Source organism: Staurois parvus, unplaced genomic scaffold (assembly GCF_062004578.1).
Source record: "Staurois parvus isolate SC_StPar_1 unplaced genomic scaffold, SC_StPar_1.0 ptg000522l, whole genome shotgun sequence".
NCBI lineage: Eukaryota > Metazoa > Chordata > Amphibia > Anura > Ranidae > Staurois > Staurois parvus.
The window spans coordinates 145,505-1,272,246 of record NW_028318318.1 but is presented as its reverse complement, the minus strand read 5'-3'; the positions used below and the strand labels follow the sequence as shown (position 1 = coordinate 1,272,246).

At 44.0% G+C, this 1,126,742-nt stretch overlaps 5 protein-coding genes and 3 pseudogenes across 14 annotated transcripts; 5 read left to right on the top strand and 3 right to left on the bottom strand.

Moving 5' to 3' along the window:
* The first annotated feature begins 37,506 nt into the window (after positions 1-37,506).
* MSTN (myostatin) lies at positions 37,507-83,396 on the top strand. 2 transcript variants are annotated; one of them, XM_089690210.1, is made up of 4 exons: positions 37,507-37,985; positions 55,516-55,883; positions 65,539-65,622; positions 82,495-83,396. In XM_089690210.1, the coding sequence occupies exons 1-4, from the start codon at positions 37,622-37,624 to the stop codon at positions 82,873-82,875; spliced, it is 1,197 nt and encodes a 398-aa protein (XP_089546336.1). In that variant the 5' UTR covers positions 37,507-37,621; the 3' UTR covers positions 82,876-83,396. The 2 variants fall into 2 exon arrangements, with proteins under 2 accessions (XP_089546336.1, XP_089546337.1); XM_089690211.1 differs by lacking the exon at positions 65,539-65,622.
* A 139,951-nt stretch (positions 83,397-223,347) lies between these two features.
* On the bottom strand, positions 223,348-231,776 carry LOC149451758 (uncharacterized). Its single transcript, XM_089690209.1, has 2 exons — positions 231,575-231,776; positions 223,348-226,431 (listed from the first exon to the last, which is right to left on the bottom strand). Exon 2 carries the CDS (start codon positions 226,427-226,429, stop codon positions 223,712-223,714), a length of 2,718 nt encoding a protein of 905 aa, XP_089546335.1. The 5' UTR covers positions 226,430-226,431; positions 231,575-231,776; the 3' UTR covers positions 223,348-223,711.
* Positions 231,777-249,184: 17,408 nt separating this feature from the next.
* On the top strand, positions 249,185-258,676 carry LOC149451757 (uncharacterized; annotated as a pseudogene).
* Positions 258,677-272,331: 13,655 nt separating this feature from the next.
* LOC149451756 (growth/differentiation factor 8-like) lies at positions 272,332-344,969 on the top strand. The gene is made up of 3 exons (XM_089690208.1): positions 272,332-272,817; positions 289,469-289,833; positions 343,175-344,969. Exons 1-3 carry the CDS (start codon positions 272,454-272,456, stop codon positions 343,553-343,555), a joined length of 1,110 nt encoding a protein of 369 aa, XP_089546334.1. The 5' UTR covers positions 272,332-272,453; the 3' UTR covers positions 343,556-344,969.
* Positions 344,970-552,159: 207,190 nt separating this feature from the next.
* LOC149451755 (uncharacterized) lies at positions 552,160-555,593 on the top strand (annotated as a pseudogene).
* An 84,491-nt stretch (positions 555,594-640,084) lies between these two features.
* On the bottom strand, positions 640,085-1,078,384 carry PMS1 (PMS1 homolog 1, mismatch repair system component). 8 transcript variants are annotated; one of them, XM_089690198.1, is made up of 14 exons: positions 1,078,243-1,078,382; positions 1,077,511-1,077,568; positions 1,011,968-1,012,116; positions 1,008,729-1,008,911; positions 998,675-998,777; positions 973,474-973,637; positions 750,609-750,722; positions 748,239-748,361; positions 742,362-742,496; positions 723,498-724,258; positions 718,668-719,150; positions 713,726-713,856; positions 680,676-680,830; positions 678,665-678,933 (listed from the first exon to the last, which is right to left on the bottom strand). In XM_089690198.1, exons 2-14 carry the CDS (start codon positions 1,077,563-1,077,565, stop codon positions 678,766-678,768), a joined length of 2,724 nt encoding a protein of 907 aa, XP_089546324.1. In that variant the 5' UTR covers positions 1,077,566-1,077,568; positions 1,078,243-1,078,382; the 3' UTR covers positions 678,665-678,765. The 8 variants fall into 8 exon arrangements, with proteins under 8 accessions (XP_089546328.1, XP_089546324.1, XP_089546325.1 ...); XM_089690199.1 differs by having other exon boundaries at positions 1,011,968-1,012,113; XM_089690201.1 differs by lacking the exon at positions 1,078,243-1,078,382 and adding an exon at positions 1,056,117-1,056,995 and having other exon boundaries at positions 1,077,511-1,077,567.
* On the top strand, positions 1,078,377-1,123,146 carry COG8 (component of oligomeric golgi complex 8). 2 transcript variants are annotated; one of them, XM_089690206.1, is made up of 5 exons: positions 1,078,386-1,078,865; positions 1,088,780-1,088,987; positions 1,093,416-1,094,249; positions 1,099,036-1,099,204; positions 1,109,924-1,123,146. In XM_089690206.1, the coding sequence occupies exons 1-5, from the start codon at positions 1,078,534-1,078,536 to the stop codon at positions 1,110,184-1,110,186; spliced, it is 1,806 nt and encodes a 601-aa protein (XP_089546332.1). In that variant the 5' UTR covers positions 1,078,386-1,078,533; the 3' UTR covers positions 1,110,187-1,123,146. The 2 variants fall into 2 exon arrangements, with proteins under 2 accessions (XP_089546333.1, XP_089546332.1); XM_089690207.1 differs by lacking the exon at positions 1,099,036-1,099,204 and having other exon boundaries at positions 1,078,377-1,078,865; positions 1,109,924-1,110,185.
* On the bottom strand, positions 1,109,114-1,109,229 carry LOC149451753 (U2 spliceosomal RNA; annotated as a pseudogene).
* Positions 1,123,147-1,126,742: the final 3,596 nt, after the last annotated feature.

The window sequence follows — 1,126,742 nt, the reverse complement described above, 5'->3', positions numbered from 1 at the left end:
CTGGCCCCCCCCTTCTACGACAGTTCAGGATTGCTTCCACCTCAAACTCTTCCTGATCCCCTACTGTAATAGCCTCTGGGGGTCTGGCTTCTCGATCTGGAAATGGGTCTGTGGCTACTGGTTTCAACAAGGAGACGTGAAACACAGGATGGATCTTAAAGGTTTCAGGAAGGATCAGCTCATAAGCAACCTCATTAATCATGCGTTTCACCGGGAAGGGACCTAAGAATTTTGGTCCTAATTTCTTGGATGGACACTGTAGTTTCAGGTTAGTTGTTGCCAACCAGACCTTGTCTCCGGGCTGCAAAATTAAGTCTCCCCTTCGTTTCTTATCGAATGCTTCCTTGTTGTCCTCCTGGGCTTTAGTCATAGCTTCTTGTAGTCGTTTGTTGTTGTCCGAGAAGAACTCCAACATGCTTTGAGTGGCTGGCACCGTACTTTCTGCCAACAGGTCAGGCATGAACGTGGGATGGAACCCGTAATCTGAAAAAAACGGAGACTGCCCTGTAGCCGAGTGCTTCGCGTTATTGAATGCGAATTCCGCCATGGGTAAGAGTGTCAGCCAGTCGTCCTGTACAAAAGATGTATAACACCTTAGGTATTGTTCCAGTGTCTGATTGGTTCTCTCTGTCTGCCCGTTCGTCTGAGGATGGAAGGCGGAGGAAAGCAAAAGCTTAATGTCCAGAGCTTTGCACAGGGCTCTCCAGAATCTTGAGGTGAATCGCACCCCACGGTCGGATACCACATCTTCAGGAACCCCATGTAGTCTAACTACTTCTTTGATGAAGATCCTGGCCGTTTCTTCTGCTGAAGGGGTCCCCCTTAGCGGTATGAAGTGGGCCATTTTTGACAATCTGTCCACGATAACAAAAATTGCCGTATGACCCTGGGATGGGGGTAGCTCCACTATAAAATCCATGGCAATTTTTTGCCAGCATCGTGCAGGAATGGGTAGTGGGCGTAGCAGCCCCCAGGCCTTGTTTCTGGTCGGTTTATTCCTCTGGCAGATCTCGCAAGATTCCACGTATCTTTTGCAATCCTGGTTCATCTTAGGCCACCAAAAGGTGCGTTTGAGTAACTCCAGAGTCTTTGCCGTTCCGAAGTGCCCTGCCATGGGGTGATCATGGCAGTGCCCTAACACCTGTGTCTGCACCTCCTTTGGAACCACAATCAGTTCTTCTTTCCGTATTAACCCTTCCTGGCGGGAGAGTGGCATGTCTGGCATTGTGGAACAAGTTTCAGATGCGTCCTGCAACCTAGCCCTTAGTTCCGTTTGCAGAGCCAAAAAATTACCAGCAGACAGGATGGTATCCAGTTTGAGTTCCTCCTCAGGGTCCTCAAACATGCGAGACAGGGCGTCAGGCTTTGTATTCTTTGAACCGGGCCTATATGTAATGTGAAAGGTGAACCGCGAGAAAAACAGGGCCCACCTGGCTTGGCGTGGTCTTAGGCGTTTAGCTGTTTTCAAGTACTCAAGGTTCTTGTGGTCTGTGAAGATCAGGATTGGGTGAGCAGCTCCTTCCAGTAAATATCTCCATTCTGCCAATGCTGTCTTGATGGCCAATAGTTCCCGGTCCCCGATGTCATAATTGCGTTCTGCCGGGGTTAGTTTTCTGGAAAAGAACGCCACTGGGTGTAGAAGTTCCTTGGGACCCTTTCTTTGGGAGAGGATGGATCCAACCGCGTTTTCGGATGCGTCTACCTCTAGCACAAAAGGCAGAGCTGTATCCGGGTGGCCCAAAATGGGAGCGGTGGTGAACAGTCGCTTCAGAGTCTCAAATGCTTCTTGAGCTCCTGGTGTCCACTTGAAGCGATTTCCTGACTTGGTTAACTGCGTTATGGGGGAAACCAGACCTGAAAAATTCCTGATGAATTTACGGTAAAAATTGGCAAATCCAATGAACCTTTGGACGCCTTTCTTATCGGCTGGAATTGGCCAATCAAGAATTGCCGAGATCTTTTGGGGATCCATTGCGATCCCCGCAGTGGAGATAATCATTCCTAAAAACGCAATGCTTTGCTGCTCAAAGCTGCATTTTTCTGCCTTGGCATATAGGCCGTGCAGGCGCAGCCGTTCCAGAACCTTGATTACGTGGTTTCTGTGGACATCTAGAGATGGAGAAAAGATCAGAATATCGTCTAGGTAGACGATAACGAAAATGTCCAAGAAATCACGCAACACGTCATTTATGATGTGTTGGAACGTGGCTGGGGCATTGCAAAGTCCAAACGGCATGACCAGGTACTCGAAGTGCCCAAATAGAGTACGGAAAGCTGTTCTCCACTCATCCCCCTCCCGGATGCGGACCAGATTGTATGCCCCACGCAGATCCAGCTTCGTAAAGCAGACCGCTGTCCCCAGACTCTGGAATAACTCTGGGACCAAAGGTAGAGGGTAGCGGTTCTTGATGGTCATCCGATTTAATTCCCTATAGTCAATACAGGGTCTCAAGGTTTTATCTCTCTTCTCCACAAAGAAGATACCCGCCCCTGCCGGAGATGTGGAAGGGCGAATAAACTTTTTCTGGAGGTTCTCCTCAATATAGTCCTTCAGTACCCCTAATTCCTTTTCCGATAGCGGGAAGATACAGCCAAAAGGAATCTCAGAACCTGGCAATAAGTCAATGGGACAATCATATGGTCGATGTGGTGGTAGTGTATCAGCCCCTCGTCTACTGAACACGTCTAAATATTCATGATATACGGTTGGTACAATCTGTCTTAGGTTAGCGTCCTCTTCTGCACATAAGAGGATCTGGGGGGCCTGGGGCCCAGAGGCCTGGCAGTTTTTCTGACAATAGTCTGAAGATAAACTAAGGGACCCGGTTTTCCAGTCGATCTGGGGGTTGTGGGCCTGCAGCCACGGAAGCCCCAGGATCACTGGAAAAAGGGGTGACGCAATGGCGTCAAAGTGTAGTAATTCCCGATGGGAGCCCATTATGGTGGTGAGTATGGGAGGGGTCTCTTGGTCCACTAAACCTGATTTTATTTGGGAACCATCAGCCAAGAACAAATTGAGCCCTTATTTCCTGGCTTGTAATGGTATCTCCTGCTGGCGGGCAAAGTCAAGGTCCAGGAAGCAACTGCAGGCCCCCGAATCAATGATTGCAGTGGTTACCACGGTTTTCTCTGGCAGCTGAAACAAAAGGGGTACCGCTAAGTAATTGGACTGACTTATATTACTCAAAGAAACAGGAACCGAAGATCGAGACTTACATGTCTTCACTGGACAGTTTCGCACTGCATGTCCAGCTCCCCCGCAATAGAAACACAGGTTCTTGGCCCGCCGTCTCTGACGTTCTTCTGGAGTAAGGGTCTGCCGCGCCAAATCCAGCTGCATCGGCTCTGGCACATCAGTGGAGACAACTGGTGGAACAGTAGCAGGGACGGAATGACCTGTGCCTTTGGGGGTTATCCAGGTAGCTCCTTGACCCTGGCCTTAACCTGTCCTCTCAGACCGGCGTTCCCTTAACCTGCGATCAATCTGAATTGCCAGGTCGATCAACTCCTTTAGAGACCCGGGGAGGCCAACCCGAGCTAACTCATCTTTTAGGCCCTCCGAGAGTCCGACCCTAAATTGGTGACGTAGGGCGGCGTCATTCCAGTGTGTGTCCCCCATCCATCGCCTGAACTCGGAGGCGTATTCCTCCGCAGCTTGACGACCCTGTCGTAGGGCATAAAGGGTGGTTTCAGCCGAAACCGCCCGCTGGGGGACATCGTACAGAACTGACATGGCCTTAAAAAATGCGTCTAAGGTCTGCAACTGAGGGTCCTGCGTTTCCCTTAGTCTAAGGGCCCAGTCCTGGGGCTTGTCCTGTAGTAGAGAAATTACAAATCCCACCTTGACCGACTCTGTGGTAAACGCACGTGGTTGCAGTTCAAAAAACAAGTAACATGCGTTTTTGAACGTTCTAAAACGTGCTCGATCTCCCTGAAAACGTTCAGGCATGGGAACGCGGGGTTCGGCTGGTGGAGCTCTCAGCCCCACTGGGAGATTCAGAAACCGCCCTAGTGTCAATAGCTGAGGCCTGACTCTGAGGGGACACTCCAGATAATGTTAGGGTGTCAAATCGATTTTCTAACTGACTACACTTGTGCTGCAGGTTAGTTACTGACTGGGTCAGTCCGGACAAATGTCGGCACATCTCATCCCATGGAGAAGGCGACCCTTCAGACTCGGACATGGCCGAATGGTACTGTAAGGGACCGCCTGACAGCACCTCTATCAGTCCCCCGGTAGAGCCTCCCCAGCGTGCGGAGTCTAAGCACCGGAGCACTTGTTCACCAGGGCCCCTGATAGTGGGGATGGACTTGGAGCGCTCCGGTACCAGGTCGCAACTACCAGGTATCTCCAACAGGGGTAGAGGAGTCTGACAGGGGCTCCAGAGAGCTAGGAGTCTGATGTAAGGGAGCCTAGTGAACCCTGCGATGGATAGATGAGCTAAATCAGAGTCATGCAGGCCGGGACGGTAACTAGAGGATCGGTAAGGTACAAAACGGTAAGCAAAGGATAGTCGGGTCACACGCAGGGTCAATACCAGGAGGTCAGATCTAAACGGGACATCCGGGAGCAGAGTCAGGCAAGCCAAGGGGTCAGGACGGGAGAAGGCAACAAGGTCAAAACAATCCAGATCAGAAGTACTCACACACAGGTAACAGGATACAAAGACCATTCAGCAACAAGTGTCTGTGCAGGGCTAGCTTAAATAGGCCGCCCTGCACCTGACAGGCGTAGCCTGGGTCCTAGTGCCTGCCTAGTACTGTCCAGACGACGTGTGCGCCTGGGTCCTAGTGCCCTGCCACCTATACGTCTCGGCAGACACCTACGCATGTGTAGACCCATGCGTCGCGATGGTTCCTGACAGATGGTTTTCAGTCCCCAGAAACCCAGCCAGGAGTAGTACGTGACTGGGAGGAGGTAGTCCCTGACAGTGTCATCCTCAGTGACCCAGAGGACTCAGAATCTCATGCCTCCTAAAACTTACACTGCATGAGCCCACTGACTCTACCTCCCCTGCTGCACTCTCCTACGGAGGTCTCACCTGGACCCATTCACCCAGGCCTAACGGTCGTAAAGGTGGTGGGGTTGGTCTGCTCCTGTCACCGCGGAGCACCTTCTGAGTCTTCCCAAACCCCCCTCCCTATCCTTCTCCTCCTTCGAGGCCCACTGCGTCCGACTATTCTCCCCAACCCCCCTGAAGATTGCTGTGATATACCGGCCTCCTGGATCCATATCCCGCTTCCTGGATGACTTTTCCTCCTGGCTACCCTTCTTCCTCTGCTCTGAGCTACCCACCATCATCCTTGGGGATTTCAACATCCCTGTCAACTTCGACAACCCAGACACATCCCATCTCCTCCACTTAACCTCCTCCTTTGCACTTGCACAGTGCATACAATCCACCACCCACTCCAACGGTAATATCCTTGATCTCGTCTTCTCCAACCGCTGCGCTCCCCACAACCTAACACCCCCCTTCCTCTCTCTGACCACAACCTGATTACCGTCTCTATCTCCTCGTCCTCCAACGCCTACCCCTCCAAATGTCACACTACTACCAGCCGTAACCTCCGCAACCTTAACCCTGCCCCCCTCCACTCTGCAGCTGATCAACTCCACGACAGCATCCTCCCCCTGTCTTGCCCCAACTTGGCTATGACTGCCTACAACAACAGCTGTCAACAGCCCTTGACTCACTAGCGCCTTTAAGCACACGCAACATCAGACCCTGACCGCTCCAGCCCTGGTAGACTGATCACACCAAAACCCTCAAATGACACAGTCGTGCCCTGGAGCGACTATGGCGCAAAACCAAATCCCAACAAGCCTTCACCCGCTACAAATCTGCCTTCCACACCTACACCTCCTCCCTCCAAGCAGCCAAACAAGCCTACTTCCTGACCCTCATCAAGGCCCTCTCCTCCAATCCTCGCCGACTCTTCTCCACCTTCAACTCTCTACTCTCGCCACCCCCACCTCCACCCAGCACCTCACTCACTGCCCTTGAGATTGGCAATCACTTCAAAAACAAGATTGACACAATTCGCAAGGACATCGCCGCAAATCACACGCTCTCTCAACCCGTTCCCGCTCACACAGCTACCCCCTCATCCCCCCTCTCACTCGACATAACCCGCAGGGACTTTGTCGCTGCTCAAACTCCCTCCAACCCTGTTCCCCTTCACTCAGCTACCCCCTCATCACCCCTCTCCCACGGCCCCACCACTGCTCTGACCTTCACTTCCACCCCACCCTACATTCCTCATACTGAAGCCCCCCCAACACTCTGCACCTTTGACCTTACTATAATCGCGGAAGTCTCCAAGATCCTCTCTGATGCCCGCCTCACCACCTGCCCCCTCGACCCTATCTCCTCACAACTCTTACGACCTCCCTCCCCCTCCATCCTACGCTCCCTCACCCACATCTTTAATCTCTCCCTCTCCTCCGGCACTTTCCCCTCCCCTCTGAAACATGCACACATCACCCCCATACTTAAAAAGCCCTCCCTGGACCCCAATGACCCGAACAACCTCAGACCCATCTCCCTGCTCCCATTTACATCTAAACTCCTCGAGCGCCTAGTCTACACCCGCCTAAGCTCTCACCTCAACGACAACAACCTCCTCGATCCCCTACAGTCTGGCTTTCGTCCCCTACACTCCACTGAAACTGCCTTACTCAAACTCTCCAACGACCTGCTAACTGCCAAAGCTAATGGCCACTATTCAGTGCTCCTAATCCTTGACCTCTCTGTGGCCTTCGACACAGTCGACCACCCCCTCCTCCTCAAAAAACTACACTCCCTCGGCCTCAGAGATTCTGCTCTCTCCTGGCTCTCATCTTACCTGTCACAACGCTCTTTCAGCATTACCTATAATTCTACCACCTCCCCCTCACTCCCCCTCTCTGTTGGGGGACCTCAAGGCTCTGTCCTCGGGCCCCTTCTCTTCTCCATCTACACCTCCTCCCTTGGCCAACTCATACACTCTCACGGCTTCAACTACCACCTCTATGCAAACGACACTCAAATATATCTCTGAACCCCCCACCTCACCCCCTTGGTCTCCGCCCGAATCACACACCTACTGAGCAACATATCAGACTGGATGTCGCTCCACTTCCTTAAACTGAATCTCTCCAAAATCGAGTTTCTTGTCTTCCCCCCAGCCCGGACACCACCCCCCATTGACTTCTCCGTCACATCCAACAATGCCACCCTCAAACCCGCCCCGCAGGCCAGAGTACTTGGTGTCATTCTGGACTCCAACCTATCCTTCTAGCCCCAAGTCCAATGTTTAACAAACTCGTGCAGACTCCACCTCTGCAACATCGCCAAAATACGCACGTTCCTAACCCCAGAAACCACTAAACAGCTCGACTACTGCAACTCCCTCCTCACTGGCCTGCCTCGCCGCTGGCTATCCCTGCTTCAGTTGATCCTGAATACGGCTGCCAGACTCATTCACCTTTCCAACCACTCCATCTCCGCCACCCCCCTCTGCCAATCCCTCCACTGGCTTCCGATTGCGCAACGGATCAAATTCAAAATCCTAACGCTGACGTACAAAGCCGTCCACCATACTGCCCCGTACTACATCACTGACCTAATATCCAAGTACCGCCCAGCACGCACACTCCGCTCCTCACAAGACCTCCTTCTCTCTAGTTCCCTGGTCTCCTCCTCCCATGCCCGCCTCCAGGACTTCTCCAGGGTGTCACCCATCCTCTGGAACTCCCTGCCCCAACCCATCAGATTATCACCTACTCTCCTCTCCTTTAGGCGCACCCTGAAAACCCATCTCTTCAGGGAAGCCTACCCCACCCCCTGCTAACCTGCCGACCTCCTCCACTCTTCCTACCACTCCATCCACCACAGCTATCTCCTCCTGCACCACTATCCCCTCCCTCCTAGATTGTAAGCTCGAAAGAGCAGGGCCCTCGATCCCCTCATGTTTTGCATTGTATTGGTATTGTTCTGTCACATGTTCTGTCCCCCTTTGTAATGTACAGCGCTGAATGAACCATTGGCGCTTTATAAATACTGTATAATAATAATAATAATGAGCTCCCTGATTCTGCATAGCCTGAGAAAGGACCCAAGGATTTGTGGTATCAAGGAGAGGAATCAAAACTGGTTGGCAACCCTTCTTGATCCATGTTACAAGGGTAAAGTTGCAGAGCTCATCCTGCCTTCGCAGAGGGAGCAGAGGATGAAACATCTTGAGGACGCCTTGAAGAAAAATTTGTGTAACATCTTTCCAGACACTGGGAGGTTACCATTTTCTGGGCAACCTGTTTCCTGAGGCTTCATTCGGTCAAAGGCTGACCAATGCCTTTAAACAATTCTTTAGTCCACAATGCCCAAGGCTTGTTAAGCACCCAGCGTCTGCATCATTTGACGCAGGATTATCTAGGGGCAGGAGCGAACTTGGAGACTTTTCCAGCTGAGCATCCATTGGGTTACTGGGTCTTGAGGATGGATCACTAGCCAGAACTTGCTCAATATGCCATCGAGCTACTGGCCTGTCCTGCATCCAGCGTACTTTCCGAATGGACATTCAGTGCTGCTGGAGGTTTTGTGACAGATAAAAGAGCACGTCTGTCCACAGACTCCATTGACTGGCTGACATTTATCAAATTGAATCAGTCCTGGATCAACAGCAGCTATCAAGCCCTTGATGCTGATGTAACTAATTAAATTTGTTAGGCATCTGGGATCCCTTGAAGACTGCCTACGCAGCCTATCCTATTCCAGAATCCTGATTATGCTGACTTCCAACAATGTGTTCTTTATTGTACAACATAGGACACAGAGCAGGCTATGACTATATGGGTTATAATCCACCTATAGGTGAATGGACACTGGCCGGTCAATCAGAGAGGAGGTCCTTCCTTATATAACCCCTCCTGTACAGGAAGAACCTCAGTATTTTCACCAGTGTTTGTAAGGTGGATGGTCACTGAAAGTGTTTGCTGTGCTCTTGGAGCATACCTTAAACTCCAGAATGGTTCCATTAGAGAATCAGGGATTTTTATTGGATCCATTTGGAAGGCTATGAGCTAACCTGACCTGAACCCGATTGAAATGCTGTGGCATGACCTTAAGAGAGCTTTTCACACCAGACATCCCAAGAATATTGCTACACGGAAACAGTTTTGTAAAGAGGAGTGGTCCAAAATTACTCCAGATCGTTGTGCATGTCTGATCTGCAACTACAGGAAACGTTTGTTCGAGGTTATTGCTGCCAAAGGAGGGTCAACCAGTTATTAAGTCCAAAGGTTCACATACTTTTTCCTCCCTGCACTGTGAATGTTTACATGTTATGTGCAATTAAACCATGGCAACATCTAATGTTTGTGTAGTATTATTTTTTTTTATATTTTTTATAATATCTCACTGTGTATCCATCAGGTCCTGGACTTTTCCCGGCTCTTTAATGCTAAGTGTATTTCCTCCTGCGTTATTCCTGATTCTAGGGATTGTAATTGCTCCTCACTTAATTTTGGTAATCCTGCCTTTTTTAAGTATGCCTGTCTTTTTTCTATTTTTCCTACTTCATCTTTACTTATGGAGCTGTGGGGGATAATATTATATAGCTTATTATAATATTCTTTAAACACTTTAGCTATAGCTTTAGTTGAATACATTAATTCTCCTTTGTGGTCTCTTATTTTCTCTATATAGTTCCTAGATTTGTTTGTTCTCTGACCCCTCATTAAATACTTTCCTGGCCTATCTCCCCATCTGTATCTCTCACTTATCATTTTATTGAACACTCTTCTCTTATCTTCTTCCAGAAATGTATTTAATTCTTCTCTTTTATTTATTACCCTCTGCATAATTTTTTTTGTTACTTTATGTTTATGTATCTGCTCTAATTCACAGAGTTCACTAAGAAGCGTGTTTATTTTTTCTCTTCTTTCCCTCTTCTTTTTTGCTCCAATCACTATCAGGATTCCTCTAATATAGGCCTTATGAGCCTCCCACACCGTTGCTACGGACACTTCCCCAGAATCATTTTCCTCAAAAAATTGCTCTATTTCTTTTTTTTTTTTTTTCATATTAACAATTTTTATTGATTTTCCACAAAGATATATATATATAAAACATCACAGGAGAAAAAAGAAGCACATCGATGATGAAATCTGCATGGTTACAAACACAATAATGACATATAGTTACACTGAGGAGGTTGTCAAAACTAAACATCTGTAGAAAGGCGGGAGGAGGAGAAATTGTCCCATGGGTGCCACACTGCCTCGAACACAGGAATCGAACAGGCGTGTATAGCAGTCAGGTACTCCATCTGTTGCACATCAGCAATAGTTTTAAACATCATGGACATCGAAGGAGGTATAGAAGATAGCCAACACATAGGAATGCTTCTTCTGGCCACAGGCAGAACATGTGTGGAGAGTTTCCTGGCCATTCTGGGAAGACCCGGAAAAGGCAGGCTCAGTAAAAAGTGCAGAGGCTCAAAAGGGAGAGAGGTCTGCAATAACAATTGTAAAAAAGATAAAACCTCTTTCCAATAAGGGACAATGGAACCACAAGTCCAAAAAATATGGAAGAGGGAGCAAATGTCCTTCCCACAATGCCAGCAACCAAAAGAAGCACTCGGATTAAAGGCATGGACAACTTCGGGAGTTTTGTACCATAGCATCAAAATTTTATACGTGTTTTCTTTATAAACCACACAAACGGAAGATTTAGACGTGTTGTCCCAAATTTTCTTCCATTGTGTAAGGTCAATGTCACATTGCAAAAGCTGGGACCACTTGCGCATATAATGATGAGTGTCAATAGAGAGGGGAGCAGCATCCATAAGAATTTTATATATATTAGAAACTATGCCCTTTTGATGTGGACCTTGTATACAGAGACGCTCAAAGGGAGTCAGTGTGGGGGGATATAGTGGGGAAAAAGTGACGTATCTGGAGATATATATAAAAATGGAGGGAGGGCAGATCTTTTTTCTGGAAATATGAGAATGTTTGCAGCTTTCGAGTAACAGGATGCACTAGGTGACGAAGTTGGAAAAGTCTGGCCTTGACCCAAGGGGCCATTCGGGGCACCGCCAGACTATCTGGAAGGTTGGGGTTAAAAAGGATATTAATCAGTGGGGAGCAATCGGAAGCTAGTGCAAACCGGGTTTTACACTTCCGCCATATATTCATGGAGAATTTCATAGGACCAAGAAACAGACAACGATTAGGGGAAAGGACCACCTTTGAAGATGACCATAGGAGAGAACAGGGATGAGTCAGGCTCAATTGTAAGGATTCTATCTCGGTCCACAGATTAGAAGGGGATAGAGTGGACCATGATGTAAGGAAGCGGAGATGAGTAGCGTAATAATAGGTCACAATATCCGGTGCACCCAGGCCTCCTCTAGAGTGCAAAGAAAGCAGTACACTACGCGCAATTCTATGTCGCTTATTATGCCAGATGAAATGTAGGAGAGATTTCTGCAGGGAGTGTAGCTTTGACAAAGGAACAGGGACAGGGAGGGTCGCAAATAAATACAAAAGTTTGGGTACAACAGTCATCTTTATGACGTTTATACGTCCCAAGAATGATAAGGGTAGAACATCCCAAGATTTCAGGGAACGGGAAATAGCTATGAATAGGGGGGGGGAAGTTGGCATCATATATTGAACTATAGGAGGAAGTAAGGTTAGTACCCAAATATTTTAGAGATCGGATGCACCATCGATACGGAAAAGATTCTTGAAGGGCCGAGAGGACAACTGGTGAGATATGGCGTGGGAGTGCTTCAGTCTTGGAAGTGTTAACCTTGTAACCCGAGAGGGCCCCGAACTGTCGTAAAATTTTATGCAGTGTTGGGAGGGAGATTTGAGGGTTTGAGAGTGTAAGGAGAATATCATCCGCAAAAAGAGACAATTTGTATTCATGACCATGAAATGTTATGCCTTGAATATCAGGATGGGATCGGATTGCAATAGCCAGTGGTTCCAAACAGAGAATAAACAACAGAGGAGAGAGAGGACATCCCTAACGTGTACCATTCGACATCTGGAAAGGGGGCGAGAGAAAGGAGGCCATTCTGACCTGCGAAGAAGGATGAAAATAGAGAGCTTTCAGAGCTGCCACAAAAGGTCCACGGAAGACAAAATTCTCCAAAACCATAAACATATAAGGCCAGCTGAGACGATCGAATGCTTTTTGGGCATCCAAGCTCAATAGAATGGCGGGAATAGAAGACCGGTTAACCAAGTCAACCAGATCAATAGATCTCCTGGTGTTGTCCGCTGCATGTCTAGCTGGGACAAAGCCTACTTGGTCTCTGTGTATGAGTTTGGAGATGAGTCTAGACAGCCGATTGGCTAGGATCTTAGTAAAAATCTTGTAATCAGAATTCAGCAGAGCAATAGGACGGTAGTTATCCAGGATAGAATGATCCTTGTCATGTTTGGGAATTACAGAGATGTATGCACGGGAAAAGTCTGCTTGTTTAGTAATACCTTTAAAAAGGTTGTGATAGAAAGAGAGAAGATGGGGAGCCAGGGTACCAATGAAAGTCTTATAATAAGAGTAGGGAAGACCGTCTGGTCCCGGGATTTTGCATGAGGGAAGATGTTTGACTGTATTAAACAATTCTTCCGGCGAGATGTCAGTGTTAAGAGCCGCAATATCAGAAGACAAAAGCTTAGGCATTAATAGAGGGTCAAAAAACCTATCAAAAGAGATCTCTGTGAGAGGAGGGTGTTGGTCTGGGGTCAAACAGTTATAGAGGGATTCATAATATGAGCCACAAAGAGAGACCATTACATGAGGATCATAAGTAGGGCTTCCATTCGGCTGGACAAGATGGTCCGGCACCGGAGGGGGATTGGGCTTTAAGTCTATTAACGAGCATATGGTGAGGTTTGTTAGAGAATTCATAGAATTCCTGCCTGACCCAAAGGAGGGATCTCGCAGACCTACATGCATCAAGGGCCTTGATTTGGTCACGAAGAGAAGTTACTCTATTCAGCCCAGAGATAGACGGTTTCGCAAGGAGTCTACGTTCAGCCAGAGTTAACTGGCAGACTAGAGCAATCCCGGCAAACTCCGAAGACCTCTTCAGGCGGGAGCCCATAGAGATACAAAGGCCACGAAATACCACCTTATGGGCTTCCCATACGATTGAGATAGATGTTACAGAGCCTGCATTAAGTTGAAAGTACATATCAAGTCCTTGAGAGAGCTCTGTACGCAGATGTTCCGTGGATAAAAAAGTCTCATTAAGGCACCAATGGCCTGTTTTTGGAATAACATTAGGGAATAACATGTTTAGGGTCAAAGAAGCGTGGTCAGACCAGGTGATGGGATTAATGTCAGAAGAGACTAGAAGAGGGAGAAGAGAAGCTGTAATGAAAAAGTGAACTTCAATGTAGAGTAAAAAGTAAATTGTATGTGGGTAGGATGCCGGATTTTGAGGAGGAGCATTGGCGCTTCAAAGGAGTGGACTTGAAGAGAACCTTCCTATCTTTGTGAGGTGAAAGGATTAAATTAAAATCACCCCCAATAATCATATGTGGAGTGGAGAAGGACCCTAATTTAGCGAGCGTTTGTGTGAGGAACTGTAACTGACCTGAATTCGGAGCATAGAGAATCATTAAAATAAGATAATGAAGCGACCATGTTAATCGACCTTGGAGGAAACAACCTGAAGGGAGCGGTGTGTCCGAATCAGGATTGCCACCCCAGCCTTGCCAGATGGGTCGAAGGCTGAATAGGATTAGGAAAAATACCTAGTGGCAAAACGAAAACAGCCTGTCGATTTAAAATGGGTCTCCTGGACAAAAATAATATCTGCTCATGAGGATCGGAATTCCTTCAAAGCCATCCACCACTTTTAAACAGAATTAAGGCCTTTAACAGTATAGGATAAAAGTCGTAAACCTATCACAAAATGACAACGAGTGTAGCAAATGTACCAGCAGAAAAGATAAATGAAATACCATCAATGAGATAAAGCAGAGAACTGATAACAGTAATAGACAAACCAAAAAAATTAACAATAAGGAACAGAGATATCCGTATGGAAATGAACTTGGGAAAGACAACAGCACCAAAGTCGTCCAGGCAAATGTCTGGACGGGATCGGGGGCAACATTACAACCGGAACATATCAAACGGCAAACCCGGCCAAAAAGATACAGCATAAGAAGGGACCCAGGAAAGGAGGGAGGGAGGGTGAAGAAGAGAAGGGAGAGGGGGGAGAGGGGGAAAGGGGAGGAGGTAGGAATACAACCTCAAAGTGCCCAAAGAAGGACACCTCAAAGAAACATCAAGCAGGATTATCGCTGGAACGCAGGGGTTGAGATTGTTGTGGAGTACGTGAAGGGCGCTTCCGGCCCCTATGAACTGGAGTCCCAATCTTGCTGGGGGTAGCGCAAGGACGCGATGGAGTAGGTATTAGGAGTAGGAATTGTCTTCCGGCAATGGAGGTAGTCCCAGTTGCTTCAGGAAGGAGTCCGCCTCAAAAAGATCACGTAGAATAACTTGAGAGTTATCTTTGGAGACGACCAGCTTGAAGGGAAAACCCCAGCGGTAAGGGATACGTTGGTGTTGAAGATGCGTGGTGAGTGGCTTCAACGCTCATCGTTTTAGCCAGGGTAATCGGAGAGAGATCACAAAAGAGCTGAAGCCAGTCCCCTTTAAATTCCAGGGAGGGAACGTTGCGTACAGAGGCCAACAAGGCTTCCTTGCTCTCAAAAAAATGGAAGCGGACGATGACATAACGTGGTCTGGTGCCCTCAGCCGGTCTCAGATCCAAAGAACGGTGGGCCCTGTCCATGCGCCACTCGCTTCTGGGACCAAGGGGGCGGTTGCGGTGAAGAAGGACAGGAGGTGTTGAAGAAGTTGGGAATCGGCAATGGATTCAGATATACCTCGAATACGGACATTTTGCCGGCGTTTCCTGTTTTCCAAATCTTCTTGTTGGAGCTGAATTTGGGACATGGTGTGTTTCAGATACGCATTGTCTTCTTCCAAGACATGAACGTATTGCACCAATTCATCAAATTTATTCTCCAACTGATCTGCACGCTCCCCATTCTGCGCTATTTCCCCATGAAGATCCAAGGCCAACTTGCCTACTTCAGCGGAAATAGTGGCGGTAATATTGCGCAAAAATAACTGCAATTTTTCTTCTAGACTAGAGATCGTGAGAGTAGGTGACACACGGGTATTAGCGAGAGTATGTTCTGTTGTCCCCTCTATAGGGATCCGGAGTTCGGATTCCTCTATATGGTGCTGAGGGAGTGAGGAGGTTGGCTGCATTGTGGAGGCAGCTGATGTAGTACCTCCGGGGGCCCGTCGGAGCTCGTCTGTGGGAGTGAGGAGGTTGGCTGCATTGTGGAGGCATTGTGGAGGAGGCTGGAAGCAGCTGGTGTAGTACCTCTGGCCGCTACTGGGGGCCCGTCGGAGCTTGTCTGTGGGGTCCCTGCCGAAATTGAGGCCAGGGATTGCGGCTTATGCAGGAACCGCTGCAGCGGTGACGGCCGCGGCTCACGTGGCGGCGGGGAGGGGGGCTTCCAGCACCCGATCTTCCCCATTATGAGACTGGGGTCTGGTGCGCTGGGTGCCCTGCTACTGTGACTCAACCAGGGATGGATATGGAGCCGCAGTGCGCCGTGGGTGAGTCTCTTAGGCCGGGGAGAGGAACGAAGCTCACAGGAATGCGGCCATCAACGTTCCCAGACGCTCATGCGCCCCCTCTATTTCTTTTATATTCTTTGATCCACCTCTAAATCCTGGATAAGTGTCTAATTTAACCTCCATAATTTCCATTTGATCTGCTCATTTCCCCATAATAATTGCATTGTGACAGGGGCATGGTACGATATTGACATCACTTCTATTTTTACTTTGACCAGAGACTCGATAAGTCGATGGTCCAGCAATATATAATCCAGTCTTGAATACATCTCATGTGCATGAGAATAAAACATATAGTCCCTGTCCTTTATGTGCTTAATTCTCCATATATCTACAAGTTGACATTTGTATATCATTTTTTTCAAGGATTTCAGAGACCTACTACCATCTCTCTGCACAGGGGATGTCATATCCATCTGGGGATCCATGCAGAGATTGAAATCACCTGCCACAATTAAATAGCTTTTTTTGAAATCCATTAACTTCCTCAGAGTATTTTTTAGGAATACATCCGGTTTCTTATTCTGGCAATAAATATTTGCTAATGTACAGTCTATTTCCTGTAATTTTTCCTTCAGAAAAAGAAATCTCCCTTCCGGATCTACCAATCTGTTTTCCAGCTTAAACCTTATATTTTTCGCAAAACCTATTGCCACTCCCTTGGCACGTTTAATTGGGGAATCTGCATAAAACCACATTGGATAATATCTGGAATTTAATTTCACATTTGATTCTTGCACCAAATTTGTCTCCTGTAAAAAAACCACTGAAGAAAATCTGTCGAATTTCTTGAAAAATCCCAAATCTCTTCCCACGGCTATTAAACCCTTTAACATTATAAGTCACAAAGTGAATCTCTTCCATTTTTCTCCTCTCCACACCTCTATCTTCCCCATCTCTTCTCTCTTTCCTCCACATCTTCCCATTTGTTCTCTAGGATTTCTCCAGACTGATGTTTCTCCCACTATTTCACAGAGTCTTAAACTTCCTATCCCCTACCCATACCCTCCCGTCCCTCCTCCACCCATCCTCCCTCCCTCCCACTCCTCTCCCTCCCCTCCCCCCCATCTCCCTTGGGCTTATATTTTGCCTATGAATCATTTGTGGTCCTAACTCCACCTTTGATTCAGCTTTTAAGGTGAAGCTCTGACCATGAACTTTTCCCCAATAAGTGTGCCTCATCCTCCGTGTCCTGCCATACTCTAATAAACTTCAAAGATCATAAGAGAGAGGCAGAAATGGAGGGAGAAAAAAAAAAAGAACCCCGCCTCCCTCCCATCTTATTTCTCTTTACTATTTCTACTCTCTATTTCTCCTTAGAGCTACTTGCCTCCCCTCATTTTCCATAGCCCACATTTCTCCTTCTTCTTCCTCCCAACCAGGGATATTTATTTTCTGTATATCAAGTCTCTCACAAAAGTCTCTCAGATCTTTGGGGAATCTCAGTCTTGCTGAATGTCCATTTCTCCATCTGATCAAACACGCTGGAAACCCCCAGCTATGTCGAACATTCTGTTTTCAAATCTGTTTCAATAACGGTTTCAGAGTTCTCCTTCTTATTAATGTTTCCGATGCTAAATCAGCAAAGATATGTTTGTTTATTTCTCCATATTTTATTATTGCTCTTCCTTTTATCTTCTTCCAAAGCTATTCTTTATCCCGAAAATTATGGAATTGCACTATTACATCTCTTGGCTTTACCCTTCTATCTTCTTGTATGTATTTTCCTATTATATATACTCCCTCCATTTTGAGAGGCTCTGTTATAGTTCTATCCATTATAGTATTCAGCATTCTCATAATTATTCCCGTCAAATCTTCTCCTTGTGAGATCTCTGGAAAGCCCAATATCCTTAGATTGCATCTCCTATCCCTATTCTCCTGGTCTTTCAATTTATATAACAAATTTCTCTGTTCTTTTCTCATTTCCATTGCCTGTTTTTTTAATTTCTGTATAATTTGGGCATGTTTACCTAGTTTTTCTTCTGTCTCCTCCACCCTTGATAATATTTGCCCCAGATCTTTGTGTAATTTCACCAGTTCCTTTTTTAGGGATCTTTCAAGTCCTTTAAACATTTCTGCTATTTCTGCTTTAGTAGGCATCTGTGAGCTCTCCTTTTGTTCTTCTACGTTATTCATATCCACTTCTTCTTCCATAAGTTGACTACTGTTAACTATTCCCAGGGATAGTCTGAAACATTCCCTGCTGTTTTCCCTCTTACCTATTACATTTATTCCCTGTTGTCTCTCTGGAGTCTGTTTCTCCTGTGAGGGTATATATTTTTTAATTGGGAAGCCTTAGGCCTTTAATTGGGAAGCCTTAGGCCCTCCTCCCTTTGATACTTTGTTTTTCATGCTGTCAGGGACTATTTCAATTGTCCGCAGTTCTGGTTTTGGGGGGGGGGGGGTCTATTTTTGATTTGATATCAAAATTTGTTGTCTTCCATGGGTATCCCCCTCTCAGTTCTTTTCTTCCTTTTTCTCTCCCCCCACTCCCGAACTCATCTACCCGGGCCTTCTTCTTCTAGGTCTTTATCTGTTTTACATTGTCCTCTTTCTGATTTTCCTCTAAGACCCCCTGGGTGAACCCCTCCTCAGTTTAAACATATAGTTCAATATATACAGCTCAGTTCCAATGCAATATATTAATCTCACTACTTTTGCTGCTCTCACTCACCCTCTTATCCCCAATACGGCTTTTCCCCCGTTTGAGATCTCTGTCATATATGAAGAAAAGGACTTCTCTGAAAAAAATTTCCTGCACTCCAAATAGGTATTCAACTTCTCCTCCGTGTAAGATCTCTGATGTTTGTGAAGACTTGGCTTCACTGAAAAGTGTTTCCCACACTCAGGACAGACATATGGCTTTTCACCTGTGTAAGATCTCTGATATATGTAAAGACTAGACTTATCTGAGAAAACATTTCCCGCACTTAGAACAGGGATATAACATCTTCCTCATGTGATGTCTCTGATATATATGCAGGCAGGACTTCTGTGAAAAACATTTCCCGCACTCTGAACAAGGGTATGGCTGCTCTCTCTTGTGTTATCACTGGTATATATAAAAATAGGATTTACATGAAAAACATTTCCCGCACTCCAGACAGGTATGCAACTTCTCCATGTAAGATCTCTGATGTGTGTGAAGACTAAGCTTCACTGAAAAGTATTTCCCGCACTCAGGACAGACATATGGCTTTTCACCTGTGTTAGATCTCTGATATATGTAAAGTCTAGTTTTGTCTGAGAAAACATTTCCCACACTTAGAACAGGGATATAGCATCTTCCTCATGTGAGGTCTCTGATATATATGCAGGCTGGACTTCTATGAAAAACATATCCCACACTCTGAACAAGGGTATGGCTGCTCCTTCTTGTATTATCACTGGTATATATAAAAATAGGACAGTTGTGTTCAAAATAATAGCAGTCAGACATCACTAACCTGATCAATCACTGTTTTTGGTAGAAATGATATTTCTACATGGCAAATAATTTACTAGCAGGTATAGTAGAGTAATAGAAATCCAACAGACCCAACAGTCATGACATGCATGCTGCTGATTCTGTGTAATTGAATCACTAATTAAAAGGAGCATGTTCAAAATAATAGCAGTGTGGAGTTCTATTAGTGAGGTCATTCATTCTTTGAAAAATAGATGGCAATTATTGCCCTTATTTAAGGAAGGAAGGCAGAAAATGTTGCACATGCTGGTTACAGTGCATTTCTCTCTGAAATTCTGAGGAAAATGGGTCGTTCCAAACATTGTTCAGAAAAACAGCGTACCTTGATTCAAAAGTAGATTGGAGAGGGAAAAACATATAAAGAAGTGCAGAAAATGATAGGCTGCTCAGCTAAAATGATCGCAAATGCTTTAAAATAGCAACCAAAACCTGAAAGACGTGGAAGAAAGCGAAACACTACCATTCGAATGGATAGAAGAATAGCCAGAATGGCAAGGACTCAGCCAACAATCAGCTCCAGGAAGATCAAAGCAGGTCTAAAGTTACCTGTGAGTACTAATACAATTAGAAGACGCCTATGTGAAGCTAAGCTATCTGCAAGAAGCCCCCGCAAAGTCCCACTGTTGAAAAAAAGATGTGCTGAAGAGGTTACAATTTGCCAAAGAGCACATTGACTGGCCTAAAGAGAAATGGCGCAACATTTTGTGGACTGATGAAAGTAAGATTGTTCTTTTTGGGTCTAGTGGCCGGAGACAGTTTGTCAGGCGACCCCCAAACACTGAATTCAAGTCACAGTACACTGTGAAGACAGTGAAGCATGGTAGCGCAAGCATCATGATATGGGGATGTTTCTCATACCACGGTGTTGGGCCTATTTATCGCATACCAGGGATCATGGATCAGTTTGAATACATCAGAATACTTGAAGAGGTCATGCTGCCTTATGCTGAAGAGGAAATGCCCTTGAAATGGGTGTTTCAACAAGACAACGACCCCAAACACACCAGTAAACGTGCAACATCTTGGTTCCAGACCAACAATATTTGAAGTTATGGAGTGGCCAGCCCAATCCCCGGATCTTAATCCAATAGAAAACTTGCGGGGTGACATCAAAAATGCAGTTTCTGAGGCAAAACCAAGAAATAGAGAAGAACTGTGGAATGTAGTCCAATCATCCTGGGCTGGAATACCTGTTCACAGGTGCCAGAAGTTGGTTGACTCCATGCAACACAGATGTACAGCAGTTCTCAGAAACAGTGCTTATACAACTAAATATTAATTAAGTGATTCAAAGGAAAGCAAAATCTTCAAACATTTTTCAGTTTATATAGTGAATGTTTGAGTTTGTAAAGAAGAATACAAACACTGCTATTTTTTTGAACAGTCTAATATTCACTTTTCTTCAATTTTTTTAGAGGAACAACACAAATTTGATATATTTTTCTTTATATTTTGATTTGGAATAAAATGTGTAGTGTTCCCAATGCATTCGTGTGTATGGAAATAAAAGCTATTAGAAGGATTTTGAGCTTTATTCACTTTTTTGAACACACTGATATTATTTTGAACACAACTGTACATGAAAAACATTTCCCGCACTCGAAACAGGAATACTTCTCCCCCCATGTGAGATCTCTGGTTTCTATAGAGATTGAACTTCTCTGAGAGACTTTCCCACACTTTAGGACATCTCTTCCTTTACTTCAAGTGAGGGGTGAGGCGGCTCCATGTACTCTCTTCTGGGGAACATTGCACTCGACATTCCCCTTACACAATGAGTAGATTGCAGGGGGGTTCACCCAGCCCGTTTCCGCGTGTCTCCAGCTGCCACGGTCCTGTGTGCAGGAGGAAGAGAGCCGGCGCCTCCCTTGCTCCAAGAAATGCCGGCTGGCTCCTCTGCCTCCCAGAGCTCCCTTGCGGCAGATCACCTGATCATCCGGCATCCATTGAGCTCTGGGGAACACACAGCGTCGGACTGAGAGCACAGGAAGACCCGCCGTGATGGCTGCCACTCCTGGAGGTCCTCGGTCCACGCTCCCCACCAGGCAAGCCCCCCCCTCTCCCCGGCTAGTCTCTCTAGGGCTTCCCTCACATCTCTCCCCTCCTTGGCAGGACACTGGAGGTGCTTGGGAGCCCTCACATAGAGCTCCCGCTTCAAGCTATGGTCAGGCTCCTTCCTGGGTTTGGTCCTAATTGCAGCAGGTCTCACAGATTTTTAGTCCAGGACCACACTGATATGGTACGATCTGGATTCAGGCTACCTCCGATAGAAACCTTTGAGGTTACTTATTCTTCCCTGGGCTCTTTGAAGCCTTTACAGAGTACTCAGGCCTTTCTGGTGCATCCTCTTCTGGAGCAAATTATGTATGCGGACTGGTGGGATCGCCCAGACAGGGTTTTTGGTCCATCATAGAGGTTTTCTGTTTTGTACCCCATGGAACAAAAGATTGTTAAGAAATGGGGGTTGCCTGTACTGGGTGCAACTGTTTCATCCCTGAATAAATCTTTAACAAGTCCTGTGGATAATGTACAGATTTTCAAGGGCCCAGCGAATAAGAAGCTGGAATCTCTGCTTAAGGCCTCCTTCTCCCTGGCAGGCTCTGCCACACAGCCAGCTGTGGCAGCTGTTAGCATTTGCCAGAGTGTTTATGACCATGTCAAGCAATGGATTGGAAGACCATCAGTGCGGGGGAATGCTCGGATGAGGATTTGGAGGATATTCCACGTGCTTTGTGTTTCGTGGTTGATGCTCTTAAGGATTCAATTCAGCAAATTTCTCACTTGGCCCTCTTATCAGTGCACATGTACAGGGTTTTGTGACTGATGAGTTGGTCAGCCAAAAAATTTACAGGTTTTCCATTTCATGGGGAATTGCTGTTTGGGGAAGATTTGGACAAATATATCCAAATGATTTCAGGGAGTAAAACTACTCTTCTACCCTCTAATAGGAGATCCAAATGCCCTTCTTTTAAGGTGTCAGCAGCTTTGGTTGCTGGGCCCTCATCTACCAGGCAGTCGTTTCACCACACACAGGTCCCAGCCTCCAGAGGTAGATCTTAGAATCAAAACCAAAAGGATGCCCTGAGTGCAAAAGACAGGTCCAAAGTCTGCCTCCTTATGAAAGGGCTCCCCCACTTGTTCGTGTAGAAGGAAGGCTTTTGAATTTTGTGGCCACATGGAGGGTTCTAATCCAAGACAAATGAGTCATTTCCATGATTTCTCTGGGGTACAGGCTAGATTTCTGGGTATTTCCCTCTCCACGGTTTCTAAGATCAAATGAACCAATGAATCCAGAGAAAGGTGGGCGAAAGGTTTCAGGGGTTTTATTCAAAACTGTTTACAGTACAAAACCAATTCGGGATGTAAGGCCCATTTTGGACCTCAAGGGGCTAAATCAGTTCCTAAATGTCCGATCCTTTCATATGGAATCAGTTCGGTCAGTAGTAGCCTCACTACAGGAGGGAAATTTTTTGGTGTCCATAAACATCAAGAATGCATACCTGCATCAATATCCATTCCTCACCAAAGATTTCTGTGGTTTTCAGTAGGGGCTCAGCATTTCTAGTTCATAGCACTACTGAATGGGCTGGCCACGGCTCCCAGAGTTTTCATAAAAATTCTTGCTCCGGTGTTGGCGCTACTCAAAACTCAGGGAGCATCGTCACAGGTTATCTAGATGATCTCTAGTTCAGAAATCAATCGGTGCCAGATCTGAAGCAGGATGTGGTCCTTACGATGCAGATCCTGGAACAGCTGAGCTGGGTACTCAACCTCAAGAAGTCGGCAACCGGAGCCAGTGCTGAGCCTGGAGTATTTGGGGATGGTCCTAGACAAGTTTCAGGCAAAGGTATTTCTGCCTCCAGGGAAACATTGCACCCTGAGGAATGAGGTTTGCAGTTTGAAGGCCAAGAGGTATCCTTCAGTTTTCCTCTGTATGAGTTTTCTGGGGAAGATGGTGTCCTTGTTCGAGGCTATTCTTATGTTCAATTCCACTCCAGACCGTTGCAAAGGTACATTCTGTCTGCTTGGAACAAAAAGATTCTGGCCCTGGATTACTGCATATCTTTGTCTCCAGAAGTGCAGCAGAGCCTGAATTGGTGGTTGATAACACACAATTTGGAGAAGAGAAAATCCTATCCGCCAGTGGTGTGGAAATTGGTAACCACCAATGCAAGCCTCTCAGGTTGGGGTTCCATTCTGGAGGAGGCCACAGTTCAGGCTTCCACAGGAAAGGGTTCTTCCCATCAATGTCCTGGAACTTTGAGCAGTGAGGCTGGCTCTATGGTATTGGACATCCAGGCTTCAGGGTTGGCCTGTAAGGATTCAGTCCTACAATGCCACAGCAGGCACATACATCAACCACCAGGTTGGTACCAGGAGTTGATTTTCTCAGAAGGAGATGAACTACATTCTGACCTGGGCATAGAGATATGTTCCAAGTCTGTTTGCAGTGTACATTCTAGGTGTGGAAAATTGGCAGGCAGATTATCTCAGTCACCGGCAGTTGATTACAGGGGAATGGACTTTGCATCCCAATGTTTTCAAGGAAATCTGCCAGCGATGGGGTTTCCTGATGTAGATCAATTGACATCCAGCTTCAACAACAAGGTCAGTCTTTTTGTGTCCAGGGTAAGGGATCCTTGCACGGAAGGGGTAGACACCTTAGTTATTCCTTGGAACCAGTTGTCACTGATATATGCCTTTCCTCCGATCCAGCTGCTGCCACGTCTCTTACGCAGGTTTTGGGAGGAGTCTATTCCAGTGATATTGATTGCTCCAGCCTGACCCAGGAGGGCCTGGTACACGGACATAGTGAAGATGGCAGTAGATGGGTCGTGGGCCCTGCTTTAGTGGCCAGTCCTGTTGTCTCAAGGTCCTATATTGCACCCAGCTTTGTCAGGAATGACAGATTCTGTCTTCCCCATCATGTTGGGTGCTAGAAAGGAAGTTTCTAGGAACATTCATTACAGAACCTGGAAGGCTTACATTGCCTGGTGTGAGGTTCACAAATGGCACTGATGAAAGTATGTGATTGGCAGGATTCTCTCGTTTCTTCAAACAGGGTTACAGAAGAATTTGGCTGTTGGTATTATTAAGGGCCAGGTTTCAGCATTAGCTATTTTTTCCAGAGGTCCATTGCATCTTACTCTTAGATCTGCACTTTTTTACAAAAAGTTATGTGTATGGCTCCTCCTGTCCGGTCGCCTTTGTGTCCTTGGGACCTGAACTTGGCTTTGGAGGTTTTGCAAAAGCTACCCTTTGAACCTATTGGAGAGATTCCACTGGTCCTGTTGACTTGTAAGGTGTTGTTTCTAGTGGCAATAACTTCTGCGAGAAGGGTGTCAGAGCTGGCAGCTCTATCTTACAGACAACCATTTCTGGTTTTGCATCATGATAGGGTAATGCTGTGACCTCATCCGTGCTTTTTACCAAAGGTGGTTTCTGGTTTTCATCTCAATCAGGACATAATTCTGCCTTCATTCTTTCCTAGGCCTCAGTCAGCAAGAGAAAGATCTCTGCATACCTTGGATGTGGTTTGAGCTGTAAGGGTCTTCTTGAAGGTGACAGCACAGATCAGGAGGTGCTCTATTTGTGCTGCCAGATGGGCCTAGGAAGGGGCAGGTGGCGTTCTAGGGGACTATTTCTCATTGGATCTGCCAATTTATCATTCAAGCCTATGGTTTGAAAGATAAAGTCGGGTGAAGGCACACTCCACTAGGAGTGTGGGGGCATCTTTGGGCAATCCGCCATCAGGCGTCAATGGCAGTGGTGTATTTTGGTTTTGTGCTGCCCTAGGCAAGACTAAAATTGGGCACCCCCCTGCATCTAAATTTGCCCCACCCTTTCATCTGCAAACTCCACCCCTTCCTCTTTAGGCTCCACCTCTTCCTATTAGAGCTCCACCCACTGACAACGATGGGGCGCTATTCCTCCCACTGACACCAATGATGGGGCACGATTCCTCCCACTGACACTAATGATGGGACACTATTCCTTCCACTGATACCAATGATGGTGCCCCATCATTAGTGTCAATGTGTGAGGAATAGTGCCCCATCATTAGTGTCAGTGTGTAAGGAATAGTGCCCCATCATTCGTGTCAGTGTGAGGAATAGTATTCCATCATTAGTGTCAGTGGGAAGAATCGTGTCCCATCTTATTGCTTTGGGACATCCCACATGAATAGGCTGCTGTGTGTCCCCTGATGTACGATAAAGAAAATTGGATTTTTTTCTACATACTGTAAAATCCATTTCTTGAAGTGCATCATGGGACACAGAGGTCCCACTCTTCTTTCTGGAATGTCATTGCTTGCTACAAAAACTGAAGTACTTCCTGTATAGGAGGGGTTCCCCTTAAAAGTCCTACCAGGCCTAAAGGGCCTGCTATGGCTTTTATTTTTTTTACTGTGGGGCCTCTCCAAACCTTCCTAGCAGACCTAAAGGCCCTGATTTACTAAGACGTGAGTCTGCTAGCAGACTCTGACCATTCAGGCAGACTCAGTTAAATCAATCAAGACCTGTCAGTCTTCTGAGCGGCGTCTAGCAATCTCATTGACGAACGTCTACTTTGCTATTAGTAAATGTGGAATCGCGTCTGGCACATTTTTAGGTGCAATACCGGATATGTTCACTAGATGGCGCACAAGCGCGGGCTTTATAGCTTTGGCGTTTTTGTGTTAGCAAAAGAGAATATTTAGAATGTAACAAATAGTACACCTATATTAGAATTGTTATTTATTTATTTTTTTTCTGCTGTTTCTCCAAAATGATCAGACAACTAATGCATTTACTAATGAATGTCATACATTCTATTTTCAAATGTTAAACATTTTCACACTTATATCTCAAATAATTTGGATACTTCTAATTTCCCAATATAATGATATATCTTCATTCTCTTTAATCACGTAACTATTCTATGTTAAAGTCAAATGCAGCGCTATAAATGCATGTGATCAATAATGTACGCATGTAAAAAACTAAAAGTGCAAAGAATTGCAATAATGATGTAAAATGGTAAATGGTGTTAAAATAAGTTCATATAATCATTCCTGAATAATGGAATGTCCTTCGTGTCAGAGTACCAACTCAGGGAGTGCCTATGAATGGCACGTGTGGTTTCTCTGTGACGGACAGTAGTGCATGAACTCGTGAAAGATAAACCACCCTTGGGACTGGTCTACACTCACCAGAACAAAAGTATTATTGCGCATGGGTTATACACATCACACATCTGGGGGTGCAGCGGTATGCTGGCAGCTATGGGTTAGTCATCCAGCTCCAGCCATCCATCCATCAGGGTGTATGCCCAAATGGTCCTGGGGAGGAATTAGCTCAGCCACAGGAGCCAGAAAGGTGCTTAATAGTGTAGTACACTGTCACAAGGGTGGCTGACCTTTCACGAGTTCATGCACTACTGTTCGTGGTTATATTTATCTTGTGTAATATCATTTTAGTAGTCTATATAATTTGACCAGCGCTCGCTTTATCATTTTTAAACAATGTAACTATTCTACATTGTATCTCAAACTGTGTCTCCCACAGTGGTTTAGTGGTTAGAGCTCAGAATTTACAGCACTTGAGTCATGGGTTCTAATCCCAGTGATGGCTACATCCCAGTTTGCATGCTTTCCCTGTATGGATGTGTTTCTGCCAACACTCAAAAGACATGCTGTTAGGTTCATTGGACCTAGTTACATGGCTGAGTTTCTGCCCTTAGATTATAAGCTCCTTGACATTTATGAATGTTAAAAAAATGGAGGTCAATTTTCTGGGCTGTGTCAGTGCCAGGAATATTGATCAATCAATTATGATTTTGCCTAATGACTAGAAAGTGGATGAATGTTACCTGCGTTCTGTTCTTCTGCCAATTAGGAAATGTGCAAGTTTCATGCTGTGTATATTTCATTGTAACTTTTTTCTCTTCTTTTAAATCTGTCTCCTTATACAACTTGACCCCCTCCCCCACCCCATCATCACCTGTCCCATATGCAAATCTATGGATCACCACCCCACTTTTTTTATATAATAATATACCTGCAGTATTTTTGCATGTTCCCACACATTAGGCAGGCCATTGAAATTAACGAGCTGAGGGAAAAAAAAAAAGTAAAAAATGCCCCATTCACACAGCTCCTCTGGCCTGTACAGCATGAATGAGTGGGTTGTTCATGTGGCTAGAGCCACCTGTTACACTATGGGGACACAGCAGCTGTATGAACACAGGTTTTAATCTGACAGGTGTGAAGGCGTGGGGAAGTGGCCCTGAATCCTCACTGTCTGTGTTCAGGGCTGTACACTTGCACCCATATGCTTGTCAAATTATGACCTGCAGCAATTCCATAGTGTAACATAGGTTGCCTGCAAACGGCGATAGTCACAAAAACAAACCACTGATTCCCACTCTACAGGCCACAGCACCCATGAGCCCCAAAACCTCAATTACACCTCAATTACACACACAGCTTTATTTATGAACTCAGTACAGTTTATCATTTAGATTTCACAGGAATATGGTTGGGATTATGTCCATTAATAATGTTTTTAGTGTATTTTTACCATAAATATAATTTGGATATTTTCTCTGGCGGTGGGGGGCTGTCAGGTATGCTGTACGGGGCCCCATGATATCTAACAGTGGCCCTGGTTGTAGGCTTGTGTCTGTGCCACCTGTATAGTTAGGAAGAACCTTGAACCTCTGCTATGTACCTCAATGGATCTAGGAATTGGACATATTTTCAACTAAAAATACAACAATTATTAGCAATGTTTCCCCAGCAAATGAGGATCAGCTCCTCGGTGGAGAACAGCGATCTTGCCATGTCCAGATGTGGTCTGGAATTCCACAAAAGAACAATTCACAAAACTAAAAAATAGACTTGCAAATTACCACTAAACTCTCCTAACTACACTCCCATCCACTCACACTCCCCACTTCTACGTGTGTGCAAACGTCCTTCCGCAAACGTCATGGCGTATTTCCGGTATGACAGCTGCTCTAGCGCCTCCTCCAACAGCCGTCTTGGCGTTTATTTGTGCACCATAGCAATTTTACATGCGGCTCCATTGCGTACATAACATTCGCAAAAATGTTTGCAGTTCTATTGTAGATTTGGCATTGGTGAATGTATGCTTGCAGCTATACTGTGTATATGAGATTGGCAAATATATATTTGCCAGTAAAGGCCCAAAGTCAACATAAATTGGGGGCCCAATTTATTACTGTTAAGAGGATTGTAGAAAAAGAATAGCTAGCTGCACATTGAACACGACCTATTCATTGGTACAGAACATGGTCCGGTCGTGCAATAGGGGGCTTTTGGTTTGGTTTTTTGGACATACTTGCACATGTGCGCTCTAACAAGGAAGATTTGGGCATATTATATAGCTAGCAAAAATAAGTGTTAGGGGTGCTAGTACATTTCAGATACTTATATAGTGCTGTCAATTTATGCAGCGCTTTACATATAGATGTGGTAAATTCACATCAGTCCCTAACGCTCAAGGGGCGTACTAAGAGCCCTAACTTACATTCATACATATACTAGGGCCAATTTTTACAGGATCCAATTAACCTACCAGCATGTGTTTAGAGTGTGGGAGGGAACCAAAGTACCTGGAGGAAACACAGGCACAGGGAGAACATGCAAACTCCAGGCAGTAGGTGCTGTGGCTGGGATTTGAACCAACGACCCTAATACTGCCAGGTGGAAGTGCTAACCATTTAGCCACTGTGCAACATTCAACTAGAGCATGAAATAATCCCCCCAAAAAATACATAGTATAAATGTTTATTGATCAAATACACATTCCACAGTTATTTGGACAGCAACAAAAAGCTACATTCAATATCTTGGTGTAAAAAAACCCCAAAAAAACACAGGATTGATGTTGCTAAAATAGAACGGTCCTGCTCATAAGAGATTACAATCTAAAAGATTATATTTATAATGAACTGTGCTTTCACAGGTTACAGCAGGAAACAAACGGTTAATATCCCTTGGGCTTATTCACAAAACAAGCTGCAGGTCAAAATATGAATATAAAAATACATACGTGCCAAATTAACACCTCCCACCTCCCCAAATCCCCCACACATACATTTCTCACCATGTTTGTCTGAAAACTGCATTTCATTCTAAATAAAGCAAACTTGGAAGAGCAGAACAATGGACGTGTTAGGATTACAATGCAAAGATAATAAACACAATCATTGTACAATAACACACAAACACCTTAGAAGGAAGAACATGCAAAACATTTACAGCCCTCATCAAAACACAGTATGAGTGTGGCCTGGGGCAATTCACCACAATTTCTCTTCCTCCCCAAACCACCACAGCCAAGGACATGCAGAAATAATGTGCCTGTATAAGGCAAAAATCAGCCACAACTGCATCTCCTTATATAAGGTAGGCCACACCCACCACAGTCATTCATTTGGTCAGAGAAAGTGTTTGCACCTGATTAATTCTCTTCCCACCTGCGTTAACCCTTGGTATACAGGCCCCACAAATCAGAGTCAGAAAGAAAGCCACAGTGAAGTGTACCTGTGCAGCATACAACAGAACATTGAACGGAGATGTGAAAGGGAACCCTATTGGCAATATTTCTTGGCCCTATGGGCACAATTCACTCCAGATTATCGCATGAGTTAAGGCAGTCACATGACCACATATCGCATGCAATACTGAAAATGTCAATTCAATTTTGCTAGTATGCGGCATTTCCCATAAATTGGAAAAACACTCAGGAAATCAAACATAAAAAGGCCTTACACTGCGGTCACATCAAAGCCGATTTAGAAATTGTGCGATGTACAGTGAAGATGCTGATTTCCTTACGATTTGCAAGACATCTGACACAGATATCTATGCAAATCGTCACAAAAGTAGTACATGTACTACTTTAGAAATCAGTGTCGGAAACGCACCCATGTGACCGCTCTAATAGCAGACAATAGGGTGCGACTTGACATACGATTTGCAAGTCGCATGCCATGCAAATCGCATGCCAAGTCGCATCCAGGGTGCACGATTTCAGGTGCAATTTGGGAATTGAAATTGTACCTAATATATGATCTAATGAATGTGGATGTGAGTGTCTTAACGTAAGCGATTTGCTGCAGCACAATTTCAAAAGTAGTTCTCGTCTAACTTTTTCAGCATTTTGTAGTGATTTCACATATAGACTACAATAGAAATCGCAATGCAAAACACAATTGAAAATGCAATAACTCATTGGTAAATCTACAGAAAACACGGTGAAATTGCCAACAAAAAGCACAATTTTAAATCACATCTAGTGTGAACCAAGCACGCAATTCAACAAAGGAAATAAATCTTTGAAGGCATGCGGTATCTGCATGCCATTATTTAATTTTTTTTTTAATCCATTTCTTTCGCTCACTCTTCTCATGGTTTGACAAACTTTCCCAAAAGGAGGTGGACCGCAAACTAGCATTATCCAATCAATCATTAGTCCAGGCCCTTATCTCATCCCATTATTTGACATTCACATAAGGTGCTACTTTAAAGGTGTTTGAACAGACAAGGCCTCATTCTAATTCACATTCTAGGGATCATTTAAACAGAAAGCAAAGATGCTGCCACCAGCATATGTATGTTAGGGTAGTCACACAGAGATCATGCAAATTCATTGCTGTGGTTGGGATTCAAACCAACAACCCTAGCGTTGTGAGACTGTAGTGCTAACCACTAATCCACAGAGCTGTTGAACACTAATCCTGCCTGTATTTCTGTGGTGTGAATCAATCCTAAATCCCTGGGCAAGGTCAGTGTAACTAGCCAGATATTTCAAATGTGACACAAATGTTGTGCTATGTTGCCAATTCAGATGTATGTTGGTTCTATGTATCCCAATACAAAGGACTGCAATACTAATACAGGCGTACCTAGGTTTACCAACACCTCGGTTAACGTAATTTTCGGTTTACGAATGAAAATCCATTGAAAATAATGCCTCGGTTTACACAATTGTTAATAATTTTTTTTGCAATACAAAGTGTATGTCAGCGCTGATTTTCAAATGCAAATGCCAGCCTTTTTTTTTTCTTCACTATAGTTCACAAGCTTAGAAGTCACTTTCCCTGAAGTTACAGAAAATTTGTATCTTTTAATAAACTCAAAGTAAACATTGTTTCCTTTAGGGATATAAATTCCAAGAAAACTTTCTCTTTTAGCTGGGGGAAGTGACAGGTGAATTTCTGAGCTATAGTGAAGAAAAAAAAGGGAAAATTACATTTAAAAACCAGCACCATAATAAATAAAAAACGGCATGGGGTCCCCCCTCCCATCCACACCAAGCCCTTCGGGTCTGGTATGGATATTAAGGGGTAACTCCACGCTGAAATTAAATAAAAAACAGCTTGGGGATCCCCCCAAAATTTATACCAGACCCTTATCCGAGCATGCAGCCCGGCAGGTCAGGAAAGGGGGGGGGGACAAGCGAGCGCCCCCCCCCTCCTGAACCATACCAGGCCACATGCCCTCAACATGGGGGGGTGCTTTGGGGCAGGGGGGGCTCCCCCCAAAGCACCTTGTCCCTATGTTAATGGGGACAAGGGCCTCTTCCGTTAGTGGGATAATTGTCGGCCATTTTTTGGGATTTTAGCATATTTTGTTTTTCAGTAAAGTTGGAAATTCTTTTTTCCAAATTTACTGATAAAAAAAATGTGCCAAAATTCCGAAAAACGGCTGACCAATTAACCCACTAACGGCCCGAAAATCGTTCAATTTTTTTTTCGGCAGAAAAATCGGTCAATTTTAGACCCATCTATATTCTGCTTTAGCTGGGTCTAAAATTGGCTGAAAAAAAAATCGGCTAATTTTCGGCCCGTTAGTGGGTTAATTGATAATATAAAACAAAGTGAGCGCTACTAGTAAATTGTCAAGTAAGCAGCTAGAAGCACTGAATCGCCGCCATTTTTCGGAAGACCGCGCAACTGCGCATGCGCCCATATCGAAGCGCCATTTTTCCGTGGATATACAAAACTGTCAGCCGGGGCACATCAAGCCACACTGACAGAGCACATAAAACAGCGCAATTGAGCCAGAAAGAATGGCTCATAATTCCCAGGGAGGTGGATGCAGTAACACCTCTGATTATCAGGTGTTATAACTACCTCCCCCCTCCCAGTCAACACCCTTAAGGGCGAAAATTAAAGGGAATGAAACTAATATACCCACGATATAAAGGGGTACTCCGAGTGTCCGGGTCTCCGGCTAACAAGTTACATAAAAAGGTGAAACAAAAAGGTGAAACAAGCATCAGTATATACAGCTGGACAGCGGTTTATCAGAGGAGGAGAATAGAGATTTGTAAAATTCCCCACCGCCGTTTGCCATAAACTAGTAATTTGCATCTAGAGGCACCATTCATTTGCCAGCATGACATAAACGATGGCAGTAATGCCATTAAGCGCTGCCGTCCCAGCATATAAACAAACGCTGATATGCCACTACAGAGTGGTTAAACAATCCCAGGGAGATGATAATATTAATAACACATCCCCTATTTGGTGATTCATCACCAGAAATGGTGAGTTATATGGATGAGATGGTATAGGTTCATGGCATGTGTAGGTACTCCAGGTGCAAAATAGATAATACCTAATAAAAGGACACCATGGCCTTGATTCACTATTGGGCGTGGGTGCATATTCATGGGCTAACGCCCAATTTTCATGGGCGACCGTCTATTTTTTACCCTGCAACCAAATTCACTATTGACCAGCGCCCATAAGCAGATGCCCAATCTAATTCACAAAAAGACACGCCCGGAATCAGACTCACAAAGCAGACTTGCTAAGAAGCACGTCTAACACCATAAAAAATCACTGCAGAGACATGTTCACTTAGAAATTTGCTTTGCCAAATATCAGGACTTCGCTTTAAACAATATATGCTATTTCCAAAAAAATTAAGAATGTGTTAAAAATCGTTTTTTTCAAGCAAATCGACACAGTAAAAATCTAGACGCCCGTGCAGTGTCTTTGGCAGATAGAACTGAGCATGTGCAGAACACATTTTAGACGTCTGCCAAGGGCGTTTGTTTTTTAGCCACTGCCTAATAGTGAATCTTACTGAGTGTGTCACAAGGCTGTTGGGTGCTGACTTTGTTATGGCTAAACTGTGTAAGTCTGTAACATACAGCACACCCATTAGTTAACAAATTCAGCACCCAATAGCCATGTGACACACTGCGACAAAGTCATGATAGAGCACCTGCTGAATGTGCTGCCTGTGTGATTATCATAATGCTGATGACCATACCCTGGCATCTGCTGTGCATTATTGATAACACACAGCAGGTTATGATTATCATCAGCATTATTGATAACGCACAGCAGGTTATGATCATCATCAGCATTATTGATAACACACAGCAGGTTATCATCATCATCAGCATTATTGATAACGCACAGCAGGTTATGATCATCATCAGCATTATTGATAACACACAGCAGGTTATGATCATCATCAGCATTATTGATAACACACAGCAGGTTATGATCAGGGGCGTCCCTAGGGTTGATATCACCCCTCTGACAATCCCCGCAGGATGGATTGGATCTGTGAATTGAGCATAATGGATCAGACTCCGATCCATTATGCTCTCCAATCCGCAGATCCAATCCATCCTGCGTGGATCGTCGGATTGCAACCTATACGGAGTTAATTGCTCCACGAAAAGGAAAGTTTTAAAGCAAGCCGACAATTGGATGGATCAGATCTGTGGACTGAGCATAATGGATCAGACTCCGATACATTATGCTCAATCCGCAGTTCTGATCCATCCTGCGGGGATCGTCGGCTTGCTTTAAAACATGCCTTTTCGTGCAGCGATCAGTTAACCCTGTATAGGTTGCAAGCCGACGATCCCCACAGTATGGATCAGATCTGCGGAATGGGGAGCATAATGGATCGGACTCCGATCCATTATGCTCAATCCGCAGATCTGATCCATTCTGCGAGGATCGTCGGCTTGCTTTAAAACTTACCTTTTCGTGGAGCATGTCCGGTGTCACCAGGTGCGGCACGCACCCCCCACACCTGCCTAGAGATGCCACTGTATATGATTATCATCAACATTATTGATAACGCACAGCAGGTTATGATTATCATCAGCATTATTGATAACACACAGCAGGTTATGATCATCATCAGCATTATTGATAACGCACAACACACCAAGTTATGATTATCATCAGCATTATTGATAATGTACAGCACAGCAGGGTATGATCATCATCAGTATTATTGATAACGCAATGCACAGCAGGTTATGATCATCATCAGCGTTATTGATAACGCACAGCAGGTTATGATCATCATGAGCATTATTGATAACACACAGCACAGCAGGTTATGATTATCATCAGCATTATTGATAACATACAGCAGGTTATGATCATCATCAGCATTATTGATAACACACAGCAGGTTATGATCATTATCAGCATTATTGATGACACACAGCAGATTATGATCATCATCAGCATTATTGATAACGCACTGCACAGCAGATTATGATCATCATCAGCATTATTGATAACGCACAGCAGGTTATGATCATCATTAGCATTATGATAATCACACAGGCAGCACATTCAGCAGGTGCTCTACCATGACACTGGTGTCACATGGCACATGGTAGATTTTACCTCTATTTCTGTTCTGGTGGCAGCTTAAAATTAGGATTTACCATCACTTTTATTCCTGGTGACATCGATAATCAGGACAATTGAATCTCAGGGACACAAATAACAATACAAACATGACAGTGGTTCTAGCCCCTCATCATTTTATCCTCCAAAAGTTTTGCCTTTAGTTATACTTTAACTATACTTACAGTGAGGATCGAAAGTTTGGGCACCCTAGCTAAAAATTTGTATTAATGTGCATAAAGAAGCCAAGGAAAGATGGAAAAATCTCCAAAAGGCATCAAATTACAGATTAGACATTCTTATAATATTTCAACAAATGTTAGATTTTATTTCCATCATTTACACTTTCAACATAACAGAAAACAAAAAAATGGCGTCTGCAAAAGTTTGGGCACCCTGCAGAGTTAATATCTTGTACTGCCCCCTTTGGCAAGTATCACAGCTTGTAAACATTTTTTGTAGCCAGCCAAGAGTCTTTCAATTCTTGTTTGAGGTATCTTTGCCCATTCTTCCTTACAAAAGTCTTCCAGTTCTTTGAGATTTCTGGGCTGTCTGTCATGCACTGCTCTTTTAAGGTCTATCCATAGATTTTCAATTATGTTGAGGTCAGGAGATTGTGAAGGCCATGGCAAAACCTTCAGTTTACGCCTCTTGATGTAATCCCCCGTGGATTTCGAGGTGTGTTTAGGATCATTATCCATTTGTAGAAGCCATCCTCTCTTTAACTTCAGCTTTTTCACAGATGGCATCAAGTTACCATCCAAAATTTGCTGAAATTTTATTGAATCCATTTTTCCTTCTACTCGTGAGATGTTCCCTGTGTCACTGGCTGCAACACAACCCCAAAGCATGATAGTTACAACCCCATGCCTAACAGTTGTACAGAGGTTCTTTTCATTAAATTCTGTGCCCCTTCTTCTCCAAACGTACCTTTGCTCATTCCGGCCCAAAAGTTAAATTTTAACCTCATCGGTCCACAGAACTTGTTTCCAAAATGCATCAGGCTTGTCTATATGTTCATTTGCAAAGTTCAAACGATGATTTTTGTGGTGAGGACGTAGAAGAGGTTTTCTTCTGATGACTCTTCCATGAAGACCATATTTGTATAAGTATCTCTTTATAGTGGAACAGATCTTTCTGGAGGGATCGTGCAGTCAAACGTGGGATTTGAATTGTTTTTCTCACAATCCTGCGAGCTGTTCTGTCTGATATTTTTCTTGGTCTTCCAGATCTTGCTTTAACTTCCACTGTTCCTGATGACTGCCATTTCTTAATTACATTCCGAACAGAGGATATTGACATCTGAAAACGCTTTGCTATCTTCTTATAGCCTTCTCCAGCTTTGTGAGCGTCAACTATTTTCAGTTTCAGTTTTCTAGACAACTGCTTATAAGAAGCCATGGTGCTGATTGTTGGGGCAAGGTCAGATGAGTCTGGGCATTTAAAACCTTTGAGATTGACATCACCTGGTCTTCCCAGACAATGATTGAGAACAATCCATGACACTGGCAGGTCTCAGCTTGGTAAAGGGGGCAGTGCATGCTATAAATTCTGCAGGGTGCCCAAACTTTTGCAGACGCCATTTTTTTGTTTTCTGTTATTTTGAAAGTGTAAATGATGGAAATAAAATCTAACTTTTGTTGACATATTATAAGAATGTCTAATCTGTAATTTGATGCCTTTTGGAGATTTTTCCATTTTTCCTTGGCTTCTTTATGCACATTAATACAAATTTTTAGCTGGGGTGCCCATACTTTCGATCCCCACTGTATGTGTTTATTCAGTATAACAGTAAACAGAAGAAAAATAATGATGTATGAAGTGCGGTAACCATTAGCAATCACAATCACATTGCAGAAACCAGATCAATACAAGATGAATTCTTGCATGCATGTTTATGACTATGTAGTCAGGAGAAGAGAGCAGGAAGCAGCAGCCGGCACACACCTCCTGCTACTCTAGGTGGAAAGAATAGAATCAAACACAGTGTCCAAATCTGAATGGTCACTCTATTCCCCCCAGGCTTCTCTGTCAGCAATGTCTTGTATGCTTGTGTAGCCTACCTGACTGATGTTACCTGTCAAAATGTTCAGATTGAATTTTAGTAGAGTTTTACATATGTTTAGTCTCTGTTTGCAGCAGGCATTTTTAGGGACAGTGTCAGAATGGCAGGCATCTCTATTGTCCTAAATGTATTAGTTTCTGCATTTTGATCATTGTAACATGTAATAATGCTTAAAAGGATAAATCAATGCCTAAATTGATTATTAGCTTTCCTCATTTATCAAAACACTTTTAAGGTAACATACATGAAATATCTGAGTGACAAGAATATACTACATGATCTCTTTTAATTGATTATATTTGAGTATATTGCAGCAGTGAAACTTTTTTTTTTTAATGTCCATAGACAATTATCTGGATGTTTTTATATGCACTATTAAAAGTGTTCTAATATGAGTATGCAGTCATTTCCATGGATATGTATTCAGTTGTGTGTTCAGAATGATGAAACCACTTTGTGCTGTAATACATACCCTTTTTTTGGCAGTGAGGGTCTAACTGCTGCCAGTTAGATTCATTGAATATGTTGTAGCCAATAGCTGACTCTGATGACATAAGCGTAACACAAGTTGGAGTATAAAAGAACACCTAAGTAACACATGATTTATCATTGCAGATTTGTTTTTAAGCTGAAATCTCAACTGTTATAGGAAAGAATACTTTCCACAGCCTGGCAGCTAAACAATTATTTAAGAAAAAAGGCACTAAAAAATTATATGCAAACATGGTAAAGATACGTGTCGGCAGTTTTATTTACCTTTGCATTCTGGTAATATTTTCTCCTGTGAATATGAACAACAACAATCAAGCTACCGATAAGGACATCCTGTGCAGTTCTTGTACTTGGAGACAGAACAGCAAATCTTCAAGATTAGAAGCCATAAAGATCCAGATACTTAGCAAACTTCGACTGGAGCAGGCACCTAACATCAGCAAGGATGCTATAAAACATCTTTTACCCAAAGCTCCTCCGTTAGAAGAGCTGATTGACCAGTATGATGTTCAGGGTGATGACAGCAGTGAGGGATCCATGGAAGAAGATGATTATCATGCCACCACTGAAACTATTATCACCATGTCCACAGAGCGTAAGTAGAGAATACCAGTTTCTCTGACAAGAACACTTTCACATCTTTTATTCTTCAGACAAGCCAAATGCTTTTTTTTCCCTCCCTTCTTTTAGCTGAACACTACCAGGCTGTGTTGTGTGTATTGTATTACATGAAGAAGGCCAAGCTTTAAATTCACACATGAATTCTACTAAAATCACTTGGGAAAATCTGAAATACAAGGCAGTAGGGGGATTGGATATTTTTTTGCTGGCTATTTATAGAGAAGACCAGTAAATGGTTCATTTGAGAAAAAAAATGGCACGACCAAAATTGTATTATATATTTCATAGCATGCTGTATGCTGTGTGTGCATGTTCTCTGTATATCATTGATTACCTATATACATATTGTAAATCTCTTTATGTAACATGACAATCTTGCTTTTCTGTTTTAAATCAGCACTGAAGTTGTAAATGTGAAAATACTAATGAGAATGCAGGGGATGATGTGATCAACATTGCAGGTTTCCATGCCAGCTCAGCAAACTCAAGTTTGCTGAAAACACCCTAGAGTTTCAGAAGAAGCAACAAATGTTCCTGTTGATTCCTGAGTTAGAGTTAAAGCTATCCCCCAAATTTTAAACCAACCTCAACATCTGAAAAATTACATAATTCAAACATTATTATAATGTGTCCATTCTGAACAGAAAATTAAGATAGCGTCTTTTAAACAGGAACTCTGAAAACTGCAATATGTCTTGAAAACAAGCTAACACAGTGAATCCAATTTACTAAAGGAGTAAAGAATATTTATTTGGCTTAATGAATAAGGTAAAACTGTGTTAACTCCAAGCATCGAACCATACAAAAAGCCTAATCTTGATTTTTTTATGTTCCCCTGCACTGAACTGGGGATTCAAACTAGATGCAGCTTTACTTTTTACATTTTGTGAAATGAACATTTACTACATTAGTAAATCAACCCCTCTTATTGCAGCTAGTGACTTACTGCATAACTGAGCTTCTGCATCATAGGATAACATCAAATAAATTGCCAATAAATGTATGCCTTTATTTAAAAGTAAAATATTACAGATTCATAATCATTATTCAAATGTAAGTCCAGCCAAACCTTTTTGTTTCATTTGGTTTGGGGCGAGGAAGGGTTAGAACGCCTTTAGGTTTTTACTGCTGTCTAGTAACAATGGTTTCACAAGACAGGAAGTGAGGCAAAATCTGCAACAAGGACACAGATAGCAATACAAATCTGACGGGAGGGGGGGTCTAGCCTTCTCTACTAAAAAAATGTATTTCTATTTATTTCCATGTGATTGGTGAAGGTTTTCCCCTCACTTACTATTTGGTAATACCATTTCCACTGTGTAACAGTAAGTGAGGAGAAATCTCTTGTTATATGGCTTGTTATACACTTTAAATACATTCAGAGAGATTGCTATGGTATAATGGTTAATGGTATATAAATCATCATAAAATAGAAAAATGTATTGTACAAAAAAATCTGATCTTTGAAAATTTACATAATATATGGTACACTCAAAGGAGTCAAAGACAAGCATGTATCATATTTTAGCATTGCCCAGATAAGCCCTGGCATATAGTCATCATGTCTCATAACATACAACATATAATACAATAGTAGAAAAAAAGACAGAAGTCCACCCAGTTCTACCAACAGAAAAAACACACACACAAACAAACTTATATATACACATACATGGCTTTTGTTATAAAAAATATAAAACATACATGAGAAAGAGAATTTCATTTAAACATGTTAAAAAACCTTTGTAGCTGGTTGATTTACTAGATGAGTATATTATCGCTTTAATAAAAAGCTGTATTCAGTTAATTCATTAATTTATGCACAAAGACAGTTCCCTTTTTAAAGTTGCTCTGCACATGATTGGGTGTTTAAAGTGTAGTCACTTGGCTAAGTGAAAATTATACTATTTAGTATATTACCTTCAAAGTGTGATATATGATATATGATAAATATGCAAGTTCAGATTCATTTCTTGCCAGATTTTTTCTCCTTTATTCTATTTCTGGTGGTATAGATTTAACAGATCTTGTAAAAATGTCCAATGTTGAGAAGCAACTGACAAATGGTATTTAGTACAATAATATACAGATGTATATAGCTATATAAATGTTACATTTTCTGCATAAAGTGTATGCCAAAGAACAGCGGTGACTGCCCAACTAAATCTTAGCTCAATTGCATTTACAAACTAAATTTCATTTCCATGTGTGTGTCTGCTTGTGTAATAGAAAATCATGGTTTGCACATACAGTGATTTATTCAGAGGTTAATTAGCACTACAAGGTTTTGGTTAACATTTTAAGTGAGCTATCCATTGATATGCTCTAGACCAAACTCTCTAAATAAAGGGTCAGTTTGTTGACCTTAAAAGTTTAGTGCAGTTGGACTATGCCCAGTGGGAGTAAAAAATGTCCTGACCTCAGTGGGAGTAAAAAAAAAAAAAAGTAAAATAGTGCCCCATCATAGGTGTCAATGGGAGGAATTGTGCCCAATCATTAGTGTTACTGAGAGAAATTATGCCCCCTCACATTGGTGTCAGTGGAAGGAATAGTGCCCGACCACTGAATAGTGGGAATGGGAGGAGTTATATCTCACTGTTGGTCAGTGAGACCAAAGTGTGCTTCAAAGTTGGAGTCGGTAGGAAGTATACTGCCTCATATCAGTGAGAGTAATGATGTCCAAAAGCCGAATAAAGGCAAGGACCGCATCTGGCTCACAAACCACAGTTTGGAGACCATTGTTCTAGGAATTGTATACCCAAAAAATGTTGGCAGATTACTAAAGGAGTAATTTACCATAACTCTGGCAACCTTAGGGGTTTCTAAAGGCAAAAAAAGATTTTTTATGACTGTCATTCGATAGTTTGAGGGGCACTCCTTAGGTTCTTCGATCAACACTTAAAAAAACTTTGGGCTGTTTAAGTAAGCAAGTTGAGAACCTTCCCACAATGAAGTGTGAATATTCACTTCAGTTATTCAGAAACCTCTCTGTACCAAACCCATGCTGTCACAGATGGAAAAGCTGGGGAATTGAAATCCCTGCGGCTTTCTCTCCTCTCAGTGCAGTGATGACAGTACGGGCTAGATGGCTTCTGATTGGTCAGCACCATTACGGTGCTGACCAATCAGAAGCCATCTAGCCTGTACTGTCATCTCTGCAAGCAGAGGAGGGAAAGCTGCTTCATAGGTCTGGGGATTTTAAATCCTCTCAGTGCAGGGATGACAGTATGGGCTAGGCGGCGTTTGATTGGTCAGCACCGTCAAAGGGATTTCAAATGCCCAGCTTTTCCTTCTGTGACAGCATGGATTTGGTGCAGGGAGGTTTCCTGCACTGCTCATGTGTTAACTCAGGCTATGACAAGCCTGGGTTCTCACAGGAGCAATGGAGAAACCGCATGCAAGTTATACAGGAATCACACTGCATTCCTGTTCAAATTGCATGCTATTCTCTGCAGTGCAATTTGTGTCCATTCATTTTTTATTGATGCAAATCACACTGCAAAGTATCAGTACTCAGTATCGTAGAGTACTTGACCGAAAGTATTGGTACTCGTACTCAAAAATAGGTATCGGTGCATCCCTAGTAAACGCCAAAGCAAATAAGTATCAGCATTTACAAGAGTATGGACGTTTACATGCTGCTCTCCAGGTGTGGGAAAGCTCCAGGAAAATTTACACCAGGCACATAAAATACAAATAGCAGTGTATATAAATCCTTATGCTGTATTTTTCAAAAATGTCAAATTTCCCAATACAAGGCACCCAAAACAATGCTTTTTCTTTGATGTATGCGTTTTAGAAATCATAACAATGCATTTTTACAATTCACACAGCTACACAGTGAACATGGTCATGCTACAGATTTGCTTCACAACTACTCCTTGTAAAACACAGCAAACTATAACTAAGTGGATATAGGCATAGAGTGTCTTACATATATACATATGTACAAAAGAAAGAGAACACAAACTTTCACTGCATTGATTAATAGATAATAATTTGTACATTAAAAAGTCTGCATGTGCCAATAATGAATATTTTCAAGAAGCATGTGCTCAATCCCATAGGACCCAGATTCCTGAAATAATTATTTAGATTCTTCTGGGACTATAAACTCAACACATGCTGTCAGGATCACTTAGGAATTTAGAGGAAGCATTGGAATTCAAATACATCTGGCTCTAACAACCATGTGATCAGTAGCAATGGCAACTTATTTGCAGTTAAAGGGTTGGCCAAGCAGCAACAAGAAAACTGTCTAATGTAAAAATAACCCCCTTTGTTGCAGGTAGTGAATAATGCATTTCAATGCATTCCTGTTTATAGACCCATAGTCATCAAACACCAAGGTTTATTGAACTGGACTTTTTTTGTCAGTACACAAAACAAGTTTTATATTAACCACATGCTGCCCAGCCACTGTAGAAATACGGCGGCAGGGCGGCACGGCGGCACGGCTGGGCAAAACCACATTTTAAAACGTGTGTTTTCAAAACAGGTAGGGGGCGCGCACGAGGCAAGCCGCCGCCCTACCTGTCCCGCCGATCACGGCCGCGGATGTCAGTTGCCGTGTCACAGCCAGTTGTTGCCGGCTGTGTCCCGGCGATTAGCGGCAATCACTGACAGAGAGCACAGCTGCAGTAGCTGTGCTTTCTGTCAATTCCCTGACAGCTCCTGACAAGCTGATCGGGACAGAAGAGTTTATCTGTCCGGATCAGTGTGTCTCCAGTGCAGTACACCCCCCCGCCCCCTAGTAAAGCACTCCCCTCACACAGTTAACCCTTTCACTGAATAATAAAGTTAACCCCTTCCTCCCCAATGCCATTAGTACAATGTCAGTGTTTTTTTGTTTGCACTGATCACTGTATTGGTGTCACTGGGGATGTCAGTGACCCCAAGTCAATTCCCCCCCCAGTGTCAGAATGTCCGCCATAGTCCCTCAGTCCCGCCATAAGTCGCTGATCGCCGCCATAAGTCACTGATCGCCACCATAAGTCGCTGATCGCCGCCATTATTAGTATAAAAAAATTAAAAATACCAGTATCTTTCCCGCCATTTTTAAACGCTATAACTTTCACGTAAACCAATTAATTTACACGTATTGGGTTTTTTTTTTAGCAAAGACATGTCGCAGAATACATTTTGGCAGAAATTTATGACTAAATTTGATTTTAAAATTTTTTTTTACTGGACGTGTTTTATAGCAAAAAGTCCAACATATTGTTTTTTTTTCCTCAAAATTCCGCAAAAAATAAAAAACGCACAGGCGATCAAATACCACCGAAAGAAAGCTCAATTTGTGGGAAAAAAAGAGATACATTTTATTTATGTACCGTATTGTATGACCGCGCAATTGTCCGTTAAACTAGCGCAGCGCTGTATAGCAAAAAAAGGCGTAAATTGCAGTATCTATACCATAGTTTGTAGATGCTATAACTTTCACGCAAAGCAATCAATATACACTTATTGGGATTTTTTTTTACCAAAAACATGTAGCAGAATACATTTTGGCCTAAATTTATAACTAACTTTGAGTTTACTATATATTTTTTATAGCTGAAAGTAAAAAATATAGTTTTTCTTCCAAATTTTTGGTCTTTTATTGTTTATAGCGTGAAAAATAAAAAGCGCACAGGTGATTAAATACCACCGAAAGAAAGCTCTATTTGTGTGAAATAAGGATGTAAATTTAGTTTGGGTGCAGCATTGCATGACCGCGCAATTATCAGCTGAATTAGTGCAACGCCGAGTAGCAAAAAGAGGCCTGGTCATTAAGGGGGGTAAATACTCAGGAGGGCAAGTGGTTAATTATAAGAAAATGTAGATTTATAAACTATTATAAGAAATTCAAAGGGATGGTGGTATATGGGCAAAAGTAGTAAATAATGAAAAGAAATATGACATATAAGAAACTCCACAAAAATCTAGACTGTGCAGATTGCAAGTGCAGTAGCTCCAGAGCTTAGTAACTGAGGTAAAGCTTCACTTTACAAAGCATATCCAATCACATGCAAGAACAACAAAAAACAGCATTATTGCATGCATATTATTGGATGATGAAAGTCAGCAGAGATTCACCTCATTTACTAAGCTCTGGAGCAACTGCAGTTGCAAAAGTGCTCAATCTATTTGCCTTTAACCACTTGCCTACTGGGCACTTCTACCCCCTTCCTACCCAATCCAATTTTCAGCTTTCAGTGCTGTTGCACTTTTGAATGACAATTGGGCGGTCATGCAACATTGTACCCATATGAAATTTTTATATTTTTTTTTCACACAAATAGAGCTTTCTTTTGGTAGTATTTAATCACCACTGGGTGTTTTATTTTTTGCGTTATAACAAAAAAACAGCAAAAAAAAAAAAAAGTTTTTCTTTATTGCTATTATAAAATTTTGCAAACAGGTAATTTTTTCTCCATCACTGATGTGCATTGATGAGGCTGCACTGAAAAGCAGTACTGATGGGCACTGATAGGCAGCACTGATGGGCACTGATGAGGTGGCATGGATAGGCAGCACTGACAGGCTTTGATAGGTGGCACTGATGAGCTGGCACTGATGATGCTGCACTGATAGGTGGCACTGATGAGCGGCACTGATGGGTGGCACTGATAGGCACTGCTAGACAGCACTAATGGGTGGCACTGATGGGCAGCACTGATGAGTGGCACTGATGGGCATAGGTGGGTGGCACTGATGGGCACAGGTGGGTGGCACTGCAGGGCACAAGTGGGTGGCACTGATGGGCACAGGTGGTTGGCACTGCAGGACACAGGTGGGTGGCACTGATGGGTCCAGGTGGGCGGCACTGATGGGCACTGATCATCAGTGCCCTGATGATTAGTGCCGATCCCTTCGCTGACAATTGCCGGTCACTGTGACAGCGTGAGGAAAGTGCAGCCAATAACGAGAAACTGTATTTATTGGACACAGCTGATCACGTGGTAAAAGGCCACCATGATTGGCCGTTTACCGTATCACGTGATTATCTGTGTCCGTAGGACACAGTGATCACTGGCGGCACCGGGTGCGCACTGCTGGGAGAGCACAGGGGGGCGTATTCTGAAATGACGTCATTACAGAACTAGACAAGTAGCCGTCCTTCGGCTATAGCACGGTCGGGAACTGATTAATATACCAGCTCCAATGAGTAGGGTCAAGTTTAAAGCTCCACTGTTAGTGCAACTTTGTCACACCAACAATTTGTCACAATATAACAGACATGTTATCCAATTATTGTTCTTTGGGTACACAAGCCTGACCCCCCTAGGGGGGTTATCTATGGCCCTGCCTTCCCTAACCTATCCATAACTGAAAAACACATTTTGGCTGCACATACTGTAGATGTTCAAGTATACCTCCAGCCATGTTTTCTAGTTTTTGATGGGGAAGTGTTATTTTTCCAATCGTTGTCCTCCCAGGGGACAGTCACACTCACTAATTGTCCTGTCACCAACAGCACAGTTTCCTGAGAGGAAATCTAAACATCCAGTGAGACAACAGTTCCCACTTCAGCACTTTATTAAAGGCTAACTTTGCCCAAAGCAATTTTAGATGACAAAATAATTGGATAATTCTGGAATACCTGTGATGTACTCCCAGGTTCCTTTGTACTGATAATAATGAACTATGCCCAGGATGGAACCCTAAAACTTCTGGTGAGCTGCCATTGAAAACAAATAGCACATGTCACTGACCACATTGTATGACACCTGTTCCAGTGACACTTTCCTCTCGTTTTGTTAAAATTTAAAGTGATATGAATGGCAATTTAAAAAAACAAACATTTTATACTTACCTGCTCTGTGGAGTGGTTTGGCACAGAGTAGCCCCGATCCTTCTGCTCCCGGCCCTTCCCTCCTGCCGAGTTCCCCCAGAGCAAGCCATTTGCTATGGGTGCACCCAAGTAGGCTCACTCCCCAGTCATTGCTCTGAGTGTCTATTTGTTCCCCTTCTCTCTTCTCACTGGCTCACTGGCTGTGATTGACAGCAGTGAGAGCCAATGGCTCTCATGCACATCGCTGGATCACGATGGGGCTCAGGTATTAGGGGGACTGCTGCACACAGAAGTTTTTTTCTGTTTTTTTGCCTTCATGCATAGCCTTTACAGCCACTTTAAGTCTTGCAATATCTCTGGAATGAAACATGAGCATAAAACTCCTTGATGGGAACACATACAACAATAAAAATAAGACTTTTTTATTCAATGCAAAACCTTTAAATATTGAAGTGAAGTTTCATTTTTACCTGTTTGCAGGGTACAACACATCTAAAGAATAGGAAAGAGGTCAAATATAGATGATTCCATATATTATGTCTTTTGCCAGTTAAAGTTATAACAAAATTTGAGTAAAATAATGCTTTTATAAAATATTATTTAAAGTATTACTTCACCCATAGCAAGTATTTCTGCTTTGATCCCACCAGTGGGTTGACTAGTTTGTTTCATATAACTCCAGAGAAGTGAAGTGATAAGATCTCTCATTAAATTCAGTCACTAAAATCTCAAACAAGCTTTACCGGGGATGTGTGGTCTGACTATGGTGGTGTGAGGGCGCTCTCCCTGGAGCTCCTCATGGACACAGACTAAACTCAGTAAACTGAGACACACTGCCCAGCCGTTCTCACATGCCAGAGGACTGGAGACACCAGCATCCTACAGGGGAAGTGAGAGAAGCCAAAATCACCCACTATTTCCTCCACCAGCTCCTTCTCTTGTGGCTCCCTCCAAGAATGGCATTGCCGCATCCCATCTCCACTTGTGCTGCTTCAGCCCGGAAGGCCGCACAGTGCATGGTGTCTGCAGTGGTAGATGCCGTGGCAACGCCATCTTGCCCGACCTCTCCAATTTTGTGCCTAGTGATCCAGAGGGCAGACTCACCAACTGGTTCTGGCCAGACAAGGGGCCTGGATGACCGCATGGAGGGCACCATTAGAGATCTCATGGTGGATTTCCCAGAAAGCTGGACTTGCAGGCAATGTTAATGCCCTCTCCCATGAACTGCATGACCTCCATCAGCAAGTAGATATGGAGGAGGAATGAGTAGCAGACCTTGAAACATCTGCTAACTCCACCGATACCCAACTAGCTGCCTTGAACGCTGACCAGCACACCTTTCACGGCCACCTTATTGAAGTACAACTTTGCTTGAAGGATGGAAAAAACTGTAATAGGCGGAACAACTTACACCTCAGAGGGATGCCAGATGGCCACTATGGGAGCAGATTTGCATGCCAAAGTGACAGCGGTCCTAATCCAGCAGCTGGGGAAACCACCTACTGCTTAGCTAGAGCTGGACAGGGTCCATTGAGTACTGGGCCCTTGTGCATCATCATCACAAGCAATCTCTGCCTCCTCGATCTCTCCACGAGATGTTCTCTGTAGGGTCCATTTTTACACCGTCAGGGAGGAGATTGTATGTCAAGCCTGGGCCAAAGGTCCGCTAGACTTTGATGGTGTCCTTTTTCGAGTGTACCCAGATGTCTCCAGGCAGCGCGTGCTATTAGGGGGATGCTTTGGCCTCTCTTGGAGGTTGTACGTGATAAGGAAGTGACCTATCGCTGGGGCCACCTATTTCATCTCATTGTCTGCAAGCAAGGGACTGAGCTTCCTACCCATCCATGCCAAGATCACAGATCCAGCAACCTTGATCCAGAAGCTCTAGCAGTGGGAACCCTTGTCGGATGGCACCCAGACCTCTGCTGGCTGCATCTGAGGACTGACCGAACTTGACCGTCTCTTGTTGCCCTTTTGTTGCAGGCATGGTCTGATGACCTCCCTCTGATGGATCTCTTCGGGTTTTCAAGCCCCCTAGATGCCCTTCTTGCAATCATTCTGGTTACATGTTTCTTTAATATTTGGTTTTTCTACCTATTTGTTATTGCCAATGACATGCTCAGGCCCCTACCCCCCTTCTTTTTGTATGACCTGGGTTCTGAGGGTCTCAGCCCCATTAAGGTAGCTTTGGGGGTTGGTTTACCAGTCACTTTGCCTCCATGGTGTCCAATGGTCTCTTTCCCTTCTCTATTTTCTTTTGACCTGATACATAGGTTAGAAGCCTGGAATTAGAGTTAGAAGCCCTCATTTGACTGGTCTACATTCTCTGGGCCCCGGTTTTGTCACTGTTACTGATTAATAATTATTTGGTTGTGGATGCCCTTCCCTCTTTTCTTTTTATCTTGTGTGGCCTGGGTCACTCTGTATAGTGCCTTTTTTAACCTTGGATGGACCTCCTTACCCATGGCTTTCTGCATGTTGAGCCAGGACTGGTTGCTGGACAATAGCTCCCCCGTTACCTACATCTGGAAAGAGCTGGAGTTCTGCTTCGCTCCTCTCCTCTCCCTTATCTTATTTTACTCCCTATGATGTAGGCTTTGGCTACTTGGTGGGGCTATGAGGTCTATCCTGCAGTTCCATATTGTTATATAATTATTACTAAGTGATCAGTATTTCTTGGAGTGCCCCTTTGCTCAGAACCTGTTCAGGACCTTGAAACCAGCACTCAAGGACTTTGTGCCATAGGCAGCCATCATACACTTTGGTGTGCTGAACAGACTTTTCTGTTCTCTTTTATTCTGGAGGACATTGATGTCACTTGGCGGGGGCAGTGTTGCTTCAAGGATGCTTTATGGTATGCCAGGAAGCACTTCATCCACCAGCGGGAGATGATGTCCATTGAGAACTGTCACAGACTAGTCCACAGTCAGCTCAGAGACTATAGCCTGATGGATTTCAAGGAGGAAGAGGACATCTGAAGATTTCCCCTTCCCTTTCAATAAAGCTTCGGACCTGTGAACTCTTTTTCCCCTCCCTTTTCCCCTCCCTCAGCCCTCCTTCCTACCCCCCATCACATCCATTGCTTATTGAATTTTTTTTTATTGGTAATGTTTTTGCATCTTATGGTTTATGCTGTGGTGCCATGTAGGACGTATGGGACAGGGGTCTAACCCAGGCACTGCGCGCCTACCATCACGCCACTAGTTACTCCGGTGGAACCTTAGGGGGCCAATAAACTGTTTCAGGGTAAGCGGGTCATGCATGGTTCAGGTAACTTTTGCTTCACACATCACATTTGGCATCATACCGCTGAGTGAATGTATTTATTGTATGATTGAGACTGTACTGCTATGTGGTGTATTTATACACTGAGTCGAAAAAAAAAAGTGATCAGTATGTATGTTCAATAGCCCTTGGCATTGGTTTGAATTTTGGAATTTCTTTAATTTCCTGATGCCAGGGTGGATGCTGGGGACTGTCTTTTGTTTAACCACTATGGCTGCCTGTAACAATGATTGGCTCAGAGCATCTATCAGTCACCCTTATGCTCTCCTTCCACCGAGTTTTGAAGTATAGGTTTTTCAGAGGCTTACGGCTGCAGTAGTGTTGACTCCTCATTATGATTATTATGACTTTTTTGGATCCCTAATCCATGCATCTTCATTATTCTGAAACATTGATTTTTTGAATATCTGTGTTTTTCCACCTGTGCATTTTACCATCCACCCGTTAGGGCATCTCTCTCTATGAGTGCCTAGTGCACCCCATCAGGGACCTGAGTGATACCTGTTTGTAGAGTTCTCCTCCTCCTCCTTCCTCTATCCCCTCCCCTCTCCTTGCTATTTCCTTTACTGAGCCGACAGGGTCTCTTTCCCTCGATCTGTGATTGTTATCCCTCCTGATCCTTTCTTCACCTCCCTTCCCTTTTCCCTTTTACTCTTTCCCCCTCCTCCTTTTTATATTTCCCCCTTTCCTTTCCACCCTCTCATTTTCTCTCTCTCTGCACCTTTTTTCTAGGTTGTCAATCTCTCGCCCATGGCTATCTGGTGGGATCTATAGTTTTAGTTCTCCTGCCAGAGTGTCTCTCTGCAGTTTGCCATGGGCATCCTTAAGATCTCCACCCTCAATGAAAGAGGTCTGTATGTCCCAGAAAGATGCTCCCGACTCCTGGCTGACCTTCAGAAGGGTAAAACCCAATTTGCTCTTCTGTAGGAAACGCATTTCAAAAGTGACAATGTCCCCAAATTGACCAATAGGGACTTTCTGTGGGCATATCACTGTCCTTCCTCATCTCTAAATCTAAAGGAGTCAGTATTTTGGTTGGCAAATCAGTACCTTAGGCATTTAGTGTGGTGCAGCTGGACATCCAGGGCCATTTTCTCCTGCTTAAGGGGAAGATCCAGGATGTTCATATCACTTTTGCCAATGTCTATTTCTCCAATCTTGACTACCTTCAGTTTCTGCAGGACCTCCTACTGGTTCTTTTGGAATTTTCAGAAGGAATCTTGGTCTTTGGAGGGGATCTTAATTTTGTAGTGGATCCATTACTAGATGTGTCGCGGGGTTCCTCTCTTCTTTTCTATTCCTGTCTTAAACGTCTGAAGGGGGATTTGCAGCTTCTGAAGTTGGTAGACTCATGGTGACTGCCGAACCCTCATTAACGAGGCTACTCCTTTTTCTCCCCAGTTCATCATACCTACTTGTTTCTTGACTATCTTCTATGTTCCCATCAAGCTCTATGTAGAGTGGCATCTGCACAAATGGATGTGATTTCTTTCTCTGATCAATGCTCCAGTTAATCTAACCCTTCAATTGGACCTGATTCTGCACAGTATCCCATTGTGGAAGCTGAATGGGACCCTGTTACAGTCTCCAGACTGTTGCCCCACACTGCAGTTGATCTTGATGGAATACTTTTCCATCAACCGTGACTCGGTAGACAACCCATTGGTTGTCTGGGAGGCCCACAAATTGGTGGTATGGGATGCATTTGATCAGAATTGTGGCACATTTCAACAGTGAGTGCACTTGCTGTCAGACGAGCTATTGGTTGAACTACGCAGACTAGAATGCTGTCACCTGTCAGGATCTTCTCAGAGTCCAGGAAGAGTTATGGTCCCTTCTTTACCATAAGATGAAGAAAAACTGGCATTGGCCCACCGCAGTATGTTTGAATTTTCAAACAAACCAGGCACGTTGTTGGCTCAGACCCTACAGGAACCCCGAACTAACACCTATATTTCACATATACAGGTCTTCTCTGGACAGAAATTGACTACCTCCACTGCGATGGCAACGGAATTCCGAAACTTCTATCACAGCCTTTACAATCTTGGTCATCAACGATGCAGTCTTATATAGCAGCCTCGGGTATGCTATCCCTTCCCCCTGAGGTCCATGAGGAACCAATTATAGTGAAAGAGCTAGGGGTGGCTCTGGCCCAATACAAGCCCAAAAAAGCTCCTGGTCCTGATGGCCTTACCCCAGCCTATTATAAGAGATATTGTCTCTCCACCTGGTCCTTGCTCTCAGTTTCATTACTCAGGGGAAATCTATGCCTCTGAATGCCCTACAGGCCTACATCTCTTTAATCCCCATGGGGGGAAAGGATCCTTCTCAATGCAGGAATTACCACCGGCTTGCCTTCTTTAATTCTGACCTGAAGTTGTTTGCCAAAATTCTGGCTAATCGGTTACTCCCTCAAATCCCATGTCTCGTTCATCGGGATCAGGCAGGATTCCTACCTTTCTGTGAACCTAGGGATAACACGATCTGGGTCCACAACTTGATTTGTGCTACCAGGACTTCCCGCCATCCCCTTCTCTTGCTGTCTATGGATAGTTCACGCATACTACTTTTAAAACATATCGGGCTGAGGTCTGCCTTGTTGAGCTAGATCTTTCCATTTATTCCTGTCCCTTGGATGCCATTAAAGTTAATGAAACGAGGTCTGACTTTTTTTAGATCACAAATAACACCCGCCGGGATGTCTGCTCTCTCCTCTGATCTTTATAATATCTTGAGCCCTTTCTTTGTGCAGTAAGACCAGATTCTGGCATTTTGGGCTTCTATAAGGCCTCCGACACCCTCAAAGTAGCCGCCTTTGCGGATGACCTATTCTTCTTGACAGATCCTTTAGTGTCCTTGCCGAATTTGCTTCAATCTGCATGGAGCACTCTCATATTTTCAAATCAATTTATCCAAATCCTCTGCCTTAACATCTTGGTGACTCCAGATATAATTGGATGCCTTCGTCCCTCTTTTCCCTTTCATTGGGCTACTGACTGTATTTGCTAGTTGGGAGTCAGTATTACCTCTGACCCTGCCACCCTTTATGAGGTTAACTTTGAACCATTGCTCCTCCTTATGAGCGCTGACTTGCTCTGTTGGCATTCTCTTACCTTAACCTAGTTCGGTCGTTGTAACATCCTCAAGATGATGGTATTGCCTAGGGTACTTTATCTCCTGCAGGCCCTCCCCATCTGACAACCACCCAGGTTCTTTAAACGAGTGAATTCCCTCTATTGGGAGTTTGTATGGTCCCACAGAAAATCCCATCTCCAACTCCTTCATATTTCCAAACATTAGGGTGGAGTTGGCCTCCCTGACATCCAAGTCTATTATAGAGTGGCTCATCTTACTAGGCTGGTGGACTGGCATTGTCATGCTAAGGCAAAACATTGGGTGGCGATGGAATTGGAGGATTCCCGTGCCACTGCGAAAAGCTGGCCCTGGATTTCCTTGCAGTTACCAAGAGACCTTACTGACCATCCCACCCTCGGAAGCACTTTGATGGTCTCTAAAGAGGCCTTTCACGGCTCCTCAATTTCCCCACTGTCGTTTGACAGCTCTCAAATTCAATGCATGTTGTCAGGTGGTCATCTCCACCTCTAGGATTTCCTGGAGACTGATGCCAAGCTCTCCTCTTTTGTCCTTGCCAATGCTGTGGACCTGCTTCTAGACTTCTGGAACAACCTACAGCTTAGACATTTTCTCCGTCACTGTTCTTGTCCACTGGGCATTCACTGTCAACTTACAGAACTGGAAAGTATCTGTCACTGAAGGGAACTGATCCGCCACTGCCTCTCAACCCTTTATGCTGCCCTGACCCGACCAAAGAAGGATTTCACCCCTACCTTTCTCTGATTCACAAAAGGAGAAATTCTCCATTTCGCACAGAAATCCTGTATTGCCACCAAGGTCCAAGAGACCAGTCATAAAATCCTCACTAGGTGGTATAGGGTGCCAACGACATTACACCGTATTTTTCCACACATCTCGGACTTGCACTGGCGATGTGATACTGATTGAGGAACGATGTTCCACATCTTCTGGACCTGCCCCAAAAATAGACCGCTTTGGCAAGCAGTGACTAGCATCATTAAACTTCTGATGACGAATGTGGATTTAACAGAGAATCCGGTCTGCTGCACCTCATGGAACGTCCCATCAAAAAGTATAAGGTCTCCTTAACGATCCATCTCTTAAACACAGCGAAGGCCTCTATCCCCTTTTGCTGGAGATCTGTGAACCCACCTACATGGTCCCTTTGGTACTCCAAAATTTATGAACTCAGGAACATGGAGGACCTCACGGCCACATTATATGAACGGGAGGAGATTTTTCAGGATACCTGGAGACCGTGCAAATACTACATTTATATTGATGGGCCCTGGGCAAGAGATAGAACCCTTGCTTTGCTTTTCTGATTCTCTAGGGTTTTTTAGGGCTGTCCTGGTGCACAACACCGACTGTTTCCACACTTCTCTCATTTCTTTAGCTAGAGTTGTTGCTCTCAATCTTTTATTCCACACTTCTTTCCTTCCTTACATTTCCCTGCTCTCTTCTCCATCTCCCTCCATCACTCTACTTTTTCCAACTAGTTATGAGACATACCATTTGCAGCTTTATGCTGCCTCCCTGCCAGTATTTCCTGCCTACATGGTGAAATATTTCCTTACGGGTCTTTTCTTTTGGCCCTCAACATCCATTTGGAAATCCTGGTATTGTTTACTTTCATTTTTCATATTTGGTTGCATTCCAACTTTTATATCTGTATGAGTTTGTCAAAGGTGCTATTTGTCGATTCTTGCAGTAACATTTAGGTCTTGTTGTCTGATATTTGACCGGAAGTCTGTTCTACTCTCACATGTTAATTTTCAGATAAGTAAACTTTGCTGTCTAGCCATTGCTACTGATATTTTGGTTGCCTATATACCCTTCAACGCCATATTCTTTCATATATTGTACTATGCAACCTTTGGATACATAAAGGAATTGCAAAATATAGCAAGCTTTACCATGTGCATGTTGTTTCAAAAGTAGTTTTCAAAGATTATAAACCTGCAGCTTTTAATGAAATAATATATTTTATTCCTGTCATTAAAGTCCTTGTTCTGGCACTTCCTGTTATATAGTGACAGCACTCTATCCCTGCCTCCCATTTTCTCCTGTGTTGTTCTCCTCTCAGTTACTCTAATTACAGAGGGGCTATGCCAACACACATTGTGCAGATATGTTTAACTATTGTCATTATTAGTGGTGACCTCAGGCGTGTTCAGACATGAGTCCAAGCCCACCTGAGCCATCCCACTGTGAAGCTGTCAAAGCCGACAACCCATCATAGGCAGCAGAGGCATTTCCTGCCCCACAGCCAAACATATGCACATCCCTTGTATATATGAGGCTGCAAGATGGGGAATGCCATTGCCACCTCTGATGGCTGTCTATGACAGCTTCCTGGCAGGATAATTCAGGCAAGTTCAAACTTATGTCCAAACATGCCTGAGCTCATCTCTGGTCACAACCAAGAGAACAATTGGGAGATGTGCAGCTGCTGGTGTGCATTCATGAAAAAAGATCATAGCTGCAAAGAGGCTTCAGAAGATTGGCAATGCTGAGATGCAACAAAGGATGAAGATACAAGTACTTTAAAACAGTAGTTTGTGTATGACACAAATAAACTCAGTGCCATTCAGTTAGGGTTTACATTCACTGTAGTACATTCCTGTGTTAAAAACGCATCCAAGTAAAATTATCTCCTATACGACCTTATTCCTGTGCGAATAAGGCAGGTGAAATCACCTGGTTGCGTCCTGGATGGACAATACATTTGTCCAAGGTTTAGACTCTATGGGGATTTGTTCCACTAGGGGGAAGTGCTGAGTCCTTCAGCACTGAGGTAATGAGCTCAGCTGAAGGTATTGGGCTCATTAGGCCGTTATAAAACTTCCCAGCCTGCTTAGGGAGTTGCTCCAACCTGGGACCAGATCTGTACCTGAACTGACTGGGGAGCAACATACTATCTGTGTACAGTGAGACAAAAGCCTGTGTGGCTAAGCCTCCAACTAACAGGGACTAGGTATAGTATCAGGCTGTACCTGGTGGATAGCTAGGGAAGCTAATTGTACAGTAAGTAGCCAAGTTGGCCAGGATTTGATGTTTCTTTTTGGTTTGACGTTTTCCTGTAAATATTGTAAATAAACTGCACCTTTTTGTTTTTTCACCTCCACTGTTGTGCTGTGCCTGTGTTTTTGTGTTGTGCACCCATCCAGGGGGTCACACACCCGCTGCCAAGCGAACCCTGTTACACCTGCTAAAATCTTTACATACGAACCCCTCTCAAATTCCTCACCTTAAGTTGCAAATTGCTAAACCTTTTTAAATCTTTTCTGCAATGTGATCCAGTAAAGATTTATTTATTTATTTTTTGTTTGTTTTTTTACAGATGACCTTTCAACTACAGAGAAACAAAAATGTTGTTACTTCAAATTCAGCTCTATAATGCAGTACAATAAAATAGCAAAAGCTCAGCTTTGGATTTATTTGAAGCCAGTCCAAAGACATACCACAGTTTTTGTGCAGACATTCAGACTTTCAAGATCATCAAACGATGGCACAAGAGCTACTGGAATCCGGGCACTGAAGCTTGAGATGGCCCCTGGACCTGGTGTCTGGAAAAGCTTTGATGTGAAAGCTGCACTGCAAAACTGGCTTAAACAATCTGAATCCAGTATTGGTATAGAAATAAAAGCTTCTGATGAAAATGGTAGAGATATCCCATTAGGCCATCGTGGTTCAAATGAAGATGGGCTGGTAGGTCATCTGCTTATGTAATTGCTGAGTAGAAAAGTGAAGAGTAAGAGTTTAGCCTTAAGGGTGATTAAAATCTCTTGCTATTTATAGATTTAACAATTTGCTATCAGTCACTGTCACGTCTATGGTAGTGAGCTCTATAAAACCACAGCTTGGGGTTCCCCAAGGGGCGGGGTCTAAGCCCCAGCCTGCTTGTTTACCAGGGACCCTGATGGTGGGGATGGACTTGGAGCAGGCTGGAACCAGGTTGCGGCCCCCCGGGTACACCCAGCTGAGGTAGAAGAGACCGCAAGCGGGAGCAGGGTGCAATGGGAGTAGAGACAGGATATACAGTAGGCAAGCCAAGGTCAGGACAGGCGGAACACTAGTGATGTCAGGAACGAGCCGGGGTCGGTGCACGGATAGACAATACAGGAGGAGTGTCAGGGATGAAGCCGGGGTCGGTACACGGATATACTAAACGGATTCAGAAGAACACTGGGGAGCTCCAACAACAATAGTTGCTCAGGCAATGTGGCCTAGTCTGAGCACATCTTAAACAGACAGGCAGACAAGGAGGTGGGACAGGAAGTGATGGAAGAGAAGGACATAAACCCAAGGGAATAGCAGACGACGCCCATAGGTGAGCACAGAACAACACACATGTGAAGGAATCGAGAGCAGCATGGAGGTAAGAGTAGACACACAAAAGGCTGCAAGCTAACTTGTGACAGTCACCTCATTAGACTAGAGCAAAGATTTTAGTGGCTCAATCAAGCTACTAAATTGCCATTTATAATTTGCCATTGTTAGTGATTATTTGCCAAGAGTAGCAATTGGCTGGAACAAACGGCTTCCTCTGGAGTAAGCTATACTAAGAGAAAGTTGTAGCAATTAACGATGAGCTCAGGTTTGGTCCAAAATTTAGGTATGCCTTTATCCCAAAACTGACTATAGAAATACACACAGAAAAAACACACACAAAAAAAAAAAGAGGGACTTTTAACAGTGTTACAATCTCAGGAATAAGCAATAAAAATGTAGCATGGTTAAAAGTCCCACTATTTCTTTTCTGAGTGTATTTAAAAAGGTGTGTAGTAGCTGACAGAAACATGAAGTTTAACATGTAAAGTTTTGGCCACTTGCAAAGTAAAATGTGTGACATTTGGCTATCCTCGCAAATTTGGCAAAAAACAATAGCATAAAGATTGGTCTGTGGTTTTCATGAAATATATGTGTATGAATGAATATACACCAGCAGCCATATTAAAGCTTACCACCTACAGGAAGGGTCCTCCTACATGATGAGCACCGATACTTTTTCTTAGCTGGGACAAGTTAGACGAGTGGTGCGCCTGTCAAATTTGGTATGCTGAGTTAAATTTGCCATGATAAAATTATGTGGGGTGCAACCTATATGCTAGCGATGGTTTGCAACTAAATGGAAGGGGGTCTGCTGTGCTGGGGAAGAGGTTTACGGGAAGGCTGGAGGAGTATTTAAACTAGGATCAAGGGGGGGGGGGAAGAATTATATTATAATGGGGTAGACAGATCAGACAGGGGTCAGTACTTTAGTACAGTAGATTAGGGAAAGATGGGGGAGGGCTATGATAGATGATAAGAAGGTTCCCATGTTACAAACAACCAGTGGACGTGGTACCATTTATATGAAAATAAAAAATATGCAAAATACGTGAACACAATGTGTCAATGAATTAAAGTGTTTGTTCACCAATGCCAGAAGTCTGCCAAGCAAAATAGGTGAGTTGGATGCTTTGGTGCATTAACAGAACTATGAGTTAATTGGTATTGCTGCATCTTGGCTTCATTCTTCACATGACTGGGCCATTAATATTCCTGGCTATGTTCTCTTTCAGTGAGACAGGGTAAAGTGGAGGTGTCTGTCTCTATGTGAGAAGTGATCTCAGAGCGAGTGTGAAAGAGGGCCTAGTTGATGGAGAGTGTGATGAGGCTGAAGCATTATGGGTAGAACTACAAAGGTAATCATTGGAGTTTGTTATAGGCCTCCCAGTGTTAATGAGGAGGTGGAGACTCAGCTCCTTGCACAGATCACAAGGGCTGGGACAGTTATAATAATGGGGGATTTTAACTACCCGGAAATTGACTGGAGTAATGATACTGCAGGAACAGTTGAAGGGCAAACATTTTTAAACCTACTACAGGGCAATTTTATGGTACAGTTCATAGATGCCCCAACCAGGAATGATGCTCTGCTGGACCTAGTAATCTCAAATCATGCAGAGCTTATTATGAATGTCCACATTAAAAGAACATCTGGGTAGCAGTGACCATAACATGAATTCATTTATTATTAGTTGTAAACAGCAAGCACATATGGGGAAAATAAAAACACTCAATTTTAAGAGCTAATTTTCCAAGGTTGAGAGCTGCTCTCCAAGACTTAGACTGGGAGGGAATATTGGCATCAATGAACATAACACAGAAATGGTAGTTCTTCAAAAACACTGTATGTGAACATACTGCAAAATATATTCCCATGGGCAACAAGTTTAAAAGGCTAAAAATCAAACCTATGTGGCTTACAGCCAAAGTTAAAAAAGGTATAGATAATATAGCTTGTAAGATAAAAGAGCTTTTATTAAATATAAATTTGAAGGAACTATATCATAGATTAAACATTACAAAGAATACAACAGAATATGCAAAAAGGAAGTAGAGGCTGCAAAAATTGAAAACGAATGACAGATTGCAAAAGATAGCAGGACCAACCCCCAAAAAAGTCTTCAAATATATTAATAATAAAAAGGTCCGGTCTGAGCATGTAGGCCCTTTACAAAATAATCTAGAGTGGGGGACTGGGGACAAAGAGAAGGCCAATTTAATAAATACCTTCTTCAGCTCTGTGTATACAAAGGAGCATGGAGGAGCTCTTGTCCATAATGGGCATGGTATTGACACAGCTCCAGATTATCCACATTGGCTCACAATTGATATGATCCAAAAATATTTAGACAAAGAATTGAGCTCTGTCATTTCAAAGCCATTGTTTTTAATTTTTAGGAACTTTTTAATGACGGGCATAGTACCACTGGATTGGCGTAAGGCCAATGTGGTGCCAATATTTAAAAATGGATAAAAAATCTTTACCAAGTAATTAGACCTGTTAGTTTAACTTCTATTGTTGGGGTCTTGCTGGGAAAAAATATTTTAAGCAACAGAACAGACATGGATTCAATAAAGACAGAAGTTGTCAAACAAATCTGATTTCTTTTTATGAGGAGGTGAGCAAAACCTTGGACATGGTATACTTGGATTTTGCAAAAGTGTTTGACACAGTTCCCCATACATGGCTAATCTGTAAGGTAAAGTCTACGGGCTTGGAAAAATTCATATGTAAATGGCTGGAAAACTGGCTAAAAAAATCGTATTCAGAGAATAGTGGTTAATGATTCATACTCTGAATGGTCTAGGGTTGTCAGTGGTGTACCCCAAGGTTCAGTGTTGGGATCCTTACTTTTTAATATAGTTATAAACAATATAAGGTCTGGGATTAAACATAACATTTTAGTCTTTGTAGATGACACCAAGCTGTGCAAAGGAATAACATTCTTACAGGATGTCTCCAACTTACAAGCCAACCTCAATGCACTGTTTAATTGGGCAACTATGTGGCAAATGAGGTTTAATGTTGATAAATGTAAGGTTATGCACTTGGGTGCTAAGAATATGCATGCATCATACCATGGGCAGACTGACAACTCATGGGGCCCCTGGGCAATAGGGGATCATGGGGTCCCTGTGTCATCGCCCACACCCAAAAAAGCCTATGAAAAAGACAATGAAAGGTACCAGGGGCATCTCATGGGGCCCCCTACTGACCCCAGACCCTCGGGCAGTGCCCAAGTGCTCAAATGGTCAGTCCGCCCCTGCATCATACATACTAGGGGGAGTACAACTCGGGGGAATCAATGGTGGACAAGTATCTGGGAGTCCTAGTAGATCACAAGCTTAATAATGGCATACAATGCCAATGCCTTGTATTAAAAGAGGTATAGACTCCAGAGAGAGAGATATCATTTTACCCCTGTACAAATCATTAGTAAGACCTCATCTGGAATATGCAGTTCAATTTTTGGCACTAATTCACAAAAAGAACATTGGGGAATTGGAGAAAGTACAGAGAAGGGCAACCAAACTGATAAGAGGCATGCAGGAGCTCAGCTATGAGGAAAGATTAGAGGAACTGAATTTATTCTCTCTTGAGAAGAGGAGATTAAGGGGGGATATGATCAACATGTATAAATACATCAGTGGTTCATATAGTGAACTCGGTGTAGACTTCACCCTGAGGTCATCACAGAGAACAAGGGAGCACTCTTTACGTTTGGAGGAAAAGAAATGTAATCTCTAAACACGGAAAGGTTTCTTCACAGTAAGGGTTGTGAAAATGTGGAACAGACTCCCTCAAGAGTGGGTTCTGGCCAGCTCAGTGGATTGCTTTAAAAAAGGCCCGGATTCTTTCTTGGATACACAGAATATAACTGGGCACTAACATTTATAGGTAAAGTTGATCCAGGGAATATCCCCTCTCGGAGGATTAGGAAGGAATTTTTTCCCATGTAGGAGCAAATTGGATCCTGCTTTGCTGGGGTTTTTTTTGCCTTCCTCTGGATCAACTGTGCGTGTAGGATTATAACTTTTTTTTTTTTAATGGTTGAACTGGATGGACTTTTGTCTTTTTTCAGCCAGACTAACTATGTAACTATGTGTACTGTCCTTTCCAGCTGCATGTTATGTTTTAGATGGGCAGTATAAAAGCTGCCCATGTGAAAGAGACTTTAGTTTCTTTGTGTTGACATTATTAAGGTATACCACTCTGACATGCTACCTTTATATAGAGTACATATGTATAAAGACATCTGTTACACCTTAGACAATATACTTAGGTTATAAGAACGGTCCATTTAAAAACAAGGCTATGGCTATATCATGGCCACACCTCTGCTTTAAAACATGAAGAAATCTACCTCAGCAGTGTGCATTACAAATGTACATTATGCTTTGCTGGTTTCAGTTTGGCAGGAAACTGGCAGAGCGCAATGAAAATAAACTAGATGAAGTAAAAAAAACATGTTAGGAGAGTTCAGTTATGTGACCTGTCACAGAATTAAAAAGAAACAGTCATGTTTGGGCTTATATACAAAATGTTTTTTGGGGGAGAACACTATAGACCCTATGCTAGTGTTATCACAAGTTTCTCTAAGCAATATGAAGCTGGATTGATCAAGGTGGATGATACAATCTATTAGGGGATACAGTCTATTTGCTGGAATCTGAAACTTTGCAATAGTTTGAGGTCACAGTTCAAGGGGAAAATGGGCCTATAACATGTACAGCTAAGGGTTTTTTTTACCCTCGTTGTGTATTATGGAAATGTTGGCCCTGAACAAGTCTGGAGAAAGGGTATGACCATCCGTGAGCTCATTGAAGGCCTCCAGGAACTGTGTAGAAAGTTGAGGTAAAAATGTTTTTAATATGATACAGTTAACCTTTCAGGTCCCAGTTCCTTTCCATGTAGAGTATCAAAAATTGAGCGAAGTTGCACAGCTGAGGTGATCGGCATAGAAAGTTATTGTTCTATAGACAAAAATCATTACAGTTTTATCTGCACCTTGAGCAAGTGGGATGGCTCAGTGGGATAAGAGAGGAGAATCCACCTCTGACAGCAGCTGTTTTTCCACTGCCCTTCTCCGTGCACAAGTGAAGTGAACACAAGTTCTCTTCCATGCATAACAGTATCACATAACAGAGCCCCATATGTAAATAAAACCTGTACTGAAAGAAATACAGTGCCTGTCATTGCCAACCTCTCTCCAATACATGCATATTCCACTTTGTTTTTACTCTTGCTACAAGTACAGAAAAATACTATATATTCAGTGAGCTCCTAATGTCCTGTAATACTCCAACAGCTAAGAGTTTTTTTTTGTAAAAAAATATATTTCTGCAAACATTCAGGTTTGGACTATCCAAATGTGCATGCAAAGCCTGTAGAGTGCTTTGGACAGTGGTTTATCTAAGAGTGTGGGAATGGGGCAATTGTTTTTGGCTAGAACCATGTAACTCATACCATCAAACATACCCTGAGACTTGGCCAGGTGAGGTCTGGCAGGATCGGGACGTGTTTATAATAGATAACATAGAAACTAATGTTCCACAGTCAGCTAGATTGGGGGAAGTTGCAGTTATCTGTAGTTCATTAGAATATGTACTATTACAACTCTGCTGAAAATTTATCAGGTTAACTTCTAAAAAAAAATGTTAGGCATCTTTGTAGATGATTATTTCGTAATAAGAGCTAGACCTCTGCTAAAAAGTATATGTACATAACTAACAATTAATTTAGGAGCACAGTTTCTGCATTCTAAATAACTACCTGCAGTACAGGACTTTCCCCAGCAAACATATATAAATGTATATATATCCCAACCTACATGAATATTCATGATCATTCATGGCTGATTTTGGTCACACATTAGAAGTCAGTGGATTCTGGTTGAAGAAACAGACTGCATTAGTGCATTACTCATTTTATAGGTCTGTTTCTCCCTTTAAACTCACACATTTAAAAATGTATTCTGATTTAAACATTATAAACCAGGAGTAGGCAACCCCCGACACTAGTGCCAGAGGTGGCATGGAACAGCACCAAGGTCAGCACCCAAGGGGAGTTCTGGGAGACCCACTCCCAAACAAAAAGCTGGCCAGCAGCTGCATACAGAAGAAGCAGTGCGGCTGGTACCCGCCCTCCTCTATACCTGCTAGTGTCGGTTCCTGTGCTGCACTCTCCACACTGAAGCTGTGTCGAGTCGGATTTCCCAGGCTGCTTGTTCTCACTTTGAAAGAGTAATTATATTCAGTATTTTTCCTCCTCTGTGGTATAGCACTCTTTTAGCCTGAGCCGGCTCATGGCCAGGCTTTTTCTATCGGTTCATCTGCCCACCCTCCAAACATTTCTTTCCCTCAGCATTCATGCACCTGGCTCAGCTTGGAGGGGATATAGCCAGAGAGGTTTATCTTTAAATGGCTATTAACCACTTTCACAGAAATCTTGTATGAGTAACTCAATGCAAAGAAGGATTTAATGTTGAGGGAGAAGAGTTTTAAAGGCTTTCTGACATAACAGCTATTGGGAACTACTAATTTAGGCTACATACACACGAGCATATAACCACGGTGCTAATGGCAGTGACAGGAATCTGCCCATTCCTGCTGCTGTTTTTGACAGCAGGGAGCAATTAGCGGCAGTCGCCAAGCCCGTACAGTACACTATAATGACAGGTTACTGGGTGCTGCAGCTGTTCGTGACTGTTCACACAGTCAGTGATTACACTTCATGCTGCATTCAGCAGCGAACACCACAGATAATCACCGGCTGTGTGAACAGCCACAAATACCTACGGCCTCCGACAATTTGTCATAAAAGTCTACTGTACAGGCTCGGTGACTGCAGCTAGCAGTTCACAGGTGTCACAAACAGCAGCAGGGATCAGCAGATTCCTGCTGCTGCCATTCATCGCTGTATCCAAATAGGAGGAACTACTACTTTAAACCAAGGTTTGGGGACTACTACTTTTGAACTTGTATTGGGAACTACAACTTCAGAACATATACTGGTAACTACCATCTTAGAAAAAGGAATTAGGAATTGCAGGAACTGATACTCAATTCTCCAATTCTATTGCATGGTACAGGCAGTGCTGTCTTGACTGGAGCATTGGCTGGTGTTCATTTCTGGAAAAACTATGTGGAAATGACGTGTCCATTTATGCCACAAGGTGCAAGAATTGTGAATGATTTTAGGCTTGAAGGAGCAGAAATTCAAGCTGATCTGTGGTGTACAAATGCAGGAATTGGGGCGAACTGAGGTGTGAAGGTGCAAAATTTGGGTCTGACCTGAGGTATGAAAGTGCAGGAATTGGAGCTGATCTGAGGCGTGAAGGTGCAGGAATCGGGGCTGATTTGAGGCTTGAAGGTGCAGGAATCGGGGCTGATCTGAGGCTTGAAGGTGCAGGTATTGGGGATGATCTGAGGCTTGGAGCTGCAGGAATTGGGGCTGATCTGAAGTCTGGAGGTGCAGGAATAGGGTCTGATCTTAGGCCTGGAGGTGCAGAAATTGGGGCTGATCTGAGACTTGGAGGTACAGGAATTGGTGCTGATCTGAGGTCTGGAGGTGCAGGAATTTAGACTGATCTGAGGCTTGGAGGTGAAGGAATTGGGGCTGATCTGAGGTCTAGAGGTGCAGGAATGAGGGTGATCTGAGATGTGAAGGAGCAGGAATTGTGATCAGAGATCTTGGGAATCAAGAATTGGGGTTTATCTGAGGCCTGAAGGAGCAGGAAGGGTTGATTTGATGCCTGAAGGCACAGGAGTTATAGCTGGAGAATGGGGTGTGAAGTTACAAGAATTAGGGTGAGCTAAAATGTGAAGGTGCAGAAATTGGGGCTGATCTGAGGCCTGGAGGTGCAGGGATTGGGGATGATCTGAGGCATGAAGGTGCAGTAATTAGGGCTGATCTGAGGTGTGAGGGTTTAGGATTTGGGGCGAGCTGAAGTGTGAAGGTCCAGGAATTGGGGTGATATAATCTGTAAGGGTGCAGGAATTATAGATGATCAGAGGTGTAAAGATGCAGGTATTTGTGAAAATGCTGGAATAGGGACTAATCTGAGGCCTGAAGGAATAGGAATTGGGGTGGATCTGGGTTGTAAAAATGCAGGAATTGGGGTGAACTGAAGTCAGGAGGTGTATGAGTTGGGGTACCATGAGGATTGAAAGTGCAGAAACTAGGACTGATCTGAGGTGTGAAGGCACAGGAATTGGGGTGATCTGAGGTTTAAAGGTGCAGGGATTGGGATGATTTGAGATGTAAAGGTGCACAAATTGGGCCTGATCTGAGGCTTGGAGGTGCAGGAATTGGGGCTGATCTGAGGTCTGGAGGTGCAAGAAATGGGGTGCTCTGAGGTCTGGAGGTGCAGAAATTGTGATCAGAGTTCTGGGGGTTCAGGAATTGGGGCTTATCACTGGGGTGTGAAGTTGCAGTAATTGGGGTGAGCTGAGATGTGAAGGTGTAGGAACTGGGGCTGATCTGAGGCCTGGAAATGCAGAAATTGGAACTGATCTGAGGTCTGGAGGTGCAGGAATTGGGGTGATCTGAGGTGTGAAAGTGAAGGAATTGGAGCTAATCTGGTGTAAAGGTGAAATAATTGGGGCTGATCTAGGCCTGAAGAAATGGGAATTGGGGCTGTCTGGGGTGTGAAAGTGCAGGAATTGGGCTAATCTGAGGTGTGAAGGTGCAGAAATTGGGCTAATCTGAGGTGTGAAGGTGCAGGAATTGGGGCTGATCTGGGGTGTGAAAGTGCAGGTTTTGGGGTGATATGAAGGGTGAGGGTGCAGGAACTGGTGTCATCTGAGGTCTAAAGGTGCAGGAATTAGTGTGATCTGAGGTGTAAGGGTTCAGGATTTTGGGTTATCTGAGGTGTGAAGGTGCATGAATTGGGATGATCTGAGGTATGAAGTTACAGGAATGAGGGCTGATTTAGGGTCTGAAGGTGCAGAGACTGGATTTGATCTGAGAGAACTTTATTAGGGTGACCACTATCTTCTCACACTTCATTTTCAACTGTATATTTTGCAGAGGTCCTTGACTGATATAGTCATTTCAACTTTACCATACTTGCCTCACAGCACACGTGTTCTGCACATGTGTTCTGGAAAAGGGGTAAGTTACCATTTACCATCCTTGAAAGCGCAATGTTTTCTGACTATTATTCAAATAGCATTTACTGTATAAAATTTCCTTTTCATGACTGAGTGTGTAAAGTTTACATTTTTTATATAACTGGTGCTCTCAATTTCTTCTAAAACCTTTTTCGACATACAGTACCATGCTGAAAAGGTTGCCTACATCTGCTATAAACAATTATTGCAGCACGCGCACAAATCCTTCATGCAAAAATGAACATAAAGTAATTAATGACATGAATAACAATAAAACAAGACACTCTCTCTATATTGTCAGCTGCATGTTGCTTCTGAGCTGTGTTGCTTCAATGTTGCTAATACAGTGCAAGCTTGTGTGTCTAATGACAGGTACAAATGGAGCAGAGCAAGGAAGAGGAGCACTAATCAACTAAACACAAACAGGTTGGACCCTGGCCACTGGCAACCAGCATGTATGCAATAGTAAAAAAACTCTGATAAAAAGTACACACTCCACAGCAATGCCTCTACACTGGTGACATCACCTCCTGCCTATACCGACATGTTTTGATTGGATACCTCCAATCTTTCTCAAGGAAGGCTGGTCAGGGGACACTGCTTTCTAAAGAAAGCAGTGTCCCCTGACCAGCCTTCCTTGAGAAAGATTGGTTATTTTAATAATAATTTTAATTAAAAAAAAATTATAAATAACTACTCTACTCTGATTTAAAGTGAAGGTTAAATGAATTGGTGCTCTTCTCAGTTACAAATACTCACTTTCTTTCTGCTCCCACACTGCTCAGTTCAGCTGTGGGGAGCAATGGATCTGGGCATGGGGAAAAGGTACCTTGATTCCCTTCTCTCCATATGATATCACTGGTGTTTGGCAATTGGTCACTCAAGTACCTGATGTTATACTGTGGAGGTGGGTAGAGAGTCCTTAGCCCTGTGATAACTCAGTTGCTGTCTTCAGACTCAAACTAAATGGAGCAGTGATAGAGTATAATGCCTGGTACACACCGACCAAATATCGGCCAGTTCAACAGAAACCGGTCAACATTCCACCTGTGTGTACAGCAGCCTGTCAGACAGAAGCAGGCTGAACATTAGGCTTCTGTAGTATGGGCATGCCAAAAAAACATCAGATCAACAATTGACTGCAAGCGCTGACAAGTGTATTCTGGCTGGGCAGTCCCGCAGTCAATAGTTCGGTGGGGAGATTGCTGTACTAAAATTGCATAGTTAGTACAGAGACCTCCCCACCAGACCCTCTGTATGCACCAGGCATTAGAAGGCTGGGGAAGAAGTCTGTTAAAGGAATGTATTACTTTGCCCTTCAAGGATAAAAGGACATGTTCACTCCAAGAACATTTTTTTAGGGCAGAACAAGAAAAAAAAAACATTTTTCTATTTAGTTATGCTGTAAATACAATCGCTCTTTCTTGAAATCAACAGACTTGGCCAATAAGGAATTGCAAGTAATAATAATATGCAAAGTATATTAAAATCTAAACAACAATCATATCTTACTCTACTGTAAAAGGAACTCTGGTTGGCTGCTACATTGTCACTAATGTGGCTGGATTTTATCCTTTGCCCTTTTTCTTTCACTACTTGAGAAAAATAACAGATAAGATACAGAGTGTGTGACACAATGCAGCATACAGCAAAAGAAACCTACATTCAATTCCAAAATAAGGCAAAAATACAGTCTAAATGACTATAAAAAATTGGTAAACTGGAAAGGACTAGTAATGCAGGGAGACTTAATGTGATTGTAAAGGATTTAAAAAAAACAAAAAAAAAAAAACATCTCTATACTTACCTGCTCTGTGCAATGGAACCTCCTCTTCTCGGGTCCTTCACTAGCACTCCTGGCTCCTCCTCTCCGTCCAGTGCCCCCATGGGAGCGCGCACAGGCAATGGATGCGGGGAGACATTTACAAACGTCAACCTGCTTCGGCAGTGCTCCCGTCCCGCGGTTTATTTACATGGGCTGGACGGGAAGTGGTTAAGCTGGCCATAGTTGGGGTAATTTTCTTTACTGCAACCATGGGTTACATCAACACAGTCAGTTTTGATGAGCGAACCCCCCCCCCCAGTGGAATTATTGTGTTCTCCTGGCGGGGGGGGGGGGGCCAGAAGGAGCCGTCCCTGCTGGGAGAATACAGTGATTGCTGCTAGTGGCTATAATAGCCGCTAGCAATAATCGCATGTAAAATTGAAAGGCTGGTTGTACTCAAATTGATTGATCGATCAACTATGGTCTATGGCCTGCTTTAAGCTAGCCATAGATGGTTTGAAATTCAGCCAGTTCAGCGGCCTGCTGGAAAATTTTCGCTTGATCAGTGCTGGCACAGGAGGGATATGCCCATCCACATCAAATGTGTGGATGCGGGGATTGGATTATTTATTTTGTTTGGTTTAGCCAACTGGTTGAATAAAAGAAATTAATCATGTGTACTCTGCCTTAGTCCTAAGTAGGGAAGACATATTACATGGATTACGTCAAGAGACAGTAGTGTGTTCACTAACATTATAGCCGAGATAATAAGGCTTAAATGGAACAGTAATTCTGCAGAGAGGTAGAAGAGAAAAAGAACATGACAAAAATAAGGGGAATGAGAAAGGTGCAGGGGTTATTATTATTATTATTATACAGTATTTATAAAGCGCCAATAGTTCGCTCAGCGCTGTACATTACAAAGGGGGACAGAACATGTGACAGAACAATACCAATACAATGCAAAACATGAGGGGATTGAGGGCCCTGCTCTTTCGAGCTTACAATCTAGGAGGGAGGGGATGGTGGCACAGGAGGAGATAGCTGTGGGGGATGGAGTGGTAGGAAGAGTGAAGGAGGTCGGCAAGTTAGCAGGGGGTGGGGTAGGCTTCCCTGAAGAGATGGGTTTTCAGGGTGCGCCTAAAGGAGAGGAGAGTAGGTGATAATCTGATGGGTTGGGGCAGGGAGTTCCAGAGGATGGCTGACACCCTGGAGAAGTCCTGGAGGCGGGCATGGGAGGAGGAGACCAGGGAACTAGAGAGAAGGAGGTCTTGTGAGGAGCGGAGTGTGCATGCTGGGCGGTACTTGGATATTAGGTCAGTGATGTATTTCGGGGCAGTATGGTGGACAGCTTTGTACGTCAGCGTTAGGATTTTGAATTTGATCCGTTGCGCAATCGGAAGCCAGTGGAGGGATTGGCAGAGGGGGGTGGAGGAGACGGAGTGGTTGGAAAGGTGAATGAGTCTGGCAGCCGTATTCAGGATCGACTGAAGGGGGGATAGCTAGCGGCGAGGCAGGCCAGTGAGGAGGGAGTTGCAGTAGTCGAGTCGTGATATGATGAGGGAGTGGATGAGCTGTTTAGTGGTTTCTGGAGTTAGGAACGTGCGTATTTTGGCGATGTTGCGGAGGTGGAGTCTGCACGAGTTTTTTAAAGATTGGACTTGGGGCTGGAAGGATAGGTTGGAGTCCAGAATGACACCAAGTACTCTGGCCTGCGGGGCGGGTTTGATGGTAGCGTTGTTCGATGTGATAGAGAAGTCAGTGGGGGGTGGTGTCCGGGCTGGGGGGAAGACAAGAAACTCGGTTTTGGAGAGGTTCAGTTTAAGGAAGTGGAGCGACATCCAGTCTGATATGTCGCTCAGCAGGTGTGTGATTCGGACAGAGACCGAGGGGGTGAGGTGGGGGGTTGAGAGATAGATTTGTGTGTCGTCGGCATAGAGGTGGTAGTTGAAGCCGTGAGAGTGTATGAGTTGGCCAAGGGAGGAGGTGTAGATGGAGAAGAGAAGGGGCCCGAGGACAGAGCCTTGAGGGACCCCAACAGAGAGGGGGAGTGAAAGGGAGGTGGTAGCATTATAGGTAACGCTGAAAGAGCATTGTGACAGGTAGGATGAGAGCCAGGAGAGAGCAGAATCTCTGAGGCCAAGGGAGTGTAGTTTTTTGAGGAGGAGGGGGTGGTCGACTGTGTTGAAGGCCGCAGAGAGGTCAAGGAGTAGGAGCACTGAATAGTGGCCATTAGCTTTGGCGGTTAGCAGGTCATTGGAGAGTTTGAGTAAGGCAGTTTCGGTGGAGTGTAGGGGACGGAAGCCAAACTGTAGGGGATCGAGGAGGTTGTTGTCGTTGAGGTGAGAGCATAGGCGGGTGTAGACTAGGCGCTCGAGGAGTTTAGATGTAACTGGGAGCAGGGAGATGGGTCTGAGGTTGTTCGGGTCATTGGGGTCCAGGGAGGGCTTTTTAAGTATGGGGGTGATGTGTGCATGTTTCAAAGGGGAGGGGAAAGTGCCGGAGAGGGAGAGATTGAAGATGTGGGTGAGGGAGCGTAGGATGGAGGGGGAGGGAGGTCGTAGGAGTTGTGAGGGGATAGGGTCGAGGGGGCAGGTGGTGAGGCGGGCATCAGAGAGGATCTTGGAGACTTCCTCAATTGTAGTAAGGTCAAAGGTGCGGAGTGTTGGGGGAGCTTCAGTATGAGGAATGTAGGGTGGGGTGGAAGAGGAGGTCAGAGCAGTGGTGGGGCCGTGGGAGAGGGGTAATGAGGGGGTAGCTGAGTGAGGGGAAAGGGGGTTGGAAGGAGTTTGAGCAGCGACGAAGTCCCTGCGGGTTATGTCGAGGGGGAGGGGGGATGAGGGGGTAGCTGTGTGAGAGGGGACGGGTTGAGAGGGCGTGTGAGTTGCGGCGATATCCTTGCGAATTGTGTCAATCTTGTTTTTGAAATGATTGGCAATCTCAAGGGCAGTGAGTGAGGTGCTGGGTGGAGGTGGGGGTGGCGAGAGTAGAGAGTAGAAAGTTGAAGGTGGAGAAGAGTCGGTGAGGATTAGAGGAGAGGGCCTTGATGAGGGTCAGGAAGTAGGCTTGTTTGGCAGCGTGGAGGGAGGAGGTGTAGGTGTGGAAGGCAGATTTGTAGCGGGTGAAGGCTTGTTGGGATTTGGTTTTGCGCCATAGTCGCTCCAGGGCATGACTGTGTCGTTTGAGGGTTTTGGTGTGATCAGTCTGCCAGGGCTGGAGCGGTCCGGGTCTGATGTTGCGTGTGCTTAAAGGCGCTAGTGAGTCAAGGGCTGTTGAGAGCGCGTTGTTGTAGGCAGTCATAGCCAAGTCGGGGCAGGACAGGGGGAGGATGCTGTCATGGAGTTGATCAGCTGCAGAGTGGAGGGGGGCAGGGTTAAGGTTGCGGAGGTTACGGCTGGTAGTAGTGTGACATTTGGAGGGGTAGGCGTTGGAGGACGAGGAGATAGAGAAGGTAATCAGGTTGTGGTCAGAGAGAAGGAAGGGGGTGTTAGTGAGGTTGTGGGGAGTGCAGCGGTTGGAGAAGACGAGATCAAGGATATTACCGTTGGAGTGGGTGGTGGATTGTATGCACTGTGCAAGTGCAAAGGAGTAGGTTAAGTGGAGGAGACGGGCTGTGTCCGGGTTGTCAAGGTTGACAGGGATGTTGAAATCCCCAAGGATGATGGTGGGTAGCTCAGAGAAGAGAAAGAAGGGTAGCCAGGAGGAGAAGTCATCCAGGAAGCGGGGTATGGATCCAGGAGGCCGGTATATCACAGCAATCTTCAGGGGGGTTGGGGAGAATAGTCGGACGCAGTGGGCCTCGAAGGAGGAGAAGGATAGGGAGGGGGGGTTTGGGAGGACTCGGAAGGTGCTCTGTGGTGACAGGAGCAGACCAACCCCACCACCTTTACGACCGTTAGGCCTGGGTGAATGGGTCCAGGTGAGACCGCCGTAGGAGAGTGCAGCAGGGGAGGTAGAGTCAGTGGCCTGGATCCAGGTTTCCATAATCGCTAGGAGGTTGAGGGAGCGGGAAACAAAGAGGTCGTGGATGGCGGTAAGCTTGTTGCACACTGATCGGGCGTTCAGGTGTGCACATGAAAACGGAGGGGAGATTTTAGGGAGCAGGGGGACAGATGCTAAGTTGCGGGGGTTGCGGCGGGACGTGGAGGCGGGAGGGTGTTGTGCGGGTGAGGGAGGTGGTGGAGGGCCAGGATTCGGGGAGATGTCCCCCGCGGTTATGAGGAGAAGGGTGAGAAAGGTGGCATGGGAGCGGGATGTGCAGGAGCGTGAGAAACTACTAGTGGAGGTGTTCGGCTCAGTGGGAGAGTGGAGTAAAAGGAGGAGGTGGTGGGTGCCGTAGAGGGGTGAAGGAAGCAGTGAGGACACAATATACAATTGTTTGGGAGGAGCAGAGGGATATAGTGAATGGATTTTGGGAATGGAGGAGAGGAAAATGAGAAGGAGGAGTGGAAGAGGCATTTTGGGGAGGTGATGAGAGCAGTAGTAGGGAGATGATAGCAATGAGGGGGAGATGTACAAGTTTTGGGGTGGAGCAGAGGGGTAAAGAAATGAGATTTGGGAACAGAGGATAGTAATATGAAAAGGAGAAGAGGGGATGTATTGTATAAAAGGTACACGGAGTGGGTCTCAGGTATGTAAGAGATGTTTCCCAGGGTGTTTGCTTGCAGTCTGTCCAGCATGCAGTAGAGTTTCTTGCTGTTGTTGTGTCTTCCTGCTACTTGAGTTCTCCTGCTTTAGTTCGACTGCTGTGTTAAACTGCTTCGCACTCGTTCAAAGCCGCACTCAATCATAAGCAGCACTTGCCCCCCATCAGTGATCTCCCCCCATGAGCTGATCTAAATTTATAGGGAGATGCTCAAATGAGCATTCAACTCCGCCCAATTAGAAGCTAAGGCTCACATGAATAGTGGGGGATGTTTCTTAGGAACCAGGCTACAGTCGTAAACCTGAGTGCACCTAGAGGTGAGGACTGGTCAACATACACATAAATATAAATACACCATTTGTTCAGAATTTAACAGGAGTCAATGCGTTTTTCTAGTTAAGAGCGGAGGTAGGAGATAGATGCAGTTACCCAAAGAAGAACAGCAGGAGTCAATGCGTTTTTCTAGTTAAGAGTGGAGGTAGGAGATAGATGCAGTTACAAAGACTGTAGCTGCTGTCTTTTAAAAAAACAGCCACTCACCTGTCCCATGATCCCTTGGTGTCTTCGTCACAGCCCGTTTCACCAGCTGTCTGGTGTTTCAGGTGCCAGTATCTTCAGTGTGGGCACCCGGCTGTGACAGCTTGCTGCTTCACGCACATGTAGCGATGCACTTTCTGAATGGCCCCGTAGTCTACTGGGATCTGTCACGTGTCAGGACAACTTCTGCTTCCCATTGCCTAGGTGGGAGCAGGTACCTGTCAATTTTGGGTACCCGCTCCCTAAAGGTGCCAATCCTGGCATATGGGGAGCGGGGGACCAGTCTTTAAAGCGGAACTTTTCCTTTTGGGTGGAGCTCCGCTTTAAATATCTGGGCCTGTGCATTGTGTCTGTTGCACAAGGTTCTAAACTTCTAACACTAAAGTGTAGATTCCGCATGTTAATTTTTGATCCTGCTTTCCTTTCCTGTCCCTTGTATCCAGACGTTCAGCTTCTAAATGTATATTTGAACCTGTGTTCCCTACTCAATCCGTCCACCTCAACGTAGGAGATGCACCTCCAAAAAATTTGAATATAGTGTAATATCCTTAAAGCAATATATACACTCTTGTGCTCCCCTCACGTTTCCACAAATCATCAATGTATGTGAACACGTAAACCGGAAGTTGTGGAGCAGCCATTTTGGAAAAGGTTTTAAACACCATGCTTTTTTTGTGAATTAATACATGCTGAGATACAAGAATTTTGTTTGTAAGCGCAATTTTAGCTAAATAAATGGTCTAATTTCTACTATTGCCTACTACACTATACTACTTTGTTCTGATATATGCTCCTGGGATGTACAACATCATTTTGGCCTAGGATACAAACACAGTTTCTTCTAGTTATGGGACTTTAAAGGTGCCAAAATTTGTCCCAAAATATGGTCTACTGTTAAAATTTAACCCTTATTATAGAAACAATTGAGTACTGTGCGGGATACTTTTTTTTATTTGCACTAACATACAATTTTGAGGACAAGCTTTCGGGGAATGTCCCCTTCTTCAGGTCCAAGTAGTACTGATCACAATGTTTTAGCAAAATGTTAGAAGAGATGGGAAAAAAAAAAAAGAGAACAGAGATAAGACACAGCAAAGCAAAGTCTGGGGGGGGGGGGAGACAACACTCACAGAGGCAGTCATGCTTGAGGTGATAGTCATAAAACTGTTGGATAATGAGTGAGGAATCCCATGTCCAAATTCAGGCCGTTATCTCTTGTGTCAAATAGAATTATCATTCTTAGTTCAAAAGTTTTTCTCTCCTGAATGAATTTGAAATTTCCTTTAGGAACTAAAATATTGAGGTCTCCCAAAGTGTGGTCTGGTTGTGCAAAACGGTGTCCCACAGGTGTGCAAAAGTCATCTTCTTTATGTTCCTTGATGGTATGTCTGTGCAAATTCATCCTTGTTTGCAACTTCTGTCCTGTTTCGCCAACATAAGATCCTTTGCTACATTTTCTGCACTGGATAAGGTACACAACATTACTAAAGGTGCAGCTGTATGATCCGGAGATATTGAAGATCCCTTTTGAGTGTCTGACACTTTTTGATGGATTGATTTGGTTGCACAGTTTGCAGCGTTTTTTATTGCAGGGTTTGCTTCCATTATTTGTGACATCATAATCAGAAGGAAGTTTCCTATTGATTAGTTTATTTGTGATGTTAGGGGGTTGTCTGAAGGCCAGTATTGGGGGTTGCTGGAATATTCTTTCAGAGTTCCATCCTCTGTTATGATGGGTTGTAAATCTTTGATTATTTTTCTTATTCTTTCTAGTGCTGGGTTGTATGTGGTTACTAGAGGTACACGGTTGTTTGTTTGTTTTTCTCCTTGTACTGAAGTAGATTTTCTCTTGGGGTTCTCAAGGCTATGTTTATGCTGGTGTTGATAGTTTTGTCCTTGTAACTTTTCTTATGGAAGGAGTCTGCTAGTGTCCCGAGATGTTTATCTCTGTCTCTTGGGTCAGAACATATTCGATGGTATCTAATGGCCTGACTGTGTATGATGGCACGTTTCATGTGTTGGGGTTGGAAGCTAGAACTGTGGAGGTAGTTGCATCTGTCAGTGGGTTTCCTGTATATTGAGGTGTGAAGCGTATCATCCCTGATGTATACTGTGGTGTCTAGGAAGTTGACGTGTGTGTTTGAGTATTCCATTTTTAGTTTGATTGATGGATGAAAAGTGTTGATCAATGAGTAAAATTGTTTTAGGTATTCTTCACCTTCTGTCCATATGATGAAAATATCATCAATATAGCTATAGTATCTGTATGGTTTTTGTTCCATGCTGTTCAGGAATTTTTCCTCCAGGTCAGCCATAAATAAATTGGCATATTGGGGTGCCATTTTACTTCCCATCGCAGTACCCATACATTGAAGATAGATGTCTTTATTGAAAGTAAAGTAGTTGCGTGTAAGTATGAATTCAATGAGCTGTGTAACATCCTCAGCAGTGTATTTGTGGTTTGGTGAGGATGATAAGGATCTGTGACATGCAGCTAATCCATCCTTGTGAGGGATATTACTATACAGGGATATTACATCCATAGTAACTAGAAGTGTATTAATATCAATATTTCCGGATCATACAGCTGCACCTCTAGTAATGTTGTATACCTTATCCAGTGCAGAAAACGTAGTAAAGGATCTTATGTTGGCGAAACAGGACAGAAGTTGCAAACAAGGATGAATTTGCACAGACATACCATCAAGGAACATAAAGAAGATGACCTTTTGCACACCTGTGGGACACCATTTTGCACAACCAGACCACACTTTGGGAGACCTCCAATATTTTATTTTAGTTCTTAAAGGAAATTTCAAATCCATTCAGGAAAGAAAAACTTTTGAACTAAGAATGATAACTCTATTTGACACAAGAGATAACGGCCTGAATTTGGACATGGGATTCCTCACTCATTATCCAACAGTTTTATGACTATCACCTCAAGCATGACTGCCTCTGTGAGTGTTGTCTCCCCCCCCCCCCCCCCAGACTTTGCTTTTGCTGTCTTATCTATGTTCTCTTTTTTTTTCCCATCTCTTCTAATATTCTGTTAAAACATTGAGATCAGTACTGCTTGGACCTGAAGAAGGGGACATTCCCCGAAAGCTTGTCCTCAAAATTGTATGTTAGTGCAAATAAAAAAAAGTATCATGGACAGTACTCAAATTTTCTGTCGCAAATGCACTAATACGGCTACAATCACCTCAACCCTTATTATAAAATAGTTAAAACAAGTGTGATTTGACCTTAGTACCATACATTTTACTGGTATATAACATAATATAGATACATAAAATGTTTTTCTATGTGTTTCACAGTCAGACGCTACGTGTTTTCCTCCAATCAACAGTGAGACTCTTGGATGGAAATTAGGGTCCATTCGGAGGAAACAATGCAATCATTATATGTTTCATGGGTATCCACCTACATTTCCTCAGGTTCCCTGAAGCTATAAGATACAGTCAGAATTCATTTTAACCAAATTTACTGTAACTATATATATATATACTGTTTACATATTATATACATGTACATACCTCTAGCTAAAATAGAAAGTTATTCCCAGGCTGGAATCATGCAAACCAAATCTCCTCTTGAGAAGAGGATGGGCTGAGAAAAAAATTAAAATAAAATAAATTAAAAAAACAACACAAAAATAATTGCTTTATTACATAGGACTATTTCAAGGTGGGGATATGGGGGAGCAAATCTTTCATTTTCTACAGATCCATATTACCTACCAAGTCTGTTCTGTGTATAAAGGCCTGCTGGTAACATCTTGTGAGGTCACAATATATCGCAGCCAAGGTATCTTTTTTAGTCTCCTTTCTTATTCCTTTTACCCCAAAATGCTTTCCACTTTGATCCAGGAGTGGGGAGCTGTGTTTGCCATATTGACCCTTGTCTGTAATGTGCTAGCAGACCTCATAATCAGTTGTCAACTAGATTTTAACATGGTCTATCCTAACAAAGGGTTAAAGGAGAAGTAAGGCCAAAGCTTTTTTGGCCCTATTTCTCCTGTGGGTCACAGGAGTGTACTTCGTTCTGTGCTCCTGTGACCCATTTTCAGACAACAGTGGGCTAAAGTCAACTGCTGACTGACGTCACAGAGCAGGTCCAGACTCTGGAGAGATCCTGACTTTAACCTCCCTGGAGGTATTCCCGAGTGTAGCTCAGGGTAAAGTTTCAGCACCACAAGCGGTAACACCGAGCTACACTCGGGAATACCCTTGCAGCGTTGCTCCGGGATCTCTTCCCTTACCTTGTCCTTCGCTCCCGCGATGTCCCTCCTGCAGTGTCCCTGGCAATGTCCTCCGGCCGATGCCTGCATCCATCTTCTGGGTTCCGTTCCCTACGACGTCAGGACGTACGGAGACGGAACGGCGGGAAATTTAAAAATGCGAAATGTGACATTCACTAAATACACTAAAATCACATACTAAAACATTACTGTATCAAAGCATTTCACATACATTTTGTCCCTAGTGCTTTGTCCTGTGCCCTTCCTGCATTTTTACCTTTCTTTCTGCCTGGAAACTGAGAAATGTCCATGGCATCCAAAAAGCATCTCTTTAGGTCAAAAGCGGTTTTAGACCAGCTAGAGAACAGCGATAGTAAATTAGAACTACTTGCAGAATTGAGTGATGATTCGTGGGGAAATTTGTCATCCGACACTGAAAACGATTTTGCGACTTTGCCCAGTGATTTATTTATTTCAGGTACTTATATAGCGCCGTCAATTTACGCAGCGCTTTACATACATATATTGTACATTCACATCAGTCCCTAACCCTCAAGGAGCGTACAATCTAAATTCCCTAACTCACATTGATACATATACATACTAAGGCCAATTCAGACAGGAGCCAATTAACCTACCAGCATGTCTGTGGAGTGTGGAAGGAAACCGGAGTACCCGGAGGAAACCCACGCAGTGACAGGGAGAACATGCAAACTCCAGGCAGGTGGTGCCATGGTTGGGATTCGAACCAGCGACCCTAGTACTGCCAGGCGGAAGTGCTAACCATTTAGCCAATGTGCTGCCCAGTGATGTGCGAACTTGGCGCTATTTCAAATTTCAGTGTTTTTGGTTTGATTATATTATTGAATTAAATTTATTATTATTATATTATTATTTTTTGTGATTATTTAATAAATTATAATTTATGATTTCGTGTTTCAAATTTTAACATACCCGGGATGTTTACTAGACTCTTGTTCAGACAGATTACAGCGAGTTATTCCTAAAAATTACAGGCCTACAATAAAAAAAATACTGTATTTTCCGGCGTATAAGACGACTGGGCGTATAAGACGACCCCCTACTTTTCCTGTTTAAAATGTAGTGTTTGGGCTATACTTGCCGTATAAGACTACCCCTCTTCCAGTGCACACCAGTGGGAAGAATCGTGCCCCATCATTGGTGTCAGTGGGAGGAATAGTGCCCCATCATTGGTGTCAGTGGGAAGAATAGTGCCCCATCATTGGTGTCAGTGGGAGGAATAGTGCCCCATCATTGGTATCAGTGGCAGGAATAGTGCCCCATCATTAGTATCAGTGGCAGGAATAGTGCCCCATCATTGGTGTCAGTGGGAGGAATAGCACCCCATCATTAGTATCAGTGGCAGGAATAGTGCCCCATCATTGGTGTCAGTGGAAGGAATAGTGTCCCATCATTGGTATCAGTGGGAGGAATAGTGCCCCATCATTGGTATCAGTGGGAGGAATAGTGTCCCATCATTGGTGTCAGTGGGAGGAATAGTGCCCCATCATTGGTATCAGTGGCAGGAATAGTGCCCCATCATTAGTATCATTGGGGGGAATAGCACCCCATCATTGGTGTCAGTGGAATAGTGCCCCATCATTGGTATCAGTGGCAGGAATAGTGCCCCATCATTAGTATCATTGGGGGGAATAGCACCCCATCATTGGTGTCAGTGGAATAGTGCCCCATCTTTGGTGTCAGTGGGAGGAATAGTATCCCATCATTGGTGTCAGTGGGGGGGGAATAGTGCCCCATCGTTGGTGTCAGTGATGGGGGAGGAATAGTATCCAATCATTGGTGTCAGTGGGGGGTGGACTAGTGCCCCATCATTGGTGTCAGTGGGGGGTGGAATAGTGCCCCATCATTGGTGTCAGTGGGGGGGGAAGGAATAGTGCCCAATCGTTGGTGTCAGTGGGGGAGGAGGAATAGTGCCCCATCGTTGGTGTCAGTGGGGGGGAGGAAAAGTGCCCCATCGTTGGTATCAGTGACACCAACGCTGGGGCACTATTCCTCCCACTGACACTTGCTGACCCCTGTTCCAGTACAGTGCTGCTGCAGCCAGCATATGTGGTTGCAGCAGCACCTAAGCACGGCACACTTACCTGCATCTCCACTCGATTTTCGCGGGGCCGCTCAGCTCCGCCTCCTCGCCAGTGATTGGCAGCCTGTGTGCCTTTCCTGAGCTACAGTTCTGGCGGTCAATCACCGGTGAGGAGGCGGAGCCGAGCAGCCGCGCGAACATCCAGTGGACGAACCGAAGGAAGGAGCAGCCGCGCTTCCTGGACCAGATCGTCGTGGGACCGGAGCCAGGTAAGAGACAGCAGCCCCTGCCCACCCCTGTACTTAGTTTCCCTTCTGTTGGAAGGGGGGGGGCGGCGGCAGCACCGCGCCGCCCCCCTAAAAAGTGTCAGCATGCCGTTACCGGCGTATAAGACGACCCCCGACTTTTGAGAAGATTTTCAAGGGGTAAAAAGTCGTCTTATACGCCGGAAAATACGGTACATATTTCCATGCAAAAAAATGTACCGCTTTGAGCACAGAAATACTGACATAATCAGACCGCTAGGGAGGTTAATGTGCCCGGACCAGCAGCTGGCTCAGCCTCTCAGTGAGTACTCCAGTGACCACTAGAGTGGCAGAGCACAGGGCCAGTCATTGACAGTCTCCACTCTCTGCTTAGTGAAGACCGAGAACTGAGCAAACAGTGGGCTTTGATCACTCAGTTCCTGGTCTTAGAAGTGGTGGGAGACAGATGCAGCATTGGACCAATGCTGCATCCACTGAGGTGAGTATCGATTTTTTTTTTATTCCAGAACTTCTCTTTCAATGATTTAAAATCTTGCCTCCTGCGTTTTATGTTAATGTGAGGAAATTAAGCATGTCCTTAGCCTTTCTATTGAAACAGACACTCTCTGAACGTGTTCAGAAATATTTACAGTCTGGCATTCTACCTTTTCCTAAGAAACATCTAAAGGGTAATAAATATATGTGTAGGCATGCTGTGTAAATGAAAATCCATAACAAACATCCATTAGGATTTTCACAAATTTGACAGCAAACTTGGAAATTATCTGTCTCTACCTTTCCATCCTACACTGGGCTCCTACCATCTGTTTATGCTGCTTTAATAGTCTCAAGTCCTTTAATAATGTACACATCATAATGATTCACACTCTGAATGGTCTAGGGTTGTCAGTGGTGTATTCCAAGGTCCAGTGTTGGGACCCTTACTTTTTAATATATTTATAAACAATATAGGATCTGGGATTAAAAATCCCATTTCAGTCTTTGCAGATGACACCAAGCTGTGCAGTGGAATAACGTCCTTACAGGATGTCTCCAATTTACAAGGCAACCTTAAAACACTGTTTAAGTGGGCAACTATGTGGCAAATGATGTTTAACCACTTGCCTGCCAGGCACTTATACCCCCTTCGTGCCCAGGCCAATTTTCAGCTTTCCTTGCTGTTGCACTTTGAGTGACAATTGCACGGCCATGCAACACTGCACCCATATGAAATATTTATAATTTTTTTCACACAAACACAGCTTTCTTTTGGTGGTATGTACAAGGTGCTGGGTGTTTTATTATTTGCGCTATAAACAAAAAAAAAAGCAAAACTGTTGAAAAAAAAAAGTTTTTCTTTGTTTCTATTATAAAATGTAGCAAACGGGTAATTTTTCTCCTTCACTGATGTAAATTGATGTGGCTGCGCTGATAGGCAGCACTGATGGGCACTGATATGCAGCACTGATAGGCGGCACTGATAGGCAGCACTGATAGGCGGCACTGATGGGCTGACACTGATACGCAACAATGATGGCACTGATAGGCAGCACTGATGAGCTGGCACTGATATGCAACAATGATGGGCACTGATAGGCGGCACTGATGGGTGGCACTGACGGCACTGACTGGTGGCACTGATGGGTGGTACTGATGGGCACTGGTGGGTGGCACTGCTGGGCACATGTGGGCACAGGTGGGTGGCACTGCAGGGCACTTGTGGGCAGTACTGCTGGGCACAGGTGGGTGCCACTGATGGGCACTTGTGGGCAGCACTGCTGGGCACAGGTAGGTGGCACTGATCATCAGGGCACTGATGATTGGTGTCAATCCGTCCTCTGACAATTGCCGGTTATTGGGAGTACTTTCCTCACGCTGTGACAGTGTGAGGAAAGTGCAGCCGATAACAGGCAACTGCATTTACCAGTGACCTGCTTTGTCATTGGAGATGGCTGATCACGTGGTAAAAGGCCGCTGTCATTGGCCTTTTACCACATCACGTGATCATCTGTGTCCCTGGGACACAGCAATCACGTAGATTGCTGGGTGCGCACCCCCAGGGGGGTGTGGGAGGGCGTGTTCTGGGAGGGTGTGTTGCGGGAGGACATCATATGATGCCCTCCCAGAATTGGCCGGCCACCGTGAAGCCGTCTGCAGTCTGCAAATGGTTAATGTTGATAAATGTAAGGTTACGCACTTGAAGGCTAAGAATATGCAGGCATCATATTTACTAGGGGGAGTACAACTGGGGGAATCAATGGTGGAGAAGTATCTTGGAGTTCTGGTAGCTCATAAGCTTAATAATGGCATGCAATTCCAATCTGCGGTTTCTAAAGCGAGCAAAATCCTTTCTTGTATTAAAAGAGGTATAGACTCCAGAGAGAGAGAGAGATATCATTTTACCCCTGTACAAATCATTGGTAATGTCTCATCTGGAATAAGCAGTTCAATTTTGGGCACCAATTCACAAAAAGAACATTGGGCAACTGGAGAAAGCACAGAGAAGGGCAACCAAATTGATAAGAGGCATAGAGGAGCTCAGATATGAGGAAAGATTAAAGGAACTGGATGTATTCTCTCTTGAGAAGAGGAGCTTAAGGGGGAATAAGATCATGTATAAATACATCAGTGGTTCATATAGTGATCTCGGTGTAGAGTTATTCACCCTGAGGTCATCACAGAGGACAAATTTAATCTCCAAACACCGAAAGGTTTCTTCACAGTAAGAGCTGTGAAAATATGGAATAGACTCCCTCAAAAGTTGGTTCTGGCCAGCTCAGTGGATTGCTTTAAAAAAGGCCTGGATTATTTCTTGGGTACACAGAATATAACTGGTATCCACAACATTTAAAACATAACCTAACATTTATAGGTAAAGTTGATCCAGGGAATATCCGATTGCCTCTTGGGGGATGAGGAAGGAATTTTTTCCCCTGTAGGAGAAAATTGAATCATGCTTTGCTGTTTTTTTTTGCTTTCCTCTGGATCAACTGTGGTGTAGGATTATAACTTTTTTTTATTTAATTTTTTATGGTTGAATTGGATGGACTTTTGTCTTTTTTTTTCAGCCAGACTAACTATGTAACATCATTATTACTTTCCAGCTTATTGATTAAATTATTAATTCACCAGAAAAGTACAGAGAGGTTTAGAACATAAATGGAAATCCAGCAAAATTATTTTAATTATACACATTTTATCACTGATTAATACAGTAGGAATTTAATACTGACCTTTTAATAGTACACAGCTACCATCTATTTGGTAGCTAGGAAACAGGAAGCGAATAATAAATTGCTCATAAATTACACGTTTATATTGCATTAAATATATACAGATGTATCAGAAATGCATTGTTTCTTTTTACCATCAGAATCCCTTCATAGAAGTTAAGGTGATGGATACTCCAAAAAGATCCCGCAGAGATTTTGGTCTAGACTGTGATGAACATTCAACAGAATCTCGATGTTGTCGATATCCACTGACAGTTGATTTTGAAGCTTTTGGATGGGACTGGATTATTGCACCAAAAAGATACAAAGCTAACTACTGCTCTGGAGAATGTGGAATTGTATTCTTGCAGAAATACCCTCATACTCATCTTGTTCAGCAAGCAAACCCCAGAGGTTCTGCAGGCCCTTGTTGCACCCCAACTAAAATGTCTCCAATCAATATGTTATATTTCAATGAAAATGAAGAAATCATTTATGGAAAAATCCCAGCAATGGTGGTAGATCGCTGTGGTTGTTCATGAATATGCAGTTAAATGTCTCCAATGTCCCCAATCAACATAAGATTTCAATAAAAATGAACAAACCATTAATGGAAAACTTCCAACAATGGTAGTAGATTGCTGTGGTGCTCTGGAATATGCTGTTTTGCTAATATCAAGAAAGTTGGAGCAATATCTTTCTCCAATTGTAATGAGACAGACTGCAATCACCTTTTCATTAAGCTGAGAAGACATATACGCTTGCTGTTTTCACTTCTTGTTACCAACTGTTACACACAAATACCTTGCATGAACAGCAGAAAGGAAACTTTGGGACAATTTAAATGTACTTTCAACATAAATCTTAAAAACCCAAAGGTTAATAAGCTAGTTCATTATAACCAGACAGTAAACAATGATTTTGATTTTAAACACAACTTTTTAAAAGCACAGTGTTACTAGTCTCAACTGCAAAACATACTTTTCTTGTTTGGTAAATTTTGTAATTATAATAAAGTAAAAAAGAAAAAGTATGGCTGCATAGTAAATATTTTAAAATTAAATTTTTGCTGGTCATTTTCTTTATAGCATACAGACAAAATGAAGGTACACATAGGAATATTTATTGTGAAACAAATTCTTTGCTGTTGAAGCTACGACGCGTCGGGGAGATTGACTTCATTTACAAATACACCTTTAGACTGAACAGAATGAGATATGTTGTACCATCATCATGTGACAACACTGGTCATTCCTCAGTTATGCAATTGGCACATATAATTTATACGGAACCCATAGCATTTTAATTTAAATCAGATTGTTATCTGTTTTAAAATAGACCTTTCCTCCCTTTCCTCTAAAAATCATAGCAGCTTGGTTTGTTTATATTTTTTTATGATTTTTAATAAATGCAACTGTTAAAGGAAAAAAAAATCAGCAGCATACAGGTCTGCATGCTGATATGAAACAATCTTACATTCATTAGCTAAACAAACATTGTTTGCAATTTACTTACATGTTTTCCACTTCCTGGTTGAGTAAGACACTGATGTCACCCTAGTCTCACAGCGGAATCCTGGGAATTCCTGTCATATGTTTCAGGTGGCAGTCCCAGACTACCAGGAAGTAAAGGGAGATAAATTCATCTTCCCTTGGTAAAAAATGACCACTGTCAGAAGAATGGGGAGAAAAAGAAAAATGAGGTCTGCAAAGATTCCTTCCAGCCTAGGCCAATTTTCAGCTTCCAGTGCTGTTGAACTTTGAATGACAATTACTAAGTCATGCAGCAATGTACCCAATTTACATTTGTATCATTTTTTGAGTCAGATAGAGCTTTCTTTCGGTATATTTATACAAAAAGAGTGTAGTGCTAAATAAATACTAAACAAATAATATATAATGTGACGCACTTAATCCCCTTAAATGCACACAAAACAGGGATAACACACAAATTGTGCAACACGTGACTTCCCACTAAGGGAATATAGCAAGTGCAAGTGATAAATAATGCAATAGTGACTCACACAAAAATTGCAATAGTGACTCACAGAAAAATCAGTATATCTTGTCACATAAAACCTCAAAAACAGTCCACACACGGTAACATAAATAATAATAAAGTGCAGCACTAATAAAATTGGTGGAAGTACAATCCCAATAAGCTTCAGTATACAATCGATATTGTGTAACATGCAGATAGATGTATCCTCATTTGGTGATGTTCCATATGAATAGTAAAGTTATGCGCTTACCAGAAGCGCATGGATTATGCGCATTAATAATGGGGTGTGCGTCTGGGACATCCGTCTCCAATTTAGCAGCTCCGCAGTAAGTGAGTGATATCTGCTCCAGAGGTCTCCTAAGAAATCAGCATGGTCTATCATCTGATTACAGGAATTCCCCCTCTCCGGATATTGAAGAACTTACCAGGTTCTGCATACTTAAAAGGCTCCGTGGCGGAGTCATAAAAAAATTCTCAGTGTAATATTGCCAAAAAATTATTTATTCATAAAGCAAGTATTACAATAAAAGTATAGTGAAGAGTAATAAAAGGTACACTGACCAGTGGAATAGGTAACCACTGGACCTATAAATGGCTCCGGTGGTTAAAAAACACAGTGTGTTGACTCCTAAGGCCTTTCGTGTAAACACACATCTTCAGAGGAAGTGTCAATATTGCTGTTTGAACATTAACTGTACTTAAATAGGGCAGGGCGCTTGAATTTTCGCGCCACCGCCATTTTCCTGAAGATTAGCTACTGCGCATGTGCGAGCGCATCAGCGCCATTTTGCCGTGGATCTTAACAAACAGGCTGGATGAACGTACCCAGCTGCAAGAGGGTTCAGCCAATGCGCACAAGAGCCAGCTGCTAGTGTGGGGAAATTGTGTGAAAGTATTTTTAATGCCATAAAACGCACTGAGTATGGATTCTAATTATATATATAAATGATGATTCTTCATTTTGCATACTGATTCATAGTTAGTCTGTCCAAATAAGGTGCTCAATCATTATATGAATGTAATGTAAATAAATATGCTAAAAATTATATATAAATAATGCAGTAATATATTCTATACTCGGCTTATTCATATAGCAGTAAAAAGACCCAAGTAAAATAGACACCAGTTTAAGAAGGTAAAATCGACTGAAATTCACAGTAATAAATAAATAATGATAATGATCGTGTCTTATCCAAATAGATCAGGATAGGCATGAATGAATCTAATAAACATGAAATTCTAATCAATAAGTGTGATCCTTGATAAGGACCATTAAAATACCCATCAATCTTAAAATATTTCTTATAAACCACATAAGATAATACAATAGAATAGTATACACATGAACATAATGAATCATGTTAAAATTCATTAAAACATTAAGACTACCCGTGACTAAAAACACAATAAAAACCGTAAAGGAATATCCTAAAAATACAATCAGTTCAATACTTGGGTAAAATTTTAACTGTTATCAATAAAACAATTGAGATCAACCTCTATGTTATGATCCATGGGGAATAGGGTGCCCAGTTCGTAAACCCACTTGGTCTCTAGTTGGGAGACTGCTCGTTTCTTGTGGGTCCCCCTCCAGTGTGGGGTCACTATGTCAATTCCTACAAATCTGAGTAAAGTGGGGTCCCTATGATGGTGAATTCTAAAGTGCTTAGATAGAGAATGCTCCTTGAACCCCCGTTTAACGTTATACACATTTTCATGGAGACGATCTCTGAGTCTCCTTGTTGTCCTTCCCACATATTGTTTATTGCATGGGCATGTGAGCATGTAAACAACGTACCTGCTTTTGCAGGAGATGAAGTTTTTGATCTTATAGGATTTACCCGTGGTATTTGAGGTAAAGGATTCTACAATCTTTTTCCTACTTGTGCTACATGTACAAATCACACACTTATTGCATGGATGAAAACCACTCAAATTAGAGCACAATGACACCGTTTTAGGCGGGTCCACGATATTAGGCGCCAGGCCATGTCTTATGGCCGTAGCCTTCCGAAATATGATCTCTGGTTTTTCAGGTAAGATATTAGTAAGTACTGGGTCTGTTTTAAGAATATCCCAGTTCTTCTTGATAATCCCACTTATGGTTCTGTGTTGAATGGAATATGTGGTGATAAATGGGCAGACCCGAGATGAAGTTTTTTTTCCCATTATCCATTAGCATTATATCTCTATCCAGACCTGCCTCATCATTCATAGTATTTTCCAAAGTTACCTCATTATATCCTTTTTCCATAATTCTTTTTTTCAGGATCTTAGCCTGTAGACGGTAATCATTAATGTCTGTACAGTTTCTACGAATTCTAGTGAACTGTCCCTTTGGGATATTGGCTAGCCACAAAGGATGGTGGCAGCTATCCATGGGGATGTAACTCTTTCGGTCTGTAGATTTGAAAAATGATTTCGTAGTAATCTTTCCATTAGAATTCATTAGGGTAAGGTCTAAGAAGTTGATTTCTGTTTTGCTAAAGGTATATGTCAAACTGATGTTACGATCATTATTATTCAAGGTTCCAAAGAAGTTAAATAAGGACTGCTCATCTCCATTCCAAATCAGGAAAATATCATCAATGTATCTTTTGTATATTGATAGTTCTGGCCATTCTCTCGCGTAGATTAAATCTTTTTCCCAATAGGCCATGAATAGGTTAGCCAAACTGGGTGCAAATTTGGCTCCCATGGCCACCCCCTTAATCTGTAAATAATACTCCTTTTAAATCAAAAATTGTTTTTTTCCATTGCAAACTCCAGTAAATTTAGAATAAGTTCTTTTTGTATCAGAGGTAAAGTGCTGAAGTGCGTGAGAAAAAGTCTGTAGCCTCCATTCCGTCTTTATGGCTAATGTTGGTGTACAGTGATACTACGTCTGCTGTAACCAAAAAGGAATCTTGTGAGATACTGACATCTTTAATTATGTTTAGAACTTGTTTTGTGTCTCAGAGATAGGAGGGTGTTTGGGTGACCAGTGGTTGGAGGCAATAGGCTATGTACTCTCCAATTTTGCTACATAGAGACCCTATACCGTTAACAATAGGTCGTCCTGGCGGGTTTAGCGGGTCCTTGTGAATATTTGGTAAAATATAAAATACGGGTAGTCTCGGGGTCACTGGGCATAAAAAAGCTTTTTCTTTCTTATTTAAAATCTTATTTTCAAAGCCCCCTTTTATAACTTCTTTCAGGGAGCATTTAAAAACTGGGAGGGGGGGGTACCCTGAGGAAGTCATGTGCTAGCGTGACGCAACGCATCGGTACGCGAGGAGGTATTTCCGGGTGCGCGGTGACGTCACTTCCGGCATGGGGGCCATATTGGAACACCTTTTGATACCCATGCAGTACACCTCTAGCATGAGGTGATACAGAGCAGTGTACAAGAAGAAATTACATGTGAGTGGGCAATTTATATTTATATATAGTTATAATAAAAACAGATTACACTATGGAAGCTTTTTTTGTTTATCCATGATCTGGGGAGAGTGTTGCTATACTGTATGGAGGCTTGGAATGAGGAGCATTCATTACCTTGAGGGGAGCCTGTGAGGAATCTGCCCTTATCAGGATTGGTGTTATCCTTTGAGCGAGGTGACCCTGTTGGGTCGAGGCAAGGAGGTGAGGGGGCACTCAGGCCATTGAAGGATTGATCACGTATTGGACACATACACAGTCACTTGCATTTGGACAGTTGGATTGGAGCACCATCATTGGATTATATATAGTGTATATATTTATATGCACCGTGTATGGACTGTTTTTGAGGTTTTATGTGATAAGATATACTGATTTTTGTGTGAGTCACTATTGCAATTTTTGTGTGAGACACTATTACATTATTTATCACTTGCACTTGCTATATTCCCTTAGTGCAGGGGTCTGCAACCTTTAAGACATAAAGAGCCACTTGGACCCGTTTCCGAGAGGGAAAAAAAGACTGGGAGCCGCAAAACCATTGCAACATTTAAAACAAATCCGACACTGCATATATTGCAAAAAGCGCTCTGGTCATGAAGGGGGTTTAAGGGCCCAGTAAGCAAAGGGTTAATCAGGGCCACAGTGTATCGTCATAATCACAATCATAGCCTTAGGTCAGTGGTGGGCAACTTTTTTTTTCAACTGAGCCAAATCTCGCCAAAACCACGATTGAAATTTATTTTGAGAGCCACATTTTTAAAACTGAAAATCCATCCCCCATATAGTAATTCATCCCCCATAGTAATTCATCCCCCATAGTAATTCACCCCCCATATAGTAATTCATCCCCCATAGTAATTCATCCCCCATATAGTAATTCATCCCCCATAGTAATTCATCCCCCATATAGTAATTCATCCCCCATAGTAATTCATCCCCCATATAGTAATTCATCCCCCATAGTAATTCATCCCCCATATAGTAATTCATCCCCCATAGTAATTCATCCCCCATAGTAATTAATCCCCCATATAGTAATTAATCCCCCATAGTAATTCATCCCCCATATAGTAATTCATCCCCCATAGTAATTCATCCCCAATATAGTAATTCATCCCCCCTATAGTAATTCATCCCCCATATTAATTCATCCCCCATATTAAGTCCCCAAGTCCCCCCTGTGTCAATTCACTTACATTTGCTCCGCGCGTTCCTCTCGCCGTGTTCCCGCGCCGTTCCGGTGTAGCATGAAAATCTGTCTCCTATGAGGATCTGTCCCCCTCGACGTATCTGCGCATGTGCCAGTTTCAGGCATTAGCAGCCGATCGGCGATCTCCGGCACATGCGCAGATACGTCGAGGGGGACAGATCCTCATAGGAGACAGATTTTCATGCTACACCGGTCTTCAGGGCGGACTGTGAGAGGAGCCTAGCAGGAGCCTAGCCGGATTAAAAGGTCCGCCGGGCCGTAGTTTGCCCATTGCTGCCCTATTGCCTGTCACCTGGTGGGCAGTTTGCTCCGGAGCCGCAGCTAAGGTGAAAAAGAGCCGCATGCGGCTCTGGAGCCGCGGGTTGCTGACACCCGCCTTAGTGGGAAGTCACGTATTGCACAATTTGTGTGTTATCCCTGTTTTGTGTGCATTTAAGGGGATTGAGTGCGTCACATTATATATTATTTGTTTAGTACTTATTTAGTGCTACACTTTTTTTTTGTATATATGAGTCAATTCACCTATTAGGTAAAAGGTTAGTGTCAGTATCAGCAACTTATAGCGGGACTGCGGTGGGCATTCTGACACTGGGGGGAACTGACTTGGTGTCACTGACATTTTGCTTACAAACAGTTCTTCTCCCCGTAGGAGATGCTCGGCAAGCACCGGGCGCTGGCGAGTAATCACTGATTGACAGCCGCGGCCGCGAATGGCCACATTGCTGGGTAGGGGGTGCGTGTGCCCCCTACTTGGAAATGCAAAATCACGTATATATACGTGATTTTTCACCTCCGTACTGCTCTGTAGCAGTATTTCTCCTATAGGGCGGTCGGGAAGCGGTTAACAGGTAAAGGTTTGTTGTATAATGCATAGGGCAGTTACAATTATGACTGCTAGAATAACATAAAGACAGCTTAGCATAAACAGGTTTCCAGTAGAAGGCACTGAAGAAGAGATCAAGTCATAAGACATACATTCCAATTAATACAAAGAACAGATGAAGGTCGCTAATACAAATTTACCGTAGTTGCCTCTGCAGCAACCACAGCACTAACAGTTACCCCCAAGCACTCCCACGCCAACACCCCATACAGTATTGCATACCTCACACTAAGGTAAATCCAACAATGCAGGGGGGGATACCTGGGGAAAAAAATGTAGAAGCAGGTAGCAATGGGGTAAAGGTATCACCAAAACGTGCTACACCAATCTTCCATAATTAGACATCCTCATTTGCATGTGGTCTATATGCATCTATCCAGGCTGACCATATTTTGTCAAAATGCTTTGGACAGTTTCTACTCTCACAGGTTATCTTATACAATGGTAAAACCACATTCAGTGCAGACTTCCAACTATCCAGCATGGGTGGGGTAGATTGTTTCCATTTTAAAAGTATTTCCTTTCTGGCATAATAAAGCGCAAAGAATAGAAACAACTTAGAATATCTATTGGATTCTATGTCTTCCATACTGCCTAATAGCATTAGCTTCGGATCAAGTTGTAGAAGGCAGTCACACAAGGCCTTCAGAGCGCCAAGCACTGACTCCCATTAGTAGCTGGGATTAGTAGCTGAGTAGCATATTATAAGGGCATTTCCACACCTTAATAAAAAAGGTACCAATAAACCAATGACAACATGTACAGAGAGGACTAAGCAAAGGGTAGATGGCTGCCAGCCTCTGTGAGGTTTGATAAACCCTATGCGGGAAGTTTAACTGTATAAACCTAGCTGAAATCACATCAGTGACATAGGGACATGCACAGTCTTCCCAGTCATCGTCATTGAGGGCAGGGATATCAGTTTTCCATTTGTCAAATGTTTTGGTGGGAGTGGAGGTGTGCACCACTGACAGGTGAAGATAAAGGGAAGATGGCGGTTTTCCCATCACCTTCAATGTCAGTAAGCACTATCTTATCCAGCTGGAGTACAGTTGTTAGGAAAGTGAGACCAAGCCGATTGTGTGTCAGCTGTAGATGCAAATACATATTTGGCAGCTCAAATTTTTCTTGCAGTACTGAAAATAAAGAAATTCTCCCTTCGTTAATAATATGTTTTAAGGTGACAATGCCTTTGGCAGCCCAGACCTGGGGATCTGGGAGGCGAAAAAAATTTTGCAACTGAGAATTACCCCAAAGAGGGATGTGGGGGGAATAGGTGGCCTCCTCCCTATAGATCATCCTGGCTTATACCCATACACCTGGGTCCCATTGTCCACATGGGTCCCATAACTAAGGGATGGGCCCTGGGACCTCGGTAAACCAAATTACTCAAGGCAGCGTATGATCCAAAAAGAGCTGCCTCTAAAGTAACCACCATGTTATGCTTAGGCTGACTAAACCCTAGCAAACTGTTGCCAGTAGCACAGCCCAGTAATAAAGCTGAAAATTAGGCAGAGCCAATCCCCCTTGAGAAAAGGGCAACTGGAGTGTCCTCCACGCCAGACTAGAAGTTTTGCCCAACCATACAAAGGAGACTATAGTTATGTCCAGCTTGGCGAAAAACGCCTTTGGTATAGGCATCAGGGTATTTCTAAAGAAATAAAGAAATTTTGGGACATAGACCATTTTTAACAAGTTCACTAAACCTACAGGGGACAAGGGTAATGATCGCCAGGCTTGACGAGTAAATTGAGATGGCAAAGGAGTAATATTATCCTCTATATATACCTCCAGCCGACCCCTCGCCCTGACCCCCAGGTAACTCAACTCCTCCACCCACTGTAATGGCGTATCTGTGTTTACTCCTGAGCCTGAGGGATGAAGGGAGAACAGGAAAGACTTTTCCTAATTGACCCAGATACCCGAATAGAGAACAAACAAGTCAATAATATCCAGAGCAGACAGTAAGGAGGAATACGCATCTTGAAGGTATAGTAGGGTATCATCTGCGTATAGAAAAATTTTTTGTTATGTCCCCACTCTAATATCCCTCACCCATGGGTCCTGATGCAACAGAATCGCCAGGGCGAACAGGCCCAGGGACAGTGGACATCCCTGCCTCGTCCCCCTATGTAAGGGGAAAGGAGCAGAGAGCACTCCGTTAACCCACACTTTATCTACTGGTCTACACACTATCTACTGGCATAACAGCTGCAGCCATGCAATTAACCAGTTGCCGACCGCAGATAGCCGAATGACAGCTACACTACAGCTGGCCAGTTCTGGGAGGGCGTCATATGACGTCGCTCTCCTGCGCGCCCCCTGGGGCTCGCACCTGGCCTATGGACACAGCTGATCACTTGATGTGGTAAAAGGTCAATCACAGCGACTTTTTACCACGTGATCAGCCGTGTCCAATGACACGCTGATCACAGGGAAATGCAATTGCTGGTTCTCGGCTGCACTTTCCTCATGCTGTCAGAATGTGGGGAAACTACTGCTGAGAACCGGCAGTTGTCAGAGCAGGGATCGGCACTGATCATCAGGGCACTGATCATCAGTGCCCTGATGATTGTTGCCCAGCAGTGCCACCCACCAGTTCCACCCACCTGTGCCCAGCAGTGCCACCCACCAGTGCCCAGCGTGCCACCCACCAGTGCCCTGCAGTGCCAACCACTTGTGCCCAGCAGAGCCACCCACCAGTGCCCAGCGGTGCCAACCACCAGTGCCCAGCAGTGCCAACCCCCTGTGCCCAGCAGTGCCACCCACCTGTGTCACCCACCTGTGCCCATCAGTGCCACCCACCTGTGTCACCCAACTCTGCCCATCAGTGCCACCCACCTGTGCCCATCAGTGCCACCCACATCTGCCCATCAGTGCCACCCACCAGTGCCCATCAGTGCAGCCCAGCAGTGCTGCCAGTCAGTGCCCATCAGTTGTGCCAGTCAGTGCCCAGCAGTTGCGCCAGTCAGTGCCCAGTAGTGCCAGCAGTGCCCAGCAGTGCCGTCAGTCAGTGCCGCCTATCACTGCTGACTATCAGTACCCATCATCAGTGCCGCCTATTCGTGCCACCTCATTAGTGCTACCTATCAGTGCCCATCAGTGCTGCCTATCAGTGCCCATCAGTGCTGCCTATCAGTGCAGCCTCATCAATGCACATCAGTAAAGAAGAAAAATTACTTGTTTGCAAAATTTTATAATAGAAACAAAAAAACCTTTATTTTTCAAATTTTGTGCTCTTTTTTTGTTTATAGCGCAAAAAATAAAACCCCCAGCGGCAAGTAAATACCACCAAAAGAAAGCTCTATTTGTGAGAAAAAAAAAATAAAAATTTCATATGGGTACAATGTTGCATAACCACGCAATTGTCCTTCAAAGTACGACAGCGCTGAAAGCTGAAAATTGGCCTGGTAAGGAAGGGGGTATAAGTGCCCGGTAGGCAAGTGGTTAAATTAGGTCCAAAGCCAAAAGATTCCAACACCCTCCACAAATACCCCCATTCAATCGAATCAAACGCTTTCTCAGTGTCGAGAGAAGCAACCACCCCCGGGGCATCCTCAGTTGTGAGCAGTATATGTGTGAACAAGTGTCTAATATTAATGTCAGTACCCTTACCTGGCATAAAAATTTGGGTATACCAAGGCTATTATTACTAAATTCAAATGGCGGGCCAAAATTTTTGTAAGCAGCTTAGCGTCAACATTCAATAGCAAGATGGGGCGATATGAGGAACACAAATCCAGATTTTTACTGGGCTTGGGAACTACCACTATCACAGTCACAGACATAGAGGAGAGAAGGGCCCCATTCCACAATGAGTTCACTAGCATGGCATGTAATCTGGGAGCCAATACAGTTTATGGCTTGTAGAATTCTACAGGAAACCTATCTGGTCCTGGGGTCTTTCCAGATTACAAGGAGGATATAGCTAGCGGCACTTCTTTCAAGGTGATAAGAGAATCCAAATGGTCTCTGTATATGGATGTCAGTACAGGGAAGTCCACATTCAAGAGATAGGAGCTGAGTTCATCAGGAGTATAAGTCACTCTTGAGGTGTATAGTTCCTCATAGTAAGAAGCAAAGCAGTCTGTAACAGTTTCAGATTCCGTAAGGACCTCCACAGAGAAAGCAGCTAAACAGGGCACAGCCAGGCCAAAAGGCTACCAGTCCATTCCCCTTGTTCGAAGATCCTCTGTGACTGCTTAAGTAGTCGCTTCTTAGTCAAGGAGGAAGAAGGAGAACCTTTCTAGTCACAGTTTACAGTCTACTATAGAGTTGTGCATCCTTGGTCATTACATATTGTTGCTCCAATGGAGCTGTGTCAACTTCAGCCCTGGTCAGGTCAGCTTTCAACTCCCTACATACTTTTCCTATCAAGGTCTGATAGTGCCCCTACTGGCTGCCTTGAAGGCATCCCGCAATACAGACTCTGTCACAGTACTGGGGTTGGTACTCCAGTACTGGGCTAGTTGTTGCCTAAAACCAAGGTCTACCTCAGGGTCAGAAATACCAGCCTATCTTGAGAATTTTGAGAGAGGGAAATCTGTAACAGGACAGGGGCGAGATCTGACATTCCCCTAGGTAGGATAGTCACCTGCCAAATCCTGGAGAGGAGAGGTCCCCCTACATAGGCAATGTCAATGCGAGTGAATGTCTTGCAGGTGGAGGAATGACAAGTATAGGTCCTGGAGGTTGGATTTTTCCACTGCCAAAACATTAGTGAGGCCATAGGCTAAATCAGGAGCAGAGACTCCACCCAGGGAGAGCCTGTCCATCTCAGAGTCCAGCAGCATATTATAGTCCCCCATAATCAGGATATTGTCTTTTGAATAAGCGGCTGCCAGGGAGACAATCTTATGGAGCAGCCAAGAATAAGCTGGAGGAGGTACATACAGGCCCACCAACACTAATTTATAACCTTCTGTCATGGCATGGACTACAATATACCTTCCATCTGAGTCCAAGTCCAAGTGTAGAAGCTGAAAGAGCAAGGATTTCCTCACCAAAATGCTCATCCCTCTAGTGAAATTAGAAAAACTAGAATGCTAATGATATCCCACCCAGGGATTTTTGAGGCTAAGGGTCCTACTACCCACTAGGTGGGTCTCCTGAAAAATACAAATATGTGGGCAATAGTCCATCTAAAAACAAACCACCAAGGAGCATGTAATAGGGGAGTCCAATTGTCTTGTGTTCCAGGACACAATTGTAAAATTAGCCATGATGACAGATTGTTAAGCTTTACACAAGTAGCCAGATGGAGTGGTATTATTCCAACAGTCTGACTTGCAATAGCACAGTAAGATATAAAGTGACATGTGCATTGTCAATAAAAATCAGTAAAACATATACCAAATTGGGTTTGATACCCAGTCCCAAACATGGTGAAAATCATACCTTGGGGGACAGTCTGCACAAGAGGCAGAATTTCCAAAGAAAGGGAGAACAAAAAGTCTCTGACACTGAACATGCCCAGTAGGATAAATGAGGTGCAGGTCTCCCAGTCATTCTGGGGGATACAGAACCGTGTAACAAAAAACTCCTAAGGCCATCAGACCAGGGTCAGTCACCAGCATTTATGAAGGAAAGGAGATCCCTCTCACAGGGTAGTGCAGAATGATAGGGAAGACTTCAGTGTAGATAGACCAAGCCCAGGAAACAAAGGCACAATTAGCATTGCAGAATACATTACCAAGTCACGAGCAGTCACCCAAGAAATAGAAAAAATGAGCATAGGAATCCAGTGCTTGAAACCACAGCATCACCTGAGCTCACATGGGATGACAGAGCTACAGTATATCAAGGCCTGCAGACTGTATCCAGGCAGGAGGCCGCAGTTTCAGGTGCGGTGAAGAAAAGTGCCTGATCCCCATCTTGAACACAGAGCTTTGCTGGAAAAAGCACACTGTATTTAAAGCTCTTGAGTGTGTATGTGGTCAAAGGACTTCCGAAGGCTTTGGGTCTCCATGGAGTAATACGGAATGATAAGTAGCTTGACATCCTCATACAACAGTTCCCCTTGAGCCTGGTACTTACGAAGCACTGTGTTTCGATCCCTAAAATTCAGCAACTTGAAAATAAAAGTTAAGGGGGGAACTTGCTTTGCTTGGAAAGCAAGCACTCCAATGTATATTCTATGAGGCATAATGAGTCTTTTGAACATGTGATTTTTTTCCACACGTTCTGGAAAATGTGTAAAGAAAATGAAAACGTATTTTTTTGTATACAAAGTTGTCCATTTATAAGATATTATATGTACATACCAAAAATCACACCCCAAAATACATTCTGCTACTCCTCCTGAGTATGGTGCTACCTCATTTGCGAGACTTTTCTACAGCCTGGCCACATCCAGAGGCCCAACATCCAAATAGCACCTTCAGGTGTTCTAGAGGCATAAATTACACATCTAATTTCTTGACTAGCTATCACAAGTTTTCAGAAAATGTGGAAAGAAAATGAAAATGGACTTTTTTGTATAGAATGTTGTCTATTTATAAGATATTTCTAAAACACAGCATGTACATACCAATAATTACACTTCAAAATACATTCTACTATTCCTGAGAATGGTAAAAACCACATGTGTGAGAATTTTTCACAACCGGAACACATCCAGGGGCTCAGCATCCAAGTGGCACCTTCAGGCATTCTAAAGGCATAAATTACACATCTAATTGTCCTGGAGCACCAGGACAATGGAATTAACCACAAAATTACCCCATTTTGGAAAGAAAATCCCCAATGTATATTCTGTGAAGCATAATGAGTCTTTTGAAAATATAATTTTTTTTCCACAAGCTTTTGGAAAAAGTGGAAAGGAGAAAATAAAAACACATTTTATTTTGCACAACATTGTCAATACACAGGTGAAACCCTAAAAATTAGAATATCGTGCACAATTTCATTTATTTCAGTAATGCAACTTAAAAGGTGAAACTAATATATGAGATAGACTCATTACATGCAAAGCAAGATAGTTTAAGCCAGGGACGGACTGACAACTCATGGGGCCCTCGGGCAATAGGGGATCATGGGGCCCCTGTGTCCTTGCCCAAACTGAAAAAAGCCTATGAAAAAGGTACTCGGGGCATCTCATGGGGCCTCCTACTGACCCCGGGCCCTCGGGCAGTGCCCAAGTTTCCAAATGGTTAGTCCGGCCCTGGTTCAAGCTGTGATTTGTCATAATTGTGATGATTATGGCTTACAGCTCATGAAAACCCCAAATCCACAATCTCAGAAAATTAGAATATTACATGCAATCAATAAAACAAGGATTGCACATAGAACAATATCAGACCTCTGAAAAGTATAAGCATGCATATGTACTGAGTACTTGGTTTGGGCCCCTTTTGCAGCAATTACTGCCTCAATGCGGTGTGGCATGGAAGCTATCAGCCTGTGGCACTGCTGAGGTGTTATGGAAGATCAGAATGCTTCAATAGTGGCCTTCAGCTCTTCTGCATTGTTCGGTCTCATGTCTCTCATCTTTCTCTTGGCAATGCCCCATAGATTGTCTATGGGGTTCAGGTCAGGCGAGTTTGCTGGCCAATCAAGCACAGTAATCCCATAGTCATTGAACCAGGTTTTGGTGCTTTTGGCAGTGAGGGCAGGTGCCAAGTCCTGCTGGAAAATGAAGTCAGCATCCCCATAAAGCTCATCTGCGGAAGGAAGCATGAAGTTGACCCTGGACTTAATGAAGCACAGTGGATCAACACCAGCAGATGACATGGCTCCCCAAATCAACACAGACTGTGGAAACTTCACACTGGACTTCAAGCATCTTGCAGTGTGTGCCTCTCCATTCTTCCTCCATACTCTGGGTCCTTGGTTTCCAAATGAGATGCAAAAGTTGCTCTCATCAGAAAAGAGGACTTTGGACCACTGAGCAGCAGACCAGGTCTGTTTTTCTTTAGCCCAGGTAAATCGCTTCTGACATTGTTTGTTGTTAAGGAGCAGCTTGACAAGAGGAATACGACATTTGAAGCCCATGTCCAGGATCCATCTGTGTGTGGTGGCTCTTGATGCACTGACTCCAGTCTCAGTTCACTCCTTGTGAAAGTCCCCAACACTTTTGAATGGCCTTTTCCTGACAAACCTCTCCAGGCTGCGGACATCCCTGCTGCTTGTGCACCTTTTTCTTCCACACTTTTCCCTTCCACATAACTTTCTATTAATGTGCTTTGATACAGCACTTTGGGAACATCCAACTTCCTTTGCGCCCACTTCCTGGGAGGAGCTTGGTGTGGAGTGTGTGTGGACTTGCTCTCTGGCTTCCAGAGGCCTTGTTTTGGAGCCAGGGACTGGATTCCTCTCCCAGCCCAGGAGAGATGAGTGTTCCCAGGCAGGACCCTGGAGGCGGGGGTCCCCCCCAAGGGCCCTAGTACCGGCCTCATACTTACACCTACTGAGGACCTGGGAGAGGGCCCCAAGGCCGGTGAGTCATATGCAGTATACCGCGGATGAGTGGCCACGCACGTGAAAAGGATCTCTAGAGAGGAGGAAAAACTTTCTCAGCTAATGGATGTGAAGCATTACAGATCGACATACAATAGGGTCTGGAGCTCAAAAAGACAGACCATGAGGCCTAAACTGGAAATATTTTATTGAAATAAAATCTTGCAACCAGCTTACATTTTATACAAAAATACAAAAGAATAAATAAATACATACAGTATTCAATAATCTGTAAACAAACATAAACAAAAACAAGAACAGAATACATCTCCCTAAATCATATATATACTTTCCACTGAATAGCAATAGCCTTTATGGCTTTACTAACTGGGCAGGTAAGAATCAGAAAAAAAGTAAAAAAACATCACCAAGACCTTTATGGCCTACTTATCAAGCATTAAATGTATCCTCCCCTTGTAGGGGAAGCAACTTCCACTAAACAACAACAGCTTTTATGGCTTTATAAACACTACTTATCTACTCAACCAAAGCTAAGGAACGTAGACCTTCAGGTGCACATAGCCTTTCTTCAAAAAGACTTCTTACCAAAATCTAGGGGAGTGAATGAAGAGGAAAAACAGAAAAGCAACCTCACCAAGAGATCAACAGATTGCAGCTACAGGCCTGATGTTCCTCCACGCCTCTATCCAGGCCCTTCGCCGCAACCTGTCTTTCTCTAGACCCCGAATTTTCCCAACCTCACCAAGGATGTCACACACCACCACCTGAACAGGAAGGACCTTCTGCCGAATGGAAACCTGACACCGTGCATTCCATGTGTAGTAACGGGTCACTAGACAAACTAAAAAAAGAGTGTTCAAATCAAAACCAGTATGACTTTCCAATGCCCCATATACCCACTCTGCATAAGACATGCAGTGTAGGAAGGGAATGTCTAGAGCCCTCCCCACCTCTTTATACACCTCTATGTTGAAGGGACACCGAAGCAAGAAGTGGTCCAATGAGGCCTAAACTGGAGAGGTTGGTGCAGGCGGTCCGTCTGCAGGAGGAGCGAGTGTCCACCCTGAAGGCTGCAAGTGGGCTGCTGAAAAAGAAGTATAGCAATGAAGACCGCTTTAAACAAGCAAGGGAGAAGACTTTTGCTGCAGCAAGAGGCCAACCCAGAGATGTCCTGTCTTCAGAGGAATCATCTGACACCACAGCCGGGGCGTCGGCTGCAACAGTCTGCCCAGTGGAGGGATCCACTTCTGGAGAGGCAGTGAGTGAGGTGCTGGTGTCTGATCCACCTGCACAGCAGAAGCCGGATTGGGGACACAGGTGGAGGAGAGTGAAGAGGCCGGGCTGATGGATTTCATTACAGAGATGGAGTTTCCACTGCAAGGCAGGCGGTTTGCCTTCACATCTGAGGACACAGATTCTGAGATGGATGAAGATAAGTGCCCGAGACCGGTGATACCGAAGGGGAAGGAAAGAGCTGTGTTTGTGAGGCTGGAAAGGATTTCCAGAGCTCAGGAGAGAGCTGCTGGACTGAGAGTGGGGAGTGTGGAGGCAGAGTTGCAGAGAGCAGCCAAATGCAGGACTGTGAGTAAAGCCATGGACATTGAGGGGGAAAGTGTGTCAGCTGCAGCCAATGTGAATGTCTGTGTGGCTGCTGGTGGTAAGGCTGGTGCAGTAGGAAAGCCTGTCAGTGATGTATCCCCTGCCTGTGTCCCTCCTGCTTGTGTCAGACGTGCACAGTGTGGAGAGCAGGGTGATCCCCGCTTCTGACCCGGCTTCAGTCCCAATTAGGGTGCCTGTTCAGGCTTCAGCCCCTGCTGTTAGCTCTGCCCCTGTCTGTGTCTCCATCCCTGCTCCAGGCTGTGTTACTGTGCGGGGTCCCACCCCTACCCCCCATTCAGTGTCAGTAATGGCTGCTGGTGGTATATCTAGTGTTACAGGAGAGCCGGTCAGTGATGTGTCCCCCCTGCCTGTGTCAGACGTGCACAGTGTGGAGAGCAGGGTGATCCCCGCCTCGGCTTCAGTTCCTGCCCATGCACCAATCATGGCGCCTGTTCAGGCTTCAACCTCTGCTGTTAGCTCCACCCCCATCTGTGTCTCCATCCCTGCTCCAGGCTCTGTTAGTGTGCGGGGCCCCACCCCTACCCCCCGTTCAGTGTCAGTAATGGCTGCTGGTGGTAAATCTAAGGTTGCAGGAAAGCCTCCTTGTGATGTGTCCCCCCTGCCTGTGTCCCCCCTTCTTGTGTCAGATGTGCACGGCATGGAGAGCAGGGTGATCCCCGCCTCTGACCCGGCTTCAGTTCCCGCCCATGCACCAATCATGGCGCCTGTTCAGGCTTCAGCCCCTGCTGCTGGCTCCGCCCCCATCTGTGTCTCTGTCCCTGCTCCAGGCTCTGACAATACCTTTGTCCCCGCTCATAGCTCTGTGCAGGGCCCCGCCCCTGCTGCTGGCTCAGTGTCTGCTTCCAAGGTTGATACAGTCCGAGCTCCTGACTTGGTTTCAGCTCCGGTGTCAGGACCGGACTCACTGCTTGACTTCCCCGCCTCTACTGATATGATGGCTTCAGGGCGGGGTCCCATCCCCGCTCTTGGCCCCACCCCCACCCGAGCTCCCGTCCCTGCTCCTGGATCCATGTGTGTTCAGGGCCCCGCCCCTCCCCCCAGCTTGATGTTAGTCTGTTAGTGTGACTGCAGTCCCTGCTCCTGGCTCGGTGTCAGCTCTGATGTCAGGACAGGTCACAGTGCCAGCAAGCCATGCCTCAGCTTCTGTTGTGGCTCCTGTGGGGGGTCCCACCCCTGCCCTTAGCCCCGCCCCTGTCCCTGCTCCCCGTGTGAGACCTGCAGTGAGCTATTCTGCAGCTGTGAGGGGGGGGGGGTCAGGGAGGAATGAGAGCACCAGAGGTGCAGACAGGAGTGTTGGGATCTCCAATAAAGAGGCGTAATGTGGTTCAGCTGAGATGGGAGGGCAGAAGCTCCCCCCCTAATAGACATGAGGTGGTGGATAGGATCCTAGATATGGGATTCAAAGCCTCCGAGATTTTTGCCTTCATTGCTCCCTTGGGGACAGGGGAGTTTGATATCTCATTTGTCAGACCGGAAAGCTTGGATCTGTTCTGGCAAAGATACGAAAATGAATAGAAGAATACCCCCAGGTGGGAGGGGCTTATCCCCAAAGTGGTGTCCAGGCAGCCCCTAGTAAAGAACGTGACCATATTGGTCAGAAACGAATCCATCCCTGCTGCAGATAGTATAGTGTGGCTGAGCCGGTTTGGGGAGGTGATGAACCCACTCAGGAAACAACTTGATGACAGAGGGATATGGACGGGTGGGTGGTCAGCAGTGGTGAAGCTGCAGGTTAATGATAACCAGATAAAGCATATACCATCGTCAGCCTTCATTGGCAAAGACAGGCTGGTGATTTTCTATGCTGGCCAGCCCAAAGTCTGCTATAGGTGCGGAAATAGGGGACACTTTGCATCCACATGTAGTGTGCTAAATTGTTCCCTGTGCCAGGGGATTGGTCACCTATCCAAGGATTGCAGCCTCATCAGGTCCAACCTCTGTTTGCAGCTGGGTCATTCCTATAGCCGGTGCCCAGAGGCATTACACAACATGCCTGAGGTAATAGAGGAGCTGGCGAGGATAGATGCTGAGGAGGTAAGAGGAAGTTTGGGCCCTGAGGGGCAAAGTGCAGCAGTACCTCTAGAGTTAGGGGAGTCAGTTGAGTCTCCTGTTGTTTCTGTTTCTTCCCCTGCTGTAACGTGTTCCCCTGTTATTGTATCTCCCCAGGTGTTGTCTGCCTCTCCTCATGTGTCTCCCTCATCAGAGGTGTCAAAAATTAATGAGGCTGCCAAAGGGGCTGGGATAGCAGATCAGGTTATGGCCCCTCCTCTAGTGCTGCTCCCTAAGAGGCACAGGAGGTCAGCAAGGGCCACTAGGGCCATGGGGAGGGGGCGGGAGGAAAACCAGCAAGGTCTGGATTCTGGGGTGGATGGACCTGGGAGAGAGGATGAGGCTAAGGAAGAGGGATGGTCAGTGGTAGGAAGGGGTGGTAGAAATAGGCCAATCCTATCATCTGCATCATCTTGCTCTTCTATTGAGGTGGGGGAAGTTTCCTTAGGGAACAAATATAGTTTGCTATCTGAGGATGAAGGTGATATTGTATCCCCTATGGAGGATGAGGAAGCAGGGGGTTCCCTCAAGAGGGTCAGATCCCCTGCTAAGGTTGGGAAAACAAAGGTTAAGAAACGGCCATCTCAATTACCTTAATGGCAGTTCCTGCTCCGATAAAGGTGGCAACCATTAATGTTGCCAACATTAAATCTGTAAGCGCAAGATGTTCAGCCTTATTTTTTCTCAGCAAGATTGGAGCTGATGTTTTGTTTTTGCAAGAGACCAGGCTTCATAGCCTGGCTGATTTACACCTGGCCAAGAGGGAGTGGAGGAGTGGTCCCTCTTATTGGTCTCTTGCGGCTGAGCCTTACAGCAGAGTTGCGGTGCTTTTTACCGGCATGGTAACGCGTAGGCGGGTCATTGAGGTGGAGATTGGAAGGTGTATGGTCCTAGACGTCCTCGTGAAGGGGCAGGAGTTACGCCTTATCAATCTATATGGTCCCCAGTCAAAATGGGATAGGAAATGCCTTTTCACGAAGATTAAGCCATTCCTTTTTACGTCCCGGCAGGTTGTCTTTGGAGGTGATTTTAACACCATCACTAGGCTCAAAGACAGGAAAGGCTGCACTGACAGGCTGGGATATGATAGCGTTTTTTTAAATGCGATAGTCAGGGATGCAGGTCTGGTGGACGCCTTAATAAGTGCAGACCAGACAGCACAGGGTTCACGTATAGAAGAGGTAGAAGTGAGAGTAGGATAGATAGGTTTTTTTTAAAGGGGGACTCCGCTTTCTCGGCGCCTGAGTGTCCAGCGGTGGAGTTCTCTGATCACCTTTTATTGACTATGACTTTGAATGCTTCAGATTCGCCGCTGAAGGGAAGGGGTGTCTGGAGGTTGAATTCGGCTCTGCTGGAGGACGAAGAGGTGAGACGATCCTTTAAGGATCTTCTTCAGGCTCAGGAGACCATCCTGGATTTCTGCGGCAGTAAGTCGGAGTGGTGGGAGCTTACCAAAGTGCGGATCAGCAGGTTTTTCAAGGCCATAGGTAAAAGAAAACAGCTTGAAAAATAAATTGCCTATCAGCAGTTGCAGAGGAAGCTTGATCACCTTGTCTCTGAGGGTGGAGATTCTGGGGCAATCTCAGAGTTTAAGCTGCTCATGAAGAAGTATCAGTATGATCGGCATGCCTCTTTGGTTCTGGAGAGGGACTACGGGAAATATCACTCGCCCGACCCTTACCAGAGCTGCAAACAGAGCATAGCAGTTTAAACAATCAGTGGTCTGAGGGATAGTACGGGATCCTTGACAAAATCCAGGTCAGGGATCTTGGAGGTCTCAAGGGCTTTTTTTGAAGATCTTCTGAAGGAGAGGCACCTTGATCGGGCGGGGATGTCAAGCTTCCTGGATTCTACACCAGGTTTGGAAAATAACAATCCGCCTGCAAGTTTGACAAGTGTGATCACGACTGAAGAGGTCGCCAAAGCGATAGATAGTTTGGCCATTAAGAAGACACCAGGGCCAGACAGTTTGACAGCTGAGTTGTTTAAGACATTTAAATCTCGCTTGGCACCTCACCTAGCGGAGGTGTTTAATTGCTGTTTAGATGAGGGTTCACTCGCTCCCTCCATGAGGAAATCAGCTGTGATCTTGCTGTCAAAAGGTAATTACTCAGCGATGATTGAGAATTGGCGCCCCATTAGCCTGCTCAATGTCGATAGAAAGATTTTGGCCAAGATCCTTTTCTGGCGCTTGTCGTCAGTGGCGGACGGTCTACTTTCGCAGCAGCAGCACTGTTCGTTCCAGGGCAGGAGCACCTTCTCAGCGGTGTTAGCTGTCCGGGAGGCTCTGGAGTGGTGCAGGGCTGATGGTTGTGATAAGTATTTGCTGGCGCTGGATCAAGCTAAGGCTTTTGACCGGGTTGATCACAAGTACCTCTGGCATCTCCTTGGCAGGTATGGCCTGGAGGGGAGGTTCATTGGATGGTTGCAGACATTGTATAAAGGGGCTGAGAGCTTCATGTTGGTCAATGGTTGGGTTGGGCGGCCCTTTGAGGTTGGTTCGGGGGTGCGCCAGGGGTGTCCGCTGAGCCCTTTGCTTTATGTCTTTGCCATCGACCCCTTCATCAGAAGGCTAGATGGCGGAGTGTCCAGGGGCGCTACTGGTGAGTCAGCTCTGAGGGTCCTGGCTTATGCTGATGATGTGTCTGTTTTCATCTCTGGGACTAGTGAGGTGCAGGAGGTGGTCTCGGTGATGGAGCAGTATGCGGAGGCTTCAGACTCCAAGATTAATCATTACAAATGTGAAGTTTTCTGGATGGGTAGGGAAGGTGAGGGTTTCGAGCTTCCGGATGTCTTCCCAGAAGATCAAAGTGTTAGGCATCGAGTTTGGACCTGATGATTACAGTAAAACAAATTGGGAATCCAGGTTGTCAGATGCTGATGTCAAAGTGAGATGCTGGAAGGGTTGGCGGTTGTCCTTAAGGGAAAGGGTCGACCTAATTAAAACCTACTTGGTCCCCATTTTCTTGTACGTCAGTTTTGTCTGTCTCTTGCCAGAGTCTCTCTACACGAGGGTCTACAGTTGTTTTTTCCAGCTGTTATTGGGGGAACAGGCTGAACCTTGTGAAGCGGAATGTGACTTACCGATCCTCGCGGGAGGGTGGCCTAGGTATGGTCAACCCGATTGTTTTCTTCTCTTTGATGTTTATAAAGCATAACATTGGTAATATGTTGAAAGAGAACCCGCCGGCATGGGTGAGCCTTTTTCAAGTTTGGTTTAGACCTTTTCTGGGCTGCTGGGAGAGAGGCAGGCCAGTGAGAAGCTTGCGGGTCAAGCACGGTAAGCTCCCGACTTATGTCGCCCCGTGCTTGAAGATTCTTAGGAGGTGGTGTGTGACTGCGGAGGAGGTCTGGTCACTCCCTGGGAGGCTCATGAGGGAGAGGATTGTGGCCTCTGCGTTTCATGCACCGCTGGCCTTGAAGGATTGCCCAGGCCATATTCTGAGGGAGGGTTTGCGCTTGTTAAATATGGAAAGGATTCCCTTGAAATTTAGGGACCAGGCCTGGCTTGCGTTCCACGGCAGGCTCTACGTGAGGGGAAATTTGAAGCACTGTTCTCTGGATGACCGAGGTTGTCCGAGGACGGAGTGTGGGGGTGAAGTGGAAAGTATGGACCATTTCTTGCTTCAATGTCCCTTCAATGTAGAGGTGTACAAAGAGGTGGGGAGGGATCTAGGCATCCCTTTCCTGCACTGCATGTCCTATGCAGAGTGGGTATATGGGGTATTAGAAAGTCATGCTGGCTTTGATTTAAACACACTTTTTCTAGTTTGTCTAGTTGTCCGTTATTTCACCTGGAATGCACGGTGTCAGGTCTCCTTGCGGCAGAAGGTCCTTCCTGTCCAGGTGGTGGTGCGTGACATCCTTGGTGAGGTGGGGAAGATTCGGGGTCTCGAGAAAGACAGGCTGCGGCGAAGGGTCTGGATAGAGGCGTGGAGGAATATCAGGCCTGTAGCAGCAGTCTGTTGATCTCTTGGTGTGGTTGCTATCCTTTGTCTTTTCTCTTCTTTCACTCCCTTAGATTTTGTTGGAAGGTTTTTTTTTTAAATGGCTACGTATACCTGAAGGTCTAGGTTACTTAGCCTTTGTTGAGTATTAGGCTTTTTCTTTAAAATTGTATATAGGCTGCTAATTTACAATAAGTGAGGTTTTTCCTCACAAAGAAAAGGTTGTTTATATATGTTGGCAGGCCAGAAAGGCATAAAAAAAACACTTGAACAAGTAAATCTGTGCTGTGTAAGGTATATATAAATATGGATGATATATAGGGCTGTTAAGGCCTTTTTTTTTTTTTTTGTCTTATTGTTTATATTTGTCATGGGAGAGTTATCCAGTATTTTTCTTTGTCGGATACCAAGTAGGTGGTTTATGTTATTTATATTTTTTACTTTTGTATAAAACTATGTTGCTGGTTGCAAGATATTTTTTTCAATAAAAATATTTCCAACTTCTTTTGCAATTACCTTTTCAGGCTTTCCCTCTTTATGGAGGGGGTCAATGATGGTTTTCTGCACAATTGTCAGGTCAGCAATCTTTCCCATGATTGTGATTCCTACTGAACCAGACTGAGAGACCATTTAAAGGCTCAGGAACCCTTTGCATGTGTTATGGCTTAATTAGCTGATTAAAGTGGGACACTTTGAGCCTAGAATATTGCACCTTTTCACAATATTCTAATTTTCTGAGGTTGTGGATTTGGGGTTTTCATGAGCTGTAAGCCATAATCATCACAATTATGACAAATCACGACTTGACCTATCTTGCTTTGCATGTAATGAGTCTATCTCATATATTCGTTTCACCTTTTAAGTTGCATTACTGAAATAAATTAACTTTTTCACGATATTCTAATTTTACGAGTTTCACCTGTATAAGATATTTCTAATGCACAGCATGCACATACTAAAAATTACTCCCCAAATTACATTCTGCTACTCCTCCTGAGTATGTTGATACCACATGTGTGAGACGTTTCCACAGCCTGGCCACATCCAGAGGTCCAACATCCAAGTAGCACCTTCAGGCGATCTAGAGGCATAAATTACACATTTTCTTGACTACCTGTTAGATTTTAAAGGCCATGGAGAAGCAGGAAATTTGAATTACCCACAAAATTACCCCATTTTAGAAAGCAAACACCTCAATGTATATTCTATGAGGCATGCTGAGTTTATTGAACATGTCATTTTTTTTTTTACAAGTTTTTGGAAAATGTGGAAAGAAAACGAGAATGTATTTTTTTTATACAAAGCTGTCCATTTATAAGATGTTTCCAACATACAGCATGTACCAAGAGTTACACCCCAAGACCGTCGGCTGGAACTGAACAGAATTGGCAAGGGAGAATGCCACCAGCACACACAGGATCACCAATATGGGTCCAAAAGTTTTAATGAACGATCACATAGTTACAGCAAGACAATGTTTCAGAGTCTCACAGGACCCCTTCATCAGGCATGTGACATATTGTAACAGAAACTGGAGAACTATTTAAGAAAACCATCCACCAATCACAGTAAAGTAAAATGAGCTGGCCCCGCCCCATGATGTCATGTTCCCTGCAAAAATGCATTCAAATCAATGTAAACAGAAATATTATAAACCATAAAACTATAATCACATGTGCATAAACTGCAATCTGGGGATATAAACATTGTGGTCACATGTGTATCATAGTACTCCCCAGATTGTAATAAAGTGTCAGCTGAAAGCAGCGCTGTATTATGTAAACAACGGTCAGCAGCATATATGTCCCTGACAGAAGCTAATAGCTGCTGCCTAGAGATGTCGGGGTGTGTCTCCTATTGTCAAGTGAGCTGCAATGAAGACAAACCTAAAGTGGTCCTATTGGTGCAGCGGCTGACAGTGTCATGGTGACGCATATCACCTGCGCCACCACGTGAGTTTACTACGTGGATAAGGGCGTTGCTATTGTGATCATGGACTATAAAAACTATAGGGCGGCAATGTTGTCAGTGTTAGCTGATACTAGTAGTTATCTACAACTCACTGTGGATCCTACACAAGGCATTATGAACATTCTAAATTCTCACATCACCATTGGCCAAGCCAATGGCTGGATCTCTAGACAACTGAATTCTTGATGGACAAAAACCCAAAACTACCTGTGATATATGGGTTATTTAAAATTCACAAGGGTATAAACCCTTTAAAATATAGGCCAATTGTTTCTGGTACATGGTCAATCACTCAACCTTTGGGTCAACTACTGGATTTTCATCTTCAACTGTTGGTTGAGAACCTGCCGGCATATGTCAGGGACACGGGATATTTTGATTCAATTCTGCGGATTCTTGGCATTTGATGTAAATTGGAAATTAGCATCAATGGACATTTCATCCTTGTATACAGGCATACCCAATGAAGCAGGTTTGGTAGCGGTTAAACATTTCTGGTCCGGTTCGAAGGCCCAGAATCTCCCGTGTGAATACCTTATTGATTGTTTATGTTTTGTACTTAAAAACAATTTTTTTGCATTTGAGGGGATCATCTATACCCAAATATGCGGCACTGCCATGGGCAGTTCTGCTGTCCCATCCTTTGCACATTTGTTTGTTGGGTATATGCAGGAACACAACATTTATCCCATGCCTTTGTTCATTGATCATTTCAAATGCTGGCTAAGATATACTGATGATATCTTCCTTATTTGGGAAGGAGAAACATCTAATTATTAATTAATTTGTCGATCAGTTTAACAGCATATTTCCCAGTTATATTTTCAACCCTGAGATATTCCCCGACAGCATTACATATCTTGATGTAAGAATCACTAATAACACTGGTAAACAAAATAAAAAAAAATTTCTGTCACAGAAATGAACAGGGATTATTCTAGTTCTGTTTTTAGTTGTGAACTCAGATATCTGCTTAGAAATTCTCTATCACGTAACGTTTTGGAGTGACATCCAGTTGAAATTTACACTATGTTGCTTATATTTGCAATATGCGTATACAGGTGTATATTGTAACGTAGTCTTCTAACAGGTATTTGTATATGATTTTCTGCTGTGTTGCACCTCAGGAACATCCCTCTTAAGGTTCCAACAATAGTCTGCAAGCATACTGGAGCTACACTTGCCCTGGTATCTATTTTTCATTCCTGAAATATCCTCATGAAACCGTTCCCCATGTTCAACGCTGACTGCTCCTAGATTTGCAGGGGAAAATCCAGGTGTGAATACAAGAAGTGCATTTTCAAAGACGTGTTACATCCCAGTTTCTGGTAAGATTTCAGTAGAGTATCCATTAAGTCTGCGTAGTTGCCTGCCTTGTTATTTCCCAAGAAGTCGCGGCAAACAGTCTTAAAGGACTCCCATGCAGCTCTTTCATTTTCATTCAATTGACAGTCAAAGTTTTCATCTTTCATCAGTATCCTGTCAGGTCCTACAAAGATTCCTTCTTTGATCTTCGCTTCACTGATCCTTGGAAATGTCTTTCTTAGATATGCAAATCCAAGTCCACTTTTATCCATTGCTATTACAAAGTTCTTCATAAGACCCAACTTTATATGGAGTGGAGGTAGATATACTTTATATAAATCCTGTATAATAATTCAGCTCCACAAGCGGGTCATGTGCAACATTTTTCTGTCCTGGGACTAGTGATGTTCTCTTTGGCCACTGTTTCTGGATGTAATGATTTCTCCTGTCCCTATTGTGCCACTCACACAGAAATACATGACTCAGCATTTTTGCTTGTATCAGCCAGGCCATTAGGGCAAGGGGCCAGGTAATTATAAATACATGACTCAGCATTTTTGATTGCTGCTGACAACATACAACAATGGAATTTTTCATATTAAACCTCTGTTCTACCCAAACAAAACTGTAATGGCTAATTTACAGTAACATACAAACTTTACTAGAGCATAACTCCGGAAGTATGGGTGATAGAAAAATTCTGATACCATATTTGTAAAAAACAGGAAAAATTACATATGGAACAGGTTAGATCGGGTCTGTGACAAAAATTGTGTTGAACAGTGTAACCAGGGTACACTCCAGACATCTGTGTTCTCTAAACCAACAGACAGGAACAAACAGACAAGAACACCCTACTACATTACCAGAGTGCACACCCAAGCATCTCCATGATAGTCTGCCTATTTCACAGTTCAAGAGAGTGTTACGCATTTGCTTCTGTATGAATGACAGGATAGAACAACTTGAAGCCATGTATATAAAATTTGTGTAACGAGGTTATCCTACTTGAGTACTTGACCAGGCATTAGCCAAAGCTACAGCAGATTTTGAAGGCAGCCCTAGGGCTGCCAACAGGCCGCTATTTATACACAGCTTCAATCAGGAATCTGAGCATATTAAACAAGCAGTCATGCGTAACATGAACATCCTTAGAGCTGATGACACTCTATCACCCGACTTAAAGAATCCACCATTATTGGTACATAAACGAGGTAGATCCCTACGTGACTTATTAGTTAATACAGACCCTAGGACCAAATATGCTAAAGCAGTGTTCAAGTTCTCAAAATGACAGGGTTGTTACAAGTGTTACAATTGTAATGTATGCAACTCATTGATTAGTGGGGAATATTTCACACATCCCCACAGTGGGAAACGTTACCAGATACAGGGTTCTAGCCTGTCCAATGTGGGGGTGCAATAAAAAATGTTAGGGGGGCACAGGATGAGAGGTCGGCAGGGCAGTGTATAGGGGGTCACCAGGACAGAGGATAGGGGCATCATTTTGTAGGGCAGGGAACAGAGACCATTAACAGTGTACATAAGTCCACAGGGCAAAGAACAGGGGTCAGCAGGACGGAAGACAGAGGTCACTGCTGGTAGGGCAAAAGATAGGAGTCACTGCTGGCAAGGCAAAAGGCAGAGGTCAGGGGTCACTGCTGGCAGGGTAGAGGACAGGGGTCACTGTAGGAAGAAATCAGAAGAGGTTAGGGGTCACTGCTGGCAGGGCACTCAGCAGAACTCCTTTTCCCATCCCTGCACTGCACACAGGCTGGGTGCAGGCAGCAAATCTTCTCCTAGCCACACATTACACACAGCTGAGATTGGATTCCTTTACACACAACCTTGATCTACACAGTGTGTAGCTGGCTTCTGCTACCATTCTGACCATGGAATTTCACAGTCAGAACTGTAGCATAGTAGCCAGCTACACACTGTACAGATTGTGGTTGTATGTAAGGGAATCTGATCTCAGCTAAGTGCTGTGTGGGGAGTAGGCGCTCTGCTGCCTTTGCCCAGGCTATGTGCAGTGCAGAGATAGTAGAAGTAGTTCAGCATAGTTGCCAACATTTTAAAAACATTTCCATGGTCAACTTTTTTTGCTATGTGCCTAAAAAGCCAATGTAGATGAAGAAAGTACTTAAGTTAGGGATGAGGTATGCATTTAAAACAGCCATGGTTTTGAAAGCAGCATATCACTAACCTAATGCCATACTTTATTCACACATATATAAGAGAGATATGGTTATGCTAGTTCAGCATAGTGACAGGCTAGAGCAGTATAATGGCAGTATAGTGGCAGATTGAGGCAGTATAATGGCAGGCTAACGCAGTATAGTGGCAGGCTAGAGCAGTATAGTGGAAGGTTAGGGCAGTATAGTGGCAGGCTGGGTAAGTATTGTGGCAGATTAGAGAAGTATAATGGCAAGCTAGGGCAGTATAACGGCAGGTTAGGGCAGTATATTTACAGGCTAGGGCAGTACAGTGGCAGGCTGGGGCAGTATAGTGGCAGGTTAGATCAATATAGTGGCAGGCTGGGGCAGTATAGTGGCAGGTTAGAGCACTATAGTGGCAGGCTGGAGCAGTATAGTGGCAGGTTGGGGTTGTATAGTGGTAGGTTAGGACAGTATAGTGGCAGGTTAGGGCAGTATAGTGGCAGGCCAGTGCAGCATAGTGGAAGGCTAGGGCAGTATAGCAGCAGGTCAGAGCAGTATAGTGACAGGCTAGGGCAATATAGTGACAGGTTAGAGCAATATAGTAGAAGGCTGGGTCAGTTTAATGGCAGAATAGAGGCAGGTCAGCGCAGCATAGTGACAGGTTAGGGCAGCATGTTGGAAGGTTAGGGCAGCATGGTGGAAGGTTAGGGCAATATAATGGCAGGCCAGGGCAGTATAGTGGAAGGTTAGAGCAGTAAAATGGCAGTCTAGGGCAGTATAGTGGCATGCTAGGGCAGTTTCATGGTAGTATAGTGAAAAGTTAGGGCAGTATAGTGGCACGCTTGGGCAGCATAGTGTCAGGTTAGAGCAGTATAGTGGCAGATTGGGGCAGTAGAGTGGCAGGTTTAGACACTATAGTGGCAGCCTAGTGCAGTATAGTGGCAGGTTAGGGCAATATAGTGGCAGGTTGGGGCAGTATAGTGCAGGCTGGGGCAGTATAGTGGCAGGTATGGGCAGTATAGTGACAGGCTTTAAATGACCAGGCCCTGTTCCAGCCCTCCAGATCCATGACTTCCCCCAAGTCACGTGTCAGGAATGGACTTGCCAATAGTGGTGGGACTCACCTGCCTTGTGGGCTGCAGTACCAGGGCTGGCCAGCGGGTGCTCTCAACAACCAGAGCAATTAGCCATCACCTGGGGCTGATTGCAGGTGGTGTATTTAACCGCTTGCCGCCCTGCCACTGTATATATACGTGTGCAGGGCGGCAGTGGAGCGCAAAAGCACGTTTTAAAACGGGCTCCGCGCTCCCGACACTTTCGCGGGTAGGGGGCACGCGCGTGCGCTCCCGCCGACCCGCGGGTGACACGATTCGATCCCAGAGGGATCAATCATTAGATTTCAGCCAGTGATGTCTGGCTGAAATCAGATGATCGGTCCCTGTCCTATCCTGTCCTGTGTTGACATTTACACAGGACAGGATATGATGTCATTCTTCTCTGCCTGGACACATTCCGTTCCAGACAGAGAAGAAGACACAGTAAAAGTGAGTACAAAGCACTACACTAACAGTTAGAACACACCTAGGACACATTTAACCCCCTGATTGCCCCCCCAGTTAACCCCTTCACTGCCCTGTCACCAGTGTCACTGATCAGTGAAATGATTTTTACTGATCACTGTATCAGTGTCACTGGCGACTTCCGATAGAGTTAGCGCCCCTCCCAGATAGCGCCAGTTTGCCCGCCAGTACACCAGTAATCCCGTTTAACCCCTTGATCGCCCCCCTCCCCCAGTTAACCCCTTCACTGCCCTGTCACCAGTGTCACTGATCAGTGAACCAATTTTTACTGATCACTGTATCAGTGTCGCTGGCGACTTCCGATAGTGTTAGCGCCCCTCCCAGATAGCGCCAGATTGCCCACCAGTACACCAGTAATCCCGTTTAACCCCTTGATCGCCCCCCCCCAGTTAACCCCTTCACTGCCCTGTCACCAGTGTCACTGATCAGTGAACCAATTTTTACTGATCAGTGTCGCTGGCGACCTCCGATAGTGTTAGCGCCCCTCCCAGATAGCGAAAGATTGCCCGCTAGTACACCAGTAATCCCATTTAACCCCTTAATCTCCCCCCCCCCAGTTAACCCCTTCACTGCCCTGTCACCAGTGTCACTGATCAGTGAACCAATTTTTACTGATCACTGTATCAGTGTCGCCGGCAACTTCCGATAGTGTTAGCGCCCCTCCCAGATAGCGCCAGATTGCCCGCCAGTACACCAGTAATCCCGTTTAACCCCTTGATCGCCCCCCCCCCCAGTTAACCCCTTCACTGCCCTGTCACCAGTGTCACTGATCAGTGAACCAATTTTTACTGATCACTGTATCAGTGTCGCTGGCGACTTCCGATAGTGTTAGCGCCCCTCCCAGATAGCGCCAAATTTCCCGCTAGTACACCAGTAATCCCGTTTAACCCCTTAATCTCCCCCTCCAGTTAACCCCTTCACTGCCCTGTCACCAGTGTCACTGATCAGTGAACCAATTTTTACTGATCACTGTATCAGTGTCGCTGGCGACTTCCGATAGTGTTAGCGCCCCTCCCAGATAGCGCCAGATTGCCCGCTAGTACACCAGTAATCCCATTTAACCCCTTAATCTCCCCCCCAGTTAACCCCTTCACTGCCCTGTCACCAGTGTCACTGATCAGTGAACCGATTTTTACTGATCACTGTATCAGTGTCGCTGGCGACTTCCGATAGTGTTAGCGCCCCTCCCAGATACCGCCAGTTTGCCCGCTAGGGCACCAGAAATCCCATTTAACCCCTTGATTGCCCCCCTCCCCCCCCCCCCAGTTAACCCCTTCACTGCCCTGTCACCAGTGTTATTGATTACAGTGAACAGATTTTTACTGATCACTGTATTAGTGTCACTGGTGACTTCCGATAGTGTTAGCGCCCCTCCTAGATAGCGCCAGTTTGCCCGCTAATGTACGGGATTTTTTTTACCAAAAACATGTAGCAGAATACATTTTGTCTTAAATTTATGACTAACTTTGAGTTTACGATATATTTTTTATAGCTGAAAGTAGAAAATATTGTTTTTTTTCAAAATTTTCGTGTTTTTTTTATTACAGCGCAAAAAATAAAAAGCGCATAGGTGATCAAATACCACCAAAAGAAAGCTCTATTTGTGTGAAAAAAAGGACGTAAATTTCAATTGGGTGCAGCATTGCATGACCGCGCAATTATCATTTGAATTAGTGCAGCGCTGTATAGCAAAAAAAGGCATAAATTACAGTATCTATACCATAGTTTGTAGACGCTATACCTTTCACACAAAGCAATCAATATACACTTATTGGGATTTTTTTTACCAAAAACATGTAGCAGAATACATTTTGGCTTAAATTTATGACTAACTTTGAGTTTACAATATATTTTTTATAGCTGAAAGTAGAAAATATTGTTTTTTTTCAAAATGTTCATTTTTTTTGTTTATAGCGCAAAAAATAAAAAGCGCACAGGTGATCAAATACCACCAAAAGAAAGCTCTATTTGTGTGAAAAAAGGACGTAAATTTCGTTTGGGTACAGCATTGCATGACCGCGCAATTATCATTTGAATTAGTGCAGCGCTGTATAGCAAAAAAAGGCATAAATTACAGTATCTATACCATAGTTTGTAGACGCTATAACTTTCACACAAAGCAATCAATATACACTTATTGGTATTTTTTTTTACCAAAAACATGTAGCAGAATACATTTTGGCTTAAATTTATGACTAACTTTGAGTTTACGATATATTTTTTATAGCTGAAATAGAAAATATTGTTTTTTTAAATTTTCGTGTTTTTTTGTTTATAGCGCAAAAAATAAAAAGCGCACAGGTGATCAAATACCACCAAAAGAAAGCTCTATTTGTGTGAAAAAAAGGACGTAAATTTTGTTTGGGTACCGCATTGCATGACCGCGCAATTATCATTTGAATTAGTGCAGCGCTGTATAGCAAAAAAAGGCATAAATTCCAGTATCTATACCACAGTTTGTAGACGCTATAACTTTCATACAAAGCAATCAATATACACTTATTGGGATTTTTTTTTACCAAAAACATGTAGCAGAATACATTTTGGCTTAAATTTATGACTAACTTTGAGTTTACGATATATTTTTTATAAGTGAAAGTAGAAAATATTGTTTTTTTTTCAAAATTTTTGTGGTTTTTTTGTTTATAGCGCAAAAAATAAAAAGCGCACAGGTGATAAAATACCACCAAAAGAAAGCTCTATTTGTGTGAAAAAAAGGACATAAATTTCGTTTGGGTACAGCATTGCATGACCGCGCAATTATCATTTGAATTAGTGCAGCGCCAAACAGCAAAAAAAGGCCTGGTCATTAAGGGGGGTAAATCCTCAGGTGCTCAAGTGGTTAAGGGATGGCCAGACCTGCAGTCTGTGTCTTGGTGTGTGTTTTTCTATGGGCCCCTGTATCTTGTAACCTGCATTCCTGTTCCTGTTCCTGCCTGACTTGTTGCCGACCCTGCCTGATCCTGACCTCTGCTGACTTCTCCTGTTTGATCCCTGGCTTATGACCCTGACCATTCTTTTCCCCATGCTCCTCCTGAACCTAGTTATCGACCCGGCCTGCCTGACTACGTTGTGCTCTATATGTGTATGTACCTGTGTATCTATACCAGTTTAGGTTTGGGTTTGTTTCACCTTGTTGTATGTATTTGTGTTAGCTTGGGGTTTGGTGCACTGCGTTTATATTTGTATTGTTAGTCTTAATAAATTGTCTTACTTATACCATATCTGAAGCCTGCGTTTCCCTGTGTCAGTACACACACCTCTGGTCATACCCGGAGCCCTGACATTACACCAAGGCCAAAAACCTGACCAGAAGTGGCTGCACAGGGAGGCCATCTTGGCTTATTGTTGCTGGGAAGGATGGATCTTGATGAGGTGGTGTATTTATCTCTGCTAGTGTTTGATGACAAAGACTATGCTTATCAGACTCTGAAGGAGTATACCCGGGATCAACTGCTAGAGTGTATAAGGATCGCTCATTGTCTAGTAGATCAGGGCACAGAGTTTTCTGAGGTGCAGCCATTGATCCAGGTTTGTGCTGAGTTGGCTCGGTCCTGTACCCCTGAAAGCAGGAATTACTTTTTTCCCCTATTTAGTGTGGATCAAGTGGAATCACTGGTATGGTTGTTGGAGGATGATCCAGATTGTTTCCATGAGCACTATGCAGCATGTCCATCACATGTGCTTATGGATTGCATAAACGCAGTGCAGTCTTTGATCAGACAGGCTATGTGTAAGCTGAGTTTTGTTAAACCAGTACTGCAGACATGGACAGATTTGTTACACCCAGCCTCAGTCGGCTTGCAACATCATTCCTCTGCTCAAGGCACTCTTCCTGCATCCCCGACAGCACCCCCAGTGATGGCCCAGTATACTCTGCTAACTACCACATACCAGTCCCCTGCTCCCACTCGCTGCACCTATCCTTTCTTCAACCCTGTAAAGAAGTCCTCTGTAGCAACTGCTCCCTCCTCTGTTCCATCCTCCAGCTCTTCTCTGTCTTCAGCTGCTCCATCCGTTTACAAACCTGCGCTTACTTACAGTGCTCTGGTAACTAAAACCAGGAAAAGGCGAAAGTTCTTTCCAACCAATACCATCCTGCCAGTATCCAAACTGGTCAGCCTTCCATCTGAGAACCCGCCTTCCGTGGTGCAGCCTGGTGCCTCGGCACCCACAATTCAGCCTGATGTCTCTACCCAGCCTGATGTCTTTACCCAGCCTGATGTCTTTGCCCAGCCTGATGTCTCTACCCAGCATGATGTCTCTACCCAGCATGATGTCTCTACCCAGCATGATGTCTCTATTCAGCCTGATGTCTCTATTCAGCCTGGTGTCTCTATTCAGCCTGGTGTCTCTACCCAGCCTGATGTCTCTACCCAGCCTGATGTCTCTACCCAGCCTGATGTCCTTACCCAGCCTGATGTCCTTACCCAGCCTGATGAACTGATCCAGCCTGATGATCCTATTATGCCTGATGACCGGATTCCCGCAGTCTTGCCAGACGACACGGTGCCCGCAGTCTTGCCAGACGACTCGGTGCCCGCAGTCTTGCCAGACGACTCGGTGCCCGCAGTCTTGCCAGACGACTCGGTGCCCGCAGTCTTGCCAGACGACTCGGTGCCTGCAGTCTTGCCAGATGACTCGATGCCCGCTGTTCCGCCAGACGACTTGGTGCCCGCTGTCTTGCCAGTTGACTCAGAGCCTGCTGTCTTGCCAGACGACTCGGAGCCCGCAGTCTTGCCAGACGACTCGGTGCCCGCAGTCTTGCCAGACGATTTGGTGCCCACAGTCTTGCCGGACGACTCGATGCCCGCTGTTCCGCCAGACGACTCGGTGCCCGCTGTCTTGCCAGTTGACTCGGAGCCCGCTGTCTTGCCAGACGACTCAGTGCCCGCAGTCATGCCAGACGACTTGGTGTCCGCTGTTCCGCCAGTTGACTCAGAGCCCACTGGTGATCCGGCGTCCAGCCTGATGTGCCTCCGTCCGGTGCCCAGCCCGGAGTGCCTCCGTCCGGTGCCCAGCCCGAAGTGCCTCCGTCCGGTGCCCAGCCCGAAGTGCCTCCGTCCGGTGCCCAGCCCGAAGTGCCTCCGTCCGGTGCCCAGCCCAATGTGCCAGTCTCTGATATCCCGCCAGTCACCGGACCCGGGCGGTGGAACATTTTGCAAGGCTAGGACTGTTTGGAGCGTCCTGAGGCCACTCCTTGAGGGGGGGGGGTACTGTCAGGAATGGACTTGCCAATAGCGGTGGGACTCACCTGCCTTGTGGGCTGCAGTACCAGGGCTGGCCAGCAGGTGCTCTCAACAACCAGAGGTTCACTTCGGCAATTAGCCATCACCTGGGGCTGATTGCAGGTGGTGTATTTAAGGGATGGCCAGACCTGCAGTCTGTGCCTTGGTGTGTGTTTTTCCATGGGCCCCTGTATCTTGTAACCTGCATTCCTGTTCCTGTTCCTGCCTGACTTGTTGCCGACCCTGCCTGATCCTGACCTCTGCTGACTTCTCCTGTTTGATCCCTGGCTTGTGACCCTGACCATTCTCTCCGCCTGCTCCTCCTGTACCTACCTGCCCGATAGTTATCGACCCGGCCTGCCTGACTACGTTGTGCTCTATATGTGTATGTACCTGTGTATCTATACCAGTTTAGGTTTTGGTTTGTTTCACCTTGTTGTATGTATTTGTGTTAGCTTGGGGTTTGGTGCACTGCGTTTATATTTGTATTGTTAGTCTTAATAAATTGTCTTATATACCATATCTGAAGCCTGCGTTTCCCTGTGTCAGTACACACACCTCTGGTCATACCCAGAGCCCTGACATCACGCTTCCACTGGGCAACATATGATAGAGAGGTACGAATTGAGCACCTATTTAAGGATGCATAAAGTAGGGAAACAAGGCCCGGAGCATCCGGACGCTGTTTTCAAAGCTATTCAAAGGCAGATTTCTGATATGGGAAAGCAGAATTGCCCCGCAATGAGGTCAGCCAATGCCGCAATTGAAGATAACGAAAACATTATGCTTGAGGAACATCCCGTGACTCCCGAAGAGAGCTCCAAGAGGGGAAGGACCGAAAAGTCAATAAGTGTTGCACTTGTGAAAAACCATTGGCCACCCACCAGGAGAACGCCCCTGGAAGCCCAACGGGAAAAGAGGATTATTAGTAATTGGGAGCATAGGCAGAAAGGGAGGCATCAAGCCACTGGAGTAATGTACCAAATCCCACATTCGTAGGCCATGGAGCAAAATCAGACTGTGTCAGTGGGCGCAGGGCAGGGGGGAGCCGTAAAAGAGTTGATGTCACGATGGGGGCACAGTTACATGAACATGCAAATCAGTGCATAATTTGTTAGACATGCATTTCTTTTGAATTTTTTGTTGCTATTCTGTCTCTCAGTGTTACAATATACCTACCATTCAATTTTTAGACTGATCATTTCTTTGTGAGTGGGCAAACATTCAAAATCAGCAGGGGATCAAATACTTATTTCCTTCACTGTAGGCAGTTCCAAAGGACCCAAAGAAGAACATCAGAGGAAGCGTGCAAAATAGACAGTGGGGAAATCTGGCTTGCCTGGTAATACTTAGCTATACCCCAAGACCTCCCTGGAGTCTATGGATAAAAAAGTCTGTTGGCCCAGATGAATTGCATAATCCTTGCCTGAATCAGCTGAAGAAAATGAGGAGGAACCCACATTGGGAGGGTGCGAGAATAATATAATAATTTAGGCAGGATGGTCATTTTCACTGAGTTGATCCGTCCTATCCAGGACAGGTGCGGGAATTGCCAAGACTGCATAAGAGAGGACACATAACAAAGCAAGGGATAATAATTTGCAGCAAACAAAGAGCCATTGGTAGGGGTCAGGCAGATGTCCAAGTATTCAAGTGAAGAGGAAGCCCATTTATAAGGGAAGTGAGACTGTAAGCGTGAAACCAAATCAGGGACCAAGGTAATATTGAGAGCGACAGTCTTATCCAAATTAATACGGAGACCCGAAATTAGGGAGAATCAAGGACCTATTGCAAATTTGGGAGCATCATCAAGGGATTAGTGAGAGTCAAGAGGGCATCATTTGCAAAAAGGTTCAACTTATTTTCCTGTCCCACGTATGGAAAACCTGATAAGTTGCAATCAGCCCGAAGCACTAAAGTCAGCGGCTCAAGTGCCAGGACAAAGAGAACCGGAGACAGGGGCATCCCTGTCTTGTCCCCTACCAAATAGGAAAGGGGTCTGAGAAGTACCCCGCATACTTAACCACAGCTGAACAGAAAGAATATAAGGCCTTAATCCAAGAAAGAATAGAATCCCCAACGGGACAGCACGAACCACAGGTATTCCAAGGATAAGGAATCAAAAGCTTTATATGTCATGAGACAGTAAGAATCCTGGGATTTTCCGCTGTTGTAGACGGTGTATAAAGTGGACCACCTTACGAACGTTATCACCTGCCTGTCTCCCAAGGACGAAACCAACTTGATCCCTATGGACCAAACTATGCAAATATTTATTTATTCGAAGACTGAGAATCTTGCCCAATATCTTCAGATCTTTGTTAAGAAGAGAAATGGGCCGAAAGGCTTTCAGTTCCTGCACATCATCCGTTGTCTTAGGAATCATTGAGATATGAGCTCTGAGCACATATGGACAGGGCAAAGAACCTTGTCATAACTCATTGAAGTAACCAGCCAAAAAGGGCTCCAACTGGATCACAAATTTCTTATAATAGAGGCCTGAAAAGCCATCAGGGCCTGGGGCCACGGTGGACTGTAAAGATTTGATAGCTTGAAGTACTTCCGATATGGTTACATCGGCATTGAGGGCTACCTGCGCCACTTCGGACAATCCAGGAAGTCGAAGAGTTCTTGAAAGAACTCTTCTTCTTGAGCTACAGGGAAGGGATCTAGTTTGGCGTATAGGCATGAAAGGAAGTCCGCGATGCATGAAACGATCTGCTGGGGATTAGAAGTGCATCCCCCGCAGGGAGTCATAAACGGACCGGTTTGTGGGGTTTCCTCACAGAATTGAGTTTTCTAGCCAGCATCGGACCCGGCTTATTAGCACAGGTATAAAATCTATGTTTGGTCCAATGCAAGGCCTGTTCAGCCTCCTAAGAAGCAAGTGTCAGGGAGCGAGGAGCCAGACACACAAGGAGGTGCAATTAAAGGTAGGTTTATTAGTATAAAAATAAGACAAGAGTATATGCAAGTCCAACAGCGGAAATCGTAGCCAAAGCCGGGGTCAAAAGACAGGAAGAATCGTCGCCAAAGCCGGGATCAGAAGCCAGGAAGAATCATCGCCAGAGCCGGGATCAGGAGCCAGGAAGAATGGTCGCCAGAGCCGGGGTCAGAAGCCAGGAGGAGTCATAGCCAAAGCCGAGTCGGTATTAAGGAAAGCAATGAGTATCTAAACAGGAGCTTGCTGTTCTGCAACAGACAGTGCACGAATGCAATGGAAAGCTACAAACAGCAGACTCATATGTGATAAGCCGCCACGTCCTGGGGGAGGAGCCGCAGAGGGCTGAAAGCATAAAGGATCCCACAATGCTTTGCAGACACCTAAGATGGATGCCAGCACATGGAGCAGCACAAGGTCTGAGGAAAGGTAGGACCTTGACAGTACCTCCTCCTCAAGGGCCCCTCCCCCTCGCTCAACATAAGGCTTCTGTGGAAAGCGGGGGTGAAAAGCGCGGAGGAGGGCAGGAGCGTGAAGATCTGCGGAAGGAACCCAGGAACGCTTCTCGGGACCATAACCATGACAATGGACCAGGAACTGCACCCGACCGCGGACCAACCGAGAGTCCAGGATGTGGCTCACCTCATACTCCTCATGATCGTTGACCCGGATAGGATGAGGCCGAGGCGGAGAGGCAGTAAAGCGATTACAAACCAGAGGCTTCAACAGGGATACGTGGAAGACATTGGAGATATGCATCCCAGGAGGAAGAGCAAGGGCATAGGCAACCGGGTTCACCCTGCGGAGGATGCGGAAAGGACCAACAAAACGGGGAGCCAGTTTTGGTGCGGGCACCCGAAGATTGAGGTTACGAGTGGACAACCACACCTGATCTCCGACCTGGTATGAAGGAGCAGGCAACCGTCTACAATCAGCCTGGAGCTTCTGGTGCTGAGCTGAGTCCTTCAAGGACCTCTGGATCTGCCCCCACGAGGAACGCAGGGCAGCAAGATGGTTATCCACAGCCGGAATGTCCTGTGGCGAGAACAACTCAGGCAATACAGCGGGTTGGAATCCATAGTTGGCCATGAAGGGAGACATCCCGGGGGAGGAGTTGACAGCCGAGTTCCTCGCAAACTCTGCCCATGGCAGGAGATCGACCCAATTGTCTTAATGGTCAGAGATATGGCAGCAAAGGAATTGTTCCAGGGCCTGGTTGGAACGCTCCGCAGCTCCATTGGACTGTGGGTGGTAGGCCGAAGAGAAGGAGAGCTTGATACCCAACTGGGAGCAGAAGGCGCGCCAGAACCTGGACACAAACTAGCTCTCACGGTCCGAGACAATCACCTTAGGCAACCCATGCAAGCGAAAGATCTCCCTGGCGAAAACCGTAGCCAGTTCTTGCGCAGTCGGCAATTTCTTGAACGGAACACAATGGCACATCTTGGAGAAATGATCAATGACCATAAGAATGACCGTATGGCCTCGAGACGCAGGGAGGTCTACAATAAAATCCATGCCCAGGTGTGACCAGGTACACTCCCCATTGGGAATGGGTTGCAGAAGGCCCAATGGAAGATGCCAAGGAGAGTTATTCTGGGCACAGACAGAACATGCCACTACATATGAGGCGATGTCGGAATGGAGAGACCCAGGACAACTGGTTTCTCCCTGGATGACTGGCGGTCTTGGAATTATGGTAGGTATGCAGCAAGCGGATGCGCAATCCCTCAGGTACGAAACATCTACCAGCCGGTCTCTCAGAGGGAGCATCAGTTTGAGCCGCCAAAATCTGCTCCCCAAGGGGAGAAGTCAGGCTGGTACGAATGGCAGCCAGGATCTGATCCAGAGGTATGACCGAGGTTGGCTCAGAGTCCTCCCTGGACAGCTCAGAGTATTGCCGTGACAAGGCATCAACCCTGACATTCTTAGAGCCAGGCAAATAGGAGACCACATAGTTAAAACGCGACAAGAACAGAGCCCATCTGGCTTGACAGGGCGTCAACCTCTTAGCTTCCGAGAGATACATCAGGTTCTTGTGGTCAGTGAGAATGAGAACCGGAACCACAGAACCCTCGAGCAGGTGCCTCCATTCCTTGAGAGCCTGAATAATGGCCAACAACTCCCTGTCTCCAATCTGGTAGTTGCAGTCTGCGAAGGAAAGCTTCCTGGAGTAGAACCCACAGGGAAGTAGGGGTCCATCGGGCAAGTTAGGCTGAGACAGGAGGGCACCTACTCCCGTCTCAGATGCATCAACCTCAAGGACAAAAGGCAACCCCGGATTGGGATGAGACAGTATCGGAGCCGAAGCAAAGGCAGATTTCAGAGCTTCAAAAGCTAAGATGGCCTTGGATGACCACTCGTGGGGATTACTGCTCTTCTTGGTCAGATCTGAGAGAATCTTGGCGAGCGTGGAGAAGTTCCTGATAAACTTCTGATAATATTTGGCGAATCCAAAAAAGCGCTGAATGGACCGAAGACCACTGGGCGAGGCCACTGCAGAACCGCCGAAACCTTCTGAGGGTCCATGGAAAATCCCACAGCGGAAATGATGTAGCCCAAAAAGGCAACCTGGGATTGGTGAAATTCACACTTCTCGAGCTTACAGAAAAGCTCGTTCTCACGTAATCATTGCAGCACTCGCTTAACATCCTGGATATGAGACTCCATAGACTCAGAGTAAACCAGGATGTCATCCAAGTAAACCACCACGCACTGCTGCAATAAGTCACGAAATACATCATTAATGAACTCCTGAAAGACCGCGGGCGCGTTACACAACCCGAAGGGCATAACCTGGCATTCATAGTGGCCGGTTCTGGTGTTGAACGCGGTCTTCCACTCGTCGCCCTCCTTGATCTGTATGAGGTTGTACGCAGCCCTGTCTTGGAAATTCGCTCTAACGAATTTCTCCTTACCGTGAGTACTCGCAGTTGGATGCGCAGAAGTCCCCCATAAAGCTGTGCGAATCTCGCTTACCACGACTGCAGCTTAGCCCCAAGATTCCTGCGCCCCCAACTGGGTTAGCTTCTGTTGAGATGTGGGGAATGGAGCTCCGTTACCCAGGAATGATCACACGACACTCTCAGGTTGCTGTTGGAATTCACATAGAGGAAGTTTTCATTCTCACCCTCTGGTTTTATTACAAACACACATGCCCCCCACATGAATAAGGTCAATCCCCTCCCACAGAACAATGCAATGGGGAGTGCCTATACACAGGATGTACATTCCGATTGGAGCATAGCCTTTCCTTTTATCTATCACTGGTCCACCCCCCATGAGCCCTCTGAGGTCAGCAGACTTCCTCCCCTTCCACCCATGAGCCCTCTGAGGTCAGCAGACTTCCTCCCCTTCCCCCCATGAGCCCTCTATGGAGAGCATATTTCCTGTCCTAGCTCCTAGCAGTATGTTCATTCTCTGTACAAGCATCCCCCAGGCTAAACACCAGTCTGTACCTGGATGGGCCCGATACGATCTTTATTAAAACACATCCATCCAGATACAGTTTCAGGTCGGTAATGGGTTGTAAGATATACATGAGCCTACATGCGGAGCTCACACCGATTGGCGCCTTGCGTTATGAAGTCCATGTGGTACTATGCTGCATCAAATGCCGTGGTGGTATACACGCCGGTCTATAAGCGCAGATCTGCCATCTCATCCATTACCGAGCTGAGTACTGTAATACATACATTGTACATGCGCATGGCCCACACGAGAGACATATGAATAACACTCATATATGACACATTTAAAGTTCAACCAACAATACAAAATTTCCATAACAGCCCTAAGGTTGAGTTTAGTAAAGACCGTTGCTCCCTTGAGGTGGTCGAACAACTCGGTTATCAACGGAATTGGGTAAGCATTCTTAATCGTGATTCGATTGAGACCCCTAAAATCAATGCAAGGCCTCAATTCACCGCCCTTCTTTTTCACGAAGAAAAAGCCAGCTCCTGCTGGAGAAGTAGACTTGCGAATGTGCCCCCGGGAAAGCGCATCCGCAACGTACTCCTCCATGGCCTGATTCTCCGCAACCGAAAGAGGATACACCCTGCCACGCAGAGGAGTGGCACCAGGTTGTAAGGTTATGGCACAATCGTATGGACGATGAGGAGGCAGAGCACCAGCGCACACCTTGTCAAACACGTCCAGGTATTCCCCATAGTCAGTGGGCAACACAGAGTCCGAGGAGGCACACAACACCTTAACAGGTCCACGGATGCAACCGGCCCCACACTGTGGAGACCACGAGAGAATCTCGGCCGACCGCCAATCAAAGGTCGGATTGTGCTTCTGAAGCCAGGGATATCCCAAAACCACGGAGTAGTGCGGGGAAGAAATTACCTGGAAACAGGACAACTCCCTGTGAACAGCCCCAATAGCTACTTCCACCGGCAGGGTCTCGTGGGTAACCTGCGGCGGTTGCAGTGGCCTGCCATCTATCGCCTCGAGGACCAATGGAGTAACTTGAGCCTGCAGAGGAATGGAGTACTGCGCAGCAAACGAACTGTCCATAAACAGCCTGCCAGCACCAGAGTCTACCAACGCCTGGGCCGTCACAGAGCCTTCCGCCCAAGAGAGGACAACGGTGATTAGTGGTTTATCTTTGCGGGAAACTGGGGACGAGGAAACTCCACCCAAGATCTGCCCCCGACAGGATCTCAGGTGCGAGCATTTCCCGGACGGACCGGACAGGACTGCCGAAATGCCCACCGAGACCACAGTACAGGCAGTGACGCTCCCGACGCTGAGAGGCCTGCTCCCCCTTGGAAAGGCGAGCAAACCCCAGCTGCATGGGCTCACCGCCAGACAAGCCATCCCCAGGAGGCGTGGGAGGAGAGGGAGGAACGGGTAGGACAGAAAACGTAGGCGCCAATCCGTTAGGAGGCCTCCGCAGACACTCCTTAAGTGAAGGCCTCTCCCTGGGCCCGGTGTCAATCAGGATTAGGAAGGAAATGAGTGCTTCATGCTCCACAGGCAGTTCTTTATCTGCAATCTTGTCCTTCAATGCATCTGAGAGACCATGAGAGAAAGCAGCCACCAGAGCCTCATTGTTCCAACCCACCTCTGCCGCCAGGGTATGAAATTCTATGGCGTACTCGGCAACGGTTCGTGAACCCTGATGCATGGACATGAGCAGCTTAGCAGCAGAGGCGGAGCGAGCAGGCACATCAAATACCGTACGGAAGGAGGCAACAAAACCGTCAAACTCGTGAATCACAGGGTTATTGTTCTCCCATAAGGGATTTGCCCAGGCCAAGGCCTTGTCCGAGAGCAGCGAGATTAGGAAGCTCACCTTTGACCTCTCAGTAGGAGAGGGGTATCAATTCAAAATATATGCCCACTTGGTTAAGGAAACCCCGACACTGACTCGGTTCACCCCCAAAGCGCTGTGGAAGGGGGGCTGAGCCAGTCATACCTCTGGGCACCGCAGGTGCGGCAGCAGATGCGGAGGTAGGCGCAACAACCGGAGCAACAACGGGAGCGACCACAGGAGTGACAACCGACCTAATAGCACCAGGAGCAAGGTGCGCTGTGCGTGCAAGCAGCGTCTGCAGCGCCTGAGCGAACTGAGCCAACAAGAGATCCTGCTGATCAAGTCTGGCAACCAACATAGAGAGCGGGGACGTACCTGCACCATCAGGATTCATGGCATTCGTGTAGTGTCAGGGAGCGAGGAGCCAGACACACATGGAGGCGCAATTAAAGGTAGGTTTATTAATATAAAAATAAGACAAGAGTCTATGCAAGTCCAACAGCGGAAATCGTAGCCAAAGCTGGGGTCAAAAGCCAGGATGAATCTTCACCAGAGCCGGGATCAGGAGCCAGGAAGAATCGTCGCCAGAGCCGGGATCAGGAGCCAGGAAGAATGGTCGCCAGAGCCGGGGTCAGAAGCCAGGAGGAGTCATAGCCAAAGCCGAGTCGGTATCCAGGAAAGCAATGAGTAGCTAAACAGGAGCTTGCTGTTGTGCAACAGATAGGAAATGAATACAATGGACAGCCACAAACAGCAGACTTATTTGTGACAAGCCGCCACGTCCTGGGGGAGGAGCCGCAGAGGGCTGAAAGCATAAAGGATCCCACAATGCTTTGCAGACACCTAAGATGGATGCCAGCACATGGAGCAGCACAAGGTCTGAGGAAAGGTAGGACCTTGACAGCAAGCAAGTCTAATTCTGCAGCCAGAGCATCCCGCATTTATGGGCCATGGATGGGTGCGACTTCCAACGAGCATCCACAGAGGCTAGTAAAGAGTGAAGGTCCGAAAGACGATGCTCCCGTTTCCAAGCCACAACCAGCTGTATAATGTTGCCGCCCCACCGTGGCTTTTTGCGCCTCCCATAGAGGCACCGCTGAAGAAACAGATCCCGAGTTCTCCGTGAAATATGTACGTTTGATAGATTCTATTTGTTGGCAGGTGCGCCAGTGAAAAGGGCGCTGTGCTAACCCCAATAGGGCAAGGAATAGAACCAGGAGATCATGATCTGACCAGAAGGGGTGGAAGGGATAGATATCCACCTGAATAAGGGAAGCTGCTGGACATGCATAAATACGTGGTCAATTCTGCAGAAATGTTATGTGGATTAGAATGTGAAGTCGCGCTCAGCTGAGTGAAGTTTCCTCCAAACGTCCGCCAGCCCTGTAGTCTGCAAAAGAGAGCGTATACATCCCTCTAATACTAAGTTGTGAGAAGGGGCCGCCCCCCGGGCATAGCGCCTATCTAAAGCGGAATCCAAGGTAACATTCGAATACCCCAAAAGAAGAAGACCCTTGGAATGTCGGGAAATGATAGTGCAAAGATGAGAAAAAAATGTATACTGAAAGTGATAGGGGCGTAGTAAGAGACAAAAGTGACCAGGGTCCAAGAGGGGGCCCTGCAGGAGACAGGTCCCGTGGGGGTTACTATATTTTGAGCGCAGACGAAGAGGAGATTACGTTTATGAGCGATCAGAACACCCGTCATTTATAGCTGAGGCCGTGTAAAAGAAAAAGATACCATGGGGCGGAGGACTGGGAAAACATGGTTCCCTGCAAGCATACTGCGTCAATTGTCGCGATTTGAGGTGATGGAAAATGTTAGACTGCTTCTGAGGCGAATTAAAGCCTGGGATATTTTGTGAATGTATTTTCAAAAGTGGTGAAGCCATGGGGGGAACAGAGTAATCCGCTCAGCAGAACAGGCGTAAGTCGGACAATAATTTCCATTCCCAAAGACTGTCGGACCATGGCGTCCCGAAATCCTACCTAAAACGAAAACAGAAAAACCAGGAAGGAAAGGAAGACAAGAAAAGATAGGAGGAAAAGACCACAGAGAAAATGTACAATAGCACAATCATATCACACCAATGGTGAAGTGCATCCTACACTCAAAGGATACCAGTAGGGGGTTGCTCTACCACCGGACACATGGCTGCAAATGGATACATCAGAAACACAAGCCTCAGAGGGTAAATGGCAACAAACATAACATAACAAAGTCCCACATTATCAGATACATGAGTCCCCGGAAGAGGGTCACATCCGCTGAAGCCTCCCCATTGGAAACGCTGCTAGGCTTTGGGGCCCAACCCCCTCTGGGGGTTAATGCACGGTGTATGTGCTCAAATTCGAGCTGGTCAATGGGAATGGTGGGCGTCAGCTCCTGAAACAGGGCAGTAGCAGTTGAGGTGAGATCCGTAGCGGTTTCCGGGATACCCCTTAAGAGTAAATTGCCACGGCGGGAACGGTTCTTGAACAGCGTGTCCTCTAATTCTTTCTTGAGGTCACACAGATCCTGTTTGTGGCTTTTTAATGACCGTGGCAACAGCGTCCATTTTATCTTTGAGATCGTTCGTCCAATTGCCCAGCTCCCAAATTTCTCGCCAGAGGCGGTCTGCCAGTTTGGAGGTAGGAATTAAAGCGCCACAGAAGCTCAGCATCCTTCCCTGCAGGGTGGGTGACTGCATAGTTCTCCAGTTTCTGTCACATGCCTGATGAAGGGGTCCTGTGAGACTCCGAAATGTTGCCTTGCTGTAACTATGTGATCGTTCATTAAAACTGTTGGACCCATATTGGAGATCCTCCGTGTGCTGGTGACATATTCCCTTGCTTTTCCACAGTCTGGCTACATACAGTGGGCCAACATTCAAGTAGCACCTTCAGGCGTTTTATATTTCAATATTTTTATTAAGAAACAAGCATATTAAAACAAGATGGCAAACAATAAAAGAGAAAAAGAAAGGGCCCACCCACAAGGTGGAACAAGATTCAGAATCATAAGCATAATACTGGTAGGTAGGTAAATAAAAAAAAAATTAGCAGACAATAGCATTACAATTCACATAAAAAATGTCATAGCCATACAAGTTTCATAGATCAATAAACAAAAATTAAGTCAAAATGGACCAAAAATAACAGAGAGAAATAAAAATGTGTCAACAAATAGTAGAAAAAGAGAAAAAAAAGAGAGATGAAAAAGAAAGTACTCTTAATTGAAAGAAAAAGAAAAAAAACAAAAAAAAATATAAAAGGGGGGGGGGGGGGGGGGGTCAGCTGCCAGACACGCACGATACAGTAATATAAGTAATCCAAGGATCCCAAGTCCTCTCAAATCTGGACACATCATCAGAGACGATACTCGTCAGTTTATCATTAACCATTATCCAGTTGAGTTTTTGTTTCACCCTATCCAGCGGGATCAAGGATTGCTTCCAACTCCTAGCTATAGTAATGCGAGGCGCCAATATGATATATAAAATTAATTTAATCGATTTTTTGGGAACATCAGAGGGTAGTATATTAAACAAGGCTACTTCCGGCGATCTACGGATATTAATTCCTGTCACTGAGTAAAGAAAATTAAATATGCGGATCCAGAACCTATTCACGACTGGGCATTTCCACCAGACGTGGAACATGGTACCCTCTTGACCACAGCGTCGGAAACAGCCAGATGAAACGGAAGGATACATTATAGCTAGGCGAGCAGGGACCAAATACCACCGAAGTAGCGTTTTGTAATTAGATTCAACAAGATCTGTGTTAATCGAAATCTTCGATAGGGCATGGGCCGCCGTCCGCCAGGTATCCAAATCCAACGAACTATTTAAATCCCGTTCCCATAAAATCATGTAAGACAATTTAGTTAGGGGATCAACCAACAAAGCATAAACAATGGACAAGCGACCTCGCATTATCCCACTTGCCCCACAGGAGACCTCGAGGGAAGTAAGCGCACAAGGTTCTGTGAGTAGTCTAAGTTTGCTATCAATAAAAGAGCGAAGTTGATGGTAACGAAATATCTCTTCACGAGGCATCCCACAAAAATTCACAAAATAATGAAGAGACCGAGGGCGAACCCCATCCAAATAATCACCAATACGTAGCAACCCCTTATTAATCCACCATTGGAACCTCGCGAAAGATAAACCCGGAGCAAACTCAGGATTACCAAACACCGGAGCCAACGGGGTATGCGGAGAGAAGAAAGGTTTACGAGCTCGCCATCTATCCTACACTGACAATGAATAGGATAGAGTAGGACACAAAATAGGAGGGCGCAATCTATTGGGAAGCCACATGAGAGTACCAATAGCATGTGGACGGCACGAAAGAGCCTCAATCCCAACCCATTGGGGGACATATCCCCTGGCCGTAGTACAAGATAGTTGTGCTATTTGGGCCACCTGAAAGTATGCGAGAAGATTAGGGAGTCCCAAACCACCATGCCTCTTCAAAGAAAATAAGGTAGATTTGTTCAGCCTAGGGCGCTTTCCCCTCCATACAAATCTGGAGACTGCAGCCTGTAGTAAGACTAGTTCTCGTTTGGGAATCAGAATTGGTAACGTCCTAAAATAGTATAATAATCTAGGTAGGAAGGTCATTTTAATAGAATTAATTCTACTGAACCAGGAAAGTGAAAGATGCTGCCAGGCTAGTAAGTCATTTTTAAGTCGTTTGAAAAGTGGGAGATAGTTGGCCTGGTATAGCGTCGATAAAGATTTCGTAAGGAGAATCCCCAGATAGGGGAGAGAACCAGGGGCCCATTGAAAAGCAAAGTTTTCCCGGCAGTAGCGAACCTCTGAATCGGGTAACGAGATATTCAAAGCAACAGTTTTAGATGAGTTGAGCGTAAGATCGGAGACCTCAGAAAACCGATGAAACAGATGGAAGAAACCAGGTAGAGACGTTCGAGGATTAGATATGTACATAAGAACATCATCGGCAAATAGGGCGCATTTATGAACCCTTTGACCACAGGTAACACCCGATATAGAGGAATCAGCGCGAATAGCAATCGCAAGAGGTTCCATCGCCAATGCAAAGAGCAACGGAGAAAGAGGACATCCCTGTCTAGTTCCTCGCTCTATTGAAAAAGGGACTGATTTATGTCCACGAATGGATACTTGAGCTGACGGGGTAGAATAGAGGGCCCGCAACAGCGTCGTAAAATAAGGGCCAAACCCAAACCTGTCCAACGTTCTAAACAAATAGTCCCAGGACAGACTGTCGAATGCCTTCTGAATATCCAGTGACAATAGTAAAATTTCCCTTTGCGACGATCCATCCCAATTGGACTGCAGAGCTGACAGCAAAGCTATAGTCCGCCTAATTTGGTCCGATGTTTGTCGACCACTTATGAATCCAGATTGGTCATCATGAATGTATAAAGCCAAGATGTTATGGAGCCGTAGGGCCAGGATTTTAGTAAGAATCTTTAAATCACAATTAATTAAAGAAATAGGCCGGTAATTGGAGACCATAGCGGTATCCTTGAAAGACTTGGGAATGACACTAATGAATGCCTTATTTTCCTCTGGGAGAACTACTCCCCCCTCCCGCAAATAATTAAAGTACAGGGCCATATGGGGTATCAGAATGTCCGGGAAAGCTTTATAGTAAGTATTGGAAAGACCATCCGGTCCCGGGGCCTTGTGAGAGGCCAGGGATTTCAACGCATTCCCAACTTCTTCACAGGAGATAGGTTGTTCCATTAGCTCCCTATGTGCCTCCCAGAGGGGGGGAAATGAGATAGACTCCAAAAAAGCCTCCAGAGAGGAAGAAGAACAACCCCCCGTGGGCAAACTATAAAGCTGAGAGTAAAAAGACTGGAATTTGTGGAGGATCTTACCCGGGTCCTGGGATAACGAACCATTGTCCAGTCTGAGCTTGGGGAGGGCCGTCTGGGAATGTCTAGGAGTCAGCTTGCGTGCCAACAAGGTGCCAGGCCTGTCCCTCCAAGTAAAGAATTTATGATTAGACCAACGAAGTTGTTTATTCGCAGTGGTAGTAAGACATTAGTTAAGTTCCAGTCGGGCCTGGTCAAGTTTAAGTAACAAATCAGAACTGGGATGTTGCTTATGTTGAGCAACCAGGTCAGTATACAACTGAGTTTTAGTAGCAAGTAGGTCAGTTCGGGCTTTTTTTAAACGAGAAGAGAGTTGAATAATATATACCCTGACTGAGGCCTTATGAGCTGCCCAATTAATCGCCGGGTTCGTGTCCTCTGCTTTATTAAAATCAAAAAACATTTGTAGGTGTGAGGAAATTTCCCGACAATGAGAGGGATTACCCAAAATAGAGTCATTAAGACGCCAATGAAAAGCCGTCTTACCAAGAGTCTCGGACGACAAGGTGATAGAAACTGGGTCGTGGTCAGACCAGGGCGTGGAAAAGATTTTAGCAGTGACAAGTTTGGGGAGTGAATATGTATGAAGAAAAATATGGTCAATGCGAGAATAACTATTATGAGCCCTGGAGTAGTGGGAGTAGTCTCGAGAAGTAGGATTAGCCTCCCTCCATGCATCAATAAGATCATATCGATATAAAAGTTGAGCTAATTTACGGCTCCGTCTAGAAGGAGGCTGAAGCGTGGCGGTTTGGGAACGATCCAGAGTCTGATCCAATGCTAAATTAGAGTCACCAGCTAGAATAACGTCACCCTAAAATTCTCCGACCAGAGTGCTTAGCAAAGATTGGAAAAATTCAACCTGATTGGTATTGGGGGTATAATAAATTATAAAAGTGATAATGTTTCCTCCCAAGTGGCCTTTCACCAAAAGATATCGCCCCTCCTTGTCCCAGATAATTTTAGATTCAACAAAGGACACTCGGCGAGAAAAGCATAGGGCCACCCCCCGCTTTTTCTCTGTAGCATTAGCAAAAAAGCAGAGAGGGTAATTTTTATGAATATAACGTGGAGAGAAGGAGGGGGGGAAATGAGTCTCCTGTAAGGCAACTATATCCACCCCAAGGGTGTAGTATGAGCTAAAAGCCTGTATACGTTTGGATGGGGCATTGAACCCCTGAACATTGTGAGAAAGGAAGCAAATTTCTCCGCTAGTGGACTGTACGGAAGACATGATAAATAATTATGGAACTAAGCATAATAAAGACCCCTCGTTCCTTAAAAGTATGAAGATCCCTAGAAGTCCCTAAATGTCGCCAGCTGACCCCCCAAAAAATCAGAAAAAAACAAAAAGAAAAAAAACAGAAAAAAAAAGAAAAAAGAAAAGAGAACATTCGGAACACAAAAGTCCAAATGCCAAGTGACCGCGGTACACGAAACAGTATTAGTAAATGAAGGAAACAATGTACCAGGAAATACAGAGCAATAGCCCTGTGGTGGAATAGGTCTGCCCAGAGAAACATTCCCGGGGAAGAGTCTTCCAATCAGGGAGAGCGCAAAGACCCTCTCCGGCACCAACAGCAATTACAACCCATCAACAATAAATCAAACGCACAGCGCATTGAACATAAAAACAAAGCAATTAAAGCCACTGAAAATGGTATTCAGCAAACAGATGTAATTAACACCCCAAGTCCCACCCCCAGCCCATCCCCCCGCACCAATACAGCAACAGCGGCCAACGCTCCTAAGAGCCACAGAGAGGCCGCCATCAACGAACATATCCCAGCGAAAAGTCCCCAAAAGAACACAAAAGTTCAAGAAATCCTCCCAGGCAGATTCCGGGACCCCTTCTTCTTAGATGATGGAGTAGTCCACAATGGCTGGAGCAGCGGAGGTTGAGGAGCCCTTCAGGAGTTTTAGAGGCATAAATTACACATCTAATTTCCCGACTACCTGTCACATTTTTGAAGGCCTTGGAGCTACAGGACAATGGCATTACCCACAAAATTACCCCATTGTGTAAAGCAAACACCCAAACATGTATTCCTTGAAGCACAATGGCCCTGATGTACTAATGTGTATATACGGCGTCTAGGCGCATTTCCGTAGGCTAAAGTCTACTTTTCATTGGAATCCATCTACTTTTAGACAGCAAAGACATTTACTAAAGAAAGCGTCTAACAAATAGACACAAAAGTGAATTTACTAATGGACACAATAAAGAAATCTGTCTACAAAAGCAGACGTCCTAGAAGCACGTCTAAAAGAACGAAAAATCACTGTAGAAACATGTTCACATTGAAATTTCAGTCGGTAAAAAATTGTTTTTTTAGGGAATTCATGACAGTCAAGAACTAAACGCTTTTCCAACATCTATGCACGGATAGAAATGCGCATGTGCAGAACACAATTTTGCCGTCTACCATGGGCGCTTTTCTTTTAGATGCTGTTTAATAGTAAATCTCTGTGGGGAGTCCTCTGGAAGTCAGCAATCGTGCCCGTCAACTGTGTTTGACAAAAAGCACTATTTTTGGCTAGGCATATCTTTATGTATTCTAATTTGATTTCCTTAGTTCTATTGATTCTATTTTTGTTTCTTATCCTTTATAATGATTTTCTGTAATGGTTTTACATATTACACAGCAGGGGCAGACTGACCATTAGAGTACTCGGGCACTGCCCGAGGGCCCGGGGTCAGTATGGGGCCCCAAAAAATGCCTCTGGTACCTTTTATAGGCTTTTTTTGGGTGTGTTTTGAGTGTGGGCAAGGACACAGGGGCCCCATGATCCCCAATTGTCAGTCCGCCCCTGTTACACAGCTGAATCTAAAAATAAAGGTCAGCAATTAAAAAATAAAACAAAAAATGGGGAAGCCCCACGCCAAAATTAAAAAACAAAATAGCGTGGGGTCCCCCCCAAAATCCATACCAGACCCTTATCCGAGCATGCAGCTCAGCAGGTCAGGAAAGGGGGGGCGAGCAAGCGCCCCCCCCTCCTGAACCATACCAGGCCACATTCCCTCAACATGGGGGGGGTGCTTTGGGGCAGGGTGGCTCACCTCCTGAAACCACCTTGTCTCTATGTTGATGGGGACAAGGGCCTCTTCCCCACAACCCCGGGCTGTGGTTGTAGGGGTCTGCGGGCAGGAGCTTATCAGAATATGGAAGACCCGGTTAGCAAGGGGGCCCCCAGATCCCGGCCCCTCCCCCCCTAGTTGAATGAGTATGGGGTACATGGTCCCGATACTCATTCCCAAGAAAACAAAAGTGTAGTGTCAAAAAGGACAGGACACGGTCTTTGACAATTCCTTTATTAAAAGAAAAAACAAAAAGAATGTCCCCTGCAGTAGATTCAACATCAATCATGATGCCCACCATCACCGCCGCTACCGCCGCCGACCCAAAATAAGAATTTTGAAAAAAAGCCTCTGTTCACGATGATGGCTTCCAGCTGTCTGCCTCTGAGCTGGTTTGACAATTCTTAAATATGTAAGGGGCGGGGCCACCCGGGGACATCACGCATGTGACCCCCCATGTGACACCAATGATGTCACATGGGGTGGGGGTCACATGCATGATGTCCCAGGTGGCCCCACCCCTTACATGCTTAAGAACTGTCAAGACACCCCAGAAGCAGACAGCCGGGGGCCATCGTCAAAGAACGCCCTCAAGACCTCCAAGATCCCTGACCTGGATTTTGTCAGGGAACCCGTACTATCTCTCAGACCAGTGACCATTTTATTCGCTACACCTTGCTTGCAGTTCTGGTAAGGGTCAACCGAATGGTGCTTCCCATAATCCCTCTCCAGAACCAAGGAGGTATGCCGATCATACTGATATTTTCTGAGAAGTTTAACCTCTGAGATTGCCCCAGAATCTCCACCCTCAGAGACAAGGCGATCGAGCTTCCTCCGTAACCATTGGTAGGCAATGTACTTATCAAACTGTTTTTTCTTACCAAGGGCCTTGAAAAACCTGCCAATCCGCACTTTAGTAAGCTCCCACCACTCCGACTTACTGCTGCAGAAATCCAGGATGGTCTCCTGAGCTTGAAAAAAATCCTTGAAGGATCGTCTCACCTCCTCATCGTCCAGCAGAGTCGAATTCAGTCTCCAGACACCCCTCCCCTTCAGTGGTGCACCTGAAATATTTAAAGACACAGTCAGCAAAAGGTGGTCGGAAAACTCCACCGCCTGACACACGGGTGCCAAGAAGGCGGAGTCCCCCTTTAAAAAAACCTGTCTATTCTACTCTCGCTTCTACCTCACCTATAGGTGAAACCCGTGCTGTCTGGGTTGCACTTAATTAAGGCATCCTCCAGACCTGCTTCCCTATTTATTGCATTTAGAAAAACGCTGTCATACCCCAGTCTGTCATTGGAGCCCGTCCTGTCCTTAAGCCTAATGACAGTATTAAAGTCTCCTCCAAAGACAACCTGCCAGGACATAAAAAGGAAAGGCTTAATCCTTGTAAAGAGGCAATTCCTATCCCACTTGGACTGGGGACCATCGATATTAATGAGCCTAAACTCTTGCCCCTTCACAAGGACGTCTAAGACCATACATCTTCCAACCTCCACCTCAATGACCCGCCGACATGTTACCATGCCAGTAAAAAGCACCACAACTCCGCTGTAAGGCTTGGCTGCAAGAGACCAGAAAGAGGGACCATTCCTCCACTCCCTCTTAGCCAGATGAATATCAGCAAGACTGCTGAGCCTGGTCTCTTGCAAAAATAAAACATCAGCACAAATACTACTGAACAAAAATAAGGCCGTACTCCTAGCACCTACAGACTTTAGGCTGGCAACATTAATGGTTGCCACCTTTATCGGAGCGGGAACTGCCATCAAGGTAATTGAGATGGTCGTTTCTTAACCTTAGTTTTCCTCAGCTTGGCTTTCCCTAGGAAAGCCGATGTGGGTAGCTGTTTGATTTGATTTCCCACCACATGCAGCCTTACTGTGGCTGTCCATCTGCCTGTCCAGATCCCTCTGTTGTCCACAAGTTTTTTAAGGGGGGCCAACACATCCCCAAATCTACTTAACCACACTGTGATGTCAGCAGGAGGAATGGATTCATTCCTGATCAGTATGGTGACACTTTTAACCAGCGCTTGCCGGGAGACCAGTTTTGGGACTAGCCCGTCCCGCCTGGGGGTCCCCTTACATTCCCTTTCATACCTTATCCAGAAGGTGTCTAACCCCTCAGCTCGCTGGAACGAAATGTCATACTCTCCTGTCCCTATGGGAGCAATAAAGGCAAAAATATCGGATGCCTTAAATCCCATCTCTAAGACTCTGTCCACCACCTCTCTTCTGATAGGGGGGCTCCAGACACGCTCATAGCTGGATCTCTTTTTCTTTAGCTTCAAACGCATTTTCAGCAGCCTCTCTTCCTCCTTCCTTATCCTGGCCATATGAGCCGTCACATGCCCTCGATAGGCAGCTTATGATTCACCCGGTTTAGGGGCATTTCCCAGGTCCTCTACTTCCATGGGACTAGTACTCAGTTCCCCAGGGAAGGTCCCCCCGCTTGGATCATGGCCGGGCTCGGCCATGGTTTGCTGGGCCAAAGCCCAAAATTTAGCTCCAGGCCCAAATGAGGCCTCCAAGAGTATCAGAGCACTCACACACCTTGCAGTCAGGCTCAAAGGGGTTTATTTACTAAAGCTGGAGAGTCCAAAATCAGACTCCCTTCTGCATAGAAACCAATCAGCTTCCAGGTTTCATTGCCAAAGCTTCATTGAACAAGCTGAGGTTAGAAGCTGATTGGTTTCTATGCAGAAGGGAGTCTGATTTTGGACTCTCCAGCTTTAGTAAATAAACCCCAAAGTGTCCCACTCTAATCAGCTAATTAAGCCATCACAACTGCAAAGGGTTCCTGAGCCTTTAAATGGCCTCTCAGTCTGGTTCAGTGGGAATAACAGTCTTGGGAAAGACTGCTGACCTGACAGTTGTGCATAAAACCATCATTGACACCCTTCATAAGGAGGGAAAGCCTCAAAAGGTAATTGCAAAAGAAGTTGGATGTTCCCAAAGTGCTGTATCAAAGCACATTAATAGAAAGTTATGTGGAAGGGAAAAGTGTGGAAGAAAAAGGTGCACAAGCAGAAGGGATGACCGCAGCCTGGAGAGGTTTGTCAGGAAAAGGCCATTCAAAAGTGTTGGGGACTTTCACAAGGAGTGAACTGAGACTGGAGTCAGTGCATTAAGAGCCACCACACACAGACAGATCCTGGACATGGGCTTCAAATGTCGTATTCCTCTTGTCAAGTCGCTCCTGAACAACAAACAACGTCAGAAGCGTCTTACCTCGGCTAAAGAAAAACAGACCTGGTCTGTTGCTCAGTGGTCCAAAGTCCTCTTTTCTGATGAGAGCAACTTTTGCATCTCATTTGGAAACCAATGACCAAGAGTATGGAGGAAGAATGGAGAGGCACACACTGCAAGATGCTTGAAGTCCAGTGTGAAGTTTCCACAGTCTTTGTTGATTTGGGGAGCCATGTCATCTGCTGGTGTTGGTGCACTGTGCTTCAGGGTTAATGCAGCCGTCTACCAGGAGAAGCACTTCATGCTTCCTTCCACAGACAAGCTTTATGGGGATGCTGACTTCATTTTCCAGCAGGACTTGGCACCTGCCCACACTGCCAAAAGCACCAAAAAATGGTTCAATGACTGTGGGATTGCTGTGCTTGATTGGCCAGCAAACTCGCCTGACCTGAACCCCATAGAGAATCTATGGGGCATTGCCAAGAGAAAGATGAGAGACATGAGACCAAACAATGCAGAAGAGCAGAATGCCACTATTGAAGCATCCTGGTCTTCCATAACACCTCAGCAGTGCCACAGGCTGATAGCTTCCATGCCACGCCACATTGAGGCAGTAATTGCTGCAAAAGGGGCCCAAACCAAGTACTGAGTACATATGCATGCTTATACTTTTCAGAGGTCCGATATTGTTCTATGTACAATCCTTGTTTTATTGATTGCATGTAATATTCTAATTTTCTGAGATTGTGGATTTGGGGTTTTCATGAGCTGTAAGCCATAATCATCACAATTATGACAAATCACGGCTTGAACAATCTTGCTTTGCATGTAATGAGTCTATCTCATATATTAGTTTTACCTTTTAAGTTGTATTACTGAAATAAATGAACTTTTGCACGATATTCTAATTTTTTGAGTTTCACCTGTATTTCTTGAGGCACAATGAGTCTTTTGAAATCGTCATTCTTTTTCCACACGTTTTTGAAAAATGTCTAAAGAAATCGAAACTGCATTTTTTTTACACAAAGTTGTCCATATATAAGATATTTCTAACATACAGCATGTACTTACCAAAAATTACACAATTACAGAGGCCCAACATCCAAGTAGCACCTTCAGACGTTCTAGAGACATAAATCAGACATCTAATTTCTTAACTACCTATCACATGTTTGAAGGCCCTGGAGCACTAGGACAATGGAATTACCCACAAAATTACCCCATTTTGAAAAGAAAACACCCCAATGTATATTCTATCAGGCATAATGAGTCTTTTGAACATGTCATTTTTTTTCACAAGTTTTCAGAAAATGTGGAAAGAAAATGAAAACATTTTTTTAATACAAAATTGTCAATTTAGAAAAATATATCTAACACACAGCATGCACGTACCAAATATTACACCCCAAAATACATTCTGCTATTCCTTCCGAGTATGGGGATACCATGGATACCACATTTATAAGATTTTTCCACAGCCTGACCACATTCAGAGGTCTAACATCCAAGTAGCACCTTCAGGCGTTCTAAAGGCATAAATTACACATCTAATTTCCTGACTAGCTATCACATTTTGAAGACCCTGGAGCAACAGGACGATCGAATTACTCACAAAATGACCACATTTTGGAAAGCAAACATGTCAATCTATATTCTATGAGGCATAATGAGTCTTTTGAACATGTCATTTTTTTCTACACGTTTTTTTAAAATGTGGAAAGAACATTTTTTTTTAGTTGTCAATTTATAAGATATTTCTAACGCACAGCATGTACATACCAAGAATTACACCTCAAAATACCTTCTACTACTCCTCCTGAGCATGCTAGTACCACATGTGTAGGACTTTTCCACAGCCTGGCCATATGCAGAGGCCCAACATCCAAGTAGCACCTTCAGACGTTATAAAGGCATACATTACATATCTAATTTCCTGACTATTTATCACATTTTTGAATGCCCTGGAGCACCAAGACAATGAAAACACCCACAAAATTATCCCATTTTGGAAAGCAAAGATCCTAATGCATATTCTATCTGTGAGGCATAATGAGTCTTTTAAACATGTCATTTTTTTTCTTCAAGTTTTCGGAAAATTGGTAAAGAAAATTAAAACATTTTTCTTTACATAAACTTGTCCATTTATAAGTTTTGTCATACACACAGCACGCACATACCAAGAATTACACCCCAGAATACATTTTACTACTCCTCCTGAGTTTGAGGATACCACATATGTAAAACTTTCCCACAGCCTGGCCACATACAGAGAACCAACATTCAAGTAGCACCTTCAGGTGTTCTAGAGGCATAAATTACACATCTAATTTCGTGACTACCTATCACAGTTTTTAAGGCCCTGGACAACAGGACAATGGAATTACCCTCAAATTATCCCATTTTGGAAATAAAACATCCCAATGTATATTCTATGAGGCATAATGAGTCTTTTGAAAATGCCATATTTTTCCACAGGTTTTTGGAAAATGTGGGGAAAAAATGAAAACATATTTCTAACACACAGCATGCAAATACCAAGAATTACACCTCAAAATACATTTTGCTACTCCTCCTGAGTGTGGGAATACCACATGTGTAAGACTTTTCTGCAGCCTGGTTACATACAGAGGCCCAACATCCAAGTAGCACCTTCCAGCGTTCTAGAGGCATAAATTGCACATATAATTTCCTGACTAACTACCACATTTTTGAAGGCCCTGAAGCACCAGGACAATAGAATTACCCAAAAAATTACCCAATTTTGGAAAGCAAACACCCAAATATATATTCTATGAGGCATAATGAGTCTTTTGAACTTGTCATTTTTTGCACAATCTTTTGAAAAATGTGGATAGAAAATGAAAAAGCTTTTTTTTTACACAAAGTTGTCCATTTACAAGATATTATAAAAAAAATTAAAACATATTTCTAACACACAGCATGCACATACCAAGAGTTACACCCCAAAATACTGTACATACCAAGAATTACACACCAAAATACGTTCTGCTGAGTATAGGGTAAACAAAAGATTACCTGTGGTTTTAGTAGTGCAGTTATCCACAGAGGAGAGCACTGGTCCAGGCAGCAGGAAGGGACATGGTCAGCGACAGTGAAGGGAATCGTCTAGACAGCAGGCAGGAATACTGTCCACAGTCAGTACAGGCAGCAAGCAGAGATATTGCCAGCATAGCCAAAGCATTGGTCCAGGCAGTAAGCAGAGATGTGGTCAGCAACAGCCAAAGTAATTGTCCAGGCAGCAGGCATAGACATGGTCAGCACAGCCAAAGTATTGGTGCTAGCAGAAGGCAGGAGCATGGTCCCTAAGCAGGTAGTACAGGTAGCAGGCAGAGGCATGGTCAGTTCAGGTGGCAGGCAGAGGCATGGTTAATTAAAGGGCCAGGATCAGATAGCAGCAGGAAGAAACTTCAGGCTTAGGGACTCGATCAGGTAAAACCTAGACATAGGGGTAGAGACTTCTTCCCACCCAAATCTCTTCAAAGCTTTAGTCTGCAGACCCTATTCTGAGAATTACAAATCCCAGAGAAAGGGTTAGTTTTCTCCACTCAGAAAAACTATTTTGGAGCCCCTCACATACATGGGACCATGTGTTGTCTTGAATCACACTAATACAGTGGCAAGGCAAGAGATCAGTTCAGGAGGCAGGCAAAAAGCATGGTTGATTAACAGGCTGAGGTCAGTTAAAGTGGAAGGCAGAAATGTGGTTGATAGTTCAAGCGGCAGGCAGAGGCATTGTCAATAAACAATCCAGAGCCAGTTCAGGTGGCAAGCAGATGTATTGTCGATAAACAGGGAAATAGCAGATAGCGGACAATAGAAAAATATCTTTTCTTCAAATATACTTCACTAATAGTGTAGTAATGTGTGATAGATCTAAAAGCACTCTCCAATATAGAGGCCTGACTGGGAGGGACATTGGGGACAGTAGTATCGGGTGTCATGGAGAATTTAGTTACTGGAAAATACACTACATTTTCTTTGCGGTTTGCAGCTTGTATGGGTAAGAGGGAGGATATCGGGGAAATGCATTTCATGGAGTCTTGTCAATGAATCAGAATCAATTTGTTTAGGGGCATGGCCATGCGGATTGAGAAGGGCTGTAATAATATCCTCTTGGTATTTCAGATAGGTTAGGGATCATTGTGCGTACAATGATATACAAGTTGTACAGGGCTAACTGAAACAAGTAGATGGCGACCTCTTTATACCAATAGATTGATCTCCTGGTGGCTAAATATGGCTGTAACATTTGGCTGTTCATATACATGCCCCCACAAGAACTGGTTATAGTCGTGTATGCATTTTGGTTTCTGGGTGGGATCTTGTCTTGTCTGAAATTCCACTGAGGTGCCATCATGGATTGAGGAAAGGACATAGACATCCCTTTTATCTCTTCACTTTATAGCTAGTATCTCTTTATTCCACAAACTGCCTGTTTCCCTCATTTTAGTTTTGTGGTGACCAATCTTTGTGGGAACCCCTTGCTGTTGGCCCATGCTGTCCCACAGGTCAAAGTTTGCTTTAGATAGATATGGCGGAATAGTGGGAGACTTGTGTGGAAATGATCTACATACAGATGGCAACCTTTCTCGAACAGCAGTTCTATAATTTGCCAAATGATTTGCCACTTGTCCCCATATAGGTAGGGTATCCAGGAGGGTCTAGCTGGCTGTGCTTTCCCTCATAACTTTTGAAGTTGTAGGTATGTCCCATGGCCCTGTTGCATACCTTGTAGAATTTTACCCCATATTTGGCTCATTTACTAGGGATGTACTGTTTAATGCCAAGTTTTACGGTGAAGTGGACTAGGGATTCATCCACACAAATATTTTTGTTTGGAGTAAACATTTCCTTGAAGATACAGCAAAAAAAATTGATTAGTGGCCTAATTTTGGACAGTTTGCTGTAATAAGGATGATATCGAGGAGGGCACTGGGTATTATTAATAAAATGTAAAAACCTCATTATCATCTCATAGTGTGTCCTGGGCAAACAAAATGAATAGACTGGCATATGATATATAGGTTGGGTAGACCAGTCGGCATAGACTTCAGGGTTTTTTTTTATCAGTCCCATGTTACAAGTAAACCCAAGAAAAATCTTGAATTCCTCCACGGTGAAGGGTTTTCACACAAATGGGCAGGCATATGATGAATTAAGGTATTATTTAAATGGTGTGGTGCTACGAGTATACCTTTTTAGGATAAAGACACCGTTATTGTAAAACAAGTAACATATATAAATAACTGGTGCAATGAGGATCAAACAATAACTGCAGGCATGCTAGCCACATAGGATTCTCACCTGTCACCCGCACTGGCAAGAGGAACATATGCGTTTTTAATTGTGTGCTAAACACTAAATTATGTGGACACTAATATCACTGCAGTTTTATGGTTATAAACACTGAGTGCTGTGGACTATTTTTGCACCTTTGTATATAGACATCACCTTAATAGTATTGTATATCCCTTTACAGGGAATCACTGAGTGGCATGTTTTAATCACTTAACAGTTATGTTTGATCCTCATTGCACCAGTTATTTATATATGTTACTTGTTTTATAATAACGGTGTCTTTATCCTAAAAAGGTATACTCGTGGCGCCACACCATTTAAATAATACCTGTTTTTGGTCCATTTTGAGGAGAAGATTGGGTGTTGGCAGCAACAATATTTGTTAAAATAAAGCAGCACGGGAGGATTTAATATTCATTTAATATGATGCATTAAGGTTGCCGGCAATATATTCGCTGGCATACAGATTACACTGATCTGCAATGTAATTTAGCAGATCATCAGTAAAAAATGAAAAAAGTAAATTGAGGTAACATTTTCTGTTTGTATCTGAGGGCCTGGCTGCACTGTATAAAGGGGAATTGTAGGTTCTGCTGAATTAGCGGCAACCACGTGGGATATAAAAGTAAGTCTGGGAGGCTACTATGGGCCCTACCTCATTGTTGTGGGTGGGACACCCCATTAATAGTTTCTGGCCTATCATCTGGGAATGCTGCCCTGCTTGTACTCGCCACTGCACCAGGATTTTCAGGCTACAGGTGAATGCCTGCCTGTCTTCTGGGAGTGCCACGCTGTTTGTACTCGCCACTGCAACAGGATTTGCAGCTGTACTGGTGGATGCCTCCTCAACTCTCATGAACCTCTTTGGACTATCTCCTCCACAGAATCTGTTGCTGACCCACTGCTTTCAACTGGCTCATACTGAGTATCTGGAAAGTCTTCTCGCTGCTGTATAATTTTTTAGACATGTTGATGCTGCACTGCTGATATTGCTGATGTTGATCACTGGTACTGTGTGACAGATTTTGATGTTCACTGGTACATTGTGACAGATGTTGATCACTGGTACGCTGTGACAGATGTGGATTTGACACTGGTACACTGTGACATATGTTGATCACTGGTACAGATGTGAATTTGACACTGGTACACTGTGACAGATATTGATCACTTGTACAGATGTGGATTTGACACTGACACTGTGTGACAGATGTTGATCACTGGTACAGATGTGGATTTGACACTAGTAAACTGTGACAGATGTTGATCACTGGTACAGATGTGTATTTGACACTGGTACTGTATGACAGATGTTGATCACTGATACAGATGTGCATTTGACACTGGTAAACTGTGACAGATGTTGATCACTGGTACAGATGTGAATTTGACACTGGTAAACTTAGACAGATCTTAATCACTGGTACAGATGTGGATTTGACAGTGGTAAACTGTGACAGATGTTAATCACTGGTACAGATGTGGATTTGACACTGGTAAACTGTGACAGATGTTGATCACTGGTACAGATGTGTATTTGACACTGGCACTGTGTGACAGATGTTGATAACTGGTACAGATGTAGAATTGACACTGGTACACTGTGACAGATGTCAGTCACTGGTACAGATGTGGATTTGACACTGGTACTGTGTGACAGATGTTGATCACTGGTACATATGTGGATTTGACACTGGTACAGTGTGACAGATGTTGAATACTGTGACATATGTGTGGGGGTATTCCCAATGTCATGGGTATCATAAACTGTACACATGTGCTTTTTTTTGCCTTCTCTGTTAAAAAACACATCTACCATAATAGGAAGTGTACCACTCACTAAACATACAGGTTGTCTGCGATACAAATATGTTCATCACAAATGTGGTCATCGGCTTCCCAAGATCTGTCCATGATGCCCACACATTAAGGCAATCACAGTTCTGCCACCATTTTTACAGTAACAGAATAACTGGAGGCTGGCCTCTTGGTAAGACACCTTTTAGTATTAAATATGTCTCAATGCATGCCACATACATCACACATTGAAGTATATGTTACACTCCTGTGTTCACTTCTCACACCTTGCACACAAAATATACACAGCAGATTGTTAGCCTTGCCTGTAAAAAAAAATAGCTAAACCAGATCCTCATCCAGGTATAGCCATGTCCAATTAAGCCACTTTACATATGGCCTAAGCCCTTTTTGCATTATAATCATGTTCAGCAATGAAAATCAAAATGGAGAAAATAAATTTTCCTGTTATTACCCACTCATCATGATATAATATTGTTCAAAAGAATGGCATTTTAAAACTACATAGGTGATTCTGGCTATCCTTGTCTGCCCTGGCTACTAACACCACTCTTGAGGTGCTCAACATCTGCAGAATCTTGCTACAATGCAGCAAATACTAAGACAGGTATGAGTGAGTGGACCTTTGGGTTCTTAAAAGCTGGTTCCGCTGTATCTCGCTATCTGGTGGTTTTCTGTGCTATAGTCCAGAAAAAATTGGTGACTGCTGCATCCTTCATAACTTAGCCCATCGTGCAAGATTGCTCCTAAATATTGAAGTTCAAGACATTGATGAGGACCTAATTCCACCAATCCCTGAATCATATCGCGATGAGTGTGGACATAAAGTCCAACAGTGCTTCATACAAAGCTATTTTTAAGGCATGGATCAACTCTCATTCTGTAAATCTAATCATGTACAGTAGTTTAAAAAGGTTGTGGTTGTTACAAAGTAACACAGGAAAGTAGCCCCACATCAGGCTGTCTGTAACCCTCTCCCTTCAACACAAGCTGATTGTTTCAGCAGCTTCTTTTAAAGCTCTGAGCCCTTGCTTAACCATTTGCCGCCCGCCCTATGGCCGAATGGCGGCTGGCAAATGTCATCAGCGTTCCGGGTGGACCTCAAGAAATTAGATTGGCTGTCAGTACTTCAGGATTGATCAATATTCAGATCTATACCATAGTTTGTGGACTCTATAACTTTCCTGAAAACTAAAAAATACATCCTAATATGGGTTATTTTCACCAAAGACATGTAGCAGAATACATCTTGGCCTAAATTTATGAAGAACAATTATTTATTTGCAAACTTTTATAACAGAAACAAAGAAAAACGTGTGTTTTTTTCAAAATTTTTGGTCTTTTTTTGTTAATTTAGCAAAAAATAAAAACCCCAGCAGTGATTAAATACCACCAAAAGAAAGCTCTAGTTGTGTGAAGAAAATGATAAAATTTTTGTTTGGGTACAATGTTGTATGACCGCGCAATTGTCATTCAAAGTGTGAGAGCGCTGAAACCTGAAAACTGGCCTGGGCAGGAAGGTGTAAAATTGCCCGGTATTGAATTGGTTAAACATATGTCACATGTACTGGCAATACAATTCATTTTACACAAAGATCTTTGGAGATATCTTAGGTGAAACTTTTCGACTCTCAAAGCCATTCTTGTATGTTTGCTTACAAAAACCTTCATTAAAACAAAGAAATAAACACATTAAACCAATATGTTGGCCAGCAATATTATGATTAGGCCAGACAACCAGCGTTAGATCAGAATTGTGCAAATCCACTGTATTTACTTTATTTATTTAAGTCTTGAGGTGTATGCCAAAGGAACTTAGGTGTCCCATCCCACTTTGATACTTGTGGCTAAATATCTCCTCATCTTAATGATGAGGAGATGTTTAGGCTCAAAGAACTTGGCTCAACATTGTCTAGAACAGGAATGGGCAAACTACGGCCCGCGGGCCGTATACAGCCCGGCGGACCTTTTAATCCGGCCCGCGGAGCGTGATACAAAAAAAAAACAGCCAGGGCAGGCAAACATTTGCATCATTCAGCGCGCTCAAATGCAATGATTGGCCAGTCTTGCTGCCACTCACATCCTGATAGCCAGTGATTGGCTGTCAGGATGTGTGTAGGCGGGGCAGTGTGACGAACGTGAGGGGAGCTAGGCTCCTCTCACAGTCCGCCCTGAAGACCGGAACGGCGCGGGAACACGGCGAGAGGAACACGCGGAGCAAAGGTAATTTAATTTATATTAATTTACACATACACATCATTCATCTACTCTTGGTCCGGCCCCCGGGTCCAATATATGAACCCATTGCGGCCCTCAAGTCAAAAAGTTTGCCCACCCCTGGTCTAGAATGACAATGGTGGAGTTGTACTGTACTAAAACTGCAGCACATACAATCTGCAATCTGGTAGACTTCAGCCTAGTGACCAATCAGCTACTAGGTGTAGTTCAAGCTTCACAGAACAATCTGAAAGTAGAAGCTGATTGGTTAGGATGACCAGCTGCACCTGACTCTCTGTGCTCCAGTCTTAGTAAATAGCACCCAATTCATATTCTCCATATTCAAAAAGCACACATGTGCAAAGATATAGCAATTACTTTTCCAAATAGAACATCCTAAAGGACTTGAAAGTATAAGTAAGGGCAAATCTGTTTTTTTTTTTTCATTTTGGATACAGTAATGAAGTGTTAGAACCCCTGTCAGTCTGTTTTTTGCCATGTGTCCCATTGTTTGTCCCATTGGTGAGATTCACCCTCTATTGTTTGGATGACAAAATAAAATGTAGGATTTTCTAGTCCTTTCACTTTCCCTGATAAGGACAAACAGTATAAATAGAGTGAATCTCCCTAATAAGGCACAGACAGCAAGAAAAACGAACAGATGTTCTAATCCCTCTCTGCCATATCCAAAAAAACTGGATTTTTTCTACATACTTACCTGTAAAATCAATTTCTTGGAGTATTTCACAGGACACAGAGCAGGCTATTCAAGACTATGTGGGTTATATGCCACCTATAGGTGAATGGACACTGGCCGACCAATCAGAGAGATGGTCCTCCCCTATATAACCCCTTCTACACAGGAAGTACTTCAGTTTTTGTAGCAAGCAATGAAATTCCAGAAAGAAGGGTGGGACCTCTGTGTCCCGTGAGGTACTCCGAGAAATGGATTTTACAGGCAAGTATATAAAAAACATCCAGTTTTCGTTATTGTACATCATGGGACACAGGGAAGGCTATTCATGACTATGTGGGATGTCCCAAAGCAAAAAAGAAATTTGAGGGGAGGGTGACACCATGATAGCCACCATCAATAATCCCTCAGGAACAAACTAAAAAATCCCAGCGCCAATCAAAGAAAGTATACAATTATGCAGCTGTGCACCAGTGAAAACCACCAATAATGAATAACACAATTAACAGCGCAAAAATTATATAAATAAAAATAATCACAAATAAATAAATGTCCGTGCAAAAAAAAAAAATATATATATATAATATTTCAAACATAAGTCCTTATTTTCCCAAAAGGATTTTCAAGACAATGTTCCAAAATGTGCTTCCACCTAATCACCACGTGAAAAATAATATTGACCGCACTCACCAGATGGAGGTGAGTAATAAGCCTCATAGGATATAAGGGATCCTATAGCCCCTCAGGAGGAACTCAAATCGCCTTCTTCACCCTGCTTAGATACAGCAATCGACTCCACTCTACTTCTCCATGGAATCCTCAATAATGTGCAAGGAAAGAAAGGCTACATAGTGTAATACTGCCACTCAATACCATATAAATCGATAGAATAAGGACACTCACATGCTTCAATAAAATAACAGGCCTTGTTTAATAGCCTCAAAGGCTTCAAAGGAACAAGTTCCCAAATTGTAAATATAGGGATCTCACGCTTTAAGAATCACTGTAGAAGATGACCAGCTTTCCACCTCTAAAATGGCCGCTTGAACCGCAAAAGTCGGCGTGCGTTCCAAATACCGGAAGTGGCGTAGGCCAAGATGACGGCAGACCGGAAGTGCGTCAACACGTTTCGCCCCACCCACAGGGCGTTCTCAAGACACCACCTTCAGTCTCCAGCCGTCTTTTATACCCCTTGAGGAGAGCTCTCATCCATCTCCTATGCAAAATAATAGAAACTCCCTCCCACTGCCACACCTGATCATTAAACCATTATAATTACCATACAAAGTACCCACCCTCTGACATTACCTCATCCTCTATATACTCAGCGTGAGAACCCTTCACAACTTAAATACAAAAATTAAGAAATATTGTAGGGATATGCAGGATTTTAAATCTAATAACGTATATAAATGGCAAGAAGATGTTTCCGGTGGTAATGGTGATTCAAGGAACTCCTCTGTTGAGGAGGTGAGTGATGAGAAAAAATCTTCCCTGAAAACATCTCTTACTACAACAAATTTGAAGGGTAATCCACCCAGTAGTATTACTAATTCATCTCCTAAAAAGAATTTTTGGAAAGATAACACATCGGGTTATAATGTACCTGTAAAAAATCGGTTTGAACCTCTTAATAATTGGGGTATGGCATCCCCTAGAGGATATAACTACAATACAGGGAGAGATAATAATTTTTCAAGGGGAGGCTTTGCAGGACCACCCCCTTGGAGAGGAGGGGGTGCAAGAGGTTCTTTCCATATGAGAGGGAGAGGGGGACCTTACTACCACCCCGGGAGGGGGAGAGGAGGGTGGGGGCCACCCAGGATGGATCAGTATCCCTATTGGGGAGGAGGAGAAGGAGGGGGAGTAGAGGAGGGCAAGGGAAAAAGAAAAAGGTCGACCTAAATCAAGGAATTTTTAACTTAAGTGATTATGTTTTAACTGAAGAAGAATTGAAAGTGCTATCTTTGGGTCTGAAATTTGCACCAGATAAAGATCTCAACAAATTGGATGCATACATAGATTTACAGAAATATATTAGAAAAATTCATCTAAAGAAATTTTGGAGTAAGAAACAAAGTGGTAATAATGATATTGAGAAGGGTGTTGTTAGTGATAAATTAAGTCTATATCCTATTGGGAATATGCAAAAGGATACTATAGGCCCTTATTTGCATACTAAATTAAGGAACAAATCAGTCTTTAATCCTAAAATAGCAAATAATCACTGTGTGGAAACTTTTAAAAAAAATGGTAGAGCATGATTTGGAACATTTATCTATCCCCAAGTTGAAACAGGATATAATTTCAGGAATTCAGAAGTTAGAAAAGAATGAAAATATTGTAATTAGATCAGCAGATAAGGGAGGGGGGGTAGTGGTTTTAAATAAATCAGATTATTATATAGAGTTGAATAGACTGGTGGATGATGTTAACACATAAGAATTATTGAAAAATAACCCCACAAGAAAATTTAGATCAAAATTAATTAAACTAGTCAAAGAAGGAGAAAAATTGGGAGTATTGAATAGTAAGGAAACAAGATACCTAGTGCCTAAGGCTCCTAAAATACCAGTGATTTACCAATTACCTAAAATTCATAAAAATCTGACAAAACCTCCAGGAAGACCGATCATAAATGGGATTGATTCATTGTTCTCCAGACTGGGAGAATATGTTGACAAGTTTTTGCAACCCTTGGTATCTTCCTTTCCCGCTTACCTAAGAGATAGTGGGGATTTGATTAGCTCACTCAAAGCTATTAGTGAAGGTGAGTATTGTGTCATGGCCAGTGTAGATGTAAATTTGCTATACACTAATATAAAACATCATGATGCCCTAGCAGCGGTTAAAGGAGCAATGGTAACTAAGTCAGGAGTTGATTATGACCAAATACAATTTATCATGAAATGTCTGGATCTGGCTATGACACATAATTATTTCTGGCATTCTAAAAGATTTTATAAACAGATTATGGGTGTAGCGATGGGTGCTAAGTATGCACCTTCAGTAGCTAATTTATTCATGAGTGGGTGGGAAAGTAAGGCAATCTTTGAAAATAGGAAGAAAGAACTGCTACTTTATAGGAGGTTCATAGATGACATCATCATTATATGGAAAGGAGATAAAGAAGGACTGGTTGACTTTATTGATAAGATGGGGAATAATGATGTGAACTTATCATTCACTTATAACCTGAGTGAGACAGCTATTGATTTTTTGGACCTGACGGTGTACAGGCAAGGTAACAGGTTTCTTACAAAGACCCATTTTAAAGATGTTGACAGGAATGGGTATATTCCGAACCACAGCTGCCATCACAGAAATTGGCTTAAGGCCATTCCGAAAGGTCAACTTATTAGGTTAAAACGCAACTGTGATGATAATAAAGTATTTCAAAATCAATCTGATATGTTATTGAATAGATTTAGGGAAAAAGGTTATAAAGAACAGTCCTTGCAATGTGCTCTAGAACAGGTTAAGGGAATGAATAGGGAAGATCTGCTGGTCAAACAATCTAAAGATAGATGCCCAGGAGAAATGGCTTTTATAACGAGTTATTCTTGTCAATTAAAATTAGTAGAAAGGATTATAAGGAAGCACTGGTTGATTCTAAGAAGAGATGAGATTTTGAGTAAATTACTTCCGGAGAGGCCTAGTTTCATTTACAGAAAACCGCCTGTATTAAGGGATAAATTGGTAAAGAATGTTCCTGATAAACCGAGGAAATTAACCACTTTTTTGGATAGAGTGGGTTTTTTTAAATGCGGAAGGTGTTCAGCATGTAGAATTTTAAAAGGGGATAATAATAAAAAAAAATTTTGATAGCTTCAAATCTAGCTCTAAGGGTTCATCCTATAAAATTAAGAAGTTTATTTCATGTGACACTAACCATGTTACCTATGTGCTTGAATGTTCTTGTAACCTTCAATATATAGGAAGAACTACTAGAAAATTATCTGTGAGATTAGGTGAGCATATCAGAAACATCAAAAAAGGATTTAAATATCACAGTTTATCACATCACTTTAAGGTTTGTCACAATAGAGACCCAACTTGTCTAAAATTCTGTGGTATAGATAGAGTGGAAACGCCATGGAGAGGAGGAGATATGTTGATAGGCATCTCACAAAATGAAACTAAGTGGATTTATAATATGGGGACATTGGCCCCCAAAGGTTTAAATGCAGAGATTGACATTAATTGTTTCTTATCCAATTGGTGAGTGGATTGACTGAGACCATTAATAGTGTAGTTGTGGGTGGTTTCAGAAACTCTACTTAGTGGAAAGTTAATGGTTGTATCCAAGAGAGTTTTGTGGTGCTATAGCTTCAAAATATTTCAGAGATTTTTAAGGAATTTTGATTTACATATGTACATTTGTTTTGTTTGTTTTGTTTTGTTTTGTTTTTCTGTTGTTGTTTTGTTTTGTTTTTGTTTTTTCTCTTTTTCTTTTGTTTTTGTTTTTCATTCCCTTTTTTCTTTTCTTTCATATTTAGTTTTATTTTTTTTCATTTTTATTTTATTTTTTTTAGTATTATTGTTATTTATTATATATAATAAATTTTATATTTTTATTTTTTTTTATATTTTCTTTATATTTTTTTCATTTTTTTACTTTTCCTTATATTTTTTTCATTTTTTTACTTTTCTTTTTATTTATTTTTATTATCATTTTATTTAGATTTATTTTTATTTTTATTATTTCTTATATTTTTTTTAAAAAAAATTATTTTTTTTTATATATTTTTTTTTGTTTTATTTATATATTATTATTTTTTATTTCATTTATTTTCATTTTTATTTTCATGTTTTGTTTATTTTTAGTATATATTTTTTATTTTTATTTCAAATATTTTATTTAATATATATTTTTTATTAGATTTTTTATTTTTTATTCATAATACATTTTTATTTTTTCATTATTTTCCAGAGAGTATTAAAGATAATTGGAATATATGGTGATTTGTATTTATATTTATGAGGAATTTTGTTTAATTGTTTTAATTGCGGATCATTGTCTTGTATTTAAGTTGTGAAGGGTTCTCACGCTGAGTATATAGAGGATGAGGTAATGTCAGAGGGTGGGTACTTTGTATGGTAATTATAATGGTTTAATAATCAGGTGTGGTAGTGGGAGGGAGTTTCTATTATTTTGCATAGGAGATGGATGAGAGCTCTCCCTAAAGGGTATAAAAGACGGCTGGAGACTGAAGGTGGTGTCTTGAGAACGCCCTGTGGGTGGGGCGAAATGCGTTGACGCACTTCCGGTCTGCCGTCATCTTGGCCTACGCCACTTCCGGTATTTGGAACGCACGCCGACTTTTGCGGTTCAAGCGGCCATTTTAGAGGTGGAAAGCTGGTCATCTTTTACAGTGATTCTTAAAGAGTGAGATCCCTATATTTACAATTTGGAAACTTGTTCCTTTGAAGCCTTTGAGGCTATTAAACAAGGCCTGTTATTTTATTGAAGCATGTGAGTGTCCTTATTCTATCGATTTATATGGTATTGAGTGGCAGTATTACACTATGTAGCCTTTCTTTCCTTGTACATTATTGAGGATTCCATGGAGAAGTAGAGTGGAGTCGATTGCTGTATCTAAGCAGGGTGAAGAAGGCGATTTGAGTTCCTCTTGAGGGGCTATAGGATCCCTTATATCCTATGAGGCTTATTACTCACCTCCATCTGGTGAGTGCGGTCAATATTATTTTTCACGTGGTGATTAGGTGGAAGCACATTTTGGAACATTGTCTTGAAAATCCTTTTGGGAAAATAGGGACTTATGTTTGAAATATTTTATATATATATATATATATATATATATATATATATATATTTTTTTTTTTTTTTTTTGCAAGGACATTTCTTTATTTGTGATTATTTTTATTTATTTAATTTTTGTGCTTTTTTTTGTGTTAATAATCCCTCAGGACCTATACAGCTGTCTGTAAAAAACTGCGGCCAAAGGCAGAATCCTCTGTGGCTCTGACATCCACCTGGTAGAACCTTGTGAATGTGTGAACCATGTAGTGGCCTTGCAAACCTGAGCCACTGACGCCTGATGGCGAATTGCTCAAGATGCCCCCACACTCTTGGTAGAGTGTGCCTTCACCCAAAAGGGTGGGACCTTACCTTTCAAACCATAGGCTTGAATGATCAATTGGCGGATCCAATGTGAAATAGTCGCCTTAGATGCCGTCTGCCACTTCCTAAGCCCCTCTGGCAGCACAAACAGAGCATCTGACCTCCTGACCTGTCATGTCACCTTCAGGAAGACCCTTACAGCGCGTACCACATCCAAGATATGCAGAGATCTTTCTCTTGCTGACTGAGGCCTAGTAAAGAATGAAGGCAGAATGATGTCCTGATTGAGATGAAAACTAGAAACCACCTTTCGTAAAAAAAATTTGGCTGAGGTTGCAACACCACCTTATCATAATGCAAAACCAGAAATGGTTCTCTGCAAGAAAGCTGATGCTTCGACACCCTTCTTACAGAAGTGATTTCCACTAGAAAAAAAATCTTCCAAGTCAGCAGGACCAGTCGAATCTCTCTAAAAGGCTCAATCGTGGTTTTTGCAAAACCTCCAAAACCGAGTTCAGGTCCCAAGGACACAAAGGCAACCTGACTGGAGGAGAGATACGCATTACTCCGTGTAAAAAAGTGCAAACCAAAGTGTGAGATGCAATGGGCCTCTAGAAAAAAACAGCTAATGCTGAAACCTGGCCCTTAATGGTACCAACAGCCAATTTGTTCTCCAACCCTGTTTGAAGAAATGACAGAATCCTAACAAACACATACTTTCGTGGGTGCCATTTCCGTACTTCACACCAGGAAATGTATGCCTTCCAAGTTCTGTAAGAAATGTTCCTAGAGACTACCTTTCTAGCACCCAACATAATGGGGATGACAGAATCCAATACTCTCCTATCCTTTAGGATCTGGGTTTCAATAGCAATGCCATCAAATTTAGCGACCATATAGCTGAGTGCAATATAGGGCCTTGAGACAGCAAGTCTGGCCAACACAGCAGGGACCACAGCCCGTCTACTGCCATCTTCACTATGTCTACATACCAGGCCCTCCTGGGCAATCAGTATCACCAGAATAAACTCCTCCTGAATTCTGCATAAGAGACGTGGCAGCAGCTGAATCAGAGGAAAGGCATAAATCAGTAAAAATAGGTTCCAAGGAATCACTAAGGCATCTACCTTTGCAGCTCAAAGGTCCATTACCCTGGACACAAAAAGACTGACCTTGTTGTTGAACTTGGATGCCAATAGATCTATGTCTGGGCAACCCCTCGTTGGCAGATTCCCTTGAAAACCTTGAGATGCAAAGCTCATTCCCCTGGAATCAACCAACTGAGATAATCCACCCGCCAATTTTCCACCCCTGGAATGAACACTGCTAACAAACGTGGAACATATCTCTATGCCCAGGTCAGAATGTAATTCACCTCCTCCTGAGCCCCTCAAATGTTGGAACCACCCTGGTGATTGATGCATGCCACTGCTGTGGCATGGTCAGACTGAATCCTTACAGGCCAACCCTGAAGCCTGGATGTCCAATACCTCAGAGCCACCCTTACTGCCCAAAGTTCCAGGACATTGATGGGTAAAACCCTTTTCCGTGGAAGCCACATTCCCTGAACTGTGGCCTCTTCCAGGACAGCCCCCCAACCTGAGAGGCTGGCATTGGTGGTTACCAATTTCCACACCACAGGCCGAAAGGATCTCCCTCTCTCTAAATTGTGAGTCATCAACCATCATTTCAGGCTTCGCACTACCTCTGGAGACAGTGACATACAGTAATCCAGGGCCGGAACCTTCTAGTTCCAAACAGTCAGAAAGTTCCTTTCTAGCAGTCTGGAGTGGAATTGGGCATAGGGAATAGTCTCAAACGAGGACACCGTCTTCCCCAGCAACCTCATACAGAGGCAAATTGAAGGATATCTTTTGGCTTTTAAATGGCAAGCCTCATTCCTCAGGGCAAAACATTTCCCTGAAGGCAGAAATACCTTTGCCTGAACCATGCCTAGGACCATCCTCAAATACTCCAGGCTCTGTACTGGCTCCAGGGCTGACTTCTTGAAGTTGAGCACCCAGCCCAGATTTGCAGGGCTCTGCATCGTAAGGAACACATCCTGCTTCAGACCTGGCACCAACCAACCTCTGAGCAACAGATCATGTAGATAACCTATCACCAATTGCCCCTGAGCAGCCCCAACACCAAAGTAAGACTTTTTGTGAAAACTATGGAAGCCATGGCCAGCCCAAATGGTAGTGCTATGAACTGGAAATGCTGAGCCCCTACTACAAACCACAGAAATATTTGATGAGGAATGAATATCAGCACATGTAGGTATGCATCCTTGATGTCTATGGACGCTAAAAAAATCTCCTTTCTGTAAAGAGGCCACTACTGACCGAACCGATTCCATACAAAAAGACCTGACATTTAAAAACTGATTTAGCCCCTTGAGGTCCAAAGTGGGCCTTACAGTCCCATTTGGCTTTGGGACTGCGAACATTGAATAAAACCCCTGAAACCTTTTGTCCGCTTGAACCTCCGTGATCACCCCCTGAGACAATAGGTGATCGAGTGCCTGTAATAAAGCTCTTTTCTTCTCTGGATTCATCGGTACATTTGATTTTAGAAACAGGGGAGGGGGAAAGACCAGAAATTCTCATCTGTACCTGAGAGAAATCATGGAAATAACCCACTTATCTTGGATTAGAGCCATCCAGGCAGCAATAAAATTCAAAAGCCTTCCCCCCACCCAAACGAGTGGGGGTGCCCCTTCATAAAGAGGCGGACTGTGGATCTGCCTTGGATTACTTTTTCACCCAGGTCTTCCTCGAGTTTTCTACCCCTTGAGGCTGTAAGCTGTGTGCTGCAAAATGACTGCCTGGTAGATGAGGGGACAGCAACCAAAGCCCCTGACACCTTAAAAGAAGTGTGCTTGGATCCCCTATTAAAGGATAGAAGAGAAATCTTTCCCCCTGAAATCGTTTGGATATATTTGTGAATCTTCCCCAAACAGCCTCTCTACATGAAAGGGAAAATCTGACAAAAGTTTTTTGCATGGCAGTTCTGCCATCCAAGTCTTTAGCCACAAAACCCTGTGTACTGACAAGAGGGCCAAGTGACAAATTTGGTGCACTAAATCCTTAAGAGCATCAACCGCAAAACATAAAACACATGGAACATCGTCCACTTGGCAGAATATTCCCCCTGCACCGTTGGTCTTCCAAGCATTCATTTGACATGGTCAGAAAGACTCTAGAAAATGCCAATAGCTGTCACTGCTGGCTGTGCGGCAGAACAGCTGCATTCACTACAGGAATACCCCATTTCTTAACAACCTTATCTTCCATGGAGTACAAAAATATAAAACCTTTTTGGTGGAACAACAAACTTGTTTGGGTGATCCCAGTCAGCATACATAATTTGCTCCAGAAGAGGATGTACTAGAAAGGCCTGAGTACTCTGTGTAGGTTTCAAAGAGCCCAGAGAAGAATAAGTAATCTCAGAGGTTTCTATTGGACGTAGCCTGAATCCAGGTTGTACCATATCAGTAAGGTCCTGGACCAATAACTTCTGACATTAGGAGGCAGAGACCAACAGCTTCTCTTCAGACTGTGACCCCTCAGGCAGAGACTTTATTGCCTGACCTTCCTCCAGTACTTCTTGATCCTCAGGTTCCACCCATTCCTGCTCCAGAATTGGTAGTTCTAGTAACAGGGATCTCTCCCGCTTCTTAGTCCCCTGAGAAACTGTTGCAATTGTCCCTGTGATCTTATCCTCTAAATCTGCTAAGGCTGAAGCAAGATCATCCTTGATTGCATATGCTGAGGCAGATGCCCCAGTAGTAGCCACAATGCCAGATTAACGCAGTGGCTCAGACTGCCCAGTCACTTTTGGCCTCTCAGGAGAAGATATTACAGCTGACATTTGGCTAGGTTCCTCAGGATGTGGCGGCGGCACATTAGTGCCCTTTCCTGTTGTGCCTCCCCCAGTCTGCTTTCTGGAAGACATTACTTCAGATAGCATAAAAGCCTGTGCGCCTCCAATAGTAAACACAGACCACAAGATACAGCTATGCAAGTAATATGCTGAAGAAAACACTCAATGGAAGTTGCTGACCTTACAGGCCACCAAAGGCGGCTCCTGGTTGATTGGCCAACGCTCCTTCCCCCTCAGGGGAGTACTAATGTGCCCCATTGAATAGCCTGCTTTGTGTCCCAGCCATAGGAATCCATCAGTGGCAGTGGCAGCAGCAGCAGCCCACATGTGCCCAGGCCTCCTGATCAATAAATATGGCCAACTTCCGGCCACTACTGCACATGATCATGCGCGCACCCCACCGTGCACGCTCCCCACAGCCTATGGCTGACCGCATCCCTAAGGACCAGAATGCTCCCTCTAGTTGCCAAGGCTAAAATGCTGTGAGCACTCCCCCTGGTGGAAACTTTGGCCAAACAAACAAAACCTCTCCTTTTCCCTCCAAATTTGAGTTTTGTTTTTTTTTCTTACAGAGCAAAAAAAGAGATAGCCTAGCTGTCTCGTCGCAGGTCCCTGACTTCAGCCAAGCACCAACCTTTGCCCATCATGGTGGGCATTGTCATACAGACCTTTAAGGACCCAATCCCCATAATGTAGGGCCACTACCTTGGAATCGTATAGCACCCCGCTGGAATGCGCCTTGGTCAGATTTAAAACTGCACAGGTATCCATCTACGTGGGGTTCAGCGCCGTAAGGCTGCATTACAGGCAAAACTCTGAGGATTCTTCTCCTATCCAGTGAGGCTCGGGTACCATTCATTTTGGCTCACACCTTTCCAAATGGATCTGATTAAAGTCCATGATTCTCAAAAGAACCATACCAGTCCTTAGGTATGCTCCAGGAGCACAAGCAACACTTTCAGTGACCATCTATCTTACAGACACTGGTGAAAAAAACTGAAGTACTTCCTGCAAAGGAGGGGGTTATATACAGTTAGGTCCATATATATTTGGACACAGGCACAATTTTCATACTCTTGGCTCTGTATGCCACCAGAATAAATTAAACCAAAATAATCCAAATGAATTTGAAGTGCAGACTTTTAGATTTAATTCAAGGGGTTGAACATAAATATCAAATACAAATTTTAGGAACTGCAACCATTTTTATACACAGTCCCTCCATTTTCAGGGGCTCAAATGTAATTGGACAAATGAATATAATCATAAATAAAATGTTCATTTTTATTTTTTTTTCAAAATAAAGATTTATTGAGCATAAAAATACATAAACATAGACAAAAGCATGGGTTGTATTGATATAACAGTTTGCTAGAAGCATCTAGCCTTATAACAAGAGTAAGTCAGACAAAAAGAAAGAAAAAAAAAAGAAAAAAAACTTGGCATGGAAGTTGAACACAGAAGAATAAGGGGGCAGACCCCAAACAACAACTTAGAGAACTAAGAGGAGGATGTGAATCTAGAAGGACAAAAAATAAACAGGTTTTGAGTAACGATGGTCATAAGAACCTATTGTCAATACCGTGCGTAGATTCATGATAGACCAGAACATGGAATCATTGACATTAGAGAACATTTTTAAGAACAGTGGATGTGGAGAAATTACACTGAGGTACGTTGATTGATAATGTGATTCTAGGTCAGGTATGAAAATGTTTAGCATGCCGGAAGCACCGTTCCAGAAAAATAAAGGGAAAAGAGAGAGAAATAATAATAAGAAAAAAATGGGGGGGGGAAGAGAGAGGAGGAAGGGGTAGGGAAGGAGGGAAGAGCAGGGAAGGCGGGGGGGGGGGGGAGATGAGTGTTAGGAAACGTAACTTAAGTTATCGAGAAAGGATGACAGAGTGGGGTAGCATGTGTCTCTCGCCCTCTCCGCCGGACGCCGAAGCATCACACCCCCCCCCACACCATAGAAGGCCGTGAGGTGAAGGGGAAGGAGTGCAACCAGATAGGATCCCAACGTGCAATCCCTTCCTCAGAGAAAAGTAGCCTGGAGAGAACCAGGTAAAGTATATATGGGTGGTCTTATAGGTGGGCTGTTATGTCTTTATTGGGGTGAAGGTTTGTCAATCAATAGAGCAAACTCTTGTCTGGAAATGTGTCCAAGAAGCCCATTTAGAAGCAAATTTAGCAGGAGAGTCTTGGGCAATAAAAATGAGTTCTTCCATTTCTGCTATTTAACGTATGCGGACGAGCCATTCTCTTATAGTCGCAGGTTGTAGGGACCCCCTGTGAACTGGAAGACATTGTTTAGCTGCGTTAACCATGTGCATGGTAGAGACTTAAAATAGGATGACTGGAGGAGAGAGGAATGGTGCAGTAAGAACTGAGCGGGCGTAAAATCTAAAGTGTAGGTAGTTACACGTTGAATAATTTGGTGTATTTCAGACCAGTAGTGTTTAATTCTAGGACATGTCCACCAGATATGTAGAAGGGTTCCCTCCTCCTTCTCACATCTCCAACAAGTGTCTAGGTTAAATTTATGGAGAAGAGCAGGGGTGCGATACCAGCAGGATTGAATTTTGTAACCATTTTCTTGGGTAGATACATTTACCAAGCCTTTGAGTGTGTTCAGATGAATGCATTCCCAGTCATCTTGAGTAAAAGAAAAGAAATCGAGAGGTCTCTTTCCCATGACGCGCAAGCTGTGCCACTGTTAGAAGGGTGGTCGGAGCTCAGTTGAGAGTGACTGGTGGAGATTAGATGACTTTGAGGCGATTGTTTAGAGCACAATTTCTCAAATGGGGTCAGAAGTCTAGACACCTGTCGGTTTTTATCAAGTGAGTGTAGGTAATGTTGTACAAGTAGGTATGGCCATTGTGGTATAGGATTTGTTCCTAGGTTGGAGGCTAGCTGTTCACTGGAAAGCATTGTGTTTATGTTAAAGAATTGGTGGGCTATCATCTTTTTGAAAGGCCAATAGTCCTTGAGGAATCGCGGGTGTAAGCCTGGTGGAAAATTGGGGTTTTGACGTAGAGGGGTAAGAGACCCTGGGACTGATGAAATCGATTTGGAACTTTTGCAAATAGTACTTAAGATGTGAAGGGTTGGGTAAATTAAAGGGTGGGTCTTTGCTTCTTGAGGAGTATGATGAACATGCAACCAAGGCGTAGAAGCAAGAGGCGTGGGTAAGAAAGAAGCCTCGAGAGAGACGCAGTCTTTAACAGTGTCATGAGTGTTCCAATCTACTATCCAGGAGAGATGGCATGCATGGAGATAATTCTGGATGTCGGGTAGGCCTATTCCCCCTTTGTGTCTGGAAGCGCAAGTCTAGCGTAACTAATTTGTGGTCTGTGATTGTTCCACAGGAAATTGGAGCAGAGGCTCCTGTAAAAGAGTAAGAAATTGCAAGGTAGGTGGATGGGTATAGTTTGTAATAAGTAGAGGAGTCGCGGGAGAGCATTCATTTTGAGGATAGCGGCTCTGCCGAACCAGGAAAAGATAGGTTTGTTCCATCGTTTGAAATCATTCATTAACTCTTGCAGGATGGGTAGATAATTCTTACTGTAGAGGTCTCGTAGGTTCTTAAGGAGCTGAATTCCTAAATAAGTGAAGGCGTCCTGTTTCCATAAAAAGGTAAAGTTTCGCTGACAGCGACATCTGTCGAAGAGAGGGTCACATTGAGGGCATAAGACTTCGAAAAGTTGATTTTGAGGTTGGACAAGGATTGGAAGTGACAAAATTCTGCTAGGAGGACTGGAAGAGTAGTGTGGGGGGCTGATAAAAAAAAAGCAGAACGTCATTGGCAAATGCTGCTAATTTATACTCCTTACCTGCAGAGCTAAGACCTTTGATGGTTGTGTCTGAAACAGTGAAGAAAAGGTTCCAGCGTCAGGACAAAAAGGATAGAGGAGAGTGGGCATCCCTGTCTGGTACCATTACGGATGGGGAAAGCGTCTGACAGTGTGGCATTTACTCCAACTCTTGCCAAAGGAGAGGTGTAGAGAGACATTATAAAGGTCAGCAAACATGAACCAAGCCCCATCGTCTGTAATACTTGCTCTATATAATCCCATACGATCCTGTCAAGCGCCTTATCCGCATCTAAGGAAAGAAAGAAGCCTTGTTGGTTCGAGGTAGTCAAAAGGTGGTGTAAATTGATAGCTTTAATAGTGTTGTCTCTTGCTTCGCGTCCGGGGATAAAGCCGACTTGATCATTTGTGACAAGAGATGGGAGGTGGGGAAGTAAACGGGAAGCTAATATTTTGGCAAAAATCTTGATGTCTACGTTTAGTAGCGAGATTGGACGATAGTGAGCAGCTTGTGTAGTATCTTTTCCTGGTTTGGGTATAACGGTTATGTGTGCAGTCAACATTTCCGTAGAAAGGGGTGCTGAAGGTGAGATAGAGTTGAAGGTACTCAAAAAAGTGGAAGAGAGGACGTTCGAGAACGTCTTGTAGTAGGTGGTCGTAAGGCCATCAGGGCCTGGACTTTTACCAGGCTTAAGTTGTTGAAGTCAAGATCCCATTCTTTGGTTGATATGGGGCGGTCAAGTTTTTCAGCGATAGACGAAGTAATGGAGGTGGGCCAGTGTTTGTCTAGGAACTCTTTCAAGAAGGTCGACCTGGATGATGGAGAGAGAAGGGGAGTTTCCTTGGAGTGGAGATCGTATAGGATGGAATAGAACAATTTGAATTCTCGAGCAATATTGTCATTGTTTTCCTGCATATTGCCTTTATCGGATCTGAGTTGATGGACCGTTGCCTTTGCCTTTTTAGACCCTAACACTTGGGCCAGAAGGTGCCCAATTTTGTTTCCGTATTCATAAAATAGTTTTTGTGACAAAGTATATTTTCAGCAGAGGCCTCGACCCATTTCCTCAAGGATAAGAGCACGGGTGTCAGAGAGTTCCTGAAGAACATTGCGAGCTAGGATACATTTGTGTTTGGTTTCCAAGAGATTAAGTATAGTGAATAAATCCTTTAGGCGAGCGTGTTTATCTCGCCTAATAGCTGAGGCCATTGCAATGAGTTTTCCTCTAATGACACATTTATGTGCTTCCCATTGTGTCAGGGGTGAGACTTCCGGAGTATCATTTTCTAAGAAATATTCAGAAAGGCATTTGCGTAATTCAGCTACCTGGACAGTATCCGTTAGGAGATGAGAGTCTAAATGCCAGATAGGAGTAACTGAGGTACCATCAGGGAAATTGAGGACAATCGAGACTGGGTTATGATCAGAAAGCACCATCGGTTCTATGCGGACCTATGAAAGGAGAGGTAGGTCTTGTTGTGTGATGAAAAAATAATTCAGGCGGGAGTATCTGTTGTGGGGAGTTGAAATAAAGTAAAGTCTTTCTCATTAGGGTGTAAGATACACCACGCATCATGTAACAGAAGGTCTTGAAGGCTAAGCTTAATTTGGCGTAGAGCCTTATAAGGCAGGTAGGATGTGCCCGTGGAGGTGTCTAGAAGGGGTTCTAAAGGAACATTAAAGTCTCTTCCGAGAATCAAGATCCAGCTCTGGAAAGAAGAGAGAGAACGGGAGATTGAACGAAAAAAGGAAACTTGACCAGTATTTGGGCTGTAGATATTTGCTATAGTGATTGGTTTGCTTCATAGCATACCTTTCAGGAAGAGATATCACCCTTGGTCATCTGCAAGAATGTCGGTAACTGTCAGTGGCAGATTCTTAGAGAGAAGGATCGAGAATCCTTTAGATTTAGAGATTGGAGAAGTCGCGTGGTAAACCTGCGGAAAGTGTCTATTTTCTAATTTGGGTATCGCATTAGAACGATAATGGGTTTCTTGTAGGAGAACGAGATCCGCTTTCATGCTACGCATACTAGCCAGGATTTGCAAGCATTTCTCAGGAGTATTGAGACCTTTAACATTCATAGTAATAAGTTTGAGGGAAGGGGTGATATGAGCAGTTTTGTGGGGAACCATTTTACATTCAGGGAGTTCAAGTTCCATTGTTGAGAGGTGTAGTGACTGTCCGGGGGGACTCAATATGCACCCCTGGTGCCCCAATGTCATTTGTAGTGTAACCTGTCCTCTTAAATGTCATTTGTAACCTGTAAAAAACATCTTAATGCACATGAATACATTCAATATGAGCATATGAATTGGTACATTACAGGTGACAAGAGCTAGTCAACTAACATAATTAGAGATGAGCGAAGTATTAAAAAATTCGATTCGGCTGATTCGGCGAATTCGAGGAATAAATTCGATTCGATGCGAATATATTCGCTGCGAATTTAACTTATAAAAAGGGTGTTTCTAGGCTTCAGAGAGCCTTTATATTAGTGCAGAACACTGTACCTTTAATTTAAATGCCCTTGGAGTCTGCTGGGGAAGAGAAATAATACTGTCAGTCAGTATGACATGCAGATGAGTGCCGTCGATCTTAGAATCACCGCACACTTCACTCATTTGGGCAGTCACGGGGCCAAAACCAGAGTGTGGAGCCACAGTGTGGCGGTGGAGGCAGCAGCAATGGGAGGCCATACAGCACCCTATGACAAAATGGAACCCACCAGCAGTGTGAGGAGACCTGAAAGTGGCACATGGCAGAGTGTGGCGATGGAGACAGCAGCAATGGGAGGCCGTACAGGGACCCATGAGAGACTCTGGACATGGCAGCAGCATGAGGAGGCGGTACGGGGGCCCATGGCAGATTACGGGCCTGGCAGCAGCAATGGGAGGCCCGTAATCTGTCAGCACCCTATGACAAAATGGAACCCACCAGCAGTGTGAGGAGACCTGAAAGTGGCACATGGCAGAGTGTGGCGATGGAGACAGCAGCAATGGGAGGCAGTACAGGGACCCATGAGAGACTTTGGACCTGGCAGCAGCATGAGGAGGCGGTACGGGGCCCATGGCAGATTACGGGCCTGGCAGCAGCAATGGGAGGCCCGTAATCTGCCAGAACCCTATGACAAAATGGAACACACCAGCAGTGTGAGGAGACCTGAAAGTGGCACATGGCAGAGTGTGGCGATGGAGACAGCAGCAATGGGAGGCCGTACAGGGACCCATGAGACACTCTGGACCTGGCAGCAGCATGAGGAGGCGGTACGGGGGCCCATGGCAGATTACGGGCCTGGCAGCAGCAATGGGAGGCCCGTAATCTGCCAGCACCCTATGACAAAATGGAACCCACCAGCAGTGTGAGGAGACCTGAAAGTGGCACATGGCAGAGTGTTGCGATGGAGACAGCAGCAATGGGAGGCCGTACAGGGACCCATGAGAGACTCTGGACCTGGCAGCAGCATGAGGAGGCGGTACAGGGGCCCATGGCAGATTACGGGCCTGGCAGCAGCATGAGGAGTCGGTACGGGGGCCCATGGCAGATTACGGGCCTGGCAGCAGCAATAGGAGGCCCGTAATCTGCCAGCACCCTATGACAAAATGGAACCCACCAGCAGTGTGAGGAGACCTGAAAGTGGCACATGTTTGGGGCATGATTCATGGCGGATTTAGTCAGTTGTGTCAGGAACTGGTGGTTTGAAATCCAGACTAATCCACGCCTGATTCATTTTCACAAACGTGAGTCTCTCCACACTTTGGGTGGACAGTCGTGTCCTCCGCGGAGTTACAATACCTCCTGCCGCACTAAACACGCGCTCCGATGCCACGCTACTGGCCGGGCATGACAGCCTTTCAAGGGCAAATTCAGCTAGTTGGGGCCAAAGGTCAAGTTTCGTTGCCCAGTAGTCAAGGGGATTGTCTACCTCGGTTGGCAGGCTGCTGTCCAAGTAGGCCCAAGCCTGTTGTTTGAGGTCCTGCTCCAGGTCCACCTGATGCTGCTGCTGCTGCTGCGGCTGGTTAGTAGTTTCCTCACTGCGCTGGTGAAGAAAGCTACTCATCATCGACTGCAGACTGAGGCAGCCGCTGCTGGTGGAGCTGCCACTGCTCCTACCACCCCATCCCTCCCCTGCTGCCATGGCAGCGTAACGCGAGCGCACAGGGCCCACAGTGTCTGGGGATGGACGTTGGCGCAGAAAGGCAGAGACCAACTGACTACATAGGTGGTTTTTATAGTACGTTATTTTGGCCTCCCTCTCAGCAGGTGTGAAAAAGGCCACCATTTTTGAACGGTAGCGAGGGTCCAACAAGGTGGACAGCCAAAAGTCATCCCTCTGTCTGATGGTTATTATTCGGCTGTCGCTACGCAAGCAACCGAGCATGCTATGGGCCATTTGTGCCAAGGAATGCAAGGGACTCCCTGCCTCCATCTCCACAGCATACTGCCACGGTGCGTCTGGGTCCTCTGTCTCCTCCTCCTCCTCTACCAGATGCTCCTGCTCCTCCACTCCTGTCCGCTGAGTGGAAAAACCACCCATTTCACTCAATAATTCCTGAGCACCAATGTCCTCCTCTACCTCCTCCTCTTCTTCCTGTCCTGCCCCCACAGGGGTCATGTGGCGTTGAGATCTGTGCGCCACGTCTACCTCACCCTGACCAGCCATTGTTAACAGCATTTGTTCCAGGACGTGCAACAGAGGAATGACGTCGTTCATCCCATAGTCCTGCCGACTCATGAATAGCGTGGCCTCCTCAAAGGGCCTGAGCAAGCGGCAGGTGTCACGCATGAGCTGCCAATGGCTGACATCGAAGTTACACAGGGGAGTACCTTTATCCGCTTGTAACATCAGGAAATCGGTGATGGCCTTTCGCTGTTCGTAAAGGCGGTCTAACATGTGTAGGGTTGAATTCCACCTTGTTGCAACGTCGCAGATCAGGCGATGCTGTGGAATTCCGTTCTGCCGCTGCAGCTCAAGGAGGGTGTGCTTTGCGGTGTAGGAATGGCTGAAATGCATGCAAAGTTTACGTGACATTTTAAGGATGTCTTGCAGTGGGATGGTGGATTTTAGGAACCGCTTGACAACCAGATTGAACATGTGAGCCATGCATGGCGCATGGCACAACCTTCCTTGACGCAGAGCAGACACCATGTTCTTTCCGTTGTCGGTCAACATGGTTCCGATTTTCAGTTTGCGCGGAGACAGCCATCTGTCGATTTCTCTGTTCATTACACTGAGAAGTTCCTCCCCTGTGTGACTACGTTCGCCAAGGCATACCAGGTGCAGCACAGCGTGACACCGTTGCGCCCTGCACATGTGATATGCCGGTCGGGTAATGGACTTGGCACGGGGGTGGCGGCTGAGGACACGGCGGAAGAAGAGGTGGTAGAGGCGGACATCTTTTGTGGACCAAGGACGTGCAAACGTGGAGGCAAAAGCGGCGGGACCTGTCCAAGTTGCTGGTGCGGCTGTGCCGGCACCACGTTCACCCAGTGGGCCGTAAATGACATGTACTGTCCCTGACCGTAGTTACAGCTCCACACGTCGGCGCTGCCGTGCACTTTGGCAAAGACCGACATGCTCAAAGACTGGCCCACCATCTCTTCTACATGTGAATGCAGGGCTGGCACTGCCTTTTTGGCGAAGAAATGCCGGCTTGGCACTCTCCACCGCGGCGCGGCACAAGCCATCATTTCTCGGAAATGTGCTGAGTCCACCACTTGGAAAGGGAGGGACTGCAGCACCAGCAACTTGGACAGGAGGACGTTCAGCTTTTGCACCGTCGGGTGCGTGCTCGCAAACTGTTGTCTCTTGGAAACGGATTCCAAGAAAGACTGCTGACGGAATCCGTGAAGAGGAGTAGCAGGAGAAGGAGCATCTGAACGAGCGGAAGATGCCAACGAGCGACAACTCCCCTCAGCAGAGGTGTTGGAGCCTTGACTGGCTGATAGAGGGCGATTGACGTCGGGTGACGGAGCAAGTAACGGAGCGGGTGATGGAGCGGGGGCTGGGGCAGGTAGAACCGCCGTATCTTTATCACGGTTTTCCCAGGCCACCAAATGGCGACGCTGCATATGCTGACGCAACGCTGTAGTCCCAACATGGGCCCCCTGGCCACGCTTGACTTTCTGGCCACATAGTCGACATACGGCTACGTTTACTTCCTCGGGCGGCTTGACGAAAAATTGCCACACCGCCGAGTAGGAAACTTTGCCCCTGCTACTCCTCACTGGCTGACTGCTACTTCCTCCGTGCACACCGGCACCACTACTGGCCGTGGTGGTAGGCTGCAGTGGAGCTGGTGCTCTACTCCGTGGCCGTTTGGCTCCACTGACACTGCTGCGACCCTGCTGCCTCCTGGGCAACCCACCGACTGTTTTGCTCGCTGCCAAGCTGGCACCCTCTTCTCCTGATGATGCGGAAGCAATAGCCTGAGTAACAATTCTGTGTCTGTCCCTGAGTAACAATTCTGTGTCCCTGAGTAACAATTCTGTGTACCTCAGTAACAATTCTGTGTCCCTCAGTAACAATTCTGTGTCCCTGAGTAACAATTCTGTGTCCCTCAGTAACAATTCTGTGTCCCTCAGTAACAATTCTGTGTCTCTCCCTGAGTAACAATTCTGTGTCCCTCAGTAACAATTCTGTGTCCCTCAGTAACAATTATGTGTCCCTCAGTAACAATTCTGTGTCTGTCCCTCAGTAACAATTCTGTGTCCCTCAGTAACAATTCTGTGTCCCTCAGTAACAATTCTGTGTCTGTCCCTGAGTAACAATTCTGTGTCCCTGAGTAACAATTCTGTGTCCCTCAGTAACAATTCTGTGTCTGTCCCTGAGTAACAATTCTGTGCCCCTGAGTAACAATTCTGTGTCCCTCAGTAACAATTCTGTGTCCCTCAGTAACAATTCTGTGTCTGTCCCTGAGTAACAATTCTGTGTCCCTGAGTAACAATTCTGTGTCCCTCAGTAACAATTCTGTGTCTGTCCCTGAGTAACAATTCTGTGTCCCTGAGTAACAATTCTGTGTCCCTGAGTAACAATTCTGTGTCCCTCAGTAACAATTCTGTGTCCCTCAGTAACAATTCTGTGTCTGTCCCTGAGTAACAATTCTGTGTCCCTCAGTAACAATTCTGTGTCCATCAGTAACAATTCTGTGTCTGTCCCTGAGTAACAATTCTGTGTCCCTGTCAGGGCTCCCAGGTATGACCAGAGGTGTGTGACTGAAGCAGGGAAACGCAGACTTCAGATATGTGATTAACAATGTAATTTATTAACACTAACAATACAAACTTAAACGCAGTGCAATACTAAACATAATACAGTGCAAACAAACCCAACCAACCACCCACAGATAACAGTACATACAAGCAAGCGTCGTCAGGCAGGCCGAGTCAATATCAATTGGGCAGGTAGGTACAGGGGGAGCAAGCGGAGAATGGTCGGGGTCACAGGCCAGGTTCAGCAGGTAGCAAGCAGCGTAGTACAGAGGGTCAGGCAGAGGGATGGTCAGGGTCACAAGCCAGGGATCAGAACAGGTAGCAAGCAGCGTAGTACAGAGGGTCAGGCAGAGGGATGGTCAGGGTCACAAGCCAGGGATCAGAACAGGTAGCAAAGGAACAGAAACAGGATGCAGGACAGATACAGGGCCCAGGACAAACACAACACCAAGGCAGAGTCTGCAAGTCTGGCCATCCCTTAAATACACCAGTATCATCAGTTCCAGGTGTTAGCTGGCTGAAAGGTTGAGTCTCTGATTGCTGGGAGCACCCGCTGGCCAGCCCTGGTACTGCAGATCAAAAGGCAGGTGAGTCCCACCATTGCTGGCCAGTCCATTCCTGACAGTACCCCCCCCTCAAGGAGCGGCCTCAGGACGCTCCAAACAGTCCTAGCTGGGAAAAATGTTCCACCGCCCGGGTCTGGTAACTGGCGGGATATCAAAGACTGGCACACCGGGCAGGACTCCGGGCAGCGGTACACCGGGCAGAGGCACATCGGGCTGGACTCCGGGCAGAGGCACATCGGGCTGGACTCCGGGCAGAGGCACATCGGGCTGGACTCCGGGCAGAGGCACATCGGGCTGGACTCCGGGCAGAGGCACATCGGGCTGGACTCCGGGCAGAGGCACATCGGGCTGGACTCCGGGCAGAGGCACACCGGGCAGAGGCACATCGGGCTGGACTCCGGGCAGAGGCACATCGGGCAGGACTCCGGGTAGAGGCACATCGGGCAGGACTCCGGGCAGAGGCAATCGGGCAGGACTCCGGGCAGAGGCACATCGGGCAGGACCCCGGGCAGAGGCACATCGGGCTACCAGGCGAAGCGGCAGGCAGCGGGCCACCGGGCGGAGAGGCAGGCACCGGGCCCCCGGGCGGAGCGGCAGGCACCGGGCCCCCGGGCGGGGCAACAGGCCTCGGGTCCCCGGGCGGGGCGACAGGCCTCGGGCCCCCGGGTGGGGCGACAGGCCTCGGGCCCCCAGGCGGGGCGACAGGCCTCGGTCTCCCAGGCGGGGCGACAGGCATCGGGCCCCCGGGCGGGGCGACAGGCATCGGGCCCCCAGGCGGGGCGACAGGCATCGGGCCCCCAGGCGGAACTACAGGTCTCGGGCCCTCAGGCGGAGCGGCGGGTGCCGGACCCCCAGATGGAGCGACAGGCCTCGGGCCCCCAGGCGGAGCGACAGGCATCGGACCCCCAGACGGGGCGACAGGCATCGGGCCCCCAGGCGGGGCGACAGGCATCGGGCCCCCAGGCGGGGCGACAGGCATCGGGCCCCCAGGCGGGGCGACAGGCCTCGGGCCCTCAGGCGGAGCGGCGGGCGCCGGACCCCCGGGTGGAGCGACAGGTCTCGTGCCCTCAGGTGGAGCGGCGGGCGCCGGACCCCCAGGTGGAGCGACAGGCATCGGGCCCCCAGGCGGGGCGACAGGCATCGGGCCCCCAGGCGGGGCGACAGGCATCGGGCCCCCAGGCGGAGCGGCGGGCGCCGGACCCCCGGGTGGAGCGACAGGTCTCGGGCCCTCAGGTGGAGCGGCGGGCGCCGGACCCCCAGGTGGAGCGACAGGTCTCGGGCCCTCAGGCGGAGCGGCGGGCGCCGGACCCCCAGGTGGAGCGACAGGTCTCGGGCCCTCAGGCGGAGCTGCGGGCGCCGGACCCCCAGGCGGTGCGACAGGTCTCGGGCCCTCAGGCGGAGCAACAGGTCTCGGGCCCCCAGGCGGGGCGGCGGGCGCCGGACCCCCAGGCGGAGCGGCGGGCGCTGGACCCCCAGGCGGAGCGACAGGTCTCGGGCCCCCAGGCGGAGCAGCGGGCACCGAGTCACCAGGCACGACAGTGGGCTCCGAGTCAACTGGCATGACCGCTGGCACTAGGTCAGACATTGGATCGTCTGGCTGGACAGCGGGCATCGGGTCACCAGGCATCAGGTCATTTGGCTCGACAGCGGGCACCGTGTCATCTGGCAAGGCAGTGGGCTCCGAGTCAACTGGTATGACCGCGGGCACTGGGGCAGACATTGAATCGTCTGGCTGGACAGCGGGCATCGGGTCACCAGGCATCAGGTCATTTGGCTCGACAGCGGGCACCGCGTCATCTGGCAAGGCAGTGGGCTCCGAGTCAACAGGCACGACAGTGGGCACCGGGTCATCAGGTACCGGATTGTCTGGCTCGACAGCAGGCATCGGGTCACCAGGTATGACAGCGGGCACTGGGTCACCAGGCATCAGGTCATTTGGCTTGCCAGCGGGCACCGCGTCATCTGGCAAGGCAGTGGGCACCGGGTCACCAGGCATTGGATCGTCTGGCTCGACAGCGGGCATCGGGTCACCAGGTATGACAGCGGGCACTGGGTCACCAGGCATCAGGTCATTTGGCTCGCCAGCAGGCACCGCGTCATCTGGCAAGGCAGTGGGCACCGAGTCACCAGGTACGACAGCGGGCTCTGAGTCAATTGGCACGACAGCGGGCACCGGATCAGGTACCGGATCATCTGGATCAACAGCGGGCATCGAGTCAACTGGCCTAATAGGATCGTCAGGCTGGATCAGTTCATCATGCTGGGTAGAGGCATCAGGCTGAATGCCGGCGTCCGGCTGAGTAGAGGCTTCAGGCCGAGTAGAGGCTTCAGGCCGAGTAGAGGCATCAGGCCGAGTAGAGGCTTCAGGCCGAGTAGAGGCATCAGGCCGAGTAGAGGCTTCAGGCCGAGTAGAGGCATCAGGCCGAGTAGAGGCTTCAGGCCGAGTAGAGGCATCAGGCCAAGTAGAGGCTTCAGGCCGAGTAGAGGCATCAGGCCGAGTAGAGGCTTCAGGCCGAGTAGAGGCTTCAGGCCGAGTAGAGGCATCAGGCCGAGTAGAGGCTTCAGGCCGAGTAGAGGCTTCAGGCCGAGTAGAGGCTTCAGGCCGAGTAGAGGCATCAGGCCGAGTAGAGGCATCAGGCTGAAGAGAGGCATCAGGCTGCATACAGGCATCAGGCTGAAGAGAGGCATCAGGCTGCGTACAGGCTTCAGGATGAGTAGAGGCTTCAGGCTGAGTAGAGGCTTCAGGCTGAGTAGAGGCTTCAGGCTGAACCACGGAAGGCAGGCTCACCGGTTTGGATACTGGCAGGATGGTATTGGTTGGAAAGAATTTTTGCTTTTTTCTGGTTTTTAACTACTGGAGCACTGCAAGTAAACGCAGGTCTGCAAACGAATGGAGCAGCTGGAGACAGAGAAGAACTGGAGGATGGAACAGGAGAGGGAGCAGTTGCTACAGAGGGCTTTTTTACAGGGTTAAAGGCAGGATAGGTGCAGCGAGTGGGAACAGGGTACTGACATGCGGTAGATAGCCAAGTATACTGGGCTGTAACTGGAGGAGCTGTTGGGAATACAGGAGTAGAGTTAGAAGCAGGACTGGGTTTTTGTAAGCTGACTGAGGCTGGGTGCAACAAGTCTGTCCATGTCTGCAGTATGGGTTGAACAAAGCTGAGCTTACACAAAGCCTGTCTGGTCAATGACTGCACTGCGTTTATACAATCTCTTAGTGTCTGTGGTGAACATGTGGAATAACGCTCCAGAAAGTAACCCACATCATCCTCTAATAACCACACCAGGGACTCTACCTGGTCTGCACTAAATGGTGGCAAAAATTCATCCCTGCATTCGGGGGAACCAGATGAAACCAACTCTGCACAAACCTCAATCAAAGGCTGCACCTCAGAGAACTCTGTGCCCTGATCTACTAGAACATGAGCGAGCCGTATACATTCTAGCAGTTCATCCCGGGTATACTCCTTCAGAGTTTGATAAGCATACTCCCTGTCATCAAACACTAGCAGATATAAATACGCAACCTCATCCAGATCCATCCTTCCCATCAACAAGCCAAGATGGCTTCCCTGTGCAGCCACTTCTGGTCAGGATTGGCCTTGGTGTAATGTCAGGGCTCCCAGGTATGACCAGAGGTGTGTGACTGAAGCAGGGAAACGCAGACTTCAGATATGTGATTAACAATGTAATTTATTAACACTAACAATACAAACATAAACGCAGTGCAATACTAAACATAATACAGTGCAAACAAACCCAACCAACCACCCACAGATAACAGTACATACAAGCAAGCGTCGTCAGGCAGGCCGAGTCAATATCAATTGGGCAGGTAGGTACAGGGGGAGCAAGCGGAGAATGGTCGGGGTCACAGGCCAGGTTCAGCAGGTAGCAAGCAGCGTAGTACAGAGGGTCAGGCAGAGGGATGGTCAGGGTCACAAGCCAGGGATCAGAACAGGTAGCAAGCAGCGTAGTACAGAGGGTCAGGCAGAGGGATGGTCAGGGTCACAAGCCAGGGATCAGAACAGGTAGCAAAGGAACAGAAACAGGATGCAGGACAGATACAGGGCCCAGGACAAACACAACACCAAGGCAGAGTCTGCAAGTCTGGCCATCCCTTAAATACACCAGTATCATCAGTTCCAGGTGTTAGCTGGCTGAAAGGTTGAGTCTCTGATTGCTGGGAGCACCCGCTGGCCAGCCCTGGTACTGCAGATCAAAAGGCAGGTGAGTCCCACCATTGCTGGCCAGTCCATTCCTGACAGTCCCTGAGTAACAATTCTGTGTCCCTCAGTAACAATTCTGTGTCTGTCCCCGAGTAACAATTCTGTGTCCCTCAGTAACAATTCTGTGTCCCTGAGTAACAATTCTGTGTCCCTCAGTAACAATTCTGTGTCTGTCCCTGAGTAACAATTCTGTGTCCCTGAGTAACAATTCTGTGTCCCTGAGTAACAATTCTGTGTCCCTCAGTAACAATTCTGTGTCCCTCAGTAACAATTCTGTGTCTGTCCCTCAGTAACAATTCTGTGTCCCTCAGTAACAATTCTGTGTCCCTCAGTAACAATTCTATGTCTGTCCCTGAGTAACAATTCTGTGTCCCTCAGTAACAATTCTGTGTCCCTCAGTAACAATTCTGTGTCTGTCCCTGAGTAACAATTCTGTGTCCCTGAGTAACAATTCTGTGTCCCTGAGTAACAATTCTGTGTCCCTCAGTAACAATTCTGTGTCCCTCAGTAACAATTCTGTGTCTGTCCCTGAGTAACAATTCTGTGTCCCTGAGTAACAATTCTGTGTCCCTCAGTAACAATTCTGTGTCTGTCCCTGAGTAACAATTCTGTGTCTGTCCCTGAGTAACAATTCTGTGTCTGTCCCTGAGTAACAATTCTGTGTCCCTCAGTAATAATTCTGTGTCCCTCAGTAACAATTCTGTGTCCCTCAGTAACAATTCTGTGTCCCTCAGTAACAATTCTGTGTCTGTCCCTGAGTAACAATTCTGTGTCTGTCCCTGAGTAACAATTCTGTGTCTGTCCTGAGTAACAATTCTGTGTCCCTCAGTAACAATTCTGTGTCCCTGAGTAACAATTCTGTGTCCCGCAGTAACAATTCTGTGTCCCTCAGTAACAATTCTGTGTCCCTCAGTAACAATTCTGTGTCTGTCCCTGAGTAACAATTCTGTGTCTGTCCCTGAGTAACAATTCTGTGTCCCTCAGTAATAATTCTGTGTCCCTCAGTAACAATTCTGTGTCCCTCAGTAACAATTCTGTGTCCCTCAGTAACAATTTTGTGTCTGTCCCTGAGTAACAATTCTGTGTCTGTCCCTGAGTAACAATTCTGTGTCTGTCCTGAGTAACAATTCTGTGTCCCTCAGTAACAATTCTGTGTCCCTCAGTAACAATTCTGTGTCCCTGAGTAACAATTCTGTGTCCCTGAGTAACAATTCTGTGTCCCTCAGTAACAATTCTGTGTCCCTCAGTAACAATTCTGTGTCTGTCCCTGAGTAACAATTCTGTGTCCCTCAGTAACAATTCTGTGTCCCTGAGTAACAATTCTGTGTCCCTGAGTAAGAATTCTGTGTCCCTGAGTAACAATTCTGTGTCCCTCAGTAACAATTCTGTGTCCCTCAGTAACAATTCTGTGTCTGTCCCTGAGTAACAAATCTGTGTCCCTGAGTAACAATTCTGTGTCCCTCAGTAACAATTCTGTGTCCCTCAGTAACAATTCTGTGTCTGTCCCTGAGTAACAATTCTGTGTCTGTCCCTGAGTAACAATTCTGTGTCCCTGAGTAACAATTCTGTGTCCCTGAGTAACAATTCTGTGTTCCTCAGTAACAATTCTGTGTCTGTCCCTGAGTAACAGTTCTGTGTCCCTGAGTAACAATTCTGTGTCCCTCAGTAACAATTCTGTGTCTGTCCCTGAGTAACAATTCTGTGTCTGTCCCTGAGTAACAATTCTGTGTCTGTCCCTGAGTAACAATTCTGTCTGTCCCTGAGTAACAATTCTGTGTCCCTAAGTAACGGTTCTGTGTCCCTAAGTAACGGTTCTGTGTCCCTAAGTAACGATTGTGTGTCCCTAAGTAACGGTTCTGTGTCCCTAAGTAACGGTTCTGTGTCCCTAAGTAACGGTTCTGTGTCCCTAAGTAACGATTCTGTGGCCCTAACTCTGTCCCTCAATACAGACAGGTCTGTCTCTCTTGAATGACTGGAGGCTAATGGAGAATTCTAAAATGGCCGCAATTTATAGCTCGACCATTACACAGTGCTGGCTGGCTGGCTGCTGATTGGCTAATGCGATCACATGTCACGAATGAATGCATTATGGGTCAGCGCGCCTTGTCTGCGCGCCTTCCCAGAGATCCCCGTTCCGTCGCCGCACATGTCGCCGCCATTTTTGGAAAAATTTCGATTCGAATCGAAATTTTCCTAATATTCGAAACGAATTCCACTTCGCCAAGTTCGATTCGCTCATCTCTAAACATAATATCTAATAATTGGAACCATCGACATGCATAAGAATACAATTCAGTTGTAAATGAAGAGAAAGTAATCACAGGAAGATGGGAAAGAGAGAGAGTGATTTAAAAAAAAAAAAAAGGAGAAAAAAGAGGGGGTTAAAGATAAGAAGGGGAGGGGACTAATGGGGAGCGGGGGTAGGGGGGGAGAGGGAGAAATGGAGGCAAAGGGCATAGCAGTGGGGAAAAGGTGTTGACGAGTTGAAGTGAAGATGGAAGAGGTTATGAGCATTCAGTGAAATGATGCACAAGTTATAAGTTGAGTAGATAAGGTAAGAACATAGCAGAGTAAAAGTCAGCTGCAGTCACGTTAATGTGAAGATAGTCCACATTTGATAGTCCACATTTGATAGTCCTGCAGTATCGGTCCCCAGTAATGATTGATGGTATTTCTTAGTAGGCGCAAAAAGCTCTAGTTGAAACCAAACTTTGATAGACGAGGAAGAGTGTTCATTGAACATAGAAGTTATGTCAGGGGAAGTTCGTAGCCTGTGTGGAAGTGTGATGATATCGAAGCCAGCTTACAGAGTTGAGTCCCTCCAATGGTAGGTATTCTTTAGTGGGCAGGAGTATATTTGCTTCGGCTTAAAGAGATAGACTGGGAGAGTCAAGGTACAAGCGAAACTAAGAGTTATTCCAGGATCTTAGCAAGTGAGGTCAAAATAACATGGAGAGAAAAAAAAAGTGAAGAGAAAAAAACCCCTCGGGGGTGGAAACAGGATCAGGGAAGTTTGGAGGATGGTCTCGCTTCCGCTAGTCAGCAGAATTAGAGGCCTCATGTTTAGGAAGAATGGTGGGCTCTTCGATGGGCTGGTGAAGCCGTGGGGCTACCATTCCCGGGGGCTCTTCCTCCAGTTGGTGGTGGTGAAGAGTGAAGGGAGAGCCGGCGGCGTCGGTGATCTGAGCATCCCGCTTCTTGAACGTCTTCCATCGAAGTGGCTCTCCTCATGGGGAGAAGGCGAAAGTCACTATACCAATCTGGTAGGTCAACAAGTGGTAATTCCAAGGCATTGCAAAAGTGCTCCAGGTCTTCCGGTACTTTTAGGTTGTGTAGTGACTTTTGGGGGACTATTTATCAAAAACATAATTTCATTCCAACAGCAAACCAGCCCAGCCATCTGTTAAGGGTTAACCTTTCTTGGTTAGAATTCAAATGACCTTCTAGTGAAATTACACACACACAATGAGTAGAAGGGACTCTTTCCAGAGACAATAGACTATTTGAATCTCTACAGGTGGTCCCAGGAGAGACAATCCCGAGAGCTGATGTTGGTGACTTTAAGACTAGCAAAGTATATTTTCTCAATAAATTACCATTTGTCTCTTGGAGTTGAGGAGATTGCACCTACAAAAAGTTAATTATAAAGTCAAATACAACGTTGGACTTCCAAACAGTGAATCACCACACATGACCAAATTAACAATACGTAAGACCATACTTGTAAGTCTGAGAAGATTAAACAAAACCTTGGAGAGAGTGATAAGCCAACAGACTTCTCAAACGAAGGCTACAAGGATAACTGGTTGTTTACCCTATTATCTTAACAATGGACGAGTAAACAGAGGTTTCCTGTGTCATTCCTAAGACCAAAAGGTGAAACTCAGAACTTATATTTCTACCCACAAAATCTCTTAAAAAGAGACACATTATTCATACTCTTTTTCAAACAAAAATATATTCAGCAGAGTTGGGGATTGTATACCACTAAATTGAGTATGATATGGTGAAAAGTAAGATATTTTGTGAATTGGTATCAGTTGTATGTTTCCATCAGAAAGCAAATGTTCACACAAGTTTGAATCTCAGGGAAATGAAAAACTGAATGCACATATATCTTTCTATGATTCCTATCCGAAACATTAGAGGTAGAATCAAAAATATTTTTTTTTGAATAAGATATATATTTAATACCTAAAATTACCTTGGGTTCCACCCGAGGTATGAGTCATCATAAATACTCAAATTGTTTTGTGATCCCTGACTGCCCCCCAGTGGACAGGTGAGAGATAGCTTAGGTACATACACTTCTCGACCGGCCAATCAAAAAGCCTGTTGGGAGGGTCTTTTAGAACAATGGTTTGGATGGTATAAAAAATCCATGCACCTCATTTAAAAAAAAACACACACAAAAAAAGAGCAAGCTAAGAAAAACAAGCTACCAAAGGAGATCTGAAAAGCTGGAGAAATCTGACGAGGCTGAAATCTATCCTATCTGAAGAACTACTACTTAATCCTTTCACACTTTAAAAAAAAAACTTTTACTAAACTTCTAAATCTCTGTACTTCTACCATCCTACATTTTCCAACTTTACCACCTATTGCTCCCTGCGGCTATTACTGAAGGCGTTTCAATTGCCAGCTGAATCCACTGGGGAGGCGTCATAATCCAGGTTCTGGGTGTGGTGAGACTGTTTATATCTAATATTGTATTGTATATTTCCCCTGTTGCTTAGAGTGATAAGAATTACATTAGAGCGATAATAACTGCATTGGGTGTTCATATATAGATAGAGAAATCCATATTATTACTGCTAAAAATTGTTTGGTGTCATATTGAAAATTTACATATTGCGTAAATAATAAATTTTTATTGGTTAGAGTACAATTTATCAGGGAATATTTTCTCCCATTCCTATGGCCACGTTTTGGGAGAAAATGACCTCTGAAGTACTCTAAATTACAATTTATTACTAAATTTAATTTTAATCTTTATTATCTAGAAATATTGTATTGTGTATAGTATTGGTATAGTATATCTTTGATCGTGTGTACCAGTATCCATTTATTACCAGTCTTTTGCGTTTTGTGTTAATATATATATAATTTTTGTACATAAATAAATTTATATATTTTATTTATTATAAGACAATTTTTGTGTATATGTTACGAAATCATACTGGCTAAAAGGACTCAAGGTATAATAATAAGTGGTGATCAAATTATTAAGGTGTCCAAATTATTGTTTCATTAAATATTTGCCGTATTTTAACGGCTGGAGGCACTGTAATATTTTGTTTAAGGGAAAAGGACATCGCCCTTCATAAGTAGAATAAATTCTTACATAAACCACCACAGTTGACAGTGCGGCCATGAGCTGTTGCAGAGAGGCAAAACGGAAATTTCCATCAATATGTGATAGCTCTGGATCGTAGCAGATCTAGTAGTGGGCAGAGTTCTCTTCTAAGCTGGAGAGTGATATTGGAAAGATCTTGGACGATTTTGACCTCTGCACCCTGAAAGGAGATACGGTTGCGGTTTCTAGCTCGTCTAAGGATTTCTTCTTTTAAGCGAAAGTTCACTAAACAACAGATTGCTTCTCTGGGTGGGTCTGTATCTCTATGCTTGGGTCTCACAGCTCTGTGGAGGCGCTCCACTTCTATTGGAGAGTCAGGAGGTCTTTCTAGTAAATCACTGAATATAGGAAATACAGCGTTAAGCGGGAAGGTTCTATAGATTCAGGTATCCCCCTGTTGTCAAGATCTTCCATATGGCGTTGTAATTCCCTGAGGTGTACGACATGAGATTCTGTCACTTGCTGTACCTGGCATAAGGCTGCATCGTGGCGGGCTGTGACTCATTCAACATTATCGAGTCTAAAGGCCACGGACTGGAAGTCGTCCCTGAGATCTGATATAGCTGCAAATACTGAGGATTTTATGTCTGCTGCTACCGCTTGCAGGTCCTCTAAGTTAAGTGGGGGTGCTGAGTGTACTGGCAGTGCAGAACAGGAGTGGTCCCCGGCTGCAGAATGTGAATGCTTGAGATCTGTAGAGTGGGAATGGTCACGGGCTGAATAGCTGGGAGGGCTACATGTTACTGCGCTGGTGTGATCATGGGTTGCAGAGCTGGAATGATCACGGGTTGCATAGCTAGGGTGGTCACGAGCTGAAGAACAGAGGTGATCATGGGCTGCAGAATGGAGATGGTCATGGGCTGCAGAATTGGGGGGATCATGGGCTGCAGAATTGGGGTGATCACGGGCAGCAACATTGGAGTGGTCATGGGCTGCAGATTTGGGGTGATCACGGGATGCAGAATTAGGGTGATCATGGGATGCAGAGCTGGGGTGATCACAGGTTGGAGAGCTGGAGTGGTCACTGCCAGCTGAACTGGGATGATCACGGGCTGCAGGGCTGGGATGGTCAGGGACTGCAGGAATGGAGTAATCACAGGTAGCAGAGCTGGGTAAATCATGGGCTGCAGAGCTGAGGGGATCACAGGGGAGAGGATTGGGATACTCACAGGCAGAGCTGGAATGTGCTGGTGCTGCAGAGCAGGGATGGTCACAGGCTGTGCTGCAGTAGTGATCACTGGTTGTTATTGCAGGATGGCTGGGAGAGCTATCACTGCTAGCTGGCTGCTGCTGAGGAGGGGCCTGTGAGGAGAGCTGGGACTGCCCCATATTGTCTGTGCTGAGTCCAGAATATCTCTGGTATATTTCTCCCCAGTTGCGTGCCTTGGTCCCTAGGAGAACAGGACTGGGATGCGAAGGAGTTCCGCTGGCCTTTGCCCATCCTGGAGCAGTGAGAAGCCGCCTGTGGAGCAGAAGCAGGACCGTGAGGCTCTGGAGCTCTGGGATCAGGCAGCCATCTTAGGTCAGGACCAGACCACGCCTCCCCCCCCATTTTTAATATTTTGTTGAGAATCCTTTACTGGCAATCACTGCCTGAAGTCTGGAACCCATGGACATTACCAAAGACTGGGTTTACTCCTTCCTGATGCTTTGCCAAGCTCTAATTGCAGATGTCTTCAGTTGTTCTTTGTTCGTGGGTCTTTCTGCCTTTAGTTTTGCCTTCAGCAAGTGAAATCATGCTCAATTGGGTTGAGATCAGGTGATTGACTTGGCCATTTCAGAATATTCCACTTCTTTTTCTTCAAAAGCTCCTGGGTTAGTTTTGCAGTGTGTTTTGGATCATTGTCCACCTGAACTGTGAAGCGCTGTCCAATCAACTTTGCTGCATTTGGCTGAATCTGGGCTGACAGTATATCTGTAAACACTGAAAAATTCATCCGGCTGCTTCTGTCTTCTCTCACATCATCAATAAACATCAATGACCCAGTGCCACTGGAAGCCATGCATGCCCATGCCATCAAACTGCCTCCACCATGTTTTACAGATGACGTTGTGTGCTTTGGATCATGAGCTTTTGCAAGCCTTCTCCACACTTTTTTCTTCCCGTTATTCTGGTACAGATTAATCTTAGTTTCATCAGTCCAAAGAATGCTTTTCCAGAACTGGTCTGGCTTTTTTAGATGCCTTTTTGCAAAGTCTAATTTGGCTTTTCTATTCTTCAGGCTTATGAATGCTTTGCACCTTGTGGTGAACCCTCTGTATTTGCTCTTGTGAAGTCTTCTGTTGATTGAAGACTTTGACAATGATACGCCCACCTCCTGGAGAGTGTCCTTCACTTGTCTGGATATTGTGAATGGGTTTTTCTTTACCATAGAGAGGATCCTGTGATCGTCCACCACTGTTGTATTCCGTGGACATCCATGCCTCGTTATGTTGCTGAGCTCACCAGTGCATTCTTCTTTCCTCAGAATGTACCAAACTGTTGATTTGGCCACTCCTAATGTTGCTGCTATATCTCTGATGGATTTGTTTCAATTTTGAAGCCTTACAATGGCCTGTTTCACTTGAATGGACAGCTCCTTTGAAAGCATGCTGATGGTTCACAGCAATAGATTTCAAATGCAAATACCACACTTAGAATCAACTCCAGACCTTTCACCTGCTTAATTGATAAAGAAATAATGAAGAAGTAGCCCACACCTGGCCATGAAACAACTTTTGATTCAATTGTCCAATTACTTTTGGTCCCTTGAAAAAGGGGGGATGGCTACTCTTAAGAGCTGTAATTCCTAAACCCTTCCTCCAATTTGGACGTACATACCCGCAAATTAAACCTGAGAGAGTGCACTTTCAGCCTATATCCATTATATAACTATAGCTTGAATATGCTTTGGTAAATACGTGAAAAAACTACAATTGTGCCTGTGTCCAAAATATATATGGACCTAACTGTATATAGGGGAGGATCTTTTCTCTGATTGATCTGCCAGTGTCCATTCACCTATAGGTGGCATATGACCTACATAGTCATGAATAGCCTGCTCTGTGTCCTGTGATGTACGATAAGGAAAAAAAAAGGTCATGTCACCCTCAGTTACACTTTCTTCCAATACAATACAAAAGTCACATAAAAACACATATTAAGCAAAAAACTGCTGGCTAGAGATTAACTTTATGAAAAGGCAACAGCAGAGGGAGGATTAATGTCAGAAGACTTGTTAAACCACTGTCTAAGTAGCGTATTTTCTGGTGTATAAGACGACTTTTTGACCCTTGAAAATCTTCTCAAAAGTCAGGGGTCGTCTTATACACCGGTATACGTCAGGGTGGCACTTTTTAGGGGGGCCATCCCCCCCTTCCGACGGAAGGGACACTAAGTACAGGGGTAGAGGGCTGCTGTATTTTACCTGGCTGCCACGACGATCCAGTCCAGGAAGCGCTGCTCCTTCCGTCACTCCGGTCACTCTCTCACTCCTGCCGCTCGGCTCCGCCTCTTCACCGGTGATTGGCCGTCAGAACTGTAGTTCAGGAAAGGCACACAGGCGGCCAATCACGGGCGAGGAGGCGGAGCCGAGCGGATCCGCGAAAACCGAGTGAGGGAGAAGCCGGTAAGTGTGCAGTGCAGAGGTGCTGCTGCAACCACATATGCTGGCTGCAGGCAGTACCATACTGGAACAGGAGTCAGCAAATGTCATTGGTGTCAGTGGGAGGAATAGTGCCCAATCATTGGTGTCACTGATACTAATGATGGGGCACTATTCCTCCCACTGACACCAACGATGGGGCACTATTCCTCCCCCCACTGACACCAACAATGGGGCACTATTCCTCTCCCCACTGACGGGGTACTATTCCTCCCACTGACATTAATGTTGGGACACTATTCCTCCCACTGACACCAATGATGGGGCACTATTCCTCCCACTCACACCAATGATGGGGCGCTATTCCTCCCACTGACACCAATGAGGGGGCGCTATTCCTCCCACTGACACCAATGATGGGGTGCTATTCCTCCCACTGACACCAATGATGGGGCACGATTCTTCCCACTGACACCAATGATGGGGCACGATTCTTCCCACTGACACCAATGATGGGGTGCTATTCCTCCCACTGACACCAATAATGGGGCACGATTCGTTGCTCTGACACCAATGATGGGGCATGATTCCTCCCACTGACACTAATGATGGGGCGCTATTCCTGCCACGGACACCAATGATGGGGTGCTATTCCTTCTACTAATACCAATGATGGGGCATGATTCTTCCCACTGACACCAATGATGGGGTGCTATTCCTCCCACTGACACCAATGATGGGGCACGATTCGTTGCTCTGACACCAATGATGGGCACGATTCCTCCCACTGACAACAATGATGGGGCGCTATTCCTGCCACGGACACCAATGATGGGGTGCTATTCCTCCCACTGACACCAATGATGGGGCATGATTCTTCGCTCTGACACCAATGATGGGGCACTATTCCTCCCACTCACGCCAATGATGGGGCACTATTCCTCCCACTCACACCAATGATGGGGCACTATTCCTCACACACTGACACTAATGATGGGGCACCATCATTGGTGTCAATGGGAGGAATAGTGCCTCATCATTGGTGTCAGTGGGAGGAAGAGTGCCCCATCATTGGTATAAGGGGGAGGAATAGTGCCCCATCATTGGTGTCAGTGGGAGGAATAGTGCCCCATCATTGGTGTCAGAGCGAGGAATCGTGCCCCATCATTGGTGTCAGAGCAAGGAATCGTGCCCCATCATTGGAATACCATACCATATTGAAATCAAATCTGATTTTTTTACATTTTTATTTGGTGTGCGTTGGAAGAGGGGTAGTCTTATACGGCGAGTATAGCCCAAACACTATATTTTAACAGGAAAAGTAGGGGGTTGTCTTATACGCCCAGTCGTCTTATACGCCAGAAAATACGGTAAGTCAAGCTTTTCTTGGCGATACCCTGTTGTACTTGTAAAGAATTTTTGCATACATGCCTTCATGTTCTTAACTTCTACTTCGATGGCTTTTAAACAACGTTCTAATATTTAACAATGTTCTAGCTGTGTCTGGTGGAACCTCTCTCTCAGCTGTTGCTCAAAAACAAGTTGTTCTTGGTCAAAATTACACATGCGATATATATGGTATGCCCACGTCGTATGTCGATTGGTGGGGTGGGCAAACCCAAATTGGCATTAACATCTGCTGAACTTTGGCTTAAATTTTTTGCTTTGTTTTGGGAACTTGAAGACTGTGGCCGAAGGTTGACTACTTCAAAACTGACGTTAGGCTGCTGTTCTTGAGACTGGCTGATTTCATCATTCTTGTCAGATGCAGAGAAGCCTTGTCCTCTGCAAGAGAACAGATACTGATTAAGTCAAAGTTGGCCCATGTCCTCCCCTTTGTGCAAACTCACCCAAGTCCAGAATAAATCCAGCACTGGGCAAAGATGCTCCATGGTGACCTCTAGGGAAAGTCTACCAAAAGAGCATTATATTCCGAAGGAAATGGGGGGTTCCTCCTGAAAGCATACAATAGGGCTGCAAGGGAAAACATTGAACACGCAAAGTTAACATTTAGAATATTTGCGAACACTATGTACTCACCTCTCTTCTTGCTTAAGGTATTGAAACCTTTGGCCAGCTCTGTAACTGTCTCTTCATGGATGAAGGGCAGCAGCAATTTTTCATAGTCCAACATTTCAATAGAAGCTTGTAATCTGCCACCAGTTTCTTGCCTATGTGGTGGTTTATGTAATAATTTATACTAACTAAACAGGGCGGTGTCAGCTCCCTTACACAAAATATTGCAGTGCTCCCAGCCGTTAAAATACGGCAAATATTTAATAAACCAATAATTTGGACACCTTAATAATTTGATCACCACTTAACAATATTCCTTGAGTTTTCACCAATGTGATTTCATTACCATATACACAAAATTTGCCTTTTGATAAATAAATAAATACATTTATTTATGTACAAATATTTATATATATATTAATACAAACTCAAAATACTGGTGATGAGTATATTCGTACACACAATCAAAGCTATATTATGCTAATATCTACGGTATCATACAAGATATGGTTATCAAATGACTTTAAAACACATTCTAAAGGGGTTAGTTGTAACCTATAGTGCTTCAGATATTATTTCCAATTTCCCGTGGCCATAGGGAAATAAGAAAGTATCTCTGATAATTAGCACCACAAAAACACTACAAATCAGTTAATATGCAGTATATGATCTCAATACCAATACTCAAACAGTTACATCAATAATTATTCAAATAACCTTAGTACACTCCTAACCACACAATAAAATGTTATAAATCTTAATAAGTTTGAAATATAAAGAAAAATTACAATATTTTGGCACAGTCTCACCAGTCCCAGAATCTCGATTTTTGAGGCCTCACAGTGGGATGCAGTTGGGAAAAGAAATGTTTCTGGTCAGTCAGGCACCAGAATTTAAATGAGCATCAGCGTCTCTGATGAAAATCTTTTCCTTCAAATGGCCTTCAAAAACAAAATGGCAGCTGGAAGTTCTCAGCAAAATGGCCGCAGGTAGCAAGTGAGTATAGTACAGTATATAGTGGTAGTAGAGTAGTTAAGAAGTAGTTTCAGAAAATAGTAAGAAGTGATTTTTTGAAGTAGTTTAGTGAAGTGAATATTTAAAAGTTGTCTTCAGTTTGAGGTGTTTGGCATTTTATACCATACAAGTCCTTTGTTCCGAAGGACCTCCCAACGGGCTTGTTGATTGGACGGTTGAGAAGTTTGCGTACCTATAGAAGTTCCTTACCTGTCCACCGGGGACAGTCAGGTATCACAAATGAACTGGTGATCTTAATGATGACTCACCCTTTGATATAAACAGTATGTCTTTATGGATATACAATATATGGGTCCTATTCCAGTATAAATGATTTCCCCACTAACTCTCAAATAAGGACCATAGAAATATGTGAATATATTTGGTTTCTCATTTTTCTGATTTATGAACTTGAATTGGGATGGCTGATTTCCTTTGGAGGACCCAACTTTGTTGACTAGATTTTGGTGTGTGGGTATATACCTTCGATAATGTTTCAGGTATACCAAGCTTTTTTTTTTTTTCTTGTAATCTTAAATGAACCAAGTTTCACTTTATGCTGAATGCACAGTTCAAGGAGATGTGACATAGGAAGCTTCATCCATTGTTGGGTAATTAGGGTAAACAGACTGGACTGTAGTCTAACCTCAGTATTCAATAGCTGATTGTGATAGCTCAGAGGTTTTCTTTGGTGATCACACACCTTCCAAGGTTTTGGGAGAACTACAGGCAATAAGGTCTTAGTCCCAGGATTGTAAATTATGGTACTGTGTTTGATCATCTGCAGAAATTCAAATAGTTATGTTTAATCCTATTGTTTTTTAAGCAGATCTTTTCCACTCATTGTTTTTGGTAGCTTCCTGGAAGGTCACCTGAAATCAACTAAGGATGTTAACCCATCACAGTCAGCTTAGAATTTCCTTCTTGGGATAATATCATTTTTCTTAATAAACAGTCCAAAAGTCTTCACACCTAGGAGAAAAGATATAAGCAATAAAACAAATGTAACCCACTGAAATGGTGTTAGATGCAGTACTTTAAAATGGATATTAGATGGTGGTAGCCTGCCATTTAGGGTCCTTCACATTGGCAAAACAACCCTCTGGAACTTGTATGCTGAACAGCAGGACTTGAATGGTGAGCAGGATGCTCAGGGACTGCATTTCCTAGGAAAGGTAGTGTGTGGGGAGGGACATATATACATCAAAGCTCGCGAGACTCGGGGGAGGAGAAGAGTAGAGTGGAGGAAAGAGGAGGAAGTGTGCTGAGGGCTGAAGTGGTTAACTAGATCGTGGAGTCAGAGTGGGAGAGGAAGAAGGAGCAGAAAGAGCCCGCGGATCCCCCATCCTGGCACATTGCCCAGCGAGCCTGTCTGTTAGCAGATCAGTTGGGATGCCGAATAGGAACCGGAGAGTCTGTGTAGGGCCGTCATCTGTCAGAAAAGCTAGACCGCTACAAGCTACTGAGCCATATTGATCAGGTGAGAGAGTTCCAAGTATCCACTAATCAAGTGAACACTGAAAGTTTCTTCACCCCAGCTATCCACTTGCAAATAGTTGTGAACATTACATATGTTCAGTTGCCTTACGTTGAGGTCTAGTTCTCCCAGGAACTCCTGTTGGGAAACATCTGCATCATAGTCTCAGGTTCTTGAAGGAGCTATGCACATGCCCCAAAACTCGTCACGGCTCCACGATCACCCCACTTCCGGTTTGTGTTCCTCTGGACAACGTGCATTCCAGCGTGCGCTCCAGTGGTCCCAAAATAGCGTCGGCCATGTTGACATCTCATCCCAAGATCCCCCTGCAGCTGCTGGCCAGCACAGTGGGTTCTCACACAGTGGATAGAGCCCCGCACTATGAAGGATCACTTAGAGCCTGTTTTTACTGCCACCTTGTAAGTGTTTTTAACCGTTCTTATTAAAGTGAACCTGGATATACTGCACTTAGAAGTGTCTTCCTGTCTCACCTTTCTCCATAATACCGAACAAACATGTGTCACAAACAAATTATGAGCCAAAAATGAGCCATATAACACAGAACAAACAAACAAATGTAGCGCTACCCCTGAAGGAGCTGATTGAATGTTTGGGTCCCCTGTTGATTTCCCTCAACCCCAAGAACAACCTCTACCCCTCTGGCATACCAGGTTAGATGAGTCACTGCAGACAGCAACACAGATATTAGAATTTTAGACAATACTTTACTGGATATAATAAGTCAATAAGGAAACAGACCCTGGACCAACAAATATACTCCCTGGCTATGGAGATCAGTCTCTCAAGATTTATAACAATATATATCAAGACACTGTCAAATCTTCAGTAGATCTATGATCCCAGGGGTAAGAGGAGGAAGAGGAGACCCTTGGTCAGTCAGTTCCCTCTAGGCCATGACGTCACAGGCAATAAACAACACAATATATTGACTCTGAGTAGGAGTTTCTCCTTTAAATGACTAAGCAGTAATTCCGCAATATTAATATACTACAGTCAGCAACCTCAACCACAGATGGAGTCCCAATAGTGAGTGTATTCCTTAATTCCAGCCTGCTTATGATGAGGCACAGATTTGTCACTGTGCAATAGTAACAACTGGATGAAAGAGATTAGCAGATAGTACTCCCCAACAGCAACTTCGGAGTTAAAGTTCTCTGCATGCAGTATCTATACAAGGAGGATTGTTGGGCATACAAATGCTCACCAAACCTCTGGAGGGTGGCACAACCAAACTCCGCTGCGTGATGTCTGGCTTTTGGCAGTACAGAATGCCACTTGATGGCCTCCGGGCAACTGGTCAACCCACTGGTGAAGAGACCTGCACAATGCCCAGTGATGCCTGGTACAATCTTCAAATAATGCTGCAGTCCCTGTACCCTGCATTGTGATGTGGTACAGAGCAACTGAGCAGGGTTCACCACTGAACAGTGGCCTGAAACTCCTGGGAAGAAGTCACACTCCCCTCTGTCAGTATCCAAGTCCCCGTGCCAAGAGAGCTAACATGGCTGCAGCAAGAAAATATATTATTATATTATTATTATACAGTATTATATAGCGCCAACAGTTTGCTCAGTGCTGTACATTACAGTGGGAGACAGTACACAAGACAGTACAGTAACAATACAATTTGATACACGAGGGGTTCGAGGGCCCTTCTCCTTGGAGCTCACAATTTAGGAGGGAGGGGATAGTGGTACAGGAGGAAATAACTGTGGGGGATGGAGTGGTAGGAAGAGTGGAGGAAATTGGCAATTAGCTGAGGGCAGGGTAGGCTTCCCTGAAGAGATGGGTTTTCAGGGTGCGCCTAAAGGAGAGGAGAGTGGGTGATAGTCTGATGGATTGGGTTACGGAGTTCCAGAGGATGGGAGAAGCCCTGGAGAAGTCCTGGAGACGGGCGTGGGAGGAGGAGACCAGGGAACTAGAGAGTAGGAGGTCTTGTGAGGAGCGGAGAGTACGTTTTGGGTGGTATTTGGATATCAGGTCAGTGATGTAGTTTGGGGCAGTGTTATGAACAGCTTTGTATGTCAATGTTAGCATTTTGAATTTTATCCGTTGGGCAGTTGGAAGCAAGTGGAAGGATTGGCAGAGGGGGGTGGCGGATACGGAGCGGTTAGTAAGGTGGATAAGTCTGGCCGCAGTGTTCAGGATAGACAAGCGGGATAGCCTGTGGTGAGGTAAGCCGGTGAGGAGGGAGTTACAATAGTCAGGTCGTGATATGATAAGGGAGTGAATGAGTTGCTTAGTAGTTTCCGGGGTTAGGAACAGACGTATTTTGGAGATGTTGCGGAGTTGGAGTCTATGAGTTTGTCAGTGATTGGACCTGGGGCTGGAAGGACAGATTGGAGCCAAGGATGACACCTAGTACTCTGGCTTGCGGGGTGGGGCTGATGGTGGCATTGTTGATCGTGATGGAAAAGTCAGTGGGGGGGCGAGGGCTGGGGGTAAAACTAGGAGCTCGGTTTTGGAAAGGTTTAATTTGAGGAAGTGGAGTGACATCCAATCCGATATGTCATTCAGTAGGCTAGTGAGTGGAGATGGACGGGGTGAGATGAGGGGTAGAGAGATAGATTTGTGTGTCATCGGCATAGAGATGGTAGTTGAAGCTGTGAGAGTGTATCAGTTGGCCAAGGGAGGAGGTGTAGATGGAGAAGAGAAGGGGCCCGAGGACAGAACCTTGGGGGACCCCAACAGAGAGGGGGAGTGAGGAGGAGGTGGCAGCGTTATAGGTAACACTGAAGGAGCACTATATTAATATATATATCTGCCCAGAATTAATTCCTTACTTCTTGTAGTTGTAGTCCAGATAATGCTGAGGAATACAGTATAACTAGGCTGTAAGACCACAAGTCCCAAGATCCTCTGCTTTCAGACACACTTTCCACTGTCAGCAGGAAATGACATGATCAGTCTGCACTGAACACTAGAGGGAAAGACAGGGAGTCTCAGTCTGTGCAGCAAATGTTGAATTGCAGAACGACATAGCCTGACCCAGCTACACAAACTGTGAGTTAGAAATGAGCCATATAATATAGAACAAACATGTGCCACAGGCAAGGTAGGCACCATAAATGAGGCAGAAAATACAGAGAAAAACATGGCACAAGCCAAACATGAATTTGCATTAACTGCTAAGGCCACCAGATCAAGAATGTTTGGCTTCTCTTCTGCTGAGTTCTCCCCTGCCATCACTCACCTCTGCCAGGGCCCTGAGAAGTGTGAATTGGAAAAGAAGTCCCTCCCACTGGATATGACAACACCTGCGATAAATAACTGCACAGCTGCAGTAAATTACCATATTGTTTCATGCAATAATATTACAAAACATGCCAAAAAACTGCATGCAGAATTTTAGTACTTTTTTTTGTGAATGCCAAAAAAGTTTTTGAAAAAAGCTGAGCAGTATTTTACCACATTTCTTGAATTGGTCGATACTGATTTGTGAATGGAACCCAATATGACTGGTGTAGCATTGATCAGGGACACTGTGAGTGGTGTGACAATGATCAGGGATAATTGCTGGTGGTACTGACATTGAGTGATATCAGAGCAGCCAGCCCTTGTACATGATCACTGCCACGACGGTACAATGTCACCACAGTGACACTGCACTTGTTCTGATGAAAGTATTTTTAAAAATTTTGTAAATATTTTTTTTACAATTTTTTTTACATCCTGTTACCATGGTTGACACTGCACTACCTTAGGATTACTCTATGACTGCTTATATAGCCATGATGGCTATATAAGCAGTAATTTCCAACAGTTCTCAGCTGCATTCATGAAGCCATTGAGAACTACTGAGAGAGCTGTGACTGGCCACAGCTATCACATGGTACAGGACCACTTGTAATATGCCCTATACCACGTGATCACTGTGATCAATCACAGAGATTAGAGTGACTCTCAATGGCTATTTGAATGACAGCCATTGTTTACTACTGGAAATGTTATCGCTGTGATTGGTCATAGCGATCACATGGTACCAGGGTGGAGCACACACCCGTATCAGTGACAAGCCATATCTGTTGAACACAGCAGTCACAGGATCATGCCTCTAATTGTAATTTTATATATTAACATCAAATTTTATGTGAAAATTGCCAAAAGTGCAAGTGAAACTTTAGCTTTTAGAACAAGCTTATGGTGAACATCCCATGAAGAAAGAAAGTGTTTTTGAAAGGCATAGGCGGTTTAAGGAGGGGTGGAAAGATGTCTATGATGATGCAAGCAGTGGGCAGCCAAAAGGGCAAAGGACGGATGCAAATGTGGCAGAGTGCAAACCCTCATACGCTGAGATCTAAGACTGAGTGTTTTAATAATGGCAGAAGAATTGAACATGAACAGGGAAACAGTGCCGCAGAGTCTAGCGGAGGATTTGGGAAGGAGGATGATTTCTGCAAAAATGGTGCCAATAAGCAAAATGAGCAGAGAACTGTTGTACAGGAGAAGAGCTTAGCTAATATTGGTGGGTAGGGCCTAACAAGTATGGGTTTAGATTTGTATAATGAGTGTATGACTATGGTCCAAGTCATAGAAAGGTTTGGCAGGAGACAACACCTTTCAGACAGTAAGGGGGGTTGAAAAGGTGCTTTGATTATAAAGGCCTGACCTACACACTGCTTTGAGTTACAGTGAAACGGCAAATTCAGCTCCACTGGATATAACTGTTGTCACTTTCTCAGGCACACTGTTTTCCTTTCCTTATCCAACTTTGACTCTACTGAGTAAGAATTATTTTATTGTTAAGCATTTGTAGCTCACACCAATGACATCTGTTCATCTTAGCACACTTTTTTAAACTCATCACTTGGCAATTTAGGGAGAAGCTTGGGACTGAAGGCATGTGCTACATGCCCCTTTTTTGCATTTGCATGAACGTAGCTAAAAGAAATTGTATATAACTATAAGCCATAAGCTTTTAAGGTATTGATAGAAGAGATACATAACCATATCATTGTCACAGCAATTATGGAGCTACATGAGAAAGGGTTGGCTACTACACAGTCAAAGTAAGTCATGTAACATACAGGGAATTTTGTATCCACAACAAATATTCTTTATTACCCATTGTCTACACCTATCAAGTGATAAAAATGCAATTGCAGGGTCCTCTGATCCCTCATGTAATATATTGAATTGTAATTGTACTGTCTGCCCTTATGTTGTAAAGCACTGCATAAACTGTTGGCGCTATATAAATCCTGTATAATAATAATAATAATTCCATAAGGCTGCAAATATGGATTATTAAAAGGAGCTACATATTGTCTGTGCATTCAGGTTACAAGGGCTAAATTGCTAATATACTGGCATGGTATGTTCAGAAAGATTTGTGGGAAAATTGCAAGGCATGTGAAGAAGCATACCAGACAACAAAAATGACTACAAGCTTTCTTATTGTGTACTATTTTATAAATATCCCAAACTTCTGTAACTAGAAACTAAAACATTTTACACTATTAAAGCTCAAGTGGTGAGCACAAGACATAGGGCTCCATTCACAGTGATAAGTGATAAAATACAGCTTAGCGTTTTTCAAAATTTTTTTAGCTGTGTCTGTCTGTGTACTGAAAAATACTAACCATTTGATGAAAAAAGAGGAGAAATGGAAACATACTATTCCACTTCCATGTTGGTAAGGCAGGGGTGGTGTGTGGTTATGCTGCTTCAAAAATTCACAAAATCACTTTATCTATAATAGAAACCCATGCAAACATATTACAGATCTTAAATATAAGAAAAAAGGATACAAATGTGTCAGGGCACTGATTCTACAGCTACGTACCATTATTTCAGAAAGATGGAATGAAAATAGAGAAAATCCCTTAGCACTACTAAGAAGAGGAAACTAATAGATGGTTGACATCTAAATCTGAAGTTCACATATGCAGACAATGTGACATTGGTTAAGAATCTCACTCCTGTGTTCAACAAGTTGCTGGATCCCCACATGCTTAAGAGTGATCAAGCTTGGGAAAGAAAACAGTGGAAAAAAATGACCAGAACTGTGAATTCAGTGGGAGTAGCACCCCGTAGTGGAGAGCATGTGAAAAAGAGATACCAAGATTAGAGATGAGCGAATCGAACTTGGCGAAGTGGAATTCGTTTCGAAGATTAGGAAAAATCCGAAAATTAGCAGACTTCGGATGCGCGAATCGAAATTTTCCAAAAATGGCGGCGACATGTGTGGCGACGGAGCGGGGATCTCTGGGAAGGCGCGCAGACAAGGCGCGCTGACCCATAATGCATTCATTCATGACATGTGATCGCATTAGCCAATCAGCAGCCAGCCAGCCAGCACTGTGTAATGGTCGAGCTATAAATTGCGGCCATCTTAGAATTCTCCATTAGCCTCCGGTCATTCAAGATGTTGTGGACCTTTTGAATTATGTCTCAAAAATATGACTTTATCAAGACATAGTATTATATGACAAGCAGAACAATATAGCCGGATGTTAAGGGGTTAATTTGTCTTGGTTGGGAAGTCGAATGACCATCTGGCTGGAGAGGTGTAGACGGTGGGTGAAGGGATTTTTTTTTTTCCTCCCAGAGACAATATACTATTTTGAAGTTCTACAGGTGGTCAAACACCATTATTCAGACTTCAATAGCAAGTAAACATATACAAGGTCTGGACATGACAATAGAGGAACCAAACTGATTGTCTGAGAGCTTACTCAAACCTTGCAGAGTGTGATAAACCAACAGAACTCTCAAACTATCACAATATGCTATTGTCCACCAAGGGTGAAAGCATTAACAGTTGTTTGCTGTGATTCCAATACAAGAGCCAGGCAAACAGAGAGTTTTTCCCTACACATAGGAAATGTTGGTTCTAAAACAAAGAAGTGAAATTCAGGACATTTAAGTCTAAAAATTGACTGTATACAACTACAAAAATATACTACAAAAACATATTATAAATGAGATGTTATAAAGGATAGGTTTTATACACCACCAAATATTCAGCAATGGAAACTATATATCACTAACTTGAGTATTGAGATGATGGAAAGTAAGATGTATTATAAACTAGCATTAGTTACATGTCTTATCAGGAAACAAACAGGATGGGATTTCAAGAAGGAATAACTGAATATACCCCTATATTCCATGGTCCCTATTTAGAATATTATAGGTATGATCACTTATATCTGGAAAAAGACGTATATTTGATCCCTGAAATTACCTTAAGATTCCACCCGAGGTATGAGTCATCTCAAATACTCAAATTGTTCTATGATACATGGCCGCCACCTGGCGGGCAGGTGAGAAATAGCTTATGTACACACATTTCTCAACTAGCCAATCAAGAAGCCTGGTGGGAAGGTATCTTAGAACAATGGATTAGTGGATATAAAAAGCCCATGCACCTTTAAAGAAAAAAACCTCATCAAAAGAAAAAGACTCATCAAAAGAAAAAACCTCATCAAAAGAAAAAGACTCATCAAAAGAAAAGACCTCATAAAAAGAAGACCCTGACATCTGAAGAGACCTCTGAATAACTACTCTTCCATACTTTCAAACTTCCTAAAACTTTACTAAATTTCTAAACCTCTATCCTTATAACTTCCTACATTCTCCCATACTAAATATCTATCACTTGCCCTATAATATCATTTCTAAAGGCGTTCCATTGCCAGCTAAATCCACGGGAGAGTTGCCTAGTCTGAATGCCGGGTGCGGTGAGATTGTTTATTTGACTTTGCATTACCTATTTTCTCTGTTGTGTGGAATCATAGAAATTACCTTAGTGTATCACAACAATATTGGGTAGTTCGAGATATATGTAGAGAGATCCTGTTTTTACTGTTAAAAATTGTTTGGTGCCATATTATAATTTTTTTTATATTTCATAATTTATTGAATATTAATAATCAGAGTATAATATATCAAGGGCTAGCTTCTTGCAATCCTATGGCCACGGCTTGTGAGAATATCACCTTTGAGATACTCGAAATTATTAATTATTAATAAATTTAATTAATAAGCAGATCATTTAAAAATTGTGATATTGATGTAATTAGTTAGAAACCTTATTATTATGTATTACATTGGTAGGGTATATTTTTGATTGTGTGTACCAATATTCATTTATCACCAGTCTTTTGCGTTTTGTGTTAATATATATATAATTTTTGTACATAAATAAATTTTTATATTTATCTATTATAAGGCAAATTTTGTGTGTATGGTACGAAATCATATTGGATAAAAGAATCCAAGGTATAATAATAAGTGGTGATCAAATTATCAAGGTGTCCAAATTATTGGTTCACTAAATATTTGCCGTATTTTAACGGCTGGAGGCACTGTAATATTTTATCTAAGGGAAAGGAACACGCCCTTTATAAATAAAATATATCCTTACATAAACCACCACAGGATAAATTTGGAGGCACTGCTGAGATCCATAGAAATCGTACCATAATACAAAACGCACTGGTGATTGTATATTTGTACACTTTGTCAAACATATATTTTATATCAAAATGGCATCCAGTAATCACGGATCCACCTCTTCCAAGCATAACAAGGAAAATATGGCGGCTCAAGGCATTGAGCAGGAAACTCCGAGGCCAGCCCGGAAAGCTGTCGGTGCTTGGCAGAAGTATGTTGAATGTGAAGTAATAGATTACCTCCGCAAGAGATTAAGTTTGGGGGATAGCAATAATGAATTCGTGGATGAAGAGAAAAGGCAGGCTATAAGCACCTTTGAGGACCTGTTCAACCAAAAGGGCCAGGTTGTTGAGTTTTTAATGGCATTTGCTAAAGTAGAAAGTGATAGAAGCCGTGACAGACTTCTCCTAGAAGCTTGGCCCATGTTATGGTTCATGACCGCTGGAGCTGCCCAGCGAACCATGACTTTAAGGGAAGAGTTGTCAGAGGCCCGCCTCTTGTTAGAAAGCAGAAATCAGGACATTGAATCTTTGAAAGGGAAGCTTGGTCATGCCGGTATTCGTTTAGACGAATCCCAGAAATGTTATGATAGATTGGTCAGAGACTTTCGAAGTGCTCAGGACCTGTATGAAAGAAACTTTCAGGAATTAAAACAACTTCAAGAGAAGTATCAGGACTTAAAAGATGAGGTGGAGTACTTCAGATCAGAGAGGTTATCTCCTGTCAAAATTAAAGTTCACCCAGGGGATAAGCATGACCAGTCAGAACTTACATTGATAAAATCTGAGCAGAAAACTCTGGAGGAGCAGATTATGAGGTTGACGGCCCAAATAAATTCTGGAGTCCAAAACCGGACCAACCCAGTCAAGCCGGAGGCTGATGAGCGGAGATACCCGCATCACAGCGAAGTATCTGATAGTGAGGCAGGGTCAGAATATAGGTCACCTCCTAGGCTTTCAAGATATACTCCAGAGCGCTCAGAAGAAAAGTATGAGGTTTCATATAGGCAGGAAGGGAAATCCCAGGGGTCATTCAGGAGATATGACACCCCAAAGGTCATTAAGTTCCTGAAGGACACTGTTCCTATGTTTTCTAAGAAAGGGTCCCTTGAGATCACCGAACACATGAAAACATATGAACAGACATTAGAGATTCTGGGCATTAGAGATGACCACACCAAAATAGAATTGCTGCCATGGGTGTTTGAAGAGAAATACCAGCAATTCTTTGAGACCTTGAGGGCCTATTCCAATCAGTCCTGGAGAGAGGTTAAACATAAGTGCCACATGGAATTTGGACCTTATAAAACTGTAACCTCTGCCAAGGCTGCGGCCTACAATTTAAAGTGTGGTCCTCACCAAAGCCCTGCAGAATTTCTGGCTGTCCTTAGAAATGCCTATTTCCTGGCTGAAAAGGATCCCAATCCTAACCAGCCAGAATTCAAGACCCTATTCTATGAAGCATTACCTGCTTACATAAAATTGGGACTTGCAAAGGATTACAGAAAGGGATGCTCTCTTGATTGGTTGGTGAGAGAGAGTGACTATTTATTCTCAATCCAACAGTCCAGTGAGGGCGGGGTAAAAAGAGAACCCAAAAATAGCCCCAAGATAGTAGCAACCACTACCGTTTCCCCTCCAAATCCAAATTTGCAGGCAGAGAAGAAATCATATGCGGAAGTAGTCCGTGGGGGTAAAACCAATGGTTCCCCTAGATTTGTACCTCAAACCCAGCAAGTGAAGGAGGTCCATAACTTTGCACCCCAAAACCAGTGGGTGAGAAAGGATAGACAAAAGCTAGGAAACTACGGTAGTGGAAGTGAGAAGAATAAAAAGTATGGTAAGGGTCAGTACAGTGATGAGAATCAGAGGGGGCAATGGTATCCTCGGAGGTTCTATTATCCTCGCCAAAACCAACATGGGAATTTTTATGGGAACCCCAATTTCAACAGGAACCATAATTACAATAAGAATCCCAATTTTAATAAGAACTCCGACTTCCAAAGATTTCCTCCACGCCAAGAACACCCTCAAGCTCAAAGGGGGGATACAGTACCCCAGGCTCCCCTTAATGACAGGGAGACCCCAAAACCTCAGAGAGAACAATGGCGTCGGGACCAGAGCAGTAGTTCTGACTCTGAGTCTCATTACCAGTCCCGGCCAAAATACAAGCGTAAGTATAGGAAAAGGGAGAATCAACAGAATGACTCCTCTGAGCGTATTGGACAAATAGAGGTACAAGTCAGCAAAATGGCTGAACAAATGGACAGGCTTGTCACTCAATTTTCATCCAATCATTTTTTAGGAGCAGCCCCTGTGACCAACCAAGGGTCACAGAATTAACAGGCAACCAAGCCTTAAACCAACAGGGGAGGACACTGAGTCAAATGACAGGAGATGTGTGCCCCGTCCCTGACACGCCTACTAATAGAGAATCTAGTTCTCAGGCAAAGGGGGACCATTTGTTGGTTATTAACGATTCTCCTGCTTTTCAGTGTCTATCTATTGCCCCTAATATAGTCGCGGCATTGGAAGTCATCGGGATTGACAAGCCAGACGGAGCACCAACTTCTAATTGTGCTTCTGTCTTGAGACAGTCCAAGAATCCCACCAGGGAGGATAAGGGTGATGTGTCCACCACATGCGGTGAGATAAGAGCTAGTCATATGTCATTGAAGGGCCCACAGATCTTCAACCACACCAATTTCATGTGTGAGCTGACTGAATCTGATGGGAGATATTATGCCACAGTACAGGTGCAGGATGCCAGTGATCTTCCTATTGTCGGCCTAATAGACACTGGATCCCAAGCCACCATCATGTCACAGGAACATTTTGATAAAGTGGCGAATGTTATGCCCACCAAGCCGAGACTTAAAAGCTTTGACAGCTCATTGATTGGTGTAGGTGGAGACCCGTTACAAGTCATGGGTACCGCCTGGCTTAAACTGAAACTGGGTAATAAGGAACTGAGACACCCCATCATCATTGCCAGCATCTCCCAGCACCACATGATAATTGGGATGGACTTCCTAAAAAGGCTGAACACAATAGTTGACTGTGTGAACCAAGTACTGTGGTCACAGGTAAATACCCCAATTAAATATGGGAAACTTAAAACTCCCCATTCCCGACAACACTGCCACCTGGTGGAAGAAAGGCCTGGATCATTAGAAATTCATTTCAGGAACAGCCAACTTCCTGATGTAACGGTTATCAAACCTGATGACCATAACCCTATCAGAAGAGATGAGGAACACATTTTTAGAATTCCCCAAGATAAAATAAAAGATATTTCCCTCCAAGATGACATCCTTACGATATCTTTTCATCAGGAGGATAAACCAAGAAAAGGGGGAGATCACACCCAATTCTTGACAGGTATTGAAAGGGTTAACAGCGACTTGTTTATCCCCATCCGGATAAATGGTCTTAATAGGTCAAAATATGCCAAACTAGATTTGAGACAGGAACACAGCTTTGTAAGCCATGGGCTGATAAAACACCTGACCGAAATGGAAATGATCCATTTCTCCACACCTCAGCGTCATTGGATTTCAGACTCCATTGATGACTCTGATGATCACAATTCAATGGCTAGGTGTCTCTTAAACGTCACTGTAGGAAACAAAACAGCCACCCATGTGTTCCTAGTCTTGGATAATCCCCAAACTAAAATTTATTTTGGCAACGATGTATTACATCGCTTTGCAATGCAAGTCGACCTAATTAATGACTGTTTATGGAGTCGACTAAAGGGGGACCCCGAAAAATACCAAAATCTGGACTTAGCTTTAAAATCCCAGCAACAGATGCCTTATGCTGTTGAAGTCCAGGTAGCCCAAAAGATTACAATTCCTAAGGGCATAAATAATTTCATACTCCCCATCCAAGTTAAAAAGGGACATAGACTGAAGGGGTCAGATGCATTAGTATGCCTCTCCCATAGAATGCAGGGGGAGGGACTGAACATTACACACACGCCCCTAGTCAACACACATCAATCCCCGATGTACATTTACATACATAATCTGTCTAATCAGGACATCGTCTTACCCAAAGAGACCCTTATTGGTCTAGCGGTAGAGACTGAATATTACACCTTTGGGGTCACTAACCAGGTGATTGGACTCATCCCTGATGAATATTTGTCGGAGGAACAATTAATTGAACAAACATTCCATTCATTACCAGAGGGTATTTTCACCATAGAGTCCATTTATCCATTCGATTCTAAAGATGGCACCTGTCGAATCGAAGAGACATCAATTGTCTTTGATCACCCAATCAAAGAACAAGAGTACCCCAAAGAACCTGGATGGCAGGAGAACACACACACACATCACATACCCAATGACCTCACCACAAAACTTGAAGAGGCATATGAGATAGGTCAGCCGGAAAGCTTTCCTGGATTCAAGGAGTTAGTGGAAGAGATGGTGGCCCTCGCCGACACGTGTGCCAGTGATCTCGACCGACAATTGCTCCGAGAGCTTCTCCTTGAATTCCAAGAGATCTTTTCCAAGGATTCTTACGATTGTGGGACTACTGACCTACACATCGCTAGGATCCAAACAGATCCAGATGCCCCACCAGTATTCGTAAGACAGTATAGGTTACCATTAGCTTCCTATGAATCTCTAGCTAAGATTATCAGGAAGTTACATGAAAGGGGTATAATTAGGCCCATCCACAGCTCTTATAACCACCCGATCCTGGGTATTTTAAAACCCAATGGACAATGGCGTTTGTGCGCTGACCTCCGTCAGCTGAACAAACGTGTGTACATGTCAGGATGGCCGGTCCCATACATAGACCAGTGTCTAGCCCAGCTCCAAGGATCCCAGGTTTTCACAGCCTTGGATTGTGCACAGGGGTATTGGACCATAAAGGTGAGTGAGGAAGACCAATACAAACTTGCTTTCAGTTTTGGGAATCGACAATATTGTTGGGTGAGAATGCCTTTCGGATTCATAAATTCCGGACATGAATTTGCTGTGTTCATGCACAAGGCCATGCCAGACGCCTTCGAAAGGGGGACGTTGGCATACAGTTGCAAGAAAAAGTATGTGAACCCCTTGGGATTCCGTGAAGTTTTGCATGAATTGGGCATAAAATGTGCTCTGAACGTCATCTAAGTCACAACAATAGAAGAACACAGTCTGCTGAACATAATACTACACAAACATTAGATGTTGCCATGGTTTAATTGCACATAACATGTAAACATTCACAGTGCAGGGAGGAAAAAGTATGTGAACCTTTGGACTTAATAACTGGTTGACCCTCCTTTGGCAGCAATAACCTCAACCAACCGTTTCCTGTAGTTGCAGATCAGACCTGCACAACGATCTGGAGTCATTTTGGACCACTCCTCTTCACAAAACTGTTTTAGTGTAGCAATATTCTTGGGATGTCTGGTGTGAATCGCTCTCTTAAGGTCATGCCACAGCATTTCAATTGGGTTGAGGTCAGGACTCTGACTGGGCCACTCCAGAAGGCGTATTCTGTGCTGTTGCAGTCATTGGTTTGTTGAATGACTTGTATGCTTTGGGTCATTGTCCTGTTGCATCACCCATCCTCTGCGGAGCTTCAGTTGGCGGACAGATGGTCGTACGTTTTCCTGCAAAATGTCTTGATAAACTCTGGAATTCATTTTCCCATCAATGACAACAATCTGTCCAGGCCCTGAGGCAGCAAAGCAGCCCCAAACCATGATGCTCCCTCCGCCATGTTTTACAGTGGGGATGAGGTTTTGATGTTGGTGTGCTGTGCCTTTTTTTCTCCACACATAGTGTTGTGTGTTCTTCCCAAACAACTCAATCTTGGTTTCATCTGCCCACAGTATATTTTGCCAGTAGTGCTGTGGAACATCCAGGTGCTCTTTTGCAAACTTCAAACGTGCTGCAATCTTCTTTTTGGACAGCAATGGCTTCCTCCGTGGTGTCCTCCCATGTACTCCATTCTTGTTTAATGTTTTCCTTATTGTAGATGTGTCAACAAAAATGTTAGCATGTGCCAGAGATTTCTGTAGGTCTTTAGCTGACACTCTGGGATTCTTCTTTACCTCATGCAGCATTCTGCGCTGTGCTCTTGCAGTCATTTTTACAGGACGACCACGCCTAGGGAGAGTAGCAACAGTGCTAAACTTTCTCCATTTGTAGACAGTCTGTCTTACCGTGGACACAGGAACATCAAGGCTTTTGGGGATACTTTTGTAACCCTTTCCAGCTTCATGCAAGTCAACAATTCTTGATCATAGGTCTTCTGAGAGCTCTTTTCTGCGAGGCATGGTTCACATCAGACAGTGCTTCTTGAAACCAGTAAACCCAAAACAGGTGTGTGTTTTTTAAGGGCAGGACAGCTGTCAGCAACACATCCAATATCATCACACTGATTGGAGTCAAGGTTGGCTCCCTCCTGGCTCCAATTAGCTCTGGGAGAAGTCATTAAGCTAGGGACTCACATACTTTTTCCTCCCTGCACTGTGAATGTTTACATGTTATGTGCAATTAAACCATGGCAACATCTAATGTTTGTGTAGTATTATGTTCAGCAGACTGTGTTCTTCTATTGTTGTGACTTAGATGACGTTCAGAGCACATTTTATGCCCAATTCATGCAAAACTCCACGTAATCCCAAGGGGTTCACATACTTTTTCTTGCAACTGTATGTGGACGATATCCTGATCAAAAGTACAGATATGGCCAAACACATTACAGAACTTCGGCATGTTCTGGGCCAATTGAAATCAGCAGGAGTTAAACTGTCCTTACAAAAAGCCCAGTGGTGTCGCACGAAGGTAAACTTCCTAGGCCATGAAGTTACTGCTGAAGGTTTGAACCCACAAAAGAAGAAGGTTGAGGCGGTTCTGAACTGTAAAGTCCCTACTAACCTTAAAGAATTGAGATCATTCCTAGGTATGGTAAACTACTCGCGTACGTTTATTGATAATTACGCCGAGATAAGCAAGCCGTTGCTTCACCTACTGAAGAAAGATGTCGGATGGTCGTGGGGTAAGAAACAGGAGGACGCCATGAAGGAATTAAAGGAACGTCTCACACAAGCGCCGTGTCTAGGATATCCCGAAGGGGGTAAAAATTTCTATCTAGAGACAGGGTTTACGCAGGTAAGTATGAGTTCCGTTCTTTACCAGAAACGTGATGATGTCAGTAAGGTGATTGCCTATGCCAGTAAAACTTTGTCCCCGGTTGAAGTAAAGTTCAGTGACTGTGAAAAAGCTCTATTGTCCACCGTGTGGGCATTACAGAATTTTCGCAGTTACATTCAGGGAGAGAGAATCATTGTTGAAACGGCACACCAGCCTTTACAGTATTTAAAGAGTGAACGTATCAAGGGAGGAAATGTGTCTAATAGCCGCATCACTGCTTGGACTTTGTCTTTGCAAGGGTGGCCTCTTGAAATTCGGTACAAACAGAACAAGGAAAGTCCAGTAGCCCAGGGCCTAGCCGAGCTCCATGATTGTTCCGCAACTACGCCTGCTATGGAGGCCCCGGACACTGACTTTCTGGAAGAACAACTGTTCTCTCCCTACAAGGTTTATGATGAAGAATACTGTAAACAGCTGCCGTGTGTATATGTGGATGGTTGTGCTTTTCATCACAAGGATGGGGAACAGCTCCAACTAGTGGCAGGTATTGGAATCGTTTGGACCCAAGGTTCTGTGGGATACAAACTTGGACCAAAAAGCAGTCAGGTTGCTGAACTTACTGCAATCCTTAGAGCAGTTGAGATGGCTATAGAGTTCAACATTAAAGAGTGTGCCATCATAACCGATTCCAATTATGTCAGGAGTAGTTTTGTGGAGTATTTCCCTAGGTGGAAGCGAAACAACATGACCAAGAGTAATCACAAACCCGTGAAACATGGTAAGCTCTTTTGTCACATCGATGAACTGGTAAGGTCCAATGATCTCACCCTGCACTTCAAGAAGACCAAAGGCCACTCCAAGGTTTTAGGTGCCGAGAAAGAAGGGAACGATCTGGCCGATTCTCTAGCCAAGGAAGGGGCAATCACCGGTGAACTGTTAGACATTGATCAATTTTTAGGTACCGTACAGGTTGAAGCTGTCACCAGGCAACAGGCCAGAACAGCTGGTGATCCAAATGCATTACAGTGGAGTCACGATTCTCCTAGTGAGGATTTAATTACTGCCCAAAAAGAAGACCCAATAATTGGCTTGTTTTATAGTCATATAGAAAATCCCAACCAAAATCCCATAAATAAGGAAGTATGTAGTGGGAAGGAGGATTTACGTATCTTAATGAAATCCAAATCCCAATTCTCTTTATACCAGGGATTGTTGATACGAACCTCAAAGGGTGGCGTACAACAATGGGTCGTCCCACTTAAATTTAGAGGTTTGATGCTACAGCATGCCCATGATGCTCCCACTTCCGGTCATCGTGGAGAAAAGATCACGTATGAGATCCTGCGGGATTATGCCTACTGGCCTCATATGTTACGTGATGTGAAGGAGTACTGCCAAGGTTGCCTAATATGTCCCCAATTTCAACCTACCAAGCCAACTCACAGAGCACCTCTCCAGAAGAGGGGGATATGTATGCCTTGGTCAGACCTTCAAATGGATTTTATTGGGCCCGTAACAAAATCTTCACGAGGAAATCGGTATATGTTAACAGTTACATGTTTATTCACCAAGTATGTCGAATGTATACCAGCACCAAATAATAGCTCCGAGACATGTGCTGCATTGCTAATAAATCATGTATTTTCACGTTTTGGTCTCCCACAGAGGATAGAGTCTGATAGAGGATCGCACTTCGCTAGCGAAGTGATGGCCAAATTGTGGAAAATTTTGGGGGTTAAAAGGAAATTGCATATCGCCTATCGGCCAGCCTCTAGTGGTGGTGTAGAACGATACAATCAGACCATCGTTAACGTCCTTAAGAAATTTGTTAAGGAAACAGGCAAAGATTGGGATGTCAAACTCCCGCTGGTCCTGATGGCGTTGAGGGCTACTCCGAATACAGTTACAAAAATGTCATCTTTTGAACTGATGACAGGTAGACGGATGGTACTGCCCCAGCACTTATTGTATCGCACTACAGATCAAAATTTGATCAATGCTACCACCACACACCAGTACATAGAGGATTTACGTAAACATCTGCAATATGCTTTTGCCTTTGCCCAGCGAAATTTGGAAAGAGCTGCAACTAGTACTAAGACATACTATGATCTCAAAACCTCCAAGAAGGAATATGAGATTGGTGACAAAGTCTATCTATACAACTTTGCAAGAGACCAGATCAAGGAACGGAAATTCCTTCCATCTTGGAAAGGTCCGTTCTCTATCATTGATAAAATCTCTCCGGTCGCATATAAATTGCAGGTTACCCGGTATGGTGAAATCAGTGATAGATGGGTGCACATCAACCAATTACGTGCTTGCCATCCAAAGTCTCAATTGCAGTTGTTGGAAGACTAACCCACCAGTTCCTATCTGGAGATATTGAGATCATCATTAAATTTCCTTTGAACATATAATTCATCTTGTTCCTTACAGGATCCAGTAATATAACTTTATGTATATCCAATACTTAAACTGTTCATTTTAATAATTTAGAAAGGAAGGCCCAGACTATGATCAGACCGGCGATCGGAGGTGTCAATGACCAGACCCTAGAAGGAAGCTATAATTTCCTGTGGGAAAGACCAGATGCCAGAGATCGATCCGGAGAGGACAACCTGACGTTCCAGGCCACCAAGGAAAAGACCCGCCTAGGAGACCGTCTAAGAGACCTGTCGTGCGGAGGACCCATGGACCCCAAGGTGGATGTGCCAGGCCAGGCCGGCCTCATCACAAGACCAGGATCGTCATCAGAAGTGTCCATCTAAAGACGCCGAGTCAAGTTGGGGACCAACCAGCATCACCGCTGCCATTTTATTATTAAAAAAAAAAAATTTTTTTTTTTGTATTTCATTCACTTCACCGGAGAAGACGAACGATCACTCTAGCCAAAGGTCCCACTCATGTTTTGCGATACAGACACCCCTATACACGTGCCTGTACCCCAAACAAAGGGGGATTTGTTGTGGACCTTTTGAATTATGTCTCAAAAATATGACTTTATCAAGACATAATATTATATGACAAGCAGAACAATATAGCCGGATGTTAAGGGGTTAATTTGTCTTGGTTGGGAAGTCGAATGACCATCTGGCTGGAGAGGTGTAGATGGTGGGTGAAGGGATTTTTTTTTTTCCTCCCAGAGACAATATACTATTTTGAAGTTCTACAGGTGGTCAAACACCATTATTCAGACTTCAATAGCAAGTAAACATATACAAGGTCTGGACATGACAATAGAGGAACCAAACTGATTGTCTGAGAGCTTACTCAAACCTTGCAGAGTGTGATAAACCAAAAGAACTCTCAAACTATCACAATATGCTATTGTCCACCAAGGGTGAAAGCATTAACAGTTGTTTGCTGTGATTCCAATACAAGAGCCAGGCAAACAGAGAGTTTTTCCCTACACATAGGAAATGTTGGTTCTAAAACAAAGAAGTGAAATTCAGGACATTTAAGTCTAAAAATTGACTGTATACAACTACAAAAATATACTACAAAAACATATTATAAATGAGATGTTATAAAGGATAGGTTTTATACACCACCAAATATTCAGCAATGGGAACTATATATCACTAACTTGAGTATTGAGATGATGGAAAGTAAGATGTATTATAAACTAGCATTAGTTACATGTCTTATCAGGAAACAAACAGGATGGGATTTCAAGAAGGAATAACTGAATATACCCCTATATTCCATGGTCCCTATTTAGAATATTATAGGTATGATCACTTATATCTGGAAAAAGACGTATATTTGATCCCTGAAATTACCTTAAGATTCCACCCGAGGTATGAGTCATCTCAAATACTCAAATTGTTCTATGATACATGACCGCCACCTGGCGGGCAGGTGAGAAATAGCTTATGTACACACATTTCTCAACTAGCCAATCAAGAAGCCTGGTGGGAAGGTATCTTAGAACAATGGATTAGTGGATATAAAAAGCCCATGCACCTTTAAAGAAAAAAACCTCATCAAAAGAAAAAGACTCATCAAAAGAAAAAACCTCATCAAAAGAAAAAGACTCATCAAAAGAAAAGACCTCATAAAAAGAAGACCCTGACATCTGAAGAGACCTCTGAATAACTACTCTTCCATACTTTCAAACTTCCTAAAACTTTACTAAATTTCTAAACCTCTATCCTTATAACTTCCTACATTCTCCCATACTAAATATCTATCACTTGCCCTATAATATCATTTCTAAAGGCGTTCCATTGCCAGCTAAATCCACGGGAGAGTTGCCTAGTCTGAATGCCGGGTGCGGTGAGATTGTTTATTTGACTTTGCATTACCTATTTTCTCTGTTGTGTGGAATCATAGAAATTACCTTAGTGTATCACAACAATATTGGGTAGTTCGAGATATATGTAGAGAGATCCTGTTTTTACTGTTAAAAATTGTTTGGTGCCATATTATAATTTTTTTTATATTTCATAATTTATTGAATATTAATAATCAGAGTATAATATATCAAGGGCTAGCTTCTTGCAATCCTATGGCCACGGCTTGTGAGAATATCACCTTTGAGATACTCGAAATTATTAATTATTAATAAATTTAATTAATAAGCAGATCATTTAAAAATTGTGATATTGATGTAATTAGTTAGAAACCTTATTATTATGTATTACATTGGTGGGGTATATTTTTGATTGTGTGTACCAATATTCATTTATCACCAGTCTTTTGCGTTTTGTGTTAATATATATATAATTTTTGTACATAAATAAATTTTTATATTTATCTATTATAAGGCAAATTTTGTGTGTATGGTACGAAATCATATTGGATAAAAGAATCCAAGGTATAATAATAAGTGGTGATCAAATTAACAAGGTGTCCAAATTATTGGTTCACTAAATATTTGCCGTATTTTAACGGCTGGAGGCACTGTAATATTTCATCTAAGGGAAAGGGACACGCCCTTTATAAATAAAATATATCCTTACATAAACCACCACAAAGAGAGACAGACCTCTCTGTATTAGGGACAGAGTTAGGGCCAAAGAGACTTTAGGGCCACAGAATCGTTACTTAGGGACACAGAATTGTTACTCAGGGACACAGAATTGTTACTCAGGGACACAGAAATGTTACTCAGGGACACAGAATTGTTACTCAGGGACAGACACAGAATTGTTACTGAGGGACACAGAATTGTTACTGAGGGACACAGAATTGTTACTCAGGGACACAGAACTGTTACTGAGGGACACAGAATTGTTACTCAGGGACACAGAACTGTTACTCAGGGACACAGAATTGTTACTCAGGGACAGACACAGAATTGTTACTGAGGGACACAGAATTGTTACTGAGGGACACAGAATTGATACTGAGGGACACAGAATTGTTACTCAGGGACACAGAACTGTTACTCAGGGACACAGAATTGTTACTCAGGGACACAGAACTGTTACTCAGGGACACAGAATTGTTACTCAGGGACAGACACAGAATTGTTACTCAGGGACACAGAACTGTTACTCAGGGACACAGAATTGTTACTCAGGGACACAGAACTGTTACTCAGGGACACAGAATTGTTACTAAGGGACAGACACAGAATTGTTACTGAGGGACACAGAATTGTTACTGAGGGACACAGAATTGTTACTGAGGGACACAGAATTGTTACTCAGGGACACAGAATTGTTACTCAGGGACACAGAACTGTTACTCAGGGACACAGAATTGTTACTCAGGGAAACAGAACTGTTACTCAGGGACACAGAATTGTTACTCAGGGACAGACACAGAATTGTTACTGAGGGACACAGAATTGTTACTGAGGGACACAGAATTGTTACTCAGGGACAGACACAGAATTGTTACTGAGGGACACAGAATTGTTACTCAGGGACACAGAACTGTTACTCAGGGACACAGAATTGTTACTCAGGGACAGACACAGAATTGTTACTGAGGGACACAGAATTGTTACTGAGGGACACAGAATTGTTACTGAGGTACACAGAATTGTTACTGAGGGACACAGAATTGTTACTCAGGGACACAGAACTGTTACTCAGGGACACAGAATTGTTACTCAGGGACACAGAACTGTTACTCAGGGACACAGAATTGTTACTCAGGGACAGACACAGAATTGTTACTGAGGGACACAGAATTGTTACTGAGGGACACAGAATTGTTACTCAGGGACAGACACAGAATTGTTACTGAGGGACACAGAATTGTTACTGAGGGACACAGAATTGTTACTGAGGGACACAGAATTGTTACTCAGGGACACAGAACTGTTACTCAGGGACACAGAATTGTTACTCAGGGACACAGAACTGTTACTCAGGGACACAGAATTGTTACTCAGGGACAGACACAGAATTGTTACTGAGGGACACAGAATTGTTACTGAGGGACACAGAATTGTTACTCAGGGACAGACACAGAATTGTTACTGAGGGACACAGAATTGTTACTGAGGGACACAGAATTGTTACTCAGGGACACAGAATTGTTACTCAGGGACACAGAACTGTTACTCAGGGACACAGAATTGTTACTCAGGGACACAGAACTGTTACTCAGGGACACAGAATTGTTACTAAGGGACAGACACAGAATTGTTACTGTGGGACACAGAATTGTTACTGAGGGACACAGAATTGTTACTCAGGGACACAGAATTGTTACTCAGGGACACAGAACTGTTACTCAGGGACACAGAATTGTTACTCAGGGAAACAGAACTGTTACTCAGGGACACAGAATTGTTACTCAGCGACAGACACAGAATTGTTACTGAGGGACACAGAATTGTTACTGAGGGACACAGAATTGTTACTGAGGGACACAGAATTGTTACTCAGGGACAGACACAGAATTGTTACTGAGGGACACAGAATTGTTACTGAGGGACACAGAATTGTTACTCAGGGACACAGAATTGTTACTCAGGGACAGACACAGAATTGTTACTGAGGGACACAGAATTGTTACTGAGGGACACAGAATTGTTACTCAGGGACACAGAATTGTTACTGAGGGACACAGAATTGTTACTCAGGGACACAGAACTGTTACTCAGGGACACAGAATTGTTACTCAGGGACACAGAACTGTTACTCAGGGACAGACACAGAATTGTTACTGAGGGACACAGAATTGTTACTGAGGGACACAGAATTGTTACTCAGGGACAGACACAGAATTGTTACTGAGGGACACAGAATTGTTACTCAGGGACACAGAACTGTTACTCAGGGACACAGAATTGTTACTCAGGGACAGACACAGAATTGTTACTGAGGGACACAGAATTGTTACTGAGGGACACAGAATTGCTACTGAGGGACACAGAATTGTTACTCAGGGACAGACACAGAATTGTTACTGAGGGACACAGAATTGTTACTGAGGGACACAGAATTGTTACTCAGGGACACAGAATTGTTACTCAGGGACAGACACAGAATTGTTACTCAGGGACACAGAATTGTTACTCAGGGACACAGAATTGTTACTCAGGGACAGACACAGAATTGTTACTCAGGGACACAGAATTGTTACTCAGGGACAGACACAGAATTGTTACTCAGGGACACAGAATTGTTACTGAGGGACACAGAATCGTTGCTCAGGGACACAGAATTGTTACTCAGGGACACAGAATTGTTTCTCAGGGACACAGAATTGTTACTGAGGGACACAGAATTGTTACTGAGGGATAGACAGAATTGTTACTCAGGGACAGACACAGAATTGTTACTCAGGGACACAGAATTGTTACTGAGGGACACAGAATTGTTACTGAGGGACACAGAATTGTTACTCAGGGACACAGAATTGTTACTCAGGGACACAGAATTGTTACTCAGGGACAGACACAGAATTGTTACTCAGGGACACAAAATTGTTACTCAGGGGCACAGAATTGTTACTCAGGGACAGACACAGAATTGTTACTCAGGGACACAGAATTGTTACTCAGGGACACAGAATTGTTACTCAGGGACAGACATCGAATTGTTACTCAGGGACACAGAATTGTTACTGAGGGACACAGAATCGTTACTCAGGGACACAGAATTGTTACTCAGGGACACAGAATTGTTACTCAGGGACACAGAACTGTTACTCAGGGACACAGAATTGTTACTCAGGGACACAGAACTGTTACTCAGGGACACAGAATTGTTACTCAGGGACAGACACAGAATTGTTACTGAGGGACACAGAATTGTTACTGAGGGACACAGAATTGTTACTCAGGGACAGACACAGAATTGTTACTGAGGGACACAGAATTGTTACTGAGGGACACAGAATTGTTACTCAGGGACAGACACAGAATTGTTACTCAGGGACACAGAATCGTTACTCAGGGACACAGAATCGTTGAATTAAAGAGTATGTCAGACAACACGCAGAGGAGTGGCAGAGGAAGCAATGTTTCAGGAGCGAGCAGACGTGGCAGCAGAGGAAGGGTCGAGGCAGCACTATTCGCAGCCAGAGGCCAGTGCTCCCGGTGTCATCCAGCGGTCGTGTCTCCACCGACAACCCTGCCGTCATCGATTGGTTGGCTTGGTCGTCTTCCTCTTCCCAGGTCACCTCTGACACCTACAGCCAACGGTCGGTGGGTACGTCAGACACAACCGTTAGTTGGCATGGCCCGTGAGCAAGCCCACTGAAATCACGTGTCCTCTACCTGCCCCTGTCCTTTGGTGTTCCCTCACCAATCGAAGTATCGCATGCTGTGGGCTCAGCCCCACTGTACAGTGAGGAAGAGCTAACAGAGGGCGGTCAGGAACGGGGGGAGACATCCGCCTCTTCAGCAGCCAGGCGAAGAAGTACTGGCGAGGAGAGTGGCTCGGTAGCCGGTCTAGAGACAGGTCTGTCTCCTGACCCACACGCAGCCGAGGGGGCTAGTAGTGAGGCGGAGACCCTAATTGATGATGATGAGGCTGATCGCACTTGGCAGCCTCGTCGTCATCAGGCTATTGCTTCCGCATCATCAGGAGAAGAGGGTGGCAGCTTGGCAGCGAGCAAAACAGTCGGTGGGTTGCCCAGGAGGCAGCAGGGTCGCAGCAGTGTCAGTGGAGGCAAACGGCCACGGAGTAGAGCACCAGCTCCACTGCAGCCTACCACCACGGCCAGTAGTGGTGCCGGTGTGCACGGAGGAAGTAGCAGTCAGCCAGTGAGGAGTAACGGGGGCAAAGTTTCCTACTCGGCGGTGTGGCAATTTTTCGTCAAGCCGCCCGAGGAAGTAAACGTAGCCGTATGTCGACTATGTGGCCAGAAAGTCAAGCGTGGCCAGGGGGCCCATGTCTCCATCGCCACACTCTGCCATGTGCCACTTTCAGGTCTCCTCACACTGCTGGTGGGTTCCATTTTGTCATAGGGTGCTGGCAGATTACGGGCCTCCCATTGCTGCTGCCAGGCCCGTAATCTGCCATGGGCCCCTGTACCGCCTCCTCATGCTGCTGCCAGGTCCAGAGTGTGTCATGGGTCCCTGTACGGCCTCCCATTGCTGCTGTCTCCATCGCCACACTCTGCCATGTGCCACTTTCAGGTCTCCTCACACTGCTGGTGGGTTCCATTTTGTCATAGGGTGCTGGCAGATTACGGGCCTCCCATTGCTGCTGCCAGGCCCGTAATCTGTCATGGGCCCCTGTACCGCCTCCTCATGCTGCTGCCAGGCCTGTAATCTGTCATGGGTCCCTGTACGGCCTCCCATTGCTGCTGTCTCCATCGCCACACTCTGCCATGTGCCACTTTCAGGTCTCCTCACACAGCTGGTTGGTTCCATTTTGTCATAGGGTGCTGGCAGAATACGGGCCTCCCATTGCTGCTGCCAGGCCCGTAATCTGCCATGGGCCCCCGTACCGCCTCCTCATGCTGCTGCCAGGTCCAGAGTGTCTCATGGGTCCCTGTACGGCCTCCCATTGCTGCTGTCTCCATCGCCACACTCTGCCATGTGCCACTTTCAGGTCTCCTCACACTGCTGGTGGGTTCCATTTTGTCATAGGGTGCTGGCAGATTACGGGCCTCCCATTGCTGCTGCCAGGCCCGTAATCTGCCATGGGCCCCCGTACCGCCTCCTCATGATGCTGCCAGGTCCAGAGTCTCTCATGGGTCCCTGTACGGCCTCCCATTGCTGCTGTCTCCATCGCCACACTCTGCCATGTGCCACTTTCAGGTCTCCTCACACTGCTGGTGGGTTCCATTTTGTCATAGGGTGCTGGCAGATTACGGGCCTCCCATTGCTGCTGCCAGGCCCGTAATCTGTCATGGGCCCCTGTACCGCCTCCTCATGCTGCTGCCAGGCCCCTAATCTGTCATGGGTCCCTGTACGGCCTCCCATTGCTGCTGTCTCCATCGCCACACTCTGCCATGTGCCACTTTCAGGTCTCCTCACACTGCTGGTGGGTTCCATTTTGTCATAGGGTGCTGGCAGATTACGGGCCTCCCATTGCTGCTTCCAGGCCCGTAATCTGTCATGGGCCCCTGTACCGCCTCCTCATGCTGCTGCCAGGCCTGTAATCTGTCATGGGTCCCTGTACGGCCTCCCATTGCTGCTGTCTCCATCGCCACACTCTGCCATGTGCCACTTTCAGGTCTCCTCACACTGCTGGTGGGTTCCATTTTGTCATAGGGTGCTGGCAGATTACGGGTCTCCCATTGCTGCTGCTAGGCCCGTAATCTGCCATGGGCCCCCGTACCGCCTCCTCATGCTGCTGCCAGGTCCAGAGTCTCTCATGGGTCCCTGTACGGCCTCCCATTGCTGCTGTCTCCATCGCCACACTCTGCCATGTGCCACTTTCAGGTCTCCTCACACTGCTGGTGGGTTCCATTTTGTCATAGGGTGCTGGCAGATTACGGGCCTCCCATTGCTGCTGCCAGGCCCGTAATCTGCCATGGGCCCCTGTACCGCCTCCTCATGCTGCTGCCAGGTCCAGAGTGTGTCATGGGTCCCTGTACGGCCTCCCATTGCTGCTGTCTCCATCGCCACACTCTGTCATGTGCCACTTTCAGGTCTCCTCACACTGCTGGTGGGTTCCATTTTGTCATAGGGTGCTGGCAGATTACGGGCCTCCCATTGCTGCTGCCAGGCCCGTAATCTGTCATGGGCCCCTGTACCGCCTCCTCATGCTGCTGCCAGGCCCGTAATCTGTCATGGGTCCCTGTACGGCCTCCCATTGCTGCTGTCTCCATCGCCACACTCTGCCATGTACCACTTTCAGGTCTCCTCACACTGCTGGTGGGTTCCATTTTGTCATAGGGTGCTGGCAGATTACGGGCCTCCCATTGCTGCTGCCAGGCCCGTAATCTGTCATGGGCCCTGTACCGCCTCCTCATGCTGCTGCCAGGCCTGTAATCTGTCATGGGTCCCTGTACGGCCTCCCATTGCTGCTGTCTCCATCGCCACACTCTGCCATGTGCCACTTTCAGGTCTCCTCACACTGCTGGTGGGTTCCATTTTGTCATAGGGTGCTGGCAGATTACAGGCCTCCGATTGCTGCTGCCAGGCCCGTAATTGCCATGGGCCCCCGTACCGCCTCCTCATGCTGCTGCCAGGTCCAGAGTGTCTCATGGGTCCCTGTACGGCCTCCCATTGCTGCTGTCTCCATCGCCACACTCTGCCATGTGCCACTTTCAGGTCTCCTCACACTGCTGGTGGGTTCCATTTTGTCATAGGGTGCTGGCAGATTACGGGCCTCCCATTGCTGCTGCCAGGCCCGTAATCTGCCATGGGCCCCCGTACCGACTCCTCATGCTGCTGCCAGGTCCAGAGTGTGTCATGGGTCCCTGTACGGCCCCCCATTGCTGCTGTCTCCATCGCCACACTCTGCCATGTGCCACTTTCAGGTCTCCTCACACTGCTGGTGGGTTCCATTTTGTCATAGGGTGCTGGCAGATTACGGGCCTCCCATTGCTGCTGCCAGGCCCGTAATCTGTCATGGGCCCCTGTACCGCCTCCTCATGCTGCTGCCAGGCCCGTAATCTGTCATGGGTCCCTGTACGGCCTCCCATTGCTGCTGTCTCCATCGCCACACTCTGCCATGTGCCACTTTCAGGTCTCCTCACACTGCTGGTGGGTTCCATTTTGTCATAGGGTGCTGGCAGATTACGGGCCTCCCATTGCTGCTGCCAGGCCCGTAATCTGTCATGGGCCCCTGTACCGCCTCCTCATGCTGCTGCCAGGCCCGTAATCTGTCATGGGTCCCTGTACGGCCTCCCATTGCTGCTGTCTCCATCGCCACACTCTGCCATGTGCCACTTTCAGGTCTCCTCACACTGCTGGTGGGTTCCATTTTGTCATAGGGTGCTGGCAGATTACGGGCCTCCCATTGCTGCTGCCAGGCCCGTAATCTGCCATGGGCCCCCGTACCGCCTCCTCATGCTGCTGCCAGGTCCAGAGTGTCTCATGGGTCCCTGTACGGCCTCTCATTGCTGCTGTCTCCATCGCCACACTCTGCCATATGCCACTTTCAGGTCTCCTCACACTGCTGGTGGGTTCCATTTTGTCATAGGGTGCTGGCAGATTACGGGCCTCCCATTGCTGCTGCCAGGCCCGTAATCTGCCATGGGCCCCCGTACTGCCTCCTCATGCTGCTGCCAGGTCCAGAGTGTCTCATGGGTCCCTGTACGGCCTCCCATTGCTGCTGTCTCCATCGCCACACTCTGCCATGTGCCACTTTCAGGTCTCCTCACACTGCTGGTGGGTTCCATTTTGTCATAGGGTGCTGGCAGATTACGGGCCTCCCATTGCTGCTGCCAGGCCCGTAATCTGCCATGGGCCCCCGTACCGCCTCCTCATGCTGCTGCCAGGTCCAGAGTGTCTCATGGGTCCCTGTACGGCCTCCCATTGCTGCTGTCTCCATCGCCACACTCTGCCATGTGCCACTTTCAGGTCTCCTCACACTGCTGGTGGGTTCCATTTTGTCATAGGGTGCTGGCAGATTACGGGCCTCCCATTGCTGCTGCCAGGCCCGTAATCTGCCATGGGCCCCCGTACCGCCTCCTCATGCTGCTGCCAGGTCCAGAGTGTCTCATGGGTCCCTGTACGGCCTCCCATTGCTGCTGTCTCCATCGCCACACTCTGTCATGTGCCACTTTCAGGTCTCCTCACACTGCTGGTGGGTTCCATTTTGTCATAGGGTGCTGGCAGATTACGGGCCTCCCATTGCTGCTGCCAGGCCCGTAATCTGCCATGGGCCCCCGTACCGCCTCCTCATGCTGCTGCCAGGTCCAGAGTCTCTCATGGGTCCCTGTACGGCCTCCCATTGCTGCTGTCTCCATCGCCACACTCTGCCATGTGCCACTTTCAGGTCTCCTCACACTGCTGGTGGGTTCCATTTTGTCATAGGGTGCTGGCAGATTACGGGCCTCCCATTGCTGCTGCCAGGCCCGTAATCTGCCATGGGTCCCTGTACCGCCTCCTCATGCTGCTGCCAGGTCCAGAGTGTCTCATGGGTCCCTGTACGGCCTCCCATTGCTGCTGTCTCCATCGCCACACTCTGCCATGTGCCACTTTCAGTTCTCCTCACACTGCTGGTGGGTTCCATTTTGTCATAGGGTGCTGGCAGATTACGGGCCTCCCATTGCTGCTGCCAGGCCCGTAATCTGCCATGGGCCCCCGTACCGACTCCTCATGCTGCTGCCAGGTCCAGAGTGTCTCATGGGTCCCTGTACGGCCTCCCATTGCTGCTGTCTCCATTGCCACACTCTGCCATGTGCCACTTTCAGGTCTCCTCACACTGCTGGTGGGTTCCATTTTGTCATAGGGTGTTGGCAGATTACGGGCCTCCCATTGCTGCTGCCAGGCCCGTAATTGCCATGGGACCCCGTACCGACTCCTCATGCTGCTGCCAGGCCCGTAATCTGTCATGGGCCCCCGTACCGCCTCCCCATGCTGCTTCCAGGTCCAGAGTCTCTCATGGGTCCCTGTACGGCCTCCCATTGCTGCTGTCTCCATCGCCACACTCTGCCATGTGCCACTTTCAGGTCTCCTCACACTGCTGGTGGGTTCCATTTTGTCATAGGGTGCTGGCAGATTACGGGCCTCCCATTGCTGCTGCCAGGCCCATATTCTGCCATGGGCCCCCGTACCGCCTCCTCATGCTGCTGCCAGGTCCAGAGTGTCTCATGGGTCCCTGTACGGCCTCCCATTGCTGCTGTCTCTATCGCCACACTCTGCCATGTGCCACTTTCAGGTCTCCTCACACTGCTGGTGGGTTCCATTTTGTCATAGGGTGCTGGCAGATTACGGGCCTCCCATTGCTGCTGCCAGGCCCGTAATCTGTCATGGGCCCCTGTACCGCCTCCTCATGCTGCTGCCAGGCCCGTAATCTGTCATTTGTACCTGTACGGCCTCCCATTGCTGCTGTCTCCATCGCCACACTCTGCCATGTGCCACTTTCAGGTCTCCTCACACTGCTGGTGGGTTCCATTTTGTCATAGGGTGCTGGCAGATTACGGGCCTCCCATTGCTGCTGCCAGGCCCGTAATCTGTCATGGGCTCCTGTACCGCCTCCTCATGCTGCTGCCAGGCCCGTAATCTGTCATGGGTCCCTGTACGGCCTCCCATTGCTGCTGTCTCCATCGCCACACTCTGCCATGTGCCACTTTCAGGTCTCCTCACACTGCTGGTGGGTTCCATTTTGTCATAGGGTGCTGGCAGATTACGGGCCTCCCATTGCTGCTGCCAGGCCCGTAATCTGCCATGGGCCCCCGTACCGACTCCTCATGCTGCTGCCAGGCCCGTAATCTGTCATGGGCACCTGTACCGCCTCCTCATGCTGCTGCCAGGTCCAGAGTGTTTCATGGGTCCCTGTACGGCCTCCCATTGCTGCTGTCTCCATCGCCACACTCTGCCATGTGCCACTTTCAGGTCTCCTCACACTGCTGGTGGGTTCCATTTTGTCATAGGGTACTGGCAGATTACGGGCCTCCCATTGCTGCTGCCAGGCCCGTAATCTGCCATTGTCCCCCGTACCGACTCTTCATGCTGCTGTTAGGCCCGTAATCTGTCATGGGTCCCTGTACGGCCTCCCATTGCTGCTGTCTCCATCGCCACACTCTGCCATGTGCCACTTTCAGGTCTCCTCACACTGCTGGTGGGTTCCATTTTGTCATAGGGTGCTGGCAGATTACGGGCCTCCCATTGCTGCTGCCAGGCCCGTAATCTGTCATGGGCCCCTGTACCTCCTCCTCATGCGGCTGCCAGGCCCGTAATCTGTCATGGGTCCCTGTACGGCCTCCCATTGCTGCTGTCTCCATCGCCACACTCTGCCATGTGCCACTTTCAGGTCTCCTCACACTGCTGGTGGGTTCCATTTTGTCATAGGGTGCTGGCAGATTACGGGCATCCCATTGCTGCTGCCAGGCCCGTAATCTGCCATGGGCCCCCGTACCGACTCCTCATGCTGCTGCCAGGCCCGTAATCTGTCATGGGCCCCTGTACCGCCTCCTCATGCTGCTGCCAGGTCCAGAGTGTGTCATGGGTCCCTGTACGGCCTCCCATTGCTGCTGTCTCCATCGCCACACTCTGCCATGTGCCACTTTCAGGTCTCCTCACACTGCTGGTGGGTTCCATTTTGTCATAGGGTGCTGGCAGATTAGGGCCTCCCATTGCTGCTGCCAGGCCCGTAATCTGCCATGGGCCCCCGTACCGACTCCTCATGCTGCTGCCAGGCCCGTAATCTGTCATGGGCCCCTGTACCGCCTCCTCATGCTGCTGCCAGGTCCAGAGTGTCTCATGGGTCCCTGTATGGCCTCCCATTGCTGCTGTCTCCATCGCCACACTCTGCCATGTGCCACTTTCAGGTCTCCTCGCACTGCTGGTGGGTTCCATTTTGTCATAGGGTACTGGCAGATTACGGGCCTCCCATTGCTGCTGCCAGGCCCGTAATCTGCCATGGGCCCCCGTACCGACTCCTCATGCTGCTGCCAGGCCCGTAATCTGTCATGGGCCCCTGTACCGCCTCCTCATGCTGCTGCCAGGTCCAGAGTGTTTCATGGGTCCCTGTACGGCCTCCCATTGCTGCTGTCTCCATCGCCACACTCTGCCATGTGCCACTTTCAGGTCTCCTCACACTGCTGGTGGGTTCCATTTTGTCATAGGGTGCTGGCAGATTACGGGCCTCCCATTGCTGCTGCCAGGCCCGTAATCTGCCATTGTCCCCCGTACCGACTCTTCATGCTGCTGTTAGGCCCGTAATCTGTCATGGGTCCCTGTACGGCCTCCCATTGCTGCTGTCTCCATCGCCACACTCTGCCATGTGCCACTTTCAGGTCTCCTCACACTGCTGGTGGGTTCCATTTTGTCATAGGGTGCTGGCAGATTACGGGCCTCCCATTGCTGCTGCCAGGCCCGTAATCTGTCATGGGCCCCTGTACCGCCTCCTCATGCGGCTGCCAGGCCCGTAATCTGTCATGGGTCCCTGTACGGCCTCCCATTGCTGCTGTCTCCATCGCCACACTCTGCCATGTGCCACTTTCAGGTCTCCTCACACTGCTGGTGGGTTCCATTTTGTCATAGGGTGCTGGCAGATTACGGGCATCCCATTGCTGCTGCCAGGCCCGTAATCTGCCATGGGCCCCCGTACCGACTCCTCATGCTGCTGCCAGGCCCGTAATCTGTCATGGGCCCCTGTACCGCCTCCTCATGCTGCTGCCAGGTCCAGAGTGTGTCATGGGTCCCTGTACGGCCTCCCATTGCTGCTGTCTCCATCGCCACACTCTGCCATGTGCCACTTTCAGGTCTCCTCACACTGCTGGTGGGTTCCATTTTGTCATAGGGTGCTGGCAGATTACGGGCCTCCCATTGCTGCTGCCAGGCCCGTAATCTGCCATGGGCCCCCGTACCGACTCCTCATGCTGCTGCCAGGCCCGTAATCTGTCATGGGCCCCTGTACCGCCTCCTCATGCTGCTGCCAGGTCCAGAGTGTTTCATGGGTCCCTGTACGGCCTCCCATTGCTGCTGTCTCCATCGCCACACTCTGCCATTTGCCACTTTCAGGTCTCCTCACACTGCTGGTGGGTTCCACTTTGTCATAGGTTGCTGGCAGATTACGGGCCTCCCATTGCTGCTGCCAGGCCCGTAATCTGCCATGGGCCCCCGTACCGACTCCTCATGCTGCTGCCAGGCCCGTAATCTGTCATGGGCCCCTGTACCGCCTCCTCATGCTGCTGCCAGGTCCAGAGTGTCTCATGGGTCCCTGTATGGCCTCCCATTGCTGCTGTCTCCATCGCCACACTCTGCCATGTGCCACTTTCAGGTCTCCTCGCACTGCTGGTGGGTTCCATTTTGTCATAGGGTACTGGCAGATTACGGGCCTCCCATTGCTGCTGCCAGGCCCGTAATCTGCCATGGGCCCCCGTACCGACTCCTCATGCTGCTGCCAGGCCCGTAATCTGTCATGGGCCCCTGTACCGCCTCCTCATGCTGCTGCCAGGTCCAGAGTGTCTCATGGGTCCCTGTACGGCCTCCCATTGCTGCTGTCTCCATCGCCACACTCTGCCATGTGCCACTTTCAGGTCTCCTCACACTGCTGGTGGGTTCCATTTTGTCATAGGGTGCTGTATGGCCTCCCATTGCTGCTGCCTCCACCGCCACACTGTGGCTCTACACTCTGGTTTTGGCCCCGTGACTGCCCAAATGAGTGAAGTGTGCGGTGATTCTAAGATCGACGGCACTCATCTGCATGTCATACTGACTGACAGTATTATTTCTCTTCCCCAGCAGACTCCAAGGGCATTTAAATTAAAGGTACAGTGTTCTGCACTAATATAAAGGCTCTCTGAAGCCTAGAAACACCCTTTTTATAAGTTAAATTCGCAGCGAATATATTCGACTCGAATCAAATTTATTCCGCGAATTCGCCGAATCAGCCGAATCGAATTTTTGAATACTTCGCTCATCTCTAACCAAGATATCAAGGGCAACATCAAGAACAAAATGGCCTTGATCAGGAAGGAAAGGTTAGTTTAATTGGGTGTACTGTCATTAGAAAAGCATGACTACAAATATCTATAATTTCTCTCAAGTAAATGTCACTTCATCTTTTCTAATGTACATCATAGATGTCTAACTTGTTTGCTTGATTGCTTATCTCATTTCTTCTAGGCAAAAAATTGTTGGTGGTTTATCAGCTTCTATTCAGATGTTGGAGTATGAAAAAAACTGGTGCCCTTCATCCATAAAGAGACAGTTACAGGGCTGTGAAAATGTTTTGATACTTTACTCAACATGAGAGGTAAGTACATCATGTTGCAAATATTCTAGATGTTAACTATGCATGTTCAGTGTTGATGCTGGGTTCTCCCTTGCAGCCCTATTGTATGCTGTCAGGAGGAACTCCCATCTCTTTCAGAATACAATGCTGGTTTAGAAAAAATTTTCCTATATTTTCATTGGATCATCTTTGCCCAGCGCTGGATTTACTGAGGCGAGTTTTCAAGAAGGGGAAGAGATGTGCTGACTTGGACTTAATCAGTATCTGTTCTCTTGCAGAAGGCCCCACACAGGAAGGAACCCTCCTACTCTTCTCAAACACTGCAGATGTTCCTGAACTAAGCTTCTCTGCATCTGACACTGACAAGCCAGCCTCAAGAACAGCCACCTAATGTCAGTGTTGAGGTAGTCAACCTTCAGCCAGTATCCAGAAGTTCCCCAACCAAAGATGCCAATTTACCATGTAGTTTATCAGATCTTAACATGAATGTGGTTTTGCCCACACCACCAAGCGTCATACAACGTGAGCATATTCTATGTCGCACATTAAATCTTGACAGAGAACAACTTGTTTTTTCGAACAGAAACAGAATGAGAGGTTGCACCAAGCTCAAACACAATATCATGAATTCTTAGAGGGTTGTTTAACCACTTGCCAACTGCGCTATAGCCAAAAAATGCCTACAGCATGGTTGTCCAGTTCTGTGAGGGCGTCATATGACGTCCTCCCAGAATGCGCCCTCCTGCGTGCCCCTGGGGGGCATGCACCTGGAAATCTCCATGATCTCTGTGTCCTACAGCTGATCACGTGATGTGGTAAAAGGCCAATCACAGCGGCCTTTTACCAAGTGATCAGCTGTGTCCAATAGCACAGCAGATCACCGGTAAATGCAGTTGCAGGTTATCAGCTGCCGATAACTGGCAATTGTCAGCAGACGGATCGGCACCGATCATCAGAGCACTGATGGCAGCACAGTGGCTAAATAGTTAGCAGTTCCGCCTGGCAGTACTAGGGTTGTTGATTCGAATCCCAACCACAGCACCACCTGCCTGGAGTTTGCATGTTCTCCCTGTGCCTGTGTGGGTTTCCTCCGGGTACTCCGGTTTCCTCCTACACTCCAAAGACATGCAGGTAGGTTAATTGGCTCATGTCTAAAGTGGCCCTAGTATGTGTATGTATGAATGCAAGTTAGGGACCTTAGATTGTACAGGGACTGATGTGAATATATAATATATGTGTAAAGTGCTGCATAAATTGACAGCACTATATAAGTACCTGTTAGATTTCCAGAGTTATGAAAAAAACTCTATTAATATTTCTAGGTTCTTGTAGATGGTTGTGGGAAGAAATCCTTATGAAAACCAGGTCAGTATGAGCAGTGTGACTTTATTTGATCACACACCAAAAATACAAAGTCAATAAAAAACAGTAAATTCAGAAATATGTAGCTTAAAATGAAATAAAAATAAAGAATAAATTGCCTTGGATATTAGGAATAATGTAGTTCCTTTGCATAGCTTAGATAGAAGTTTTCTTGGCCTAGTTTAAGAAATGACCATGTGCTATTCTTTTGTTCTTTGTCCAAGCACGTGCTTTGAGTAAGAGTGTGTGAAAAGAATGTCTCTGTGTGTGAGTGAATGAAGTGAAGTGTAGTGTATCTGGGAAGCTTCTAACCCATTCTTTGAAAAGCTGCATACTTAAAATGCATGAGAAATTAGGTCCTCCCATTAAGCTTTGTTTCAAATTTGCGGGCTTCTAAACTACTCCCAAAATCACTCCCAGCTTGAATAGAAACATGTGTTCCCATTCAAACCACCAAGTCATTATCATGATTGACATACAGACTATGAAAAAGGTTTCTGAAGTTCTTATATTACATACAACTGTCAAAATCCATGATTTATGACTACAATTTAAACTCTCAGACTCATTATAAGAATTCACAATATGGTATACATTACATGAGTATTTTAAAAGAAAACATGACTTTAAACCTCTACTGATTACCCTTAGCTCAAACACAAATAATTCACATCTGACCACTGAAATGCAAAACCTCACATTCACATCCAATTAAGAGGGAATATATTCTGCCAGCATATATTTCAAAAACTACTAAAGACCGAATTAAAGTTTGGATATTAAAAAATTAATATTACATTCCCCTCTGAAATATGAAATTCATATTAATTTATAACAAGCACACATCATTTATATCACAAACACTCAGGTTTTGATTTAGTAATCTCAAATGTATCATTATTTGTAACTGAGTCAGCATAACCAGAAAGTATTTTCCTCTGAAGTATATCTTGTAATAGATTATCTCCTTTCCTAATTTCACTTCTAATTCGCTTATAGAAACTGTTCATTTTACACATCAAACATAATTGAAATATAATACATAATATGATAATAATAAAAATAATTATTACAGGATGTAATAAAATATTTCCTGCTGCAGATGCAATTGAAGTTTTTCCCAACATTGATACAGTACGTTTAAATTTTGACCACCAAGAATGACCTGAAAATTCAGACCATTCATGTTCTATATCTTTTAAACTCCCTTGTTCATGTTTAAATAATATTTCTGCTTTTTGGAGTTCATCTGATAAAGCTATCAGTAAACCTTCATCTTTTTGAATAACATTTGCCCAATCTCTCCATGGGAATTCATCCACTTGAGATATATTGTACTGTATGGGAAGAGCACTTATATTTTTCACAAGCATGTTTGTTAAATTCATTCTCATCCCATTAACACTTATTGCTGAAATATCTCCTTCTATACAGAACAAACCTCGACTTAAATTTTCTGTATGTGTACAAGAAGAGAAGAAGGATTGAACCCTTTCTGAGTCAGACATAACTTGAAAACAAACTTTCTTTTTATCTACAATTGAGATTAACTCAGAAGTGGTTTTAACCTTTTCTATCCTTGCTGAACATAGAGTATGGTTATGGTAACAAGAATGAAATATACCTTTGTCTTGATTAGGTAGACAAATCACTTTAGACTGAAATTGTAAACATGAAGACAGATCTAATTGTTCTAACTCAAAATTATTATCAGTAAATGCAAAATCTGTATATTGCAGATGATAATATAGTAACTGTGTGTTGCTAACTGGTAATCCCAAGACAGTGATTGGAACCAACATTTGTTCTTTTCCTGCTACAGGAATCATTGAAGAACTATAGCATATGTTCTGATAACATCCAATCCACTTATTTACCCACAGATCAGTATGGTTTATGGCATATACATACTCTCTTGGTAAATTTTGTACAATACCTATAGGAGTTATTCCACTTTGAAAAGCTTGAGCTATTATTTTAAAATTTGTGGAATATTCCATCTGAATTTCTAAACATGCTCTGGCTATATGGGAATGCTGTTCACTTGACATTAAATTAAGAGTAATATTCTCTAAGTGTAATATAGATGGACCCATAATATTGGCTGTTTTAATCACCATATTTTCCAATATTTGATTCAAGTTTCTTTGTACTTTAATACTATTGCTTCCCACTAAACCGGCTGTCTCGAGATCAGACTTTAATGTACTAATGTTTATGCTATTTGTAATACTACCAATAGTACCTATTCCTCCTAAAATACCTTCAACTATACCTCGTTTATTCCTGTGAGGATTCCTAATATCAGTACCAAACCATCTTTCAATACCTAATTCCATGTTAACCAGATGTTCTTTACATTGTGGAAACCTTGTTGAGATTTTCCATTCTGAAATGTTAAAGTTCCACACTATAATAACAAACTTTCCTTCTCTCAACAGAAGTCTGGTTTGGAAATGGTTAATTTGGAAGGGACTGGCTGGAATAAATTTCTTATCCGTACACTGCGTTCTTTTAGGGGATAGTACAATTACATTTGTATTTACACATTTCTTTGGATAATTTTCTATTGATATGCAGCATTCATATATACCTGTATCATTAATAGATATAGTGTTTTGATGATACACAAAGTTATCATTATCCCAGTTCAAATTACCAAAAATACTTTTATGGATAACATCAGTTTTATCATGAAGAAAACTTCCCAAAAATTCACCATTCCTTTTCCAAGTTAATAATGAATTTTGAGGTAGGTGTATTTGTATACTACACATCAAATTCAGATTATCCTTTCCTTCTACAAGTCTTAATGATTGAGGAGATATTTTTATCTCTGGGACAATCAAATCTACCACAGTAACAATTACTTTGACTTTAGTTTGAACCAAAGCTCTTGTCACTTGGAAATCCCATATTTTCACTATGTCCTCTTTTTCATTACCATTTATATTCAAATGTTCAGGATCAAGAAAGTGTGAATAACTTTGTAATTGATACCAAATATCTGTTTTAGAACTTCCTATATTTCCAGTATTTAACATGTCTATGGAAATATCTCCTGACCAAATAGTAGGTTCATTTCCCTTTAAAACTATTAACCAGTATCCCATATCGGATAAATTACATTCAAAGTTACTAGTTTCGTTATTGATCCTATAAGATCCTTGCATTTTAACAAATTTTGATTTAGACTCTATTTTAGCTCTAACTTCAATATCATTATTATGAACGAAATACAATTCCGAACAACAAGTTCTACCATAACCTATGCACATATATCCTAGCAAGTCTTCAGCTGTATTAATGTTACTGTCTTTAGGAAAAAATCTTTTGTTCCTAATAAGTGTAGTGTCTTTCTTATGTAGGGCTTCAGTCTTGTTAACTTCTGCATTGCTGGAAAAGTTTATGTTGTAGATTACTAATATTGTCATTGTCACTAAGAAAAAGATCAATCCTGTAATAAGTCTTTTCTTTCTACTGCTTTGATTTTCCTTATGTTCTTTTGTTGTAATGTTTATTTTTCTTTGGAATCTGCGATGCTTTGTTTCTTCCGGATTATTGAAATCCATGTCTGCAAAAGAAATACAGTATCATTATCTCGGTATAAACAATTTGCATTGGTCACTGTGCACCCACATTGTTTGTTGTCTGCGCGCATTTTTTACTGAATTAAGAGGTCTTTGCACTTGTACCATTACTCCTTGAACATCCAAAATATCAAATGGACCTTCCCAGTTGCTTTGCCATGGTCCAGTTTTTCTGAAAGTTTTTACCATTACTTGTCCTCCTTTTTCGAACTTAGAAGAATGTGGAGGAACCATTTTTTGCATGCGAGTAGCTGCATGTGGTACAATAGTGTTCAGATTGTCTTGCAACATCTGTAACCACTTTGTTTTTTCTATTGCCTCTTTTTGCTGCGTTGACAAGAACGGTTCATGGGGAAAAACAATACGCATTTTCCTTCCTGTCATTAACTCAAAAGGAGAATACTGTGTTGCAGAAGATGTTGTACTTCTGACACTCATCAGAACCAATGGTACAGCATCAACCCAAGTATTTCCTCTGTCTAATAACATTTTTGCAATCCTTGATTTAACAGTCCTATTCATTCTTTCCACAATACCTGCAGATTGTGGATGATAGGGCACATGAAATCTCTGTTGTATACCCAAGATTTTACACATTGCCTGCATTATTTTACCTGTGAAGTGGGTTCCTCTGTCACTACTGAGGTTTGTTGGTATACCCCAGACTGGAAAAACATGATTAATTAGCATTTTAGCAGTTGTTAATGCATCATCTTTGCGAACAGGCAAGATTTCAATCCATTTCGAGAAAACATCAACTACAACTAAAGCATACCTGTACCCATTTTTACCTGTAGGTAACGGTCCTATATAGTCTAGTTGTAATGTGGACCATGGTCCATCTGCTGGAGGAGTTCTTTGTAATGGAGGTTTTTGACCCTTTGGTCGAGGATTCACTTGAGCACAGATTAGACAAGATTGAACTACACTGTCTACTGTTTCTTCCATTTTGTCCCAGTAAAATTTTTCCTTGAGTATTTCAAGCAATCTTTGTTTACCTATGTGACCTAGGCTTTCGTGATTGTATTTTGTAAATTCTACCTGTAGATGCTGCGGTATAACAGGACGCAGAAACCCGTTTAAGTCATGATACAAAATTCCATATTCACATATAAAGGGAAATTTTGGATCAACCTGAGAAGCAGAAAGAGATGGATCCCTTTTCTGTTCTTCTGCAAAGGAGGGAATCTGTGTGTCTGTCTTCCTAACAACATTAACTGAGACTGGTTCAGACTGCATAACTGGTACTCCATGTAAAGCTGCTTCCTTTGCTAAGAGATCAGCTGTTCTATTGCCTACACTCATCTCATCATTGTCCTTCCTATGAGATGGAATTTTTACAATTGCATAGGCAAAAGGATTTTCCTCTGCTAGCTTAAAAATTGATTCAAGTGTCTCTTTGTGCACTAGGACTTTGTTAGATGCATCTACAAAACCTCTACGTTTCCAAATTGGTAAATAATCTGTCAGGGAACGTACAACATATGAACTGTCACTGTAGATCACTAATGGACTTCTGTTCTCTTCCTTGTCTAATGTCAACACAGTTTTTACTGCTTCAAGTTCTGCCCTTTGAGCTGAAAAATGTCCTGGCAATTTGTGCTGTATGGAATAATTATGCTCTGGATACCAAATTGAATATCCACTGTAATAATTACCTGACATACAGTATCTAGAGCCATCAACAAATACAGGTTCATCAATTTTCTCTGCCTCTCTACGGAAAAGAGGAGAGGAAGTTTCTTGGACTTCACATAGACATTCATGTTCTAACCCGTTGTATTCCATCAACTGAGGTAGGACATACTTGGCATTATGTTCAACCTGTATTTGCTTAGGTGATAGAGCCAACAACCATTGAGAAAATCATTGGTTGGAAACTCCTGGGACATTTTTCTCAAAAAGAAACTTCAATGTGCTATGTGGAGTTTGTAGAATAATTTTGTTGAATCCTACAATATGCTCTGTTGCTTTTACTGCATAATGTACTCCCACAAGTTGTCTGACACAATCATCAAAACCTCTCTCTACTGGGGTAAGAAGCCGTGAGAAGTATCCAAGACTTCTCCAGACTCCTCCCTGTTTCTGAATCAAGACAGCTGAGATTGCAGTTTCTGAAGCATGCACTTGCAAAGCAAATGGTGCTTGCTTATCAACAGTAGCCAAAGCTGGAGCTGTTTGCAAATCATTTTTCAACATCTCAAAAGCTTTTTGCTGTATTTCTGTCCAGGGACCAAATACATTTTCCTCATTGTACTTCAACAAATCATACAATGGTTTGGCTTTTTCTGCAAATGATTCGATAAAATCTCTAGAGAAATTTACCAAACCCAAAAACTGTCTCAGTGCTTTGAATGTTGTTGGTACAGGAAGTGACGCAATAGACTCAATTCTTTCCTGTAAAGGCTGTCTCTTTCCTGGACCAATCAAAACTCCAAGAAATTTTACTTCATTTTTCATGAGCTGAACTTTGCGTGTATTCAGCTTGAGACCTTCATCTTGCAGAAGTGTAAACAATTCTGCTAAGAGAGTCCTGTGTTCTGTGTCAGAATTCGTCATAAGCAAGATATCATCTACATATTGAATTAAACAATCAGGTCTAGAAAATTTAGACAAAACATTTGCTAATGCCTGATGTAATATATACTTAGCAGCATGATATCCTTTTGGAAGACGTTTGAGACAATATTGCACATTTCTGTGAACAAATGAAAACTTGTATTGGCAACTCTCAGCCAATTTAATACTAAAAAATCCATTTGCAATGTCATGAACAGAGAACACTTTTGCATTAGCATTTATTTGTGACATGATGTCTGGAGTTTCTGCCACAATGGGTGTACAACTTGGAGTGTATTTGTTTAGCATTCTTAGATCTATCAATAATCTATATGCACTAGGGTCATCACGCTTTGCCACTACCCACAAAGGATTATTAGTAACTGAATTAGCTTTCCTGATGATACCCTGTTCCAAAAATTCTTGTATGATTACTGATACAGGTTCATCAGATTCTGGCGGCAACTTGTATTGTTTTAATGGGGGATGGTCTTTGCCTTGAATATTAACTTCAATATTTTTGAACAGTCCAGCTTCATTTTTACCTTGACTCCACAGTTTTTTGTGTAGTTGTACTAACTGTTTCAATTCCAAATTATCTCCAGTATCTGGCCATTTATAGTCAGCATCAATTGCTTCTGTCAAACAGATGCTACCGACTTCACAATAATCTGCTGGGTCAATTACCATAGGCTTACGATTAGCAGAGCCAGAGCCTTGCCAAACAATGCCATTGGCTAAATCAAGTATCCACCCTCTTTGAGACAAAACATCAGCACCAATGATGTTCTCTGATCCTTGACAATACCAAAAGTCTATCTCCATTTGCGAACATCCTGGTATTTCAAAAGACACATTTTTACATTTTTTAGCTTGAACATCACCTTTTCCATTGAAACCTACAACTGTGCATACTGTTGCATTAGATGGAATTGGTATTTTCATGCCTAAAACACTTATTTGAGCTCCTGAATCCAATAAAATTGAAGATTTCTGTCCATTAATTTTAGCTTTTACATAAGGGCGGCCACACTTATCCAAGAAAATTGGAGCTACATATTCCAGACAATGGAGTTCAACTTCCTTTTCTTTTGCTAGTCATGGTGAAGGTAATAGTGGCTGTCTTGAAGTATTGGATGAATGTGAGTTGTTCACATTTCCTCCATTACTAATTGACATTTCACTAATCTCTAATCTGATCAGAGGAGCATAGGGTGAAGATGACTTAACTTCCTGTGAACGAATTGGAGCTGACGGTTCAGGAGAAATAAGTCCATTTTCTTTACCCAAATTTCTCATCTGAATGTCTTTCAAAAACTTCCTACACTGCCATTTCAAATGCCCTGGTTTTGCACAATAGTAACAAGTGAGTGGTCTTTGATTCCCTTGTCTTACTCTGTCATTCCTGCGGGGGGCAGCATTTCCTGTCTTGAATTTATCCTGACTGTTAGTCTTAGGATAATTATTCTCAATTAAAGCAATTTTTGGTCTTACATTATTTAGCTTTAATTGTCTCCTAATTTTGTCAATAATATAGGCAGCGTCATCCAAATTATCCTTTTCATTAGCAATCAATAAAGATGGTGGATCAAGGTACTTAAATTTTTTTACAAAATCCTTGACCATAGCAGGGGTCTCATCTTGTAAATTAAAAATCATCTTGTATGCCTTCGAAAATTTGATCCTAAAGTCAAATGGATCATCATGAATAGTAGCTCTTAAGGAGTCTAAAATTTCCAAACTAGGTGTCTCCTCTCCTGTTGTGAACAGTAATAACTGTCGTAGTCTATCAGTAGCATTGCTATGAATTTCCATATCATCCTCATCCATGAAAGGAGTCTTGACTAACCTACGAGCCATAAAACTGGGGATCCACAACCCAAAAATGCGATTTCTTTGCTCATCAGTTAATTGAAGCCTATCACAAAAATTCTCAAAAACATCGGAATTATGGAAAGAATTTTCTCTCATGTTATATGCTGGTATATCCTTCAATATTTTCATTAACTGATCCTGAATCTGTAACTTCAACTTAGATGCTCTAGCAAGTAATTTCTCTCTCTGTACATTAGTCTCACTGCCTTCCCCATCCCTGGGTGAGTCTGGGATAAATGAGGCTAGGGCAGTTTCTGATTGCTTCTTCTTAGATACCACAGCTATTTGCTTATTTTTTAATATTGCAACATTTTGAGATTCAATTTCTTGCTCAAGATGTTCAATATAGGTACAAAAAGTTTCACAGTTTGCACAATTGGATTCAACAGTATCCTGCATGTCTGTACTCTGTAAGACATTTTTGCTATCTGTCTTAACAACACAAACCACATTTTTCTCTGGCAATTCAAACACCATAGAATTGAAAACTCTAACTAGCTTCACAATGTTACGCAATTTTCTTTTCATCTTATTAAACGTAAATCTAGAGCTATCAATATCAACATTAGCCTGCATACATTGATCATACATAGCTTTCCATAAACCAGTATCAGAAGCATGGCTAGCTAAACCTTGAAATTCCAATTTACTTTCATTAGCTAATTTATCAATAAATTCCATTTTTCTACTCACCGAATGTAGTAAATTTCCTCTTTTGTCCTGGCTCAGGGACTTTTCTGGTCACCACTTGAATCCTCAGATCTCCACAACCAACGTTTTCCGTTCCAGGTTCTGCAATCTTTCCGAAGCTTAATCAATAGAAATAGTTCATCTCAATCCCCTCTGAAGAAGCGAGGATAAATTGAAAAAACGTGGAAAAATCGAATGGCTGGCACTTGCCAATAATGTTAGATTTCCAGAGTTATGAAAAAAACTCTATTAATATTTCTAGGTTCTTGTAGATGGTTGTGGGAAGAAATCCTTATGAAAACCAGGTCAGTATGAGCAGTGTGACTTTATTTGATCACACACCAAAAATACAAAGTCAATAAAAAACAGTAAATTCAGAAATATGTAGCTTAAAATGAAATAAAAATAAAGAATAAATTGCCTTGGATATTAGGAATAATGTAGTTCCTTTGCATAGCTTAGATAGAAGTTTTCTTGGCCTAGTTTAAGAAATGACCATGTGCTATTCTTTTGTTCTTTGTCCAAGCACGTGCTTTGAGTAAGAGTGTGTGAAAAGAATGTCTCTGTGTGTGAGTGAATGAAGTGAAGTGTAGTGTATCTGGGAAGCTTCTGACCCATTCTTTGAAAAGCTGCATACTTAAAATGCATGAGAAATTAGGTCCTCCCATTAAGCTTTGTTTCAAATTTGCGGGCTTCTAAACTACTCCCAAAATCACTCCCAGCTTGAATAGAAACATGTGTTCCCATTCAAACCACCAAGTCATTATCATGATTGACATACAGACTATGAAAAAGGTTTCTGAAGTTCTTATATTACATACAACTGTCAAAATCCATGATTTATGACTACAATTTAAACTCTCAGACTCATTATAAGAATTCACAATATGGTATACATTACATGAGTATTTTAAAAGAAAACATGACTTTAAACCTCTACTGATTACCCTTAGCTCAAACACAAATAATTCACATCTGACCACTGAAATGCAAAACCTCACATTCACATCCAATTAAGAGGGAATATATTCTGCCAGCATATATTTCAAAAACTACTAAAGACCGAATTAAAGTTTGGATATTAAAAAATTAATATTACAGTACCTGTAATAAATAAATAAACACGTGCCCTGTAGGCAAGTGGTTAAAGGACATTGAAGTAGAAATTAAGGGCATGAAGGCATGTATGCAGGAATTCTTTAGAGATACAACAGAGTATCGACAAAATAAACTTGACTTACTCAGACAGTGGCTTAACAAGTGTTCTGGTGCTAATGCACTGCCTGATTTTGCATCTCCCTTTGCTGCTGCCTTTTCGTGATTTAAAACTACAGCCACCAGTTTTTTGTCTAACGTTTTTTTTTTATATGTGCCTCTTGTACTGCACTGCAAGAAAGTGTAACAGATGGTGACTTGATTTTTTTTCCCACAGCAGAGAGAGGTTAGAACATCTTAGTTTTTCTTGCTGTCTGTGCCCTGTTAGGCAGATTCACTCTCTCTATTTTTACTGTTTGTCCTTATCAGTGAGAGTGAAAGGACTATAAAAACCCACATTTTGTCTTGTCATTCAAACAATAATATAGGGTGAATCAGACAGAAGTTCTAACACTCCATTACTGTATCCAAAATTAAAAGAAAAACAGTTTTGCCCTTACTTACACTTTCATGTCCTTTTGGATGTTCTATTTGGCAAAGTAATTGCTATATCTTGGCACATGTGAGATTTTTGAATATGGAGAATAGGCGTTCGGGTGCTGTTTACTAACACTGACGCCCAGAGAATCAGGTGCAGCTGGTTCTACTAACTAATCAGCTTCTAAATTCAGCTTGCTCTATGAAGCTTGGACAATAACATTTAGTACCTGATTGGTTACTGCTCCCAGTTGCACCAGATCATATCTGCTCTAGTTTTAGTATATCTCCACCATTGCCGTTCTAGACAATGTTGAGCCTAGTTCTTTGAGCCTAAACATCTCCTCATCATTAAGATGATGAGATGTTTAGCAGTGTCTATTAAAGTGGGATGGGATTTCTAAGTTTCTTTGGCATATACCTCAAGACTGTAAATATAGTGAATTTGCAAAGTTCTGGTCTACCACTGGTTGCTTGACCTAATAATAATCTTGCTGGATGACATATTTGTTTTATTTTGTTACTTAGTACTTTTAAAGAATGTTTTGGTAAGCAAACATACAAGAATGCTTTTGTGTGGTGTTATTTTTCGCCTAAGATACATCTAAACATCTTAGTGTAAAATTAACGTATTGCCAGTACATGTGACATATGTTCAACCAAGGGTTTAGAGCTTTTCCGGAAACTGTGGAAACAAAAAGCTTGTGCTGAAATGAGAGGGTTACAGACAGCTTGATACGGGGCCACTTCCTGTGTTCCTTTGTAATACCCACAACCTTTTCACCAAAAGCAGAGTAAACTACATGGTAAGATTTACAGAGTAAGAGTTGATGCAATGCTTAAAAAATAGGCTTGTATGAAGCGCTGTCAGACTACATGGCCACTCTCATCATGACAGGATCGAGGGATTGGTGGAATAGGGTCCTCATCAGTGTCTTGAACCTCAAGATCCAGAAGCAATCCTGCACAATGAGCTAAGTCCTGAAATACACAGCAGGCCAAAAACATGTTGCCAACTTTTTCTGGAGTATAGCACAGAAAAGCACCAGTGAGATACAGTGGAACCAGCCTTTAAGGACCCCAAAGGTACGCTCAATGACATGTCTTATCTTAGTAATTGCTGCATTGTAGTGAGATTCTGCAGGTGTTGAGCACCTCAAGATTGATGTTAGCAGCCATACCAGACAAGGATATCCAGAATCACCTAAACTACAGTTTGAAAATGCCATTTTTTTTAACAATAGTACTGTATATCATGATGAATGGGTAATAACAGGAACATCTCGTCCCTACATTTTGTATTTAATGGCTAAACATAATTGTTATGTGAAGATCTTAGACTATATGTAAAGTGGCTTAGGTCGATCTGGTGTAGTTATTTCTCTAACAGCCATCGCTAGCTCTTAGATGAGCCAAGGCAAACAATCTGATATATACTTTGTCTGCAAGGTGTGAGGAGTGAACGAAGCTGGAATTGATGTTTAAATTCTAATCCTGCAGGACGTTTGGGTTTGCTTAATGTGATACTGTGCTTTATTACTTTGTTGAACCTCTTAGAGTTTTTATTTTTTCTTTATGTACATGTACTGTCATTCATGTTGTGCTTGCACTCTTTATATTCTGACCTCGATACAATCAGAATATTTACTCACCTTAAACTGTGTGTTTATTTTATGGTTCAAAGCCAGGGAGTCCTCCTGGTCAAAGTTTCATGGTGGTGTCAGCAGGGGCTGTACTTCCAAGGCCAGCTCGGAACAGGCAGGGGACCCGAAAATACTCAGCATCCCTAAAGAGGGTAGTGATACAGTATATAGGATGGGTGCTATGATTCATCTATATTTGAGTTGTGGTCCCTTTAAGGGGGATGCTTTTGATGTGCTCAGGGGTTCTCAGTCAAGCAGGTTGAGAAGTTCTTTTCAAACTGATAATTTTCAATTTGGGATCCAGAATTTTCGAGGTTCAGAGAGATATTTGGGTGGGAAAGAACCTTCACCCCTGATTATGGGGACTCTGGACCCAAAAGAGTTAAGCTTTACTCCAGAAAACTCCTAGTTCAGAGGTTGAGTAGTAGGTGTTTGGAGATGAGACACTCATCTAGGTGCTGCATGCCTGTTGGAAGCTGCTAAAATGACTGAATATGGACTACAGAAGAACTGTTCAGGAATCCTATAGATTGCAGGACTTTGAGTAGCCAGGTAATTGGCTAAGAAATGGAGAGTGAGAGAAAATCTCTCTGCAGCTGCTCTCCATAGTTGCTGGTCTGCAAAGCTAAACTTGTTAACAGCTATATAAGCAAGAGGAAGGAGCTGCTGAGCAAGAAGAGTTCAATAGACTGAGTCAGTCAGCACTACATTGTGGGAACTGTAGTTCACAGGAGAGAAACCTTACTACAATCAAATGTTTTTGAACTGTAATTGCCAGAGGTAGATTACCAGGAGGAATGGAAAGAGCTGCATCTTCTCAAGCTTTACAGGACACAACTTCCTCTTGCCATGAGGAAAATGGAAAGTGCACATCACTATCCTGTGTGCACCATTACTGCTACATACTGTATCTGTGGCCTGAGCTGGCTCTGGGTGCTGAGTGCAGACAGAGTCACCTGGGTGCAAAGCATAAGAGTGGACTAATCTCTGTGTGTGATAATATGTTGAGCTACAATTTTGTTGAGACTGGGGAGCTACAATATTGCTGGGACTGGGGAGCTGCAATATTGCTGGGACTGGTGAGCTGCTGCTAGAGAAAGAGACTTAGCCCTTTAGGAACTGGCCGTACAGCCTTCTAGTAGCCTTATTGCTACCTGAAGGCTTGACTGGGACCATTCTTATGTACACCAACAGTGTAACTGGGCCCCAACACTAGCTGGGTGAAAAGTTAGGACTAGTCTCTTTACACCTGTTACAAAGAGACCTTCACCTATTGCTTATGCTACAAGGTACCTCTCAGAGAACATTGCACCATACCCTAGCCATTCTCTTAGCATGCACTCTAGATCAGTTATAGTACTATTATTTATATTGCAGTTAATGCTTATATGCACTGTTTATTGCTTAATTTGTTGATTCATGAGTTAATCCCAGTCTAGCGCTACAAACTACTTGTCAGAGCCTGGGTCTGAACCTGGGCCTTCTGCGGTGAGTGGCAATGTTTCTTCTTGCTGAGCCACCTGGAATGCTGGACAGGTCCCTTGACAATTATTTGGATGATCCTACCTTGACCTTGTTTGTCATGAACCTTGAACCCCTTGCTCCTCCCATGAACTTCCTGATATAAGCCATGACTCTGCACTTCCTGTTTGCCAGATTATTGTGCTCTTCAGCCAGTATCTTGCTCCTTGCCTTCTCTGCTGTTATCCATATTTTGCTACCACTCGTTATTTACCCTTGGCTTGTTCTCAACTACGCTTCTTCCTGATCCCAACCTGCGACTGCTGATTACCGACCTTGGCTTGTTTACTGACCACACTTCCGTTTGATCCTTAGCTGCTTAATACACTTCTGGACCTCCGCTTGCTCACCCCCTGGTGGGGTGATCCTGAGGACCGCAACCTGGTGCTAACACGCAGCAAAATCCATCTCCACCATCAGGGGCTCTAGTGAACACCGGTTGGTACTTAGACTCTGCACCTCGGGTGAGCCCACTGCTCCGCCACAGAGACCTGCCTGTGTACCTATCCTGTTGGTTTCAGGTGAGCCTTTCCACTGCTATAGCAACTGGTCTTTGAGCCTGACCCTTAATCGTGACAGAATAATCTGGCTGCTATAGCAAATGTTGTGGCTCCTCTAAGGCAGCAAATTGCTGAGCTGCAAGAATTCAGGGTTACCCATCAAGAAAAAGTTGCCAAACTGGAAAGTATTGTGGATAGGCAACAGGGAGAGATTCATACTCTGCAGAGACAACTGCTGGTCCAAGATGATACTAACTCACATATACCCCAGCCCCAACCATCTAAGTTTAATGGAGACCGCCGCTATTACAGGGGTTTCCTTAATCAATGTAGTATACATTTCCAAATGCACCCTGCTGCAATTCCTTCAGAGAAAAAGAAGGTAATGTTTATTATTGGACTTCTGACTGGGGAAGCTCTAGCTTGGGCCTCTCCTTATATAGAACAAGACAGTGGCACTCTGAATAATTTTGAGACCTTTTTGACCACTATGAATCATGTTTTTGATGATCCCAACCATTGTGCTACTGCCGAAGCAAAGTTGCATAGTTTGCGGCAGGGTAAACTTTCTGTCGCTGAATACACAACCGAATTCAGATGTTGGATCGCAGATACCACTTGGAACCCTGCAGCACAAAAAAGTCAGTTCCTCCAAGGGCTTTCTGAACAGTTTGGTGGTTTATGTAATAATTTATTCTAATTATGTAGGGTGGTGTCCTTTCCCTTAAACAAAATATTGCAGTGCCTCCAGCCATTAAAATACGGCAAATATTTAATGAACCAATAATTTGGACACCTTAATAATTTGATCACTACTTAATAATATACCTTGAGTTCTTTTAGCCAGTATGATTTCGTACCATATACACAAAAATTGCCTTTTTAATAAATAAATAAATACATTTATTTATGTACAAAATTTATATATATATTAATACAAATGCAAAACACTGGTGATAAATGGATACTTGTACATACAATCAAAAATAAAATATACTAATTCTATATACCAAACAACAGATATAGATAATAGTAAAGATTAAAAATTAAATTTTGTTATAAATGGTAATCTTATAGTGCTTCAGAGATTATTTCTCACATTACGTGGCCATAGAAATGTAAGAAAATATTCTCTGATCAATTGCACTATAACCAACTACAAATTAATTAATTATGCAATATCTATAATTTCAATCTTAAATCAAATAATTTTTAGCAATAATTATATATATCTTAATATATCTAAACACCCAACACAACGGCTATCAGTCTATGAAAAATAGGAAATATAAGATACAATATAAACTCTTAGCAGTCTCACCACTCCCCAGAACCTTGAGTTTGAGGGTTCCCCCAGTGGGATGTAGTGGGGCCCTCAAATGGTCCTCAAGACAAGATGGCAGCTGGAACTCCTTCAGCAAAATGGCCGCAGGGAGCAAGTGAGAGATAGTGCAGTTGGTTGTAATGTTTAGGAAAAGTGTAGGAGCATAGAGGTTCAGAGGTTTAGAAGTTTAGAAGTTTAGCAGTTTTAGCAGAAGTTTTAGAAGTTTGAGAAGTAGTATTAGAAGATCTTTAAGTTCTTCAGATGGGATAGGTTTCGGTTTCTTCAGATTCTCCTTCCTTTTGTCGATTGGTTTTTCTTTAGCTTTTCTTTTTTTTTCAGCATGATGCTTATGTGAGATGCATGGCTTTTTTATGCTATCTAATCCTTTTGTTTTTAAAAGACCCTCCCAACAGGCTTGTTGATTGGCCGGTCGAGAAGTGTGTGTACATAGGATATCTCTCACCTGTCCACTGGGGGGCAGTCAGGGATCACAAAACAATCTGAGTATTCATGATGACTCATGCTTTGATTGGAACCAAGATAACTTTAGGTATTAAATAGATATATGTCTTATCTAAGTATAGTTAATTTCACTACTAATTCTTGGATAAGAACCATAGAAAGATATATGTTCATTCAGTTCCTTGATATTTAAACTGTTTGAAACATTTGATTTCTGATGGAAATATACAACTGATACCAATTCACAAAATATCTTACTCCTCACCATTTCATATTTAATTTAGTGGTATGCAATCCCCAACTCTGCTGAATATATTTTCCCTTGATAACAGCGTTGATAATATGCTTTTTGATAATGTCTCTGTGGGTAGATATATCAAGTTCTTAGCTTTATATGTCCTAAGTTTAACCTTTTTGTTTTAGAAAAGAAGTTCCCATGAGTAGGAAAGACCCTCTGTTTACCTGTCGATTGTGTGTGAGTTAGGGTAAACAGCCAGTTATACTTTTAACCTTAGTGGATAATAGTATATTGTGACAGTCCAAGAAGTTTGTTTGTTCATCACACTCTCCAAGGTTTCCTGTGAGCTCTCAGACAATCATTTTGGTTCCTCTATTGTCATGTCCAGACCTTGTATATGTTCACCTACCATCGAAATCTAAATAATGGTGTTTGACCACCTGTAGAAATTCAAATAGCATATTGTGTCTGGAATAAGTCTCTTCCACTCATTGTGTGTGTGATAACCTCTTGAAATATCCCTTGAAATCCACTCTGGAATGTTAACCCCTAACAGACAGCTGGGTTTCTTAATTTTGGAATAAAATCATATTTTTAATGAATAGTCCCCCAAAAGTCACTACAGAGCCCCCTTTTTTGAGGTACAGCCACGTATAGATGGGTGTCTGTATCGCAAACTGTGAGTGGGACTTTTGATTAGGGTGACCGTTCGTCTTTTCCGGATGGTGTGAGTGGGAATAGGATAATTTCCTCGATGGTACTTCGGGAACAAGTGGACTTTCAACAAGAAAGTGGCAGCAGCAATGCTGGGTTGATCTTTGACTTGAACTCGGCGCTTCTCAGACGAACACTTCTGATGATGATCCTGGTCTTGCGATGAGGCCGGCCTGGCCTGGCACATCCACGTCAGGGTCCATAGGATCCTCCGCACGACGGGTCTTTGGGACGTCTCATAGGCAGGTTCTTCCTCTGGACTGGCCCTTGGTGGCCTGGGACATCAGGTTGTCATCTCCGGATCAATCCCTGGCATCTGGTCTTTCCCACAGGACATCAGGTGGCCACCTGAGCTTCCTTCTAGGGTCTGGTCATTGACACCTCCGATCGCCAGTCTAGTCATTATCTGGGCCTTCATTACTAAATGATGGAAAATAAACAGTTTGAGTACTGGATACATAGAAAGTTATATGACTGGATCCTGAAAGGCAAAAGATGAATGAAAAATGTTCAAAGGAAATTCAATAATGATTTCAATATCTCCAGATAGGAACTGGTGGGTTAGTCTTCCAACAACTGCAATTGAGACTTTGGATGGCATGCACGTAATTGATTGATGTGCACCCATCTCTCACTGATTTCACCATACCGGGGAATATGTAATTTATATGCCACCGGGGAGATCTTGTCAACAATAGAAAATGGACCTTTCCAAGATGGAAGGAACTTCCATTCCTTAACTTGGTCTCTTGCAAAGTTGTATAGATAGACCTTGTCACCAATCTCATATTCCTTCTTGGAGGTTTTGAGATCATAGTATGTCTTAGCACCAGTTGCAGCTCTTTCCAAATTTCGTTGGGCAAAGGCAAAAGCATATTGCAAATGTTTACGTAGATCCTTTATGTATTGGTGTGTGGTGGCGGCATTGATCAAATTCTGATCTGTAGTGTGATACAATAAGTGTTGGGGCAGTACCATCCGTCTACCTGTCATCAGTTCAAAGGATGACATTTTTGTGACTGTATTCGGAGTAGCCCTCAAAGCCATCAGGACCAGTGTAAGTTTTATATCCCAATCCTTGCCGGTTTCCTTAACAAATTTCTTAAGGACGTTAACGATGGTCTGATTGTATCGTTCTACTCCACCACTAGAGGCTGGCCGATAGGCGATATGCAATTTCCTTTTAACCCCCAAAATTTTCCACAATTTGGCCATCACTTCGCTAGTGAAGTGCGATCCTCTGTCAGATTCTATCCTCTGTGGGAGACCAAAACGTGAAAAGACATGATTTATTAATAATGCAGCACATGTCTCGGAGCTATTATTTGGTGCTGGAATACATTCTACATACTTGGTAAATAAACATGTAACTGTTAACATATATCGATTTCCTCGTGAAGATTTTGTTACAGGCCCAATAAAATCCATTTGAATGTCTGACCAAGGCATGCATATCCCCCTTTTCTGGAGAGGTGCTCTATGAGTTGGTTTGATAGGTTGAAATTGGGGACATATTAGGCAACCTTGGCAGTACGCCTTCACATCGCGTAACATATGAGGCCAGTAGGCATAATCCCGCAGGATCTCATATGTGATTTTCTCTCCGCGATGCCCAGAAGTAGGAGTATCATGGTCATGCTGTAGCATTAGACCTCTAAATTTAAGTGGGACGACCCATTGTTGGATACCACCCTTTGAGGTTCGTATCAACAATCCCTGGTACAAAGCGAATTGGGATTTGGATTTCATTAAGACACGTAAATCCTCTTTCCCAGTACATATTTCTTTATTAATGGAATTTTGGTTGGGATCTTCTATATGTCTATAGAAAAAGCCAATTATTGGGTCTTCTTTTTGGGCAGTAATTAAATCCTCACTAGGAGAATTGTGACTCCTCTGTAATACATTAGGATCACCAGCTGTGTGCTGGCCTGTTGCCTGGTGATAGCTTACCTAAGAGATGATCTATATCTAGTAATTCACTGGTGATTGCCCCTTCCTTGGCTAGAGAATCAGCTAAATCGTTCCCTTCTTTTTCGGCACCCAGGACCTTGGAGTGGCCTTTAGTCTTTTTGAAATGAAGGGTTATATCATTGGACCTTACCAGTTCATCGATGTGACAAAAGAGCTTACCATGTTTGACGGGCTTATGATTGCTGTTGGTCATGTTGTTTCGTTTCCACCTGGGGAAATATTCCACAAAACTATTCCTGACATAATTGGAATCAGTTATGATGGCACATTCTTTAATGTTGAACTCTATAGCCATCTCAACTGCTCTTAGGATTGCAGTAAGTTCAGCAACCTGACTGCTTTTTGGTCCAAGTTTGTATCCCACAGAAATCGGGGTGACACCTTGGGTCCAAACGATTCCAATACCTGCCACTAGTTGGAGCTGTTCCCCATCCTTGTGATGGAAAGCACAACCATCTACATATACACACGGCAGCTGTTTACAGTATTCTTCATCATAAACCTTGTAGGGAGATAACAGTTGTTCTTCCAAAAAGTCAGTGTCCGGAGCCCCCGTAGCAGGCGTAGTTGCGGAACAATCATGGAGCTCAGCTAGGCCCTGGGCTACTGGACTTTTCTTGTTCTGTTTATAACGAATTTCAAGAGGCCACCCTTGCAAAGACAAAGTCCAAGCAGTGATGCGGCTATTAGACACATTTCCTCCCCTGATACGTTCACTCTTTAAATACTGTAATGGCTGGTGTGCTGTTTCAACAATGATTCTCTCTCCTCGAATATAACTGCGGAAATTCTGTAATGCCCACACGGTGGACAATAGAACTTTTTCGCAGTCACTGAATTTTATTTCTACCGGGGACAATGTTTTACTAGCATAGGCAATCACCTTACTGACATTATCTTGTTTTTGGTAAAGAACAGAACTCATACTTACCTGCGTAAACCCTGTCTCTAGATAGAAGTTTTTACCTCCCTCTGGATACACGAGACATGGGGCCTGTGTGAGACGTTCCTTCAACTCCTTCATGGCGTCTTCCTGTTTCTTACCCCACGACCATTCGATATCTTTCTTCAGTAGGTGAAGCAGTGGCTTGCTTATCTCGGCGTAATTATCGATAAATTTACGCAAGTAATTTACCATACCTAGGAATGATCTCAATTCTTTAAGGTTAGTAGGGACTTTACAGTTTAGAACCGCCTCAAACTTCTTCTTTTGTGGGTTCAAACCTTCAGCGGTCACTTCGTGGCCTAGGAAATTTACCTTCGACACCATTGGGCTTTTTGTAAGGATAGTTTAACCCCTGCTGCTTTTAGTTGGCCCAAAACGTGTCGAAGTTCCATACTATGCTTGGCCATATCAGTACTTTTGATCAGGATATCATCCACATATGCCAGCCTCCCCCGCTCGAGGCCATCTGGTATGGCCTTGTGCATAAATACAGCAAACTCATGTCCGGAATTTATAAATCCAAAAGGCATATGCACCCAACAATACTGTCGGTTTCCAAAACTGAAAGCCAGTTTGTATTGGTCTTCCTCACTCACCTTAATGGTCCAATACCCCTGTGCACAATCCAAGGCTGTAAAAACGCGGGATCCTTGGAGTTGGGCTAGACATTGGTCTATGTATGGGACAGGCCATCCTGACATGTAGACACGTTTGTTTAGCTGACGGAGGTCAGCGCACAAACGCCATTGTCCGTTGGGTTTTAAAATACCCAGGATCGGGTGGTTATAGGAGCTGTGGATGGGCTTAATTATACCCCTTTCATGTAACTTCCTGATAATCTCAGCTAGAGATTCATAGGAAGCTAACGGCAACCTATACTGTCTGACGAATACTGGTGGGGCATCTGGGTCTGTTTGGATCCTAGTGATGTGTAGGTCAGTAGTCCCACAATCGTAAGAATCCTTGGCAAAGATCTCTTGGAATTCAAGGAGAAGCTCTTGGAGCAATTTTCGGTCGAGATCATTGGAACACGCATCAGCTAGGGCTACCATCTCTTTGACTAACTCCTTGAATCCAGGAAAGCTTTCCGGCTGTCCTATCTCATATGCCTCTTCAAGTTTTGTGGTAAGGTCATTGGGCATGTGATGTGTGTTCTCCTGCCATCTAGGTTCCTTGGGGTACTTTTGTTCTTTGATTGGTTGATCAAAGACAATTGATGTCTCTTCAATTCTACAGGTACCATCTTTAGAATCGAAGGGATAATTGGACTCTACAGTGAAGATACCCTCTGGTAATGAATGGAACGATTGTTCAATTAATTGTTCCTCCGATATTCATCAGGGATGAGTCCAATCACCTGGTTAGTGACCCCAAAGGTGTGATATTCAGTCTCTACCGCTAGACCAATAAGGGTCTCCTTGGGTAAGACGATGTCTTGATTGGACAGATTATGTACGTAAATGTACATCGGGGACTGATGTTTGTTGACTAGGGGCGTGTGTGTGATGTTCAGTCCTTCCCCCTGCATTTTATGGGAGAGGCATACCAATGCATCTGACCCCTTCAGTCTATGTCCCTTTTTAACTTGGATGGGGAGTATGAAATTATTTATCCCCTTAGGAATTGTAATCCTCTGGGTTACCTGGACTTCAACAGCATAAGGCATTTGTTGCTGGCATTTTAATGCGAAGTCCAGATTTTGGTATCTCTCGGGGTCCCCCTTTAGTCGACTCCATAAACAGTCATTAATTAGGTCGACTTGCGTTGCAAAGCGATGTAACACATTGTTGCCAAAATAAATTTTAGTTTGGGGATTATCCAAGACTAGGAACACATGGGTGGTTGTTTTATTCCCTATAGTGACGTTTAAGAGACACCTAGCAATTGAATTATCATCATCAGAATCATCAATGGAGTCTGAAATCCAATGACGCTGAGGTGTGGAGAAACGGATCATTTCCATTTTGGTCAGGTGTTTTATCAGCCCATGGCTTACAAAGCTGTGTTCCTGTCTCAAATCTATTTTGGCATATTTTGACCTATTAAGACCATTTATTCGAATGGGGATAAACAAATCACTGTTAACCCTTTCAATACCTGTCAAGAATTGGCGTGATTTCCCCCTTTTCTTGGTTTAGCCTCCTGATGAAAAGATATCGTAAGGATATCATCTTGGAGGGAAATATCTTTTATTTTATCTTGGGGAATTTTAAAAATGTGATCCTCATCTCTTCTGATAGGGTTATGGTCATCAGGTTGGATAACCGTGACATCAGGAAGTTGACTATTCCTGAAATGGATTTCTAATGAACCAGTCCTTTCTTCCACCAGGTGGCAGTGTTGCCGGGAATGGGGAGTTTTAAGTTTCCCATATTTAATCGGGTTATTTACTTGTGACCACAGTACTTGGTTCACACAGTCAACTATTGTGTTCAGCCTTTTTAGGAAGTCCATCCCAATGATCATGTGGTGCTGGGAGATATTGGCAATGATGATGGGGTGTCTAAGTTCCTTATTACCCAGTTTAAGTTTAAGCCAGGCGGTACCCATGACTTGTAAAGGATCTCCGCCTACACCAATCAGTGAGCTGTCAAAGCTTTTACGTTTTGGCTTATTGGGCATGACATTTGCCACTTTATTAAAATGTTCTTGTGACATAATGGTAGCCTGGGATCCAGTGTCTATTAGGCCGACAATAGAAAGATCACTGGCATCCTGCACCTGCACTGTGGCATAATATCTCCCATCAGATTCAGTCAGCTCACACATGAAATTAGCGTGGTTGAAGATCTGTGGGCCCTTCAATGACATGGGATTGGCTCTTATCTCACCGCATGTTGCAGACACATCACCCTTATCCTCCCTGGCGGGATTCTTGGACTGTTTCAAGACGGAAGCACAACTAGAAGTTGGCGTTCCGTCTGGCTTGTCAATCCCGACGACTTCCGATGCCGCGACTATATTAGGGGAAATAGATGGACACTGAAAAACAGGAGAAGAGTTAATAAGCAACCACTGGTCCCCCTTTGCCCGAAAACTAGATTCTCCATTAGTGTGCGTGTCAGGGACGGGACACACATCTTCTCTCATTTTACTCAGTGTTCTCCCCTGTTGATTTAAGGCTTGGTTGCCTTTTAATTCTGTGACCCTTGGTTGGTCACAGAAGCTGTTCCTAAAAAAGGATTGGAAGAAATATTAGTGACAAGCCTGTCCATTTGTTCAGCCACTTTGCTGATCTGCGCCTCTATTTGCTCAATGCGCTTAGAGGAGGCATTCTGGTGATTCTCCCTTTTCCTGTACTTGCGGTTGTATTTTGGACGGGACTGGTTAGGAGACTCAGAGTCAGAAGTACTGCTCCGGTACCGACGCCATGGCCTTGCTCTCTGAGGTTTCTGGTTCTCCCTGTAATTGAGGGGAACCTGGGGTACTGTATCCACCCTTTGAGCTTGAGGGTGTTCCTGGCGTTGAGGGAATCTTTGGAAGTCAGAGTTCCTATTAAAATTGGGATTCCTATTAAAATTGGGGTTCCTATTGAAATTGGGGTTCCTATAAAAATTCCTCTGTTTGTTCTGGCGAGGATAATAGAACCTCCGAGGATACCATTGTCCCCTTTGGTTCTCATCACTATACTGGTCCTTTCCATACCTTTTATTGTTTTCACTTCCACTACCGTAGTTCCCTGGCTTTTGTCTATCCTTCCTCACCCACTGGGTTTGAGGTGCAAAGCTAGGGGCCTCCTTCACTTGCTGGGTTTGAGGTGCACATCTAGGGGAACCATTGGGTTTACCCCCACGGACTACTTCCGCATATGATTTCTTCTCCGCCTGCAAATTTAGATTTGGAGGGGAAACGGTAGTGGCTGCTACTATCTTGGGACTATTCTTGCGTTCTCTTTTTATCCCGCCCTCACTGGACTGTTGGATTGAGAACAAATAGTCACTTTCTCTCACCAACCAATCAAGAGAGCGTCCCTTTCTGTAATCCTGAGCAAGTCCCAATTTTATGTAAGCAGGTAATGCTTCATAAAATAGAGTCTTGAATTCTGGCTGGTCAGGATTGGGATCCTTCTCAGCCAGAAAATATGCATTTCTGAGGACGGCCAGAAATTCTGCAGGGCTTTGGTTAGGACCACACTTTAAATTGTAGGCCGCAGCCTTGGCAGAGGTTACAGTTCTATAAGGCCCAAATTCCATGTGGCACCTATGTTTAACCTCTCTCCAGGACTGACTGGAAAAGGCCCTCAAAGTATCAAAGAATTGCCGGTATTTTTCTTCAAATACCCATGGCAATAATTCAATTTTTGTGTGGTCATCCCTAATGCCTAGAATTTCTAAGGTCTGTTCATATGTTTTCATATGTTCAGTAAACTCTAGGGACCCTTTCTTGGTGAACATAGGAACGGTGTTTTTCAAAAATGTAACAACCTTCGGTGTGTCATATCTTCTGAATGACCCCCGGGACTTCCCTTCCTGCCTATATGAAACCTCATACTCTTCTTCTGCATGCTCTGGGGTATATCTTTGGAGCCTAGGGGGCGACCTATATTCCATCTCTGCCTCACTATCAGGCACTTCACTGTGATACGGGTATCCCCATTCATCAGCCTCCTGCTTAACTGGGTTGGTCCGGTTCTGGACCCCAGCATTTATTTGGGCAGTTAACCTCACAATCTGCTCCTCCAGTGTTTTCTGCTCAGATCTTACAAAAGCAAGTTCTGATTGGTCATGCTTATCCCCTGGATGAACTTTATTTTCAACAGGGGATATCCTTCCTGATCTAAAGAACTCTACTTCTTGTTTAAAATCTTGGTATTTCTTTTTAAACTGTTTTAATTCCTGAAAAATTTCCTCATATAAGCCTTGAGCACATTGAATGTCTCTGACCAAGCTAGCTTGATGCTCTTTGGATTCATCTAGACGAACACATGCACGACCAAGCTTCTCCTTCAAAGACTCAATTTCCTGATCTCTGTTTCTCAAAAGGTGGCGGGCTTCTGACAAGTCCTCCCTTAAAGCTGGCATTTGCTGGGCAGCTCCACTGCTCATAAACCATAACATGGGCCAGACTTCTAGGAGAAGTCTGCCACAGCTTTTATTATTTTCTGCTTTAGCAAATGCAAATAAAAACCTGACAAACTGACCCTTCTGGTAAAACAGGTCCTCAAAGGTGCTCATAGCCTGCTTCTTCTCCTCTGCGAAAAATTCCTCAAGACTACCTTCTAAATCTAATCTTTGACGTAAATACTCTATTACTGCACATTCTGTATACCTTTGCAAAGCATCGCGGGATTTTCCAGCTCTCTTAGGAGTTTCCTCCTCAACATTCTGGACAGCTATCTTTTCCTCGCTATGCTTGGAAGAGGTGGATCCGTGATTACTGGATGCCATTTTTATACAGAATATATTTTTGATAATGTGTACAAATATACAATCACCAGTGCGTTTTGTATTATGGTACGATGTCTTTTGGCTCTCAGCAGTGCCTCCAAATTTATCCTGTGGTGGTTTATGTAATAATTTATTCTAATTATGTAGGGTGGTGTCCTTTCCCTTAAACAAAATATTGCAGTGCCTCCAGCCATTAAAATACGGCAAATATTTAATGAACCAATAATTTGGACACCTTAATAATTTGATCACCACTTAATAATATACCTTGAGTTCTTTTAGCCAGTATGATTTCATACCATATACACAAAAGTTGCCTTTTTAATAAATAAATAAATAAATTTATGTACAAAATTTATATATATATTAATACAAACGCAAAACACTGGTGATAAATGGATACTTGTACATACAATCAAAAATATAATATACTAATTCTATATACCAAACAACAGATATAGATAATAGTAAAGATTAAAAATTTTATTTTGTTATAAGTGGTAATCTTATAGTGCTTCAGAGATTATTTCTCACATTACGTGGCCATAGAAATGTAAGAAAATATTCTCTGATCAATTGCACTATAACCAACTACAAATTAATTAATTATGCAATATCTATAATTTCAATCTTAAATCAAATAATATTTAGCAATAATTATATATATCTTAATATATCTAAACACCCAATACAACGGCTGTCAGTCTATGAAAAATAGGAAATATAAGATACAATATAAACTCTTAGCAGTCTCACCACTCTCCAGAACCTTGAGTTTGAGGTTTCCCCCAGTGGGATGTAGTGGGGCCCTCAAATGGTCCTCAAGACAAGATGGCAGCTGGAACTCCTTCAGCAAAATGGCCGCAGGGAGCAAGTGAGAGATAGTGCAGTTGGTTGTAATGTTTAGGAAAAGTGTAGGAGCATAGAGGTTCAGAGGTTTAGAAGTTTAGAAGTTTAGCAGTTTTAGCAGAAGTTTTAGAAGTTTGAGAAGTAGTATTAGAAGATCTTTAAGTTCTTCAGATGGGATAGGTTTCGGTTTCTTCAGATTCTCCTTCCTTTTGTCGATTGGTTTTTCTTTAGCTTTTCTTTTTTTTTCAGCATGATGCTTATGTGAGATGCATGGCTTTTTTATGCTATCTAATCCTTTTGTTTTTAAAAGACCCTCCCAACAGGCTTGTTGATTGGCCGGTCGAGAAGTGTGTGTACATAGGATATCTCTCACCTGTCCACTGGGGGGCAGTCAGGGATCACAAAACAATCTGAGTATTCATGATGACTCATGCTTTGATTGGAACCAAGGTAACTTTAGGTATTAAATAGATATATGTCTTATCCAAGTATAGTTAATTTCACTACTAATTCTTGGATAAGAACCATAGAAAGATATATGTTCATTCAGTTCCTTGATATTTAAACTGTTTGAAACATTTGATTTCTGATGGAAATATACAACTGATACCAATTCACAAAATATCTTACTCCTCACCATTTCATACTTAATTTAGTGGTATGCAATCCCCAACTCTGCTGAATATATTTTCCCTTGATAACAGCGTTGATAATATGCTTTTTGATAATGTCTCTGTGGGTAGATATATCAAGTTCTTAGCTTTATATGTCCTAAGTTTAACCTTTTTGTTTTAGAAAAGAAGTTCCCATGAGTAGGAAAGACCCTCTGTTTACCTGTCGATTGTGTGTGAGTTAGGGTAAACAGCCAGTTATACTTTTAACCTTAGTGGATAATAGTATATTGTGACAGTCCAAGAAGTTTGTTTGTTCATCACACTCTCCAAGGTTTCCTGTGAGCTCTCAGACAATCATTTTGGTTCCTCTATTGTCATGTCCAGACCTTGTATATGTTCACCTGCCATCAAAGTCTAAATAATGGTGTTTGACCACCTGTAGAAATTCAAATAGCATATTGTGTCTGGAATAAGTCTCTTCCACTCATTGTGTGTGTGATAACCTCTTGAAATATCCCTTGAAATCCACTCTGGAATGTTAACCCCTAACAGACAGCTGGGTTTCTTAATTTTGGAATAAAATCATATTTTTAATGAATAGTCCCCCAAAAGTCACTACAACAGGTAAAGGATGAGCTTGCCAGAGTAGATACTCCTAATGATCTTGAGGCCTTCATCCAAATATGTATCCAATGTGATTAAAGACTAACAGAAAGGAGGAAGGAGAGGCTGGAAATGTTTGGAAATAATGGTGGCATGCATCTCTCTGCTAGTCCATTTGTTCAGCAGGATTCAAAAGTCTCTCTGGGTTCTAACACTCCTGAGTCTATGCAGGTTTAATTGTTTCCATTCAGGAGACAGAGAGAAGACGTTCAGAGAACTTAAGTCTATATTGTGGGGTCATTATGCAGTTAATTGTCCTAACAAAGTTAGAACAACAATTGCTATGGCTGATGTGATTGTGCCTGAACAAATAAACTCTATTAGCCAGTCTGTCTCCCCACTGATTCCTGAAGAAAATAAAGAGAACTCTCTACTCTCTCATTTTGTCATCTCCATTAACCACTTGAGCTCCTGAGGATTTACCCCCCTTAATGACCACGCCTCTTTTTGTTACTCGGCGCTGCACTAATTCAACTGATAATTGTGCGGTCATGCAATGCTGCACCTAAACGAAATTTATGTCCTTTTTTTCACACAAATAGAGCTTTCTTTCGGTGGTATTTGATCACCTGTGCGCTTTTTATTTTTCACGCTATAAACAAAAAAAGACCAAATATTTTGAAGAAAAACAATATTTTTTACTTTCAGCTATAAAAAATATATAGTAAACTCAAAGTTAGTTATAAATTTAGGCCAAAATGTATTCTGCTACATGTTTTTGGTAAAAAAAAAATCTCAATAAGTGTATATTGATTGCTTTGTGTGAAAGTTATAGCGTCTACAAACTATGGTATAGATACTGCAATTTACGCCATTTTTTTGCTATACAGCGCTGCGCTAGTTTAACGAACAATTGCGTGGTCATGCAATGTCCTTTTTTTTAACACAAATAGAGCATTGTTTTGGTGGTATTTATCACCTGTGCACTTTTTATTTTTGGCGCTATAACCAGAAAAAAGTTTTGAAGAATAAAATTAATTTTTTGAAAAAAACAATATTTTCTCATTTTGGTCATAAAAAATATCTAAAAAAACTAAAATTTCATCATACATTTAGGCCAAAATGTATTCTGCTACATGTTTTTGGTTAAAAAAATCCCAATAAGTGTATATTGATTGCTTTTTGTGAAAGTTATAGCATCTAAAAACTATGGTATAGATAATGGAATTTACATAGCTTTTACTTTCTGACTGCCCATCACATTTCTTGAGGTGCTAAAATACCAGGATAGTACAAACACCCTCAAATGACCCCTTTTCGGAAATTAGACACACTAAGCTATCTGCTGAGAGGCATATTGAGTCCATGGAAGATTTATTATTTTTCCACAAGTTTCTGGAAAATGACAAAAACTTTTTTTTTTACACAAAGTTGTCATTTAAATGATTTATTTCTCGCACAAGCCATGGGTATATGTGGAATTACACCCCAAAATACATTCTGCTACTTCTACTGAGTATGGGGATACCACATGTGTGAGAATTTTTGGGAGCCTAGCCACATACAGGAGCCTGAAATCCAATGACCACTTTGAAAGCCTGAAGGTGCGTAACCTCCTCATTACACTTCCTCACTACCTATCACAGTTTCGAAGGCCCTGACATGCCAGGATAGCCCCAAACCCCCCAAATGACCCCTTTCTGTAAGTAGACACCCCAAGGAATTTAAAAAGAGGCATGGTGAGTATTTTGCAGATCTAATTTTTTCTCACAAGGTTTTGAAATATAAAATAAATGGAAAAAATATGTTTTTGGTTTTTTTCTTCATTTTCCAAAAACTTGTGGCAACAAAGGAGATCTACAAAATACTTACCGTGCTTTTTATCAAATTCCTTGGGGCGTCTACTTCCCAAAAAGGGGTAATTTGGGGGGGTTAGGTGCTGTCCTGGCATTTCAGGGCCTCCAAAACTGTAATAGGTAGTCTGGAAGTGTAATGAGGAAATAAAGCCCTTTAAAAGACTGAAGGTGCTTATTGAATTTTGGGGTCCTGTACTTGGCCAGACTGCCAAAACGTCTCTCACATGTGGTACCCCCATACTCCGGAGAAGTAGCAGAATGTACTTTGGGGAGTAATTCTACATATACCCATGGCATGTATGAGCAATAAATCATTCAAGTGACAATTTTGTGTAAAAAAAAAATTTTTTTTGTCATTTTCCAAAAACGTGGTAAAAAAAATAAATTCTTCTATTGATTCAACATTCCTCTCAGCAAATAGTTTGGGGTGACTACTTTCCAAAAAGCGGTCGTTTTAGGGGGTGGGGCGTTTTATGCCCAGCATTAGAAGTTTATGCCACACATCATTCACTCTTCTAACCACCTGAAGACCAAGCCTTTTTGTTCACATGAAAAAAAATCAGTATTTTTTGCTAGGAAATTAATTTAAACCCCCAAACATTATATATTTTTTTAAAGCAGACACCCTAGTGAATAAAATGGTGGGTACTACAATTTTTTATGGCACATAGCGATGCAGCGTGCATCGATTTTTCAAAAGCAATTTTAAAAAAAAAAATACACTTTTTTTACTTTTAATGCACAAAAACACAATATATTGGCCAATTGTTTGGTAAAATATAAAAGCTAATGGTATGCTGAGTAAATAGATACCAAACATGACATGCTTTAAAACTGCGCATGCCCTGTGCAATGGCGACAACCTGCAAACATTTTTAATATCCATAGGCAGCGCTTTAAAAGCCTTTAAAAGCTACCATTTTAGATTTACAGAGGAGGTCTAGTGTTAGAATTACTGCCCTTGATCTGACGTTCACGGCAATACCTCACCTGCATGGTTCAACCGCTGTTTACATAATGGCACAGGGTCAAGGCTTGTGCACACGTGTGTGCTCATGTAAGGGCCAATTTTTTTTTTTTTTTTTATAGTTATTTTGATTTTTTTTTATTATTTTTACATTGTACCTTTTTTTTTTTATCACTTTTAATGCTATAACATGGAATGCAAATAACCCCTATAACTTCAATGGGCATTGTCATATTCTTTTTTGAGAAATATGGGTTCTATCAGACTCTGGATATCTCCTCTACCCTTACATTATCTAATCAAACCAAAATTGGTGTGATCAGATGCTTTCCCAATTTACAAATGGCGCTGTTAATATCCTGCGAAACTGAAGTGATGAAATGCTTGTAGCTTCCGAATTCTTAGACTATAGAGATGATTGGCACCATTCTGGTCTCCAATCAGCTCTATGGTCAGCTGGCAGAAACACCGGCTGCATTCTCAGGTTCCCCTGATGGCACGGGACTGCCCGAGAAGGCCGTGGAAGGCAGCGGGGGAGGGGGGACATCATCTCCCACTGCTTGTAAAAGCAATTTTGCAGCTAATTAGCCACTAGGATTGCACTTACATGAAAGCTGATCGCCGGCTGAAAAAAACGATACCAGGATGATGCCTGCAGCTGTAGGCATCACCCTGGTATAACCATTCAAATCCAGTGTTGTACCGGTACATCACTGGTCCTTGTTGGTTATATATGCTATGTTCTTTTTTTTTTTGTATGCAGCCTGTGGAATGAATGAAAAAATGAGAAGAAATCTCTGCCAGAAAAAGTGTGTGGTATGCCCACCATTAGAATGTACCGCCCTGCATCCACCCACTTCTAATGGTGGGCACACATTAGGTCACACTTTGCCACAAGTGCCAGTTCCAAGATTGAATAAATGTCTAAATAGTGGCACGCTTGAATAAAAATTGTCCACGTATAAGTGGTACCCCACATGGAGAAATGATGTCACCAAGTCCGAAACTATCTTGCCACTGCTCCCCATGTAGTCTGGGCATCTGGGCAGGCTCCACGTGACTATCTTTTCCCTCGTAAATCCGAAACATATAAGTATAGTCTGTTGTCCTCTCACAGGTCTTCTACATCTTGACCCCATATCTGGCACGCTTTCAGGGGAGAAATTGTTTGAATGCAAGGCGGCCAGAAAAATTATTGATGGACTACTCAACGCAGATGTTTTGCTGGGGAGTATAGACATCTGCAAATTTTAGGTTAAGGTGATTTGCGAGGGGCTGAATTTTGTGGAGCCGGTCAAATTCAGGGTTACCCCGAGGATGACAGAGTGTATTGTCGTTGAAATGCAGAAAACACATTATACTCTCATATCTATGCCTGGCCATGGCAGCAGAGAACACGGCATATGATGAATCGGGTCTGCGGACCAATACAACCGCAACTGATTTCTTTTAGTAATGCCCATGTTGAGGGTTAGGCCCCAAAAAAATGTAAATTTGAAAACCGTAATGAGTTTCCATGCGAATGGTCTGGCAAGGTTTGAATGTGGGTTGGCGGCAATAAATTGTTGTGCATATAAACTTCTTTGATCCACAATCAACGCATACAGATATTCCGTGGAAAACAGCTCCAAAAATCAAGGAGGTATGTGAAAGACCAGGATGTACTAGACCGCTGGTACTCGCCAGTTCACCAAAAGGTAGAGCGGCACTAGTACTGGCACTCTGCTGCATATGAGAGTCATCAAAATTTACCGGCAAGTGCTAACAGAGATCAGGCCTGATTCTGCGAACACTGCTGTTTTGTGTGCAATGTATCAAGTGACAGTGACCTACTGACACTGCACTTGCTGGGGGAGAAGGGGGGGTAAGCGTAGGGGCTAAACGCAGGTGTTGGCAGGTGCAGGGGCTGATCCCGCTAACGCAGCGTTTTTGGGGACGCTATACTAATGTGAACGTTGGTATAGTGCTGACCTGATCAAAGATATTGACCCGTTCAGACACTATACTAGCAATGGAGGTTTATTGTACATGAGCGTGCTCCTGGCAATCAAGGGGTTAAATGTGATGACTGGTGTACTGACGGGCAATCTGACGCTATCTGGGAGGGGTGTGAAAACCACGGGAGTGCGAATATATATACACATATATATATATATATATATATATGTGTGATTTTGCGTACCCATGCCCCCTGTAGCAGTATTTCTGCTGTAGGGTGGTCAGGAAGCGGTTACAGAAGAGGTTTGTGTTACGGCGCTGCGTTACTTTAACTGACAATTGCGCGGTCATGCAACACTGCACCCAAATTAAATTTACATCCTTTTTTCCCACAAATTGAGCTTTCTTTCGGTGGTATTTGATTGCCTGTGCGTTTCTTAATTTTTTGCGCTATAAAAAAAAATGCTGACAATTTTGAGAAAAAAAAACAATATTTTGAACTTTTTGCTATAAAACATGTCCAGTAACAAAATTAAAAAAATCAAATTTTGTCCCAAATTTCATCCAAAATGCATTCTGCGACATGTCTTTACAGCCCTGCTCTCTGTCAGCGATTACCGCTAATCACGGGGAAACGGCCGGTAATGACCGGCCGTGAACGGCAGCTGAGACCCGCTGCTGGCACCCGCGGGATAGGTAGGGCGGGCGCTCGCCTCGCGCACGCCCCCTACCTGTTTTGCAAAACTACGTTTTAAAATGTGGTTTTGCCCAGCCGTGCCGCCCTGCAAACGTACTAATGCAGTGGCTGGGGCTCAAGCGGTTAAACTTATCTCTGAGGGCCGTGAAATCTCCTGCTCAGCTATGCTGGACTCTGGGGCTGGGGGTACTTTATGGATACAGAATTTGCCCACAGCAATAATATTCAAGCAAGGAATACATTTACCCCGATTGATATGAAGACATTTGATGGTTCACCCTGATCTTCAGGACCTGTTACCCATAGAACGGTTCCCCTGGTACTGCAGTTTGAGGCTGATCATTGTGGGACCATCAGCTTTCAGCTGATTATATCACCCAAGTTTCCTATTATCCTGGGCATTCCTTGGTTCTCCACTCAAAATCCCTCCATCAACTGGGGAGCAGATTTTACGTCCCCCCACTGTGAATAATACTGTAGGCAACTTTGTCGGCCAAGTTCTTCACTGACCAAGGAATCACAAATTAATATGGTAGCTATCCAAGACAAGAAAAATGCCAATCAATTACCTCCTCATCACCCATATGATTGTCCCATTGAGCTGCTCCCAGGGGCAGAAATACCTTTTGGCAGCCTTTTCAATCTGTCGGAACCTGAATTAAAGGGAGTGGCATGAGAATTTTAGGAAGGGCTTTATTAGACACTCAAGATCTCCTGCAGGAGCAGCCCTGTTCTTCAATGAAAAGAAAGACTCCACCTTGCGTCCATGTATTGACTACAGAGACAAGAATAAAATCACTATTAAAAACCGCTATCCACTATACTTGATCTCTGAAATGTTGGAAAGACTTGTTCTGCCAAAATCTTTGCAAAACTTGATTTACGAGGGGCATATAACCTTGTCTGCATTCGTCAAAGAGATGAATGGAAAACCACCTTTAGAACTAGGTATGGGCATTTTGAGTCCTTGGTTATGCCATTTGGACTTTGCAACGTCCCTGTGACTTTTCAGCATTTCATCAACGATGTTTTTTGTGATCTGTTGGACCAATTTGTAATTGCTTATCTGGATGATATTCTTATCTTTTCCAGTAATTGGGAGGAGCACCGCAAACATGTTTGCACTGTCTTCGAAAGATTAAGGAAGAATAGACTTTACATTAAATTGGAGAAATGTGAGTTTGAACAAACCCAGATCCAGTTCTTAGGCTATATCATTTCTCCAGAGGGAGTGAGCATGGATCCCGAGAAGATCAAAGCAGTGGTAGATTGATCAGCCCCTGGAAATGTTAAGGAAATTCAACATTTCGTCGGTTGTGCCAACTTCTACAAAAAATGTATAAGACTTTTCTAAGGGTGCACCCCTGAGGCACAGGCATGCTTTTGGGAAACTAAAAACGCTTTTCACTTCTGCACCAATTTTGGTACATCCCAATCCTGAACTACCCTTTATAGTGGAAGTGGATGCTTCTGACTCTGCCGTGGGAGCTATCCTGTCTCAGCGAAGTGATGAAAAAATGCAGCTTCATCCTTGTGCCTACTTCTCTCATTTGATGTCCTCAGCTGAAAGAAAATTACGACATTGCAAATAAAGAGTTACTGGCAATTAAGGAAGCCTTTTCTGAATGGAGGCATCTGCTGGAAGGGGCTAATCATCCTGTAACTCTTCTTACTGATCATAAAAATCTGGAATTAATTCGCAAGCACGTTGGTCTTTATTGTTTTCCAGATTCAATTTTATTATATCGTATCGACCTGGATCGAGGAATGGTAAGGCCGATGCCTTATCAAGGATGTTGTCTGAGCCTCCCCAGGAAGGCAACTCTGAATGTTCAAAACTAATTCAAAAGAACTTCCTAGGGGCAACAAGTACGAAGACATTCTTGAGTCTTCTCCAAGAGGGGTATGAGAATGACCCACTTCTTCATGATCCTCTTAATACATTAAGCTTGAATACAAGAATGGCTTTTGGACTCACACACATCATCTCTATGTACCTGAATCTGCTTGAGTGGAAGCCCTCAAATTAGTTCATGACTCTAAACTTGCAGGACATTTTGGGATTTCTAAGACAGATGAACTTTTGTCAAGTTCCTTCTGGTGGCCTAGTTATAAGAAAGATGTCAAACGCTATGTGGCCTCCTGTCTGACGTGCGCACGCCATAAGATACCCCACCCCGAGCTTCTCCTTTGGGGTTGCTCCAGCCACTTCCTGTTCCATCAAGACCTTGGGAGTCAATTTCTATGGACTTTGTAGTCGAATTACCTCCCTCAAAAGAAATGACCACTATCTTGGTAGTCGTTGACTATCTTACTAAGATGGCTCATTTTATACCAGTTAACGGGGTGCCTTCTGCTGAACAAACTGCAGAGTTGACGGTTCTAGATGTTTTTAAACTACATGGAATTCCTCATGATGTGGCATCTGACAGAGGAGTATAGCTTACCTCAAAATTTTGGAAAAGCTTTTGTTCAGCTTTAGGAGTAACAATTAACCTGTCTTCTGCTTTTCATCCTCAGTCTAATGGTTAGACCGAGTGGACCAATCAAACTTTCGAGCAGTAGCTTCGGTGTTTTGTCAGTTATCTTCAGGATCACTGGGTGGACTATCTTCCTTCGGCAGAGTTTGCCTATAACAATGCTAAACATAGCTCCATCTCCCAAAGCCCTTTTTTCCTCAATATGGGGTATCATCCAGTTTTTATTCCTGATTTCCCTATCGCATCTCCAATTCCTGCTGTTGCCAGCAGATTAACTACATTGCAGGAGATTTAGGAGAAGCTGATCGAGACTTTGGGGGAGGCTCAGGAATGTTATAAAAAGGCTGCCGACAAACATCGCAGATCACTTTCTACCTTTCATGTGGGCAACAAGGTTTGGCTATCAAACAAAAATCTGAAGGTTCATGTTCCATTTGCAAAGTTGGGCCAAAAGTTTTTGGGATCTTTCCAAATTTCTGCTCAGATCAACCCAGTCACCTTTCGCTTAAAATTTCCTGACAGTATGAAGATTCACCCTGTTTTTCACATATCACTATTCAAGCCATTTCATGAAAATCCTTTCCCTGGAAGAATTCTTCCACCTCCTCCACCTGTTGCCATACAGGGTAAAGAAGAATATGTGGAGGAGAAGATTTTTGACTCTAGGATGTTTGGAAAAGATCTATTCAATGGGAAAATCTATCCAATATCTTGTCCAATGGGAAGGATATGGGCAAGAAGAGAATTCTTGGGGGCCTGAGGGAAATGTTCATGCTCCAAGATTAACAAGAGAATTCCACCAGAGGTTTCCCCACAATTCTGGTCCTAAGATGTCCAGGGGGCATCCTGTGAGAAGGGGAGTACTGTCAGAGCCTGGGTCCAAACCTTAGCCTTCTGTGGTGAGTTGCAATGTTTCTTCTTGCTGAGCCACCTGGAATGCTGAACAGCTCCCTTGACAATTATTTGGATGATCCTACCTTGACCTTGTTTGTCATGAACTTTGAACCCCTTGCTCCTCTCATGCACTTCCTGTTTGCCAGATTATTGTGCTCTCCAGCCAGTAGCTTGCTCCTTGCCTTCTCTGCTGTTATCCATATTTTGCTACCACTCGTTATTTACCCTTGGCTTGTTCTCGACTACGCTTCTTCCTGATCCCAACCTGCGACTGCTCATTACTGACCTTGGCTTGTTTACTGACCACACTTCCATTTGATCCTTACCTGATTAATACGCTACTGGATCTCCACTTGCTCACCTCCTGGTGGACTGCGACCTGGTGCTAACACGCAGCAATATCCATCTCCACCATAAGGAGCTCTGGTGAACACCGGTTGGTACTCAGACTCCGCACCAGAGGCGGACTAACCATTCTGGCATTCGGGCATTACCCAAAGGCCCGTGGTCAGTAGGGGGCCCAAGAGAGGATCGCTGTCCTGTGACAGTGTGGGGAGCGGAGGAGGCAGTCTCAGATCCCTACCCAGAAGTAGCTCACCCGTCACTTCACGTGGTGGCAGAGTGAGTCGGGTGACAGGTCCGTGCTAGTGATGGAGCCAGTTGTCAGTGGGAAAGTGAGAGGTGAAATATCGTCCATCGGTATGGGGTGTTCACTGCACACACCCTCCCCCCCTCCCCATGGATGATATGTATCAGGAACAAAGTCGGAGGTGATCGGTGCAGTGGAGGGACAGTGACAGCACCAATCTCCCTGCATGGACTTCAATGAAGCAGCTGAAAGCCGCAGGAGGGAAAGGATTCGAGCTGCCTCATTGAAATCCATGCAGGGAGATTGGTGCTGTCACTGTCCCTCTCCTGCACCGATCATCCCTGACTGTGCATCAGATTTCCCTCCTGCCCCCCCGTGATCCTCAGCCCCCCTCCTCACAGGTATCTGATGCCTCGTCTTCTCTGACAGTGTCCAGCCCCTCCCCCATCCTCCATGGCAGAGCAGAGGAGAGAGGTTCTGCTCTGCCCCTCCTGTCCAGATCAGTCGGCAGCTCTGTGATTCTCCCCCTCTCTCTCTCTCTCTCTCTCTCTATCCCTCCCCCTCTCTACCTCTCTCCCTCACTTTACCTCTCTCCCCCCCCTCTCTCCCTCCCACCCCCCCCTCTCTCTCTCTCTCTCCTTCCTTTCCTTCCTTCCTCCTTTCTTCATTCCTTCCTTCCTCCTTCCATTACTTCCCTCCCTTTTCTTCCTTCCTTCTTTCCCTCCCTTCTTTTCTTCCTTCCTTCTTTCCTCCCTCTCCTCCTTTCATATCCTTCCTTCCTCGCTCCCCTCCTTCCTTCCCTTCCTTTCCTTCATTTTTTCCTCCATCCATTTCCTTCCTTCCTCCATCCATTCCCTCCCTCCCTTTTCTTCCTTCCTCCACCCCCCCTTTATTCTTTCATCCCTTTCTCCATCCTTCTGCTCCTTTCATTTCCTTCCTTCTTTCTTTCATTCCCTCCCTCTCCTTCCTGTCTCTGTCCATTCTCTCCCTCCCTTTTCTTCCTTCCTTCATAATTTCCCTCCACCCATTTCCTTCCTTCCTCCATCCATTCCCTCCCTCTCTTTTCTTCCTTCCTCCATCCCCTTCCTTCCTTCATTCCTTCCTTCCTCTATTTCCTTCCTTCCTTCCTTCCCTCCCCTTCCTTCATTACTTCGTCCATCCATTTTCTTTTCTTCCTTCCTCCATCCATTCCCTCCCTCCCTTTTCTTCCTTCCCTTACTTCCTCCCACCCCTCCTTCCTTCCCTTCCCTCCCCTTCCTTCCTCCCTCCTCTTCCTTCCTTCCTTCTTCATTCCCTCTCTCCCTTTTTATTCCTTCCTTCCTCCCTCCCTCCCCTTCCTTCCTTTTTCTTCATTCCTTCCTCCATCCATTTTCTTTCTTTCCTTCCTTCCTTCCTTCCTTCCTTCCTTCCTTCCTTCCTTCCTCTATTTATTCCCTCCCTCCCTTTTCTTTCTTCCCTTCACTCCTTCCTTCCTCCATTAATTCCCTCCCTCCCTTTTCTTCCTTCCCTTCCTTCTTCCATCCCCTCCTTTCTTTCTTTCCTCCCACCCCTCCCTTTTCTTCCTTCCTTCCTTCCTTCCTTCCCTCCATCCATTCCCTTCCTTCTGATATAAGGGGGTACAGGTTCTGTTTATTCATCCCAATCTAATGACAGCCCAACATATACTAGTGCTCCCTGTTCACTCCCTACTGACACTGTCCACTGCCCCCACAAAATCATTGTGAAATTTAAAATAATACGGAAATAAATTGTAAAAAATAATTTAAAAACTAGATAATAAAAATTAAAAAATTCTGACACCCACGCCATTGCTCTACTGACACCATCCACTGGCCACCCAAAAGCATTTTGAAAATAAATTATAAAAATAATAAAACATTAATTTGTAAAAAAAATCATAAAGTTGTAAAAAAAAAATTAAATAATACTAATATAAATGAAGAACTACTGACACCATCCTAAATATACTACCTTCAGCCATACACTCCACACGCCTTTCCCTGTACAAACTACCCACCGCCATACACTCCGCATTCCTCTCCCTGTACATACTACCCACCGTCATACACTCTGCACTCCTCTCCCTGTACATACTACATACCGCCATACACTCCGCACTCCTCTCCCTGTACATACTACCCACCGCCATACACTCTGCACTCCTCTCCCTGTACATACTACATACCGCCATACACTCCGCACTCCTCTCCCTGTACATACTACCCACCGCCATACACTCCGCACTCCTCTCCCTGTACATACTACCCACCGCCATACACTCCGCACTCCTCTCCCTGTGCATACTACCCATCGCCATACACTCCGCACTCCTCTACCTGTACATACTACCCACCGTCATATACTCCGCACTCCTCCCTGTACATACTACCCACCGCCATACACTCCGCACTCCTCTACCTGTACATACTACCCACCGCCATATACTCCGCACTCCTCCCTGTACATACTACCCACCGCCATACACTCCGCACTCCTCTCCCTGTACATACTACCCACCGCCATACACTCCGCACTCCTCTCCCTGTACATACTACCCACCGCTATACACTCCGCACTCCTCTCCCTGTACATACTACCCACCGCCATCCACTCCGCACGCCTCTCCCTGTACATACTACCCATCGCTATACACTCCGCACTCCTCTCCTTGTACATACTACCCACCACCATCAACTTCGCACTCCTCTCCCTGTACATACAGGGGTCATACACTGTCATACACTCCACACTGTACATCCCCTATTTAACATTACCTCATTCTGCACTATATAAGCCATCTCAGACACAATTTAACCACACCCCTTTTAAGCAATGCCCAATTTTTAGCGCAATTTAAAACACACCCTCCTCTCTCATCCCTTCCTCTCTTTTTCTCTCTCACACTCCTCCTCTTTTTCACACTCTTACTCCCCTCTCTCTTTCACTTCCCCCACATGGCAGCCATCTTTAAACCTGAAAGTGCCCAGTGGCTTCTACGGAAAGAATTCTGGAACATTCCTGCAGTCTTTGCTGCAGTAAATATGAAAATTCCCCTTCTATGCAGCTGAGCTGCAATATGTAGGTAGGGTGTTGTGTGGGTGTTCTTGAGTGTAGGCACAGGGGGCCCCATGAGTTGTCAGTCCACCCCTGGTCAGAAGTGATTCATGCTGAAAGCAGAGGAACAAAGCAGCAGACAGAAATTACATTTAGTGCTCTTAACCTCCCTGGAGGTATTCCCGAGTGTAGCTCGGGGTAAAGTTTCAGCACCACAAGCGGTAACCCCGAGCTACACTCAGGAATACCTTGCAGCGCTGCTCCGAGATCTCTTCTTCACTTACCTTGTCCTTCGCTCCCGCGATGTCCCTCCTGCAGTGTCCCCCGCAATGTCCTCCGGCTGATGCCTGCATCCATCTTCTGGGTTCCGTTCCCTGCGACGTCAGGACGTATGGGGACGGAACGGCTCGAAATTTAAAAATGTGAAAAAGTGACATTCACTAAATACACTAAAATTACATAGTAAAACATTACTGTATCAAACCATTTCACATACATTTTGTCCCTAGTGCTTTGTCCTGTGCCCTGCCTGCATTTTTACCGTTCTTTCTGCCTGGAAACTGCGAAATGTCCATGGCATCCAAAAAGCATCCCTTTAGGTCAAAAGCGGTTTTAGACCAGCTAGAAAACAGCGATAGTAAATTAGAATCACTTGCAGAATTGAGTGATAATGATTCTTGGGGAAATTTGTAATCAGACACTGAAAACCATTTTGTGACTTTGCACAGTGATGTGCGAACCTGGCGCTATATTTCAAATTTCAGTGTTTTTGGTTTGATTACATTACTGAATTAAATGTATTATTATTATATTATTATTTTTTATGATTATTTATTAAATTATAATTTATGATTTTGTGTTTCAAATTTTAACATACCCGGGATGTTTACTAGATTCTTGTTCGGACAGATTTCAGTGAGTTATTTCTAAAAATAACAGGCCTACAATAAAAAAAATACATATTTCCATGCAAAAAAATTTACCACTTTGAGCACAGAAATACTAACATAATCAAACCGCTAGGGAGGCTACTTGAGACAACTACACACTATAGAGCAGTGGCCACTGACACCAACAAAAGGGCATAATTACTGTTACTGACATCAGCAACGGGGCACTATTTCTCCCCCTAATGCCAAAGATGCATTGTTTACTCCCTCTGATGGCAGTACAATTGCTACTCCCAATGGCCACAGTCCGGCCCCCTTCAAGTCTGAAGGACAGTAAACTGGCCCTTTGTTTAGAAAGTTTGGAGACCCCTGCTATAGAGGGATGTGCTTTGTTTATATTTCATGTCTGAGGTTTATAACCACTTTAAGTACTTTTCATTTTTATTCCCATTTATTTTACTGATGGTATTGGTTGTCAATGTTTTAAAATCCATTTTTGTGTAATAATTTTTCTTTTTGTTTTTGCATTAAACAATATTTAAACCATAGATTAAACTCTGTTTTTTCTCTTACTAGTGTGGCAGTGGGTGTCCCAGACATTTCCTAAAAGTCAGAACAGCTATAACAATTACTGTGACAGGTGCATATTTCTGTTAAATTCCATGGTGGTAGTGTGTTTAAAGGGCTAACTGTGGAATTAACTGACCCCCAGTAATGATAGCTCATAGTCTGCAGGCATGTAGATTGTAGTCCTGTATGTTGGAAAATATGCAGAGTAAGGCTGAGAGTGCCATCATCACAAATAGGTCTTTTGGGAGTAGCATAATATCAGCATGAGCATGTTGTGAATGTGCCTACATTAATTTGCAAAATGCAAAAAAAAACAGTTTTTAAAAGGAAATGTCAGGATAATTATTTGTGAAGAAATCTGAGAGGGAGTCAGTATACACCTTGAAATGTCTTGAATAAACATCTTGTAAATTCTTTCTTTTTTGAAGCTATAGTATGTCCATCTGGGATTTATTTAGCCAATTTGCAATCACAGTTCCTTTGGCATAGCTTCCCCTATGGGAGGAGTGCTCATCATACCTAATTTTTATTGTATGGATTTCCTATTCCTTCTGATCAGATTCTCAAGCAAAGATCTCCATCCAGTTGTGAGTCTCAGCATTAACAGATTTTACTTTCACCCAGGAGAGAAATGTGAGAACTACTGCTTATGACATGTTTCTCAAGGTTCCTAATCTGAAGGTGTCATCCCCTTCCTTCCTTCACTGCTTGTTGAGTCAGTGATCTCTAATAAGCACATATCAGGTGTTGGGATAACTGATATTCACATGTTGTTCAGGGTCAGTGACTCACTAAACAGTCAAGTAAGAATACAAATGACAGCTCTTCAACATGCACATTCAAAAACTAGTCAACATTGGCAGCTGCCATAAATTTGATTTAACGGATTACCTTTAAATCGAAAAATTAGTATTACAAAAAGCTATGGCTTGACTCAGGAAAACTGTGCAACAAACGATTGCATAGAAAGAAATCCTGATAACTCTTTATAAGTAAGTGACTATAACTATTAACAAACCATTGATTTATATAAATAAATAAGCCTGTATTAGTCAAGCTAATATTAAAAAAATATTTTAAAAAACATGTAGCCAGGGGCGGACTGACCATTCGGGCATTCGGGCATTTCCCGATGGCCCGGGGTCAGTAGGGGGCCCATGAGAGGATCACTGTCCAGTGTGGGGAGCGGAGCAGGAGACAGTCTCAGATCCCGACCCAGAAGTGAGTGACTGGAGGGGAGGCTTCCAGCTGCCTTGTTGAAATCCTTGCAGGGAGATCGGTGCTGTCACTGTCCCTCCACTGCACCGATCATCCCTGACTGTGCATCGGACATTCCCTCCTGGGCCTCCCCTCTGTGCTCCTCATCCCCCCCTCGCAGGTCTCTGATGCTTCGTCTTCTCTGAAAGTGCCAGCCCCTCCCCCCATCTTCCACGGTAGAGCAGAGGAGAGAGGACCTGCTCTGTCTCCCCTGTCCGGATCAGCCGGCAGCTCTGTGATGTTTCTGAATGTACACTTTCTCTCTCTCCCCCCTCTCTCTCCCCCCTCTCTCTCCCTCCCCTTCCTCTCCCCCCATCTCTCTCCCCTCCCCTCCCTCTTCCCCCTCTCTCTCTCCCCCTCCCTCCCCTCCCCTCTCTATTTCCCTCCCCTCCCTCCCTCTCCCCCCTCTCACTCTCTCTCTCTCTCTTTCTCCCTCCCTCTTTCTCCCTCTCCACCTCTCTCTCCCCCCTCTCTCTCCCCTCCCTCCCTCCCTCCCTCCCCCCCTCTCTCCCTCCCCTCCCTCTCCCCCATCTCTTTCTCTCTCCCCCTCCCCCCCTCTCTCTCCCTCCCCTCCCCCCTCTCCCTCTGCCTCCCTCCCCCCTCTCTCCCTCCCTCCCCCTCTCTCTCCCCCATCTCTTTCTCTCTCCCCCTCCTCTCCCTCTCCCCCCTCTCTCTCCCTCCCCTCCCCCCTCTCCATCTGCCTCCCTCCCCCCTCTCTCCCTCCCTCCCACTCTCTCTCTCTATTTCCCTTCCTTCCCTCTCCCCCCTCTCGCTCTCTATTTCCCCCCTCCCTCTACCCCTCTCTCTCGCTCGCTCTCCCCCTCCCCCCTCTCTCCCTCCCCTCCCTCCCTCTCCACCTCTCTCTCTCCCTCCCCCCCTCTCTCTCCACCCCTCCCTCCTTCCCTCCCTCCCTCCCCCCCTCTCCCCCCTCCCCTCTCCTTCCATCTCTTTCTCTCTCTCCCTCCCCCCTCTTCCTCCCTCTCTCTTTCCCTCCCCCCTCTCTTTCTCTCTGCCTCCCTCCCCCCCTCTCCCTCTCTCTATTTCCCTCCCCCCCTACCCCCCCCTCTCTCTCCCCTCCCTCTTTCTCCCTCCCTACCTCTCTCCCTCCCTCCCCCTCTCTCTCCCCTATCTCTCTCCGTCCCTCCCTCTCCCATCCATTCCTTCCTTCCTTCCTCCCATCCATTCCCTCCCTCTCTCCCTCCCTCTCTCTCCCCCATCCATTCCTTCCTTCTTCCCTCCATCCACCCCCTCTCTCTCTCTCCCTCCCCCTCCTCTCTCCCCCTCCTTCCCCCTCTCTCTCTCCCTCCCTCCCTCACCCCCCCCTCTCTCTCTCCCTTCTCTCCCATCCATTCCTTTCTTTCTTCCTTCCTTCCTCCATCCATTCCCTTCCTCCCTTCTCTTCATTCTTTCACCCCTCCCCTCCTTTCATTCTTTCCTCCCATCCCTCCTTTAATTTCCTTCATTTCTTCTCTCTCTCCTCCCCCCTCTCTCTTTCTTCCTTCCTGCATCCATTTCCCTCCTCTCTCCCCCTCCCTCCCCCTCCTCTCTTCCCTCCCTCCTTCCCCCCTCTTTCTCTCCCTCCCTCTCTCTCTCTCCCCCCTCCCTCTCTCTCCCTCTCTTTTTCTCTCTCTCTCCCTTCTCTCTCTCCCTTCCTCTCTCCCATCCATTCCTTCCTCCATCCATTCCCTCCCTCCCTTCTCTTCCTTCCTCCACCCCCTTCCTTCATTCTTTCCGCCCCCCCCTTTCATTCTTTCTTCCAATCCCTCCTGTCATTTCCTTCATTTCTTCCTTCTTCCCTTCCTTCATTTCTTCCTTCCTACTTCCCACAACTCCTTCATTCCTTCCTTCCTCCATCCATTCCTTCCCTCCCTTTGCTTCCTTCCCTCCCTTATTTCCTTCCTTCCTTAATCCGTTCCCTCCCTTTTCTTCCTTCCTTCCTCCCTTCCCTCCTTCCCTTTCCTTCATTCCTTCCTCCATCCATTTCCTTCCTTCCTGCATCCATTCCCTCCCTCCGTCCCTTTTCTTCCTTCCTCCATCCCCTCCCATTATTTTTTCCTTCCTTCCCTCCCTCTCTCCCTTCCTTCCTTTTGCTCTACCTCCCTCCCTCCCCTTCTTTCCTTCCTTCCTTCATTTCATTCCTCCTTTTTGTTCCTTTCTTCCTCCCTCCCCTCCCCTCCTTCCTTCCCTCCCCTTCCTTCATTCCTCCCTCCATCCATTTTATTTTTTCCTTCCTTCCTACATTCCCTCCCTTCCTTTTCTTCCTTACCTTCATTCTTTCCTCTATCCCTCCCTTCATTTTTTCTTTCCCTCCTCATCCTTCAATCATTCCTTCCTTATTTCCCCCTTCCTCCAACCCTTCTTTCCTTTCTCCCTCCCTACATTCCTTCCTTCCTTCCTTTGTCCCCTCCCTTCCTTCATTCTTTCCTCCTTCCCCTCCTTTCATTTCCTTCTTTCCTTCCTGCCTCCCTCCCCTCCTTTCATTTCCTTCCTTCCTCCCTCCTATCCCGCCTTCCCTCCTTTTCCTTCATTTTTTCCTCCATCCATTTCCTTCCTCCATCCATTCCCTCCCTCCCTTCCTTTCTCTATCCATTCCCTTTTTTTTTCCTTCTTCCCTCCCCTCCTTCCTTCCTTCATTCCTTCCCTCCCCTTCCTTCATCCCTTCCTCCATCCATTCCTTCCTTCCTTCCTTCATCCATTCCCTCCCTCACTCCCTCCCTTTTCTTCCTTCCTTCCTTCCTTCCTTCCTTCCTTCCTTCCTTCCCCTTCCTTCAATCCTTCCTGCATCTATTTCCTTCCTTCCTCCATCCATTCCCTCCCTCCCTCCCTTTTCTTTCTTCCTTCCTTCCCTCCATCCATTCCCTTCCTTCCGATATAAGGGGGTACAGGTTCTGTTTATTCATCCCAATCTAATGACAGCCCAACATATACTAGTGCTCCCTGTTCACTCCCTACTGACACTGTCCACTGCCCCCACAAAATCATTGTGAAAAAAATAATACAGAAATAAATTGTAAAAAATAAATAAAAATTTTTAAATTCTGACACCCACATCATTGCTCTACTGACACCATCCACTGGCCACCCAAAAGCATTTTGAAAAAAAATGATAAAAATAATAAAACATTAATTTGTAAAAATAAATCATAAAATTGTAAAAAATAAATAAATAAATAATACTAATAAAACTACTGACACCACCTACTAACACCATCCTACCCATACTACCCAGAGCCATACACTTCGCACTCCTCTCCCTGTACATACTACCCACTGTCATACACACCACACTGTACATTCCCTAATTAACATTATCTCATTCTGCAATTTAAAACACACCCTTCCTTTCTCATCATTTCCTCTCTCTCTCACTCCTCCTCTCTCTTTCTCTATCACACCCCTCCTCTTTTTCACCTTCTCTCTCCCCTCTCTCTTTCACTGGTGCACACTGAATGTGATTTTAAAGTGGTGTGATTTGGTCCCATTTAAAGCATGACTTCAAAGTAGCACTGATATAGACACATGTGCGATTTCAGTGCCATTTACCTTCTAGTCTATGAAATTTAAATTGCACTGAAGTAGTGAAAAAGTAATGCAGGAACTATTTTTTAACCCCTTCACTCCTAAGGGTAAAACAAATCTAAATGCCTAAGCACAATTCTGCAACATTGACATGTGTTAGTAAAACCGCACATATCATCACAACTGCTTTGTACATCCAGGTGGATTATACCTTGATTTTTTTCAGGAGAAATTGGGCTTTCATTTGGTGGTAAATGGTAATGGATAGCTCCTGATTTTTTTTTATTGTCAAAGGAAAACTGGCCCAAAATAGTAAAAAAAAATCTTCTTTTTATTTAGCTGTGTGTTTCTTGTTACTACCATAACCTACCACCAAAGAACAACACAAAATAAATTCTCCAGCTCTTGACGATCGCAGAGAAACTATATATGTGTATGTTATTTCTTGTTTGTACCCGTAGTACAGCCCAGAAACAATAGTGCGCATTTTGTTTTTGTCTTTTTTTTTTACCTAAAACACACTGACATTGACACTAACTGACACTGATACCAATTTTTTTTTAAATCCTGACCTTTGACCCTGACCTTGACCCAAACACTAACCCTGCAACTAAACTAGATCAAACCTTGATCTAGGTATTTTTCTTAATTTTTTTATTTTATTATTTAATATTTATTTATTTAACTTCTTTTTTTTTTTTTTTTTTAACAAACATTTTTTTTTCTCTCTATGCCAAGAGTTAGAGCGATACAATGTATGTAGCCAATCAGAGGCTATCACAGTGATCATGTGACCCGGAGCGGTAGTCCAGGGTCCCGATTGTTAGAACGGGACCCGGGGTTCTCAGTGACACTGCTGTCTTTGTGCTGGGAGCTTATCAAAACTCAGTACTGGATATAAACCGAGGGAACATGCTCTATGCATTTAGTAAATAAGGGTCACTGTCAACATAATTTATATCAGTGGGAATTTTAAGGGTAAACAATCCATCAACAACAATACTATTCACATCTATACAATCCATGCACACATTCTGCTGCTATCATCCAGAAGTCCCATATCATGAGACCAAGGAACTGTTTACGATTCATTGACAAATTAAAATTGCAATGCTCAGCATGCCAGAGGTGCTGGTAACAATGCCACGACAAATTTAAGGACACTTGTACTGAAAGAAATATAAATGCTGCTGCTGATGCCATTTGAAACTACCAATTACATGGCTGCCTCTGCCCCCAAAGTTTTTGGATCACTGACCCATGACAAGTATGCAGCAAGTGAAATTAGAGTGAAGTCACAACTCCTGATTTGTATACTAATTTTTGTCAGTGACTCATTTATAGGTAAAGTTGATCCAGAGAATATTCGATTGCTTCTCGGGGGATCAGGAAGAATTTTTTTTCCCAGCAGGAGCAAATTGGATCATGCTTTGCTGGGGGTTTTTTTTGCCTTCCTTTGGATCAACTGTGGGTATAGGATTATAACTTTTTTTTTTCTATGGTTGAACTTTTGTCTTTTTTCAGCCAGACTAACTATGTAACTCAGAAAGTACTAAAGCCCAGATTAGCACAGAGGATAGAAAACTCTTAAATTCAGATGATGCGATTTGCAGTGGCAGGCAATGTATTTCTTTATGTAAATGGTTTCTTTTCAAGGCAGTTGATATGCATTTCATCAGAAAATACTGAATAAGCTGTTTATTAGTGATGGGCTGAACACCCCCCCTGTTCAGTTCCCGGTCGAACATTCGAACCTAATGAACGTTTGACCATGAACTTCGAACAGGGGCAATTTACTGAGCAGTATCTTACCACATTTGAGAATGTGGTAAGATACTGCTCAGTTAATAAAATACTGCATGAGTTATATTATTAAGTCATGCAGTATTTTAGTAGTGAAACATTCATTCACGTTTCAGCTGTCAGCAGGATTCCCTGCTGACAGCTGAATGTCAAAAGCATTGTCGGCATTTCCTCACAATTAAAAACTATTTTTTAAAAATGGCATGGGGTCCCTCTTCCCATCCATACCAAGCCCTTCGGGTCTGGTATGGATTCTGAGAGGAACCTCCCCACGCCAAAATGTTTTTAAAAATGGCGTAGGGGCCCCCCAAAATCCATACTAGACCCTTGTCTGAGCATACAGCCCGGCAGATCAGGAAAGGGGGGGACGAGCAAGTGTCCCCCCTTGAACCATACCAGGCCAATGCCCTCAACATGGGGGTGTGCTTGTCTCATGTTGGTGGGGACAACCCTGGCTGGTGGTTGTGGGGGTCTGCGGGGGGGTCTTATTGGAATCTGGAAGCCCCCTTTAACAAGGGGACCCCAAGATCCTGACCCCCCCACATGTGAATGAGTATGCAGTACATGGTACCACTACCCATTCACAAAAAAAAGTGTAGTGTAAAAAACGACAGGAGACAGTTTTTGACAAGTCCTTTATTAAAAATGAGAAAATGTCCCCCGAAATAGATCCAACGTCAATCATGATGCCTGCCACCAGCGCCGACCCCCCAAAAAAAGATCTGCTCTGCCCTCGATGCTGGTTCCCGCCGTCTGACAGCTGCGCTGCGAAGACAGTTCTTAAATAAGGTGATCCAGGGTGATCCTGCCCTTTGTGATGTCATCATGTCCTGTGATTGGCCAAAGCATTGCACTTAACCTGTGTCAGGGTACAGTGCATTGTGGGGTGAACAGCCCGCCGAACGCCTGTAGCATTCATGTGTTCACCAAACACACAAACGGCCCATGTTCGAGTCTAACTTACGTTCGACTCAAACATTCAGCCCATCATTACTGTTTATATTAAAATACATACATAGTTATAAAGTAACTTATTATACAATAATCAGTGAAATTATCAATCACTCTTTGACTGCCTATAAGCTAGTAGAGTATATGTGAAAATTACATTTCAGCACCTAATTTATGAAAATTAAAAAAAAAAAAAAAAAATAGAAAATGGAAATAAAGAAAATGAATGTCAATAAAGTAAGTAAACTTCAGTGACAGCCTACACCAAGGGCAGAAGCTTGAACTGTGAAAGCCCCAACAGTAAAACTGGCTATATTAGTTATACATGTCAGTAAAGAAACACAACCTATTAAATCTATTTTAAGGCTAAGGGATACTATCCAAAGTATAATGACATGTCCACATGGGTGCTAAAATCTGCTGCTTCTTTGCCACTCTTCCTTAAAAAAAGGACAAAGTTTTAAAACTACAGCACTTCCTACTTGCATGTAAGTATTGCTAACTATATGTTTTGTTCACAAAGGGCTGATCGGATGGTAAATTGTGTATGCATATATCCTAAGAAAAATATTACTGTACCCCAAATCATTGCTAGTATCATACAAGTACTTTTTATTAAATTAAAAGAACATTTTAAGATTAATAGAACCTAGCTTTATGCCTACATATTTAAGTATTTCCTAAACATATGGTAAAATTAGAAAAATACATTTAATTAGTGTCATTGAAAAAATAAACTGGTTTTTGGCATCCAACAAAGTGCCACCACAGTAACACAGCTCCAAAGACTCTGCCAGCTGAATTCATTGTTTACGAGGCAGCCAATCATTGGTTCTGATGATGCAAGCGTAACTTAAGTTACAGTATAAAAGTACAGATGAGCTGCAGATGATTTATTAGTGTGACAGGTTCCTCTCTAGTAACAGTAAGTAGGAGTCCTTTGACATTTCAATATCCTATAACATAGACCACAAAGTAAGGGTAAACATTACAGTTGACTAAATGAGAACATGATAAAGGTACGTGCTTGTTGCTATATTTACCTGTGCATTTTAGTAGTTCTTCCATTAGTGGAACTGAATGACAACGATCAAGCAGCTAATAAGGACACTCTGTGCACTTCTTGCTCCTTGAGGCAGAACAGCAAGTCTACAAGACTAGAAGCTATAAAATTCCAGATACTTAGCAAGCTTCGCTTGGAACAGGCACCTAACATCACCAAGGAAGTTATAAGACAAATGTTGCCAAAAGCTCCACCTCTGCAAGACATAATTGACCAGTATGATGTTCAAAGTGATGCAAGCATTGAAGGATCCTTGGAAGATGATGATTACCATGCCACCCCTGAAACATTTATTATAATGCCAACAGAAAGTAAGTATGTCATGTTTGGACTGGATTAGCTATACATTTTTCTGGTAATTACTTGCATGTTACCACTTTGTATTTAAAACCAGAGTTCTCAAGGGTTAGTTCAAATTGCATGTGAATTCAAGCACTTGGAAGCCCAAACTACCGCATATCTGATACTACTGACTTAGCCACTGTATTGGAGTTTCTAAGTCAGAGATCATATATATTAGCTGTACAAATGTATGCTCTGACATGTATAGGTTTGTATAAAACATTCAAATGAGAAAAAAAATTAATAACTACCATTTCATTCCACAGCAGAGCTCAACAATACCTTGCTATGGTTACATTAACACATTACTTTACTGCCAGCACTCCACATAGTTACATTTTTACATGAGCCAAAGTATATTGTTAGTCATTCCAATAAACCATGGAGCTATAACATTTTTACAATTATGGAAAAAGCCTAAAGAATCGTATACTTTTTAGGTATTTTTGGGACCTAAACATAAAAACTATGCCATAACTAACCTTTTAATAGTGGAAGAATGCATGTTAGTTGTCCTATAAGATGTATAGGTAAGTATATGTAACAGCAGAATGTATAATGGTAACAGCTTGTGGATATTTGATATCCTACACTGTATAGAGTGAACATCGCTAATGAAGTTTGTAAGGCTGTATGAAAGTAAATATTAATCTAAGAAGCTTTTTCTAAAACATAAAAAATATCCAGCACTCCTGGAACTTCTACATTATTGCGTTCTATATGCTTTAATACTAAAATAAACCCAAACACTTCCAGAGGGATTTATTCTGTTTTTGTATTCATAAAACATAATTCGATGCAACTCACTTTTCCAGTTATTGGAGCTGATCATATAAAATTAATCTTTTTCTATTTTGGGGGTTTGTTAGCAGACTTAACTGTGCATTTGTTACGTACAGTAAAGCACCGCTGTTAAAGTGCATTCTAAAGTATATCTAAACCCAAAAACAAAAATGTAATATATTGCAGCTTACCAGTCCTTAGAGGAGATAGCTGCATTTATCTTTTTCATCCTTTTTTTCCTACTGGCTAGTCCTGGGAATAACCTACTTCCTATCACTGAGTGGCTACACCCACTACTCCTCTGTATCTATGGAAGAAGCCGTGTTTGTCACCCAGGCAGGACTTCAAACATCACCACCCTTGCTCAAATGCATTGTCTGCAGGATGGGTAGATTAGTAGTATACAATACAAAAATAAGAATTGGTGCTGCAGGTTCAGCTCACAGAAAGTGTCAAGATCAGCAAGTATTTTCTGTACTTGCTATAAAATGTTCTTAGTATGAAAAGTGAAAACTAATGACACTGCAATATATAAGATTTAATGTTTTGGGGTTTAGCATTCAATGTCTTTCCCTTTTTTTTTTTTAAATAAACCTAGTATAAAAGTGTAAGTGCTCCCCTTCATAATGTCAAAATACAAGTCTTGAGCACATTTAACAGGATGCAGCAAAGCACTGAAACCTTATTCAAATTTTACATGAAGCATTACATATATTGGCCATCAGCAGACCTGAAGAAGAACTCTGTTTTGAACAAGATTCTATAACTTCTAATGCCAGAGCTGTTTAGATCTCTATGTATATTCTAATATTATGTGTGTCTCATTTTCAAAAGCTAGGAGGGCTGCTAATTAGCCTATCTCTTAAAATAGATACCCACAAAAAATATGTTGTTCAAACTGCTTCAAGACCAGTGGGAGTAAGTGGAAGGCATGCTGTGTCTGTACCTGGCTCTAACACTGACAGCTTTGACATGTTGAGGAAGGGGCTTCCAGTTTTTTTTTTAATTTTTTAAGATGTGTTATAGAGCCATAGGGACATCATAAGTCAAGAGAGCTCTTTCAAAGAAAAACTGTTGTGCAGTTACGCTGGGACTGTAATATTGTTTGTTTAGCAGTTTAGATGCATTTTGTGGCATTCATTCATAAGGGTCTATAAATAATTAACATATGAAAGCAGGGATGGACTATAATCACCTGAGCCTGTAGGCACACATCAAAACACCTCTCTTGTAGGATCATATATTATATACAGAGCAGTTTTTTTTTTAGAGGCAGGACCAGATTTCTTCATAGCCAACCCCAGCTGTGGTCCAAGACAGCAGGACTGCTAGCAGTGGCACCTGCGCATCATAAAGAAAGTTGGCCTTTTAGCCTAACTGGCCCATCCTTGATGTGTCTTGTGTGACTTTATTGTGTGATACCAAGGCTAACTAGCCCACTGTGATAGGGAGGCAATACAGAATAGTTGGCCTAAGGGAATTAGTATATGTACACTTAACCCTGATTACAATTGTGTGATAATAAGCTTACATGAAAAGCAATGTATTTTTACCAATTATGCAAAAAACTGTTTGGCTGCAAACTATATTGTGGAAGCCGCCTTTTTTGCCTCTGCCCTTTACACTGGTATACTGTGCCTAATGGTAAATCCAATGCTGTGTACAAGAGTTAATTTTTTTTAAATAATTCCGGTTTCTTAATTCACTAACAGGGCCATTTGATGTGATGGGGCCCCATAACAAAACCATTAATGATTTATTCTATGTCTCTAATCTCAATCTCCAAAACAGTTACTCTAGTGATATTAAAGTGGTTTTAAATCCTAAAGCAAACATTAGATTGCAGCTTACTAATTCTTTGATGTGATGGCTGCATTAGTTTCCTTTTTTTAGAATTGCTTTCTTCTATTTTATTTTTTTTTTTAACTATTCTCTATTTTTTTAATTTTCCATGTGTAAATTACAAACATAAAAATCAGCGTACAGGTATATAACCATCAACTAAAAAAAAAAAAAGGAAAGAGACATCCCACTGGTCCCACTTTACCTACACCCCTCTGACAAACAAGCATTTGTTGACATATAGCACTGTCCTACTGCCACCTCTTTTAATGGCCGTCTTTCCCTTTCCACTACCTGATCATGAAGTATTCTCCTTTCTCCCTTCAACAATACTTCCTATCTTAAAATAACCCTCTGATTTTTTTTTTTCTCCACCCAAAAGGGGAAGCTCCACTTTAAGGCTTCTTCCCCAGCTACTCGTTAAGGATTGGCACCTTTGGGGAGCGGGGGAAGGAGGGGGTATCTAAATTTGACAGATACCCGCTTCCACTTCAGCTGCGATTGCCTAGGCGGTCGGAAGTTGTCCTCCCCCCCTCCCTCCCCGTAGTCTTCTGGGACATGTGAAAGGTCTCAGAAGACTACGAGACCATTCACATGTGCCGTGGGCACCCAGCTGTGAAGCTGCAAGTTGTCACAGCCGGGTGCCCACATTGAAGATGCCGGCACCAGGGACACAGGACAGCTGGTGAACCCAGCCAGTGTGAGGACACCGCAGGATCAAGGGACAAGTGAGTGTCTGTTTTTTAAAAGTCAGCAGCTACAATTTTTGTAGCTGCTGACTTTTATTTTTTTTTATTTTGACATGACCTTTGCTTTAAATACCAACTAATCCTTCCATTTAATTACATTTTTTCCATAGTATCTTTGCAAAGATCTACTTGCACTAGTTTTCCTATTATCTCTTGGATATTATTAGCTATATCTTCACAGTACCTCTGTATACTCGGGCAGTGCTACCATATGTGCCCAAAAGGTTCCTGGTACATCACAGCTGCTCCAACATAAGGCTGATGTCTCTTCCCAAAACCTATGTGCAACCACTGGTGTGGTGTACCATCTTGCTAATGCCTTAAAACATGCTTCATCATCTTTACAACTACTGAGGAACAAATTGCCAATCTTAGTATCTTTAACCTCTGATAATCACTCTCTAGTGAGCCCAGTTCTTGCTCCCAGTTACCTAAATAAGTTGTTATTTTAGGTTCTCCTCCCAATACGCTATAAATTTGAGCGATATAATGTCTCTTTCCCTCTGAATCACTACAGTCTCTCCATAGGCAACAGGTTATCCCCTGTGTGTAATGATTGTGATATTGACATTAAAAAGTGCTGAATTTGTGCATGCCTCCATTTGACTAAAAGTGCCATGCCCCACTTCTCCAGCAAATCTTGAAGTGAACATAATTTATTTCCCTTTAATACCTCACCCAACTAAAGTAAGTCCTTCCCAACCCAGTGAGTGAAAAAGAAATAATCTTCTTCCCTGGGAAATAAATAACTAGTGTCTGCTAAAGAAATAAGTGGAAAATTATAACTCCATTTAAATTGTCTGTGTGCCTTTCCCAGAATCTTAAATAAATTCGTCGTCAATGGGCTTGTGTTTCTTCCTAAATCTCAATACTGTTGTGGAACCCATATCACCTTGTCCAGTGCAACCTGGCTCTGTGAAAATCTTCACCTAGCTTTTATTCAAATTCCATCACCCACGTAATTCCTACTGCTTGATAATATCTTTTAAAATTCGACAGTGCAAGCCCTCCCTCTTGTTTAACCAACACTGCTTAAGCCACACTAGGACATCCACGCAGCCAAATAAATTTTGATATAACTGATCATAAATTTGTTTAAAAATGTCTGCAGTAAGTGTGTGAGGAGGTGCAGCATGGTGCAGTGGCAATAAACACACAGAGCCAGTTGCAATAAATGGAACTTGCTACCCAATGGGAAGGCACCCAACTAGGGAACTCAGAGATGTAACAGCAATGAATAATGTTCTCAGGTGTGCCAACAGCATCTCTCTTGAAGGGCATAATTTGGCCAGGCCAGTTTTTACCCAGATGGGAAGATTCCAAGAAGGATGGCATGTCCCTATCCTTTCCTTACTTATCTGGGACCTTTCCCTACCTTTATTCACTGTTCTGGTCACATGGGTGGCCTGTTCTTACACTACTCACTTGCATGAATGTGGGCCAAGCCAATAGACTCTGCCTGACCCAAGATGGCTGCCAGAGTCACATGGGGCAGCAGAATCCAAACACATAGCTTTCTCAGTGATCCAGGAAACCTTACAGGAGCTATGATCCTCCTGACTTCCTCTTAGTGTGCAGTGCTGCTGCAGTTGAGTGCCACCTGCAGTGGAGAAAACAGACTGCACTTTCCCACACGCCCTCTCTTTGACAGATGCTGTCCTCGGCATCACAACACAGGAAAGGGCAACATGAAAGCTATAGTAATCATGGTTATGACACATCAGGAAAAACAAGTTCAAACATAACCAGAGTACTGGACCGCAAAGGGCAGCAAACAACAGTGTCTTCTATGGAGTCACTTTGCAAGGGATCATCTTATGGTCATGACTCCGGGGCCACAGATGAATGGGAGTTGCCCAGGCCCTCTATACTCCCTTCCCCCTGGCCCAGAACCATTCCTTCACACATGTAGAACAGTCTGTATAGCTTGCAGGGGTTGCCAGGTCATCCTAGTTGCTGTACTAGGGTTCCCCATCTCCGAATTTGTAGGAGCTGGAAGCTCGAGCAAGAGAGGAGGCAAGAATCATTCACCAGGGGACTTCCTGCATAGGTGGAATATCCACAGTGTCAAGTACCTCCTGATCCCCAGATGTCCCAGTGGAGTCGCCACGTAGTACACAGGGCCGCAGTAGTTTGCAGTGGAGATGCCTCTTGATGGGATTGGTTCCCTCTGAGATCACGTCATACATTGGGGTTGGTGGAAAGGACTGTTTATCAACCCAATATGGGGTACACCCCCATTTGGGCTCCAGTTTATTGCCCCTCTCATTTTTGGTATTTTTAACCAACACCCTCTCCAAGTGCTTAACATGGTTTTGGAGAAGATGATGATAACATCCAACTAGACTAACACAGTCTCAAAGTTCAAATCTCCCAGACATCTTTCCATTAGATGCTGAAACTTGCTGGGGGCATTACTCAGCCCAAAGGGCATGCAGTTAAACTTGATTAGTCCCAGGGGTGTGATACAGGCAATCTTTTCACGATCTTACTGGGACTTTCCAGTAACTACTTGCCAGGTCAAGGGTAGAAAAATACTTGGCTTGACTCAGTGCCATAAGTGATTAATCTACCTGGGGCAGTGGGTAGGCATCCTAGTGTGTACAGGCATTTAGCTTGTGGTCGTCCATACAGAATTGCAGGCTTCCATCTTTTTTTTTCATGAGGACCATGGGGGCAGCTCAGGGACTGTGACTCTCCCAAACACCCCATTCTGTAGCATATTGCATTGCACATCCTTGACCTCCTGGTACAGGGCTGGAACAATGTGAAAGTACAGCTCCCAGATGGATGGATCATCCCCGTATTGATTGGGTGATCAATGGCCTTGGTGAACTCATAGTCTTTCAGGTTGGTAGCAACAACTAATAGATGTTTCTCCAGCAGTTCATGGAGCAGCCACTGTTGTCATAGAGGGTAGTCCCAGAAGGAGATGTCCAGCTGTTCCAGGAGATTCTTGTATTAGGATTCACCTAAGGAATACATAGCTGACTGTAGTGAGTCACATACAGCTTCCATTGCTGGGTTGGACCTCAGAGATTAAGTGATGAGGCACCACGTAAAGGTCTGCTGTGTTGGCATGGAGAGAGTCCTTGTGGGTTTCCATTATTACCATGGCGAAGAAAACAGGAAACCGCACCTTCCCATCCATCTATATTTTGTAATGCATGTGAACCAACAAGCTGAGGAAAACAGTGCCTCAACGGGACTTCCCAACGGGAAGGTGCGGTGTCCTGTTTTCAGATGTGTCCAGCTACTAGCAGTCTGCACATATGCTAGGAGGGACTATTCTTCACCTATTGGTGGTGATGATATGCCGATATTCATGTTAGTTGTTATCATCTGTTCTATATACTGAGCTGTGAACAAGCTGGCCCTACTGTTTGTTTCTCCAGTGCCTGCCCAAGGGGACCACTCACGTTGTGGATATATACTCAAGCAAGTAGCCTCTGCTGAAACCTCATGTGTGTTGAGGAAGCACAAGAGAAACGCGTTGACCCATGAGGAGTCACATCCACAATTATTGTTGTATATGGAATATAATCAATACTGATATATTCATCTCCATTATGTGGTAGAGTGAGTCAGCAGTAGAAAGTATTTGAATTAATATTGAATAATTCCTATTTTTTTAACTCAACTATGGATATTTTAAAATGATTCCTTTGTATAATAAATAAAATTTGTATGTATATATTTATGTACAGCGAGGAACAGAAGTATTTGAACACCCTGCGATTTTGCAAGTTCTCCCACTTAGAAATCATGGAGGGGTCTGAAATTCACATTGTAGGTGCATTCCCACTCTGAGAGACAGAATTTAAAAAAGAATTAGGAAATCACATTGTATGATTTTTAAAGAATTTATTTGTCTTGCACTGCTGAACATAAGTATTTGAACACATAAGAAACAGCAAGAATTCTGGCTCTCAAAGACCTGTTACTGTGCCTTTAAAAAGTCCACCTCTACTCCACTCATTAATCTAACTTAGTAGTGCCTGTCTGAGCTCTTTAAAGACACCTGTCCACCCCACAGTCAGTCAGATGCCAACTACTACCATGGGCAAGACCAAAGAGCTGTCAAAAGACACCAGAGACAAAATTGTGGACCTCCACAAGGCTGGAAAGGGCTATGGGGCAATTGCCAAGCAGCTTGGTGAAAAAAGATCAACTGTTGGAGCAATTGTTAGAAAATGGAAGAGGCTAAAGACGACTGTCAGTCTCCCTCGGACTGGGGCTCCATGCAAGATCTCACCTCACTGATGATAAGAAAGGTGAGGAATCAGCCCAGAACTACAAGGGAGGAGCTGGTCAATGACATGAAGAGAGCTGGGACCACAGTTTCAAAGGTCACTGTCGGTAGAACACTACGCCGTCATGGTTTCAAATCATGCATTGCATGGAAGTTTCCCCTGCTCAAGTCATCACATATCCAGGCCCGTCTGAAGTTTGCCAATGACTATCTGGATGATCCAGAGGAGGCATGGGAGAAAGTCATGTGGTCAGATGAGACCAAAGTAGAACTTTTTGGTCTAAACTTTACTCGTCGTGTTTGGGGGAAAAAGAAGGATGAGTTGCATCCCAAGAACACCATCCCTACTGTGAAGCATGGGGGTGGTAACATCATGCTTTGGGGGTGCTTTTCTGTGAAGGGAATAGGACGACTGCACTGTATTAAGGAGAGGATGAATGGGGCCATTTATTGTGAGATTTTGAGCAACAACCTCCTTCCCTCAGTCAGAGTATTGAAGATGGGTCGTGGCTGGGTCTTCCAACATGACAACGACCCGAAGCACACAGCCAGGATATCAAGATTCTGGAGTGGCCTAGCCAGTCTCCAGACATAAATCCAATAGAACATCTTTGGAGGGAGCTGAAACTCCGTGTTGCTCAGCGACAGCCCCGAAACCTGACAGATCTAGAGGAGATCTGTGTGGAGGAGTAGGCCAAAATCCCTGTTGCAGTGTGTGCAAACCTGGTCAAGAACTACAGGAAACATTTGACCTCTGTAATTGCAAACAAAGGCTTCTGTACCAAAAATTAACACTGATTTTCTCAGGTTTTCAAATACTTATGTTCAGCAGTGCAAGACAAATAAATTCTTTAAAAATCATACAATGTGATTTCCTGAAATTTGTTTTTTAATTCTGTCTCTGAGTGGGAATGCACCTACAATGTGAATTTCAGACCCCTCCATGATTTCTAAATGGGAGAACTTGCAAAATCGCAGGGTGTTCAAATACTTCTGTTCCTCACTGTATATGTGTGTGTGTGTCTGTGTGCTCCCCTTCAATGTCAGCAAAGTCCAACATTTTGTTTTTCTATCCTATATTTTAATTTGCTTGGTTTTAATAATGGAAAGCAGCAGTTCCAAAGAAAGCAAAAATAGCATTGGTTTCGGGGCACCCTTGCCTTGCACCACTGGATTATTCAAAAGGTTGAGACAAGGTACTGTCTATCCAGACTCTTGCCATGGGTGTCAGGGCAGGAGCTGAGGAACGGACAGGCAGGCCTAACAATGTAACGCACTGGCTGACGACAACCACCACCCACAGACCGAAGTCCCTCAGGGCGCGGAGTCTAAGTCCCAGGCTGCCCTTCACCAGGGCCCCTGATGGTGGGGATGGACTTGACGCAGCCAGGAACCAGGTCGCGGCCCCCGAGACACCTCAGCTGCGGTAATGGCCGCCGCCAATGGCGTGTAGCTGGTGGAAGAGACAAAAGAGTAGTCAGACAAGCCGGGGTCAACAACAACAGGACAGAACAGTACAGGACAGCAGACGAGAATCACAGGTCACGAGCCGGGTTCAGCAACAGAGGGTCAGATCAAAGGAGAATACAAAGAATAGTCAAGACAAGCCGAATCAGATACCAGGAGAGTCACGAGAGTCAGAACAGAGTAACAGCAACACAAAGACACAAGACACAAGTGCAAAGAGCATGTGCGGGCCACAGGCTTATATGTCATCAGCCACACCCCTCTGGAGGATGGACCACAGAAACCTGAAGGCATAAAAGGGCTCCCATCATGCACAGCAGAATCCAAGATGGACACCAGCACATGAAGTAACATAACCACAGGGAAAAGGTAGGACCTTGACAGTACCTCCCCCTCAAGGGCCCCTCCCCCTCCGCGGCTCCACAAAAGGTTTCTGAGGAAAGTGGGTATGAAAAGCGCGGAGGAGGGCAGGAGCATGGACATCCGCGGAAGGAACCCAGGAACGCTCCTCGGGACCATAACCACGCCAATGAACCAGGAACTGTAATTGACCGCGCACCAATCGAGAGTCCAGGATCCGGCTCACCTCATACTCCTCATGACCGTCAACCCGGACAGGACGGGGCCGAGGAAGAGAGGTAGTGAAGCGATTGCAGATCAGAGGTTTCAACAGGGAAACATGAAAGATATTGGAGATCCGCATCCCAGACGGAAGGGCAAGTGCATAGGCCACCGGATTCACTTTGCGGAGAATGCGGAAAGGACCGACAAAACGGGGAGCCAGTTTGGGTGTGGGCACCCGAAGATTGAGGTTGCGAGTAGACAACCACACCCGATCGCCGACCTGGTATGAAGGAGCGGGCAACCGTCTGCGATCAGCCTGGAACTTCTGGCGCTGAGCTGAGTCCCTCAAGGCCCTCTGGATCTGCCCCCAAGAAGAACGCAGGGCAGCAAGATGGTTCTCCACAGCCGGAATGTCCTGTGGTGAGAACCTCTCAGGTAATACCGCGGGTTGAAACCCATAGTTGGCCATGAAGGGAGACATCCCGGTGGAGGAGTTGACCGCCGAGTTCCTGGCAAACTCTGCCCACGGCAGGAGATCGGCCCAATCATCCTGATGGTCTGAAATATAACACCGAAGGAATTGTTCTAAGGCCTGATTGGAACGCTCCGCAGCCCCATTGGACTGCGGGTGGTAGGCTGATGAAAAGGAGAGACTAATACCCAACTGGGAGCAGAAGGCACGCCAGAATCTGGACACGAACTGACTCCCGCGGTCTGAGACAATCACCTTAGGTAACCCATGCAGGCGAAAAATCTCCCTGGAAAAGACCGTGGCCAGTTCCTGCGCTGTGGGTAATTTCCTGAGTGGAATGCAATGGCACATCTTGGAAAACCGATCGACGATCATGAGGATGACCGTATGACCCCGAGACACCGGGAGGTCTACAATAAAGTCCATCCCTAGATGTGACCAAGGACGCTCCCCATTGGGAATGGGTTGCAGAAGACCCAAAGGGAGATGCCGTGGAGACTTATTCTGGGCACAGATCGAACATGCCGCTACATAAGAGGCAATGTCGGCACGGAGGGTTGGCCACCAGAATAAGCGAGAGACGACCCAACACAGCTGGTTCTTCCCTGGATGCCCGGCAGTTTTGGCGTTATGGTAGGTACGCAGCAGGCGGGTGCGCAATCCCTCGGGTACGAAACATCTACCCTCCGGCCTCCCGGGAGGAGCATCAGTTTGAGCCGCCAAAATCTGCTCCCCAAGGGGAGAGGTCAGACTGGTGCGAATGGCAGCCAGGATCTGATCTGGAGGTATAAGTGAGATTGGCTCAGAGTCCTCCCTGGACAACTCAGAGTATTGCCGTGATAACGCATCAGCCCTGACATTCTTGGAACCAGGCAAATATGAAACCACATAGTTGAAGCGTGACAAGAACAGAGCCCATCTGGCCTGGCGGGGTGTCAATCTCTTGGCCTCCGAAAGATAAGTCAGGTTCTTGTGATCGGTAAGAATGAGGACCGGAACCGCGGAACCCTCGAGCAGGTGCCTCCATTCCTTGAGAGCCAGAATGATGACCAACAACTCCCGATCTCCAATCTGGTAGTTGCACTCAGCCGAGGAAAGCTTCCTGGAGTAGAACCCGCAGGGAAGTAGGGGTCCATCGGGTGACCGACGCTGAGACAGGAGAGCCCCTACTCCCGTCTCGGAAGCATCAACTTCGAGGACGAAGGGCAACCCAGGATTGGGATGCGAAAGAATCGGAGCCGAAGCAAAGGCAGCTTTCAGAGCCTCGAAAGCTCTGATGGCCTCGGATGGCCACTCGTGAGGGTTACTCCCCTTCTTGGTTAGGTCAGAGAGAGGCTTTGCCAATGTGGAGAAGTTCCTGATGAACTTCCGATAGTAGTTGGCAAAACCCAGAAAGCGCTGAATGGGCCGAAGACCATTGGGACGAGGCCACTGCAGAACTGCCGCAACCTTCTGAGGGTCCATGGAAAATCCCTCCGCGGAAATTATGTAGCCCAAAAAGGCAACCTGGGATCGATGGAACTCGCACTTCTCGAGTTTACAAAAGAGTCCGTTCTCACGCAATCGTTGCAGCACCTGCTTAACATCCTGGACATGGGACTCCATGGAGGTAGAGTAAACCAAGATGTCATCCAGGTAAACCACTACGCATTGCTGCAACAAATCACGAAGGACATCGTTTATGAATTCCTGAAAGACCGCGGGCGCGTTACACAATCCGAAGGGCATCACCAGGTATTCGTAGTGCCCAGTTCTGGTGTTAAACGCGGTCTTCCACTCATCCCCCTGTCTGATCCGTACGAGGTTGTACGCCGCCCTAAGGTCGAGCTTGGTAAAGACCGTTGCTCCCTTAAGGCGGTCGAATAACTCAGAAATCAAAGGAATTGGATATGCATTTTTAATGGTAATCCGATTGAGACCCCTATAATCGATGCAGGGCCTCAATTCCCCACCTTTCTTCTTTACGAAAAAAAAACCCCGCTCCTGCTGGGGAAGTAGACTTACGAATGTGCCCCCGGGAAAGCGCATCCACCACGTACTCCTCCATGGCCTTATTCTCCGCAACCGAGAGAGGGTACACCCTGCCACGCGGAGGAGTGGCCCCGGGTTGCAGGGATATGGCGCAGTCGTAAGGACGATGCGGTGGTAAGGTACCAGCGCGTACCTTATCGAACACGTCCCGGTATTCCCCATAGTCGGTGGGCAACGCAGAGTCCGAGGAGGCACACAATACCTTAACCGGCCCCCGGATGCACCCGGCCCCACACTGTGGAGACCATGAGAGAATCTCGGCTGTTTGCCAATTGAAGGTTGGATTGTGCCTCTGGAGCCAGGGATACCCCAAAACCACCGAATAGTGTGGGGAAGAAATCACCTGAAAACAGGCCAACTCCCTGTGAACAGCCCCAATGGCTACCTCTATTGGCAGGGTCTCGTGGGTAACCTGCGGCGGCTGCAGGGGCCTGCCATCTATTGCTTCGAGAACCAATGGGGCAGCACGAGCCTGCAGGGGAATGGAGTGCTGCGCAGCAAACGAGCTGTCCAAGAACAACCCACCGGCCCCAGAGTCTACCAACGCCTGGGCCGTCACCGAGCCCCCTGTCCAAGAAAGGACCACGGTGATCAGTGGCTTATCCTTGCGGAACGCCGGGGACGAGGAAACTCCACCCAAGATCTGTCCCCGACATGATCTCAGGTGCGAGCGTTTCCCGGACGGACCGGACAAGACTGCCGAAAGTGCCCACCGAGGCCACAGTACAGGCAGCGACCCTCCCGACGCCGAGCGGCCCGCTCCCCCTCGGAAAGGCGAGCAAACCCCAGCTGCATGGGTTCCCCACCAGACAAGCTATCCCCAGGAGGCGTGGGAGGAGAGGGAGGAACAGGTGGGACAGAAAACGCAGGTGCCAGTCGATTGGAAGGCCTCCGCAGGCGTTCCTTGAGTGAAGGCCTCTCCCTGAGCCTGGTGTCAATCAGGATCAGGAAAGAGATGAGCTCCTCCAACACCACAGGCAGTTCCTTAGCTGCAATCTCGTCCTTCAATGAGTCAGAAAGACCCTGAGAAAACGCAGCCACCAGAGCCTCATTGTTCCAACCGACCTCTGCCGCCAGGGTGCGAAACTCTATAGCGTACTCGGCCACGGTCCGTGAACCCTGATGCATGGTCATGAGCAGCTTGGCCGCCGAGGCGGAACGAGCCGGTACGTCGAATACCCTACGGAAGGCATCGACAAAACCAGAAAAATCTTGAATCACCGGGTCATTCCTCTCCCATAAGGGATTTGCCCAGGCCAAGGCCTTGTCTGAGAGTAGTGAGATGAGGAACCCCACCTTTGACCTCTCAGACGGAAAGGCGTGGGGTATTAATTCAAAATAAATACCCACCTGGTTGAGGAACCCACGACACTGACTCGGCTCACCCCCAAAGCGCTGTGGAAGAGGGGCTGAACCGGTCATACCTCTGGACACCGCGGGTGCCGCATCAGCCGCGGCGGTAGGCACAGCAAGCGGAACAGCAGCGGAAGCGACCACCGGAGCGACAACCGGCCTAATAACACCAGGAGTAAGGTGCGCGGTGCGTGCAAGCAGAGTTTGCAACGCCTGAGCGAACTGATCCAACAGGTGATCCTGTTGATCGAGTCTGGCGACTAGCATTGGGAGCGAAGGCGTGCCTGCACCGTCAGGGTTCATGGCACTTGTGTAATGTCAGGGCAGGAGCTGAGGAACGGACAGGCAGGCCTAACAATGTAACGCACTGGCTGACGACAACCACCACCCACAGACCGAAGTCCCTCAGGGCGCGGAGTCTAAGTCCCAGGCTGCCCTTCACCAGGGCCCCTGATGGTGGGGATGGACTTGACGCAGCCAGGAACCAGGTCGCGGCCCCCGAGACACCTCAGCTGCGGTAATGGCCGCCGCCAATGGCGTGTAGCTGGTGGAAGAGACAAAAGAGTAGTCAGACAAGCCGGGGTCAACAACAACAGGACAGAACAGTACAGGACAGCAGACGAGAATCACAGGTCACGAGCCGGGTTCAGCAACAGAGGGTCAGATCAAAGGAGAATACAAAGAATAGTCAAGACAAGCCGAATCAGATACCAGGAGAGTCACGAGAGTCAGAACAGAGTAACAGCAACACAAAGACACAAGACACAAGTGCAAAGAGCATGTGCGGGCCACAGGCTTATATGTCATCAGCCACACCCCTCTGGAGGATGGACCACAGAAACCTGAAGGCATAAAAGGGCTCCCATCATGCACAGCAGAATCCAAGATGGACACCAGCACATGAAGTAACATAACCACAGGGAAAAGGTAGGACCTTGACAATGGGATGACTATATAAAGCTGATACCTCCCCTTTACTTTAGGCCCCAGGCCTAAATCTTTCAAGGTAATTTTCATAAATTCCCAGCTGACCCTATCTAACGTTTTCTCCACTATCTATTGACAGGAGTACAACTGAGAATATTCATCCAGTGATCCAGCCAGTAAGTCTGCTGTTTTTCAGCAGAACAAGCTCTCCTGCAAATATATCAGTTATAGTGTTGAAAAGAGCAACTTGCCACTCACAGGGGTGTTGGCAATGCTTAGCTTTTACTTATGTAAAACCTTTATCCCCCCCCAAAAAAAAAACTGTTTGCTGTAACTGCTTAAAAGAAAACAACTGATGCAAAAATGACTGCAAAGCTCAGTCTTAGACTGAGATTGAGCTCTGCAGTCACTTTTGCAGCAGTTGTTTGCTTATTCTGGGTCACAATCCTCTACAATGTCCTTTTTTCTCTTTCAGTCAGTTGACCATATCGACTGATTTCATAGCAATTGTATAGATGTTTTTAAACTAGATTCACATTCTTTGTATCCAAATGTATTATCAAATGCAGCTGCTACATGCATAATTCAGTGTGCAACCAGACATATCTGGCCCCCCATTTTCCTTGGTCCCACAGCAATCACATGGTTTGCTATAGCTATACTTACAACTTTGTATACTAACATGAATGTGTTTAGTGTAGTACTTGGAATATACCTAAAGTCAAAATGTTTCTAAAACACTATTTGTGTAAAATGTGCTTATACAGAATAAACATTTAAAAGTTACAATTGCACATTTTGCACGGTATATAAAAGCTATCCACAATATAACAGAGTTTTTTGTTTATACTTGTTTAAATATGATGCTTGCCTCTTTTTTCATAATATGTTTGAACAATATCTAGAAAAATCACCCTTGGCGAGTTTGCCTATCTACCAACCTATTCAGCTATAAAAAAAATACTGGAAATAAATAAATATTTTTAATACACAGCAGTGATCTAAGTACTGATCTAAGAACAGCAAAAAGGGAAGTAGCTTTAAATCATATCTTGTTGAATAACATTCTGCCAGGAAATGGCATTTAGCTGAAAAGTTGGCAAGAAGGGCAGCTGCTTATATATTATACAAATGTAAGTGCTAATGCTTCTCTATTCAAAGTATTTAAAACATACTGATCATGTACCAAAATATGCCGAAGCAATTTTTGCACTTACATAACTTTATGGCAATAACTCTTTATGATTTTATAGCCAAGATAGGCAGCAGCAGCTGCAGTAGAAAGTTGTGTGCTCAAAGACAGTTTCCTTATGTACAGAACTGCTTGTGGTTCTTAGAAACAGGTAACTTGATGTACAAGCCAGCGCTGGAAATGATCCAGTTTCCTATCTCCTCTCACTTTCACTACCAATTATAGTTAGGACAAAACTATTTTATTGGAATTTGTAATAGAAGGACAAATATTTGTGTAATCAATGGATCTATAATGTGATAGACAGATAGATAGATAGATAGATAGATAGATAGCACCTGAAAATGTAATAAAGCAATGTTAAAAATGTTTGCACTTTTGTAACATAGTAATAACTCTTTTGCATTTCCTATATTATCTTTTTGCAGTTTGTATACTGTATATGATCTGTGTTACCAACTGGAATTAGCGACTAAATCCTCAATTGCACTGTTGCATTACAATCATGTGATTGAATGTATTTGGGACTTAGTGTGAATGTTGCGTCATGATCCCGGCCAGCATCTTTATGTTACATCAACATTATTTACTATATTTGTCTAAAGTAACATTAAATCAGCTAAGAAAAATGTACAATGATTTGCCCCTAAATGGTGAACAATTGGTAGTCATATACAGCATATTCTCTTTAGTATACAAGTAGAACATAAATAAATCCACACTATCCAAGAAGGTCACTGTTTAACATGCTGGAGTCACTTACATAAAACATACAGCTTGGGGAAAAGCTGTATTACAACATACAGAAACGTATTATAGTTCAGGATAGCACATTTTGTTTTTTTTCTTAAATTGCAAAAGCAATTTGATTATGACATGTGAATATCTAGGGTCAGGAAATAGTCTGTAAGTTTCCTTTCTTTATATATCTTGTCTTAGTTTAGCAATCCAGAAAGTCATGAACACTATTGTTTGCTTTACTTATTAGATGATTTGGACCATGAATCATCCAAAACAAAAAAATGCTGTTATTTTAAACTGAACTCTGAAATTCAGTCAGCTAAAATATCCAAGGCACAATTATGGATACATCTAAAGCCTGTCCAAATGCCTGCAACAGTTGTGGTGCAAATCCTGAGACTCATTAAACCCTTGAAAGATGGTACAAGACACATTGGAATTCGAACATTAAAACTTGACATGAATCCAGGACTTGGAACTTGGCAAAGCTTTGATGTGAAAACTGTTCTGCAAAACTGGCTGAAGCAACCTGAAACCAACTTAGGCATTGAAATTAAAGCATTGGTTGGAAATGGAGAAGACCTAGTCGTTACCAACAATGAAAATGGCCTGGTAGGTTTTATATTGCACTTAACACTCTTTTAAAATTAATTCACAGAGATTACCATTAACGGCTAACTCTTTGTAAAATTTATGTTGTAGTTTTGCATGTTTGCAATGATGAATGAAATATTGATTTCTTATCTCATGAAGATTTTATTGGAGAGATATTTCCATCAGAATCTCATTTTTTATATTTTGCCACAGCCATGAAATAGTCTAATGATATGGTGACACCTCCCAAAATGGATTCTTCATAATGTAAAATACCATGCATGCATGCAAAGGCACATTATATGAAAGGTATTTGTAACCATCAGAGTATTAGAGAGCTCCACAGACCAAAAATGTCTCCTCAGAAGTGAAACTTCACTTTTGTATAGATTAGGCCTATAATGTCATATTATTGCAAAATATTTAAGCAAGCTCTGTGTTTTTAATGTGTATAAATGCATTTTAGCCAGTTTAAGACTTTCATCATGGCTTACAGGCCAAACAATAGTTTTTGCACTAGTTAAAATATCGCTCAATTTGATTGCATAAAGAGTAGACCATGCAAATCAACTGCTTCAATGTCACCACGAATGACATTCATGCATCTTATGTCTTAAAAAGGCGAGAAAGCATCTCAGATCATTGCTTGGACAACTGAGCTGTCTTTTCTTTCTATTTTACATTGCTATGTTGTTCTTTTTGTGCTTCAGTTCTTGAATCAATGACTATATGAATATACTGTATTTAGAAAATGTAAAACATTTGGCATCCAAATTATTTCTGTCATTCAGCAGTTTCCCAGGCATTTTGATAACAATTTTTTATATTTTATTAAATTACAATGCTATAATATATGTAAATATTTTTAAAAACTGTAATTGGCATACCTTTCATTGTGCAAGGAATAATATATACATCATAAGGCAATATGTGGACCAAGCTGTCTAACAAAAGTGGGTTGGTATATACAGTAAGGGTATACAAAAGTAAATAACACTGTCATGGGTGCATGCAACTATCAGCTTTTTTCACCAAAAAACAACTATTATTCTTTTTTTCAAATGAAAGATAAACTTTTGCTCTTACTTTAATACGTGTATCAATTACAAAAAGTGATATTAAACCCAAAACTAAAAATGTAATATATCTGCTTCCCACCTGGCCTATAGACAAATGATGGCCAAGTGGGAGCGCAGTTATCCTGGGTGGACATCATATGCCATCCTCCCATGATCTCTCACCAATCAGTGTATTGGGCTGCTGTCGGTACCATGCGATTGCTGTGACCAGTCACAGCAGATCACATGGCAGTTGTATACTTGACAATGGATGGCTTCCATTCATACCATTCTTTGTGTACTATTGTGTTGATATCTGTGATTGGCTACAGTGATCACATGATACAGAAAGGGCCAATCACAATAGTACACATTGAATAAATTGATTTCATTCAGAAAAAATGGTTGCTTTTAACAGTGATTATCATTATCAAGTAATCATAGTGTGTAAAAAAAATAAAAAATTCTGATCACCTCCCTAGAGTAGTACAGTGTTACTATGGTAACAATATATTGCTCTGGTCGCAGTATGTAAAAAAACATTGTAAAAAAAAGAAAAAATTTAATAAAAAAGAAAAAATATAAAAAATGAAAAAAATATATTAAAATTGTTTTTTTTTTAATATACTGTCATGATCACTGACACACCAGTTATATGATGACTCTGTACGGCACTGGTGACAGTATTTAAAAAATTGTGAAAACATTACTTTTAATTTCTTCATTTAAAAACATTGTGACCAAAAATTACAACCTCTAAAACCATGTCTCATACTAAACAACTTAGATTATCTACTTTCTATCTACTTTCCAAAAAGGGGTCATCTAGGGAGTATTTGTACTGTCCTGGCATTTTTTGACCCCAAGAAATGAAATAGGCCGTCATTACATCAGGACTGATCAATTTTCAGATATATATACCATAGTTTGTGAACTCTATAGCTTGTCTACAGACTAAATAAAATACATTGATTAGGGTTATTTTCACCAAAGAAACGTAGCAGTATACATTTTGGCCTAAATTTACGAAGAAATATTATTTATTTTCAACATTTTATAACAGAAACAAAGAAAAATACATTTTGTTTTATAAAATTTGTTGGTCTTTTTTTTGTTTATTTGTCAAAAGATAAACAAAAACCGAATGGGGATTAAATACCCCCAAAAGAAAGCTTAATTTTTGTGGAAACAAATGATAAAAATGTAATTTGGGTACAATGATGAACGAGCAATTGTCAAATTGTGACAGCTTGACAGCTGGAAATTGGTCTGAGCAGGAAGGGGGTGAAAGTTTCTGGTATTTAAGTGTATATTGCAGCTTATTAATCATTACATATGCTGGCTGCCTTAGTTTTCTTTTTTAGGCTATTTTCCCCTCTGTTTTCACCTGGTGATCTGGCCAGTAGCAGACCTCCTGTATTAACCACTTGCCCTACAGAGGATTGACCCCCCTTCCTGACTAGGCCATTTTTTGATAAATGCACTGCTGTACTCAAACGAAATGTATCTCCTTTTTTCACACAAATAAAGCTTTCTTTTGGTGGTATGGGTATGTTTTTTTTTTATTTTTTGCACTGTAAACAAAAAAGACAAAAAATTTTGAAAAAAAAAACAATATATCTTCTCATTTCTGTTATTAAAAAAATCCTATAAACTCAAATTTCGCCATAAATTTAGGCCAAAATGTATTTTGCTATATGTCTTTGGTAAAAAAAAAATCCCAATAAGTGTATATTAATTGGTTTGTGTGAAAGTTATAACATCTACAAACTATGGTATAGATCAGGGGTCTCCAAACTTTTGAAACAAAGGGCCAGTTTACTGCCCTTCAGTCTTTACGGGGGCCGGACTGTGGTCAGTGGGAGTAGCAAATGCCATGGGCTTGGTTTACTAAATGGGAGTAAAAAATTACATAATTGGTGTCAGTGGGAGGAATAGTATCCCATAATTGGTGTCAGTGGAAGGAATAGTGCCCGATCATTGGTGTCAGTGGGGGGAATAGTGCCCCATAACTGATTTCAGTGGGATTAATAGTGCCCCATTGTTGGTGTCAGTGGGAGGAATAGTACCCCATGAACCCCTTTTTGGAAAGTAGACACCCCAAGGAATTTAAAAAGAGGCATAGTTAGTATTTTGCAGATCTCATTTTTTCTCACAAGGTTTTGAAAAAGAGAAAAAAAGAAAAAATGTGTTTGTTTTCTTTCTTCATTTTCCAAAAACTTGTGGCAACAAACGAGATCTACAACACACTCACCATGCTTCTTATCAAATTCCTTGGGGTGTCAACTTTCCAAAAAAGGAGTCATTTGGGGGATTTTGTACTATTCTGGCATTTCAGGGCCTCTGAAACTGTGATAGGTAGTCAGGAAGTGTAATGAGGAAATAAAGCCCTTTAAATGCCTAAGGGTGCTTATTGGATTTTGGGGTCCTGTACGCAGCTAGACTGCCAAAAAGTCTCTCACATGTGGTATCTGGGGTCTATTAGATTCTAGATATCTCCTCTGCCCTTACATCATCTGACCTCTCCAAGATTGGTGTGATCAGATGCTTTCCCAATTTAAAAATTGTACTGTTTAAATCCTACGAAACTGAAGTGATGAAATGCTTGTAACTTTTTAGACTAAAGAGATGATTGGTACCATTCCAGTCTCCAATCAGCTCTATGGTCAGCTGGCAGAAACATCAGCTGCATTCTCAGGTTCCATCAATGGCACGGGACTGCCCAAGAAAGCCGTGGAAGGCAGTGGGGAAGGGGGGGCATCTTCTCTTGCTGCTTGTAAAAGCAATCCTGAAGCTAATTAGCCACTAGGTTTGCTTTTTCATGAAAGCCGATCACTGGCTGAAAAAAACAATATCAGGCTGATGCCTGTAGCTGCAGGCATCATCCTGGTATAACCATTCAAAGTCCAGTGATGTACCAGTACGTCACTGATCCTTGTTGGGTTCATTTTAATATGCAGCTTGTGGGCTAAATGAAAAAAAGAGAAGAAATCTCTGCCAGAAAAAGTGTCTGGTATGCCCACCATTAGAATATACAACACTACATCAACCCACTTCTAGTGGTGGGCCCCCATGAGCTGTGGGCTGAATGAAAAAAAAAAAAAGAACCTAATAGATTCCTTACATCAATCAATGTGGATGAAGAAAACTCTGCCCAAATTTTTTTTTAAAATATATGCCAAAGCATAGGGGCCATCCACCCACTGGCCATGCCAGACCCCCTTGTTTGGGCATATATGCTGCGGATGAAAAATCTCATCCAACAGCGCTGCACACACTTATGTATATTCTAGAGCAAGACCCTGTTGCTGTCAGAATAAACAGATCGGTGCTGCAGCTGCATGGCTTTCCTGCAAAGAAAACAGCAATGTTATCAATAAAACAGTAATAGTAAAACCGTAACAATAATACAGTAACTTGACAACAACTGTGTCAACTATTTTTGCTTTTTTAATAGTTTTTTTTTACTTTTTTATTTCTTTTTAACTTTTTTTAACTTTTAACTAGATGGTAGGCTCTCTCAAAATGTGATAGCCGGTTTCCTGACTACCTAACATCTTTCTAGACCCTCTGCACATACAGTATGTGCCCTAGACTGTGCCATGCTGTATCCTATAGTCCACTAGCAACAGAAGCAGTTCTTGAGGCAGAGACCAGGTTGGTCAGGACAAGAGGGCCAAAAAAAGCGGGTGTCACACCTAATTCCGTGTCTCCACAGCAAACAGGCCAGATGTGGGGTTAAAATGTATAAGACCTGTGAAAGGGCAACAGGCTATACATGTAATTTTCAGATTTATGAGGGAAAAGATCGTTAGGTGGAGCCCTCTTATACATGGACAATTTATATACAAGCGTGCCACTATTTAGACATTTAGACAATCTTGGAATTGGCGCATGTGGCAACGTGCGACCTAATCGCCAGGGCTTCATCCAATGGCTTGTAAATACCCATCTTAGAAAGAGGGAAAAAGCCTGCTTGAAAATTAGGGAAGCCCCTCTGTGTCTACGACTATAACCTTAACATTGGAGGGGTGGACGACCAGATGAAAAAGCCGTACTTAGTTTCCCAAAAAGCCAGATGCTGGTACAAAAAAGTGTTTATTTATTTCAATTGGCTATATATAATGCTTTTGTGCTTTACAAAGCACCTGGATGAAGTGCATCCTTCCTAAAATTCCAGAAAGAGATAATCACAGCCCTTTTGTATCCAGAAGGTGCTGTCCTCCAAACCCCCAACAAGAGATGCAGTGAGCTGACTGTATGAGAGGCATTTTCCCAATGCCATTCCTGGTATCCCATCCCAAACGGCACCCCAAAAAAGATGTGTCTGTAGCATCCAAGCCTGCTCTTCGGTTGCAGGACACATTGGCCGATTTTCCAGCCCTCGGGGGGGTTACCTGTTTTCCCTCCAGCCCCTCCTAGCCCCCTGTCCCCCGCTGCCCCAATAGGCAAGAAATTAGCAGCCGCCCGCGCCCGTCGGACAGCTCCAAAATTTGCAACCTACCCGCCGGAGGCCACGTCTGAAGCCCAGGCCTCGATTTTGGGTCTGCCGCCGGAGGCCGCATCCAAAGACCCGGCCTCGAGTTTGGGTCTCCCGCCAGAGGCCGCAACTGAAGCCCCGGACTCAATTTCAGGTCCCCCGCCACCTCTAACCACGGGTAGGCAGAATCCCGGCGGTGATGACGACTAGGCATCAGAGGCATCCCTGCAGTCTCCCACTAAAGCACTGAGGGATGCTGAGCTCCTGCTCCGCTTCAAGTCCATGCAGCAGTCAGAATTATTCACCGCTACTTCCAAGCTGGCCGACTGTCTTTTGCGAGAAATTCGGGAGTTGGGCAATTGGACGAACGATCTTGAAAATAAAATGGACGCTGCGGGCACGGTCATTGAAAGTCATGAACAGGATCTGTGTGAATTGGCGGACACGCTGCTCCGGCTTGAGGATTTTGAAAACCGTTCCCGCAGTGGCAATTTGCGATTAGGGGGTATGCCAGAAACTGTCACAGATCTCACCTCAACCGCTACTGCTCTGTTTTAGGAACCGACGCCTGCCATTCCCATTGACCGGCTCAAATTTGACCGCATACACCGTGCATTGGGCCCCAGATGACCGGATGGGCCCCCGAGGGACATTATCATCTAGTTCACTTACTATCGCACTAAGGATAACTATCTTCTTGGCGGCCAGAAACAACCCAGACCTCAGATTCCAGGGGCATCGCTACCAGCTCTTCGCGGACCTCTCCCAGACCACTCTTCAGAAGCGCCACCAGTTGAAGCGCTTCACTTCAGTCCTGGTGAACTGCAGAATTGAATACGAATGGGGCTTTCTGTTTTGCCTCACCTTCAACTACCAGGGCTGCAGCCACTCTGTTGCCATGCCGGAGGAGGCCCACTCTTTCCTGGAATCTTTACACCTTTTTTTGCTGGGAGGCGCTACTCAGAGCCCAACTCATTCATCTGGATCCCCTGTGAGGATGCTTCCTCTGGACAGCCTCAGGGAGAGGTCATCCAACAGAAAGAGGGCCCTCCCCCAGACCCCTCTACGATCAAGTCCATCCTGCTCTTCTCCGGGCTGAAGCTGTATCTTGGACCTTTTCCAGGTTGGGCCTGATCTGGCCTGTTCCCTTGGGTTCCATCCTTGAGTGGGGGGGGGGTGTCACCTCCTGGACTTGAGGATTGTGACTTTTTGCTGTTGAGGCCTACCACAGGTCTGGGTGATGTTGTTCGGGTTCTCTTTGGTGGAATGGGCTGATGGTTCCCTCGGGCTCTGGGGTGGGAGGTTGGGCCGGGTGGGCTGGGTTGGGTGTCAGTCCTACTGGGAGGTTGGTGGGGGACCACTTGGGCTGTGTTGTGGGGTACCACAGCAGCCTGTAATCGTCCTCCTGGAGGGAGTTGGCCCTCAAGTTTAGCTGGATCTCCAATGGGGAGGTCTTCGCGTATGTCCTCATTTCTGGGACTCTTTTTTTTTTTGGTACCCCGTTATATTGGGTTTATTGCCTTTTTGCCTCCTAAGGGCTCTGACCACAGCAGAGGTACTCAGAGACATGGCATTCCTGCCAGTACCTTGCTTGGTCGCAGAAATCTATGCGCATTGGCGCACGGACGTGAGCTGGAAACAAGCATGCACACTGGCACATAGTTACGCATGCATTAGCTCAGTTTGGTGCCAGACGGCCTTTATAAGGAAGCCCATCACTCCCTCAAATTGCTGGTTGATCTCTTGCTCCCCAGTACCTTTGTCTGTGTTCCCTAGCTGCTGTGATCTCCTGTTACTGATTTGGCTTGTTCCTGGACCTGTCTTCTCTGCCTGACTCCTGATCTGATGTCGGCTTGGCTAACGGATATTCTCACCTGCTCTCCTGATCTGACCTCGGCTTGGCTAATAGATATTCTCACTCTCTCTCCTGTGTATGACCCTGGCTATCCTATTGACTATGTCTGCTCCAATCTCCACCTGGCATCTAACCTTGGCTTTGAACTGACTACTCTGTGGTCCTCTGCTTTCCTGAAGGTCTGCATACCTCTCATGGGTGCCACCTGTCTGCAGACACCATTCCAGTGCATCAACTGTGCTCCTGGGTGTATCTCTGATAAGCACTCCTACAGGCGACCCATGCTACTTTGGGCCTGACTCCTTCTGTCCCATATCCAGGGGAGTCTGGAACTTAGCCACAAGGGAAGCCGTCTCTCCATTGGCCTCTAACACCAGGTACTTGATAGTATCAACCAGCCATTATGTCTGAGGCCGAGAGAGGCACTTCCGCATTAGAGGCCCTGTGTCAACAGATGACGGCTTTCACACAAGCAGTAAAAGATCTGCAGGAAGGATACTTTCAGCTGGAAGGATATCTCCACTCCCTCACTACTTCTGTGACTTCTGCAGACCAGAATACTTCTGCTAGTTCTACCCCTATAGCTGCACCTGCCAGTTCGCCTCCTGCTGCTACACCTGCTGTGGTGCTACCGCCCCCAGAGCCCAGGGTCCCCACTCCTGAATGATTCTCAGGGAACCAATGTAAATTCAGGGCCTTTAAAAATGAATGTGAACTTTACTTTGCTCTGCAACCAAGGACTTTTACACTTGAGGCTGTCAAAGTGGGGTTCATTATCTCCCTTTTGGCTGATGAACCTCAATCATGGGCACACAGCCTACTGGAACAAAAGAACCCAGCACTTAACTCTGTGACCACATTTTTCAAAGCCATGGCTGCCCTCTATGATGATCCCTAGAGGAACTCCACTGCTGAATCCGCCCTTCATGCTCTACAACAAGGCTGATGGCCTGTGGAGGATTACATTGTGGAATTCCACAAATGGTCAGCTGATATCGGTTCCAACCGATAAAATTACCAGTTCCATCTAGGCCTGTCCGAATCCCTCAAGGATGAGTTAGCCGGGGTTGAAGTTCCCTCCTCCCTGGAGAATGTTATTCAGCTCTCTACCCAGTTGTATCAACGACTATGGGAAAGACTTTCTGAACGTACCCAGACTTTCCGACCCACATGGGTTCTGCAAAAATTCCAGGACCAACGGCTCCTGCCCCTGTTCCTCAGCCCACCAACACTTCTGAAGTTGAACCAATGCAAATTGGTCTTCTCTGACCTGCTCTAACTCCAGAAGAAAGGCTATGCAGACGACAAGGCAATCTATGTGGGGCCATGGGCCACTTCTTGCGCAACTGCCCAGTGCGACCAAGTAAGTCCAGCCAGCCCCATGCTTTGTATATCCAGTTATCCGGAACTTTAACCGCCCATGTCATTTTCCCCATATCATTGCAGGTGACTAGAAGGGAAGTCAAGCTGTGGGCAATCGTTGACTCGGGAGCCTGTAGCTGTTTCTTGGACATCAACCTTGCCAAGGACTTATGTATTCCTCTTCATTTAAAGAAACAAAGACTTGATGTACTACTAGCTGATGGCACTACTCCTAGCTCAGGACCTGTTACCCAGGAAACCATCCCCATCCTATCAACAACTGACTCCGTACACCTTGAGTTCACATGTTTTGATGTCATCAGGTCCCTCATGTTTCCAGCCATTCTAGGAATACCTTGGTTGCAAGCTCACAACCCACAAATCAACTGGCCCAAAAGAGAAGTCACCTTTCCATCTAGCTACTGCCTTCAGCACTATGGCGCCTCCACACCCACCAATGTTCCCGTGTGCCTCTCTGTTCAACCTACATCAGATGCCAGTCAATCTGTTCCCCCTACCTACCATAACTTTCTTGATGTATTTGACATTGCCACCTCATCGATCTTATGACTGCCCATTGAATTGCTTCCAGGGGCAGAAATACCTGTTAGGTGGATTTTCCCATTGTCTGAACTTGAGCTGGAAGCCCTCTGGCAATACATAGATGAGAATTTAGCCAAAGGATTCATCCTCCCCCCTTCCTCACATGCTGGGGCAGGTATTTTCTTTGTTGAAAAAAAAAGGTCAGTCTCTCAGACCTTGCATTGATTACAGAGAACTCAACAGAATTACCATCAAGAATCGGTATCCACTTCCTCTTGTTCCCGAGTTACTTACGGGGGGCCTACAATTTAGTCCACATTAGGGAAGGCGATGAGTGGAAAACCGCCTTCAGAACATACTTTGGACAATTTGAGTACCTTGTGATGCCGTTTGGACTATGCAATGCTCCGGCAATGTTTCAACACTTTGTAAATTATATTTTCAGGGAATACCTTGATCTTTTCTTGGTCATCTACTTGGATGATATTCTGATTTTCTCTGCCTCACTTGAACTCTACCGAGACCATGTTAAAAAAGACTACTCTGAGGATGCATGGCTTGTAGGCAAAGGCAGAGAAGTGCAAGTTTGAGAAGCAGTCTATCCAGTTCTTGGGGCTCATAATCTCCACTGAAAAGATCTCCATGGACCCTCAGAAAGTCTCTGCAATTTTGGATTGGCCTGCACCTTCTGACAGGAAAGGGGTCCAAAGATTTGTAGGCTTTTCCAACTTCTATCGAAAGTGTATCAAAGATTTTTCAACCATCATTGCCCCTATTACCCAACTCACTCGCCAGCATACATGTTTCCTCTGGAGCCAGGAAGCACAAATAGCATTTGAGCAATTAAAAGCTCGATTCACCTCTGCTCCTGTGTTACAACATCCGGAACCAGCACTTCACTTCATCCTGGAGGTGGACGCATCTTAGGTTGCTACAGGAGCCATGCTCTGTCAACGCCAGGGCCCAAAGGCTCTGCTTCATCCAGTAGCCTTCTGCTCTAGGAAACTGAGCCAAGCTGAAAGACACTATGATGTGGGTGACAGGGAACTTCTGGCGATCAAAGTAGCTTTTGAAAAATGGAGATACCTCTTGGAAGGAGCTAGCCACCCAATTATGATCTTCACAGATCATAAAAATCTGGAATATTTAAGATCCGCAAAGCGCCTAAGACCTCGGCAGGCTAGATGGGCTCTATACTTCTCCAGATTCAACTTCCATATACCCTATCGTCCAGGGTCCAAGAAAGGGAAGGCAGATGCTCTATCCTGTATGTTCCCTGACTCAGCTGAGCCTTCTCCCCCCAATACTATCTTGTCTGCCCAAAATTTTTTACTGATCCAACCCAGTCTAAAGTTGTCTTTCGAACAGACCTCTGCACTATGCTCCGAACCCGAACAGGACTCGTTAAGGAGGCAGGATGATTTACTATGGCACCAGGATAAGATCTTTGTACCCCAGGAGGTAAGATCCCAAGTTTTTAGGACATTCCATGACCATCAACTTGCTGGGCACTTTGGGGCCCGTAAAACGATGGAACTGATTCAGTGATCCTTTTGGTGGCCCAACTTGAGTTAGGACTGCAGAGTCTAAGTAAAATCTTGCACAGTGTGTCTGCATAGCAAGGGAGACAAAACCAAGGCATGGGGGTTATTGAGGCCCTGGCCTATCCCTAATCACCCCTGGGAAATTATCACAATGGACTTCATTGTGGACTTGCCACCCTCTGAGGGGTTTACTACCATCCTAGTAGTGATAGACCGGCTATCCAAAATGGCCTACTTCTTGCCAATGATGGGTACTCCATCTGTGCCTGAGACTGCACATGCCTTCATCAAGGAGATCATTAGGCTACATGGGCTGCCCAGTAACATTGTCTCAGACCGAGGGGTGCAATTTACCTCCAGGTTTTGGAAAGCTCTTTGCAAGGCCCTGAAAGTGGAACTCTGCTTATCATTTGCTCACCACCCCCAAAGTAATGGGCAAACGGAGCAAACAAATCAAACTCTGGAGCAATACTTACAGTACGATATTTCTCAGCTTTTTCCAAGATGACTCAATCCATTCAGCTACGAACCAATCGCCATTCTGGGCCAATTATGGATTCCACCCTTCCTGCCTACCAGACACCATACTTGAAGCTTCAGTACCCACAGTACAAGACAGACTCACCATTGTACAAGACAATTATCAAGCTCTCCAAGAGTCTATACAAAAAGCTTAGGCAGACTATAAAAAGTACTTTGACAGAAAATGGAGAGGAAACCCTTCTCTAAAGGTTGGAGACAAAGTTTGGCTGTCAACAGTCAACCTGAAACTTCCTTGCCCATCACGAAAGTTGGGAACAAGGTACATCGGCCCGTTTCAAATCAAACATGAAATAAATCCAGTTGCATATGAATGATCTCTTCCTGAATCATACAGGATCTATCCAGTCTTCCATGTCTCCCTGCTCAAACCAGCTGTTCCTGATCCATTTCCAGGAAGAGTGGAGCCACCTCCACCGCCAATAACAGTTGGAGAGGAGGCAGAATATGAGGTAGAGTTGATCCTGGACTGCAGGAAGCGGGGGAGACAAATCCAATACCTAATCAAATGGAAGGGGTATCCACCTGAAGAAAGCTCCTGGGAACCAGAGGGCAATGTACATGCCTCCAGACCTCTCCAAGAGTTCTGTTCCAAATATCCAGAGAAGATGGCCCAAGTGGGCATCCAGAGGCTGTCCTTTGGGGGGGGGGGGCACTGTCAGGGTTCTGTCCACAGCAGAGGTACTCAGAGACCTGGAATTCCTGCCAGTACCTTGCATGGCTGCAGAAATGCACGCTGGCGAAAATCTATGCGCATTGGCGCACGGACACGAGCCGGAACACGCATGCGTACTGGCACATAGTTACGCACGCAATAGCTCAGTTTGGTGCCAGACGGCCTTTATAAGGAAGCCCATCACTCCCTCAAATTTCTGGTTGATCTCTGGCTCCCCCGTACTTTTGTCCGTGTTCCCTTGCTACTGTGATCTCTTGTTACCGATTTGGTCCGACCACCACTGGGAGTGGAAATTGTTGGCTGACTTATGCTTTTTCTGCTGAGAGTGCTGTGCTGATGCCGCCATGGCCTCACCCCTTTTGAAAGTACATTCACAAAATGTTCAAGGCTTCAATTTGCCTCAGAAGCGGGCTAAAGCTTTTCATCACTTCAGATCGTAACAAATTGACATGGTATGTTTACAGGAGACCAGGTTTTCTCAGTCCTCCACCTCATGGTATCTTTCACCTCATTATCCCACTTTTTACACGACCTCAGCTCCTGAGAAACGCCGGGGTGTACTGATAGCTTTCAAACGCAATCTCCCCTTTGCCTGTGCTCAGAATATAGAGGACCCCACGGGCAGGTATTTGATCCTGCAGGGTACCCTCTGGGACCAGGAGGTAACTTTTGTCTCTTACTATGCACCCAATCGCTTTCAGCATAAATTCTTTTCTCATCTTTGCACCATCATTTCCTGACACTCCAAGGGTCTTCTTCTTCTTTTGGGAGATTCAGATGTTACCTTGGATTCCACATTGGATAGGCACTATGCCCGGGGGGTGGTCCCTTCTCATGACTTAGTGCTAGAAGAACGTATGCGCTCTCTCTTGCGGATGGCAGGGCTGGCGGACATCTGGAGGGAACTTCACCCAACTGAGCGTGACTTTACATTCTATTCCAATCCTCATGACAGTTTTTGTAGAATTGACCATATATTCATGCATGTCCAGCAGCTTCCCTTGGTCAGGTGGATAGCTATTCCCTCCTTTCCCTGTTCGGACCATGATCCCCTGGTACTTCTGCTTGCCCTCTCTGGGTCAGTACAGCGCCCCTTTCACTAGCGCATTAATGATTCTCTATTAACCTCTCAGGTTACCTGCCAACATATAGAATATTTCTTAAGCACATACTTTACGGAAAACCCAGGATCTGTTTCTTCGGCAGTGCCCCTGTGGGAGGATCATAAAGCCACGGTGCGGGGTCATGTTATACAGCTGGCGGCGAATCGGAAGTGGGAGAGTTTCATTCTCAACTGGCCTCTGTGGATGCTCGTTGGAAGTCATTTCCATCCGCAGCCCATAAACACGCACGGGACGCTCCCACAGTTGATTTGTTCACACCAAACTGCTTGCCTATTTCAGATCCAGTCTTCCCATCCTGGTGCAGGTCTACAATTTTGTTTCTGGTGTTCTTCGACAGCTCACCATAGTGGAGTTTGGAGTGTGACTGTTTGAGGTTGTGGACAGGTGTCTTTTATACTGATAACAAGTTCAAACAGGTGCCATTGATACAGGTAATGAATGCAGGACAGAGGAGCCTCTTAAAGAAGAAGGTACAGGTCAGTGAGAGCCAGAAATCTTGCTTGTTTGTAGGTGACCAAACACTTATTTTCCACCATAATTTGCAAATAAATTCTTTCCAAATCAGCCAATGTGATTGTCTGGATTTTTTTTCTCATTTTGTCTATCATAGTTGAGGTCTACCTATGATGCCAATTACAGGCCTCTCTCATCTTTTTAAGTGGGAGAACTTGCACAATTGGTGGCTGACTAAATACTTTTTTGCCCCACTGTATATAAAGCCTTTGATTCTCTATCCTGGGAATATCTGCGGTTTATGCTGTCTCTTGGGGTTTTGGGGATTCTATTCTTTCTTGGATGCAAGCCTTGTATTCTTCCCCTTTGGCTTCCGTTAAAAACGCTGGGTATTACTCAGAACCCTTTCCTATTTGGCGAGGGACGAGACAGGGCTGCCCCCTGTCCCTGGAGCTCTTTGTCTTGGCGCTTGAGCCGCTGGCTTTAGCGCTCCGGACCGATTGTAATGTATCGGGTGTTCCATACACGGGACAGGAGTTCAAGTTTATTTATTTATTTCAGGTACTTATATAGCGCCGTCAATTTACGCAGCGCTTTTCATATATATTGTACATTCACATCAGTCCCTAACCCTCAAGGGGCATACAATCTAAGGTCCCTAACTCACATTCATATATACACATACTAGGGACAATTTAGACAGGATCCAATTAACCTACCAGCATGTCTTTGTAGCGTGGGAGGAAACCGGAGTACCCGGAGGAAACCCACGCAGGCACAGGGAGAACATGCAAACTCTAGGCAGGTTGTGCCGTGGCTGGGATTCAAACCAACGACCCTAGTACTGCCAGGCGGGAGTGCTAACCATTTAGCCACTGTGCTGCCCAAGTTGGACCTTTTTGCGGACGATGCCCTCTTGACTCTCACTAATCCCCTGACGACACTTCCAAATTTGCAACAGGTTCTTGTGCGCTTCGCCTTGATTTCGGGTCTCCGTATTCATTTGGATTAGACTGTCGCTCTCAATATTATTTGGCCTCAGATTTGGTTTCGCGCCTACAGTCCCACTTCACTTACAACCCTACCTATGGCTCGTTGTTTGCTGCAAATTATTAAGTGTTCTTGCATGGCAAGACCACTTACTCTTATCTCACATTTATATTCTTATTATTATAGCCAAATTTACTACCCTAACTCCTCCCACAGTTTTTACACTGCATAGACAGTAATATATCGAAACGTGCGGATTGTTCCCGATTGGCTTGCTATTACTTTGTGGAACGTTTTGCCAAATGGTTCACGAAATATCAACGTTTTTGTGGTGAAATTGGTCCCATAGGAATGAATGGTGGAATGTTCAAAACTGAAAAATCAGGACATGATTTCTAGACTGCCATCACTCCCTCATTTTCAAGCCCACCTACACAAACGTTCAGCTATCCCTCCTGCCACTAAAAATGTCCACGGCTAAGCCATAGTCCTGATAGTTTTCACAATATGACCATTTGTTTGCAACTCACGCCGCCCATTGACATTCATTGAAACTCCACTCTAGCCACCTCAAATTTGAAGGGCAATTTCTAAACTGTGACTGTGCCTTCATTTTTAATATTTCAGAGACATAGTACACAACATAATGTAGGTATGGGTCTTGTGATTCTCACAATATAAAACTCTTTGGGGTAGGATTTATAATTTGTAAACTACAACCATTTGAAGATGGCAACCGCCAGTGAAGTGAGCAAGTTGGAGCAGTTTGTTTTTAACCGCTCTTCTCTGCCCTTGCTGTAGAGTGAGTTGCCATAGGAACCCAGGTGTGTGAACAGGCAGCAGAGTGACAAGCCACTCCACCCAGTTACTCCGCCCACTCCAGTTGTAGACTACTGGTGGAGGCAAGAACACTTCTCACAATTTCCCCCGAAATTGTAGCTTTTCTAGTTATCCATTGCGTTGCACTGTGTCCTCTCTTATGCACTCTTGGCAATTTCCGCACCTGTCTTGGATAGGACGGGTTAATTCAGTGAAAATGACCATCTTGACGAAATTGTTATACTACTTTCTTACCTTCCCAGTGTGGTTTCCTCCTCATTTACTTTGGTTGATTCAGGTGAAGATTATGCGTTTTATCTGGGCCGATAAGCGCCCCAGAGTCTCCAGAAATACACTTTTTGTTCATAAACTCCAGCGTGGTCTTGGGGTGCCTAATGTAACTAAGTATTATCAGGCAAGCCAGATTGCCCTGCTGTCTATGTTGCACTCTTCCTTAGACGTTCCTCTCTTTGTCCTGCTGGAACTACCTAATTGTGCCCCTATTGCGACATCTACACTTCTATGGCTTCCCCCTGCCCTATGCCCTATGGCACTGAGTCCGATTTTGCTCCATGGCTTACAAGTGTGGGACTTGGTACATTACTCCAGTGGCCTGATGTCACCTTTCCTACTTTTGCTCCCAATTGTTAACAACCCTCTCTTACCACCGGGTTTAGATCAACCAAGGGTGTTATCTTGGTGAGCTGCCAATTGTTTTTTGCAGGTGCGACACTTTTTGACTTCTCGGTCCTTCCCCACTTGGAATTCTCTTCGGGAGTCAAGGGACATCCCTCCGGCAGAATTTTTTTGTTACCTTCAATTGCGGCATTGGCCAATCTCACTGCGGGGCACTGTACCAGAAATCTGCCTTTGAACTTCTTTGCCAACAGAGTCCGGGCACCCTGGGCCTTATTTCCCTTCTTTATGCAGCTTTGAACAGACGCTCAACGTATACTTCTCTCTCATATGTCGCTCAGTGGGAGCGCGACCTGGGGGCAGTCATGGATCTGGAGGACTGGAATATGGTCTGGTCACTTATAACTAAATGTTCATTTAATACGACCACGCTGGAGGCAGCATACAAGGTATTGTTTCGTTGGTGTTGGGTTCCTGTTCGTTTGGCCCAGGTGAACCCTGCCTGCAGTGATCAATACTTTCGGGGTTGTGGCCATCATGGTGATGTACTGCATATCTGGTGGTCATGCCCGAGAGAGGTATGCTTTGCTTCATTGTCCCATGCTGGGCCTCTTGGCTCACCGGCAGAAGTTGGCTTCCTATTTGTTTTGTTGGCCACTAGAACAATTGCTCAGGCCTGGAAAAGCCTGTTTGTCACTCTTCAGGGGGTGCAGGACCGTATGACCACTAGGATGCTCAATGAACAGACGTTGAGTATCTGTAACGACTCCCAATGGAAATTATTGAAAATATGGGAGCCGTGGTTGCAATATGCCTTTCCCACGCTCCCCCCAGTTAGTCTGGGGTTGTAATGTTGCTCGGTTTTGTACTCCTCTTTCCTTTTCTTTTTCTGTTTGTTTTTGGTGTGGCAGTGGATAGCTGCCTTTAGTTTGAGTTACTGTCAGTGTTATACTAATGTTTTTGTCATTTATGTACCATTGATAGCCCCTGCGTGGTTGCACCTTTTGCTCTGTTGGTGTTAGAGAACTATTTTTTTATTCTTTTTTATGTGCAATTGATAGCCCCTGCGTGGGCGTGTTTTGTTGCTCCTGTCTTAAACTGTTTATAAATTAATAAAAAAATTGAAATACAAAAAGGCAACAGACTTACTAGTGTGGCCACCAAGTGAAAATAAAGGAAAGACAGCCTTACAAAAAAAGTAATGCAGCCATCGCATCTAAGAATTGGTAAGCTGCAATATACTAATTGTTTGCTTTTGGGTTTATTACAGCTTCAAGGTCCATTTAAAACTACATATTCATATTCTGAGAGTATCCTGTCCACAAGGTGACAAGGCTGCTTTACAATTTCACTGAAAAACAAACAGCATTAACACTCTGTTAAACTAAGTGGAAAAACAAAGGATCCACTGGCAGGATCAACCGACTACAGTATATTATATAATATTTGTACTCTTTGATTTTGATCTTTAGTTTCCCCTTAACTCCCTTTGAAAATTTTCTTTAATCTTACATATTTTTCCATTTTATTCTCCACACTCAGTCTCTCCTAAGTAATCATTTAGATATATAAGCCACAATAGAATGTTGGTGAGTTTTGCGTTCAGGGTTTCAGTTACCTAAGAAAAAGATGACTGGCCTTCCTTGATTTCCTTGAAAATTCACCCATACATGACAAGTTTTTCCACATCCAAATAACAGAAATTTGTGATTTCAGATCTCAGAAAGAAACACAAAAAGGTTTGTACCAGAACAAATAATTTATATTACAAGTTATTAATATAGAGTGCTACAAAAATGTAGAATTATGGCCACCAATAAAAAAAATGTGCTGCAGCAATTTAAGTGCACCTTTAAGAAAAACTTTTTTTTTTATTATTGTTTTTGACAAACTGGGAAAGGATTAGACCCTTTGTCATGTTTAAAAGTCAGAAGGGGAGACTCATCCTTCTATTTGTACTGGTAATCATTGTCTCCAAGAAAGAAAGTAAGGGGCAAAACTTTAGTTCACCCCAGAACAAGAGAAAAGTAAGGGAATATCTTCCAATGGGAAAACAAAGTCCAGGGACAACTATCTAACAGAGGAATTCCCTTAACTTTCTGTTGTGTTTCTTGGGCAAAAAATTAAGACAAATCTTCCTAATGGGAAACATACAGCAAAGAATAAACAATCAGAATGTAACACCTGTTCCATGATCCAGTGTTTCGTATTCTCTCCGGCATATGGTCACTGTAACCATTGGATCTCACATGGAACATTTGTGCTGCAACCAATCAGGATACAGTTCTGATTTGTACCCTCTTCAAATGCCAAAGTGGCATGCTCCTTCCTGTATTCCCCATGTTTTCAATGACTGTCACCCTGCACTCCTGTGCATCCTGTAACATCTGTACCTCTGTGCACTCCAGCAACCCCTGCACTCCTTCTTCCTCCAGTGCCCCCTGCAATCATCTCAAAGTTAATTTATATCCCATCAGTCTCCCTGAAAGAAATGCCATGTCACAATACATCTCAAAAAAACCGAAAAGGGCTTTATCTGCAAATACTCTTATGCTGCTAGAGCAGGATTCTTCTTTGTAGAAAAGGTGGTATTCTCCATCCCTGTATTTGCTATCACTAGAGATGAGCGAAGTATTCAAAAATTCGATTCGGCTGATTCGGCGAATTCGAGGAATAAATTTGATTCGATGCGAATATATTCGCTGCGAATTTAACTTATAAAAGGGTGTTTCTAGGCTTCAGAGAGCCTTTATATTAGTGCAGAACACTGTACCTTTAATTTAAATGCCCTTGGAGTCTGCTGGGGAAGAGAAATAATACTGTCAGTCAGTATGACATGCAGATGAGTGCCGTCGATCTTAGAATCACCGCACACTTCACTCATTTGGGCAGTCACGGGGCCAAAACCAGAGTGTGGAGCCACAGTGTGGCGGTGGAGGCAGCAGCAATGGGAGGCCATACAGCACCCTATGACAAAAATGGAACCCACCAGCAGTGTGAGGAGACCTGAAAGTGGCACATGGCAGAGTGTGGCGATGGAGACAGCAGCAATGGGAGGCCGTACAGGGACCCATGAGAGACTCTGGACCTGGCAGCAACATGAGGAGGCGGTACAGGGGCCCATGGCAGATCACGGGCCTGGCAGCAGCAATGGGAGGCCCGTAATCTGCCAGCACCCTATGACAAAATGGACAGCACCAGCAGTGTGAGGAGACCTGAAAGTGGCACATGTTTGGGGCATGATTCATGGCGGATTTAGTCAGTTGTGTCAGGAACTGGTGGTTTGAAATCCAGACTAATCCACACATGATTCATTTTCACAAACGTGAGTCTCTCCACACTTTGGGTGGACAGTCGTGTCCTCCGCGGAGTTACAATACCTCCTGCCGCACTAAACACGCGCTCCGATGCCACGCTACTGGCCGGGCATGACAGCCTTTCAAGGGCAAATTCAGCTAGTTGGGGCCAAAGGTCAAGTTTCGTAGTCAAGGGGATTGTCTACCTCGGTTGGCAGGGTGCTGTCCAAGTAGGCCCAAGCCTGTTGTTTGAGGTCCTGCTCCAGGTCCACCTGATGCTGCTGCTGCGGCTGGTTAGTAGTTTCCTCACTGCGCTGGTGAAGAAAGCTACTCATCATCGACTGCAGACTGAGGCAGCCGCTGCTGGTGGAGCTGCCACTGCTCCTACCACCCCACCCCTCCCCTGCTGCCATGGCAGCGGAACGCGAGCGCACAGGGCCCACAGTGTCTGAGGATGGACGTTGGCGCAGAAAGGCAGAGACCAACTGACTACATAGGTGGTTTTTATAGTACGTTATTTTGGCCTCCCTCTCAGCAGGTGTGAAAAAGGCCACCATTTTTGAACGGTAGCGAGGGTCCAACAAGGTGGACAGCCAAAAGTCATCCCTCTGTCTGATGGTTATTATTCAGCTGTCGCTACGCAAGCAACCGAGCATGCTATGGGCCATTTGTGCCAAGGAATGCGAGGGACTCCCTGCCTCCATCTCCACAGCATACTGCCACGGTGCGTCTGGGTCCTCTGTCTCCTCCTCCTCCTCCTCTACCAGATGCTCCTGCTCCTCCACTCCTGTCCGCTGAGTGGAAAAACCACCCATTTCACTCAATAATTCCTGAGCACAAATGTCCTCCTCTACCTCCTCCTCTTCTTCCTGTCCTGCCCCCACAGGGGTCATGTGGCGTTGAGATCTGTGCGCCACGTCTACCGCACCCTGACCAGCCATTGTTAACAGCATTTGTTCCAGGACGTGCAACAGAGGAATGACGTCGTTCATCCCATAGTCCTGCCGACTCACGAATAGCATGGCCTCCTCAAAGGGCCTCAGCAAGCGGCAGGTGTCACGCATGAGCTGCCAATGGCTAACATCTAAGTTACACAGGGGAGTACCTTTATCCGCTTGTAACATCAGGAAATCGGTGATGGCCTTTCGCTGTTCGTAAAGGCGGTCTAACATGTGTAGGGTTGAATTCCACCTTGTTGCAACGTCGCAGATCAGGCGATGCTGTGGAATTCCGTTCAGCTGCAGCTCAAGGAGGGTGTGCTTTGCGGTGTAGGAATGGCTGAAATGCATGCAAAGTTTACGTGACATTTTAAGGATGTCTTGCAGTGGGATGTTGGATTTTAGGAACCGCTTGACAACCAGATTGAACATGTGAGCCATGCATGGCGCATGGCACAACCTTCCTTGACGCAGAGCAGACACCATGTTCTTTCCGTTGTCGGTCAACATGGTTCCGATTTTCAGTTTGCGCGGAGACAGCCATCTGTCGATTTCTCTGTTCATTACACTCAGAAGTTCCTCCCCTGTGTGACTACGTTCGCCAAGTCATACCAGGTGCAGCACAGCGTGACACCGTTGCGCCCTGCACATGTGATATGCCGGTCGGGTAATGGACTTGGCACGGGGGTGGCGGCTGAGGACATGGCGGAAGAAGAGGTGGTAGAGGCGGACATCTTTTGTGGACCAAGGACGTGCAAACGTGGAGGCAAAAGCGGCGTGACCTGTCCAAGTTGCTGGTGCGGCTGTGCCGGCACTGCGTTCACCCAGTGGGCCGTAAATGACATGTACTGTCCCTGACCGTAGTTACAGCTCCACACGTCGGCGCTGCCGTGCACTTTGGCAGAGACCGACATGCTCAAAGACTGGCCCACCATCTCTTCTACATGTGAATGCAGGGCTGGCACTGCCTTTTTGGCGAAGAAATGCCGGCTTGGCACTCTCCACCGCGGCGCGGCACAAGCCATCATTTCTCGGAAAGGTGCTGAGTCCACCACTTGGAAAGGGAGGGACTTCAGCACCAGCAACTTGGACAGGAGGACGTTCAGCTTTTGCACCGTCGGGTGCGTGCTCGCAAACTGTTGTCTCTTGGAAACGGATTCCATGAAAGACTGTTGACGGAATCCGTGAAGAGGAGTAGCAGGAGAAGGAGCATCTGAACGAGCGGAAGATGCCAACGAGCGACAACTCCCCTCAGCAGAGGGGTCATGTGGCGTTGAGATCTGTGCGCCACGTCTACCGCACCCTGACCAGCCATTGTTAACAGCATTTGTTCCAGGACGTGCAACAGAGGAATGACGTCGTTCATCCCATAGTCCTGCCGACTCACGAATAGCGTGGCCTCCTCAAAGGGCCTCAGCAAGCGGCAGGTGTCACGCATGAGCTGCCAATGGCTAACATCTAAGTTACACAGGGGAGTACCTTTATCCGCTTGTAACATCAGGAAATCGGTGATGGCCTTTCGCTGCTCGTAAAGGCGGTCTAACATGTGTAGGGTTGAATTCCACCTTGTTGCAACGTCTCAGATCAGGCGATGCTGTGGAATTCCGTTCTGCCGCTGCAGCTCAAGGAGGGTGTGCTTTGCGGTGTAGGAATGGCTGAAATGCATGCAAAGTTTACGTGACATTTTAAGGATGTCTTGCAGTGGGATGTTGGATTTTAGGAACCGCTTGACAACCAGATTGAACATGTGAGCCATGCATGGCGCATGGCACAACCTTCCTTGACGCAGAGCAGACACCATGTTCTTTCCGTTGTCGGTCAACATGGTTCCGATTTTCAGTTTGCGCGGAGACAGCCATCTGTCGATTTCTCTGTTCATTACACTCAGAAGTTCCTCCCCTGTGTGACTACGTTCGCCAAGGCATACCAGGTGCAGCACAGCGTGACACCGTTGCGCCCTGCACATGTGATATGCCGGTCGGGTAATGGACTTGGCACGGGGGTGGCGGCTGAGGACACGGCGGAAGAAGAGGTGGTAGAGGCGGACATCTTTTGTGGACCAAGGACGTGCAAACGTGGAGGCAAAAGCGGCGTGACCTGTCCAAGTTGCTGGTGCGGCTGTGCCGGCACCGCGTTCACCCAGTGGGCCGTAAATGACATGTACTGTCCCTGACCGTAGTTACAGCTCCACACGTCGGCGCTGCCGTGCACTTTGGCAGAGACTGACATGCTCAAAGACTGGCCCACCATCTCTTCTACATGTGAATGCAGGGCTGGCACTGCCTTTTTGGCGAAGAAATGCCGGCTTGGCACTCTCCACCGCGGCGTGGCACAAGCCATCATTTCTCGGAAAGGTGCTGAGTCCACCACTTGGAAAGGGAGGGACTTCAGCACCAGCAACTTGGACAGGAGGACGTTCAGCTTTTGCACCATCGGGTGCGTGCTCGCAAACTGTTGTCTCTTGGAAACGGATTCCATGAAAGACTGTTGACGGAATCCGTGAAGAGGAGTAGCAGGAGAAGGAGCATCTGAACGAGCGAAAGATGCCAACGAGCGACAACTCCCCTCAGCAGAGGTGTTGGAGCCTTGACTGGCTGATAGAGGGCGATTGACGTCTGGTGACGGAGCAAGTAACGGAGCGGGTGATGGAGCGGGGGCTGGGGCAGGCAGAACCGCCGTATCTTTATCACGGTTTTCCCAGGCCACCAAATGGCGACGCTGCATATGCTGATGCAACGCTGTAGTCCCAACATGGGCCCCCTGGCCACGCTTGACTTTCTGGCCACATAGTCGACATACGGCTACGTTTACTTCCTCGGGCGGCTTGACGAAAAATTGCCACACCGCCGAGTAGGAAACTTTGCCCCCGATACTCCTCACTGGCTGACTGCTACTTCCTCCATGCACACCGGCACCACTACTGGCTGTGCTGGTAGGCTGCAGTGGAGCTGGTGCTCTACTCCGTGGCCGTTTGCCTCCACTGAAACTGCTGTGACCCTGCTGCCTCCTGGGCAACCCACCGACTGTTTTGCTCGCTGCCAAGCTGCCACCCTCTTCTCCTGATGATGCGGAAGCAATAGCCTGATGACGACGAGGCTGCCAAGTGCGATCAGCCTCATCATCATCAATTAGGGTCTCCGCCTCACTACTAGCCCCCTCGGCTGCGTGTGGGTCAGGAGACAGACCTGTCTCTAGACCGGCTACCGAGCCACTCTCCTCGCCAGTACTTCTTCGCCTGGCTGCTGAAGAGGCGGATGTCTCCCCCCGTTCCTGACCGCCCTCTGTTAGCTCTTCCTCACTGTACAGTGGGGCTGAGCCCACAGCATGCGATACTTCGCTTGGTGAGGGAATACCAAAGGACAGGGGCAGGTAGAGGACACATGATTTCAGTGGGCTTGCTCCCGGGCCATGCCAACTAACGGTTGTGTCTGACGTACCCACCGACCGTTGGCTGTAGGTGTCAGAGGTGACCTGGGAAGAGGAAGACGACCGAGCCAACCAATCGATGACGGCAGGGTTGTCGGTGGAGACACGACCGCTGGATGACACCGGGAGCACTGGCCTCTGGCTGCGACTAGTGCTGCCTCCACCCCTTCCTCTGCTGCCACGTCTGCTTGCTCCTAAAACATTGCCTCCTCTGCCACTCCTCTGCGTGTTGTCTGACATACTCTTTAATTAAACGATTCTGTGTCCCTGAGTAACAATTCTGTGTCCCTCAGTAACAATTCTGTGTCTGTCCCTGAGTAACAATTCTGTGTCCCTGAGTAACAATTCTGTGTCCCTCAGTAACAATTCTGTGTCCCTCAGTAACAATTCTGTGTCTGTCCCTGAGTAACAATTCTGTGTCCCTGAGTAACAATTCTGTGTCCCTCAGTAACAATTCTGTGTCTGTCCCTGAGTAACAATTCTGTGTCCCTGAGTAACAATTCTGTGTCCCTCAGTAACAATTCTGTGTCCCTCAGTAACAATTCTGTGTCTGTCCCTGAGTAACAATTCTGTGTCCCTGAGTAACAATTCTGTGTCCCTCAGTAACAATTCTGTGTCCCTCAGTAACAATTCTGTGTCTGTCCCTGAGTAACAATTCTGTGTCTGTCCCTGAGTAACAATTCTGTGTCTGTCCCTGAGTAACAATTCTGTGTCCCTGAGTAACAATTCTGTGTCTGTCCAAGATGTAACAATTCTGTGTCCCTGAGTAACAATTCTGTGTCCCTGAGTAACAATTCTGTGTCTCTCAGTAACAATTCTGTGTCTGTCCCTGTGTAACAATTCTGTGTCCCTCAGTAACAATTCTGTGTCCCTCTGTAACAATTCTGTGTCTGTCCCTGAGTAACAATTCTGTGTCCCTGAGTAACAATTCTGTGTCCCTGAGTAACAATTCTGTGTCCCTCAGTAACAATTCTGTGTCTGTCCCTGAGTAACAATTCTGTGTCCCTCAGTAACAATTCTGTGTCTGTCCCTGAGTAACAATTCTGTGTCTGTCCCTGAGTAACAATTCTGTGTCCCTCAGTAAGAATTCTGTGTCCCTCAGTAAGAATTCTGTGTCTGTCCCTGAGTAACAATTCTGTGTCCCTGAGTAACAATTCTGTGTCCCTCAGTAACAATTCTGTGTCCCTCAGTAACAATTCTGTGTCTGTCCATGAGTAACAATTCTGTGTCTGTCCCTGAGTAACAATTCTGTGTCTGTCCCTGAGTAACAATTCTGTGTCTGTCCCTGAGTAACAATTCTGTGTCCCTGAGTAACAATTCTGTGTCCCTCAGTAACAATTCTGTGTCCCTCACTAACAATTCTGTGTCCCTCAGTAACAATTCTGTGTCTGTCCCTGAGTAACAATTCTGTGTCCCTGAGTAACAATTCTGTGTCCCTGAGTAACAATTCTGTGTCCCTCAGTAACAATTCTGTGTCCCTCAGTAACAATTCTGTGTCTGTCCCTGAGTAACAAATCTGTGTCCCTGAGTAACAATTCTGTGTCCCTCAGTAACAATTCTGTGTCCCTCAGTAACAATTCTGTGTCTGTCCCTGAGTAACAATTCTGTGTCTGTCCCTGAGTAACAATTCTGTGTCCCTGAGTAACAATTCTGTGTCCCTGAGTAACAATTCTGTGTTCCTCAGTAACAATTCTGTGTCTGTCCCTGAGTAACAATTCTGTGTCCCTGAGTAACAATTCTGTGTCCCTCAGTAACAATTCTGTGTCTGTCCCTGAGTAACAATTCTGTGTCCCTGAGTAACAATTCTGTGTCCCTGAGTAACAATTCTGTGTCCCTGAGTAACAATTCTGTTTCCCTCAGTAACAATTCTGTGTCTGTCCCTGAGTAACAATTCTGTGTCCCTGAGTAACAATTCTGTGTCCCTGAGTAACAATTCTGTGTCCCTCAGTAACAATTCTGTGTCTGTCCCTGAGTAACAATTCTGTGTCCCTGAGTAACAATTCTGTGTCCCTGAGTAACAATTCTGTGTCCCTCAGTAACAATTCTGTGTCCCTCAGTAACAATTCTGTGTCTGTCCCTCAGTAACAATTCTGTGGCCCTCAGTAACAATTCTGTGTCCCTCAGTAACAATTCTGTGTCTGTCCCTGAGTAACAATTCTGTGCCCCTCAGTAACAATTCTGTGTCCCTCAGTAACAATTCTGTGTCTGTCCCTGAGTAACAATTCTGTGTCCCTGAGTAACAATTCTGTGTCCCTCAGTAACAATTCTGTGTCCCTCAGTAACAATTCTGTGTCCCTCAGTAACAATTCTGTGTCTGTCCCTGAGTAACAATTCTGTGTCCCTGAGTAACAATTCTGTGTCTGTCCCTGAGTAACAATTCTGTGTCCCTGAGTAACAATTCTGTGTCCCTCAGTAACAATTCTGTGTCCCTCAGTAACAATTCTGTGTCCCTCAGTAACAATTCTGTGTCTGTCCCTGAGTAACAATTCTGTGTCTGTCCCTGAGTAACAATTCTGTGTCTGTCCCTGAGTAACAATTCTGTGTCCCTCAGTAACAATTCTGTGTCCCTCAGTAACAATTCTGTGTCCCTCAGTAACAATTCTGTGTCTGTCCCTGAGTAACAATTCTGTGTCCCTGAGTAACAATTCTGTGTCCCTCAGTAACAATTCTGTGTCCCTCAGTAACAATTCTGTGTCCCTCAGTAACAATTCTGTGTCTGTCCCTGAGTAACAATTCTGTGTCCCTCAGTAACAATTCTGTGTCCCTCAGTAACAATTCTGTGTCCCTGAGTAACAATTCTGTGTCCCTCAGTAACAATTCTGTGTCCCTCAGTAACAATTCTGTGTCCCTCAGTAACAATTCTGTGTCTGTCCCTGAGTAACAATTCTGTGTCCCTGAGTAACAATTCTGTGTCCCTCAGTAACAATTCGGTGTCCCTCAGTAACAATTCTGTGTCCCTCAATAACAATTCTGTGTCTGTCCCTGAGTAACAATTCTGTGTCCCTAAGTAACAATTCTGTGTCCCTAAGTAATGGTTCTGTGGCCCTAAGTAACGGTTCTGTGGCCCTAAGTAATGGTTCTGTGTCCCTAAGTAACAATTCTGTGTCCCTAAGTAACGGTTCTGTGTCCCTAAGTAACGGTTCTGTGGCCCTAAGTAACGGTTCTGTGTCCCTAAGTAACGTTTCTGTGGCCCTAAGTAACGGTTCTGTGGCCCTAAGTAACGATTCTGTGTCCCTAAGTAACGGTTCTGTGTCCCTAAGTAACGATTCTGTGGCCCTAAGTAACGGTTCTGTGTCCCTAACTAACGTTTCTGTGGCCCTAAGTAACGGTTCTGTGTCCCTAAGTAACGGTTCTGTGTCCCTAAGTAACGGTTCTGTGTCCCTAAGTAACGATTCTGTGTCCCTAAGTAACGATTCTGTGGCCCTAACTCTCTCCCTGAATACAGACAGCTCTGCCTCTCTTGAATGACTGGAGGCTAATGCAGAATTCTAAAATGGCCGCAATTTATAGCTCGACCATTACACAGTGCTGGCTGGCTGGCTGCTGATTGGCTAATGCGATCACATGTCATGAATGAATGCATAATGGGTCAGCGCGCCTTGTCTGTGCGCCTTCCCAGAGATCCCCGCTCCGTCGCCGCACATGTCGCCGCCATTTTAGGAAAAATTTCGATTCGCGCATCCGAAGTCTGCTAATTTTCGGATTCGTCGCGAATCGAAATTTTCCTAATATTCGAAACGAATTCCACTTCGCCAAGTTCGATTCGCTCATCTCTAGTTATCACAGACCTATTGCCAACACTGTCAGGAATTGCTGTACCTTATTAAGGAACTTTTTGATCACTTTTGCCGAATCTACATATTCACATAACTAAACCTACGAGGCTTATATAACTTGATTTGATATGGAAAGACAAGTTGAAGACAGCATTTAAAACCAGAGATGGTCACTAACAGTACCTACAGTAGTAATGCCTTTCAGCATCTGTAATGTTCCTTCAGTCTTACAGCACTTTGTCAACTAAATCTTCCAAACGTTCTTCCATGAGTGTTTTGTCGTCTATTTGTCGTCTATTAATTTTCTCCCTTGAGTGATTTGCCCACTCACAGATGTCATGTCTGCTCCTTCTTGCAACTCCTGCATGAAGGACTTTATGCTAAAGCCAAAATATTACTGTGCAGGTGCCTTTCCTAGGTTATATTGTCTCTAAAGATGGTCTTTCAATAGACCCTAAAAAAGCAGCTGGTATCAACAATTAACCCCTGCACATCAGTCTCAAAGCTACACAATGCTTTCTAGAATTCCCTAACTACCACAATCAGTTCAACAAAATTTACTCTGTTCTTGTTGCTTCCATCCCCAAAGATGCTGAAGTTAAGCACTGACCTACTGCCACAGGTCCATACTTTAAAGTGAGATTTTCTTTCCAGCCACATCTTGATGTAACACTACCTTTACGGGAGCCACTTGGTAATTTCCTTGTTCTGCTCCTCGACTCCAACAACAACCTCAGTCCCTCTGACACACTTGATTGAATGAAAGTTACTGCAATCACTTATTAAAACATGATATAGATATCTTTTAATCCAGGAAATAGACACAAGATTATTTATTGGTAAATTAACTCAATGTATTGGTTTGGGTTAGAATAAATGGTGGTTTGACCATAAATAAACACAGAAAGTAGGTTCAGACACAGTCCGCTAGACAGTACAATCACTATGCCAAAGTAACTTAGAATAGAGTTATGTGGCACTAGACTGGGATTAACTCATGAATCAGCAAAGTCAGCAATAAACAGTGTATATAAGCATTAACTGCAAGGTGAATAATAATACCAAACCTTGTCTAGAGTGCACTCTAGGAGAATGGCAAGGATATAATGCAGTGTCCCCAGGAGGGACTTCTTCCCAAAAGCAATAGGTAAAGGTCTCTCTGTAGCAGCTGTAGAGTGAAAGTCTCCAAATTCTTTATACAGCTAGCGTTGGGGCCCAGTCGTACCATTGTTGCACATGAAACTAGTCCCAGTCAAGCCTGCAAGCAGAAACAAGACTACTAAAAAGCCATTTATGGTCAGTTCCTAAATAGCTCAGTCTCTCTAGCAGCAGATCTTAAAGCCCCACAGCAGCAGCTCACCAGTCCCAGCGATATTGCAGCTCACCATACAGTCATACACAGTGATTAGTCTGAGGAGGGACCACACACAGGTGAGCAATTAGCCCTAACGAGAGCCCACAGGGGATACTACTCAGTAAGCTTTCTTAGTAATGTGAAGAATATGATATATTATTGAAAAAAAATGATGTAACCAAGTGAGGAGGAGGGGAGAAAAACATAAATAATAACAAACAGTCCAATCTCCATTTGCTTTGTCAAGAGAACCAGAGAGCACACGGAGACAGTTTGCACGGAACCCAATGTGCGGGCTTTTATTGTGGAGGTTTTTGGGGCACAGACAACAGTTCCTTTAGTCCACAGATCCACACCAGACACAGCAACACAGTAAAGTTCTTGGGAAGGCAATATGGAACAACAGGGGTATGGTAATCCACAGGGTTCAATAAGGCAAGGGCAGGGTGGTTTTGTGGGACTTGGGGTTCCTGGGGAGAATTGGGCTCAGTCTTTTGGGCAGCACGGGGTTAGTCCAATTACTGGATGCGGGGAGCCGGACACAGAGGGCTACAGTCCACACCAGCAACACAGGGTTAATCCACATAGGCAGCTCCAGGCTGGGAAGGGTTAAGTTCGTTCGGCTCACGGGCAACAAAGAGTTAAATCCAGGCAGGAAAAATGTCCAGCCCACAGGCTCACAGGGAACAAGAGGTAAGTCCAGGCAGGGAAGAGGTTCCAGGCAGCAGAGAGTTCACCCCACACTGGGGAGGATTCAGCAGACGGGCAGACTGGTCGGCCAGGGAGATGAGAAGGAGGACGGGGCATGGTCGGATGAGAGAAGCTGGCCCTCAACACAGTTTTCCCTCACACACACACGCAGCCAGGAGAACACACAAGGGGTTTTCCTTGCTCTCTCTTAAGTAGAGAGCTGGGCAACTTGCTGCTGCAGTGATAATCCGATACTTCATGTTACCATGGCAACGGGTCCTGTCTCCCAGGTCTCCAGACCCGCCCAGGGAACACGGCCTTGGCATGGAGTCTGGGAAGATGTGCATGAGGGGGAAGGGAGGAGGGGGCCTGTTTGTGGATTCCCTCAGCAGGGGGCCAGACTGCCAGGGACAGGGAGGTTAGGGGCTGCTGAGGGCTGCCTGTGTCAGGGACACGGAGGACTAGAAGTCCCAGCATGGGCGGGACAGAAGAGTGAGGGGCTGCTGAGGAGTGGGGGGTGGCAGGCAGCAAACCTAGAGGATGGGGGAGGAAGGACCAGCTCTGTGACATGCCTACTTTAGCTTAAGTATTCTACTGTGCCCTCATGGGTTTCTCATTTCTTGGATGTGGATTCCTTCTAGACTAGGCAAATGGACATTGAACTGTTTGTTATCATCATTGTTTTCACAACAACCTTGTTTATTTGTTCTCTGTACCTAACACATATATTCTCCTAAAGAAGTAAACATTGTTCATGAAAAGCATAGAGAGCTGCTACATCTTTATATATTAGGGCAGGGTGACCACGTGCCACTGTTTAAAATGGTGGTTTATGCCAGATTTTGTAAGAAGCAAGCACGCCACAGGTGTGTGCTGGCTTCATATCAGAGCCAGATTTGGACCCCTTTCACACAAAATTCCATTTTTTTCATCAGTTCAGTCATGTTTTTTCCAAGAAAAAACAGATCAGTTCACATCAGTTTACATTAGTTTTTCATCAGTTTACGGCAGTTTCTTTTTATCAGTTTACATCTGTTTTTCATCAGTTTACCTCCACGTTTCATCTGTTTTTTCATACATTTTTCATCTGTTTTCATCCATTTACATCCGTTTTTGTCCATTTACATCCATTTTTTGTCCACTTACATTTGATTTTGTCCATCTACATCTGTTTTTTGTCTGTTTCGTTTTTTTAACAGAAGAAAAACAGGGTTTTCTTTAGTTCAAAAAAACGGATGTTAACAGATGCAGGCATTAACGGATGTAAACAGATGATCATCCGTTTACATCTGCTAGTCCATAGAAATACATTCCCCTCATCCTCCTGAAGGGGTCATTGCGTAAAGGGAGCCATGAGGGGTGCTGTTATGCACCAGACTGTCCAGGTTGGGACAGACCAAGGCCTGAGCCTGAGAGTGAATCTATGAGGGACAGAGAATTGCAAATTAAAGTAGCATCGTGCTGAATAGCAAAAAATGCCCTGGTCATGAAAGGGGCAAAACAATCTGGAAGTCAACTGATTAATATACTTAACCACTTGTCCTCCAGAGGATTCCCCCCCCCCCCCCCTCCTGACTAGGCCATTTTTTTGCGATACGGTGCTGTGTTATTTTAACTGACAATCGCACGGTCATGCAACGCTGTACATAAATGAAATATAGGTCCTTTTTCCCCACAAATAGAGCTTTCTTTTGTTGGTATTCACCTGTGTGTTTTTTATTTTTCACGCTATAAACAAAAAAAGACTGACACTTTTGAAAAAAAAAGACAATATTTTTTACTTTTTGCTATAAAACAGATCCAGTAAAAAATTTTTAAAAAATCCATTTCCAAAATGTATTCTGCAACATGTCTTTGCTAAAACAAAATCCCAATACATGTAAATTAATTGGTTTACATGAAAGTTATTATGTGTCGGTATATATAGTGGAATTTTTAGGGTTTTTTTTATACTAGTAATGGCAGTGATCAGCGATTTATAAGTGGACTTCGGCGGGCATTCTGGCACTGAGTGGGAATTGACAAACTTCCACTGGCATCCCAATGACACTAATACAGTGATCAGTGCTAATAAAAAGAACTGACACTGTACTAATGACACTGGGCAGGAAAAGGTTAACATCTGGGGAGATCAAAGGGTTAACTGTATGCTATTTTACATAATGTACTGTGTGTGTTTTACTAGGGAGACATGCTGCTGTATATTTCTCTGCTGTTGTTTACACACAGGTCTCTCTCCTGTCAGAGATACTCAGTGATCACCGGGTGTCAGCGGGGAATGTCCCGCCGGCACCCGGTGATCGACATCTGTAGCCACCAATGGTGGCACAGAAAATGCAAATCATGTATATATACATGATTTTGCGCAGCCCTGACGCCCTGTAGCAGTTATACTATAGGGTGGAGGGAAAGCAGTTAATGAGGTATAACTTTTATTAAAGACAAATAGTAAACTATTGATTTGATAAGTGTAGCGATACCCCCGAAGGGGCTGCTTAAGTTTGTTCACTCCACCACTCTTCCTCTCAACCCCAAGAACTGTCTCAGCCCCAACTGACACACCTGGCAATAGTGTAAGTGCAAGGACCAATAAAAAGCACACACTTTATAATAAAACACAGAGATCAGCTTTACTGTAAGACCTCTATGGGAAGTAATAATCATTAACAACAGGTATTCGTTAGGTGAATCAAGAGAACAGCAAATACTGTGACCGAAAGCAATATAGCTCACTTTTACACTCAGGCTGCTTTCAGGGGATTCCAACCGTGAATAACCCCAAGAGCAGAGGCAAACACTTAAATGGCAACCTCAAAGTGGATTTAACTCCTCTACATAAATTCGGCTCTATGATGTGCAAGCAGGAGGAGAGCAGAAGAGTGACTCTCTGTTGTGTCAAACTTCTCCCTTCTAACCCCTGACACCACAAGCCCAGTAGGCAAACACTGTACCCAACTGATGCTTAATAGCTACTTTCCAAGGTAAAGCTATTCCCTCACACACCATGCAATATAGAGGCCTGAATACGCATGCGCGCGCCCGTATGGCACCAGTAACTTCAGTCTCTTGGTAACAGGATGAATCTTCAGCTAGCCACTTTCGTTGGTGCACTTAAACTCCTATGGTAAAGTATAATTGTAATCCCGTGGCAGTATTTGTATAGCAAAGCAAATACTGTGTCTGTTTAGCAGGGCCATTTACACAACCCAGTGCCTGGTGAGTGTGGGCAAGTGTAATGTCTCTGTATGTGTGCAATGTTCCTGTCATCTGCCAGTGGGCAAAATCCCTCTCACCAGATCCCGCTACTAAGACCCAAACGATCGTCCTGGAAAGACAGTCTCCTCTGGTCACCTCACGATGAGCACTTCTGTATTGTAGGTCCACATCTCTCAGTTTGGATGTTCCCCCGACTGATGCAGATAACTCAGCATGCTGTGAACTGACCCCAAGCACTCCTCTGCTAGGTCCAGACTGTTACCTTGCCACATGCAGCCTGCCTCCCCTCAGGACAAAGCAAGATGGATCCCTTCACTCTGCTCTCACTACGCCTGATGGCTTTTGTAGTTCTATTTCTTTATCAGCCTATCAGGCTGTTTCTGTTCAAGACTGCAAATTCCACAATGCTTTGCAGCTGTACCTCCTGCTTGAGAAAGTCCCTGTCATTGGCTCCTTTAATGGCTATCTCTCTATTACAGTCTGAGAGGAGAAGGGGGGGGGGGGGCTGACATCCCTCCCTGCGTTGACTGTGTCCAGTGCAAGTGTCAGGTTTCAAAGGAGATGCCAGTCAGCAGATTACAGCAGTCACAGATAGAATTCATTTCCCTTGCTACACACTCCCCCCACCAAAGAACCTTTGGTCCTCCAAAGGCAGTAACAATCCTTGACCTGGTACTGTCAAGGCCCTACCTTTCCTCAGAGCTTGTGCATCTCCATGTGCTGGCATCCATCTTAGGTTTCTGCAAAGCATGGTGGGAACCTTTATGCCTTCAGGCTTCTGCGGCTCCTCCTCAGAAGGGTGTGGTTGAGCACATTTAAGCCTGCTGTCTGCAAGTGCTCTCTGCATTCGTGTCCTGTTTGATAGTGTTGTTGCAAGCTCTTATTCTACTCTCGTGGCTCTCCTGGAAACTGACTTGGCTTTGTCTAAGACTATTCTCAGCCTTATCCCTTTATCTGACCTCCCGTTGCTGAACCCAGCTTGTGACCTGTGTATTCTTGTCTACCGTTCTGCACTGTCTGCCCGCTGTTATCGATCCGGCCTGTCCGACTACGCTATCGTTCTTCTCTGGTTTCTACCAGCCATACGCCATTGGTGGCGGCCATTACCGCAGCTGGGGTTTCTCGGGGGGCTGCGACCTCATTCCTGGCTGCATCAAGTCCATCCCCACCATCAGGAGCCCTGGTGAAGGGCAGCCTGAGGGACTCCGGTCTGTGGGTGGTGGTTGTCGCCAGTCGGTGCGTGACCCTGCCATTAGGCCTGCCTGTCCATTCCACAGCTCCTGCCCTGACATTACACGAATGCCATGAATCCTGACGGTGCAGGTACACCCTCGCTTCCCATGTTAGTCACCAGACTTGATCAACAGGATCTCCTGTTGGATCAGTTCGCTCAGGCGTTGCAGTTCTCTGCTTGCTCCTGGTGCTATTAGGCCGGTTGTCACTCCGGTGGTCTCCCCCGCTGCAGCTCCGGTTGTTGCGCTTACCGCCGCGGCTGCCATTGCGCCCGCGGTGCTCAGAGGTATGACTGGTTCAGCCCCTCTTCCACAGCACTTTGGGGGTGAGCCGAGTCAGTGTCAGGGGTTCCTCAACCAGGTGGGTATTTATTTTGAGTTAATACCCCACGCTTTTCCTACTGAGAGGTCAAAGGTGGGATTCCTAATCTCGATGCTCTCAGACAAGGCCTTGGCCTGGGCAAATCCCTTATGGGAGAGGAATGACCCAGTGATTCACGAGTTTTCCGGTTTTGTCGATGCCTTCCGTAAGGTATTCGACGTGCCGGCTCGCTCCGCCTCGGCTGCCAAGCTGCTCATGTCCATGCATCAGGGTTCACGGACCGTTGCCGAGTACGCCATAGAGTTTCGTACCCTGGCAGCAGAGGTGGGCTGGAACAATGAGGCCCTGGTGGCTGCTTTTTCTCATGGCCTTTCTGATGCGTTGAAGGACGAGATTGCAGCCAAGGAACTGCCTGTGGAGCTGGAGGCACTCATTTCCTTCCTAATCCTGATTGACACCAGGCTCAGGGAAAGGCCTTTACTCGGGGAGCGCCTGTGGGGGCCTCCCAACCGACTGGCACCTGCGTTTTTTGTCCCACCCGTTCCTCCCTCTCCTCCCATGCCTCCTGGGGATTGCTTGTCTGGTGGTGAACCCATGCAGCTGGGGGTTGCTCGTCTTTCCGAGGGGGAGCGGGCCACTCCCTGTACTGTGACCTTGGTGGGCACTTTTGGCAGTCCTGTCCGGTCTGTCCGGGAAACGCTCTCACCTGAGATCCTGTCGGGGACAGATCTTGGGTGGAGTTTCCTCGTCCCCGGAATGCAAAGATAAACCACTGATCACCGTTGTCCTCTCTTGGGCGGAGGGCTCGGTGACAGCCCAGGCGTTAGTAGACTCTGGGGCCAGCAGGTTGTTTATGGACAGCTCGTTTGCTGCCCATTACTCCATTCCCCTGCAGGCTCCAGTTACCCCATTGGTTCTCGAGGCGATAGATGTCAGGCCCCTGCAACCGCCACAGGTTACTCATGAGACCCTGCCGATTGAAGTAGCTATTGGGGCTGTTCACAGGGAATTGGCCTGTTTTTAGGTAATTTCTTCCTCGCACTATTCTGTGGTTTTGGGGTATCCCTGGCTCCAGAAGCAAAATCCAACCTTTAATTGGCAAACGGCCGAGATTCTCTTGTGGTCTCCACAGTGTGGGGCCGGGTGCATTCGTGGGCCGGTTAAGGTGTTGTGTGCCTCCTCAGACTCTGTGTTGCCTACCGACTATGGGGAGTACCTGGACGTGTTTGACAAGGTGCGCGCGGGTGCCTTACCTCCCCATCATCCTTACGACTGCGCCATACCCTTGCAACCCAGTGCCACTCCTCCGCATGGCAGGGTGTATCCTCTTTCGGTTGCGGAGAATCAGGCCATGGAGGAGTACGTTGCGGATGCGCTTTCCCGGGGGCACATTCATAAGTCTACTTACCCAGCAGGAGCGGGCTTTTTCTTCGTAAAGAAGAAGGGTGGTGAATTGAGGCCTTGCATCGATTATAGGGGTCTCAATCGAATCACCATAAAGAATGTCTACCCTATCCCGTTGATTACCGAGTTGTTCGACCGCCTCAAGGGAGCAACGGTCTTTACCAAACTCGACCTTAGGGCGGCGTACAACCTCGTACGGATCAAGCAGGCTGATGAGTGGAAGACCGCGTTTAACACCAGAACCGGTCACTATGAATCCCTGGTGATGCCCTTCGGGTTGTGTAACGCGCCCGCGGTCTTTGAGAAGTTCATAAATGATGTCTTTCGTGACTTGTTGCAGCAGTGCGTAGTGGTATAACGGTGCTGCAACGGTTACGTGAGAACAAACTTTTTTGTAAGCTCGAGAAGTGTGAATTCCACCGGTCCCAGGTCGCCTTTTTGGGCTACATCATTTCTGCGGTGGGATTTTCCATGGACCCTCAGAAGGTTGCGGCGGTTCTGCAGTGGCCTTGTCCCAATGGTCTTCGGCCCATTCGCTTTTTGGATTTCGCCAACTATTATCGGAAGTTCATCAGGAACTTCTCTACGCTGGCAAAGCCTCTCTCAGACCTAACCAAGAAGGGCAGTAATCCTCACGAGTGGCCATCCGAGGCCATCGTAGCTTTTGAGGCTCTGAAATCCGCCTTTGCTTCGGCTCTGATACTGTCTCATCCCAATCCTGGGTTGCCCTTCGTCCTCGAGGTTGATGCATCTGAGACAGGAGTAGGTGCTCTCCTGTCTCAGCGTCGGTCACCCGATGGACCCCTACTTCCCTGTGGGTTCTACTCCAGGAAGCTTTCCCCTGCAGAATGCAACTACCAGATTGGAGATAGGGAGTTGTTGGCCATCATTCAGGCTCTCAAGGAATGGAGGAACCTGCTCGAGGGCTCCGCGGTTCCGGTCCTCATTCTTACCGATCACAAGAACCTGACGTATCTCTCGGAGGCCAAGAAATTGATGCCCCGTCAGGCCAGATGGGCCTTGTTCTTGTCACGTTTCAACTATGTGGTTTCCTATTTGCCTGGCTCCAAGAATGTCAGGGCTGATGCATTGTCGCAGCAATACTCTGAGTTGTCCAGGGAGGATTCTGAGCCAACCTCGGTCATACCTCCGGATCTGATCCTGGCTGCCATTCGCACAAGCCTGACTTCTCCCCTTGGGGAGCAGATTTTGGCGGCTCAAACTGACACTCCTCCCGAGAGACCGGATGGTAGATGTTTTATACCTGAGGGATTGCGCACCCGCCTGCTGCGTACCTACCATAACTCCAAGACTGCCGGTCATCCGGGGAGGAACCAGTTGTCCTGGGTCATCTCTCGTTTATTCTGGTGGCCAACTCTCCGTTCCGACATCGCCTCTTATGTAGCGGCATGTTTGGTCTGTGCCCAGAATAAATCTCCACGGCATCTTCCATTGGGCCTTCTGCAACCCATTCCCAATGGGGAGCGTCCCTGGTCACACCTGGGAATGGATTTTATTGTAGACCTCCCTGTGACTCGGGACTATATGGTCATCCTCATGGTCATTGATCGTTTTTCCAAAATGTGCCATTGTGTTCCACTCAATAAATTACCAACTGCGCAAGAACTGGCCACGGTTTTTGCCAGGGAGATTTTTCGCCTGCATGGGCTGCCCAGGGTGATTGTCTCGGACCGTGGGAGTCAGTTCGTGTCCAGGTTCTGGCGCGCCTTCTGCTCCCAATTGAGTATCAGGCTCTCCTTCTCTTCGGCCTACCACCCACAGTCCAATGGGGCTGCGGAGCGTTCCAACCAGGCCCTAGAACAATTCCTTCGCTGCTATATCTCGGACCATCAGGAATATTGGGCCAATCTCCTGCCATGGGCGGAGTTTGCCAGGAACTCGGCTGTCAACTCCTCCTCCGGGATGTCTCCCTTCATGGCCAACTATGGGTTCCAACCTGCGGTATTACCTGAGAGGTTCTCACCACAGGACATTCCGGCTGTGGAGAACCATCTTGCTGCCCTGCGTTCTTCATGGGGGTGGATCCAGAAGTCCTTGAAGGACTCAGCACATCACCAGAAGTTCCAGGCTGATCGCAGACGGCTGCCCACTCCTTCTTACCAGGTCGGAGATCAGGTGTGGTTGTCTACTCGCAACCTCAATCTTCGGGTACCCGCACCCAAACTGGCCCGCCGTTTTGTTGGCCCTTTTCGCATCCTCCGCAAGGTGAATCCAGTTGCCTATGCCCTTGCCCTTCCTCCTGGGATGCGGATCTCTAATGTCTTCCATGTATCCTTGTTGAAGCCTCTGGTCTGCAATCGCTTCACTACCTCTCCGCCTCGGCCCCGTCCCATCCGGGTTGACGGTTAGGAGGAGTATGAGGTGAGCCGGATCCTGGACTCTCGATTGGTGCACGGTCGGGTTCAGTTCCTGGTTCATTGGCGCAGTTATGGTCCCGAGGAGCGTTCCTGGGTTCCTTCCGCGGATGTTCATGCTCCTGCCCTCCTCTGTGCTTTTCACGCCCGATTTCCTCGGAAACCTTTTGTTGAGCCGCAGAGGGGGAGGGGCCCTTGAGGAAGAGGTACTATCAAGGTCCTACCTTTCCTCAGAGCTTGTGCATCTCCATGTGCTGGCATCCATCTTAGGTTTCTGCAAAGCATGATGGGAACCTTTATGCCTTCAGGCTTCTGTGGCTCCTCCTCAGAAGGGTGTGGTTGAGCACATTTAAGCCTGCTGTCTGCAAGTGCTCTCTGCATTCGTGTCCTGTTTGATAGTATTGTTGCAAGCTCTTATTCTACTCTCGTGGCTCTCCTGGAAACTGACTCGGCTTTGTCTAAGACTATTCTCAGCCTTATCCCTTTATCTGACCTCCCGTTGCTGAACCCGGCTTGTGACCTGTGTATTCTTGTCTACCGTTCTGTACTGTCTGTCCCGCTGTTATCGATCCGGCCTGTCTGACTACGCTATCGTTCTTCTCTGGTTCCTACCAGCCATACTCCATTGGTGGCGGCCATTACCGCAGCTGGGGTTCCTGGCTGCGTCAAGTCCATCCCCACCATCAGGGGCCCTGGTGAAGGGCAGCCTGGGGCTTAGACTCCGCGCCCTGAGAGACTCCGGTCTGTGGGTGGTGGTTGTCGCCAGTCGGTGCGTGACCCTGCCATTAGGCCTGCCTGTCCATTCCACAGCTCCTGCCCTGACAGGTACATGCTTGATATACAGTGTGGAACAGAACTATTTGAACACCCTGCGATTTTGCAAGTTCTCCCACTTAGAAATCATGGAGGGGTCTGAAATTCACATTGTAGGTGCAAAAATTCAGGAAATCACATTGTATGATTTTTAAAGAATTTATTTGTCTTGCACTGCTGAACATAAATATTTGAACACATAAGAAACAGCAAGAATTCTGGCTCTCAAAGACCTGTTACTGTGCCTTTAAAAAGTCCACCTCTACTCCATTCATTAATCTAACTTAGTAGCACCTGTCTGAGCTGTTTAAAGACACCTGTCCACCCCACAGTCAGTCAGACGCCAACTACTACCATGGGCAAGACCAAAGAGCTGTCAAAAGACACCAGAAACAACACTGTGGACCTCCATAAGGCTGGAAAGGGCTATGGGGCAATTGCCAAGCAGCTTGGTGAAAATAGATCAACTGTTGGAGCAATTGTTAGAAAATGGAAGAGGCTAAAGACGACTGTCAGTCTCCCTCGGACTGGGGCTCCATGCAAAATCTCACCTCATGGGGTATCACTGATGATAAAAAAGGTGAGGAATCAGCCCAGAACTACAAGGGAAGAGCTGGTCAATGACATGAAGAGAGCTGGGACCACAGTTTCAAAGGTAACTGTCGGTAGAACACTACACCGTCATGGTTTCAAATCATGCATTGCACAGAAGGTTCCCCTGCTCAAGTCATCACATGACCAGGCCTGTCTGAAGTTTTCCAATGACCATCTGGATGATCCATAGGAAGCATGGGAGAAAGTCATGTGGTCAGATAAGACCAAAGTAGAACTTTTTGGTCTAAACTTCACTTGTCGTGTCTGGAGGAAAAAGAAGGATGAGTTGCATCCCAAGAACACCATCCCTACTGTGAAGCATGGGGGTGGTAACATCATGCTTTGGGGGTGATTTTCTGCGAAGGGGACAGGACGACTGCACTGTATTAAGGAGAGGATGAATGGGGCCATTTATTGTGAGATTTTGAGCAACAGCCTCCTTCCCTCAGTCAGAGCATTGAAGATGGGTCCTGGCTGGGTCTTCCAACATGACAACGACCCGAAGCACACAGCCAGGATAACCAAGGAGTGGCTCCGTAAGAAGCATATCAAGGTTCTGGAGTGGCCTAGCCAGTCTCTAGACCTAAATCCAATAGAACATCTTTGGAGGGAGCTGAAACTCCGTGTTCCTCAGCGAAAGCCCCGAAACCTGACAGATCTAGAGGAGATCTGTGTGGAGGAGTGGGCCAAAATCCCTGTTGCAGTGTGTGCAAACCTGGTCAAGAACTACAGGAAACGTTTGACCTCTGTAATTGCAAACAAAGGCTTCTGTACCAAATATTAACACTGATTTTCTCAGGTGTTCAAATACTTATGTTCAGCAGTGCAAGACAAATAAATTCTTTAAAAATCATACAATGTGATTTCCTGAATTTTCTTTTTTAATTCTGTCTCTCAGAGTGGGAATGCACCTACAATGTGAATTTCAGACCCCTCCATGATTTCTAAGTGGGAGAACTTGCAAAATCGCAGGGTGTTCAAATACTTCTGTTCCTCGCTGTATACAGGCGGAGAAAAACAAGTTAGTACACACAGGAAACCAAACAATTTACATTCTCATAAAATCTTGGCAGAGGAACCTCCCACCAGTTAGTAGCCGATAAGCCACCTTAATTGGAATGGCCCAGCCAGATATGTCAGGGGGTGAGTCAGGATTTTCGTCCACCAAATCTGTGGTGGAAGGATCAGGTGTTTCAAGAGTCCTTTTTGCGGTGAGAACATCCTCTTCAGAGCTCTCACCCAAAGTATCATATGTTAGTCTCTTTGGCGGGTGAATAGCCCTACGCTCTCGCTGTTCTTTAGGCTCTGGGGTTGCAAGCACACTGGTCACTCTGTGTTTTTTTCTGGCAAGAACAACTGCCATCTTTTTTCAGGATCACCAGAGGGGCCCCTTCGGTAGACCACCCCTTGATGCATTGCAACCGATCCCACTCTTGGTGTAGTAGACAAGCTTCCTTAAGGGAGTCAGTGAGGAGAAAGTCAGGGCGTTGGCCCTCCAAGGCTTTCAATGCCAAGCTACAGAGAGGGTCTTCCAACTGATCCCTTCGCAAGTCTTTCTTGGAGGGTTTTGGCAGGCCTTCATCCCCTACTTGGGTGACGTTGCAGTAACATCTGGGAACACCAGCGGTAGACACTCCAATGTCTTCGGCCCTGGATCCTCCCCCAGCTTGGTGTTCTGCTCCTTGACATAAGGCTCGTACTCCTTCGGGAGTCCATTCTTCAGGATAGTCCCTGGAACAATGAGGCCTTCTTGACAATGCATTCGCATCTTTGTTTCCAACTCCTGGTCGATATTTCAGACTGAAAGTGAATTCAGATAGGGCAGCCAGCCATCTGTGACCTGTGGCATCTAACTTCGCCGTAGTGAGGATATAGGTGAGAGGGTTATTGTCAGTCTTGATCACGAATTCATCCCCGTACAAGTAATCTCTCAGCTTATCCACTACTGCCCACTTTAGAGCCAGAAATTCGAGCTTGTGTGTGGGATAGTTCTTCTCAGTGGGTGCCAAGCTCTGACTCACATAGGCAACAGACCGAAGGTGCCCGTCATGCTCTTGATACAGCACCCCACCTAACCCGTCTCTGCTAGCATCAACATGCAGCTCATTTGGCTTGGTTGGGTCTGCATAGGCTAGAACTGGAGCAGTGGTTAGACTCCACTTCAGCTGTCTGAAAGCCTCTTCACACTGAGTAGTCCACTGTTCTTGAATGGACTCTCTGTGTTTCCTAGGACCTCCAGCTGATCGGAAAGGTTTAGGCAGATCTGGGTCATCTTCCTCTTCGCTCTTCAGTAGTTCGTTGAGTGGGCAAGCTATTTTAGCTAATCCCTCGACGAATCTTCTGTAGTAGGAACAGAATCCCAGAAATGACCTAAGCTTGGTCACATTAGTTGTCACGGTCTGGGTCAGGTTCAGAGACCAGTTGCTATAGCAGTGTTAAGGCTTACCTGAAACCAGCAGGGTAGGTACACAGGCAGGTCACCCTGGGAAAGGACGCAGGCTCACCTGAGGTGTGGGGTCTAAGCACCAACCAGTTTTCACCAGAGCTCCTAATGGTGGAGATGGATTTGGCTGCGTGTTGGTACCAGGTCGCAGATCTCAGGATCACCCCACCAGGGAATGAGCAAGCCGGAAACCAGTAGCAGACCGAACAAGTTAAGGATCAAGCAGACGCGGAGTCAGTCAACAAGCCAAGGGTCGGTCAACAAAAGTAGTAGATGAGGATGAGGTGAAATCGTAGTCCATGAACAAGCCAAAGGTCAGTAGCGAAGGTATAGACGGCAGCAGGAGAGATAAGCGGGATATTGGCTGGTGAAGCCACAATAATCTGGCAACCAGGAAATGCAGAGACATGGCGTTTATCAGGAAGTTCATGGGAGGAGCAAGGAGTTCAAGGTTCAACAGAAAACAAGGCACAAGGCAGGATTGTCCAATAGATCAGGCAGAGTGTTGTCCAGCATCCCAGGTAGCTCAGTGAGAAGAGTTACTGCCTGACACAGTAGAAGTCCCAGGTTCAAGTCCAGGCCCTGACATTAGTAGGCCTTGGCCAGGAAGTGACGGCCTCCAGCTTCTTGGGGTCGGTGGCCACTCCATCAGCAGACACAATGTGACCAAGGTAGTTAACCAAGGGTTGATAGAACTGGCACTTCTCCAGGGATAACTTAAATCCCTCATCATGCAGTCTCTTCAGTACCGTCTCTAGACGCTCTTCGTGCTCCTCCGGAGTCTTGTCGAAGACAATGATATCATCTAGGTACACCAATACCTCTATCAGGTTCATGTCGCCCACCGTCTTTTCCATTAATCTCTGGAAAGTGGCTGGGACACCGGACAGGCCTTGTGGCATGCGGTCAAATTCAAAGAACCCCACTAGGGTAATGAAAGCGGTCTTCTCCTGGTCTTCAGGGTGCATGGGAATTTGGTAGTATCCGCTCTTCAAATCCAACACGCTAAACCACTTGGCTCCTGACAGACTCTGCAAAGCGTCTTCTATTCTTGGGGTGGTGTATTGGTCAGGAATGGTCCTCCTGTTCAGCGTCCGATAATCAATACACAACCTCAATGCCCTATTCTTATTCCGTACCACCACTATTGGAGACTGTCAAGGTCCTACCTTTTCCCTGTGGTTATGTTACTTCATGTGCTGGTGTCCATCTTGGATTCTGCTGTGCATGATGGGAGCCCTTTTATGCCTTCAGGTTTCTGTGGTCCATCCTCCAGAGGGGTGTGGCTGATGACATATAGGCCTGTGGCCCGCACATGCTCTTTGCACTTGTGTCTTTGTGTTGCTGTTACTCTGTTCTGACTCTCGTGACTCTCCTGGTATCTGATTCGGCTTGTCTTGACTATTCTTTGTATTCTCCTTTGATCTGACCCTCTGTTGCTGAACCCGGCTCGTGACCTGTGATTCTCGTCTGCTGTATTGTACTGTTCTGTCCTGTTGTTGTTGACCCCGGCTTGTCTGACTACTCTTTTGTCTCTTCCACCAGCTACACGCCATTGGCGGCGGCCATTACCGCAGCTGAGGTGTCTCGGGGGCCGCGACCTGGTTCCTGGCTGCGTCAAGTCCATCCCCACCATCAGGGGCCCTGGTGAAGGGCAGCCTGGGACTTAGACTCCGCGCCCTGAGGGACTTCGGTCTGTGGGTGGTGGTTGTCGTCAGCCAGTGCGTTACATTGTTAGGCCTGCCTGTCCGTTCCTCAGCTCCTGCCCTGACATTACACAAGTGCCATGAACCCTGACGGTGCAGGCACGCCTTCGCTCCCAATGCTAGTCGCCAGACTCGATCAACAGGATCACCTGTTGGATCAGTTCGCTCAGGCGTTGCAAACTCTGCTTGCACGCACCGCGCACCTTACTCCTGGTGTTATTAGGCCGGTTGTCGCTCCGGTGGTCGCTTCCGCTGCTGTTCCGCTTGCTGTGCCTACCGCCGCGGCTGATGCGGCACCCGCGGTGTCCAGAGGTATGACCGGTTCAGCCCCTCTTCCACAGCGCTTTGGGGGTGAGCCGAGTCAGTGTCGTGGGTTCCTCAACCAGGTGGGTATTTATTTTGAATTAATACCCCACGCCTTTCCGTCTGAGAGGTCAAAGGTGGGGTTCCTCATCTCACTGCTCTCGGACAAGGCCTTGGCCTGGGCAAATCCCTTATGGGAGAGGAACGACCCGGTGATTCAAGATTTTTCTGGTTTTGTCGATGCCTTCCGTAGGGTATTCGACGTACCGGCTCGTTCCGCCTCGGCGGCCAAGCTGCTCATGACCATGCATCAGGGTTCACGGACCGTGGCCGAGTACGCTATAGAGTTTCGTACCCTGGCGGCAGAGGTCGGTTGGAACAATGAGGCTCTGGTGGCTGCGTTTTCTCAGGGTCTTTCTGACTCATTGAAGGACGAGATTGCAGCTAAGGAACTGCCTGTGGTGTTGGAGGAGCTCATCTCTTTCCTGATCCTGATTGACACCAGGCTCAGGGAGAGGCCTTCACTCAAGGAACGCCTGCGGAGGCCTTCCAATCGACTGGCACCTGCGTTTTCTGTCCCACCCGTTCCTCCCTCTCCTCCCACGCCTCCTGGGGATAGCTTGTCTGGTGGGGAACCCATGCAGCTGGGGTTTGCTCGCCTTTCCGAGGGGGAGCGGGCCGCTCGGCGTCGGGAGGGTCGCTGCCTGTACTGTGGCCTCGGTGGGCACTTTCGGCAGTCTTGTCCGGTCCGTCCGGGAAACGCTCGCACCTGAGATCATGTCGGGGACAGATCTTGGGTGGAGTTTCCTCGTCCCCGGCGTTCCGCAAGGATAAGCCACTGATCACCGTGGTCCTTTCTTGGACAGGGGGCTCGGTGACGGCCCAGGCGTTGGTAGACTCTGGGGCCGGTGGGTTGTTCTTGGACAGCTCGTTTGCTGCGCAGCACTCCATTCCCCTGCAGGCTCGTGCTGCCCCATTGGTTCTCGAAGCAATAGATGGCAGGCCCCTGCAGCCGCCGCAGGTTACCCACGAGACCCTGCCAATAGAGGTAGCCATTGGGGCTGTTCACAGGGAGTTGGCCTGTTTTCAGGTGATTTCTTCCCCACACTATTCGGTGGTTTTGGGGTATCCCTGGCTCCAGAGGCACAATCCAACCTTCAATTGGCAAACAGCCGAGATTCTCTCATGGTCTCCACAGTGTGGGGCCGGGTGCATCCGGGGGCCGGTTAAGGTATTGTGTGCCTCCTCGGACTCTGCGTTGCCCACCGACTATGGGGAATACCGGGACGTGTTCGATAAGGTACGCGCTGGTACCTTACCACCGCATCGTCCTTACGACTGCGCCATATCCCTGCAACCCGGGGCCACTCCTCCACGTGGCAGGGTGTACCCTCTCTCGGTTGCGGAGAATAAGGCCATGGAGGAGTACGTGGTGGATGCGCTTTCCCGGGGGCACATTCGTAAGTCTACTTCCCCAGCAGGAGCGGGGTTTTTTTTCGTAAAGAAGAAAGGTGGGGAATTGAGGCCCTGCATCGATTATAGGGGTCTCAATCGGATTACCATTAAAAATGCATATCCAATTCCTTTGATTTCTGAGTTATTCGACCGCCTTAAGGGAGCAACGGTCTTTACCAAACTCGACCTTAGGGCGGCGTACAACCTCGTACGGATCAGACAGGGGGATGAGTGGAAGACCGCGTTTAACACCAGAATAAGTCTCCACGGCATCTCCCTTTGGGTCTTCTGCAACCCATTCCCAATGGGGAGCGTCCTTGGTCACATCTAGGGATGGACTTTATTGTAGACCTCCCGGTGTCTCGGGGTCATACGGTCATCCTCATGATCGTCGATCGGTTTTCCAAGATGTGCCATTGCATTCCACTCAGGAAATTACCCACAGCGCAGGAACTGGCCACGGTCTTTTCCAGGGAGATTTTTCGCCTGCATGGGTTACCTAAGGTGATTGTCTCAGACCGCGGGAGTCAGTTCGTGTCCAGATTCTGGCGTGCCTTCTGCTCCCAGTTGGGTATTAGTCTCTCCTTTTCATCAGCCTACCACCCGCAGTCCAATGGGGCTGCGGAGCGTTCCAATCAGGCCTTAGAACAATTCCTTCGGTGTTATATTTCAGACCATCAGGATGATTGGGCCGATCTCCTGCCGTGGGCAGAGTTTGCCAGGAACTTGGCGGTCAACTCCTCCACCGGGATGTCTCCCTTCATGGCCAACTATGGGTTTCAACCCGCGGTATTACCTGAGAGGTTCTCACCACAGGACATTCCGGCTGTGGAGAACCATCTTGCTGCCCTGCGTTCTTCTTGGGGGCAGATCCAGAGGGCCTTGAGGGACTCAGCTCAGCGCCAGAAGTTCCAGGCTGATCGCAGACGGTTGCCCGCTCCTTCATACCAGGTCGGCGATCGGGTGTGGTTGTCTACTCGCAACCTCAATCTTCGGGTGCCCACACCCAAACTGGCTCCCCGTTTTGTCGGTCCTTTCCGCATTCTCCGCAAAGTGAATCCGGTGGCCTATGCACTTGCCCTTCCGTCTGGGATGCGGATCTCCAATATCTTTCATGTTTCTCTGTTGAAACCTCTGATCTGCAATCGCTTCACTACCTCTCTTCCTCGGCCCCGTCCTGTCCGGGTTGACGGTCATGAGGAGTATGAGGTGAGCCGGATCCTGGACTCTCGATTGGTGCGCGGTCAATTACAGTTCCTGGTTCATTGGCGTGGTTATGGTCCCGAGGAGCGTTCCTGGGTTCCTTCCGCGGATGTCCATGCTCCTGCCCTCCTCCGCGCTTTTCATACCCGCTTTCCTCAGAAACCTTTTGTTGAGCCGCGGAGGGGGAGGGGTCCTTGAGGGGGAGGTACTGTCAAGGTCCTACCTTTTCCCTGTGGTTATGTTACTTCATGTGCTGGTGTCCATCTTGGATTCTGCTGTGCATGATGGGAGCCCTTTTATGCCTTCAGGTTTCTGTGGTCCATCCTCCAGAGGGGTGTGGCTGATGACATATAGGCCTGTGGCCCGCACATGCTCTTTGCACTTGTGTCTTTGTGTTGCTGTTACTCTGTTCTGACTCTCGTGACTCTCCTGGTATCTGATTCGGCTTGTCTTGACTATTCTTTGTATTCTCCTTTGATCTGACCCTCTGTTGCTGAACCCGGCTCGTGACCTGTGATTCTCGTCTGCTGTATTGTACTGTTCTGTCCTGTTGTTGTTGACCCCGGCTTGTCTGACTACTCTTTTGTCTCTTCCACCAGCTACACGCCATTGGCGGCGGCCATTACCGCAGCTGAGGTGTCTCGGGGGCCGCGACCTGGTTCCTGGCTGCGTCAAGTCCATCCCCACCATCAGGGGCCCTGGTGAAGGGCAGCCTGGGACTTAGACTCCGCGCCCTGAGGGACTTCGGTCTGTGGGTGGTGGTTGTCGTCAGCCAGTGCGTTACATTGTTAGGCCTGCCTGTCCGTTCCTCAGCTCCTGCCCTGACAGAGACTCCGGGACTCTCAGATGATACCTGTCCCTTTCAACTCTGCCAGTTGCTCACGCAGGTCTTCAAGGTCCCCTAAAGGAATCCGATGAACTCTCTCCCTGAATGGCTTGTACTCCTTAAGATGGATTTGGTGTTCTGCACTTTTTGCACATCCCACATCAAATTCACTCTTGGAGAATGCGACCTTCCATCCCTGAAGCTGAGCCTTGGCCCTTTCCTTCCATTCTGGTGGAAGGGGAGTATTTTCCAGATAAAAATCCTTGACAGGGATCCCATCTTTCTCTTCCCCCACCAAATCAGATAGTGAGACTGGGGTGGCTGGGTTAACTTGTCCCAACAACATCCATGCTGGCATCTTCACAGGCAAGGCCGTTATGTTGCAGACACTAACTGAGATTTTTCCATGACTTCTTTGTAACGCTTTAGTTAAAACAACTTCAGGAATTATCTCTACTCCCGAACCTTTCCTCTGTCCATCTGCTGCGACGACGATGAAAGGGCCTTGTTGCTTCCAGTTCAACTTGACGGACGTTTGTAAACAAGCCACTTCACCAGGCTGTAACACCTTCTCCTTTCTGTCCAAATGCCAGATCTTCCCCACTCCTTCTGTTCTTGTACCAGGCGCTGATAGGCCTGTCTCAACATGGGGTGCACACTTGTAGTTGAAGTGTCTGACTCCAGAACAACAGACGTCAACAGTCTTCTGACCAGATCAGTATTGATTCCTATGATGAGGGAACTCGTACTGACCCCTATTGGGCGAGGGCAGATGACTGCTAACCTGTCAAAAGTCTCAGTTTTCCCAGCCACGAGGGATCAAAAGTCAGCCTGACTGGTAAATAAACATCATAGGGGAAGTTCTGAGTTCCAATGCCCAATATCTCCAGCTCTTCCAACTTCTGCAAGGGCAGGTGCTTGAGGTGCCTGTCATAGAAGTCTCGGTAGAGAAGGGTCACTTGAGCTCCAGTATCCAAAAGGGCCTTAGTTTAGATTCCCTCTACTTGAATGGAAACGACTGGAGCAGGTCCCACCAGCCTGTCTGGAAGCTTGGGGGTGGTGGGGATCCGAGTCTGTTTGGTGGCCTGAATCCGCACCACTTTCTTCTGGACATTCTGATCCGGATTGAGTCTCCTTTGAGTGCTGGGCATCTGGTGTGCATTGACACTCCGCTGCTGTCTCCTCACGTAGTTTTTCAGGAAGCTCACTACTTCAGATGGGCAATGAGCGATTAAATGTCCTACCTCTCCACAGCGATAACACTTCTTATCGTTAGGGGAGACAACATTCCTTCCTCCCTTGATCAGGGTGGACACCGTCTGCTTCACTTCCTCAAGTGATTGTTGCATATCGGCATGGGCTTCCATCACTTGTCCTAATGTTTGTTGTAGAGTAGTTTGCGCCTGTGCCAACTGAACTATAGCTTGTGTCAAAGTGTCAATAGAGGTGCCGGGCCCTCCATCTGAGCTGGTCTCCTATGCAGACCCAGACTGTATGATGTAAGCCATAGAGCCATGTTTAAGACCCTTGGCAGACTCAGGTCTCTGTGCCTTGGCTGCAATGAGAGCTTTTTCCTCTCTAATAGCCTTCATGAATTTGGAGTAAGTGAGGAGGTCATTTGGACTCCTGGCTCGAAGATGTAGCACAATGGGATCCAGTGGCTGGGCTCCCCTTTGCACCTGTAGTATTAAGGCTTTTTTGGCCTCTTCAGCTTTCATCCCACCCTTCATGAATACTTGTTGAAGGGTTTGATCCAGCTGTGTGACATAGTTTATTAACTTCTCACCCTCCATTTGATAAGTGTGATGAAAGAGATAGATTAATTCCGTGCAATCTTCAACTCTCCCATGAATCTCACAGAGTGCTTCTAGACACTCAGAAACTGAGCAGGTGGGTTTATCCCATTTCAGGTTTCGAACTACATCAGAAGCTGGTGTCCGCAGGCTCTCTACCACCCTCTGTCTCTTTATCGTGTCAATCACATCCCACTCTTCCACCGCTTGGATGGCTTGATCCATCCATGTATCAAAGTCATCTTCTCCTGAGGGTGTGGGAACTTTCCCTGAGAAGAACTGTAGTTTGCGATACCCGTAATTGGTGGACCCTACTGAGTTCTTGAGAAGCCCTGTAACTAGTTTGCCAAACTCAGCCACTAGCAGAGAAAAGGATTCTTCTGAGGATGTCACTGGCTTTGAGGTGCTGACTTCTGGGTCCAGCATGGTGCTTCCTGAGTTTCCCGGAACAGAGTTTGATTCATCTGGATGAATTAGTATAGCACTGACATCTGCGGTCAGTTGGAAACTGTCTTTCTGCAGAACATCAGGAACTCCCTTCTTCCACTCAGGGCATAGGTATGATTAGAGCTAAGGTCTACCCTCACATCCAGCACAGATATTCTTTGGTCTATGCCTGATGCAGCACATGCTTGACGGATTCGGTCCTCAGTCCAGTCACTGCCAGGGATACTGATCACTACACACAACTCCACCTGCCCATTTTCTTTGCCGCACCACTCAATCGCAGCTGCAGGGTCCATGCTGACGTTATCTTTAAGAGTTGATTGCAGATTATTGGAAAAGATCCCGGACGAGCCCCCACATGTAGCGATACCCCCGAAGGGGCTGCTTAATTTTGTTCACTCCGCCACTTTGCCTCTCAACCCCAAGAACTGTTTCGGCCCCAACAGACACACCTGGCAATAGTGTAAGTGCAAGGACCAATGAAAAGCACACACTTTATAAATACACAGAGATCAGCTTTACTGTAAGACCTCTATGGGAAATAATAAACATTAACAACAGGTATTCGTTAGGTGAATCAAGAGAACAGCAAACACTGTGACCAAAAGCAATATAGCTCACTTTTACACTCAGGCTGCTTTCAGGGGATTCCAACCGTGAATAACCCCAAGAGCAGAGGCAAACACTTAAATGGCAACCTCAAAGTGGATTTAACTCCTCTACATAAATTCAGCTCTATGATGTCCAAGCAGGAGGAGAGCAGAAGAGTGACTCTCTGTTGTGTCAAACTTCTCCCTTCTAACCCCTGACACCACAAGCCCAGTAGGCAAACACTGTACCCAACTGATGCTTAATAGCTACTTTCCAAGGTAAAGCTATTCCCTCACACACCATGCAATATAGAGGCCTGAATATGCATGCGCGCGCCCATATGGCACCAGTAACTTCAGTCTCTTGGTAACAGGATGAATCTTGGGATCTTCAGCTAGCCACTTTCGTTGGTGCACTTATACTCCTATGGTAAAGTATAATTGTAATCCCATGGCAGTATTTGTATAGCAAAGCAAATACTGTGTCTGTTTAGCAGGGCCATTTATACAACCCAGTGCCTGGTGAGTGTGGGCAAGTGTAATGTCTCTGTATGTGTGCAGCGTTCCTGTTATCTGCCAGTGGGCAAAATCCCTCTCACCAGATCCCGTGACTAAGACCCAAACGATCGTCCTGGAAATGACAGGCTCCTCTGGTCACCTCACGATGAGCACTTCTGTATTGTAGGTCCACATCTCTCAGTTTGGATGTTCCCCCAACTGATGCAGATAACTCAGCATGCTGTGAACTGACCCCAAGCACTCCTCTGCTAGGTCCAGACTGTTACCTTGCCACATGCAGCCTGCCTCCCCTCAGGAAAAAGCAAGATGGATCCCTTCACTCTGCTCTCACTAAGCATGATGGCTTTTGTAGTTCTATTTCTTTATCAGCCTATCAGGCTGTTTCTGTTCAAGACTGCATATTCCACAATGCTTTGCAGCTTCACCTCCTGCTTGAGAAAGTCCCTGTCCTTGGCTCCTTTAATGGCTCTTCTGATTGGCTCTCTCTCTATTACAGTCTGAGAGGAGGGGGGGTGGGGCTGAAATCCCTCTGTGTTGTCTGTGTCCAGTGCAAGTGTCAGGTTTCAAAGGAGATGCCAGTCAGCAGATTACAGCAGTCACAGATAGGATTAATTTCCCCTGCTACATAAATTTTGTGTAACTTTAAAGTTCTATTTTGTTTGTAAATATATATTTGTGTTGCAGAGAAGTGGAGGAGGTGTGTCTGACCAGAAGCAGGACTCCTCTAAGTCTTGAGCTAAGCATACACAGATTGAATTTTGGCACCACCCAGCTTGACAAAAGCAGATTTAAAAAATCAACTGAATTGAGTGGAAAATTATTTAACAGTGACTGCTTTCTATCAGATGCAGTCGCTATTTGGGTATTAAGACAGCCACGATTAACCTCCCTGGCGGTATGATCATGTCAGGAATTTTGTGCTGAAAGCGGTACCATTTTTTTGCATGGAAATATGTAGTTTTTAATTGTAGGCTGTAATTTTTAGGAATAACTCATTGAAATCTATCCGAAAAAGAGTCTATTAAACATTCCGGATATGATAAAACTTGAAACACGAAATCATAAATTATAATTTAATAAATAATCATAAAAAATATTAATATAATAATAATAAATTTAATTCAATAATATAATCAAACCAAAAACACTGAAATTTGAAATACAGAGGCAAATTCGCACATCGCTGAGCAAAGTCGCAAAATCGTTTTCAGTGTCTGATGACGAATTTCCCCACAAATCATTATCACTCAATTCTGCAAGTGGTTCTGATTTACTATCGCTGTTCTAAAACCGCTTTTGACGTAAAGGGATGCTTTTTGGCCGCCATGGACTTTTCTAAGTTTCCAGGCAGAAAGAACAGTCAAAATGCAGGCAGGGCACAGGACAAAGCAGTGGGGACAAAATGTATGTGAAATGCAGTGAAAAAGCAATGACAGCAAAAATGTCATTTTTTAAAAATTTCAAATTTCCCGCCGGTTCCGCCGCCCGAACGTTCCGACGTCACGGGGACCGGAACACGGAAGCCAGATGCCGGCATCCGCCGGAGGAGATGGACGGGGACGCTGCAGGGGACCCATCGTGGGAGCGAAGGACAAGGTAAGTGCTGCAGGGACCCCCAGAGAACGCCGCATGGTAAGCCCGAGTGTAGCTCGGGGTTACCGTTCTTGGTATAGAAATTCTACCCCGAGCTACACTCGGGAAAACCGCCAAGGAGGTTAATGAAGCTGTTGGAAATCAATAGCTGGCAAAGGAGATTCCTCCATCCACGCTGTTTAACATGGATGAGGGAATCTGTTGATTTCTCTTATTCAGCTTGTGTGCATCAATGGGGCTGAAGGAAGGCTAGCCTAACTATGGTTCATAGCGACTTGCACAGTCAAATTTAGAATCTCTGCACAGCTGCTGTGAAGTCCAGATAGGTCCAGAAAAATGGAGATTGTTAGTATCTAACTGAAAATGTATTTTAAACCATTTGGAAGGTTTCTTGGATAGCTATGCCTATTCTTTAAGGCGCCTTTCACACGGAGGGATTTCACTTTACTTAGGGGGGGATCTGTCTACTTATTCCGTGCTGAGCAGAGCAGAGTGGGTGAATGATAGGTCCGTGTCCACTCAGTTTATGCAGTTTATTCCGCACAGACACAACCCGCTCTGCTCTATGAGTGGTCTGGCTTAAATGGACTGGCTGTCCATTTACACCCAACTGCCCTTCAAACCGATCTACCTAGATGGAAGGGGAATGGATCCTCTTCAGTTTCTTTTTAGCAGATCAGATGGGATTGGAGGTAGGCGGGTGTAAATGGACGCAAGTCAGTTTACACCCGCCGGTCCATAAAAATACATGAACCATCTGATCAGGTACACCTGAAAAACTGACAGATGAACTTGATCGGATCACCCATGGTAAAGGGGCCTAAAAAGAGCAATATAAATATTGCATGTCTGTTTATATATTGAGCAGTATTTATTTTTTCAATAAAATGTACATACGTGTGTGCCTTTATCTTAGTAATCATGTGTTACAGTATTTTATTAATAAAACCCTCTTTTTCCATCAGGATCCATTTTTGGAGGTCAAAGTCATAGATATGCCGAAAAGGTTGAGAAGAAACGCAGGCAATGACTGTGATGAGCATTCATCTGAAACGATGTGTTGTCGCTATCCATTAACAGTAGATTTTGAGGCTTTTGGCTGGGATTGGGTGATTGCTCCAAAGAGATATAAAGCCAACTTTTGTTCTGGAGAATGTGGTATCGAATATCTGCAAAAATACCCCCATAGCCATGTTGTTAACCAGGCAAACCCTAAAGGTCCCACTGGGTCATGCTGTTCCCCAGCTAAAATGTCTTCTATTAATATGCTTTATTTTAATGATGATGAAGAAATAATTCAAGGAAATATTCCAGCTATGGTAGTAGATCGTTGTGGGTGCATGTGACCATTCCTTTATGGCATCTTCTAATGCATGGATTTTCACGAAAAGCTACCATCAGAGACAGTAACATGCATAGATTATTTCTATAGCTTCCAAATTTATGTCTGAGCCTTTGTGAGCAAATTCTAAGTCTCACTGAATGCAAATAGGAAATCATAAACTGTAAGTTAAACACATGATTCCTTTCAGAAAGATTACACATTTTCAATTAAAGCGTATCTAAATCCAAAGACAAAAAAATTATTTATTTCAACTAGCCATTAGATGTGGTGAATGCATTACATTTCTTTCTCTTGGCTTTTTTCCTTCTTTCTGTACCTAGTGATCCTGGCAATAAAATACTTTCTGTCCTAGAGAGATAACTTTTTGTGCTGTATCTATGGAGGAGCAGAGTATATATCCTAGGACAGGAGGTGTGTTTGGACTACAGAATACCTCATGCTCTCCTCTTCTCCATAACATAGGGGGTGTTTTGTAGACCACAGAGAGAGCTCAAGTAGGGCTGACAATAATGTTTGAGATGTCAACTAACTACCGGAAGTTAGACGTTCACTACCGGAAGTTAGACGTTCACTACATTTGTGAAATGGTCAACGGGTATTTTGTTTGCACCTATGGCACAGATATAACAAAACATTTTTAATGGTATATTTAACAGACCAAAAGGTAGCAAATAAGAAAAAATCATTGTTAAGGTTTACTTACACTTTAATATCCGTTTATTAGTTCACATGGAAAATAATTTTCTGTATGTGTATTGTCATTGTCTTCAGAATATGACATATATTAAATATCCTAACAACACTTGAACAGGATAAAACAGCAAACAAATTCCATGTACAATTCTCAAAGGTGTTTTTTCAGTTTTTTTTTTTTTGGATATGTTTTATGATTGTGGGACATTAATTCATATATATTTTGAAATGGTTATGAACCTACTGACTCCAGGCAATTGTGTACAAAGTAAGAGGTATATCATGCTGTAATTTTGCAGTGAGATACAGTCTTGGATACATAATGCTCATTTCTAATCCCTTCATCAATTTGCACTTCTATTTTCTAATTCCTCATCCAAGTATGTGAAATTGTTACTCTGTTAAAAATGCTCTGCTTTTTTACTCCCATTGTATGTGTTCTGTATTATAATATTATCTGATTTATATGTTGTGTTTATGTGTAATTCAAAGCAGGGTTGTATATACATCCTTACTTTTCACAAACAAGTAATGTTAATAATAAAGAAATCACAATTAAACTGTATTTATGGGTGACAACAGAAATCTTAATAACAGAAAGTAGTTCATCACTATGCAACAGGATAATTCATTATTCAAATTTATCATGTCCAGATCAGTATCAGTATCCTGCACTTGTAAAAAATGATTTGCAATAAAAAGCTTCATTTATTTAAAAAATACATTATTGGAAAATCTGACTTTTATTATAAATTGTTTATTGAAGGCAAAGATGCAAAAATGGTTGATAAATAGGCAAGTACAGCAGGGCAGAGTCCCATGGATTCAGGCATGGAACATTACAACATACATCGATACATACTTTTCAACCAAATAAGTATTTTTAAGCGCAGGTTACATAATTTATGACCTGGGGGTAGGTCCTGTGCACAAAGGTCACTGCCAACAAGTGAAAATACCATCACCTGTGGGTTTAAGAAAAAGATCTTGTTAAGTTTCCAGTACAAAGAGAGAAGAAATCTGGGCCGAGGGATACAGGAGAAAGTAAGAAAGGAAAAGATAGAAAGGAAGAGAGAAGGTGGGGGGGTTAGTTAGGGGGAGTTATTGAAAGGGGAAATGAGCAGTTTCGGTCATATCAGGCTAGTGGGAGCAGGCCTCCAACAAGTTTTTTGTATTTGGCAGAACATTTGAATTGGATCCAGTAAAACCATGTTTTGCAGAAGTGGTCCTCTTGCCTTCTGAGGGCCAGGTTAAGTTCTGCCATATTCATGATTTCATTTACCTTTCTTACTGGCCATCAGTAGGGGCAAGGGGAGATTTTCTGTTAGCAGGTGTGCAAATTCTGGCTGCATTGAGAAGCTGGATTACTAAAGAATGGTGATATTTTTGCCTGGAGGCAGTACTGAGATGTAGTAAGCATTGTACAGGGTCATCAGTAAAGGAAGAGTCCTGTAAGTTCAGAGGGGAAACACAGGGTTGCCTATCACTGGAACTATGAGGTAGTTAGCTTGTGGGTTAATGACTAGGTTGTGTGTTTTAGAGATGGTCTTAGGAGCAGTTGATATAAGTGGATGGTCCCTAAGAGATGTGTGGGTCAGACTCGGCAGCCAGGGGAGTACTTGAAGAGGTACTAAGGACATACAACATAACCCAGCTTTTTGTTGTGGCATGTTTGCATCAAACCAGTAACCTGAATAAATGAACTTTCTAATGGTATCCTCCTGTGCTTTTCAAGAAATTAAGAGTGTCAGTTTTTATTCTAGGGAAGCAATTCACTCACAGAAAGAGTGTGAACTCCCTCTTGATGGTAAGTAAAAAAAGTGGATGGAAATGCAACCGGAGGAAGCAGGGTAACACTTTCCTTTTTAGGGCACTATTCCTACCAAACGAAGTATGTGATAGTAGTCACCACTTCTTTAAACCTCTGTGAATGGCTGAAAAAAGAGTGGAAATTTTTCTTTTAAAACCTGTGCAATAATCAGTCTAAGGAAGATCCCTAAATATTTCAGCTTACCACAGCCCTTTTAAACTGGAAATTAGCTGGAACTACATAGTAGGTATGTTTACATTTAACACTTCAAATTTTGACAAGTTAATTTTATAATTGGAGAGCTTAGAATAGGAGTTTAATTCTTGGAATAAGTTAGGCATCATTATGTATGACTTGGAGATAAACAAGAAATCATCCGTGTAAGCAGTGACTTTATGATGCATAACATTTACTTCCACTCCCATTATATCCGAGTTCAAATGGATATATCTAAAGAGGGGTTTAAGAGGCAAAATAAAAATAAACAGGGAACACCCTAGAGTTCTGTTTACTAGAGCCAACTGTGGGGAGAGAGAGCTATGTTAGCCTTCAAGTTCACAACCAGGTCATCATAAAGCATGTTAATCCACTTCAGCATATTGCTACCAAACCCAATAAAGGAGAGCGTATGTTTCAAGAACTGCCAACTAACATTGTCAAAAGCTTTCTCCGCATACGTAGAGAGTAGCAGCATTGGGATTGAAACAGATGGTGCAGAGGGACAGGAGAAACACGAGGTGTAACCTCGGTAAATCAAGCAAGGCATCCAGTCAGGAACAAAGGAGATGCCGGAATGGCCAGCTAAGGTTAAGGAAGCACTCCACTGAAACTGCAAGATCTGAGTATGTGCCTTGCAGGAATGCATGAAGGTAAAAAAACCTTGACCCTTTAGAACCGCTTTAAGTGAATAATTACACTAAGATCACTATATGGACCACTTATGTATTTATACATCTTGATCTCCCGTTAATCCTTTCTTCTCAATAGAGAATAGATTCAGTTCAGCTAATCTTTCCTTATAGCTGATCTCCTCCACACCGCTTTTCATTTTGGTTGCCCTTCTCCAGTTCCCCAATATCCTTTTTATGAACTGGTGGCCAAAACTGAGCTGCATATTCCAGATGAGGTGTTACTAATGATTTTACAGGGAATACATTTTGTTTTTCTTTCTCTCTCTGCAGTCTATAGCTCTTTTAATACAAGAAAGGATTTGGCTCATTTTGAAACTTGCAGCTTGGCATTGCATGCTATTGCATGTACTTCTAGCATGTATGATGCATGCATATTTTAAACTGCCAAGTACATAACTTGACATTTATCAACATTAAACCTCATTTGCTACATATTTGCCCAATTAAACAGTGCATTTAGGCCAACTTGTAATGTTAGACATCCTGTAAGGATGTTATTCCACTACATAGCTTGGTGTCAACTGCAAAGACTGAAATGGTACTTTTAATCCCAGACCCTATATCATTTAGACCTATTTTAAAATGAATATACCTTGGGGTACACCATTAATAACCTTAGACCAATCAGAGTATGAATCATTAACTACAACTTCTGAATACAGTCTTTTAGCCAATTTTGTATCCATTTACAAACTGATCAGCGGCGGACTGACCATTTGGAAACTCGGGCACTGCCTGAGGGCCCGGGGTCAGTAGGGGGCCCAATGAGATGCCCCTGGTACCTTTTTCATAGGCTTTTTTGAGTTTGGGCAAGGACACAGGGGCCCCATAATCCCCTATTGCCCGGGGCCCCATGAGTTGTCAGTCCGCCCCTGAAACTGATTTTTGCAAGCCTGTAGATTTTATCTTACCTATTACCTATGTGTGGGGAACTGTGTCAAACCTTTTTGCAAAATTCAGATCTGCTCAGTTTTTGCTTACCTCCTCATAAAAAGAAATCAGATTTGTTTGTTAACTATGGTCTTTCATGAACCCATGCTGTCTGTTGCTTAAAGGATAAGTTCACCTTTCGTAACATGGAACATGTTACATGTTACACCCATATTCATGACGAAACATGTAACATGTAACATGTTACGATCGGACCGGCCCCCGCACCCCCCCATCCCCATTGTGACAGCTAGTGGGAGATCTTCTCCTCCACACCAGCTGTCACAATTGTTAAAAAACACGGATGTGCATGGTTCTGCCCACTCAGACGTGTCACTTATTCTGGGAATGAGAAAACTACAAGTTTCATCAGCCTTTGCAGCTGTTGACTTGTAGTTTTCAATGAACTACCAAGCCGCTGCATAGTGCCATGGTAGTTCATTGAGCCTTCCTGTCAGTAAGTATCTGCTTGCCCATACGAGATGTATGGGCAAGCAGATATACTGACAGGTCGGGAGGAGACCTGCATGGCATCACCAATCTGTTGATCACTGGTGCAATGCTTTAGAGTCTACACAAACAAACAAATAATAAATGCACATTTTTTACCTGCAAAAAATGTGCATTTATTATTTTTTGTTAAAAGGTGAACTTATCCTTTGAAATATTTTTTTTTCAGCAAAAACTTATCTATGTGTCTTTTTTATTAAACCCTCCAATATCTTTCCAACTATAGAAGTTAGCTAACAGGTCTGTAGTTACATGGTAAAGACTTTGATTCCTTTTCAAATATAGGCACCATATTGACCTTATGTCAATCCAGTGGTACTATGCCAGTCATTAAAGATTCCCTAAAAATTAGAAACAATGGCTTTAAAATGACAGAGCTCATTTCTTTTAGGACAAATAGGTGTATGCCATCTGAGTCAGGTGCTTTATTCACCTTTATTCTGTCTAAATATTTCTGGATCATATCAATTTTGAGCCATAGTGGTTCATTTGGGTCTATATTAATATTATGCACATTATGGACTTGAGCTCCCCCATGTCTCTAATGCATTTCGAGGACTTGCCTCTTCCTCAGAGCTCTTCTCTGAGGAAGAGGCAAGTGTTTAAAACACATTAGCCAGTTGGATCTCCATCTGTCCTATTCTGTGATGTGATATCGTGGACAGGAGGTTGCTGTTTTATTATTATGACGAGCTATTATGCATCTGTCTTTTTGTGAGTATAATACTTACCATTGTTTTATTAATAAAAATACATATTTTAAGGATAATGCACTAGGCCAGTTCACTCTCTGGTTTGTTTTATGATTATAGAGTATAAGGAGGAAGGGCGGGCTCAGCGGGAAGGTTTTTTTTACCTTTGTGCACAGAATGGTAGAAAGGGAAAAAAAACCTTCAGACTTTAGAACCACTTTAAGTGTTTTTATCTTTACAGTATGTACTTGTTGTTTAGGGCTAACATTAAATGAAATAATGTTATGGTCACTGCTACCCAGATATTCATTTATATGAACATTAGTATTAATCTCTGCATAGTTTGAGATTACCAGGTCCAGAGAATCATTTCTAGTTGGGGCTTCTATGAACTGTACCATAAAATTGTCTTGTAATAGGTTTATACATTTTTACCCTTTAACTGTTCCAACAGTGCCAATAATCCAGTCACTTTAGGGCAGTTAAAATCACTTACCCCGTCTGACCTGTCTGCCCCATTATACTCTAATTCACCCTCCCCCTTCAATCCTAGTTAAAATATTCTTCCAGCCTTCCCATAAACCTCTCCCCCAGCACAGCAGACCTCCTTCCATTTAGGTGCAAATCTTTAGCATATAGAGGTTGTACCCCAAAGAAAAGTGAGCACAGTGCTCTAAAAACCCCAAATCCTTATATCTTACACCAGGTCTTTAGCCATGCATTTGGTTCTCTAAGATCCTTCTCTCTTTACTGTGTTGTGCATGGCAGAGAACATCACCTTGGAGGTCCTTCCCTTCAACTTGCAGCCTAGTTCTTGAAACTTATTTCTAAGGAGCCTCCACCCTCTATGTATTCTATCATTGCTTCCAACATGGACCAAGACAGCTGGGTCATGTCCAACCCCTCCCAATACTTTATCAACCTGGTCCAGCAAATGTTGAACTCGAGCACCAGGGAGATAGCAAACTATTCAGTTCAGGCAATCCTGGTGACATATTAGTTTATCAGTCTTTTGATTATATAATCCCCTATTACCACCAACTGTCTAGGCCTTCCTGCACTATCCAGCTGTTAGCGGCTACTCTCCCAGCTGTTAGAGGTACAGTATCTCCCAGACGTGAGTACACCTTCTCACATTTTTGTAAATATTTTATTCTATCTTTTCATGTGACAACACTGAAGAAATGATACTTTGCTGCAATGTAAAGTAGTGAGTGTACAGCTTGTATAACAGTGTAAATTTGCTGTCCCCTCAAAATAACTCAACACACAGCCATTAATGTCTAAACCGCTGGCAACAAAAGTGAGTACACCTCTAAGCCATTTTCCCTCCCCGGTGTCATGTGACTCATCAGTGTTACAAGGTCTCAGGTGTGAATGGGGAGCAGGTGTGTTAAATTTGGTGTTATCGCTCTCACTCATACTGATCACTGGAAGTTCAACAGGGCACCTCATGGCATTTCTGAGGATCTTAAAAAATGAACTGTTACTCTACATAAAGATGGCCTAGACTATAAGAAGATTGCCAAGACCCTGAAACCGAGCTGCAGCACGGTGGCAAGAGCAAACAGTGGTTTAACAGGACAGGTTCCACTCAGAACAGGCCTCGCCATGGTCGACCAAAGAAGTTGAGTGCACGTGTTCAGCATCATATTCAGAGGTTGTCTTTGGGAAATATACATGTGAGTGCTGCCAGTATTGCTGCAGAGGTTGAAGGGGTCAGCCTGTCAGTGCTCAGACCATACGCTGCACACTGCATCAAATTGATCTGCATGGCTGTCGTCCCAGAAGGAAGCCTCTTCTAAAGATGATGCACAAGAAAACCCGCAAACAGTTTGCTGAAGACAAGCAGATTAAGGACATGAATTACTGGAACCTTGTCCTGTGGTCTGATGAGACTAAGATAAACTTATTTGGTTCAGATGGTGTCAAGCAGGTGTGGCAGCAACCAGGTGAGTAAAAAGACAAGTGTGTCTTGCCTACAGTCAAGCGTGGTGGGTGGGAGTGTCATGGTCTGGGACTGCATGAGTGCTGCTGGCACTGGGGAGCTACAGTTAATTGAGGGAACAATGAATGTCAACATGTACTGTGAGATACTGAAGCAGAGCATGATCCCCTCCCTTCGGAGACTGGACCGCAGGGCAGTATTCCAACATGATAACGACCCCAAACACACCTCCAAAACGACCACTGCCTTGCTAAACAAGCTGAGGGTAAAGGTGATGGACTGGCCAAGCATGTCTCCAGACCTAAACCCTATTGAGCATCTGTGGGGCATCCCCAAATGGAAGGTGGCAGAGCGCAAGGTCTCTAAAATGCACCAGCTCCGTGATGTCATCATGGAGGAGTGGAAGAGGTCTCCAGTGACCACCTGTGAAGCTCTGGTGAACTCCATGCCAAGAGGGTTAAAGCAGTGCTGGAAAATAATTGTGGCCACACAAAATATTGACACTTTGGGCCCAATTTGGACATTGTCACTTAGGGGTGTACTCACTTTTGTTGCCAGCGGTTTAGACATTAATGGCTGTGTGTTGAGCTATTTTGAGGGGACAGCAAATTTACACTGTTATGCAAGCTGTACACTCACTACTTTGCATTGTAGCAAAGTGTCATGTCTTCAGTGTTGTCACATGAAAAGATGTAATAAAATATTTACAAAAATGTGAGGGGTGTACTCACTTCCGTGAGATAATGTAGCAGTGATATCTAGGGCTGCCATGTCTCAGTTTGCCATTCCCAAATGTGAATGCCTTAAATGTATCCAAGTGCTTTGAAATTTTTTATTCAGTTCACCCACATATTTTATTTGAGAACAATAAAGATGAGATTCTTTTCAAAATCCAGCAACTCACACAACATTGTATATATCTGAGTTTATAAAATTGCCATGCTTAGTTATTTATTTGGCTGCCTGATGCAGTACTGAAAGTTTGGTAAGCTAATGTTGATCAAACTGGATAACCATGCAAAAGTAAAAACCTTACACACTGAAAAGAAAGTGTATGGGGTTTATATAAGCACTATCTTGCAAAAATATAATACAGATTCATTATAGGAAAATACAAAGACCTTTGATTATAGAATCTCCTATTACCACCAACTGTCTAGGCGTTACTGTATTACCCAGCTGTTAGGGGCTGCTCTCCCAGCTTTTAGAGGTAGCATCTGAGTTTGCCACTCCCAAACGTGGATGCCTTAACCATTTCAATACCGGGCAATTTTACACCTTCCTGCCCAGGCCAGTTTTCACTTTTCAGCGCTCTCACACTTTGAATGACAATTGCGCGGTCATACAACAATGTACCCAAACTAAAATTTTATCATTTTCTTCACACAACTAGAGCTTTCTTTTGGTGGTATTTAATCATCGCTGGGGTTTTTATTTTTTGCTAAATTAACAAAAAAAGACCAAAAATTTTGAAAACAAAACACATTTTTCTTTGTTTCTGTTATAAAAGTTTACAAATAAATAATTGTTCTTCATAAATTTAGGCCAAGTTATATTCTGCTACATGTCTTTGGTGAAAATAACCCAAATTAGGATGTATTATTTAGTTTGTAGGAAAGTTATAGAGTTCACAAACTATGGTATAGATCTGAAAATTGATCAATCCTGAAGTACTGATAGCCAATCTAATTTCTTGAGGTCCAAGAAAGTCAGAATAGTACAGATATCCCCCAAATGACCCCTTTTTGCAGAGTAGACAGTCCGACGTACTTCATAAGAGGAATCGCAAGTTTTTTGAAGTTGTATTTTTTTTGTCATAATTTTTCGGAAAATGAAAAAATTAAAAAAATTATTTTCACTATTTTTTTTTTACATACTGTCACCAGTGCAGTACAGCATCATCATATAACTGGCATAGTGGTGAACAGTATGAAAAAAAAAAATATATATATATTTTTTTTATTATTTTTTAATTTTTTATTAAATTTTTTTTTTTTTTTTAAGATTTTTTTTCATATTTTACTATGACCAAAGTAGTACAATGTTACCATAGTAACACTGTACTACTTTGGGGAAGTGATCAGTTTTTTTTTTGTTTTTTTTTACACAATTTGCTTATAGCAAAGAATTACTTTGCTATAAGCAAGCATTTACCTGAATGACATCGATTCATTCAGGTTTTTTTTTTTTTTTGTGCTTTAGTTGTGATTTGGCCACAGCTAATCACATGACATGTGCATGTGACCTGCTGTGACCATTCACAGCTAGGCACTAGTATACAATGGATGGCATGAATGAAGTCATCCATTGTATACAACTGTCATGTGATCTGCTGTGATTGGTCACAGCAGGTCACAGCAGGTCACATGGTACCGGCAACGGGGGCCAGTACTCAGATCTGTCATCGGCCGTGTCCGAGGTACACGGCCAGTGACAGATCGCGACGCTGCGCGGCTCTGCAACTGCACGAACTGCGCATGTGCGGGAGGACGCCAAATGGCGTATACCCCGGAAATCTACAGCATTTTTGCGGCCGCCAAACGGCTATAGGCCGGGCGGGTAATGGTTAAATGTATCCAACTGCTTTGATATTTTTTTAAACAGTTCACCCACATATTTGATTTGAAAACGACAGAGATGAGATTTTTATCAAAATCCAGCAACTTACACAACATTGTACAGTATATATCTGAGTATATAAAATTCCAGTGTTTAGTTGCAGCTGACAATAGGGTTGCACGCATTTATTTTGTTTTTTTTTCTAAACTGCAGTTTCTTTCCTCTATGGGGGCCTCTTTGTGTGCATCTCTTTGTCACATGTTAGATTTTTGGCCCATTTATTTTGCTGCCTGATGCAGTACCCATTGGGTAGATAGTGTTGATCAAACTGGATAACCATAAAAAAGAAAAAACCTTACACAGAGAAAAAAAAGTGCATGGGGTTTATATAAAATACAGAAACATTATAGGAAAATTCAAAGACATTAGCTAGCAACAACACTTTTTTTAACAACATGAGCAAGCAACAGGAATTTTCTCCTACATATATATTTTATGTTATACCTTGTGATGGACCCCTGACACCCTGATGGTATCTACACCAAGAAGCTGCTTCCCGAGCTCTGGAACACAAGGCAAGTGACCATAGCTCTAGCTACCCCAAAGAACTAGACAACACCAGTTTTTGGAGTAAACAAGAACTGCTTTATTCGTTCTCATGCACACTGGATGTTTTTACAACTGCTGTTTTTGGCTTTTGATGGTTTTTTCTACAGCCAGTAAACTCATCAGCATGTTATCCTATGTGTCCATGTATACATAGACTGTAATCAGCATTTTTTGGCAGGGGCATTTTTTGGCTGGAAAAAAACCCCAGAACTAGTGGGTTTCTAGAGGAGTTTTTTTAGCTGTAAAAACACTCTAATGCTGAAAAATACAGCGAAATGCAGTAAATCGCGGCAAACCAGTGTTTTTGGACTTTTTTTTAGCAAAAAACCCGCAAATGTGAAATAAAACCGCTGCTAAACGCTATTGAAAAACGCTGAAAAGCTCACATTTTTAATGTGACTTTACACAGCTAACATTACCAGCATTATTAAAATGCCCAGTGTGCATGAGAAAAACATTGAATTTATACAGAAAACCATCAGATAAGAGATAATCACATTATCACAGACCATGCCCATCCCAGACAGTCCAGCGCCCACATAAAAAATACATTATACATAGGAAGCCATATGTTACAGTGATAGTTATTTCTTAAAATAAAACACAGCATTCTCCAGGCAACGGTTCTCCTGCAGCCCCAAGTCCATGATACCTTGATACCTGTCTAGATATAGGATATAAAAGCTAGTTACTGGATTATCTGCAATATGGCTTCTGTGGATTAGATAGGACAGAAGGAAGCAAACAATGAAAAAAGAAATGAAAGACAAACATTTTTTAAAGGATAAGTTCATACATATATGTTACACCCATATTCAGGGTGTAACATGTTACAAACGGACCGGCCCCCGTATCTCCCTGATTCCCTTTGTGACAGCTAGCGGGGATCTTCACCTCCCCGCAAGCTGTCACAATTTTTAGAAAATGCAACCATCCAGGGCTCTGCCCGCCTGGCTGCGTCACTCAATCACAGTATTCTGTGAATGGGAAAACTACAAGTTCTGACAGCCTTTGCGGCTGATGTCTTGTAGTTCTTAATGAACTATCACAGTACTCCACAATCACACTCAATACAGGTTAAGCTTTTATATCTAGTAGGAATTTAGCAGGAATTTTATAAAATTAGCTGTGTTTGTATCTAATAATGATTTTAGTGTATTTTTAGCAAAAATACTGTTTTGATAAACATTTGTGTAAGTATCATGGGGCCCTAAAAATCAGTAGCACCTTTATTTTATTCTACGGGTCATGTGCTTTCAGAAAATATATGGTTCAGGGGGTCTTTTACAAACTCTGAAAGTTGTAAGGGAAAAATAAAAACGCAATGGAAAAATTGCAAAAATGGACCGGCCACCTGAGTTTTAAAGTGGAGTGCAGAGCCTGGCAGCAAAACAGTTAACACATGCCATTTTTTTCTTTCCCAAATCATTCTTGAAAATATTCTTAACTCAAGAAACTCTCACCTCAAAGAACTCTTCTGCAAATCAATGGAGTTAACATGTGAGTGAGGTTATTATGCTTTGCCTTCAAAGTACTATACAGTTTATAGCCATATATACTATCCTGACCAACAAACATTCTCTAAAGTTAAACCAATCTCTTTGCTTTTCTGCAAACTGCCCATCTCGTTAAAACACTCCTACTTCACAAAGTTTGCTTTTCTACTGACCTACTCATGACTCCTTCACCTATAGCCTCATCTTCTGCACAGCTCCAAGATTTTTCTAGAGCAGCCCTCATCCTCTGAAACGTTCTTCTGCATTCTACTAGATTTGGCTCTCTGTGTCATTCATCACCAAGTAACCACCTTCCACCACCTCATCCTTTGCCAGAGCTCCTACCTATTATTATATTTAGTGTTTCCCTTCTCTCACAATATAAGTATGTTTGATTAAGGCCCCCCTCTTTTCCTGTGTGTCTTAAAGTTTATGATTTGCTCCTTTATTATTTAAAGTAAAAAGGATATTAATAATAATATCTTGTTATCTAAGGTATCTTGATATTCTCTAGTCAACATTACAGACTGCTCTCTTTTTTTATCAATAAGTGTATTATAAGCACTGTTTTTCTGCCCTGTATCATATAATTAAGAAACCTGGTAGTTATTTGAACTATTTCAAGGTTAAGTATTCTCATATATTAAAAGAAACAACTTGTTAACTTGTTAATCATGTTAACTTATAGCGAATGTCATATATACAGTAATTGCAAAACTAAGCACTCGGGATGATGTATTCCAGTTGGCTCCACTGCAACTTCTGTTTCCTACCAAACAAGTGGCCAAAACATTTGTCAAAATACAGGACATGTTTTAGAAATGCTATGGAAACAGCTTTAAATTCCCAGAAGAAACAATGTTCTAATTAAACACACATTCTCAGTCATAGCAACCAATGCTGAATGTGGGTCTAAAAAGCAATAAAATAAAGGAAAGACCCAGATTAATTTAAAGGAGTACTCCAGGTTAAGGCACAGTTCATATAATTAAACAGTGAATTTACAAACTGTGATCCTAGCGTCCTACTTCACCTTAGGTAACCTTGACTCTGGGGTCCAATACTTAACGTTAAGCCTCAGTCACACTGAGTCCAGTCCAATAAAAGCAAATTTATAAGTCCTAAAGATTTCAAGGATATACAGTATTTCTTAAAATCAATGGACACAGTTTACATCCCTTCAGGGTAGCCCATTTATTTCATAGTCAGAAAGTAAATTTGAACACATATACAGTTGTGTTCAAAATAATAGCAGTCAGACATCACTAACCTGATCAATCATTGTTTTTGGTAGAAATGATATTTCTACATGGCAAATAATTTACTAGCAGGTGTAGTAGAGTAATAGAAATCCAACAGACCCAACAGTCATGACATGCATGCTGCTGATTCTGTTTAATTGAATCACTAATTGAAAGGGGCATATTCAAAATAATAGCAGTATGGAGTTCTATTAGTGAGGTCATTCATTCTTTGAAAAACAGGTGGCAATTATTGCCCTTATTTAAGGAAGGAAGGCAGCAAATGTTGTACATGCTGGTTACAGTGCATTTCTCTCTGAAATTCTGAGGAAAATGGGTCGTTCCAGACATTGTTCAGAAGAACAGCATACCTTGATTAAAAATTTGATTGGAGAGGGGAAAACATACAAAGAAGTGCAGAAAATGATAGGCTGTTCGGCTAAAATGATCGCAAATGCTTTAAAATGGCAACCAAAACCTGAAAGACGTGGAAGAAAGCGAAAAACTACCATTCGAATGGATAGAAGAATAGCCAAAATGGCAAGGACTCAACCAACAATCAGCTCCAGGAAGATCAAAGAAGGTCTAAAGTTACCTGAGAATACAGTTACAATTAGAAGACACCTATGTGAAGCCAAGCTATCTGCAAGAAGCCCCCGCAAAGTCCCACTGTTGAAAAAAAGACGTGCTGAAGAGGTTACAAATTGCCAAAGAGCACATTGACTGGCCTAAAGAGAAATGGTGCAACATTTTGTGGACTGATGAGAGTAAGATTGTTCTTTTTGGGTCTAGTGGCCGGAGACAGTTTGTCAGACAACCCCCAAACACTGAATTCAAGCCACAGTACACTGTGAAGACAGTGAAGCATGGTTGCGCAAGCATCATGATATGGGGATGTTTCTCATACCACGGTGTTGGGCCTATTTATCGCATACCAGGGATCATGGATCAGTTTGAATACATCAGAATACTTGAAGAGGTCATGCTGCCTTATGCTGAAGAGGAAATGCCCTTGAAATGGGTGTTCCAACAAGACAACGACCCCAAACACACCAGTAAACGTGCAACATCTTGGTTCCAGACCAACAAGATTGACGTTATGGAGTGGCCAGCCCAATCCCCGGATCTTAATCCAATAGAAAACTTGTGGGGTGACATCAAAAATGCAGTTTCTGAGGCAAAACCAAGAAATAGAGAAGAACTGTGGAATGTAGTCCAATCATCCTGGGCTGGAATACCTGTTCACAGGTGCCAGAAGTTGGTTGACTCCATGCAACACAGATGTACAGCAGTTCTTAGAAACAGTGGTTATACAACTAAATATTAATTAAGTGATTCAAAAGAAAGCAAAATCTTCAAACATTTTTCAATTTATATTGTGAATGTTTGAGTTTGTAAAGAAGAATACAAACACTGTTATTTATTTGAACAGTCTAATATTCACTTTTCTTAAATTTTTAAGAGGAACAACACAAATTTGATATATTTTTCTTCATGTTTTGATTTGGAATAGAATGTGTAGTGTTCCCAATGCATTTGTGTGTATGGAAATAAAAGCTATTAGAAGGATTTTGAGCTTTATTCACTTTTTTCAACACACTGCTATTATTTTGAACACAACTGTATGTATAAGTATACTTTATAGACAGTTCTCATTTAATCTTCCCTCAATTGATTATAAAGATCTGTATTTCAATTTATTCAGTCCTAAAATTACACAGCTGTGCCAGAAAACACAGCCACGTTGGCAATCTAGCATTTCTATACCACTATTCGGCAATACAGCCAGGTCGTATCCCTTCCCTGAACCTGTGATGATGTTAACTCTCTCCTCCCATCAGCATGTTCCCTGCAAAGAACAGAAGTTGAAATTTCTGAGTTCTAGATAAGCATTTTATACAGTACCAAGTACACCAAATATTAGCACAAAATAAGTTGTTTGCCTTCGGGCAAGTTTGTGCAGAACAGTCTGCACAGTTCAGGGTGCATGAATCACTGATCTGACTACAACGTGTCATAGATGGCTCGATTCCCCCATCAACACATTGTGTTCTTCTGATGAGGGGAACCATCCCCACTGGGAGAACACAGTGATTACTGCTAGCGACTATAATAGCCACTAGCAATAATCCCATGTAAAATCTGACAGGCTGATTTTACCCAAGTTGATGGATCAATCAACTTGAGTACATTCGGCCTGCCCAAATATGATTTCAACTGTCTTAACTAAATTGTGCTTGTAAACTTGAGCTTCGACCATTAAGTCCTGTAAGAACCAAAATTACTGCCCAATAAAACCACAGAAGCCCCTAACCCAGGATAAATGGTCATGCAAATTCCTGCAAGAGCTCTGAAGCTCTTCTCTCCCTGAAGTTCTCTCTCAGCTACTAAATGTAATGGCCCCAATCCTATTTTGGGGGCTTGAAGTGATATTAAACTTTTTTCTTAACATAAAAACATGTAATACTTACCTGCTTAGTGCAATAGTTTTGCAAAAAGCAGCCCTGACCTTCTTCTTCTGGGGTTCTTCACAGGTGCTCTGGGCTCCAACCTTCTACTGAGTGCCCCCAGAGCAAGTCTCTTTCTCTGGGGGCACTCTTGCATGCTCGCTCCCAAGCCCTTCTCTGTGTGTCCATAAGACACACAGAAAGGTGTTTGGCCCTGCCCCCGCACCTCGTCACTGGCTCTGATTGACAGCAGCGGGAGATAAGGGCTCCTGCTGCTGTGTCTGAGCCAATGAGAAGTGAGAGATCAAAAATAGCCTTGGCTCTCATGCACATCACTGGATCGGGCTGAGGTATGTATTTGGGGGTGCTGTGGGGGAACCTGCAAGCAAAAGGTTTTTTACCTTACTGCATAGAATGCAATAAGGTAAAAAAGACCTTCTGCCTTTACAACCACTTTAAGAAATCTTTGGAAATATACTGAACCAATGTGGTGGCACCCAGGGGTGTCCGCTTCACAATATGAAGGGCAGTTTAGAATATTTTAACTTTTCACAGGTTTAGATTAGGTGTCTAACAGTACAGTTAGCAATTGGTAATACTAATCATTTACCTAGTCAAATCCACTAGAAACAAACCTAAATTAGGATCAAGAAGTGATGTCATCCTGCATCTCAGTGTGTTCGCTTGTGGAGCTGAGCTCTGCACAAAATATAAGTGTTTCTTAACTAGTGTTGGGATAGGCACCATCAAATGTTAGTGTGCTGAATGAATTTATTTTATACTGCTTTTACAATAGGCAGTTTTATGCTATTATATGTTCTATCCTCTTCTGATTCCATGTACCGTATTTTTCGCTCCATAAGACGCACTTTTTTTCCCCCAAAAAAGGGGGGAAAATGTCAGTGCGTCTTATGGAGCGAATATAGAGCGGCCGGTCCGGTATTTCCACCGCCGCCGTGTCAGAATACCGGGCCGGCCGCTCAGCTCTGCAGTGGGACCTTACCTGTCCCTCTATCCAGCGGCGCGCTGTCTTCCCGGCTTCTGTAGTGTGCGTGACAGCCGGGTCCCAAGTGCGCATGCGGAAGAAGCAGTGCTCTTTGTGAATGGTAAGGCGGTACCTGGGACACATGACAGATCCCAGAAGCCGCCGGACCAATCACAAAGCGCAGCGCTTCTCGCGCATGCGCACTGGGCATCCGGCTGTCCGACGAGCGCCCACACTACAGAAGCCGGGAAGACAGCGCGCGGCTGGATAGAGGAACAGGTAAGATAAAAAAAAAAACTCTGCGGAAGTAACAGCGGGTACCTGTCAAATTCAGGTACCCACTCCCCACCTCCCCAAAGGTCAGCAGTCATCTGTACTGTCCGCAGTCTCTGGTCATCTCCTGTGCTGTCCGCAGTCTCTGGTCATCTCCTGTGCTGTCCGTAGTCTCTGGTCATCTCCTGTACTGTCCGCAGTCTCTGGTCAACTCCTGTACTGTGTCCGCAGTCTCTGGTCATCTCCTGCACTGTGTCCGCAGTCTCTGGTCATCTCCTGTACTATGTCCGCAGTCTCTGGTCATCTCCTGTACTGTGTCCGCAGTCTCTGGTCATCTCCTGTACTGTGTCCGCAGTCTCTGGTCATCTCCTGTACTGTGTCCGCAGTCTCTGGTCATCTCCTGTACTGTGTCCGCAGTCTCTGGTCATCTCCTGTACTGTGTCCGCAGTCTCTGGTCATCTCCTGTACTGTGTCCGCAGTCTCTGGTCATCTCCTGTACTGTGTCCGCAGTCTCTGGTCATCTCCTGTACTGTGTCCGCAGTCTCTGGTCATCTCCTGTACTGTGTCCGCAGTCTCTGGTCATCTCCTGTACTGTGTCTGCAGTCCATTAGTTCAGAATTTTTTTTTGCCTGTTTTCTGCCTCTAAAACCTAGGGTGCGTCTTATGGTCAGGTGCGTCTTATGGAGCGAAAAATACGGTATATGAAAAATTGTGGAAAGTTGATCTGGCTCCTGGATAGTTAAAAAAACATGCAAGACACATATACTGTAACACATAAGAGTCTCAGAATTTGATGAGTGCTCTGAAGACTGTGTGAAGGATTCACAATGTTGTTTTGAAAACTTGCACAAGTAAAACAAAGATTTTTAAATGAGCATTTTTTGCCATGTTTTTGGACCAACACTATTCATTTGAATGGGCTGCTCTCTGCTCCAAAACAGAGATTTCTTTCGCATGTTTTGTGGTGATTGTTTTGAAGTTGAAGGCTGGTAGAGCATTGTCTGTGAATTCCGCAAGTGAGGTGCTGCCTTAAGATATCAACTCCTTCTGGGACGTTCAAAATTTCTCACGGATGAACTGGCAAGAAGAGAGTTACCTGGTTCACTTGAAAATCTTATGCAATTAGCCATTCAACTAAATTGAAGGTTGCATGAACGTTGATCTAAACGATCTGACGGTTTATATCCCACTTGGATGCTGCCAAGAGTTCCTGCAACCACTACATTCCTCCCACCTAATCCTTTACCTTTCATTAATGAATATTGCCCACTGAGGAGAAATTGCACAGTTGACAGTCTAATCTATGCTTCTACTGTAGAGAAACAGGTCACTACATACATACCTGTCCCATGAGGCAGAGTAAGGCTGGCCATACATTATACAATTTTCTTGAGAGTTTTGCTTTAGATTTACCAAAAACCATATAATAGGAGGTCAAACCTAAACAACACTTTCAGTTGTATCCAATTAGGCAGACCCCTGCACTACACAGTTGAAGGTAAATCTAAAGGAAATTGGGCAGAAATTGGACAGACAATTGTAAGAAAATTGTATAGTGTATGGCCAGGCTAAGTCTTACTCCTCTTCTCTGGTGGCTGGGTGTACATCAGCAAACTGTCCTGCTAGTGTAGCTTTACCTGTTTCCTTACATATACCCAAAAAAACTATCCCAGTAGAAACCATAATTGATTCCAATTCCTGCAGCTGTTTTATGAGCATTAACTATTATTATTGCTATTACACACAACATTTCTGTGAAAACAAGAAGCAAACACTAACAGGAAATTTAGCAATTGTAACTGGGCTCAAGTCTGGGCCTGTAAAGCTCAAAACTGACCTTCTTATAGACTCTATTAATGACATATTGTACATCAAGAGATTCTTCAGTTGGACATTATCCCATTTCCTTTGTTCCCGGTCATCCTTGGGGTTCCTTGGCTCCAAGGCCACAATCAACATATAGACTGGAGTACAGGAAAAGTAAAGTTTATATCTGCTCACAGCAATTCTTCCATCAACTCAGAATTATTGAAGCAACTCTGCTGTTGGGACTCCATGTTGATTCAGACTCTGCTTAGTTAATTACAGTTCCCTATCATGATTTCCTGGATATATTTGATAAGAAGTTGTCTGACACTTTACTGCTCCATTGACCATTAATTGGCCCCATTAAACTTCTGTCAAGAGCTGACATACCATTTGGGTGAATTTTCATCAATATGTTTCCAAGAACCTGAAGGAAAGATTCTTGTGTCCTCACCTGCTGAAGCAGGTATCTTTTTTTATTCTTTTTTCTTCTGAGCATCCAATAGGGAGGTCCTGAGTGGACTTCTGGGGGCTACCCTTAAGGGATGGGGCCATATCAGAACTGAGCTTATGTCTATGCCAAAAAAACTACGCATTCTCGCAATACTCTCCATAGACCTGTGTACAAAATCAGGGCTGTGCAGGTGTGTGCCCGTTTGCATGCACATGCATGTGCACGCAGACTTTCTCATGAGAATGAGTGTGCACTTTTTAAAAGATGCTCAGTGGCCTAAAGCTTTGCAAGGGTCAAGAACATTGCTGAGTGGTCATCATCTTCTACTGCCTGTGGCCTGATCTTGTTCTTGCTTCTGTGTTCTGACCTGGCTTGCTGGAATTTAAAGAGCTTTGAGTCTTTTGCCAAGATAGATGGAAACATTTACTGTATGGGAAAATAAAGGGCCTCATTCACAACTATCACAAAAGACCCCAAGCCATAATTAGTGCTAATGGAGGCAATACATGATACTAAGAACTAAGGGTATGCAAAGGTTTGAAACTTACCATTTTAATATTTATCTTTATTGCTATGGTTTGTTTAACCACTTGCCGCCCACTAACAGTGCACATACTGCTAGCGGGCGGCACAGCCAGGTCAAGTGACATATTGGCACATCGCCTGGCACATGTGCACTGGCGCAACCCTGGGGCATGCAGGGGCGCAATTGCGTGACAGCTCTATCCAATGGACACAGCAGATTATGGCTCATGGCACAGCTATGGGCGGACGGGTTATCACATGATTGTTATGGTTGGTCATGATTACAATGTAAACAAAACAGTCATGAATGGTTTCCATTTATGACTTCTTGCTTAGTGTTGTGAAGCTGTGATTGGCCCACAGCTATCACATGGTACCTGACACCCTGCACCCTGATTAGCTGTAGCATGGCAACAAAAAGCATGCTGTCATAAATGGAAAGCCATTCATGACAGTTAACTATTTCTTATAACAGTGGTCATCAAGCAATAACCAGGACCAGATCTAGCCTGACTGAGGTGGAGGTGCAGTAAGAAATGTCAGGGGGGCAGAGGATGCGAGGCCAGCAGGGCAGTGTATTTGAGTCCTTGCAAACACACCCTTAATCTGTACAGTGTGCGTAGCTGTCTCCTGCAGCTGCGCTTCCATTGACATCTGTGAAATTCACAGGCCTGAGCTGCAACATAGAAGCCAGCTATACACTGTGCAGAGAATTCGATCTCAGCTATGTTCTGCGTGGTGAGAAGGAGATCTGTTGAGTGCCCTGAGTGTAGTGCAAGCAGTTCCAAGACAAGGTAATCTAGTGCCTAGGGCACTAGTGTGAGTATCCTGTGTCAGCATAAATCCCTCCCCATAAAAAAAAAAGACAACACTAATTAGCACATTCACCCCCTAGGCACCCAAAAAAGTCTCCCTAAACAAATATACAAAAATTTCCCCTCCTCCCAGAACAAATCTTTGACCTCCTCACCCAATCCTGTCTACCAGCTGAAATCCCACCCCAATTCCCCCTCCTAGTACAAATCTCTGTCACCCAAAAAAATCACCCCTCCTAGCACACATTCTTTTTCTTCTCACATTTTCCATCCTAGCACAAATTCTCTCATCCAAATCCCCTCTACCAGCACAAATCCCCCAATCCCTCCTCCTAGCACAAATCCCCCCAAATCCCTTCTCCTAGCACAAATCCCCCCCCCATTTCCCCTCATTAGCCCAATTCCCCCACCCCTTCCTGGTACAAAATCCCCACAATCCCCCATCCCAGCACAAAATCCTCTCCCTACAATCCCCCCACCTAGGACAAATTCCCGCAAAGCCCTCCTCTTAGCACAACCCAATCCAAATTACTTTCCAGCACAAATCCTCCTTCTCCACCCAAGCCCCACTCCTCCCCTGAGCACAAATTCCCCCAACCCTCAGCACAAAAAATTCTGGAATCCCCCCTCTTGGCTCAAATCCCCCCAAACCCCCCTCCTAGCACAAATTTTCAAATCCCCCCTTTCCAAAACCCCCTTTCTAGCACAAATCTCCATTACCTTTCCAGCACAAATAGCCCCCATCCTCCACAAACATCCTAAACATAAATTATTGTTCTCCTCCTAATGTGTAATTCTTAACATTTTGTACAGTTTGCTTGTAAGCCCCCCCCCCCTTACACCTTACACTACAGAGCTGGGAGGAGAGAGCGAGCTGTGCTGTGTTCTCCCCTCCTTGTCAGCACAGCATTCCTCCATGTGGCAGTTGGCTCTTACAACGGGCTGTACACACAGCTTGATTATCCACTTCCCTACCCACATGTCCTGCTGCCGGGAGATGAGCAGCCCTTGGAGGACATGGGGGCAGGTAATCAAATTGTGTGTACAGCCTGATGTTAACACGATCTGCCGCATGGAGGGACGCTGTGCTGACAGGAGGGGAGAACACAGCACAACTCGCCCTCTCATCTCTGTCACTTCAGGAGTTCAGTGTTCCAGGCTGCCTTATCCTTGTTCCGGCCATGAGTGCGAGAATGGGGCAAAAGGAGGTCAGTGGCCAGTGAAATTCATGGGAGGGCCAGACTGGGGGGGGCACAATTAAATTCTGGGGGGCACAGCCCACCCCAGCATCCCCCTAGATCCATAAATAAAGTGCAGCGCTATAAGTGACAGTAGGTAATAATGTCCATATAGGTAAATATGCATAAGGTGAGAATCCATGTGAAGAGTGCCCACTATGGCGGTACTTCAGTGCTTGTGCTTTTGAAGGTGGGGTAAGAATACGCACTCACCAGATGCGTATAGATAATACGCATTTAAATCAATCATCCAAGGTCCCCTTTAAGGAAGCGGGTTAAGGCAGGTATAAAGATATTGTCACGTACCTGATAGGAGACTGAAATGACGAGGTTGGCCTCACTTGTGTCACTAGCCCTAACCCCACTGGAGGTGGAACAGAGGGTGTCTAGGGACCAGGGGGACAAGAGCGCCAGTAGATGTTGTTTGCAGCTCTTGCAGTTGGTGACCTTGGAAGACTGATGAACCTCTGATTCAGGCACAGTAGTAATATGCAGAGCTGGTATGATAGATCGCCAGGTGTGCACCAGAGCAAGGCAGGAAGCTGGGATGGGAGACAGGAGCAGTGTCAAAGGAATAGCCAGGGTCATCAACGGGCGGACAGCGAGGTACCAAATTAGAAGCAAGCCAAAGTCAGGAGCAGAGCCGAAGTCAGGAACCAGTATCAAGCAGGAGAGTAATCAGAGTCAGGTCAGGAACAAGCCGGGTCAGCAACAAGGAAATCACACAGGAAACGGGGAACAGCTGAAGGCCAGTCAGCACTCAGCACAGGCAGAGGCACCTTTTAAATAGTCCGTCTGAAGCCAATATTTGCTGTGCGTGTGCATGATTGCGCATTTCTGTGCACATGCACACGTCTATTCGCCAGCTGCCTCACAGGAATTCCCTTACATTGCCCCCCCCCCTTAGGGGCAGCCTCCGGATGCCTACCAAAGCTTGTTTTTAAGGATGAAGATGAAGGTAAGCCTTCACTAACCATGGAGCATGGACACTAGCGGATGGTTCCCAGGAATTATCCTCTGGACCGTAGCCTTTCCATTTGAAGAGGAAATGGGTCTGACCACTCCTCTTTCTACAATCCAGGATAGCCTCCACCTCGTATTCTTCATTACCTTCGACCAGCAGTGAAGCAGGAGTCTCCGGATCTCGATTTGGAAATACACTTGGTATAGTTAGTTTTAACAGGGAGATATGGAATACTGGATGAATCTTCATATTCTTTGGTAGTATTAATTCGAAAGCCACAGGGTTAATTTTTCTCTTAATTGTAAACGGTCCCAGGTACCTTGGACCAAGCTTCTTTGAAGGACAGTTCAATTTTAGGTTTGTGGTAGATAACCAGACTTTATCTCCTGGTTTCAGATTTAGGTTGCCCCTTCTTTTTCTGTCAAAAATTTTTTTGTTACTTGCTTGACCCTCTAAAATAGATTTTGTAGTATTTGGCCATTCCTACTGAGGAAATCCATCCTTTCTTGTACTGCCGGGACAGCGGGTTCCACCGGTATTTCAGGAAGGAAGGAAGGGTGATATCCATAGTTGGAGTAAAAAAGGGGACTGTTTGGTAGCAGAGCGGATGGAGTTGTTGTATGCAAATTCAGCTAACGGAAGGAGAGACACCCAGTCATCCTGTGAATAAGATGAGAAACATCGTAGGTATTGTTCCATAGTCTGGTTTGTCCTCTCCATTTGTCCATTTGTTTGCGGATGATACGCAGAAGAGAAGCGAAGTTCGATTTCTAGTGCCTCACACAGAGCTTTCCAGAACTTAGAAGTGAACTGTACTCCCCGACTGGACACGATATTGTTAGGAAAACCATGTAATCTTACTATTTCTCTGATAAAAGCAGAAGCAGTCTCAGTGGCAGAAAGAGTTCTTTCAAGGGAATAAAGTGAGCCATCTTTGACAGACGATCAATCACGACTAAAATAGTGGTGAACCCTTCAGATGGGGGAAGCTCTACAATAAAATCCAGAGAAATCATATTCCATAGCTTTTAGGGTACTGGCAGAGATTCCAACATTCCCAAGGTTTTGGCTTTATCAGACTTGTTTCGGAGACACACTGAGCAAGATCTAACATAGTTCTTACAATCCTTCATTAAGTTTGGCCACCAGAAGGAATGGGAGACCAAATTTGAGGTCTTGTGGATCCTGAAGTGACCCGCTAATGGATGATCATGACATCTTTTAAGGATGAGAGTTCTGAGTTGTTCTGGTATGTAAATTTTTTCCTTGTGAAGCTGCAGACCGTCTCTTAGCTGAAGATGCATCTCCAAGGGAGGTGGATGATCATCAACCACTTCTCTTATTTGTGCCACAAGGTCTGTTTGCAGGAGTAAAAAGTTCTTAGTTGGCAGATTTGTGTCAGGTTCGGATGGTACAATTGGGTCATGTAACATACGTGAGAGTGCATTGGGCTTATCGTTCTTTGGTCCTGGACGGTATGTCAAGTGAAACACAAAGTGGGAGAAGAACAGTGCCCATCTTGCCTGTCGTGGCATTTTGCAGTTCTCAAGTACTCTAGGTTCTTGTGATCCGTAAAAATGAGGATAGGATGGGAAGCTCCCTCCAGCAAGTAACGCCATTCCTCAAGGGCTGCCTGTCAAGGTCCTACCTTTCTTCAGGGCTTGTGCTGCTCCATGTGCTGACATCCATCTTAAGTGTCTGCAAAGCATTGTGGGATCCTTTATGCTTTCAGCCCTCTGCGGCTCCTCCCCCAGGAGGTGGCGGCTTATCACATATAAGTCTGCTGTTTGTAGCTGTCCATTGCATTCGTGTCCTGTCTGTTGCACAGCAGAAAGCTCCTGTTTAGTTTCTCATTGCTCTCCTGGATACCGATTCGGCTTTGGCAAGACTCCTTCCTGGCTTCTGACCCCGGCTCTGGTGACCATCCTTCCTGGCTTCTGACCCCGGCTCTGGCGACCATCCTTCCTGGCTTCTGACCCCGGCTCTGGCGACCATCCTTCCTGGCTTCTGACCCCGGCTCCAGCGATCATCCTTCCTGGCTTCTGACCCCGGCTCTGGCGACCATCCTCCTGTCAGGGCTCCCGGGGTATGACCAGAGGTATGTGAACTGACGCAGGGAAACGCAGGCTTCAGATATGTTATAAACAATATAATTTATTAATACTAACAATACATAAACGCAGTGCAATACTAAAACATAACACAGTGCAAACGAACCAAACCAAACCACCCACAGATAACAATACATACAATGCAAGCGTCATCAGGCAGGCCAGGTCAGTAACAATCGGGCAGGTAGGAACAGGAGGAGCAGGCAGAGAGTAGTCAGGTCACGAGCTGGGTACAGCAACTAACGGGCAGGTAGGAACAGGGGGTCAGGCAGAGAATGGTCGGGGTCACAAGCCAGGGATCAAACAGGAGAAGTCAGCAGAGGTCCGGATCAGGCAGGGTCGGCAACGAATCAGTCAGACAGGAACAGGAACAGGAATGCAGGTAACAAGATACAGGGGCCCATAGAAAAACACACACCAAGGCACAGACTGCAGGTCTGGCCATCCCTTAAATACACCTGTGATTAGCCTCAGGTGTTTTGGCTGACTGCAGGGTTGAGTCTCTGATTGCTGAGAGCACCCGCTGGCCAGCCCTGGTACTGCAGCCCACAAGGCAGGTGAGTCCCACCATTACTGGCAAGTCCATTCCTGACAGTACCCCCCCCCCAAGGAGCGGCCTCAGGACGCTCCAAACAGTCCTAGCTGGGCAAAATGTTCCACCGCCCGGGTCTGGTAACTGGCGGGATATCAAAGACTGGCACATCGGGCTGGGCTCCGGGCAGAGGCACATTGGGCTGGACTCCGGGCAGAGGCACATCGGGCTGGACTCCGGGCAGAGGCACATCGGGCTGGACTCCGGGCAGAGGCACATCGGGCTGGACTCCGGGCAGAGGCACAGGGCCCCCAGGAGGGGCGGCAGGCACAGGGCCCCCAGGCGGGGCAGCAGGCACCAGGCCCCCAGGTGGAGCGGCAGGCACAGGGCCCCCAGGAGGAGCGGCAGGCACAGGGCCCCCAGGAGGAGCGGCAGGCACAGGGCCCCCAGGTGGAGCGGCGGGCCCTCAGGAGGGGCGGCAGGCTCCGGGCCCCCAGGCAGATCGGCAGGCATCGGGCCCCCGGGCGGAGCAGCGGGCGCCGGGCCCCCGGGCGGAGCGGCAGGCATCGGGCCCCTGGGCGGAGCGGCGGGTGCCGGGCCCCCAGGAGGAGCGGCGGGCGCGGACCCCCAGGAGGGGCGGCGGGCACCGGGCCCCCAGGCGGAGCGGCAAGCACCGGGTCATTAGGCACGACAGCGGGCATCGGGTCACCAGGCATCAGGTCATTTGGCGCGCCAGCGGGCACCGCGTCATCTGGCAAGGCAGTGGGCACCGAGTCACCAGGCACGACAGTGGGTTCCGAGTCAACTGGCATGACCGCGGGCACTGGGTCAGACATTGGATCGTCTGGCTTGACAGCGGGCATCGGGTCACCAGGCATGACAGCGGGCACTGGGTCATCAGGCATTGGATTGTCTGGCTCGACAGTGGGCATCGGGTCACCAGGCATGACAGCAGGCACTGGGTCATCAGGTACCGGATCGTCTGGATCGACAGCAGGCACCGGGTCATCAGGCATTGAATCGTCAGGCTGGGTACAGACATCAGGCTGGGTAGAGACATCAGGCTGAAGTGCGGGTGCCGAGGCACCAGGCTGAACCACGGAAGGCAGGTTCTCAGACGGCAGGCTCACCGGTTTAGATACTGGCAGGATGGTACTGGTTGGAAAGAATTTTCGCTTTTTTCTGGTTTTAACTACTGGAGCACTGCAAGTAAACGCAGGTCTGCAAACGAATGGAGCAGCTGAGGACAGAGAAGAGCTGGAAGATGGAACAGAGGAGGGAGCAGTTGCTACAGAGGACTTCTTTACAGGGTTAAAGAAAGGATAGGTGCAGCAAGTGGGAGCAGAGGACTGATATGTGGTAGTTAGCAGAGTATACTGGGCCGTCGCTGGGGGTGCTGTCGGGGATGTAGGAAGAGTGCCTTGAGCGGATGAATGACGTTGTAAGCTGACTGAGGCTGGGTGCAACAAGTCTGACCATGTCTGCAGTATGGGTTGAACAAAGCTCAGCTTACACAAAGCCTGTCTGGTCAAAGACTGCACTGCGTTTATACAATCCCTTAATACCTGTGGTGAACATGCAGCATAATGCTCCAAGAAGCAATCCACATCATCCTCTAATAACCATACCAGGGACTCTACCTGGTCTGCACTAAATGGTGGCAAAGAGTCATTCCTGCTTTCAGGGGTACCAGATGAAGCCAACTCTACACAAACCTGAATCAAAGGTTGCACCTCAGAGAACTCTGTGCCCTGATCTACTAGAACATGAGAGATCCGTATACATTCTAGCAGTTGATCCCGGGTATACTCCCTCAGAGTCTGATAAGCATATTCTCTGTCATCAAAAACCAGCAGCGACAAATACACAACCTCATCAAGATCCATCCTTCCCAGCAACAAGCCAAGATGGCTTCCCTGTGCAGCCACTTCTGGTCAGAATTGGCCTTGGTGTAATGTCAGGGGTCCCGGGGTATGACCAGAGGTATGTGAACTGACGCAGGGAAACGCAGGCTTCAGATATGTTATAAACAATATAATTTATTAATACTAACAATACATAAACGCAGTGCAATACTAAAACATAACACAGTGCAAACGAACCAAACCAAACCACCCACAGATAACAATACATACAATGCAAGTGTCATCAGGCAGGCCGGGTCAGTAACAATCAGGCAGGTAGGAACAGGAGGAGCAGGCAGAGAGTGGTCAGGTCACGAGCTGGGTACAGCAACTAACGGGCAGGTAGTACAGGGGTCAGGCAGAGAATGGTCGGGGTCACAAGCCAGGGATCAAGCAGGAGAAGTCAGCAGAGGTCCGGATCAGGCAGGGTCGGCAACGAATCAGTCAGACAGGAACAGGAACAGGAACAGGAATGCAGGTAACAAGATACAGGGAATAGAAACAGAAAAAATACGAGCATTGGATTTCTGCTATATCTGCGGTGAAATAACTTTTATCTCACAAAAAAGGAGGATAACAGGAATGATTAAGAAAGCCTACAACTTGTATTTTGGCTGCAAGATAGGAGACCAGGACAAGAGCTGGGCACCACATATATGCTGCAATTCTTGTGGGACGGCACTGGAGCAATGGTTGAATGGAAAAAAGGCATCTATGCCTTTCGCTGTGCCAATGATTTGGAGAGAGCCAACAGATCATGTTAGTAATTGTTACTTTTGTATGGTGCCTCCAATTGTAAAAGGGCTAAATAAGAAGAAAAAGTTATCTGTGCACTATCCAAATATTCCATCGGCAATACGTCCAGTTCCTCATGGAGAGGGGCTACCAATTCCTAAAGCACCAGAATCCTTCGTGGTTGAGTCAAGTGAGGAAGAACCTGAAGCGTGTAGTCACGTGCAGTTGTAAGAGATAGCCCTTTCCTCGAATACAAGAGAAAAGCCAAGAGAAGCAAAACCGACACAAACTGAAGACAAAACTAGTGAGAATCCTAAGTATTAAAATGATTCAACTTAGCTTATGGCTATAATTTTCTTGGTAATCCTATGCAATATATTATGCCATTTAGGCTTTGTTATGTAGTCAATATCACTTGCTTTATATTTGTGGAAAGACATCTATCTATATAATTATTGTGCATTATGTAGTCATTACGCCTATAGTAGAAAACTTTCCGTTTACAGAAAAACTAGAGCCAATTGACAAATTTCATTGTTTTATTTGAACTCAGAATGTGAAATTCATTAAGAAATGGATCCTTTTGTTTCCAAAACTGGCAAAAAATAAAAATTTGTTGAACAGTGTTATCTGCTTTATTCACACAAGTTCGAGGCATTACTGAGTAGCCTATATAAGCATAAAACGAAATGTAAAGACGCTGTCGAACTACAATCAGCTACAGATACTGCAGCTTTTATGCAGTGAAGTGATGCAATTGAAGGCTAATATTGCATCATCTCAGTATACATGCAATTTTCTATTGGTCACCAGTATCAATTGCGCAATATGCAGCTGAAGTTGCATCATAATTTTGAATGGCTTACGTCATTAGATGGGTGAATATATCATGGAAACTAGAGCCAATCAACATTTTTTAGGGTCATTTTCATTTTCAGCACCCCAAAATTATGTAAGATTAGCTAATTTTATGCCCAAAACTTGTTACCTGTTGAACAGTGTAATCAACCAGAGAGCGGCTAGCATGAAAGGCAAATACCAGGAGCCTCAAAAGAAATATCAAACAACCATGCAGCGCTAATACGTACAATGATGCATGCAAATAATCATTTGGTGCAGGTAATAACTAGTAAAGTGAACACCACTTAATACTAAAAAAGGATCTTGAAAAATTATCTGAAAAGTCCAGGAATAATAATGATGGTGAGTATAAATCTTTCAACAAGAGTGTTCTTGCGGTGCATAATATATAAAATTTCAGGACAAAAAGGTGACACAATAAGTGACTTCTGTGACCATATTCCTCCCGCAGAAATGAGTGTAGATTGCACTAACCAGAGAGCGCAATCTTAAAGCGCATTTGAGTGTTAACCAACTCCTGGTCATCCGGCTACTGCAAACTGGAACTGGATCACAGAGTGGTCATCTGGCCTGCATCAGCTGGGCAAACATCACAACCTCAGGGACACCAGATATCAGAGGGCGTGTAGTCGTCTCACCACCGGGGGGGAGTCTAACCAGTCCTGATGTGGCCACCAGATCATCCCAATAAGCCTTGAAGGAGGGGGGGCTCGGAAGTAACGAGCCAAGACAATAGAAGATTCTGATAGTGTAGTACTTTATTATCCACAGTAGAAAAAATAAACAGATAGCTGAAAATCTTACTCACATGTGTAGTGAGCAGCTGGTAGCAGGGAATTCCAAAATGGCCGCCGGCCGTCCACAGGGGCCATGCAGTGTGACGTCACAGGGTATAAAGCACCTCCCTAACGCATTTCGTGCGATGGCACGTTATCAAAGGGAGTGTGCCTCCTGTAATAACCTTACTTAAATAGCGTATGCCGCGCATGCGCAGTCCCGCCGTGTCACGTCATCGCGGACGATGCGTGCTGACGGCGGCCATTTTACTGGAGCACATTGCAAATGATGGAAGAACAAGCAGTGTGTGGACAGGAAAATACCAGGACATGTAAGCTGGCTCCTGGACAACATCAAGCACCCGGGGGATGAAGTGATAATATTTTAAAAGATAACCCTACTGGATTAAAAGGACTCGCGATGAATATATCCTCCCCCAGGGAATATAAAGGAAGGGGAAGATATAATATTACGCTCATTACGAGCGATTCGCGCATGCGCAGTAAGTGCCGATACCGGCCATTACTCTGGAGTCTAATACAGCTTGCCAGTGGCAATGGGATAACTTATAAATTGCATGCCCGGGAACTTGAGCCGTCTAATCCATACGTTCCCCAAAGGGGTATAGGCTGCATAAACTCAGTTTCCCTGACGGATTATCGAATTATTAAAAATGAGATAAATTAAAATAAAACACAGCTTACATGTACTAGTAAAACTTGGTTATAATAAAAGTCATAATACAGCCTAAATACTATTGCAACCTCACATCTTAATTGGTGAAGGGGTACATAGTACATAAATTATTGCTAAAGAATCAGTCTACAGAACTAAAAAAATATATTATAGACATCGAATTGAAAGATAAAATAGGCAGAAACAATCAGTTAAAAACGCACCGACTCCTATTAACCGAGTGCAATGTGTGTGTCTATGTACTCAGTAATGAGGGTGGTGCGTAAACTTATTGCATCCCGGTAATTGGAGTGGAATACCATAGACAAGAACTGAAATAAATTTGACGTATATTAAGAACCTATCCTCAGACTGAGTAAACATATATTCCATCATAATAAAAACCCGGTGTGGTTTAATATCACAATTACAAGCCATTTAAAATCAATAAGTCCGAATCAAAAAAATGCTAGACAGGTTCTAAGTGTCCTTCCGGATAGGGTCAGATGGGAAAAAGGCCAAAAAAGATGGCTCAGTCCCAAATGGTAATTAAAAGATCCAAATAGTCAAACCAACTATATACGATTACAGTGAATCTGCCTTCCCTAACAATAAAACAATACCTCTAGGTCTGAGAGGGAAAATCAGTACATATTACATGTATAAAAGATCGATCAACTTGTGTCGATAAAGCAGTTGACATCAAGGTCTATATTGAGGCCTTCTGGGGCGGATGTTCTCAACAAAAAAATCCATTTTGTCTCCAACTTGGATACTTCTAATTTCTTGAACATCCCTCTCCAGTTGTTTTTAATCACATCTATGCCAATGAATTTCAGGCAATGTGAATTTCTGCCATGTTTTCTGCAAAAATGTAAGGACAAGGAGTGTTCCTTAAACCCCTTCTTAATATTAGACCGGTGCTCTCTTAATCTGTCCCTTAATCTCCTGGTCGTTCTTCCTATGTATTGCTTTCCGCACGAACATTCCAGCAAGTACACTACGTGTGTGCTATTGCACGTGATAACTGTCTGTATATCATAAGATTTTCCCATCTGATTAGACCGGAATGTTGTCACAGGTTTCTTATGTATACCGTTGTTAGTGCAGATCATACATCTGTTACACGGGTAAAAACCTTTTCGTTGAAGAAAAATGATAACTCTCTTGGGGGGTCAACCACATTAGGGGCCATTAAGTTTCTCAACGGGAGTGCTTTGCGGTATACAATTTCCGGGATATCCGGTAGAGCTCTCCCCAAAATAGGATCATTCTTCAAGATCGACCAATTTTTCCTGATAGTTTTGGCTACTTGTTTGAATTGGACAGAAAAGCCGGTCATAAATGGACAAAAAACATCTTTCCTGGTTAGATTTTTATCCTTAGTTATAAGGAGATCCTCTCTATTCAAATTACCCACCTCTTTGATGTCTTCCTCTAGGTACATTGTGTCATAGCCTTTTTCTACAAACCTCATTTTCAGGACCTGAGATTGGGTGTTATAATCATCAATGTTGTCACAATTTCTACGGATACGTAGAAATTGTCCCCTCGGAATGGTATTCAACCATCTGGGATGGTGACAGCTATCTTTTGGAATGAAGCTGTTCCTTTTTTTTTTTTTTATTTAAATATTTATTCATTTTTCAAGTAAAACAATACACATTTCCATAATGTAAAATATAACATTACAAAATCTCATAAAACACTAATTTCAAATCATTTTCTCCCCATGACTCCCTTCCTTTTAACCCTCCCACCTCCCACCCCACTTCAATATACCCCTGACATCTATCTGATCTACTTGTATCTCATATCCTCTGGATACCGAGGTCTGGTAAAGGAAAAGGAAAGAAAGAAAGGCCAATTACTATATTTTCTCTCTCTCCCTGTCCCTTCTTCTTTTTCTCTCCTTTCTTCTTGTCCTCTCTTTCCCTTTTCTTTATGTTTACTTACTCAGTACCTTCTTTTACCTTAACTTTGAACTCCTCCCATTTCTCCCATTTCATATGATATGTCACCATCCTATCTTCCTGTATATAATAAAGTTTTTCCAGTCTAGCAATCTGGTCCACTCTATTCATCCAATCCTCTTCCCTCGGTGCCTCAGCTTTACCCCAGAACTTAGGAATCAGACTTTTTGCTGCATTTAAGTAGCACAATATACTCAGTTCTCTATATTTATTTCCAGGTAATTTTGATTTATGAAAAAGACAGGTTTCAGGGTCCAGTCCTATCTCCATTCCAGTGATATTCGTGATTTGATTTATAATTTTTTCCCAATATACTTGTATTTTTGAGCATTCCCACCATGATACATCGTGCCCAACCCTCCACACCCTCGCCAACACCAAGGTTGCTTCTCCTCACTCATCTTGTGCTCTATCACCGGTGTTAGATACCACCTTGTCAAACATTTAAAATTCATTTCCACCTCACGCATGCTAATATTTTCATGTACCATTCTAAATATTTTCCTCTGTGTGTGCTCTTCCCACTCCATTCCTAGATCCTTTTCCCATTTTTCTATATATTTTAATTTAAACTTACTATCTAAATCCGTGAGAGTTTTATATGCTTTAGCAGTGCTGTGTTTCCCATCACCTCTGTCTTCTAAGTATTTCTCAAATTAATTCCACTCTTTCCTAGTTCTAAGGGGCTTCGTCAATTTCTCCACAAATTGTTTCAATTGATTATATCTCCATATATCTATCCTAGTGAAAATCCTTCCCTCTTCCCTTTTCAAATCCTCCAGTGTTCTTAAGTGTACCCCCTTCATTACATCTCTAAGCTGAGCGTTTTCCTTCATAATCCATCTACCTGAAATTTCCTCTTTACCTGGGGGGAAAAACTCTGAATTTCTTAGTGACATCAACAGTGAATTAAAGTCCCATTTCCTCTGTTTGTGCATTTTATCCCACTCCCTTATTACAATTCTCGTGTATATACTCGTGCTCTCCTCTAATTCTCTAAACTGTGGTGACACCCATACACTCCTACCCAGATCCTTTCTACTAAGTGTGTTTTCAATTGTGACCCAATGATTACTCTTTGAGTTATGTGTCCAGTCAAAAATTCTTGCTAGAATGACTGCCCTATGGTATCTTTTAAAGTCCGGTAATCCCAGCCCCCCTTTTTCTTTATTTCTGCTTAACACATCATATGATATCCTAGGTTTTTTATTTTTCCATATATATTTAGTTACCATTCGCTTAATTGTCTTAAAATGCACCTCTGGAAGATTAATGGGGATCATCTGGAATTTATACAGTACCTTCGGGAGAATTACCATTTTTATCAGGTTAATACGACCCAGCCAGGAAGGATTCCCACTACCCATTTTCCTCAATTCCTCTCTAATTTCGTTTAACATTGGGATATAATTAGCTTTATAAAGATTTTTCTGTGAGGGAGTAAGTTTTACTCCCAGGTACTTTATTTCTCTATCTTTCCATATAAAGGGAAACTCTCTCTGTATATTTTCTTTTTCGCTCTTTGGAAGATTTATATTTAACATCTCTGTTTTGCTCGGGTTGATTTTTAGATTTGACATTTCCCCATATTCCTTCAGTGTTTTCATTAGGTTAGGAAGTGTTATTCTCGGGTTTCCGACATAGAATAATAAATCATCCGCAAAAGTGGCTATCTTATGTTTTGTCTTTCCAACATTTATTCCCCTTATATCTATATTTTTCCTAATTGTTGATAACAGGGGTTCTAATGATAGAACAATCAACAGTGGGAAAGTGGGCATCCCTGTCTGGTTCCATTTGACATAGCAAAGGTCTCTGATCTCTCTCCGTTTACCATTACCATCGCGGACGGTCCTTCATACAACTTTCCAATCTACTTTCTCATCCTACTACCCAATCCCAGGATCTCCAGTGTGTCTATCATAAAACTCCAGTTAACCCTGTCGAACGCCTTCTCCGCATCAATCGAGAGCAGCACTACTGGTTTTTTTTCCGTTTTACTTTTCTGTATAAGCATCAGGGACCTCAGCCCATTATCTCAACCTTCTCTTCCTCTAACAAAACCCACCTGATCTCCATGTATCCAATCTGGCATCAGATCTCCTAATCTATTCGCCAATACTTTTGCATACAACTTCGTTTCTACGTTTAATAATGATATCGGTCTATAACTTGAACAGTTGGTGATGTCTTTACCTTCCTTATGTATCAAAACCACCTGTGCCAGAAGGGATTCCTGTCTTATCTCCATCTCTCCCCCCAACGCCTCCATATATCTCTTTATCTTAGGTACCAGTAAATCAGCATATTTTTTATAATACCTCACTGTATACCCGTCTGGACCTGAACTTTTTCCCATCTTAAAGCTTTTTAATGCTATTTGTAGTTCTTCCTGTGTGATTTCAGATTCTAAGGAGTTTAATAGTTCTGCATTTAATTTTGGTAATCCTGCCTTCCTTAAATAATCCCTTCTTTTTTCAATATTTATCATTTTATCTTTATTTATATCATCCTTGGGGGCAATATTGTATAATTTACTATAGTAATCTTTAAATACCTTTGCAATGTCTTTGGTTGAATGGACTAACTCTCCCTTGGAGTTTTTTATTTTATCTATGTAGTTCCTATTCTTCTTTCTCCTCAAGGCTCTCATCAAATATTTTCCTGATCTATCTCCCCATCTATATCTTTCACCAATGATCTTATTAAAAGTTCTCATTTTTTCTTCCTCCATTACTTTCTCTAGTTCTTCCCTCTTTTTTATCACTCTTTGCTCTATCTCTTTCCTTATGTTCTTTTTATGTAGGAGTTCCATCTCAGCTATTTCCTTCAAAAGCCCACTGATCTTCTCTCGTCTTTCCCTTTTTTTCTTTGCCCCAATTGCAATAAGGATTCCTCTTATATATGCTTTATGTGCCTCCCACACTGTAGCTAGTGATACATCCCCTGTTTCATTTTCCTCAAAGAACCTCTCTATTTCCTCCCTGATCTTCCGATCAGTATCTGGATCCATGAGGAGTGTCTCATTCAACCTCCATGATAGGCCTCCTGATACCTCCCCCCCCCCATCTTAATTCCGATACTACAGGTGCATGGTCCGAGAAAGTTATTGCTTCTATTTTAACTTTAACCAAATCCTCAACGAGTCGATGGTCTACCATAATATAATCCAATCTAGAGTATGTCCTATGTACACTAGAGAAAAAGGTGTAATCTCTATCTCTCATGTTAACAACTCTCCAGCTATCCACCAATTGGCACTCTTTCATCACCATTTTCAATAATCCCATGGACCTGTTTTCCCCTCTCTGTACTCTGGATGTTGTATCTATTTGTGGATCCATACAAATGTTAAAGTCTCCCGCCACTATTAGATATCCCTTTCCAAAGTCCATCAATCTTCTCATAACCCCTTTCAAAAACTTCTCTGGCTTTCTATTAGGGCAATATATGTTTACAAGCGTACATTCTATGTCCTGTAGTTTACCTTTCAAGAACAGAAACCTCCCCTCCGGGTCCGTCTTTCTATCTTCTAGTTCAAACCTAATGTTTTTTGCAAATCCTATAGCTACCCCTTTAGCTCTCTTAACTGGGGAATCTGCGTAATACCATGTCGGATGTTGTCTAGAGCTTAGCTTAATAATTTTTTTTAACTCTAGATGTGTTTCCTGCAAAAAGACAACTGAGGCCTCTCTGTGTTGTAGTTCCCTGTATAGTCTAAATCTTTTACCTGGGCAATTTAATCCATTTACATTATGGGTTACCAAGCGTATTTCCTCCATATTTTATTTGTCTTCTTCCTATTTTACCCTTTCCTTTCCTCTTCCTCCTCCCCATACCTCTCCTTTCATACAAGATGCCAGTTTTAAAAATCTCTATTCCCAATCCCTCCCTAATTCTCTCCCTCCCCTCCACCCCCTCTCCATCCCCCCCTCCCCCCCACCTCCTCCCATCCTCTCTCCCCCCCTCAACCCCCTCCCTCCTCCCTCCACCTACCCCCCCTCCCTCAGATACCCCTCCCTCCTCTCCTCCCCCATTAGGCTTTTTGTTTGCCTATGAATCATTTGTGGAAAAGGTCCCACTTTTGATTCCTACCTGGGAGTTCGGCTCTGTCCATGTGGCGCTCACCTTCCCCCCCTCCTCCCTGGTGTCCCTCTATTTATCTGCTCTCTATTTTCTCTCCTAATTAGCTGCCATTCCTCTTTTCCCAACATAAATGACTCCCCCTCCTCCTCTTCCCATTCCGGGATCTCTATTCTCTGCAGTTCAAATTTGTTACAAAATTCTTTCATATCTTCAGGGGTTCTCAATAGTGCAGTGACTCCATCTCTCCAGCCGATTAAACATGCTGATCGACCCCATCTATACTGCACATTATGTCTTTTCAACAGTTCCAACAATGGTTTCAATGACCTTTTTCTTCTCAATGTCCCAGGTGCTATATCTGCAAAAATTTGAATATTTTTCCCTCCATATTTAATATTCGATCTTCCCTTAATCTTCTTCCATATCTCATCCTTGTCTCCATAGTTATGAAATTGGACAATTATATCTCTTGATTTTTCTGGGCCTTTTTCTTGTTGGAATTTTCCTATCCTATAAGCTCCATCCAATTTAAACGTCTCCGCACCAGATCTATCCATTATGGAGTTCAAAATTTTGCATATGGTCTCCTTTAAATCTTCACCCTGTAGCAACTCTGGGACTCCTTTTATTCTAATGTTATTTCTCCTTTCCCTATTTTCTTGGTCCTCCATCATATAAAGCAGTCTTTTTTGCTCCTTCCGGGTATCCGCTATCAATTTCTCTATTTTTGGGATAATTTGGGTATGGTATTTGACTGTCTCCTCTGTTTCTTCCACCCTAATTAGCAGCTGTCCCATTTATTTCCGCATTATCCCCATCTCTTGCTTTATAGATTTTTCCAGATTTTTAAACATCTCCGCCATTTCCTTTTTATTCGGTATTTGCAAGTCTTTTTCAGTTTCTCCCAGCTCTATACCTTCCATTATTTGTTGACTATTGTTAGCTGCTCCCAGGGAGGATCTTGAGCTATTATCTAAGCTTGTTTCCAGGTCACTCCTTTCACTTATTTCCTGGGATCTTATTGGAGTCAATTTCCCCTGCGATGTATATTTTTTATCGTTGCAGTTTGAATTTGGGAATTCTTGGGCATACTTCCTTTGCTATTTTTCCCTTTCATGTCACCTGTAAGGTTTTTAAAGGTTTTTTAAGGCTCTTTAGTCTGTATTTAAGCTATTACTTCTTTCTCTTCTTCTTCTTCTCTAATCTTCAGACCCTCTCTGGGAACCCCCTCCTTACTTCTCAAGGTGCTTATCAAATGGGCTATAGCAAAAACCAAATAGTAATCATGTAGGCAGATCGACAGTTCTCACTCACCCACTTCAGAGAAGCTGCTTCAGAGTTTGCCGTCCTGGGTTGTTTAATCTCCTGCGGCCATGTTCTTCATGGGGGTTCCTAGTGGGTCCCTTTTTTCCTTTTCTCCTTTGTATCGTACAGCCTCTCCTGGGGTCTGCTTGGTGACAGGACACAGGCAACGTTTTTTCCCCCAGTCTCCTAGGACGCCAGCCGACTTCCTCTTCTCCCAGCAGTCCCCCACGGCAGCCCACGTGGTTACTCCGCTCTCCTCGTCGCCTGGCAACCCCACTCTCTCTCCGGGATCACCTCAGGCAGTCCTCCAGAGAATGGTCGCCTCGGCTTCCTACTACCTGACAAGCTACCGCACCGCCGCCAGGATCCCCCGCCTTTCCCGGTTAGTCTCCAGCAGCTCAGCGGTTACGGACACATTAGGGAGGTTAGGAGGGGAAGGTTATCGGAGAGCGTCTAGTCTCCGCTCCCCCGCGCCTCCATGATCAGGCTCCACCCCTCCCCCATCAGGCTCCACCCCTCCCCCACGCCAAGCTGAGTTCGGAATGAAGCTGTTCCTGTCTGTGGTCTTAAAAAAACTCTTGGTTAAAATCTTATGCCTGTCATTAAAAAGGGTCAGATCTAAAAAATTTATCTCACTGTAATCGTATTGAAAAGTTAACTTGATATTGAGATCATTAAAATTTAGTGTGGTAAAAAAATTTAGTAGAGAGAATTCATCGCCACTCCACAGTAACAAAATGTCGTCGATGTAGCGACGATAAAAAATGAGGTGAGGCCATTCCATGGAGTAAATTAACTCCTCTTCCCATTTCGCCATAAACAGATTGGCTAGGCTGGGGGCAAATTTTGCCCCCATAGCCACACCCATAGTTTGTAGATAATATTTACTACCAAACCAAAAGTAGTTGTGGGTCATGGCAAAGTTAAGTAGTTCCAAAATAAATGTTTTCTGTGATTTAGGGACATTCTCTGTTACATTAAGATAAAATTCTGCAGCATACATACCATCTATATGTCTAATGTTACTATAAAGTGCTGCCACATCAGCTGTGACCAAGTATGTTGGTTGATGTATATCTATATGTTTGATATCAACTAAGACTTGTTTGGTGTCTTTGAGAAAGGCCGGTGTTTTAGTAACTAGCGGTTGTAGGTAATAATCGATATATTCACCAATACGGGAGCAAAGAGAACCTATACCGCTTACTATTGGTCTCCCTGGTGGGTTGGTGGGATTCTTATGTACTTTAGGCAGGCAGTATAGGATAGGTAGCTTAGGAGCCACTGGACAGAGATAGTCTTTCTCTTTTTGGTTAATGACTCCTGCATTGAAGCCCTGTTCGATTATATTTTTTAGGGCTTTTTTATATGGAATAAGTGGATTACCACTTAATTCGGAATAGGTGTCTTTATCATTTAAGATGTTATAAACCTGCGTCAGATAATCCTCCTTGTCCATCACCACCACTCCGCCCCCTTTGTCCGCGGGGCGGACTACTAGGTCTTTCTCCTTTAGCAACCTATTAATGGTTAAATCAAGTTGTTTTGGATTATAATTATTCGGATTCCTTATTCTTATATTATCAAGGTCTTTAAGCACCATAGTTCTAAAGATGGTAATGTATGAATGCGCAGGGGGATTGAACAGAGAAGCATTTCTGAGATGAGAATTCTTAATTGCTTTCTGATTTACATTTCTAGTTTCACGAGTAAGGGGATTACTTAAAAAATGTCTTTTCAGGGCCAATCTTCTGGTGAACTTGTGAATATCAATAAATGTGTTAAACTTATTAAGTTTAGCTGGTGGGGCATACTTAAGTCCCTTACTTAAAAGGTTAGTTTCTTCACTGGTGAGTGGGTGTTTACTTAAGTTAAAAATGCCTTCCTCACTCACATTTTCCTTCTTTTGTCTATTGCACCGTTTACCTCCTCGTCTTCCTCTGGTCTTATGCTTCTTTTCCTTATTGGACCTTTTCCTAAAAAATGTCCATATTGCTGTTGTGGGTACTGGTTCGGGTTCCCCTGATTGTAATCATTGTTCCAATGTCCATTATTTTGGTTATGAGTGTAATTGGAGGGTCTCTGTTGTTGGTAATGTGATTTGTTATGGTTCTGGTCTTGTTGTTGGGAACGGTTAGTATTGTGTTGCGTGTTTCTTACGGGGGTACGGTAATATGATTGATCATATTGGTTGTTATCTCGTGAGTAATAATGACGTTCAGGGTAGTCATCATAATCCCTCGAATACATTGTTGTATTATGTCTAGAAGGTGACCTAGATCTATGTTGTATGTTGGGTTTATATTGTCCTCCCCTTTGTTGAGGCCCACTACCCCCCATGGGGTGTGTTCTCATATTCCTGTCCCCAAACCCTGGGCTGTTGATATTCCGCAGGTTTTCAAATCTATTCTGAGTAGGAACTCGGGATCTAGTTTCGGGTGTACCAGTGGTGTGATAACCTTGTTGTTGTTTTGAAGAGTTAGGGGGTCTGTGGGAATCCCTCCGTGAATGCCCTTTTGAATTGATATTCGGTGGGGCCTGCGTGTTCTGTATAGTAGCAAACTCATATTTGGAGGTTTCCCATTTGAAGACCTCCTTCTCTTTATAGTCGTTCAGGTCCCTCATGTATTTCTTCTTCTTTTTAATTTTTTGCTCTTTTTCAGTTTTATCTAGAAGGAGTTTGAGTTTATCTGACTCAAGTTTATACTCCTCTTTGTCCATATAAGGAATTAATTTATCTTTGGTTTTATTTATTTCAGTGTCTAGGTAAGTAAGTTTGTTTCTTTTTCTAGAAATAAGGAATTTCAGTAATTCTAATCCTTTGTTATTAAAGAAAAGGTACCAATCCGCTTCACTGTTGATGTCATCAGTTTCGGGGGGTATATCCCATCTCAGTGATCTTGGTACCATATTTTCTTTAATGTACTTCTCCAAAAAGGAAATATCCCATAGTGTCCTTATTTCTGAGGTGGTGTGATTGGTTAGGTGTACAAACAGACCGTGAAGGTTGTTTGTATCTTCCGAATATGTGAATACATCATCCGTAATAACAGACCTTCTTGATCTGTACTCAAAAATATCCATAATGTCTACAGGAAGAAGACAGTTATATTAACTATAAGAGTGAAAAAAGAGGGAACCGTAATGTCGCCCTTATTTGAGAATGTAGTAGTCGGCGTGTTTATAACACTCTACTGGGTGAAAGTGATGGTAATCAACCATGCAATATTCAAGTAATATTAACCAATCTAATCCTGCTGCTCAGTAAACCAAGGTAATGTATATAAATAGAAACAGAAAAAATACGAGCGCTGGATAATCAACCAGAGAGCGGCTAGCATGAAAGGCAAGATACAGGGGCCCATAGAAAAACACACACCAAGGCACAGACTGCAGGTCTGGCCATCCCTTAAATACACCTGTGATCAGCCTCAGGTGTTTTGGCTGACTGCAGGGTTGAGTCTCTGATTGCTGAGAGCACCCGCTGGCCAGCCCTGGTACTGCAGCCCACAAGGCAGGTGAGTCCCACCATTACTGGCAAGTCCATTCCTGACACCTTCCTGGCTGCTGTTCTACCAAGTCATCCGCTGTTGCTGTTGGACTTGCATAGACTCTGTCTTGTTTTTGTATAATAAACCTACCTTTAATTGCACCTCCTTGTGTGTCTGGCTCCTCTCTCCCTGACACTGCCTTGATGGCTAACAGCTCTCCGTCTCCCATGTCATAATTCCTTTCAGAGGAGCTTAACTTTCTAGAGAAGAAAGCAACACGGTGAATAAGGAATTCGAGTCCCTGTCGTTGTGACAATATAGCTCCAACAGCATTTTCAGAAGCGTCTACTTCAAGGACAAAGGCTAAGGCAGGATCTGGGTGCTTCAGGATAGGAGCAGAGGTGAACAAGGTTTTTAACTGTTCAAAGGCTGCTTGAGCCTCAGGAGTCCTCTTGAAAGTAACATATTGCCTGGTTAACTGTGTTACTGGTGCAATGATACCTGAAAAATTCTTAATGAATTGTTGTACTGCTTTCCTGTGTCTTGGAATGGGCCATTCTAATGCGGAGGTCACCTTCTGGGGATCCATAGCAATGTCATTGGGGGTGATCACAAGTCCGAGGAACTGAATAGTCTGTTTCTAGAACTCACACTTTTCAGCTTTGGCATAGAGGTGATGTTGGCGTAATCTATCCAGAAACTTCTTTACATGATCACGGTGTCGTTCAATTGAGCTGGAAAAGACTAGGATGTCATCCAAGTAAACGATAATAAATAAATCAAGATAGTCCCAAAATATATCATTCACAAAGTGTTGGAATGTTGGTGGGGCATTACAGAGGCCAAATGGCATCACCAGGTATTCGAAATGCCCAAAGCGTGTTCAAAAGGCCGTCTTCCATTCATCCCCTTCATGAATTCTGACTAAATTGTAAGCGCCTCTCAGATCCAGTTTTGAAAAGACACATGCACCTCGTAGCCTTTGGAACAATTCGGGAATCATGGGAAGAGGATAGCGGTTCTTGACTGTTATTTTATTCAGATCACGGTTGTCTACACATGGTCTGAGGGTATGATCCTTCTTCTCGACAAAAGATGCCAGCTCCCGCTGGTGATGTAGAGGGTCGAATAAACCCTTTTTCCAATCTTTCATCTACAGTATATAACTCGGAGGACCTCTAATTCCAATTCGGAGAGGGGTAAATTCGCCCAAAAGGAATTTCAGCACTGGGCAGAAGTTCAATAGGACAATCATAAGGGCGGTGCGGAGGAAGAGCATTAGCACTCTTTTTGTTGAATACATCCAGGTAATCATGGTAAGTGACAGGAACGAGTTTCATCATCTCAGAATCAGGATGGATACTAAGAAGAGGAGTTACTGTGCATGGTTCCTTTGGAACGCAATCGTTCTGACAATATTCGGAAGGGAAAAGGATATCCACAGAAAACCAACTGATGGATGGGTTGTGCGCTCTTAGCCAGGTAATGCAGAGGATGACCAGAAATATTGGTGAAGTTATGACATCCAGACATAGAAATTCCTAATGTACCGAGGAGGAGTGGCAGAAAATTGGCATAGTCTCTTGTGTCACAGGACCAGAACTGATACCAGAGCCATCAGCAAGATGGACCAAAAGTCTTTGTGTCTTAGTACGGAGGGGGATCTTATTTTGGTTAGCGAAGGTCGAATCCATGAAGCAGCTACAGGCATCAGAGTCTATAATTGCTAGAACAGTAATAGTTCTTTCAGCAAGTTGTAAGTGAAGGTGGAAGGAGATGTGCGTTTGACTTGTTCTTTAGGGGTGCATCATATGGAACCAGCTAGGAGACTTATGAGGTCTCATTGGACACGTCAGTACATAGTGACCTGCATCACCACAGTAGACAGAGGTTGGAGTTTTGTCGTCGAAGACGTTCAGCAGAGGATTACGGTGGTCTCAAGAAGCTCCTTCTAGGAGAATTATGATGCCTTCCTTTTCTGGGGAGTATGTCTGATGTGACAGCAGTGGTTGAGGAAACAGGAGTTTCCATCTCTGAGCATATCAAGACACCCCTGTTAGTTTTTTCATCCCGCCTTTCCTGAATCCGTCGCTCAATGTGAATGGCAAGGTTTATCAGGTGCTCTAACCTGGTTGGTACCCCAACTCGGGCAAGCTCATCTTTCAGGGTGTTAGAGAGGCGAAGGCGTCTTTTCACCAGCCATCTCACGGGAATTCCCTTACAGATATCCTCCCTCTGGATGGGTGGTGTGTCAGGCACTTCTGGGTGATACAGTCATGGCCGAAATTGTTGGCACCCTTGATATTTCTCCAGGAAATCATGTATTTCTCACGAAACGTATTGCATTAACACATGTTTTGCTATACACATGTTTATTCCCTTTGTGTGTATTGGGACAAAACAAAAAAAGGGAGGAAAGAAAGCAAATTCGACATAATGTCACACAAACCTCCAAAAATGGGCTGGACAAAAGTATTGGCACCCTTTCACAACTGCGGATAAATAAGAATGTTACAAGCATGTGATGCTCCTGTAAACTCACCTGGGGCAAGTAACAGGTGTGGGCAATATAGAAATCACACCTGAAAGCAGATAAAAAGGAGAGACGTTCACTTAACCTTTGCATTGTGTGTCTGTCTGTGCCACACTAAGCATGGACAACAGAAAGAGGAGACGAGAACTGTCTGAGGACCTGAGAACCAAAATTGTGGCAAAATATCAACAATCTCAAGGTTACAAGTCCATCTCCAGAGAACTAGATTTGCCTTTGTCCACAGTGCGCAACATTATCAAGAAGTTTGCAACCCATGGCACTGTAGCTAATCTCCCTGGTCGTGGACGGATGAGGAAAATTGATGAAAGATTGCAACGCAGAATAGTCCGGATGGTGGATAAGCAGCCCCAAACATGTTCCAAAGACATTCAAGCTGTCCTGCAGGCTCAGGGAGCATCAGTGTCAGCGCGAACTATCCGTCGACATTTAAATGAAATGAAACGCTATGGCAGGAGACCCAGGAGGACCCCACTGCTGACACAGAGACATAAAAAAGCAAGACTACAGTTTGCCAAAATGTACTTGAGTAAGCCAAAAGCCTTCTGGGAAAACGTCTTGTGGACAGATGAGACCAAGATAGAGCTTTTCGGTAAAGCACATCATTCTACTGTTTACCGAAAACGGAATGAGGCCTACAAAGAACAAAACACAGTACCTACGGTAAAATATGGTGGAGGTTCAATGATGTTTTGGGGTTGTTTTGCTGCCTCTGGCACTGGGTGCCTTGACTGTGTGCAAGGCATCATGAAATCTGAGGATTACCAAAGGATTTTGGGTCGCACTGTAGGGCCCAGTGTCAGAAAGCTGGGTTTGCGTCCAAGATCCTGGGTCTTCCAGCAGGACAATGACCCCAAACATACGTCAAAAAGCACTCAGAAATGGATGGCAAAGAAGCGCTGGAGAGTTCTGAAGTGGCCAGCAATGAGCCCAGATCTAAATCCCATTGAACACCTGTGGAGAGATCTTAAAATTGCTGTTGGGAAAAGGTGTCCTTCCAATAAGAGAGACCTGGAGCTGTTTGCAAAGGAAGAGTGGTCCAAAATTCCGGGTGAGAGGTGTCAGAAGCTTATTGATGGTTATAGGAAGCGACTGATTTCAGTTATGTTTTCCAAAGGGTGTGCAACCAAATATTAAGTTAAGGGTGCCAATACTTTTGTCCAGCCCATTTTTGGGGTTTTGTGTGACATTATGTCATATTTGCTTTTCTGCCTCTGTTTTATATTTGTTCCAATACATACAAAGGGAATAAACATGTGTATAGCAAAACATGTGTTAATGCAATACCTTTTTTGTGTGAAATACTTGATTTTCAGGAAAAATATCAAGGGTGCCAACAATTTCGGCCATGACTGTATATGGATCCAGTAACCAGAGGTCCCCTTTAAGGGATGAGTGGTTGTAGCAACCTGTGTAGCAGGAACTTCCTTGTCAGGAATGGACTTGCCAGTAATGGTGGGACTCACCTGCCTTGTGGGCTGCAGTACCAGGGATGGCCAGCGGGTGCTCCCAGCAATCAGAGACTCAACCCTGCAGCCAGCCAAACACCTGAAGTTGATTATGCAGGTGTATTTAAGGGATGGCCAGACCTGCAGTCTCTGCCTTGGTGTGTGTTTTTCCTGGGCCCTGTATCTTGTTGCTGCATCCCTGGTCCTGTTCCTGGTCCTGTTCCTGTTCCTGTCTGATTCGTTGCTGACCCTGCCTGATCCGGACCTCTGCTGACTTCTCCTGTTTTATCCCTGGCTTGTGACCCCGACCATTCTCTGCCTGACCCCCTGTACCTACCTGCCTGATTGTTATTGACCCAGCCTGCCTGACGACGCTTGCATTGTATGTACTGTTATCTGTGGGTGGTTTGGTTTGGTTCGTTTGCACTGTGTTATGTTTTAGTATTGCACTGCGTTTATGTTTGTATTGTTAGTCTTTAATAAATTAGATTGTTTATAACTTATCTGGAGCCTGTGTTTCCCTGCGTCAGTTCACATACCTCTGGTCATACCCTGGAGCCCTGACATTCCTCCTCTGTGCAATATGATGGATCTGGATGCAGTGGTGGGCTCTGGGGAATCAATGACTCCACAAGGGAGACATAAAGAAGATGTCCTTACCGTAGTATTTAAAGCTTTAATAAGGTATTGACAAAAATCCAAGTGAAAAGAGATAAAATTTGTGGGGTATATATAAAAACAATGGACTAACCGTCCAGTAGTAAGATGGCCACCGGACCTTCACAAGGCTACGGTGGTGTGACGTCACGGCGTATTGGCTCCTACTTACGCGTTTCATACCACGCACGTCTTCAGAGGAGAGCCAATACCACCGCGACATGCGCCATCTAATATATATGGAAGATGGCGCATGCGCATTACCGCCGGCGCCATCTTATTGAAAGTAGAGAGGTGTGCGTGCGCAGCCACGGGCGCCATTTTGCCATAGATTTTGTGCACACAACAACAACAGATCGAGGAGGAACTCAACGATGTTATGATTGAGGATGATGTGTCTCGATTGTGGTATAATTTAATGACATCATTAGTTATTATAAATAGAAATAGATAAAGCCCATTATTATGGAAATTAAATAAATAAAGTGAAAATTGTAAAAACGTTGTGAGCAAAAAGAAATAAGTATGGATGCAAATAATTACATCAATAAGAATGGTCATTTTAGTTGCTGTGATAAGGATATGATCACTCATTATGTCAAACAATATTAAATATTAAGATAAAAAGATAAAAGGATGCTTATATGATATATTGTTATTCAATTATTACAGTAAGGGGGTCAATAGGATTCACATCAGGGGCAGACTGACAACTCATAGGGCCCCCTGGCAATAGGGGATCATGGGGCCCCTGTGTCCTCGCCCACACTCAAAAAAGCCTATGAAAAAGCCAATGAAAGGTACCAGGGGCATCTCATGGGGCCACCTACTGACCCCGGGCCCTCTATCTGGTAGAATTTGTGATAAAATTGGGTCCGTTTTTAGGATCCCCCAATTATTCTTAATAATTCTGCTAACAGCTCTATATTGAGTTGAAAAAGTAGTTACGAAAGGGCATATTCTTTTTTGCACTTGTTTAGTATTATTCCCAAGCATATCATTCCTATTCATATCGGCCACTGCGTTAAGAGTCGTCTAAAGGGAGCCTGATCATGGCGGCAAGGGAGAGTGCGATGTGAGCACTCTCCGCAAGACAACCACCTTCACCTCAATGGGCCCCGATAAACGCTGCTGAGGATCCCACGCAAGCCCTACCTGTGAGAGGGGGGATCCTGCCAGAGAAGCAGAGAGGACGGAGCTTCTGGGGACCGCGGCAGTGGGAAAGCTGGAGCTTTCTGTCCGAGGCAGCGGGTTGCTGGGAGCTCAGTGGACGCGAGCCGGTCACGTGACCTCCCGCAAGGGAGTACTGGGAGGAAGAGAAGCCGGCTGGATTCCCTAGCTAGAGGAAGACGCCGGCTCTCTCACAGACAGGCCACGAGGACCCAGAGCAGGCAGAACAGAGGGAAGAAAGCCGGTCGGCGCCCTAAGGAGTCGGGGAGACACCGACTCAACAGCAAAAGCACCCTGCTTGCTGGTCACCTGTGAAGGAAGTGGGCAAAAGAAGAAGAGAGAGACCCAGGGGAACCCCCCCCAAAAAAGGGAATAAAAACAGAAGTGACCCCTAAACAGAGGACATCGAACCTGAAGAGTAACCTCTCTGAAAAATAAGCAGTCAGAAGGAGGGTGAGTGAGAGTGGTCTGGACTGTATATTGAACCTGTATATGGATTGTACAATGTTAAAGTAGGAGAGGAACATATAAAGAAAAGGGGGGATTCCCAAGGGGTTAGAAGAAATTTGAACTTCTTTAAAGAACTAATTACAGCACAGGCCCTAGAGTTCTTAAGAGAAGAGAGACCGGACCTCTAAGAAAATATGAAGAGTAAAAATAGTAAAGGGGGTGGACCCAAGCACTCCCAATCTGGAACAATCAGGAAATACACATCCCAGGGTAATGTGACCCCAGAAGCACAATGGAAAATAGTATGGATAAGAGTTCCAGGTCTCCTGTGAAAATGGATAATAATAGTCAACAAATACTAGAGGGAACAGAGCTAAGAGAAAAGGAAGGAGAACTACAAATCCCAAATAAAAAAGAGATGGCAGAAATGTTTAGAAATCTGGAAAAATCTATTAAACAGGAGATGGGGATCATACATAAGGATCTGTGACATCTACTGTCCAGAGTAGAAGAAACAGAAGAAAAAATTAAAAAACATGCTCAAGCTATCCCAGAATTAAGAAATCAGATAATGGAGATAAAGAAAGAACAAAAAAAGCTGCGGTATAAGATGGAGATACAAGGTAACATGCATAGGAAAAATAACCTCAGGATAAAGGGAGTCCCGGAGCTTGCACAAGGTGGAGATCTAAGAGGGACAATATGTAAAATCTTAAATGCCATTATGGATAAACCCAGCACTGAGACAATCGAATTGGACAGTGTATATAGGATAGGAAGGCTCCAACGAGACCAGGTGGAAGAGAGACCGAGAGATGTAGTTGTACAATTCTATAAAAATGGAGAGAGAGAAGAGGTATGGAAGAAAATAAAAGGAAGAACTAGTATTAAATATGATGGGAAAAACTTGCAAGTTTTTGCAGACTTGACAGCTGAGACATTGTGGAGGAAGAGTAGTTCGATGTGCTTAATTGGATGGAAGGACGGAGTCACTGCATATTTAAGATTCCCTGAGGAACTGAAAGACTTTTTTGATAAACTTAATATCCAGAGACTAGAGATTCCAGGTTGGGAAGAGGAGGAAGGAGGGATAAATGCTGTGGGAAAGGTGGAATGGCAGCAAGCTAAAAGGAGAAATAGAGAATTGATAGATAGGGGAACATTGGGTGAAATGGAAGGAAGGTGAACCGCACATGGTCAGAGTTCAACCCCAGGACCAAAAATCAAACGTGGTATTAGGACCACAAATGATTAGAAGGCAAATAGTAGGCCTAGTTGGGTGGGGGGAGGGAGTGGTGGGGGAGGGAGTGGGGGGTGGGGGGAGGGTTGGAGGGGGGAAGGAGGAGGAGAGGGGGGAGGTGATTAGTGGGAGAGGGGAGGCAGGATACGGGAGAGGTAATGAGTAAGGGGGTAGCAAAACTCTGCGGGATAAGAGAAGGAAGGAAGAGGAAAGATAGGAGAAAAAAGAAGTAAAGAGGAGAAGGGAAGGATGGAAGAAGTCCAGTTTATAACCTACAATGTAAAGGGGTTGTGTTGTCCTGGGAAGAGATTCAGGTTGTTTAAAGAATTACAACATAGAGCATCCTCGGTGGTATTCCTGCAGGAGACACATTTAGAGCTAGAATCAAAGATTAGGCTGAAGACTAGATATTTTCCGACATGGTATTATGCAAACTCACCTATTAAAAGAGCAAAAGGGGTTGCCATAGGCTTCACAAAGAATATAAGGTTTGAGGAGGAGAAGAGAATAACAGACCCGGAGGGAAGGTTTTTGTTTTTGAGAGGTAAATTGCAGGGAATTGAGTGCACAATAGCTAGTATATATTGCTCAAATAAGAAACCGGAGACATTATTGAGGGGAGTATTAAAGAGATTGATGGATTTTAAAAGCGGATGCATGATAATAGCTGGAGACTTTAATGTCTGTATGGACCCGCGGATGGATACTACTTCCTGTGTTAGGAAGGAGGAGAGCGGGTCCCTGAGACTATTAAAGAAACTGATGCACGAGTGTCAATTAGTGGATATATGGAGAATCAGGAATACGAAAGATAGAGACTATACCTTTTTTTCACATGTACATGAGACTTATTCTAGATTGGATTATATACTGGTAGAACATCGATTTATAGAGTCTGTGGTGGAAGTAAAAATTGGAGGAAGTACTCTGTCGGATCATGCTCCCGTAGCAATGAAGTCAAGATGGGGTAGAGAGGAGAGAGGGGGCTATGTGTGGCGGATGAATGAGGCACTCCTTATGGATGAAGAAATCGATCGAAAGATCGAGAGAGAAATCAAATGGTTTTTTGAGTAGAATGAAACAGAGGATGTGTCGGTCGCAGTAGTATGGGAGGCCCATAAGGCCTATATTAGAGGACTACTCATTGCAATGGGAGCAAAAAAGAAAAAAGAAAGGAGGGAAAAGATTAATAGACTGTTAAATGAAATATATGATCTTGAACAGGCTCATAAAAAAGAAAGGTTAAAGAAGACAATCCAGGAAGTAATAAAGAAGAAAGAAGAACTAGAGAATGTATTAGAGGAGGAAAAAAGAAGAGTCTTTAATAAAGTAATAAGTGAAAGGTATAGATGGGGAGACAGGCCAGGAAAGTATTTAATGAGAACTCTAAGGAAAAAGAAAAACAGGAATTACATAGAAAAAATAAGAAATTCCAAGGGCTAACTAGTGCACTCAACTAGAGACATTGCTAGAGAATTTAAGGATTATTATAATAAGCTATATAACATCATACCCCAGGATTAGAGATGAGCGAATCGAAGTAGGTGAAGTGGAATTCATTTTGAATATTAGGAAAATTTCGATTCGCGTCGAATCCGAAAATAAGCAGACTTCGGATGCGCGAATCGAAATTTTTCCTAAAATGGCGGCGGCATGTGCGGCGACGGAGCGGGGATGTCTGGGAAGGCGCGCAGACAAGGCGCGCTGACCCATAATGCATTCATTCATGACATGTGATCGCATTAGCCAATCAGCAGCCAGCCAGCCAGCACAGTGTAATGGTCGAGCTATAAATGGCGGCCATTTTAGAATTCTCCATTTGCCTCCAGTCATTCAACAGAGGCAGACCTGGCTGTATGCAGGGAGAGAGTTAGGGTCAGAGAAAAGTTACTTAGGGACACAGAAACGTTAGTTAGGGCCACAGAATCGTTACTTAGGGCCATAGAAACGTTACATAGGGCCACAGAAACGTTACTTAGGGCCACAGAATCGTTAGTTAGGGCCACAGAAACGTTACTTAGGGACACAGAATTCTTACTCAGGGACAGACAGAATTGTTACGGAGGGATACAGAATTGTTACTGAGGGCCACAGAATCGTTACTTAGGGCCACAGAAACGTTACTTAGGGCCACAGAATTGTTACTTAGGGACAGACACAGAATTGTTACTGAGGGACACAGATTTGTTACTGAGGGCCACAGAATTGTTACTTAGGGCCACAGAAACGTTACTTAGGGCCACAGAATTGTTACTTAGGGACAGACACAGAATTGTTACTGAGGGACACAGATTTGTTACTGACGGCCACAGAATCGTTACTTAGGGCCACAGAATTGTTACTTAGGGACAGACACAGAATTGTTAGTGAGGGACACAGATTTGTTACTGAGGGCCACAGAATCGTTACTTAGGGCCACAGAAATGTTACTTAGGGCCACAGAATTGTTACTTAGGGACAGACACAGAATTGTTATTGAGGGACACAGAATTGTTACTAAGGGCCACAGAAACGTTACTTAGGGCCACAGAAACGTTACTTAGGGCCACAGAATTGTTACTTAGGGAAAGACACAGAATTGTTATTGAGGGACACAGAATTGTTACTGAGGGCCACAGAAACGTTACTTAGGGCCACAGAAACGTTACTTAGGGCGACAGAATCATTACTTAGGGCCACAGAAACGTTACTTAGGGACACAGAATTGTTACTCAGGGACAGACAGAATTGTTACTGAGGGATACAGAATTGTTACTGAGGGCCACAGAATCGTTACTTAGGGCCACAGAAACGTTACTTAGGGCCACAGAATTGTTACTTAGGGACAGACAGAATTGTTACTGAGGGACACAGATTTGTTACTGAGGGCCACAGAATCGTTACTTAGGGCCACAGAATTGTTACTTAGGGACAGACACAGAATTGTTACTGAGGGACACAGATTTGTTACTGAGGGCCACAGAATCGTTACTTAGGGCCACAGAAACGTTACTTAGGGCCACAGAATTGTTACTTAGGGACAGACACATAATTGTTATTGAGGGACACAGAATTGTTACTGAGGGCCACAGAACCGTTACTTAGGGCCACAGAAACGTTACTTAGGGCCACAGAATTGTTACTTAGGGACAGACACAGAATTGTTACTGAGGGACACAGATTTGTTACTGAGGGCCACAGAATCGTTACTTAGGGCCACAGAATTGTTACTTAGGGACAGACACAGAATTGTTATTGAGGGACACAGAATTGTTACTGAGGGCCACAGAACCGTTACTTAGGGCCACAGAAACGTTACTTAGGGCCACAGAATTGTTACTTAGGGACAGACACAGAATTGTTACTGAGGGACACAGATTTGTTACTGCGGGCCACAGAAACGTTACTTAGGGCCACAGAATCGTTAGTTAGGGCCACAGAAATGTTACTTAGGGACACAGAATTCTTACTCAGGGACAGACACAGAATTGTTACTGAGGGATACAGAATTGTTACTGAGGGCCACAGAATCGTTACTTAGGGCCACAGAAACGTTACTTAGGGCCACAGAAACGTTACTTAGGGCCACAGAATTGTTACTTAGGGACAGACACAGAATTGTTATTGAGGGACACAGAATTGTTACTGAGGGCCACAGAACCGTTACTTAGGGCCAGAGAAACGTTACTTAGGGCCACAGAATTGTTACTTAGGGACAGAAACAGAATTGTTACTGAGGGACACAGATTTGTTACTGAGGGCCACAGAAACGTTACTTAGGGCCACAGAAACGTTACTTAGGGCCACAGAATCGTTACTTAGGGCCACAGAAACGTTACTTAGGGCCACAGAATTGTTACTTAGGGACAGACACAGAATTGTTACTGAGGGACACAGATTTGTTACTGAGGGCCACAGAAACGTTACTTAGGGCAACAGAATCGTTACTGAGGGCCACAGAAACGTTACTTAGGGCCACAGAAATGTTACTTAGGGCCACAGAATTGTTACTCAGGGACAGACACAGAATTGTTACTGAGGGATACAGAATTGTTACTGAGGGACACAGAACCGTTACTTAGGGCCACAGAATTGTTACTTAGGGACAGACACAGAATTGTTACTGAGGGACACAGATTTGTTACTGAGGGCCACAGAAACGTTACTTAGGGCCACAGAAATGTTACATAGGGCCACAGAATCGTTACTTAGGGCCACAGAAACGTTACTTAGGGCCACAGAAACTTTACTTAGGGCCACAGAATTGTTACTTAGGGACACAGAATTGTTACTCAGGGACAGACACAGAATTGTTACTGAGGGATACAGAATTGTTACTGAGGGCCACAGAAACGTTACTTAGGGCCACAGAAACGTTACTTAGCGCCACAGAATTGTTACTTCGGGACAGACACAGAATTGTTACTGAGGGACACAGAATTGTTACTGAGGGCCACAGAACCGTTACTTAGGGCCACAGAAACGTTACTTAGGGACACAGAATTGTTACTCAGGGACAGACACAGAATTATTACTGAGAGACACAGAATTGTTACTGAGGGCCACAGAACTGTTACTTAGGGCCACAGAAACGTTACTTAGGGCCACAGAAACGTTACTTAGGGCTACAGAAACGTTACTTAGGGCCACAGAATCGTTACTTAGGGCCACAGCATCGTTACTTAGGGCCACAGAAACGTTACTTAGGGACACAGAAACGTTACTTAGGGACACAGAATTGTTACTCAGGGACAGACACAGAATTGTTACTGAGGGACACAGAATTGTTACTGAGGGCCACAGAACCGTTACTTAGGGCCACAGAAACGTTACTTAGGGCCACAGAATTGTTACTTAGGGACAGACACAGAATTGTTACTGAGGGACACAGGTTTGTTACTGAGGGCCACAGAAACGTTACTTAGGGCCACAGAATCGTTACTTAGGGCCACAGAATTGTTACTCAGGGACAGACACAGAATTGTTACTGAGGGACACAGAACCGTTACTTAGGGCCACAGAAACGTTACTTAGGGCCACAGAATTGTTACTTAGGGACAGACACAGAATTGTTACTGAGGGACACAGATTTGTTACTGAGGGCCACAGAAACGTTACTTAGGGCCACAGAATCGTTACTTAGGGCCACAGAATCGTTACTTAGGGCCACAGAAACTTTACTTAGGGCCACAGAATTGTTACTTAGGGACACAGAATTGTTACTCAGGGACAGACACAGAATTGTTACTGAGGGATACATAATTGTTACTGAGGGCCACAGAAACGTTACTTAGGGCCACAGAAACGTTACTTAGGGCCACAGAATTGTTACTTCGGGACAGACACAGAATTGTTACTGAAGGACACAGAATTGTTACTGAGGGCCACAGAACCGTTACTTAGGGCCACAGAATCGTTACTTAGGGACACAGAATTGTTACTCAGGGACAGACACAGAATTGTTACTGAGGGACACAGAATTGTTACTGAGGGCCACAGAAACGTTACTTGGGGCCACAGAATCGTTACTTAGGGCCACAGAAACGTTACTTAGGGCCACAGAATTGTTACTTAGGGACAGACACAGAATTGTTACTGAGGGACACAGAAACGTTACTGAGGGCCACAGAATCGTTACTTAGGGCCACAGAAACGTTACTTAGGGCTACAGAAACGTTACTTAGGGCCACAGAATCGTTACTTAGGGACACAGAAACGTTACTTAGGGACACAGAATTGTTACTCAGGGACAGACACAGAATTGTTACTGAGGGACACAGATTTGTTACTGAGGGCCACAGAACCGTTACTTAGGGCCACAGAAACGTTACTTAGGGACACAGAATTGTTACTCAGGGACAGACACAGAATTGTTACTCAGGGACAGACACAGAATTGTTACTGAGGGACACAGAATTGTTACTCAGGGACACAGAATTGTTACTCAGGGACACAGAATTGTTACTCAGGGACAGGCACAGAATTGTTACTCAGGGACAGACACAGAATTGTTACTCAGGGACAGACACAGAATTGTTGCTGAGGGACACAGAATTGTTACTGAGGGACACAGATTTGTTACTGAGGGACACAGAACCGTTACTTAGGGCCACAGAAACGTTACTTAGGGACACAGAATTGTTACTCAGGGACAGACACAGAATTGTTACTCAGGGACACAGAATTGTTACTGAGGGACACAGAATTGTTACTGAGGGACACAGAATTGTTACTCAGGGACACAGAATTGTTACTCAGGGACACAGAATTGTTACTCAGGGACACAGAATTGTTACTGAGGGACACAGAATTGTTACTCAGGGACACAGAATTGTTACTCAGGGACACAGAATTGTTACTCAGGGACAGACACAGAATTGTTACTGAGGGACACAGAATTGTTACTGAGGGCCACAGAACTGTTACTTAGGGCCACAGAAACGTTACTCAGGGACACAGAATTGTTACTCAGGGACAGACACAGAAATGTTACTCAGGGACACAGAATCGTTTAATTAAAGAGTATGTCAGACAACACGCAGAGGAGTGGCAGAGGAGGCAATGTTTTAGGAGCGAGCAGACGTGGCAGCAGAGGAAGGGGTCGAGGCAGCACTATTTGCAGCCAGAGGCCAGTGCTCCCGGTGTCATCCAGCGGTCGTGTCTCCACCGACAACCCTGCCGTCATCGATTGGTTGGCTCGGTCGTCTTCCTCTTCCCAGGTCACCTCTGACACCTACAGCCAACGGTCGGTGGGTACGTCAGACACAACCGTTAGTTGGCATGGCCCGGGACCAAGCCCACTGAAATCACGTGTCCTCTACCTGCCCCTGTCCTTTGGTGTTCCCTCACCAAGCGAAGTATCGCATGCTGTGGGCTCAGCCCCACTGTACAGTGAGGAAGAGCAAACAGAGGGCGGTCAGGAACGGGGAGAGACATCCGCCTCTTCAGCAGCCAGGCGAAGAAGTAGTGGCGAGGAGAGTGGCTCGGTAGCCGGTCTAGAGACAGGTCTGTCTCCTGACCCACACGCAGCCGAGGGGGCTAGTAGTGAGGCGGAGACCCTAATTGATGATGAGGAGGCTGATCGCACTTGGCAGCCTCGTCGTCATCAGGCTATTGCTTCCGCATCATCAGGAGAAGAGGGTGGCAGCTTGGCAGCGAGCAAAACAGTCGGTGGGTTGCCCAGGAGGCAGCAGGGTCGCAGCAGTGTCAGTGGAGGCAAACGGCCACGGAGTACAGCACCAGCTCCACTGCAGCCTACCACCACGGCCAGTAGTGGTGCCGGTGTGCACGGAGGAAGCAGCAGTCAGCCAGTGAGGAGTATCGGGGGAAAAGTTTCCTACTCGGCGGTGTGGCAATTTTTTGTCAAGCCGCCCGAGGAAGTAAACGTAGCCGTATGTCGACTATGTGGCCAGAAAGTCAAGCGTGGCCAGGGGGCCCATGTTGGGACTACAGCGTTGCGGCAGCATATGCAGCGTCGCCATTTGGTGGCCTGGGAAAACCGTGATAAAGATACGGCGGTTCTGCCCGCCCCAGCCCCCGCTCCATCACCCGCTCCGTTACTTGCTCCGTCACCCGACGTCAATCGCCCTCTATCAGCCAGTCAAGGCTCCAACACCTCTGCTGAGGGGAGTTGTCGCTCGTTCAGATGCTCCTTCTCCTGCTACTCCTCTTCACGGATTCTGTCAGCAGTCTTTCTTGGAATCCGTTTCCAAGAGACAACAGTTTGCGAGCACGCACCCGACGGTGCAAAAGCTGAACGTCCTCCTGTCCAAGTTGCTGGTGCTGCAGTCCCTCCCTTTCCAAGTGGTGGACTCAGCACCTTTCCGAGAAATGATGGCTTGTGCCGCGCCGCGGTGGAGAGTGCCAAGCCGTCATTTCTTCGCCAAAAAGGCAGTGCCAGCCCTGCATTCACATGTAGAAGAGATGGTGGGTCAGTCTTTGAGCATGTCGGTCTCTGCCAAAGTGCACGGCAGCGCCGAAGTGTGGAGCTGTAACTACGGTCAGGGACAGTACATGTCATTTACGGCCCACTGGGTGAACGTGGTGCCGTCACAGCCACACCAGCAACTTGGACAGGTCACGCCGCTTTTGCCTCCACGTTTGCACGTCCTTGGTCCACAAAAGATGTCCGCCTCTACCACCTCTTCTTCCTTCGTGTCCTCAGCCGCCACCCCCGTGCCAAGTCCCATTACCCGACCGGCATATCACATGTGCAGGGCGCAACGGTGTCACGCTGTGCTGCACCTGGTATGCCTTGGCGAACGTAGTCACACAGGGGAGGAACTTCTCAGTGTAATGAACAGAGAAATCGACAGATGGCTGTCTCCGCGCAAACTCAAAATCGGAACCATGTTGACCGACAACGGAAAGAACATGGTGTCTGCTCTGCGTCAAGGAAGGTTGTGCCATGCGCCATGCATGGCTCACGTGTTCAATCTGGTTGTCAAGCGGTTCCTAAAATCCACCATCCCATTGCAAGACATCCTTAAAATGTCACGTAAACTTTGCATGCATTTCAGCCATTCCTACACCGCAAAGCACACCCTCCTTGAGCTGCAGCGGCAGAACGGAATTCCACAGCATCGCCTGATCTGCGACGTTGCAACAAGGTGGAATTCAACCCTACACATGTTAGACCGCCTTTACGAACAGCGAAAGGCCATCACCGATTTCCTGATGTTACAAGCGGATAAAGGTACTCCCCTGTGTAACTTCGATGTCAGCCATTGGCAGCTCATGCGTGACACCTGCCGCTTGCTCAGGCCCTTTGAGGAGGCCACGCTATTCGTGAGTCGCCAGGACTATGGGATGAACGACGTCATTCCTCTGTTGCACGTCCTGGAACAAATGCTGTTAACAATGGCTGGTCAGGGTGCGGTAGACGTGGCGCACAGATCTCAACGCCACATGACCCCTGTGGGGGCAGGACAGGAAGAAGAGGAGGAGGTAGAGGAGGACATTTGTGCTCAGGAATTATTGAGTGAAATGGGTGGTTTTTCCACTCAGCGGACAGGAGTGGAGGAGCAGGAGCATGTGGTAGAGGAGGAGACAGAGGACCCAGACGCACCGTGGCAGTATGCTGTGGAGATGGAGGCAGGGAGTCCCTCGCATTCCTTGGCACAAATGGCCCATAGCATGCTCGGTTGCTTGCGTAGCGACAGCCGAATAATAACCATCAGACAGAGGGATGACTTTTGGCTGTCCACCTTGTTGGACCCTCGCTACCGTTCAAAAATGGTGGCCTTTTTCACACCTGCTGAGAGGGAGGCCAAAATAACGTACTATAAAAAACACCTATGTAGTCAGTTGGTCTCTGCCTTTGTGCGCCAACGTCCATCCTCAGACACTGTGGGCCCTGTGCGCTCGCGTTCCGCTGCCATGGCAGCAGGGGAGGGGTGGGGTGGTAGGAGCAGTGGTAGCTCCACCAGCAGCGGCTGCCTCAGTCTGCAGTCGATGATGAGTAGCTTTCTTCACCAGCGCAGTGAGGAAACTACTAACCAGCCGCAGCAGCAGCAGCATCAGGTGGACCAGGAGCAGGACCTCAAACAACAGGCTTGGGCCTACTTGGACCGCACCCTGCCAACCGAGGTAGACAATCCCCTTGACTACTGGGCAGCGAAACTTGACCTTTGGCCCCAACTAGCTGAATTTGCCCTTGAAAGGCTGTCATGCCCGGCCAGTAGCGTGGCATCGGAGCACGTGTTTAGTGCGGCAGGAGGTATTGTAACTCCGCGGAGGACACGACTGTCCACCCAAAGTGTGGAGAGACTCACGTTTGTGAAAATGAATCAGGCGTGGATTAGTCTGGATTTCAAACCACCAGTTCCTGACACAACTGACTAAATCCGCCATGAATCATGCCCCAAACATGTGCTACTTTCAGGTCTACTCACACTGCTGGTGTGTTCCATTTTTTGTCATAGGGTGCTGGCAGATTACGGGCCTCCCATAGCTGCTGCCAGGCCCCTAATCTGCCATGGGCCCCTATACCGCCTCCTCATGCTGCTGCCAGGTCCAGAGTCTGTCATGGGTCCCTGTACGGCCTCCCATTGCTGCTGTCTCCATCGCCACACTCTGCCATGTGCCACTTTCAGGTCTCCTCACACTGCTGGTGTGTTCCATTTTTTGTCATAGGGTGCTGGCAGATTACGGGCCTCCCATAGCTGCTGCCAGGCCCCTAATCTGCCATGGACCCCTATACTGCCTCCTCATGCTGCTTCCAAGTCCAGAGTCTGTCATGGGTCCCTGTACGGCCTCCCATTGCTGCTGTCTCCATCGCCACACTCTGCCATGTGCCACTTTCAGGTCTCCTCACACAATGCTGGTGTGTTCAATTTTTTGACATAGGGTGCTGGCAGATTACGGGCCTCCCATAGCTGCTGCCAGGCCCCTAATCTGCCATGGGCCCCTGTACCGCCTCCTCATGCTGCTGCCAGGTCCACAGTGTCTCATGCCATGTGCCACTTTCAGGTCTCCTCACACTGCTGGTGTGTTGAATTTTTTGACATAGGGTGCTGGCAGATTACGGGCCTCCCATAGCTGCTGCCAGGCCCCTAATCTGCCATGGGCCCCTATACCGCCTCCTCATGCTGCTGCCAGGTCCAGAGTCTCTCATGGGTCCCTGTACGGCCTCCCATTGCTGCTGTCTCCATCGCCACACTCTGCCATGTGCCACTTTCAGGTCTCCTCACACTGCTGGTGTGTTCCATTTTTTGTCATAGGGTGCTGGCAGATTACGGGCCTCCCATAGCTGCTGCCAGGCCCCTAATCTGCCATGGGCCCCTATACCGCCTCCTCATGCTGCTGCCAGGTCCAGAGTCTCTCATGGGTCCCTGTACGGCCTCCCATTGCTGCTGTCTCCATCGCCACACTCTGCCATGTGCCACTTTCAGGTCTCCTCACACTGCTGGTGTGTTGAATTTTTTGACATAGGGTGCTGGCAGATTACGGGCCTCCCATAGCTGCTGCCAGGCCCCTAATCTGCCATGGGCCCCTATACAGCCTCCTCATGCTGCTGCCAGGTCCAGAGTCTCTCATGGTTCCCTGTACGGCCTCCCATTGCTGCTGTCTCCATCGCCACACTCTGCCATGTGCCACTTTCAGGTCTCCTCACACTGCTGGTGTGTTCCATTTTTTGTCATAGGGTGCTGGCAGATTACGGGCCTCCCATAGCTGCTGCCAGGCCCCTAATCTGCCATGGGCCCCTATACCGCCTCCTCATGCTGCTGCCAGGTCCACAGTGTCTCATGCCATGTGCCACTTTCAGGTCTCCTCACACTGCTGGTGTGTTGAATTTTTTGACATAGGGTGCTGGCAGATTACGGGCCTCCCATAGCTGCTGCCAGGCCCGTAATCTGCCATGGGCCCCTATACCGCCTCCTCATGCTGCTGCCAGGTCCAGAGTCTCTCATGGGTCCCTGTACGGCCTCCCATTGCTGCTGTCTCCATCGCCACACTCTGCCATGTGCCACTTTCAGGTCTCCTCACACTGCTGGTGTGTTCAATTTTTTGACATAGGATGCTGGCAGATTACGGGCCTCCCATAGCTGCTGCCAGGCCCCTAATCTGCCATGGGCCCCTATACCGCCTCCTCATGCTGCTGCCAGGTCCAGAGTCTCTCATGGGTCCCTGTACGGCCTCCCATTGCTGCTGTCTCCATCGCCACACTCTGCCATGTGCCACTTTCAGGTCTCCTCACACTGCTGGTGTGTTCCATTTTTTGTCATAGGGTGCTGGCAGATTACGGGCCTCCCATAGCTGCTGCCAGGCCCCTAATCTGCCATGGGCCCCTGTGCCGCCTCCTCATGCTGCTGCCAGGTCCACAGTGTCTCATGCCATGTGCCACTTTCAGGTCTCCTCACACTGCTGGTGTGTTGAATTTTTTGACATAGGGTGCTGGCAGATTACGGGACTCCCATAGCTGCTGCCAGGCCCCTAATCTGCCATGGGCCCCTATACCGCCTCCTCATGCTGCTGCCAGGTCCAGAGTCTCTCATGGGTCCCTGTACGGCCTCCCATTGCTGCTGTCTCCATCGCCACACTCTGCCATGTGCCACTTTCAGGTCTCCTCACACTGCTGGTGTGTTCCATTTTTTGTCATAGGGTGCTGGCAGATTACGGGCCTCCTATAGCTGCTGCCAGGCCCCTAATCTGCCATGGGCCCCTGTACCGCCTCCTCATGCTGCTGCCAGGTCCACAGTGTCTCATGCCATGTGCCACTTTCAGGTCTCCTCACACTGCTGGTGTGTTCAATTTTTTGACATAGGGTGCTGGCAGATTACGGGCCTCCTATAGCTGCTGCCAGGCCCCTAATCTGCCATGGGCCCCTATACCGCCTCCTCATGCTGCTGCCAGGTCCAGAGTCTCTCATGGGTCCCTGTACGGCCTCCCATTGCTGCTGTCTCCATCGCCACACTCTGCCATGTGCCACTTTCAGGTCTCCTCACACACTGCTGGTGTGTTCAATTTTTTGACATAGGGTGCTGGCAGATTACGGGCCTCCCATTGCTGCTGCCAGGCCCGTAATCTGCCATGGGCCCCCGTACCGACTCCTCATGCTGTGACGTTGCAACAAGGTGGAATTCAACCCTACATATGTTAGACCGCCTTTACGAACAGCAAAAGGCCATCATCGATTTCCTGATGTTACAAGCGGATAAAGGTACTCCTCTGTGTAACTTAGATGTCAGCCATTGGCAGCTCATGCGTGACACCTGCGCTTGCTCAGGCCCTTTGAGGAGGCCACGCTATTCGTGAGTCGGCAGGACTATGGGATGAACGACGTCATTCCTCTGTTGCACGTCCTGGAACAAATGCTGTTAACAATGGCTGGTCAGGGTGCGGTAGACGTGGCGCACAGATCTCAACGCCACATGACCCCTGTGGGGGCAGGACAGGAAGAAGAGGAGGAGGTAGAGGAGGACATTGGTGCTCAGGAATTATTGAGTGAAATGGGTGGTTTTTCCACTCAGCGGACAGGAGTGGAGGAGCAGGAGCATCTGGTAGAGGAGGAGGAAGAGGAGACAGAGGACCCAGACGCACCGTGGCAGTATGCTGTGGAGATGGAGGCAGGGAGTCCCTCGCATTCCTTGGCACAAATGGCCCATAGCATGCTCGGTTGCTTGCGTAGCGACAGCCGAATAATAACCATCAGACAGAGGGATGACTTTTGGCTGTCCACCTTGTTGGACCCTCGCTACCGTTCAAAAATGGTGGCCTTTTTCACACCTGCTGAGAGGGAGGCAAAAATAACGTACTATAAAAACCACCTATGTAGTCAGCTGGTCTCTGCCTGTCTGCGCCAACGTCCATCCTCAGACACTGTGGGCCCTGTGCGCTCGCGTTCCGCTGCCATGGCAGCAGGGGAGGGGAGGGGTGGGGTGGTAGGAGCAGTGGCAGCTCCACCAGCAGCAGCTGCCTCAGTCTGCAGTCGATGATGAGTAGCTTTCTTCACCAGCGCAGTGAGGAAACTAATAACCAGCCGCAGCAGCAGCAGCAGCAGCATCAGGTGGACCTGGAGCAGGACCTCAAACAACAGGCTTAGGCCTACTTGGACAGCACCCTGCCAACCGAGGTAGACAATCCCCTTGACTACTGGGCAACGAAACTTGACCTTTGGCCCCAACTAGCTGAATTTGCCCTTGAAAGGCTGTCATGCCCGGCCAGTAGCGTGGCATCGGAGCGCGTGTTTAGTGCGGCAGGAGGTATTGCAACTCCGCGGAGGACACGACTGTCCACCCAAAGTGTGGAGAGACTCACGTTTGTGAAAATGAATCAGGCGTGGATTAGTCTGGATTTCAAACCACCAGTTCCTGACACAACTGACTAAATCCGCCATGAATCATGCCCCAAACATGTGCCACTTTCAGGTCTCCTCACACTGCTGGTGTGTTCCATTTTTTGTCATAGGGTGCTGGCAGATTACGGGCCTCCCATAGCTGCTGCCAGGCCCCTAATCTGCCATGGGCCCCTATACCGCCTCCTCATGCTGCTGCCAAGTCCAGAGTCTCTCATGGGTCCCTGTACGGCCTCCCATTGCTGCTGTCTCCATCGCCACACTCTGCCATGTGCCACTTTCAGGTCTCCTCACACTGCTGGTGGGTTCCATTTTTTGTCATAGGGTGCTGGCAGATTACGGGCCTCCCATAGCTGCTGCCAGGCCCCTAATCTGCCATGGGCCCCTATACCGCCTCCTCATGCTGCTGCCAGGTCCAGAGTCTCTCATGGGTCCCTGTACGGCCTCCCATTGCTGCTGTCTCCATCGCCACACTCTGCCATGTGCCACTTTCAGGTCTCCTCACACTGCTGGTGTGTTCCATTTTTTGTCATAGGGTGCTGGCAGATTACGGGCCTCCGATAGCTGCTGCCAGGCCCCTAATCTGCCATGGGCCCCTATACCGCCTCCTCATGCTGCTGCCAAGTCCAGAGTCTCTCATGGGTCCCTGTACGGCCTCCCATTGCTGCTGTCTCCATCGCCACACTCTGCCATGTGCCACTTTCAGGTCTCCTCACACTGCTGGTGTGTTCAATTTTTTGACATAGGGTGCTGGCAGATTACGGGCCTCCTATAGCTGCTGCCAGGCCCCTAATCTGCCATGGGCCCCTATACCACCTAATCATGCTGCTGCCAGGTCCAGAGTCTCTCATGGGTCCCTGTACGGCCTCCCATTGCTGCTGTCTCCATCGCCACACTCTGCCATGTGCCACTTTCAGGTCTCCTCACACACTGCTGGTGTGTTCAATTTTTTGACATAGGGTGCTGGCAGATTACGGGCCTCCCATTGCTGCTGCCAGGCCCGTAATCTGCCATGGGCCCCCGTACCGACTCCTCATGCTGTGACGTTGCAACAAGGTGGAATTCAACCCTACATATGTTAGACCGCCTTTACGAACAGCAAAAGGCCATCACCGATTTCCTGATGTTACAAGCGGATAAAGGTACTCCTCTGTGTAACTTAGATGTCAGCCATTGGCAGCTCATGCGTGACACCTGCGCTTGCTCAGGCCCTTTGAGGAGGCCACGCTATTCGTGAGTCGGCAGGACTATGGGATGAACGACGTCATTCCTCTGTTGCACGTCCTGGAACAAATGCTGTTAACAATGGCTGGTCAGGGTGCGGTAGACGTGGTGCACAGATCTCAACGCCACATGACCCCTGTGGGGGCAGGACAGGAAGAAGAGGAGGAGGTAGAGGAGGACATTGGTGCTCAGGAATTATTGAGTGAAATGGGTGGTTTTTCCACTCAGCGGACAGGAGTGGAGGAGCAGGAGCATCTGGTAGAGGAGGAGGAAGAGGAGACAGAGGACCCAGACGCACCGTGGCAGTATGCTGTGGAGATGGAGGCAGGGAGTCCCTCGCATTCCTTGGCACAAATGGCCCATAGCATGCTCGGTTGCTTGCGTAGCGACAGCCGAATAATAACCATCAGACAGAGGGATGACTTTTGGCTGTCCACCTTGTTGGACCCTCGCTACCGTTCAAAAATGGTGGCCTTTTTCACACCTGCTGAGAGGGAGGCAAAAATAACGTACTATAAAAACCACCTATGTAGTCAGCTGGTCTCTGCCTGTCTGCGCCAACGTCCATCCTCAGACACTGTGGGCCCTGTGCGCTCGCGTTCCGCTGCCATGGCAGCAGGGGAGGGGAGGGGTGGGGTGGTAGGAGCAGTGGCAGCTCCACCAGCAGCAGCTGCCTCAGTCTGCAGTCGATGATGAGTAGCTTTCTTCACCAGCGCAGTGAGGAAACTAATAACCAGCCGCAGCAGCAGCAGCAGCAGCATCAGGTGGACCTGGAGCAGGACCTCAAACAACAGGCTTAGGCCTACTTGGACAGCACCCTGCCAACCGAGGTAGACAATCCCCTTGACTACTGGGCAACGAAACTTGACCTTTGGCCCCAACTAGCTGAATTTGCCCTTGAAAGGCTGTCATGCCCGGCCAGTAGCGTGGCATCGGAGCGCGTGTTTAGTGCGGCAGGAGGTATTGCAACTCCGCGGAGGACACGACTGTCCACCCAAAGTGTGGAGAGACTCACGTTTGTGAAAATGAATCAGGCGTGGATTAGTCTGGATTTCAAACCACCAGTTCCTGACACAACTGACTAAATCCGCCATGAATCATGCCCCAAACATGTGCCACTTTCAGGTCTCCTCACACTGCTGGTGTGTTCCATTTTTTGTCATAGGGTGCTGGCAGATTACGGGCCTCCCATAGCTGCTGCCAGGCCCCTAATCTGCCATGGGCCCCTATACCGCCTCCTCATGCTGCTGCCAAGTCCAGAGTCTCTCATGGGTCCCTGTACGGCCTCCCATTGCTGCTGTCTCCATCGCCACACTCTGCCATGTGCCACTTTCAGGTCTCCTCACACTGCTGGTGGGTTCCATTTTTTGTCATAGGGTGCTGGCAGATTACGGGCCTCCCATAGCTGCTGCCAGGCCCCTAATCTGCCATGGGCCCCTATACCGCCTCCTCATGCTGCTGCCAGGTCCAGAGTCTCTCATGGGTCCCTGTACGGCCTCCCATTGCTGCTGTCTCCATCGCCACACTCTGCCATGTGCCACTTTCAGGTCTCCTCACACTGCTGGTGTGTTCCATTTTTTGTCATAGGGTGCTGGCAGATTACGGGCCTCCCATAGCTGCTGCCAGGCCCCTAATCTGCCATGGGCCCCTATACCGCCTCCTCATGCTGCTGCCAAGTCCAGAGTCTCTCATGGGTCCCTGTACGGCCTCCCATTGCTGCTGTCTCCATCGCCACACTCTGCCATGTGCCACTTTCAGGTCTCCTCACACTGCTGGTGTGTTCCATTTTTTGTCATAGGGTGCTGGCAGATTACGGGCCTCCCATAGCTGCTGCCAGGCCCCTAATCTGCCATGGGCCCCTATACCGCCTCCTCATGCTGCTGCCAGGTCCAGAGTGTGTCATGGGTCCCTGTACGGCCTCCCATTGCTGCTGTCTCCATCTCCACACTCTGCCATGTGCCACTTTCAGGTCTCCTCACACTGCTGGTGTGTTCCATTTTTTGTCATAGGGTGCTGGCAGATTACGGGCCTCCCATAGCTGCTGCCAGGCCCCTAATCTGCCATGGGCCCCCGTACCGACTCCTCATGCTGCTGCCAGGCCCGTAATCTGTCATGGGCCCCTGTTGTCGCTTGTTGGCATATTCCGCTCGTTCAGATGCTCCTTCTCCTGCTACTCCTCTTCACGGATTCCGTCAGCAGTCTTTCTTGGAATCCGTTTCCAAGAGACAACAGTTTGCGAGCACGCACCCGACGGTGCAGAAGCTGAACGTCCTCCTGTCCAAGTTGCTGCTGCCAGGCTCGTAATCTGTCATGCGCCCCTGTACCGCCTCCTCATGCTGCTGCCAGGTCCAGAGTGTGTCATGGGCCCCCGTACCGACTCCTCATGCTGCTGCCAGGCCCGTAATCTGTCATGGGCCCCTGTACCGCCTCCCCATGCTGCTGCCAGGTCCAGAGTGTGTCATGGGTCCCTGTACGGCCTCCCATTGCTTCTGCCAGGCCCGTAATCTGCCATGGGCCCCCGTACCAACTCCTCATGCTTCTGCCAGGCCCGTAATCTGTCATGGGCCCCTGTACCGCCTCCTCATGCTGCTGCCAGGTCCAGAGTGTGTCATGGGTCCCTGTACGGCCTCCCATTGCTGCTGTCTCCATCGCCACACTCTGCCATGTGCCACTTTCAGGTCTCCTCACACTGCTGGTGGTTTCCATTTTTGTCATAGGGTGCTGTATGTCCTCCCATTACTGCTGCCTCCACCGCCACACTGTAGCTCCACACTCTGGTTTTGGCCCCGTGACTGCCCAAATGAGTGAAGTGTGCGGTGATTCTAAGATCGACGGCACTCATCTGCATGTCATACTGACTGTCAGTATTATTTCTCTTCCCCAGCAGACTCCAAGGGCATTTAAATTAAAGGTATAGTGTTCTGCACTAATATAAAGTCTCTCTGAAGCCTAGAAACACCCTTTTATAAGTTAAATTCGCAGCGAATATATTCGACTCGAATCGAAATTTTTCCACGAATTCGCCGAATCAGTCGAATCGAATTTTTGAATACTTCGCTCATCTCTACCCAGGATATAATAAATAAAACTGAAATAGTAAATAGAGAAAAAAGAAGGTCATACTTAAAAGAGGCAGGTCTACCAAAACTAAGCGAAATACAGCTGAATTCCCTAGAAGCAGAAATTACATCAGAGGAAATAAAAATAGCGTTAAAAGGTATGGCGGAGGGGAAAAGCCCAGGCCCAGATGGATACACGGTAAAATATTATAAAAAATACAGAGAGCTATTGGTACCCAAGATGAAGATATATATGAATGCTTTAGGAAATGAGATGGATATAAGAAGAGAATCCCTACAGGCTAATATAGTTTTAATACATAAGGAAGATAAGGACCCCTCGCAGTGTGGGAGCTATAGACCAATAGCGCTGTTAAATGTAGATACTAAATTGTATGCAAAGGTCTTGGCAAATAGACTGAAAGAGTTGATGCCGGAGTGGATACATGGGGATCAGGTGGGGTTTGTCCCAGGGAGAGAGGGCAGAGACAACGGTCTCAGATCGCTGTTGCTCATACAGGAGGGAAAGAAAGGGAAAACCCCAATGATACTGATGTCAATAGATGCTGAGAAAGCATTTGATAGAGTGAGTTGGGGTTTCATGATGGACACCTTGGAGGTGTTGGCAATGGGAGGCAGAATGAGAAAGTGGATTGGAGGGTTGTATAGAGGGCCTACTGCAGCCATCATGGTAAATGGAGAAAGATCAGAGCTTTTTGAGATGTCAAATGGCACACGACAGGGATGCCCACTATCCCCACTGTTATATGTCCTGTCACTTGAGCCTTTGCTGTCTGTGATTAGGAAGAACATAGATATAAAGGGAATAAGGATAGGAGATAGAGAACACAAGGTGGCGGTTTATGCGGATGATTTGATGTTTTATATCGGAAACCCTAGAATGTCACTTCCAAATTTAATGAAGAGTTTGAAAGAATATGGGGAATTATCAAACTTGAAGATTAATCTGGCAAAAACTGAAATCTTAAATATAAACCTTAACAACAGTGAAAAGGAAAAAATACAAGGGGAATTCCCATTTGTTTGGAGAGATAAAGAACTAAAATATCTAGGGATAAAACTATCAGCCTCAATTAAGAACCTGTATAAAGCTAATTATATTTCACTATTAAATGGGCTTAAGGAGGAGTTGAAAAGGGTGGGAGGTGGAAACCCGTCATGGATAGGACGTATAAACTTGATAAAAATGGTAATCGTGCCCAAAGTATTATATAAATTTCAAATGATTCCAATTAAACTTCCAGAGGCATATTTCAAAGAACTTAAAAAAATTATAATAAAATCCATATGGAGGAATAAAAAGCCTAGAATACGTTACGAAACGCTGATTAGAAGTAAAGAGAGAGGGGGACTGGGTGTTCCAGATTTTAGGAGATACTATAAAGCGGTGATGATTGCGAGAATTTTTGATTGGACTCATAATCCAGAGAAAAGTTGGGTCAAAATCGAAAATACATTGAGTGGAACAAATTTAAGTAAGATTATATGGGTGCCTGCACAATATAGGGGATTAGAGGATAGCACAAGTATGTATACTTTTAATGTATTAAGAGTGTGGGAAATGTTACACAGACAAAAGGGATGGGTTTTTAACTCACAGTTAATGCCACTAAGGAACACGGAATATTTTATACCGGGGAAGGAAAATGTTGCAGGGAAATGGATAATAAAACAAGAGGCGCAATTGAGAGATATAATGGTTGGGAAGGAATTGGGATCATATAGAGAGTTGGAGGAAAAAAAGGGTGAAGTTTTTAATAGAATGGATAGATTACGATATCATCAACTGAAACATTTTTTTGAGAGTCCCCAAAGCCTATGAGACTAAGAAAAGAGTGGAATCCATTAGAGAGATTGTTGGATGCACGGGGAGATGGGAAACACGGAGTTGCAAAAGTACACAGAATATTAATTGAAATGGACACTGACACAAAATTAATGTATATAGAGAAATGGGAAAGAGATATGGAAAGAGAAATAGATGAGGAGGAGCAAAGGAAAGTGTTTAAATTAATACACGAAAATATCAGTATGGAGATAAATTATAAATGTTTGATGAGATGGCACATCACACCAAATGTAGAGCATAAGTTGAATGAAGAGATTTCACGGTTGTGTTGGAGAGGTTGTGGAGAAGTGTGTACGTGGTATCACATATGGTGGGAGTGTCCAAGAATACAGGTATTTTGGAGGAAAATAATTTATATAATAAGGAAAATCACTAAAATCAATATCGGATTGGACCCAGAACTTCTCCATATCACAGAGCTTCCAATGAAACTATACAAAAACTCAGGGATATGGCAGTATCTGAGTGCAGTGAAGAGTTTGATACCTAGGTTTTGGAAAAAAAAAGAGGAGCCAACAGAGGAGGATTGGACGGGTAGAATGAATAAGATCTGTGGGACAGAAAAATTGTATTATACGCATATAGACAGGATGGAGATGTATGAAATAAGGTGGAAAAAATGGGAAGAATATAGAGAAAAAGTGAAACTTATGAGAATATAAAACCCTTTGAAATGACCCTGGAAAGAATAGAAATGTATGGTGTAAACGCAGAGTGGGAGAGGGAGGGGTGGTTGAGGAAGGGGGGTAGAAACGAGGGGGGGGGGACTTAAATAATAATTTATGCTAATAGGAAGATATTGTCTGAATGTCTTTTTAATGGAAATGTTAATGTGATTTGAATTAAAAAATTAATAAATATTTATAAAAAAAAAAAAAGAGTCGTCTAAAGCACTTTCATTATAGCCTTTTTCTAAAAACCTCAGCTTGAGGATCAGGGCCTGCGAGTAGTAGGCATTTAGGTATGTGCAATTCCTCCTGATCCTCATAAATTGGCCCTTTGGAATATTCGCCAACCATGTTGGGTGGTGGCAGCTGTCTACTCGCTAACTTATTCATGGCACATTGGGAGGAGGACCTCATCTATGCTAGGGACTGGCCGGAATTAATTCTATATTTTGCTGTTAGCAGAATTATTAAGAATAATTGGGGGGATCCTAAAAACAGACCCAATTTTATCACAAATTCTACCAGACAAACCGGAAATTATATTCAGGAAAGCTAATGCTCTTAGGAATAAGATAGCGCCTAACATAGTTGATCCACCTAAGCACATTTCCTTATTCTCTGATCTTAAGGGGTTCAAATATAAACTTGGTTCCAAGTTGTGAAACAGCCCTTCTTTTAAATGTTCCCCTCCAATGAGATGTGACAACATCAATGCCCACAAACTTCAATGTGGAGGGGTCTTTGTTATGAAAACGCCTATAATGATTGGATAATGAATGCTCCTTATAGCCCTTTTTGATATTGTACATATGTTCACGAAGACAATCTCTCAGTCTTCTGATTGTACATCCCACGTACTGTTTACGACAGGGGCATTCTAGTAAATATACTATGTATCGGCTGTTACATGAGAAATTTTTCGATGCTAAAAGATTTACCAGTATTTTGGGAAATATATGACAAGATCTTATGCTTTCTTGAAGTGTTACATTTACAGATTACGCATTTGTTACAAAATGTGTAATCTGTAAATGTAACACTTCAAGAAAGCATAAGATCTTGTCATATATTTCCCAAAATAATGGTAAATCTTTTAGCATCGAAAAATTTCTCATGTAACAGCCGATACATAGTATATTTACTCGAATGCCCCTGTCGTAAACAGTACGTGGGACGTACAATCAGAAGACTGAGAGATTGTCTTCGTGAACATATGTACAATATCAAAAAGGGCTATAAGGAGCATTCATTATCCAATCATTATAGGCGTTTTCATAACAAAGACCCCTCCACATTGAAGTTTGTGGGCATTGATGTTGTCACATCTCATTGGAGGGGAACATTTAAAAGAAGGGCTGTTTCACAACTTGGAACCAAGTTTATATTTGAATTAGGTTCCTTATACCAAGCAGGACATAATATTGAGATCAATATAAATTGTTTTATCGACAACAGCTAGATTCATACTCATTTTTATTATTTTTTAGGATTTCTTAAGGTAGTTCGCTTTTTACCAGTGGTTATGTATTTTTATGATATTACCTATTATCTTCACATGGCCTGCTCACTTTTAGGCCTGTTTATTACATTTACTATATTTTCATATTTTTTGGTGTGTACTGTTCTATATTGTGACTATATGTATTTTATTTAATTTAGAATATTTTATCACGTGTAGACTTATTTCTATTACATATTAGTATGCCATTAATTTTAGCAATTTCACGTTTTATTATTATTTTTAGTGCTTATTATTCTATATTGAGATTTTATTATTTAATTTGATACATTTTATTTATTATTCATTTCATGTATTATATTATATATTTTATATGTAATAGAGAGTTTTTTGCCATAGGTTTTCCATATATAATTTTTTACCCCTTTTTAATATCTTATTAATTTTTTATGTTTCCTTTTTTATGATTCAATATGTGAATTCTATTGACTCCCTTACTGTAATCATTGAATAACAATATATCATATAAGCATCCTTTTATCGTTTTATCTTAATATTTAATATTGTTTGACATAATGAGTGATCATATCCTTATCGGAGCAACTAAAATGACCATTCTTATTGATTTAATTATTTGCATCCATACTAATATTTCTTTTTGCTCACAACGTTTTTACAATTTTCACCTTATTTATTTATTTTCATAATAATGGACTTTATCTATTTCTGTTTATAATAACTAATGATGTCATTAAATTATACCACGATCGAGACACATCATCCTCAATCATAACATCGTTGAGTTCCTCCTCGATCTGTTGTTGTGTGCAGAAAATCTATGGCAAAATGGCACCCGCGGCTGCGTGTGCACACACCTCTCTACCTTCAATAAGATGGCGCCAGCGGTAATGCGCATGCGCCAGCTTCCATATATATTAGACACCGCATGCCGCAGTGTTATTGGCTCTCCTCTGAAGATGTGCGTGGCACGAAATGCGTAAGGAGGAGCCAATACACCGTGATGTCATGCCGCCAGAGCCTTGTGAAGATCCATCTTACTACAGGATGGTTAGTCCATTGTTTTTATTTATACCCCACAAATTTTATCTCTTTTCACTTGGATTTTTGGCAATACCTTATTAAAGCTTTAAATACTACACTATGAGCAGCTTCTTTATGTCTCCCTTGTGAAGTCATTGATTCCCCAGAGCCCACCACTGCATCCAGATCCATCATATTGCACAGAGGAGGGAGTTCCTGCTACACAGGTTGCTACACCCACTCATCCCTTAAAGGAGACCTCTGGTTACTGGATCCATATATCACCCAGAAGTGCCTGACGCACCACCCATGCAGAGGGAGGATATCTTTATACCTGGCTTAACCTGCTTCCTTAAAGGGGACCTCAGATGATCGATTTATATGCGTATTATCTACACACATCTGGTGAGTGCGTATTCTTACCCCACCTTCAAAAGCACAAGCACTGAAGTACCGCCATAGTGGGCACTCTTCACTCTTCACACGGATTGTCACCTTATGCATATTTACCTACATGGACATTATCACCTAATGTAACTTATAGTGCTGAACTTTATTTATTGATTTGACTGAGGTTTTATTTGGTTACCTGTAGTGCATAGCTGCTAATGCTGAAAGCGCTCACTTTGTTCCCCCTAGATCCAGCCATGAGTAGTACAGTGTCACTATGGTGACACTGAACTTCCCTGATGAAAGTATGTATAAAAAATAGTTAAAAAAAAGAAAAAAGTTTAAAAAATTGTATTAAAAAATTACTTTAAAATCTATTTTTAACATACTGTCACGGTTGCACTGATGGCAGTATGTAAAAAAAAAAAAAAATGAATTTCTTCATTTTCTGAAAAATTGCGACATAAAATTACAATTTCAAAAAACTCAACATGCCTCTTACTAAATACCTTGGACTGTCTACTCAAAAAAGGGATCATTTGGGTGGTATTTGTACTGTCCTGGCATTTTAAGGACCTCAAGAAATAAGCCCGTCAATACATCAGGATTGATCAATTTTCAAAAAGATATACCATATTTTTCACACAGACTAAATAATATACACCAATTTAGGCTATCTTTACCAAAGAAATGTATTAAAATACATTTTGGCCTAAATTTCTGAAGAATAATTATTTGTTTGTAAATTTTTAAAACAGAAACTCAGAAAAACGTGTTTCTTTTCAAAATTTTCAATATTTTTTCATTTACATAGCAAAAAATAAACAACTCAGTGGTGATTAAATACCACTAAAAGAAAGTTCTATTTGTGATGAAAAAAATTATTAAAAATGTAATTTGAGTACATTTTGCATGACCGAGCAATTTCCAGTAAAAGTGCTCAATAAGAAAAACTGCCATGGTCATGAAGGGGGTAAAACCCAGGTCAAGTGGTTAAAGCATATCTAACCCTAAAAACAAAATGTAATAACCAGTCCTTAGAAGTGTCACTGTGAGATGAAAAGAATGCAGAAGCATCCTTTTATTCCTTGTTTAAAACTACAAGATCCATTAATCCAACATGTAATGGCAATGAACAAGGGCAGACATAATTTGTGACAATCATGGCTCCCTCCATAGATACAATGGAGAAATGAGCGTAAGCACAAAGGGATCGGAAGTGTGATATTTGCAGCATCAAGTGATAATAAAGGGAGACAGACAGAAAAAAGAAAACGAATGCAGCCAGGCAAGCTGCAAAATATTACATTTTGTTTTTGGATTTAATTGTGGCTTGAATTATTGTGCTATTTTGTGATGTCTAGTTTAATGTGAATTACATTAAAAATAAAAGAAATATGTTTGGTCCAATCACTCATGTATTCTTACATGTATTCAAACTTGTGAGCACAACTAGATATGCACTTATGTCATTTTTCATAGTCTTGCTGGTGCCATGCAGGTCTCTTGCAGACCTGTCTGTGTATCTGTGTGCCCATACAGCTCATACTGGAAAGCAGATACCTAATGACAGGAAGACTCAATGAACTACCACAGCGCTCCACAGCACCATGGTAGTTGATTGAGAACCACAAGCAGATATGTTACACCCTGAATTTACATTTAACATGTTATGAAAGGTGAACTTATCCTTTAAAGCTTAATTAAACAAGCTGAAGTTAGAAGCTAATTGGCTACAATGCACAGCTGCACCAGATTCTGAGTGCTCCAGTTTTAGTAAATCTACCCCATAGTGAGAATTATACAGATTTGTGCAATTAGTGGGTGAACTGTACTTTATCAGAAATAAAATGAACACTGCCCCTAAACTGAGAGCTTGTTTCAACTGCTCTATCCATATAGTTAAAAAGTATTTATAGCTGTAATGTATCACCCAACTCTAGCAGTATACTTAAACAGCTGCAAGGCCTGAGAAGAATGGTATCTTTTGAGTGAATTGGACACATAAATACATTATTTTTACATGTGAAAAGGCGTCCAATAATCCCCTGTGATCTGTCACAGGAGGGACAGAATAGGAGGAAATGCACAAAAAAATTAGATGGCTTTTACAATGTATATTTCATGTATTCAATGAGTACAACTATACAGATGTTATTTTCATTTTAGTTGTGCTTCTGCAATTAGGATCTTCATTCAGAGCAAGCTGATTCCTAGTTCAGCTCTTCAGACCAGTAGCAGCACATTCAATATGATGCACACAGCACATATCACTACAAACCATGGATATCAAATATCAGTCATCATTGCTTCCTTATCCTCACTAAGGTATATAGCACTTGGAGCCTGGAGTGAAAATACTAATTCAGGACTGATACAAGATCTACCAAGTCATCTCTCACAGCAGCTGCCATGCAGCCCACCCGTGTATATTGTCCTTTTTAAGACATCCCACTAACATACATCTGCCCATATGAATCTCCCTTTTAAATTTCCTTATGCCTATATTTTCCTACAGAAAGTGGATCTTTAATTTATATATTGAATGTTACTATTTTTCTTCATATTTCCTGATCCCTACATCCCTGCAGGAAGCAGAACATACAGCAGTAAATACCTTGTAGAGCAGGGGTCCTCAAACTGCAGCCTGCCGAGGACATTTATCCGGCCCGCCGGCAGGGGCGTATTTGCCGCGAGGAAGGGACACTAAGCACAGGGGCGGGCAGGGGGCTGCTGTATCTTACCTGGCTCCGTGTCCCAGTCCCACGACGATCCAGTCCAGGAAGCGCTGTTCCTTCATTCACTCCGGTCACTCCCTCACTCAATGTTCGCGCTGCCGCTCGGCTCCGCCTCCTCATCGGTGATTGGGCGCTAGATCTGTAGCTCAGGAAAGGCACACAGAGGGCCAATTCTGGCAGAGATTTATTTTCATTTTTTCATTCAGTCCACAGGCTGCATACAAAAAAAAGAACATAGTATATATACCCAACAAGGACCAGCGACGTACTGGTACACCACTAGACTTTGAATGGTTATACCAGGATGCAGCCTACAGCTGCAGGCATCATCCTGGTATAGTTTTTTTCAGCCAGCGATCGGCTAAAAGCTATCCTAGTGGCTAATTAGCTGCAGGATTGCTTTTACAAGCAGCGGGAGAGATGCCCCCCCCCACCCCACTGCCTTCCACGGCCTTCTCGGGCAGTCTCGTGCCATCGGGGAAACCTGAGAATGCAGCCGGTGTTTCTGCCAGCTGATCATAGAGCTGATTGGAGACCAGAGTGGTGCCAATCATCTCTATAGTCTAAGAATTTGGAAGCTACAAGCATTTCATCACTTCAGTTTACCAGGATATAACAGTGCCATTTGTAAATTGGGAAAGCATCTGATCACACGGATTTTTATTTGATTAGATAATGTAAGGGCAGGATAGACCCCAGATTTCTGAAAAAATAATATATGACAATGCCCATTGAAGTTATAGGGGATATTTGCATTCCCTGTTATAGCATTAAAAGTGATCAAAAAAAAAATTAAAGGTACAATGTAAAAAAAAAAAAAAAAATTAATAAATCAAAAGAACAAAAGAACTAAAAAAAAAAAAAAAATCGCCCCTCCCATGCGCGCCCACATGTGTGCACAAGCCTTGACCCTGTGCCGGTATGTAAACAGCGGTTGCACCATGCATGTGAGGTATTGCCGTGAACGTCAGATCAAGGGCAGTAATTCTAACACTAGAACTCCTCTATAAATCTAAAATGGTAGCTTTTAAAGGCTTTTAAAGCGTTGCCTATGGATATTAAAAATGTTTGCAGTTTGTCACCATTGCACGGGGCATGCGCAGTTTTAAAGCATGTCATGTTTGGTATCTATTTACTCGGCATACCATTATCTTTTATATGTTACCAAATAATTGGCCTATATATTGTGCTTTTGTGCATTAAAAGTAAAAAAAGTGTTTGTTTGTTTTTTTAAATTTGCATTTGAAAAATCGCTGCGCGAGTACTATGTGCCATAAAAAACTGTAGTACCCACCATTTTATTCACTAGGGTATCTGCTTTAAAAAATATATAATGTTTGAGGGTTTAAATTAATTTCCTAGCAAAAAATACAGATTTTTTTCATGTGAACAAAAAGTGTCAGAAAAGGCTTGGTCTTCAGGTGGTTAGAAGAGTGAGTGATGTGTGGCATAAACTTCTAATGCTGGGCATAGAATGCCCCCACCCCCCAAAATGACCCCTTTTTGGAAAGTAGACCCCCAAACTATTTGCTGAGAGGCATGTTGAATCAATAGAAGAATTTATTTTTTTACCACAAGTTTTTGGATAATTACAACAAAAATTTTATTTTTATTTACACAAAATTGTCACTTAAATTATTTACTGCTCACACATGCCATGGGTGTATGTGGAATTACTCCCCAAAATACATTCTGCTACTTCTCTCGAGTATGGGGGTACCACATGTGAGAGACTTTGTGGCAGTCTAGCCAAGTACAGGACCCCAAAATCCAATAAGCACCTTCAGGCTTTTAAAGGGCTTTATTTCCTCATTATACTTCCAGACTACCTATCACAGTTTCGGAGGCCCTGAAATACCAGGACAGCACCTAAACCCCCCAAATGACCCCTTTTTGGAAAGTAGACACCCCAAGGAATTTGATAAAAAGCACAGTAAGTATTTTGCAGATCTCATTTGTTGCCACAGGTTTTTGGAATATGAAGAAAAAAAACAAAAACATATTTTTCTATTTTTTTTATATTTAAAAACCTTGTGAGAAAAAATGAGATCTGCAAAATACTCACCATGCCTCTTTTTAAATTCCTTGGGGTGTCTACTTTCCAGAAAGGGGTCATTTGGGGGGGTTTGGTGCTATCCTGGCATGTCAGGGCCTTCGAAAGTGTGATAAGTAGTGAAGAAGTGTAATGAGGAAGTTACGCACCTTCAGGCTTTCAAAGTGGTTATTGGATTTCAGGCTCGTATATGTGGCTAGGCTCCCAAAAAGTCTCACACATGTGGTATCCCCATACTTGGTAGAAGTAGCAGAATGTATTTTGGGGTGTAATTCCACATATACCCATGGCTTGTGCGAAAAATAAATAATTTAAATGACAACTTCGTGTAAAAAAAAAAAATGTTTTTGTCATTTTTTCAGAAACTTGTGGAAAAAGAATAAATATTCCATGGACTCAATATGCCTCTCAGCAGATTGCTTAGGGTGTCTACTTTCATAAAAGGGGTCATTTGAGGGTGTTTGTACAGGTCAAACTCGAAAAATTAGAATATCGTGCAAAAGTTAATTTATTTCAGTAATGCAACTTAAAAGGTGAAACTAATACATGAGATAGACTCATTACCTGCAAAGCAAGATAGTTCAAGCTGTGATTTGTCGTAATTGTGATGATTATGGCTTACAGCTCATGAAAACCCCAAATCCACAATCTCAGAAAATTAGAATATTACATGCAATCAATAAAACAAGGATTGTACATAGAACAATATCGGGCCTCTGAAAAGTATAAGCATGCATATGTACTTAGTACTTGGTTTGGGCCCCTTTTGCAGCAATTACTGCCTCAATGCGGCGTGGCATGAAAGCTATCAGCCTGTGGCACTGTTGAGGTGTTATGGAAGACCAGGATGCTTCAATAGCGGCCTTCAGCTCTTCTGCATTGTTTGGTCTCATGTCTCTCATCTTTCTCTTGGCTATGCCCCATAGATTCTCTATGCGGTTCAGGTCAGGCGAGTTTGCTCGCCAATCAAGCACAGTAATCCCACGATCATTGAACCAGGTTTTGGTGCTTTTGGCAGTGTGGGCAGGTGCCAAGTCTTGCTGTAAAATGAAGTCAGCATCCCCATAAAGCTCGTCTGAGGAAGGAAGCATGAAGTGCTCCAAAATCTTCTGGTTGACGGCTGCATTGACCCTGAACTTAATGAAGCACAGTGGACCAACACCAGCAGATGACATGACTTCCCAAATCAACACAGACTGTGGAAACTTCACACTGGACTTCAAGCATCTTGCAGTGTGTGCCTCTCCATTCTTCCTCCATACTCTGGGTCCTTGGTTTCCAAATGAGATGCAAAAGTTGCCCTCATCAGAAAAGAGGACTTTGGACCACTGAGCAACAGACCAGGTGTCAAGGTCTTACCTTTCCTCAGGGCTTGTGCTGCTCCATGTGCTGGCATCCACCTTAGGTGTCTGCAAAGCATTGTGGGATCATTTATGCTTTCAGCCCTCTGCGGCCCCTCCCCCAGGAGGTGGCGGCTTATCACATATAAGTCTGCTGGTTGTAGCTGTCCATTGCATTTGTGTCCTGTCTGTTGCACAGCAGCAAGCTCCTGTTTAGTTTCTCATTGCTCTCCTGGATACTGACTCAGCTTTGGCAAGACTCCTTCCTGGCTTCTGACCCCGGCTCTGGCGACCATCCTTCCTGGCTTCTGACGCCGGCTCTGGCGATCATCCTTCCTGGCTTCTGACCCTGGCTTTGGCGACCATCCTTCCTGGCTACTGTTCTACCAAGTCATCTGCTGTTGCTGTTGGACTTGCATAGACTCTGTCTTGTTTTGTATAATAAACCTACCTTTAATTGCACCTCCTTGTGTGTCTGGCTCCTCGCTCCCTGACACTACATGAATGCCATGAATCCTGACAGTGCAGGTACTCCCTCGCTCCCTATGTTGGTTGCCAAACTTGATCAGCAGAATCTCTTATTGGATCAGTTTGCTCAGGCGTTGCAAACGCTGCATGCACACACAGCGCACCTTACTCCTGGTGCTATTAGGCCGGTTGTCACTCCTGTGGTCGCTCCCGCTGTTGCTCCCGTTGTTACGCCTACCTCCGCATCTGCTGCCGCACCTGCGGTGCCCAGAGGTATTACGGGTTCAGCCCCCCTTCCACAGCGCTTTAGGGGTGAGCTGAGTCAGTGTCGGGGTTTCCTTAACCAAGTGGGCATATATTTTGAATTGATACCCCACGATTTTCCTACGGAGAGGTCAAAGGTGTGCTTCCTCGCTGCTCTTGGACAAGGCCTTGGCCTGGGCAAATCCCTTATGGGAGAACAATAACCCTGTGATTCAAGAATTTGCCGGTTTTGTTGCCTCCTTCCGTACGGTATTTGATGTACCTGCTCGCTTCGCCTCTGCTGGTAAGCTGCTCATGTCCATGCATCAGGGTTCACGAACCGTTGCCAAGTACGCCATAGAATTTTGTACGCTGGCGGCAGAGGTGGGTTGGAACAATGAGGCTCTGGTGGCTGCTTTCTCTTATGGTCTCTCAGATGCATTGAAGGACAAGATTGCAGCCAAAGAACTGCCTGTGGAGCTCAAAGCACTTATTTCCTTCCTAATCCTGATTGACACCAGGCTCAGGGAGAGGCCTTCACTTAAGGAGCGTCTGCGGAGGCCTCCTAACCGATTGGTGCCTAAGTTTTCTGTCCCACCCGTTCCTCCCTCTTCTCCCACGCTTCCTGGGGATGGCTTGTCTGGCGGTGAGCCCATGCAGCTGGGGTTTGCTCGTCTTTCCAAGGGGGAGTGGGCCTCTCGGCGTCGGGAGGGTCGCTGCCTGTACTGTGGTCTCGGTGGGCATTTTCGGCAGTCCTGTCTGGTCCGTCTGGGAAATGCTCGCACCTGAGATCCTGTCGAGGGCAGATCTTGGGTGGAGTTTCCTCGTCCCCGGTTTCCAGCAAAGATAAACCGCTAATCACCGTTGTCCTCTCTTGGGCGGAAGGCTCGGTGACGGCCCAGGCATTGGTAGACTCTGGTGCTGGCAGGTTGTTTATGGACAGTCTGTTTGCTGCCCAGTACTCCATTCCTCAGCAGGCTCGAGTTACTCCATTGGTCCTCAAGGCGATAGATGGCAGGCCCCTGCAACCGCCGCAGGTTACCCACGAGACCCTGCCGGTGGAAGTAGCTATTGGGGTTGTTCACAGGGAGTTGGCCTGTTTCCAGGAAATTTCTTCCCCGCACTACTCCGTGGTTTTGGGATATCCCTGGCTTCAGAAGCACAATCCGACCTTTGATTGGCGGCCAGCCGAGATTCTCTCGTGCTCTCCACAGTGTGGGGCCGGATTCATCCGTGGACCTGTTAAGGTGTTGTGTGCCTCCTCGGACTACAGACTATGGGGAGTACCTGGACATGTTTGACAAGGTGCGCGCCGGTGCTCTGCCTCCTCATCGTCCATACGATTGTGCCATAACCTTACAACCCGGTGCCACTCCTCCGCGTGGCAGGGTGTATCCTTTTTCGGTTGCGGAGAATCAGGCCATGGAGGAGTACGTTGCGGATGCGCTTTCCCGGGGGCACATTCGCAAGTCTACTTCTCCAGCAGGAGCTGGCTTTTTCTTCGTGAAAAAGAAGGGCGGTGAATTGAGGCCTTACATTGATTTCAGGGGTCTAAATTGAATCACGATTAAGAATGCTTACCCAATTCCGTTGATTACCGAGTTGTTCGACCGCCTCAAGGGAGCAACGGTCTTTACTAAACTCGACCTTAGGGCTGCATACAACCTCGTACGGATCAAGGAGGGCGACGAGTGGAAGACCGCGTTCAACACCAGAACCGGCCACTATGAATCCCTGGTTATGCCCTTCAGGTTGTGTAACGCGCCCGCGGTCTTTTAGGAGTTCATTAATGATATCTTTCGTGACTTGTTGCAGAAGTGCATGGTGGTTTACTTGGACGACATCCTGGTTTACTCTGCGTCTATGGAGTCTCATATCCAGGATGTTAAGTGGGTGCTGCAACGGTTACGTGAGAACAAGCTTTTTTGTAAGCCCGAGAAGTGTGAATTTCACCGATCCCAGGTTGCCTTTTTGGGCTACATCTTTTCTGCTGTGGGATTTTCCATGGACCCTCAGAAGGTTTCGGCGTTTCTGCAGTGGCCTTGTCCCAGTGGTCTTCGGTCCATTCAGCGCTTTTTGGGATTTGCCAACTATTATCGGAAGTTTATCAGGAACTTCTCCACGCTGGCCAAGCCTCTCTCAGATCTGACCAAGAAGGGCAGTAATCCCCACGAGTGGTCATCCGAGGCCATCTTAGCTTTCAAAGCTCTGAAATCCGCCTTCGCTTCGGCTCCGATACTGTCTCATCCCAATCCTGGGTTGCCTTTTGTCCTCGAGGTTGATGCATCTGAGACGGGAGTAGGAGCCCTCCTGTCTCAGCGTCGGTCGCCCGATGGACCCCTACTTCCCTGTAGGTTCAACTACCAGATTTGAGACAGGGCGTTGTTGGCCATTATTCAGGCTCTCAAGGAATGGAGGCACTTGCTCAAGGGTTCTGCGGTTCCGGTCCTCATTCTCACTGACCACAAGAACCTGACGTATCTCTCGGAAGCTAAGAGGTTGACGCCCCATTAAGCCAGATGGGCTCTGTTCTTGTCGCATTTTAACTATGTGGTCTCCTATTTGCCTGGCTCCAAGAATGTCAGGGCTGATGCAATACTCTGAGCTGTCCAGGGAGAACTCTGAGCCGACCTTTTGGCGGCTCAAACTGATGCTCCCTCTGAGAGACCGACTGGTAGATGTTTTGTACCTGAGAGATTGCGCACCCGCTTGCTGCGTAACCTACCATAATTCCAAGACTGCCAGTCATCCAGGGAGGAACCAGTTGTCCTGGGTCATTTCTCGTTTATTCTAGTGGCCATCTCTCCGTTCTGACATCGCCTCATATGTAGCGGCATGTTCTGTCTGTGCCCAGAATAAATCTCCTCAGCATCTTCCATTGGGCCTTCTGCAACCCATTCCCAATGGGGAGCGTCCCTGGTCACACCTGGGCATGGATTTTATTGTAGACCTTCCTGCGTCTCGAGGCCATACGGTCATTCTTATGGTCATTGATCATTTCTCCAAGATGTGCTCCGTTCAAGAAATTGCCGACTGCACAAGAACTGGCTACGGTTTTCGCCAGGGAGATCTTTCGCTTGCATGGGTTACCTAAGGTGATTGTCTCGGACCGTGGGAGCCAGTTTGTGTCCAGGTTCTGGTGCGCCTTCTGCTCCCAGTTGGGAATCAAGCTCTCCTTCTCTTCGGCCTACCACCTGCAGTCCAATGGGGCTGTGGAGCGTTCCAACCAGGCCCTGGAACAATTCCTTTGCTGCTATATCTCAGATCATCAAGACAATTGGGTCGATCTCCTGCCATGGGCAGAGTTTGCGAGGAACTCGGCTGTCAACTCCTCCTCCGGGACGTCTCCCTTCATGGCCAACTGTGGGTTCCAACCCGCTGTATTGCCTGAGTTGTTCTCGCCACAAGACATTCTGGCTGTGGATAACCATCTTGCTGCCCTACGTTCCTCGTGGGGGCAGATCCAGAGGTCCTTGAAGGACTCAGCTCAGCGCCAGAAGCTCCATGCTGATTGTAGATGGTTCCCCGCTCCATCATACCAGGTTGGAGATCGGGTGTGGTTGTCCACTCATAACCTCAATTTTCAGGTGCTCGCACCGAAACTGGCTCCCCGTTTTGTTGGTCCTTTCCGTATCCTCCGCAGGGTGAACCCGGTTGCCTATGCCCTTGCTCTTCCTCCTGGGATGCGTATCTCCAATGTCTTCCACGTATCCCTGTTAAAGCCTCTGGTCTGTAATCGCTTTACTGCCTCTCCGCCTCGGCCTCGTCCTATCTGGGTTGACGTTCATGAGGAGTATGAGGTGAGCCACATCCTGGACTCTCGGTTGGTCCGCGGTCGGGTGCAGTTCCTGGTCCATTGGCGTGGTTGTGGTCCTGAGGAGCGTTCCTGGGTTTCTTCCGCGGATGTTCATGCTCCTACCCTCTTCCGCGCTTTTCACGCCCGCTTTCCCTAGAAGCCTTATGTTGAGCCGCGAAGGGGCCCTTGAGGAGGAGGTACTGTCAAGGTCCTACCTTTCCTCAGAGCTTGTGCTGCTCCATGTGCTGGCATCCATCTTAGGTGTCTGCAAAGCATTGTAGGATCCTTTATGCTTTCAGCCCTCTGCGGCCCCTCCCCCAGGAGTTGGCGGCTTATCACATATAAGTCTGCTGGTTGTAGCTGTCCATTGCATTTGTGTCCTGTCTGTTGCACAGCAGCAAGCTCCTGTGTAGTTTCTCATTGCTCTCCTGGATACCAACTCGGCTTTGGCAAGACTCCTTCCTGGCTTCTGACCCCGGCTCTGGCGATCATCCTTCCTGGCTTCTGACCCCGACTCTGGCGATCATCCTTCCTGGCTTCTGACCCCGGCTCTACTTTTTTCTTTATGTTGCCTTTTTAAAACAACAACAATGTAGAGGATGGGTTAAAAGTTTAATGTAGCATAACATTTTTATTTGTTAAGGTCCATTCATGAGACCAAAAAGAGGGATGACTGAGGAGCAAAGAAAGGTTGGGAGATATGCTGTATATCTCAGTTTGCTGTCATGTTAAGTTCACTAGCTGATAGAAATGGCTGCGAGTAAAATAAGTATTGAACACGTCACCATTTTTCTCAGTAACTACATTTCTAAAAGGGCTATTGACATAAAATTTTCACCACGTTGGTAACAGCCCATGCAGTCCATACATACAAAGAAACCAAAACAAATAAGTTCAGAAATTAAGTTATGTGTAATAAATGGAATGACACAGGGAAACAGTATTGAACACATGAAGAAAGGGAGGTGCAAAAAGGCATGGAAAGCCAAGACACCAGCTGAAATCTATCAGTAATTAGAAAGCAATCCTGCTCCTTATCAGTGCAAATTAATGTCAGCTGGTTCAGTCTCAACTGATGGCCTATAAAAAGGAGTCTCATTACCAAGGTGTCACACACAAAAAAGAGCTTTCAAGACTTTTGCAACCTTGATGTTGCAAAACATATTTTTGGCATAGGGTTACAGAAGGATTTCTAAAATTCTGAATGTTCCAGTGAGAACTGTTGGGGCCATAATTTGGAAGTGTAAAGAACATCATTTCACCATAAACCGGCCATGAGCAAATGCTCCTCACAAGATTTCTGACAGAGGAGTGAAAAGAATTATCAGAAGAGTTGTTCTAGACCCAAGGACCACTTGTGGAGATATTCAGAAAAACCTGGAATTAGCAGGTACAATTGTTTCAAAGAAAACAATAAGTAATGCACTCAACCGCCATGGCTTGTATGCACACTCACCACGCTGAAGAAAAAGAATGTTGAAGCTAATTCTTGCTGCACGACATTAAGACAAGCCTGTGAAATACTGGGAGAATATAGTCTAGTCAGATGAGACCAAAATTGAACTCTTTGGATGCCATAATACATACCATGTTTGGAGGTCAAATGGTACTGCATATGGTTGATTTTCCCATCTTAGAAGGGCTGCATCTCGAGGGCGGAGCCTGACTATGGCGGCTGAGGAGAGCCCGATGTAGGAGCTCTCGAACGAGCTTCCTCTGTCCGACCCCCCCCCCCCAGGCCCCCAAGCTCCTTTGATATGTGGGAGCCCTGCAGGGTGAGACCTACCTCTGCTTGACGGGCACCCTTGAATGGGTGGCGGCCCGCAGGAGGGGATATCCGGGAGTCGGAGACCAGCTGGTGTGGAGCCCTGCGGTGACAGCGTGTCTGGTTGCCGGGAGATGAGGAGGCGCGGCGTGACCACGTGGTTGGCCGCTGTGCATTGCTGGGAGGTGAGGAAGCCGGCCGGCGTCTGACAGGGAGAGAGAGAGATGCTGACCTGCATGCCGGCCAGCTGCCCTGGAACCCTGCTGGAGTGCTGCAGAGAGGAGAGAGACAGTGTGGCCCGAAGAGAGAGGAGCAGAGGAAAACCCTGGGAAGTGCCCCTGAGAGGAGAAGAGGAGAAGCTGACCTGTTGGAAGGACTGAAGGAGGGAGCCTGGAGCCGTCTCACAAGAAGAGAAGTGCAAGGAGGGTGAGTGAGTCTGGCTGAGGCTTCATATATAACATATCCTGTATTGAGTTGTTGGGGAAAGCAGAGTGCGAGAGAAAGGGGGGACCCCCAGAGAATATAAATAAGGAGAAGAATATCGGTGAAGGAAAAGCTAAAGAAAAAGTGAATAGACAGGGCTGGGACTTGTATATTAATAGCTGTCTCTTTCTAACCACGAACCTATAAAGGAAAATAAAAGCCACAGAAGAAATGAAAAATAAAAGTGCTAAAGGAAGTGGGCTTAAAGGGACCCAAACCGGCACAAATACACGTCCCAGGGAAACGTGACCCCAGAAAGGCCCCAGAGTATGAATGAAAAAGGAGAAATAGACCTTAGTCTGCAAAGTAGCCCTAGACAATCATTGGGCCTGGACATTAGTAGTCAACAAATATCAGGAAATATAGAGTTGGAAAAAGATCTACAAATACCAAACAAAAAAGAGATGAAAGAAATATTTAAAGGTGTGGAGAGAACAATAAAGCAAGAAATGGTAAATATTCGGAATGATTTGGGGCAGCTGTTGATAAGAGTGGAAGAAACGGAGGAGAAAGTTAAAAACCAGACCCAAGTTATTTCCAAATTAGAAAAGAAGGTAATCAATATGGGGAAAGTTCAGGAAAAATTACTGTATAAGGCGGAGATACAAGAGAATAGAGATAGGAGGAGAAATATCAGGATACGAGGAGTACCAGAAAGCTCAAAAGGAGAAATATTGTATGAGGTGGTTTGTAAAATACTAAACTCTATAATGAAAGACTCTGATATGGAAAGGACTAAAATAGAAGGAATTTCTAGAAAAGGGAAACTCCATGGGAATCTTGGGAAGGAAAGGCCGAGAGATATACTGGTAAAATTCTATGAGCTTCAAGATAAAGAAAAAATCTGGAGGAAAACTAAGGGAAAACCAGTAATTAAATATGGAGAAATGGATATTCAGATATTTGCAGATTTGTCACCGGAGACTCTGTGGAGAAGGAGAGCCCTGAGACCTTTGTTAGAGCAGATGAAAAAACAGAAGGTGCAATATAGATGGGGGATACCGGAGTGCCTAATAGGATGGAAGAATGGAATTACAGCTTATTTGAGGTTTCCAGAGGACTTGAGAAATTTCTGTGATAGACTCAAACTGCAAAGAATGGAAGTCATTGGTTGGGAAGAAGAATATGGGGAAATTAGATTTAAAAGAAAAGAGGAATGGCAGCTTGTAGGGGGAAGGAGGTAGGGGGGGGAGGAGAGAAGGGGAAAGAACCTTTTTTTTTTTTTTTTCTCTCCTGTTCCTCTTCTTCCCTCTCCCTTCCGGCCTATCCCCATTTTTTTAGATGTCTCTGTAGAAATTGGGGGTCAGTGGGGGGGCTGGATAGAGGGGAAGTCGTCCATTGGAGGAGTGTAGCCCTAAAGATTAAATCAAAGGTGGATTTTATTTCCACAAATGATTGTTAGGCAAATTGAAGGCCTAAAAATAGAAGGGAGGGAGGGGAGGGATGGGGGGGAGCAGAGGGAGGGGAGGGGGGATGGGGGCAGATGGGGGGGGGGGAGAGAGGGGTTTAGGGGGTTATTGGGAGAGGGATGGAGGGATAAGGTTAGGAAAAAGAGTAGTGGGATAGCAACACTCTACGGGATAAGAGAAACAAGAAAGAGGAAGGGAAGGAGGAAGAAGGAGTTAAGAGGAGTAGGGTAAGATGGAAGAAATCCAATTTATAACCTATAATGTAAAGGGGTTGTGTTGCCCTGGGAAGAGATTCAGGTTATTTAAAGAACTACAATATAGAACATCTTCGGTGGTATTTTTGCAAGAGACACACTTGGAAATGGAGTCAAAGGTCAGGCTGAAGACTAGATATTTTCCGACATGGTATTATGCGGACTCACCAATTAAAAGAGCAAAAGGGGTTGCTATAGGTTTTGCAAAGAATATAAGGTTTGAGGTGGAGAAGAGAATAACGGATCCGGAGGGAAGGTTTTTGTGTTTGAGAGGTAAACTTCAGGGAATTGAGTGTACAATAGCCAGCATATATTGTCCAAATAAGAAGCCGGAGACATTTTTGAGAGGAGTACTGAAGAGATTGATGGACTTCAAAAGGGGGTGTATGATAATAGCTGGAGACTTTAATGTCTGTATGGACCTGCGGATGGATACTACTTCCTGTGTGAGGAGGGAGGAGAGTAGGTCCTTAAGACTATTAAAGAAACTGATGCATGAGTGTCAATTAGTGGATATATGGAGAATTAGGAATATGAAAGATAGAGACTATACCTTTTTTTCACATGTACATGAGACTTATTCTAGATTGGATTACATATTGTTAGAACATCGATTATAGAGTCTGTAGTAGAAGTAAAAATTGGAGGAAGTACTTTGTCAGATCATGCCTCTGTTGCAATGAAGTCAAGATGGGGTAGAGAGGAGAGAGAAGGGTATGTCTGGCAGATGAATGAGGCACTCCTTATGGATGAAGAGATCGATCGAAAGATCGAGAGGGAAATTAAATGGTTTTTTGATGAGAATGAAACAGAGGATGTGTCGGTTGCAACAGTATGGGAGGCACACAAAGCCTACATTAGAGGACTACTCATTGCAATAGGGGCAAAAAAGAAAAAAGAAAGGAGAGAAAAGATTAATAGATTGTTAAATGAAATATATGATTTTGAACAGGCTCATAAAAGGGAAAGATCTAAGGAGATAATGCAGAAAATAATAAAGAAGAAAGAAGAACTAGAGAATGTAATGGAGGAGGAAAAAAGAAGAGTCTTTAATAAAGTAATAAGTGAAAGGTATAGATGGGGAGATAGGCCAGGAAAGTACTTAATGAGAACTTTAAGAAAAAAGAAAAATAGGAATTATATAGAGAAAATAAGAAATCCCAAGGGGAAATTAGTACACTCAACTAAAGACAACGCTAGAGTATTTAAAGATTACTATAATGAGATATATAATATTACACCCCAGGATATATTAAATAAAACTGAAACAGTAAATAGAGAAAAAAGAAGGACATACTTAAGGGAGGCAGGTCTACCGAAATTAAGTGAAATACAATTGAACTCTCTAGAAGTAGAAATTACTTTAGAGGAAATAAAAATAGCGTTTAAAGATACTGCGGTGGGGAAAAGCCCAGGTCCAGATGGGTATACGGTAAAATATTATAAAAAATATAAAGAGCTACTAATACCCAAGCTGAAGACATATATAAACGCTCTGGGAAATGGGATGGAGATAAGGGGAGAATCCTTACAGGCTAATACAGTTTTAATTCAGAAGGAAGATAAAGACCCCTCGCAGTGTGCTAGTTATAGACCAATAGCGCTGTTGAATGTAGATACTAAACTATACGCAAAGGTTTTGGCAAATAGACTGAAAGATCTGATGCCGGAGTGGATTCATGGAGATCAGGTGGGGTAGAGACAACGGTTTGAGATCACTGTTGCTCATACAGGAAGGTAAAAAAAGGAAAACCCCAATGATACTGATGTCGATTGACCCTGAGAAAGCATTTGATAGAGTGAGTTGGGGTTTCATGATGGACACCTTGGAAGTGTTGGGGATGGGAGACAGAATGAGAAAGTGGATTGGAGGGCTATACAGGGGGCCTACTGCCGCCATCATGGTAAATGGAGGAAGATCGGAGCTTTTCGAGATGTCAAATGGTACAAGACAGGGATGTCCATTATCCCCACTGTTATATGTTTTATCATTGGAGCCATTATTGTCCACGATTAGGAAGAACATAGATATAAAAGGAATAAGGATTGGAGATAGAGAACATAAGGTGGCGGCTTATGCGGATGATTTGATGTTCTATGTTGGAAATCCTAGAACGTCACTTCCAAACGTAATGAAAATATTGAAAGAATATGGGGAACTATCAAATTTAAAAATTAATCTGACAAAAACCGAAATCTTAAATATAAACCTTAAAAACAGTGAAAAAGAAAAAATACAAAATGAATTCCCTTTTGTTTGGAGAGATAAAGAATTAAAGTATCTGGGGATAAAACTATCAGCCTCAATTAAGAACCTGTATAAAGCTAATTATATTTCACTATTAAATGAGATTAAGGAGGAGCTGAAGAGAGTGGGAGCTGGAAACCCATCGTGGATAGGTCGCATAAACCTGATAAAGATGGTAATTGTGCCCAAAGTAATATACAAATTTCAAATGATTCCAATCAAACTTAGGCATATTTTAAAGAACTTAAAAAAATGATAATAAAATATATATGGAGAAATAAAAAGCCTAGAATACGCTATGAAACGCTGGCTAGAAGTAAAGAAAGAGGGGGATTGGGTGTACCAGACTTTAAGAGATACTATAAAGTGGTGATAATTGCAAGAACTTTTGATTGGACTCATAATCCTGAGAAAAGTTGGGTCAAAATTGAAAATACACTGAGTAGAACAAATTTAAGTAAGATTACCGTATTTTTCGCTCCATAAGACGCACCTGACCATAAGACGCACCTAGGTTTTCGAGGTGAAAAACAAGAAAAAAAAATATTCTGAACCAATGGACTGCAGACACAGTACAGGGGATGACTAGAGACTGCGGACACAGTACAGGAGATGACCAGAGACTGCAGACATAGTAGGGATGACCAGAGACTGCAGACACAGTACAGGGGATGACCAGAGACTGCGGACACAGTACAGGGGATGACCAGAGACTGCGGACACAGTACAGGGGATGACCAGAGACTGCGGACACAGTACAGGGGATGACCAGAGACTGCGGACACAGTGCAGGGGATGACCAGAGACTGCGGACACAGTGCAGGAGATGGCCAGAGACTGCAGACACAGTGCAGGGGATGACCAGAGACTGCGGACAGTGCAGGGAATGACCAGAGACTGCGGACAGTGCAGGGAATGACCAGAGACTGCAGACAGTGCAGGGAATGACCAGAGACTGCGGACAGTGCAGGGAATGACCAGAGACTGCGGACAGTGCAGGGAATGACCAGAGACTGCGGACAGTGCAGGGAATGACCAGAGACTGCAGACAGTGCAGGGAATGACCAGAGACTGCAGGCAGTGAAGGGAATGACCAGAGACTGCAGACAGTGCAGGGGATGACCAGAGACTGCTGACCTTTGGGGAGGGAGGGGGAGCGGGTACCTGAATTTGACAGGTACCCGCTCCCACTTCCGCAGAGTTGTCCTTCCCACTTCTTCCCGGGCCGGCTTCTGTGACAGCCGGGTGCCCACTGCGCATGTGCGAGAAGCGCTGCACTTTGTGAATGGCCGGGCGCCTTCTGGGACCTTTCATGTGTCCCAGAAGACACCGGATCATTCACAAAGCGCAGCACATGCGCAGTGGGCACCCGGCTGTCACAGAAACCAGCGCGGGAAGACTGTGCAGCGCTGGAGCGAGGAACAGGTAAGGCCCTGCAGGAGACAACAGCTGAGCGGCCGGCCCGGTATTCTGACATGGTGGCCGCAAAAATACCGGACCGGCCGCTTTATATTCGCTCCATAAGACGCACTGACATTTTCCCCCCTTTTTTGGGGGGAAAAAAGTGCGTCTTATGGAGCGAAAAATACGGTATATGGGTACCTGCACAATAGAGGGGATTAGAGGATAGCACAAGCACGTATACTTTTAACGTTTTAAGAGTGTGGGAAATGTTACACAGACAAAAGGGATGGGTTTTTAATTCACAGTTAATGCCACTAAGGAACACAAAATATTTTACCCCTGGAAAGGAAAGCATTGCAGGGAAATGGATCATAAAACAAGAGGCGCAATTGAGAGATATAATGGTTGGGGAGGAATTAGGATCATATAGAGAGATGGAGAAAAAAAAGGGAGAAGTTTTCAATAAGATGGATAGATTACGATATTACCAACTGAAACACTTCTTTGAGAGTCTCCCAAAGCCTATAAGAACTAGAAAAGAGTGGAATCCATTGGAGAGATTATTGGAGACATGGGGAAATGGGAGACACGGAATTGCAAAAATACACAAGATATTAATGGAATTAGACACCGACACAAAACCAATATACATAGAGAAATGGGAAAGAGACATGGGAAGAGAAATAGTTGAAGAGGAGCAAAAGAAAATGCTTAGATTAATTCATGAAAACATTAGTATGAGGGAGGTGGAAATAAATTATAAGTGTTTTGATGAGATGGCATATTACACCTAATGTAGAGCATAAATTGAATGGGGAAATTTCACGGTTATGTTGGAGAGGCTGTGGAGAGGTGGGCATGTGGTATCATATATGGTGGGAATGTCCAAGAATACAGGTGTTTTGGTGGAAAATAGTTTATTTAATAAGGAAAATCACTCAAATTAATATAGGATTAGACCCAGAGTTATGTCTTCTCCATATCACAGAGTTCCCAGTGAAATCATATAAGATCTTGGGGATATGGCATTGTTTGAGTGCAGCAAAGAGCTTGATACCTAGGTTTTGGAAAAAAAAAAAAGAGGTGCCAACTGAGGAGGATTGGATGGGCAGAATGAATCAGATCTGTGGGACAGAACAACTGTATTACATGCATATAGATAAGATGGAGATGTATAACATAAAATGGGAAAAATGGGAAGAGTATAGAGAAAAAGTGAAATATATGAGGATATAATACCCCTAGAAATGGATTTAGAAATAATAGAAATGTATGGTGTAAAGGAGAAGAGAGAAAATGTAGAGTGGGAGAGGGAGGGGGGGTGGGAGGGGAGTGGGAGGCTGAGGAAGGGGGAAGGGAAAGAGGGTGGGTGGAGGTGAGGGATTTAAATAATTTATGCAAATAGGAAGATATTGTTTGAATGTCTTTTTAATAGAAATATGAATGTGATTTGTATTTGAACTGACAAACTAATAAATATTTATAATAAAAAAAAATGGTACTGCATATCACCCCAAAAATGCTATACATGGAGGTGGGAACATTATGGTGTGGGGCTGTGTTTCAGCATACGGTACTGGCAAACGTCTTGTCATTGAAGGAAGGATGAATGGAAAAATGTACCAAGACATTCTTGATAAAAATCTGCTGCCATCTACCAGGATGATGTAGGTGAAACAAGGGTGGACATTTCATCAAGATAATGATTCCAAACACAAAGCCAAGGAAACTCTCAGTTGGATCCAAAGAAAGAAAATAAAGCTGCTAGAATGGCCCAGCCAATCACCTGACTTGAATCCAATAGAACATGTATGGAAAGAAATAAAGATCCGAGTTCATAGAAGAAGCCCACGGAACCTGCAAGATTTGAAGACTGTCTGGAAGAAAGGGCCAAAATCACACCTGAGCAAAGCTGTCATGTACCTGATAGAAGTCTGAATTGATGAGGTCAGCCTCTCTTGTATCTCCAGCCCAGACCCCACTGAAGGTGGAACAGATGGTGCCAAGGGACAGAAGAAACACGAGTGCCTGTGGGATGTTGATTGCAGAACTTGCGACTGGAGGTGCAACCTCTGTAATTTAAGCAGGGAATCCGGTCAGGAACATAAGAGATGCAGGAATGACCAGCTGAGGAAGCACTCCACTGGAACTGCAGGAGGTGGGGCCAGAACACACTGTGACAACCGGAGTTGATATAATAGATAGCCAGGACAAGCACACGGTAGAACTGTAGAGCCAAACTGGAGCCGGAAGCGTAGTTAGCGTAATAGCCAGGGTCAGCAACAAGCAGGCGATGAGGTACCAGAACATCAGACAAGGACATGGTCAGGAGGAAGCCAGGATCAGAAACCGATGAGCGGAAGCATAAACAGGATCCAGAGGGACTGTCATTATCCAGGCTTCAGTCAGTCATTTCTCCTCAGCCTACCTTTCCCGAGGAGGCCATGCTATCGATTGGTGAGTGGGTGGATACCCAACCTCTTTCTGACAACATTCTAGAGACAGTGCATGCAGACACCTTTACACCTCAGTACCAAGAGATCTTTAATTGAATTACCATTACTGACTACTGTATATGGGCTCCACCAATGCTAGCAGAAGACAATGGCTACTATCACATCAGGAACTCAAAACATCTCAGGACTCAAGTTGTTATTTCTAGTTAAAGGAACCTCTTCACATCTAAGCCATTGTTAATCAAATTAGGGTGTCTATACCCATTTATGTCCGAGTACTGTATGTATATATATATATATATATATATATAAATAAATAAAACAAAACCACACCTACGAGTGTAATCCCCCACAGACCCGATGCATAAATACCTCCCCCCAAAGGCCACAAATGTAGGTACAGGCAATAAAGGTCGCTAAATAAACAAATTAGTCAGTGTCCAACCAAATAAAATAAATAAATGACAGTCCTTCCAAAGTTCTCCGTGTGCCCTGATAAAGTCTTCTTTAAGTCCACCAGTTCTTAGTGATCCTTAAAATCTCCAAAATTCCTTAAAGAAATATGTCTTCTTCTACCCCTAGTACCTCAAAAAAATATAAACTAAACATAGTGCATTATCCTTAAACACAATAATAAATGGTGCGTGTGCTTCCAAATATTCACACAACCCGTGACCAGTGATCACAAATACATCCAGTGATTGGGGTTCCTGCTTTTATCCAAACTGAGTAGGAACTCTCTTATATACCAAACTCCAAAATCAGCAATGTAAGTACCCAAAATAAAAGTAAAGGATCATTGTGCAGAAGCTCTTTAAAATTTGTACAAGACTTTAATAAAAGCGCTTACATAATATGCAGCGTTAATGCAGCAGTGAAGATAGCCTCTGCACAATGCACAATGATCCTTTACTTTTATTTTGGGTACTTCGCTGATTTTGGAGTTTGGTACTACAACCTGGACAGCAATCCGCTCGGAGTTAAAGCTTGCAATACCTGTCAATCTGGTAAGGATTTGGGTTGACCGGTGTCACATTTAATTTCATAACACATATGTTACTTGATCACTTGCGGATGTTTGTTGGGGCACGGATTCATATTACATGAAGGATAACTGACTCCACGGTGTCAGAAGGATGCTGGAGAAAGTGAGTCTGCACTACCTGCCTATCTGGTAAGGTACATTGATTGACAGGTGTCATATCATTTGATTGCACTATTTGATCACTCGTTGTATGGCGTGGACCTACTCACACCACATGGAGAAGTTTTGATTACATAAGAGAGTTCCTACTCAGTTTGGATAAAAGTAGGAACCCCAATCACTGGATGTATTTGTGATCACTGGACACGGGTTGTGTGAATATTTGGAAGCACATGCACCATTTATTAGAAAGCTCAGCCCATACCTTCCCCACTCTCTGCTCCTCTCTGTAGTCTTCCAGAAAAACTGAAGTTAACAGATAAGATCCCCATGTACAGGAAGTAGAGGAGCTGGGAAGGGGGGGGGAAGCATAATCCACACCCCCTCCTGGCTCTCTCCTCCTCTCTTCTGTTGTAAATACTGTAGGGACAGAATTAGTACTAGAGAGAGTGGGGATTTTAGGGGGTGGGGTTGTGCTAGCTGGGGGATTTGGGAGCAAGTTGGGGGGGGGGGTATGCACTTCCTGTTGAGAACAAGCCCTCAGACTGGTGTGCCCTGGGATTGTGCACAATTCTAAAGGGTGCCTTTACTGAAAAAAAGGTTGCAAAACACTGATCTAATTTATCAATGACAGTGCCAGGAATTCCAAAACAAACCAAACAAGGGATTTTTATCTTACATTTAATGGGAAAACACTTTTTTTTTAAAAGAGTCAACATTTTATTTATACATCCAATATGTCATTAAAAGTTTTTTGCTCTCCAAGCACATACAAAATGAATATTAAAATATTTCCAGATATATTACACAAAAATCCACACTACTTCTTGAATTCAAATATTGTAATATATTCCAATATAGGTCCGGTGGTATCCCCCATAGCTAATTCCACATCTTGGTAGTTATATAATTTGCGCACCACCAGTTAAAGAGTGACTATTAGACCCACCACCTCTGTCATTCTGTGGAATTTGTGTAGTTTGCAAATCCACAAGACTTTTTTTGTGCTTTGTTCCAGGTCACTATTTCGTTGATACTGACTGTGCAGTGAACCCTTCCATTTCTGAAAGGAATAATCTGTCTGTGAGGGGAGAGAGGAGGAAGAGGTAGATGATGAATCTGATAGATCAATATTTCCAACATTATTTTTATTACTTGCCTCCTGAAGCACAATTTTTCAGCTCCAAGCCATTTATAACCTCTACCCTCACTAAAAGCTAATTGATCACTCCAATATTTTTTGTCTTTCTATGGAAGAATTTGTTTATTAAAACTTTCTAAATGCTCTTTAAGTTTGTTTTCCAACACAATATACTGAGTATGGGCTTTCAATGGTATTAATTGTGTACAGTATATCAGTCATTTCAGTACATCAGTATCTTTGTCTAAATTTTGTTGTTGTTTATAATACTCCTCTCTTAACCACTTGCCCTCCTGAGGATTTACCCCCCTTCCTGACTAGTCCATTTTTTGCTGTTCGGCACTGCACTATTTCAACTGGTAATTGCGCAGTTGTGCAATGCTGTACCCAATCGAAATGTATGTCCTTTAAAAATGTATTCTGCTACATGTCTTTGGTAAAAAAAACTCAATACGTGTATATTAATTGGTTTGTGTGATAGTTATAGTGTCTACAAACTATGGTATATATATTGGAATTTACGTAGCTTTTACTTTCTGATTGTCTATCACATTTCTTGAGGTGCTAAAATGCCAGGGAAGTAACCCCCCCCCCAATGACCCCTTTTTGGAAAGTAGACACCTCAAGGATTTTGAAGAGAGGCATGTTGAGTCCATGGAGCATTTTATTTTTTGACACAATTTTTTTTAATATGACAATTTTTTTATTTTTTTATTTTATTTACACAAAGTTGTCACTTTAATGATATATTGGTCATGCATGCCATAGGTATATGTGGAATAACACCCCAAAACACACTCTCCTACTTCTGCCGAGTTTGGGGATACCACATGTGAGAGACTTTTTGGCAGCCTAGCTACAAACAAGCCCCCAAATTTCAATGACCATCTCCGGGCTTTCAAAGGTCATTAGTCCTCATATCACTTCCCCACTACCTATCACAGTTTTGGAGGCTCTAAAATGCCGGGATAGTACAAACCCCCCCCCCCCAATGACTCCTTTTTGGAAAGTAGACACCCCAAGGAATTTGATAAGAGGCATGGTGAGTATTTTACAGATATAATTTTTGTCACAGGATTTTAAAAAAGAAAAAAAAACAAAAAATACATTTTTTGTTTTCTTTCTTCATTTTCCAAAAACGTTACAACAAATTAGATCAGCAAAACACTCACCAGGCCTCTTAGCAAATACATTGGAGCGTCTACTTTCCAAAAAGGAGTCATTTGGAGGGGTTGCTTCTACTATCCTGGCATTTCAGGGCCAAAATTAGAAGCTTATGCCACACATCACACTCTCTTGAAGACCACGCCTTTTCTGACACTTTTTCTTCACATAAAAAAATAGTTTTTTTGCTAGAAAATTAATTTGAACCCCCAAATATTATTTATTATTTTTAAAGCACAGGCACTAGAAAATAAAACAGTGGGTGTTGACATTTTTACGGCACGTGGTATTTTTGCAGCAATATTTCAAACACAAATCTTTTGGGAAAAATACACTTTTTAGAGTTTTAATGCACAAAAACACAGTATATTGCCCAATTGTTTGATAAATTATAAAAGATGACGTTACGCTGAGTAAATAGATACCAAACATAACATGCTTTAAAACTGTGCATGCCTGTGCAATGGGAACAAAGTACATACATTTTTATTGTCGATAGGTGATGCCTTTACAGGTCACCAATTTATATATACACGGGAGCACTAGTGCTAGAATTACTGCCCTCGATCTGACATTCACTGCAATACCTCACATGCATGGTGCAACTGCCATTTTACATACCGGCACAGGGTCAACACTTGCGCATGTACAGTGGAGCAAAAAAGTATTTAGTCAGCCACCAATTGTGCAAGTTCTCCCACTTAAAAAGATGAGAGAGGCCTGTAATTGGCATCATAGGTAGACCTCAACTATGAGAGACAAAATGAGAAAAGAAATCCAGACAATCACATTGGCTGATTTGGAAAGAATTTATTTGCAAATTATGGTGGAAAATAAGTATTTGGTCACCTACAAACAAGCAAGATTTCTGGCTCTCACAGACCTGTACCTTCTTCTTTAAGAGGCTCCTCTGTCCTGCACTCATTACCTGTATCAATGGCACCTGTTTGAACTTGTTATCAGTATAAAAGACAGCTGTCCCCAACATCAAGCAGTCACACTCCAAACTCCACTATGGTGAATACCAAAGAGCTGTCGAAGGACACCAGAAACAAAATTGTAGACCTGCACCAGGCTGGGAAGACTGAATCTGCAATAGGCAAGCAGCTTGTTGTGAACAAGTCAACTGTGGGAGCAGTAATTAGAAAATGGAAGACATACAAGACAACTGATAATCTCCCTCGATCTGGGGCTCCAAGCAAGATCTCTCCCCATGGGGTCAAAATGATCACAAGAACGGTGAGCAAAAATCCCAGGACCACACGGGTGGGGGGACCTAGTGAATGACCTGCATAGAGCTGGGACCAACGTAACAAAGGTTACCATCAGTAAGACACTACGCCGCCAGGGACTCAGATCCTGCAGTGCCAGACGTGTCCCCCTGCTTAAGCCAGTACATGTCCAGGCCCGTCTGAAGTTTGCTAGAGAGCATTTGGATAATCCAGAAGAGGATTGGGAGAATGTCATATGGTCAGATGAAACCAAAATAGAACTGTTTGGTAGAAACAGAACTCATCGTGTTTGGAGGAGAGAGAATGCTGAGTTGCATCCAAAGAACACCATACCTACTGTGAAGCATGGGGGTGGCAACATCATGCTTTGGGGCTGTTTCTCCACAAAGGGACCAGGACGACTGATCCATGTACAGGACAGAGTGAATGGGGCCATGTATCGTGAGATTTTGAGTGCAAACCTCCTTCCATGAGCAAGGGCATTGGAGATGAAACGTGGCTTGGTCTTCCAACATGACAATGATCCCAAACATACCACCCGGGCAACGAAGCAGTGGCTTCGTAAGAAGCATTTCAAGGTCCTGGAGTATCCTAGCCAGTCTCCAGATCTCATACCCATAGAAAATCTTTGGAGGGAGTTGAAAGTCCGTGTTGCCCAGCGACATCCCCAAAACATCACTGCTCTAGAGGAGATCTGCATGGAGGAATGGGCCAACATACCAGCAACAGTTTGTGCCAACCTTGTGAAGACTTACAGGAAACGTCTGACCTCTGTCATTGCCAACAAAGGATATATAACAAAGTATTGAGATGAACTTTTGATATTGACCAAATACTTATTTTCCACCATAATTTGCAAATAATTTATTTCCAAATCAGCCAATGTGATTGTCTGGATTTTTTTTCTCATTTTGTCTCTCATAGTTGAGGTCGACCTATGATGCCAATTACAGGCCTCTCTCATCTTTTTAAGTGGGAGAACTTGCACAATTGGTGGCTGACTAAATACTTTTTTGCCCCACTGTAGGTACATGCGAGTAGGGGTGCAAAGGGTGCTTTTTTTTTTTTTTTAAGTTATTTTGATTTTTTTTCCCTTTAATTTTTTTTTCTTTTTTGATCACTTTTAATGCTATCACAGGGAATGCAAATATCACCTATAACTTCAATGGGCATTGTTTTTTTGAGAAATCTGGGGTCTGTCAGACTCTAGATATCTCCTCTGCCCTTAAATTATCTAATCTCACCAAGATCGGTGTGATCAGATGCTTTCCCAATTTACAAATGGTGCTTTTTATATCCTGCAAAACTGAAGTGATGAAATGCTCTTATTCCAATTTCTTAGACTATAGAGATGATTGGAGCCATTCTGGTTGCTGACCAGCTATATGGTCAGCCAGCAGAACTTCTGGCTGCATTCTCGGATTCCCCTGTGGGACAGGAGAGCCCAAGAAAACTGTGGAAGGCAGTGGGGGGGGATGTCCCTTCCCGCTGCTCGTAAAAACAATTCAGCAGCTAAATGGCCACTAGGATTGTTTTTACATGAAAGCTGACCACCAGCTGAAAAAAATGATAGCAGGATGATGCCGGTAGCTGCAGGCATCTAACTGGTATAACCACTCAAGGTCCAGCAACATACCAGTATATTTGCTGGTCCATGTTGGGCATATATGTAACAGCAGAGAACACGGCATACGGTGAATTGGCTCTGTGGATCAACATGACCGCAATTCATTCTTTTCTGTAATGCCCATGTTAAGGGTTAGGCCCAAAAGAGTTTTAAATTCAGAAACCGTGATAGGTTTCCACGCAATTTGTCTGGAAAGAGCTGAATTTGGGTGGGCGGCCATGTATTGTTTTGCGTATAAATTGCCCACAATTTATTGATACAAATTTTCCGTGAAAAACAGCAGAATGACTAAACGCTAGTGCAGGCAGTGAACGGGGCTGATCCTGCTAACAGTGCATTTTTGTGGACACAATACAAAGGAGGCACTAGTATAGTTCCGTTCATGATGAATATATTGATCAGTACAAACACTAAACTAGTAATGGCGTTGATCAGTGACCTATAGCTTGAGTGCGATAGTGTGCGGGCGATCTAACGCTAGCTGACCCTGGCTGGGAGGTACACTTACTGACCCTGACGCTATCTGATGTCGCTAGTGGCAGGAATACAGTGATCAGTGAAAAATTCTATATACTGACACTGTACTAATGGCACTAGCTAAGTGATGGGGTGAACAAAGGGTAATAGGGGTGATCAAAGGGTTAAAAGTGCTAATCTAATGCATGCATGTAAAATGTAGTGGTGCTTTTACTCTGTGCCATGTTCTCTCCCTGGACCGATGGCTGGGGGGGCAGTGAGGGGCACAGGTGCATTCCCACCCCAAAATAGGAAGCGACGCATGAATACGTCGCTTTGCCAAGAGCTGCTGCTTGCCCACAAAATGCGGGTAAGCGGTTGGCAAGTAGTTAAAAAAAAAACTCTTAAAAATTTTTTTTTTTAAATTCTCAATATGGTATTTTTTTTTTTACATTTTTATTATTTTTCTTTAATACTTTTATCAGAATAGTATAATGTTACCATAGTAACATACTACGGTGTGTGTGGGGGTGTGATCAGGTATTTTTTATTTTGCACTTTGCTTTGCAGGAGAAATAAAGATCATTTCCCCTGCAATGCAAAGCTTGCTGTCAGAACCTAACTCATTCATGAACTGTCATGAATGAGTTAAGTTTTGACAGCTCAGGATAGTGATCTGTGATTGGCTGGAGCTGATCACATGGTACAGGGTGCTGTGATTGGCCCCATGTATCATGTGACAACTGTTGGCCAATTACAGCTCACTAGGAAGAGAAGCAGAGCTGTTATGAATGACTGGACATAACAGTCACGGGGAGATGCGCCCCTTGTGTTAGTACAGCCAGAGCGACGTACGGGTACGTCGCTTTGCATGTAGCTGCCGCCCGACCGCAGTACATTGTGGGCGTGCGGTGGGAAGTGGTTAATAATAGCATCAAATTCTTTGAACACTCATTAGGTTTTTCTTCCCATTTGTTTTTTTGATCAAGACTGACGTTCTCTAATGTGCGAAAAATTTGGACTTAATTTTGGATTAAATTTGGATTATTTTCCTGAATGTATCTTTCAAATGATTTTATATAACAGGTGAATATAATGGCGCCTATAGAAAAGGTATTAATAGATCACTATCCAATCTACCAGCTGCAAATTCCACCCTATACTAATAAAGTGTATGACCAAAGAAACAGAAATAATTTGCGCTAGAAAATAAATACAAATAAATAGCCCAAAAAACAAAAGAAAAATGTAAATATAAGCATAGATAAATAAATGTATAAATAAGTGTCCAAAAAAAGTCCAAAATAATGTGTAAAAATCAATAAAGTCCAAAGGTGAAGACAAATGTGACAATTCACCACCATATATACTAAATAAACTCACCAGAGCTGAATGCTGAGGATAAATCAGCATGAAACGCTAATTGCTCTGGGAGCGATGGTCAGCAGGATAATGAGCCACTAGTAGATTGATTTCCAGGGGGAGATAATCTGCAGAAGCCAGCTCAAAAAAACGATGTAAAGGAAGCAATGATCTGTAATCGAATATACCACTAAGGACATCCACTTCTCCTAGACTCCACCATATCCATATCCAAAGGGTATTAGGCCAGACACTCGGAAAAAAACAACAACAGCTTCATAGTGCAGTACCTTTTAAAACAACTTAATTTATTATGCACTCATCGCACTTAACTTAAAAGGTGTGCCAGCTGACACCAGCGTTGACAGCATGTAAAATACAATGGACGAACCCAGCCACTCAGCACATGTGCGGTAGACCGCTGGGAAACGTAATGACGTCACATCGATCAAAACCCGTCCTACGCATTTCATCATCGACGTCCTCACGGAGCGGATAGATGTGAGACGTCACAACCTCATTAAATATGCACTGCATTGGGAACGGACAGCTGTTAGCAATGCAAAATCAAGCGGCAAGCAAGAATCACTGATGACAGATAGCCGTATATACAAAACCACAATGTACAAACAGAATATCACCTCATAGACATCAAAAGCCTAGGAGAGCAATGGTATCATAAGAAATTCAATATATATATATATATATATATATATATATATATATAAAGAATCGTGTAATTGCCAATAGGTGTATATACCTAAAAACAAGTTATATTATATTTTAAAGGGCCAGTCCAAATATAAAAGAGAACTCTAGCCCTATCAAAAAATATATGTAATATAAATATATCACCGCAGTATTACAATTTAAAGGGCCAGTCCAAATATAAAGGAGGACTCAAACTTTCTCAAGAAATATAAATAAATAAAAAAACATAAAATTAATCTCATGACCAATTGATGTCTAAACAGTCAGGAAACCAATACAAAAATGTAAACAAAATATAAATAAAATTAAAAATATATATATTAAAAATTCGTGAGAAAACAGTTCAGGTCAATATCAATATTCAACCCATATGGTTGTAAGGAATTTAACTCATAAATCCAATATGTTTCTTTTCTCGATATTTCATTTATTAAATCAGATCCTCTCCAATGGGGTTTAACCATCTCAATTCCATAAAAAGTTAGCAAACTCAGATCACAATTATGTGTTAATTTAAAGTGTCTTGACACACTGTGTTTATCGAAACCTTTTCTTATATTCCCTATATGTTCACCTATTCTAGTTTTCAAACATCTTCCTGTTCTACCAATATATTTAAGGTTACACGGGGCAGTTCAAACGATGATTTTTGTGGTGAGGACGTAGAAGAGGTTTTCTTCTGATGACTCTTCCATGAAGACCATATTTGTACAAGTATCTCTTTATAGTGGAATAGTGTACCACAACTCCAGTGTCTGCCAGATCTTTCTGGAGGGATCGTGCAGTCAAACACGGGTTTTAAATTTTTCTTCTCACAATCCTGCGAGCTGTTCTGTCTGATATTTTTCTTGGTCTTCCAGATCTTGCTTTAACTTCCACTGTTCCTGATGACTGCCATTTCTTAATTACATTCCGAACAGAGGATATTGACATCTGAAAACGCTTTGCTATCTTCTTATAGCCTTCTCCAGCTTTGTGAGCGTCAACTATTTTCAGTTTCAGTTTTCTAGACAACTGCTTAGAAGAACCCATGGTGCTGATTGTTGGGGCAAGGTCAGATGAGTCTGGGCATTTAAAACCTTTGAGATTGACATCACCTGGTCTTCCCAGACGATGATTGAGAACAATCCATGACACTGGCAGGTTTCAGCTTGGCAAAGGGGGCAGTGCATGCTATAAATTCTGCAGGGTGCCCAAACTTTTGCAGACGCCATTTTTTTGTTTTCTGTTATTTTGAAAGTGTAAATGATGGAAATAAAATCTAACTTTTGTTGACATATTATAAGAATGTCTAATCTGTAATTTGATGCCTTTTGGAGATTTTTCCATCTTTCCTTGGCTTCTTTATGCACATTAATACAAATTTTTACCTGGGGTGCCCAAACTTTCGATCCCCACTGTATATGTGATTTTGCACACCCATGCCGCCCTGTAGCAGTATTTCTGCTATAGGGCGGTCTGAAAGCGGTTATATAAGCGGTTTGTGTTATGGTTCTGTGTCACTTTAACTGACAGTTGCGTGGCCATGCAACACTGCACCAAAATTATATTTATGTCCTTTTTTCCCCACGAATTGGGCTTTCCTTTGGTGGTATTTGATCACCTGTGCATTTTTTATTTTTTGCGCTATAACAAAAAAAGTCCGACAATTTTGAGAAAAAAAACTATATTTTGGACTTTTTGCTATAAAATATGCCCAGTAAAAAAATGTAAAAATCTAATTTCATCATAAATTTAGGCCAAAATGTATTCTGCGACATGTCTTTGCTAAAAAAAAATCCCAATACGTGTAAATTGATTGGTTTACGTGAAAGCTATAGCGTTTACAAAGGGTGATATAGATACTGGATTTTTTTTTATACTAATAATAGTGGCGATCAGCGACTTATGGCGGCAATCAGCGACTTATGGCGGCAATCAACGACTTATGGCAGGACTGCGGCGGACATTCTGACACCGGAGGGGAACTGACTTGGGGTCACTGACATCCCCAGTGACACCAATACAGTGATCAGTGCAAAAAAAAAAAACACTGGCACAGTACTAATGGCACTGGGCAGGAAGGGGTTAACATTTGGAGGCAATCAAAGGGTAAACTGTGTGAGGGAAGTGTTTTACTAGGGGGCGGGGTATGCTTCTCTGTTACATGCTGTTCCAGAAGGCTGTGCCCAGCAATCCAGAACAATGTGCTAAAAACTGACAGGGAGGAGAGCTCCATTGAAACCCGTTATTGTGGGTAGGGCGATCGCGAGCCTTGCGCGCTCCCCTTACCCTGAAATGCAGGATCACGTTTATATACATGATCCTGCGCACAGGGGCCGCCTTGTAGCTGTATATGTACTACAGGCAGTCCCCTAGTGGTTAAAGGGTGTAACATGTTGCAAACTTACCAGCCCCCGCACCCTTTATATCCCCCCTTGTGAAAGCTAGCGGGGGATATTCTCCTCCCGCTAGCTGTCACAACTTTGTAAATGAGAAAACTACAAGCCCCAGCAGCATTTGCGGCGATCTGTTGATTGCTGGTACAATGCTTTACAGGCTCCAAAATAAAAAAAATAATAAATGTGCATTTTTTACCTGCAAAAAAATATGCATTTATAATTTTGCTGAAAGGGGAACTTCAGTATCATATGATCATACAGCTGTACCTCCAGTATTGTGTGCCTTATCCAGTGCAAAAAGTTACAAACAAAGGTGAATTTGCCCATCAAGGAACGTGAGGAAAACTATTTCTGCACACCTGTGGGCATCATTTCTCACAACCAGACCACACCATAGAGAATATATTAATATTTTAGTTCTTAAAGGGAATTTCAAAACCATGCAGGAAATGAAAACTTTTGAACTAAGAATTAAAATTCTATGTGACAAAAAATATAATGGGCTGACTTTAGACTTTAGTCTTGGGTTTTCTTAATCATTATCCAACAGTTTTACGACCCCCTATGTGACTGTTACTCCCCCTTCCTCCTAGTCTATAGTTCTCTCTGTCATGGGTATATGTAAAAAGTACACCACAAAACACATATGTCCAGAACATGGGCATATGATGAATCAGGTCTCTGGACCAATATGGCCACAATTAATTTTGTTTCGGAAGAGGGGTGGAGGGGCTAAATGCAAGTTCTGGCAGGTATCAGGGCTGATCCTGATAATGCTGCATGGGGACACTATACTATTGGGGATGATAGTATAGTTCTGATCTAATCAAAGATACTGATCCATCCAGACACTATATTTAGAGATGAGCGAATTGAAGTATCCGAAGTGGAATTCGAGTCGAATATCGGAAAAATTTCGATTCGTGCCGAATCCGAAAAATAGCCTAATTCGGACGCGCGAATCGAAATTTTTCAGAAAATGGCGGCTGACATGTGCGGCGACGGAGCGGGGATGTCTGGGAAGGCGCGCAGACAAGGCGCGCTGACCCATAATGCATTCCTCAACTACATGTGATCGCATCAGCCAATCAACAGCCAGCCAGCCAGCACTGTGTAATGGTCGAGCTATAAATAGCGGCCATTTTGGAATTCTTCATTTGCCTGCAGTTATTGAACAGAGGCAGACCGCTCTGTACTAGGGACAGGGACAGAGTTAGGGCCACAGAAACGATAATTGGGGACAGAGAAAAGTTACTTAGGGACAGAGAACCATTACTCAGGGACACAGACTTGTTAATGAGGGCCACAGAATCGTTATTTAGGGACAAAGAAACGCTAGTTAGGGCCACAGAATTCATAATCAGGGACAGACAGAATTGTTACTCAGTGCCAGAGAATTGTTACTTAGGGCCACAGAAACGTTATTAGGGCCACAGAATTTTTACTCAGGGACAGACAGAATTGTTACTGAGTGCCAGAGAATTGTTACTCAGGGACAGACAGAATTGTTACTGAGTGCCAGAGAATTGTTACTTAGGGCCACAGAAACTTTAATTAGGGCCACAGAATTTTTACTCAGGGACAGACAGAATTGTTACTGAGTGCCAGAGAATTGTTACTCAGGGACAGACAGAATTGTTACTGAGTGCCAGAGAATTGTTACTTAGGGCCACAGAAACTTTACTTAGGGCCACAGAATTTTTACTCAGGGACAGACAGAATTGTTACTGAGTGCCAGAGAATTGTTACTCAGGGACAAACAGAATTGTTACTGAGTGCCAGAGAATTGTTACTCAGGGCCCCAGAAACTTTACTTAGGGCCACAGAATTTTTACTCAGGGACAGACAGAATTGTTACTGAGTGCCAGAGAATTGTTACTCAGGGACAGACAGAATTGTTACTGAGTGCCAGAGAATTGTTACTTAGGGCCACAGAAACTTTACTTAGGGCCACAGAATTGTTACTCGCACAGACACAGAATTGTTACTGAAGGCCACAGAACTGTTACTTAGGGCCACAGAATTGTTACTCGCACAGACACAGAATTGTTACTCGCACAGACACAGAACTGTTACTGAGGGCCACAGAACTGTTACTTAGGGCCACAGAATTGTTACTCGCACAGACACAGAATTGTTACTCAGGGCCACAGAACTGTTACTTAGGGACAAAGAAACGCTAGTTAGGGCCACAGAATTCATACTCAGGGACAGACAGAATTGTTACGGAGTGCCAGAGAATTGTTACTCTGGGCCACAGAAACTTTACTTAGGGCCACAGAATTTTTACTCAGGGACAGACAGAATTGTTACTGAGTGCCAGAGAATTGTTACTCAGGGACAGACAGAATTGTTACGGAGTGCCAGAGAATTGTTACTCACGGCCACAGAAACTTTACTTAGGGCCACAGAATTTTTACTCAGGGACAGACAGAATTGTTACTGAGTGCCAGAGAATTGTTACTCAGGGACAGACAGAATTGTTACTGAGTGCCAGAGAATTGTTACTTAGGGCCACAGAAACTTTACTTAGGGCCACAGAATTGTTACTCGCACAGACACAGAATTGTTACTCGCACAGACACAGAACTGTTACTGAGGGCCACAGAAACTTTACTTAGGGCCACAGAATTGTTACTCGCACAGACACAGAATTGTTACTCGCACAGACACAGAACTGTTACTGAGGGCCACAGAACTGTTACTTAGGGCCACAGAATTGTTACTCGCACAGACACAGAATTGTTACTCAGGGCAACAGAACTGTTACTTAGGGACAAAGAAACGCTAGTTAGGGCCACAGAATTCATACTCAGGGACAGACAGAATTGTTACGGAGTGCCAGAGAATTGTTACTCAGGGCCACAGAAACTTTACTTAGGGCCACAGAATTTTTACTCAGGGACAGACAGAATTGTTACTGAGTGCCAGAGAATTGTTACTCAGGGACAGACAGAATTGTTACGGAGTGCCAGAGAATTGTTACTCAGGGACAGACAGAATTGTTACTGAGTGCCAGAGAATTGTTACTTAGGGCCACAGAAACTTTAATTAGGGCCACAGAATTTTTACTCAGGGACAGACAGAATTGTTACTGAGTGCCAGAGAATTGTTACTCAGGGACAGACAGAATTGTTACGGAGTGCCAGAGAATTGTTACTCAGGGCCACAGAAACTTTACTTAGGGCCACAGAATTTTTACTCAGGGACAGACAGAATTGTTACTGAGTGCCAGAGAATTGTTACTCAGGGACAGACAGCATTGTTACGGAGTGCCAGAGAATTGTTACTCAAGGCCACAGAAACTTTACTTAGGGCCACAGAATTTTTACTCAGGGACAGACAGAATTGTTACTGAGTGCCAGAGAATTGTTACTCAGGGACAGACAGAATTGTTACTGAGTGCCAGATAATTGTTACTCAGGGCCCCAGAAACTTTACTTAGGGCCACAGAATTTTTACTCAGGGACAGACAGAATTGTTACTGAGTGCCAGAGAATTGTTACTCAGGGACAGACAGAATTGTTACTGAGTGCCAGAGAATTGTTACTTAGGGCCACAGAAACTTTACTTAGGGTCACAGAATTGTTACTCGCACAGACACAGAATTGTTACTCGCACAGACACAGAATTGTTACTGAAGGCCACAGAACTGTTACTTAGGGCCACAGAATTGTTACTCGCACAGACACAGAATTGTTACTCGCACAGACACAGAACTGTTACTGAGGGCCACAGAACTGTTACTTAGGGCCACAGAATTGTTACTCGCACAGACACAGAATTGTTACTCAGGGCCACAGAACTGTTACTTAGGGACAAAGAAACGCTAGTTAGGGCCACAGAATTCATACTCAGGGACAGACAGAATTGTTACGGAGTGCCAGAGAATTGTTACTCAGGGCCACAGAAACTTTACTTAGGGCCACAGAATTTTTACTCAGGGACAGACAGAATTGTTACTGAGTGCCAGAGAATTGTTACTCAGGGACAGACAGAATTGTTACGGAGTGCCAGAGAATTGTTACTCAGGGACAGACAGAATTGTTACTGAGTGCCAGAGAATTGTTACTTAGGGCCACAGAAACTTTAATTAGGGCCACAGAATTTTTACTCAGGGACAGACAGAATTGTTACTGAGTGCCAGAGAATTGTTACTCAGGGACAGACAGAATTGTTACGGAGTGCCAGAGAATTGTTACTCAGGGCCACAGAAACTTTACTTAGGGCCACAGAATTTTTACTCAGGGACAGACAGAATTGTTACTGAGTGCCAGAGAATTGTTACTCAGGGACAGACAGCATTGTTACGGAGTGCCAGAGAATTGTTACTCAAGGCCACAGAAACTTTACTTAGGGCCACAGAATTTTTACTCAGGGACAGACAGAATTGTTACTGAGTGCCAGAGAATTGTTACTCAGGGACAGACAGAATTGTTACTGAGTGCCAGATAATTGTTACTCAGGGCCCCAGAAACTTTACTTAGGGCCACAGAATTTTTACTCAGGGACAGACAGAATTGTTACTGAGTGCCAGAGAATTGTTACTCAGGGACAGACAGAATTGTTACTGAGTGCCAGAGAATTGTTACTTAGGGCCACAGAAACTTTACTTAGGGTCACAGAATTGTTACTCGCACAGACACAGAATTGTTACTCGCACAGACACAGAATTGTTACTGAAGGCCACAGAACTGTTACTTAGGGCCACAGAATTGTTACTCGCACAGACACAGAATTGTTACTCGCACAGACACAGAACTGTTACTGAGGGCCACAGAACTGTTACTTAGGGCCACAGAATTGTTACTCGCACAGACACAGAATTGTTACTCAGGGACAGACAGAATTGTTACTGAGTGCCAGAGAATTGTTACTCAGGGACAGACAGAATTGTTACTGAGTGCCAGATAATTGTTACTTAGGGCCACAGAAACGTTATTAGGGCCACAGAATTGTTACTCAGGGACAGACAGAATTGTTACTGAGTGCCAGAGAATTGTTACTTAGGGCCACAGAAACTTTAGTTAGGGCCACAGAATTGTTACTCAGGGACAGACACAGAATTGTTACTGAGGGCCACAGAACTGTTACTTAGGGCCACAGAATTGTTACTCGCACAGACACAGAATTGTTACTGAGGGCCACAGAACTGTTACTTAGGGCCACAGAATTGTTACTCGCACAGACACAGAATTGTTACACAGGGACACAGAACTGTTACTGAGGGCCACAGAACCGTTACTTAGGGCCACAGAATTGTTACTCGCACAGACACAGAATTGTTACTCGCACAGACACAGAATTGTTACTGAGGGCCACAGAACTGTTACTTGGGGCCACAGAAACGTTAATCAGGGACACAGAATTGTTACTGAGGGCCACAGAACTGTTACTTAGGGCCACAGAATTGTTACTCGCACAGACACAGAATTGTTACACAGGGACACAGAACTGTTACTGAGGGCCACAGAACCGTTACTTAGGGCCACAGAATTGTTACTCGCACAGACACAGAATTGTTACTCGCACAGACACAGAATTGTTACTCAGGGACACAGAACTGTTACTGAGGGCCACAGAACTGTTACTTAGGGCCACAGAATTGTTAGTCGCACAGACACAGAATTCTTACTCGCACAGACACAGAATTGTTACTCAGGGAAACAGAACTGTTACTGAGGGCCACAGAACTGTTACTTAGGGCCACAGAATTGTTTCTCGCACAGACACAGAATTGTTACTCGCACAGACACAGAATTGTTACTGAGGGCCACAGAACTGTTACTTGGGGCCACAGAAACGTTAATCAGGGACACAGAATTGTTACTGAGGGCAACAGAACTGTTACTTAGGGCCACAGAATTGTTACTCGCACAGACACAGAATTGTTACTCAGGGACACAGAATTGTTACTCAGGGACACATAATCGTTTAATTAAAGAGTATGTCAGACAACATGCAGAGGAGTGGCAGAGGAGGCAATGTTTTAGGAGCGAGCAGACGTGGCAGCAGAGGAAGGGGTCGAGGCAGCACTATTCGCAGCCAGAGGCCAGTGCTCCCGGTGTCATCCAGCGGTCGTGTCTCCACCGACAACCCTGCCGTCATCGATTGGTTGGCTCGGTCGTCTTCCTCTTCCCAGGTCACCTCTGACACCTACAGCCAATGGTCGGTGGGTACGTCAGACACAACCGTTAGTTGGCATGGCCCGGGACCAAGCCCACTGAAATCACGTGTCCTCTACCTGCCCCTGTCCTTTGGTGTTCCCTCACCAAGCGAAGTATCGCATGCTGTGGGCTCAGCCCCACTGTACAGTGAGGAAGAGCTAACAGAGGGCGGTCAGGAACGGGGGGAGACATCCGCCTTTTCAGCAGCTAGGCGAAGAAGTAGTGGCGAGGAGAGTGGCCCGGTAGCCGGTCTAAAGACAGGTCTGTCTCCTGACCCAGACGCAGCCGAGGGGGCTAGTAGTGAGGCGGAGACCCTACTTGATGATGAGGAGGTTGATCGCACTTGGCAGCCTCGTCGTCATCAGGCAATTTCTTCCGCATCATCAGGAGAAGAGGGTGGCAGCTTGGCAGTGAGCGAAACAGTCGGTGGGTTGCCCAGGAGACAGCAGCAGGGTCGCAGCAGTGTCAGTGGAAGCAGTGTCAGTGGAGCCAAACGGCCACGGAGTAGAGCACTAGCTCCACTGCAGCCTACCACCACGGCCAGTAGTGGTGCCGGTGTGCACGGAGGAAGCAGCAGTCAGCCAATGAGGAGTATCGGGGGCAAAGTTTCCTACTCGGCGGTGTGGCAATTTTTCGTCAAGCCGCCCGAGGAAGTAAACGTAGCCGTATGTCGACTATGTGGCCAGAAAGTCAAGCGTGGCCAGGGGGCCCATGTTGGGACTATTTGGGCAATGTTGGGACAATGGGAGACCTCCCATTGCTGCTGTCTCCATCGCCACACTCTGCCATGTGCCACTTTCAGGTCTCCTCACACACTGCTGGTGTGTTGAATTTTTTGACATAGGGTGCTGGCAGATTACGGGCCTCCTATAGCTGCTGCCAGGCCCCTAATCTGCCATAGGCCCCTATATACCGCCTCCTCATGCTGCTGCCAGGTCCAGAGTCTCTCATGGGTCCCTGTACGGCCTCCCATTGCTGCTGTCTCCATCGCCACACTCTGCCATGTGCCACTTTCAGGTCTCCTCACACTGCTGGTGTGTAGAATTTTTTGACATAGGGTGCTGGCAGATTACGGGCCTCCTATAGCTGCTGCCAGGCCCCTAATCTGCCATAGGCCCCTATATACCGCCTCCTCATGCTGCTGCCAGGTCCAGAGTCTCTCATGGGTCCCTGTACGGCCTCCCATTGCTGCTGTCTCCATCGCCACACTCTGCCATGTGCCACTTTCAGGTCTCCTCACACTGCTGGTGTGTAGAATTTTTTGACATAGGGTGCTGGCAGATTACGGGCCTCCCATAGCTGCTGCCAGGCCCCTAATCTGCCATAGGCCCCTATATACCGCCTCCTCATGCTGCTGCCAAGTCCAGAGTGTGTCATGGGTCCCTGTACGGCCTCCCATTGCTGCTGTCTCCATAGCCACACTCTGCCATTTGCCACTTTCAGGTCTCCTCACACACTGCTGGTGTGTAGAATTTTTTGACATAGGGTGCTGGCAGATTACGGGCCTCCCATAGCTGCTGCCAGGCCCCTAATCTGCCATAGGCCCCTATATACCGCCTCCTCATGCTGCTGCCAGGTCCAGAGTCTGTCATGGGTCCCTGTACGGCCTCCCATTGCTGCTGTCTCCATCGCCACACTCTGCCATGTGCCACTTTCAGGTCTCCTCACACTGCTGGTGTGTAGAATTTTTTGACATAGGGTGCTGGCAGATTACGGGCCTCCCATAGCTGCTGCCAGGCCCCTAATCTGCCATAGGCCCCTATATACCGCCTCCTCATGCTGCTGCCAAGTCCAGAGTGTGTCATGGGTCCCTGTACGGCCTCCCATTGCTGCTGTCTCCATAGCCACACTCTGCCATGTGCCACTTTCAGGTCTCCTCACACACTGCTGGTGTGTAGAATTTTTTGACATAGGGTGCTGGCAGATTACGGGCCTCCCATAGCTGCTGCCAGGCCCCTAATCTGCCATAGGCCCCTATATACCGCCTCCTCATGCTGCTGCCAGGTCCAGAGTCTGTCATGGGTCCCTGTACGGCCTCCCATTGCTGCTGTCTCCATCGCCACACTCTGCCATGTGCCACTTTCAGGTCTCCTCACACTGCTGGTGTGTAGAATTTTTTGACATAGGGTGCTGGCAGATTACGGGCCTCCCATAGCTGCTGCCAGGCCCCTAATCTGCCATAGGCCCCTATATACCGCCTCCTCATGCTGCTGCCAGGTCCAGAGTCTCTCATGGGTCCCTGTACGGCCTCCCATTGCTGCTGTCTCCATCGCCACACTCTGCCATGTGCCACTTTCAGGTCTCCTCACACTGCTGGTGTGTAGAATTTTTTGACATAGGGTGCTGGCAGATTACGGGCCTCCCATAGCTGCTGCCAGGCCCCTAATCTGCCATAGGCCCCTATATACCGCCTCCTCATGCTGCTGCCAGGTCCAGAGTCTCTCATGGGTCCCTGTACGGCCTCCCATTGCTGCTGTCTCCATCGCCACACTCTGCCATGTGCCACTTTCAGGTCTCCTCACACTGCTGGTGTGTAGAATTTTTTGACATAGGGTGCTGGCAGATTGCGGGCCTCCTATAGCTGCTGCCAGGCCCCTAATCTGCCATAGGCCCCTATATACCGCCTCCTCATGCTGCTGCCAGGTCCAGAGTCTGTCATGGGTCCCTGTACGGCCTCCCATTGCTGCTGTCTCCATCGCCACACTCTGCCATGTGCCACTTTCAGGTCTCCTCACACTGCTGGCGTGTAGAATTTTTTGACATAGGGTGCTGGCAGATTACGGGCCTCCCATAGCTGCTGCCAGGCCCCTAATCTGCCATAGGCCCCTATATACCGCCTCCTCATGCTGCTGCCAGGTCCAGAGTCTGTCATGGGTCCCTGTACAGCCTCCCATTGCTGCTGTCTCCATCGCCACACTCTGCCATGTGCCACTTTCAGGTCTCCTCACACACTGCTGGTGTGTAGAATTTTTTGACATAGGGTGCTGGCAGATTACGGGCCTCCCATAGCTGCTGCCAGGCCCCTAATCTGCCATAGGCCCCTATATACCGCCTCCTCATGCTGCTGCCAGGTCCAGAGTCTGTCATGGGTCCCTGTACGGCCTCCCATTGCTGCTGTCTCCATCGCCACACTCTGCCATGTGCCACTTTCAGGTCTCCTCACACTGCTGGTGTGTAGAATTTTTTGACATAGGGTGCTGGCAGATTACGGGCCTCCCATAGCTGCTGCCAGGCCCCTAATCTGCCATAGGCCCCTATATACCGCCTCCTCATGCTGCTGCCAGGTCCAGAGTCTGTCATGGGTCCCTGTACGGCCTCCCATTGCTGCTGTCTCCATCGCCACACTCTGCCATGTGCCACTTTCAGGTCTCCTCACACACTGCTGGTGTGTAGAATTTTTTGACATAGGGTGCTGGCAGATTATGGGCCTCCCATAGCTGCTGCCAGGCCCCTAATCTGCCATAGGCCCCTATATACCGCCTCCTCATGCTGCTGCCAGGTCCAGAGTCTCTCATGGGTCCCTGTACGGCCTCCCATTGCTGCTGTCTCCATCGCCACACTCTGCCATGTGCCACTTTCAGGTCTCCTCACACACTGCTGGTGTGTAGAATTTTTTGACATAGGGTGCTGGCAGATTACGGGCCTCCTATAGCTGCTGCCAGGCCCCTAATCTGCCATAGGCCCCTATATACCGCCTCCTCATGCTGCTGCCAGGTCCAGAGTCTCTCATGGGTCCCTGTACGGCCTCCCATTGCTGCTGTCTCCATCGCCACACTCTGCCATGTGCCACTTTCAGGTCTCCTCACACACTGCTGGTGTGTAGAATTTTTTGACATAGGGTGCTGGCAGATTACGGGCCTCCCATTGCTGCTGCCAGGCCCCTAATCTGCCATGGGCCCCCGTACCGACTCCTCATGCTGCTGCCAGGCCCGTAATCTGTCATGGGCCCCTGTTGTCGCTTGTTGGCATATTCCGCTCGTTCAGATGCTCCTTCTCCTGCTACTCCTCTTCACGGATTCCGTCAGCAGTCTTTCTTGGAATCCGTTTCCAAGAGACAACAGTTTGCGAGCACGCACCAGACGGTGCAGAAACTGAACGTCCTCCTGTCCAAGTTGCTGCTGCCAGGCTCGTAATCTGTCATGCGCCCCTGTACCGCCTCCTCATGCTGCTGCCAGGTCCAGAGTGTGTCATGGGCCCCCGTACCGACTCCAAATGCTGCTGCCAGGCCCGTAATCTGTCATGGGCCCCTGTACCGCCTCCCCATGCTGCTGCCAGGTCCAGATTGTGTCATGGGTCCCTGTACGGCCTCCCATTGCTGCTGCCAGGCCTGTAATCTGCCATGGGCCCCCGTACTGACTCCTCATGCTGCTGCCAGGCCCGTAATCTGCCATGGGCCCCTGTACCGCCTCCTCATGCTGCTGCCAGGTCCAGAGTGTGTCATGGGTCCCTGTACGGCCTCCCATTGCTGCTGTCTCTATCGCCACACTCTGCCATGTGCCACTTTCAGGTCTCCTCACACTGCTGGTGGTTTCCATTTTTGTCATAGGGTGCTGTATGGCCTCCCATTGCTGCTGCCTCCACCGCCACACTGTGGCTCCACACTCTGGTTTTGGCCCCGTGACTGGCCAAATGAGTGAAGTGTGCGGTGATTCTAAGATCGACGGCACTCATCTGCATGTCATACTGCCTGACAGTATTATTTCTCTTCCCCAGCAGACTCCAAGGGCATTTAAATTAAAGGTACAGTGTTCAGCACTAATATTAAGTCTCTCTGAAGCCTAGAAACACCCTTTTTTAAGTTAAATTCACAGCGAATATATTCGACTCGAATCGAAATTTTTCCACGAATTCGCCGAATCAGTCGAATCGAATTTTTGAATACTTCGCTCATCTCTAACTATATTAGTAATGGAGGTTTATAGTGTGTCTGTGATAATGTTGCTGGCAATTAAAGGGTTAAATGTGTAGGTGATAGTGTGGGGGAGATTGCCTGTGTCCCTAATACAGTGATCAGTGAAAAAATATGTACACTGTACTAATGACACTGGTGACAGGGCAGGGAAAAGGTTAACTGGGGGTGATCAGGGGGGTTAAATGTAACTTAGTGAAAGTACAGGGTTGTGGAAATGTTTGAAAAAACAATTTGTCAAGGGAAGAAACTTAGGTCCCAATCTACTTGTCCCTCATGACAATCTACTTGTCCTGATAAAAAAAAATCCAAGATAGACTTACAGGTAACTTGTTTTCTACCGTAGTAGTCTTTCTGGACAGCACATGAGAGAGCACAGCTTCTCTTTCTCACATAGGAAATACACCCACATCAGTCTTTAAATTGGAGGCCTCTCCCCACAATCCTCAGTTGTCGAAGAGTATCTCTGGCCCACCTGAAAAACATAAGCACAACAGCATAAACAATATCAGGGTGGGCAATTATTGCTGTCCTGAAAGACTACTAGAAAACAAGTTACCAGTTGGATTTTTTCAAAACTTCTTTCAGGACAGCACATGAGAGGATAAATGAAAACTTACCACCTTAGGATGGTACCACAGCTTGCAGAATCTTCTTACCGAAGGCCTGCTCCCCAGCTGATAATACATTTAGTCTGTAATGGTGCACAAGGATGGACATACAGTACTTGACCTCATCTCTGTTCTACAAATTTGTTTCTGGGGTGGCACCAGCCTTCTCTGCCCATGTGGCTGCCAGAGCTCTCGTGAAATGAGCTTAAATGCACAGCAGTGACACAAGAACAGAAAGTTTATAAGATGATTCGTACCTTAGGTATCTGGCAATGTATCCTTTAGTGGCTTTCTGCCCTATTTTAGTCCCAGCAAACAAAATAAAAAAAAATTCAGAACTCCTGAACTCTTTAGTTAATGCTAAATAACTTAAAATGATTCTTCCCAAACCTAAAGTATGAAAATTTATTTTCTTCTCCCCTGATGGTTTAGGACAAAAGGTTGATAAAATAATGTCTTGAGAATGGTGAAAAACTGATGCTACCTTTTGGGAGAAAGGCTGGATTGGTTTTCATGACAATTCTGTCTAGCTAAATCATTGGAAAAGGTTCTCTGACTGCCAATGCATGTAGATCACTAATTCTGCATGTGGAGCTGACCGCAATTAGTAGAACTGTCTTCAGTGTGACATACCTCATGGTTGCAGACTCCAAAGGTTCAAAAGGAGACTTGATTAGAGCTTGTAGGACTACTGAAAAGACCCATTTAGAAAAGGCTTTAGCTTTTACTGGTCTGGATCGAGATAAAGCCTTGAAAATCTGATGACTAAGGGTTCCGAGGAGATACAGCACTCCAGAAAGACCCCTAAAAAAACTACAGGATTGAGGTAAGATCTTCCAAGGGCCTTGAATTGGCCAGGCACCAGGAATTATATATCTTCCAAACGTTGCTGTAAATAGCTCTCTCGACCTCCTTATGACTTGCTAGGAGAGTGTCTACTAAACATTTTGACAAACCTTTCTGTTCTAGCAGTTGCTTTTCATAAGCCACACCACTAGGTGTAAATTTCCACTTTTGGATGAGACAGATGACCCTGTAGCAACAGATTCCTCCTGATTGTAAGCATCTGATATGGTTTTACCTTTAACCAAAGGAGTGTTGCAAACCACAAACAGGAGCCACGAAAATGACCAGTACTCTCTCTGTTTGAACCTTCTTCAGAGCCTTTAGAATTAGTTGGAAGGGGGCAAGAACGTAGCACAGCTTGAAGCTCCACCTTTGAGCAAGAGCATATATCCCTACTGCTCCATCTTCTCTGTTCAGGGTAAAAAACTGACAGGTTTTCGCATTCTGCCAGTTTGCAAACAAATCAATTTGTGGCTGACCCCATTCTTGAACTAAACTGAAGAAAACTTCTTGATTTAGGCACCACTCTCCCTCCTTCAGTTGATGGCTGCTCAGAAAATCGACTACCAGATTCAGTGAGCCCTTGGGATGGACTGCTGACAATGAAGCCAAACTGTCTTCTGCCCAACTCAAAATTTCTTCCGCCAGACTTTGAAGACTCTTGCTTCTCGTGTCGCCTTGCCTGTTTACATTGTGGTGTTGTCCCTGCATACCTGCACATGCTGACCCTAAAGCACCTGAGAGAAAGCCAACAGAGCCAAAGCAATCACCTTTAATTCTCTGCAGTTCGAGGAGTTTGATGCTTGCGGCCTTGATCACTGCCCCTGTGTGAGCTGACTTCCCAGGTGCACTCCCCAGCCCCTGAAAAGGACCAGGTTAGACCATTTGAAAGAACATCTTGTCAAGTCCTTGTTCCAAACTCTTAGGATGAATAGTTGTAGGGGCCTGAAGTGTATTCTTGCCTATTGGACTGCCGGGATGGAGGCTGTTAACAGATCAAGAGCTGACATCAGAAATCTGATTGAAACCTGTTGATTGCTCAATGTCGCCTGTATTTTTTGCAACTTTTCTTCTGGCAAGAAAATCTTCTGTTCCGCAAAACCCCAGAAACAAAACCTTCTTGGACAGGATCAGGTTTTATTTTTGTACATGGTTGTGAGCTACCTGAAGGTCCTTCCTCAACTGATTTTCTGAGCTTGCCAAGAAAAGATCATCTTGGTAGTGGATTGACATAACACCTCTGAGCCTTAAAGGAGCTAAGGCTTCCGACCATCACTTTGGTGAAAATGTGGGGGGATGATGATAGCCCGAAAGGCAGTGCCCTGAATTGCAGGTGCTGATCCTTGTGTCCTGACTTCAAAGCCAGTCTAAAAAATCTTTGGGAGTACTCTCTGATTGGGATGTGCAGATAGGCATCCCTTAGATCAATCGATGCCATGAAGCAATCTGGAAACAGCAGGCTTCTGACCAAAAAGATCAAGTCTATCTGGAACCTTTTGTATTGCACTGCTTTGCCCAATGTCCATGAAGATTGAAGTTGAAGATTAAAGTGTTACTAAACCCACAACAGTAAAATCAGTCTGTATATGCAGTAAAGCATGCTTGTTATACTCACTGTGGAACCTAAGGGGTTAATCCTCTGCATTGTGTAAAAAGGCTGTCTGATCCTTTCTTCTCTGTTCCTCCCCTTTTTCAAGCGACCACCACTTATCTCCAGACTGAACCATAGGCATGCATATGCTCAGTTTGGTGTATATTGCTAGAGAGGTTTTTTTTTCTTGGGAGAGTGCATGTGATTAGCACAGGGCCAATCAGCACTGTCCAGACAGAGGTCAGGGGTTCTGTATCCTCCTAGAGCAAAATGAAAACTCCTCCTGCAAGCTTTAGCTAATGCTGTGCTGGACACAGATAGAAGCCACAAGACTGCTCTAACTGCTGATGAGAAAAGGTATTTAGCAGATTATATTTACTAAAATAATTGCACTTCCATGTTCTGTGTATTGTGGGAGACCAGATATAGTGGATACAGGGTCCTGGGTTTAGTAACACTTTAAACGGATTTTCCCAACAGCTTTCCTACCATAAAAATATGGAAGTAAAACCCCGTCTGCTCTTCTCCTGACAGGACCGGAACCACCACTCTGAAAAATCAGATTCTGAACCAGATTCTTCATGGCAAGAGCTTTTACCAGATTTTTCGGAATATTAATGACAAAATACCTTCTTGGTGGAATCTCTGCAAACTCTATTTTGTAACCCTTGCCCACCAGATTTTTGATATACAGGCTTGAAGTTATCTTCTCCCATTGTGAAAGGAATGCCTGTAGCCTTCCTCTCACAGGAAAAAGCAGATCATTGGGATTTTTCGGACTGCACAGGAGTATGGAAAAGGATCCCTCATTTTTCTCTTCCTTTCTGCGAGTCTCAGACTTTTTTCTTCCCTTGCAACTTGTCATTTTGCAAAGCTCTCTGGGGAAGAAATAAATGTTTTGGACTGTGCAATCTAGAATTGACTCTAAGTCTGGCCAAAAGAAGAGATCTCTTGAAAAGAGATTCCACACAGCCTAGCTTTTGAGGTTGCGACATTTAACCACAAGGCCCTTCTTGCTGTAATAGATAAGGCAGCTGAGCGAGCTGTCGTGTGCATGGATTCTGTGGACGCATCCGCTCTATATCCAACAGCTCTTGAAATAATAGGGAAGGTATCCAGAATCTCTTCCTTCGGGGTCCCCACATTAGTATGCCCTTTTATCTGGTTAATCCAATGCTCAAGATTCCTTGATACAAATGTAACTGCCATAGCTGTTTTCAAGTTTTCTATTGTGGAATACCAAGCTTTCTTCAGCAGCAAATCATTTTATCCATGGCCTCTTTTAGGCTCCCCATGTCTTCAAACGCTAAATCTGTGCTTTGTGAGACTTGGGAGAAGGCAACATCCACCTTGGGCACTTTGTTCCATACTAATGAGGAGTCTTCTTTGAATAATAACAGAATCTTGTGGGATCTTGAAAAAACTTATTCCTTTAGTCATTCTTTTTTTGATCATGTCTGAGACAGTTGAATGTACAGGAAAACATCTCCCTTTTGGTTCACTAAGCCCCAGGTACATCTTATCATGGAGGGAGAGAATCTGTTGATTGTGGTGTGGCAGTGGGCTCAGAAGCACTCTGGGATGAAGACCCAACATACACTATATTGCCAAAAAGTATTGGGAGACCCCTCCAAATCATTGAATACAGGTTTTCCAATCACCTCCATGACCACATGTATATAAACCTAAGCACCTAGGCATGCAGAATGCTTCTACAAACATTTGTGAAAAAATGGGTCACTCTCAGGAACTCAGTGAATTCAAGCATGGTACCGTGATAGGTTGCCACCTGTGCAATTAGCTCATTTGTGAAATTTCCTTGCTACTAAATATTTCACGGTCAACTGATAGTGGTATTATAACAAAATGGAAGCAACTGGGAACAACAGCAATTCAGCAATGAAGTGGTAGGCCACTTAAAATGACAGAGCGGGGTCAGCGCATGCTGCAGCACACAGTGAGCAGAAGTCACCAACTGTCTGCACAGTCAATAGCTAAAGACCTCCAAACTTTGTGTGGCCTTCAGATTAGCTCAACAAATGTGCGTAGAGAGCTTCATAGAATGGGTTTCCATGGCTGAGCAGCTGCATCCAAGCCTTACATCACTAAGTGCAATGCAAAGTGCCGGATGCAGAGTTGTAAAGCACGCCTCCACTGGACTCTAGAGCAGTAGAGATGTGTTCTCTGGAGTGACGAATCACACTTCTCTGTCTGGCAATCCCAAGGACATGTCTGGGTTTGGCAATTTCCAGGAGAAATGTCTGAATGTATTTTTACAAGTGTAAAGTTTGGTGGAGGGGTGATTATGGTGTGGGGTCGTTTTACAGGGTTTGGGCTTGACCTCTTAGTTCCAGTGAAGGGAACTCAAGTCCTCAGCATACCAAGAAATTTTTTGGACAATTTCTTTCTCCCAACTTCATGGGAACAAGGTCAAACATTCCCATAGACACACTCCTAAACCTTGTGGGCAGCCTTTCCAGAAGAGTTGAAGCTGTAATAGCTGCAAAGGGAAGGTCAACTCAATATTGAACCCTACGGACTCAGAATGGGATGCCAATAAAGTTCATGTGCATGTAAAGGCAGGAGTCCCCATACTTTTGGCAATATAGTGTATCTCTAAACGACTGCAGAGTCGCACTCCACTCAGTCTTCATAGAAGCCAGAAAATCACTAGATGCAGAAGCTACCTCCTCTCTCACCAAAGTAGAAACCGATTCCTTGCACAAAAGGTTTTCCCATGAAACTGAAAGTTTACTTTTGTACAAAGGGCACCTCCTCTTGATACTAGATTCCTTTTCACTGCTCTTAGACTAAGACAAAGCACAAAAGAAACATAACCGCTTAGCCATTGACTGATCCTAACACACCACCAACAAAAACCATACCCAGTGCAGCCAGATCCCAGACCTCCACACCACCAGTGAACTGACCGCACACATAGAGGATCCAGTAAACAGACAGGCCCATAACTACCAGGGAGATGTGATACCCACAGTTTACGTTGAAAAAGCAGTATATATAAGTTACCCATAGGAAGCTCCCTCCTACCTGAGTTTTGCCGGTGCCTCCGCCTGTCCCTGGAACTGCAGCTGCTCCTGTCTCCTCCATTGCAAAGCCTGCAGCAGCCCACATGGCTCTCTCCTGACTGTGCCAGAACCAGAAATAGGTACTGGCTGGGTCCTGCTCCCTCCCCCTGCGTCCTGCAGCTGGAACTGACATTGCACACCCAGCTGGAAGTTTCGCCCCTGCCTGGAAGTGACCTCACGAGTATGACATAAAAAAATGGCTGCCACCATCTCCCCCTCAGGGACATCAGGGCTACAGCTTCCCTGCAGTACTAACTCTCCCCGAACACTGAAGGGGGAGAGTGGAACCAGGAACAACCCCCCCCCCCCCCCCAGCTGGGACACTGCCTGGAGAACCCCTACTGCAAAGAAAAAAAGTAACTGAAAAACAGAGACCTCTCTCAGGCAGCACCTGAGAGAACGCAGTCCACACAGTTCCTGTGTGTTCCTACCTGGTCAGAGGAAACTTGATAACTGAGGACTGCAGGGAGAGATCTCCAATTTAAAAAGTGATGTGAGTGTGTTTCCTGCATGAGGAGGGGGAGGAGCTGCATTCTCTCATGTGCTGTCCTGAAAGATAATTAGGTGTTTTAGTGTAAGTGCAGGGGTGTGGAAATTTTTTACAAAGCTACTTGTCCAGGGACTAAATTGGGGTCCTAGCCTACTTGTCCGTCATGACAATTTACTTGTCCTGATATGAATTTAATAATTTTAACCAAAGCCACATTTAAACCTGAGGTGCTTTTAGGAATTTATTTATTTATTTATTTCAAGTACTTATATAGCGCTGTCAATTTACGCAGCGCCTTACACATATATATTGTACATTCACATCAGTCCCTAAACCTCAAGGGGTGTACACTCTAAGGTCCCTAACTTGCATTCATACATACACATATTAGGGCAATTTAGACAAGATACAATTAACCTACCAGCATGTCTTTGGAGTGTGCAAGGAAACCGGAGTACCCGGAGGAAACCCACGCAGGCACAGGGATAACATGCAAACTCCAGGCAGGTGGTGCCGTGGCTGGGATTCGAACCAACGACTCTAGTACTGCCAGGCAGAAGTGCTAACCATTTAGCCACTGTCTGGGCTTTTAAAAACAAAAGGGGCTTTATGGTGACCTAAACTTTGAAATACATTTTGAAAACTTTGAATTTTGTATCACCTTTCTGCCGGTCTCTAGCACCGCACCCGAGGACTAACAGGAAGGGGAGAGACTTTGCAGTTTGATGAGCACCAATTGGGTGCTCATCAGGAAAGGGGAGTGTCAGGCTCTCTTACCGTTCAGCAGCAGTGCATCTGCTGAGCGAGTAAATGAGGTCCCAATGAGAAAAAAAAGCTTTATTCCTTCAGGTTACCCTTGCACACGGAAGTTCTTGGGTGCTCAGTACAAGCGCATGTTGAGCAACCAAATCAAGTTCCAATGTCCACTCCATTAAAAGGATACATTCATCTTTAAAAAAAGAAAAATAACAAATGCACATTTTTTTTAAGTAAAAAAAAGCCTGGAATGAAAGCATTGCAACATTGATCAGCCTATCGCTGGAGCCCTGCAGGACTCTTGCAGACTGTCAGTGTAATTTGTTTTTCCGTACATCATACAGGCAGGCATGTTCACACTGACAGGAAGAATCAATGAACTACCAGAGCATTCAACAGCACTGTGGTAGCTCATTGAGATCTACAAACCGACATCGGTACTCATAGTTGATTCATTCACAGAACTCTGGGAATGGTTGATGTGGCCGAGTTTGTGGAGCCCCACACAGTGTGCTTGGAGCCCTACACAGCTGTGCTCCTTTCAAAACTGAGAGCTGGTACGCAGAACTGTTGTCATACAAAGGGCTTGGATAGCCGAGCCAATGCAGGAGCAGGAACATGTTACATGTTTCACCCTAAAGATGGGTGGAACATGTAACATATTCCCAAAGGTGAACTTATCCTTTATCCCTTTTGCTGCAACAGCCCTTTTTGTGTTTTTTGAACACATTTAAAAAATAATTTTAGGCCTAACGATTACATAAACCTCCCAAAATATTATAAAATAGTGGTAGTTTCAATTTTTATGTTATACAATATTACCATGAGTGTCGGTTCACATATATGGGGATTGGTTGCGGTTTAAACTGCATCCAATCCACTTGACATGTGAAATAACATTGCTGCCTGTGGTGCCTGTTCACATATGTCCGGTGCACTGCTGGTGCAGATTCAGTGCGGTTTAACCACTTGCCATCCTGCCACTGCATATATACATGTGCAGGGCGGCACTGGGGTGCAAAAGCACGTTTTCACTGGCAGGGGGCGCGCGCGCGCGCTCCCGCTGACCCGCGGGTGACACCATTTGATCCCGGAGGGATCAATCATTCGATTTCAGCCAGTGATGTCTGGCTGAAATCAGATGATCGGTCCGTCCTTCTCCTATCCTGTCCTGTGTTGACATTTACACAGGACAGGATATGATGTCATTCTTCTCTGCCTGGACACATTCCGTTCCAGACAGAGAAGAAGACATACAAACAGTGAGTAAAACAGCACATACCCATAGTTAGAACACACCTAGGACACATTTAACCCCCTGATCGCCCCCCCAGTTAACCCCTTCACTGCCCTGTCACCAGTGTCACTGATCAGTGAACCGATTTTTACTGATCACTGTATCAGTGTTGCTGGCGACTTCCGATAGTGTTAGCGCCCCTCCCAGATAGCGCCAGTTTGGCCGCCAGTACACCAGTAATCCCGTTTAACCCCTTAATCCCCCCACCCCAGTTAACCCCTTCACTGCCCTGTCACCAGTGTCACTGATCAGTGAACCGATTTTTACTGATCACTGTATCAGTGTTGCTGGCGACTTCCGATAGTGTTAGCGCCCCTCCCAGATAGCGCCAGTTTGCCAGCCAGTAATCCCGTTTAACCCCTTAATCCCCCCACCCCAGTTAACCCCTTCACTGCCCTGTCACCAGTGTCACTGATCAGTGAACCGATCTTTACTGATCACTGTATCAGTGTCGCTGGCGACTTCCGATAGTGTTAGCGCCCCTCCCAGATAGCGCCAGATTGCCCACCAGTACACCACTAATCCTGTTTAACCCCTTGATCACCCCCCCCCCCCCAGTTAACCCCTTCACTGCCCTGTCACCAGTGTCACTGATCAGTGAACCGATTTTTACTGATCACTGTATCAGTGTCGCTGGCGACTTCCGATAGTGTTAGCGCCCCTCCCAGATAGCGCCAGTTTGCCCGCTAGTACACCAGTAATCCCATTTAACCCCTTAAGCTCTCCCCCCCATTAACCCCTTCACTGCCCTGTCACCAGTGTCACTGATCAGTGAACCGATTTTTACTGATCACTGTATCAGTGTCACTGGCGACTTTCGATAGTGTTAGCGCCCCTCCCAGATAGCGCCAGATTGCCCGCTAATACACCAGTAATCCCGTCTAACCCCTTGATCGCCCCCCCCCCCGAGTTAACCCCTTCACTGCCCTGTCACCAGTGTCATTGATCAGTGAACAGATTTTTACTGATCACTGTATCAGTGACGCTGGCGACTTCCAATAGTGTTAGCTCCCCTCCCAGATAGCGCCAGTTTGCCCGCCAGTACACCAGTAATCCCATTTAACCCCTTGATCACCCCTCACCCCACCCCAGTTAACCCCTTCACTGCCCTGTCACCAGTGTCATTGATTACAGTGAACAGATTTTTACTGATCACTGTATTAGTGTCACTGGTGACTTCCGATAGTGTTAGCGCCCCTCCCAGATAGCGCCAGTTTGCCCGCTAATGCACAGGATTTTTTTATCAAAAACATGTAGCAGAATACATTTTGGCTTAAATTTATGACTAACTTTGAGTTTACGATATATTTTTTAAAGCTGAAAGTAGAAAATATAGTTTTTTTTTCAAAATTTTCGTGTTTTTTTTGTTTATAGCGCAAAAACTAATAAGCGCACAGGTGATATAATACCACCAAAAGAAAGCTCTATTAGTGTGAAAAAAAGGACGTAAATTTCGTTTGGGTACAGCATTGCATGACCGCGCAATTATCATTTGAATTAGTGCAGCGCTGTATAGCAAAAAAAGGTATAAATTACAGTATCTATACCATAGTTTGTAGACGCTATAACTTTCACACAAAGCAATCAATATACACTTATTGGGATTTTTTTTACCAAAAACATGTAGCAGAATACATTTTGGCTTAAATTTATGACTAACTTTGAGTTTACAATATATTTTTTATAGCTGAAAGTAGAAAATATAGTTTTTTTTTTCAAAATTTTTGTGTTTTTTTTGTTTATAGCGCAAAAAATAAAAAGTGCACAGATGATAAAATACCATCAAAAGAAAGCTCTATTGGTGTGAAAAAAAGGACGTAAATTTCGTTTGGGTACAGCATTGCATGACCGCGCAATTATCATTTGAATTAGTGCAGCGCCAAACAGCAAAAAAAAGGCATTAAGGGGGGTAAATCCTCAGGAGCTCAAGTGGTTAAAAAAAAGAGTACGATTTCTGAGCAAAGCCTTCAGGTTCAGGTGCGGATTACAGGCTAGTGACTTCTATGGGAACCATTTCTAAACAGCATATGCGTGAACAGGAAAAAAATCCTGAGCTAACCCTGTCCTTAACCTGATGTAAACCTGACATGAACTGCTGAACAACTACTGTATCAATTAGCTGTGAAACCTGAATTTCAATCTGCACCTCACATGTGTGAAGCAGCTCTAAAGATCTAGGAAAAGCAAAATTTCAGTAAAAAACACTCAAGTTAAAGTTTAGGGCACAAAAAGGCAATAAATTACCCAATTTTTTGGTAAAACATAAAAGATGAGGTTGTACCAAGTAAATAAATACTGTCAGGAATGGACTTGCCAATGGTGGTGGGACTCACCTGCCTTGTGGGCTGCAGTACCAAGGCTGGCCAGCGGGTGCTCTCAGCAGCCAGAATCGTACTCCTGCAATCAGGCCATCAGCTGAGGCTGATTGCAGGAGGTGTATTTAAGCAGGACCAGGCCTGTGATCAGTGCCTTGGTGTATGTTTCCCATGATCCCCTGTACCTGCATTCTGTCTGCTTCCTGCCTGATCCTGACTCTGCTTTGATCCTGACTCTGAACAAACTCCGCCTGTCCTGACCTCGGCTATTCCTGACCACTCTTCCGCTCGCTCCTGGTACCCTGTTTGCCCGTTTGCTACCGACCTGGCCAGCCCGACTACGTTTGATTTGTATATATGGTTATCTGTTGGAGGTTGGGTTGTTTGCACTGTGTTATGTTTACCTTGCACTGCGTTGTGTTGTTTAGTCTTTAATAAATTGTCTTGTTTACTCTATACCTGAAGCCTGCGTTTCCCTGTGTCAGTCCACACACCTCTGGTCATACCCGGAGCCCTAACAGATACCCAACATGCCAAACTTTAAATTTGCGTGCATCACAATTGACGTGTATCACAATTGACGTTTTTGTGTATAGACGCCCTGATGTGTGCGTTTACATTTGTACTCAAAATTTTGGGAGGGTTTTATGTGCTTGGGTGTAACTATAGTTTTTTTTTACTATAAACACTTTTTTTTTTCATCCCTTAGGGGGCGAAATGGAAATAGAATTCAGCTCCGCTGTCACCTGATTACTTCCATACACCTTGCTAAAATGCCAGCCCCCACCCCCCTGTGTGTGCAACTCCCCCCCCCATGTATCCTGGGCTGCTCTTGTGCATTTGTGGGCCTGGGACCAACATAGTGGGTGCTGGCAAGTAGATGGGAGGGAGGACCAGAAAGAAATGTATGGGGTCACTTCCAAATCCCCATTGACAGATTACCCAGCCATCAATAAAGAAAACCTGTCACCAAAAAATCATCATATAGGGGACACTATGTGATGATTTTTCATGTGTCCACTCTCCTCCCTCCCCTCCACCCATCGGCACCCACTATGACAGTCCCGGGCCCGCAGATAGGCAAGCAAAGCCTGGGATATATGGGGGGGGTTGCACGCACAGGGGGGCGGGTGCTGGCACTTTGACGAGGTGTGTGTGGGAGCAATCGAGCAGTAGTGGAGCCAAATACTTCCACCGGACAAGCCCTGCATGTCTCGGGCATCGAACAATATAGATTGCACATCCCTGAAGTGTGTAAGTGAAAGTATGCTGCTTTTACTCACAGTAGATGTGCTCTCTTCTCTCTCTAGAACTGAAAAGGGCTCCATCAGAGAAGATCACATAATTTCCTGTGCCTGTGTTTTGTAAATACAAGCACATGCTGATCTGTGTCTCGGTAAAACTGATCAGCAGGCACAGGTTGAAAACAATTGGCCTGGACCTGATGACTGATCAGTGCTGTACCGAATTACAGCCATCTGCCTGTACCTAGTACATGATCCAGCACAGGAGAGCCACTCTGTCACTGTAAAAGCATGTTACATGGTCGGCAAGTGGATAACTACCATGGCTGTGTACATTTGTTTGTGTTTGTGTCCCTCAGAGATTGTCTTACTTCAACATTCTGCTAAAACTTTGTATATGAGTACTGCTTGGACCTTTATGAAGGGGACACACCCTGAAAGCTTGTCCTCAAAAATTGTATGTTAGTGCAAATAAAAAAAAGTATAATGGACAGTCACCTCAAGGGAAGTGAGGGAGAACCAGAAGGGAAGCATAACCTCAAGGGAAGTGAGGGAGAACTAGAAGAGGAAAATTAAGAAGAGAGCAAAAGATACAGAGGAAAAAAAAACCTGTGAGAATATGGCTAAAATTAGCCTATCTGCTCTTACCGTGCCAAGTCCCCCCCCGCCCCCCCAAAATGTGACACAACACAAGGGAAGCAGAAACCTGCCACAACAATGGTAGTAAACAAGTAAGTATAACATCCCTAATTATAAGCTGGTGAAGACATACAGAACAACATATAGACAAATGGTCAGGTAACAGCATCTTAACAATTATAACAAACTTCAATAAATCACCATCCCTATCCTAGAGTGGACATAGAGCAAGGATTGACCAGTAAATAATGGTAAAAATGCATGCCCCTAAAGACATGACCCCCATAATGCCACGATCTCACTGCCTCCCCAAGCAATTAGGCATTGCAAAACCCAGGTATGCTCTGGATATATGATCAGAAAACATTCATTTCCCCACGCTTCACCAAAGATTAGGGGGTCCAGCAGGAAGATCATCCCCGGAGGAGCCCAAAGCACATCTCAAGCAGCAGATGAATAAACAGCATCAAGGCTTTAAAGCGATATACACTATATTGCCAAAAGTATTGGGAAGCCTGCCTTTACACGCACATGAACTTTAATGGCATCCCAGTCTTAGTCTGTAGGGTTCATTATTGAGTTGGCCCACCCTTTGCAGCTATAACAGCTTCAACTCTGGAATTGAAAACAGCTTCAATTCTGGAAAGGCTGTCTACAACGTTTAGGAGTGTGTCTATGGGAATGTTTGACCATTCTTCCAGAAGTGCATTTGTGAGGTCAGGCTCTGATGTCAGACAAGAAGCCCTGGCTCACAGTCTTCACTCTAATTCATCCCAAAGGTGTTCTACCGGGTTGAGGTCAGGACTTTGTGCAGGCCAGTCTTCCTTCACCCCAAATTCGCTTATCCATGTCTTTATGGACCTTGCTTTGTGCACTGGTGCGTAGTCATGTTGGAACAGGAAGGGGCCATTTCCAACCTGTTCCAACAAAGTTGGGAGCACGAAATTGTCCAAAATGTCTTGGTATGCTGATGCCTAAAGAGTTCCCTTCACTGAAACTAAGGGGCCAAGCTCAACCCTTGAAAAACAACCCCACACTATCTCCCTTCCATCAAACTTTACACTTGGCACAATGCAGTCAGGCAAGTACCGTTCTCCTGGAAGCCGCAAAACCAAGACACGTCCATCAGATTGCCAGACACAGAAACGTGATTCGTCACTCCAGAGAACATGCCTTCACTGCTCTAGAGTCCAGTGGTGAAGTGCTTTATGCCACTGCATCCAACGCTATGCATTGTATTTGGCAATCTAAGGCTTAGACGCAGCTGCTCAGCCATGGAAACCCATTCCAAGAAGATCTCTACACACTGCTGTTGTGCTGTTGGCGACCACTATGCATGCACTTCAGTATGCGCTGATTCCGCTCTGTCATTTTATGTGGTCTACCACTTCAGTGCTGAGTTGCTGTTTTTCCCAGTTGCTTCCATTTTGTTATAATACCACTAACAGTTGACCGTGGAATATTTAGTAGCAAGGAAATTTCACTGATGGATTTGTTGCACAGGTGGCAACCTATCATGGTATCACGCTTGAATTCACTGATCTCCTGAGAGTGACCCATTCTTTCACAAATGTTTGTAGAACTAGTCTGCATGCCTAGGTGCTTGATTTTATACATCTCTGGCCATAGAGGTGATTGGAACACTTGAATCCAATGATTTGGAGGGGTGTCTCAATACTTTTGGCAATATAGTATACCTCAAGCTTTAAACAAATGAACATAAAACCTGAAATTATTCAAACCAAAAGGGAGGACAAATGCAAGCTGGGTAGAAAGAATGGATCTAAATACAGGGATCCATTTATATGCCAGAGTAATGCAGAGTGTTTCTCTCTGAACAGGCTCATCTCTAAACACGATTTGTTAAAATCAGACAGTTTCCCCCTGAAAAAAGCGGCTGGCCAATAGAGTCAGAAGCAACCCAAAGTAGTGTGGACCTATAAAGTAAGGCGTAGCAATTAGTACAAAAGAAAAGAGTAAGCAATGCTCATAGGGCAGTGACTATGACCACGACTAGCCACAGTGCAGGGAAAGAGTCATTGGTGAGTTCATTAATGGAAATTTAAAGAGATCTGAAGCATACCCACAAGGGTGTTAACAATGGTAGAATGCAGACAAAGGTGACAACCGCTCCCATTTCAGCTGCGATCTCCTAGGCGATGGGAAACCGAATTTGTCCTCCTACCCTCCCTCCCTGAGGTCTTGTGGGACACATGACAGGTCCCAGAAGACAACAGGGCCCTTCAGGAAGTGCAGCACTACTCATGCATGCGCAGTGGGCACCTGGCTGTGAAGCTGCAAGCTGTCACAGCCAGGTGCCCACAACGAAGATGCCGCCGCCTGAAATACAGGACGGCCGGTGAAACAGGCTGCGGCGGGGGCAACGTGGGATCGTGGGACAGGTGAGTGGCTGTTTTTTAAAAGTCAGCAGCTACAGTTTTTGTAGATGCTGACTTTTATTTTTTGTGGCACTCCGCTTTAAGTGCATTTTCAGCGAGATCCTAGCTAGGGAAGTTGGAGAGAGGTCCCATCAAAATCAATCGGACCTATATGCCAAGCTTTACATAGGATTTCCTCCTTGATATTATAAAAGTGAATCCACGCAAAGGGTATCTCTGGGTTTGTTAACATCTAGGGGATATATGTCTTGGGTACGGTGCACTCTGTCTAGTTCTACTTCTGCAGTAGGGTCTCTGCCAAGAATCATGTTTAAGATGGTTAATACCATGGACCTCAAGTTTCAACCAAAAGTGGCCTCGGAGATACCAAGATAGGTCTTGTTTGGTGGTCAGTGTACTAAAGATGGTCTTTGAATTTGGGTCAGCCAGTGCTGCTGCAGTCTACAGCAGCACATAGATTTTGTGGCCAGCTTGAAAAATGGCAGCTGGTCTGGTGGGTATACCATCTAAGCTGTTTCCTCCTCTGGGAGGCAAGCGAGCAGGTCTCAGGGGCCTTCCTCCATCAGTGAGAGGAAGGAGTCCAGCGTTGGGAAGTCAGATGCAGCAGAAATGTGATGCGGCCCGTGGCTGGTGCTATGTTGGTTGTGCTCACCTCGTGGGCAACCGGGTCTGTGGAGTGAAATAGTACGTCATCATCAAACTACAGTTAGGCTGACCTCTACCCTGGGGTTTCTTGCCTCCTTACATATATTATAGTGCTTTCTTCATTAGAGTGAGGAAGACTGGACTGTACAATACATGGGAGTGGAACTCTCTAGTGCAGCAACCTTATTCTGCCATTTCAAGACCACTTTGCTAACTAATTGCTGTAGTTAAACTGAATTCTTTAGAATACCATGCAGTTTTTCTTCTGGTTGATAAATAAGTCTAACCGTAATGCCATATGCAGCTCGCATTCATATTATGCTTGCTCCTTTAATGCTGAGAGATATGAATACATTTCATTAACAGTGCTGTAAGCCATAGAGCCATCTGTAGAACTTCACAGGAAAAAAAAAAAGTAGCTTCTCCTCTTCCACAAATGTTGCTGATACAGCTAAGTATGTGCCAAGATTTACCTCATTAAACCTATGGATCATGTATAGAGATGAGCGAATCGAACTTGGCGAAGTGGAATTCGTTTCGAAGATTAGAAAAAATTCGATTCGCGCCGAATCCGAATATTAGCAGACTTCGGATGCGCGAATCGAAATTTTCCAAAAATGGCGGCGACATGTGTGGCGACGGAGCGGGGATCTCTGGGAAGGCGCGCAGACAAGGCGCGCTGACCCATAATGCATTCATTCATGACATGTGATCGCATTAGCCAATCAGCAGCCAGCCAGCCAGCACTGTGTAATGGTCGAGCTATAAATTGCGGCCATCTTAGAATTCTCCATTAGCCTCCGGTCATTCAAGAGAGACAGACCTCTCTGTATTAGGGACAGAGTTAGGGTCAAAGAGACTTTAGGGCCACAGAATCGTTACTTAGGGACACAGAATTGTTACTCAGGGACACAGAATTGTTACTCAGGGACACAGAACTATTACTCAGGGACACAGAACTATTACTCAGGGACACAGAATTGTTACTCAGGGACAGACACAGAATTGTTACTGAGGGACACAGAATTGTTACTGAGGGACACAGAATTGTTACTGAGGGACACAGAATTGTTACTCAGGGACACAGAACTGTTACTCAGGGACACAGAACTGTTACTCAGGGACACAGAATTGTTACTCAGGGACAGACACAGAATTGTTACTGAGGGACACAGAATTGTTACTGAGGGACACAGAATTGTTACTGAGGGACACAGAATTGTTACTCAGGGACAGACACAGAATTGTTACTGAGGGACACAGAATTGTTACTGAGGGACACAGAATTGTTACTCAGGGACACAGAAATGTTACTCAGGGACACAGAACTGTTACTCAGGGACACAGAATTGTTACTCAGGGACACAGAACTGTTACTCAGGGACACAGAATTGTTACTCAGGGACAGACACAGAATTGTTACTGAGGGACACAGAATTGTTACTGAGGGACACAGAATTGTTACTCAGGGACAGGCACAGAATTGTTACTGAGGGACACAGAATTGTTACTGAGGGACACAGAATTGTTACTCAGGGACACCGAATTGTTACTCAGGGACACAGAATCGTTACTCAGGGACACAGAACTGTTACTCAGGGACACAGAATTGTTACTCAGGGACACAGAACTGTTACTCAGGGACACAGAATTGTTACTCAGGGACAGACACAGAATTGTTACTGAGGGACACAGAATTGTTACTGAGGGACACAGAATTGTTACTCAGGGACAGACACAGAATTGTTACTGAGGGACACAGAATTGTTACTGAGGGACACAGAATTGTTACTGAGGGACACAGAATTGTTACTGAGGGACACAGAATTGTTACTCAGGGACACAGAATTGTTACTCAGGGACACAGAACTGTTACTCAGGGACACAGAATTGTTACTCAGGGACACAGAACTGTTACTCAGGGACACAGAATTGTTACTCAGAGACAGACACAGAATTGTTACTGAGGGACACAGAATTGTTACTGAGGGACACAGAATTGTAACTGATGGACACAGAATTGTTACTCAGGGACAGACACAGAATTGTTACTGAGGGACACAGAACTGTTACTCAGGGACACAGAATTGTTACTCAGGGACACAGAATTGTTACTCAGGGACACAGAACTGTTACTCAGGGACACAAAATTGTTACTCAGGGACACAGAATTGTTACTCAGGGACAGACACAGAATTGTTACTGAGGGACACAGAATTGTTACTCAGGGACAGACACAGAATTGTTACTGAGGGACACAGAATTGTTACTGAGGGACACAGAATTGTTACTCAGGGACACAGAATTGTTACTCAGGGACACAGAATTGTTACTGAGGGACACAGAACTGTTACTCAGGGACACAGAATTGTTACTCAGGGACACAGAACTGTTACTCAGGGACACAGAATTGTTACTCAGGGACAGACACAGAATTGTTACTGAGGGAAACAGAATTGTTACTCAGGGACAGACACAGAATTGTTACTGAGGGACACAGAATTGTTACTGAGGGACACAGAATTGTTACTCAGGGACACAGAATTGTTACTCAGGGACACAGAATTGTTACTCAGGGACACAGAACTGTTACTCAGGGACACAGAATTGTTACTCAGGGACACAGAACTGTTACTCAGGGACACAGAATTGTTACTCAGGGACAGACACAGAATTGTTACTGAGGGAAACAGAATTGTTACTGAGGGACACAGAATTGTTACTGAGGGACACAGAATTGTTACTCAGGGACAGACACAGAATTGTTACTGAGGGACACAGAATTGTTACTGAGGGACACAGAATTGTTACTCAGGGACACAGAACTGTTACTCAGGGACACAGAATTGTTACTCAGGGACAGACACAGAATTGTTACTGAGGGACACAGAATTGTTACTGAGGGACACAGAATTGTTACTGAGGGACAGACACAGAATTGTTACTGAGGGACACAGAATTGTTACTGAGGGACACAGAATTGTTACTCAGGGACACAGAATTGTTACTGAGGGACACAGAATTGTTACTGAGGGACACAGAATTGTTACTCAGGGACACAGAAATGTTACTCAGGGACACAGAACTGTTACTCAGGGACACCGAATTGTTACTGAGGGACACAGAATTGTTACTGAGAGACACAGAATTGTTACTCAGGGACAGACACAGAATTGTTACTGAGGGACACAGAATTGTTACTGAGGGACACAGAATTGTTACTCAGGGACACAGAATTGTTACTCAGGGACAGACACAGAATTGTTACTCAGGGACACAGAATTGTTACTCAGGGACACAGAATTGTTACTCAGGGACACAGAATTGTTACTCAGGGACAGACACAGAATTGTTACTCAGGGACACAGAACTGTTACTCAGGGACACAGAATTGTTATTCAGGGACACAGAACTGTTACTCAGGGACACAGAATTGTTACTCAGGGACAGACACAGAATTGTTACTGAGGGACACAGAATTGTTACTGAGGGACACAGAATTGTTACTCAGGGACAGACACAGAATTGTTACTGAGGGACACAGAATTGTTACTGAGGGACACAGAATTGTTACTCAGGCACACAGAATTGTTACTCAGGGACACAGAATTGTTACTCAGGGACAGACACAGAATTGTTACTCAGGGACACAGAATTGTTACTCAGGGACACAGAATTGTTACTCAGGGACAGACACAGAATTGTTACTCAGGGACACAGAATTGTTACTCAGGGACACAGAATTGTTACTCAGGGACAGACACAGAATTGTTACTCAGGGACACAGAATTGTTACACAGGGACACAGAATTGTTACTCAGGTACACAGAACTGTTACTCAGGGACAGACACAGAATTGTTACTGAGGGACACAGAATTGTTACTGAGGGACACAGAATTGTTACTGAGGGACACAGAATTGTTACTCAGGGACAGACACAGAATTGTTACTGAAGGACACAGAATTGTTACTGAGGGACACAGAATTGTTACTCAGGGACACAGAATTGTTACTCAGGGACACAGAATTGTTACTAAGGGACAGACACAGAATTGTTACTAAGGGACAGACACAGAATTGTTACTCAGGGACACAGAATTGTTACTCAGGGACACAGAATCGTTGAATTAAAGAGTATGTCAGACAACACGCAGAGGAGTGGCAGAGGAGGCAATGTTTCAGGAGCGAGCAGACGTGGCAGCAGAGGAAAGGGTCGAGGCAGCACTAGTCGCAGCCAGAGGCCAGTGCTCCTGGTGTCATCCAGCGGTCGTGTCTCCACCGACAACCCTGCCGTCATCGATTGGTTGGCTCGGTCGTCTTCCTCTTCCCAGGTCACCTCTGACACCTACAGCCAACGGTCGGTGGGTACGTCAGACACAACCGTTAGTTGGCATGGCCCAGGAGCAAGCCCACTGAAATCACGTGTCCTCTACCTGCCCCTGTCCTTTGGTGTTCCCTCACCAAGCGAAGTATCGCATGCTGTGGGCTCAGCCCCACTGTACAGTGAGGAAGAGCTAACAGAGGGCGGTCAGGAACGGGGGGAGACATCCGCCTCTTCAGCAGCCAGGCGAAGAAGTACTGGCGAGGAGAGTGGCTCGGTAGCCGGTCTAGAGACAGGTCTGTCTCCTGACCCACACGCAGCCGAGGGGGCTAGTAGTGAGGCGGAGACCCTAATTGATGATGATGAGGCTGATCGCACTTGGCAGCCTCGTCGTCATCAGGCTATTGCTTCCGCATCATCAGGAGAAGAGGGTGCCAGCTTGGCAGCGAGCAAAACAGTCGGTGGGTTGCCCAGGAGGCAGCAGGGTCGCAGCAGTGTCAGTGGAGGCAAACGGCCACGGAGTAGAGCACCAGCTCCACTGTAGCCTACCACCACGGCCAGTAGTGGTGCCGGTGTGCACGGAGGAAGTAGCAGTCAGCCAGTGAGGAGTAGCGGGGGCAAAGTTTCCTACTCGGCGGTGTGGCAATTTTTCGTCAAGCCGCCCGAGGAAGTAAACGTAGCCGTATGTCGACTATGTGGCCAGAAAGTCAAGCGTGGCCAGGGGGCCCATGTCTCCATCGCCACACTCTGCCATGTGCCACTTTCAGGTCTCCTCACACTGCTGGTGGGTTCCATTTTGTCATAGGGTGCTGGCAGATTACAGGCCTCCCATTGCTGCTGCCAGGCCCGTAATCTGTCATGGGCCCCTGTACCGCCTCCTCATGCTGCTGCCAGGTCCAGTGTGTGTCATGGGTCCCTGTACAGCCTCCCATTGCTGCTGTCTCCATCGCCACACTCTGCCATGTGCCACTTTCAGGTCTCCTCACACTGCTGGTGGGTTCCATTTTGTCATAGGGTGCTGGCAGATTACAGGCCTCCCATTGCTGCTGCCAGGCCCGTAATCTGTCATGGGCCCCTGTACCGCTTCCTCATGCTGCTGCCAGGTCCAGTGTGTGTCATGGGTCCCTGTACAGCCTCCCATTGCTGCTGTCTCCATCGCCACACTCTGCCATGTGCCACTTTCAGGTCTCCTCACACTGCTGGTGGGTTCCATTTTGTCATAGGGTGCTGGCAGATTACGAGCCTCCCATTGCTGCTGCCAGGCCCGTAATCTGCCATGGGCCCCTGTACCGCCTCCTCATGCTGTTGCCAGGCCCGTAATCTGTCATGGGTCCCTGTATGGCCTCCCATTGCTGCTGTCTCCATCGCCACACTCTGCCATGTGCCACTTTCAGGTCTCCTCACACTGCTGGTGGGTTCCATTTTGTCATAGGGTGCTGGCAGATTACGGGCCTCCCATTGCTGCTGCCAGGCCCGTAATCTGCCATGGGCCCCTGTACCGCCTCCTCATGCTGCTGCCAGGTCCAGAGTGTGTCATGGGTCCCTGTACGGCCTCCCATTGCTGCTGTCTCCATCGCCACACTCTGCCATGTGCAACTTTCAGGTCTCCTCACACTGCTGGTGGGTTCCATTTTGTCATAGGGTGCTGGCAGATTACGGGCCTCCCATTGCTGCTGCCAGGCCCGTAATCTGCCATGGGCCCCTGTACCGCCTCCTCATGCTGCTGCCAGGTCCAGAGTGTGTCATGGGTCCCTGTACGGCCTCCCATTGCTGCTGTCTCCATCGCCACACTCTGCCATGTGCCACTTTCAGGTCTCCTCACACTGCTGGTGGGTTCCATTTTGTCATAGGGTGCTGGCAGATTACGGGCCTCCCATTGCTGCTGCCAGGCCCGTAATCTGTCATGGGCCCCTGTACCGCCTCCTCATGCTGCTGCCAGGCCCGTAATCTGTCATGGGTCCCTGTACGGCCTCCCATTGCTGCTGTCTCCATTGCCACACTCTGCCATGTGCCACTTTCAGGTCTCCTCACACTGCTGGTGGGTTCCATTTTGTCATAGGGTGCTGGCAGATTACGGGCATCCCATTGCTGCTGCCAGGCCCGTAATCTGCCATGGGCCCCTGTACCGCCTCCTCATGCTGCTGCCAGGCCCGTAATCTGTCATGGGTCCCTGTACGGCCTCCCATTGCTGCTGTCTCCATCGCCACACTCTGCCATATGCCACTTTCAGGTCTCCTCACACTGCTGGTGGGTTCCATTTTGTCATAGGGTGCTGGCAGATTACGGGCCTCCCATTGCTACTGCCAGGCCCGTAATCTGCCATGGGCCCCTGTACCGCCTCCTCATGCTGCTGCCAGGTCCAGAGTGTGTCATGGGTCCCTGTACGGCCTCCCATTGCTGCTGTCTCCATCGCCACACTCTGCCATGTGCCACTTTCAGGTCTCCTCACACTGCTGGTGGGTTCCATTTTGTCATAGGGTGCTGGCAGATTACGGGCCTCCCATTGCTGCTGCCAGGCCCGTAATCTGCCATGGGCCCCTGTACCGCCTCCTCATGCTGCTGCCAGGTCCAGAGTGTGTCATGGGTCCCTATACGGCCTCCCATTGCTGCTGTCTCCATCGCCACACTCTGCCATGTGCCACTTTCAGGTCTCCTCACACTGCTGGTGGGTTCCATTTTGTCATAGGGTGCTGGCAGATTACGGGCCTCCCATTGCTGCTGCCAGGCCCGTAATCTGTCATGGGCCCCTGTACCGCCTCCTCATGCTGCTGCCAGGCCCGTAATCTGTCATGGGTCCCTGTACGGCCTCCCATTGCTGCTGTCTCCATCGCCACACTCTGCCATGTGCCACTTTCAGGTCTCCTCACACTGCTGGTGGGTTCCATTTTGTCATAGGGTGCTGGCAGATTACGGGCCTCCCATTGCTGCTGCCAGGCCCGTAATCTGCCATGGGCCCCTGTACCGCCTCCTCATGCTGCTGCCAGGTCCAGAGTGTGTCATGGGTCCCTGTACGGCCTCCCATTGCTGCTGTCTCCATCGCCACACTCTGCCATGTGCCACTTTCAGGTCTCCTCACACTGCTGGTGGGTTCCATTTTGTCATAGGGTGCTGGCAGATTACGGGCCTCCCATTGCTGCTGCCAGGCCCGTAATCTGCCATGGGCCCCTGTACCGCCTCCTCATGCTGCTGCCAGGCCCGTAATCTGTCATGGGTCCCTGTACCGCCTCCCATTGCTGCTGTCTCCATCGCCACAATCTGCCATGTGCCACTTTCAGGTCTCCTCACACTGCTGGTGGGTTCCATTTTGTCATAGGGTGCTGGCAGATTACGGGCCTCCCATTGCTGCTGCCAGGCCTGTAATCTGCCATGGGCCCCTGTACCGCCTCCTCATGCTGCTGCCAGGCCCGTAATCTGTCATGGGTCCCTGTACGGTCTCCCATTGCTGCTGTCTCCATCGCCACACTCTGCCATGTGCCACTTTCAGGTCTCCTCACACTGCTGGTGGGTTCCATTTTGTCATAGGGTGCTGGCAGATTACGGGCCTCCCATTGCTGCTGCCAGGCCCGTAATCTGTCATGGGCCCCTGTACCGCCTCCTCATGCTGCTGCCAGGCCCGTAATCTGTCATGGGTCCCTGTACGGCCTCCCATTGCTGCTGTCTCCATCGCCACACTCTGCCATGTGCCACTTTCAGGTCTCCTCACACTGCTGGTGGGTTCCATTTTGTCATAGGGTGCTGACAGATTACGGGCCTCCCATTGCTGCTGCCAGGCCCGTAATCTGCCATGGGCCCCTGTACCGCCTCCTCATGCTGCTGCCAGGCCCGTAATCTGTCATGGGTCCCTGTACGGCCTCCCATTGCTGCTGTCTCCATCGCCACACTCTGCCATATGCCACTTTCAAGTCTCCTCACACTGCTGGTGGGTTCCATTTTGTCATAGGGTGCTGGCAGATTACGGGCCTCCCATTGCTGCTGCCAGGCCCGTAATCTGTCATGGGCCCCTGTATCGCCTCCTCATGCTGCTGCCAGGCCCGTAATCTGTCATGGGTCCCTGTACGGCCTCCCATTGCTGCTGTCTCCATCGCCACACTCTGCCATGTGCCACTTTCAGGTCTCCTCACACTGCTGGTGGGTTCCATTTTGTCATAGGGTGCTGGCAGATTACGGGCCTCCCTTTGCTGCTGCCAGGCCCGTAATCTGCCATGGGCCCCTGTACCGCCTCCTCATGCTGCTGCCAGGTCCAGAGTGTGTCATGGGTCCCTGTACGGCCTCCCATTGCTGCTGTCTCCATCGCCACACTCTGCCATGTGCCACTTTCAGGTCTCCTCACACTGCTGGTGGGTTCCATTTTGTCATAGGGTGCTGGCAGATTACGGGCCTCCCATTGCTGCTGCCAGGCCCGTAATCTGCCATGGGCCCCTGTACCGCCTCCTCATGCTGCTGCCAGGCCCGTAATCTGTCATGGGTCCCTGTACGGCCTCCCATTGCTGCTGTCTCCATCGCCACACTCTGCCATGTGCCACTTTCAGGTCTCCTCACACTGCTGGTGGGTTCCATTTTGTCATAGGGTGCTGGCAGATTACGGACCTCCCATTGCTGCTGCCAGGCCCGTAATCTGTCATGGGCCCCTGTACCGCCTCCTCATGCTGCTGCCAGGCCCGTAATCTGTCATGGGTCCCTGTACGGCCTCCCATTGCTGCTGTCTCCATCGCCACACTCTGCCATGTACCACTTTCAGGTCTCCTCACACTGCTGGTGGGTTCCATTTTGTCATAGGGTGCTGGCAGATTACGGGCCTCCCATTGCTGCTGCCAGGCCCGTAATCTGCCATGGGCCCCTGTACCGCCTCCTCATGCTGCTGCCAGGTCCAGAGTGTGTCATGGGTCCCTGTACGGCCTCCCATTGCTGCTGTCTCCATCGCCACACTCTGCCATGTGCCACTTTCAGGTCTCCTCACACTGCTGGTGGGTTCCATTTTGTCATAGGGTGCTGGCAGATTACGGGCCTCCCATTGCTGCTGCCAGGCCCGTAATCTGCCATGGGCCCCTGTACCGCCTCCTCATGCTGCTGCCAGGCCCGTAATCTGTCATGGGTCCCTGTACGGCCTCCCATTGCTGATGTCTCCATCGCCACACTCTGCCATGTGCCACTTTCAGGTCTCCTCACACTGCTGGTGGGTTCCATTTTGTCATAGGGTGCTGGCAGATTTCGGGCCTCCCATTGCTGCTGCCAGGCCCGTAATATGCCATGGGCCCCTGTACCGCCTCTTCATGCTGCTGCCAGGCCCGTAATCTGTCATGGGTCCCTGTACGGCCTCCCATTGCTGCTGTCTCCATCGCCACACTCTGCCATGTGCCACTTTCAGGTCTCCTCACACTGCTGGTGGGTTCCATTTTGTCATAGGGTGCTGGCAGATTTCGGGCCTCCCATTGCTGCTGCCAGGCCCATAATCTGCCATGGGCCCCTGTACCGCCTCCTCATGCTGCTGCCAGGCCCGTAATCTGTCATGGGTCCCTGTACGGCCTCCCATTGCTGCTGTCTCCATCGCCACACTCTGCCATGTGCCACTTTCAGGTCTCCTCACACTGCTGGTGGGTTCCATTTTGTCATAGGGTGCTGGCAGATTACGGGCCTCCCATTGCTGCTGCCAGGCCCGTAATCTGCCATGGGCCCCCGTACCGACTCCTCATGCTGTGACGTTGCAACAAGGTGGAATTCAACCCTACATATGTTAGACCGCCTTTACGAACAGCGAAAGGCCATCACCGATTTCCTGATGTTACAAGCGGATAAAGGTACTCCCCTGTGTAACTTTGATGTCAGCCATTGGCAGCTCATGCGTGACACCTGCCGCTTGCTCAGGCCCTTTGAGGAGGCCACGCTATTCGTGAGTCGGCAGGACTATGGGATGAACGACATCATTCCTCTGTTGCACGTCCTGGAACAAATGCTGTTAACAATGGCTGGTCAGGGTGCGGTAGACGTGGCGCACAGATCTCAACACCACATGACCCCTGTGGGGGCAGGACAGGAAGAAGAGGAGGAGGTAGAGGAGGACATTGGTGCTCAGGAATTATTGAGTGAAATGGGTGGTTTTTCCACTCAGCGGACAGGAGTGGAGGAGCAGGAGCATCTGGTAGAGGAGGAGGAGGAGGAGACAGAGGACCCAGACGCACCGTGGCAGTATGCTGTGGAGATGGAGGCAGGGAGTCCCTCGCATTCCTTGGCACAAATGGCCCATAGCATGCTCGGTTGCTTGCGTAGCGACAGCCGAATAATAACCATCAGACAGAGGGATGACTTTTGGCTGTCCACCTTGTTGGACCCTCGCTACCGTTCAAAAATGGTGGCCTTTTTCACACCTGCTGAGAGGGAGGCCAAAATAACGTACTATAAAAACCACCTATGTAGTCAGTTGGTCTCTGCCTTTCTGCGCCAACGTCCATCCTCAGACACTGTGGGCCCTGTGCGCTCGCGTTCCGCTGCCATGGCAGCAGGGGAGGGGTGGGGTGGTAGGAGCAGTGGTAGCTCCACCAGCAGCGGCTGCCTCAGTCTGCAGTCGATGATGAGTAGCTTTCTTCACCAGCGCAGTGAGGAAACTACTAACCAGCCGCAGTAGCAGCAGCATCAGGTGGACCTGGAGCAGGACCTCAAACAACAGGCTTGGGCCTACTTGGACAGCACCCTGCCAACCGAGGTAGACAATCCCCTTGACTACTGAGCAACGAAACTTGACCTTTGGCCCCAACTAGCTGAATTTGCCCTTGAAAGGCTGTCATGCCCGGCCAGTAGCGTGGCATCGGAGCGCGTGTTTAGTGCGGCAGGAGGTATTGTAACTCCGCGGAGGACACGACTGTCCACCCAAAGTGTGGAGAGACTCACGTTTGTGAAAATGAATCAGGCGTGGATTAGTCTGGATTTCAAACCACCAGTTCCTGACACAACTGACTAAATCCGCCATGATCATGCCCCAAACATGTTATTATTTTTAACATAGGCCTCTGTATGGCCTTCAATTTAAGCTGCTTACGCTTCGCCACTCTGCCATGGGCCCCTGTACTGCCTCCTCTTGCTGCTGCCAGGTCCAGAGTGTCTCATGGGTCCCTGTATGGCCTCCCATTGCTGCTGTCTCCATCGCCACACTCTGCCATGTGCCACTTTCAGGTCTCCTCACACTGCTGGTGGGTTCCATTTTGTCATAGGGTGCTGGCAGATTACGGGCCTCCCATTGCTGCTGCCAGGCCCGTAATCTGCCATGGGCCCCCGTACCGCCTCCTCATGCTGCTGCCAGGTCCAGAGTCTCTCATGGGTCCCTGTACGGCCTCCCATTGCTGCTGTCTCCATCGCCACACTCTTCCATGTGCCACTTTCAGGTCTCCTCACACTGCTGGTGGGTTCCATTTTGTCATAGGGTGCTGGCAGATTACGGGCCTCCCATTGCTGCTGCCAGGCCCGTAATCTGCCATGGGCCCCTGTACCGCCTCCTCATGCTGCTGCTAGGCCCGTAATCTGTCATGGGTCCCTGTACGGCCTCCCATTGCTGCTGTCTCCATTGCCACACTCTGCCATGTGCCACTTTCAGGTCTCCTCACACTGCTGGTGGGTTCCATTTTGTCATAGGGTGCTGGCAGATTACGGACCTCCCATTGCTGCTGCCAGGCCCGTAATCTGTCATGGGCCCCTGTACCGCCTCCTCATGCTGCTGCCAGGCCCGTAATCTGTCATGGGTCCCTGTACGGCCTCCCATTGCTGCTGTCTCCATCGCCACACTCTGCCATGTACCACTTTCAGGTCTCCTCACACTGCTGGTGGGTTCCATTTTGTCATAGGGTACTGGCAGATTACGGGCCTCCCATTGCTGCTGCCAGGCCCGTAATCTGCCATGGGCCCCTGTACCGCCTCCTCATGCTGCTGCCAGGTCCAGAGTGTGTCATGGGTCCCTGTACGGCCTCCCATTGCTGCTGTCTCCATCGCCACACTCTGCCATGTGCCACTTTCAGGTCTCCTCACACTGCTGGTGGGTTCCATTTTGTCGTAGGGTGCTGTATGGCCTCCCATTGCTGCTGCCTCCACCGCCACACTGTGGCTCCACACTCTGGTTTTGGCCCCGTGACTGCCCAAATGAGTGAAGTGTGCGGTGATTCTAAGATCGACAGCACTCATCTGCATGTCATACTGACTGACAGTATTATTTCTCTTCCCCAGCAGACTCCAAGGGCATTTAAATTAAAGGTACAGTGTTCTGCACTAATATAAAGGCTCTCTGAAGCCTAGAAACACCCTTTTTATAAGTTAAATTCGCAGCGAATATATTCGACTCGAATCGAATTTATTCTGCGAATTCGCCGAATCAGCCGAATCGAATTTTTGAATACTTCGCTCATCTCTAATCATGTATATTGGGATAAAAAATGATTTGAAAACGTACATGGGTAGACTTCAGAATATATAATGTTTACAAGTAACATACAGGTTACTGAAGATCAGTGCATGAAATATACCTTTGTGTATATTCTTACATGCAGAATAGTGATCATTGTGGCTTTAAATTATATGCATACTTGCAGTAAGCAACATGTCTTATGTGATAAACAACTTCACAAAAAATTATAACTTATTTAGGCAGATGTTAACCCTAACTTTAGTTTTCTACAGCACTGTGTATCAAACATAATTCTATTTTTTTAAATACATTATTTATCAGCTATGAGGAAAGATTAGAGTAACTGAATTTATTCTCTCTTGAGAAGAGGAGATTAAGGGGGGATGCACTCAAATGTATAAATACTTCAATGGTTCATATAGTGAACTCGGTGTAGAGCTATTCATCCTGAGGTCATCACAGAGGACAAGGGGGCACTCTTTACGTCTGGAAGAAAAGAAATTTAATCTCCAAACATGGAAAGATTTCTTCACAGTAAGAGCTGTGAGAATTCTGCCCCAAGAACAAGCAGGAACTGAAGACAGTTGCAGTAGAGGCCTGGCAGAGCATCACCAGGGATGAAACCCAGCGTTTGGTGATGTCTATGCATTCCAGACTTCAGGCTGTAATTGACTGCAAAGGATTTGCAACCAAGTATTAAAAAGTGAACGTTTGGTTTATGATTATTATTCTGTCCCATTACTTTTGATCCCTTAACAAGTGGGAGGCACATATGCAAACTGTTGTAATTCCTACACCGTTCACCTGATTTGGTTGTAAATACCCTCAAATTAAAGCTGACAGTCTGCAGTTAAAGCACATCTTGTTCGTTTCATTTCAAATCCATTCTGGTGGTGTATAGAGCCAAAAAATTTATAATTGTGTCGATGTCCCAATATTTATGGACCTGACTGTATGTAACTATATTTTACACCATTTGTTGCATCTCATGCTGCTGATCTCCTGCAGCCATTTCACCTATAGCCTGTCAAGGTCCTACCTTTCTTCAGACCTTGTGCTGCTCCATGTGCTGGCATCCATCTTAGGTGTCTGAAAAGCATTGTGGGATCCTTTATGCTTTCAGCCCTCTGTGGCTCCTCCCCCAGGAGGTGGCGGCTTATCACATATAAGTCTGCTGTTTATGGCTGTCCATTGCATTCGTGTCCTGTCTGTTGCACAACAGCAAGCTCCTGTTTAGCTACTCATTGCTTTCCTAGATACCGACTCGGCTTTGGCTAAGACTCCTCCTGGCTTCTGACCCCGGCTCTGGTGACCATTCTTCCTGGCTCCTGATCCCGGCTCTGGCGACGATTCTTCCTGACTCCTGATCCCAGCTCTGGCAACGATTCTTCCTGGATCTTGACCCCGGCTTTGGCTACGATTTCCGCTGTTGGACTTGCATAGACTCTTGTCTTATTTTTATATTAATAAACCTACCTGCTTGTGTGTCTGGCTCCTCGCTCCCTGACACTACACGAATGCCATGAATCCTGACGGTGCAGATACGCCCCCGCTCCCTATGTTGGTTGCCAGACTTGATCAGCAGGATCTCTTGTTGGCTCAGTTCGCTCAGGCGTTGCAGACGCAGACGCTGCTTGCACGCACAGCGCACCTTGCTCCTGGTGCTATTAGGCCGGTTGTCACTCCCATTTTTGCTCAGGTTGTTGCGCCTACCTTAGCATCTGCTGCCGCGTCTGTGGTGCCCAGAGGTATGACTGGTTCAGCCCCCCTTCCACAGCGCTTTGGGGGTGAATCGAGTCAGTGTCGGGGTTTCCTTAACAAAGTGGGCATATATTTTGAATTGATACCCCACGCTTTTCCTACTGAGAGGTCAAAGGTGGGCTTCCTAATCTCGCTGCTCTCGGACAAGGCCTTGGCCTGGGCAAATCCCTTATGGGAGAACAATAACCCTGTGATTCACAAGTTTGCCGGTTTTGTTGCCTCCTTCCGTACGGTATTTGATGTGCCTGCTCGCTCCGCCTCTGCTGCTAAGCTGCTCATGTCCATGCATCAGGGTTCACGAACTGTTGCCAAGTACGCCATAGAATTTTGTACCCTGGCGGCAGAGGTGGGTTGAAACAATGAGGCTCTGGTGGCTGCTTTCTCTCATGGTCTCTCAGATGCGTTGAAGGACGAGATTGCAGCCAAAGAACTGCCTGTGGAGCTCGAAGCACTCATTTTCTTCCTAATCCTGATTGACACCAGGCTCAGGGAGAGGCCTTCACTTAAGGAGCATCTGCGGAGGCCTCCTAACGGATTGGCGCCTATGTTTTCTGTCCCTCTCCTCCCACGCCTCCTGGGGATGGCTTGTCTGGTGGTGAGCCCATGCAGCTGGGGTTTGCTCGCCTTTCCGAGGGGGAGCGGACCTCTTGGTGTTCGGGAGGGTCGCTGCCTGTACTGTGGTCTCGGTGGGCATTTTCAGCAGTCCTGTCCGGTCCGTCCGGGAAACGCTCGCACCTGAGATCCTGTCGGGGGCAGATCTTGGGTGGAGTTTCCTCGTCCCCGGTTTCCCGCAAAGATAAACCGCTAATCACCGTTGTCCTCTCTTGGGCGGAAGGCTTGGTGACGGCCCAGGCATTGGTAGACTCTGGTGCTGGCGGGTTGTTTATGGACAGTTCGTTTGCTGCCTAGTACTCCATTCCTCTGCAGGCTCGAGTTACTCCATTGGTCCTCGAGGCGATAGATGGCAGGCCCCTGCAACCGCTGAAGGTTACCCACGAGACCCTACTGGTGGAAGTAGCTATTGGGGCTGTTCACAGGGAGTTGGCCTGTTTCCAGGTAATTTCTTTCCCGCACTAATCCGTGGTTTTGGGATATCCCTGGCTTCAGAAGCACAATCCGACCTTTGATTGGCGGTCGGCAGAGATTCTCTCGTGGTCTCCACAGTGTGGGGCAGGTTGCATTCGTGGACCTGTTAAGGTGTTGTGTGCCTCCTCGGACTCTGTGTTGCCCATTGATTATGGGGAGTACCTGGACGTGTTTGACAAGGTGCGCGCCGGTGCTCCGCCTCCTCATCGTCCATGCGATTGTGCCATAACCTTACAACCCGGTGCCACTCCTCCGCATGGCATGGTGTATCCTCTTTCGGTTGCGGAGAATCAGGCCATGGAGGAGTACATGGGGATGCGCTTTCCCGGGGGCACATTCGCAAGTCTACTTCTCCAGCAGGAGCTGGCTTTTTCTTCGTGAAAAAGAAGGGCGGTGAATTGAGCGAGCAATGGTCTTTACTAAACTTGACCTTAGGGTACAACCTCATACGGATCAAGGAGGGCAATGAGTGGAAGACTGCGTTCAACACCAGAACCGGCCACTATGAATCCCTGGTTATGCCCTTCGGGTTGTGTAACACGCCCGCGGTCTTTCAGGAGTTCATTAATGATGTCTTTCGTGACTTGTTGCAGCAGTGTGTGGTGGTTTACTTGGACAACATCCTGGTTTACTCTGCGTCCATGGAGTCTCATATCCAGGATGTTAAGCGAGTGCTGCAACAATTACGTGAGAACGAGCTTTTCTGTAAGCTCGAGGAGCATTCTTGGGTTCCTTCCGCGGATGTTCAAGCTCCTGCCCTCCTCTGCACTTTTCACGCCCGCTTTCCACAGAAGCCTTATGTTGAGCTGCGGAGGGGGAGGGGCCCTTGAGGAGGAGGTACTGTCAAGGTCCTGCCTTTCCTCAGACCTTGTGCTGCTCTATGTGCTGGCATCCATCTTAGGTGTCTGCAAAGAATTGTGGGATCCTTTATGCTTTCAGCCCTCTGTAGCTCCTCCCCCAGGAGGTGGCGGCTTATCACATATAAGTCTGCTGTTTGTGGCTGTATATTGCATTCGTGTCCTGTCTGTTGCACAACAGCAAGCTCCTGTTTAGCTACTCATTGCTTTCCTGGATACCGACTCGGCTTTGGCTAAGACTCCTCCTGGCTTCTGACCCCGGCTCTGGCGACCATTCTTCCTGGCTTCTGACCCCGGCTCTGGCAACCATTCTTTCTGGCTCCTGATCCCGGCTCTGGCGACGATTCTTCCTGGCTCTTGACCCCGGCTTTGGCTACGATTTCCGCTGTTGGACTTGCATAGACTCTTGTCTTATTTTTATATTAATAAACCTACCTTTAATTGCACCTCCTTGTATGTCTGGCTCCTCGCTCCCTGACATAGCCATTAGAGATGAGCGAATCGAACATGACGAAGTGGAATTCGTTCCGAAGATTTGGAAAAATTAGATTCGCGACGAATCCGAATATTAGCAAACTTCGGATGCACGAATCGAATTTTCCCAAAAATGGCGGCGACATGTGTGGCGACAGGAGAAAATGGACAGAGAAGATGGGGCGGGGATCTCTGGGAAGGCGCGCAGACAAGGCGCGCTGACCCATAATGCATTCATGAGTCATGAATCATGACATGTGATCGCATTAGCCAATCAGCAGCCAGCCAGCACTGTGTAATGGTGGAGCTATAAATCGCGGCCATCTTAGAATTCTCCATTAGCCTCCGGTCATTCAAGAGAGACAGACCTGTCTGTATTAAGAGACAGAGTTAGGGCCACAGAGACTTTAGGGCCACAGAATCGTTACTCAGGGACACAGAATCGTTACTCAGGGACACAGAATCGTTACTCAGGGACACAGAATCGTTACTCAGGGACACAGAATCGTTACTCAGGAACACAGAATCGTTACTCAGGGACACAGAATCGTTACTCAGGGACACCGAATCGTTACTCAGGGACACAGAATCGTTACTCAGGGACACAGAATCATTACTCAGGGACACAGAATCGTTACTCCGGGGCCACAGCTATCAAAGAATCGAAAATTTAAAGTGACATACACCCTTTTTTTTTGGTGGCTGTCGTGCACAGTTGGTGCTGCAGTTTGCCGATTGTGCAAAATAAACTGACTTTCTGCTTCACAACCACTATTGTACGTTCAAAGAGTTAAATCCATTTACACGCCGGGTGGCGGTAATATTTTTTGGGTGATTAGTGCATTCCAGTGACATAAACGTACAGTTTCCAGCCAACGGCAAGCTGCAATTGACCGATTGTGCTAAATAAACTGACTTTCTGCTTCACAACCACTATTGTACGTTCAAAGAGTTAGATCCATTTACACGCCGGGTGGCGGTAATATTTTTTGGGTGATTAGTGCATTCCAGTGACATAAACGTACAGTTTACAGCCAACGGCAAGCTGCAATTGACCGATTGCGCTAAATAAACTGACTTTCTGCTTCAGAACCACTATTGTACGTTCAAAGAGTTAAATCCGGTTTTATTTTTGGGGTGCTTATTGAATTAAAGAGTATGTCAGACAACACGCAGAGGAGTGGCAGAGGAGGCAATGTTTCAGGAGCGAGCAGACGTGGCAGCAGAGGAAGGGGTCGAGGCAGCACTAGTCGCAGCCAGAGGCCAGTGCTCCCGGTGTCATCCAGCGGTCGTGTCTCCACCGACAACCCTGCCGTCATCGATTGGTTGACTCGGTCGTCTTCCTCTTCCCAGGTCACCTCTGACACCTACAGCCAACGGTCGGTGGGTACGTCAGACACAACCGTTAGTTGGCATGGCCCGGGAGCAAGCCCACTGAAATCACGTGTCCTCTACCTGCCCCTGTCCTTTGGTGTTCCCTCACCAAGCGAAGTATCGCATGCTGTGGGCTCAGCCCCACTGTACAGTGAGGAAGAGCTAACAGAGGGCGGTCAGGAACGGGGGGAGACATCCGCCTCTTCAGCAGCCAGGCGAAGAAGTACTGGCGAGGAGAGTGGCTCGGTAGCCGGTCTAGAGACAGGTCTGTCTCCTGACCCACACGCAGCCGAGGGGGCTAGTAGTGACGCGGAGACCCTAATTGATGATGATGAGGCTGATCGCACTTGGCAGCCTCGTCGTCATCAGGCTATTGCTTCCGCAACATCAGGAGAAGAGGGTGCCAGCTTGCCAGCGAGCAAAACAGTCGGTGGGTTGCCCAGGAGGCAGCAGGGTTGCAGCAGTGTCAGTGGAGCCAAACGGCCACGGAGTAGAGCACCAGCTCCACTGCAGCCTACCACCACGGCCAGTAGTGGTGCCGGTGTGCACGGAGGAAGTAGCAGTCAGCCAGTGAGGAGTAGCGGGGGCAAAGTTTCCTACTCGGCGGTGTGGCAATTTTTCGTCAAGCCGCCCGAGGAAGTAAACGTAGCCGTATGTCGACTATGTGGCCAGAAAGTCAAGCGTGGCCAGGGGGCCAATGTTGGGACTACAGCGTTGCGTCAGCATATGCAGCGTCGCCATTCGGTGACCTGGGAAAACCGTGATAAAGATACGGCGGTTCTGCCTGCCCCAGCCCCCGCTCCATCACCCGCTCCGTTACTTGCTCCGTCACCCGACGTCAATCGCCCTCTATCAGCCAGTCAAGGCTCCAACACCTCTGCTGAGGGGAGTTGTCGCTCATTGGCATCTTCCCCTCGTTCAGATGCTCCTTCTCCTGCTACTCCTCTTCACGGATTCTGTCAGCAGTCTTTCTTGGAATCCGTTTCCAAGAGACAACAGTTTGCGAGCACGCACCCGACGGTGCAGAAGCTGAACGTCCTCCTGTCCAAGTTGCTGGTGCTGCAGTCCCTCCCTTTCCAAGTGGTGGACTCAGCACCTTTCCGAAAAATGATGGCTTGTGCCGAGCCGCGGTGGAGAGTGCCAAGCCGGAATTTCTTCGCCAAAAAGGCAGTGCCAGCCCTGCATTCACATGTAGAAGAGATGGTGGGCCAGTCTTTGAGCATGTCGGTCTCTGCCAAAGTGCACGGCAGCGCCGACGTGTGGAGCTGTAACTACGGTCAGGGACAGTACATGTCATTTACGGCCCACTGGGTGAACGTAGTGCCGGCACAGCCGCACCAGCAACTTGGACAGGTCACGCCGCTTTTGCCTCCACGTTTGCACGTCCTTGGTCCAGCAAAGATGTCCGCCTCTACCACCTCTTCTTCCGCCGTGTCCTCAGCCGCCATCCCCCGTGCCAAGTCCCATTACCCGACCGGCATATCACATGTGCAGGGCGCAACGGTGTCACTCTGTGCTGCACCTGGTATGCCTTGGCGAACGTAGTCACACAGGGGAGGAACTTCTGAGTGTAATGAACAGAGAAATCGACAGATGGCTGTCTCCGCGCAAACTGAAAATCGGAACCATGTTGACCGACAACGGAAAGAACATGGTGTCTGCTCTGCGTCAAGGAAGGTTGTGCCATGCGCCATGCATGGCTCACGTGTTCAATCTGGTTGTCAAGCGGTTCCTAAAATCCACCATCCCACTGCAAGACATCCTTAAAATGTCACGTAAACTTTGCATGCATTTCAGCCATTCCTACACCGCAAAGCACACCCTCCTTGAGCTGCAGCAGCAGAACGGAATTCCACAGCATCGCCTGATCTGCCACGTTGCAACAAGGTGGAATTCAACCCTACATATGTTAGACCGCCTTTACGAACAGCGAAAGGCCATCACCGATTTCCTGATGTTACAAGCGGATAAAGGTACTCCCCTGTGTAACTTAGATGTTAGCCATTGGCAGCTCATGCGTGACACCTGCCGCTTGCTCAGGCCCTTTGAGGAGGCCACGCTATTCGTGAGTCGGCAGGACTATGGGATGAACGACGTCATTCCTCTGTTGCACGTCCTGGAACAAATGCTGTTAACAATGGCTGGTCAGGGTGCGGTAGACGTGGCGCACAGATCTCAACGCCACATGACCCCTGTGGGGGCAGGACAGGAAGAAGAGGAGGAGGTAGAGGAGGACATTGGTGCTCAGGAATTATTGAGTGAAATGGGTGGTTTTTCCACTCAGCGGACAGGAGTGGAGGAGCAGGAGCATCTGGTAGAGGAGGAGGAGACAGAGGACCCAGACGCACCGTGGCAGTATGCTGTGGAGATGGAGGCAGGGAGTCCCTCGCATTCCTTGGCACAAATGGCCCATAGCATGCTCGATTGCTTGCGTAGCGACAGCCGAATAATAACCATCAGACAGAGGGATGACTTTTGGCTGTCCACCTTGTTGGACCCTCGCTACCGTTCAAAAATGGTGGCCTTTTCACACCTGCTGAGAGGGAGGCCAAAATAAAGTACTATAAAAACCACCTATGTAGTCATGCAGTATATAGCCCTATCGGCCACTTTCTGGCATCCAGTTGCTGTAGCCCCCATCACCACACTGTGCCACGGGCCCCTGTACCGCCTTCTCATACTGCTGCCAGATCCATCCTCTGCCATGTGCGTCTTTGTCATCTGCTCACGCTGCTGGGTTCCAGTTTTAAACCTAGGCCTGTGTATGGCTTCCGAATACTGCTGCCTCCACCGCCACCCTGCGCCATGTGCCTCTGTCGTCTGCTCACGCTGCTGACGGCTTCCGCTTTTTAACCTAGGCCTGTGTATGGCTTCCGAATACTGCTGCCTCCACCGCCACCCTGCGCCATGTGCCTCTGTCGTCTGCTCACGCTGCTAACGGCTTCCGCTTTTTAAACTAGTCCTGTGTATGTCTTCCGAATACTGCTGCCTCCACCGCCACCCTGCGCCATGTGCCACTTTCAGGTCTCCTTACACTGTTGGTGGGTTCCATTTTGTGATAGGGTGCTGTATGGCCTTCCATTGCTGCTGCCTCCACCGCCACCCTGCGCCATGTGCCTCTGTCGTCTGCTCACGCTGCTGACGGCTTCGGCTTTTTAACCGAGGCCTGTGTTTGGCTTCCGAATACTGCTGCATCCACCGCCACCCTGCGCCATGTGTCTCTGTCGTCTGCTCACGCTGCTGACGGCTTCCGCTTTTTAACCTAGGCCTGTGTATGGCTTCCGAATACTGCTGCCTCCACCGCCACCCTGCGCCATGTGCCTCTGTCGTCTGCTCACGCTGCTGACGGCTTCCGCTTTTTAAACTAGTCCTGTGTATGTCTTCCGAATACTGCTGCCTCCACCGCCACCCTGCGCCATGTGCCACTTTCAGGTCTCCTTACACTGTTGGTGGGTTCCATTTTGTGATAGGGTGCTGTATGGCCTTCCATTGCTGCTGCCTCCACCGCCACCCTGTGCCATGTGCCTCTGTCGTCTGCTCACGCTGCTGACGGCTTCCGCTTTTTAACCGAGGCCTGTGTTTGGCTTCCTAATACTGCTGCATCCACCGCCACCCTGCGCCATGTGTCTCTGTCGTCTGCTCACGCTGCTGACGGCTTCCGCTTTTTAACCTAGGCCTGTGTATGGCTTCCGAATACTGCTGCCTCCACCGCCACCCTGCGCCATGTGCCTCTGTTGTCTGCTCACGCTGCTGACGGCTTCCGCTTTTTAAACTAGTCCTGTGTATGTCTTCCGAATACTGCTGCCTCCACCGCCACCCTGCGCCATGTGCCACTTTCAGGTCTCCTTACACTGTTGGTGGGTTCCATTTTGTGATAGGGTGCTGTATGGCCTTCCATTGCTGCTGCCTCCACCGCCACCCTGCGCCATGTGCCTCTGTTGTCTGCTCACGCTGCTGACGGCTTCCGCTTTTTAACTGAGGCCTGTGTTTGGCTTCTGAATACTGCTGCATCCACCGCCACCCTGCGCCATGTGTCTCTGTCGTCTGCTCACGCTGCTGACGGCTTCCGCTTTTTAACCTAGGCCTGTGTATGGCTTCCGAATACTGCTGCCTCCACCGCCACCCTGCGCCATGTGCCTCTGTCGTCTGCTCACGCTGCTGACGGCTTCCGCTTTTTAAACTAGTCCTGTGTATGTCTTCCGAATACTGCTGCCTCCACCGCCACCCTGCGCCATGTGCCACTTTCAGGTCTCCTTACACTGTTGGTGGGTTCCATTTTGTGATAGGGTGCTGTATGGCCTTCCATTGCTGCTGCCTCCACCGCCACCCTGCGCCATGTGCCTCTGTCGTCTGCTCACGCTGCTGACGGCTTCCGCTTTTTAACCGAGGCCTGTGTTTGGCTTCCGAATACTGCTGCATCCACCGCCACCCTGCGCCATGTGTCTCTGTCGTCTGCTCACGCTGCTGACGGCTTCCGCTTTTTAACCTAGGCCTGTGTATGGCTTCCGAATACTGCTGCCTCCACCGCCACCCTGCGCCATGTGCCTCTGTCGTCTGCTCACCCTGCTGACGGCTTCCGCTTTTTAAACTAGTCCTGTGTATGTCTTCCGAATACTGCTGCCTCCACCGCCACCCTGCGCCATGTGCCACTTTCAGGTCTCTTTACACTGTTGGTGGGTTCCATTTTGTGATAGGGTGCTGTATGGCCTTCCATTGCTGCTGCCTCCACCGCCACCCTGCGCCATGTGCCTCTGTCGTCTGCTCACGCAGCTGACAGCTTCCGCTTTTTAACCGAGGCCTGTGTATGGCTTCCGAATACTGCTGCATCCACCGCCACCCTGCGCCATGTGTCTCTGTCGTCTGCTCACGCTGCTGACGGCTTCCGCTTTTTAACCTAGGCCTGTGTATGGCCTTCAATTGAAGCTGCTTCTGCTCCGCCACTCTGCCATTGGACTCTTGATAGTCGTCTCCCCACGCTGCTGCTGGGGGGACTTTTTAACATAGGCCTCTGTATGGCCTTCAATTTTAGCTGCTTACGCTCCGCCACTCTGCCATGGGCCCCTGTACCGCCTCCTCATGCTGCTGCCAGGCCCGTAATCTGCCATGGGCCCCCCGTACCGACTCCTCATGCTGCTGCCAGGCCCGTAATCTGTCATGGGCCCCTGTACTGCCTCCTCATGCTGCTGCCAGGTCCAGAGTGTGTCATGGGTCCCTGTACGGCCTCCCATTGCTGCTGTCTCCATCGCCACACTCTGCCATGTGCCACTTTCAGGTCTCCTCACACTGCTGGTGGGTTCCATTTTGTCATAGGGTGCTGTATGGCCTCCCATTGCTGCTGCCTCCACCGCCACACTGTGGCTCCACACTCTGGTTTTGGCCCCGTGACTGCCCAAATGAGTGAAGTGTGCGGTGATTCTAAGATCGACGGCACTCATCTGCATGTCATACTGACTGACAGTATTATTTCTCTTCCCCAGCAGACTCCAAGGGCATTTAAATTAAAGGTACAGTGTTCTGCACTAATATAAAGGCTCTCTGAAGCCTAGAAACACCCTTTTTATAAGTTAAATTCGCAGCGAATATATTCGGCACGAAGCGAATTTAATCGGCGAATTCGGCGAATCAGCCGAACCGAATTTTTGAATAATTCGCTCATCTCTAATAGCCATGTCTGGCTGCATGGCATTTTAAACCATGGATTTGTGATCACAAGTGTATACACTGGTTGCAATTAGTAGCCAGCCAGGAAGTACCCTTCCTGTCACACACACACAGAGTGAGATCTTAGTGCCAATTGTACCAGTTTCCCATTTTTCTGAAAAATGCTTGATTACAGCCAGTGCCAATTTTCCAGTTCTACTGATCATTGCAAAGGCTAGGTTCACACCTATGCAGGTTGTGTTTGAGCCATTTCTGCATTGTGTTTTGCATTGCGTTTTATGTTTTTGCACCTGCGTTTTTGCCACGTTTTTGATCCGTTTTGGGTTTTTTTTTTTTTCTTGTTGCTAGGCAGATTTAAAACTCAAAACGCATCAAAAACAGATCCAAAAGGTGGCAAAAAATGCACTACATGCTTTTCTGCAGTGTTTCCATTGAAGTCTATAGAACCAAAAATGCAACTTTTTGTATTCAAATAATGCACCAGATGAAAATGCGGAGATGTGAACATGTCCCCATAGGAAATTATGTTAAATGGACTGTACTGCATTTCTGCAAAACGTTTCGGAAAAAGCTTAGGTGTGAACCAAGGGAAAGTCTGTGCTGCTAATCATAGGAAATGCCAGTGTTGCTGATCATGGCAAGTGTCAGTGTTGCTCATCTATCCTATGTCTTTATTTTATTGAACACAGTCAGTGCTAGTGTTTCCAGTTTGCTTATCTTAATCAGCACCAGTGCTTCTAGGTGGCTGAACACAGCCATCATCTGTGTTTACAACTGGATGATACCAGACAACACCAGTGTTTTTAGCTTCCTGATCAAAACCAGCACCAGTGTTTCTAGTTTAATGATCACAGTCAGTGACAGTGTTGCTGATCACAGCCAGAACTAGTGATTCTAGTAGGCTGATTACAGACAGCACCAGTACTTCCAATTTGCTGATCATAGTCAGTGCCAGTATTTCCAGTTTGCCAATCACAGCCAGGGCTTATTTTTTCAGTTTGCCGATCACAGCAAACACCAATATTTCCAGTTGCCGATCACAGCAAGCACCAATATTTCCAGTTGCAGATCACAAGCAAGCACCAATATTTCCAGTTGCCGATCACAGCAAGAACCAATATTTCCAGTTGCAGATCACAGCAAGCACCAATATTTCCAGTTGCCGGTCACAGCAAGATCCAATATTTCCTGTTGCCGATCAAAGCAAGAACCAATATTTCCAGCTGCCGATTACAGCAAGCACCAATATTTCCAGTTGCAGATCACAGGAAGCATCAATATTTCCAGTAGCCGATCACAGCAAGAACTAATATTTCCAGTGGTCGATCACAGCAAACACCAATATTTCCAGTTGCCAATCACAACAAGCACCAATATTTCCAGTTGCCGATCACAGCAAGCACCAATATTTCCAGTTGCAGATCACAGCAAGCACCACTATTTCCAGTTGCCGATCACAGCAAGCACCAATATTTCCAGTTGCAGATCACAGCAAGCTTCAGTCTTTCCAGTCAGTGCCAGCGTTGCCAGTTTCTTGATTGCTGCAAGTGCCAAAATTTCCAGTTTGCAGATCACAGCAAGTGTCAGCATTTCCAGTATTCTGATCATAGCTAGAGCCAGTGTTTTCAACTTGTTAATCACAGACAGTGCTAAGTGTTTCCAGGTTGTTGATCACAGCCAGTGCCAGTGCCTCTAGTGTTGCTGATTGCAGCCAGTGGCAGAGATTCCATTGATTGCTGATAACAGTCAGCATCAGTGTTTGCAGTTTGCTGAGCACACCCAGCATCAATGTTTCTAGTATGCTGATCACAGTCAGTACCATTGTTTCAAGTTTGCAGATCATAGCAGGCCCTAGTATTTCTAGTTTGCTGATCACAGTCAGTGCCTGTGTTTTAGGCATTGGGCTAGTGTCTCTTCATAGGACACATCATTTGCCAAATAGCAGGTAGACATGGTGGCAAGATCACCCCGTGACGTCACCAGGTGACCCACCCACATGTTTACCTGTCATTCGGTGAGTGACATGTTCTGTGGAAAGACACTTGCCCAATGACAGGTAGACATGAGGGGGGGGAATCACCCAGTGATGTCACCGGGTGACCCCGACCCCGTGTTTCCTCCTTGTCCCTGTATGGTATGGCCCCATTTTTGTTACTCCTCTAATTTCACATCCTTCATCTTGGGCAGGACTTGAATGTTTGGCTACTTCTGGGACCTTGATGCTTGCATTCCTCTTTTGCTTCCCTTTTTTTTTTCTTCTTTCCCCTTACCCTTGCCTTTCATATCTATCCATTCTTCTGCTCCCTCATGCGTCAAGTTACTACTGCCCTATTATGCACACTGCTTAGGAGAAATTTTTGAGAGAGGGTCACCCCTCGATTACACTCGTATTTGATATACTGTTAAGCAAGTGCTTATTAGATAAAGATTTGATTTCTTATATGTATAACCTTGCGTACCCCTCTTCTTCTCAAATGTGTTTTTTATATTATGGAATATGTGCTGTACTACTATTATCTACTAATATCTACTGTACTCTTTTGTATCGTATATGAGTACTGTTTTTGACCTATATGCTCCGAAACCTTTCTAAACAGATTAAACATGATATAAAGCAGTATATCCCCAGTAAATGTGCCAGGTATGTGGTGAAGTTGTACAAATTGTCTGAGAGAAGATGTGGGTGTACATTTTATTTATGTGTCAGGTATACCACCTCTATATGGACAATTATTATTTCAGTGTACCACTTTTTAGGCATCTTGTGGGAAAGTGCAGCGTGGTGTGGCAGAGTAATTACACAGAGTTGCAGGAACAATAACTTGTAATAAAGGAAAGGCCCATCGAGAGAGTGCCAGTCCATAGAAACACACACAGTTCCAAGTGGCTTGTGCACACAGCAGGTTCAGATGCACAGACAGCGTCTGTCTCAGAGGGCAGAATGTAGCCTGCGCGGTCCCAGTGGGGAGGCTTCAGAGATAGGATATTATAAAATGACTTCCTGCGCTAAGAATGAGGCCCTATCCCTATAGCTGCTGACACTTAACCTCCTACCAATGTGAGTCCAATAATAAATAAATAAATAAATAGTGCAGCGCTAAACCCTAAATCTAAAGTAAATATATATATATAAATAAATACAAAATAAATATATATCTTATAAAAGTGCAACAGTGCAAATACAGTATTAATTGTATAAAGTGTAACACGTGTATTCCCTCCGGGAATAATCAAAGTGACCAAGTGATCAAATATATTCAATAAAGTGCAATTCGTGTATTCCCTAAGGGAATAATTAAGGTGACCAAGTGACCAAAACAAACAAAAATATATCACAACACACTCTAATATAAATCTCCACTCATTGGTAACATGTCCATATATATATAGTGTGTCAGGACACTAAACTGAGCATGTGCAGAGTGACCCATAGAACTCTGTACTATCAGATGTATTGGGGACAGTAGAAGAAGGGGAGGATCAGAGAAACAGGATCAAACAGCCTTTTTACACAATGTGGAATAACCCCTTAGGTTCCACAGTGAGTATAATAAGCATGCTTTACTGCATATACAGACAGATTTTACTGTTGTGAGTTTAGTAACATTTTAAAAACACTCTGCTGACCCAAGATGGCCACTAGCGGTCACCTGAATGCAGCATAGCCAACTGGAAAGCTGCCTCACGGGGCCTTGAAACCATAGAGGTTTTTCTTGACTTCCTCTCCAGCTCTGGTACTGCTCCAGTTGAGCACCACCTACAGTGGAAAAAGCAGAGTGCACCTGCCTACATAATTTTACTCAAGCAAACTGGAACTTGTCAAAGATTTTCCTCAAAGAGGGATATTCATGGTAGAACTGGTCTGGGTCCAATGTTAGTTTGTTCCAGAGAGTGAGAAGTTAGATGACGCTAGTAGCCTAATATCCACTTACTTGATTGACAATTGGTAGAAATAGTTGTAACACACGACCCTTTGTATTCTAAATATATGAAAAGTTGATGGGTCAGGAAAGTTGCAGCTGTTTCCCTACCAGTAACGTTGCTACAGTGATGCAATTGTCCCCCCTAAGTGATTCCTTACATCCCCTTGTGCCCTCCCCCCTCCTTCCTGCTAAATTAGGCTGCCGGGCTGATCGACCAACAGAGTGGGATTAACTGCCTTCTGCCTCTGTAAATTCACCAGTCTTCCAAGTTCCCTCAAAACTATTGGTCGCTAGGCCTGCCTAGCAACCAATCAGGTGCTTGAAGGACCTGGCATTCAGAGGATCTCTGCCTCCACCTCAAGTGCTATACTTTCCAGAAGAGGACTTGCTGTCTGGACTGGGACACTGCTGAGCTGAACTGTCGGGAGTATGAGGGGACCTGCATGCTGTCCGGGTTGGGACACTGCTGCTGATGTGAGTGAGGGTTCTGGGAAAAAGTGAGCAGAGGAGACCAGGCCTGAACATCTCCTGTAGTATTTCTGCAATCTCTTACCATCTCCTGTTGTATGTCTGCAGTCTCTGACCATCTCCTGTAGTATATCTGCAGTCTCTGACCATCTCCTGTAGTATGTCTGCAGTTTCTGACCATCTCCTGTAGTATGCCTGCAGTCTCTGGCTATCTCCTGTAGTATGTCTGCAGTCTCTGACCATTTATGTAGTATATCTGCAGTCTCTGACCATCTCCTTTAGTATGTCTGCAGTCTCTGACCATCTCCTTTAGTATGTCTGCAGTCTCTGACCATCCCCTTTAGTCTGTCTGCAGTCTCTGACCATCCCCTTTAGTCTGTTTGCAGTCTCTGACCATCCCCTTTAGTCTGTTTGAAGTCTCTGTGACCATCTCCTTTAGTATGTCTGCAGTCTCTGACCATCTCCTTTAGTCTGTCCGCAGTCTCTCTGACCATCTCCTGTACTATGCTTGCAGTCTCTGACCATCTGCTGTACTATGTCTGCAGTCTCTGACCATTTTTTCTAGTATTTCTGCAGTCTCTGACCATCTCCTGTACAATGTCTGCAATCTCTGGCCATCTCCTGTAGTATGTCTGCAGTCTCTGACCATTTTTTCTAGTACTTCTGCAGTCTCTGACCATCTCCTGTACAATGTCTGCAATCTCTGGCCATCTCCTGTAGTATGTCTGCAGTCTCTGACCATTTCCTGTAGTATTTCTGCAGTCATTGACCATTTCCTGTACTATGTCTGCTGTCTGTGAGCATCTCCTCTAGTATTTCTACAGTCTCTAACTCTCTTCTGTACTATGTCTGCAGTCTCTGATCATCTCCTGTAGTATGTATGCAATCTCTGATCTTCTCTTGTAGTATATCTGCAATCTCTGATCATCTCCCGTAGTATGTCTGCAGTCTCTGAACATCTTCTGAAGTCTGTCTGCAGTCTCTCTGACTATCTCCTGTAGTATGTCTGCAGTCTCTGAACATCTTCTGTAGTCTGTCTGCAGTCTCTCTGATCAACTCTTGTAGTATGTCTGCAGTCTCTGACCATTTCCTGTATTAATTCTGCAGTCTCTGACCATTTCCTGTAGTATGTCTGCAATCTCTGAACATCTCCTTTAGTCTGTCGGCAGTCTCTCTGATCATCTCCTGTAGTAGTTTTGCAGTCTCTAACAATCTCCTGTAGTATTTGTTGTCTTCTAAATTATGGGGTCCACACAGAAACAGTTCATAAGACAAATCTGTTGTCTTATATCAATAATGGAGGACATATGACCAGTGTATATTTATAAATGTACTTTTCCCGCAGCAACTAGTCCAAGGATCCTTTTCCAGAGAGATGCATTTATTCGGATAAAGATATTTGTTACAGATGACAGAAATCCAGCTAAATACTTATAGATATTACAATGAACAACAACTCTCAGAGTCCCATTTAACCACTTCCCGACCGGCCGTTGTATATAAACGGCCGGACGGTGGCAGTGCAGGGTCGGGTGGCCGTTTATAAACGTCTGCCCGCATCCGAGGCTCGTGCGCGGCTCCTAGAGCGCGCACCCGCGAGCCCGGTGATCGCCGTGTCCCTCGGATACCGGCGATCACCTGACATGGTACAGGACCAATGAAATTGGTCCTGTACCATGTGACCAACTGTGTCTAATAAGGACACAGTCTAAATGTAAATAGAAGCCGCATGGTGCGGCTTCCGCCCCCTTGACCGCACACGCGCGTGCCCAGAGATCGCCGGGTCCCTTAGATACAGGGGATCAGGTAACATGGTACAGGACCAATGAAATCGTCCTGTACCATGTGACCAATTAACTGTAAACAGAAGCCGCATGGTGCGGCTTCCGGCTCCTTCTCCTCACACGGAATTCTGTCTGTGAGAGAAGGAGTCGGATAGCCTGAGCAACAGCAAGCCTGATTGCAAGTGTCCCTAATTGTCCCTGATCACAGTGTCCCTGATTGTCCCTGATCACAAGTGTCCCTGACTGTCTGTCCCTGACCACAAGTGTCCCTGACTGTCTGTGCCTGACCACAAGTGTCCCTGATTGTCTGTCCCTGATCACAAGTGTCCTTGACTGTCTGTCCCTGACCACAAGTGTCCCTGATTGTCAGTGTCCCTGATCAAAAGTGTCCCTGATTGTCAGTGACCAGTGTCCCTGATCGTCAGTGTCCCTGATCGTCAGTGCCCCTGATCACAAGTGTCCCTGATCACAAGTGTCCCTGATTGTCAGTGGCCAGTGTCCCTGATTGTCAGTGTCCCTGATTGTCAGTGTCCCTGATCACCAGTGTCCCTGATCACCAGTGTCCCTGATCACAAGTGTCCCTGATCGTCAGTGTCCCTGATCGTCAGTGTCCCTGATCGTCAGTGTCCCTGATCACCAGTGTCCCTGATCATCAGTGTCCCTGATCACAAGTGTCCCTGATTGTCAGTGACCAGTGTCCCTGATCGTCAGTGTCCCTGATCGTCCGTGTCCCTGATCACAAGTGTCCCTGATCACAAGTGTCCCTGATCATCAGTGTCCCTGATCACAAGTGTCCCTGATCGCCGCCACACTAGCAGATCCTGATCACAGCCATACCAGCAGATCCTGATCCCCGCCAAACTAGCGGGTCCTGATCCCCGCCATACCAGTGGGTTCTGATCGCCGCCACATCATTGGATCCTGATCACTGCCAAACCCACGGGTCCTGATCACCACCATACCAGTCCTGATCACCTGAGAGCCATTACAGCAAACTGTGAGTACTTTTTAGTCTTTGCACACAGTTTACACACACACTCACAAAACATTGCCTGCCAGCTCACGGTATCTCTGATCTTTGCCCAACAGCATCTTGTGTAAACCAACCGCAGACAGCCATCTGTCCCTCACTACAGTAACATCAGACCACTGTACACCAGCACCATCATCCTGATCACCGCCATTCCAGTAGTTCCTGATCACAGTGCCAAAAATATGGCCAAAAGATTATATTCAAGCGAGGAGGCATTTCAAATTCTGAGTATGACAGATGAGAGTGACGGAGAACTCTCACTGTCAGACTCAGATTCTGTATATGAACCAGTACACAGCAGCGGTTCACTCTCTGAATCAGAAGAAGGTGTTCCAACAAAAAGAATGAGGAGCTCCAAGGACCAGCAAGCAACCACCAGCAGCTCAATACCTTCCTCTGACATGGCTAGTACCAGCAGTGTAAGTGCAAGTACTAGTACTCGGGTGTCACGTCAGCGACCAAGGGTCCATACTGCTGTCCCAGATGCACTTTTAAACCCTGTGTGGCTACCTACAGGATCACAAGCACCTATAATTCCCCCATTCATAGCCCAGTCAGGCATTCAGGTAGAAACTCAAAATTTTACAGCCATTGATTTTTCCATTTATTTTTCACTGAAGATTTTTTGAATTCAGTCGTGTACGAATGCAATCTTTTTGCCCAGCAATTTATCACCCAAAATCCCAACTCCTTTAATGCCCGTCCATTTGAGTGGAAATGCCTCACAGTTGAAGAATTTAAAGTGTTTCTCGACCTTGCATTTAATATGAGACTAACAGAAAAAAATGAATTACATGCTTATTGGTCAACAAATCCCATTCATCACATGCCGCTCTTTTCTGCCACTATGTCCAGGACCCGCTATAGAACAATAATGCACTTTCTACATTTCAACGATAATTCCATGTGCCCCCCCAGAGATCACCCCGAGTATGACAAACTTTATAAAATTCGGCCACTGATCAATTATTTCAACCAAAGATTTTCAGAAATATATTGTCCTGAAAAAAACATCTGTGTCGATGAATCCCTAATCCATTTCACTGGGAGGCTGATCATAAAACAGTACATTCCAAGCAAACGGGCCAGATATGGTGTGAAAATGAACAAACTCTGCGAAAGGTCCACAGGATACGTGCACAAGTTCCGTATCTACGAAGGAAAGGACAGTCAGCTAGAGCCCCTTGAATGCCCAGCTTATATGGGGATTAGTGGAAAAATTGTCTGGGACCTGGTATACCCCCTCTTCAACCAGGGGTACCACCTTTACGTGGACAATTTCTACACAAGTCTGCCCCTTTTCCGCCACCTTTATCTCAAGGACATTGTAGCCTGTGGCACAGCTCGACCCAATCGGAAGGGCTTTCCACAATTGGTTGCCACCAGGCTAAACAGGGGCGAGTCAGCTAGCTTGCAAAATGAAGAGATCCTGGCCCTTAAGTGGCGAGACAAACGGGATGTTTATGTCCTTCCCTCTATCCATAACAGCAGCTCATTGGAAATTCAAGGAAGACGCGGTACCATTCGAAAACCTCAATGCATACACGAATACAACCTGTTCATGGGGGGAGCAGATTTAAATGATCAAATGCTACAGCCCTACATACCCAACAGAAGATCAATCCACTGGTATAAAAAAGTATCTTTCTACCTTTTACATATGGCCCTGTACAATTCCTACATCGTGTACCAGAAGTCCACACAAAGACCTGTCACCTTCTTACAGTATCAGGAAGAGATTATCACATCCCTCATCTATCAAGGAAGACCCGTACCTGAACAAATTCGCTCTGATGCAGTGAGCAGATTGCATGAAAGACATTTCCCCAATATCATCCCTACTACCCAAGCAGACCGCCATCCTGAAAATAAATGTTGTGTATGCTCCAAAAATAGAATTCGACGTGACACCCGATACTATTGTCCCCAGTGTCCCTCAAAGCCTGGTCTCTGTATAGGAGAGTGCTTCCGTATCTACCATACCGCACTACATTATTAGTGAAGTATGGTGAAGATATTTCTCTTTGTCCTCCTACCTGCTATTTCCCTGCCACGTTTCTGCCTGTATTCATTTTCCTGCTTTCCATCTGAACTGACCTTGGCCTGTTAATCGACCATGCCTCTGCCTTCTGCCTGAATTGACCTCGGCCTGTTAATCGACCATGCCTCTGCCTGCTGCCTGAACTGACCTCAGCCTGTTAATCGATTCTGCCTCTGCCTGAACTGACCTCAGCCTGTTAATCGATTCTGCCTCTGCCTGCTGCCTGAACTGACCTCAGCCTGTTAAATCGACCATGCCTCTGCCTGCTGCCTGAACTGACCTCGGCCTGTTAATCGACCATGCCTCTGCCTGCTGCCTGAACTGACCTCAACCTGTTAATCGATTCTGCCTCTGCTTGCTGCCTGAACTGACCTTGGCCTGTTAAATCGACCATGCCTTTGCCTGCTGCCTGAACTGACCTTGGCCTGTTAATCAACCATGTTTTCTGCCTGCCTCCTGGACTGATCTTTTTCCCTCCCACTTTAGTATTGGGATTCAAGACAACACAGGGGTCTCACTTATGTGAGGGGATCCAGAGTAGTGTTTCCGAGCAGAGAAAACCTTTTTGTTTTCTTTGGGTTTTGTAATTCCTGGATCAGGGTCTGGAGACCAGAGGCTTCAAAGAGATTTGGGTGGGACGAAGCCTCTACCCCTTTGTCCAGTCTTACCTAACCAAGGCCCTAAGCTTAATGTTCCTGCCTGGACCAATCCTTTGATCACGTCTCTGCTTGCTGTCTGTATCGACTGTGGCCTTTTTATGGACCATGTTCCTGTCTTCTTCCTGGACCACTGCTTTGCCTGTTTGCTCACCACGTCTATGCATGACACCGGTACTGACCCATCTGCACATCCCACTGGCTACCTTCTTGCGAGACACTGGTGCCCTCATCCTCTATAGACAACTGCACTGAAACCACAGGTACTCTTTGGTTTATCTTTTGTTCAACTTCTTGGTGAGTGAACATAGTGCTATGTGGGCAGCCACGTACCAGTAGATTGAGCTTTTAGGAACAGGCTGTAGGTGAAGCTACACTATGCTTTATGCTATGTTTTTTTGCAAAATTTAGTAACATTGCATTAAAAAAAATAAATACATTTCCACATTTTCTGAAAATTTGTGTAAAAAATTAAGTCTTCAGAAGAGTCGGCTGCTCCAGGACCTCCAAAATTGTGATAGGTAGTCAAGAAATTTGATGTGTATTTTTTGCCCTTAGTATGCCTAAAGGTGCTTATTGGATGTGGGGCCCTATGTGGCTAGGCTGTGAAAAAGTCTTGCATGTGTGGTATCGTTATATTCAGGAAGAGTTATAGAATGTGTTTTGGGGTGTAATTTTAAGTATGGCTATGCAGTGTATTAGAAATATCTTATAGATTGACAACTTTGTGTAAAAAAAAATTAATTTTCGTTTTCTTTTCACATTTTCCAAAACCTTGTGGCAAAAAATTACGTCTTCAGAAGACTCCACATGCCTCTTAAAACATACCTTGGGGTGTTTGCTTTCCAAAATGGGGTCATTTTGTGGGTAATTCCATTGTCCTGATGCTCCAGGAACTCCAAAATGGCAATAGGTAGTCAAGAAATTAGATGTGTCATTTTTTCCCCTAGAACTCCAAAAGGTGCTTATTGGATGTGGAGCCCCCCTATGTGGCCAGACTGTAAAAAAGTCTCACACATTTGGTATCGCCATATTCAGGAAGAGTTATAGAATGTGTTTTGGGGTGTAATTTTAAGTAGTCCTATGTTGTATAATAATGTATAAAGAAATAGCACTCTCCTTTCCCAAAGTAGAATCCCCACCAAGTTACTAACACAATCCTTCCCCTGAAGTACAAAAATCATCAAAATATAGTAGCTTGATTACCCTCTAATAACAATGTAGTGTAAACATAATACCAAACCCCCAAAAAAATGTGTAATCATCCCAAAAATTGTGTAAATAAAATAATAAAATAATAAAAAAAAAAAAAAAAAAGAGTCCAAAAAAGAGTCCCAAATTAAGAGTCCCAAATTTTTCCAATCTTTATCTGTGATATCTTAATTCTTCATATCTTCCAACATTCTTAGTGATATACTTCAAACCCGATCTTCATATACCTCAAGAAAAAAGAGCTCAACATGTGTGATATCTTCAAAGAAAAAAGGTATCTAAACAACCGTGCCACACGTGTTTCATGCACATAGAAATCAATGTGCCACCATAACCGTGAGAAGAAAGATAACCCTCAACCTTAGGAGTCACTCCACTACATACCACCAAAGGGAGTTCATAGTTACCCTCAAAATGGTATCAGGGGTCTGAGTATTTCTTTCCACTTTATAGATATTCCTTCAGCCTTTCCAGCCACTTCCCACAGACCTCAATCACAGACCATGGATCAGTATATATCATAAAACTTATAGCACTTTATTGTAGCAACTTACATTCAAGTAAGATGACATCAGCTTCACAAACGGTATATTCCCAATCCTTCCTCTCCTCACAAGTGTACAGATTGCCACACTATCACACTCCCGAGGGAGGAACGGTTGCCGTGAGTACCCAGTACCTCAACGCCCCACGAGGATTGCAGGAAAACACAGCCGCATGTACCAGGATCAAAGATGGCCGTCGCCGCACTTCCGGAAGAGCGTACCTACGTCACCACGTCACGTGCCCCGGACGCGTTTCGTCACATCCAGACTTTATCCCTGTTGATAAAGTCCGGATGTGACGAAACGCGTCCGGGGCACGTGACGTGGTGACGTAGGTACGCTCTTCCGGAAGTGCGGCGACGGCCATCTTTGATCCTGGTACATGCGGCTGTGTTTTCCTGCAATCCTCGTGGGGCGTTGAGGTACTGGGTACTCACGGCAACCGTTCCTCCCTCGGGAGTGTGATAGTGTGGCAATCTGTACACTTGTGAGGAGAGGAAGGATTGGGAATATACCGTTTGTGAAGCTGATGTCATCTTACTTGAATGTAAGTTGCTACAATAAAGTGCTATAAGTTTTATGATATATACTGATCCATGGTCTGTGATTGAGGTCTGTGGGAAGTGGCTGGAAAGGCTGAAGGAATATCTATAAAGTGGAAAGAAATACTCAGACCCCTGATACCATTTTGAGGGTAACTATGAACTCCCTTTGGTGGTATGTAGTGGAGTGACTCCTAAGGTTGAGGGTTATCTTTCTTCTCACGGTTATGGTGGCACATTGATTTCTATGTGCATGAAACACGTGTGGCACGGTTGTTTAGATACCTTTTTTCTTTGAAGATATCACACATGTTGAGCTCTTTTTTCTTGAGGTATATGAAGATCGGGTTTGAAGTATATCACTAAGAATGTTGGAAGATATGAAGAATTAAGATATCACAGATAAAGATTGGAAAAATTTGGGACTCTTAATTTGGGACTCTTTTTTGGACTCTTTTTTTTTTTTATTTTATTTTATTTACACAATTTTTGGGATGATTACACATTTTTTTGGGGGTTTGGTATTATGTTTACACTACATTGTTATTAGAGGGTAATCAAGCTACTATATTTTTATGTTGTATAATAGAAATATCTCATAGATTGACAACTTTGCGTAAAAAAAAAAACATTTTCATTTTCTTTTCACATTTTCCAAAAACGTTTGGCAAAAAATGCAGTCTTCAGAAGACTCCCCATGACTCTTAAAATATACCTTGGGGTGTTTGATTTCCAAAATGGGGTCATTTTGTGGGTAATTCCATTGTCCTGTTGCTCCAGGACCTCTAAAATGGCAATAGGTAGTCAAGAAATTAGATGTGTCATTTTTTCCCCTAGAACTCCAAAAGGTGCTTATTGGATGAGGAGCCCCCCTATGTGGCCAGACTGTGAAAAAATCTCACACATTTGGTATCGCCATATTCAGAAAGAGTTATAGAATGTGTTTTGGGGTGTAATTTTAAGTATGCCTATGCTGTGTAATAGATATATCTCATAGACTGGTAACTTTGCATAGAAAAAAATACATTTTCATCTTCTTTTCACATTTTCCAAAAACGTTTGGCAAAAAATGAAGTCTTCAGAAGACTCCCCATGCCTCTTAAAACATACCTTGGGGTGTTTTCTTTCCAAAATGGGGTCATTTTGTGGGTAATTCCTTTGTCCTGATGCTCCAGGACCTCCAAAACTGTGATAGACAGTCAAGAAATTAGATGTGTAATTTTTGCCCCTAGAACGCCTAAGGGTGCTTATTGGATGTGGGGCCCCTCTATGTGGCTAGGCTGTGAAAAAGTTTCACACATGTGGTATTGCCATACTCAGGAAGAGTAGCAGAATGTGTTTTGGGGTGTAACTGCAAGTATGCCTATGCTGTGTGAGAGAAAGAACTTGTTAAAATGACAACTTTGTGAAAAAAATTTAAATTATTTACTTTCATCATTTCCCCTTAAAAAAATTGGCAAAAAATTACAACTTCAAAAAACTCTCCTTGCCTCTCATTAAATACCCCAGACTGTCTAATTTCTAAAAAGGGGTCATTTGGGGGGTATTTGTATTGTCCTGGCATTTTAGGGCCCTGAGAAATTATATAGGTAGTCAGTACATCAGGATTGATACATTTTCAAATATATATACCATGGTCTGTGGACTCTATAACTTTAATACAGACTAAATAATACACACTGATTTGGATTATTTCTACCAAACAAAGGTAGCACAATGGATTTTGGCCTAAATTAATGAAGAAAGTATATTTATTTGCAAAATTTAGTAACAAAAACGAAGAAAAACATGTTTATTTTCAAAATTTTCAGTCTTTTTTCACTTTTTTAGAAAAAAATAAAACCCCCAGTGGTGATTAAATACCACCAAATGAAAGCTCTATTTGTGTGAAAAAAATGATAAAAATTTTATTTGGATACAGTGTTGTATGCCTGAGTAATTGGCATTCACAATGTGAGAGCACTGAAAGCTGAAAATTAGCCTGGTCAGGAAGGGGGTAAAAGTGTCCGGTCTGGAAGTGGTTAAGATACTTCATATCAAGCATAGAGATAGTACACCGTCCATTATATGTCCAATCTGTAATATGCACCTAGGTAGCTTCCATGCATACAATATTGTGAGTTATGATCTATACCTGTGCTCCCATATTAATAAAAGGAAGAAACTCTTCTCCCAGCCAAAATAACTTCCCTTGATATAGTTTACTGGAGGAGTTTCTGATTGGCTAACAAAACACTTTTGATCTTACATGAAAAGACTTCACTTTTCATTACTATAGATAACAGTTAAGGTCACTATAGTGTTTACCAGGTACACAAGTCATCCTTTCACCATATCCCTAATTACCATCAATAAATACTTCTTGTATGGTCAAATCACATTCTTTATCATCCTTATACATGTAAACAATGTACCCTTTGAAGATAAACAGGCTATTCCCCTAATACCAAGGTGACCTTGCCTACAATTAACATAGCAAAGAGTTCTTTTGGTGTGTAAAGTGATCTTTGATCACTGGGACCTGTCCAAGAATGAACAGTATGTGTTTATATATATATATATATATATATATATATATATATATATATATTTATATACATATATATTACACACAATATACTACAGTATTTCTGCAATCTATGACCATCTCTTGTAGTATGTGTGCAGTCTCTAACCATCTCCTTTAGTTTGTCTGCAGTCTCTCTGACCATCTCCTGTACTATGCCTGCAGTCTCTGACCATCTTCTGTACTGTGTTTTCAGTCTCTGACCATCTCTTCTAGTATTTCTGCAGTCTCTGACCATCTCCTGTAAAATGTCTGCAGTCTCTGACCATCTCCTGTACAATGTCTGCAGTCTCTCTGACCATCTCCTACTACAGTATGTCTGCAGTTCCTGACCATCTCCTGTGCTATGCTTGCAGTCTCTGACCATCTGCTGTACTATGTCTGCAGTCTCTAACCATCACCTGTACTATGTCTGCAGTCTCTGACCATCTTCTCTAGTATTTCTGCAGTCTCTGAAGATCTCCTCTAGTATTTTTGCAATCTTTGATCATCTCCTGTAGTATGTCTCCAGTCTCTGATCATCTCCTGTAGTATGTCTGCAATCTTTGATCTTCTCCTGTAGTCTGTCTGCAGTCTCTCTGACCATCTCCTGTAGTATGTCTGCAGTCTCTAACCATCACCTGTAGTATTTCTGCAGCCCTTGCTCATCTCCTGTTGTTTTTCTGCAGTCTCTGACCATCTCCTGTATATGTGTAACATAGGCTGTGTGAGTGACATTGTACACACAGAAAAAACATGCACACATATACTAACATTGCACACATACTGTAGGTGGAAAAAAAATCACACATATACTGATAAAACATGCATAGAAAACAAAATTACATGTATACTGTCAATAAATGCATTTAAAAAAACATGGGCATACTGACATTACATACATATGGTTTTTTTCAGTGGTATGATTTAATGGTGAAAATTATTAGTGCCCCCTCAGTTTTGACTGTAGTATCTTATGTGCCCCTCCCCATATTGTTCCTACAGTCACCACTGTTCCCTACTGTTAAAAGATTAACGAGATCCTCTCAATCACACCTCTACAATCTGTATTCTATTTTTTGTTTCACAAATAACTTTATTGAGGCTCCACCACATGTCATACACCATATAAACGAGACAAACAGAAGTGGACTCAGAATGATAAAGAGTACAGCAACAACCTAGTGATTGTGATACAGTTCCACTGCCTGCACACGTGGAGCCAGAATATAACATATAAGGCCAGAAATACTAAACGAATTAAAATACAGTTAACCACAAAATGTATTCTAGTTAGTATATAAACTGTATGGGGGGGATTTACAAAATCGGAGAAATGAGTCTGGAGAGGCTGTGCATGGTAACAAATTAGCTTCTAGCTTCTCCTTGTTCAATTATCCATTAAAAATTAAAGTTAGAAGCTGATTGGTTGCCATTAGGGATGAGTGGCACTAAAATCCAAATACTTACCCTCTCCTTTAATGGTAAGAGGTCTCTCACCAGCACTGGCACCTTCTATCCAACTTTTTCCAGGTGCCAGGATATGGCTGTCTTCTTTGGCCAGTGCAAAGTGACATCACTCCTGTGCATGTGGATCTGTGCCAGAATGTAAACTGAGCTGTGCATGTGCAGACCAGTATACATCCTAAAGAAGACTGCGAGCAGGCAGGTAATTTTTCCAAGTGATGATTCCAGGTTAGGATTAGTTAAGGATGCCTCTAGAAAAGTAGGATGTGAGGCACTGGTGTCATTTTAGCTAAGAAAAAGGGATCTTGTGTGTTTTGAAGCTGGTGTAATCTCTACAATGGATTTCTCCACAGTGTTTTAGAGTGTGTCTGTGGGAATTCAGGCAAATGAGCATTTTTGAAGTCTGGCTTACATTAGGCTTTACAATTTATCATAAAGGTGCTCTGTAGTATTACTGTGTTCAGGCCACCCAAGTTCTACACTCGGAACTTGTCAAACTACATCTTTATATACTTGGCTTTGCGTGGCTTTTGCGGGAACATCATCATGGAACAGAAAAGGACCTTTCCCAAACTGTTGCCACAAGATTGGAAATGCACACTTTTTTTTACACATCTGCATAATGTAGCATATATATATATATATATATATATATATATATATATATAATTTTATTTAATTTTTTATTTTTTGTAGTGGAACCAGGCAAACACATCACAGCTGAAATAAGCATATTGAGCTATATTATACAATACTATACCATGGAATAGATTTGTAAGGAGTAGAGACTGTTAACTTAGCAATGCAAGTGTTAGTAACAGGGGCGGACTGACCATTTGGAAACTCAGGCACTACACGAGGGCCCAGGGTCAGTAGGGGGCCCCATGAGATGCCCCTGGTACCTTTTTCATAGGCTTTTTTGAGTTTGGGCAAGGACACAGGGGCCCCATTATCCCCTATTTCCCGGGGGCCCCATAAGTTGTCAGTCCGCCCCTGGTTAGTTATTAATTTTTTTTTAGTTTTCCTTGCACATGTTTGGCTTCCCTTTTTCTAAGTGACAATTTACTAGTAAACAGTCTCTACTGCTTTAGTAAATCAATTTCAACCTTTTTAAAGATCTTAAAGCCAAATGCTGCAAACATTTAATGTGATAGAATGAAAGTTGCAAGGAAGCGCACACATATGCTCAGTACATTTTGTTTGTCATCAATAAATGTACACTACAAATGTTTATGTCTTTATATACTATTATGTATATACCATCATTCTACACTTATTTAAATTAAAAAGTATATCTGTATGTGAACTCAGGACAAGTTCACAGTTGCGTGAATGAGGTATTCTTGTATGCAACAGCATTAGTTTACATACATAAATGTTTCCATTGACACCATCTACAATTCTGCTTACTAGAGGCATTTCTTAACATAAGTATTTTAGCCATCTGCAACTATTAGTGTTCTGTCTTATGGGAATGCTAATAGTAATTTAAAACTAAGGAATGCAAATCTGTCAAGAGCCCAGCTGTGCTGGTCCATACATTCCAGGTGTTAACAAATAAAGCTACTTATTTTAATATAAGATGAAAATTTCACCTTACCTACTCTGTATTTTAATTTAAAGGGTGTTGCAAGCCCCATCACAAAGATAAAAACTTGTTCAAAGATGTAATGCTTGCAGGATTATGGTGATTGGTCAAATTAGCAGTCAGCTCTGCATAGTCTTGGATGACAAGACCCATAGGTATTTATTTACTAAAGCTGGAGAGTGCAAAATCAGGCTCATTTATGCATACAAACCAATCAGCTTCTAACCTCAGCTTGTTTAATTAAGCCTTGACAAAAACCTGGAAGAATTGGTTTCTATGCAGAGGTGATCCTGGTTTTGCACTTTCCAGCTTTAGTAAATAAACCCCATAAAGTCATCTGTACACAGAGAAGATAATTTACGAAGATTGGAGCAGCTGTGCATGGCAACTAGGGATAGGCTGAGCACATGTGGGTTTGGTTTAGAGGTTTGGCCTAACATATCATAAGTTCGAATGCCAAATCCAAACCCTTAGTGAAACCAATAGGAGCCAAATCTGTCAAATCATTTTTTGCTGTTTTTAGGGATAATAGCTAAGAAATTGACAAAAAGTGCACAAGGGGCTGGGCACTGCCCCATGGAACATATACCAATGCAAAAAAAAAAAAAAAAGAAGCTAAACAGTACTGTTTTTTAAGGAGCAGCAACATTGAAAATGCACATTTCCTTTTAAAAAACGCTTGAGGGAAATAAAGAGTATATGCAAATAAAGAGTATACGCTTGAGGGGAAAAAGTATATGCAAACCCATACACTTAATTCAAGTAAGAATTAACTGAAAATCAAATATATATATTTTTTTAACTTTCAGCTTTCAGTCATAAAACCCAGGAAACCCACCCTGATAAATGTCATGCAGACATCATTAAGGTGTATGCATGTATATGATCAACTTTATGGAGGAGCAGCAGATGATAGAAAATGGTGAAAAGGGTATTTTATTTCTGAAAAAAAAACACAATTGTTTACTATACACAGTGCTTTAGCAAACTTACCATATAAAACAAACCAAAACACACACCCACATAAAACCCTATAAAACAAAAATGCATAATTAAAGTATGCCAAAACTTTTTTTTTTCTTTTGGATAGAACAACGAAGATTTAAAAGCCCTATCAGGATTTTTTTTTTTCTGTCTCCTGTCCCCACTAAAAGAGATGCACTCTACTTGTCCTGATGACCATTGTCACTGGAAACTGAAAGTGAGGAAAAATCCAAAACCTGAAGTTGTCTCCTAAACAGGAATAGAAAGGAAATCTTTCAAGTTGGACATTTGTTTTTATGAAAAATATCTGTTGTGTTTATATAGAACAGGTGGTGGAGCGATATCTCCCAAATGGGACACAGCCGGCAAAACAATCTGACTGAGGTTATAACCATTCTCTATTCCCTTTGGTTTTAGATGCATTTTAGTGACAAGCATTACATTTTTAACTGCGTTATTTACTAATGTATGACAGACTTATGAACCTGTATTGTCTGCAAACAAGTGGTTGAGTGAAGGAAACTTTTGAAAGATACTGTAGAAAGTTCTGTTACTCAGTTTTCTTATTTTGATTACATAAAAACAGATTTGCTGTTGTTGAACACCGTTAAAAGCAAGTTTGGTGTTTTGAAAGTTTGCAATGCTTTACATATTTTGCATTTGCATACCTTGCTTCCTTTAAATAAATGGGGTGCAGTATATTTATTTACAATTTTGGATTTGGAATCCTTCTGAATATTCCTTACTTAAAATGTCGAATAATTATTTATACCAACATAGATAATCAACATGTTGATGTTCCACTTCCCTTGGTTTAGTTTTACACTTTGCTTTTTAAGCACTGCATATGAATTTGCTTGAGAGTTTCTTCTAAAAATATCCGATGAACTTTTAACGACTTCTTGTATTAATAGCACACAACAAGCAATTTAAGAGAGCACTCAGCACTTGGATTTCTAAAACTGAAAGTGACACATTAACCCATTAAGCTAACCTGTTGCTGCCGGAGAAACATGTATTACATTGCATTGCATTGTTATATGATATACCCTCCTAGGAGTGAGGAGAACAACTGAATCTTAATTCACAAAGTATTTCAAAACTGCTTTGTAAATTTGTTTGGGAACTAGATTTTTTTATTTTATTATGTGGTCAAATATATGCATAAAAAGTACATATCTTAAACCATAATGAGTAATACCATCAATCGTGGGCATTAGTCATAAGCTGGTGGTTGGGGAGTCACATCTAGTCTTTCCATGATTTCTTGGTCTATTACTGGTTATTACTTGGTCCAACTAGTACTGCCTGGTAGGAGGGTTCCAAATGCTAGTGAACAGATATCTTGCTGGAGGTTATAGATTCTTACATAGAACCTTCTTTGTTCCTTAAAGAAGGTCTCCTCTCATTCATAAATTTATTACAGTAAACCTATCGGCCATGAAAGGTAAATCTATTGTCCAGTAGCAGATGCCATAAGATGCCTATTAGGCATAAACCCTCCTCTATGTGTACCTCTTAAACTGGTTTCACTTGGCACCCTGACCTGACTTCTAGGCTAATAACTACCAAAAAGCATACCAATATCCAATAGCAGTGCCCCTACTGAAGATGGCAGTTGATAGAACTTACTCTAGAGTTTAGACTTCAGTAATAAAGTGAGCTGGGACATGAAAGATGAAGATGAAAATGAAAATTTCAATAAGAATTTCAGATACTGATGTTGATTTACTAAAAACAACTAGACTGTCTACTTTGCAAAGAAATTTCCCTTAGCTTCGTGAATGAGGTGAAGCTCTGCTAGCTTCAATGATCTGATCATGTGCAAGCAAAAATACTGTTTTTCTTTTCTGTGCGTGTGATTGGGTAATCTATGCAAATTTATTTTTTTCACTACAGTCACAAACCTAAGGGATAATTCCCTTGCAAAGTAAACAGCCCTTTTGCTAACAACTGAAACAAGACAAACCCTTAATCCAAATGTGGGCTGGTATCCTTTATATACCAGTGGTGAGTAGAACAGTAAGGTTAAAGGATAAGTTCACCTTTGAGAACATGTTACATGTTCCACACGTTTTTAGGACATGTAAAATGCTCCCAATGCTGCTGCCAACTCCTGATCCCCCCCGGTGACAACAGTATGGGGAGAAGTACTCCGTACTAGCTGTAACTTTTTAAAAACAGCACAGCAGTGTGGGACTCCACCCATATGGCCACATCAAAGATTCACAGTGTTCTGGGAATGAATGGACTACAAGTCCCGCTAGCCTTAGTGGCTGTTGGCTTGTAGTTCTCCATGAACTACCACAGTACTGTGAACACTGTGGTAGTTCACTGAGTCTTCCTGACAGAAGTATCAGCTTGCCTGTAGGGGATGTACGAGCTCGCAGATAAACTGACAGGTCTGCTGGAGACTTGCATGGTGCAAGGCTTTACATGCACCTCCTACAAAAAATAACACTTGCACATTTTTTTACTTACAAAAAATGTGCATTTATTATTTTTTGTAGAAACGTGAACTTATCCTTTGGATCACCTGCTGGTGGCACTGTGGTTCCCTTTGGTAGAGGGTTGTAAATCCAGTGTCCACCAGCGGGTGTCTCTCAAAAGCCAGTAGATCCCAATAATCAGTTTCCACCTGATGCTGGCTGCTGGGAGGGTATTTAGGTCCTCACCTATTAGCGCCTCTTCCTCCAGTGTTTGGCTCCCTGCCAGATACTGCTAGCCATTATCCTGTTCCTGCTCCTGCCCTGTAAGCTATACCCTGTATCCTGCTGTCTTGTTCCTGGTCTCTCTTGTTCCTGATCCCAATGTTTGTTCCCCCTTCCCATCTGCTTCCTGCACCTCCAGTTTTCCCTGCTTTTCTGTGTTCCCCATTTTTTATATCTTGTATATAGTTGTTAGGCTTTCTGTTTGTTAGTTATTAGTCAGGTATTCTGTCATTGGGTTTTTGGCTCACTTATACGAGGGGCGTTCAATTCAAACTGGCACTTTTAATTTTACAGGTATAAAAAGGGATGCTAGCATGGCAGTACTACATACAGTAGTAAGTGGCAAGTGTGCCCTATTACTGATAGGTGTCGCACATGTCATGGGCCAGTCCAGAGACTGTTAATCAAGATGGCAGACAGCAGTATTAGTGCATGCATGGAACTGCGTGTGGTGATAAAGTTTATTGTGAACGAAGGCGTAAAACCCGTAGATATCTACAGAAGACCAGTACGGTGATGAGGCGCTCAGCCACAGTAAGCCACTTGAATGGTGAAAGCGTTTCAAAGATGGCCATACATCCGTCAGTGACGACCAGGGCCGTGATGGTTCCCAGCCCACAGCTGTCATTCCTGTGAACATTCAGTATGCAATGAAGATGCGTTTGGACAGGGAAGGCCAGGTTTTTCTGGATCGCATCATTACATTTGACGAAATTTGTGCACATCATTTCACTCCGAAACCAAAATGAGCATCACAGAAGTGGAGGTAAGACTCACCACCACCAAAAACATTTCAAACAACTGCGTTTGCAGGTAAAGTGATGGTAAATGTTTTCTGGGACAAACGCGGCATTATTTATGTAAGTATTCTACCCTTTGATGCCAAAATCAACAGTGAATATTACTGTCGTGTTGTAAATGATGTGCATATGCGTCTGCGTAAAAAGGAGCCTGGTTTGAAAAGGAAGGGCATCCTTTTTCTCCATGTGAGCGCACAAGCTCATACTGCTTATGGCACTACATGCACATTACAGCAACGCAGCTGGGAGGTATTGCCCTTACAGGCCGGACCTGGCTCCAAGTGGTTTACATCTGTTTGGACCCCTAAAAGAGTTCCTTGAAGGTCAGCATTTTTGTACTGATGACAAAGTGAAGCAGGCTGTCCTAGGATGGTTCAGGCGTACTGACAAATCTTTCTATGCCAAAACTTTCCAGGCATTAGTTAAACGCTGGGATAAGTGTATAAATGTAGCAGGGGAGTATGCAAAAAATAAATGCAGTTTCCATTCCTTGAAATTTGTTCTTTTTATATAAACTCAAAAGTCCTGGTTTGACTTGAACGCCCCTCGTATTTTATGTTTGCTGTGTGCTGGTGTTTGGATGGATTTTGTTTCACTGTAAATAAACCTCACAGCATGCACAGTCTGGTCCTAGTTTCCTAAGTGTAGCCACACATATCTAGCTATCCCTGCTGCTGATTCCTGACACCTTTCCTGATGTGCCCCTGGAAAAATCTTCCCCAGAGAAACACATCAAGAAAATTCAGCAGAAGTTGTTTTCCTTACCTACTGTAATTAGAAAAAAAATCCAGCAGTTCCACTTGGGATGGTTGAGAAGACTGTATACTGCTTACATGATCAAACAGTCATATACATAATATTGCCAATGCATCCAAAACCATCAACCTACATGTATCATGATCTCCAAAAAGCATTAAGCTTTAGTTTAGTTTAGGACTATGTAGCATTGAACATAATGTATACAGTGCATCCATCATAGTGCAGACATCAGTACTTTGTAATGTACGTAACAGCTTTCAGAATATCTGTGTTCAGGAATTTGTGCCTCTTTGTGGTGGTAGTCAGGGATAAATGGTGGTGGTTAATAGTGTGTATCTCTTAGATCTTGGTGGATCAGTGGTGAGTGCCTCTGAATAAACAATGAAAAGAAGAAGTGTGAAAGACTTCCAAGGTGCTTTCAAATCCAACCTCAGGAAGAAATACACATTAATTATCAGTTAATATTCATCATTTTATTACAGATACATTGTTAAAAGGGAATAGAATGACAAACTTGTAGTGTCTATAATTAGAACCCTATGCACCCTCCTCATAATGGATCAAAATACATATAACAAAACATGAAGAGTACAAAGACCATAACTGTTCTGTCCTTGCTACATGTTTTCCTGTGTGTAACTCGACATACAGCTAAACCCTCCTATTCAGCAATAAGCCCAACTGAATGCAATCTTGAAGCTCTATTAACAAAACAGGGTGAATGAAACTCATTAGGAAAAACAGATAAGAAATAAAAATGTAAATGTATGAAGCATACAGAACACAATGAAATGTTTAAGCTGTATATGGCAATAAGTCCATGCTCACCAGCAATGCCGCCTGTAAGGGATATAATCCTTTGACAGTGATGCAGAGGTGGCTTTTTAATTAGGCAAATTAGGCAGTTGCCTAAGGCCTCACACTCACAGGGGCCTCCCCCACGGCATGGTTAGCCTAATGTATGGAGGGAGGGAAGCATTGGCATGGCATGGTGTGGCAGCCATTGCAGCCGCGCCATCCCTGGGTCTGATGCTCCAGCCAACCGCAGAAGTCGGGATTTTACTGACAGCACTGCCTGCACTGAAGAGGGAGTGGGATTGGTGCAGCGGGGAACAATTACAGGAACATGCCCAGTATCTGTGTCTCTCACTCCGGCAGCTGAAAGCCGCCACCCCCCTCCCCTTCACCTCCCACTAGCTTTCAGCTGCTGGAGGGATAGACAGATAAAGGACATGGTTCCTGTAATTGTTCCCCACTGCAGCGGGCTGTCCAATTCACTCCTGCACCCCACACTATTTTATTATAGTCTCTGTTAGCTGGAGCCATCTCCGCCCAACACATCACGCTGGTAAAGGAGGACAGGACCTGCGGTCGAGTGTAGCCCTGGAAGAAGTACATGCTGAGTGAGTGCAGGGCTGTGTATGATGAAGGCGGAGGCTGGGCGGGATTGCCGTGTGCCACATTGTAGAGGGGAGTCTGTGGGACTACAATGTGCAGCATGGCTATGGAAAAAGAGCACTTATTGTGAGGCTGGAGGTGGAAGTATGGTGTATCAGTCCCACTCCCACTGTAAATGAGATATCATGTATCTGGATGGCTTTGTCGTGTGAGGAGGAGGAGCTCTGAACATCCTGATATATATATCTGCAACCCTACAGAGGTACAACACCGCCAAAATATCCTAACTATTACATGTCAGCTCCCCCTCTTCTCCATTTACCTCCCCTTCCTCCCCCTGTCCTCTTTCTCCCCTTCCTCCCCTCATTCTCTCTCTCACCATCCTCCTTTTACCATTTTTATCCCCTTCCTCTTTCTCCCCTTCCCGCCCCCGTCCCCTTTCTCCCCTTCCTCCCCCCATCCCCTTTCTCACCTTCCTCCCCCCGTCCCCTTTCTCCCCTTCCTCCCCCCGTCCCCTTTCTCACCTTCCTCCCCCCATCCCCTTTCTCACCTTCCTCCCCCCATCCCCTTTCTCCCACTGCCCCTTTTTCCCCTTCCTTTCCCTGTCCTCTTCCCTCCATCCTCTTTCTCTTCTTCCTCCCCCTGTCCTCTTTCTGCCCTTTCCCTCTGTCATCTCCCCCCGTCTCTCTCCTCCATCCAAACCGGATATCGTATGTACTCTCCAGCGCCTCAGGATATGCACAGCCAAAAGGGAAGCCAAGGGTACCAGGACAGCGACAACTAAAGGAAATGTTCCAGGGGTGCAGCCCTCTTCAGATGGGGAAATCAGCCAATGGATAGAGAGAAAACAGGTGGCGCGCACACCTAGTGCATTATCCAAGGTTTATTGTAGGAATGAAATAATAAAAACATGCTCACAGACGAAGCATGTATCTAAAAAGCATAGAAAAATGACAATGGCCACAACGGCGGGCAAGGTGTTCTCACTGTCAGTGCGGTCAAATGGCTGATGCATTTAGGGGACGAATCCCTTTCCTCAGAGCTGATGACCAACCTCTGATGCTGATGTATGATGTATGGAAAGAAAGAGCCTCGCTGTTGATGCATCAACGGATGGAAGGGGAATTGGATTTCCATCCGTCCCTTATTGGTGGATCGGATCAGATGTCAACGGGTGTAAACAGACACTCGCCGCTCCATAGAGGAGAATGGAGGTTCTGATTGGGTCCGTCTGAAAAATGGGCAGGCGGACCCGATCGGAATGTCCATGTGAAAGAGCCCTAATACAGCAGCACAACATTCTAGTCTAGGCATGGTGTTGCTCAGGGTGTGGAACCAGATTTGCTTTGCCCATGACAAATCCTATGTGGTTCTGTGCTTTAGCATCTACTGTTTTTAAGTAGGCAACAGCAGCTATTGCTTTGAGAGAAGCATTGGAAAATATAAAAAGTTTTGGCTTTCTACTGCTGTAGAGGGTGTAGGAGCATATGGGAGTGAAACAAGCAGAGTTTCTTTTATCAAGGGGCAGTTGATCATCCCAGTCAGATGTTTAATGAGCTAAGTCTTTAGGCAATGCTTTAACTTAAATGGTGACAGGGGCTGCAAATCCTAATGGATCACACATACTATTAATAGTGGACAAGACACCACTGTGAGTGAAAGGTTTTCCCTCTGTGCTTATTTGAAAGGTAAAGGAATCCAGTTTCAAGCCCCATAGTAGACCAATACTGCATTATACTGGTAAAGAGTCTGTCCCTAGATCTCCCAGAGTGGTCTATGCAATGCGTTTCAAGAAATTTCAGATCTGTGATCATGGATCTGACTGCATTCAATAAGAATTGGTAAGGACAGGCATGTTTGTCCATCAATAGACTTGACTAGGCAAGCAGATGCTCTCCTCCCTGCTGTCTCCACTACTCTTGCACAATTTCTTAAGGAGTAGGGAATGTTGGAACCTTTAATGCAGAATATATCAAATAAGGCTGAGCTGGCTAAAAACATGTTACTTTGATCATCAAGAATTGAATAAAGCTTAATAGCTTTGTTCCTTTTTGCTGGGTAAACTCTGACTAGACAAATTTTGGAGCCACCTTTGATTCCTTTGCAGATATCTGTGCATTGTGAAGTGATCTTGGTGTAGTTGTAACAGTGTGTCCTTCCTCCCTGCAATGCTTATTAGTGCTGTGAGTGTATTGTAAAGTCCATGGGGTTGGCCCAGTGTGTAAAACTGTGTTGTGATCTGAGTTGTCACATTCTGTACAATTTACACTGACCTTACAATCCTTAGCAAAGGGAGATGTCGATGAGCAGCACTCGTAGCAGATGTTGTTCTCCTTCAGAAAGGCTGTGCGATCTTCCGAGGACTTCTTTCTGAAGCTCTGTATGTTAGAAGAAGATGTAGCTTCCGGTGCAAGGTACCCTGCTTACCAAGACCTTTGATCTTTGTCTCTAAGTTAGAGGGGCTGACAAATCTGTGAAAAGAATCTGGAGGAGTCACATTAGTTTTGTGTACTGCTATTGGAGGTTTGCAAGGGTTCAGCACATGACAAAGTAAAAACTAGGATTTTTCTTGTTCTAGCTTGCTGGCTTACAAAGTCCACAAAAACAAAGAAAGGGGAAATGGAACAATATGCTTTTGTTTTTGGAGCCATCTGTGATCCACTGGTCTTGTAAGCTCTAGGGCAGTGGTTCTCAACCTGGGGGTCGTGACCCCTTTGGGGGTCGAACAACCCTTTCGCAGGGGTCGCCTAAGACCATCAGAAAACACATATTTCCGATGTGTAAAGAGCAGCTACTGTGTAGAAAGCAGCTGCTGTGTTGAAAGCAGCTACTCTGTTAAAAGCAGCTACTGTGTTGAAAGCAGCAGTATTGGAGGTAAAACGACACTCATGAATTATAATTACTGGGAAAATAATTTTCTGGTTGGGGGTCACCACAACATGAGGAACTGTATTAAAGGGTCACGGCATTAGGAAGGTTGAGAACCACTGCTCTAGGGTATCTTTTGTAAAATGGGATTGACATGACACCTCCCGCTGTGTCTAAGAAAGCAAGTCCTTGTAAGTTCCCTTCAGTGCTTAGTTCTCTAAGTTTCTGATAGGCCTTGTTAGATACAATCTATTGAATCTTTTGAATGGCACACTTTTATTGCTTCTGCTGAGACATTCATCAAGTCTATCCCAGATGATTTTAACCGCCTCCCGCCCGCCATATAAGGTAATGACGGGTGCAAGGCGGTTCTCTCGTTCTAGGAGGATGTCATATAACGTCCTCCCATTCTATCTGCTTTTGCTCAGCTCCGGGAGCGCGCAGCGATCGGTGGTGCGCTGTGTCCCTTGGACACAGCAGATCACCGATCAACGGAAAGAGCCGAAGATGTCAGCTCGGTCATGTGATCGGCTGTGTCCAATCACAGCAGATCGCATGTAAATAGGGAAATGCCGGTTATCGGCAATTCTCTTCTCACAAGCTGTCATGCCCCAGAAGTGCCACCTGTGAGTGTCCATCAATGCCACCTGTCAGTGCTCATCCATGCCACCTGCCAGTGCCCATCAGTGCCACATCAATGCCACATATCAGTGCCTACCAGTGCACATCAATGCAACATATCAGTGCCCATCTGAGCTGCCTTTCAGTTTCAACTATCAGTGCCAATCAGTGCCAGTCAGTGCCACCTATCAATGCTGCCAATCAGTGCCACCTATCAGTGCCAGTCAGTGCCACCTATCAGTGTGCATCAGTGCCACATATCAGTGCCCGTCAGTGCTGCTTATCAGTGCCGCCTATCAGTGCCAGTCAGTGCCACCTATCAGTGTGCATCAGTGCCACCTATCAGTTCCTGTCAGTGCTGCTTTTCAGTGCCGCCTAACAGTGCCAGTCAGTGCCATCTAACAGTGCCATTCAGTGCAGTCTATCAGTGCCAGTCAGTGCTGCCTATCAGTGCCACCTATCAGTGCCATATATGAGTGCTGCCTTTCAGTGCCCATCAGTGATGCCTGTCAATGCCCATCAGTGCCACCTACCAGTGCCTCCTCATCAGTGCCACCTTTCAGTGTCCATCAGTGCAGCCTATCAGTGCCCATCACTGCAGCCTCATTAGCGCACATCAGTGAAGGAGAAAAATCACTTATTTACAAAATTTTATAACACAAACTAAGAAAAAACTTTTTTTTTCAAAATTTTCAGTGGTTTTTGGTTTGTATAGCAAAAAATAAAAAACCCAGAGGTAATTAAATACCACCAAAAGAAAGCTCTATCTGTCTAAAAAAATGATAAAAATTTCATATGGGTACAGTGTTGCATGACCGAGCAATTGTCATTCAAAGTGTGACAGCGCTGAAAGCTGAAAATTAGCCTGGGCAGGAAGGGGGTATAAGTGCCCTGTAGGCAAGTGGTTAAGGCCAGTGTCTGGGTAGTTTATATTTATTGTCCTGATTCACCTAGCATGTTCAGCTTACTCGTTTCCAAGCCATTTGATCAAGAGGTCTATCACTTACTACATGACAGGTCTAAGTCTCTGTTAGTGTTTTGGAAAGAATATTGACAGGCTCTGTAGCATTCAGGTTGGTCGTTAAACTTTTCAAGTCATTTTGTGACCAACTTTTGTCATGCAAAGAACATGGCAAAGTTTACCATGACTTGATTAGCTGGCTTTGCATTGCTATGGTGAAAAGGTGATGTGTAATCATAACTTTTACGAGTCTCTGGTTTAACCCAGTCCCTGTCATACCATTCTGATGTGAAGGCTGGACCTGGAGGATAATTTATAGATTCTGGTACCTTGCATGTAAGTTGTCTGTTAAGAAAGGTTCTCTTGTTTGCAAATTTGAGATTCGTTGCTGACTTGTGGTGGTGTTCGGTTTGTCTCCAAAACGTTGTCTTTGTTGCCGCTTGGCCTGGAATGCTGACGGGCGTAATCTGTAGTGCGTTGTAGGGGAGCTTGAGGTTCAGCTTCTGAACCAAGCACACTGCTGCATCTGCTGTGTTCACTATCAAGGAATACAGCAAATTCTTAGGTTCTTGCTTTGGTTAGAGCGACCCCCCCACTTCTTTCTCTACAGTAAGCCTCTCTAGGTTTGCTTCTAGTAGGGTTTCTGCATTTCACAATGCACTCTCTCAGCCTCTAATAGTGCTCTCTCAGCCTCTAAGTGTGCTTTTTGTTGCGCCTTCTCGGCCTCTAAGCATGCACTCTTTTTCATCTGAATTTCTTGCTCGGCAAAGGCTGCTGTGGCTTTTGCGGAACCAAAAACTGGGGACCTTGTTTTAAGTGAAGGTGTCTGGTTATTTGACATGCTACTTGTGGAGGTGCTTGACTGTGAAGAGACTTCTGTGTTGCCAATTGCAGGTAGCTTCTTTGACAGTGTAGCAGGCCTCTGTGTAGCCACTGTGTATCCTGCTGCTGGGTAGCCGCTGTTTCACTGTTCTGTCCTCACTACATGTTTCACTTTGTGTAACTTGACATGCAGCTAAACCCTTTTATTCTGCAATAAGCCACACTGAATGTAATCTTGAAGCTTTATTAACAAAACAGGGTGGGTAAAAATATTAGGGAAAAACAGATAAGCTCTAGCTCTGATGAAGGGGGCCAGCTTCCCCAAAACGCGTCAGTTGGCTGTGTTATCCTTCTGCTAGTTGGACTGGAGGGTGGATGAATGCACTTCGTGGCTGTGTATTACATGCCTTTAGCTTACTGGGCTTGTGAGTATGATTTTACTTACTTCGCCAATAAAGTGCCCAAAGATTATGCACTAGGCATTTGCACCCTCTCTGTTCTTGTTGTTGTAGTACTGGATTTCCCCAATTCAAAGAGGGCTGCACTGCCTAACCCTTCCAGATTGTGTTGTTTGACTTTGACTTCACCCTGTTTTACAAGATGGTGGCCTCAATATACCTTTTGAGCATTTGAGAGCTAATAGTGTCACGATTTTATTTCATTTCTTGATAATTCTAATATGTGTCCTCTGTACCATGTACTTGTATGAAAAAATATTCTGCTGTCTTTATATTGCTTCATTTGTGTGAAATCCCTGGTGTTCTTGACAGTACCTCTGCTTTCCTATTAAAAAATGATTACAATAGGCATGAGAGCACAGCATGGTCCTTTCTCTAGCTATGCTGGGAACTCAGTGTGTTCTCCTCCAATGATCAGACTTCTGCTGACACCCCCCACACCCTTTCACTGGGATGATTAGTGTGCTCCCGGAGCTGACGCCAGAGGGTATGTGATCACTTTAAAAAAGGTAAAAAGGTGCATATAATGTTTTTTTATATGAATACACAAATGTTTTGCCTTTAATTTCTATTTTTGGCTTTAATGTTTGCATTGTGCCTTGCATGTTTGAATTCTATATTTCAATAAATAAATTCCATTCAGTCAAAATAAAATAAAGACCCAATTGCCAAATTTCCTTTTCAAAATATTTATTTTAATAGCACCTGGAAATAAGAACCAGCAGAGCTTGGTCATTGACCAACAAAGATTGTGTGGAATGCATCAGTAGCTCTGCTAGTTCTCATTTTTACATGGTATTTTCATAAATAAATAGAAGATCAGTTCAGTAAGTGCAGACTCCTACTTATTGGATTATGACATGTTTTGGCCGACAACAAGCTATGTCTGCACCTAATAATTGCTGCTGTGTAGTTACAAGCTTCCACATCCCAGAGCTGTAGAATTTATATTTCTTTAATGGAACCTGAAAGCACTCTAAATATAAAAATGTATCTAGGACCACTAATCATTCCACTTTATCAACAGTACATTAAAATGCTGAGTCTAATTAAACATCGTAAGTAGCAGTTCTTCAATAAAATAAAACAGAATTTGGTGAATACCTCTGACCAACAGCTGCAATAAGGTTAATATGCAGTCACCATTTACAGTGACTTGTATTGTGAGAATATTTACTTGTGGCCGAAAGGATTAGCAGAGAGCTTTCTGCATCTGTTTACTGACAATAAAACAGCAGCTGTGTTGAGCAGCAGACTAACAGGTGGCTAACATTCACGCTGAATGCTAAACTTTACATGGGTTTTTAACAGATTTCTGCGCAACATAAATACTTAATGTATTTTAATGCTGCACCTCCTGCCTCCATTCTTGCTACAAAATACATTTGGATTCTCTTTCTCAGAGTGTCCTTTCAAAATCTGGAACACGCTTTCGCTGAAAGTTTAGCAAATGAATCAGATTTTCCACATCTTGAGTTAATTGTTGCAGATGTGTTTCAAAAACCTGTTCAGTCACACAATTCAGCAACTGTTCAATATCAGATTTACAAGTGAAAAGCAAGATAATTGTAAAGTGTATCACATTTGAAGTGATAACATATAATAAAAAAATACTACATTAAAATTTATCTTAAAAATGTAGATTTACTTTATTTAAAGTGGAACTTCACCCAGAAGAAGTTTTGCTTTTCCGCCTCCTCCCCCCAACTCTAACACCTTTGGATACAATTATTTTTGGGGGAAGGGGGGGTGGGTTTGTAATTTGAAAGGTACCTACTCCCACTTCTCGGATCGCCTAGGCAATCTAAGCAAACGTTCAGACCCCCCCTCTCTTTCCCTGCAGCTTTTTCGGGACATGTCACAGGTCACGGAAACCTGCAAGCACCATTCACAAAGCACAGCAGGGCTTGCACATGCGCAGTAGGAAGCTGGCTGTGAACCCGCTAGGACTCACAGCCAACCTCCCACAGTAAAGATGCCAACGTTGGGGATCTGAAGACTGGTAAAGAAACCAGTTGGGTGAGAACAGTGCTGGATCCCTGGACAGGTGAGTTTCCTTTTACTAAAAGTCAGCAACTACAGTATTTGTAGCTTCTGACTTTTAATTTTTTGGGAGCCACTGAAGATTTTCTTTAAGTCAATTTTATTATATGTGGCCTTACAGTGTGTGAAGTCCGTTAACAAGCGATAAAGTGTTTCAGCTAATTTACAATCATTTGTAAAAAGATAGGATGCAGTGGTGACATGACAGCAAGGAAACTGAAGACAATGTACTTCAATTTTCTTTAACACAAATATGATTCTAAAAAAAACTGTATTTCATGCCACATGGCCTTAAATAACGGAAAAAAAGAACATTTGAGTAGGGTGCCTAGCTTCTTCTATATAGGAAATACTCATACAATTACCTTCACAAATACATTTCCAGTTACCAAAATATCATACCACACTTTATATATATATATATATATATATATATATATATATATATACCAAATCCAACAAAGCAAGAATGAGAGCCACTTAAATCAATTTATAACTAGAAAAAAAGTGCACATGGCCAGGGAAACACATCGCACAATTCATAAATTACTCAGCACACGTCAAGCTAATCAGCACAAAAAGCCCAATTTAGCAGTTTTAACATTTTAGGCTAAATATGGCTTCATACGTATTTACAAATGTAGCACATTTTCATTTGTTAGTTATAACTGAACTGAGCAGCTGTCATTTTTTGCACTGAACTATTGATTGCTTCCCATAGCAGCCATCAGCTTCTGTCTGTCATTTTTTCAGTGGAGACTTTAAAACAATAAAAAGATTCTGACTGGTTGTTATGTGCAACAAGAATTTTTGTTGGAGTCATTCTGCATACATGAACCCCTTTTTCTGTTACTGACAGATTATCTCACACTTAAGATTTCACAGATGCTGCACAATATAATACAGTATACCCCCCCCCCCACACCTTCTTTACCTGAAGGACTAGAATCCCAATATTTTGCTAAATCAAATAGGCTTTTCCCCAAGTACTGACTAATGCATAAGAGGTATAGCCAAACAGATGACAGACGTTTCTGGTTTCACGCAATTTCGTCTTATTTGGAATAGCAACATTTGCAACATATATTTCACGCAGTAACCTACTGACATTTTCTTCCCTACAATCCCTCTGCAGTCTACGGATTTCCATTACTTATAGCTACAATATGCAGTTGCTGCCCAACACTTACCATCAGACGTTTCTCTTTTTCCCATCCTTATTTTTGACATGATGCAACATAGGCCTATGCAGAAAGGTTTTATAATCAATCTGCTATGTGTTTCTATTAACAATTTACCTGGCAGCATACCCCTCTAGGGTTATGAAGAAATGGTTGCTAGATATGGGGGTTCTGACCGGTGAACAACGGAAAATGGCATTTCAGTTGTCTGAAAACAACACAGCACCTTTCTCAATTGTATATTTTATTGCCTGTACATCACACTCCTTTAAAACTGTTTAAAATGGGTCTCCTTCCAGAGATGGTGTGTCCGAAATGCAGCAGGGACCATGGGGACTTAATTCATATGTTGTGCCTCTGCCCAAAATTACGCCGATATTGGGAATCTGTCCTTAACACCATAAATCAGGCATTTCAAACTACTTTTATCCTTGATCCCAAGCGCTATACAGGGAATTTTGGAGGACATGCAAAAAGGCACAGGCACATTTATTAGGGAAGCAGTCTCCAGAGTGCTGTTTCAGGTGTGTAAAGTTTTGCTCCTCCATAGGAAGAGTACCTCTCCCCCTTTCCTTAAGGTATGGTTGGAAGATATGGGCACCACCCTTCATTATGAGCGTGTTATTTACCAACACTGAGGTTGTCCTGCGAACTTTGACAGAGTGTGGGGAAAGGGGCGGGGGGGGGTGAAAATTGGATTGTCACTAGTTTTCAACGTTCCATAAAGCTAAGGGGTCAAATCAACATTTGCTTTTGACCGCAATGATCACAAAATTTGAAAAATCAGGATGGAGAAATATTTTTCTCAAACAAATTTCAAATAGTGTACAGTGCTGTGAAAAAGTATTTGCCTCCTTCCTGATATTTTTTTCTCTTTTGCATTTTGTCACACGTAAATGATTTAGATCAGGGGTCTCCAAACATTCTAAACAAAGGGCCAGTTTACTGTCCTTCAAACTTTAGGAGGGCCGGAATGACCTGTAGGAGTAAATGTCCCAGTGTCAGAAGGAGTAAAAAAAAATTACAGTGTTTGTAATCCGTGGAAGGTGGGAAATAGGAGGAATAGTGTCCAGTCATTGGTATTAGTTGGAGGAACAGTGCCCCATCATTGGTATCAGTGGGAGGAATAGTGCCCCATCATTGGTATCAGTTGGAGGAATAGTGCCCCATCATTGGTGTTAGTGGGAGGAATAGTGCCCCATCATTGGTGTCAGTGGGAGGAATAGTGCCTCATCATTGGTGTCAGTGGAATGAATAGTACCCCAACATTGGTGTCAGAGGAGGGAATAGTGCTCCATCTTTGGTATTAGTTGGAGGAATAGTATCTAATTGTTTATATCAGTGGGAGGAATTGTGTCCCATCATTGGTGTCAGTGGAAGGAAAAATGCCCCATAGTTGGCGCCAGTGGAAGAAATGGTGCCTCTTTGTTGGTGTCAGTTGGAGGAATAGTACCCTGAGGGTCTGATAGAGGCAGGCAAAGGGCTGCATTTGGCCCCACAGTTTGGAGACCACTGATTTAGATCATCAAACAAATTTTAGTATTACACAAAGATAACCCGAGTAAATACAAAATGCAGTTTTTAAATGATGATTTCAGGGAATGAAATCAGTCCAAACCTGCCTGGCCCTATGTGAAAAAGTAATTGCCACCTATACCTAATACTTGGTTGTGTTACCCTTGGTGGCAACAATTGCAATCAAGCTTTTGTGATAACTGGAAATGAGTCTTTCATATCGCTGTGGAGGAATTTTGTCTTCTTTGCAGGATTGTTTTATTTCAGCCACAATAAAGGGGTTTTGAGCATGAACAGCCTGTTTAAGGTCATGCCACATCATCTAAATTGGAATATAGTCCGAACTTTCCCTAGGCCACTCCAAAGCCTTAATTTTGTTTGTTTTTTTTAGCCATTCAGAGGTGGACTTGCATGTGTGTTTCGAATCATTGGCTTGCTGCATAACCCAAGTGCTTTTGAGCTTGAGGTCACAAACTGATGGTTGGACATTCTCCTTCAGGATTTTCTGGTAGAACACAGAATTCATGGTTTTATCATTTATGGAAAGTCATCCAGGTGCTGGAGCTGCAGGGCAGCCCCAGACCATCACACTACCACTACCACCACCACTATGTTTGACTGTTGGCATGATGTTCTTTTTAAGAAATGCTGTGTTAGTTTCATGCCAGATGTAACGGGAAGCACACCTTCCAAAAAGTTCAACTGTGAACTCATCAGTCCACAGAATAATTGCCCAAAAGTCTTGGCAATAATTAAGATCTTTCTTGGCAAATGAGCCTTTGTGTTCTTTTTGGTCAGCAGTGGCTTTTGTCTTGGAACTCTCCCATGGATGCCATTTTTACCCAGTCTCTTTCTTATTGTGGAATCATGAACATTGAACTTAACTGAGGCAAGTGAGGCCTGCAGTTCTTTAGATGTTGTTCCGGGTTCTTTCATGACCTCCTGGATGAGTTGTTGTTGTGCTCTTGGAGTAATTTTGGTAGGCTAACCACTCCTGGGAAGGTTGACCACTGCTCTCACTGTGTTTCAAAATGGATTTGTAACCCTTTCCTGGCTGATACGTCAATTACTTTGTTTCTTGTCTGTTCTTAAATTCCTTTAGATCAGGGCATGATGTGTTGCTTTTTGAGATCTTTTAGCATGCTTCACTTTGTCAGAAAGCTTCTATTTAAGTGATGTCTTGATTCAACAGGTCTGGCAGTAATCAAGCCTGGGTGTGGCAAGTAAAATTTAACTCAGCTTCCTACAAAATGTGGTTAATCACATTCCATTTATGATTTAGCAAGGGGTAGGGGCAATTACTTACATAAGGGCCAGGCAGGTTTGGACAGCTTTTTGCCCTTAAATTAAATCATCATTTAAACTGCATTTTTTTAGTCACTTGGGTTATCGTTATGTAATATTAACATTTGTTTCATGTTCTGAAACATTTAAGTGCGGCAAATATGCAAAAAAAATCAGGCAGGGGGCAAATACTTTTTCACTTTGCTGTATGTATCATTTTGCCACAAAATCATATGTTAAAAGCAAACCAAATTTTGAACGTAATGAGAATTTTCATAGAAATGTGGCTTAAAGCAATGCAATGCTGAAAATAAGACTCAAATATAGACATGTGCATTCCCTTAATGCTGGTTATTTACTTTTAATCTTACTTTTTATTAAGTGAAGAAGATTCCCAGTTTCCTTGTTGAGTTCTGGATTCATTATTTATCTAGACATACAGTAGGCACAAATATTATCCTTAACCCTTAATATATTAACCACAGGTTTCACAGATTATTTTTTTCTTTAAAAAAAAAAAATATATATATATATATACTGATATCTGAAGGTGACAATTAGTATGAATCCTTATCCATACAGTGCAGCACAAGAAGACAAATTGGTTCAGCGTAAAAAACAGAGACATAGGGAGTGATTTTCTGAAAAACATTTTTTTTTTATTTAAGCAATCAGCTTCAGGGTTATGATATGATACAGGATAAATGAAAAAAAAAATGTTCCTATTACACATCGACTCCAACTCAACATTTCTGGTGAGTGTTTCACATACTCACACAGCTTCTCCTAAACTTCTAAGGCTTCTTGTACACTGCTGCATTTTTTTGCCAAAGCCCCTGAACTCAACTCAATAAAAGCCTATGTGTCCATGCACACATAGGCTTTTACCAGAGTTTAGGGGCAGTTAAAATGTCCTTCTACTGAACGCAGAAGAATCGTGTTCAGGAGAGGAATGTTTTGAGCAAAAAACGCCAAACACACCAAAAATGCATGTAAACACATGCAAATGCGCCTAAGCGCTAGCCACTTTTAGGTGTTTATTTATCTTAATGTAAAGTACTCTGGCCAATGAACAGAATGAACGTCCAAGCAGTAAACGCGGTACCTCATTTACATGCATTTTTGCAGCGTTTAGTGTTAACGTCTACGGCAGTTCCTGTGTGCATGTAGGCTACGTAATAAGGACTCATTTACACCAGAAGCAGTTAAAGAGTTTTCAGTGCAAATAAAATGCAGTAAAAATTGATGTATTTGAGTGACCATTGCAGTGCTTTTATGTGCATTTATTAAAGTACAGCATAATATATTTTTTCACAGGTTAACATGAATGTATGTGAACGCACATGGACCACACACATGTATATACTAAAAAAAAACCATAAAATACCGCCTGCAAACACACTGCAAATGTAAGCAAAAGTGTATGTGGAATTGCACACTGAACCCAGGGATTGTGATGTAAATGAGTCCTAAATTAAATGGATAGCCAGTTCTTCACCATTCATGATATTTATGTATAAATTCTTTCTACAGTAAAGAAATCATCCACACACAAACCACAATGCTTGCTTCCTTTTTAAACTCGAAAAAAGGATAATTACAATATATTTGCATTATTGTTCCAATAATAAAAAAGAAAAAAACCTTTTAACTTTGCAGCATTACCTACAATTATATCATCTATAATAGGAAATAACTGATATCTGTGAACTGATTATATGGATGTGGCAGCAACATTCTGCTTAGATTTGGCAAATGTAAACAAAATGCTTAAACTTGTGAAAACAGCAGAACATAAAATCTAGAGGAATGAACAGGTGAATAAATCATTCTAATCTCCATATAGTGCAACATTTGTACACTTCCTAGGATCACATTTCTTGTGCATGTATGCTTTTCTTGTACATGAATAACTGAGTTCATAATGCACAGCTGAAGCTCACCACTAATAAGTACTGCCTGTTGGTGTAAGTAAATGTATATGTAAATTACTTTTAGTTTTCTAAAGTAGTATCATAAACAATTGGCATTTAACCCTTTTGCTGTCAGACCCTGTGCTCCACTTTTAAACTCAGCTAGACAGACCACTTGTGCAATTTTTTCACAGCTTTTTTTATTTTTCCCTTACAGCTTTCAGAGTTTGTAAAAGAGCTACTGATTTTTAAGGCCCCACGATATATGCACAAATGATTATCAAAGCAGTATTTTCACTGAAAATGCACTAAAATCATTATTAGCAGATAAAAACACAGCAAATTTTGGCATGGTCTGGCTGTAGCCAAAGAAGGTCACCAATTTCCTTGCTCTGAACCAGCTGGGGCACAATGGCAACTACAGAGCATCAGTGCCCGCACCGATCACCTCCAAACGCTACCCAGACCCAGGAAACTGCAGGATTTCTTCATGACATCACCTCACAGATCCACCCAAGATGGCGCCTGCAGGGAGAACCGCTGGCAGACACACACTCAGAGCAGGGGACTGCTGCTCTCAGTGACATGGAAGAAGATAATGCACGCGGGGACCCTGAGCTGGCTCAGAACATCATGGAGAGAGGTAAGAGAGCTGCAGAATCACCTTCTTGCTCCCCAGCTAAATATCCTGCATATAAAAGGCAACATGGGACAGATATTGAACTCCCTGATACAGCTGCAGGCTCATCCACAGCTTTAGCCCACATCCAATAACCCAGCATCTGAAAACACCCTAAAATCTACGCTCCTCATGCTGCAAGCGGACATGCAGAAAGATTTAAGAATCTCTCTTCAACAAATACATCACAGAATGCAATACATAGAAGAACGCACAGATATGATTGAACAACAGATGTCCGAAATAGCTCACGCTCATAACACGGTCTTGAAGAGCGCTCTAGGCGAAATAATCTAAAATTCAGAGGTATTCCTGAATCCATTAAACTCACTGATCTTATCCCACACTTACAACAGCTATTTCACACAATTATCCCCAACCTTTCTACTCAAGAGCTCACAATTGACCGCGTGTACAGAATCCAAAAGCCACAACACCTCCCTGATGGCATTCCGAGAGATGTCCTGGCTAGGATACATTTTTTCCCCATAAAGGAAAGACTATTCAAAGCAATTAGAACCACCAATGCATTGCCAGCACCCTACACAGCAATTTCTATCTTCTCTGATATCTCGGCTGCTACAGCCCGTGCCAGAAGACCATTTGCTCTATCCTGCAAGAAAAGCTCATCCCATACCATTGGGGTTTCCCACCAAAATTACTCGTCACACATCAAAATCAGCTGACTCCCTTCCTAACGCCAAAGGATGGTCTGAAACAGCTACACAATTGGGGTCTTACCTCTCAAGTTCCACCGAGAACCCCCTTACCCAAGCGGTCTCCTAAACTCCCTGATGCCAAATCTAACATGCCTAACCCACACCAAGATGTGGTCACAAATTAAATTCAGGGATCCTAACATTCACAGCGGCACACATGCTCAGCTACTCCAAGTGCCAACCTGGGATGGGTAAAAAGTCTTTGTGTTGGTATAACCACCCTCCGTTAATTTTGCCATGCTAAGCATGATTACTTGAACAGTTCTTGTTTTTTGTTCTGATATGCAATATAATTCCCTAAGTTGACGTATGTTCAATTGTTACCTACATTCCAATACTGAAGTATTTTAGCAATATTATTGTGTCTACTGCTGATCTAATTACACTCAGGTGTTGCTCATATCTGTATCTCATTTGCGACTTATCAACAATCTAACCCTAACTGCTCAAAAGGTGGACTGTCTAGTCCCTGCTCCGTACTAGAGTAAATGCTTACCCTCACACACCAACATGTCTCTTACTATCACTACTATCAATGCTAAAGGCCTTAATCACCCATATAAACGCTCCCTACTATGGAAAGAAGCTATATCTCAACACACAGACAGGAAACTCACTTTGGCAAACAAAAAGCATCAGCTTGCTCCCACAGACAATACCCCCATTGCTTTTTTGCACATTCAGATAAGAAAGCTAGAGGAGTCATGATAGCCATCCACTCCTCCGTGAGGTTTCAGCTAGAGCACATTGAGCAGGACCCCTCAGGCAGATTAATTATACTCGTAGCTAAATTTAACAACTCACTAATAGTTATAGTAAATATATACTCCCCTAACACAGGACAGAAATCTTTTCTTAATGACTTACTAAGCAATTTAACCATCTATCCCAAAGATCGTATCATTCTCTGTGGGGATTTCAGTGAGATACCAGATCACTCACTGGAGTCCTCCAACCCACTTCGAAAACAATCCTCTTCACATTCTTCTCCTTTACTCAAGGATCCTATTTCAGGCTTCATCTGTTCCTCACCTCTAAATCTCTCTTGCAACAGGTGTTATCTGCCTCTATTGGGCTCATCACTTGGTCAGATCATGCGCCGGTGACTATGACACTGACTACGGGCCCTATGACCAAACCTCATTCCGTATGGAGAATCAACCCCTCCATCTTGACCCACAAACTGTACAACCCGCAGATCAGAGCTGAAATAGAATCTTATTTTTCTGTTAATGTTGAATCTGTAACAAATCTTACTGTCGTGTGGAATGCTCATAAAGCTGTGCTCAGAGGAGTAGTCCTCAAAATTGATGCCCATGAGAAAAAAAGTTGCGCCGAAATTACCTCCCAATATCTTGAATGTATTAAGAAACTCAAAGACCAAAATAAACTCTCCTCAACCCCACGTACAACCGAAGAACTACGTCAACTTTGCCTCGAGCTTAGTTCCCACCTCTATAAAAATTTTATTTCTATATTAACCTCCATAGCGGTATGATTATGTCAGTATTTCTGTGCTCAAAGCGGTACATTGTTTTCAATGGAAATATGTTGTTTTTTTATTGTAGGCCTGTAATTCTTAGGAATAACTCACTGAAATCTGTCCGAACAAGTCTAGTAAACATCGCAGGTATGATAAAACTTGAAACACGAAATCATAAATTATAATATAATAAATAATCATAAAAAATAATATAATAATAATACATTTTATTCAATAATGTAATCAAACCAAAAACACTGAAATCTGAAATAAGCACCAAGTTCGCACATCACTGAGCTCATTCGCAGAATCATTTTCAGTGTCTGATGACGAATTTCCCCACGAATCATTATCACTCAATTCTGCAAGTGATTCTAATTCACTATCGCTGTTTTCTAGCTGATCTAAAACCGCTTTTGACCTAAAGAGACGCTCAATAAAAATGCAGGCAGGGCACTGGAAAAAGCACTAGGGACAAAATGTTATGTGAAATGGTTTGATACAGTAATGTAATACTATCATATTTTAGTGTATTATGTGTATGAAAAATTTTTACATTTTTTAATCTCCCACCAGTTCCATCCCCCATACACCCTGACGCTCGTAGGGAACGGAACCCGGAAGATGGATGCCAGCATCTGGAAGAGGACATGGCTGGGGACACAGCGGGAGGGCAGCGTGGGACCGCGGGACAAGGTAAGTGATCCAGGAATCCCAGGGCACCGCTGCAGTGTAATCCCGAGTGTAGCTCGGGGTTACCGCTTCTGGTACTGAAACTTAACCCCGAGCTACACTCGGGAATACCTCCAGGGGGGATAAACGGCTTTGTCTCTCCTGGTACTCCCAAGGCAACAGACCTGGTAAGGTCCTAGCTAACCAATATAAATGCAGAGTAGCTCAATCTAAGATCCCATATATGACAAACTCGCAAGGCAAACAATGTATTAATCCTATTGACATTGCCAATTGCTTCAGGGACTTATAGGACAAACTCCACAACATTACCACCCTAACTGTGACACCCCCGGACTCGACCATTTAGTCCTTCTTATCCACAGTTCAGCAACCCTCATTGACCCCCTCCCAACGTGACCAATTAGTCAGGTCTTTTACAGAACATGAGCCTTTAGCAGCCATTAAATCCCTACCTCTACACAAAAGCCCGGGACCAGACAGGTTTTGCAATGAATACTACAAGGTCTTTGCAGAATTATTAGCTCCCCATCTATGCACCTCCCTAAATAGATTTATGATGACTGGTGAAATTCCTTCATAATCCTTGGAAGCTCTCAATTACCATCCCCAAAGCAGGCAAAGCTTTTGATGACCCTGCTAACTACCTGTGGGAGAAAGGGTTAATCTCTTATGCCTGTCTCAAATCTACTTTAATAAATCTGAAAAATACTAACATTTTGTTCTCCTCCACAGATAGAGAACTTTGATCAAAAATCAATACTGCATGTTTATTCTAGCTACTGTTTACTCTAATTTTAGGATGTCATGACAAGTTTGTAAGATCACACTATTTACAGATAAGCAAACTTTGGATTTTTTGCAGACCATAACATTTTATATACAATCATGTTATAAAATATGCTTAGCTAATGATGTTCTGATTGGATGGAGGGATATCCTCCCTCCATAACTGTTCTGATTAGTTGATTTGGTATTGGTTGTAATATACTGATTGGATGAAAGGACATCCTCCCTCCATCCTCCTTCCATAACTGTTTGTATTTAATTGCCTTTCACGCTATCAATAAATGAGCATACCAGAAACAACCTGTCTCTGTGGTCCTTCGGGATGTGCTCTCAGAATTCTGACGGGGTCTCCCAGGTCATCCTAGCCAAATTAACTCCTTCCCTACAGTTTGGTGGCAGCGTGCGGGATGCAGTGATCAACCGGGCAAGTGCATTTATGTCTTCTTGCCTCGGCTCTGACTATACTGCATTTTTCTATAGTTAAATTTAGTAAACAGCTGGTAGAAGCTGAGATTGCGTTTGGTACGCAATAGTTGCGTTTGGGGCATAACGGTGATTGTGTTTGGTACACAATAGAGGTTTTCTGCTGTACTTTTGGGAAGTACAGAAAATTGTCTTTGGTAGACTTGAGTAAATGGGTCTTTTTGGGAAAGACCAAGGGAAGTGGATGACCTGAGGGACTTCTAACCTCTTCTTGCTTTACCTCTTCTATCGCTGCATGATATAGAGTATAAGATTGCCATTCTTAGAGTTGTAAGATTGCTGAAGTCCTTGTAAGGTGAGACAACAGCTGACAGTGAACCATAATTGTAATTGACTGTTTTTACACACTTGCACACTTGCAAAATGGGATCAAAAGGTAGTAAGGAGTACCCTCCTCCCAATCCTGGGGAAACATGTAAAACTTATGTGGCCTGGGTTTGTGGGACAGATTACTATCTCATTAACCCCTTTGTAGATAATTTGGGGGCAAATTATCCATTCCATATGGATATGGTAAAGGGACTTTGTTTAGGAGATAGAACTGCCTTCCCATGGTATTCAGGTGACCCAGGCTGGGATCAGTCTTATATGAAAGAGGGGGGAGAGAATTGGCTCAAGGTGGCCCCCATCTGGCATGAAGTTGAAAATACAGGGAGCGGAGTGACCGCCAATGGAGATAATGGAGAAGCAAAGAAGCCAAAAGGAAGGTTAGTATTGCCTAAGCTGAAACTAAAAAAGAAGAAGGAAGGTAATGTACCTACCTTTACTCCTGAACAACTAGATGCAATAGAGGCAAACGTAAATCGCCCAACTACTATGTTTGCAGGTGTTACTTACACCCCACCAGCATACTGCCCCTTATATCCAGCTCTCCCAACTGGAAACACCAAGGCTGTTCTGTTAGTGGATCCTGCTCAGATGCTCACACACTGTAGTTAACAGGAGACGTTTTATTAGGTGCTTCTAGCTGCCATTATACATGTGTCTGCCCTAGAACTACAACCAAAGAGAGGCAATAACACAGTTGTACCAGTATCTAAGTAGTGAGACCCCTAGAGGCCATACACAGCATATAACATATTGCTACATCCTTTCTCTTTTAAATAAAAGAACAATGAAATATAACAAACACAAAATGGTGAAGTAGAACATAGCTATAAATTAGATATAATCCTTGAGGTGAGCCGGCTTTCTGATTGTTCTGCCAGCTCGCGTAACATATGAGGTTTCTTCTGATTCTGGCAGTCTATTTTCTGGGACTGTCTCTCTCTGCCTAGAGACCTCCCTATGCTCCTCAGCAGTTCCTGTTTCTTTGTTGCTGGTATTCATAGTCTCATCGCTTTGAGTGTCCATATACTGTTCCCTGGGCCCTGTATCATCTCCTTCTTGTGTTTTTCTCAGATGTCTCCGATTTCTCCTCCATCTTCTTCCTTCCTCTGTTATAATTTCATAGGACCGTGGTCCCAATTTCTGTACAACCTTCGCTTTTTTCCAGTGTTTGTCATATTTCCCTATTGGCTGAATCCGTACATTGTCATTGCTCTGGAGAACAGGCAGATCTTTTGCAGATTTATTATAATAGAAAGCTTGCCTATCTTGATTCTTCGTTAGTTTGGCTTTAACATTGCCCACAAGCTTTGGCTTTAGTAGTTGACCTGCAGTTGGTAGGAGAGTCCTTGTACGTCTACTCATAAGCCGCTGTGCTGGACTGGTGTCTAGGCCTTGTGTGGGTGTGTTTCTGTGGTCCAGTATAGACAGGTATATCTCTGTACCTGCCTGTTTTGCCTTTTGCATGAGTATTTTGGCTGTTTTTACTGCTGACTCGGCTTTACCATTACTCTGCGGATATCCAGGAGATGATGTCTGGTGCTCAAATTCCCACCTCTCCCTGAATTTTTTGAATTCTTCCGATGTAAATTGAGCGGCGTTGTCAGAGAACACAATATCCGGAATGCCATATCTGGCAAAATGGGCCTTGAGTTTTTTAATTACTGTTTTGGCCCTTGTGTCCTGTAAGTAGTCTATCTCCCAGAAGTTGGAAAAATAGTCCACAGTTACCAGATATTCCTTGTCGTTCCACGTGAACAGATCTGTTCCTACTTTTGACCATGGTCTGTTTGGAATTGTATGTGGTTGCAATGTCTCTTTCGGTTGCTTATCATTGCACGATGCACATATTTCACACTGTGCTATAAAGTTTTTTATGTGGTCATTCATTCCAGGCCAATAAACATATTCTCGTGCACGACGTAGAGATCCTTCTACACCTAAGTGAGTCAAGTGCAATCTTTCTATAATGTCTCTTCTAAGTGATTGTGGTATGACAGCTCTTTCTCCTTTAAAGATGATTCCATGCTGCACAGAGAGTTCATCTCTTATGTGAAAAAATGGAGAAACCTCCATTGGAGCATGCTGCTTGTGTTTTGGCCATCCCTTCAAGATGACAGTCGATAGGATCTGTAGAGTTTTATCTTCCGCTGTGCAGGTCTGTATTTGTTTCAGTCTGTCTTTTGAGACAGACAGATATTCACACATATTGAGGCTTTCAATGTCTTTTTCTTCTTCATTTGTGATGGGTAAGTAAGCTCTGCTTAAGGCATCTGCAATCAGTAAATCCTTCCCTGGACAGTAACAAATGTTAAAATCATATTTCTGAAGCCTTAACAGCATACGCTGCAGTCTTTTTGGGGCATTCAGTAGTGGCTTCTTTGTAATACTTTCTAAAGGCTTGTGATCTGAATGCACCACCACTTGTCGACCGTAGGTGTACTGGTGAAATTTCTCTAACCCAAATACTACCGCTAGTAGTTCCTTCTCGATTTGAGCATATCCTTGCTCTGTTAGAGTTAACGCTCTGCTTGCATATGTGATTGGCTGTTTATCCTGCATTAGTGTGGCTCCAAGGCCGGTTTCTGAGGCATCACATTGTACTACCACTGCTTGATCTGGATCAAAATATTTTAGCGTTGCTGCGTCTGCAATAGCATTTTTCACTGACTGAAAAGCAGTTTCATGGCTTTCTGTCCATTCCCAGAGTACGTCTTTGTGAGTTAGCTGTCTCAGTGGCTCACACATGTCTGATAAATGCTTGCAAAATTTGGAAAGATAATTCACCATGCCCAGGAATCGTTGTACTCCACGTATATCTGTAGGTGTCGGCATGTCCTGTATCGCCCTCAACTTCTCTGGATCGACTTTAACACCATTTGAGGTAAGAAGATGTCCAATATATGGTACTTCTGTCATTTTTAGTTTGAATTTTTCCAGGTTCAGTTTGATTTGTTTTTTTCTACATCTGTCTAAGAATTGTATCATCTTTTTATCGTGATCCTTTGTTGCGGATTCTAGATCATCACCTTCCCCAACTATTAGTATATCGTCTGCTATTATTTTTACTCCAGACAGTCCTTCCAAAGCTTGCATCAATTTTTGTTGGAACACTTCTGGAGCTGGGCTTACTCCCATTGGCATTCTAAGCCACTTATAGCGTCCAAATGGGGAAGAAAATGCTGTTAATAAACTTGATTCTTTATCCAGTTCCACGTGCCAGAACCCATTTTTCACATCACATACCGAAAATATTTTAGCCTTTGATAGATCTGGTAGAATATCTTCTATTGTTGGCATTGGATAGTGATTTCTTTTAAGGGCCTTGTTCAGTGGCTTAGGATCAATGCATATTCTTAACTTGCCTGATGGTTTTTTCACTATCACCAAACTGCTTATCCAGTCTGTGCTTTCCTGTACTGGTGCTATCATACCTCTACTGTGCAAATCCTGCAGTTCCTCTTTAAGCGGTTGCATTAAGGCTACAGGTACTCTTCTTGTAGGCAGTCTGGTAGGCTGTATTGTGTGATCAATTTCTAGTTTGTATTTACCTTCCAGGCACCCATCACCTTCAAATAAATCAGCATACTCTGTTTTTATGTGGTGAAAATCCAAAATGTATTCTGCCTTTTGTGTAGGATTTTGAGTATTGTCAGAAACTTCCAGAGCCATGATGTTATGGGACTGCACCTTTATTAAGTCCATAGCCTGAACTGCTTTAACTCCCAGCAAAGGAATGTGATCGTCCTCCTGCAACACAGTAAACTCCACTCTGTAGCTCTTTCTGTTACGTGGATTTCTTAATTTTAGCTTGCATGTTCCCATGGGTTTCAGAACACTTTTGTTGTACATGACCAGTACCTTATCAGTGGGCTCAATGGGAACCTGTTTGTTAAGCAGAGTAAATGGAATGACATTGCAACTTGCTCCACAATCCAGCTGAAATCTTATGGGCTGTTCATCCACCATAAATATGGCAAAGAGCTGCTTTGCATCATTGGCTACTGGCTGTTTGACTACATTGACGTTCTCTGTTGCAAACTGCAGCTGCAGCCATGTGATGCCCTCTGTGCTGTCCTCGTCTGTGTCCTGGGTCACTGTGTGGACTTGTCTGCACTGTTTGCTGGTTTTGAATCTGCACACAGCTGAAAAGTGGTTCATCTTGCCACAAGTCCTGCAGGACTCCCCATACGCTGGACATTTCTCTTTGTCTCTTTCATGTCTTTTGCCACAGTATTTACACTGGACTGAGCTCACAGGGAGCCTGGACCTTGCTCTGCCTTTCACAGATACTGCATGTACTGAGGCATCACTGGTGCCCTCCATCATCTTCAGCCTGTCTTTAGTCAGCTCTGCAGCCCTGCAGATTTGTATACATTTCTCCAGCGCCAGCTCTTCCTCCCTCAGTAATCTTTCTCTGAGGTGAGAGTCTCTGATGCCACACACTATCCTGTCTCGGATAAGGGAGTCCCTGATGTCCCCAAATCCACAGGTTGCAGCCAGTCTCCTCAGCTCTGTCACATATCTGTCCACACTGTCCCCAATCTCCTGATTCCTTGAGAAGAACTTGTATCTCTCCACCGTCTCATTCTTTTTGGGGTCACAGTGCTTATCAAATGCTTGCAGTATGTCTGTCAGTGCCATGCTGTCTGTGAGCAGGGTCTCGGCTAGTTCTCTGCCTTTTTCCCCAATCAAGTAATAAAACAGCTTTACTTCCCTCTGCTCATCTCTGGGTGCCACTGTCAGGTCCACATACAGAGTAAACTCTTCCTTCCAGTGTCTCCATGTCTGTGAGAGATTGGAAGAGGTGACATCCAGTCTCTGAGGGGGTTTCAGGCCACTCTCCATAGTGCAGTCTGATAGGGACTCTGTACTTACAGTTGCTGATTCTCTGTACAGTTCCAGTGTCACACAATCTGTATTTGTAGACAGAAGACTTGCTATTCAGAGGTTCAGTGCCCAGCTGCCACCATGTTCTGTTAGTGGATCCTGCTCAGATGCTCACACACTGTAGTTAACAGGAGACGTTTTATTAGGTGCTTCTAGCTGCCATTATACATGTGTCTGCCCTAGAACTACAACCAAAGAGAGGCAATAACACAGTTGTACCAGTATCTAAGTAGTGAGACCCCTAGAGGCCATACACAGCATATAACATATTGCTACAAAGGCCAAGGATGAGGAGCTCATCCAAATAGCTGCATTGGCCTTGAAGCCCCTAGCCCCGCAAGCTCCTGTGGCCCAGCCCCAGGCTCAGGCCCAGGCATCTGCCCCCTTACCAAGTGTGGTCAAGGAGTCAAGGGATGCAGGTGATGAGGAAGTGGTCACTGTCCCGAAGGCAACGCTGGAACAGGTAATAGAAACATTGAAGGAACACTATGAAGAGGCAACACAGGAGGGAGCGGAAACACTTGAAGGTCCCAGACCTGCCAAAATGGAAGCAGTTGAGAGACTTAAAAAGCTTGCTGGTAAAGGTAATGTTAAATCCCGCCCAGAGAGCCCTGAAGGAGCAACTGGGGGAACAGAACCACAAGTTAGTAGTACACTGCCCTACATAATTATGGGAGATCAGATGATTCTCAAGCCATTGGAGTTTGGAGAATTAGCTGATATTATTAACAGAGCCCCAAAGCCCCAGCACAATCCTGCTGCCTGCATAACGTTTCTCAAGCGTGCATGCAAAGGCAGACAGTTCTCACAGGAAGATATGAGGTTAATCATAGATGGGGTCATGGGTTATGATCAGGAGAGTGCTTGGGATTGGACCAAGGTCCCAACCATAAGCACTATACAAGGCCCAGGTACAGCAGCCAGTGATTATAGTCTCAATACTGAGGTAGGACGGGATGAGATGTGGACTCAATTAACAACAGAAATGAAGCAGGTTTTTAGTGAAAGGTCTTCTCTCCCCACAGCTGTGGCATGTAAACAGAAGAGTAAAGAGGAAGTTGTGGAGTATTTCAAAAGGTTTATGAAAGTGTGGAAGGAAGAAGCAGGTTTGCCCACAGAAGGATCAATGGGTCCCTTATTCATTCAAACATTCATTTCTGGTTTGAAGAATGAATCTGGGCTCATTGTGAAGCAAATGATTTCTGAATGGCCAAAATTAACAGTGAAGGATTATACTAGTAAGATTATGGAGAAGGATGCAGCAGGTTGTTTTGATTCAAAGGGAGTTACAGCAATGCATCATCAGGGAAGCTTGCAGCACTACAACTCAGTGAATGCCAGACCCCGTGATAATGCTGGAGAGTATAGGAAGTGGGGGAGAGGAGAAAGACCAAAATGGAGAGGAGAAAGATGAGGAGGACAGGAAGGAGGAGTTAGGCGCACTCATTGTTTCAACTGTGGCCAAGAGGGCCACTGGAGGAATCAATGCCCACATCCACCAAAGGCTCAACAGCCACAACAGCTACAACAAACACAAGGCCCTTGCCCCCCTTCCCAAGCCACTGTGCGCTATCCTCTACCCTGGAACCAACACCAGGCCTGAGGAGGCCCGGAAGGTAGTGTTCCAGCATTCCCATTTCTCACTAATGATCACACTGAAGCCCCCCTTGTGCCCCTCATGGTAGATGGGCGAACCTCCTTTTTTCTTTTTGATACAGGAGCAACGCGGAGTTCCATTGCCGAGGAGCTGTATACGGGTGAGAAACAGGATGCTGAACCTTCAATGGGAATAAATGGGATACTGACTAAAACATATAAAACACCACCCCTCCCAGTTGCTGACTTCATAACAGGCCAGACATTGCTGCATCATTCCTTCCGGGTCATCCCTTCCTGTCCTGTAAACTTGTTGGGCAGGGACCTGATAGGAATGCTGCAGATAGAAATTGTCCTTACTAGAAAAGGAGGTGTTTTTGTTAAATCACCTCATTTTGGGTTATCCATGGAAATCCCAGAGGAAACTCTGTCTACAGGTCAGGGGACTCTGATTCCTGGGTACTGTTATTCAGATGAGGTCCTGTTGACATTCCCGCCAGAACACCCTTTGTGGGCCCGGGATAGTCTGGATGTAGGCCACATACAGTGCACTCCATAAAGGGCCAAACTGAAACCCGGAGCAACCCCAGTTTATCATAAACAATACCCACTGTCAAAAGAAAAGGAAGAAGGCATAGCCCCAATGGTTGAGCACTTTTTGAAGCAAGGGATATTGAAACCAATCATATCACCTTACAACACGCCAATCATTCCAGTGAGGAAGAGTGATGGAACCTATAGGTTTGTACAAGACCTTAGGGCCATCAATAATTTGGTAGTCCCCATTGCCCCAATTGTACCTGATGTTCCATCTCTCATTACCTCCATTCCTGCAGATGCAGGGTTTTTTACAGTTGTTGATTTAGCAAACGCCTTTTTTTCTGTCCCAGTTGACGAAGAGACACAGGTACTTCTGGCTTGGAACTACAGGGGGCGCCAGTTAACCTGGTGTCGTCTACCTCAGGGTTATGTAGATTCGCCGGCAGTCTACTCTATAGCTCTCCAGGCAACCTTACAAAGTTGGGCACCCTGTCATGGTTCTGTCCTGATTCAGTATTGTGATGACTTATTGCTCTGTAATGCTAACAAAATGTCATGTGAGAAAGATTCTATCTCATTGCTTGAACATTTAGCGCAGACAGGTCACAAAGTGTCTAGAAAGAAATTGCAATGGTGTAAGGAAACTGTGGAATACCTGGGTTTCAAATTGTCTCATGGAGAGAGAAGGATCAGTCACAAGAGAGCTGTGGCTCTAGTGGGTCTGCCACGCCCACAAACAAAGAAGGACATGCTAACCTTCTTGGGTATGATTGGTTACTGCCGCCAATGGATACCTGACTTTTCATTCTATGACAACATCCTGTGACAAGCAACCTCACCTGAAAATTCTGATCTTGTAAATTGGTCTGATGAAATGGTTAATGCTTTTGTGTATCTTAAAACTGCAATGGTGACAGCTACTGGTTTAGGACTTCCTGATTACTGTAAAATGTTTAATTTGTTTGCAAGGGACAACTGTAAAACCATGGCAGGGGTTCTAGTACAGGAGCATGGTGGTAAGCTAAGACCTGTAGCCTTCTTTTCCAAAGTGGTTCCAATGCCAGTACAGGGCATGCCGGCGTGTCTAAGGGCCTTGGCTTCATGCGTGATGGCAGTAGAGATGGCTACAGCATTTACAATGGGTAATCCCATGGAGTTACACACCACACATCAGATAATGTTCTTGTTAAAGAACCTACACACACAACACATGTCCACCCAGCGACTCAGTGGATATGAAGTTATCCTCTTGAGTAACCCATCCCTGGTCATCAAATATGGTTCCCCTACCTCTGGTCCAACCCCCGTTTTGAATGCCTTATTGGGTTTAAAATGGGAGGGTGATGAGGTACTGTCCCCACATGACTGTATGAAATCATTCATCAGGATACTTCCTCAAGAGCAGATCTGCTTTCTTCTCCAATGGAGGGGGTGCAGACTGTCTTTGTGGATGGCTCCTGTTCCAGGCCTAATGATAACACCTATCATGCAGGCTATACTATTGTGAGTTTACCTGACACAATTTTGGAAGCCAAACCAATTCCTTACCAGTCAGCACAAGCTGCTGAGCTGATTGCCCTCACAAGGGCCTGTCAGCTATTCCAGGGTCAAGAAGTAAACATTTACACTGACTCCAAATATGCCTTCGGGGTTGTTCATGACTTCGGAGTAATATGGAAAAAGAGAGAATTCATCGCTGCAGATGATAAAGCCATCTCTCATTCATCTTTGGTTGATGATTTATTGGCTTCTATTCATTTGCCACTAAAGGTTGCTATTATTCACTGCAAAGCACATACACAGGGTACAGACACAGTTGCTAAGGGAAATGCCCTGGCAGATGCAGCTGCAAAAACAGCTGCCAGTGCCACTCAGGCTGTTATGTAACTTTCACCCCTGAAGCCCCCCTCCCTTCCCTGGGAACAAGTACTCCAAGATCTCCAGGTCTTTGCAACTAAAGAAGACCTGGACTTCTGGGCTTCACAAGCTTTGGAATTGGACCCCAATACGGGGCTGACCTCCAAAGAGAGGAAGCCAGGTATCCCACAAGGAAGTGCGTCCTTGTTCATCTCACAGTATCATGGCATAGGACACAGAGGATGGAGAGTTACTGCAGAACTGATTGCCAAAGATTTTTACATATTGCACCTACCTTTGCTCTGCAAAGCATTTGTGGCCAGATGCATTGAATGCATAAGAAATAATCCTAACATCCCTCACAAACCCACACATGACCATTTCCAATATCCTACCTCACCTTTCACATTTTTGCAAACTGATTTCATTCACATGCCCAAAATGGGTACACAACAGGAGTATCTGCTAGTGATAGTGGACATGTTTTCCAGATGGGTGGAGGCCTTTGTGACAACCAGAGAGGATAGCAGGACTGTAGTCAAAATCTTGACTCAGGAAGTAATTCCTAGGTGGGGGTGCCGAGTTCAGATAAATTCTGATAATGGGCCAGCATTCACATCCAAGGTATGTCAGGAATTGGTGAAGGTGCTCCAGATTGAGTGGAAGTTTCATATCCCCTATCATCCTCAGAGTTCGGGAATAGTGGAGAGAATGAATAGGACAATCAAGCACAAGCTCAGGAAGACCACAGGTGGGACTTATCACAAGTGGAAAAATGCACTGCCAGCAGTCTTGGCTGAGATCAGAATGACTCCCTCCAAGACAAATGGTCTCTCTCCATTTGAAATCCTGATGGGGAAACCGTTTCCCACTCCTTGGACTAGAAAGCCCCTAACAATAGAAAGAGGGGATCTAGAGCAAATACAGGAGGAATATTGTAAAAACCTGATTGACAAATTAAACAGTGTTTATGGCAAAGCAGCTCGCACTCTTCCTCTGCCTTCACAGGAACCAACCCACTCCATTGTACCAGGTAACGTTGTGGTGATTAAACAACTGAATTGGAATAAGAAGCAAGAATACCCTTTTGGACCACCAACTACAGTAGTTGCAGTAACCCGGACGGCTGTCCTAACGGAACAAGCTAATACTTGGATCCATACCCGCAGGATAAAGAAAGTTCCCTCCAAGCCTGAAGGACCGGATACAGATGAAGGAGGTGAAGTAGGTGTTTTAAAGCCTCGAAGAGTGAGTGAAGCAGGTGATAAAATCTCTGAAGAAGATGTCCTGGCTAGTCTTGCCCCTATATTCTTGGAAGATGATGTGCGGACTATTTGTCCTAGTCCTGATAGTATTCCTGCCCACATGGATTGTTTCTAACTGTATATATGATCCAGATGATTTGGGTATGATTAGTTCTATCTGTGGTTCACAGTATGGCCATGATAGACAGAGAAGGGAAATTGCCTATAATGATGTGGAAACTTACACTGGGAAAATGTCATTGCTCAAGTTTAAGTACACTTATGCACAAAGGTCAGGATATGAAAAATGTTTGATATGTAGCAAATTGCACCTCAGCACTGCTGGGATCCCCCTGATAGCCTCCCCTCTAGGATTCCTCCCTTTTCTTAATGGATTGCCTCCGGTGACCCTAACTAATATATCAGCCATGTATGAAAACAACACTATATCTTTTCATATAGTGTCAAGGTCCTACCTTTTTCCCAGAGGTTATGTTACTCCATGTGCTGGCATCCATCTTGGATTTCTGCAGAGCATGGTGGGAATCTTTTATGCCTTCAGGTCTCTGAGGTCCATCCCCCAGAGGGGTGTGGCTGATTGCATATAAGACTGTGGTCCGCACATGCCCTTTGCACTTGTGTCTTTGTGTTGCTACAGCTCTGTTCTGACTCTCATGACTCTCCTGGAATCTGACTCGGCTTGTGACTCGACCATTCTTTGTGTTCTCCTTTGATCTGACCCTCCGTTGCTGAACCCGGCCCATGACCTGTGATTCTCGTCTGCTGTCCTGTACCGTTTTGTCCCGTTGTTGTCGACCCGGCCTGCCCGACTACTCTATTGTCCTTTCCACCAGCTACACGCCATTGGCGGCGGCCATTACCGCAACTGGGGTGTCTCGGGGGCCGTGACCTGGTTCCTGGCTGCGTCAAGTCCATCCCCACCATCAGGGGCCCTGGTGAAGGGCAGCCTGGGACTTAGACTCCGCGCCCTGAGGGACTTCAGTCTGTGAGTGGTGGTTGTCGTCAGCCAGTGCGTTACATTGTTAATAGGCCTGCCTGTCCATTCCAGCGTCCCTGTCCTGACATATAGTTAGTAAAACACATCCTCCAGATTGGTGTTTTAAGTTAGGTAACATCTCAAGTGGGAAGAGGGGAGCATGCAGTGAGTCAAAGTTGAATTTCTCTCTTAGTTCAGATTTGTCTTCTGTATATTACACTAAAGATCCAGTATTCAATGAAACTTTTGTAGATGTTATGGTTAATAATAAGAATCCTGCTTTAACCATTAGCCGCCCGGCCAATGGCCGTTTGGCGGCTTGTAATGTGCTCCTGTATTCCGGGTGCACGCCATTTGGCGTGCTCCCGCACATGCGCGGTTTGCGCGGTTGCAGAGCGACGCAGCAGTGCGATCTGTCACCGCCCGTGCACCTCGGACACGGCCGATGACAGATCCGAGTACCGGCTCCCGTTGCCGGTACCATGTGACCTGCTGTGACCAATCACAGCAGGTCACATGACAGTTGTATACAATGGATGGCTTCATTCATGATGCCATCCATTGTATACTAGTGCCTAGCTGTGAATGGTCACAGCTAATCACATGCACATGTCATGTGATTAGCTGTGACCAAATCACAGCTAAGCACAAAAAAAAAAAAAAAAAAAGCTGAATGAATCGATTTCATTCAGGTAAATGCTTGCTTATAGCAAAGTAATTCTTTGCTATAAGCAAATTGTGTAAAAAAAAAAAAAAAAAAACAAATACTGATCACTTCCCAAAAGTAGTACAGTGTTACTATGGTAACATTGTACTACTTTGGTCATAGTAAAATATGAAAAAAAATCTTAAAAAAAATAAAAAAAAAATGTAATAAAAAATTAAATATAATAAAAAAATAAAAAAAAATTTAAAAAAATATATATATTTTTTTTTTTCATACTGTCACCAGTCAGTGTCGCTGTTCACCGCCATGCCAGTTATATGATGATGCTGTACTGCACTGGTGACAGTATGTAAAAAAAAAAATTGTGAAAATAATTGTTTTAATTTTCTCATTTTCCGAAAAATTATGACAAAAAAATACAACTTCAAAAAACTCGCCATGCCTCTAATAAAGTACGTCGGACTGTCTACTCTGCAAAAAGGGGTCATTTGGGGGATATCTGTACTGTTCTGACATTCTTGGACCTCAAGATATTAGATTGGCTGTCAGTACTTCAGGATTGATCAATATTCAGATCTATACCATAGTTTGTGAACTCTATAACTTTCCTACAAACTAAAAAATACATCCTAATTTGGGTTATTTTCACCAAAGACATGTAGCAGAATACATCTCGGCCTAAATTTATGAAGAACAGTTATTTATTTGTAAACATTTATAACAGAAACAAAGAAAAATTTGTTTTTTTTTCAAAATTTTTGGTCTTTTTTTGTTAATTTAGCAAAAAATAAAAACCCCAGCGGTGATTAAATACCACCAAAAGAAAGCTCTAGTTGTGTGAAGAAAATGATAAAATTTTAGTTTGGGTACAATGTTGTATGACCGCGCAATTGTCATTCAAAGTGTGAGAGCGCTGAAACCTGAAAAATGGCCTGGGCAGGAAGGTGTAAAATTGCACGGTATTGAAACGGTTAACTAGAATTCTTGCTTTCCTGGCCATCGCAGGATATTCTAATACTACACAAAAGCTTGTTGGTATTCGATCTATCTCACTTGGGAACAACACTTACATATGCTGTGGAAAGATCTGTTACCCCTGGATACCCTTGGAAGCCCATGGATGGTGTTATCTAGCTTATTTAATACCCATCATGGGAGTCCTTGGAGGGAAAGGGGATGCATACACACACTTTCTGGAAGCAGGGCCCCACTCAAAGTATCCGCTAAGGTACAAACATAAACGGGACCTTTTTCTATTTCAGGATAAGATTTGGGCATGGTTCCCATCATGGACAGGTTGGGGAGTGGAAGTAATGAATAGATTGAATAACTATTCAAACATTCTAGATGACATAATGGAAAAGAATACTGAGGATATTAAACTTTTAAGCGTAGAGCAAAGAGCGATTAGAAAACAGCTAGAAATACATAATTTTGCTATTGAATCTATGAGTTTTGCCTTAACAGGATTATGTGAAATGACTGAGGAATATGAATGCTGTACTTGGATACACAACACTAGTTTTGATGTCCCAGACTATTATGACATAATTAGCAAACATAGGGAAGAGGTTTCAGCCCTCCAAGAGAAGGCCAGGAAAATAGCTGAAAAAGGATGGAATCCCTTTAGAAGTCTAGGACCAATTGGTGATTTCTTTGGAGGTATTTTCCTATGGTTTAAGAAAGCAGGAATGCTGATATTAATGTGCTTACTCTTTCTTCTTTTCCTATATGCAATATATAGAATTGTTCTCTGTATATGTAATCAGAGAAGAGAATATAGCTCTGTGAGAGAAATCACGCTGTGATTTAAGAGGGGATTGTGGGAGAAAGGGTTAATCTCTTATGCCTGTCTCAAATCTACTTTAATAAATCTAAAAAATACTAACATTTTATTCTCCCCCACAGATAGAGAACTTTGATCAAAAATCAATACTGCATGTTTTTTCTAGCTACTGTTTACTCTAATTTTAGGATGTCATGACAAACTTGTAAGATCACACTATTTACAGATAAGCGAACTTTGGATTTTTTGCAGACCTTAACATTTTATATATAATCGTGTTATAAAATATGCTTAGCTAATGATGTTCTGATTGGATGGAGGGATATCCTCCGTCCATAACTGTTCTGATTGGTTGATTTGGTATTGGTTGTAATATACTGATTGGATGAAAGGACATCCTCCCTCCATCCTCCTTCCATAACTGTTTTGTATTTAATTGCCTTTCACGCTATCAAGAAACAAGCATACCAGAAACAACCTGTCTCTGTGGTCCTTCGTGGTGTGCTCCCAGAATTCTGACGGGGTCTCCCAGGTCATCCTAGCCAAATTAACTCCTTCCCTACACTACCGACCTATTCCATTACTCAACACCACTGAAACTCTACACGAAACTCTTAGCCTCCCGCCTGGCTACCCATATCCCGTCCTTGATACACCTTGATCAAGTTGAGTTCATCCCCAACCGACAAGCCTCAGATGGCACACGCAAGTTTATAGACCTATTTCAGTGGACTAAACATTGTCAGACGCCTTCTCTATTCATCTCTTTGGATGCAGAGAAGGCGTTCGATAGGGTGCATTGGAAGTACTTGGAGCAAGTCCTGATAAAGTTTGGGCTGATGGGTACCTTCTTTCAGGCCATTATGGGCCTCTATTCCTCTCCCATAGCTAAAATCTGAACGGGGGCTACCTATCAGACTCATTACATATCACTAACGATACAAGGCAAGGCTGCCCATTATCCCCGCTTATCTTTGCAATGGTAATCAAACTCCTTGCTGCCACAATTAGAGCCAATACACTAATCACTGGAGTTAACATAGGGTCGGTTTCTCATAAAATAGGCCTCTACGCAGACGACATTATTGTCTCTTTATCCAACCCTTCCCAATCTATCTTGGCGTTACTTCAGTTACTAGAAGAATTCGGACGAGTCTCACTTTATAAGGTTAATCACTCTAAATCAGTAATGATTGGCATCCATCTTACTCACGCCATCAAAGAGGAGATCTCACAGAAAGCGCATTTCTCATGGGGACACAACTCAATGTTTTCATACCTAGGGATACAAATAACCTCCCCTTCCTCTGCTCTTTTGCGTACCAACATGGAACTCCTGAACATGAAACTACAACAAATTATCTCCAACATAAAAGGGACTCACCAAAATGTTCCTCCTACCACACGTTTTATACTTCTTCAGAACTCTCTCAATCCCTATACTCTCCTATCACATCAATAAAATGCAAAAAAACCTAAACTCCTTCATCTGGGAATACCAATGACCTCATATACATCAGCCTGTTTTATATCTCCCAACCAAAATTGGAGGAATGGGAGCACAGGACCTTAAAACCTACTATAAACCCACCATTCTTGATCAAACCAAAGCCTGGTGGAACCCAGAAATCTCTAACAATTGGAAGCAGATTGAAAGCACTCTACTACCTGCGGAACCACATTATTCCTAAGTGCCTTGTGGCTCCGTCCTCACACACCTGTTATAGAAATTATAGCTGATATTATAATCATTTATGCTTAGTAGAATAAGTTAAGATTGTGTACGTGACAAACTACATGAAGCAGTCTGCTGATTTTGAGACAGTTGTATGATGCAATAATGTCCTGTTAAGGGCGAAGTGAGATAACGGTCAAAACCTTATATGGGATAGTATAAGAAAGAGACCAAATATGGTTATGGTACCTATATTGTAAGCCAAAGTCATACTTTCTCTCGGAAATGACAATAAAGGGCTGAGATCCCCCTGACCAATCATTTCGAGACACAATGGCTAAAGGCAGTTATTAGCATGTATATAAAGCTATGGGAAGGGAACTAAAATCAGACAAGTCTGGGTAACCTGTGACATTTTTCATGCTTGTCTCCTCGTACGAGAAATAAACAGCTTAACATGATCCTTGTATATAAAATGGTAATTGAGCACTGGGAACATGAATATAAAGCAGCTAGCATAAGAGGTAACCTTTGGAACCCAGTGGAACATGTAAAAAAGAGTATGCAGCGCTAATAAAGATAATAAAATCAAATGAAAAAATCAGATACATAAGTCGCACAATAGCATATGTGAAGATAACTCAGTCCATATTACATGGTGAGATAAAGTGATAATGTGCAATTGTCCAAACAATCCATGGTCAAAGATAATCGTGACTCTTGTGTTTTTGTAAATGTACAAATAATGCACTAACCAGATAGCACATAAAGTGCGCGTGGATCAATTAAGACCCGCTCCTGGTGCTCTGGACTTGTGATATCAGGAAGATGTCATCTGCAGGTTAGCCACTAGATGTCATCAATCCAGGTATATTCCTAAGCCATCCACCAGGAAAATCATCAGCGGGGGAGGGGGGAATCACACATCACTCCAAACCAGCAGGAACCTTCAAAAGCGGGCTCCCATGGAAATGATGAGACCCAAAAAAGCTTCTGATAGTGTAGTATTTCTTTAATTAGCAAAATTTCAGCATGTACAGATAAGGGATAAAACTTACATCCAGGATAAGATCTGGCCACCAGGGTGTCAGTCAGGATAGCCTTGTGGTATAAGTACACAGGTCAGGGGCACCTCCCTAACGCGTTTCATGTAAATAACACTTCCTCAGACGGAGTGTGCCGTGATAGATGACTGGTATATATATGAAATTGTAATTGGCGTGCATTTGTGCGTGTTTGCGTCACCGATTCCGGTTCGCACATGCGCACTTGCGAGTATGCGGCCATTTTCCAAGTGATTTCAGTAAATCAACAAGAATGGACTTTCGCGCATGCGCAGTGAGCGCTCGCGGCCATTTTCCAAGAGTTTGTTAACAAGGGAGGGCATTCGCGCATGCGCAGTGAGCGATCACGGTTGCCATTTTGTTGGTGCCTCAGTGTACATATACTAACAAGCCTCCTATACAGATGCAAAGCATAAAACGATCTATCCACTCAATTATCAGCAAACTCATACTTAAATCAAAGCTCACAGTACACTTTAATAGGGGAGAGCTTAGGAAAGTAAGTGTCAGGGAATGGGAAGATCGCCTCGGCGATCGAATCTGCACATGCGTAGAATCCTGACAAGACATACAGGCAGGCAGGCACTAGGACCCAGGCGCGCCTGTCACCGATGACGGCGCCGGGCAGGCACTAGGACCCAGGAGCGCCTGTCAGGAGTTGGGCGGCCTATTTAAACCCAGCTCTTGCAATGCTCAAGTGCCGTATGGTCTTACCTGTTACCTGTGTTCCTGTTTGATCCAGTGTTCCTGAATACCTTGTTGCCGACCCAGCCTGTTCCTGATACTGCTGTCTTCTCCTGCTCTGATCCCTGGCTTGTCTGACCATTCTCCTGCTTAACCCTGCACGTTCTGATCTCCTGTTAACGAACCCGGCTTGTGACCAGTTTATTCCTCTGCCTGCTGACTTTGTACCACGCTGCCACCACTGTTACCGACCCAGCCTGCTTGACGCTGCTCTTGTGACCTCCTCACATCAGACTCTCACCTGCTATACACCTCCAACGGTGCTTCTACCACAGCTGGGTGAACTCAAGGGCCGCGACCTGGTCTCGGCCTGCTCCAAGTCCATCCCCACCATCAGGGGCCCTGGTGAACAAGCAGGTAGGGACTTAGATTCCGTGCCTTGGGGGAATCCGGTCTGTGGAGTGCTAGAGGTTACCGCTGTAGGATCCCTGACAGAACCATACGGCCATGACAGAGTCTGGAGGAGGACCGTCACCCTGGGAAGAGATGTGCCAACATCTGGCAGCACTCACACGAGCGGTGAAGACCCTGGAAGAGGGATACAAGCACCTGGAGGGACAGGTTCAGAGCCTGGCCACACCAACACCCACAACATTGGGCACAGTGGGAACACCTCCCGCCACAGGTTCAGCAGGGCCTTCCACTGGAGCAGCATTTACAATTCCTCCGCCAGAACCAAGAGTACCGACCCCTGAGCGGTTCAGTGGGGATCGAGGGAAGTTCAGGGCCTTCCAAAACTCCTGCCAGCTATACTTTGACCTGCAACCCCGGACCTTCTCTTCAGAATCGGTGAAGGTGGGATTTGTTATATCCCTGTTTCAGGGCGAACCTCAGGGATGGGCCCATCGCCTGATGGAGGCCCACCACCCACATTTGAACACTGTGGCCACCTTCTTTAAGGCAATGGCACAGCTGTACGATGACCCGCATCGAGCTGCCTCGGCTGAGGCAGCCCTCTATTCTCTACAACAGGGACGCCGGGCTGCAGAGGATTATGCTGCGGAGTTTAGGCGCTGGAGTGGAGATACACAATGGAACGACGCAGCCTTGCGCCACCAGTTCCGGTTGGGACTGTCGGAACCACTGAAGGACGAGTTGGCAAGAATAGGGGTTCCAGACTCCTTGGAAGGTCTAATAGATCGTGCGATCCAAATCGATCGCAGACTGCAGGAAAGGAGACAGGAGAGGTCCAGCCAGGGGCAAAGAACCTCATGGATGCTGCCAAGAGTACCAGTCATGCCAAGGGTCAGTGTCGGCAATCGGGGCCCAGAGCCGTCAGAGGGAGCCGAACCTATGCAACTCGGCTTGATGCGGCCTTCCCTTTCTACTGAGGAACGACAGAGGCGTCGGGCAAACAACCTGTGTCTGTACTGCGGAGCAGCGGGTCATATGGTGCGCTCCTGTCCGGAGAAATACTGTAAGTCCTCTATTTTCTCTAATATATCTACTGTGTGCACAGGCAACCCCACTCACTTGGCTGTACTTGTGTCTTTTCAGCTCCCAGGAGGAAGCATACAGGTGACGGCTATTATTGACTCCGGGGCATGTAGCTGCTTTGTTGATCTCAGTTTTGCTACCCAGCATCAGATACCGTTACTCACCAAAGAACATGGGTTGAATATTTTCTTGGCAGATGGGTCTCAAATAAAATCGGGGACGGTAGATCGGGAGACTCCTCCCATACACACCACAGTGGCGGGACATCACCAGGAGTTCCTCCGTTTGGACGCCATCGCGTCCCCCCTATTTCCAGTTATTCTGGGGCTCCCCTGGCTACGAGCTCACGACCCCCAGATTGACTGGAAGACCGGGTCAGTCCAGTTTCCCTCACAATACTGTCAGGAACATTGTTTATCTAAGTTATCATTAAATACACAGGCCCTACTGGCTGTAAGCCCTGATGCCGAGTTAGCCCAAATTGTGCCTGCGGCCTACCACCAATTCTTGGATGTATTTATTCCACGGGGGGCAGAAGTTCTTCCCCCACATCGAGCATATGATTGCCCCATTGATCTGCTCCCAGGTTCAGAAATCCCTTTTGGCCGCATTTTTCCACTATCTGAGCGAGAACTAGGGGCACTAAAAGAATACATTGATGAGAGCCTCCGTAAGGGATTTATCCGCCCTTCCACATCACCGGCCGGGGCAGGGATTTTCTTTGTCGAGAAAAAGGACGGATCCCTGAGACCTTGTGTTGACTACAGGGACCTCAACAAGATTACGGTCAAAAACCGCTACCCCCTTCCTTTGGTTCCAGAGTTGTTTCAGAGGTTAAAATCAGCATCCATTTTTTCTAAACTGGATCTCAGGGGTGCCTATAACTTGGTAAGGATACGTGAGGAGGATGAGTGGAAAACGGCGTTTCGCACTCGGTTCGGGCATTTTGAGTGTCTAGTCATGCCTTTCGGGTTATGTAATGCACCAGCCACCTTCCAGCACTTTGTCAACGACATTTTCAGGGACTTCCTTGACATTTTTGTAATCGTCTACTTGGACGATATCTTGATATTCTCCTCGTCTTTGGAAGCACATCGGGGACATGTTAGGAGTGTGCTAGAACGTCTCCGTCAGCATGGACTCTACGCTAAAGCTGAGAAATGCTGTTTTGAACAGAAAAGCATCTCATTTCTTGGTCTAATTATCTCCACCACGGGGATCGCTATGGGCCCTCAAAAGATCTCGGCCATCCTGGAATGGCCTGCCCCCACGGATAAGAAGGGCGTCCAGAGGTTTATTGGGTTTGCCAATTTTTATAGAAAATTTATAAAGAACTTTTCAGGCCTGGTAGCACCCATTACTCAGCTCACCAAAGTGGGAGTACGTTTCCAATGGACCCCAGCAGCACAGGCAGCTTTTGAGGCATTGAAAAAGCTATTCACAACGGCTCCCATTCTGAACCATCCTGATGCATCATTGCCCTACATACTAGAGGTAGATGCATCGGAAGTGGCTGTAGGAGCAGTGTTATCACAGAGGGTAGGGGCCAAGGAGTTGATGCACCCAGTGGCTTTCTTTTCTAGGAAGCTCTCCCCTTCGGAAAGGAATTATGATATTGGGGATCGGGAATTACTGGCCATTAAGACCGCTCTGGAGGAATGGCGATATCTGCTAGAGGGGGCCCCACATCCCATTCTGGTCCATACCGACCACAAAAACCTTGAGTACTTGAAAACCACTAAACGCCTCCGTCCACGCCAGGCCAGATGGGCATTGTTTTTTGCAAGGTTTAACCTCCACATAACGTATCGTCCTGGGTCAAAAAACACTAAGATGCTCTTTCCCGGATGTTTGAGGACCCTGGAGAGAACCCCCAGCCAGACACCATCCTGCCAGCAGGTAGCTTCCTACTGCTTCAATCTGAGCTGTTGTCTAAATTGCAGGCTGCATCCACCCGGGTCTCTGACCTGCCTGGAGTCTCCCTGCTGAATAAGGAGGGACTCTTCTGGAAGGGGGAACAAATCATGGTACCCAAGGAGGTCCAGTCCCTGGTGTTAGGTTACTGCCATGACCATCCCCTAGCGGGGCACTTTGGGATACATAAGACTATAGATCTGGCACGACGCACATTTTGGTGGCCAAACATGGCCAAGGATTGTGAAGCGTACGTGAGATCTTGCCCCATCTGCAACCGGAATAAACCTACCAGAGACAAGGCCTGGGGCCTATTGAGACCCTTACCAATACCTGACCGTCCCTGGAGTATGATCTCCTTAGATTTTATTGTAGAATTGCCACCCTCGCAAGATCACACCGTGATCTTTGTGGTAGTGGATCGCCTTTCTAAAATGGCCCATTTCCATCCACTAGCCAAGACACCATCTGCCTCCGAAACAGCCCAAGTGTTCATTAGAGAGATTGTGAGGCTTCACGGAGTGCCAAGAGAGATTGTCTCAGACCGGGGGGTGCAATTTACGTCCAAATTCTGGAAAGCGCTATGTGAGGGGCTGGAGATTAAGTTATCTTTTTCGTCAGCATATCACCCCCAGACAAACGGGCAGACAGAACGAACCAATCAGACTCTCGAGCAATATCTGAGATGCTACACATCATTCCTGCAGAATGACTGGCTGACACTTCTACCAATGGCAGAATTTGCATATAATAATGTGAATCATTCCGCCACCAACCAATCCCCATTCTTTGCCAATTATGGGTTCCATCCTACCTTCCTGCCAGACCTGGTTCCTGAGAACTCAGTCCCGGCAGCCCAGGACACCTTAGAGTTCTTTACTACCAATAACAAGGTATTACAGGAAACAATGGCTAAGGCCCAAGAAGACAGTAAGAGGTTTTGTGACAGGAGGAGGAAGGGAGAATTGGTCATACACCCTGGGGATTGGGTTTGGTTGTCAACAGCCAACCTAAAACTGACATGCCCATCCAGAAAATTGGCACCCAAATTTGTGGGACCTTTCCCAGTAGAACGCAAGGTTAATGAAGTGGCATTTAAACTGACTCTCCCCGAGTCCCTCAAAATACATCCAGTCTTCCACGTATCATTATTAAAACCTGCAGTTCCAGACCCCTTTTTAGACCGCAGGTCTAGACCTCCAGAAGCTATAGATATCAACGGGGAGGAGGAATTCGAGGTGGAGGCAATTTTGGATTGTAGGAACAGGGGTGGTCAGGTACAATACCTGATCAAGTGGAAAGGCTTTGGGCCGGAGGAGAATTCGTGGGAACCAGCCCAGAATGTCCATGCCCCCAGATTAGTACGAGAATTCCGTCATAGCCAGCCACAAAGGAGGAATCGGGTGGGCATCCGGAGGCTGCCCGTAAGGGGGGGGGCAATGTCAGGGAATGGGAAGATCGCCTCGGCGATCGAATCTGCACATGCGTAGAATCCTGACAAGACATACAGGCAGGCAGGCACTAGGACCCAGGCGCGCCTGTCACCGATGACGGCGCCGGGCAGGCACTAGGACCCAGGAGCGCCTGTCAGGAGTTGGGCGGCCTATTTAAACCCAGCTCTTGCAATGCTCAAGTGCCGTATGGTCTTACCTGTTACCTGTGTTCCTGTTTGATCCAGTGTTCCTGAATACCTTGTTGCCGACCCAGCCTGTTCCTGATACTGCTGTCTTCTCCTGCTCTGATCCCTGGCTTGTCTGACCATTCTCCTGCTTAACCCTGCACGTTCTGATCTCCTGTTAACGAACCCGGCTTGTGACCAGTTTATTCCTCTGCCTGCTGACTTTGTACCACGCTGCCACCACTGTTACCGACCCAGCCTGCTTGACGCTGCTCTTGTGACCTTCTCACATCAGACTCTCACCTGCTATACACCTCCAACGGTGCTTCTACCACAGCTGGGTGAACTCAAGGGCCGCGACCTGGTCTCGGCCTGCTCCAAGTCCATCCCCACCATCAGGGGCCCTGGTGAACAAGCAGGTAGGGACTTAGATTCCGCGCCTTGGGGGAATCCGGTCTGTGGAGTGCTAGAGGCTACCGCTGTAGGATCCCTGACAGTAAGAGTATAGAAATGAGTTAAAGTATATAAACATAGACTTGTAAAGCTTATGAATAGTGACATCTGGTGGATGGTCAAAGTGTTACTCTAACCTTCCATCTTCTTTATATCACTTCATCTACATTGATAAATTAATAATTAATAAGAATCCTACATAGCTGGCAATAGTATGTAATATGTATGCGGTGAAATGAACTTCACACTGTTGCCAGATAATATTCATGACTAAATATGTTCAAAATAAAATAAAATAAAATAGATGGATTAATCATCCAGTAAGAATAAGGTGATACTGGTCGCTAAAGCCAGTACTGTAAACCATATAAGATCAGTATTTCAATATATCCCCAAGAATATAGGTACAGACAGTTAGATATATTTACATAGTAAATAAACCCTATATTCAAGCCTAAAATGTCAAAGACGGTAAAAACTCTGTAAAATATAAAATAAAATAAAATCAATAAAAGATATAATATAAAATTAATATTGATATAATGGTAGCAATCCAATAAGCATGCCCCCTGCTGTAACAGCTTAATTCTTATATAGATAATCAACTAGTATAATAATCCAATAAATATGCCCCCTGTAGTAACACCTTAATTAGTAATAGATAATCAACTATACCAGGATATAATATGCTTAGCTAGTATCAATAAAGCAATTAACATCTAGCTCTACATTTAATCCTTGCGGTGCTTGGGTGTGTAGCAGGTAGATCCACTTAGTTTCTAGCATTGAAACGGCTCTTTTTTTATGTGTGCCTCTCCAGTTTTTATTGATAATGTCAATGCCTATGAATTTCAGTGCATGTGGATTCCTGTTAGGATGTTGGCGAAAATGCATGGAAAGTGAATGTTCCTTAAAGCCTTTTTTGATGTTTGATAGGTGTTCACGCAATCTGTCTCTAAGTCTCCTCGTCGTTCGTCCTACATATTGTTTTCCACAGGTACAGTTCAAGAGATATACTACATGAGAACTGTAGCAGGTAATAGTCGATTGTATGTCATAGGATTGGCCAGTTATGTTAGAACTGAAGGTTTTTACAGATTTTTTGTGTATGCCATTAAAGGTACATAGCATACATCTATTACAAGGAAAGAAACCCTTAGTATTGAGGAAACCAAATGTTAGAGGCTTAGGAGGGTTAACTATATTAGGAGCTAACATGTTTCTTAATGTTGGAGCTCTCCGGTAAGTGATTTCCGGTAAGTCTGGAAGGGTTTCACCCAATACAGGGTCATTTTTTAGAATGTTCCAATTCTTTCTGATAATATTGGCCACTTCCTTGTGCTGTGTCAAGAAGTTGGTAATGAAGGGACATTACCTTTCTGTTTGAACTTTGTTTTTGGAAATCAGGTGATTCGTTCTGTTAGGAATGGACTGGCCAGCAATGGTGGGACTCACCTGCCTTTTGATCTGCAGTACCAGGGCTGGCCAGCGGGTGCTCCCAGCAATCAGAGACTCAACTCTGCAGCCAGCTAACACCTGTAACTGATGATGCTGGGGTATTTAAGGGATGGCCAGACTTGCAGACTCTGCCTTGGTGTTGTGTTTGTCCTGGGCCCTGTATCTGTCCTGCATCCTGTTTCTTTGCCTTTGCTGACCCTGATCTGAACTGCTGCTGACTTCTCCTGCTCTGATCCTGGCTTGTGACCCTGACCACCCCTCTGTCTGACCCTCTGTACCTCGCTGCTTGCTACCTGCTGAACCTGGCCTGTGACCCCGACCATTCTCTGCTTGCTCCCCCCGTACCAACCTGCCCAATTGATATTGACCCGGCCTGCCTGACGACGCTTGCTTGTAAGTACTGTTATCTGTGGGTGGTTGGTTTGGTTTGTTTGCACTGTATTATGTTTAGTATTGCCCTGCGTTTATGTTTGTATGGTTAGTGTTAATAAATTATATTGTTTATAACATATCTGAAGTCTGCGTTTCCCTGCATCAGTCACACATCTCTGGTCATACCTGGGAGCCCTGACATTACACCAAGGCCATTCCTGACCAGAAGTGGCTGCACAGGGAAGCCATCTTGGCTTGTTGATGGGAAGGATGGATCTTGATGAGGTTGAGTATTTATATCTGCTAGTGTTTGATGACAGGGAGTATGCTTATCAAACTCTGAAGGCGTATCCCCGGGATGAATTGCTAGAATGTATACGGCTCGCTCATGTTCTAGTAGATCAGGGCACAGTGTTCTCTGAGGTGCAGCCATTGATTGAGGTTTGTGCAGAGTTGGTTTCATCTGGTTCCCCCGAATGCAGGGATGAATTTTTGCCACCATTTAGTGCAGACCAGGTAGAGTCCCTGGTGTGGTTATTAGAGGATGATGTGGGTTACCTTTTGGAGCGTTACTCCACATGTTCACCACAGACACTAAGAGATTGTATCAACGCAGTGCAGTCTTTGGTCAGACAGGCTTTGTGTAAGCTCAGCTTTGTTCAACCCCTACTGCAGACATGGACAGACTTGTTGCATCCAGCCTCAGTCAGCTTACAAAGACCCAGTCCTGCTTCTAACTCTACTCCTGTATTCCCACCAGCTCCTCCTGCCCTGCTATCTACCGCATGTCAGTACCCTGTTCCCACTCGCTGCACCTATCCTGCCTTTAACCCTGTAAAAGAGCCCTCTGTAGCAACTGCTCCCTCTCCAGTTCCATCCTCCAGTTCTTCTCTGTCTCCAGCTGCTCCATTCGTTTGCAGACCTGCGTTTACTTGCAGTGCTCCAGTAGTTAAAACCAGAAAAAAGCGAAAATTCTTTCCAACCAATACCATCCTGCCAGTATCCAAACCGGTGAGCCTGCCTTCCGTGACTCGGCCTGAAGCCTCTACTCAGCCTGAAGCCTCTACTCGGCCGGATGCCTCTCTTCAGCCGGATGCCTCTCTTCAGCCGGATGCCTCTCTTCAGCCGGATGCCTCTCTTCAGCCTGAAGCCTCTCCTCAGCCTGAAGCCTCTCCTCAGCCTGATGCCTGCATTCAGCCTGATGCCGCTACTCAGCATGATGAACTGATCCAGCCCGACGATCCTATTAGGCCAGTTGACTCGATGCCCGCTGTTGATCCAGATGATCCGGTACCTGATCCAGTGCCCGCTGTCGTGCCAATTGACTCAGAGCCCGCTGTCATACCTGGTGACCCGGTGCCCACTGCCTTGCCAGATGACGCGGTGCCCGCTGGCAAGCCAAATGACCTGATGCCTGGTGACCCAGTGCCCGCTGTCATACCTGGTGACCCGATGCCCGCTGTCGAGCCAGACGATCCAATGCCTGGTGACCCGGTGCCCACTGCCTTGCCAGATGATGCGGTGCCCGCTGACAAGCCAAATGACCTGATGCCTGGTGACCCAGTGCCCGCTGTCATACCTGGTGACCCGATGCCCGCTGTCGAGCCAGACAATCCGGTACCTGATGCCCCGGTGCTCACTGTCGTGCCTGTTGACTCGGAGCCCACTGCCTTGCCAGATGACGCGGTGCCCGCTGTCGAGCCAAATGACCTGATGCCTGGTGACCCAGTGCCCGCTGTCCAGTCAGACGATCCAATGTCTGACCCAGTGCCCGCGGTCATACCAGTTGACTCGGAGCCCACTGCCTTGCCGGATGACGCGGTGCCCGCTGTCGAGCCAAATGACCTGATGCCTGGTGACCCAGTGCCCGCTGTCCAGTCAGACGATCCAATGTCTGACCCAGTGCCCGCGGTCATACCAGTTGACTTGGAGCCCACTGCCTTGCCAGATGACGCGGTGCCCGCTGTCGAGCCAAATGACCTGATGCCTGGTGACCCAGTGCCCGCTGTCCAGTCAGACGATCCAATGTCTGACCCAGTGCCCGCGGTCATACCAGTTGACTCGGAGCCCACTGCCTTGCCGGATGACGCGGTGCCCGCTGTCGAGCCAAATGACCTGATGCCTGGTGACCCAGTGCCCGCTGTCCAGTCAGACGATCCAATGTCTGACCCAGTGCCCGCGGTCATACCAGTTGACTTGGAGCCCACTGCCTTGCCCCTGATGAAGGGGTCCTGCGAGACTCCGAAACGTTGCCTTGCTGTAACTATGTGATGGTTTATTAAAACCTTTGGACCCATATTGGTGATCCTCGGTGTGCTGGTGACATTTTTTCCTTGCTGATTTTGTTCGGTTCCAGCCGACGGTCACTGCAGCACCCACTCATACACACAGCCATTTTTTAACGCAGGAACGTGTGCGTTTGGATCATATACTTGCACTGCCTTGCCAGATGACGCGGTGCCCGCTGTCGAGCCAAATGACCTGATGCCTGGTGACCCGATGCCCACTGTCCAGCCAGACCATACAATGTCTGACCCAGTGCCTGCGGTCATACCAGTTGACTCGGAGCCCACTGCCTTGCCAGATGACGCGGTGCCCGCTGTCGAGCCAAATGACCTGATGCCTGGTGACCCGATGCCCGCTGTCCAGCCAGACCATACAATGTCTGACCCAGTGCCTGCGGTCATACCAGTTGACTCGGAGCCCACTGTCGTGCCTGGTGACTCGGTGCCCGCCGCTCCGCCTGAGGGCCCGAGACCTGTCGCTCCACCTGGGGGTCCGGCGCCCGCCGCTCCGCCTGAGGGCCCGAGACCTGTCGCTCCATCTGGGGGTCCGGCGCCCGCCGCTCCGCCTGAGGGCCCGAGACCTGTCGCTCCTCCTGGGGGTCCGGCGCCCGCCGCTCCGCCTATGGGCCCGAGACCTGTCGCTCCGCCTGGGGGTCCGGCGCCCGCCGCTCCGCCTGAGGGCCCGAGACCTGTCGCTCCACCTGGGGGTCCGGCGCCCGCCGCTCCGCCTGAGGGCCCGAGACCTGTCGCTCCGCCTGGGGGTCCGGCGCCCGCCGCTCCGCCTGGGGGCACGATGCCTGTCGCCCCGCCTGGGGGCACGATGCCTGTCGCCCCGCCTGGGGGCACGATGCCTGTCGCCCCGCCTGGGGGCACGATGCCTGTCGCCCCGCCTGGGGGCACGAGACCTGTCGCTCCGCCTGAGGGCCCGAGACCTGTCGCTCCGCCTGGGGGTCCGGCGCCCGCCGCTCCGCCTGAGGGCCCGAGACCTGTCGCTCCATCTGGGGGTCCGGCGCCCGCCGCTCCGCCTGAGGGCCCGAGACCTGTCGCTCCATCTGGGGGTCCGGCGCCCGCCGCTCCGCCTGAGGGCCCGAGACCTGTCGCTCCACCTGGGGGTCCGGCGCCCGCCGCTCCGCCTGAGGGCCCGAGACCTGTCGCTCCACCTGGGGGTCCGGCGCCCACCGCTCCGCCTGAGGGCCCGGTGCCTGCTGCTCCGCCCGGGGGCCCGGTGCCTGCTGCTCCGCCCGGGGGCCCGGTGCCTGCTGCTCCGCCCGGGGGCCCGGTGCCTGCTGCTCCGCCCGGGGGCCCGGTGCCTGCTGCTCCGCCCGGGGGCCCGGTGCCTGTCGCCCCGCCCGGGGGCCCGGTGCCTGTCGCCCCGCCTGGGGGCCCGGTGCCTGTCGCCCCGCCTGGGGGCCCGGTGCCTGTCACCCCGCCTGGGGGCCCGGTGCCTGTCGCCCCGCCTGGGGGCCCGGTGCCTGTCGCCCCGCCCGGGGGCCCGGTGCCTGTCGCCCCGCCTGGTGGCCCGCTGCCTGCTGCTTCGCCTGGTAATCCGATGTGCCTCTGCCCGGAGTCCTGCCCGATGTGCCTCTGCCCGGAATCCTGCCCGATGTGCCTCTGCCCGGAGTCCTGCCCGATGTGCCTCTGCCCGATGTGCCTCTGCCCGGAGTCCTGCCCGATGTGCCTCTGCCCGATGTGCCTCTGCCCGGAGTCCTGCCCGGTGTGCCTCTGCCCGGTGTGCCTCTGCCCGGAGTGCCTCTGCTCGATGTGCCACTGCCCGGAGTCCAGCCCGGTGTGCCGCTGCCCGGAGTCCTGCCCGGTGTGCCAGTCTTTGCTATCCCGCCAGTTGCCAGACCCGGGCGGTGGAACATTTTGCCCAGCTAGGACTGTTTGGAGCGTCCTGAGGCCGCTCCTTGAGGGGGGGGGTACTGTTAGGAATGGACTGGCCAGCAATGGTGGGACTCACCTGCCTTTTGATCTGCAGTACCAGGGCTGGCCAGCGGGTGCTCCCAGCAATCAGAGACTCAACTCTGCAGCCAGCTAACACCTGTAACTGATGATGCTGGGGTATTTAAGGGATGGCCAGACTTGCAGACTCTGCCTTGGTGTTGTGTTTGTCCTGGGCCCTGTATCTGTCCTGCATCCTGTTTCTTTGCCTTTGCTGACCCTGATCTGAACTGCTGCTGACTTCTCCTGCTCTGATCCTGGCTTGTGACCCTGACCACCCCTCTGTCTGACCCTCTGTACCTCGCTGCTTGCTACCTGCTGAACCTGGCCTGTGACCCCGACCATTCTCTGCTTGCTCCCCCCGTACCTACCTGCCCAATTGATATTGACCCGGCCTGCCTGACGATGCTTGCTTGTAAGTACTGTTATCTGTGGGTGGTTGGTTTGGTTTGTTTGCACTGTATTATGTTTAGTATTGCCCTGCGTTTATGTTTGTATGGTTAGTGTTAATAAATTATATTGTTTATAACATATCTGAAGTCTGCGTTTCCCTGCATCAGTCACACATCTCTGGTCATACCTGGGAGCCCTGACACGTTCTGTCAATATTGGCCACTTTATTAATTTCCCTTTCTAGAATATTTTCATTGTAGCCCTTTTCAATGAATCTCCCTTTGAGCAAATTCGCCTGAGTTCTGTATTCCTCTACTTCAGTACAATTCCTCCGAACACGGAGAAATTGGACCCTAGGTATGTTGTCAAGCCATCTCGGGAGGTGACAACTATCTTTAGGAATGTAACTGTTCCTATCTGTTATTTTAAAGAATGTTTTAGTAGAAATGCATGTCCCATTCTTGCATAAAGTCAAGTCTAGGAAATGAATCTCCCTGTTGCTATACTGAAAAGTGAGTTTAATATTGTGGTTATTATAATTGAGGGTGGTGAAAAAGTTGTTTAACGTGAATACATCGCCCTCCCAGAGAAGTAGGATATCATCAATGAACCTTCGATAGAAGATTAAATGCGGCCAGTCTCTAGAATATATTATGTCCTCTTCCCATCTTGACATAAAGAGGTTCGCCAGACTCGGCGCAAACTTCGCACCCATGGCAACTCCGGTCTGCTGTAGATAGTATTTAGCATTAAACCAGAAGTAGTTGTGTTGCATGGCAAATTCCAATAATTCTAGTAAATAGCGCTTTTGAGTATGTGGAATCTCAGTGGCTTCATTGAGATAATACTCAGCAGCATTCAAACCATCCTCATGTTTTATATTACTATACAATGCGGACACATCCGCTGTGACTAGTAGTGTGTGATTGCTCATGTGGATATCTTTGATGTCCATCAGTACCTGTTTTGAATCTTTAAGGAAGGATGGTGTTTTCCAAACTAGGGGTTGTAGAAAAGAGTCTAGATATTCGCCAACACGGGAACATAGGGAACCTATTCCACTTACTATCGGGCGACCGGGGGGGTTATTAGGATCCTTATGGATCTTGGGTAGACAATAGAGTATGGGAAGCCTGGGGGCCGTGGGGCATAAGTAATTCCTTTCTTTTTTATTGAGAATACCCAGATCCGATCCTTTTTTAATTAGAGATTTTAAAAATGTTTTGTATGCTAACAGGGGATTTCTTTATAGTTCCATGTATGTATCTTTATCATCGAGGATATTCTGTACTTGGGTCATATAATCCACTTTGTTCATCACAACTACGCCGCCCCCTTTATCGGCAGGTCGGATCACCAGATTCTTATTTTCAAGTAGATCCTTGGTCATGGTGTCAATCTGCTTACGGTCATATGGTTTATTATTCCATTTTCTCACTTGCAATTTGTCTAGGTCCTTAATGACCATATTTTTGAAAATGTTGATGTGAGAGTGGGCCTGTGGATTAAAGAGTGACGCATTTCTTAAATTTGTGGTTATAAAACCCGTATTCTCTGTATTCGGGGGAATTCTACTTATTGGATTGCTAAGGAAATGTCTTTTCAGAGATAGCTTTCTTGTAAATTTCTGTATGTCAATAAATGTATTAAATTTGTTAAGTTTTGCTGGAGGAGCGAATTTGAGACCTCTGTTAAGAAGCTCCAATTCTTTAGCCGTAAGGATCTGACCACTGAGATTAAAAATGCCTGTGTTTGTTAAATTTTTCTCCTTTTGTCTGTTACTCCTGATTCCTCCTCGCTTTCCTCTTGTCTTAGGCTTCTTTTTCTGCCTGAGCCTTTCCCTAAAAAATGATGATGGTTAGGGGCATCATAATCATTAGGTCTATATTGATGGCTATGATATGGTTGTCCTGTGGGGGTTCTATAATCAGGATTATAATAGGGATAGGGTGATTGTTGGTTATGTCGGTGGTTTGCATATGTATCATTATAGGTACGAGTGTGGATCCTGAGTGTGGTCTTCGGTGAATTTCCTTCACAACACCCCACTTTTTCCTGGACACTATCAAAGCTACGATGAGAGTATGGTGCTCTATTCCACAATCAAATAAAGGTATATATTCACGAATACTAGAACATCTACCACTGATGTCCTTGACATTATTATCCCCAAACCTACCTATGCATGTCTGGACTGCCAAAGGGGTAACCTCTGTAGGTCAACTGTACTCACACCAGAGTCTTCAAACCCTTCAAAACCTGTCTGCCACTTTCCATATCCCGAAACAAGATTTCTATCTCTACCTCTGCATACGGCATATCCTCGCACCAATAATCTGGTCTCCTACGCATCTTGCCGACAACCTCATTCAGTTTTACACTTCCCGTCAACCAAAGCTAAAAGGCCTTTCCTTCATCTACATTCTTTTCAAAACTCTACCCACTACTTTCAAAAACAACATTATCAAGTTCTGGGAACAGACATTGGACTTCCACAAGCCACCATCCTCTTGGCATCAGGCGTTACACAACCCCCGCTCATTCTCCAGGAATATTTCCCACTGGGAATCAACTATGAAAATCTTCTACAGCCCCACCAGGTTGGCTAAAATCTTCCCCTCCACCTCACCCAAATGCTGGAAAAATTGTGATCTGGAGGGATCCTTGATCCATATCTGGTGGTCTTGTCCGCCACTCGAGAAACTGTGGACTGGCGTGAATCACCTCCTCCACACAATGAATGGATGCTCAGTCCAGCTAAGTCCTCAGATGGCCCTCTTGGGTGTGGGTCTCAGTGCCTGGCCCCCTCCAACTCGCTCTCCTGTCACCCATATACTCATAGCTACCAGACTGTCCATAGTCTGTAACTGGAAGAAATCTTCCCTGCCCAGCATACAAATGGTAATCTCCCACTTGAATGACCAGTACCTAATGGAATTCATGTATGCCAAAACACATTTGATGATCACGAACTTCCACGAAAAATGGATAGGGTGGTCTCACGACCCTACAGTAGAAGCTGCCCACTTTCCTGAATTCTCCACGTATGACCCCAGTCAGTCACTCTCACCTAGATCAATGATCTTTTCCTGCCGGTGCCCCGCCCTACAGTGGGGGACACCTCAGGCAACCTTTGTTCTCTTGAATAACTGCCTTAATGTACCCTCTGCCTTAACGCTACAGGGAGCTGGGGTTACTCCTAGCCCTCTTCCCTTCTCTCTTGTATGATATGTCTAAATATCTTTATGTATTGGAAACTTATGTGTAACTATTTGGTAACAGAATGTTTCATATCACTGCCTTTTTCAATGCTATGTAAACATAAATCATTTTAATAAAAAATAAGTGAGAAAAAAAAAACAACAGCAAATTTTACAAAATTCCTGCCAAATATAAAAGTGTAATTGCGTTAATAACAAATATTTGTACATTTTAAATTGCACATTTTTGCAAAATGGCGATAATCAAACATACGCAAAAATGTAAATATCCAAATTTCTCTAAAAATATCTAAAAGCACATGACCAGTAGAATAAAAAGAAGGTGCTCGATCTTTAAAGTCCCACAATATTTCCACAAATGTCTGTCAAAACAATAATTTTGCTAAAAATATACTAAAATCATTATTAGCAGATAAAAACACAGCATATTTTACAAAATTCCTGCTAAGTTCCTACTAAATATAAAAGCTTAACCTGTGTTAAGTTAATAACAAATGTTTGTAAATTTTAAATTGCACCTTTTTGTGAAATGGTGAAAATTGAACACACACAAAAATGTAAATATACAAATTTCTCTAAAATCTGACCATAAACCATATGGTCCCCCTAAATCATATATTTTCTGAAAGTTTGCATGTTTTTATTTTTACACTGTTGCTTTCAATTTCTTTTTCTTCGATCACTTTTTATTGCTGTCACAAGGAATGCAAATTCTGACAAACTCCAAGCATTGATTATCCAAGAATGGGCTGCCATCAGTCAAGATGTGGCCCAGAACTTGATTGACGGCATGCCAGGGCGACTTGTAAACGTCTTGAAAAAACTTAATGTAATTGTCAATAAAAGCCTTATGAAAGACAATTATGAAATGCTTGTAATTATACTTCAGTATACCATAATAACATCTGACAAAAAGATCTAAAAACACTGAAGCAGTAAACTTTGTAAAAATTAATATGTGTATCATTTTCAAAATTTTTGGCCAGGGCTGTATAGTGTCCCGAAAAACACAGCCTTAGCAGGATCAGCCCCAACACCTGCCAGCACCTGCGTTTAGCCTCTTCGTTTAACCCCCCTCTTCTCCCCATCAAGTGCAGTGTCAGTAGGTCACTGTGACTTGATACATTGCACACAAAACTGCAGTGTTAGCAAGATCAGGCCTGATCTCTGCTAGCAGTAGCAGGTATTTTTTTTTTTTTGAAGCAGTTGAAACAGTCTCTGACAGCCAGGTACTCTTTTTCCTGTGAGTCACACTAGGTATCTATAAGTTTAGTGGCCAAAATGTCCAAGGAAAGGTACACTAGTGAAGAGGCCTGCAGGATTCCGTGCATGTCAGATGAGAGCGAAGGGGAAGCCTCACTGATAGAATCAGGCTCAGTATACGAACCTGTAGAGAGCGCGGCACCCTGACAGATAGCTCAGACGATGGAATAGAGGTCCCTGCTAAGATCAGGCATATCCGACCCCGTTCCCAGATTGCTGAGGTGTTAGAAATGCATGATTATCAAATGCAGCAGAGTGCTACTGCCACTTTTGGTGAACTGGCGAGCACCAGCAGCCTTATACATCCTGGTCCTTTCCATAGCAGCACTGCAGTATCACTTGGTGATGTGGCAAGTCCCATAAGTGCAGTACAAGCTGGTGCGGTGGCTAGCACAAGTAGTGTCCTGCAGCCACCAAGAACTTGAACACAGGCCCATAGAGCTCATAGTGTCCTTCCGGACGTGCTTGCAATTCTTGATTGGCAGCCCACATATTCAGCAGCACCTGTACTTCCCCCATTCACTGCCCAACCCAGGAATTCAGGTGGAAACACAGGAAGGCAGGCTGCAGGACACAGGATCTCCAGAAGCAGGCTGGGAATCAGGTATCGGTCAGCTTAGCTGGACATCAGGGGCTGGCAAATCAGGCTGGGGAGCAGGCACTGGGTCATCGGGCTGGGCAGCGGGCACCAGGTCATCCAGCGGAGCAGCAGGCACCGGGTCATCCGGCAAGGCAGCAGGCACCGGGTCATCAGGCACCAAATCATCAGGCTGGATAGGATCATCAGGCTGGATAGCGGGCAGTGGGTCATCAGGCACTGGGTCATCTGGCAGGACAGCGGGCACTGGGTCATCTGGCTGGACAGCGGGCACCGGGTCATCTGGCTCGACAGCGGGCACCGGGTCATCTGGCTCGACAGCGGGCACCGGGTCATCTGGCACGACAGCGGGCACCGGGTCATCTGGCTCGATAGGGGGCACCGGGTCATCTGGGTCGACTGGGGGCACCAGGTCATCTGGCAGCACAGCGGGCACTGGGTCATCTGGCAGGACAGCGGGCACCGGGTCATCTGGCAGGACAGCGGGCACCGGGTCATCTGGCAGGATAGGACCATCAGGCTGGATAGTGGGCACCGGGTCATCTGGCTCCGCAGTGGGCACCGGGTCATCTGGCAGGGCAGCGAGCAGAGGCACATCAGGCTGGGCAGCGAGCAGAGGCACATCAGGCAGGGCAGCGAGCAGAGGCACATCAGGCCGGGCAGCGAGCAGAGGCACATCAGGCTGGATAGCAGGTATCAAGGCATCAGGCTGAATAACAGGCATCGGGTCATCAGGCTGGATAGCAGGCATCGGGGCATCAGGCTGGATAGCAGGCATCGGGGCATCAGGCTGGATAGCAGGCATCGGGGCATCAGGCTGGATAGCAGGCATCGGGGCATCAGGCTGGATAACAGGCATCGGGGCATTAGGCGGGATAACAGGCATCGGGTTCATCAGGCAGGATAACAGAAGGCGGGTTCTCAGACAGCAGGTTGACAGATTTGGATACTGGCAGGACGGTACTAGTTGGAAAGAATTTTCGCTTCTTCTTGGGTTTAGTTACTGGAGTACTGCAAGTGAATGCAGGGCTGTAAACGGAAGGAGCAGCTGAAGACAGAGAAGAGCTGAAGGATGAAACAGAGGGGGAGCGGTTGCCACAGAGGACTTCTTTACAGGGTTAAAGGCAGGATAGGTGCAGCAAGTGGGAACAGAGTACTGACATGTGGTTGATAGCAGGGTATACTGGGCTGTAACTGGGGGTGCTGTGGGGAATGAAGGAAGAGAGCTTTGAGCAGAGGAATGATTAGAAGCAGGACTGGATTGTTGCAAGCTGACTGAGGCTGGGTGTAACAAATCTGACCATGTCTGTAGTACTGGTTGAATAAAGCTCAGCTTACACATAGCCTGTCTGACCAAAGACTGCACTGCGTTTATACAATCCACTAGCACATGTGGTGAACATGCTGAATAATGCTCCAAGAAGCAATCCGGATCATCCTCCAACAACCATACCAGTGACTCTACTTGATCCAAACTGAATGGCGGAAAAAAGTCATCCCTACTTTCAGGGGTACTGGACAGAGCCAATTCAGCACAAACCTGGATCAATGGCTGCACCTCAGAAAACACCGTGCCCTGATCTACTAGAGAATGAGCAACCTGCATGCACTCTAGCAGCTGATCCCTGGCCCACTTCTTCAGAATCTGATAGCCGTATTCTCTGTCTTCTAAGACTAGCAGAGACAAGTACACAACCTCCTCAGGATGCATCCTTCACAAATAACAAGGCAAGATGGCTTCCCTGTGCAGCCACTTCTGGTCAGGAATGGCCTTGGTGTTATGTCAGGAAACTGACTATGACCAGAGATGTGTGGACTAACATAGGGAACACCAGGCTTCAGGAGTAATGAAAATACCATTTATTTGTGAGACACAGTAACAACACACAGTGCAAACAACAACAACTCAATACAAACCCTACACCCAATACAAACACAAACAGCAACAAGAGTAGTCAGGCCAGCCGGGGTCATACACGGGAGATCAACCATGGGAAGCAGGGGAAGCCGGGACACAGAGCAGGAAGCAGGTAACAAGGGCACAAGGAAAACACCAAGGCACTGATCGTAGGCCTGGTTGCTGTTTAAATACACCTCCTGCAATCAGCCTCAGGTGATAGCTTGATTGCAGGAGGTGAGATCCTGGCTGCTGAACGGCACTCTCTGGTAGGAGCTGGAACTACAGCCCACAGAGCAGGTGAGCCACAGCACCACCAGCGGTGAGCCCTTTCCTGACAGCCCCTTTGCTAGCCTAGCTAACAACCTATTATTCTCGTCACCATACTAATAAACGTTTTGGGCAGAGGACAGTAAAACCATTTTAGTTTGTTCCACCCAAAAAAAGAAAAAGCTCACGCAGTGCCTACACCAGGCTAAGTAATGATCAGGGTCCGGAGATGCAACATATGCTGCCCCCAGTGTTTGTGCCTCATTCTCCAAAGTGTCCAAAGAGTGAGCTGCTTCCTTTGGAAGATTAGAAATACTGGAGATATATGCCCCCCTGACCCAAGATTTAAAGGTGCCCTACAGAACTAATGGAGATGCACAGTCACCATTCAGTACCCAGTAATTACAAAGGGATTTGGTGAGTTGCTCCTGCAACCTAATATTAATTGCTTCAGATGCTACAGTCAGGCCCCAGGGGGCATGGAAATGAACAGGAATAGACTAGCGGGGGCATGGTCAGAGACCCCATAAGGGAGTATACAGGCCTCTTGTACACAACGTAGGATAGAAGGGGATGCATAAGCTAAGTCTATGCAAGACAAGGCCTTATGGGAGGCCAAATGATAGGTATACTCTTAACTGTCGGATGAAAATGTCTCCAGACATCTATGAAGGTAAAGGCCATAAGCCATCAAGCTAAATCAGAAGGTATGACAGCATGTAATCTATCTAGATCCGGGAAAGGGACTATATTGAAATCTCCCATAAACAGAATACCATCCGTATCATAATGAACAAGCAATTGCATGATGTTATATAGTACCTGAGTAGAGGCTGGAGGAGGCCAAAACAAGCCCACAATCACCACATTTTGGTCATAGATACAAGCGTGAAGTACATCTATCTTCTGGGTTAGTGCATACATCAAGGACCTGAAACGGCATGGACTTCCACATTACAATGCTAAACTCATGAGGATAACTAGAGTAGGTGGCATGATATTGATAACCCACCCAAGGTTTGGGCAAGCTAATAATTTTGGATTCTTGCAGATGGATTTCCTGTAAAATATAAATATGGAGACTAAACTGCTGCAAGAATGGAAAAACCAAGGACCTTTTAACAGCTGAGTTGAGGCCTTGGAAATTTCAAGACACTACTGTAATTTTAGACATACTAAATAAATAAGGAAAGTAAATAATGGGGACCTCCCATAGGGGAAGACGAACTTGAGGCAGACTGACAGCCTGGAGATCATAGCATGCAATGACGGAAATTGAACAATGAAAAGCACATAAACCATGTCAAGGAAAATGAACACAGGTTGGGAATAGTACATAAACAAGAAAAACAAACCCCCCATCCCACCCAACTGGATAGCAGAGCTGACCAACCCACCCCCCACCCTGCATATCCACCTCAACTATGGATTACATGAGACTCCAAAACATTCAACAAGAAAAATAAAACTCTTAATAGGGAGGGCGTGAGCACAGAGGTCGAGCTCACAGGCAACAATCCAGACCATTTGTAGTAGATGCTGGAGCAGTAAACATAAATATGAAGTAGAGAAAGTCAAAGTCTCCTGGGTGAGGCTGGGCACCCTTGTATGAAGAATCATAGCAAAAGCAAGAGAAGTATACTTTAATCTGTAGCAGGGGACCTGAACATAGAGCAACATATGCAAGAAGGAACCCTCCTGACTGCCTACCAGGGCTGGGAGAGAGGCAAGGAATTAAGACAGTATAGATACAATTCCTGAGGATCAGAAGAAAGATAAAAAAAGCAGAAGAGCAGTTCTGAAACCAGATGAAGGTATGCAGGCAGTAAATAATGTAGAAAGTATGACTCTCCCACCCCAGTCTCCTGCTCAGAAGAGGGGCTCAAGTAGATGAGACATTTCACCTGGACACACCTGGGGCACAAACTTTGTTAACTGTAACTCTCCCATCTCTTTCCATTTAACTCTCCAGCTTGCTGGAGAAATTGTGGCCATAGAGGAACAACAGTACACATCTGGCCCTGTTTTCATTTCCTTTTGGATTGATGTGCAGTACCTAATTAGAAGAATTACAGGTATATCCTATGATCTTACACCCCAACTGGCGCTGCTCGGAAGCAGCCTGGAGCAATGGCCTAGTCAGTACCACTCCATTATCAAACATATCTTTATAGCAGCACACCTATCTGTTGCATGCACCTGGAAAAATCAAACACCACCAAATATTCCACAACTTATTTCCATTCTTAACCAAAATCTAAAAATATGGAATATATGTGTCAGGGAGCGAAGAGCCAGACGCACAAGGAGGTGCAATTAAAGGTAGGTTTATTAATATAAAAATAAGACAAGAGTCTATGCAAGTCCAGCAGAGGAAATCATAGCCAAAGTCGGGGTCAAGAGCCAGGAAGAATCATCGCCAGAGGCAGGATCAGGAGCCGGGAAGAATCGTCGCCAGAGCCGGGATCAGTAGCCAGGAAGAATGGTCGCCAGAGCCGGGGTCAGAAGCCAGGAGGAGTCTTAGCCAAAGCCGAGTCGGTATCCAGGAAAGCAATGAGTAGCTAAACAGGAGCTTGCTGTTGTGCAACAGACAGGACACGAATACAATGGACAGCCACAAACAGCAGACTTATATGTGATAAGCCGACACCTCCTGGGGGAGGAGCCACAGAGGGCTGAAAGCATAAAGGATCCCAAAATGCTTTGCAGACACCTAAGATGGATGCCAGCACATGGAGCAGCACAAGGTCTGAGGAAAGGTAGGACCTTGACAGTACCTTGTCCTCAAGGGCCCCTCCCCCTCCGCGGCTCAACATAAGGCTTCTGTGGAAAGCGGGCATGAAAAGCGTGGAGGAGGGCAGGAGCATGAACATCCGCGGAAGGAACCCAGGAACGCTCCTCAGGACCATAACCACGCCAATGGACCAGGAACTGCACCCAACCGTGGACCAACCGAGAGTCCAGGATACAGCTCACCTTATACTCCTCATGACCGTCGACCCGGATAGGACGAGGCCGAGATGGAGAGGCAGTAAAGCGATTACAGACCAGAGGCTTCAACAGGGATACGTGGAAGACATTGGAGATACGCATCCCAGGAGGAAGAGCAAGGGCATAGGCAACCTGGTTCACCCTGCGGAGGATGCGGAAAGGACCAACAAAACAGGAGCCAGTTTTGGTGCGGGCACCCGAAGATTGAGGTTACGAGTGGACAACCACACCCGATCTCCGACCTGGTATGAAGGAGCAGGCAACCGTCTACGATCAGCCTGGAGCTTCTGGCGCTGAGCTGAGTCCTTCAAGGACCTCTGGATCTGCCCCCACAAGGAACGCAGGGCAGCAAGATGGTTATCCACAGCCGGAATGTCCTGTGGCGAGAATAACTCAGGCAATACAGCGGGTTGGAACCCATAGTTGGCCATGAAGGGAGACATCCCAGAGGAGGAGTTGACAGCCGAGTTCCTCGCAAACTCTGCCCATGGCAGGCGATCGACCTAATTGTCTTGATGGTCAGAGATATAGTAGCGAATGAATTGTTCTAGGGCCTGGTTGGAATGCTCCGCAGCCCCATTGGACTGCGGGTGGTAGGTCGAAGAGAAGGAGAGCTGGATACCCAACTGGGAGCAGAAGGTGCGCCAGAACCTGGACACAAACTGGCTCCCACGGTCCGAGACAATCACCTTAGGCAACCCATGCAAGCGAAAGATCTCCCTGGTGAAAACCGTAGCCAGTTCTTGCGCAGTCGGCAATTTCTTGAACAGAACACAATGGCACATCTTAGAGAAACGATCAATGACCATAAGAATGACCGTAAATAGGAGACCACATAGTTAAAACGTGACAAGAACAGAGCCCATCCGGTCTGACGGGGCGTCAACCTCTTAGCTTCCGAGAGCTACGTCAGGTTCTTGTGGTCAGTGAGAATGAGAACCGGAACCGCAGAACCCTCAAGCAGGTGCCTCCATTCTTTGAGAGCCTGAATAATGGCCAACAACTCCCTGTCTCCAATCTGGTAGTTGCATTCTGCGGAGGAAAGCTTCCTGGAGTAGAACCCACAGAAAAGTAGGGGTCCATCGGGCGACCGACGCTGAGACAGGAGGGCACCTACTCCCGTCTCAGATGCATCAACCTCGAGGACAAAAGGCAATCCCGGATTGGGATGAGAGAGTATTGGAGCCAAAGTGAAGGCGGATTTCAGAGCTTCGAAAGCTAAGATGGCCTCGGATGACCACTCGTGGGGATTACTGCCCTTCCTGGTCAGATCTGAGAGAGGCTTGGCCAGCGTGGAGAAGTTCCTGATAAACGTCCGATAATAGTTGGCGAATCCCAAAAAGCGCTGAATGGACCGAAGACCACTGGGACGAGGCCACTGCAGAACCGCCGAAACCTTCTGAGGGTCCATGGAAAATCCCACAGCGGAAATGATGTAGCCCAAAAAGGCAACCTGGGATCGATGAAATTCACACTTCTCGAGCTTACAGAAAAGCTTGTTCTCACGTAATTGTTGCAGCACTCGCTTAACATCCTGGATATGAGACTCCATGGACGCAGAGTAAACCAGGATGTCCTCCAAGTAAACCACCACACACTGCTGCAACAAGTCACAAAAGACATCATTAATGAACTCCTGAAAGACCGCGGGCGTGTTACACAACCCGAAGGGCATAACCAGGGATTCATAGTGACCGGTTCTGGTGTTGAACGCGGTCTTCCACTCGTCGCCCTCCTTGATCCATACGAGGTTGTACGCAGCCCTAAGGTTGAGTTTAGTAAAGACCGTTTCTCCCTTGAGGCGTTCGAACAACTCGGTTATCAACGGAATTGGGTATGCATTCTTAATTGAGATTCGATTGAGACCCCTAAAATCAATGCAAGGCCTCAATTCACCGCCCTTCTTTTTCACGAAGAAAAAGCTAGCTCCTGCTGGAGAAGTAGACTTGCGAATGTGCCCCCGGGAAAGCACATCCGCAACGTACTCCTCCATGGCCTGATTCTCCGCAACCGAAAGAGGATACACCCTGCATAGCGGAGGAGTGGCACCGGGTTGTAAGGTTATGGCACAATCGTATGGATGATGAGGAGGCAGAGCACCGGCGCGCACCTTGTCAAACACGTCCAGGTACTCCCCATAGTCAGTGGGCAACACAGAGTCCGAGGAGGCACACAACACCTTAACAGGTCCACGGATGCAACCGGCCCCACACTGTGGAGACCACGAGTGAATCTCGGCCTACCGCCAGTCAAAGGTCGGATTGTGCTTCTGAAGCCAGGGATATCCCAAAACCACAGAGTAGTGCAGGGAAAAAATTACCTGGAAACAGGCCAACTCCCTGTAAACAGCACCAATAGCTACTTCCACCGGCAGGGTCTCGTGGGTAACCTGCGGCAGTTGCAGGGGCCTGCCATCTATCGCCTCGAGGACCAATGGAGTAACTCGAGCCTGCAGAGGAATGGAGTACTGGGCAGCAAACGAACTGTCCATAAACAACCCACCAGCACCAGAGTCTACCAACTCCTGGCCCGTCACCGAGCCTTCCGCCCAAGAGAGGACAACGGTGATTAGCGGTTTATCTTTGCGGGAAACCGGGGACGAGGAAACTCCACCCAGGACAGGATCTCAGGTGCAAGTGTTTCTTGGATGGACTGGACAGGACGGCCGAAAATGCCCACCGAGACCACAGTACAGGCAGCGACCCTCCCGACGCCAAGAGGCCCGCTCCCCCTCGGAAAGGCGAGAAAACCCCTGCTGCATGGGCTCACCGCCAGACAAGCCATCCCCAGGAGGCATGGGAGGAGAGGGAGGAACGAGTGGGACAGAAAACGTAGGCACCAATCGGTTAGGAGGCCTCCGCAGACACTCCTTACACTCCTTAAATGAAGGCCTCTCTCTGAGCCTGGTGTCAATCAGGATTAGGAAGGAAATGAGTGCTTCGAGCTCCACAGGCAGTTCTTTGGCTACAATCTCGTCCTTCAACGCATCTGAGAGACCATGAGAGAAAGCAGCCACCAGAGCCTCATTGTTCCAGCCCACCTCTGCCACCAGGGTACAAAATTCTATGGCGTACTTGGCAACGGTTCGTGAACCCTGATGCATGGACATGAGCAGCTTAGCAGCAGAGGCAGAGCGAGCAGGCACATCAAATACCGTACGGAAGGAGGAAACAAAACCAGCAAACTCGTGAATCACAGGGTTATTGTTCTCCCATAAGGGATTTGCCCAGGCCAAGGCCTTGTCCAAGAGCAGCGAGATTAGGAAGCCCACCTTTGACCTCTCAGTAGGAAAAGCGTGGGGTATCAATTCAAAATATATGCCCACTTGGTTAAGGAAACCCCGACACTGACTCGGTTCACCCCCAAATCGCTGTGGAAGGGGGGCTGAACCAGTCATACCTCTGGGTAACGCAGGTGCGGCAGCAGATGCGGAGGAAGGCGCAACAACCGGAGCAACAACAGGAACGACCACAGGAGTGACAACCGGCCTAATAGCACCAGGAGCAAGGTGCGCTGTGCGTGCAAGCAGCGTCTGCAACGCCTGAGCGAACTGAGCCAACAAGAGATCCTGCTGATCAAGTATGGCAACCAACATAGGGAGCGAGAGCGTACCTGCACCGTCAGGATTCATGGCATTCGTGTAGTGTCAGGGAGCGAGGAGCCAGACGCACAAAGAGGTGCAATTAAAGGTAGGTTTATTAATATAAAAATAAGACAAGAGTCTATGCAAGTCCAACAGCGGAAATCGTAGCCAAAGCCAGGGTCAAGAGCCAGGAAGAATCGTCGCCAGAGCCGGGATCAGGAGCCAGAAAGAATGGTTGCCAGAGCCGGGGTCAGAAGCCAGGAGGAGTCTTAGCCAAAGCCGAGTCGGTATCCAGGAAAGCAATGAGTAGCTAAACAGGAGCTTGCTGTTGTGCAACAGACAGGACACAAATACAATGGACAGCCACATACAGCAGACTTATATGTGATAAGCCACCGCCTCCTGGGGGAGGAGCCGCAGAGGGCTGAAAGCATAAAGGATCCCAAAATGCTTTGCAGACACCTAAGATGGATGCCAGCACATGGAGCAGCACAAGGTCTGAGGAAAGGTAGGACCATGACAATATGTTTGCTAAAGCTCATTTAAAAATCCCCAAATATCTAGCTAAATCGTGACCCTGGCTAAATGATTTCTCCAGTGACCCCTCTCATTACATAGTTTCTGCCTGTCACCAGAATATCTATGGTGAAACCCATATGATCACCCCATGTATGATTATATTATGACAATACTTGGCTTGACTTGCTTCAACGTACCTTATGTAGCTCTCTTTTTTCTTTTTTTTTGCTATCTTTGCTTTGGTTGATACCCCGGTCACAATGCACGCCATCTCTTACTGTTGTGCATCCTGTATATATGACTATACCTGAATAGTCATCTGCTCAGAAATGTAATCACAGCAGTTCTAAATGCTTTTATTACTCCGTATCATTTCTTCGTTGAAATCAATAAAATTTTTAAGTGAAAAAAAAAACTTGGTTAACTGTGCAACAGAGTAAAAGTAAAGGACATCCCTTCAAGCACATAAAGATCACCCTTGAGCACGAAGAACCTCATCCTGGTCCCAGAAATTCCGCAGCCGGACAATACGAGGAGGGAATCCAGGTGGCCCAGGCATTGAAGAAATGTAATGGGCCACTCTACAGTGAAAAAGTGAGAGAAACAGGCCACAGGCAGCAGCGAGCATAGTAACTCCTCCATGAAGACTGTCACATTGGTTCCCTCTACTCCCTCTACTCATAGTAATAAAAAAACACGGGCTGTGGTACTGTGTAAAGTATCTTCCTATGTCCTGTATGAAATTTGCAAAGTGATTATCACATACCTGGTGAAGTCTGGAATGTTATGGAGGACCCTCTTGCACCTCCTGCCCAACACTCCTAAAGGTGGAGACAGAGAGTGTGAGGGCAAAAAGTGGCACGAATGCCGGAGTAGATGGCTGGTGGTGTCCACTCTGTAGGTGGGTAGACCTGGTAGTCGCAGTCCTCGGAATGGAGCGCAGGAGCAGCTTGGCACCAGAGCAGAAGATGAATCAGGATCAGGAGACAGGCAGCATACAGCAGTCAGCAGTGACCGGGCAGTGAGGGACCAAATTGTCAGGGAAAACAAGTCCAGGAGGCAGGCCAAGATCAGTAACAGCTGGGCAATCATTAAAGAGCTGGGCATTGCAGTACTGAAACAGTAGGCGAAGGCAAGTCCAGTGAGAAAAGGAGAGAAGCGCCTCTAAGTGCAATAAGTCTTTTTATTCAAGTCTAAATGTAGAAACACTCACATGTGTGAAGTAATCATAAGCTTAAAAACCGTGGTTAACAATAGTTAACGGGGGGGGGGGTGGTAACCCGGGTGAAGAGCCGTCATCTTACTGTGATGTGGGGAGGTCAGCTCTCAGCTGGAACAGTGTGGTGGCTAGAGGGGAACAGCGGTCAGGCCGGCCGGCGTGCACGTCCTCCCTCAGAGCCGGATGGAACGCACGCTGGAACGCAGTGGCAGCGTGGCCGTGATGACGTCAGATCCCAGGGTGCACTGCGACGCATTTCGGAGCATGTGCTGGCCGTGGAAGGCGGAAGCGAGTCTAATTGATCAATTAACCAATTAACCAGTGATTGTCCATTGCTGTAAGGTGAATAGTGTAAAGTCATGGATGTTAAATGGGGGGGTAAAGGAAACCAAATGGAAAAAAGAGAGGATGTAATAAATAAGAAAAAAGAAGAAAGAAAAATGATGAAATGAAAAAAAATTATGAAAAAATGAAAAAAAGAAGGAAAAATGAAAAAAATGAATGAAATGAAAAATGACATTAATAAAAGATTTTTGAACAGTTGAAAATCGAAGAAGCTATGTGAAAAAAATTGATGGGGGTAATAAGAATACAGAATAAAAAAGGAAACAGAGCTAAACAAATCAAAAATTAAAGAATTAAGAAATTAAAAAATGTAAAAATGTATAGTGGTATATATATATGCTATAAGATTAAAATTAAATTATTAAATTTACAAAATTGAGAAAATAAAAAATTAAATTATATTCTGGTTGATTAGTGGGGTAAAAGGTTCACCTTGCAGCACTGGCACATCAATTATGTAACAGTAGTGAGCAGATATTTAGTGGTACTACAGCATGATTGCAAGGTGGGATATGGTTATGGCTCTACAGGAGCTTCATAATAATTATAACATATATACATGTTGCTAGCGGGTATAATGACAATGGGTGTTAACATGGTAGGATGATAAACATATTGGTAATAGTACATGCAAATGACATTATAAAGAGTAAATTACATTGTAAAAAATAGAATAAAACAAAAGGTTATAAATAATAAACTAAAGATTGGTTTAAAACATTTAAAAAAAAAAAAAAATCAATAAAAAATTTGATAAAACAAATTCGATTAAAAAAAAAAAAAAAAAGGAAAGTATCATTGTGAGTGTTGAGTTGGCTATGAATGGGAGATTGTAGTGTTTATAGTATAGTGTTAATGTCTAATTCCTCGTTGAGTCCACCTGGGAACAATATATCTAATGTAAATATCCAATAAGTTTCTTGTTTTTAAGGTTGATGGCTTTGCGGTAGGTGTATTTTGGTTTTTTATCTAAAATGTCTATTAAATGTGGATCCTGTAGTAGTATCGGCTAATGTCTATTGATGATAGACTCCATTTTGTGAAAGTTGTTGTGGAATTTGGTTATAAATCTGACCTGGTTGGGAGGCTCTGTGCTATTGTGTGTTTGGGGTCTACCCTTGCGGTAGAAGGAGTGGGCCTCAACTACTAGCTTGTGTGGGTAACCTTTGTCTAGAAATTTCGTTATTAGAATGTCACTCTGGAGGTTGTAATCTGAATCTGTGGTGCAGTTTTGTCTGAGACGACAGAATTGTCCTTGTATGTTTGGAGTAATTCTAGCAAGTGTCCGCTGTCCCGGATATATGAGTGTTGAGCCTGTGCCAGGGGTTGTAGGAAGTGGTCGAATATTGGGAGAAACCGCTGGTAATGCTCCCTGTGGCCTCTGCGATTGGTCTTCCTGGTGGATTATTTGGATTTTTGTGTACTTTGGGGAGAAAGTAAAAATACGGGGTGTTGTAGAAGTCTTTAGATAGAAAAGAGGCTTCCTGCTTGGTGATGACACCATCAAGTAAGACTGTGTTCGTTGGTAGTAGTGCGTCCTGTTTGAATTCGGGTAGTGGGTCTTTAGTTAATTTGGTATACGTGGATGTGTCTGAGAGGAGTCTGAGGGCTTCGTCTATGTAGTCAGTGGTGTTAAGAAGTACAATGCCGCGACCTTTATCGGCGGGCTTGATAATAATGTCCTTATTGTTTGATACAGTGGTAATGGATTTTTTTACAGTGTTTGGTAGATTAGAGGAGGAATGGTGTTGGTTGGGATTGCGCAATTTGATGAATTCCGAGTAGACTACTCTATAAAAACTTTCCGGGTAGGGGCCCTTAGAATGTGTAGGATTGAATACTGATTTGGGTCTGAGCGTAGTGTGGGCCATGGGTGGGGGGTATAAAAGTTGTGAAGTGAGTGTAAAATCTAAAGGTGGGCTGTCATCAGGGTGAGACTCAGCAAATAATAGTTATAATATGTCTAAGGCGTCTGAGTCAGATGGGGTTGATATTGTCTGTGTCAGGTGAAATGGCTGTAGGCTGGGTTTTTTTGGATTGAATGTGAAAGAATCTTTTTAAGGTGAGATTGCATATAAATTTATTCAGGTCTTTGAATAGTGTGAATAGGTACCTGCAAAGTTGAGACCCTGATTGAGCAGAGAGATTTCAGTTTGTGATAGTTGATGGTTGTTTGTGTTTGGTGTGTGTTGCGGTGTTTATTTCGTCCCCCCCCTACAGCCTCTGTGTGTTTTCTTTTTCCGTGGGGGGGATTTTGACCTAAAAAAGATGGTGAGGTGTTGGTGGGGGAGTGGTGGGCGGAAATGAGAGTGGGGTTGTGATGACTGTTCAGAATCGGAAGGCCAAGGGTGATGACAGTATGGGCATCGGTGGATGGGATATGGGTTAAGGGGTGTTTGTGTGGGTGATGGTGATGGGGATCTGAGTGCCATTTGGTGTGGTGTCACCAGTTATGGATATAGGGGTGGTGATTGTCTGAGGTATATTTATAGTGTTTTTGGAAGTGTTATTGGGAGGTGTTTTAGTGTTGGGGTGAGACTTGGGTGTGTCTTTATTATGCGAGCTTTTGTGGTTAAAGTGATTGGTGTGTTGTGTGGGATATGATTTGGTGAATCGTGTTGAAATGAGAGGGGGGATGGGTTGTCGTGGTGTGGTGTGTTGTTGTGATGTTCTAGATGTGGGGGGGAGGACTAAATCCATGAGGGCGGGGATGCTGTGATTTTTCCAAGTGAAAACTCTATTGTGGTTGTAGTCATCTAGATCTCTTTTAAATTTGGCAATTTTGTTTGATACTATGAGGTTCTCTTGATGCTTGGTGTTCTTTTTTAGAGTTTTTAGCCACTGTGTAGGTAATTTGTGTCCACTGTCTAGGAATTCTTGTAACATGATTTAGATGTGATGTGAATGCTGTTGGAATTTGGTCTCTCTTTGGAAGATGATGACTTCTATCCACTTGGTGGTACAAAATTCAGAGTGATTTTGCCAATTTTTGTGGTTTGTAGGATCCAAGAAGGGGCAGGCCTTTAAGATTCTCAGGCCTCTAGGGGTAATCTTGTATGTAAGATATTGATTGAGGAAGAATTTGTCCCTCCATTGGTGGTTGGTGATGGAAATGAGTCTTTCTAATTTTTTAAATTTGCCCCCAAAGAGATAACATGTCTTCCTTGGTAATATGGCAAGATCAGAAAATAAATCAGATGGAAAGAGGGCAAAGAAATTGTCTAGGATATCTTATCTGATTGCCTCAATATCGTGGAGTAGCTCCATGATGAAGGTGAATGGATGGAAAAGTATTCAGTAGTGTATGAGAGAGAGGAAAGAAAAATTGGAATTAAAATCCATCATTAAAAATTAAAAATAAAAAATTGGAAATAAAAATAATAAAAATTAAAAATAAAAATTAAAATTAAAAATAATTGAAAATAATAGAATTGTGTCAAAAATAGATTGTATAAAAATTGTTTATGAGGAGAAGAGAAAAAAAAAAAAAAAGGAAAGAGTGGTTAATTGATCATTAGTTATGGAGTAGTGAATGGATAAAATAGTGTCGGTAATACAATGAATTAAAAAAATATTAAATAATAATGATGATGATCAAATTAAAGAGATGAGTCAAATTACAGAAAAAGTAATTCTTTGCTATAAGCAAATTGTGTAAAAAAAAAAAAATACTGATCACTTCCCCAAAGTAGTACAATGTTAGTATGGTAACATTGTACTACTTTGGTCATAGTGAAATATGAAAAAAAAATCTTAAAAAAAGAAAAAAAATTAATAAAAAATAATAAAAATTTTTTTAAAAAAATATATGATCACTGCCATGCCAGTTATATGATGATGCTGTACTGCACTGGTGACAATATGTAAAAAAAAATAGTGAAACTAATTTTTTTACTTTTTTCATTTTCCGAAAAATTATGACAAAAAAAATACAACTTGAAAAAACTCACCATGCCTCTTATGAAGTACGTCGGACTGTCTACTTTGCAAAAAGGGGTCATTTGGGGGATATCTGTACTGTTCTGACATTCTTGGACCTCAAGAAATTAGATCGGCTGTCAGTACTTCAGGATTGATCAATATTCAGATCTATACCATAGTTTGTGAACTTTTATAACAGAAACAAAAAAAAGTGTGTTTTTTTCAAAATGTTTGGTCTTTTTTTGTTAATTTAGCAAAAAATAAAAACCCCAGCGATGATTAGATACCACCAAAAGAAAGCTCTAGTTGTGTGAAGAAAATGATAAAATTTTAGTTTGGGTACAATGTTGTATGACCGCGCAATTGCCATTCAAACTGTGAGAGTGCTGAAACCTGAAAACTGGCCTGGGCAGGAAGGTGTAAAATTGCCCGGTATTGAATTGGTTAATAAAAGATTTTTGAACAGTTGAAAATCGAAGAAGCTATGTGAAAAAAGTTGATGGGGGTAATAAGAATACAGAATAAAAAAGGAAACAGAGCTAAAAAAATAAAAAAATTTAAGAATTAAGAAATTAAAAAATTAAAAAATGTATAGTGGTATATATATGTTATAAGATTAAAATTAAATTATTAAATTGAGGAAAAACCTTGAAATTGGATTAAAAAATTGAATAAAAAAAATGATAATAAACACTACAATCTCCCATTCATAGCCACTCAACACTAACAATGATACTTTCCTTTTTTTATTTTTTTTATCAAATTTTTTTTTTTATTCAATTTTTTAATCAAATTTTTAGTTTATTATTTATAACCTTTTGTTCATTATTTATATTTTTTTCTGTTTTTTACAATGTAATTTATTCTTTATAATGTCATTTGCTTGTACTATTACCAATATGTTTATCATCCTACCATGTTAACACCCATTGTCAATATATCCGTTAGCAACATGTATATATGTTAAATTTATTATGAAGCTCCTGTAGAGCTATAACCATATCCCACCTTGCAATCATGCTGTATTATCACTAAATATCTGCTCACTACTGTTACATAATTGATGTGCCAGTGCTGCAAGGTGAACCTTTTACCCCACTAATCTCTCAGAGTATAATTTAATTTTTTTTTTTCTCAATTTTGTAAATTTAATAATTTAATTTTAATCTTATAACATATATATACCACTATACATTTTTTAATTTCTTAATTCTTTAATTTTTTTAGCTCTGTTTCCTTTTTTATTCTGTATTCTTATTACCCCCATCAACTTTTTTCACATAGCTTCTTCGATTTCAACTGTTCAAAAATCTTTTATTAATGTCATTTTTCATTTCATTCATTTTTTTAATTTTTTCTTTCTTTTTTTAATTTTTTCATCATTTTTTTCATTTCATCATTTTTCTTTCTCCTTTTCTATTACATTCTCTCTTTTTTCCATTTGGTTTCCTTTACCCCCCCATTTAACATCCATGACTTTACACTATTCACCTTACAGCATTGGTCCATCACTGGTTAATTAATCAATTAGACTCACGTTCCCTATATATTCACCCCTGTTCACCCACCTCCCCCTGCTTGAAAAAGGAGCGCAATTCCGCCTTCCACAGCCAGCGCATGCTCCGAAACGCGTCGCAGTGCACCCTAGGATCTGACGTCATCACGGCCACGCCACCGCTGCGTTCCAGCGTGCGTTCCATCCGGCTCTGAGGGAGGACGTGCACACCGGCCGGCCTGACCTCTGTTCCCCTCCAGACACCACGCTGTTCCAGCCGAGAGCTGACCTCCCCACATCGCAGCAAGATGACGGCTCTTTACCCGGGTTACCACCACACCGTTAACTATTGTTAACCACGGTTTTTAAGCTTATGATTACTTCACACATGTGAGTGTTTCTACATTTAGACTTGAATAAAAAGACTTATTGCACTTAGAGGCGCTTCTCTCCTTTTCTCATCTACAGAGGTTGCTACAGCTTATTTGGAAGCCTTGCCCTCAGTGCCACACGGAATCCTACGCTCTTCATACAGTAGCCACTAATACCAAGATCACCCCATACTACTATTTCCCAAGACTTTGCAGTGTTTGTGCTGTTACAACCCTTCCTCATTTTTTCTGAATCATTTGTGCTCATGTAGCAGTACCAGCAGCAACCACTCACTTAGTCCTCCACATGTACATGCCTGTGCATGGGTTGGCAAACATATGTGTGTTTAATGTGCATATATGTGTACATGCATGTATACCTAGACATTTATTTGTAGTATTTAGTTATTTAGTCGTTTTCTGTAATTTGACCATCATCATTATTATTTAATATTTTTTTAATTCATTGTATTACCGACACTATTTTAATTAACCACTCTTTCCTTTTTTTTTTTTTCTTCTTCTCATAAACAATTTTTATACAATCTATTTTTGACACAATTCAATTATTTTCAATTATTTTTAATTTTTAATTTTATTTTTAATTTTTATTATTTTTATTTCCAATTATTTTTTATTTTTAATTTTTAATGATAGATTTTAATTCCAATTTTTTTTTTCCTCTCTCTCATACACTACTGAATACTTTTCCATCCATTCACCTTCATCATGGAGCTACTCCACGATATTGAGGCAATCAGATATGATATCCTAGACAATTTCTTTGCCCTCTTTCCATCTGATTTATTTTCTGATCTTGCCATATTACCAAGGAAGACATGTTAAGACAGGCAAATTTAAAAAATTAGAAAGACTCATTTCCATCGTCAACCACCAATGGAGGGACAAATTCTTCCTCAATCAATATCTTACATACAAGATTACCCCTAGAGGCCTGAGAATCTTAAAGGCCTGCCCCTTCTTGGATCCTACAAACCACAAAAATTGGCAAAATCACTCTGAATTTTGTACCACCAAGTGGATAGAAGTCATCATCTCCCAAAGAGAGACCAAATTCCAACAGCATTCACATCACATCCAAATCATGTTACAAGAATTCCTAGACAGTGGACACAAATTACCCACACAGTGGCTAAAAACTCTAAAAAAGAACACCAAGCATCAAGAGAACCTCATAGTTAGAGATGAGCGAATCGAAGTAGGCGAAGTGGAATTCGCTTCGAATATTAGGAAAATTTCGATTCGCGTCGAATCCGAAAATAAGCAGACTTCGGATGCGCGAATCGAAATTTTTCCTAAAATGGCGGCGACGGAGCGGGGATGTCTGGGAAGGCGCGCAGACAAGGCGCGCTGACCCATAATGCATTCATTCATGACATGTGATCGCATTAGCCAATCAGCAGCCAGCCAGCCAGCACAGTGTAATGGTCAAGCTATAAATGGCGGCCATTTTAGAATTCTCCATTTGCCTCCAGTCATTCAACAGAGGCAGACCTGGCTGTATGCAGGGAGAGAGTTAGGGACAGAGAAACGTTACTTAGGGACACAGAAACGTTAGTTAGGGCCACAGAATCGTTACTTAGGGCCATAGAAACGTTACATAGGGCCACAGAAACGTTACTTAGGGCCACAGAATTGTTAGTTAAGGCCACAGAAACGTTACTTAGGGACACAGAATTGTTACTCAGGGACAGACAGAATTGTTACTGAGGGATACAGAATTGTTACTGAGGGCCACAGAATCGTTACTTAGGGCCACAGAAACGTTACTTAGGGCCACAGAATTGTTACTTAGGGACAGACACAGAATTGTTACTGAGGGACACAGATTTGTTACTGAGGGCCACAGAATCGTTACTTAGGGCCACAGAATTGTTACTTAGGGACAGACACAGAATTGTTATTGAGGGACACAGAATTGTTACTGAGGGCCACAGAAACGTTACTTAGGGCCACAGAAACGTTACTTAGGGCCACAGAATCGTTACTTAGGGCCACAGAAACGTTACTTAGGGCCACAGAAACGTTACTTAGGGACACAGAATTGTTACTCAGGGACAGACAGAATTGTTACTGAGGGATACAGAATTGTTACTGAGGGCCACAGAATCGTTACTTAGGGCCAAAGAAACGTTACTTAGGGCCACAGAATTGTTACTTAGGGACAGACACAGAATTGTTACTGAGGGACACAGATTTGTTACTGAGGGCCACAGAATCGTTACTTAGGGCCACAGAATTGTTACTTAGGGACAGACACAGAATTGTTACTGAGGGACACAGATTTGTTACTGAGGGCCACAGAATCGTTACTTAGGGCCACAGAAACGTTACTTAGGGCCACAGAATTGTTACTTAGGGACAGACACAGAATTGTTATTGAGGGACACAGAATTGTTACTGAGCGCCACAGAAACGTTACTTAGGGCCACAGAAACGTTACTTAGGGCCACAGAATCGTTACTTAGGGCAACAGAAACGTTACTTAGGGCCACAGAAACGTTACTTAGGGACACAGATTTGTTACTCAGGGACAGACAGAATTGTTACTGAGGGATACAGAATTGTTACTGAGGGCCACAGGATCGTTACTTAGGGCCACAGAAACGTTACTTAGGGCCACAGAATTGTTACTTAGGGACAGACACAGAATTGTTACTGAGGGACACAGATTTGTTACTGAGGGCCACAGAATCGTTACTTAGGGCCACAGAATTGTTACTTAGGGACAGACACAGAATTGTTACTGAGGGACACAGATTTGTTACTGAGGGCCACAGAATCGTTACTTAGGGCCACAGAAACGTTACTTAAAGCCACAGAATTGTTACTTAGGGAGAGACACAGAATTGTTATTGAGGGACACAGAATTGTTACTGAGGGCCACAGAACCGTTACTTAGGGCCACAGAAACGTTACTTAGGGCCACAGAATTGTTACTTAGGGACAGACACAGAATTGTTACTGAGGGACACAGATTTGTTACTGAGGGCCACAGAATCGTTACTTAGGGCCACAGAATTGTTACTTAGGGACAGACACAAAATTGTTACTGAGGGACACAGATTTGTTACTGAGGGCCACAGAATCGTTACTCAGGGCCACAGAAACGTTACTTAGGGCCACAGAATTGTTACTTAGGGACAGACACAGAATTGTTATTGAGGGACACAGAATTGTTAATGAGGGCCACAGAAACGTTACTTAGGGCCACAGAAACGTTACTTAGGGCCACAGAATCGTTACTTAGGGCCACAGAAACGTTACTTAGGGCCACAGAAACGTTACTTAGAGACACAGAATTGTTACTCAGGGACAGACAGAATTGTTACTGAGGGCCACAGAATCGTTACTTAGGGCCACAGAAACGTTACTTAGGGCCACAGAATTGTTACTTAGGGACAGGCACAGAATTGTTACTGAGGGACACAGATTTGTTACTGAGGGCCACAGAATCGTTACTTAGGGCCACAGAAACGTTACTTAGGGCCACAGAATTGTTACTTAGGGACAGACACAGAATTGTTATTGAGGGACACAGAATTGTTAATGAGGGCCACAGAACCGTTACTTAGGGCCACAGAAACGTTACTTAGGGCCACAGAATTGTTACTTAGGGACAGACACAGAATTGTTACTCAGGGACACAGATTTGTTACTGAGGGCCACAGAATCGTTACTTAGGGCCACAGAATTGTTACTTAGGGACAGACACAGAATTGTTACTGAGGGACACAGAATCGTTACTTAGGGCCACAGAAACGTTACTTAGGGCCACAGAAACGTTACTTAGGGCCACAGAATTGTTACTTAAGGACAGACACAGAATTGTTATTGAGGGACACAGAATTGTTACTGAGGGCCACAGAACCGTTACTTAGGGCCACAGAAACGTTACTTAGGGCCACAGAATTGTTACTCAGGGACAGACACAGAATTGTTACTGAGGGCCACAGATTTGTTACTGAGGGCCACAGAAACGTTACTTAGGGCCACAGAAACGTTACTTAGGGCCACAGAATCGTTACTTAGGGCCACAGAAACGTTACTTAGGGCCACAGAAACGTTACTTAGGGCCACAGTATTGTTACTCAGGGACAGACACAGAATTGTTACTGAGGGATACAGAATTGTTACTGAGGGACACAGAACCGTTACTTAGGGCCACAGAAACGTTACTTAGGGCCACAGAATTGTTACTTAGGGACAGACACAAAATTGTTACTGAGGGACACAGATTTGTTACTGAGGGCCACAGAAACGTTACTTAGGGCCACAGAAACGTTACTTAGGGCCACAGAATCGTTACTTAGGGCCACAGAAACGTTACTTAGGGCCACAGAAACTTTACTTAGGGCCACAGAATTGTTACTTAGGGACACAGAATTGTTACTCAGGGACAGACACAGAATTGTTACTGAGGGATACAGAATTGTTACTGAGGGACACAGAAACGTTACTTAGGGCCACAGAAACGTTACTTAGGGCCACAGAAACATTAATTAGGGCCACAGAATTGTTACTTAGGGACAGACACAGAATTGTTACTGAGGGACACAGAATTGTTACTGAGGGACACAGAACCGTTACTTAGGGCCACAGGAACGTTACTTAGGGACACAGAATTGTTACTCAGGGACAGACACAGAATTGTTACTGAGGGACACAGAATTGTTACTGAGGGCCACAGAACTGTTACTGAGCGCCACAGAACTGTTACTTAGGGCCACAGAAACGTTACTTAGGGCCACAGAATCGTTACTTAGGGACACAGAAACGTTACTTAGGGACACAGAAACGTTACTTAGGGACACAGAATTGTTACTCAGAGACAGAAACAGAATTGTTACTGAGGGACACAGATTTGTTACTGAGGGCCACAGAACCATTACTTAGGGCAACAGAAACGTTACTTAGGGACACAGAATTGTTACTCAGGGACAGACACAGAATTGTTACTCAGGGACACAGAATTGTTACTGAGGGACACAGAATTGTTACTCAGGGACACAGATTTGTTACTGAGGGCCACAGAACCGTTACTTAGGGCCACAGAAACGTTACTTAGGGACACAGAATTGTTACTCAGGGACAGACACAGAATTGTTACTCAGGGACACAGAATTGTTACTCAGGGACACAGAATTGTTACTCAGGGACACAGAATTGTTACTGAGGGACACAGAATTGTTACTCAGGGACACAGAATTGTTACTCAGGGACAGACACAGAATTGTTACTCAGGGACAGACACAGAATTGTTACTGAGAGACACAGAATTGTTACTGAGGGCCACAGAACTGTTACTTAGGGCCAGAGAAACGTTACTCAGGGACACAGAATTGTTACTCAGGGACAGACACAGAATTGTTACTCAGGGACAGACACAGAATTGTTACTCAGGGACACAGAATTGTTACTGAGGGACACAGAATTGTTACTGAGGGCCACAGAACTGTTACTTAGGGCCACAGAAACGTTACTCAGGGACACAGAATTGTTACTCAGGGACAGACACAGAATTGTTACTCAGGGACACAGAATCGTTTAATTAAAGAGTATGTCAGACAACATGCAGAGGAGTGGCAGAGGAGGCAATGTTTTAGGAGTGAGCAGACGTGGCAGCAGAGGAAGGGGTCGAGGCAGCACTATTCGCAGCCAGAGGCCAGTGCTCCCGGTGTCATCCAGCGGTCGTGTCTCCACCGACAACCCTGCCGTCATCGATTGGTTGGCTCGGTCGTCTTCCTCTTCCCAGGTCACCTCTGACACCTACAGCCAACGGTTGGTGGGTACGTCAGACACAACCGTTAGTTGGCATGGCCCGGGAGCAAGCCCACTGAAATCACGTGTCCTCTACCTGCCCCTGTCCTTTGGTGTTTCCTCACCAAGCGAAGTATCGCATGCTGTGGGCTCAGCCCCACTGTACAGTGAGGAAGAGCTAACAGAGGGCGGTCAGGAACGGGGGGAGACATCCGCCTCTTCAGCAGCCAGGCGAAGAAGTAGTGGCGAGGAGAGTGGCTCGGTAGCCGGTCTAGAGACAGGTCTGTCTCCTGACCCACAAGCAGCCGAGGGGGCTAGTAGTGAGGCGGAGACCCTAATTGATGATGATGAGGCTGATCGCACTTGGCAGCCTCGTCATCATCAGGCTATTGCTTCCGCATCCTCAGGAGAAGAGGGTGGCAGCTTGGCAGCGAGCAAAACAGTCGGTGGGTTGCCCAGGAGGCAGCAGGGTCGCAGCAGTGTCAGTGGAGGCAAACGGCCACGGAGTACAGCACCAGCTCCACTGCAGCCTACCACCACGGCCAGTAGTGGTGCCGGTGTGCACGGAGGAAGTAGCAGTCAGCCAGTGAGGAGTATCGGGGGCAAAGTTTCCTACTCGGTGGTGTGGCAATTTTTTGTCAAGCCGTCCAAGGAAGTAAACGTAGCCGTATGTCGACTATGTGGCCAGAAAGTCAAGCGTGGCCAGGGGGCCCATGTTGGGACTACAGCGTTGCGGCAGCATATGCAGCGTCGCCATTTGGTGGCCTGGGAAAACCGTGATAAAGATACCGCGGTTCTGCCCGCCCCAGCCCCCGCTCCATCACCCGCTCCGTTACTTGCTCCGTCACCCGACGTCAATCGCCCTCTATCAGCCAGTCAAGGCTCCAACACCTCTACTGAGGGGAGTTGTCGCTCGTTGCCATCTTCCGCTCGTTCAGATGCTCCTTCTCCTGCTACTCCTCTTCACGGATTCCGTCAGCAGTCTTTCTTGGAATCCGTTTCCAAGAGACAACAGTTTGCGAGCACGCACCCGACGGTGCAAAAGCTGAACGTCCTCCTGTCCAAGTTGCTGGTGCTGCAGTCCCTCCCTTTCCAAGTGGTGGACTCAGCACCTTTCCGAGAAATGATGGCTTGTGCCTCGCCGCGGTGGAGAGTGCCAAGCCGTCATTTCTTTGCCAAAAAGGCAGTGCCAGCCCTGCATTCACATGTAGAAGAGATGGTGGGCCAGTCTTTGAGCATGTCGGTCTCTGCCAAAGTGCACGGCAGCGCCGACGTGTGGAGCTGTAACTACGGTCAGGGACAGTACATGTTATTTACGGCCCACTGGGTGAACGTGGTGCCGTCACAGCCGCACCAGCAACTTGGACAGGTCACGCCGCTTTTGCCTCTACGTTTGCACGTCCTTGGTCCACAAAAGATGTCCGCCTCTACCACCTCTTCTTCCTTCGTGTCCTCAGCCGCCACCCCCGTGCCAAGTCCCATTACCTGACCGGCATATCACATGTGCAGGGCGCAACGGTGTCACGCTGTGCTGCACCTGGTATGCCTTGGCGAACGTAGTCACACAGGGGAGGAACTTCTCAGTGTAATGAACAGAGAAATCGACAGATGGCTGTCTCCGCGCAAACTGAAAATCGGAACCATGTTGACCGACAACGGAAAGAACATGGTGTCTGCTCTGCGTCAAGGAAGGTTGTGCCATGCGCCATGCATGGCTCACGTGTTCAATCTGGTTGTCAAGCGGTTCCTAAAATCCACCATCCCACTGCAAGACATCCTTAAAATGTCACGTAAACTTTGCATGCATTTCAGCCATTCCTACACCGCAAAGCACACCCTCCTTGAGCTGCAGCGGCAGAACGGAATTCCACAGCATCGCCTGATCTGCGACGTTGCAACAAGGTGGAATTCAACCCTACACATGTTAGACCGCCTTTACGAACAGCGAAAGGCCATCACCGATTTCCTGATGTTACAAGCGGATAAAGGTACTCCCCTGTGTAACTTCGATGTCAGCCATTGGCAGCTCATGCGTGACACCTGCCGCTTGCTCAGGCCCTTTGAGGAGGCCACGCTATTTGTGAGTCGGAAGGACTATGGGATGAACGACGTCATTCCTCTGTTGCACGTCCTGGAACAAATGCTGTTAACAATGGCTGGTCAGGGTGCGGTAGACGTGGCGCACAGATCTCAACGCCACATGACCCCTGTGGGGGCAGGACAGGAAGAAGAGGAGGAGGTAGAGGAGGACATTTGTGCTCAGGAATTATTGAGTGAAATGGGTGGTTTTTCCACTCAGCGGACAGGAGTGGAGGAGCAGGAGCATCTGGTAGAGGAGGAGGAGACAGAGGACCCAGACGCACCGTGGCAGTATGCTGTGGAGATGGAGGCAGGGAGTCCCTCGCATTCCTTGGCACAAATGGCCCATAGCATGCTCGGTTGCTTGCGTAGCGACAGCCGAATAATAACCATCAGACAGAGGGATGACTTTTGGCTGTCCACCTTGTTGGACCCTCGCTACCGTTCAAAAATGGTGGCCTTTTTCACACCTGCTGAGAGGGAGGCCAAAATAACGTACTATAAAAACCACCTATGTAGTCAGCTGGTCTCTGCCTGTCTGCGCCAACGTCCATCCTCAGACACTGTGGGCCCTGTGCGCTCGCGTTCCGCTGCCATGGCAGCAGGGGAGGGGTGGGGTGGTAGGAGCAGTGGTAGCTCCACCAGCAGCGGCTGCCTCAGTCTGCAGTCGATGATGAGTAGCTTTCTTCACCAGCGCAGTGAGGAAACTACTAACCAGCCGCAGCAGCATCAGGTGGACCTGGAGCAGGACCTCAAACAACAGGCTTGGGCCTACTTGGACAGCACCCTGCCAACCGAGGTAGACAATCCCCTTGACTACTGGGCAACGAAACATTGACCTTTGGCCCCAACTAGCTGAATTTGCCCTTGAAAGGCTGTCATGCCCGGCCAGTAGCGTGGCATCGGAGCGCGTGTTTAGTGCGGCAGGAGGTATTGTAACTCCGCGGAGGACACGACTGTCCACCCAAAGTGTGGAGAGACTCACGTTTGTGAAAATGAATCAGGCGTGGATTAGTCTGGATTTCAAACCACCAGTTCCTGACACAACTGACTAAATCCGCCATGAATCATGCCCCTGCCATGTGCCACTTTCAGGTCTACTCACACTGCTGGTGTGTTCCATTTTTTGTCATAGGGTGCTGGCAGATTACGGGCCTCCCATAGCTGCTGCCAGGCCCCTAATCTGCCATGGGCCCCTGTACCGCCTCCTCATGCTGCTGCCAGGTCCACAGTGTTTCATGCCATGTGCCACTTTCAGGTCTCCTCACACTGCTGGTGTGTTCAATTTTTTGACATAGGGTGCTGGCAGATAACGGGCCTCCCATAGCTGCTGCCAGGCCCCTAATCTGCCATGGGCCCCTATACTGCCTCCTCATGCTGCTGCCAGGTCCAGAGTCTCTCATGGGTCCCTGTACGGCCTCCCATTGCTGCTGTCTCCATCGCCACACTCTGCCATGTGCCACTTTCAGGTCTACTCACACTGCTGGTGTGTTCCATTTTTTGTCATAGGGTGCTGGCAGATTACGGGCCTCCCATAGCTGCTGCCAGGCCCCTAATCTGCCATGGGCCCCTGTACCGCCTCCTCATGCTGCTGCCAGGTCCACAGTGTTTCATGCCATGTGCCACTTTCAGGTCTCCTCACACTGCTGGTGTGTTCAATTTTTTGACATAGGGTGCTGGCAGATAACGGGCCTCCCATAGCTGCTGCCAGGCCCCTAATCTGCCATGGGCCCCTATACCGCCTCCTCATGCTGCTGCCAGGTCCAGAGTCTCTCATGGGTCCCTGTACGGCCTCCCATTGCTGCTGTCTCCATCGCCACACTCTGCCATGTGCCACTTTCAGGTCTCCTCACACACTGCTGGTGTGTTCAATTTTTTGACATAGGGTGCTGGCAGACTACGGGCCTCCCATAGCTGCTGCCAGGCCCCTAATCTGCCATGGGCCCCTATACCGCCTCCTCATGCTGCTGCCAGGTCCACAGTGTCTCATGCCATGTGCCACTTTCAGGTCTCCTCACACTGCTGGTGTGTTCCATTTTTTGTCATAGGGTGCTGGCAGATTACGGGCCTCCTATAGCTGCTGCCAGGCCCCTAATCTGCCATGGGCCCCTATACCGCCTCCTCATGCTGCTGCCAAGTCCAGAGTCTCTCATGGGTCCCTGTACGGCCTCCCATTGCTGCTGTCTCCATCGCCACACTCTGCCATGTGCCACTTTCAGGTCTCCTCACACTGCTGGTGTGTTCCATTTTTTGTCATAGGGTGCTGGCAGATTACGGGCCTCCCATAGCTGCTGCCAGGCCCCTAATCTGCCATGGGCCCCTGTACCGCCTCCTCATGCTGTTGCCAGGTCCACAGTGTCTCATGCCATGTGCCACTTTCAGGTCTCCTCACACTGCTGGTGTGTTCCATTTTTTGTCATAGGGTGCTGGCAGATTACGGGCCTCCCATAGCTGCTGCCAGGCCCCTAATCTGCCATGGGCCCCTATACCGCCTCCTCATGCTGCTGCCAAGTCCAGAGTCTCTCATGGGTCCCTGTACGGCCTCCCATTGCTGCTGTCTCCATCGCCACACTCTTCCATGTGCCACTTTCAGGTCTCCTCACACTGCTGGTGTGTTCCATTTTTTGTCATAGGGTGCTGTCAGATTACGGGCCTCCCATAGCTGCTGCCGGGCCCCTAATCTGCCATGGGCCCTTGTACCGCCTCCTCATGCTGCTGCCAGGTCCACAGTGTCTCATGCCATGTGCCACTTTCAGGTCTCCTCACACTGCTGGTGTGTTCCATTTTTTGTCATAGGGTGCTGGCAGATTACGGGCCTCCTATAGCTGCTGCCAGGCCCCTAATCTGCCATGGGCCCCTATACCGCCTCCTCATGCTGCTGCCAAGTCCAGAGTCTGTCATGGGTCCCTGTACGGCCTCCCATTGCTGCTATCTCCATCGCCACACTCTGCCATGTGCCACTTTCAGGTCTCCTCACACACTGCTGGTGTGTTCCATTTTTTGACATAGGGTGCTGGCAGATTACGGGCCTCCCATAGCTGCTGCCAGGCCCCTAATCTGCCATGGGCCCTTATACCGCCTCCTCATGCTGCTGCCAAGTCCAGAGTCTGTCATGGGTCCCTGTACGGCCTCCCATTGCTGCTGTCTCCATCGCCACACTCTGCCATGTGCCACTTTCAGGTCTCCTCACACACTGCTGGTGTGTTCAATTTTTTGACATAGGGTGCTGGCAGATTACGGGCCTCCCATAGCTGCTGCCAGGCCCCTAATCTGCCATGGGCCCCTGTACCGCCTCCTCATGCTGCTGCCAGGTCCACAGTGTCTCATGCCATGTGCCACTTTCAGGTCTCCTCACACTGCTGGTGTGTTCCATTTTTTGTCATAGGGTGCTGGCAGATTACGGGCCTCCTATAGCTGCTGCCAGGCCCCTAATCTGCCATGGGCCCCTGTACCGCCTCCTCATGCTGCTGCCAGGTCCACAGTGTCTCATGCCATGTGCCACTTTCAGGTCTCCTCACACTGCTGGTGTGTTCAATTTTTTGACATAGGGTGCTGGCAGATTACGGGCCTCCCATAGCTGCTGCCAGGCCCCTAATCTGCCATGGGCCCCTATACCGCCTCCTCATGCTGCTGCCAAGTCCAGAGTCTGTCATGGGTCCCTGTACGGCCTCCCATTGCTGCTGTCTCCATCGCCACACTCTGCCATGTGCCACTTTCAGGTCTCCTCACACACTGCTGGTGTGTTCAATTTTTTGACATAGGGTGCTGGCAGATTACGGGCCTCCCATAGCTGCTGCCAGGCCCCTAATCTGCCATGGGCCCCTATACCACCTCCTCATGCTGCTGCCAAGTCCAGAGTCTCTCATGGGTCCCTGTACGGCCTCCCATTGCTGCTGTCTCCATCGCTACACTCTGCCATGTGCCACTTTCAGGTTTCCTCACACACTGCTGGTGTGTTCCACTTTTTATCATAGGGTGCTGGCAGATTACGGGCCTCCCATTGCTGCTGCCAGGCCCGTAATCTGCCATGGGCCCCTGTACCGCCTCTTCATGCTGCTGCCAGGTCCAGAGTGTGTCATGGGTCCCTGTACGGCCTCCCATTGCTGCTGTCTCCATCGCCACACTCTGCCATGTGCCACTTTCAGATCTCCTCACACTGCTGGTTTGTTACATTTTTTATCATAGGGTGCTGGCAGATTACGGGCCTCCCATTGCTGCTGCCAGGCCCATAATCTGCCATGGGCCCCCGTACCGACTCCTCATGCTGTGACCTTGCAACAAGGTGGAATTCAACCCTACATATGTTAGACCGCCTTTACGAACAGCAAAAGGCCATCACAGATTTCCTGATGTTAAAAGCGGATAAAGGTACTCCCTGTGTAACTTAGATGTCAGCCATTGGCAGCTCATGCGTGACACCTGCGCTTGCTCAGGCCCTTTGAGGAGGCCACGCTATTCGTGAGTCGGCAGGACTATGGGATGAACGACGTCATTCCTCTGTTGCACGTCCTGGAACAAATGCTGTTAACAATGGCTGGTCAGGGTGCGGTAGACGTGGCGCACAGATCTCAACGCCACATGACCCCTGTGGGGGCAGGACAGGAAGAAGAGGAGGAGGTAGAGGAGGACATTGGTGCTCAGGAATTATTGAGTGAAATGGGTGGTTTTTCCACTCAGCGGACAGGAGTGGAGGAGCAGGAGCATCTGGTAGAGGAGGAGGAAGAGGAGACAGAGGACCCAGACGCACCGTGGCAGTATGCTGTGGAGATGGAGGCAGGGAGTCCCTCGCATTCCTTGGCACAAATGGCCCATAGCATGCTCGCTTGCTTGCGTACCGACAGCCGAATAATAACCATCAGGCAGAGGGATGACTTTTGGCTGTCCACCTTGTTGGACCCTCGCTACCGTTCAAAAATGGTGGCCTTTTTCACACCTGCTGAGAGGGAGGCCAAAATAACGTACTATAAAAACCACCTATGTAGTCAGCTGGTCTCTGCCTGTCTGCGCCAACGTCCATCCTCAGACACTGTGGGCCCTGTGCGCTCGCATTCCGCTGCCATGGCAGCAGGGGAGGGGTGGGGTGGTAGGAGCAGTGGCAGCTCCACCAGCAGCAGCTGCCTCAGTCTGCAGTCGATGATGAGTAGCTTTCTTCACCAGCGCAGTGAGGAAACTACTAACCAGCCGCAGCAGCAGCAGCAGCAGCAGCATCAGGTGGACCTGGAGCAGGACCTCAAACAACAGGCTTAGGCCTACTTGGACAGCACCCTGCCAACCGAGGTAGACAATCCTCTTGACTACTGGGCAACGAAACTTGACCTTTGGCCCCAACTAGCTGAATTTTCCCTTGAAAGGCTGTCATGCCCGGCCAGTAGCGTGGCATCGGAGCGCGTGTTTAGTGCGGCAGGAGGTATTGCAACTCCGCGGAGGACACGACTGTCCACCCAAAGTGTGGAGAGACTCACGTTTGTGAAAATGAATCAGGCGTGGATTAGTCTGGATTTCAAACCACCAGTTCCTGACACAACTGACTAAATCCACCATGAATCATGCCCCAATCATGTGCCACTTTCAGGTCTCCTCACACTGCTAGTGTGTTCCATTTTTTGTCATAGGGTGCTGGCAGATTACGGGCCTCCCATAGCTGCTGCCAGGCCCCTAATCTGCCATGGGCCCCTATACCGCCTCCTCATGCTGCTGCCAAGTCCAGAGTCTCTCATGGGTCCCTGTACGGCCTCCCATTGCTGCTGTCTCCATCGCCACACTCTGCCATGTGCCACTTTCAGGTCTCCTCACACTGCTGGTGTGTTCCATTTTTTGTCATAGGGTGCTGGCAGATTACGGGCCTCCCATAGCTGCTGCCAGGCCCCTAATCTGCCATGGGCCCCTATACCGCCTCCTCATGCTGCTGCCAGGTCCAGAGTCTCTCATGGGTCCCTGTACGGCCTCCCATTGCTGCTGTCTCCATCGCCACACTCTGCCATGTGCCACTTTCAGGTCTCCTCACACTGCTGGTGTGTTCCATTTTTTGTCATAGGGTGCTGGCAGATTACTGGCCTCCCATAGCTGCTGCCAGGCCCCTAATCTGCCATGGGCCCCCGTACCGACTCCTCATGCTGCTGCCAGGCCCGTAATCTGTCATGGGCCCCTGTACCGCCTCCTCATGCTGCTGCCAGGTCCAGAGTGTGTCATGGGTCCCTGTACGGCCTCCCATTGCTGCTGTCTCCATCGCCACACTCTGCCATGTGCCACTTTCTGGTCTCCTCACACTGCTGGTGGTTTCCATTTTTGTCATAGGGTGCTGTATGGCCACCCATTGCTGCTGCCTCCACCGCCACACTGTGGCTCCACACTCTGGTTTTGGCCCCGTGACTGCCCAAATGAGTGAAGTGTGCGGTGATTCTAAGATCGACGGCACTCATCTGCATGTCATATTGACTGTCAGTATTATTTCTCTTCCCCAGCAGACTCCAAGGGCATTTAAATTAAAGGTACAGTGTTCTGCACTAATATAAAGGCTCTCTGAAGCCTAGAAACACCCTTTTATAAGTTAAATTCGCAGCGAATATATTCGACTCGAATCGAAATTTTTCCACGAATTCGCCGAATCAGTCGAATCGAATTTTTGAATACTTCGCTCATCTCTACTCATAGTATCAAACAAAATTGCCAAATTTAACCTCCCTAGCGGTATGATTATTTCAGATTTTTGGTGCTGAAAGTGGTACCATTATTTTGCATGGAAATAAGTAGTTTTTTTATTGTAGGCTGTAATTTTTAGGAATAACTCACTGAAATCTCTCCGAACAAGAGTCTATTGAACATCCCGGGTATGATAAAATTTGAAACACGAAATCATAAATTATAATTTAATAAATAATCATAAAAAATAATAATATAATAATAATACATTTAATTCAATAATATAACTCGTCCCCTCACTCCTATTGAATCCCTATGCTCTAGAGCTGAACCGCGCAAACATTTGATTTCGGCGATTTACCCTCTCCTTGTTGAGAGTAGGGATTATAACTCTTTACCCTCCTGCCGTGCTTGGAACAGAGACTTGGGAAACAGCTTTTTGGACGCCGATTGGGACCTAATATTTATGCATACTCATAAATGCTCCCTCAATGTCTCAACTCAGGAAAATGGATATAAAATTGCTTCGAGATGGTACCGAACTCCGTCGAGAATCTCTCGTTTTAATCCTTCCGTCCCCAATAGCTGTTGGAGATGTGGAACCTCGGATGGATCCTTTCTCCACATTTGGTGGTCTTGTCCCAATATCCAACCATTTTGGCAGGAGGTCCACCGGCTTGTAGTGTCTGTGACCACCTTGTCCCTGGCTTTCTCTCCAGAGCAGTTTCTTCTCCATCACTCCTCTCTGCCCAGGGGACAATACCTCAAATCTTTAGCAATGCATATGGTCAACGCGGCCAGACTCTGTCTTCCCACTCTTTGGGGCTCCACCCGCCCTCCCTCCATACGCGATTGGCTGATCCGTGTGGGTAAAATTGCGGAAATGGAAGAACTGATTGCGACCGCACTCGATTCCCCCACTAAATTCTCCCATGCTTGGGCCTGCTGGAATCACTTTAAAACTACTTCTACGTACCGGTCCTTTATGAACCGTCCAACCAACACGCCTGATTGATTACTAATCTCCATTGTATGTTACTCCACACTCTAGATCATACGGTAGGCGACTTCCCCACTTTCAGGGCTCCATCTCCACCTACCGGCCCCGGTTAATAGACTTTTGCTCAAATCCACCCATAAAAGACCCTTGGTGTTGACGACAATACAAACCCAGCTCCCCCCCCCCTTCACCCCCCCCCCCCCCCCGTTTTGTTTTTTGTTTTTTGTTTTTTTGTTTTTTTTTTGTTTTTTTTTTGTTTTTTTTTGTTTTTTTTTTGTTTTTGTTTTTTTTTCTTCTATCTTTTCTTGTTCTCCTTTTCTTTCTTCTTATTTTCTTGTTACTCGCCCAGTTAATCACTGGGTTCCTCTTTAGAGAACATTAGGCATGCCATTGTCATATTTACCTTGCTTACATTAGCGACCCTCACGACAATCTAAGCTTACTTACTGGTACCATCACTCCAGTAAAACGCTAGCTTCATCCTCAACGGTTGTGCTGCATCTACCCTGCCTCCTTCTGCGGCGCTATAATGAGAATTACATACTAAGAAGGTCCGATGCGATAACCTTCCCATGCGCACTACTAGACTGCCTGAGTATTACAGACTTACCCCGTCGTGGACTGGCACATCCATGCTCCTTATGTGGTTCTTTGTAAGAATATTCCTACTTTCTCCTGACATGCACTGCCAAATGTTGTATATGACCATCATTTGCTTTTCTTTTGTATTATTATGCACTTTTTCAATAAACGTTTTTTTTTGGAAAAAAAAAAAAAAAAATAATATAATCAAACCGAAAACACTGACATTTGAAATATAGCGCCAAGTTCGCACATTGCTGAGCAAAGTCGCAAAATCGTTTTCAGTGTCTGATGACGAATTTCCCCATGAATCATTATCACTCAATTCTGCAAGTGGTTCTAATTTACTATCGCTGTTCTCTAGCTGATCTAAACCCGCTTTTGACCTAAAGGGACACTTTTTGGACGCCATGGACATTTCTCAGTTTCCAGGCAGAAAGAACAGACAAAACGCAGGCAGGGCACAGGGCAAAGCACTAGGGACAATATGTATGTGAAATGGGTTAAAACAGCAATGTTTTACTATGAAAAATGTGTTTTGAAAAAAATGAAATTTTTTAAAATTTTCAAATTTCCCGCCGCCGTCCGTACGTCCCGACGTCACAGGGACCGGAACACAGAAGCCGGATGTCGATGTCGGCATCGGCCGGAGGAGATGGCCGGGGATGCTGCAGGGGACACATCGTGGGAGCGAAGGACAAGGTAAGTGCTGCAGGGACTTCCTATGCAGCGCCGCACGGTAAGCCCGAGTGTAGCTCGGGGTTACCGCTTTTGGCACTGACATTTTACCCCGAGCTACACTAGGGAATACCGTTAGGGAGGTTAAAAGAGATCTAGATGACTACAACCACAATAGAGTTTTCACTTGGAAAAATCACAGTATCCCCGCCCTCATGGATTTAGTTCTCCCCCCCACATCTAGAACATCACAACAACACACCACACCACGACAACCCATCCCCCCTCTCATTCCAACATGCTTCACCAAATCATATCCCACACAACACACCAATCACTTCAACCACAAAAGCTCGCATAATAAAGACACACCCAAGTCTCACCCCAACACTAAAACACCTCCCAATAACACTTCCAAAAACACTATAAATATACCTCAGACCATCACCACCCCTATATCCATAACTGGTGACACCACACCAAATGGCACTCAGATCCCCATCACCATCACCCACACAAACACCCCTTAACCCATATCCCCATCCACCGATGCCCATACTGTCATCACCCTTGGCATTCCAATTCCGAACAATTTTTAGGTCAAAATCCCCCCCACAGAAAAAGAAAACACACAGAGGCTACAGAGGGGACGAAATAAACACCGCAATACACACCAAACACAAACACCGCAAACTGTAAAAATCTTCAACTTATCCAACCATCAACTATCACAAACTGAAATCTCTCTGCTCAATCACGGTCTAAACTTTGCACGCACTTCCCCACCCAACCTATTCACACTATTCAAAGACCTGAATAAATTTATACGCAATCTCACCTTAAAAAGATTCTTTCACATTCAATCTAAAAAAAACCAGGCTACAGCCATTTCACCTGACACAGACAATATCAACCCCCCCAACCCCATCTGACTCAGACGCCTTAGACATATTATAACAATTATTTGTTGAGTCTCACCCTGATGACAGCCCACCTTTAGATTTTACACTCACTTCACAACTTTTATACCCCCCACCCATGGCCCACACTACGCTCGGACCCAAATCAGTATTCAATCCTACACATTCTAAGGGCCCCTACCTGGAAAGTTTTTATAGAGTAGTCTACTCGGAATTCATCAAATTGCGCAATCCCAACCAACACCATACCTCCTCTAATCTACCAAACACTGTAAAAAAATCCATTACCACTTTATCAAACAATAAGGACATTATTATCAAGCCCGCCGATAAAGGTCGCGGCATTGTACTTCTTAACACCACTGACTACATAGACAAAGCCCTCAGACTCCTCTCAGACACATCCACGTATACCAAATTAACTAAAGACCCACTACCCGAATTCAAACAGGACGCACTACTACCAACGAACACAGTCTTACTTGATGGTGTCATCACCAAGCAGGAAGCCTCTTTTCTATCTAAAGACTTCTACAACACCCTGTATTTTTACTTTCTCCCCAAAGTACACAAAAATCCAAATAATCCACCAGGAAGACCAATCGTAGCGGCCACAGGGAGCATTACCAGCGGTTTCTCCCAATATTCGACCACTTCCTACAACCCCTGGCACAGGTTCAACACTCATATATCTGGCACAGCGGACACTTGCTAGAATTACTCCAAACATACTCCTGGGAACCCGACTATTGTTTGGTCTCGTTAGATGTCTGCTCCCTATACACTTTGATACCCCATGATGTAGGCATCACCGCCATCCAGCACTATCTATCCTTGGATCCATCACTCAACCCCAAACAATCTTCCCTTATAGTAGATGCCACCTCATTTTGCCTCAAACACAATTACATTCAACCACGATTTCTACTTACAAACTCAAGCTACAGCCATGGGAGCCAATTTTGCACCCTCATATGCCAACTCGACTATGAGTTTCTGGGAGGACAAATACATATGGCACAACAACCCCTTTGCCGCCCACATCATCTTTTACGGCCGCTACATAGATGACATTATCGTCATCTGGGATGGACCAATATTACACGTAGACCAGTTCGTAACCCATTGCAATTCAAATCCTTTTTGGACTGTCCTTCACCTCCACTCACCACAAACATACTCTTGTATTCCTAGATCTCAAATTATACCATGACAATCTCCAAATATTAACAAAAAACCACTTCAAACCCGTATCTGGCAACTCATACCTCCACTTCAACAGCTGCCACCACCCCAAATGGATCCAAAATATACCTAAAGGACAATTCTGTCGTCTCAGACAAAACTGCACCACAGATTCAGATTACAACCTCCAGAGCGACATTCTAATAAAGAAATTCCTAGACAAAGGTTACCCACACAAGCTAGTAGTTGAGGCCCACTCCTTTTACCTCAAGGGTAGACCCCAAACACACAATAGCACAGAGCCTCCCAACCAGGTCAGATTTATAACCAAATTCCACAACAACTTTCACAAAATGGAGCCTATCAACAATAGATATTAGCCGATACTACTACAGGATCCACATTTAATAGACATTTTAGATAAAAAACCAAAATACACCTACCGCAAAGCCATCAACCTTAAAAACAAGATTGCCCCCAGCAAATACAACCCACCCACCAACACACCCAACACAATCTGCCCCATGCCCTTTGTTGGCATGAATAGATGCAACAAAGCGCTATGCAAAACTTGCCAATTCGTTAAACACGGACAAAAAAAACTTCACCACAAAAGGAAAAACCTATTCATTCAAATAATTTTACAACTGCTCCACTGATCATGTGATCTATTGTATATCCTGCCCTTGTGGCCTCCTATATGTGGGACACACCATCAGACCCCTCCGCGCCAGGTTTGGCGAGCACAGATGTCTTATTGAAGATGGTAAAGACAAACATAGCGTCCCCCGCCACTTCCTTGAATATCACCAAAAATCCACTGATGGCCTACAAGTATGGGTCTTAGAATCCATACACAACAATCTCTCTGAGTCTGATCGTTTCAAAAAACTCTGTTCACAAGAAACTTATTGGATATTTACATTAGATACATTGTCCCCAGGTGGACTCAACAAGGAATTAGACATTAACACTATACTATAAACACTACAATCTCCCATTCATAGCCACTCAACACTCACAATGATACTTTCCTTTTTATTTAATCGAATTTTTTATCAATTTTTTTTTTTTATTATTACATTTTTTAATCCAATTTTTAGTTTATTATTTATAACCTTTTGTTCATTATTTATATTTTATTCTATTTTTTACAATGTAATTTACTCTTTATAATGTCATTTGCATGTACTATTACCAATATGTTTAGCATCCTACCATGTTAACACCCATTGTCATTATACCCGCTAGCAACATCTATATATGTTATATTTATTATGAAGCTCCTGTAGAGCCATAACCATATCCCACCTTGCAATCATGCTGTATTACCACTAAATATCTGCTCAATACTGTTACATAATTGATGTGCCAGTGCTGCAAGGTGAACATTTTACCCCACTAATCTCCCAGAATATAATTAAATTTTTTTTTTCTCAATTTTGTAAATTTAATAATTTAATTTTAATATTATAACATATATATACCACTATACATTTTTTTATTTTTTAATCTCTTAATTCTTTAATTTTTTGATTTGTTTAACTGCTTCCTTTTTTATTCTGTATTCTTATTACCCCCATCAACTTTTTTCACATAGCTTCTTCGATTTTCAACTGTTCAAAAATCATTTTTTAATGTAATTTTTCATTTCATTTTTTCTTTCTTTTTTTCATCATTTTTTTCATTTCATCATTTTTCTTTCTTCTTCTTTTTTCTTATTTATTACATCCTCTCTTTTTTCCATTTGGTTTCCTTTACCCCCCCCATTTAACATCCATGACTTTACACTATTCACCTTACAGCAATGGTCAATCACTGGTTAATTGGTTAATTGATCAATTAGACTCACGTTCCCTATATATTCACCCCTGTTAATCCACCTTCCCCTGCTTGAAAAAGGAGCGCACTTCCGCCCTCCACGGCCAGTGCATGCTCTGAAACGCGTCGCAGTGCACCCTGGGATCTGGCGTCATCACGGCCACGCCGCCGCTGTGTTGCAGCGTGCGTTCCATCCGGCTCTAAAGGGAGGACGTGCACGCTGGCCAGCCTGACCGCTGTTCCCCTCCAGCCACCACGCTGTTCCAGCCGAGAGCTGACCTCCCCACATCACAGTAAGATGACGGCTCTTCACCCGGGTTACCACCCCACCGTTAACTATTGTTAACCACGGTTTTTAAGCTTATGATTACTTCACACATGTGAGTGTTTCTACATTTAGACTTGAATAAAAAGACTTATTGCACTTAGAGGTGCTTCTCTCCTTTTCTCATCTACAGAGGTTGCTACAGCTTATTTGGAAGCCTTGCCCTCAGTGCCACACGGCATCCTACGCTCTTCATACAGTAGCCAATAATACCACGATCACCCCATACTACTATTTCCCAGGACTTTGCAGTGTTTGCGCTGTTACAACCCTTCCTCATTTTTTCTGAAGGCAAGTCCAGTAAACAAGCCGAAGTCAGAGTAATCAGGTGAACAGAGTTTAAGTAGGAGCCCAAGTGAAGTCCAAAGGCAAGCCGGGTTACACACAACGAACGACAGATTGCAAAAGATAGCAGGACCAACCCCCAAAAATATTTCAAATATATTAATAATAGGTTTGGTCCGAGCATGTAGGCCCTTTACAAAATAATCTAGAGTGGGTGACTGGGGACAAAGAGAAGGCAAATTTATTTAATACCTTCTTCAGCTCTGTGTATACAAAGGAGTATGGGGGAGCTCTTGTCCATAATGGACATGGTATTGACGCAGCTCCAGATGATCCACATTGGCTCACAATTCATATGATCCAAAAATATTTAGACAGTATAAAGGTGAATAAAGCACCTGGACCAGATGGCATACACCAACGGGTCTTTAAAGAATTGAGCTCTGTCATTTCAAAGCCATTGTTTCAAATTTTTAGGGACTCTTTAATAACTGGCATAGTACCACTAGATTGGCATAAGGCCAATGTGTTGCCAATATTTAAAAAGGGGTAAAAATCTTTACCAAGTAATTATAGACCAGTTAGTTTAACTTCTATAGTTGGAAAAAGTTTAATAAAAGACCACATAGATGAGTTCTTGCTGGAAAAAAATATTTTAAGCAACAGACAGCATGGATTCCCGAAAGACAGAAGTTGTCAAACAAATCTGATTTCTTCTTATGAGGGGGTGAGCAAAACCTTGAACAGAGGGGTGGCGGTGAACGTGGTATACTTGGATTTTGCAAAAGCATTTGAGACAGTTCCCCACACACGGCTAATGTGTAAGGTAAAGTCTACGGGTTTGGAAAAATCTGTATGTAAATGGATAGAAAACTGGCTAAAAGATCATATTCAGAGAGTAGTGGTTAGTGATTCATACTCTGAATGGTCTGGGGTCATCAGTGGTGTACCCCAGGGTTCAGTGTTGGGACCCTTACTTTTTAATATATTTATAAACGATATAGGGTCTGAGATTAAAAATCCCATTTCAGTCTTTGCATATGACACCAAGCTGTGCAGTGGAATAACGTCCTTACAGGATGTCTTCAACTTACAAGCTGACCTCAATGCACTGTTTAATTGGGCAACTATGTGGCAAATGAGATTTAATGTGGATAAATGTAAGGTTATGCACTTGGGGGCTAAGAATATGCATGCATCATACATACTAGGGGGTACAACTGGGGGAATCAATGGTGGAGAAGGATCTGGGGGTTTTGGTAGATCACAAGCTTAATAATGGCATGCAATGCCAAGCTGCAGTTTCTAAAGCGAGCAAAATCCTCTCTTGTATTAAAAGAGGTATAGACTCCAGAGAGAGAGAGATATCATATTACCCCTGTACAAATCATTAGTAAGACCTCATCTGGAATATGCAGTTCAGTTTTGGGCACCAATTCACAAAAAGAACATTGGGGAACTTGAGAAAGTACAGAGAAGGGCAACTAAACTGATACGAGGCATGGAGGAGATCAGCTATGAGAAAAGATTAGAGGAACTGAATTTATTCTCTCTTGAGAAGAGGAGATTAAGGGAGGATATGATCAACATGTATAAATACATCAGTGGTTCATATAGTGAACTCGGTGTAGAGCTATTCACCCTGGGGTAAACACAGAGGACAAGGGGGCACTCTTTACATCTGGAGGAAAAGAAATTTAATCTCCAAACACAGAAATGTTTCTTCACAGCGAGAGCTGTGAAAATGTGAAATAGACTCCCTCAATAGTTGGTTCTGGCCAGCTCAGTGAATTGCTTCAAAAAAAGCCTGGATTCTTTCTTAGATACACAGAATATAACTGGATACGAACATTTATAGGTAAAGTTGATCCAGGGAATATGTGATTGCCTCTCGGGGGATCAGGAAGGAATTTTTTTCCCAGCAGGTGCAAATTGGATCGTGATTTGCTGGGGTTTTTTTGCCTTCCTCTGGATCAACTGTGGGTATAGGATTATAACTTTTTTTTTTTTTCTGTGGTTGAACTGGATGGACTTTTGTCTTTTTTCATCCGGACTAACTATGTAAGCAGGTACAGCGGATCAGGTCACAGGAACACATGAACAAGCTTAAAAACATTCAGCAACTGCTCATAATGACAAACCAGTTTATAAGTATAAGTCTTTACTGGTTCTCTTGTGCTAGGAATTCGATTTCTCTTATAGTGATTTTTTTAAGTGATTTTTTTTTATTATTGTGAATTAATAAGCCGTACTGACCATTCATAATAGTGACATATAACAGTTTTAATTTTCTTTTTTTACATGTGTTACTTGCAGGACAAATAAACTAATATAGCAATGTTACTGCTTACCAATGAAATACAAATACAGTATATGTACAAAACCACGCACAACCATTTAGCTCCAACCATTTTCATAAGCCTTAACAGAGGTAATGATCATAAGTCCATGGGAAAGTCTTTAGGAAACAAGGGGGTAGCAGTACACATGCAGCTCCTCTAGGCAGATCCTGTGATTGATCCAATCAGACATGTAGAAAAACAGAGCAACAAGGATGCAACTGTGTAAATTTATTCCATAGCATCACTTACTTAAAGGTTGCCTATGTTCTGCCTAAAGTGCTAGAGACATTGTGCTATCAAAAGCCAGAAGCCCAATAGTGGAAAGCAGTGGAATTTGGTAAGCCCCGCTTTCAATGGTGCTAGACCCGCTGTCAGTTGTTGCACTCGGCAGTGTCTATGGTCATACACAGCACTCCACAGAGAGCAGAGTGTCAGGAGGTGGAGTGGGTGGTAATGCATTTCCAAGGCAGTGCCCCCTTTGTCAAGGATGCCCAAAGGAAGATGTATGCCGGCATATGTGTACAGCAAAAGGGAATACAGTGGATGGGCACTAGAATCAGGGCTTAGCAAGTATATTTCACAAATAGTGGACTACTGGTAATACTGAAAAATCAGATAAATACATCTAACAGATTTATAATGAATAGCACTGTTATCCTATGTCAAGTATGATTCATATAATGGCAAAATAGTGGCCATAAGCAATAAATGTAAAAAAGAAATACATGATAAAAGAAACCAGTAACACCATGTTCAAAATTATCAGAACAGATTGAGGAATAGAGTATATGAAAAAAATAACAGTATGTAAAATAATTACAAAATATATCACAATGAAATAAAAATAATATATACTGTACATGTGAGGCAACTATTCTGTATATAAAAAGTATAAATGCACAAATTTGTATATATTAAGAAAGGATTCACATAGGTACCAAGCTATTATATGTATAATATTTTTGTTTTTTTTAATAATATAATCATAACAACTGTTGCGCATGGTGAAACATAAGAAAACAAAAAATGCACTAATTTAAACTCATGTTGAATCAGATAAAATGTCTGCAGTAGAAATGGCTAAAATGGACAGACCACGGAAGTAGTGGAAGACTAAGAAATTATAACAATATAAATAAAATACCACTAAAAATTATAGTGATAAATAATAATGTAAAATCCACCCGCAAACCCTTTCACATACTAATTGGGAATATCCGGGGTTAAAGACGTGACTCTGGTGATCTTGGGAAATAAATTACAGTATAGTATGGACATCTAATTCTTCATTTAGCCCTTTAAGGGATAGAGTATTTAAAGTAAAAATCCAAAATATCTCCCAGTTACATAACTTTAGAAATCTTTCTTTGGGGATGGTAAATAATCCAAAGACCCTCACTTGAGTTATTATGTTTCAAGGCAAAATGTCTAGGAACACTGTGGTCAGTGTCTGCCTCCTCTGTTCCCCAAAGTGCAGCACACTGTACAAAATGGTGCGACCAACACAGAGGAGACTACAGTGAAGGAAATAAGTATTTGATCCCCCGCTGATATTGAATGTTTCCCACTCACAAAGAAATTATCAGTATAAAAATCGAATGGTAGGTGTATTGTAACACTGAGAGACAGAATAGCAACAAAAAATTCAAAAGAAATGCATGTCTAACAAATTATGCACAGATTTGCATGTTCATGAGGGAAATAAGTATTTGGTCCCCTATCATTCAGCAGGATTTCTAGCTACCAGGTGTCTTTCATACAGGTAACAAGCTGATATTAGAAGCAGTCTCTTAAAGGGAGTGCTGCTAATCTCACTTTGTTACCTGTATAAAAGACACCTGTCTGGGGGTTCTCATGAGCAGCGCAGGGAATGGCAGCTCGTTAACCGTGCTCCTCCACTTCCGGGCACATTACACCTTCCTCTACCTCCTGGGAAGCCCAATCTGTCCCCCATCCTTGCCCTCACCCTCCGCTGACCCCCCCGCCAACTATGGGGAAGAAATCAGCGGCCTCCCACGCCTCCAGCGCTCGCTTGCAGAGCCGGCCCGCCGATGCGGCCTACTCGCAAGCGGAATCCCCGGCCTCGATTTTGGCCGCATCCCCGCCGCTACCCTCGGTCGGTCCAGACACCATGTCAGATATGGAGAGCCTGCCTGACATCTCCACAGACCTCCTCGAGGGCCGCAGATCACCCACAGCCCTCCTTGCGGGACGCAGATCACCCGCAACCCCCCTTGCGGGACGCAGACCTCCTGGCCAGGTTCAAGACCATGCTGCAGCAGGAGCTTCACACCGCTACCGCCAGACTAGCGAATAATCTCACTAAGGAAATTCACGAATTGGGCAGCCGCACTGATGTTCTTGAAGATAAGATGGACGCCGCGGCTACGGTGATCGAAAATCATGAACAAGACCTTACGGATCTGAGAAGAGAGCTTGACACGGCTCTCTTGCGTCTGGAAGATTTCAAGAATAGGTCCCGTTGGGGTAATCTTCGCCTGCGGGGCCTGGCCGAAGCCATCGCCGACCTCACGTCCACCGCTACCACGCTTTTTCAAGAGTTGGATCCGGCGATACCGATAAACTATTTGGAGTTCGATCACATTCATCGGGCCCTGGGTCCGAGGAGGTCTGAGGGTCCTCCCAGGGACATTATAATTAAATTTACCTATTACCAGACGAAAGAATCGCTCCTTCGCTCTGCGCGAGACAAGCAGGATCTTCGCTTTCAAGGTCATCCGTACCAGCTGTTCGCGGATCTGGCACCATCCACCATCCAGAAACGTCAACAGATGAAACCCTTCATGTCAGTTCTCTTGAACCATCACGTCAAGTACCAATGGGGCTTTCCATTTACGCTTACGTTCGCGTACCAAGGTCAGAGCCATGTTGTCCACAATCCGGAAAAGGCCAAGTCGACCTTGGATGCGCTACACCTTCTGCCATCATGGGATACCTCCGACAGCCTGGTGCGGCCCTCCAATTTCCATCCTCCTTCATCTCAGCTGGGGCGCATATGGCAGAAAATTGGTAGCCGTAAACGCTTCCTCCCTAGTACCCCTCCGTTGTCCAGAACCTCCAGCTCCGATCCAGGTTGAGTACAGTTGGATGGGTAAGATTTTTCGCTTTCCAGATGGCTTGATCCACTGACATGATTCTCCGCATTTCTGATGGGGCAGAGACCTTGACTGGCCCTTGTAGGGTGAACTTTTCGTATGTTTTTTGTAGGTTGCGTGTTTTTAGTCTTACAGTTTGAAATATTCTTCTATGCAACATTGGTCTATACTAATGGTGATCCTCGTTCCCTCCCTTGCTGTCCAATTTTGAGTTGAATTTTTTTTTTTAATTATTTTTTTAATTTTTTTTTTGTGTGTTTCCGCTACTGTTATTGTTATACCAGAATTTTGGTTATGTGGATCCCCGGCTCCCGCCAGCTCCTGGGATTTTTTTGCTTTTGTTTTTTGGGGGGAGGGGGTGTTACTGTACCTCTTTATATATACTGGGGGCCTTCCTGGCTCATGGCTCTATGCCTTATATGATTGGTGCCGGTTTCCGATCTTACGGGACCGTGACCCGGGAATGCCTCATTTCTATTATGCTGATATGTCTGTGTACCTGTTTACATTTTCTCTATATCTTACGGTGTCATATTATGCATTCCTTACGGTAATGTGCTTTTGACGTTGTCTTTTTGCCTGTTATGTTCCCCCCTTTTTTTTTCCTCCTCCTTTCCCTTCCCCCTCTTTTCCCTCCTTTTCCTCCCCTCCCCATGCAGGTTCATTTTGTATTATGTTGTCTATGACGCACCCATGTGCCCGATGGTAGAATCACCCCCTATGTGTGTCCTTGCGTTTGGGACGCAATTTCCACTGATTGTGGTTTCGTTACACTATCTTGGAGTGTACATTTTCTTCTTCTGTCTCTTGTTTCCTGTCTGTTTCTTTTTTCTCCTTTCTCACGGATCCAGGGCAGCCCAGGGTAAGGTTGCATTTGAGGATTGGACCGTTATTCCTAGCGTACTTTGGCAGCTGAATTCCTTTGACTCAGTATGGCTTTAAAACCTTTGAAGATTTTTTCTCAAAATATCCATGGTTTTATTTCTCTGACCAAACGTTCTAAAGTGTTCCATCATCTTAAGTCCCAGGATGTGGACGTAGTCTGTCTGCAGGAGACAAGGTTCTCTCAGTCCTACGTGCCGCGCTACCTCTCTCACCATTATCCAACCTTTTTCTCTGCTTCGGCCCTTGAGAAGCATAGGGGCATGGTGATTGCTTTTAGATGCAATCTGCTGTTTACTTGCAACCTGGAAATGGCTGATCCCACTGGCAGGTGTTTGCTCCTCCGGGGAACCCTCTGTGACCCTGGTGGGTTATTACGTGCCAAATAGATTTCAACACAAATTTTTTTCTCACTTATTGAAGGTGATTATTATCTTATTGCTGGGCAATTCGAATGTTGCTCTTAATTCATCTGTCGATCACCGTTACCCGACGAGAGGGACCCCTAGCCATGACCTTTCTCAGGAATCTAAATTTCGTGATACACTACAAGCTTATGGGTTGGTAGACGTCTGGTGGGAAATGCATCCTACATACCGGGAATACACTTTTTATTCGGCCCCACACTTGAGCTTTTGTAGAATAGATCACGTTTTCATTTCCTTCCAACATTTATCTTTAATTCAAAAGATTGTCATCTCGACCTCACCCTGGTCTGATCATGACCCATTGGTCTTTTCACTGTGTCTTTCTGGTATGGCTCGGCCCTCTTTTTTGTGGAGACTCAACAAATCCCTGCTCACCACTCGGGCTTCTTGCTCCCAGGTTCTTTGGCACATTAAGTCCTATTTTATGGACAATGGGGGTTCTGTATCCTCGGCCGTCACTCTGTGGGAGGCTCACAAAGCTACCATTAAGGGTCATTTGATCAGATCGCGTTGTCCAGGAAACGGGCCAGAGAGAGGAGGATGTCGGAATTGACCTTGAGATTGGCTGTGGTGGACACTACTTGGAAAGCCTGCCCGACTACGGCCAACAGGAAAGCTCGAGATGTGGTGGCTGCTGAACTTGATCTTCTCTCCACTACACGAGCTGAGAAGGCCTTACGTTGGGCCGGACATAGGTTTTATACAAGCGCCAATAAACCTGTGCCAATGTTGGCCAAGAAACTTAATTCGCTTGGTCACACACATAAACCTATTCAACTCCGAATGAGGGGCAGTGGCCTTACCCCAGACCCTGTGAAGATTACACATAGATTTGCAGATTTTTTTTGTCCTCTCTATACCAAAAACCGAACACCTTTGTCACTGAACATGCTGATAGTTTTTTCGCTGAGCTGTACCTACCCTCTTTATCCATTGCAGCCCGAAATGCCCTGAATGCAGATATCTCTGAATCTGAACTCTACCAAGCCATCAAATCTTTGAAGGCCTCCAAGGCTCCAGGGACAGATGGATTTTCTGGGCTTTACTATAAAAAATTTGCCACCGTTCTGGTTCTTCACTTGACTGCCTTTTTCAATTCTTTGAAGCAGGGTTCCCGGCTTTCTTTGGAGTCTCTTAAGGCGCATATTACTATGATCCCTAAGAAAACTGAAGATGCTTTTGAACCGCAAGCTTTCAGACCAATCTCGCTGCTAAATGTGGACTTGAAGATTTTGGGAAAGACTCTAACCACCCGAATTAATAAGTATCTACTCTCTCTTATTCATCGAGATCAGGTCGGCTTCGTTCCGGGATGACAAGCTGCTGATATTATCCGTAAAGCCATCCATCTCATTCATATTTTTCACAGGATACCAGGTTTCCTTTTATCCCTGGACATTTATAAAGCGTTCACTTTCTTGGCAATATTTGACATATACGCTGTCTAGATGGGGGTTTGGTGACGCATTTCTGGCATGGATCTCAGCTTTATATTCGTCTCCTTCGGCCTCTGTTTTTTTTTCCTCATCCTTCCCTATTTTCAGGGGCACGGGACAGGGATGCCCATTATCTTTTTGTTCTCACTCCTGAACCTTTAGCTGCAGCCATTCGAAATCACCCGGATATTTCTGGTGTCCCCTATGCCCGCACTCAATACAAGGCCAACTTTTATGCGGATGATGCCCTTTTTGTTTTAACCAATCCTCTCATCACTCTCCCCAATCTCCGGGTCATATTGGACCGTTTTTCAACTATATCAGGCCTCCGCATCAATTTGTCTAAAACCACAGCATTGAATATTACGCTCCCTGCCGACCTGGTTGAACGGTTGCAGACAAAATTCCCTACCGTTGGGCATCCCATTCTCAGGCTTATCTTGGCGTTACACTTACTTCCTCCTACTCTACTTTATTTTTGGCTAATTATTACCCCTTATTGCGCTCTGTTACTTCCCTGCTTCATTCTTGGCAGTTTCCTTCTTTATCTTGGATTGGCTGGATACATGCTGTCAATATGACTATCTTGCCGAAGATCCTGTACTTTTTCCGCACTCTTCCTATTCAGGTCCCTGCGTTTTTTCTTTGTGTACTGAAAAGTCGGATTCTCAGTTTTATTTGGGCTCATAAATGTCCCAGAGTGCCTAGAGCCACTCTATATACTCATAGATTACAGGGAGGTTTGGGAGTTCCAAACGTTTCTAGATATTACTTGGCGGCTCAGTTTTCTCAGTTGTCTATGCTTCATGCCATGACAGATATTCCGTTATGGGTACTCTTAGAATTACCCAACTGTGCTCCGCTTTCCTTAACTACATTGCTTTGGCTCCCGCCTAAGTTACACCCTCCGGATTTGAGCCCTATCATGCTTCACAGTTTACAAACCTGGGATTCTGTAAAATATTCGGGTAATTTGATTTCATAATTTCTACCTCTTTTGCTGATCACGCATAATCCTTTATTTCCGCCAGGCCTAGAACATCCCCCTTCTTTCTCTTGGTGGACCTCCAATGGCTTTGTTATTGTACATGATTTTCTGAACGCTCGTACGTTTCCTTCATGGGAGTCTCTTCGAGAATCAAGGGGGGTCCCGCCATGGGAATATTATCGGTATTTGCAATTGTGCCACTGGGTCCTATCCCTCCATTGTACTTCTACATACCCTTTCCGCAAAACGTCCTTTGAACACATTTGTCAGCACTCCCCAGGGTCCCCAGGTCTCATTTCTGTAATTTATGCCTCCCTTAACAGTAGGTCCTCCTCACCACCCCTGTCTTATGTCTCTCAATGGGAGCGAGATCTGGGTGGCTCGATTGCAGAGGAGGATTGGCGTAGGGCCTGGGGGATGGTGGCAAAATGTTCATTCAATACAGTCACTCTTGAGGCAGCCTACAAAGTTCTCCTGCAGTGGTACTGGGTCCCGGCTCGGATTGCTCACTTAATCCGACTGGCAGAAATAGATGTTTCCGGAACTGTGGTCTACGGAAACGTCTTAAACATTTGGTGGTCATGCCCGTGTTTGACAGGTTTCTGGTCTAGGGTTTTTGGTTTGCTACAAACGTTATTTCACATTACGGTCCGTAGGGATGCAAGGGTGGCCCTTCTGCATTGCCCAATTTTGGGTCTGTCTAGATCTCAGCAGAAACTGGCATCCTACCTATTTATTTCGGCCAAACGTGCCATAGCTTAAGCTTGGAGAGCCCCTTCGGTTGTCTTCCAAGGGGTGAAGACCCAGATGAATGATATGTTGATCAATGAACAGATGTCTAGCATTCTTCATGATTCTCATCTGAGTTTCCTTAACCCCTTCACGCTGGATCGTCCTGGCATGAAGAGGAGTTCCTGCGCCAGGAGGTGGGACGGGGCTTAGTGTCATGTGGCCGCCGTGATGTCGCGTCATGGCCGGTTACATGATCGGGAAAGGTCCCGATCGTAAGAGGAAAGCGGGACCTTTTGATGAGTACCTTACATGTGTGCTGGGAGCGCGCAGGGTGCGTGCTCTCAGCACATATGTATTTTGTATACTGAACGCAAATGTGCGGCCGCTCGGCGTGTAGGCCCAGATGCTGGGTGGCCGCACATTTGCGTGTGGCCGGCGTGAAGGGGTTAAGGTTTGGGAACCTTGGATACGATATTCCTTGCCATCCCTGCACCCTACTAGTTATGGCCTTTCATAGTTGGTGCCTGTGCTAGCCCTGGATGCTGTGATTCTCCTAGTCTCCCTTTCCTCTGTTTTCTTTCTGATTCTTTTTTTTTGTCATTTTTATTTTCTTTTTCCTTTCTTCTAACCTTTTTTCATTCCTCTTCTCTTTACGGTATTATGTTGGACTAATGCTGATAATATTTGGTTCAGCTTTTTGCCATCCTTCCTTGCTGCCATTGGACATTTTGTTATTTGGCTAATACAAGTCAGCAGGATGTATCTGTTTCTGTGTTATTGTTATGCTCGGCCCCTGCGTGGGCGTATGTTGAGCTTGTTGTGTTCCTAAAACAAAACTTTCTTAAAAATATTGAAAAAGAAACAGAAAAGACACCTGTCCATAGGAGCAATCAAACAATCAGATTCCAAACTCTCCATCATGGCAATGACCAAAGAGCTGTCCAAAGATGTCAGGGACAAGATTGTAGAACTACACAAGGCTCTACTGGGCTATCAAACTATCACCAAGCAGCTTGGTGAGAAGGTGACAACAGTTGGTGCAATCATTTGCAAAAGGAAGAAACACAAAACAACTATCAGTCTTCCTAGGTCTGGTGCACCATGCAAGATCTCACCTCGTGGCGTGTCAGTAATCATGAGAACAGTGGTGAATCATCCCAGAACTACACGTGAGGATCTTGTCAATGATCTCCAGGCAGCTGAGACCACAGTCACCAAGAAAACAATTGGTAACACACTATGCCGACAAGAACTGAAATCCTGCAATGCCCACAAGGTCCCTCTGCTCAAGAAAGCACATGTCCAGGCCCGTCTGAAGTTTGCCACTGAACATCTGAATGATGCAGAGGAGGACTGGTTGAAAGTGTTGTGGTCAGATGAGACCAAAATCAAGCTCTTTGGCATCAACTCAACTTGCCGTGTTTGCAGGAGGAATGTTGCCTATGGCCCCAAGAACACCATCCCAACTGTCAAACATGGTGGTGGAAACATTGTGCTTTGGGGGTGTTTTTCTGCTAAGGGGACAGGACAACTGCACCGCATCAAAGAGATGATGGACGGGACAATGTACCCTAAAATTTTGGATGAGAACCTTCTTCTTTTAGCCAGGGCATTGAAAATGGGTCGTGGGTGGGTGTTCCAGCATGACAATGACCCAAAACACACGGCCAAGGCAACAAAGGAGTGGCTCAAGAAGAAGCACATTAAGGTCCTGGAGTGGCCTAGCCAGTCTCCAGACCTTAATCCGATTGAAAATCTGTAGAGGGAGCTGAAAGTTCGAGTTGCCAAATGTCAGCCGCCAAACTTTAATGACTTGAAGAGGATCTGCCAAGAGGAGTGGGCCAAAATCCCTCCTGAGATGTGTGTAAACCTGGTGGCCAACTACAGGAAACATCTGACCTCTGTGATTGCCAAGAAGGGATTTGCCACCAAGTACTAAATACTAAGTGCCTTCCTTTATTCAAATCTGTTTTTTGTGGGGATCACAGGACCTAACTTTGGATCTTGTAATAAAATATCCCAAAGTCACATGATGATTTTCTCTGTCTGTTTGTATTTACAGTAGAATAAACTTAACCTCTTGTGAGATTCGGTTTCTTTGATGCAACCCCAGGATGGTGCAGTGAGGCATTCTTAATGGCCAGCCTCAATAAAGCTTTGGTCATATCCTTTGTCAAGGAACCTGTCCATCAGTACTTTGCCTTGAGCAATATAGTCTATGTCTGTAGTACAATTCTTTCTTAATCGGCAGAGCTGACTTCTTGGGTCCAAATTAGATGATGGCAGCTTTTTGAATGTAAATAGGAGTTACTTGAAAACAAATATTCATTTTCACAAAGTCTGCTACTTCAGTGTTTTTAGATTTTTTTGTCAGATGTTACTATGGTATACTTAAGTATAATTACAAACATTGCATAAGTGTCAAAGGCACTTGACATTATGTTTAAGCAGAGTCAATATTTGCAATGTTGACCCTTCTTTTTCTTTTCAAATCTTTTTTATTGAATTTTTCTTAAAACAATTACAATAACATAGATAGTTCAGTGTAGGAAATATGCGTATACTTATCTTAGCACCATGGCACCAACGTGCACCCAGATCTGGGAAAACAATCATATAATGGCCCGTTGGCCTACAATGCAATACAAGTTACCAGCAGACTAAGTGACCCTTAAGGCACATAGTGCATACATAGTGCTTATTATAGTCATGAATAAAACAAAAGAAGCAAGGAGAGAAAAACAAAGGAATAAAGAAAGAAATAGACAGAAAAAGATGAGACTAGAGCACGGATTCAGCCAGGGAAACAATATATAATGCAATATTGTAAAATCATATAATCATATCGTGGAGCATAAACCTTCCTGTCCAACCAGACCACTTCAGATCACATTTCCCCATATGCTGGCATTGAAGAGCCACAGCTCTCTCGCAAATGTAATTCAATTTAACTCTTTTGATTACTTCTGATATGGAGGGGATCTTCACTGATTCCCAAGCAGCAGTGATAGACATTCTGGCAGCGATACGTATATGGCCAACTATTGTTCTAAACTGAGCAATTCCAATGATTGTATATTTAGTAATACTCAAATTATTGCCCAGAGCAGCATCCCACTCATCTCTAGTAAATGACCTTTGAAGGTCTGTCTCCCATCTACCTATACTGTGGAGAATAGAGAGATTGTTATCGTAATGTAAATAATTGTAGAACCACGAAATACCTTTTTTTAGCCGAACAGGGTTAGTCAAGACATGCCACAGTTTAGAGTCAATTTCAATCCATGTCTGCGGGTTCACCCTATGATACCCTCTAATCTGTAGAAGGGAGTGTAGGCCTCTACTTGGGATAGTATTTCCTATTTCAGTAAAAGTGCTGTAACCCAAATCCTGTAAAGGCTTGGTGTTGAGGTTTGGGATAAAGTATTCATACGCTGACAGTGGTATGTCTATTTGAATCTTAGAGCAGGAGGTATTTTATTTAAGCCAAATATCCATGCCTCAAGAGATGCAGTGATGGATGGAAGAAATGTAGCAAGGAGTATGGATTTGGCAGATTTGGCTAATAATAGAGCCCGAAGATTTCTATTGGGGACTACAGATTTCTCAATTTGTACCCATAGTTTGTCTGACGTGACGAACCACGCCGGAAGTTGGTCCAAAATAGATGCGTAATAATAAGTAGGGAGCACTGGAAGACCGATTTATGTTTAGTGAGGGACAGGAATGGAATTCGCGGTTTCTTCCCTTGCCAGATATAGGTTTTAATAGCCACCTCTAATTTATTGAAGTAAGCATGAGAGACAACAATCGTAATCGTTCGAAAGTAGTACAATATTTTGGGAAGGATCAGCATCTTAAAAGCCTCTATTCTACCTATCCATGAGGTTTCAAATTTATCAAGCCGCTGTAGTTCCACTAAAACGGACTAATATAACTTTTCGTAGTTATCTTTGAAGGTATTAGAAGCTTGGGCAGATATATATATATATATATATACCAAGGTAGTCTAGTTTTTTATGGGTCCAGCTGTAGGGGGATTTATCTGTGAGATCTTTTAAGGGGTCCTTCACAATAGCTATTGGTAGGGCACATGATTTTGTAATGTTGAGTTTATAATAGGAAACCGCACTAAAAGACTGCAAGGAAGACAAACCTCTACAATACGCTTTTTGAGTGCACCACAAGTAAAATGCATTTGTGTCAGGAGACAAATTAATAACAAAATATTCCTCTAAAGCTGTTGTGAGAACAGAACGGAAAGTAGTATTGCAAAACATGGAGGTACCGTTTCACCATAGAAATACTGGAGAAAATTTCAGAGTCTACTCAATACTCAAGGAGATAAGAGCGTGATCTGACCACGTCATCAGTTGAATCTCAGCTTTGGAACAATTTTGCAACAATTGAACGTCCATTAGAAAGAAGTCAATTCTTGAGTATGATTTGTGGGGTGCAGAGAAGTGCGTAAAATCCTTTTCAGATGCATGTAGACATCTCCAGGGATCATAGAGGTTGGCTTCAGTTAAGGCATGAGCTAGGGAATGTCTCAAGTGGTGGGAGGGATTGGAAGTATCAAGCGAATTATTGATAATAGCGTTGAAATCTTCACAATAGAGCAAGAAACCTTTTTTGAATTTTTGCCACCTTTTTCTGTAGGGAGTTAAAGAAGTTGACCTGGTGGATATTGGGGGCATAGAGATTCACAATGGTATAAACAATATTGTTAATTTCACTGTGACGGGAGTGACTTTGGGGGGTGGGGAGACCCCTGTCTCAGCCCCCCAATCCCTCTTATGTGTAAGTCGCCCTGTGCCTGTTAGGGGTACAGGGTGATCTGTCCTGCTATTGTGTAGGCATGTATAGATGGGGTGTGGGGGTTGTTCATTGTTTATTGCCACGTGGTTGTCCCATTGTTCTATTATGTGTCTTGCTTGAGAGCAAACTATTATGGAATATATGGGTATTGTCTACTGCCACGTGGTGTATCCCATTGTTCACTACCATGCGGCTGCATCCCATTGTTCTAGCAAACTATTATGGGATGTAATGTTTCCGGAAGCCCTTCCCCCTGATGGGATGGCCTGCTGATGTGTTTCCTGTCTGGGTGTGTATTTCCCCGCCCTGTGTATATATCTTGTATCTATTTTAAAATAAAGCAGTTCATTTCCTGTCTTTCATACAAGCCTGGTGCTGTCTATTTCCTGTTTGGTCAGCAGTGGTGTCCGTGGTTGGTGTTCGGACAGGGAAGCGGGAGTCTAACGGAAATACCCTAGCGCAGTCTGGATCCGGTTCCGTTACATTCACACACAATGATTAGGAATCTACCCCTACTGTCTGACACCTGAGATTGTAGTGAGAAGGCGACAGAGTCTCGGATAGCAATTAGAACACCGCACTTCTTATCAGGACCATTAGATGTAAAAGTGTGTGGGAACAGGCGGTGTGAGCAGTTTGGAGCTTTAGAGGATGAGAAGTTTCCTGAACACAAATCACATCGCCATATAGCCTTTGAGCTTTAGTCCATATCATTTGGCGTTTGAAAGGGCTATTAAGGCCATGTGCATTCAGAGAAATATTCTTAAAGACCATGAGAAAGCTTGGAACTGTGAGATGTGGTCACTCTCAAGTGGTAGAAGTGGAAATGGCATGTCAGAATTTAAAAGCCAAGTAATCTTACAATATCCATGGTTTTCCAGCGTGGAAAGGGGAGTTTCAGCTCCCCGGGGTCATCGTGAAATGTCATACTGAGATCCAGTGGCGAAAATGGTGCTGATGCCCTGTAGAAAAACACTGAAAAAAGGGAGGAAAACTTATGAAGAAAAACAAAAGAGTAACATGTAAGTTCGTGAGAAGCAAATATCTTGACTGGATGGGGGAAAGTGCCAAGGCGTGCAGCCTGAGTGTCCGCTATCTAAACGCACAGTGGGTAAAACAGAAGAAACAAGAAAATGTGGGGTGGATATGTTGGCTAACATCATCCTGCTACTTGTTCCCATTCCGAGGAGATTTTCCTGGGAGAGGCTTTGTTAGGCGCAGTTTCCTCGTCTGCAGGGAGAAGTCCCCATTTTTTAGCTAGTTGGAAATCATCTTCCTCAGAAGTGGCCGTAAGCACCCAGTTATGTTTTGTAATCAGCAGTTTGGTAGGGAAACCCCACTGATAATTAATATTGTTGTTGCGCAATAATTTCGTAAAATAAATCAATTTCTTGCAAGCTAATATGGTATGTTGTGAGAGATCAGTAAACAGAGAGATCCCACTGTAGGGAGCTGGAAGTGGATTTGTCTTCCGTGTGAATAGCATTAATTCCTCCTTCACATGGTAGAAATGGATTCTCGCTATTATATCCCGAGGTACATGGTCGGGGAGGAAAGAGGGGTTTGGCAGTCTATGCGCCCTATCCACAACTACCTCCCTATTCGAAGTGTGCGGCAACAATGTAGATATCATTTGCTGAATATATTTGCAAAGATCTATGACAGGAGTATTTTCACCAATCCCCCTAAATTTTATATTATTTCTATGGGAGTGATCCTCCAGATCCGCCATTTTCACTTTTAAAGCTTTCAGGTCATCCTCAGCCTCGTTGTGGGCATCCACTAATTCATTATGAGCAATAGCGAAGTGGCCCATTTTAGTTTCCACATGTGACACCCTCTCTCCTAGATTTTCCACCTCTGTATTGATTTGTGTCACAAAGCTCATCATATCTTTATGTAGGGATCCTTTGAGGGTAACTAACATATGTTTCATAACTGCAGCAGTAAGTGGCATGGATTCTGCAGGATAGCCCTCCAGATGTTCTATAAATTCTCTCGTAGTGTTTTGTGAAAAGGAATCATGAGAATGCTCACTCACATGTTGCACATCAGGAGAGTATTTCTACTTATTCTTCTGAGGGCTGCATGTTGGTGTTCTCAATGCAGGATCTGCCATCACTGTGTGCACAGCAGGGCTGGATGAGTTCAGAGGGGAGCTATGGCTGTCTCCCTCCTCATGTCCCTGTGGATCAGGAGAAGAGCAGGGATCAGCACCATTTTGAGAGGAGGGGGGACCCGCCTGAGATTTCCCCATCTCAGGGAACAATGCCCCACACCACCAGGGAGAGAACAGTAATGTCAGTGGGTGTTCCCGCTGGCGTTCGTCGCTGCAGAAGGCTGCAGCACTCGGTGGCTCTCAGAGCTCTCCTGTTATGTGGTCATCTCCGTCCATGGCCGGCCACGCCCCTGACCCTTCTTTTTCAATACCCCTGCAATTTGCCCTGGCATGCTGTCAATCAACTTCTGGGCCACATCCTGACTGAAGGTAGTCCTTTCTTGGACAATAAATGCTTGGAGTTTGTCAGAATTTGAGGGGTTTTTTTTGTTCACCCGCCTCTTGAGGATTTTCTACAAGTCCTCAATGAGATTAAGATCTGGGGAGTTTCCCGGCCATGGACCCAAAATTCTGATATTTTGTTCCCAAAGCCACTTAGTTATCACTTTTGCCTTAGGGAAAGGTGCTCCATTATGCTGGAAAAGGCATTGTTCATCACCAAACTGTTCTTGGTTGGTTTGGAGAAGTTGCTCTTGGAGGATAGTTTTGTACCATTCTTTCTTCATGGCTGTGTTCTTAGGCAAAATTGTGAGTGTGCCCACTCTCTTAGCTGAGAAGCAACGCCATACATGAATGGGCTCAGGATGCTTTACTGTTGGCATGACACAGGACTGATGGTAGCTGTCACCTTTTCTTCTTCAGACAAGGTTTTTCCCAGATGCCCCAGACAATCAGAAAGAGAATTCATCAGAGAAAATTACTTTACGCCAGTCCTCAGCAGGCCAATCCCTGTACCTTTTGCAGATTATCAGACTTTCCTGATGCTTTTCCTAAAGAGAAGTGGCTTCTTTTCTGCACTTCTTGACACCAGGCCATCCTCTAACGGGTGGTGCCCCGATCCCGCAGCTAAATTAACTGTAGGAGATGGTCCTGGGGCTTGCTGGACTTTCTTGGGCACCCTGAAGCCTTCTTCTCAACAATTGGACCTCTCTCCTTGATGTTCTTGATGATCCGATAAATGGTTGATTTAGTTGCAATCTTAGTAGCAGCAATATTCTGCCTGTGAATCCCTTTTTGTGCAAAGCAGTGATGACTGCAACTGTTTCCTGCACTAATATTTGTGCCATTCTCAAAACCTTTGGCCAGGATTGTAGGCTGGACACAGGCAAGCTTTATGCAAGTCATTGTATTTTGAATATGCATTATTACTATGGAATAAATTTACAGTTTTTAACAAATTCCTGTGCCCTTGTAGTCGTTTCACTGCATTACTGCTTACCGATGCCTGAGAATGGCTTTAAATTATCTGTGCCATATAGTCTGGCAATAGACCGGTTTTGTTTTGGTAAACATACAGTTAGAAGGAGTTCTGGGTGCTTCACAGTGATTTGTAATGATAAAATGAAGAGAAATGGTCAACTATGTTACACTGTGTGATTCTGACATCTAAAAGACAACATGATCAATGCCAGATGTAATTCATACATTGGGCACGTGAAAAACAAAACAAAATAGAATATATAAATAAGCAAGAATGTTTAAGGTCCCTTTCAGATGGGGGCGGACTCCATCAAGTGGATCCGCCTGCTCAGCGGGGGATCTCTCTGCTGATCCCCGCTGAGCAGACGGATGACAAGTCTGTGTCCCCTCCACTATGCAGAGTGGATATGGAGACAGACACAGCTTGCTGTTCTCTATGGGGCGGTCGGATAGAAACAGACCACCTGTCCATTTCCATCCGACTGTTATCCGATCCGATCTGCCGGACGGATGGGGGAACGGATCCCCATCTGCTTTTAGCATACAGGATCGGATCAGCTGCTGGCAGGTGTCTGCTGACACCCCCCACTCCATAGAGAGATATGAATGGTCTGATCGGGTCAGCCTGAAAAACAGTGTAAGTGTGAAAGGGGCCTAAGAGATCATTTTATTTCAACTACTAGGTTAAACATAAGCTTTAATGGTTTTCTGTTAATTTTGTTGAACATTCACATACTTATAAACAATTTTTTTATATTCTGGTATAAGTATAAAATTTATATTTTAAACTTAAACATTTATTTCAGGGTGCTTTCAAGATACTTTCTTTGCCATGCACCCTATGCTTTTTAATGAGAAAGATCAAAAAGTAGCTGCTTCTTAGACTATTTCTGTCCATCTTGCTAAGAGCTGAATAAATAGTATTTTCCTGACCTATTCAGCTATGTGTTTTTATTCTAACAGATTAGGCCTATTCACAGAAAATCAGCAGCGTTAGTGAAGTCAGAAATTCATATTGGTAAATATGTGTTCCAGGTTAGTGACTCAAAGTATTGAAGCTAGCTTGCTAGCCAACTAACATTTTCAGAGGTCAGAAATGACAACTCCCTTATAATTCTCAGGAAACAGAACTCCTTAAAGAATGCATGTTCAGTAAGATAAGCCAGGATTCAGTAATAATACAAATAAAATGACAATCGTCCCTATAACCTATAACCATCCTTAGCAGCAAGGTGCACATGGAAGGGCAATGCACATCACAAACAACCAAGTATTGAAGCTAGCTTGCTAGCCAACTAACATTTTCAGAGGTCAGAAATGACAACTCCCTTATAATTCTCAGGAAACAGAACTCCTTAAAGAATGCATGTTCAGTAAGATAAGCCAGGATTCAGTAATAATACAAATAAAATGACAATCGTCCCTATAACCTATAACCATCCTTAGCAGCAAGGTGCACATGGAAGGGCAATGCACATCACAAACAACCAACCTTAGCAGCAAGGCGCACATGGAAGGGCAATGCACATCACAAAGGATTTCCCAGCACACTTACCAGCCAGCCTGCAAAACAACCAAATTGGCCCTGTCTAACAGTTTGCGTTAACAACACAGGGTTTTGTTTGCACACATTTGCAAATACATTCGTGTCTAAGGGCCTCTGTATACTGCAGTCCTAACTCTAAAATTTCCATAGCCTCCAGTGTGGGAGAACATATATCAATGGATAGGTTAAGTGCATGATAAGAGTATAAGGTGAAGAGCCGGCAACACGTTCTCCCAATAAAAGTACTCAAGGGTACAGTGTGCAAGTTACAGCAGCTTACATGTTTAAGTAAAAAACCTTATTCATAGCCCATTCATAGCTTAAGGGCAGGTGTGCCTGGAGAGAGTCCACTTCTCCTTAACGGCACAGAGATGCATATGATACCCAGGTAAAGCAAAATGACAGCAAAGGCATCCAGTGCATCCCTGCACCCAATTCAGCCAAGTGTACAAAAACAATGGCAACCATTCCAACCTATAACCAGCCTTAACAGCAAGGGGCAAATGAAAGGGCAATGCACATCACAAACAAAGATTTCCTAGCATACTTACCAGCCAGCCTGCAAAACAATCAAATTGGCCCTGTCTAAAAGTTTGTGTTAAAAACAGATCCTATCTATTGATATATGTACTCCCAATGTGGAGGCTCTGGAAATTTTAGAGTTAGGATTGTAGTATACAGAGGCCCCTTGACACGGGACTGCGGCTTATGAATGTATTTGCAAGTGTGTGCAAACAAAACCCTCTGTTTTCAAAGCAAACTGTTAGACAGGGCCATTCTGGTTGTTTTGCAGGCTGGTTGGCTAGTATTTGTTTAGGATTCAGTAATAACTCAAGGTATTGTTTATGAACCCCTTTACCTGCATAGCAGAGTTATTGACTCAAAAAAGGGAAACGCCTGTCACCAAGTTTGTAGGCTGGAATGATGAACAGACAAAGGTAGGCTGGAATGATGAACAGGAGATAATGGTTTAATGCCCATCAATGGGAATCCTCAGAAATAGCTTCAGTATGTCTTAAAGAAACTGTAGCTGAAAGGATACACTTGACAGCACTAACCACATTCAGACAGAAGAGCGATATCTTTTTAGGACACCATTACGCCTAGAACCCTCATGCAAAGGCAGCTTTCTGTCTTGACTGTAGCATTCAAACATGGAAGCGGCATGTTTGGAGTTTTTCCTGTGGAAGCAAGACCCTGGACTGAGAAGTATAAAGGAAAAGGCCTAGATACTCCAAGCGAAGAGTCAGTTCCAATGCTGACTCTTTAAGGAACTGAGCAAAATGCTTCGGAGCAGTATAGGCTTCCTCTGGATTAGGCCAATAAGTATACATAAGAGCTTGCAATAGAAAGTGAACAGGAAAGGTTTTAACAGGCTGGGGACTGTTAAGAGAACCCAAGTTGGTAATCTTAGGTATGGCTGGCATAAGCTGTTCCAAGTCTAGACACATGTGCACTGTGTGAATAAGGGCCAATATAGTATCCTTACGTTATGGGGTGATGTCAGCAGACTGAGACTCATTATGTACCAAATTACCCAATACAGAAAGGGTACATTCCTCATCATTCTTAGCTGACTGTGCATTATCGCATCTGCAGGGAAATCAGAGGAGGAAACCTCTGAAAGACAGGATGTACAGTGGGGATCGAAAGTTTGGGCACCCCAGCTAAGAATTTGTATTAATGTGCATAAAGAAGCCAAGAATAGATGGAAAAATCTCCAAAAGGCATCAAATTACAAATTAGACATTCTTATAATATGTCAACAAAAGTTAGATTTTATTTCCATCATTTACACTTTCAAAATAACAGAAAACAAAAAAATGGCATCTGAAAAAGTTTGGGCACCCTGCAGAATTTATAGCATGCACTGCCCCCTTTGCAAAGCTGAGACCTGCCAGTGTCATGGATTGTTCTCAATCATCGTCTGGGAAGACCAGGTGATGTCAATCTCAAAGGTTTTAAATGCCCAGACTCATCTGACCTTGCCCCAACAATCAGCACCATGGGTTCTTCTAAGCAGTTGTCTAGAAAACTGAAACTGAAAATAGTTGACGCTCACAAAGCTGGAGAAGGCTATAAGAAGATAGCAAAGCTTTTTCAGATGTCAATATCCTCTGTTTGGAATGTAATTAAGAAATGGCAGTCATCAGGAACAGTGGACATTAAAGCAAGATCTGGAAGACCAAGAAAAATATCAGACAGAACAGCTCGCAGGATTGTGAGAAAAACAATTCAAAACCCACGTTTGACTGCACGATCCCTCCAGAAAGATCTGGCAGACACTGGAGTTGTGGTACACTATTCCACTATAAAGAGATACTTGTACAAATATGGTCTTCATGGAAGAGTCATCAGAAGAAAACCTCTTCTACGTCCTCACCACAAAAATCATTGTTTGAACTTTGCAAATGAACATATAGACAAGCCTGATGCATTTTGGAAACAAGTTCTGTGGACCGATGAGGTTAAAATTGAACTTTTTGGCCGGAATGAGCAAAGGTACGTTTGGAGAAGAAGGGGCACAGAATTTAATGAAAAGAACCTCTGTCCAACTGTTAAGCATGGGGTTGGATCAATCATGCTTTGGGGTTGTGTTGCAGCCAGTGGCACAGGGAACATCTCACGAGTAGAAGGAAAAATGGATTCAATAAAATTTCAGCAAATTTTGGATGGTAACTTGATGCCATCTGTGAAAAAGCTGAAGTTAAAGAGAGGATGGCTTCTACAAATGGATAATGATCCTAAACACACCTCGAAATCCACGGGGGATTACATCGAGAGGCATAAACTGAAGGTTTTGCCATGGCCTTCACAATCTCCTGACCTCAACATAATTGAAAATCTATGGATAGACCTTAAAAGAGCAGTGCGTGACAGACAGCCCAGAAATCTCAAAGAACTGGAAGACTTTTGTAAGGAAGAATGGGCAAAGATACCTCAAACAAGAACTGAAAGACTCTTGGCTGGCTACAAAAAGCGTTTACAAGCTGTGATACTTGCCAAAGGGGGCAGTACAAGATATTAACTCTGCAGGGTGACCAAACTTTTGCAGACGCCATTTTTTTGTTTTCTGTTATTTTGAATGTGTAAATGATGGAAATAAAATCTAACTTTTGTTGACATATTATAAGAATGTCTAATCTGTAATTTGATGCCTTTTGGAGATTTTTCCATCTTTCCTTGGCTTCTTTATGCACATTAATACAAATTTTTAGCTGGGGTGCCCAAACTTTAGATCCCCACTGTAGATGCACAGTTGTAACCCGTGCATTTTGAGTAAACTAATATGGTTGAAATTTTCCACATAAACCCAGACATACAGTAGTTACCAAAAATTCCTCTTTGGATAAAAAGGAAGGGGAGATTCCCCTTGAAGGGTTTAAATTTGAATTTTCAGGATCAGGCAGGGGACAGTGATCCAAGCTCTCAGAGTCAGGTCCTTTAGAAGGTGCACTACAAAGCCACCCTGGAGCGGTTATAGGATCTTATGTTGGCACTGTCCTTGAACTTGTGAAGTGCCATACCAAGCATACAACTGAGAAATTCGCACAAGGGGTAGTCACAACAATACCGAAGAAGCAGAATGGCTCTATGCTGTCTGTCACTTGTCACTGGAGGCAGTGGGGTAGCTGAAGTACCATCCCAAAGGAAATGAGATGCAGGTATGCTAAGGGGGAGGTGGGAAAGACTGTGCATGCTTTGGAAATGGCACAGGCATGTGCAATAAGACCCCAGTAAGGGAGTTGTTCAGGTGCAATAGGGGCTCGCAGTTAAAGCCAGACATAGTCTTACTTTTAAAAATGGTGCTACGCCTGATCCTAAGGCTGAATTGCAATCGGAAGTTTCACAGCCGGCTCCAAAACAAAATCTAGCCCAGAGCTCCTCTCCTGCCGCCAGCCTGCAGCTCAAAGTGTTGCAGCTGACACCAAATTAAATCTGGCACAGCGTTTGCACCTGGAGCTGCTTGTTCTTTACAGCAGGGTCCAGGTACTGCCTCAAAGACTATGGCCAGGATTAGCCAATCTGGAAAGTTGCTCTGCAACACCTGAAGAATCTTGCTAGTAGAAACAAATATTGATAAGAAATGGTTTGCGAAAGCGCATGCAAGCAGCTTCCAAGATGGGCACTTAACACTGGAGCTGTGCACCTGGCCGACTGATTTAAGCCCTTTTGTGGTTGTTCCATGGGCCTGCTTACCAGCATATTGGGCTACCCAGTACTGGGAACACACCTGGCAGCTACTGATGGCCAGAGGAACCGAGCGCCAGGACCATTCCCATCCCCTGTCAACCACACACTCCTCGTCAGTCTCAGGCAAGATGGTGCCCACCTCTACCAATTCAGCATTTCAGAGTGCTGAAGCTTTGGGGGGTTCAAGACACACTGGCCCGAGCATGCAACATCATGGCTCTCAACCTCTTGTGAGTAAATCTTCTCCACTACAGCGGTCCCCAGCATCTACTTGATAAGTGTGGACTCTGGAGGACCTGATGTCTTCACAGCCTCTGCAGTGTCCAGCTAGCTTATTTGGCTCAGAACGAATGGCCAGCCCGCTCCCTCTTGAATATGCAAAACCTCCGAACAAAAGCCTCAAGGTCCTAGATATCATTGATAAGTAAATCGGGAGTCCTTAGTTACATAATGAGAAACTGCATAAAAACAAAACTAGATATGGACTCAACCAGTATATTGGGTAGAGATGAGCGAATCGAACTTGGCGAAGTGGAATTCGTTTCGAATATTAGGAAAAATTCGATTCGCACCGAATCCGAATTTTAGCAAACTTCGGATGCACGAATCGAATTTTCCCCGATCAGCCGGCAAAAAGTGTCACTGCAGAGAGCTCTGCTATTTCTGACAGTTCTCTGACAGTTCCTTCACATTTACAGCGGTTGAAACATTGTATCTATTTGTTTCCATTTAGGATACAGATGTTTTTATTCGGAAACAAATAGATACAATGTTTCAACCGCTGTAAATGTGAAGGAACTGTCAGAGAACTGTCAGAAATAGCGGAGCTCTCTGCAGATACACTTTTTGCTGTACTGGAATTCTTCTTCTTTTCATTCTTCTTCTTCTTTTCATTCTTCTTCTTCTTTTCATTCTTCTTCTTCTTCTTTTCATTCTTCTTCTTCTTTTCATTCTTCTTCTTCTTTTCATTCTTCTTTTCATTCTTCTCATTCTTCTTTTCATTCTTCTCATTCTGCTTCTCATTCTTCTTTTCATTCTTCTTCTCATTCTTCTTTTCATTCTTCTTTTCATTCTTCTTCTTCTTCTTCTTTTCATTCTTCTTCTTCTTTTCATTCTTCTTCTTTTCATTCTTCTTTTCATTCTTCTTCTTCTTTTCATTCTTCTTCTTCTTCTTCTTTTCATTCTTCTTCTCATTCTTCTTTTCATTCTTCTCATTCTTCTTTTCATTCTTCTTTTCATTCTTCTTCTTCTTCTTTTCATTCTTCTTCTTCTTTTCATTCTTCTTTTCATTCTTCTTCTTCTTCTTTTCATTCTTCTTCTTCTTCTTTTCATTCTTCTTTTCATTCTTCTTCTTCTTCTTTTCATTCTTCTTCTTCTTTTCATTCTTCTTTTCATTCTTCTCATTCTTCTTTTCATTCTTCTTTTCATTCTTCTTCTTCTTCTTCTTTTCATTCTTCTTCTTCTTCTTTTCATTCTTCTTCTTCTTCTTTTCATTCTTCTTTGCATTCTTCTTCTCATTCTTCTTTTCATTCTTCTTCTCATTCTTCTTTTCATTCTTCTTCTTCTTCTTTTCATTCTTCTTCTTCTTCTTTTCATTCTTCTTCTTCTTCTTTTCATTCTTCTTCTTCTTTTCATTCTTCTTCTTCTTCTTTTCATTCTTCTTTTCATTCTTCTTCTTTTCATTCTTCTTCTTCTTTTCATTCTTCTTTTCATTCTTCTTTTCATTCTTCTCATTCTTCTTTTCATTCTTATTCTTCTTCTCATTCTTCTTTTCATTCTTCTTCTTCTTCTTTTCATTCTTCTTCTTCTTCTTCTTCTTTTCATTCTTCTTCTTTTCATTCTTCTTTTCATTCTTCTTCTTCTTCTTCTTCTTCTTCTTCGTGCCCCGTGACTGCCCAAATGAGTGAAGTGTGCGGTGATTCTAAGATCGACGGCACTCATCTGCATGTCATACTGACTGACAGTATTATTTCTCTTCCCCAGCAGACTCCAAGGGCATTTAAATTAAAGGTACAGTGTTCTGCACTAATATAAAGGCTCTCTGAAGCCTAGAAACCCTTTTAATAAGATAAATTCGCATCGAATCGAATTTCTCCCGCAAATTCGGCGAATCAGCCGAATCAAATTTTTGAATAATTCGCTCATCTCTAATATTGGGTTTGTTTGTATGTATTCATATTGAAAAGCAATAATTAAGGTGCTGGTGTTAAATGGAATACAACAGTTTCTTTATTAAACATTGTACAAACTGGATGGGCTCGTGTTTCATTACGTGTCTATTTGAAGATTCTTGCAATAAAAGCCAAGGAAGCTTAGACCTCTGTAGTATGTTAATGCCTTTACTAAACAAACAATCTGCACATACAACTGCAAAAAAACACAAATCATAATGAAAAATGCGTAAAGTATGCACAAGCTGACTATTTATGTGATAGGCATACACTAAAAGTTACTTAACTTAGTAATTTCTAGTAATGGAGTCTTCTCACAGTTCCAGGATCTTCCTTCAGAGTCCAGCACAAAAACATCTCAAAGCCCTCCAACATACTATTTCTTCTTCCAAGTCTCCAGGAAGATGTTGCTTATTTGTTTTTCAAAACAACTCTGTCTTTGTTTCAGCACATGGCTTGTTCAAAGAGTCCTCCTTCTCTCCCCTGCTACCTCATTTCCTGTAAGCAGCTTCCTGTGCTTCTCATAAACCATTCAAACTGATTAATTTGCATATCAATAGGGGGAGCCTAGCTTCAAACACAACACCTGCAATGTAAAAATCACATATCTAAGCCATAAAAAAATCACCAACTAATCCATAGCAACACATTCCACCTCTTGGTTTTTTATAGCATGATATGTGAAAAATTTGAAACTCAGCATTTCTCAACAGCTTTATAACCTTTGTCCAGGAAAGGGCAAAATAAAACCCCAGTATTGTAAATGGGAGGAAAAAATTCCCTTTCGACCCCTGTATGTTCTGGGTGATCAAATTTTGTCCCTGGAAAGCTGCAACATTCCTTTGAGCAGGGTTAGCAATGTCCTTGGCAGTCTGTGTAACATAGCTGGGAAGAAAGTCCCAGATGAAAGTTGCTTGTCCTCCTGGTCATAAGGAAATGCTCAGTTGAAAATCCACTCCAATTCAGCCACCATTAGGAAAGCATCTGTATCTCTCTCATGCTCTCATCTCTTCTTCTGGTCTGTCTCATTCCATCTGGCCTGGTCATCTGCTCCACCTCTCAAATGTTTATTACCTTAAAAAAGTAAGAAAAAAAGCAGAGCATATGATCCTTCCAACTGTGCCAAAAAATATAGCTCACTGCTCACATTTCTCTATCTGCCCATTGCAAACTACAAAACTATTGTAGGGTGTCCACTGTTGCTTTGCAACAATTTCACAGAAAGGTATAGATTTCCAGCGGAAAGAATAAACCTGCATCTCTCTCCATGCTGTCTTGGGAACACTGGCCTGCTGTTGTCCAGTCTTCACAGCATGGCACCCTGTAGCAATATGCCCCACTCTATGACAACAAAAACGCCTACTGTGAGTGAATCTACCATTCCCAGCCACTTGCTTCCACCTCTTAAGCAAAGCTTGTGTAGGAATCCCATCTATTTCTAGGGGCCCCCACCTTAAGTAAATCAGTCCACATGTGTCTCCTGGAGACCATAAGCCTTGCCTGTCATGGATCGCACGATCGCCGCCACCAACATGAGATGATCACACGACCGCGACCACCAATATGTCACACCCGCGGCGTAAGACCCCAGACCTTCTCACCAAACTCATGACCAAAGGACCAGCCGATCCAGACCACGATGTGACGTGCGTAACAATGTCGGACTCAGCTGCGCCCTGCACAACGATTGTCCAGCTAATGGAATGCAATCGACGCATCGGCAGCCTGAATGCGCTTGTTACTGGGTCGGGTTAATTACGCAACTAACCCTTCACACTGCCACCACCCCTTTTTGTACAGAGAAAGGGGAAACTCTCTTTATCAAATATACACTGTAATGGTTGAAAAGTCGCCTGTCCAATACGGTCACCGCAGGCCGATTGGGCAGGGGATTAAATAAACACAGTAGCGTCTCTTCAGAAGGCAGGGATTTGTAAATTGCAATTAAGCTCTTTAGAAACAGTTTGACTCTTTTAGTAATAAATCTTCCTTTCTGAAAGTGTTAAACAGGTGCAATAAAATATTTACAGAAAAAAGATGTAACGAAGATATATATATATATATATATATATATATATATATATATATAGAAAACAGCACAGCACAGCAAAGAGATAATAGGGAGAAGTTGAAAGGTTAAGTTACTTGCCATGTTAAGCCTTGAGGTAGCAGATCCAAGTTACAGAGCGAAAGGGTCTTTGATCTCCTGCTGTTACGATGTTAAAATTGGGAGATGTGTTTAGCTCACTTTAGGCCTACAGCCTGTGTTTTTTAAAGTCCCCCAGCAAGGGGGGTGGCTCTGAGTAACTGGCCAATCTCTGTTTAAGCAGGGATGTCGGGCGGACTCTGAATTAAAACCAACAGCTTCATAATCCATGATATGAAACATAGGTGACAGCTGACCTGAGGAATGTGCATTTAAATTCTGTCACCTGGCTGGTAGGGTTTATGAGGTTCCAATTTCTTTCAAGTCCTGGGAACAGCTGCCTTATCTTGGTTAGGAGGTGCGAGTGTCAGGGATCCCCTCGATCCTCGCCGCGATGGTCCCGGCGCAGGCGCAGTGCATCGCCCTGTGCAGGGACACGGGCACTAGGTCCGGGCCGGCCGCGGTGTTCGAGTTCGCGCATGCGCAGTAGAAGCCGCAGCCGCCCGCTGGGCACCAATGGCAGCGCAGGGCGGGATATTTAAATGTATCTGAGCTGTCATTCAGTGCCTTCTGGTCCTACCTGTATCCTGCAAATCTGAACCTGTGCCTAGTAAGTTATTTGACCCGGATTGCTCTTGACCTGCTGATTTCTCCTGCCCAGACCCTTGCTTTGCCTGACCTCTCTTTCTGAATGCCCCTCATTAGATCTGACCTACTGTTGCTGACCTGGCATGTGACCCGACGATTCTCTGCCCGCTCCCTTGTACCATACCGTCCTCTACGTTACCAACTCGCCCGTCTGACTTCGCACTTGCTCAGCCATCCATCCATCCATCCCATCGGGGTCACCCGACCTCCTCACATCTGGCTCTCCCTGGTTGGAGCCCCTGGCGAACACCCCTACCACTGACAGGTGTGCTCAGTAGTGGCAACCTGGTTCCGGGGTACTCCAAGTCCATCCCCACCATCAGGGGCTCTGGTGAACAAGTGCCCTGGGGCTTAGACTCCGCGCTCTGGGCACGCCTGACCAGTGGAGTGCTAGTGGTGCCGCTCGTCGGTCCCTCACAACGAGTTTACACGGGCTTTGGGACAGAGAGTCTGCTGTCTCTATGGGGGGCTTTGTAGTTCTGGGCCCCCTGCTGTTCCAGCCTGCCAGTGACTCTTTTAACACACAAACAGGAAGGGAGGGGTTAGGGAATGAAGGATTGAGGGAGAAATGTATGCTCTTATCAAATTGGATGTGCCTTGACAAAATGGTGGCACTGCGTCCATATCTGAGCGCAAGATTGCTACATTGCCTTCCTTTTATCTGACTCAACTCGGCCATCTCTATTTGAGCCCATCAGATTCCCAGCTTTCCGCTTCTGGAAAGTAACAGTGGCACAAGTCCTATTCCTACTAAAGCGGCTGCACACTGCTCATTCAAATCTTCAACTCTGCCTACAGTGGTTTGAACACATTTCAAAGCCACTGCAGGTTTGACTTTGAGTTCCTTATTTTCTAAATTCCTTGCCTTGCTTGCAGTGTCTTCCGAACACTCTGTCACCACTGCTAGCTGCTCTTCCAACAAGTCTCTTTCTACCTCTGCCTTTTTCCTCTTTTCAGATTCAATATGTAGAGCATGTAGAAAGTTCAAACCAAACACAGCCACTGCCCGCATCTTTCCCTTACTGAACCCAAAAAGGAGAAGCATACCTAGCAAGCTACTTTGCAACAGACATCCACTGACTGTCTCTGGCCAAGGCAGACCGAGTGCACTTCCTTTTCTCCTGGACACCAGAAATGTCTGAAACCTTACTCTTTCTAAACAGTGTATGCAGCATATTCCTATCAAAAACAACAGAACACACCACAGAAAACAGCTCTGCTTCAGCTGAGCTTTAGTGCAAATTCCAGATGAGCCCCCAATTGTTTTGCTTGGTATCTATGTAAAGATTCTTCTGATAAAAGCCAAGGAAGGTTAGACCTCTGTAGTGTATTAATGTTTTTATGAAACAGAAAACCTGCACATACAAACACAAATCTTAACAAAATATGCACTGAGCAAGTGGAAATAAGGTGGGCGCGAGCAACGCCAGGACTAGCGGTGTGTGGGAGGGGTGGTGGTGGGGGCAGTGACAAGCAGTGATCTCCTGTATGGCTTTCAATGAAGCAGCTGAAAGCTGCAGAAGGGAGAGGAGGAAATGCGGCTTCCAGCTGCTTCACTGAAAGACATACAGGAGATCGCTGCTTATCACCGCCCCGCAGATCATACCTGATCGTTACATTTCTTTCCTGGCCATCCCCTGCTGTGTGCTCCTCAGTGACCAGTCTCCTATTGGTGCGGTGGATAGGGGGAGTGGGAGAAGCTGGGCACTGAGGAGCACACAGTGTTGGGGGAGGGGGGAGGAAAGAAACTGAACAATCAGGTATGATCTGTTGTGCAGCGGTGACAAGCAGCGATCTCCTGTATGGCTTTCAATGAAGTTGCTGGAAGCCGTTTCTCCTCCTCTCCCTTCTGTGGCTTCCAGCTGCATCATTGAAGGAGGGAGGAGAAGGAGATGCTGGATCTGCTCTGCCTCCCCCTGTGCCCGCCCACACTCCAATCTGTGCAGCTTCAGAGGAGGTGTGGGCGGGAAACTGAACACAGCAGCTAACAGCTCTGCTTCTGAATGAGCATGTGAATCCAGCCAACCTACCTTCCTTCCACTCACCATCCTTTCTTTCCACCCCTCCACCCTCCCTTCCTTCCACCCACTTCTCCCTACCCTTTCTTCCTTCCACCCACCCCTCCCTTCCTTAACCCAACCCCTTCCTTCCTTCCACCCCTCCCTTCCTTCCACTGACCCTTACTTCCATGCACCCCTTTCTTCCTTCTACCCCTCCCTTCCTTCCTTCCTTCCTTCCACCTACCCTCCCTTCCTTCCATCAACCCCTTCCTTCCTTCCATCCTTCCCCCCTTCCTTCATTCTGCATAAAACATTTAACAGTGCCATTTCATGAGATATTTTATGAGGGCGTATTTAGGGGCGGGAATAGGGGTGGGGCAGGTTAGGGGTTGGGTGGGGCAACGGGTGGAGAGTAACTCTTAAGTCCTGGCTAGGGGCTAGAGCCCTGATCTAAGCTATAAAATACACCAAATATCCATAGTAACACAGCGTGTGGGTTGGGGGGTCATACCTCAGACAGGACTCTTGTTGTCCATTGATGTACAGAAAGTTTTTGACTCAGTATCCTGGGCATAAATGTTCCAAGTCTTGAAAGCATGGGGTTTTGGGCCAAGTTTTCTTCGGATTATGGGGAGTTTCTATTTGCACCCAAAGGCTAAGATCAAGTTTGCAGATTACCACTCTGACCCCATAGAGATCACACGGGTTACTGGATACTGCACAGCTCTAATCTAAAATTCTTAAATTTATTTGGGGCATTAAGGGCCATAGGCTAGCTCATACTATCCTGTATACCCTTAGAAATAAAGGAGAGCTTGGAGTTCCTGATCTATGGGCCTACTATAAGGCGGCCGAATTAATGCAACTATCTGTGGTGTATTTGTGACATGAACAACCTGATTGGATACATATAGAGTGTCAAGCTGTACCATCTCATACTATTAACGGTTTAATGTGGCACTCCCCCACTGACAGACCCCCCGTAATGGCGCCTACATTACCTCACTCTTTTGCACTTTGGGACTGTATATGAAACAACCCCACACTAGTGTCCGACTTTACCCCTTTGGATCATTCATTTCACAAGCCGAAATTCCCTCCAGGTTTGGACATCAGAGCTTTCAAATGGTGGACTGATAAAGGTCTATACCGCATAGTACACTTTTTTATACATAGAATCCCTTTCACACTCTCCCATTGTACTACAAACTTAGAAATGCCTCCTACTGAACAGTTTCGATTTGCCCAGATAACCCAATCTTTGAGGACTGTTCATTCTTCCACAAATCCTCCCTCCCTGACAGCTTATGAAAAGTGGTGTACCAAAGACCAGGGTTCTAGGGGAGGTATCTCTATGGCCTATACATCTTTGCTTGCCCCTCCCTAGAAGCATCCATATATGCTGGCGTTGGAAAGGGACCTAGATTGTGATTTAGAGCCAGAGCCTTGATATTCCATGCTGCAAAACCCCTTCAAGGGTATACTGAATGTTTCACTAATAGAGGCTGGTGTTAAAGTTATAACGAGATGGTATTTGGTCCCAACTCACCGGCCAGAATGCGCCCAACGGCATCACCAGAATGTTTCAGGGGTTGTTCTTTGTGTGGCACCATGGTCCACATCTGGTGGAAGTGCCCTAGGATCTGCAATTTTTGGAACAGGGTCTTTTCCATGCTCCACAATTTCACAGGAGTCACAATTTCACAGCAGGCTCATGTACTGCGAAATGAATCCCTGTCAGGATTACTACGCCCTATGTGGTGTTTGGTCTATTTTGTCCTGCTGGAGGCCAAGATCATCATTGCAGGGTTGTGAAAGAAGCCCTCTGTATCCATCAACCATCTGAAACATAAGATATCCTGGATCATGATCCACAAAAAGGTTGCTAGCGTGAATAAAGATAAACAAGCAATGTTTTAATAAACTTGGTAACCATGGGCAACTTATTGAAATATATCCTTACTTTCCTCCCAAATTTAACTATGGTGATATCCTCACCACTTGGGATTCCTAGGTCTCCTTCTTCTCTATCTTCTTGTTAGCCTTTTATACAAACAGGGTACTTTGTCATGTTGAGAACCATGACAATTTGTGATGGGAAACTATTTCTTAAGCCTTGATTTTAAGCTTTTCCCCTGGTAGCCCTCTGTGTGTCCCCAACTACTAGCTGTTGATTGGGATGTTTCTTGTTCTTCATATAATGTATCTTGAGGAGGGGGTTATTGCATTATTTTCTGCCTGATACTCCTTTTTGTACCTGGAATTGAAACAACCATATTATATGGCTTACTGTATTTTATCTTTTCTCCATCCCTGATATTATGTAAAACCTAACAAACATTTTTGAAAGTAAAAAAGAAATTGTTTACTTCTCAAAGAGCAGAGAAGACATCTTTTCTCCTATGGACACCAGCAAAAAATAAAGCATATTGGTGATAGTGGGGCTTAAACTGGGCTGTCCTTACAGCTTTGGTTGCCAGTGTCCAAGCTCTTGCAAGGCAGCTGCATAACTCAATGTACCTGAATACACATCCAGTGTCCTGTAATGTACGATTAAGAAAAGTATTTTAACCACTTCCCGACCGGCCGTTGTATATAAACGGCCGGACGGTGGCACTGCAGGGTCGGGTGGCCGTCTATAAACGGCCTCCCCGCACCCTGCTTGTGCGCGCTCCCTGGGAGCGTGCAGCACCGCGATCCGGTGCCCGCTGTGTCCTCCGGACACAGTGAAACACCGATCGTCGGACGGGACCTCTGTACGAGGTCCCGATCATGTGATCACTGATTGGCCAATCAGTGATCACATGCAAAGTAGTAAGCAAGATGTCACTTCTGACATCATTGCTTACTATGTGTGAAATCTGTGAATGATCACAGAGGTCACATGGTACAAGGCTATTCACAAAAGCCTTGTACCATGTGACAAGCTGTGACCAATCACAGCTCACTCAGTTCTTCTCAATGAGTGCATGAATGCACACTGAGAGAAAGAGAAATGATTGCTTTTACATCCTATATGGGTGTAAAAGCAATCAGTGTAAAAAAAAAAAAAAAACTCTTCATCACCCCTCACAAGTAGTACAGTGTCACCATGGTGACACTGTACTGCTAGGGTGACATTATGTAAAAAAAAAATAAAAAATAAAAAATAATAATATAAAAAAATAAAATAAAAATGTAAAAAAAATGTTTAAAAATTATAATTTCTGCTTATAAACTAATTTGGATTTTTTTTTTTTTACTAAAAAGGTAACGGAATAAATTTTGGCTAAGATTTATGATGAAATATTATTTATTTGCAAAATTTTATTAAAAAAACACTGTTTTTCAAAATTTTTGGACATTTCATTTACATAGCAAAAAAAAATACAAATCCCAGTGGTGAATAAATACCACCAAAATAAAGCTTTATCTATCTCAAAAAAATGGTAAAAAATTCATTTGGGTACAGTGTTGCATGACCACGCAATTGTCATTCAAAGTGTGATAGCGCTAAAAGCTGAAAATTGCCCTGGTCAGGAAGGGGGTAAAAGTGTCCGGTCTGGAAGTGGTTTTAACATGCATGTACATTTAGTCCCGGTTCACACTGATGCGAATCTCATGCGGATCAGATGTGATCCGAAAGGCATGGATTCACATGTCATCTGAAAACACATTGTATTCTATGAAGGCCGAACATATCTATGCACAGCGGTTTTGATTAAGTAGTTAAAAAAAAAAAAAAGGGTCCTGTGCGAGTTTAGTGCGGGTGCAGTGAGAATTTTATCTCCAACTATGCCCAGTCTATTCAGAAATCACATTAAATTTGCACGTGTCAAAACACAAATTGCACTGTGAAATTGCATGAATTTATACCACAGGAGTGTGAACCTAGCCTGAATGTTTAGTGAATGTCCGATTAATTGCTTTACACCCTGTTCCAAATTATTGTGCAAATGATATATTTCTCATTTACCTAAATAATTGATGTAAATAACAGTCAGCATAATTCTCATGTTATCAACTATTAAGAGTACAATTCAAATTTTATTGAACAAACCTCCTAATGATAACAGTATTTTTTTAAACATAAAAAACTTACAATGCAATGTTCGAAATTATTACGCACAGTAAGTTTCAAAACACTTTATAGGTTGTAAAGAACTGAAAATTGTCATTTGTTGTGTTTGCAGCATATTTACTGAAATCAAAAGCTATTTCAATCAAACTTAAAAACATTTTAACTTTTTAAACATTTTAACAGGTCACGTTACATTTTAACATAGGACCCCTTATTTGATAGCAGCTTCACAAGTCTTGCATCTTTTGAACTTGTGAGTTTTTGGACAGTTTCTGCTTGAATTTGTTTGCAAGATGTCAGAATAGCCTCCCAGAGCTGCTGTTTGGATGTAAACTGCCTCCCACCCTCATAGATCTTTTGCTTGAGGATGTCCCAAAGGTTCTCAATAGGATTGAGGTCAGGGAAGGGTGGAGGCCACACCATGACTCTCTGTAAGGGATATCCAGCTAAAAGAATCGCGTTCGGGAACGCGCATGCGCGAAAGAGGCTCGCAGAAGAGCTGCCGGTTGTGCGCATGTGCGCAGGAATACGCGATCGCGCACATGCATGCACGGTGAAGATTGGTGCCAGATGGGCTATTTAAAGAGGGCCTCTGCTCTGGTTCAGTGCTGACTGGTCTTCAGCTCCCCCGTGTCCTGCTTTCTCCCGTGCATTTCCTTGTTCCTGACCCAACTCCGATTACTCTCCTGCTCCTGGTTCCTGACTTCGGCTCTGCTCCTGACTCTGGCTTTTCTTACTGATTCTGAACCGCGCTGCCCGACTGTTGATGACCCTGGCTATCCTATGACCCTGCTTCTGTCCTGTGTCCTGGCTACCTACATTGCTCTGCTGCACATCAGGCATTACCCAGAACCTCACATCGGGCATTACCCAGAACCTGCTCTGTCTGCTACTATGGTACCCAAATCAGAGGATACTCTACCTACCAAGGTCATCATCTGCAAGAGCCGCAAGCAACAACCACTGGCGCTCTTGTCCCCCTGGTCCCTAGACTCCCTCTGTTCCAACCTCAGCGGGGTCAGGGCTAGTGACACAAGTGAGGCCAACCTTGTCAATTCAGTCTCCTATCAGGTACGTGACAGTACCAGTCAGCCAGTGATGGAGTCTGAAAGGAAGGCCTCGCAACTGGGGGACATTCGCCAAGCAGTAACTACCTTGTTCAATGTAATGCATGAGTTACAGAAAAACGTTGAATACCTGGAGAGTAAACTGCAAACCGACTCTAATGTCCTCATAGACACAGACCTCATGACTACCTTTGATGCGGTCACTCAAACAGAGACCAGTATAACCATTGAAGCCTCTGCTCTGCCAGAACCCCGGGTGCCTACGCCTGAGTTCTTTACAGGGGATCGCAGGAAGTTCAAGTTTTCGTAACTCCTGTGAGTTATATTTTTCCCTGCTCCCCAGGACCTTCTTGTCATCTAACACTAAGGTGGGATTTATTATCACACTTCTCAGAAATGAACCCCAGTCCTGGGCCTACCATCTCCGTGAGCTACATGATCCGGCCTTAGCTTCTGTGGACTTATTCTTTACAGAGATGGCACAGATCTATGATGACCCCTTCTGGCGCCAAACCGCTGAAACGATGCTTAGTAAGCTACAGCAAGGCCAGAGACCTGTGGAAGACTATGTCACTGATTTCTGCATCTGGAGTCCTGATACCCAGTGGAACGAGTCTGCTCTACGCCATCAGTTCCGCCTCGGTCTTTCCGAGAATCTGAAGGATGAGCTGGCCCGAATGGGGGTGCCAACCAGATTGGAGAGTCTGATAGACATGGCGATTCATATTGACCGTCGGATTCGGGAAAGGCAGAACGAGAGGATTAATGGGAAGATTTTGATATGCTCTGAAATAGGGCCCTCTACAAATGTGGCATCATCAGCATCACCCACCAACTCCACTAGGAGAAGTTTATGAAGACAGCAATTATCTGCAGTGGAACGACTTCGCCGGCAGAAGTCCAACCTCTGCCTCTACTGCGGTGATGCAGGTCATGTCGTGGCCACCTGCCTGGTCAAAACCCATAAGTCCTCTCCCAACTGTTTCTACATGATGCACCCTCAAGGGGCAAGCTGGGCGCATCTCTCGTTTCATCTGCAGCTACAGCTGGCCGAAAGGACAATCATGGTCCCAGCCATCAAAGACTCAGGTGCCTGTAGCTGCTTTATGGATGCTCACTTCGCTACGCAAAACCAAATTCCACTCCGCACCAAAGCACAGAGACTTGCAGTTCATCTGGCAGATGGATCTGGTATCAGTTCTGGCCCTGTAACATAGGAAACCGTGCTAATATTCTGCTACTCTACTTCGGAACACCAGGAATTCCTATGTTTAGATATCATTACCTCTCCGATCTTTCCGGTTATTCTCAGTATGTCTTGGCTAAGTGCCCACAACCCAACCATCAATTGGTTGTCTGGAGAAATCTTCTTTACCTCAGAATATTGCCTGACCCACTGTAACCCTAAAGGGACTCATGTGGCAACTCCTCTTCTCAGCATGTACTCTGATCCTGAAACCATGGAACTTGTTCCTGCAGTATATCACGAATATCTGGACGTCTTCAATAACTAAAGTGCCAACTGCCTTCCTCCTCATCGCTCATACGATTGCCCTATTGAGCTCCTGCCGAATTAGAGGTCCTCTGGGAATATATAAATGAGAGTTTGGAAAAAGGCTTTATTCGGCCCTCTACATCACCAGCAGGAGCCGGTATCTTCTTTGTGGAGAAGGATTGCACTCTCAGACCGTGTATCGACTACCGTGACCTAAACAAGATAACGGTAAAGAATCGCTATCCCCTTCCACAGATCCCCGAACTATTTCAAAGGCTGCGAGGAGCATGCTTCTTCTCTAAACTGGACTTAAGGGGCGCTTACAATCTAGTGAGAATTCGGAAGGGTGATGAGTGGAAGACGGCCTTCCGAACCCGATTTGGACACTTCGAATATCTGGTGATGCCTTTTGGCCTCTGTAATGCCCCCGAAACCTTCCAACACCTGGTAAATGACATCTTTCGAGACTATCTGGACGACATCCTAGTTTTCTCTAGTTCCATAGAAAGCCATCGGGATCACGTAAAGAAAACTCTGGATAGACTACGCCAGCATCGCCTGTACGCAAAAGCCGAGAAATGCGAATTTCGAGAGGCAATCCATCCAGTTCCTTGGGCTTGTGATCACTCCTGAGGGCATCTCTATGGACCCCCAAAAGGTGTCCGCCGTCTTAGAATGGCCCATCCCAGGAGACAGGAAAGCAGTGCAGCACTTTATAGGATTTGCTAATTTCTATAGAAAATTTATCAAGAACTTCTCTCGAATCATTGCACCAGTAACGCAGCTTACCAGACAGCATACTCCCTTTAAGTGGACTCCTGAAGCCCAAGTAGCTTTTGAGCAATTAAAGGCTATGTTCACATCAGCACCTATTCTGAAGCATCTGGACCCTGCTCTCGCTTTTGTCCTTGAAGTGGACGCGGTTGGAGCCATATTATCCCAAAGACAGGGACTCAAATCCTTTCTGCACCCCGTCACATTTTTCTCCCGGAAATTGAGTGTTTCTGTAAGGAACTATGATGTGGGAGACAGAGAGTTACTCGCCATTAAGGCAGCATTGGAAGAATGGCGCTATTTACTGGAAGGAGCATCTCATCCCATTCTCATATTCACAGACCATAAGAATCTAGAGTACCTAAGAACAACAAAACGCCTCAGGCCACGACAAGCTAGATGGGCACTATTTTTCTCCCGCTTCATCTTCCATCTGACATACTGTCTGGGATCTAAGAATGGCAAACCTGACGCACTCTCCCGTATGTTTCCCGACCCAGTTGTGCAGTCTGAACCTGACACAATCCTGCCTGCCAAAAACTTCTTACTCCTTCAGACAGACCTTGTCACGCAAACAAAAGAAGCCGTGGATAGTCATCCACCTCCCATGAATATGCATTTGCAATTAAAGGACGGTCTGTACTTCCACAAGGAATAGATCTTCGTGCCTGAAAAACTCTGGACTCTTATTCTCCAGAGATGTCATGACCATCCATTAGCAGGTCATTTTGGGATTCACAAGACTTCTGAGTTGGTTTCTCGATCTTTCTGGTGGCCAAATACAATAAGGGATTGCCAGTACTATGTGAGATCTTGCACAGTCTGCCTGAGAAATAAGTCTGATAAAGCCAAAACTTGCGGCCTGTTGGAATCCTTGCCCATACTGGAAAAACCTTGGAGCATGATCTCAATGGATTTTATTGTCGAACTAACACCATCTGAAGGATTCAACACTATCTTCGTAGTGATTGATCGCCTATCCAAGATGGCTCCAAGATGGCTTACTTCATCCCCTTGAAAGGGACTCCATCTGCCACAGACACTGCCTCCGTTTTCATCAAGGAAATCATAAGATTACATGGCGTCCCCCTGAATATTGTGTCTGATCGGGGAGTGCAGTTCACGTCCAAATTCTGGAAAGCTCTGTATGAGGCATTAGAGATCGGGTTACGCTTCTCATCTACTTACCACCCACAAACAAATGGACAGACGGAAAGGACAAACCAAACTCTGGAGCAATACCTCTGATGCTTCTCCTCATATTCACAAGACGACTGGGCATTGCTCGTTCCATTAGCGGAATTCTCCTATAATAATTCCATCCATTCCGCTACCAAGCAATCTCCTTTTTTCTCTAACTACGGATACCATCCCACCTTTCTTCCAGAAATACCAGTGGAGGCCGCTGTTCTGGCAGTACAAGAATGGATGGAGTTCCTCAGGAGGAACGGTGAAATTTTACAAAGGACAATTTCTGAAGCTCAGGCGAGCAACAAAATATTTTTTGATAGAAAGAGAAGGGGTAACTTGGAACTGAAACAAGGGGATAAAGTCTGGCTATCCACGGCCAATCTGAAATTAAGTTGTCCATCGAGGAAGCTTGGTCCAAGATATCTGGGACCATTTACTATCAAGAGAAAGGTGAACCCTGTAGCATTTGAATTAGAATTACCTAAAAACCTGAAGATTCACCCAGTGTTCCATTGCTCCTTGTTGAAACCAAACATCCCAAGTGGGTTTCCCAACTGGAATCCGGAGGCGCCTGCACCATCGTTGGTCAAAGGGAATGAAGAGTATGAGGTTGAGGCTATCCTGAACTGTAGGAAAAGGGGCGGACAGACCCAGTTCTTCATCAAATGGAAAGGTTATGGACCAGAGGAAAACTCTTATGAACCATCCACTAATGTTCATGCTCCGCGGATAGTTCAAGCCTATCTCCGTCTTCACCCTGAGAAACCAGCCCTAGTGGGCATCCGGAGGCTGCCCCTAAGGGGGGGGGCAATGTAAGGGATATCCGGCTAAAAGAATCACGTTCAGGAATGCGCATGCGCGATAGACTCGCAGAAGAGCTGCTGGTTGTGCGCATGCACACAGGAATGAGCGATTGCGCACATGCACGCACCTGTGCACACGCACGGCGAAGTTTGGCACCAGACGGGCTATTTAAAGAGAGCCTCTGCTCTGGTTCAGTGCTGACTGGTCTTCAGCTCCCCCATGTCCTGGTTTCTCCCGTGCGTTTCCTTGTTGCTGACCCGGTTTGTTCCTGACCCGACTCTGATTACTCTCCTGCTCCTGGTTCCTGACTTTCGGCTCTGCTCCTGACTCTGGCTTTTCTTACTGATTCTGTACCGCGCTGCCCGACTGTTGATGACCCTGGCTATCCTATGACCCTGCTTCTGTCCTGTGTCCTGGCTACCTACATTGCTCTGCTGCACATCAGGCACTACCCAGAACCTCACATTGGGCATTACCCAGAACCTGCTCTGTCTGCTACTACGGTACCCAAATCAGAGTATACTCTGCCTACCAAGGTCGTCATCTGCAAGAAACAACCACTGGCGCTCTTGTCCCCCTGGTCCCTAGACTCCCTCTGTTCCAACCTCAGCGGGGTCAGGGCTAGTGACACAAGTGAGGCCGACCTCGTCAATTCAGTCTCCTATCAGGTACGTGTCACTTTCTCTCCTTTTATCCCCATAGCAGCCATTGATGCAGAGGTATTCTTTGCAGCATGAGATGGTGCATTGTCATGCATGAAGATGATTTTATTACGGAAAGCATAGTTCTTCCTTCTGTACCAGGGAAGAAAGTGGTCAGTCATAAACTCCACATACTTTGCAGAGGTCATCTTTACACCTTCGGGGACCCTAAAGGGGCCGACCAGCTCTGTTCCCATGATTCTGGCCCAAAACATGACTCCACCACCGCCTTGCTGACGCCGCAGCCTTGTTGGAATAGGGTGGCCGTCCACCAACCATCCACTACCCCATCCATCTGGACCATCCAGGGTTGCATGGCACTCATCAGTGAACAGGACTGTTTGAAAATTAGTCTTCATGTATTTTTCTGCCCAATGCAGCCATTTCTGCTTGTGAGCATTGGTTAGTGGTGGCCAAATAGAAGGTTTATGCACAGTTACAAGACTCTGGAGGACACCTTGATGTCCGTGGGACTCCAGAGGCACCAGCAGCTTCAAATATCTGTTTGCTGCTATGTAATGGTATTTTAGTAACTGCTCTCTTGATCCGACGCATGGATCTGGCAGAAATCTTCCTAAATGTGCCTTTATTTGCATGAACCCATCTGTGCTCTGACTCAACCACAAATCTCTTAATAGTGCGATGATCACGCTTAAGTTTTTGTGAAATATCTAATGTTTTCATACCTCGTCCAAGGCATTGAACTATTTCACTCTTTTCGGCAGCAGAGAGATCCTTTTTCTTCCCCATATTGCTTGCAAATGGTGCTCTGCTTAATAATGTGGAACACCCTCCTTTAGTAGGTTTTCCTTAACCATTTGCCGCCCGCCCTATGGCCGAATGGCGGCCGGCAAATGTCATCAGCGTTCCGGGTGGATGCCATATGGCGTCCTCCCGCACATGCGCAGATCACGCTCCTGCAGAGCCGCGCAGCGGCGTGATCTGTCACCGGCCGTGTACCTCGGACACGGCCGATGACAGATCTGAGTACCGGCCCCCGTTGCCGGTACTATGTGACCTGCTGTGACCAATCACAGCAGGTCACATGACAGTTGTATACAATGGATGGCTTCATTCATGCCATCCATTGTATACTAGTGTCTAGCTGTGAATGGTCACAGCGATCACATGCACATGTCATGTGATTAGCTGTGGCCAAACCACAGCTAAGCACAAAAAAAACCCTGAATGAATCTATGTCATTCAGGTAAATGCTTACTTATAGCAAAGCAATTGTTTGCTATAAGCAAATTGTGTAAAAAAAAAAATACTGATCATTTCCACAAAGTAGTACAATGTTACTATGGTAACATTGTACTACTTTGGTCATAGTGAAATATGAAAAACAAATCTTAAAAAAAAAGGAAAAAAAATAATACAAATTTAAAATTTATAAAAAAAATAAAAATAAAATATTATATATATTTTTTTTCATACTGTCAGTGTCCCTGATCACTGCCATGCCAGTTATATGATGACGCTGTACTGCACTGGTGACAGTATGTAAAAAAAAAATAGTGAAAATAATTTTATTAATTTTTAAATTTTCCGAAAAATTATGACAAAAAAAAAAAACAACTTCAAAAAACTCGCCATGCCTCTTATGAAGTACGTCGGACTGTCTACTTTGCAAAAATTTATCATTTGGGGGATATCTGTACTGTTCTGACATTCTTGGACCTCAAGAAATTAGATTGGCTGTCAGTACTTCAGCATTGATCAATATTCAGATCTATACCATAGTCTGTGAACTCTATAACTTTCCTACAAACTAAAAAATACATCCTAATTTTGGTTATTTTCACCAAAGACATGTAGCAGAATACATCTTGGCCTACATTTATGAAGAACAATTATTTATTTGCAAACTTTTATAACAGAAACAAAGAAAAACGTGTGTTTTTTTCAAAATGTTTGGTCTTTTTTTGTTAATTTAGCAAAAAATAAAAACCCCAACAGTGATTAAATACCACCAAAAGAAAGCTCTAGTTGTGTGAAGAAAATGATAAAATTTTAGTTTGGGTACAATGTTGTATGACCGCGCAATTGTCATTCAAATTGTGAGAGCGCTGAAACCTGAAAACTGGCCTTGGCAGGAAGGTGTAAAATTGCCCGGTATTGAATTGGTTAAATTGGGCTCACCTGCCAATCTAATTATCACAGGTGTCCGAGATTGTTTTCAGTGATCAAAAGAGCCCTGATACACAATGCCATCCATGAGTTAAACTGAAAAACAAAATATTTAATCTTTGTGACACTTAAACAGAATTTGCATAATAATTTGGAACAGGGTGTATAAATATGCTTCCAAGTATTTTTTGGAAGACTGGAAGAAAATGTTTCAATACATATAGGAGAGTGCAAAATCTGGTGCAACTCTGCATAAAAACCAACCAGCTTCCAGGTTTTATTGCCAAAGATTAATTGAAAAAGCTTAAGTTTGATGATGATTGGCTACCAGATTCTGAGTGCATCAGTTTTAGTATAGTATATAGTATTCAAGAACTTATGTTAAACTATTTCAATTTTAAAGATCTTACCAAAACTTTAAAAGGATAACTAAACCAAAGAAAAAAAAAAAGGAGGTAAAACAGTGCAGCTTACTTATCCTTAGATGTTGTGGCTGTATTAGTTACCTTTTCCAGACTAAGAACATTTACACAAGTACAATGAGCTGAACAGAAACAAAAACAATGTTATCTACCTTATGTAAACTACACATATACGTTATACATAAATATGACCCAACACAACAAGGACAACACAACACTAAGATACCCTTCAATACAGTATATAACTGTTGTATTTTTTAACTGTTATCTTTTCAGGTTTATTCTATAATGTAAAAAGCAATGTAAATGTACTCTCTTTAGAAACATAATTACACAAATAACTTATTAAAAAATATATTTTGTGCTTTTAGTAAATACATAATTGGCAGAATCTACATTTATTCGACATAAAGCAACTTTTATGGGAATTAATTCTTAGAGTTCACATTAGGAAATCTGTATTTTAGATGTTTCCCCCAGTTTGAACAGCTCTTGCACTGTATGACCTAATGAAACCTCCTCCATTTGAGAAGCATGAGTAATCCCACACAAAGCATTTCCGACACCGAAAAACAGTTATGTAAGCTGATTAATCAGGCATAAAAATTGTCCCAGATTTCATAATAATCATGTTGTCTAATGGTGAGAAAGACGCTTGAATGGTAAATGAATTCTGAGGCTGCAGCAATGTGGGAAATGCTATAAAACCACAATAAAGAATTATTCTGTGAAAAACATGATGTAATGGAGGTCAAGACAGATTCTGAAGTGTCAGTATCATTATGTACATCTATTTAATTTACAGTTTCTTCCCAGTAAAACAACTGACACATTGACACTTTGAATACACTGCATTGGTAGCATACAAATATTTATATTATTAAACAAAGTTGCTATAGGGTTCATGTAAAATAAAAACAGTTCCAACAGCCTTGATATTGATCATGAGCGACATAATCTACAAAACAGATGAAGAATAAGGCATATTCAAAAGAATGGATTTCAAGTCACCGTGAAATCTTAAGAGGTACACAAGTAACAAAGTCTGAAAATGAAATGCAAAACAGCTACCACAATGCTGTAGACTGATTTTTCTGGGTGCACAGTTCACCAGTTTTTTGTGATTAGAAACAAGTTTGTTTTAGGTTAATGATTGGTTGAAAACTCCAGGTGCTAATTCATTAAAGATGCTGCACCACTTTTATGGTGTAAATCCCTCTTGCTAATGGCGATGTGTGGCAAGGCGGGCGCTGTCCAGTGTACACAGAGGAGAGCACGGAGGTGACAGGATTGCAAGGCGATTGTTCCAGGGCCCTGAATAAATTTCAGCTGATCCTGTTTGGAGCCAGGCTTATCATAAGGGATCCCCAGATGTGACACCCCTCTTCACGGAGCCATTCGATCTGAGCTTCTTTCCATCTACAACTGGAGCGACCTTTGGTGTATATGACACAAATGCGCAATTAAATTGTGCTTCCGGTGAGTGCGCAATTTACCTGTGGTTCTGCATAACGCCGGACTATATATACTACGGGGATCTTATCAAGCCTTCTTCTATCCATTTGTGGCTTTTTTTGATCACTGAACTTTTATCGGACCATCATTGTATTGTTTATTTTGCAATTTTATTGTGCGTTTATATAAAGTAGTGGAGGCGTGTATGGTACGCGCCTACACTGCATTTTTATTGGGATATCATATGTGGCCTATACCGTTTGCTAAGATTTAAAGTACTTTGCACCATACATACTGGTGCAATCATACGTTTATATCACTTTTTAGCGCTGCACTATTTGTTATGTTTTGTCAGTTTTAAGGTCTTCCTTTTTAGTGTATCAGCTGCTGTATCTGTTAGAGCTCACTGAACTTCTCCATTATTATACCTCTTGCTAATGTGCTGCACCAAATTTATGAAGCATCTGTGACACTTGGTTTTGACAGCGACTTATGCACCAAATTCAGGTATATCTAAAATGTGCCATTTTTACATTGTGGCACAATGCCTGTGTCAAATTCAAAATAGAATTCCAACAGTTTGTAACTTATGAAAGTGGAGCTAATTAAGACCAGCGAGAGACCCTGACACAGACATATTGACCCTGATTTACTAATGTGCCTAGACACATTTACGTGGAATAAAGTCTACTTTTCAATAGAGTCTGTCTACTTTTAGAAGGCAAAGACATTTACTAAAGAAAGAGTCTAACAAGTAGACCCGGAAGCGAATTTACTAACTAGGCACAATACAGGAATCAGTCTAAGAAACCAGTCGTGCTAGAAGCACGTCTAACACAATGAAAAATCACTGCAGAAACATGTTCACATTGAAATTTGCTTTCCCAAATATCTGGACTTCACTTTAAACAATATCTTACATTTCAAAAGAATGTTTCAATAAGTAAAAAATAGTTTTTTAAGGGAATTCATGACAGTCAAGAACTAGACGCTTTTCCAACGTCTATGCAGGGATAGAAATGAGCATGTGCAGGACACAATTTAACCGTCTGCTATGGGCGCTTTCTTTTTAGACGCTGTTTAATAGTAAATCTCTGTGTGGAGTGCTCTGCAAGTCGGCACTAGATCACATCTACTGTGTATGACAAACAGCACAATTTGTAGCTAGGCAGATCTTTATGTATTATAATTTGATTTCCTTAGTTCTATTGATTCTGTTTTTTTTTCTTATCCGTTATAATTATATTCTTTAATGATTTCACATATTTTGGAGGTCTAGATAATATATTTTTTGACAGCTGAATCTAAAAATAAAGGTCGGCAATTAAAAAAAATGAAAAAAAAACTGGTGTGGGGTCCCCCCTCCCATCCATACCAGACCCTTATCCGAGCATGCAGAATGGCAGGTCAGGAAAGGGGGGGCGTTGAGCGAGCGCCCCCCCTGAACCATACCAGGCCACATGCCCTCAACATGAGGGGGTGCTTTGGGAAAGGGGGGCTCCCCTCCCCTCCCAAGCTCCTTGTCCCCATGTTGATGGGGACAAGGGCCTCTTCCCCATAACCTTGGCCGGTGGTTGTGGGAGTCTGCGGGCGGGGGGCTTATCAGAATCTGGAAGCCCCTTTTAACAAGGGGGCCTCCTCATGTGAATGAGTATGGGGTACATGGTACCACTACTCATTCACAAAAAAACAAAAAGTATAGTGTAAAAAAAGACAGGACACGGTCTTTGACAAGTCCTTTAATAAAAGAAAAATCTAAAAGAATGTCCCCTGAAGTAGATCCAGCGTCAATCACGATGTAAGCCACCAGAAAAAAGAAAAAAAAAGGTTCCGTTCCTGACGATGACATGCAGCCCTCTGCTGTGAGTTGGGTTGACAGCTCTTAACCAAAAGACACCTGGCCAATAGCCGTTTGGCGGCCGGCAAAATGCTGTAGATTTCCAGGGTGGACGCCAAATGGCATCCTCCCGGGCATGCGCAGTTTTCGCGCTTGCAGAGCCACACAGGGGTGCGATCTGTCACCGGCCGTGTACCTCGGACACAGCCGATGACAGATATGAGTCCCGGCCCCCGTTGCCGGTACCATGTGACCTGCTGTGACCAATCACAGCAGGTCACATGACAGTTGTATACAATGGATGGCTTCATTCATGCCATCCATTGTATACTAGTGTCTAGCTGTGAATGGTCACAGCGATTACATGCACATGTCATGTGATTAGCTGTGGCCAAACCACAGCTAAGCACAAAAAAAACCCTGAATGAATCGATGTCATTCAGGTAAATGCTTACTTATAGCAAAGTAATTCTTTGCTATAAGCAAATTGTGGAAAAAAAAAAATACTTATCACTTCCACAAAGTAGTACAGTGTTACTATGGTAACATTGTACTACTTTGGTCATAGTGAAATATGAAAAAAAAAATCTTAAAAAAAAGGAAAAAAATATAATACAAATTTAAAATTAATAAAAAAATTAAAAAAAATAAAATATTATATATATTTTTTTTTCATACTGTCAGTGTCCCTGATCACCGGCATGCCAGTTATATGATGACGCTGTACTGCACTGGTGACAGTATGTAAAAAAAAATAGTGAAAACAATTTTATTAATTTTTAAATTTTCCGAAAAATTATGACAAAAAAATACAACTTCAAAAAACTCGCCATGCCTCTTATGAAGTACGTCGGACTGTCTACTTTGCAAAAAGGGGTCATTTGGGGGATATCTGTACTGTTCTGACATTCTTGGACCTCAAGAAATTAGATTGGCCGTCAGTACTTCAGGATTGATCAATTTTCAGATCTATACCATAGTTTGTGAACTCTATAACTTTCCTACAAACTAAAAAATACATCCTAATTTGGGTTATTTTCACCAAAGACATGTAGCAGAATACATCTTGGCCTAAATTTATGAAGAACAATTATTTATTTGCAAACTTTTATAACAGAATCATAGAAAAATGTGTTTTTTTTTTTAAATTTTCTGTCTTTGTTAATTTATCAACAAATAAAAATCCCAGTGGTGATTAAATACCACCATAAGAAAGCTCTAGTTGTGTGAAGAAAATGATAACATTTTAGTTTGGGTACAATGTTGTATGACCGCGCAATTGTCATTCAAAGTGTGAGAGCGCTGAAACCTGAAAAATGGCCTAGGCAGGAAGGGGTAAAAGTGCCCGGTATTGAAATGGTTAAATATGACATCATCTGAGTGACCCCGCCCCAGGTGACGTCATTGATGTCACATGCGTGATGTCCCGGGTGTCCCCGCCCCTTACATATTTAATAACTGTCAAACCACCGGAGCTGTCACACCGCAAGAGCCAGCGTCGGGAACAGGACCTTTTTTTTTTTTTTTTCAATTTCGGGTCTCCGGTGGCTTACATCGTGATTGACGTTTTATCTACTACCCCATACTCATTCATATAGGGGGGGGGGCGGGATCTGGGGGCCCCCTTGTTCAAGGTGGCTTCCAGATTCCGATAAGCCCCCCGCTCGCAGACCCCCACAACCACCAGCCAAGGTTGTGAGGAAGAGGCCCTTGTCCCCATTAACATGGGGACAAGGTGCTTTAGGGGGAGCCCCCCTGCCCCAAAGCACCCCCCCATGTTGAGGGCATGTGGCCTGGTATGGTTCAGGAGGGGGGGCGCTCACTCATCCCCCCCTTTCCTGACCTGCCGGGCTGCATGCTTGGATAAGAGTCTGGTATGGATTTGGGGGGGACCCCACGCCTTTTTTTATTTATTATGGTGCTGTTTTTTAAATGTAATTCTGGCTTTTTTTTCTTCACTACAGCTCAGAAATTCAGTTGTCACTTTCCCCAGCTAAAAGAGAACATTTTCTTTGAGTTTATTTCCCTAAAGTAAACAATGTTTACTTTTAGTTTATTAAAAGATACAAAGTTTCCTGTAATTCCCAGGAAAGTGACATCTAAGCTTGTGAACTATAGTGAAGGAAAAAAAAAAAAAGGCTGGCAATTGCATTTAAAACTGCAAAATGAAATAAAAAACAAGAAGCGCACCAGCCTTGCGCATTACCTCAGTAACCAAAATTTATTGTTTGTAAAAAACATACTCACAAACAGCGAATGAAAACAGGCATGTAAGTCCTCTCAGGGACTTGGAGATAACATAAGTCCCATCGGGGAGGGTGTTCAGTACAGCTGACGCGTTTTGAAGGGTTTTTCTTTCTATAGATAAGACTTGGAAGAAAATCACACCTATACCATGACGGAGATTGTTTTTGTGTGGAAATGACCAATCAAAGACTAATATAATGCTTATGCTGTTCTCACATGACTCTTGCATCATTTTGCATATATAAGCTCACTTTCTCATTATAATAAACTAGAAGTGTTCATAGACTGAACTTGTGTGTCAGCGTGAGTTTCTTCCAGTGTGCGCACATTCCAAAGCTAGAATGATAAATCAGAACAGGAACAGATAAGCACGGACATTTTTAGTCTTCTTCTAAATCAAGCTCTTATGAACAGGATCTTTCTATTTTAGCAACATCAATCCTGCTTTTCTTTTTTTTTTCCCCACCAAGAAGTTGACTGTATCTACTTGTTCTGCTGTCCAAATAAATGTGGAATATGTATTTGATCAATAAATGTTTGGACTATGTATTTTTGGGAGGGTTATTTCATGTTCAATATACTAACACCCCTAACACTTAAATTTTGCGAGCTATATATGCCCAAATCTAGCTTGTTAGAGCACACATATGCAAGTATGTCCAAACTAACAAACCAAAAGCCCCCTATTGCACCACAAGACCATGTTATGTATCAATGAATAGGTCATGTTCAATGTGTAGCTAGCTATTCTTTTTCTAATCCTCAAACAGTAATAAATTAGGCCCCCAATTTATGTTGACTTTGGCCTTTACCGAACATATATTCACCAATGCCAAATACACAATAGAGCTGCAAACATATATTCACCAATGCCAAATACACAATAGAGCTGCAAACATATATTCACCAATACCAAATACACAATAGAACTGCAAACATATATTCACCAATGCCAAATACACAATAGAGCTGCAAACATATATTTGCGAATGTCATATACACAATGGAGCCACGTAGAAAATTGATATGGTGCACAAATAAACGCCAAGACGGCTGTTGGCGGAGGCGATAGAGTAGCTGTCATACTGGAAATACGTCATGAAGTTTGCAAAAGGACGTTCGCGCACACCCAGAAGTGATAGTGGGGAGTGTTAGTGGATGGGAGTGTAGTTAGGAGAGTTTAGTGGTAATTTGCAAATCTATTTTTTGGCTTTGTGAATTGTTCTTTTGTGTAATTCCAGACCACATCTGGACATGGTGAGATCGCTGTTCTCGACCAAGGAGCTGATCCTCATTTGCAGGGGAAACATTACTAAATTGTTGTATTTTCAGTTGAAAACCTAGATACATTGAGGTACATAGCAGAGGTTCAAGGTATTCCATAGAAGTTATTGTTCTTCCTAACTATACAGGTGGCACAGACACAAGCATACACCCAGGGCCACTGTTAGATATCACGGAGCCCCATACAGCATACCTGACAGCCCTCCACCGCCAGAGAAAATATCCAAATTTTATTTATAGTAAATATACACTAAAAACATTATTATTGGACACAATCCCAACCAAATTCCTGGTAAATCTAAATGATAAAACTGTACTGAGTTAACAAATAAGGCTGTGTGTGTAATTGAGGTCTTGGGGCTCATTCACATGGGTGTTGTGGCCTGTAGAGTGTGAATCAGTGGTTTGTTTTTGTGACTGTCACCGTTTGCAGGCAACCTATGTTACACTATGGAAATGCTGCAGGTCCTAATTTGACAAGCATATGGGTGCAGGTGTACAGCCCTGTACATGTACATGTGAATGTACAGTGAGCATTCAGGGCCACTTCCCCAAGCCTGCACACCTGTCAGATTAAAACCTGTGTTCATACAGCTGCTGTGTCTCCATAGTGTAACAGGTGTCTCCAGCCACATGAACAACCCACTCATTCCTGCTGTACAGGACAGAGGATCTGTGTGAATGTGGCATTTTTTACTTTTTTTCTCCCTACGTCTTTCAGGACAGTCCCTTGAGACGTAGAGCTCCTCCCTTCGGGTCAGGAAACACGTCATCCCCCACGCCTTTAAAAGGCGTACCTCCAGGCCTCCATGCTCAGTTGTTTTTTAGTGTTTCCTGATCCGGAGGAACACACGTTGGAACCTAAGGGGTCTCTGGGGGCAGTCCTGGAAGAGTGTAAGCTCCGGGGTTCACTTACCTCCTCTCCCGATGCGATCCCTCCATGGTGAGTGGAGTGGGACTGCGGTGTGGAGTAGCCTTCATGCTCAGGTGAGGGACCGCTGCTGACAGGTCACTCGCAGGGGAGCGGGGACTGTCCAACTGTGAGCCCGAGGCATCCGCTCTCTCTTGGGCCTGGAGGACTTCTTTCCCTAAGCGTGGCTGTGCAGGTGTGCAGGGCGGAAGGAAGACCAGACGCGACTTCCGGTGGGCGTGGTTTTGCGTTCCAAAGACCGGAAGTCCGGCACGGTGACATCATCGGCAGGCACCAGAAACGCTGGTTCCAGTCTCCAGGAAGAAAGAAAGGCGTAGGCATCCACTTGGGCGGTCGGTGAGATGTGGAAACCACCAGAGGCTGTGGACCACACCAGACGGAACGCCATGGAAGCTGGCTCATCGCAGCAAGCGGATCCTGGTTCCGGCAACGGCTCCTCTCAGGTAAGCTTGGGGACGGTCCCTTTAGCTGACCCCTGGGGGGTGGGTTATTTCCCCCAGTCTCGGAGAGCAGGTACGGCAGGGCACACTGCAGGTCTCCCCTAGCACAGGGTGTGTGGAGGGAGTTTAAAGCTGAGGGTCCGCCTTGTGTTCTGTCTTTTTTTCTTTAGTTTAAGACCCGGGACAGGACCCAGGTTCAGACCTCGAAGAAAAAGTGTGCAGTGTGTGTGGCTAAATTGAGGTCTATGTGTGAAAAACCTCTATGCCACAGCTGTATAGATAGCCTGGTTAAGGATGAGTCCTTCACGGCCTGTCACAAGGTGTTAACCTCTATTAAAGATGACATGACAGAGACATTCCAGTCCTTCAGGTCCCTGTTTAACAGAATGCAGACACCGCTGGGTCCTTGGACGCAGTCGGCCGCAGCGGTAGTGTCAGCTAAGCATGAAGACCCAGAGAAGGAAGACCCTTGGTCCCTTCTCTCCTCTCAGGCGGGTTCAGGTTCGGAAGCGGATAACGAGGAGGATGTTACCACCTTCAGAAATTCTAGGTATAAACTGGACCTAGAAGATGTGGATGATCTCCTGAAGGCTATCTATGAGACCTTAGAGATTGAGAAGGAGGAAGTGTGTCTATCCAAGCATGACCTCATGTACCAGAGGCTTTATGCTAAAAAGAGCAGGGTCTTTCCAGTCCACAGCTCCCTGGTTGATACCATTAAGCAGGAGAGGGAAAACCCAGAGAGGAAACCCTTCTTTTCAGGTAGTTTAAAAAGAAGATTTCCTTTTCACGAGGATGCGTCCAAGCCTTGGAACAAAGTTCCAAGATTAGACATCCCCTTATCCAGAGTTTCTAAAAAGGATGGATTTAGCCTTTGAGGACATGGGGGCTCTAAAGGACCCCATGGATAAAAGGGGAGAAGTCTTGCTGCATAGGGCATGGGAATCCTCGGCGGTTAGTCTTAAACTAGCCCTATCAGCTACTTGTGTAGCCAGAAACCTGGAGTGCTGGCTTACCCAGTTGCAAAATCATCAGGCGGCAGGAACGTCAAGGCAGCAGATTCTAAAATCTCTGCCTTTACTTTTTAAGGCAGTAGGGTTCCTTGCGGATGCCTCAGCGGAATCAGTTAAGCTAGCTGCAAGCTCTTCGGCCTTAGTAAATTCGGCCAGGCATGCCTTATGGTTAAATACCTGGGCAGGGGACTCAGCCTCTAAATTACGCGTTTGCGCCTTGCCCTTCTCAGGTGATAATCTTTTTGGGCCTGGTTTAGAAGAAGCTTTAGAACGTACGGCCGAAAAAAAGAAGGCATTTCCTGAGAAAAAAAAAAGAGGGTTTATACCAGGAAAATGTTTCGTTCTAAATCACAGATGCCGCAGGTTAGGGAAGGTCAGCCCAAGAAACACTGGACGAGACACAAGAATAGGGGAAAAGGGGGAATTCTATTCAATCCTCCTCAAGGCCCCTCCAAATGACTTGAGCGTCTCAGTGGGGGGAAGACTGGGGACCTTTCTCCCTCAGTGGGCATCAATCTCCCCGAATCCCTAAATTTTAGACCTAATACGGAGGGGTTACAGGTTGGAATTCGACTCCTGTCCCCCGAACAAATTCTTAGTGACCAATCTACCTAAGGACCGGAACAAGGCTCAGGCTCTGTGCGGTCTAATTGGGGATTTGGTGGACCAGCAGGTCCTAGTTTGGGTCCCTCAGAGCGAACAGGGTATGGGCTGTTATTCCCATGTATTTCTCGTAGGAAAACCCTCGGGCAAATTTCTCCTGATCTTAAACCTGCGCCCTCTAAATCAGTCACTGAAGTACAAACACTTTAGAATGGAATCAATTTATTCTGTAAGGAATATCCTTTTTCAGGATTGTTTTATGGCCACACTGGATCTAAGGGATGTGTATTTTCACATCCCCATTCATCAGGCAAGTCAGAGGTACCTGAGAATAGCAGTAAATATGGGTTCTCAGGTCCTTCACTGGCAGTGTCAGGCCCTACCCTTTGGACTGGCTTCAGTGCTAAGAATTTTTACCAAGGTGTTGGTAGAGGCCTTAGTTCCCCTAAGGATGAGGTCTATCACCATCATTTCTTATTTAGACAACCTTCTCTTTGTGGCCAAATCTTACCAGAAGTTGGCCTGAGGAGCTGCAGGTGGCTCAGAGTTTCCTTCAGAGTCTGGGTTGGCTCGTGAACAGGGACAAATCAGCGTTAACTCCCTCCCAAAGAGTAGTCTACCTGCGATACGAGATCTCGGCGCTGAAGGAGAAAATTTTCCTTCCTCTGGAAAAATTCCTGAGGTTGGACCAGACGCTGGCAGAATTGCAATGCAATCTGTCGGTGTCAGTAAGAGAGGTTTCAAGAGCGGTAGGTCTTATGACTTCTTGTTTTCCAGCGGTCCCGTAGGCAAGGCTCCACCAGAGGCCTCTTCAGGCATTCCTGCTGAGGGTTTGGGACGGAGACATTAGATCAAGCAGTCCAGCTCCCATCCAGGGTCAAAAGATCCCTCTGGTGGTGGCAGAACAAAATAAATCTGGCCAGGGAACTGGAGTGGAACCAGCTGGCTCCGCTCATTGTTACAACTGATGCCAGCAGTTATGGTTGGGGAGCCCATCTAGGAGACATGGCAGCCCAGGGGCTGTGGTCTTGAAGGGAGTCTCAGAGATCCTTGAATCAGAGGGAACTGATGGCAGTTCAAAGGGCATTGGAGACCTTTGGAAAAAACCTTTTGAACCGTCACTTACAGATTCAGTTGGACAATATAGCGGCGGTGGCTTATATCAACAAACAGGGAGTCACACGGAGCCCCTCTTTGCAGAGGATTGCAGGCAATATTCTATCCTGGGCCGAAAGAAATCTACTTTCAGTCTCTGCCGTTCATCTAAAGTGGGGGTACCAGAGTCCGATCTTTTTGCTTCCCAGGAAAACAGGAAGGTCAGTCAGTTTTTTTCCCTGAATCCACGAGAGCAGGCCTTGGGGATAGATGCCCTGATGAGTTCATGGGATTTCAGCCTATCTTATGCATTCCCTCCGGTGAGACTAATCCCAGCGGTCCTGTAGAAGTTTGTGGGGGAAAAGACGGATCTTATAATGATAGCACCCTTTTGGCCAAAAAGACCCTGGTTTTCTCTTCTGAACAGTCTTATCTCGGCTCCCCCATTTCCCCTCCCGGAGAGGGAAGATCTGATTTCTCAAGGTCCTGTTCTGCATCCGCGGATCAAAACCTTGAAATTGACAGCATGGTTTTTGAAGAGCAGCTCCTGAAAGCCAGAGGGTTTTCAGACACAGTGATAAAGACTCTGGTTAACTGCCTCAATCCGGTAACCAGAGCCATTTATGCGAAGGTCTGGAAGAGGTTCAATTCTTGGTTGTCAAGCAAGCGGCAGGGGCCCCCAGTTTGGGACTTCTTTCAGGAAGGGGCGGATTGGGGACTCTTGATCAGCACCTTAAAAGTGCAGGCTTCGGCCCTCAGTATTTTTCTGCAGGCCCCCCCTGCAGCAGGATCCCTTTGTAGTGGATTTTTTCAGGTCTCTTTCAAAGTCCAGACCGGTTAAGGTCAGGTCTTGTCCAGTTTGGGATCTATCCCTAGTCCTGAAGGCTTTGATCCTCGAACCCTTTGAACCTCTGGAAGAATCTTGTTAAATTTTTGACTTTAAAAACTGTTTTTTTTTTGTGTCAATCACGTCAGCCCGTAGGGTAAGTAAATTGCAAGTACTCTCCTATAGGGAACCCTACCTGACCGTTTTTGAGGACAGGGTTGTGCTCAAGACGGATCCAGGTTTTCTCTCTAAAGTATCCTCCTCTTTTCATAGGTCTCAGGATATAGTCCTACCGACCTTTTGTTCTTCTCCTGACGGTAAGGAAGAAGAAAGATTAAGTTTGTTGTACGTAAGGAGGAGTCTTATAGTTTATCTCAATAGGTCCCGGGAATTTAAAATTCGGATTTCCTGTTTGTATTATTTGCAGGTGCAAGGAAAGGTTCCTCAGCATCCAAATCCACTATAGGTAGATGGATTAGATTAGCTATTATAGAATCTTACAAGATTTTGGAGATTCCTCCCCCCTTTTGTTAATGCTCACTAGACTAGATCCTTATCAGCATCCTGGGCAGAGAGAGCCGGGGCTTCGCCGGAGGAAATATGTAAGGCAGCCACGTGGTCCAAGTTCTCTACCTTTGTGAAGCATTATCGCCTGGATCTCCTATCAAGTAAGGAGCAGGCATTTGGTCGCAAAGGTCCTCAAGGCAGTGGGCCCGCCCTAAGGGGTAAGTTCTTGATTATTGTCTCAAGGGGCTGTCCTGGAAGACGTAGGGAGAAAACCAGAGTTAGGCTTACTGGTAACTCCTTTTCTACGAGTCTTCCAGGACAGCCGTGATTTCCCACCCTGAAGATGTACAAGTGATGTATATGTGGTTACCTAAATGTTTAAGTCTTTCAGTGTCTTCAGCTAGTTCTCGAGTAAAACTGGGGATGGAGGCCTGGAGGTCCGCCTTTTAAAGGCGTGGGGGATGGCATGTTTCCTGACCTGGAGGGAGGAGCTCTATGTCTAAAGGGGCTATCCTGGAAGACTCGTAGAAAAGGAGTTACCGGTAAGCCTAACTCTGGTTTTTCCTCAGCTCATTAACTTCAATGGACTGCCTAACGTGTGGGAACATGCAAAAATACTGCAGGCTTATTATTTTAAAAGTGCGTTGCACCTAACACAGTAGTGTGGTGCCATGCGTTTTGGTGGCTGTGAATGCGTCTGTGTTTACTACACGTGTGGAGGTGCAATTAAGTTTTCATCATGGCACCTGCGCACACCTGCAAAGGGCATTGCATTTCTTTGCTGTGCAAGAAAATGCGTGCTCTTGCATGCATTTGTGCACCACAAATGGTGTGAACAAGTCCTAAGGGCCAGTTCACACTATAGAAACACAGTCTAGATGTGTTCCAGATGCGTTTTTGCATGCACTTTTTTGATGCATGTTTAACATGTTCCAGTGCATTTTGGATGCATTTTTGATGTGCTCCAGTGCATTTTTTATGCATTCCAGTTAATTTTTTCCTCTCTCTTTTTACTCAATTTAGGGCGTTTTACCGCGTTCCAGTCGACTTTTTTTGGCAGCACGTGCAACGCACTAGAACTGCAAACGCTGATGTGAACTATGACATTGACAATCATATAACCTTCTTTCTGTGCATTTTGGATGCAGAAAAAGCAACTGAAACACATGTAGTGTGAACTGGCCCTAAAGATTATTATAAGTAAGGGAACGGGACTGACCAGGAATTGTGAATTCAGTCAGACTAGTGGTGAGAAATAATCAGGAATCCTTTAATAATGCTAGATCTGAGCTGTAGCTGATAGGAAATGACACACATTCACTTGATCAGTAAATAAATAGTTAAATAAAAAGAGTGGGGTGGTGATACATAGATTTGCAGATGGAACAGGTGATGACGGGGGGGGGGTGGGGGAGGGGGTCAAATTGTATAAGGAGAGAGGTTAAAGGGTTCGTTCACACTTGACTTTATTGCTAAGGCTACGTTCATACTAACTTTGTCAGCAGGCATCAGACAGGAGTTTGGGAAGCGTTTTTAATGCTTCTCAAACGCCTATGAAAATTCTGCACATGGCAGCACACACTGAAGCGTTAGCGTCACGGCAAAACTGGCGCCTCATGTTGAGTCAGGAGGAGTTGAAGCCTCCCATTCAAGTCTATGGTGCTGCTCCTCAAACGCCTGGCAGACGTTTGCGGTGCGGTTGCGAGGCGTTTTCAGAGCGTTAATACCATTTAACTTCATTATAGGTGTTTGTGGTGCAGTTTTAACTCTTGGCAAAAACCTATCAAATGCCTCAAAACCGCGCATAGGGCATTTGGGGAGCATTTGAGGAGCGTTAAAAACACTTCCCAAACATCTCTCAAATGCTATAGGGTCATTTGGCAAGAGTTAGAAATAAAGTCAAGTGTAAACGAGCCCTTACGCTCACCAAACGACCCTATAGCATTTAACAGGCGTTTGGGAAGCGTTTTTAATGCTCCTCAAATGCTCCCCAAACACCCTATGCGCGGTTTTGAGATATTTGATAGGCATTTGTCAAGAGTTAAAACTGCACCACAAACCACTATAATGAAGTTAAATGGTATTAACACTCTGAAAATGCCTCGCAACTGCACTGCAAACATCTGCCAGGCGTTTGAGGAGTGGCACCATAGACTTGAATGGGAGGCTTCAACTCCTCCTGATTCGACATGAGGCGCCAGTTTTGCCGTGACGCAACGCTAACGCTTCAGTGTGGACAGCACTGTGTGCTGCCATGTGCAGAATTTTCATAGGCGTTTGAGAAAAACTTAAAAAAACTTCCCAAACGCCTGTCTGACGCCTGCTTAAAAAGTTAGTGTGAAATAGCCTAAGAGAAGAAAAACAAAGTTGCAATAAAATACAAACAGAAGAAAGATTGCAAGTTTCAAACTTGTCAAAAGAACAGGACGCAGGTAAGATTCACTCCCTTTCCACTTTCTAGTCAGTAGCCAAAATCTTAATTGATTGATCAATATTCCTGGCACTGACAGAACCCAGCAAATTGATCTCAATATTTTGTACATTCATAAATGTCAAGGAGCTTACAATCTAAGGCCAGAAACTCAGACATATACTAGGCCCAATTAACCTAACAGCATGTCTTTGGAGTGTTGGCAGAGAAAGCATGGAAACTGGGATGCAGGCAGGTGCAGCCATGACTGGGATTAGAACCCATGACCCAAGTGCTGTAAGTTATGAGTTCTAACCACTAAGCACCTGTAGGAGACAGTTTGAGCTGGAATGTAGAATAGTTACATGATTAAAGAGAAGGAATACTGTATATATAATTATGTTGGGAACTTAGAACTAGACATTCCCAATTATTTCAGATATAAGTGTGAAAATGTTTGACATTTGAAAATAGAATGTATGACGTTCATTAGGAAATGCATTAGTTGTCCCATCAATTTTGGAGAAACAGCAACAACAAAAAAAATAATAATATAGGTGTGCTTATTTTAAATTATAAGTATTCTCATATGCAAACAGGTAAACACCAACGGGACAAGGCATTGCATCTAGAAATGTGCCTGACGCAATTCCATATTTACGAACAGAAAAGAGTCTACAAAGTAGACTCTTTTCAATGAGCTTGCTAGACACCTTTCTGAAGACTGACAAGTCTAGATTGATTAAATTGAGTCTGCCTGAATGTTCAGCGTCTGCTGGTAGACTCAATTCTTAGTAAATCAGGGCCACTTTGTCTTGTGTGGATTTTAACCACTTGCCCGCTGCCCTATAGCAGCAATACTGCGACAGGGTGGCGGGGCTACGCGAAATCACGTATATATATGTGATTTTGCATTTCTGGGTAGGCCATTGGTGGCTTCAGCTGTCGATGCTATGCATTTCTAGATGCATAGCAGAGCAATACAAAGCAATGTGCTGACACTGTAAAACACACACACACAAAACACAGTAAAACAGCACACAGTTAACCCTTTGATCATCCCAGATGTTAACCCCTTCCTGCCCAGTGTCATTAGTGCAGTGTCAGTGCTTTTTATTAGCACTGATCACTGTATTAGTGTCACTGGGGATGTCAGTGACAGTCAGTCCCTTCCCCCCTAGTGTCAAAATGCCCACAGCAGTCCCACTATAAGTCGCTGATCACCTCCATTACTAGTATAAAACAAAAAAAACTCCAGTATATATACCGCCATTTGTAGACACTATAACGTTCACGTAAACCAATTAATTAACACGTATTGGAAATTTTTCTTTAGCAAAGACATGTAGAATACATTTAGGCCTAAATTTATGACAAATTTTGATTATTTAAATCTTTTTACTGGACTTGTATAATGGCAAAAAGTAAAAAATATTGTTTTTTCCTCAAAATTGTCAGTCTTTTTAGTTTATAGAAACAAAAAATAGAAAGCGCAGAGGCGATCAAATACCACTGAAAGAAAGCTCCATTTGTGGGAAAAAATGACATAAATTTCATTTGGGTGCAGTGTTGCATGACAGCACAATTGTCAGTTAAAGTAATGCAGCGCCATATTGCAAACAATGGCCTGGTCAGGAAGGGAGGTAAATCCTCTGAAGGGCAAGTGGTTAAAAGTGAAACTGCATGCCCATATTCAAGTACACGTTCAAGACAGGTACATGAATTTGGTGCACGCTGCATCACTTTTAGTACACACACAAGACACTTTCACAAAGTCTGTCTTTACGAACTGTAAAGATGGTGTAATAGCCATAACTGAACACCGTACCTAAGTAAAAGATCCCAAAGTCCTCCAGAGTTACAATGGCACTGCTAAAAACGCAAAGATGGTTCTGTTACTCTTGGCCTGTTTTTTCTTGTGGACAGGTGTAGCAGATGACAGCACTGGTGTAGCTGATCAAAAACTGTAGCAGGCATGGCAGTAATTAAGGTGTTGTGTTTCAGTAGAGGATCGATAGGAGATACAATGTTTTTAGTTTACAAGGTTTTAGTGCGATGACAGGACAGTGACTGGAGCAGCTGCACTAATAACAGTGTAGTTGAATTCAGGTATAGCATTAGGGTTTGGCTGATGGGAAGTATAAGACATCCACTGGTGTAAGTAAAGATGTAATTTAGGGTAGAGGTGGTGGTGGTGGCGGTGAAGGTGATTACAAAGCAGAAGGTGCAGTATTAATTCATGGGTACAGGGCAAATATGTGGAACCTAGCAATGGAGTGGCAGTTAGTGGTGAACAAAAGTCAAAAAGGTACAGAAAATAGTGATGAGCAGAAGGCAAAAGGTATCACAGCTCAAAATGAGCAGGGAGCTGGAGTGGCAGCAGCTAATAGTAGAAAAGAGCAAATGGAGCAGAAGCATAGTGATCACGATACCCCGGCCGATCAAAGTGGCCGGGTACCAGAATTTGCAACACAGATGAACACAACAGTCACAGCAGGGGCGAACCAATGTGTAAGTGCTATGAGATGTACAGGTACATTGCTTAGTCTGCTCATGCCGCCCACAGTACATGTACTGGAGGTGGTCAGGAACTGGTTAAAGTTCTTGCATTAGAATTTTTGTTTCAAAGAATCAAATGACTGTTCACTGAGAATATTTCTTCCCCACCAAAGACATTTTACTCCATTAAGACACTGTAAGAAGGGCAATATTTTGAAGTGGAATAGTTCAGGTAATTATTTAATAACCAACACCAACAAGCACCAACTCTTGACATTTTCCCTCTTCTTTCTTTTTTCACTCATCACTCTCCAACTTCCAGGCTTCCCTGCCTACTTTTATCCATCCAATCTTCTCAAACACAAAGTAAGCTTGCCAAGTAAAACTGAATTTAAATAAAGAATGCTTTAAAAGCTACATTGTATTAGAACTAATGGGCACTGAAAAAGAAAAGAAATTAAATCATTATTACAAAATAATTAAAAAAAAATATATTAAATGTTAGATTGTAAATAATAATATGACAGATCTACCAAAATATTGTATTTCTTTGTTAGCAAAAAAAAACCCCCTAAAAAAAATGAAGTCTCATAGCTATAACCAAGTGTTATAAGCATCTACAGCAGGGGTAGGCAATATTAAAGAGGTGGAGAGCTACCTGAACAACACGGGAGAAGTCAAAGATCACTGGGCACAGTGTCACCTCCTCACACCTAATTTAAAACTCTAATTGCCGTACTACCGTGTCACAATCGCGTGCACTGCATAGTAATCATGGGTTTAAATCAAGAGGTGAGGAGGAAAAATATTGCCTCCTCACCATCTGTCAAACACACTCGGATCACTTTTCAGTGGAGCAGCAGTTTACACAATGTTTGGAGGTGGTAAAACTCTGTGGTTGAGCCACAGTTTTATCAGCCCAATCCCTACCCCCAAAGGTGTACACATGCCGCAGCAGAAATTAAACCCCCTGTAGCTTTTGTTGGGTGCTACTGCCTGCAAATCACAACCCATTCAAATAAATGGGACAACTTTGCAAGCTCCCAGCAACTGCATGCTTCTGCGGGGTCCAAGGGGTTAAAGCAGGTGGTGAGAAAGCAACACAACGCTGCCTGCTTTAATCCCTTGTGTGCTGTACTGCACAAGGTTGCAGGGCACTTGCAGAGTGGCCTTATCCACTTGAATGGGTCATGCTTGGCGGGTGGTAAGCACAACAAACCCGCAGGAAAGCTACAGGTACACTGCACTGCACCAGTGGCACGGGTAAACCACAGTGCATCAGTGTGAAAGCAGCCCTTTACTATTATGCCCAGTGTATTGCTTGACACTGACTTGAAGAGCTCTTCTTTCCTGCTGCTGGCACCACTCAAGAGACCACTAGCTGGGATAAGAGGTGGCGTGCAGTTGGTATCGCTCTGCATGGGACAGAAGCCAGCACTACAGAGGAGGCATCAGCTTATGTGGCTCTTGCTGCTTACTACAGGTCCAGCTTTACAAGTAGTCCTTCTGTATTGCACTCTGTTTGATGCTCTGCGATGGTGGGTCAGCAAGCCTATACCGCGATCTACCAGTCTCCTGGCCATGATCTACTGATTGCTGACCCCTGATATACAGTATATACATAATTGTGAAGAAATTATAAAACAGCAAGACATAAACAAGGACTCATGTGGAAAATTACGTACAACGCCTTATGAAAATGCCAGAATCTCCAGGAAAAGCACAAATGTTAATGTGCTGACAAAAATTAATAGCCAAGAACACAGTTCATCTACTGTGGTATAAACGAGTGTATTGCACAAAACTCGCCAAAGGAGAGTTCCTGATGTTTTCAAATGGTCTTCAATGCAAAACCAATAATAAAATCCAACAAAGGTATTTTGATGAAGCAGTGTGACATCTTCATTTTTATTAAGATTGGACCATTGGGCCTGGGGCTTCATATATTCTGTTAGCCAGATTTCTTTGGGTACTTCAGTGGCCAGCTATGGAAGTAGATCAATGTAATCAAGCTCATCTGCTATTCTTAAAGTGGACCCTTGCACTTAAAAGCAAGGTCTGTTTACTATAATAGGTCATTATGGCAGTATAAAAAAAGCACCTGTTGGATAAAGAGCTAGAAAATATACTCTTATTGGGCAATTTAAGATTTTAAGCACATTTTGCACTTTACTTATGATGACTCAAAGAGACAGCAAACCATTTTCTGTTTATACTTGCTTTACCCACAGCTGCTAAGCGAGCCTGACTCTTAGGATCCAATGAGATCCTGGGAACAATTAGAAAACCAAATCTTAAGAAAAGATGGGTCTGCACTGTGCTTATGCTTCACCTTGATTTGGTATACTTGGCATTCCTAGGATCTTGCCAGAAAGATTATGACATCACCCTCTCCTATGCAAAGGTCAGGTGAAGGGTGAGTCTATTTTCTAACATTTGTTTCCCCCACAGGTGGTTTGTTCTTACCACTATCGTATAGCAATTCGATACAAGGGAGATCATACATAATGAGCAAAACTTGCCTTTAGCAGAAGGTTCACTACAAAATTTCCTGGATCGCCTTTTCTTGCAAATCCAATTATGGGCATTTAAAGGTACTTAGAGCTTCCCTTCCTTTCCTCAAATTTTGACTGCTGTGTCAGAGTTGCCATTTCCGTTTCACCAGGATCTGCTTACTTTTTGGGTCATTTCTGATTACTTTCTATAATTCTACCTAATTAAGATGCTTTGAAGTAGGATGTCAAGTTCAATACACATTGAGAGGAATTTACTAAAACTGGTGCACACAGCATCTGGTGCAGCTGTGCAATCAGATTCTAACTTCAGCTTGTTCAGTTAAGCTTTGACAAAACCTAGAAGCTGACTTTTGGAATGTGAAGAAGAGTACCAGCTTTCACTGTCTTATGAGGCGAGTCTACTTTTAAAGCTTTTTTTAATAGCTTCTGGAATAACAGTACTCAGACCATATCACTATCAGCTCCATAAGACTGGGCAAGCCGTTATTCTTCTTCGCACTCCACAAGGTGACAAAAATCAGTAGCTACAGTGCTCAGAAAAAATGAGTAAACCCCTTTTGAAATCTTGTTTGCAATCAATGGCCCGTGTTTGTGGGAATATTTGCAGTATAGCATCCCATAGAAAATGTTGATTCTGAAAGGAAAAGTTTTCTGACAAATCTGTTGTGGTGTACTAGTTTTTTCTGAGCACTGTATTCCACTGTCCAAAATACCAAAATTCCTCTTTAATGCTTAAGCATACAGGTGACAATAATACATTATGGGGGGATTGGGAGATGGGGGGATTTATGAAAACCAGTGCACAGAAAATCTGGTGCAGCTATGCATACTAACCAATCAGCTTCTAACTTCAGCTTATTTAGTTAAACTTTGACAATAAAACCAAGAAGCTGATTGGTTACTATGCACAGCTGCACCAGATTCTGTGAGCACCAGTTTTCGTAACCCCCCCCCCCCAATAATGTATTATTGTTACCTGAATGTTTAAGTAATAAAGAGGGATTTTGGACAGTGGAATAGCTGCTGCCTTCTGTCACCTTGTGGAGTATGTAGAAGAGTACCGGCTTACATTGTCTTATGGAGCTGATCGTGGGATGGTCTGAGTACTGTTAAACCAGAAGCTATTAAAAAAAAAAAAGCTTTAAAAGTAGACTAACTCATGTTTCCAATGTGATTCTGTTGAGATACTTGAAAACACCTTGAGAATACAAAGGGAAAGGTGAGAGGGTGCACTAAGGACCTCCACTATTTTACCAGGAAAATCACATTCTGAATAAACAATTTTTAATCAATATTTAACATTATATAACATATGTCTGTGTAAATTGGTCGTGTAAGTAATCATTTACTAATTTAGCTAAAAAATATATATTTTTGTTTAAAAGTCAAAAATCTATTTTTGACTGCATATGATTAGTACAAAAATGCTTAAAATATATCAAAAGAACATTCTTTGTGTCTGCATTCATTGGAAACAAATAAGTGTGAATGGATTGGACTGCAAACAATCCATCGCCAATCATTTTAAAACTTTTATTAATCAAAAGGTTTACAGAGATATGTATAGTCCTGTACATTACAATTTATTGTACATTACAATTTATTTATAGAGACATATTTCTAATCATTATCTTGAGGAATATCAGCTAGGTGAGAACAAAAAGGGCGACCATGAATGCATCCTTTAGTTTGATCTCCAAACTGTTTTTTCATTCGACTCAAAGTGTCATACACATCATCTTTTGCTAGGGTTAAAGGTAGTTGTCTTGCTAGTCTTACAGCTTCACCCTACCGAGAAAAACGTGTTTTAGACAAGTTTTGTACAAGTTTGAAGACAAAAAACTCAAAACGATCGAACATACAAATGTTTATGGAAAGTTGGTCCAAGCTGGACCAATTTAATTATGCAATAAAATCAATTTCTTTAATCTTGCAGACTCTTTGACCTATTCTTTAAGAAAATGTTGTATCACTGCAGAAAGTCTGGAGTTTAACCATTGTGCTCCATTAATACCTGTGTCTTGTGCTTGGTGGAAAATATGGTGCCCTTTAATTTTCTCCTGCCCTCCACTATGCGGTGTGTCTCTGAATGTTTATTAAAGTGTGCTGCAGCCAAAGCACTTTTGGTCTCAGTGTTGCACAAAACTGTTGTCCACAACATCTGTAAGAGACACACTCCGTGGACTACAGGCAATGTCATAAATATATCTACTGTATCTTTTGTGGGTGCTGCAAGAGGCAGAATGCAAGCTTAGTAAAACTTACCAGAAGATGAATGACACTGGCCAGTGGGAGAAGTGACATGGAATGCATACCATACACTGCAGTGATGTGTGCAAACCAAGTGACTCTTTTTGGAATACACAACACTATGCAAGCAGCATCTGAGCACTGGCACCTGTAGTTCCAGATCCGTGGCTCATGTCACTGAAGTGACATGCTATCTTCATTTCACTCCCCCTATAGGACTATAGGATGGTTAAAGTGACATTTTTTTCTCCTGTTTAAAGGTGCAAAACTTTCAATGCATGTTAAATTAAATAAGCATAGTAGAGCTGGGCTGTAAATTACTGAAGATGCAAGCTTTTAAAGTACATTAGGTTCCTTTTGAAAGCTTGTATCTTTAAATCCCCTTAAAACCAAGGTTACATGTTTGATGAGGGGGTCTTCTCCACTCCCGTGCAACCGTGTGTGTGTTGTTTTTTTTTTTTTACTTACCTCTCTACTGCCACAGAAATCCCTTGCTGAAGTTTGGGTGATGTAATCTTCTGGTGCCTCGAATTACAGTGGAACAGAAAGGAGGAGTCTGCAGTGTGCATAGGCATGCCTTGAAGAGCTACAACAGTTAGTGGGCAGGAATTTATTTATATTTTGGTTATGCCCAAACACTTTAGACAGTAAAGTGCTTTACCGAAACTTCTAAATTTTCTGCACTGATATGTGATTGACCAGTTGTGTTTTGTTTTGTTTTTTTTTTTAATTCTGTTGCCATGCTTATCTGCCTGAACAGGAAAAGTAGTCAGACAAACTTTGCACAACTCCAATGGAAAATCTACAGCTGGGGATGTGTATTAGCTGTTAAAATGAGCTTAGCTTAAACCATAACAGTGCATTTCCATTTCCAAACAGAAGGAAGGCCATGGTCAATGTGTTGAGAAAGATGAAAATTCCTTGAGATGACTTAAATAATAATTTCTCCTTTCATAACATGTTACACCCATATTCATGTTATGAAAGCACCAACCCTGCTCCCTGCCGATTCCCCACTTTGACAGCTAGTGGGCGATCTTCTCTCCTCCACTAGCTGTCAAATTAAAAAAAAGTGTTCAAGCGCGGCTCTGGCCGCCTGGCCACATCACTGCTCTATGATGAGAAACTACAAGTCCCGACAGCCACAGTAGCTTTTTGCTTTACAGGCTCCTGCAGCAAAAATAATAAATGCACATTTTTTACCTGCAAAACCATACAAACACAAACACCTGGGACAAAGAAATAACCTCAAAAAAGTAATTGGGCATCAACGTTCTCACCTCAAAATAATTTAACATTTTAAGAGGTCGACAGTCACACAGTTGTCTTGTATTTTTCTTCATCACAAAGTTTAAAATTTCCTTTAGATCAGAGATTCCATAAAATGGCAAAATGCTGGCCATTGCTTCAATCTCAACATGGCTATCTGGAGAACCTAAAAACCATAATTTATTATTTCTGACTCCTTTACAAAGCATTGCAAGTATATCCATGTATTTCTGATAAAAGTACCAAGGTCAAATAAAGTGGTTAAATGAACATTGCAAATAATCACTGTAAAATAATAAAAATCATACTGTGTTCTATTGCTACTACACAGGCTTGAAGAAATAGGCACAAATCTATAGCAATCAACAATAATCTTTTGTTGTTCTAGACTAAAAGCCTAAAAAAAATCCCTGTAGTGCACCTTGCAAACTATTACCAATATCTGCACTGCCATAAAAAAATCTGCTTTTCAGTTCGAAAGAAAATGTTTAGCGAATGCTCACTGATCTAGAATTAGAGCTATAAACCTAATTCACTATAGTTGCATGTGTTATGTGCCATTATACAGTTGTGTTCAAAATAATAGCAGTCAGACATCACTAACCTGATCAATCACTGTTTTTGGTAGAAATGATATTTCTACATGGCAAATAATTTACTAGCAGGTGTATTAGAGTAATAGAAATCCAACAGATCCAACAGTCATGACATGCATGCTGCTGATTCTGTGTAATTGAATCACTAATTGAAAGGGGCATGTTCAAAATAATAGCAGTGTGGAGTTCTATTAGTGAGGTCATTCATTCTTTGAAAAACAAGTGGCAATTATTGCCCTTATTTAAGGAAGGAAGGCAGCAAATGTTGTACATGCTGGTCACAGTGCATTTCTCTCTGAAATTCTGAGGAAAATGGGTCGTTCCAGATATTGTTCAGAAGAACAGCGTACCCTGATAAAAAAGTTGATTGGAGAGGGGAAAACATATAAAGAAGTGAAGAAAATGATAGGATGCTCAGCTAAAATGATCGCAAATGCTTTAAAATGGCAACCAAAACCTGAAAGACGTGGAAGAAAGCGAAAAACAACCATTCAAATGGATAGAAGAATAGCCAAAATGGAAAGGACTCAGTCAACAATCAGCTCCAGGAAGATCAAAGAAGGTCTAAAGTTATCTGTGAGTACTGTTACAATTAGAAGACGCCTATCTGAAGCCAAGCTATCTGCAAGGAGTCCCACTGTTGAAAAAAAGACAAGTGCTGAAGAGGTTAAAATTTGCCAAAGAGCACATTGACTGGCCTAAAGAGAAATGGCGCAACATTTTGTGGACTGATGAAAGTAAGATTGTTCTTTTTGGGTCTAGTGGCCAGAGACAGTTTGTCAGACGACCCCCAAACACTGAATTCAAGCCACAGTACACTGTGAAGACAGTGAAGCATGGTTGCGCAAGCATCATGATATGGGGATGTTTCTCATACTACGGTGTTGGGCCTATTTATCGCATACCATGGATCATGGATCAGTTTGAATACATCAGAATACTTGAAGAGGTCATGCTGCCTTATGCTGAAGAGGAAATGCCCTTGAAATGGGTGTTTCAACAAGACAACAACCCCACACACACCAGTAAACATGCAACAACTTGGTTCCAGACCAACAAGATTGACGTTATGCAGTGGCCAGCCCAATCCCCGGATCTCAATCCAATAGAAAACTTGTCGGGTGACATAAAAAATGCAGTTTCTGAGGCAAAACCAAGAAATAGAGAAGAACTGTGGAATGTAGTCCAATCATCCTGGGCTGGAATACCTGTTCACAGGTGCCAGAAGTTGGTTGACTCCATGCAACACAGATGCACAGCAGTTCTCAGAAACAGTGCTTATACAACTAAATATTAATTAAGTGATTCAAAGGAAAGCAAAACATTTTTCAGTTTATATAGTGAATGTTTGAGTTTGTAAAGAAGAATACAAACACTGCTATTTTTTTCTTTTACAAAGGGTTTTATTATAGATGAAGCAAAACATAAACAAACATATGGATCACAGATATAATGACCATCAAATATAAATTGTACTAAATGAATGAAAATCAATTTAAGTCATGTATTGGTAGCGGCATAGATCAAAAAATTTACATAAATGTTTCGTATTTCTAAATAGTGACACATATGTAGCACATGAAACAGTAAATTCAATCTGTAAAGTGTGATTAAGGATAGTGTGAACAATGGATTAGAAAGAGACAAACAGTAGAGAGACACGTACGAGAAGAGGAAGAAAGAAAGAGAGAGAGAGAGAAAAAAAAAAAAAAACACATACCCAAGAAGGGCTCCGGGGTAATCACGGCAATATCCATCCTCATATCGAAAGCAGAGACTGGTCAAATCTTGAGGGCTGAGCTACATCCAGCCAGGGACGCCATACCTGCAGAAATTTTGTATGGGTATACGACAATATGGCTGTCAGTTTTTCATTAACCATTATGAAGTTCATCCGATTTTTGACAGCTTCAAAGCTGAGGAGAGGAGTTTTCCAAGCTCTCGCAATTGTCAACTTCGTTGCCACAAATAAGTGTGATGCCAGCTGCCGCTCAGAACGGAGGAGACCCTCCAATGGTTTAAATAAGAGCGCTTCATATGGATTACGCTTAATGTCTGTGTGAAGCATAGTGCGAAGGAGGGCATACACCCTAATCCAAAGTCTGATCACTTTAGGGCAAGTCCACCAGATATGGGCCATGGTACCCAATTGTTGGCATCCCCGAAAACAAACCGGGGAATATGTAGGTATAAAACTAGCTAGACGGGCAGGCGTATAGTACCATCGGTACAGAATTTTGTAGGCATTCTCAAGGATAATGACATTCCTGGAAAACCTAGTTAGCACTTGGGTCATGGTCTGCCAATCCTGTTGATCCAAAGTCCCCCCTAATTCAGACTGCCAACGTTGGTGGTAGGAACTAACCGGAGGGGTTCTATAAGATATAATAGAAGAATAAATCAAGGAAATCAAACCCGGGGCATGAGATCTATGTCTGCACTGACTTTCAAAGGGAGACAGACGATAAGGTCCCGTATGCATTCGTATTAATAAAGTGGCGAAGTTGGAGATAGCCAAAGTGTTCCTGCAGAGGAATGTTATAGGAAGATCGCAAAGTTTCAAAGGCAATTATTCCGGTGGGAGATAGGAGCGAATGAATATCATAAAAACCATGTGTCTGCCACCAAGCAAATTGTTTGGGATTGTCCTTACCCGGAGGAAACAGTGGGTTATGTAATAGACGTAACAACGGCAGGTGAGGAGAAATGAGCCAGCGGAATATTTAATAGAATCCCAAAGCCGTAGCAAGAATGTCAATGTCGGGCTAAGGGTAGATGGGCGTTGAGAGATGGGAAGCCATGGCAAAGAGGAGAGTGGAATGGGGTGGGAGTCCATCATATCCACCACAGCCCACAGGGGGAAGTGGTGGGAAGCATGAACATGAGCTAGGGGGGCGATGTTGGCCGCCGAGTAGTAAGACTGGAGATTTGGGACCGACAGTCCTCCCATACTCCGTTGTGCAAATAAGATATGTTTGCCGATTCTGGGTCGAGAAGAACCCCAAATAAAGGATAAAAGTTTTCGCTGATGGATACGTAATATATGCGAAGGTACTGGAACCGGTAAAACACGAAATAAGTACAATAGTTTTGGAAGATAGGTCATACGGATCGCATTAATTCTGCCAAACCAGGAAAGTGGGAAATGAGACCAGGAGGACAATAACATAGTCAGCTCCTGAAAAATAATGGGAAAATTAGCCTGATACAGTCCGTCATACGCCGGGGTAAGCTTAATTCCTAAATATGGCAAGGCCGAAAGCCATTGAAAAGGGAATGTTTGTTTCAAAGTAGTCAAAAGTGATGGTGGAATGGTAACTGACATAGCTCTAGACTTAGCAGGGTTAACACGCAGACCCGAGAGGATCGCAAAAGAGTCAAGGACCGCGAACAAATTTGGCAAAGTAACCCCCGGGTGCGAATGCATTTGTGTGTATGGAAATAAAAGCTATTAGAAGGATTTTGAGCTTTATTCACTTTTTTCAACACACTGCTATTATTTTGAACACAACTGTATATAACATATAACAGCTGGAGGTGACTCCATACCCAGGATAACTACTATAAATGCCAATTGATACAAAACTAAAATTGTGAATTACCACCAAATTATAAACATGTAAACACGTGTGTCAGTGACTGCCACAGTTCTAAACATGTGTAAATCAACCGCAGTGCATTAACAATTAAAACAATCTTAACTGCGCATATCACAAATATACTTCCACTATATCAGACCCAAATAAATACAGTCATGGCCGAAATTGTTGGCACCCTTGATATTTCTCCAGGAAATCATGTATTTCTCACGAAACGTATTGCATTAACACATGTTTTGCTATACACATGTTTATTCCCTTTGTGTGTATTGGGACAAAACAAAAAAAGGGAGGAAAGAAAGCAAATTCGACATAATGTCACACAAACCTCCAAAAATGGGCTGGACAAAAGTATTGGCACCCTTTCACAACTGCGGATAAATAAGAATGTTACAAGCATGTGATGCTCCTGTAAACTCACCTGGGGCAAGTAACAGGTGTGGGCAATATAGAAATCACACCTGAAAGCAGATAAAAAGGAGAGACGTTCACTTAACCTTTGCATTGTGTGTCTGTCTGTGCCACACTAAGCATGGACAACAGAAAGAGGAGACGAGAACTGTCTGAGGACCTGAGAACCAAAATTGTGGCAAAATATCAACAATCTCAAGGTTACAAGTCCATCTCCAGAGAACTAGATTTGCCTTTGTCCACAGTGCGCAACATTATCAAGAAGTTTGCAACCCATGGCACTGTAGCTAATCTCCCTGGTCGTGGACGGATGAGGAAAATTGATGAAAGATTGCAACGCAGAATAGTCCGGATGGTGGATAAGCAGCCCCAAACATGTTCCAAAGACATTCAAGCTGTCCTGCAGGCTCAGGGAGCATCAGTGTCAGCGCGAACTATCCGTCGACATTTAAATGAAATGAAACGCTATGGCAGGAGACCCAGGAGGACCCCACTGCTGACACAGAGACATAAAAAAGCAAGACTACAGTTTGCCAAAATGTACTTGAGTAAGCCAAAAGCCTTCTGGGAAAACGTCTTGTGGACAGATGAGACCAAGATAGAGCTTTTCGGTAAAGCACATCATTCTACTGTTTACCGAAAACGGAATGAGGCCTACAAAGAACAAAACACAGTACCTACGGTAAAATATGGTGGAGGTTCAATGATGTTTTGGGGTTGTTTTGCTGCCTCTGGCACTGGGTGCCTTGACTGTGTGCAAGGCATCATGAAATCTGAGGATTACCAAAGGATTTTGGGTCGCACTGTAGGGCCCAGTGTCAGAAAGCTGGGTTTGCGTCCAAGATCCTGGGTCTTCCAGCAGGACAATGACCCCAAACATACGTCAAAAAGCACTCAGAAATGGATGGCAAAGAAGCGCTGGAGAGTTCTGAAGTGGCCAGCAATGAGCCCAGATCTAAATCCCATTGAACACCTGTGGAGAGATCTTAAAATTGCTGTTGGGAAAAGGTGTCCTTCCAATAAGAGAGACCTGGAGCTGTTTGCAAAGGAAGAGTGGTCCAAAATTCCGGGTGAGAGGTGTCAGAAGCTTATTGATGGTTATAGGAAGCGACTGATTTCAGTTATGTTTTCCAAAGGGTGTGCAACCAAATATTAAGTTAAGGGTGCCAATACTTTTGTCCAGCCCATTTTTGGGGTTTTGTGTGACATTATGTCATATTTGCTTTTCTGCCTCTGTTTTATATTTGTTCCAATACATACAAAGGGAATAAACATGTGTATAGCAAAACATGTGTTAATGCAATACCTTTTTTGTGTGAAATACTTGATTTTCAGGAAAAATATCAAGGGTGCCAACAATTTCGGCCATGACTGTATATAAAATATCCAAATTAGTGCAAAAGTGCTGTAATATTGATATGGTGCTCCACTTGACAGTGTTCTTGTGCCCCACATGGACTCACACTCACTGTTGAAGAAACTAGCAAGAGATTACAAAAGTATAAACAAAAAATATGTCTATTGTCTAGAAATGGATATAAATGGAATGAATGACACTCATTTGTGTCCACAAAAATGGAAAAGGATGCAGACCTTTTCATTTTTACTCTGTGGAAATAAATGACCTCCATGTAAACAAACATTGAGGTCTAGTCTGAATCCATCTGACAGAAGTCATCCTCCCCCCCCCCCCTCCCCATAGTTTCTGGGACACGTGACAGGTCCCAGAAAACTACGGGGCCATTCATAAAGCGCATCACTTCTCATGCATGTGCAGTGGGCACCTGGTTGTGAACCTGCAAGCTGTCACAGCCAGGTGCCCACACTGAAGATGCTGATGCCAGGGAGAGAAGACGGTCGGTGAAACCAGCGGTGGTGAGGACTCCGCTGGACCGAGGGACAGGTGAGTGGCTGCATTTTAAAAAGTCAACTAATTTTTGTAGCTGCTGACTTTTTTTTTTCCAGGTGGAACTCCACTTTAATCAGTTCCTATTTGTACATAATTCCCAATATTCATGGATTTACATACTGTGGGGCAAAAAAGTATTTAGTCAGCCACCAATTGTGCAAGTTCTCCCACTTAAAAAGATGAGAGAGGCCTGTAATTGGCATCATAGGTAGATCTCAACTATGAGAGACAAAATGAGAAAAAAAATCCAGACAATCACATTGGCTGATTTGGAAAGAATTTATTTGCAAATTATGGTGGAAAATAAGTATTTGGTCAATATCAAAAGTTCATCTCAATACTTTGTTATATATCCTTTGTTGGCAATGACAGAGGTCAAACGTTTCCTTTAAGTCTTCACAAGGTTGGCACACACTGTTGCTGGTATGTTGGCCCATTCCTCCATGCAGATCTCCTCTAGAGCAGGGATGTTTGGGCAACACAGACTTTCAACTCCCTCCAAAGGTTTTCTATGGGGTTGAGATCTGGAGACTGGGTAAGCCACTCCAGGACCTTGAAATGCTTCTTACGAAGCCACTCCTTCGTTGCCCGGGCGGTATGTTTGGGATCATTGTCATGTTGGAAGACCCAGCCACATTTCATCTTCAATGCCCTTGCTGATGGAAGGAGGTTTGCACTCAAAATCTCACCATACATGGCCCCATTCATTCTGTCCTGTACATGGATCAGTCGTCCTGGTCCCTTTGCGGAGAAACAGCCCCAATGCATGATGTTGCCACCCCCATGCTTCACAGTAGGTATGGTGTGCTTTGGATGCAACTCAGCATTCTCTCTCCTCCAAACACGACGAGTTGTGTTTCTACCAAACAGTTCTATTTTGGTTTCATCTGACCATATGACATTCTCCCAATCCTCTTCTGGATCATCCAAATGCTCTCTAGCAAACTTCAGACGGGCCCGGAAATGTACTGGCTTAAGCAGGGGGACACGTCTGGCACTGCAGGATCTGAGTCCCTGGCGGCGTAGTGTGTTACTGATGGTAGCCTTTGTTACGTTGGTCCCAGCTCTCTGCAGGTCATTCACTAGGTCCCCCGTGTGGTCCTGGGATTTTTGCTTACCGTTCTTGTGATCATTTTGACCCCACGGGGTGAGATCTTGCGTGGAGCCCCAGATCGAGGGAGATTATCAGTGGTCTTGTATGTCTTCCATTTTCTAATTATTGCTCCCACAGTTGATTTGTTCACACCAAGCTGCTTGCCTATTGCAGATTCAGTCTTCCCAGCCTGGTGCAGGTCTACAATTTTGTTTCTGGTGTCCTTCGACAGCTCTTTGGTCTTCACAATAGTGGAGTTTGGAGTGTGACTGTTTGAGGTTGTGGACAGGTGTCTTTTATACTGATAAAAAGTTCAAACAGGTGCCATTGATACAGGTAATGAGTGCAGGACAGAGGAGCCTCTTAAAGAAGAAGGTACAGGCCTGTGAGAGCCAGAAATCTTGCTTGTTTGTAGGTGACCAAATACTTATTTTCCACCATAATTTGCAAATAAATTCTTTCCAAATCAGCCAATGTGATTGTCTGGATTATTTTTCTCATTTGGTCTCTCATAGTTGAGGTCTACCTATGATGCCAATTACAGGCCTCTCTCATCTTTTTAAGTGGGAGAACTTGCACAATTGGTGGCTGACTAAATACTTTTTTGCCCCACTGTAAATTGATTCAAAATGGACAGTATCTACGTCTACTGCCATCTTGTGGTGCAAGTTGATTATAACATACCTTATATGAAAATACCCTTTTAATTAATTGGCAGAAGGGCTATATACAAAAGGAAATACATTCAATATATTAAAAAAAACTAAACATTCAATATAGAAAAAATACAATTAAATGAAAAAAATTTAAAATATATATTAATTAAAAATAAGATATATTATGCTGAGACCAGCTTGATTGGTCCAGCTCCACCTCATTTTAAGCAAAAAAATCTACAATAAAACAATTCAGGTCTATTTCTACATTAAAGCCCAGTGGTGTTAAAGTCTGAAGCTCATATATCCACTTGGTTTAATTTTACTTGGTTTGTTTTCAAAAACATTTCCCCAGTCGTTTATGCTGTTTATTAAAACCAGTGATGTATGCTACACCAGTGTCTCCCTTTCCCAAAGGTTTCTCATTTTTTGTTCTAATAAACTTCCTCTCTGCATCTCTCCTATCTCGTCTCTCACCGGTATTAGTTCTTCTTGTTTGTACCCTTTTTCTAGGAACCTGTTTGTTCTATATAATCTGCTAACAGACAAGTTCTATGAATCCTCACACATTACCCCTTTAGGGTGGCCTCCTTCCATTTTGGATGATGGCAACTTTTTATTGGACTGTATCCATTCCAGTCAGTACTCAAAGTGCATTTTTGTCCCTAAAGTATGTCCATATTTTAAAAAAGTCAAATCTAAAAAATTCACAGATTGTTTTTGAACATTTACTGTAAATTTTATTCCATAGGAGTTACTGTTAATGTGTTGAATAAATTTTGCTAGTGGTTTCTCTGTACTCTGCTATATGACCAAGATATCATTGATATATCTCCGGTACATATGCAGGTATGGCCATCTTTTATTTTAAATTTCTTCTTCCTCCTTGTTTAGAAAAATCTTTGCAATACTGGTGGCATACTTAGCCCCCATGGATACACCTTTAATTTGGTTGTAATATTGGCCATTAAAAAAAAAAAGAAAACAAGTAAGTCATAACACATTCCAGACCTTCCAATACTAACTCTTTTTGTGAGTTTTTAAGGTCTGTATATGTTTGTTAAGGGCCTATTTCATAGCTTCTAACACATCTTTTTGTTGTATATTGTGTACAGCGATTCTATGTCAATAGTAACCATCATACTCTGTTCATTAAATTTCGGGTAGGTTAAACTATTAATTACATCTTTACGATCTTTGAGGTAGGAGGGACTTTTGTTGAAAATATGAATATGGTTGAAGATATATGTCCAGATAGTCTCTCAATCTTGAAAAGAGGGAGTCAATACCACTCAATATGGGTCTTCCTGGAGAATATTCACTATTTTTATGTATTTTAGGAACCTGGTACAGGATGGGCATTTTCGGTGCATTCGGCACAAGGTAACTACTTTCTTTTTTATTAAGTATTTTCTTTTTACTCCCCATTTTCACTAAATTCATTAAAAGTGATTTAAAAATTTTACTGGGATCTCCTTTTAATTTTTTATATTTGCTTTCATCAATGACTATCCTTTTCATCTCAGCCTCATAGTCTTCTTTGTTTAATATTACTACACCTTCCCCATTATTTGCAGGGTGTATAACTATATTGTTACTCTTTTCAATCATTTTAATTCCCTGCCATATCTTTTTATCTGTTTGGCTTTTTGCAATAAGTAGCCATTTGATCTCTTCTTCCACCATTTTTTAAAAAAAACTTCAATATATTGTTGAAAATAGGTTCTTGGGTTAAAGGTGGATTTGTAGCGAAGCCCACTATGTACAAACTTTGTAAGGGTGCTATATTATTATTGTCCCCTTTTTCCCAAGAATATTTTTTATATTTCAATATTTTTATTGAAAATCTGTAAAAGACAGTATACAGAAATATAGAAAACATAACCGACCCACATGATGAGTTGTAGCAAAACAATCAGAATCATGGAATATATAGGCACATAAGAATACATCAACCAATGATGTCGTAAACAATAAAGCATAAACCCCAATAGGGTAGCAAGTATTCCATCAATCAGTAGGTGTGGGCAGTATCATAACCAAATAAGAAAAATAAAAAAAACAAAAAAATAAAGAAAAGAATCAAAGAAGAGGATAAAGAATAAATTGGAAAAAAAGAAAAAAGAAGAGAGAAAAAAGAAAGAAAGACGCCCAGCATAAGTCCATTAAATAATAGAGATATACCTAATCCATGGTTCCCATGTGTACTCAAATTTAAAGGTATTATTGTTAACGATAATAGTAAGTTTATCATTAATTATAATCCAATTAAGTTTCTGTTTGACCAAGTCTAACGGAATTGTTGACTGTCTCCAATGTCTATCTATAGTAATTTGTGCCGCCAACAAAAGAAAAAGAATACATTTTTCTTTTGTTGTAAAACCACTGATTTCTTAGGAATATCAGTGGGCAATAGATGAAATAAGGCTACTTCAGGTGATCTGCGTATATTAATTGCCGTTACCGAATAAATTAAGTTAAATATTCGGATCCAAAATCTATTCACCACAGGACATTTCCATCGTATGTGGAGCATAGTACCCTCTTGTCCGCAGTATCAAAAACAACTGGGTGACACAGATGCGTGCATTTTAGCAAAACTTGTAGGTACTAAGTACCAGCGAAGAAGTGTTTTATAGTTCGATTCAATAAGTGCAGTATTAATTGAAATTTTAGATAAAACATTAGCTGTAGTCCGCCAAGTGTCCACATCTAGAGAGCTATTCAAATACCTTTCCCACTGAATCATATGTGGATCAGCAAGGGAAGCATAAATATTAGATAAACGACCTTTCACCATCCCAGTAGCCCCACAAGAGATTTCTAGAGGGGTGAGTATACAATGTTCTACTAGTAATTTGAGTTTACTGGTGATAAAAGATATCATTTGATATCGAAACAATTCACTGGAGGGCATCTGACATTTTGTTCGAAAATATTGGAGAGAACGAGGACAAAGTCCATCCAAATAGTCCCCAATACACAGAAAACCCTTATTGATCCACCATTGAAACACAGACGGTGTTAGACCAGGAGTAAACTCAGGGTTACAAAAGACTGGAGCTAGAGGGGTATGTAGGGAAAAAAGAGGCTTGCGAACCCGCCATCTAACCCAGACCGTTAAAGAATAGGATAACGTAGGACAAAGGATAGGAGGACGCAACCGACTGGGAAGCCACATGAGGGAGCCAATAACATAGGGACGGCAACATAGGGCCTCAATGTCAACCCACTGAGGTACATAACCCCTAGCAGTAGTACAAAAGAGCTGTGCTATCTGAGCTGCCTGAAAATAAGTCATAAGATTAGGAAGTCCCAAATCGTCATGCTTTTTTAGGGAAAATTAAGTCGACTTATTAACCCGAGGACGTTTGCCTCTCCATATAAATCTAGAGACTGCTGCTTGTAAAAGTAAAAGTTCCCGTCTGGGTACCATGATCGGCAAAGTCCGAAAATAATATAATAGTCTCGGCAGAAAGGTCATCTTGACAGAATTAATTCTACCAAACCAGGATAAAAGGAAGACCCTCCCAATCATGTAAGTCAGTCTTAAGTCGTTTAAAGAGAGTGTCAGGAAAGGACTCACCGCTGCTGGTGCTGATGGGCTGCAGTACCAGTTCTTGCCAGCGGGTGCTTTTCAGCAGCCAGGATCTCACCTCCTGCAATCAAGCCATCACCTGAGGCTGATTGCAGGAGGTGTATTTAAGCAGTAACCAGGCCTGCAATCAGTGCCTTGATGTATTGTTCCCATGTGCCTGTGATAACCTGTTTTCCTGAACATGCTCCTGCTCCCTGTTCCTGTGATCTGCTCCGTGTCCTCTCTGCCTCTCTGTACCCCATGCTTGATCAACTGTGTATGACCCTGGCTAGCCCTGACTACTCTTTTGTTCTGTATATATTGGGTGAAGGATTCTGATTATTTGGTTTTTACTTGCACGGTGTGTTTTGTATATTGGTGTGTTGCACAAATAACCTATATTATTACAATACTCCTGAAGCCTGCTATTCCCTGTGTCAGTCCACACATCTCTGGTCATATCTGGAGGGTGACAGAGAGGGGGGTAATTGGCCTTATACAGCAACGAGATAGAGCTTGTGAGATGAATCCCCAAATAAGGGAGAGAACAGTGGGCCCATTGAAAATCAAAGTTGTCCCGAAGATATTGAACCTCCAAATCAGGTAAGGAAATATTTAAAGCAATTAATTTAGAGGAATTAAAAGTAAGACTTGAGGCCATAGAAAATCAATCGAATAAGTGGAGGAGACTAGATAAAAATGTTCGATTGGTAGATATATAAAAATAAGGACATCGTCAACAAATAAGGAACATTTATGATCTCGTTGGCCACAGTAGATACCAGAAATAGTAGGACCAGAACAGATAGAAATAGCAAGTGGTTCCATTGCCAGTGCGAAAAGGGGAAAGGGGGCAGTCCTGTCTAGTACCTCGCTCGATAGACAGAGGAGCTGATTTGTATCCATGAATGGAAACCTGAGCGGAAGGATTAGAATAGAGAAACTGCATTAAAGTCATAAAAGAAGGGCCAAACCCAAACAAACCCAACATCTGAAATAGATAGTCCCAGGATAAACTGTCGAATGCTTTATGGAGATCTAACGATAACAGTAGGACTTCACTCGGTGAGGACTTGTCCCAAATGGATTGTACAGCTGACAGCAGAGCGACGAATTTGATCCAGTGTTTGTCGACTGCTAATGAATCCTGACTGATCATCATGAATATAAAGGGCTAAAATTTTATGGAGGCGTACAGCCAAAATTTTAGTAAGGATCTTGGGATCACAATTAATTAAGGAGATAGGACGATAATTAGAAACTACAGTATCATCTTTGTTGGGTTTAGGAATAACACTGATGAATGCTTTTTTTTTCATCAAGAGGCACTATTCCCCCATCCCGTAAATAATTAAAATAATGTGCCATATGTGGGATCAGGAGGTCAGGGAAAGCTTTATAATAAATATGAGGAAGGCCGTCTGGTCCTGGGGATTTATGAGGAGCGAGGGTTTTCAAGGCATTCAGAATTTCCTCGCAAGTAATAGGCTGCTCCATAAAGTCTCTATGGGCCTCTTGAAGAGAAGGAAGAATAACAGAGCTCAGGAAGTTGTCAGAAGATGAAGAGATATCCTCCTGAGACGAACGGTATAGATCAGTATAAAAAGAATGAAACTTATGGAGAATCTTACTGGGATCTTGAGGCAAAGTACCGCTATTTAGTCTGAGTTTAGGGAGAGCCACTTGCTATTAGAATACCTGGCCTGTCTCTCCAAGTGAAAAATTTATGGTTGGACCATCGTAACTGTTTGTCAGCGGTAGTAGTAAGGCATAGGTTAAGTTCTAACCAGGCTTGGTTAAGTTTAACTAATAAATTCGGAACGGGATTCTGTTTATGTTGAGTAACAAGGTCAGTGTATACTTGAGTTTTAGTTAAAATTAAGTCATTACGAGCTTTTTTAAGTCGTGAGGAAAGTTGAATAATAAACTCCCTGACCGAGACCTTATGGGCTGCCCAATTAATAGCCGGATTCGTATCATCTACCTTATTGATGTCAAAATACATTTGCAAATGTGTAGAAATAGAAAAAGAAAAGAAAAAAGACCAGGGGGTAAAGGACCCAGAGGCCAAAAGGGGGTCCAAATGAGGACAGACTGCAGCCTTGAAAACCAAATGATAGACAAAAATAATTTAATTAGCAATAAAAAAAAGTACAAATATCACAAAGACATGTATGGCATGGTAAGCCAAAATATACAAAAATGACACAAAAAATTACACAAGAAATTACCTCACCACCACCCAGGGGGAAAGAAAGTCAAGAGCAGAATGGCAAGATCAACCTGGACAGCACTAGGCATGCAAAAAGTCCCATAAAGATGTAATGAATAGTAGACCTGTGATGAATAGAATAGTCTCAAAAGTTGAACAAGACAGTGAAGATGACAAGCAGGTGGTGATATAGATGGCTCAAGAAGGTGTGGTGAGTACCAAGGACAAGATTCATGTATAAATCACATAACCATGTAAACATACACGAAAAGTGCATAATAATAAATCTAGATAAACATGATCCTTGATGCAACCATCAAAAATAATTGGTATAATCCCTATTATCTGGGTAAAAAGCTGAAAGTCATTCCTCAGATATCAAGTGATGTATTTTCCACCTTTTGTCTATTTAAACTTCTGTGCTGATTATTTTATTTACCTGTTTCAGCCATTTATATATACAGTTGCAAGAAAAAGTATGTGAACCCCTTGGGATTACGTGGAGTTTTGCATGAATTGGGCATAAAATGTGCTCTGAACGTCATCTAAGTCACAACAATAGAAGAACACAGTCTGCTGAACATAATACTACACAAACATTAGATGTTGCCATGGTTTAATTGCACATAACATGTAAACATTCACAGTGCAGGAAGGAAAAAGTATGTGAACCTTTGGACTTAATAACTGGTTGACCCTCCTTTGGCAGCAATAACCTCAACCAAACGTTTCTTGTAGTTGCAGATCAGACCTGCACAACGATCTGGAGTAATTTTGGACCAATCCTCTTCACAAAACTGTTTCAGTGTAGCAATATTCTTGGGATGTCTGGTGTGAATCGCTCTCTTGAGGTCATGCCACAGCATTTCAATCGGGTAGAGGTCAGGACTCTGACTGGGCCACTCCAGAAGGCGTATTCTGTGCTGTTGCAGCCATTGTTTTGTTGAATTACTTGTATGCTTTGGGTCATTGTCCTGTTGCATCACCCATCCTCTGCGGAGCTTCAGTTGGCGGACATATGGTCGTACGTTTTCCTGCAAAATGTCTTGATAAGCTCTGGAATTAATTTTCCCATCAATGACAACAATCTGTCCAGGCCCTGAGGCAGCAAAGCAGCCCCAAACCATGATGCTCCCTCCGCCATGTTTTACAGTGGGGATGAGGTTTTGATGTTGGTGTGCTGTGCCTTTTTTTCTCCACACAGTGTTGTGTGTTCTTCCCAAACAACTCAATCTTGGTTTCATCTGTCCACAGTATATTTTGCCAGTAGTGCTGTGGAACGTCCAGGTGCTCTTTTGCAAACTTCAAACGTGCTGCAGTATTCTTTTTGGACAGCAATGGCTTCCTCCGTGGTGTCCTCCCATGTACTCCATTCTTGTTTAATGTTTTCCTTATTGTAGATGTGTCAACAAAAATGTTAGCATGTGCCAGAGATTTCTGTAGGTCTTTAGCTGACACTCTGGGATTCTTCTTTACCTCATGCAGCATTCTGCGCTGTGCTCTTGCAGTCATTTTTACAGGACGACCACGCCTAGGGAGAGTAGCAACAGTGCTAAACTTTTTCCATTTGTAGACAGTCTGTCTTACCGTGGACACATGAACATCAAGGCTTTTGGAGATACTTTTGTAACCTTTTCCAGCTTCATGCAAGTCAACAATTCTTGATCGTAGGTCTTCTGAGAGCTCTTTTCTGCGAGGCATGGTTCACATCAGACAGTGCTTCTTGAAACCAGTAAACCCAAAACAGGTGTGTGTTTTTTAAGGGCAGGACAGCTGTCAGCAACACATCCAATATCACCACACTGATTGGAGTCAAGGTTGGCTCACTCCTGGCTCCAATTAGCTCTGGGAGAAGTCATTAAGCTAGGGCCTCACATACTTTTTCCTCCCTGCACTGTGAATGTTTACATGTTATGTGCAATTAAACCATGGCAACATCTAATGTTTGTGTAGTATTATGTTCAGCAGACTGTGTTCTTCTATTGTTGTGACTTAGATGACGTTCAGAGCACATTTTATGCCCAATTCATGCAAAACTCCACATAATCCCAAGGGGTTCACATACTTTTTCTTGCAACTGTATGCTTTCTATCTATGGCTGACTGATGGTGGATATATATAACTTTGATATAGTTCGATCCTTTGCTTTTCTTTTTGTTTCTTTTATTTGTTAACTGCGTATATTGGTGAATGTCATTGATCCTTTTTGTTCCCTCTCAGCCACTATTAAATTTAAAGAACACACCTATTGGCCGTTATAGGGCTTTGTGTTACTATATAAGGACTCCATTAACATGGCTGCCTCTATCTGAAGAAGCCCATGTGATGTAGTGGGCGAAACCTGATAATCCCGTGCCCCATTATTTAAGGCATTTATATATTATGCATATTACCGGCTCCACCAAACAATTGTGCCATCTGCATGATACATGTTTACATTACAATCATTGACTGGCCAAAAGATCTTTGGGATATGGGGCATATCATGTCATATATTGCCATTTTTCCTGCCATCATCTAACCACTCTTGATATATTATAGAGATGTATTCTACATAATTTTGCATTACAAGCCTATCATCGCGGCACGTTTGGGGCTGGCAACAGGAATCTAACCCAGCAGTGGCTGATAGCTTTCCCTATATTGGGAGGATCTTCACCTGTTAACACACAGGTTTCAACTCCACTGACCTCAGCAACTATCCCTGCATGGGCTACAGGTCGGTTGATGACTACTAGCTGTTACAGGTTTAACCACCATATCTGCATTTTTTGTGGACTTTTACTGAACTGGGTCTTCACCTGACAACCCCTTGTGCTTCAAGTATTCAAGGCTTCTATATATTATGCATATTATGTGAGGAGATGTATTCTACATGATTTTGCATTATAAGCCTAACCGCATATTTTTGATGAGAGATCTGTCATACTTTCATACATCACTTGATATCTGAGGAATGACTTTCAGCTTTTTACCCTGATACTAGGGATTATACCAATTATTTTTGATGGTTGCATCAAGGATCATGTTTATCTAGATTATTATTATGCACTTTTCGTGTATGTTTACATGGTTATGTGATCTATACATGAATCTTGTCCTTGGTACTCACCACACCTTCTTGAGCCATCTATATCACCACCTGCTTGTCATCTTCACTGTCTTGTTCAACTTTCTAGACTATTCTATTCATCACAGGTCTACTATTCATTACATCTTTATGGGACTTTTTGCATGCCTAGTGCTGTCCAGGTTGATCTTGCCATTCTGCTCTTGACTTTCTTTCCCCCTGGGTGGTGGTGAGGTAATTTCTTGTGTCATTTTTGTATATTTTGGCTTACCATGCCATACATGTCTTTGTGATATCTGTACTTTTTTCTACTGCTAATTAAATTATTTTTGTCTATCATTTGGTTTTCAAGGCTGCAGGTCTGTTCTCATTTGGACCCCTTTTTGGCCTCTGGGTCTTTTACCCCTTGGTCTTTTTTCTTTATTTTCCCATTTATGATTAGGGTCCCGAGGACACCACATACATACAGTCAGGTCCATAAATATTGGGACATCGACACAATTCTAACATTTTTGGCTCTATACACCACCACAATGGATTTGAAATGAAACGATCAAGATGTGCTTTAACTGCAGACTGTCAGCTTTAACTTGAGGGTATTTAAATCCAAATCAGGTGAACGGTGTAGGAATTACAACAGTTTGCATATGTGCCTCCCACTTGTTAAGGGACCAAATGTAATGGGACAGAATATCAATCATAAATCAAACTTTCACTTTTTAATACTTGGTTGCAAATCCTTTGCAGTCAATTACAGCCTGAAGTCTGGAATGCATAGACATAACCAGACTCTGGGTTTCATCCCTGGTAATGCTCTGCCAGGCCTCTACTGCAACTGTCTTCAGTTCCTGCTTCTTCTTGGGGCATTTTCCCTTCAGTTTTGTCTTCAGCAAGTGAAATGCATGCTCAATCAGATTCAGGTCAGGTGATTGACTTGGCCATTGCATAACATTCCACTTCTTTCCCTTAAAAAACTCTTTGGTTGCTTTTGCATTATGCTTTGGGTCATTGTCCATCTGCACTGTGAAGCGGCGTCCAATGAGTTCTGAAGCATCTGGCTGAATATGAGCAGATAATATTGCCCGAAACACTTCAGAATTCATCCTGCTGCTTTTGTCAGCAGTCACATCATCAATAAATACAAGAGAACCAGTTCCATTGGCAGCCATACATGCCTACGCCATGACACTACCACCACCATGCTTCACTGATGAGGTGGTATGCTTAGGATCATGAGCAGTTCCTTTCCTTCTCCATACTCTTCTCTTCCCATCACTCTGGTACAAGTTAATCTTGGTCTCATCTGTCCATAGGATGTTGTCCCAGAACTGTGAAGGCTTTTTTAGATGTCGTTTGGCAAACTCTAATCTGGCCTTCCTGTTTTTGAGGCTCAATAATGATTTACATCTTGTGGTGAACCCTCTGTATTCACTCTGGTGAAGTCTTCTCTTGATTGTTGACTTTGACACACATACACCTACCTCCTGGAGAGTGTTCTTGATCTGGCCAACTGTTGTGAAGGGTGTTTTCTTCACCAGGGAAAGAATTCTTCGGTCATCCACCACAGTTGTTTTCCGTGGTCTTCCGGGTCTTTTGGTGTTGCTGAGCTCACCGGTGCGTTCCTTCTTTTTAATAATGTTCCAAACAGTTGTTTTGGCCATGCCTAATGTTTTTGCTATCTCTCTAATGGGTTTGTTTTGTTTTTTCAGCCTAATGATGGTTAGCTTCACTGATAGTGACAGCTCTTTGGATCTCATCTTGAGAGTTGACAGCAACAGATTCCAAATGCAAATAGCACACTTGAAATGAACTCTGGACCTTTAATCTGCTCATTGTAATTGGGATAATGAGGAAATAACACACACCTGGCCATGGAACAGCCGAGAAGCCAATTGTCCCATTACTTTTGGTCCCTTAACAAGTGGGAGGCACATATGCAAACTGTTGTAATTCCTACACCGTTCACCTGATTTGGATGTAAATACCCTCAAATTAAAGCTGACAGTCTGCAGTTAAAGCACATCTTGTTTGTTTCATTTCAAATCCATTGTGGTGGTGTATAGAGCCAAAAATGTTAAAATTGTGTCGATGTTCCAATATTTATGGACCTGCCTCTATATCTATGTGAGTCAGCATTATTTATAATTGGGTCACTATCTTTATTTGGTAATTTCTGACCCTGAGCTTTAGGAATCCTGGTGTGTTCTATTTTTTATTAAATGTGTAGAAATATCCTGACAATATGAAGCACTGCCCAAGATAGATTCGTTAAGACGCCAAAGAGGAGCAGTCCTCCCATGAGTCCAGGATGAGAGTGTTAAAAAAATCAGATCGTGGTCGGACCAAGGTATGGAAAGAATTTTAGCTGTGAGCATTCTGGAAAGTGAGCGTGTATGGAGGAATATATGATCATTACAGAATAGCAATTATGAGCCCTAGAGCAATGAGAGTAATCTCGAGAAGTCAGGTTAGCTTCTCTCCAGGAATCGATAAGATCTTAACGATATGGAAGCTGGGCACCAGCCAAAATAACATTGCTCTTGAACTAAGAGGCCAAGGAGCTCAATAAGGAATGAAGAAATTCCACCTGATTACTATTTGGAGCATAGTAAATCAAAAAAGTGAGTAAGTTTCTTTCACCAGAAGATAGCGTCCCTCCCGATCCCAGATAATTTTAGATTCAGTGAATGATAAACGGCAGGATAAGCAAAGGGCAACCCCTTGTTTCTTCTCCGTGGCATTAGGAAAATAACAAATGGGATAGTCTTTGTGGACATACCATGGGGTAAATGAAGGGGGAAAGTGTGTCTTCTGGAGGGCTACATTATCCGCCCCAAAAGAGCGGTACAAATTAAATGCCTTAATACACTTGGAAGGAGAATTGAACCCCTGAACATTATGAGACAGTAATCGGATGACCCCGCTGTTAGACTGTTGAGAAGACATAGTCAACAACTGACGGCACTATATACGATGAGAGCTATCCACTCCCTGACCACAGGAATTATCCAGAGTAACCAGGAATAAGGACGGCTGACCCTCAAGAAAAAAAAGGAGAGAAAGGAGAAATAGTCAAAAAAAAAAAAAGAAGTGAAAGGAGACACTTGGAATACACAAATCCTCCTGTCCAGTAACAATTGGTAATATACATAATAATACAATCAATCCAAACAGTAAACCAGAAATGTCAAGACTAAAGCCCTGTGAAGGAATGGATCTACCCAGAGAAACAACTCAGGGGAGAGTCTTCCAAATCTAGGAGGGCCCATAGACACTCCCCGGCACCAACAAGAACAAAAAAATTCAATATCAACATAGTGCAGTATTAAAGTAGCCGATCCCCACAAACACTATAGTCAGCAGACGGACATATTGCAACATCACAAATGGCAAAGAAAAAAAAAAAAAGGAAAAAAAATTGTATTACCGTAAGCACCCACTCTCACTCCTCCTCTACTCTTCCCTCCTCCTCTACTCTTCCCTCCTCCCCCACTCCTCCCAAAACAACCTAACAATGGCGAATAATGTTCCCAAGAGAACCACTGAGAAGCCACCACGTTAGTAAATCACATTACAAAGCCCACAAATCAAAACATAAACCTCAAGAAGTTTTTTTAGGCGATTTCGTCTTACTGGAACTTGAAGCAGACCACAGTGGTGAAAGTGGCAGACAGAGGACGAGAGGCAGTTCCTGATGGAGAATGAAATGAAGGACTATGGGAAATAATGCCTAGTTGAAGAAGTCCTTCACCTTCATGAAATGTAGAGAACCCATAAGGCTTTACAATATAGGTAAATTGTAGGCGAAAAGGGTAGGCCTACCAAATAAAGGATATCCCTCTAAGTGGGAAAGTAGTGGCTTGACAGACCGCCACTTCTGGATAGTGGTCGGAGAAACATCCGCAAATACTTCTATTTTATGTCCCTTAAGTTCCAACTCCGGAGTTTCCCTACTATATTTCATGACCGCTTGCTTGACCTGGAAAAAATGTGGTTTAACAATCTCTAGCAGGCCCCCGTCTAGGGGGAACAATACTCTATGTATACGATCAATTTCTGTATGGTCATCAATGTCAGGCATTGCGGATCGCATGAGGGATTGGGCACAGCTAGTGAGCACTTTGATTGATTCAGGAAGCCCTTGGATACGAAAATTATAGCATCTAGCCCGGTTCTCCAGATCATCAGTTTTAGAATAAGCTTCCTCCAACCGATCCTGTGAGTCGGTAATCATATTAGAATTTTGGGATACATTGTGGACTGTCGCATCAGCTTTAGTTTCAATACTGTCCAGGCATTGGCCTAATTCCTGGAAATATTGCTTGAGATAAGCCACCAATTTAGTAGTTGCAGTAAATCAGCAAAACCAGCAATTAGGGTCGCATCTCCTTAGTATTGTGGTGGAGCCGGAGAGAGTGTTGGCGAATGATCAGGGCGATCAGAGACAGGTTCCAAGCCGCTGCTCTGGCTAAAAAAGATAGCGGTCATCTCATTATCTAAGGGAGAAGACACAGGGGAGTCTTGGCCTAGTGAGCAGGCCGAAGCCTGGGACTCAAGTATTATAGGACTAGCAGGCGATTGGGGGGGCCATGGAGGGTCACTCACCCAAGTAGAAGAAGCCACTATTGTCCGGTCCTGGCCAGTAGCTGTGGTAGGGCCAATTTTCACCTGCTGAGGGAGAGGTGCTGGCTTTACAGAGGTAGTAGAGGCTGCAGGAGCCAAGCCGGGCACCATTTTAGCTCCCCTGCTAACCGCAGGGGATCGGGTGTTGGGAGCCACCACGGATCCTCCCTGCTGTCCGTCCAGGTATAGCTTGAAAGCTCCAGTGTCCGGTCCAGGACTAGAGCAGATCCCGGTGTCAGTGGGGCTCAATGCCCATGTATGGGATTATGCAGTGCCGGGGGTGTGCAGAGCTAGCACCGAATCATGCGTGCCGGCCACCCACGCATACGCACTTCCCAAGAATATTTTTTAATACCTATTTTTCTTATAAACTTTTGTATATCTATGTAAGCTTCAAACTTATTGTGTTTTGTTGGTGCATATTTAAGACCTTGTTTTAATACCAATAATTCTTCATGGTTCAATATTACATGATTCAGATTGAATATGCCAGTGCCTAGTTTTTTCTTTTCTTTATTTCCCTCCTCTACATCCTCTCTTCCAAAACTTTCTCCTTCTTTGTTCTTTTCTTCTCAGTAAGGAACCAGGTATTGGGGACAGGCATAGGGTTTGAATGGTTCTCACCAATTCCTTCATTACCCCTCCCCCACTGGGGATTCCTGTATTGATAGGGGTTCCTCCCCCTTCCCCAAATATGTCAATTATATTCTAGAGTGCACATGTGGTTATCAACATGTGGGAAGAACCACAAATGCCCTCACAAAGAGAATAAGTGAGCATGTAATTAATATCCACAAGAGATTTAAAAAACATAGCGTTTCAAACCACTTCAGATTTGTCCTTTTATGCCATTGATATAGTGGAGAGACATTGGCGAGGATCCAATTTAACAAGAGAGGTTTCAAAAAATGAAACCAAGAGGATATATGAGCTTCAGACTAACACCACTAGGCTTTAATGTAGAAATAGACCTGAATTGTTTTATTGTAGATTTTTAGCTTATAATGAGGTGGAGCTGGACCAATCAAGTTGGTCTCAGCATAATATGTCTTATTTTTAATTAATATATATTTAACATTTTTTCATTTTAATTGTATTTTTTATATGTTTTATTTACTGCGTTTTTATATAATGTATGTATTATTTCTTTTTGTATATAGCCCTTTTGCCAATTGATTAAAAGGGTATTTTCATATAAGGTATGTTATAATCAACTTGCACCAAAAGATGGCAGTAGACGTAAGATACTGTCCATTTTTATTCAATTTTTGTAAATCCATGAATATTAGGAATTATGTACAAATAGGAAATAATTAAGTATTGTGAGGAATTAGCTCAGTAACGGGTTGTGCTTGACCCCCTGGATGAGTCAGAGCACGGTGAAAGAGGCACAGCACGACAGCAGGATCTTGGTGAAGAAAGTTGTGCTTTATTTACAAAGCTGGTGATCACAAAGTGCATATATCCAAAACAGTAAAAAAAAAAAAAAACAACAAACAGAAAATAAAGTCTTGCCACGTTGGGCATCTAACTACAAACATAGTATCCTATCTACCTGTCTGGACACAGCCTACCACTGCTCAGACAGCAGCCAGGGAGTTTTATAGAGCCCAGAGCCCCCAACCTGGTACAGCTGAGCTCATTAAATCATCAGTGAGCCAAACAGGCTCACTACACAGCACAAAAGGAAAAACAGTCAGTGTAGAGCATGAATCTGGGACAAATATACCTCCAATCCTGGAAACATCCCTTAGTTCTTCCTGGCTTCCTGTCACAGTATGTAGTTTTAATAGTACAGGTACATTATGTGCCAGTAGTTGTGTAAAGAAAAAAATGGACTAGTAGTTGCATTTATGAATATAACATTGTAATGTCTATGAAATGTGTTGGCCTTGGACCCTTTGTTTCTTGGGTAATTTTTACAAGGCATTCTTGCTCAAATGCCAGGGGCATGAGAGGTGACTGATGTGTCATTTCTCTAGGCCAAAGGAACAGAGTCACAAGACATTCTGCTGAGAGCAAGATAAAAACTTGTTTATGGAAACTGAATGTGTTTATGACATCTAGTATGTCACATTAGAAGATAAAAACCTGTTTAAAGATGTCTACTTGCTTGAGAAGTTAGAAATCCTTAAGTTTTTGGTAGATGAGTAGAAATTTAGGGTAGATAAGAAGCAAAAATGTGACTTTTCAGATAACGAATATGGTGGTTGAACGTGACTCTGTTATCCTCGCAGAACCCTTCTACTAGCTCCACCTGTGGTGGGTGTGGCACCCACCCACTGTTGGACAGCTTCCAGAAAATTGGTTTAAAGGTGGAGGTCCAGGCAAGATCAGGAGGAACCCCCCCCCCCCCTAGTGGCCAGAGGACGCTCTGACACTGGGATTTTTGCCAAGGCTATATGGGCTCATCAACTGGTCACGCTTACGGCTTCCCCGTGACCCCTGGGCAGTAAGATTCCAATGGGATTTTTTCCTTCCAGCTTCTAACATAGCTTTGGTAATGTATTAATACTATGCTGTGACACTGTCAAATGATGTGTCTATTTCATGCTGTAATGTTCACATTATTATTGGTGCGTGTTATTTTGCAGATTGTGTCAACTATAAAATATATCCTCCTGTGTGTCGTGTGATAATAAAAGTGGAGGTTTTCACAGTGCAAGAATATTGCAGTTGGATTCTGTTATTTCTGAGTGCCTGGTGAATGCTATGATGTGCCAGGGCAGGTGTTACTTTGGTAGATGGTCTTTCACATGAGTAGAATATGTAATGGTTCAAATGCTGATTAAAAGATACCTGCATGACTACATGTTGTTTGTGTACGTGTATATGACTTGCTTTTAGTTATTGCATCCAGCATTTCTATTACAAACGTGAATGGCAACATTGAGTATATTCAGCGGCATCAATTTGGTCCAACTGGAATTGTAAACAAAGGGTTAAATCCCTAACGGTATATAAATCTGTTACAAAGATGGCAGAAACCAGGCTTCCTGAGGATGACCAATCAGGTTGAAGCGTGTCGAGGCTTAGTGACGTACTTCCGGTCATGTGGTTTCTGGGCAGTGGAATGCATCAGAGTTTCCGGCATCAGAGTTTCCAGCATCAGAAGTGAAAAGCGGCCATCTTACCTTTTGTACACAAGCTGAATATACTGGGTGTTGGTCCATAAAGCACCTTTTCATCTTTTAAATGCACTCAATAAAAATACCATACGGTTTTACACTATTCGATCCTCTCTTTTGCTATTTTCCTTCTGAGAAAATGTGCCTTTCCATGTTACATGGTACTAAAAAATCGATTGGAGCGGATTGTACAGGGGTTTACCCCACAAGCACTGTTGACCATACCAGTGATAGTTGGTCACTAACATAGGATGAGGGTGAGCCTGTGTGGGACACAAGAGCAGTGTCAAGTGGATCACCATAACAATATTACAGCACAGGCACTTTTGCACCTAGTGGGCCATTTTATATATTTTTATGGGACTGGTTTTGATATAGTAGAAGTATATTTGAGATATGCGCAGTTAAGATTGCTTGAAGTGTGTCATTATAATCATTATATTCAGCCATATGACTGTTTTTGGCTCTCATTTCCAAGAATAAAGGCTGTTAGCTTAATAGGTGTGTGTAGTTCATGCCAACAACTCCCACTGGACAGCAAAAAAACTGAACATTTTACACAGTTCTGAATGGATACTTCAAGAGGCTGTGGAGGTACATAAAGCACAGTGTAATTAGGTGAAGTTAATTTTTCATCACCAAAATGAAAGCTGCATTGTATTATTATTATTATACAGTATTTATAAAGCGCCAATAGTTCGCTCAGCGCTGTACATTATAAAGGGGGACAGAACATGTGACAGAACAATACCAATACAATGCAAAACATGAGGGGATGAAATTAAATCTAGCTGTCAGGGATCCAGGTATGACCAGAGATGTGTGGACTGACACAGGGAACAGCAGGCTTCAGAAATGATGGAATAATAATAAAATTTATTAGGAGCACAAATATACAAACGCACATGCAACCAAAAACCAAACCCACAACTAATAATAGATGTGTACAATTGTAGTCAGGGCTGGAGAGGTGGAGTGGTCAGGCAGGCCGGGTCAGGAATAATCGGGCAGACAAGGTACAAAAGGAGCAGGCAGGAGAATGGTCAGGAATAGCCGGGGTCGGTGCAAGCAGAGTTCTAGCAGAGTAAGAGTCAAGCAGGCAGGATACAGGGATCAGGACAACAGGGCACACAGGAAAACACCAAGGCACTGATTGCAGGCCTGGTGCATCTTAAATATACCTCCTGCAATCAGCCTCAGGTATTGTCTTGATTGCAGGAGTGAGATCCTGGCTGCTGAAAGCACCCGTTGGCAAGCACCGGTATTGCAGCCCACACGGCAGGTGAGCCCATTCCTGACACACCCGCTGGCAAGCTCCGGTACTGCAGCCCACACGGCAGGTGAGCCCATTCCTGACACTTAGGTTCTTTCACATGGGCGTTCAGTCTGTATCCATCTCAGATGGATCCAGACTAAACCACAAATGTTTGTTTACATACAGGTAAGTTTATGTCCACAGAGAAAAGATTAAAAGGTCTGCGTCCTTTCCCATTTTTGTGGACACAAATTAGTGTCATGTGTTCCATTTATATCCATTTCTAGGCAATAGACATATTTTTTGTTTATACTTTTGTAATCTCTTACTAGTTTCTTCAACAATTAAACAAATCATGCAAAAACAGATGTAAACTTAATAGAACTTAAGACTGATATGAAAACTGATGTAACTTGAACTCATATTCACCAGTTTCTTCTTAACAAAAAATGTGACTGAACTGAAGACATCTGTCCATTTTGCCAGTCCATAGGCATACACAACGGTTCAGTCTGGATCCATCTGGAAAACTGATAGATGGAAGAAGTTGGCTGAGGCTGCTTTCATCTGTTTTCTAATGACTTTGCTGGGCGTGCGTTGTTTGGGACCTTTCTCTTTCCATATCCACAGTATGTGAGGAGTGTAGACAGACTCTTGCCCAGCCAGCACCCATTGCAGGAATCACCGGATGGACTTGAGCAGAGACCTCACGTTTTATGAGGTTACAGCAAGTGAAAGGGCACTTGCATGCTAAACACTTAGCACTGACACATGGGGCTCTGATGTTTAGCTGCATACGAAAGACACAGGTGCACTGTCCAGTCCCGCTGCAGGTAGCTGTCAAGTCTATGAAAGGCTGGTAAGCTGCTGTGGCCGGAAGGTGAACCAAGTGGTATTTCTGTTTGAGGCAGTATGCATCCAGGGACAAATTCATTCCTGGGCACATACTGCCCTATATGGAAGTACCACTGAGTGTACCGTCCATTCACAGCAGCTGTCAGACTCATTGAGCCCATTCATACTAGGAACTGTGTGTGAATCGCAGTTCCTGTAAAATTCACATGCAGTTCTGTGCAATTCATTCATTTTGATTGGGCTGATATCACATCGCACCAAAAGTAGTGCATGCACTACTTTTGGAAACGTAATGCAACTGTATCGCATGGTACTTTTGTACAATGTGATCCAGCACGGGCAGATGCACTGAGTTTGAGACCTGTGTTTGGGGTGTCATTAACTTTGCATTGACACCCGCTGTAGATTGCAAGGGTAGCGCAATTGGAATGTGGTGTCTGAAACCAGCACAGAATGCAATGCTTTCCAGGCCCTCAGAGTTCGACAGGCTGTCTGCCTGGGTGGTGCACCTGTGTCCTTCGCCCACCTCTTAGAGGTGTCAGAGCCTTGTGCACTGGAGGTAAACTCCAGTATTCATGGGCCTTGGGTCCCTTTATATGGGCATCATCAGTTCAGTTCATGTTTTTTTGCTAGGAATAAAAACTGATAAATATTTTGATTCAGGTTACATCTTAAGATACTTAAGAAACTAGTCATAAGTAACAAAAACTATAAACAAAAAAGTGTTTCTTTCCTAAAAACAAACACAACAGATGTAAATGGAGGACACCCGTTTATGTCCACAAATCCAAAAAGGATGCAGACCTTTTAATTTTTTTTTTCTGCATACATAAACTTATTTGAAAGTGTAAGTATGTAAACAGACATATGTACTCCTACATCAGCCTGTCTTTCATATGGATCCAGAATGAACCGCAATGTATGTCTATGGATGCGTTAAACACCTGTATGAAAGGGCCCTTATGCTGGTAGCAGAGCTGAATGTATTCAGAGCCACAGCCCAGGACACACCTTGAGACTAACTTCCCTAAGGCTGTAATTTTCTTTTCCTTTACTACGGCTATAGCAAGCATCAGTGATTGTACAAAATAAACCCCGACAGGCTGGTGGTACTGAACTTTCAACAAAAACAGTAACCGCACTTGTGGTAACAAAACAAAATTAAAGCTGCTAGCACACTATGAAATAATAAATTGAGTGCTGTGCTAAATACAAGTGTCCAAATGTAAACTAGGTTAGATTGTCCAATAAAGTCCTCATCACTCCGTGATGCCACCACAAAGAAAGGAGACTTAAATATTCTGACCAAATGGGTATGACTAACTTCATGAGTTGTAAAGTGCTTTAACCACTTGCCGACCGCGCATAGCCGAATGACGGCTTCACCGCGGCCGGCCAGTTCTGAGTGGACGTCATATGACGTCCTCCCAGAACGCGCTCTCCTGCGCGCCCCAGGGGGCGCGCACCCGGCGATCTCCGTGATCGCTGTGTCCTACGGACACAGCTGATCACGAGATGTGGTGAAAGGCCGATCCCACCGGCCTTTTACCACGTGATCAGCGGTGTCCAATGACACGCTGATCACAGGAAAATGCAAGTGCCGGTTCTCGGCTGCACTTTCCTCACGCTGTCAGATCGTGAGGAAAGTACTGCCGAGAACCGGCAGTTGTCAGAGCGGGGATCGGCACCGATCATCAGGGCACTGATGATCAGTGCCCTGATGATCGGTGCCCAGCAGTGACCCCCGCAAGTTCCGATCAGCTGTGCGCCCACTAGCCCCGCCCACCCATTCCCAGCGGTGCCCCCACCTGTGCCCAGCAGTGCCCCCACCTGTGCCCAGCAGTGCCCCCACCTGTGCCACTCTGCAGTGCCACCTACCTGTGCCCAGCAGTGCCACCTACATGTGCCCAGCAGTGCCACCTACATGTGCCCACCCACCTGTGCCCACCAGCGCCACCCACCTGTGCCCACCAGTGCCACCCACCTGTGCCCACCCACCAGTGCTGTCCACCAGTGCCACCCACCAGTGCCACCCACCAGTGCTGCCAGTCAGTGCCACCAGTCAGTGCCCAGGGGTTGTGCCAGTCAGTGCCGCCAGTCAGTGCCCAGAAGTGATGCCAGTCAGTGCCGTCTATCAGTACCCATCATCAGTGTCACCTATCAGTGCCGCCTATCAGTGCTGCATATCAGTGCCGCCTATCCGTGACCCCTAATTAGTGCTGTCTATCAGTGCCGCCTATCCGTGCCACCTCATTAGTACTGCCTATCAGTGCCCTTTAGTGCTGCCTATCAGTGCCCATCAGTGCCGCCTATCAGTGCCCATCAGTGCCGCCTCATCAACGCAAATCAGTGAAGGAGAAAAAATACCTGTTTGAAAAATTTTATAAAAGAAACAAATAAACTTTTTTTTTTTTTTCAAATTTTTTGCACTTTTTTTAATTTATAGCGCAAAAAGTAAAGCGCCCAGTGGCGATTAAATACCACCAAAAGAAAGCTCTATTTGTGAGAAAAAAATGATCAAAATTTCATATGGGTACAATGTTGCATGACCGCGCAATTGTCAATCAAAGTGCGGCAGCGCTGAAAGCTGAAAATTGGCCTGGTAAGGAAGGGGGTATAAGTGCCTGGTAGGCAAGTGGTTAAAGATACATATACATCAGCATTCCAGGCCTCCAAGCGTCCCCTCTGCATGTATGCTTCACTTTCTGGGGGGTTCCATCACAGGGCTCACTTGTCAGTCAGTAATACATATATGTATGTATTACCTTCTCTGCTGCCAGTTCCAACAATTTCTCCTCTCAACTTACAGTATGTGTAACCTGAAACCTCATTTTCGATAGATTGACTTCAGTACAACCAGCCTGCCCATAGATGGATCAAAATTCAGCTGGATCCATCTTTGGCCAGCTTTATTTGCTATGCAACCTAAATTTTAAACTCCACAACAGATGAGTACATGTGAATAAAGCCATAACTATAAACATTACCCAAGAAAATGAGATAACCAGCCACATGAGATGGTAAACCCTATGTTCAGCATACAACCCAGACATATAATTCTTGGAGCATTCATTTGTATTGTGGTGTACAGCTACTCTCCCTGCTCTTTAGGTATTACCCCACTTGTTAGGTGACCCAAAAATTGTAAATCTAAAATACCCTACAATTACTGAATCAGGCTGCTGTGTCTGACCACCATGTAAAGGGCAGCCTGTGTGGTTTAATAACTCCCTGATACTGGTGTGTGGATCTCGAAAGGGTTATACTGTTTATGCTTTCTCATGTTATTAGTCATGATGTGCTTAAACCTTCTGATCAATTGAAATATGAATTTACACTTCTGAACAATATTTTATTTCATTACTTTCATTTGAGGCAAGCTCTTCACACTCAGTTCACTAGGTAATTCCCTACCCCAACTACAGTACATATCTTGGAAGTAATACATAGTGATGAGCCACGAAAATTGATATTTATCTTTTAAGACACATTACTTGCCTCGGCCGCATCCGAACTTGCTTATTCTTTTAAGTCCTGCTGGGAGGGCAATACCGGGGTTGTGGAAGATAAGAAGTTGGGGGGGGGGAGGAGTGTTGGAAGCATGTATTTTGATGTCTCCTAAAGTGACGGACTGTCTTACACAACTGCATATTATTCATAGGACATATATCACCCCTGTGGGCCTAGATAAAGTTTGTTTATCCCACAGCTCTATGTGTCCCAAATATCTGATCACTCCCGGTATGTTTATTCATTTAATCTGGCACTGCCCTCACATGCAAGGGTTCTGGGCACAGGTTATTCAACTTCTTCATGACAATATGGGCTCACAGCTATCATTGGACCTTAAACAGTGTCTACTGGGTTTATTCCCTGACCCTGATAAGGATAAATATATGCTTACATTTCTTCAATGAATACAAGCTTTATCGACAAGCTTTATCGACAGAAGTGCGTATTGGCGCAAGAGAGGTACTTGTGGGTATAATACTCATAAAAGTGATAAAAGTCATAAGGAGATGAGGAAGTTCTGCTGTAGGAGAATATAGGGACTTCTCGGCGAGACTAAGAGGGGAGGTGGGGAAGAAATTATAGTAGAGGGGGTATGGAATGTATAGTGGGGGTCATGCAGCTTTGGTAGTTCTGGGTGGGATCTTGCAGCTTAGGTAGTTCTGGGTGGGAGAGGGGGTTGGTTTAAAGTTGCTGAAAAGTATTACACTGTCGTGAGGCTGCATCCTCTAGAGTAAACCGGAACTCTGTATGGAGAAATTAGAGGAGAGAGAGGTGCGCCAGACTATGTGTAGTAAGAAGGTAAAAGTTTATTGCACACAGGTTTAAAAACACTCACAAGAGGTTGGTGTATATCAGATATCAAATAGTGAATTGGAGGACGTCATCCGGGTGGGATCTCTGTAGCGGATGGCTGAGGTTCCAGGGGCCAAGGTTATCGTGATAGCTGGTGCTCATTAGCGGGAGGAGCGAAGAGGGCAGATGGATGTCCAGGGAGTCGTAGTGCTGGGAGGAACTGGATCTCTGAGCGGGTGTGCCTGGCCTCTCCAGCCAGCATGGGTTAGGTCACGTAGGGAAAAAGCCAGCCTGGAACACAGCCAAGATGGCTGCCGGGCGGAAGTGATGTCAGGACGTAGCGTGGAGCCACAGGAAGGGGCCTGATATACAACAACCTCTTGTGAGTGTTTTTAAACCTGTGTGCAATAAACTTTTACCTTCTTACTACACTTAGTCTGGAGCACCTCTCTCTCCTCTAATACAAGCTTTATCCCCCACTCTCTCAGCCTGGATAGGTGAACAGAGGTGAACAATTCTTTGCTTCCTAAGAAGGTTATTTACACAAACAGGGGTTGTCCAAATATGACAATATTTGGTACAGATGGCTACAATCTGCTACAATGTGTACATTATAAGTCCTGATGGTAGTTAGCATCTGTGTCTTTCCCAAGCTGTAGCGCTGCTTTTAGAGCTTTATTAGTGATGGTCCCTCACTTTCATATTGATTTGTTATAGCCTTTCAGGTATTTTGTGCTAGTTCCCAAAAAAAAAAACCCAATAAAAATGGCATGCATAATCATATAACGAACAGCAACTTGTATAATACATGAAATACACACAGACTGCCACACATGTAATAGGCTGAAGGCACACTTATATTTACCCCCATGGAAAGTGATCCTGGTATTTGATGGACGGTCATTATCATGATTATGCATGCCATTTTTATTGTTTTGTTTTGTTTTTTTTGGCCGTGTCATTGGGCTGCTGGCAGTGGGTGGGAGGGTCTATTCCACCCTCCTTTTGACATTTCTTTGGTATATAGGCTTGTGGCCAGCAGGTTCAGTTCCAACTCTGAGGAAGGGAGTTCAGCTCCCGAAACGCGTTAGTAAATCCGCAATAAAGACAGCTCTTTTGTGACTGTTTTTGCGGACCATACACACTGCTTTTATTATCGCTGGTTTGTGAGTATACATCCTTTTGTCTATTTAATAAATACATGGTATACCATGGTAATGCACGATGAGAGTGCGACCTTGTCTTTGCTTTTTTATCAGTGGTCAGATTTCCCAATCTTTGAAGGGCAGCACCTCTTTGTTTGGCATCCGGACATTTTTCCAGTTTGCATGAGGATTGGAGTGCTGGTTTCGTTTGTTCAACATGTATCTCCAGTCAAAACATTTTTTTGGGGGTAGACTGTGAAGGGCATAGAACTTGTCAGTTTTTACTGTGTTTTTTTTTCCAAACATGGAACCAAAATGATGATGGCCACACATTTTTCTTCTTTTTTTTTAAAAGCAAAAGCAGAAGAAAAACGAATCAGTGTGAAAGCAGCCTAAGTGTACAGGCAACTCTCTCTTTAACTGTTGGTTTCTTACTTACGTACTAGCTGGAGATGTATTTTGTATTGGTGGTGCCTATTGCTGAGCTCGATGTCACTATTTCTACTGTTCTATGGCATCTTATGTTTTGCTGTATGAAGTATACTGGTATTGTGCCTTATACGTAAATAAACCTTATTCTTTTTTTCCCCCCAAACATGGAATTAAAATGATTAGAATACCACATACCTGGTATCATTTTAATTAGAAATCCATTAGCAGTAAGTCTAGGGTCTGAAAAATAAAGATGTCCATTTGGTTTTGGATAGTCCTTTTGCATTCCTAGAATAATTGAGAGGTAATCGGTTTCTCCAAACAACCTAAGTGGAAAAGGAAAAGAAAATTAAATTACTAACTCTATTTAGTCAGATAAAATGTGGAAACGTTTTGAAGACCCCTTGTGTGTACACACACACACACATACACACTGCTGCTGTTAGAAATCATAGTACAGCCTACCTGACAGGGCCCCCTTCAAAAAAAAAAATAGCAAATCATTATTTTCACAAAAAATATATAAAATCATTATTAGCGGACACAAACACAACTTACAAAATTACGGAGGGAACAGGAGGATACAGTATAGGGGGGCAGCAAGGTACAATACAGCGGCTAGAAGAGTAAAGTATGGGAGTGGGGCAGGAGGGTACAGTACAGTGGTTAGGAGGGTACAGTACAGAAGTAAGGAGTGTACAGTACAGGGGGAGGGTAAGTGGGCACAGTACAGGGGGCAGGAGGGTACAGTATAGGGGCAGTAATGTATAATAAATATACTGCCTTCTCAAGCAGAGCTACACAGGGAAGCTGCTGTCACAGATACTACCTATTCTGGCAGCCTTTCACTGTGCTAAATTTACAACTTGAATGACATCGCCCCTCTACTTTCCCCTCTGGAGTTTCTGGCTCTTTTCTAGCGCTTTTCAGGGGCTAAGGAAGAACTCCGAGGTGGAGCATCTTATTACTGATGCTGTCTGTGGGGGCAGGATGTTTACTGTGCCAATAACATGGGATGAATAGGAGAGGAGGATCAGCAGGGATTGCAGTAGTACACACCCTGCCCACACAAGCAGCAGCAGTAGTAAAATGCTCCACCTCTGGGTTCTTCCTTTAACCTCTGCAAAAAAATGGGGGGGGGGTGAGACTGGGAACCATGGGGTAGGGGAGGAGGAGGGGGGAAAAGGGGGGGTAGTAGATGAGGGATAAGTATAAAAGAACTGGAGTGAAACTGGGGGATCCTGGTCTGTATACAGATACAAAAGGAGAGGGAAGGGGGAGGAGAAGCAAATAGATGGGGATCAAGGGAACTGGAGAGGGACGGTTAAGGATGGACATGGGGAATACTGTTGGCTGGTGAGGAATAGCCGCAGTATATTTAAAGCAAATGGGCTGGCTTGGAGAGAGGAAGTGATCTCCACTGAATAATACAGAGCAGTGTTGGGGGTGTGCAGGGTGGGGGATTCCAGCCATCTGCAGGGTTTTTGCATTGGGGGGGACAAACACCTGTGTGAAGGTTACATGCCTCCAGAGAAAGGGAGTGAACTGGAGGGAGTCTTGTTGAAAAAGTGTCAGGCAGAGAATTCCAGCTGTTGGATAAGGTGGATAAGGCTATGGATTAGCAGGACTGCTAGGCTGGGAGAAGGAAGTGAGCTAACAAAGATCTGAGAGAGGCAATGTGACATGCAGAGATGGATGGCTCTGTGCGAAGATGAAAGGGAACAGGACGATAGTGGCTGAGGTGGGGAGGAAGATATTGGGGAGGGAGATAAGACAGCTGGAGATGTGAGGAAACTAATAACAGAACTGACCTGAACTGAAAGTGGAGGAACTGTGGGCAGGAGACTTACAAGGGTCACCTCCATGCACTTAGGGCCCCAGGGCAGGTCCCAGAGGTGCCTGTGCATTATGACAGCCCTAGAAAGGCGCCTGGTCTAAGTCCTGACACATTCTCCTGTTTTCCCATGGTGCTCGGTGGGAGAGGCTGCTAGAGGGAGAAGTACACACAGGGCATCGTTCTTGTTGTCACACCACACCGATCTGCCTCCCTGTCCAGGCGCCCTGTGTGCCTGGGACCCCTACAGGAGGAACCAGTGGGCCCCCCCCTATCAGCGGCCCTGTGTATATATATATATATATATATATATATATATATATACAGTCAGGTCCATAAATATTGGGACATCGACACAATTCTAACATTTTTGGCTCTATACACCACCACAATGGATTTGAAATGAAAAGAACAAGATGTGCTTTAACTGCAGACTGTCAGCTTTAATTTGAGGGTATTTACATCCAAATCAGGTGAACGGTGTAGGAATTACAACAGTTTGCATATGTGCCTCCCACTTGTTAAGGGACCAAAAGTAATGGGACAGAATAATAATCATAAATCAAACTTTCACTTTTTTATACTTTGTTGCAAATCCTTTGCAGTCAATTACAACCTGAAGTCTGGAACGCATAGACATCACCAGACGCTGGGTTTCATCCCTGGTGATGCTCTGCGAGGCCTCTACTGCAACTGTCTTCAGTTCCTGCTTCTTCTTGGGGCATTTTCCCTTCAGTTTTGTCTTCAGCAAGTGAAATACATGCTCAATTGGATTCAGGTCAGGTGATTGACTTGGCCATTGCATAACATTCCACTTCTTTCCCTTAAAAAACTCTTTGGTTGCTTTTGCATTATGCTTTGGGTCATTGTCCATCTGCACTGTGAAGCAGTGTCCAATGAGTTCTGAAGCATTTGGCTGAATATGAGCAGAGAATATTGCCTGAAACACTTCAGAATTCATCCTGCTGCTTTTGTCAGCAGTCACATCATCAATAAATACAAGAGAACCAGTTCCATTGGCAGCCATACATGCCTACGCCATGACACTACCACCACCATGCTTCAATGATGAGGTGGTATGCTTAGGATCATGAGCAGTTCCTTTCCTTCTCCATACTCTTCTCTTCTCATCACTCTGGTACAAGTTGATATTGGTCTCATCTGTCCATAGGATGTTGTTCAAGAACTGTGAAGGCTTTTTTAGATGTCGTTTGGCAAACTCTAATCTGGCCTTCCTGTTTTTGAGGCTCACCAATGGTTTACATCTTGTGGTGAACCCTCTGTATTCACTCTGGTGAAGTCTTCTCTTGATTGTTGACTTTGACACACATACACCTACCTCCTGGAGAGTGTTCTTGATCTGGCCAACTGTTGTGAAGGGTGTTTTCTTCACCAGGGAAAGAATTCTTCGGTCATCCACCACAGTTGTTTTCCGTGGTCTTCCGGGTCTTTTGGTGTTGCTGAGCTCAATGGTGCGTTCCTTCTTTTTAAGAATGTTCCAAATAGTTGTTTTGGCCACGCCTAATGTTTTTCTATCTCTCTGATGGGTTTGTTTTGTTTTTTCAGCCTAATGATGGCTTGCTTCACTGATAGTGACAGCTCTTTGGATCTCATCTTGAGAGTTGACAGCAACAGATTCCAAATGCAAATAGCACACTTGAAATGAACTCTGGACCTTTTATCTGCTCATTGTAATTGGGATAATGAGGGAATAACACACACCTGGCCATGGAACAGCTGAGAAGCCAATTGTCCCATTACTTTGGGTCCCTTAACAAGTGGGAGGCACATATGCAAACTGTTGTAATTCCTACACCGTTCACCTGATTTGGATGTAAATACCCTCAAATTAAAGCTGACAGTCTGCAGTTAAAGCACATCTTGTTCGTTTCATTTCAAATCCATTGTGGTGGTGTATAGAGCCAAAAATGTTAGAATTGTGTCGATGTCCCAATATTTATGGACCTGACTGTATATATATATACACACACACAACATAGAGGCTAATCATTCTGTTGTCCAAACTAACAACAGGGGAGCTAAACAGACTCTGAGAAAACACAGGAGATATGCAGAGAACAAACGACAGCTCTGGATTTCTGACAAGATCAACAGTTTTTTAATGTTTATCAAGCAGATGTAACAAAATGCTCTAGACAAAATCATATTCTTTAAAACTGCCCATATATGGTTCAGTTTTATTTGTTCAGCCTGCAGGCTGAATAAAAAAAAACTGATTTCCTCATCCACACATCTAAAGTGGATGAGGGACTCCTCCCCACTGCGCTTTGTTTTCTGACAGCAGGGACATTTTAAAATACACAGATCAGCACCACAACCAACGGCTGCAGCTATTGATCAAATGCCTTCTATCTGACAGGGTGGTTGAACAGAAGTTGAATGGTAGTTTGACTTCTGTTCAACTGCAGTATCCATGCATGGATCAAAATTCAGCCGGTTCCTGCTGAACCAGCCGAACACACATGCCAGTGCTGCCCCCTCCATACACATGTTCCCATTGCTAGTACTGTGAAAAGCAATAGAACCCTAATTAGATGAGAGAGCTGCCCCTTCCTCCTTCGGCTATAGTAAGGCGAATAAAAGAAATCAAGCATAAAGAAAGACAATGCCACATGCACACAGAGCTTAAAAAAATGCCACTCTTATTAGGCATTATCTGTGCTTTTTTTTTCAGCCAGTAAAATCACCTCTGTTAACCCATATGCCCGTGCATACATAGGCCTTTACAGGCATATTAGAAGAGGAGCATTTAAAGCCAGAAAAACCCATCACAGGCACGCTCAGAATAGGAGCTGAAGAGCCGAAATTTAAGCTGAATGTGCCTACATGTATTTAAATGATAGATGTGTTCAGGTGGATTTGAGCATTAATGCATTCAAATGGGCAGAATAATTAAATGGTCAATGGAATGTAATAATGATCAAACACTTGACGTGCCTAAATGCATGTTCAATACACAGCTTTTCTCCTGCCAGGAGATCTGGCGTTCAGAGGAGCAAAGAAAATGGCCTAAAGCTATCTGAAAACTCTAGAAATGCTTTTTGTAGAAAATGCTTTTCTGACTAGTGTTTAAAAGATAAAGTTCATGTGAACTAAGCCTATGAAACATTATAATTATTAATTCTTTTAATTCTTAGTGTGAATCTATAAATAGCACGCAAAGAACAAAACACATTGAATTAAGACAGAAGAGTTTGTCTGAGATTACACTTGTATTCTAACTGTAAGCTTTACTACTTGTAACATTCACATAGATCAATCACATTTAATGTTGCAGTTTACCTATGTGTTAATACAATTGGAGAGTCCAAATTCTCAATGGGAATTCTATAATTGTCCACAAGTTGTTTATACAACAACATTTCTTCCATTCTGTATGGATTCAACAGTGTTATTGTTCTCTTAGATGCCAAAACCCAAGCACCAGGAAAATTCAATGTATTTAGTAAGCTAAATTCTGTATCCTGCATTTCTTTCCCTGAAAGCCTGCAAAGCTTCCTTTTTAGGCTGTTCAGGCTAAAAGCTATTTGGGTAGTTTTAACAGCAGGTGCTGATGCTTTCTTTTCGACTTGTGACTTGAATAAAGTATTCAGTATTTGTTGATTGGAGAGTGCCGTTTTCCCTTTTATCTTTTGAGCAGTGCTTTCACCTGAAACCTGCCTCAGCCTTTTCTCTACCTCTTTTGGCTTTTGTATATTCCTTTCTGTAGCTTTTGCAGTCTGCAGCTTGTACCGCTGCAAATCCTTGCTAGCTTTTTCTTCATATCTGCAAATAAAATGGATAAGTGATGTTATGACATGAATGACCTAGAGAAAATCATTGTTATAATGAAGAGTTAATTTACCTTTATAGAATTTTTTTTTAATTTCAAACTGGATTGACCTAGTACATACTGTTTGTACTATTCCTTTTTTTAAAGTACACCTATGAACACATACAGATGAAAATCGAAAAATTAGAATATCGTGCAAAAGTTAATTTATTTCAGTAATGCAACTTAAAAGGTGAAACTAATATATGAGATAGACTCATTACATGCAAAGCAAGATAGTTCAAGCCGTGATTTGTCATAATTGTGATGATTATGGCTTACAGCTCATGAAAAGCCCAAATCCACAATCTCAGAAAATTAGAATATTGTGAAAAGGTGTAATATTCTAGGCTCAAAGTGTCCCACTCTAATCAGCTTATTAAGCCACAACACCTACAAAGGGTTCTTGAGCCTTTAAATGGTCTCTCAGTCTGGTTCAGTAGGAATCACAATTATGGGAAAGACTGCTGACCTGGCAGTTGTGCAGAAAACCATCATTGACACTCTCCATAAGGAGAGAAAGCCTCAAAAGGTAATTGCAAAAGAAGTTGGATGTTCCCAAAGTGCTATATCAAAGCATATGTTATGTGGAAGGGAAACGTATGGAAGAAAAAGGTGCACAAGCAGCAGGGATGACCGCAGCCTGGAGAGGATTGTCAGGAAAAGGCCATTCAAAAGTGTCGGAGACCTTCACAAGGAGTGGACTGAGGCTGGAGTCAGTGCATCAAGAGCCACCACACACAGACGGATCCTGGACATGGGCTTCAAATGTCGTATTCCTCTTGTCAAGCCGCTCCTGAACAACAAACAACAAGAAAAACAGACCTGGTCTGTTGCTCAGTGGTCCAAAGTCCTCTTTTCTGATGAGAGCAACTTTTGCATCTCATTTGGAAACCAAGGACCCAGAGTATGGAGGAAGAATGGAGAAGCACACACTGCAAGATGCTTGAAGTCCAGTGTGAAGTTTCCACAGTCTGTGTTGCTTTGGGGAGCCATGTCATCTGCTGGTGTTGGTCCACTGTGCTTCATTAAGTCCAGGGTCAACGCAGCAGTCTACCAAGAGATTTTGAAGCACTTCATGCTTCCTTCCTCAGATGAGCTTTATGGGGATGCTGACTTCATTTTCCAGCAGGACGTGGCACCTGCCACACTGCCAAAAGCACCAAAACCTGGTTCAATGACCGTGGGATTACTGTGCTTGATTGGCCAGCAAACTCGCCTGACCTGAACCCCATAGAAAAGCTATGGGGCATTGCCAAGAGAAAGATGAGAGACATGAGACTGAACAATGCAGAAGAGCTGAAGGCCGCTATTGAAACATCCTGGTCTTCCATAACGCCTCAGCAGTACCACGGGCTGATAGCTTCCATGCCACGCCGCATTGAGGCAGTAATTGCTATAAAAGGGGACCAAACCAAGTACTGAGTACATATGCATGCTTATACTTTTCAGAGGTCTGATATTGTTCTATGTACAATCCTTGTTTTATTGATTGCATGTAATATTCTAATTTTCTGAGATTGTGGATTTGGAGTTTTCATGAGCTGTAAGCCATAATCATCACAATTATGACAAATCACGGCTTGAACTATCTTGCTTTGCATGTAATGAGTCTATCTCATATATTAGTTTCACCTTTTAAGTTGCATTACTGAAATAAATGAACTTTTGCACGATATTCTAATTTTTCGAGTTTCACCTATAAATATGCATACTCCTCTTGCAAGTTTGGTATTCAAATATATAAGCTCCAGAGTGGTTACCCTGACCCTGCCTTTATCTAATGAGAAACTAATCTGAAATTTGCAAGCAAACAGGGGAGTCTAAATTCTCTTTTTATATGGCTTCACCAACTCACTAGCTGGGAAGCTAAAGTCAAAACGACAGTCCTAGAACCTGCACTAATATGCCATGAAAAAATTACACAGTGGGATCCTTCTGCCATTTACTACCCTTCAATCGAAATTTAATCTACCATCCTCTATGCATCTATACCACATGCAATTAAGACATGCCATTAAGGCTCAGAGTACTTCCCCTCTCACACCCTCATTTTAAATATCATTAAAGATTCTGAGAATTCTAAGGGGTTCATATCACATTGCTGCGTTATGTTCCTAAGGCCTTTACTCCGGTTACAGACCCATCTCCTGGGTTGAGATTCTCTTTTAAGGGTGCATTCCTTCTTCTTACTGCGAGTAACCAAAGTTGAGCCACGCCCTTCCACCTGTTGGCACATGTCAGCTACTCTCCTGCCTCTGACAGTGTTGCAAGCACTCCTCATATGACTGTGTGGAGGGCTGTGAGGTCGCTGCTTTCCCCTCTGCGCTAAGCAGTGGAGTGAGGAGGAGGATTTGCATGGAGGAAGCGATGTACCCTTAAACGAGAATCTCAACCCAGGAAACATCATTAGAGTCCAATTAAATGGAGACAAACGCTATTTGACCAAGCATTATATGTGAGGTCAAAAGCTCCAGGTGAGAGCACATCTGGTGTATTGGTGGAGGTGCACAAATAGAAAGAAGATTTTGAGAGTATTAATTGAATATTCATTTGCTGGTGGTTCATCACATTCACTGGATTAACACAAAGAAGGAATGCATTGATTTGCGAGACTTTTTAATTCATTTTGAAATTTTTTTAATTCAATTTTATGTATTTTTATTCATGAGATATGATGTACACAGGATTTTGTATTTGATGATATACACAGGTTTTTGCAATTTTTATTTATTGTAAAGAGGAAAGCGCAGCACTATTTTTTGATTTATTATATACGTATAGCACATTAATATGAGTATGTGTAGGGTGTGAGCAGCTTTCACTGAGTAGAAAATATATTGAATAGAAGGTGGGCAATAACCTACTGAGAGTTGCTCGCAAGATTACACTTTATTGATGTAATAGGATTTCCCCTGTTGTTGTTAGTAAAATTTAATTCTGAGCAGACTGAACAGAACTAATTGTTTAAAGTGGTTCTAAAGGTTCAAGGTTTTTTACCTTCATGCATTCTTCTTTTGTGTGCAGCATCCCCCAGTCCCCTTTAATACTCATCTAAGCCCTCTCTCAATCCAGTGATGTGCAGTGGAGTCTCGGCTATCCCAGGGCTCCCTCTTCTCATTGGCTGAGACAGAAGTGAGATTGGCCTTGCCCCCTGCTCCCTTCTCACTGGCTGCGATTGACACCTGTGGGAGCCAATGGGATGAGAGAGCAGAGAGAACCTCTGCTCTCACGCACATCGCTGGATTGAGATCGGGCTTAGGTAAGTATAAAGGGGGGGTGCTGGGAACCTGCATGCAGAAGGTTTTTTTACCTTCATGCATAGAATGCATGAAGTTAAAAAGCCTTCTGCCCTTACAACAACTTAAATAAATCATGCAAATAGAGCTTACTTAAGTTTTCCCTCTTCACTGTCTGCTGGCCCTAGTGTGTACCAATTCCATAAAGACAGAGAACAGTGAAAATGGCAGCTATGCACCAAGTAATAATAAATTTTTAACAGTTTTTCCCAAGCCCTGTAACTATACTACTATACTAACTATAACTTACAAACAATACATACTGTACATCACTAACTAGATAAAATTACACATGGGAATATCTATGGAAATGTGCATTAATATGTTTTCCTAAGTATATAAAAACTGTCAATGTGTTTCTCTGACTGTGTTGAAGGAAGTTAGACGGTATATGCAAAACAGTGGAAACTTACTATACTATTGTTCACATAACAGCTTTTTGTTTTACTGTAACAAGAAACAATTGCAAATACGATCTATAACTTGATATAGGTATGAACTATCTCTGGGCAAATATAGGCTTAAGGTGATTGTAAACCTTGATAGCTAATTGTTTTAAAATAACAAACATGGTATACTTACCTGCTCTGAGCAATGGCACCGATCCTTCTCTTCTTTGGTCCCCCCGCTGGCACTCCTGGCTCCCCCTCTTCTTGGTATGCCACCATAGGAAGCTGCTTCCTATCTTGGCACACCTGCATGCTCACTTCTGAGCCGACTCTGTGTGTCTAAAAGATACATAGAGCATGTCTCGGCCTCACACCCTGCTCCCTTCTCAATGGCTGTGATTGACACCTGTGTGAGCCAATGGGATGAGAGAGCAGCGAGAACCTCTGCTCTCACGCACATCGCTGGATTGAGATCGAGCTTAGGTAAGTATAAAGGGGGGGGGGCTGGGAACCTGCATGCAGAAGGTTTTTTACCTTCATGCATAGAATGCATGAAGTTAAAAAGCCTTCTACCCTTACAACAACTTAAATAAATCATGCAAATAGAGCTTACTTCAGTTTTTCCTCTTCGCTGAGTTGTTCCCAAAGATCCAACAATTCTGTAGAAATGTTATCAAATCCAACTTTTGGTGTGTCTTTAAGATAATTAATTTGGTATTCCTCGGTGAAAATATCCATTGAAGACATTGGTTTCTTTATAACCTTGTTACTCATCAAATCAAAAGCGGTTATGAATCCAGATTTCTCAGAAATTAAATTTGTAGATTTCTTTTCTGTATTTTCGGGCCCCTTGATTAAGCCAGTTTCTTCATACCTTTTGTTGGTGTTTGTTTCACCTGATGAGCACAATATTGTAACAGGTTGTAAGTTTTCTCCTTTTGAATTTTTAAACGCAGTCCCTTTGCTCCAGTTATCATCAGATGACTCCAGGCTATCATTTGAAGTGGTGTTCTTATATTTTTTGGGTTTTCCACCAGTATTACAATTAAATTCCTTGTCAGCTTCATCATGTTCTGCACTGGAATGCTGCTGTCTGTTATGGTTGTGCCAAATACCACTGTCTGCTAATGGTTCTGTTAAAAGGGCTTGTGTCTGGCTTTCCACTTTCCCATCATTATCATTTAGATGCATGTATGCATTCCATTCCAATGGATCAATAGTTTCAACAATATCTTTGCCATCTTTTGCTTTTGAAGGATCTTCAATGTTCACCTCAGCTTCTGTAAACTGTGCATTAACACTGCAAACTTCTTGGAGTATTGGATCGGAATACATAGACTTCAGAGTAATCTCAACAGCACTGAGCACAGATTCCTGTGACAGAGGACCAATATGGACTCAGATCAGATTATGTCAATGCACCTTACATCTCTATAGTTTCCTTTACAATTGCATGCCTTTCTCTACTTTCATTCTAGCAGCTATAACAATGTAAACCTTCTTTCTCACATCATCATACTGTACAACATACAGGGACAGAAGAACTAAAATGGAGTGCCTAAACAGCCATTGGTACATATCAGGCCTAACAGCGTATGAAGCAGAGCAAGTCAGTAATAGTATGTTAGGGAGTTCATGTGTTAGGATTGGATGGAGCATAAAAGACTAATGTAATCAGTGTTTTTCTTCTTTTTTTTCATTTAAAAGAGAAGTTTGAACTAACAAACAGTCATACTTACCTAGGTGGATGCAGCATCGATTCGATGCTGCATCTTTCCCCCGCCTCCTCTATAGACCAAGAACTGAGCGTTGAAAGACTGTGTCACTGGCTCCCTGCTCTGCCCATCCAGCACTCACCAGAGCATTAGGCTATGCAGGGGGTGGGAGTGGCTGGCTCAGGCTGTTAGCAACTAACTGAGAGGCTGAGACATCTGCTGGTCCAAGAATCTGGGCAGATCCTGTCAGCTGAAATTGGGTCACAGGAATGCACAACAAAGTACACTCCTGTGATCCATAGAAGTAAACAGAAATTATACAGAGCTGTTGAGCAGTCTTCCATTCCCCTCCCCCCACCCACTCCCCTCGCCCACAGTCTCCTACTCTGAAGATGAAATATAAGAAATCTTTACGGTGCAGCCTGCATCCTCTCTTAGCCTTCTTCCCCAAACACCACAAGGGGTGAGATCCTGTTCTTGCGAACTGTGGGTTTTAGATGAGGGAGTATCCACTGCTTTAGCTAGCAGCTGCAGACAGCATGGGCATGTTTTCCTGGGACAGTGGGGATGTTAGGAATAATGGGTAGGCCTGCCAATGTTATATCAAACACACAGCAGCAAAATCTCAAATATCAGTGCAGTGGATCTCCAATTTTTCATGAGCACCTACCTCAAGTGGAAAACCCTAACACCTGCTGATATGCTTAACTAGTTCCTAATTTCCATTAAAGTGTAACTAAAGGCAATTTTGTTTTAGTTTTGGAAAGAGTGGCGAGGGATTAGGACACTTGTCAATTGTCATTGCTGTCAGTGCACCCATTAGGGAGATTCACCCTCTCCAATTGTCCTGTTTACCATTATTATTGAAAGTGAAAGTAAAAGAAAATCCCAAATATTGGGTTGTCCCCAGAAAAGAGGGGAAATCTTCCAATGGGGACACAGACCTGGGGGTCCCCAAGGAATTCTCTTTATAAGTAGGGATTTCCTCTCACTTCCTGCTTGGCTATAAGACAGGAAGTAAAGGTAAATCTCCAATGAGACACAGATGGCGAAAAAAAACCTGATGGGGGTTATAACCCTCTCTTACTCTAATCCAAAATGAAAAAAAGTTTTGCCTATAGTTCTACTTTAATTAGTAGAGCAAACATATAGTTAGATTTTTATAGCAAAGCTAGTAATGTTAACACACATACATACAAACACACACACACACACTGTATTTATATATATTTTAAGCAGGCCATAGATTAATTGAAATTTGGATGGTTCAGCAGGGACAATTAATGACTGATTTCTCTCAAATGGGATGTTTGAAAACTTTTGTCGATCGCCAGGTGCAGCCACTGATCAGTGTATTCTGCCCGCTGTCAGATTACAACGGTACAGCAGGGAGCATGAAACAAAATCACAACACATAAAAAAAGGAACATTTTTGTATAATAATTTATTTTTATCAGAATAACTATGACTCCATGTTGTTAGAATTTCTATGAATACAAAATTATATTTTATCATTTTTATAACTTTGATCTGACAGAGTCCAATTAAGCTCAGAGACAAATGTCACACTAATATGTCACACTAATATGTCACTTTCCCAAGAGAAAGAAAATGACTCAATTTGGTCTGCAAATGTGTGGACGAGTCAGGGCCCTTTTAGTCTCTGAACAATGGGGTTTCCGGTTAATAACACACCTGGAAACTGGGCTATGTTTATGAGACTCAAACTCATAAATATGGTATTTTAAAGAAGACAACATCTGTTTTCCCCTGTGAATGAGAGTCAATAATCCAGTATGTTTCAGACAATAGCAGTTCCTATGCATTTTTTGGGATAAAATAATTAGCAAGCTAAAATAAGTCAGTTTTATGGACTCTATATTGCAGGTCATAATGCTAAGACCTTATGACACTTTCATAATATACATACATCTCTATTCAAGAGATCATATTCCCTACAAAGGACTGTTTACAAGCTTTACTGGGCAAAATAGCTGTAGTTATGGACATATTTATAATGACTTTAAATGGTAAAACAATGTTTCAATGTATATAAGCTGATCAGATACAAAAATACTATATCCTGTTGTCAAAAAGGGTTTAGGAAGAGTACTACAGTTTATACTGAATCATTACTTTAGAAATGTGCACATTATAATGTATCCATACTCAAATAGTAGTTAAAGTGTAATATCAACATGCAGCGCTAAAAATATGTGTTATAATTATTGATAACCAGTATTACTGTGAAAAAAGAGGGAACATCAAAAAAAAGAAATATATAATTAAGAAGGCTCCAATAAAGAAACAAGATGGACGGTATTACAAATAAAGATATACAAGTCCTCTAAATATAATAATAGTCCCAAAAATGGTGATGTGATCATCATAAACAAAATGTAGTGACTTCTGTGACTACCGCACTGCAACTCCACCATTATGCACTCACCAGAAGTAAGTAGCAAACAAGCCTAGAGCGGAAGGACACTATGGGGTATCCCTGCTTGTTACTCCTGCCAGTAATCAGGTTGAAGTTGGGATCTCTCCAGAAGCCAGTAATACACCAAATAGACACTCAAAGGTACAGTAGCCAAGTCTCCATCTCCAGCCCACGATGAACCAAACAAAAGGGATTCCTCCTAGAGGGAAGCTCATAAACCGAGCCTGGAGACAGTATCATGTAGTGTAGTTTTATTAAAAGGATAGCAACCACGTGGAGCTTAAAATTATCAATGGATAAAAAGCACTTACAAAGATGGACACCGGATCATCACGTGGACGCAGCGGCGTGACGTCAGCACGTAGGCTCCTCTGCATTTCGTGCATACACACGTTCTCAAAGGGATCCACCTAGTGTCGATGCCATGACAGTGAATGCCTTATATAGGCCCGAAGACACGTGACCAGACCAATGCCATTTTCTAGAAGACGTATGGTCAGACAGGCGCCATTTTGTTGTAGACCAGAAAAAACATAACAGTCCTGCACTTGAGATTAAAGGAATTGTACTGAATGCGATCGATGGATAGATATTGATCAATAATAGGGGTCAATAACAATAAAGACATTTATCCATTATGGTGCAACCCCTAAAGATGAAAAACTGAAATAAATCACACAACCTATAGTTGCATTCAAACACCTAAAACGCAGGTAATGCTCATAATTGAAATAAATGCAACATGCGTTGGCACAAAAAAAGTGGCAACACCAAGTAGTCAATTGTATAGGCAACCAAAACTATGATAAAGTACAGCCTGTGATAGAATGTATAATGGCAACCAGCTGCATTATATACTGCACGACTGTGATGAAAAACTAGTCACAACATGTACAAAAAGTACACATAAAACTGCGTTATATACTGCATGACTGTGATGAAAAACTGGTCACAACATGTACAAAAATTATACACGAAAATGTAAATAAAAACCAACATCACATATAAAACACATGAGAAACATTACTATGTATACCATACATGAGGCAACAAGGAGCAAAAAAAACCCTAAAATGTTGATCTAAAATAAATCACAAATATAGATCTGAAAAGATTATTTCAAAAAAGGTAGCATTATATACCTGCTATTACAAGTTATCAAAGAATTGATCATATACTCTCTGCTCGTGGAATAAGATGTGAAAGAGTGTAAAGGTCTTTTCCTTGTATTATTGACCGTACAGATCATGCATCTGTTGCAAACCTTTTAGCTCTGAAAAAAATGACAACTCTTTAGGCGGGTCTACTATATTAGGAGCTGTCCTGTTCCTTAACGAAGGTGCCCGTCTGAATATTACGTCAGGCCTATCAGGTAAAAAACCTGCTAGAACTGGGTCCTCTTTCAAAATCCTCCAATTGCTTTTAAAAGAATCTACCTCTCTAAAATGAACAGAAAAGGTGGTAATAAAGGGACAAACTTTCAGATATCTATTAATCTCCTTATCCACCAGAAGAGAAGACCTATCAAGATCCGCAACTTCCTGAATAGCCATCTCTAATTGCGGGGAGTCATACCCCCTTTCCAGGAATCTGTATTTAAGGATCCTGGCTTGAGCATGAAAATCCTCCAAATTATCGCAATTCCTGCGTATCCTTAAAAACTGACCTTTAGGGATATTTCAAAGCCATAGGGGGTGGTGGCAACTGTCTACTGGAAAATAACTATTCCTGTCTGTAGGCTTAAAAAAAGGAACTGGTGGTAATCCTTTTGTCGCTGTTGACAAGGGTGAGGTCCAGGAAATTGACCAATTTGTGGTCATATTCATATGAAAGGTTAATATTCAGGTTGTTGTTGTTCAAAGCGATAAAACATTTTTGCAAAGATTCCTCACTTCCCTGCCATAGGAGGAAGACATCATCGATGTACCTTCGATAGAACCGTAGTTCAGGCCATTCTCTGGAGTAGATAATATCTTCCCCCCACCATGCCATGAAAAGATTAGCCAGGCTTGGAGAAAACTTTGCTCCCATGGCTATGCCTCTGGTCTGCAGATAGAATAACTGATCGAACCAAATATAATTATGATTAATGGCAAAATTCAGGAGCTCAATGATAAAACTTTTTTGGCGGCTGGGTGTCAGGAATGGATTCACCACTGGTGGTGGGACTCACCTGCCGTGTGGGCTGCAGTACCAGGGCTGGCCAGCGGGTGCTCTCAGCAACCAGAAGCTCACTCCTGCAGTCAGCCATCAGCTGAAGCTGATTGCAGGAGGTGTATTTAAGCAGGACCAGGCCTGTGATCAGTGCCTTGGTGTATTGTTTCCCATGAGCCCCTGTACCTGGTATCCTGTGTTCCTGTTCTGCTGACTATCTGATTTGTTGCCGACCCTGCCTGATCCTGACCTCTGCTGACTTCTCCTGCTTGATCCCTGGCTTGCCTGACCATCCTTCTGCCTGATCCTCTGTACCGCGCTGCCCGTGAGTTACTGAACCCGGCTTGTGACCCTGACTATTCTCTGCCTGCTCCTCTGGTACCTCGCTGCCTGCACGTTGCTGACCTGGCCTGCCTGACGCTACCCAGACGATCCATCCATCCATCCCGCACGGATCTGTCCCTGTTACCAGGTCTGCCAGCCTCTTCACGTCAGGCTTTCCCACGGTACATACCCTCGGCGGACCGCTCTACCACAGTTGGGTGCACTCAGGGGCCGTGACCTGGTCTCAGTCCTGCGCCAAGTCCATCCCCACCATCAGGGGCTCGGGTGAAAAGGCAGACTGGGGTTTAGACTCCCTGGGGAATCCCGTTCTGTGGGTACTAGAGATCCCGCCGGGCGGTGCCTGACACTACCTAATGGCCTGCCTGACCATTCCACCCCTCCAGCCCTGACTACGCCAGTGTTCCTGAAGCCTGCTACTTCCCTGTGTCAGTCCACACATTTCTGGTCATACCCGGATCCATAACACTGAGAATATCCTTAGATTCCTCTAAATAATATTCTACGGCCTCTAAACCATCTAAATGCCTTATATTATTATACAGTGAAGCCACGTCCGCTGTCACTAGAAATGTTGATGAATCGACCATTACAGTTTTAATATCATTGAGCACTTGTTTAGTATCTCTTAGGAAAGAGGGCGTGGTTAATACTATTGACCATCGGCTGGACGCACCACCAGATCCTTTCTATCTAGAAGTTGCTTCATGCCCACATTAATGTCCTGTTTATTCCTCAGATTTTTAACACGCAAGGAATCTAAAACTTTAATCACCATATCCCTAAAAATATTAACATGGGGGTGACCACTAGAAAGGGGATTAAATAACGATGCATTCTTGAAGTGTGTATTTTTAGTATCACTAGGAGTGTGTTTGTTGTCCACAAAGGGATTAAGTAAAAAAATGCCTTTTTATCGGCACTTGCCTGGTGAATTTGTGGATATCTATACAAGTCTAAAATTTGTTAAGTTTCAACTGTGGGGCAAATTTCAGACCTTTATTCAACAAGGATATCTCCTCAGTAGATAGGACAGCTTACTCAAGTTGAAGATAGCACTATCATTTATACTCGTCTTTTTTCTGTGATTTATTTCAGGTTTTTCATCTTTAGGGGTTGCACCATAATGGATAATTGTCTTTATTGTTATTAACCCCAATTATTGATCAATATCTATCTGTGTATCGCATTCCGTACGATTCCTTTAGTCTCAAGTGCAGGACTGTTATGTTTTTTTCTGGTCTACAACAAAATGGCACCTGTCCGACCATACATCTTCTAGAAAAAGGCATCAGTCCGGTCACGTGTCCTTAGGCCTATATAAGGTATTCACTGTCATGGCGACGGCATTAGGTGGATCCCTTTGAGAACGTGCGTGCACACGAAACACATCAGGGAGGAGCCTACGTGCTGACGTCACGCCGCTGTGTCCACGTGATGGTCTGGCAGCCATCTTTGTAAGTGCTTTTTATCCATTGATGATTTTAAGCGCCATGTGGTTGCTATCCTTTTAATAAAACATACTACACTATATGATACTGTCTCCGGGCTCGGTTTATGAGCTTCCCCTCTAGGAGGAATCCCTTTCCTTGGTTCATCGTGGGCTGGAGATGGAGACTTGGCTACTGTACCTTTGAGTGTCTATTTGGTGTATTACTGGCTTCTGGAGAGATCCTACCTCCAACCTGATTACCGGCAGGAGTAACAAGCAAGGATACCCCATAGTGTCATTCCACTCTAGGCTTGTTTGCTACTTACTTCTGGTGAGTGCATAATGGTGGAGGTGCAGTGCGGAAGTCACCACATTTTGTTTATTTGATCGCATCACCATTTTTGGGACTATTATTATATTTAGAGGACTTACCGTATATATCTTTATTTGTAATACCATCCATCTTGTTTTTTTATTGGAGCATTCATAATTTTTTCACTTTCTTTCTTTTTTATGATGTTTTCTCTTTTTTTCACAGTAATACTGATCAATAATTAAAACACATTTTTTAGCGTTGCACGTTGATATTACAGTGTTTGTTTTGGTGGAGACAGATGGTGTGCCACGTTGTGCTAGTTGCTTTACTTTTTCTGTGTCTTGTGCTCACCATTCATTCTTTGATTATAGTAGTTAACCCCTTGGCCCCGGCGCCTCCCGGCCCTTTAAGGGAGGCGGGGCTGGGTTTTAGGGTCATGTGACCAAGATACGACCGTTCCTAACCTCGGAAACCACTAAGCAATTTATTCACTCCCTTGGTATATCTCGTCTTGACTATTGTAACTCCCTCCTCATTGGCCTACCTCATTGCAGGCTATCCCCTATTCAGTCTATCATGAATGCTGCTTCCAGACTCATCCACCTTACTAACCGTTCTGTATCTGCCACCCCTCTCTGCCAATCCCTCCACTGGCTTCCCGTTGCCCAACGGATAAAATTCAAAACACTAACAATAACGTATAAAGCCATTTATAACTCTGCCCCAAATTACATCACCAATCTTGTCTCTAAATATCACCCAAACCGTACTCTCCGCTCCTCGCGAGACCACCTACTCTCTAGCTCCCTTGTCTCCTCCTCCCATGCTTGTCTCCAGGACTTCTTCAGAGCTTCCCCCATCCTCTGAAACTCTCTACCCCAATTTATCAGACTATCGCCTACTCTGCTCACTTTTAGGCAATCTCTGAAAACCTATCTCTTCCGGGAAGCCTATCCTGCCCTCAGCTAATACTGGAATCTTCTACTCTTCCAGCCAGTCCATCCCCCACAGTTACTACCTTTTGTACCACTAGCCCCTTCCACCTAGATTGTAAGCTCCAAGGAACAGGGCCCTCAAATCCCTCTTGTATTGAACTGTATTGTTATTGTATTGTCTCCCGTTATATTGTAAAGCGCTGAGCAAACTGTTGGCGCTATATAAATCCTGTATAATAATAATATTGTGACCGCCGTGATTCGCTGTCACGGTGGCCACATGATCGGGAAAGGTCTCAATCGAAAGAGATTGGGACCTTTCCGTGAGTATCGAACGTGTGTACTGGGAGCACACAGGGCACGTGCTCTCAGCACACATATGTGTTTTTTATAATAGAATGCAAATGTGTGGCCGCTCGGCGTCTAGGCCCAGACACCAGGAGGTGTCTGGGCCTAGAACATGTGTTCGGCCGGCACCAAGAGGTTAAAGTGTGCAAATTATTTTTATGTGTATTATTAAATCTTGGATCACCTCCGAAACGGGAAGTGATGTCGTCAGCCATCTTGGGACACCTCCAGACCAGGAAGTGAAGAAAACCTGATCCCTCAAAGCTGGCTGATAACATCACTTCTGGGTTCGGAGTTGATCCAAGATGGCCGATGACATCACTTTTGGTTGTGATCCAAGATGGCCGCTGACATCACTTTCGGTGGCCAGGAAGTGATGTCAGTTCTGGGGTAGGGAGAAGGTAAACATGGGTTGTTTATCCACTTGCCTACGGGGCACTTTTACCCCCTTCGTGCCCAGGCCAATTTTCAGCTTTCAGTGCTGTCGCACTTTGAATGACAATTGCGCAGTCATGCAACATTGTACCCATTTGAAATTTTTGGTGGTATTTAATCACCACTGTGTGTTTTTTGGGGATTTTTATGCACTATAAACAAAAAAAAGAGCAAAAAAAAAAGGTTTTCTTTGTTTCGATTATACAATTTTGCAAACAGGTAATTTTTCTTCTTCACTTATGTGCGTTGATGAGGTTGCACTGATAGGCATTGATAGGCACTGATGAGGTGGCATGGATAGGCAGCACTGATAGGCTGCACTGATGAGGATGCACTGATATGCAGCAATGATGGGCACCGATAGACGACACTGATGGGCGGTGCCGAATGACAGCACTGACTGGCAGCACTGATGGGCAGCATTGCTGGGCACTGATGGGCGCAACTGATGGCTGGCTCTGCTATGCGGCACTGCTGGGCACTGGATGGGAGTCACTGTTGGGCACTGATCATCAATGCCCTGATGATCGGTGCAGGTGTCCTCTGTGTCATTTGCCAGTTATCAGCAGTACTTTCATCACGCTGTGACAGCGTGAGGAAAGTGCTGCCAATAACCGGCAACTGTATTTACATTTGTCATTGGACACAGCTGATCGTGTGGTAAAAGGCCGCTGTGATTGGCCTTTTACCTCATCGTGATCAGCTGTGTCTGTAGGACAGAGTGATCATGGAGAGTGCCGTGTGCACGCCGCTGGGGGCGTGCAGGAGGGCGTGTTCTGGGAGGACATCATATGACGCCCTCCCAGAACTGAAAACCACACTGTAGCCATCATTCGGCTATAGCGCGGTTGCCAAGTGATTAAGGGCTCCACATTTGCCCTGCCTACTGAGGAAGCCTGAATCTGGGGTGCAACGTGTATGGGTGGAAGAAGCTGAGCCCTAGACATTTTGAGAGAGCGGGGTGGTTTTGGTGAGCAGGTTTTTCACCTAATGGTGGTGACACGGTTGGCCCTGAAGAGGAGAGAAGATTTATCTTATACACATTGCACAGTGGTGTTATAAGAGACTTTTTCATGGGACTGTAATTATTGTTTATTATTTAGTAAAACAATAATTAAAGATATGAGATATTAGTCTGTTGCGCTACACTTTATTGTTATTAATTTTAAAGCCTTTATCCGCTTTGGAGGGTAATAATTGTTTAAATTTTTTTGCTGATTTATTCAATTTGCCATATTTCATGTTGGTCAATTTGCTATCCCCTTCTGATCTCTCAACACCTCACACCATAATCAGATTATTATATTTTGCCTTATTGGTATAATTTTAGAAGGACTCTACCCAGGAAGCCAACTGCAGCGGGTTCACAGGCCGAGTTAGTCAAGCGCAGATTATTGCCTGACAAATTTTATAAACTAGTTAGGGGATCTACGAGGGGGAAATAATCGTTTGTCCTAATACGAATTATATATATATATATATATATATATATATATATATATACACACACACGCACATAATTTTAGAAATTCATTGCAAAATCAATGTCAAATGTCAGTTTCACTGTTATATGGTGTTCGTAAGCGACTTCTGTATAATAAATATTAATTTTTTTTTTTAGTTTCGCAGTCTATCCTTACACCTGATCTTATTGTGTTAATCAAAGAATTTCTGCATGGGTAAAGAATCTTGAAAATAATAAGTCGGCTTATTTATTTTTTATTTTTATTTCTTTTTGGAGTGGAGGCACTGTTCATCGATCGATTAAACAATCTATACAGCTGATTAAATTATTATTATTATTATACAGTATTTATATAGCGCCAAAGGGTATGCTCAGCGCTGTACAGTAACAAGGGGGGCAGAACATGACACAAGACCATAACAATACAGTACACGAGGGGTTCGAGGGCCCTGTAGTTTCAAGCTTACAATTTAGGAGGGAGGGGAAGGTGGTACAGGAGGAAATGGCTGTGGGGGATGGAGTGGTGGGAGGAGTGGAGGAGGTTAGTTGTTAGGTGAGGTCAGGTGTTAGGTGAGGTTGGGGTAGGCTTCCCTGAAGAGGAGGGTTTTCAGGGTGCGCCTGAAGGTGAGGAGGGTAGGTGGCAGTCTGATGGATTGGGGTAGGGAGTTCCAGAGGATGGGGGAAGTCCTAGAGAAGTCCTGCAATCAGGAGTGGGAGGAGGAGACCAGGGAGCTAGAGAATAGGAGGTCCTGTGAGGAGCGGAGGGCACGGGTAGGGTAGTATTTGGGTATCAGGTCAGTTATGTAGTTTGGGGCAGTGTTGTGAATGGTTTTGTAGGTCAGAGTTAGCAGTTTGAATTTGATGCGTTGGGCAATCGGGAGCCAATGAATGGATTGGCAGAGAGGGGAGGCAGATGTGGAGCGGTTGGTGAGGTGGATGAGTCTAGCCGCTGAGTTTAGGATCGACTGGAGTGGGGATAGCGTTTCTTTGGGTAGGCCAGTGAGAAGCGAATTGCAAAATTAATCATTCAACGTTCCTGATAATGTGTTATACAAGTTGATATCCATGTATAGCGGAATAAAAAACATGTAATGAATATAATAACTGGTTATTCGTATAATTCAGGGTACTCATTTAAAATGATAAATATATTATCATTATCCTTCTTGTTTGCTGGTTTATATATTACAGTTGGAGATATGCCAAAGTGGATAGTGTCATAGTAAAACCTGTGTAACAAACTACGCTCACCCCCAGGAAAATATTGCCTGTCGTTTATATAGCTGTGATGAGCCCAATAAGGCTCTCCACTAGCTAAGCAATTGTCAAAACCTGATTAGGATTGTGAGTGTGATGAGGGAAAAAAACAACAACAATTAAATCCTAATGATGAGGCAGAGAATAAGTAAATTAATCCAAGAATACAGTATACATCCAATAAATTATAAAAATATACAAACAGTGAAAAAGCAATATGGATATAAAAATATCTAAAAGCGGGTAGCCCAGATTAAAACAGTCCAAAAGCTGCTATAACTAAGAGGGTGCTGCCGCTGAGCTGCGTGGGTTGACGCTGTAAACCTGTATAAAACAAGAAAGGAGAGAGAGGAGCGCACACCCCATAGTGTAACATGCATACGGAAGTTTAACAGACAAAATAAAAAATAGTTGCACTCACAAACAACTGTGGGGTATAGAGGCTTGTCAGGTGGCTTGGAGGATAAGTCCAGAGACAGTTTAAGAGTTATCCCAGATCCCTGCCTTGTCCACTGGCTGTGGAAAGCACAGGCTGAAGTGGAAATGACACCGCTGGCAGAGATGGATGGAGCTGCTGCAAGGTCTGGAGTCCAAGAGCCGTAAACCGCCTGTTGGCGATGCGTTTCAAAGCAATCCTGCTCCTTTATCAACCTGACTGACAAGTTGAATAGGAGGATTTTGGCTCTTGGACTTCACACCTTGCAGCAGCTCCATCCATCTCTGCCAGCAGTGTCATTTCCACTTCAGCCCATGCTTTCCCCAGGAAGTGGCCAAGGCGTGGATCAGGATAACTCATACACTCAGAGATTCTGCTCTCTCCTGGCTCTCATCCTACCTGTCACAACGCTCCTTCAGCGTTACCTATAATGCTACCACCTCCCCCTCACTCCCCCTCTCTGTTGGGGTCCCTCAAGGCTCTGTCCTTGGGCCCCTTCTTTTCTCCATCTACACCTCCTCCCTTGGCCAACTCATACACTCTCACGGCTTCAACTACCACCTCTATGCCGACGACACACAAATCTATCTCTCAACCCCCCACCTCACTCCCTCATTCTCTGCCTGAATCACACACCTACTGAGCGACATATCAGATTGGATGTCGCTCCACTTCCTTAAACTGAACCTCTCCAAAACCGAGTTTCTTGTCTTCCCCCCAGCCCGGACCCCACCCCCCATTGACTTCTCCATCACATCCAACAACGCCAATATCAAACCCGCCCTGCAGGCCAGAGTACTTGGTGTCATTCTGGACTCCAACCTATTCTTCCAGCCCCAAGTCCAATCTTTAACAAACTCGTGCAGACTCCACCTCCTCAACATCGCCAAAATACGCACGTTCCTAACCCCAGAAACCACTAAACAGCTCATCCACTCCCTCATCATATCACGACTCGACTACTGCAACTCCCTCCTCACTGGCCTGCCTCACCGCTGGCTATCCCCGCTTCAGTCGATCCTGAATACGGCTGCCAGACTCATTCACCTTTCCAACCGCACCGTTTCCGCCACGCCCCTCTGCCAATCCCTCCACTGACTTCCGACTTGCGCAACGGATCAAATTCAAAATCCTAACACTGACGTACAAAGCCGTCCACCACACTGCCCCGAACTACATCACTGACCTAATATCAAAGTACCGCCCAGCACGCACACTCCGCTCCTCACAAGACCTCCTTCTCTCTAGTTCCCTGGTCTCCTCCTCCCATGCCCGCCTCCCGGACTTCTCCAGGGTGTCACCCATCCTCTGGAATTCCCTGCCCCAACCCATCAGATTATCACCTACTCTCCCCTCCTTTAGGCGCACCCTGAAAACCCATCTCTTCAGGGAAGCCTACCCCACCCCCTGCTAACTTGACCGACCTCCTCCACTCTTCCTACCACTCCATCCCCCACAGCTATCTCCTCCTGTGCCACCATCCCCTCCCTCCTAGATTGTAAGCTTGAAAGAGCAGGGCCCTCAATCCCCTCATGTTTTGCATTGTATTGGTATTGTTCTGTCACATGTTCTGTCCCCCTTTGTAATGTACAGCGCTGAGCAAACTATTGGCACTTTATAAATACTGTATAATAATAATAATAATAATAATATAATAATACACTGACTCTGGACCTCAAGCCACTTGACAAGCCTCTATACCCCACAGTTGTTTGTGAGTGCAACTGCTTATTTTATTTTGTCCATTAAACTTACTTATGCATGCTACACTATGGGGTGTGCACTCCTCTCTCTCCTTTCTTGATTTACAGTTGGAGATATCTTAGTCTTATGAGGACACTGCAGCTCTGCATAGGAAAAGTACTCAACCTGTACTCTAACCACATACAGACTCCGTTTTTTATGTTTTATTAAATCCTTGTAACATTTTGCTGCACTATTCTCACTGTTTAACTTTTTTGGGGTGACCACTATCTGTTGTCTGCAGTTGTTGGAGTTACATTTTAACACTTCCTGCCCGGCCTATTGTAAAATGACAGCCGGACAGGAGTCCTGTTATTCTGGGAGGATGCCATATGATGGCTAGGAGGGAGCCCTGTTATTCTGGGAGGACATCAAATGATGTCCTCCCAGGATCGGGCCACGCTCCAGTGCAATCTGTCACTCGCTGTGTCCCCCGGACACAGCCAATAACAGATCACTATACGGGCCTGCTGCAGGTACCGTGTGATTGCTGTGGCCAATGACAGCAGATCACATGACAATTGTAATCAATGAAAGGCTTTGATTCAAGCCTTTCATTATGTACTATTATGTAGTCCATCTGTACCATGTGATTAGCTGTGGCTACTTACAGCTAATCAACATAGTAAACATTGAATGAACAGTTATCATTCTGAAAAAATGGTTGCTTAAAACTGTAAAATTCACAGCAATAAAAAAAAAAAATCCTGATCACCTCCTCAGAGTAGTACAGTGTTGTTATGGTAACGCTATTACTCTGGTCACTGTATGTAAAAAAGGAAAAAATGAAAGAAAAAAGAAAAAAATTCTTAAAAAAGTAGGGAAAAAAAAAAAATCACCTGATCACCACCACACCAGTTATATGATGACACTGTACTTGTGACAGAATGTAATAAATGTTTAAAAAAAATTTAATTTCTTAACTTTCCAAAAAACTGTGACAAAAAAAAAACTTAACAAAAAACTTGTCTTGCCCTTTACTAAATGTCTACTTTCCAAAAAGGTGTAATTTGAGCAATATTTGTGCTGTCCTAGCATTTTCGGGCCTCAAGAGATGAGATAGGCCATAAGTACATCAGGATTCATCGATTTTTAGATAACTATACCATAGTTTGTGGACTCTATAACTTTCTTACATACTGAATAATATACAACAATTTTGGTTATTTTCACCAAGAAATGCGGCATAATACATTTTGTCCTAAATTTATGAACAAAGATTATTTATTTGCAAAATGTTATAACAGAAACGAAGAAAAACATGTTTGTTTGTTTTTTTTTTTTTTAAATTCTCAGTGATGAAGAAAGAAAAACACAGTGATGATCAAATACCACCAAAAGAAAGCTCTGTTTCTGTAAAAAAATTATAAAAATTTCATATGGGTACAGTGTTTTATGACCGCACAATTTTCATTCAAAGCGTGACAGCACTGAAAGCAGTAAATTGGCCTGGGCAGGAATGGGGTAAAAGTGTCTGGTATCAAAGTGGTTATTGAATGTTTATTCCTAAATACAGTATGTTATAAGATTGTTTCTCAAAATGAATTTTCTTAAAGTTTCTTATACTAACAGCATTACTTTAGACTGACTGGTTGACCACTAGGTCAGATATACAGAATGTCGAAAGCTACTGTATCAAATAAAAGTAATTCAAGTAAGAAAGCAATTAGTTCTGTTATGAATACCAAAAAATATTTTAACCACTTGCCCTCCAGAGGATTTACCCCCTCCTCCTGACCAGGCCATTTTTTGCACTATGGCGCTGTTACTTTACCTGAGAATTGCACAGTCATGCAACGCTGCAACCAGATGAAATTTACGTCATTTTTTCCCCACGAATAGAGCTTTCTTTCGGTGATATTTCATCATTTCTGCGTTTTTAATTTTTTGCACTATAAACCAAAAAAATACCGACAATTTTGAGAAAAAAACTATTTGTTTTTGCTATTAAACATGTCCAGTAAAAAAATTTAAAAAATCTAATTCTGTCATAAATTTACACCAAAATGTATTCTGCTACATGTCTTTGCTAAAAAAAAAAATCCCATTACGTGTAAATTGATTGGTTTACGTGAAAGTTTTATTTTCTACAAATGGCGGTATATATACCAGGATTTTTCTCTTAAAGTTTTACTAGTAATGGCGGCAATCAGAGAATTATTGCAGGACTGCAGCGGACATTCTGACACTGGGGGGAACTGACTTAGTGTCACTGACTAATAAAAAGCACTGACACTGCACTAATGACACTGGGCAGGAAGGGGTTAACGTGAGGTGATCAAAGGGTTAACGGTGTACTGTGTGTGTTTTACTAGGGGCTGTGTCTATGCTTTCCACTGTAAGCACACTGCTATGAATGGCTCTGCTATGCAGAGCCATACAAAGCAGTGTGCAGGAGCTGACAGGAGAAATAACTGTATTGTTTACATACAGTTTTCTCCCTCCGTCGGTAATACTCAGAGATTGAATAAAAAGAAACAGCAGTGAGCGCTAATCCTGAAAGCGGCTAGGCACTCTAAGCAACCAATAACACTTAAAAGCAATAACATAAAAATAGTGCAGCGCTGAAAATAATGACAAAATGACAAAAAAAGTAGTCCACTAAAAGTCTATGTCATATAAACGTATCCAGTGTCAGATGTGGATTCAGAATAGGTGATCCGTGTGGAAATGGCTGGAAAACGCACTCACCAGAAGTAAGACACATAAACGCAGTGTGTATATAAAGGAGGAGCCTGGACGTCGAGACGCTACGCCGCCGGTGCCACGTGGAGGCCCGGCGGCCACTATTCAAAGTACCAGGGTTAGTTGTCTTGCTGACACATCTGTATGATACCTGCCTGCTTTGAATTGGATATCATTATTGTGAATAAAGCTGCCTTTTATTACCTACTTCACTATGGGTGTCCTTCCCTAAAACTCCCTTGAGGAGCTTTTGCTTGCAGAACCTTGGTCTTGGAATTCTACATCTAATCGTGTTAAGGAAGATCTGTTGCTGCATCTGCGGAGGAGGGATCCACCATTCCTGTAACCGGATCAGCTTTACTTTCCTCTGGATTGAAGATCCATGAGCTTTATATACACAATACTCAGAGATTGGCAAGTAATCACCGTCTGGTGGAAAGACCCCTCCGTACCACAGTCCTGGTAACTTTCAGAGGTGCCAGAAGACTGCTGGACCAATTAGGAGGCGCATGCACAGTGGGAACCAGGCTATGAAGCCACAAGCTGTCACAGCCTGGTGCCTGCAGTTGAGATGTCGGCACCATGGAAGAGAGAAGGGATGGAGTGGGTGAGAACATCGGTGGACCCAGGGACAGGTAAGTGTGTGTTTAGTAAGTCAGCAGCTACAGTTTTTGTAGCTGCTGACTTTTAATAAACACAAAAACGTCTGGAACTCCGCTTTAAGTAGCACCCAAAAGAAAGCTCTATTTGTGTGAAAATAATGATAAAAATTTCATATGGGTACAGTATTACATGACTGAGTAATTGTCATTCAAAGTGTGAGAGCGCTGAAAGTTGAAAACTGGCCTTGGCAGGAAGGGGGTGAAAGTGTCCAATATTGAGGTGGTTACAGTGAATGCATAACCCAAATTTATTTTTCAGATTAGATACAATGCGAAAGGATTAGAACCTTTTTCATGTTCTATTGCTGTCTGTGGCCCCATTGGCCACAGACACCTTCTCTTTTTCACATATTGACCACTGTCCCTGAGACAAAAGGGAAAAATCCAAATTTAGGCCTCTTGCACATGGTACTGATGTTTGAGCACCTGCTTTTCATGTGTATTTATGCGCATATTTGTGCAGATGTGCGTGAATATACTCTTAGGGAAAATGCATTAATTTTTATAGTATTTTTAGTATTCGTGCGCATTTGCGCAGAGGTGACGTAAATTACTGACCAAAAATGCAGATTTTCCTATTTTCTCTGACTGGGGAATACACGGCGCTTAGCTATGTGCCTGTGCGCAAAGGCACATGGGCTATATTTACCTCAGTGAAAAAAAAAAACACCGGACTGAGCTTTTTCAAGCTGCAGTGTGCAAGAGGCCTTAGAGCTGTCACCAAAATAAAAAAAAAATAATAAGGGAAAATCTTTCAATGAAGACAACTGTTCTGGTGACAACTGTCTAAAAGGAAGATTCCCCTCATGTTGTAGATTTTCTATTACTTCCTGCTTAGTTTTCAATTCAAGAAGTAAAGATAAATCTCTGCAATGGAACACAGACAGCAAAAATAAACAAATGGGTCTTAACACTTCCCTACTAAATCTGAAAAACATTTTTGGCTATACATACACTCTAAATAAACAGAGCAAATAACAATGGTTAACGAAAAATTCTGCATCAATCAAAGATTTCATGCTGAACATTGTTCTTGCAATAACTGATTTGCAAGCTTTATATACAACAGAAGGAGAACATACAATATATTAAAGGAACGAATAGACCATTACCTTATTTTGTAACATTACTTGAGTTTTATCTGGAGTTAGATTGACATCTACAAATGAAGTCGGGACAACAATATTCATGAAAAATACAGGATAGGAATGAGATGTTATATGTTCATTATAGTATGATCGAACGATCTAAAAAGATAATGAAGAAAAGAAACATAGTAAGAAATAAATTATGTTGCGAAAAAAAGCATAGTTCAACATAACATACCACATCCACAGAGCTTGTTTTATTAGCACAAAAAGGCAAATATATGCCTTTGTGCATAGAATCATCATCAAAGAATTTTTACCAAATATTTAAGAAAAATCCAAGGGATACAATATATTCATTATAAGGATTTAACCATCTGTGAAAGAAAAAGTTATTATTAACATACAATTATAGTATTGAGCATAAAGCATACCCACATGATAATTAACAGGGGAATAATAAAATAAAAATCCTAAAGAGGGATTTAAAAAAAATAACTTGCTAAAAAATAGTTTAAATCAAACAGTATCCAAGACATCTAATTTTAATTCAGCATTAATGATGCAGGTAATCATTACCTTTTAATGTATATTATATAGGGCGAGCTTGTTGGAGCCCAACCTCTGTAGCTGTAAGATAAAGGTGCCAGATGGATATCAGGGATGGATGGACGGGAGCAGTAACACTGAGGCAGCTCTTCTTAGAGTGGAAGCAAGGCTCTAATGCAGTAACAAGAAAAAGAGAGGAAGGCGCCTAAGATAAACGGTTAAAAAGACTCATCGTGTGGTAATTAGATCCAGATGGGACATCCAGCAGCAAACTATGCCTATAGGATCAGGAAGTAGAGTCCAGGATGTGCCTATGCATCAAAAATGAAGCTTGGAGAGCAGAGTCAGATGTAGCAGGTGAAGGGGGCGGTAATGCATTTCAGAGCATGCTCAATAGGCTCCTTCTTCAGACCTCTGAGGTCTATTGAGGTCTGAAGAAGGAGCCTATTGAGCATGCTCCGAAATGCATTATCGCCCCCTTCACCTGCTACATCTGACTCTGCTCTCCAAGCTTCATTTTTGATGCACAGGCACATCCTGGACTCTACTTCCTGATCCTATAGGCCTAGTTTGCTGCTGGACGGCTGGATGTCCCACCTGGATCTACTTACCACACGATGAGTCTTTTTAACCGTTTATCGCGCCTTCCTCTCTTTTTCTAATCATTACCTTTTAACCTCTGGACACAAATGATAACCATGAACCACAGTTTGGCATCTAACTGATATAGCTAAATCCTAAGGATGTCACTGGACATGTTCTGTTATGTTGGCATGAACGATGGTATATGTACAGTGGGGATCGAAAGTTTGGGCACCCCAGCTAAAAATTTGTATTAATGTGCATAAAGAAGCCAAGGAAAGATGGAAAAATCTCCAAAAGGCATCAAATTACAGATTAGACATTCTTATAATATGTCAACAAAAGTTAGATTTTATTTCCATCATTTACACTTTCAAAATAACAGAAAACAAAAAAATGGCATCTGAAAAAGTTTGGGCACCCTGCAGAATTTATAGCATGCACTGCCCCCTTTGCCAAGCTGAGACATGCCAGTGTCATGGATTGTTCTCAATCATCATCTGGGAAGACCAGGTGATGTCAATCTCAAAGGTTTTAAATGCCCAGACTCATCTGACCTTGCCCCAACAATCAGCACCATGGGTTCTTCTAAGCAGTTGTCTAGAAAACTGAAACTGAAAATAGTTGACGCTCACAAAGCTGGAGAAGGCTATAAGAAGATAGCAAAGCGTTTTCAGATGTCAATATCCTCTGTTCGGAATGTAATTAAGAAATGGCAGTCATCAGGAACAGTGGAAGTTAAAGCAACATCTGGAAGACCAAGAAAAATATCAGACAGAACAGCTCGCAGGATTGTGAGAAAAACAATTCAAAACCCACGTTTGACTGCACGATCCCTCCAGAAAGATCTGGCAGACACTGGAGTTGTGGTACCCTATTCCACTATAAAAGAGATACTTGTACAAATATGGTCTTCATGGAAGAGTCATCAGAAGAAAACCTCTTCTGCGTCCTCACCACAAAAATCATCGTTTGAACTTTGCAAATGAACATATAGACAAGCCTGATGCATTTTGGAAACAAGTTCTGTGGACCGATGAGGTTAAAATTGAACTTTTTGGCCGGAATGAGCAAAGGTACGTTTGGAAAAGAAGGGGCACAGAATTTAATGAAAAGAACCTCTGTCCAACTGTTAAGCATGGGGTTGGATCAATCATGCTTTGGGGTTGTGTTGCAGCCAGTGGCACAGGGAACATCTCACGAGTAGAAGGAAAAATGGATTCAATTAAATTTCAGCAAATTTTGGATGGTAACTTGATGCCATCTGTGAAAAAGCTGAAGTTAAAGAGAGGATGGCTTCTACAAATGGATAGTGATCCTAAACACATCTCAAAATCCATGGGGGATTACATCAAGAGGCATAAACTGAAGGTTTTGCCATGGCCTTCACAATCTCCTGACCTCAACATAATTGAAAATCTATGGATAGACCTTAAAAGAGCAGTGCGTGACAGACAGCCCAGAAATCTCAAAGAACTGGAAGACTTTTGTAAGGAAGAATGGGCAAAGATACCTCAAACAAGAATTGAAAGACTCTTGGCTGGCTACAAAAAGCATTTACAAGCTGTGATACTTGCCAAAGGGGGCAGTACAAGATATTAACTCTGCAGGGTGCCCAAACTTTTGCAGACGCCATTTTTTTGTTTTCTGTTATTTTGAAAGTGTAAATGATGGAAATAAAATCTAACTTTTGTTGACATATTATAAGAATGTCTAATCTGTAATTTGATCCCTTTTGGAGATTTTTCCATCTTTCCTTGGCTTCTTTATGCACATTAATACAAATTTTTAGCTGGGGTGCCCAAACTTTCGATCCCCACTGTAACTGGGCAGAAAACTAGTTACAGGGGCACATCCAGAAGGTGGTGATAAATGGTGTAACTTTGGAATGGTCTGTAGTTGTGAGTGGGGTGCTCCAGGGCTCTATCCTGGAACCAATTATGTTTAACTTGTTCATAAATGATATAGAGCTTGGGATATATAGTTCATTCTCAGTGTTTGCTGATGATACTAAGTTAAGTAGGGCAATAATCCCACAACAGGATATTAAAACCTAACAAGAAGACCTTGATACAATAGAGGGGTGGGTAGACACATGACAAATGAGGTTCCATGTAGGAAAATATAAAGTTGTGCACTTGGGGATTAAAAATATAAACTCAAGATACATGCTGGGGGAGAACCTCTGGGGTAATTGAGGATGGAAAAGGATCTGGGAGTCCTAGTGGATGACAGAGTCAGCAGCAGCAGCATGCAATGCCAAGCTGCAGCAAGCAAGGCCTACAGAATATCAGCATGCATTAAAAAGGGTATTACTTCAAGAGATAAAACTATAATTCTACCACTTTACACAACTCTGGTCTGGCCACATCTTGAGTGTGGCCTAAACTCCAGTCCTCAGGAAGGATGTGCTGGAACTGGAGTGTCCAGAGAAGGGCAACGAAACTAATAAAGGTGTTGGAGGATCTCAGTTGTGAGAAGAGAAGAGGGCGCCGTGCAGTCCTCTGGAGGAGGCACTGGGAGCTTCTAAGTTCTTCGCTCTCTATCCTGCTGTATGACAGGAGTGGCGCTACCATCACTCCTTTCATTCGGGTAGCTGGAGAATGGGCAAAGAGACAGAATTGCAACAGCTGCTGGAGGGAGTTTTGTTTTTTTCACTGTTTTCTCCTTCCAACAGCACCCAGCCAAAGGAGAAAGTGAGCAGTACAGGCAACTGCTGTGGAAAACATCAGTGTCTGAGGCCCCACCGGGATAGAAAGGGTGAAGGTGAGCGGAACCCAATAGCACACGTCATCCTAGAGATCAGACACCACACACATAGTTTCCAATGGGGAGGTGGGAGATTTGAAAAGGGAGCTGTTCCACTTTGTCTAAAAAGATGGGGAACCTGGGGGCTCAACACATGGGGGACACACATTCAGGCAGCAGTAACAAGGTAAAAAAGCTTGAACTCTTTTCTCTATTCCACTTCCAAAAGTGCTGTCATTGCTGTGTGAAAGTCCCCAGTGTGGATTACCTTGTTGGAACACAGTATAGTGACATTAAGGTGATTATAAATGAATTTTTTTGAAAATAAAAAATGTTTTTACTTACCTGCTGTGTGCAATGGAAATGCACGAAGCAGCACAAAGGCCTAAATGCCAAGAAGCTGAGGTGGGCTTTCAGATCTTGTGACCACTGTGACTGGATGTCACAGCAGTCACATGATCAGAAGCTCCTGATCAGGAGCTGCCTGTGACATCTTATTTACTGTACTGAGAGTGCACATGGAGCGCACTCTTGGCACAGAAAAGCCATTTTCCATGGGCACATAGATGAAGCCACTCAGCATTAACACCTACCCGCCCAAGTGCTGCATATATGTGTACAGCCAGCAGGAACAATTTAAGATTGCAATCTTACATTTTCTGGTGGATGTCACATATGAATGACAATGTTTTTCTTGCAGTGACAACACTAATACAAGGACATTTATCCTTCCAGTGATACCAAGGATGCAGGGACATTTTTTCTTTCAGTGACACCAAGGATGCAGGGACATTCGTTTTGCCAGTGACACCACAGATGCAGGTGCATGTCTACCCAATACCCTGTTCACCCATAGTGCAGTGACCTGTGTTTTAAAAATTCAGAATTTTCCTTTTTAGGTTGCAAGTATATGGTCTTGCCTAGGGCGCAAAATAGTCTAGAACCAGCCCTGCTTATGAGAACCTTAACATCCAGGATAGTCCATAACATCCAGGATAGTTTTTCCCAACCTCAGTCATTAAGTAACCTCAACTTGACATGTTTTGGGAATTCCCTTTTGATAAAATGTAATAAATACTAAGCCATTGATATGTATTTCAAGCATCTGTGCAAGGGAAAAAATGAATGGAGCAGATTCTTTTGTGAATTGGTGGGAGAACTCCATTGACCCCGCAAATACAAATGTCAGTTACGCTTCAAAGATCTGCATAAAAATACGTAACTACTGTATCTAACTGCACATAGCTTGCCTACATATTTACATAAAAGACACTTGTAAACCATGTAATTCATTTTAAAAAAAATTTGCCTAGTAGCTTTTAGACCACATGCCACGGAGATGCTTTGTATCACTACCACTAACTCCTGTACACTCCATCAGAACCATTATGCTTGATCTACACAGATCTTAAGAAGACATGCAATAGGTTTGCCTTTTTTGTCATCCCAACAGATTAACTGCATTTTGTTAGGAGATTTACATGATCAAACCCTACAGTATATGTTTGTTATCCATATATTAAAATAGTTGACCATTTACAGGTAATTTACAAAAACTTTTAAGACTAAAGACAACCTAAAATAGCTGCATAGATGACTAAAGAAATTACTATTCATAGATAACCAAGCTTTGGCCAATGCAAAATCACAGTGATAATATAATGCACCAAAATTCAGTCTTTTAACTCTCAAAACTAAAAGAGCGGTATGCAATTAGCAGTAGTTTCTGCAGCATGAAGAATGCTCCAAATAGCAATACACTAATAACATATGAAGAACAGTTTTATGACATATTTTGCTTATCTTTGCTTAGATTCTGGCTGGGCTTTGCAGCAAGCACAGTTTTTTCATATTTCCTTTAAAAAAATGTATGGGAGTGCACGTGCAATTTAGTCTGCATTTCTGTCGCATTCAGTAAAGCAACACAGCATATTAAACATTGGAACAGATAAAAAACAGTGCACATATATATAAAACACAAAAGGCAATAAATAAAAATAAAATGTTACCGTCTACAGTTACCTTCAATATTTCCTTGTGATGAACTGGTCTTTGGTTGATGAAAATAAAGCTCCTTTCTGAACTTGAAGAACTAGTCACACTGCTGTCTGCTTCTCGCTTTGGAAGGAACCCATGAATTCTGATCTGTTAATATAATAAAAGATATATATTTTGCTCTAGGGGTAGCCACACACATTCCATTTCTCACCTATCTGGTGGCCCAATGTAATGAGCAGGTGAGTTAAGAGTACAACCTACCTAGGGGGACAACATTTCCAACTTGATACAAAGGGCTTATTTAGAGCTCTCTCACACGAACGTTCAGATCAGGTCCACCTGCCCGTTTGGCAGGCGGACCCGATTGGAACGTCCATTCTCCTCTATGGAACGGTGGGTGTAAATGGGCATGTGTCCGTTTACACCTGCCAACATCCAATCCGATCCACCAAAAAGGGACAGATGGGGATTCAATTCCCATTTTCTCCGTCGGATCGGATGAAAACGGACAGGCGGTCTGTATTCATCCGAACGCCCATTGAGGAGAGCGAGCAGCTCTGTGTCTATTCTGCAGCAGCGGAGGGGACACAGAGGTGTCATCCGCTTGCTCAGCGGGGATCAGCAGAGCGATCCCCCACTGAGCAAGCAGATGCGCTAAACAGGTACGTCCCGTGTGAAAGAGCCCCGAAGCTTTATCTATTTACAAAATGGAAGCAGGTGCTTAACACTTTTAAATCTACAGATGCAAGGCTTGCGTCAGTAGCAGCAGGGGATTTAAACATCTGGCTGCTACAGCCGGAACACTTCCTGCAGTGAAAGGGTTAATCATGAATGCGCTGTTTCAGCTCATAGGTCTATTTACACATTGCAGCCAGCTCAAGCAAATGTCCCTATTTTCAGCCAAATATGTACTATGACTATATCTATGTGAAAAACATATCTAAAATCAAAATATTATATGCTGCAGCTTACCAGTCCTCTTTTCCTTTATTTCTAACTTAAGCATGTGTACCTCTGTTCATCCTTATTACATTGTGGAATGATGGAAACAAGATAAAGTTCTTTGCTCTATTTTTAACCATTTGTTAAGCACATTTATCCACCTTGATCACCCGAGATGTTAACCCTTTTCCAGCCTGTGTCATTAGTACAGTGACAATCACTGTATCAATGTCACTGGTGATGTCAGTAGCTGTTAGTCAGTTCCCACCTAGTGTCAATGTCAGATTGCCCACCAAAATATCACAATCCCACTATATGTTGCTGATCACCACTCTTAGTAGCATAAAAATAAATAACTAAATAAATATTCCAGTATATATACACCATAGTTTGTAAAAAATTTAAATTTTTTATTGAATGTTTTATAGCAGAAAGTAAAAATATACTTTTTTTTTTTACAGAATTTTAATTTTTTTCAAGTACCACCGAAAGAAAGCGATTTGTGTGAAAAAAATTATATAAATTTAGTTTGGGTAGTGTTACATGACAGCGCAATTACCAGTCAAAGTAGCGCAGTGCTAAATAGAAAAACTGGCCTGGTCATGAAGGGGGTAAAACCTTCCGGAGCTGAAGTGGTTAGGCTCACACAAAGGGACAACACTTATTTTCTGTAATTACTAAAAAAAATTTCTTATCTTGAAAAATGAAAACAAATGCAGCCACCACATCTAAGAACTGGTAAACTGCAATATATTAAAATTTGTTTTAGGGTTTAAATTTGTTTAATTTATGTGTTACAGTTTTGCTTTACTATGTGCATCATATCAATGTGCAACAGTCCGATTAACATATTCAGCTATATGTGTTCTGTATGCTTCATTCATTCTTTTTGTATTGTTTTCAAATTTGGTGAAAACCTTGGGAGATTGATAAACAATTGCTGGGTGCCAGTACTAAAAGGTATTTATACACAAGTGTGGAAAGGGTAAGTAGGTTGTGACCATGTGACAGTCTTTCAGCTTGCAATGGGGTAATTAAAAGGACAACCTTTTGGACAGTTGGAATATAGATGCTACAGGGACAGTTTACGTGTGAAGGTTGTGTAGCGCCAGGTAGAAAAGGCAAAGAAGCAATTTTTACACCAGTTTTCTAAGCACTGATTGGCAACTAGTTGTCCAGAAAGACACTCACCTCTATTTTAGTTTGGAATGAGCAGAAACATACAGTATATGTAGGCAAGACAATATACAGATCTATGGCAACAGGAAATATTGTATCAGCTACTGAATGTCCACATATACTGCCCAGTATGCTTAATACAGGGTTCAGTGAGCGTGATATGCAGTTGCAAGTTCTGTTCTGCTCAACGTGAGGATAATGGAACTCAGATGAACAATATAAGCAACCCAAATGACCATGTACACAACATTTACATGACTATAAAATACTAACTTCTGAATTATCTTGGTGCTGGAAAGGAACCATACTGTTCATGGCGGTCATTCCCAAAACTGACATTAGTGCCATTTTGTGATTTGATACTTTGTTCTTCTGCCATATAACCACCTATAACAATAGATCATATAATTTAGAATTATGAAAAAGTGTCAGAAAAAGTGCAAAGAAGAGGCAGAAAAAAGAAGTGCATATACATACTCATAAATACCCTATTAAAATTATAAAATATTTCTGTTATCTTTATACCCCATACCTTTGCATCCACAAATTATTGAAAAAAGGAAATTATATATTCACAATCATTGAAAAGTAGGATAATATTAGAAAAAAAATATAGAAATTGCAGCAGAGGATAATCACTCTTAAGATTGTGTAAATTTGCTTTACATCTACTAGCAAGGCTTGTAAACAAAGGGGTGGATTTACTATAGCCACATAGTGCAACTGCACTTGCAAATTACTCAATCTATTTTTCCCCAGAGCTTAGTAAATGTGGTAAAGCTCTGCTAATTTCCACCAGCCAAGCACGTGCAAGCAAAAATGCTTTTTAAATATTCCTTGAACCTGAGTGAGTATTCTTTGCAAAGTGAAGTTTTACCAGATTACATTTATTAAGGAAAAGGAGTGCAACTGAACTTTAAGACTGCATTACAAGCATTTGGCTTTTGAAACGCCGGTAAAATCTACTCCTGAACGCAATTTTGCTGCGTGCAAAAAAAGACTGTAAACTCAACTGACTGTAAACGACTATGTGTACATGGACACACAGGAAAACATTAGGGAGTGTTCAGAAACTGCTGAAAAAAACGCAGAAAAGCTCCTGAACGTCAGTTTATCAGCTGCAGTGTAAATGAGCCCTAAGATGTCAGCATATAGTAATAATACACATTCACATTAAACACTTTTGGGGTTGATTTACTGAAGGCAAATCCATCCATACCAAGCCCTTCAGGTCTGGTATTGATTTTGAGGGAAACCCCATGTCAAAATTTAAAAAAAAAATGGCATAGAAGTCCTCCCCAAAATCCATACCACACCCTTATCTGAGCATGTAGCTCCGCTCCTGAACCATACCAGGTCACATGCCCTCAACAAGAGGGGGTGCTTTGGGGTAGGGGGAGCTCCCCTCCCAAAGCACCTTGTCCCCATGTAGATGGAGACAAGGGCCTCTTCCTCACAACCCTGGGCTGTGGTTGTGGGGGTCTGCGGGTGGGGGGCTCATCGGAATCTGGAAGCCCCCTTTAGCAAGGGAGTCCCCAGATCCCGCCCCCCACGTGAATGAGTATGGGGTACATGGTACCGCTACCCATTCACAAAAATAAAGCTGTAGTGTGAAAAAAGACAGAAGACATTCTGTGACAAGTCCTTTATTAAAAGAAGGAAAATAAAAGAATGTCACCCGAAGTAGATCCAACGTCAATCACGATGCCCGTCGCTCAAAAAAAAAAGGGCTCTGCTACCGATGCTGGACCCTGGCCGTCTGCCTCTGAGTTGGTTTGACAGTTCTTAAATATGGAAGGGGCGGAGCCACCCGGCGACATCACCCATGTGACCACGCCCTGTGTGACATCATCAACCAAGGCATGCTGGTCACTGACATCACACGGGGGGGCGAGGTCACATATGTGATGGTCCTGCCCCTTACATATTTAAGAACTGTCAAACCAGCTCAGAGGCAGGCGGCTGGAGGCCAGCATCGGGAGCAGAGCATTTTTTTTAATGGAGTGGTGGTGGCGGGCATTGCGATAGCCTTTTTTAGTGAATCTACTATTTTCAGTGCATTCTAGGTATTTCGGAGGGTCTCCTGAGGTTATCTTTTAAAAAAGCGTCTAAACGCAAACGTGCATAAACGCGGCACGTGAACGCAACTAAACTGACGTTTTTAACCTACGTTTTCTAGCAGCCAGTTTATTGTTTTTACCCTGACAGCCCATTATTATACTAATAATGGCTGCATTGAGTTTTTTGTACTGCTTTCAGGAAAAGTGCAAACAGCTTTTGCCTAAAACAAAATGTATTTTGTACACATGAAGTATTTACTGAAACCACAGAGCAGCCACAGATAATAGTATTATATTACTCAAATACACCTACACAGACCTAACCCATGTACCGTCACAAACTGAGGAACATGAACGATAAAGTCAAAGCAGATTTTGTGCAACATTAAATTATTAAAAAGCATTAACTTAATTATTTAGTTTGTTGTTGGTTGTTTAATATACAATATTTAACCAAAGAAAATGTAAATGTTCACTACTGCCATTTACCTCTAAAAAAAAAAAACTCATCAACATTGAGGCCAATCAGTAATATTCTTTAAAACTATTTCTTATTCCCAAATATTCGAGTCCAGTTGTAAAACACTGAGTAACCTTGCAGTAAGATAGACACTGCACTGCATTCAACCACAGTACTAAAAATTCATTAACCCGCGAACAATGAAACATACTGTAGATTTTCCTTTTGCAACAGTGCTGTAGCTTGTTCAGGAAGTTTCTATTAGGGCTCATGTACACAGGGCGTTTGAAAAACTCTTCTGACCACTGGAAACTGACTGCTAGAAAACGTAAGTTAAAAATGTCAGCTTAGCCGTGTTTACCTACCGTGTTTATGCACGTTTAGGTGTGTTTGTGTTAAGAAGTGTTTTTAAAAGATAACCTCATGAGACCCTCCCAAATGCCCAGAATGCACTGAAAAATAGTAAATAATTAACTATTTCAGACATTTTGTGAGCAATAGAGCAGAAGCAGAGAAAGCAGTAGGTTTTGAGATTACCCATCTTTTCCGGTTGTATTCACTATGGATCCCATCATGAGCATAATGCAGCACGTTCTACCATTTTTTCCTTCACACGAACTGGAACCTTGAACTGACTGCACTGGTGTACTAGGTCCATTTGAATGCATGGAAAATGCTGTGCATGCATTTTTGATGAAGAAAAAAAAGGCACTGGACAGCATATGGATATGGACCAGCCACAAAACGCTTCTAAACGCAAACGTGCATAAACGTGTTTACACGCATTTGGCATTTGAAATGCCGGTAAACTCTATTCCTGAAAGCGATTTTTGTGCTTTCAATAAAATGTCTGTAAACTCAACTGCCTGTAAACTACTGTAAACGACTATATGTACATGGACACATAGGAAAAGATAAAGAAGAGTTCAGGGGCTGCTGAAAAAAATGCTCAACTACTCCTAATCGTCAGATTAGCAGCTGCAGTGTACATGAGCCCTTAGACCGAAGCCAAAACTAAAGCAGAACTCCAGCAACAAAATATATCTAACAGTCTTACTAAAATTTCCAATGAAGTACAATTACTTTACCATTAAGATCAACAGCACAACCATTGGTCCTTTCCCTCATGCCAGGGTGTTAGGCTGAATCCTAGACTCTGACCTCTCCTTTGGGCCCCACATCCAATCAATGGCTAAATCCTGCCGCCTCAACCTCCGGAACATTTCCAAAATCCACCCCTTTCTGACCAATGACACCACAAAACAACTTATCCATGCCTTGGTTTTATCCTGCCTTGATTACTGCAACTCCCTCCTCACTGGCTTACCGTTACACAGGCTATCCCCCCTTCAGTGTATTATGAATATATACATATGTATAATGCTGCTGCTAGACTCATACACCTTACCAACCTATCAGCAACTGCTGCCCCTCTCTGCCAATCCCTTCACTGGCTTCCACTAACCCAACGTATAAAATTCAAAATACTAACCACAGCTTACAAAGCCATCCACAACTCTTCCCCTAGCTACATCGCCAACCTCATCCGCAGATACCACCCAAATCGCCCACTCTGCTCCTCCCAAGATATCTATTTCTCTAGATCCCTCATCACCTCCTCCCACGCTCGCCTCCTGGAATTCTCCAGAGCCTCTCCCATCCTCTGGAACTCCCAACCACAGTATGTTTGATCAGCCCCCACCCTGTCTGCCTTTAGGCGATCTTTGAAAACTCACTTATTCAGGGAAGCCTACCCCACCTTCACCTAAGAACTGTACTTGAATCACCTCCACCAGATCATCCCCCGCAGCTATCACCTTTTGTATCACCTCCCCCTTCCTTTAGAGTGTAAGCTCCATGAGCCGGGCCTTCATATTCCTTTTGTACTGAAATGTATTGTAATTGTACTGTCTCCCTTATATTGTAGAGCGCTGCGCAAACAGTTGGCGCTATATAAATCCTGTATAATAATAATTACCCAGTGCCTTCTTACAGTGTCATGCAACATATTAGCTGACATTTGCTCTTCTCTTATGTCATCTGAAGGCCTAAAGGGGTTAGAACATCTTCAGTGATGTTGCTGCATTGGATGGGAGCATTAAAGTGGTTGTAAAGGCTCAAGTTTTTTTTACCTTCATGTATTCTAAAAAACCTCCTGTGTGCAGCAGCCCCAGCCCCATCCCCCCCCCCCATTCCTAACACATCCTAACACTTACCTGAGCTCCAGTTCTCGGCTCCCTGAAAACTCTCCCTCCTCATTGGCTAAGACAGCCAGGGAGCCAATGAGGAGAGAGAGGGGGCGGGTCCATACAACAGCTGTGTGTGAATGGACAAGCAGAGCAGTGGCTCGGTGAGCCTGCTTGGGTGCCCCCATTGCAAGCTTGCTCTGGGGGCACTGGGCAGGAGGGGCCAGGAGTGAGAAGATCCAAGAAGAGGAGGATCGGGGCTGATCTGTGTAAAACCACTGCACAGAGCAGGTAAGTATAACACTTTTTTTTTTTTTAAACTTGCCTTTAAGCTATGCTCAGTTCCAGTCCCACTGCTCAAGATGAATTGAAGGCCTGTATGACGCAATGCTAAGGGACTGTGCTTCCCAACTAACATGATTTTTAACTGGTTGCCAACCAGCCACAGTGTTTTTACTGCGGCAGGGCGGCACCTCTGCGCACAGCGCCGCCTTTTAACGTCACTGTGCAAAACAGGTAGGAGGCGCGTGCCCACCCTACCCGTTCCGCCGATCGCGGCAGCGGGTGTCCATCACCGGGTCCCAGCCGGTCTTTACCCGCTGGGTCTCGGCGATTACCGGTAATCACTGACAGATAGCACGGCTGCAGTGTTTACACTGCAGCTCTGCTATCTGTCAGTTCAGAGCACGCTGAACCTGAGAGATGACTTTATCTCTCGGGATCAGCATGTTCCTGTGTAGTACACACCCCGCCCCCTAGTAAAACACTCCCCTCACACAGTTAACCCTTTCATTACCTAAAAAATGTTAACCCCTTCCTCCCCAGTGCCATTAGTACAGTGTTAGTGTTTTTTTTTGGCGCTGATCACTGTATTGGTGTCACTGGGGATGTCAGTGACCCCAAGTCAGTTCCCCCCCAGTGTAAAAATGTCCGTCGCAGTCCCGCCATAAGTCGCTGATCACTGTCATAAATCGCTGATCACCGCCATAAGTCGCTGATCCCCGCCATTATTAGTATAATAAAAAAAAATCCCAGTATCTTTCCAGCCATTTGTAGACGCTATAACTTTCATGTAAACCAATTAATTTACACGTATTGGGATTTTTTTTAAGCAAAGACATGTCGCAGAATACATTTTGGCAGAAATTTATGACTAAATTTGATTTTTTATTTTTTTTACTGGACATGTTTTATAGTAAGTCCAAAATATTGTTTTTTTTCTCAAAATTGTCAGCCTTTTTTTTCATAGCGCAAAAAATAGAAAAAACGCACAGGCGATCAAATACCACCGAAAGAAAGCTCAATTTGTGGGAAAAAAAAGGATGTAAATTTAATTTGGGTGCAGTGTTGCATGACCGAGTAATCGACAGTTAAAGTATTGCAGCGACGTAACACAAAAACCGCTTCTGTAACTGCTTCCTGACCGCCCTATAGCAGAAATACTACTACAGGGTGGCATGGGTGCGCAAAATCACATATATATATATATATATATACACACACACACGTGATTCGCGCTCCCGTGGTTTTCTGTTTTAGAGTCAGATTGCCCGTCAGTACACCAGTCATCACATTTAACCCCTTGATTGCCAGGAGCACGCTCATGTACAATAAACCTCCATTGCTAGTATGGTGTCTGAACGGGTCAATATCTTTGATAAGATCAGCACTATATCAGCGTTCACATTAACATAGTGTCCCCAAAAACGCAGCGTTAGCGGGATCAGCCCCGGCATCTGCCAGCACCTGCGTTTAGCCCCTACTCTTACCCCCCCTTCTCCCCCAGCAAGTGCAGTGTCAGTAGGTTACTGTCACTTGATACATTGCACACTTAACCGCAGTGTTCACAGAATCAGGCTTGATCTCTGTTAGCACTTGCCGGTAAATTTTTATGACTCTCATATGCAGCAGAGTGCCAGTACTAGTGCCGCTCTACCTTTTGGTGAACTGTCGAGTACCAGAGGTCTAGTACATCTTGGTCTTTCACATACCTCCTTGATTTTTGGAGCTGTTTTCCACGGAATATCTGTATGCGTTGATTGTGGATCAAAGCAATTTATATGCACAACAATTTATCGCCGCCAACCCAAATTCAAACCTTGCCAGACCATTTGCATGGAAACTCATTACGGTTTTCGAATTTACATTTTTTTGGGCCTAACCCTCAACATGGGCATTACTAAAAGAAATTAATTGCGGTTGTATAGGTCCGCAGACCCAATTCATCATATGCCCGTGTTCTCTGCTGCCATGGCCAGGCATAGATATGAGAGTATAGTGTGTTTTATGCATTTCAACGACAATACACTCTGTCATCCTCGCGGTAACCCTGAATTTGACCAGCTCCACAAAATTCAGCCCCTCGCAAATCACCTTAACTAAAAATTTGCAGATGTCTATACTCCCCAGCGAAACATCTGCGTTGAGGAGTCCCTCATTAATTTTTCTGACCGCCTTGCTATCAAACAATTTCTCCCCTGCAAGCGTGCCAGATATGGGGTCAAGATGTTGAAGACCTGTGAGAGGGCAACAGGCTATACTTATAAGTTTTGGATTTACGAGGGAAAAGATAGTCACGTGGGGCCCCCTGGATGCCCAGACTACATGGGGAGCAGTGGCAAGATAGTTTGGGACTTGGTGTCATCCTTTTTCCATATGGGGTACCACTTATACGTAGACAATTTATATTCAAGCGTGCCACTATTTAGACATTTGTTCAATCTTGGAACTGGCGCTTGTGGCAAAGTGTGACCTAATGTGTGCCCACCATTAGAAGTGGGTGGATGCAGGACGGTATATTCTAATGGTGGGCATACCACACACTTTTTCTGGCAGAGATTTCTTCTCATTTTTTCATTCAGTCCACGGCTGCATACAAAAAAAAAAAGAACATAGTATACATACCCAACAAAGACCAGCAACGTACTGGTACATCACTGGACATTGAATGGTTATACCAGGATGATGCCTACAGTTGCAGGCATCATCCTGGTATCGTTTTTTTCAGCCAGCGATCAGCTTTCATGTAAAAGCAATCCTAGTGGCTAATTAGCTGCAGGATTGCTTTTACAAGCAGCAGGAGATGATGCCCCCGCTGCCTTCCACGGCCTTCTCGGGCAGTCTAGTGCCATCGAGGGAATCTGAGAATGCAGCCGGTGTTTCTGCCAGCTGACCATAGAGCTGATTGGAGACCAGAGTGGTGCCAATCATCTCTATAGTCTAAGAATTCAGAAGCTACAAGCATTTCATCACTTCAGTTTCGCAGGATATAAACAGCGCCATTTGTAAATTGGGAAAGCATCTGATCACACCAATTTTGGTTTGATTAGATAATGTAAGGGCAGAGGAGATATCCAGAGTCTGATAGACCCCAGATTTCTATAAAAAGAATATATGACAATGCCCATTGAAGTTATAGGGGATATTTGCATTCCCTGTTATAGCATTAAAAGTTATCGAAAAAAAAAATGAAAGGTACAATGTAAAAATAATTAAAAAATCAAAATAACCATACTAAAAAAAAAACATAAAAAAAAAAAAATCCGCCCCTCCCATGCACGCACACCTGTGTGCACAAGCCTTGACCCTGTGTCGGATGTAAACAGCGGTTGCACCATGCATGTGAGGTAATGCTGTGAACGTCAGCTCTAGGGCAGTAATTCTAACACTAGACCTCCTCTGTAAATCTAAAATGGTAGCTTTTAAAGGCTTTTAAAGCGTTGCCTATGGGTATTAAAAATGTTTGCAATTTGTCGCCATTGCACGGGGCATGCGCAGTTTTAAAGCATGTCATGTTTGGTATCTATTTACTCGGCATACCATTATCTTTTATATTTTACCAAATAATTGGCCACATATTTTGTTTTTGTGCAATAAAAGTAAAAAAAGTTGATTTTGTTTTTAATTTGCTTTTGAAGAATCGCTGCCGAGTACTATGTGCCATAAAAAATTGTAGTACCCACCATTTTATTCACTAGAGTGTCTGCTTTAAATAAATATATAATGTTTGGGGGGTTAAATTAATTTCCTAGCAAAAAATACTCATTTTTTTTATGTGAACAAAAAGTGACAGAAAAGGCTTGGTCTTCAGGTGGTTAGAAGAGTGAGTGATATGTGTCATAAACTTCTAATGCTGGGCATAGAATGCCCCCACCCCCCAAAACGACCCCTTTTTGGAAAGTAGACACCCCAAACTATTTGCTGAGAGGCATGTTGAATCAATAGAAGAATTTATTTTTTTACCACAAGTTTTTGGAAAATGACCAAAAAAAAAATATATTCTTTTTTACACAAAATTGTCACTTAAATGATTTACTGCTCACACATGCCATGGGTATATGTGGAATTAATCCCCAAAATACATTCTGCTACTTCTCCTGAGTATGGGGGTACCAGACGTGAGAGACGTTTTGGCAGTCTAGCCAAGTACAGGACCCCAAAATGCCAGGATAGCACCTAACCCCCCCAAATGACCCTTTTTTAGAAAGTAGACACCCCAAGGAATTTGATAAAAAGCACAGTAAGTATTTTTCAGATCTCATTTGTTGCCACAAGTTTTTGGAAAATGAAGAAAAAAAACAAAAATATATTTTTTCTATTTTGTTTTATATTTCAAAACCTTGTGAGAAAAAATGAGAAAAAATGAGATCTGTTAAATACTCACCATGCCTCTTTTTAAATTCCTTGTCTACTTTCCAGAAAGGGGTCATTTGGGAAGGGGGGGGGGGGGTTTGGTGCTATCCTGGCATGTCAGGGCCTTCAAAACTGTGATAGGTAGTGAGAAAGTGTAATGAGGAAGTTACGCACCTTCAGGCTTTCAAAGTGGTCATTGGATTTCAGGCTCCTGTATGTGGCTAGGCTCCCAAAAAGTCTCACACACGTGGTATCCTCATACTCTGTAGAAGTAGCAGAATGTATCTTGGGGTGTAATTCCACATATACCCATGGCTTATGCGAGAAATAAATCATTTAAATGACAACTTTGTTTAAAAAAAAATATATGCTTTTGTCATTTTCCAGAAACTTGTGGAAAAAAAATAAATCTTTCATGGACTCAATATGCCTCTTAGCAGATAGCTTAGGGTGCCTACTTTCCGAAAAGGGGTAATTTGATTGTTTGTACTATCCTGGTATTTTAGCACCTCAAGAAATGTGATGGACAGTCAGAAAGTAAAAGCTGTGTAAATTCCATTATCTATACCAGGGGTCCTCAAACTTTTTAAACAGGGGGCCAGTTCACTGTCCCTCAGACCGTTGGAGGGTCGGACTATAGTTTTTAAAAAAAAAAAAACTATGGTCATCTCCTGTACTGTGTCCGCATTTGTTCAGAGACTGCGGACATACAACGGCGGTGGGAATACTGGGCCGGCCGCTCTATAAGACACACAGACATTTCCCCCCAAGTGTGTCTTATGGAGCAAAATAGTGTCCCATCATTGGTATCAGTGGGAGGAATAGTGCCCCATCATTGGTATCAGTGGGAGGAATAGTGTCCCATCATTGGTGTCAGTGGGAGGAATAGTACCCCGTCAGTGGGGAGAGGAATAGTGCCCCATCGTTGGTGTCAGTGGGGGGAATAGTGCCTCATTGGTATCAGTGGGAGGAATAGTGCCTCATCATTGGTATCAGTGGGAGGAATAGTGCCACATCATTGGTGTCAGTGGGAAGAATCGTGCCCCATCATTGGTGTCAGTGTGAGGAATAGTGCCCCATCATTGGTGTCAGTGGGAGGAATAGTGCCCCATCATTGGTGTCAGTGGGAGGAATAGTGCTCCATTATTGGTGTCAGTGGGAAGAATCGTGCCCCATCATTGGTGTCAGTGGGATGAATAGTGCCCCATCATTGGTATCAGTGGGAGGAATAGTGCCACATCATTGGTATCAATGGGAGGAATCGTGCCCCATCATTGGTTTCATTGGGAGGAATAGTGTCCCATCATTGGTGTCAGTGTGAGGAATAGTGTCCCATCATTAGTGTCAGTGGGAGGAATAGTGTCCCATCATTGGTGTCAGTGGGAGGAATAGTGTCCCATCATTGGTGTCAGTGGGAGGAATAGTACGTCATTGGTGCCAGTGGGGGGGGGTGGAATAGTGCCCCATCATTGGTATCAGTGGGAGGAATAGTGCCCCATCATTGATGTCAGTGGAAAGAATCGTGCCCCATCATTGGTGTCATTGGGAGGAATAGTGCCCCATCATTGGTGTCATTGGGAGGAATAGTGCCCCATCATTGGTGTCATTGGGAGGAATAGTGCCCCATCAGTGGTGTCAGTGGGAGGAATAGTGTCCCAACATTGGTGTCAGTGGGAGGAATAGTATGTCATTGGTGCCAGTGGGGGGGTTGGAATAGTGCCCCATCATTGGTGTCAGTGGGGGGAGGAATAGTTCACCATCGTTGGTGTCAGTGGGGAGAGGAATAGTGCCCCATCGTTGGTGTCAGTGGGGGGAGGAATAGTGCCTCATCGTTGGTGTCAGTGGGGGGAGGAATAGTGCCCCATCGTTGGTGTCAGTGGGGGGAGGAATAGTGCCCCATCGTTGGTGTCAGTGGGGGGGGAATAGTGCCCCATCATTGGTGTCAGTGGGGGGAGGAATAGTGCCCCATCGTTGGTGTCAGTGGGAGGAGGAATAGTGCTCCATCGTTGGTGTCAGTGGGGGGAGGAATAGTGCCCCATCATTGGTGTCAGTGAGAGTAATAGTGCCCCATCATTGGTGTCAGTGGGAGGAATAATGCCCCATCATTATTATCAGTGACACCAATGATGGGGCACTATTCCTCCCACTGACAGCAATGACACGTAACTAGCCGACCCCTGTCCCAGCAGGGTGCTGCTGCAGCCAGCATACCTGGTTGCAGCAGTACCATCTGCACGGCACACTTACCGGGCGGTCAGCTGTCCTCCTTCCTTCACTTTGGCCTCTTCCTCCCTTGATTTTTGCGGGGCCGCTCGGCTTCGCCTCCTCGCCGGTGATTGGCCGCCTGTGTGCCTTTCTTGAGCTACAGTACTGGCGCCCAATCACCGGTGAGGAGGCGGAGCCGAGCGGCAGCGCGTACGTGGAGTGAGGGAGCGGCCGGAGTGAAGGAGCTGCGCATCCTGGACTGGATTGTCGTGGGACTGGAGCCAGGTAACAGACAGCAGCCCCCTGCCCGCCCCTGTACTTAGTGTCCCCTGCCGGCGGGCTGGATGAATGTGCTCGGCAGGCCGCATGTGGCCCGCTGGCTGTAGTTTGAGGACCCCTGATTTATACCATATTTTGTAGACGATATAACTTTCACATAAAGCAATCAATATACACTTACTGGGATTTTTTTTACCAAAAACATGTAGCAGAATACATTTTGGCCTAAATTTGACGAAATTTTTGTTTTTTTGGATTTTTTTTATGACCAAAATGAGAAAATATTGTTTTTTCCCCCAATTTTTTTTTCTTCAAAAATTTTCTGGTTATAGCGACAAAAATAAAAAGTGCACAGGTGATCAAATGCCACCAAAAGAAAGCTCTATTTGTGTGAAAAAAAAGGACATAAATTTCATTTATGTTCCGTATTGCATGACCGCACAATTGTCCGTTAAACAAGCGTAGCGCTGTATAGCAAAAAAATGGCGTAAATTCCAATATCTATACCATAGTTTGTAGACGCTATAACTTTCAGACAAAGCAATCAATATACACTTATTGGGATTTTTTTTACCAAAAACATGTAGTAGAATATATTTTGGCCTAAATTTATAACTAACTTTGAGTTTACTATATATTTTTTATAGCTGAAAGTAAAAAACATTGTTTTTCTTCAAAATTTTGGGTCTTTTTCTGTTTATAGCGTGAAAAATAAAAAGCGCACAAGTGATCAAATACCACTGAAAGAAAGCTCTATTTGTATGAAAAAAAGGACGTAAATTTCGTTTGAGTGCAGCATTGCATGACAGCGCAATTATCAGTTGAATTAGTGCAGCGCCAAGTAGCAAAAAGAGGCCTGGTCAGGAGGGGGGGGGGGGGTAAATCTTCAGGAGGGCAAGTGCTTAAGGAATATAAGGAACAATGAAGAATATGAAAGAACATCCTTTTTTACATTGACACTTAAGCCACTTGCTGCCTGCCCGCTTGCAATGTACTGCGGACAGGTGGCCATTCCAAGCAACGCGACATACCTGTACGCTGCTTGAGACTTCTGAGTTCACACGTTCCCCTGTTAACCCCAGCTATCATTCGTTACAGGAGGAGTTAATCACTGGGTCCCGGCCATAGATTTTTGCCTGGGACCCTGTTTATCTCCTGCAACAAATGGAGAAGCAGTCCTGTGCCTGTATTTGTAAATACAGGCACAGGATCTAGCTCAGGGGTCAGCGACCAGTAGATCATTGCCAAGTAACTGGTAGATCACGGTCTGGGCTTGATGACCCGCCATCCCAGAGCATCAGAGTGTAAAGCAAAGGGACTACTTGTAAAGTTGGGGCTGTAGTAGGGCGCAAGCGCCACATAAGCCAAAGCCTCCTCTGTAGTGCTGGCTCCTGTCCAATGCAGAGTGATACCAATTGCACTCCACCTCTTATCCTGACTAGTGGTGCTGGCAGCAGATAAGAAGAGATCTTCAGGTCAGTGTCAAGCAATGCACTGGGAATAATAGCAAAGGGCGGTTTTCAAACTGATGAGATGTACCCACACCGCGGGTGCAGTACAGTGTACTTCCTCACCATTACATTTAAACCCACGATTGCCGTGCATTGCATGCAATTGCAACACAGTGGTAAGGCAATTAGAGGTTTAAATTAGGTGTGAGGAGGCGACACTGTGCCCGGTGATCTTTGACTTCTCCAGTGTTGTTCAGATAGATCTCCACCTCTTTAAGGTGCCTATCTCTGATCTAACTGGTTCTTCGCTTCCTGGGCCCTTTTTGGTCCAGGAAGAGAAGAGAGAGACACTGTGAGTAAAAGCAACACACCTTGAACCCAGTATATAATTTAAATATGACATCCGTGCGCTGCTATATCAAATAACAAAAGTGATAATAAACAAATAATAAATATAAAAAAATTATATTAACAGACTGCTGCTCCTAGTAATGCAGTGTACACCCACACAACTAACAGTGAATACTAAAAAAGAAAGTATTGTGTGCTGTCCCTGCAAATATCAAAACACAGTCATCATTACTACCTTAAAAAAGCCATAAGTAACCACCTGACTTCATGTGTGATTCATAAAACATCAGGAACCACAGAATTAAATATGTTCAACTGAAAGGGCTCATTCACACTTGACTGTTTTACCAACCCTTGCCAAACGCCCCTATAGCGTTTGGCAAGCGTTGGTCCGGCGTTTGCGGAACGTTTTTTAATGCTCGGCAAGCGCTCCGCAAACGCCGCATGCGCAGTTCAGCAGCGGTTGCCACAAACATATAATGAAGTTTGGATGGTTTTACTGCACCGCAAACGCCGACCAGGCGTTTGCGGAGCGGCACCATAGACTAGAATAGGAGGCTTCAACACCTCCTGACTCGACCAGAGGCGTCCGTTTTGCCGCACCGCTACCTGCTCCCATTAGAACAGCACCATGTGCTGCAATGGCCAGAATTGTCCGAGGTGTTTGGGAAGCGGTAAAAACGCTTCCCAAACACCTTTCTGCCGCCTGCACACAACGCTACGTGTGAACGTAGCCAAAGTCTTTGTAATAACGTTCTAAAGTTATAGGGTATGAGGAAGTCATGTGACTAGTGACGCAACACGTCAGGTTGAGCCAATGACGTCGCTTCCGGTAATGTGGAAACCGGAAGTGCGGTGAGAGGAGCCATTTTTGTGGTGGGAATACTGCTCAATATGTTTTTAACCTTGTGAGTGTATTTCTCTGTGATTAATACATTACATTATGTGGGGTTGCACTATGAAGCACTCTTTCTTCTTTTGAGTTACAACCACCCCAGTGGGGACAGCGGAGTCTGGTCTCTTAAAGGGACAGTATGAGCGAAGTAGCTGCCAATGGATGGCAGTGGATTTGCAAAAATCACTGAACATGTGACCTATCTTGTCAGCATGTATTGCACTCAGAGGTGGTGGAATCTTGTGTTGGGACACATGAACACCTGAATGGAAGCACTATTTGAATGGATCCATATGGGCATTAGATCACTTTAATGAAAGCACTCTTATTGTCCTTATATGTTGGAATCAATGTGAGTGGATAAAGTTTATTGCATATTTATTTGAATCTATAATTACGATGTTCCACTACAAGATTTTTCTTTTACTGTGAGTCACACCTTACTTGGAAGCAACAGGGCTGGCTCCATTGAAGAAAATTCAAAGAGGAAGTAGCTGCTAAGAGCTTAAGATTGAACTACTATTTGATATAGTGCAGTTGACCTATTTACTTTGTAGGCCAAGTTAAGGTGAGCAAGCATTGCACATATAGGTGTGGATTCACTTATTTTTGGACACCTAAGCACTGAAGGAAGAGCACTTTATTGAAGGAGTGTTTGTCATGAAAAGACTCTAGATCAGTGTGAACGTTTATTATAACTTTATTACAAATACTTTCAGTTGAAGTTGTTTTATTTAAGTTTGTGGTTTCTGATGTTTTATGAATCATACATGAAAGTAAGGTGGTTACTTTTGGCTTTTTTAACATAGTAGTGATGACTTTGTTTTGATATTTAAAAAGAGACAGCGCACCATACTTTATTTTTAGTATACACTTTGATCACCTGTCACCCAGCCAGTGCCATTAGTAGTGTCAGTGGACATTATTTTTCACTGATCACTGTATTACTGCCAGAGACATCAGAAAGCGTCAGATAGTGTCAGGGTCAGTTAGCGTCCTCCCAGGCAGAGCCAGTTAGCATTAGATGGCCAGCACTCTATTGCACTCATGCGATCGGTCGCTGATCAACGCTATTACTAGTATAGTGCCTGTATGGATCAATACATTGATCACAAACAATACTAGTGCCCCCTAAGTATTGTGTCCTCCAAAATGCAGTGTTAGCAGGATCAGTCCCGTTAGCTGCCGACACTTGCGTTTAGCTCCTCCACATCCCACACCCCAGTTGATAATGTCACCTGATACATTGTGCACAAAACTGCAATGCTAGAAATATTAGAAATATCAGGCCTGATCTCTGCTAACACTAGCAGGTGAATTTTATTTGTAGCGGTTCAAGCAGTCCCTGATAGCCAGAAGCTTTTTTTCCTGTGATTCACACTAGGTACCTGTAAATGTAGTGCCCAAATTGTCCCACAAAAGGTACACTGGTGAAGAGGATTCTGAGCAGGTCAGATGAGAGAGCGAAGGGGAAGCCTCTCTGACAGGATCCACCTCAGAATACAAACCTGAAGAAAGCAAAGGCACCGTGTCAGAGAGCTCGGACGATGGAGAAGAGGTACCTGTTAAGATCAGGCCTACTGGACCCCAGGTAGCTGATGTGCTAGAAACTCATTACTTGCCTCATATCCAGCAGGGTCCAAGTACTAGTGGCGCACTACCTTTTGGTGATCTGACGAGCACCAGCAGCCTAGTACATTCTGGCATTTTACACGCCAGTACTGCAGTATCCCTTGGTGATGTGGCAGGTCCCATAAGTGCAGTCTAAGCTGGTGAGAAGGCTAGCACTACTAAAGTCTCTAAGCCACCAAGAATTCAAACACAGTCCAATAGAGCCCAGAGTTTTCTTTCAGATATGCTTGCAAATCCTGATTGGCATCCCACAGATTAAGCAGCACCCGTTATCGCCCCCATTCATTGCCCAACCTGGAACTCAGGTGGAAACAGCAAAGTTAACAAACCTTGATTTTGTGAGCAGTTTTTCACAGAAGATCACTATAATTTGATTGTGAGCCAAAGAAATTTATATGCACAACAAGACATCGTCACCCACCAAGATTCAATTATTGCTAGACAATTCGCGTGGAAACCTATCACCGTTTCCAAACATAAAACTTTTTTGAGCCTAACACTTAACTAGGGTATTACAAAAAAGAATGAATTGCTGTCATATTGGTCTTCAGACCCGAATCATCATTTTCCAATGAGCTGTGTTGCACTGGCAAAGCATAGATATAAGACGATAATGGGTTTCATACATTTTAGTGACAAAACACTCTCCTTGGGGTGACCGTGAATATGATCGGTTCTACAAAATTCAGCCCCTCAGAAACTACCTGAGAAATTCGCAGACATGTATACACCCCAACAAAACATCTGTGTAGAAGAGTCCCTCATACATTTTACAGGCCGCCTTGCAATCTCCCCAGAAAGCGTGCCAGATCTGGGGTCAAAATGTATAAGCCTTGCTAGAAGGCACCATACTATGCATGCAATTTTAGAGTTTATGAGGGAAGAGATAGTGAAGTAAAGCCAAAAACAGCAAACCCAAATACTCCTGCACTTGGGGATGGACTCAACATAGGCTATAACCACATCTCGGATGTCCTGGAATGTGCAATCCTTGCTGCCCTCAAAGGACCAGGGAAGTCCAAATGCACTGAATATAAAGAAAACAAACAGAGGGCGCACCGGCCTAGTGCATTACCTTAAACATTTATTAAAGGAATAGATAGGTATTGTGCTCACAAATGACAATAATGTCAAAGGCACATCATAAAAGAACAGCACTGTCCAATCCACACTATGTGACTGTCCACAATGGGAACCCTGGACTTCCAACAGGCTAACGCATTTCGAGGACTTGCCTCTTCCCCAGAGCAAGTCCTTGAAATGCGTTGGCCTGTTGGAAGTCCAGGGTCCCCATTGCAGACAGTCACGTAGTGTGGATTGGACAGTGCTGTTCTTTTATGATGTGACTTAGGTATTATACTCACAATCTTGGAATTGACTGCTGTGGCACCGTACAGCCTTATCACCGGGGCTTCCCCCAACGACTTGTAAACACCCAACTTAGAAAGCGGGAGAAAGCCTGTTTGAGAAATAATGAATTGCTCAAAGTGAAGTGGAAGGACAAACAGAATGTTTTTGTCCTGTCTTTCATTCTCGTGCACACAATGGTCCAAATTAACACAGCACTGGCGTTGTTGAGAAGCCTCATTGTGTCCACGACTTTAACCTTAACATGGGAGGGGTGGACTTCAACGACCAAAAGAAGCCATATTTAATTCCCGCAGAGTCAGACACTGATACAAATAGGTGTCTATTTATTTATTTATTTCTATTGGCTGTATATAACGCTTTTGTAATTTACAAAGCAACTGGACAAGGTGGATCCTTCCTACAATTTCAGGAAGCGATCATCACAGGAGGTGCAATGACCCCAAACCCCAAATCCAGATGCAGTAAGCCGACTACATGACAGACACGTGCTTTTTTGTCCCTCCTGTCCTGGTCAACCTGGTCTCTGCCTCAAGGGCTGCTTCCGTCGCTACCACACACTAGTGAAGTATTAGTATACGGTACAGCCCTGTACAGTCTAGAACACAAAATTCACACACAAGGGTCTCAAAAGATGTTAGTCAGGAAACTGCCCATTGCACTTTGACAGACCCTAAAATAAAATGTTGGGATGTTTACAGTTACGGTTCTGATAAGTTACAAAAAAAGTTATTTTAAAAAGTCTGAAAAAAATGTAAAACTGTAAAAAGTTAAAAAAAAAATTGAAAAAATTAATAAGTAAAAAAAGTTGTTTAATTGAGTTAAAGCAGAGTTCCAGCTGAAAAAAAAAAAAAAGTCAGCGCTTGCGCTTGTGACGCAAAAGCACTGCGCTTTGTGAATGGCCACGTAGTCTTCTGGGACCTGTCACATGTCCCAGAAGACTATGGGGGGGAAGGAAAACTTCTGCTTTCGATCGCCTAGGCGACTACAGTGGAAGTGGGAGCGGGTACCTGTCAAATTCGGGTACCCGCTCCCCAAAGGTGCCAATCCTTAATTGGGAGCAAAGGACAAAGCATTAAAGTGGAACTTCCCCTTTTTGGTGAAGCTCCACTTTAATGTTATGTTGTTGCTGTGTTTTATTGCTAACTGTTGTTGTTTACTTTGCAGGAACACCAATCAGCTACAGCATTGACCTGTTTAATCTTACAGCAACAGGGTGTTGCTCTCAGAATATACTGTATACATCAGTGCTTGCAGTACTGAAGGAGGAGATTTCTCCTCCGTATTTAAAAATATAACGTATATGCCCAAGCATGAGGGGCATGAGGTAGTCATTGAGGGAATCATTCCTATGCTTCAGCATATTTTTTTTTTCTGTTTTGGCACAGATTTCATTAAAAAATGTTGTTGTTTCATTGACTTAATGTTAACCATTAGGGGACCGCCCGCAATACATATACTGCTACAAGGCGCCCCCTGTGCGCAGGATCAAGTATATAAACGTGATCCTGCATTTCAGTGTAGGGGCGTGCGCAAGGCGCGCAACCTCCCTACCCACGGCACCGATCGTGGCCGTCAATCACCGGGTCCCGGCGGGTAATCAGCGATTGCCGGCAAACACTGACAGGGAGGAAGGCTGCATTGTTTTCAATGGAGCTCTCCTCCCTGTCAGTTTTCATTACACTATTCCAGATCGCTGATCACAGCCTTACGGAACAGTGTGTAACAGAGAAGTACACACCCTCGACCCCTAGTAAAACACGCCCTCACACAGTTAACCCTTTCATTGCCTCCAAAAGTTAACCCCTTCCTCCCCATTGCCATTAGTACAGTGTCAGTGTTTTTTTTTGCACTGATAACTGTATTGGTGTCACTGGGGATGTCAGTGACCCCAAGTCAGTTCCCCCCAGTGTCAGAATGCCCGCCGCAGTCCCGCTATAAGTCGCTGATCGCCACTATTATAAAATAATCCAGTATCTATACCGCCATTTGAAAAGCTATAACTTTCACGTAAACCAATTAATTTACACGTATTGGGATTTTTTTTTAGCAAAGACACGGAGCAGAATACATTTTGGCCTAAATTTATGACGAAATTTGATTTTTAAATTTTTTTACTGGATATGTTTTATAGCAAAAAGTCCAAAATATTGTTTTTTTTCTCAAAATTGTCGGACTTTTTTTTTATAAAGCAAAAAATAAAAAAAACGCACAGGCGATCAAATACCACCAAAAGAAAGCCCAATTCATGGGAAAAAAAGGACTTAAATTTCATTTTGGTGCAGCATTGTATGACAGCGCTATTGTCAGTTAAAGTGATGCAGTGCCATAACAATAAACTGCTTATGGAACTGCTTCCTGGCAGCCCTATAGCAGAAATACTGCTACAGGGTGGCACAGGTGCGCAAAATCACATATATACATACGTAAGTTACACTCCCGTGGTTTTCAGACTCTCCCAGATAGCGTCAGATTGCCCGTCACTACACCAGCAATCACATTTAACCTCTTGATTGCCAGGAACACGCTCATACACAATAAACCTCCATTGCTAGTATAGTGTCTGAACGGATCAATATCTTTGATCCGTCCTCAAAAATGCAGCGTTAGTGGGATAAGCCCTGGCACCTGCGTTTAGCCCCTACGCTTACCCCCCCCCTCTCCCCCAGCAAGTGAAGTGTCAGTAACTCACTGTCACTTGATACATTGCACACAAAACCGCAGTGTTGGCAGAATCAGGCCTGATCTCTGTGAGCACTTGCCAGTAAATTTTGATGACTTTCATATGCAGCAGAGTGCCAGTACTAGTGCCACGCTACCTTATAGTGAACTGGCGAGCACCAGCGGCCTAGAACATCCTGGTCTTTCACATACCTCTTAGATTATAAGCTCCCAGGATCAGGCCCTCCTAACCCTGTTGTATTGAACTGTATTGTTGCTGTTTTGTCTCCCGTTATATTGTAAATCGCTGAGCAAACTGTTGGCACTATATAAATCCTGTATAATAATAATAATACCAGCACTGCATTATCACTTGGTGATGTGACGAGTCCCATAAGTGCAGTACAAGCTTGTGCGGTGGCAAGCACAAGTATTGTCCCGCAACCCCCAAGAATTCACAAACAGGCCTGTAGAGCCCCTAGTATCCTTCCGGACGTGCTTTCAAATCCCGATTGGCAGCCCACAAATTCTGCAGCACCCATACTTCCCCCATTCACTGCCCAACCCGGAATTCGGGTTGAAACAGCAAATTTAACTACTCTCCTTGATTTTTTGGAGCTGTTTTTCATGGAAGATCTGTATGCATTGGTTGTGGATCAAAGCAATTTATATGCACAACAATTTATCGCCGCCAACCCAAATTCAAACCTTGCCAGACCATTCGCTTGGAAACCCATTACAATTTCCGAATTTAAATTCTCTTTGGACCTAACCCTCAACATGGGCATTTCTAATATAAAATTAATTACGGTTGTATTAGTCCACAGACCCGATTCATCATATGCCCATTTTCTCTGCTGCCATGGCCAGGCATAGATATGAGAGTATAATGTGTTTTATGCATTTCAATGACAATACACTCTGTCATCCTCGGGCTGACCCTGAATTTGACCGGCTCCACAAAATTCAAGCCCTTCGCAAATCACCTTAACCAAAAATTTGCAGATGTCTATACTCCCCAGCAAAAAATCTGCGTTGATGAGTCCCTCATTAATTTTTCTGGCTGCCTAGCATTCAAACAATTTCTCCTCAGCAAGCGTGCCAGATATGTGGTCAAGATGTATAACACCAGTGAGAGGACAACAGGCTATACATATAAGTTTCGGATTTACGAGGGAAAAGATAGTCACGTGGAGACCCCAGATGCCCAGACTACATGGGGAGTAGTGGCAAGATAGTTTGGGAGTTGGTGTCATGCTTTTTCCATATGGGGTACCACTTATACGTGGACAATTTTTATTCAAGCGTGCCACTATTTAGACATATCTACAATCTTGGAACTGGCGCATGTGGCACAGTATGACCTAATGTGTGCCCACCGTTGAAAGTGGGAGGATGCAGGGCAGTATATTCTAATGGTGGGCATACCACACATTTTTGCTGGCAGAGATTTCTTCTATTTTTTTCACTCAACCCACAGGTTGCATACAAAAAAAAAAAAAAAAAAAAAAAGACCATAGCATATATACCCAAATATGCAGCGATAAGAGACAATAAAGTGATATTAGTGCAGGCGCCTTGTAGAGCTGTATGTGATCAATAAAGTATAAAGTGAATTGTCCAATGACGACGTACTGGCAAAGTGAACAAATAAATGTATATCAAATATAATAAAGTGACTTGAGTGATCATTGACATAAATTTGAAAAAGTCCAGCAATAATGTGATACGTGTTGGTGAAATCTGTGACTTGAAACTGATAATGTGATTGCACTCTCCAGAAGCACAATTTGAAAGCGCATTTGTGTATATAATATCCCGTAGTGGTCATCTGGGTATAGGTAAGGATGGTGGAAATCATCTGGCACACGTACGGCATGCAAGGTAACTTCAGACCTCTCTCACAGTATCTAGGGACATCTCATCAGATCTCATATATATATATATATATATATATATATATATATCACCGGATGGGAACACGCAAAAACTGGGGAATCTCCACCTTGGAGGTTCGTTAATAACGAGCCAGAGAACAGAGTGCTGGATAGTGCGGTCATTTACTGAAATTTAGCAAATAATAGATGATACAGAGCAGGAATAAAACTCACATCTGGGTTTTGGCAATGTAAGAAGGCAGCCGGCCTTCCATGCGGCCTCGGCGACGTAACGTCAACAGCTAAGCTCCTCCCTAGTGGTCATTGGATTTCAGGCTCCTGTATGTGGCTAGACTACCAGAAAGTCTCACACATGTGGTATCCATACTCGTTAGAAGTAGCAGAATGTATTAAGGTGTAATTCCACATATATCCATAGCTTGTGTGAGAAATATATCATTTAAATGACAACTTTGTGTTAAAAAAAAAAGTTTTTGTCATTTTCCAGAAACTTGTGGAAAAAAAATAAATCTTCCATGGAATCAATATGCCTCTCAGCAGATAGATTACGGTGTCTACTTTCCAAAAAGGGGTCATTTGAGGGTGTTTGTACTGTGATGGGCAGTCAGAAAGTAAAAGCTGTGTAAATTATATTATCTATTTGTAGACGCAATAACTTTCACACAACGCAATATACACTTATTGGGATTTTTTATCAAAAACATGTAGCAGAATACATTTTAGCCTAAATTTATGATGAAATTTTCGTTTTTTTGGATATTTTTTATGACAGAAATGATAAAATGTTTTTTTGTTAATAGCGCCAAAAATAAAAAGTGCACAGCTGATCAAATAACAGTAAATATCCTCCTGCGCTTATTGCGGAAGTCACAAACCTAAACTAAAGCTGCTGCCACTTGACTTAAACCAATAACTAATATTGCAAAATAACGGAATAGTGCAGCGCTATAAACAAAATCTATCTAATAAGTAAAATTAGTGTTAAATATTGCTTGCCATGCAAACACAATGGTGCTCAGTGAAAAATTATTGCAAACAAATACATCTCATTCAACAAATATATAAGTGAAACATAACCTTATTATGGTGACATAATACATGTGGTAGTGAAGTGGTTCTTTAAGGAGAAAAAAACATCCAGTGCTATATATCAATCTCTAAAAAACACACTGTATGTGACCAAACAGCAAACAAATCAAATTATATCTGTGTTATTTGAAAACATAAAGTCCATGCAAGTGAAACCGTGCTGATGTGATCTTCACTCCAGTGAAAATTAAACAGAAATCCTCAAATGGCAGCAATGCCTGCTCACCTCCACACATCGACTCGTGCAGGGCCACAGGGCTATAATTAATAGTAACAGATCCTCTCCACTCCACTCCTCATCACAGGGACTTTGGAATAGGGTAAAGACCTCTGCCCAGCGCACCTTATTCACTCCACCTCCACTCAAGATTACATATATAGGGTATAAAGCAAGAAACCTTCCATAGTGCAGTATCTTTTATTTAAATTGCAGGAAAAAGTAGGTAAAGCACTCACATGTATCCCCAGTAACAAAAACGCCTGTCACCACATCCTATGGGTGTACTGCATGGTATACTGGGTATAGCAAGAAGTGCGTCACCTCGTACTGGAAATGACGTACCGACGCGTTGCGTCACGTGACTTCATCAGGGTTAACGCCCACTGATGCCATGATACTTATATATAGGAGCTCTCAGGGGATGTACTAAGGAAGGGGCGGGCTCATGGCAGCCATTTTACCAGAGCCCGTTGTCCATACCATGGAGTTAATATTTGTACATTCCCCTGGATAATCTTACATAAGCAAAATGATTCATAGCTCCAAAACCTGGCATATATGAACGAATAGACGCACTGTATGGTATATAATGAGTGATGTGCCAGTTGAATTACGGTTATATACAAACCTCCTAATGCTCATCTTAATAGGCGGAAACTTTAAATTACACATGATTAACAATCTAAAATAAACTTTATTTGTTTAAAAATACTTAATACTAGTTAAAACTACGGAGGAGCAAATACTTACAAATATAGTATAGGAGAAGGATAATACCAAAGGGCTTACCATATGGCTAAATAATAAAAGTATTTGAATAAATATATGTTTTAATAAAAAAAAATAAAAAAAAATTTAAATATTTAAACAAATAAATAAAAATAAAAAAATAAAAAATAAATGGTAAATAATATTCTCAGTACCATATAATTAATTAAATATCAATCTAAAACTGAAATTTAAAACAGGGCCAAAAATAAATATATTAATAATTAAGCCATGCACTTATACCTATAGCTTGGGTTCACATATAAATAATATGAATAAACAATTGTATATATGTATATTCTCTCTTCCTATATTATAAATACAAGATAAACAACATAGAATATAATACAGGATACATAATACATATATTATATTATAATATTAATAAATATCTAAAAGCATAAAATATACCATATTACTTATAAACTAGAAAATCTACAATTTCTGGGGAAATTGTGTAAAGTGTTCTTGCAAGTAACCCTTACCAAATGATTCATGAAATGTAGCAGTGTACATAGCAAGCCTGACAGAGATAGAAATGCATTTCAGCTTGTATTTTGGAGTTCACAGTTAGCCTCAATGACTCAGCTGCGTGTGAGTCATGTTTGGTTGCTGTAGCAACTCACTCAGTCAGGAATGTCAGCATGTCTGTTCTAAACAGTGTTTAAACTTGCCAACTTCACTGGCGATTGCCATCTTCAAACACTTGTAGTTTTAAAAGTATAAATGCTACAGCAAAGAGCCTTATATTGTGATTATCACAATCATGTCTCTGAAAGATAAAAAATGAAGGCACAGTCGCAGTTTAAAAACGTCCCTTAAAATTTCAGGTATCTAGAGTGGAGTTTCAATGAAATTCATTGGGAGGGGTGAGTTGCAAACAAATGGTCATATTCTGAAAACTATCAGGAGTATGTCCTAGCCGTGAACATTTTTAGTGACAGCAGGGTTAGCTGAACGTTTTGATATAAGATATGTGTAGGTGGGCTTGAAAATGACAGAGTGATGGCAGTTTACAAATCATGTTCTGATTTTTCCTTTGCACACTCTAGCTGTGCTCTGCTGCTCAATGCATTCCTATGGGAAAATTTTGCCACAAAAACCACGATATTTCGTGAACGATTCGGCGAAACGTTCCACAAAGTAATAGCAATCCGATCGGGAACAATCAGCACGTTTTGATATATTACTTGTCTTTGTAGTGTAAAAACTGTGGAGGAGTTAGCGTGGCAAATTTGGCTATAATAAGAATAAGAATATACTTGTGAGATAACAATAAGTGCTCTTGCTATGCAAGAACACTTAATTAAAAATCACTAACAAAACAATTAAGATCGAACTCCACGTTGAGGCATGAGGTATCTGGGTGTGCATAATGTATATCCATCTTGATTCTAATTTGCTGAGGGATCTTATAAGGTTACTGCCTCTCCAGTGTCTGACATATTTCTCTATACCCCAGAATTTCAGACCAGAGGGGTCTTTGTTATGTTTTTAAAAAAAAATGTTTGGAAACACTGTTTCGGGAATCCCTTCTTTATATTTTGAACATGTTCCCTTATGCGTTTCCACAGAGGCCTTTTTGTCCTCCCCACATATTGGAGTCCACACTCGCATTCCAGCCCATAAACAACCCCTTCAGTACGACACGATATAAACTCTCTAATTGTAAATTCTGTATCGTCATAATTAGCCTTAAATGTTTTCCGCTTTCGGTTATTACCTTTAGTTTCTCTACATGCATAACAATGTTTGCATGGGAAAAAACCTTTCTGATCCAGAAAGGTAATTTTATTTGTCCTTCTCGGTGGGTCCAATACATTTTTCACCAGGTTCATCCTCAAAGAGGGTGCCTTTCTATAAACAAATTTTGGATGGTCCGTTAGTAGCTTATTCAGAATTGGGTCAGTTTTAAGGATAGGTCAATTTTTAATAAAAATTTTCTCAACTTTTTTGTAATGAATATTATAATCCAAGATAATGGCCATTTGGCTATCAAATGTGTTATTTTGACATCAACTAACAGTGATTTCCTCTCTATTTTATCAACTTCTATAATTCTTTTCTCTATATCATGTTTGGAGTACCCCTTAATGAATTTATTTCCAATTACTTCTGCTTGTTTCATATAATCCTCATTATTGGAACAATTCCTCTTCACTCTAACCAGTTGTCCCATCGTTATAATTAATATCCAAGGGGAAAAATGACAACTGTCTACTGGTATAAATCCATTCCTGTCAACTTCCTTAAAGTAAGTCCTAGTGGTGATCATCCCTCGTTGGTCAATAATGCTAAGATCTAAGAAGTTGACTTGCTTATTATCATAAGTCCACGAAAAATGGATATTGCGAGAGTTATTGTTCAATCCATTAGGGAAACCAATAAGGATTTACTACTCCCCTTCCATAAGATGATTACATCATCAATATATCTTTTATACATTACAAGTTCATCTGGGGGGTGTTGATAGATCGCCTCCTCTTCCCAGTAGGCCATATACAAATTCGCAACACTGGGGGCAAACCGCGCCCCCATAGCAACGCCTTTAATTTGTTGAAAAAAAATCTTTTCATACCAAAAACAGTTATGTAAAAGACAAAATGCCAAGCACTTCAATAAATACTTCCTTTGGGACCAAGATAGGTCACTATACTCTCTAAGGCCCCACGCTACTGCTTCCATAGCCCCTTCATGATCAATAATTGTATAAAGGGAAGATACGTCAGCTGTGGTTAAAAACATTTCTGGGTTGCCTTCAATTGTATCCAACAGTTGTATTAAATGCTTAGTGTCACTTAGGTAAGCTTTAGTTTAACTGCTGGTTGTAGAAAAAAATCTACATACTGCCCTATCTCGCTAAGACTGACTGGATTCCATTCCCAATTGGCCTCCCTGGGGGTTCTTCTAAATTTTTATGTCTTTTTGGCACTGTATAGATTACAGGTATCCGGAAGGTTTCAGGAACCAGATAGTTTGCCTCTTTCTTATTAAGGATTTTTTTATCTTCTCCTTTCTGGACCAACTTAGCTAATTGTTTCTTATATAATAATGTCGGGTCTTTAGGGATAACTCTATAGGTAGTGGTATCTGATAACTGCTTCTCTAATTCTTTTGAATAATACTCTTTAGATAAAATCACAATACCACCACTCTTATCAGCGGGTCTGATGACGATATTATCTCTTTTGGAGAGTCTTTTGATACTTGTTTGAATTCCAATTAGTTGAAACCTTAGGAAACTTTAAATTATCCAAATCCTGATTAACCATACGTTTAAAAACCTCAATATGATTATTGTTCGACAATTGTGGATTAAAAAGTGATTTATTTCTAAAATGACTATGTACAATGTTATAGCTAAATCCGTTGGCTATATTAGTTTTGGCCCCTGGTAATCCTAAAAAATACTTTTTGATATTTAATTTGCGGATGAATTTTTGAACATCAATATAAATGTCACATTTATTGGCTGCCTTAGGTAGCGCATATTTAAGGCCTTTATCTAATGCCATGATTTCTTCCTTATAAAAATCACATCTGCTTAAGTTAAAAACTCCTTCTCCTACTGTTCTCTTTTTCTTTTGTTGTTTTCTCCCGGCCCTGCCGCCCCTCCTCTTGGTGGACTTTTCCACCTTACTCCCTCTGGGCTCCTGTCTCTGTCTAAAAAATCTCTCTGGGGTGAATCATATCTCAATAATTCATATTTATTATATGATTCTACAGGGCTCCTTCCTTCTCCATAATGTGGATACCAATTTTCTTGTGGGTATTGTCTCGGACTTCTTTCTAGGTAATAATTGTATGCAGGTCTATGATAATCAGGTCTGGGTGGACCATAATTCATTGGTCTATGTTGATTATTAGGTCTAACCCATTGAGGGTTAGGTCTCCACCCGTTCCCACCTCCTTTTCCTTTATTCTTTTTATAATAAGGACCTCCATTTTTTGGTTTCCAACCATTATGGGGAGTATGATAAGGTGGACCGTTTGGATAATGTTGACGCCCTCTCTTATCATAGGTGTTTCTAAATGTTCCTTTAGAAGGCATTGGGGGACATCTTGGTGTGTCCAACTTTATTTCATTAATGGGGGTGGTATTATTAGATACTGTTTCCGTTTCTAAAGGGTAATTCTGCCATTTAAACACTTGCTCCTTTTTAAAATCATTAAGGTCCCTTTGGTATTTTTTACTCTTTCTGTGTTTAATTTCTTGATCCAATTTTTCTAGATCTTTATTTAGCCTTTTATTGTATGTTCCTATATCTGGGGAATCCTTAATAGGCTCTTAGTCTTAATTTCTCCTATTTGGGATTCTAGACTCATTTTCCTTTGTTTCCGTTTTAATAGGAATCTGACTAATTCAAGACCTTTCTCTTGAAATAAATTGAACCACTCCTCAGTTGCTTTGGCGTCTACCAATCCATCACAGATGGGTACATCCCACCTAAATCTTCTGGGGACTAGTCTGTCCTTAGGATATTTGTCAAAGGTGGTCATATCCCACCATGTGGCTAGTTTCTTCTCCAGCAAATGCCCCAGTTTTCTATATAACGTATCTAAATCAGTATTGGGGGTATTGTTTGCTTTGTTAAAAATATCCTCTATGTTAATAGATCTATTTTCCACAAATTGGAAGACCTCCATATTAGCTGCAAGAGGGGATTGTGGTAAGGTATTAAAAATAACAGTAAATATCCTCCTGCGCTTATTGCGGAAGTCACAAACCTAAACTAAAGTTGCTGCCACTTGACTTAAACCAATAACTAATATTGCAAAATAACTGTGAATAGTGCAGCGCTATAAACAAAATCTATCTAATAAGTAAAATTAGTATTAAATATTGCTTGCCATGCAAACACAATGGTGCTCAGTGAAAAATTATTGCAAACAAATACATCTCATTCAACAAATATATACGTGAAACATAACCTTATTATGGTGACATAATACAAATAGTAGTGAAGTGATTCTTTAAGGAGAAAAAAACATCCAGTGCTATATATCAATCTCTAAAAAACACACTGTATGTGACCAAACAGCAAACAAATCAAATTATATCTGTGTTATTTGAAAACAAAGTCCATGCAAGTGAAACCGTGCTGATGTGATCTTCACTCCAGTGAAAATTAAACAGAAATCCTCAAATGGCAGCAATGCCTGTTCACCTCCACACATCGACCCGTGCAGGGCCACAGGGTTATAATTAATAGTAACAGATCCTCTCCACTCCTCATCACAGGGACTTTGGAATAGGGTAAAGACCTCTGCCCAGCGCACCTTATTCACTCCATCTCCACTCAAGATTACATATATAGGGTATAAAGCAAGAAACCTTCCATAATGCAGTATCCTTTTATTTAAATTGCAGGAAAAAGTAGGTAAAGCACTCACATGCATCCCCAGTAACAAAAACGCCTGTCACACATCCTATGGGTGTACTGCATGGTATACTGGGTATAGCAAGATGGCCGCTACCGGAAGTGCGTCACCTCGTACCGGAAATGCTGTACCGACGCGTTGCCTCATGTGACTCATGACTTCATCAGGGTTAACGCCCGCTGATACTGCAGAATGAAATGAAAACGAGAAGCGCACTAACCTTGCGCATTACCTCAGTAACCAAAATGTATTAATTGTAAAAAATATACTCACAAACAGTGAATGAAATCAGGCATGTAAGTCCTCACAGGGACTTGAAGATAGCGTGAGTCCCATCAAGGGAATGGGTGTTCAGTATAGCTGACGTGTTTCGAATGGGGGTCCCTTCTTCATCAGAGCTAACTGAACTGTGAGTGCTCTCTCCTATATATATTCCTGGACTGAACATAGGCCCTCCCCTCTGGGTTGGGCAGTCTCAGGTTAGTAGGAGGGGCCAAGGTATCGTCAACAGACAATAGCTATTTGTAATGCCATCAGAGAGAAATAATATAAAAAAAATAAAATATATAATATATAAAACCACATTTTGCATAAACCACTTAGTATGCATGCAATATATCAACTGAGAGATAACAGCAATGGAAATGATGATGATAGATAATACATGATGAAAAATAATAAATAGTAAATAGTTAATATTATTATATGATTCATTAGTGAACGATGTATCAAATGGACAATTCATCCAAAGAGATTGTCATGATGCTGGATGAGTATATAGCATATAATGTAAAAATAACAATAAATTATTAGTCAATAGATGTCTTAATGGATAGGTGACCATACAGTGACACAAGCATATATATATATACACATACACACATAAACCTTCAACCAGAAGCTGTGTGATGTGTATTACCAGGCAGCTGCATGTACTTCATGATCGGATGATGGAGAATCCATGTCTCTGGTGGATAGTATTGGATCAGTAATATTGGATCCGTAATATTGAATAATCAGCAGCAGAGGGAGATCTTGTGCTTCCCTCTATAGCTGCAGGCTGATCCTGTGTGTGGAACGCACGCCAGTATAGCGTGGTCGTGACTGCGCATGCATGGACCAACATGCGCATGCGCAGTATGAGGAGGACAGGTCCGTCGGCGCAATCACGTGAGCGCGCATCACGCGCATCTGACGGCCACTGCGCACGCGTATAACGGCACCGCTCTATTGGGCAAGATACCAGACCTGCCACCCGCCCCCACCCTCTGACGAGGCTCTAGTTGGGGAAACTGTCTGGGGATTCCCCTCTGACGAACTTGCTGTTGAGTCCACGTCATGTCCAAGCAAATGGGGCGGTCAGAAGGCCCTGGCTGCCGCAATACAAAGGTGTGATATAGTGGAAGACATCAGCATAAGCATATGTATACATGTGTATATAATACATATATACGCGTGTATCACCTTGGATATGACAGTAGTGTTGCCGGTGGATATAAAATATGAAACATATACGCATGTGTCCACATGAACGCCATCCATGCATCATATATAAAAAATATAATGATAAATAATAAATACAATAAGATAAAATAAAATAATATAAAATAAAACTAACTCTATACACATAATTGCACATTAGATATAGAGGTAAAAAACATGATATTAAGCGCTTTAGCACCATAGTACTGATAAAGGACAATAAAATCATAAAATGATATTACTACTGATAGTGAAAAAGCCTAATATTAGGATACTATGATCAAGCATAAAAGGCCACCACTTACACCTCAAACTTGAAGCAATCTATTATTTTTTGTTTTTTGGTTTTGTTGTTTAATAGGGTGAATAATAATAATAATACTGCATATGTATCGAGAACCTGTATAAAGGATATATATAATAGCTGTAACAATATAAAATGATATATATGCAAATAAATAATAATAATAATACAGCTATGATAGAATTCATATCCGATTCATATCTATACACATATGAAAATCGATGAAGCGTGGGCTTTCAATATGTTAACAGTACTAGGGAATCACTGGTTGACACCAAACTACTGGAGGGACCATATGTGTACTTGCAATATGGTATAGTGGGATGAGAGATTATTATTGTCAGGGCTAGTAATAGATGACCACATTCCTTGTACTCAACACACTACTGATACTAACAATAAATTTATTAGTAGATAAGATTAATATAATAAATAGCAGAATGAAAATAGTATGATAAAAGTAGAGATCAACTAATTGTATTTGCACTACCTAGTGGCTAGATGAAAGTATGAATTTCAAGGTCATCGTTTAAACCTCTAGGAGACAAGGTACCCAATGTAAAGATCCAAAAACTTTCTCTTCTGCAGAGCTCTTGGTATTTCCTCCCACTATCTAAGTCCTTTGTAATGGCCTCAATTCCAAAGACTTTCAATCCATCGTGATTACTGATGTTTTTCTTTAAAATGGCGGGGGACTGAGTATTTATCTTTTACCAATTTTATGTTGCTTTTATGCTCACTGATGCATGTCCTTAGGCAACGTGAGGTACGGCCTACATATAATAGGCCACAAGGGCAGATTAGGCCATAGATGACAAAGGACGTCCCACAGTTTATAAACTGTTTAATGGGATATTTTTTGCTGTCTGTGCTTAGGAAGTCTTTTTTTCGATGCCATAAGACTCCACATGTACCACAGTTGGGAACACTGCATCTGTAGCTACCCTTTTGATTGAATAACACCGACCACGGACTCGGGTTGGATGTCGACTGGTAATTAGTTTTGCGTACTCTACTTGGCGCTATTATGCTCCTAAGGTCTCTAGGTTTCCTGAAGATTAGTGTAGGTTTATCAGGGAGTGCGTTTCCTAGAGTTGGATCGTTTTTTAAAAAGTTCCAATTTTTGGACAGAATGTGTTTGATGACCCAGGCTTTGTTGCTAAATCTAGTAAAAAAAACGTACTTCGTTCTTGTTGTAAGTGCCAGTAGTGGTCTTAGAGTTAGGGCCAGTTTCCGTATCAATAGAGTCTGTGGGATTGCAATCATAAAGGGCTAGATATTTATTAAAAGCTGTTTCAATGTGATGTACATCATACCCTTTGTCCTCAAATTTCTTTTTAAGGATCAGACTTTGTTCTATATAGTTTTTTTCCATAGTACATGTGCGTTGTAACCTACAAAACTGTCCAAAGGGAACATTACGGATCCATTGGGGATGGTGGTTGCTCTTGGCGTGTAAGTATGAGTTACCCGTTGTAGGTTTGAAATGTGTTTTTGAGCACATCTGGCCATTGATATCATGTCTTAGTTCTAGGTCTAGAAACACTAGATTGTCATCGTCAATCACATGAGTGAATGAGATATCATACGGATTGTTTTCACAGTGTTTCAGGAACCCATCCAGCTGAGAATCTGTACCATTCCAGATGATGATATCATCTATATACCTTCCGTATAGGATAAGGTTTGCACTGTAGGGATTATTTGTCCAGATATAGTTGTTTTCCCAGTATCCCATAAAGATATTTGCGTAGCTAGGAGCAAATCTTGCGCCCATGGCGGTACCCTGGATCTGGCGATAGTGTTTGTCCAGAAAAGAAAAATGATTATGTTCTAGGGCAAATTCGATGCAGTTGTATAGAAATTGGATTTGTGTGTGATGGAGTGGTGAATCTTTGGCTAGAAAATGCTGAATGGCTCGGAGGCCATGATCATGTTTAACGGACGTGTACAATGATACCACATCCAAGGAAAGCCATCTGTACCCCTCTTCCCACTTATAGCCTGCTAGTATATCCAGTATGTGACTGGAATCTTTGACATAGGATGAAAGATTTGACACTATATCTTTAAGAAAGTGATCGATATAGCTGCCTAGATTGCTTGTCAGGCTACCTATGCCAGAGACAATGGGTCTACCAGGGGGATTGTCTTTATTCTTCTGTATTTTGGGAATGTCATAAAAGAATGGGGTGGTAGGATGTTTAATAAATAGAAGAGAAATTCTTCTTTGGTTAGTATTTCTCCTGTTAGTGCTGTTTCTAAAAGTGATTTGTATTTGGATTGATATTGAACTGTGGGATCATTAGGTAGGACTTCATAGGTTTGACAGTCATTAAGGAGTCTCAGGGCTTCAGTAATGTAAGTATCCCGGTCTTGAATGACCAGACCTCCTCCTTTGTCAGCTTGCCTAATTATTACATCTTTGTTCTCTTTGAGAATCTTAAGTGAGGTTTGTAGTGGGTCCTGTTGTAGATAATGTCTCCGTGTGAATGCGTTAGTGTTACAGATTTTCCTAAATTCCGTTAGTACTGTCTCATAGAAGGTAGGTAAATGATGACCTTTAACCCAATGCGGATAGAACGTGGATTTGGGTTTGAAACCCGTATGTATGATTTCTCCCTGGGAGGCAGTCGCCATCTCTGTGAGGATGAGATATTCTAAATCACTGTCCATAGATACACCTTCCGTATAAAGGTTTTCTAAGATGTTTATAGTAGGCGTTTCAAGGGAAACGTCTATCACGGGAGAATTCGGTGGAAGATGTACACTGTTGGCACTATCCGTGGTAATATAATTTTTGAGGAGAAAAAATCTCTTAACTGTCAGATTCCGAATGAACTTGTTTAAGTCCACAAACAGTTCAAACAAGTTAGGTGGGTTGGGAGGTGCAAAATTGAGACCCTTTTTCAGGAGTTCAAGTTCTGAGTCAGAAAAGATCGATTTTGATAGGTTGTAGATTTTAATAGTAGAGAGGGGAACTCTAATATTTATCTCCTTCCTCTTTTGGTGTCTCTTTCCCCCTCTCTTTCCTCGTCTTGTCCGCTTGCTCTCTTTTTCCTTAGGGGGATTGTTGGTAATGTTTGATCTAATGGGGCTGCGGACAATGAATGGTTCGCAGCCGCTTCCCTTAAAAAATGAAATTGATTTTGGTCTGAATGTATATGACCACGACTATCAGTATTCAATGGTCCCTTTGGGCCCATATAGTTTTGGTGACTGGACACATAGTTGGAATCTTGGTGAAAACTGGGATAGTTCTGAGCTGTTCTATAATTGTAAGGAGATGGTGGTTCCAATAGTATATTTTCGTGGGCTAGTGACCCCTTATAATGGGTGCCCGTGTGGTTCCTAGTGGATGATGATGCTGGGCCATTGGGGTGATTAGTGTGTAACGAATGAGTTTTGTGGTGCGTGGATTTATAAGACTGCTTGGTGGTATGATGTCTCTTGTTTGTAGGATGTTGATTTCTATTATGTGTATAGGAATTATGATGGTGAGTCTTAGAATGATTATAGGTAGGTTTAGAACCCTTATGAAAATTCGATTTAGAGGGCCCTTGTGAATTGTGGCCTGATATATTATTTGAGGTTTGAGGTCTGGGTGGGTATGTATTGTTCCATGGGGTATTGGACTGTGGAGCAGGTGCACTGGAAGACTTCTGTTTCCAATTGAACTCACACCCATGTGAGTAATCTAATCTATCCCTTTCAAATTTGTCTGATTTATTACTAATAGTGTTAGTTTCAAAATGCATAATCTGATCGTTGACCTTGGTGTCCCATTCATTGAAGGTAGGGATATCAGTGTATGCAGCCAGTTCTTCTTGTAAACCGGCGATGTCTGATTTAATGTTTATTAGATTCCTTTCCCTTTGTTGGATTATAAGATTCATCCAAATTCTGTTACATTTGCGGAGTTCCTCCTTCCAACTGCTATCTAGATCTTCATCTAAGAAGCTACATAGTTTAGTGATTCTAAGGCCTCTAGGAGTCCTGTGGGTTTCTAGATATTTCTGCAACAATAGTATGTCCCACCATTGGACAATTTCTCTCTCTAAGGCATGTTTCAGATTGTAAAAGAGTGATACCATTTTGTCTTCCCTCATAGCAATGTCCGAATTAGTATTCGCACTAGCCCTGACAATAATAATCTCTCATCCTACTATACCATATTGCAAGTACACATATGGTCCCTCCAGTAGTTTGGTGTCAACCAGTGACTCCCTAGGACTGTTAACATATTGAAAGCCCACGCTTCATCGATTTTCATATGTGTATAGATATGAATCGGATATGAATTCTATCATATCTTTATTATTATTATTTCTTTGCATATATATCATTTTATATTGTTACAGCTATTATATATATATCCTTTATACAGGTTCTCGATACATATGCAGTATTATTATTATTCACCCTATTAACAAACAACAAAAAATAATAGATTGCTTCAAGTTTGAGGTGTAAGTGGTGGCCTTTTATGCTTGATCATAGTATCCTAATATTAGGCTTTTTCACTATCAGTAGTATTATCATTTTAATGTCCTTTATCAGTACTATGGTGCTAAAGTGCTTAATATCATGTTTTTTACCTCTATATCTAATGTGCAATTATGTGTATAGAGTCTTAGTTTTATTTTATATTATATTATTTTATCTTATTGTATTTATTATTTATCATTATATTTTTTATATATGATGCATGGATGGCGCTCATGTGGACACATGCGTATATGTTTCATATTTTATATCCACCGGCAACACTACTGTCATATCCACCCAAGGTGATACACGCGTATATATGTATTATATACACATGTATACATATGCTTATGCTGATGTCTTCCACTATATCACACCTTTGTATTGCGGCAGCCAGGGCCTTCTGACCGCCCCATTTGATTGGACATGACGTCGACTCAACAGCAAGTTCGTCAGAGGGGAATCCCCAGACAGTTCCCCCAACTAGAGCCTCGTCAGAGGGTGGGGGCGGGTGGCAGGTCTGGTATCTTGCTCAATAGAGCGGTGCCGTTATACGCGTGCGCAGTGGCCGTCAGATGCGCGTGATGCGCGCTCATGTGATCGCGCCGACGGACCTGTCCTCCTCATACTGCGCATGCGCATGTTGGTCCATGCATGCGTAGTCATGACCACGCTATACTGGCATGCGTTCCACACACAGGATCAGCCTGCAGCTATAGAGGGAAGCACAAGATCTCCCTCTGCTGCTGATTATTCAATATTACGGATCCAATATTACTGATCCAATACTATCCACCAGAGACATGGATTCTCCATCATCCGATCATGAAGTACATGCAGCTGCCTGGTAATACACATCACACAGCTTCTGGTTGAAGGTTTATGTGTGTATGTGTATATATATATATATATATATGCTTGTGTCACTGTATGGTCACCTATCCATTAAGACATCTATTGACTAATAATTTATTGTTATTTTTACATTATATGCTATATACTCATCCAGCATCATGACAATCTCTTTGGATGAATTGTCCATTTGATACATCGTTCACTAATGAATCATGTAATAATATTAACTATTTACTATTTATTATTTTTCATCATGTATTATCTATCATCATCATTTCCATTGCTGTTATCTCTCAGTTGATATATTGCATGCATACTAAGTGGTTTATGCAAAATGTGGTTTTATATATTATATATTTTATGTTTTTTTATATTATTTCTCTCTGATGGCATTACAAATAGCTATTGTCTGTTGACTATACCTTGGCCCCTCCTTCTAACCTGAGACTGCCCAACCCAGAGGGGAGGGCCTATGTTCAGTCCAGGAATATACATAGGAGAGAGCAATCACAGTTCAGTTAGCTCTGATGAAGAAGGGACCCCCTTCGAAACGCGTCAGATATACTGAACACCCATTCCCTTGATGGGACTCACACTATCTTCAAGTCCCTGTGAGGACTTACATGCCTGATTTCATTCGCTGTTTGTGAGTATATTTTTTACAATTAATACATTTTGGTTACTGAGGTAATGCGCAAGGTTGGTACGCTTCTCGTTTTCATTTCATTCTGCAGTATTGGTCGGGCTTCCCCAACCTTGTTTTGGAGCCGCACAGCCCTTTATGCATTGGTGGACGATTTCTCCAGGCCTGGTTCCATCTATTCGCCACCTGTCTGAGTCCTAGAGCACAGGAGAATTCGTCTTTGATTTAACGCCCACTGATGCCATGATACTTACTGTATATATAGGAGCTCTCAGGGGATGTACTAATGAAGGGGCGGGCTCATGGCAGCCATTTTACCGGAGCCCGTTGTCCATACCATGGAGTTAATATTTGTACATTCCCCTGGATAATCTTACATAAGCAAAATGATTCATAGCTCCAAAACCTGGCATATATGAACGAATAGACGCACTGTATGGTATATAATGAGTGATGTGCCAGTTGAATTACTGTTATATACAAACCTCCTAATGCTCATCTTAATAGGTGGAAACTTTAAATTACACACGATTAACAATCTAAAATAAACTTTGTTTAAAAATACTTAATACTAGTTAAAACTACGGAGGAGCAAATACTTACAAATATAATATAGGAGAAGGATAATACCATAGGGCTTACCATATGGCTAAATATTAAAAGTATTTGAATAAATATATGTTTTAATAAAAATAAATAAAAAAAATTAAAAATTAAAAAAAATAAATAAAAAAGAAATGGAAAAAAATGGTAAGTAATATTCTCAGTACCATATAATTAATTAAATATCAATCTAAAACAGAAATTTTTAAAAGGGCCAAAAATAAATATATTAATAATTAAGCCATGCACTTACACCTATAGCTTGGGTTCACATATAAATAATATGAATAAACAATTGTATATATGTATAGTCTCTCTTCCTATATTATAAATACAAGATAAACAACATAGGATATAATACAGGATACATAATACATATATTATATTATTATATTAATAAATATCTAAAAGCATAAAATATACCATATTACTTATATATTAAAAATCACTAATAAAACAATTAAGATCGAACTCCACGTTTCCACGTTGAGGCCATGAGGTATTTGGGTGTGCATAATGTATATCCATCTTGATTCTAATTTGCTGAGGGATCTTATAAGGTTACTGCCTCTCCAGTGTCTGACATATTTCTCTATACCCCAGAATTTCAGACCAGAGGGGTCTTTGTTATGTCCACACAAAATTTTTTTTTCAAAATATATGAATTGTGCTTAATCCCCCAAAAAAGTGCTCCAAAATTCTTCAAACAAATGTGCTCACACCATCCGTGATTAATGCTCTATCCCCACTCACCAGATGGAATAGACTCTGCTGGTAAGGCAAAACAGTCAAATAAGCTTAAAGTGACTGGGCATGTCCTCCCAGATAACTCTCTACTCAATATCCTCCAGAAACGACTCCCAGGATTGGATGACAATGAAAAACAAAAACAACAAATAGTGCAATACTGTAAAAAATCTTTAATTTTAAAAAAGGCTGCCTTATATGCACTCACATGTTTGTTTGTTATATGGAACGCACACTGGTTTGCAGCGTTTTTTTTGTGTATAGCGCAAAAAATAAAAAGCGCACAGGTGATCAAATACCACCGAAAGAAGGCTCTATTTGTGTAAAAAAAAGGAAATTTTGTTTGGGTACAGCATTGCATGACCGGGCAATTATCAGTTGAATTAATGCAGCACTGAGTAGCAATTAAGGGGGGTAAATCCTCTAGAGGGCAAGTGGTTAATATTGTTACTATGTTTTATTATTAATTGTTGTTTGCTTTGCAGGAACGCCAATCAGCTGTAGCAATGATCTGTTTATTTTGAGAGCAATAGGGTGTTGCTCTCAGAATATATACATCAGTGTTTGAAGAATTGCAGGAGGATATTTCTCGTCCGCAATTTAAAAAAAAAAAAAAAAAAAAACTATATATGCATAAGCATGAAGGGCCTGTGGTGGTCAGTGAGCGGATAGCTCCTATGCTTCAGCATATTTTTTATTTTTACTTTTTTTGACAGAGATTTCTTCATCCACATCAATGTGAATGGAGATAGATTATAATGCTGAGCATGCCATACACTTTTTCTGGCCAAGATTTCTTCATTCACATTGATCAACGTGAATGGAGGAATCTGTTAGGTCCTATATTTTTGCATTCAGCCTACGAGCTGAAAAATTACATGTATGCCCAACAAGGATCAGCAACACATCGATATGTCGCTGGACTTTGAGTGGTTATACTGGGATGATGCCTGCAGCCCTGTGATAACAATAAAAGTGATTTTAAAAAATAAATAAAGGGACAGTGTAACAAAAATAAAAAAAATTAAAGACCCCCCTCGTCCCCCATGCTCACACGCAATAGCGAACGTATGCACCAGTCCCGTCTCAGTACGGTGTAACATATCACCACGAACGTCAGATTGAGAGTAGTAATTCTAGTATTAGACCTTTTGTGTAAATCTAAAGTGGTAAACTGTAAAGGCTTTTAAATCATTGCCTATGGATAATAAAATGGATAAATAAAATGTCCCTAATTTGTCGCCATTGCACAGGTGTGTGCAACTTTAAAGTGTGACATGTTTGGCATCTATTTACTTGGCATATATTCTTTTATATGTTACCAAACAATTGGGCATTATATTGTGTTTTTGTGTATATTCCCTACATTTTATACTCTAGAGCCTCTGCTTTAAAAAAAATTGAATGTGTGTGGGTTCAAAATCATTTTCTAGCAATCATGTAAACAAGTGTCAGAAAAGGTTAGAAGAGTGGGTGATATGTGTGCGGAAGCTTCTAATGTTAGGCATAAATTGCCAGGATAGTTCAAACACCCCCCAAATAAGCTCTTATTGGAAAATACACACTCCATTGTATCTCCTGAGAGGCATGTTGAGTTGTCATTTTAACAAAATATTTCACATATATGCCATGGGTGTATGTATCATTACACCACAAAACACATTGTGCTACTTCGCCCAAGTATGGGGATACCACGTGTGAGAGTTTTTCGGATCCTAACTGCGTAGTAGGGCCAAAAACCAATGGCCACCTTCAGGCTTTCAAAGGGCATAATTTCCAAATTTCACGTTCTCACTACCTATCACAGTTTTGGAGGCTCTGAAATTCCAGGAAAGTACAAACACCTCCTCCAAATTACCCCTTTTTGGAAAGAATACACGTGAAAGAATTTGATAAAAAGCATGGTGAAAATTTAGCAGATCTTATTTCTTTTGTCACAAGGTTTTGAAAAATGAAAAAAGAAAAAAAAAAAAAAATTTGTTTTCTGTGTGCATTTTCCAAAAATTTGTGACAACAAACAACATCTGCAAAATACTCACCATACCTCTTAGCACATACCTTGGGGTGACTACTTTCCAAAATGGGGTCTTTTGGGGAAGGGAGGGTTTCTACTAACCTAATTCAGTCTTCTGGCAAGGATCGTAGTTAGTATCTTGGCATCCGTATTAAGGAGGGAAATAGGTTCGGTAGGACATACATAGTTTGGGATCTTTTCCCAGCTATATAACTACAGTGACTGCCTTGTGCATGGAGGCTGGAAGGACGCCCTTCTGAGAAGCCTCAACCAGCATGGAGCATGGGAGTTAAACGTTCACTGTACGGTTTGTAAAATTCGGGAGGAAGACCATCTACTCCTGGAGTTTTCCCAGATTGAAGAGCACCCAGTGCATGCTGCACCTACTCTAAAGTAAGTGGAGCATCTAACTGTTCCCTAAACAAAGGGGCTAAAGTTGGAAAATCTATTTGGTCCAGATAAGGGGCCAATTTGTCTGCTGAATAGGTCACCCGAGAAGAGTACAGGGAATTATAATAGGAAGCAAAACAGCCATTAATAGCCACCGGGTCAGTGAAGTACAGACCATCCCTAGCAATACTAGTAGTAGATGTTTGCTCTTTAGACAACCAAGCCAAGAGCCTCCTGGTCTTTTTGCCCTGTTCAAAAATGTGCAGCGATTGAAACAACTGTTGCTTCCCGCTGTCTCCATCATAGATGTATTTTAAATGATAGAAACAGAATTAAAAAAATCCAAAAAAAACATGATACAAATATCTATGTGTTGATGTGGTAGATGGATTAGTTCTGTCCATTTAAGTTATCTTAACTACAACTTGTTATTTGTATAAAAAACACCTGTCCACAGAATCTCTTTTGTTCCATTCAAACATCACCATCATGGGAAGACCAAAGAGCTGTCAAAGGATATCAGGGATAAGACTGTAGACCTGCACAAGGCTGGAATGGACTACAATTCCATCAGCAAGAAGCTCAGAGAGAGTGAGACAACTGTTGGGACGATTATTCACAAATGGAAGAAATACAAAATAACTATCAATCGCCCTCAGTCTGAAGCTCCATGCAGGATTTTGCCTTATGAGGTAAAGATGATCATGAGAAAAGTGAGGGACCATCCCAGAACTACATAGGAGGAGTTTGTGAATGATCTCAAGGCAGCTGGGACCACAGTCACCAAACAAACTATTGGTAACACAATACACCGCCATGGTTTGAAATCCTGCAGTGCCCGCAAGGTCCCCCTCTTCAAGAAAGCATATGTACAGGCCTATCTGAAGTTTGCTAGTGAACAACTAAATGATTCAGAGAAGGCCTGGGAGAAAGTTCTGTGGTCAGATGAGACCAAAATTGAGCTCTTTGGCATTAACTCAACTTGTCGCATTTGGAAGAAGAATAAATCTAACTGACCCTCAGAACACCATTCCTATAGTCAAGCACAGAGGTGAAAACATTTTTCTTTGGAGCGGTTTCTCTGGTAAGGGTACAGGCTGACTGTGCAGCACAGAGGGACCAAAGGACGGGGCCATGTATTGTAAAATTTTGGTTGAGAACCTTCTTCCCTCAGACAGAACACTGGGACAAGATGGGTCTTCCATCATGACAATGACCCAAAACATACCGCCAAGGCAACAAAGGAATGGCTCAAGAAGGTCAAGGAGTGACCTAGTTAGTCTCCAGACATGAATCCTATAGAAAATGTATGGAGGGAGCTGAAACTTTGAGTTGCAAAGCAACAGCCAAGATACCTTAAGAATTTAGAAAACATCTGTAAAGAAGAATGGACCAAAATCCCTCCTGAGATGTGTGTAAACCTGGTAAACAGCTACAAGAAATGTCTAAACTCTGTGCTTGCGAACAAGGGTTTCTCCACTAAGTACTAAGTCATGTTTTGCTTGGGGATCAAATACTTATTTTACTCACTGAACTGCAACACAATTATAACATTTGTATCATGTGGTTTTTCTGGATTTGTGGTTGATATTCTGTCTCTATCATTTACAATACACTGATAATAAAAATTATAGACCCTTTCATTTCTTTGTAAGTGGACAAACTTACAAAAGCTGCAGATCATCAAACAATTATGTTCCCCACTGTATAAATATGGGGATAGGTTATATACATGTACGCACTTTAAAGACACTGACTCGAATGATTACGTTCTGATCAATAGTGGACATCACCCTGAATGGCTTAATGACATTCCAAACTAATGCGCATAAAGAGAAATTGTAATCAAGAAAATGATTATGAGAGGCAGGTGGATATATTGGTTGATAGGTTTGCTTTGAGGAAATACTGGCAACAAAACAGTGGAAAATGGAAGAGTATGGCCTCACTTTTAGCATGGAATGTAATAGACAATACAGGCAAATAGAAAAAGCTGTAAAGAAACTTTGGCCTGTACTACAGAAAGATTAGACATGAGCCAAAATACTCCCCAAACAGATCAAATTTATTTATAGATGGCCACCAATTTTAAGAAATAAATTAGTTAAAAATGTTCTGGACCCACCACAAAAATTTATCATGTTCTTTAGTTGTGGAAAGTGCTTAACGTGTAAAACTTGTATAAGGTGTAATAAAAATCACAAACTTTAAATCTAACAGCACAGGCCAATAATATCAAATAGAGAAATTCAACACATGTAATCGTATGCAATGTCTCCTAGAATGCAGTTGTGGACTGCAATATGTAGACACAACCACAAGAGAGTTAAAAAACAGACTGAGAGAACATGCAAATAACATAAGAAAATAATATTGCCAACATAGTCTATCTAACCACTTTAGAATCTACCACAATAAAGATCCCAGTCTACTCAAATGTTGTGGTATAGATAAAATAGAAAGACATTGGTGGGATTCAGGTATGACAAAAGCTGTCTCCCCAAATGAACCAAAATGGATTCATCAGTTAGCCATCATGACCCCAAAAGGGTTACATGTTGAAATGTATTGTTTATTGTTTTATTTCTAATTTTTGGCATAGTAACGTAATAGTAATGGTGTCTTAATTTTTAGTGATCCATTTATGCACATATACAGTGGGGCAAAAAAGTATTTAGTCAGCCACCAATTATGCAAGTTCTCCCACTTAAAAAGATGAGAGAGGCCTGTAATTGGCATCATATATAGACCTCAACTATGAGAGACAAAATGAGAAAAAAAATCCAGACAATCACATTGGCTGATTTGGAAAGAATTTATTTGCAAATTATGGTGGAAAATAAGTATTTGGTCAATATCAAAAGTTCATCTTAATACTTTGTTATATATCATTTGTTGGCAATGACAGAGGTCAAACATTTCCTGTAAGTCTTCACAAGGTTGGCACACACTGTTGCTGGTATGTTGGCCCATTCTCCATGCAGATCTCCTCTAGAGCAGTGATGTTTTGGGGCTGTCGCTGGGCAACACAGACTTTCAACTCCCTCCAAAGCTTTTCTATGGGGTTGAGATCTGGAGACTGGCTAGGCCACTCCAGGACCTTGAAATGCTTCTTACGAAGCCACTCCTTCATTGCCCGGGCGGTGTGTTTGGGATCATTGTCATGTTGGAAGACCGAGCCACATTTCATCTTCAATGTCCTTGCTGATGGAAGGAGGTTTGCACTCAAAATCTCACGATACATGGCCCCATTCATTCTGTCCTGTACATGGATCAGTCGTCCTGGTCCCTTTGCGGAGAAACAGCCCCAAAGCATGATGTTGCCACCCCATGCTTCACAGTAGGTATGGTGTTCTTTGGATTCAACTCAGCATTCTCTTTCCTCCAAACATGACGAGTTGTGTTTCTACCAAACAGTTCTATTTTGGTTTCATCTGACTATAGGACATTCTCCCAATCCTCTTCTGCATCATCCAAATGCTCTCCAGCAAACTTCAGACGGGCATGGACATGTACTGGCTTAAGCAGGGGGACACGTCTGGCACTGCAGGATCTGAGTCCCTGGCGGCGTAGTGTGTTACTGATGGTAGCCTTTGTTACATTAGTCCCAGCTCTCTGTAGGTCATTCACTAGGTCCCCCCGTGTGGTCCTGGGATTTCTGCTCACCGTTCTTGTGATCATTTTGACCCCACGGGGTGAGATCTTGCGTGGAGCCCCAGATCGAGGGAGATTATCAGTGGTCTTGTATGTCTTCCATTTTCTAATTATTGCTCCCACAGTTGTTTTGTTCACACCAAGCTGCTTGCCTATTGCAGATTCAGTCTTCCCAGCCTGGTGCAAGTCTACAACTTTGTTTCTGGTGTCCTTCGACAGCTCTTTGGCCTTCACCATAGTGGAGTTTGGAGTGTGACTGTTTGAGGTTGTGGACAGGTGTCTTTTATACTGATAACAAGTTCAAACAGGTGTCATTGATACAGGTAATGAGTGCAGGACAGAGGAGCCTCTTAAAGAAGAAGGTACAGGTCTGTGAGAGCCAGAAATCTTACTTGTTTGTAGGTGACCAAATACTTATTTTCCACCATAATTTGCAAATAAATTCTTTCCAGATTAGCCAATGTGATTGTCTGGATTTTTTTTTCTCATTTTGTCTCATAGTTGAGGTCTACCTATGATTCCAATTACAGGCCTCTCTCATCTTTTGTAAGTGGGAGAACTTGCACAATTGGTGGCTGACTAAATACTTTTTTGCCCCACTGTATTATTTAGGGGCATTAGGCAAAATATTTATTAATTCTATACATTTCACACACAAACTGATGGGATTTTAAACTTATATTCTATTTTAATATGTCGCTTCCTCTCACCTGACGCTTACTCTACCATGTCACAATCACACACAGTGCACAGCAATTATGGGTTTAAATCAGGTGGTGAGGAGGCAACATATCACTTCCTCATCACCTGTCAACACACTCAGATTGCTTTGCAGAGGAGCAGCAATGCCTGCTGCACTTGTGAATGAGCCCTTCGTTGCATCCGGCAGCAGTACTCTTAGGGCTCATTTACATGTAAAGTGGAGGGGTAGTAAAACCCTGTGGTTGAGTCAAGGTTTTACTGCCCCCAATCCCTACCCCTTTTGCTGCTGAGGCAGACGGAATTACACCCCCTGTTGCTTTTGGTGGTTGCTACCACTTGCCGATCAGACCCATTAAAGTAAATGGAGCCGCTCTGCAAGTGCACCATAACTTCATGCTTCTACAGGATCCAAGGGGTTAAAACACATGGTAAGAATGCAACATACCTCTGCCTGTTTAACCCCTTGTTTGTTGCACTGCACAAGGTTGCAGGGCACTTGCAGAGCGGCCTCATTCACTTGAATGGGTCATGCTTGGCAGGTGCTACACCCACCAACCATGACAGGATGTAGGAGCCCTGAGGAGACAGACATCAACTTATGTGGCTCTTGCTACCTACTACAGCTCCAACTTTACAAGTAGTTCTTCTGCACTGCACTCTGTTTTATGCTCTGGGATGGCAGGTTAGCAAGCCCAGACCGTGATCTACCAGTCACCTGGCCAAGATCTACTGGTTGCTGATCCCTGAGCTACAATAACTGTAATATGGCAAGTATACCACTAGATGGAGATAATTATATGCACACATAATGATATTTAGCAAATATTAAAAGGAGAAGTTCACCTTTGGGAACTTGTTACGTGTTTCACCCATTCTTAGGGTGGAACATGAAACATGTTCCCATAGCGCAGCTGCGCCCTCTGACCCCCTCCCTCTGACAGATAGTACAGTGAGAAGTCTCCCCGTACGATCTGTCAAATGTGAAAACAGCTAGCATTGCGGGGCTCCGCCCATATGGCCGCATCATTCATTCACGGACTTCCATTTTCCCGCCAGAATATCTACTTGCTTATACATCCCATACAGCAAGCAGATACTCTGACAGGTCTGCAGGGGACCTGCATGGCATCAGCGATCTACTGATCGCTGGTGCAATGCTTTACAGGCTCCTGTAGACAAAAATAATAAATGCACATTTTTTTTTTACCTGCAAAAAAATGTGCATTTATTATTTTTGCCTTAAAGGTGAACTTAACCATTAAGTTATTTTAGAATAAGTTTTCTTAGAATCATGATATTAATATATATTTTATTGGACGTAGGCGGATCGTTTATTTTAAATAGGGGATGTATTAAGAGTTATTAAATGTAGAGGGCATAGTGTGTAGCAAGAAGGAAGTTATAGAATCATATGTTTCAATATTTTTTTTGAGTTTTCAAGGATAAACATGGAAAAACAGGGAAAAGAAATAAGGTTCAATCATACAACATTACAGTAGACAAATATGATTGATCAATTTGTTGTAGATCTGCCCTCTGGACAGATGGGGTATTGGTCTTGTTTAGCAATATCATCAGAGGTATTTGTGTGCCTTTGAAGGGCCTTGGTGAGGAATTAGGGGAATTAGGGCGGGGGATGGTGGTGAAGAGGTGGGGGAGGGTAGGGTTGGTTTAGCCTTTGGGTCCACTGGAGATTGAATTTGTGATAGGAGGAAGTGTTGATTGCGGATAGTTTTTCCATTTGGCATTGAGTGTTAAGGTCTGTAATCAATGAGGTGATTGTGGGGGTATTGTTTGTGTTCCATTGTCTAGTAATTTTTCCATTGTTTGGTAATTGTCTAGCGGCAAAGAGTATATGGGTAATAATTGTTCGGGAGCGTGGAGGGAGTTTCTCGATTCCAATGTGTAGAAGTGCTAGTGATGGGTTCGGGACTAACTGAAATTTGTGTATTTCAGAAATTAACTGGAATGTAGTATTCCAGAAGGAACAAAGTGATTTGCATGACCACAAAATGTGGATTTTTGAGCCTGGCTCACCACAGAGTCTCCAGCATGTAGAGGATTGTTTCGGGTAGTAGATGGAAAGTTTGACCAGGGTCAGGTACCATTGGTGGAGTATTTTTAAGTATGACTCCCAGTGGGAGCTACATCGGGTAGCTTTATAGGTGATGCTGAAGGTATTTTCCCAACACTTTAAAGTTATTTGGGCTGAAAGGATTTTCTCCCAATTGGTTAGGGAGGTTGTTTGCAGAGTAAAATGTGAGTTTGTGAGGTGCGTGTAGAAAGTGGATATACCCCTACCCGGGTACTGGGGTTTGGTGAGGAAGGTGTAGGCTGTAGTTGGTATTATAGTATTGTGGGGTAGGTTATTTGTTCGTATACAATGAGCAATTCTGAGGTATGTAAAATTTTCAGCAGTAGGAATATTGTATTTGGATTGAAGAGTTTGGAAGGGATACAAAGATTGATTGGTGTAGAGGTCCCTTATGTTGGTTATTCCTTATTTTGTCCATTGCGATAGATCCAGTGAGGGAATGAGGAAGTGTAGTATGTTGTTGGTTGGGGTGGGTATTTGTTTAGTGTCTTTGAATTTAGTGAGTAGAAGGTCCCGCTAAGCTTGTAGGGAGGCTACAATGCAGGGATGATTTAGTTGGGGTTCTATACGTTTGGACGATGGGATCAAGAGTATGTTTTGGGGTTTAAGTGGTTGAAAGGGGAGGGTTTCCATTATGGACCAGATTTTTTCCTTCGAAGGATTCCACCACAAATATAATTGGTCCAAGAGGGTAGCTGTGTAATAAAATTTGAGATGTGGGAGTCCTGCTCCTCCTTTGGTTGTAGGTCTGATGAGAAGATTGGTGGTACATATCGGTTTTTTTGAGTTCCATAATAATTTTGTAAGAGTTGTTTGTAGTTTAGTGAAGAATGAATTAGGAACTGGTAGGAGAAGTGTACGGAATCTGTACAAGATTTTGGGTAAAATATACATTTTTAGGGTCGCCACGCGGCCTAGTTTGGAGAGTTCTGAGGTGCGTAGAGTGTTTAGTTCTCGGGGTATAGTTTCAAGCAATATTTTGTGGTTTGCTGTGTATAGATGGTCTGTCGCTGGTGTGAGTCTGATTCCTAAGTAAGGAATGCTGTTAGTTTCCCATGTAAACGGGAATTGTTTGGTCAGTTGGGTTTAGATGTGAAGGTTAAGTATGGAAGATTTTGGTTCATTAAGTTTATAGTATGACACTGTTGAGTAAGTAGATAGGTGTGAGCGAATCGTTTGGAGGGATTTTTTAGGGTTGGTTACCATAAGTATTATATCGTCCGCAAATAGGCTGATTTTGTGTTCCATGTTAAGATGTGTAATTCCTGTGAATGTTCTATCCTCTCTCAATTTAGAAGCTAGGGGTTCAATAAGGAGTGTAAATATTATTGGGGAGAGTGGGCAGCCTTGTCTTGTACCATTTGATATGTCGAAGGGATCGGATAATGTGCCATCTGTCAGAACTCTAGCGGACAGTTGAGAATATAATGACAAGATGGCTTTCATCATCCAACCTGTGATGCCAAATTTTTGAAGTGTCAGTTGCATGAATTGTCAATGTATTCGGTCGAACGCTTTTTCTGCATCCAATGATAGGAGCAAAGAGGGGTCTTAGTACTTTCTAAATTGTGCAAGAGGGAAATAATTCTCCTGGTAGCATCGGGTGCTTGTTGACCTGGGATGAAACCTACTTGATCCGGGTGTATTATCAGGGGAAGGTAGGGGAGAATTCTTCTGGATATAATTTTTGCGTAGAGTTTTATGTCGGTATTGAGTAGTGAGATTGGCCTGTAGTTCTGAACTAGTTGGGGTTCTTTGCCAGGTTTTGGTATAGTCGTTATGATGGATTGCAACATGTCTTTGGGAAATGAGCCTGTGGTGGCAGTGTGGTTGAAGAGTTTGGTCAGATGTGGTGATAGTTCTGTGGCAAGGTGTTTATAGTATTCGTTAGTATATCCATCGTTTCCTGGTGATTTATTAATTGGTAGTGTTTTAATGGTCGTTTCTATTTCTTTGGGTGATATCGGAATGGAAACGGAGTCAAGTTGCTCTGTCGCTAGCTGAGGAAGATTGGTTGTTTGGAGGAATTGCTGTATGGTCGCGGTCGTTGGTTGAATGGTTTTAGGGTCATTTTTAAGGTTATAAAGATTTTGGTAGTATTCTGCAAAAGCGTTCGCTATATCTTGTGGGTTTGTGTTTAGGGTATTTGTGGATGGGTGTTTAATTGAGGCTATTTTGGACTTCAGACGTTTTTGTTTTACCGATTTGGCTAACAACGAGCTGGCTTTGTTACCTGGTGAGTAGAATTTCGCTTTCATTTTCTGGAGATTTAGATCATATTTGTGGAGTAAAAGGGATCTTAATTTATTTCTATCTGCTGTCAGATATGCAGAGATTGCAGGGTCTTGAGTTTTTTTGTTTTTTTCTTCATTTGATTTGATTGATGTTAGGAGGTTATCTATTTGTTGGGTTCTGATTTTGTTAATGCGAGCATTTAGTTGTATCAGAACACCTCTCATGTATGCTTTATACAGTCAGGTCCATAAATATTGTGACATCGACACAATTCTAAAATTTGTGGCTCTATACACCACCACAATGGGTTTGAAATGAAAGGAACAAGATGTGCTTTAACTGCAGACTGTCAGCTTTAATTTGAGGGCATTTACATCCAAATCAGGTGAACGGTGTAGGAATTACAACACTTTGCATATGTGCCTCCCACTTGACAAGGGACCAAAAGTAATGGGACAATTGGCTTCTCAGCTGTTCCATGGCCAGGTGTGTGTTATTCCCTCATTATCCCAATTACAATGAGCAGATAAAAGGTCCAGAGTTCATTGCAAGTGTGCTATTTGCATTTGGAATCAGTTGCTGTCAACTCTCAAGATGAGATCCAAAGAGCTGTCACTATCAGTGAAGCAAGCCATCATTAGGCTGAAAAAACAAAACAAACCCATCAGAGAGATAGCAAAAACATTAGGCGTGGCCAAAACAACTGTTTGGAACATTCTTAAAAAGAAGGAACGCACCGGTGAGCTCAGCAACACCAAAAGACCCGGAAGACCATGGAAAACAACTGTGGTGGATGACCAAAGAATTATTTCCCTGGTGAAGAAAACACCCTTCACAACAGTTGGCCAGATCAAGAACACTCTCCAGGAGGTAGGTGTATGTGTGTCAAAGTCAACAATTAAGAGAAGACTTCACCAGAGTGAATACAGAGGGTTCACCACAAGATGTAAACCATTGGTGAGCCTCAAAAACAGGAAGGCCAGATTAGAGTTTGCCAAACGACATCTAAAAAAGCCTTCACAGTTCTGGAACAACATCCTATGGACAGATGAGACCAAGATCAACTTGTACCAGAGTGATGGGAAGAGAAGAGTATGGAGAAGGAAAGGAACTGCTCATGATCCTAAGCATACCACCTCATCAGTGAAGCATGGTGGTGGTAGTGTCATGGCATGGGCATGTATGGCTGCCAATGGAACTGGTTCTCTTGTATTTATTGATGATGTGACTGCTGACAAAAGCAGCAGGATGAATTCTGAAGTGTTTCGGGCAATATTATCTGCTCATATTCAGCCAAATGCTTCTGAACTCATTGGACGCCGCTTCACAGTGCAGATGGACAATGACCCAAAGCATACTGCAAAAGCAACCAAAGAGTTTTTTAAGGGAAAGAAGTGGAATGTTATGCAATGGCCAAGTCAGTCACCTCACCTGAATCCGATTGAGCATGCATTTCACTTGCTGAAGACAAAACTGAAGGGAAAATGCCCCAAGAACAAGCAGGAACTGTAGACAGTTGCAGTAGAGGCCTGGCAGAGCATCACCAGGTATGAAACCCAGCGTCTGGTGATGTCTATGCGCTCCAGACTTCAGGCTGTAGTTGACTGCAAAGGATTTGCAACCAAGTATTAAAAAGTGATAGTTTGATTTATGATTATTATTCTGTCCCATTACTTTTGGTCCCTTAACAAGTGGGAGGCACATATGCAAACTGTTGTAATTCCTACACCGTTCACTTGATTTGGATGTAAATTCCCTCAAATTAAAGCTGACAGTCTGCAGTTAAAGCACATCTTGTTCCTTTCATTTCAAATCCATTGTGGTGGTGTATAGAGCCAAAAATGTTAGAATTGTGTCCATGTCCTAATATTTATGGACCTGACTGTATGTTGACCATAAAGTGGTTATGAATATATCAGGGGTATCGTTAAATTCAAAAAATATTTTGTGCGCATCAATTATCTGTTGCTTGTAGACTTGGTTTTTCAGCAGGAACGAGTTCAGTCGCCATAATCGGGGTATAGTCGAATATTGTTTGCTGTCAAGAGAGATTGTGATCGGAGCGTGGTCTGACCACGTAATAGTGCCAATCTTGGAGGAGGTGATGTGTTGCAGTGTCCATTTATCGGTGATGAAGAAGTCTATTCTAGAGTAGGATGAGTGGGATGGAGAAAAGTAGTTATAGTCCTTTTCTGTACTGTGTTGACATCTCCAGACGTTGTAGAGATCGTTGAAATGGAGAAATTGGTTGAAGGTCCGTCTTGAAGATCTTGTATTGGATGAGGAGTCCAGAAGAGGGTTACCAATGATGTTGAAGTCCCTGCCAATGATTAGTCTGCCTTTTCTATGTCGGGTTATGGTGGAGTTAAGTTTGTTAAAGAATTGAATTTGATTGGTGTTAGGGCCATAGACGTTCACTAAAGTATATGTAGTTTCGTTGATATTGCATATCAATATATGGTAGCGACCTTGTGGGTCTGCTGTTTCCGAAATAAGTTGGAATTTCAGGGAGTCTCTTATAGTTGTAATGACGCCGTTCTTTTTTTTTAGGATTCGTTGCCATATACATTGTGGAGAACTGAGGTATGTTGAATTTAGGGATTTTGGAAGAGGCGAAGTGGGTCTCTTGTAGGAATACGATGTCAGGTTGAATGGTGCGGAGTTCTCTCGAAAGCAGGGATCTTTTGAAGGGAGAGTTGAGACCTCGGACATTTAGCGAAGATATATTTATCATTTTGTTGATGGTAGGTGGTTTGAATGTCGTAGCATTGGTAATTCAGGTGCTATGAAGAGGAGTGGACTTTTCTGTGGTGGAGGCGATGGACCATCAGATGTGCGATTTTATGAACATGGGACTGCTGCTTTTGTGGACTGGGTATTCAGCTGTGCAGAGAGCGATGTTGAGAGGGACAATTCTCACTGTCGAAGACTGGTAGTTTGGGGTAAAAACAGGGGTAAAAAAGACTTGCAAACAACGCAAGTAACATGTGTAGCAGTATCTGCTACTGTGTATGAAGGAGGCGTGAGGAAGCATGACTCTTCCGAGAGCTCATGCTGGGGACGAACTTGGATGAACAGTTTGTTCGATCGATCGGGGCCGATTGCCAGCTAGTGTGTTAGTAATTGGTGCCCAGGGAATTGAGCGTGGAGATAATAATGCAACTGAGTGGAGGCTATGTCCGATCAGTTTCCATCTGTTGTAGTCGGTTGGATGCCGGTTGATGGGAGTCGGGTGGTATAATGCTGCATAATTTTAATAATTCAATGCCTGCTTGTAGGGAATTAATTGTGAAAAATCTGCCTTGGTATTTGACCTTGAGTTTCATAGGGAAGTCCCACTGATAAGCGATGTTGTGGTTCCGTAATGCTTTGGTTATGCTGACAAGCTTTTTACGGTTGTTTAGTGTGGCTTTAGAGGTCTGCGAACAATTTAATGTTTGCTTGGGCTGAAGGGATGGAGGACGGATTCCTGGCTGCAATCATAATTTTTTCCTTCACATGGTAAAAATGTATGCGCGCCAATATGTCCCTGAGAATCGTTGTAGGTAAAATGTCGGTTTGGGGATTTGATGTGCTCTATAGCCAATTCCATGTCAGTGAGAGTGGGAATAAGATTTTTCATATAATTTTGTATGAAAGGGACAATGGCGTCTGTGGCTATGGATTCTGGAATCCCACGGAATTTGATGTTGTTCCGCTTGGAGCAATCTTCTAGATCTGCCAGTTTGAGGTTGATTTGTTTGATGTCTGTTGTATGGTCTGTATGTGCATCTATAAGATCGTTATGTGTGGTGCACATTTCTCCTAATTTGTTCTCGATATGGCGGATGCATTTTTCCTTGTTTTGAACCGTATTGGAAATTTGGGCTAGTGAAGCCGTCAGGTCATTTTGTGTTTGTCGCAGGGAAAGGAGCATGTTCTTCATAGAAATCTCCGTGATAGGTTGGTCAGAAGCAGGACAGGATTCAATTAGAGATGGAGCAGCATCAGAAAGTAGAGTAGGAGAGAAAGAATGCAGCTGTCTGTCAGGGGGAGATCCCATATCCAGCCTAGGTCTGGATTTTGCCGGGCTGCTAGTTGTAGGAGACAGGGGGTGGTGAGGACTCACCGGGGTCTCCTGGGTAGAGGGGTCCCTTCAGCCTGGTGGTCTCCTCTTGATGCTGTTGCTGGGCAGATGAGCCGTTTTGCAGGGGGCCGGCGCCATCTTGGTTGCAGGGAGTGAGCGCCGGGTAAACACTTGTCATTTTTGCAGGGTGACCCGGCGCTTTCCTCCTGCGGGTCATAGCCCTGTCGGATGGCGAGGGTTTGATGGCTCTATGGAGCTAATTAGAATTCCCTGGGGTCGTAGTGTGCTGGCGGGCGGGCGGAGCTCTCTTCAGTGAGCGTCCGTCCTCAGAGCCGGCCACGCATGCGCCTCGTTATAGTATCATATGAAGCTTACTACTCCCTGATAGCCATGATAGGAAGCGGATATGACATTTAATAGGGCATGAAGTACGTCACAGGAAGTGTCGAAATTAGAGAAGGAGGTGTATACAGCATAAATTAGCTGTCTATTACCAGCAGCTCAGCCTTTCAGAATGCCCTGGAGAAGGGGCAAAATACGTCAACTGTCAGCTGCTGGTGACGTCGTTTTGGGCCGGTGAGACGCACGCTGGTGCACTACCTCTGGTTCGGCAATCTGCTTTGTTTTTTTTATACCTATGTAAGTGCAATTGTTTGTACCATATCTTTTTACAATGAAAACGGAATTACACTATATAGATCTTCTATTCTATCTTCCATATATATGTATCATGAGATAAATCTACATCAGTATGGCATACTGAATTGGGAAATAGAACTCCGATACCTAGGAGGACTACAAGCTCCAGACTAACCAATATCATTACACAGCGTATATGGCTCCTATTACTAAGAGTCTACATTTTCTGGTGAGTGAGTGGGTACATAGGAGGGGAGCACCATATTTGCACTGTCATCAAAGGAACAGCATGAAGAACTTTATAAGAATGCACAATTGCTTGTCACAATTTGAATGATTGAAGAATAAGGACTTAAGTTATATATTTATTTGATTTTTTTTTATACTGTCATGGTTTGATGTCAATTTAATTTACTGATTTTTTTGATTGTTCGTATATCACTTTGATATTGGTCATACATTGCACAGACCAGGCAGCACCTATAGTAACACATGCAATTTAAAGGTATAGTACCTTATTAGAGCTGCAGCCAGTTACTTTTGGTAGTGGAGTGCATATAAACACAACTGGTCCTAAGTGTGGGTATAAAACAATATTTCCATCTGATTAACTTGTTAGCCTAATGTCCAGGAGTGTCCAAACAATGGCCCTCCAGGTGTTGAGGAACTGCAAGTCCCATGAGGCCTTGCAAGACTGACATCCACAGGCAAGACACCCAGAGGCAGAAGCATGATGGGACTTTTTTTAAATGCAGTAGATGTTTGGCCTGTAGGAATATGAAAGGGGACCTTAATACAAAAAAATTTGCACAATTTCAGTTGCAGAGTAGTGGGGAAGTTTTTAATATTCATACATTTTTATCTTGTGGAAGTACCCATGTAACTTACCTTTTACAGTGCCCATGTCACTTACAGTATGTGAGGAGAACCACTAGAAAATTGTCTACTAGATTGGGAGAAAACATTAGAAATATAAAAAAGGGTTTAAAACATCACAGTTTATCCAATCATTTTTGGAAGTTCCACAATAGGAATCCGTCTGTCTTGAGATTTTGTGGGATTGATAGGGTGGAACAGATCAATTTAAAAAAATGAAACAAAATGGATTCTGTAATAAAAAACATTGACCCCTAAAGGGCTCAATGTTGAAATTCATTTAAATTGCTTTTTATCTGATTGGTAGTTTTTTATTTTTCTGTAAGTGACTAACCTGACTGCTAACCAAAAGTCACTATATCGCGCCAGGTGCAAAAAATTAATTGATGTGTTATATTGCTGCCACTTTTCTTCAAATACAAGACATAAACCACTTGAGGAGGGATGATACTTTATGGTAGTTTTTTATTCTCCCCCATTTATATGGATGGATGGGTCCATTATCCTTTTAGGGGAATAAATAACACTATGGGGTATATTTAATTTTGATTATTGAGTTGTTTTTATATTTAAATGTAATCTCTTTTTATTTTTTTATTTACACGTATTATGTTTTTGTATTTATGTGTTATGTTTTTATACTGATAAATATTATTATTGAATTTTTATTAATTATTATTAAGGATACATTCATCTTCTCTGGTGACACTCGTGGTGTGTGAACAATATGTTTGCATAGGTTCTAGGTCATAGAGATTTGTGTTAGTTTTATTTTGTCTATTACACATTGTTGATTTTAATCTAATTTAATTTTATTGTTTATTATGGGAATCCGATAATAAAGCCACATTTTTAAAACTGAAAATACATCCCCCATATAGTAATTCATCCCCCATAGTAATTCATCCCTATAGTAATTCATCCCCCCTATAGTAATTCATCCCCCATATAGTAATTCATCCCCCATAGTAATTCATCCCCCATATAGTAATTCATCCCCCATATAGTAATTCATCCCCCCTATAGTAATTCATCCCCCCTATAGTAATTCATCCCCCCTATAGTAATTCATCCCCCCTATAGTAATTCATTCCCATATTGTGTCAGTTCACTTACCTGTACTCCGCGCGTTCCTCTCGCCGTGTTCCCGCGCAGTTCTGGTCTTCAGGGCGGACTGTGAGAGGAGAGGAGTTTGTCACGCTGCCCCACCTACATCCTGACAGCCAATGTTTGCCACACTCCGCGGGCCGGATTATAAGGTCCGCCGGGCCGTAGTTTGCCCATTGCTAGGCTAGCTGCAGAGTCCTGACTTTTGGGGCGGCCGCCCGAGAGGAGGGAGGGGAGCGGGCGCCCGGCACACAGAAGAGCTGCATTAACCTCCCTGGCGGTATGATTCCTTCCGATTTTTTGTGCTGAAAGCGGTACCATTTTTTCGCATGGAAATAGTTTTTTATTGTAGGCTGTAATTTTTAGGAAAATTTCCCCACAAATCATTATCACTCAATTCTGCAAGTGGTTCTGATTTACTATCGCTGTTCTCTAGCCGGTCTAAAACCGCTTTTGACCTAAAGGGACGCTTTTTGGACACCATGGACTTTTCTAAGTTTCCAGGCAGAAAGAACAGACAAAATGCAGGCAGGGCACAGGACAAAGCACTAGGGACAATATGTATGTGAAATGGGATGAAACAGCAATGTTTTACTATTGAAAATTGAAAAAAAAAAAAAAGACATTTTTTAAATTTCCCGCCGCCGGCGGCGCCCGTACGTCCCGACGTCACAGGGACCGGAACACAGAAGCCGGATGCCGGCATCGGCCGGAGGAGATGGCCGGGGACGCTGCAGGGGACACATCGCGGGAACGAAGGACAAGGTAAGTGCTGCAGGGACCCCCAGAGCAGCGCCGCATGGTAAGCCTGAGTGTAGCTCGTGGTATAGAAATTCTACCACGAGCTACACTCGGGAAAACCGCCAGGGAGGTTAAAAGAGCCGCGGCTTGCCGACCACTGAGCTACGGCAACCCTATTGCCTGTCACCTGGTGGGCAGTGTGCTCCGGAGCCGCAGCAAAGGTGAAAAAGAGCCGCATGCGGCTCTGGAGCCGCGGGTTGCCGACACCCGCGATAGGTAAACATACTGGCAGCTTATTAATGACTATTTGGCATTGTGGGTGGGTTGGATACATCCCCGATTTACCATAAGTAATTCTGATTGGTTAATTCTTAGGTGGGAGGCACTCCAGTGTAGTATATAAGTGATGAGGAACCAGAGATCTAGATCTTTGATAATGCCCTGGAGGAGGGGCAAAACGCGTCAGACAGACGTACATCCAGTTTCCTACGGTGAGAGTGTCGTCATATCCGGTCTGTTTTGGAGGATTTTGTCAATTGGCGACTTATTTTAAGTTATCATGTGAGTAGATTGAGAACTATTTTATTCAATTAAAAGTCTTTGCAATATTGCACTATTGGTTCTCTTTTGTCTTCCTATATAACACATCGTTATGAGGGGAAATCCCTTTTGAAGTTGGATGTAAGTTGGATGTACGGAAGCTCTTGTATATGGAGGAGGCTATGGAGAGGAAATTTTCCCTGGGAATTGGAGGACAATATTGTATCCATAAAGTGCAATTTATTCTTATCTCTGGTGAGTGCGGAATACATCAGTATGCACAGGAAGCTGTGGATCCGTGGAGTCTTTTCTCTGTATTACGCTTATCCTAAAAAACATTTTTGGAGCACTATTTGCATGTTTAAAGGGGACTTTCTTTGTTTTTGGTTTCATCACTTTTTGTATTTGGACACAAACTTTATAATTTTTTTAATTTTGGTGGTTTTGGACATTTATTTTATAACCACAGAATTTATTATGATTTATGTATAATTCGTTTTGATTCATTTCATGTTTCGCGCTGTTTCATTGATGTGACTTGTTATTTCAACAGCTGTAGGGCCATAGTTTGGACACTTCTACTAATGTCCAACTGAAGGAGTGGAGAAACAGACTGACAACCCTGTAAAATTACCATTGGCTCTAGCACTGAAAGGGTTACAGAAGATACATTCACAAATTCACATACCCAGCTGACTAGGTTCCTAGTATGTCCAACTGGGTATACTGCTTGTAAAGTAAAGTCTACAGAAAGGGCATCTGAAAATACGAGCTCAAAAACACTAGCATCTGTTGAGTTTTAGCAGTTCTCACGGCAGTCTTGATGTCAGTTATAGATGCCTTGAAGCTGGATATTCCAGCTCTGACAACTCTAATTGAGCTGGTGTCTGCATGCAAACTGATGGCTTAAAAAATGTGTAGTGTTCAGAAAACAGACTATGCTTTATGTTTCTATGATGCAGACTAGCACAGTCTTGCCAATTAATATAAAAAGGAATACTATGACATACCATACACATATATTTCTGCCTACACTTAGTTCAGAGACCCCATAAGTAGGCAGAAGTATGAGATGTATGGGAACACAGATACACTGACAAGTCTGCAGGAGATCTGTGCTTTAAGGACTCCATAAACAAAAAATAATAAAAATAAATGCTCTTTTTTTACCTGCAAAAAAATGCGCATTTATTATTTTTGTTAAAAGGTGAACTTGTCCTTCAATGCAGGGTTAAAGGTTTAGAAGCAATGCTTCTCTATTGCCATGTTAAAGAATACATATCCTTTAATACTATATACAGGATTGACATGGCAAGTGGATAGAAAGAATATTGCATTTTTAGATTTGTACATCATAATGGAAAGGGGAGGTTTATTACAAAAAAATTCTCTAAACTGACTGATCACACCTATCCATTGATAATGGTCATCACAAGAACTTGCTGTTTAACATCCCCAGGGTATCAAAGGGAAATGATTAACACAGAGATTAAAAATGTCAGGAGGATGGACAGAGAAAAGTTGATTAAGGATAAAATACAGAATAAGAACAAAGATTAATTCATTTAAAGTAATATACCGTATAAGGAAACCAAAAGGATTATTAATCAAAATATTGGAACATCCTTCTTAAGGATAAGGTATTTGGACCTTTATTACCCTCACATTCACAATTTGTGTAGAAGGGGGCTCCCATTCTTCATAATACGTTTGCACCAGGGTTGATTGACCCTCCATGTAGTCTGGATTGCAATAGGTTGATGTCATTTATAACAGTCCTTTTTTGCTTGTGGTAAATGTAAGGGATGTAGGTCCACCAGAGTTAATAGTAGGAAAACGAAGGAATTTATTGCCAAAGCTACTGACAAAATATATACTATCAAAGATTTTATGACACGTAATAATAAAGCATTCATTTATATGCTGGAATGTCCGTGTGGCTAGCAGTATGGTGGCCGCACCTCCAGACCACTCCATGTCAATAATATCAGAGATGGGGAGAAGAAACATGGTGTGTAAAACACTGGAGGGGGGAACATTATAGACAGATGAGTAGAAGGGAATCCTACTGGATATATGAAGCAAAGGTATTGTCCCCTTATAGAATAAATTTATATTTCGATCTAAATGGTTTAATCAGTGATGCATAATGGGTATAGATGTAGAATTTTTTTGTTAGTATAACGCATTGACCATCAGATATATTTAAGTTTTTGATTGCTGTTTTATTTTTACTTTGCAATTAGATTTTTTGGCTATATTAATCTTTTTTGTAATTTATATGATTGCAGTTTGTGTATTTGATAGGTAGATCGATTTATATGTACACTATTTAATATTGCATCATATTTGATAGGCATGCATCTGCTAAGGGTGATGCTGCTTTTGTATCCTTTACAGCATGGGTGTCAAACTGGTGACCCTTCAGCTGTTGCCAAACTACAAGTCCCATGAGGCATTGCAAGATTGACAGTTACAAGCATGATTCCCAAAGGCAGAGGCATGATGGGACTTGCAGTTTCACAACAGCTGGAGGGCCACCAGTTTGACGCCCCTGCTTTATGGTGTTGCATAGATGCTGCTGGAGACCCACTGGTATATGTCTAGAGTTTTCTGTACATTTGGTTACCATTTTGTGAAAATTTGAGGAGTTCCGTGTGGAAGGTTGACTGGAAAGTGCCTTCCGGGGTCTCAGAAAGTCAGCCTTTGGTGACATAATTTCCAGGCTGATCTGGTCTCCTGTAATGTCATGTCAGGTCTGCTTCCGGACGTTACAGCATAACGCATATAGGAGCGGGCCATGCCAGCACGTCATCTAGGAGTTGTCCAGTAGTGTACAAAACCTGTGGCGAGAGGAAGCTGCCTCTACACTGGCAATACAATGCACAAATCCTGGCACTGTGTGTGCATTTTTATCTGTCTTGTTTTAGCATTTATTAAACATTCTGAAACGTGCGGAGAACAATATTGGTTTTATTCCTTTTGCATGAGCGATATCTATGCGTGAACAGAGAAGAAGAGTGAAGGAGCAATTCTGGGAGCTGTTTTGATGTACAAATAGGAGCCATCGGGTGTATAACCCATGAAGGAGCACAAGCGTGTGTGCCCTTGATTTTTGGGTTAGGGTCAATAACTGAAAGTGAGCATATACGGTTCACAGGAGGTGACTTGCATGCCCCACACGGGTGATTTGACATGTGAAGGTTAAAGATTTTTGGTTTGGAGACACTGATATTATATGGACTGTCAGGAATGGACTCACCATTAGTGGTGGGACTCATCTGCCGTGTGGGCTGCAGTACCAGGGCTGGCCAGCGGGTGCTCTCAGCAACCAGAAACTCACTCCTGCAGTCAGCCATCACCTGAGGCTGATTGCAGGAGGTGTAATTAAGGAATGGCCAGACCTGCAGTCAGTGCCTTGGTATATGTTTCCCATGAGCCCCTGTACCTGCATCCTGTCTGCTTCCTGCCTGATCCTGACTCTGCTTTGATCCTGACCCTGAATGAACTCCACCTGTCCTGACGTCAGCTATTCCTGACCACTCTTCCGCTCGCTCCTGGTACCGTTTGCCCGTTTGCTACCGACCCGGCCTGCCCGACTACGTTTGATTGTATATATGGTTATCTGTTGGGTGTGGGTTGTTTCCCTGTGTCAGTCCACACACCTCTGGTCATACCTGGAGCCCTGACATTACACCAAGGCCATTCCTGACCAGAAGTGGCTGCACAGGGAAGCCATCTTGGCTTGTTGTTAGGAAGGATGCATCCTGAGGAGGTGGTATACTTGTATTTGCTAGTCTTAGATGACAGAGAATATGCCTATCAGACTCTGCAGGAGTATACCAGGGATCAGCTGCTAGAATGCATACGGGTCGCTCATTCCCTAGTAGATCAGGGCACAGAGTCCTCTGAGGTGCAACCATTGATTCAGGCTTGTGTTGAGTTGGCTTCATCTAGTACCCCTGAAAGCAGGGATGACTTTCTTCCACCATTCAGTGTGGATCAAATAGAATCACTGGTATGGTTGTTGGAGGATGATCCGGATTGCTTCTGGGAACATTATTCAGCATGTTCACCACATGTGCTAGTGGAGTGTATAAACGCAGTGCAGTCTTTGGTCAGACAGGCTATGTGTAAGCTGAGTTTTGTTTAACTAATACTACAGTCCTGGTCAGACTTGTTACACCCAGCCTCAGTCAGGTTGCAACAAACCCGTCCTGCTTCTAATCATTCCTCTGCTCAAAGCTCTATTCCTGCATTCCCGACAGCACCCCCAGTTACAGCCCAATATACCCTGCTATCTACCACGTCAGTACCCTGTTCCCACTTGCTGCACCTATCCTGCCTTTAACCCTGTAAAAAAGGCAGCTGTAACAACTATTCCCTCCTCTGTTCCACCCTCCAGCTCTTCTCTGTCCCCAGCTACTCCATCCATTTACAGACCTGCATTTACTTGCAGTGCCCCAGTAACTAAACCCAAGAAGAAGCAAAAATTCTTTCCAACCAGTACCATCCTACCAGTATCCAAACCAGTCAGCCTGCTGTCTGAGAACCCGCCTTCTGTTGTTCAGCCTGATGCCCTGATGCCTGATGACCCAGTGTACACTACCCGGCCTGATGACCCGATCCGGCCTGATGACCCGATCCAGCCTGATGATCCTACCCAGCCTGATGATCCTATCCAGCGTGATGACCTGGTGCCCCGCTACCCAGCCTGATGACCCGATCCAGCCTGATTACCCGATCCAGCCTGATCACCCGATCCAGCCTGATCACCCGATCCAGCCTGATGACCTAGTGTTCGTGATCCAGCCTGATGACCCGATCCAGCCTGATGACCTGGTGTTCGTGATCCAGCCTGATGACCCGATCCAGCCTGATGACCCGGTGTTCGTGATCCAGCCTGATGACCCGATCCGGCCTGATGACCCGATCCAGCCTGATGACCTGATCCAGCTTGATGACACGATCCAGCCTGATGACACGGTGTCCGTGATCCAGCCTGATGACCCGATCCAGCCTGGTGCCTCGGTGCCCATGGTCCGGCCTGGTGCCTCGGTGCCCGTGGTCCGGCCTGGTGCCTCGGTGCCCGTGGTCCGGCCTGGTGCCTTGGTGCCCGTGGTCCGGCCTGGTGAATCGGTGCCCGCTGTTCTACCAGATGACTCGGTGCCTGCTGTTGAGCTTGGTGACCCGGTGCCTGCAGTCGTGCCAGATGACTCGGTGCCCGCTGTCGTGCCAGATGACTCGGTGCCCGCTGTCGAGCTTGGTGACTCGGTGCCCGCTGTCGTGCCAGATGACTCGGTGCCCGCTGTCGTGCCAGATGACTCGGTGCCCACTGTCGTGCCAGATGACTCAGTGCCCGCTGTCGAGCCAGATTGGCGACTCGGTGCCCGCTGTAAAGCTTGGCGACTCGGTGCCCGCTGTAAAGCTTGGTGACTCGGTGCCCGCTGTCCTGCCAGATGACTCGGTGCCCGCTGTCGTGCCAGATGACTCGGTGCCCGCTGTCGAGCTTGGTGACTCGGTGCCCGCTGTCGAGCTTGGTGACTCCGTGCCCGCTGTTGTGCCAGATGACTCGGTGCCCGCTGTCGTGCCAGATGACTCGTGCCCGCTGTCGTACAAGATGACTCGGTGCCCGCTGTCCTACCAGATGACTCGGTGCCCGCTGTCGAGCTTGGTGACTCGGTGCCCGCTGTCGTGCCAGGTGACTCGGTGCCCGCTGTTGTGCCAGGTGACTCGGTGCCCGCTATCGTGCCAGGTGACTCGGTGCCCGCTGTCGTGCCAGGTGACTCGGTGCCCGCGGTCTGGCCAGGTGACTCGGTGCCCGTGGTCCGGCCAGGTGCCTCGGTGCCCGTGGTCCGGCCTGGTGCCTCGGTGCCCGTGGTCCGGCCTAGTGCCTCGGTGCCCGTGGTCCGGCCTAGTGACTCGGTGCCCGTGGTCCGGCCTGGTGACTCGGTGCCCATGGTCCGGCCTGGTGACTCAGTGCCCGTGGTCCGGCCTGGTGACTCGGTGCCCGCTGTTCTACCAGATGACTCGGTGCCTGCTGTCGAGCTTGGTGACCCGGTGCCCGCTGTCGTGCCAGATGACTCGGTGACCGCTGTCGTGTCAGATGACTCGGTGCCCGCTGTCGAGCTTGGTGACTCGGTGCCCGCTGTCAAGCTTGGTGACTCGGTGCCCGCTGTCCTGCCAGATGACTCGGTGCCCGCTGTCGAGCCAGATTGGCGACTCGGTGCCCGCTGTTAAGCTTGGTGACTCGGTGCCCGCTGTCGTGCCAGATGACTCGGTGCCCACTGTCGAGCTTGGTGACTCGGTGCCCGCTGTCAAGCTTGGTGACTCGGTGCCCGCTGTATTGCCAGATGACTCGGTGCCCGCTGTCAAGCTTGGTGACTCGGTGCCCGCTGTCGTGCCAGATGACTCGGTGCCCGCTGTCCTGCCAGATGACTCGTGCCCGCTGTCGAGCTTGGTGATTCGGTGCCCGCTGTCGAGCTTGGTGACTCCGTGCCCGCTGTCGTGCCAGATGACTTGGTGCCCGCTGTCGTGCCAGATGACTCGGTGCCCGCTGTCGTGCCAGATGACTTGGTGCCCGCTGTCGTGCCAGATGACTCGTGCCCGCTGTCGTACAAGATGACTCGGTGCCCGCTGTCATACCCGATGACTCGGTGCCTGCTGTCGAGCTTGGTGACTCGGTGCCCGCTGTTGTGCCAGGTGACTCTGTGCCCGCTGTCGTGCCAGGTGACTCGGTGCCCGCTGTCGTGCCAGGTGACTCGGTGCCCGCTGTTCTGCTAGATGGCACGGTGCCTGCTGCCCAGCCTGATGTGCCTCTGTCCGCTGCCCAGCCTGATGTGCCTCTGTCCGCTGCCCAGCCTGATGTGCCTCTGTCCGCTGCCCAGCCTGATGTGCCTCTGTCCGCTGCCCAGCCTGATGTGCCAACCCCTGATGTCCAGCTAAACTGGCCAATAACTGATTCCCAGCCTGCTCCGGGAGATGCTGTGTCCAGTAACCTTCCTTCCTGGGTTCTCCTACACAAGGAGAAGACTACCAGCAGGAAACCCAGCCAGCCGGTTGACTCCGGCAGTAGGATATCCAGTCAGTTACCTGACCTGGGCGGTAGAACATTTTGCCCACTAAGGACTGTTTGGAGTGTCCTGAGGCCGCTCCTTGAGGGGGGGGGGGACTGTCAGGAATGGACTCACCATTAGCGGTGGGACTCATCTGCCGTGTGGGCTGCAGTACCAGGGCTGGCCAGCGGTTGCTCTCAGCAACCAGAAACTCACTCCTGCAGTCAGCCATCACCTGAGGCTGATTGCAGGAGGTGTATTTAAGGAATGGCTAGACCTGCAGTCAGTGCCTTGGTGTATGTTTCCCATGAGCCCCTGTACCTGCATCCTGTCTGCTTCCTGCCTGATCCTGACTCTGAATGACCTCGGGTATTCCAGACCACTCTTCCGCTTGCTCCTGGTACCGTTTGCCTGTTTGCTACCGACCCGGCCTGCCCGACTACGTTTGATTGTATATATGGTTATCTGTTGGGTGTGGGTTGTTTGCACTGTGTTATGTTTACCTTACACTGCGTTTGTGTTGTTTAGTCTTCAATAAATTGTCTTGTTTACACTATACCTGAAGCCTGTGTTTCCCTGTGTCAGTCCACACACCTCTGGTCATACCTGGAGCCCTGATATGGACTTTATTTTAATAATACCAATAATCTATATAATACAAAAAAAGTCCCAAAAATTCAGTCCATCCAGTGATCACCACGTGAAAAACTCATGAATGATTCATGAAAATAACTTATTCAATCCATCAAATAATCACCACGTGAATACCTGTGCAAAAAAATAAATCTGTGTAGTGCTCCCCTCTCAGGTGTGCACTCACCAAACTGTGTTGCCTCCCACTCTCATGGTTGGCACACTGAACGTTGATGAATAATTCGCCAAGGTCCAGATCTAGTATTTCTCTCTTCAACCTGTAGTACTGGACACCTAGGATAACCATTCCCAATCTCCAAAGCCAATAAATCTCCCTTCCAATACTCCACTCATAATATATCATATAGAAGATAAAAGACAAGAGAACCCCACATGGTGCAGAACCATTTAAAACATTTATTCGCCACAGTAGAATGTGACTTAAAAAATGCAAATAGAATTAAAGCCCAAAGATATTGATTGCTTGAGTTACTTATGAGAGGAAAGCCGGAACAGTGCTCTCACCACTGCCGGCCGTCGATCTCAGGCGCTTCCTCGCCACTTCCAATTCCGGTCCGTGTCACTTCTGATTGCCGCACAGCCTCGCACTGACGCATTTCGTCACTTCTGACTTATTCATAGGGGATGGCTGTGCAGTGCAGCGTAACACCTTTATGGTGTGTTCAATCAATGTAACGGAGCCCCTGATAGGCTAATCGTTACTGATCCCTCCTGCTTCACACTTCCGCCCATGTATTGGCTGAAATGCATTACCATATACCTACAACAGGAGGGCAAATTAACCAGAACTTAATTATACTTCTTATGCCACCAATGAGCGGGATAACCCTCCCATAATTTGGCACTGGATATATAATATTTTACCCAAAAATATATAAGTTGAACTTTTAATTATAATCCCAAACATATATTTAGGTATTAACATCGCTGGGCTTGAATGGCAACTAGTATATTGCATATTTAACAATAAAATAAATAAAAATTCATATAAAATCATATAAAATTATACATATAAATTCATATTAAATTCACATAAAAATTAATTACTTTTATTAAATCAAATAAAATTATATTAAATTAACATTAAAAGTTATATATGTAAATATTTTAATAAAACAATTCTAATTTGAAATAAAAAAAATTAGAGCAGTAAATAATTTTAACCCTCAATCAATAATTCCACTATGCTGTCCCATTATATCACTAATAAAGTAGTTACAGAGCATAAAAAACTCCATTAAGCAGATTTATTACAAACCACTTATGAAGCAGTTTATGTCCAGTTCCACATTCAAAGCACCCGGTGTTAAAGATTTTAGCAGGAAAATCCATTTTGTCTCCCTCTTTGACAGGTCTCTAACCCTATTTGATCCCCTCCATTTAGGGGGAATCCAATCTACACCCCAAAACTTCAACATGGCAGGATTTTTTTGTTCAGACACATTATGATGTTTAAATCCTATTTTGATGTTTTTGATGTGTTCTGCAATTCGTACTTTTAAGGAGCGTTTGGTGTGACCTATATATATTAGACCACACGGACATTGTAAAGCATAGACCACATGGGTGGTCTCACATGTAGTGTATTCAGGAATTATGAACTCAAGTCCTATTGTATTTTGAGGGAACATGGAAATTTTCTTTGGAACATCTATAATTTTTTGAACAACTCTGTCCCCAAAATTCCGTGCTCTCCTATAAATGAATCTAGGTGACCTCGATATAATAGGTCCTAAAGTTTTATCCATCAATAAAACATGCCAGTGTATATGATATATTCAACTTCTTTATATTGACAATGGTAATCAGACAAAAAATTTCATTGATGACTGTCATTATTTATTCTTTTCTGATCTACTAAACAAGTTTCTCTAGGTATTTCCAGAACATCCTGCATAACCTGATCGATCCAGAAAGTGCAGGGAATAACCCTTTTGTGCAAACCTTTTCGAAATAATATGAGATTGAGAAATATAATCCTTATCATACAAGCAATTTCTTCTAATACGCATAGATTGTCCTGGAGGGATTTTTTTTAACCATGTTAACCTGACAGGTAGCTATTCCTCTTTGTGGGTTTTTAAAAAATACATCCTCTTTTCTTTCTATGGTAACATCCAGAAAATCAATGGAACTTTTGCTCCACGGATAATCCAATTTAATATGGTTTTTATTATTATTTAGTGTGGTCATATACTGATGTAAATCTGATTCTGACCCCTCCTAAATGACCAGTAAGTCATCAATAAATCTTATGTAGAATATTATTTCGGGTTTGTGGTGTTGGAAGAAAAATCTGTCCTCCCACTCGGCCATAAAAATATTGGCCAAAGTGGCAGCAAAGTTTGCTCCCATAGCAACACCACTCAATTGATTGAAAAACATATTATTATACCAAAAATAATTACGCTTGAGACAGAAATCCAAAGCCTTTCCCAAGAAAAACTTTTTGTATATGTGGAAGATCCTCTCTTTTGCTCAAGGCCCAATTTAAAGTCAACAATGCATCATCATGACCTATTATAGTATACAAAGATGATACATCGGCTTTTACTAAATAAACTTTTGTTGTACTTAATTTAATGCCACGTATTAATTGAAGCAGATTTTTAGTATCTTTTAAAAAGGCTTTAGTTTGTACCACACTAATCTGAAGAAATTTATCAAGATATTCACCCAATCTAGCTGAAACAGAACCTATACCATTCACTATAGGTTTACAAGGTGGACTCAATGCGTGGAGATCGGGAACGGTTATCCTTGGAGTCCAGTACTACAGGTTGAAGGGAGAAATACTTGATCTGGACCTTGGCGAATTATTCATCAAAGTTCAGTGTGCCAGCTATGAGAGTAGGAGGCAACACAGTTTGGTGAGTGCACACCTGGGAGGGGAGCACTACACAGATTTATGTATCCCTGACCCTGAAGAAGTCACGTGGTGATCGTGATGCAATACGTCGGTACACGGTGACAGGGCTTCCGGTGCACGGTGATGTCAGTTCCAGCGTGGGTGCCATATTGGGACACCAGGACCATGCTAGTACACCCATAATATGGGGAAAAGCTGAATGTACCTTCATATTATGTGAGTGGGCAATTTTATTATGGCTTTGATCGAATAAATACTGATTCACACTATGGAGGATATTTTTCGTCTTTGATATGATCCTGTAGTGTGAACGGCTGCATTAGAGTACCAGGTGATTGGAGAGGTCAGGAGGAGTATTCTTTTTGGTGATGTGGTAGTTCCTGTGAAAACGTGGTTAATCCATAAAGTGAGCTGGTCCTTGTGGTCGCTGTAAGGAGGTGAGGGGGCACTCTGGCCACTTAAGGATTCATTATCATGAGTTCTTTGACACCATATTCACCTCACGCTGTGCTGATTCAATTTACACGTGATTCATCTGTGTTTGCGCACAAATTAGTGAATTTTGTGGACTTTCATTTGAGTGGACATTTATGATTTATCACATATTGTGTTTTTGTATTTTGTACACTTGCACTTGTGTTATATATAATTGAGTTCCTGAGTAGGGAATCACATGGTTCACTTTCATTTGATCCCCCAGATTGGGGATATATATGTTGCTGGGGGGGTCACCGTATAATTTGTGATAATTCACTTGTGTGTGTTGACATTTATTTATTTTCATATATTGATTTATTTCTCATATATTGATGCACGTTCGTATTTATTTAGCGCTACACCATTTTGTATTCAGTTATTTTCACTTTGTGGTTAAAGGAGGGTGTGAGCAACTTAGGGTAGGGATTATCCATTCAAGCGCAGGGTTATTTTTATACTATATAATAATAAAAACCATATTAAATTGGATTATCAGTGGAGCAAAAGTTCCATTGATTTTCTGGATGTTACCATAGAAAGAAAAGAGGATGTACTTGTAGCAATCATGCCCACAGAGATGGACGCGGTTCAACCATTTTGTTTGTTGACAAAGTCCGGAAGAGACGAAACGCGTCCAGGGCACGTGACGTTCCCGGAAGTGCTGCGGCAGCCATTTTGGATTCTGGAATCCCTGTGTGTTGGAGGTCTGGAGAGTAACGGTGCACTTCAGGTGTCCCCCAGAGCTACAAAGTGATAGTGCTGGATAGGAGTAGCAAGGGGGAATTACCTGGTGATCGGGAGCCCCTCTACACACGGAAAGGGGATTGTATACTGGGTATGAGGAGTTTGATCCTGTCTTGCTGATCTTATCGTTTTTATATGTAAGTGGCTACAATAAATTTTATATATGATTATAACTTACATACTGATTCCTGGTCTGTTTGTGAGGTCCTGAGGAACAAGAGGATACCAATCTAAGGACACTCTGTACATATGTGGTTGATTACAAGCTGGAATCTGTTTGTTTTAGGGTAATTATGCACTTTATATATAGTTTGCAGTGATATTTATAAATTTTTATTTTTTTTCTCTTCACATGAGTGCTGTGACACTGGAGTGTTTTTTTTGCATGATACACGTGTGGCACTTTAGTTCTGGGATTTAAAAGGTAATATACTATGTTGAGATTTTGTTTTTTGAGGTATTTGAAGAGCACCTGTGATTGATTTGCATCTTCTTCAGTGGAGTAGGAAGCGTCTTCCTATCAAGAAATTGATCTTTGTTTGGACACATTATTTGGACACTTTGCATATTGGGACTTTATTTTATTTTAGTGCTATACAGACGATTATCTCAACCATCATAGTGTTATTGCTGATATTGCCGAGTTTCCTCTTTCTCTGTACAAAAAGGAGGTGGTGGCAGTGTGAAGGGTTAATTGCGTAATTAACCTGACCCAGTAACAATCGCACCCAGGCTGCCGGTACATCGATTTGTGGTTCATTAGCTGGAAATCATTGTGCAGGGTGCAGCTGTGCGTGTGTCAGGAATCTAGGAGTGACCAGAAAGGTGTGGACTGACACAGGGAAACGCAGGTTTCAGGTATAGTATAATACAGTTTATTATTAGCCACCCAGAGATATATATATATATATATATATATATATATATATATATATATATATATATATAAATACACACAGTGGGGATCGAAAGTTTGGGCACCCCAGCTAAAAATTTGTATTAATGTGCATAAAGAAGCCAAGGAAAGATGGAAAAATCTACAAAAGGCATCAAATTACAGATTAGACATTCTTATAATATGTCAACAAAAGTTAGATTTTATTTCCATCATTTACACTTTCAAAATAACAGAAAACAAAAAAATGGCGTCTGCAAAAGTTTGGGCACCCTGCAGAGTTAATATCTTGTACTGCCCCCTTTGGCAAGTATCACAGCTTGTAAACGCTTTTTGTAGCCAGCCAAGAGTCTTTCAATTCTTGTTTGAGGTATCTTTGCCCATTCTTCCTTACAAAAGTCTTCCAGTTCTTTGAGATTTCTGGGCTGTCTGTCACGCACTGATCTTTTAAGGTCTATCCATAGATTTTCAATTATGTTGAGGTCAGGAGATTGTGAAGGCCAATCAGTTTATGCCTCTTGATGTAATCCCCCGTGGATTTCGAGGTGTGTTTAGGATCATTATCCATTTGTAGAAGTCATCCTCTCTTTAACTTCAGCTTTTTCACAGATGGCATCAAGTTACCATCCAAAATTTGCTGAAATTTTATTGAATCCATGTTTCCTTCTACTCGTGAGATGTTCCCTGTGCCACTGGCTGCAACACAACCCCAAAGCATGATTGATCCAACCCCATGCTTAACAGTTGGACAGAGGTTCTTTTCATTAAATTCTGTACCCCTTCTTCTCCAAACGTACCTTTGCTCATTCCGGCCAAAAAGTTCAATTTTAACCTCATCGGTCCACAGAACTTGTTTCCAAAATGCATCAGGCTTGTCTATATGTTCATTTGCAAAGTTCAAATGATGATTTTTGTGGTGAGGACGTAGAAGAGGTTTTCTTCTGATGACTCTTCCATGAAGACCATATTTGTACAAGTATCTCTTTATAGTGGAATAGTGTACCACAACTCCAGTGTCTGCCAGATCTATCTGGAGGGATCGTGCAGTCAAACGTGGGTTTTGAATTGTTTTTCTCACAATCCTGCGAGCTGTTCTGTCTGATATTTTTATTGGTCTTCCAGATCTTGCTTTAACTTCCACTGTTCCTGATGACTGCCATTTCTTAATTACATTCCGAACAGAGGATATTGACATCTGAAAACGCTTTGCTATCTTCTTATAGCCTTCTCCAGCTTTGTGAGCGTCAACTATTTTCAGTTTCAGTTTTCTAGACAAATGCTTAGAAGAACCCATGGTGCTGATTGTTGGGGCAAGGTCAGATGAGTCTGGGCATTTAAAACCTTTGAGATTGACATCACCTGGTCATCCCAGACGATGATTGAGAACAATCCATGACACTGGCAGGTCTCAGCTTGGCAAAGGGGGCAGTGCATGCTATAAATTCTGCAGGGTGCCCAAACTTTTGCAGATGCCATTTTTTTGTTTTCTGTTATTTTGAAATTGTAAATGATGGAAATAAAATCTAACTTTTGTTGACATATTATAAGAATGTCTAATCTGTAATTTGATGCCTTTTGGAGATTTTTCCATCTTTCCTTGGCTTCTTTATGCACATTAATACAAATTTTTAGCTGGGGTGCCCAAACTTTCGATCCCCGCTGTATATAAACGCACAGTGAAAAAACCAACCTTCCACTAATCTTAGGAGGTGCAGGAATACAGGCGTAGTCAGGGCTGGAGAGGTGGAACGGTCAGGCCAGCCGTAGGGTTCTGTAATGACCGTTTGGTGGTACCTCTAGCGGTCCTCAGGACAGGATTCCCCAGGGCGCGGAATCTAAGTCCCAGTCTGCTTATTCACCAGGGCCCCTGATGGTGGGGATGGACTTGGAGCAGACAGGAACCAGGTCGCGGCCCCTGAGTACACCTGCTAGTGGTAGAGGGATCCGCCAGAGGTATGTGCAGGTAGAAAGCCTGATGTGAAGAGGCAGAAGGTGTGAGCAGGGATGGCTGGATCCGTGCAGGATGGATGGATGGCAGAGTAGTTAGCGTGGTCAGAAGGGCCAGGTCAGCAACGTGCGGGCAGCAAGGTACCAAAGGAGCAGGCAGAGAATGGTCAGGGTCACAAGCTGGATTCAGTAACTCACGGGCAGCGTGGTACAGGGGATCAGGCAGAAGGATGGTCAGGCAAGCCAGGGGTTCAACAGGAGACGGTCAGCAGAGGTCAGGATCAAGCAGGGTCAGCAACGAAGCAGGAACACAGGATATGCATACGAGGGAGAGGTGCAGCGCTAGCTGAACAAATATACACTTATATACTTAATAAATATACACTAATATAAAGTGCTATTAAAGTGCAAAACGGTGACTAAATGACAAGTATAGTCCGTAGCGTGCTCAAAAATCCAAGAGAGTCCTTAAAGAGCTCCAATCCCTGGATTCGTGGATGAGGTGATAAAGATAAGAATTGCGCACTCACCAGATACGCAATTCAAGTGCGCATTTAAAGCTGATAATTCCAGGGTCCTCATATGGATCTGGTCAGATCTGGTCACAAAAGCCTCTCGCCACCTGGTAGTGTTTTCCACACATGGAAGAAAGGGGCCGCTCTGCAGATGTAAAGGACTCCCACCAGGAGAGCCCCAAGAACAAAGGAGGCCAGATAGAACACAGGATACCAGGTACAAAGGCTCATGGGAAAACATACACCAAGGCCCAGATCACAGGCCTGGTCATGCCTTAAATACACCTTCTGCAATCAGCCCCAGGTTTGGCCGATTGCAGAAGTGAGCTTCTGGCTGCTGAGAGCACCCGCTGGTCAGCTCTGGTACTGCAGCCCACACGGCACGTGAGTCCCACCACCAGTGCGGAGTCCATTCCTGACAGCGTGGCATTGTTACACACGTGACATTGCAGTTTTAGATTGGCTAGTCCTTCGGTCATGAGTTTGGTGAGAAGGGCTGGGGTCTGACGCGCGATCGTCATAGTACTCATCACTAAAGTATTTTCTAAACCCACAAACAGGAATAGCTACCTGTCTATTAGAAGTGGATATCATCCAACATGGTTAAAAAAAGTCCCTCGAGGACAATATATGCGTATTAGAAGAAATTGCTTGTATGATAAGGATTATATTTCTCAATCTAATATTACTTCAAAAAGGTTTGTACAAAAGGGTTATTCCCTGCACTGTCTAGATCAATGGGGTTATGCAGGATGTTCTGGAAATACCTAGAGAAACTAGTTTAGTAGATCAGAAAAGAATAAATAATGACAGTCATCAATGGAATTTTTTGTCTGATTACCATTGTCAATATAAAGAAGTTGAATATATCATATAGCGACACTGGCATGTTTTATTGATGGATAAAACTTTAGGACCTATTATATCGAGGTCACCTAGATTCATTTATAGGAGAGCATGGAATTTTGGGGAGACAGTTATTCAAAAAATTCTAGAAGTTCCAAAAACAATTTCCATGTTCCCTCAAAATAAAGGATTTATAGCATGTGAGAAATGTAAGGAGTGTCGTACTGCTATAAATAATTCAACCAAAATGCAATCATTCACATCGGGACAGTGGGATGTGAGTTCATCATTTCTGAATACATTATATGTGAGACCACCCATGTGGTCTATGCACTACAATGTCCGTGTGATCTAATATATATAGGTCGAACCAAACGCCCCTTAAAAGAATGAATTACAGAACACATCAAAAACATCAAAATAGGATTTAAACATCATAATGTGTCTGAACACTTTGCTAGGCATCATCAAAAAAATCCTGCCATGTTGAAGTTTTGGGGTGTAGATTGGATTCCCCCTAAATGGAGGGGATCACATAGGGTTAGAGATCTGTCAAAGAGGGAGACAAAATGGATTTTCCTGCTAAAATCTTTAACATCGGGTGGTTTGAATGTGGAACTGGACAAACTGCTTCATAAGTGATTTGTAATAAATCTGTTTAATGAAGTTGTTTATGCTCGGTAACTACTTTATTAGTGATATAATGGGACAGCTTAGTGGAATTATTGATTGAGGGTTAAAATTATTTACTGCTCTATTTTTGTTTTATTTCAAAATAGAATTGTTTAATTAAAATATTTACATATATAATTTTAATGTTATGCTGGCTGATCACTAAAAAGAGGGAAATTTGAAAACGTTTTACTTTTGACTGCTAGTGATTGCTGGCTTGCCTTTCTGGAATCTCACGTTAGAGATCTGGAGGAGCAAGTTGCAACACTGGGCAGAACTATCAACCTTGAAAGGGGTCTTCTGCTCTCTGAGCAGGTAGCTAATGGAATTAATGTGGAGGGCGGAGGGGCTAATCAAGATTATCAGGTAGGAAGATGGGTTACTGTAACGAGAGGGAGTGGTAGGATCTCACAGAAACGGAAGGCTAGCCCTGGGTTTGAGCACCCAGATTTGCCAAGTTGGGTGAAGATGTGGGGGTGGTAAGCTCAGGGGTGACAGCCCTGGATGTCACTGCTATCCCTAACAGCTGGGAGGACAGACCATCTGGGAGGGGTGGTGAGGGTAGTGCAGGAAGGCCTAGACAGCTAATGGTAGTAGGTGATTCTATGATCAGGACTGATAGAATAATTTATCGCCAGGATTGCCTCAACCCAATGGTTTGCTGTCTCCCTGGTACCAGGGTTCGGTATGTGGTGGACCAGGTTGATAAATTACTGGGAGGGGCTGGGCATGACCCAGTTGTCTTGGTTGATGTTGGAACCAATGACAGAATACATGGAAGGTGGAGGCTCCTTAAGAATCAATTTAAAGAACTAGGCTGCAAGTTGAAGGGAAGGACCTCCAAGGTGATATTCTCTGAAATATTACCTGTGGCGTGCACAACTCCGGAAAGACGGGGAGATTAGATAACTCAATGCATTGCTAAAGACCTAGTTTAAGAGAGAAGGATTTGGGTTTCTAGAGCACTGAGCTGACTTTTTATTGGGGTGCAACCTATATGCTAGAGATGGTTTGCACCTAAATGGAAGGGGGTCTGCTGTGCTGGGGGAGAGGTTTATGGGAAGGCTGGAGGAGTATTTAAATTAGGATCGAGGGGGGAGGGAGAATTAGATTATAACAGGGTAGACAGTTCAGGCAGGAGTCAGTACTTATTGGTGGGAGGAATGGATAAAGATGGGGGGAAGGCTATGATGATAAGAAGGCTCCCATGTTACAAATAACCTGTGGAATTGGTACCATTTGTATGAAAATAAAAAATATGCAAAATACGCGTGATCATGGTGTCAATCGATTAAAGTGTTTGTTCACCAATGCCAGTAGTCTGCCAAGCAAAATAGGTGAGTTGGAAGCTTGATTTAATTGGTATTACTGAATCTTGGCTTCATTCTTCGCATGACTGGGCCATTGATATTCCTGGCTATGTTCTCTTTCGGAGAGACAGAGTAAATAGGAAAGGTGGTGGTGTCTGTCTCTATGTGAGAAGTGATCTCAGAGCGAGTGTGAAAGAGGACCTAGTTGATGGAGAGTGTGATGAGGCTGAAGTATTATAGGTGGAACTGCACATGGGGGTACGTACTACAAAGGTAATCACTGGAGTTTGTTATAAGCCTCCCAGTGTTGCTGAGGAGGTGGAAATTCAGCTCCTTGCACAGATCGAAAGGGCTGGGACAGTGATAATAATGGAAGTGACGTCAGACGCATACGAGAAACCGGAAGTGGAGTGGCGGCCATCTTGGAGAGGGCAAAAATCGGCTGTTACTTGCGATTAGGACTCTCCTGGATCCTGGATGGCAGAAAGGTTTTTATATGCTCTATGCGATTGAAAGATGTTTCTAATGTAAGCAGTACTATTAAAAGTTTGGATCTTAGTATGTGGCAGTATTACACTATGATCTGTTCCTTATATATGGGTATCTGAATGGTGTATATGGTGGAAACATATCTGAGGTGCTAGGGTGGAAGGATCCATACAGTGCTATGGGATCAAAGTAAACTCTGAGGACATCTGCAGGAGGATTTATTTCATCGTGCAATTTTTGTGGATCGAGATCAAAGCAAAAATTATTTTGAATATTGGTAAGGGTATTCACTCCTTACCTTGATAGAAGTGTACACTGTGTTGTGAGTTTTTGAGCACAGTAGAGTGTTTCACATACACGGTTTTGCACTGTATATTGCATGTGTATGTGGTTTGATATACACACCTGTTTCTCACTTGGGTGATTATTATTGGAGTGATTTCACATGTAATTTTTTGATTTATAAAGGATAATGCACTATGTGTATTTTCGTTTTTTTGAGGTAATCAAGTTTTTGCAAGCAGCGGAGAGTTTTTACACTTGAATCAATTTTGGACAACACGTACTTATTTATTTTTATTTAAAAAGGGATACTGGATATATATATTTTTGGACGTTTTGGTTTTTGGTTTTTAATTTTTATATTTTGGACTTTAATTTGAAATTATTATTTAATGAAGGGTTTTTATGAATTTTTTCACTGAGCATATTTATGTTTATAATACAAGATGCTAGTTTAACATATATATATGAAATTTGTACACACTAACAAAACTGTCTATGCCAGCTTCATGTAGAAATAAGTGTTTTTGCAAACTTTACAAAAAACAGATAAGGTTTACTCTCACTTCTGAAAAGTTTTAACCACAACTTGGGTGTTGGGTCAGATTACAGCCATGGTCTGGGCGATAGACCAGATATGGTATGATAGATAAGGCAGAAGAGTGAAAATGCAAACATCATACAAATAATTGTTGAGTTAAGGTAAAAAAATGTACATGTATCTGATTGGATGGTCTGAGGGTGTGTTTGCCCAAAGACTACAGTATAATAACCCTGATGTTATGCCAATAAAACTGAAGTGTTTGCAATCGCAACTGAGGTGACTTGAGTGCATTCACTTTCCGAGATCTCGTAGCTGTGTCCAGGTGTGACCATTGGTATCTTGAGGGGGCCCCCAAGGAAAAAAGGAAAAAGACCACCTACTTACTTTCAGCATCGTGGAGCTTGGGACACAGATATAATTTCAAAAGAGATTAATTTTGAGGAATTTAAAGTAGGTTGTGTGGTATTTGGGATACGATTATAAAATACATATGTTGGGGAATTTATATTTATTTAGCGCAGTTTTGTGAGTTTTCACATTCTTTATTTTAATAATGTTTGGACTTTTTGTTTTTTTCTGAAAAATTGCACTGTGGCGTTTTTGGTGCAAGTTGCACTACATCATTATACATATAGATTCATCCGAGGGATGGAGTGAAAACACCTAATGGTGTCTAGCAGCAACTTGGGGTTTAATAATTCTTATTCTTGAAGGTTTATAATGTATCAATATAATTTAGATATACTGTATGTGTATTAGTATTATATTGCATGTTTGAGAGGAGACTGCGCGGATTGTCACTTACTTTATTTATCAGTAGTATTTAATGCAGCATGCCAGAGGTCAGGAGTAAAACAGAGTTCAAAGGTCAGTAGTATGTAAGGCAGAGTGCAGGGGTCAGGAGTAAGTATTGTAGAGTCCAAAGTTCAGTAGTGTTAGTTAAAACAATTCTGTTCATTTTTATTTACCACTGGACAAGACAGATTTGGAATGTTGTGTACTAGATGTTTTATTAAAAAAAAATAGCTGTCACTCATCATCCTACTGACTGAAAACACTCCTTTAACCATTTCAATACCAAGCAATTTTACACCTTCCTGCCCAGGCCATTTTTCACGTTTCAGCGCTCTCACACTTTGAATGACAATTGCGCGGTCATACAACATTGTACCCAAACTAAAATTTTATCATTTTCTTCACACAACTAGAGCTTTCTTTTGGTGGTATTCACCGCTGGGGTTTTTATTTTTTGCTAAATTAACAAAAAAAGAGAAAAAATTTTGAAAAAAAAACATGTTTTTCTTTGTTTCTGTTATAAAAGTTTACAAATAAATAATTGTTCTTCATAAATTTAGGCCAAGATGTATTCTGCTACATGTCTTTGGTGAAAATAACCCAAATTAGGATGTATTATTTAGTTTGTAGGAAAGTTATAGAGTTCACAAACTATGGTACAGATCTGAATATTGATCAATCCTGAAATACTGACAGCCAATCTAATTTCTTGAGGTCCAAGAATGTCAGAATAGTACAGATATCCCCCAAATGACCCCTTTTTGCAGAGTAGACAGTCCGACGTACTTCATAAGAGGAATGGCAAGTTTTTTGAAGTTGTATTTTTTTTGTCATAATTTTTCGGAAAATGAAGAAATTAAAAAAATTATTTTCACTATTTTTTTTTTTACATACTGTCACCAGTGCAGTACAGCGTCATCATATAACTGGCATGGCGGTGAACAGGGACACTGACTGGTGACAGTATGAGAAAAAAAAAAAGTGAAAATCATTTTTTTAATTTTTTCATTTTCCGAAAAATTATTTTTAATTTTTTATTACATTTTGTTTTTATTTTTTATTTTTTCATATTTTACTATGACCAAAGTAGTACAATGTTACCATAGTAACATTGTACTACTTTGGGGAAGTGATCAGTATTTTTTTTTTTTTCTTACACAATTTGCTTATAGCAAAGAATTACTTTGCTATAAGCAAGCATTTACCTGAATGAAATCGATTCATTCAGGTTTTTTTTTTTTTTTTTTTGTGCTTAGCTGTGATTTGGCCACAGCTAATCACTTGACATGTACATGTGACCTGCTGTGACCATTCACAGCTAGGCACTAGTATACAATGGATGGCATGAATGAAGCCATCCATTGTATACAACTGTCATGTGACCTGCTGTGATTGGTCACAGCAGGTCACACGGTACCGGCAACGGGGGCCGGTACTCAGATCTGTCATCGGCCGTGTCCGAGGTACACGGCCGGTGACAGATCGCGCCGCTGCGCAGCTCTGCAACCGCGCATGTGCGGGAGCACGCCAAATGGCGTGCACCCGGAAAGCTGAAGCAATTTTGCGGCCGCCAAACGGCTATAGGCCGGGCGGCTAATGGTTAACAGGAAGTTTACTTTCCTTCCTTGCTGCCCTTCCACATTCTTACCAGATGGACTGACCCACTGTTCTAAAGTCACTGTGCTCTAATAGCCTATAGGTACAGCAGGAAGTGGCACTAGGGTGGCTCTCTGAACCGACAGAGCCGCTCGGTTGGATTGAGCAGCCAGAGTGAGAGAGTGAAACACTGGAAATAGTGGTGAGTGCCCTTTAGCTTTGGAGGTTAGTGGGGTTTTCCTCCCATAACACTGGTGGTAAGTTTACCCCTTTGTAGTTCAATACGTATTCATTGATTTTTCTGTAAACATATCACATAATGCAAGTAATGGAATAGTCAGAAATATAGCACAGAAACATTTGTGCAACAAAAAAGATAATAAAATGAATACATTTTGGTTATGATCGTGTTACCCAAGTACAGGTTGCTCTACGATAAGCGAGGTTGAAGTATAAAGATACTGCAAATATGCTGTGGCTTGATAAACAGGATCTTAATATTAGTAGTCAGACAGTGGTGTGCCCCCTTTATGGTCACTCAGTGGTGGTCATTGTGTCCCATTTATATTCAATATGCCCACAATGTGCATCTTAATGAGTAGTATCGCCTGCTGACCGCAACATGCTCCATTATGTTTGCCGAGCCAACAATGCGTATTTGACTTTCTGGAATTCATTAGCTGGTTTTGACAGGCGAGTAAAAAAAAAAAAAAAAAGTGCTTCAACTGTCATTTGAAATGTCTGACATTGCTCATGTAAAAGGGCTTTGGTTACACTTGGCTGCTAATATCTTATAAGTACCTGGGGTTTGTTTAGAAAAATGGTCTCCAAACTGTGGCCCGGGGGCCAGATGCGGCCCTTTGCTTGCTTTTGTCTGGCCCTCAGAGAACTATTTCATCCACTGACACCAACAATGGTATTTAATTCTCCCCAACTGACACCAATGAAGGGGCATAATTCCTCCCAATGACACCAATGATGGGGCACAGTTCCACCCAATGACACCAACAATTGGGCCCAATAACACCAATGATGGGGCACAATTCTTCCCAATGATACCAATAATGGGGCATGATTCCCCAATGACACAACGATGGGGCACAGTTCCTCCCAATAACACAAACAATTGGGCCCAATAACACCATCGATGGGGCACAATTCCTCCCAATAACACCAATAATGGGGCACGATTCCCCAGTGACACAACAATGAGGCACAGTTCCTCCCAATGACACCAATTGGGTCCAACAACACCAATGATGGGGCACAATTCCTCCCAATGACACCAATAATGAAGTATGATTCCTCTCAATAGCAGCAAAAATGGGGCGTTGTTTGCTCCCACTGATACTGGGACATTTTCTACTCCCAATGTCCACAATCCGGCCTCTCTAAGGTCTGAAGGACAGTGAACTGGCCCTTTGTATATAAAGTTTAAAGAGACCCCTGGTTTAGAAGATTGACAAGCTGTCAAGATTCTGCTTTTACAGAAAATAGGGGAAAAGGTGCTGTTATTTTACTGACTTTTTTGAGAACTCTTGAAGATACATTTCTCCACAATGTTTACAGCTACAAAAGTATTTTTACTGCTTGTTCAGAATATGTAAATTATTTGTTGTGAATAATCTGGTACCAGATTCACTTCAAATATTTTTTTCTATAGTCTTATTTTTGAGTGAGGTAATTCACTGTGCAAAAGTTGACACTGCTGTAGATTAGGGCACATGAATATAAATCTGTCCTAAGTTTCAGTAAGAACCACACAAGTCTAAATCGCAAACCATACTACAGGTGTCATCAGCTTTATTTTTTGCTGCAGTGAGTGTTCTGTAACACACTATTGCCCATTATGTAGCTCTCTCTAAATTACATAGAAAGCAATTAACCAAATAAATGTAGTTAAATGCATCTACGACAGGGGTGTCCAAACTATAGCCCTCCAGCTGTTGAAGTACTCCAAGTCCCATCATGCATCTGCCTCTGGGTGTCTTGCCTGTGCATGTCAGTCTTGCAAGGCCTCATGGGACTTGCAGTTCCTCAACACCTGGAGGGCCATAGTTTGGACACCCCTGATCTACGATAACCAAAAAATAACTGTACCAGCATTATAGGGGCATACTAAAGATGTGAATAGGACTTTCACCAAATATTCACTGGTACAGGGCTCAACAAATCCCAGGCGCTAGGTCACCATGGTGGCTAGTAATTGTGTCCTGGCTCCTGGGTTCACATGCTGCCTCCCACTGACTTCAATGCAAAATCATGTCGATTGACTTTAAAGTGTTAATAAACCCCGGACCCTGCAGTTTATACTTACTAAAATAATTGCATTTCCATGTTGTGTGTACTGTGGGAGACCAGATATTGTCACGATCAGGGATCAGGCTCAAAGACCAGTTGCTATAGCAGTGGAAAGGCTTACCTGAATCAGCAGGATAGGTACACAGGCAGGTCACCGTGGCAGAGGAGTGGGATCACCCGAGGTGCGGAGTCTAAGTACCAATGGGTGTTCACCAGAGCTCCTAATGGTGGAGATGGATTTGGCTGCATGTTAGCATCAGGTCATGGTCCTCAGGATCACCCCAACAGGAGGTGAGCAAGCGGAGGTCCAGTAGCGTATAAACAGGTAAGGATCAAACAGAACTGTAGTCAGTAAACAAGCCAAGGTCGGTAAAGATCAGTCACAGGTTGGGATCAGGCAGAAGCGTAGTCGAGAGCAAGCTAAGGGTCAATAACAAGTGACAGCAAAATATGGAATACAGCAGAGATAATAAGGAGCACGATACTGGCTGGAGAGCACAATAATCTGGCACACAGGAAGTGCAGAGACATGGCTTATATCAGGAAGTTCATGGGAGGAGCAAGGGGTTCAAGGTTCATGATAAACAAGGTCAAGGTAGGATCATCCAAATACTTGTCAAGGGAGCTGTCCAGCATTCCAGGTGGCTCAGCAAGAAGAAACATTGCCACTCACTGCAGAAGGCCCAGGTTCGGGCCCAGGCTCTGACAGAAATAGTGAATCCGGGGTCCTGGGTTTAGTAACACTTTAAGGCAGAATGATATCCTGATTGAGATGAAAACTTGAAATTACGTTATGTAAAAAGGATGGAAGAGGTCACAACACGACCTTATCATGATGCAAAACAAGAAATTGTTCTCTGCAATAAAGAGCTGACAGCTCCGACACCTTTCTCGCAGAAGCGATTGCCACTAGAAACAACACCTTATGAGTCAACAGGGCAAGTAGAATCTCTCCAATAGGTTCAAATGGTGTTTTTTGCAAAACCTTAAAAACCAAGTTCAGTTCCCAAGGACACAAAGGAAACCTGAAAGGAGGAGCAATAAGCATCACTCCTTGTAAAAATGTGCGAACCAAGGAGTGAGACACAATGGGCCTCTGGAAAAAAACAGCTAATGCTGAAACCTGGCCCTTAATGGTGCCAACAGCCAATTTATTCTGCAACCGTCTGAAGAAACGACAGAATCCTCCCAATCACATACTGTACTTTCATGAGTGCCATGTGTGAACCTCACACCAGGAAATGTAAGCCTTCCAGGTTCTGTAATACATGTTCCTAGAGACTACCTTTCTAGCACCCAACATGATGGGGATGACCGAATCCGACACTCCCCTACCCTTCAGGATCTGGGTTTCAATAGCCATACCGTCAAAATTAGTGACCGTAAAGCTGGGTGCAATATAGAACTTGAGACAAAAGGTCTGGCTGATACAGCAGGGACCATGGCCCATCTAATGCCATCTACACTATGTCCACGTACCAGGCCCTCCTGGGCAAGGCCGGAGAAATCAGCATCACCGGAAAAGACTCCTCCCAAATCCTGCGCAAAAGATGCGGCAGTAGCTGAATTGGAGGAAAGGCATAAATCAGTGAAAACTGGTTCCAAGAAATCACTAAAGGCCTCTACCCCTGCTGCAGGAGGGTCCCTTACCCTGGACACAAAAAGACCGACCTTGTTGTTGAACCTGGATGCCGACTGATCTACGTCTGGGCAACCCCCATCGCTGGCAGATTCCCTTGTAAACCTCGGGATGCAAAGCCCATTCCCCTAGAATCAACTGCTCGCGACTGACATAATCCGCCTACCAGTTTTTTGCTCCCAGAATGAACACTGCTGACAAACTTGGAACATATTTCTCTGCCCAGGTCAGAATTTAATTCTCCTTCTCCTGAGCACCTTGACTCCTGGTACGGCCCTGGTGGTTGATGTATGCCACCACTGTGGCATTGTCAGACTGAATATTCAAAGGCCAATCCTTAAGTCTGGATGTCTAATACCCCAGAGCCAGCCTCACTGCTTGAAGTTCCAGGACATTGATGGGTAGAACCCTTTCTCATGGGCCTTGAGTTTTGATTCAGAGTTCAGCATCTGGAGGCTGGGACCTGTGTGTGGCAAACGACTGGCTGGTGGATGAGGGGCTTGCAACCGAAGCACCTGACTCTTTCCCCGTGAAATCTTTTGGATATATTTGTCCAAATCTTCCCCAAACAGCATTTCTCCATGAAAGGGAAAACCTGCCAATTTTTTGCATGGTAGTTCTGCTGACTAACTCTTCAGCCACAAAACCCTGTGCATGTGCACTGATCAGAGGGCCCAAAACATTTGCTGAATTGACTCCTTAAGAGCATCAACCGCAAACCATAAAGCACATGGGACATCCTCCAAATCCTCAGCAGAGTATTCCCCCTGCATTGTTGGTCTTCCAAGCAGTTATTTGACACGGTCGGAAAGACTCTGGCAAATGCCAATAGCTGCCACAGCTGGCTGTGCGGCAGAACCTGCCAGGGAGAAGGAGGCCTTAAGGAAAGACTCCAACTTCTTATCCACTGGATCCTTGAAAACCTGCACATTATTCCACAGGACGTGGTAATATTTATTCAGGGATGAAACAGCTGCATCCTCTACAGGCAAACCCCTTTTCTTAAACTTCTCTTCGATGGGGTACAAAAAAGAAAACCTGTTTGGTGGAACAAAAACCCTGTCTGGGCGATACCAGTCAGCATACATAATTTGCTCCAGAAGAGGGCTGAGTACTCTGTGAAGACTTCAAAGAGCCCTAAGAAGAATAAGTAACCTCAGAGGTTTCTATCGGAGGTAGCATGAATGCCGATCGTACCATATCAGTGAGGTCCTGGACTAATAATCTTTGAGACTAGGAGGCAGAGACTGCCTGCTTCATCTCAGGCTGTGACCCCTCAGACAGAGACTCTACTGCCTGACCTTCCTCCAGTTCTTCCTCATCCTCAGGTTCAACCCATTCCTGCTCCAGGATTGGTGGTTCTAGTGACAGGGATCTCTCCCAATTCTTAGTCCCGAGAAACCGATGCAGTCATCCCAGCGATCTTATCCTCTAACCCTGCTAAGGCTGAAGCAAGATCGTCCTTGGTTACATGTGCCTAGGCAGATGAGCCAGTAGTAGCCACAATGCCAGATAAACGCAGTGGCTCAGACTGCCCAGTCGCTTCTGGCCTCTTAGGAGAGGATATGACAGCGGACGTTCAGCTAGGTTCTTCAGGACCTGACGATGGCATATTAGTGCCCTTTCCTGATGTACCCCCCCCCCCATTACGCTTTCTGGAAGACATTACTTTAGATAATGTCCACCTCCACTAGTAAACACAGACCACAAGGTACAGCTATGCAAGTAGTACGCTGAAAAAAAACACTCAATGCAATTGCTGACCTTATGAGCCACCAAGGGCGGCTCCTGACGGACTGGCCAACTCTTCCCCCCTGAGGGGAGTACGCACGTGCCCTGGCCACAGGAAGCACTCAGCAGCGGCAGCAGCCCACGTGTGCCCATGCCTCCTGGTAAACAAACATGGCTGATTTCCATTTCCGGCCACTAGTGTGCGTGCACACGCGATCCTCGTGTGTGCGCACACCCTGCCGTGCACGCTCCCTATGGCAGATGGCTGGCCGCACTCCCACTAGTGGCTCAAGACAGAACAAAAGGAAAGCATATCCAGGGAAAAAATGCCATGAGCCCTGGTGGAAACCCAGTCAAACAACAATACCTCTCCTTTCCCCACAAAATTTGAGCTTTGCTCCTCTTTTTTACAGAGAGTAAAAAATTAGATATCTTACCAGTCCCGCCGCAGTTCCACCAGGCACCAATCTTCACCCATCACAGTGGGTATTGTCATACAGACTTTCAAGGATCTGGTCCCCATAATGTGGGGCCACTGCCTCGGACCCATATAGCAACCTGCTGGAAAGTTCCTTGGTCAGATTTAAAACTGCACAGGTTTCCATCTTCGCAGGGTTCAGCACCATAAGGCTGCATTACAGGCAAAACCCTGAGGATTCATCTCCTTATCCATTTTGATTCATGTCTTTCCGAATGGATCTGATTAAAGTCCATGATTCTTGAAGGAACCTAATAGACCTTAGGTATGTTCCAGGAGCAAAAGCAACACTTTCAGTGACCATCCATCTTACAGACACTGGCGAAAAAAATCAAGTACTTTCTGTGTAGGAGGGGGTTATATAGGGGAGGACTTCCTTTCTGATTGGTCAGCCAGTGTCCATTCACCTATAGGTGGCCTATAACCCACATAGTCATGAATAGCCTGCTCTGTGTCCTGTGGTGTACGATAAAGAAATTGTGTCCCATTGACTTCAATGCAAAATCGGGTCTCATTGACTTCAAACGCCTCCCAATGACTGCAATGCAAAAATCCCTCCCCATTTACTTCAATGCAAAAATGCCTCCCATTGACTTTAATGCAAAAACATCAGTCAATAGCAATCCTATGTGAACACTTATCTCCACATGCCACTCTACTCTATCACTTGCCAGTCTGGAATACACTGCTACAAACTCACACAGAACCCTTTTCGTAATGGCACTCAAAACAATGTGTGTGTGAACAGCCTCAACAGGAACACATAATATCTAGCCTGTCATGCAAATCTGTGAGTTTGAAAAAGCATCCAGAATAGCATGTGTGTGACATGGGGCGGCTCCATTCACATCTGGGTGTTTTGGGATTGCGGCAGAATTGTTGTGATCGCAAAATGTAGGTTCAGGTGCCATTATTTTCAATGGCACCTAAAATGTGGTGCAGTTTTGCTGTGAGTGTCGCGTGGCACATTATATCGCATGAAGCTTGGTGCCCAAAAGTTGCCCTGACCCAGGCACTGACAACCCATGCTACGCTAAAAAAAAAAAAAGAAAGAAAGAAAGAACTGGTTCCTAACTGTTTTAGCTGACTCCTAGATTCAAGTAAGTCTTAACACTGTATAGTAAAACATATTCACCAACAAATAAACTGACCTGTACTTTGTACTTTGAATGTTTTGTTAATCTCACAATCACTGCTTTATAAATATACTCCTTAGTGTGTATGTACCTAAACAGCACTACATTAACATGAGTTTGACTAGTTTATCTACTATAAAGCAATGCTTTTGATTCCAAAGACTACCCTAAGACAATAAACACAACTTACTTTTTTTTTTGTATGTTAACCTGTATTTTGCCCAAGTAGAGCAAATCAACTGATTCACAGATGCATATAGGTGTCTTAATTTCTCTTCTTTTCTGCTGTTACATTCACCCACTGGAGGGAGGTGAAGCAGCTCTGTATGAGTTTCAAGTCCCAACTTATGAGCTTACATAGGGCAGAAGTCACTTGCTTTTACTTAACGCTGGGTGCTTAAGCAGTCAATCGATAATCAACAGTGTTGTCATGTATAAGACAGGGGAGCGAGTCACCGTACCCCCCATACCATGATCAACTAGGCATGTCACTTTGCTTTCCCAGGCACACAGCGTGGGAGCAAATACAAAGTAAGGATGAGCACCTGTTGTGGTCAGAATTCAAGTGAAAATCTTCTGCTATCCACTCCTCTAGGCTACTAAAGTATCAGGTACCTTTTTATCCTGCCTCTGCATTCCAAACCTGTACAAGAAAAATCAAGATTTGCAAACAGATTCAACTGACTCTCTCTCTACTGCTTGTTTGTGCACAAGTGGATTTAACTTTTTTTCAATAAAATATTCAGTTTGAATTGCCCATTCTTGTGACTGGTTAACAACTCAGCTTCTTGGAATCTCTTTTTAAAAGCCCAAATGAACCATGATGCATGCATAAGGGTGCATTTCTATCCTAGAGGACTACTCCCATTCTTCTGAAACATTTTTCAAGAGTGTAGCATTTACATGCACTTTCAAGCACGTGCATCCTTGTACTTAAAGAGGAGCTTCACCCAAAAGGGGAAATTCTGCTCTGCTGCCACCTCCCCATCTCCTCTTCCATCTTTGGACAGTTTTTTTGTGGAAAGTGGGTACTTTGTTTTGACAGGTACCCAGTCCCCCCCACCCCCTGCCTGCACAGCTCGGCTCTGACATGTGCAGCTGACTGTGAAGGCGCAAGGAGTCACAGCTGGCTGCCCACAGTTAACATGCCACTGCCAGGGACCCAAAGACCACCAAAGAACTGGCTTGGATGAGAGCAGCACTGGATCCTTGGACAGGTAAGTGTCCATTTATTTAAACATTATCTTAATGAAACTTCTGTGCTAGCTTCTGTGTGATCAATTAGCTACTCATAAATATTCCCAATTACCACATAAAACAAAATATATAGGAAATAAATTATATTAAATTCATAAACCTGTGACTAGAGTGCTGCTCACATCATAATGCGTTCCCGTACATAGCAAAAAGTAGTTTAGTAAAAAAAAAAAAAAATGCAGCGCACCCTCTATATCAATCTATAAAACCCAGTACATCAGCACTCTTGACCTTTGTTATTATACAAGGTTTATAATAGACTTTTTATTTTCACTATCATTCACGGAAGACTATTATATGTATTTTGTGTATGATTTTTTTTATGCAGAGTTGATATACTGGGTTTTATAGATTGATATAGAGGGAGTGTCACATTTGTTTTTACTAAACTCCTTTTATTAAACGTCAGCACCTACAGTATTTGTAGCTGCTGACTTTTAACTTTTTGTTCCTACAGTGAAGAACCGCTTTAACATATGACTTTAGTGTATTTTAAAGGAATTTTGCACTAAGACTATATAACAGCAGCAGTGTTGATCTTCCCTATTAAAAATGGTAGCTCTGAGCTGTGATTATAGTCCAATGGCTTCAATACTTTGAGTGAATGATCTAGAACAGCTATGAAGATCAAGAGTTCTGACCTTCTAATATGCATCCATACCTTGTGTCAGTGACTTGCAAAGAACTGAAGATAGACAGCTAGGAAACAAGTATTCTTAGAGGGAGGTCAGCAATGGCAATCCCCATATTTGTCTTTGTACAGGTTTTCTGAGTACAATTTGTGATGATGTTTGTGCCCTGTAATAACCTGACAACCTTGATGGCTTAGCAATGAGAGGGTAAGTAACGCGATGCTTAGTAGAGTGTTGTACTCTCCCTTCATTCTCTATGTTCTTTTCAAAGTATGCAAGCAGGAAAAGCAGGTCATGACCTAGGGCAGTGGTGGGCAACCTTTTTTTTCAACTAAGCCAAATCTCGCCAAAACCACGATTGAAATTTATTTTGAGAGCCACATTTTTAAAACTGAAAATACATAGGATGGTACACTGTTTTTAGTTTCAGTAAGTTTTTATAGTAATTCATCCCCCATATAGTAATTCATCCCCCATAGTAATTCATCCCCCATATAGTAATTCATCCCCCATAGTAATTCATCCCCCATAGTAATTCATCCCCCATATAGTAATTCATCCCCCCTATAGTAATTCATCCCCCATAGTAATTCATCCCCCATATAGTAATTCATCCCCCATATAGTAATTCATCCCCCATAGTAATTCATCCCCCATATAGTAATTCAAACCCCATATAGTAATTCATCCCCCATATAGTAATTCATCCCCCCATAGTAATTCATCCCCCATATTAATTCATCCCTCATATAGTAGTAGTAAGTAAGTAGCAAGTAGTAAGCCAAGTCCCCCCTGTGTCAATTCACTTACCTTTGCTCCGCGCGTTCCTCTCGCCGTGTTCCCGCGCCGTTCCGGTCTTCAGGGCGGACTGTGAGAGGAGCCTAGCTCCTCTCACGTTCATCACGCTGCCCCGCCTACACACATCCTGACAGCCAATCACTGGCTATCAGGATGTGAGTGGCAGCGAGACTGGCCAATCATTGCATTTGAGCGCGCTGCCCTGGCTGTTTTTTTTTTGGATCACGCTGCAGAGTCCCTGCCGCCCGAGAGGAGGGAGGGGAGCGGGCGCCCGGCACACAAGAGTCGCATTAAAGCGTGTAAAGAGCCGCATGTGGCTCGCGAGCCGCGGCTTGCCGACCACTGACCTAGGGTAAGTCAACTCACACCTTTGCCTTTTCTTTGAAAGAAAAGCATACAAATTGTTTGGAAAGCGTAACAGAGAGTAATCTTTTCAAGAGTAACGAAATAAACATGTTTATAAAAGCATATGTTTGAACTGAAGCACAGGTACAGTAATAAATCTGAGTTGCTGATTAATGCAAGGATGTTATTACACTGCTTGACCTCCTGGGTAGCAGATCTACATAACTGTAAAGAGATCACTTTAGTAAACAGCTTTCAGAAAGCTGCGAAACATGAGGACATATTAAATGCAAACTTTGTGATAGTGGATACTGCTAATAATTTTCAAACATGTTGCATGTAAAATATTTTTCCACTGTAGAGAACTTGAGCTTTTAATGCATTTTTGAAGTGCAATGTAAGCGAAGAAGAAGCGAAATGAATAGGCTGTAATGAGGAGCTGGGTACTTGCTGGCAGAGAAGCACAGGACACGATGAACAGCAAGTGTCATGGGCACTTAACAGCAGCAACAGAGTTAGGATGAATGAGTATACTACATCATCTGCAGGACGAATCATAGCTACTAAATAGAAACAATCAACCTGGAGGTAAAAAATGTATTACTACATTTAACTAACCTGCCCTTTCATCATTAAAAAAAAAAAGGAAAACACTTCAAAAAGAATTGAACAGTTAAACGTATTTTTCATGCAGCTCCATCATGATTAGGTCTTCAGCTAATAAAAAAAGAAGGTCCAGGCTGGAATTATTATGTGAATAAAGACTTTTTAAAGATGTGTTTTGAATATAAGACTGAAATACAAGTTCCATCTGCTTTTGGAACCTGTACATGATGTATATCCTATCAAACTGTCAATTTGTAACAAATAAAAGGTTCTAGAGCCAATGCGCATCTTCATGCTAAAGTCCAAAATTCCAGGATGATATTCAGTGAGTTCTGAAATGTTTGTTGATGGTCTAGGCCTAATAAATAATTAATTTTATACAGGATTTATATAGTGAAACAGTACAGTTACAATACATTTCAATACAAAAGCGTTCAGAGGCCCTGCCTATGAGAGATATTTCTTTATTGGAACCTATCAAAATAAAGTACCATTTCTAACCATCAAAGGATCAATCGAAATTAAAACTGTATAGATTTTGTGCGACTTTGTGATTTTTTTTTTGTCCATTTTATCCCAAAACAAAAAATGTAGCTTGCCTCCAAGAGATACCAACCTTGCACTCCAATCTGTGTGGCACTAAACTGAGGGGTCTAAACCCAGCAGAAGGTATACAATTAATACTAAAATAAATACACATAAAACAGAAAGCAAATCCCAATCTTTGTATCATCTTCTAACAGAATTTATGTACTGAACAATGCACATATTATTTCCCTTGGATTATGCAGCATTAGTTGATAGACCATGTGTTTAATGGGAACCTGTGCTGAGAAAAATACATACAGTGCCTTGAAAAAGTATTCATACCCCTTGAAATTTTCCACATTTTGTCATGTTACAACCAAAAAAATAGATGTTTTTTATTAGGATTTTATGTGATAGACCAACACAAAATGGCACTTATTTGTGAAGTGGAAGGAAAATGATAAATGGTTTTCAAAATTTTTTACAAATAAATATCTGAAAAGTGTGACGTGCATTTGTATTCAGCTCCCCTAAGTCAATACTTTGTAGAATCACCTTTTGCTGCAATTACAGCTGAAAGTCTTTTTGGGTATGTCTCTACCAGGTTTGCACATCTAGAAAGTGAAATTTTTGCACATTCTTCTTTGCAAAATAGCTCAAGCTCTGACAGATTGGATGGAGAGCGCCTGTGAACAGCAATTTTTAAGTCTTGCCACAGATTCTCAATTGGATTTAGGTCTGGACTTTGACTGGGCCATTCTAACACATGGATATGTTTTGATCTAAACCATTCCATTGTAGCTTTGGCTGTATGTTTAGGGTCATTGTCCTGCTGGAAGGTTAAGCTCCGCCCCAGTCTCAAGTCTTTTGCAGATACTATTTATTTTAATTTATTACAGGTACTTGTATAGTGCCGTTAATTTAGGCAGCACTTTACAAGAAGATTTATGGTGTGCACGACTTATAGTTGTCCTATGGACAGATTCTCCCACCTGATGTCACGTACATGGTAGAAGTCTGAATGGACAAGGTCAGCCTCTCTTGTATCTCCAACCCAGGCCCCACTGAAGGTGAAACAGGTGGTGCCGAGGGACTGGAGGAACACGAGTGCCTGTGGATATTGATTGTGGAACTTGCAGCTGGTGATGTATCCTCGGTAAATCAGACAGGGCATCCAGTCAGGAACAGAGGAGATGCCGGAACGGCAAGCTGAAGTTAAGGAAGCACTCCACTGGAACTGCAAGATCTGGGTACATGGCTTGCCGGAACTTCTTATAAGCGTGAGGCCGGAACACACTGTGACAACTGGAGCTGATGTAATGACAGCCAGGACAGGCACTCAGCAGGACTGTAGAGCCAAAACTGGAACTGGAAACGTAATCAGAGTAATAGCCAGGGTCAGCAACAAGCAGGTGATGAGGTACCGAAACATCAGACAGGGACAAGGTCAGGAGGAAGCCAGGATCAGAAACCGATGAGCAGAAGCATAAACAGAATCCAAGAGCAGGTCAATGGCAAGCCGGGTCAGTAACTGATACACACAGGATATAGCAGGAAACAGGAAGTTAGCTGAAAACCAGTCAGCACTGACAGAGAGTAAGAGCTTCCTTTAAATAGTCTTTAAATTGCTGCCCAGCAGGAACTACCTCTCTGTGCCAAGAAGAGTAGTTTCTCAATCCATCTGGCAGATGGCTCAAACATTAAATCTGGGCCTGTCACTCTAGAAACTGTACCTATCCTATGTTCTACAACCTCAGGGCACTGTGAGTTCTTGCATCTGGATGTTATCACTTCTTTTTTTCCAATCATATTGGGCTAGCCATGGTTGAAAGCTCATAATCCCTGCATCGACTCGTCCACTGGGGAAGTGACTTTCCAATCTAGTTACTGCTGTCTCCCCACAGCACCTAAACCAGGAGGACCACTCCTCAATGTCAATATAGACTCTGAAACCGCTAAACTGGTAACCACAGTTTACTATGAGTACCTTGATATCTTTAATAAAAAGAACGCTAACTCTCTCCCTCCTCATAGACCATACGACTGCCCTATTGAGCTGTTACCAGGAGCTGAAATTCCCTCTGGACGAATTTATCCACTTTCTGAACTAGAATTGGAGGAGCTGCGTAATTACATTGATGAAAATCTTGACAAGGGGTTTATAAGGTCCTCTACCTCACCAGCTGGGGCTGGTATTTTCTTCGTTTAAAAAAAGAACAAGACACTTCGACCATTTGTTGACTACCGAGATCTTAATAAAATAACCATTAAAAACTGATACCCCTTGCCACTTATTCCAGAACTATTGCAAAGACTGCGAGATGCGCGAGTATTCTCCAAGATGGACCTGAGGGAAGCCTACAACTTAATTTGAATCAGGGAAGGTGACGAGTATAAAATAGCCTTCCAGACCCGCTTTGCGCACTTTGAATACCTTGTGATGCCCTTTGGTCTCTGTAACGTACCAGCTACTTTTCAGCACTTGGTGAATGACATCTTTCGGGACTTCCTGGACTTAATCATTATTGTCTACTTAGATGACATTCTCATTTTTTCTGCTTCACTAGAGATCCATCGGGTCCATGTAAAAAGAGTGTTAAGCAAGTTAAGAGAACACCACCTTTATGAAAAAACCACCTAAACCTGAAAAATGTGAATTAGAAAGACTGTCCATTCAGTTCTTGGGACTTATTATCTCTGCAGATGGAATTGCCATGGATCCTCAGAAGGTGTCCGCAATACTCGATTGGCCAGCCCCCACTGATAAGAAAGCAGTGCAGCGGTTTGTGGGGTTTGGCAATTTTTACAGAAAGTTCAATTAAGATTTTTCGGTATCATTTCCCCGATTATGCAGCTGACAAAACAACGGACAGTTTTTTCCTGGACTTTAGAGGCTGAAGCTGCTTTTTTAAGACTGAAGGGTCTCTTTACATCTGCACCCATCCTTAAACATCCAGAGCCTGCATTGCCATATGTCCTGGAGGTGGATGCTTCTGAGAATGCCGTGGGGGCCATACTGACGACAGGGAACTAAGTCCTTACTCCATCCTGTCACCTTTTTCTCAAGGAAGTTAAGTCCCCTGGAGAGAAACTATGAAGTAGGAGATCGGGAGCTACTTGCCATTAAATCAGCTTTGGAGGAATGGCGTTACTTGCTTGAAGGAGCAGCACATCCTGTTCTTGTGTTCACAGATCATAAGAACCTTGAATACTTAAGGGTAGCTAAACGGCTAAGACCCTGCCAAGCCAGATGGGCACTTTTCTTCTCTAGGTTTAATTTCCATATTATATATCGGCATATATGCACATTCTATGCATGAAGGTAAAAAACCTGTGTGCAGCAGTGCCCCCAGCCCCCTCAATACTTACCTGAGCCTCATCGTGAACCAGCAATGTGAACAAAAGCCTCGGCTGTCCCGGGTTTCTGCCTCCTCATTGGCTGAGACAGCAAGCAAGAGCCATTGGCTTCCACTGCTGTCAATCATAGCCAGAGGAGGGGCCAGAAGAGCCTGCGGCGGACCTGAGAAGAGGAGGATCCAGGCTGCTCTGTGCAAAACCACTGCACACAGTAGGTAAGTATAGCCTGTTTGTTATTTTCCACAAAAAAAAAAAAAAGGAACCTTTAGACTGGGTTCACACTGATGCGTTGCGGAATTCACACCGGTTTCTGTGTGATTTCCACACCACATCATGATCGCACCTTGTTCATGTGAACTGCTGCGGGTGTGTATGTTAAGTTAACGACACCCCGAAGTCGATTGGCAAAATGCGGTGCGATGTACAGAATCAGATTGCAAGGGTGTGAATACCCATGCAATCTGATTCTGGTGCCAACAAAAAAAGGGTTCTGCAATATTTTTGTGTGGATGTGGTGCGATCTGAGCCATACAGAAACCGTATGTGATTTGCACAGGAATGCGGTGTGGTTCCTGTGCGAATCACATGCGATGTGTCGCACCGCATCAATGTGAAGACAGGCTGAAAATCTCTTTAATCTTTACATTAACATTACACAATTGCACAAATTTAAAAGCAAAATAAAAAAAACACAAACATTCTGCAAAGAGGTGAAATAACATTGTTCCAGATATTTTGCACTGGATTGTAAGAATGTTAACATGTCCACATGCACAGGGCTGAGGCTGCCTTTTTTTTCCACAAACTTTGTGGCCTACAGTTGAGAAGAGGCCCTCTGATGGTGTGGAGGTACCTAGGATACACAAGTAGGATTTTCAGTTTTACCAAGGTAGGATATTTCTCTTGGTTATTCTTATACCAATCCCCTTTACAAGTGCAGGCATGGATGACAGAGTAATATATTCTTGGCCACTCAGGAATACAGTAGTGCATTCAAAGGGCTTAAAGTGGTTCTAAAGCCTTAAGGTTTTTAACCTTAATGCAATCTATGCAACCTTCTGTGCTGCAAGATCCCCCCCCTTATACTTACTGATCTGACGAGCAATGGGCATTAGAGCAGCGGTTCTGGCCGCTGTCTCCCTATTAACTGGGCAGATTTTAGAAGTGGGAGCCATTGGCTCCTGCTACTGTTAAAAATGCTGTGCCAAACAAGCGTAAATGGACACAGACAGGGCAGCTTGGGAGTGAGCCCACATGGGTGCCTAAATGGAAAGCGGCTTTTCATGGGAGCCAAAGTGGAGGAGCCTGGAATGCCAGAGGGGGACCCAAAAAAAAAAGGATTGGGGCTGCTCTGTGCAAAACCATTGCACAGAGCAGGTAAGTATGCCATGTTTATTTTAATTTAAAAAAAAAAAAATAAAAAAAGCTTTAATGTTGCTTTAAGAGCAGAGGAAAGTTCTTCAACAATACTCCACTAGTCTGGTTTTAAGTCCTGATAATGTTTGCCCTTTTGTGTAACTGATGAGTCAGAGAGGGTTGCAGTTACCTGCCACCCTTGTTCAATGAGTCTGTCAACCATATATTAAGTGCTATTCCAACTCGTGCTTACATCCTGAAGAAGCTTGCACCCAGGCATACCTATTAGCTGCTGCTTCTCCTTCAACTTGCTGCTGGCTAGCTCGCTTTTTAAAAATGTTCAACTAGTCCTCTTGCAGCTCTCTCAATTCCTGAATTCTTTAAAACAGCACTAATCACCAGTTGCAAGGTGTGGCCGGTGCAGCCATGCTTCTCCTCCAGGATAAGGCCAACAAATCAACTGACCAACTAATCGATAATGAAAATCATTGACCGTTATTTTTATTGATTATGTTGGTTAGTTGTTTTAGTCTTACTTAAATTGCTAGTAGCTATCATGCTGATATGCAGGCCAGGGACACTTTAAATAGTTAAGACTGCTAGCAGAAATTAAGTGCAGCACTTGCAGTGGGGAAAATAATTATTTGATACCCTGCAGATTTTGTAAGTTTGCCCACTTACAAAGAAAGGGTCTAGAAGTTTTATCATAGATGTATTTTAAATGCTAGAGAAAGACACCAACCAAAAATCCAGAAAAAACACAATACAAATGTTATAAATTGAGTTGCAGTTCAGGTCAGTGAAATAAGTATTTGATCCCGTACCAACCAACAATAATTCTGGCTCCCACAGACTGGCTATGTGGTACACAGATTAGTCCTGTCAATTTAGGAAGGTGCTCCTAATGACAAAAAGACGCCTGTCCATGGAATCTTCCTCTTTCATTCAAACCTCATCATCATGGTTCCAAGGCTGGAATGGGCTACAAGACCATCAGCAAGAAGCTTGGCGAGAAGGAAACAACTGTTGGAGCAATTCTTCATAAATGGAAGCTTGAGGTGATTGTAGCCGTATTAGTGCATTTGCGACAGAAACAATTGAGTACTGTCCGTGATACTTTTTTTATTTGCACTAAGATACAATTTTGAGGACAAGCTTTCGGGGAGTGTCCCCTTCTTCAAGGTCCAAGCAGTACTATACAAATCACAAAGTTTTAGCAGAATGTTAGAAGAGATGAAAAAAAAAAAGAGGCTAGAGATAAGACACAGCAAAAGAAATGGGGGGTGGAGGGGGGGAAAGACAACACTCACATCACAGAGGGAGTCAAGCTTGAGCTGATAGTCATAAAACTGTTGGATAATGATTGAGGAATCCCATGTCCAAATTCAGGCCATTATCTCTTGTGTCAAATAGAATTATCATTCTTAGTTCAAAAGTTTTTCTTTCCTGAATGGATTTGAAATTTCCTTTAAGAACTAAAATATTGAGGTCTCCCATTGTGTGGTCTCAACAACCAGAGGTTCACTTCGGCAATTAGCCATCACCTGGGGCTGATTGCAGGTGTATTTAAGGGATGGCCAGACCTGCAGTCTGTGCTTTGGTGTGTTTTTCCATGGGCCCCTGTATCTTGTAACCTGCATTCCTGTTCCTGTTTCTGCCTGACTTGTTGCCGACCCTGCCTGATCCTGACCTCTGCTGACTTCTCCTGTTTTGATCCCTGGCTTGTGACCCTGACCATTCTCTCCTCCTGTACCTACCTGCCCGATAGTTATTGACCCGGCCTGCCTAACTACGTTGTGCTCTACATGTGTATGTACCTGGGTATCTGTATCAGTTTAGGTTTGGGTTTGTTTCACCTTGTTGTATGTATTTGTGTTAGCTTGGGGTTTGGTGCACTGCATTTATATTTGTATTGTTAGTCTTTAATAAAGCGTCTTATTTATACCATATCTGAAGCTTGCGTTTCCCTGTGTCAGTCCACACACTTCTGGTCACACCTGCATCTCTGACAATTAGCTTATTTCTGAGGTTGGGGGGTTGTCTGAAGGCCAGTATTGGGGGTTGCTGGAATATTTCTTTCAGAGTGCCATCCTCTGTTATGATGGGTTGTAAATCTTTGATTATTTTTCTGATCCCTTCTAGTGCTGGGTTGTATGTGGTTACTAGAGGTACACGGTTGTTTGTTTTTTTCTCTTTGTACTGAAGTAGATTTTCTCTTCGGGTTCTCAAGGCTGTGTTTATGCTGGTGTTGCTAGTTTTGTCCTTGTAACCTTTCTTATGGAAGGCATCTGCTAGTGTCCCGAGATGTTTATCTCTGTCTCTTGGGTCAGAACATATTCGGTGGTATCTAATGGCCTGACTGTGTATGATGGCACGTTTCGTGTGTTGGGGGTGGAAGCTAGAACTGTGGAGGTAGTTGCATCTGTCAGTGGGTTTCCTGTATATTGAGGTGTGAAGCGTATCATCCCTGATGTATACTGTGGTGTCTAGGAAGTTGACGTGTGTGTTTGAGTATTCCATTTTAAGTTTAATTGATGGATGAAAAGTGTTGATCAATGAGTAAAATTGTTTTAGGTTTTCTTCACCTTCTGTCCATATGATGAAAATATCATCAATATAGTGATAGTATCTGTATGGTTTTTGTTCCATGCTGTTCAAGAATTTTTCCTCCAGGTCAGCCATAAATAAATTGGCATATTGGGGTGCCATTTTACTTCCCATCGCAGCATACATTGAAGATAGATGTCTTTATTGAAGGCAAAGATGTTGTAAGTATGAATTCAATGAGCTGTGTAACATCCTTAGCAGTGTATTTGTGGTTTGGTGAGGATAAGGATCTGTGACATGCAGCTAATCCATCCTTGTGAGGGATATTACTATACAGGGATACTACATCCATAGTCACTAGAAGTGTATTAGATGGTAATTGCTGTATGTTGTTGATCTTGTTCAGAAAGTCATTTGTGTCTTGCAGGAAACTAGCAGTATTCTTGACTAACGGTTTTAAATTGTTTTCTACAATGCCTGAGATTTGTTCGGTGAGTGTGTTCATACCTGTTATGATGGGTCTGCCTGGATTTCCTGGCTTGTGGATTTTGGGTAGCATGTAGAAGTCCCCGATTTCTGGATGATCCGGAATCGCATTTATAAGTTCTGAATGTAGGTGGGCTGGAAGTGTTTTAATGAGACCTTTTAATTGCTTTGTAAAGTCCTGGGTCGGATCATAATCCAGTTTTTTATAGTAGATGGCATTTTCTAGCTGCCTCTGGCCTTCTTGTATGTATTTGTTTGTATCCATCAAAACAACTGCTCCCCCTTTATCCGCTGGTTTAATGGTGATGGCCTGATTATTGAGCAAATCGTGTATAGCCCTTCGCTCTATTGGTGAAAGATTGTATAGAATTTTCTTTTGCTGGGTGGATATCAGGGATGTAGCTCGCAATCTGAAGCTATCAATATAGGTGTCCAGTTTGGGGTTGCATCCTTATGGAGGTGTGAAGTAGCTGTTCTTTTTCTTTGTGTAGCACTCCATTGTCTTAGGATTCCTTTCATTATTGTGGAAATACTCTTTGAGCCTTAGTCTCCTGAAGAAATCCTCCATATCTGACAATAATTGTAAATGATCCAATTTGGTGGTTGGGCAGAATGTAAGGCCTTTGGAGAGGATGGTTAATTCTGGTTCAGAAAGTTTATATCCACATTTTCAGTCAGGTCAGCATTTACACAAGGGATACCTTGGGATTCCGGATTAGATTCCAGGTCACTATTAGTAGGAGGTATAGATGTTGGGTTGCTTTTATGCTTAGGTTGTATACAAAAGGTCTGCTCTCGGTGTAGCTTCTGAAGTTTTTTTTGTTTCCCATTCATGGCAAGTTTTTGTGTTTGTCTTTGTAAAGTTTCCAATTCATTCTTGATTTGGTTAATGTTGGTAGGGTCCAATGATGTTAGAGTTTCAAACAAAGACTGCTTTTGTATCCTGATAGTTACCCTTTTTCCATATAGTTTGTGGATGAGGTTATTCCTTAATCTCTCGCTGGTACGTCTGCAAAGTCCTTCTGCATAAGGAGAGTTGATTGTATTTACACAAGGATTTTTAATCTGGAGGCCTTGTGGTATGAGATTCCTCTTTTTGCATCTTGAGAGAAAGAAAATATCACTGTTGATCTGTGTTTCCTTTGTGATTAGGTTGGTTAACTGCTTCTTTATGCGGCTATATGCAGTATCTTCCATTTTGCTTGAGGTGATTGTAGCCGTATTAGTGTATTTGTGACAGAAACAATTCAATACTGTCCGTGATACTTTTTTTTTTTTTCATCTCTTCTAACATTCTGCTAAAACTTTGTGATTTGTATAGTACTGCTTGGACCTTGAAGAAGGGGACACTCCCCGAAAGCTTGCCCTCAAAATTGTATGTTAGTGCAAATACAAAAAGTATCATGGACAGTACTCAATTGTTTCTGTCATAAATGGAAGAAATGCAAAATAACCATCAATCACCCTCGGTCTGGAGCTCCATGCAAGATTTTGCCTCATTGGGTAAGGATGATCATGAGAAAAGTTAGGGATCAGCCCAGAACTACTTGGGAGGAGTTTGTGAATGATCTCAAGGCAGTTGGGACCACAGTCACCAAACAAATATTGGTAACACAATATGCTGGCAGGGATTGAAATACTGCAGCGCTAGCAAGGTCCCCCTCCTCAAGAAGGCACATGTACAGGCCCATCTGAAATTTTCTAATGAACATCTAAATGATTCAGAGGATTGGGAGAAAGTGCTGTGGTCAAATGAGACCAAAATTGAGCTCCTTGGCATTAACTCGCCTCGTCATGTTTGGAGGAAGAAAAATGCTAACTATGACGCTAAGAACACCAACCCTACAGTCAAGCACGGAGGTGGAAACATTTTGCTTTGGGGCAATTTCTCTGCTAAAGGTACAGGCCGACTTTGCCACATTGAGGGGCAAATTAATGGGGCCATGTATTGCAAAATCTTGGTTGAGAACCATCTTCCCTCAGCCAGAACACTGGCACAAGATGGGTCTTCCAGCATGACAATGACCCAAAACATACCGCCAAGGCAACAAAGGAGTAGCTCAAGAAGAAGCACATTCAGGTCATGTAGTGGCCTAGTCAGTCTCCAGACCTTAATCCTATAGAAAATTTATTATAGGGAGCTGACACTTCGAGTTGCCAAGGGACAGCGAAAAAACCTTAAGGATTTAGAGAAGATCTGTAAAGAGTGGACCAAAATCTCTCCTGAGATGTATGCACCTGCAAACCTAGTAACCAACTACAAGAAACGTCTAACCTCTGTGCCTGCCAACAAGGGTTTCTCCACCAAGTACTAAGTCATGTTTTGCTTGGGGATCGAATACCTATTTTACTCACTAGACTGCAACTCAATTTATAACAATTGTATCATGTGTTTTTTCTGGATTTTTGGTTGTTACTTTGTATCATTTACAATACACCTTTGGTAAAAATTATAGACCCATCATTTCTTTGTAAGTGGGCAAACTTAAAATATCTGCAGGGGATCAAATTATTTTCCCCAATGTATATCTGCAGTAGTTTTCATTGTCACCTCCTTTCTTAACAAGAAAAGCTGTGACTCCTCTGGGAAGTGCATGACCTTGACTACCCCACAAATACACAGATAGTCATACCAGTACACTGTGATGGGCTGCATCACTAGCCAACACGCGAGTGCAGAATAAAATTTAAAAAATAGGTAAACACGGCTGGATAATAAAAAAAATGTGCAGATAATGAAAAAACACAAGCAGTTTTTATCACCAGTGAGAAACAATTCAATATGATCATCAGATCGGGGCAACTATACAGTAGTATGCTAATCTGGACTCCTGTAAAAGTCAAGTGTGGCCACATACCCTATGAAAGGATTAAATGGAATATAACTGAATCCATTTTGTATACACTAATACAAGATGCTAGTTTAACATACATATATGAGATATGTACACACTAACAAAACTGTCTATGCCAGCTTCATGTAGAAATAAGTGTTTTTGCAAACTTTACAAAAAACAGATAAGGTTTACTCTCACTTCTGAAAAGTTTTAACCACAACTTGGGTGTTGGGTCAGATTACAGCCATGGTCTGGGCTTTAGACCAGATATGGTATGATAGATAAAGCAGAAGAGTGAAAATGCAAACCTCATACAAATAATTGTTGAGTTAAGGTAAAAAAATGTACATGTATTTGATTGGAAGGTCTGAGGGTGTGTTTGCCCAAAGACTACAGTATAATAACCCTGATGTTATGCCAATAAAACTGAAGTGTTTGCAATTGCAACTGAGGTGACTTGAGTGCATTCACTTTCCGAGATCTCGTAGCTGTGTCCAGGTGTGACCGTTGGTATCTTGAGGGGGCCCCCAAGAAACAAAGGAAAAAGACCACCTACTTACTTTCACCCTACACCCCGGTTTTAGAATGTTTCTGAGACTTTACTAAATTGGGAGATTCAGCAAGTAGGGCCAGTGAAAAACCAAGATTTTGTATAAATTTTACAGCCTGTGCAAGACACACCAATTATTTCAGCACAAGGGTTTCAGTCATGATATGCTCAGTATGAATTGGTTTGGTTCAGTGTAGTTTACAAGCATCTAAATTGAACATTTTTGCAACATTTTTAAATGATTTACTAATAATATACTTTCACTGCTGCAAATAAAATTTATGCTTAGGTTTCTTTCATAGAATATATATAAACCAGAGAGATTAAAAAGCCAAGAATTAACCTGACACTAGTGGATGATGATACTCCATGAGGTACTTAATTTAAAGAGGCATAACTATCTGCAGATCATCTTAGGTTTAATAAGAGGTGGCCAAATGTATCGTGTTTCAACTCTGTTCATGCACTTAAAAATGTGTGTTAAAGTATTAGAACTAACCAGGCAAGCAAAACATGCTTTTCACCTGCTCTACTTTTCCATTTCATACTGCATTAAAGCATTCAAAAGATTGTTTGCCTAAACACAATCAGGTGGCATGAAAGGGCTAAAAACAAGGCTGATTACAGTATTACACTATATAAGAGGAAGTCTGCAGAAAGAGAATATGCAAAAGAATTTTTATTTTGCAATGGTCAAAAACAGCCGTCCCCATACTGCGGCCCTCTGAACAGTTAAGGCCCACTGGCTCCCATAAACTTCCCCTGCAATGAAAAGGCCCCTTTTCACTGCATTCCAGGGAAGTGGGTGCCAAGAGCTGGAGCACAAAGCAAACTGAGGGGGGGGGGGAGGCAGAGTCCTGATACAGATACCAGTGCTGGGGGGGAGGAAGTGGTGGGGAATAGTTTTTTATTACTCCCACTGTCATTTTATTTTTACTGAAACAAATACCTGGGGGGGAGGAAGTGGTGGGGAATAGTTTTTTATTACTCCCACTGTCATTTTATTTTTACTGAAACAAATACCTGCGAAGGGGGCAGGGTGATGCCAGGGCATCTTTTTTTACTCCAACTTTCCTATCACGCAGGGGCATTTTTTACTCCCAAAGACCACTGATAATAGGCATTCTTAAACCCACTAGCACAACGGCATTTTTTTACTCTTAGGCTACTTTCACACTGCTCCACTGCAAAAACACAGCAAAAACGCATAGCCGTTTTTACTGCGCTTTTTGAACGTTTTTAAAGGACACGTGACTTAAAAACTGCTACAAAAACGCTTCCCAGATGCGTTTTTGAGGCACTTTCTGTTGATTTCAATGGGAAGAGGCGTTTCTGGGGCCTTTTTTTAACTCACCAAACATGCCCCAAAGATGCTGCAAGCAGGAGTGTTTACACCGCACCTCAAGTGCAACGCCTGAGTGTGAAAACATACATAGTGAAGCAGTTTTATTGAGCTTTTCAGTTGCTTTTTTTAATGCAAAAACTCTTCAAAAACTCCTCAGTGTGAAAGTAGCCTTTAGCAGGATATACATGGACTGGAGATCAGCCAATTTAGCAGGAACCGGACAGCTTTTTAGTCTGTGTAAACTGCTGTCGATTAAGGTGTCCGTTTATGAACCAGCGGTAATAGATCGCTGATCAGTTCTCCGGCATTCTCGCAGAACACAGTTCTCCTGTGAATGCCTTTTATGAAGCAGTTTTCCGAACGAAGGGAGAGCGGTCTACAAACGCTGGAGAACGGTCTACAAACGCTGGAAAATGGCTGATTTTACTATAATCTCGCAAGATTACAGTAAAAGATCAGTTTACTAAGCAGAGGTAAATTATCGCTGCTTAGTTTGCGGTCCCTCCGATTCTCCAGCTCTGGGCTGGAGAATCTGGAGGGAGAACACAGATCTCCAGTGAAGGGCTGAACATATTCTCCGCTGATCTCCTGAGTGTCATAAACTGTGAATGACCAGAGAATAGCTGCGATCCTCTGAATTGCAGCTATTCTCTGTGTCATAAACGGACACCTAAGTCACCATGGAAAACAATCATTCAATCAGTGCTTTCACCTGCTAGTTGAACGAAAAAAAAAAAACCTAAACATTTATACCCAGCTTTACTGCTCACTAATGTCAAGGCCTTTTTTATTCCTACTAATCACCAACACAGGGGAGATTTTCTTTTCTTTTTTTTTTTTATTTCTGCTGACCATTAAGGTAGGGGCATGTGTTACTCCCATTGACCACAGACATAGGGGCAATAATTACTCCTACTGACCAAAGACATAGGGCATGTTTTTCTCCCACTGACCACAGATGTAAAATCATTCATTACTCCTACTGACCACAGACACAGGGGCTTTTTTTTTTTTTTTCAATTTTACAGACCACTGACATAAGGGCATATTTACTCCTACTGACCTCTAATGCCAGGTCATTTTTTTTCTCCTAATCTGTCTCCCCAAATGGTGAGCCAACTATTTTATAAAGTCTTCTTTAACCACTTTAAGTCCGGACACTTTTACCCCCTTCCTGCTTTCAGTGCTATTACACTTTGATGACAATTGCGCGGTCATGCAACACTGTACCCATATGAATTTTTTAGCTTTTTTGTGACAGATAAAACTTTATTTTGGTGGTATTTATTCACCACTGGGATTTTGATTTTTTTTTGCTATATAAATGAAAAAGTCCAAAAATTTTGAAAAAGTGTTTTTCTTATAAAATTTTGCAAATAAATAGGCTTTCTTCATAAATCTTAGCCAAAATTTATTCAGTTATCTTTTTAGCAAAAACAAAAATAACCCAAATTATATTATAACCAAAAATTATAATTTTTTTAAATTTTTTTTTTTATTATTATTTTTTTTAACATACTGTCACCCTAGCAGTACAGTGTCACCATAGTGACACTGTACTACTTGTGGGGGTTGATAAAGTTTTTTTTTTCTTTTCTTACACGGATTGCTTTTACACCCATAAAGGCTGTAAAAGCAATCATTTCTCCATCTCTCTGGCTGCATTCTTGCTGCCATTGAGAAAAACTGTGAGAGCTGTGATTGGTCACAGCTTGTCACATGGTACAAAGCTGTTGTAAATGGCCTTGTACCATGTGACCTCTGTGATCATTCACAGATTTCACTAGTAGTAAGCAATGATATCAGAAGTGACATCTTGCTTACTACTATTCATGTGATCACTGATAGGCCAATCAGTGATCATATGATCGGAACCTCACACAGAGGTCCCGTAAAGCAACACAGCGGGCACTGGATCGCGGTGCTGCATGCTCCCAGGGAGTGCGCACAGGCTGTAAATGTGGGCGCCGTTTATGAACAGCAACCTGCTCCTGCACTGCTCCCGTCCGGCCGTTTATATACATGGGCCAGATGGGAAGTGGTTAATAAGTGTAAAGAAGTGGGGAAACAACTTATATTTTAAATGAAAGCACAGTTATCCCATGAGGCAGTGGTGGTCAACTTAGTATATATAGGGGACAGGAGTCGGCACTACAGAGGAAGCATCAGCTTATGCGGCAGCTCGCACTGTGGCCACCTGCTTCCTCCACTGTCAGCGCAGCTCCATACACTCTGATACTCTGGGTTGGCGGGTCGGCAACCCGTTGATCATGATCTGGAGCACAGGCATGCACATCCCTGGTTTGAGGTAGCGGGCCACATCAGAGGGCTCCGAGGGACACCGGTTGAGCACCCCAGGTGTAACATATAACTGTAGGACCAGCCCCCGCACCCCCCCAAGATCACCGATGTCACAGCTAGCAAGGTATCTTTTCTCCCCCCCCTGCTAGCTGTCACAATTTAAAAAAATACGCAGATTTTCTGTGTATGGGAAACTACAAGTCCCAACTGCCTTTGCGGCTGTCAGCTTGTAGTTTCCTGTCAGTCTGAAACTACCTGCTTGTATGAGCAATTAAGAATACAATGACAGTTTGCAGGAGACCTGCATGGCACCAGCGATCACTGGTGCAATGCTTTCCATGTGCCTACAAAAAAAATTAGTGAATGCACATTTTTTTTACCTGCAAAAAATGTTCATTATTTTTTGCTAAAAGGTGAACTTATCCCTTAAATTACAGGTTTACATAAAGGCACACACAATAAATTAGTTTAATCACTTCAATACCAGGCACTATTACCCTTTTCCTTTCAGTGTTGTCGCATTTTGAATGACAATTGTGCGGTCGGTCATGCAACAATGTACTCATAAAAATATTTTATCATTTTTTTCACACAAATAGAGCTTTCTTTTGGTGGTATTTAATCACCACTGAGTTTTTCGTTTTTTGCTAAACCCCGGAACATTTGAAAATGCATTTTTCTTAATTTCTGTTATAACATTTTGCAAATAAATACCATTTATTCATGAACATAGGTCAAAATGTATTCTGCTACATTTCTTTGGTGAAAATACCCCAAATTAGTGTATATTATTTAGTCTGTAGGAAAGTTATAGAGTCCACAAACCATAGTATATATATCTGACAATCGATCAATCCTGATGTATTGACGGCCCATCTCATTTCTTGAGACCCGCAAATGCCAGGATAGTACAAATACCCCTCAAATAGACAGGCCAAGGTATTTAATAAGAAGCATGGTGAGTTTTTTGGAGGTTGTAATTTTTGTTACAATTTTTTGGAAAATGTAGAAATAAAAAAAAAAACAAAAAACTTTTTTTTCTTTACATATTGTCACCAGTCCAGTACTGCGTTATTATATAACTGGTGTGGTGGTGATCAGGGACACTGACTGGTGACAGTATGTAAAAAAATAAAAATAAGAATAAATAAGAATTTTCACATTTTTCTATTTTTTTTACATTATTTTTTTTTACTGTTTTTTTCCAACACATAGTACCATAGTTACCATAGTAATATTGAACTACTCTGGGCAAGTGATCAGGATTTTTATTTTTTTTTACACATTATATTTGCTAATACCAATGTATTTCATTGATATTTGCAATCATTGTTACTGAATGAAACTGATTCAGTCTTTTTTTGTGATTGGTCAAAGCTCATCACATGATACAGATGGGCTTACAACAATTGTATACAATGGATGGCATACAATTCCGGTGTAGTGACATGTCATCGGCTGTGTCCCGTGGACACAGCCGGTGACAGATCGTGCCACTGTGGCCCACGGCCATTTGAATGGCTCTAACAGGATGTCATATGACGCCCAGTCACAAGGAGGAGTGTCTCGCCTGGCTGTCCATCTGCTATAGGCCGGGTGGGACACTCCTCCTTGTGACTGAGCATCATATGAGCATCAGCAGCACAATCTGTTAAAGTGTATTAAAGAGTTTATAAAGACATAAGAGTCTTTGTTCCTTCATGCATTCTATGCATGAAGGTAAAACACCTTCAGTGTGCAATTCCCCCCTCAGCCCCCCAATACTTACCTGAGCCTGATAGAAATACAAGAGTTCTGGCAGGTACTTTAAAAGAGGAGGATCGGGGCTGCTCTGTGAAAAACCATAGCACAGAACAGGTAAGGATAACATGTTTGTTATTTAAAAAACAAAATCTGAACCTTTAGCATCACTTTAATACAATGTCATATTAGCACAAAACCAAACAGCTACTATGAATTGTATGTTTATCCCGCTATGTGTTGATTGATCATCTCACACATACTCACTGTTGAGTAAAACAGGTCAGTTAGGGTGACTACGGAGTTCTAATTTTTAATGAAAAGACTGAAAAGTAACACCTTTCTACTAACTTAAAAAAAAAACAAAAAAACTGAACTTTCACATTGTTAAGGCAGCTGCAGCACAGCTGCAGTTTTCCAGTTACAAGAAAATTGCAAACACTGTGCTTCTTGTAAGTTAGCTCAACAGATTTTAGGTGACAAATCTCCATTCCCAAGAAGTAGATCTTTATCCACAGGAAGCAGGGATCCGGAAAACACATCTAATCTCTCTGGCTTGTGAGGAACAGCAAAATAGCTGCAGGAGGAGATATTCTCCCAAGAGAGCACACTGGACATTTGTGAGATGCCCATGTAATTTTTGGTTTCATTCTTAAGTGACAGCTCTATCCCTACATACTACCACTACCGTAATATATGAATATTCATAGATCTTATTGAATTATATTTCTGTATTTTTAATTTAAAAAAATGTTGATACTACTGTCAGTTTTCAAATAAATAACCGTATTTTTCGCTCCATAAGACGCACCTGACCATAAGACGCACCTAGATTATAGAGGAGGAAAACAAGAAAAAAAATATTCTGAAACAATGGACTGCAAACATAGTACAAGAAATGACCAGAGACTGCAGACATAGCACAGGAGATGACCAGAAACTGCGGACATAGTACAGGAGATGACCAGAGATTGCAGACCTTGGGGGGCGGGTACCCAAATTTGACAGGTACCCGTTCCCACTTCCGCGGAGTTGTCCTCCCCGTAGTCTTGTGGGACACGTGACAGGTTCCAGAAGACTACAGATGGCCATTCACAAAGCGCAACGTTTCTCGCACATGTGCAGTGGGCACCCAGCTGTTAAGCCGCAAGCTGTCACAGCCGGGTGCCCAAACTGAAGATGCCGAGAGTCGAGTGGCCGGCCTGGTATACTAACACGGCAGCAGCGGGAATACCGGTCTGGCCGCTCCATATTCACTCCTTAAGATGCACAGACATTTTCCCTCATTTTTTTGGGAAAAAAGTGCGTCTTATGGAGTGAAAAATACGGTAAGTTTCAGGTGAGAAAATGGTCTTTTGCAATACAAAATGATACAGAAAAAAATGCCAAATAAAAGCTGAAATTTCCCAAATAGGAGACTGGAGTGTAAATACCACATAAGAGCTAGTGCATGGCGACCACAAGAACCAATTGCCATTCGATAACCATACAGCTCTCAATTTATAATGATATTAAGCCCAAAACCAAAAATATAATATACTGCAGCTTACTAATCCTTAGATGTGGCAGCTGCACTTATTTTCTTTTTGCATTCAGCTTTTTCCATTTGTTTTCATCTGGTTATCTGCCCAATAACGCACCTGCTGTATTAGAGTGCCCCCACTCAGGATAAGGGAGCACAGGGGCACCTTTGGACAGCAGCAATGTCAGTCTAGGGCAGGGGTCTGCAACCTTTGAGACATAAAGAGCCACTTGGACCCGTTTCCGAAGGGGAAAAAAAGACTGGGAGCCGCAAAACCATTGCAACATTTAAAACAAATCTGACACTGCATATATTGCAAAAAGCGCTCTGGTCATGAAGGGGGTTTAAGGGCCCAGTAAGCAAAGGGTTAATCAGGGCCACAGTGTATCGTCATAATCACAATCATAGCCTTAGGTCAGTGGTGGGCAACCTTTTTTTTCAACTGAGCCAAATCTCGCCAAAACCACGATTGAAATTTATTTTGAGAGCCACATTTTTAAAACTGAAAATACATCCCCCATATAGTAATTAATCCCCCCTATAGTAATTCATCCCCCCTATAGTAATTCATCCCCCCTATAGTAATTCATCCCCCATAGTAATTCATCCCCCATATAGTAATTCATCCACCATAGTAATTCATCCCCCATAGTAATTCATCCCCCATATAGTAATTCATCCCCCATAGTAATTCATCCCCCATATAGTAATTCATCCCCCATATAGTAATTCATCCCCCTTTTAGTAATTCATCCCCCCATATAGTAATTCATCCCCCATAGTAATTCATCCCCCATAGTAATTCATCCCCCATATAGTAATCCATCCCCCATAGTAATTCATCCCCCATAGTAATTCATCCCCCTTATAGTAATTCATCCCCCCTATAGTGTCAATTCACTTACCTTTGCTCCGCACGTTCCTCTCGCCGTGTTCCCGCGCCGTTCCGGTCTTCAGGGCGGACTGTGAGAGGAGAGGAGTTCGTCACGCTGCCCCGCCTACATCCTGACAGCCAATGTTTGGAGGAGGGAGGGGAGCGGGCGCCCGGCACACAGAAGAGCCGCATTAAACTGTGTAAAGAGACGCGGCTTGCCGACCACTGAGCTATGGCAACCCTATTGCCTGTCACCTGGTGGGCAGTGTGCTCCGGAGCCGCAGCAAAGTTGAAAAAGAGCGGCATGCGGCTCTGGAGCCGCGGTTTGCCGACACCCGGTCTAGGGAGAGGGGAATTTTAGGTGTACTAGCAGATTTAAATACACTGACAAACTGAAGCCAAACCAGCTCCATTTAAACAAGCAGTTACAGCAACTGTTTTTTTTTTTATTTGGGACAAAGGTTTTACAATAAATAAAAGCTGATCATTGTAAGCACCCCTGTCAGTGATAGTTTGTCTCAACACTCTTAACAGATACATTTGCAGGAGAGCTTGTTCTGTTAAAAAACAACAGACTTACTAGCTGCATCACCAGGTGAAAAAAAGGGAAAGAAAGCCTTTTTAGCTGCATTCGAAAACTAATGCAGCCACCACAACTAAGAATTGGTAAGTTCCAATACAATAAATGATGGCTTTTGGTTTTAATACACTTTAAAAAAAAAAACCCTTCTCTAAAAAGAACTATACTTCAAAACAGCTAACATTTTTACTATATCCAAGCTAAGGGAGCATGTTTGCAAAACTACCCTCTCATCTTAATTTTGTAGTCCAGATCATCATTGGTTCAGCCAGTCAAAAATGTCCTCTTTAATTCCATATAGTAATTTGCAGCTCTGTGTATTTATATAAAAAAATGCATCCCTGGGATCCCTTTTGATGTGCATGTTCCCTGTGCTAGTTTATGACTGGTTCAAAGGAACGAGAAGGGGGCATGCACATCTAAAAAAATATCCCTGGAATTTCTTCTTTCTTATAACACTAAAGTAAAATGCATCTTCTCACTCCTGTTCTCCCCAGTGTATTTCAATTTAAAAAAAAACTTCTTACAAAGATCAGCCACAAGTGAAGTGGAAGAAAATTGTATGCTCTGAGAGCAACTAATTAACCAGTCTTGGACTCTAGGTGTGCCATACACAGAGGAAGCTTAATAATCATGATGACCACCTGGGTTATGAGCCACCTTTAGGTGAATGCACACTAAGGCTGGCCATACATTACACACATTTCTTGAGATTTTTGCTTCAGATTTACCAAAAACCATATAATAGGAGGTCAAACCAAAATAACACTTTCAATTGTATCCAATCAGACAGGCCCTTGAACTACATAGTTGAAGGTAAATCTTAAGAAATTGGGCAGAAATTGGACAGAAATTTGTAAGAAAATGGTATAGTGTATGGCCAGCCATAGGGTGAGTGCTTGTAGCATGTAATATGGTGTTTGCAGCAGACGGTTTCCAGTATAAATCCAATACCAGATGTCAACAGGGCTTACCGAAATTTGAATATCGAGGAAGGCTAGGCTAGACTGATCTGATCACACGTCATAGTAAAGTTGAGAATACATGTGAAGAAAGGAAATTGGAGGCGCCCATCTAAGTGCAGCAGATAAAAACGTATTTAATGGCAAAGGATTAAAAACACTCACAAGAGTAATAAGAAAACAAGGTCATCTGTGTATACAAGGCATAGTAAGAGTCAATCCTGCAGTGTGATGGTGTTGTGTGGCTGATCCAGCGACGTCTGTACAGGAAGGGACCATGCAACCAGCCTGGAGCACACCGGCAGAAGTGATGCAACCAAAAGTGCCGGAAGGTCAGTTGGATCAGAAGACACAGACATCTTCTGATGTTAAATACAGAGTTACCTGCTGCCCTCCGGTTTCCTTTTTTTTGTCTTTGCGTATAGAGTTGTCTTTGCTCCAAGGATGGCTGCCGCTAATTAGTACTGAACTTTGGGCTGATTGCCAAGAGACCTTTAATAGATTCCTTGTGTACTTATGAACATTATACCTTTATTTCAAAGTGTTTTATGGCATTGCCATCTCCTGCATCAGTTAATATACATTTATTGTTTTCATATAACTTCATGTGCGCCAGAATTACCTCTTTATTGAGATTACATGTGTTACAGCCAATCAGTTTTGTGAACTCATCTTGGTCATGTCGTGACCCAGTACAAATGAATATATCATCGATGTACCCGTGCCAGGACAATATATGGCACAGGTACAGAAACAATTCCTGTTCAAAGAACAAAGATCGCTTCCACTCCCCCAAGTACAGGTTGGCATACAACCCCCTGCACCTGGAGAAAAGTGGGAGCCACTGAACACAAAAACATTTCTCTTCAGGATATATTGTAGCAATTCCAGAATAAACTGATTATAATCCCAGGCTGATCGATCCATCTCTTTCAGGAAATCAGCTACCATTTTGATTCCTGAGGAGTGGGGAATTGAATGGTTAAGGGCTTCCACATCGATGATTACAAGCCACAAACCACCTTGAATTATCATGTCTTCAATCTAAAGAGATCTAAGGAGATCTCTGGTATCCTGTACAAATGAGGGCACTGAAACTACAAAGGGCCTGAGATAGTCGTCCATCAGACAAATAGCATTCTCTGAGATACATTCAATTTCAGACACTATAGGTCATCCGGGAGGATTGACCAAGTATTAATGTGGGCTGGTCCAGAAGTGGGGGGAAAGAGTCCAGTAGATTTACTTACCTATGTTGGGTATACCACCCGAAGGGCCTCCATATTCCGCTGCACCACTGCGACCATTATGTTGTGAATTCAGCCCACCACCAGAAAAGGAATGAGTTAAAGAAAGAGTTTGATTCGGAGAAAAAGAGATGTTCTGTCTTTTGATTTGTGTATTAGATATGCCATGTCCACCATGTTTGTGTTTTTCGTTAATTAGACCTGCAGCAGATTTTAGGGGTGTCAGGCATTTGTTTGTTTTTTTTTGCTGCTTCCAAACAGCCCTACATGTTATCCTATGTGTCCATGCACACATAGACTTTTAGTAGCAGTAGCTTTTACCAAAGGGCAAAAAACCCAGGGCCAGTGCATCCAGGTGCAGCAACGTTTTGGTAGAAAAACCGCTTGATGTGTGTAAATGTAGCTAAATGCACCTAAACATGTGTTAACACTAGGCGCGTTTAGCATTTTGAGCGGTAATTCATTTCAATGGCCAGAATAAAATATTATTTTGGCCAATTAAATGAATTAAAGCTTAAGCACTTGACACGTGTAAACACGCCTAAATGCTTATAAAAGCATTAAGACACTTTGACAAGAATGCTGTTGCCAACAGGAGGAGAGTTTTTAAAACGTCATGTGTGCATGAGGCCTTAATTGCTCTAGAGTACCTGATTCCAAAACAATGTCCTGCTTGTGATGAAAAGACGTTACCACTTTTGGCAAAAAGAATGGAACACTACAAAGAACCACCTTGTCTATATGGAGAACTAGAAATGACTCTACAGGAAAGAGCAGCCAGGTCCAACACCCTCCTTGCCGAGGTAATGGTAACCAGGAAGACAACTTTCCTGGATATAAACACCAAAGGAATATCCCAAACTGGCTCAAAAGGAGCCCTCTGCAGGGCTGAAAAAACCAAATTTAGATCCCAAGGAGGCAACAGGGGTACCATCCGGGTAACCCCTATAATGAATGATGGTACCAAAGAATGAGAACCAATTGGTCTCTGAAAATACACAGAAACTGAGATTTACCCCTTAATTGTACTGAGCTAGGTTTAAGCCTATTCCAGACTGAAGGAAGGACTAAATCTGCCCTATAACATACTTACAGGGATAGAATTTCCTAGCCTCACACCAGACTATATAGGATTTCCAAGTCCTTTGGTAAATACACCTAGAGGCCTCCTTCCGGTCCCTCAATGTGGGAACGACTGTCCTGGATACCCCCTATTCATCAAGACCCTGCCATCAATAGCCAAGCCAATAAAGCCAGAAACTGTAAAGAAGGATGGCAAATTGAACCCTGAAGAAGTAGGTCTGGGCAAGTTGGAAGTGTCCACGGCCCATCCACCACCAGGTTTACTATTTAGGAATACCAAGCCCTCCTAGGCCATGCTGTAGTGACCTGAACAACAGGGGTGTTCTCCATCTTGATTCTGTGCACTCAGTGTGGAAGAAGCAGCATCGGAGGAAAGGCGTGTCAGAGAGAACTGATCCCAAGGCATCACCAACGTGTCCGTTGCAAACACCGGTGAATCCCTGGTCCTGGACACAAATTTCCTTAGCTTCACAGTGAACTGGGAAGCCACCAGATACATATCCGCTTTCCCAAACGCTGGCAAAGCTCCCTGAAAACCTCCAGATGGAGGGACCATTTCCTGGAGCCAACCTCCGACAGCTGAGAAAATTCACCTGCCAATATTCCACTCCTGGAATGTGCACTGCAGATAAAGTGGGAACATGAACATCTATCCAGGACAAGATGAGATTCACCTCTTCCTGAGCTGCCCGATTCCTGAATTCTCACCGGAAGGCCCTGTAATAGATCTATACAATGCAGAAGCACCAAGCTAATTACCCATAGCTCCAATACATTGATGGACAATGATCTTTCCTGTGGGGACCATGTCCCCTGATGATTCAACACACCTCCCCATCCTGACAGACTAGTATCTGTCGAGACCACTTTCCAAGAAGTGGGAAGAAACAATTTCTCTGTCTCCAATGACCACGGCAACATCCACCAATGCAGTGACCGCAAGGACACTGGAATGCAGACATATCCATGAGTACAAAGATTGCGATCTCCTGTCCCAAGCTGACAATATTCAGCTGCAGAGGTCTGGAGTGAAGTTGAGTGAAAGGGACTGCCTCAAAGGAGGCCACCATGTTCCCTAGACCCCTCATACGAAATCAAATTGAGAGATTCTTCCGTTGAAGCTACCTACCAAATTGAAGCTACCTGCCATCTCAGGGACACATTTTTCTGGAGGAAAAAAAAAACTCTTGTCAGAACTGTATCCAAGGTCAGGCCCAAGTACTCCAGTCTCATGGTTGGAAGCAACACTGATTTCAGACGGTTGAGGATCCAACCAAACTTCTCCATTGTCTGAACCTTGAGGTCCACATTGTGTTGTTGCTTCAGCAACAACTGTTCTCTGACCAGCAGGTCATCCAGGTATCCAAGGACAGACATCCATTGGATCCTTAAGAGCCAAATGGCCACATGTCATAAATTGATAATGTTGGTCTTCTATAGAAAACCAGAGGAAGAAATAAGGACATGCAGATAAGTATCCTTTATGTCAATGGATGCTTGAAAATCTACCGACTGTAGAACAGCAACTACCGTTCGTACTGACTCCATTCAAAAACCCTTCTCTTGACGGAACTTGTTCCGCCCCTGCAAGTCCACACTGCCATCTGGCTTGGGAATAGTGAAGAGATTTGTATTAAACCCCATAAATCTCTTGACCTGGGAACCAGCCTGATTACCCCCTGCAATTGAAGCTGATGAAGAGCCATAAAAAGCAGAGATCTTTTCTGCAGATTTGCAGAGACATTTGAACGCATGAAACAGGGAGGCAGGAATTCCCAGAAATAACTGCCTCTCGAACCCACTCATCTGCTATCACCATCAATTTAGGGGTACACTTTTTTCTGAAATTGGTCCTGAGGCTTTTCCCTAGAGGATGAGCCCTATGACCAACGGAATCCCTGCTCAGAGGAAACTTCTGGAGAATGGTAAAATAGAATAGAATGCACATAAAACAAAATGACTCATACAAACGTATAAGTGACTAATGAATGCCACCAGTGAATACAACAAGCCATTCTTTCACAGTTCATAAAGTGAGTTGATCCGCTAAGGGATCCATAGTGGAACAAAAATTGAATAGATAATGTGTAGATAAAGAAACACCAGTGAAAAAGTCCTGACGGGACTTCAATATTTATGAACTATAATTAAAATAAAAGGTGAATCCCTAAATGTGGGATCAATATTCACACTAAAAGTAATGGTGACCACAAAGGCTTAAATTAGCCACAATTAGTGAAAAATATGGAATCACTGAATATGGGATCAAATATATCACATAATTGTGACAAGTGCAGTGATAATGATAATCAATATAAAAAGTGAAGCCCTAAATGTGGGATCAATAAATACATTATTAATAGTGACCATAAATTAGCCAAAAAATAGTGAAAAAAAATCAGTGAATCCCTCTATGTGGGATTAAATATACAGTGAGGAACATAAGTATTTGAACACCCTTCACTTTTGCAAGTTCTCCCACTTAGAAATCATGGAGGGGTCTGAAATTCACATTGTAGGTGTATTCCCACTCTGAGAGACTATTTATCAGATCCCTCGCATGGGGCTTTTAGTTATAAACATGCGTAGAGTGCTTTGAGCTGGTTTGCAGAATTACCCTGCAAACAGTTGTACATAGGCATTCCGTTCCACAGAAAACACTTGTTTGGGGCAGAATTAGACTTGTATATTCAGAACATTTCAGGAGATAAGAATTCCCTTCTTCCCCTGATGAAAAAGGGTATGCGTCCAGCTCGTAGGGCAGCGATGACCCATTCTTCAGAAGACAAACAATAGTAACCTCCTGCGCTACTCAAAAAATGGACTAATCACAATTATGGGGAGGAGGCTGCTGACACCCAACCATATACCAAATGGATAATGTGCAAAATATAAAGTGAATTGGTGCAGTGCTACCCCAACACTACACTACTCCCTCACTGTCTTATCCCAAAAATAGATGAAAAAAACCAATAAATGATGTACAATAAATACGTAAAATAGAATGCACATAAAACAGTGGGAATCATCCAAAATGACTCATTCAAACGTATAAGTGACTAATGAATGCCACCAGTGCAGTTCAGTGAATACAACAAGCCATTCTTTCACAGTTCATAAGGTGAGCTGATCAGCTAAGGGATCCATAGTGGAACAAAAATTGAATGGATAAAGTGTAGATAAAGAAACGCCAGTGAAAGAAAAAGTCCTGATGGGACTTCAATATGTATGAAGCTCCATAGAAAAAACAGCGCTGTGGTGGTAGTAATATATAAACTCCACTAGGGGGAGTACATTTATTGGAATAAGCAATGGAACATAAAAACACTTGAGCCTGTGGCTTGAAGGAAGTGTCTGGGTCAGGTGGACGGCCCATCCGCTCGGGGATGATGTGCAGTGGTGATGAATGGAGTTGAGCCTGTCAGATGCAAGGACCACGTGATTTCAGAGTCCTGGGATGATGTCACCGCGATAGCCAGGAGACCGAGGGGAAGCCCAGCATACTGCCGCAAGCAGGGGAGGTATGGCCGGTTACCACGACGACATGTTTCGCACACGTGCTTTCCCAAGTCCATAAACGGCTGAGTTGCCCCCTCACCTCCTTGAAGCAACCCAAAAGGCCAAAACGCCTGTTAGAAAACAAGAATGACCATCCACAGCCTGGTCCACCCTTCCCCTGTGAAGGGGATACCACTGTTGTGGACCGATACTATCCAAGAAGGGTGGACCAGGCCGTGGATGGTCATTCTTGTTTTCTAACAGGCATTTTGGCCCTTTGGGTCGCCTCAAGGAGATGAGGGGGCAATTCAGCCATTTATGGATTATTTCCTTCTGGTTGTCATGTCAATATATCTATATCACCTGCACCTTCTGAGTCATTGTATTATTTGGTGTTTTTCTACGCACCATTGAACTTTATTTTTCTGGACAATTTGTATGTGACACTGGAACAGTGGTTTTTGAATATCACGTTTTGTTGTGATACCACACATTTATGTTTGATTTTATTTATTCATTTATTTTTTTGGTCTTATAATCACTGCTTTTGTCACTTTAGTGTGATACAGTGAGGAACAGAAGTATTTTAACACCCTGTGATTTTGCAAGTTCTCCCACTCAGAAATCATGGAGGGGTCTGAAATTCACATTGTAGGTGCATTCCCACTCTGAGAGACAGACTTTAAAAAAAAATTCAGGAAATCACATTGTATGATTTTTAAAGAATTTATTTGTCTTGCACTGCTGAACATAAGTATTTGAACACCTAAGAAACAGCAAGAATTCTGGCTCTCAAAGACCTGTTACCGTGCCTTTAAAAAGTCCACCTCTACTCCACTCATTAATCTAACTTAGTAGCACCTGTCTGAGCTCTTTAAAGACACCTGTCCACCCTGCAGTCAGTCAGATGCCAACTACTACTTTTTTGATCAGTGTAGCCCCAGCAGTGCCACCTGTCAGTGTCCATCAGTGCCGTCAGTGCTCAGTGCCACGTGCCAGTGCCCATCAGTGCCACATCAATGCCACATATCAGTGCCCATCTGAGCTGCCTTTCAGTGTCACCCATCAATGCCAATCAGTGCCGCCTATCAGTGCCGCCTATCAGTGCCAGCCAGTGCTGCCTATCAGTGCTAGTCAGTACCACCTACCAGTGCCAGTCAGTGCCGCCTAACAGTGCCAGTCAGAGCCGCCTATCAGTGCCATATATCAGTGTTGCCTTTCAGTGCCCATCAGTGATGCAGGTCAATACCCATCAGTGCCACCTACCAGTGCCTACTCATCAGTGCCACCTATCAGTGTCCATCAGTGCAGCCTATCAGTGCCCATCACTGCAGCCTCATTAGCGCACATCAGTAAAGGAGAAAAATCACTTATTTACAAAATTTTATAACAAAAACTAAGAAAAAACTTTTTTTTTCAAAATTTTCAGTGGTTTTTGGTTTGTTTAAGAAAAAATAAAAAACCCAGAGTTGATTAAATACCACCAAAATAAAGCTCTGTCACAAAAAAATGATACAAATTTCATATGGGTACAGTGTTACATGACCGCGCAGTTGTCATTCAAAGTGCAACAGCGCTGAAAGCTGGAAATTGGCCTGGGCAGGAAGGGGGTATAAGTGCCCTGTAGGCTTGTGGTTAAAGGTAAATAAGTCCTCTCAGATTCAGAAATTGATACACAAATATATATTGACTACTCATGAACAGAAACAGTTTTTTAATTCAGTCACTCAACATTACAAATAATGGTGTGTGAAATGCTATATGGATGTGTAAAGAGACTGAATAGACACTTATTTATTTACAGTATACCTAGTACTTCTGCAAGAACCCTGGACACTGTTACCTTGTATTGGTTACATATAGTTGCCTGTACATAGTTGTTAAGGTTGCACAAAAACACCAGTCCATCCAGGGGAGAGGGAGAGGGAGAGGGAGAGAGTGAGTGAGTGAGTGAGTGAGTGAGTGAGTGAGTGAGTGTGTGTGTGTGTGTGTGTGTGTGTGTGTGTGTGTGTGTGTGTGTGTGTCCATGGGAAAAAAATAAAAATTCCCCTGTATACTATGTTCGCTATGATGCCTGTTTTTTTTTCTTCAATTATCAATACCTCCCGCTGACACCACTGATTGTGGAAGGAAGTTCCACATCCTTGCTGCCCTGATAGTAAAAAAAAAAAACCCTAAATAGTATAAGGGTAAACTGTTTCTCCTCCAATTTCACTGAGTGACCCAGTGATTTCTCACTCCCTGAGACTGAATAGTTTATTCCCTACGCTAATCATTATTGAGGTATTTGTGTATCGCTATCATATCTCCTCTCAAGTGTATCTTCTCCAGGGACAATAAGTTTAATGCTTGTAGCCGTTCCTCATAATGGAGGTGTTCCAGTCCCCTTATTAACTTTGTTGTCCTTCTCTGGACTCTCTCCAGTTCCAGCACATCCTTCCAGAGGGCTGGTGGCCAGAACTGGATGGCATACTCAATGTGTGGTCGTACCAGAGCTTTATAAAGTGGCAGGATTATAGTTTTATCTCTTGAGTAAATCCCATTTTTATTGCATGCTAGTATTCTGATAGCTTTGCTTGCTGCAGCTTGGCATTGCATGCCGTTGTTGAGTCTGTCATCTACTAGGACCCCCAGATGTTTTTCCATCCAGGCTTCCCCCAGAGGTTCTCTCCCTAGCAAGTAACTTGCGTTCATGTTTTTAGCCCCATTTGCCATGTATTTGCCGCTCCCCCCCTTATTGTATTGAGGCATTCTAAGTAGAGATGAGCGAAGTGTTCAAAAATTCGATTCGGCTGATTCGGCGAATTCGAGGAATAAATTCGATTCGAGGCGAATATATTCGCTGCGAATTTAACTTTAAAAAGGGTGTTACTAGGCTTCAGAGAGCCTTTATATTAGTGCAGAACACTGTACCTTTAATTTAAATGCCCTTGGAGTCTGCTGGGGAAGAGAAATAATACTGTCAGTCAGTATGACATGCAGATGAGTGCCGTCGATCTTAGAATCACCGCACACTTCACTCATTTGGGCAGTCACGGGGCCAAAACCAGAGTGTGGAGCCACAGCGTGGAGGCAGCAGCAATGGGAGGCCATACAGCACCCTATGACAAAATGGAACCCACCAGCAGTGTGAGGAGACCTGAAAGTGGCACATGGCAGAGTGTGGCGATGGAGACAGCAGCAATGGGAGGCCGTACAGGGACCCATGAGACACTCTGGACCTGGCAGCAGCATGAGTAGGCGGGACAGGGGCCCATGACAGATTACGGGCCTGGCAGCAGCATGAGGAGTCGGAACGGGGGCCCATGGCAGATTACGGGCCTGGCAGCAGCAATGGGAGGCCCGTAATCTGCCAGCACCCTATGACAAAATGGAACCCACCAGCAGTGTGAGGAGACCTGAAAGTGGCACATGGCAGAGTGTGGCGATGGAGACAGCAGCAATGGGAGGACGTACAGGGACCCATGAGACACTCTGGACCTGGCAGCAGCATGAGGAGGCGGTACAGGGGCCCATGGCAGATTACGGGCCTGACAGCAGCAATGGGAGGCCCGTAATCTGCCAGCACCCTATGACAAAATGGAACCCACCAGCAGTGTGAGGAGACCTGAAAGTGGCAAATGGCAGAGTGTGGCGATGGAGACAGCAGCAATGGGAGGCCGTACAGGGACCCATGAGACACTCTGGACCTGGCAGCAGCATGAGGAGGCGGTACAGGGGCCCATGGCAGATTACGGGCCTGGCAGCAGCATGAGGAGTCGGTACAGGGGCCCATGGCAGATTACGGGCCTGGCAGCAGCAATGGGAGGCCCGTAGTCTGCCAGCACCCTATGACAAAATGGAACCCACCAGCAGTGTGAGGAGACCTGAAAGTGGCACATGGCAGAGTGTGGCGATGGAGACAGCAGCAATGGGAGGCCGTACAGGGACCCATGAGACACTCTGGACCTGGCAGCAGCATGAGGAGGCGGTACAGGGGCCCATGGCAGATTACGGGCCTGGCGGAAGCAATGGGAGGCCCGTAATCTGCCAGCACCCTATGACAAAATGGAACCCACCAGCAGTGTGAGGAGATCTGAAAGTGGCACATGGCAGAGTGTGGCGATGGAGACAGCAGCAATGGGAGGCCGTACAGGGACCCATGAGACACTCTGGACCTGGCAGCAGCATGAGGAGGCGGTACAGGGGCCCATGGCAGATTACGGGCCTGGCAGCAGCAATGGGAGGCCCGTAATCTGCCAGCACCCTATGACAAAATGGAACCCACCAGCAGTGTGAGGAGACCTGAAAGTGGCAAATGGCAGAGTGTGGCGATGGAGACAGCAGCAATGGGAGGCCGTACAGGGACCCATGAGACACTCTGGACCTGGCAGCAGCATGAGGAGGCGGTACAGGGGCCCATGGCAGATTACGGGCCTGGCAGCAGCAATGGGAGGCCCGTAATCTGCCAGCACCCTATGACAAAATGGAACCCACCAGCAGTGTGAGGAGACCTGAAAGTGGCACATGGCAGAGTGTGGCGATGGAGACAGCAGCAATGGGAGGCCGTACAGGGACCCATGACACACTCTGGACCTGGCAGCAGCATGAGGAGGCGGTACAGGGGCCCATGGCAGATTACGGGCCTGGCAGCAGCAATGGGAGGCCCGTAATCTGCCAGCACCCTATGACAAAATGGAACCCACCAGCAGTGTGAGGAGACCTGAAAGTGGCACATGGCAGAGTGTGGCGATGGAGACAGCAGCAATGGGAGGCCGTACAGGGACCCATGACACACTCTGGACCTGGCAGCAGCAAGAGGAGGCGGTACAGGGGCCCATGGCAGAGTGGCGAAGCATAAGCAGCTTAAATTGAAGGCCATACAGAGGCCTATGTTAAAAATAATAACATGTTTGGGGCATGATTCATGGCGGATTTAGTCAGTTGTGTCAGGAACTGGTGGTTTGAAATCCAGACTAATCCACGCCTGATTCATTTTCACAAACGTGAGTCTCTCCACACTTTGGGTGGACAGTCGTGTCCTCCGCGGAGTTACAATACCTCCTGAGGAGACCTGAAAGTGGCACATGGCAGAGTGTGGCGATGGAGACAGCAGCAATGGGAGGCCGTACAGGGACCCATGAGACACTCTGGACCTGGCAGCAGCATGAGTAGGCGGGACAGGGGCCCATGACAGATTACGGGCCTGGCAGCAGCATGAGGAGTCGGAACGGGGGCCCATGGCAGATTACGGGCCTGGCAGCAGCAATGGGAGGCCCGTAATCTGCCAGCACCCTATGACAAAATGGAACCCACCAGCAGTGTGAGGAGACCTGAAAGTGGCACATGGCAGAGTGTGGCGATGGAGACAGCAGCAATGGGAGGACGTACAGGGACCCATGAGACACTCTGGACCTGGCAGCAGCATGAGGAGGCGGTACAGGGGCCCATGGCAGATTACGGGCCTGACAGCAGCAATGGGAGGCCCGTAATCTGCCAGCACCCTATGACAAAATGGAACCCACCAGCAGTGTGAGGAGACCTGAAAGTGGCAAATGGCAGAGTGTGGCGATGGAGACAGCAGCAATGGGAGGCCGTACAGGGACCCATGAGACACTCTGGACCTGGCAGCAGCATGAGGAGGCGGTACAGGGGCCCATGGCAGATTACGGGCCTGGCAGCAGCATGAGGAGTCGGTACAGGGGCCCATGGCAGATTACGGGCCTGGCAGCAGCAATGGGAGGCCCGTAGTCTGCCAGCACCCTATGACAAAATGGAACCCACCAGCAGTGTGAGGAGACCTGAAAGTGGCACATGGCAGAGTGTGGCGATGGAGACAGCAGCAATGGGAGGCCGTACAGGGACCCATGACACACTCTGGACCTGGCAGCAGCATGAGGAGGCGGTACAGGGGCCCATGGCAGATTACGGGCCTGGCAGCAGCAATGGGAGGCCCGTAATCTGCCAGCACCCTATGACAAAATGGAACCCACCAGCAGTGTGAGGAGACCTGAAAGTGGCACATGGCAGAGTGTGGCGATGGAGACAGCAGCAATGGGAGGCCGTACAGGGACCCATGACACACTCTGGACCTGGCAGCAGCAAGAGGAGGCGGTACAGGGGCCCATGGCAGAGTGGCGAAGCATAAGCAGCTTAAATTGAAGGCCATACAGAGGCCTATGTTAAAAATAATAACATGTTTGGGGCATGATTCATGGCGGATTTAGTCAGTTGTGTCAGGAACTGGTGGTTTGAAATCCAGACTAATCCACGCCTGATTCATTTTCACAAACGTGAGTCTCTCCACACTTTGGGTGGACAGTCGTGTCCTCCGCGGAGTTACAATACCTCCTGCCGCACTAAACACGCGCTCCGATGCCACGCTACTGGCCGGGCATGACAGCCTTTCAAGGGCAAATTCAGCTAGTTGGGGCCAAAGGTCAAGTTTCGTTGCCCAGTAGTCAAGGGGATTGTCTACCTCGGTTGGCAGGGTGCTGTCCAAGTAGGCCCAAGCCTGTTGTTTGAGGTCCTGCTCCAGGTCCACCTGATGCTGCTGCTGCTGCGGCTGGTTAGCAGTTTCCTCACTGTGCTGGTGAAGAAAGCTACTCATCATCGACTGCAGACTGAGGCAGCCGCTGCTGGTGGAGCTGCCACTGCTCCTACCACCCCACCCCTCCCCTGCTGCCATGGCAACGGAACGCGAGCGCACAGGGCCCACAGTGTCTGAGGATGGACGTTGGCGCAGAAAGGCAGAGACCAACTGACTACATAGGTGGTTTTTATAGTACGTTATTTTGGCCTCCCTCTCAGCAGGTGTGAAAAAGGCCACCTTTGTTGAACGGTAGCGAGGGTCCAACAAGGTGGACAGCCAAAAGTCATCCCTCTGTCTGATGGTTATTATTTGGCTGTCGCTACGCAAGCAACCGAGCATGCTATGGGCCATTTGTGCCAAGGAATGCGAGGGACTCCCTGCCTCCATCTCCACAGCATACTGCCACGGTGCGTCTGGGTCCTCTGTCTCCTCCTCCTCCTCCTCCTCTACCAGATGCTCCTGCTCCTCCACTCCTGTCCGCTGAGTGGAAAAACCACCCATTTCACTCAATAATTCCTGAGCACCAATGTCCTCCTCTACCTCCTCCTCTTCTTCCTGTCCTGCCCCCACAGGGGTCATGTGGCTTTGAGATCTGTGCACCACGTCTACCGCACCCTGACCAGCCATTGTTAACAGCATTTGTTCCAGGACGTGCAACAGAGGAATGACGTCGTTCATCCCATAGTCCTGCCGACTCACGAATAGCGTGGCCTCCTCAAAGGGCCTGAGCAAGAGGCAGGTGTCACGCATGAGCTGCCAATGGCTGACATCTAAGTTACACAGGGGAGTACCTTTATCCGCTTGTAACATCAGGAAATCGGTGATGGCCTTTCGCTGTTCGTAAAGGCGGTTAACATATGTAGGGTTGAATTCCACCTTGTTGCAACGTCACAGCATGAGGAGTCGGTACGGGGGCCCATGACAGATTACGGGCCTGGCAGCAGCATGAGGAGGCGGTACGGGGGCCCATGGCAGATTACGGGCCTGGCAGCAGCAATGGGAGGCCCGTAATCTGCCAGCACCCTATGACAAAATGGAAACCAACAGCAGTGTGAGGAGACCTGAAAGTGGCACATGGCAGAGTGTGGCGATGGAGACAGCAGCAATGGGAGGCCGTACAGGGACCCATGACAGATTACGGGCCTGGCAGCAGCATGAGGAGGCGGTACAGGGGCCCATGACAGATTACGGGCCTGGCAGCAGCAATGGGAGGCCTGTAATCTTCCAGCACCCTATGACAAAATGGAACCCACCAGCAGTGTGAGGAGACCTGAAAGTGGCACATGGCAGAGTGTGGCGATGGAGACAGCAGCAATGGGAGGCCGTACAGGGACCCATGAGACACTCTGGACCTGGCAGCAGCATGAGGAGGCGGTACGGGGGCCCATGGCAGATTACGGGCCTGGCAGCAGCAATGGGAGGCCCGTAATCTGCCAGCACCCTATGACAAAATGGAACCCACCAGCAGTGTGAGAGGAACTGAAAGTGGCACATGGCAGAGTGTGGCGATGGAGACAGCAGCAATGGGAGGCCGTACAGGGACCCATGAGACACTCTGGACCTGGCAGCAGCATGAGGAGTCGGTACGGGGGCCCATGACAGATTACGGGCCTGGCAGCAGCAATGGGAGGCCCGTAATCTGCCAGCACCCTATGACAAAATGGAAACCAACAGCAGTGTGAGGAGACCTGAAAGTGGCACATGGCAGAGTGTGGCGATGGAGACAGCAGCAATGGGAGGCCGAACAGGGACCCATGACAGATTACGGGCCTGGCAGCAGCATGAGGAAGCGGTACAGGGGCCCATGACAGATTACGGGCCTGGCAGCAGCAATGGGAGGCCCGTAATCTGCCAGCACCCTATGACAAAATGGAACCCACCAGCAGTGTGAGGAGACCTGAAAGTGGCACATGGCAGAGTGTGGCGATGGAGACAGCAGCAATGGGAGGCCGTACAGGGACCCATGAGACACTCTGGACCTGGCAGCAGCATGAGGAGTCGGTACGGGGGCCCATGGCAGATTACGGGCCTGGCAGCAGCAATGGGAGGCCCGTAATCTGCCAGCACCCTATGACAAAATGGAACCCACCAGCAGTGTGAGGAGACCTGAAAGTGGCACATGGCAGAGTGTGGCGATGGAGACAGCAGCAATGGGAGGCCGTACAGGGACCCATGAGACACTCTGGACCTGGCAGCAGCATGAGGAGGCGGTACGGGGGCCCATGGCAGATTACGGGCCTGGCAGCAGCAATGGGAGGCCCGTAATCTGCCAGCACCCTATGACAAAATGGAACCCACCAGCAGTGTAAGGAGACCTGAAAGTGGCACATGGCAGAGTGTGGCGATGGAGACAGCAGCAATGGGAGGCCGTACAGGGACCCATGAGAGACTCTGGACATGGCAGCAGCATGAGGAGGCGGTACAGGGGCCCATGACAGATTACGGGCCTGGCAGCAGCAATGGGAGGCCCGTAATCTGCCAGCACCCTATGACAAAATGGAACCCACCAGCAGTGTGAGGAGACCTGAAAGTGGCACATGGCAGAGTGTGGCGATGGAGACAGCAGCAATGGGAGGCCGTACAGGGACCCATGACAGATTACGGGCCTGGCAGCAGCATGAGGAGGTGGTACAGGGGCCCATGGCAGATTACGGGCCTGGCAGCAGCAATGGGAGGCCCGTAATCTGCCAGCACCCTATGACAAAATGGAAACCAACAGCAGTGTGAGGAGACCTGAAAGTGGCACATGGCAGAGTGTGGCGATGGAGACAGCAGCAATGGGAGGCCGTAAAGGGACCCATGACAGATTACGGGCCTGGCAGCAGCATGAGGAGGCGGTACAAGGGCCCATGACAGATTACGGGCCTGGCAGCAGCAATGGGAGGCCCGTAATCTGCCAGCACCCTATGACAAAATGGAACCCACCAGCAGTGTGAGGAGACCTGAAAGTGGCACATGGCAGAGTGTGGCGATGGAGACACCAGCAATGGGAGGCCGTACAGGGACCCATGAGAGACTCTGGACCTGGCAGCAGCATGAGGAGGCGGTACGGGGGCCCATGGCAGATTACGGGCCTGGCAGCAGCAATGGGAGGCCCGTAATCTGCCAGCACCCTATGACAAAATGGAACCCACCAGCAGTGTGAGGAGACCTGAAAGTGGCACATGGCAGAGTGTGGCGATGGAGACAGCAGCAATGGGAGGCCGTACAGGGACCCATGACAGATTATGGGCCTGGCAGCAGCATGAGGAGGCGGTACGGGGGCCCATGGCAGATTACGGGCCTGGCAGCAGCAATGGGAGGCCCGTAATCTGCCAGCACCCTATGACAAAATGGAAACCAACAGCAGTGTGAGGAGACCTGAAAGTGGCACATGGCAGAGTGTGGCGATGGAGACAGCAGCAATGGGAGGCCGTACAGGGACCCATGACAGATTACGGGCCTGGCAGCAGCATGAGGAGGCGGTACAGGGGCCCATGACAGATTACGGGTCTGGCAGCAGCAATGGGAGGCCCGTAATCTGCCAGCACCCTATGACAAAATGGAACCCACCAGCAGTGTGAGGAGACCTGAAAGTGGAACATGGCAGAGTGTGGCGATGGAGACAGCAGCAATGGGAGGCCGTACAGGGACCCATGAGACACTCTGGACCTGGCAGCAGCATGAGGAGGCGGTACGGGGGCCCATGGCAGATTACGGGCCTGGCAGCAGCAATGGGAGGCCCGTAATCTGCCAGCACCCTATGACAAAATGGAACCCACCAGCAGTGTGAGGAGACCTGAAAGTGGAACATGGCAGAGTGTGGCGATGGAGACAGCAGCAATGGGAGGCCGTACAGGGACCCATGAGAGACTCTGGACCTGGCAGCAGCATGAGGAGGCGGTAAAGGGGCCATGACAGATTACGGGCCTGGCAGCAGCAATGGGAGGCCCGTAATCTGCCAGCACCCTATGACAAAATGGAACCCACCAGCAGTGTGAGGAGACCTGAAAGTGGCAAATGGCAGAGTGTGGCGATGGAGACAGCAGCAATGGGAGGCCGTACAGGGACCCATGACAGATTACGGGCCTGGCAGCAGCATGAGGAGACGGTACGGGGGCCCATGGCAGATTACGGGCCTGGCAGCAGCAATGGGAGGCCCGTAATCTGCCAGCACCCTATGAGAAAATGGAAACCAAAAGCAGTGTGAGGAGACCTGAAAGTGGCACATGGCAGAGTGTGGCGATGGAGACAGCAGCAATGGGAGGCCGTAAAGGGACCCATGACAGATTATGGGCCTGGCAGCAGCATGAGGAGGCGAAACAAGGGCCCATGACAGATTACGGGCCTGGCAGCAGCAATGGGAGGCCCGTAATCTGCCAGCACCCTATGACAAAATGGAACCCACCAGCAGTGTGAGGAGACCTGAAAGTGGCACATGGCAGAGTGTGGCGATGGAGACAGCAGCAATGGGAGGCCGTACAGGGACCCATGAGACACTCTGGACCTGGCAGCAGCATGAGGAGGCAGTACGGGGGCCCATGGCAGATTACGGGCCTGGCAGCAGCAATGGGAGGCCCGTAATCTGCCAGCACCCTATGACAAAATGGAACCCACCAGCAGTGTGAGGAGACCTGAAAGTGGCACATGGCAGAGTGTGGCGATGGAGACATGGGCCCCCTGGCCACGCTTGACTTTCTGGCCTCATAGTCGACATACGGCTACATTTACTTCCTCGGGCGGCTTTACGAAAAATTGCCACACCGCCGAGTAGGAAACTTTGCCCCCGCTACTCCTCACTGGCTGACTGCTACTTCCTCCGTGCACACCGGCACCACTACTGGCCGTGGTGGTAGGCTGCAGTGGAGCTGGTGCTCTACTCCGTGGCCGTTTGCCTCCACTGACACTGCTGCGACCTTGCTGCCTCCTGGGCAACCCACCGACTGTTTTGCTCGCTGCCAAACTGGCACCCTCTTCTCCTGATGATGCGGAAGCAATAGCCTGATGACGACGAGGCTGCCAAGTGCGATCAGCCTCATCATCATCAATTAGGGTCTCCGCCTCACTACTAGCCCCCTCGGCTGCGTGTGGGTCAGGAGACAGACCTGTCTCTAGACCGGCTACCGAGCCACTCTCCTCGCCACTACTTCTTCGCCTGGCTGCTGAAGAGGCGGATGTCTCCCCCCGTTCCTGACCGCCCTCTGTTAGCTCTTCCTCACTGTACAGTGGGGCTGAGCCCACAGCATGCGATACTTCGCTTGGTGAGGGAACACCAAAGGACAGGGGCAGGTAGAGGACACGTGATTTCAGTGGGTTTGCTCCCGGGCCATGCCAACTAACGGTTGTGTCTGACGTACCCACCGACCGTTGGCTGTAGGTGTCAGAGGTGACCTGGGAAGAGGAAGACGACCGAGCCAACCAATCGATGACGGCAGGGTTGTCGGTGGAGACACGACCGCTGGATGACACCGGGAGCACTGGCCTCTGGCTGCGACTAGTGCTGCCTCGACCCCTTCCTCTGCTGCCACGTCTGCTCGCTCCTGAAACATTGCCTCCTCTGCCACTCCTCTGCGCGTTGTCTGACATACTCTTTAATTCAACGATTTTGTGTCCCTGAGTAACGATTCTGTGTCCCTGAGTAACAATTCTGTGTCTGTCCCTGAGTAACAATTCTGTGTCTGTCCCTGAGTAACAATTCTGTGTCTGTCCCTGAGTAACAATTCTGTGTCTGTCCCTGAGTAACAATTCTGTGTCCCTGAGTAACAGTTCTGTGTCCCTGAGTAACAGTTCTGTGTCCCTGAGTAACAATTCTGTGTCCCTGAGTAACAATTCTGTGTCCCTGAGTAACAATTCTGTGTCCCTCAGTAACAATTCTGTGTCTGTCCCTCAGTAACAATTCTCTGTCTGTCCCTGAGTAACAATTCTGTGTCTGTCCCTGAGTAACAGTTCTGTGTCCCTGAGTAACAGTTCTGTGTCCCTGAGTAACAGTTCTGTGTCCCTGAGTAACAATTCTGTGTCCCTGAGTAACAATTCTGTGTCCCTCAGTAACAATTCTGTGTCCTTCAGTAACAATTCTGTGTCCCTCAGTAACAATTCTGTGTCTGTCCCTGAGTAACAATTCTGTGTCCCTCAGTAACAATTCTGTGTCTGTCCCTCAGTAACAATTCTGTGTCCCTCAGTAACAATTCTGTGTCCCTCAGTAACAATTCTGTGTCTGTCCCTGAGTAACAGTTCTGTGTCCCTGAGTAACAGTTCTGTGTCCCTGAGTAACAGTTCTGTGTCCCTGAGTAACAATTCTGTGTCCCTGAGTAACAATTCTGTGTCCCTCAGTAACAATTCTGTGTCAGTCCCTGAGTAACAATTCTGTGTCCCTCAGTAACAATTCTGTGTCCCTCAGTAACAATTCTGTGTCCCTCAGTAACAATTCTGTGTCTGTCCCTGAGTAACAATTCTGTGTCTGTCCCTGAGTAACAATTCTGTGTCCCTGAGTAACAGTTCTGTGTCCCTGAGTAACAATTCTGTGTCCCTGAGTAACAATTCTGTGTCCCTGAGTAACAATTCTGTGTCCCTCAGTAACAATTCTGTGTCCCTCAGTAACAATTCTGTGTCTGTCCCTCAGTAACAATTCTGTGTCTGTCCCTCAGTAACAATTCTGTGTCTGTCCCTCAGTAACAATTCTGTGTCCCTCAGTAACAATTCTGTGTCCCTCAGTAACAATTCTGTGTCTGTCCCTGAGTAACAATTCTGTGTCCCTGAGTAACAGTTCTGTGTCCCTGAGTAACAGTTCTGTGTCCCTGAGTAACAATTCTGTGTCCCTGAGTAACAATTCTGTGTCCCTGAGTAACAATTCTGTGTCCCTCAGTAACAATTCTGTGTCTGTCCCTGAGTAACAATTCTGTGTCCCTGAGTAACAGTTCTGTGTCCCTGAGTAACAGTTCTGTGTCCCTGAGTAACAGTTCTGTGTCCCTGAGTAACAATTCTGTGTCAGTCCCTGAGTAACAATTCTGTGTCCCTCAGTAACAATTCTGTGTCCCTCAGTAACAATTCTGTGTCCCTCAGTAACAATTCTGTGTCTGTCCCTGAGTAACAATTCTGTGTCCCTGAGTAACAGTTCTGTGTCCCTGAGTAACAGTTCTGTGTCCCTGAGTAACAATTCTGTGTCACTGAGTAACAATTCTATGTCCCTCAGTAACAATTCTGTGTCCCTCAGTAACAATTCTGTGTCCCTCAGTAACAATTCTGTGTCTGTCCCTGAGTAACAATTCTGTGTCCCTCAGTAACAATTCTGTGTCCCTCAGTAACAATTCTGTGTCTGTCCCTGAGTAACAATTCTGTGTCCCTGAGTAACAGTTCTGTGTCCCTGAGTAACAATTCTGTGTACCTGAGTAACAATTCTTTGTCCTTCAGTAACAATTCTGTGTCCCTCAGTAACAATTCTGTGTCCCTCAGTAACAATTCTGTGTCCCTCAGTAACAATTCTGTGTCTGTCCCTGAGTAACAATTCTGTGTCCCTCAGTAACAATTCTGTGTCCCTCAGTAACAATTCTGTGTCCCTCAGTAACAATTCTGTGTCTGTCCCTGAGTAACAATTCTGTGTCCCTGAGTAACAGTTCTGTGTCCCTGAGTAACAATTCTGTGTCCCTGAGTAACAATTCTGTGTCCCTGAGTAACAGTTCTGTGTCCCTGAGTAACAGTTCTGTGTCCCTGAGTAACAATTCTGTGTCCCTGAGTAACAATTCTGTGTCCCTGAGTAACAATTCTGTGTCCCTCAGTAACAATTCTGTGTCTGTCCCTCAGTAACAATTCTGTGTCCCTCAGTAACAATTCTGTGTCCCTCAGTAACAATTCTGTGTCTGTCCCTGAGTAACAATTCTGTGTCCCTGAGTAACAGTTCTGTGTCCCTGAGTAACAATTCTGTGTCCCTGAGTAACAATTCTGTGTCCCTCAGTAACAATTCTGTGTCTGTCCCTCAGTAACAATTCTCTGTCTGTCCCTGAGTAACAATTCTGTGTCTGTCCCTGAGTAACAATTCTGTGTCCCTGAGTAACAGTTCTGTGTCCCTGAGTAACAATTCTGTGTCCCTGAGTAACAGTTCTGTGTCCCTGAGTAACAATTCTGTGTCCCTGAGTAACAATTCTGTGTCCCTCAGTAACAATTCTGTGTCCCTCAGTAACAATTCTGTGTCCCTCAGTAACAATTCTGTGTCCCTCAGTAACAATTCTGTGTCCCTCAGTAACAATTCTGTGTCCCTCAGTAATAATTCTGTGTCTGTCCCTGAGTAACAATTCTGTGTCCCTCAGTAACAATTCTGTGTCTGTCCCTCAGTAACAATTCTGTGTCCCTCAGTAACAATTCTGTGTCCCTCAGTAACAATTCTGTGTCTGTCCCTGAGTAACAGTTCTGTGTCCCTGAGTAACAGTTCTGTGTCCCTGAGTAACAATTCTGTGTCCCTCAGTAACAATTCTGTGTCAGTCCCTGAGTAACAATTCTGTGTCCCTCAGTAACAATTCTGTGTCCCTCAGTAACAATTCTGTGTCTGTCCCTGAGTAACAATTCTGTGTCCCTGAGTAACAGTTCTGTGTCCCTGAGTAACAATTCTGTGTCACTGAGTAACAATTCTATGTCCCTCAGTAACAATTCTGTGTCCCTCAGTAACAATTCTGTGTCCCTCAGTAACAATTCTGTGTCTGTCCCTGAGTAACAATTCTGTGTCCCTCAGTAACAATTCTGTGTCCCTCAGTAACAATTCTGTGTCTGTCCCTGAGTAACAGTTCTGTGTCCCTGAGTAACAATTCTGTGTCCCTGAGTAACAATTCTGTGTCCCTCAGTAACAATTCTGTGTCAGTCCCTGAGTAACAATTCTGTGTCCCTCAGTAACAATTCTGTGTCCCTCAGTAACAATTCTGTGTCCCTCAGTAACAATTCTGTGTCTGTCCCTGAGTAACAATTCTGTGTCCCTGAGTAACAGTTCTGTGTCCCTGAGTAACAGTTCTGTGTCCCTGAGTAACAATTCTGTGTCACTGAGTAACAATTCTATGTCCCTCAGTAACAATTCTGTGTCCCTCAGTAACAATTCTGTGTCCCTCAGTAACAATTCTGTGTCTGTCCCTGAGTAACAATTCTGTGTCCCTCAGTAACAATTCTGTGTCCCTCAGTAACAATTCTGTGTCTGTCCCTGAGTAACAATTCTGTGTCCCTGAGTAACAGTTCTGTGTCCCTGAGTAACAATTCTGTGTACCTGAGTAACAATTCTTTGTCCTTCAGTAACAATTCTGTGTCCCTCAGTAACAATTCTGTGTCCCTCAGTAACAATTCTGTGTCTGTCCCTGAGTAACAATTCTGTGTCCCTCAGTAAGAATTCTGTGTCCCTCAGTAACAATTCTGTGTCCCTCAGTAACAATTCTGTGTCTGTCCCTGAGTAACAGTTCTGTGTCCCTGAGTAACAGTTCTGTGTCCCTGAGTAACAATTCTGTGTCCCTGAGTAACAATTCTGTGTCCCTGAGTAACAGTTCTGTGTCCCTGAGTAACAATTCTGTGTCCCTCAGTAACAATTCTGTGTCCCTCAGTAACAATTCTGTGTCCCTCAGTAACAATTCTGTGTCCCTCAGTAACAATTCTGTGTCCCTCAGTAACAATTCTGTGTCTGTCCCTGAGTAACAATTCTGTGTCCCTGAGTAACAGTTCTGTGTCCCTGAGTAACAGTTCTGTGTCCCTGAGTAACAATTCTGTGTCCCTGAGTAACAATTCTGTGTTCCTCAGTAACAATTCTGTGTCTGTCCCTCAGTAACAATTCTCTGTCTGTCCCTGAGTAACAATTCTGTGTCTGTCCCTGAGTAACAATTCTGTGTCCCTGAGTAACAGTTCTGTGTCCCTGAGTAACAATTCTGTGTCCCTGAGTAACAATTCTGTGTCCCTCAGTAACAATTCTGTGTCCCTCAGTAACAATTCTGTGTCCTTCAGTAACAATTCTGTGTCCCTCAGTAACAATTCTGTGTCTGTCCCTGAGTAACAATTCTGTGTCCCTCAGTAACAATTCTGTGTCTGTCCCTCAGTAACAATTCTGTGTCCCTCAGTAACAATTCTGTGTCCCTCAGTAACAATTCTGTGTCTGTCCCTGAGTAACAGTTCTGTGTCCCTGAGTAACAGTTCTGTGTCCCTGAGTAACAGTTCTGTGTCCCTGAGTAACAATTCTGTGTCCCTCAGTAACAATTCTGTGTCAGTCCCTGAGTAACAATTCTGTGTCCCTCAGTAACAATTCTGTGTCCCTCAGTAACAATTCTGTGTCTGTCCCTGAGTAACAATTCTGTGTCCCTGAGTAACAGTTCTGTGTCCCTGAGTAACAGTTCTGTGTCCCTGAGTAACAATTCTGTGTCACTGAGTAACAATTCTATGTCCCTCAGTAACAATTCTGTGTCCCTCAGTAACAATTCTGTGTCCCTCAGTAACAATTCTGTGTCTGTCCCTGAGTAACAATTCTGTGTCCCTCAGTAACAATTCTGTGTCCCTCAGTAACAATTCTGTGTCTGTCCCTGAGTAACAATTCTGTGTCCCTCAGTAACAGTTCTGTGTCCCTGAGTAACAATTCTGTGTACCTGAGTAACAATTCTTTGTCCTTCAGTAACAATTCTGTGTCCCTCAGTAACAATTCTGTGTCCCTCAGTAACAATTCTGTGTCCCTCAGTAACAATTCTGTGTCTGTCCCTGAGTAACAATTCTGTGTCTGTCCCTGAGTAACAATTCTGTGTCTGTCCCTGAGTAACAATTCTGTGTCCCTGAGTAACAGTTCTGTGTCCCTGAGTAACAATTCTGTGTCCCTCAGTAACAATTCTGTGTCCCTCAGTAACAATTCTGTGTCTGTCCCTCAGTAACAATTCTGTGTCCCTCAGTAACAATTCTGTGTCCCTCAGTAACAATTCTGTGTCTGTCCCTGAGTAACAATTCTGTGTCCCTCAGTAACAATTCTGTGTCCCTCAGTAACAATTCTGTGTCTGCCCTGAGTAACAGTTCTGTGTCCCTGAGTAACAGTTCTGTGTCCCTGAGTAACAGTTCTGTGTCCCTGAGTAACAGTTCTGTGTCCCTCAGTAACAATTCTGTGTCTGTCCCTGAGTAACAATTCTGTGTCCCTCAGTAACAATTTTGTGTCCCTCAGTAACAATTCTGTGTCTGTCCCTGAGTAACAGTTCTGTGTCCCTGAGTAACAGTTCTGTGTCCCTCAGTAACAATTCTGTGTCCCTCAGTAACAATTCTGTGTCTGTCCCTGAGTAACAATTCTGTGTCCCTGAGTAACAGTTCTGTGTCCCTGAGTAACAATTCTGTGTCCCTGAGTAACAATTCTGTGTCCCTCAGTAACAATTCTGTGTCAGTCCCTGAGTAACAATTCTGTGTCCCTCAGTAACAATTCTGTGTCCCTCAGTAACAATTCTGTGTCCCTCAGTAACAATTCTGTGTCCCTCAGTAACAATTCTGTGTCTGTCCCTGAGTAACAATTCTGTGTCCCTGAGTAACAGTTCTGTGTCCCTGAGTAACAGTTCTGTGTCCCTGAGTAACAATTCTGTGTCACTGAGTAACAATTCTATGTCCCTCAGTAACAATTCTGTGTCCCTCAGTAACAATTCTGTGTCCCTCAGTAACAATTCTGTGTCTGTCCCTGAGTAACAATTCTGTGTCCCTCAGTAACAATTCTGTGTCCCTCAGTAACAATTCTGTGTCTGTCCCTGAGTAACAATTCTGTGTCCCTGAGTAACAGTTCTGTGTCCCTGAGTAACAGTTCTGTGTCCCTGAGTAACAATTCTGTGTCACTGAGTAACAATTCTATGTCCCTCAGTAACAATTCTGTGTCCCTCAGTAACAATTCTGTGTCCCTCAGTAACAATTCTGTGTCTGTCCCTGAGTAACAATTCTGTGTCCCTCAGTAACAATTCTGTGTCCCTCAGTAACAATTCTGTGTCTGTCCCTGAGTAACAATTCTGTGTCCCTGAGTAACAGTTCTGTGTCCCTGAGTAACAATTCTGTGTACCTGAGTAACAATTCTTTGTCCTTCAGTAACAATTCTGTGTCCCTCAGTAACAATTCTGTGTCCCTCAGTAACAATTCTGTGTCCCTCAGTAACAATTCTGTGTCTGTCCCTGAGTAACAATTCTGTGTCCCTCAGTAACAATTCTGTGTCCCTCAGTAACAATTCTGTGTCCCTCAGTAACAATTCTGTGTCTGTCCCTGAGTAACAATTCTGTGTCCCTGAGTAACAGTTCTGTGTCCCTGAGTAACAATTCTGTGTCCCTGAGTAACAATTCTGTGTCCCTGAGTAACAGTTCTGTGTCCCTGAGTAACAGTTCTGTGTCCCTGAGTAACAATTCTGTGTCCCTGAGTAACAATTCTGTGTCCCTGAGTAACAATTCTGTGTCCCTCAGTAACAATTCTGTGTCTGTCCCTCAGTAACAATTCTGTGTCCCTCAGTAACAATTCTGTGTCCCTCAGTAACAATTCTGTGTCTGTCCCTGAGTAACAATTCTGTGTCCCTGAGTAACAGTTCTGTGTCCCTGAGTAACAATTCTGTGTCCCTGAGTAACAATTCTGTGTCCCTCAGTAACAATTCTGTGTCTGTCCCTCAGTAACAATTCTCTGTCTGTCCCTGAGTAACAATTCTGTGTCTGTCCCTGAGTAACAATTCTGTGTCCCTGAGTAACAGTTCTGTGTCCCTGAGTAACAATTCTGTGTCCCTGAGTAACAGTTCTGTGTCCCTGAGTAACAATTCTGTGTCCCTGAGTAACAATTCTGTGTCCCTCAGTAACAATTCTGTGTCCCTCAGTAACAATTCTGTGTCCTTCAGTAACAATTCTGTGTCCCTCAGTAATAATTCTGCGTCTGTCCCTGAGTAACAATTCTGTGTCCCTCAGTAACAATTCTGTGTCTGTCCCTCAGTAACAATTCTGTGTCCCTCAGTAACAATTCTGTGTCCCTCAGTAACAATTCTGTGTCTGTCCCTGAGTAACAGTTCTGTGTCCCTGAGTAACAGTTCTGTGTCCCTGAGTAACAATTCTGTGTCCCTCAGTAACAATTCTGTGTCAGTCCCTGAGTAACAATTCTGTGTCCCTCAGTAACAATTCTGTGTCCCTCAGTAACAATTCTGTGTCTGTCCCTGAGTAACAATTCTGTGTCCCTGAGTAACAGTTCTGTGTCCCTGAGTAACAATTCTGTGTCACTGAGTAACAATTCTATGTCCCTCAGTAACAATTCTGTGTCCCTCAGTAACAATTCTGTGTCCCTCAGTAACAATTCTGTGTCTGTCCCTGAGTAACAATTCTGTGTCCCTCAGTAACAATTCTGTGTCCCTCAGTAACAATTCTGTGTCTGTCCCTGAGTAACAGTTCTGTGTCCCTGAGTAACAATTCTGTGTCCCTGAGTAACAATTCTGTGTCCCTCAGTAACAATTCTGTGTCAGTCCCTGAGTAACAATTCTGTGTCCCTCAGTAACAATTCTGTGTCCCTCAGTAACAATTCTGTGTCCCTCAGTAACAATTCTGTGTCTGTCCCTGAGTAACAATTCTGTGTCCCTGAGTAACAGTTCTGTGTCCCTGAGTAACAGTTCTGTGTCCCTGAGTAACAATTCTGTGTCACTGAGTAACAATTCTATGTCCCTCAGTAACAATTCTGTGTCCCTCAGTAACAATTCTGTGTCTGTCCCTGAGTAACAATTCTGTGTCCCTCAGTAACAATTCTGTGTCCCTCAGTAACAATTCTGTGTCTGTCCCTGAGTAACAATTCTGTGTCCCTGAGTAACAGTTCTGTGTCCCTGAGTAACAATTCTGTGTACCTGAGTAACAATTCTTTGTCCTTCAGTAACAATTCTGTGTCCCTCAGTAACAATTCTGTGTCCCTCAGTAACAATTCTGTGTCTGTCCCTGAGTAACAATTCTGTGTCCCTCAGTAAGAATTCTGTGTCCCTCAGTAACAATTCTGTGTCCCTCAGTAACAATTCTGTGTCTGTCCCTGAGTAACAGTTCTGTGTCCCTGAGTAACAGTTCTGTGTCCCTGAGTAACAATTCTGTGTCCCTGAGTAACAATTCTGTGTCCCTGAGTAACAGTTCTGTGTCCCTGAGTAACAGTTCTGTGTCCCTGAGTAACAATTCTGTGTCCCTCAGTAACAATTCTGTGTCCCTCAGTAACAATTCTGTGTCCCTCAGTAACAATTCTGTGTCCCTCAGTAACAATTCTGTGTCCCTCAGTAACAATTCTGTGTCTGTCCCTGAGTAACAATTCTGTGTCCCTGAGTAACAGTTCTGTGTCCCTGAGTAACAGTTCTGTGTCCCTGAGTAACAATTCTGTGTCCCTGAGTAACAATTCTGTGTCCCTCAGTAACAATTCTGTGTCTGTCCCTCAGTAACAATTCTCTGTCTGTCCCTGAGTAACAATTCTGTGTCTGTCCCTGAGTAACAATTCTGTGTCCCTGAGTAACAGTTCTGTGTCCCTGAGTAACAATTCTGTGTCCCTGAGTAACAATTCTGTGTCCCTCAGTAACAATTCTGTGTCCCTCAGTAACAATTCTGTGTCCTTCAGTAACAATTCTGTGTCCCTCAGTAACAATTCTGTGTCTGTCCCTGAGTAACAATTCTGTGTCCCTCAGTAACAATTCTGTGTCTGTCCCTCAGTAACAATTCTGTGTCCCTCAGTAACAATTCTGTGTCCCTCAGTAACAATTCTGTGTCTGTCCCTGAGTAACAGTTCTGTGTCCCTGAGTAACAGTTCTGTGTCCCTGAGTAACAATTCTGTGTCCCTGAGTAACAATTCTGTGTCCCTCAGTAACAATTCTGTGTCAGTCCCTGAGTAACAATTCTGTGTCCCTCAGTAACAATTCTGTGTCCCTCAGTAACAATTCTGTGTCTGTCCCTGAGTAACAATTCTGTGTCCCTGAGTAACAGTTCTGTGTCCCTGAGTAACAGTTCTGTGTCCCTGAGTAACAATTCTGTGTCACTGAGTAACAATTCTATGTCCCTCAGTAACAATTCTGTGTCCCTCAGTAACAATTCTGTGTCCCTCAGTAACAATTCTGTGTCTGTCCCTGAGTAACAATTCTGTGTCCCTCAGTAACAATTCTGTGTCCCTCAGTAACAATTCTGTGTCTGTCCCTGAGTAACAATTCTGTGTCCCTGAGTAACAGTTCTGTGTCCCTGAGTAACAATTCTGTGTACCTGAGTAACAATTCTTTGTCCTTCAGTAACAATTCTGTGTCCCTCAGTAACAATTCTGTGTCCCTCAGTAACAATTCTGTGTCCCTCAGTAACAATTCTGTGTCTGTCCCTGAGTAACAATTCTGTGTCTGTCCCTGAGTAACAATTCTGTGTCTGTCCCTGAGTAACAATTCTGTGTCCCTGAGTAACAGTTCTGTGTCCCTGAGTAACAATTCTGTGTCCCTCAGTAACAATTCTGTGTCCCTCAGTAACAATTCTGTGTCCCTCAGTAACAATTCTGTGTCTGTCCCTCAGTAACAATTCTGTGTCCCTCAGTAACAATTCTGTGTCCCTCAGTAACAATTCTGTGTCTGTCCCTGAGTAACAATTCTGTGTCCCTCAGTAACAATTCTGTGTCCCTCAGTAACAATTCTGTGTCTGCCCTGAGTAACAGTTCTGTGTCCCTGAGTAACAGTTCTGTGTCCCTGAGTAACAGTTCTGTGTCCCTGAGTAACAGTTCTGTGTCCCTCAGTAACAATTCTGTGTCTGTCCCTGAGTAACAATTCTGTGTCCCTCAGTAACAATTTTGTGTCCCTCAGTAACAATTCTGTGTCTGTCCCTGAGTAACAGTTCTGTGTCCCTGAGTAACAGTTCTGTGTCCCTCAGTAACAATTCTGTGTCCCTCAGTAACAATTCTGTGTCTGTCCCTGAGTAACAATTCTGTGTCCCTGAGTAACAGTTCTGTGTCCCTGAGTAACAATTCTGTGTCCCTGAGTAACAATTCTGTGTCCCTCAGTAACAATTCTGTGTCAGTCCCTGAGTAACAATTCTGTGTCCCTCAGTAACAATTCTGTGTCCCTCAGTAACAATTCTGTGTCCCTCAGTAACAATTCTGTGTCCCTGAGTAACAGTTCTGTGTCCCTGAGTAACAGTTCTGTGTCCCTGAGTAACAATTCTGTGTCACTGAGTAACAATTCTATGTCCCTCAGTAACAATTCTGTGTCCCTCAGTAACAATTCTGTGTCCCTCAGTAACAATTCTGTGTCTGTCCCTGAGTAACAATTCTGTGTCCCTCAGTAACAATTCTGTGTCTGTCCCTGAGTAACAATTCTGTGTCCCTGAGTAACAGTTCTGTGTCCCTGAGTAACAATTCTGTGTACCTGAGTAACAATTCTTTGTCCTTCAGTAACAATTCTGTGTCCCTCAGTAACAATTTTGTGTCCCTCAGTAACAATTCTGTGTCCCTCAGTAACAATTCTGTGTCTGTCCCTGAGTAACAATTCTGTGTCCCTCAGTAACAATTCTGTGTCCCTCAGTAACAATTCTGTGTCCCTCAGTAACAATTCTGTGTCTGTCCCTGAGTAACAATTCTGTGTCCCTGAGTAACAATTCTGTGTCCCTGAGTAACAATTCTGTGTCCCTGAGTAACAATTCTGTTTCCCTGAGTAACAATTCTGTGTCCCTGAGTAACAATTCTGTGTCCCTCAGTAACAATTCTGTGTCCCTCAGTAACAATTCTGTGTCTGTCCCTCAGTAACAATTCTGTGTCCCTCAGTAACAATTCTGTGTCCCTCAGTAACAATTCTGTGTCTGTCCCTGAGTAACAATTCTGTGTCCCTGAGTAACAGTTCTGTGTCCCTGAGTAACAGTTCTGTGTCCCTGAGTAACAATTCTGTGTCCCTGAGTAACAATTCTGTGTCCCTGAGTAACAATTCTGTGTCCCTCAGTAACAATTCTGTGTCCTTCAGTAACAATTCTGTGTCCCTCAGTAACAATTCTGTGTCTGTCCCTGAGTAACAATTCTGTGTCCCTCAGTAACAATTCTGTGTCTGTCCCTCAGTAACAATTCTCTGTCTGTCCCTGAGTAACAATTCTGTGTCTGTCCCTGAGTAACAATTCTGTGTCCCTGAGTAACAGTTCTGTGTCCCTGAGTAACAATTATGTGTCCCTGAGTAACAGTTCTGTGTCCCTGAGTAACAATTCTGTGTCCCTCAGTAACAATTCTGTGTCCCTCAGTAACAATTCTGTGTCCTTCAGTAACAATTCTGTGTCCCTCAGTAACAATTCTGTGTCTGTCCCTGAGTAACAATTCTGTGTCCCTCAGTAACAATTCTGTGTCTGTCCCTCAGTAACAATTCTGTGTCCCTCAGTAACAATTCTGTGTCTGTCCCTGAGTAACAGTTCTGTGTCCCTGAGTAACAGTTCTGTGTCCCTGAGTAACAATTCTGTGTCCCTGAGTAACAATTCTGTGTCCCTCAGTAACAATTCTGTGTCAGTCCCTGAGTAACAATTCTGTGTCCCTCAGTAACAATTCTGTGTCCCTCAGTAACAATTCTGTGTCTGTCCCTGAGTAACAATTCTGTGTCCCTGAGTAACAGTTCTGTGTCCCTGAGTAACAGTTCTGTGTCCCTGAGTAACAATTCTGTGTCACTGAGTAACAATTCTATGTCCCTCAGTAACAATTCTGTGTCCCTCAGTAACAATTCTGTGTCCCTCAGTAACAATTCTGTGTCTGTCCCTGAGTAACAATTCTGTGTCCCTCAGTAACAATTCTGTGTCCCTCAGTAACAATTCTGTGTCTGTCCCTGAGTAACAATTCTGTGTCCCTGAGTAACAGTTCTGTGTCCCTGAGTAACAATTCTGTGTACCTGAGTAACAATTCTTTGTCCTTCAGTAACAATTCTGTGTCCCTCAGTAACAATTCTGTGTCCCTCAGTAACAATTCTGTGTCCCTCAGTAACAATTCTGTGTCTGTCCCTGAGTAACAATTCTGTGTCTGTCCCTGAGTAACAATTCTGTGTCCCTGAGTAACAGTTCTGTGTCCCTGAGTAACAATTCTGTGTCCCTCAGTAACAATTCTGTGTCCCTCAGTAACAATTCTGTGTCCCTCAGTAACAATTCTGTGTCCCTCAGTAACAATTCTGTGTCTGTCCCTCAGTAACAATTCTGTGTCCCTCAGTAACAATTCTGTGTCCCTCAGTAACAATTCTGTGTCTGTCCCTGAGTAACAATTCTGTGTCCCTCAGTAACAATTCTGTGTCCCTCAGTAACAATTCTGTGTCTGCCCTGAGTAACAGTTCTGTGTCTGCCCTGAGTAACAGTTCTGTGTCCCTGAGTAACAGTTCTGTGTCCCTGAGTAACAGTTCTGTGTCCCTGAGTAACAGTTCTGTGTCCCTCAGTAACAATTCTGTGTCTGTCCCTGAGTAACAATTCTGTGTCCCTCAGTAACAATTTTGTGTCCCTCAGTAACAATTCTGTGTCTGTCCCTGAGTAACAGTTCTGTGTCCCTGAGTAACAGTTCTGTGTCCCTGAGTAACAGTTCTGTGTCCCTGAGTAACAGTTCTGTGTCCCTCAGTAACAATTCTGTGTCCCTCAGTAACAATTCTGTGTCCCTCAGTAACAATTCTGTGTCTGTCCCTGAGTAACAATTCTGTGTCCCTGAGTAACAGTTCTGTGTCCCTGAGTAACAATTCTGTGTCCCTGAGTAACAATTCTGTGTCTGTCCCTGAGTAACAATTCTGTGTCCCTGAGTAACAGTTCTGTGTCCCTGAGTAACAGTTCTGTGTCCCTGAGTAACAATTCTGTGTCACTGAGTAACAATTCTATGTCCCTCAGTAACAATTCTGTGTCCCTCAGTAACAATTCTGTGTCTGTCCCTGAGTAACAATTCTGTGTCCCTCAGTAACAATTCTGTGTCCCTCAGTAACAATTCTGTGTCTGTCCCTGAGTAACAATTCTGTGTCCCTGAGTAACAGTTCTGTGTCCCTGAGTAACAATTCTGTGTACCTGAGTAACAATTCTTTTTCCTTCAGTAACAATTCTGTGTCCCTCAGTAACAATTCTGTGTCCCTCAGTAACAATTCTGTGTCCCTCAGTAACAATTCTGTGTCTGTCCCTGAGTAACAATTCTGTGTCTGTCCCTGAGTAACAATTCTGTGTCCCTGAGTAACAGTTCTGTGTCCCTGAGTAACAATTCTGTGTCCCTCAGTAACAATTCTGTGTCCCTCAGTAACAATTCTGTGTCCCTCAGTAACAATTCTGTGTCCCTCAGTAACAATTCTGTGTCTGTCCCTCAGTAACAATTCTGTGTCCCTCAGTAACAATTCTGTGTCCCTCAGTAACAATTCTGTGTCCCTCAGTAACAATTCTGTGTCTGTCCCTCAGTAACAGTTCTGTGTCCCTGAGTAACAGTTCTGTGTCCCTGAGTAACAATTCTGTGTCCCTGAGTAACAATTCTGTGTCCCTGAGTAACAGTTCTGTGTCCCTGAGTAACAGTTCTGTGTCCCTGAGTAACAATTCTGTGTCCCTCAGTAACAATTCTGTGTCCCTCAGTAACAATTCTGTGTCCCTCAGTAACAATTCTGTGTCCCTCAGTAACAATTCTGTGTCTGTCCCTGAGTAACAATTCTGTGTCCCTGAGTAACAGTTCTGTGTCCCTGAGTAACAATTCTGTGTCCCTGAGTAACAATTCTGTGTCCCTCAGTAACAATTCTGTGTCTGTCCCTCAGTAACAATTCTCTGTCTGTCCCTGAGTAACAATTCTGTGTCTGTCCCTGAGTAACAATTCTGTGTCCCTGAGTAACAGTTCTGTGTCCCTGAGTAACAATTCTGTGTCCCTGAGTAACAATTCTGTGTCCCTCAGTAACAATTCTGTGTCCCTCAGTAACAATTCTGTGTCCTTCAGTAACAATTCTGTGTCCCTCAGTAACAATTCTGTGTCTGTCCCTGAGTAACAATTCTGTGTCCCTCAGTAACAATTCTGTGTCTGTCCCTCAGTAACAATTCTGTGTCCCTCAGTAACAATTCTGTGTCCCTCAGTAACAATTCTGTGTCTGTCCCTGAGTAACAGTTCTGTGTCCCTGAGTAACAGTTCTGTGTCCCTGAGTAACAATTCTGTGTCCCTGAGTAACAATTCTGTGTCCCTCAGTAACAATTCTGTGTCAGTCCCTGAGTAACAATTCTGTGTCCCTCAGTAACAATTCTGTGTCCCTCAGTAACAATTCTGTGTCTGTCCCTGAGTAACAATTCTGTGTCCCTGAGTAACAGTTCTGTGTCCCTGAGTAACAGTTCTGTGTCCCTGAGTAACAATTCTGTGTCACTGAGTAACAATTCTATGTCCCTCAGTAACAATTCTGTGTCCCTCAGTAACAATTCTGTGTCCCTCAGTAACAATTCTGTGTCTGTCCCTGAGTAACAATTCTGTGTCCCTCAGTAACAATTCTGTGTCCCTCAGTAACAATTCTGTGTCTGTCCCTGAGTAACAATTCTGTGTCCCTGAGTAACAGTTCTGTGTCCCTGAGTAACAATTCTGTGTACCTGAGTAACAATTCTTTGTCCTTCAGTAACAATTCTGTGTCCCTCAGTAACAATTCTGTGTCCCTCAGTAACAATTCTGTGTCCCTCAGTAACAATTCTGTGTCTGTCCCTGAGTAACAATTCTGTGTCTGTCCCTGAGTAACAATTCTGTGTCTGTCCCTGAGTAACAATTCTGTGTCCCTGAGTAACAGTTCTGTGTCCCTGAGTAACAATTCTGTGTCCCTCAGTAACAATTCTGTGTCCCTCAGTAACAATTCTGTGTCCCTCAGTAACAATTCTGTGTCTGTCCCTCAGTAACAATTCTGTGTCCCTCAGTAACAATTCTGTGTCCCTCAGTAACAATTCTGTGTCTGTCCCTGAGTAACAATTCTGTGTCCCTCAGTAACAATTCTGTGTCCCTCAGTAACAATTCTGTGTCTGCCCTGAGTAACAGTTCTGTGTCCCTGAGTAACAGTTCTGTGTCCCTGAGTAACAGTTCTGTGTCCCTGAGTAACAGTTCTGTGTCCCTCAGTAACAATTCTGTGTCTGTCCCTGAGTAACAATTCTGTGTCCCTCAGTAACAATTTTGTGTCCCTCAGTAACAATTCTGTGTCTGTCCCTGAGTAACAGTTCTGTGTCCCTGAGTAACAGTTCTGTGTCCCTCAGTAACAATTCTGTGTCCCTCAGTAACAATTCTGTGTCTGTCCCTGAGTAACAATTCTGTGTCCCTGAGTAACAGTTCTGTGTCCCTGAGTAACAATTCTGTGTCCCTGAGTAACAATTCTGTGTCCCTCAGTAACAATTCTGTGTCAGTCCCTGAGTAACAATTCTGTGTCCCTCAGTAACAATTCTGTGTCCCTCAGTAACAATTCTGTGTCCCTCAGTAACAATTCTGTGTCCCTGAGTAACAGTTCTGTGTCCCTGAGTAACAGTTCTGTGTCCCTGAGTAACAATTCTGTGTCACTGAGTAACAATTCTATGTCCCTCAGTAACAATTCTGTGTCCCTCAGTAACAATTCTGTGTCCCTCAGTAACAATTCTGTGTCTGTCCCTGAGTAACAATTCTGTGTCCCTCAGTAACAATTCTGTGTCTGTCCCTGAGTAACAATTCTGTGTCCCTGAGTAACAGTTCTGTGTCCCTGAGTAACAATTCTGTGTACCTGAGTAACAATTCTTTGTCCTTCAGTAACAATTCTGTGTCCCTCAGTAACAATTTTGTGTCCCTCAGTAACAATTCTGTGTCCCTCAGTAACAATTCTGTGTCTGTCCCTGAGTAACAATTCTGTGTCCCTCAGTAACAATTCTGTGTCCCTCAGTAACAATTCTGTGTCCCTCAGTAACAATTCTGTGTCTGTCCCTGAGTAACAATTCTGTGTCCCTGAGTAACAATTCTGTGTCCCTGAGTAACAATTCTGTGTCCCTGAGTAACAATTCTGTTTCCCTGAGTAACAATTCTGTGTCCCTGAGTAACAATTCTGTGTCCCTCAGTAACAATTCTGTGTCCCTCAGTAACAATTCTGTGTCTGTCCCTCAGTAACAATTCTGTGTCCCTCAGTAACAATTCTGTGTCCCTCAGTAACAATTCTGTGTCTGTCCCTGAGTAACAATTCTGTGTCCCTGAGTAACAGTTCTGTGTCCCTGAGTAACAGTTCTGTGTCCCTGAGTAACAATTCTGTGTCCCTGAGTAACAATTCTGTGTCCCTGAGTAACAATTCTGTGTCCCTCAGTAACAATTCTGTGTCCTTCAGTAACAATTCTGTGTCCCTCAGTAACAATTCTGTGTCTGTCCCTGAGTAACAATTCTGTGTCCCTCAGTAACAATTCTGTGTCTGTCCCTCAGTAACAATTCTCTGTCTGTCCCTGAGTAACAATTCTGTGTCTGTCCCTGAGTAACAATTCTGTGTCCCTGAGTAACAGTTCTGTGTCCCTGAGTAACAATTATGTGTCCCTGAGTAACAGTTCTGTGTCCCTGAGTAACAATTCTGTGTCCCTCAGTAACAATTCTGTGTCCCTCAGTAACAATTCTGTGTCCTTCAGTAACAATTCTGTGTCCCTCAGTAACAATTCTGTGTCTGTCCCTGAGTAACAATTCTGTGTCCCTCAGTAACAATTCTGTGTCTGTCCCTCAGTAACAATTCTGTGTCCCTCAGTAACAATTCTGTGTCTGTCCCTGAGTAACAGTTCTGTGTCCCTGAGTAACAGTTCTGTGTCCCTGAGTAACAATTCTGTGTCCCTGAGTAACAATTCTGTGTCCCTCAGTAACAATTCTGTGTCAGTCCCTGAGTAACAATTCTGTGTCCCTCAGTAACAATTCTGTGTCCCTCAGTAACAATTCTGTGTCTGTCCCTGAGTAACAATTCTGTGTCCCTGAGTAACAGTTCTGTGTCCCTGAGTAACAGTTCTGTGTCCCTGAGTAACAATTCTGTGTCACTGAGTAACAATTCTATGTCCCTCAGTAACAATTCTGTGTCCCTCAGTAACAATTCTGTGTCCCTCAGTAACAATTCTGTGTCTGTCCCTGAGTAACAATTCTGTGTCCCTCAGTAACAATTCTGTGTCCCTCAGTAACAATTCTGTGTCTGTCCCTGAGTAACAATTCTGTGTCCCTGAGTAACAGTTCTGTGTCCCTGAGTAACAATTCTGTGTACCTGAGTAACAATTCTTTGTCCTTCAGTAACAATTCTGTGTCCCTCAGTAACAATTCTGTGTCCCTCAGTAACAATTCTGTGTCCCTCAGTAACAATTCTGTGTCTGTCCCTGAGTAACAATTCTGTGTCTGTCCCTGAGTAACAATTCTGTGTACCTGAGTAACAATTCTTTGTCCTTCAGTAACAATTCTGTGTCCCTCAGTAACAATTCTGTGTCCCTCAGTAACAATTCTGTGTCCCTCAGTAACAATTCTGTGTCTGTCCCTCAGTAACAATTCTGTGTCCCTCAGTAACAATTCTGTGTCCCTCAGTAACAATTCTGTGTCTGTCCCTGAGTAACAATTCTGTGTCCCTCAGTAACAATTCTGTGTCCCTCAGTAACAATTCTGTGTCTGCCCTGAGTAACAGTTCTGTGTCTGCCCTGAGTAACAGTTCTGTGTCCCTGAGTAACAGTTCTGTGTCCCTGAGTAACAGTTCTGTGTCCCTGAGTAACAGTTCTGTGTCCCTCAGTAACAATTCTGTGTCTGTCCCTGAGTAACAATTCTGTGTCCCTCAGTAACAATTTTGTGTCCCTCAGTAACAATTCTGTGTCTGTCCCTGAGTAACAGTTCTGTGTCCCTGAGTAACAGTTCTGTGTCCCTGAGTAACAGTTCTGTGTCCCTGAGTAACAGTTCTGTGTCCCTCAGTAACAATTCTGTGTCCCTCAGTAACAATTCTGTGTCCCTCAGTAACAATTCTGTGTCTGTCCCTGAGTAACAATTCTGTGTCCCTGAGTAACAGTTCTGTGTCCCTGAGTAACAATTCTGTGTCCCTGAGTAACAATTCTGTGTCTGTCCCTGAGTAACAATTCTGTGTCCCTGAGTAACAGTTCTGTGTCCCTGAGTAACAGTTCTGTGTCCCTGAGTAACAATTCTGTGTCACTGAGTAACAATTCTATGTCCCTCAGTAACAATTCTGTGTCCCTCAGTAACAATTCTGTGTCTGTCCCTGAGTAACAATTCTGTGTCCCTCAGTAACAATTCTGTGTCCCTCAGTAACAATTCTGTGTCTGTCCCTGAGTAACAATTCTGTGTCCCTGAGTAACAGTTCTGTGTCCCTGAGTAACAATTCTGTGTACCTGAGTAACAATTCTTTTTCCTTCAGTAACAATTCTGTGTCCCTCAGTAACAATTCTGTGTCCCTCAGTAACAATTCTGTGTCCCTCAGTAACAATTCTGTGTCTGTCCCTGAGTAACAATTCTGTGTCTGTCCCTGAGTAACAATTCTGTGTCCCTGAGTAACAGTTCTGTGTCCCTGAGTAACAATTCTGTGTCCCTCAGTAACAATTCTGTGTCCCTCAGTAACAATTCTGTGTCCCTCAGTAACAATTCTGTGTCCCTCAGTAACAATTCTGTGTCTGTCCCTCAGTAACAATTCTGTGTCCCTCAGTAACAATTCTGTGTCCCTCAGTAACAATTCTGTGTCTGTCCCTGAGTAACAATTCTGTGTCCCTCAGTAACAATTCTGTGTCCCTCAGTAACAATTCTGTGTCTGCCCTGAGTAACAGTTCTGTGTCCCTGAGTAACAGTTCTGTGTCCCTGAGTAACAGTTCTGTGTCCCTGAGTAACAGTTCTGTGTCCCTGAGTAACAGTTCTGTGTCCCTCAGTAACAATTCTGTGTCTGTCCCTGAGTAACAATTCTGTGTCCCTCAGTAACAATTTTGTGTCCCTCAGTAACAATTCTGTGTCTGTCCCTGAGTAACAGTTCTGTGTCCCTGAGTAACAGTTCTGTGTCCCTGAGTAACAGTTCTGTGTCCCTCAGTAACAATTCTGTGTCCCTCAGTAACAATTCTGTGTCCCTCAGTAACAATTCTGTGTCTGTCCCTGAGTAACAATTCTGTGTCCCTGAGTAACAGTTCTGTGTCCCTGAGTAACAATTCTGTGTCCCTGAGTAACAATTCTGTGTCCCTAAGTAACGATTCTGTGTCCCTAAAGTATCTGTGGCCCTAACTCTGTCCCTAATACAGAGAGGTCTGTCTCTCTTGAATGACAGGAGGCAAATGGAGAATTGTAAGATGGCCGCAATTTATAGCTCCACCATTACACAGTGCTGGCTGGCTGCTGATTGGCTAATGCGATCACATGTCATGAATGAATGCATTATGGGTCAGCGCGCCTTGTCTGCGCGCCTTCCCAGAGATCCCCGCTCCGCCGCCACACATGTCGCCGCCATTTTTGGAAAAATTTCGATTCGCGCATCCGAAGTCTGCTAATTTTCGGATTCGAATTTTTCCTAATATTCGAAACGAATTCCACTTCGCCAAGTTCGATTCGCTCATCTCTAATTCTAAGGTTTCTACAACCCCTGGCAAAAAGTATGGAGTCACCACTCTTGGAAAATGTTCATTCAATTGTTTAATTGTGTAGAAAAAAAAACAAAAAAATCCCAGACATGTCTCAGAACTATTTTCTTTTAACATTCCAATCTTCTGGCTTCAAAAAACACTTAAATAGAAAAAGAAAGAAAACAGTAGTCAGTTGCAACTGTTTTTGCAGATCAAGCAAAAGAAAAAAATATGTAATCACTCAATTCTGAGGAATATATTATGGAATCATGAAAAAAACCACTATAGTACACCACTAGATATTTGTTGCACCACCTCTGGCTTTTATAACAGCTTGAATTCTCTAAGGCATGGATTTAACTATCGACAAACAGTATTCTTCATCAATCCGGCTCCAACTTTCTGTTATTGCAGTTGCCAGATCAGCTTTGCAGGTTGGAGCAGTTCCAGCATCATCACCCTGCCCAATGCAGATTCGTGATTCATCACTGAATATCACTTTCATCCAGTCATCCACAGTCCATGATTGCTTTTCTTTAACCCACTGAATCACTGTACCCTTGTTTTTTTCTGTTTAGGTGTTGATGGTTTTCGTTTGGATTTTCTGTATGTCAATCGCATTTCCTTTAGGCGATGTCTTACAGTTTAGTCACAGACATTGACTCCACTTTCTGCCCATTTGTTCCTCATTTGTTTTATTGTGCATTTTCTGTTTTCAAGGCATATTGCTTTAAGTTTTCTATATTTACTCTTTGATGTCTTCCTTGGTATACCAGTATGCTTCCCTTTTACAACCTTCCCATTTGATTTGTACTTGGTCCAGATTTTAGACACAGCTGACTGGGAACAACCAACATCTTTTGCAACATTCTATGATGATTTACCTTCTTGAAGATGTTTTACAACCCTCTCCTTTGTTTCAACTGACATCTCTCCTGTTGGAGATATGATTCATGTTAATCAGCTTGGGGCAACAGCTTACCAAGGTGTGCAAGCACTGTTTTTTTAACTGCTGACTAATTAGCTGATGTAATCTGATGCAGAGGTTTGTTTTAGAACTGCAAAGTACATGGTGATTCCATAATATTTTCCTCAGAATTGAGTGATTCCCTATTTTTTCCTCTGCTTGATCTGCAAAGACATTTGCAACTGAATACAGTTTTCTTTCTTTTTTTTAAATTCTTTTAAGTGTTTCTTACAGCCAGAAGGTTGGAATGTTAAATGAAAATAGTTTTGAGGCGTGTCTGTGATTGTTTTTTTTCTACACAATTAACAATTGAATTAACATTTTCCAACAGTGGTGATTCCATACATTTTGCCAGGGCTTGTATATCCTGCTGTGAAGTTATTGCCCTAGTTAGGTTTCTATTTAAGATGGCGGCGGGACCGGACGCCTAGCAGAGAGCTCCTGCGCCCCTAGCCCCAATCCGCTGCCATCTGGGCATCAGCGGACCCTAGCGGGGCCCCTACGACACTCCGGTCCCTGCTTAACCACCAGGGAAGGCCACTGGACCTTTTTCCCGGAGCTCCGGGAATCGCGGCCTACCGCACACCCGAAGCCGTGGCCTTGATTTTTGCCGCGGCCGACCCGGATCGCCACCGCTCCATCCCCCGGCTCCCGCCGACCTGCCTGCCTCCCCAAGGCCCTCCCCATCGGCCCTGGGTCCTCACTGACCACCAGGAACCGACTCAAACCCACAGTGGACTGCTGCTCCACCACCCAGCCCGCTGATCTGCCCGTCTCCCTAGAGCCCTCCCCATTGGCTCTGAGTCCACCTCAGGCCACCCAGTATCAGCTACCGGCACCCAGCTACCACCTCGGGACACCCAGCTACCGGCACCCAGCTGCCTGCACCCGGCAACCCTGCCTGGGGGCTGCTTCAGGCCGCCCAGCACCATGCATCAGCCGGCACCCAGCCTCGGACCAGGGACCTCTCCAGGCCTCCCGAGAATCGAGACGTCGCCGCACCTCCGCCACCTGAACCGAGAGGGTAAGCCTCCACTACCAGTTTCCTCCCTGCTCCCCTCCGGGTACCACGCGGCCGGGCACCTACCACCGCACAGCCCCAAGCCCTGTCCAATCCGGCAGAGTCAAGCCTGCCACGCGGCCCTACCGCTCCCACAGACGCTGGGCCCCTAGCACCCTCAGTCGCTGGCCCGCAACATTGACTTGCACTGGCCCACTTCACCCACGGACGCCGAGCCCTACTGCAACTACCAACGCCTAGCCCACTCCACCTCCAGACGTCGGTCCACACCACCTTCTGACGCCGAGCCCTCAGCATCTGGCCCGCAACATCCGCTTGCACTGGCTCACTTCGCCCACAGACGCTGAGCCCTACTGCTACTACCAACGCCTAGCCCACTCCACCTCCAGACGTTGGTCCACACCACCTCCTGACGCCTGGCCTCAACATCTCCGGTCACCGAGCCGCCAGCATCACCAGACACTCTGTGCCCACCAACACCCCGCCCTACGACCCCTCCGCTCGCCGAACCACCGTACCCACTGAAGACATGCCGCTGCACCCACGGACGTCAGCATACTGCACACAGAGATTGCAACCAGCCAGCTGCTGACCCTGCTGCCCTCCACTCTCACTCTCCCCCTACAGAAGAACTGAAACTGACTCCTCCACAGTGATACAGACTCTCTGCTTCACCATGCCCTGACCTGTACCCCTTCACCTCCCCCAACCTGATCAGCACTCCACTCACCCCAACATGCCACCCGCACTCCTCCTCCTCCTCCTCTCCTACATCCCAAAAATCGCCTCCCTCTACCCGCCTACCCCCCCAAAACAGCTCTACATTGCCCCTTCACTTCTCCCCTCTCCCCACTACGGCACCCTCCACCTCCTCCTGTTATTCCACTCCCCTGTCAACCCACGTGCCACCACTATCAAACCTACACGCTCCTACACCTCCCGTTCCCATGCCACCTTCCTCACCCTTCTCCTATCAGCAGGGGACATCTCCCCGAGCCCTGGGCCCTCACCACCTCACCCCCCCCAGGGACCCCCCTGCTCACGCCAGCTGCAGAAACCCCCTCAACCTCATACCTATACCCCTCCTCCCTGCATCCATCCCCCCTCTCTCCTGAACGCCCGCTCGGTTTGCAACAAGCTTACCGCCATCTATGACCTCTTTATCTCCCACTCCCTCAACCTCCTAGCGGTCACCGAAACCTGGGTACAGGCCACTGACTCTACCTCCCCTGCGGCACTCACCCATGGAGGTCTCATCTGGACGCACTCACCAAGACCGAGCGGTCGCAGAGGTGGTGGTGTCGGCTTGCTCCTATCACCGCTGTGCACCTTCCAGGTCCTCCCTAACCCCCCCTCTCTATCCTTCTCCTCCTTCGAGGCCCACTGCATCTGGCTCTTCTCCCCCACCCCCCTAAGGATCGCAGTGATCTACAGACCTCCCGGGTCCATACCCCGCTTCCTGGATGACTTTGCCGCCTGGCTTCCCTTCTTCCTCTCCTCTGAGCTACCGACCATCATCCTTGGGGACTTCAATATCCCCATCAATGACAACAACCCGGCTACGTCCCAACTCCTCCACCTAACCTCCTCCTTCGCGCTCACACAGTACACTCAATCCTCCACCCACATTGATGGGAACACCCTGGACCTCGTCTTCTCCCACCTCTGTACCCTAAGCCAGTTCTCTAACACCCCCTTCCCTCTCTCCGACCACCACCTCCTCATGTTCTCCATCTCCCCTTCCCTAACTCCCCCCCCCCCCAAGGCGCCAAACCACCACCAGCCGCAACCTCCGCAACCTGAACCCGGCCCCCCTCCACTTGGCTGCCGACCGCCTACACAACAGCATCCTTCCACTGTCATGTCCTGACCTAGCCACCACCATGTACAACGACTCACTGTCAGCTGCCCTAGACTCTCTGGCACCCCTAACCACACGCAACATCAAACCTAGACCGCTCCAACCATGACAGAACGACCATACTAAATGCCTCAAACGTCGCAGTCGTCCACTGGAGAGACTATGGCGCAAAACCAGGTCCCCTCGTGCGTTCTCCCTCTACAAATCTGCCTTCCTCTCTTACACCTCCTCCCTCCACGCTGCCAAGCAGGCCTACTTCGTAAACCTGATCAACACCCTCTCCACCTGCCCTCGCCGACTCTTCTCCACCTTCAACTCCCTGCTCTCTCCCCCCCCTCCTCCACTCAGTACCTCACTCACCGCCCATGAGATTGCCACTCATTTCCACAAGATTGACGCAATTCGTAAGGACATAGTCAACTCGCAATCTACCTCCCCACCTAGCCCCCCCCATCACCCCCTCATCCCTCCCCTCAACCGCACTGCCCCCCACCACACCCAATGCCCCGCCTACCGTAACCCCCCCCTGCACTGCACTCCCTCAGCCGTTACCACCGAGGAAGTCACCAGGGTCTTCTCTGAAGCCCGCCTCACTACCTGCCCCTGGGACCCTATCCCCTCTCAACTCCTCCTGCCACCCCCCTCTTCCCTCATCTGCTCCCTCACCCACATCTTCAACCTCTCCCTCTCTACTGGCGCATTCCCCTCCCCCCTAAAGCACGCGCACATCACCCCCATCCTCAAAAAGCCCTCCCTGGATCCCGCTGACCCAAACAACCTCAGACCCATCTCCCTGCTGCCACTCACCTCCAAGCTCCTTGAGCGTGTAGTCTACGATCGCCTAAGCACCCACCTAACTGACAACAACCTCCTTGATCCACTACAGTCCGGCTTCCGTCCCCTACACTCCACTGAAACCGCTCTCCTCAAAATCACTAACGACCCACTAACCGCCAAAGCGACTACTCTGTGCTCCTTCTCCTGGACCTCTCCGCAGCCTTCGGCACAGTTGACCACCCCTTCCTCCTTAATAAACTACTTTCCCTTGGCATCAGAGACACCGCTCTCTCCTGGTTCTCCTCCTATCTATCCCAACGCTCCTTCAGCGTTTTCTACAATGGTGCCATCTCCCCCTCTCTGTTAGGGGTCCCCCAAGGCTCTGTCCTTGGACCCCTTCTCTTCTCCATCTACACCTCCTCCCTTGGCAAACTCATACACTCCCACGGCTTCAACTATCACCTCTATGCTGATGACACTCAATTCTACCTCTCCACCCCTCACCTCACCCCCACAGTCTCCGCCCGCATCACTCACCTCCTAAACGACATCTCAGACTGGATGTCGCTCCATTTCCTCAAGCTTAACCTCTCCAAAACCGAGCTCCTCATCTTTCCCCCTGCCCACGCCCCCCCATCCTAACCATTACTATCAACAACACCACTATCAATCCCGCCCCGCAAGCCAAATTCCTTGGCGTCATTCTGGACTGAAACCTTTCCTTCCAACCTCATGTCATATCACTCACAAACACATGCAGGCTCCACCTCCGCAACATCGCCAAGATACGTACCTTCCTCACCCCAGACACCACTAAACTACTCGTACACTCCCTGATTATCTCACGTCTTGACTACTGCAACTCCCTTCTAACCGGCCTACCCCAGCGCAGGCTCTCCCCGCTTCAGATCATCCTGAACTCAGCGGCTAGATTCATCCACCTCACCAACCGCTCCACCTCTGCCACCCACCTCTGCCTATCCCTCCACTGGCTCCTGGTTGCTCAACGCATCAAATTTAAACTACTAACTCTGACCTACAAAGCCATTCACAACACTGCCCCTAACTACCTAACCGACCTGATACCCAAATACCACCCAACCCGTACCCTTCGCTCCTCACAGGATCTCCTTTTATCTTGCTCCCTGGTTTCCTCCTCCCACGCACGACTGCAAGACTTCTCCAGGTCCTCCCCCATCCTCTGGAACTCACTATCCCAATCCATCAGACTGTCACCTTCCCTCCTCACCTTCAGGCGCTCCCTCAAAACCCACCTCTTCAGGGAAGCCTAGCCCACCCTCACCTAACAGCCGTTCTCCTTCATTCCTCCCACCACTCCATCCCCCACAGCCACTTCCTCCTGTACCACTACCCCCTCCCTCCTAGATTGTAAGCTCGAAAGAGTAGGGCCCTCTAACCCTTCGTGTGCTGTTTGTTGTTGCTGTACTGTTTCATGTATTGCCCCCCCCCCCTCTATTGTACAGCGCTGAGCAAACCCTTTGGCGCTATATAAACTTGATCTAATAATAATAATAATAATACTTAGCTTTGTATTGTCAGCAAACACTGAGTTTTAGCAATTTATACCAATCTCATTTATGAATAAATTAAAAATAATTGGTCCCAAGACAGAGCCTTGGGTTACCCCACTTACCGCTCCAGACCAGTCTGACTACTCGCTATTTATCACCACCCTTGGATGCGTGCCCCTGCAACCAGTTTTCTATCCATGTACAAACCCTATGGTCCATGCCTACAGACCTTCGTTTGTAAATTAAGAATTTATAGGGGACTGTATTGAATGCCTTTGCAAAATGCAGACACACTACATCCACCTGCCTCCCTTTATCTAGATGGCAGCTCACTTCCTCGTAGAATGTTAACAAATTGGATTGGCAAGAACGACCCTTCGTAAAACAATGCTGATTACTACGAATAATATTGTTTTCTTCAGCAAAATCTTGAATATACTGTAGTCCCTTATCATCCCCTCCAATAGTTTACATACTATTGATGTTAGACTGACTGGCCTGTAGTTTCCAGGAATATATATCTGCCCTTTCAGTATGCTGCCATAAAAATCAAAGTTACACTTACCGCTAACACCTTTTCCAGGAGTCTTTCAGGACAACAGCCATGAAGACCTTAGCTCCTCCCCACTTGAGGAAACACCCCCTCCACCTAAATTAAAGAGCAGCCTCCCTACCAGACACTCAGTTCCTGGATCAGAACTTCCAGTAAACTGGAGAGAAACAAAACAGGACACAGCCGGCAAACTGTCAGAAATCTCGGAATACACAACGACCAACCATTTCTCTGCCATTAACAATGGGTGGGTAACTGGCGCTGTCCTGAAAGACTCCTGGAAAAGGTGTTATGGGTAAGTGTAACTGATTTTCCCCCTAACACCTTTTAGGACTGCACCCATGAGAGGATAAGCGAGCACTTACCACTAGGGTGGGACAACCAACTACAGGACCTTATGTCTGAAGGCCTGCTCCTTCACCAACACCAGATCAAGTCTATAATGCTTTAAGAAGGTGTGGAAATTGGACCAAGTTGTGTCTCAGGTGTAGCACCAGCCAACTCTGCGTACATAGCCGCCCTTCTACCAGATAGGCCTGTCTTAAAGTCAGCTTCAGCCACCTTGCAAAAGTGTGTCTAGAGGCCTTAAAACCTTTTCTTGCCCCTGAAAATAACACAGAAAGGGAATCTGACTTCCTTATATCTGTTGTCCTATCTAAATAATTAAGAATACACCGTTTAACATCCAAGAAATTTACTTTCCTTTCCTGGTGACACAAAGGATTAGAACAAACAGCAGGTGAGGTAATTTCCTGGCTTCGGTGAACACTTAAGGTCGTCTTAGGAAAAAAAAAACGTATCCATTCTAAAAGTTATCTGGTCCAGAAAAATTTGAAAGAAGGGTGCTCTAACTGATAAAACTTCCAACCCACTCGCCCTACTTGCTGAGGTAATAGATACTAAAAAAACTGTTTTAAGGGTCGTCTCACAGGGAGCCTGACTCTAGTGGCTCAAATGGGACCCCCGTGCATTGAGTACTGTCGTAAGATCCCACTTAGGAAAGGGACACCCCCTCATCGGCTTTTGTCTGGCCATGGACTTAAAAAAACCTGACTGCAAGTGAGTCCCTAGCCAAGAAAGTCTCCAGAAACACACTGAGTACCGAGACCTGGCTCTTTAAAGAACTCAGTGCTAGCCCTTATCTGCTCCACATTGAAGGGATTCTAGGACTGACACTAAGTTATGCACTTCTGAGAATTTTTCGGCACGCCATTTATGGAAGAGTTTCCAAACCTTAAAGTGTTACTAAACCCAGGACCCTGCATTCACTATATCTGGTCTCCCACAATACACAGAACATGGAAATGCAATTATTATAGTGAATATAAACTGCAAAATACTGATAGCGGCTGGAGATTTTAATATCTGTATGGATCCGTGGATGGATTCTATCTCTTCTGGGAGGAGAGTACAGTTGTGTCCAAAATTATTCAACCCCCACTGAAATTGAGTGTTTTGGCCAGTTTGACATTGCTTTTGATCATTCAGTCATCTTGCTTACATTTACATTAAAGAGGCACTTGTAGGTCAGACAAATATAACATAACAGTTATAATGAAATAACCACAAATGTCTTTTCTGTGCTCACAGCATTATCAGTTTTATTCAACCCCCAAGTGACATTCAATCTTAGTACTTAGTACAGCATCCTTTTACAGTTATAACAGCTTTTAAACGTGAAGCATAGCTTGACACAAGTGTCTTGCAGCGATCTACGGGTATCTTCGCCCATTCTTCATGGGCAAAGGCCTCCAGTTCAGTCACATTCTTAGGCTTGCGCACTGCAACTGCTTTCTTTAAGTCCCACCAGAGGTTCTCAATCGGATTTAAGTCTGGTGACTGCGATGGCCACTCCAAAATGTTCCAGCCTTTCCTCTGCAACCATGCTCTAGTGGACTTGGAGGTATGCTTGGGATCATTGTCCTGTTGAAAGGTCCAACGTCTCCCAAGCCTCAGGTGTGTGACGGACTGCATCACGTTTCCATCCAATATCTCCTGGTACTGAAGAGAATTCATGGTACCTTGCACACGCTGAAGCTTCCCTGTACCTGCAGAAGCAAAACAGCCCCAAAGCATGATTGACCCTCCACCATGCTTCACAGTAGGCAAGGTGTTCTTTTCATCATAGGCCTTGTTCTTCCTCCTCCAAACATAGCGTTGATCCATGGGCCCAAACAGTTCTAATTTTGTTTCATCAGTCCACAGAACACTATCCCACAACTTTTGTGGTTTGTCCACATGGCTTTTGGCATACTGCAGTCGACTCTTCTTATTCTTTGGAGACAGCAAGGGGGTACGCCTGGGAGTTCTGGCACGGAGGCCTTCATTACGCAGTGTGCGTCTTATTGTCTGGGCTGAAACTTCTGTACCCACATCTGACAAATCTTTTCTCAGTTCCTCAGCAGTCACACGGGGACTTCTCTCCACTCTACGCTTCAGGTAGCGCACAGCAGTCGAAGTCAGCATCTTCTTTCTGCCACGACCAGGTAGCGTTTCAACAGTGCCCTTTGCCTTGAATTTGCGAATGATGCTTCCTAAGGTGTCTCTTGGTATGTTTAACATCTTTGCAAACTTCTTATAGCCATTGCCCTTCCTGTGAAGAGAAATCACCTCTTCTCTTGTCTTCCTGGACCATTCTCTTGCCTTCACCATGTTTGTAACCACACCAGTAAATGTCTAGAAGGAGCTGAGTATCACAGTCATTTTAAAGCTGCCTAATTGGTGCTTATTATGCTTGATTGCTGCTCGGTGACATCCACAGGTGTTTTCAATACCTGATGGAAAGCACCTGTATGAACCTCTGTTCTTCAGAGTGGTAGTCTTTAAGGGGTTGAATAATTGTGGCAATGAAGAAACCACATAAGAACCATTTACTACTGTATTACATAAACAATTGATGTCATTTTAGTTGCATTTGGGTAGTTACAACGTCCTTGTAGGATTTGATTCTGAATACAATTCCAAATGTACACTATAGTCCCTAAACCCCTTTACAGCATTGGGGGTTGAATAATTTTGGACACAACTGTAGGTCTCTGAGATCACTAAAGAAGTTGCTACATGAGTACCAACTGGTGGATATATGGAGAATTAGGCATATGAAAGACAGAGACTATACCTTCTTCTCACATGCACACGAGATATATTCTAGATTGGATTATATATTGATGGAACATTGATTTATAGAGTTTGTGGTAGAAGTAAAAATTGAAGTAATGTCTTTATCAGATCATGCCCCTGTCACAATGAAATCAGGATGGGGAAGAGAGATGAAGGGAGGCTTAGTCTGGAAGTTGAATGAGGCACTTCTCCTGGATTATGCGATTGATCAGAAGATCGAGGAGGAGATCAAACGATTTTTTTGAGGAGAATGATACAGGAGACGTGACGGTGGCTACAGTGTGGGAGGCCCATAAGGCTTACATCAGAGGATTTCTTATTGCAATGGGGGCAAAAAAGAAAGGGGAAAAAAAATGAGTGGGCTTCTAAAAGGAAATATTTGATCTTGAACAGGTGCATAAAAGTAAAATATCTAAAGAGATAATGCAGAAGGTAATAAAAAAGAAAGAAGAGCTAGAGACCTTGATGGAAGAGGAAAAAAGGAGAGTCTTCAATAAAGTAATAAGCAAAAGGTACAGATGGGGAGATTGGCCAGGAAAGTACTTACTGAGAGCCTTAAGGAAAAAGAAAAATAGGAAATACATAGAAAAAATAAGAAACCCCAAGGGTGAATTGGTCTACTCAACTAAAGATATTGCTAGAGTATTTAAGGAATATTATAGTAAGCTGTATAATATCATCTCCCAAGATTATATAAATAACGCTGGAATTGTAAATAGTGAAAAAAGAAGGACATACTTAAAAAATGCAGGTTTACCAAAACTGAGTGAAGCACAATTGGACTCCCTAGACTCAGAAATCACACAAGAAGAAATAAAAATAGCATTAAAAAGTACTATGGCAGAGAAAAGTCCAGGGCCAGACGGGTATACTGTGAGATACTATAAAAAATACAAAGAATTGTTAACAGCTAAACTGAAGATATATGAATGCCCCAGGGGGTGAGATGGAAATGAGGCGAGAATCCCTACAGGCTAATTAGTGGTTCTAATTCATAAGGAAGATAAGGATGTCACCCAGTGTAAAAGCTATAGACCAATCTCATTGCTGAATATAGATACTAAATTGTACGCAAAGGTATTAGCAAACAGGTTAAAAGATTTAATGCCCAATTGGATACATGGGGATCAGGTGGGGTTCATCCCAGGGAGAGAAGGTAGAGACAACGGGTTGAGATCTTTGTTGCTCATTCAGAAAAGTAGAAAAAAGAAAAACCCCGGTGGTGTTGTTGTCAATTGATGCCGAAAAAGCATTTGATAGAGTGAACTGGGGATTCATGATGGAGACCTTGGAAGCTCTAGGACTGGGAGTTAGAATGAGAAAGTGGATTGGAAAGTTATATGGGGGGCCTTCAGCAGCAATTATGGTCAATGAAGAAAGGTCAGAGTTTTTTGGGATGTCAAATGGAACAAGACAGGGATGTCCATTGTCCCCATTGTGTATGTTGTGTCTTTGGAGCCTTTGCTGTCTACAATAAGGAAGAACATAGATATAAAGGGAATACAGATAGGAGATAGAAAACATAAGGGCCCTGATTCACTAAGACGTAAGTCTACTATCAGACTCTGACCATTCAGGCAGACTCAGTTAAATCAATCATGACCTGTCAGTCTTCTGAGCGGCGTCTAGCAATCTCATTAACCAACGTCTACTTTGCTATTAGTAAATGTAGAATCAGGTCTGGCACATTTTTAGGTGCAATACCGGAAATGTTCGCTAGATGGCGCACAAGCGCGAGCTTTATTAGCATTGGCGTTTTTGTCTTAGCAAAAGAGAATATTTAGAATAACAAATAGTACACCTATATTAGAATTTTTTTTTTTTTGCTGTTTCTCCAAAATGATCAGGAAACTAATGCATTTACTAATGAATGTCATACATTCTATTTTCAAATGTTAAACATTTTCACACTTATATCTCAAATCCCAATATAATTATATATCTTCATTCTCTTGAATCACGTAACTATTCTATGTTAAAGACAAGTGCAGCGCTATAAATGCATGTGATCAATAATGAACACATGTAAAAACCAAAAAGTGCAAAGAATTGCAATAATGATGTAAAATGGTAAATGGTGCTAAAATAAGTTCATATAATCATTCCTGAATAATGGAATGTCCTTCATGTCAGAGTACCAACTCAGAGAGTGCCTATGAATGGCACGTGTGGTCTCTCCGTGACGGACAGTAGTGCATGAACTCGTGAAAGGTAAACCACCCTTGGGACTGGTCTACACTCACCAGAACAAAAGTATTAATGCGCATGGGTTATACACATCACACATCTGGGGGTGCAGCGGTATGCTGGCAGCTATGGGTTAGTCATCCAGCTCCATCCATTCATCCATCCATCCACCAGGGTGGGTGCCCAAATGGTCCTGGGGAGGAATTAGCTCAGCCACAGGAGCCAGAAAGGTGCTTAATAGTGTAGTACACTTTCACAGGGATGGATGACCTTTCACGAGTTCATGCACTACTGTTCGTGGTTATATTTATCTTGTGTAATACCATTTTAGTAGTCTATATAATTTGACCAGCGCTCGCTTTATCATTTTTAAACAATGTAACTATTCTACATTGTATCTCAAACTGTGTTTCCCACAGTGGTTTAGTGGTTAGAGCTCAGAATTTACAGCACTTGGGTCATGGGTTCTAATCCCAGTCATGGCTACATCCAAGTTTGCATGCTTTCCCTGTATGGATGTGTTTCTGCCAACACTTAAAAGACATGCTGTTAGGTTCATTGGACCTAGTTACATGGCTGAGTTTCTGCACTTAGATTATAAGCTCCTTGACATTTATGAATGTTAAAAAAGTGGAGATCAATTTTCTGGGTTGTGTAAGTGCCAGGAATATTGATCAATCAATTATGATTTTGCCTAATGACTAGAAAGTGGATGAATGTTACCTGCGTCCTGTTCTTCTGCCAATTAGGAAATGTGCAAGTTTCATGCTGTGTATATTTCATTGTAACTTTTTTCTCTTCTTTTAAATCTGTCTCCTTATACAACTTGACCCCCTCCCCCACCCCATCATCACCTGTCCCATATGCAAATCTACGGATCACCTCCACTCTTTTTAACTATTTACTGATCAAGTGAATGTGTCTCATTTTCTATCAGCTACAGCTCAGATCTCACATTATTATACGATTGCTTATTGTATATCACCACTAGTCTGATTGAATTCACAATCCCTGGTCAGTCCCGTTCCCTTACCTCTAATAATCTTTAGGACCAGTTCACACTACATGTGTTTCAGTTGCTTTTTCGGCATCACAAACGCACACAAAGAAGGTTATATGGTTGTCAATGTCATAGTTCACATCAGCGCTTGCATTTTCAGTGCATTGCAGGTGCTGTACACAAAGTTGACCACGCTGCATTGTTTCTGCACAGAACTGTACTGGAACACATTGAAACGTCCTTTAATGTACTAAAATGCACATGTCCCTAATTAAATCGAATAAAAAGAAAGTAGAAAAAACTAACTGGAAGGGATACAAAAATGCAATGCAACGTGTCCAAAACGCATCCAAAATGTACTGGAACACACTAAAACATGCATGCCAAAAGGGCATGCAAAAACGCATCAGGAACACATCTAGACTGTTTATATAGTGTGAACAGGCCCTTAAGACTTGTTCACACGATTGGTGGTGCAGAAACGCATGCAAGAACACACATTTTCCAGCACAGCAAAGAAACGCAATGCCCTTTGCAGATGTGCATGGTTAGGCGCAACACACTTTTAAAATAATATGCCTGCAGTCTTTTTGCATGTTCCCACACATTAGGCAGTCCATTGAAACTAACGAGCTGAAGAAAAAAGTAAAAAATGCCCCATTCACACAGGTGCTCTGGCCTGTACAGCATGAATGAGTGGGTTGTTTATGTGGCTAGAGCCACCTGTTACACTATGGGGACACAGCAGCTGTATGAACACAGGTTTTAATCTGACAGGTGTGAAGGCGTGGGGAAGTGGCCCTGAATGCTCACTGTCTGTACACCTGCACCCATATGCTTGTCAAATTATGACCCACAGCAATTCCATAGTATAACATAGGTTGCCTGCAAACGGCGATAGCCACAAAGACAAACCACTGATTCCCACTCTACAGGCCACAGCACCCATGAGCCTCAAAACCTCAATTACACCTCAATTACACACACAGCTTTATTTATGAACTCAGTACAGTTTTATCATTTAGATTTCACAGGAATATGGTTGGGTACATGTCCATTAATAATGTTTTTAGTGTATTTTTACCATAAATATAATTTGGATATTTTCTCTGGCGGTGGGGGGCTGTCAGGTATGCTGTACGGGGCCCCATGATATCTAACAGTGGCCCTGGGTGTATGCTTGTGTCTGTGCCACCTGTATAGTTAGGAAGAACCTTGAACCTCTGCTATATACCTCAATGGATCTAGGAATTGGACATATTTTCAACTGAAAATACAACAATTATTAGTAATGTTTCCCCAGCAAATCAGGATCAGCTCCTCGGTGGAGAACAGCGATCTCGCCATATCTAGATGTGGTCTGGAATTCCACAAAAGAACAATTCACAAAACTAAAAAATAGACTTGCAAATTACCACTAAACTCTCCTAACTACACTCCCATCCACTCACACTTCCGGGTGTGTGCAAACGTCCTTCCGCAAACGTCATGACGTATTTCCGGTATGACAGCTGCTCTAGCACCTCCTCCAACAGCCGTCTTGGCGTTTATTTGTGCACCATAGCAATTTTACATGCGGCTCCATTGTGTATATGACATTCGCAAATATATGTTTGCAGTTCTATTGTAGATTTGGCATTGGTGAATGTATGCTTGCAGCTATACTATGTGTATATGACATTGGTGAATATATATTTGCCAGTAAAGGCCCAAAGTCAACATAAATTGGGGGCCCAATTTATTACGGTTAAGAGGATTGTAGAAAAAGAATAGCTAGCTGCACATTGAACACGACCTATTCATTGGTACATAACATGGTCTTGTCGTGCCATAGGGGGCTTTTGGTTTGTTATTTTGGACATACTTGCACATGTGCGCTCTAACAAGGAAGATTTGGGCATGTTATATACCTAGCAAAAATAAGTGTTAGGGGTGCTAGTACATATCAGATACTTATATAGCGCTCTTAATTTACGCAGCGCTTTACATATAGATGTGGTAAATTCACATCAGTCCCTAACCCTCAAGGGGCATACTAAGAGCCCTAACTTACATTCATACATATACTAGGGGCAATTTTGACAGGATACAATTAACCTACCAGCATGTCTTTAGAGTGTGGGAGGAAACCGGAGTACCCGGAAGAAACAGGCACAGGGAGAACATGCAACCTCCAGGCAGGAGGTGCCATGGCTGGGATTCGAACCAACGACCCTAGTACTGCCAGGTGGAAGTGCTAACCATTTAGACACTGTGCAACATACAACTAGAACATGAAATAATCCCCCCAAAAAATACATAGTACAAATGTTTATTGATCAAATACACGTTCCACATTTATTTGGACAGCAACAAAAAGCTACATTCAATATCTTGGTGTGAAAAAAAAAGAAAAAAGAAAAAAAAAAAAGCAGGATTGATGTTGCTAAAATAGAACGGTCCTGCTTATAAGAGCTTACAATCTAAAAGATTATACTTATAATGAACTGTGCTTTCACAGGTTACAGCAGGAAACAAATGGTTAATATCATGGGCTTATTCACAAAACAAGCTGCAGATCGAAATATCAATATAAAAATACATACATGCCAAAATATAAACACCTCCCCCACACATACATTTCTCACCATGTTTGTCTGAAAACTACATTTCATTCTAAATAAAACAAACTTGGAAGAGCAGAGTAATAGACATGTGTTAGGATTACAATGCAAAGATAATAAACACAATCATTGTACAATAACGCACAAACACACCTTAGAAGGAAGAACATGCAAAACATTTACAGCCTACATCAAAACACAGCGTGAGTGTGGCCTTGGGCAATTCACCACAATATCTCTTCCTCCCCAAACCGCCACAGACAAGGACATGCAAAAATAATGTGCCTATACCAGGCAAAAATCACCCACTACTGCATCTCTATATATAAGGTAGGCCACACCCACCACTGTCGTTCATTTGGTCAGAGAAAGTGTTTGCACCTGATCAATTATCTTCCCACCTGTGTTAACCCTTGGTATACAGGCCCCACAAATCAGAGTCAGAAAGAAAGCCACAGTGACGTGTAGCTGTGCAACATACAACAGAACATTGAACAGGAATGTGAAAGGGAACCCTATTGGCAATATTTCTTGGCCCTATGGGCACAATTCACTCCAGATTATCGCATGAGTTAAGGCAGTCACATGACCACATCTTGCATGCAATACTGAAAATGTCAATTCAATCTTGCTAGTATGCGGCATTTCCCATAAATCGGAAAAACACTCAGGAAATCAAACATAAAAAGGCCTTACACCACGGTCACATCAAAGCCGATTTAGAAATTGTGCGACGTACAGTGAAGATGCTGATTTCCTTACGATTTGCAAGACATCTGACACAGATATCTATGCAAATCGTCATAAAAGTAGTACATGTACTACTTTAGAAATCAGTGTTGGAATCGCACCCATGTGACTGCTCTAATAGCAGACAATAGGGTGCGACTTGGCATACAATTTGCAAGTCGCATGCCATGCAAATCGCATGCCAAGTTGCATCCAGGGTGCACAATTTCAGGTGCGATTTGGGAATTGAAATTGTACCTGATATCCGATCTAATGAATGTGGATGTGAGTGTCTTAACGTAAGCGATTTGCTGCAGCACAATTTCAAAAGTAGTTCTCATTTCAAAAGTAGTTCAGCATTTTGTAGCGATTTCACATATAGACTACAATAGAAATCGCAATGCAAAACACAATTGAAAATGCAATAACTCATTGGTAAATCTACAGAAAACACGGTGAAATTACCAACAAAAAGCACAATTTTAAATCACATCTAGTGTGAACCAAGCAGGCAATTCAACAAAGGAAATAAATCCATGCCATTATTTTTATTTTTTTTTTTAATCCACTTCTTTTGCTCACTCTTCTCATGATTTGACAAACTTTCCCAAAGGATGTGGAGTGCAAACCAGCATTATCCAATCAGTGATTAGTCCAGGCCCTTATCTCATCCCATGGTTTCACATTCACATTAGGTGCTACTTTAAAGGTGTTTGAACAGACAAGGCCTCATTCTAATTCACATTCTAGGGATCATTTAAACAGAAAGCAAAGATGCTGCCACCAGCACATGTATGTTAGGGTAGTCACACGGAGATCATGCAAATTCATTGCTGTGGTTGGGATTCAAACCAACAACCCTAGCGTTGTGAGACAGTAGTGCTAACCACTAATCCACGGAGCTGTTGAACACTAATCCTGCCTGTATTTCTGTGTTGTGAATCAATCCTAGGTCCCTGGGCAAGGTCAGTGTAACTAGCCAGATATCTCAAATGTGACACAAATGTTGTGCTATGTTGCCAATTCAGATGTATGTTGGTTCTATGTAGCCCAATACAAAGGATTGCAATACTAGTACAGGCGTACCTCAGTTTACCAACGCCTCGGTTAACGTAATTTTCGGTTTACGAATGAAAATCCATTGAAAATAATGCCTCGGTTTACACAATTGTTAATAATTTTTTTCGCAATACAAAATGTATGTCGGCGCCGATTTTCAAATGCAAATGCCAGCCTTTTTTTTTTCTTCACTATAGTTCACAAGCTTAGAAGTCACTTTCCCCAAAGTTACTGAAAACTTTGTATCTTTTAATAAACTCAAAGTAAACATTGTTTCCTTTAGGGATATAAATTGCAAGAAAACTTTCTCTTTTAGCTGGGGGAAGTGACAGGTGAATTTCTGAGCTATAGTGAAGAAAAAAAAAAAAAAGGGAGAATTATATTTAAAAAACAGCACCATAGTAAATAAAAAACAGCGAGGGTCCCCCCTCTCATCCATACCAAGCCCTTCAGGTCTGGTATGGATATTAAGGGGGAACTCCACGCCGAAATTTAAAAAAAAAAAAAACAGCGTGGGGACCCCCTCAATATCCATACCAGACCCTTATCCGAGCATGCAGCCCGGCAGGTCAGGAAAGGGGGGGGGGGACGAGCGAGCGCCCCCCCCTCCTGAACCATACCAGGCCACATGCCCTCAACATGGGGAGGGGTGATTTGGGGCAGGGGGGGCTCCTCCCCCAAAGCACCTTGTCCCCGTGTCGATGAGGACAAGGGCCTCTTCCCCACACCCCTGGCCGATGGTTGTGGGGGCTGCGGGCGGGGGGCTTATCTCAATCTGGAAGCCTCCTTTAACAAGGGGGCCCCCAGATCCCGGCCCCCCCCTACGTGAATGAGTCTACGACTCATTCATAAAAAAACAAAGCGTGGTGTAAAAAAAACACAGTACAGGGTCTTTGACAAGTCCTTTATTAAAATAATGTCCCCCGAAGTAGTTCCAACGTCTGTTTTGTGAAAAAAAGGCTAGCTGACATTTCTTATATAGGTATGGGGCGGGGCCAGCCGGGAACAGCAAGCATGTGACATGGGGCGGGGTCACTCAGATGATGTCCCCGGCTGGCCCCGCCCCATACCTATATAAGAACTGTCAGACTGTCTTCTGCATTCAGTTAGTTAGCCTCAGTGGAGAGACAGGGTGACATTTCTTAAATAGGTGAGGGGCGGGGATGATGTCCCCGGCTGGCCCCGCCCCATACCTATATAAGAAATGCCAGCTAGCCAATTGTTCACAAGGCTGGAAGCCTCGGACGGGAGCGGAACTTTTTTTCTTTTTTCGGGTCGCTGCCGCCGTGATTGACGTTGGATCTACTTCGGGGGAGGAATTGGGATCATTTAAGGAGTTGGAAAAGAAAAAAGAAGTTTTCACTAAGGTAGATGAGTAGTGATATCACCAATTGAAACACTTTGTCGGGAAACTCCCAAAACCTTTGAGAACTAGAAAGGATTGGAATCCATTTGAGAGGTTGTTAGAATCACGGGGAGATGGGAAATACGGAATTGCTAAAATATATAAAATCTTCACTGAGTTAGACACCAGCACAAAACCATTGTATATAGGGAAATGGGAAAGAGATTTGGGGGTGGTAATAGATGAGGGGAAGCAGAAGAAAATATATACAGTCAGGTCCATAAATATTGGGACATCGACACAATTCTAACACTTTTGGCTCTATACACCACCACAAAGGATTTGAAATGAAACGAACAAGATGTGCTTTAACTGCAGACTGTCAGCTTTAATTTGAGGGTATTTACATCCAAATCAGGTGAACGGTGTAGGAATTCCAACAGTTTGCATATGTGCCTCCCACTTGTTAAGGGACAAAAAGTAATAGGACAGAATAATAATCATAAATCAAACTTTCACTTTTTAATACTTGTTTGCAAATCCTTTGCAGTCAATTACAGCCTGAAGTCTGGAATGCATAGACCATTGTTGGAGGGGTTGTGGAGAGATAGGCACGTTGTATCATATATGGTGGGAGTGCCCAAAAATACAAGTATTTTGGAAAAAAGTAGTTCACTTAGTGAGGAGGACTACTGAAATCAATGTTAGACTAGACCCAGAGATCTGTCTTTTCCATAATAAGGAGTTATCAGTGAAATTATATAAGGATTCCGGTATATGGTATTTTTTTAAGTGCAGCAAAGGGATTGATACCCAGGTTCTGGCGAAAAAAGGATGTGCCGATGGAAGAGGATTAGGTAGTTAGAGTGAATCAGATCAGTGAGATGGAGAAACTTTATTATATGCATTTAGATAAGATGGGGACATATTATGTAAAATGGAAAAAATGGGAAGAGTTTAATGTGAAGGTGAAATATATGAAGATATAACATCTAATAAGATGAATACTCTGATTGCTTTATACAGGGAGAGGTGGCACACCGCAGAGTGGGTGGATGGGAGTGTCGGGGGGGGGGAGGAGGGTTGATGGGAGGGGAGGGGGGAATAGAGACATTTAGGGAGATAATTATTGTAGTCAAGTGATATTGTTTCTCTTTTTTATTGGAGAAAATGATTGTAAAATGAATTTTGTTGAAAATCAATAAATATTTATAAAAAAAAAAATAAACTGCAAAATTCCTTTTCTCATCAGCAGTTAGAACAGTCTTGTGGCTTTTATCAGTGTCCAGCTGAGCACTGGTTAAAGCTTGTAGGAGGAGTTTTCATTTTCCTCTCACTGCCCTATGAGATTGCATAACCCCTGACCCTCTGTCTAGATAGTGCTGATTGTCCCTGTGCTGATCACATGTACCCTCCCAAGAATAAGATAAAAACTCTCTAGCAGTACACATCAAACTGAGCATGTAAAGCGTGTCCCTGAGACTCTGTTCTATCAGGAGATAAAATGGGTAATGTGGAAGAAGGGGAGGATCATATAGGACAGGATCAAACATCCTTTTTACACAATGCAGAGGATTAACCCCTTAAGTTTTACAGTGAGTATAACAAGCATACTTTACTGCATTATACAGACTGATTTTACTGGTGTGGGTTTAGTAACACTTTAAGGTAAATTGAACGAGTCTCCTCCTTTCTACTATTTAGGAGGGTAGGTACCACTCAGGCAGAAAACCCCTTCCTCCTCAGAAGGTCTTACTCAGAAACCAAGCCGCTAGATTCATCCTGTCTACCTGGGGACACAAGACGGGACCCTACAAGAGACGATCCTCCAGGCACGGCAGCATCCATGGAGGGAGTGTCACCAGAGCTGCGAGGGTTGAAAACTAAGTGCTATAAGTGGGCTATAAGGATTAATTAAGTTCGCTCGCTCCTGAATTTTCTCAGTAGCACTGGTAATAAGGCCAGCAGGGGGAACGTGTAGCACAGGGGAAAGTTCCACCGTTGCGTCAGCGTATCCACTGCCAATGCCCCGTCCCCACGATTTATGGAAAAGAACACGGATGTTTTTGTGTTCTCCCCCAAAGTGAAAAGTCTATGCACAGCATTCCCCACTTCTCCGTGATGGCCTGGTAGACTCCCTGACTGAGCACCCACTCTGTCTGCCTCAGCTGTCTCCTGCTGAGGAAGTTCGCCACCTAGTTCAGCTGCCCCTTAAGGTGGACAGCAGATACCGATGCTACAATGGCCACGGGCCACCTGAACAGCTTCAAAGATAGCAACTACAGGGCCCTGCTTCCGGTTTCCCTTAGCATGTTGACATACGCAACCACAGATGATTTGTCCAAGAGAACCCATACTTGCTGCCCCTGCAGCTTTCCCCGGAAGGCCGAGATAGTACGCACCACCGCCTTTTGCTCTCTCTAGTTCGAGGATCTGTATGACTCCTCGAGCTGCCATGAACCCTGCGCTCCTTCCCGCTCAAGTGAGCTCCAACCCTTGGGCACCTGTGTCTGTTGTTACTTTTTTGAAGATTAGGAAGACCCATAGGAGCCTGTGGGACAGGTAACCTGACCTTCTCCACTCCCAGAGTGTTCTCCTGACCCAGCACAGGACCCGAACCAAGGAATCCAGCTACTCCTGACGGCGGTCTCAAATGCTGAGAATAAACAGCTGCAGGGGCACAAATGTAAACCTGCCCACTGCACTGCTGGGATGGATGAGGTCAAAACGGACATGGCCCCTGTGATGGATACTGCCTGGTTCCCCAGCAACTGCCTGACCCCCTTGTCCAGCTTTAGGATCTTCTCCTGGGGCAGAAATACTTTCTGGAGGGAGGAATTCAATTCATATCCTTGGTAAACCATTCGCTGAGCAGGAACTACATTTGATTTTGCCATGTTCAGGAGCCGACCTAAGCCCTCCAGGTGTCTTTTTCGCTAGACTAGACTAGTCCTGCGACAACCATTGTTCCAAGTCTGTGAACAGAAGGAGATCGTCTAGGTACACCACAACAGAGACGCCTCTTAGGCACAGAAAAATCTAAACCTCCACCATGACTTTTCTAAAGATTCTGGGCGACAAGGAAAACCTAAAGGGCAAAGCCCAGAACTGCAGATGGACTGTTCCCCTGGGAATCGCTGGATTCCTTGGTTCGGGTCCCATGCCGGGTGAAGAGAAAACTCTGGGGGTGGAGAAGGTCAGGCAACCTGTACCATGGGCTCCTATGGGTCCTCCTAATCTTCAGAAAAATAAATACATCAGTGGTTCATATAGTGAACCCGCAGTAGAGTTATTCACCCTGAGGTCATCACAGAGGACAAGGGGGCACTCTTTATGTCTGGAGGAAAAGAAATGTAATCTCCAAACATGGAAAGGTTTCTTCACAGTAAGATCTCTGAAAATGTGGAATAGACTCCCTCAAGAGATGGTTCTGGCCAGCTCAGTGGATTGCTTTAAAAAAGGCCTGGATTCTTTCTGGATACACAGAATATAACTGGATACTAACATTTATAGGTAAAGTTGATCCGGGGAATATCAGATTGCTTCTCGGGGGATCAGGAAGGAATTTTTTCCCCTACAGGAGGAAATTGGATCATGCTTTGCAGGATTTTTTTTGCCTTCCTCTGGATCAACTCTGGGTGTAGGATTATAGCTTTTTTTTCTGGTTGAACTGGATAGACTTTTGTCTTTTTTTCAGCCAGACTAACTATGACCCCACACTGCTAGCTTGAGAAACATTTGGAAAGACTCTGCAATAGGAATGTACAAGTCAGCATCCCTTAAATCTACTGATGCTATAAAGCAGTTCAGAGAAAGAAGAGACCTGATTGAAAAAATTGAGTCCATACAAAACTTCTTGTATGCTATGGACTTGTTCAGAGGTCTGAGATTCAGAATCAGTCTGTACTTGCCCGAAGGCTTCCTAACCACAAAGATTTGGGGATAAAAACACCAGCCTGTCTCTGGGGACAGAACCCAGACCACAACTTTCTGCTCCCCCAATTCCTGCAAGGACGTCAGCAAAGCTGATGCTTTTTATGCACACCTGCACGTTTTGGCAGTCTAGCCAAGTACAGGACCCCAAAATCCAATAAGCATCTTCAGGCTTTTAAAGGGCTTTATTTCCCCATTTCACTTCATGACTACCTATCACAGTTTTGGAGGCCCTGAAATGCCAGGGTAGCACCTAATCCCCCCCCCAAATAACCCCTTTTTGGAACGTAGACACCCCAAGGAATTTGATAAGAAGCATGGTAAGTATTTTGCAGATCTCATTTGTTGCCACAAGTTTTTGGAAAATGAAGAAAAAAAAACAAAAACATTTTTTCTATTCTTTTTTTATATTTCAAAACCTTGTGAGAAAAAATGATATCTGCAAAATACTCACCATGCCTATTTTTAAATTTCTTGGGGTGTCTACTTTCTAGAAAGGGGTCATTGGGGGGGGGGGGGGTTGGTGCTATCCTGGCATGTTTGGGCCTTCAAAACTGTGATAGGTATTGAGGAAGTTACGCACCTTCAGGCTTTCAAAGTGGTCATTGGATTTCAGGCTCCTATATGTGGCTAGGCTCCCAAAAAGTCTCACGTGTGGTATCCTCATACTCGGTAGAAGTAGCAGAATGTATTTTGGGGTGTAATTCCACATATACCCATGGCTTGTGCGAGAATAAAATAATTTAAATGACAACTTTGTGTAAAAAAAAAAAATGTTTTTGTCATTTTCCAGGAACTTGTGGAAAAAAAATACATCTTCCATGGACACAATATGCCTTTCAGCAGATAGCTTAGGGTGTCTAATTTACGAAAAGGGGTCATTTGAGGGTGTTTGTACTATCCTGGCATTTTAGCACCTCATGAAATGTGATGGGCAGTCAAAAAGTAAATGCTGTGTAAATTCCATTATCTATACCAGTGGTGGCGAACCCGTGGCACGCGTGCCACAGCCGGCACGCCGAGCCTTATCTGTGGGCACGCCAGGAGAATCCAGCGGCGCGCTGTCTTCCCGGCTGTAGTGTGCGTGACAGCCGGGTCCCAAGTGCGCATGCACAAGAAGCAGTGCTCCTTGTGAATGGTAAGGCGGTACCTGGGACACATGACAGATCCCAGAAGCCGCCGGACCAATCACAAAGCGCAGCGCTTCTCGCGCATGCGCACTGGGCATCCGGCTGTCCGACGAGCGCCCACACTACAGAAGCCGGGAAGACAGCGAGCGGCTGGATCGAGGAACAGGTAAGATAAAAAAAAAAAAACTCTGCGGAAGTAAGAGCGGGTACCTGTCAAATTCAGGTACCCGCTCCCCCTCCCTCCCCAAAGGTCAGCAGTCATCCCTGTGCTGTGTCCCCAGTCTCTGGTCATCCCCGTGCTGTGTCCCCAGTCTCTGGTCATCCCCGTGCTGTGTCCCCAGTCTCTGGTCATCCCCGTGCTGTGTCCCCAGTCTCTGGTCATCCCCGTGCTGTGTCCCCAGTCTCTGGTCATCCCCGTGCTGTGTCCCCAGTCTCTGGTCATCCCCGTGCTGTGTCCCCAGTCTCTGGTCATCCCCGTGCTGTGTCCCCAGTCTCTGGTCATCCCCGTGCTGTGTCCCCAGTCTCTGGTCATCCCCGTGCTGTGTCCCCAGTCTCTGGTCATCCCCGTGCTGTGTCCCCAGTCTCTGGTCATCCCCGTGCTGTGTCCCCAGTCTCTGGTCATCCCCGTGCTGTGTCCCCAGTCTCTGGTCATCCCCGTGCTGTGTCCCCAGTCTCTGGTCATCCCCGTGCTGTGTCCCCAGTCTCTGGTCATCCCCGTGCTGTGTCCCCAGTCTCTGGTCATCCCCGTGCTGTGTCCCCAGTCTCTGGTCATCCCCGTGCTGTGTCCCCAGTCTCTGGTCATCCCCGTGCTGTGTCCCCAGTCTCTGGTCATCCCCGTGCTGTGTCCCCAGTCTCTGGTCATCCCCGTGCTGTGTCCCCAGTCTCTGGTCATCCCCGTGCTGTGTCCCCAGTCTCTGGTCATCCCTGTGCTGTGTCCCCAGTCTCTGGGCATCCCTGTGCTGTGTCCCCAGTCTCTGGTCATCCCTGTGCTGTGTCCCCAGTCTCTGGTCATCTCCTGTGCTGTGTCCCCAGTCTCTGGTCATCTCCTGTGCTGTGTCCCCAGTCTCTGGTCATCTCCTGTGCTGTGTCCCCAGTCTCTGGTCATCCCTGTGCTGTGTCCGCAGTCTCTGGTCATCCCTGTACTGTGTCCGCAGTCTCTGGTCATCCCTGTACTGTGTCCGCAGTCTCTGGTCATCTCCTGTACTGTGTCCGCAGTCTCTGGTCATCCCTGTACTGTGTCCGCAGTCTCTGGTCATCCCTGTACTGTGTCCGCAGTCTCTGGTCATCCCTGTACTGTGTCCGCAGTCTCTGGTCATCCCTGTACTGTGTCCGCAGTCTCTGGTCATCCCTGTACTGTCCGCAGTTCTGGTCATCCCTGTACTGTGTCCGCAGTCTCTGGTCATCCCTGTACTGTGTCCGCAGTCTCTGGTCATCCCTGTACTGTGTCCGCAGTCTCTGGTCATCCCTGTACTGTGTCCGCAGTCTCTGGTCATCCCTGTACTGTGTCCGCAGTCTCTGGTCATCCCTGTACTGTGTCCGCAGTCTCTGGTCATCCCTGTACTGTCCACAGTTCTGGTCATCCCTGTACTGTGTCCGCAGTCTCTGGTCATCCCTGTACTGTGTCCGCAGTCTCTGGTCATCCCTGTACTGTGTCCGCAGTCTCTGGTCATCCCTGTACTGTGTCCGCAGTCTCTGGTCATCCCTGTACTGTGTCCGCAGTCTCTGGTCATCCCTGTACTGTGTCCGCAGTCTCTGGTCATCCCTGTACTGTCCACAGTTCTGGTCATCCCTGTACTGTGTCCGCAGTCTCTGGTCATCCCTGTACTGTGTCCGCAGTCTCTGGTCATCCCTGTACTGTCCGCAGTTCTGGTCATCCCTGTACTGTGTCCGCAGTCTCTGGTCATCCCTGTACTGTGTCCGCAGTCTCTGGTCATCCCTGTACTGTGTCCGCAGTCTCTGGTCATCCCTGTACTGTGTCCGCAGTCTCTGGTCATCCCTGTACTGTGTCCGCAGTCTCTGGTCATCCCTGTACTGTGTCCGCAGTCTCTGGTCATCCCTGTACTGTCCACAGTTCTGGTCATCCCTGTACTGTGTCCGCAGTCTCTGGTCATCCCTGTACTGTGTCCGCAGTCTCTGGTCATCCCTGTACTGTGTCCGCAGTCTCTGGTCATCCCTGTACTGTGTCCGCAGTCTCTGGTCATCCCTGTACTGTGTCCGCAGTCTCTGGTCATCCCTGTACTGTGTCCGCAGTCTCTGGTCATCCCTGTACTGTCCACAGTTCTGGTCATCCCTGTACTGTGTCCGCAGTCTCTGGTCATCCCTGTACTGTGTCCGCAGTCTCTGGTCATCCCTGTACTGTTAATTAGTTTGCACTACTGTACGAGTTGTTTTTTCTAAACCAAAAGCTCGATATTCAGGTTTCATTGCAGTGTTGGCACTTTGAAAGAAATAAGTTGGTTTTGGGTTGCAGTTTGGGCACTCGGGCTCAAAAAGGTTCGCCATCACTGATCTATACCATAGTTTGTAGACGCTATAATTTTCACACAAAGCAATAAATGTACACTTACTGGGATTTTTTTAACCAAAAACATGTAGCAGAATACATTTTGGCCTAAATTTATGACAACATCTTAGTTTTTTTGGATATTTTTTATGACCGAAATGAGAAAATATTGTTTTTTTTTAAAAAAAAAAATGTTTTTCTGCAAAAATGTTTTTGTTTATAGCGCCAAAAATAAAAAGCGCACAGGTGATCAAATACCACCAAAAGAAAGCTCTATTTGTGTGAAAAAAAGGACATAAATTTCATTTATGTACCCTATTGCATGACCGCGCAATTATCCATTAAACTAGAGCAGCGCTGTATAGCAAACAAAATGGCGTAAATTGCAGTATCTATGCCATAGTGTGTAGAGGCTATAACTTTCACACAAAGCAATCAATATATACTTTTTGGGATTTTTTTTACCAAAAACAAAGCAGAATACATTTTAGCCTAAATTTATAACCAACTTTGAGTTTACTATATATTTTTTATAGCTGAAAGTAAAAAATATCGTTTTTCTTCAAAATTTTTGGTCTTTTTTTGTTTATAGCGCGAAAAATAAAAAGCGCACATGTGATCAAATACCACTGAAAGAAAGCTGTATTTGTGTGAAAAAAAGAACGTAAATTGCGTTTGGGTACAGCGTTGCATGACCTCGCAATTATCAGTTGAATTAGTGCAGCGCCGAGTAGCAAAAAGAGGCCTGGTAAAGGAAGGGGGGTAAATCCGCTGGATGGCAAGTGGTTAAGATCCGTATTAAGTAAGGATATTGGGCAAAAATGTTTAGGACAGGCTGTGGATTTGGCTGGTTTGGACAAAGTTACTATGATTGCCTTCAATTTCTAAGGGGGAAAAGCTGCCGTACTAGCTGCCTCCAGGAACACTCTCTTAATATGGGGCAATAAGAAGTCTTGAAATTCCTTGTAATATTCAGCAGTAAACCCGTCCGCCCCAGGCGATTTCCCCTTTGGTAATCCTTTAATGGTGGCCTTCACCTCATTATCTGATATAAGTTGGTTCAAAATATCCAACTTAGACTGGTCCAGTTTAGGTAGAGACCCTCAAAAAAGCTCTCAATAAGAGCAGGGGTAGGTTGATGCGTGTTGGATCATCTTTGAGATTGTACAATTGAGCATAGTAGGCCCGAAATGCCTCAGCAATTTTGTTAGGATAAAAGACCTTTTTCAGCGATGTGGGATCTATCATAGAAGGGATTTTGGCTTTCGCATGTTTAGTGTTGATGTAGGAGGTTAATAACCTACCTGCCTTATTACCCTGGGTGTAATAATTAGTTTTGGCTCTTCAAAGGTATTTTTCGTGCTATAGCAATAGAATTTCCCTAAGAGCTGACCTATGAGTCTGTAAATCCTGTAGCACCTTAGCAGACAAACTCTGTGTTGAGATTCCAAACTAGCGATCCTAGATAAAATGTCAGACAGAGCACTTTGTCTACGCTTTTTCTCCCTGGAGGCTAACTGGAGTAGCACACCTCAGCAAACAGCCTTATGTGCACACCACACATTAAATATATCCGTTTCTGAAGATTCCTGAATAGTCAACGCCATACTGCACACCCCGCAACTGCCCCGAAACATCCAAAGACCTATGGATAATAGCATTAAAGTCGCCACAATAGAGTAAATAACCTTTCTGAATTTTTGAAACTTTTTTTCTGTAATGAATTGAAAAACTAAATTTGGTTAACATTAGGGGCATATAGGTTCACAATCGTGTAAAGAATGTTATTTAGTTCACACACCATTATTAAGAACCTACCCTTCCGATCTCTCTCCAGGGAGAGAAGAGAGAATGCTGCGGACTGTTTTATAGTGATCAGGACACCACATTTTTTCTAAGGGGCAGTAGCTGTAAACACATGGTGAAACAATTTATTGGAACAGCGGGGGGCCTTAAGTGCCGAGAAATTAGTTTCTTGTACACAAATAATGTCCCCATGTAGGTTCTTTGCCTCCTTCCACATCATACCATGTTTGAATGGGTTGTTAAGACCATGAGCATTCATAGACACAACATTCAGTACCATATTAAAGCAAACAAAATAGTACATGGTCGCCATCTAGTGGTCCAAAAAATATTAGCAGCACCGCAATTTTAGCATGTACAAAACCACTCACAATAACGAGCTCTCCTTGGAGCAGATGCACAGGCAGCCTTAGCAGCAGAGACAGTTCAGTGACCCATGAGAATTCCTAAGATAAAGCAGTTGCCGATACTCTGTTAGAAAAACCAGAAATAATAGAAAAGAGAGAAATTTGGGAAAAAACAATATAAACAACACACATCAAGTAAGAGCAGGTGAACCAAATCACTTCAATAAGCTGGGGGGTAATTTCCAGGAACCACGAGCAAACGCACTCGCCAACTGAACGCGGTGCTGCACTAGAGGAGGAACTCTTCCTCGACCCAATCAAAGCTTAGAACTACATATCAGTGCCTCAATCCACCACTTTTTCCCAGTCCAAGGAAACTTTCCTAGGGGATGATTTAGCGGTCGTCAGCTCTCCTGCAGGTACAATCCCCCATTTCTTAGCAAGCTGAAATCCTTCTTCTTCTGAGTTGACAGTCAGTAAACAGTTATATTTTGATATCAGCAATTTAGTGGGGAAGCCCCATTGGTATTTTATATTGTTATTAAGGAGTAATTTTCTAAAGGAGAGTAATTTGTTACGGGCAAGAATGGTATACTGGGAGAGATCTGCGAATAGAGATATCCCATTATATGGTGCCGGTAATGGATTGTGTGTTCTCGCAAAGGCCATCAGTGACTCCTTCACATGGTAGAAGTGGATTCTAGCAATGACGTCCCTGGGGACATGGTCAGAAAGAAAGGAAGGTTTCGGCAGTCTGTGCACTCTGTCCACAATCACATCCCTCTCAGACAGATTTGGCAGCAAAGCCGTAATCAATTGCTAAGTTATACCGTCTAAGGTCTGCGGCAGGACTGTTTCTCTCACCCGCCATTTTTTATTTCAGCGCCTTCGATTCCTCTTCCGCATCATTGTGTGCGTCCACTAATGCATTGTGAGCAGTCGCAAACTCGCCCATCTTAGTTTCCACATGATTGACCCACTCTCCCAGATTTTCAACCTCTGCATTCAGACGTGACACAAAACTCATCATGTCCTTGTGCAAAGAATCTTTAAGAGTAACAAGGATATCTTTCATGACAGAAGCAGTCAAAGGCAGAGTTTCAGCATGGTAATCTTCCAAACGCTCAACAAACTCTCTGGTATTATTATGAGAAAAGGAATCATTTGCATGCTCACCAAGCAGCTGTGGATCTAGGGAGCAGCACTGTTTTGCCTTTTGAGGGATGCTGGTAGGTGTAGTGCCTGCAGACTGTATAGGGCTAGGAGGCTGAGAACGGGAGCGCTGTAGTGAAGGAGTGCTGGGACCGGCATCATCTTGGGAGGAGGAGGGTCCACCCGCCGGAGCAAAGAACTCCTTTAATTTGTGGGGCCCCTCTTTGATCTTGCGTTTCCCCATAGGCATGGATCGGGTCCCATACTTATTAGGCAGGTGCCAGGCAAGAGAGGGTTAATTAGCTCTGTCCCTCGTTGCTGTGAGCCATGAAAGATGCCTGCAGATCCCGGAGCTCTTGCACTATGCGGCCATCTCTGTCAGCAGCCGACAACGCCTCCTCAACAGAGGATATTTTCAAAAAATGAAAGGTACAGTGTAAAAATAATAATAAAAAAAGCTAAATAACTAATGAAAAAAAAAAACAAATCACCCCCATCCCTGTGCTCGCGCGCAAAGGCAAACGCAACCGGCAGTCCCACAGTGGTATGTAAACAGAGTTTGCACCATGCATGTGAGGTATCACTGGGAATGTCAGATCGAGGGCAATAATTCTAGCACTAGACCTCCTGTGTAAATTTAAAATGGTGACCTGTAAAGGCTTTTAAAGCTTCGCCGATGGATATTACAAACTTACATAATTTGTCACCATTGCATGGGTGTGCGCAGTTTTAAAGCATGTCATGTTTGGTATCCATTTACTTGGCGTAACATTATCTTTTATATTTTATCAAACAATTGGGCAGCATATTGTGCTTTTGTGCATTAAAATTCTAAAAAGTATGTTTTCCAAAAAATTTGCCTAGAAAAAATTGCTGTTCAAATACTGTTTGACATAAAAAATTTTCAACACCCACCGTTTTATTCTCTAAGGCCTCTGCTTTAAAAAAATATAATGATAATGTATGGGGGTTTAAAGTACTTTTATAGCAAAAAAAACTGTTTTTTTCAAGTAAACAAAAAGTGTCAGAAAAGGCTTGATCTTCAAGTGGTTAGAAAAGTGAGTGATGTCTGACATAAGCTTCTAATGTTGACCCTGAAATGCCAGGATAGTAGAAGCACCCCCCCCAAATGACCCCTTTTTGGAGAGTAGACACTCCAAGGTATTTGCTAAGGGACATGGTGATTATTTTGCAGATCTCTTGTGTTGCCACATTTTTGGAAAATGAAGAAAGAAAACAAAAATGTATTTTTTCTTTTCTTTTATTATGTTTCAAAACCCTGTGACAAACATTATACCTGAAAAATACTTACCGTGCCTATTAATAAAATTCCTTTGGGTGTCTCATTTCCAAAAAGGGGTCATTTGGGGGGGGGGGTATTTGTACTATCCTGGCATTTTTCTGCCTAAAAGTGTCTCACATGTGGTATCCCCTTACTTGGGAGTAGCAGAATGTGCTTTGGAGTGTTATTCCACATATACCCATGACATGCGTGACCTGTGGCATTTAACTGACAACTTTAAGTAAAAAAAAAAACAAAACATTTTTTCACTTTCCAAAAATTTGTGGCAAAAACTTAAATACTCCATGGACTCAACATGCCTCTCTCAAGCAAATGCCTTAGGGTGTCTACTTTCCAAAAAGGGTAATTTGGGGGGGGGGGTTTGTACTGCCCTGGCATTTTTGCACCTCAATAAATGTGATAGGCAATCAGAAAGTAAAAGCTGCATAAATTCCAATATATACAGTTGCAAGAAAAAGTATGTAAACCCCTTGGGATTACGTGGAGTTTTGCATGAATTGGGCATACAATGTGCTCTGAACGTCATCTAAGTCACAACAATAGAAGAACACAGTCTGCTGAACATAATACTACACAAACATTAGATGTTGCCATGGTTTAATTGCACATAACATGTAAACATTCACAGTGCAGGGAGGAAAAAGTATGTGAGGCCCTAGCTTAATGACTTCTCCCAGACCTTATTGGAGCCAGGAGTGAGCCAACCTTGACTACAATCAGTGTGATATTGGATATGTTGCTGACAGCTGTCCTGCCCTTAAAAAACACACACCTGTTTTGGGTTTACTGGTTTCAAGAAGCACTGTCTGATGTGAACCATGCCTCGCAGAAAAGAGCTCTCAGAGATCAAGAATTGTTGACTTGCATGAAGCTGGAAAGGGTTACAAAAGTATCTCCAAAAGCCTTGATGTTCATGTGTCCACGGTAAGACAGACTGTCTACAAATGGAGAAAGTTTAGCACTGTTGCTACTCTCCCTAGGCGTGGTCGTCCTGTAAAAATGACTGCAAGAGCACAGCGCAGAATGCTGCATGAGGTAAAGAAGAATCCCAGAGTTTCAGCTAAATACCTACAGAAATCTCTGGCACATGCTAACATTTTTGTTGACACATCTACAATAAGGAAAACATTAAACAAAAATGGAGTACATGGGAGGACACCACGGAGGAAGCCATTGCTGTCCAAAAAGAATATTGCAGCACGTTTGAAGATTGCAAAAGAGCACCTGGATGTTCCACAGCACTACTGGCAAAATATACTGTGGACAGATGAAACCAAGATTGAGTTGTTTGGGAAGAACACACAACACTATATGTGGAGAAAAAAAGGCACAGCACACCAACATCAAAACCTCATCCCCACTGTAAAACATGGCAGAGGGAGCATCATGGTTTGGGGCTGCTTTGCTGCCTCAGGGCCTGGACGGATTGTTGTCATTGATGGGAAAATGAATTCCAGAGTTTATCAAGACATTTTGCAGAAAAACGTACGACCGTCTGTCCGCCAACTGAAGCTCCGCAGAGGATGGGTGATGCAACAGGACAATGACCCAAGGCATACAAGTAATTCAACAAAACAATGGCTGCAACAGCACAGAATACGCCTTCTGGAGTGGCCCAGTCAGAGTCCTGACCTCAACCTAATTGAAATGCTGTGGCATGACCTTAACAGAGCGATTCACACCAGACATCCCAAGAATATTGCTACACTGAAACAGTTTTGTGAAGAGGAGTGGTCCAAAATTACTCCAGATCGTTGTGCAGGTCTGATCTGCAACTACAGGAAACGTTTGGTTGAGGTTATTGCTGCCAAAGGAGGGTCAACCAGTTATTAGGTCCAATGGTTCACATACTTTTTCCTTCCTGCACTGTGAATGTTTACATGTTATGTGCAATTAAACCATGGCAACATCTAATGTTTGTGTAGTATTATGTTCAGCAGACTGTGTTCTTTTATTGTTGTGACTTAGATGACGTTCAGAGCACATTTTATGCCCAATTCATGCAAAACTCCACGTAATCCCAAGGGGTTCACTTACTTTTTCTTGCAACTGTGTGTATGTATATATATATATATATATATATATATATATATATATAGTTTGTAGATGCTATAACTCTCACAACACCAACTAATAGATATGTATTGGGATTTTTTTTTTTTTTACCAGAGACATTGAGCAGAATACATTTTGGCCTAAATTTATGACTAACTTTGAGTTTACTATATACAGTATTTTTTATAACCGAAAGTAAAAAATATTTGTTTTTTCTAAATTTTCGTTCTTTATTTTCATTTATATCACAAAAAATAAAAAACCCATTAGTGATCAAATATCACCAAAAGAAAGCTCTATTTATGTGAAAAAAGGACATAAATTTTGTTTCGGTACAGCATTGCATGACCGCGCAATTACCAGTTGAAACAGCGCAGTGTTGAATTGCAAAAAATGGCCTGGCCATTAACCGCTTGCCCACCGCCCTATAGAAGAAGTACTGCTACAGGGCAGCAGGGCTGCCCAAAATCACGTGTATATATACGTGATTTGCATTTACGGGTAGGGTGTGCGCAGCCATTGGCGGCTAGGCATGTCAATCACCGGGTCCCGGCAGGAGATTCCTCGCTGGCAATCGTCGAGTAAAACTAACAGGGGAGAGACCTGTATGTAAACAACACAGGTCTCTCTCCTGCCAGCAAACACATGCTGCTGTGTATTTCTCTGCACAGCAAGAAATAAAAAAATGCAAGGGTGATCAAATACCACCGAAAGAAAGCTCTATTTGTGGGGAAAAAAAAGGACATAAATTTAATCTATGTACAGCATTGCATGTCTGCGCAATTATCAGTTAAAGTAATGCAATGCTGTATTGCAAAAAATGGCCTGGTCAGAAAGGGGGATAAATACTCTGGAGGGCAAGTGGTTAAGGGGGTTAAATCGTCTGGTGGGCAAGTGGTTAATTTGCCCAGCAATAAGTTGTAAACGCAAAATGCATCCGCGTGTGCAAACATACAAAACGCACTGCATATACTCACACGTGTTGCTTTTTTGATGCCCAGCAACAAGTTGGCCAAAAAAAAAAAAAATGCAAAACACAAAAAAAATAAAGTCAAACACTGCAAAACGGACAAAACGTAAACTGCAGTAGTGTGAACCAGACCTGAAATGCATTGAAAATGCAGCAAAAATGCAGAGAAAACACACACACGTGTTGCTTTTTTGATGCCTTTGTGTTTTTAAATAAACAAATAAAAAAAACACAAATCATCAAAAAACACCATAAAGACATTGAAAATGCAACAAAAACGCACAGGTGTTTTGCGTTTTTATTTTGGCCAGCAACAAGTTGGTCAAAAAAAAAAAAATTCACAAAAAGTCATATGCTTTTGACCTTGCAAAAAATCTCTCTGTTCTGGCAAGAAATCTTGGCCTTCATAAATTATTTTTTCAATTTTGATTTCATAATCTCCTGCTGGCTGCCTGCATTTTCTCCACTGGTACCAACTATCCAGGCGGATTCCTTGTACAGGGAATATAGAAGAGGAGGGGTATGCCTATATATCAAAAATGATTTGCTTGTAAATGTGAGGGACTGCATTGCAAATGGGACAAGGGGGGAGGTGGAATCCCTGTGAGTGGAACTTCAAAGGGAAGAAACAAGTGGGAAATTAATAGTGGAGGTATGTTACAGGAATAATACAGATCTGGTTGCAGATGTAGAGATTTGGGCAACTTGGGAACCATCAATCACAGGATAATTATAAAATAAATCATAGGAAAAGGAGACACAGGGGTAGTACAAGAACACTAAATTTCAAAAGAGCCACATTTTCTAAACTGTTCTCAACACTACAAGTTATTAAATTGGACCATATCCTAGAAACACTGAACACTGAGGAAAAACGGGAGTACTTTTTAAATAAATGCATCGTCCAGTGTATTCAAATGGGCAAAACATACACTATATTGCCAAATATATTGGAACACCTGCCTTTACACGTTCATGAACTTTAATGGCATCACAGTCTTAGTCCGTGGGGTTCAATATTGAGTTGGCCTACCCTTTGCAGCTATAACAGCTTCAACTCTTCTGGGATGGCTGTCCACAAGGTTTAACAGCATGTCTATGGGAATGTTTGACCATTCTTCCAGAAGCGCATTTGTGAGGTCAGGCACTGATGTCAGACAAAAAGGCCTGGCTCGCAGTCTCCACTCTAATTCATCCCAAAGGCGTTCTATGGGGTTGAGATCAGGACTCTGTGCAGGCCAGTCAAGTTTCTCCACCCCAAACTTGCTCATCCATGTCTTTACGGACCTTGCTTTGTGCACTGGTGTGCAGTCATGTTGGAACAAGGGGCCATCCCTAAACTGTTACCACAAAGTTGGGAGCATGAAATTGTCCACAATGTCTTGGTATGCTGATGCCTTAAGAGTTCCCTTCACTGGAACTAAGGGGCCAAGCCCAACCCCTGAAAAACAACCCCACACCATAATTCCCCTTCCACCAAACTTTACACTTTGCAAAATGCAGTCAGGCAAGTACCGTTCTGGCAACTGCCGAACCCAGACACGACCATCAGATTGCCAGACAGAGAAATGTGATTCGTCACTCCAGAGAACATGTCTACGCTGCTCTAGAGTCCAGTGGCGGCGTGCTTTACTCCACTGCATCCGACGCTTTGCATTGCACTTGGTAATGTAAGGCTTGGATGAAGCTGCTCGGCCATGGAATCCCATTCTATGAAGCTCTCTACGCACTGTTGTGCTAATCTGAAGGCCACACAAAGTTTGGAAGTCTTAAGCTAGTGACTCTGCAGGCAGTTGGCAACTTCAGCATCTGCTGGCATGGAATATTTAGTAGCAAGGAAATTTCATGGATGGACTATTTCTACAGAAATAATATGATAGTAAAAGAGCAAAGCCAGAGCATATTGGCCTCATAAAGGATGATGATGGAAAGTTAGTTACAAATGATGAGGAGAAGTCAAATGTACTAAATGCATTCTTCTCAGATTTTACAGGGTAAATCGGAAGGGGTATAGTAATCATGACTGTATCATTAGCAATGCATCACAGAATGTACACTTATGAATAACAGAAGCCGGTGTCTGAAAAAGACTGGAAAAGCTTAACACAAATAAATCACTAGGTTCGGATGGTTTACACCCGAGAGTTCTCAAAGAACTTAGACAAGTTATAGCCAAACCACTATACCAAATTTTCCCCCTAACGTCTTTCAGGACAGCACCCTTGAGAGCTCTTGGAACCTCCCCACTTGAGGAAATACCTCCTCCACCCAAATTAAAGAGCAGCCTCCTTGCCAGAGGAATGGTGTTTCTTCCGGTGGGAAGACACTGTTGGGAAACCAGAACAGAGTACCTGGGGAGCTACGGTTTTGTTCGGGGAGACTGGACTTTCCGGGACCGATGGTTTCCTCCCCCCCTCAGTGCTCTTGGGAGGGAACCCGGGTGCGTCTTCTGGGGGCAGGAGGCTGGGTGCTCTGTGATGTACGGCCAGCGGTGGAGTGTTAGCTGGCCGGATGACAGGTGAGGTCACTTACAGTTAGGGGTGGGACTTCCTCCTTGCGTGCGTCTTTCGGTTTCTGGCCACGACACCGTGAAAGCGAGCAGGAAGGCAGGCTGATGAGGGGACTACAGGCTGCGGATTCAGTTATCTTGTGGCGGACCACTCGGAGCCGTGACCATGGCCAAGTTGGAGGCAGTGGTACCAAGCAATGCCAGCACCAGCCAGACCCAGGGGACAGGGCACAGTGGGGCTATTCCTTCCTGGTGTGACCCTAGCTCCATGGGGTGTTTCTCCTCCTGGAGGTCGGTGTGACAGGATGCTGTGGACGTTGACAGGACCCCCGCACTAAGGTGGTGCCACAGGGGACCTGTTTGGGCCGGGGCTTGAGGCGGTGTTGGACCATACAGCTGGCAAAAAGAAGGCCTTTCCTATTAAGAAAAAGCCTCTGGAGCAGGGAAGGAATAAGCAAGTCCAGGCCAGTAGAACGTAAGGGCAGAAGAAGTCATGGAGGCAGAAGGGGAAGGTGTTGCTGCAGTGGGAGGAAGGTTGGGGGTCTTCCTCCCATAGTGGGAAGTCGCTACCTCCATTCAGTTTATCTTAGGCATAGTGAGGAGGGGGTACCGCTTCTCAAAACCAGGTGAACAGGTAACTTTAGACCTTCTTGATCTTCCTGGAGCTGATTGTTGGCTGAGTCCTTGCCATTTTGGCTATTCTTCTATCCATTCGATAGGTAGTTTTTCGCTTTCTTCCACGTCTTTCAGGTTTTGGTTGTCATTTTAAAGCATTTGCGATCATTTTAGCTGAGAAGCCTATCATTTTCTGCACTTCTTTATATGTTTTCCCCTCTCCAATCAACTTTTTAATCAAGGTACGCTGTTCTTCTGAACAATGTCTGGAATGACTAATTTTCCTCAGAATTTCAGGGAGAAATGCACTGTAACCAGCATGTACAACATTTTTAATCTCAGACCCTATATCGTTTATAAATATATTAAAAAGTAAGGGTCCCAACACTGAACCTTGGGGTACATCACTGACAACCCTAGACTATTCAGAGTATGAATCATTAACCACTACTCTTTGAATACAATCTTTTAGCCAGTTTTCTATCCATTTACATACAGATTTTTCCAAGCCCGTAGACTTTACCTTACACATTAGCCGTGTGTGGGGAACTGTGTCAAACGCTTTTGCAAAATCCAAGTATACCACGTCCACCGCCACCCCTCTGTCCAAGGTATTGCGCACCACCCCATAAAAAGAAATCAGATTTGTTTGACAACTTCTGTCTTTCATGAATCCATGCTGTCTGTTGCTAGGACACCGGGCAAAGGAAGCATGTGACAGCTTCCAAGTGGAAGGAAGGGAATGTTAAAGGGCCAGAGACAAATAGTCAGAAATACTGAAAATGTAATCTATGCAGATATATACAGTTGTGTTCAAAATAATAGCAGTGTGTTGAAAAAAGTGAATAAATCCTAATAGCTTTTATTTCCATACACACAAATGCATTGGGAACACTACACATTCTATTCCAAATCAAAACATGAAGAAAAATATATCAAAGTTGTGTTGTTCCTCTAAAAAAATTGAAGAAAAGTGAATATTCGACTGTTCAAAAAAATAGCATTGTTTGTATTCTTCTTTACAAACTCAAACATTCACTATATAAACTGAAAAATGTTTGAAGATTTTGCTTTCCTTTGAATCACTTAATATTTAGTTGTATAACCACTGTTTCTGAGAACTGCTGTACATCTGTGTTGCATGGAGTCAACCAACTTCTGGCACCTGTGAACAGGTATTCCAGCCCAGGATGACTGGACTACATTCCGCAGTTCTTCTCTGTTTCTTGTTTTTGCCTCAGAAACTGCATTTTTGATGTCACCCCACAAGTTTTCTATTGGATTAAGATCCGGGGATTGGGCTGGCCACTGCATAACGTCAATCTTGTTGGTCTGGAACCAAGATGTTGCACGTTTACTGGTGTGTTTGGGGTCGTTGTCTTGTTGGAACACCCATTTCAAGGGCATTTCCTCTTCAGCATAAGGCAGCATGACCTCTTCAAGTATTCTGATGTATTCAAATTGATCCATGAACCCTAGTATGCGATAAATAGGCCCAACACCGTAGTATGAGAAACATCCCCATATCATGATGCTTGCGCAACCATGCTTCACTGTCTTCACAGTGTACTGTGGCTTGAATTCAGTGTTTGGGGGTCATCTGACAAACTGTCTCTGGCCACTAGACCCAAAAAGAACAATCTTACTCTCATCAGTCCACAAAACATTGCGGCGTTTCTCTTTAGGCCAGTCAATGTGCTCTTTGGCAAATTGTAACCTCTTCAGCACGTCTTTTTTTCAACAGTGGGACTTTGCGGGGGCTTCTTGCAGATAGCGTGGCTTCACATAGGCGTCTTCTAATTGTAACAGTACTCACAGATAACTTTAGACCTTCTTTGATCTTCCTGGAGCTGATTGTTGACTGAGTCCTTGCCATTTTGGCTATTCTTCTATCCATTCGAATGGTAGTTTTTCGCTTTCTTCCACGTCTTTCAGGTTTTGGTTGCCATTTCAAAGAATTTGCGATCATTTTGGCTGAGTAGCCTATCATTTTTTGTACTTCTTTATATTTTTTTCCCTCTCCAATCAACTTTTGAATCAAGGTACGCTGTTCTTCTGAACAATGTCTGGAACGACCCATTTTCCTCAGAATTTCAGGGAGAAATGCACAGTAACCAGCATGTACAACATTTGCTGCCTTCCTTCCTTAAATAAGGGCAATAATTGCCACCTGTTTTTCAAAGAATGAATGCCCTCAATAATAGAACTCCACACTGCTATTATTTTGAACATGCCCCTTTCAATTAGTGATTCAATTACACAGAATCAGCAGCATGCATGTCATGACTGTTGGGTCTGTTGGATTTCTATTACTCTACTACACCTGCTAGTAAATTATTTGCCATGTAGAAATATCATTTCTACCAAAAACAGTGATTGATCAGGTTAGTGATGTCTGACTGCTATTATTTTGAACACAACTGTATATATACATACACACACAGTATCTCACAGAAGTGAGTACACCCCTCACATTTTTGTATATATTTTATTGTATATTTTCATGTGACAACACTGAAGAAATGACACTTTGTTACAATGTAGTGAGTGTACAGCTTGTATAACAGTGTAAATTTGCTGTCCCCTCAAAATAACACACAGCCATTAATGTCTAAACCGCTGTGTGTATATGTATGTGTGTGTATATATATATATATATATATATATATATTATAGGCCATAAATACAAATATATCAGCTGAGCTAGTGTAAAAAGGCTGTTTGATACTTTCTTCTTTGCCCCTCCTCTTGTTGAAATGTTCACCTGATACAGAATGAATCCGTAGTCACATGCACATGCTCAGTTTGGTGTGTATTGCTAGAGAGGTTGTGTTTTTTTTTCTTGGGAGGGTACATGTGATCAGCACAGGGCCAATCAACACTGTCCAGACAGAGGGTCAAGGGTTTCACATCCTCCTAGAGCAGAAAGAAACTCCTCCTAAAAGATTTAACCAGTGCTCTGCTGAAGTCACAAGCCTGCTCTAACTGCTGATGAGAAAGCAGTGTATATTTATGAAAATATTTGCATTTCCATGTTGTGTGTACTGTGGGAGAATAGATATAGCAAATGCATGGCCCTGGGTTTAGCAACACTTTAAGGTTGAATCCAGAAATTATAATAATGTACCCTGGAAGCTGACAGCATGTTCCTAAAGACTTATCGGTCATCAACAATATCTCAAAAATAGAACCCATTCCATTCCACTTTCATTAGTCAAAGAGTCAAAAATATTGCAACTACATTTCAATTATTGTAAACGTTCCAAAATTAATAAAAAGAAAAATGTAAAGTATTTTCGGCGGATGTGCAAAAATGTACATCGTATAGTAATCAACACCTGTAGTGCATTGTAGAAAAGTATTCTGTCGCTGAAAACAAATACCAGTGTTATTTCCTATCCCAGCAGAATGCAGGTGTCTTCTGTATATGATTGTGACCTATGACCTTGTCATGAACTGAACACTTTAACTAAGATTGCACTGTGAAATCTGCCACAAATTTCCATGACAAATTTCCATGGCAAGTTATTGCTATTCAGCATGCCTACTTAAAGTCTGGGTTATTGCCAAGAATTATAAAGCAACATAGGACATACAAGATCAGGTATTTTTAAACCTGTCAAACAATAAAATGGTGAAAATGTTGACCCAATAAGAGATTCCTAATAATTTGGCAAATAAGACTCAAAAGAGAGAGCAGAAATAGGGAGGAGAGGTGCCGCTAACCACAGACTTAAAGCCTCTCCAGCCAATTTAACCTTACTTTAGGATAGCATGGAAGTTACATTTTCTGCCATGTTTTTATTTAGGTCTGTGACCCAGTTTTTCCCCCATTTCCTGTCCCTTTAAGGCCAATCAAATATGAAGGGGGGAGGGTTGGCTTGTCATCAGGAACAAGGAACATGCTGATGGGAGAAGAAAGAGTGACAGAGAGATGATAGGTTTTTCTCTAGTAGAGAGAAAAAAACAAGAAGAGGTCTCCAGGCCAGCTGTAATGTTCTGGCAGGGCTGTGCAGAATGAGTAGACAGAAATTTAACAGAAATCTGAATTCAATCACAGGTAAACCAATTTTTCTAACCAGTTCCTGACCGCACTATAGCCAAAAGACGGCTACAGCATGTTCGGTTAGTTCTGGGGGGGCGTCCATGGACATCCTCCGAGAACCACGGCCCGAGATGCACACCGGGCGTGATCTGTGATCGCATGTTAAGGTAAAGGGCCAATCAGAGCGGCCTTTTACCATGTGATCAGTTGTGTCCAATCACAGCTGATCACAGTGTAAACAGCTAATGCCAACTATCGTCAATCCTTTCCTCACAGAGCGTAAGGAGAGGAGAGCCAGTAAGCGGAATTTCTCAGAGGGGATGCCTGCATCTACACTGATCATCAGTGCCCTGATAATCAGTGTAGTCCCATCAGTGCTTTGTATCAGTGCTATCAGTACCTCCTCAGTGCTGGCTGTCAGTGCCTCATATCGGTGCAGCCTCATCAGTGCCACATATCGGTGCAGCCTCATCAGCACACATCAGTGAAGGAGAAATATCATTTATTTATAAAACTTTATAACAGAAACTTTGCTAAATATGTTTACCAAAAATAAAAACCCCAGTGGTGAATACCACCAAAAGAAAGCTCTATTTGTCTGAGAAAATAATAAAAATTTAGTTGGGGTCAAGTGCAACAGCGCTGAAAGCTGAAAATTGGCCTGGGCCGGTAGGGGGTAAAAGTGCCCAGTAGGCAAGTGGTTAATGGCCTGTTCACACACAAACCTACATTATAATGCATAAAAATGCTTGAAAGCTCAGAAACTGGAAGAAATGAGTATTCATCACTTACAGACTAGCCGGATGTATAAAGCACCATTTGTAAACTGAGAAAGCATCTGATCACACGATCTTGGTGTGATCAGATTCTGTGTAGGGCAGATGAGAGATCTGGGGTCAGAGTATCTGTCACTGCCTATTGCTATCACAGGGGATATATCAATGGGATCCCGCTGCAGTCTCAGCCAGTGAGGAGGAAGAGTCCCCAGAAAGCAGAGGCTGTCGAGAACATCGCTTGATCGGAGAGGGTCAGGTAAGGATAGGGGGGCTGGAGAAGCATACAATCCATGAAGGTAAAAAAAACTTGAGCCTTTAGAACCACTTTAAGTATAAGAAATGTTATTCTTAAATATGGTTAACTTTAAACCACACATTTTAACCATTTGCCGCCCTATGGCCGAATGGCGGCCGGCAAATGTCATCAGCGTTCCGGGTGGATGCCATATGGCGTCCTCCCGCACATACGCAGATGGCGCTCCTGCAGAGCCGCGCAGTGGCGCGATCTGTCACCGGCCGTGTACCTCGGACACGGCCGATGACAGATCTGAGTATCGGCCCCCGTTGCCAGTACCATGTGACCTGCTGTGACCAATCACAGCAGGTCACATGACAGTTGTATACAATGGATGGCTTCATTCATGCCATCCATTGTATACTAGTGTCTAGCTGTGAATGGTCACAGCTAATCACATGCACATGTCATGTGATTAGCTGTGGCCAAATCACAGCTAAGCAAAAAAAAAAACAAAAAACCCTGAATGAATCGATGTCATTCAGGTAAATGCTTGCTTATAGCAAAGTAATTCTTTGCTATAAGCAAGTTGTGTAAAAAAAAAAAAATACTGATCACTTCCCCAAAGTAGTACAATGTTACTATGGTAACATTGTACTACTTTGGTCATAGTGAAATATGAAAAAAAAAAATCTTAAAAAAAAGAAAAAAAATTTAATAAAAAAAAAAAAAAAAAATAATATATATATATATATATTTTCATACTGTCACCAGTCAGTGTCCCTGATCACCGCCATGCCAATTATATGATGATGATGTACTGCACTGGTGACAATATGTAAAAAAAAAAATAGTGAAACTAATTTTTTTATTTTTTTCATTTTCAATTGCTCTATAAATCGCTTATACTCATAATTTCCTTCGCTACTGGACAATATATGATTTATCAATTTGTTTCTGGATAATTCAGAATTCTCTTTTTCCTTGCTCTTGTAATATTTAAAAATGTAATAACATAAGATTAAACAGAAAAAATATTGAAACGTCAAAGGAAATTAAGTGCATTACGTTCCATTGACGTGCGTTGACATGCATTTTTATGCATACTGACGAGCATTTTAATACTTGTTAATACATGGTTTAATGTACATTCAATTTCCATGCATTAGAGGCCGTGGCTGAATGTAAAATGAGCAGAACGTCTGCCTGAGGAGCTCCCAGTATCCTGACTTATCTTGTTTTTACAGCTTACCAAAACTATCTGCAGACGCTATCTTCAGATAGTACTAGAGAACCTCCTGCTTTACACCACCAAGCCTTCTAAAGGTAAATCTGCCGACCTGCTGGCTGGAAAAAAGCAACCTGCTCAGCCAGCCTTGTGTAGAGATGCCATCTTGGAGAAGCTGTACGCTCTGCTAGCGGACCTCACTCCGTATAGTCCGTTTGACAGAAGAACGTAATTTTATCCATACAGACCTGAACAAAATATGTGACTGCCTCTTTGAAACAGAAACCAGAATCTCTGCCGCTGAAGACTGAACAGAACAGCACTCCAATGTTCTGGATACCTTACAGCATGCCGTTTACAATTTGATGGCCATGTCAGACAATGCTGAAAACCCCCTCAGGAGGAATAATGTCCGCCTCTTGGGCCTACCTGAAGGGGCGGATGGTGACCGTCCGGTTGAGTTTTCGGAGGCGTTCTTTACAAATCTGCTGCATCTGACCAATGTTTCTCCCACCAATGTGGTGGAAAGAGCCCATCGGGTAACAACTGTCTAAAGGACGGTGGGGGCCCCACCATGCCCCTTTCTGGTGCGCTTCCTAATTACAGAGACTAGGACCAGATTTTCAGTGAAGCCCGCAAGCACCCCACTTCCAACTGAAAACACCACAGTACACCTCTACCCGGATTTCTCTTCAGAACTACAGTGGAACTGCAAGTCCTTCATGGATGTTAGAAGGAAGCTTCGGGAAAGAGAAATCAAATACAGCATGTTGTATCCCAGTAGCCTTAAGAATTCAGCGTGGCAGATCTGTCCTTTGAGTCCCCCGAGAATGCAGACTCCTAGCTGCTTATCCTGCGGTAAATCTCAGCTGGATGGCAAGAAGATGCAAATATTCTCCACTGATAATGTTTTGATTCTTCTAATTACCTACAGAGCATCCTAATAAGCGATAAGATTCTATGTCTTCCTTGCATTGCTCTGTCCATGGAGTCACGCTGGCCTACTTTTTTTTTTTGGTATTTCATTGGGCTCTTCAGCAGCAATGAGACAAAACTGGTGGGGACTGTACAAGCAGAATATCATCAGTCCTTTAACTGGCAAGTATCCTTCCTCATCAGGAACAGCTCCAAAGGTTAGCACTGTTTTTCTTGTTTTCCTGGTTTTTTTTATTTTCCCTTTTTTTCCCTGCCTTTGCAGGAGTAATTGCTGTAGTGCCTTGTCTGATGAGGCCCACGCCCTCTCAGTCTTGTCTACTGTTCTAGCTCAGGCAGTATCTGGGATTTCTACCTCAGGACAATAATTTGCTTATTTTGCGATTGAGACTGTTTTAACCAGTCTAGTTTGGCTAATGCTATACAGTAGGGAGTTATGTATTTGGTTATTGTTCATAGTATCTCTGCACAGGAACTGCATTTTACTATTAACCCATGCTTCGCCCCTTTCTCAGGTGGCCCTTTTTTAAGATATCTTGGAAGACAACCCCCCCCCCCCCTCCTTCTGGACACCCTGCAACTTTTATTTAATCGAACCACCCTTTTGCAGCCCTTACTGGGGCGCCTTTTTCCTATGTTGATATGGATATAAAGCTAACCTTGTGGAATATCAGGGGCTTATATGACAAAGTGAAAAGATCCCTTTCGTTTAAATATTTTAATTCTCGCAAACCGCATGTGCCACTCAATCCTTGCCCTACGGTGGTCCTGGGTAAAGCAGGACTTCCACACTAAATATTATACTTACACAAGAGGGGTTGCCATCCTGCTGAACAAGTCACTTCCTTACAAAGTGGAACATGTTATCACAGATCCTGGGGGCCGTTGTGTAATTTTGCTATTGGATGTACATGGCCATTTATAGGTCTTCGTAAGCTTTAGATGGCGTCCGGAGTGCCCGCATAACTGCCAGCTCCGGCGTCCCCCGTGCCGCCACCGAGGGGTCCAGTGCATCCCCCGGAGGTCCTCCCAACACCCAGAAGGGGTGCTGGGCGCTCTATCCCTCCGGCGGAGCCCCAGCGACTTGCGGCCTACCACGGCCCCTAAAGCCGCGGCCTTTCCTGCCGACCGCGGCCGAATGAGACGCCCCGCTCCGGGCTCCAGAGCATCCCCTGGAGATCCTCCTAACACCCAGTAGGGGTTCTGGGCGCTCTGTCCCTCTGGCACAGCCCCAGCGACTTGCGGCCTACCACGGCTCCTGAAGCCGCGACCTTTCCTGCCAGCCGCGGTGAACTGCGGAGGACCGCGGCTGACCGAGACGCCCCGCTGCAGAGGGGACGCCACCACCACCCCTGTTGTTACCCTTACCAGCCGCTCCGGAGGTCCTGCCATCGCCCAGGGTACTGGGCGCCCTGTCCCCTGCGGCCTACTGCTCCCTTCTAAGCCTCGCTACTGCCCAATGCCTGAACCAGGACGCCGCCGTCCGCGCCAGCGAGAGGGGAGCTACCACCACCGCCTCCCATACCTACAGCCGCCGCAGAGCGAAGCGAAGCAGCAACCACCCCCACCGACACCGAGAGGGTAAGCCGCTACCGGCACAGAGAGGGTAAGCCACTGCTACCACATCTGCTTCCCTGCTCCCCACCAAGTACCACACAGCCGTGCCCCTGCCACCGCACAGCCCCGGGCCCCGTCCAGTCCGGCGGAGGTGAGCCTGCCATGCGGCCTCCAGCATCCACTGACGCCGAGCCATACAACACCTACGATCGCTGTACCCTACCGCTCCCACAGACGCTGGGCCCCTTACTGCCCTCATTCGCTAGCCCGCGGCATCCACACGCACTGGCCCACGGCACCCACTGATTTGGGCCCTGCTGCGCCTGCCAATGCCTAGCCCACTCCACCTCCAGACGTCAGCCTACTCCGCCTCCTGACGCCGGGCCCTCAGCACCACCTGACGCCGGGCCCTCAGTACCTCTTGACGTCAAAACCTTCAGCACCTCCCGACACCGAGCTGTCGGCATCCCCAGACGCCGTCCCCTGCAGCACCCCCAGACACCACGCCCTACTGCTCGTCCAGTCGCCGAGCTACTGTGCCCACCGACGCCATGCCACAGCACCCACGGACGCCGGCCTACAGCACCCACAGACTGCAACTAGCCAGTTGCTGACCCAGCCGCCCACCACTCTCACTCTCCTCCTACAGATGGACACAGATGAACTCCGCCACGACGTGACAGACTCTCCGCATCATCACGCCCTGATGTGAAACCTCTCACCTGCCCGATCTGACCAACACTCCGCTCACCCCAACATGCCACCTGCACTCCTCCTCGTACTCCTCTCCTCCATTCCCAAAATCGCCTCCCTCTACCCTCCTACCCCCCCAAAACAGCTCTACATTGCTCCTTCACTTCTTCCTTCTCCCCACTACGGCTCTCACCACCTCCTCCTAATACTCCACTCTCCCGCCTACCCACATGCCACCACTAACAGATCCACATGCTCCTGCACATCCCGTTCCCATGCCACCTTCCTCACCCTTCTCCTTCTCCTAACCGCCGGTGACATCTCCCCAAACCCTGGCCCCCCACTCCCTCTCTAGGCACCCTCCTGCTCCCGCCAGCCACCGCAACCAGCTCAACCTCATACCCGCCCCCCTCCTCCCCGCATCCACCCCTCCTCTCTCTCGGTTGCACTCCTGAACGCCCGTTCGGTTTGCAACAAGCTCACCACCATCCATGACCTCTTTGTCTCCCACTCCCTCAACCTCCTAGTGGTCACCGAAACCTGGATCCAAGCCACCGACTCCACCTCCCCTGCAGCACTCACCTATGGAGACCTCGTCTGGACCCACTCACCCAGACCAAGTGGTCGCAGGGGCGGTGGGGTCGGCATGCTCCTGCCACCGCTGAGCACCTTCCAGGTCCTCCCTAACCCCCCCTCCCTATCCTTCTCCTCCTTCGAGGCCCACTGCATCCGGCTCTTCTCTCCCACCCCTCTGAGGATTGCAGTAAGCTATCGGCCTCCAGGATCCGTATCCCTCTTCCTGGACGACTTTGCCGCCTGGCTTCCCTTCTTCCTCTCCTCTGAGCTACCAACCATCATCCTCGTGGATTTCAACATCCCCATCAACGTCAACAACCCGGCTACTTCCCAATTCCTCCTCCTAACCTCCTCTTTCGCACTCACACAGTGCACACATTCCTCCACCCACACCGACGGGAACACCCTGGACCTCGTTTTCTCCCACCTCTGCACCCTCCAGAACTTCACCAACACCCCCTTCCCCCTCTCTGACCACCACCTCCTCACGTTTTCCATCTCCCCGTCCTCTAACTCTCCCCCCCCCCCCCCAAAGCATCAAACCATCACCAGCCGTAACCTCCACAACCTGAACCCGGCCCATCTCCACTCAGCAGCTGACCGTCTGTACGACAGTATCCTTCCACTGTCATGCCCTGACCTGGCCACTACTGCGTACAACGACTCACCGTCAGCTGCCCTAGACTCCCTGGCACCCCTAACCACACGTAACATCAGACCCCGACCGCTTCAACCCTGGCAGAATGACCATACAAAATGTCTAAAACTACGCAGTCGCACGCTGGAGAGATTATGGCGCAAAACCAGATCCCCTCGAGCGTTCTCCCTCTACAAATCCACCTTCCTCACCTACACCACCTCCCTCCACACCGCCAAGCAAGCATATTTCGGAACCCTCAACAACACCCTCTCCACCTGTCCTCGCCGGCTCTTCTCCACTTTCAAATCCCTACTCTCTCCCCCCCCTCACCTCCACTCAGTACCTCACTCACCGCCCACGAGATTGCCAATAATTTCCATAACAAGATTGACGCAATCCGTAAGGACATTGTCAATTCACAATCTGCCTCTCCACCTAGCCTCCCTCCCTCCATCACCCCCTCAACTCTCCCCTCCTCCGACCTCACAACCGCACTGCCCCCCACCATGCCCAATGCCCCGCACACTATAACCTCCCCAACACTCCGCTCCTTCAGCCCTGCTACCACTGAGGAGGTCACTAAGGTCTTCACTGAAGCCTGCCTCACCACTTGCACCCTGGACCCTATCCCCTCACAACTCCTCCAGTCACCCCCCTCCACCATCTTTTGTTCCCTCACCCACATCTTCAATTCCTCCTCTCTACTGGCGCATTCCCCTCCCCCACAAAGCATGCACACATCACCCCCATACTTAAAAAACCCTCCCTTGACCCCACGGACCTAAACAACCTTAGACCCATCTCCCTGCTGCCATTCACTTCTAAGCTCCTTGAGCGTTTAGCCTACAATCGCCTAAGCGCCCACCTCACTGATAACAACCTCCTTTATCCACTACAGTCTGGCTTCCGTCCCTTACACTCCACCGAAACTGCCCTACTTAAAATCACTAACGACCTGCTAACGGCCAAAGCTAATGGCCACTACTCAGTCCTCCTGCTCCTCGACCTCTCCGCGGCCTTTGACACAGTCGACCACCCCCTCCTCCTTACTAAACTGCACTCTTTTGGCATCAGGGACGCTGCTCTCTCCTGGTTCTCCTCCTACCTATCCCAACGCTCCTTCAGCGTCACCTATAACGCTGCCACCTCCCCCTCTCTCCCCCTCTCTGTCGGTGTCCCCCAAGGCTCTGTCCTCGGACCAATCCTCTTCTCTATCTACACCTCCTCCCTTGGCAAACTGATACATTACCACAGCTTCAACTATCACCTCTATGCCGATGACACACAAATTTAGCTCTCCACCCCTCAACTCACCCCCTCACTCTCCGCCCGCATCGCCCACCTCCTGAACGACATATCAGACTGGATGTCGCTCCATTTCCTCAAGTTAAACCTGTCCAAAACCGAGCTCCTAGTTTTCCCCCCAGCCCGCGCCCCCCCCCCATCCTCTCCATCACGACTAGCAACGCCACCATCAATCCCACCCCACATGCCAAAGTCCTGGGTGTCACCCTGGATTCAAACCTTTCCTTCCAACCTCATGTCCCATCGCTGGAAACTTCATGCAGGCTCCACCTCCGCAACATCTCCGCAAGATACGTACGTTCCTCACCCCAGACACTACTAAACAACTCGTACACTCCATTATCTCACGCCTGGACTACTGCAACTCCCTTCTCACTGGCCTACCCAAACAAATGCTATCCCCACTCCAGTCTATCCTGAACTCAGCGGCTAGACTCATCCACCTCACCAACCGCTCCACTTCTGCCACCCCCCTCTGCCAATCCATTCACTGGCTCCCGATTGCCCAACACATTAAATTCAAACTACTAACTCTGACATACAAAGCCATTCACAACGCTGCCCCAAACTACCTAACTGACCTGATACCCAAATACCACCCTACCCGTGCCCTTCGTTCCTCACAGGACCTCCTACTCTCCAGCTCCCTAGTCTCCTCCTCCCACACCCGACTGCAGGACTTCTCCAGGACTTCCCCCATGCTCTGTAACTCCCTACTCCAATCCATCAGACTGTCACCTACCCTCCTCACCTTTAGGTGCACCCTAAAAACCCATCTCTTCAGGGAAGCCTTCCCCACCCTCACCTAACAACCGATCTCCTCCACTCCTCCTACCACTCCATCCCCCACAGCCACTTCCTCCTGTACCAAATATAATGACTCTTTCTTTATCCCCTAAAATTGTACCTTCTAAAGTGAAAATCTACACATATATAAGATGTAAAATTATAACATAATAATACAAGATAAAATATAAATATAAATAATGTCCCAAAATGTCTCTAAAGATTCAAATCACTTTCCCTTCCACCTCCACATCATCTCTTGTGATACTGTGTACGAAATTCCAGATATACTGATCCAACGTTGAAAAACCTCAAAAAATATAAACTACAAATAGTGTATTACCTTAATTAAATCACAAATGTGCAATATGTGTCATGCACACTCCATAACAAGTGTCAAAACAGTGAGAAAAAAAAAAAAGATTTATATATATATATATACAGTTATATATATATATATAATTATAACCAAGGAGATAATAAATGAGCGTGAACAAAATTATTCCAAAATCACTCAAATATGTGTAATGTGTATCTTACTAATTGTGACAGTGAACTCAAACACTGTAAACACTGCTATTATAAAACAAACAAACGTGAATACAAAATGCTGTGTCATAAAAGTGAATACTCCAACTTAGTGCAGCAAATGAACAATTACCCTATAGAGCAGCGGTTCTCAACCTGGGGGTCACTATTCCTCCCCCCACTGACACCAACGATGGGGCACTATTCCTCCCCCCACTGACACCAACGATGGGGCACTATTCCTCCCCCCACTGACACCAACGATGGGGCACTATTCCTCCCCCCACTGACACCAACGATGGGGCAGATCGAGATATTGGTAAAACCGCAATGGCAGAGATTAAATTGGGAAGGAAACTCTCATCCCCATTCCCAATATGGCGGGGGGAGGAGGCAAGGGTGTCCTCTTTCCCCCCCACCCTATACACTTTGGCTATGGCACTCCTGACTGAGGCGTTGGGGAGATCACCTGGGTTGGCTGGAATCTGGGTGGGCTCTATTGTTGAGAAACTGGGTCTATTTGCTGATGACCTAATTTTCTTTGTGATCCGGGCCCCTTGCTCTATGAGGCTCTGCAAATCCTTGCAGAGTTCTCTAGACTACAGATCAATTGGGAGAAATCACTTATCCTCCCAGTTGATCCGGGGGCATGAGCGTTGGTGGATTCTGCCTTGCCTTTCCAATGGGCAGATACCATCCTCTATCTAAGCGTCACTATTTCCCCAAATGTTAAAGATTTTAGAAAACTTAACTTGTTTTCCGCATTGCAGTGGTGTAAGCAGAAGCTAAAAGCCTGGACCCATTTACCTTCATCTCTTAGTGGACGAATCGATTTCACCAAAATGAAAATTCTCCTAGTATTGCTATATATTTTACATTTCCCTGTCTGAATCCCAAGAATCATTGTTAAGCAGTACCACTCTATTGTACCGACCTTCTTTCAATCACAACCAGCCCGATTTAGTAAAAAGCCTATCCTCTCCTATCCTCTGAGTCTTGCCCCTAGGGGAGGGGCTTTGAAGTCACGATGCTTGGAGGATAGGAGAGAGTGGTACAGCTGGCTGCAGATTAGTGGTTGTGGGATCCATACCGACAGCAGTACTCTTTGGGAGACACTTCATAAAAAGCGATATTATATGTACAGTGGGGCAAAAAAGTATTTAGTCAGCCACCAATTGTGCAAGTTCTCCCACTTAAAAAGATGAAAGAGGCCTGTAATTGGACTCATAGGTAGACCTCAACTATGAGAGACAAAATGAGAAAAAAAATCCAGACAATCACATTGGCTGATTTGGAAAGAATGTATTTGCAAATTATGGTGGAAAATAAGTATTTGGTCACCTACAAACAAGCAAGATTTCTGGCTCTCACAGACCTGTACCTTCTTCTTTAAGAGGCTCCTCTGTCCTACACTCATTACCTGTATCAATGGCACCTGTTTGAACTTGTTATCAGTATAAAAGACACCTGTCCACAACCTCAAACAGTCACATTCCAAACTCCACTATGGTGAAGACCAAAGAGCTGTCGAAGGACACCAGAAACAAAATTGTAGACCTGCACCAGGCTGGGAAGACTGAATCTGCAATAGGCAAGCAGCTTGGTGTGAACAAATCAACTGTGGGAGCAATAATTAGAAAATGGAAGACATACAAGACAACTGATAATCTCCCTCGATCTGGGGCTCCACGCAAGATCTCATACCGTGGGGTCAAAATGATCACAAGAACGGTGAGCATGGTGAGCAAAAATCCCAGGACCACACGGGGGACCTAGTGAATGACCTGCAGAGAGCTGGGACCAACGTAACAAAGGTTACCATCAGTAAGACACTACGCTGCCAGGGACTCAGATCCTGCAGTGCCAGGCGTGTCCCCCTGCTTAAGCCAGTACATGTCCGGGCCCGTCTGAAGTTTGCTAGAGAGCATTTGGATAATCCAGAAGAGGATTGGGAGAATGTCATATGGTCAGATGAAACCAAAATAGAACTGTTTGGTAGAAACACAACTCGTCGTGTTTGGAGGAGAGAGAATGCTGTGTTGCATCCAAAGAACACCATACCTACTGTGAAGCATGGGGGTGGCAACATCATGCTTTGGGGCTGTTTCTCTGCAAAGGGACCAGGACGACTGATCCATGTACAGGACAGAATGAATGGGGCCATGTATCGTGAGATTTTGAGTGCAAACCTCCTTCCATCAGCAAGGGCTTTGAAGATGAAACGTGGCTCGGTCTTCCAACATGACAATGATCCCAAACATACCGCCCGGGCAAGGAAGGAGTGGCTTTGTAAGAATCATTTCAAGGTCCTGGAGTGGCCTAGCCAGTCTCCAGATCTCAACCCCATAGAAAACCTTTGGAGGGAGTTGAAAGTCCGTGTTGCCCAGCGACAGCCCCAAAACATCACTGCTCTAGAGGAGATCTGCACGGAGGAATGGGCCAACATACCAGCAACAGTGTGTGCCAACCTTGTGAAGACTTACAGGAAACGTTTGACCTCTCATTGCCAAGAAAGGATATATAACAAAGTATTGAGATGAACTTTTGATATTGACCATAATTTGCAAATAAATTCTTTCCAAATCAGTCAATGTGATTGTCTAGATTTTTTTTCTCATTTTGTCTCTCATAGTTGAGGTCTACCTATGATGCCAATTACAGGCCTCTCTCATCTTTTTAAGTGGGAGAACTTGCACAATTGGTGGCTGACTAAATACTTTTTTGCCCACTGTACATCATGCATATGAGTGGAATACTTGAATTGTTTTAATAATAAATGTTTTGTAAAGAAAGAATTATGTTTTGGTCATCTCTTTTTGGTATTGATCTGATGGAGGAGGACAACTAGGACAGTAGAGGAGACTCTTGCTTATTGGACATCTTACATCAGTCCACTTAAGAGACATATGCTATATATGACCTCACTTAGCGGTTTGGTCATATACACCAGGTGAGAGCACACCCGGTAAAGGTGCACACACACTGAATTGTATAATCGCACAAGGTGTACTAAGAAGCATTTAATATTCAAGCATTTGTGGAAATATAACCACAGAGAATATCAATGCATGGGCACTCATTTAGAGATGTTTAAACTGATTGTTAGTTATTTATGGTGTGAATCGCTCACACCATGCACATGCCCATACAAAATGTGTTAAATGTCATTAAAAATCAATCAAGTGCTGTGCTTCATTACGGATAGTGAAGCGCGGCACTTGATTGATATTTAATTACATTTAACACATTTTGCATGGGCATGTGCATGGTGTGACCGATTCACAAATTCATTTAGTTTATTATTTGGTATTAGTATCTGGCATAGAAGTTAACAAGATTTTTGCACTTTACAGCTTTTATTCTTATCCAGTTATGTAACATCTTTATTCCAAAAATAAAAAAATACTATTGCTACAACTACTTAAAGGGAGGGTGTAAAACTCTATTCCATCATGGACCGCATCAGCATTAACCTCAAATGGCCAGTTATATCTGCAAGACTATAAATGTATCCAGGGCATTTTTAATTTTTATTTTAAAAAATAGTTACAGAAACTCAACCGCCAGCCCCCTCATCCCCACAGAACTGAATGGGACGATGGGTGTTGCCAAATCAGTGGGAGAATCTTAAAAGGGGCAATAATTACCAGGAGTGTGTCATGTGCAGAGTTCAGGGTGCCCTATGCACAGAGTGCAGAGTTCAAGGGTTGGCTATGTACAAAGCGCCAGGTTTAGGGGTGTGCTATGCAGGGTTCAGCTCTCTTTAACAGGCTGTCCACATCTCTTTTCCACCCCTCCTCATCACCTCTGCACACTCTCCCCCATCTCTGCACACACCTCCCCCAAACAGCCCTCCTCTCCCCCCCAAGCATCCTCGCATCTCACCTTTTCAAAAACTTCCTGGCCCAGCTCCAGTACCTTTCGGCAGTGTAGGTGGCTCTGTTTCTCTCTCTCACTTGCAGGGAGATCATTGGTTGGCATCTGTGCACCTGGGCATAGATGGGGATTACAGTGCAGCGTACCAAGTGATGCCCCATCCCACCTATAACTACAATGCATCTGAATCTGCATCTCCCTTGTCCTCGCAATGAGTGCAGGGCAGGCAGGGATCTGTGAGAGATGCCGAGAGGAAAGCTTTCCTTGCAAACACAGAAGGCTTCTGTGTTTACAAATGACAGTGGTGAGCGGGTAGCGGAGGGCAAGAGCTGGAGATGCCAAAAAATCCCTGGCTGCGAGGGTTACATGAAATGGCCTGGCAGGGCCGGATTTAGCCTGTGGGCCTTGTGTTTGACACATGTGTTGACTTAAAATATACAGTATGTAAACCTTCACCTTGTATAACAACCCATTCAGTTTAAAATAAAAATTAAAGACACTACCCTCTCCACTGATTGACAATGCTGCTGTCCAAGGATGGCTACAATGTTCCTCCATAGGTACAGCAGATGGTGAGTGTAGCCACCCTGAGACAGGAGGGCATGTTACTGGCAGACTGGCTGGCGAAATGAAAATAAAAGAATAAAACATTGAAAAGAAAACGAATGTGGCCACAACATTCAATTATCGGTAAGCTACAATATGTTACATTTTTGTTTTGGGTTTAGTTACGCTTTAAACTGGCTATACCAGTAGAATTCTCGCAGAAACAAATTTTCTAAAACTTAGTAGGGTCAAATCGACTTTTGTTTTTGACCACAGTGACAAGAAAATTTTAAGGAGCAGAATGAAACATTTTTCTTGAATAAACAAATTTATCAGTGTATGACGTTTTCATATGGGAATGTACTGAATATTCACATACAGTTGTGTTCAAAATAATAGCAGTCAGACATCACTAACCTCATCCATCACTGTTTTGGTAGAAATGATATTTCTACATGGCAAATAATTTACTAGCAGGTGTAGTAGAGTAATAGAAATCCAACAGACCCAACAGTCATGACATGCATGCTGCTGATTCTGTGTAATTGAATCACTAATTGAAAGGGGCAAGTTCAAAATAATAGCAGTGTGGAGTTCTATTAGTGAGGTCATTCATTCTTTGAAAAACAGGTGGCAATTATTGCCCTTATTTAAGGAAGGAAGGCAGAAAATGTTGTACATGCTGGTTACAGTGCATTTCTCTCTGAAATTCTGAGGAAAATGGGTCGTTCCAGACATTGTTCAGAAAAACAGCGTACCTTGATTAAAAAGTTGATTGGAGAGGGGAAAACATATAAAGAAGTGCAGAAAATGATAGGCTGCTCAGCTAAAATGATCGCAAATGCTTTAAAATGGCAATCAAAACCTGAAAGACGTGGAAGAAAGCGAAAAACTACCATTTGAATGGATAGAAGAATAGCCAAAATGGCAAGGACTCAGCCAACAATCTGCTCCAGGAAGATCAAAGAAGGTCTAAAGTTACCTGTGAGTACTGTTACAATTGGAAGATGCCTATGTGAAGCCAAGCTAGCTGCAAGAAGCCCCCGCAAAGTCCCACTGTTGAAAAAAAGATATGTGCTGAAGAGGTTACAATTTGCCAAACAGCACATTGACTGGCCTAAAGAGAAATGTCGCAACATTTTGTGGACTGATGAAAGTAAGATTGTTCTTTTTGGGTCTAGTGGCCGGAGACAGTTTGTCAGATGACCCCTAAACACTGAATTCAAGCCACAGTACACTGTGAAGACAGTGAAGCATGGTTGCGCAGGCATCATGATATGGGGATGTTTCTCATACTACGGTGTTGGGCCTATTTATCCCATACCAGGGATCATGGATCAGTTTGAATACATCAGAATACTTGAAGAGGTCATGCTGCCTTATGCTGAAGAGGAAATGCCCTTGAAATGGGTGTTCCAACAAGACAACGACCCCAAACACACCAGTAAACGTGCAACATCTTGGTTCCAGACCAACAAGATTGACGTTATGGAGTGGCCAGCCCAATCCCCGGATCTTAATCCAATAGAAAACTTGTGGGGTGACATCAAAAATGCAGTTTCTGAGGCAAAACCAAAAAATAGAAAAGAACTGTGGAATGTAGTCCAATCATCCTGGGCTGGAATACCTGTTCACAGGTGCCAGAAGTTGGTTGACTCCATGCAACACAGATGTACAGCAGTTCTCAGAAACATTGCTTATACAACTAAATATTAATTAAGTGATTCAAAGGAAAGCAAAATCTTCAAACATTTTTCAGTTTATATAGTGAATGTTTGAGTTTGTAAAGAAGAATACAAACACTGCTATTTTTTTGAACAGTCTAATATTCACTTTTCTTCAATTTTTTTAGAGGAACAGCACAAATTTGATATACAGTTGCAAGAAAAAGTATGTGAACCCCTTGGGATTACGTGGAGTTTTGCATGAATTGGGCATAAAATGTGCTCTGAACGTCATCGAAGTCACAACAATAGAAGAACACAGTCTGCTGAACATAATACTACACAAACATTAGATGTTGCCATGGTTTAATTGCACATAACATGTAAACATTCACAGTGCAGGGAGGAAAAAGTATGTGAACCTTTGGACTTAATAACTGGTTGACTCTCCTTTGGCAGCAATAACCTCAACCAAACGTTTCCTGTAGTTGCAGATCAGACCTGCACAACGATCTGGAGTAATTTTGGACCACTCCTCTTCACAAAACTGTTTCAGTGTAGCAATATTCTTAGGATGTCTGGTGTGAATCTCTCTCTTAAGGTCATGCCACAGCATTTCAATCGGGTTGAGGTCAGGACTCTGACTGGGCCACTCCAGAAGGCGTATTCTGTGCTGTTGCAGCCATTGTTTTGTTGAATTACTTGTATGCTTTGGGTCATTGTCCTGTTGCATCACCCATCCTCTGCGGAGCTTCAGTTGGCGGACAGATGTTCGTACGTTTTCCTGCAAAATGTCTTGATAAACTCTGGAATTCATTTTCCCATCAAAGACAACAATCCATCCAGGCCCTGAGGCAGCAAAGCAGCCCCAAACCATGATGCTCCCTCCGCCATGTTTCACAGTGGGGATGAGGTTTTGATGTTGGTGTGCTGTGCCTTTTTTTCTCCACACATAGTGTTGTGTGTCCTTCCCAAATAACTCAATCTTGGTTTCATCTGTCCACAGTATATTTTGCCAGTAGTGCTGTGGAACATCCAGGTGCTCTTTTGCAAACTTCAAACGTGCTGCAATATTCTTTTTGGACAGCAATGGCTTCCTCCGTGGTGTCCTCCCATGTACTCCATTCTTGTTTAATGTTTTCCTTATTGTAGATGTGTCAACAAAAATGTTAGCATGTGCCAGAGATTTCTGTAGGTCTTTAGCTGACACTCTGGGATTCTTCTTTACCTCATGCAGCATTCTGCTCTGTGCTCTTGCAGTCATTTTTACAGGACGACCACGCCTAGGGAGAGTAGCAACAGTGCTAAACTTTCTCCATTTGTAGACAGTCTGTCTTACCGTGGACACATGAACATCAAGGCTTTTGGAGATACTTTTGTAACCCTTTCCAGCTTCATGCAAGTCAACAATTCTTGATGGTAGGTCTTCTGAGAGCTCTTTTCTGCGAGGCATGGTTCACATCAGACAGTGCTTCTTGAAACCAGTAAACCCAAAACAGGTGTGTGTTTTTTAAGGGCAGGACAGCTGTCAGCAACACATCCAATATCATCACACTGATTGGAGTCAAGGTTGGCTCACTCCTGGCTCCAATTAGCTCTGGGAGAAGTCATTAAGCTAGGGCCTCACATACTTTTTCCTCCCTGCACTGTGAATGTTTACATGTTATGTGCAATTAAACCATGGCAACATCTAATGTTTGTGTAGTATTATGTTCAGCAGACTGTGTTCTTCTATTGTTGTGACTTAGATGACGTTCAGAGCACATTGTATGCCCAATTCATGCAAAACTCCACGTAATCCCAAGGGGTTCACATACTTTTTCTTGCAACTGTATTTTTCTTCATGTTTTGATTTGGAATAGAATGTGTAGTGTTCCCAATGCATTTGTGTGTATGGAAACAAAAGCTATTAGAAGGATTTTGAGCTTTATTCACTTTTTTCAACACACTGCTATTATTTTGAATACAACTGTATATACACACATATACTGATATACTGTACATACATGCACACGCATTTTCTGTCCAAAAAATAGTGCCAAAAAACATACAGCTTCAAAAACCTAAATACCTTGGACTCTCTACATTCCAAAAAGGGGTCATTTGGGAGTATTTGTACTGTCCTGGCATTTTAGGGCCCCATGAAATGAGATCGGCAGGTAGTACATCACAACTGATCAATTTTCAAATATATATACACCCTAGTTTGTAGACTCTAACTTTCACACAGGCTAAATATTATATACTGATTTGCATTATTTTTTACCAAAGAAATGTAGCAGAATACATTTTGGCCTAATTTTGTGAAGAAAGATTATTTATTTGCAAAACTTCATAACAGAAACTGAGAAAAAGTGTTTTTTTTTATTTTGTGGTATTTTTACTTATGGTTATTAAATACCACTAAAATAAAGCTCTATTTGTCTCAATAAAATAATAAAAATTTAATTTGGGTAAAGTGTTGCATGACTGAGTAGTTGTCATTCAAAATGTGACAGCACTGAAAGCTGAAAATTGGCTTTGGCAAAAAAGGGGTGAAGATGACCAGGGTTGAGGTGGTTCCAAAAAAAAGCAATGTTTACAATCACTTTAAGGGCTCTGTGCAGGAAGGAACAGCATCTGAACCAAGAGAAGCTAAAGGCTGATAGACTGGAGGTAATATGAAGTCATTACAATTAAATTTAAATTAAATATTTTACCAGTATTGTGCACTATATCCATGCAAAAAAGTCTCAGCCTTTAGTACTACTTTACGATATTCCCCCTCCACCCTTCACACAGATTCATGTCTGACTCCCAGTTAAAATACCCTATATATCCTACTTCTGGGTATATTTATTATAATATACAGTGAAGGAAATAAAGTATTTGATCTCCTGCTGATTTGTAATGTTTGCCCACTCACAAAGAAAGGATCAGTCTAAAAATTGAATGGTAGGTGTAGTGTAACACTGAGAAACAGAATAGCAACAACATTTTCAAAAGAAATGCATGTCTAACAAATTATGCATGAATTTGCATGTTCATGAGGGAAATAAATATTTGATCCCCTATCATTTAGCAGGATTTCTGGCTACCAGGTGTCTTTCATACAGGAAACAAGCTGAGTTTAGAAGCAGTCTCTTAAAGGGAGTGCCTGCATGGTCCCATTTTGTTACCTGTATAAAAGACACCTGTCCACGGGAGCAATTAAACAATCAGATTCCAAACTCTCCACCATGGCAAAGACCAAAGAGCTGTCCAAGGATGTCAGGGACAAGATTGTAGACCTACACAAGGCTGGACTGGGCTACCAAACTATCGCCAAGCAGCTTGGTGAGAAGGTGACAACAGTTGGTGCAATGATTCGCAAATGGAAGAAACACAAAACAACTGTCAGTCTCCCTAGGTCTGGTGCACCATGCAAGATCTCACTTTGTGGAGTGTCAAAGATCATGAGAACAGTAAGGAATCATCCCAGAACTACACGTGAGGATCTTGTCAATGATGTCCAGGCAGCTAGGACCACAGTCACCAAGAAAACAATTGGCAACACACTACGCCAACAAGGATTGAAATCCTGCAGTGCCTGCATGGTCCCTCTGCTCAAGAAAGCACATGTCCAGGCCCATCTGAAGTTTTCCACTGAACATCTGAATGATGCAGAGGAGGACTGGTTGAAAGTGTTGTGGTCAGATGAGACCAAAATTGAGCTCTTTGGCATCAACTCAACTAGCAGTGTTTGGAGGAGGAGGAATGCTGCCTATGACCCCAAGAACACCAGCCCAACTGTCAAACATAGTGGTGGAAACATTCTGCTTTGGGGGTGTTTTTCTGCTAATGGGGACAGGACAACTGCACCGCATCAAAGGGACGATGGAAGGGGCAATGTACCGTCAAATCTTGGGTATGAACCTTCTTCCCTCAGCCAGGGCATTGAAAATGTGTCGTGGGTGGGTGTTCCAGCATGACAATGACCCAAAACACACGGCCAAGGCAACAAAGGAGTGGCTCAAGAAGAAGCATATTAAGGTCCTGGAGTGGCCTAGCCAGTCTCCAGACCTTAAACCGATTGAAAATCTGTGGAGAGAGCTGAAAGTTTGAGTTGCCAAACATCAACCTCCAAACCTTCCTTAATGATTTGGAGAGGATCTACCAAGAGGAGTGGGCCAAAATCCCCCCTCAAATGTGTGCAAATCTGGTGGTCAACTACAGGAAACGTCTGACCTTTGTGATTGCCAACCAGGGATTTGCCACCTAAGTCATGTTTTGTGTCAAGTACTACCTCATGTTTTGTGAAGGCGATCATATACTTATTTTCCTCATGAATATGCAAATCAGTGCATAATTTGTTAGACAAACATTTCTTTTGAATTCTTTGTTGCTATTCTGTCTCTCAGTGTTACAATACACCTACCATTCGATTTTTAGACTGATCATTTCTTTGTGAATGGGCAAACATTCAAAATCAGCAGGGGATCAAATACTTATTTCCTTCACTGTATAGGATATAACAGATGCTGCTGCTACTAAAGCTGGGTACACACTATAAGAAAATCTGGCAAACAATCGTCCAATTTTCCTCGATGTTTTGCAGCAAGACGAACCCGAGCATGATACTAATTGTACGAAATGTCTTGGACAAAGACTTTTTTTTGTTTGTCTGATGTAGAAATGTTGTAACATAAATTGTTTATTGTCATGAGCAGTCATATCTATCTGATTTTTCTTGTACAAAATCAATACAAATTAAATGAAAATCGTTCGTTCTGTTCATGTATGTGAAAACTTTTAGAGCCTGTCCGTTCAGAAATTTTTGTTTGTAAAGTCTGAATCAGATGTTAAAAGTTGAGTACACACTATACAACAATTGAACAATCAGATTTACTTATAATGTGTACTCAGCTTAAATGTCTTATGCTGGCCATACACATATCGATTTTCAGATGAGAATATTCCTATAAAAATTCTTTGTAAATTCGATGAATGGACGAATGTCATTCAAAAAGTTCACTTGCTTTTATCATTCAATTTTAAAATAAATGTAATTTCTGAACAAAAACCACATACACTGAGAAAAGCTTTCTAATTTGCTCTTTTGATTTTTTTTTCCTGTTACTGTAGTAGAAAACAAACATTGATTTGACCCTACTAACGACTAGAAAAATCGAACATTCATAAAAGGAAAATTTTCAATGGAAAAATTAGATTGTGGCTAGCATAAGAGACAGCAGGTAAGCTTGTATCAAGCTATCTGCCTAAGACAAGGGAGTCTGTCATGCACAATATAATTAAAAAAGGTTCATAGGGTTCCTTTGCACGAACCGAACCTCTAGGATGCAGGCACACCTGGTCACCATTTGGAGAAGGGAATATCTAGGAACCAAGAAGGTACTAGAGCAGCTCTTCAATGAGTGGAAGTGGACTGCGACAGGAAAGATAGACAACAGGAAAGGAGATTTTAAGTGCAGTAGTAGAGGCAATTTATTCAGACACAAGATTAAAAACACTTACAAAAGATCGTGAATCAAAGTCGAGTCAGTGTCAATAGGAACCGCTCAGCCAACCAGTGGCTGTGTGGAAGATGGAACGCAGAAGCAAAATGGTACCTTTTGCAAAGGAGCATATGCAGGAACCAAGAGGGAAGTAGGGCAGCTCTTCAATAAGTGGAAGCGGACTCTGTAAGGCAAGATAGGAGCCATATTTCTCCTGCGTTCCACCATCCCTGCAGCCGCTGGTCAGCCAAATGGTTCCCATTGACACTGACTGAAGCTTAGTTGATTCATGAGCTTTTATTGTATGATCCTTAGTAAGAGTTTTTAATCTTGTGCAAATAAATTGCCTCTACTACTGCACTTATAAGCGCCTTTCCTGTTGTAATATCTTACAATTCTGTCTGAAAAACTGCGTTTTAGGGCTTTTAAATTTTTTTTCTTTAAAAATGTTGATCTCTGAGTCTGATGATATGTACCATATTAAACCACTAATAATATATATATATATATATATATATATATATATATATATATATATATATATATATATATATATAAAACAAACTGTGAACCATAAAATGAAATAACCAGTGAAACGATAGCAGCACTCAAAAATACCAATACAAATACTCAATAAGTGATATCCAGTTGTTGCGCTATTGGTAAAAAATATACCAATAGTGAGTCACTTATACGTTAAATGTTCTCCAACCAATATTATTAAGTCAAAATGCATGAATCACCAAACAATGAAAAAGTCTCCTAATGACAAAATTCGGATTATGATGAACAGCCGTGTCCACAATAATCCTCCACGTGTGTACTGAAATAGAGACTTTCGTGCCCACCACCACAAAAAACACACTGCTCCTTACCGAATAGTTAGACCCCAGATTATAGGCAGTCTAACAGAGCATGATGCTGAACAAATTTTGCTTGTAACATTCTAGATGGAAAAGTGCCACAGACTTCAGTATCTCCCCTCCTCCTGTATTGTGGTCCACTGTGTGCGCAATCAAAAAAGATAATACTCTGGATAGTGTGATAACGTACAAATGATTTATTCTAATAAATAAAAAGCCACTTACAAACTTCAAAGTCAAAACTTCAAACGCCGTTAGTGCCGGCTCCAGACAGTTCAAATTTATCTATCCCTATAATCTATAAACATGATGGAGAGGAGGCAGTAAGATTAGAGGTGTGTCTCAGCTTGAAATGAGATGGATTTTTCATTTAAAATCTTATGCATCCTATGGTCATAATACTGAATGGGACATCAACTGTTTCATCAATAACAGTTGATAGTGTAGGTTATACTGTAAGAATATCAGGATGTAAGAATATTATGGTACTTATAGATATTGGGGGTTGCTGAAATAAAATATGATTGGCATTAGAACCTGATTTTAATATACTATTTAGTACATTATTACATTTTAAATTCAATGGTATTTTCTAGATAGAATGGTTATTTCATTTTTTACCACGGGGGGGTGAATACTCAGACTATAATGTGGTAGGATTTTTATACTTTCTACCACTGGGGGGAGTAAGCATTCAGATTATATTGTGGCTAGATTTTATAAATGTTCTATATAAGATTTTTCCCCATTAATTCGGCAGTGATGGTTGTACGGTCAGTAATTTTTTATTTATTATTGGAGTCTAATACTAGTTTTAGTGTAGGTGCAGTCACTGTGAACTCGCTTGTGTCTATTTAAACTCATCATGCACATCAGCACAGTCACCTGATCCCCTTGACAATGTCTATTGCAACGAAACATACATCAGGGCTGGGTGGAGATTGTGCGGACGTCACCAACGCCTGTCTGGAGCTGGCACCAGCACCATTTATGACTTACATGCTTGTTTGTCTTTGAAGTTTGTAAGTGGCTTTTTAGTCACAGGCAACTGGAAGCAGAAGTTCTCCCCCTCTCTCCCTGAAGTATTCTGGGACACGTGACAAGTCCCAAAAGACTGCAGGAACATTCACAATATGCAGTACTAGTACTACTCATGCATGAGCAGTGGGCACCTGGCTGTGAAGCTGCAAGCTGTCACAGCAGGGTGCCCACAGTTAAGATGCCGGCACCTGGGACAAGACAAAGATCAGTTTTTGTAGCTGCTGATTTTTCCTTTTTTTTTTTTACAGGAAGCTGGAGAACCGCTTTATGGCAGATGCCATTTTGGGGATTTAGGGATAACACAAAAAAAGGAAGAAGTAAATGTAAGGTGCTGGTTACTGTTACTTAGTAGAAAAAGATACAATCTGGCTCTTGAAGCACCAAAAGAACTATGGGGGAGAATTCTGCTTTCAGATACTGACCAAAAACTTGAACATACTATTTCTGTATTCTTCCTTGCCTGTAACATCTGGCGTTTTATAGAGTAAACACCTAAGAAAAACAAGAGAGACAGCACTGAAAGCAGTGAAGACTACAAAAGACTAAAAAGTGATAAAGGAAGAAGCTTGATTTGAGATAGAAGATCAAATTTGAGATAGAGAACCATGTTGGCCATTAATGTTACTTGTAGTTAGAGACTTGTCTGTAAAACACTACCAACAAACATATGTCTGATTGTTTGCAAAGGAACAAAATCTAGTTTTACCAATGGTTTAAGATAGGAAAATTAGAGGAATCAGAAGTACATAGCAAATACAACTTGCCATGTATTTGTTAGGTATAAAATGAGAAAAGTTTAAGGCCATGGCAACCCACTGTAGTTAAAGCAGAACTTAACTCACCTAAAGAGCAATGTCTTTGTTCCTCCCCCCTCCCTCTTCCACAAATGCAAAATGTTTTATTCTATTTCTACCATGTTGCTTCTTTTTGTGCTGCAAGGCTTTCTGGGTTTCTGGCCTAGGCTGGACCTCACTGCCTCCTGGGATTGCTACATCACAGTGTTTTAGTAAGCTGCATGTTTGCGACAGATGTCTATCAAGTGCACAATACCTTGGGACACTATAGTGGCCATCCACCAGAAGATGCTGGCATTTGTGTGGAAATCCTATGAGTGTGTAAGGATGCACTGCCAGCCTCTACTACCTCCCAATTGCCTTTTTTTTTTTTAATGGTGGCACAGGACAGGGGCGGGGGCAGGGGATTAATTTTAAGAGCAGTTACATTCCATTTTAAGTTGTAAGTTTGCAAGTGTATGTAACAAACCCAATGAAACATAACCCCTAAATCACTAAAAGATAACCCCAAATGACTGCAGTGAAGCACACATTTAATTTTTTGCCCAAAGCCCATTATTTTCTTACTTACTGTCAGGGAACTCTAATGCACGGTCATGCACGAAGATGTGTGCATATTCATAATTCTCAAATGACAACTAGACAAGCACTAACGCACGTGCGTGCCCATACATGTGCATTGGAGTGAGCAAGCATGAATATTTGGAGCTCACTTGCCTATTTAAAGTAGCACCAGAAAATTGCTGAGTGATTGTCAGCTTCTACCATTTGTGATCTGATCCTGTACTACCTGGTTTGTCTTGACCCTGCTTGTCCCTGATACCCTGTTGCTAATTTTGGCTTGTGTCCTGACCCTGCCTTTTGCCTTCTGTTTTGGTACCTCCTCTGCTCGCCCAATACTGACCCCGGCCTGGCTCCGTTCCCGGTTCCAGATTCTGCACCTCTGTTGCCTGGCCGATATCGACTCCTGCCTGCCTAACCACCCGAGATCCTGCATGCATTTACTTGATAGCCTGCTGTTCTGTACCAGCTACAGTTCCTCCGCATCTACCAGAGTATGCTACATCTGCCTGCTTGCTGACCGCGGTTCTGCACCTGCTGCTGTGTCTCCACATCTGCCAGCTCACGAGTCCATAACTTACTGCAAGGTTCTTCCAGTCAGGATCTCCTACAACGCACCCATGCCACTCCGTGCCCTTTTATATCCTGTCACCACCTCCAGGAGAAACAGGACAGGAGATGTAAGGGAAAGCAATCTCTTTGTTCGCCCTTGACCAGGTACATGACACTTACTTTTCGAAAGGTCAGGAAATAGAGTTATTGTTGTTTTTAAATATCTATTAAATGCCATTTTCACCAAACATTAACACAGTTGCATCTACTTGAACTTTGAAAATGCTGTGCAACAGCGAGATGTTATGGAAGAGATTACACAACTAATTAATTATTGAAACCTTGTAAAAAGACTTATTTTTCATAATATTCTAGCAAACTTTTCTGCTAAAATAAAATTAGTGCAGATCTGCACATACCTCAACTCTGGAATTAAGCCATAATCCTGCCTGACATAAATTCAGAGCAGCTTATCTCTGGAGCTTTGACCTGATGACACTATATTCAATCTTCAAGTAAATGCTGACCCGAGGGCTGCCAGCTTCCCCATCAAGATTCCTACACCACAGATGGAATAAGAACCCACTGCTGAACTTTGTGCTCGTTCAGCTTCCTGGCACAGTTACCTTGCACAGCAGCTACATTTATACCAGGGACTGCAGTTATCATATGATTTATATTACTAATATCCTAACCATCCCTCTCCTCTTTTGCCAACATACACATTATGGATTGTTTCGTCATCCTTTTTCACGCCTGCACCTGTAAGAATACTCTATCACGAAGTGATAAAAGCACACAGAAATGCCAAGGATATTAAGTGTAACGACAGCTCAATACCATCCTCTTGTGTTCAATCAGTAGAAACAAAACTATCCTCTCTCAAAGTAAAGACACGGCTGTAAGCAACACAACAAACATTACTATTTTACAATAGAACAGAAAGGAGTAAAGTTTATATAGCACAAAGTTAATAGCACAAGGTTTCCAATGCACCTAGTGGTATCAAACCAGACTGTTAAAAAACGACCCCCTCTTCTGACGTCCTGCCCTCCACCTGCGTTGAAACATTCTTTATAAGTGCTTTTTGATGTTCACCTTAAGCTATCAAACTGCACATCAGTCACATTTAACGTTTGTATTTATATTGCCTTACCGGCCTAACGTTGCAGCCACTCTTTTTGTTTTAAAAAAAAAAAAACACATAAAAAAAACTTCACAAGTTGAATCAGTTGTATAAAAAAGTTAAAAAAAAAACCCTCTAAACAAAGCACATGTGTGGGCGGCGAGAACAGATGCAATGCTGAACTGCTCCGCACACTCCCAGCTCTTTAAGCTACAGTTGTGGCCAAAATTATTCAACCCCCAATGCTGTAAAGGGGTTTAGGGACTATAGTGTACATTTGGAATTGTATTCAGAATCAAATCCTACAAGGACGTTGTAACTACCCAAATGCAACTAAAATGACATCAATTGTTTATGTAATACAGTAGTAAATGGTTCTTATGTGGTTTCTTCATTGCCACAATTATTCAACCCCTTAAAGACTACCACTCTGAAGAACAGAGGTTCATACAGGTGCTTTCCATCAGGTATTGAAAACACCTGTGGATGTCACCGAGCAGCAATCAAGCATAATAAGCACCAATTAGGCAGCTTTAAAATGACTGTGATACTCAGCTCCTTCTAGACATTTACTGGTGTGGTTACAAACATGGTGAAGGCAAGAGAATGGTCCAGGAAGACAAGAGAAGAGGTGATTTCTCTTCACAGGAAGGGCAATGGCTATAAGAAGATTGCAAAGATGTTAAACATACCAAGAGACACCTTAGGAAGCATCATTCGCAAATTCAAGGCAAAGGGCACTGTTGAAACGCTACCTGGTCGTGGCAGAAAGAAGATGCTGACTTCGACTGCTGTGCGCTACCTGAAGCGTAGAGTGGAGAGAAGTCCCCGTGTGACTGCTGAGGAACTGAGAAAAGATTTGTCAGATGTGGGTACAGAAGTTTCAGCCCAGACAATAAGACGCACACTGCGTAATGAAGGCCTCCGTGCCAGAACTCCCAGGCGTACCCCCTTGCTGTCTCCAAAGAATAAGAAGAGTCGACTGCAGTATGCCAAAAGCCATGTGGACAAACCACAAAAGTTGTGGGATAGTGTTCTGTGGACTGATGAAACAAAATTAGAACTGTTTGGGCCCATGGATCAACGCTATGTTTGGAGGAGGAAGAACAAGGCCTATGATGAAAAGAACACCTTGCCTACTGTGAAGCATGGTGGAGGGTCAATCATGCTTTGGGGCTGTTTTGCTTCTGCAGGTACAGGGAAGCTTCAGCGTGTGCAAGGTACCATGAATTCTCTTCAGTACCAGGAGATATTGGATGGAAACGTGATGCAGTCCGTCACACACCTGAGGCTTGGGAGACGTTGGACCTTTCAACAGGACAATGATCCCAAGCATACCTCCAAGTCCACTAGAGCATGGTTGCAGAGGAAAGGCTGGAACATTTTGGAGTGGCCATCGCAGTCACCAGACTTAAATCCGATTGAGAACCTCTGGTGGGACTTAAAGAAAGCAGTTGCAGTGCGCAAGCCTAAGAATGTGACTGAACTGGAGGCCTTTGCCCATGAAGAATGGGCGAAGATACCCGTAGATCGCTGCAAGACACTTGTGTCAAGCTATGCTTCACGTTTAAAAGCTGTTATAACTGTAAAAGGATGCTGTACTAAGTACTAAGATTGAATGTCACTTGGGGGTTGAATAAAACTGATAATGCTGTGAGCACAGAAAAGACATTTGTGGTTATTTCATTATAACTGTTATGTTATATTTGTCTGACCTACAAGTGCCTCTTTAATGTAAATGTAAGCAAGATGACTGAATGATCAAAAGCAATGTCAAACTGGCCAAAACACTCAATTTCAGTGGGGGTTGAATAATTTTGGCCACAACTGTATAATTAGCGGTGCCCGACGTCACACACACTTCCCTTTTCTTCCTGCTCCTTTCTACAGTGGCGGTGACCTGCTCCATGTCACTCCAGACAGAGGGGAAGCACCAAGAGCAGCTCTCAAAACCCGATACACACGTGGCGGGGAGATGAGGCAAAATGGTGACTGGCGCCAGTTCCAGAGAGCGGGAAGCCGCAGCCACAGAGGACCAAGACTAAACCCACTGGACCTAGGGATAGCTCCATGGACTCCTCCACTGTTGCACAACTTACAGGTGAGCCGGCGGATCATCCTTGCTCCCTCTCTTGTTCTGCCAGATCTCCCTCCCAGCTCTCAATACACACCATAGGCCATGTGTCCCGCACCTCATCAGCATTGGATAAAGAAATGGCATTTTCCTTAGCCAGAATAGAACCTGACCCAGACAGTCCAGTGGGTTCCCCCGCTTCCGCTCCACCACAGTACTCAGGGGACTCTGTGTTCATTGCTTGCTTTTGCTGATGTGTTACAAAGAGAGCTAGGGAAGGCCACATCTAAACTGGCTTCTGATTTAAAACAGGATTTCCAGGAATAAAGCCAACGCCTAGCCAGTAATGAATCTAAAGTTGATGACACGGTTCATAGGGTGGCTAAAAACTCTAAAATGTTTACTGAATTACAAGATTGCTTGGAGGAGGCAAATGCTAAAATTCACAATCTTGAAAACCCAAGCCCAACGCTATAATCTCCCAGAGAGAGTAAAAGATATCACTTCCGTCACGCATTCTCCCATGAAGTCTGCTGTGCCAGAATTGATAGACCACATCTACAGGGCCCTAGTTCCCCCAAAGCTGGAGGGGCCTCCAAGAGACACTATTGTCAAGCCACTTTTTTCTAATCAAGTAAGCAGTAATGCGGCATGCCACAGTGAATGCGGATATGGAAGTTGCTGGCTACAAGATCCAGGTTTTTGCGAAGCGCTCCCAAGCTACCATCCTGAAGCAAAGAGCTTTCAAACCCTTGCTCTTGCCTCTGGTGCAACAGGATATCCGCTACAATTGGGCCTACTCTTTTCAGCTTTAGTCCACCTACAATGGCAAACCCTACGTATTAGTCTTGTCTAGCCAGTTGGCAAAGCTTTTCACATGTTTTCTTCTAATTATCACCTACTGTAAAAAGCATGTTTACAAATCTTAATAGCTCAAGTTGACATATTATACATGTAATATTGATATTCCTGGCAATACAAAAGGGAATAACACCTCACAGTGACTCCTCCTGGGCTTCAGCTGATATTTCAAACAGACAAACCATGCCTACAAGCAAGCTGCTTCTGCTGTCACTTACTAATTATAATATCTGCCCTTACATTCAAAGAGTACTATACATAATCCAGGTACAGTATTTTTGAAAAGTAAAGTTAGATTCTGCCTTACATATAAATTAACAACTTGCCAAAAAAATGAAGCATTAACCTCTTACCGTCCGCCTGCTGTTTATAAACGGCAGGGCGGTGGCAGTCCAGGGTCGGGTTGCCGTCCATAAACGGCACCCGCCTTTTCTAGCTGTGCGCGCTCCCTGGGAGCGCGCACCACCGCGATCCGGTGCCTGCTGTGTCCTCCGGACACAGTGAAACACCGATCGTCGGACGGGACCTCTGTACGAGGTCCCGATCATGTGATCACTGATTGGCCAATCAGTGATCACATGCAAAGTAGTAAGCAAGATGTCACTTGTGACATCATTGCTTACTATGTGTGAAATCTGTGAATGATCACAGAGGTCACATGGTACAAGGCTATTCACAACAGCCTTGTACCATGTGACAAGCTGTGACCACTCACAGCTCACTCAGTAATTCTCAATGACTGCAGGAATGCAGACAGAGAGAAAGAGAAATGATTGCTTTTACATCCTATATGGGTGTAAAAGCAATCAGTGTAAAAAAAAAAAAAAAATCTTCATCACCCTCCACAAGTAGTACAGTGTCACCATGGTGACAGTGTACTGCTAGGGTGACAGTATGTAAAAAATAAATAAATAAATAAAAATAAAAAATAATAATATAAAAAAAATAAAATGTAAAAAAAAATGTTTAAAAATTATAATTTTTGGTTATAAACTAATTTGGATTTTTTTTTTTACTAAAAAAATAACGGAATAAATTTTGGCTAAGATTTATGATGAAATATTATTTATTTGCAAAATTTTATTTAAAAAAACACTTTTTTTCAAAATTTTTTAACTTTTTCATTTACATAGTAAAAAAAATAAAAATCCCAGCGGTGAATAAATACCACCAAAATAAAGCTTTATCTGTCTCAAAAAAATGGTAAAAAATTCATATGGGTACAGTATTGCATGACCGCGCAATTGTCATTCAAAGTGTGATAGCGCTGAAAGCTAAAAATTGCCCTGGACAGGAAGGGGTAAAAGTGTCCGGACAGGAAGTGGTTAAGGAACACAGTTGGTGGAAAATTTGCATTACCTATAGCAGGGTTTATTAACAGTTAAGGTTCCCCCTGGGGTCCTACCGCTGTTGCATCTGACCAATGGTGGCTTCAGTGTTCAACCTGCAGCTACTGCTAATTTGCTACTGTGCTTATTATTCTGGCTCCTGATGTCACACTGCAGGATGTTTCACTTTCAGATACCAATGTTGCAGATTTCTCAGAACTTGCATCAAAGCAAAAGCAAGTAGGTGTCTTCCAGTCGCAGAAATGTGGTTTGCCTGAATACAGCGGTGACAGTGGTAATACAAGCCAGTGTATCAAACCTTACAGAATTTTTATTTATTTGCCCACTTCCTTTGGTGTTATTACCTTTTACCTCCTACTGCTCAAATTCATAACATTAAAATTGGAACGCTCGTTTCTTGGCTTCGCTACTATTTTCAAGCAGTCTTTGATCACCAGTGCAAAGACAATGTTTTGTAGTGAGCATTGTGCACCAATACAAAGTCAGAGTTTATACAATAAGTACCAATGCAAAGTAAGTGATGTAGCAGAGTTGCCTCTGAGTACCAATGCAAAGTCAGCATTGCCGCTGAGCAGCAATGCAAAGCTAGTGTTGCCGCAGAGCACCAATGCAAAGTTAGTGTTGCCGCAGAGCACCAATGCAAACTTAGTGTTGCCGCAGAGCACCAATGCAAACTTAGTGTTGCCGCAGAGCACCAATGCAAAGTTAGTGTTGCCGCAGAGCACCAATGCAAAGTTAGTGTTGCCGCTGAGCACCAATGCAAACTTAGTGTTGCCGCTGAGCACCAATGCAAAGTTAGTGTTGCTGCTGAGTACCAATGGAAAGTTAATGTTTCCGCTGAGCACCAATGCAAAGTTAGTGTTGCAATCAAGCACCAATGCAGTTAATGTTAGTGCTGAACACCACAGCAGTTTGTGTCACCGCTGAACACCAATGCAAATGAAAGGGTTGATTTACTAAAACTGGAGTGTGCAAAATCTGGTGCAGCTCTGCATGGAACCAATAAGCTTCCGTTTTTTTTTGTCAAAGCTTAATTGAACAAGCTGAAGTTAGAAGCTGCTTGGCTACCATACACAACTGCATGAGATTTTTCACTCTCCAGTTTTAGTAAATAAACCCCATAGTGTTTATGCAATTCTGTCATTCATACAAACATAATTAAAAAAAAAAAGTTGGGACATAGTATAAATCTACATAAAAACATGCTACCATCATTTTCAAAATTACCTTATTTTTTCTTAAAATGGCATATTTTCTCTTTTTAAACATTTGATATGTTTTCTATTTTCTATTGTGAATAAAATATGGCTTTATGAGATTTGCAAGCCAAGGTAAGTATAACATGTTTGTTATTTTACAAAAAAGAAAAAAAAAATGAACCTCTAGTATCACTTTAAGTTTCCTGAAACATCCCTTTAAAAAAATAGGACAAAAGGACAGTACTTACATTAAATGATAACTGTCCTTTGTGATGCTGGCTACTGTTGTAGTTGAAACCAAAAGTTCTCTGCCCTCCGATACCCCTCTGCAGCTATGATCTTTCAGTGCTGTGGGGGTTAACAGACGCTGGACCTCTCACAGGCACTGGTCAAGAGTGCCAACTATGCCCATCCTTTGCATTCCCCTCTTTTATTCACACAGGCTGTACCATTATCAATGAAAATGAGTTATGGAGGCAGACCTTTCAAATATTTTTCATTCATGTAAACTATAGTAGAGCTTCTATGAATGGAGGAGGGAGGCAGAAAGGGAAGGTATTGTGAGCACACTTGACAAGTGCCTGTGACAGGTCCCTCAGCTCTATTAACACCTACAGCACCGAAGATCACAGCTGCAGGTATATGATGGGGGCAAAGAACTTGAAATTTCAATTAAAACTGCAGACTGCAGCACAAGGGATACTTCTCACTGAATGCAGGTACTATCCCTTATACCAATTTAAAAAATTTTTTATTACACTTAGGCTTTAATGACACAGACAGCAATACTAACAGGTTCTTCCTTCCCTGCTTTATCCAAGACAAATTAGATTTTGGGCTTAGTTTAGACACAAAAGATAAGGGGCTGGAGATTACAGTCAGGCAACCAAGGAGGTTCTGAATCCTTTTCTCAGAACTGGTGAGGACTCGTAAGAAGCTTTATACATGAAATAGGCTGCACAGTTTTCAGAATAAAATGTAATGATTTACCCTTAACCAGAGCAAACAATAAAAGAGTCATTCCCCATTCTCTCTCTACAAAAGCAAATGCTTCCTAACTAGTTAGAGCACACAGACTGGGAAAAAAATTTAGAGAACATTGCCATGTCATAACATAATTCGCTTCAATAACAATCACCAGCACCCTCTTGTGGCTGTGACACAACATCTTTGTAATGGACTTTGATTTAGGAGGATTAAAAATAAAACATGGAGCTTCAGCATGACTGTTATTAACAGTGCCATCTAGTAAATATTTGATGTTATGTCAAATGTACAATGGGCTCTTGTCAACTTTATGATTTTTCAGGATGTACAGAGGTTTTGTCAGATGTATGATGAGGTTTTTGAAGGATTGTGATTGGTTTTGTCACAAAGCACAAGTTAAAAAAGCACAGGATAATATATAATCAGATGCTTAATAAGGTTTTCTCAAATGCAAAGTTATTTCACTCAAGTGCACTATGATTTTTGGTCCGACCAAAGATAAGGTTTTGATAACAGCAAGATAAAGTTGGACTGGATGAGGCTGTATGATGTAGTTCATGTGTATACATTATACAAAAGGTAGCATTGTTTTAAAATGTGATACGCTGTAATAGTACTGCAAGCAAATCATGGTAATAAGATCAGTTTAGGCAGATAAGCTTACTAACCTTATTGTGTACAAGTACAATCCTAAGGCCCGGTTTAATAATTCCATACGCCATTAGAAGGTCTTGAACTTTTTTGAGCTCTGCTTTGCATTTCTTTGTGGTTGAAAAATATTGTTTTCTTACTGGCAAATGCTTGAATAAATTTAAGACCGTGACTGTAGTTCCTGAATAAGATAAGAACGAGGGATGTGAACACTGCCTTTTCAGAGACAGTAAGAAACAAAAATGTATTATTTAGAATTACACCAAATTCACAACAATGCTAATCAAGCAAATAACTGCATAATTACAAGGTATGTCCTGTATGGCATCACTCTATATTTAGAAATCTAAAATGATCAGAGTTCAAAATGACTACTCTACCCAATTTGCGTGGTCAAAAGTTATAGTCTCTTTTTCCAGACGTCTAAATAGATATACCCTTTATCCTATCAACTTTGCTCCAGAAGAAGAAGGATATACGGATTTTGTTTTTACAATACAATCGCATCCCTTCTTGAAGAAGTCTCTCTTCAAAGCCCAATTGAAGTCGAGCCAGAAATAGGGTAGAAGCTTTTAACATAATTCCAAAAGCTTAGACTGCCAAGTGCTAATGCTTACAGTAACTTGATTGCTCCCCAGCACTGGCCATTGCTGGGGAGAAACCAAGGTACTTTAAGCATTAACACTTGTCAGTCTAAGCTTTTCAAACTATGTTAAAAGCTTCTACCCTATTGTTGGCTTGTATTCAAATGGGCTTTAAACTAAATTGGGAGGACTTTATCCTGTGGCACTCATCTGAAGAGGAAGCTTCCTACTTTCTGTCCTCATTGCAAATCATCTACACCAATTACATCCTTATCTAGCCCCATTGTAGCTCACTGTGTCAGTTTTAACATAAACCTGAAATAATTTGACTTTGAAAAGGCCACAGAGATCTGACTTAGGACTATACACTATATAGCCAAAAGTAATGGGACGCCTGTCTTTACAAGCACATGAACTTTAATGGCATCCTAGTCTTAGTCCATAGGGTTCAATATTGAGTTTGTCCACCCTTTGCAGCTATAACAGCTTCAACTCTTCTGGGAAGGCTGTCCACAACGTTTAAGAGTGTGTCTATGGGAATGTTTGACCATTCTTCCATAAGCTCATTTTTGAGGTCAGGCACTGATGTCGGACAAGCATGTCTGGCTCGCAGTCTCGGCTCTAATTCATCCCAAAGGTGCTTTATTGGGTTGAGGTCAGACTCTGTGCAGGCCAGTCAAGAGCAAGCGGGGCCCAGCCAAGCTCTGTGTGTCTTATAGACAAACCAGTGAGGGGCTTGGGAGCAGCATGCATGAATGCCCCCAGACCAAGCAGCTTGCTCTGAGGACACTAAGCAGGGGGAAGGGGACAGGAGTGCCAGCAGGGGACCCAAGAAGAGGAGGATCGGGGCTGCTCTGTGCCAAGCCATTGCACAGAGATGGTAAAAATTTTAAATAAAAAATGGAGGCATTATTATCACTTTAACCTTTTGCCGCCTGGGGCAATTTTGACATATTTTACATACATGTTAAAATCAGCATTTTTTGCTAGAAAATTACATAGAAGCCCCCAATTATTAGAGATTTTGTGAAAACAGAGGTATTGGAAAATATAATTGTAGTCTTTGCGTCAAACGATATTTGCTCAGCGGTTTATGAATTTTCATGAAAATACACTTAAAGTACACGTAAAATAGCAGTTAAAATACCTTTGGAAGTGACAGAAACTCTGATCCCTCCTCTGCCCTCCAAGGCAGCTGATTAAATCATACCAGCCAAAGGAACACAGCACCAAAACCTGAAGTCAAGAAATCCTTGCTGCTTCCATTTTCATTCATCACAGAGATGGTGGAACAGATGTTCCTCCATCTCCTCTGTTGGAAGACGACCCAACCGCTTGCAGTGGTTCTAGGCTCCCTGGTAGACCAGGAATGGCGGCAGGCAGCGGCTGGTGGGAGGGGCTTTCTCCTGATCCCTGTAAAAGTGATCAGGATGCTGTGAAGCTGCTCGGGTCACTTTTACCTAAACGATCGGCAGCTGTTGCCATGATCCTGGTAAAACTACTTCCCATTCAGAATGTGCAGTATATACATACACTAGACGGGAAGTGGTTTAATGGTCTATCAATTACAGTACATAAAAAGTGAGGGCCTACCTAAACTATATAATTAAATCAATCAGGTGCAATCAGTTAGGCCCTCAAGCTAAATGGTTATTGATAAATCTAAAGTATGTTGTACAATCAGATTGTAATGGGGCCAGCTAAAGGCTGAACTGCAAACAAACTAAATTGCTGGAACAGTAGAAACTGGAAGTAGCAGAATTATATTCCCACAATGTAGCAGAGGTGTATAAATCAGAAGAGAGGCAGACAAATGTTTAAAGTGTTTGAAACCTGGAAAAAAAAATCATGGTACTGTCTCTTTAATGCAAGATAATATGAACTGTATTAAAGTGGAATTTCACTTTAAATCAACATTGACCATTTTTAATCTTTATGCTGCTAGCATTAGTAAATAGATAGGAAAGTATATTATATTTACTTGCGTTCAACTTTTTTTTTTTACATTTCTTATATTAGTTCCTGGTTCCTGTGTCTTGGCAAATAATGTCATACATCCCAGGAGACTTCAGGAAGGGTTTTCTCAGCTAAGCACACCCTCCTGCCTACATGGCTGAGCTGAGGGCAGATGGATTCCAGGAAGTAAATGCTAGATGAATAATCTGCCCTTACTCAAGTTGACCATGGTCAGAAATTCTAGGGGGTGTTTTTCAAAGTCATTTCTCAGCAAAATAAAGCATGGAGACATGGATGGATGGCAGAGTTTGCTTTGAATATTAACCCCTTCCCGCTGACTGTATGCATATATGCAGAGTCACGGAAGTAGGTCTTTTTCCGTGGGACTGCACATCCCTCTTTGTACTGGGAGCGTGCCACACAGCGCACTCCCAACACAGAGACCAGATTCTCATCGAGAGCCCTGGGTATCGTACTAAAGATAGGGACTCCCGGTTCTGGGTCACTTCATCACTGTGATAGCCTCTGATTGGCTATCACCGTGACCAGTCACTGGGAGCCCGCCCCTGTGTTTACTTCCTCTTCTGAATGAAGGGAAAGTTACATTGTGTTCTTCTCTTCCTGCAGGAGAGGAAGATATACACATACTAAAGTGTGTAAAATAAATAAAGTAAAAAGAAAAAAATTAAGACAGTGCTAGGGTCAAGGTCCTGACCTTAGGCAAAGGTCAAAGGTCACAGTCCTCATATTTTGGGTAGAATTAAAAAAAAAAAAAAAAAAAAAAAAATTAGTCACCATTATTTCTGGGCCCTACTTCAGGTACAAACAACAACAAGCACAAAAGTGGTATCGCAGTGATCGTCAGGAGCAGGGGGAATTTATTTTGGGTTGTCCATTGGTGGTAATTTATGGTGATTGCAAGAAATATTCAGCAAAATTAAAAAAAAAAATTTTGGGCCACTTTTCCTTTGATTAAAAAAAAAATCAGGAAAACTCCATTTGCATTTACCACCAAACGAAAGCCCAATTTGTCCTGGAAAAATTGAGGTATAATCCACCTGGATATACAAAGTAGTTATAAAGATATGTACAGTTTTACTAACACATGTTAAAGTTGCAAAATTGTGCTTAGGCATTAACATTTGTTTTACCCTTAGGCGGGAAGGAGTTAAAATGAGAAAACTGTTTTTGGTTTGTGGTGCTCAGATGCACTGTAGTTTCACTTTAATGCAATGGTATTTACTCCTTCCCCGTTGAATAATGCCTGGTTGATCCTGCCTGTGCCTCTCTTCCTGAAGGCAAATTAATATGGCTGCCGATCCATGACAGCGCAGTCAGTTTACGTCTTTTGCCATGCTGCTGTGTATACAGGCACGCTGTGAAGAACACAGAAAGGGTAGATTTACTAAAACTACTGCATTCAGAATCTGATGCAGCTGTGCATGGTAGCCAATCAGTTTCTAAGTTCATAATAATGTAAGCAGGGGTGCAGCGCTAAGAACTTAAAATATAATGTGTCTCCAATAAATAGTTCATAAATAAAAGTATATAAAATATATAAAAGACAGTTCAAAAAGGGACTCTTGTGCTCCTGTTATTTCTGGAACTGGTGTCCGTGCAGTGATAAAGTAAGTAATGCGCACTCACCGGACGCGCATATAAAATGCGCCTTTAAATCAATATTCCAGATGTCATCAATAATGGATTAGGAACTAGGTGGTCTTCCCTCTAAGGGATGGTGGGTCATCAGACAGGATCCGTATGGGCTTTATGTATGATCCATGTCCGCCAGAGTTCCCTTTAAGGGGTTAAACTGGTACTGCTCCCTGGGTGGCAATTCCTTCTATGGATACAGGGGTCCGTCCTGAGGCAGTTAGATCTGAGGATTGAAGACTCCTCCCAGGGGGTTAAAACAGAGGTATGCCCATAGGGTTTAAAGTAGTTTAATAAAGCATGTCACGAATTAAATTAAAATTGATGCATCAAAGGTAAAAAGATGTGTAAACAGATATTCCCTGTATAAGGGACTGACCGTCCGGTATTAAAGATGGCTGCCAGAGCTCCACGTTGCTCCGGCAGCGTGACGTCACGGCGTGATATGGCTCCTTCTGACGCATATCATGCTCAAGCATGTCTTCAGAGGGGGGTCGCCAATCACATCGCGCTGTCTGCCGTTCACTTAAATAGGAGATGGTGCATGCGTACTACACAATCACCATCTTCCCGATAATCAGAATGTAATGCTCATGCACGAGAGTGCCATTTTTACATGGTTTTCAATATGTATAGCAGAAAAGACATCTGAGTTGTTGGATAAGAACATTTGGTCAAACAATCAGATATCATACTGAAAAAATTAAAGAATCTAAAAGAGTATATTGTAGGTGACTATGGGGAAAATGGAGCAGCCATTTTAGGTATAAATAAAATACACTGTTAATATGAAATACATTGGTAATGAAGCAGATGGCCTAACATCCTGTATTTCCTCTTTCTGTATAAGAAAACCAGTTTCACACCAGTCTCATACCTGTTGCCCTCCCCTTCATTTGCAAGATTGTTGTCACAGCCTTTGAAAACCTGTTAAACCCAAAGGACACTGTAAGTAACAGTAACATGTGGACAAATAATCTCAATGAGTTTCACTAAAGACACAGATGGCTCTTCAAAGAAAGATCAGATAGCTAGGTACCACCCACTGTACAGCATATAAATTGTATTAGAAGGCCCTAGTTAGATAGAGCATTACTTTGAATCCAACACCATGTATTGTTCTGCTCTCCCTGCATGGAGGTCTAGCTACATGCTTGTATAATAAACATCTACTTTTCAATCTGGCTTCAGCAGTCAAAATGTTACTGAAACCAATGAGTTTTGGGTTTCCCCGTCATTGTAAACATTATACAATGGCTGTAATTGATCGTAGTTTTAGTGCCATGGAAAAATGTATACAGACATAACATGAAATCAACCATCAGGAATATAAAAAACACATGATCAATATTAAATGGTAAAACTCAAACCTTGATATAAATAAAAATAAAAATGTATATATATATATATATATATATATCCATATTAAAGGATGTAATAAAATAAACATATATATATTGCATAAAACCAGTAATAGAATAGAATACCTCAAAAAAACTATATGATCATGAAGCAGTCAAAAAAACATAAAAAAAACATACGGATTAAAAGGAAAAAGGCAATTCGATAAAAATATATAATTGTCCCGATCGCGGCGTCAGACACCAGCCCTTCTCACCAAACTCGTGACCGAAGGACTAGCCGATCTAAAACCACGATGTCACGTGCGTAACAATGTCACACCCAGCTGCACCCTGCACAACGATTTTCCAGATAATTGGACCACAATCGATGTACCGGCAGCCTGAGCGATTGTTACTGGGTCAGGTTAATTACGCAATTAACCCTTCACACTGCCACCACCTCCTTTCTGTACAGAGAAAGAGGAAACTCGGCAATATCAGCTAAAACACTATAATGGTTGAGATAATCGTCTGCATAATAAGGTCACCGCAGGTCGATTATGAAGAGGGTTAAACACACACAGTAGCATCTCTTTAGAGGCAGGAATTCGTTAATTGCAATAAAGCGCTATAGAAGCAGTTTAACACTTTCAGAAGGAAAGATTTATTACTAAAAGGTCAAACGGGTGCAAAAAAAATATTTACAGAAAAGAGGTAGCTAAGATATATATATAAACATACAGAGACTAACAGCACAGCAAAGAGATATCAGAGAGAGGTGAAAGGGTTAAGGTACTTGCCAAAGTCCTGGGCCAGCAGATCCAAGTTTCAGAGCAAAAGGGCATGGGTCTCCCCAGGTGGTATTGATGTTAAAATGGGAGACGTCTTCAACTCAACTCTTAGGCCTGACAGCCTATTTTGTCGTCCCCAGCAGGGGGTGTCTCTGAAGTCAAGGACCAATACCCCATTTAGGGCGTGTAGGTATGGGTGGATACCTAAACTAGAGCCAAAATCTCCCGTAACTCATATTTTGGCCCATAACTTTCCAGCTGCACAAGTGACATTCCACCGTGGGTAGATTATTATGCAGACACGTCTATGGATTGATTAGATATGAATTATGAAATTATACACTGTACGGTTCACGAGGTCTACTTTTCTGTTTTCCTATGTATCCGAGACAATGCGAGTGACCTATCAAACTGTTCGCCTTCTCGTGACCAATCTGACGATAGGTCCGGTTCTTATGTAAGTCTCTCATATTCCAAGATATGAGACATATGGGAGAAATGGATTTTGAAAAGTGTTTATCTGATTCTGTCACCTACGCTGAGTTAGGTTTATTAGGTTGGAATCTCTTTCAACTCCTGGGAAAGCTTGCCTTATCTCTTACGAGGTGTTACAATTTGTAGGTTCTATGGACAGGGAGGCTGCGGCACCCTTGGGGGGCTTTATAGCTCCTATGGACCCTCCTGTGACATTCCCAACTCTCACACATACTGGCCAAATGTTGCTGGGCCTCTCTAAGGAGGGAGGGGGGAAGAATGAGGGAGAAATATATTTGTCAGGATGGTTAATCCCCTTGCCAAGATGAAGGTTGAAGCCAAAATGGTAGAACCGCATCCATCTCTGGGTATACGCTGTTACACCTCCCCCCTTGGGTGGTTGCATTGGAGGGGACTGCAATTTCCCTCCTGACGCAACCCACTTCTGCAGGCTCGACCTGTCTTGATAACCCATCAGCATTGCCATGGGGGCTGCCCTTCTTATGCTGTATGGTGAAATCGTATTGCTGAAGAATTAGGCTCCACCAAAGTAGCTTGCCATTCTCCCCAGCAACACGATTTAGCCAGCTCAGAGGATTGTGATCGGTGATCACTGTGAAGTGCCGCCCATACAGGTACATTTGTAGCTTCTGGAGCGCCCACACGATCGCCAGACACTCCTTTTCAATCGTGGCATAGGCTACCTCCCTGGGAAGCAGCTTCCGGCTCAGGTAGAGGATGGGGTGTTCCTCTCCTGCCCCATCCACCTGGCTCAGGACTACACCCAATCCATATGAGGAGGCATCCATCTGCACTAGGAAACAGCGGGTGAAGTCTGGAGCCTGTAGCGCAGGGGCGCTGGCCAGCGCCTCCTTCAAGGCCTGAAAGGCCTTCTCAAAATCGGGTGTCACCACCTTGGGTAGTTTCTTCTTGGTCAGGTCAGTCAAGGGTTTCGCCAGGTTACTGTAGTTACATACAAATTTCCGATAGTAACCCGCTATCCCCAGAAATGACATGACCTGTTTCTTGGTTTTTGGGGTAGGCCAGGCCAGGATGGCCTCCACCTTCCCTGTTTCGGGCCTCAGGGTGCCTCCTCCTACCTGGTGTCCCAAGTACTGGACATCTGTCATGCCTATCTGACACTTGCTGGGTTTGACGGTCAGATTGGCGGCTGTCAGTTTGTCCAGAACCTGTGACAGATGCACCAGATGTCCATCCCAGGTGGGGCTGAACACGGCGATGTCGTCCAGGTAGGCTACTGCGCATTGTTCCAGCCCCTCCAGCAAGTCATTCATGACCCTCTGGAAGGTAGCTGGGGCATTCTTCATCCCAAAGGGCATGACCATGAATTCGAACAAGCCGATTGGGGTGATGAAGGCTGATTTTTCCCGGGCCTCAGGCGCCAGAGGAGTTTGCCAGTACCCCCTGCTCAGATCCACGATTGTGAGATAGCGGGCAGCCACCAGCCTATCCAACAATTCATCGATCCGGGGCATGCGGTAGGCGTCTGCAGTGGTGATGGCGTTGAGTTTCCAATAGTCCACACAGAAACTGGTCATCTGGTTCTTTTTGGGGACCAGGACTACAGGAGATGCCCAGGCACTGTGGGACTTCTGAATCACTCCCAGCTGCAGCATTTCCTCCCCCTCCTTTTTCATATCAGCCAGCACCTCTATAGAGACACGATAGGCTGATTGTTTAATAGGAGGATGGGCCCGTGTCTACTTTGTGGGCAGCGAGGTTTGTTCTCCCAGGCTTCCAAGTAAACCTACTCCCATATACTGCTAGCACTCTCTCCAGCCCAGGTACCTGAGTGGGGGTAAGGAGGGGGTTGATCGGGAGGGCTGCGAGTAGGTCTAGGAGGGGGGTCAGCCTCCTCGGACTCCTGTTGGCTGCAGACTGGCATGACATAGGTCGTACGTTCATGGTGGGCTTTGATAATTCTAACATGGAAGGCCTTCTGCCGTCTGCTCCCTTCCCCCAACCTGACCAGATAGGTCACATTGTTCAGGCGCTGGGTGATGGGGTACGGGCCTTCCCAGGCAGCCTGCAGTTTGTTCTGCCGCAAGGGAAGCAGAACATACACCTGCTGCCCAACGTTGTATGTCCACTCCCTGGCATTACAGTCATACCAACGCTTCTGCCTGGTCTGGGCCTGGGCCATATTTTCCCATACCATCACCACCAGCGTCTCCATTTTATCCCTGAATTGGAGCAGGTAATCCACCACAGAGACCTCAGGGTCAACAATTTTCCCTCCCAGGTCTCACGGATTAGGTCCAGAGGCCCTCTCACCCTCCGCCCGTACAGAAGTTCAAAGGGCGAAAACTCGGTCGACTCCTGAGGCACCTCTCTGTAAGCGAATAGCAGATGAGGCAGGTATCGTTCCCAGTCCTTCCCCTGGGACTCCACAAAGGTGCGCAACATTTGTTTCAAGGTGCCATTGAAACGTTCGCACAAGCCATTTGTCTGTGGATGGTAAGGACTGGCCATGGTGTGCATCATCTGAATCTTCTGACAGAGAGCGTGCATCAGGTCTGACACAAACTGGGGCCCTTGATCGCTAATGAGCTTGGCCGGAAACCCCACTCTGGTGAAGATCCCCAGCAGAGCATCCGCGACCTTGTCCGCCCGGAGGGAGGAGAGAGACACAGCTTCGGGATACCGGGTGGCATAGTCAATCACTGTCAGGATATAACGTTTGCCTGAGCTGCTAGGGATGGCTAGAGGCCCCACGATGTCTACTGCCACCCTCTTAAAAGGTTCGTTAATCACAAGCAAAGGTTGTAATGGGGCCCTGTGCACATCTCCTGCCTTGCCCACTCGCTGGCAGGTAACACAGGACCGACAGTAATCCGCTATGTCTGTGAGCATGGTGGGCCAGAAGAATTTATGAACCAATCGGGCTCTAGTCTTAGTGATCCCTAAGTGCCCTGCCAGAGGAATTTCATGAGCCACCTTCAGCTGTCCCCTAAAGGGATGAGGCACAACAAGCTGTCTTCTACCAATGTCAGCCCCCTCCCCTCAGTGGGCAAGCCCTCCCTATACAGCCTTCTCTATTCCCAGTAAATCTTTTGTTTGTCCTTCTCCGCAGGGGGGCAATTAGCCAGACTTCTGAGCTGCTCTAGAGTCTGGTCTGTCTGCAGTGCGGCCTCAAAGGTGGAACTACAGATCCCAGCCAGCGGTCCTGTAGCAAATACTGACAGCTGCGGAGACTCACTGGAGGCAGAGTCCACTGAGTCAGAACAAGGGGAGGGGTCAGGGACATCCTCCTGCTGTTCTGAGGCCAGAGCCTGTGCCTCAGCCGCCCTTGCCGCACTGCGGGTGACCACTGTTAGTGAGGCCCCAGTAGTATCATCATAACCATCATCACTAGCATTACCCACATCATCAACCTTACTGACATTATCAACATCAGCATCATTGTCTTCATAATTATCAACAGTTACGCTTCTACTGTCAATGACACATGAGATAGTTACCTCCCCAGGCAAGGGGATTTCTTCTAGTTTTCCAGCTAATGGAGAATCTTGCCACCCCACTCCCTTCCCAGCCCCCTCCCTCCGACCATCCACAGGTTGCCCAGATATTACCCCGACATCTGCACACAGTACCTTGGTAGGTCCTGAGAGTTCCAGGGGGGCATCCGGATAGTCCTTAACAGGGGCATAGTATGAGATAAGGGTGCCCGGAGCAGCCCCCAATAGGACAGCTGTGGGGATTTCATCCGAGACTCCCACCTCCCTCATCCTCCTCCCTGCACCCCAATCAATGAACACATAGGCACGGGGTATGCGGGAACGGGTGCCCCCCACTCCAGTGAGGGTAAGGAACTTCTCTGGGATGATGTCCTTATCCTCTATCACCTCTGGTCGGACTAAGGTGACTTCAGCTCCGGTGTCACGGAAACCCGTTACGGTCCGGTTGCCGACTATGACTAGCTGTAGGTTGGTGCTGGGTCCCCGAGGTTTACCACTGACCAACAGCATGGAGGAAGAGTTGTGGGCCGGTTGGCCCGATGATGTCATCTTCTTCTGCTCAGGACACTGCGTCCTGAGATGTCCGGCTTTCCCACAGGTGAAACATCTGCAGTTGTCAGTCAGGAATGGCTTGGCCCCAAGGGCTGCAGGTGTGGGCGGAGGGGAAGTTTGACTCACCGATGTAGGAGAGGTTGCTAGGGGCAATTTTCCCCCCTTCCAGCCGTTCGGAGGAGCCTTGTGATGGTCAGACACTCGCGTGTGGACGAAGGTATCGGCCAAATCGGCTTCAGCTTTAGTAGATGCTGGCTCTCTCTCCAAGACAAACTGTCTGACGTGGGCCGGGCAGATGTGTAGGAGTTGGTCTCGTATCATGAGATCTTCCAAAGACTCGTAGGAGTCAGCTTTCAGTCCCTTAGTCCACTGTCGGAATGTGGTGCGTAAGTGACTCGCCACATCTGTGTAAGAGTCCCCAGGTCCCTTTTGCATGGACCTGAACCACTTGCGGTACACTTCTGGGGTCATCTGGTACTTCTGGGCAATGGCATCTTTTAGAACTTTGTAATCGTCGTCCTGCCCCTCTGGCAGTTCTACAAATGCGTCCAGGGCCTTGCCTCGTAGCCCTGGTGTCAGGTACCAAGCCCATTGAGTTGGGGGCACATGGTACCGACGGCACGTTTTTACAAATGACATTAAGTACGTGTCAATGTCACTATCTTTTTTCATCACTGGAAACTGTGATGACGCCCATGGCCAGAGAGGCGTCCCTGTGCTCTAGGGACCCGGGGTTCTGCACCTGTCACTGGAGCCTTGCCATCTCCAGCTCGTACCGACAATCAGCTTCTCTCTGCACCTGGCGCTCCTGTCAGCCGCTGTGTGGCGTTCCGCAGCTTCTCTGTCCCCCTGGTGTTCCGGAACCTGTCAGCCGCTGCTCGGCGTTCCTCTCTCTCCGCCGCTGCTTGGCGTTCAAGGAACTGCAAGTAGGCCAGAGGATCTGTCTCCTGGATGTGTTTCAGGGCTTCCTGCATCTGGGGAGAGTCTCTGCTGGTTACAGGCACTCCGGTGCTGGCCCGCTCAGGCGGTGGTGTGACGATAACATTTGGTGATCCTCCAGTGTCAGTCTCTGTATGCCCATCCTGCGAGGCCGTCTCTGAGCCACTGGGAATGTAGGCATCGGGAACCCCGTCATGGTCAAGTTCCCCCAAGTTCTGATCTGGTCGGATATCATACTCCACTAGATCACTAATCAACTCTTCACGATTTTTGCAACCAGCGTCCAATTCTCGTGAGGTACATTCCACACTCAAATAGCTTTTGCTCATTTTCTTGTATTCTGCTGCACCAGGCATGATTGCAAGCAAGATAGAATAGAAAGTAGAAAAAGGAAAGAGCTGTTTCTCTCTCTCTCTCTCTCTCTCTCTCTCTCTCTCTCTCTCTCTCTCTCTCTCTCTCTCTCTCTCTCTCTCTCTCTCTCTCTCTCTCTCTCTCTCTCTCTCTCTCTCTCTCTCTATATATATATATATATATATATATATAGAGAGAGAGAGAGAGAGAGAGAGAGAAATAAAATATGCACTGCTTGTTTCTAAGGACTGTTTCCACAAAGGTTACAATCCTTCAGTGCAGAGCTAGTTTTTAACACTGCACTGAAGCCATTAATGCAACTATCCCACGTGCGCTGCCAGCCAATATGTCACGATCGTGGCGTCGGACCCCAGCCCTTCTCACCAAACTCGTGACCGAAGGAGGACTAGCCGATCTAAAACCGCGATGTCACGTGTGTAACAATGCCACACCCAGCTGCACCCTGCACAATGATTTTCCAGATAATTGGACCACAATCGATGTACCGGCAGCCTGAGCGATTGTTACTGGGTCAGGTTAATTACGCAATTAACCCTTCACACTGCCACCACCTCCTTTTTGTACAGAGAAAGAGGAAACTCGGCAATATCAGCTAAAACACTATAATGGTTGAGATAATCGTCTGCATAATACGGTCACCGCAGGCCGATTATGAAGAGGGTTAAACACACACAGTAGCGTATCTTTAGAGGCAGGAATTCGTAAATTGCAATAAAGCGTTATAGAAACAGTTCAACACTTTCAGAAGGAAAGATTTATTACTAAAAGGTCAAACGGATGCAATAAAAATATTTACAGAAAAGAGGTAACTAAGATATATATAAACATACAGAGACTAACAGCACAGCAAAGAGATATCAGAGAGAGGTGAAAGGGTTAAGGTACTTGCCAAAGTCCTGGGTTAGCAGATCCAAGGCTCAGAGCAAAAGGGCATGGGTCTCCCCAGGTGCTATTGATGTTAAAATGGGAGACGTCTTCAACTCAACTCTTAGGCCTGACAGCCTATTTTGTTGTCCCCAGCAGGGGGTGTCTCTGAAGTCAAGGACCAATACCCCATTTAGGGCGTGTAGGTAGGTATGGGCGTGTAGGTATTAATGTCAACTTCGATGTTATGGTCATTAGGGTGTAAGGTATGAAGTTCATGAATCCAACGCATTTCTAATTGGGATACTGCTCTTCTTTTATGTAATCCCCTCCAATGTGGTTTAATTAGATCAATACCTATGAATTTTAGTAACGTGGGATCCTTATTGTGAACACGTCTAAAATGGTTGGACAAGGAACGTTCCTTGTATCCATGTCTGATATTGTTTACGCAGTCTATCCCTAAGGCGTCTCGTTGTGCGTCCAATGTATTGAAGTCGGCATGGGCATTCAAGGAGATGTACTACGAATCTACTATAACAAGTAATGCATTTGTCAATATTGAAGGCCTTTCCCATGACTTGCGATTTAAAAGAGGTTATTTTTTGTTTCCTACTTTTTTCACATGTACAAATGATACATTTGTTACATGGGTAGTAAACTTTAAGATATGCAAAGAGTGATACGTTTTCTGGTGGGTTAATTACATTTGGGGCTAAATAGTGTCTAAGAGTGGTAGCCCTACGGTAAATGATTTCTGGCCTTAGTGGCAATATTTTGGATACTACAGGGTCAGCTTTTAGTACTTTCCAATTCTTGTTTATTATTTGGTAATTGCTCTATATTGAGATGAATAGGTCGTAATAAATGGGCAGACCTGAGCTTTTTTAGCTTTTTTATTATCTTCTCTGTCCATTTGTGCTACTGCATTAATGGTATTCTCCAGATCATAAGCATTATATCCTTTTTCAAGAAACCTCTTTTTTAAAATATGGGATTGAGCATAAAAAGTATCCAGGTCCGTACAATTCCTTCTTATCCTAGAGAATTGGCCTTTCGGTATATTTGCCAGCCACATTGGGTGGTGGCAACTATCTTTTGGAATGAAGCTATTATGATCCGTCTTTTTGAAGAATGATTTGGTGACTATTCTGCCTCTATGGTTTAGTAATGTGAGGTCCAGAAAATTAATCTCATTATTCAATATTCAGATTGTTGTCATTAAGGGTGTTAAAAAAATCAATTAGAGCTTGCTCCTCACCATTCCATAGCAGAAAAATGTCATCTATGTATCTCCTGTAGAATGTAAGTTCTGGCCACTCTCTAGAAAAAATCAGCATCTCCTCCCAGTGGGCCATAAATAAATTAGCGAGGCTGGGGGCAAACTTAGCACCCATCGCTACGCCCTTGGTTTGCAGGTAATATTTGCGGTCAAACCAAAAATAGTTTTTATTAATGGCAAAATTTAATAGGTTCAAGATAAAATCAATCTGGGAAGGGGGTAAGGTGCTATGTGCATTTAAGTAGTATTCTGCCGCTTCCATACCATCCTTGTGTGCTATGTTACTGTATAGCGATAAAACATCAGCAGTAACCAAAAAGTGTCAGAGATGGTGGAGATATTTTTGATGTTGTTCAGAATTTGTTTCGTGTCTCAAAGAAAAGCAGGTGTTTTTGACACTAAAGGCTGTAGGAAGTAATCAATATACTCTCCTATTTTAGAGCATAGAGAGCCTGTGCCGCTGACTATATATCTCCCGGGCGGTTGGGTAGGATTTTTGTGAATTTTTGCGAGAATATATAGAACTGGTAGCTTTGGAGCCACGGGCATAGGAACTCTTTTTCCTTTTTATTAATTATGCCCTTTTTGTAGCCATCTTTTATAAGGACTTTTCAGGTGCGTTTGTATGTAAACAATGGGTCTTTCGGTAGTAGTATCATCCAAAATGTTATAAACCTCCTTTATATAATCAGATTTATTAAGTATGACCACTCCCCCTCCCTTATCTGCTTGTCTGATCACCAGATCTTTCCGTTCCAGAAGGGATTTCATAACAGTAGTAGATTGCGTCCTTGGGAGTGGTTTAATGGCCAGATTATCCAAATCCTTTAATGCTAACTCCTTAAATAGATTAATATAGGATTGTGTCTGGGGGGTGGGTTGTAGGTGGAGGCATTTTTCAAATTTGAGTGTATAGAATTACTGGTATCATTACGCACAATTGGGTTCGTGTAAAAATATCGTTTTAGTGATAGCTGCCTGGAGAACTTATGGATGTCAATGTATGCTTGGAATTTGTTTAGTTTCCTACTTGGTGCATATTTCAGACCAATATCCAATAGTTGCAATTCCTGCTTTGTAAAAGTAGCATTTATGTTTTCCCCCTCTCTTTCCCCTATGGATTCGCTTCTCTTTCGTATTCTCCCTTCTCCTAAAAAATGAACCTGAGATTCTTTACTAGTATTAGGATTATGATTGACAGATGTAGACAGGGGAGTCATAGAATAATTGGAATAATTACCTCCTAGATTGTAAGCTCCAAGGAGCAGGGCCCTCCTTTCCCTCTTGTATTGAACTGTATTGTTGCTGTATTGTCTCCTGTTATATTGTAAAGCGTTGAGCAAACTGTTGGCGCTATATAAATCCTGTATAATAATAATAATAATTAGAACGTGGGGAAATGTATTGGTTATTCCAATTAGACCTTCCATATGATCTAAATTGTGGATAGGAGGGGGTTCTTCCAGAGGTCCTAGAGGAGGTATGCGGCCCTTGATTTCTAGGACCATTATATCTATGATCATTCCTGTACTGATTATTGGAGTGCTGTTTATGTTGGTAATTACCAACATAAACAGCCTGAATGGTTCTTTACCAGGTACTCTATCATTCGGGTGCCAACGGGAATCCCGAGCACCTTTATTAGGATTAGACAACGGTTTGTATTTGTTATGAGTAGGGATACTAAATACCGCTCTCCTATTCACATTAGCAGGTGACCTAACTTGTTGTTGGGGACCAGGTGGTCTATATCTAGATGTAAACCCTTTTGGTTTGGGTGTATGGTTAGGGGGATTAGGTATGGATGCCATCAGTGATTCATCCTTAATTGATTGCCATTTGAACACGACATTGTCCTGATAGTCTTTGAAGTCCCTATTGTACTTTTTTCTTTTTTTGATTCTTTGTTCTTTTTCAATGCCTTCAAGATACACCTTAAGTCTATCTGATTCGATCTTATATTCTGCTTTTTCCTTGTAAGGAATAAGTTTATCACGGATCTGATTAATCTCAGAATCCCGATGTGTTAGTTTCTTCTTTTTGCTGGTGATAAGAAACTTAAGTAGATCATTACCGGCATTATCAAAGAATTGGAACCATTCTAATAGGTTGTCAGTATCATTAGTATCCGGGGATACATTCCATCTTAGGGATCTCGGTACTATATGTTCTTTTACGTACTTGTAAAAAAATGATATAACCCAAAGGGTCCTTATTTCTGCCAATGTAAGGTTTTGAAGATGGAGAAAAAGGCCTTTAAGATCATTCTTATCATCATTAAATTAAAATTGTTTTTTACAATTAAAATTTAAAAAACAAAAATAGTTATAGTTTTTTTGTTGTTATCTTTGTTGTTACTGTTCTACTGTTAAAATGTTACTGTTTTATTGTTAACCAATGCTGTTTTCTTTGCAGGAATGCCATTCAGCTGCAGCACCGACCTGTTTATTCTGACAGCAACAGGTACTTATATTTAAACACAGCAACAAATCACCCTATGATAACCCAGAAAAGTAATCCACCTCCACCCCTGAAGGCTAATTGAACAAAATAATAAAACTTTTCTTTACAACAAATAAATAGCAAAAAATACACAAAAAATATATAAAATAAAACCTACATACAGACATGGAACCAAAAAATAATAAAAATAAATTTCCCAAATATCCAAAATTCAAAAAATACAAAATATATAATCAAAAGAAATGATAATCCAAAAAAATATATAATAATCCACAAAAATATAATCCAAAAAAATAATAGTAATCCCCACAGGTGTAAAAAGTAAATTTCTTTCTTCTTTCATCAAACACTCCTTCTCAATATCCGCAAATCCTGATGACAGTACACCTCAAAAAGAAAAAACTTGACAGTGTCATACCTTTTATATAATACAGCACACCTGCCACGCAGCATGCAAAAACCTTTATAGATGTGTATAAATGTGTATACTCTATGGACGAGAATCTATACACTTGCAAAATTTCTATAGTGAATATAAATGTAAGTGAAACACACTCATATAACAAAAAGTGTCAAAACACCATGTGTGAAAACAAATCCCAATTAACACTGCAAGTGTGTATCTCAGTGATCCCCTAAGACCAGAAACAACACTCTCCAACTCATATGCTGATGGGTAATTACCCTATATCCAAAACATCAGGGCAGGACACCACTCTGGGTTAGTTTCTCCTCCAACCGATTTTCTCCAAATACTAGGGTATAACTTCCATTTTCAAGAAAATCCACAGTCACAGATAGTCTATAACATATCCTCCTTTATTGGCAACTCACATAAAATCTAGGTGGAAACAGCTCCTCCTCACAGGGATGTAAGTGTGGACAGATTCAGGGAAACATTGGCCACATGTTCCCACTTCCAAGATGGCCGCGATCGCACTTCCGGTTAACGGCGATACGTCTGACGTCACGTGTGCCTGACGCGTTTCGTCACTTCCTATGACTTTTTCAGAAGGGTCTGAAAAAGTCATAGGAAGTGACGAAACGCGTCAGGTACACGTGACGTCAGACGTATCGCCGTTAACCGGAAGTGCGATCGCGGCCATCTTGGAAGTGGGAACATGTGGCCAATGTTTCCCTGAATCTGTCCACACTTACATCCCTGTGAGGAGGAGCTGTTTCCACCTAGATTTTATGTGAGTTGCCAATAAAGGAGGATATGTTATAGACTATCTGTGACTGTGGATTTTCTTGAAAATGGAAGTTATACCCTAGTATTTGGAGAAAATCGGTTGGAGGAGAAACTAACCCAGAGTGGTGTCCTGCCCTGATGTTTTGGATATAGGGTAATTACCCATCAGCATATGAGTTGGAGAGTGTTGTTTCTGGTCTTAGGGGATCACTGAGATACACACTTGCAGTGTTAATTGGGATTTGTTTTCACACATGGTGTTTTGACACTTTTTGTTATATGAGTGTGTTTCACTTACATTTATATTCACTATAGAAATTTTGCAAGTGTATAGATTCTCGTCCATAGAGTATACACATTTATACACATCTATAAAGGTTTATGCATGCTGCGTGGCACGTGTGCTGTATTATATAAAAGGTATGACACTATGTCAAGTTTTTTCTTTTTGAGGTGTACTGTCATCAGGATTTGCAGATATTGAGAAGGAGTGTTTGATGAAAGAAGAAAGAAATTTACTTTTTACACCTGTGGGGATTACTATTATTTTTTTGGATTATATTTTTGTGGATTATTATATATTTTTTTGGATTATCATTTCTTTTGATTATATATTTTGTATTTTTTGAATTTTGGATATTTGGGAATTTATTTTTATTATTTTTTGGTTTTATGTCTGTATGTAGGTTTTATTTTATATATTTTTTGTGTATTTTTTGCTATTTATTTGTTGTAAAGAAAAGTTTTATTATTTTGAGCAACAGGTACTTGTTCTCAGAATTTACATACCTCAAAGTGGGCAGTGCTGTTGGATGAGATTTTTCATCTGCAGTTAAAAAAGAGCATATATGCATGGGGGCTTGGGGTGGCCAGTGGGTGGATGGCCCCTATGCTTTGGCATATATATATATTTTATAATATTTTTTTCCACATTTCATGTGTGCCCACCATTAGAAGTGGGTGGATGCAGGGAGGTATATTCTAATGGTGGGCAAACACAACACTTTTTCTGGCAGACACACCTCAATAAAAAAGTTGTTTTAATGAGTTACTGTTTTATTGTTAACCATTGATGTTTTCTTTGCAGGCTGCAGCACCGACTTGTTTACTCTGACAGCAACAGGGTGTGCTCTCAGAATATACAAGTAGGTGTGTACAGTGCTGTTGGATGAGATTTTTCATCCGCAGTTATAAAAACAAAATATGTGCCGAAGAATGGGGGCCTGGGGTGGCCAGTGGATAAGATAGCCCCTATGCTTCGGCGTATATATTTTATAATATTTTTTGGCACATTTCATGTGTGCCCACCATTAGAAGTGGGTGGATGCAGGGCGGTATATTCTAATAGTGGGCATACCACACACTTTTTCTGGCAGAGAACATAGCATATACACCCAACAAGGACTAGCGGCTTACTGGTAAATCAATGGAATTTGAGCGGTTGATGCTTGCAGCTGCAGGTATCATCTGTGGGGTTAGCTCAGGTGGGGGATCTCCTTCCCTGGGACAAAGGTAGACCGCACAGCAGGCTTTCATCAAAATCTGACTGGTTGTCAGCTTTATTTAAAAGGTTTGCAGAAAATAAACAAAACATGAAAATAAACCCTTGCCATCCAGGCACTAACTAAACAAAAGGCGTTTCCTCTCTCAGAGGTGAAGGGCTTCTCCCGTTCACCGAAATAAAACAAAAGCAAACCTTTTCTTGTAGGTATAGTACACACACAGCTCTCTCAGAACACCTCTCTGAGTCCCAGGCCACGAGCAACTCCTTGCTCCAACCCTACCTTATTTATACCACCTGTTGGTGGTCATCCGTGGAGCCCAAACTCTGGTCCGGACCCACCTGCTTAACTGTGGCCCCGAAAACCCGGAGTGGACTCCACCTAAATGGTCAGGTATGAGCATATGCGAGGTGACACATAGCGTCCCTCTATCACCTCGCCGTTCATCCTGTCACACATCCTTGTATTGTTTTCTTCAGCTGGCGATCAGCTTTCATGTAAACGCAATTCTAGTGGCTAATTAGCTGCAGGATTGCTTTTACAAGCAGTGGGAGAAGTTGCCCCCCTCCCCCACTGCCTTCCACAGCCTTTTTGGGCAGTCCCTTGCCATCAGGGGAACCTGAGAATGCAGCCAGTGTTTCTGCCAGCTGACCATAGTGCTGACTGGAGACCTGAATGGTTCCAATCATCTCTATAGTCTAAGAAATCGGAAGCTACGAGCATTTCATCACTTCAGTTTTGCAGGGTATAAACAGCGCCATTTGTAAATTGGGAAAATATCTGATAACACCGATCTTGGAGAGTTTAGATAACGTAAGGGCAGAGGAGATATCTAGAGTCTGATAGATCCTAGATTGAAAAAAAAAAGAATATATGACAAAAAAACATGAAAGGGACAGTGTAAAAATAATAAAAAAAAACTAAAAAAAAATTTAAAAAAGCACCCTCGACCCCCCGCATGTGCGAGCGTTGACCTTGTGGTGGTATGTAAACAGCAGTTGCACCATGCATGTGAGGTATCGCAACGAACATCAGATCAAGGGCAGTAATTCTAGCAGTAGACCTCCTCTGTAAATCTAAAATGGTAGCTAGTAAAGTCTTTTAAAGCATTGTCTATGAATATTAAAAATGTATGCAGTGTGTCGCCATTGCACGTGGCATGCACAGTTTTAAAGTATGCCATGTTTGGTATCTATTTACTCGGCATACCATCATCTTTTATATTTTACTAAATATTTGGCCAATGTATTGTGTTTTTGTGCATTAAAAGTAAAAAAAAGTGTATAAGTGCCTTGACTACTGCAACTCCCTCCTCACCGGCCTACCCCAGTGCAAACTCTCCCCGCTTCAGACCATCCTGAACTCAGCTGCCAGACTCATCCACCTCACCAGCCGCTCCACCTCTGCCACCCCCCTCTGCCTCTCCCTCCACTGGCTCCCTATCGCCCAACGCATCAAATTCAAACTACTCACTCTGACCTACAAAGCCATTCACAACACTGCCCCTAACTACCTCACCGACCTGATTCCCAAGTACCACCCTACCCGTACCCTTCGCTCTTCACAGGACCTCCTTCTATCTTGCTCCCTGGTCTCCTCCTCACACGCACGTCTGCAAGACTTCTCCAGGTCCTCCCCCATCCTCTGGAACTCACTACCCCAATCCATCAGACTGTCACCTTCCCTCCTCACCTTCAGGCGCTCCCTGAAAACCCACCTCTTCAGGGAAGCCTACCCCACCCTCACCTAACTGCTGCTCTCCTTCATTCCTCCTACCACTCCATCCCCCACAGCCACTTCCTCCTGTACCACTACCCCCTCCCTCCCAGATTGTAAGCTCGAAAGAGTAGGGCCCTCTTACCCCTCGTGTGCTGTTCGTAGCTGCTGTAATGTTTCATGTATTGTCCCCCCCTCTATTGTACAGCGCTGAGCAAACCCTTTGGCGCTATATAAACTCAATGTAATGTAATGTAATGTAATAATATTTTTTTTTTTTTTTAAACTTGCTTTTGAAAAATTGCTGTGCGTGTACTATGTGACATAAAAAATTGCAGCACCCACCATTGTATTCACTAGGGTGTCTGCTTTAAAAAAATATATATATAATATTTGGGTGAGTGATGTGAGTGAGTGATGTGTGGCATAAGCTTCTAATGCTGCGCATAAAATGCCCCCACCCCCCAAAATGACCCCTTCTTGGAAAGTAGACACCCCAAACTATTTGCTGAGAGGAATGTCGAGTCAATAGAAGAATATATTTTTTTACCACAAGCGTTTTGGAAAATGACTATATATATATATATATATATATATATATATATATATATATATATATATATATTTTTTTTTTTTTTTTTTTTTTACACAAAATTGTCCCTTAAATGATTTATTGCGCACACATGCCATGGGTATATGTGGAATTACTCCCCAAAATACATTCTGCTACTTCTCCCGAGTATGGGGATACCACATATGAGAGACTTTTTGGCAGTCTAGCCAAGTACAGGACCCCAAAACCCAATAAGCATCTTCAGGTTTTTAATGGGCTTCCTCATTACACTTCCTGACTACCTATCACAGTTTTGGAGGCCCTGAAAGTAGACAACCCAAGGAATTTGATAAGAAGCATGGGGAGTATTTTGAAGATTTTCAAAATACTCAACATGCCTTTTCCTTGGGTTGTCTACTTTCAAAAAAGGGCTCATTTGGGGGGGTTTGGTGCTATCCTGGCATTTCAGGGCCTCCGAAATTGTGATAGGTAGTGAGGAAGTGAAATGAGAAAGATACGCACCTTCAGGCTTTTCAAAGTGGTCATTGGATTTCAGGCTCCTGTATGTGGCTAGGCTCCCAAAAAGTCTCACACATGTGGAATCCCCATACTCGGTAGAAGTAGCAGAATGTATTTTGGTATGTAATTCCACATATACCTATGGTTTGCGTGAGCAATATATAATTTAAGTGAAAAGTTTGTGTAAAAAAAAAAATGTTTTTGGCATTTTCCAAAAACCTGCGGAAAAAAAATAAATCTTCCACGGACTCAATATGCCTCTCAGCAGATAGCTTAGGGTGTCTACTTTCCGAAAAGGGGTCATTTGGGAATGTTTGTACTGTCCTGGTATTTTAGCACCTAAAGAAATGTTATAGGCAGTCAGAAAGTGAACGCTGTGTAAATTCCATTATCTATACCATAGTTTGTAGATGCTATAACTTTCACACAAAGCAATCAATATACACATATTGGGATTTCTTTTTTCACAAAAACATGTAGCAGAATACATGTTGGCCTAAATTTATGACGAAATTTAAATTTTTTGGATATTTTTTATGACAGAAATGGGAAAATATTTTTTGTTCAAAATTTTCGGTCTTTTTTTGTTTATAGCATGAAAAATAAAAAGCACACAGGGGAGCAAATATCACCAAAAGAAAGCTCATTTTGTGTAAAAAAAAAAGGAAATAAATTTCATTTATGTACAGCATTGCATGCCCGTGCAATTGTCAGTTAAACTAGTGCAGTGCTGTGTTGCAAAAATGGTGTAAATTGCAGTATCTATACTATAGTTTGTAAATGCTATAACGTTCACACAAAGCAATCAATGTACACTTATTGGGATTTTTTTTACAAAAAACGTGTTGCAGAATACATTTTGGCCTAAATTTACGACTAACTTTGAGTTTACTATATATTTTTTACAGCAGAAAGTAAAAAATATTGGGGTTTTTTTTGGAAAAAAGGACATAAATTTCATTTGGGTACAGCACTGCATGACCGTGCAATTACCAGTTGAAATAGTGTAGCGCTGAATAGCAAAAAAAAGGCCTGGTGAGGAAGGGGGGCAAATCCTCAGGAGGGCAAGTAATTAAAACAGGCAATACATTTTCTGAATGGGAAAATGCTTTTAGATTAGTTACCTTTACAACTACTATAAATCCTTTGTCAGGTAAACCAGCAAAAGTGTACAGTGGGGCAAAAAAGTATTTAGTCAGCATCCAATTGTGCAAGTTCTCCCACTTAAAAAGATGAGAGAGGCCTGTAATTGGCATCATAGGTAGACTTCAACTATGAGAGACAAAATTAGAAAAAAAATCCAGACAATCACATTGGCTGATTTGGAAAGAATTTATTTGCAAATTATGGTGGAAAATAAGTATTTGGTCAATATCAAAAGTTCATCTCAATACTTTGTTATATATCCTTTGTTGGCAATGACAGAGGTCAAACGTTTCCTGTAAGTCTTCACAAGGTTGGCACACACTGTTGCTGGTATGTTGGCCCATTCCTCCATGCAGATCTCCTCTAGAGCAGTGATGTTTTGGGGCTGTCGCTGGGCAACACGGACTTTCAACTCCCTCCAAAGGTTTTCTATGGGGTTGAGATCTGGAGACTGGCTAGGCCACTCCAGGACCTTGAAATGCTTCTTACAAAGCCACTCCTTCATTGCCCGGGCGGTATGTTTGGGATCATTGTCATGTTGGAAGACCCAGCCACATTTCATCTTCAACGCCCTTGCTAATGGAAGGAGGTTTGCACTCAAAATCTTACGATACATGGCCCCATTCATTCTGTCCTGTACATGGATCAGTCGTCCTGGTCCCTTTGTGGAGAAACAGCCCCAAAGCATGATGTTGCCACCCCCATGCTTCACAGTAGGTATGGTGTTCTTTGGATGCAACTCAGCATTCTCTCTCCTCCAAACACGACGAGTTGTGTTTCTACCAAACAGTTCTATTTTGGTTTCATCTGACCATATGACATTCTCCCAATCCTCTTCTGGATCATCCAAATGCTCTCTAGCAAACTTCAAACGGGCCTGGACATGTACTGGCTTAAGCAGGGGGACACGTCTGGCACTGCAGGATCTGAGTCCCTGGCGGCGTAGTGTATTACTGATGGTAGCCTTTGTTACGTTGGTCCCAGCTCTCTGCAGGTCATTCACTAGGTCCCCCGTGTGGTCCTGGGATTTTTGCTCACCGTTCTTGTGATCATTTTGACCCCACGGGGTGAGATCTTGCGTGGAGCCCCAGATCAAGGGAGATTATCAATGGTCTTGTATGTCTTCCATTTTCTCATTATTGCTCCCACAGTTGATTTGTTCACACCAAGCTGCTTGCCTATTGCAGATTCAGTCTTCCCAGCCTGGTGCAGGTCTACAATTTTGTTTCTGGTGTCCTTCGACAGCTCTTTGGCCTTCACCATAGTGGAGTGTGGAGTGTGACTGTTTGAGGTTGTGGACAGGTGTCTTTTATACTGATAACAAGTTCAAACAGGTGCCATTGATACAGGTAATGAGTGCAGGATAGAGGAGCCTCTTAAAGAAGAAGGTACAGGTCTGTGAGAGCCAGAAATCTTGCTTGTTTGTAGGTGACCAAATACTTATTTTCCACCATAATTTGCAAATAAATTCTTTCCAAATCAGCCAATGTGATTGTCTGGATTTTTTTTCTCATTTTGTCTCTCATAGTTGAGGTCTACCTATGATGCCAATTACAGGCCTCTCTCATTGTTTTAAGTGGGAGAACTTGCACAATTGGTGGCTGACTAAATACTTTTTTACCCCACTCTGTGTTTCAGCTGTACATTTAGCATTAAGCGTTATTAAAAACTAACGTTTTTTTTAATCCATATTTCCATAATCCTATTGTGTTGATATAAGAAACACATACCAAAAAACCTGTGCAGGTAGATAAGTAGTCTAACCTGACCATAGTACTTTCACCATGAAAAAAACAGAAACATCATGAGTGGTCTCTGAAGATGTGTGCTTCCCTTACCCTGTCCGAGGTGTGATGGCTTCTGAGAAACAACATGTCCACTGTTATCCAAAACATACTGGGTGCTGATCTCATCAGCAGTAGTCTTTGTTGTAATATGCACCTAAGGTAAGAGGAAGTAAACATTTCAAAACAACAAAGGAATGTTAATCAGAATCAAATCTTAATGTTGTGGAAATATACTGCAGCTGAAAACATGCAAGGTATTCTGTGAATGGATAATAGTAGAGGAGGGTGGTAAATGAACTCTTATCAATTCACAGAATGCCTTGTATACAATGACATTTGTGAATGAACAAGGGAAAAGGAAGGGTGGAAAAAATGGCAGGATCCACTCAGGCTCTTTACACAGACACTGGCAGTTTTCCCTGAGCTGAATTTCTACAGTGTGGGTTACTTTCCATTTTCTAGGTTTTCAAATGCTTCTATGTACAAATATATCTTTTTTTCTTGATGGGATTATCCCCATTTTGAGAGAGCCTAGGAAATATTTAAAGGATAAGTCCACCTTTGGGAACGTTACATGTTCCACCTGTTCATAGAGTGGAACATGTAACATGTTGCCATAGACGCAGCTGTCACACACACACCCCCTCCCTCTCTGACAGATAGTACGGGGAGAAGTCTCCCCATACTATCTGTCAAATTTGAAAACAGCGCGGCCATGTGGGGCTCCATCCACACGGCTGCATCATTCATTCACGGACGTCCATGAATGAGTGAACTACAAGTCCCAACAGCCTTAGCAGTTGTCGGCTTGTGGTTTTCAATGAACTACCACGGCGCTATGGAGCACCGTGGTAGTGCATTGAAGCTTTCTGTCAGAATATCTGCTGGCTCGTACATCCCGTACGGCAAGCAGATATTCTGAAGGGTCTGCAGGAGACCTGCATGGCATCTGTGATCTACTGATCGCTGGTGCAATGCTTTCCAGGCTCCTGTAGACAAAAATAATAAATACACTTTTTTTTAACATGCAAAAAAAGTGCATTTATTATTTTTGTCTAAAAAGTGAACATGTTAATTGGGAGTACTATCCCTAGTAAGATTTTTTTTAATCAGTACCTTTTGCCCAAATGGCCATAGATGGACATCATTTCATAGGAAAAGTCTTAGGAAATTTTGGATGAAATTTCTCCAAACATTAGAATGTTGTTATAAAGATTTAATTTTCTTTTGATATTTGCTTTTGGAATGAAGGGACTTTACCAAATGAAAAATGACAAACTGTTAGCAATGAGTTTTCTGAGAAAAACTTTCATTTCTGCTCCTTCGAATTTTCTCATCCCTGTGGTTGAAAATGAATGCCAATTTGACCCATTAATGATTAAAAAGACAAGGAATTTGGGAATTTGACTGAAAGGGCAAGTTCACCTTTTAACAAAAAATAATAAATCCAAATGAAACAAACACCAGCGCTCTAATCTTCATGCTCCACATTTAAAACGGTAACGGTCACTTGGTGAGGCACAGCCCCCTAAAGATGGGGGATCAATCACATCATGCGGTGTTGAACAGATCTAAGGGAAGGGGAGACTTCCCACGATCACACAAAAAGAACAGGAAATTCAGGAGACAATACAATAATAGTAAATACAATAAAGTATTCCAATACCTTCCTGAGCTTGGTCATCATGCAACGCTTCCAAGCGCGCACAAGGGGGAACTTGGGTCAGATATTCCATTCACCCATGTACATCATACTAGAATTTCCACTTTACCAGAAAGTTTCCCCAGGGAGCCCTGAGGGGAAACATTTCCATCCAGGGAGACCAGCGTACCAGACATTGGGGCCACCACTCAGGCAGATTGCAGGCCACTCCAACCAGCTACTTCAGCTCCTCCAGTTATTCCTAAGCCATCTTTTTAGAGAGGGCACCTCCCTCGGGAGACCACCTCAGGCAGAAACATTCCAGAGAACCCGTAGAGGAAGAAGAGGTGGGGTAAAATCCAAAAAGAGGGAAGAAATAAAACCGGAACTCAGTACTATCAAGATGTTCAATCTCTATAAGGTGTCCTTTAACGATTCCAAACTTAAGACTACTACAGAAGGGCTTGAATTTTGCACCCCCTAACCCTCCATATCTATTCAAATTATTTGTGGACCTTAATAGTTTCACACGAAATCTCACCCTTAAAAGATATTTTTCCACCAAGGACAATAAGATGGAAATGGAAGATGATATGAGGGCAGAAAAAGATTTGGACCCTGATGATGAAGCCATGGCAGTTTTAGACAATCTTTAGGTTGAGGGGTGTGTAGATCAGGATGAAATTGGAGATCTGGAAGAATTTGGAGCTTGGTTTAGAGTTACTCATGGCCATGTGATTATGGGTTCCCTGCAATATACTCCCTTTAAGCCCAAATCAACATTCCATCCTCATTGGGCTAAAGGGGACTACATTGCTTCCTTCTATGAGGTGGTTTATGCTGAGTTTAAGGCAATATGCCACAAATCTAGAGAAAATCACTGTGCCAGCATGTCCCCTACAGATAGAAGATCCCTTGACAATTTGAAAAATAACCTGGATATCATCATCAGACAGGCAGATAAAGAAAGTGGACTTGTCATTCAAGACAAGGACTATTTAGCAGAAGCGGCCTGACTCCTGGGAGAAAAAGACACATACGAGCCTCTCCCTGGGGATCCCATTTCGTCATATAAACTGGCCCTTAGGAACCTGCTTGACTCACCTGTCCAGAACAAGAAAGTTTCCAAACAGGAATGGTCATTTTTATTTAGACCTTTCCCCAAGACACCACATTTCTATCATATCCCGAAAATTCACAAAAGTGAAACCAACCCTCCCGGCCGACCCACTATTTCCGGGATCAGCAGCCTCACCAGTAATCTTGGCAATTATATTGATTATTTATTACAAGATTTGGTCACACAGTTACCTTCCTATGTGAGAGATTCTGGCCACATGATTAAAATTCTGTCCAGTTATCAGTGGCATGAGAGGTACAGGTGGGTGTTGGATGTGTCGTCATTATACACTAGTATTCAACACGAGTATGGCCTACAAGCAGTACAATACTTTCTATCCAAGGACAACTCCTTGCACCCCTCCCAGATCTCATTTCTACTTAAGTGCATAGAGTTCACTTTGACCCACAATTATTTTACCTTTACTGGGCAATTCTATAGGCAAATCAAGGGCACAGCTATGGATGCCAGATTTGCCCCAAGCTATGCCAGCCCTGTTTATGGGCCTCTGGGAACACCACCACATTTGGAACCATAATCCTTTTGGAGCAAATCTTGTTCTCTATGCACATTACATTGATGACATACTCATCATTTGGGATGGCCCTTTGGTCACACTAAATGAGTTCATACAAGATTGCCAATCAAATCCATATGGCATCAAATTCACACATTATTATTATTATTATTATTACTACATCGAGTTTATATAGCGCGAAAGGGTTTGCTCAGCGCTGTACAATGGGGAGGGGGGACAATACATGGCACAGTACAACAATAACAAACAACGTACAAGGGGTAAGAGGGCCCTACTCTTTCGAGCTTACAATCTAGGAGGGAAGGGGTAATGGTACAGTAGGAAGTGGCTGAGGGGAATGAGGGGTGGGAGGAAGGAGGGAGAATGGCCGTTAGGTGAGGGTGGGGTAGGCTTCCCTGAAGAGATGGGTTTTGAGGAAGCGCCTGAATGTGAGGAGGGAAGGCGACAGTCTGATGGATTGGGGCAGTGAGTTCCAGAGGATGGGGGAGGACCTGGAGAAGTCTTGCAGTCGTACATGCGAGGAGGAGACCAGGGAGACACATGTAGTGAATGAAAAACAGTTTAGTCTTCTTAGACCTTGAACTTAGGGTTGGGCCTGACTCATGCATAGTGTCCAAAACCCACTTCAAACCCACAGCAGGCAACTCATATCTGCATGCTGAGAGCCAACATCATCCCAGATGGATCAACAATGTTCCTCTGGGACAATTTTGTAGGCTGAGGAGGGCCTGCACCTTAGTTGAGGATTATGACACACAAAGTCTGATCTTGAGAAAGAGGTTTTTGGAGAAAGGCTATGCAGCTACCAAGATTGACGAAATATACAATAAATATAGAAAAGAATATTCCAGCAGGACAGGCACCAAGGGAAATTCTAACATTGAATCTATGTCAGGGACACGTAAAACATGCAACAACCAACATCGTGCAGCGTTCTGCACTAGGTTCAATCAGAAAGCCTTTGATTTCAAGAGAACCCTCCACAATTATTGGGGCATCCTAGTTCAGGACCCTCTTCTCTCTGGGCAAATCCCTCCACAGCCAGAAGTGATATTACGTCGTCACAGGGATTTGAAAAGCATAATGGCTTCTAGCACAGTGACTCTTCCCACCAAGAATTCTACACTTAGGTGGAGCACTCTGTTTGACCAGAAAGGCAGCTATAGATTTAGGGTGCCTAACTGTGGAGCATGTGAATACACGTGGCACAGAAAAAAAGAATTTCTTGGAGTAGATGGGAAAGCCCATTGCATCAAACAGTTTATCAACTATGGGACACAGTTTGTCATTTATTGTGTGGTCTGCCCTTGTGGTCTTTTGCACGTGGGCTGCACTTCACGCTCTCTAAGGACAAGATCTGGAGAACATAAAAGAAACATACTTCATGGATTTGACAATCACACGGTGTCTTGCCACTTCAGTGATGTACATGACGAAAGTCCCAAGGGACTCAGAGTATTTGACATAGAAGCCATACTAGGTGATACAGATATGGGTAGAAAGCTCCATAAGCTGTGCAGTAGGGAATCCTTTTGGATACATCAGCTTGGTTCACCGGTTCCTAATGGTATCAATGACACATTAGATATCCAGTCACTTCTTTGATTGGTACATCCTCTGGAGGTGACTATTCACAGCTACCTGTGTTGGTATTCATAGTTCTTTTTTGCAGGTCTTAATACTGGAGATCTGGTGTAGCACCTTGTCATATATCTTGGTGCCAGGTTCCCATCGTTGGCCGAAGTACAATTTCCCCTCTAGGTGTTTTTTTTTTACCCCACTGGCCATCTGGGAGGTTTCCTATCAGTTGGTCTCCACTCACGGAAATCGTTTTGGGTGCGGATTTGCATTACATTTTTGTCCAGCCCATTTTGGTCTGCTAAAATACATTTTCATTTCATCCAGTTTCCCTTAGCATTCTCTGCATTCCTCATTTGGTCATTTTAAGTGTATGACTTTAAAGAATTTTATTTCATTTTTATTAAATGTTATTTTTATGTTAATTTTTATCTAACAGGTTAGAAATATTACTATTTATATATGCACCTCTTGTTTACACTTAGTTATGTATTTGTTATCCAGCATTGTTGTTATTGTGCTTCCGAAATCCCCTCTGATTTAGTTACACATTTTACAGATATATTCTCATGTGGTCAGCCCATGCCGCACGTTTGAAACTTCTCTTCACCACTTTCACCATCACCATTTACTAAGTGTGTGTGTGTGTGTGTGTGTATATATATATACACACACACATATATACAGTTGTGTTCAAAATAATAGCAGTCAGACATCACTAACCTCATCAATCACTGTTTTTGGTAGAAATTATATTTCTACATGGCAAATAATTTACTAGCAGGTGTAGTAGAGTAATAGAAATCCAACAGACCCAACAGTCATGACATGCATGCTGCTGATTCTGTGTAATTGAATCACTAATTGAAAGGGGCATGTTCAAAATAATAGCAGTGTGGAGTTCTATTAGTGAGGTCATTCATTCTTTGAAAAACAGGTGGCAATTATTGCCCTTATTTAAGGAAGGAAGGCAGCAAATATTGTACATGCTGGTTACAGTGCATTTCTCCCTGAAATTCTGAGGAAAATGGGTCGTTCCAGACATTGTTCAGAAGAACAGCGTACCTTGATTCAAAAGTTGATTGGAGAGGGGAAAAAATATAAAGAAGTACAAAAAATGATAGGCTACTCAGCCAAAATGATCGCAAATGCTTTAAAATGGCAACCAAAACCTGAAAGACGTGGAAGAAAGCGAAAAACTACCATTCGAATGGATAGAAGAATAGCCAAAATGGCAAGGACTCAGTCAACAATCAGCTCCAGGAAGATCAAAGAAGGTCTAAAGTTATCTGTGAGTACTGTTACAATTAGAAGACGCCTATGTGAAGCCACGCTATCTGCAAGAAGCCCCCGCAAAGTCCCACTGTTGAAAAAAAAACGTGCTGAAGAGGTTACAATTTGCCAAAGAGCACATTGACTGGCCTAAAGAGAAACGCCGCAACGTTTTGTGGACTGATGAGTAAGATTGTTCTTTTTGGGTCTAGTGGCCAGAGACAGTTTGTCAGATGACCCCCAAACACTGAATTCAAGCCACAGTACACTGTGAAGACAGTGAAGCATGGTTGCGCAAGCATCATGATATGGGGATGTTTCTCATACTACGGTGTTGGGCCTATTTATCGCATACTAGGGTTCATGGATCAGTTTGAATACATCAGAATACTTGAAGAGGTCATGCTGCCTTATGCTGAAGAGAAAATGCCCTTGAAATGGGTGTTCCAACAAGACAACGACCCCAAACACACCAGTAAGCGTGCAACATCTTGGTTCCAGACCAACAAGATTGACGTTATGCAGTGGCCAGCCCAATCCCCGGATCTTAATCCAATAGAAAACTTGTGGGGTGACATCAAAAATGCAGTTTCTGAGGCAAAAACAAGAAACAGAAGAACTGCGGAATGTAGTCCAATCATCCTGGGCTGGAATACCTGTTCACATGTGCCAGAAGTTGGTTGACTCCATGCAACACAGATGTACAGCAGTTCTCAGAAACAGTGCTTATACAACTAAATATTAAGTGATTCAAAGGAAAGCAAAATCTTCAAACATTTTTCAGTTTATATAGTGAATGTTTGAGTTTGTAAAGAAGAATACAAACAATGCTATTTTTTTGAACAGTCGAATATTCACTTTTCTTCAATTTTTTTAGAGGAACAACACAACTTTGATATATTTTTCTTCATGTTTTGATTTGGAATAGAATGTGTAGTGTTCCCAATGCATTGGTGTGTATGGAAATAAAAGCTATTAGGATTTATTCACTTTTTTCAACACACTGCTATTATTTTGAACACAACTGTATATATCTGCATAGATTACATTTTCAGCATTTCTACTATTTGTCTCTGGCCCTTTAACATTCCCTTCCTTCCACTTGGAAGCTGTCACATGCTTCCTTTGCCCGGTGTCCTAGCAACAGACAGCATGGATTCATGAAAGACAGAAGTTGTCAAACAAATCTGATTTCTTTTTATAGGGTGGTGCGCAAAACCTTGGACAGAGGGGTGGCGGTGGACGTGGTATACTTGGATTTTGCAAAAGCGTTTGACACAGTTCTCCACACACGGCTAATGTGTAAGGTAAAGTCTACGGGCTTGGAAAAATCTGTATGTAAATGGATAGAAAACTGGCTAAAAGATTGTATTCAAAGAGTAGTGGTTAATGATTCATACTCTGAATAGTCTAGGGTTGTCAGTGATGTACCCCAAGGTTCAGTGTTGGGACCCTTACTTTTTAATATATTTATAAACGATATAGGGTCTGAGATTAAAAATACCATTTCAGTCTTTGCAGATGACACCAAGCTGTGCAGTGGAATAACGTCCTTACAGGATGTCTTCAACTGACAAGCAAACCTCAATGCACTGTTTAATTGGGCAACTATGTGGCAAATGAGGTTTAATGTTGATAAATGTAAGGTTATGCACTTGGGGGCTAAGAATATGCATGCATCATACATACTAGGGGGAGTACAACTGGGAGAATCAATGGTGGAGAAGGATCTGGGAGTTCTGGTAGATCACAAGCTTAACAATGGCATGCAATGCCAAGCTGCAGTTTCTAAAGCGGGCAAAATCCTCTCTTGTATTAAAAGAGGTATACTAGACTCCAGAGAGAGAGATATCATTTTACCCCTGTACAAATCATTAGTAAGACTTCATCTGGAATATGCAGTTCAGTTTTGGGCACCAATTCACAATAAGAACATTGGGGAACTGGAGAAAGTACAGAGAAGGGCAACCAAACTGATACGAGTCATGGAAGAGATCAGCTATGAGGAAAGATTAGAGGAACTTAATTTATTCTCTATTGAGAAGAGATTAAGGAGGGATGTGATCAACATGTATAAATGTATCAGTAGTTCATATAGTGAACTCGATGTCGAGCTATTCACCCTGAGGTCATCAGAGAGGACAAGGGGACACTCTACGTCTGGAGGAAAAGAAATTTAATCTCCAAACACAGAAAGGATTCTTCACAGTGAGAGCTGTGAAATTGTAGACTCCCTCAAGAGTTGATTCTGGCCAGCTCAGTGGATTGCTTAAAAAAAGGCCTGGATTGTTTCTTAGATACACAGAAAATAACTGGATACTAACATTTATAGGTAAAGTTGATCCAGGGAATATCTGATTACCTCTCGGGGGATCAGGAAGGAATTGTTTTCCTAGCAGGAGCAAATTGGATCATGCTTTGCTGGGTTTTTTTGCCTTCCTCTGAATCAACTGTGTCAACCTTTTTTTTTTTTTTTTAATGGTTGAACTGGATGGACTTTTGTCTTTTTTCAGCCAGACTATGTAACTATTTTCTCAGTGCACTTCCACCCTACAGATTATACACTTCCTGTGCACCTCCATCTGGGTGCTTTTGAGGTGGCACGTGTGCCCTGTACTATTCTCAGTGGCACGCATGTGCAGTTTCCGGAGTGACAGCCGGTGCCATCATGGCATGCGCTCCACGTCTCCACACACTCCGGATTCTCTGAGGCTGCACAGTCATCTGCACCTCTCCTCCATTCAAGGGACATCATACCACATACAATAAGTCCTTCATATCATTTATGCTTGCGGCACACCGTTCATTGTTTGCATACATCTTTGTACAAGCATCATTTATTTCCATTCATTTAATTCAAGGAAGTGACACATGCAGGAAATAGCTTTAGGACCCAGCAGTGGGGCTATTTTCCATGGAGGGGGTGTGGTGATGATTTCAATCAGTTATTCTCCCTATATATGTGCCATGGACATTCTCTATCATCTTAGCTTTGAAAAAGGGAGTTCAACTCCCGAAATGCACCAATTTTTTCCCACCGGGCACCATCATCACAGGACTTCAGCTGTGTGACATTGACCCATTTGGCTTCATGTTCGTTTTTTACATTCATTTTGTGAGTATCCATTTGTCCTGTTTTTAATAAATTGATTTGTAACTACGGTAATGCACGAGGAGCGTGTGCCCTTTTGTGTTTTTCTTTTGCAAAAAATAATAAATGCTAATTTTTTTTGCAGGTAAAAAAAATATGCATTTATTATTTTTGTTTCTGGACACTCTAAAGCATTGCACCAGCAATCAGCAGATCGCTGCTGCCATGCAGGTCTCCCTCTGACTTGTCAGTACATTCACTAACAGGAAGGTTCAATGAACTACCACAGCGTTGTGGAGTGCTGTGGTAGTTTATTGTAAACTACAAGCCGACAGCTGCAAAGGCTGCCAGGACTTCTAGTTTTCCCATTTACAGAATATTGTGAATGAGTTATGCGGCCGGGTGGGCGTTTTTTCTAAATTGTGACAGCTAGCAGGAAGTCACAGCGAGGATCGGGGGGTGCGGGGGCCAGTCCGATCGTAACATGTTATGTCCTGAATATGGGTGTATCATGTTACGAAAGGTGAACTTATCCTTTAAGCACAGGGTTTTAGAACACAACTGACACTTTACTAGTTAATCACACTTATTGCCTGAACTGGAAACATCTGGCTAACAGATGTGGGTTGATTTACCAAAGGAGTTAGAAATCTTTATACAAACAATTGTGTGGCTATTCACTTCAGTTCAGCCAATCATGTACAGAACCAATAAGTAAACAGAAGTTGCTTTTCACATGACTGGCTTAGTGAAGTTTATTCTCAAACAATTTATTGTGACGATTCCAAATAGTTTTTAGTAATTCTGCCTCACTGTCTTTATCTATCAGCATGAATTTTCTTCAGTGAAATGATTGTGGCTTACCTCTGCTACAGAGCAGATTGAACCCAAAGCTTCCCCACGAAACCCATATGTCTCCAAAGCTTCCAAGTCCTCATGGCTAGTAATTTTGGAGGTGTAGTGTTTGATACCCATAACAGGAGCATCTGCTGCTTTGATTCCATCACCATTATCCTGAACCTTGATCTGGTCAAATCCAAAGTTCTCCTAAAATACAGAAACTGTATTAATAAAAAAATGTTTTATATAAGTATTCAAAACCCCATCAGGCTGCCAACTAACAAGCTGGAGGTGTGTTTTGACCCTATGTTTTAACAAAGCAGTGCTTTTGTTGCATTAAAAGACAACAATCTTAAAATTCTCATATACTGTACGTATTCCATTGGTGTATATAGTTGCTTATTTGTGTTTTACCTTTAAAGTGAATGTCATTGGAAAAAGTATGGGGACTATCATTGCTGGCCTTCTTTTAAAAATGCAGGTTGCCTGGTTATGAATGCCTTGCTTCAATATTTTTGAGTCCTATTCCACTTCAAATGAGTGCCAAAAAGTCTCATCATTTTCTCTATATTCTTGCTCAGAAACTCAGAGAGCAATAAAGTCAACACATTAGCACTGCAATGCTCAATGGAGGTGTCCGCAGTGGCAGGCCCCATACTTTTCTCATAGCAGAGTCAACTTAAGCCAGGAGAGTCAAAGCGAATACTGTGCATCTGAGCATGCCCATCATACTGGCAAAGCAATAAAGAGGTTCAATCTCAAGTTTCTTGGGTCAGGTCAGAATCTGCAAAAACCTGAGAAGCACAAGAAGAAAAAAAATAAGGTGTAGGCAGGAACCAGCTGCCTGCATTTCTACCAGGTTAAGGCCTGGATCACCTTTGCCTTGTATTTTCCATGCATTTTAGGTTTAACTCTAACACGCGTTTTCTTAAAAATGCATCAAAGATGCAGCAAGCAAGAATTTTTTTTAATGCACCGCAGTTAATATGCATAGGGTCTGACTTTAGATCATAAAGGCAGGCGTACTATACAAGCATCCACTTATGACACTTTGTGAGTTAATGATCTACACTGTTTTTAAGGCAGAAGATTACTCCTAGTGCTAATATTTGTTTGCCTCTTAACCTCTTAATTGCCGCATACATGGAAAAAAGTGTGCACTAGTAATATTATACACATTATTTAACATTGTGAATCACATTTCTAATGTGTGCTGTACAATTAAGATAAGAATTTAATAATTATCCCTATTTTTGCCATATACAGTATCTCACAGAAGTGAGTACACCCCTCACATTTTTGTAAATATATCTTTCCATGTGACAACACTGAAGAAATGACACTTTGCTACAATGTAAAGTATTGAATGTACAGTTTGTATAAACATTGTAAATTTGCTGTCCCCTCAAAATAACAACACACAGCCATTAATGTGTAAACCGCTGGCAACAAAAGTGAGTACACCCCTAAGTGAAAATGTCCAGATTGGGCCCAATTAGTCATTTTCCCTCCCCGATGTCATGTGACTCGTAAGTGTTACAAGGTCTCAGGTGTGAATGGGGAGCAGGTGTGTTAAATTTGGTGTTATCACTCTCACTCTCTCATACTGGTCACTGGAAGTTCAACATGGCACCTCATGGCAAAGAACTCTCTGAGGATCTGAAAAAAAAGAATTGTTGCTCTACATAAAGTTGGCCTAGGCTATAAGAAGATTGCCAAGACCCTGAAACAGAGCCTCAGCACGGGAGCCAAGACCATACAATGGTTTAACAGGACAGGTTCCACTCAGAACAGGCCTCACCATGATTGACCAAAGAAGTTGAGTGCACGTGTGGGCCGCAGGGCAGTATTCCAACATAACATCCCCAAACACACCTCCAAGATGACCACTGCCTTGCTAGAGAAGCTGAGGGTAAAGGTGATGGACTGGCCAAGCATGTCTCTAGACCTAAACCCTATTGAGCATCTGTGGGGCATTCTCAATTGGAAAGTGGAGGAGCACAAGGTCTCTAACATCCACCAGCTCCGTGATGTCATCATGGAGAAGTGGAAGAGGACTCCAGTGGCAACCTGTGAAGCTCTGGTGAACTCCATGCCAAAGAGGGTTAAGGCAGTGCTGGAAAATAACAAATTTTTGCCCCTTGGGCCCAATTAGGACATTTTCACTTAGGGGTGTACTCACTTTTGTTGCCAGCAGTTTAGACATTAATGGCTATTTTGTGGGGACAGCAAATTTACACTGTTATACAAGCTGTACACTCACTACTTTACATTGTAGCAAAGTGTAATTTCTTCAGTGTTGTCACATGAAAAGATATAATAAAATATTTACAAAAATGTGAGGGGTGTACTCACTTCTGTGAGATACTAAAAAAAGCATAACATTATAGTAGCTTAGGTTCAGTTACTCAACACTAGCCAAAAGGCGTTACTGTCTGCATGAAGTTGGCATGTTTTCCTTATGTCTGTAGAGCTATTTTCCAGATCCCAAGAAAAATTTACCAATAGGGAAGATTGACTTGTGTACACATATCTAACGCTAATGCCTCGTTTATAGTACACAGATGACAACAGTTTTACCGCCTCCCAAACGACCACCTAAAACATATCAAGCAGTCAGAGTGGGTCGTACACACGCCATAGATGCAATGTTGTGATTTGCAGCTGTGGCAAATTTAACTAGGGATGTTGAGTTTGATGGATGACCATTGACACTACGGGGTTTATTTACTAAAGCTGGAGAGTCCAAAATCAGACTCCCTTCTGCATAGAAACCAATCAGCTTCCAGGTTTCATTGCCAAAGCTTCATTGAACAAGCTGAGGTTAGAAGCTGATTGGTTTCTATGCAGAAGGGAGTCTGATTTTGGACTCTCCAGCTTTAGTAAATAAACCCCTACCTGTCATCTTGTCCACTGAAGTCAACGGGAACACGCCACCACAAGAAGCCAGCGCTTGGCTGGCAGTTGCGGCATGATAATTACAAGCAAAATCTTCCTTCAGCCAAAAAGAAAAAGGTGTTAAAGATTCAAGAGCTGGAAGACTTCTTGTTTAGAGGGTAGTAGAGACTGTCACAGTAAGTAATTAATGCAAAGCTTCCTCTATCAGAAAAAACACAGACTTGATGCCTACAAATAAAACAGCACTTCATCCACAGCACTCAAACGTGCCTGTTCACTGTAGCAGAAAGGAATGCGAAAAAATATGCACCAGTAAAATAAACAAACTATGCAATTTTTCTCAGGTAAATGTGTACAATACTCACTAGTTTTATTTCAATGCTGTTAGCATTAGCATCCAAGGCATTCTCCACAAGCTCCTTAACCACACTGACCACAGCAGTAATCACTTGGGAGCTGGACAGTAATCGGATGGTTTCTGACGGTAAGTGGTGCATCTCAAGCAAAAAGACTGCTAAGCAAATACAAATATAGCAAAGTCAAATAAATGACAAATGCTTGACTCAATCAGTGCTAAAACTGTTTTACATTAAAAAAAAAAAAAAAAAACACACATACAGTATCTACCAATATAAAACAATAAGACTACAAAAGACCCCTATATAACAGCCCCCAGCATCGCATTTTTCCCTGGAAGGCTTTGCACAAAGACAAGACATCTACGATTAAGCCTGTGAAGGTGAAACACATCAAGAGAGGTGGTTTCCAGGTGGGAACTAGAAACATGTGGTGTCCGTTCATAAAGGTTGACAGAAGGATATGATGTCATTGGTGTGTGGCTTCTCTTTTTCCAGTCTTCCCGGTTCATCGATTTAGTTTTCCATGCCACCTCTCCACTCCCAGTCTTCTCAATTAGCAATTAACATCTATATAACTAACATAAATATCTATGGGCAATTTTCTTATAGTTGTGGATGGAGTAGGGAAGGATTAGAACCAGTGTCAGGATTTTTAATGCATTGCATCATTAGAGAGATTTCCATTTAATTCCTGTTCCGGTTGGCATAGTTTTACCAGTCAGGAAGTAAGGGAACTCTCCTGCAGCAACACAGACAGAAGTCAAAATACTTTTTCTTTTGTTAACGCTTAACTCAATGTTTACTTTTACTTTAAATTCCATGTTTAATGTCACTTTAAATAGTTTGGGGCAAGCTGACCCAAAAGAACATTTTATTTTACCAAATGCACCCGCTGTCAGCACTGCATAAACTGCATGTATTCATCAGCAGCGGTATGTATGTATCCAGCAGTGGTACAGGGAATTCCAATATGCTGACGGGCACAAAATCAATTGTGCTGAGCACTGGAAATCTTTTATTTTATCATTGAACACAAGGCTTTTTTCAGATGGGCTAAGGTAGAGCTTGTGACATCATCTGCCCGCCTCAGGTAAGTAATACACCTTATCCATGCAACTCTTGGCCCCATTCACACTTGCAAATGTGGTCGTGTGCAATTACATGTGGGAAAACCAGTGGGGTTCCCAGCAATTAGCTGGGGAGGAAGCCCCATTCAAAGCAATGGGAGGCTGACAGCTTCCGCAGCTTATTGCGGCTGCTAGTATGTAATCTCTCATGAAGCAATTACCTGAGAATAATCAGCCCTGGACCCAGGTAGCCTGCATCCAGGGCTGATTATTCTCAGGTAATCACTGCTAGAGTGATTATGTGCCTCAATTAGCTGTGGGAGCTGCCAACTTCCCATTGCTTTTCATGGAGGATTTTCCTGCAGCTAATCACTTGGTACCTCCGCTGGAGTTCCTGCATGTAATTACACACAACCCTATTCACAAGTGTAAGTGGGGCCTAGGGATGCAGAGAGAAAATGTATTATACCTGAGGAATTTAACCACTTCAATACCGGGCACTTTTACCTCCTTCCTGCCCAGGCCAATTTTCAGGTTTCAGCGCTCTGACACTTTGAATGACAATTGCACGGTCATGCAACACTGTACCCAAACTAAATTTTTATAATTTTGTTCACACAACTAGAGCTTTCTTTTGGTGGTATTTAATCACCATTGGGGTTTTTATATTTTTTTTTTGCTAAATTAACAAAAAAGACTGAAAATTAAAAGGAAAAAAAAAACAAATTTTTGTTTGTTATAAAAGTTTACAAATAAATAATTGTTCTTCATAAATTTAGGCCAAGATGTATTCTGCTACATTTCTTTGGTGAAAAGAACCCAAATCAGTGTTTATTATTTAGTCTGTAGGAAAGTTATAGAGTTCACAAACTATGGGATATATCTGAAAATTGATCAGTCCTGAAGTACTGACAGCCATTCTAATTTCTTATGGCCCAAAAATGTCAGAACAGTACAGAAATCCCCCAAATGACCCCTTTTTGCAAAGTAGATAGTCCAACGTATTTCATAAGAGGCATGGCGAGTTTTTTTAAATTGTAATTTTTTTGTCATAATTTTTTCGTTAATTGAAATAAAAAAAAAAATTTCACAATTTTTTTCTACATACTGTCACTAGTGCAGTACAGCTTCATCATATAACTGGTGTGGCGGTGATCAGGGACACTGACTGGTGACAGTACCAAAAAAAAAAAAATTATAATTTTTTTATTATTTATTAAATTTTTTCTCTTTTTTTAAGATTTTTTTTTTCATATTTCACTATGACCAAAGTAGTATAATGTTACCATAGCAACATTGTACTACTTTGGGAAAGTGATCAGTGGGTTTGGTTTTTTTTTTTTTTTACACAATTTTATTGATTATAGCAAAGAATTTCTTTGCTATAAGCAAGCATTTAATTGAATGACATTGATTCATTCAGGTGTTTTTTGTTGTGATTAGCTGTGATTGACCACAGCTAATCACATGACACAGATGGGCTGTGACCGAGGTACACAGCCAGTGACAGATCGCGTCACAGCGCGGCCATGCGCAATGCGCGTTCCAGGAAGGACGCCATAAGGCGTCCTCCAGGAGGGATGAAGTGTTCGCCCGGCCGCCATCTGGCTATAGGTCAGGCGACAACAGGATAACCTTGCAGTGCAGGAAGGGAGGGGGGTCCACGGCAAGAGTAGATTTTGTTTAATTCCTAGAGTTCACTAAAGCTGCCATTAACAATTATTTTCATAATCAATTAGTTGGCCGATTATTGTTTACATTAATCGGTTAAAAACATCGAAAATAGTGTGCTGCATAATTAAGTTAATATGTAAACTGTAAAAAAATGACAATTTAGTCTTGAATAACTATATGCAGTGGTAAATATAAATAATCAGTCATGTGGCAAGGAACAAAATAACTAGTCCACTATGAGAATAACAGACAGAAGAGATGTACTGTGTAAACCATTAGAGGTTGAATCATCAAAGATCAAAAGTTTTATTTAACCACTTGCCCTCCAGAAGATTTACCCCTCTTCCTGACCAGGCCATTTTTTGCGATATGATCCTGCGGTACTTTAACTGACAATTGCGCATTCATGCAACGCTGTACATAAATAAAATGTAAGGTAATTTTTTCCCACAGATTGAACTTTCTTCCGATGGTATTTGATCACCTCTGCATTTATTTTTTGCGCTATAAACAAAATAAGACTGTCGATTTTGAAAAAAAAAAAAAAACCATATTCAATAAAAAAAAAAAAAAAAATTAAAGCGGAATTCCACTCACCCTGTCAAAAAATAAAAGTCAGCAGCTACAAAAACTGTAGCTGCTGACTTTTAAAAAACAGCCACTTACCTGTCCCTCAGTCCCGTGGTGTGTCCCCCGCAGCCCGTTTCACCGGCCGTCCTGTATTCCAGGAGGCCGGCATCTTTCGTGTGGGCACCAGGCTGTGACAGCTTGCGGTAGAGCTCCACTTTAATTTCATCATAAATTTCGACCAAAATATAATCTGCTACGTCTTTTGCTACAAAAAAAAAAATCCCAATAAGTGTATATTAATTAGTTTACGTGAAAGTTATAGTATCTACAAATCGCCTCTCTCAGCTTCGCCAACGATTACCGAGTACCGGACAAAAATCGCTGGCCAGGACTCGGTGATTGACATCCTCAGGAGCCAATAGCAGCACGGGTAGGGCAACTTGCATGCCCCCTACCCGTAAATGTTAAATCGCGTATATTTAGGTTATTTTTCCCAGCGAAGTCACCCTGTAGAAGTACATCTGATATGGGGCGGCGGCCAAGTGGGTAAAGAAAAAAAAAAAAAAGTAAAAGATCCAGATCGCTGTTTTGCAGATTTTCAGTCAGGACTGTAATATAATATTATGCATGGCAGATTTCCTTGTCATAGGCAGGTAGCTTGATACAAGCTACCTGCTCCTGCTGACCCTTATGCTGGCCATAAACAAAAATTATCAAAATAATTTTTTTTTGTGTAAGAACATTTTTTGGATTTTCTAATCGTTAGTGGGGTCAAACCAACTCTCATTTTTGACCACCGTGACAGGAAATTTTGAAGAAGCAGGATAGAAAATGTTTCTCGATAAAAAAAAATGTAATTCATTCAGAAATTACATTCATTTTAAAATTGAATGTTAAAGGCAAGTGAAATTTTCAAAAGACGTTCTTTCATTAAATGTACAAAGAATGTTCCTACGAATATTCTCGTCCAAAAATGGTGTACGGCCAGCATAAGACATTTAGTACTAGCAGCAGCAGCATACTTTTTGTATTACCGGTCATGATGGGGTTAAAAAAAAAAAAAAATGAGCCCTTTATAGTACAAAACCAGCAGATAATCACTACTACTATCATATACATATATCTCCCAGAAGTGAGTACACCCCTCACATTTTTGTAAATATCTTATTATATCTTTTTATGTGGCAACACTGAAGAAATTACACTTTGCTACAATGTAAAGTAGTGAGTGCACAGCTTGTATAACAGTATAAATTTGCTGTCCAACACAGCCATTAATGTGTAAACCACTGGCAACAAAAGTGCGTACACCCCTAAGTGAAAATGTCCAGATTGGGCCCAATTAGCCATTTTCCCTCCCCGGTGTCATGTGACTTGTTAGTGTTAGGTCTCAGGTGTGAATGGGGAGCAGGTGTGTTAAATTTGGTGTTATCGCTCTCACTCTCATACTGGGCACTGAAAGTTCGACCTGGCACCTCATAACAAAGAACTCTGAGGATCTGAAAAAAAGAATTGTTGCTCTAAATAAAGATAGCCTAAAGCTACAATTTAAATATCCATAGTCAACAATTTAAAAGCCTTTACAAGCTACCATTGTAGATTTACAGAAGAGGTCTAGTGCTATAATTACTGCCCTTAATCTGCCGTTCATGGCGATACCTCACATGCATGGTGCAACTGCTGTTTACAACACTCGCGCATGCGGGGGGTCGAGGGTGCTTTTTTTTTTTTTAGTTATTTTTATTATTTTTACACTGTTCCTTTCATGTTTTTTTTTAAGCACTGTTAATGCTATCACAGGGAATGCAAATATCCCCTATAACTTCAATGGGCATTATATATTATTTTTTGAGAAATCTGGGGTCTATCAGACTCTAGATATCTCCTCTGCACTTACATTATCTAATTTCACCAAGATTGGTGTGATCAGATGTTTTTCCAATTTACAAATGGCGCTGTTTATATCCTGCGAAACTGAAGTGATGAAATGCTCATAACTTCTGATTTCTTATAGAGATGATTGGCACCATTCTGGTCTCCAATCAGCTTTATGGTCAGCTGACAGAAACACGGGCTGCGTTCTCAGGCTCCCCCTATGGCATGCGACTGCCCGAGAAGGCCGTGAGAGGCAGCGGAGGAGGGGGGGCATCGTCTCCCACTGCTTGTAAAAGCAATCCTGCAGTTAGTTGGCCACTAGGATTTGTTTTACATGAAAGCGGATCGCCGGCTGAAAAAAACTATACCAGGATGATGCCTGCAGCTGTAGTATAACCATTCAAAGTCCAGTGATGTACCAGTACATCGCTGGTCCTTGTTGGGTATATATGCTATGTTCTTTTTTTTTTATGCAGCCTGTGGACTGAATGAAAAAAAAAAAGAGAGAATAAATCTTTGCCAGGAAAAGTGTGTGGTATGCCCATCATTAGAATATACCGCCCTGCATCCACCCGCTTCTAATGGTGGGCACACATTAGGTCGCATGGTGCCACAAGCACCAATTCCAAGATTTTACAAATGTCTAAATAGTGGCACGCATGAATAAAAATTGTCCACGTATAAGTGATACCCCATGTGGAAAAAGGATGACACCAAGTCACAAACAATTTTGCCACTGCTCCCCATGACTATCTTTTCCCTCATAAATCCAAAACGTTTATGTATAGCCTAATGCCCTCTCACAGGTCTTATACATCTTGACCCCATATCTGGCACGCTTGCAGGGGAGAAATTGTTTGAATGCAAGGTGGCCAGAAAAATTAATGAGGGACCCCTCAACGCAGATGTTTTGCTGGGGAGTATAGACATCTGCAAATTTTTGGTTAACGTGATTTACGAAGGGCCGAATTTTGTGGAGCCGGTCAAATTCAGGGTCACCCCGAGGACAACAGAGTGTGTTGTCGTTGAAATGCATAAAACCCATTATACTCTCATACCTATGCCTGGCCATGGCAGCAGAGAACACGTGCATATGATGAATCGGGTCTGTGAACCAATACAACCGCAATTAATTTTTTTTTAGTAATGTCCATGATGAGGGTTAGGTCAAAAAAAAATTTTTAATTCGGAAACCATAATGGGTTTCCATGCGGATGGTCTGGCGAGGTTTGAATTTGGGTTGGCGTCGATAAATTGTTGTGCATATAAATTGCTTTGATCCACAATCAATGCATACAAATCTTCCGTGAAAAACAGCTCCAAAAAATCAAGGGGAGTAGTTAAATTTGCTGTTTCCACCTGAATTCCGTGTTGGGCAATGAATGGGGGAAGTACGTGTGCTGCAGAATTTGTGGGCTGCCAATCGTGATTTGCAAGCACATCCAGAAGGATACCAGGGGCTCTACGGGCCCGTGTGTGAATTCTTGGTAGCTGCAGGACCCTACTTGTGCTCGCCACCGCACCAGTTTGTATTGCACTTATGGGATTCACCAGGTCACCAAGTGATACTGCAGTGCTGGTTTGTGAAAGACCAGGATGTACAAGGCCACTGGTGCTCGCCAGTTCACCAAAAGAGCGGCACTAGTACTGGCACTCTGCTGCATATGAGAGTCATCAAAATTTATCGGCAAGTGCAAGCAGAGATCATCAGGCCTGATTCTGCAAACACTGCAGCTTTGTGTGCAATGTATCAAGTGACAGTGACCTACTGACACTGCACTTGCTGGGGGAGAAGGGGAGGTAAGGGGAGGTAAGCTTAGGGACTAGACGCAGTGGCTGGCAGGTGTCGGGGCTGATCCCGCTAATGCTGCGTTCTTGGGGACAATATACTAACATGAACGCAGGTATAGTGCTGATCTGATCAAAGATATTGATCCGTTCAGAAACTATACTAGCAATGGAGGTTTATTGTGTAAGAACGTGTTCCTGGCAATCAAGGGGTTAACTGTGATTACTGGTGTACCGACGGGCAATCTGACACTACCTGGGAGGGGAGTATTTCTGCTATAGGGTGGTCAGGAAGCAATTAAAGAAGAGGTTTGCTGTTTTTGGTGTGGCAGTGGATAGCTGCCTTTAGTTTGAGTTAGGCTGGCCATACATTATACAATTATCTGGAGAATTTTGGTTTAGATTTACCAAAAACCATATAATAGGAGGACAAACCTAAACAACACTTTCAATTGTGTCCGTTTAGGCGGCCCTTGCACTACACAGTTGAAGGTAAATCTAAAGGAAATTGGGCAGAAAATTGGAAGATAATTGTATAATGTATGGCCAGCTTTACTATCAGTGTTATACTAATGTTTTGTTATTTAAGTGCCATTGATAGCCCCTGCGTGGGCGTACCTTTTGCTCTGTTGGTGATAGAGTACTGATTTTGCTAATTTTTTATGTGCAGTTGATAGCCCCTGCATGGGCGTGATTTGTTTCTCCTGTGTTAAACTGTTACAAATTAATAAAAACCATTGAAATACAAAGAAGCGGTTTGCGTTACTTTGACAATTGCGCTGTCATGCAACACTGCACCCAAATGAAATTTATGTCCTTTTTTCCCACTAATTTAGCTTTCTTACAGTGCTATTTGATCGCCTGTGCAGTTTTTATTTTTTAAGCTGTAAAGAAAAAAAAAGACCAAACATTTTGAGAAAAAAACTATATTTTGGACTTTTTGCTATTAAAGATGTCCAGTAAAAAAATGTAAAACAAAATCAAATTTCGTCATAAATGTAGGACAAAATTCTGCTATGTCTTTGCTAAAAATAATCTCAATGTGTGTAAATTAATTGGTTTAAGTGAAAGCTATACCGTTTACAAATGGCGGTATAGATACTGGAATTTTTAGATTTTTTTAATACTAATAATGGTGGCGATCAGCGACTTATGGCGGCGATCAGCGACTTATAGAGGGACTGCGGGGGGCATTCTTACACTGGGGGGAACTGACTTGGTGTCACTGACATCCCCAGTGACACCAATACAGTGATCAGTGCTAAAAAAAAGCACTGACACTGTACTAATGGCACTGGGCAGGAAAAGGTTAACTGTGTGATGGGAGTGTTTTACTAGGGGGTGGGTGCTTCACTGTAAGCACACTGCTCTGGATGGCTCTGTTCAGCCATCCAGAGCAGTGTGCCCAAACTGGAAGGGAGGAGGACTGTTGGTTAACAAAGGCAGCCCTCCTCCCTGTCGGTGATCGCCGGTAATCACTGGCCGGAACCCAGTAATTGACACCCGCAGCCGCGAATGGCGGCACTGGTAGGGCGTGCGCGCCCCCTACCTGGAAATGCAAAATGACGTATATATACGTGACTTTGCGCACAGGGGATGCTCTGTAGCAGTATATCTACTATAGGGTGGTCCTTAAGCGGTTAAACACACGTCATACTTACCTGCTCTGTGCAATTCTTTTGCACAGAGCAACCCTGATTCTCCTCTTCTAGGGTTCCCCACCAGCACTTCTGGCTCCTCCAGCTTTCAGAGTACCCCTATAGCAAGCCTCAAAAGTATAGTATAGAGTGCCCCTATAGCAAGGTAAAAACACTTCTGCCTTCAGAATCACTCACTTCGTTCTCCGGTACAGGACTACATGTCCAATGAGGCATTGTTCCTCACACATTCACATTTTCTCTGACACTTACTGACATGTATGGACAGTGTACTGAGATGTATGTGTGCTGCACTGTGTATGCTGACATGTAGAAACAATGTACAGAGCTGTATGTGTGCTGCACTGTATTTTCTGATATGTAAACAGATAGCGTATTCTGTATGCAGGCCAACAAATCGGTTAATTTTTTGCATTATGGTGCTGCCTTACTTTAACTGATAATTGTGCGGTCATGCAACGCTGCACCCAAATGAAATTTACGTCCTTTTTTTCCCACGAATTGAGCTTTATTTCAGTGGTATTTGATAGCCTAAGCAATTTTTATTTTTTGCGATATAAATAAATAAAAAAAAAAGACTGACAATTTTAAGGGAAAAAAAACAATATTTTTGACTTTTTGCTATTAATCATGTCCAGTAAAAAAATTTTTTAAAAATCTAATTTTGTCAGAAATTTAGGCCAAAATTCTGCTACATCTTTGCTAAAAAAAAAAAAAAAAAAAAAATACAAACGCGTGTAAATTAATTGGTTTACATGAAAGTTATAGCATTTACAAATGGCAGTATAGATACTGGATTTTTTTTTAATTTTTACTAGTATTGGTGGCAATCAGCGACTTATAGCGGGACTGCAGCGGGCATTCTGACACTGGGGGGAACCAACTTCGTGTCACTGACATCCCCAGTGACACCAATTCAGTGATCAGTGCTAAAAAAAAAAAAGCACTGACACTGTACAAATGGCACTGGGCAGGAAGGGGTTAACATGAGGGGCGTTCAAAGGATTAACTGTATGCTGTTTCACATTAAGCTCTGTGCGTGTAAAGCTGAGTTCTTGTGAGCTACTATGGTGTATTTATTGTGTGAAAAATTATTTTATATTTAAAATATATATACAAGAAAAATTATATATACATACATACATATACAGTGGGGCAAAAAAGTATTTAGTCAGCCACCAATTGTGAAAGTTCTCCCACTTAAAAAGATGAGAGACGCCTATAATTGGCATCATAGGTACACCTAAACTATGAGAGACAAAATGAGAAAAAAAATCCAGACAATCGCATTGGCTGATTTGGAAAGAATTTATTTGCAAATTATGGTGGAAAATAAGTATTTGGTCACCTACAAACAAGCAAGATTTCTGGCTCTCACAGACCTATACCTTCTTCTTTAAGAGGCTCCTCTGTCCTGCACTCATTACCTGTATCAATGGCACCTGTTTGAACTTTTTATCAGTATAAAAGACACCTGTCCACAACCTCAAACAGTCACACTCCACACTCCACTATGGTGAAGACCAAGTCGAAGAGCTGTCGAAGGACACCAGAAACAAAATTGTAGACCTGCACCAGGCTGGGAAGACTGAATCTGCAATAGGCAAGCAGCTTGGTGTGAACAAATCAACTGTGGGAGCATTAATTAGAAAATGGAAGACATACAAGACCACTGATAATCTTCCTCGATCTGGGGCTCCACGCAAGATCTCACCCCGTGGGGTCAAAATGATCACAAGAACGGTGAGCAAAGATCCCTGGAAAACACGGGGGGACCTGGTGAATGACCTGCAGAGAGTTGGGACCAACGTAACAAAGGCTACCATCAGCAAGACACTACGTCGCCAGGGACTCAGATCCTGCAGTGCCAGACGTGTCCCCCTGCTTAAGCCAGTACATGTCCAGGCCCCTCTGAAGTTTGCTAGAGAGCATTTGGATGATCCAGAAGAGGATTGGGAGAATGTCACATGGTCAGATGAAACCAAAATAGAACTGTTTGGTAGAAACACAACTCGTCGTGTTTGGAGGAGAGAGAATGCTGAGTTGCATCCAAAGAACGCCATACCTACTGTGAAGCATGGGGGTGGCAACATCATGCTTTGGGGCTGTTTCTCTGCAAAGGGACCAGGACGACTGATCCATGTACAGGACAGAATGAATGGGGCCATGTATCGTGAGATTTTGAGTGCAAACCTCCTTCCATCAGCAAGGGCATTGAAGATGAAACGTGGCTGGGTCTTCTAACATGACAATGATTCCAAACATACCGCCCGGGCAACGAAGGAGTGGCTTCGTAAGAAGCATTTCAAGGTCCTGGAGTGGCCTAGCCAGTCTCCAGATCTCAACCCCTTAGAAAACCTTTGGAGGGAGTTGAAAGTCCATGTTGCCCAGCGACAGCCCCAAAACATCACTGCTCTAGAGGAGATCTGTATGGAGGAATGGGCCAACATATCAGCAACAGTGTGTGCCAACCTTGTGAAGACTTACAGGAAACGTTTGACCTCTGTCATTGCCAACAAAGGATATATAACAAAGTATTGAGATGAACTTTTGATATTGACCAAATACTTATTTTCCACCATAATTTGCAAATAAATTCTTTCCAAATCAGCCAATGTGATTGTCTGGATTTTTTTTCTCATTTTGTCTCTCATAGTTGAAGTCTATCTATGATGCCAATTACAGGCCTCTCTCATCTTTTTAAGTGGGAGAACTTGCACAATTGGTGGCTCACTAAATACTTTTTTGCCCCACTGTACATACTACTATGAATGGTGTGCTAAAAAATGACATATACTTGTGTGTGTAATAAAAAATATTTTTTCAAACATAAAAAATAAAAATAATAATACTAAATGATTAAGTGGGTCGCCTACACCATACACATACTCATACTTGTGTGTCACTATAATCAAAAACAAATGCAAATGTATTGCGCTCTACTAATATATGTGAAATATACTCAATGGACTTATTCATAAACAATATAAAATTTAAAGTAATTTTCAATAAATTATAAATAACATATGTGAGTCTGACACGTTTGCATTTGTTTTTGAAGCTCTGTGCGTGTGCTTCAATATAATCACACTGCTTTGGATGGTTCTGCACAGCCATCCAAAGCAGTGCGCAGGAGCTGACAGGGATGAGAACTGTATTGTTTACGTACAGTTCTTCTCCCTGTCGGAGATCCTCAGATGGCAGTGCAGCTAGGGCGTGCGCGTCTCCCTACCCGGAAATGCAAAATAATGTATATATACACGATTTTTCGCACCCATGCAGCCCTGTAGCAGTATATCTGCTATAGGGCGGTCGGGAGGCCGTTAATGCATTCCTTGCATTAAGGTAAAAAAATGTTTTGGCATCAGAATCCTCACTCACCTCCCCCTTTTACTTACCGGAGTCCCCGTTGGATCCAGGGCCATGCACTTCTGCAGCTCTTCTCTTCCCTTAATTCCGTGTCCCGCTGGCTTTGCTGGGACATCACTGGCTCCCAGCGCTGCCAAGTCGGGCCGAGTCCCGCTGTCTTCATCACTAGACAGAGAGGAGCGGCCAGGAGCACCAGTGGGGAACCTGAGAAGAGGAGGTTTGCGACCACTCTGTGCAATTTCATTGCACAAAGCAGGTAAGTATAGACATGTTTGTTATGGTTTTGAAAAAAAGAAAAAAAAATCTTTACAATCACTTTAAAAGCTGATTGGCTACCATGCACAGATGCACCAGATTCTGATTGCTCCAGTTTTAGTAAATCTACCTGTCAGGAATGGACTGGCCAGCAATGGTGGGACTCACTTGCCTTATGGGCTGCAGTACCAGGGCTGGCCAGCGGGTGCTTCCAGCAATCAGAGACTCAACCTTGCAGCCAGCCAAACACCTGAAACTGCTTATACTGATGTATTTAAGGGATGGCCAGACCTGCAGACTCTGCCTTGGTGTGTGTTTCTCCTGGGCCCTGTATCCTGTTCCTGCTCCCTGTTCCTGTCTGATTCGTTGCTGACCCTGCTCCTGATCCCTGGCTTTGTCTGACCATTCTCCTGCTCCTGATCCCTGGCTTTGTCTGACCATTCTCCTGCTCCTGATCCCTGGCTTTGTCTGACCATTCTCCTGCTCCTGATCCCTGGCTTTGTCTGACCATTCTCCTGCTTAACCCCATACGTTCTGACCTCCTGTTGATAATCCCGGCCTGCCTGACGACGCTTGCATTGTATGTACTGTTATCTGTGGGTGGTTTGGTTTGGTTCGTTTGCACTGTGTTATGTTTTAGTGTTGCACTGCGTTTATGTATTGTTAGTGTTAATAAATTATATTTATAACATATCTGAAGCCTGCGTTTCCCTGCGTCAGTCACATACCTCTGGTCACACCCTGGAGCCCTGACATTACACCAAGGCCAATCCTGACCAGAAGTGGCTGCACAGGGAAGCCATCTTGGTTTGTTGATGGGAAGGATGGATCTTGATGAGGTTGTGTATTTATATCTGCTAGTGTTTGATGACAGAGAGTATGCTTATCAAACTCTGAAGGAGTATCCCCGGGATGAACTGCTAGAATGTATACGGCTCGCTCATGTTCTAGTAGATCAGGGCACAGAATTCTCTGAGGTGCAGCCATTGATTCAGATTTGTGCGGAGTTGGTTTCATCTGGTACCCCCGAATGCAGGGATGAATTTTTGCCGCCATTTAGTGCCGACCAGGTAGAGTCCCTGGTATGGTTATTAGAGGATGATGTGGATTGCTTCTTGGAGCATTATGCTGCATGTTCACCACAGGTATTAAGGGATTGTATAAACGCAGTGCAGTCTTTGGTCAGACAGGCTTTGTGTAAGCTCAGCTTTGTTCAACCCATACTGCAGACATGGACAGATTTGTTGCACCCAGCCTCAGTCAGCCTACAAAAACCCAGTCCTGCTTCTAATCTATTTCCTCAAAGCTCTATTCCTGCATTCCCAACAGCTCCTCCTGCCCTGCTATCTACCACATGTCAGTACCCTGTTCCCACTTGCTGCACCTATCCTGCCTTTAACCCTGTAAAAAAGCCCCCTGTAGCAACTGCTCCCTCCTCTGTTCCATCCTCCAGCTCTTCTCTGTCTCCAGCTGCTCCATTCGTTTGCAGACCTGCGTTTACTTGCAGTGCTCCAGTAGTTAAAACCAGAAAAAAGCAAAAATTCTTTCCAACCAATACCATCCTGCCAGTATCCAAACCGGTGAGCCTGCCGTCTGAGAACCTGCCTTCCGTGGTTCAGCCTGGTGCCTCGGCACCCGCACTTCAGCCTGAGGCCTGTACCCAGCCTGATGCCTCTCTTCAGCCTGATGCCTCTCTTCAGCCTGATGCCTCTCTTCAGCCTGATGCCTCTCTTCAGCCTGATGCCTCTCTTCAGCCTGATGCCTCTCTTCAGCCTGATGCCTCCACTCAGCCTGATGCCTCCACTCAGCCTGATGCCTCTACCTAGCATGATGAACTGATCCAGCCTGATGATCCTATTAGGCCAGTTGACTCGATGCCCGCTGTTGATCCAGATGATTCGGTACCTGATCCGGTGCCCGCTGTCGTGCCAATTGACTCAGAGCCCGCTGTCGTACCTGGTGATTTGGTGCCCACTGCCTTGCCAGATGACGCGGTGCCCGCTGGCGAGCCAAATGACTTGATGCCTGGTGACCCAGTGCCCGCTGTCATACCTGGTGACCCGATGCCCGCTGTCGAGCCAGACGATCCAATGCCTGGTGACCCGGTGCCCACTGCCTTGCCAGATGACGCGGTGCCCGCTGGCAAGCCAAATGACCTGATGCCTGGTGACCCAGTGCCCGCTGTCATACCTGGTGACCCGATGCCCGCTGTCGAGCCAGACAATCCGGTACCTGATGACCCGGTGCCCGCTGTCGTGCCAATTGACTCAGAGCCCACTGTCGTGCCTGGTGACTTGGTACCCACTGTCTTGCCAGATGACGCGGTGCCCGCTGTTGAGCCAAATGACCTGATGCCTGGTGACCCGATGCCCGCTGTCCAGCCAGACGATCCAATGTCTGACCCAGTGCCCGCGGTCATACCAGTTGACTGGGAGCCCACTGCCTTGCCAGATGACGCGGTGCCCGCTGTCGAGCCAAATGACCTGATGCCTGGTGACCCGATGCCCGCTGTCCAGCCAGACGATCCAATGTCTGACCCAGTGCCCGCGGTCATGCCAGTTGATTCGGAGCCCACTGCCTTGCCAGATGACGCGGTGCCCGCTGTCGAGCCAAATGACCTGATGCCTGGTGACCCGATGCCCGCTGTCCAGCCAGACGATCCATTGTCTGACCCAGTGCCAGCGATCATGCCAGTTGACTCGGAGCCCACTGTCGTGCCTGGTGACCTGGTGCCTGTCGCTCCGCCTGGGGGTCCGGCGCCCGCCGCTCCGCCTGGGGGCCCGAGACCTGTCGCTTCGCCTGGGGGTCCGGCGCCCGCCGCTCCGCCTGGGGGTGCCCGAGACCTGTCGCTCCGCCTGGGGCTCCGGCGCCCGCCGCTCCGCCTGGGGGCCCGAGACCTGTCGCTCCGCCTGGGGGCCCGAGACCTGTCGCTCCGCCTGGGGGTCCGGCACCCGCCGCTCCGCCTGGGGGCCCGAGACCTGTCGCTCCACCTGGGGGTCCGGCGCCCGCTGCTCCGCCTGGGGGCCCGAGACCTGTCGCTCCGCCTAGGGGTCCGGCGCCCGCCGCTCCGCCTGGGGGCCCGGTGCCTGTCGCCCCGCCTGGTGGCCCGCTGCCTGCTGCTTCGCCTGGTGATCCGATGTGCCTCTGCCCGGAGTCCAGCCCGATGTGCCTCTGCCCGGAGTCCAGCCCGATGTGCCTCTGCCCGGAGTCCAGCCCGATGTGCCTCTGCCCGGAGTCCAGCCCGATGTGCCTCTGCCCGGAGTCCAGCCCGATGTGCCTCTGCCCGGAGTCCAGCCCGATGTGCCGCTGCCCGGAGTCCAGCCCGATGTGCCGCTGCCCGGAGTCCAGCCCGATGTGCCGCTGCCCGGAGTCCAGCCCGATGTGCCGCTGCCCGGTGTGCCGCTGCCCGGAGTTCTGCCCGGTGTGCCAGTCTTTGATATCCCGCCAGTTACCAGACCCGGGCGGTGGAACATTTTGCCCAGCTAGGACTGTTTGGAGCATCCTGAGGCCGCTCCTTGAGGGGGGGGTACTGTCAGGAATGGACTGGCCAGCAATGGTGGGACTCACCTGCCTTATGGGCTGCAGTACCAGGGCTGGCCAGCGGGTGCTCCCAGCAATCAGAGACTCAACCTTGCAGCCAGCCAAACACCTGAAACTGCTTATACTGATGTATTTAAGGGATGGCCAGACCTGCAGACTCTGCCTTGGTGTGCGTTTCTCCTGGGCCCTGTATCCTGTTCCTGCTTCCTGTTCCTGTCTGATTCGTTGCTGACCCTGCTCCTGATCCCTGGCTTTGTCTGACCATTCTCCTGCTCCTGATCCCTGGCTTTTTCTGACCATTCTCCTGCTCCTGATCCCTGGCTTTGTCTGACCATTCTCCTGCTCCTGATCCCTGGCTTTGTCTGACCATTCTCCTGCTCCTGATCCCTGGCTTTGTCTGACCATTCTCCTGCTCCTGATCCCTGGCTTTGTCTGACCATTCTCCTGCTCCTGATCCCTGGCTTTGTCTGACCATTCTCCTGCTCCTGATCCCTGGCTTTGTCTGACCATTCTCCTGCTTAACCCCATACGTTCTGACCTCCTGTTGATAATCCCGGCCTGCCTGACGACGCTTGCATTGTATGTACAGTTATCTGTGGGTGGTTTGGTTTGGTTCGTTTGCACTGTGTTATGTTTTAGTATTGCACTGCGTTTATGTATTGTTAGTGTTAATAAATTATATTTATAACATATCTGAAGCCTGCATTTCCCTGCGTCAGTCACATACCTCTGGTCACACCCTGGAGCCCTGACACTACCCCTTAGGTTCACCATATATAGTGCTATGAAAAATGATTTGCCACCTTTCTGATTTTCTTTTTTTTTTTTTCACACTTAATTGATTCAGATCAAACAAGTTTTAATATTACACAAAGATAACCCAAGTAAATACAAAATGAAGTTTTTAAATGATTTTCTTTATTAAAAGGGAAAAAAGATGTCAATTACTTTGTTTCTCAACTGTTCTTGAATTTCTTTTGCTTTTTGAGATCTTTTAGCATGCTTCACTTTGTCAGAAAGCTTCCATACAAGTGATTTCTTGATTCAACAACAGGTGTCAGAGCTCAGTTCCTGCTACTTAATGAGCAGCTCTTTTCTTTCAGTGCTCAGAAGATGCTTAGCTGTCGGTTAATTAACAGCCACTCCTTGTCTCCACATTGACTCACCTGGATACCATCACCTGCCTCATTAGTCCAGCCTACAGCCAGCCCTCTTTGCTATTTTAGCAGCCTGGATCATTTCCTCCTTGCCCTAGAGTGGTCTATGATCTCCACTGTGTTCCTGCCTGTGTACAACTCGGTCTGGCTGACTTATGATTGTTATTCCTGATTTTTGGTTCCTGACTACACCGACTTCTGGTTTCCTGATTCTGGCTTGTCTGATAACCTTCTCTGGCATCCAAGCCCTGGCTTCTGTTTTGAGTACGTTCCTGATCTGTTATATGTTATATTTGCTATTTCATTCAAGGTGTGATTTTGTCTCCACCTGGTTCATGGTTCCTGACATTATGCAAGGGCCATGAATTCAGGAGATGCAGGTAATATTTTTTCCAGATTGGACGAGCAGGACCACTGCTTAGATCAATTTGTCATAGCATTACAAACACTCCTAATCCAAACTGCTCATCTGGATACTCCTACCTCAGCTGCTCCGATACAACCAGGTTTGCAAGCCATCCCTACTGCTGCTCCTATCTCGGGTTCAGGCAGCCACCTCTGAGTCTACCACTGTAAGAGGTATGACTGGTTCTGCTACGCTTCTCCAGCGGTTTGGGGTTGATCCAGCTCACTGCAGAGGGTTTCTTAACCATATATAGGTGCTGCCCCAAGAGTTGTAAATATGAATATGCTAATACCAATATTCCCAAAAGTATATATCACACAAATATATATATAAAAAAAAAAATTCAACAGTCCAAAAATAGATAAGAAATAAAATTAAATAAATATTGTTATAAAAAGTCACTCTGTGCCAACTTCAATCATCAATCTTCATATTCAGCCTTTCAATGGCTCACAAAGAAACCTCAACATAAAAAGAAAAATCACACAGTGCATTATCTTAAATAAAATATAAATGAAACAGATGTGATAAACGCAAACAACCATGCGTGATCACAAATAATGAAAAAAGTGAAAGCGTTAAAACAGTGCCAGTGAATCAATCAAGTGAAAAATATGCATCCAAAAACAACATGTGAAACACTGTGTCCACATCTATGATGTAAGGAGTGAATACCCTTACCAAAAATATGTAAATAATATGCCTTTACACCTCCCAGCGAGGGTATTATCACAAATTCTGCTTCAACCAAAGGATCATCACAGCCTCATGGATAAGATCAAGATGTCATCCAGATATAGTAGCTTTCAAGTATAACCATGAATCTCCACCAATCCACCGATGCCCACCATATATAGAATAAATCATAGCGTAAACCCGCATATACAATCCAGCATGGTGCCGAGACCAAAACTGCCATGTTGGAGTGGGGAAACACCGCCACCAGTACATAGTCCATGATTTACATAAATTATCATTGCAGCACAATAGTAACTTTACATAATACTCAAGAAAAAATCATCCTACAACCAGAAATAAACATATTATACATAAAATACCCAGCACTATATACAACTTTATACTAACTACTTTATATGCCTATGTATACAAACTATTAACCACTTCCCGACCGGCCGTTGTATATAAATGGGCAGATGGTGGCAGTGCAGGGTCGGGTGGCCATTTATAAACGGCCTCCCTGCACCGTGCTTGTGCGTGCTCCCTAGGAGCACGCAGCACCGCGATCCAGTGCCCGCTGTGTCCTCCGGACACAGTGAAACACCGATCGTGGGACGGGACCTCTGTACGAGGTCCCGATCATGTGATCACTGATTGGCCAATCAGTGATCACATGCAAAGTAGTAAGCAAGATGTCACTTGTGACATCATTGCTTACTACGTGTGAAATCTGTGAATGATCACAGAGGTCACATGGTACAGGGCTATGCACAACAGCCTTGTACCATGTGACAAGCTGTGACCAATCACAGCTCACTCAGTACTTCTCAATGACTGCAAGAATGCAGACAGAGAGAAAGAGAAATGATTGCTTTTACATCCTATATGGGTGTAAAAGCAATCAGTGTAAAAAAAGAAAAAAAAAAAACTTTATCACCCCCCCACAAGTATTACAGTGTCACTATGGTGACACTGTACTGCTAGGGTGACAGTATGTTAAAAAAAAAAATAATAATAATAATAATAAAAATTAAAAAAAAAATGTAAAGTTTAAAAATTATAATTTTTGGTTATAAACTAAATTGGATTTTTTTTTTTTTTACTAAAAAGATAACGGAATAAATTTTGGCCAAGATTTAGGATGAAATATTATTTATTTGCAAAATTTTATTTAAAAAAACACTTTTTTCAAAATTTTTGGACTTTTTCATTTACATAGCAAAAAAAATAAAAATCCCAGCGGTGAATAAATACCACCAAAATAAAGCTTTATCTGTCTCAAAAAAATGGAAAAAAATTCATTTGGGTACAGTGTTGCATGACCGCACAATTGTCATTGAAAGTGTGATAGCGCTGAAAGCTGAAAATTGGCCTGGACAGGACAGGGGTAAAAGTGTCCAGTCTGGAAGTGGTTAAATACACTGGGCTCCCTCTAGTGGATATTTTACATATTACAAGTAACAACCTAATATCCACAATTAATATATTATAATAATATATAATATATAATAAACCTAAAACCTTCCTATTGTGTTATACTTCTCTCTCTTTTACCTGGACATATATAATATTTAACCTCTTCAGCCACAGCCACTGCATATGTACGTTTGCAGGGCGGCATGGCTGCGCAAAACCACATTTTAAAACATGGTTTTGCAAAACGGGTCTCCGCCGCCGGGTCACGGCTGGTCATTACCGGCCGTTTCCCCGCGATTCGCGGTGATCGCTGACAGAGAGCAAAGCTGCATTGTTTATACACAGCCCTGCTCTGTGTCAGTTGCCTGTCAGCTTGTGACAAGCTGAAGAGGGAGAGAAGAGTTTCTCTCTCTCGATCAGCCTGTCCCCATCCAGCACACACCCTCGCCCCCTAGTAAAACACTCCCCTCACACAGTAAACCCTAAAAATGTTAACCCCTTCCTCTCCAATGTCATTAGTACAGTGTCAGTAGGTTTTTTTTTTCACTGATCACTGTATTGGTGTCACTGGGGATGTCAGTGACCCCAAGTCAGTTCCCCCCCAGTGTCAAAATGTCCGCCGCAGTCCCGCAGTCCTGCCATAAGTTGCTGATCGCCGCCATATGTCGCTGATAGCCGCCATTATTAGTATAAAAAAAATTAAAAATCCCAGTATCTTTCCTGCCATTTGTAAACTCTATAACTTTCATGTAAACCAATTAATTTACACGTATTGGGATTTTTTTTAGCAGAGACATGTCACAGAATGCATTTTGGATGACATTTGTGACAAAATTAGATTTTTTAATTTTTTTTACTGGACATGTTTTATAGCAAAAAGTCCAAAATATTGTTTTTTTTTTCTCAAAATTGTCAGCCTTTTTTTTTATAGCGCAAAAAATTAAAAACGCACAGGCGATAAAATACCACCAAAAGAAAGCTCAATTTGTGGGAAAAAAAGGATGTAAATTTAATTTGGGTGCAGTGTTGCATGACCGCGCAATTGTCAGTTAAAGTAACGCAGCGCCGTAACACAAACCTCTTCTGTAACCGCTTCCTGACCACCCTACAGCAGAAATACTGCTACAGGGTGGCATGGGTATGCAAAAATCACACACACACATATATATATATATATATATATATATATATATATATACATACGTGATTTGCACTCCTGTGGTTTTCACATCCCTCCCAGATAGCGTCAGATTGCCCGTCAGTACACCAGTCATCACATTTAACCCCTTGATTGCCAGGAGCACGCCCATGTGCAATAAACCTCTATTGCTAGTATAGTGTCTGAACGGGTCAATATCTTTGATTAGGTCAGCACTATACCAGCATTCACATTAGTATAACGTCCCCAAAAACGCAGTGTTAGCGGGATCAGCCCTGGCACCTGCCAACACCTGCGTTTAGCCCCTACGCTTACCCCCCCCCCTTCTCCCCCAGCAAGTGCAGTGTCAGTAGAGCACTGTCACTTGATACATTGCACACAAAACCATAGTGTTCGCAGAATCAGGCCTGATCTCTGTTAGCACTTGCCGGTAAATTTTGATGACTCTCATATGCAGCAGAGTGCCAGTACTAGTGCCGCTCTACCTTTTGGTGAACTGTCGAGTACCAGCGGTCTAGTACATCCTGGTCTTTCACATACCTCCTTGATTTTTGGAGCTGTTTTCCACGGAATATCTGTATGCGTTGATTGTGGATCAAAGCATTTTATATGCACAACAATTTATCGCCGCCAACCCAAATTCAAACCTTGCCAGACCATTCGCATGGAAACTCATTACGGTTTTCAAATTTACATTTTTTGGGGGCCTAACCCTCAACATGGGCATTACTAAAATGCCATGTTCTCTGCTGCCATGGCCAGGCATAGATATGAGAGTATAATGTGTTTTATGCATTTCAGCGACAATACACTCTGTCATCCTCGGGGTAACCCTGAATTTGACCGGCTCCACAAAATTCAGCCCCTCGCAAATCACCTTAACCTAAAATTTGCAGAGGTCTATACTCCCCAGCAAAACATCTGCGTTGAGGAGTCCCTTATTAATTTTTTCTGGCCGCCTTGCATTCAAACAATTTCTCCCCTGCAAGCGTGCCAGATATAGGGTCAAGATGTAGAAGACCTGTTAGAGGACAACAGGCTATACTTATAAGTTTCGGATTTTCGAGGGAAAAGAGGCCTCACATGGAGGCCGCGCGGATGCCCAGACTACATGGAGAGCAGTGGCAAGATAGTTTGGGACTTGGTGTCATCATTTCTCTATATGGGGTACCACTTATACGTGGACAATTTTTATTCAAGCGTGCCACTATTTAGACATTTATTCAATCTTGGAACTGGCACTTGTGGCAAATGTGACCTAATTCGTGCCCACCATTAGAAGTGGGTGGATGCAGGGTGGTATATTCTAATGGTGGGCATACCACACACTTTTTCTGGCAGAGATTTCTTCAAATTTTTTCATTCAGTCCACTGGCTGCATACAAAAAAAAAAAAAAGAACATAGCATATATAACCAACAAGGACCAGCGATGTACTGGTACATCACTGGATTTGAATGGTTACAGCTGCAGGCATCATCCTGGTGTCGTTTTTTTTTCAGCCGGTGATCGGCTTTCATGTAAAAGCAATCCTAGTGGCTAATTAGCTGCAAGATTGCTTTTACAAGCAGTGGGAGATGATGTCCCCCCTCCCCTGCTGCCTTCCATGGCCTTCTCGGGCAGTCCCGTGCCATCAGGGGAACCTGAGAATGCAGCTGGTGTTTCTGCCAGCTGACCATAGAGCTGATTGGAGACCAGAATGGTGCCAATCATCTCTATAGTCTAAGAATTCGGAAGCTGCAAGCATTTCATCACTTCAGTTTCGCAGGATATAAACAGCCCCATTTGTAAATTGGGAAAGCATCTGATCACATCGATTTTGGTTTGATTAGATAATGTAAGGGCAGAGGAGATATCTAGAGTCTGATAGACCCCAGATTTCTCAAAAAAGAATATATGACAATGCCCATTGACATTATAGGGGTTATTTGCATTCCCTGTTATAGCAATAAAAGTGATAAAAAATAAAATGAAAAGGTACAATGTAAAAATAATAAAAAAAAAATCAAAATAACTAAAAAAAAAAAAAAAAAATTGCCCCTCCCATGCGCGCACACCTGTGTGCACAAGGCTTGACCCTGTGCCGTTATGTAAACAGCGCTTGCACCATGCATGTGAGGTATTGCCGTGAACGTCAGATCAAGGGCAGTAATTCTAACACTAGACCTCCTCTGTAAATCTAAAATGGTGGCCTTTAAAGCGCTGCCTATGGATATTAAAAATGTTTGCAGTTTGTGCCATAAAAAATTGTAGTACCCACCATTTTATTCACTAGGGTGTCTGCTTTAAAAAATATATATAATATTTGGGGGTTTCAATTAATTTCCTAGCAAAAAATACTGATTTTTTTCATGTGAACAAAAAGGCTTGGTCTTCAGGTGGTTAGAAAAGTGAATGATGTGTGGCATAAACTTCTAATGCTGGGCATAAAACGCCCCCCCCCCCCCAAAATGACCCCTTTTTGGAAAGTGGTCACCCCAAACTATTTGCTCAGAGGAATGTTGAATCAATAGAAGAATTTATTTTTTTACCACAAGTTTTTGGAAAATGACAAAAATAAATATATATTTTTTTTTTTACACAAAATTGTCATTTAAATGATTTACTGCTCACACATGCCATGGTTATTTGTGGAATTACTCCCATTACAATACATTTTGCTACTTCTCCCGAGTATGGGGGTACCACATTTGAGAGACTTTTTGGCAGTCTAGCCAAGTACAGGACCCCAAAATCCAATAAACACCTTCAGGCTTTTAAAGGGCTTTATTTCCTCATTACGTTTCCAGACTACCTATCACAGTTTCGGAGGCCATGAAATGCCAGGATAGCACCTAACCCCCCCAAATTACCCCTTTTTGGAAAGTAGACGCCCCAAGGAATTTGATAAAAAGCACGGTAAATATTTTGCAGATCTCATTTGTTCCCAAAAGTTTTTGGAAAATGAAGAAAAAAAACAAAAAAAATTTTTTATTTTTTTTATATTTCAAAACCTTGTGAGAAAAAATTAGATCTGCAAAATACTCACCATGCCTCTTTTTAAATTCCTTGGGATGTCTACTTTCCAGAAAGGGGTCATTTGGGGGCGGGGTTTGGGGCTATCCTGGTATTTCAGGGCCTTCGAAACTGTGATAGGTAGTGAGGAAGTGTAATGAGGAAGTTAACCCCCCATTCCCGCTTTCAAAGTGGTCATTGGATTTCAGGCTCCTGTATGTGGCTAGGCTCCCAAAAAGTCTCACACATGTGGTATCCCCATACTCAGTAGAAGTAGCAGAATGTATTTTGGGGTGTAATTCCACATATACCCATGGCTTGTGCGAGAAATAAATCATTTAAATGACAACTTCGTGTAAAAAAAAAAAAAAAGTTTGTGTCATTTTCCAGAAACTTGTGGAAAAAAAATAAATCTTCCATGGAATCAATATGCCTCTCAGCAGATAGGTTTGTGCTATTCTGGTATTTTAGCACCTCAAGAAATGGGCAGTCAGAAAGTAAAAGCTATGTAAATTCCATTATCTATACCATAGTTTGTAGACGCTATAACTTTCACAAAAAGCAATCAATATACACTTATTGGGATTTTTTTTAACCAAAAACATGTAGCAGAATACATTTTGGCCTAAATTTATATATCTATATATCCTCTCCAAAGGGTGAGCCCTGACCACTTTTTATAAAAAATCTCCTTCTCCTCCCATTTACTCAAAAAAATATTTGCCAGGCTGGGCGCAAATTTTGCGCCCATTGCCACACCTTTCTTCTGTTCATAGAATTTACCATTGTACCAGAAGTAATTTTTATCCATACAGAATTCCAATAATTTTATAATAAATTTCCTCTGCTTGATATGAAGATCTGTATAATTTTTCAAGGCCCATTTGATTGCATTAATCCCATTTTCATGTTTGATATTCGTATATTACGAATTAACATCTATGGTCACCAATATTGTGTCATCGGAAACCTTCATGTATTCTATTAGATCTATCACATCCTGCCCATCCTTAACCACTTGCCTACCAGGCACTTATACCCCCTTCCTTACCAGGCCAATTTTCAGCTTTCAGCGCTGCCACACTTTGATTGACAATTGCGCCGTCATGCAACATTGTACCCATATGAAATTTTGATCATTTTTTTCTCACAAATAGAGCTTTCTTTTGGTGGTATTCAATCGCCACTGGGCGCTTTACTTTTTGCGCTATAAATTAAAAAAAGTGCAAAAAATTTGAAAAAAAAAAAAAAGTTTATTTGTTTCTTTTATAAAATTTTTCAAACAGGTATTTTTTCTTCTTCACTGATTTGCGTTGATGAGGCGGCACTGATGGGCACTGATAGGCGGCACTAAAGGGCACTGATAGGCAGTACTAATGAGGTGGCACGGATAGGCGGCACTGATAGACAGCACTAATTAGGGGTCACGGATATGCAGCACTGATAGGCGGCACTGATAGGTGACACTGATTATGGGTACTGATAGACGGCACTGACTGGCATCACTTCTGGGCACTGACTGGCGGCACTGACTGGCACAACCCCTGGGCACTGACTGGTGGCACTGACTGGCAGCACTGCTGGGCTGCACTGGTGGGCGGCACTGGTGGGCACCACTGGTGGGTGGGCACAGGTAGGTGGCACTGGTGGGCACAGGTGGGTGGCACTGGTGGGCACAGGTGGGTGGGCACAGGTGGGTGGCACTGCTGGCACATGTAGGTGGCACTTCTGGGCACAGGTAGGTGGCACTGCAGAGTGGCACAGGTGGGGGCACTGCTGGGCACAGGTGGGGGCACTGTTGGGCACAGGTGGGGGCACTGCTGGGCATGGGTGGGCGGGGCTAGTGGGCGCACTGCTGGGAGGAACTTGCGGGGGTCACTGCTGGGCACCGATCATCAGGGCACTGATCATCAGTGCCCTGATGATCGGTGCCGATCCCCGCTCTGACAACTGCCGGTTCTCGGCAGTACTTTCCTCACGATCTGACAGCGTGAGGAAAGTGCAGCCGAGAACCGGCACTTGCATTTCCCTGTGATCAGCGTGTCATTGGACACCGCTGATCACGTGGTAAAAGGCCGGTGGGATCGGCCTTTCACCACATCTCGTGATCAGCTGTGTCCGTAGGACACAGCGATCACGGAGATCGCCGGGTGCGCACCCCCTGGGGCGCGCAGGAGAGCGCGTTCTGGGAGGACGTCATATGACGTCCACCCAGAACTAGCCGGCCGCGGTGCAGCCGTCATTCGGCTATGCGCGGTCGGCAAGTGGTTAAGATAGGAGGGCATCTGTTTTACTATTGGTTGAAGATACCAATCAATATATTCACCCGTTCTCGAATGTATAGAACCTATCCCACTAATAATGGTTCTACCAGGGGGATTTACTAGATTCTTATGAATTTTCGGCAGATAATATATAATAGGCATTTTACAATGTGATGGTATTAGATATCTTGCCTCTTTGACATCCAATATCCCATCCTTTTTAGCAATTTTAATCAATTCCTGAAGCAATTTTTTGTACTTTACAATAGGATTATTTTTTAATAAAATATAAGTATCATTTAAAATATCATTCATTACTCCCTCATAGGCTAATCTATCTAAGATCACCACTCCCCCTCCCTTATCCGCCGGCCTAATCACAATATCATTTCTTTCTTTTAATGAGAAATGATTTCAAACCTACTTTAAACACTGCTTCTTCTTTAAAATTCTTATTCTGGATATCCCTTATTTCCGCAGTAACCATCTGTTTGAACACCTCAACAAATTGATTTTTATTGCGCCAAGAGCTGCCCCAAAAGTTCCCTACAGACAGAAGCAAAGTAGGCTTCATGATTTCTTTGCCTTCTGACAAAGCCTTGGCTTGGACAAACCCTCTATGGGAGACACAAAAACTTGATTTCCAGAATTACCCTGAGTTTGTGGGCACCTTTACTTGAGGTGATTGTAGCCGTATTAGTGCATTTGCGACAGAAACAATTGAGTACAAATTGTTGTCAAATAGAATTATCATTCTTAGTTCAAAAGTTTTTCTTTCCTGAATGGATTTGAAATTTCCTTTAAGAACTAAAATATTGAGGTCTCCCATTGTGTGGCCTGGTTGTGCAAAATGGTGTCCCACAGGTGTGCAGAGGTCATCTTCATTATGTTCCTTGATGGTATGTCTGTGCAAATTCATCCTTGTTTGCAACTTCTGCCCTGTTTCGCAAACATATTGTCTATTTGACACAAGAGATAACAGCCTGAATTTGGACATGGGATTGCTCAATCATTATCCAAAAGTTTTATCACCTCAAGCATGACTGCCTCTGTGTGAGTGTAGTATCCCCCCCCCCCCCCTCGCTTTTGCTATCTCTTATCTCTAGCCTCTTTTTTTTTTTCATCCCTTCTAATATTCTGCTGAAACTTTGTGATTTGTATAGTACTGCTTGGACCTTGAAGAAGGGGACATACCCCGAAAGCTTGTCCTCAAAAGTGTATGTTAGTGCAAATAAAAAAAGTATCACGGACAGTACTCAATTGTTTTTGGCCACCTTTAAAAAGCTATTTGATATTCCAGCTCGCTCCACCTCTGCTGCTAAGAGCATCATGTCCATTAAACAGAGTACAAGAACTGTTGCCGACTAGACTATTGAATTCCGTACTGTGGCAGCAGAGGTTGATAGGAACATTGAGGCTTTCATGGCTGTTTTTTCCCATGACCTCTCTGATAACAAAAGGTGATATTGCAGCTCAAGATATACCTACGAATCTTGAGGAGTTGATCGTTTGCCATACTCATTCATACCAGACTCCAAGAGAGACCTTCCTTTAAAGAGCACTTGGGGAAGCCTCCAGTAAGTTTGGCTCAGAGCTGTGCATTCACACCCAAGGCTCCCTTACCTCCTGGGCCCGAGTCCCCCAGTGAAGTAGAGTCCAGCAGCTGGGCTTCACACATTCCTCTGCTGAAGAGAGGGCCTTTAGGAGAAGGGAGAGAGTGTGCCTTTACTGTGGCCAAACAGGTCACTTATTGAAGTCTTGTCCAATCTGTCTGGGAAACGTCCGCACCTTAGGTCCTGTAGGGGACAGACCTTAGGTGGTGTCTTTGCTTCCCCAGCTATCCTTAAAGATAAGCCTTTAGTTCTGGTTACCCTTTCCTGGTCTGAGTTTTCCATCAACACCCAGGCACTAAATCAATTCTGGGGATGTAGGCTTGTTCATAGTGCATTCGTGTGAAAGCACTCAATACAGCTGCAGCCTCGTGCCTCCCCACTTGTCATTGGTTATCCTTGGTTACAGAAGCACATTCCTTCATTTGATTGGCATAGAGCCAAGGTTATCTCATGGTCACCACAGTGCACGAATACTTGTTTTCAGAAAGTGGGTAGGGTCTTGTGCATGTATTCAGTCTCTTCTTTGCCAGAGGTGTACCGGGAATTCTCTGATGTTTTTGACAAGAGTTAGGCCGGTATTTTATTGCCACATTGGCCTTATGACTTCACAATTGATCTTCAACCTGGTGACATTCCTCCTCGTGGCTGGGTTTACCCACTGTCTGTCTCGGAGGATAAAGCTATGGAGGAGTATGTTGAGGATTCACCATCTTGGGGGTTTATCTGCAAATCCTCTTCTCCTGCTGGTGTTGTTTTTTTTTGTGTGAAAAAAAGAGTTGTGAATTGAGACCTTGTATCGATTATAGAGGTCTCAATCACATTACTATTAAAAATGCTTATCCAATCCCACAGATAATTATTTACCCGTCTCAAGGGAGCAACAGTCTTCACTAAGCTCATTTGAGAGGAGCATACAACGAATGGAAAACTGCATTTAATACTAGGAGCAGCAGACACTACGAATACCTGGTAATGCCCTTTGGTCTCTGCAATGCTCTTGCAGTTTTGCAGGAATTTATTAACAATGTCCTCCGAGATATGATGCAGCAATGTGTGGTGGTTTACCTTGATGAAATTCTCATATATTCAAAATTCAGAAAGAACCACCACACAGACATCTCTTGTGTGCTACAGAGGTTGAGAGAGAAAACAACTAGTACTGCAAGTTGGAAAAGCGCAAGTTTCATCATGAAGAGGTTACATTTTTGGGTTATGTGATATCTGCTGCCGGATTTTCGATGGACCCAAAGAAACTGTCGGCAGTCTTAAAGTGGCCTCGACCCATAGGTCTATGTCCTCTACAATGTTTTCTTGGTTTCGCCAACTGTTATCGGACATGTGTCCGGAATTTCTATTCTCTTGTCAAACCCCTGGGACTGATATAACCAGAAAGAGGAGCAACCCACATAATTGGTCTCCAGATTCCATTAAAGCCTTTGAATCCATCAAGGCTGCTTTTGCTGCAGCCCCATTGCTGGCACATTCTGATCCTACGTTACCCTTCATTCTTGAGGTTGATGTGTCTGAGACTGGAGAAGACGTTTTCCTGTCCCAACGTGCTATCCCTGTGGGCTCTATGCATCCTGGTGACTACTTTTCTAAAAAAAAAAAAAACACTGTCTCCAGCAGAATGTAATTACAAAATTGGGGACATAGAATTATTAGCCATCATTTTAGCTCTTAAAAAGAATGGAGGCATCTCCACAAGGGCACTACTGTTCCGGTTCTCATTTTGACTGACCATAAGAATCTCAAATTCTTGTCTGAGGTTAAATACTTATCTCCTAAAAGGGCTTGGTGAGCCCCTTTTCATAGTCATAGTCTCATTCTTACCCGGTACAAAGAATATAAGGGAAAATGCATTATTGCGGCAGTTTTTCTCTTCTTCCAAAATGGAGTCTGTTCCCACTCCTGTGATACCTCCAGACCGCATTTTGGCCACTACTTACACTAGTCTGACTTCCCCTTTGGGTGAGAGAATTCTGGCTTCTCAAATCCATTCTCCTCCCAGAAAACCTCATGACTGCTGCTTTGTCCCCGAGAATCTCTGCACTGCTTTGCTCCAGACCTACCATTCTTCCAAAGCAGCTGGGCACCCAAGGAAAAATCAACTCATATTGTCTATGTTTATTTTTTATTTTATTTATTACAGGTACTTGTATAGCGCTATCAATTTACGCAGCGCTTTACTTATACATTGTACATTCACATCAGTCCCTAACCCTCAAGGAGCGTACAATCTAAGATCCCCAACTCACATTCATACATACACGTACTAGGGGCCAATTTAGACAGGAGCCAATTCACCTACTAGCATGTCTTTGGAGTGTGGGGGGAAACAAGAGTACCTGGAGGAAACCCACGCAGGCACAGGGAGAACATGCAAATTCCAGGCAGGTGGTGCCATGGTGGGGATTCAAACCAACCACCCTAGTACTGCCAGGCAAAAGTGCTAACCATTTAGCCACTGTGCTGCCTATGTCTCAACAATTCTGGTGACCTAGTCTCTGTGCTCATGTAACCGCCTTTGTAGCGGCTTGTCTCATGTGTGCTTAGAACAAAATACCCCGACACCTTCTACAAACCAATCCCAGTGGAGAGAGGCCTTGGACCCACTTGTCTATTGATTTTATTGTGGATTTACCCAACTCCCCAGAGCAATACAGTTATTCTTATGGTGGTTGACAGGTTTTCAAAAATGTCACAATGCATACCGCTAAAGAAATTGCCTACATCCAAAGAACTGGCATCAATATTCGCTTGGGAGGTCTTTCAGTTACATGGGTTACCTAAAGTTACCATCTCGGACAGGGGTAGCCAGTTTGTGTCCACTTTTTGTGCAGTTGGGTATTCAGCTTTCCTTCTGTAGAATATTATGTGACACATATAATCATTTCCAGTGTGTTTAGGTGATTTTAGATCATTAAAGAGCCGGCAAAGTAAAAATAAAGTGTGATTTTTTTTTTGATGTCTCACACAATGGCTTAAAAATACAATGTAAAAAGTATCATAAATAACAGTTCAGTGTAGGTAAAACAAAAGTATAAAAACAGAAGTTGTGTGATGAAGATGTGTCAAGCTTAGAGTTATGGCTGTCTCGCTTCTTGTCTATTCAATACAGCACGAGTCTGAGCAAGGAGGAAGCGATGTAATCTTAGGTCTCTAAGATAATGCACCTGTTTAAGCTTGTCAATACATCTGTGTGTCTGTATGTGTGTAAAAGGACGGATGTGTGTATGAGCCCCTTTCCATCTCTTAGGATGTCTTTTTATGTTACATGTCGACGTCATAATTCTCATAACACAGAACCTTTTATGGCAAACAATTCCGCTTAGTACAACTATTTCATTGAAGGGAGGGGATACCACATATTTGGTCTTTTAATTGACAAGCCCATATGCATCCTAGATTGTAAGCTCCAAGGAGCAGGGCCCTCAAATCCCTCTTTTATTGAACTGTATTTTTGCTGTATTGTCTCCCGTTATATTGTAAAGCGCTGAGCAAACGGTTGGTGCTATATAAATTCTGTATAATAATAATGATAATAATAATAATAATAATAATATGTAACACTATTCTTGATCTAAAACGTGACTTCACAAGTTAAAGGTGACAATGTTGCATCAGCTTACTCATGTGACCAGTTTCTCTGTTCAAAAGGATAGTATAACTAAGAATCTATCTTTACAACATAATATCTGAAAGTTGTATAACCAAAAATATAGTTATGTAATACATATTACCAACTTATAAAACATAAATTAAATACACACAGTTACTACTAGAATATACTATTTCATACTAATTTCAAACAGTCTGTATATATTATTTCTCTATTCCACCGATTCTATTTTTGTTCACTTCTGACTCCCATGACACCCTACACCAAAGATCTTCTAACCAGCTATGCCCATCTACAGAAAATGTTCCAAATACTCTGACATTTTTCTGGCTCAGCTATAACAGAAGAATTCAAAACTATTACTTGTTCAAGGCCAACCACACGATGATATTAATTATGATTAATCATAAAAACCAAATATTTTGCAAGCTTGCCATAAATTTACACTGCTCAAAAAAATTAAAGGAACACTTTGAAAACATATTAGATCTCAATGGGGAAAACATCATGCTGGATCTCTATACTAATATGGACTTGGTAATGTGTTAGGAACGTAAGGATGTCCCATCAATTGATGGAAATTAAAATTATTAACCTACAAAGGACTGAATTCAAAGACACCCCGAAAATCAAAGTGAAAAAATAATGTAGCAGGCTAGTCCATTTTCCTGAAATTTCATTGCAGCAACTCAAAATGGTGCTTAGTAGTTTCAATGGCCCCCACATACTTGTATGCATGCCTGACAATGTCAGGGCATGTTCCTGGGACAACGGATGATGTCCTGGGGTATTTCCTCCCAGATCTGGACCAGGGCATCACTGAGCTCCTGGAAAGTCTGAGGTGCAACCTGGCGGCGTCGGATGGACCGAAACAGGATATCCCAGAGGTGTTTGATTGGATTTAGGTCAGGCGAGCGTGGGGGACATTCAATGGTATCAATTCCTTCATCCTCCAGGAACTGCCTGCATACTCTTGCCACATGAATCCGGGCATTGTCGTGCATAAGAAGAAACCCAGGACCCAGAGCTTCAGCTTAGGGTCTGACAATGGGTCCAAGGATTTCATCCCGATACCTAATGGCAGTCAGGGTGCCATTGTCTAACCTGTAGAGGTCTAGGCATCCCTCCGTGGAAATGTCTCCCCAGACCATCACTGACCCACCAGTAAAAATGATCATGCTGAACGATGTTACAGGCAGCACAATGTTTTCCACGGCTTCTCCTGACCCTTTCACGTCTGTCACATGTGCTCAGGGTGAACCTGCTCTCATCTGTGAAAAGCACAGTGCGCCAGTGGCGGACCTGCCAATTCTGATGTTCAATGGCAAATGCCAATCGAGCTCTATGGTGCCGAGCAATGAGCACAGGGCCCATTAGAGGATGTCGGGCCCTAAGGTCACCCTCATGAAGTCTGTTTCTGATTGTTTGGCAGAGATAGTCACACCAGTGGCCTGCTGGAGGTCATTTTGTAGGGCTCTGGCAGTGCTCATTCTGTTTCTCTGTGCACAAAGGAGCAGATACCGGTCCTGCTGATGGGTTAAGGACCTTCTATGGCCCTGTTCAGCTCTCCTAAAGTAACCGCCTGTCTCCTGGAATCTCCTCCATGCTCTTGAGACTGTGCTGGGAGACACAGCAAACCTTCTGGCAATGGCATGTATTGATGTGCCATCCTGGAGGAGTTGGACTGCCTGTGCAACCTCTGTAGGGTCCAGGTATTGCTTCATGCTACCAGTCGTGACACTGACCCTAGCCAAATGCAAAACCAGTGAAAAAGTCAGAAAAGATGAGTATGGGAAAAAAAAAATATTAGTGGCCTCCACCTGTAAAACTACTCCTGTTTTCGGGGTTGTCTCATTGTTGCCTATCTAGTGCACCTGTTGTTACTTTCATTAACACCAAAGCAGCTGAAACTGATTAACAACCCCCTCTGCTACTTAACTGACTAGATCAGGGGTCTGCAACTTTTAAGACATAAAGAGCCACTTGGACCTGTTTCCGAAGGGAAAAAAAAGACTGGGAGCCGCAAAACCATTGCAACATTTAAAACAAATCCGACACTGCATATATTGTTTCTTACCTTAATGCTATATACAGGATCGTGCAGTTAGCTTCATCCACCATATAGTAATTCATCCCCCATATAGTAATTCATCCCCCCTATAGTAATTCATCCCCCATAGTAATTCATCCCCCCTATAGTAATTCATCCCCCCTATAGTAATTCATCCCCCCTATAGTAATTCATCCTCCATAGTAATTCATCCCCCATATAGTAATTCATCCTCCATAGTAATTCATCCCCCATATAGTAATTCATCCTCCATAGTAATTCATCCCCCATAGTAATTAATCCTCCATATAATAATTCATCCCCCATAGTAATTCATCCCCCCTATAGTAATTAATTCCCCATATTGTCTCAATTCACTTACCTTTGCTCCGCGCGATCCTCTCGCTGTGTTCCCGCGCTGTGTTCCGGTCTTCAGGGCGGACTGTGAGAGGAGTTCGTCACGCTGCCCCGCCTACATCCTGGCTGCCCCGCCTACATCCTGACAGCTAATGTTCCACGCTCCGCGGGCCGGATTAAAAGAGTCCTGACTTTTGAGGCGGCCGCCCGAGAGGAGGGAGGGGAGCGGGCGCCCGGCACACAGAAGAGCCGCATGTGGCTTGCGATCCGCGGCTTGCCAACCACTGAAACCCTATTGACTGTCACCTGGTGGGCAGTGTGCTCCGGAGCCGCAGCAAAGATGAAAAAGAGCCGCATGCGGCTCTGGAGCCGCGGGTTGCCGACACCCGGACTAGATCAATATCCCAGGAGTTTAATTGACTTGATGCTATATTCTGATTAAAAAGTGTTCCTTTTATTCTTTTGAGCAGTGTAATAGAAGTCCTATAAGTGTCGAATTATGAATTTAGAATGATAATCTAGCACCGTCTCATTAGCATATCACCCACTGTCCAATGGTGCCGCAAAATGGGCCAACCAAGCCTTGGAGCAGTTCCTACGTTGCTATATTTCAGACCACTATAACAACTAGTCAGACCTGTTACCTTGGGGCGAAGTTTGCTCACAATAACGCCATAAATGCCACCTCACTAATATCTCCTTTTACGGCAAACTATGGGTCCCAGCCATCCATGTTGCCTGATGAACATCTTTGACAACTCTGTTTCACTTGGGTGCAGATTTAAGAATCTTTCCAGGGAGAGGTGCAAACTCCATGCTGACTGCTGACGCCTACCTGCACCCTCTTACCAAGCTGGGGTCTGGCTGTCTTCCCGCAACTTCTGATTTTGTGTTCCCTCACTAAAACTGGCGCCTCATTACATTGGGCCTTTCCGCATATGCCATAGGGTTAACTTCGTGGCATGCGCATTAGATCTTCCTTCCAGCTTGCGCATTTCCAACGTATTCCATGTTTTCTAATTAAAACCTTTGGTGTGTAACTGCTATACCACCTCGGTACCATGCCCTCACACGGTTCAAGGTGACAACCATGAGGATTATGAGATACAATCTATCATTAACTTTTGTAGGTTTCACGGACGCATACAATATCTAGTTCACTGGAGGGGTTATGATCCAGAGGAACACTCTTAGGTCTCATCCTCAGACATTCATGCCCCTGCCCTCCTCCGTGATTTCCATTTTCATTTTCCCCTCAAGCCTGGTGTCCCTCCCCATTAGCTCACCTGGATACCATCACCTGCTTCATTAGTCCAGCCTACAGCCAGCCCTTTATGTTATTTGAGCAGCTTGGCTCATTTCCTCCATGCCCTTGCGTGGTTTATGATCTCCAGGGTGTTCCTGTATACAACTTGGTCTGGCTGACTTCTCTTCTCATTCCTGTTACTGAAGATGCTAACTTCTGGTTTCCTGACTCTGGCTTGTCTGATAACCTGCTCTGGCATCCAAACTCTGGCTTCTGTTTTGAATATGTTCCTGATCTATGTTATATTTGCTATTTCATTAAAGATGTGATTTTAACTGCACTGTCTCTGCCTGGTTCATGGTTCCTGACAACAGGTCTTGCAGTAATCAAGCCTGGGTAGGGCAAGTGAAATTTAACTCCGCTTTCAAAAAAAATGTGGTTAATCCCAATTCATTCATGATTTAGCAAGGGGGCAATTACTTTTAGACATAGGGTCAGGCAGGTTTGGACAGCTTGTTTTCCTTAATAAATTAAATCATTTAAAAACTGTATTTTTGTATTTACTTGGGTTAACTTTGTGTAATATTAAAATTTGTTTGATGATCTGAATATGACAAATATGCAACAAAATAATAATCTATATAGACCTACCTATACTATCCATTAGGAAGGCTTTGCACTACAACTGCATAGCTGTTGGTAGATCTAAAATGCACAATATACAGGTGAAACTCGAAAAATTAGAATATCGTGCAAAATTCATTTATTTCAGTAATGCAACTTAAAAGGTGAAACTAATATATGAGATAGACTCATTACATGCAAAGCAAGATAGGTCAAGCCGTGATTTGTCATAATTGTGATGATTATGGCTTACAGCTCATGAAAACCCCAAATCCACAATCTCAGAAAATTTGAATATTGTGAAAAGGTGCAATATTCTAGGCTCAAAGTGTCCCACTCTAATCAGCTAATTAAGCCATAACACCTAAAAAGGGTTCCTGAGCCTTTAAATGGTCTCTCAGTCTGGTTCAGTAGGAATCACAATCATGGGAAAGACTGCTGACCTGACAGTTGTGCAGAAAACCATCATTGACAGTTAAACAAGGCAGTTCAGATTAAACCTCAAAAAGGTAATTGCAAAAGAAGTTGGATGTTTCCAAAGTGCTGTATCAAAGCACATTCATAGAAAGTTATGTGGAAGGGAAAACTGTGGAAGAAAAAGGTGCACAAGCAGCAGGGATGACCGCAGCCTGGAGAGGACTGTCAGGAAAAGGCCATTCAAAAGTGTTGGGGACTTTCACAAGGAGTGGACTGAGGCTGGAGTCAGTGCATCAAGAGCCACCACACACACACACACACACACACACACAGACGGATCCTGGGCATGGGCTTCAAATGTCGTATTCCTCTTGTCAAGCCACTCCTGAACAACAAACAACGTCAGAAGCGTCTTACCTGGGCTAAAGAAAAACAGACCTGGTCTGTTGCTCAGTGGTCCAAAATCCTCTTTTCTGATGAGAGCAACTTTTGCATCTCATTTGGAAACCAAGGACCCAGAGTATGGAGGAAGAATGGAGAGGCACACACTGGAAGATGCTTGAAGTCCAGTGTGAAAATTCCACAGTCTGTGTTGATTTGGGGAGCCATGTCATCTGCTGGTGTTGGTCCACTGTGCTTCATTAAGTCCAGGATCAACGCAGCCATCTACCAGGAGATTTTGGAGCACTTCATGCTTCCTTCCGCAGACAAGCTTTATGGGGATGCTGACTTCATTTTCCAGCAGGACTTGGCACCTGCCCACACTGCCAAAAGCACCAAAACCTGGTTCAATGACCATGGGATTATTGTGCTTGATTGGCCAGCAAACTCGCCTGACCTGAACCCCATAGAGAATCTATGAGGCATTGCCAAGAGAAAGATGAGAGACATAAGACCGAACAATGCAGAAGAGCTGAAGGCCACTATTGAAGCATCCTGGTCTTCCATAACACCTCAGCAGTGCCACAGGCTTCCATGCCACGCCGCGCCGCATTCAGGCAGTAATTGCTGCAAAAGGGGCCCAAACCAAGTACTGAGTACATATGCATGCTTATACTTTTCAGAGGTCCGATACTGTTCTATGTACAATCCTTGTTTTATTGATTGCATGTAATATTCACATTTTCTGAGATTGTGGATTTGGGGTTTTCATGAGCTGTAAGCCATAATCATCACAATTATGACAAATCACGGATTGAACTATCTTGCTTTGCATGTAATAAGTCTATCTCACATATTAGTTTCACCTTTTAAGTTGCATTACTGAAATAAATGAACTTTTGCACGATATTGTAATTTTTCGAGTTTCACCTGTATGTTACAATCTGTACAATTACCTTTAGGGTAGGTCCACAATGCTGTGGCTGTGTTCTGCAGGTAGGGCAGCCCATTCATTTCAGTGGGCCACCCTACCTGCACAAGTTTGGAGAAAGAAGTCTCAGAGATATTCAGCATTTGCTGATGCGTGTGGGTGTCATTAAGAATTAAATGGCAGTGAGTCTGCTTGCGGGTCAGGTACATGCATGATTTTAAGTGCATTCTCAACCAGCAGTATTATGAAACTAGCCTTAGATCTATCAACATGTAATGTAACTGCCTGCCTGATTGGATACACACCGATTGGGCAGATGAGGTAGGCTATCAAATTACATAGTATTGGGAAATCAAAAGCTGATTATAGTGTGTGTGGCGAGCCTAAAGAAGATTGTACAATCAGATTGTAATGTGTGTGGTGAGCCTAAAGAAGATTGTACAGACTGTAATGTGTGGTGAGCCTAAAGACGATTGTACAATCAAATTGTAATGTGTATGGTGAGCCTAAAGAAAATTGTAAAATCAGACTGTAATGTGTGTGGTGAGACTGAAGAAGATTGTGCAATCAGAGTGTAATGTGTGTGCATTCAGCTTAACCACTTCCAGACCGGACACTTTTACCCCCTTCCTGACCAGGGCAATTTTCAGCTTTTAGCGCTATCACACTTTGAATGACAATTGCGCGGTCATGCAACACTGTACCCAAATGAATTTTTTACCATTTTTTTAGATAGATAAAGCTTTATTTTGGTGGTATTTATTCACCACTGGGATTTGTATTTTTTTTGCTATGTAAATGAAATGTCCAAAAATTTTGCAAATAAATAATATTTCATCATAAATCAAAATTATTTTGATTTATGAATTAATCAAACCAAAATTTATTCCGTTATCTTTTTAGTAAAAAAAAAAAATCCAAATTAGTTTATAAGCAAAAATTATAATTTTTAAACATTTTTTTTTACATTTTTATTTAATTTTTTTATATTATTATTTTTTTTTTTTTTTTTTTTTTTTACATACTGTCACCCTAGCAGTACAGTGTCACCATGGTGACAGTGTAGTACTTGTGAGGGGTGATAAAGATTTTTTTTTTTTTTTTTTAACACTGATTGCTTTTACACCCATATAGGATGTAAAAGCAATCATTTCTCTTTCTCTCTGTGTGCATTCCTGCACTCATTGAGAAATAGAGAGTGAGCTGTGATTGGTCACAGCTTGTCACATGGTAACAGGCATTTGTGAATAGCCTTGTACCATGTGACCTCTGTGATCATTCACAGATTTCACACATAGTAAGCAATGATGTCAGAAGTGACATCTTGCTTACTACTTTGCATGTGATCACTGATTGGCCAATCAGTGATCACATGATCGGGACCTCATACAGAGGTCCCGTCCGACGATCGATGTTTATAGACGGCCACCCGACCCTGCAGTGCCACCGTCCGGCCGTTTATATACAACGGCCGGTCGGGAAGTGGTTAAAAGGGGATATCCCCTTGCATATTTCCTGCTGTGTCCTTGGGATAGGAAGTGAAGGGAAATATGCCTGATGGGACACAAACAAAAAAAAAAACCTGACAATGTTATTTGCTCTTCTCATTTTCCTCCCAAACTTTACTTGCACTAAAATAAAAACATCCAGCGCTTTCATGCAACCTTTAAATCTGCAAGCAAACATAAGTTCTGGCTGCTCTGCATAACATGCATACAATACCTCTTACAGAACACTGCCAAGTGCGAGCCATACATTTCATATCAAGGTGGGAGAACTGGAAGCTCAGCAAAGCTGGCCCTCCTACAATCCGCACAAATAAAAACTCCAGTGTATTTCTTTAGTGCTATGTTTGTGCCATACAAAATTATTTGTGCCGATTTTATTTTTAAGATACTAGCAATTGTTTTTTCTAGATGATGACATCACCCAGCCCCCCTACAATAGCCAAAAGACATGAAACCAGGATTGTTGGTTAGTGCTGTGTTTGTGCCGCTTAAATCTGTTTTATCGTTTTTGTGTTTATTACCGATTTATTAAAGGTCACCAAAGGTCACACAGCCCCAGTGGTGGACTGACAACTCATGGGGCCCCGGTCAATAGAGGATCATGGGGCCCCTGTGTCCTTGCCCAAACTCAAAAAAGCCTATGAAAAAGGTACCAGGGGCATCTCATGAGGCCCCCTACTGACCCTGGGCCCTCGGGCAGTGCCCGAGTTTCCAAATGGTCAATCCGCCCCTGCACAGCACCCCTACAACAGCCAAAAGACATGAAACTGGGCTGGTTGATTAGTGCCGCATTTGTGCTGCTAAAATTTTTATTTGTGCGGTTGTTTTTTAGTTATAATGGGTTGCTTTTACTTTATCAAACCCCTCCCACTTTGCACCCCATGTTATTAAATTTTGAATACAAATATACCATTTGTTAGTTTTGTTCCATAAAAATAACATTTGTGCTGCTTACATTTTTAAGATAATAGCAATTGTTTTTTTCCCAGACGATGACATCACCCAGCCCCCCCTACAACAGCCAAAAGACACAAAACCGGGCTGTTTGGTTAGCGGCACGTTTCTATTGGTTTGTGCCATTTCACTCTCCGTTTTATCTCCTTTTCTTTTTCAGTTATTATTGATTAATAAAGATCACCAAAGCTCACCCAGCTTCCCACAAGAGACAAAAGACATAAAACTGGGCTGGTTGGTGCCATCTTTGTGCTGGTTAAATCTCAGTTCTACCGCTTTTTCTTTTTTAGTTACTATTTATGAAAGGTCGCCAAAAGGACAGCATCCAAAAAACATGAAACTGAACTGGTTGGTTAGTGCTGTTTTTGATCCAGTTGAGGTGTTAAAATTATTACTTGTGCTTTTTTTCCTTTTATTTTTTTAACACCAATTTGTTTGTTTTTTTACGGCAAATTATACAACCCAGTACCCCATGTGCCTCTGATTTCACCCAAATCTGACTGGTTTGCTAAGGCCTTGGATGCATCTGTTTGTGTTGTTTATATAATTGATTTAGGTATCTACTATAATTACTGAGATATTGATTATTTAACCACTTCAATTCTGGGCGCTTTTATTCCCTTCCTGCCCAGGCCAATTTTCAGCTTTTAGTACTGTTGCACTTAGAATGCCAATTGTGTGGTCATGCAACATTGTACCCAAACTAAATTTTTATCATTTTATTTACACAACTAGAGATTTCTTTTGGTGGTATTTTATCAATAGTTATTCTTCACACATTTAGGCCAAAATGTATTCTGCTACATTTCTTTGGCGAAAATAACCCAAATCAGTGTATATTATTTAGTCTCTAGAAAAGTCTGTAGGAAGTCCACAAACTATCATGTATCTGAAAATCAATCCTGCTATACTGATGGCCTATCTCATTTCTTGAAACTCAAAAATGTCAGGATGGTACAGATATCCCCCAAATTACCCTTTTTTGGAAAGTAGACAGTCTGAGGTATTTAGTAAGAGCATTGGCGAGTTTTTTGAAGTTGTCAATTTTGTGGAAAGTGAAAAAATAAAAAAAATCATTATATAACTGGTGTCTCAGCAATCAGGGACACTGTTGACAATATGAAAAAAAAAAAATTCTCTTTTTTTATGATTTTATTTTAATAACACATTGTGATGAAAGTAATTTAATGTTACCATAGTAACATCGTACTACTCTGGGGAAGTGATCAGTAATTGTTTTTTTTTTATTATGATTGCTTATAGCAATGAATTTCATTACTATAAGCAAGCATTTTACTTTTTTTTTTTTTTTTTAACATACTGTCACCAGTGCAGTACAGCATCATCGTAAGGATGGTGTGGTGATGATCTGAGACACTAGTGACAGTACAAAAAAAATGTTTTTTTCAATTTTATTTTTTATAAAACAATTATTTTTTATAGTTTTTTTTTCAACCCACTGTGACCAGAGTAATATAATGTTACCATTGTAACATTGTACTACTCTGGGGAAGTGATCAGTATTGTTTTTTACACAATATGATTGATTATAGCAATGAATTCCATTGCTATAAACAAGCATTTTACTGAAGGAAATTAATTCATTCAGTTTGTTTTGCTGTGATTGGCCACAGATAATCACATGACACAAACAGGCTGTGATTGGCATAGTTTGTACCATGTGATCACTGTGATCAATCACAGCTGGCAATTTAATGGATGGCATGAAAGGAAGCCATCCATGGTTTACAATTGTTATGTGAATTGCTGTGATTGGTCACAGCAGACACATGGTACCAGCAACAGGCCAGTACACAGATCAGTCCAATTGACACAGCTGGGGACAGATCACACTGCAGCGTAGCCCCATGGGCACGCACGAGGCAATGATCTGGGAGGACATCATATAACATCCACCTGGATCGACAAAAGTCCCATCCACCTGTCATTTTACTATAGGCTGGGCAGGAAAGGGTTAATCTGCACAAAAGGTCACCCAGTTACCCCACAACAGCTCAAGGAATTGAAACTGTGCTGGTTTGTTAGTCCCACGTTTGTGCCGTTTATATTTCTTTTCTGTCTTAGTTTTTAATTTAACTATTTTAATTTAGGTCACCAAAGGTCACCCAGCCCCTCTACAAAAGCATAAGGACATGAAACTGGCTGATTAATGCTGCTTAAACATTTGTTCTGTATCTCAGTTTTTGATATATTAACATTTTAAAGATGTTTAAAAGTATATACTATAGTTTTGCAACTACAGTTTTTGTGAACATTGTACGTTACATAGTTAGTCTGGCTGAAAAAAGACAAAAAGTCCATCCAGTTCAACCATAGAAAAAAAAAAAAAGTTATAATTCTATACCCACAGTTGATCCAGAGGAAGGAAAAAAAACCAGCAAAGCACGATCCAATTTTGCTCCTGCTGGGAAAAAAATTCCTTCCTGATCCCCCGAGAGGCAATCGAATATTCCCTGAATCAACTTTACCTATAAAATGTTAGTATCCAGTTATATTCTTTGTATCTAAGAAACAATCCAGGCCTTTTTTGAAGCAATCCATTGAGCTGGCCAGAGCCAACTCTTGAGGGAGTCTATTCCACATTTTCACAGCTCTCACTGTGAAGAAACCTTTCCGTTTTTAGAGATTAAATTTCTTTTCCTCCAGACATAAAGAGTGCCCCCTTGTCCTCTGTGATGACCTCAGGGTGAATGGCTCGACACAGAGTTCACTATATGAACCACTGATGTATTTAATACATGTTGCTCATATCCCCCCTTAATCTCCTCTTCTCAAGAGATAATTAAGTTCCTCTAATCATTCCTCATAGCTGAGCTCCTCCATGCCTCGTATCAGTTTAGTTGCCCTTCTCTGTACTTTCTCAAGTTCCCCAATGTTCTTTTTCTGAATTGGTGCCCAAAACTGAACTGCATATTCCAGATGAGGTCTTACTAATGATTTGTACAGGGGTAATATGATATCACTCTCTGGAGTCTACCTTTTTTAATACAAGAGAGGATTTTGATCGCTTTAGAAACCGCAGCTTGGCATGCCATTATTAAGCTTGTGATCTACCAGAACTCCCAGATCCTTTTCCACCATTGATTCTCCCAGTTGTACTCCTCCTAGTAGGTATGATGCATGCATATTCTTAGCCCCCAAGAGCATAACCTTACATTTATCAACATTAAACCTCATTTGCCACATAGTTGCCCAATTAAACAGTGCATTGAGGTCGGCTTGTAAGTTCAAGACATCCTGTAAGGACGTTATTCCACTCCACAGCTTGGTGTCATCAGCAAAGACTGAAATGGGATTCTTAATCTCAGACCCTATATCGTTTATAAATATATTGAAAAGTAAGGGTCCCAACACTGAACCCTGGGGTACACCAGTGATGACCACAGACCATTCAGAGTCTGAATCATTAACCACTACTCTTTGAATGCAATCTTTTAGCCAGTTTTGTATCAATTTACATATGGATTTTTCCAAGCCCGTAGACTTTATCTTACACATTAGCCGTGTGTTGGGAACTGTGTCAAACGCTTTTGCAAAATCCAAGTATACCACCTCCACCCCTCTGTCCAAGGTTTTGCTCACCCCTTCATAAAAAGAAACCAGATTTGTTTGACAACTTTGTCTTTCATTAATCCAAGCTGTCTGTTGCGTAAAATATTTTTTTCCAGCAAGAACTCATCTATGTGGTCTTTTATTAAGCTCTCCAGTATCTTCCCAACTATAGAAGTTAAATTAACAGGTCTATAATTACTTGGTAAAGATTTTGACCCCTTTTTAAATATTGGCACCACATTGTCCTTACGCCAATCCAGTGGTACTATGCCAGTTATTAAAGAGTCCCTAAAAATAATAAACAATGACTTTGAAATGACAGAGCTCAATTCTTTAAGGACCCATGGGTGTATGCCATCCGGTCCAGGTGCTTTATTCACCTTTATACTGTCTAAATATTTTTGGATCATATCAATTGTGAGCCAATGTGGATCATCTGGATCTGTGTCAATACCATGCCCATTCATTTTTTTCTTCCGTTTCTTCTACTCTGGATAATAAATGTCCCAAATCATTCCGAATAATCCCTATCTCTTGTTTAATAGATTTTTCCAAATTTTTAAACATTTCTGCCATTTCCTTTTTATTTGGGATTTGTAGTTCTCCTTCATTTTCTCTTAGCTCTGTTCCCTCTGGTGTTTGTTGGCTATTATTATCCATTTCCACAGAAGACCTGACGCTCTTATCCAAACTGTTTTCCATTATGCTCCTTTCACAAATCCCCTGAGATCTTTCTGGGGTCACATTTCCCTGGGACGTATATTTCCTAATCTTTCCAGATTGGGAGTGCTTGGGACCACTCCCTTTACTATTTTTACTCTTCATATTTCCTATAGATCCAGTCCCTCTTCTTTAAGCTCTAGGACATGTGCTATAATTAGTCCCTTGGGAAAGTTCAAATTTCTTCCATCCCCTTGGGAATCCCCCTTTTCCTCTATATATTCCTCCCCTGCTTCAACATAAAAAATCAATATACAGGGTCAATATACAGTCTAGCCACTCTCACTCACCCTCCTTCCGACTGCTTTTTCAGTGAGGCGGTTTTTCAGGTGCATTGTCCGCTGTTCAGAATTCACTCCTGTCTTTATTCCCTCTCTAGGGGGATTCCGCTGGGTCCCACTCTTCTTCCTTTACAGGTAGTAGGCAGGGTGCTTTTCTGTCGAGCCGGCGTCTCCCTGACTCCTTAGGACGCCGGCCGGCTTTTTGCTTTTCCACCCTACAGGGTCCCGTTCCTGAATATCCACGCTCGTGGCTTGTCAGTGAGAGAGCCAGCGCCTCCCTCTGCCTGGGAACGCCGGCCGGCTTCTCTTCCTCCCAGTACTCCCTTGCGGGAGGTCACGTGACCGCCTCGCATCCTCTGGGCTCCCAGCAGCCCGCTGCCTCGGACGGGAAGCTCCAGCCGTCCCACTGCAGCGGTCCCCAGATGCTCCGTCCTCCTCAGTTCTCCGGCAGGATCCCCCCACTCACAGGTAGGGCTTAACGGGCATCTCCAGCAGCATTTACAGGGCACATTGAGGGGAAGGTGGCTGCCTTGCGGAGAGCACTCACATCGCTCTCTCCCTTGCCGCCATGATCAGGAAAAAATTTTAAAACATGCTCAAGCTATTCCAGAATTAAAAAATCAGATAATGGAAATGAGGAAAGAACAAAAAAAGCTGCTGTATAAGTTGGAGATACAAGGTAATATGCATAGGAAAAATAATCTTAGGATAAAAGGAGTCCCGGAGCTCATACAAGGAGAAGATCTAAGAGGGACAATTTGTAAAATTTTAAAACTCCATTATAGATAAAGCCAGTACTGAGACATTTGAATTGGACAATGTATATAGGATAGGAAGGTTCCAACGGGATCGGGTGGAAGAGAGACCGAGAGATGTAGTTGTACAATTCTATAAATATGGAGACAGAGAAGAGGTATGGAAGAAGATAAAAGGAAGAACCAGTATTATATATGGAGGAAAAAATATACAAGTTTTTGCAGACCTGACAGCTGAGACATTGTGGAGAAAGAGATCATTGAAACCACTATTAGAACAGATGAAAAAACAGAATATACAATATAGATGGAGTAGCTCGACATGCTTAACCACTTGCCTACCAGGCACTTATACCCCCTTCCTTACCAGGCCAATTTTCAGCTTTCAGCGCTGCCGCACTTTGATTGACAATTGCGCGGTCATGCAACATTGTACCCATATGAAATTTTGATCATTTTTTTCTCACAAATAGAGCTTTCTTTTGGTGGTATTTAATCGCCACTGGGCGCTTTACTTTTTGCGCTATAAAAAAAAAGTGCAAAAAATTTGAAAAAAAAAAAAAAAGTTTGTTTCTTTTATAAAATTTTTCAAACAGGTATTTTTTCTCCTTCACTGATGTGCGTTGATGAGGCAGCACTGATGGGCACTGATAGGCGGCACTGATGGGCACTGATAGGCAGCACTAAAGGGCACTGATAGGCAGCACTAATGAGGTGGCACGGATAGGCGGCACTGATAGACAGCACTAATTAGGGGTCATGGATAGGCGGCACTGATATGCAGCACTGATAGGCGGCACTGATAGGTGACATTGATTATGGGTACTGATAGACGGCACTGACTGGCATCACTGCTGGGCACTGACTGGCGGCACTGACTGGCACAACCCCTGGGCACTGACTGGTGGCACTGACTGGCAGCACTGCTGGGCTGCACTGGTGGGTGGCACTGGTGGGCAGCACTGGTGGGTGGGCACAGGTGGGTGGCACTGGTGGGCACAGGTGGGTGGCACTGGTGGGCACAGGTGGGTGGCACTGGTGGGCACAGGTGGGTGGCACTGCTGGGCACAGGTAGGTGGCACTTCTGGGCACAGGTAGGTAACACTGCAGAGTGGCACAGGTGGGTGCACTGCTGGGCACAGGTGGGTGCACTGCTGGGCACGGGTGGGCGGAGCTAGTGGGCGCACTGCTGGGCGGAACTTGCGGGTGTCACTGCTGGGCACCGATCATCAGGGCACTGATCATCAGTGCCCTGATGATCGGTGCCGATCCCCGCTCTGACAACTGCCGGTTCTCGGCAGTACTTTCCTCACGATCTGACAGCGTGAGGAAAGTGCAGCCGAGAACCGGCACTTGCATTTCCCTGTGATCAGCGTGTCATTGGACACCGCTGATCACGTGGTAAAAGGCCGATCATACCGTAGGACACAGCGATCACGGAGATCGCCGGGTGCGCGCCCCCTGGGGCGCGCAGGAGAGCGCATTCTGGGGGGACGTCATATGACGTCCACCCAGAACTGGCCGGCCGCAGTGCAGCCGTCATTCGGCTATCTGCGGTCGGCAGGTAGTTAATTGGATAGAAGAATGGAGTCACTGCATATCTGAGATTTCCTGAGGAACTGAGAGACTTTTTTGATTAACTCAATATCCAGAGAATAGAGATTCCAGGATGGGAGGAGGAAGAAGGAGGGATATGTGCTATGGGAAAAGAGGAATGGCAGCTAGTTAGAAGGAGAAACAGAGAATTGACAGATAGGGGGACATTGTGGGAAATGGAGGGAAGGTGAGCCGTACATGGACAGAGCTCAACCCCAGGGTCAAAAATCAAAAGTGGCATCAGGGCCACAAATGATTAGAAGGCAAATAGTAGGCCTAGTAGGGGGGGGGAGGGAATGGGAGGAGGGAGGGTGGAGGGGGGGGTTGAGGGGGTTATTGGGAGAGGGGTGGAGGGATATGGTTAGGGAAAAGAGTAGTGGGGTAGCAACACTCTGCGGCATAAGAGAAGAAAGGAGGAGGAAGGGTAGGAGAAAGAAGGAGTTAAGAGCAGTAGGGTAAGATGGAAGAGGTCCAGTTTATAACCTATAATGTAAAGGGGTTGTGTTGTCCTGGGAAGAGATTTAGGCTATTTAAAGAATTGCAACATAGAACATCTTCGGTGGTATTTTTACAGGAGACACACTTAGAGATGGAGTCAAAGGTCAGGCTGAAGACTAGATATTTCCCGACATGGTATTATACAGACTCACCAATTAAAAGAGCAAAAGTGGTTGCTAGAGGCTTCGCAAAGAATATAAGGTTTGAGGTGGAGAAGAGAATAATGGATCCGGAGGGAAGGTTTTTGTTTTTGAGGGGTAAATTGCAGAGAATTGAGTGTACAATAGCTAGTATATATTGCCCAAATAAAAAACCGGAGATATTCTTGAGGGGAGTATTGAAGAGACTGATGGACTTCAAAAGGGGTTGTTTGATAATAGCCGGAGACTTTAATGTCTGTATGGACCCGCGGATGGATACTACTTCCTATGTGAGGAGGGAGGAGAGTAGGTCCTTGAGATCATTAAAGAAACTGATGCATGAGTGTCAATTAGTGGATATATGGAGAATCAGGAATATGAAAGATAGAGACTATACTTTTTTCTCACATATACATGAGATTTACTCTAGATTGGATTATATATTGGTAGAACATCGATTCATAGAGTCCGTAGTAGAAGTAAAAATTGGAGGAAGTACTCTGTCAGATCATGCCCCTGTTGCAAGGAAGTCAAGATGGGGTAGAGAGGAGAGAGGAGGTTTTGTATGGCGGATGAATGAGGCACTTCTTCTGGATGAAGAGATCGATCGGAAGATCGAGATGGAAATTAAACAATTTTTTGAGGAGAATGATACAGAGGATGTGTCGGTTGCAACGGTGTGGGAGGCTCACAAAGCCTATATTAGAGGACTACTCATTGCAATAGGGGCAAAAAAGAAAAAAGAAAGAAAGGAGGGAAAAGATTAATGGACTGCTAAGTGAAATGTATGATCTTAAAACAGGCTCATACAAGGGAAACATCTAAGGAGATAATGCAGAAAATAATAAAGAAGAAAGAAGAACTAGAGAATGTAATGGAGGAGGAATAAAGAAGAGTCTTTAATAAAGTAATAAGTGAAAAGGTATAGATGGGGAGATAGGCCAGGAAAGTATTTAACGAGAACTCTAAGGAAAAAGAAAAGTAGGAATTATATAGAAAAAATAAGAAATCCCAAGGGTGAACTAGTGCACTCAACTAAAGATATCGCTAGAGTATTTAAGGATTACTATAATGAGTTATATAATATCACACCCCAGGATATATTAAATAAAACTGAAACAGTAAATAGAGAAAAAAGAAGAACATACTTAAAGGAGGCAGGTCTACCAGAACTAACTGAAATAAAATTGAACTCCCTAGAAGCAGAAATTACGTTAGAGGAAATAAAAACAGCGTTAAAAGGTACCGCGGTGGGGAAAAGCCCGGGTCCAGATGGGTATACAGTAAAATATTATAAAAAATATAGAGAATTGTTAATACCCAAATTGAAGATATATATGAACGCTTTGGGAGATGAGATGGAAATAAGGGGAGAATCCTTACAGGCTAACATAGTTTTAATTCATAAGGAAGATAAAGACCTCTTGCAGTGTGCAAGTTATAGACCAATAGAGCTGCTGAATGTTGATACTAAATTGTATGCAAAAGTTTTGGCAAATAGACTGAAGGATTTGATGCCGGAGTGGATACATGGGGATCAGGTGGGGTTTGTCCCGGGGAGAGAGGGTAGAGACAACGGCTTGAGATCAATGTTGCTTATACAGGAAGGTAAAAAAGGGAAAACCCCAATGGTACTGATGTCAATTGACGCCAAGAAAGCATTTGATAGAGTGAGTTGGGGATTTATGATGGATACCTTGGAGGTGCTGGGGTTAGGAGATAGAATGAGAAAGTGGATTGGAAGGTTATATAGAGGGCCTACTGCCGCTATCATGGTTAATGGAGAAAGATCGGAGCTTTTCGGGATGTCAAATGGTACAAGACAGGAATGCCCACTATCCCCACTGTTGTATGTTTTATCATTGGAGCCACTGTTGTCTACGATAAGGAAGAACATAGATATAAAAAGGAATATGGATAGGAGATAGAGAACATAAAGTGGCGGCTTATGCGGATGATCTGATGTTCTATGTTGGAAATCCTAGGATGTCTTTTCCAAATTTAATGAAGATATTGAAGGAATATGGGGAATTATCAAATTTAAAAATTAACCCGGCAAAAACCGAAATAAAATAAAATATAAACCTTAAAAATAGTGAAAAAGAAAAAATACAAGACGAATTCCCCTATGTTTGGAGAGATAAAGAATTAAAATACCTATGGATAAAACGGTCAGCCTCAATTAAAAATCTGTATAAAGTTAATTATATTTCACTACTAAATAAGCTTAAGGAGGAGTTGAAGAGAATGGGGAGTGGAAACCCGTCCTGGATAGGTCGCATAAACTTGATAAAAATGGTAATTGTGCCCAAAGTATTATATAAATTTCAAATGATTCCAATCAAACTTCCAGAGGCATATTTTAAAGAACTTAAAAAAATGATACTAAGATACATATGGAGGAATAAAAAACCTAGAATACGCTATGAAATGTTGACTAGAAGCAAAGAAAGAGGTGGTTTGGGCGTACCAGATTTTAAGAGATATTATAAAGCGGTGATAATTGCGAGAATCTTTGATTGGACTCATAATCCAGAGAAAAGTTGGGTCAAAATTGAAAATACACTGAGTGGAACAAATTAAAGTAAGATTATATGGGTGCCTGCACAATATAGGGGATTAGATGCTAACACAAGTATGTACACTTTTAACGTTTTAAGAGTTTGGGAAATGTTACACAGACAAAAGGGATGGGTTTTTAATTCACAGTTAATACCACTAAGGAACACAGAATATTTTGCCCCTGGGCAGGAAAATACCGCAGGGAAATGGATTATAAAACAGGAGGCGCAATTGAGAGATATAATGGTCGGTGAGGAATTGGGATCATATATAGAGGGCTGGAAAAAAATTAAAGGGAGAAGTTTTCAATAGAATGGACGGATTACGATACTACCAACTGAAACATTTCTTCAGGAGTCTCCCAAAGCCTATGAGAACCAGAAAAGAGTGGAACCCATTGGAAAGATTGTTAGAAGCAAGATATTTATTGAATTAGACACTGACACAAAATTAATATATATAGAGAAATGGGAAAGAGATATGGGAAGGGAAATAGGTGAGGAGGAGCAAAGGAAAATGTTTAGATTAATTCACGAAAATATCAGTATGCGGGAGGTGGAAAAAAAATTATAAGTGTTTGGTAAGATGGCACATTACACCGAATATAGAGCATAAACTGAATGGGGAGATTTCACTATTGTGTTGGAGAGGTTGCGGAGAGGTGGGCATGTGGTATCATATGTGGTGGGAGTGTCCAAGAATACAGGTGTTTTGGCGGAAAATAGTTTATCTAATAAGGAAAATTACTAAAATTAATATTGGATTAGACCCAGAGCTATGTCTTCTCCATATCACAGAGCTTCCAGTGAGATTATATAAGGTTTTGGGGATATGGCACTATTTGAGTGCAGCGAAGAGCTTGATACCTAGGTTTTGGAAAAAAAAGGAGGTGCCAACAGAGGAGGATTGGATGGACAGAATGAATCAGATCTGTGGGACAGAAAGATTGTATTATATGCATATAGATTAGATGGAGATGTATAATACAAAGTGGAAAAAATGGAAAGAGTATAGAGAAAAAGTGAAATATATGAGGATGCAACACCCCTTGAAATGGATTTTAGAAATAATAGAAATGTCCGGCGTAAAGGAGAAGAGAGAAAATGCAGAGCGGGGAGGGGAAGAGGGAGGGATGAGGTGTGGGATTTAAATAACTTATGCTAATAGGAAGATATTGTTTGGATGTCTTAATAGGAAATGTGATTGTGATTTGTATTTGGTTGATAAATTAATAAACATTTATAAAAAAAAAAAATAAAATACCATGCCTATTATGGACAAGAGCTTCCCCATGCTCCTTTGTATACACAGAGCTGAAGAAGGTAATAAATAGATTTGCCTTCTCTTTGTCCCCAGTCACCCACTCTAGATTATTTTGTAAAGGTGCTCAGATCAAACCTTTTTACGATTAATATATTTGAAGAATTTTTCCTGCTATCTTTTGCAATCTGTTGTTCACTTTCAATTTTTGCAGCCTTTATTTCCTTTTTGCATATTCTGTTATATTCTTTTTAATGTTTAAACGATGATAGTGTTCCTTCATTTTTATATTGAATAAAAGCTCTTTTCTTATTATCTATAGCCTTTGTAACTTTGGCCGTAAGCCACACAGGTTTGATTTTTAGCCTTTTAAACTTGTTGCCCATGGGAATATATTTTGCAGTGTGTTCACATACAGTCTTTTTGAAGAACTCCTATTTCTGTGTTGTGTTCATCAATGCCAATATTCCCTCCCAGTCTAAGTCTTGGAGAGCAGCTCTCAGCCTTGGGAAAATTAGCTCTCTTGAAATTGAGCGTTTTTATTTTTCCCGTATGTGCTTTGCTTGCTGTTTACAGCTAACAATAAATGAAATCATGTTATGGTCACTGCTACCCAGATGTTCTTTTATATGGACATTAGTAATAAAGTCTGCATGGTTTGAGATTACTAGGTCCAGCAGAGCATCATTCTTAGTAGAATGATGATGAACCATAAAATTGTCCTGTAGTAGGTTTAAAAATTATTGCCCTTTAACTGTTCCTGCAGTACCATTACTCCAGTCAATTTCCGGGTAGTTAAAATCCCCCATTATTATCACTGTCCTAGCCCTTGCAGCCCTTTCAATCTGTGCAAAGAGCTGAGTTTCCAACTCCTCATTAACACTGGGAGGCTTATAACAAACTCCAATGATTACCTTTGTAATACGCACCCCCATGTGCAGTTCCAATCAGGGCAGGACTGACAACTCATGGGGCCCCCAGGCAATAGGGGATCATGGGGCCCTGTGTCCTTGCCCACTCAAACCACACTCAAAAAAGCCTATGAAAGGTACCAGGGGCATCTCATGGGGCCCTCTACTAACTCCAGGCCCTCGGGCAGTGCCCAAGTACTCGAATGGTCAGTCCGCCCCTGGTTCCACCCATAATACTTCAGCCTCATCACACTCTCCATCAACTAGGTCCTCTTTCACACTCGCTCTGAGATCACTTCTCACATAGAGACAGACACTGCCACCTTTCCTATTTACTCTGTCTCTCCGAAAGAGAACATAGCCAGGAATATTAATGGCCCAGTCATGCGAAGAATGAAACCAAGATTCAGCAACACCAATTAAATCATAGTTCTCTTCATGCAACAAAACTTCCAACTCACCGATTTTGCTTGGCAGACCTCTGGCATTGGTGAACAAACACTAATTGATTGACACCTTGTTCACACGTATTTTGCATATTTTTTATTTTCATGCAAATGGTACCAATTCCACTGGTTGTTTCTAACATATAAACCTACTTATTATCTGCCATAGCCTTCCCCCCATCTTTCCCCATTCCACCCACCAATAAGTACTGACCCCTGTCTGATCTGTCTACCCCGTTATAATCTAATACTCCCTCCCCCCTCGATCCTAGTTTAAATACTCATCCAGCCTTCCAATAAACCTCTCCCCCAACACAGCAGACCCCTTTCCATTTAGGTACAGACCATCTCCAGCATATAGGTTGCACCCCAATGAAAAGACAGCCCAGTGCTCTAGAAACCCAAATCCTTCCCCCTTACACCAGGTCTTCAGCCATGCATTGAGTTCTCTAATCTCCCCATCTTTCCTGAGTTGTACATGGCACAGGTAATATTTCAGAGAATATCACCTTGGAGATCCTTCCCTTCAACTTGCAGCCTAGTTCTTTAAATTGATTCTTAAGGAGCCTCCACCTTCCATGTATTCTGTCATTGGTTCCAACATGAACCAAGACAGCTGGGTCATGCCCAGCCCCTCCGAGTAATTTATCAACCCGGTCCACCACATGCCAAACTCTGGCACCAGGGAGACAGCAAACCAGTCGGTTGAGGCGATCCTTGCGACAAATTATTCTATCAGTCCTTCTGATCATAGAATCCCCAACTACCACCAGCTGTCTAGGCCTTCCTGCACTACCCTCACCACCCCTCCCAGATGGTCTGCCCTCCCGGCTGTTAGGGATAGCAGTGACATCCAGGGCTGCCACCCCTGAGCTTGCCACCCCCACATCTTCACCCAAATTGGCAAATCTGTTTGGGTGCTCAAACCCAGGGCCAGCCTTCCTTTTCTATGAGCCCCTACAACTCCCTCTCATTACAGTAACCCATCTTCCTACCTGATATTCCTGATTAACCCCTCCACCCTCCACATCAATCCCATTAGCTACCTGCTCAGAGAGCAGAAGACCCCTTTCAAGGTTGTCAGTTCTGCCCAGTGTTGAAACTTGCTCTTGCAGATCTCTAACGTGAGTTTCCAGAAGGGCAACCCGCTCACATCTGACACAGCGGTATCCATCCTGGAGCTGTTGCTCCATTGCTGCATATATGCAGCACACTGTGCACTGCACAAAACCTTCAACCCTGCTAGCACTCATATCCCAGTTACAATAGTAACAGGTAAGATCAGTTGTCATTTACAGGTTAGTAGACTCCTGTTATAATCTCGTTTTCAACTCCGGTTTTTTAACTTCACTTATCAAATGTCCACTTGGTCAAAGGTCCGGCAAGCAAAATACAGGCAAGCTCTAAAATGAGCAAGCTCAGAGTGAGCTCTACAGCAAGTTATATAGGATCTGCTAGATTGTAAGCTCCAAGGAGTAGGGCCCTCAAATCCCTCTTGTATTGAACTGTATTCTTGCTGTATTGTCTCCCGTTATATTGTAAAGCGCTGAGCAAACTGTTGGTGCTATATAAATACTGTATAATAATATTAAATAAAAATAATCTGTATCACCTGTGACTAATTAACCCCTCCCCTAATTAGCAGACTGAAGGAAGACAAAGAAAGGAGGAAACACATGCTATTTAAAAAGTGACAGAATAAGGGATTTAAAAAAGTAAAAGCTTTTAGCAAGACCCAAAGAAGAAAATAAAACAACTACAAGCACCAGCAGTCAAAAGTAAAACTTTCAAATGTCCCACTCTTTTTAGTGATCAGCCAGCAAAAAATGCCAATGTAATATAAGCAACTTTTGTTATTCACATCACTTCTGTAACTCTTAATTTGTGTATATTTGTATATTATGTATTATAATGGGTTATTTTTAGACATTTTATTTATGTTACATTGTAACCATGTTCAGATCTCTGCACTTGACAAATTTTAGTTTTAGGGTGGATAGTGTTGATTGGTTGGGAAATGTGTCACCATAGTCTCCCTCTGAGCATGAATACTAACCGTTTTCATTTGCTCAGTACTGGATTAATAGCTCTTTTACATTCTTCTTCAAGTTGTACATGAATTCAAGTTTAAGAATTCCATTAACAGTGTTAAAGGATATTCACATTACAGAGGTAGCAGACGGGAATATAGACTTACTTCACTTAGCATAACTTTAGCTACAGCCAAAAATAAATACTGAATAACAAGAATTACAGTAGTAAATCTGTGTCTTAAATATTTTAATTCTACATAAACGTTTGTATGAAAACTGAGAACATTATGAAGAACAAACCAAAACATAGAGCTATCCATATCAGGTTCTGACTTTTCTCAGCCTGTATTAAATGGCAGCTTCACATGTCCATGAGAAGTGCATAAAAAACTAGTTGAGCTTAGGCTAAAACCTTTTCTACCTAAATTTATGAAACTGTAAATTTGGAACTAAAAACTAACCTTTGTGTATAGAACAGCATGGGGGCAGATCTTGATGTGTGAATTCCCCACTGCCATACCATTTGACAGATCATATTTTTCCCAGGTGAAATCAGACTTTTGCAGTAGGCTATGTAATGGCCTAGTGAGGTTATAGTAGCTGGTTGGCAAAATGCAACAATACCTCTTAAAGTACAACTGTTCCCATTTAATTCAATGTTCTGTGGAAATTCAGAGAGTTCTGCATGAATAAATGTTTCTTCTCAACCTCTGTTTCGTGTTTCACCAGCTTCCCAGAATCCTATGTCGGTGTCAACACAAAGGTGCTGTCCTGTTGTTACGGTGTGTTCCACAGTACCATTTCAAGAATGTTTCCAGAAACTGAAGGGTCAAAAAATTGCATCTCCCTGAGAGTTTGTTGCACATCCTGGATTCGACATAGGCATTTAAGGTTATAAATTAATTTGTTTATTGACTGCTTCTTATAGTGCGAAAACTACTCTTGATCAACTGATACAAATGCAGTATTTCTTGAAGCTCCAGAATGGCATGAACATGTTTTTCTTGTTCAAACTTTTTATTGGTATTATAACATGGGGAGGGGGACATTAACAGTAGGCATTGGACAGTACATTGACAGCAAAATACAGAGGTAAAAAATGCACAGTTTCAATGTTCTTATATAGAGGGAGAGAGAGAGAGGCTCAAAGAAACAGTGCGGCATAACTTATGGTATTGAGTAAGTAAAGATTAGTAATAGAAAGAAACAACAAGAAACCATAATGAGTTCAATCAGTGTGAGTAATGACTCTCCAGTGCTGCATGTGGAGCTAAGGATAGACCGAGGGGGGGCCGGGGGGGGGGGTGAGGGTGATAGAGATGACTCCATGGACAACAGGGGAGGACATAATCCTTTGTGTACTCGGTTAAGAGTGGTACCAGGTTAGTGCTGCAAATGCGCACTTTCACACTTTGCATATTAGGGAAGGAGGAGTGATTGGTCAAAATTTTGCGGGAGGAAATGCTCTACCCAAGGGTTCCAAACATTCAGGAACTTAGGGATTGTATCAAGGATAGTGGCTTCCACCTTTGCATGTATCATAGCTTGAGTTACCCTAGTGTTAACTGCGGCTATGCTTAAAGTGGGGGATTTCCAAGATTTTGCTATAACCTGTTTGGCCGCTGTGGTTATTTGCAGGATGAGTTTGAATTGCGGTGTGGTTACGCCGGGGGGGCGTAGGTTAAGAAGAGCCGTTGTCGGGGTAGGTTGAAGCGGGTTTGCGCAAAATTTGGATATCATTCTAAAGACTTCTGTCCAGAAAGTTTGGGCTATTGAGCAGTCCCACCATATGTGATAGTGTGTTCCCAGGTCAGCACAGCCTCTAAAGCAATTAGGGGGGTAGTTAGGGGTGTATTTTGCGATTTTTGCTGGAACCAAATACCAACGAGTTAGGACTTTATAGTTAGTTTCCAAAGCTACAACATTCTGTGAAGATGATTTCGTATTGGCCCAAATGTGGTCCCAGTCAGATGTGTCTAATTGTCTGTTTAGATCTGTTTCCCACCTATGGGTATATGAGGGGGGGGTGTGGCAGCCGAGGTTGTGAGAAGGGAATATAGATAGGAGATGAGACCGCGTCTATGGGGGTCTTTATAGCAGGCCCGCTCGAAGGGAGACATGGTATTAGTTTGGCTAGATACTATAGTATAGGGGCTGTAGAAGTGTTGTAATTGTAAATATCTGAATATTTCAGATGCTGGGAGGTTATATGTTTCTTGTAGTGAAGCAAAGGATTTGAATTTGTTCCTCTGTAGGAAATGATGGGTGCGGAGGAGATGTGCAGTGGTCCATTCTTTGAATGAGATTGGCGACGACCATGCTGGGGGAAAAGCTGGGTTCTTGAAATATGAGAGTAAGGGGTTATGTAATGACTGAAGGAGGTAGCGAGTCTTCAGTCTGCCCCACAATGATAGAAAGTGAGAGGTGACGGGATTTGTTATTGAGCGGCGGTCAGTTGGTCTTAGCCAAAGTAAATTGGCTGTGGACAGGGGGTCACATTCTATAGATTCAAGGATAACCCATTGTAGAATTTCATAGGTTGCATGATATTTTGGCAACTGTGCTAAATGTGCCGCCTGGTAATATTTACTGATATCGGGAAGACCAAGACCGCCATTGAGCTTGGAACGGTATAAGGTGGAACGGGGTACGCGGGGGCGTACTGTGCCCCACACGTAGGCATGAACATGTTTTTGAAGAACATTTGCTCTCAGCCACTATGCTAGCGCTGAGAAAATATTTGAAATTATTGTAGATATGTTACACTCAGCTTTAACCAGCTGGAGTCCTGCTTTGATTTGTTCTGCTCCAAATATGTCCCTCAGGATTTTACCTCTCAGCATGTAGATTTCTTTTTTTACACCTTTTTCTGCCATGGTTTTCACAAGGTGAAACATTTTTACATTGCTTATTTCTTGGGTAACATAATTACTGTAGGATGTGCTGTCACAAAAGGCACTAAAAAGGCACTGGCAAAATGCATCAACTGCACAGGTGTTTGTAACTTTCACTGTGTGTCCACACACCTTTACAGGTTGCAGATCTCTGATGTTGCCATTCCTTATTAAACCTAATTTTGCCTTTTTCATTAAGACTGATGTGTCTGCATGCAACCACTCTGTACAAGGGGAAAGGTATGTACTCCTTTGTTTTTTGGGAGGAATAGCAAGTCCTCACCAGTTTTCTACAACCTTGTCATCTGGTGGGTAAATTGACTCTTAATTTTCTGAACCAGTTTCAGCTTTGACAGTATCATCACAGACTGTGGGTGGGAACTCCTGGGAAACATTGTCTCTGATATTCTCATACATCCTTCTATAAATGATAAGTTGTGGATGAGAAACTTGTCAACTCGCATTGGCAGGGTTTCATGTTTGAGAACAGAGTGCTTCAGATTCTTAAACTCAGTCTCAACACTAGCAGAACTTGTTGTGACATTGGACCGGAATACTGTTTCCATTTTTCAAAACGTTCAAAAGTGGTAGATAACAACAAAGCCAACAACAACAAAGATATGAGGAACAATTTCAGGTAAAAAAAAAAATGTAAGTTGTCTCTGTCACCATTGTCAGCAGCTAACAATTTGCATTCATCATGCAAATTGATTACCCATTGTTTTAATTCTGTTGAGCATGCTTCAAGTTCTTCTTTGGGTTCTGCTTGAGGTGATTGTAGCCGTATTAGTGCATTTGCGACAGAAACAATTGAGTACTGTCCGTGATACTATTTATATTTGCACTAACATACAATTTTGAGGACAAGCTTTCGGGGTATGTCCCCTTCTTCAAAGTCCAAGCAGTACTATACAAATCACAAAAGTTTCATAAAAATTTTCGCTTTTTTTATGTACTTTACAGTTCAATGTTAAGGTTTGGTCATTGTTAGGTTTTTTTTGTCACAGTGAAGAGTTCCGCTTTACACTCTTTACATGATCCATTAATATTTATGTAATTTTCCCCTGATGGGAACACCTTTGCCCTCTTAAAGACCCACATACATGGATATTTTTTTGAAAACCATATGGCTTAATTGATTATATGCGTCCATGCGCCACGTCTTAAGACCTCATAGTCGCGGACTTCAATATACCGGCTGTATACAGGTTCAGGAAAAATTTGCTGCCACTTCTCAGGTGACAGGACTGCATCAAATTTTTCTATATCTTCATGTAGCTCACTGTTTTGTTCAGAGTTAGAGGTGTGTTTACCAGTTTCATCTAATATTTTCTGTCCAGGGTCCTGTTTTGTCTGCACACATTCCAAACCAAGCTCCTGGTGCAAATTATATCTATTTAATTTAACTAACCTGTAAAGAGCCTTGGAGGATATGTCACAATTCAGATGTTTACTTAGGTCTTCCCACACCTTGGCTGATGGCATAGCAATTTTGCCATCTTTTACAATTTCTGTACTTCTCTCTATGATTCTAACAATCTCTTCCTTGGGAAACTTTGGTACCCTGGGCATTTATAAAACAATATGGATATAAAATTATGTGATGTCATGGATGAGTGTAAGAAATAAAAACCCATTTGTGCCAAAAAAAAAAAAAAATGAATGTTTTTGTGCTGGTGTTCTGTCAAGTTAGCGAACTCGCTGAACATTTCAATCAACTGTAATATGCACATGCGTAGTACCGCTGGTTGGAGATTTTGATGGAATATGATGTCTGTGGGGCCCCGGCATCTTCAACGTTAGGAATCCAAAACAATGCAATGATGGCAGATCCCCTCCCTTTTCGTATACTTTGCATGCTAGAGGCCCCACCACCAGCTTTCCGGGGGGGGGGCCTAGCATTCTCCCAGGCTGAAAAGTATACTAAGGGGCACGGGGGATTGACTATCATCAACCCATCTTAGTTCCTTCAACCTTAGAGGTGTCAGGTGCACCCAAAGATATCATTCCCTCAAATCCTTCTTGTATTGAATTGTATTGTTGCTGTATTGTCTCCAATTATATTGTAAAGCGCTGAGCAAACTGTTGGCGCTATATAAATCCTGTATAATAATATTCTCTAAACAAGGGGTATTGAATTCAGAGTGCCACTTACATCAGGTGCCTGCATCAGAATCTCCCTTTAATCAGTGTCGCCAATCAGCGTGCCCCCTTCAATCAGTTGTCCCCATTAGAGTGCCCCATTACATAATTGTCCCCCATCAAGAGTGCTCTCTTACATCAGGTGTCTCCATTAGAGTGCTCCTTTACATCATACGTGCCCATCAGAGTGCGCTTTTATATCATACGTGCCCAGAGTACCCTATTATACCATATGCCCATCAGAGTTTCCCTTTACACCATATGTGCCTATCAGAGTGCCCCTTAACATCATATGTGCCCACCAGAGTGCCCTTTACATATGTGCTCATCAGAGTGCCCCTTTACATCACATACAGTCAGGTCCATAAATATTGGGACATCGACACAATTCTAACATTTTTGGCCCTATACACCACCACAATGGATTTGAAATGAAACGAACAAGATGTGCTTTAACTGCAGACTGTCAGCTTTAATTTGAGGGTATTTACATCCAAATCAGGTGAACGGTGTAGGAATTACAACAGTTTGCATATGTGCCTTCCACTTATTAAGGAACCAAAAGTAATGGGACATAATAATAATCATAAATCAAACTTTCACTTTTTAATACTTGGTTGCAAATCCTTTGCAGTCAATGACAGCCTGAAGTCTGGAACGCATAGACATCACCAGACGCTGGGTTTCATCCCTGGTGATGCTCTGCCAGGCCTCTACTGCAACTGTCTTCAGTTCCTGCTTGTTCTTGGGGCATTTTCCCTTCAGTTTTGTCTTCAGCAAGTGAAATACATGCTCAATCGGATTCAGGTCAGGTGATTGACTTGGCCATTGCATAACATTCCACTTCTGTCCCTTAAAAAACTCTTTGGTTGCTTTTGCAGTATGCTTTGGGTCATTGTCCATCTGCACTGTGAAGCGGCGTCCAATGAGTTCTGAAACATTTGGCTGAATATGAGCCGATAATATTGCCCGAAACACTTCAGAATTCATCCGGCTGCTTTTGTCAGCAGTCACATCATCAATAAATACAAGAGAACCAGTTCCATTGGCAGCCATACATGCCCACGCCATGACACTACCACCACCATGATCACTGATGAGGTGGTATGCTTAGGATCATGAGCAGTTCCTTTCCTTCTCCATACTCTCTCTTCCCATCACTCTGGTACAAGTTGATGTCGGTCTCATCTGTCCATAGGATGTTGTTCCAGAACTTTGAAGGCTTTTTTACATGTCGTTTGGCAAACTCTAATCTGGCCTTCCTGTTTTTGAGGCTCACCAATGGTTTACATCCTGTGGTGAACCTTCTGTATTCACTCTGGTGAAGTCTTCTCTTGATTATTGACTTTGACACACATACACCTACCTCCTGGAGGGTGTTCTTGATCTGGCCAACTGTTGTGAAGGGTGTTTTCTTCACCAGGGAAAGAATTCTTCGGTCTTCCACCACAGTTGTTTTCCCTGGTCTTCCGGGTCTTTTGGTGTTGCTGAGCTCACCGGTGCGTTCCTTCTTTTTAAGAATGTTCCAAACAGTTGTTTTGGCCACGCCTAATGTTTTTGCTATCTCTCTGATGGGTTTGTTTTGTTTTTTCAGCCTAATGATGGCTTGCTTCACTGATAGTGACAGCTCTTTGGATCTCATCTTGAGAGTTGACAGCAACAGATTCCAAATGCAAATAGCACACTTGAAATGAACTCTGGACCTTTTATCTGCTCATTGTAATTGGGATAATGAGGAAATAACACACACCTGGCCATGGAACGGCTGAGAAGCCAATTGTCCCATTACTTTTGGTCCCTTAATAAGTGGGAGGCACATATGCAAACTGTTGTAATTCCTACACCGTTCACCTGATTTGAATGTAAATACCCTCAAATTAAAGCTGACAGTCTGCAGTTAAAGCACATCTTGTTTGTTTCATTTCAAATCCATTGTGGTGGTGTATAGAGCCAAAAATGTTAGAATTGTGTCGATGTCCCAATATTTATGGACCTGACTGTATGCCCACCAGAGTGCCCCTTTACACCATAGGTTCCCATCACAGTTCCACTTTACACCATATATGCTCATCAGTGTCCCTTTACACTGTATGTCCTCATCAGAGTGCCCCTTTACACAATATGTGTCCATCAGAGTACCTTTCTACACCATGTGCACATTAGACTGCCCCTTTACATCATATGTGCCCATCAGAGTGCCCCTTTACATCATATGTGCCCACCAGAGTGCCCTTTACATATGTGCTCATCAGATTGCCCCTTTACATCACATATGCCCACCAGAGTGCCCCTTTACAGCATAGGTGCCCATCACAGTTCCACTTTACACCATAGATGCTCATCAGTGTCACTTTACACTGTATGTCCTCATCAGAGTGCCCCTTTACACAATATTTGTCCATCAGAGTACCTTTTTACACCATGTGCACATTAGACTGCCCCTTTACACCATATGTGCCCATCAGAGTGCCCTTTACATCATATGTGCCCCCCCAAAGTTCCCCTTTATATCATATGTGCCCACCAGAGTGCCCCTTTGCACCATATGTGCCTACCAAAGTGCCTCTTTACACCATATGTGGTTATCAGTGTGCCCCTTTACATCATGTGTGCCCAGTAGAGTGTTCCTATAAATCCCATCCAAGTGATCAGCATATCAGCATATGTCCGGTAGCTGGGAAGGCATGGGTGGGAGATGGGAGAAGGGAGCTGCAGGAGGCAGGATCAGGGCTGAGAAACTTGCTACATGTGGCAGCACGCACATGTGATATCACTGGTTGCAGGGATACTGGTGGTCCCAGCAACCGACCGCTGAGCAACAGTGATTGGGCGCTGCAGATTGACAGACTGATCTGTGTCCAAACTGTGGTCCGCCATTTACTGCAGGCTACTCGAAACATTTCCAACCAGTGCATGCACAGTACAGCTACTTGGAGATTTTGATGAGTTGGAGATCTTGATAGAGATATTGCATATAATATTGGAGATCTTTTTTTAGAGATATTGCATATAATAGTTTACATTGTGTCACCTCAAGTCCTGCCCACTTACCCCCGGTGTTATTAAATTTTAAATGTTAATGTACCATTCATTTATGCTACCTTTTGTACCTTAAAAATATTTGTGCCAGTTTGGTTTCTGAGATATTATATCTTAATATTCTCCCTACACCTTGCACAACATGTATTAGTAAAGGCTACAACTGTTGCAAGCTTATACTGAAAGTGTTACTAAACCCACCTATATACCTTCTCCCGGGACCCTGCATTCACTATATCTGGTCTCCCCGGACCCTGCATTCACTATATCTGGTCTCCCACAATACACAGAACATGGAAATGCAATTATTTTAATAAATATAAACTGCTAAAAACCTTTTCTTATCAGCAGTTAAAGCAGTCTTGTGACTTTTATCAGTGTCCAGCAGAGTACTGGTTAAATCTTGTAGAAGGAGTTTTCGTTCTCCCCTGATTGTACATTGAGGCTGCATGACCCCTGAACTCTCTGTCCACTCAGTGCCGATTGGTCCTGTGCTGATCACATGCACTCTTCCAAAGTAAAAAAAACCTCTCTAGCAATACACCGCAAACTGAGCATGTGCAGAGTGACTCCTAGGGCTCTGTATTATCAGCAGATGGATTGGGGACTGTAGAAGGGGAAGATCAGAGAAGATAGGATCAAACAGCCTTTTTTACACAATGCATAGATTTAACCCCTCAGGTTCCACTTTAACACTGTTCCACTGTAACAAGCACAGTTACAGTATAAGTGCAGTTATACGTGCATAGTGCAGTATAACAAGCATGCTTTACTGCATATACAGACTGATTTTACTGTTGTGAGTTTAGTAACACTTAAGTATTCTCCATGCATCAGTTTCTAAAACACATCACAAACTGACTTGCTTGCATCATTTGGTGTTCATTTGATATATACATACACACATACATTTGTAAAAAGTGTTGAATTGTAGAACATTTGCAATTCCCTTACAGTTCACTTTTTAGCGAAAAGACCAGTTAAAGTCAGAATAGGTTCCCAGTCAGCATAGCAGAGCTGAGCAATACAAAGCAATTTGCTGACACAGTAACACACACCCAGCACACAGTTAACCCTTTGATAGCCCCAGATGTTAACCCCTTCCTGCCCAGTGTCATTAGCACAGTGTCAGTGCTTATTATTAGCACTGATCACTGTATTAGTGTCACTGGGGATGTCACTGACAGTCAGTTCCCCCCAGTGTCAGAATGCCTGCTGCAGTACCGATATAAGTTGCTGATCACCGCCATTAATTTTAAAATTTTAAATTTCACTATATATACCATTTGTAGACGCTATAGCTCTCATGTAAAACAATTAAATTTACACATATTGGGATTTTTTTTTTTTTTTTTTAGCAAAGACGTAGCAGAATACATGTTGGCCTAAATCTTTGATTTTTTTATTTTTTTTACTGGATAAGTTTAATAGCAAAAAGTCAAAAATATAGTTTTTTTTTCTCAAAATTGTGGGGTTTTTTTTGTATTTTATAAATAAAAAAGGCACAAGCAATCAAGTACCACCAAAAGAAAGCTCCATTTGTGGGAAAAAGGACATAAATTTAATTTGGGTGCAGGGTTGCATGACCGCACAACTGTCAGTTAAAGTAATGCAACGCAGTATCATGAAAAATGACCTGGTCAGGAAGGGGGGGGAAATCCTCTGGAGGGAAAGTGGTTAATGATTTCAGCATATTGCTAAAGGGATTTTAAATTCTGGCTAACCCAGAACACAATGTATACACATGGCTGCATCACTAAGAAACACAAAAACAGTAAAAATAAGTGGGTTAAACTTCAATTCACTTGATTTACCCCCTAGTCTCTCAGGTAACAGTCAAAACATCAAGCATGAGGTTGCTTATCCTATATTAGTGCCTTCCCCCAGGGTACAGAGTGCAATGCTTACAGAGCCTGGTGCCTGTCTTTTGTCTCTTGTGGGGGGCTGGGTGAGCTTTGCTGACCAATCAATTATAACTTTAAAACAAAAAGGAGATAGAATGGAGAGTGAAATGGCACAAACCAATAGAAACACGGCACTAACCAACCAGCCTGGTTTCATTTCTTTTTGGTGTTGTAGGGGGGCTGGGTGATATCATCATCTGGAAAAAACAATTGCTATTATCTTAAAAATAAAAGCAGCATATTTTTTAAGATTTAATAATATGGGGTGCAAAATGGGTGGGGTTTGATAAAAATAAAAACCTATTATACCTAAAAAACAATAATAGCACAAATAAAAAATGTAGCATCACTAACCAACCAGCCCGGTTTTTTATCTTTTGGCTGTTGTAGGGGGGCTGGGTGACCTTTAATAAATCGGTGATAACTCACAAACGATAAGACATAGAACAGAGATTTAAACAGCACAAATGCGGCTCTAACTGATCAGCCCAGTTTCGTGTATTTTGACTGTTGTAGGGGGGCTGGGTAATATCATCATCTGGTTAGCTAGTCGCTGTGGGCGTGGTGTGTGGTGGACAGGTGACAGTGTGATCTTTGACAAATCCTTGACAGTTGTCAAGGATTTGTCAAAGATCACCCTGTCACGTGTCCACCACACCCACAGCGACTAGCTAACCGAGACGCGCGTGCGGCCGCGACAGGGTGGTAAAGAGAGGGAATAAGGGGGATTTACACTTGAATATCTCAAACCATATATAAGATCAGCCGTGATACCTTTTCACAGCCCGCACTACCTCTGGCCACCACCGGATGGAGACTCCACTCCAATTTAGCTGGTCGACCACACACTGGCAGATATGATCTTACATACAACCTGGTGCCCTGATTAGAGTTGAGGACCAGCTTAGTAATCACACACCCTTCTAAGGTCCCTTCAGCTATCCTAGCTTGAACGAACTAACATCCTGGTTTCTTGTATTTTGGCTGTTGTAGGGGGGCTGGGTGAACTGTGGCAACCTTTCATAAATCGGTAATCAATGGAAAAACGATAAAACAGAGATTTAAGCAGCACAAACACAGCACTAACCAACCATCCTGGTTTCATGTCTTTTGGCTGTTGTAGGGGGGCTGGGTGACCTTTAGTGTCCTTTAATAAATCGGTTATAATTCAAACACGATAAACGATAGAACAGAGATTTAAACAGCACAAACATGGCACTAACCAATCAGCTCAGTTTCCTGTCTTTTGGCTGTTGTAGGGAGGCTGGGTGATGTCATCAGCTGGAAAAAAAAACAATTGCTAATGTCTTAAAAATAAAAGCAGCACAAATGAATCTTTTATGGCACAAAACAGCACAAATCTAGCACTAACAAATGCTATATTTGTATTCAAGATTTAATAACATGGGGTGCAAAGTGTGTGGGGTATGATAAAGCAAAAACAACCTGTTATAACTAAAAAAAACCATAACAGCACAAATAAAAAAAATTAGCAGCACAAACACAGCACTAACCAACCAGCCTGGTTTCATGTCATTTGGCTGTTCTAGGGAGGCTGGGTGACCTTTAATAACTCGCTAACGCAAAAACGATAGAACAGAGATTTAAACAGAACAAACCAGCACAAACGTGGCATTAACCAACCAGCCTGGTTTTGTGTATTTTGGCTGTTGTAGGGAGGCTGGGTGATGTCATCATCTGGGAAAAAAACAATTGCTAATATCTCAAAAATAAATGTAGCACAAACGTAGCACTAAAGAAATACACTGAAGTTTTATTTGTACCGATTGTAAGAGGGCCAGCTTGGCTGAGCTAGAACTGGACTGTGCCCGGCTGCCTTGTATACAAATCCAGTATCCACCGACCACCTAAAACCTGTCATGGCAGCAAGACTGTACAGAACCCGAAGGTACATGACTGCTAATATACCCGCACAACGTAATATACTAACATACCCCTTTTACACAACAGGTAGAAAAATCATATCTGCGTCTTGTCACCCATTCACGCTATAAGGACAGGCTGATTACGTCTCTAGAGTGCGACCGGCCCGCTTTGTGGGCGGGACATACGTCGCTTACTGTTGTGAACATCAAGGGCTGTCACATCTCTCCTTACCTCGTAAAGGGCAACGTGGAGTTGTCATTTACAGCGCTGTGGAAGCCGGCTGTCCGTTCTCAATAAAGATCGCAGCGCTTCCACAAAGAAGTGTGTAAAGTTTTGTTGAAGTGTTACATTCTAGAGTGATGATGGCGGCGGTAGACGTGGAAGAAGAGAGTGTTCTGGCTTCGGTGTTCCGTAGCAGCTTCCCGGAGAGCTGGCGGGACAGCCCGGACTTTGCTGCCTACTTGTTGGAACTCAGCTCCTTTGGAGTAGAGAAGCTAAGGAGGGAACCAGAGCGGCTGAGCGAAGAGCGAGCGCAGATCCTGCAGCAGACCCGGGAGCTGGCCTTCACCCACTACAAGACCTTCATCCGCACCGCCGAGTGCACCGAGCTCATCTACCGGGACTTCGGGCAAGTGGAGGACAATGTGTCCCGCCTGCTGGCCAAAGTGCCCGGCTTCCAGGAGACCTGCAGGTACCCCCATCATCACCAGAGTACCCTCATCAACGATAGTACTATCATCACTGTCCTCATCCTACTTCTGCTAGTACTCCCACCACTATGAAAGTATCCTAACCACTATAGATCCTTTATACTCCTACTCCCTGACTTCCAGGTGATTTCCATCACCACCATAGTGCCCTCATCACTGTCCTCATCCTGCTACTGTCTGCCCTGCATCACCACCATACTATCCCTGAGTATCCTCTACCTCCCCTTGGTCTCCTCTATCCACTTGACTCAGGAGACATGAAGGTGCCCCTCCTTCCATCACCACCATATCACTGTCTTCCTAACCCCACTTGCTCTCGTTCATTCTGCCAGACTCTGGGTACCCTGTTCTGTCACAATTATACCACCAGCAGCGCCGTCAATGTAGAGCGGGTATAGAAAAGAATCACCCCCCCCCCCCCTCTTTTTTTTTTTTTAATCACATTTTGATGCTTTGCAGCCTGATATGAAGAAAATTTTTGTTTTGTCCAGAAGTAATTACTCTGCAACTTATAACATCCAAGTTAAAGATATAACATCAACATGTAACGAAAAAAATCAAAAACAGAATTACTGAGTTGGAAAAAGGATTACCCTCTTGTGCCACTATTTTGTTGAACCACCTTTTACTTTAATTGCAGCCTTTAGGCTGTTGGCATCTGTCTCTACTAACTTTGTACATCTAGACTTTGCTATATTTGCCCACTCTTTTTTGCAGAACTGCTCAAGTTCAGTTAAATTTGATGGTGACCATTTGTGGACTGCAGTTTAAGTCATTCCACAGATTTTCAATGGGGTTTAGGTCGGGGCTCTGACTAGGCCATGCAAGGACATTAAACCTTTTCTCCTTCAACCACTGTGGGGGTTATTTTTGCTGAATGCTTTGGGTCATTATGTTGAAATGTAAAACTTCTTCCCATTAACAACGTTTTGTCAGAGGGCAGCAGATTTTCCAAAAAAATTTGATGGTATTTTGCTCCATTCATTTTTCCTTCTATCCTAACAAGTGCTCCAGTCCCTGATGCAGAGAAACACCCCCATAACAGGATATTACCACCTCCATGCTTTACTGTAGGAATGGTGTTATTTGGATGATGAGCTGTATTGGATTTCCGCCAGACATATAATTTATTGTTGAGGCCAAATAAATCAGTTTTAGTCTCATCTAACCATAACGACTTTTTCCATGTGGCCTCAGAATCTTCAAAGTGCGTTTTGGCAAAGCTCAGTTGTGACTGCATGTGGCCTTTCTTAAGGATTGTCCTTTTTCTTGCAGCCCTCCTATAGAAGCCACATTTGTGGAGAATTTGTGATTTTGTTTTCACATGCACACAGTGACCACTCTTTGTCATAAATTCTTGCAAATGCTTCAGAGTTGCTGTAGGTCTCTTGGTAGCCTCTCTGGCCAGTTTCCTCCTGGCTGTTTCATCCAGTTTGGAGTGACGTCCTGATCCAGGGAGCGTCTGTGTTGTACCAAATACCTTCCACTTCTTAATAACAGACTTGTGTGTTTGTAGGCATTGATAAAGTCTTTAACATTTTTTCCTATCCATCTCCTGACTTCTGCCTGTCCACAACTTTATCCCGGCGATCTTTTGACAGTGCATTACCACCCACAGTTGATTGTTTGCTGGGGACTGAAAATCTCCAGGAAAGCTTTTTTTTTTCATTCTGAGCTAATCAAAATGATCACAGTTGAAAGTCAAATTGCTTTGGGTGCCATTGAGAAGGTGATTATCTACACCTGACTGAGTTTACAAGTAATTTTTAGTAGGGGAAGGGGGTGGTGATCCTTTTTGCAACTCGGTGAAAGGGATTTGTGCTTCCAATGACCACTGGTAGATTTCGGTTCCCCCATTGGGCCTAAGACTGTGTTCTGGAAGAAAGAAATTAGCATGCACACACAGGTTTCTAGAAGACAATCTGAATCTTTATTCGTAGATTCTTTTTCTTATATTGTAACAAAGAAAACCATACAATAGGATTTCGCTGGATACTTGTCAAGGCTGTGAACGTGAGATTTCTCAGGCCTTGAAATTCGTTACAAGTAACCAACAGTTATTTTCCCATGAGACAGAAGTCTTTGACTTTTAACTATATCATAGCAGAAACAGGTGCTGTTAGTACAAAGAAATAATTGGATACTATCCCTGCCTCTTCCAAGGCTAAGATAAGAAATAAAAGAATATTGTGAGTACAGTTCTATAATACATACACAGCTTTTACATGCACGTCTTCACATTTTCATTAACTCATTCTGGGTATAATACAAAAGCAATTAATCAAAATGGAATACAAGAAACAACATGGAGTGAGGACAGACCAAAAACATACGTTTCCATTCACTCGGTGATTTTGTTTTTTAAATTTTTTTTTTGCTTACATGGTATTTTATCTCTCGCTTAGATGTTATAAGTTGCAGTGAGTAAGTACAACTGGATTAAACAAAATCTGTGCTAGTCTTCATTTTAGGCTGCAAAACCTAAAAATGTGATTATTTTAAAGGGGGGGGGTCTTTTCTATACCCACTTTACTTATTTCTCCCTTATGTCCTCACTATCTCGCCACTATCTAATTTTCAGGAGACCTGCAGGTACCACAACCACCATATCGCAGTCTACAGGTGAAACTCAAAAATTAGAATATCGTGCAAAAGTTCATTTTATTTCAGTAATGCAACTTAAAAGTTGAAACTAATATATGAGATAGGACTCATTACATGCAAAGCAAGATAGTTCAAGCCATGATTTGTCAATTGTGATGATTATGGCTTACAGCTCATGAAAACCCCAAATCCACAATCTCGGAAAATTAGAATATTACATGCAGTCAATAAAACAAGGATTGTACATAGAACAATATCAGACCTCTGAAAAGTATAAGCATGCATATGTACTCAGTACTTGGTTTGGGCCTCTTGCAGCAATTACTGCCTCAATGCGGTGTGGCATGGAAGCTATCAGCCTGTGGCACTGCTGAGGTGTTATGGAAGACCAGGATGCTTCAATAGCGGCCTTCAGCTCTTCTGCATTGTTCGGTCTCATGTCTCTCATCTTTCTCTTGGCAATGCCCCATAGATTATGGGGTTCAGGTCAGGCAGGTTTGCTGGCCAATCGAGCACAGTAATCCCACGGTCATTGAACCAGGTTTTGGTGCTTTTGGCATTGTGGGCAGGTGCCAAGTCCTGCTGGAAAATGAAGGCAGCATCCCCATAAAACTCGTCTGCGGAAGAAGCATGAAGTGCTCCAAAATCTCCTGGTAGATGGCTGCATTGACCCTGGACTTAATGAAGCACAGTGGACCAACACCAGCAGATGACATGGCTCCCCAAATCAACAGACTGTGGAAACTTCACACTGGACTTCAAGCATCTCAATTATTCCTCCATACTCTGGGTCCTTGGTTTCCAAATGAGATGCAAAAGCTGCTGTCATCAGAAAAGAGGACTTTGGACCACTGAGCAGTAGACCAGGTCTGTTTTTCTTTAGCCCAGGTAAGACACTTCTGACGTTGTTTGTTGTTGACAAGAGGAATACGACATTTGAAGCCCATGTCCAGGATCCGGCTGTGTGTGGTGGCTCTTGATGCACTGATTCCAGCCTCAGTCCACTCCTTGTGAAAGTCCCCAACACTTTTGAATGGCCTTTTCTTGACAATCTTCTCCAGGGTGCGGTCATCCCTGCTGCTTGTGCACCTTTTTCTTCCACACTTTTCCCTTCCACATTACTTTCTATTAATGTGCTTTGACACAGAACTTTGGGAACATTCAACTTTTTTTGCAATTACCTTTTTGAGGCTTTCCCTCCTTATGGAGGGTGTCAATGATGGTTTTCTGCACAACTGTCAGGTCAGCAGTCTTTCCCATGATTGTGATTCCTACTGAACCAGACTGAGAGACCATTTAAAGGCTCAGAAACCCTTTGCAGGTGTTATGGCTTAATTAGCTGATTAGAGTGGGACTCTTTGAGCCTAGAATATTTCACCTTTTCACAATTTATTCTAATTTTCTGAGATTGTGGATTTGGGGGTTTTCATGAGCTGTAATCATCACAATTATGACAAATCACGGCTTGAACTATCTTGCTTTGCATGTAATGAGTCTATCTCATATATTAGTTTCACCTTTTAAGTTGCATTACTGAAATAAATGAACTTTTGCACGATATTGTAATCTTTCGAGTTTCACCTGTGTATATACCCTGTTCCAAATTATTGAGAAAAATATCATTTGCATATTTGCCTAAATAATTGATGTAAATAACAGCATAATTCTCAAGTTGACTATTAAGAGTACAAATTTTATTGAACAAACCTAATAACAGTATTTTTTTTAAACAAACTTACAATGCACTGTTCCAAATTATTACGCACAGTAGGTTTCAAAACACTTTATAGGTTGTAAAGAACAGAAAATTGTCATTTGTTGTGTTTGCAGCATATTTACTGAAATCAAAAGCTATTTCAATCAAACTTTTAACAACATTTTTAACTTTTTTTTTAAACATTTTAACAGGTCACGTTACATTTTAACATAGGACCCCTTATTTGATAGCAGCTTCACAAGTCTTGGATCCATTGAACTTGTGAGTTTTTGGACAGTTTCTCCTTGAATTTGTTTCCAAGATGTCAGAATAGCCTCCCAGAGCTGCTGTTTGGATGTAAACTGCCTCCCACCCTCATAGATCTTTTGCTTGAGGATGCTCCAAAGGTTCTCAATAGGATTGAGGTCAGGGGAGGATGGAGGCCACACCATGACTTTCTCTTTTATCCCCATAACAGCCATTGATGCAGAGGTATTCTTTGCAGCATCAGATGGTGCATTGTCATGCATGAAGATGATTTTATTACGAAAAGCATAGTTCTTCCTTCTGTACCAGGGAAGAAAGTGGTCAGTCATAAACTCCACATGCTTTGCAGAGGTCATCTTTACACTTTCGGGGACCCTAAAGGGGCTGACCAGCTCTGTTCCCATGATTCCGGCCCAAAACATGACTCCACCACCGCCTTGCTGACATCGCAGCCTTGTTGGAACAGGGTGACCGTCTATCAACCATCCACTACTCCATCCATCTGGACCATCCAGGATTGCACGGCACTCATCAGTGAACAGGACTGTTTGAAAATTAGTCTTCATGTGTTTTTCTGCCCAATGCAGCCGTTTCTGCTTGTGAACATTGGTTAGTGGTGGTCGAATAGAAGGTTTAGGCACAGTTGCAAGACTCTGGAGGACTCTACACCTTGATGTCCATGGGACTCCAGAGGCACCAGCAGCTCAAATATCTGTTTGCTGCTATGTAATGGTATTTTAGCAGCTGCTCTCTTGATCCGATGCATGGATCTGGCAGAAATCTTCCTTAATGTGCCTTTATCTGCACAAACCCGTCTGTGCTCTGAATCAGCCACAAATCTCTTAATAGTGCGATGATCACGCTTACATTTTTGTGAAATATCTAATTTTTTCATAACTTGTCCAAGGTATTGAACTATTTCACTCTTTTCGGCAGCAGAGATCCTTTTTCTTACACATATTGCTTGAAAATGGTGCTCTGCTTAATAATGTGGAACACCCTCCTTTAGTAGTTTTTCCTTAAATTGGGCTCACCTGCCAATCTAATTATCACAGGTGTCCGAGATTGTTTTTAGCGATCAAAAGAGCCCTGAGACACAATGCCATCCATGAGTTAAACTGAAAAACAAAATTTTTAATCTTTGTGACACTAATGCAGGCCATAGATGGGGAGAAAAAGTGCAGATTTTTCTTTTAAAAAACGAAAAATCGGTTGTTCAAGTGGCCGACGTTACCATCAATGGTAAAAAAAATCGGCCGATTTTCTACCCGTCTAGAGCCGGCAAAAAGTGTCCCTGCAGAGAGCTCTGCTATTTCTTTGACAGTTCTCTGACAGTTCCTTGACATTTATAGAAGTTGCAACAATGTATCTATTTGTTTCCATTTAGGATACAGATGTTTTTATTCGGAAACAAATAGATACAATGTTTCAACCGCTGTAAATGTCAAGGAACTGTCGGAGAACTGTCAGAAATAGCGGAGCTCTCTGCAGAGACACTTTTTGCTGGACTGGAATCCTCCTCCTCCCTCCTCCCACCCCCCCCCCCCCCCCCAGCAGAATCGATGCGATACTGCCTACGTTTGCAAAATGCAGGTTCAGGTGCCATTATTTTCAATGCACCTAAAATGTGGTGCTGTTTTGTTGCAATTGTCGCCCAGCAAATCGCATCACATGAAGCTTGTTGCCCAAAAGAAGCTCCTGCTTCTTTTTGGGTGACAAGCTTCACGAGATGCAATTTGCAGAGCAATTAATCACGCGACCAAAGCAAAAAATGCACCACCTTTTCGGTGCCATTGAAAATGGCACCTGAACCTGCACTTTGAGATTGCAGGCAGAATTGCAGCTTCTGCAATCCCAAAATGCCCTGGTGTAAACTGGGCCTAACCGAGTGGACACTGGAGCTTGATTTGGCTGTTCAGCAGGCACTAGTACTGAGCACCCAAGTGTTCATGTGCAAGGGCAACCTAAGGAAAAACTATTTTTTGTTTGTTTTTTGTTTGTTTTTTCATTGGGACCGGTGCCTTATTTACTCACTCAGCAGATGCACTTCTGCTGAGTGTTAAAAGAACCCAAAACTCCCCCTTCCTGACGGGCACCCAGTCAGTGCTTCGTTTTAAGGAGCCCTTTGGATGACATGCTAACTACTGGCACCCTCTGGGGGATTCCATCTATACTACACACATATGTGTTTTTGAGCTTTGGATCCTTTATATCTTGACCGCTGGTTTCCCCTGGTGGATTCAGATCGCATCATTTTACTTGGATGCACTGGCTGATATACTACAATTCCTGGTGGTGCTCATCAACCGATCCGAATACTGGATGTCCAGCCATAGATGACCTAATATCATCAATTATATGCGCAATAATAAGCCCTATCTGGTTAGTGCATTTAACAGCTATATCTACCACCAAAGTCACCATCCAATATTTTAAATATTAGATAGACTGTCACGATTTATCACCTATCTGTATTATTGTGTAATACCTCTTTATTATATTAATCATCTCGGCTAAACCGATGCTACACAGATATTCGTACTGCACGTCTGCCTTGCAGTAAATGGGTCATGGGTGCAATTCCTGACCATGGCGCCTCCTGCATGGAGTTTGCATGTTCTCCCTGTGCTTGCATGGGTTTCCTCCGGGTGCTCCGGTTTCCTCCCACACTCCAAAGACATGCTGGTAGGTTAATTGGATCCTGTCTAAATTGGCCCTAGTATGTATAAATGTAAGTTAGGGACCTTTAGATTGTACACCCCTTGAGGGTTAGGGACTGATGTGAATGTTCAATATATATGTGTAAAGTGCTGTGTAAATTGACAGCGCTATATAAGTACCTGAAATAAATAAATAATAATAAGTCATCACTCAGGATAATTTTGATCTATTCAAGCGCTGCATGGTGTATGATATTTTTGTGGTATAGAAGGTTTTTGAGGTGACTACCTTTCATGCTAGCTGCTCCTGTCACATAGATCTAGCGTTAGTTTTTTTTTTTTCTTTGATATTTTACCCAGTCAGTGCTTGTCACACTGCAAGGTCTTTTCCCCCGCTGCTAGTTCCCGGGTGTTGTGCTGGAGACAGGCAGGGAGGAGAGTATGAGATAAACGCACAAGGTTAAAAACATTAAAAGTTTAATTTGCCAAAACCCCCTTTTGCTTTTAAAAGCCGCAGACATTCCTAAAAGCACCTGTGTGTAATAAAAAAAACAAAAACATAAACCCTTCATTACTGGATGGGCAACAATGAGATGATCCCCAAAACAGGAATGGTTTTATACATGTTGGCTACTGACATTTTTTTTTTTTTTTTTTTTTTTTCCCCTCTTTTCTGACTGTTTTTCACTAGTTTTGCATTTGGCTAAAGTCAGTGTCACTATTGGTAGCATGAGGCAATACCTGAACCATACAGAGGTTGCATAGGCAGTCCAACTCTTCCAGGATGGCACATCAATACATGCCATTGCCAGAAGGTTTGCTGTGTCTCCCAGCACAGTTTCAAGAGCATGGAGGAGATTCCAGGAAACAGGCAGTTACTCTAGGAGAGCTGAACAGGGCCGTAGAAGATCCTTAACCCATCAGCAGGACCAGTATCTGCTCCTTTGTGGACAGAGGAACAGGATGAGCACTGCCAGAGCCCTACAAAATGACCTCCAGCAGGCCACTGATGTGAATGTCTGTGACTAAACAATCAGAAGCAGACTTTGAGAGTGACCTGAGGGCCCAACGTCCTCTAGTGGGCCCTGTGCTCACTGCCTGGCACCGTAGACCTCGAATGGCATTTGCCATTGATTACCAGAATTGGCAGGTCTGCCACTGGCGCCCTGTGCTTTTCACAGATGAGAGCAGGTTCACCCAGGTCACATGTGACAGATGTGAAAGGGTCAGGAGAAGCCGTGCAGAAACGGTATGCTGCCTGTAACATCGTTCAGCATGCCCATTTTGGTGGTGGGTTAGCAATGGTCTGTGAAGGCATATGCACGGACCTCTACAGGCTAAACAATGACCCCCTGACTGACATTAGGTATTGGGATGAAATCCTTGGACCCATTGTCAGACCCTACGCTGGGGCAATGGGTCCTGGTGCACGACAATGCCTGGCCTCTTGTGGCAAGTGTATGCAGGCAGTTCCTGGAGGATGAAGGAATTGATACCATTGAATGCCCCCCCACACTCGCCTGACCTAAATCCAATAGAACACCTCTGGGATATCATGTTTCGGTCCATCCAACACCACCATGTTGCACCTCAGACTGTCCAGGAGCTCAGTGATGCCCTGGTCTGGATCTGGGAGGAAATCCCCCAGGACACTATTTGTTCTCATTAGGCGCATGCCCCGATGTCAGGCATGCATACAAGTACATGGGGGCCATACAAACTACTGAGTACCATTTTTGAGTTGCTTTAATGAAATTTCAGCCAAATGACTAGCCTGCTTCATTTTTTCACTGATTTTAGGGATGCCTTTGATGTAAATGAAAATTATCAACCTACAGAAGACTGAATGCAAACAATGGGTCATCCTTACATTCCTTACCAAGTCCATATCTGTATAGATATCCAGCATGATATGTTTCCCCATTGATATCTGATGTGTTTTCAAAGTGTTCCCTTTTTTTATTTTATTTTTTTGAGCAGTGTATATATACCTATTTTCCGTTCGCTAGAAGCATTGTCAGTAGACTATGAGGGTGCTCCTCAGTGCCTTCAGTCTATTGACAACTACAAGGCATCTGCTGTGATGGCAGTCAGTACTTGTAGTTTCTTCATTCTCCGATCCCTGTGAATGAATGATGTGGCCGTGTCTGCTGTATTTGTGTCACTCTTCACAGCTTTTTCCATCTTGCTTGCTGCTTAAGCTTGATGCCATTCATTTTACTTCCATCTACTTGCTCAACACCTATTCTATTATAGAGCTATTCATTTTATACCAATCTTTTTGTACTTTGTGCCTATTTAAAGTGACAACATAATTTTAATTTCTCCTGATTTTTATACAGTCATTTTTTTACACATTGACAATCTTTGTCTTGCCTTTTACTTTAACCTTTTCTTATTCCTCATGAATATGTCACCTTTTCTTGTTTCCTTATTTCCACCACTCCTGTATTGACCCATCTATTCTCCCTGTTGCTTCTACCATCTGTCTTATCACTTTTGTCTTTGATCACTTTCATTCCCTTAATACTGTCATCCACTATTAGTTCTCTTTTGTCACCCTTCTGATGATATTTCTTACTCTATCGCTCCTTCTCACTGGTGTTGCATGCACCTTTTCTGTCACCCTTTGTCACTTAAGAAAAGTAAGCAGACTGTTTTGTTTCAGGGGTTTTGTTAAGCAAGCGGAAGATATCAGTGCTAGTCGTCGTATGAACACGCTGACCTTGAACCGACATACAGAAATCTTAGAGATCTTGGAGATCCCACAGTTAATGGATACTTGTGTGCGCAATGGATATTATGAAGAGGCTCTGGAGCTTGCTGCCTATGCTAAACGCCTAGAAAAGAAACATTCTTCTATACCTGTCATCCAGGTCGGTTTCATTGATAGTTTGAAAAATCTCAAAACTACAGTTGTACAAAAGTTTGCATACCCTTGGGGAAATTGTTAATATACAGTGCCATTTTTGAAAGAAAATCTAAGTGAATGGGCAAAACATATTTTTATGGGATTTATATTCAACTGTAGGTCATAACAGAATGGCACAATACTAAAACAAAACATGGCAACACATAAACAAATGAAATTAATCCTGTTCAAAATATGCATACCCTTAATCTTGTGTTTTGCCCACTTTAGCATCAATGACAGCTTGCAGTCTTTTGTAATAGTTGTCTGAGGCCCTGAATTCTTGCATGTAGTATAGATGTTCATTCATCTTTGCATAATGCCTCCAGGCCATGCAAAGTATTTTCTTATCTTGCATGAACCACACATTTTTGATCTCCCCAGAGTGATTCAGTGATATTAAGGTCAGGAGACTGTGATGGACACTCCAAAATCTTCTTTTTTTTTTTTTCTTCTGTAACCACTGGAAGGTCAACTTGAGCCTTTAGAGCTCATACACCCCCAAAACATCAGCAAGCCACCACTATGCTTCACAGTGAAGATGGTATTTTTGTGACTGTAGGCTTTTTTTGATCCCTCTCCAAATATAGCCTTATGGTTGTGACCATAAAGTGCTATTTTGGTCTCGTCACTCCAAATTACAGTGTTCCAGAAGCTGTGAGGCCTATCAAGGTGTTGTAACCAGGCTTTTTTTTTTTTTTTTTTTTTCTTCTTGTGGCATTGAAGCAGTAAAGGCATCTTTCCCAAGTCATCCTCCAGGATGGTTATATGAGAGGCTTCTCCTCCTACAGGTAACACAAGTTTAAAAGGCTGCCCCCTCAGTTCTTGTGTTTCCTGCATCCTACAAACATCAGCATAGCTCCCGAAGTTTGGTTTTTTTTTTTTTGCGTTTCAGGGTCTGTTCTGGGCAGGTGTCCCTGGATACCGCCCACCCCCCTGTGTTTGGTGGACTAGGGTGCCCGCTGTAGGCGTGTGGTGGGAGAGGACAGACGAAGGAAGCCTTGGACGTCCCAGGACTTCCTTTGTTTCCATTGCTGTTCATGTAGTGAATGGCTGCCTGTTTGCACCCAATATGGGGTTGTTTAAACAGGTGGAGGCTTGTGGGGTGGCTAACCTGCTGTGCTAGCCGGGTGGTTGGGCCTTTGCATGATTCTGCTACTTTTCCTCCATGGCTTCACATGGAATAGACCAGGAGATCCATTCCTGGCAAAACATCCAGCGCTTTCTGCTGGAGGAAAAGGTCGTATGGATGGCATCTGATAGCGAAAGTGATGTAATCCAAGATGGCAGTGGAACTGGAAGTAAGTATTCCGCCATATTGGGGCTGGTGGGGAGTCCCCACCAGAATTGATACAGGAAAGATGGCGCCCAAACCAGGTGTCTGGTAGGCACCATCTTTGTTAAAGGAGGCATGGAGCTGCCGCTGGATGGGAGCTCCTTCTGTGTGTGTGTGTGTGTGTGTGTGTGTGTGTGTGTGTGTGTGTGTGTGTGTGTGTGTGTGTGTTCCAGGATCTGTCTCTGATATGGCCATCCTGGAGTAAGAGTTATCGGGTAATAACTCAGGCTTTCTGGCAACTTGACTATGCAGCTTATTCCCCTGATGAAGCCACGTGACCCTGTGGCCTAACTCGTAGGGAAGGGGCTTTGATGCTCGACAAGTGAGAATGGCATCAGCTGGCTGTGTATGCTAGAATCGCTAGCGGCATTTTTGGAGCAATTGATCTTTGCAAAAAGTGCATTATTATATTATACATGTGAGTGGAATACAGCTTATATTAAATAAATGCTTTTTATTAGGATAAAGCACTGTTTTGGTTATTTTTCTTGGCATTTGAATCGATGGAGGAGGACAACTGGAGGAGTGAAGGGGATCCAGACCCTTTGAATAGCAATCTCATCACAGTCCAATTAAAGGGACACATGCTCACTTAATGGTTTGATCATATATACAAGGTGAGAGCAGAAGTGTTGATAAAATCACAAGAGGTGAATCAATTGCTACACTACAGTGATTATAGAGAATCACGGATTTGATGCGGACACTTGAATAATTTGTTGGAAGATTTGTGCATATTTAGTTGTTTGTTTACTTTAGTTTTAAGTAGAGCGCGGCACAGTTTTGATCTTTATAAGTATTGGCACATTTGTATGGGTATGTGTAGTGCAAGCGATCTAATATTTATACAGTACAATATATACATTTTTGGGGGTATTTTATATTTGGAATAGCAGCTCACAAGATTTTGCTTAATACCGTGTTTTTCGCTCCATAAGACGCACTCCCCCCCCCCCCCCCCCCCCCCCAAAAAAAAAGGGGGGGGGGAATGTCAGTGCGTCATATGGAGCGGCCAGTCCAGTATTTCTGACGCCATTGTGTCAGAATACCGGGCCGCCGCTCAGCTCTTCTCTGCAGCAGGACCTTACCTGTTCCTCGGTCCAGCGCTGTACAGTCTTCCCGCGCCGGCATCTTTAGTGTGGGCACCCAGCTGTCACAGCCAGGTACCCACACTAAAGGGAGGACAACTCCGTGGGTGTGGATACCTGTCAAATTCAGGTACCCGCTCCCCCTCCCTCCCCAAAGGCATGCAGTCTCTTGGTCATCCCCCTGTACTTTGTCTGCAGTCTCTTGGTCATCCCCCTGTACTTTGTCTGCAGTCTCTTGGTCATCCCCCTGTACTTTGTCTGCAGTCTCTTGGTCATTTCCTGTACTGTGTCTGCAGTCCATTGGTTCAGAATATTTATTTTTTTTTTCTTGTTTTTTCTCCTCTAAGACCTAGGTGCGTTTTATGGAGCGACAAATACGGTATATTCATTGTGTTTTTCTTACTATTAGTAAGAATTTGATGATACAAAGTAAAGGCCACATACTCACTGGCCATTTTATTAGGTACACCTTTCTAGTACCAGGTTGAACTACCCCCCCCCCCCCCCCTTTTTGCCTTCAGAACTGCCTTAATTCTTCATGGCATAGATTGAACAAGGTGTTGGAATTATTATAAGCATTATCCTGCTGGAAGTAGCCATCAGAAGATGGGTACACTGTAGTCCTAAATGGATGGCCATTCTCCTCTGACATCAACAAGGCATTTTCAGCCACACAACAGTCTCTCACTGGCTATTTTTTTTTATTTTTTTTCAGACCATTCTCTTTAAACCCTAGAGATGGTTGTGTGTGAAAATCCCAGTAGATCATTATCAGTTGTTTTAAATACTCAGACCAGCCCGTCTGGCACCAACAACCATGTCATGTTTATAGTCGCTTAAATCCCCTTTCTTCCCCATTATGGTGCTCGATTTTGAACTTCCGCAAGTCCTCTTCACCATGTCTAAATGCCTAAATGCATTGCTGCCATGTGATTGGCTGATTAGCAATTTGTGTTACCAAGCAATTGAATAGGTGTACCTAATAAAGTGGCTGGTGAGTGTATGTCTTTTTTAAAGCTGAGCTCCAGTCAAGTATCAAAGACACAAATAAATGCAGCTCTCATCAATATTTATTCCATTATTATTCAGGATTTATATAGCGCCAACAGTTTGCTCAGCGCTTTACAATATAACGGGAGACAATACAGTTCAATACAAGAGGGTTAGGAGGGCCCTGCTCCTTGGAGCTTTCAATCTAAGAGGGAGATTAACATCATTACAAGTATGTATTTTAAATGCAAGTAGTAAAGGTACCTGACTGTGAGTGTGACATTGCAGTCCCATGTACAGCAGAGCTCCAACTGAGAGCACAAGAGATCAGCACAAGAATCTAGTCAGTTGTGCTATAGTGCTCAAATACCAACAAGAAAGAAGCTATTAGGAGGAGAGAGCAGCGTGATTGAGAAATGAGCTCATCGGTATGTTGCTACTTCTTTGATAGTCCAGCCACATAGTAAGGGAGGGACATAACCTGTAAGTGGTAGTTGACTGCAGCAAAAACAAATTCAGATCTTCTGTCCTCTCAGACAGGGCTGTGCTTTGTGGCAGGGCTGGGTAAATCTCGGGACTGGACGGACAGAAATACAAAAGTTAAACTGTGTGGGTTTTTTTTTTTTTTTTTTTTTTTTATGTAGTTCATTTGTGTGTTTTGGCTGTTTGCTTTTAACCTTTAGTTAATTCTAGTACATATACACAAATATTACGAATGTCAAATAATTTGTTTTCCTACAGAATACCTCTGCGAAACTGTTGCCTGTTTATAGGTACAGTATATTGTATCTCTGCTGGAATAAAACTTGCCAATGGGTGATGTAATGAATTTCCATTTAAAAATGTATATATTGATGATCGGTGGGAAAATCCCTTTTTTCTTGCCACCAAAAGGCCTGCCCTGGGCATTTGCTTTTTCTTTTCTGTCTGGTACTGTACTCTTCTGATACAGTTTTTTTGATTTTGTTTTTCTTGGCAGGGAATAGTAAATGAGGTCAGGCAATCTTCACAGCTCATGTTAAATCAGCTTCTGCAGCAGCTCCGCAGCAGTATTCAGCTTCCAGCCTGTTTACGTGTGATTAGCTACCTTCGCAGGATGGATGTATTCACTGAGGCTGAGTTGCGTATCAAGTTCCTCCAGGCCCGGGATGCTTGGCTACGATCTCTGCAGTGCTGCATCCCTCAGGATGACCCATATTTCCACCTGACTAAAACCATTGAGAGCTGCCGTGTCCACTTGTTTGACGTCATTACACAGTATCGGGCTATATTCTCTGATGAAGACCCTCTCCTGCTACCACCTCTGCCCAGCGGCCTTTTTCCTGTGAATGAGTCGGCTATATTTCATGGTTGGGTGCTGCAGAAGATCAGTGACTTTCTACAAGTGCTGGAAAGTGACCTTCAAAAGGGTGTAGGTAGCAGGCTAGACTCTCTTTTGGGTCAGTGCATGTACTTTGGACTGTCCTTCAGCCGCGTGGGTGCCGATTTCCGTGGTCAACTAGCACCTATCTTTCAGCGTGTCGCTGCTGAGAACTTTGCACGAGCAGCCAAGGAAGCCGTGGAGAAATTCCAGGAGGAGATGAACATGTATACAATGATGTCCTCCCCCATGGTGCTGGGCACCAGTATCCCACCAGTTCCAACACCACCTGCCCAGCCTGGAACCTTGCAGCCTCCTATGGTGCTTCTGGATTTCCCTCCACTAGCATGCTTTCTTAACAACATTCTGGTGGCCTTTAATGACTTGCGTCTTTGCTGTCCAGTAGCTCTAACTCAGAAGGTGACCAACACGCTTCAAGATTCTTTAGAAAAGGTAATTTGTATGCTTTCCCTGGTCTTTAAACCAAAGATGTAATTCTTATGCATGCCTCTTTTCTTAGATTGCAAGAGCACAGGCAAAATGTACAGAGCCCATCAAATTGGCCATGTACCTTCTGATTGCTGTGAACCAATTACAACGATCACAAATTATAAACAGACCCTCCCCTTTCTTTGTCGCTGATCACTTTGCCAATGTGTAACTGTAAGTAACTCTGTTCCCACTGTCCACCAACAAAACGGGACACAATGGGAAGTGAGGGGGCATATTGACCATAAAAGTAGCACACTGATCACCATTATGAGGGAGAAACACTACTGACCACCACCAGCTGTGGAGCACTTACCACTGATCACCAACATTTTAAAGGGGCTCTCACCATGGTCCACAACCATAAGGGAGCACCTATCTCCTGGACACTACAATCTGTAAGCTATTGTGCACTACATATTCCTGACCCCTGCCTTCAGCTGTATGCACTAACACCCTAAAATTAAACAATCTTAGGGGCATTTTATGACCGAAGGAAATGCAATAGGCAGTCAATTTTTCAAAAATTGTTTTTTTGTTTTTTTTTTTGTTTTTTTTTTTTATACCACCAAAAGAAAGCTGTTTAAAAAAAATCATATAAAATAGATTGAGGTACAGTGTTACATGACTGCGTAATTGTCAAACTATCACAGCATTAAAATGGCCTGGTGAGGAAGTGTTATATACAAGCTAGTAATCAAGTGGCTAAGCATGTAGCTCTAATGTAGGTTGACCAAATTTAATGTTCGTTAACCCTTTCCTGTTTTTGTGCTGAGGATATATAAGTAAACGTCAAAAAACTAAGTGGCAACCAGTATTCTGTGCAGCGTATCTGACAACACTTTCAGATACACTAGGAGTATCAATATGCTTTCAAATAATTTTGCTTTGTTTACAAACAAGGTGGAACTGAACAGCTAAACTGTTGTGCTAAAAGAGAGATGTTTTTGACAGAATAATATAGCATGCTGCAACTGTTCAGATATACAGAAAAAAAAATATATACAGTGAAGTATTTATCGCCGGCAAAGAAGGCGTTTGCCTAGGACGGCATTTTTCAGGGGCTGGCGCCACCCCCTGGAAGAAGGGACACACATGAAGATGGGGACATGCTGGGCTCAGTGTGTCAGTGCGGTGAGCCTTCCCAGTGTACCGGCCGCCGAGGAGAAGGAGGAAGAAGGACATCCAGTGTACAGTCCTGCGGACATGGCATGGCTGCTGGAGCGTTGGGAAGTCGGCAGGTGAGGTGAGGATGGGGACATGCTGGGCTCAGTGTGTCAGTGCGGTGAGCCACCCCAGTGTACCAGCCGCCACCCAGGAGGCGGAGGAAGAAGGAAATCCGGCGTACAGTCCTGCTGTTGCTGGAGTGGTGAGAGGTCAGAAGGTGAGGATAGGGAGAAATTGAGGCTGGAAATGTACGATGATCACTGTCATACTCTGTCTTGTTGGTGTTCCTATCAGCCGGAATTTAGAAGTGCCAGGAGCCATTGGGGGGGGGGGGGGGGGGGTGTGTGTGTGTGTGTGTGTCTGTAGCCATATACACCGATTCTCCCTACAGCTTCCCCCATATACGACAGTCTGTTGGGGGGGAATCGGTGTATATGGCTACAGTCTGTTGGGGGGGAATCTGTGTAGTGTATATGGGGGTAGTCTGTGTTTGGGGGATCAGTGTATATGGGGTCCGTCTGTGAGGACGGATTAGTGCATATGGGGGCAGGTTGCCCCCCATATACACTGATTCCCCCCACAGACTGCCTCTTATACGCTAATCCCTCCTCAGACTTCCCCCCATATACGCTGATTCCCTCCACAGTCTGTGGGGGGAATCGGTGTATATGGGGGCAGTCTGTGAGGAGGGATCCGTGTATATGGGGGCAGTCTGTAAGGGGGGAGGGGCGGGAGGAATCGGTGTATATGGGGCAGTCTGTGAGTCGGAGGGAATTTACATCCCACCATACCCTGCATACACCCATCCACTCCCTGCAGAGACCTGACATCACCCAACACTCCCCATTACACTCATCACACCCCAACATATCCTGCCAGCATATCTCATAGATCCCACCCTACTATACTCTGCATACACCAATCACATAAACCCTCCTGCACCTCTCGCCACCCATCACGCTCCACAATTCCTGCTTTCACCCATCACACCTTTTGTACAGCTATGGCTCCCCCATCACCCCCCATAATACATTGTATACACCCCTTCTTTGTCACCACCTTTTACACCCTAGTTGCTACTGTCACCATGCAACCTCTCTCACTGGGAAAGGGGCAAGGGGGGGCGCACAGTTTTTGAGTTGCCTAGGGCAGCACAAAAATTAAATACACCACTGTGATATATATCCTATACAAATACACAGAACTCTGTGCAAACGGAAGAGCAATCTGGCTGTTTCTTCTCCCTGAAAAAACAGGTAGAAAAAACAGCCAGATTTGTGAGTAAAAGCAGCACACATTACACTTGTTAGTCACACAGATAACCTGTTAATTGCCCCTAGATGTTAACTTTCTCCCAGCCAGTGTCATCACTACAGTGTACAGTATTATATCTCATCCCTGTATTAGTGTCACTAGTGATGTCCGCGTTGGTGTCTCTCCCAGCCAGTGTCTGTTAGTGCCAGATTGGTCACTATTCTATCACAGTCCCACTATAAGTCGCTGATCATCGCCATTACCAATATAGTGTCTATAGTTGCGTAAATTCCAGTATTTATACCATAGTTTGTAGGCGCTATACCTTTCACACAAACCGATTAACATGCATTTATTAGGAGATATGTTTGTGTGGTTTTGGTTTTGTTTTGGTGTGTTTTTTTTTTTTTTTTTTGTTTTTTTGTTTTTTTTTTTTTTTTTGTTTTTTTTTAATTAACCACTTGACCTCCAGAGGATTTACCCCCCCCCCCCCTTAATGAACAGGCCTCATTTTGCTACTCGGCGCTGCACTAATTCAACTGATAATTGCGCGGTCATGCAATGCTGCACTCAAATGAAATTTACATTCTTTTTTTCACACAAATAGAGCTTTCTTTCGGTGGTATTTGATCACCTGTGCGCTTTTTATTTTTCACGCTATAAACAAAAAAAGGGCAAACATTTTGAAGAAAAACAATATTTTTTACTTTCAGCTATAAAAAAATATATAGTAAACTAAGTTGGTTATAAATTTAGGCCAAAATGTATTCTGCTACATGTTTTTGGTAAAAAAAAAATCCCAAAAAGTGTATATTGATTGCTTTGTGTGAAAGTTATAGCGTCTACAAACTATGGTATAGATACTGCAATTTACGCCTTTTTTGCTATACAGCGCTGCGCTAGTTTAACGGACATAACGGTACATAAATGAAATTTACATTTTTTTTTTTTTTTTTTTATTTTTTCCCCACAAATTGAGCTTTCTTTCGGTGGTATTTGATCCCCTGTGCGGTTTTTATTTTTTGCGCTATAAAAAAAAAAAGGCTGACAATTTTGAGGAAAAATAACAATATTTTGGACTTTTTGCTATAAAACATGTCCAGTAAAAAAAAATTTAAAAATCAAATTCATAAATTTTCTGCCAAAATGCATTCTGCGACATGTCTTTGCTAAAAAAAAAAAAAAAACCCAATACGTGTAAATTAATTGGTTTACGTGAAAGTTATAGCGTTTACAAATGGCTGGAAAGATACTGGGATTTTTAGGTTTTTTTGGGGTTTTTTTATACGAATGGCGGCGATCAGCAACTTATGGCGGGACTGCGGCGGACATTCTGACATTGGGGGGTACTGACTTGGGGTCACTGACATCCCCAGTGACACCAATACAGTGATCAGTGCAAAGAAAAAAAACACTGACACTGTACTAATGGCACTGGGGAGGAAGGGGTTAAGTTTATTTTTCAGGGAAAGGGTTAACTGTGAGGAATGTGTTTAACTAGGGGGCGGGGGTGTGTACTGCAGGGAACACTGCTGATCGGGAGAGAGAAACTCTTCTGTCCCGATCAGCTTGTCCTGGAGCTGTCAGGGAACTGACAGAAAGCACAGCTACTGCAGCTGTGCTCTCTGTCAGCGATGATCGCCGGGACATAGCCAGTAACGACCGGCTGTGACCCGGCGACTGACATCCGTGGCTGTGATCGGCAGGACAGGGAGGGCGGCGGCTCGCCTCACGCGCGCCCCCTACCTGTTTACAAAACACGTTTTAAAAACGTGCTTTTGCCCAGCCGTACCGCCCTGCTGCCGTATTTATACAGTGGCTGGGCGGCATGTGGTTAAAGAAAAAAAATCCCAGTGGTGATCAAATACCACCAAACAAAGCTCCATATATATGAAATAAAATGGTATAATGTTCATTTGGGTACAGTGTTGTATGATAAAGCAATTGCTAGTTAAATGGCACTGGGTAGGAAGGGGATAAAATGAGGGACGATCAAAGGGTTAACTGTGTGCAGGGAGTGTTTTTACTAGGGGGCCTTGTCAGCGTGCTTTACTGTAATCACCCTGCACAGCCGTCCACAGCAGTGTGCCAGAGCTAACAGGGAGGAGAACTGTTAGTAAACAAAACAGTCCTCCTCCCCATCGGAGATCTTCGGAAATCACCAGGTGCTGGTGAGTAATTACCGGCCGGGACTCGGTGATTGACAGCTGTGGTCGCGAATGGCAGCACTGGTAGGCGTGCGCGCGGCTCGCACAGGAAGTGTGTGTGTAACTATTTTTCTAATGAGGTGATGTCAAAAATTGTTTGACTTCTGTCTTCTTCTCTACAGGTTGTGAAAACTATCCTATCATTCCATCGGGCTGAGGAAGCTGCTTTCAGCATTCAGGAAAGTGAACTATTTGTTCAATTCTGCACAGTTTTCCTGGAGGATTTGATGCCATATCTGAACCGCTGCTTACAGGTTCTTTTCCCTCCAGCTCAGAGGGCTCAAATTCTAGGTAAACACCTTGATTTGTGGAAAACATGGGATCTCAGACAACCTGTAAAATTTTATAAATACAAAGAGGATGCACCGGCATAGTGCATTACCTTAAATAACATTTATTGATAAAAATGATAGGTAATATACTCACAAAAGACAAACTTATATAAGCTTGCCTCTGGGGGAGGGGGTGACGGCCCACTTGTGACACTTGCACTTATCAGACCATTTATAAAGAGGGTACAGGCACTGTGTATACTGGCTCTGAGGAAGAGGCAAATCCTCGAAACGCGTCAGCCTGTTGGAGGTCCAGTGCTCCCATGTGAATGGCCACACCATGCGGACTGAACAGTGCTGTTCTTTATGATGAACTTATATATGTTTGTCTTTTGTGAGTATATTACCTATCATTTTTATCAAATGTTATTTAAGGTAATGCACTAGGCCAGTGCGCCCTTTTTGTTTTCTTTGCATCCAGTATTTGGACTTCCCCAGTTTTTTGAGGGCAGCAAGGTGTGCACCATCCAGGTTTTCCACAAAGAATTTATAGCTATATCAAGTTCACCCCCAAGTGCAGGAGCATTTGTGTCAATTACTTTTGAGGAAAAATGTATGGGTTAGACTGAGAAAGTAAAAAGGTGCTCCCAGACACTAACCATAGTGGAATTCAAATGTACATTTGTACCATTGTCGCTCTGCACTTGAAGAGGGGCAGCGGTTAGGGTTGTTCTGAAGAAATATCAAGCCTCATGCACACAAGGCGTTTGCCCATCCCTCCTAGACACCTTTCCTCCTGCAGCATCGTTTTGACAGAAAAACACTTGACTCATGAAAATGTGCATAAGCTCATCAAGCGTTTGGGCTTTAACTAATTTAATTGTGCAGAATAACAATTTATTCTGACCTTTTTGAAATTAACACTCAAGCACTTGACTTGTCTAGCACTTAAACACATTTACACCAAAATGTAACTGCTTGTGGACGCACGGTTAGTGGAAGGTTTTTCTTCTTCCTTTAAACGCCCCTGCCTCTAAAGCCTATATGCACATGGACACATAGGCCACCATGCAGCAGTGTTTGGAGGCAGAAAAAAAAGTCAGACTCCCTAACATCTGTAAAAAAAAAAAAAAAAAAAAAATGTCCAGTGTGCGTGAGGCTTTAAAGAATATAGCCCTATAGTGAAGAAAGATGTATAAAATTAGTAAATATATTTTGTTTATATAAGAGCAATACAATGATGAGTTAAAGTCCTTATCAGACTGATTTTATATAAATATTTAATGGTAAAAGACAAAATGTGCTGCAGCTGATTTTTCAAGGAAGAATTGGCACTTGTGGCACTGTTAGAACATAAAGGAAAGTAAACTGGCACACTGGTCCATAGAATGATTAAGCTTTTTTGTATAACATATAATTGGGTCAGCTGGAGAAGGAGACTGTGTGCATGTGTGAAGTTTGAAATGGCCCACAATGGCCACTGCTAAGTTGGAGATGGGAGAGAATGCATTAAGCATTCAGGCAGGCTGAGCAGCTGGATCGGCTTCTAGGGGGGACATTATTGTGAAATTCAGCCCATCCTACAAATGACTGAATGAAGAACAATAAGAGGTCAGTGGTTTTCCTGGAGTGGACCCCTTTATCTGGAATGGGAGTATGTACTATTTACTGGACTTTAGCATTGCATAGGGGCATTTACTGAAAATCTGCCAGAATGTGAACTTACACAAATGTGCGGGACACCAGACAACTCTAAAGACTGGAAAAGACCAGTAGGTTTATTTTCACTTCTCAAACAGATATATGAAAGTGTGTGTGTGTGTGTGTGTGTGTGTGTGTGTGTGTGTTTCATAGTTTCTGATTGAAAAAAGACTCATCCATCTAAGTTTAAAAAAAAAAAATACACCACACACACAAATAGCCTCCACATACAAAATCCTATACCCACGGTTGATCCGGGGCAAGGCAAAAACCCCAATAAAGCATGATCCAATTTTCTCCAGCGGGGGGATGAAATTCCATCCTGATCCCCAAAGAGGCAATCGACTATTCCCTGGATCAACTTTACCTATAAATATTCATATCCAGTTATATTATGTGCATCTAGGAAATCCAGGCCTTTTTTAAAACCATCTCCTGAGCTGCCCAGAACCTACTCCACATTTGCACAGCTCTTACTGTTAAAAAGCCTTTTTTGTATTTGGGGGTTAAATCGCTTTTCCTCCAGGCATAAAGAGTGCTCCCTTGTCCTCTGTGCTGACCTTAAGGTGAATGACTCTACACCGAGTTCACTTTATGAATCACTTTTATGTGTTTTATATGTTAATCATATCCCTCCTTAATCTCCTCTTCCCAAAGAAAATTAATTCAGTACCTCTAATCTTTCCTCATAGCTGAGTTCCTCAATGCCTCTTAGCAGTTTGTTTGCCCAGAACTGAACTACATATTCCAGATGAGGCCTTACTAATGATTTGTACAGGGATAAAATTCTTTCTTCCTCCCTTTTTTTTTTTTTTTTTTTTTTTTTTTTTTTTATATAGCAAAGTATTTTGTCTTCTTTCGGAAACTGCAGCTTGGCATTGCTTGCTATGATTAAACTTATGATCTACCAGAAAACCCAGTTCCTTTACCATATTCTTAGCCCCCAAGTGCATAACTTTACATTTATCAACATTAAACATAATTTAGCATTATATGAGAAGAAAAAGGGATTTTTTTTTTTTGTTTTATTTTTTTTTTTTAGGTGCTCAACAAATTTGACACTTAGATCTCCAGCCCACCTGAAATAAACATAGAATTAAACCTCATTTGCCACACAGTTGCCCAACTAAACTGTGCATTGTCAGCTTGTAAGTTGGAGACATCCTGTAGGGGTGTTATTCCACTGCATAGCTTGGTGTCATCTGCAAAGACTGAAATGTTACTTTTTACTCCCAGGCCCTATATTGTTTATAAATATATTAAAAAGAAAAGGTCCCAACACTGAACCTTGGGGTACACCACTAACAGCTCTAGACCATTCAGAGTATGAATCATTAACCAATACTCTGAATATGGTCTTTTAGCCAGTTTTCTGTCCACTTACAAACTGATTTTTTTCAAGGCTGTAGACTTTACTGTAAATGACCCAGACTGCGCTTGAGTATTTCTGTTACAATACCGCTTCCCCGTCCGAACACCAACAACAGACACCACAGTCAACCATACAAGACTACTTTATTTGAACAAGATATATACACTCAGGGGCCAATCCCCCCTCCCTGCATAATGACACAGGGCGGGGCAATCTACATTTAGTAACAAGAGAGAGGCAGATATTCAAACTTCACACCAGCAGACAGTCTCATCAGGAGGGAGGGCTGCTGGGGTCACCCCCCCCCCCTTTCACTAAGCTAATACACATAAACACATACATCCCATAATAGTTTGCTCCCAAGCCAGACAATAGAACAATGGGATGCAGCCACATAACATTAAACAATCAACAACCCCCACCCCACCTATCTCCTAAACATGTCTACACAGTCTGAGACAAAGCCCACACAAAATTAGGACAGATCACCCTGTACCCCTAACAGGCACAGGGCGATTTACACATAAGAGGGATATGGGGAGCTGAGACAGGAGTCTCCCCACCTCTCCAAAGTGAGCTGAGTTCCTTGGGCCCCTCACCCAAAGTGACTCCTCTTTCAGCAGGGGACTAACACAGGAGGAGACCCCAAACGGGTTAACTCCGAAGTTAGTCTGTGCTTCCAGTCACTCAATGCCAGCACCCACACAGTACCCCAAGCAAATTGCCCCACATAAAATATTACTCACCCAGCAAACCTCTGCCTCTCTCGTAGAACATACCTGCCGCTGGGGAGAAGTACGGACTGGTCCTTCTCCCTGAAGTCCTCTTAGCCGCTGGAGAGAAGACAGGGTGGCTGGGCCGACTCTATCATGCTGTTGGGGATCTGGGCTGACTGCCCAGTATCCCTGGGATATCCAGGTGGTGACTGTAGTCTCATCAACTTTGACTTGATGGACATCCCCCGGTGTTCGCAAAGTAAGACTGACATCCTCCTGTCCCAATGCCAGACCCTTTTCTGGGGTTGTCAGGGGAGACCGAAGTCCCATCCACGGACATCCTCTTCCTGTAGCTCCTGCGGTGCTGATTGTTGTGGGCAGAGGTCAACATCGCCATGCCCTGATGACAGCTCTTCTGCTGGAGGCGCACGGGCTGGTTTTCCTCAGCAGAAAAGTCAATCAAATCCCCAGTCTCTGGAACTGGTGTCTGGGGATAGGGGTTCACCATCTCTTGTCCGTGGAACCCAGAAGATGGTACCAGTGCTGGGCAGAGGCTAGCAGCCCTTTTGTCAGCACTGCAGGTTTGGGGATGGCAATCTCTGGAATTTCCACTGCTGATTCTTGGGCACGCTGCTGAACATGTTTTAGCAGTTGCCTGTATGCCCTTTCCAGATGCTGTTCTTTCATCAGCAGGTATTGCAGATCGGGTTCAAGCTGTGAGAACGAACATAGCCTCTCTGTCTTCTCGCAGGTCCTCAAGGGTAGGTTCTCCTTCATCGCCAAACACAAAATGATCTGTAAGGCTCTCCCACAGCAATCCAGGGCCACCAAAGCCCTTTCCCTCCGCAGAGCATTCTCTTGTCACCTCTAAATATTTCTGCTCTGCATGCCATTGCAGAGCCAGATATCGGTTGTCCAGCTCTAGCTCCTGCTGTACCAGCTTGTCCAACTCAGTCACAGATTGCTCCTGGGGTCGCTCTCCTAGGAATGGCATCCCTAACTCCCGTTGGTCCTTGGCCTGTTTCCCTGGTGTTGGATAGCACTTGCCCTTGTACATACCAGCAACCTGGAGGGCTCCAATGCAAAGCACCACCCGAATCCGCTGCCTGAGCTCCAGGTCTCCCCACTTCTCCTCCAAAGTGAGCTGGGTTCCATGGGCCCCCCACCCAAAGTGACTCCCATCACATTTACCTTACACATTAGCCGTGTGTGGGGGAACTGTGTCAAATGCTTTTGCAAAATGCAAGTATACTACATTCACAGCCACTTCTCTGTTCAAGCCACTTCTCTTCTCTGGGGGGTTTTTTTGGTTTGTTTTTTTTTCTAGAAAAATCTATGTGGGTCCTTTTATTAAACGCTCCAGTACCTTCCCAACTATAGCAGTTAAACTAACAGGTCTAAAGTTACTTGGTAAAGACTTTGCCCCTTTTTACATATAGGCACCGTGTTAGCCTTACGCCAATCCAGTGGTACTATGCCAGTCATTAAAGAGTCCCTAAAAATTAGAAACAATGGCTTTGAAATGACAGCGCTCAATTCTTTTAGGACCCGTGAGTGTATGCCATCCGGTCCAGGTGCCTTATTCACCTTTTTATTCTGTCTAAATATTTCTGGCCCATAACAACTCTGAGCTATGGTGGATCATTTGGGACTAGGTCAATATCCTTTTCATTATGGACATGAGCTCTCCCATGCTCCTTTGTATACACAGAGCTGAAGAAGGTATTTAATAAATTTGCCTTCTCTTTGTCCCCAGTCACCCACTCCAGATTATTTTGTAAAGTGTCTACATGCTCAGACCTGACCTTTTTTTTACTATTTATATATTTGAAGAATTTTCTTGGGTTTGTCTTACTTTCAGTGGCTTATTTAACAGACAAAGGAAGCAAATAACAGGAGTTCATTGTTTGGGTTTACATACACCTTAAAGTATTTCAATCACAGATAATGCAGCTCTTTCTGCATTATTCAACACTTTCGTGTGTGCAAACACCTGCTGCCTCCACCACATATAGTAGTTCCTTCCACCAGCTAATATGTCACTACATTACAAGCCAGCAGGAAGAACTACTACATACGATGAAGGAAACGTGTATTTGACCCACCTGCCTGTTGTGGCATTTAGAAACACAAGCTGCAGGAAAGGTCTGCATAGAAGAGCAATACAAGGCAGAGTGCTTACATAGTAAAGCGTACACACAGACAGCACACAGTTAACCTTTTGATCACCCCAGATGTTAACCCCTTCCTGCCCAGTGTGGTTTTTATTAGCACTGATCACTGTACTAGTGTCAGTGGCAGTCAGTTCCCCCCAAGTGTCAGAATGCCTGCTTGCAGTCCCACTATAAGTCACTTATCGCCGCTATTACTAGTATAAACAAGAAAAAAAAAAAGTGTATATATATACCATTTTTGTAGACGTTATAACTTTCACGTAAATGAATTGACACATATTGGTATTTTCTTTTAGCAAAGACATGTAGCAGAATATATTTTGGCCTAAATATATAACATTTTTCCCAAAATTGTCGGCCTTTTTTTGTTTATAGTGCAAAAATAACGCAGAGGCGATCAAATACTGCTGAAAGAGAGCTCCATTTTTAGGGAAAAAAAGGACAAATTTCATTTGGGTGCAGGGTTGCAAGACCATACAATTGTCAGTTAAACTAACGCAGCACCGTAACGCAAATAATGGCCTGGTCAGGAAAGGGGGTAAATCCTCTGGAAGGTGAGTGGTTAAATCTACATTGTCCCCAAGTGCAAAATTTTATATTTTCTCAAATAAAGCTCAACTGCACTTTGTAGCTTTGTGCCACTCTGTTTTCGTTATAAAAATAGGGGGGCCTTATTTTTTAAATCTCATCTGTTTTGTCAATTATTGAAACATTTCAATAAAAACGTAAGAGGAAAGCTGTGATTGAGCATGGGTGTGTTCCAGAAGCAGGCTGTGTTTGTTTGGGGAGCATGGTGGCTGAACATACTATCCAATACTGGCATGCTTTGTTTGTGCACAGGGTCCTTTACCTCTGAATGGCCAGCAAAAGGTGAAAACTGACCATGCTAATGCAGGTCAACTTTGCTTTGTATGGTCAGTCTAGAACAAGGAAGAAAGGCGACTGGCAGGACCAACCAGGTACTTCAGCTGGAAGTACGTGAAAATGATAGACATGTATAAAAATACACGTGTTTTTGGTAGAAATGATATTTCTACATGGCAAATAATTTACTAGCAGGTGTAGTAGAGTAACAGAAATCCAACAGTCGTGACATGCATGCTGCTGATTCTGTGTAATTGAATCACTAATTGAAAGAGGCATGTTCAAAATAATAACAGTGTGGAGTTCTATTAGTGAGGTCATTCATTCTTTGAAAAACAGGTGGCAATTATTGCCCTTATTGAAGGAAGGCAGCAAACGTTGTACATGCTGGTTACAGTGCATTTCTCTCTGAAATTCTGAGGAAAATGGGTCGTTCCAGACATTGTTCAGAAGAACAGCGTACCTTGATTCAAAAGTTGATTGGAGAGGGGAAAACATATAAAGAAGTGCAGAAAATGATAGGCTGATCAGCTAAAATGATCGCAAATGCTTTAAAATGGCAACCAAAACCTGAAAGACGTGGAAAAAAGCGAAAAACTACCATTCGAATGGATAGAATAGCCAAAATGGCAAGGACTCGGCCAACAATCCACTCCAGGAAGATCAAAGAAGGTCTAAAGTTACCTGTGAGTACTGTTACAATTAGAAGACGCCTAGGTGAAGCCAAGCTATCTGCAACAAGCCCCCGCAAAGTCCCACTGTTGAAATAAAGACATGTGCTGAAGAGTTTACAATTTGCCAAAGAGCACATTGACTGGCCTAAAGAGAAATGGTGCAACATTTTGTGGACTGATGAGAGTAAGATTGTTCTTTTTGGGTCTAGTGGCCGGCGACAGTTTGTCAGACGACCCCCAAACACTGAATTCAAGCCACAGTACACTGTGAAGACAGTGAAGCATGGTTGCGCAAGCATCATGATATGGGGATGTTTCTCATACTACGGTGTTGGGCCTATTTATCGCATACCAGGGATCATGGATCAGTTTGAATACTTGAAAAGGTCATGCTGCCTTATGCTGAAGAGGAAATGCCCTTGAAATGGGTGTTTCAACAAGACAACGACCCCAAACACACCAGTTAATGTGCAACATCTTGGTTCCAGACCAACAAGATTGATGTTATGGAGTGGGCAGCCCAATCCCCGGATCTTAATCCAATAGAAAACTTGTGGGGTGACATCAAAAATGCAGTTTCTGAGGCAAAACTAAGAAATGGAGAAGAACTGTGGAATGTAGTCCAATCATCCTGGGCTGGAATACCTGTTCACAGGTGCCAGAAGTTGGTTGACTCCATGCAACACAGATGTACAGCAGTTCTCAGAAACAGTGGTTATACAACTAAATATTAGGTGATTCAAAGAAAAGCAAAATCTTCAAACATTTTTCAGTTTATATAGTGAATGTTTGAGTTTGTAAAGAAGACTACAAACACTGCAATTTTTTTGAACAGTCTAATATTCTTTGGAGGAACAACACAAATTTTGATGTATTTTTCTTCATGTTTTGATTTGGAATAGAATGTGTAGTGTTCCCAATGCATTTGTGTGCATGGAAATAAAAGCTATTAGAAGGATTTTGAGCTTTATCCACTTTTTTTCAACACACTGCTATTATTGTGAACACAGCTGTGTTTGTGTGTGTATTTATGTGTTATTTTTATATTTATATATATATATATATATATATATATATATATTTGAAAGTCTATTAGAATGATTTGTATTGTACTGTATGGCATTGTCCTTCTAACATGAAAGAAACCTGTTGGCTAAAAAAATGTCTGCTTCTTAGCTTGGATGCATTGTGTGATGGAAAAATATGTGATGCTTAGATTTCACCTTCTAGTTCCAAAGGCCAGCTTCTAGCACAAGATTTTCCATGTGATCAGGCTCAAGGTTACAATTACCAGACTGTCAGAATCAGAACATGTTTAACCACTTCAATACAGGGCACTTTTACCCCCTACCTGCCCAGGCCAATTTTCAGGTTTCAGTGCTCTCACACTTTGACAATTGCGCAGTCATGCAACACTGTACCCAAACTAGAATTTTTATAATTTTATGCACACACCTAGAGCTTTATTTTGGTGGTATTTAATCACCACTGGGGTTATTTTTTGCTAACTTAACAAAAAAAAAGACCGACAATTTTGAAAAAAAACATGTTTCTTTGTTATAAAAGTTTTGAAAATTAATATTTTTTTTTTAAGTCCGCAAACGTGCAACTATAAACGTAAAAACCTGTAAGTGTTCACAAAAAATGTGCAAGTGCAAAACACCACACGAAAAAGTGCACTTAGGGGTGTGCTGTGTCTTACCCCTAAAGGGGCTTGGACCGCTTACCCTTATCCCCCGGGGCACGAAGCTCCTGACGGGGACAAGGTTCCCAATTGGTCCTCCTGGCCAAAAGGCCTGGTGGACCACCGTTCCTTGTGTCCAGCCAAAGCCAGACACACAGTACTTGGTCAGGGGGCTCTCCCGAAGAAAAGCCCCCTAGGGATCAGGGGAGGAAGGAACCAAAAGGCCACACATCCTCCCCCTAGACTTCAGGGTAGGCCTGAGGACCCACACCCTCCATCCGTGAAAACACACGCATAAGTAACAGAAAAAGTGACAAACGTGGGAGATGAAATAAATTAAATAAATAGAAAATAAAAAAGTGGTACCGTGCCAAATTGTGCACAGACCAGGCCCTGAGGCCCGTAGCAAAAATTGCCCTGGTCCTAGCCAAAAGGCCTGGTCCTTAGGGCGCTGTGCAAAAAGAATGTAAAAACAGTGACCATGTGCCATGTTCACACAGTGGGGTCCCACACCCAGGTGTTACTAGTGGCACCCCTGAGAGCGTCTACTCAGGGGGCACCGAGTTTGCGGACTTTCTGCCTCCTCAGCCCCTGGCCAGACCAAGGTAGATCCATCCAAATCAGGAGGTACTGGGTCTTTACAGCTTTCCCAGAGGAATTACTCCCAAGGCCCCAGAACGAATCATGGCGCTCCCTGGTTTCTGTCCCTCCGGTACTAGCCTTCCGGACCCCCATCATACCAGTGAGGGTACTATACAACAGCCATCCCCGCAAAGCTAGAATGGCCGGGAGCACCCCCACTGGACACTGATCAGAACAGATACTACACTTGATCTTAGCCAAAAGGCCGAGAATAATTGTCCTTCATAAATTTAGGCCAAGATGTATTTTGCTACATTTCGTTGGTGAAAATAACCCAAATCAGTGTTTATTATTTAGTCCATAGGAAAGTTATAGAGTTCAAAAACCATGGTATATATCTGGTAATTGATCCGTCCTGAAGTACTGACGGCCAATCTAATTTCTTGAGGACCAAAAAGGTCAGAACAATACAGATATCCCCCAAATGACCCCTTTTTGCAAAGTAGATAGTCTGACGTATTTCACAAGTCACCAGTGCAGTACAGCGTCATCCTATAACTGGTGTTCTAATTTTTTACACTATGATCAAAGTAGTATAATGTTACCATAGTAACATTGTACTTCTTTGGGGAAGTGATCAGTGTTTGTTTTTTACACACAATTTGCTTATAGCAAATAATTTCTTTTGTGATGAGCAAGCATTTAACTGAATGAAATCGATTCTTTCAGCTTTTTTTGTTGTGATTAGCTGTGATTTCGACACAGCGCGGCCCTGCGGGCACATGCTGAGCGCAATCCGGAAGGACTTCTATTTGACGCCTTCCCCGAGGGATGAGAGGTTTGCCCGGCTGTTATATAGACTATAGACCGGGCGAGAAGTGGTTAAACAATTTTGGAAAAGTCACAATGTACAGTATCTGTCTACCAAATTTTTTTTATCTGTTATTAATGAACATTCAATGTCTTTCCAGGTGTGCCTCCTACACAGCTTTCTCGCTATGGCAATTTGGGTTCCATCAATGTCGGTGTTCTGCATGAAGCCTTGGAGGGATTATTGCCACAGAAGGAGCCTGTGCTTGTGACTGACAGAGAACCAGTGGCAAAATCACCAACTGACTCTGCAGCAGAGAAGTTCCTCCCATCCCCCAAGAGTGTAGAATTGCTAGTGAAAGAACGTGAACAAATACCTCCTGTTCTTACAGAGATAGTTATGCCTGCTGAAGAAAGCCAGTAACTGTTCTATTGGGAACATTGTGATGAGAGGTGGAATTTGTCTGATATTCTGAGATTAATGGGATACTCCAGTGGTGAATCATCCTCTGTGATTACATGCATTGGAGCAATGCAGCTCCATTAATTCTGAATTGACCACAACACCCCTTGCTAACAAACGTCCGTTGCATGTGTGGTGTGTGACCAGAAATGGTATATACAGTTAGTTTGGTGTGTTAAGTAGCCCATTCAAATGAATGGGCTGCCTTAACAAAACAACTGGACTGCAATAGTGCCCATAAAAATAAGTTAATAAAGACTTTAGAAAAAAAAAAAAAATGCTATGAGAATCATTAAACCCTCAGTCAGGGTTTACATTCACTAGCTGTGCTTTAACACCTTCACTTCTAAGGGTAAAACAAATCTTAACGCCTAAGCACAATTACGCAACTCTGACATGTTAGTAAAAGCATACCTATCACAACTACTTTGTACATCGAGGTGGATTACACCTTGTTTTTTCATGACAAATTGGGCTTTCATTTGGTGGTAAATGGTAATGGATACCTCCTGATGATGATATATATATTTTTTTAATATCAAAGGAAACATTTCCCAAAAAAGTAAAAGAAGTAAAATCCTGACCCTTGACCCAAACACTAACCCTGGCACTGAACTAGATCAAACCTTGATGTAGGTTTTTTTTTTTCTCTTTGTTTATGCAAGGAGAGAGATACAATGCGTCTCTCTCCTCCATTCAGAGAGGAAAATAAACAAGGCAGGGGGGGGTGTGAGCTGTACAGTGAGTGATCAATGTGTTAGCCAATCAGAGGTTATCACAGCGATCATGTGACCTGGAACTCGGGAGTCCCGGGTCCTGATCGTTAGAATGGGACCCGGAGCTCTCAGTGACACCTTGGTCTTTGTGCTGGGAGCGTGCTGTGCGGCGTGATCCTAGCACAAAGACAGGTATGCAAATATGCGGCCCCACAGAAAAAAAAAGCCCAGTTCTGTGAGGCTGCATATTTGTGTGACGTCGACATGAAGGGGTTAAGTATTATGTGCAATAAACAGGTGGATATTCTCATATAATGATCTGGCTTTAGCAACATAAGAATTAGATTTTTTATTTATTTTTTTAACTAAATAAGGCACAGCACATATTAGACAAGTTCCTGACCTGTGGCTTGCAGAGTGCAAGGGGACTTTCCGCAGAGCTTGCTGATTGTGGTGAAGCTTCACTTTGCAAAGAGTATGCAATCACCTGCAAGAAAAAAAAACAAAAAACATGCACATGATTGGATGATGGAAGTTTAGCGGAGCTTCCCTTCGTTTAGGAAGCTTTGGGGATAATTCACTTGCAGATGAATGCAACTGCACTTGCACAGTGATTAGCCTATTTGTCTTTAGTAAACCACATAAGTGTCCATCACAGCTGTGTATCGCCTTCATCTTTAAATACTGGAAAAGGGCACTTATATCTACATAGGAGACCAAGGATCAAAAGGCAGTCTGTACAGATGATTTCTGTCCTCTTGTCAACAGTATCGCCCTCCTACATACAGAAGTATGTTAGCTGGCATTGCTGAACAGGAAACTGCCAGCTAACTGACATTTTCAGAGGGTCCAACAATAGCAGCCTCCATAATCTCTCTTGGGGTCTTTTAGGGCCCTTTGAGACCTATGGATTGTGGTAAGGCACAGTAAAATGTGAGTTACCAATATGCACAGTAACACAAATAGTACAGGGATGAAATTACTAAAGGCAATTCGACTGTGCAGTTGCCCTAAATTTCCCCCGAGCTCTGCTGATTACTTCAATCATGTGCAATCCAAAAATGCTTTTTTTAAAAAATAAAGTGAAGCTTTAACCCCATTACATTTACTTAGGAAAATTAGTGCAATTGCACTTTAGGAGTGTGCAGTCTATTTGCCTTTAGTAAATCAACCCCACAGTGGTATTCATTTTAAATGGCATCTCCAACTCATTAAACAGATGCAGCCTTGTTGCAATGCAGACCACAATGTACAGTAATGCACACACCATTCCTTGTGCTTCTTTGGGGAAAAATGGTGCAGCTCTGATTGTGCATCATTGTGTTGTGTTGGCAGCCTGTTCACATTAAATAGGCTGCCTTAATGTGGTACTAAAAGAAAAAAAATGATGGGCAGGTGCATTGCTTTGGTCAATCACAATGCACTGTATTATAAAGTGCATTTTGGGGCATGGTGGGCAAATAACCCACCACATGCCCTTACTGTTCGACTTGAACATCAAGGACATCATTAATGAGCAGTCTCCTAGCCTTCCAGGCAAACAATTCTCTTCTGGCTCTCCCAAGAAAAGATTTGGATGAGCATGACTATGAGCCCTGCTGGTTCAGGCAGCCAGGGATAAAGAAATTGAAACCTAACTATCACATTCATTGTCCATGTGGTCAATACATTCTTAAAGGAGTTGCTTCCACTTACCTTGTGAAGGGGTCATATATTCTGCCAATCAGCAGTCTCAGAACCTTCTCACGCAAATCAACCATTGCAAGATTCGTCCAAAGAATATGTAGATGAACATGACTGTATGATTCCTGCTTTGTTCAAGTAGACAGTGATTAAAATGATGTGACCAAGTTGTCACAATTGATTAAGCATGTGGTCAAGACACTCTAAAGAAAAATCCTGTATTCACCTTCTGCAAGGGCCATCTATTCTGGCAATGTCCAGTAGATAAGGACAACCTTTGTCCAGGTTTTAGATTCCTCCTTTTGTAAAGATGATGAAATTACTTTAATAGAAGCAAAGCTGTGGAAGTATTTCAAGTGCCTCCAGAGGATGCTTGACAAATCCCTTATGGTGACTGAATCAAGTGCTCGTTCTACAAGATTGGAGCATGTTGTCACAGTAGGATGTCGAGGGTTTTGAATCACCCCTTTGGTCGGTGTGTCCTTTATGGGATTGGCCAGATATATGACTTTACCATTAGAAGATGCTGTGGCCTTTAAGGGTGTACTTATTCACTGCATTGTTCTTGATCTTAGAAGGTGAAGCCTAAAGTAAGAGTGGTCAATATGGATTCCTGCCACAAGATGAACATCTGTTGAGTTAAAGGAGACTAAAGTTCAAGAGTCAGTTTCCATGCTGCAGAGAGGGTAGCTTCTGCATTTCTGGCTGGGAGACAAAGAAAAAGCCAGCACATAATCCAAGATGTCAGCAAAGAGCTTCATGTCAACATGCTTTCTGGTATTTTGGGGATTGTGCCATTCATACATGTCTTATGGGCACTTGGTGGCTTCTCTTTGGACATAGGTACAGCTTGGGTGACATACACATGGTCAGTCATGGCAAGCATTTCAGGACATATTTGGGAGGTCTTTGATCCTTCATGTCTCAGATTGGGCCACATAAGTTGCCTTGCTCCAGCAGGTCAGGTACGCTCATTTGAACTCTCAGACCCTTTCAAGTTCGGTTTTTGGACTGGTAGCAGTCAGAGCTTAGGTCAGAAGATATAGATTACGCCCTGTATGATGGCGAGCCTAAACTTGGTGGTTGGAGAAACAGAATCTTCTGCAATGTCATTGCCATCTGATGACCTAGAGGCTGGTGGTTCAGTAAGACACCAGCAAAGCAATTGGGGAGCCCTAATTCAGGAGCAATGGGCTCAGGACCAATGGCCTTTTTTGAGGGTCCAAGATCCTGGAGTTAAGAACAGATTTTCAGGCTCTCCTAGCCTTCAGTCACCTCATCTAGGGTGGACCTGTCCTGGTGAAGTTAGAGAACACAACGACTGTGGCCTACATCTGGAAACAAGGGGGGCACTCAGTGTCTCCCTCCTGTGGGAGATCTTGCTGAATCTAGAGGTCAATATCCTGCAGCCTACGTGCCCGGAAGGAAGAATCCTGGCAATGAATGGTCCAGACTGCTGCAAGCCTTTCGAGAACTAATGGGCTTGGTAATCTTTTCCAGAGGTAGACCTGTTCACATCCCCAGTCAACACCAAATTGCTGAAGTTCTATTCTATGGTCCAGCATCCACAAGCAAGAAGGGTGGAGGTGCTGATCGCAGAGTGGAGCTCCAGGACCGCTTATGCCTTTCTGCCTCTCCCTCTGATTCTCTGCTTCCTGCTGAGACTGTGCCAGGGGAAGGGGATAGTTTTAGTGTTGATTCTAGATTGGTGAAAGGGGCCTTGATATCCCTCTGCCCCAACTACTGAGTGTCAAAGATCCGCTCCCTCTGCCCGTAAGATCGGATCTTCTCTGAAGTCCCAGTTGTCCAACCTGACAGGCTCAAGCTCATGGTTTGGGTCTTGAGAGGCAGAGGCTAAATGATCTCGGGTGCTGTGTAAAGGTTGTGAGTACTCTTAAGAAATCAAAGAACAGCACTAACAATATAGTAGAAAATGGCATAAATTCACAGGATTTCTGCTGATTAAGGTTTTACACTGGATTCTTCAAAAGTCTGTCAAATTCTGAAGTTTCAGGTGGGCTTGGTTTAGCTTTTTCCGTAAGTACACTATGGGCCAACATTTTCAGCTATCTGCCTTCACTGGCATGCAGTGAGCATCCAACAATCAGTTATACTGTTCTTCAAGCTGCAACTTGGTTGAAACCTACCGAAGGGATTGTTTGTGCGATCTCCCATTGGTGTTGGAGTTGTTTGCATTAGGTGCCTTCAAAGTGGCCCCCTGTGGTACCTCTCACTGAAAACTGCTTTCCTGGTGCCAATTACATCAACCAGAAGACTGTAATAGCAGCCCTGGGTTTTAAAGAACCTTCTCTTACGTTCATCCCAGATAGGATGATACTCATTCTGATGCTCAAGATCATGCCTAATTGGCCTCCAGAGTCCATATCACACACAAAGTTGTTCTTCCTATGTCCCTCTGTGAGATGAGACCAAAATTGAGCTCTTTGGCATCAACTCAACTCGCCATGTTTGGAGGAGGAGGAGGAATGCCGCCTATGACCCCAAGAACACCATCCCAACTGTCAAACGTGGTGGTGGAAATATTCTGCTTTGGGGTGTTTTCCGGTTAAGGGGACAGGACTACTGCACCGCATAAAAGGGTCGATGGACGGGGCAATGTACCATCAAATCTGGGGTGAGAACCTTTTTCCGTCAGCCAGGGCATTGAAAATGGGTCATGGATGGGTGTTCCAGCATGACAATGACCCAAAACACATGGCCAAGGCAACAAAGGAGTGGCTCAAGAAGAAGCACATTAAGGTCCTGGAGTGGCCTAGCCAGTCTCCAGATCTTAATCCGATTGTAAATCTGTGGAGGGAGCTGAAAGTTAGAGTTACCAAACGTCAGCCACCAAACCTTAATGACTTAGGATCTGCCAAGAGGAGTGGGCCAAAATCCCTCCTGAGATGTGTGCAAACCTGTTGGCCAGCTATTGGAAACGTCTGACCTCTTTGATTTCCAACAAGGGATTTGCCACCAAGTACTAAGTCATGTTTTGTGAAAGGGATCAAATACTTATTTCCTTCATGAACATGCAAACCAGTGCATAAGTTGTTAGACATGCAGTTCTTTTGAATTTTTTGTTGCTATTCTGTCTCTCAGTGTTACAAAACACCTACCATTCAATTTTTAGACTAATAATTTCTTTGTGAGTGGGCAAACATTCAAAATCAGCAGGGGATCAAATACTTATTCCCTTCGCTGTGTGTGTATGTGAGTATGTGTGTGTATATGTGTATATATGTATGTGTATATATATATATACACAGTGGGGCAAAAAAGTATTTAGTCAGCCACCAATTGTGCAAGTTCTCCCACTTAAAAAGATGAGAGAGGCCTGTAATTGGCATCATAGGCAGACCTCAACTATGAGAGACAAAATGAGAAAAAAAAATCCAGACAATCACATTGGCTGATTTGGAAAGAATTTATTAGGGTGGAAAATAAGTGTTTGGTCACCTACAAACAAGCAAGATTTGTGGCTCTCACAGACCTGTACCTTCTTCTTCTTCTGTCCTGCACTCATTACCTGTATCAATGGCACCTGTTTGAACTTGTTATCAGTATAAAAGACACCTGTCCACAACCTCAAACAGTCACACTGCAAACTCCACTATGGTGAAGACCAAAGAGCTGTCGAAGGACACCAGAAACAAAATTGTAGACCTGCACCAGGCTCGGAAGACTGAATCTGCAATAGGCAAGCAGCTTGGTGTGAACAAATCAACTGTGGGAGCAATATTTAGAAAATGGAAGACATACAAGACCACTAATAATCTCCCTCGATCTGGGGCTCCACGCAAGATCTCACCCCATGGGGTCAAAATAATCACAAGAACGGTGAGCAAAAATCCCAGGACCACACGGGGGGACCTAGTGAATGACCTGCAGAGAGCTGGGACCAACGTAACAAAGGCTACCATCAGTAACACACTACGCCACCAGGGACTCAGATCCTGCAGTACCAGATGTGTCCCCCTGCTTAAGCCAGTACATGTCCGGGCCCATCTGAAGTTTGCTAGAGAGCATTTGGATGATACAGAAGAGGATTGGGAGAATGTCATATGGTCAGATGAAACAAAAATAGAACTGTTTGGTAGAAACACAACTCGTCGTGTTTGAAGGAGAGAGAATGCTGAGTTGCATCCAAAGAACACCATACCTACTGTGAAGCATGGGGGTGGCAACATCATGCTTTGGGGCTGTTTCTCCGCAAAGGGACCAGGACGACTGATCCATGTACAGGACAGAATGAATGGGGCCATGTATCGTGAGATTTTGAGTGCAAACCTCCTTCCATCAGTAAGGGCATTGAAGATGAAACATGGCTGGATCTTTCAACATGACAATGATCCCAAACATACCGCCCGGGCAACGAAGGAGTGGCTTTGTAAGAAGCATTTCAAGGTCCTGGAGTGGCCTAGCCAGTCTCCAGATCTCAACCCCATAGAAAACCTTTGGAGGGAGTTGAAAGTCCATGTTGCCCAGCGACAGCCACAAAACATCAATAATAATATATAGTGCAGCGCTGGTGTATCAATTAAAAATGAACATAATTAAAATGAGTACAGATGAAAATAGTTCATAAAGTCCTTCCACAATAAAGTGACCATAGGTATGTGAAGGTCTCCTCCTTATTTAGGTGACTGGTATCAAACAGAAAAAATGCGCACTCACCGACCGCACATTTTAAATGCGCATGTGTACACTCTTATGCGGATGACCAGCCAGGCATGCAGATCCTAAGGACACATGGACCATCCCTCTCAAATACTGACATCGGCCTTGGGTGCAGTAATATACCTCCAGGTACAGAGAGCCCTTTCGCTCCAAAAGATAGGCAGGCAGGGGTCCCCCTCCTGGTTCCAGGTACCCCAGAAATGGTAGATGCAGATCTGAAACCCTCCAAAAAGAGGGTCAAAAAAGAGGGAATGCCAATAGTGTAGTAGGTTCAAGAACTTTATTGGATCAACAGTAGTTAAGCCAGGGTTGCATGTGCACACAAATACCATTAGCCGTCAAGCAGACTGGTAAATATGAAAGGTAAAAACATGTACTAACCCGGCGAGGATCAAAGACCACCGGACCTCCTCGTGGTCCCAGTGGTCAGGAAGTCACACTTGCTACTGGCTCGTCCAGAACAAAAGTATTAATGCGCATGGGTTATACACATCACACATCTGGGGGTGCAGCGGTATGCTGGCAGCTATGGGTTAGTCATCCAGCTCCAGCCATCCATCCATCCATCAGGGTGGGTGCCCAAATGGTCCTGGGGAGGAATTAGCTCAGCCACAGGAGCAAGAAAGGTGCTTAATAGTGTAGTACACTGTCACAAGGGTGGATGACCTTTCACGAGTTCATGCACTACTGTTCGTGGTTATATTTATCTTGTGTAATACCATTTTAGTAGTCTATATAATTTGACCAGTGCTCGCTTTATCATTTTTAAACAATGTAACTATTCTACATTGTAGCTCATACTGTGTCTCCCACAGTGGCTTAGTGGTTAGAGCTCAGAATTTACAGCACTTGGGTCATGGGTTCTAATCCCAGTGATGGCTGCATCCCAGTTTGCATGCCTTCCCTGTATGGATGTGTTTCTGCCAACACTCAAACGACATGCTGTTAGGTTCATTGGACCTAGTTACATGGCTGAGTTTCTGCACTTAGATTATAAGCTCCTTGACATTTATGAATGTTAAAAAAATGGAGATCAATTTTCTGGGTTGTGCCAGGAATATTGATCAATCAATTATGATTTTGCCTAATGACTAGAAAGTGGATGAATATTACCTGTGTCCTGTTCTTCTGCCAATTAGGAAATGTGCAAGTTTCATGCTGTGTATATTTCATTGTAACTTTTTTCTCTTCTTTTACATCGGTCTCCTTATACAACTTGACCCCCTCCCCCACCCCATCATCCACTGTCCCATATGCAAATCTATGGATCACCGCCCTACTCTTTTTAACTATTTACTGATCAAGTGAATGTGTCTCATTTTATATCAGCTACAGCTCAGATCTCACATTATTATACAATTGCTGATTGTATATCACCACTAGTCTGATTGAATTCACAATCCCTGGTCAGTCCCTTACCTCTAATAATCTTTAGGACCAGTTCACACTACATGTGTTTCAGTTGCTTTTTCGGCATCACAAACACACAGAAAGAAGGTTATATGGTTGTCAATGTCATAGTTCACATCAGCGCTTGCATTTTCAGTGCATTGCAGGTGCTGTAAACAAAGTTGACCACGCTGCATTGTTTCTGCACAGAACTGTACTGGAACACATTGAAACGTCCTTGAATGTACTAAAACGCACATGTCCCTAATTAAATTGAATAAAAAGAAAGTAGAAAAACTAACTGGAAGGGATACAAAAATGCAGTGTCCAAAATGCATCCAAAATGTACTGGAACACACTAAACATGCATGCCAAAAGGGCATGCAAAAACGCATCAGGAACACATCTAGACTGTTTCTATAGTGTGAACTGGCCCTTAGGACTTGTTCACACCATTGGTGGTGCAGAAACGCATGCAAGAACACACATTTTCCAGCACAGCAAAGAAATGCAATGCCCTTTGCAGATGTGCGCGGTTAGGTGCAACACACTTTTAAAATAATATGGCTGCAGTATTTTTGCATGTTCCCACACATTAGGCAGCCCATTGAAATTAAGGAGCTGAGGAAAAAAAAAAAAGTAAAAAATGCCCCATTCACACAGGTCCTCTGGCCTGTACAGCATGAATGAGTGGGCTGTTTATGTGGCTAGAGCCACCTGTTACACTATGGGGACACAGCAGCTGTATGAACACAGGTTTTAATCTGACAGGTGTGAAGGGGTTGGGAAGTGGCCCTGAATGCTCACTGTGTTCAGGGCTGTACACCTACACCCATATGCTTGTCAAATTATGACCTGCAGCAATTCCATAGTGTAACATAGGTTGCCTGCAAATGGCGATAGCCACAAAAACAAACCACTGATTCCCACTCTACAGGCCACAGCACCCATGAGCCCCAAGGTCCTCAATTACACACACAGCTTTATTTATGAACTCAGTACAGTTTTATCATTTAGATTTCACAGGAATATGGTTGGGATTATGTCCATTAATAATGTTTTTAGTGTATTTTTACCATAAATATAATTTGGATATTTTCTCTGGCGGTGGGGGGCTGTCAGATATGCTGTACGGGGCCCCATGATATCTAACAGTGGCCCTGGGTCTATGCTTGTGTCTGTGCCACCTGTATAGTTAGGAAGAACCTTAAACCTCTGCTATGTACCTCAATGGATCTAGGATTTGGACATGTTTTCTACTGAAAATACAACAATTATTAGTAATGTTTCCCCAGCAAATGAGGATCAGCTCCTCGGTGGAGAACAGCGATCTCGCCATGTCCAGATGTGGTTTGGAATTCCACAAAAGAACAATTCCCAAAATTAAAAAAATAGACTTGCAAATTACCACTAAACTCTCCTAACTACACTCCCATCCACTAACACTCCCCACTTTCGGGTGTGTGCAAACATCCTTCCGCCAACATCATGACGTATTTCCGGTATGACAGCTGCTCTAGCGCCTCCTTCAACAGCCATCTTGGTGTTTATTTGTGCACCATAACAATTTTACATGCGGCTCCATTGTGTATATGACATTCGCAAATATATGTTTGCAGTTCTATTGTAGATTTGGCATTGGTGAATGTATGCTTGCAGCTATACTGTGTATATGACATTGGCGAATATATATTTGCCAGTAAAGGCCCAAAGTCAACATAAATTGGGGGCCTAATTTATTACTGTTAAGAGGATTGTAGAAAAAGAATAGCTAGCTGCACATTGAACACGACCTATTCATTGGTACATAACACGGTCTTGTTGTGCAATAGGGGGCTTTTGGTTTGTTATTTTGGACATACTTGCACATGTGCGCTCTAACAAGGAAGATTTGGGCATATTATATAGCTAGCAAAAATAAGTGTTAGGGGTGCTAGTACATTTCAGATACTTATATAGCGCTGTCAATTTACGCAGCGCTTTACATATAGATGTGGTAAATTCACATCAGTCCCTAACCCTCAAGGGGCGTACTAAGAGCCCTAACTTACATTCATACATATACTAGGGCCAATTTTGACAGGATCCAATTAACCTACCAGCATGTATTTAGAGTGTGGGAGGAAACTGGAGTACCCAGAGGAAACACAGGCACAGGGAGAACATGCAAACTCCAGGCAGGAGGTGCCATGGCTGGGATGCAAACCAACAACCCTAGTACTGCCAGGTGGAAGTGCTAACCATTTAGCCACTGTGCAACATTCAACTAGAACATGAAATAATCCCCCAAAAAATACATAGTACAAATGTTTATTGATCAAATACACATTCCACATTTATTTGGACAGCAACAAAAAGCTACATTCAATATCTTGGTGTGAAAAAAAAAAAAAAGCAGGATTGATGTTGCTAAAATAGAACGGTCCTGCTCATAAGAGCTTACAATCTAAAAGATTATACTTCTAATGAACTGTGCTTTCACAGGTTACAGCAGGAAACAAATGGTTAATATCACTTGGGCTTATTCGCAAAACAAGCTGCAGATCGAAATATCAATATAAAAATACATACGTGCCAAAATAAAAACACCTCCCCAAATCCCCCACACATACATTTCTCAGCATGTTTGTCTGAAAACTGCATTTCATTCTAAATAAAGCAAATTTGGAAGAGCAGAGCAATGGAAATGTGTTAGGATTACAATGCAAAGATAATAAACACAATCATTGTACAATAACACACAAACACACCTTAGAAGGAAGAACATGCAAAACATTTACAGCCCACATCAAAACACAGCATGAGTGTGGCCTTGGGCAATTCCCCACACTATCTCTTCCTCCCCAAACCAACACAGACAAGGACTTGCAGAAATAATGTGCCTGTACCAGGCAAAAACTCAGCTGCTACTGCATCTCTTTATATAAGGTAGGCCACACCCACCACTGTCATTCATTTGGTCAGAGAAAGTGTTTGCACCTGATTAATTCTCTTCCCACCTGCGTTAACCCTTGGTATACAGGCCCCACAAATCAGAATCAGAAAACCACAGTCAAGTGTACCTGTGCAGCATACAACAGAACAATGAACAGGGATGTGAAAGGGAACCCTATTGGCAATATTTCTTGGCCCTATGGGCACAATTCACTCCAGATTATCGCATGAGTTAAGGCAGTCACATGACCACATCTCGCATGCAATACTGAAAATGTCAATTCACTTTTGCTAATATGCGGCATTTTCCATAAATCGGAAAAACACTCAGGAAATCAAACATAAAAAGGCCTTACACCGCGGTCACATCAAAGCTGATTTAGAAATTGTGCGACGTACAGTGAAGATGCTGATTTCCTTACGATTTGCAAGACATCTGACACAGATATCTATGCAAATCGTCACAAAAGTAGTACATGTACTACTTTAGAAATTAGTGTCCGAAACGCACCCATGTGACTGCTCTAATAGCAGACAATAGGGTGCGACTTGACATACGATTTGCAAATCGCATGCCAAGTCGCATCCAGGGTGTACGATTTCAGGTGCGATTTGGGAATTGAAATTGTACCTGATATCCGATCTAATGAATGTGGATGTGAGTGTCTTAACGTAAGCGATTTGCTGCAGCACAATTTCAAAAGTAGTTCTCGTCTAACTTTTTCAGCATTTTGTAGTGATTTCACATAGACTACAATAGAAATCGCAATGCAAAACACAATTGAAAACGCAATAACTCATTGGTAAATCTATAGAAAACACGGTGAAATTGCCAACAAAAAGCACAATTTTAAATCACATCTAGTGTGAACCAAGCAGGCAATTCAACAAAGGAAATAAATCTTTGAAGGCATGCGGTATCTGCATGCTCGGATAAGGGTCTGTTATGGACTTGGGAGGGGGACTCCATGCCATTATTTTATTTTTTTTAATCCTTTTCTTTCGCTCACTCTTCTCATGGTTTGACAAACTTTCCCAAAAGGAGGTGGAGTGCAAACCAGCATTAGCCAATCAATCATTAGTGCAGGTCCTTATCCCATTGTTTGACATTCACATAAGGTGCTACTTTAAAGGTGTTTGAACAGACAAGGCCTCATTCTAATTCACATTCTAGGGATCATTTAAACAGAAAGCAAAGATGCTGCCACCAGCACATGTATGTTAGGGTAGTCACACGGAGATCATGCAAATTCATTGCTGTGGTTGGGATTCAAACCAACAACCCTAGCGTTATGAGGCAGTAGTGCTAACCACTAATCCACAGAGCTGTTGAACTCTAATCCTGCCTGTATTTCTGTGGTGTGAATCAATCCTAGGTCCCTGGGCAAGGTCAGTGTAACTATCCAGATATCTCAAATGTGACACAAATGTTGTGCTATGTTGCCAATTCAGATGTATGTTGGTTCTATGTATCCGAATACAAAGGATTGCAATACTAATACAGGCGTACCTCAGTTTACCAACGCCTCGGTTAACGTAATTTTTGGTTTCCGAATGAAAATCCATTGAAAATAATGCCTCGGTTTACACAATTGTTAATTTTTTTCGCAATACAAAGTGTATGTCGGCGCTGATTTTTAAATGCAAATGCCAGCCTTTTTTTTTTTCTTCACTATAGTTCACAAGCTTAGAAGTCACTTTCCCCGAAGTTACAGAAAACTTTGTATCTTTTAATAAACTCAAAGTAAACATTGTTTCCTTTAGGGATATAAATTCCAAGAAAACTTTTTCTTTTAGCTGGGGGAAGTGACAAGTGAATTCTGAGCTATAGTGAAGAAAAAAAAAGGGAAAAAAACCAGCACCATAATAAATAAAAAACGGCATGGGATCCCCCCTCCCATCCACACCAAGCCCTTCGGGTCTGGTATGTATCTTAAGGGGTAACTCCACACCAAAATGTAAAAAAGAATGGCATGGGGTCCCCCCTCCCATCCTCACCAAGCCCTTCGTGTCTGGTATGGATATTAAGGGGTAACTCCACGCCGAAATTAAATAAAAAACAGCTTGGGGATCCCCCCAAAATCCATACCAGACCCTTATCCGAGCATGCAGCCTGGCAGGTCAGGAAAGGGGGGGAGATGAGCGAGCGCCCCCCCTTTTGAACCACACCAGGCCACATGCCCTCAACATGGGGGGGTGCTTTGGGGAAGGGGGGCTCCCCCCCAAAGCACCTTGTCCCCATGTTAATGGGGACAAGGGCCTCTTCCGTTAGTGGGATAATTGGTTGGCCATTTTTCGGGATTTTGGCACATTTTGTTTATCAGTAAAGTTGGAAATTTTTTTTTCCAAATTTACTGATAAAAAAAATGTGCCAAAATCCCGAAAAACGGCCGACCAATTAACCCACTAACAGCCCGAAAATCGTTCGATTTTTTTTTTCGGCAGAAAAATCAGCCGATTTTAGACTATGGCCTGATTTAGACGGGTCTAAAATCGGCCGAAAAAAAATCGGCTGATTTTCGGGCCGTTAGTGGGTTAATTGGTCAGCCATTTTTTGGGATTTTGCCACTTTTTTTAATCAGTAAATTTGGATAAGAATCGGCCGATTTTGCAGATCGGCCAATTTTAGCAGCAATGATCGGCAAATTGGCTGATCTTTTTACAGATAAAAAATCTGCGCATGAGCCATGACCTGCAAGAAAAAGAAGAAAATGAAAAAGAAGAATAAAAAAAAAGAAGAAAAAGAAAAATGCAGGCCATAGATGGGGCGAAAACTGGCTGTTTTAAAAAAAAACCAAAAAATCGGTTGTTCAATGGGCCAACGTTACCACCAACGGTAAAAAAAATTATCCGATTTTCACCCCGTCTATGGCCGGCAAATATAATAGCGAAGTAATTACTTCTGTCCCTGCAGAGAGTTGCGCTATTATATTTGACATTAAAAAGTATAAAGGTTGCAACATTGATGTCACATGGGGCAGGGTTTCTCGGATGATGTCCCCGGCTGGCTGATGTCACATGGGGCAGGGTCACTCGGATGATGTCCCCGGCTGGCCCCGCCCCTTACCTATTTAAGAGCTGTCAGCGAGCGGCTCACCGCATAAGGCTAGTAAGCCTCATTGAAAACCGAAAACCCGTTCCGCACTCGACGAGGCTTACTAGCAAAGATACGCCTAGTGCTGTTTGTTTAACACAGTAGACGCAACCGAGTGCCGGCTGTCAGAGGAATCCACACAGAGATTTACTATTGAGCAGTGGCTAAAAAGCAAACACCCACAGAGGACGTCTAAAATGTGTTCTGCACATGCGCATTTATATCGGCCAAAGACACTGCACGGGCGTCTAGTTTTTTACTGTGTTGATTTGCTTGAAAAAAAATATTTTTAACACATTTTAAATTTTTTTTGAAATGGCAGATATTGTTTAAAGTGAAGTCCTGATATTTGGCAAAGCAAATTTCAAAGTGAACATGTCTCTGCAGTGATTTTTCATGGTGTTAGACATACCTCTTACCAAGTCTGCTTTGTGAGTCTGATTCCTGGCATGTGTCTCATTAGTAAATTCGATTGGCCGTCTACTTATGGATGCTTCTCAATAGTAAATCTCTTAGTGGGATAAAAGTAGACGGTCGCTCATAAAAATTGGACGTTCGCCCACGAATATGCGCCCAGGCACAATATTAAATCAGGGCCAGAGTGTTCACACAGTCTAAGATCACACAGATTTTCTCTCACCACAGGATGGTTTGGTTGCTCCCCAGTCTGTCCTGCACAGCAAACTGGTTCCAGATTGGAGCATTCTCCCTAAGCAGCCTGGGCGTTTTAGGGCTCGTTCACACTTGACTGTTTTACCAACTCTTGCCAAACGCCCCTATAGCGTTTAGCAAGCGTTGGTCCAGCGTTTGCGGAACGTTTTTTAACGCTCTGCAAACACAGCATGCGCGGTTCAGCGGCGGTTGCTAGACGTTTGCGTTAAAAATGCAACACAAATGCCTATAATGAAGTTTGGATGGTGTTACGCAAACACCCCGCAACCGCGTCACAAACGCCGGCCGGGCATTTGCGGAGCGGCACCATAGACTAGAATAGGAGGCTTCAACGCCTCCTGACTTGACCAGAAGCGTCCATTTTGCCGCACCGCGATGCGACGCTACCGTTCCCGTTAGAACAGCACCATGTGCTGCAATGGGCAGAATTGTCCGAGGTATATGGGAAGCGGTAAAAACGCTTCCCAAACGCCTTTCTGCCGCTTGAAAACAAAGCTAGTGTGAACGTAGCCTTATAGAGCCCAGAGCCCTTAACTCACTACACCTGACCTCATTAAATCATCAGAGAGCCAGACAGGCTCACTACACAGCACCAAAGGAGAAACAGTGTAAAGCATGGACTTGGGACAAACATACCTCCCATCCTGGACACATCCTTTTAGTTCTTTCTGACCTCGTCACTACATATACAGTTGTGTTCAAAATAATAGCAGTCAGACATCACTAACCTGATCAATCACTGTTTTTGGTAGAAATGATATTTCTACATGGCTAATAATTTACTAGCAGGTGTAGTAGAGTAATAGAAGTCCAACAGACCCAACAGTCATGACATGCATGCTGCTGATTCTCTGTAATTGAATCACTAATTGAAAGGGGCATGTTCAAAATAATAGCAGTGTGGAGTTCTATTAGTGAGGTCATTCATTCTTTGAAAAACAGGTGGCAATTATTGCCCTTATTTAAGGAAGGAAGGCAGCAAATGTTATACATGCTGGTTACAGTGCATTTCTCTCTGAAATTCTGAGGAAAATGGGTCGTTCCAGACATTGTTCAGAAGAACAGCGTACCTTGATTAAAAAGTTGATTGGAGAGGGGAAAACATATAAGGAAGTGCAGAAAATGATAGGCTGCTCAGCTAAAATGATCACAAATGCTTTAAAATGACAACCAAAACCTGAAAGACGTGGAAGAAAGCGAAAAACTACCATTCGAATGGATAGAAGAATAGCCAAAATGGCAAGGACTCCGCCAACAATCAGCTCCAGGAAGATCAAAGAAGGTCTAAAGTTACCTGTGAGTACTGTTACAATTAGAAGACGCCTATGTGAAGCCAAGCTATCTGTAAG

Bases quoted from the DNA above. Each gene is read 5' to 3' on its own strand.
- MSTN (XM_089690210.1), top strand. From the start codon at position 37,622: ATGGTAAAGATACGTGTCGGCAGTTTTATTTACCTTTGCATTCTGGTA. The intron at 37,986-55,515 runs GTAAGTAGAGAA...GTTTTTTTACAG, and splicing joins TATCACCATGTCCACAGAGC to ATGACCTTTCAACTACAGAG. The intron at 65,623-82,494 runs GTAAGTTACCAT...TTTTACCATCAG, and splicing joins ACATGTGTTCTGGAAAAGGG to AATCCCTTCATAGAAGTTAA.
- PMS1 (XM_089690198.1), bottom strand. From the start codon at position 1,077,565: ATGACATCACCCAGCCTCCCTACAACAGCCAAAAGACAGGAAACTGAG. The intron at 748,362-750,608 runs GTTAGTATTTTA...TTATATTAACAG, and splicing joins AGCACCAAGATAATTCAGAA to ATCAGAATTCATGGGTTCCT. The intron at 680,831-713,725 runs GTATGTGGTATT...TATGGTTTTTAG, and splicing joins TCTAATTAAAATGATACCAG to GTTCTCCAGATAGCCATGTT.
- COG8 (XM_089690206.1), top strand. From the start codon at position 1,078,534: ATGATGGCGGCGGTAGACGTGGAAGAAGAGAGTGTTCTGGCTTCGGTG. The intron at 1,088,988-1,093,415 runs GTCGGTTTCATT...TTTTCTTGGCAG, and splicing joins CTTCTATACCTGTCATCCAG to GGAATAGTAAATGAGGTCAG. The intron at 1,094,250-1,099,035 runs GTAATTTGTATG...TCTTCTCTACAG, and splicing joins TTCAAGATTCTTTAGAAAAG to GTTGTGAAAACTATCCTATC.
- LOC149451756 (XM_089690208.1), top strand. From the start codon at position 272,454: ATGATAAAGGTACGTGCTTGTTGCTATATTTACCTGTGCATTTTAGTA. The intron at 272,818-289,468 runs GTAAGTATGTCA...TTTACTTATTAG, and splicing joins TATTATAATGCCAACAGAAA to ATGATTTGGACCATGAATCA. The intron at 289,834-343,174 runs GTAGGTTTTATA...TTTTTCCATCAG, and splicing joins CCAACAATGAAAATGGCCTG to GATCCATTTTTGGAGGTCAA.
- LOC149451758 (XM_089690209.1), bottom strand. From the start codon at position 226,429: ATGGATTTCAATAATCCGGAAGAAACAAAGCATCGCAGATTCCAAAGA.